At 49.4% G+C, this 1,047,229-nt stretch overlaps 332 protein-coding genes and 2 non-coding genes across 334 annotated transcripts; 168 read left to right on the forward strand and 166 right to left on the reverse strand.

The window, feature by feature from the left end:
- Nucleotides 1–5,225: 5,225 nt before the first annotated feature.
- GIQ15_05056 (translocase SEC61 complex gamma subunit) lies at nt 5,226–5,581 on the reverse strand (the record flags this gene model as incomplete). Its single annotated transcript, XM_033552473.1, has 3 exons — nt 5,226–5,266; nt 5,329–5,415; nt 5,497–5,581. 3 exons carry the CDS (start codon nt 5,579–5,581, stop codon nt 5,226–5,228), a joined length of 213 nt encoding a protein of 70 aa, XP_033406203.1.
- A 1,111-nt stretch (nt 5,582–6,692) lies between these two features.
- GIQ15_05057 (uncharacterized protein) lies at nt 6,693–8,100 on the forward strand (the record flags this gene model as incomplete). The annotated part of the gene is made up of 3 exons (XM_033552474.1): nt 6,693–7,186; nt 7,249–7,901; nt 7,985–8,100. The coding sequence occupies 3 exons, from the start codon at nt 6,693–6,695 to the stop codon at nt 8,098–8,100; spliced, it is 1,263 nt and encodes a 420-aa protein (XP_033406204.1).
- A 759-nt stretch (nt 8,101–8,859) lies between these two features.
- Nucleotides 8,860–10,845, reverse strand: GIQ15_05058 (WD repeat protein; the record flags this gene model as incomplete). Its single annotated transcript, XM_033552475.1, has 4 exons — nt 8,860–9,050; nt 9,158–9,905; nt 9,974–10,327; nt 10,417–10,845. The coding sequence occupies 4 exons, from the start codon at nt 10,843–10,845 to the stop codon at nt 8,860–8,862; spliced, it is 1,722 nt and encodes a 573-aa protein (XP_033406205.1).
- A 2,397-nt stretch (nt 10,846–13,242) lies between these two features.
- On the reverse strand, nt 13,243–15,333 carry GIQ15_05059 (MYB DNA-binding domain-containing protein; the record flags this gene model as incomplete). Its single annotated transcript, XM_033552476.1, has 1 exon — nt 13,243–15,333. The coding sequence occupies one exon, from the start codon at nt 15,331–15,333 to the stop codon at nt 13,243–13,245; it is 2,091 nt and encodes a 696-aa protein (XP_033406206.1).
- A 2,721-nt stretch (nt 15,334–18,054) lies between these two features.
- GIQ15_05060 (uncharacterized protein) lies at nt 18,055–19,737 on the reverse strand (the record flags this gene model as incomplete). The annotated part of the gene is made up of 3 exons (XM_033552477.1): nt 18,055–18,348; nt 18,432–18,920; nt 18,991–19,737. 3 exons carry the CDS (start codon nt 19,735–19,737, stop codon nt 18,055–18,057), a joined length of 1,530 nt encoding a protein of 509 aa, XP_033406207.1.
- Nucleotides 19,738–23,786: 4,049 nt separating this feature from the next.
- On the reverse strand, nt 23,787–24,728 carry GIQ15_05061 (uncharacterized protein; the record flags this gene model as incomplete). Its single annotated transcript, XM_033552478.1, has 7 exons — nt 23,787–23,888; nt 23,935–23,951; nt 24,007–24,104; nt 24,365–24,381; nt 24,438–24,469; nt 24,564–24,614; nt 24,695–24,728. The coding sequence occupies 7 exons, from the start codon at nt 24,726–24,728 to the stop codon at nt 23,787–23,789; spliced, it is 351 nt and encodes a 116-aa protein (XP_033406208.1).
- Nucleotides 24,729–25,055: 327 nt separating this feature from the next.
- On the reverse strand, nt 25,056–29,594 carry GIQ15_05062 (polymerase zeta subunit; the record flags this gene model as incomplete). Its single annotated transcript, XM_033552479.1, has 1 exon — nt 25,056–29,594. The coding sequence occupies one exon, from the start codon at nt 29,592–29,594 to the stop codon at nt 25,056–25,058; it is 4,539 nt and encodes a 1,512-aa protein (XP_033406209.1).
- Nucleotides 29,595–30,566: 972 nt separating this feature from the next.
- GIQ15_05063 (60S ribosomal protein L37) lies at nt 30,567–31,991 on the forward strand (the record flags this gene model as incomplete). Its single annotated transcript, XM_033552480.1, has 1 exon — nt 30,567–31,991. The coding sequence occupies one exon, from the start codon at nt 30,567–30,569 to the stop codon at nt 31,989–31,991; it is 1,425 nt and encodes a 474-aa protein (XP_033406210.1).
- Nucleotides 31,992–33,494: 1,503 nt separating this feature from the next.
- On the reverse strand, nt 33,495–39,929 carry GIQ15_05064 (uncharacterized protein; the record flags this gene model as incomplete). Its single annotated transcript, XM_033552481.1, has 7 exons — nt 33,495–33,812; nt 33,877–34,491; nt 34,552–34,695; nt 35,434–38,840; nt 38,903–39,362; nt 39,420–39,576; nt 39,640–39,929. The coding sequence occupies 7 exons, from the start codon at nt 39,927–39,929 to the stop codon at nt 33,495–33,497; spliced, it is 5,391 nt and encodes a 1,796-aa protein (XP_033406211.1).
- A 3,397-nt stretch (nt 39,930–43,326) lies between these two features.
- On the forward strand, nt 43,327–45,297 carry GIQ15_05065 (arginine permease; the record flags this gene model as incomplete). Its single annotated transcript, XM_033552482.1, has 5 exons — nt 43,327–43,647; nt 43,727–44,171; nt 44,228–44,778; nt 44,854–44,994; nt 45,046–45,297. The coding sequence occupies 5 exons, from the start codon at nt 43,327–43,329 to the stop codon at nt 45,295–45,297; spliced, it is 1,710 nt and encodes a 569-aa protein (XP_033406212.1).
- Nucleotides 45,298–47,534: 2,237 nt separating this feature from the next.
- On the forward strand, nt 47,535–50,230 carry GIQ15_05066 (sulfate permease II; the record flags this gene model as incomplete). The annotated part of the gene is made up of 5 exons (XM_033552483.1): nt 47,535–47,805; nt 47,857–48,002; nt 48,061–48,607; nt 48,668–49,524; nt 49,586–50,230. 5 exons carry the CDS (start codon nt 47,535–47,537, stop codon nt 50,228–50,230), a joined length of 2,466 nt encoding a protein of 821 aa, XP_033406213.1.
- Nucleotides 50,231–51,249: 1,019 nt separating this feature from the next.
- GIQ15_05067 (glycolate oxidase, subunit GlcD) lies at nt 51,250–52,607 on the forward strand (the record flags this gene model as incomplete). Its single annotated transcript, XM_033552484.1, has 3 exons — nt 51,250–52,117; nt 52,176–52,357; nt 52,434–52,607. The coding sequence occupies 3 exons, from the start codon at nt 51,250–51,252 to the stop codon at nt 52,605–52,607; spliced, it is 1,224 nt and encodes a 407-aa protein (XP_033406214.1).
- A 441-nt stretch (nt 52,608–53,048) lies between these two features.
- On the forward strand, nt 53,049–54,254 carry GIQ15_05068 (aspartate-semialdehyde dehydrogenase; the record flags this gene model as incomplete). Its single annotated transcript, XM_033552485.1, has 3 exons — nt 53,049–53,085; nt 53,144–53,401; nt 53,452–54,254. The coding sequence occupies 3 exons, from the start codon at nt 53,049–53,051 to the stop codon at nt 54,252–54,254; spliced, it is 1,098 nt and encodes a 365-aa protein (XP_033406215.1).
- Nucleotides 54,255–54,490: 236 nt separating this feature from the next.
- GIQ15_05069 (40S ribosomal protein S4) lies at nt 54,491–55,694 on the forward strand (the record flags this gene model as incomplete). The annotated part of the gene is made up of 5 exons (XM_033552486.1): nt 54,491–54,504; nt 54,558–54,695; nt 54,766–55,050; nt 55,300–55,594; nt 55,647–55,694. The coding sequence occupies 5 exons, from the start codon at nt 54,491–54,493 to the stop codon at nt 55,692–55,694; spliced, it is 780 nt and encodes a 259-aa protein (XP_033406216.1).
- A 1,187-nt stretch (nt 55,695–56,881) lies between these two features.
- GIQ15_05070 (alpha-box mating type protein) lies at nt 56,882–59,170 on the reverse strand (the record flags this gene model as incomplete). The annotated part of the gene is made up of 5 exons (XM_033552487.1): nt 56,882–57,048; nt 57,105–57,283; nt 57,338–57,671; nt 58,033–58,824; nt 58,876–59,170. The coding sequence occupies 5 exons, from the start codon at nt 59,168–59,170 to the stop codon at nt 56,882–56,884; spliced, it is 1,767 nt and encodes a 588-aa protein (XP_033406217.1).
- A 1,172-nt stretch (nt 59,171–60,342) lies between these two features.
- On the reverse strand, nt 60,343–61,563 carry GIQ15_05071 (uncharacterized protein; the record flags this gene model as incomplete). The annotated part of the gene is made up of 7 exons (XM_033552488.1): nt 60,343–60,449; nt 60,501–60,567; nt 60,624–60,653; nt 60,709–60,768; nt 60,821–60,874; nt 60,930–61,453; nt 61,503–61,563. The coding sequence occupies 7 exons, from the start codon at nt 61,561–61,563 to the stop codon at nt 60,343–60,345; spliced, it is 903 nt and encodes a 300-aa protein (XP_033406218.1).
- A 745-nt stretch (nt 61,564–62,308) lies between these two features.
- On the reverse strand, nt 62,309–64,222 carry GIQ15_05072 (ap endonuclease; the record flags this gene model as incomplete). Its single annotated transcript, XM_033552489.1, has 5 exons — nt 62,309–62,331; nt 62,384–63,191; nt 63,245–63,957; nt 64,010–64,150; nt 64,198–64,222. The coding sequence occupies 5 exons, from the start codon at nt 64,220–64,222 to the stop codon at nt 62,309–62,311; spliced, it is 1,710 nt and encodes a 569-aa protein (XP_033406219.1).
- A 2,075-nt stretch (nt 64,223–66,297) lies between these two features.
- Nucleotides 66,298–70,138, reverse strand: GIQ15_05073 (cytoskeleton assembly control protein Sla2; the record flags this gene model as incomplete). The annotated part of the gene is made up of 10 exons (XM_033552490.1): nt 66,298–67,551; nt 67,612–67,761; nt 67,814–68,862; nt 69,009–69,106; nt 69,156–69,213; nt 69,479–69,684; nt 69,747–69,822; nt 69,894–69,911; nt 69,991–70,037; nt 70,131–70,138. The coding sequence occupies 10 exons, from the start codon at nt 70,136–70,138 to the stop codon at nt 66,298–66,300; spliced, it is 2,964 nt and encodes a 987-aa protein (XP_033406220.1).
- Nucleotides 70,139–70,759: 621 nt separating this feature from the next.
- Nucleotides 70,760–73,419, reverse strand: GIQ15_05074 (putative PH domain-containing protein; the record flags this gene model as incomplete). Its single annotated transcript, XM_033552491.1, has 2 exons — nt 70,760–72,872; nt 72,950–73,419. The coding sequence occupies 2 exons, from the start codon at nt 73,417–73,419 to the stop codon at nt 70,760–70,762; spliced, it is 2,583 nt and encodes an 860-aa protein (XP_033406221.1).
- Nucleotides 73,420–73,840: 421 nt separating this feature from the next.
- On the reverse strand, nt 73,841–74,440 carry GIQ15_05075 (HHE domain protein; the record flags this gene model as incomplete). Its single annotated transcript, XM_033552492.1, has 2 exons — nt 73,841–74,152; nt 74,204–74,440. 2 exons carry the CDS (start codon nt 74,438–74,440, stop codon nt 73,841–73,843), a joined length of 549 nt encoding a protein of 182 aa, XP_033406222.1.
- Nucleotides 74,441–75,092: 652 nt separating this feature from the next.
- GIQ15_05076 (uncharacterized protein) lies at nt 75,093–76,299 on the reverse strand (the record flags this gene model as incomplete). The annotated part of the gene is made up of 2 exons (XM_033552493.1): nt 75,093–75,820; nt 75,900–76,299. 2 exons carry the CDS (start codon nt 76,297–76,299, stop codon nt 75,093–75,095), a joined length of 1,128 nt encoding a protein of 375 aa, XP_033406223.1.
- A 994-nt stretch (nt 76,300–77,293) lies between these two features.
- Nucleotides 77,294–82,498, forward strand: GIQ15_05077 (uncharacterized protein; the record flags this gene model as incomplete). Its single annotated transcript, XM_033552494.1, has 7 exons — nt 77,294–77,915; nt 77,965–78,562; nt 78,625–78,829; nt 78,895–80,736; nt 80,795–81,095; nt 81,159–81,409; nt 81,464–82,498. The coding sequence occupies 7 exons, from the start codon at nt 77,294–77,296 to the stop codon at nt 82,496–82,498; spliced, it is 4,854 nt and encodes a 1,617-aa protein (XP_033406224.1).
- Nucleotides 82,499–83,331: 833 nt separating this feature from the next.
- Nucleotides 83,332–84,616, forward strand: GIQ15_05078 (uncharacterized protein; the record flags this gene model as incomplete). The annotated part of the gene is made up of 3 exons (XM_033552495.1): nt 83,332–83,413; nt 83,514–83,747; nt 83,829–84,616. 3 exons carry the CDS (start codon nt 83,332–83,334, stop codon nt 84,614–84,616), a joined length of 1,104 nt encoding a protein of 367 aa, XP_033406225.1.
- Nucleotides 84,617–85,021: 405 nt separating this feature from the next.
- GIQ15_05079 (phosphoribosyl-aminoimidazole-succinocarboxamide synthase) lies at nt 85,022–86,051 on the reverse strand (the record flags this gene model as incomplete). Its single annotated transcript, XM_033552496.1, has 3 exons — nt 85,022–85,407; nt 85,484–85,859; nt 85,905–86,051. The coding sequence occupies 3 exons, from the start codon at nt 86,049–86,051 to the stop codon at nt 85,022–85,024; spliced, it is 909 nt and encodes a 302-aa protein (XP_033406226.1).
- A 487-nt stretch (nt 86,052–86,538) lies between these two features.
- On the forward strand, nt 86,539–90,370 carry GIQ15_05080 (anaphase-promoting complex subunit Apc5; the record flags this gene model as incomplete). The annotated part of the gene is made up of 11 exons (XM_033552497.1): nt 86,539–87,371; nt 87,434–87,845; nt 87,904–88,027; nt 88,083–88,189; nt 88,252–88,388; nt 88,447–89,154; nt 89,310–89,584; nt 89,806–89,880; nt 89,948–90,040; nt 90,158–90,291; nt 90,356–90,370. The coding sequence occupies 11 exons, from the start codon at nt 86,539–86,541 to the stop codon at nt 90,368–90,370; spliced, it is 2,913 nt and encodes a 970-aa protein (XP_033406227.1).
- An 18,752-nt stretch (nt 90,371–109,122) lies between these two features.
- On the forward strand, nt 109,123–110,216 carry GIQ15_05081 (uncharacterized protein; the record flags this gene model as incomplete). The annotated part of the gene is made up of 3 exons (XM_033552498.1): nt 109,123–109,469; nt 109,549–109,656; nt 109,718–110,216. The coding sequence occupies 3 exons, from the start codon at nt 109,123–109,125 to the stop codon at nt 110,214–110,216; spliced, it is 954 nt and encodes a 317-aa protein (XP_033406228.1).
- A 254-nt stretch (nt 110,217–110,470) lies between these two features.
- Nucleotides 110,471–112,137, reverse strand: GIQ15_05082 (uncharacterized protein; the record flags this gene model as incomplete). Its single annotated transcript, XM_033552499.1, has 5 exons — nt 110,471–110,488; nt 110,533–110,771; nt 110,849–111,816; nt 111,873–112,030; nt 112,078–112,137. 5 exons carry the CDS (start codon nt 112,135–112,137, stop codon nt 110,471–110,473), a joined length of 1,443 nt encoding a protein of 480 aa, XP_033406229.1.
- A 1,575-nt stretch (nt 112,138–113,712) lies between these two features.
- GIQ15_05083 (uncharacterized protein) lies at nt 113,713–116,124 on the reverse strand (the record flags this gene model as incomplete). Its single annotated transcript, XM_033552500.1, has 9 exons — nt 113,713–113,824; nt 113,880–113,950; nt 114,005–114,099; nt 114,165–114,308; nt 114,374–114,911; nt 114,961–115,154; nt 115,222–115,828; nt 115,875–115,928; nt 115,984–116,124. The coding sequence occupies 9 exons, from the start codon at nt 116,122–116,124 to the stop codon at nt 113,713–113,715; spliced, it is 1,956 nt and encodes a 651-aa protein (XP_033406230.1).
- A 609-nt stretch (nt 116,125–116,733) lies between these two features.
- On the forward strand, nt 116,734–117,195 carry GIQ15_05084 (uncharacterized protein; the record flags this gene model as incomplete). The annotated part of the gene is made up of 3 exons (XM_033552501.1): nt 116,734–116,796; nt 116,864–116,976; nt 117,054–117,195. The coding sequence occupies 3 exons, from the start codon at nt 116,734–116,736 to the stop codon at nt 117,193–117,195; spliced, it is 318 nt and encodes a 105-aa protein (XP_033406231.1).
- Nucleotides 117,196–118,737: 1,542 nt separating this feature from the next.
- GIQ15_05085 (cell division control protein 42) lies at nt 118,738–119,636 on the forward strand (the record flags this gene model as incomplete). The annotated part of the gene is made up of 6 exons (XM_033552502.1): nt 118,738–118,770; nt 118,823–118,855; nt 118,924–118,982; nt 119,054–119,234; nt 119,293–119,525; nt 119,579–119,636. The coding sequence occupies 6 exons, from the start codon at nt 118,738–118,740 to the stop codon at nt 119,634–119,636; spliced, it is 597 nt and encodes a 198-aa protein (XP_033406232.1).
- Nucleotides 119,637–120,720: 1,084 nt separating this feature from the next.
- Nucleotides 120,721–121,912, reverse strand: GIQ15_05086 (RNA binding protein; the record flags this gene model as incomplete). The annotated part of the gene is made up of 3 exons (XM_033552503.1): nt 120,721–120,922; nt 120,999–121,224; nt 121,279–121,912. 3 exons carry the CDS (start codon nt 121,910–121,912, stop codon nt 120,721–120,723), a joined length of 1,062 nt encoding a protein of 353 aa, XP_033406233.1.
- A 665-nt stretch (nt 121,913–122,577) lies between these two features.
- On the reverse strand, nt 122,578–123,667 carry GIQ15_05087 (uncharacterized protein; the record flags this gene model as incomplete). The annotated part of the gene is made up of 5 exons (XM_033552504.1): nt 122,578–122,762; nt 122,818–122,870; nt 122,928–123,026; nt 123,081–123,261; nt 123,346–123,667. 5 exons carry the CDS (start codon nt 123,665–123,667, stop codon nt 122,578–122,580), a joined length of 840 nt encoding a protein of 279 aa, XP_033406234.1.
- Nucleotides 123,668–123,957: 290 nt separating this feature from the next.
- On the forward strand, nt 123,958–125,596 carry GIQ15_05088 (uncharacterized protein; the record flags this gene model as incomplete). Its single annotated transcript, XM_033552505.1, has 5 exons — nt 123,958–124,022; nt 124,072–124,396; nt 124,444–124,865; nt 124,920–125,447; nt 125,500–125,596. The coding sequence occupies 5 exons, from the start codon at nt 123,958–123,960 to the stop codon at nt 125,594–125,596; spliced, it is 1,437 nt and encodes a 478-aa protein (XP_033406235.1).
- Nucleotides 125,597–125,690: 94 nt separating this feature from the next.
- On the reverse strand, nt 125,691–126,866 carry GIQ15_05089 (uncharacterized protein; the record flags this gene model as incomplete). Its single annotated transcript, XM_033552506.1, has 4 exons — nt 125,691–125,790; nt 125,868–125,973; nt 126,043–126,555; nt 126,641–126,866. The coding sequence occupies 4 exons, from the start codon at nt 126,864–126,866 to the stop codon at nt 125,691–125,693; spliced, it is 945 nt and encodes a 314-aa protein (XP_033406236.1).
- Nucleotides 126,867–127,192: 326 nt separating this feature from the next.
- Nucleotides 127,193–128,876, forward strand: GIQ15_05090 (uncharacterized protein; the record flags this gene model as incomplete). Its single annotated transcript, XM_033552507.1, has 4 exons — nt 127,193–127,378; nt 127,440–127,558; nt 127,621–128,779; nt 128,838–128,876. The coding sequence occupies 4 exons, from the start codon at nt 127,193–127,195 to the stop codon at nt 128,874–128,876; spliced, it is 1,503 nt and encodes a 500-aa protein (XP_033406237.1).
- A 355-nt stretch (nt 128,877–129,231) lies between these two features.
- Nucleotides 129,232–129,887, reverse strand: GIQ15_05091 (CHCH domain-containing protein; the record flags this gene model as incomplete). Its single annotated transcript, XM_033552508.1, has 3 exons — nt 129,232–129,264; nt 129,329–129,581; nt 129,688–129,887. 3 exons carry the CDS (start codon nt 129,885–129,887, stop codon nt 129,232–129,234), a joined length of 486 nt encoding a protein of 161 aa, XP_033406238.1.
- A 544-nt stretch (nt 129,888–130,431) lies between these two features.
- GIQ15_05092 (uncharacterized protein) lies at nt 130,432–131,338 on the reverse strand (the record flags this gene model as incomplete). The annotated part of the gene is made up of 3 exons (XM_033552509.1): nt 130,432–130,872; nt 130,931–131,097; nt 131,152–131,338. The coding sequence occupies 3 exons, from the start codon at nt 131,336–131,338 to the stop codon at nt 130,432–130,434; spliced, it is 795 nt and encodes a 264-aa protein (XP_033406239.1).
- Nucleotides 131,339–131,955: 617 nt separating this feature from the next.
- Nucleotides 131,956–133,140, forward strand: GIQ15_05093 (2-dehydropantoate 2-reductase; the record flags this gene model as incomplete). The annotated part of the gene is made up of 1 exon (XM_033552510.1): nt 131,956–133,140. The coding sequence occupies one exon, from the start codon at nt 131,956–131,958 to the stop codon at nt 133,138–133,140; it is 1,185 nt and encodes a 394-aa protein (XP_033406240.1).
- Nucleotides 133,141–133,305: 165 nt separating this feature from the next.
- GIQ15_05094 (ubiquinone biosynthesis protein COQ4) lies at nt 133,306–134,179 on the forward strand (the record flags this gene model as incomplete). Its single annotated transcript, XM_033552511.1, has 2 exons — nt 133,306–133,495; nt 133,545–134,179. The coding sequence occupies 2 exons, from the start codon at nt 133,306–133,308 to the stop codon at nt 134,177–134,179; spliced, it is 825 nt and encodes a 274-aa protein (XP_033406241.1).
- Nucleotides 134,180–134,274: 95 nt separating this feature from the next.
- On the reverse strand, nt 134,275–134,771 carry GIQ15_05095 (uncharacterized protein; the record flags this gene model as incomplete). The annotated part of the gene is made up of 3 exons (XM_033552512.1): nt 134,275–134,554; nt 134,621–134,694; nt 134,748–134,771. 3 exons carry the CDS (start codon nt 134,769–134,771, stop codon nt 134,275–134,277), a joined length of 378 nt encoding a protein of 125 aa, XP_033406242.1.
- Nucleotides 134,772–135,802: 1,031 nt separating this feature from the next.
- GIQ15_05096 (GDP/GTP exchange factor Sec2p) lies at nt 135,803–138,324 on the forward strand (the record flags this gene model as incomplete). Its single annotated transcript, XM_033552513.1, has 4 exons — nt 135,803–135,810; nt 135,888–136,335; nt 136,397–137,576; nt 137,954–138,324. The coding sequence occupies 4 exons, from the start codon at nt 135,803–135,805 to the stop codon at nt 138,322–138,324; spliced, it is 2,007 nt and encodes a 668-aa protein (XP_033406243.1).
- Nucleotides 138,325–139,220: 896 nt separating this feature from the next.
- Nucleotides 139,221–141,264, reverse strand: GIQ15_05097 (uncharacterized protein; the record flags this gene model as incomplete). The annotated part of the gene is made up of 3 exons (XM_033552514.1): nt 139,221–140,974; nt 141,042–141,095; nt 141,159–141,264. 3 exons carry the CDS (start codon nt 141,262–141,264, stop codon nt 139,221–139,223), a joined length of 1,914 nt encoding a protein of 637 aa, XP_033406244.1.
- Nucleotides 141,265–141,683: 419 nt separating this feature from the next.
- GIQ15_05098 (mannosyltransferase) lies at nt 141,684–144,729 on the forward strand (the record flags this gene model as incomplete). Its single annotated transcript, XM_033552515.1, has 5 exons — nt 141,684–141,961; nt 142,014–142,315; nt 142,370–142,653; nt 142,711–144,156; nt 144,223–144,729. 5 exons carry the CDS (start codon nt 141,684–141,686, stop codon nt 144,727–144,729), a joined length of 2,817 nt encoding a protein of 938 aa, XP_033406245.1.
- A 642-nt stretch (nt 144,730–145,371) lies between these two features.
- GIQ15_05099 (uncharacterized protein) lies at nt 145,372–145,996 on the reverse strand (the record flags this gene model as incomplete). Its single annotated transcript, XM_033552516.1, has 3 exons — nt 145,372–145,413; nt 145,486–145,743; nt 145,844–145,996. The coding sequence occupies 3 exons, from the start codon at nt 145,994–145,996 to the stop codon at nt 145,372–145,374; spliced, it is 453 nt and encodes a 150-aa protein (XP_033406246.1).
- Nucleotides 145,997–146,571: 575 nt separating this feature from the next.
- GIQ15_05100 (palmitoyltransferase erf2) lies at nt 146,572–148,544 on the forward strand (the record flags this gene model as incomplete). Its single annotated transcript, XM_033552517.1, has 3 exons — nt 146,572–147,524; nt 147,584–147,692; nt 147,750–148,544. The coding sequence occupies 3 exons, from the start codon at nt 146,572–146,574 to the stop codon at nt 148,542–148,544; spliced, it is 1,857 nt and encodes a 618-aa protein (XP_033406247.1).
- An 837-nt stretch (nt 148,545–149,381) lies between these two features.
- GIQ15_05101 (histone-lysine N-methyltransferase) lies at nt 149,382–151,699 on the forward strand (the record flags this gene model as incomplete). The annotated part of the gene is made up of 5 exons (XM_033552518.1): nt 149,382–150,423; nt 150,485–150,861; nt 150,920–151,119; nt 151,178–151,562; nt 151,625–151,699. 5 exons carry the CDS (start codon nt 149,382–149,384, stop codon nt 151,697–151,699), a joined length of 2,079 nt encoding a protein of 692 aa, XP_033406248.1.
- A 486-nt stretch (nt 151,700–152,185) lies between these two features.
- GIQ15_05102 (LYR family protein) lies at nt 152,186–154,135 on the reverse strand (the record flags this gene model as incomplete). Its single annotated transcript, XM_033552519.1, has 1 exon — nt 152,186–154,135. One exon carries the CDS (start codon nt 154,133–154,135, stop codon nt 152,186–152,188), a length of 1,950 nt encoding a protein of 649 aa, XP_033406249.1.
- Nucleotides 154,136–155,930: 1,795 nt separating this feature from the next.
- On the forward strand, nt 155,931–156,760 carry GIQ15_05103 (uncharacterized protein; the record flags this gene model as incomplete). Its single annotated transcript, XM_033552520.1, has 4 exons — nt 155,931–156,101; nt 156,157–156,254; nt 156,313–156,664; nt 156,722–156,760. 4 exons carry the CDS (start codon nt 155,931–155,933, stop codon nt 156,758–156,760), a joined length of 660 nt encoding a protein of 219 aa, XP_033406250.1.
- Nucleotides 156,761–157,164: 404 nt separating this feature from the next.
- Nucleotides 157,165–158,449, reverse strand: GIQ15_05104 (uncharacterized protein; the record flags this gene model as incomplete). The annotated part of the gene is made up of 3 exons (XM_033552521.1): nt 157,165–157,502; nt 157,581–158,216; nt 158,353–158,449. 3 exons carry the CDS (start codon nt 158,447–158,449, stop codon nt 157,165–157,167), a joined length of 1,071 nt encoding a protein of 356 aa, XP_033406251.1.
- A 2,029-nt stretch (nt 158,450–160,478) lies between these two features.
- Nucleotides 160,479–163,097, forward strand: GIQ15_05105 (uncharacterized protein; the record flags this gene model as incomplete). The annotated part of the gene is made up of 1 exon (XM_033552522.1): nt 160,479–163,097. One exon carries the CDS (start codon nt 160,479–160,481, stop codon nt 163,095–163,097), a length of 2,619 nt encoding a protein of 872 aa, XP_033406252.1.
- Nucleotides 163,098–164,126: 1,029 nt separating this feature from the next.
- GIQ15_05106 (uncharacterized protein) lies at nt 164,127–165,647 on the reverse strand (the record flags this gene model as incomplete). Its single annotated transcript, XM_033552523.1, has 1 exon — nt 164,127–165,647. One exon carries the CDS (start codon nt 165,645–165,647, stop codon nt 164,127–164,129), a length of 1,521 nt encoding a protein of 506 aa, XP_033406253.1.
- Nucleotides 165,648–168,024: 2,377 nt separating this feature from the next.
- Nucleotides 168,025–170,491, reverse strand: GIQ15_05107 (ATP sulfurylase; the record flags this gene model as incomplete). The annotated part of the gene is made up of 6 exons (XM_033552524.1): nt 168,025–169,220; nt 169,279–169,424; nt 169,482–169,664; nt 169,719–170,163; nt 170,234–170,344; nt 170,413–170,491. The coding sequence occupies 6 exons, from the start codon at nt 170,489–170,491 to the stop codon at nt 168,025–168,027; spliced, it is 2,160 nt and encodes a 719-aa protein (XP_033406254.1).
- Nucleotides 170,492–177,360: 6,869 nt separating this feature from the next.
- On the reverse strand, nt 177,361–178,594 carry GIQ15_05108 (phosphoadenosine phosphosulfate reductase; the record flags this gene model as incomplete). The annotated part of the gene is made up of 2 exons (XM_033552525.1): nt 177,361–178,094; nt 178,147–178,594. 2 exons carry the CDS (start codon nt 178,592–178,594, stop codon nt 177,361–177,363), a joined length of 1,182 nt encoding a protein of 393 aa, XP_033406255.1.
- A 1,240-nt stretch (nt 178,595–179,834) lies between these two features.
- GIQ15_05109 (phosphoserine phosphatase) lies at nt 179,835–181,285 on the forward strand (the record flags this gene model as incomplete). The annotated part of the gene is made up of 3 exons (XM_033552526.1): nt 179,835–180,545; nt 180,604–180,861; nt 180,917–181,285. The coding sequence occupies 3 exons, from the start codon at nt 179,835–179,837 to the stop codon at nt 181,283–181,285; spliced, it is 1,338 nt and encodes a 445-aa protein (XP_033406256.1).
- A 66-nt stretch (nt 181,286–181,351) lies between these two features.
- Nucleotides 181,352–182,584, reverse strand: GIQ15_05110 (lipoyl synthase; the record flags this gene model as incomplete). Its single annotated transcript, XM_033552527.1, has 1 exon — nt 181,352–182,584. The coding sequence occupies one exon, from the start codon at nt 182,582–182,584 to the stop codon at nt 181,352–181,354; it is 1,233 nt and encodes a 410-aa protein (XP_033406257.1).
- Nucleotides 182,585–183,060: 476 nt separating this feature from the next.
- Nucleotides 183,061–184,827, forward strand: GIQ15_05111 (WD repeat protein; the record flags this gene model as incomplete). Its single annotated transcript, XM_033552528.1, has 2 exons — nt 183,061–183,402; nt 183,457–184,827. The coding sequence occupies 2 exons, from the start codon at nt 183,061–183,063 to the stop codon at nt 184,825–184,827; spliced, it is 1,713 nt and encodes a 570-aa protein (XP_033406258.1).
- Nucleotides 184,828–187,322: 2,495 nt separating this feature from the next.
- On the reverse strand, nt 187,323–188,180 carry GIQ15_05112 (deoxyribose-phosphate aldolase; the record flags this gene model as incomplete). The annotated part of the gene is made up of 1 exon (XM_033552529.1): nt 187,323–188,180. One exon carries the CDS (start codon nt 188,178–188,180, stop codon nt 187,323–187,325), a length of 858 nt encoding a protein of 285 aa, XP_033406259.1.
- A 1,476-nt stretch (nt 188,181–189,656) lies between these two features.
- GIQ15_05113 (uroporphyrin methyltransferase) lies at nt 189,657–191,432 on the reverse strand (the record flags this gene model as incomplete). The annotated part of the gene is made up of 3 exons (XM_033552530.1): nt 189,657–190,643; nt 190,698–191,035; nt 191,099–191,432. 3 exons carry the CDS (start codon nt 191,430–191,432, stop codon nt 189,657–189,659), a joined length of 1,659 nt encoding a protein of 552 aa, XP_033406260.1.
- Nucleotides 191,433–192,209: 777 nt separating this feature from the next.
- On the forward strand, nt 192,210–193,950 carry GIQ15_05114 (26S proteasome non-ATPase regulatory subunit 12; the record flags this gene model as incomplete). Its single annotated transcript, XM_033552531.1, has 5 exons — nt 192,210–192,296; nt 192,354–192,410; nt 192,468–192,704; nt 192,790–193,278; nt 193,345–193,950. The coding sequence occupies 5 exons, from the start codon at nt 192,210–192,212 to the stop codon at nt 193,948–193,950; spliced, it is 1,476 nt and encodes a 491-aa protein (XP_033406261.1).
- Nucleotides 193,951–194,237: 287 nt separating this feature from the next.
- On the reverse strand, nt 194,238–195,185 carry GIQ15_05115 (dihydrofolate reductase; the record flags this gene model as incomplete). Its single annotated transcript, XM_033552532.1, has 1 exon — nt 194,238–195,185. The coding sequence occupies one exon, from the start codon at nt 195,183–195,185 to the stop codon at nt 194,238–194,240; it is 948 nt and encodes a 315-aa protein (XP_033406262.1).
- Nucleotides 195,186–199,834: 4,649 nt separating this feature from the next.
- Nucleotides 199,835–200,692, forward strand: GIQ15_05116 (uncharacterized protein; the record flags this gene model as incomplete). The annotated part of the gene is made up of 1 exon (XM_033552533.1): nt 199,835–200,692. One exon carries the CDS (start codon nt 199,835–199,837, stop codon nt 200,690–200,692), a length of 858 nt encoding a protein of 285 aa, XP_033406263.1.
- Nucleotides 200,693–203,574: 2,882 nt separating this feature from the next.
- GIQ15_05117 (uncharacterized protein) lies at nt 203,575–204,807 on the forward strand (the record flags this gene model as incomplete). Its single annotated transcript, XM_033552534.1, has 1 exon — nt 203,575–204,807. One exon carries the CDS (start codon nt 203,575–203,577, stop codon nt 204,805–204,807), a length of 1,233 nt encoding a protein of 410 aa, XP_033406264.1.
- Nucleotides 204,808–206,144: 1,337 nt separating this feature from the next.
- Nucleotides 206,145–206,637, reverse strand: GIQ15_05118 (40S ribosomal protein S27; the record flags this gene model as incomplete). Its single annotated transcript, XM_033552535.1, has 3 exons — nt 206,145–206,327; nt 206,433–206,495; nt 206,635–206,637. The coding sequence occupies 3 exons, from the start codon at nt 206,635–206,637 to the stop codon at nt 206,145–206,147; spliced, it is 249 nt and encodes an 82-aa protein (XP_033406265.1).
- A 3,897-nt stretch (nt 206,638–210,534) lies between these two features.
- Nucleotides 210,535–210,650, reverse strand: GIQ15_r0022. The gene has a single exon (XR_004500591.1). It is a non-coding gene; the product is annotated as a 5S ribosomal RNA (ribosomal RNA).
- Nucleotides 210,651–211,286: 636 nt separating this feature from the next.
- Nucleotides 211,287–212,540, forward strand: GIQ15_05119 (protein kinase domain-containing protein; the record flags this gene model as incomplete). The annotated part of the gene is made up of 2 exons (XM_033552536.1): nt 211,287–211,815; nt 211,870–212,540. 2 exons carry the CDS (start codon nt 211,287–211,289, stop codon nt 212,538–212,540), a joined length of 1,200 nt encoding a protein of 399 aa, XP_033406266.1.
- Nucleotides 212,541–217,092: 4,552 nt separating this feature from the next.
- GIQ15_05120 (uncharacterized protein) lies at nt 217,093–218,328 on the reverse strand (the record flags this gene model as incomplete). Its single annotated transcript, XM_033552537.1, has 2 exons — nt 217,093–217,577; nt 217,647–218,328. The coding sequence occupies 2 exons, from the start codon at nt 218,326–218,328 to the stop codon at nt 217,093–217,095; spliced, it is 1,167 nt and encodes a 388-aa protein (XP_033406267.1).
- A 722-nt stretch (nt 218,329–219,050) lies between these two features.
- Nucleotides 219,051–219,844, forward strand: GIQ15_05121 (uncharacterized protein; the record flags this gene model as incomplete). The annotated part of the gene is made up of 2 exons (XM_033552538.1): nt 219,051–219,167; nt 219,224–219,844. 2 exons carry the CDS (start codon nt 219,051–219,053, stop codon nt 219,842–219,844), a joined length of 738 nt encoding a protein of 245 aa, XP_033406268.1.
- Nucleotides 219,845–221,949: 2,105 nt separating this feature from the next.
- On the reverse strand, nt 221,950–223,792 carry GIQ15_05122 (uncharacterized protein; the record flags this gene model as incomplete). Its single annotated transcript, XM_033552539.1, has 7 exons — nt 221,950–222,076; nt 222,129–222,494; nt 222,580–222,854; nt 222,919–223,184; nt 223,244–223,307; nt 223,364–223,450; nt 223,508–223,792. 7 exons carry the CDS (start codon nt 223,790–223,792, stop codon nt 221,950–221,952), a joined length of 1,470 nt encoding a protein of 489 aa, XP_033406269.1.
- A 4,888-nt stretch (nt 223,793–228,680) lies between these two features.
- Nucleotides 228,681–230,390, reverse strand: GIQ15_05123 (COP9 signalosome complex subunit 2; the record flags this gene model as incomplete). The annotated part of the gene is made up of 3 exons (XM_033552540.1): nt 228,681–229,946; nt 230,159–230,285; nt 230,347–230,390. 3 exons carry the CDS (start codon nt 230,388–230,390, stop codon nt 228,681–228,683), a joined length of 1,437 nt encoding a protein of 478 aa, XP_033406270.1.
- Nucleotides 230,391–230,713: 323 nt separating this feature from the next.
- GIQ15_05124 (pre-mRNA-splicing factor CWC25) lies at nt 230,714–231,946 on the forward strand (the record flags this gene model as incomplete). Its single annotated transcript, XM_033552541.1, has 1 exon — nt 230,714–231,946. The coding sequence occupies one exon, from the start codon at nt 230,714–230,716 to the stop codon at nt 231,944–231,946; it is 1,233 nt and encodes a 410-aa protein (XP_033406271.1).
- Nucleotides 231,947–233,046: 1,100 nt separating this feature from the next.
- Nucleotides 233,047–233,976, forward strand: GIQ15_05125 (small Rho-type GTPase; the record flags this gene model as incomplete). Its single annotated transcript, XM_033552542.1, has 6 exons — nt 233,047–233,105; nt 233,162–233,212; nt 233,282–233,299; nt 233,362–233,378; nt 233,519–233,640; nt 233,701–233,976. 6 exons carry the CDS (start codon nt 233,047–233,049, stop codon nt 233,974–233,976), a joined length of 543 nt encoding a protein of 180 aa, XP_033406272.1.
- A 761-nt stretch (nt 233,977–234,737) lies between these two features.
- On the reverse strand, nt 234,738–235,643 carry GIQ15_05126 (octanoyltransferase; the record flags this gene model as incomplete). The annotated part of the gene is made up of 1 exon (XM_033552543.1): nt 234,738–235,643. The coding sequence occupies one exon, from the start codon at nt 235,641–235,643 to the stop codon at nt 234,738–234,740; it is 906 nt and encodes a 301-aa protein (XP_033406273.1).
- Nucleotides 235,644–235,987: 344 nt separating this feature from the next.
- Nucleotides 235,988–236,971, forward strand: GIQ15_05127 (uncharacterized protein; the record flags this gene model as incomplete). The annotated part of the gene is made up of 1 exon (XM_033552544.1): nt 235,988–236,971. One exon carries the CDS (start codon nt 235,988–235,990, stop codon nt 236,969–236,971), a length of 984 nt encoding a protein of 327 aa, XP_033406274.1.
- A 594-nt stretch (nt 236,972–237,565) lies between these two features.
- Nucleotides 237,566–239,111, reverse strand: GIQ15_05128 (decaprenyl-diphosphate synthase subunit 1; the record flags this gene model as incomplete). Its single annotated transcript, XM_033552545.1, has 2 exons — nt 237,566–237,727; nt 237,786–239,111. The coding sequence occupies 2 exons, from the start codon at nt 239,109–239,111 to the stop codon at nt 237,566–237,568; spliced, it is 1,488 nt and encodes a 495-aa protein (XP_033406275.1).
- A 767-nt stretch (nt 239,112–239,878) lies between these two features.
- On the reverse strand, nt 239,879–241,926 carry GIQ15_05129 (26S proteasome non-ATPase regulatory subunit 3; the record flags this gene model as incomplete). The annotated part of the gene is made up of 3 exons (XM_033552546.1): nt 239,879–240,022; nt 240,077–241,386; nt 241,458–241,926. The coding sequence occupies 3 exons, from the start codon at nt 241,924–241,926 to the stop codon at nt 239,879–239,881; spliced, it is 1,923 nt and encodes a 640-aa protein (XP_033406276.1).
- A 1,774-nt stretch (nt 241,927–243,700) lies between these two features.
- Nucleotides 243,701–244,577, forward strand: GIQ15_05130 (uncharacterized protein; the record flags this gene model as incomplete). The annotated part of the gene is made up of 3 exons (XM_033552547.1): nt 243,701–243,765; nt 243,829–244,191; nt 244,259–244,577. 3 exons carry the CDS (start codon nt 243,701–243,703, stop codon nt 244,575–244,577), a joined length of 747 nt encoding a protein of 248 aa, XP_033406277.1.
- An 893-nt stretch (nt 244,578–245,470) lies between these two features.
- Nucleotides 245,471–247,214, reverse strand: GIQ15_05131 (F-box domain-containing protein; the record flags this gene model as incomplete). The annotated part of the gene is made up of 2 exons (XM_033552548.1): nt 245,471–247,005; nt 247,079–247,214. 2 exons carry the CDS (start codon nt 247,212–247,214, stop codon nt 245,471–245,473), a joined length of 1,671 nt encoding a protein of 556 aa, XP_033406278.1.
- A 72-nt stretch (nt 247,215–247,286) lies between these two features.
- Nucleotides 247,287–249,514, forward strand: GIQ15_05132 (transcription initiation factor TFIID subunit 12; the record flags this gene model as incomplete). The annotated part of the gene is made up of 3 exons (XM_033552549.1): nt 247,287–247,688; nt 248,079–249,194; nt 249,260–249,514. The coding sequence occupies 3 exons, from the start codon at nt 247,287–247,289 to the stop codon at nt 249,512–249,514; spliced, it is 1,773 nt and encodes a 590-aa protein (XP_033406279.1).
- Nucleotides 249,515–250,376: 862 nt separating this feature from the next.
- On the forward strand, nt 250,377–253,358 carry GIQ15_05133 (uncharacterized protein; the record flags this gene model as incomplete). Its single annotated transcript, XM_033552550.1, has 7 exons — nt 250,377–250,479; nt 250,549–250,608; nt 250,734–250,838; nt 250,906–251,337; nt 251,423–252,025; nt 252,085–252,255; nt 252,313–253,358. 7 exons carry the CDS (start codon nt 250,377–250,379, stop codon nt 253,356–253,358), a joined length of 2,520 nt encoding a protein of 839 aa, XP_033406280.1.
- Nucleotides 253,359–253,574: 216 nt separating this feature from the next.
- Nucleotides 253,575–254,036, reverse strand: GIQ15_05134 (uncharacterized protein; the record flags this gene model as incomplete). The annotated part of the gene is made up of 1 exon (XM_033552551.1): nt 253,575–254,036. One exon carries the CDS (start codon nt 254,034–254,036, stop codon nt 253,575–253,577), a length of 462 nt encoding a protein of 153 aa, XP_033406281.1.
- An 839-nt stretch (nt 254,037–254,875) lies between these two features.
- Nucleotides 254,876–255,852, reverse strand: GIQ15_05135 (uncharacterized protein; the record flags this gene model as incomplete). The annotated part of the gene is made up of 2 exons (XM_033552552.1): nt 254,876–255,716; nt 255,782–255,852. The coding sequence occupies 2 exons, from the start codon at nt 255,850–255,852 to the stop codon at nt 254,876–254,878; spliced, it is 912 nt and encodes a 303-aa protein (XP_033406282.1).
- A 1,329-nt stretch (nt 255,853–257,181) lies between these two features.
- On the forward strand, nt 257,182–262,888 carry GIQ15_05136 (uncharacterized protein; the record flags this gene model as incomplete). Its single annotated transcript, XM_033552553.1, has 15 exons — nt 257,182–257,206; nt 257,261–257,330; nt 257,392–257,463; nt 257,517–257,952; nt 258,028–258,256; nt 258,310–259,682; nt 260,624–260,820; nt 260,877–260,903; nt 260,956–261,025; nt 261,081–261,180; nt 261,236–261,298; nt 261,353–261,376; nt 261,426–261,919; nt 261,978–262,529; nt 262,613–262,888. 15 exons carry the CDS (start codon nt 257,182–257,184, stop codon nt 262,886–262,888), a joined length of 4,008 nt encoding a protein of 1,335 aa, XP_033406283.1.
- Nucleotides 262,889–264,508: 1,620 nt separating this feature from the next.
- Nucleotides 264,509–266,979, forward strand: GIQ15_05137 (uncharacterized protein; the record flags this gene model as incomplete). The annotated part of the gene is made up of 4 exons (XM_033552554.1): nt 264,509–264,612; nt 264,672–265,758; nt 265,942–266,640; nt 266,776–266,979. 4 exons carry the CDS (start codon nt 264,509–264,511, stop codon nt 266,977–266,979), a joined length of 2,094 nt encoding a protein of 697 aa, XP_033406284.1.
- A 1,832-nt stretch (nt 266,980–268,811) lies between these two features.
- On the forward strand, nt 268,812–269,751 carry GIQ15_05138 (uncharacterized protein; the record flags this gene model as incomplete). Its single annotated transcript, XM_033552555.1, has 2 exons — nt 268,812–269,057; nt 269,110–269,751. 2 exons carry the CDS (start codon nt 268,812–268,814, stop codon nt 269,749–269,751), a joined length of 888 nt encoding a protein of 295 aa, XP_033406285.1.
- Nucleotides 269,752–270,150: 399 nt separating this feature from the next.
- On the forward strand, nt 270,151–271,289 carry GIQ15_05139 (Atg3p; the record flags this gene model as incomplete). The annotated part of the gene is made up of 2 exons (XM_033552556.1): nt 270,151–270,674; nt 270,731–271,289. 2 exons carry the CDS (start codon nt 270,151–270,153, stop codon nt 271,287–271,289), a joined length of 1,083 nt encoding a protein of 360 aa, XP_033406286.1.
- A 974-nt stretch (nt 271,290–272,263) lies between these two features.
- Nucleotides 272,264–273,340, reverse strand: GIQ15_05140 (uncharacterized protein; the record flags this gene model as incomplete). The annotated part of the gene is made up of 1 exon (XM_033552557.1): nt 272,264–273,340. The coding sequence occupies one exon, from the start codon at nt 273,338–273,340 to the stop codon at nt 272,264–272,266; it is 1,077 nt and encodes a 358-aa protein (XP_033406287.1).
- Nucleotides 273,341–274,459: 1,119 nt separating this feature from the next.
- GIQ15_05141 (putative cAMP receptor-like protein) lies at nt 274,460–276,010 on the forward strand (the record flags this gene model as incomplete). Its single annotated transcript, XM_033552558.1, has 4 exons — nt 274,460–274,716; nt 274,776–274,977; nt 275,314–275,670; nt 275,747–276,010. The coding sequence occupies 4 exons, from the start codon at nt 274,460–274,462 to the stop codon at nt 276,008–276,010; spliced, it is 1,080 nt and encodes a 359-aa protein (XP_033406288.1).
- A 360-nt stretch (nt 276,011–276,370) lies between these two features.
- GIQ15_05142 (dolichyl-phosphate beta-glucosyltransferase) lies at nt 276,371–277,769 on the reverse strand (the record flags this gene model as incomplete). The annotated part of the gene is made up of 3 exons (XM_033552559.1): nt 276,371–276,721; nt 276,783–277,589; nt 277,653–277,769. 3 exons carry the CDS (start codon nt 277,767–277,769, stop codon nt 276,371–276,373), a joined length of 1,275 nt encoding a protein of 424 aa, XP_033406289.1.
- A 324-nt stretch (nt 277,770–278,093) lies between these two features.
- Nucleotides 278,094–280,222, forward strand: GIQ15_05143 (uncharacterized protein; the record flags this gene model as incomplete). Its single annotated transcript, XM_033552560.1, has 4 exons — nt 278,094–278,118; nt 278,163–278,197; nt 278,292–278,431; nt 278,620–280,222. The coding sequence occupies 4 exons, from the start codon at nt 278,094–278,096 to the stop codon at nt 280,220–280,222; spliced, it is 1,803 nt and encodes a 600-aa protein (XP_033406290.1).
- A 1,238-nt stretch (nt 280,223–281,460) lies between these two features.
- On the forward strand, nt 281,461–283,193 carry GIQ15_05144 (uncharacterized protein; the record flags this gene model as incomplete). Its single annotated transcript, XM_033552561.1, has 5 exons — nt 281,461–281,574; nt 281,650–281,727; nt 281,799–282,641; nt 282,700–282,829; nt 282,895–283,193. The coding sequence occupies 5 exons, from the start codon at nt 281,461–281,463 to the stop codon at nt 283,191–283,193; spliced, it is 1,464 nt and encodes a 487-aa protein (XP_033406291.1).
- Nucleotides 283,194–283,772: 579 nt separating this feature from the next.
- On the reverse strand, nt 283,773–285,068 carry GIQ15_05145 (DNA damage tolerance protein rad31; the record flags this gene model as incomplete). The annotated part of the gene is made up of 4 exons (XM_033552562.1): nt 283,773–284,591; nt 284,662–284,833; nt 284,887–284,944; nt 284,999–285,068. The coding sequence occupies 4 exons, from the start codon at nt 285,066–285,068 to the stop codon at nt 283,773–283,775; spliced, it is 1,119 nt and encodes a 372-aa protein (XP_033406292.1).
- Nucleotides 285,069–285,576: 508 nt separating this feature from the next.
- GIQ15_05146 (uncharacterized protein) lies at nt 285,577–287,313 on the forward strand (the record flags this gene model as incomplete). Its single annotated transcript, XM_033552563.1, has 4 exons — nt 285,577–285,627; nt 285,676–286,394; nt 286,458–287,105; nt 287,190–287,313. 4 exons carry the CDS (start codon nt 285,577–285,579, stop codon nt 287,311–287,313), a joined length of 1,542 nt encoding a protein of 513 aa, XP_033406293.1.
- A 424-nt stretch (nt 287,314–287,737) lies between these two features.
- On the reverse strand, nt 287,738–289,707 carry GIQ15_05147 (putative MFS transporter; the record flags this gene model as incomplete). Its single annotated transcript, XM_033552564.1, has 10 exons — nt 287,738–287,973; nt 288,027–288,344; nt 288,398–288,445; nt 288,497–288,550; nt 288,601–288,957; nt 289,013–289,135; nt 289,187–289,232; nt 289,300–289,414; nt 289,486–289,639; nt 289,692–289,707. The coding sequence occupies 10 exons, from the start codon at nt 289,705–289,707 to the stop codon at nt 287,738–287,740; spliced, it is 1,467 nt and encodes a 488-aa protein (XP_033406294.1).
- Nucleotides 289,708–290,566: 859 nt separating this feature from the next.
- Nucleotides 290,567–293,405, reverse strand: GIQ15_05148 (K(+)/H(+) antiporter 1; the record flags this gene model as incomplete). The annotated part of the gene is made up of 4 exons (XM_033552565.1): nt 290,567–291,991; nt 292,047–292,709; nt 292,777–293,193; nt 293,256–293,405. 4 exons carry the CDS (start codon nt 293,403–293,405, stop codon nt 290,567–290,569), a joined length of 2,655 nt encoding a protein of 884 aa, XP_033406295.1.
- Nucleotides 293,406–294,536: 1,131 nt separating this feature from the next.
- On the reverse strand, nt 294,537–296,241 carry GIQ15_05149 (uncharacterized protein; the record flags this gene model as incomplete). The annotated part of the gene is made up of 3 exons (XM_033552566.1): nt 294,537–295,621; nt 295,684–296,030; nt 296,084–296,241. The coding sequence occupies 3 exons, from the start codon at nt 296,239–296,241 to the stop codon at nt 294,537–294,539; spliced, it is 1,590 nt and encodes a 529-aa protein (XP_033406296.1).
- Nucleotides 296,242–296,997: 756 nt separating this feature from the next.
- GIQ15_05150 (uncharacterized protein) lies at nt 296,998–297,718 on the forward strand (the record flags this gene model as incomplete). Its single annotated transcript, XM_033552567.1, has 3 exons — nt 296,998–297,073; nt 297,144–297,476; nt 297,534–297,718. 3 exons carry the CDS (start codon nt 296,998–297,000, stop codon nt 297,716–297,718), a joined length of 594 nt encoding a protein of 197 aa, XP_033406297.1.
- A 2,318-nt stretch (nt 297,719–300,036) lies between these two features.
- On the forward strand, nt 300,037–302,613 carry GIQ15_05151 (RfxA; the record flags this gene model as incomplete). Its single annotated transcript, XM_033552568.1, has 2 exons — nt 300,037–300,689; nt 300,747–302,613. 2 exons carry the CDS (start codon nt 300,037–300,039, stop codon nt 302,611–302,613), a joined length of 2,520 nt encoding a protein of 839 aa, XP_033406298.1.
- Nucleotides 302,614–303,517: 904 nt separating this feature from the next.
- GIQ15_05152 (pbn1) lies at nt 303,518–305,379 on the reverse strand (the record flags this gene model as incomplete). Its single annotated transcript, XM_033552569.1, has 5 exons — nt 303,518–304,350; nt 304,410–304,797; nt 304,887–304,950; nt 305,021–305,163; nt 305,230–305,379. The coding sequence occupies 5 exons, from the start codon at nt 305,377–305,379 to the stop codon at nt 303,518–303,520; spliced, it is 1,578 nt and encodes a 525-aa protein (XP_033406299.1).
- Nucleotides 305,380–309,499: 4,120 nt separating this feature from the next.
- GIQ15_05153 (pre-mRNA-splicing factor cwc2) lies at nt 309,500–310,699 on the forward strand (the record flags this gene model as incomplete). The annotated part of the gene is made up of 1 exon (XM_033552570.1): nt 309,500–310,699. The coding sequence occupies one exon, from the start codon at nt 309,500–309,502 to the stop codon at nt 310,697–310,699; it is 1,200 nt and encodes a 399-aa protein (XP_033406300.1).
- A 122-nt stretch (nt 310,700–310,821) lies between these two features.
- Nucleotides 310,822–316,005, reverse strand: GIQ15_05154 (serine/threonine-protein kinase GCN2; the record flags this gene model as incomplete). Its single annotated transcript, XM_033552571.1, has 7 exons — nt 310,822–311,126; nt 311,190–311,646; nt 311,706–312,133; nt 312,187–313,189; nt 313,245–313,574; nt 313,640–315,703; nt 315,817–316,005. The coding sequence occupies 7 exons, from the start codon at nt 316,003–316,005 to the stop codon at nt 310,822–310,824; spliced, it is 4,776 nt and encodes a 1,591-aa protein (XP_033406301.1).
- A 767-nt stretch (nt 316,006–316,772) lies between these two features.
- Nucleotides 316,773–319,287, forward strand: GIQ15_05155 (uncharacterized protein; the record flags this gene model as incomplete). The annotated part of the gene is made up of 2 exons (XM_033552572.1): nt 316,773–316,824; nt 316,886–319,287. The coding sequence occupies 2 exons, from the start codon at nt 316,773–316,775 to the stop codon at nt 319,285–319,287; spliced, it is 2,454 nt and encodes an 817-aa protein (XP_033406302.1).
- Nucleotides 319,288–319,526: 239 nt separating this feature from the next.
- On the reverse strand, nt 319,527–320,699 carry GIQ15_05156 (DUF89 domain protein; the record flags this gene model as incomplete). The annotated part of the gene is made up of 2 exons (XM_033552573.1): nt 319,527–319,766; nt 319,833–320,699. 2 exons carry the CDS (start codon nt 320,697–320,699, stop codon nt 319,527–319,529), a joined length of 1,107 nt encoding a protein of 368 aa, XP_033406303.1.
- Nucleotides 320,700–322,036: 1,337 nt separating this feature from the next.
- GIQ15_05157 (serine/threonine protein phosphatase PPT1) lies at nt 322,037–323,805 on the reverse strand (the record flags this gene model as incomplete). Its single annotated transcript, XM_033552574.1, has 6 exons — nt 322,037–322,072; nt 322,128–322,252; nt 322,314–322,919; nt 322,981–323,416; nt 323,474–323,554; nt 323,653–323,805. 6 exons carry the CDS (start codon nt 323,803–323,805, stop codon nt 322,037–322,039), a joined length of 1,437 nt encoding a protein of 478 aa, XP_033406304.1.
- A 385-nt stretch (nt 323,806–324,190) lies between these two features.
- Nucleotides 324,191–324,730, forward strand: GIQ15_05158 (transcription elongation factor spt4; the record flags this gene model as incomplete). Its single annotated transcript, XM_033552575.1, has 4 exons — nt 324,191–324,277; nt 324,325–324,522; nt 324,585–324,637; nt 324,697–324,730. 4 exons carry the CDS (start codon nt 324,191–324,193, stop codon nt 324,728–324,730), a joined length of 372 nt encoding a protein of 123 aa, XP_033406305.1.
- A 388-nt stretch (nt 324,731–325,118) lies between these two features.
- On the reverse strand, nt 325,119–326,735 carry GIQ15_05159 (4-aminobutyrate aminotransferase; the record flags this gene model as incomplete). Its single annotated transcript, XM_033552576.1, has 3 exons — nt 325,119–326,325; nt 326,385–326,420; nt 326,482–326,735. The coding sequence occupies 3 exons, from the start codon at nt 326,733–326,735 to the stop codon at nt 325,119–325,121; spliced, it is 1,497 nt and encodes a 498-aa protein (XP_033406306.1).
- A 1,758-nt stretch (nt 326,736–328,493) lies between these two features.
- GIQ15_05160 (uncharacterized protein) lies at nt 328,494–330,285 on the forward strand (the record flags this gene model as incomplete). The annotated part of the gene is made up of 7 exons (XM_033552577.1): nt 328,494–328,718; nt 328,780–328,930; nt 328,982–329,066; nt 329,123–329,248; nt 329,299–329,648; nt 329,709–329,882; nt 329,933–330,285. 7 exons carry the CDS (start codon nt 328,494–328,496, stop codon nt 330,283–330,285), a joined length of 1,464 nt encoding a protein of 487 aa, XP_033406307.1.
- A 2,387-nt stretch (nt 330,286–332,672) lies between these two features.
- On the forward strand, nt 332,673–334,833 carry GIQ15_05161 (uncharacterized protein; the record flags this gene model as incomplete). Its single annotated transcript, XM_033552578.1, has 2 exons — nt 332,673–332,865; nt 332,939–334,833. The coding sequence occupies 2 exons, from the start codon at nt 332,673–332,675 to the stop codon at nt 334,831–334,833; spliced, it is 2,088 nt and encodes a 695-aa protein (XP_033406308.1).
- A 1,303-nt stretch (nt 334,834–336,136) lies between these two features.
- Nucleotides 336,137–337,978, forward strand: GIQ15_05162 (uncharacterized protein; the record flags this gene model as incomplete). The annotated part of the gene is made up of 2 exons (XM_033552579.1): nt 336,137–336,188; nt 336,294–337,978. 2 exons carry the CDS (start codon nt 336,137–336,139, stop codon nt 337,976–337,978), a joined length of 1,737 nt encoding a protein of 578 aa, XP_033406309.1.
- Nucleotides 337,979–338,523: 545 nt separating this feature from the next.
- GIQ15_05163 (glutathione synthetase large chain) lies at nt 338,524–340,173 on the reverse strand (the record flags this gene model as incomplete). Its single annotated transcript, XM_033552580.1, has 2 exons — nt 338,524–339,781; nt 339,866–340,173. The coding sequence occupies 2 exons, from the start codon at nt 340,171–340,173 to the stop codon at nt 338,524–338,526; spliced, it is 1,566 nt and encodes a 521-aa protein (XP_033406310.1).
- Nucleotides 340,174–340,789: 616 nt separating this feature from the next.
- Nucleotides 340,790–346,188, forward strand: GIQ15_05164 (chromatin-remodeling complex ATPase chain isw-1; the record flags this gene model as incomplete). The annotated part of the gene is made up of 4 exons (XM_033552581.1): nt 340,790–343,605; nt 343,660–344,477; nt 344,676–345,735; nt 345,834–346,188. 4 exons carry the CDS (start codon nt 340,790–340,792, stop codon nt 346,186–346,188), a joined length of 5,049 nt encoding a protein of 1,682 aa, XP_033406311.1.
- A 1,128-nt stretch (nt 346,189–347,316) lies between these two features.
- Nucleotides 347,317–350,270, reverse strand: GIQ15_05165 (DNA repair protein RAD5; the record flags this gene model as incomplete). Its single annotated transcript, XM_033552582.1, has 4 exons — nt 347,317–348,292; nt 348,349–349,703; nt 349,762–349,949; nt 350,030–350,270. The coding sequence occupies 4 exons, from the start codon at nt 350,268–350,270 to the stop codon at nt 347,317–347,319; spliced, it is 2,760 nt and encodes a 919-aa protein (XP_033406312.1).
- A 770-nt stretch (nt 350,271–351,040) lies between these two features.
- On the forward strand, nt 351,041–352,433 carry GIQ15_05166 (uncharacterized protein; the record flags this gene model as incomplete). The annotated part of the gene is made up of 2 exons (XM_033552583.1): nt 351,041–352,357; nt 352,419–352,433. The coding sequence occupies 2 exons, from the start codon at nt 351,041–351,043 to the stop codon at nt 352,431–352,433; spliced, it is 1,332 nt and encodes a 443-aa protein (XP_033406313.1).
- A 439-nt stretch (nt 352,434–352,872) lies between these two features.
- Nucleotides 352,873–354,018, reverse strand: GIQ15_05167 (uncharacterized protein; the record flags this gene model as incomplete). Its single annotated transcript, XM_033552584.1, has 1 exon — nt 352,873–354,018. One exon carries the CDS (start codon nt 354,016–354,018, stop codon nt 352,873–352,875), a length of 1,146 nt encoding a protein of 381 aa, XP_033406314.1.
- A 712-nt stretch (nt 354,019–354,730) lies between these two features.
- GIQ15_05168 (uncharacterized protein) lies at nt 354,731–355,332 on the reverse strand (the record flags this gene model as incomplete). The annotated part of the gene is made up of 3 exons (XM_033552585.1): nt 354,731–354,855; nt 354,903–354,933; nt 354,997–355,332. The coding sequence occupies 3 exons, from the start codon at nt 355,330–355,332 to the stop codon at nt 354,731–354,733; spliced, it is 492 nt and encodes a 163-aa protein (XP_033406315.1).
- A 393-nt stretch (nt 355,333–355,725) lies between these two features.
- On the forward strand, nt 355,726–359,451 carry GIQ15_05169 (uncharacterized protein; the record flags this gene model as incomplete). The annotated part of the gene is made up of 5 exons (XM_033552586.1): nt 355,726–355,731; nt 355,797–355,923; nt 355,998–356,333; nt 356,394–357,007; nt 357,076–359,451. 5 exons carry the CDS (start codon nt 355,726–355,728, stop codon nt 359,449–359,451), a joined length of 3,459 nt encoding a protein of 1,152 aa, XP_033406316.1.
- Nucleotides 359,452–360,838: 1,387 nt separating this feature from the next.
- On the forward strand, nt 360,839–362,552 carry GIQ15_05170 (CDP-diacylglycerol-glycerol-3-phosphate 3-phosphatidyltransferase; the record flags this gene model as incomplete). Its single annotated transcript, XM_033552587.1, has 3 exons — nt 360,839–361,087; nt 361,139–361,491; nt 361,553–362,552. 3 exons carry the CDS (start codon nt 360,839–360,841, stop codon nt 362,550–362,552), a joined length of 1,602 nt encoding a protein of 533 aa, XP_033406317.1.
- Nucleotides 362,553–362,797: 245 nt separating this feature from the next.
- Nucleotides 362,798–364,320, reverse strand: GIQ15_05171 (low-temperature viability protein ltv1; the record flags this gene model as incomplete). Its single annotated transcript, XM_033552588.1, has 2 exons — nt 362,798–364,220; nt 364,298–364,320. 2 exons carry the CDS (start codon nt 364,318–364,320, stop codon nt 362,798–362,800), a joined length of 1,446 nt encoding a protein of 481 aa, XP_033406318.1.
- A 299-nt stretch (nt 364,321–364,619) lies between these two features.
- GIQ15_05172 (nucleolar GTP-binding protein 2) lies at nt 364,620–366,734 on the reverse strand (the record flags this gene model as incomplete). The annotated part of the gene is made up of 3 exons (XM_033552589.1): nt 364,620–365,377; nt 365,597–366,029; nt 366,249–366,734. 3 exons carry the CDS (start codon nt 366,732–366,734, stop codon nt 364,620–364,622), a joined length of 1,677 nt encoding a protein of 558 aa, XP_033406319.1.
- A 1,709-nt stretch (nt 366,735–368,443) lies between these two features.
- GIQ15_05173 (regulatory protein) lies at nt 368,444–371,268 on the reverse strand (the record flags this gene model as incomplete). Its single annotated transcript, XM_033552590.1, has 3 exons — nt 368,444–370,922; nt 370,986–371,040; nt 371,112–371,268. The coding sequence occupies 3 exons, from the start codon at nt 371,266–371,268 to the stop codon at nt 368,444–368,446; spliced, it is 2,691 nt and encodes an 896-aa protein (XP_033406320.1).
- A 917-nt stretch (nt 371,269–372,185) lies between these two features.
- Nucleotides 372,186–375,106, forward strand: GIQ15_05174 (MAP kinase kinase kinase Ste11/SteC; the record flags this gene model as incomplete). Its single annotated transcript, XM_033552591.1, has 4 exons — nt 372,186–372,376; nt 372,431–372,504; nt 372,551–372,702; nt 372,752–375,106. 4 exons carry the CDS (start codon nt 372,186–372,188, stop codon nt 375,104–375,106), a joined length of 2,772 nt encoding a protein of 923 aa, XP_033406321.1.
- An 813-nt stretch (nt 375,107–375,919) lies between these two features.
- GIQ15_05175 (uncharacterized protein) lies at nt 375,920–377,086 on the reverse strand (the record flags this gene model as incomplete). Its single annotated transcript, XM_033552592.1, has 3 exons — nt 375,920–376,043; nt 376,101–376,793; nt 376,851–377,086. 3 exons carry the CDS (start codon nt 377,084–377,086, stop codon nt 375,920–375,922), a joined length of 1,053 nt encoding a protein of 350 aa, XP_033406322.1.
- A 3,095-nt stretch (nt 377,087–380,181) lies between these two features.
- GIQ15_05176 (vacuolar protein sorting protein DigA) lies at nt 380,182–386,096 on the forward strand (the record flags this gene model as incomplete). Its single annotated transcript, XM_033552593.1, has 8 exons — nt 380,182–380,196; nt 380,274–380,381; nt 380,446–380,820; nt 380,928–381,567; nt 381,629–382,613; nt 383,077–383,273; nt 383,349–385,953; nt 386,012–386,096. 8 exons carry the CDS (start codon nt 380,182–380,184, stop codon nt 386,094–386,096), a joined length of 5,010 nt encoding a protein of 1,669 aa, XP_033406323.1.
- A 160-nt stretch (nt 386,097–386,256) lies between these two features.
- GIQ15_05177 (uncharacterized protein) lies at nt 386,257–387,630 on the reverse strand (the record flags this gene model as incomplete). Its single annotated transcript, XM_033552594.1, has 5 exons — nt 386,257–386,334; nt 386,428–386,618; nt 386,675–386,790; nt 386,861–387,090; nt 387,535–387,630. The coding sequence occupies 5 exons, from the start codon at nt 387,628–387,630 to the stop codon at nt 386,257–386,259; spliced, it is 711 nt and encodes a 236-aa protein (XP_033406324.1).
- Nucleotides 387,631–391,590: 3,960 nt separating this feature from the next.
- Nucleotides 391,591–393,546, forward strand: GIQ15_05178 (serine/threonine-protein kinase ksp1; the record flags this gene model as incomplete). The annotated part of the gene is made up of 1 exon (XM_033552595.1): nt 391,591–393,546. The coding sequence occupies one exon, from the start codon at nt 391,591–391,593 to the stop codon at nt 393,544–393,546; it is 1,956 nt and encodes a 651-aa protein (XP_033406325.1).
- A 2,580-nt stretch (nt 393,547–396,126) lies between these two features.
- GIQ15_05179 (Sad1/UNC domain-containing protein) lies at nt 396,127–398,871 on the forward strand (the record flags this gene model as incomplete). The annotated part of the gene is made up of 1 exon (XM_033552596.1): nt 396,127–398,871. The coding sequence occupies one exon, from the start codon at nt 396,127–396,129 to the stop codon at nt 398,869–398,871; it is 2,745 nt and encodes a 914-aa protein (XP_033406326.1).
- A 785-nt stretch (nt 398,872–399,656) lies between these two features.
- GIQ15_05180 (uncharacterized protein) lies at nt 399,657–400,199 on the forward strand (the record flags this gene model as incomplete). Its single annotated transcript, XM_033552597.1, has 3 exons — nt 399,657–399,838; nt 399,927–400,016; nt 400,097–400,199. 3 exons carry the CDS (start codon nt 399,657–399,659, stop codon nt 400,197–400,199), a joined length of 375 nt encoding a protein of 124 aa, XP_033406327.1.
- A 712-nt stretch (nt 400,200–400,911) lies between these two features.
- On the forward strand, nt 400,912–401,691 carry GIQ15_05181 (imidazoleglycerol phosphate dehydratase; the record flags this gene model as incomplete). Its single annotated transcript, XM_033552598.1, has 2 exons — nt 400,912–401,197; nt 401,285–401,691. The coding sequence occupies 2 exons, from the start codon at nt 400,912–400,914 to the stop codon at nt 401,689–401,691; spliced, it is 693 nt and encodes a 230-aa protein (XP_033406328.1).
- Nucleotides 401,692–402,681: 990 nt separating this feature from the next.
- GIQ15_05182 (Benomyl/methotrexate resistance protein) lies at nt 402,682–404,617 on the forward strand (the record flags this gene model as incomplete). Its single annotated transcript, XM_033552599.1, has 3 exons — nt 402,682–403,187; nt 403,244–403,368; nt 403,428–404,617. The coding sequence occupies 3 exons, from the start codon at nt 402,682–402,684 to the stop codon at nt 404,615–404,617; spliced, it is 1,821 nt and encodes a 606-aa protein (XP_033406329.1).
- Nucleotides 404,618–405,094: 477 nt separating this feature from the next.
- Nucleotides 405,095–406,637, forward strand: GIQ15_05183 (acyl-CoA dehydrogenase family protein; the record flags this gene model as incomplete). The annotated part of the gene is made up of 4 exons (XM_033552600.1): nt 405,095–405,169; nt 405,239–405,484; nt 405,551–405,763; nt 405,828–406,637. The coding sequence occupies 4 exons, from the start codon at nt 405,095–405,097 to the stop codon at nt 406,635–406,637; spliced, it is 1,344 nt and encodes a 447-aa protein (XP_033406330.1).
- A 482-nt stretch (nt 406,638–407,119) lies between these two features.
- GIQ15_05184 (uncharacterized protein) lies at nt 407,120–409,594 on the forward strand (the record flags this gene model as incomplete). The annotated part of the gene is made up of 1 exon (XM_033552601.1): nt 407,120–409,594. The coding sequence occupies one exon, from the start codon at nt 407,120–407,122 to the stop codon at nt 409,592–409,594; it is 2,475 nt and encodes an 824-aa protein (XP_033406331.1).
- A 1,011-nt stretch (nt 409,595–410,605) lies between these two features.
- GIQ15_05185 (adenosine kinase) lies at nt 410,606–411,964 on the reverse strand (the record flags this gene model as incomplete). The annotated part of the gene is made up of 6 exons (XM_033552602.1): nt 410,606–410,723; nt 410,796–411,133; nt 411,202–411,543; nt 411,611–411,764; nt 411,839–411,854; nt 411,913–411,964. The coding sequence occupies 6 exons, from the start codon at nt 411,962–411,964 to the stop codon at nt 410,606–410,608; spliced, it is 1,020 nt and encodes a 339-aa protein (XP_033406332.1).
- Nucleotides 411,965–412,239: 275 nt separating this feature from the next.
- GIQ15_05186 (uncharacterized protein) lies at nt 412,240–412,782 on the forward strand (the record flags this gene model as incomplete). Its single annotated transcript, XM_033552603.1, has 2 exons — nt 412,240–412,539; nt 412,750–412,782. The coding sequence occupies 2 exons, from the start codon at nt 412,240–412,242 to the stop codon at nt 412,780–412,782; spliced, it is 333 nt and encodes a 110-aa protein (XP_033406333.1).
- Nucleotides 412,783–413,369: 587 nt separating this feature from the next.
- GIQ15_05187 (uncharacterized protein) lies at nt 413,370–415,531 on the reverse strand (the record flags this gene model as incomplete). The annotated part of the gene is made up of 5 exons (XM_033552604.1): nt 413,370–414,272; nt 414,332–414,700; nt 414,763–414,892; nt 415,021–415,190; nt 415,331–415,531. The coding sequence occupies 5 exons, from the start codon at nt 415,529–415,531 to the stop codon at nt 413,370–413,372; spliced, it is 1,773 nt and encodes a 590-aa protein (XP_033406334.1).
- An 882-nt stretch (nt 415,532–416,413) lies between these two features.
- On the forward strand, nt 416,414–417,639 carry GIQ15_05188 (60S ribosomal protein L2; the record flags this gene model as incomplete). The annotated part of the gene is made up of 6 exons (XM_033552605.1): nt 416,414–416,416; nt 416,508–416,598; nt 416,671–416,724; nt 416,798–417,289; nt 417,360–417,445; nt 417,502–417,639. The coding sequence occupies 6 exons, from the start codon at nt 416,414–416,416 to the stop codon at nt 417,637–417,639; spliced, it is 864 nt and encodes a 287-aa protein (XP_033406335.1).
- Nucleotides 417,640–418,282: 643 nt separating this feature from the next.
- Nucleotides 418,283–419,506, forward strand: GIQ15_05189 (uncharacterized protein; the record flags this gene model as incomplete). The annotated part of the gene is made up of 1 exon (XM_033552606.1): nt 418,283–419,506. The coding sequence occupies one exon, from the start codon at nt 418,283–418,285 to the stop codon at nt 419,504–419,506; it is 1,224 nt and encodes a 407-aa protein (XP_033406336.1).
- Nucleotides 419,507–420,483: 977 nt separating this feature from the next.
- Nucleotides 420,484–422,805, forward strand: GIQ15_05190 (uncharacterized protein; the record flags this gene model as incomplete). Its single annotated transcript, XM_033552607.1, has 6 exons — nt 420,484–420,610; nt 420,658–420,825; nt 420,875–420,990; nt 421,044–421,324; nt 421,377–421,961; nt 422,433–422,805. 6 exons carry the CDS (start codon nt 420,484–420,486, stop codon nt 422,803–422,805), a joined length of 1,650 nt encoding a protein of 549 aa, XP_033406337.1.
- A 62-nt stretch (nt 422,806–422,867) lies between these two features.
- On the forward strand, nt 422,868–427,315 carry GIQ15_05191 (uncharacterized protein; the record flags this gene model as incomplete). Its single annotated transcript, XM_033552608.1, has 4 exons — nt 422,868–422,963; nt 423,021–423,237; nt 423,296–427,008; nt 427,076–427,315. 4 exons carry the CDS (start codon nt 422,868–422,870, stop codon nt 427,313–427,315), a joined length of 4,266 nt encoding a protein of 1,421 aa, XP_033406338.1.
- Nucleotides 427,316–428,408: 1,093 nt separating this feature from the next.
- Nucleotides 428,409–429,371, forward strand: GIQ15_05192 (NAD(P)-binding protein; the record flags this gene model as incomplete). The annotated part of the gene is made up of 1 exon (XM_033552609.1): nt 428,409–429,371. One exon carries the CDS (start codon nt 428,409–428,411, stop codon nt 429,369–429,371), a length of 963 nt encoding a protein of 320 aa, XP_033406339.1.
- A 1,168-nt stretch (nt 429,372–430,539) lies between these two features.
- Nucleotides 430,540–431,913, reverse strand: GIQ15_05193 (succinyl-CoA synthetase alpha subunit; the record flags this gene model as incomplete). The annotated part of the gene is made up of 7 exons (XM_033552610.1): nt 430,540–431,040; nt 431,100–431,182; nt 431,240–431,265; nt 431,324–431,386; nt 431,449–431,575; nt 431,642–431,670; nt 431,750–431,913. The coding sequence occupies 7 exons, from the start codon at nt 431,911–431,913 to the stop codon at nt 430,540–430,542; spliced, it is 993 nt and encodes a 330-aa protein (XP_033406340.1).
- A 326-nt stretch (nt 431,914–432,239) lies between these two features.
- GIQ15_05194 (uncharacterized protein) lies at nt 432,240–434,036 on the forward strand (the record flags this gene model as incomplete). The annotated part of the gene is made up of 2 exons (XM_033552611.1): nt 432,240–432,541; nt 433,730–434,036. 2 exons carry the CDS (start codon nt 432,240–432,242, stop codon nt 434,034–434,036), a joined length of 609 nt encoding a protein of 202 aa, XP_033406341.1.
- Nucleotides 434,037–435,706: 1,670 nt separating this feature from the next.
- GIQ15_05195 (uncharacterized protein) lies at nt 435,707–436,684 on the reverse strand (the record flags this gene model as incomplete). The annotated part of the gene is made up of 3 exons (XM_033552612.1): nt 435,707–435,996; nt 436,090–436,276; nt 436,385–436,684. 3 exons carry the CDS (start codon nt 436,682–436,684, stop codon nt 435,707–435,709), a joined length of 777 nt encoding a protein of 258 aa, XP_033406342.1.
- A 214-nt stretch (nt 436,685–436,898) lies between these two features.
- On the forward strand, nt 436,899–437,882 carry GIQ15_05196 (uncharacterized protein; the record flags this gene model as incomplete). The annotated part of the gene is made up of 2 exons (XM_033552613.1): nt 436,899–437,285; nt 437,337–437,882. 2 exons carry the CDS (start codon nt 436,899–436,901, stop codon nt 437,880–437,882), a joined length of 933 nt encoding a protein of 310 aa, XP_033406343.1.
- Nucleotides 437,883–440,968: 3,086 nt separating this feature from the next.
- On the forward strand, nt 440,969–444,440 carry GIQ15_05197 (uncharacterized protein; the record flags this gene model as incomplete). Its single annotated transcript, XM_033552614.1, has 7 exons — nt 440,969–441,337; nt 441,383–441,776; nt 442,033–442,158; nt 442,213–442,312; nt 442,363–443,907; nt 443,966–444,049; nt 444,107–444,440. The coding sequence occupies 7 exons, from the start codon at nt 440,969–440,971 to the stop codon at nt 444,438–444,440; spliced, it is 2,952 nt and encodes a 983-aa protein (XP_033406344.1).
- A 1,857-nt stretch (nt 444,441–446,297) lies between these two features.
- GIQ15_05198 (general alpha-glucoside permease) lies at nt 446,298–448,391 on the forward strand (the record flags this gene model as incomplete). The annotated part of the gene is made up of 4 exons (XM_033552615.1): nt 446,298–446,470; nt 446,526–446,565; nt 446,627–446,948; nt 447,007–448,391. 4 exons carry the CDS (start codon nt 446,298–446,300, stop codon nt 448,389–448,391), a joined length of 1,920 nt encoding a protein of 639 aa, XP_033406345.1.
- An 838-nt stretch (nt 448,392–449,229) lies between these two features.
- Nucleotides 449,230–451,797, forward strand: GIQ15_05199 (Sodium/hydrogen exchanger; the record flags this gene model as incomplete). The annotated part of the gene is made up of 6 exons (XM_033552616.1): nt 449,230–449,272; nt 449,354–449,383; nt 449,504–449,653; nt 449,713–449,846; nt 449,944–450,472; nt 450,530–451,797. The coding sequence occupies 6 exons, from the start codon at nt 449,230–449,232 to the stop codon at nt 451,795–451,797; spliced, it is 2,154 nt and encodes a 717-aa protein (XP_033406346.1).
- Nucleotides 451,798–452,409: 612 nt separating this feature from the next.
- GIQ15_05200 (uncharacterized protein) lies at nt 452,410–457,413 on the reverse strand (the record flags this gene model as incomplete). Its single annotated transcript, XM_033552617.1, has 4 exons — nt 452,410–452,597; nt 452,667–456,486; nt 456,534–457,019; nt 457,096–457,413. 4 exons carry the CDS (start codon nt 457,411–457,413, stop codon nt 452,410–452,412), a joined length of 4,812 nt encoding a protein of 1,603 aa, XP_033406347.1.
- A 1,555-nt stretch (nt 457,414–458,968) lies between these two features.
- On the forward strand, nt 458,969–460,992 carry GIQ15_05201 (5-aminolevulinate synthase; the record flags this gene model as incomplete). The annotated part of the gene is made up of 2 exons (XM_033552618.1): nt 458,969–459,347; nt 459,398–460,992. The coding sequence occupies 2 exons, from the start codon at nt 458,969–458,971 to the stop codon at nt 460,990–460,992; spliced, it is 1,974 nt and encodes a 657-aa protein (XP_033406348.1).
- Nucleotides 460,993–461,452: 460 nt separating this feature from the next.
- On the reverse strand, nt 461,453–463,032 carry GIQ15_05202 (uncharacterized protein; the record flags this gene model as incomplete). Its single annotated transcript, XM_033552619.1, has 3 exons — nt 461,453–462,430; nt 462,502–462,821; nt 462,888–463,032. The coding sequence occupies 3 exons, from the start codon at nt 463,030–463,032 to the stop codon at nt 461,453–461,455; spliced, it is 1,443 nt and encodes a 480-aa protein (XP_033406349.1).
- Nucleotides 463,033–464,431: 1,399 nt separating this feature from the next.
- GIQ15_05203 (carbamoyl-phosphate synthase arginine-specific small chain) lies at nt 464,432–465,900 on the reverse strand (the record flags this gene model as incomplete). The annotated part of the gene is made up of 2 exons (XM_033552620.1): nt 464,432–464,718; nt 464,775–465,900. 2 exons carry the CDS (start codon nt 465,898–465,900, stop codon nt 464,432–464,434), a joined length of 1,413 nt encoding a protein of 470 aa, XP_033406350.1.
- A 3,843-nt stretch (nt 465,901–469,743) lies between these two features.
- GIQ15_05204 (carboxypeptidase S1) lies at nt 469,744–471,941 on the reverse strand (the record flags this gene model as incomplete). The annotated part of the gene is made up of 2 exons (XM_033552621.1): nt 469,744–471,564; nt 471,912–471,941. 2 exons carry the CDS (start codon nt 471,939–471,941, stop codon nt 469,744–469,746), a joined length of 1,851 nt encoding a protein of 616 aa, XP_033406351.1.
- Nucleotides 471,942–472,944: 1,003 nt separating this feature from the next.
- GIQ15_05205 (uncharacterized protein) lies at nt 472,945–473,535 on the forward strand (the record flags this gene model as incomplete). The annotated part of the gene is made up of 1 exon (XM_033552622.1): nt 472,945–473,535. One exon carries the CDS (start codon nt 472,945–472,947, stop codon nt 473,533–473,535), a length of 591 nt encoding a protein of 196 aa, XP_033406352.1.
- Nucleotides 473,536–473,688: 153 nt separating this feature from the next.
- On the reverse strand, nt 473,689–476,263 carry GIQ15_05206 (WGR domain containing protein; the record flags this gene model as incomplete). Its single annotated transcript, XM_033552623.1, has 6 exons — nt 473,689–474,264; nt 474,324–474,406; nt 474,464–475,306; nt 475,364–475,876; nt 476,020–476,121; nt 476,200–476,263. The coding sequence occupies 6 exons, from the start codon at nt 476,261–476,263 to the stop codon at nt 473,689–473,691; spliced, it is 2,181 nt and encodes a 726-aa protein (XP_033406353.1).
- Nucleotides 476,264–476,934: 671 nt separating this feature from the next.
- On the reverse strand, nt 476,935–478,968 carry GIQ15_05207 (DUF500 domain-containing protein; the record flags this gene model as incomplete). The annotated part of the gene is made up of 1 exon (XM_033552624.1): nt 476,935–478,968. The coding sequence occupies one exon, from the start codon at nt 478,966–478,968 to the stop codon at nt 476,935–476,937; it is 2,034 nt and encodes a 677-aa protein (XP_033406354.1).
- An 806-nt stretch (nt 478,969–479,774) lies between these two features.
- Nucleotides 479,775–479,845, reverse strand: GIQ15_t0031. Its single transcript has one exon. It is a non-coding gene; the product is annotated as a tRNA-Gln (tRNA).
- Nucleotides 479,846–479,959: 114 nt separating this feature from the next.
- On the reverse strand, nt 479,960–483,332 carry GIQ15_05208 (uncharacterized protein; the record flags this gene model as incomplete). Its single annotated transcript, XM_033552625.1, has 7 exons — nt 479,960–480,042; nt 480,095–480,755; nt 480,936–481,206; nt 481,261–482,742; nt 482,798–482,896; nt 482,947–483,122; nt 483,174–483,332. The coding sequence occupies 7 exons, from the start codon at nt 483,330–483,332 to the stop codon at nt 479,960–479,962; spliced, it is 2,931 nt and encodes a 976-aa protein (XP_033406355.1).
- A 587-nt stretch (nt 483,333–483,919) lies between these two features.
- GIQ15_05209 (uncharacterized protein) lies at nt 483,920–485,264 on the forward strand (the record flags this gene model as incomplete). The annotated part of the gene is made up of 2 exons (XM_033552626.1): nt 483,920–484,254; nt 484,322–485,264. The coding sequence occupies 2 exons, from the start codon at nt 483,920–483,922 to the stop codon at nt 485,262–485,264; spliced, it is 1,278 nt and encodes a 425-aa protein (XP_033406356.1).
- A 173-nt stretch (nt 485,265–485,437) lies between these two features.
- GIQ15_05210 (uncharacterized protein) lies at nt 485,438–486,349 on the reverse strand (the record flags this gene model as incomplete). Its single annotated transcript, XM_033552627.1, has 3 exons — nt 485,438–485,853; nt 485,931–486,177; nt 486,248–486,349. The coding sequence occupies 3 exons, from the start codon at nt 486,347–486,349 to the stop codon at nt 485,438–485,440; spliced, it is 765 nt and encodes a 254-aa protein (XP_033406357.1).
- Nucleotides 486,350–486,673: 324 nt separating this feature from the next.
- On the reverse strand, nt 486,674–488,632 carry GIQ15_05211 (uncharacterized protein; the record flags this gene model as incomplete). The annotated part of the gene is made up of 1 exon (XM_033552628.1): nt 486,674–488,632. The coding sequence occupies one exon, from the start codon at nt 488,630–488,632 to the stop codon at nt 486,674–486,676; it is 1,959 nt and encodes a 652-aa protein (XP_033406358.1).
- An 18,490-nt stretch (nt 488,633–507,122) lies between these two features.
- GIQ15_05212 (signalosome subunit) lies at nt 507,123–508,415 on the forward strand (the record flags this gene model as incomplete). Its single annotated transcript, XM_033552629.1, has 3 exons — nt 507,123–507,393; nt 507,454–507,948; nt 508,006–508,415. The coding sequence occupies 3 exons, from the start codon at nt 507,123–507,125 to the stop codon at nt 508,413–508,415; spliced, it is 1,176 nt and encodes a 391-aa protein (XP_033406359.1).
- A 571-nt stretch (nt 508,416–508,986) lies between these two features.
- GIQ15_05213 (SAP domain-containing protein) lies at nt 508,987–510,945 on the reverse strand (the record flags this gene model as incomplete). Its single annotated transcript, XM_033552630.1, has 1 exon — nt 508,987–510,945. One exon carries the CDS (start codon nt 510,943–510,945, stop codon nt 508,987–508,989), a length of 1,959 nt encoding a protein of 652 aa, XP_033406360.1.
- Nucleotides 510,946–511,522: 577 nt separating this feature from the next.
- GIQ15_05214 (uncharacterized protein) lies at nt 511,523–512,321 on the reverse strand (the record flags this gene model as incomplete). Its single annotated transcript, XM_033552631.1, has 2 exons — nt 511,523–512,215; nt 512,280–512,321. The coding sequence occupies 2 exons, from the start codon at nt 512,319–512,321 to the stop codon at nt 511,523–511,525; spliced, it is 735 nt and encodes a 244-aa protein (XP_033406361.1).
- A 783-nt stretch (nt 512,322–513,104) lies between these two features.
- Nucleotides 513,105–514,377, forward strand: GIQ15_05215 (sporulation protein SPS19; the record flags this gene model as incomplete). Its single annotated transcript, XM_033552632.1, has 6 exons — nt 513,105–513,159; nt 513,235–513,493; nt 513,561–513,724; nt 513,783–513,976; nt 514,035–514,185; nt 514,256–514,377. 6 exons carry the CDS (start codon nt 513,105–513,107, stop codon nt 514,375–514,377), a joined length of 945 nt encoding a protein of 314 aa, XP_033406362.1.
- Nucleotides 514,378–515,968: 1,591 nt separating this feature from the next.
- GIQ15_05216 (uncharacterized protein) lies at nt 515,969–518,686 on the forward strand (the record flags this gene model as incomplete). Its single annotated transcript, XM_033552633.1, has 1 exon — nt 515,969–518,686. One exon carries the CDS (start codon nt 515,969–515,971, stop codon nt 518,684–518,686), a length of 2,718 nt encoding a protein of 905 aa, XP_033406363.1.
- Nucleotides 518,687–519,523: 837 nt separating this feature from the next.
- Nucleotides 519,524–520,623, forward strand: GIQ15_05217 (uncharacterized protein; the record flags this gene model as incomplete). Its single annotated transcript, XM_033552634.1, has 2 exons — nt 519,524–519,727; nt 519,787–520,623. The coding sequence occupies 2 exons, from the start codon at nt 519,524–519,526 to the stop codon at nt 520,621–520,623; spliced, it is 1,041 nt and encodes a 346-aa protein (XP_033406364.1).
- Nucleotides 520,624–521,261: 638 nt separating this feature from the next.
- On the forward strand, nt 521,262–524,792 carry GIQ15_05218 (uncharacterized protein; the record flags this gene model as incomplete). Its single annotated transcript, XM_033552635.1, has 3 exons — nt 521,262–522,008; nt 522,178–522,497; nt 522,548–524,792. The coding sequence occupies 3 exons, from the start codon at nt 521,262–521,264 to the stop codon at nt 524,790–524,792; spliced, it is 3,312 nt and encodes a 1,103-aa protein (XP_033406365.1).
- A 1,241-nt stretch (nt 524,793–526,033) lies between these two features.
- Nucleotides 526,034–531,635, reverse strand: GIQ15_05219 (Rho1 guanine nucleotide exchange factor 3; the record flags this gene model as incomplete). Its single annotated transcript, XM_033552636.1, has 3 exons — nt 526,034–526,789; nt 526,856–527,116; nt 527,196–531,635. The coding sequence occupies 3 exons, from the start codon at nt 531,633–531,635 to the stop codon at nt 526,034–526,036; spliced, it is 5,457 nt and encodes a 1,818-aa protein (XP_033406366.1).
- A 718-nt stretch (nt 531,636–532,353) lies between these two features.
- GIQ15_05220 (uncharacterized protein) lies at nt 532,354–532,758 on the reverse strand (the record flags this gene model as incomplete). Its single annotated transcript, XM_033552637.1, has 1 exon — nt 532,354–532,758. The coding sequence occupies one exon, from the start codon at nt 532,756–532,758 to the stop codon at nt 532,354–532,356; it is 405 nt and encodes a 134-aa protein (XP_033406367.1).
- Nucleotides 532,759–533,472: 714 nt separating this feature from the next.
- On the reverse strand, nt 533,473–534,807 carry GIQ15_05221 (arsenical-resistance protein; the record flags this gene model as incomplete). Its single annotated transcript, XM_033552638.1, has 4 exons — nt 533,473–534,129; nt 534,191–534,277; nt 534,340–534,482; nt 534,537–534,807. 4 exons carry the CDS (start codon nt 534,805–534,807, stop codon nt 533,473–533,475), a joined length of 1,158 nt encoding a protein of 385 aa, XP_033406368.1.
- A 466-nt stretch (nt 534,808–535,273) lies between these two features.
- On the reverse strand, nt 535,274–536,950 carry GIQ15_05222 (uncharacterized protein; the record flags this gene model as incomplete). The annotated part of the gene is made up of 6 exons (XM_033552639.1): nt 535,274–535,316; nt 535,383–535,772; nt 535,877–536,136; nt 536,198–536,226; nt 536,301–536,804; nt 536,872–536,950. The coding sequence occupies 6 exons, from the start codon at nt 536,948–536,950 to the stop codon at nt 535,274–535,276; spliced, it is 1,305 nt and encodes a 434-aa protein (XP_033406369.1).
- Nucleotides 536,951–539,639: 2,689 nt separating this feature from the next.
- GIQ15_05223 (uncharacterized protein) lies at nt 539,640–542,532 on the forward strand (the record flags this gene model as incomplete). Its single annotated transcript, XM_033552640.1, has 7 exons — nt 539,640–539,736; nt 540,137–540,440; nt 540,493–540,620; nt 540,679–541,536; nt 541,703–541,740; nt 541,801–542,334; nt 542,395–542,532. 7 exons carry the CDS (start codon nt 539,640–539,642, stop codon nt 542,530–542,532), a joined length of 2,097 nt encoding a protein of 698 aa, XP_033406370.1.
- Nucleotides 542,533–543,090: 558 nt separating this feature from the next.
- GIQ15_05224 (acyl-CoA ligase) lies at nt 543,091–545,006 on the forward strand (the record flags this gene model as incomplete). Its single annotated transcript, XM_033552641.1, has 4 exons — nt 543,091–543,366; nt 543,430–543,810; nt 543,867–544,299; nt 544,351–545,006. The coding sequence occupies 4 exons, from the start codon at nt 543,091–543,093 to the stop codon at nt 545,004–545,006; spliced, it is 1,746 nt and encodes a 581-aa protein (XP_033406371.1).
- Nucleotides 545,007–545,279: 273 nt separating this feature from the next.
- Nucleotides 545,280–546,812, forward strand: GIQ15_05225 (ribosome assembly protein SQT1; the record flags this gene model as incomplete). The annotated part of the gene is made up of 1 exon (XM_033552642.1): nt 545,280–546,812. The coding sequence occupies one exon, from the start codon at nt 545,280–545,282 to the stop codon at nt 546,810–546,812; it is 1,533 nt and encodes a 510-aa protein (XP_033406372.1).
- Nucleotides 546,813–547,196: 384 nt separating this feature from the next.
- GIQ15_05226 (uncharacterized protein) lies at nt 547,197–547,540 on the reverse strand (the record flags this gene model as incomplete). The annotated part of the gene is made up of 2 exons (XM_033552643.1): nt 547,197–547,359; nt 547,443–547,540. 2 exons carry the CDS (start codon nt 547,538–547,540, stop codon nt 547,197–547,199), a joined length of 261 nt encoding a protein of 86 aa, XP_033406373.1.
- Nucleotides 547,541–548,058: 518 nt separating this feature from the next.
- GIQ15_05227 (CCR4-NOT transcription complex subunit 7) lies at nt 548,059–549,660 on the forward strand (the record flags this gene model as incomplete). Its single annotated transcript, XM_033552644.1, has 2 exons — nt 548,059–548,604; nt 548,665–549,660. 2 exons carry the CDS (start codon nt 548,059–548,061, stop codon nt 549,658–549,660), a joined length of 1,542 nt encoding a protein of 513 aa, XP_033406374.1.
- Nucleotides 549,661–550,656: 996 nt separating this feature from the next.
- GIQ15_05228 (uncharacterized protein) lies at nt 550,657–552,421 on the forward strand (the record flags this gene model as incomplete). The annotated part of the gene is made up of 3 exons (XM_033552645.1): nt 550,657–551,113; nt 551,177–552,265; nt 552,342–552,421. The coding sequence occupies 3 exons, from the start codon at nt 550,657–550,659 to the stop codon at nt 552,419–552,421; spliced, it is 1,626 nt and encodes a 541-aa protein (XP_033406375.1).
- Nucleotides 552,422–553,089: 668 nt separating this feature from the next.
- On the reverse strand, nt 553,090–554,508 carry GIQ15_05229 (aspergillopepsin A; the record flags this gene model as incomplete). Its single annotated transcript, XM_033552646.1, has 4 exons — nt 553,090–553,424; nt 553,474–553,722; nt 553,785–554,062; nt 554,156–554,508. 4 exons carry the CDS (start codon nt 554,506–554,508, stop codon nt 553,090–553,092), a joined length of 1,215 nt encoding a protein of 404 aa, XP_033406376.1.
- Nucleotides 554,509–556,868: 2,360 nt separating this feature from the next.
- On the forward strand, nt 556,869–560,307 carry GIQ15_05230 (uncharacterized protein; the record flags this gene model as incomplete). The annotated part of the gene is made up of 7 exons (XM_033552647.1): nt 556,869–557,499; nt 557,550–557,675; nt 557,775–557,985; nt 558,032–558,442; nt 558,499–559,806; nt 559,893–560,140; nt 560,198–560,307. The coding sequence occupies 7 exons, from the start codon at nt 556,869–556,871 to the stop codon at nt 560,305–560,307; spliced, it is 3,045 nt and encodes a 1,014-aa protein (XP_033406377.1).
- Nucleotides 560,308–560,821: 514 nt separating this feature from the next.
- GIQ15_05231 (translocation protein sec72) lies at nt 560,822–561,439 on the forward strand (the record flags this gene model as incomplete). The annotated part of the gene is made up of 1 exon (XM_033552648.1): nt 560,822–561,439. The coding sequence occupies one exon, from the start codon at nt 560,822–560,824 to the stop codon at nt 561,437–561,439; it is 618 nt and encodes a 205-aa protein (XP_033406378.1).
- A 605-nt stretch (nt 561,440–562,044) lies between these two features.
- GIQ15_05232 (GRAM domain-containing protein YSP2) lies at nt 562,045–566,595 on the reverse strand (the record flags this gene model as incomplete). Its single annotated transcript, XM_033552649.1, has 4 exons — nt 562,045–562,754; nt 562,814–565,491; nt 565,559–566,144; nt 566,220–566,595. 4 exons carry the CDS (start codon nt 566,593–566,595, stop codon nt 562,045–562,047), a joined length of 4,350 nt encoding a protein of 1,449 aa, XP_033406379.1.
- An 82-nt stretch (nt 566,596–566,677) lies between these two features.
- On the forward strand, nt 566,678–568,517 carry GIQ15_05233 (uncharacterized protein; the record flags this gene model as incomplete). Its single annotated transcript, XM_033552650.1, has 3 exons — nt 566,678–566,701; nt 566,755–566,880; nt 566,946–568,517. The coding sequence occupies 3 exons, from the start codon at nt 566,678–566,680 to the stop codon at nt 568,515–568,517; spliced, it is 1,722 nt and encodes a 573-aa protein (XP_033406380.1).
- A 638-nt stretch (nt 568,518–569,155) lies between these two features.
- On the reverse strand, nt 569,156–571,502 carry GIQ15_05234 (non-imprinted in Prader-Willi/Angelman syndrome region protein 1; the record flags this gene model as incomplete). Its single annotated transcript, XM_033552651.1, has 3 exons — nt 569,156–569,391; nt 569,570–570,412; nt 570,470–571,502. 3 exons carry the CDS (start codon nt 571,500–571,502, stop codon nt 569,156–569,158), a joined length of 2,112 nt encoding a protein of 703 aa, XP_033406381.1.
- Nucleotides 571,503–572,367: 865 nt separating this feature from the next.
- On the reverse strand, nt 572,368–574,131 carry GIQ15_05235 (WD repeat protein; the record flags this gene model as incomplete). Its single annotated transcript, XM_033552652.1, has 1 exon — nt 572,368–574,131. One exon carries the CDS (start codon nt 574,129–574,131, stop codon nt 572,368–572,370), a length of 1,764 nt encoding a protein of 587 aa, XP_033406382.1.
- A 694-nt stretch (nt 574,132–574,825) lies between these two features.
- Nucleotides 574,826–576,383, reverse strand: GIQ15_05236 (26S protease regulatory subunit 4; the record flags this gene model as incomplete). The annotated part of the gene is made up of 4 exons (XM_033552653.1): nt 574,826–575,076; nt 575,139–576,210; nt 576,269–576,331; nt 576,381–576,383. 4 exons carry the CDS (start codon nt 576,381–576,383, stop codon nt 574,826–574,828), a joined length of 1,389 nt encoding a protein of 462 aa, XP_033406383.1.
- A 1,179-nt stretch (nt 576,384–577,562) lies between these two features.
- On the forward strand, nt 577,563–578,417 carry GIQ15_05237 (ubiquitin-conjugating enzyme E2 1; the record flags this gene model as incomplete). Its single annotated transcript, XM_033552654.1, has 3 exons — nt 577,563–577,820; nt 577,888–578,192; nt 578,243–578,417. The coding sequence occupies 3 exons, from the start codon at nt 577,563–577,565 to the stop codon at nt 578,415–578,417; spliced, it is 738 nt and encodes a 245-aa protein (XP_033406384.1).
- Nucleotides 578,418–579,108: 691 nt separating this feature from the next.
- GIQ15_05238 (cyclin CCL1) lies at nt 579,109–580,542 on the forward strand (the record flags this gene model as incomplete). The annotated part of the gene is made up of 2 exons (XM_033552655.1): nt 579,109–579,474; nt 579,538–580,542. 2 exons carry the CDS (start codon nt 579,109–579,111, stop codon nt 580,540–580,542), a joined length of 1,371 nt encoding a protein of 456 aa, XP_033406385.1.
- Nucleotides 580,543–581,124: 582 nt separating this feature from the next.
- GIQ15_05239 (ATP-binding cassette sub-family F member 2) lies at nt 581,125–583,152 on the reverse strand (the record flags this gene model as incomplete). The annotated part of the gene is made up of 3 exons (XM_033552656.1): nt 581,125–581,251; nt 581,321–582,462; nt 582,538–583,152. 3 exons carry the CDS (start codon nt 583,150–583,152, stop codon nt 581,125–581,127), a joined length of 1,884 nt encoding a protein of 627 aa, XP_033406386.1.
- Nucleotides 583,153–583,699: 547 nt separating this feature from the next.
- GIQ15_05240 (HPP family protein) lies at nt 583,700–584,675 on the reverse strand (the record flags this gene model as incomplete). The annotated part of the gene is made up of 2 exons (XM_033552657.1): nt 583,700–584,335; nt 584,409–584,675. The coding sequence occupies 2 exons, from the start codon at nt 584,673–584,675 to the stop codon at nt 583,700–583,702; spliced, it is 903 nt and encodes a 300-aa protein (XP_033406387.1).
- Nucleotides 584,676–589,219: 4,544 nt separating this feature from the next.
- On the reverse strand, nt 589,220–590,686 carry GIQ15_05241 (uncharacterized protein; the record flags this gene model as incomplete). Its single annotated transcript, XM_033552658.1, has 4 exons — nt 589,220–589,418; nt 589,521–589,914; nt 590,084–590,266; nt 590,338–590,686. The coding sequence occupies 4 exons, from the start codon at nt 590,684–590,686 to the stop codon at nt 589,220–589,222; spliced, it is 1,125 nt and encodes a 374-aa protein (XP_033406388.1).
- Nucleotides 590,687–591,197: 511 nt separating this feature from the next.
- GIQ15_05242 (oxidoreductase) lies at nt 591,198–592,738 on the reverse strand (the record flags this gene model as incomplete). The annotated part of the gene is made up of 5 exons (XM_033552659.1): nt 591,198–591,415; nt 591,536–591,623; nt 591,764–592,158; nt 592,277–592,372; nt 592,459–592,738. 5 exons carry the CDS (start codon nt 592,736–592,738, stop codon nt 591,198–591,200), a joined length of 1,077 nt encoding a protein of 358 aa, XP_033406389.1.
- A 782-nt stretch (nt 592,739–593,520) lies between these two features.
- On the forward strand, nt 593,521–594,042 carry GIQ15_05243 (uncharacterized protein; the record flags this gene model as incomplete). The annotated part of the gene is made up of 1 exon (XM_033552660.1): nt 593,521–594,042. The coding sequence occupies one exon, from the start codon at nt 593,521–593,523 to the stop codon at nt 594,040–594,042; it is 522 nt and encodes a 173-aa protein (XP_033406390.1).
- A 1,085-nt stretch (nt 594,043–595,127) lies between these two features.
- GIQ15_05244 (uncharacterized protein) lies at nt 595,128–596,090 on the forward strand (the record flags this gene model as incomplete). The annotated part of the gene is made up of 3 exons (XM_033552661.1): nt 595,128–595,193; nt 595,272–595,573; nt 595,637–596,090. 3 exons carry the CDS (start codon nt 595,128–595,130, stop codon nt 596,088–596,090), a joined length of 822 nt encoding a protein of 273 aa, XP_033406391.1.
- Nucleotides 596,091–596,752: 662 nt separating this feature from the next.
- Nucleotides 596,753–598,965, reverse strand: GIQ15_05245 (uncharacterized protein; the record flags this gene model as incomplete). The annotated part of the gene is made up of 2 exons (XM_033552662.1): nt 596,753–598,746; nt 598,797–598,965. 2 exons carry the CDS (start codon nt 598,963–598,965, stop codon nt 596,753–596,755), a joined length of 2,163 nt encoding a protein of 720 aa, XP_033406392.1.
- Nucleotides 598,966–599,809: 844 nt separating this feature from the next.
- GIQ15_05246 (uncharacterized protein) lies at nt 599,810–601,055 on the forward strand (the record flags this gene model as incomplete). Its single annotated transcript, XM_033552663.1, has 4 exons — nt 599,810–600,003; nt 600,116–600,410; nt 600,470–600,664; nt 600,720–601,055. 4 exons carry the CDS (start codon nt 599,810–599,812, stop codon nt 601,053–601,055), a joined length of 1,020 nt encoding a protein of 339 aa, XP_033406393.1.
- Nucleotides 601,056–602,205: 1,150 nt separating this feature from the next.
- On the forward strand, nt 602,206–603,312 carry GIQ15_05247 (uncharacterized protein; the record flags this gene model as incomplete). The annotated part of the gene is made up of 2 exons (XM_033552664.1): nt 602,206–602,865; nt 602,932–603,312. 2 exons carry the CDS (start codon nt 602,206–602,208, stop codon nt 603,310–603,312), a joined length of 1,041 nt encoding a protein of 346 aa, XP_033406394.1.
- A 185-nt stretch (nt 603,313–603,497) lies between these two features.
- On the reverse strand, nt 603,498–605,960 carry GIQ15_05248 (elongation factor G; the record flags this gene model as incomplete). The annotated part of the gene is made up of 1 exon (XM_033552665.1): nt 603,498–605,960. The coding sequence occupies one exon, from the start codon at nt 605,958–605,960 to the stop codon at nt 603,498–603,500; it is 2,463 nt and encodes an 820-aa protein (XP_033406395.1).
- Nucleotides 605,961–606,686: 726 nt separating this feature from the next.
- On the forward strand, nt 606,687–608,608 carry GIQ15_05249 (vacuolar protein sorting-associated protein vps17; the record flags this gene model as incomplete). Its single annotated transcript, XM_033552666.1, has 3 exons — nt 606,687–607,163; nt 607,230–607,683; nt 607,746–608,608. 3 exons carry the CDS (start codon nt 606,687–606,689, stop codon nt 608,606–608,608), a joined length of 1,794 nt encoding a protein of 597 aa, XP_033406396.1.
- A 1,531-nt stretch (nt 608,609–610,139) lies between these two features.
- GIQ15_05250 (THO complex protein subunit 2) lies at nt 610,140–617,885 on the forward strand (the record flags this gene model as incomplete). Its single annotated transcript, XM_033552667.1, has 2 exons — nt 610,140–614,980; nt 615,050–617,885. The coding sequence occupies 2 exons, from the start codon at nt 610,140–610,142 to the stop codon at nt 617,883–617,885; spliced, it is 7,677 nt and encodes a 2,558-aa protein (XP_033406397.1).
- Nucleotides 617,886–618,871: 986 nt separating this feature from the next.
- On the reverse strand, nt 618,872–623,324 carry GIQ15_05251 (uncharacterized protein; the record flags this gene model as incomplete). Its single annotated transcript, XM_033552668.1, has 12 exons — nt 618,872–620,047; nt 620,137–620,202; nt 620,494–620,891; nt 621,292–621,501; nt 621,565–621,678; nt 621,738–622,028; nt 622,092–622,368; nt 622,424–622,563; nt 622,621–622,687; nt 622,742–622,779; nt 622,853–622,930; nt 623,012–623,324. 12 exons carry the CDS (start codon nt 623,322–623,324, stop codon nt 618,872–618,874), a joined length of 3,168 nt encoding a protein of 1,055 aa, XP_033406398.1.
- A 1,890-nt stretch (nt 623,325–625,214) lies between these two features.
- GIQ15_05252 (mannosyl phosphorylinositol ceramide synthase SUR1) lies at nt 625,215–626,285 on the reverse strand (the record flags this gene model as incomplete). The annotated part of the gene is made up of 1 exon (XM_033552669.1): nt 625,215–626,285. The coding sequence occupies one exon, from the start codon at nt 626,283–626,285 to the stop codon at nt 625,215–625,217; it is 1,071 nt and encodes a 356-aa protein (XP_033406399.1).
- Nucleotides 626,286–628,046: 1,761 nt separating this feature from the next.
- On the reverse strand, nt 628,047–629,689 carry GIQ15_05253 (homoserine O-acetyltransferase; the record flags this gene model as incomplete). Its single annotated transcript, XM_033552670.1, has 3 exons — nt 628,047–629,118; nt 629,187–629,577; nt 629,644–629,689. The coding sequence occupies 3 exons, from the start codon at nt 629,687–629,689 to the stop codon at nt 628,047–628,049; spliced, it is 1,509 nt and encodes a 502-aa protein (XP_033406400.1).
- Nucleotides 629,690–635,277: 5,588 nt separating this feature from the next.
- Nucleotides 635,278–636,303, forward strand: GIQ15_05254 (myo-inositol oxygenase; the record flags this gene model as incomplete). Its single annotated transcript, XM_033552671.1, has 2 exons — nt 635,278–636,153; nt 636,247–636,303. 2 exons carry the CDS (start codon nt 635,278–635,280, stop codon nt 636,301–636,303), a joined length of 933 nt encoding a protein of 310 aa, XP_033406401.1.
- A 1,828-nt stretch (nt 636,304–638,131) lies between these two features.
- GIQ15_05255 (uncharacterized protein) lies at nt 638,132–639,451 on the forward strand (the record flags this gene model as incomplete). The annotated part of the gene is made up of 1 exon (XM_033552672.1): nt 638,132–639,451. One exon carries the CDS (start codon nt 638,132–638,134, stop codon nt 639,449–639,451), a length of 1,320 nt encoding a protein of 439 aa, XP_033406402.1.
- A 1,297-nt stretch (nt 639,452–640,748) lies between these two features.
- GIQ15_05256 (RNA-3'-phosphate cyclase) lies at nt 640,749–642,431 on the forward strand (the record flags this gene model as incomplete). Its single annotated transcript, XM_033552673.1, has 1 exon — nt 640,749–642,431. The coding sequence occupies one exon, from the start codon at nt 640,749–640,751 to the stop codon at nt 642,429–642,431; it is 1,683 nt and encodes a 560-aa protein (XP_033406403.1).
- Nucleotides 642,432–648,598: 6,167 nt separating this feature from the next.
- Nucleotides 648,599–650,151, forward strand: GIQ15_05257 (uncharacterized protein; the record flags this gene model as incomplete). Its single annotated transcript, XM_033552674.1, has 2 exons — nt 648,599–650,007; nt 650,058–650,151. 2 exons carry the CDS (start codon nt 648,599–648,601, stop codon nt 650,149–650,151), a joined length of 1,503 nt encoding a protein of 500 aa, XP_033406404.1.
- A 2,029-nt stretch (nt 650,152–652,180) lies between these two features.
- GIQ15_05258 (SH3 domain signaling protein) lies at nt 652,181–653,854 on the reverse strand (the record flags this gene model as incomplete). The annotated part of the gene is made up of 4 exons (XM_033552675.1): nt 652,181–653,095; nt 653,146–653,262; nt 653,442–653,660; nt 653,744–653,854. The coding sequence occupies 4 exons, from the start codon at nt 653,852–653,854 to the stop codon at nt 652,181–652,183; spliced, it is 1,362 nt and encodes a 453-aa protein (XP_033406405.1).
- A 1,420-nt stretch (nt 653,855–655,274) lies between these two features.
- GIQ15_05259 (uncharacterized protein) lies at nt 655,275–656,987 on the forward strand (the record flags this gene model as incomplete). Its single annotated transcript, XM_033552676.1, has 1 exon — nt 655,275–656,987. One exon carries the CDS (start codon nt 655,275–655,277, stop codon nt 656,985–656,987), a length of 1,713 nt encoding a protein of 570 aa, XP_033406406.1.
- A 227-nt stretch (nt 656,988–657,214) lies between these two features.
- On the reverse strand, nt 657,215–658,294 carry GIQ15_05260 (phospholipid methyltransferase; the record flags this gene model as incomplete). Its single annotated transcript, XM_033552677.1, has 3 exons — nt 657,215–657,903; nt 658,020–658,133; nt 658,219–658,294. 3 exons carry the CDS (start codon nt 658,292–658,294, stop codon nt 657,215–657,217), a joined length of 879 nt encoding a protein of 292 aa, XP_033406407.1.
- Nucleotides 658,295–659,758: 1,464 nt separating this feature from the next.
- On the reverse strand, nt 659,759–664,316 carry GIQ15_05261 (anucleate primary sterigmata protein A; the record flags this gene model as incomplete). Its single annotated transcript, XM_033552678.1, has 3 exons — nt 659,759–659,804; nt 659,843–663,870; nt 663,921–664,316. 3 exons carry the CDS (start codon nt 664,314–664,316, stop codon nt 659,759–659,761), a joined length of 4,470 nt encoding a protein of 1,489 aa, XP_033406408.1.
- Nucleotides 664,317–665,171: 855 nt separating this feature from the next.
- GIQ15_05262 (pre-mRNA-splicing factor cwc24) lies at nt 665,172–666,199 on the forward strand (the record flags this gene model as incomplete). Its single annotated transcript, XM_033552679.1, has 2 exons — nt 665,172–665,688; nt 665,742–666,199. 2 exons carry the CDS (start codon nt 665,172–665,174, stop codon nt 666,197–666,199), a joined length of 975 nt encoding a protein of 324 aa, XP_033406409.1.
- Nucleotides 666,200–666,887: 688 nt separating this feature from the next.
- On the forward strand, nt 666,888–667,889 carry GIQ15_05263 (uncharacterized protein; the record flags this gene model as incomplete). Its single annotated transcript, XM_033552680.1, has 3 exons — nt 666,888–667,138; nt 667,192–667,791; nt 667,841–667,889. The coding sequence occupies 3 exons, from the start codon at nt 666,888–666,890 to the stop codon at nt 667,887–667,889; spliced, it is 900 nt and encodes a 299-aa protein (XP_033406410.1).
- Nucleotides 667,890–671,331: 3,442 nt separating this feature from the next.
- Nucleotides 671,332–672,300, reverse strand: GIQ15_05264 (uncharacterized protein; the record flags this gene model as incomplete). The annotated part of the gene is made up of 1 exon (XM_033552681.1): nt 671,332–672,300. The coding sequence occupies one exon, from the start codon at nt 672,298–672,300 to the stop codon at nt 671,332–671,334; it is 969 nt and encodes a 322-aa protein (XP_033406411.1).
- A 2,083-nt stretch (nt 672,301–674,383) lies between these two features.
- GIQ15_05265 (mek1) lies at nt 674,384–677,092 on the reverse strand (the record flags this gene model as incomplete). The annotated part of the gene is made up of 6 exons (XM_033552682.1): nt 674,384–675,527; nt 675,585–675,878; nt 675,935–675,981; nt 676,039–676,606; nt 676,670–676,724; nt 676,819–677,092. 6 exons carry the CDS (start codon nt 677,090–677,092, stop codon nt 674,384–674,386), a joined length of 2,382 nt encoding a protein of 793 aa, XP_033406412.1.
- A 472-nt stretch (nt 677,093–677,564) lies between these two features.
- Nucleotides 677,565–679,292, forward strand: GIQ15_05266 (uncharacterized protein; the record flags this gene model as incomplete). Its single annotated transcript, XM_033552683.1, has 1 exon — nt 677,565–679,292. One exon carries the CDS (start codon nt 677,565–677,567, stop codon nt 679,290–679,292), a length of 1,728 nt encoding a protein of 575 aa, XP_033406413.1.
- Nucleotides 679,293–679,326: 34 nt separating this feature from the next.
- GIQ15_05267 (ankyrin domain-containing protein) lies at nt 679,327–681,353 on the reverse strand (the record flags this gene model as incomplete). Its single annotated transcript, XM_033552684.1, has 2 exons — nt 679,327–681,254; nt 681,305–681,353. The coding sequence occupies 2 exons, from the start codon at nt 681,351–681,353 to the stop codon at nt 679,327–679,329; spliced, it is 1,977 nt and encodes a 658-aa protein (XP_033406414.1).
- A 584-nt stretch (nt 681,354–681,937) lies between these two features.
- On the forward strand, nt 681,938–687,122 carry GIQ15_05268 (uncharacterized protein; the record flags this gene model as incomplete). The annotated part of the gene is made up of 9 exons (XM_033552685.1): nt 681,938–682,222; nt 682,282–685,113; nt 685,171–685,274; nt 685,337–685,382; nt 685,435–686,219; nt 686,309–686,463; nt 686,526–686,594; nt 686,691–686,782; nt 686,859–687,122. The coding sequence occupies 9 exons, from the start codon at nt 681,938–681,940 to the stop codon at nt 687,120–687,122; spliced, it is 4,632 nt and encodes a 1,543-aa protein (XP_033406415.1).
- A 9,117-nt stretch (nt 687,123–696,239) lies between these two features.
- GIQ15_05269 (uncharacterized protein) lies at nt 696,240–698,008 on the forward strand (the record flags this gene model as incomplete). The annotated part of the gene is made up of 4 exons (XM_033552686.1): nt 696,240–696,371; nt 696,440–696,647; nt 696,709–697,305; nt 697,368–698,008. 4 exons carry the CDS (start codon nt 696,240–696,242, stop codon nt 698,006–698,008), a joined length of 1,578 nt encoding a protein of 525 aa, XP_033406416.1.
- Nucleotides 698,009–701,480: 3,472 nt separating this feature from the next.
- GIQ15_05270 (uncharacterized protein) lies at nt 701,481–708,900 on the forward strand (the record flags this gene model as incomplete). The annotated part of the gene is made up of 15 exons (XM_033552687.1): nt 701,481–701,745; nt 701,816–701,986; nt 702,044–702,901; nt 702,983–703,082; nt 703,164–703,393; nt 703,687–703,847; nt 704,197–704,257; nt 704,436–704,672; nt 704,743–705,029; nt 705,352–706,312; nt 706,423–706,832; nt 706,972–707,407; nt 707,471–707,563; nt 707,616–707,843; nt 707,912–708,900. 15 exons carry the CDS (start codon nt 701,481–701,483, stop codon nt 708,898–708,900), a joined length of 5,487 nt encoding a protein of 1,828 aa, XP_033406417.1.
- Nucleotides 708,901–712,764: 3,864 nt separating this feature from the next.
- Nucleotides 712,765–713,274, reverse strand: GIQ15_05271 (uncharacterized protein; the record flags this gene model as incomplete). The annotated part of the gene is made up of 1 exon (XM_033552688.1): nt 712,765–713,274. The coding sequence occupies one exon, from the start codon at nt 713,272–713,274 to the stop codon at nt 712,765–712,767; it is 510 nt and encodes a 169-aa protein (XP_033406418.1).
- An 869-nt stretch (nt 713,275–714,143) lies between these two features.
- GIQ15_05272 (uncharacterized protein) lies at nt 714,144–717,512 on the forward strand (the record flags this gene model as incomplete). The annotated part of the gene is made up of 7 exons (XM_033552689.1): nt 714,144–714,268; nt 714,360–714,583; nt 714,650–715,227; nt 715,906–716,749; nt 716,804–716,829; nt 716,889–717,377; nt 717,429–717,512. 7 exons carry the CDS (start codon nt 714,144–714,146, stop codon nt 717,510–717,512), a joined length of 2,370 nt encoding a protein of 789 aa, XP_033406419.1.
- Nucleotides 717,513–718,443: 931 nt separating this feature from the next.
- On the reverse strand, nt 718,444–719,400 carry GIQ15_05273 (uncharacterized protein; the record flags this gene model as incomplete). The annotated part of the gene is made up of 1 exon (XM_033552690.1): nt 718,444–719,400. The coding sequence occupies one exon, from the start codon at nt 719,398–719,400 to the stop codon at nt 718,444–718,446; it is 957 nt and encodes a 318-aa protein (XP_033406420.1).
- A 440-nt stretch (nt 719,401–719,840) lies between these two features.
- GIQ15_05274 (N-terminal amidase) lies at nt 719,841–721,039 on the forward strand (the record flags this gene model as incomplete). Its single annotated transcript, XM_033552691.1, has 2 exons — nt 719,841–720,000; nt 720,066–721,039. The coding sequence occupies 2 exons, from the start codon at nt 719,841–719,843 to the stop codon at nt 721,037–721,039; spliced, it is 1,134 nt and encodes a 377-aa protein (XP_033406421.1).
- Nucleotides 721,040–723,582: 2,543 nt separating this feature from the next.
- Nucleotides 723,583–724,564, forward strand: GIQ15_05275 (PENR2 protein; the record flags this gene model as incomplete). The annotated part of the gene is made up of 2 exons (XM_033552692.1): nt 723,583–724,150; nt 724,209–724,564. The coding sequence occupies 2 exons, from the start codon at nt 723,583–723,585 to the stop codon at nt 724,562–724,564; spliced, it is 924 nt and encodes a 307-aa protein (XP_033406422.1).
- Nucleotides 724,565–725,804: 1,240 nt separating this feature from the next.
- On the forward strand, nt 725,805–727,070 carry GIQ15_05276 (geranylgeranyl pyrophosphate synthetase; the record flags this gene model as incomplete). The annotated part of the gene is made up of 3 exons (XM_033552693.1): nt 725,805–726,184; nt 726,237–726,563; nt 726,623–727,070. 3 exons carry the CDS (start codon nt 725,805–725,807, stop codon nt 727,068–727,070), a joined length of 1,155 nt encoding a protein of 384 aa, XP_033406423.1.
- A 460-nt stretch (nt 727,071–727,530) lies between these two features.
- On the reverse strand, nt 727,531–728,479 carry GIQ15_05277 (smr domain-containing protein; the record flags this gene model as incomplete). Its single annotated transcript, XM_033552694.1, has 4 exons — nt 727,531–727,888; nt 727,948–728,198; nt 728,272–728,372; nt 728,452–728,479. 4 exons carry the CDS (start codon nt 728,477–728,479, stop codon nt 727,531–727,533), a joined length of 738 nt encoding a protein of 245 aa, XP_033406424.1.
- Nucleotides 728,480–730,176: 1,697 nt separating this feature from the next.
- Nucleotides 730,177–731,049, forward strand: GIQ15_05278 (uncharacterized protein; the record flags this gene model as incomplete). Its single annotated transcript, XM_033552695.1, has 1 exon — nt 730,177–731,049. One exon carries the CDS (start codon nt 730,177–730,179, stop codon nt 731,047–731,049), a length of 873 nt encoding a protein of 290 aa, XP_033406425.1.
- Nucleotides 731,050–731,296: 247 nt separating this feature from the next.
- On the reverse strand, nt 731,297–732,852 carry GIQ15_05279 (uncharacterized protein; the record flags this gene model as incomplete). Its single annotated transcript, XM_033552696.1, has 2 exons — nt 731,297–732,641; nt 732,698–732,852. 2 exons carry the CDS (start codon nt 732,850–732,852, stop codon nt 731,297–731,299), a joined length of 1,500 nt encoding a protein of 499 aa, XP_033406426.1.
- Nucleotides 732,853–733,768: 916 nt separating this feature from the next.
- GIQ15_05280 (pre-rRNA-processing protein ipi1) lies at nt 733,769–734,928 on the reverse strand (the record flags this gene model as incomplete). Its single annotated transcript, XM_033552697.1, has 3 exons — nt 733,769–734,676; nt 734,750–734,822; nt 734,881–734,928. 3 exons carry the CDS (start codon nt 734,926–734,928, stop codon nt 733,769–733,771), a joined length of 1,029 nt encoding a protein of 342 aa, XP_033406427.1.
- Nucleotides 734,929–735,559: 631 nt separating this feature from the next.
- GIQ15_05281 (uncharacterized protein) lies at nt 735,560–736,009 on the forward strand (the record flags this gene model as incomplete). Its single annotated transcript, XM_033552698.1, has 1 exon — nt 735,560–736,009. One exon carries the CDS (start codon nt 735,560–735,562, stop codon nt 736,007–736,009), a length of 450 nt encoding a protein of 149 aa, XP_033406428.1.
- A 2,976-nt stretch (nt 736,010–738,985) lies between these two features.
- Nucleotides 738,986–739,615, forward strand: GIQ15_05282 (uncharacterized protein; the record flags this gene model as incomplete). Its single annotated transcript, XM_033552699.1, has 4 exons — nt 738,986–739,078; nt 739,158–739,243; nt 739,337–739,393; nt 739,456–739,615. 4 exons carry the CDS (start codon nt 738,986–738,988, stop codon nt 739,613–739,615), a joined length of 396 nt encoding a protein of 131 aa, XP_033406429.1.
- A 3,613-nt stretch (nt 739,616–743,228) lies between these two features.
- GIQ15_05283 (tubulin gamma chain) lies at nt 743,229–746,224 on the reverse strand (the record flags this gene model as incomplete). Its single annotated transcript, XM_033552700.1, has 8 exons — nt 743,229–743,909; nt 743,976–744,062; nt 744,118–744,321; nt 744,380–744,562; nt 744,630–744,683; nt 744,750–744,862; nt 745,035–745,075; nt 745,344–746,224. The coding sequence occupies 8 exons, from the start codon at nt 746,222–746,224 to the stop codon at nt 743,229–743,231; spliced, it is 2,244 nt and encodes a 747-aa protein (XP_033406430.1).
- Nucleotides 746,225–746,484: 260 nt separating this feature from the next.
- On the reverse strand, nt 746,485–747,605 carry GIQ15_05284 (aflatoxin B1 aldehyde reductase member 2; the record flags this gene model as incomplete). The annotated part of the gene is made up of 2 exons (XM_033552701.1): nt 746,485–746,996; nt 747,071–747,605. 2 exons carry the CDS (start codon nt 747,603–747,605, stop codon nt 746,485–746,487), a joined length of 1,047 nt encoding a protein of 348 aa, XP_033406431.1.
- Nucleotides 747,606–748,990: 1,385 nt separating this feature from the next.
- GIQ15_05285 (uncharacterized protein) lies at nt 748,991–750,708 on the forward strand (the record flags this gene model as incomplete). Its single annotated transcript, XM_033552702.1, has 3 exons — nt 748,991–749,559; nt 749,626–750,374; nt 750,449–750,708. The coding sequence occupies 3 exons, from the start codon at nt 748,991–748,993 to the stop codon at nt 750,706–750,708; spliced, it is 1,578 nt and encodes a 525-aa protein (XP_033406432.1).
- Nucleotides 750,709–751,223: 515 nt separating this feature from the next.
- Nucleotides 751,224–752,647, reverse strand: GIQ15_05286 (actin; the record flags this gene model as incomplete). The annotated part of the gene is made up of 5 exons (XM_033552703.1): nt 751,224–751,310; nt 751,381–751,458; nt 751,519–752,084; nt 752,152–752,377; nt 752,444–752,647. The coding sequence occupies 5 exons, from the start codon at nt 752,645–752,647 to the stop codon at nt 751,224–751,226; spliced, it is 1,161 nt and encodes a 386-aa protein (XP_033406433.1).
- Nucleotides 752,648–753,270: 623 nt separating this feature from the next.
- On the reverse strand, nt 753,271–754,938 carry GIQ15_05287 (uncharacterized protein; the record flags this gene model as incomplete). The annotated part of the gene is made up of 1 exon (XM_033552704.1): nt 753,271–754,938. The coding sequence occupies one exon, from the start codon at nt 754,936–754,938 to the stop codon at nt 753,271–753,273; it is 1,668 nt and encodes a 555-aa protein (XP_033406434.1).
- Nucleotides 754,939–756,357: 1,419 nt separating this feature from the next.
- Nucleotides 756,358–759,152, reverse strand: GIQ15_05288 (uncharacterized protein; the record flags this gene model as incomplete). The annotated part of the gene is made up of 6 exons (XM_033552705.1): nt 756,358–756,846; nt 756,931–757,219; nt 757,274–757,706; nt 757,868–758,597; nt 758,665–758,942; nt 759,140–759,152. The coding sequence occupies 6 exons, from the start codon at nt 759,150–759,152 to the stop codon at nt 756,358–756,360; spliced, it is 2,232 nt and encodes a 743-aa protein (XP_033406435.1).
- Nucleotides 759,153–759,364: 212 nt separating this feature from the next.
- Nucleotides 759,365–759,961, forward strand: GIQ15_05289 (uncharacterized protein; the record flags this gene model as incomplete). Its single annotated transcript, XM_033552706.1, has 1 exon — nt 759,365–759,961. The coding sequence occupies one exon, from the start codon at nt 759,365–759,367 to the stop codon at nt 759,959–759,961; it is 597 nt and encodes a 198-aa protein (XP_033406436.1).
- Nucleotides 759,962–760,981: 1,020 nt separating this feature from the next.
- On the forward strand, nt 760,982–761,886 carry GIQ15_05290 (uncharacterized protein; the record flags this gene model as incomplete). Its single annotated transcript, XM_033552707.1, has 3 exons — nt 760,982–761,085; nt 761,151–761,325; nt 761,377–761,886. 3 exons carry the CDS (start codon nt 760,982–760,984, stop codon nt 761,884–761,886), a joined length of 789 nt encoding a protein of 262 aa, XP_033406437.1.
- A 469-nt stretch (nt 761,887–762,355) lies between these two features.
- Nucleotides 762,356–763,639, reverse strand: GIQ15_05291 (GTP cyclohydrolase-2; the record flags this gene model as incomplete). Its single annotated transcript, XM_033552708.1, has 1 exon — nt 762,356–763,639. One exon carries the CDS (start codon nt 763,637–763,639, stop codon nt 762,356–762,358), a length of 1,284 nt encoding a protein of 427 aa, XP_033406438.1.
- A 1,139-nt stretch (nt 763,640–764,778) lies between these two features.
- Nucleotides 764,779–766,381, reverse strand: GIQ15_05292 (uncharacterized protein; the record flags this gene model as incomplete). The annotated part of the gene is made up of 3 exons (XM_033552709.1): nt 764,779–765,061; nt 765,122–765,597; nt 765,857–766,381. The coding sequence occupies 3 exons, from the start codon at nt 766,379–766,381 to the stop codon at nt 764,779–764,781; spliced, it is 1,284 nt and encodes a 427-aa protein (XP_033406439.1).
- A 117-nt stretch (nt 766,382–766,498) lies between these two features.
- On the forward strand, nt 766,499–768,082 carry GIQ15_05293 (mannose-6-phosphate isomerase; the record flags this gene model as incomplete). The annotated part of the gene is made up of 5 exons (XM_033552710.1): nt 766,499–766,529; nt 766,587–766,607; nt 766,661–766,752; nt 766,804–767,041; nt 767,091–768,082. The coding sequence occupies 5 exons, from the start codon at nt 766,499–766,501 to the stop codon at nt 768,080–768,082; spliced, it is 1,374 nt and encodes a 457-aa protein (XP_033406440.1).
- A 365-nt stretch (nt 768,083–768,447) lies between these two features.
- On the forward strand, nt 768,448–769,866 carry GIQ15_05294 (prolyl aminopeptidase (secreted protein); the record flags this gene model as incomplete). The annotated part of the gene is made up of 1 exon (XM_033552711.1): nt 768,448–769,866. One exon carries the CDS (start codon nt 768,448–768,450, stop codon nt 769,864–769,866), a length of 1,419 nt encoding a protein of 472 aa, XP_033406441.1.
- A 382-nt stretch (nt 769,867–770,248) lies between these two features.
- Nucleotides 770,249–771,514, forward strand: GIQ15_05295 (alpha/beta hydrolase fold protein; the record flags this gene model as incomplete). Its single annotated transcript, XM_033552712.1, has 4 exons — nt 770,249–770,469; nt 770,523–770,668; nt 770,728–771,284; nt 771,398–771,514. The coding sequence occupies 4 exons, from the start codon at nt 770,249–770,251 to the stop codon at nt 771,512–771,514; spliced, it is 1,041 nt and encodes a 346-aa protein (XP_033406442.1).
- Nucleotides 771,515–771,728: 214 nt separating this feature from the next.
- On the reverse strand, nt 771,729–772,887 carry GIQ15_05296 (uncharacterized protein; the record flags this gene model as incomplete). Its single annotated transcript, XM_033552713.1, has 5 exons — nt 771,729–771,831; nt 771,901–772,139; nt 772,208–772,343; nt 772,424–772,802; nt 772,863–772,887. 5 exons carry the CDS (start codon nt 772,885–772,887, stop codon nt 771,729–771,731), a joined length of 882 nt encoding a protein of 293 aa, XP_033406443.1.
- A 456-nt stretch (nt 772,888–773,343) lies between these two features.
- On the reverse strand, nt 773,344–775,684 carry GIQ15_05297 (C6 zinc finger domain-containing protein; the record flags this gene model as incomplete). The annotated part of the gene is made up of 5 exons (XM_033552714.1): nt 773,344–774,376; nt 774,437–774,879; nt 775,153–775,408; nt 775,537–775,597; nt 775,639–775,684. The coding sequence occupies 5 exons, from the start codon at nt 775,682–775,684 to the stop codon at nt 773,344–773,346; spliced, it is 1,839 nt and encodes a 612-aa protein (XP_033406444.1).
- Nucleotides 775,685–776,410: 726 nt separating this feature from the next.
- On the forward strand, nt 776,411–777,927 carry GIQ15_05298 (uncharacterized protein; the record flags this gene model as incomplete). The annotated part of the gene is made up of 5 exons (XM_033552715.1): nt 776,411–776,508; nt 776,572–776,788; nt 776,842–777,543; nt 777,604–777,701; nt 777,774–777,927. 5 exons carry the CDS (start codon nt 776,411–776,413, stop codon nt 777,925–777,927), a joined length of 1,269 nt encoding a protein of 422 aa, XP_033406445.1.
- A 2,175-nt stretch (nt 777,928–780,102) lies between these two features.
- GIQ15_05299 (amino acid transporter) lies at nt 780,103–781,979 on the forward strand (the record flags this gene model as incomplete). Its single annotated transcript, XM_033552716.1, has 5 exons — nt 780,103–780,254; nt 780,309–780,456; nt 780,504–780,611; nt 780,662–781,419; nt 781,472–781,979. 5 exons carry the CDS (start codon nt 780,103–780,105, stop codon nt 781,977–781,979), a joined length of 1,674 nt encoding a protein of 557 aa, XP_033406446.1.
- Nucleotides 781,980–783,018: 1,039 nt separating this feature from the next.
- Nucleotides 783,019–783,934, forward strand: GIQ15_05300 (uncharacterized protein; the record flags this gene model as incomplete). The annotated part of the gene is made up of 3 exons (XM_033552717.1): nt 783,019–783,446; nt 783,503–783,565; nt 783,625–783,934. 3 exons carry the CDS (start codon nt 783,019–783,021, stop codon nt 783,932–783,934), a joined length of 801 nt encoding a protein of 266 aa, XP_033406447.1.
- Nucleotides 783,935–784,635: 701 nt separating this feature from the next.
- On the forward strand, nt 784,636–786,048 carry GIQ15_05301 (uncharacterized protein; the record flags this gene model as incomplete). The annotated part of the gene is made up of 4 exons (XM_033552718.1): nt 784,636–784,678; nt 784,824–785,365; nt 785,462–785,522; nt 785,591–786,048. The coding sequence occupies 4 exons, from the start codon at nt 784,636–784,638 to the stop codon at nt 786,046–786,048; spliced, it is 1,104 nt and encodes a 367-aa protein (XP_033406448.1).
- Nucleotides 786,049–786,649: 601 nt separating this feature from the next.
- GIQ15_05302 (60S ribosomal protein L5) lies at nt 786,650–790,204 on the forward strand (the record flags this gene model as incomplete). Its single annotated transcript, XM_033552719.1, has 6 exons — nt 786,650–786,703; nt 786,756–787,440; nt 787,758–787,831; nt 787,976–788,013; nt 788,072–788,857; nt 789,268–790,204. The coding sequence occupies 6 exons, from the start codon at nt 786,650–786,652 to the stop codon at nt 790,202–790,204; spliced, it is 2,574 nt and encodes an 857-aa protein (XP_033406449.1).
- A 1,570-nt stretch (nt 790,205–791,774) lies between these two features.
- Nucleotides 791,775–795,589, forward strand: GIQ15_05303 (cell wall biogenesis protein Mhp1; the record flags this gene model as incomplete). The annotated part of the gene is made up of 3 exons (XM_033552720.1): nt 791,775–791,829; nt 791,899–794,862; nt 794,928–795,589. 3 exons carry the CDS (start codon nt 791,775–791,777, stop codon nt 795,587–795,589), a joined length of 3,681 nt encoding a protein of 1,226 aa, XP_033406450.1.
- An 821-nt stretch (nt 795,590–796,410) lies between these two features.
- GIQ15_05304 (uncharacterized protein) lies at nt 796,411–798,759 on the forward strand (the record flags this gene model as incomplete). The annotated part of the gene is made up of 5 exons (XM_033552721.1): nt 796,411–796,962; nt 797,030–797,666; nt 797,724–798,468; nt 798,520–798,621; nt 798,681–798,759. The coding sequence occupies 5 exons, from the start codon at nt 796,411–796,413 to the stop codon at nt 798,757–798,759; spliced, it is 2,115 nt and encodes a 704-aa protein (XP_033406451.1).
- A 464-nt stretch (nt 798,760–799,223) lies between these two features.
- Nucleotides 799,224–801,072, reverse strand: GIQ15_05305 (benzoate 4-monooxygenase cytochrome P450; the record flags this gene model as incomplete). Its single annotated transcript, XM_033552722.1, has 6 exons — nt 799,224–799,234; nt 799,295–799,401; nt 799,534–799,652; nt 799,731–799,841; nt 799,903–800,765; nt 800,856–801,072. The coding sequence occupies 6 exons, from the start codon at nt 801,070–801,072 to the stop codon at nt 799,224–799,226; spliced, it is 1,428 nt and encodes a 475-aa protein (XP_033406452.1).
- Nucleotides 801,073–806,812: 5,740 nt separating this feature from the next.
- On the reverse strand, nt 806,813–808,141 carry GIQ15_05306 (guanine nucleotide binding protein alpha subunit; the record flags this gene model as incomplete). Its single annotated transcript, XM_033552723.1, has 5 exons — nt 806,813–806,912; nt 806,993–807,361; nt 807,414–807,542; nt 807,592–807,937; nt 808,006–808,141. 5 exons carry the CDS (start codon nt 808,139–808,141, stop codon nt 806,813–806,815), a joined length of 1,080 nt encoding a protein of 359 aa, XP_033406453.1.
- Nucleotides 808,142–810,229: 2,088 nt separating this feature from the next.
- GIQ15_05307 (CMGC/MAPK/P38 protein kinase) lies at nt 810,230–811,797 on the forward strand (the record flags this gene model as incomplete). The annotated part of the gene is made up of 9 exons (XM_033552724.1): nt 810,230–810,285; nt 810,349–810,396; nt 810,461–810,590; nt 810,638–810,681; nt 810,734–810,833; nt 810,879–811,235; nt 811,298–811,376; nt 811,438–811,621; nt 811,689–811,797. 9 exons carry the CDS (start codon nt 810,230–810,232, stop codon nt 811,795–811,797), a joined length of 1,107 nt encoding a protein of 368 aa, XP_033406454.1.
- A 1,184-nt stretch (nt 811,798–812,981) lies between these two features.
- GIQ15_05308 (uncharacterized protein) lies at nt 812,982–815,583 on the forward strand (the record flags this gene model as incomplete). Its single annotated transcript, XM_033552725.1, has 6 exons — nt 812,982–813,043; nt 813,144–813,248; nt 813,323–813,565; nt 813,626–813,653; nt 814,103–814,324; nt 814,390–815,583. 6 exons carry the CDS (start codon nt 812,982–812,984, stop codon nt 815,581–815,583), a joined length of 1,854 nt encoding a protein of 617 aa, XP_033406455.1.
- A 677-nt stretch (nt 815,584–816,260) lies between these two features.
- GIQ15_05309 (Cullin) lies at nt 816,261–818,864 on the reverse strand (the record flags this gene model as incomplete). The annotated part of the gene is made up of 6 exons (XM_033552726.1): nt 816,261–816,449; nt 816,509–818,409; nt 818,473–818,546; nt 818,597–818,613; nt 818,676–818,745; nt 818,815–818,864. The coding sequence occupies 6 exons, from the start codon at nt 818,862–818,864 to the stop codon at nt 816,261–816,263; spliced, it is 2,301 nt and encodes a 766-aa protein (XP_033406456.1).
- A 665-nt stretch (nt 818,865–819,529) lies between these two features.
- GIQ15_05310 (cupin domain-containing protein) lies at nt 819,530–820,075 on the forward strand (the record flags this gene model as incomplete). The annotated part of the gene is made up of 1 exon (XM_033552727.1): nt 819,530–820,075. The coding sequence occupies one exon, from the start codon at nt 819,530–819,532 to the stop codon at nt 820,073–820,075; it is 546 nt and encodes a 181-aa protein (XP_033406457.1).
- A 328-nt stretch (nt 820,076–820,403) lies between these two features.
- On the reverse strand, nt 820,404–821,709 carry GIQ15_05311 (uncharacterized protein; the record flags this gene model as incomplete). Its single annotated transcript, XM_033552728.1, has 3 exons — nt 820,404–820,431; nt 820,480–821,374; nt 821,430–821,709. The coding sequence occupies 3 exons, from the start codon at nt 821,707–821,709 to the stop codon at nt 820,404–820,406; spliced, it is 1,203 nt and encodes a 400-aa protein (XP_033406458.1).
- Nucleotides 821,710–822,251: 542 nt separating this feature from the next.
- Nucleotides 822,252–823,210, forward strand: GIQ15_05312 (uncharacterized protein; the record flags this gene model as incomplete). Its single annotated transcript, XM_033552729.1, has 3 exons — nt 822,252–822,691; nt 822,748–822,803; nt 822,852–823,210. The coding sequence occupies 3 exons, from the start codon at nt 822,252–822,254 to the stop codon at nt 823,208–823,210; spliced, it is 855 nt and encodes a 284-aa protein (XP_033406459.1).
- A 421-nt stretch (nt 823,211–823,631) lies between these two features.
- GIQ15_05313 (END3) lies at nt 823,632–824,966 on the forward strand (the record flags this gene model as incomplete). The annotated part of the gene is made up of 3 exons (XM_033552730.1): nt 823,632–823,871; nt 823,928–824,162; nt 824,224–824,966. 3 exons carry the CDS (start codon nt 823,632–823,634, stop codon nt 824,964–824,966), a joined length of 1,218 nt encoding a protein of 405 aa, XP_033406460.1.
- Nucleotides 824,967–825,203: 237 nt separating this feature from the next.
- Nucleotides 825,204–831,318, reverse strand: GIQ15_05314 (SNF2 family helicase/ATPase; the record flags this gene model as incomplete). The annotated part of the gene is made up of 6 exons (XM_033552731.1): nt 825,204–826,075; nt 826,138–826,870; nt 826,937–827,773; nt 827,840–828,078; nt 828,808–830,927; nt 831,020–831,318. The coding sequence occupies 6 exons, from the start codon at nt 831,316–831,318 to the stop codon at nt 825,204–825,206; spliced, it is 5,100 nt and encodes a 1,699-aa protein (XP_033406461.1).
- Nucleotides 831,319–832,051: 733 nt separating this feature from the next.
- On the reverse strand, nt 832,052–832,999 carry GIQ15_05315 (FMI2 protein; the record flags this gene model as incomplete). The annotated part of the gene is made up of 1 exon (XM_033552732.1): nt 832,052–832,999. One exon carries the CDS (start codon nt 832,997–832,999, stop codon nt 832,052–832,054), a length of 948 nt encoding a protein of 315 aa, XP_033406462.1.
- Nucleotides 833,000–834,062: 1,063 nt separating this feature from the next.
- GIQ15_05316 (uncharacterized protein) lies at nt 834,063–835,367 on the reverse strand (the record flags this gene model as incomplete). Its single annotated transcript, XM_033552733.1, has 1 exon — nt 834,063–835,367. The coding sequence occupies one exon, from the start codon at nt 835,365–835,367 to the stop codon at nt 834,063–834,065; it is 1,305 nt and encodes a 434-aa protein (XP_033406463.1).
- A 3,649-nt stretch (nt 835,368–839,016) lies between these two features.
- Nucleotides 839,017–839,828, reverse strand: GIQ15_05317 (uncharacterized protein; the record flags this gene model as incomplete). The annotated part of the gene is made up of 2 exons (XM_033552734.1): nt 839,017–839,599; nt 839,662–839,828. 2 exons carry the CDS (start codon nt 839,826–839,828, stop codon nt 839,017–839,019), a joined length of 750 nt encoding a protein of 249 aa, XP_033406464.1.
- Nucleotides 839,829–842,487: 2,659 nt separating this feature from the next.
- Nucleotides 842,488–843,645, forward strand: GIQ15_05318 (nuclear distribution protein nudF; the record flags this gene model as incomplete). Its single annotated transcript, XM_033552735.1, has 1 exon — nt 842,488–843,645. One exon carries the CDS (start codon nt 842,488–842,490, stop codon nt 843,643–843,645), a length of 1,158 nt encoding a protein of 385 aa, XP_033406465.1.
- A 1,567-nt stretch (nt 843,646–845,212) lies between these two features.
- GIQ15_05319 (cytochrome P450) lies at nt 845,213–848,523 on the forward strand (the record flags this gene model as incomplete). The annotated part of the gene is made up of 7 exons (XM_033552736.1): nt 845,213–845,264; nt 845,303–846,243; nt 846,332–846,498; nt 846,554–846,686; nt 847,330–847,472; nt 847,667–848,282; nt 848,335–848,523. The coding sequence occupies 7 exons, from the start codon at nt 845,213–845,215 to the stop codon at nt 848,521–848,523; spliced, it is 2,241 nt and encodes a 746-aa protein (XP_033406466.1).
- A 93-nt stretch (nt 848,524–848,616) lies between these two features.
- Nucleotides 848,617–849,660, reverse strand: GIQ15_05320 (uncharacterized protein; the record flags this gene model as incomplete). The annotated part of the gene is made up of 1 exon (XM_033552737.1): nt 848,617–849,660. The coding sequence occupies one exon, from the start codon at nt 849,658–849,660 to the stop codon at nt 848,617–848,619; it is 1,044 nt and encodes a 347-aa protein (XP_033406467.1).
- A 501-nt stretch (nt 849,661–850,161) lies between these two features.
- GIQ15_05321 (uncharacterized protein) lies at nt 850,162–854,659 on the reverse strand (the record flags this gene model as incomplete). Its single annotated transcript, XM_033552738.1, has 4 exons — nt 850,162–852,200; nt 852,678–853,662; nt 853,723–854,565; nt 854,642–854,659. 4 exons carry the CDS (start codon nt 854,657–854,659, stop codon nt 850,162–850,164), a joined length of 3,885 nt encoding a protein of 1,294 aa, XP_033406468.1.
- Nucleotides 854,660–854,949: 290 nt separating this feature from the next.
- On the forward strand, nt 854,950–855,430 carry GIQ15_05322 (uncharacterized protein; the record flags this gene model as incomplete). Its single annotated transcript, XM_033552739.1, has 3 exons — nt 854,950–855,033; nt 855,126–855,276; nt 855,372–855,430. 3 exons carry the CDS (start codon nt 854,950–854,952, stop codon nt 855,428–855,430), a joined length of 294 nt encoding a protein of 97 aa, XP_033406469.1.
- A 470-nt stretch (nt 855,431–855,900) lies between these two features.
- Nucleotides 855,901–857,328, reverse strand: GIQ15_05323 (uncharacterized protein; the record flags this gene model as incomplete). The annotated part of the gene is made up of 1 exon (XM_033552740.1): nt 855,901–857,328. The coding sequence occupies one exon, from the start codon at nt 857,326–857,328 to the stop codon at nt 855,901–855,903; it is 1,428 nt and encodes a 475-aa protein (XP_033406470.1).
- A 951-nt stretch (nt 857,329–858,279) lies between these two features.
- On the forward strand, nt 858,280–859,276 carry GIQ15_05324 (uncharacterized protein; the record flags this gene model as incomplete). The annotated part of the gene is made up of 3 exons (XM_033552741.1): nt 858,280–858,525; nt 858,578–858,829; nt 858,878–859,276. 3 exons carry the CDS (start codon nt 858,280–858,282, stop codon nt 859,274–859,276), a joined length of 897 nt encoding a protein of 298 aa, XP_033406471.1.
- Nucleotides 859,277–859,387: 111 nt separating this feature from the next.
- On the reverse strand, nt 859,388–860,224 carry GIQ15_05325 (methyltransferase; the record flags this gene model as incomplete). The annotated part of the gene is made up of 2 exons (XM_033552742.1): nt 859,388–860,080; nt 860,135–860,224. The coding sequence occupies 2 exons, from the start codon at nt 860,222–860,224 to the stop codon at nt 859,388–859,390; spliced, it is 783 nt and encodes a 260-aa protein (XP_033406472.1).
- A 421-nt stretch (nt 860,225–860,645) lies between these two features.
- On the reverse strand, nt 860,646–861,585 carry GIQ15_05326 (cell division control protein 14; the record flags this gene model as incomplete). Its single annotated transcript, XM_033552743.1, has 2 exons — nt 860,646–861,271; nt 861,330–861,585. 2 exons carry the CDS (start codon nt 861,583–861,585, stop codon nt 860,646–860,648), a joined length of 882 nt encoding a protein of 293 aa, XP_033406473.1.
- Nucleotides 861,586–862,241: 656 nt separating this feature from the next.
- On the forward strand, nt 862,242–862,686 carry GIQ15_05327 (protein kinase domain-containing protein; the record flags this gene model as incomplete). The annotated part of the gene is made up of 2 exons (XM_033552744.1): nt 862,242–862,497; nt 862,544–862,686. 2 exons carry the CDS (start codon nt 862,242–862,244, stop codon nt 862,684–862,686), a joined length of 399 nt encoding a protein of 132 aa, XP_033406474.1.
- Nucleotides 862,687–864,494: 1,808 nt separating this feature from the next.
- Nucleotides 864,495–866,680, forward strand: GIQ15_05328 (hexose transporter HXT11; the record flags this gene model as incomplete). Its single annotated transcript, XM_033552745.1, has 6 exons — nt 864,495–864,520; nt 864,571–864,654; nt 864,713–864,993; nt 865,046–865,190; nt 865,246–865,895; nt 865,947–866,680. 6 exons carry the CDS (start codon nt 864,495–864,497, stop codon nt 866,678–866,680), a joined length of 1,920 nt encoding a protein of 639 aa, XP_033406475.1.
- Nucleotides 866,681–867,320: 640 nt separating this feature from the next.
- GIQ15_05329 (branched-chain-amino-acid aminotransferase 2) lies at nt 867,321–868,502 on the forward strand (the record flags this gene model as incomplete). Its single annotated transcript, XM_033552746.1, has 2 exons — nt 867,321–867,363; nt 867,418–868,502. The coding sequence occupies 2 exons, from the start codon at nt 867,321–867,323 to the stop codon at nt 868,500–868,502; spliced, it is 1,128 nt and encodes a 375-aa protein (XP_033406476.1).
- A 641-nt stretch (nt 868,503–869,143) lies between these two features.
- GIQ15_05330 (cyclin Pas1) lies at nt 869,144–871,279 on the reverse strand (the record flags this gene model as incomplete). Its single annotated transcript, XM_033552747.1, has 1 exon — nt 869,144–871,279. The coding sequence occupies one exon, from the start codon at nt 871,277–871,279 to the stop codon at nt 869,144–869,146; it is 2,136 nt and encodes a 711-aa protein (XP_033406477.1).
- A 2,084-nt stretch (nt 871,280–873,363) lies between these two features.
- Nucleotides 873,364–875,877, reverse strand: GIQ15_05331 (uncharacterized protein; the record flags this gene model as incomplete). The annotated part of the gene is made up of 6 exons (XM_033552748.1): nt 873,364–873,702; nt 873,753–873,862; nt 873,921–873,992; nt 874,046–874,360; nt 874,973–875,391; nt 875,663–875,877. 6 exons carry the CDS (start codon nt 875,875–875,877, stop codon nt 873,364–873,366), a joined length of 1,470 nt encoding a protein of 489 aa, XP_033406478.1.
- Nucleotides 875,878–878,833: 2,956 nt separating this feature from the next.
- Nucleotides 878,834–883,426, forward strand: GIQ15_05332 (uncharacterized protein; the record flags this gene model as incomplete). Its single annotated transcript, XM_033552749.1, has 8 exons — nt 878,834–879,300; nt 879,352–879,512; nt 879,572–879,714; nt 879,764–879,857; nt 880,266–880,460; nt 880,926–881,731; nt 882,074–882,182; nt 882,276–883,426. 8 exons carry the CDS (start codon nt 878,834–878,836, stop codon nt 883,424–883,426), a joined length of 3,126 nt encoding a protein of 1,041 aa, XP_033406479.1.
- A 1,400-nt stretch (nt 883,427–884,826) lies between these two features.
- On the reverse strand, nt 884,827–885,930 carry GIQ15_05333 (uncharacterized protein; the record flags this gene model as incomplete). Its single annotated transcript, XM_033552750.1, has 1 exon — nt 884,827–885,930. One exon carries the CDS (start codon nt 885,928–885,930, stop codon nt 884,827–884,829), a length of 1,104 nt encoding a protein of 367 aa, XP_033406480.1.
- A 2,211-nt stretch (nt 885,931–888,141) lies between these two features.
- Nucleotides 888,142–892,181, reverse strand: GIQ15_05334 (leptomycin B resistance protein pmd1; the record flags this gene model as incomplete). Its single annotated transcript, XM_033552751.1, has 6 exons — nt 888,142–888,499; nt 888,550–889,860; nt 889,912–890,752; nt 890,805–891,179; nt 891,228–891,906; nt 891,960–892,181. The coding sequence occupies 6 exons, from the start codon at nt 892,179–892,181 to the stop codon at nt 888,142–888,144; spliced, it is 3,786 nt and encodes a 1,261-aa protein (XP_033406481.1).
- Nucleotides 892,182–893,056: 875 nt separating this feature from the next.
- On the forward strand, nt 893,057–896,333 carry GIQ15_05335 (ATP-grasp domain-containing protein; the record flags this gene model as incomplete). The annotated part of the gene is made up of 5 exons (XM_033552752.1): nt 893,057–893,090; nt 893,145–894,951; nt 895,572–895,642; nt 895,791–895,956; nt 896,036–896,333. 5 exons carry the CDS (start codon nt 893,057–893,059, stop codon nt 896,331–896,333), a joined length of 2,376 nt encoding a protein of 791 aa, XP_033406482.1.
- A 555-nt stretch (nt 896,334–896,888) lies between these two features.
- On the reverse strand, nt 896,889–898,579 carry GIQ15_05336 (carboxypeptidase Y; the record flags this gene model as incomplete). The annotated part of the gene is made up of 2 exons (XM_033552753.1): nt 896,889–898,054; nt 898,117–898,579. The coding sequence occupies 2 exons, from the start codon at nt 898,577–898,579 to the stop codon at nt 896,889–896,891; spliced, it is 1,629 nt and encodes a 542-aa protein (XP_033406483.1).
- Nucleotides 898,580–899,151: 572 nt separating this feature from the next.
- GIQ15_05337 (SBDS family rRNA metabolism protein) lies at nt 899,152–900,292 on the forward strand (the record flags this gene model as incomplete). Its single annotated transcript, XM_033552754.1, has 2 exons — nt 899,152–899,221; nt 899,289–900,292. The coding sequence occupies 2 exons, from the start codon at nt 899,152–899,154 to the stop codon at nt 900,290–900,292; spliced, it is 1,074 nt and encodes a 357-aa protein (XP_033406484.1).
- Nucleotides 900,293–900,540: 248 nt separating this feature from the next.
- GIQ15_05338 (uncharacterized protein) lies at nt 900,541–901,308 on the reverse strand (the record flags this gene model as incomplete). Its single annotated transcript, XM_033552755.1, has 1 exon — nt 900,541–901,308. The coding sequence occupies one exon, from the start codon at nt 901,306–901,308 to the stop codon at nt 900,541–900,543; it is 768 nt and encodes a 255-aa protein (XP_033406485.1).
- A 1,576-nt stretch (nt 901,309–902,884) lies between these two features.
- Nucleotides 902,885–904,387, forward strand: GIQ15_05339 (uncharacterized protein; the record flags this gene model as incomplete). The annotated part of the gene is made up of 1 exon (XM_033552756.1): nt 902,885–904,387. The coding sequence occupies one exon, from the start codon at nt 902,885–902,887 to the stop codon at nt 904,385–904,387; it is 1,503 nt and encodes a 500-aa protein (XP_033406486.1).
- A 687-nt stretch (nt 904,388–905,074) lies between these two features.
- Nucleotides 905,075–906,927, forward strand: GIQ15_05340 (glutamate decarboxylase; the record flags this gene model as incomplete). Its single annotated transcript, XM_033552757.1, has 5 exons — nt 905,075–905,316; nt 905,371–905,398; nt 905,504–906,139; nt 906,218–906,756; nt 906,813–906,927. The coding sequence occupies 5 exons, from the start codon at nt 905,075–905,077 to the stop codon at nt 906,925–906,927; spliced, it is 1,560 nt and encodes a 519-aa protein (XP_033406487.1).
- Nucleotides 906,928–907,141: 214 nt separating this feature from the next.
- On the reverse strand, nt 907,142–908,674 carry GIQ15_05341 (C6 zinc finger domain-containing protein; the record flags this gene model as incomplete). Its single annotated transcript, XM_033552758.1, has 4 exons — nt 907,142–907,960; nt 908,028–908,104; nt 908,168–908,375; nt 908,438–908,674. 4 exons carry the CDS (start codon nt 908,672–908,674, stop codon nt 907,142–907,144), a joined length of 1,341 nt encoding a protein of 446 aa, XP_033406488.1.
- A 724-nt stretch (nt 908,675–909,398) lies between these two features.
- Nucleotides 909,399–911,322, forward strand: GIQ15_05342 (carboxylesterase family protein; the record flags this gene model as incomplete). The annotated part of the gene is made up of 6 exons (XM_033552759.1): nt 909,399–909,542; nt 909,605–909,797; nt 909,857–909,950; nt 910,009–910,117; nt 910,182–910,638; nt 910,694–911,322. 6 exons carry the CDS (start codon nt 909,399–909,401, stop codon nt 911,320–911,322), a joined length of 1,626 nt encoding a protein of 541 aa, XP_033406489.1.
- A 188-nt stretch (nt 911,323–911,510) lies between these two features.
- GIQ15_05343 (gamma-glutamyltranspeptidase) lies at nt 911,511–913,685 on the reverse strand (the record flags this gene model as incomplete). The annotated part of the gene is made up of 5 exons (XM_033552760.1): nt 911,511–912,374; nt 912,439–913,051; nt 913,121–913,271; nt 913,328–913,361; nt 913,473–913,685. 5 exons carry the CDS (start codon nt 913,683–913,685, stop codon nt 911,511–911,513), a joined length of 1,875 nt encoding a protein of 624 aa, XP_033406490.1.
- Nucleotides 913,686–919,518: 5,833 nt separating this feature from the next.
- On the reverse strand, nt 919,519–920,502 carry GIQ15_05344 (cytochrome c peroxidase; the record flags this gene model as incomplete). The annotated part of the gene is made up of 2 exons (XM_033552761.1): nt 919,519–920,341; nt 920,393–920,502. The coding sequence occupies 2 exons, from the start codon at nt 920,500–920,502 to the stop codon at nt 919,519–919,521; spliced, it is 933 nt and encodes a 310-aa protein (XP_033406491.1).
- A 406-nt stretch (nt 920,503–920,908) lies between these two features.
- On the reverse strand, nt 920,909–921,307 carry GIQ15_05345 (uncharacterized protein; the record flags this gene model as incomplete). The annotated part of the gene is made up of 1 exon (XM_033552762.1): nt 920,909–921,307. The coding sequence occupies one exon, from the start codon at nt 921,305–921,307 to the stop codon at nt 920,909–920,911; it is 399 nt and encodes a 132-aa protein (XP_033406492.1).
- Nucleotides 921,308–921,909: 602 nt separating this feature from the next.
- Nucleotides 921,910–923,303, forward strand: GIQ15_05346 (TPR repeat protein; the record flags this gene model as incomplete). The annotated part of the gene is made up of 3 exons (XM_033552763.1): nt 921,910–922,189; nt 922,262–922,493; nt 922,559–923,303. The coding sequence occupies 3 exons, from the start codon at nt 921,910–921,912 to the stop codon at nt 923,301–923,303; spliced, it is 1,257 nt and encodes a 418-aa protein (XP_033406493.1).
- A 502-nt stretch (nt 923,304–923,805) lies between these two features.
- GIQ15_05347 (uncharacterized protein) lies at nt 923,806–926,321 on the reverse strand (the record flags this gene model as incomplete). The annotated part of the gene is made up of 3 exons (XM_033552764.1): nt 923,806–925,090; nt 925,148–925,270; nt 925,324–926,321. The coding sequence occupies 3 exons, from the start codon at nt 926,319–926,321 to the stop codon at nt 923,806–923,808; spliced, it is 2,406 nt and encodes an 801-aa protein (XP_033406494.1).
- A 2,449-nt stretch (nt 926,322–928,770) lies between these two features.
- On the reverse strand, nt 928,771–930,552 carry GIQ15_05348 (cytochrome P450 monooxygenase; the record flags this gene model as incomplete). Its single annotated transcript, XM_033552765.1, has 6 exons — nt 928,771–929,192; nt 929,267–929,869; nt 929,926–929,994; nt 930,051–930,150; nt 930,199–930,315; nt 930,364–930,552. 6 exons carry the CDS (start codon nt 930,550–930,552, stop codon nt 928,771–928,773), a joined length of 1,500 nt encoding a protein of 499 aa, XP_033406495.1.
- A 3,181-nt stretch (nt 930,553–933,733) lies between these two features.
- GIQ15_05349 (uncharacterized protein) lies at nt 933,734–934,450 on the forward strand (the record flags this gene model as incomplete). Its single annotated transcript, XM_033552766.1, has 1 exon — nt 933,734–934,450. The coding sequence occupies one exon, from the start codon at nt 933,734–933,736 to the stop codon at nt 934,448–934,450; it is 717 nt and encodes a 238-aa protein (XP_033406496.1).
- A 633-nt stretch (nt 934,451–935,083) lies between these two features.
- Nucleotides 935,084–939,075, forward strand: GIQ15_05350 (uncharacterized protein; the record flags this gene model as incomplete). Its single annotated transcript, XM_033552767.1, has 6 exons — nt 935,084–935,198; nt 935,652–936,133; nt 936,197–937,178; nt 937,237–938,552; nt 938,638–938,835; nt 938,899–939,075. 6 exons carry the CDS (start codon nt 935,084–935,086, stop codon nt 939,073–939,075), a joined length of 3,270 nt encoding a protein of 1,089 aa, XP_033406497.1.
- An 810-nt stretch (nt 939,076–939,885) lies between these two features.
- Nucleotides 939,886–944,123, reverse strand: GIQ15_05351 (uncharacterized protein; the record flags this gene model as incomplete). The annotated part of the gene is made up of 5 exons (XM_033552768.1): nt 939,886–940,830; nt 940,887–941,138; nt 941,193–943,442; nt 943,508–943,604; nt 943,681–944,123. 5 exons carry the CDS (start codon nt 944,121–944,123, stop codon nt 939,886–939,888), a joined length of 3,987 nt encoding a protein of 1,328 aa, XP_033406498.1.
- Nucleotides 944,124–944,629: 506 nt separating this feature from the next.
- On the forward strand, nt 944,630–949,951 carry GIQ15_05352 (DNA topoisomerase II; the record flags this gene model as incomplete). Its single annotated transcript, XM_033552769.1, has 6 exons — nt 944,630–944,677; nt 944,746–945,087; nt 945,148–945,435; nt 945,495–948,173; nt 948,230–948,505; nt 948,665–949,951. 6 exons carry the CDS (start codon nt 944,630–944,632, stop codon nt 949,949–949,951), a joined length of 4,920 nt encoding a protein of 1,639 aa, XP_033406499.1.
- A 3,126-nt stretch (nt 949,952–953,077) lies between these two features.
- GIQ15_05353 (putative APSES transcription factor Xbp1) lies at nt 953,078–954,917 on the forward strand (the record flags this gene model as incomplete). The annotated part of the gene is made up of 4 exons (XM_033552770.1): nt 953,078–953,420; nt 953,507–953,622; nt 953,677–953,761; nt 953,824–954,917. 4 exons carry the CDS (start codon nt 953,078–953,080, stop codon nt 954,915–954,917), a joined length of 1,638 nt encoding a protein of 545 aa, XP_033406500.1.
- An 814-nt stretch (nt 954,918–955,731) lies between these two features.
- GIQ15_05354 (cwl1) lies at nt 955,732–957,453 on the reverse strand (the record flags this gene model as incomplete). The annotated part of the gene is made up of 8 exons (XM_033552771.1): nt 955,732–956,292; nt 956,366–956,562; nt 956,637–956,754; nt 956,817–956,848; nt 956,929–957,007; nt 957,105–957,219; nt 957,293–957,350; nt 957,408–957,453. 8 exons carry the CDS (start codon nt 957,451–957,453, stop codon nt 955,732–955,734), a joined length of 1,206 nt encoding a protein of 401 aa, XP_033406501.1.
- A 746-nt stretch (nt 957,454–958,199) lies between these two features.
- Nucleotides 958,200–959,915, reverse strand: GIQ15_05355 (acyl-CoA dehydrogenase; the record flags this gene model as incomplete). Its single annotated transcript, XM_033552772.1, has 9 exons — nt 958,200–958,256; nt 958,306–958,401; nt 958,458–958,781; nt 958,846–959,098; nt 959,182–959,247; nt 959,304–959,389; nt 959,465–959,522; nt 959,603–959,760; nt 959,838–959,915. 9 exons carry the CDS (start codon nt 959,913–959,915, stop codon nt 958,200–958,202), a joined length of 1,176 nt encoding a protein of 391 aa, XP_033406502.1.
- A 1,106-nt stretch (nt 959,916–961,021) lies between these two features.
- GIQ15_05356 (EVI5-like protein) lies at nt 961,022–964,071 on the forward strand (the record flags this gene model as incomplete). The annotated part of the gene is made up of 4 exons (XM_033552773.1): nt 961,022–961,534; nt 961,600–962,195; nt 962,273–962,629; nt 962,712–964,071. The coding sequence occupies 4 exons, from the start codon at nt 961,022–961,024 to the stop codon at nt 964,069–964,071; spliced, it is 2,826 nt and encodes a 941-aa protein (XP_033406503.1).
- Nucleotides 964,072–966,000: 1,929 nt separating this feature from the next.
- GIQ15_05357 (polyamine transporter 4) lies at nt 966,001–967,838 on the reverse strand (the record flags this gene model as incomplete). The annotated part of the gene is made up of 5 exons (XM_033552774.1): nt 966,001–966,230; nt 966,291–966,420; nt 966,481–966,593; nt 966,655–966,779; nt 966,835–967,838. The coding sequence occupies 5 exons, from the start codon at nt 967,836–967,838 to the stop codon at nt 966,001–966,003; spliced, it is 1,602 nt and encodes a 533-aa protein (XP_033406504.1).
- A 409-nt stretch (nt 967,839–968,247) lies between these two features.
- GIQ15_05358 (uncharacterized protein) lies at nt 968,248–969,255 on the reverse strand (the record flags this gene model as incomplete). The annotated part of the gene is made up of 1 exon (XM_033552775.1): nt 968,248–969,255. One exon carries the CDS (start codon nt 969,253–969,255, stop codon nt 968,248–968,250), a length of 1,008 nt encoding a protein of 335 aa, XP_033406505.1.
- A 745-nt stretch (nt 969,256–970,000) lies between these two features.
- GIQ15_05359 (neuronal calcium sensor 1) lies at nt 970,001–970,909 on the forward strand (the record flags this gene model as incomplete). The annotated part of the gene is made up of 4 exons (XM_033552776.1): nt 970,001–970,011; nt 970,220–970,305; nt 970,371–970,666; nt 970,730–970,909. The coding sequence occupies 4 exons, from the start codon at nt 970,001–970,003 to the stop codon at nt 970,907–970,909; spliced, it is 573 nt and encodes a 190-aa protein (XP_033406506.1).
- A 760-nt stretch (nt 970,910–971,669) lies between these two features.
- On the reverse strand, nt 971,670–973,803 carry GIQ15_05360 (endomembrane protein EMP70; the record flags this gene model as incomplete). The annotated part of the gene is made up of 4 exons (XM_033552777.1): nt 971,670–971,737; nt 971,803–972,238; nt 972,310–972,647; nt 972,711–973,803. The coding sequence occupies 4 exons, from the start codon at nt 973,801–973,803 to the stop codon at nt 971,670–971,672; spliced, it is 1,935 nt and encodes a 644-aa protein (XP_033406507.1).
- A 438-nt stretch (nt 973,804–974,241) lies between these two features.
- GIQ15_05361 (uncharacterized protein) lies at nt 974,242–975,209 on the reverse strand (the record flags this gene model as incomplete). The annotated part of the gene is made up of 3 exons (XM_033552778.1): nt 974,242–974,775; nt 974,834–974,898; nt 974,954–975,209. The coding sequence occupies 3 exons, from the start codon at nt 975,207–975,209 to the stop codon at nt 974,242–974,244; spliced, it is 855 nt and encodes a 284-aa protein (XP_033406508.1).
- Nucleotides 975,210–975,725: 516 nt separating this feature from the next.
- Nucleotides 975,726–977,746, reverse strand: GIQ15_05362 (COP9 signalosome complex subunit 12; the record flags this gene model as incomplete). Its single annotated transcript, XM_033552779.1, has 3 exons — nt 975,726–976,940; nt 976,993–977,326; nt 977,394–977,746. The coding sequence occupies 3 exons, from the start codon at nt 977,744–977,746 to the stop codon at nt 975,726–975,728; spliced, it is 1,902 nt and encodes a 633-aa protein (XP_033406509.1).
- Nucleotides 977,747–978,556: 810 nt separating this feature from the next.
- Nucleotides 978,557–980,169, forward strand: GIQ15_05363 (flavin-containing monooxygenase; the record flags this gene model as incomplete). Its single annotated transcript, XM_033552780.1, has 2 exons — nt 978,557–978,805; nt 978,883–980,169. 2 exons carry the CDS (start codon nt 978,557–978,559, stop codon nt 980,167–980,169), a joined length of 1,536 nt encoding a protein of 511 aa, XP_033406510.1.
- Nucleotides 980,170–980,290: 121 nt separating this feature from the next.
- Nucleotides 980,291–981,186, reverse strand: GIQ15_05364 (uncharacterized protein; the record flags this gene model as incomplete). Its single annotated transcript, XM_033552781.1, has 3 exons — nt 980,291–980,808; nt 980,892–981,104; nt 981,174–981,186. 3 exons carry the CDS (start codon nt 981,184–981,186, stop codon nt 980,291–980,293), a joined length of 744 nt encoding a protein of 247 aa, XP_033406511.1.
- A 359-nt stretch (nt 981,187–981,545) lies between these two features.
- GIQ15_05365 (U3 small nucleolar ribonucleoprotein Lcp5) lies at nt 981,546–982,721 on the reverse strand (the record flags this gene model as incomplete). The annotated part of the gene is made up of 1 exon (XM_033552782.1): nt 981,546–982,721. One exon carries the CDS (start codon nt 982,719–982,721, stop codon nt 981,546–981,548), a length of 1,176 nt encoding a protein of 391 aa, XP_033406512.1.
- A 538-nt stretch (nt 982,722–983,259) lies between these two features.
- On the forward strand, nt 983,260–983,789 carry GIQ15_05366 (uncharacterized protein; the record flags this gene model as incomplete). Its single annotated transcript, XM_033552783.1, has 2 exons — nt 983,260–983,546; nt 983,600–983,789. 2 exons carry the CDS (start codon nt 983,260–983,262, stop codon nt 983,787–983,789), a joined length of 477 nt encoding a protein of 158 aa, XP_033406513.1.
- Nucleotides 983,790–984,200: 411 nt separating this feature from the next.
- On the reverse strand, nt 984,201–985,912 carry GIQ15_05367 (DUF895 domain membrane protein; the record flags this gene model as incomplete). The annotated part of the gene is made up of 4 exons (XM_033552784.1): nt 984,201–984,492; nt 984,549–985,177; nt 985,250–985,567; nt 985,619–985,912. The coding sequence occupies 4 exons, from the start codon at nt 985,910–985,912 to the stop codon at nt 984,201–984,203; spliced, it is 1,533 nt and encodes a 510-aa protein (XP_033406514.1).
- A 3,385-nt stretch (nt 985,913–989,297) lies between these two features.
- On the reverse strand, nt 989,298–990,315 carry GIQ15_05368 (aspartate aminotransferase B; the record flags this gene model as incomplete). The annotated part of the gene is made up of 3 exons (XM_033552785.1): nt 989,298–989,457; nt 989,586–989,971; nt 990,202–990,315. 3 exons carry the CDS (start codon nt 990,313–990,315, stop codon nt 989,298–989,300), a joined length of 660 nt encoding a protein of 219 aa, XP_033406515.1.
- Nucleotides 990,316–992,048: 1,733 nt separating this feature from the next.
- Nucleotides 992,049–993,044, forward strand: GIQ15_05369 (chitinase 3; the record flags this gene model as incomplete). The annotated part of the gene is made up of 4 exons (XM_033552786.1): nt 992,049–992,132; nt 992,211–992,418; nt 992,480–992,604; nt 992,658–993,044. 4 exons carry the CDS (start codon nt 992,049–992,051, stop codon nt 993,042–993,044), a joined length of 804 nt encoding a protein of 267 aa, XP_033406516.1.
- Nucleotides 993,045–993,813: 769 nt separating this feature from the next.
- On the reverse strand, nt 993,814–994,465 carry GIQ15_05370 (uncharacterized protein; the record flags this gene model as incomplete). Its single annotated transcript, XM_033552787.1, has 3 exons — nt 993,814–994,070; nt 994,132–994,224; nt 994,306–994,465. 3 exons carry the CDS (start codon nt 994,463–994,465, stop codon nt 993,814–993,816), a joined length of 510 nt encoding a protein of 169 aa, XP_033406517.1.
- Nucleotides 994,466–1,002,282: 7,817 nt separating this feature from the next.
- Nucleotides 1,002,283–1,004,240, forward strand: GIQ15_05371 (uncharacterized protein; the record flags this gene model as incomplete). The annotated part of the gene is made up of 4 exons (XM_033552788.1): nt 1,002,283–1,002,574; nt 1,002,632–1,003,182; nt 1,003,237–1,004,071; nt 1,004,152–1,004,240. The coding sequence occupies 4 exons, from the start codon at nt 1,002,283–1,002,285 to the stop codon at nt 1,004,238–1,004,240; spliced, it is 1,767 nt and encodes a 588-aa protein (XP_033406518.1).
- Nucleotides 1,004,241–1,004,957: 717 nt separating this feature from the next.
- Nucleotides 1,004,958–1,006,192, forward strand: GIQ15_05372 (carnitine/acyl carnitine carrier; the record flags this gene model as incomplete). The annotated part of the gene is made up of 5 exons (XM_033552789.1): nt 1,004,958–1,005,197; nt 1,005,267–1,005,315; nt 1,005,384–1,005,400; nt 1,005,466–1,006,079; nt 1,006,144–1,006,192. The coding sequence occupies 5 exons, from the start codon at nt 1,004,958–1,004,960 to the stop codon at nt 1,006,190–1,006,192; spliced, it is 969 nt and encodes a 322-aa protein (XP_033406519.1).
- A 3,118-nt stretch (nt 1,006,193–1,009,310) lies between these two features.
- GIQ15_05373 (chitobiosyldiphosphodolichol beta-mannosyltransferase) lies at nt 1,009,311–1,010,870 on the reverse strand (the record flags this gene model as incomplete). The annotated part of the gene is made up of 3 exons (XM_033552790.1): nt 1,009,311–1,010,315; nt 1,010,386–1,010,582; nt 1,010,645–1,010,870. 3 exons carry the CDS (start codon nt 1,010,868–1,010,870, stop codon nt 1,009,311–1,009,313), a joined length of 1,428 nt encoding a protein of 475 aa, XP_033406520.1.
- Nucleotides 1,010,871–1,011,510: 640 nt separating this feature from the next.
- Nucleotides 1,011,511–1,014,318, forward strand: GIQ15_05374 (zinc transporter zitB; the record flags this gene model as incomplete). The annotated part of the gene is made up of 5 exons (XM_033552791.1): nt 1,011,511–1,011,869; nt 1,011,936–1,013,048; nt 1,013,107–1,013,325; nt 1,013,382–1,013,855; nt 1,014,033–1,014,318. The coding sequence occupies 5 exons, from the start codon at nt 1,011,511–1,011,513 to the stop codon at nt 1,014,316–1,014,318; spliced, it is 2,451 nt and encodes an 816-aa protein (XP_033406521.1).
- A 650-nt stretch (nt 1,014,319–1,014,968) lies between these two features.
- Nucleotides 1,014,969–1,015,615, reverse strand: GIQ15_05375 (ubiquitin-conjugating enzyme E2 2; the record flags this gene model as incomplete). The annotated part of the gene is made up of 4 exons (XM_033552792.1): nt 1,014,969–1,015,092; nt 1,015,155–1,015,379; nt 1,015,441–1,015,505; nt 1,015,574–1,015,615. The coding sequence occupies 4 exons, from the start codon at nt 1,015,613–1,015,615 to the stop codon at nt 1,014,969–1,014,971; spliced, it is 456 nt and encodes a 151-aa protein (XP_033406522.1).
- Nucleotides 1,015,616–1,016,234: 619 nt separating this feature from the next.
- Nucleotides 1,016,235–1,017,665, forward strand: GIQ15_05376 (acetyl-CoA acetyltransferase; the record flags this gene model as incomplete). The annotated part of the gene is made up of 3 exons (XM_033552793.1): nt 1,016,235–1,016,375; nt 1,016,438–1,017,382; nt 1,017,465–1,017,665. 3 exons carry the CDS (start codon nt 1,016,235–1,016,237, stop codon nt 1,017,663–1,017,665), a joined length of 1,287 nt encoding a protein of 428 aa, XP_033406523.1.
- A 911-nt stretch (nt 1,017,666–1,018,576) lies between these two features.
- Nucleotides 1,018,577–1,021,304, forward strand: GIQ15_05377 (kinesin heavy chain; the record flags this gene model as incomplete). Its single annotated transcript, XM_033552794.1, has 2 exons — nt 1,018,577–1,020,987; nt 1,021,064–1,021,304. 2 exons carry the CDS (start codon nt 1,018,577–1,018,579, stop codon nt 1,021,302–1,021,304), a joined length of 2,652 nt encoding a protein of 883 aa, XP_033406524.1.
- Nucleotides 1,021,305–1,021,733: 429 nt separating this feature from the next.
- On the forward strand, nt 1,021,734–1,023,524 carry GIQ15_05378 (bleomycin hydrolase; the record flags this gene model as incomplete). The annotated part of the gene is made up of 5 exons (XM_033552795.1): nt 1,021,734–1,021,860; nt 1,021,929–1,022,020; nt 1,022,088–1,022,489; nt 1,022,562–1,023,029; nt 1,023,090–1,023,524. 5 exons carry the CDS (start codon nt 1,021,734–1,021,736, stop codon nt 1,023,522–1,023,524), a joined length of 1,524 nt encoding a protein of 507 aa, XP_033406525.1.
- Nucleotides 1,023,525–1,023,754: 230 nt separating this feature from the next.
- Nucleotides 1,023,755–1,024,911, forward strand: GIQ15_05379 (MYG1; the record flags this gene model as incomplete). The annotated part of the gene is made up of 2 exons (XM_033552796.1): nt 1,023,755–1,023,840; nt 1,023,894–1,024,911. The coding sequence occupies 2 exons, from the start codon at nt 1,023,755–1,023,757 to the stop codon at nt 1,024,909–1,024,911; spliced, it is 1,104 nt and encodes a 367-aa protein (XP_033406526.1).
- Nucleotides 1,024,912–1,025,223: 312 nt separating this feature from the next.
- Nucleotides 1,025,224–1,027,418, reverse strand: GIQ15_05380 (5'-nucleotidase; the record flags this gene model as incomplete). Its single annotated transcript, XM_033552797.1, has 4 exons — nt 1,025,224–1,026,715; nt 1,026,773–1,026,966; nt 1,027,034–1,027,244; nt 1,027,309–1,027,418. The coding sequence occupies 4 exons, from the start codon at nt 1,027,416–1,027,418 to the stop codon at nt 1,025,224–1,025,226; spliced, it is 2,007 nt and encodes a 668-aa protein (XP_033406527.1).
- A 483-nt stretch (nt 1,027,419–1,027,901) lies between these two features.
- On the reverse strand, nt 1,027,902–1,029,936 carry GIQ15_05381 (phosphoglycerate mutase; the record flags this gene model as incomplete). The annotated part of the gene is made up of 2 exons (XM_033552798.1): nt 1,027,902–1,029,828; nt 1,029,902–1,029,936. The coding sequence occupies 2 exons, from the start codon at nt 1,029,934–1,029,936 to the stop codon at nt 1,027,902–1,027,904; spliced, it is 1,962 nt and encodes a 653-aa protein (XP_033406528.1).
- Nucleotides 1,029,937–1,030,454: 518 nt separating this feature from the next.
- GIQ15_05382 (serine/threonine protein kinase) lies at nt 1,030,455–1,031,649 on the reverse strand (the record flags this gene model as incomplete). The annotated part of the gene is made up of 4 exons (XM_033552799.1): nt 1,030,455–1,030,799; nt 1,030,857–1,031,077; nt 1,031,143–1,031,432; nt 1,031,489–1,031,649. The coding sequence occupies 4 exons, from the start codon at nt 1,031,647–1,031,649 to the stop codon at nt 1,030,455–1,030,457; spliced, it is 1,017 nt and encodes a 338-aa protein (XP_033406529.1).
- A 393-nt stretch (nt 1,031,650–1,032,042) lies between these two features.
- Nucleotides 1,032,043–1,033,879, forward strand: GIQ15_05383 (uncharacterized protein; the record flags this gene model as incomplete). The annotated part of the gene is made up of 4 exons (XM_033552800.1): nt 1,032,043–1,032,485; nt 1,032,551–1,032,772; nt 1,032,862–1,033,139; nt 1,033,206–1,033,879. 4 exons carry the CDS (start codon nt 1,032,043–1,032,045, stop codon nt 1,033,877–1,033,879), a joined length of 1,617 nt encoding a protein of 538 aa, XP_033406530.1.
- A 734-nt stretch (nt 1,033,880–1,034,613) lies between these two features.
- On the forward strand, nt 1,034,614–1,036,138 carry GIQ15_05384 (uncharacterized protein; the record flags this gene model as incomplete). Its single annotated transcript, XM_033552801.1, has 4 exons — nt 1,034,614–1,034,788; nt 1,034,846–1,034,956; nt 1,035,018–1,035,276; nt 1,035,340–1,036,138. 4 exons carry the CDS (start codon nt 1,034,614–1,034,616, stop codon nt 1,036,136–1,036,138), a joined length of 1,344 nt encoding a protein of 447 aa, XP_033406531.1.
- A 334-nt stretch (nt 1,036,139–1,036,472) lies between these two features.
- On the reverse strand, nt 1,036,473–1,037,846 carry GIQ15_05385 (serine protease; the record flags this gene model as incomplete). The annotated part of the gene is made up of 4 exons (XM_033552802.1): nt 1,036,473–1,036,714; nt 1,036,766–1,036,871; nt 1,036,931–1,037,464; nt 1,037,541–1,037,846. 4 exons carry the CDS (start codon nt 1,037,844–1,037,846, stop codon nt 1,036,473–1,036,475), a joined length of 1,188 nt encoding a protein of 395 aa, XP_033406532.1.
- A 2,237-nt stretch (nt 1,037,847–1,040,083) lies between these two features.
- GIQ15_05386 (Deuterolysin) lies at nt 1,040,084–1,041,305 on the reverse strand (the record flags this gene model as incomplete). The annotated part of the gene is made up of 3 exons (XM_033552803.1): nt 1,040,084–1,040,103; nt 1,040,166–1,041,014; nt 1,041,077–1,041,305. 3 exons carry the CDS (start codon nt 1,041,303–1,041,305, stop codon nt 1,040,084–1,040,086), a joined length of 1,098 nt encoding a protein of 365 aa, XP_033406533.1.
- Nucleotides 1,041,306–1,043,224: 1,919 nt separating this feature from the next.
- Nucleotides 1,043,225–1,046,609, reverse strand: GIQ15_05387 (killer toxin alpha/beta; the record flags this gene model as incomplete). The annotated part of the gene is made up of 5 exons (XM_033552804.1): nt 1,043,225–1,044,223; nt 1,044,284–1,044,639; nt 1,044,835–1,044,900; nt 1,044,990–1,045,253; nt 1,045,316–1,046,609. 5 exons carry the CDS (start codon nt 1,046,607–1,046,609, stop codon nt 1,043,225–1,043,227), a joined length of 2,979 nt encoding a protein of 992 aa, XP_033406534.1.
- Between the last annotated feature and the right edge of the window lie 620 nt (nt 1,046,610–1,047,229).

A 1,047,229-nucleotide genomic window follows, 5' to 3' on the forward strand; every position in this document is an offset into this window, starting at 1 on the left:
GTCATTGGAGCCTCGCATTGCTGGTGGGAAAAGGACGACTCTACTCTGTGTAATAATACTTTACTGGGTTAGGCATTTGGAAAACATCATAGCGGTTCTTTACATCATTTATAATGCACCTATCAATGTATCAATGTATCAATGACCCAGCCGTAGCCAGTAGCAGTAGCAGCAGAGACATGCTGGTATTGATCCAGTAGCTAGCAGCCGTAGATGCATATCCCTGCCAGGCTTTGGCACCCCGGTTGTATCGTAGGCACCTCTCCCTCGACGTCCGTCTCCCCGTTCCTGGGCTCGTCCTCCCGTCATCCCAGTGGAGTACAGGAACTAGTTAGTTGCTGCAGACTGCATGCGTATTCCCATCCCATCGTGTGACTGCGTAGGTTTTTTCCTTTTATGTATCAATCCTTATTATCAATGTGAGTGACGAAAAGCAAGAATAAGCTTCCCTGCTCAGCTGGCTGCTCGATCGACTTTTTACCTAGCCATCGCACCGCCGGCGTCTCACTGGCTTTTCCCTTTTTTTTTTACTCTCCCAGGCTACAGCCAGTCGCATAGCCCAATTCGCAGCCATCGACAATAGCCTCATAGCTCGCCCAGCTCTTGTTCTCTCACTTGTTCTGGAAATGACCAGGCACCCTAGTCACGGCCGGTCTGACGCCAGCTCACAAGGCCCGGAAATAGAAAAGACGACTGCGTTTCCCAACCGCCTGGGTCCGTCAAGCCTCGTCGGCCGTTATTGGTCGTTGCAGCGTGGGATCCTCTCTCCCTGACATCGTCCTGCTGGCACGTCGTCCTGATCTGGCGTCGTCCTGGCATCTTCCTGATCCTGGCGTCGTCCTGATCCTGGCCTGACTAGTTTGGTAATCGTTCTCGAAGCCCATTTTGTTCATGTACATAGTATCGGACAATAGTTCCTGTAACACAGCAAGCCGCTCCTAATGCACGGTTCCGCGTAATCTCTGTTGATCGATGGATAGCATACGTGTTCGTACGTGTATAGACATGGCCGCAGGTACCTCCAATGGCAGCGTCTCGGGGATATTTGATATTCGCCCATCATTACGGAGCAGAGATCGGCCTGAGACAGACAACCGCCTGTTTCTTTTTGCATGTTCCTGCTTGGGGGTCGGCCTTTACTTTTTCTCTCTTAGCCTCCATCAGAGCATCACCATCCCACTCTCCGCTGCCGGCGGCATACTCTGGATGGAGGAAAAAGAAAACGCGAAAGCGAAAGCGAAGTCAACGATCACACAAATTCAAAAGAAAATTAAAAGGAAGACCGTATGTCAAGGAAAAGAAAGAAAATGGAGCACGGAGAAAAAGCAATATAGCGAAGAGCTGCTGCTGGGTGGTTGGAGTGGGCGATGGCCCCCTTCGCTCCACCAAAGTCGAGGTACGACACAGCTTGACAGTCGATCGTCATCTGGGGTTGGCGTTCGACGCCGACATGGATCATTCTTCCCTGTCTCCCTTGTCTCTTCTTACTCTGACTCCCTCGCTAAATGAATGACGGAGAGCAGCGATGGCCGCGCATGCACGCAGCACGCTAGACCAACCAACTCCCAGACCTGATGCGTCCATCCAACCACCAGCCGGGGCGAAAGAAAGCTATGCCGAGAGGTTTGAGCAGGCCAAACAAAAAAAAAAAAAAAAAAAGGAAAAGGGAAGAAAGTATAAGATTAGATCAAGAAACGAACAGGGAAAAAGGAAAGAAAAGAGTCAAAAGGTGACGTTGAAGGCTGCATTATCTCACGATCTGTTTGATCTTTAGCCTATGAGATAGCCGGTGAATAAGCCGTCACGTCTGCTTGTTGAGCCGTCAACCTCTCTCCTACAAGCCGAGGTTCAAGCTGGTTCTCTGACCGTCAGCGAGAGACCGACGAACGATATGTCGACGGTTTGCTTCACTTTGACCCAGAAAGGGTGCGCGGATACATCTTCCGTCTTCCGCTGTTGACGATGGCTTCGGTAGCTCAGGCGTCGATATCAAGTTCAGCTGCCCTCGTCCATTCCACGATGGTCGCCACCGCAACGCATGTACATGTATACTCTGCACGGAGTCCGGAGGTACATGAGAAAAGGCGACAGGACCTCCTCACTAAAGACTACAAGCTAGCCTGTGATCCTACATCGATCCGAGTTCGTTCATCTTCCCAACAAGCTGGGCGGCGTCCTGCACACTCCTCCCGCCCAGTTGCTCCGTGCAGGTCGACCCTATATCTCCTCTGATATAGTAGCTTGCTAGCCGGGCGTTGCTACTGCGAGCACACGCCGTTTCACCATTTTGGCTTCAAATCTTAACTCCGGCGGACATATACTACGGTGACAGTCACAAGCATCCCGCCCCATCAAATCAATCGTAGGGCTACGTACGAGGAGCTAGCTGCGGGCGAAGGAAAAAAAAAGTATGGTCAAAGGGTGAAACTCTTTCTTTTTTTAGCTCTGCCCTCTGTTCTGCTACATCTTCATTTCTATGATTAGACCCTCTTACTAATATTATCTGTGGAGACCACCTTACACCCTCGGACCCCCCCCCCCCCCCTAGGTTGGTAGGACTGAGCAGGCTGGAGGGTTGGGATGCTTTTTTTCTTATTCCTTAGTCTCGACGTCTAATCTTGAGGCCGAGCATTCATCGGCTTTCGGGTTCGACTCGCCGGTATCATTCGGCGGCCAGTGGGAGGGAGGTGAAAGATTCAAACCTCGCCTTGGCCCTCATCCCATTCTCGACCAGGCGGAGAATTTCTGCGTCCCTTACTAGTGAGTATTTTAGTGATGGTTGCGCCGTACGCTCCGTATTTTTGTAAAGTACTCCGTACTTGCCGTGGGGGATGCTAGACGCTAATTGCTTCGACCCTTGAGGAGATCGATTCACAGGGCTGCATGTACGTATCCTAGCAGCAAGCCTATGCGAACATTCTTCTTACCTGGGCTGGCTTGCGAACCGAGTGGGGGTATGGGGGTTTCTCTATATTCTTCCTTCTTCCGTGTTTCAGTAGGCAGGCCCGGCGCCCATCGTCCATCCGTCTCAGTTCTCTTGGTATGGAGTGCTCGATCACTGGCCGTGCCACGCTCGGATACTGCTTTACCTGCTCAGAAGGAGAAAACTAAATAAGTTTTTCCCTGTTGATAGTCTTCTTCTCTCGTTGGCCCTGCGTTTACGGGCTTGTGCATCGCTCTAAGACGAACCATCAGTGCTGCGGTGATCGAGCCTGGACATGGATGCCTGGACATGGACATCCCGAGATTGAACCGGCGACTTCAACCTGTCACCATACCCCGACATGTCACTACTATCTACACCAGACCCTACTATCTATACGGTGATCCTGTCTATCGAAGTAAACAGATCCATTCTTTTAAACTTCACGGTGGACAACGGAAGATAAACCTTGTACAGTGGACACTTGAGTTGCCGATCCAGACATCCCCAGCGAGAGTTGATATTGAAGATATAGACAGGGACACCCCAGCCCAGCTCGTCGCCCGTCGCCACTGGAACCAGAATAGCGTCTGCGCTAAGTCCAATCTGTAGACTGGATGAAGATTATACAGTCACAAACGGTCCCTCTCGCTCTGTCCAGACTGTTAACTTGGACGGGACTAGTTCTTTTCTTCTAGTGCGCGAAATATATCGAAGACAGCCCCTGCAAGCGAGCTAGAATGCAAAGCATATTGCTGGCCAAGGGAGGCGGCGCCACTGACAATCTCCTCCTCTTGTTCTACGTCGTTCGATCATGGATCAATGGTCACTTGCGTAAGGACGGTCTAAGATGCGCGCGTTATCCCCGAGGCGTTGGGTCAGTGACATGCGCTAACTAACGAGGACGCAGGTACGGTGAACTCCGTGCTTGAGTAGCCTATTCTAAGGAACTGGTTGATGGGAATCTGTACATGCTCCCTGAAGAACGGCCCCAACGCCTTCTGCCACACGGTAGGCCGAAGGAGAGACTCTTGAACTATTAACAGCGGGTTTCCGGAATCAGTTCCCCTGAGACCGAACTTACGCCACGCATTGATGTCTAGATGGTCAAGTGATCAGCTCGACAATGCTGGCGACAGTGAGCAGCGGGTGATCATTCCAGATTTTTTTAGCGTTTGGGCCGTCGATGCGCTGGCGTTTATGGAAGGCTTGGGGAAAGATGCTATCCATTGCCAACGAGGTACAGGCTGAGACACACAATCTTAATTTCGCTCCAAAAGCAAGATCCAAAAAGCCGTCGGTCAGAACTACGGTAGCTGCCATCGTACTATTTGAATGTTATGCTTCATCCAAGAGTCCTAGACGGTATAAAAGACAGGGTGCAGGGAATTAGGTTGGTAGCGGCCCTCAACGATCTTCTACCAACATTTCACCAACCAAGTACTGCCCTTTTTCACACCATCCTGGGCGCAATGCTAGCTCGCTTGATATGAAGGCTAATATGGGATTCTCGAATCGCGGGATCGGCTACATCCGTACTGAGTAGTTGACTGTTATTGTCAGCGTGTATATCAACCAATAGTTTGTCCAATTTGCGTAGCTTGCAATGCCTGTTTGAGGTTAGATCTAGACAAGGATATATGAAGTTTGACCAGCTGAGCAGTATCTCTGTTTCTCAGGAGGCAAGACTAGCTTGGAAAATCCTCAGGTGGTCGAGCGAGCGCAAAACTTATTCCCTTTCCCGGAGCCGCGCTTCAAGCGTCCAAGACCTGCCCTGACGACTCTGTAATTGCTTTTACATCAGTCAGCCATGTTTCAGACTGCCTTTGGCTCCAATAGCTATCAGCTGGTGCAACGTTCGAACCAGCTGGAGAATGCAATGGCACATGAACGGTTCGATCGGGTAATGATCAGGTAATGATCAGGTAAAAAGGAGGTATATTCGTATAATTTACATGAAAAGCAAAGAATAAAAATAAAAAATGAAATTAGTTCCGACGAAAGAGGTGATATAGCGCCAAGCAGGTTTTGAAAAACATTCCGTTGGGGTTGATATCACGTCGGAATAGCTCCAGCGGTAGCCTCCATTTTACCATCCATCCGTAACACGCCAAGAGTTATTTCGCTTTAAACAATAGGACTCTGTCTATGTCGACGACAAAGAGTTTTTTTTGGTAGATTCGGGGAAGGTAGGTAGGGGTTTCTTCAATTCGAAGTCAAGTGAATGAACCGGGTTTGCTGCGATTTCTCGTTTCGATGATGTATATTGGGCTGATGGGCAGGTGATGCGGAATAGGGGTGATTATGCGCCTCCAACGAGGATGTTGTTAACGGGGATGTGTACTAGATGGGGAACGTGCTATTAGCAATTTGTTCACTGGTATTTGACGTGAGTCTTGACTAACTCAGCTTGATGAAGTATCCGATTGCTCCCATGATAAGGAAACCGAAGCCTACGGCCTGGCTGATCTTGAGGAACTCGCGCTTATCGGCTATGATCAGAAGAGTGTTAGTCGAGATAACCGTATAAGCTCTATGGCCGCAGCAGACTCAACAGGAGACATAGGACATACGCTTTGTGCATCGGTTTACGAAGAGCATTCCATCCCTGACGAAGTCCTTGGGGATGTCAGCGAGTTCCTGAAAGGCGTCCGACATGGCGACTGATGCGAATTGGTATGTGTATTAGCACGGCCGTCAATGGATATTGTCAGATCTGTCCGAGTCTAGATTGGTATTATATCCTCTTCGTCGTCGTCGTCGTCGTCGTCGCCTCTTCTGTTCTCTTCTTATGCTCATCTCTTGATGTTAGGTAGAGATCTGGTCTTTGGAAGATAGTTAATCCGGTCTCCCACGTGACGCCACCCGCTAGTCCTTATCTGGAGCGACCGGGCTCTACGCAACGTCCGTCTCGTTCTTCGTCTTTCGCGTCAAGATCTCGACACCAGGACACTCATCTCGCAGTTCGCGCTTCATCGCCAGATACCGACCGGACTCTCTGTTGTGCGCGCCAGCTGCTTGTCGAAGTGCTGGTTTATGCGCATCTTGCACGCAGACGCTGCTAGCTTAAGCTAGAGGAGAGGCTCTTACCTGCAGAGCTCACACTAACCACCTCAACCCTCTCCCCCTTGCCCTGGCCATCTAACAACTTGTTCTGCCCGTCTGTCCTTACTAGGAGGTCTCTCATTGCTCTCACATTCGCTTCCTCAGCTTCATCAGCTTCCTCAGTGGAGAACAAGCGCTATTCCTGTTGGAACCCTTACTGTGACAGACCGCTGTGGTTAATTTGAAACCTTTGTCCTGTACTTGCCATCGAAGGCAGTCGGGCTTTATATTTGGCTCAACGGAGCAGATCTCGCTTCTGCCAGTTATCTTGTCTTGTGTGTGTCATCCTTTGAAACTATAACCGACGGGATTTGTACGTATCTCTTTTGATTTCTTCTCACTTGCGTTGTACCCTCACCCTCTCTCATGGCCATTTTTTATATTCGCTCGGTGTGCGGCCTGGAAGACAATGGGGTACGAGCCTCGAATGGTTGAGGCCTCTTTTGACTACCACAACAGCTTCGCAGACTCCTCATCTTACACAATGTACCTTTCCTTACTAATTTGGCTCCCTGCTCGACAGACCTGTACTCTTGAAACCCATCGAATCAAGACAACTCCCCAGAAAGCTGTGCATAACGAACTATCAGGAACAGAAATCAAATCATTGCTCTCAGCTTAAAGAAAAAAAAAAAAGAACAAACTCCCCAGACAATAAATCGCAATGGCGACTGAAGATGATAACTTTGATATTGATATCTATGGAGATGGAAGTGGGTTAATTGATGAAGGCCAGGATACAACCTTTAAGACAGAGGAACCTGAACTCGTACTCGATGCCCCAGACAACCAACAAACCGGTGGGAACGAGGACGGATCCGATGAGAAGTATGGCAACAGTAATAACAACATGGACGAGAGCCATAAGATATTCAAGACGGGCAAGTCCGCTTCCGAAACACCACAGCTGGTGAACAATCTACCACAGCACCCCCCAGCACCTCAACAGCAGCAGCAGCAGCAACAACAACAACAAGCACAGCAAGGTGTCAAAAGAAAGGAAGTTGATCCGGATGCGACATCTGCCCTTTATATTTCGGACTTGCACTGGTGGACAACTGATGACGAAGTCCGTGGATGGGTAAACCAGGCCGGTGTCGAAGACGATCTCAAAGATGTCACATTCAGCGAGCACAAGGTGAATGGCAAGAGTAAAGGGTATGCTCCAATTTCAACCTTATTTACTCTAGTGGTTGAGAATGATACTAATTCGTTTATAGCCAAGCGTTTGTTGAATTTACATCGCCACAAGGTGCTACAGCGGCGAAACATAAAATCGAAGAGATGAATACCACTCAGCAAGGAGCAAGAAAGTATACTGTTGCCTACACTCAACCTAACGTGAATCCATTCAGAACCCTGCCCAAAGAGAACCCAATGCGCGGCGGAAAGGATGATCGAACCCCCAGAGCCACACCAACCGGTGGTTTCAATGCTGGCGGCCAAGGAAATTTTGGTATGGGTAACACAGGTGGATTCCGCGGTGGCCGTGGCGGATTCAACAATCGCGGCGGCATGAACCAGAACATGGGTTTCGGTGGTGCTAGAAATTTCTCTCCAATGGGCGGCGGCTTCCAGGGAGGCGCCGTTGGCGGAGGCTTCCAAGGCGGGCCCATGGGAGGTATGCAGAACTACGGAGGTTTCAATAACCGTGGAGGAATGATGAACAATATGAGAGGCGGCCCCAATATGCGTGGCCGTGGAGGAATGGGTGGTGGCATGACTAGCCCCATGATGCCTGTCGGCGGACCTATGGGAGGTGTTGGAGGTATGGGTGGAATGGGTGGTATGGGCGGAATGCCCATGGGCGGGATGCCAAACCAGATGGGCAATATGATGGGTGGGATGCAAGGAGGCAACATGGGAATGCAAGGTAAGTCTTCAAGTGGTGCGAAATTAATTTCCCTCTCACGCCATACTCCGTCTGGCCCATTTTGCTAATTGACACTTATTCAGGTCAAGGCGGTTTCCAAAACCAGAATCCTCATTTCAACCCGGCCTTCTTTGGCGGCGGTGGCAATGATAGCGGAGCCTGGAACCCGCATGGTGTGAAACGAACTCGACAGGAGTAAAAAGTCCACGGGCAACCCTGAGCATTGAGGCTCGAATACCGTGCGAACAAGACGTTTAGCGTCCGTTGGTATTTACCCAACGCCTCCCCGTTGTTCGGCAATCTCTTGGACTCCTCTTCCCCCCGGACCATCCATGCAGCGATTTCTCTTTCTGTATTAAATAACGCAATATTTCTTTTTACCCATGCAATTTTTGATCTTCGTCCAACGCGGCAACCGGCTGCCTCGACCCCCTTGCCGAACCTTATCATTCGCCACGAAGATACGACGGTTTTTCACCCTTCAAGCGGAGGCGGGACAGGGGGCTGGAGCTTCATCAATTTCTTTTCTTTTTCGAAGGCCTGGGTCTCTGTTTACTTTTTGTGTTTTCTCTGTTCTGCCTTGTTAATGAGCAAACGGTATCTCTATTTCTGCGTTTAAATGGCTCGAACTCAGTGAATTATGTTATCACATGGAGTTTATAGGTTTTTAGTCTAGGAATCTGAAATGGGGCTTTGTCATTATTTTCGTCTACAGTCGGTCTTGTTTTTTATGTTTTACGTATACAGTTGATAGAGGAGGGGAGTGGCTAAGCTTGTGCGCTATATCTACACCCCGGTGTCTTCGAGGGAGTCAATCCCTTATTAGTTGATTTTGAGTGCTACCTCAAGAAATAAAAATAATCCTTGAAAACCCCGAACGCGGCACATCGCCTATGAACGCCGTATCATATCCGTTACTCATTGACTTAGGTAGCTTTTACCCATCCTCTCGACATGGTTATTCTTCCGCCATTCTTATTTCTTCCGCAATTCTTAAATCTTCCTCTATCATGTCTTCATAGCCGCCATCTGAAGGTGTGTCCGGTCGTTGAAGTTCGGAGTCTAAATGTGTGCCGTTGCCCTCTGACAAGCCCCATGAGTGAACACTACACGTTCCTTCTTCCCTACCCCAACCATTCCACGACGTAGCTAGGAGCCGTAAGTTAGATTCATATTCAAGAAAATGCACACCGTAAATAAGGCGGTAATGCGTTATGCTAGAAACGGCCCGCGGGGAAGAAGGGGGGTAATCATACCTGCTATGATAGGAGCATCAGGGTGCCAGCTAGCATCCCTGACACAAGCCTTCACGGGTTGATCTGTTCCAATGCGCGTACCCTCTTTGCCGTCCCAGGTGTGACGCGTGGCTGCTCTAACGTCAATCACCTTAGCTAAGGTAGCGTCAAGGTTGTATATATAGACCTTTCCATCCTGACTCCCTGTATATACGTATCTTGAATTCGTGCTTCCAGCTGGTGAGAAGTGACAGCGAATCAACGTCCTAAGCACTCCATGCCCGTGGAAGGTAACGACAGAACAATCATCTGGATGGGGGGTATATTCATCTTTCCGGAATGGGCTGAACCGATAGTCGAATCCAGTTGAGTATATATTGCGACGGTTTTCTATGGAATTGCGGTCTGTTGCCATTTTCCGTAAGTCCCAAAGCTTCATCGTCTGGTCTTTGGAGTTAGATAACACATAGCGGCCATCTCCTTTGCTGTCCACAAACGTTACACCTTCTGTGTGACCGATGAAGACTCCGGCTGCTCGGCCATCCGCCATTGACCGACGGTCCCATACACGAATATTCGTATCATCAGACCCGGAATAGAGGATGTGGGGTGACATGCTATCACCGTAACAAACGGCATTGACATCATCGGTGTGCCTCTGTAGTTGAAGGATATTCTTGCGGGTCTCTATGTCATAAACAACGACCGCGCTACTGGAAGTTCCAGCTACCAGTTCTCGGCCGTCTCCTGAGAAACGAACGGACCATATCTAACGCACATGTCAGTTAAAGTCATTGGCTAGTGTATTCGCCAAAAAGCTAGCTATGTAAAACGTACCCCAAAACGAGAGGTGAGGGGCCCATGCCGTCGCCCGTTATCGAGATCCAGGAGTATTGGATTAGTGTCAGATGATGGGTCAGTTCCAGCCAAGCATACCACATGTCTTATGGAGCTGTATGCTAAGAATCTATTGTCTGGACTTAGGGTGGCATCTGTTATAGTCCATTGACCATGCGGATACGTGACAGTTTTGTAATGGCGCCAGATATATGGATTGGAGGTATCATACATCCGAACCTTGAAGTCTTGGCAGGATGTAAAGAAAAAGTTCCCATCGTCGGAGAACTGGCCGGAGTAACATGGCAGATCGTAATGTATAATGGTATCAACGGGGGTACCAGGAAGGAGGTCCTAGCAATCCGTGTTAGTTTGCTAGCTATGAGCTGGAAAGTAATAAAAGCGGGAAACAGAGGCTAGTAATATGAATTATAGTCTCTCACCTGCGATATTGCGCGGGAATATCGGCTTTCAGCACCCCGCGGCCCTGCCCCCAGTTCTCTATACATCAGTTTTGCCGACAGCTCCTTCTTTCGACTTCTCAACTTGTCGGCGTAGTATGTATTATTGCCATAATCCCCAGAGGCCATCAACTCCCTCCCTGCCTGACTTGGAGGCTTCGGGTATAAATTTGGTCTCTGATGTATTGGTAGTGGATGGCGGTTCGTTCCATGCAGGTAATTAACACCAAAACCGTCATCGTCATCGATTGATCGCGATCGCAACAACCCGTGACCTCGTAGTATACGATGAAGTTGATTGGCACCAAGTAGCCGGAATAGTTGCGCGGTGGTTACTAACACCAATCCGATCAGCAAGCCAAAGGGGAAGGTGATTTTCAGATTCCATGCGAGGGAGACATTGATGTCCATACTTCTTACACGGTCAGGGTCATTCTGGCGATCTGCGTTAGATCCCGCTGCCTCTTCACTTTGCCCTGGATGAAGTGAAAATTGGAGCTCTACGTCGTGCTGATCCTCATGGCTATCGTCATCCTCCTCGTCGTCATCGTCTTCATCAAAATCTTCATCTTCGTCGTCCGTATCATGTCTTCGTCCCGTTAATGGATTCCAGTCGTCATTATCCATGTCATCCTCATCTTCCCCATCTCCCACATGGCCCCATTCATGAGCTAAATGGAATATTGAGTCCGAGTTTGCGGGAGATGCTGCTTCCTGCGGGTTGCCCTGTTCTGGCCCATGACTAGACATAGTAAGACCGGCAAACTTGCAGAGTGGGTATAAGTTATGAATAGAAGTAGAATAATGATATGCTTGATGAAACGGCTTGGGAGTTGCTAATATATCCTGTCTAAATAAAAAAAAACAGTATCTGTGGTAAGGTAGAGAGGTAACTAGGGGAGGAACGGGTCCGCTACCCCAATAGCGTCATAGGCCTGGAGAAGGTGGCGTTAAAGCTGCTATCTCCTATGTCCGACAAGCATTAATAACGGACTCTCGAGCTGTACCATTCGAGGCTGTAGACTGCAGCAAAGGGTGTCTGATATTGCATCCTCCTATTCAATGGGTGTTGTTGCTTTGCCGGACTCTCCGCGATGTGGAAGCTCGCCGTCCTTTTAAGCGCTGGTCACGTGTGGAATATATGCCAAGGATCCATTAATAATCACATAAATAACGCTAGTCCAAGTTAAGACCGGAAGAGGAAGAATATGTGGCCGAGAGAGAGTCCCACTTACTTCCGCTTTGGGCACGCAGACAAGGCCGAGCTTCCTTGATCGCATTAACCGCCAGACAACGACGACGACGATATCAGCCAGCAGACAGACGTCTGTAACAGGAGAATAAACACCGAGTCAAGTTGAAGAGGTACAGAGTATACTGCTACCGGCCTCATATAACTTATCCTCGCTTCAGCTCGTCACCGGCGACCTGATATCCTCCATTTCTACCCCCCCACTTCAGTGCGGCTCCAGCTCGCCATTTAGTTGATATCAAACTACCCGACAAGTATCTACGACCGAGCAGTCCAGAATGCAGGCAATACCAGATGCTCGTCATCAGACGTTCGAGGAGATCTATGGGCCCCCGGAAAACTTCTTGGAAATCGAAGTATGACCGTGTTTTATGCTGTCAAAGACCATGCATTATACTGACTTCCTGGCTCTGCGCATTCATAGGTGAGAAGTCCTCAGACTCATGGCACATCTCGCAACATGTATACTTCGTACGAAATCGTCTGCCGGACCAATATACCCGCCTTTAAATTGAAACACTCCGTTGTTCGCCGTCGATACTCTGATTTCGAATACTTTAGAGATATCCTGGAAAGAGAAAGCGCCCGAGTCACGATACCACCACTTCCAGGAAAGGTATTCACGAACCGGTTTAGTGACGATGTGATCGAACACCGTAGAGAAGGGCTACAGCGGTTTTTGCAAATCGTAGTTGGTCATCCCCTGCTTCAGACCGGAAGTAAGGTGCTAGCCAGCTTCGTGCAAGGTAAGAGTTTACCTCTTATGGAATTCTAGTAGAGTAGATCCATGTACTGACGTCTCAATTTTTTTTTTTTTTTTAGATCCGAACTGGGATCGAAACGCATGGTGATAAGTCCATGTTTGTTTGACATATTGACCCTCGCGAGTGGCGTTCAGCTCTTCCTTTTTGTTTCGCCAACAAGAGGAATCACCGTCTACCATTACAGGCATACCGCCCATCATATTTGCGGCGGATGCTAGCCGCAACTCGCTGTTTGCTCCGTTGTTATGATTAGTACCCTCTTTCCCTGGGAGCTGTTAAACCTTGGGTGGTCTGATGCTGTCTAAGTCATTTATCCATGTTCTCACTCTATGTCACGCTCAGGAGCGCTGAATAACCCCAACAAGCAAAGAAGCCTAGCGCTTCTATCCTCTTACTACTTAATAATTTATGCTTATTCTTCAAAAGACCAGGCAGGGAGGTCAACAACTGATTTCTAGTCCTATATTCCCAAGCGTTCTTTTTAATTAATGCAATATTCAGCGAATGGTTTCTGTTTCCTCCATTTTCCGTCCACTGTCACTTTATATATAAAACCACTTTTGTAATTCACGGGGATAGTTTTTCAATATATAATCTGCCACCTATCACATGTATTTGTAAATTTACATCATATCATGGATCTAAATGTAAAAGAGAGCGATATGTAGGGTTATTTTTGCTAAATATAACTGCAAATGTAAATAATACATTTAATGTGTAGTATTTCATGACATTCGTAGCATCGTTAAGGCGTTATTGAAGGATAGAGTCAACCAGAAACCAGGGGCTCCCTTATCCTAACTCCTCCCACACCAACGGTGGCAACGTAATATCATGCCATCGCCCCAAGGCAGTCTCTCCGTTAACAGCGCCAGCGCTATCATCCATTGTTGTGAATGCAAACGCAGAGCTCAGTGGCGGTGCTGGAGGAAGCATAGCAGGGTCAATTGGTGCAGCACCGGCAGCTGTACTAAGTAATAAGGCATCGTTGGCTAGAAGAGATGATGGATTAGACTTTGAATTCTGGTCGCCAGCTGCAATCATATTGATACCGCTGTTACTTGGCCGCCTAAGGGTCCCCTTTCCGTATTGGGGGTCTTCGACTGTAGAAATTGGATTCAATGATTGGCGACGTTCCTTCCCCATAGTAACAATTGGCGTTGCTAGAGTCGGGAACGGTTTTTCTTCAGCGACAACATCAGCTCCAATAGCTGCTGTAGCCCCATTGTTAAGAGTGGCAGGTATATTTTTCGCTGTTGCTGACCCTCCTTCCCTATATGCGTTGGGGAATTTCGTTCTGAAACGATCCCTGAGATCTGTGGCCTTTCGATGCATTAAATTCAGGTGTTTGTCTTGCCGTATGAGCGTCCACTGGAAACCATGCACTGCATAGCCTTTCAACAGTGCTTCGTCTTCCGCCTGTGTGAATGGACGTCGAGAACGTCTATTCGCTTTGACCGTGGTGTCCGGATCAGGTAGACCAAGTGCAATTAACGTAGATTTTGTTTTATCAGAGAGAGTTTCAGCTCCCTTGGCCGAAGGGGATACTCTGCGGCGAGGCTTCTGTGTTATCAAGGATTTTTCTGGGGTAGAGGTGTTTTCAGTGCCTAGTATGAGTGTAGAAGCAGGTACAGGGGTGGATGAGACAGGCGGGATATTTGCGGCAATACTTTGCAACGTAGTAGTGGTGTTAGGAAGAGCGCTTGATTCGGCAGCACCTTTAGTTTTCCTGGGGTCTGGTAGGAATATTTTCCCGGACTGAGGATTATTCACACCACCCGCAATCGTGGTTGAAACGCCTTCTGGACGAGGTTTTCCATCAGGTTCATAGGCCCACGAGCAGCAGACACGAAACCTGTCCTTCAGATTCGCCGCCGACCTTTCGTTAAAGCTTAAATCGGGTTGTGCAAGTATAGAGGTCCAATTACCCACTCCGCATCTCACAACTCCCCGTAGTAAATCGTGAGTTTCTTCGTCCGTCCACTTTCGTGCTTTCTTCCTTGGCTGCGATTTGGGTGCAGCTCCATTGTTATACCTCTGAGTATCCTCCCCATCTATTCCCTCGACAGAGTACTGTGTGTCAGCTTGGGCAATTCCATCTATCGCGGAAACCTGGGTCTGCCCAGCGCTTGATATGCCAGTAACGTTTTCCGTATCTGCGCTAGTGGGCTCGGTTATTCCCACGTTCTTCTTGGCTGGTCTCTCTCCCTTTCTGCTAGACTGGTCTTTAGTTATACTCGGGGCCTCTTGGATGGAGCATGCCAAAATGTTTGGAGATCCATTAGGTTCGATGGGTGGGAACAAGGCAGCATTTGGAGGTGGTTCGTTTAGCCCATTCAGTATTGTCAGCGGCCCAAACGGAGGAGGTTGTTTAGGCAACTCTTTCTGATTTTTCGGTATTGGAAGCTGTAGATGGTCTCCGAATGTATCACCATACTGCTCCACTCGACGACGTTTTCGGGGCAACACCTCCTCATCAAACGAGGAGTACGGTAGCTTTTCCACTGCCCGTAAATTGATAAACGCAGGCAGTACCGTCTTAGGCAGATTATCTGGGTTTGATACCGGGTCTATAGGTGCTGCTGACGGCGCGAGACCCGTTGGCTTGTCTGTAGGTGCTGTGACGTTGAGGAACCCCGCTACCGTGGGGAGCTCTGTAGGTTGACTCGCGGTTGCAGGAGCCGGCTTGGAGGCATACTTGGGCTCCCTGATAGCTCCGGCATTGGGTTCGAGGGGGGACGGGGGTTTCCGTGACTGTGGTGGAATAGGATCGCGGAGGGGAGCAATCCTTAGATGTGGCAGCTGGTGTGCCTCTCGGTTCTGTGATGTGGTGTCATCAGGCGTGGTAGTGAAGGACGGGAGCGAGCCTATGAAGGCGTCCATGGCGAATTACGACTCGATATTGCTCTCACATAGCTCCAACTACCGCCATCGGGGGTCGAGATACCATCTGAAGTTCTTCACTCTCTTCATATCAACCATCAAACCAAAACCACGAAGCTTTCCGCTTTGGGCCAACTTTGGATGCCAAATACGGATATTTGTTTCTCCGTTTATCCGACAGCCCTCTTTCCGCTTTAGGACTAGTGGCCGCTGTTCCGGAACCTTGTTTTTACCTCGGCTTTTTTCCTAAAACGGTTGACCGCGACTTCACTTCGATATCAGAGCAACAAGACATTTACATTTTGACACTTCAAGGTGGCTCGCCTACGCCACCGAAAACGTGAAGAGGCTTTGTCTTACATTCTTTTTCTTGCTGCGGCATGCTCTAGCCCTGGCATAAGCGCCGGCCTACGTGGCTGAAGCCTGGTAAATCATCTATTGAGTTCCGTCAGATCCCTTCTACGTGTGGTAAGCGCACCAATGGCATGTCATTAGAGATTTCACCGCTACCTTGACCACACCGTGACCACACCGTGAATGGACAGCCAAGTTCTAGTAATGCCATACCGCCCTTATCGTGGTGCCTTATCCCAAGTTGACATCAAATCAGAGAACGGTAAGCCACAGGTGGAAAAAAAATTTTTGAGCAAGGTTCAATGCCATGTCCGCCTCTAGCGGTCAAATTTTGTGCCTCCTCGGCCGGATACTGTGTGCACAATACCCGGCGAGCAAAACTGCCATGATTCATGACACATTGGTACGACAAGCCCCCTCCCTGGTTGCCACGTCCTTTGAATACCAAGCGCTCTTTCGGATTCCTGCTCCTTTTGCTATCCCGCGAGTGCCGCAAGAAAAGATAAGAGAAATATTACTCGAAGCCGTCCTTGCCGACAGGATAGAGATAGATATCGCGAATAAGATATCTTTCGTGCGCCACATGCCTGCCGTGAGGCAAATCGGGGCTTCCGTCAAGCGTACGGTTCTTCCATTCAGCTGGAAGTAGCCGGCAAAAGGGTATATTATGGCTTAGGCCGGGTAATCAGGGCCAAGCGGAACACGCGGTTGCCTTTTTCCCTACTTAGCGTTGCTCGCAACACCCATAAGGGGGCAATGTTGATGTGAGTTGCATGCAAGCTAGTGGTTACACGAATTTGACAGGGTATAACGTCTCCGTTGAACCTAGCCACCCCGTTGTGGCTTCATTCGCTAGGTTCGCCTCGTCTGCCAAAGTACTCCGCATAGAGTACATGTCGTATGGCTCTTTGAATGTTCGCACAATCTCTGCGCCTGTCTGTTGGGTAAATCTGGCTATGCAGTGTAACATTCTCATTCCGGGTCGAATCCGTAAATAAGGATATTTTTGTTTGATATAGAATCAAATTTAAAATAACCAATACAAGGCAGAAGAGCCTGGTGTGGAACTCTTAGCCGATCAATGACCCCGGGTAGATTTGTACTTTCGAATTCTTGAGTGAAGTCGGAGAAACGGGCAGGTGTGGAAGGATCAGAGGAAGGATCTTCCACTACTTATTTAAACTATGTAACCCTATTAGTATGAGCCACAAACATAAACCTGGAAGTATAATCGTATATGCATATGCCCGTGAGAAGGAAATAGTAGACTGCATAAGACGCGTGGGGATATAGTTTGACTTACATGCACAACAATAGGATGTAGTCTGATAATGGAGCCAGGTACACAGGCCGTATCCACACCGCTCCAATCATGCAATGCACATATTTTTGCCTCCATAGTATCGTGCATTATTATTCATAGACCTGAGGCAGTGCTATACCACGCGGCTGAGGTGGAGAGTTAAAACATAGGGTAAAGATAGACCTGTATGTGGCGAAAAATGTTCGTCTAGCTCTAGAATCCATCCTACTGAATGCAGTGTCACTGTCTTATGCGTGGGTGGCTGGCCAATTGATGTGAAGCTGAAACGAATGCATGGCGTCGGGTATGTTTCTCGCCTATAGTGTCTCAACTCATATCATTTCAGCTGCCTCTCTTTGATACTTTGTATATTGTCGATCGAGGTCACGCCATTATCACGTCTCGATCCCAGCTTTAGATAGAGATTGGTTGGTGTCCGTGTTAAGGTTCCAATTCAGTCTGTGTGGAGCCGCGTTGGAGGCTCGAAACTCGCAAGAGGAGGATATATTAAAGCTATCCTAGTCACTAGCTTGTTAGGAGGGCCCTTTCGATCTGGTGGAGAATGGCCTGGAAGCTTCTCCCTGTCTGTGGCTGACAGATGCGCAATCGCCGGCTCTGAGAATGAAACCCCTCCTAGAGGATCTCATTCGTGCAATTATAGAGAACAAAGCGGTGCAACTTTCATATCATTTCATAGCGTGGGCCAGATTAACATAGTCCGCATGAGAGATAGGTAGCCAAGATACATTCAATTGGTGTTGGATCCTGGCACAGACGGGATGAACGAGGACCCCATTCCCTCTCTCCTCCATACAAGTGGACGACAAAAATAGCCGGCGTAAGACCACTTTCCTTTTCGTTTACCAAAGTGAGGTGGCGTTGATCGCTTAAGAGCATCAAGCCCGGGCGTCCGCTGAGCTTTGTGACGGTATATCCACTCCTATTTGGGGCCTTCGTAAGTACAATGGAAACAGCCACATGCAAAAGGAAACGGTCTTGGTTGGAAATGCTATAATGAGGGGTTAAGGCCCCCCGAACGGGACCGGCGATCGGCCCCTAATTTCTCAATGTATGGGGAGAGGGAACATGCCAGCAACTGCATCTTCTCCCTTTGATTGGTATTCCACAATATGCGGGAGCAAGAAAGGGATCCCGGGCCTCTTTTGCATAGCGTCCCTGTACAAGGAGTAGTTGCCAGCTGAATCCATTAACTCAAAGCAGTGGGTTGAGGATTGCTTGAGAGACTGTTCCAGTTCATTGCTTGGCTCCAAAAATAAGTCGAAAAGATTCATGATGGCTTTCTGAAGTCCGTAAAGTATGGCGGTAGCTGAGTAATAATTTTTCAGTCGATGTAAGATCTGCATTGGCACCCAGTTATGTTAACGCCCATCTCCATAGGGTGGTAAATGAAAGGGGTAGGAAGTAAAAACAGGATACTTACGGCAATGCAGCTTTTGAAGAAAATGGCCATTTCCGGAAGTGCCAGGCAACATTCTTCGGTAGAAGAACAAAGTAGATGCCATCTGCTAGACAAAGATCGCAATGTTGTAGTATCTTCGACAAAGTCTTGGGGCGAAAGAAAGGAGAATTCTCGTGTATCAATATGAGTGAGCTTCCTAGCCAAAGGCTCAACCTCCCTGAAGGCAAAGAAGTCATTAAGATATGCTGGGTTCGCTTCGAACGGAGAGCTCCAATCTATTTCGGCGGCCGCACGGTACTTGCGTTCGAAGCTGAGTGAGAGTACTGATAGCTTTTTCAGCATCGAGGGTAATCCGGTTAAATGGGCCTTGAATAGTTCTTGGATAGGGCGGATGATAGACCCTACAACCCATTGATTGGATTGATCGGGAACTTCACTGTTCAGCAAGCCTCTAACACTGAGGCACTGTAGAAGGACATATTGGGCAAACGGGGAGCCTTCTCGAAGGTACTAGATTTGGAGTGTTAGTGAAACAGGAAACAGGCCTAAGAAGTGACCATTCAGCTGGACGGGGGCTTACTCTCTCGACCTCGACGTAGGTATCGAACTCTCCAGGGAAAAGGTCTAGATGCGCTGACACTATATCATGTAGTTGTTTGTGCTGGGAAAAGAACCATTGAATAGACGCTGTGGGATATCCTAGGGCATAACGGATCCAGTCCTCGAATGGAACTGCTTTGAACTGCTGTGAACTCTCGGCGTCGATATAAGAGGCAATAGTCCTTGGTTCGGCGTTATATGAATAGTTTGGATGCCATCTCCATGCTTCCACAGGGGGATTCCTTAGCTGGCATAGTTCCAATATTTCCTCAACCTTGTGGTGATGGGGTAGATCCAAGGTAAACATCCCTTGTTCGGGCGGAAGTAAAGATGCAAGGAACCCAGAGACTACGTCAGCATTGCGGTTCTGTAACACATAACGAGGAAGCTCGTCGTTTTCGTACAACCGGAACCGGAGGAGCCTCTTGATATCCTGATGGTCAAAAGCCCAAAGAATCATAGAAGCCCCATCTTCCCACCATCTATATGGCACATAAAACTGAGGTAAGGCTAACTGGAAGCTGAAAGTCGGCTCTGGTCCGGTTGAGGGCAGGGGCTCCGAAGAGGATCGGTCTGCGCGTCCTTGGTGCAGACTTATGGCAGGATGAGACAATGTCCGTTGTGGTCCGGCCGGTTTTTCATGCCAGGAATGGGATTGACGCCCATGGAGGAGTGGTGAGCCCTGTCTGACGAAGACGGTGCCGTCAATATGTCGAGGGTACGCCATAGCATATAGCAGGTGGGGAAGGCAGCCGATAACTAAAGTCGCTCAACAACAGCATCCGTTGGGCTGTAGTAAGTTCCATTCGAAACTGGGAGAACTAATGCTAACTTGGGATAGAAGTATGCGTGCTCTAGCAATGAACAAGACGATGGATGAAGGGGTATTTTTTTCGGTTTCTGAAGGAGGTCTAGAAACGAAAACTGAATGTAAAAATGGGGCCTAGTCTAACAGAGAAACGGATGATTAATACTTGGAATAATTGGAGAAGCTTAATCCTGATGGCAGCAGAGGTTTGTCATTGCTTTAAAGGAGTTAGGGAAGGGTGCATTGGCCACGGGGTTTAAGGTTGGATAACCCAATAGACCAACCACACAGGGCGTGCACCGTATGATGGCTCGAGGCATTCCATCTAGACCCTTATGCTCAGAATTTGTGGGTGATGGGTTACTGAGCTGCAAAGGTGGCGTGCCTTGGCGGCGCTCTAGTGGATAACTAACATCGTGCATTGCGGGCGATGATCCAGTGTCTTGGATTCCGCCCCAGATACCCGCACAAGCACGGCGGACTAAGCGTCCAGGAAAAACGGGTACTATGCTCCAGAAGCTCAGGGCGCGGAGGTGGAGTACCGGTCAAGCACAACCGAGCAGATCGATCAAAAAGGCCCATGCTGTTATCTTCATGAAGGGAGCAACAGCTAAACTTCAGTGGCTGCAAGGGCTGGTTCCGCGAGCCATTTGTTTGGGATGTCAACGGCTAAATCCCGGCAGCTAGAACATGACCCCGTATGATCTTATGTCCTCCGTAATAATGGCACAGTAGCATGGAGCTGGGAGCCCCGTACTGCAATATTAACTAGCGGGCGTGGCCTGGGATTAGTAGCTCTATTTCCAAGTTGATTGGTTGCGGTTAGTCGGGTTATTTCGTAGAGAACGCAACGATGCTTTCGTCCAAAGAAGATCTCGCAGGAACCGGCGTCATACTGCTGGGGAGCTGACAAGCCCCGGGGAGCTCCGTGAACATTGGGCTGCTCGGCCTCCTCCCATTGGTGTGGTTGCACCCCATGTATTTTCCATGGAGAATAGGTAGTTAGTTAAGCGTATACCTAGCAACGTAGGGAGTCGTGTGCTCTATTGGCCGTCCTTTAGTTTTGAATTGTTTAAGGGGCCCATCTTTTTGGCTAGAGACTTCGTAGATGCATGGAGATGGATACCTGAGCAATCGCTCTCCCCTTAGCCGCCATTGTTAAAATTCCGCTTCATTTTCAGGTGGCCTCGATAGTTACTTGTGTCGTAGTTAGCGGCCCAGATCTCACGCACTATGACGACCCAATATCCCGGAGCACTTACGGAGTACCGTAAACGGAGTACCCAGGTATCGAGCGGAAGTGCGCCGTGATTAACAGAAAAGTAGTACGTTGTGCCTTGCTAATATCGGCTTATTGCCATCCTTCGCGCGGCGTGGCTGGCTAATAACAGCGCAGTTGTCTGACAGCCATATACATCCCTGTGATGGAGGAGACATTCTCCTGTGGAGATCAGAGCGCAGAGAATAAGACCAAAGCCACCTTAAAACGAGAACGAGGAAGGTAAACACGCTTGCGTTGTATCATGCGATCCTGAAGAGCGAAGTTCGTCTCCACCGTTGTTCGTTGACGAGGTGGATTTTGGATTTTGTTTTCCTTCTGCGGTCTAGCTCGGCGGTCTCATGTGCGCCTTGGCCACCTAAGTACCTACTCGAATATTAAACCCAAGCATAAGAACGACTCAGCACCATTTGTGGACGAAGATGTCTCCTGGTTATGGCCCTTGCGGCCTCGAAAGGCCTCTGCGTTATCGATAAAACTCCAGGCCACCACTTAAAACCGCAGCTTCGATCAGGGTCCATACTCTACATCTAGACGAACTTGTAGAGTCCGAAAGGTTACAGCATAATATTATGCAGCTGGCATATGGAGCGCAAGATATTATGCCGATACGTCGTAAGTGTACGAAGGAACAACCGGATGTCCTTTTCGGGCTGGTTATGAAAGGGCTTGTGAGTGAGATCTCCTTCGGCAAATGAGAGCAGCCAGCAAGGGTTCCTTGGCCCCTACCGATAACAATCCAACTATTATTTGCGGACTAATTATTCCGATCATGCGGGATGTTTTAAGGTTGCGGGGACGGGTTGAATCATGGGTGTGGCCTTAAAAAGGATAAGTACTCCGAATCCCGTACGCGAGAAAATGTAGAGCCATGTGGCGAAGAAAAGGAATGCTAAGGGTGCATCAGGGAGTTCATATAAGTTGTATCTCGTGCATTGATAAATGGGTTTTGTGTAGGCCCTGAATATGACAGTTCATGGGGCAGCTTGTAACCCCCCTTATTCGCTACCCTTAAGGAAGGGGGTTTCTTCCGAATGCATCGATAGCAGGAAAATGGGTCTAGGGGCAGCACCGGGGAGGAAAACCACTTTCCAGCCGCAACGGCATCCCCTTTCTCGAAGTCACATTGTCCACTGGCTTTATCGTATTGCTCCCTGTCTAGGGCGCTGGCCCGTCGTGATGACGATATAGATCCTCTCCAGATCGGCAAACGCGGAACTTGACGTCGTGAAACCAGCAAAACCGGATGGACAAAGACGAAGCTCTTTCATAATATCATAACTCCACAGTCCGGTGAGATGCTAATGGGCGAGACGTTAATCGTGCAAATGTGAGCGGTTGGCGTGGCGGAACGGAAATCTGGGCGGCGGTTCGCCGTTGTGACCCATCCAACGTGTTCGTTGGTGACTTATAGTTGGTGAAAGATCAGGGTTAAAACCGCAACCCCACACAAGCGTATCCTAGCCCTCGGGTGGCAGCCGTCTACCTAGCTCTGTTCTCCCATAGGCTCCTTTCTAACCGACTTGTTGTGAGGCACTTCTGCCCATGCCACCCCATGTCAAGAGAACGTTAACTCCGAGGGTGTGGGATACTCACTGCATGGTATATGTATCACAATGGCAATTGATTCCTCAAATTGGCCTCGGGGCGCGGACGTATATCCATTTACTCCTGAGAGTTGACGTTAAATCAAGTTCAAACTGTTCCAAGGTTGGCGATGACGGATCAAGTTGGCAGAAAAGTGAACGCCGGAACATCGTTTCTCCGCCATCCGATATGATATCCCTTCCAAGATTCCATCTTTCATCTTCGATCCATCTTCCATATATAGCATGATTCATGGTCTAAGAAGGCCCAAAGACATGTATATGGGCAAGCCCAAACCTAAGGCGTATCCAATGGCAAAGATTTGAGGAAGTTATCAAGGTAAGTCTAAGCGCACAGCTAGGAGAAGGCCCAAGTGTAAGCCTCAAGCGAAAAGTTGTGGCAAGCCTATGCGTGTTTCTCCCAGCCTCTTGGAAAAGCCCTACATAAGCAAGAGATGTACGGAGTATTCCATCAAATGGTAGGGCAACCATTCATCCATATGCTATCCTCTGGGGCTTGGCGTCATTTGGTAAACAAGCTAGATGTCTAGACCCCTAGGCATCTAAACATATCTAAAGGTTAGCCACCTCTGAGGTGACACTAGCATAAATATTGTACTCCATCATATGTGATTACTCAAAGCTCAGGATAACGAAATCTAAAATACTCTACTTGCTATACTCCGTAACTTCTGCGTATTAACCAGCCATATCACATTACCGGACGACGGATATTAAGTCACCGTAACCGCAGGAGTTATCACAAGGGGATTATATTGGCAAGGAAATTGGAAGAATTCCTAGGCGTAATTCATACCGGTGGGCGCCGGGAAATTGGCTTGGTGTGAAGTATGATGAGCTGGAGGTTCAGGTGGTGTAATGGTTTGGCAAATCTGACTCTAGATTCAACCGTTTTATATGTGCATGTCTGCCCGTCTTGAGTTGGCGATATAACGGAGAGGCAATGGCTGCCGAGTAGCTACTCTAAAGCTTGAATGCAAGTATCGAGAATATAAACAAGGATAGTTGTACAAGTTTACATTCATGTGCAAGTCATGTTGAAGAATAGTACATTAATTATAAAGTAGCAGCAACGAGATCTCCTAAGAAGCTGGTGCCGGGGGGGCCTTGTTACCGCTTGGAGGAGGCGGTAGGAACAGAGGCATGTACGTCTGGTGAGAGAAATGGGTCAGCAGGCGCCTCTTCTGGTATGATCGTTTATAACCCGAGTAATCTGGATGAGTGACATACCACTACGACGGCCATGGCTATATAACCAGTTAGCAAGAATGACAAATGCATAAATGACGAGAATCAACGTACCTGACATAAAGACCGACATGTATGCTGGGGCAGATGATGCCTTTTTCTGATCTGGACTTTCGGCTAACCACGTCTGGAGAGTGAACACTAGGGAGGACCTGGATGATCTTAGCAATTTGATCAACGAGGGGAAGAACCTCCGGCCTCGGAGGATGAAGGGTACTAGGGGAATAAGAAATTCTCGATCCTTCTACAAGATGTAGACGGGTAGAGATGCCAGAATTGGTTAGAACATACCATCCGATCATTCTGAAATACGGGAGAAGAAAAGAACCCTAGTCAGTTTGATTCCATTGGTAAAGCATCGTCTCTACAAATGCACGATGTCTGGCAGAAAGCCTGAAAGGTCTGAATATACCTGTTGCGAGTGAACATCTATTCATATCATTAGCACAGCTATGTAAATAGAACGGTGGCTCGAATAAACTTACAGCAGCCATTGGCATCGTGCTAGCAATGGTACCTGTGCCAGAACATCAGCCAACAATAAACCAAGAAAATCTTACAAAAAATAGCAACGAAGTGTGCTGTTATCCCCAATCAAAGAGAACACATACCAGAGATATCACCATCAGTCTTCTTAACTGGTGGAGCCTCGTACGGGACCGCTGCCACGAAAAGAGCATATTAGCGGTTGACTTTTGGTCTGAATGACTGAGTTGATTAGAGGATACAGTAGATAGCATACCCAGGTCCGCTCTTCGCATATCCTTCTGTGCCATTGTGTATTTATTTAATTCCCCGACTCCCAAGCGTTTTGTTGCTTCTTACATGAAGTTGTCGAAGGCGAGAAGTGAAGATGCCCTTTACGGACAGCGTCCTTGGCGTTGGGGCTAGCCTCTTTGGGCGATATCACAGCTGGAATCTACAAAGCTACACGTTATCAATTACTCTCCATTATGATTATGATCTCGTCTCTTATTATAATCATATACATGGGTGAGGCCTCTACCAAAGCATTGCACTCCGAGCCCGTTTGCTCTATTCGCGAACCTGCGCTGAACTCATTATGGAGGAGCCAGAATGATGACCTAAATGGAGGGAGCTATTTACCAATTCAAGGCAATATGACCATTATCTTCATTTGAAGCGCCATCGGCAAGGACACTAATCACCGGCTCGAGAAGGGCTCGAGTATGTCTGAGGTCCGAAGTTTGCCTCATTCGGGAGTAAAACACCGGACAATCCTTGCTATCACATTTGACATCCTCCCCCCATCCCACGCCCATACAAGAGCGGCATATCTCATTTAGATTGGCCACCTTTCTCTCGGAATCGTGTATACGATATTCAAGTTTCAACAATGAAAGATGGGGCTGTTGTCGGAGACAGACGTTGCAGATCGGTTGTTGATGCTGTTGTCGTTGCTCTTGCGTATTTAACTTGTTGCGGCATATGACACAGGACGATGATTTCATATAGCACTCTAATGTTTTCTTGAACCTCGCTGCGTTGCCTTCTTGGCCGGGCCCTCCAGATGGGGCGTGTAAAGCTCCCTCTGTGCGTCGCACGCGCTGGTACTTGGGCATTTCATCGTACCATTGCCGAACATTGGCTCCAACAAGGTTAAATATTCTCTCCAAGGGCGGAATGAGGTTCTTGGAGATGTAGTATTCCGCATCGAGCTCCAGTTGTGGATCTTGAAGTAATACTTCTGGTGGAAAACAGCGATCAATGAGGCGCGCGCCAGGAGCCCCTGACACAACTACATACGGCACCCGTTCTCCATACTGTGGCTCAAGCCTGGGGTCCTCTAACATTCGTTTCGCACTGATCAGTGCCCCAGGAGGAGGAGCTCCCTTCTCACTATAGGTTCCCAGCCTAACCTCCTTCGCAAAACAAAAGTCCTGAATTGAAACTTTGCCTCGCATGATCTTGGAGCATTGTTTCTGAAAGTACTCCTTGACGCGACTCAAATCGGAAGTTTCAAATAGTAGCTTTAGCACCTTCTCTTCGATCTTCTGCTCAGCAGGTGTCCCGTCTCTTCGAACAGTCTCGATGCCCTTGGCATCAAATTCGGGTTCTTGTTGATTTCGGGATTCGTATTTGTAGCCAACGTATCGTTTCTTTGCAAGAAGGATGCATGGGTGGTAGACCTTTTCAAATTTGAGTTTGACCGGCCGCGGACTCGCATCTGTGATGGTTTTTGCTATCTCTTCCCCGAGATCAAAGGCTTCTTCTCTTGTGCGACCTTTCAAGTAAATGAACAGGCTGTCCGTATCCCCATAAACAACCTCTGCGCCCCATCGTTTCACAGAATGGATGAGTGCAATTGCCTTCTCAAGAGTCTCCCTTGCTGTCTGGACAATACTGTCAGCAATTTCAGAGCATGGCATCCTGCCAGAGAATGAAGCAGAAGTATAGCCATAAGTTACATTAGCAATTAACTTAAGTGCCAATTGTCGATTATTCAATAGGCGCTGTAGAGGTCTGTCGTCTTTGTCCTCTTTCATTCCACCTTTAACCATTACACGGGTTTCAAGGATTTCAGTAAGCATTTTAGCCAGAAGTGATTTCCGTACTGCTTGCTTTGCGTAAATAATCCCATTTGGCGCAATGTTAATCTGATCTTTTAGCAAACCCAGTAGGCCAGGTTCTCTTTCATAGTCTATAACTCCCATCTTGTTTCGACCACGCCAGTTGACAATCCTACCCAAATTTGTGGAGTAGCAGTAATTATAGGCGATCATGATACTGGGATATAGCGACTGGAAGTCCAAGACAAGTAACGGACTGGTATAAAAGTCGCTTTGAGGTTCCATGACCAAAGGAAGGCACTCCAAAGCATTTTGCTGCCCGACCTGTTTCCTACTGGGGGAAATCAGGATGAAGTTCTCTGGTTTAGCAATGCGGAACATTAAGGATTCCACCTTAAATTGAGATCCTCTGGAAAACACAGAGTAGAAGTCTACACCGAGAATTCTGGCTTGCTCACTTGTCCTTGAAATGAGTTCGTTTGCCTCTAGGATCTGCAGGTTAAGGTCGACCCTCGATGCAAAATACTGTATCGTTTTAACGACATCTCTAGGTCTGTCACTCTTAAACCATTTCGTCAAATCTTCAAAGGGATAATGTGGGATCCTTTTGTGAAGTAAATGGAATGTCACATTTTCCATTGTATATTGAAGAAGGTTGAGTTCTCCCCTCATGGCTCTCCAGATGTTAATCATGTGTCTTCCAGTGACGCGAATAGTAGAGGTATGGTTGAAGCCCCATCGATCTGCCTCCCTTCCAATGCGCCCATGAGATTGTGATTTAACCCTGGAGAACTCGTCACATAGATCATAATCATAACATCGTCTTGCACGTTCGATTAGATAGCCCCATGAGCCGTTATGAACCTCGTAACCCGTCAAGATATCGGGGTCATAATACCTAACCACGCCAATGATTCGGTTCATGAGATCAAGTTCGGATGATTCCTCTTGAAATTCTACCTCGGGATCAGGCTTGATCCTAGAAGACAAGTCGCCAGCTTCCGAGAGAGCCACAATACCACGGTGTCGGTCTTCATCGTCGGATATAAATGACCAGAATATACAAGCAATTTGATCCTCTTCAGGATTTGGTGCCAATGTACCACGTGTATTGACGTGCACTTCCAAGCTCATCATGCTCATGTAATTAGCTTGGTGTTGTATCGCTGAGGACTTTACTCTCTGGGAATACTTGAAACCGTGCTTATTGTGCTGAGTGGGCCCATCAATTTGAGAAACGGCATGTTCCTGGGTAGGCTTGTCTGTATGCGTACTCTTAGTACGGGCTTTCCGAGACTTCTCCTCAGCCCATTTGATAACATCGGTTCGAGTTGGCGGCCTCGGTGCAAATTCCCAAGTTCGTAGAGTACAGGTCTTCCGAAGTTTTTTGTTTCGATCTTCAAATGTTAATCGATCTAGTACAACCGGTGGCTTCTCCCCAAACATTGCTGGGGAATAGCCCATAGGATCGAACGGAGGAAGAAAGGGGAACGTGTTGCTTTCAATTTTGAATTCTCTTCCAGCATACTCCCGTGAACGCTCAAGGACGTCATTGTCGTTACTATAATAAGCGTTTTGATAAATGACGCCAGGTCTTGAGTCATCTGAGATAGTTTCACGGACGGATGAAGGCGAGGGACACTTTGGGATAAAACAGTAGACCCTACTATTTTGCGGAGTTTGAGCTGACTTAGGAGGTGGTGATGCGGCTTTGGTAGTATCACTATGTTTTACATCAGACATTTCACTCTCCACTCCGCTATGTGCCGTCGTTAGATTAGGCTGAGAAGCGCTTTCTTTAGATGCGGTGTCCAGCTTCTCTATGCGCTGCTGCGACCTTTTTAGCGGCTGGCTCTGCTGGCTAAGTCTTAGCATTGTAGTTGGGTTATTTGGGTCTTTGACAACAGGAAAAGGAAGACGTTGGTTGTTTCCGCTGGATATCCTTGGTTTTTGTGACGAAGTAGGCGGACTGGCAGCGGTTTCAGTAGGGTCGTTGTCCTCTTCAGCAGCCTCTTGAGCGCTCGTTCCAAGCCCAGATGCAGATTTGCGGGATTCTGTTTTTGGTGGCAACAATAGCGTTCGAGGCAATTGGGATATTCTGGTTTTCTTATTTCTAGATTCTCCAGAATTGTGTTTATCGATATGATCCCGTTTCTTGGGCTTGCGAGGAATTACGCTCATGAATTCGTCATCAATTTCAAACATATCGTCCTCGCTGTTGATTGGATCTGACGCTTTCCGAATACCGATTGCCTCAAGTTGAGAGGATCGAAAGAGTGCTCCAGGGTCCAAGGGTTTCCCTTGATCCACCTCACTCAGACGTAAAGGGTTGTCAACACCATATGCTACTGACTCCTCATTTTCAGCATCATTTTCATCGTCACGCTGCCCTTGCGAAACCATTTCTTGGAAATTCTGAGAAAAATCATCCGCGGCATCTTGACCAAAAGCGGTATCCAATCCAAAAGACTGAATTCGGCTCTCGTCGACCTCAGCCTTACCGCTATTAGCATCTGTGCTTATTTGAGATTGGAAGCTGTCTGCCTGTGCATCCAACAAGTTTCGTGGATATAACTCCTGAATGCTTTGCAGAGCAGTTTTGACCAATTCTTGAAACTCAGACCGATGAACAAAATCATCCGATGTAGGTGGTTTTCCGCTTTCCCTTTGCTCTTCTGCCGCAATAGTTTCCACTTGCTCACGGAACTCTTCCTCATGTATCCAACCACCTGATGATACGTGCCGTGGATTAGACGACATTGAAGCCAGGTCTTGCTGGGAAAACGGACTACTCTCAGAGTCGGTTAAGCCCATCTTAATCTTTCTCCTTCGCCCTTCATCTCTCCAAAGCCCTCTTAAGCTGGGAACCAGCTTCTCGGAAAACGAGCCGTTATCATCAGTTTCCCCCACAAAATCATGGTGTATTTCTCGTTGCTTAACGTCATGACGGTTTAATATATCTTGAACATGGATATCCACTTCTATTGCACAGTGGCTTTGTCGCGGAAATGCCGTGGCGTCAGCGATACGCCGTGGAGGGATTGATTCGTCATGCCAAAGATGGCTCGAATTCTCCATGTCAGCATGGCATGGCACCGGTGAGCGGAACATAACTTTGGCACAAGTTATATAAGTGCATCCATGTAGATTGTAATCGCACATCCATTGAGGAATGAACTGCAAATGACTTTCATACGGTTGCAAGACTCGTTTCATGACGGCACCTTGCATAAGAAGATCCGCGAGCCGTGTCATATGCAGTGGGTTCAGTAAATATACTTTGAAATAATACCTATATCCGACATGGTAGCCATAAAACGGAATACCTTTAACTAAAGATATATAGGCGATGTATGCAGTTGATGAATCATAAGGATTTCGGCGATAGCTAAGAGCTAGCGCATGATCAATCGACGCATGTAGAGTTCGGATAGCAGCATTGACTAACTGAACTTTAGATACATATAATTTGAGACGGGAATGTATTGCTGACCTTCCTCTGGGGCCAAGTTCCCCCTATACTCGAGATAAAGATAGGGCAGCGCGCCGTGTATGTGTGCACATACTTTCTGTCCAGTCTCGGTAGCCCCAAAAACCCGAATTATGGGGACTTTTATAGACTTGGATTTCACATTGGGACCACCGTCATGGGATGGAAACTGGGGGTCAAGGCCTGTCGGGGTGGCCTGGTAATGGTCGACACAGTTGAGCAGGACGCGAAAGGCCGCCATCAACTGGATATGGACGAGATAGCATCGGGAACTTAGAAAGAGAACATATGGAGTAGTTTCCTTTGACTACTATGTAAAGGTTAAGCCACCTGTAGAAACAGATACAAGTGAAGAGATACAGTCCAGTCCTGTCAGTAACTATGACATGGATTGTCTTAATTGATCGACGCGAAGCAGAAACACGACTTTTGAGCCACTCACGTGACCATGTATTTCAACGACCAAGATCGCCGGCCTAGCTATGACAGACAAGTGAGCTTCAACGAGACAACTCATTTGAATAGTGAAAGACTCTCGGTCGGTGCGCATAACTTATATCTCAGCTCGATTTTAATTTGTTATTACAGCCAAAATGTCGAGGCGACCAACCGATGTTGCGAATAAAGAGCGCAACGAATATATCCCATCCTTCATCTCGAAGAAGCCGTTTTACGTCGACGACGATTCCTCTGCCAACGACTATCTTGAGCATCAACGTCTTCATAAAGAAAAGGAAGACCAAAAATGGTACGATAGAGGGAAGCGTTTGGGCCCGGCGGCTACCAAATACCGGAAGGGCGCTTGCGAAAATTGCGGATCGATGACACACAAGACCAAAGAGTGTTTAAGTAGGCCGAGGAAATATGGCGCAAGGTGGACCGGCAAGGATATACAAGCAGATGAGCATATTCAGAAGGTGGAGATGGGGTGGGATGCGAAAAGAGATCGGTGGAACGGCTACGACGCAAAGGAGTATCAGAATGTTGTTGAGGAATATGAGGAGCTGGAAGCTTTGAAGAAAAGGACGAAGGATAATGCGACCAAGGAACCAAAATCTACAACCGAGGATAATGACGGTGAAGACGAGGATGCTGATGGCATAGCAGAAGCTAGGTATGCTGAAGAATCGGAGATGGGGCGGCAGCAAGGCAAAGGAACAAGAAACCTGCGAATACGAGAAGATACAGCAAAATATCTATTGAACTTGGATCTTGACTCTGCAAAATACGACCCCAAGACCCGATCTATGGTAGATATGGGTGCACAGTCAGATCAAGCTGCCGCGCTGGTCGCGGAGGAGAACTTCATGCGAGCTTCAGGTGACGCTCAAGAGTTTGACAAGGCGCAAAAATATGCCTGGGAAACGCAAGAGCGCGGTGACGTTGACAGGCAACATCTACAAGCGAACCCTACCTCCGGAGAGTACTATAGGAAAAAGCACAAGGCCGACCAAGATGCAAAGAAGGCTGCTGAGAAGAAGGCCTTGTTGGAAAAATATGGTGGAGGGGAACATCTCCAACCTGGTCTACTGCGGGATATGGCAGTCATTGAGAATGAAAGATTTGTTGAATACGACGAAACAGGAGCGATCAAGGGAGAGCCCAAGCCTGCTGCTAAATCGAAGTATGCGGAGAATGTTCTGATTAACAACCATACCTCGGTCTGGGGTAGTTGGTGGTCTAACTTCGACTGGGGCTACGCCTGCTGCCATTCAACCGTTAAGAACAGCTATTGTACCGGAAAAGAAGGAATGGAAGCGTTTGAGCAAGCCCAGAACATGCTCCGAATCGACGCGGGAAATGACGACGAATCTCAAGTTCCACCTGAAGATACGGAAGAGGAGAAGAATGCAGAAGAGAATCGCGATAAGCAAGCCACAGAGACACAAAAGAAGCGTACCCGCCATGAAATGGATGTCGGTGTTACAGAAGAGGAGCTAGAGGCATACAAGAAGTCTCGAACTGCTGCTGCAGATCCGATGGCCGCTTTCCTCGGCAAGGACGAGCTAGTCTCATAATTGGTTATTATCTTTGTGCATACTGTACTTATACTGCTAGCGTTTGAGCGAATATCAATTCTGTCCACATCACCTTTGAATCTATTCTCTTTTCTTTGTAACCATGACTTCTATTCTCTTGTACTTCTCTCCTCTTCTTGTATGTTTCCTTTTATAACCGGATAATCATTTATCCTTTCCGACAAGGGTATTTTCGACCCTGACTAAGCTTTCCTCTTATTGGCTAGATTTGGTCTGGTTCCACCACAAGAAAATGCATCACGTGCCCAGGGCTTGAACCCTCACACAACAAATTCGCTTAGTCCATCTCAAGCGGAACTTCAATCCAACGACCAGCGACGACGACATATCAGAGCTTCCAGACGCACCATTGAAGGTATGTGAATTTCTGCTGCTGATCACGGCTTCATCTTACAACGTGCCAGCTCACTAACGAATTTACCGGCTTCGCAGTTCCTGATTCAAGATGAGTACGACTTCCTCCAGACATCGCGAAAACCCAGGACGACTGCACCGAATCCTATACTGACTTATTCGAACAGCGAAGGGAACCTCCAGTTTCGGAAAGCGCCACAACAAGTCGCACACTCTGTGCAGACGGTGCGGTTAGTGCTATCCCGATAAAACTCCTACACTGAACGCCACATCTGCCTCGACTAGATGGATGTTGGAGCAGCAATGATGAGGACCCGAGAATCTGACAATGGACGGAATATATAGGCCAGCGATCCCTCCATATCCAGAAGCACACATGCGCCTCGTGCGGTTACCCAGCTGCCAAGATGCGCAAATGTACGTGACACTACACCTATCCCTATTCCCGGGCTGGAATATATACTCGAACGAGAACTACGCTTGGCTCGGGTGGTATGAACATATACGGACGGACGTTTACTTACATGTCACTGGTATTTTGCAGACAACTGGAGTGAGAAGGCCCTTCGACGAAGAACCACCGGTACCGGCCGCATGCGTTACCTCAAGACCGTCGACCGCAAGTTCAAGAACGGATTCCAGACCGGTACTCCCAAGGGTGCCCGAGGATCAGAGAAGGCATAGACAAATTCAATCCTCTTTTTTACCCCCTCCTCCTTTTTCCTTCGGAGTTCGATGAAGATGTGGTGAAACCCGCTTTTATACAAAAGGGTAGCCTGCGAGCGGAATGGGACTATTGTTTTGAACGATGACACCCTTTGACATTTTATTATGTGTGTTGAATGGGAGTTAAACTACTTCTCTGTGTCATACCCAAACATAATATAACAAAAAATTAACGGATTTCATGGACTGGAACAAATTACGGGAGGGAATATGGCGGGGTGCTCGCATCAGGTTTCTTCTTCTTTTTAAATCATGGATCCTCTGTCGAATAACGAGACCGTGGCTTTACAAAGTAGCTTCATGAAATCTTGAAGCTTATAGCCGCGTTCCGTTGTAGATGTCAATCAAAACGAGTCTCAAAAATCATCTTCTCTATCCAGCATGGCACCATGGTATAGTAGTCTATTCACCACGCCCGAATACCTTCACTGATCCGTCCCCCTGGACGAAGTACAGAACTTCTCTCTCTTCCCAGCTTCCACCTTCCTCGTTCTTAAGGGTATCTGTATCTGCCAACGGCCCCCCTTTGCTCACACGCAACACTCCACTAACATCCCTCGCCACGCCGGTGTCTAGCCCTCTCAGCTGCAGAACCATCTGTGCTTGGTGGGCTAATGAAACTACTAATGCCGAGTGTTCTATCTCCAACGGCGTGGGCTGTTGGGAACTGTGCATAAGTGGTGAATCAGCCGCCACAGTAACTATCGTAGAATGGACGAGCTACGTGCATTCCATGTTAGTATTAATCCCACAAGTAAGTAGAGAGTAGGAGAATGAAACATACACGTCTCAATCCCATGATCAATTCGCCCATCTCAGTGGCACCAACACGCATACTAGAGCCTGTTGCGGCAAGTAGAAAATCCGGCTGGTCGAGAACAAGAAGGACCTCATCCTCTCCAGCTTGTTCAGACCTATCCCCATTCATCTGTCCTCTGCAGAGATCATCTATTGCAGAGGCAATGACCTTCTCGACTCCATCCAGGCCACCATCGTTTCCCGGAGTGGCTGCCCAACGGAGCGTTCTTGTATTCGGATTCCGGTGACTGTCACCTCCGGAAGTCGGTGTATTTGAAGCAAATGTTGTAGAAGGTGTGGCAGAAATAGGAGGCGTAGGAGGGGTTGGGCGAGCAAGCAACGGGTTGACTCGTCCAGATAGAGATATATGGCCTGGCCTAGGGGCGCGAGAAGCTTGTGATGGGCTTGGAGGTGTTCTATCTGGCAATGGAAAAGACGGCGATGAGACTGAGCTTTTTCGAGGTCGGGACAAGGGAGCCAACGCTCCTCCTGGCACTATAGGCTTCGGCGACTGTGGTGCAAGCACAGGAGAGAATAGATCTGTTACTCCGTCGACGAACGAGAATCTTCCCTCTCTAACTAGCTTATTCAAATCGAGGCCCTAAAGCAGAGAGATTAGCACTGTCTGGTAATAATAAAGCACAAGCAGGAATAACCATACCACCCTCCTTGCTTCTGCTCTCCAGAACTCCCATCCACGTAGGAAGCTAACAAGCACAACCTTGCGCTTTTTAGCAGCTCTGCCCTCATTATCTCCCCCTTCAAGCCCAACGTCGCCTTCTAGGCCATCAATATTTCCTCGACGCTGCGAAGACAACTGTAGCGTATCACAGAGACACCTCAGAACTAGCCAATTGCTCGTTGATCCAAGGACTGATGTTATAAGGTGTAGCGACTGATAAGGTGGCGGGGCTGTGTATGGCGCCAATAACGGTGCCGTTGGCGAAGACATCTTGTTTTTGCAGCTTCTAACTCACTTTTCAAAGACTGTACAGGAGTTCTTGGTTATATCGAGGCAGTGTATCTGTGAAAACAACGGGCAGAGGCTTCAGACCAAAGAGCTATGGCGATGGTGGACAAAGATTGCCTCCAAACCTAGAAAGGTCAACACCAACTGGGGTTCTTATCAGATCAAATAAGATCCCCGCAACCATGGATTTGACGCAAGGGCACGAAGATATTCACAGATCATAGCTATGACGTTACATGTTATGGACTAAAGTACTGCCTGTAGCTAGCTATCAAGACAGCCAAGTAATGTACAAGTCTTGAGCGTAGAAGGGCCCTGAGAACCTTTATAGATTATTGTTTATAGTTTAATGGCATTTAGGCTCGCTATATTGAACTAACTAATAGGTAATAAAGGATCTAGCCGGGTATATCGAAGAATGCATCATAATACCCCGAAATCGATAAACTATACCACCCTATCCCATAAGAACGTTACGCCATTGAAATTGCAGTCGGTGTCCAGGATGCTATAACCGCCAAAGGGGGCCCGGTCTCTAGTTTAGACCTGTAGGAGCGCCTCTAACTGACTGACTGCAGACGGATTAACATCACCATCGTCCTCCATCATCTCATCCATGATTTCCTCCACTTCTTCGTCTTCGAACAGCACTTCGCCCTCGATGGTGGCATCGAGGAACGAAGGTACTGTGTCCATCTTTGCCAATGAAGATTGACTCTTCTGGTCCTGCGGTTGCAAGGGCACTGCTTGGATATTTGACTGCGTAACTTCTTGCTCGGGAGATATGACTGGAGAGGTTTCATCGCAAATATCCAGTAGACTCGAACCCTCCTCGATTGGGACTGACCCTCGTCGGCTTGTTGATTCTAGTGTGGAGGGAGTCGTGGGGGTGAGTATGTCGTCATCCAAGTCGATTAAGCTATCGGAGTGCTCTGTGTCTAATTGTGGCACTGTCCTGTTTGTCTCTATGCTGATTGTCGGACCCTTTGTTTCTTTGCCCACTTCATTTGGTTCAAATGCATCCCCAAGACCGCCAAAGGGGTCGAAGTCCAAGTCCTCCTGGAAGAGTTCTAAAACTTCCCCAGCATGCTGTATTCCTCCAGCCGTTTCGACGTCATGTGAAGCGTCATCAACACCCTGAGTTCGTCGAATTCTCGATTGCTCGTAGGCCTTTGAGGACCACGTTGCCAATTTTCCTCCGGCGTCGTTGATTCCTGTATCATCGAAGTGGCGGTTGGCGATCTTTCCAAGCACATGGTGAAGTACCCAGGGAAAACTGATCAGAGGCAACTGGTCATCATTAGGACGCCTGTACTCCCTTTTGGTACCATGGATGTCACTAGGCCCCTCGAAGGGTTCTCCTTTGCCCAAAGCGTTCGCCACCTGCTCAGCTGTCACCCTATACATTGCAATTGCCAAAGGAGCAAGATGCTGGAAATCTTTTCCGCCTGCTTCATCGTGACACATCTTTAAAAAGCGGTCGCGTAGTGCAGACGAGATCTGTCCAAGCTCCTCGTGGAATTTATAGTCCTTGCTCATGTTCGCGTGCCCCAGCACGAAGGTCGACCAAACTTCGAACTCAGTTTTAATTTCGTGCTGTGCCATAATCCTACGCATATCAGCGTCGTAAAGAACCTTCATCTTCTTTGCAATCTTTAAAATATCTTCGCTGACAGCAATTTCGCAGTTGAGGATACGCTCATCAAAGGGGGCTTCTAGCTTGGGCCGGAAGTCAACGCGTTCGACGATGTCGTAAAGTTGACCGAGGATCTTCTTCGACTGATATTGCGCTTCTTTCGGTTTGTACTTCTTCTCCATGAAATGTGGCCACTTCCTTGGAACCAGGTCCCTAGACATGTTAGCTGGAATTCCGCTCTTGTTGTAATCGACAGCTGCAGAGTGTAGCTGCGCTAGCTGGATGCATCTTTCATCGTCTACTCCGTCCTCCAAATAATCCGCAAGGGCAAGGTGCGCATGGGCAATTTGTGGTAGGCGGTCATTCTTCATATAGGTGACGAAGAACGAAGTTATATCATTGACAGTGACACCACGGGTCAGGCTCTGGGCGTTAGATGCTGTATAATCCATCGGTTCGCGGAACCAATCTTTAGGCGTTGGTACAAGATCTTGATCCCATATGACGATGTAGTCATCACCATCTAAATCACCACCTGAACATGTGCTTGAAATGTCGCGGTCACCAGTCTGCGGAAAAACGATAACGTCCTTTAGGTGATGGAGTGCCGGGACATTGACGGCTCTAACAACACGTATATCTCCTGGGTGCAGCGAAGGATTTCTCGCCAGAATACACGGCCCTTCGATGATGGTATATTTCTTCTCTTCTTCAGCACGGAACACCTGCACGAAAATTTCCGGAAGATGATCTAATCTCTCCTCGTAGGTTGCATCGGCTGCAGGGCGCTTCTTCTCGTAATAGCCCTTCAATGTTGCAGTCTCATCAAGGCAGCCAAATAAGCAAGCTCCGTCCTCGATGACAATTTTTGCTTTCTCCTTGAGGTATTTGATTTGCCATGCACGCCACAACTCCAGTAGCGATGTAAGGAATGGATCGCGAGAAGCCTGGAAACCGTCGTGGACCATGTGTGCAATTAAAATGGTCATCTGGTTGGGATCAACATATTTTTGGAGTAAAGCCATCGCCTTCGTCTCACTTGTCATTGCAGCTTGTAGATTCTCAAGCATTAAGCGTAACTTTTTGATGAAAATATCGTCTGTCACCCCCAGTGCCGATAAAACCACAATGAGTTGACGGTTAAGACTAGAATTCGCAAATTGAGAATGCCTAATTATCTCGAGACCATTGTGAACTGCTGCAAATTTATACTGACTTTTCCGGATGTGAACTTCTCGGCGCTGAGCCTCGGGAGAGACAGTAAGAATTCCTTTGCAACCCCCAAGTCGAAACTGAAATACTGAGGGAGGCTCCTCGGACGGTGTTCGCAGCTTAAATTCAGTCATAATCATCTGTGCCAGGAATTTGGATATACGGCCTACTCCATCTGAGAATGTGAACCCATTACGCTCAATCTCATCAATTTCTCGGACAGTCACTGGACAGCCAGTGACTGCTCTCGTAGTTGAAAAGCATTGACCCAATCGAGCAGCGTGCTTTGCAACGATCTTGATATCACTGAAATGACCCATCCATGCGCGAATGTTGGCGGCAGTAAGGTTGGGCAAGGACGCGAAGAAGTATGCACCATGTTCTCGGAATTGAGAGTTTCCAAAGGCCAGGAATTCGTAGTGTCGATCTCCTACGGTGATTCCATTCGTCATTGTCCGCTTTACGCGTGTGAATACCTCATCCATGCAATTGTTGTAGGTTGAATTAATTCTCCCTTCATACTTCTCATCTGTGAAGCGAATGCGAAGGAACCGGTCTGCATACTCAATGTAGTGCCTTATGACACGATTGGATGTATCGACTGTAGGCGTGTGGAAATAGATCGTGGAGGGGGTCACAGTTGCTGATCGCATGTAACAACAATATTTCGGGATTCTTCGATTGGTGACACCAGAGAAGAACTCAATATTAAATATCTTCATTGGGTCATTATACACAACTTTTTCATGGGCGATATACTCTAGTAAATCTCTAGCATCGCGTTCTCCAAGGGATTTAAGTCGTTTGGCAAATTCCTGGTTTATGGTATATTCGCTTAGGTAGCCATGAGAAATGCATACTTCAAGTTGGTACCGCACGGCATATGAAATATGGGTATATTCGTTCTCTGCGAGATCCTCGAGTGATGAGGTACGTTTGGACGCATAAGTGGAAGGAGGATCAATCCACCGCCATGCAAGAGGCGCTGTGGGGGACTGTCTCTCAAACGTAAAATCGTTAACGTCGATGACCTCGACATTGAAGTCCTTCAGGATCTTGCTAAGCGTTTTTAGATTCTTAACATTATCCTCGTCGGGGAGGTGGAATGTGAGTCTAAAGGTTGTCCAACGCCCTGGAACTCTGTTTGTCAGTCTCAAGCTGCTTAAATATAAAAACTAGATGGCAATTACAGACCAATATTGATGACAGGCTGGGCCTTTCTAAGGCTAGTTTTGGCATGTATCAGATCTTCTGGGTTGTGGACGATATCAGTTTGGCGGTACCAAGTATCGTCAGACCGCCACATATTTTCAGTCTCGGAGAAAGTTGACGTAACATCTTGTAATTTCCGGTGATATAATGGCGGAGAATCTAATGAGATAATAAAAGATACTTCCTCGCCCTCGGATATACGCTGAATACGCGAGAGGTGGACAAATGGGATGCGGATACGGTAGTTTTGAATTATTGGTGGAGAGCCAATAGATGAACGAGCATCCAGTTTCGTCATCTGGAAGAAGATGTTGATTTCTCGACGTTGCAAATTTGCAACGAAGCGAATATGATCTTGGAAGCTGGCGGTGATTGTCCTCATTGTGAGCATGGATTGAGGGCCGGAAAGGCAGCCAATGTCCAAAGATCTACCCACAGCTTCCTGGAATGACTGTTAGCTCTAGGCTATTGGATATAGTAGGGAAGATGAGCTACTAACGAGATCTAGAGGATAGAGGGTATTCGGGTCCACTGGGCTGGGTACTTCCTTTCTCCGTCTGAAGGTATCAACACGGACAGGAATAACGATACGTTGGCCATCGTCTAGCTCCAGCATATGCCGCCCGTCGAGCCAGAAACGCTCCTTTGGTGGCGGTCTTTACAATGTTAGCAAAAAAACATCATGGAACAACCATTATTGCATATATATCGAGACTAACTTGAAACGAATTCTAGCTCTTCCTTCTCTATTGCCACGATTGTCCTCGAACAATTCAATGAAATCGACAGTTCCACAGGTACTGAAGGACTTCCAAAGAGTGAGTGTAGATACGTTGAGGGGTAAGTTCGAAGAAGTGAGCGCGAGAGACTCCCATGAAAGCCATATTGGGGCCAAATGCGATGGTTTGACGCGCTCCATCATGGCAGAGGCTGAAGACCGTGGGCTTTGGGCGTATATTCCGGGCGGAAAACCAGCCTGGGGACGGCCGTAGCCATTGGAGTAGTTCATTGGGCCGCCTCGACCACCATGTGAATGTCTGGTAAGTGAAGGTTGGTTAGGTGTTGCAGTGTATAGAAAGTGAAGAGATTGATCAAGATGAAGTGACCACTTTGAATATCAGGGAGTGGCTGCAGTGTCAACTTACTTTCCTCGACCACTGAACTGGTTCATCTTTGCTTGATGGAAAGCAGTATTAGCCCGTTGGTCTGTTTTAAAGGATCCAGCTTTGTGTTGAGCGAGCGAGGGTTTGTGTGTGTCTTTTGCCTTTCGCAGAGCCTTTGGTGTTGTTGGTGTTGTTGCTGCTATCGTAGATGGCTGTGGTTGAGATTTGGTAGAGGCTGACTGTTTCTTTTGTTTATTCGAAGTCTTCACCACTCCCACTTTGACTGATTTCGTAACCCTCGCCTGTCCTATCTCTCCCTTCAGCTGGGCCTTTGCCGATGTCTGGAGCTGGAGCTCCTTTTTACCCTTTTGTTTTGGCGGTTTTGAGGGTGGTTTCTTCACATGGGTATCAGTTGCTGCTGCTGCTGCGGTGGCTGCGGCTGCTGCCACGGAAAGCTACGAGGTTACAGCATTTGATATTAGCTGACGGGTTATATTTTAAGGGTAACGGGAAGGACGGGTCAACCGGCACTCAAGGGGACCAAGCAAGGGGATATCAGAGGGTGAGAAGTTCGGTTTGTTGTGCGTCACTTGAAGGAGGCCGATGAACCAAACAGCAGACGACAAACATATGGATAGATGTATAAAGATGAAAGACGCCTTACAGTATCGGTACCCATCTCCCTGGCACTTCTTCACTTTGATCCTAGAGTGAAGTTGTCTCTGTTCTGCACACTATCCATATAGATAAGGACAGGCCCCTGACACCAACCTGACGTGATGTATAAAGCTGACCAGGATAGAAGCAAGGATGATGATGCAACGGGAATATTTTATATTGTCTCTTTTCCAGGACAGAGAGCAACACAATCCCTTCCTACACGTTCACTAAGCAGAGTGCTTTGTTGAAGTTGACTCTAGCCCAGACAAAGATCCTTCGATTCAGCTCAGCATTACAATAATAGCTGCTTCGCCAGCCAGATCCAAGGAGAGAGATGACAATGAAATTCGTCCCAGTGTCAATGGTGTAGCTTATTGCGAGGGCCTTGACCTGGAAGGGGAAGATCCAGTTCTAAGCACCATTATTTCCCCCAGACAAACATATTAGAAGTTATTTGGCAGCCGGGGCAATCATCATCAATATAACACTACCAAGAACGCGTGACTGTTTCATGCCAACAGCAGTTACAGGCTGCTTTCTCGGAAATCAGCGTGGTATTTTCCTTTTCAACACACAAATCTGCGGAGCTGGTTCAATTAAAAATTGAAGTTCAGAGGAACAAACGACGCGTTGACTGTCTTTGTTTGCCTGACCATCAACAAATCGCGAGAAGGGGAAAAAAAATTGCCCTTTGTGGCAAACGGGATTAAGGGGCTGGAGTCGCCAAGGCGCCAGACGATCTTAGGGCAAGCGAAGGTTTCTTCACGCTGAAGCTGCAGAAGGACGGCGTCAAGAGGACGCGCCGGATAGCGATACGGCGGTTAGCTCCCTGTTGATGCATAGCACCAGCGTCATCTGCTGCTGGGGTAGAAGCTCAAAATACGGGTTGATATCCATCGGGTCAGGAGGAGGTATCAACGTCTGCAGTTACACCTGCGTAACGGCGTAACGAGCGTGCGTTAACGGCAAGGAAACGGCGAGAATGCACGGATAGATGCATGGGGACTTCCCAAGGGATCGGTGCTGGCCTGACCATGCAACGCGTTGGTGCGTTATACGATGTCATGCAAGTGTCCTCCGTACGGCGCATCTGCACGGCATAGAAGAGCACCACCGAGGCCATACCCTACTTAAGTACTCTATCGTCTAAGATTCGGAATGGACAGGGCTAGATGACTCACTGTCTAGCAAACATTACTACAGCGCAGGCAGTGGACTAGACCTGGGGTAGAAACAATCCAAGTATTGCTCTATTTTCGGCTAGCGAATAACATGACCTCGCCACTTAAGAATCCCGGATATAAGGAGCAATACATCTTCCTCTACGCCGATACAGCGGAGTTGCTCCATGAGAGCGGACGTGGGCCCGCAAAATGGGCCAGAGCACAAACAACAAGTGAAGAAGACCTGGAAGCCAAATAGCAAAGGGGTCCCTGGTTTCCAACTGCGGCCATCTACCCGTCACAATCAGACATGAGACCACGACCTGCCGCACAACCAATGGACATCTCATGAGCAGTTCCGCTGCTGAGAAATGCGTCGAGATGCAGCAATGTTGGGCTGGTGTTTGAGAGCTATCATGGCATCTCTCTTGGCGGAGTGGAGCAGTTTTCCGCCCTTCGAGATAGCCGGTAGTACCCTGGTATACTTGCACAGCGGAATTGCAGACGATCTCGTACAATCTCACTGCTACGGCCTCTGTTGGCCATAGAATAGCATAGACCACGAAAAGGAAGAAGTAGGGAGTCTGACCGCGGTTTATAAGTGGAGGGTGACAGCCGAGCCGCCTGTTCTCTGACACCGTACTCCATACTCCAAACTCCGTAGTTTGATATGAACTCCGACAGTTCGCCAAGGTCCACACCGAACAGCTCACGATTCCACTCCTCACTCGTGTCTGAATAGTTCTGATCATAGCCTCAATTAAGTGGTATCCTGTGCAGACATTTAGATACTATTAGCAGAGAATACCATAATATAGAGAATACTATACATAGATAATACTGTAACATAGAGAATAGGGAAGCGATTTCCCAAAGAGGCAAGGGCGTGGAAAGCAAGCTTAAAGTTTTCTAGAAGGAATTTTATCTTGGCTGGAAAAGATAGAGTTTTCGCTTTATCCTCGGGTCAAAATAAAATCAAGGCGCAAGATGAGGATGCGAGTCCCGGATGTTGATATGGCCTGGGAATGGCCCAGGGAGAGACGGTAGAGTAGAAGAATGGAAGAAGGTAGAGTAGGGACATGTACTGTGTAGTATATAGGTGGAAGGCCAGATGGCAGCTCTATATATAGGGAAGTGGCTTCCAGTGACGTAGTAAGTATAACTCCTATACTCCGTAGAAACAGAAACAGACGAGAAAGCGGCTGGAATCCGCACTCCACATACTATACAGCTGCCCAGACCAAGAGATAGGAGCTGGATCTCTGGGGTTCGGGTCCCATATATCGTATATCTTGCCTCGAGCGGGCAGAGGCGAATTTAAAAGGGCTCTGGTTCCCCCACACACAGAGTTCCAGAATCCAGTTCTCTCCGTTGCCTCTTTTCCCCAAATTCCCACGCTTTCCATACCATCGCCGACTTCAGGCAGAGATCGCGTGCTCTGCATTGGAACTATCGGTATAGCTGTATATAAACCGCGTTGATGGCGACCGAAAAGGCGGAAGGCGTTTCCTTTGAGGATGCCGCTCCGTTCACTGTGAACGAGAAGGGTTCTGACTCTGACATGGTGCCGGAGAAAGGCGAGGAGCTTGGTTTCTGGACACGGCTGGGATGTACGCCGGAATCGTTCAAGAGGCGGCGTCTGGTGGGCGGGAACCAGCTGAATCAGACCCTGAAGTCCCGACATCTACATATGATAGCAATTGGCGGGAGTATTGGTGCTGGTTTGTTCGTCGGCTCTGGGTCTGCGCTTGCAAAGGGCGGTCCGGCATCGCTGGTCATTGATTTTGCGATTATTGGTATAGTATGTTTCCCATCAACTTCATATTAGACTGATTCCCATCATCTTCGTGCTAGACTGATGCTAATACTGGTTGTTCAAGATGATGTTCAATGTCGTGTATGCGCTCGGTGAACTGGCGATCCTGTTCCCTGTCTCTGGCGGATTCTATACATACTCGGCTCGGTTCATCTCGCCGGCATGGGGTTTCGCCATGGGCTGGAATTATGTCTTTCAGTGGCTGGTCGTTCTCCCGCTTGAGCTGACGGTGACGTCGTTGACTATAACATACTGGGGCGTCAACATCAGTGTCGCCGTATGGATAACAGTCTTCCTGATCGCCATCGTCATCATAAACATCTTCGGAGTGCTTGGATACGGCGAAGAGGAATTCTGGGCCAGCGCAATCAAACTCACGGCCATCGTGATCTTCATGATCGTTGCCATCGTGCTCACCTGCGGCGGCGGTCCCAGTGACGGCCTGTACGGTAGCTACTGGGGAGCCAGGCTGTGGTATGATCCAGGGGCTTTCCGCAACGGCTTCAAAGGTATGCATCTTCTGGTCAGCAGGTTGGTTTCTGACTTCAGCTAACTGGGTGAATAGGATTCTGCTCTGTTTTCGTCACTGCTGCATTCGCCTTCTTTGGCACTGAGCTGGTTGGGCTCGCGGCAGCGGAAAGCAAGACGCCTCTCAAGTCCCTCCCATCCGCCATCAAACAGGTCTTTTGGCGAATCATCCTGTTCTATATCCTTGGCCTCTTCTTTATTGGCCTTCTGGTACGGAGCGACGATAAACGACTACTTGGCGCCAACACGTATTCCGATTCAAACGCATCTCCGTTTGTTATTGCAGCAAAGGACGCCGGTCTCAAGGGCTTCGACAGCTTCATCAACGTCATCATCCTCATCTCCGTCCTGTCTATCGGAAACTCTGCTGTCTATGCCGGATCTCGAACTCTGACAGCCATCTCCGAGAATGGGTATGCTCCTCGCATCTTCTCATACGTCGACAAGGCGGGCAGGCCGCTTCCATCGACCATTCTCGTCATAGTCTTTGGTGCCCTGGCGTATGTAAATGTCTCCGGAAAGGGGCCTGTCATCTTTGATTGGCTCCAGGCGCTCTCTGGCTTGACGGCTCTGTTTACCTGGGGCAGCGTGAGTTGCATCCTCTCTTCCCCGGATATCATATTGTTTTTTGGGTAAATTTAGGCTGACGTGGAGACGGTTTAGATATGTTATGCGCACATCCGCTTCCGCGCTGCCTGGGCACGCCAGGGGCGTTCGCTCGACGAGATCCCATTCAAGGCGTTCTTTGGCGTGTATGGATCATGGGTCGGCCTGTTCATCATCTTCATAGTTTTCATCGCCCAGGTATGTAGCCCTCATCAAGGTTTATCAAGGTCTCTTAACTGACATATACAGTTCTATATCGCTGTTTCTCCACTTAAAGGCGCCGCCTCGGCGGAGGGCTTCTTCAAGTCCTACCTCGCCCTCCCCGTCGTCCTCTTCTTCTGGCTCTGCGGCTGGCTGTGGAAGCGTGAGGGATGGACCAGGATCGAAGACATCGACGTCGACACCGGCCGCAGAGAGATCGACTGGGAAGAACACAACCGCCAGATCGAAGTGATCCGGAACTCGTCCTTCTGGAAGCGCATGTTCCATCGTTTCTTCTAGGTATATCGTGCCTGACGTGTAATATTTAATCCAATCAAGTTGTTCATACTCGTTCTCCCATACTTGTGGCATTCTTCAGCAAATATAGGCTTAACATCGAACAGATCCGGAAGCATATTTCTCTCGGCAGGCCTTGAAAAAAGCAAATAAGCATGATCTTGTTCGCTTCTGGCTCCAGCCAAGCAGGAGGGTCCATGAAGGCAAGTATCTTGGTCCTTTATGTACGGTCTACTCCGTATGCCTCTATAGTCCATGCTAGAGATGAGAAATGAGCATCTACATCGACTCAAAACGAGCGCGTTTGGTGATATATAGAGCAGCTCGTTCTTCGGCCGGGAGAACACCCCGTATATATCGCCCGAGACCCTGCAGAGTAAATCCCTGAAAAGAGATATATATACAGCGTCCGCTCCCATGAACTTGAACTACTCCGTACTCTATACACCTCACTGCTGAGATCAGCATCCCCCCAAGTATCCGTTCAGCCGGGCATCGCAGTGGCGCATCGTCGCTTCACCTCGTGTCCCAACAGGGGTAGCAACAACGAACTAACAAGGACACCAACAGCTCACAACCGACTGATCTCTACCCGTCCCGATGCCGAAGTGTGTCTCTCTACCGATGCCCGATGCCGTCTCCCACATCGCGCCCATGCCGAGTGCTGGGCAGCGCCTTGGACGGCCTGAACAGTCGTGAAATAGCGCCGTTAGTCAGCTCCCTGGGCCAATGTGATGCTATCCAGCTCCCCAGCCGAGAGAACTGGATAGCTAATTTCCCTAGCGTCTAACGGGCAGACGGGCGTCGCATGGGGACGCGAGCAGGAGGATTCTGATGGGCTCGGACACGCCCCGGGGCTCGGGAGGCCAGGGATGAAGCTTTCAGGCGCATCGTATACCAAAATACTCACCGTCAACTCCATCTGGAGCTCGCGATAAGTCATGGAGTCTTATGAAGCCGTCACGAGAAGTCGGTTTCTTTTGGGACGATCACGATAATAGGCCGTCTCTGTTCTTGGATTTTTATCAACGGCTGGTTAATCTAACTGTCTTTCTTGGCCGGCTCGTACTCGATGCTACCAGGAGGACGCAGGAAGCGTTCCACCGCTGTTTGAGTGAGCTTGGCCGAGACTTCATGCTTCTGCTTCTGCTTCATGCTCATGCCATGCCATGCCTCTGCCTCATGGCTTGAGCATGGCATCGTGGTATGCGTTAACCTACCGGGAAGTTATCCTAGTTTCCGGGACACCACGTTAACAGCTCCAGCTCCAGGCCAAGGCGGAAGACGACCAGTTATCGTGATCTGCCAGCGTCCCGTGTCTATAAAAAGCGAATATATACATCTCTAGATGCAGAGGAACTTCACCGAAGTTTTCCCGAATGGGCACAGGGATAGAGATGTGGCCAAAGATAAGGAACACTTGGCCAACTCTATGTTCCACCTGGCGCAGGACTTGAAATCACGACATCGCAGCCACAGAGAGACGAGAGACAAGGCGAGGGACAAGACGAGAGGCAGAGACAAGACTTCCAAGGGCTCGTTTAATATTTCCAAGGCTTCTTCTTCCCCGGTGGCGCATCTCTTACATCTCGTCGCATGGCGCTTTTAGACGGAGTATACTAGGTTACTGACACAACACCATACACCATACCATAGGGCCATAGGGCTACCATAGGACTACTCCTGTCTACACGGTCTCATCTCTCAGTCTGTCTCATCATCTCAGTCTCATCTCATCGTCTCAGTCTCAGTCCAGGCTAAGTCTACCTCGAGGCTCATCTCATCGTCTATCAGTCTACAGTCCAGTCTACAGGCAAGTCTACAGCCCAGTCTACAGCAGCGTACGAGGACGCCGGAAAGAAACTCCCCGGACGACGATCGTGGTCTGAACTCAAGGTTTCCATGCCCAAAACATTAAGTTTGCACCAGGAGCTTCTCGCTTGCCAAGCGCAGCTGACGACAGGCCCGCCATGTATGACGCTACAAGGGCCCTTTTCCTTCTATCAAAGATGCGTCTCCTGCTCCCCTTTCTCGCTTTCTGCTTCATTCCCGGACCCCCCGTCGTACCGTTAGCGTTGGCGGGCTTGCACGGCTCTAACCACATGGACAGCGCTGCCATCGCCAAGGTTTCACCGTCTCGCGAGACGTTTTCTCGTTGAGGTAACATAGTATAAATATCTCGAGAAGTACCGCCAGGAAGAGGGAATCTATCCAGCAGAGCAGTTTCTTTCATCTACATCATGTCTGCTAGCAAACTCGGACGTGCATTGGCCAAGGGGGTGGGCATCGATGTCGACTATCGACAGGAGCCCAAGGAGTCGATGCGTTCGGCTGCTGACTCTATCCGGTCGTTGGAGCACTTTGACGAAGATGAGCCGTCGACCAAGGAGTGGTTGATGAACCACAGGCCAACTGCTGCCGGTGTTTCCTACTACTTCAATTCTCTCTTCCCTTTCTGGTCCTGGATCTTCCACTACAACACCCAATGGCTGATTGGTGACATCATCGCTGGTAAGACTCTTCAAGTATCTCTCCTATATTATCTCCTGCTAACGTCTATAGGTGTCACTGTCGGGTTCGTCGTCGTGCCCCAGGGTATGGCTTATGCCCTGCTAGCCAGACTCCCCCCAGAGTATGGACTCTACACTTCTTTTGTCGGTTTCATCCTCTACTGGGCCTTTGCCACCTCAAAAGATATCACTATCGGAGTAAGCTACCTTCTCACCCTCTCTCTCTCTGCCTTGAACGGATATACTAACCTGACAGACTGTTGCGGTCATGTCTACCATTGTCGGAAACATCGTCACCAAGGTCCAGGCCAAGGAACCCGACATCTCAGCACCACAAATCGCCAGAGGCCTCTCCCTCGTCGCCGGCGGAGTCCTCCTCTTCATCGGCTTGACCAGACTCGGCTGGATCGTCGAGTTCATCCCCTTGGTCGCCATTACCTCCTTTATGACCGGTGCTGCCATCTCCATCGCCGTTGGCCAGGTTCCTGCCATGATGGGCCTAAAGGAAGTAAACAACAGAGAGTCAACCTACAAGGTCTTCATCAACATCTTCAAGAACCTCAAGCACACCAGGCTCGATGCAGCTATGGGACTGAGTGCCTTGGTTCTTCTTTATGGCATCAGAGCGTTTTGCAACTTCATGTCCAAGAAACAGCCCAACAGACGCAAGATGTGGTTCTTCATCTCCACCCTGAGAATGACCTTTGTCATCTTGCTGTATACCATGATCAGCTGGCTGGTCAACAGAGATATCAAAGACTACAAGAAGGCTAAGTTCAAGATCCTCGGAACCGTTCCCAAGGGTATGTCTCTTTCAATTGTCCGCCGAGTTCTGCCATTTACTAACCTCCCATGTTGTACAGGTTTCCAACACGCAGGTGTGCCCAGTATTGATGCAAGACTGGTCAAGTCCTTTGCCCCGGATTTACCAGCCACAATCATCGTCCTCATCATCGAACACATCGCCATCTCCAAATCCTTCGGAAGAATCAACAACTATGTCATCAACCCTTCCCAGGAATTAGTTGCCATTGGCTTCACCAACCTCTTCGGGCCTTTCCTTGGTGCCTATCCTGCCACTGGATCCTTTTCGCGAACTGCCATTAAGTCCAAAGCCGGTGTCCGTACGCCGCTCGCTGGTATCTTTACCGCTGCCATTGTTCTGTTAGCACTCTATGCCTTGACTTCTGTGTTTTATTATATCCCCCTTGCTACTTTGTCTGGCTTGATTATCCACGCTGTCGGTGACTTGATCACTCCTCCCAATGTTGTCTACCAATTCTGGGAAGTCTCGCCTCTCGAGGTATTCATCTTTTTTGGAGGTGTGCTCGCCACGATCTTCACTGAAATTGAGAATGGTATCTACCTTACCATCGCCGCCTCTGCAGGTCTGCTCCTGTACCGCATCGCCAAGGCAAAGGGAACTTTCCTGGGCCAGGTCAAGGTGTACCGTGTAACCAAGGACGACAGCATGAGGAAGGGTGACAGGTCATATCGTGAAGACACCAAGCTGACCTCGAGAGATGCATTCTTGCCAGTCGAGCATCAAGATGGCTCGAATCCGATGATCGAGGCACAGTCTCCTCACCCAGGTGTCTTCATCTATCGATTCAACGAAGGATTCACCTATCCTAACGAAGGCCGCTATCTCCACAGCTTGACGGAGTACATCTTCAAAGTGACAAGGCGCACTCAACTCGACACCTTTGCGAAGCTTGGGGTATGTCTAACTCGAAATTCTTTCTCTATCCTTTTATAACAAGATACTAACCAATGTCTAGGACCGCCCATGGAACGATCCTGGCCCCCGACGTGGTGAAGTCGTCAATGTCAACGACAACCGCCCAATCCTCCGCGCTATAATCATCGATTTCTCGTCCGTCAACCACGTTGATGTCTCCTCTATCCAAGGTCTCATCGACGTCCGTAACCAGCTTGACCGCTATGCCGCTCCCGAGATAGTTGAGTGGCACTTCGCCTGCATCTCCAACCGATGGACAAAACGTGCTCTCGCCTCCGCTGGCTTTGGCTACCCATCTCCCAAGACTCCCGAGCTGCTCGGCAACTGGAAACCCATCTTCAGTGTCGCTGCTGTTGGCGCCGAGGAAGTTGTAAATGAGAAGACTCACGCATCCCAGAGGGCACACACAACCAATCCTACCAGCACAGAAGATGACTTGGAGATTGGTCATGCACCATCCGAGGATGGCGATCTCGACGACGAGAAGAACCATGGCGTCTCTACCCACGTCACCGCCGTCCCACAGTCAAATACACTGCCCAAGAGGGTTGGGAATGTGCACAGCATCCACCGGCCATTCTTCCATATAGACATACAAGCTGCCGTGGAGAGCACTCTTCTCAACATCGAGACTAGGACGGCGAAAGACTCGTCGCCTCCAAGCGTGTCGAAGGGCTTTGAATGATTTCTTATATTAATATTTCTTATATCGTTGGTTGGGTTTATGATTAGTTACATGTCTGCAATATATCACTCTCGCAATGTCACTTACAATGTCACTCAATGTCGCTCGCAATATCTCTTGCAACACCACCCTCGCCATAAATGTCTATCGTATAAAGTATCTATATCACCCCGGTGAGCTATGTTTAAGCATATTATTTAGGTTGCGAAGCTTCAGCTGTTGTGGCTTGGCGAGTGGCTGCAGTTTTGTTCCGCAAGCAGGGGTCGGCTATGGATTGCGGCCGGCGAAATAACCGAGCCGATGTCGCGATAGAGAGGTCCGAGGGGCCTATATCAGGCTCGGTGGATAAATAAGACGCCCGGAGATATTTCTTCCCAACTTACCCTCCATGCATCGGGACGTTGCATCAGAGCGCTTCAGACCTGCATCTGCATATATCCAAGTAACTAATTATGAGCTTCGTGCCTCGGCTCGCGGCCAGGGTCCCTCGCGGCGTCCGGCTTTCGATCAGACAGCAGCAGCCATACCGTAACAGCGGGCTCAGAACAGCTCGTCGTTGGAGCAGCAGCTCAGCCAGAGGAGCATCGGGGTCGGGTTCAGGCTCTTCGTGGAGAACTAGCCATGTCTTTGCATCTGTCGCTGCAGCTATAAGCGCCGGATATGCTGTCGGCCTTTGCAGCTCAGGGTCTACTTTTCTCGGATTTTTGGACAGCGAGGTCCTTCCAGTGTATGGCTCCGTCAAGGAGTTTGAAAAGGTGGCCTGTCTTCTATTTTTCATGCTTCAATCATACTTCATTCTATCCGTAGGCTGACAATGTTGCGTGGTGCAGGCCATAGTAGAGCTGCGGGAGATATTGGGCGAAGACGCAATTAGTACGGACGATGAAGACCTCCGCCTACACGGATACTCAGAATGGTCGACAGTCAATTGCGACCAGCTTCCAGTCGCCGTGGCATATCCCAAGTCTACGGCGGACGTATCTCGAATCGCACAGGTCTGCTACAAGTTTAGAGTGCCCATGATCCCATTCTCCGGGGGATCAAGCTTAGAAGGCAACTTCTCTGCTCCGTTTGGCGGTATGAGCATCGACTTTGCACACATGGATAAGATCGTGAAACTACACAAGGACGACCTAGACGTCGTCGTCCAGCCGTCTATCCAGTGGATGGATCTCAATGAGCAGATCAAAGAGCATGGTCTCTTCTTCCCAATCGACCCTGGCCCGTCTGCTAAGATTGGAGGCATGATCGGAACTAATTGCAGTGGCACTAATGCCGTCCGCTACGGAACCATGAAGGACTGGGTTATCAACTTGACCGTCGTCCTTGCTGATGGACGAGTGATAAAAACAAGGAAGCGCCCTCGAAAGAGCTCCGCGGGATATAACTTGGCGGGGATCTTTGTTGGCTCAGAGGGCACTCTCGGACTTGTTACGGAGGCTACTCTTAAGTTGGCTGTCATACCGGAGGAGACAAGAGTCGGGATTGCGACGTTCCCATCTATACGAGATGCCGCTAACGTGGCGATGGGAGTTATTCGCTCTGGCGTGCAGGTCCAGTGTGTTGAGATTCTGGACGATGTTCACATGGATATTATCAACCGGGCTGGCGGGACAAACAGGACTTGGAAGGCCGCCACGACACTCTTCTTCAAATTCTCTGGCACCCGCAACGGTGTCGCAGACTCGATCAGCAGGACGAAGACGATTGCGAGTGAGAATAATAGCACATCCTTTGAATTCGCCAAGACGGACAAGGAGGGCCATGAGCTGTGGTCCGCCAGAAAGCAGACTCTCTGGAGTATGCTGGCCCTCCGGAAAGAAGGGTCGGACGACGTCTGGTCCACCGATGTCGCTGTTCCTCTTTCCAGGCTGCCCGATATCATCGGTGAGTTGAGTCCACGTATCCCCCTGAGGGATCGGTTTGCTAACTGTGTGTCTCGCAGAGCTGTCGAAGAAGGACCTGGACGAGCTAGAATTGTTCGCTGGTATCATCGGCCATATCGGCGACGGAAACTTCCACGAAGGAATAATATATAATAAGAAGAACCCGGAAGAGGTGGCGAAGATCGAAAAGTGCGTCCATGATATGGTCGATCGTGCTTTGGAGATGGATGGATCTTGCACGGTTAGTAAAAGTCGATCCAAACGCCTTTCCACCTGAGGACAACTCCAGCTAACATGGATATTTCCCGAATATATAGGGCGAACACGGCATCGGCCTGGGAAAGAAGAAATACCTGGCCAAGGAGCTGGGGATAGACACGCTCAACGTCATGCGGAGCATTAAGCGGTCTCTGGATCCGTTATGGCTATTAAACCCAGGCAAGATTTTCGATGCTACTCCCAGCGAAGAGGAGATAAAGGGGAAAAAATGAATCTTGACGTATTATTCCGGAATTTGACGACTTCTTTGACCTTCCCTGTTATACCCGGTAGCTCGAACGCTTGTATGATAGCAAGTTTCAAGGCACTTTATATATAAGGAAGCTGACTCTCTTTCATCGAACAGAATCTTCAACGCATATCTCATCCCATTGGCATCATTCTCGCGAGGTAGAAGGTCTTAAAAGACGAGGTTGAAGTCGTATGTGAAGTCGTAGGAATTAAATTTTTTTTATAGCATACATAAAATGTCGCGATGCCGAGGACCGGAGATATCGAGTCATGCCCCACCACGAAAGTTGCCCATGAAGACAGTTTCCATCCACGACACAGCAGAGTAAGGACATATATTATATCGAACGGTCGTTTATTTCTTACTATTGTTACCGGAGAAAGCGACTCTCGGCGTCGTTGCGGCAGGTCAAGCAGCGAGAATGGCTTCCCTCCCCGTCGACCAGAAGAAGAAGTGCGGTAAGCTATACCATTGTCCCGATAATTGAAGCGCTGTCATCTAAGATATATATTATAGGTGTGCTTGGAGCCACTGGCTCTGTCGGCCAGAGATTCATCCTCCTCCTCGCAGACCATCCTACCCTCAAACTGCACGCTGTCGGCGCCTCGTCTCGCTCCGCCGGCAAGCAATATAAAGATGCGGCACGATGGAAACAAGCAAGGCCGATGTCAGAGGAGCTAGGCGCATTGGTGGTGCGGGATTGTCGAGCGGAGGATTTCAAGGACTGCGATCTTGTGTTTTCAGGCCTGGATAGCGACGTTGCTGGTGAAGTTGGTCAGTACGGGACTACGTCAATATGCCGAATTGAGCTAACAAAGGAATAGAGATGGCATTTATCAAAGCTGAGATACCCGTCTTCTCCAACGCGAAGAACTATCGTCGGGATCCAATGGTCCCCCTCGTCGTCCCCACGGTCAACATCTCACATCTGGACCTCATCCCACACCAGAGGAAACAGTATAAACTGAACAAGGGCTTCCTGGTGTGCAACTCAAACTGCGCAGTCATTGGTGTCGTTATCCCCTTCGCCGCCCTACAGGCTAAATTTGGCCCCATCGAAGAAGCAGAAGTGTTCACTGAACAGGCCATCTCTGGCGCTGGATACCCCGGTGTCCCCAGCATGGATATCGTGGATAACATCGTCCCCTTCATCCCCGGCGAGGAAGACAAGCTGGAGACGGAGGCACAGAAGATCCTGGGAGCACTTAACGCCGACGCTACTGCGTTTGAGGACCAGACTCTTACCGTTGGAGCGACATGTACTCGCGTGGGAGTTACGGATGGACACATGGCATTTGTTTCACTACGGTTTAAGAACACTCCTGCTCCGAGTGCAGAGGAAGTTGTGCAGGCGCTGAGGGAGTATAAGTCTGAGGCTCAGAAGCTGGGATGTCCGTCTGCACCGCCAGAGGCGATCAAAGTGTTCGATGAGCCTGATCGGCCACAGCCCCGACTCGATCGCGATATCGCTGGCGGATACACCGTGAGTGTCGGCCGTGTTCGCGAGGCGGCGAAGGGCAGCCATTTCCACATCCGATTTGCTGCTCTCTCCCACAACACTATCATTGGAGCAGCCGGATCCTCTATACTCAACGCCGAAGCTGCCGTGATCAAGGGATTTATATAGACACTTTATACTCCGTACACATGTACTTAGTCGCAGCCAAAAAGAAGTAGCTGACTAAGAATATCATATTACATAACATTCCTCTTGGCATCCATATGCGGAAGAGTTAGGGCTTAGGTCAAACGAATCCACAACGCGGCCACTTTTGCAAAAGCATCAAGGGTTTTTCTTCACTCAGCGACCAGCGACACACGACTTCTCGACAACACCTCTCCAAAGTCGACAGATACATCAAAATGGGCCGTGGACCGTACGTATAGCCATCCACAGACTATAATTGATGGAATGCTAACGGCGTGGCAGAAAGAAGCACCAGAAGCGCTTGAGCGCGCCATCGCACTGGCTCTTGGACAAACTGTCCGGTGCCTATGCTCCTCGCCCATCCGCCGGTCCTCACAAGCTGAGAGACTGTCTCCCTCTCATTGTCTTCCTCCGTAACCGGTTCGTCTATTCTTGATCTCCTTTTGAACCCCTCACCGCGATGTCATCTAACATGGCTGTGTGTGAACAGTCTAAAGTACGCCCTCAATGGCCGCGAGACCAACGCCATCCTCATGCAGCGCCTCGTCAAAGTCGACGGCAAAGTCCGCACCGACTCTACCTACCCCGCCGGATTCATGGACGTGATCAGCATCGAGAAGACTGGCGAGAACTTCCGCCTCATCTACGACACCAAGGGCCGTTTCACCGTCCACCGTATCCAGACCGAGGAGGCCGAATACAAGCTTGGCAAAGTCAAGCGTGTCCAGTTGGGCAAGGGCGGAATCCCATTCTTGGTTACGCACGATGCTAGAACGTGAGTCTTTGCAGCTCTTGTTTTATGCGTCATTCAGTCGTTGGACCAAGGTGTGGTTGATTCCCGTCGTGCGTGGAGCGAACGGACATCAAAGTTGAAGTTTGCGAGACGGATGGCGGGTTTTATACCATATACCATGGTTATCAGGCTGTTGAATCGAAGAGTTTCTCTCCGTTCAACAGCACGACGACTCGTTCATATATTATGAACTTATCTACTTTTTCTTGCATATACTGACGATATATCCAGCATCCGTTACCCAAACCCAAACATCCGTGTCAACGACACTGTCAAGATTGACATCGCCACCGGCAAGATCACTGACTTCATCAAGTTCGACACTGGTGTGATCGCCATGGCCACTGGTGGTCGTAACATGGGTCGTGTTGGTGTCATCACCCACCGTGAGCGTCACGAAGGTGGATTCGGTATCGTCCACATCAAGGACGCCATCGACAACACCTTCGCTACCCGCGAGACCAACGTCTTCGTCATCGGCCAGGAGAAGCCATGGATCAGCTTGCCCAAGGGCAAGGGTGTCAAGGTATGTATTCTCCTCATATCGTACCATATGTTATATACTAACGTTGTTCCAGCTCACCATTGCCGAGGAGCGTGACCGTCGCCGTGCCATGGGCAACTAGAGGTTCATCTGGTCGCTGTAAAAAAAATAAAGTAATAAAATATATTCAAAAAAAGCCTTTTCTTTTTTTCATCCCTGGAGCAGGCGTTCATGTTTGAATCGGTAGTCTACTCCTTTGAACGGGTGTTGTTTATCCTAACGAAGCAATGTCAACTATTCCCTGTTAATGCCATGCTCCTGACCTATGATCTCTCCGCTCGTATTTGTACACTGCTAGTAAACGTTAACACTGTGCGATGCAACCGGAACAAGGTTGATGCACGGATGCGTGGACGAGTCCTGTTCTAGAACCTGTCACCATGGCTGTCCCGTCCACGACTGCTGTCGCTGTGGCCGTCGAGTTGGGCGGTTAACGAGTGGTCGCTATTGGCCGGGCGAACCCCCGTCATCACCTCGCATGATGTGATGCAGCACGCAGGACGCACGATGCCTGATCCTGGCCTTATCAGAACCAGACTGTCGGTAGCATCAACTCGCTCACGTATTTCACTATGAATATTCGCTACAGAGCATACGGAGTACAGAGAGTATAGAAGTAAGAGCTCGTTGTCTCTATGCGCCCTGTTTCTATATATATGCATGCTGGTCTGTGTGCCTGGTCTGTGTCCATACGCTTACTAATCCTGTCGATCTCCCGGTACCTCAACTTACACTTCTCTCTACGGAGTACTCTACACCCAACACTCGTCTCTCTACTCTTCTCTCACTTCTCTCACTTCTCCCAGCCTCCAACTCCAACCTCCAGCCTCAGCCTCCAGCCTCTCTTCTACCCCTCTTCTTACTATTGTTTCTCTACCAGCCTCCCTGCCAGAAACTTCTCCCCGCCTCCCCAGCCGCCCGCTGTCCGCATTGGGAAAGCAGACAAAGGCCTTGTGTCCGTGAAAGAAAGCTAAGGCGGCGCTAGTAAGGGCGCTAAGTGGGTGTAACGGCCGTACGCACCACACTAGAGGACGTAAGTTACGGCTCGTCTCGCCCTTGTATCGGCCTCGTAACGCCCTCCCCGCCCCCGCCCCGTTACGGCTGACTAATATGTCCTACTTAGTCATCACAACATGCTGCAGGTACAGGCGGGACATACATAGATATAGGATATAAGTAAGAGAGAGATGGTCGATGGGATAGATAGAGGTAAAAAAGAGATGGAGAGATGAAGAAAGGTTGGATAACGTGTTTCTGTATAGTACATTCTTATGCTACTCCATGTCCGTCAAAGTCAAGCTCTCCTTCCATGTCTATGTCCATCTCGTCAATATCTGTCTCTTCCTCGACCTCTGTCTGGACCTTCGTTGCCTCCAGTATGCCAGCCATCTCCTTCATCGTCAGATACGTCAGTCGTTTCTTCGTCATGCTCGTCCCTGCACACTCATTAGCCATCTCGTAGATAGATATAGATAGATCGAGGGAGACTCACAGAACGCCATGGTGTCCTCTGGAAAACAGCCAGTGGTCCGGATAAGCATGTTCCTCTCCGCTGTTCCCAGGAATGTAATCTCGTTGATAGCTTGATAGCACAGCTCGTGGGCCTGGTGTCGGATCAGTCGGCCTTTGGGGTCAGGACGCCAGTACGTCTCCATCATATTGGTCACTTCTCTACAGCAGTAGTCAGTATATACATTCTTTAACAGGAAAATGGGAATAACTCACCCAGTAAAGTACTCGCGGAAGGCGCTGCGGTAGACGGTCTCCGGTCCATGGGCGCTCATCTGTTTGAGGAGCTGGAAGTTCGCTTCGTCTTCCAGCAGGCTGATGTAGCTGTGGAAGATGCTGCGGTGGGCGTCTCTCGGCTGGTCGCTCTCGTCCTTGAATTCACCTTCCAGTTCGGGTATCTCGACCTTGCCGGAAAGCGTCAGCGGTTCGTGGCAGAAGTCAGACACCACCGGCTGGATGCTGTGCACTTTCAGCAGCTTGTTCAGGTTCGAGAAGTGGTCGCCATGGGAGAACAATGTGGTCAAAATTGCAATATTTTTGGATTTCAGTTCTAATTAGAATTGTCTAAAGTACATGCTTTCTCTCCATAACATACAGGGTAACGTCTATCCACCACGGACTCGAGTCTGGACTTGATGCCTCAGAACTTAACTCCCTCCCTTGTGCCTCTTCAAAGATGCCAATATGCGTATCAATCCTTCTTATCATTCATCTCATTATCGTAAGCAGTGTCGTATCCATCCTTAAATCCCATACTTGAGGTCATCAACGGACAAAAAACAGTTTTCCATCGCGTATATCGTAAAATCAAAGGGGTTGGGTATTTCGTCACATATCAACATAGTCCCCGATGTCGAAACCATCGAACTCTCCCTGGATACGATATGGGTTATAAACACTGACTGGCGCACGAAGGTTAGGGTTGAAAAGCTCATAGTAACCGTCATTGGCACTGTATGAGAATCCATTCATGGCACGACGCAACTCTCCCTCAAAGTCTGCGGCAGTGTAAGGGCCGGTGTTTCTTGTGTTGTCGAGGGAAGCCGCAGTAGCAATGGTAGTGTTGTTCATAGAATGAGGGGTACTAACATTGTCGTTGGTCGGGGCACTGGACATGGCGAGCTGGCGTTCTTGTGGAGTTCCATTTCCGTTCAAGTGGTTTGTGTTTGAGGCCGCATCACGAACTCCAGCTTCTTGTGATGTGGGCGATCCACCTAACGCAGCTTTAGGAGCAGTTGTGGTCTCAGTAGTCTCAATTTTGGGAGTTAACTGCGCTGAAACTGCCATAGAAACTGCTGCAACTTGGTTACCAGCCGTGTTTTCCAAGTGAACACCAGAAACGTAACCAGCCTGGTAGCAATAGTGGACAACATCATCGACAGAGAGGTTTGTAGTCAGGTCAATCGGGTTGATGTGTGCATTGGGATTGGTTTTGAGGAGGGAAAACTGCTTGTCCTCAGTCGAGACAACCTGTAAACCCATGGCGTTGAGATAGTTTGCAACAGAAACAATTCCAATGAAAGGCACAATCAATGTAAGAAAGGACTCGAGAGTGACCTGTCCTATATGCTTATCGCGAATGACGGAGTACGCCTTGGCCACGATTGCCCACTTTGCTTTAAAAGGATCAGAACCCCATAGAGTTCGAAGCAGTCCAGACTTGACTTTCTGAGAAAGATCGGGAAATGCTGCAGAGTAGAAACCTATGCAAATATTAGTCTCATACAGGACATGATAGACTGCACATCACATACTTCGGAATGCAATGAATGAGTTCAAAGGTCTTAATTTTGTATTCTCTCGAGTACGCTTGCGCGAAGCAGGGCGAGTCGTAGTTTCAATTGGCTCAGGAGTTGCCATGGCAGTGGTAGAGGTTTTTGAGGTAGAGACACTCGTGTTTTGAGTCGAGTTGACGCTTTCAGAGAGGCTCGGAGTGGTAGTTGCAGATGCGTTCATCTCTTCCATAAACTTCTGGACCTGTTCAGGTGTCAAAGTGGTCAACAGGTTGCTGAATGCGCGATGCACAGCAGAGACTTCGCTTCCAGACATTTTGAAATGCCGGAGGGATCTGCTTCGCTGTTTCTTGTTGATATTGGAGATGTAGAGTAAATGGTAGAAGTAAAAAGGAGTAAACTGGTTCTTCAGAGGACTTGATATGGCAGTAAACAGGAGAAAGGGCAAGAAAATCCTGTTTGTGAAGATGTCTGAAGTGAGGGGAGCAGTTGTGTTGTTGCTCGGAGGTGAACTCGCAGACAAAGAGAGTAATACCATAAGATTCACTGTTTTTGGAATTCTGGTTCGCCCTAGTAAAATTTAAGCGCCCGCTTTAAATACAGGCTGGTATTACCGATCGTACAACTCAGTACTTGACAGCTTTTGAGTTTAGGCAGTTTAATTACGTAAACATAAGTTGACACTGGGCTCTCAGATCATATTTGTATGGCTTCTTGTATGGATAACTGATAGGACAAGATGTGGCGGGATATACACGCGAGCGCAAAGGGTCTCCTGTGGTAGATAGATCAACTATACACTAGCAAGCGATGAAGCAATCAAAGCTGTTCCATAATATCTAAAAGCAGCTGTCTTAGCCTAAGTAATGGAGAAAGGCGATTTTAAACGAGATCAACGAGGGTATAGAAAAACCCACAGTGCTAATAAAAATGTAACAACCGATATAATGCAGGCAGCTGTAGAATACACTCTAGAATCAGATGGAAAAGAAGTTTCGACATGCTCATGTAGCCCTATCGATGTATATCATCGACCACAGCATCTATTCCTGGATATACTCGTCTTAATATGCGGTTTTTGTTATCCCAAGAAATTTAAAGTCTCTTGAAAAGGCTGGCTAAACTAGAATTTCCTTCTTACCTGACGAGCGGCGTCAAATTCCAGGTAGGTGTTAAGTCGAATGCAGCGGTGATGGTTTCCATGCTCTCGCACATGTAGATTAGTTATATGTCCGTTGTATAGTCATAGCATATATGGCCATAGTTTCCATCGTCGAGTAACCGGAATCAGCTCTTCTCTAGAAAATCTAAATTGACCAGGCGATGTTACAAACGTGAGTTATGCGAAGACTGTGAAGCTTTAGTCCTCATCGACCGTTAATAAAGAAGATTTATTTAATATTTATAAGCCATGACCATCCTTGGGTTGTAGAGTACATATGCGCAACAGTCAACGTTACAGTCAACCAAAGGCGTGCTTCTAACACTTCACTCGAACATATCTGTTACATCTTCAACCGTCGTGCGGTAGAACATGGCCCTCACTCCGTCGGATTCACCATTGTAGTCGGTGAGATCGTCGTCCTCAAGGCGCTCTGTAGCATAGTTAGCTTCACTTTTCATAAAGGTAGCGAAATGGCCCTCACCGATTACAGCATTGAAGCTCTCTAAACAATCTACAACTCTGTTATGTTTTGGGATAGGCATGCGGCGCTGGTTAGACGTTAGTATCGTCAAGGGGCCTGGATATAGGCGCGAGAGATACATACATCGTAATATGGGTTTGGAGTCAGGGCAACCTATTCGAAATGTAAGATATGGAACTAAATGGAAGGGTAGAGGCGCAACCCATACCCAGCTGTTTCGGTGTACAAGGTTGCTTGAGGGATGGAGTGCCTTCTTGAAAGCCGTATCCTACTATCTAGTTAGAATAGACGTCGGATAATTAGGGGAAAGACTTTCTTACACTTGAATTATCCCTCTTAAGCCGTTTCACGGAAGCAGTAGCAGGGATCCTCGACTAAAGGAAACTTGTCTTAGCATACTAAGATATCAAATCTAGGGGATCAACTTACCTCTCTGCACTTTTTCGCAACAATATGCCTCTGCCTCAGCCATCTCAAATGGAGAGCCACACCCCCAATTGGCATAACCTGCACATAGCCGTTGAGCGGGGCTGGAGGGAGTGCAACTCCACTGCCAGGGCTGCCTTTAAGGAGGAACTGCTCCCAAGGCTTCAGTTCGGGTTTGAACGAAGGGCGATTGATTTTTTGTAGGATTTGCTCTTCCTGCCTAGCAAGTATGTTGGCACGTAGCCGGAAGCCGTCCATAGCAATTTGGCGCTCCTTATCCTTCCGTTTCGAGATCATTTTTGTGACGCCAAACTCCAGAAATACAAGAAAGCGTTTCTGGACATCTGGGCTAGAAAAGAGGGTTGGATGGGACACGAGTCTGTGCAATTCGCGAACGACATCTTCAAGTTGGCGTTTCGAAACGTCTGGGGGAAGCTGTCTTTCGTCAACGCGGTAGGTGTCCAGACAAGCCATGTATAGAGACGCAAGGAAGTCCGAGCTGCATTTGCGTATCGCTAAGCCTCGTCCTAGAAGAAGAGTTAATATATATCAGATTATGGAATATCAGACCCGTACCATCGAGTAAGCCAGCATCATATTTTGCCCACGGCGGAGTGAAACTGCCTTCTTGAGCCATGATGTCTGATTTGCACTCCTGTCAGAATCCAATGAGTTGTGCTCGAGGTTTGGGGTTGTCTGAGATGTCAGAGATGCGTGGGCGTTGTTTGTTATTTATATGGATGCGTTGCTATGGGCAGTGTTATTATGTTGCTATGCCACCAAGGTTACTCCACGATTCCAGGGGCAAAACAAAATCGCTACCAGAGGCAGTAAATTTTGATATTTTGCATAGATTGATGGTTATTATAATCTAGAAGGGAATCTAGATAATGTGAATTACATCTTGATCTGGCAGCGGTTGACATCGTATGTCCAAGTTGTGAGGTATATGTGGGTGTAGAAGAATAGCTGAGAGATGGAACTATTATAAAGATATAGATAGTGAAGTGAGTAATCGCTAGCAGCGGCAATTCGCTTTATTATGACATAATGGTATTGTTATTCACAATGTATCAGCAGAGTGTAAAAATGACATATGTAACGAGTATCAATTATTGGTTAATTGAGTGTTGGATAGGCTGTTTGGGTATACGAAAAGGCAAATTTAGCCGATTATCAGCTAACCATATACTTTGCTAACTTGACAGGATATGTCGAAGATAGTTTCTATGGTCATGATGATATCAAGTGAATGATAAATGGAAGCGTAGATTTCGGAGGGTTAGCAGCTGGCCATGAGCCGGCAGAGTCCACGAAACGCAGGCGGTTACCGCTGGTTGACGAAGTATATAATATCGTTAGAATTACATTTTTCACTCTAGCTAGTTAGCTTGTTCGCCAGTCACTGCACCAAATGAAAGTTGGGCAGCGCCATGGAGTCCCTGACTCCTTATTACCACTCGGACCTAGCGGCCGTGGACATATCCAAAAAGACCTTCCACAGTTTATTCCCGGTTTCTTGGTGACAAGTGAAATGCAATCTTCGTCGTGGCCTTCACATTTAGGCACGGGCTTCTTTGTAAAGACCTTTGACCATGATTCAATAGGGCTGCATGAAAAAGCAGGGGAGTCGGGAGAGATCTTGGGGAATTCATCTGGCACCAGAGCCGTTGCTTCTGCAGTGACCGATTGTTCATCCCTCAAAGCTGGCTGCACTCCGCTCTGAGGTCCCTCTGAGGAGCTGATGGAAGCAGGCGCATACCCTTCATTGGTAGCGTTCATGGGTCTTTCTGCTTTAAAAAAGCCTGCGAGGGTTTGCTGGCCGTTGCCTCGATGGCCAGAAGGTCGGCCTTTTAGTTTCGGACGCTTAGAAGGTGATACCCGGCTGGTGTTGCTATAGCTTCGCTTGGAAGGCGGGTTCATTGTCGTTGGAGTATTTTTGCCTTCAGTGGTATTTTTGGACTGGGTACCTGAATCAGAAGCTTCGGATACAGCACGAGATTCGTCATCTGCTGGCACTTTTACTTCGCTATTGGTCCTGGAAAGGGAATGATTTCTGAACATATCTTTAATGTTCCTGCGGTGGTTGAACTCCGGGATTAGCTTCCCTGAAAGCGGTAGCGGCGTTAGTTTCGCAGAGCGAGGTTGTGGTATCCCATCTTTGAACGCGCCTTCGGGGTTCATGATATCTAAAGTATGGACTTCCTTTCCGTCTAAGAGAACTTTATCACTCATTGAAGCGTAAACGGGGCAATGGTCCGATCCCTACACAGTGTTAGTATAGAAAAACGGTTTAGAGAAGGTCGTTCACGGTTTACCATAAGTCCCTCTTGGATGTTGGATTCAACAAACCAGTCCCTGATATCCTCGCTACAGAGGACGTAGTCGATTCTTGCGCCAAAGTTACCCGGTCGACCGTTTACTTTTTGATTCCAAACGGTATACATGCCAGCCCGGTCAGGATGGAATTCCCTACAGAGGTCTCGAAGCACGGGCGGAGTTTCGTCGTCGTCTTTACAGCCGGTTGAGCTCCCACGCCTCACGAGTCGATTGAAGAGACACCGCGAAGGAGTAGATGTATATTCTTCCTCGGTTTCGGTATTTTTCCTGATTCTTTCCAGAGCCGGTGCTGAATCGATCGCCGCCCCAGATATGTTCAAGTCACCTGTTAAAATGACACGCTTTCCTATCTTGATGAGATTCCTCACGCGAGCGTCAAGTACGTTCAGGAATCCAAGCCGAAAATCATCTCGGGCTTCATCGCGGTCGGCAGGACAATAAACTCCTATTAAGACAAAAGCAGGAAATTCCAGGATTAAACATCGCCCTTCAGAGTCAAGCGTAGCAGGGTCGACAGCAGACAGTTCCTCTAGCTGCTCAGTGGTAGGGTATCCGCCGATTTGCTCCGATTCAGGCAAATGTCGAAACTGAGTTGAAGAGTTCGGCAAGCAGAGAGTACCAGTTAACCCTTCCTCTGCCCGGATTGCAGCACACTTGGAGCTGCGGGTATATATTACTACGCCGGAGTAACCTTGAGAGTGTCAGTGTAAGTCCCAAAGGCACTTTGGGCGATTGATATGTACCTTTCTTGTGTCTTGGAAGGCTGAAATAACAATCCCATCCTGGGACAAGCACCATATCATCCTGGAGGTCTTTTCGTTGGATCTTGGCTTCTTGAAAAATGACAATATCTGTTTCGAGTATATCGAACATTGCCTTAAATCCTGTTAGAGATATATCTAGCTAAAAACAACAATAAATCACGGCGTACCCCGAACGTCCGGTCTCCCCTCCATGGCTCGTATGCAAATGGGTTCCTGAGAATACATTAGCATCCAGTTGATTGTTCGAAACGACAGTTGTTGTCATGGCCACCTTATCCCATTTACTAGTCGTCGAACGATGATGATGTTAGTTACGTAGCTGACTCGTCGTGTTGTCACCAGACTGACCATTCCATGTTGTTAATCGTAGTACCATCTTCCCGCGTGTGGCAGCATCCTCACATCATCGTCTCTATCTTCCCCCTTGACTCCAGGCGGTTTTTGTTTTTGATGGACGTTTGAAGTTCAAACTCGCGATGACGATCAGGCCATGTGATTACATAAGCTATCCTGAGCCACTAATTTGACCACAAACCACTTCTCGACTCAACTTCATCCCATTACGATCAACTTTCAATTACCGAGACTCTGGCCAGAGTACCAATTGGAACGACCATGTTTTGCCGTCAACCCATTCTACGCGCTGCCCAGCGGGCCAGCCTTCGATCTCCTGTCGCCCGCAAATTCGTTCAGCGCCGCCTCAACAGCTCGGTTCCCGAGAACGAATTCCTCCGCGAGCGAGCTGCAGTGAAAGCTCACGCTGCCGCCACCAGCGGTAAGCCAATTTGATGAGATTATTCCGCTTGGGGGAGAGAAGCTAATTTTGTCTCTGCAGATTTATGGCGTAAGCTATCTATCTAGTACGTTTTCCGCATCGAACCCGTCTACCCGAGAGCCGGACCTGGGACGACTAACAATGTGGTAGCGCTGTGATCCCCGTCCTGATCCTCGGCTCAATTAATGCATACAATCTCTGGACTGAGCATTGGGAGCACTGGGAACATATGCCACCATTGGAGGAACGCGTCGAGTATCCTTACCAAAACATCCGAAACAAGAACTACTTCTGGGGCGATGGTGATAAGGTATGTGGACTTGAATATCGCCTTATACATTTGACATTACTAACGAAATTCACAGACTATCTTGTTAGTATAAACATGTTCCCTACTGCGACGATTATATAATCCCATCACCAGATGCGTACCAATACTGACCACGATATATAGCTGGAACAAGGACGTCAACTACCACAACAAGGACAAGGTCACCTAAATTCGATCTCAACCCAATGCTCGGCTAACGGATGCACTCTACCCAAAGCAATGTTATGCCTACGTTCTTGGAAGGACAACCTGCTACCTTTGTGCAGCATAGGTATAACGTCACCATATGTAGAATAGGTCAAATTGTTGAAACAGAATATATACCTTGAATTCATAACTCAACGTGTCTTCGTCGGCATCTGTTACTTGTGACGCTGTGGATATCTCCCTACTTGTATATAGTTAGGAGATACCTCTCCTGTTCATTCTTTATTCATTCTCCTTTGTTCTACCCATTTCTGGCCACCTATAATCTAGTAGGCCCTGCCTCCCTGCAGAAGATCCTGGCTCTTCACAGCAGGCGTGGAAGATGAGGAGTTCACATGGATAACTTCAAGTTTGTAAGCTGACTTTGCAGGAAAGAAACGTATAAATCCACCAGACGAAACAAGCAAAACGTGATAAACATATATGCGAGGGCAGGGCCGAATTTCATTTATAGATGACGAGGAAAATGCCATCATCCACCTTCTTTGGATAGGAAGGAAATAAAATATGTATAGAAAGCCCCGTCGCAGACGTGTTTTCAGACAGGCAGGTTTTTGATATAATATGGTGCTCAACTTTCGTCACCAATATCGACGACTGATGGTCTAACTATTTGATTCAACCACTATTTTCCGAACCAGGTCTGTTTACTTGGTGAACAATTTAATTTGATACGCAGCACGCACTACTGTGCTTCAACACTTGTTCAAGGAATGAAGAGCAATAGTATTATCTGTATTTCCTTTTCAGATACCCTTTCATAAATAGGCACGAAGTAAAGTAGAAGAGAAACGATGGATAGAGATGAGTTTATATATTTGATTTCAATACGTGAATGACGGGGACAGCCATAACACTCTATTCCAGGTATGATATCTTGCGCATTTCACCAAGTTGTTTTCTAGCTTGGCTAAGCGCGTTTTCAAGTTGGAGAATTTCAACCTATACATCTTGTTAGAAAGAGGGGATGGATTGTGGAACGGGGACCCATACCTGCTGCTCCATCTCTCGTACTTTGAACTCATGTCCGCTCAACTTGGTGTAGTCGATGGCTTCGGTCTCATTGCGATTCTTCTCTGCGATGATCTCTTGCACTTGTCTGACTAGACTTCTACAGGCGGATCCAACGGCTTTACTGGCCGTTTCCAATCGATCCTGTGTCTTGCTCATGAATGTAGCCTTGACTCGACTGGCTGCCACAAGCTGGGCTGTACTGGCCGCCACATCGTTACTGGCAACAATCAATTGCTCTGGCGAGTTTCGGCCAGAAATAACTCCGTCGGCAGTTTCGATCAATGTGTTCGTCGAAGTCGCCACGGCCTTAGCGGCGGAGATCAATCCTTCGGTCCATCGGTTGTTCTTCTTGTAAAACGCCGTTCTGGAAGAGCTACCTCGGCCTTCCTTGACAATTTCTTGCTGAGACGCGGTGGCAGCTTTGATCAGCTCGGCGATGGCCGTTGTTACCGCAATAGACGCTTCGAGGATAGAATCGTGGATGCGGAGTTCGTAAGTCGAGTAACCATCGCGAGGCTTCTTCTTGAGCTTGGCTAGTCGTGCTGCTGCAGCTTCAATTGCGTTAGCAGCGTTAGTCAATTCACGGTCGACAATGTCGCCTAGGTCGCCAGCGCCGGTAAGCTTGTTGCTCTTTGGAGCAAACGTATCGACGAGCTTGGAGAGCTTCTGAAGATTCATGAGGACTTCGTGGTTGTTGTTGATAACCACATCTGTCTTCTGGAGAGGCTCAAGACCTTGGAGTCTGAATGATTGCAGGCCACGGAAGAATGTCATAGTGGATTGTGCAGGGGATCGGGCGGCGTTGATGAGTTGGTCAGCTTTCTTGTCGTCCGTTGCGAATCGCGTCAAACCCTTGGTATTACTCAGGACGTCCGCGATAGATCCAGAGAACACGCTCACGGTACGGATGATTTCTGCATGTGCACTGTTTGGTCCATCGGCGATGAAGTTGTTGAAGGCGGTCGAGAATTCAGTAGCGCTAGCAGATGCTTTTTCAATCTGTGACAGCACATAAGAGGGAGAGGCATTTTGGTTTCCAGCCTGCATTGTAGAATCCAGTTCATAGAGCGCATCATCTACTCGCTGTACACCACTTTGAAGGACAGAGTCAATGATGTCGTTGACCTTGGAGATAGAGCCGCTAAGGACGTCATCAATTTGACTGTCGAGGGCCTTATCCGCGTCTCCTTGGCTCTATAATTGAGAGTCGAATGTTAGCTCCAGTGGTTTATATCCAAGTAGAATAGCACATACCAATCTCAATTCCTCCAGCTCTGTCAATGCCTGCTCCATACCGGACTTGTAGATTTCGATCTCCTCGTCCTTTTCTCGGAGCATGAGATCATGGTCCTCGTTCAGCTCGCCACTGCTCGAATGGAATTCCTCGAGGGCCCGTGTTTTGTTCTATAGATAGATGAATCAGCACTAGTAGCATAGTGAAATGACGTAAACATACCCTGAGGGCCTCTTCGAGGTCAGCCATTTCACGGTTATACTTAGAGAGCATTGCGGAAATTTCCGATCCTTTAGCACGTTCGGCATTTTCTGCTCGCTCAATAGCCATGCGTAGCCCCCTCTTCAATTTCTCTACTTCCTCACGGTTACCACCAGTAACGCGGTCCTTGTCATGTAAAGCCCTATCACGCTCTCTGATCATATCGGCAAGTTCTAGATTCTTAGTCTTCATCTCCCGTTCAAGGCGCTCTCGCTTATCAATTGCTTCTTGCGCAGATGCGGCCTTCAACTTCAGGGACTTGGTAGTTTGTAGGAGATCTAGATGTTCTTGTCGTAGCTGAGAGTACAGCTTTGCCAGAGCCTCGTACTTTGTGCGCCAGGTGTTGAGTTGCTCTTGAAGAGATCGAATAAGATCATCCTTGGAAGCATTCTGTGAATTGAAGTTTGTGTTGAGTTGGTTCAGCTGCTCTTCGAGATCTTTCATGCGTTTGTCATACTGCTGGAGCATCAGCTGGTCCCGCTCATATTGTGCACGCGCATTCAGATTCTCTTGTTCAAGTTCCGCCAGTCTTCCTTGGGTTTGTTGCTGGTATTGATTGGCCATCAACTGTTCCTGTGCTAGTCTCTGTTGCTCGGCCTGCAACCTCTGCTGCTCTTCAAAATCACGCTGCGCTTGTTGTTGTGCAAGTAACTGGCCACGCTGCTGTTCTTCCCACTGGCTTTGGAGTCGACGTTGCTCGGCTTCGTACTCCTCCTGCTGGCGTTTGGCCTCTGTCGACCAGAAGTCGTTGATTGGTTCCGCGTCAGGGATAGTTGCCTTTGGTGGAGGAGTTGGCTCCCGTTCGGGCTCGTTGGCTGGACGCCTTGGAAGATTGGGCCGCTCATCATCTTCACCGAGTAGACCTGGTGGCTGCGGTGGAAGTTTTGGAACAGTGATTAAACTTGTAAGGTATCTTAAATTCGAACATTCGTAATAAAATCGAACTAGCCGATAATGTTGGGCGTCATATCGGCCACGGAGAGGCTCCAATGCTTCGTCGTCCCCAGTTGCTATAACGAGATATTAGTACGGCAATGGAACGCAGGACAGATCCCTCGAGTGTTCTTACTTGAGTGCATGGCTCGCAACATGCTGGTAATAAACTTATAAATTCCATAACTCTCTTGAACAAGAGGTACAAGGGCAGAAATCCTACACTCGTTATTTGCACCACCTCGGAAATGCGAGAAGATAAGTTTTTGGAAGGTATCAATCTGGTCTTGGAGTGTCATGAGGTCGGTAATCGTTTCATAACTATGTCCTGTTAGAAATGGTCGAGTATAGCTAGGCGAGAGCAACATACCCCTCATTTGGATCATTGATGGACTTGAGGCTGATGTATTCCTCATATTCAAAGAGACCTGCAATCGTGATAGCGCCGCCTCTCATTAGCACTCATACATTTCAATCACACCCGATCAATGTAGACACTCTAGGTGTACCACTCACCATTAAATTCAGGATGTTGTCGATGGAACGCGAGCTTCGACTCCAGAAAGAAAACATATTCTCTAATCAATGGACCGTAACCTATACTCCGCTGTCAGAGACCCCTATTCTGCACAAAGTGCAAAAGTCTACATATAATGTAGTTTCCATCTCGCGGGAAAGCATGGGTTCTCCTACCTCGAAGCCCCTCGCCGGTCACCCCTCTCATCAAGCTGTCCAGCCATGTAACATTTTCCTGTGCTTCTCTCACGGTTACCGGATGGCCTTCCTGCAAGACTTTATGGATCGTAATAAGGGCTTTAAAGGTCTGGACTTCATCGGCGAGAATCGGTTGTCTAACATAAACGCGGTAAATAAGCAATGCGCACTCAACAGCTAAGGGGCTTGTGACAAGTAGGTGAAAGCGGATTTGGGCGAGTAGTAAATCTCAGCTGACGAAACTCACACTTTCATGCCAGACCAGAAGGACATCGAGGACTTGTGGTCCCACGTATATACAATACAGCTCCGCACATGTTTTCCTGTATATCGTCGTTAAATCCCATGTTCCTAGTATGGATGTGACACCGGCCTGGTAGGGTGCGGGACGTACGTTTGGGAGCCGTTTCCTCTGGTCAAATCGTCGCGTCAGTGACTATTCTGTATATATGTAGAAATCACCGGTAGTGAGGAGGGGAAAGGTCTCATACCGATGCTAGTAGCTTTGCGGATGTTGACCGTTAGGTCTGCTTCGGTTCTGTTGTAGCAACATATCAGCACTGCTATCTTGAGCCCACAGGTCTTAGAAGGCCGTCACTAAGGCCTGATTAGTCTGTTCGAAGCTTCTCACCTGCTCATTGCTATGTTTCTTGTAGATGTGCCGTAACCTAAATGACATCTATGGTAGCAAGAAGCCACAGGGGAGACCAGCAACGGTGTTTGGGCCGTTCAACTGAGGGAAAGGTGATGCCTAAGGGCGGCCGAACTGAATGAAAGGGGAGAACAAAATAGATTAGTCCAATGGACTTGGTTAAGGGCGTCTGTATGGAATCGCTGTCGCATCCAAATGTCCGGCGTGCTTGGAGGTTTATCCGGAGGTTTCGAGATGGCGCTGGAGTCGTCACCGTCTTGGCACGCGATCTCGCAGGCAACGCCGTTTTATATGGAGAGTGGCTGTTCAATATCGATTACGCGTTTATATCTTTATAGTGTGGTAATTTCTCAGTGAAGGAAGCTCTATTTCAAGTCAAAAGTCACGGAGCTGAATCAATATGGTAATGATTGAATTGACTATCTAGACCTTGTGCCATAGAAACCCCTTGGGCCAAACGCCAGTGATATATACATTGGAAACAATTTCTAACACACGATACCTAACGCCAAATGCAAGATAATATGCCTGCCCAATAAAAAAGAGCCATGGCTTGGATGCATATGGATAACCTATAAGACTACACCCTTGCCTCTCAGCTCTTTACCCTAGTCGAATTTTATTTCGTCAGGCCGGTCTGTTGGCTGAGGGAGCTCAGAAGGCGATGATATAGTTTCGGCGTTGGAGAACGAGGAGTCTTGGAAATCCATAAGGACCTCATTTGACCATGCATCTGGCACATCATCACTCTCGTCAGCCATGTCTCCATGGTCGGGACGGTCCTTCACGGGGCTGCTAGGCTCTGAGCCCACCGGCGCCTTTATAACGAGCAGTTCCTGGTCCCCGGTATCGTTATCTGCCACTGTGTCTTGTCTTTTTGAAAGTTGTTGCTTGGACACAGACGGTGAGGGTTCCGATGCTATCAAAGATGGAGCCACTGGTTTGCGCTTCGGCATCGCTATGGAGCCAAAATTAAACCGCCCGGGGGAAGGTAGGGGCGTACCCGGAGGTGGAAGAGGCCGACCACGACCTACTGGATGGTCAGGAACTTCGCCGGGCCTTGGACTCTGGTCGTGGCGGGTGAGAACGCTCATCCCCCACTTCTTAGCAGCCGCAGCCGCAGTTCCAATAGTCAGCATCGCTTGACGTGGCTCGAATGTACCAGGGGCCAGGTTAGGAGACGCAGAAGTGCTTTTCGAAGATTTGATGCCCTCAGCAGCCAGAGAGTTGCTTCTATTAATTCTGTTATCGTTTACAGATGCAGGGTTGGTGCCATGATCGGAATGGGATCTAGATAGAGGAGTTGCGGTATCACCAGACTCTGAAGTAGGTGTGGATGCCTCCGTGGGATCATTCCACTGGGTAGTAGATATTGTTGGCGAGAACAATGAAGAGCCTGAGGTTGCAGGTGAGAATGACAACGAACGGGTTGATCGATGTTTTGGGGCGCTATGCGCGGCCTTCCCTGGTATATCGGGAAGTGAAGAAGGGCGAAAGTCTGTTTCCTGGGCTTCCGACGTTTCTTGCTCATTTATGGAGTTTGTAAAGGCCTGGTACAGAGTCTCCTGGGACTGGGATGGAGTATCGGGAACCACATTTGAAGCATCGTGTTCTTCAGTAGTATGTTCCTTGGATGATTCGGGTGTTCCAGTACCAGGCGTAGCACCTGGCGTGGCATCAGGTGTTTCCTCTTTCTCTGGTTTTTTGTCTGTAACTTCGGGTTCTTGAGCCTTCTGGGCCTCTTCCCATATTCCTCCACGGAAATGCTGCTCTTCCGTATCCAGGAAGGGAATATCATCCCAGAATGGCTGCACTAGGGTTTCCGCAACGACCTCTCTGATCCTACTTTCAATTGCCCTCAATATGATACCGTATGTGATTTGCCTTGAACTAACAATGGGTTCTATTGTCATCTCCATAGTAGGCATCGTTTCAAAGGAGATCCATAATCTATTGCTTGGAGGCGGCTTGAAGCGCAGTAGGATATGGCCCTTGAGCTTTTTCAGCACCACTGCGAGAATAAGATCGACTTCTCGTGGTTTAAATCTAGTTCCAAGTTCGATGCGGGCAGTGGCTGCAATTTCCACACGGAAGTTCCCGCTATAGTTAACATCGGCCTCGATGCAACAGTCGCCGTTCACGGTCAGGTCCTTCAAACGTGGATTTGTGATGAGAGGAGCCCCTTCACCAGAGTGGATGGCCTGAAGCTCAAGTTTCGTGATGAAGTTTGGCTTATTAACTCTAGATATCTTCTTGGTTATTTTGCCTCGAATGAACTGTTCTAGCTCGGGAGTTTTGTATAGAGCTAAGAAAAGCCGGCCAAGTAACGCATTGAACCAGCGGGTCTGTAGATGCTCCTCCGATGAATGCAGACGCTGCACGAGGGTGACCATATCTTCCGTGGCAAACTGTCGAGGCGTGGGAGGGGAATCAATTGAGCCAGGAATCCTATCCAGGTTGTTCAAGATGGCAAAATAAAAGTCTTCCTTCTCCGACAGGTTCTCAGAAAAGAGGTAGAACGGTAGCGTAGGTGGCCGGGGACCCGGTATGTTTTCGCCCTCTGGTTTCCTCGACAGACATATCGCGTTCCTCTTGATCCAGAGTTCCCCCTCCGGTATCAAATCACCTCCTCCGTATATGCTAACATTATGATGTGCTAAGGATATAACGTATCGAACCTCGATCTGCTCGGCGTCGTCGTATAGCATAAGATGCCCATGGCTAGAGGCGGAGAAACGAGAGAACATCAGTATTGGGTCACCGGAAGCTATGCCATAGACGATAAGAAAGGACCATACCGTAAAATAACGTAAAAGACATTCCTAGCCTTTCGAACATTCCTTCCATTGCCTTTATTTGCGTCCAAGGTCGGAACCTGTTTCCGGTCGAATATACTTCGGTAGACGCTCTGGTAGACACTGGGACTCTCTGTAGCGATAACCTCTCCAGCGGGAGTCGTTCGCTCTGGCGGCTTCCCATTCACGCCTCCAGGCACATACTCTCTGCATACAGCAAAGTAACCAGCAGCTACGTCTGCCTCCCGTGGTCTCTGGAACTTCTCTGCCAGCTCCGCCGTACGGGAGTTGAGAGAGTGTTCGTCATCTCCTTTCCGTTCAAGACCGCCGACATCAACGGCTTCAGCTTTGTCCCTATCTAATGGGCCGGGGAGGGTGAGATATGCGTGGAGGACGAGCAGGCTGAGCACCAGCGGTATGAAGGTAAGCCCACCAAGAACGTAGACCAGGAGGAATGCGCTGAAAGGCCCCATGAGGTTCTTTTAGCGATCGTTGGTGCAAGTCCTCGCCATTAGAGAGAACACGGAGCCAGCGGACGAGGGAAGTCTTATCATCGGAATATACGCTGATGTTGTTGTTGCTTGTTGGTGTCTTTCTCTTGAACCTGATATGGAAGAGCAATATACGTGTTCGGTACAAACAAGGGAAGTACCAGTACTTCCAGCCCACCTTAATTACTTAGTCAATGAGGTATCGATACTTTAACGGAAAAGGTTAGCCTATTACGTCGTTCGGTGGGGAAACTACCATAAATAGTAACTTGCAGGTACATCTTTTTACACACTAAAAAGCAGTAAAAGAATGTATTTTTCCGTACTTCAACATAATAGAGATACAGATTTAAAAAGACATAAAGACATATAAAGACATAGATATATGCGTTATGGCGAGAAGCTAGGGGAAAGACCTGAAGAGATCAGCCACCTTGTCGATAGGGGCCGTCAGGAGTCCCACGGCCGTCTCGAACGGCGGTTTATTCGGAGCTCCTGGATGAGATCGAGTAGGCACAAACATCTTCGTCCTCTCGAAAGAAGCAGCCATCTCGTCACTCTCCGTGGGATCTAAGAGCTCCTCGATCTTGACCAGGTCGATGTTCTCTTCTTCCTTGATATGCTCTGCTAGATTATCCATCAACTCCTTGATCCGGTCCATGAACTTGGGATCAGATGCATCGGTGCTCTGGAACTCTTGCAGCTGTTCTTTCGCCTATGCTATATTAACATCTGGTGTAAAGAGGAGAATGTATGCTAGACTTACCACTTGATGTTCCTTTCTATCTTTGGCCGTCAGCCTCTCTCCCTCTGCACCCATCAGCTTCTCCATGGCGGGATACAGGACCAATTCCTCTCCGACGGAATGGCGTGCGAGCTCCCAGACGAACTGGTTCTGGTATTTCGTCCTCTCTCCGGGGTTGGTAGAGTTGACAATTATATGGTAATAGTGCTCCAGCTCGCGGTGGTCGGTCTTGACCGCGTCGGAGATCTTGTTCTTCATGGTGGATTTGGTAGATATATATAACAGTGGCTGACAATAGGGTATGCGAGGAATAGTCCTGGGTGCAATGCCTTTGAGAGATGGTATTCCTGCTCTTGCAAGTCGAGGGAGGCTCATTGGGGTGGGATATCTTCGATGCGAGAAGCAACGGGGTCAATGGATCATACTATATAGCTGTTGAATATTCCATTTGAAGCGAGTGATGCAGAGGCCAACATCCAAGATATCGTAGCATAGGAACGTCATAGTAGCTCCCGGCCTATTAGAGAGCATGTAAATGTAAAACCGGCCATGACCAGCCTTGACCAGACCTTGCCATGAACCATGAGCCGCCACACCAACCGGAAGAAATGGAAGTTGATGACCTTCGATGTAACCGTTCAAGCCATTTAGGTTGTGGAGGGATGGAGAACTAAGTTTGGCGGAAGACAGTTAATTAAGGCTGTTCTAGTATAAGAGTAAGTCTAGTATAAGAGTAGCAAGCCGTATATGACACTCCACCATGATAGGAAACAGGTCTCCAATCCGTTTCTACTCACCGGGGTATATAAACTATGTACAAACGAAGATTATCAAACGTGTACCATCCCATTTCCAGTCCAACGCAACGAAAAGCCAAATGACGTCAATTATATATCCTTGAAGAACCTGATCAACCGTATCGATGTTTCTCAGAAGGCGGGTCGGCGGGTAACTCGATGGCCGCCATCCGCTGCTCCCTCTGCTGCTCCCCCTGTTGCTCCATATGCCGTTCCATCTGTTGTTCCATCTGTTCCATATGCCGTTCGGCCTGCTCCTTCATATATGTCGGCGTCGACACCTCCGACGGGGGTAGCTCCGACGTTCCACCATCGCCCATGAGTTCGTGTGCATTCTCGTGTGCAATCCTCTGCGGCTGTTCCAGTTGCTTCTCCGAGTCCTGTTCTGGTAGCGGGACCTGGTCCTGCTCTTCATTTGAATCCCCCGGCACAGCACCCTTCGCGGTTCTCTTATTCCGTCTCTTCCTGCGAAGGAACAGCAGCGTCCCTGCAATAACGGCAAGCAGTACAGCAACTGCCACGCCCACGCCTATGCCGGCCTTGGCTGCCGTCGAGAGGCCGGCTTTTTCATCACCCGGCAACCGCACAGGCGACGAGCCTGCGGTGGCCGAAGATCCCATGCTTATCAGGCTGCTAGCTGGTATTCCGATAGGTCTGGGAGTTAATGTAGGGTCATCTTCTGTCTGGTTTGCACGACCGACGAGAATGCCGTCACTGCTCAGGAAGAAACCTGCTTTGTCGATGCAGCATGTTCTGTTGTCGTCACAGCAGTAGCTTCCATTGGCAGGGCCTGGGTTTTCGCAGACTACGGCCCGCGGCAGGATAAGAGACTCTTTGTTATCTACTTTTGCATTAGCTCGACCTACTCCGAGGAGGAAAGTAAAACGAGAAACCACAAACGAGAACCAATGGATACATACCGTACAGGCATACTTGGGCACAGCTGTTCGTCCACGGTTTGTATGCACAGGGGGCCCGTATCAGCGTCTTCGGGTCGTCCTTTGAGGTACAGAGACGGTCCGGACGGCACTGCTCGATGGACTCGCAGCAGGAGTCTGAGTCTGGACACTTGACGTTATCTGGGTACTCCCTGTTGCTGTCGTAGCTGTAGCATGTTATCCTCTTGTCCTTCTGCTTGTTGCCCACGCTGCCATCGTCTTTTACGCTTGAAAGAGGTAAATCCATGAGGAAGAGGAGAGATGTTTTAGACAAATCCCCCTTCCCAGCCTGATAGCTGAACAGGGAGATATTATTCTTCTCGCGTAAGTTACGATCTGCTCGTCCATTGCTTTCGGGCTTTGTCTGGCCAATTACGCCCATCAAGCCACCTGGGGATTATTGACTAATAGATCCTTCGCGCTGTGCTCATGCGGCGTCCATCATTATGGCAGATCAGAGATTCTCGATGTGATCTGATCGCACTATGCACTATGTACACAGAGTATGGATTAGGATGCGTAATAATGTACGATCCAGGCACAACGGTGGCCGTAAGCGAGGACGGACTGCATCGACGATAACTGGCCCTGGGCTCGTAATCCGTGGGCCATCCGCAGTCCGCCGCCACTTCACCCTAGAAGGCCCTAGCCCAGCAATATCATGGGTACGGCGAGTGTGACCTGCATCTGCATGTTCGCCCTTCCCGGTCGTCTTGGTCGAAGCAGGTCGAACAGCCAACCGGGAGCGCTCGAGATAGCCGGTCCAAAACTTGAGACTGCCTGCTGAGTAACATCACCTCATCGTCAGCCCATCCGCGCGCTGTATCCCGACGCCTCCCGCCCAGTATCGTGTATCCAGTCGCCGTTATATCTTGATCTTGTCCTTGTTTTGTCGATGTCTTGTATCTTCGCTCGCTTCTTGGGCCAAAAGTGACTTCCGCCCGACTTTCATCCGCGGGATCAGCCGATGCTGACTCAGCCTTGCCTCTGTCCAATCACGGGGTCTCCCTCTTCCTCCGAACTCCTGCACATTTAATAACATACCAACGACGACGAAGAAGAAGACGACAAGACGAAAAGGAGAAGATATAGAGACAGAAGTAGTGGACGACATACGACATACTTGAATACAGGAGACACCGTTGCTGTGGCGGACCTGACCATCCTATCTCGACCGGCCAGACCTGCGCCGTATATAACTCAATTGCCTATAGCCACTGCATGCTAGGCCTTTGTCCGAGGCCGATTGACGACTACGATACCACGGATATCACAGCCAGACTACTCCAGGCAGCAGAATGACCGCCTAGCCATCACTCACTGGCTGGCATGTAGGACCCAACAATGCCCCGAGGATGACCAACTCCCATCCCCAGATGAGCAGCTCATATCCTCAGCCGTTGACGGGCCTCTCCGACCCTCCAGCAGGCCGTACGGTCTTCCACCACGCTCGAATGGGGCCGGGGAACGGTCTGGCACGAGGATTGGGACCGGGAGGAGGGCCGGGCGCGAGATCGAGTCCGGTCATCGATCTCACGGGGAGCAACGACGAGGAGGATGAGGACCTGGAGTCCCGTCGGCCTGCGAAGAGGTTGCGCATCGACACACACGGCCACGATGAGCTGGCGAGGTTTATGAATCCCAGTTCCAGGCTGGAGGAAGAGACGTACGATGGTGCTGGTACCGGCGACGAAGACGATGGCGAGGGTGAAGACGACGACGAAGTAATGTTTGACGAGGAACCGCCGTTTGTCGAGAGTGCGAAGCCGGCTGCCACGTTTCAGGACCGGCTTGCTTATATGTCGATTGATGGAGGAGCCCAGCAGTCGCAGGCGTCGCAGTCGCCGCTCCCCTTACCTCCTCGGCCGCGCAGGAACAGGCTGATAAGGGATATGCATGAACCGGCTGCCTCGGACGATGAACATGAAGACATGACAGTCCAGACCACGCCGTATACGATGGAAGTCCCAGCAGCTGCTGCTAGGCTCGCTGATAAGAGTAAGCTGATATCATTTTTTTTTGGCCATATACTAATCTCCCTTCGTAGCAATTCTCGACTTCCATCCATGGACAGGAAACCACCCCGAAGACGCGCTGAACGAACAAACCGCCAAACAGGGCTTCTACGACCGTGTCCAGCTCTCCCAGAACGAAAGCAACACTGCCCGGCCGTCACTATACTCTCACTTCAAAAACCCCAACGGCCTCAAAGCACTCTCCCATATATTCGCCGCAGCCCTCAAGAAACGACAAGCCAACTCGAAGATCACTCCAACTTCGACATTCAAACCACCACCGCGCGTCACACTCACCGATAATAAACGCGAAGCCTGGTTGCGGGATCTAGCCAACCCGTCCGTCCCCCTTAGACGGCTCAGCAGGACCATACCGCACGGTATTCGTGGTAGGATATTGCTGGACCAATGTTTAGGGAAGAATATCCCCATTGGTCGCGCAATCTGGCTTGCGAAGTGTGTGGGTGCGAATGAGATACGGGCGTTTAAACGGAAGGGAACAGCGGCGGCGATTGCGAGTGGGTTGGAAGCTAAGTGGGTGAGGGACTGGACAGGGAGTGTACAGCAGTTCATGGAAGGGGTGGTGCAATCGTACGAAGAGACTGGGTGGATCGAGAACCAAGCTTATGCGTATGTTTCCTTTTTTTTATATTGTTCTCTCTATCTTAGGTCTTGTTACTGACTTATCATAGTATGAGATTATCCGGTCGTCTGTTCCTAGAACAATTGCTTGACCAAGATGCCTTCCTAGAATGGTTTCTTACCTCTCTACATGCTTCGACCCTGGATATGCTGCCCGTATGGCTATCGAGTATTGGCGTATACTGGAAGAATATCACCAGTTATCGAAAGCGAGGGAGACGACTTGCCCAGACGTTGCTGGATAAGCTATCACTGGTATGTTCTCCTGCCTTGACCCCTTTCGTCTATTATTGTTCCCTAGACTGATAATATATGCTCAGGCTCTGAATACCAACCGTTCTGACGTCCTCAACTCCCTAATCACTCGTCTCCAGAACCTGATCCGCTCATTTATCACTTCTCATCCGTCCTCTTTCATTCTCCCCTTGACTTGGACTCAACACCAGAAACCTCTAACTACCTGCTTCAATACTTCCAATCCCATGGAAACAGCGTTCCTCGCTCAGCTCACGGAGCGAAACATTAGGCTTGCCAAAACCAGCCCACAACCTAGTCTCGACTCCCAACAGCCGACTTCACGGCCTGCCTCACAGCAGCTAGTCTCTCTCCTTGACACACCATGTACATCCAATGCCTTCCCTATCCTTGCTGCCAAATGCTTGGCTCTTCCATTGGATCACAGAACACTAGTTTGGACTCTTGTCGAATGGTCCTCTACCCCGTTCCGATACGGGTCAGCGCGCATTTACATTTCTGCACGCCTACTACGGCGCTGGAGGAAGCTCTCTATCGATACAGATGCGCACATTCTCTCATTTCTAGCCGACCGCAGTAAACACTCCACTCGCCGATTTGGAAATATCTACCATCTTGTGTCGGAATTGGTGCGATCGCAATCCTTCTCGGTTGGGAAGTATCTGGAGTGGCTGATGGCTAGGGGCGCGGTCAGACGGCCAGACATGCCAGGCCAATGTCCGACTGCTGATGTGCAGCTGCTGCAACATATCCCGTCAAATAGGCTGCCAGAACATATCTGGAATTTGCGGAATATGCTACTTGCTAGGGCTGGGGTGTCGGTTGAGGACGAGAGAAGACAGATACTTCAGATTAAGGCTGGTTTTCAACAGCGGTATCCAGATATCTTTACTGAGAAGGCTGGCACTTCTCACGCTGAGATGATAGATGCCGATGCTGACTGGGCTAACCTTACATGGACTGTGAAATCGGATATCTCGCATTGGGTGCGGGAACAGGTTGCGTACAAAATCCAAACTCATGCCCAGGCAACTCCCAACAAGACACCAACCCAAACGCCTTCTATGATGCTAACGCTGGACCAATTTTACTTCCTCCGCCATATCCTCGAGTGCATGGACGACCTCTCAATCCTCGCTGACATCCTCAAACTTGTCTCCCAGTCCACCAACACTACCATCCTAGCCTCCGCCACGGATACTCTTAACTATCATTTCCCTTCCTTCACAGCTATTGGTGCCACAACAGACCTTTTCCACAGCTTCGCTATCAACTATTCAAAGCTCAGCAAGGCCGAAGCCCACGTTCAAGATCTGATAGTTGCCCTGCTGGACGTAGCTATCGTTATTCCCTCCGAAGGGTCTACAGTGGCTGTTCTACGCCGCGACCTAGTGCGCTACGAGAAGAAATCGGCCATGGCTGCCTCATCGCCTGTCTCGGAGCATATGGCTGACACACTCAACCCGGTCAATCCTACCTTTAGTGGAATGCTAGACCAGTTACTTGCATCCGGAAACTGTATGGATGACGCTACGCTTATACGTATATTTGAGCTGCTTATCCAAAAGCTCGAGACGGGCAAGGCAGATATCAGCCTCTCGTCAAGTGAAGCAGCTCGATACCTTGCACAGCTACGTCTGTTCAACACGAAGACTTTCGATGGGTTAATGATCAAGCGGGTAGTGGGGATTATACGGACTTCTCCAAGGCCAAATTTATCTGAGTTTCTACCACCGCTCATTGGAGTAGGCTGTATTACGTTTCCGGCATTTTTTGGGTTAGTGAAAAAATTGCTGGATGCTGACAAGGATGGTGAGAAAAGTATACCAGATGTTCTGCAATTAAGGTTAGATATGCTGGGCGTTCTAGGGCTAGAGAGAGTTGACAGGAGAGCCGTACCTGATCTCGTAAGTGAATACGCTCCGTCATACTTTGGTGTAAGCTGCTAATCGTTACAATCTGTAGGTGTTTTACCGCTTCAAAATCGCTCGCCAGGAATTCATCCTCAAGAACTGCCGCGGCATCGTCGGTACTATCCGCGATGCGATAATGGATGCATCGGCAAGCCAATCTACCATTGACAGTTCTATGCAGGAACAATGGAACAAGTCCATATTCCCGCTACTTTGCGAGATAATCGTCCGTCACGCCAACATCGCAAAGGATGAATGTGTTAAATGGGTGACGGAGAAGTTCCCGACGGGCGTACGCCTCCTTACACAGACTCTGAATAATCTGCTTAGTGTGGGATCTGGCAATAGCAACGGTAATTTTGACGTGCTGCAATTGCTTAACAGCGATATTGCCAGTGATACTAATTTGCACGCAGATCCTGATCGTGCGTTGCCTGCGCCCCAGCAGGTCGCCCAGCAACAAACGCTAGATATCATCCAGCGCATTGATGATTTCTCACTGCCCTTCTGTCTTATTAAGCTGCAGCTTCTAGTTGCGGGAGCGGATGCAGCTGGGAAGGAGAACGTCCTTGATCCCGTATTTGCTGCGGCCGAGGTGGATGTTAAGAATGGTTTGTCTCGGTGGGTAGACGTTATTACAGTGCTGGATGACGAGGGGAGGCGACAGGTAAGCTATCTCGCTTTCAACGTAGAGATGATATACCAGCTAACAACGTTCAAGATTCGGCAGAAGGCAGAGAATAGACTTCTCTCGCTGTTCATTACATCCGCCTCTTCGGCTTCGACTAGCTCAAGTGATGACTCCGACGAAGGACTGGCACCTTATGAGCTTGGATTGGTATACTTGCGCATCATCGAAGAGCTAATGTATAAAACATCTGCCGATAATGTTTCTTCCGCCATAGGCAGCGCTCTACTAGAAAGGATGAACCTATTACTGCAAAGAACGGCGTTCTTATCCAAGGTCAAAACCGCAGAGACAAAGTCAACCGACACTGCTCAACGCAATGAAGGTGGTACACTCGGAATATGGGTTTACATCATCCTACGGCTGGTGGCTTTGTACCGCTCAGTATTTAATGTAGAGCGTGCAACTAAGTCTGACCTTACCGACCAGACCCGCCTTCTACTCAGCATCTGCTACATGGCATTTACTCCAGCCTTAGGCCAAGTTCTCTCTCGAGCAGGTAACCTTTCAACAAACCCCTCCAGCAGATATAGCCACCTTTGGCAGCCTCTCCCAGTAAACTGGGATAGCTTGCGAACCTACGCCATCGATGTCGCGGCCATTCTAGTTGATACCCTCCCCGACGACGCCCGCCTACAGTGTGCTCGCTTCCTACGAGATCGATCTCCTCTTTTCCTCCACCAGCAGCAAGATACCCGTCTTCTCTACCTTTTCGGCCCCATGCCTGATCCCCAAGCCGCCCCTGGCCCCTTTAACCTCCCTACGGGTGCTACAACCTCTGTACCACCACCACTACCCGGCTCGTCGCCTCTCAATGTCTCAAGTCATGCTACACAGGGCGCACAAACTCAGCCCTCCCATCAAGCGAGTTCACCGATCCCTACAGTCGAAGAAACAAACTCGCCTATCCAAAATTTCCGTTTCCAGCAAGGTAGTCGGGTTCTAGGCCCCTGTCCACCTAGGACCTGGGAGATGCTCGAAGAATCAGCCCCCGTTGTGGGCGTGAATGACACGGCGCTAAATCTAGCTTACTTCGGTGCCCGTCAAGTTAGAGCTGGTCTAAACTGAAGGATTATAATATCTTCTCTCTCGAGATACGACTTAACTTCGCGTTTTAACAGCCTTGTTGCTTCAAGCGATATATATACCCGACGGCTTAAATTTTGTCAGCACTTCAACATCTTTGATACCATACCACGAGATATGCGAGCATTTACTAGGATACCTATTTTCTTTCTCCTTGCAGCGGTTGCACCCTTATTGTTACCTCTAGGCTATTTTAACATCAATTACCGTCCCCATTTTTCGCTTCTTTCATATATATTTAACGACTAATAACGAGCACTTATTGCCTTTGGTTTGGACTTGCAAAACGGTGAAGGAATTGAGGTCGGACCTGGTTTTCCCTTTCTGTTAGTACTATGGGCTGCATTTATTGCCGGAAACTGGAAATTGAAATACCTCTCTGCTTTTGTTTGCTATTACGATTCCCCTTCATATCAATTGCCACATGAGCGTCTTTAGCCAACCAATTCCCCTCGCCTTAACGGCTCTGATGTACTTCTTATATATATTTTTTCGGATAGTGCTATGTATATATTTATGAACCAACCCATCAGTCAAATATTAATGATACTCTTTCTATATTGCTTCTATCCATGAATGGTACCTACCTAGGTACCTAAGGTAGAGGTTGGTATCTAGGGCAGGATCTTATCTGATTGACGGTTGTATCACGTGATATAAACTCTGCGCAAGAGCTTCACGAGGAACAAACGGGAACAACTTGCTCCAACTGAAAAGCAGGAGATGGGCGAGAACGATTTGCTTGTTATAGCAATGAAAGCTACTAGCTGAAATACGTGACTAGAAGCTACAGCCACTGTTCAGATACCGGCGCAATGTTTGCCACTTCTGTTCGCATGTCGAAGCCTGGCTTCTTTCGAAACAGTGCAGATGAGCTGAGCCGGACGGCGCGAATAAGTACGTTACAGCTTCGAGGGCATATCGTGCTATACAAATTTACTTTATATAGCTAAAGAAGTTCTAAATCATCGTTGGCTGTGCTAACTGTGTTTTCTAGTTTGGAGGCTCGAAGGGCTTGACATAGCCAGGGACCAATACCACCTACTCGACTTCACAAAGGAAAGCGCCGTACAATCATGCAAGACTATGGCAGATCGTGCGGTGGGGGGATATAGTACGGCGAGTCTGGATTATGTTCCGGCAGACCCGGCGACGAATATGCCAGCGCACGCTCGATTCCACGGATCTATATCGACGAAGTTACCGAAGGATTGGAGGATACAAAGAACAGGTACGTTGTTGGATGGAAGCGAAAGCTACAGAAGAGTATACAGGAGGAGATTGTGCTTATTGTTTATTCTCTACCGAGTAGGATACGCGGCCTTCCGAAATCAAGACCGCGGTTTCTGGCTTTTTGGCAGGCTGTACTGGGACATTGATCCGTACGCATTCCTGGCTCTGCGGGTGAAGTCAGACGGAAGAAGATATACGGTCAACATACAGACAGACTCGATCATTGAATCTGACATTCACCAACACCGCCTCTTTACTCGACATCACCGCATATTCAACCGACCCACTGATCACCTTACCTCCTCCACAATCACGCCAGAGGAATCACTATCCGAACCTGAATCCGAATACGACTTCCCTTCTACCACTACTTCCTCACCTTCTCATATACCCGCCGCCCTGGCCGATTTCCCTCCCCCAGAAGAAGCTCCAACAACCACAACATCATCATATATAACAAACCCACAACCCGGCTCAACAGGATGGGAAACGATACTTATCCGATGGTCAGACTTCGTACGAACGAATATGGGCACGGTCATTGAGCCGCAAACCGGCCTGCTACGACAGCGAGTCAAGTCGATTGGCATTGGCTTGACGGACCGAGTAGAAGGGCCATATGATCTGCGTATTCATCAGATGTGGGCGACCAACGGGCTGGGCGGGGAGGAACTAGAGGAGGAAAAGAGGATTTGTGGAGAAGATTCAGTTTATACTTCTGCTCCAGGCTCTGCCTCCGCGGATGCATCTTCTTCACACGCCGAGGGGAGGAAGTCTAGGCCTGCAAACGAGTATCCGTCCCTGGTCGAGAGCGAGTCCAAGGGCCTCGATCGGTTTAAGAATTTGAAAGGATTCCAGAAAAAGTGAAGCATGGGAATCTAACTTTTTGTCTCAGGAGAGCATTTCATTTGTCAATTGTACTGTCTAGCCAATGAGGCTCACTAAACGATATGCACATCCTTATAACTTTTTTTGGACGTTCGCTCTGCTGTTAAAACCATTTTAATTCCGAAAAAAATCCTAAAATTGACAAGTATATATCTCAATTAAAGAAGGACCAGAAATTTTCGTTCCAAAACCAAGAAAACAATATGATTAGCCCGTAATCCTATCACCGAACATCATTTAACCTAAAAAAAAGGGGGGGGTTAAATGGGTTGCTCTTTGAACTCCTTTCCTTCTCCATGTATTAACTATAATGGGGGGTTTTTTTTATACAAAACCCGCCCGTATTCTCTGTTCCAGTCCGGGGGTGTAGTAATAGTCTGGGTGTTAGTCACGAAAAGTCTCGCCGGTCAATTTTTCGTATGCCTCTATGTATTTCTCCCGGGACTTGGTGACGACGTCCTCTGGCATGACGGTTCCCTCTTTACCCTTGAGGCCCTGCTTCGTCAACCAGTCACGGAGGAACTGTTTGTCGAAGCTGTCCTGTGGCTTGCCGGGCTGGTAGCTCTCCAGAGACCAGAACCTGGAGGAGTCCGGGGTAAGGACTTCATCGATCAAGACAATCTCGTTGGTCACCTCGTCGTGGCCGAACTCGAACTTGGTGTCTGCAATGATGATTCCACGCTGCAGGGCATGGAAGGAGGCCAATTCGTACAGGCGAATGGAGACCTCCTTGATGTCTTCGGCGTAGGCAGCACCCACAATATCAGCAGCTACATCATGTTAGCACAGCTCAGATAATAGATAGAGGGATAGCACAGCTCATAGACAATATGGGAAGATACGCACCCTTGTCGGGATGAATGTTCTCATCGTGCTTGCCCTGCTCTGCCTTGGTGCTCGGGGTGTACAAGGGCCCGTCTGGGATCTTGTCACTCTCCATGAGGCCGGCGGGCAAGGGGATGCCGTGGACGGTGCCGGACTCCTTGTACTCGAGCCATGCTGAGCCGGCGAGGTAGCCACGCACGATGGCCTCGACGGGGAAGACCTTGAGCTTCCGGACGACCAGGCTCCTGTTCCTGGCCATGTCACGGCTGTTCACTGGCACGCCGGCGGGCAGGTCGGTGGTGACGAGATGCGAACGAAGCGAGGGCAAGGCTCCGGTGAGGAACTTGAGCCAGTACACGGTCAGCGAGGTCAGGATCTCGCCCTTGTTCGGGATGCCCTACACCTGTTAGCAGTTATTCGACCATAGATTCGGCAGGCTCACATTTTCCATGAGGACATCGTAGGCAGAGACTCTGTCCGTCGAGATGAAGAGCAGCGTGCGTTCGTCGACCTGGTAGATGTCGCGCACCTTGCCGCGCGAGACCAGCGGCAGGGCGCCCTTCAAGTCGACCTCCAGAACAGGCTCCATAGCAGTAAGTATAGGTGAAGAGAAAGATGTTGGTGGTAGATCGTATCAAAGCCTATCTGGTCGTCTCTGGCCCCTCCGGATCGGATGGCGGGGCGGAGGCTTAAGAGCACTTCTGCTCCCCTACCAAAAACCGAGCGGCTTCAAGGGTTGGACTTCGCGGACGCCCGCGCCGCACTAATGCACGCTCTATCACGAATATATTATTGACACACGCAAGATCCCTGGAGAGTTGCTATTCGAGCTGCCTGCACGTCATCCAGCATGATGTTTGCTGCCCGTTTGTTTTTACGGTAACTCAGCTGCGCACTGCATGGGGCGCATAGAAAGCACTGCATGAGATACAGAGAGAGAGACGCAGAAAGACGGCCAGATAGAGAGAGATACAGAGAGAGAGACGCAGAGAGACGGCCAGATAGAGAGAGATACAGAGAGATACAGAGACAGACACGGCACGGCTGCATATACGATAGACACAGGAACACAGAGGATGGCTCGCTTCCTGACGCCGGCGAAGATCGCGCTGCTCGCCCTGATATCAATTTACACGGAGGGCGCAGTGCCAAACTCGGCCATTGTGCCCATTCTCTCCTTTCTGGTCTCGCATCTGCTGCCGCTGGAGGCTTTGAGCGCGGTGAAACACGCCCCAGGAGACAGGGGACGAGAGGACGCGGTTCCGGCCCAGGGAACGCCGTCTGTCGAACAGGTCAAGGAGGTGACTGCGCCGTTGGAGTCGTCCATCCCCGGCAGGACGATATGGGACCTCTTCCTCAAGCGACTCTGGCAGTTCGACTGCTCGGACACGCTGGACGAGTTCTTCTCCGGCCTGTCAGATATCTTGGTCAAGACACGCGAGGAGCGGCTGCTGGACCCGGACGAGGGTGACGAGGACCGGCAGGGACGGGTGATGCTCTCTCGACACTCGCCCCTGGGTGCGTTTGTCCGGAGAGTCCGACTGGAACACACGAAGCTGCAGTTCCACGATGCAACAATCCTCTGGAAGGCCTTTATCAGGTACCGGATGCCTACATACCAGGCCTGGGCGAAGAGGAACCCGATGGAGGCGCAGACGACCGTCGATGCAAATCTGTCTGAACTCGGCCTGGATCTGGATAGCCCGCTTGCTAGGGTGATGTACGGTGACCTCGATGACGCGGGAGACGAAGAGCCCGGCATGAGTGCGCGGGATATCGAGCGTTTGCTCGAGTTTCAAATTTCAAAGATGCAGAGCAAGGGAGCAAGAGTTGCGCCCGAGATGAAGGCTAAACTGGAAAAGATCATAATTGCCGGTGCAACAGTGCCCAGTCTATTTCACTACGTGAGGTGAGAATTCATGCAATGCATCTTCCTCTATCGGGACATCTGGGTCTAATGTAAGCCCCTAGGTTTCTTGACTCCTGGAGAGCCGGCGACCACCCGTCGTCCTTTGACCATCTCCACCGGTACTTTGATTACACGGTCCAGACACGAGACCGTACGTTCTACCAGTACGCACTCCTCAACCTCTCCCTCTTACAGGCAGACTTTGGCTGCCATGGAGAGGCCGTCTCGGCCGTCCAGGAGACCATAGCAATTGGGCGGGAGACCCATGATATGAACTGCCTGAACTTTTGCATGACTTGGCTCTATCATTTCGGAAAGATGTTCCCCGAAGAGCTCAAAGATATCCAAAATACAGGCATGCTGGGGAGCGACAAGGAGGCTCTCACGTTTCTCCAGTCCAAGGCCAGAGAGACAGAGATGTGGGGGCTGCTAAGCACTGCCCTGTTGAGCGAGGGGAAGCTTGAGCTTGCCAACGTATGTCTCTGCAGATTGCTTTGTGTTATCCAGATGCTAACGTGTATACGGAGTACAGGGAGGAAGCATTGCATCGACGTTCGAAAGTATCATCAAAGCTTCCCATATCAGCATCACCAAAAATAGACACGACTCCATGGGCCCTCAGATGATGCTCCATGCGTCTCTCTTCGGGAGACTGGGTAAGCTTCGACCTCCAGGCTTCCATGTTTTCATCTTTTACTAAACGGCTTCCAGGCTTAACGCATCTTACGTGGGCGATGTATGGGACTTTCCTGGAATGCTATTCAGACCTTTCCCCGATCGAGGATAATCTACGAGCTACATGCCGTAGCGCACAGCTAGTGAGCCGATGAACCTTGTTCCACCTGCCATAGGTTAAATTGTCTGACATCATAACTTCCAGCTTTCATGGAGCGGCCGCCATGACGATGCGGTGAAGCAGATGAACAGCTTCCCTGCCGGAATGCTTCAATCACTCAAGCACCAACAGACGTGGGCCTTTTTCATGGGCCTCCTGAAGCTGCGTCGGCAACTGCACCGGTATGTATTCCCGTCAACCTTCTCGCCTACACGACCAGGATGCCTAACGAATCAACAGTGACGACCAACGAGCCGCGCAACACATATTAACCCAGCTAGAGGGCGCCTCGCCTCCAGACCCCGAGGTGTCAACTACACTAAACCTAATGAAAGTCGAGCTTCTCATGCACGAGGGAGACTACGAAGCCGCGCTTTCCACCGTCGACCAGCTCGCTCAGTCCATCCACCAGGAAAACTTCGACATAGCCACCCAGATCAACCTCCTCGTCGCCAAGGCCCGCATCTTCGACAAGACCGGCCAACCTGAGCGGGGGTTCTCCCTCGCCATGCGCGCTGCCAAAATCGCGCACAGGTCCAGGGTGCTGCTTGGTCTGTGGGATGCTGTCGGCGCCCTGTGCGTGATCCTCATGAGTTTCCGCGAGTTCTCAGCCGCAATCTCGCTGCTGGAGAGCGTGATGCCGCAGGTTCTGGAGAGCGAAGACCGTGCGCTCGCGGGCCGGACATACTCCTACCTGGCCGATGCGAACATGGGGCTGGCGGGGGAGAGTCGCAAGGATGTGGTGCGGAGAAAGGAGTTCCTTGCCCGGGCAGTCGAGTTCATCGACTGTGCCTTTGTCGAGTACTCGTCTATCGAGGACGTCAGGGGCCAGTGTGAGATGATGGGGAAGAAGGCCACCGTCATGTATCAGTCGGGCGACCTGGCGCTGGCCAACGACTTTGCTGCCAAGTACCTCGATCTCAAGCGTCAGGCCGCCTCCGAGAGGCTGTAACTGCTCTCTAGACTAGACATCCCAGAGTAATATCTATATCATGTATAAGTATCGTGTATATCTATGTCGTCTACGTCTTTCCTCTTTGGGCATGGTATCACGTGTCTAGCTGAGTCATCCTGTTTTGCCACCTGTCGCCGCCCTCCCAAAGGAGAAAGGCCCCTCAGAAAAACCTCCTTTGCTTCTTCTTCTTCTTCTTCTTCCTCTCAACGTCAAACATCGTCAACCTCCAGTCTCGTTGCCCTGCTCGCCGCTCTACCAAGTCCTACAGATATCAAGCTCGCCCGTCAACTAAGCCCAGCCAGAGAAGACAGAAGTTCCTTTACGTTCTTCCTCTTCCACCGCCGTTCCCACCCTATAACCAGATCTTAGAAGAGTTTCGGTCAACAGCTGAGTTTATGTCCATCGAAAACCTCAAGACCTTTGGTATGTTGTCCCTCCCTGCATTCCGCCTGGCTGCATGGCCCCAACAGTTATCCGATGTCCGTTTGTTCGCACCGTTTCACAGCTTCTGTTCGCTCTTATCCCAGTCGGAAATGGCGGGGTAGGCGCGTTTTTGTGGCTTGAAAAATTTTGAACGCAACGTAGACTCCTTACTGGAGGAACAGCGATCGACTAACTGTTGCTTTTCTCGCTCCTCTCCATAGACCCCTTCGCCGAAGCTGACGAAGACACCGGCGACACTAAACAGTCGCAAAATTACATCCATATACGGATTCAGCGTACGTCATCGCATTCCTATAACAGCACATCTGTTATGCATGTTTCATGGCTGACTTTGTGTACCAGAACGCAATGGTCGTAAGACTTTGACGACTGTACAAGGTCTTCCCAAGAAGTTCGATCAGAAGAAGATCCTCAAGGTCATCAAGAAGAAATTCGGTATGTTCGCGGCACCCATATGCACAAGCCTTAATGGAGGATCCCCCTCTGCCCCCAAACCAAAAAAAAAAAAAAAAAAAGGAAACACAATAGCGGATGGCTGCTGACACTGGCTAGCTTGCAATGGCACCATCGTGAACGACACCGAGATGGGTGAGGTTATTCAGTTGCAGGGAGACCAACGCAAGGATGTCCAGGAATTCTTAGTCGACAAGAAGGAGGGACTTGAACTTGATGCCAAGACCATCAAGGTATGTGTCACACTCTCACAAGATCGAACAAAGACACAAGACCATTCCGACTAACGATTTATAGGTCCATGGTTTCTAAACGAAGCGTCACATCCCTGTCCCGTCATCAGCTTCCGCCTACACCACACCTCCGGGGGTGCGCCTGTACCTAGGATTCATCATGCTTTACCGTGTGTGCCAGTCGTCCTCCTATCCTGCGGGATGTACACTCCCGCAGGTCCGATACAGTTTTTAGCGATGGCACTCTACCTGAGATTTATCCTTACAACTCCACCGGCCGCCCTCCGTCAGGTTATGTAGACGCACCTGGACGCACCCTTTGAAGATACCCGGATACGTACTTGGCCTTCCTTTCCCTCTGTCGACCACATACCAAAAGGGGAAGTTGGTCATGATGTTCCTTCAAACCGAATATTTTTAATGACAGCAACGAAGATGACGACGGGACAGGGACGTTGGGCATTCGCAAAACAGTTAGAAACTCATGATCAGCTTTATAGGTATCTCACGAGTGGCTGCCCATTTTAGTCTTCTTTTTCTTTTCTCAAGTATCTTTATTTCTCTCGCTTGTGCTGGCTTGCTTGTTATGTCATTACTTATGTTTTGTGCATACGGCAGGCCATAGCACTCGCTCAACGCTCGTTATGTCCTTACCTTTATTGCGACCTAGTTCGTTCCTTCTTTCCAGAATGAATGAGATGGAGAGTAATGAAGTTATGCTAATAAGTTTTTGAAAAACACAATAATGCAAATTATCTTGTTTTTTTGATCTTCTATTCCTTCAAGTGTCAAACTCCGCGTAGCATATATTCGATTCCCATATTCTAACCTCCTATCAGATATCGATGGCAGAGAGAATCTCACTGTAGTCCGTAGGTAGGAAGAAGCTGAGGAAGTGATGTCTTTGAATGACCTATGTTCATATCGGAAGCAGACATTAGGTGAGGGCATATAGATCATTGGAAGGAAATGTATAAAATATGCATGGAAGATTTATCAGAGTAAAATGAGATACCCTCGACCGGAAAGAGGGATGGGAGACACTCGATTCAAGAAATGCTCGATGGTTAAACGGACGGTTCAAAAAGATCATAACGCCTTTGGCACAAAGGAAATAAGGGGAATATGTAAGGTGAAAAAAGGGCTGGGGGAAGGGAGGCATGAAATAATTGAATCCATGTACCAATACGAAAAGATATGTAGTAACAACTGCTAAATCTCAAACCCACTACCCACTCATGATCCAATTCTTCGCTCAATCATCCACTGCATACTAACATCCCAGGCCTGTTGTATCATAACGAACAGGGGTAGCTCTGGCTCGTTTTCCCGTGAGAGGTGTAATTGTAGTAATAGTGACGACATGCTTATGAAGCTCGCAATAGAGAAGACTGATAATGAAGCAGTGGTTTCTTTCTTGATGTTTATCTTGCCTTGCGTTAGGTGGTAGAGGAGTGTAAGGATCTATTTGCAGGAAGACGGGGGGTTAGACAGGTTAGCTGAATAGTTTAGATGTTGGGTAGAGACGGACTGAAGTTATTGATATCCACGCTGGGAGAAGAAGCCGAGGATCAGAAGAAGCGCCGGAAAGGTAAAGGATCCATGATGTAAGGTATGCGATTAGACAGTTGATGGTGAGGAGGCGGATTATGACTGCTGGAGGGGTGTAGTTGACAAGCCTGTAAAGCAGTTAGAACTGTACCGCATTTCCTCACGCACATTGCGTATAATGGACCAGTGGGTAGAAGCCTACCATCTTGACATCATGCAATCCGTAAAAAAATAAGATAGATAAGCCGATGCCGAGCACTAATGGGAAAAATGTTAGTTACACCTTATACCACAATGCAAGCAAGGTTGAAGGAAGTATATACGTACCCACATAATAGCCAACGCAACCTCCGTGACTCTGAAGCGCCTATCCACATTCCAATCCACCGCAGCCCCTCGTACAACAACAGCCGTCCACCCTTCCTGCCATATATGTGGACTGATACGTAGCAGCTCCGCTAGAAATGTGAACGCACATCGAAGTCCCCACCATGCAGCGGGAAGAATGCTCAGCGCCCGGCATACTAATAGCGGAATGTACCACCGACGATCAACGCCCAGAATGACAGCTACGCGGGGATGCAGCCTGTTTGATGTCACGTCTCCTGGGACAGAGATATCGTCTGATATATTGGAGGGAGGAATGATGGTAGATGCCGGAGAGGGGCCAGGGGAGGGTGTGTTTGAGGACGACAATGCGGCTGGCCGTAATGACGGGCTAGATATGGCTTGGGCGAGTAAGTCTGGATTTAAGGATGGTTCGAAAGGGTTGTTCCGGTTGCGGAGGCCGGAGACGAGAGCATTGCGGCTGCGGTTTCGAGGCGGTTGGAGAGGAGGAAAGGAAGGGATCTTGAGAGTGGACGCCAGTCTCAATTCACGGCATGGAAGCCGTTACCCTCCCTGCCTCGGCGTGAGGTATTATCCTTCAGCTGGCCGGAAGGGATTATAGAATTTGTGTTGTATAAACTTGTCTTTGTATCGCGGTGGCCTTTGTGTCGTTTCAGTAGACGGGTAGTTGCCCTCGTTTTTATTTCCCCACAAATGCACAGAAATGCACAGATAAGAGTCGATATAAGTATAATTGAGCCGGATGGAAGGGATAACGTGGTATCGAGGAGGTGAGAAGTCTGGTATAAGGACAACAATATTCCAAGTCTCTTGCTAGAACCGTGGTGTCCTGGTTCGGTCTATAGCGGTTAAAGTCCGCCTTGGTTGTGATATGTCCCTTTTGTGACGTGTAAGGCGTTTATCTGGGAGCTACGGATATCTGGACAACTTTTAGCACCCATCAACGCCAATTAAAGAGGGTACCGAGAGATACCAACCTATATAATTCTTTGAAACCCGAGAGATTTATTGATTTATTGTGAATATGCTGCAGGAGGAGAAAGACAACAATGTAAATATGCTCCAGATAAAGCGCAATCTTAAAAAGACGTCACCTTACTTGCTTAGGTAAGTGGTTGTATTAGGTCATCAGTCACGGGGCATCCCGTATCTTATATCTGTGTCCCGTGATATAAACATGCTGACTAAGTGGAATACTGCCTAACGTAATCCACATGCGAGCCGGCCACCCAAGCGAGCCGGCCACCAAATTCAAACGCGTATACTTTTCAACTAATTAACAACTTCTATATGCGATAATGCTACCAATTTATAACAAAAATAATAGAAACTCTATAGAGATAGAGGGAAAGATTAAACTTATAATTCTTACTTTAAAAAATAAAGAAATTATCTCTATTTATAAAGCTATATATTAATTTAATATACTAAGGTGTTACAGACCACCTGCGGCGCAGCCCCAGGATATACACTCATTGGACAACAAGATTCCGGGACGGAATAACTACACATCACGTGACCATAAGGACAGGTCCCAGATGCCAAGACCAGGGACAGGTCCCTATGGGACCAAACATGAAAGGTCCACGAAGGGACCGGGACATCAGGTCCACAATGGGACCTGAGGAGAATCAGGAGGAAGGGACCGGATATACCATATATATAAAGACACTCATTTCCTCAGGATCAAGAGTCTTATACTCGCGATCAAACCAGCCACAGTTTTACCATACTACTCAATACAAAGCACCATTCCAGTTATCTTATACTATATTCACCAAATACCCCTTTGCCCATTAACGCAGGTCAACTTTGTCTTCACTGCTCACAAGGACCTTCAGCCTTCATCCAACCCAGGCACTGACTGAAGCCACACTTGGAACTGAGGGATAGTCTCACTATAGTATTCTATCTCATCCCGGTACCGAGCCGTCTCCTACAACAACTCACTTCCAACCCAAGCTTTCCCTAAGACCTTCGTACCTTCTGTCTTACGGCAGGTATGAACCTCTGATCACCTTTAGGTAATCAAGGAGCGCCGTCAGCTTATGACATTGATCGCCCCGACTTCACGGTTACAAAGAGGCATAATCAATTTCAACTTGATAGAGCCCCGACTTCACGGTTACAAAGAGGCAAAAGTAATTCCGACTTACTAGAGCCACCATACTGTCATAGACACTCCGACCCGAGTGACTTACGATTATATATCAAGAAGGACAAAACTAGGTACGTATCACCCTACCCCTGAGAGCATACTAACTACAGGAATATACCAAAGCAAGACGAGCCAATATGTCATCAGCAAGTGGACCAACCACCAACACCAACGCCTTGTTAGGGCAAATGCGACAGAAAATCATCGAGTTGGAAAAAAGAGTCGAAGAGCAACCCAACGATGAGCAGCTGGATGAGACCAACAAACAAGTGGAAGAACAACGAAGATTACTTGACGAATACAAAGACATCGTCAAACAGACTTTAGAACAAGTTAAAAGTCACAAAGACGCCATCGACGTACTCAGAGTCAGAACCGGAGATAAGAGAACTACTATCAAGATCCACGAACCCGATACTTATAAAGGAGACCGCGCCAAACTGGAACACTTCCTAGGGGAATGCGACATCTATCTGGCAACTAAACCAGGAGTCACTAATACAGAAAAAGTTATCTTCGCAGGATCCTATATGCGAGAGGCAGCAGCAACATGGTTCAAACCATACCTCGAGGACTAGACTAACACCAGGGGACAACCCATACTATACGCGGATATACTCAACAGCTACGCATGATTCAAACAAGTACTCAGACAATTCTTCGGAGACACCGACAAAAAGAGAACCCTACAACGCAAACTACAGGGACTCAGACAAACCAGGGACGCAGCACAGTACGCAGCGCAACTACAGCAAATCTGTCAAGAACTAGGAATCCACGACGACGAGCAGAAAATGGCTATATTCGAACAAGGACTAAAACCAGAAACCCAATACGAAACCATCAAGATGGGACCATACAACAGTTTCGAACGAATGGTTGAGATGGCAGTACGCATTGACAATCAACTCTACAACCTACGAAACATACAACAAGGGAAGAACACTTTCTGGAAAGCAAACCAATACAAAGGGTCAAACAAACGCAACGATTACGGCACCACACCCATGGAATTAGACGCCACCGAAAAACGACCTTATAATACCAAGAAAAGCAAAAGATGCAGAGACAAGAAGCTATGTTTCTACTGCGAGAAACCCGGACATATCGCAAAAGACTACAGGAAGAAACAAAGGGATACCAAGAAACACCTCAACGCTACCACTACATCTAGGACTAGTAGCAACGAGAAGGAGCAAGGTAGAGGAGGCTACCAAGACTCAAAGAACATCAAACAATACCTTAGGGCAACCAGCAAGAGACCTACTCTGATACGACAAAACGCAGTCGTAGGGTATGGATCAAGTTCTAACGGACTCACGGAGGAAGAATACCGAAGACTCCTGAGATGCCGAACTGACGGAATCACAACAGAACAACACAACGATCTATTACAACAAGAATTACAAACACTAGAAAAACACAGACGAACCGTCACGGAAAGATCGGAACTACCAACAGACGTCGAACACGACTTAACGACAGGGCCCAACCAAGGAATTGTGACACCAGGACAAACAGACTCGGAAGGAGAAACCGAATCAGAATACGAGGATACGCAGGAAACGAATAACTGGGAAAACGAAGCACCACGGATAACGTTCAAAGATAGTTATGAACAACTACGGGAACAAAGAGAGAAATGCGATAACCAGATACCCGACGAACACTGGACAGTGTGCAAAGAGAAAGGACTATGCTTCAGACACAACGAGGAAAAACAGACAGAAGTCAGAGACCCCAGGCACCCATGCCACGACGAATATGGATGGGACTGCCACTACAAATACCACATCTTCAAAGAAACATGGAAATCAGGACGAAGATTTCACTACGAAAACTGCATGAAATGCCCATCGTACAGAGACAGCAAGGACATCCACTAGAGGTATTATACAGACAAGGAGTGTCTGGTACACATCAACAAATACTCAGGATGGATAGATGGAAAAAGTGTCAATATAATGGACCAAGAAAACATAACGCCACACGAACGACTGGAAATCTTATACTGGAAAACAGACAAACAAATCACTATGCAGTATGAAGGACACACCACACAGTTCAAAGGAAAAGCGGCAACCAGATATTGGTTGAAGACGACACGACACTTACGAAAACAACTACAGCTCCAAGAGAGTCAAAAGGACCAAGCAACACAGACAACGGAGTACCCGGACGAGGACTCGACAGACGAACTCAGTTGGGAAGAACTGAATAAGGAAATCCAGGCTTTAACTAGTGCTGAAGGACCGTACAACGGAACTCATGATCAACAAACCAAGACGATAGGAAACGGACGATTTCGACAGTCTACAGGACTTAAAACAGGCAGAAGTCTAGCTGCGACAAGAGGAAAGAATCACTTGGCGATAGTAGTCCAATTGGCAGGGCTAAACGCGCGAGCACTGATCGATTCAGAAGCTACTGGAAACTTCATAGATCTGGAATTTGTGAAGCAGTCAGGGATTCATATCCAAGCAAAGAAGGAACCATACGAACTGGGAGGTCTTAACAAAGACTGGAATCAAATCATCAACAAAGAAGCCAGAGGTATGAAGGTACACGTCAAAGGACGGTACAAGGGAACAGAATGTTTCGACGTGACAAGCCTAAGGAGTTACGACATTGTCTTGGGACACCCTTGGTTAGCAAAACACAACCCGACTATTAACTGGAGAGACGGCACATTGTGACTAGATGGTGGAAACCGCCGCTCTGACCAGAAGACTGATACCCTAGTGGCCACCCACACCAGAAGAAGGGATCGAGGTCAGATACTGGGCAAGACGCCCCAGGTCGAAACGGGAACAACAGGAACTGCAAACAATCGATCAACAAAGAAGCAGAAAACGGTTCACCAAACGGAGGAAGCTACTGAAATGGACAAACTACGACAACAGATACCGAAGGAGTATCACAACCTAATCAAGGTATTCAGAGAACAAGAACCATCAGAAAGCTTGCCGGAACATCAGGCATGGGATCATGAGATACCCCTAGTGGAAGGGAAGACGCCTACATACAAACCCACATACAGACTAACCGAGACGGAACTCGAAGCATTACGAAAATACATTGACGACAACTTAGCAAAAGGATACATACGACAATCGCAATCACCAGCAGGATACCCAATCATCTTTGTACCAAAGAAAGATGGAAGTCTACGATTATGCGTGGATTACCGACAACTTAACGATATAACGATCAAGAACCGATACCCATTACCACTCATTGATGAGATACAAGACAGATTTAGAGGAACAACATACTTCACGGCACTGGACATACGAGAAGCCTACTACCGGATACGAATAAAAGAAGGCGAAGAATGGAAAACAGCATTCAGGACACGATTCGGATTATACGAATTCTTGGTTATGCCTTTTGGATTAACCAACGCACCAGCAACATTCCAGGCGCTTATCAACAACGTGCTACGCGAATATTTGGACATATTTGTGGTAGTATACCTGGACGACGTCCTGATATTTACCAAAGGAACCCGAGAAGACCACACAGAAAAAGTCAGGCAAGTACTCAAGAAACTTGAAGAGTACGAGCTTTACCTCAAAGCATCGAAGTGTGAATTCTACAAACAATCAGTCAAGTTCCTAGGACATATCGTGTCAACAAAAGGAATCCAGATGGACCCGGACAAGATCAAAGCCATTATCGATTGGCCTACGCCGACAACAGTCAAAGAAGTACAACAGTTCCACGGACTAGCGAATTATTATCGACAATACATACACAAATTCTCAGCAACAGCGAAACCCCTGACGGACCTATTCAGGAAGGCAAAAGAGTTTATTTGGGGAGCCAACGAAGAACAAGCATTCAAAGAACTTAAAGAAAAGTTTAGTCAAGGAGACATGCGAATACACTTCGACCCAAACAAAGAGAGTTATCTCGATACAGACGCATCAGACTGTGCGATCGGAGCACGGTTACAACAAAAAGACGACACAGGAAAACTAAGATTGGTTACATGCTACGCAAGAACCATGACCCCTGCAGAACAGAATTATGATATCCATGACAAAGAGTTACTAGCAATTGTTGCAGCATTCAAGAGATGGAAGCAAGAACTCCAAGGAGCAAGGCATCTGACCACAGTTATCAGCGACCACCAGAATCTGACATACTTTACGACGACCAAAGAACTCACACGTCGACAGTCAAGATGGTACACTGAGGTACTAGCCTACTACAACTTCAAGATACAGCATTGCAAAGGAACAGAGAACGCCTTCGCGGACGCGTTGAGCAGGAGACCAGATTTAATAACGAAGAAAAGAGAATCCAGAGCAATATTGCATCTAGATCCAGATACCAAGGGTATGATCTTAGATCAGCAAGCATTGAGAGCTACTCGAACGGTCACGACCGAGGAAGACACTCTGACGAACGAAATACGAAAAGCAATAATAAAAGATCCCTTATTTGAACGAATCAAGGACAACGACGAAAAATACAAAAAGGAAAACGGAATACTTCTATATCAAGGATTGATATATATACCCAGAGAAGTACGACCACGAATACTGAGAGACAACCACGACGCAAAGGTTGCAGGACATTTCGGAATCGAGAAAACCATGGACCGGATTACGCAAAACTACTATTGGCCAGGAATGTGGAGAGAGATCAGACGATACATCCAGGAGTGTGAAGTTTGTCAACGGAACAAATCAGAACGACACGCGCCATATGGACTCCTACAGCCTATACCATACAAGGAAACAGCATGGAAATCAATAGCGATGGACTTTATAGTCAAGCTACCGAAGTCAACAGAGCCACGAACGGGCATTCAATACGATTCGATACTTACAGTCACGGACAGATTGACGAAGTATACTTATTTCATACCATTTATTGAAAAGACCACATCACCGGAGACAGCATACATCCTATTATGACATGTCTTCGCAGATAAAGGATTACCGGACGAAATTATATCAGACAGAGACACAAGATTCATGTGTAAATTCTGGACGACACTCACTGAAAGAATAGGGATTGAACAGAAAGCCTCGACGGCATATCACCCACAGACAGACGGACAAAGCGAAAGGATGAACCAAACAGTGGAACAGTACCTGAGATACTACATCAACTATGAACAGGATGACTAGGTTTCACTACTACCAATGGCACAGCTCGCCTACAACGGAGCGAAGAACGCCTCGACAGGCATGACACCTTTCTTTGCAAATTACGCAAGAGGAACAACGTTTGCTGCGGGAATCCATCACAACACAAGGCTGAAGAGACCAGAAACAGTTATCACAACAAGAACGCGATAAGGAACCGGAACGATCGATGGCTGCCGCCAGAATCATACGCTCGGTAGCCCGGTTGCGGGGAAGACGGGAAGATTTCTTCATGACGGAACGGGGAGCCATGATAAAGGAAGAAAAGAGACTTACCTGACGAAAAGGAGGGAAACACACTCGCTACTTATACACTCGTCGAGACGACTCGATGAGAAAGGAGGGGATGATGTTACAGACCACCTGCGGCGCAGCCCCAGGATATACACTCATTGGACAACAAGATTCCGGGACGGAATAACTACACATCACGTGACCATAAGGACAGGTCCCAGATGCCAAGACCAGGGACAGGTCCCTATGGGACCGAACATGAAAGGTCCACGAAGGGACCGGGACATCAGGTCCACGATGGGACCTGAGGAGAATCAGGAGGAAGGGACCGGATATACCATATATATAAAGACGCTCATTTCCTCAGGATCAAGAGTCTTATACTCGCGATCAAACCAGCCACAGTTTTACCATACTGCTCAATACAAAGCACCATTCCAGTTGTCTTATACTATATTCACCAAATACCCCTTTGCCCATTGACGCAGGTCAACTTTGTCTTCACTGCTCACAAGGACCTTCAGCCTTCATCCGACCCAGGCACTGACTGAAGCCACACTTGGAACTGAGGGATAGTCTCGCTATAGTATTCTATCTTGTCCCGGTACCGAGCCGTCTCCTACAACGACTCACTTCCAACCCAAGCTTTCCCTAAGACCTTCGTACCTTCTGTCTTACGGCAGGTGTGAACCTCTGATCACCTTTAGGTAATCAAGGAGCGCCGTCAGCTTGTGACATAAGGTTAACTCTTATAGATTAACTTAAAGGCTACCCTTTATATATAAATTTATATATAAACTTATATAAATTAATAAATATTAAAAAGGAATTACTTATTTAATAGATTCTAGACCTAAATAAATAAGGACTACTATCTTAGCCTACCTTTATTAAAAATATAGCTAATTATCTTCTTTCTATATAAGAGTCTATATTATTACCTCTATAAGTTAGTAAAAACTAGGTCTTAAATCTAATAAAGCGCTATATAGAGCTTTAAAGTTAATACTTAAGGCGTTATAACTATAAATAGACTAAATATAAAGATATTAAGGTTATTTAAAAGTAGTTTAATTAACTAAATACTACCTTTATTATATATAGAATTTAATAAAAAGATATCTATAACTTTAATAAGACTAGATTTATAATAGAACTCTATATAACTATAAAAGTTATTTCTAGCTCTAAGAAATATAGCCATATAAAGCTCCTATAGTCTAGAAATTAAGAATAGGTTATAATTATTAAATTAGTAAACGCGTCTAGTTAAGATCTACCTCTATATATTATTCTTAAAGGCTAAAATACTTAAGAAGAATAGTTTAATAGGCTTCTAGTGTCACAAGCTGACGGCGCTCCTTGATTACCTAAAGGTGATCAGAGGTTCACACCTGCCGTAAGACAGAAGGTATAAAGGTCTTAGGGAAAGCTTAGGTTAGAAGTGAGTCATTATAGGAGACGGCTTGGTACTAGGGTGAGATAGAATACTATAGTAAGACTATCCCTCAGTTCTAAGTGTGGCTTCAGTCAGTGCCTGAGTTGGATAAAGGCTAAAGGTCCTTATGAGTAGTAAAGACAAAGTTGACCTATGTTAATAGGCAAAGGGGTATTCAGTGAATATAGTATAAGATAACTAGAATAGTGCTTTATATTAAGTAGTATAGTAAAACTATAGTTGGTTTGATTATGAGTATAAGACTCTTGATCCTGAGGAAATGAGCGTCTTTATATATATAGTATATCTGGTCCCTTCCTCCTGATTCTCCTCAGGTCCGGTCGTGGACCTGATGTCCTAGTCCCTTTATGGACCTTTTATGTTTGGTCCTATAGGGACCTGTCCCTGGTCTTGGCATCTGGGACCTGTCCTTATGGTCACGTGATGTGTAGTTATTCCATCCCAGAATCTTGTTGTCCAATGAGTGTATATCCTGGGGCTGCGCCGCAGGTGGTCTGTAACATTATCCCCTCCTTTCTTATCGAGTCGTCTCAACGAGTATATAAGTAGTGAGTATATTTCCCTCCTTCTCGTCAGGTAAGTCTCCTTTCTTCCTTCATCATGGCTCCCTGTTCCGTCATAAAGAAATCTTCCTGTCTTCCCTATAACTGGGCTACTAAGCGTATGATTCTGGCGGCAGCTATCAATTGTTCTGGTTCCTTATCGCGTTCTTGTTATAATAACTGTTTTTGGTCTCTTTAGCCTTATATTGTGATAGATTCTCGTAGCAAACGTTGTTCCTCTTGCGTTTATAAGGATTGTCCTTGCATTGGCTGTCTTGTGGATGACTCTCCTTGGGCTAAAGAATTGGCCTAGCTTCCTTACTGTCTTAGCAATTCCAATATGGATGTTGCTAGCAATATTCAAATAGTCCGTCGGGCCCAGGAAAAGCTTACTAAGACTCAAGACAAGCTTTCAGTTGTGATAGCTTATAATCTTAAGCTCTATCAGCGTTAGGTTGAGTTGTCTAATAAAGCCACTTCTTTTAATACTACTGGTGAACTCCTTATTGGTCCTCTGTCCTCTAGTAGCGTTTCTATTGATCAACTTCTTGAAGCGTCTTCTCCTACTTTTGAACCTTCTAGTAAAAGTCTTTAACTAGTCCTGGTAAGTTCTTAAGATGTCATGCTAGCTTATAAATGTTTTCTGAAAAGTTATATCCCTTCTATTTAACTAAGTAGTGGGTTCATCCGCTAATCACTTTCTTATCTAGGATCTTTTCAACTTCATATTCTTTTTCTTGATTTTCTGGTTGTATTTCTGGTTTATATGGTTTAGTGTTCTGGGGTACTTTTTTAATTAATAAAACGTGAAATATTGGGTATATTTGCATATGTTCTGGGAGTTGAAGCTTGTAATTGAGTTGTCTAATCTTTTCTAAGATCTTGAATGGTCCTAGTTTCTTGTGGTCTAATTTGTCGCTTAGTCTCAGTGTTTTAATATTTTGTTAGAGTAAGAATACTTTTTCCCCCTTCTTAAAGTCTGGCGCTTCTACGTGCTATTAGTTATAGTAGTATTTCATTCTATAGTTTAAGAATTCAAGATCTAACTATAGGTGTTTATAGAGTTTGCGCATCTGTTCTGCCAAAACCTCTGCTTCTAAGGCGTGCGTCTTGCCTTCTTTTAGTGTTTTTATTATTTCTATTTCTCTTCTGTAGTTTGCAAAGAAAGGTATCATGCCTATTAAGGCGTTCTTTACTCCATTATAGGCGAGCTATACTATTAGTAGTAGTAAAACCTAGTTATCCTATTTATAGTTAATATAGCATCTCAGGTACTATTCTATTATTTAGTTCATCCTTTCGCTTTGTCTGTCTATCTATAGGTGATATACCATTAAGGCTTTCTATTTAATCCCTATTCTTTTAGTGAGTGTCATCCAGAATTTACACATGAATCTTATGTCTCTATCTAATATAATTTTGTCTAGTAATCCTTTGTCTGTAAAGACATGTCATAATAGGATATACGCTGTCTCCAGTGATGTGGTCTTTTCAATAAATGGTATGAAATAAGTATACTTTGTTAATCTGTCCATGACTATAAGTATTAAATCATATTAAATGCCTGTTTGTAGCTCTATTGACTTTGGTAGCTTGACTATAAAGTCTATCGCTATTGATTTCCATGCTGTTTCCTTGTATGGTATAGGCTGTAAGAGTCCATATAGCGTGTGTTATTCTGATTTGTTTTATTAGCAAACTTCACACTCCTGGATATATTGTCTGATCTCTCCCCACATTCCTGGCCAATAGTAGTTTTGCATAATTTGGTCTATGGTTTTTTTAATTCCGAAATGTCCTGCAACTTTTGCGTTATAGTTATCTCTTAGTATTTGTGGTTATACTTCTCTGGGTATATATATCAATTCTTGATATAGAAGTATTCTGTTTTCCTTTTTGTATTTTTTATTGTTATCCTTGATTTATTTGAATAAGGGATCTTTTATTATTGCTTTTTGTATTTTGTTCATCAGAGTGTCTTCCTCAGTCGTGACTGTTCGAGTAGCTCTCAATGTTTGCTGATTTAAGATTATACCCTTAGTATCTGGATCTAGATATAATATTGCTCTAGATTCTCTTTTCTTTATTATTAAATCTGGTCTTCTACTCAACGCGTCTGTGAAGGCATTCTCTATTCCTTTATAGTATTATATTTTAAAGTTATAGTAGGCTAGTACCTTAGTATACCATCTTGACTATTAATAAGTGAGTTCCTTGGTTATCGTAAAGTATATTAGATTCTAGTGGTCGCTAATAATTGTGGTTAGATGCCTTACTCCTTGGAGCTCTTGTTTCTATCTCTTAAATGCTGCAACAATTGCTAGTAATTCTTTGTTATAGATATTATAATTCTGTTCTGTAGGGGTTATGGTTCTTGTGTAGTATGTAACCAATCTTAGTTTTCCTGTGTTGTCTTTTTGTTATAACTGTGCTCTAATCGCATAGTCTGATACGTCTATATTGAGATAACTCTCTTTGTTTAGGTTGAAGTGTATTTATATGTCTCCTTAACTAAACTTTTCCTTAAGTTCTTTGAATACTTGTTTTTTGTTAGTTCCCCAAATAAACTCTTTTACTTTCCTAAATAGGTCCATCAGGGGTTTTACTGTTACTAAGAATTTGTATATGTATTATTAATAATAATTTACTAGTCCGTGGAACTGTTATACTTCTTTGACTATTGTCGGCGTGGGCCAATCGATAATGGCTTTGATCTTATCTAAGTCCATCTGGATTCCTTCTATTAATACAATATATCCTAGGAACTTGACTGATTATTTATAGAATTCACACTTTGATACTTTGAGGTAAAGCTCGTACTCTTCAAGTTTCTTAAGTACTTATCTGACTTTTTCCGTATGATCTTCTTAGGTTCCTTTGGTAAATATTAGGACGTCGTCCAGGTACACTACCACAAATATATCCAAATATTTATATAGCACGTTGTTGATAAGTGCCTAGAATGTTACTGGTGCGTTGGTTAATCCGAAAGGTATAACCAAGAATTTATATAATCCAAATTATGTCCTAAATACTGTTTTCTATTCTTTGTCTTCTTTTATTTATATCCGGTAGTAGGCTTTTTATATATCCAATGCCATAAAGTATGTTGTTCCTCTAAATCTGTCTTATATCTCATCAATGAGTGGCAATGGGTATTAGTTCTTAATCATTATATTGTTAAGTTATTGGTAATCCACACATAATTGTAGACTTCTATCTTTCTTTGATACAAAGATGATTAGGTATCCTGCTAGTGATTATGATTGTCGTATATATCCTTTTGCTAAGTTGTCGTTAATATATTTTCATAATGCTTCAAGTTCTATCTTAATCAACCTATATGTGGGTTTATATACAGACGTCTTCTCTTCCACTAGGGGTATCTTATGATCCCATGCCTGATATTCCGGCAAGCTTTCTGATGGTTCTTATTCTTTAAATACCTCGATTAGGTTATAATACTCCTTTAGTATCTGTTATTGTAGTTTGTCTATTTCAGTAGCTTCCTCCATTTGGTGAATCGTTTCCTGCTTCTTTGTTGATTAATCGTTTACAGTTCCTGTCATTCCCATTTCGACCTAGGGTATCTTGCCTAGTATCTAACCTCGATCCCTTCTTTTAGTACAGGTGGCCGCAAGGGTATCAGTCTTCTGGTTAGAGTGGTGGTTTCCACCATCTAGTCACAATATGCTGTCTCTCTAGTTAATAGTCGGGTTGTGTTTTGCTAATCAAGGGTGTCCCAAGACCATGTTGTAACTCCTTAGGCTTATCACGTCAAAACATTCTGTTCCCTTATACCGTCCTTTGACGTATACCTTCATACCTCTGGTTTCCTTGTTGATTCTTTGGTTCTAGTCTTTATTAAGTCCTCCTAGTTTGTATGGTTCCTTTTTTATTTAGGTATAAATCCCTGACTACTTCACAAATTCTAGATCTATGAAGTTCCTAGTAGCTTCTAAATTAATTAGTGCTCGCGCGTTTAGCCCTACTAATTGAACTACTATCACTAAGTGATTCTTTCCTCTTATTATAGCTAGACTTCTGCCTATTTTAAGTCCTATAGACTGTCGAAATCGTCCGTTTCCTATCATCTTGGTTTACTGATCATGAGTTCTATCATACGGTCCTTCAGCACTAGTTAAAGCCTGAATTTCCTTATTCAGTTCTTCCTAACTAAGTTTGTCTATTGAGTCCTCATCTGGGTACTCCATTATCTGTGTTGTTCAGTCCTTTTAACTCTCTTAGAGCTGTAGTTGTTTTTATAAGTGTCGTATCGTTTTCAGCCAATATCATGTTGCTGCTTTTCCTTTAAACTATATAGTGTGTCCTTTATACTACACAGTGATTTATTTACCTATTTTTTAATATAAGACTTCCAGTTGTTCGTGTGGCGTTATGTTTTCTTGGTCCATTATATTAACACTTTTTCCATCTATCCATCCTAAGTACTTGTTGGTGTGTACTAGATATTCCTTGTCGGTACAGTACCTCCAGTAGATATTCTTGCTGTCTCTGCACAATAGACATCTCATATAGTTTTTGTAATGAAATCTTCGTCCTGATTTCCATGTTTCTTTAAAGATGTGGTATTTGTAGTGGCAGTCCTACCTGTATTCATTATGGTATGGGTGCCTAGGGTCTCTGACTTCTATTTGTTTTTCCTTATTGTGTCTGAAATATAGTCCTTTTTCTTCGCACACTGTCCAGTGTTTATTAGGTATCTGGTTATTATATTTCTCTCTTTGTTCCTGTAGTAGTTTGTGACTGTCTTTGAACGTTATTTGTGGTGCTTTGTTTTCCTAATTGTTTGTTTCCTGTGTATCTTTGTATTCTGATTCAGTTTCTCCTTCTGAGTCTGTTTGTTCTGGTGTCATAATTCCTTAGTTCAGGCTTGTTGCTGGATTATATATTTATTGTCCTATCGTCGCATTCTATTGTATCAACACTGGTTATTTTCCTTGTTCAATCTGTTTGTCCTGTTTCTACTATCCTTATTATTGCTATATATTAGGTACTTATTTATATGTGTCGTTAAGTTTGTTTTCTGGTGGCTATAGATAGGTGACTTTCCTTATTGCCTTAAGGTATTGTCTGATATTCTATGAGTCTTGGTAGCCTCCTCTACCCTATTCCTTCTTATAGCTACTAGTCTTAGACGTAGTGGTAGCGTTGAGGTGTTTCTTGGTATCCCCTTATTTCTTTCTATAGTCTTTTGTGATATATCTGGGTTTCTCATAGTAGAAACATAGCTTCTTGTCCCTGCATCTTTTGCTTTTTTCAGTGTTATAAGGTCATCTTTTGGTGGCGTCCAATTCTATAGGTGTGGTGCCATAATTGTTGCGTTTATTGGATCCTTTACATTGGTTTACTTTCCAGAAAGTGTTTTTTCCTTGTCGTATGTTCTGTAGGTTATAAAGCTGATTATCAATACGTACTGCTATTTCAACCATTCATTCAAAACTGTTATATGGTCCTATCTTGATGGTTTTGTATTAGGTTTCTGGTTTTAGTCCTTGTTTGAATATAGCCATTTTCTGCTCGTCGTCGTGGATTCCTAGTTCTTAACAGATCTGCTATAGTTACGCTGCGTACTGCGCTGCGTCCCTAGTTTATCTGAGTCCCTATAGTTTGCATTATAGGGTCCTCTTTCTGTCAGTGTCTCCAAAGAATTGTCTAAGTACTTGTTTGAATCATGTGTAGCTGTTGAGTATATCCACATATAGTATGGGTCGTCTTTTGGTGTTAGTCCAGTCCTCAAGATATGGTTTGAACCATGTTACTACTGCCTTTTGCATATAGGATCCTGTGAAGATAACTTTTTCTATATCAGTAACTTCTGGTTTAGTTGCCAGATAGATATCACATTCCCCTAGGAAGTGTTTTAGTTTGGCGTAGTCTTCTTTATAAGTATTAGGTTCGTAGATCTTAATAGTAGTTCTCTTATCTCTGGTTCTGACTCTAAGTACATTGATAGTGTCTTTGTGACTTTTAACTTGTTCTAAAGTCTGTTCAATAATATCTTTGCATTTATTAAGTAATCTTTGTTATTCTTCCACTTATTTATTAGTCTTATCTAGCTGCTCATCATTGGGTTACTCTTTGACTCTTTTTTCCAGCTCGATGATTTTCTGTTGCATTTGCCCTAACAAGGCGTTGGTGTTGGTGGTTGGTCCACTTGCTGATGACATATTGGCTCGTCTTGCTTTGGTATATTCCTGTAGTTAGTATACTCTTAGGGGTAGGGTGATACATACTTAGTTTTGTCCTTCTTAATATATAATTGTAAGTCACTCAGGTTGGAGTGTCTATAACAGTATGGTGGCTCTAGTAAGTTGGAATTACTTTTGCCTCTTTGTAACCATGAAGTCAGGGCGATCAATGTCACAAGCTGACGGCGCTCCTTGATTACCTAAAGGTAATCAGAGGTTCACACCTGCCGTAAGACAGAAGGTATAAAGGTCTTAGGGAAAGCTTAGATTGGAAGTGAGTCGTTATAGGAGATAGCTTAGTATTAGGGTAAGATAGAATACTATAGTGAGACTATCCCTCAGTTCCAAGTATGGCTTTAGTCAGTGCCTGGGTTAGATAAAGGCTAAAGGTCCTTATAAGTAGTAAAGACAAAGTTAACCTACATTAATGGGCAAAGGGGTATTTAGTAAATATAGTATAAGATAACTAGAATGGTGCTTTGTATTAAGCAGTATAGTAAAACTGTAGCTGGTTTGATCGCGAGTATAAGACTCTTAATCCTAAGGAAATAAGCATCTTTATATATATGGTATATCTGGTCCCTTCCTCCTGATTCTCCTCAGGTCTGGTCGTGGACCTGATGTCCTGGTCCCTTTGTGGACCTTTCATGTTTAGTCCCATAGGGACCTGTCCCTGGTCTTGGCATCTGGGACCTGTCCTTATAGTCACGTGATGTGTAGTTATTCCGTCCCGGAATCTTGTTGTCCAATGAGTGTATATCCTGGGGCTGCGCCGCAGGTGGTCTGTAACAGCATGTGGATTACGTTAATTAGGAAATATACAGCTTATTAATATGCTTATTCATTATGATACACATTATTACCATATTTACAAAGGACAAACCAATAGTCATCTAGATATAAGTTACATCAAAACATACTAGTAAGGATATAATACCGGGATAAATATATTCCATATAAACCCAAAATAGACTAGCGCGCGTATCTTGAAGCTCGAAAGTTGGAGATAGGAAAAAAAAGGAAGAGAGCGAAAGAAGTGGAAGAGAGACAGGATTCACTCGTTATTCCAGGCTCGGAGACAGTCAATCGCTGGACTCAGGTTCCTTAACTCGAGCTCTTCACACTGTTCACGACGATTGTGCGGACACCAGCGAGCACTGCCAACATGAATCCCTCCATTCGACGGACTCTCCCGTCATCCACCCGCTCGGTTGTTTTCCAATGGGCTTCAAAATGCTCCTCTCGACAGTTCTCTCAGTCGAGTTGCAGAGCTGTAGTCAAGGCTCCTCTTGTCATGAAACCCAAAGTCCCTGCTCAGATGAGCTCGAAGACCCGTATGGACGAGACCATGCGCGGAATAGCCAGAAATATGGTGCCAGATGACCTTGGCTTGCTACCCGGTACATTCGTCCGACCAGTATGGAAGAACCTTCCGTCGATATTCCTGGAGCCGAAGATGAGGTGGCGCATGGAATGGATGTATTGGAAGTCAAAGGTCCAGAACTTCGTGAGGTTAGTTTTGGCAATTCTATATTGATGCATAGATGCATTGAATCAGAGAAACAATTTGCTAATTAACGGGTTAAATTAGTTTACTCGCATTTTGCAAATATATAAATAAGAAGTTGCCCATGCGGCTCCGGGAAAGGAAACGAAGAGCCATTGAACTTCACAAGGACATGTACAATCATTTCGCAAGGTACAGATCCACCCCTACTTATACGTATAATGTGATGGAAACTAATCCCAAAATTTTATAGTGGAAGCCTCGGTGCCCTTCAGGAGACGTGTTGTAACGGCCTTTATCAGACATTCGCCGCGCGCATTTCTCGACGACCTCCTACCTCTCCAGTCCTTGTCTGGAAATTACATAAATACCTTAGATTTCCACATTCGATGACCATAAGCGGTGCCCGCGTCGTGTCTGATCGTGCCGCTGCTCTGCCTGGTGCAGATGGTATGGGAATCAGACAAGTTATCGTACGGATACAAAGTCGACAATCCCTCATCACTCCATCCGCGCTGGTATCTCAGTTGGGAGAGCAGCAGATACAGGAGCTAGAAAACCAACAACAGGAAAAGCAGAAAGACTGCACGGAATATATCGTTCTGCAACGAATGATGTGGGGTGGGAAAGATGGCGATTGGAAGGTTTGGGGCTTGACTGAGGAAACCACTATTGAAGACCTTGACACGAATCCAATGTTCGCTCCGGGAATATCGTTGAAAGACCGACTTGAGATGATGACGTCGAAATAAGCTTGACCGATATAGAATGTGATCTTTGTGTTTATTAGAAGCGTTTCATTTTCAGTGTATTTTTATAACAAGCGCTTCAACTGGACAGTCTCCTTATATAACTGTGTAAATATATGAACCTATTGAAGAACTTATTCTTAATATATACATTATCCCGTCCGTTATTGTCATCAGGCCATATATATAGGCTCGTAGCCCCAGGGCAACGGCCAAATAGACCCCTTGTTTCCTATTTGCATATCTCCCCTTCCTGCTTACTTCCCTCCCTTCAGCTTTAACTTGATGTTATATAGCTAGGGCTCCCTCATCTACTCACTCGGAATTTAGCACCTTCCTCATCGTTGTTGCGAATGGTTGCATCAGTTCCGGTAGCGATGAAGTCAGGCTCGCCATTGTTCATAGGGCCTGGACTTACGAAGGAACGTGGAAGAGGACGGTCGAAAGCATCGAAATGCCGACCAGTGGTCTTTGCAAGGACAAACTTATACCCAAGACGTAGGCCTAGAGCAAGGAGCGCGAATATCATACCGCCAACAGGAGCAGCGACGAAGGCGCCTATATTGCGGTTATTGAGTTAGCACTGGATCCCGGAGTAATTCATACAATAGTGCGAGGTAAGGAGTCAAAAATACCGAAGGCACTCCAATCCTTAGAGTAAAGACCATTCTGCAAAAGGATCAATTTTCCTCCCTCGGTGGCATTGCCGTAGTAAATGGTACCGAATATGAAAATCGATAGAATCCCACCAAGCCCACCAACAATAACTTCAAATCCTGTCCACCAGTAGAATCTATCAAATAACCCAAGGACGAGTACAGGTATAGCGGAAGCGGAAACCAGATCAGAGACAAGGAATATTTGTAAAACGCTGGGCGATCGAAGTGCAACCACGACGACCGGGACGATGCACAGAATAACTCCAATACGGACATATATCAGAGGCAGCTTGTTATGGAAGATATCGTTACTAGCTGTGCTGACCATTGCAGATTGAAGACTGTCGAATGCGGCGGTGCTCAGGGCAATTGTCATCACTACCACGATGCCAACAACCCAGTTTGGTAGCTTCTCCAGAAGGAGGAAGAATGCAATTGATCCGGCCTGTGGAGGGTCCCCGGGCCATACTCCAGACCATGCAGCCAAAAGACCCGTCGACCCAACAAGGACAAGGATACAGAGGACAACAAAACTCGCAATTGAGATTCCAATGCGTAAATCACGATCGGTCTTTGAAGCGAAAGTACGGAGCCAGAAGTTCGATAGGAAGAAGTCGTTGGTCAGGATGGCAACAGGTAGGATGTAGATGAGCTGCCATCCTAGTAGCGTTGGCTTTAAAAGGCCTGAAGAATCGATGAGTGACCTATCAATCTCAGTTCTCACGCCAACGGTTATAACGGCGATGATAATAAGGCCAACAACCATTGCCCCTTGGATATTATCCGTCAAGAAGGAAACCTGGAAACCACCAAGGGAAGTATAGATAGTCGTCACGACAACCTGCACAATGACGGCAGGCAGACCATTGAGCCCAGTAAGCGAGGTGACAATTTGTTGCAATGCAGACAATTCAGCAACCATATACAAGAAAAGGGTGATCAGTCTGTATCAATGATTAGCAAATAACATAGTACTGCCATGATCAAGTGCAAAACTCACGTCAAAATGCTGAGATATATTCCAGCAATCAAGCCATAACGCTGTCGAGTCCATTCCGTAAGGACGAACACGTCAGGGAACTTCTTTCGAATAATTGGTCCGACATAGGCGAATGCCAGCAACGGCAGCGCTGATGAAAGCCCATATACGACCAGTCCCTGGACACCGGCGATAGTAGCTATTTCAGGATACGTGAAAAGAATACCCGATCCAAGAGCTGTATAATAGTGAGGCGTCCCCTAGCGTTAGCATATCTCATCTTCATGTTCAAGTTGGTAGGTGAAAGGAGAAGCGGCAGCACGTTTCCCACGCAAGCATTAACTTGATCGAGTATTCAACGGTACAATCTCAGCATCATGTTTGCACTGGAGTCGACGATCTCATCAGAGACGATAGAGGCTCTGAAGTTGGATCGTCGACAAAATTTCCAGTCCTACAATCAGCACCCGTAGTGTTGCCAAAGTGCGTACTGCCCTGGAATTTAACAGAGCTGGGGATAGGGATACCACTCCAGCTCTTCAAACAGCCAGGACAGCACCCACTGAACTTGAATTCTCTGATACGAACCTGGCCAATGCTGTGCTAGTCAATCTGATAACGTAGCTTGATTCCGCATACTGAGTCGACGTCCATCTCCACGCCATGTCTTTGACCAAGATAATGATCCTAATAGCGAAGATATGTCCCTTATGATATCGTGTGCTCTAGAGCTGCCGCATCTCATGAGGGAAAAGGAAATAAGCCTAAATGACTCTTCCGTTATACAACTCACCCGAAGCAATGAAGTTCAGAGCAAGCGGTAAAGCTGTAGTGTAGGAGCAACGTAGAGATGCCGTATATTAGCCAGTCTGTATATAAAACATAGTAATCCGCAGTGAAGGGAGATTCATGGAAGAATCCTCAGGGTATATCTATTTCTAACCCTTTTGCGTTCCGTTGCTGGACAAGAACTCGCCCTTGGTCTGATTTCGCAGACGCCATGCGATATAAAGACCAACGATCCTGGTAAACGTCAGTTGATCGAACAGGCCTATATAGTACTGATATCGACTTACAAAAATGCGCCGTAAGTGAGATAGATCAAAGCGTTTGACGCTTGAAACGAAGGTTGACCCATCGCGCCTCAAATCTGCACGAACCCAGTAGTTATCCGTGGATGATAAGATCCGAATCAGATTAAAAAATATGCAATATACAAAGCGAAAGCTGGGCCGAGTTCGAGAGCAACGAAACGGCCGTGGACTCGAGATGTCTTTCAGGCTGAATGAACGAGCAGAAAGAAAAGAGAGCAAAAACACCCGACTAAGCACGTTGCGCCTGGGTATTTATTCTTTTTCTCTATCTCATCTTTTTGACTCGGCCATTATATTTCTTTTTTTCGTTCTCCACGCAGGCTCCGAGCTGCAGCCACTGCTGTCACTGTAACTTTGCCTAAGTGGACGCGAGCTCGGCGAGATCCAATTGAATATCGGACCATGGGCTAATAGAGACACTAGCAAGGGAATACGATATAAATAAGTGCACACGGACCGAAGACTACGATGAGAAGTGGTTTAACAGTTTATAGAGAGTCTTCTACCGCCCAGAGAGATTTAGGAACATGTCGTCTTATGTACAGGAACAGTGAAACCGAGAAAAAGAAGACCCAGAATTATGCAAATATGCAAGAGTGTGCTGCCTGCTATCCATTCATATCCATTCATGCGTATCTCTCAATTAGCTCGTCATCATCCAACTTCTGAGGCATCGTTTTATCGTTTATATCACCATTCGTTGGAAAAAGGGGACAAAGGAAAGAAATGAACGAGGGGGGACTTTTGGCCGTCTAGCATACTCGGATTCAGTCGTCGTCAAAGATCTGGAAAGTATTTTGCAGAATTGTTTCAATCACTCGAGCTTGCCATCCTGAATCTGCAATGCTACGGCCCGCATTGGAGCCCATGAGGGTGAGGCTATCGAAGTTAGTAAAGATGCTAGAAGGGCTTGGAGGGGCTGTCATGGGCTTACCCAAAGCTGATTGCAATATTTCCGGCATTCATTCTATTTTCAGAGCTCCGTTCTTGAACATGGTTAAGATGCTGACTCGGATGTTAGTATCAATGTGATTCGGTATTCCTATGAGCAATTCTTACCAGAATCAGTGCCCGAAGGGTTGCGTAATTTGGGTCAGGAAGACTGTTAATCAGCGCATGCAGCGCATCACGGCGATGGGTATCGTCATCCTTGCCTAGATGAGAGGGATGTGTTAGTAGGACATCTAAGCAAAAGCTTCATAGTGCAAGGGTAGCTTACGGGCTGCCTCGATGAAAGCAGAGTATCGCTCATTCGTGAACAACGGATCAGGCAGATCTCTGAAGAACAGCTTCAAAAGGCCAGCAACGCTATTGACGTCGTGGTAGAAGTTTTCCGGGTTCGTAAAGTCCACTTGCGTTGAATCTGTACCGCAATGTTAGAATTAATCCCTATCTAATTAATCCATCTGAACACGGGTATGAACATACCATTATCGAACATGCTCTTCATATGTGTAATATGATTAGCATTTCCGGAAAGCCTATAGATACCCTCGACATTCAAACCGAACAGCTCCACGGCCTGAATACACTGATACACTACCATGGGAATGGCTGTGCCGTCTCTCTTAAACAGATCTTCCAGAGTCACGCCAAAGACGGGATTAAGCGGAGGTAAATCTGGATGCGCATTGGTCTGCATATCACTTATCGATGGTCGGGGCTGAGCATGTTGTGCAAGCTGATGCGGTTGTTGATATGAGTGTTGCTGCGGATATGTAGGCTGCATGGAAGTTGGATTGTTATACTGCGGCGTTGAGGTAGGGAATGGCGGCTGGGAAGCCCATGACTCGCGCCGTTGCTGCAATGATAGTGGCGAGCCCTGTCCTGGCGTTTGGTCCCGGGATACTGGAGACATAGTATTGAATACTTGAGCAGCGGGTTGAGGAGGGGGAGTCGGGTGGGCGTTTAGGCTGAGGGATTGTCTCTTTGGATGAGCGCTGGGATTCGAAGCCGGCATTAGAGTCTGTTATATGTTAGTATGTATACGGATACTATAGTAGCGGGAGTCATACAGCATGTCTTTCGTATTTCGGCGTTGGCTTTGTGTCAGGGACTTTCCCAGCCTGGCTGATAACAAAGTCTCTAAAGTCTCGCTCATTATCGATTCGCCTGGCAGCTTCACGTAGACTGTCTGGGGTGGCATTCCCGGTCTTCATGGGACTAACGGCTAAACCGCTCCCGAGCAGTAGCTTCTCGTTAAACGACGCTGTCGGCCAGAAGAACTGATGTCAGCGCAGTCCTAGAAATAGAACGAGGAAAAGAACAAAACGTACCGAGCTTCTGCAGTTGGAGCGTACAGCCAGAATCACACTCCATGATCAAATCCTGCAGCGACCGCACAGCCTGTGGCCTAAGAGTGGCAACGAGTTCCTGTCTCTGTGTCTGCGCAGACTGCACCTTTGTAGAATAATCCGAATCCGCCTGCTGAAGCTTGCGCAACAGATCCTCCTCCTGCTGTGCAGCTGATTTGGGTCCCTTGAGGCCGAACTTCCCCGTTGCCCGCTCCCCCGTTCGCGCACGATCATACTGTTCGGCAAGAGTATCGTACTTGGCCTTTGCCTTTTCCGCCAGCGATTCTGCATCCTGCACCCTCTTCTCGGCGGTCAATCCGTTCTGCTTCCACTGTTTACGACCCCGTTCCATGCCCGCGGCCAGATCGTTTAGTTCCTCCGCCATCTGCAGCAGGGATTGGGAGAAATGGACTCCATGGTCGGCGACCCGGTCGTGGATCGCGTTCATCTCGTTGTAGCTGCGGGCAAAGCTTCCCTGGCGATTATCCGGGCGCATCGACGACTCGTGCATTGCGCGCGCGAGCTTCTTGAGACCCTGGGCATGTTCATCTTCGAGAATAGAGCGTTTGCGGAGGAAGGTAGCGAAGTCCTAGGCGATGTTAGAGCTGTCTAGACCCCTATTATGGCGTACATACTCTGGCAGAAGAAATACTCTGCTTCAGGCGAGTCAGCAGAGTAGAGACCCCGATCTATAGACATGTCATTAGCAACTGGAACGAGACAGGGAGAATAGACAGGACGTACATCCGACTGCAGCACTCTGTCGACCTTTGCCAGGCTCTCAGCCAGCTCAGGACTCTCGATCTCCTTCTCCGGCAGCGAAGAGTGCGGCGTCTCCCTGTCAGACTGCGGAGATGTGGCGATGTCCAACCCCGGCTCTGCCATGATAAAAAGACGTGCAGAAGACAAACTTGGTTATCTGGATGCGACTATTGAAATCTCGCGTCTCGAAACTGCGCGCTGCAGAACAGAGTGAGCGATCTCCAGCGATGCGATGCGTTACAGCATTCGATGTTGCTCGAGTGGCCACTAAAGTATGAAACTAACGGCCCTGGTCCAGGAGATGAACACCAAGCACTGTGTATGTTCGTCCCTTGCATGCGTTTCGCGGGATAAGTAGTTATATATACTGTCCAGCTGTAATTTCGGATTGGTTCGGCCTTTCAGGGAGCATGTCTACGCATTACAAGGGAGGTCTGGTGAATAACAAGCCACACCAGCTACGTATGGATAGACAGTCCTATGGCCACTGAAGTCTCAGCGACGTGGCACAGCAACGGACGTATACCAGAGCTCGTCTTGCGATGCCATGTTCAGCACTGGACTATCTTCATTCCATCTTCAACATGTAACTGTTATCGGTTACTGTTCAATGACATCATGACGATGCCGAGGTCCGGTTCGTGGCGAGACAAACAGGAGGAGATCCGTATATATAACAGCTCACCCTGGCAATAGCTGGACAGGACAGATAGCACTCATCAATTAACAGCCATGTCGTCAAAGGAGATCCATATCGTGGCCATCGTGACCCCTAAACCAGGGAAGCAAGACGAGGTGAGATGTTCTGTCCATCAAATATCGAATCAATAGATCCATTCAAGACTGATGATCGAATCAATAGGTCGCCAAACTCCTGGCAGAGACAGCGGAGAAGGTCAAAGCCAATGAACCCGGTGCCCTCATCTACTACGGGTTAAAGTCGAAGAAGTCGAACGAGATCATCGTGATTGAAAAGTAAGCACCTCAACCAGGGTGGAATGGTGGAACGGTTCTGGAAGCATCAGGGGCTAACGTACCGTGAACTCGGGCAGATATGCCGACATGGAGGCAGTGAAAGCTCATGGCGGTTCAGGGCACTTTCAGGCCTGGTCCAAGGCAGTTGCACCGCTCCTCGAGGGGCCGTCGGTGGTGAAGTTTGCCAGCCAGATCGGGGGGTTCGAGTCGAAGCTGTGATGACTTGTATAACTCATGAAGATGTAACAGCTGTCCATGTATATAAATAGTCAGGGGCCAGAACATCGCGCGAGTCTGTGATACTCAAGCTTTCTTCCGATACGCGCTGGTCTGTAACCCTTCCACTGCATATGAATAGGGCTGCTACACGCTGTGCCAGAGCTGCCTCTGACGACATATATAGAGTGTATACTTCGTACGCTGGCCGGGTTCCAGGGTCGGCAGTAGTCAACGCCGTCAACTCGTGTGCTTCAGCACCTGCTGTAGAGAACAAGTGGGCCAGAGTAGTAACTCTCTGATATGGTAGCAAGCGAGGGAGCCAGTTTCGGTCCCAATTGTCGGGTTTGAAGATTCAATATATCATATCTGAGCCCGGCAATGTGGAGGACGAGCAGTAGTGACGACGCTCCAGCCGCCGCATGAACCTCCTTAGCCGCCGTCGTCCCCTCGTCCCCGTCTCCCGTCTCGTCTCGCATCCTCGTCGCTCGTCCTGTCCTCTCGTCCTGTCTTCCAGGGGTGCGATAGGATGGCCAGGAGGTGCACTAGAAAACTCTCTTCCAACCATGGTTAAGCACCCGAGGATAGCCAAACTGATTCCATTGGCCGTCAGTATGGAGATGAGACATGCTGCCAAGCGAGTTGTGTCTTCCAATCGATGTCTTTTACCCGCCAGAGATGAGGTTGAAGTGCGAGTGATAGCCATAGAGTAGAGGACGATAGCCGTGTTATTCATATCATATCATCATATCATCATCTCGTCGGCTTCTTCTTCTTCTCCTCGTCGTCTTCTCCTCATCATCTCATCATCATCATCCTCTTCTCATCACGTAGTTTTCGTGGGCTGTTCCACTTTGCGCTTTCTCCCGACGAGCAAGCTAAAAAAACGGCCGGCCTCCTATCCCTGCGCAAAGAGCTCCGTGCCACCATCGTATCTGCTCGAGAAGCGACCTCGCCGCAAATAATATCACCAATTGCTAGATATCAAGGAGTCGAGCCTGGCATCAGCTTAACCGTCGCCTGCTTCGTCGTCACTTTGTCCTCTTCCCTTCGACAGCACGCGTTCGTTCGGCTCTCGCAAAGCTCCTTCAAGCGCCCTCCTTTTTTTGCTGGACGAAGTTGCAGACGCTCCGAGGGCCCTGGACGACCGTATATGAACGTAACGAAGCTATTCACGACCTAGACTTCCTATATTTCTGTTCCTGTGGCTGGAGCGGACGTCTCCTGTGCTCAGCGGACTAGTCCTTGCTAACGCCTGTTTAAACGCGCCACCAGCTGGCTTGATAAGAGCTTGGAGTGAAAGATACTTGCTCCCTGGATATCTGCATAGCCTGTCAGCCTGTTTGTTCCTGTGGTGGATACAAGAACGGTTTTACTCTCTAGCTCATCGTTCTTTTGCTTGTCTTGAGATCCAGACTGACCGTTGCCCTGTTAACTTAGCATCCTCTTCGCCTGCTTGACCTGCACATAAATCAACCCTCCCTGTTGATATTGATCTCACCGCGTCTTCCACCTACCTACATAGAGCAGCCAGCTTGATACAAGATGGCTTCTGGACCAGCTACCCAGTCGCTGAAAGTTGGTTGTCCCAGGCCAGATGTGTGGGATGAATGCTGACCTCTCTTGATAGTGCGTCGTTACTGGTGATGGTGCTGTAGGCAAGGTATGTCCTGTTCTATCATCCTCTGGTCCGGACCAGGTGAAGATTCCTGCTAATGATCTCTGTTATAGACCTGTCTGCTCATTTCTTACACTACCAATGCCTTTCCTGGAGAATATATCCCCACAGTGTATGTTTACCTGCAAAAATGGGGTGTCCAGAGCCTCGAGACGGCCAGACGTGCTCACAGCTCTTCTACAGGTTCGACAACTACTCTGCCAGCGTGATGGTAGACGGAAAGCCCATCAGTCTTGGATTGTGGGATACTGCTGGACAGGAAGATTACGACAGACTCCGTCCTCTCTCCTATCCGCAGACGGACGTGTTCCTGATATGTTTCTCGATCGTCAGCCCGCCATCCTTCGACAACGTCAAGGCAAAGGTATTTCGACATATCTAGACGCGTGAATGAACCCCCTGCTAATGGATGGATGATATAGTGGTTTCCCGAGATCGAGCACCACGCGCCAAATGTACCAATCATCCTCGTTGGCACCAAACTCGACTTGAGGGAAGACAGGGCCACCGCGGACGCTCTCCGGGCTAAGAAGATGGAACCCGTTTCATACGAACAGGCACTCGCAGTCGCGAAAGAGATCAAAGCTCAGAAATACCTTGAATGCTCGGCTCTGACCCAGCGCAACCTTAAGAGTGTCTTTGACGAAGCTATCAGGTATAGTCCTGTTTGACACCGTTTTCAAAAGTCCCTATACTAACATCATCTAGGGCCGTGTTAAACCCTCGCCCAACCCAGAAACCGAAGAGAAAGTGCCGAATACTTTAAACGCGCCCAAGACGAAGTAAATAATACTCGCGCCTCAGCGATCACGCCTTCAGGAACGAAGATTAATAGATCTCATTCACACCCGTCCCGCCATAATCTCCTCCCTCCTCCCACTGGTTTGGCAAAGTCCACGAACCTGAAAACCCGAAAACCTGCAATACCTTCTTAGTCTCTCTCGTTTTTGTTCTGCTTACCGATTTTAATGACGAGCGTTCCTCATTTACCTCCTGCATTGGGACGGAGCAACTGCTCGTACTGCAAGGTTCTCTCTCCTCTCACACCTCTCCCTTCCCTCCATCCACCTTTTCCTATGGTTTTCATGAAGTAAATATCCCCGAGTGACAGCAGATACCATAATCAGGCACCAGTCACTCCATGATAACATTTCAACTACGTGTGGAGATATTTGTTACATCTTACTCCATAATTTCTGCGTCCCGCCTACCTCGACATCAATCAATACCGCTTATCCACCTTTGTTCAAAGTTCCCGGCTTGTGCTTTGTTAATTGTTTGTTTTCATTTGTCTCCTGGAATTTAATACCCTGATTTCTGTTTCTTCCCCTCCCTCTGGTTTCCGCCTGTCTCTAGTGCTCATACATAATCAATTTCTTACTGTTTCACTCTCTGCTTTTCTTTTATACCCTTATGGGGCTGGATGAAAAGTAGTTGGGCAAATGTTTTACCGGGCTCTTACGAGGTTATTCCATATTACGTCTATGTAGTTTGCCCTAGGGCTAAGCGTACATAGTGGTTGCACCACGGCGAAAGAGCCTGCTGGCGGATGTGTACCCGATCTTATCGTGTAGATCTAGACTTGCGCGGAATTTCTAGCAGATCTGGAGAGAACTGAATGTGTATATATTGCATAGAACGAGGCTTTGTCACTCTATACATATACAACGTGTGAATCGATATGTTTCTAGTAAGTCTAGAGTAGCTCCACGGATAATCTAACGTGAAGCTAGTAGTCTCAATATAATACACCAAAGGACGCCTATATCAACGCCAAAACTGCTCGAAAGGGTCTATTCGTTGACCCAGTATCCATAAACCAAAACACTTTTGTGATATAAAACATTAACCTATACGGGAACCCTAGTCCTTCGGCTTGGATGGATGTGCGATTCATCGTCTGCTACCGCCGCAGCACCGTTAGTTGCTGGCGCCGCCTTGGCTCGTTTTGCGCTCTCCTGTGCTTCACGGGCACGCTCCTCGTTTAGTTTCTGGTTCTTTTCGAGAATCTTCATCTTGCGGGCTTCGGACTTTGAACCACCGCCTCCAGCACTGCATTGGAAGGGCTATGTTAGAAGGATTTGCAAAGGTAGATGGCTCAAATGGCCAAAGAGGATGGATAACTTACGTCAATTCAACCTTGAGTTTGCGGGCAGGCTTCTTCCCATCCTCAAACATAGTGCCGTGGTATTGTTTTAGGCAAGTCTTCATGCGGTCGAATCCAGCGAATTCAACGAATGCGAAACCACGTCCCTTCTTTCCGCATCTTTCTAGTGGAACGCGGACCGAGGTAGGTTGGAGCTTTTCAAAGTGTTTGGTGACTGATTCTTGGTTGGCGGAGAACGGTAGATTGCCTGTTTGCTGGTGTTAGCTAACTGGGCTGTACAATGGTTAAGTTGGGGACATACTTATAAAGACGATGAATCTCTGGTTCTTCTGAGCTGCTTCCATCTCAGCTTCGCCAACAGCGGTTTCGGTGGCCTCCTCAGCACCGTTCTCTGTAGGCGCATCCGCTTCAGCTTTAGCAGCTGGTGTAGATTCTGCTACCTCCTCGGTGCCATTTGCTTCCTCTTTCTTCTCTTCTTTCTTGGCTTTCTTCTTTTTTTCCTTCGTTTCCTTCTTCTCTTTCTTTTCTTCTTTGTCAGCCTTCTCCTCGTCCTTGTTCTTCTTCTCTTTCTTTTCCTTCTTTTCTTTCTTCTTCTTGCTCTTTTCCGTCTTGCTGTCTCCATTTGGTTGTTCATCCACTTCCATCTCGTCGTTGCCAGCTGAGCCATTGGCCTTCATCGGTTCCTCCGGCGACTCCATCTCTTCATCTGGCTTGGTTTCCTCCTCCACATCGTCCTTCGCCTTCACCTTCTCCCGCTCTTTCTTTTCCTTCTTTTCTTTCTTCTCCTTCTTTTCCTTCTTGTCCTTTTTGTCCTTCTTCTCCTTCTTTGACTTCTCCTTGTCGAGCGATTTTAGCTTCTTTGATTTCGTGGTATCAACAACGGCTTCATCGTTTTCATACGCAGCGACCTGGTCGCGCTTTCGCTTATCGCCCATGCTTGTGCGTGTATATCGATGTATCTAAGAGAGGGGTATAATTGTTTCGGCCAAGAATTGGGTCGCAAACACCTTATTAAGTGACAGGAAACAGTCGCTGTCTTATCTCAATCCTATCAACGAGCATCGAATATTTTCTTGCTTGTTTTGCATAAAAAAATCCCTGTGGGTCCGATAATTCTGCCGGCCGAGGATTACAAGGCGGTGAGAAGATAAGGTTGGAACCTTCGCAGCTTAGTAATCACATATATCTTAGCCCGAAGATACGAATATCCAGCTTTCTTCCAATACTATTTAATCCAATACTGTTAAAAGATGATACGGTCTGTATATTAGGTCGAAGGGTAGCTTAGGTTTGAATGTAGGTAAATGGTTACGAAACCGATATGTATTGTATCAAGTGTCTCTGGTCTAAAACTGCTTCAAGATATATAACGTCCCGTTTGTATAAATCTCATTAGTCGGCCGTGGTATAGTCTGTTATACACCCCGCTATAGCTCAATTCCTCCTGGGATAAGCTGTCGAACGCACTCCTTATGCGCTGGCATAGAATGGTTGAAGTAGTAGATACAGGCGTTGTGTTGACCAGTATGTGCCTGTTTGGAGTAAATATCCTGCGTATTGATAAGGTAGCTGTTGATATTCGTTGCTGTCATTCGCTGAATCAAAAGACAAGTATCTGCACCTTGTCCCCTTTCTTCGACTGATATCGATCCCGTAGCTCGGCTCGGTTTAAGAGCTCAATGAGAGGGAAATGTAGCTCCTTCATGTCGAATATACCTCGTTTCTTCTGGTCAACATACGAGCCATCAACCACAATGCGCGCTAACGAGTCAAGTTTTAACGATCCTGAAACGATGGTTAGTCACAAATGTCCTAGGATGAGAGTATTTGTTGATTTCACCTGAATTTATAAGGTCATTTAGTCTGACCGGTGTTCCAATGCCTATTCCCATCCTGCTCAGCAAGTTAGCTTAAAACGAACTGCTCATCCGTCAAATAGAGCTATGTTACCTCGTCTTTTCCACAGTTTCCTGGGCCTCCTTTAGTTTGATATGTTTGGCGAAAAGCTTAGCAACGGCGCAGTCTTGGTTCTGGAATTGCCGCAACGTCCTAAGAAGATGTTAGCTTCCGTAAGTTCTGCATTGGCAATCTTACATTCCCTACCTTGATATTTCTGCTGCCCTAAGCCCTGCAAGGGTTACCACTAGTGTATGCGGAGATCCCTTTGCCTCCGAGGCCTTGGAAAGAGAAGCACCTTTATCTGGACTGAATGCTTTTAAAAAGGAAGGCATATTCTCAAGGTCTCGCGATGAGTCCCAGGATGAGGTATCGAGGAATGCATGTTCTATGACGTTATTGTTAGAACATTGCGTACACAAATGTATAACTGATAGCTCTATGAATAAGAAGAACAGATGCCGCAACTTACCTGGAACGTAAAAATCGTCCAGTTCCACCGCGGTCAAGTTCTTGTTATGCCGCTTAACTCGCTGGGCAAAGTAATCTCCAAGTAGCTTCCCATCCATTCTGCCAATCGATTCATCAATTCCTCCATCCTTGCCCATGACCTTATTTATATCGTATTCACTGCCATTTTTCGTCGCCTTTGAGCGCTTTTTCTTTTTCTTCTTGCTGGGTTGACTCTGGTCTCCTGCTGGTCTGTTTGTGTTTTCGGCAGCGTCCTCCTCGTCCACACGTTTTCTCTTGTTTGACTCTAGTGGCGCATCCTGTGAAGCTACAGATGAAGCCATAACGGAATGACTTGCTGTGTTATTCCTGTTAAATTCGTATATTCTCCTTTTTGCTTGCTTTCTTCAAGTCGAAATTTCCTTGCGATAACAAAAAAAGCAAATCCTTATCGTGCTTAGTCACGTTGTTATCGCAGCTTCCGCGTCGCGAACTCCTTGACCGAACATGACGAGCGAAGTTCACGTTGTTGACGCCGACTCGCCCTAGAGCACTCTGTTCACCGTCGGAGAAGCTCGATAGGTAACTGGAGTGACCGACTCGTGCATGATGTCGGCATCAAATCGTCGTGGCAATGGGCGGACGCCGCGAAACTCGGCTGGACCAAGCTCAAGTCCAGCCAAAACACCCTACAATGCGGTATGATAGGCCTTGACCGTTGAGAATTCCAGCTTTACTAACATTCTAGTTTAGCTATTCAAATTATCCAAGTTAGTGGCGGCGCCGTCAACTCCTGCACAGCAGAATGCTGCGTTTCTCAACACAGGCAGGCCGTCAGCATCTCGTACTGGTCGCCGAAAATCAGGGACGACTCCTTCACGGACAAGGGCAGGAGATATACCGGCGACACCACACGCAATTCGGGCATTCCAGAGACGGGCGGCGACCTATACTCCGGGACGGGACCGACGGAAAAGCCAGCGCTTCAAACGGGAGACTCCAATGGATATACTGAAGAACCTGGGGAAAGGTTTGATATTACCCCCCTTGTCGATATAATTGTTCTATACACGGTGCTGATTGGGATTGATATACTACAGCTCTTGCGCCGATATCAAAGACAGTTTCGTCGTCTCCGCAAACAGAGCCCGAGGAGGAACCGGAGCCTTCGATTGACGAAATCGATGAATTAGATAGGGAGCCGCCTATCCCTCCACCGAGACTGTCCCTACCGCTCAACGAGATGACTATAGTCCAGGACGATAATAGCCCCGATATCCCTGCTCCGAGGTTATCCCTTCTCCCCGACGATGAAGATGTCACGAGAGGGTCGATCGAAATGCCCCGCAGAGAGCGATCAGCTCGTGATTTAGCAAGGTTATCAAGAGTAAGCTTTGCTAGTAATCGCTTTAGCGATCATTTCGGGGACACGACGAACATTGTTGAAGACACCGAGGAAGGGTTGGATTTTGGAGTCGGACAGGAGGACTATATCGATGAAGATGTCGATAATACAACCGGACAGGCCATGTTGGATGCAGGGTAAGTTTAATTATCTTCTAATCGTACAATATCGCTATTCTAATGTTACAATAGGGGGGAGACCGAAGATTTGGGTCGTTTCAATCTCGATTTCGCCTTCCCAACGCCTGAAGCGCCCCATCATGTGCCAGCGGAAAATACAATTGATAATGAGCAGGACACTTTCGAGCTAGACGCAGTGCCACCGGAGTTTGGTGGCCCCGACAGTCCTTCATCGCAAAGTGATTTCGGAGCCGTGGGGTTCGAGCCAGCGGCGGACGAGCAATCATCCAAAAGAGGAACACCAATGACGGAAATTGAAGAAGAGGTACAGCCTGAGGAGCCGCAAAAGAAGAAGCAAAAGGTGTCTAAACACGGGATACCAGTCCCAAGTCTGCCCGTGGGCGTCGTAAAGAAGCTTGCAATGCGGTTTGCAAGGTCCGGAAACAAGAATAAAACCAGGATCACCAAGGACACGATGACAGCCATCCAGCAGGCAACAGACTGGTTTTTCGAACAAGCAAGTGGAGATTTGTCGACATACTCCGATCACTCCGGGCGAAAAACAATTGACGAGACGGACGTTATCGCGCTCATGAGAAGGTAAGTCGTCCATATAAAGTATGAAGCGAAGGCGCTAACACCGTCCTAACAGGCAACGACATGTTGGTAAAAGCGCCTCCGTATTTGCTCTCGCCCAAAAACACCTTCCCAAGGAACTCCTCCAGGATATTCGACTCCCAAAAAGTTGACGTCGCACCCAAATTTGAGCCCATTGATTGCCAAGTGCCGAGCAACGCCTGAGGGGTGCTCATCTCGGGTGCGAGCATGGGGGCCCGGGTAGAATTACCAGTTCTTATTCTGACGGATGCGTCGAACCGCTTCGTTTGGCCGTTTCTTAATCACCATCCCCAGCATAATGGTGGTGGCTAGCGAAAGACCGTACCTAATGTCACTCGTTAGTTCGGATTGCTGCATGGCCGGCATTACGCCGTGCTAGGTACATCCAGGGGGGGAACTTACCAGGTGAAGATGTACTGCGCATGATTGTTACGGAGGTGTACCTCCGCAGCACGGCCGATGGGTATACCCTTGTCTTCTCTGTTGTACATGCTCAAAAGGTCCTGTACTGCTGGCATGTTAGTTAGGGTCACACGGGGGTGCGCGAGTCCGCTGCAGGGTTACGAGACTGGCTCACCCATTGTTTCCTCGATCCAGACCGGCTGACTTCCCGTCAGTTCCGCCATCTGTTTGACGTCCGGGAAGTAAAACTTTCCTTCTTCTGGCTTGTTGTCGGGGGTGAACATGTTCTTCTTCCACGGTGACCGCAGCAGCCCTTCGATGACAACCTCCTCCTGCGGCAGGCCCTCCGTCCGGTCAGACTGTTTCTCGAGCGTCTTTGCAACCCAACCGCGGTTTACAAGGATTGTGCTTTCACCCTCCCCTCTCTCCAGTGGCGTGACGACCAAATATCCATCCTTTCCTTCATGCATGCGGGGTCCAATCAACATCTCTTTGTCGTGTCTAAGGCGGCCCTTTGCATACACCCTTCGATATTCGAAGTCACCCACAGAATCGGGGTCGACGACGGGCGGTAAGGGCAGCGGTGGTTTGATCAGACGGTCCTCGTACTTTGCGATCAAATCGGATTTCCAGTCGAGGCGCTGCACCTGCCATGTACCCAGAGCAAATGCTGTGATAGGGATGATCGCTTAACAGATGTTAGTTGACAATTAAATTCACACGCACGCCCACATATACACACTGTACATGAAGTAATGCAAGCGTACACATACCTAGTATAATCAACCCATATCCGTGCTTCCCTCCTGTCCGCACCAGCCTGGCAGGGTTATCCACGATCGACGTCCAATTGGGGTCCTCTGCCGGCGTGTGAGCCTGTCGAACCTGAAATCTCGAGCATCGTAGAGACTGTGTCTGTATCCGACTCGTAGACTGCGCCGTCCGCGTTCGTATAGAGGCCAGCGCAAACCGCCGTACGGAGAGAGCTGCTGCGTTCATCTGAGCTTGTCAGCGTGATGTCCGGCGAAGACAAAGATTCCAATTCCACCCAGCTCTGGTAGCCGTCGGCGCCGGTATATGTAATCGGCGAGTGCTCGCAGCCTATCGCCCTCTGTCTGCTGCGCTGGTCGACCGTCTCTCTCGTCTCGGAGGCTTCGGGGAGAGAAAACAAGCAAAAGAAAAAGAGAGAGAGAGAAGTAGGGTTGGTGGTCCGTGCACAAGGCCCTTCTCCACGAGTTTCTTTATATATATGCGACGCCCCCAGGGACGGAGGACGAAGGACGAAGAACTGACAGGTTTCACGCAGGCCAGAGCATACGCCGACCATGTTTTACAGGGGCGATTTGCAGAGCGGGATAGACCAGGCTGTCAGGGAGGTCAAGCAGGTTGTCTGCTTCATCACAGGTCCGTATTCCAACTACATAGATCCATCTCCACAGCTTCTGACGCCACGGTTAGACAACGGGAGCCTCAGCTTGATATGGGAGAGAGACTATCTCAGAGACGAACGGGTGCGTCGATACACTTGGTTTAACGGTGCTGAGTACAGGAAGAGGTCTGACTCGCGAATAGATCGTACGGCTGATAACCGCCAATGCGGTGGCGTTACGACTGGTAGAGGGCTCGCAGGAGGCCGAGTTCCTCTCTACCTTCTGCCCCGTGAACGAGTCGCCTACGCTGGTCGTGATTAAGTGAGTCTTTATGTCGTCGGGTTCCCTTTGAAGTCATTGACATGCTAACTCCGCTGTCGCAGAAATGGCATCGTCCGCGAGTACATAGCGGCAAGGACCGAGGAGCCCATGTTTAAACGCCGATTGATAGCTGCCCTGGAAGACAATAAGCCTCCAAGAAGGATGCGGGAGGCACAGGCGCAGAGAGCCGCTGGCCATGGAGGAAGCCCGGCCGTGTCTCCGACTACCGTCCCTGCTGCTCCTGCGGCTGCTGGAGCTCCTGTCCCTGCTGCCGCTGCTCGCTCCATCCCGACTCCTCCAGCTCCGGCTCCGGCCCCAGCTATACCAGCTACCCGCGTCACACCTGCTACGCCTCCGCCCGCTCCAGCTCCAGCTCCCTCGCCGTCATACAACATTATAGATCCACCACCAGAGGGTCGTAGCAATGACCCACAAAGACGAGAGGACATCCGGGAAGGTAAGCGACCTGCTGAACCAGAGGGCGAGAAGAAAGATCAGGCGGAGTGGAAGGGTAAACAGCGAAGAAGGCACCAGAAAGAGCGGGAGGAGAGAGAACGGGTGTTGGAGCGGATAAGACGTGACAATGAAGAGCGGAAGGCGAAAGCGGAGAGACAGAAGGCTGCTGCAGCAGTGCAGAACGAGTCCTCACGCAAGTCATCTACTCCTACACAAACTTATCGTCTTCAGGTTCGCCTGTTCGACGGGAGCTCTATAAGAAATACCTTCCGGCCCGACCAGACCATAGGATCGGCTGTTCGGTCGTGGCTCGATAGAGAGCGCTCCGACGGGGATGCGCCATATACCTTGAAGCATATATTGACGCCTCTTGAAAACAAGACAATCTCGCTTTCGGAAGAAGATCACACCCTACAAGAACTAGGCGTTGGTCCCACCGCTACTCTAGTCATGGTCCCTATAAAAACGTACACGGAGGCATATTCAGCCACAGACACGCCGCTACCATACCGTGTTATTTCAGGTGGCTATAATCTTGTTGCTGGCACTGTCAATGCTGTAGCTGGAATGGTAGGATCTGTGCTGGGGATTGGTCAGAACCCAGCTGCCGTTGGACGTGGTGCGTCTACGCCAGCCAACACAGCTACAGAGGAGCCAGCTCCGGCGAGTAGGCAAGGCACGAGAGGGTCAGCGCGCAACAAGATACGGACACTGCATGATGCCAACTCTGAGAGGGATGAACAGCAATTCTATAATGGAAACCAGGTACGTTACACATCGTTGACCTATCGTTCAGCGCATCTAATGCTAATTACTGCCATAGCTAAACTTTGAGCCTCGAAAAAAGGACGATGATAACTAATGACCAATGTTTCGTCACCTACCTGCAGTCTTTTTCGTCTTCATTTCCCTTAATTTAATTATATCCTTTGGAATGCCAATTTCATTATCTGCACTGGGAGATTGCCAGCCAGAATTCGTAAATGAAAAAAAAAAAAAAAATACTGGTTCGCGCTATGGATCTATGAACAAATAACGATGAGTGAGATTTGTCCATGGGCCCACACAGAAGCGTGGATGCTGAAAGTTGTATTCTATTATTACAATGACATGAGATCGTTCTGGTCTATAGTTCTCGGGGACGAGGGACGGGGAACACAATGCCATAAACTGGTGACTGGGACGTAAGTGGACATCAGTTACATCCTCGTATCAACTTAGTAAGGCTTAGCAGCAGCCTGGCAGGCTTTCTACATAGCAGAAGAAATAAGATTAGCATCATGCATTGTCTTCGACAGATGAGAGAGTACGTACCAGCTGGTCCATGTACCATCCACAGATAGACATGTTGCCCTGGTTGTCATCCATGCACTTCCTGAAAGAGCGGATGTCGGTCTCGCAGGGAGAGTTCTCGGCCCATCCGCTGGTGCTGGCGTTGCTCTGGTACATTCCGCTATCCATGGGTTGAGCAGCAGCCTGCTGGGTCTCGGCTGGAGCAGCGGTGGAAGAGCCACCGGTGAAGAAGCTGCCGACAGCGTGGCCAATGGAGGAACCGATGGCAACACCACTATGGAGAATACATGTTAGCCTGGAACAGCTGCGTCGAACGGAAGTCTGCCGCCTGCCGCCTATCTTGCAGACTGACTCGGAGCTTGAGAATGAATGCGACTTACCCAGCGGTAGCAGCCATTTGGCCGAACAAGCTGGATCCGCCACTGGACTGGGCAGCAGGAGCCTGTTGGGTCTGTGGGGGAGCAGCGGCGGTAGAGGATGGTCTCTGCTGCTGCATCTGGGGAGCTGGTCTAGCGGGAGCAGCGGTTGGTCGGGAGGGAGCGCTGCGCGCAGGGGCGGCGGAACGACGTTGACGGGCCATCTTGAGTGTGTAGGGGTTGTTTGGTTAAGTCGAGAACTGTGTCTTGATCGTGTATATAAATCGTTGATGGAGAGACGTTGGAGAAAATACAGAGTGTTTCTTCTGATGCGCAGAAAGGTGAAGAATATGGGGGGCGGACAAACGTCGGGCCGAGCAGTTGTTAAGCGTAACTCCGATTGGCCGAGAAACTGCAGATTTGTAACCTATCGATCTTGCATGTTTCTACGAGGATCTAGATATCGGATCAGATATATTGTATAGTTATTTGTATAGTTATTGTCTATTCAATTATGTATACTCCGTACAGGGTATCTATATTGTGGTGGCTCGTCGCTGTCCTCCTGTAGACTCTATGATCAAGCCATCGATCTTGCGTGAGTACAGTACTGGAGGCCCGGCGCAGCTTCCATGACCCCGGGGCATATTGCAGGCATAGTAAGAGCCGATATGCAGGGCATCAGACTCAATGTGCTGTGTATAGCAAAGAACAGCAAGTCTCTGTCGGCCTGGATGATTGTTCAAACGGCGTTCTAGCCAGGCCACCTCAACCGTTAGCATTCGCATTCGCAGGCTGTTCCGCTTGCTGCGCTGCTTCTCTCTTGCGCTGCCTTTTTATGCGATTCTTTTCCTTCTTTCTGGCCCGCTTTGCCTTCCTTTCTTTCTCATTTTGCTTCTTTGCATTCGTGGGCTGATCCAACTTAATAACCAGCTCTTCGCTCTTCGTATCCTCATTCTGGCCATCTTCATCCTCGTCATCCTCGTTGTAATCATCATCCTCCGCTTCCGCCGTTTTACTCTTCTTCGGCTCAGGCGTCGAAAGTTCGGTGCTATCTCTTTCAGACGAATCGGACTCTTCGATCGGGCGTTTCTGCGGTACCGCCGACTTTGCCTTCACTCTAGCTAGTTGTGCCGCCCGTAGTTGCGCCATGGCCTTCTCCTTTGCCTCCTGCTCGGCGCGCTCGAGATCTATCTTGTCATTTCCTGCCTACACCAGCAAGTCAGACGCGTTTATTCCAGAGGGTAATGGTAAAGGTTGCACTTACAAGTCCATGTTTTATAAATCTTCCGGCAGCCTGTTTGTCTAGCGTCATTGTTCGTTTCTCTGGCGGGGCCTCTAGGGTCTTAATCTTTTCATGATACTGCCTCACTCGAATCAGTTCCTTGAACACAGGGTGTTCTTTTGCATCTACATCGTTGAGACGTAGATACGCTAGAGAAGAAGTTAGCTTGGCGGGTCAATAACGCATTCACAGACGACACGTACAGAATATAAGAGACTCGATGGAGTATGTGAGAAGGATATGAAGCTTTGCCTTCTCCATCAACGGCAGCTTCTGTGCAGTCGCGGCCAACCCATGCTCTAGAAGCGGCTCTAGGGCCTCTTCTATCTCATCAATATTATCTTCCAGCTGTTCTAGCAGCGGAGTCAAATCTGCAGTCTCCATGGCCATCTCTGTAGCTGTCTCTGTAGCTATCTCTTATCTCTTGCTTGTCCAGTCTTCAACTTCTTCCTTTCTTTCTCTTCCGCAGCGAAATATTAAATGCTTATGTAAGAGCTGACTTATCAAACCTTATCGGCACAATGAAGCACGTGATATCGAAATTGAAATTCGCGACTTCTTCGCCTTTTGGACGGTCTCTTTTCGTATATGTTTATGTATAGTTGCCTCAGTTGATATTGTTAGTGCAGTTGAGCTGGATCTCGCTGGGCTGGATACTATACGTGCTCAATATACTGAAGATACCCACATTCACTCCATTTTCAGGGGCGTGACGCGAGAATCCAACTTTTTAATTGCATTGCCGAGGGAGCTCAGTTGAATGCCATAGCTAATAATCGGACTTTTGCCCGGCTATCCGAATGAATACCCCCAAGAGGCTGTGGGCTAGGTTCAATAGCTTTCAGCCCATCCAAGGACAATACACATGCACATATACCCTTAGATGGACGGCTGGATCGCGGCATCCCTTTTCCTCTGGGCAGCAACACTCATACAACTCTACTTGGTCTGCCAACAGGAACGATAATTTCGAATATAAGATGCCTTCAACAAAGAAAATTCACATAATGGGGGTAGGCAACATAGGATCTTTCGTGGCACACTCGCTGGCCGCATACCCTGCCCCCAGCCGGCCTCACATGACTCTCCTTTTCCACCATCCGGCCTTCTACAAAGACTGGAACCGCTTCGGACGCTCGGTTATCGTAAAGCGTCACGGCTTAGCTGAGAAACGTACGGGATTCGGAATAAACGTGCTCCAGGACGGAGTATGGTATTATCCATCTGAAATTGCAGATGCGCCGCGAGAGTTGGTGCGAGAAGAGCAAACCCTACGCGAATATGAGAGAACGGATGCCCAGGGTCGACATATACCAGCCGACGAAGAGTTGATCGAGCATCTGATTGTGACTGTCAAGACGACGCAGGTTGAAAATGCGCTAAAGTCAGTTCAGCACCGGCTGACACGAGACTCGTCTGTACTGTTCCTCACCAACGGCCTCGGCGTGCTAGAAGAGGTGAACGAGAAGATATGGCCGGAGGAAGAGAGTAGGCCGAATTATCTATTTGGAATCACCTCGCATGGCCTATACCGGTCGGGCCTCTTTGAGACCACGCACGCCGGAGTTGGCACTACGACTATCGGCGTGGTGCGTAACAACAATGCACAGCCGCCGCAGTCAATACCAGGAGAGGCAGCTTCGGATAAACCAACACTGGCCCCGTCGTCGGCCTACTTGCTGAAGACACTCACACAAGCTCCCGAGCTAGCATGCATATCCACCAACGCCACGGACCTACTCCAACTCCAGCTCGAGAAACTGGCTATAAACTGCGTCATCAACCCGCTCACCCTGCTCATGGACTGCCAGAACGGCGATACACTATACAACTACAACATATCACGCGTACAACGACTTCTCCTCATCGAGATCAGCGCCGTGATATGCGCACTCCCCGAACTTCAAGGTGTTCCTGGGATCCAGGCCCGGTTTGCGCCAGAAAGACTACGTACGCTTGCAGTAAGCGTGGCGAGGCGGACGGCGGAGAACACGAGCTCGATGCTACAGGATTCCAGGATTGGGAAGGAGACGGAGGTTGCGTATATGAATGGATATATTGTCAGGAGAGGTGAAGAAGTAGGCGTGAGGTGTGCGTTGAATTATATGCTGATGCAGCTGGTGCAGGCCAAGGGGAGGATGATGGGCAAGAAGAAGGCAGGGGAGGTTCCGTTCGATCTTTCGAAGCTTTAGCCAGCGTTGTATACTATTTATTTAATCTACGAACTTGTAATCTTTCCCCGTTACCTATAGATCTATAACTTGTACTGGGCCAGGATCTAGATTCTTACTAAGCGGGATACCTTGAAGCTAAGAAGAGTTGGAAGTAAAGAAGTACAAGAAGCAAAGCACACCAAGATGCCTCCACGGATAAAGATATCAAGTCAATTGCTACGGTCCCTTTGCCGGCAAGGGTGCGTACGCGAGTTCTCTGCTCTAAGCCGCCCGGCATCCAACTATCCCGGCCATGTCCCTCTTACGACGGTCGAGAGGTGCTCTCTGGCCATCGGATCAGCCATCGGATCACTATTAAACCCTCGACGACATGGTAAGACTCTTTTTAACTTATGATATAGACGACGTCTGACCTCCGATAGACCTGATTGCCACCCTGGGCGAGACAACAGCGACGCCATACTTCATCTACCGGCTGCGAGACGCCATGCTCGCCAGCCCTACTGGCCGGCGAATCCTCCGTGACCGACCACGCATCACATCCCAGACCCTCTCACTACCATACCTACGCTCTCTCCCTGCCTCGTCTCTGGGCGCAACATACGCTGCCTGGCTGGACCGTGAAGGCGTAACGCCCGACACCCGCAGCAGCGTGCGGTACATTGATGACGAAGAATGCGCGTACGTGATGCAGCGGTACCGCGAGTGTCATGACTTCTACCATGCCGTCACCGGCCTACCTATCGTGGTAGAAGGCGAGGTAGCGCTGAAAGTATTTGAATTTATGAATACGGGCCTACCGATGACGGGACTTAGTGCTGCGGCCGTGGTGAGGTTGAAGGGACCGGAAAGAGAGAGGTTCTGGAACATACATCTTCCCTGGGCTGTGAGGAGTGGAGCTAAGAGTAAGGAGCTGATAAGCGTTTACTGGGAGGAGGAACTGGAGAGGGATGTGGGTGAGTTGCGGGAGGAATTGGGTATTGAGGTGCCGCCTGATCTGAGGGAGATGAGGAGACAGCAGAGGAAGAGAGACAAGCAGCGAGCTGGCAATGCATAGATCAGTCGTCATTCTCATGTATAATAGAAACATCATCCTCATAGTTGTAAAACACCATCCTCGTCATTGTAAAAGAATTCCATATCGTAGTCCGCCTATAGATCCAACAGGTCGTCATCGTCATCCCATCCGCCTCGCCGGTTGATAACTATCTTCTTCTCCTCCTTATTCTCAGCCACGGCGTTGAGTAGCTCCTTCAGCTGGTCCTCCGTGACCTTCTGGCGCAACTGGCCGGACCGAGCAAGCATAATCAGCCTGTTCTCGATGTCTGTGGCACGCGACTCCTTGACAAGACGGATACGCCCGAGCCTGTCTGCGGCTTCGGGGAGTAGAATCTGAGACAGGATGGACTGACGGGCTTCATTTTCCTTGCTTCTACTCTTAATTAGCATCATATACTATGAACTGGGGTGTATATCGTGTGTAGAGGGGATGAGATACCGCTGGTCATCGTCACTTCCGCCGCCACTGGGACCGCCCTGCTGCTGCAGCTGTGCAAGACGGGCTTTTCTAATCTATACACTGTTAGATGTGAAGCAGGTAGAGTTGTCAAAGTAAGAATACAGACCTCCTCGAGCTCTGCGTCCGCCATGTCGAGCTGTGTTGTCCGCGATGGTGGGATGGCGGGGTGCCTATATGCGATATGAAACTCGTTACTCGCTATAGCAATGGAGCCGACTTGAGCTGTTATAGACCGTTGTCTGTATAGATGTTGTGGTGAGGTCGTGTTTCTTCTTTCAAATATATTTTCTTTCTCTTCTTACTTGGTCTTCTTATTGTGGCTAATATCGCGATCTTATTTGTGACTTCATAATTTCCTATTTAGCTACTATAACTACACCTACAATATCTACAATATACCACAGTATACTACAACGTCATATTTATAATTGATATATACACACTAATAACTATAACCATATAACTATACAGTATAATAACATCTTCCTCTCCTCGCTCAACCTGGTCTTGTAGCCTTCATCATACACTGCACCATCCGTCTCATCCATCTCTCCCATCACCATCATCTTACCATCTTCTCACTTATATCTTCTCTCTTCATCTATACTTATATCTTTATCATCTCTTCATCTCTTCATCTCTTCATCTATACTATATCTTTACCATCTTCATCATCCATCGCCACCACGTGACCTTCAACTTCAAACTTCAACTTCAATTTCAACTCTACCAAAACTTCTAACTTCAACTTTTCCAACAAACTCGCTCCCTTCTGGTTCCTCCCGCCAGGAACACGCAGAGCGAAATACGCCGGCCAATGGACAAGGCTGAATCTTCCTCTTCATCGCTTCGTCTTCGTCTCTTCGCCTCGCCTTCGCTTCATCCTCGGAATCTGCAGAGTGGATCTCCCCGGCCTGCGCTGCATTACGTCTCTTGAACTCCGCCGTGGCGACCGCTAGGTCACCTACACTTCACCTCACCGGCTCTGCGTTGTTGCAATCCTCACTCGGCCGTTCTTGAAAAGTCTTCATCTTCACTGGCATTCCGGCTGCTCAGCTTCACTCACCATGCTCCGTCGCTAGCAGGCCGACATCTCGATCGCAGCCACTAGCGTGCGAGCCCCTGCCGCGATACGAGCCGCCAGTCCGCATCTCAACCGCCATGGCAGAGTATGTTCACCACGTCTCCAACCTCATCTCTTCCGCCTGTCTTCTCCCCGGCATCTCTACTGACACAGCACGTCCAGATTACTAGCCTACGGGCTGCACCCGGACCGGACGCCCTCCAAACTCGTCTCGCGCGCAAAATCGTCAAATGCACTCGCAGACATGGCTGCCGTCGTCGCCCAGGGTCCTACCCGCCGCTCCCACGAGCGAGACCGAGATCGAGATCGGTCAGAGAACTCGCTCTCGACCCTCCGCGACCCGCGGGTGGCCAGCACCTCGGATCTCTCCCGCACAACCTCGACTTCTTCCACCTCACACCATCCGGACCTGAGTAACGAGGTTGCCAACCTCAGTGACAAGCTGATACAGGCCATCAACCACCAGACCCTGCTGGATGACAGTCTGGCAGTGGCTCGCCAGGAGCTGGAAGAGGAGAGGAGGAAGAGGAGCACGGTAGAGAAGGAGAAGAAGGGAATCGAGACGGAGCTGGAGACATTGACTGCTGCCTTGTTCGAGGAAGCTAATAAGGTACGTCACGTCACCTTACATTTCTCTGGATAAATACAGATATGATACTAACTATGGATAGATGGTTGCTGCAGCAAAGAAGGAGCGGGAAGCAGTTGAGCGTAAGAATGAACAGCTTAGAGCTCAGATAAAGGACACAGAAATGCTGCTTGCATCACACCAGGAACAGCTCGCCGAATTGAAATCCGTCATCGAGCAGATGAACGACCGACATGACGATCCCGACACAGCTACCACCTCGACATCAGCGAATTCTCCCTCCGACCTGTTCGCTGAACCATCACACATCAACCGTCTCTTCGAAGCCATGAACCTCTGCCCAGTCACCCCGGGATCAGACGACATCCCACCTGCTCCCTCTACAAGCTTCACACACCTCCTCAAACCGGTCTGTCGCACAGACATCCTTGCCTACGAAGACTTTCACACCCTCCTGCAGCTGTCCCGTTCAAAACCACCAAGTCGTGTGGGGAGTGGCTCCTACAGTGGTTTAAATGTCATGAACTTGGCCAACCTAGCCTCTGCCCGACCAAAATCGACAACACACACTCCAACCAACTCCCAAGACACCAATAACAACAATAACAGTCCGGCAGGCACGCATTCTTCCTCTTCTCCATCCCCACCACATGGCATATCTTCTTCGCCCCGGGAAAACATCACATCCTCCATGCAACTCAAGGAGACTCGCTTCTACAAACGCATACTCACAGAAGACATCGAGCCCACTCTACGGCTGGACATGGCCCCAGGAATATCATGGCTTACACGCCGTTCTGTGATGAGCAGCATAGTCGACGGCGAACTCATCATCGAACCTATCCCGACAAACAATGGCAACTCACACTCCGACCTCCCGTCCCCACCGTCAACTCCGTCAAGCATGTCCAGCACCTCCATCCCTTGCACTCTATGCGGCGACCGTCGTCTATCCGATAATCCGCGAACACACCGTTTCCGTACCTCGAGCTCAGACAATGCTCCACGCCATGCTCTGTGTGCACTCTGTCTAGAGAAGATGCGCTCTTGCTGCGATTTCGTGGGTTATCTTAGGCTCGTGGTTGATGGACATGTGAGGACCGGAGGAGGGGAAGGAGAAGGCCGAGAGAGAGAGAAAGAGGCATGGGAGGAGACTGTTAGGTTGAGAGAAAGGATCTTTTGGGCCCGTGTCGGTGGTGGTGTTGTTCCCGCTTTTGTCGTGGGGAAGAAGGACGAGAATATAGAGAAGGCTGAGCAGAATGGTGAGAACGACGCTGAGGCTGAATTCGTGGCTAAAGATGTTACCATGGTATCTCCGGTGGCTGTGAAGGATGTATCGCCCGCAACTGAGCTGCCCATTCTAACTAAGCCTGAGCTGGAGGAGCCTTCAAAGACCGCTATATCCAACCCTATACCAGAACAAGCTCCGGCATCAGTACCAGCACAGGCACTTGAACAAGCACCTGAACAAGTACCTCAACAAGCTCCAGAACATACACCTGAACAAGCACCTGAACATACACCTGAACAAGCACTTGAACATACACCCGAAAAGGCTCCAGAACCGGTGCCAGAATCAGCACCAGAACCAATACCTGCAACGCAGCCAGTCTCTCTACTTTCTCCAACAGCGCCAAAGGACGCTCCCACCGCTCCCGCTACACTATCAACAGCAGCAGCAGTAACCAAGCCCAAGTTACGGACCCTATCTTCCTCTCCTTCTCGTTATCGTTCTCGCTCCCCGTCACCAGCTTCCACCGCGAAAGCTACAATCTCCAAAACCGCCAGAAAAGCATCTCCTTCGCCCGCTTCCTCTCCATCCCCACGACTCCTCCGTCGCCTCGCTCCCGTCCCACAAACTACGTCCACGCTCACCAAAACCACATCCCCAGACAGCAACCGTGGCAAAACGCCTTTGCCCATAACGCTCCGTGCGACCCCAAATACGACTCCCAAGCCAGCCCCATCCACAGCAGGGCCCGGAGCGAGCGAGAGCAAGCTAAAAGTTAAAATTCCTGCCGCGTTCTTGCATGATAAATAAACAACTACGAGTCTATCATTCTGAGTCTTTCCCCTTGGATAGAGAAAGGAAACAAAAGAACGAACGAACCAAAAAAGCCTCGGAACAAGATGAAAAACACTATCTAAATCCTAGAGATGGATAGGTAGTCGGTGATTGATGATACCCCCGCATTATTCTATTCTATTCTATTCATTCTACTTTTACCCTACTTTATTCTATTCTTAATATCCATCCCCTTGAGAAATAGTACCCCTTCGAGCCTCGGGTTTGACGCTCGTTCAGAACATTTTTTTTCTTTTTTCGTTTCCTTTATATACCACTTTACCTATACACCAACCACGCAGCAAGCACGGCCAGCGGCCAAGTTGGCATTTTTATTCCTTTTCTTTTTTCCACCTTTGAGTAGTGGACCTTTGTGCTTAGCTGTTGTGCTTGTTTAGGGAGAGAGAGTACCGAACGAAGTATAGTTCGTTGGTACATTGTACGTTATGTTATACTATAGATAGGAGGTGGATTGGACAGGATGGATTGGATTGGATTGGTGATGCTCTTCATATGCTTGGTTAACTACTTGCTTGAATAGTTAGAATAAGTAGAATGAATAGCAGAGAGATATTTGAAGTACTTAGATTGTTTTCTTTTTTTTTCTTTAATAAAAAAATAAGCTTAAATATAGCATGTATGCAAACTGCTGAGCGCCATTCTTCCATTCCGGTTTCCGGTTTCCTTTTCCAATTTATCAAAACAAACATGAAGAATAAGGGTGAAAGCTAGGTTTAAGGAGGTAATACATGAAGTAAAGGTACAGTGAACAATAGATATGTAGCGAGGATATCAAATAGAGCTAGTAGAGACGAGCAAGATCTTATAAAAGTAGTAGCATTCACTGCTTCATCTTCTCGTGTATCTTTCGTATTTGCGCGTTGATATCGACCGGCGGGGTATCTGATTTCTGAGACTCACCTTCAGGCTGGGGGGATTGGGATTGTGATTGGGCTGATTGTGGCTTAGGAATGGGAGGTTGTGGTAGGCTATGCGTGACTGGTTTGGGAGTTGGTCTGACTCCAGGACCAGTTCCGGGGCTCATCCCCGGAGTCATCGACATGGTACCAGGCGCTCCGGGTGCGACTCCTGGCACTGTCCCCGGTGCGTGGGCATGAGCAGACACAGAGGGCATTGCCTGATGCATGGACATTGGTGGTTGGTGGTGCATTGGTACAGACATAGTCACAGGCACTCCATTGGGTCCAACAGCCACTCTCTTCCGGCTCATCTCCTCGTTCCCGTCTCGACCCTCGCCTTCGCCTGATCCTGCTGTCCCAGTTGCTCCTGACAGCACTGGATCAAACACATCACTTCTCTGACTAGCCAATCGCTTTAAGTTATTGGCTACATCGAGCGTTGACAAGTTTGTGCTTGCAAATCGCGCGTCAGCTTTGGCGCGCTGTTCTTTCCAGCGTGGATCCTGTAACTCAATGCGCATGTGGTGCTCCATTTCGGCGATGGGGATTTTCTGGCGACAATTAGGACATATGGAGGTTGGTTGATTAGTGTTTGAGAGGTTTTTGGCCTGGGCGCGGGGGATGTAGTCGGATCGGATGCGCATGGGAGGTTGGCCTGGGAGAGGGGATGGGGAGGGTACGGCGCGAATCCGGTCGCGGGACGGGTGATGCTCCTGGACAGGAGGAGCGGGAGACGAGGTTGCGGGAGGAGGAGCTGGGGAAAGGGAGGCGGATGTGGACGTTACTGCTGTCGAAGGGAAGGATGATGGCATAGGACCAGTCGATGTAGGGCGTTGAGGTTGTAGGACGGGGAGAGCGGGTTGATGTGGCATATCGGTCGTTGCGTTGTAGTATATTGTACTGTCATCTTCAGTGGGCATGGCTTCTTCTATTCGTCTGTTGTTTGGCTGTAGCGACATCATGGCCTTTTGCTCCAGAGATGCCGTCTGTAGATCGTTCAGTGAGGTTGGAGGAGGTAATTCTGTCTGATCGTCTGCTTCCGTAAACAGGACCGTCTCGACGACCACGAAGTCATGCCAGTCGATCTGGGCATAGGCTACTTTTTCTTCTTCCTCCTCCTCTTCCTTCTGCAGTTTTTGTAGCTCTTGGTACTTGACCCATTCAGCTCTCTGTTTTGCGCGGCCCAGAACGTTGTATTTATTCTTTACGTTCTCCTTGAGCTCTGCCAATCGCTGTGCCTCGGTGACAGTACTCTCGCGGCCCTCGACCTGTAATAGCTCTCTGTATTGGTCCACCAGCCTCGTGAAGAATTGATATAGACTGTGCTGCGGGCGGAGGAAGTCAAATTGGAAGTTTCTTGTCTCGCGCTGGGATAGAGATGTCATGAACGATCTCCCCCTCTTCGCAACGAATAGCGCCGTCAGTTTGACCACCTCTAGATCCAGAGCGTTGATATTCGGCATCCGAGCAGCGAACTGGAACTCTGGCGGAGCTTTGGGCGCAATTGGTTTTTCCTCTTCCACCGGGGCAGCTTCTCCAACGCGACCAGCCGACACGGCCGTCCCTCTCCCGGCTTTGATTTCACTGAGTCGCCATGCGTAAAACGCAGCGTAGGCATCGTTGGGATTCAGGAAGCAGAACTTGGTGTTGTTCTTCTCCTTCTCTCGAACTCGGTCTGTAAAGACAATGCGATCAATATCTCCAATATCTCCCCGTATATCACCAGATCCGAAGCTACTTACCTTCAAACACATGTCCATTACGCGCAACGAAACCCGCGGTCTTCTCGACAATAACTAATCGCAAGTCAGTATATCCGTTCAGCTGTTCTCACCACGGATACCTTGACCCGTACATACCTTTGATATCTTTTGGTGGCAAGATAACGCCCTCTGGCGGCTTGATCACCTCATCTAGCAGGTCTGAAGGCGCGCCAGCGGTCTCATTAACGGCATACGGAGCCATCTCGAACACGAACAACAGTCTCGTCGTGTGGTGGCTGGATATTGAACGTCTCTGGTATCTTTTTGACCTTCTTCGTGGTTTCGAGCTTCAAAATGATGTATGCTTACCTAATCACGCCTCCGACCCCTTTCTTGATCCTCAAACACGCAAACGAGAAAACAACAACTGCGACTGCGCGACTCTTAGCGAACTGCTTGTTGTCCTTTTCCTTCTCGTGCGGCCTTGTCGGGTTGTTGCTTTTGACAGCTTGTCCTTGGTCGTTTACCTTCTCTTCTTGACGCTCGCTCGCCCTCCTTCGTTTTCTTTGCTCGGAGTATTTCTTCTCTACTTCAGCCTCACTTGGCGTCGTCTACTTTTAATCAATGTGGCCCGTTTAGCTTCAACTTCTCTACCATACACCATTTTTTTAATCCGTGATAATGGCGTCCAAGGCCTCGAATGCCGGTCTGGAGGCGAAGACGCCGCGCAAAAGCCGCTCTAAGAGTCGTTCTAAGAGCCGTTCCCCAGGTCCTAAAGGTCGATCCAAGCAGGCCGAGTCGAAGGCCAACGATTACCGCTCCGATGGCGTTAAGGACTACGATGTCCTCAATCTGCCAGTATCAGACTATAAGATAATGCTTATTATTACTGCAATTGCAACGGTAGTTCGCCTGTTCAGGATCTATCAGCCTACCAGTGTCGTCTTCGATGAGGTCCAGTACGTGTCCCCCCCTCTACAGCTGAAATTACTGGGGATTCGTGGCTAACAGGGCACTCTACAGCTTCGGAGGCTTTGCTACAAAGTATATCAAAGGCAAATTCTTCATGGACGTTCACCCGCCATTGGCCAAGCTTCTTATCACCCTCGCTGGTTACCTCGCCGGATTTAAGGGAGATTTCGACTTCAAAGATATCGGAAAGGATTACCTGGAACCCGGTGTTCCTTATGTTGCTATGCGCATGCTTCCCGCTATTATGGGTATAATGACGGTTCCAACGATGTTCCTTACCCTAAAAGCGACTGGTTGTCGTACTTCTACTGCATCAATGGGTGCCTTACTGGTTACTTTTGGTAAGCTCCCTACATGACATTAGGCGGGCAGACATGATCTGACATCTGTTATAGAAAACGCACTCGTCACCCAATCTCGATTTATCCTTCTGGACTCTCCTCTTATCATTTTCACCGCCTTGACCGCCCTGTCCTTCATTTCGTTCTCAAACCAACATGAACAAGGCCCTCCCAAAGCTTTTGGATGCTCGTGGTGGTTCTGGCTTGTGGCATCAGGCCTGTTCCTAGGAGCTACTGCGAGCGTAAAATGGGTTGGTCTCTTTACCATTGCATGGGTTGGCTCTTTGACCCTTGTTCAACTTTGGGTTCTTCTCGGTGATCCGAAAACTGTTACCCCAGTAAGTTATCTTTCGAGAGACCGAAATATTTTATTCGTCCCAATTAATATCTATTAGCGCATCTGGTTTAAACATTTCTTCGCGCGTGCCTTTGCCTTGATTGTTATCCCTGTTGGCTTCTACATGGCTATGTTCGGTGTCCACTTCCTGTGTCTCCGAAACCCTGGTGAAGGCGATGGATTTATGTCCTCTGAATTCCAGGCAACCCTTAACTCAAAGGGCATGAATGATGCGCCAGCAGATGTCGTGTTTGGCTCAAGAGTATCGATCAGACACCACAACACCCAAGGAGGTTATCTACACTCGCACAGCCACATGTACCCAACCGGAAGTAAGCAGCAACAAATCACCCTTTACCCCCACAAGGACGACAACAATGTCTTCATTCTGGAAAACCAGACCCAACCACTGGGACCCTATGGTCAAGTTGCCGGCCCACATGCATGGGACAACATTACTACGGAGAACATTATGGATGGTAGCACCATCAAGCTCTACCACATCGCTACCGACAGACGCCTCCATTCCCACGATGTTCGCCCTCCTGTCACCGAAGCTGATTGGCAATTCGAGGTCTCCGCGTATGGTTACGAAGGTTTCGAGGGTGATGCCAATGATCTCTTCCGGGTAGAAATCGTTCCTTCCATGTCGGATGGGGTAGAGGCAAAGAAGAGACTGAGAACTATCGAAACGAAGTTTAGACTGATACATGTGATGACTGGTTGTGTTCTGTTCTCGCACAAGGTGAAACTCCCTGAATGGGGCTTCGAGCAACAAGAAGTTACTTGTGCCAAAGGCGGTTCACTTCCCAACAGCATCTGGTACATTGAGCAGAATAGCCAGCCAGCTCTCCCTGCCGATGCTGAGAAAGTGAACTACAAGATTCCTGGTTTCCTAGCCAAGTTCTGGGAACTTCACAAGGTTATGTGGAGGACGAACGCTGGTCTCGTTGACTCTCACGCCTGGGACTCTCGCCCGCCATCCTGGCCTATTTTGGCTCGCGGTATCAACTTCTGGGGAAGACAACACCGCCACATTTACCTCATTGGCAACCCAATCATCTGGTGGACTTCTACTGCCGCAATTGCAATCTGGGTAGTCTTCAAAGGTCTTGCCGTTCTTCGATGGCAGCGTGGCTTCAAGGACTATAACTGCGTTCACTTTAAACGCTTCGATTACGAGATTGGTCAAACCCTTCTCGGCTGGGCTCTCCACTACTTCCCATTCTATCTCATGGCCCGCCAGCTCTTCCTCCACCATTATCTCCCAGCTCTCTATTTCGCCATCCTCGCATTTTGTCAAATGTTCGATTTTGCCGCTAACAGGTTCACCAAGCCATCCGTTTTCGGCAAGCTATTCATTGTTGCCTTCTTGACCCTAAGTGTTGCCGCTTTCGCCCTCCTTTCGCCATTGGCATATGGCAATATCTGGACTAGGGATATGTGCCAAAAGACTAAGTTGTTGACAACCTGGGATTTTGATTGCAACCTATTCCATACTGACGTAAGTGTTCCAACGTGGACGGCTCCCCAACGTGGTCATGGCTGAATTGAGTACTGACTTGGTCAGCTGTCCCAATATTCCACCCCTGAGGTCATTGATAGCCCGGTAGCCGCAGAAACGCCCGTAGCATCTTCACCCGCGCAGCAACAGCAACAGCAACCTCCCCAGCAGGAGAACCAAGTCCCTATTCAGCTAGAATCTGTCGAGGTTCCACCTTCCCCGAAGGATGGAGAAATTCGTAAGATCCGACAAGTCGAGTACCGCGATCAAGACGGCAATATCCTAAACGAGGAACAGGTTAAGGCCCTGGAATCGCAAGGAGAGGTCTCGTTCGAGACCCGATATGAGACTCGAACTAGACTGATCGACAGCCAGGGTAGTGAAATTCCAAAAGAAGCTCTCATCGCCCCTGAACACCCTGATGTTCAAGGCTCTAACCCCGAGACCGTTGCCAAGAATGCACCTGAAGTGCCAGCCGACAAACCTGCTGCCGTTGAGGGCGAAGAACAGTCGGTACAGAGGGAAGAGGGAAAGCCTAAGCCAGCCAGCGAGGCTAATGCTGCTACAAACTAATTGAATCTCCACGATATCTAATGGTTTCATTTCTAATCTGTTTCCTGTAAAATATTAATTACTGTTTATGGCCTGAGCTTTTGCGGGACGTTTTGAGGTGTCCGATTTTACGTTTTAAGAAAAATAGAATGGCTTAAAATAACAACTTTCGGTGTTGGTGTGGTTGTGTTCATTCCTCATGAGTGCAGATTAACAGCTTTTTAGAGTAGGATACAAAATAGACAACCGACACTCAAATGGTGTTGACACAAGATCAATGTTACTAGGCAACAAGAAGTAATTGACTAAAGTGATATGCGTCCCCATTATAATAATATGCGCCCAGCCAAACATATTGCTTGCATCTGATATCATAGATGTAAAAAAGACTTAAACAACCGTATGTAGCATGTTTGCCTGAACAGGATTATTATGAAACTCGGTCTGAATTGACAACTTCAAGTATCAACGAAATAGATCAAAGGAAATGATTAAGCTTAAAGCTATTGGCTCAAAAAACGACACTGCGTATACAGCAGCGAGGAGAGCGAATAAAGATGACAAGATGTTACAATTGTAGGAATATGTACAGGAATCTCGATGCTGTGGTTTAAGTCTAGCATAATTTCAAATCCACCCTTGATGGTATAGCCTGGAGTTGATTTAGAGATCCTTTCCATACTTGTTGAATCGTTCGTGGAGGTCCTATTCTTAATATCAGTAAAACGTCCCAGGATATGTCAATTGATACGAATAGACGTATGGCGGATAACGTACCACTGGTAGGGTCACGTTTGGAATGATGACCTCGTTCAAGGCACTGGGGGCCTCCTTGAGGGGCTGGCTCTTGTCTCCGTGAGGGTGATATCTGTACTTGAAGTTGCCCTTGCTCTCGGAATCCTTCTCGTCGACTTCCCATGGCATAGAACCGCTCTCGCCAACACGGACGTTGCTCTCGGAGCTAACACTGGTAGGAGTGCTGCCTAGGTACCAGCCGACGATTCCAAAGGCACCGGCCATAACGGCAAGGAGGACCTGTAAAATTTCCCAACGTACCCCCATGGTTAGCCTTATTATCGCATCAGGGAAGGATGTGGCCATTGCAATTGCAGCCGTCACGGCCAGGTCGACGTACGTAGAGCTCAGGGTCCTTTTTGGCGCCCTTATCGAGGCCGGCTTCCGCGGCCTTGGAGGAAGCGTGTCGTCTGAAGGGCTGTGGTGTGGCGAGTCTGCGGACTGGCTGGCGCAGGAACGCCCGGCGGGCCATGGCGGCTGAGATGGAGGACATGGTGAAGGGCAGTCTGACCAACGCTGCTGTATCCGGAGTCAGAAATGGCCAATTGGTTGCAGGACGACGAAGCTGAAGCTGTGTATAGCGGTAAATTGTCGCTTTGTTGCTGTTTCCAGGGTGGGTTTGGGTCAGTGGTCTAGTCACGTGGGATGTTTTAAGTCACGTGGAAGTTACGTGATGTGTCAGCTTAATCACGTGGTGTTCGCGGCTCTGGTCACGTGGTAGATGACATCACATGACTATACACGCTTCTGGAGATTAAAGGGAGGAAGAACTTCAAGGACAAGGAGAAAAGCACAACACGAAACGACGACATCAACCCGACCAGCAGACGCTCTCTTTCACTTGATACACAGTGTTATATCTATATCCCCTTCGTTCTTTTTCTCCTTCTTCTCGTCGTCGTGTTTTTTTTTTTCAGCAAATTTGGTCCGGAACGTCTTCTACACAGCCTCAGCTAAAGCTTGGCCAAGGGTGTCAATAATGAGAGCTTGAACAACCATCTACACATATTGGCACGATAATGCATCGCGACTGTTAACTCTTGATACTATCACGGATCCTACGCTGCAATGGCGTCTTCTGAAAACAACCACGAAGCCCCAAGCTCGCGCCGTCTCCCGCCGCCTGCATCCCAGCATGCTCGACCCGGCTCCTACATGTCCTCCCACATGACAAGCGTTATATCAGAAGACGAGGAACCGTCACATCAGCATCCGGCATCATGGTCACAGCCGGCTCAGTCGCGTCGTGGACCGCCGCCATTGAGGAATGCAATGGCGAATGCACGACCTCCCAGCGCACAGAGCAAAATGAGCAAGACACACGTATCCTCGCTCACCTCACAAGCATTCTTCCGCCCCATGAGCTCGCAGAGACTGCAGGCACAGCGTAGCGGGAGGCCTACAACGACGGCAACCAATGCCACTTCAATTGATGACAACCAGAGTGATGTAGCAAGCCAGGCGCGGAGGAGCATAGTATCGAATACGACGGCACATCTAGAGCATGAACTGAGGCCGCCATCGAGAGGAACAGAGTTCACGGACCCGGTCTTGCCTGACAGGCTGACTACCAACACCAGTCCCTCCGGGAATGCAACCGTTCGCAGCCTGGGGGACAATGTTAGGCTTCTCAACGATAGATCCCACAGAACGTCAACACCCGCGCAAGTGAACCTGGGGGAGAACTATAACAACCCAGGCGCATCACACGAACCCCCTTCCAAGTCGCCTATTTCTTTCCCGTCCGGTCTTCTCGGTGGGAATGGATCTGAATCTACAATTCGCCGCGGCGACCAGAGGAATCACGCAAGGCTGGCATCGAACCCGACGTCTATTCCAGAGTCTGAAACTAAGAAAGTTGACGAGAAACCAGTCACAGAGAAGGGAAAGAATTATGAATACTTCACGGGGAATACCGCGTTCTTTGGCGGCGGCAGATTCCAGAATTCTCGTGATAGACCAGTCAACATTGTGACTGCATTATTGATAATCATACCAACCGCTCTCTTCTTCGCATTCTCGTAGGTCCCCACCCACGCCTCAACAGTGAAAGCTTGCTTTGCTAATGTATATTCTTCAGGGGTCCGTGGCTATGGAGCAATATGTCGCCTGCAATACCAATTGTATTTGCCTACATATTCTTCCTCTGCATATCATCCTTTCTCCACGCATCCGCAGTTGACCCTGGAGTGAGTTACCATGGAATTCTATCACTATAAATGGTTATTCCTAACGTCTTCTCTTAGATCCTTCCCCGAAATCTTCACATAATGCCTCCAACTGACCCCGAGGCGGATCCCCTGATTCTTGGCCCGCCCACAAGTGACTGGGTTATGATCAAACTGGCAACTTCTGACGTCGCTGCCATGGATGTGCCGGTTAAATACTGCAAAACCTGCAGCATCTGGCGGCCACCGCGTTGCTACCACTGCCGAGTGTGCAACAACTGCGTCGAAACCTTGGACCATCATTGTGTCTGGCTTAACAACTGCGTTGGACGTCGAAACTACCGTTATTTCTTCAGCTTTGTTGCATCAAGCACGGTACTCGCTGCTTTCCTCTTCGGCGCAAGTCTCGCCCATATCCTCAGCTATCAAAGCAAGGAAGGGATCAGCTTCGGAGCATCTATAGATAAGTGGCGCGTCCCCTTTGCCATGGTCATCTATGGTGGATTTGCCGCAACATACCCAGCCTCGCTAGCAGTCTATCATCTTTTCCTGATGGGCAGAGGCGAGACGACTCGAGAGTATCTGAACTCCCGCAAGTTCAAGAAAGAAGATAGACACCGACCCTTCACCCAAGGAGGCCTACTCAAGAACTTGACCGTGGCCCTCGGAAAACCCAGAACTCCGAGCTACCTTCAATTCAAGAATCCACATGTCGAGGGTGACCAGCGATTCGCTACTTACCAAGTCAACAAGCGGCGTACGGACGTTGAGGCGCAGAATGGAGACCTCGAAATGCAGCAGGTCAACAACGGACAGCCAGCTGGTGCAACAGGCGCCGTCCCCAGCTCACAGAACGGGCATACTCCCAATTAATCTTCCATTGTGGCTCTGATTTCATGAATCCATGTATAACCCTGTAATCTACCTGTCACCTACCCATTCTCCCTCCCTGACCACTCCTTCGTCTCCCTTTCCCTTACCCTTGACTTCTTGTGTATACCTTTTTGTCTTTGCTCCTTTTTTCGTCCTCCCCTGATTGATTTACGCTTCTAATACCCAGTCCACCCACCTAGACCATGGGCTTTTCCTTTTCCTTGTGGACTGCCACGCAGTCCTATACGTTTTCTATCTGTTTGTTTCCCTAGATAGACCTGTACACGTCCTGCCTCCAGGGGCCCCTTTGGCTACATGTTCCCTTCGCAGCGTCGTCTTTCTGGCACTAACTGCTATAATAATGATGCTTCTAGGGACTGGTCTGCCACAGATGATGAGTTTGGCCGTTTTTTTAGAGCCTTAGCTATAACTGTTAAATATTAATGTCTAAATCTTAGTATTTAACTTCACCCCTTACAGTAAATAAACTATCAGTGGCGCGTTTCTCTCCAGCTTCAAAACCTGAACAACTTCAAAATATCTGAATGCAACAACTGACTGTGTGCGGATACTCCATTTGCGCTCCCTGATACTCGCCGTCAGCGTTTGCCGGTCCATGTTGCATTGTTACCTTGCTTTGTTGACTCTCCCCGGTCCCTGAAGGCTGTCCTCCGCGTCGCGTCCTTCCTATCAAACACCGACACAGTTCACTTTTCACCTTCTGGCGCAGAATCTCGCATTCCTTTCAAGGGAATATATATTTATATACAGCGTCTCCTTCGGCTCAAGCTTGTGGCTCCTTCGCAGTATTCAACTGCGGTCACGTCATATACAACCATGTCGCGTCTCGCCAGAGAATCAACGTCTACATCTATAACTCCGGACAGCGATTCAACCCTTCTTGAGTCGACTGGAAACCCTCTCACGCCGGCAACGAGCATCTCTGAGACCTCTAGCAATGTCGATGTTCCAGTTACGAAGGCCACTTCTCATGTCAACTCGCGATCGACGCGTCGCGTAACTCGAGCATCCATTGGGGATGGAATCAGCACCGGTATCGAGGAGGAAGGGGATAAACAGGACAATGATTCAGAGGAGGTTATATCCGTGTCTGCTACTGGAGAGGAAGCACACGTCAAGCGCGAGTCGACTCAAAGGCGTGGCCTACGTTCGTTACGTGGTCGCCGTAGCTTGGTTGAGGAAACGCCTGAGGAGGAAAATACAGCAGATACGCCCCTGGAAAACGCTGCGCATGGTACTACGAATGATGATTTAAAAGAAGAAAGCGAATCGAGGCAGCAATCGCTTGAGAAAGTCGAGGCTACACAACGCCGAAGACGTTCTGGTCGGTTGACCCTTTTAGAGAGGACCAAGACGGTTTTAAACCAGGTGTCATCGATTCTTGGAAAAAGGCAGCGCGGTAGCAAGGGGAACGAGAAGATCGAACCCAAGGCGGATGGTCGAAGGTCTAGCCTTCGTTCAAGGAATGTTGTTCAAAAGGCACCACAGGAGGAATCGGCCACTAAGAAGAGGCGCGTATCTGGAAACGACGTTAATTCAGAGAAAGATTCGAAGAAAGATGAGCCATCTTCATCAACGGCTTGTGAAATTGCTGTGGCTGCACCCAAGAGGAAGAAATGGCTTTCTCATGGTCTTTACGCAGGTCCAAATGCCTTTGCCAAACTTGAAATACCCCCTTCACAAAGACGGAGAAAGGGATCCAGACAACCACCCCGTGAACGAGTCTTATTTCCTATGCCAAAATACTCTGGTGCCCTCCTGCTGGAAAGAGGCCGACAATTCAAATTACCTTATGACATATTCTCCCCCTTACCTCGCGGCCAGCCTAAGCCAGACGAGTGGCGCAAAATAAACAAAAGTAAGGGGAATATACGTCCTGGCTACTGAAGCTAATGATTCACTAAAGCTAACTGATATAGACATTTTTATTGGTGATGCTGCATGCATCTGGAAGGCTACCATGCCCACTGAGCAATCAACGTGTCTCTGTACCCCTGAGACTGGTTGTGAAGAAAACTGTCAGAACCGACACATGCTCTACGAGTGTGATGATAATAATTGCAAGCTTGGTGAAGATCTGTGTAGGAACCGCAATTTTGCCCAGTTGCGCAAACGTATCAAGACCGGAAGTAAGTATAACATTGGAGTCGAGGTTATAAAAACAGAAAGTCGTGGTTATGGCGTTCGAAGCAACCGGACCTTCTCCCCAAATCAAATCATTGTCGAGTATACTGGGGAGATTCTCACCCAGATCGAGGCCCAGCGCCGAATGAACACGATATATAAGAAAAATGAGGTTTGTTTCCGCTCTCATTTCCCCTGATCCTACCACTTGTCACTAATATCCTCAACAGTGCTTTTATTTGATGGACTTCGACCAAGATATGATCATCGATGCTACACGGGGCTCAATTGCACGGTTTGTTAACCACTCCTGCGAGCCTAACTGCAAGATGGAAAAATGGATTGTTGCAGGAAAACCCAGGATCGCCCTGTTTGCTGGCGATAATGGTATCATGACTGGAGAAGAGCTGACATACGACTACAATTTTGAGTATGGATCCCTCGAGCCCTACACCGTTATATTTATCCAAACTGACCAGCATAATTAGCCCATACTCTAATAAGAATGTCCAAGAATGCCGTTGTGGTACCCCATCCTGCCGTGGTGTATTAGGACCAAGGCCCAAAGGAAAGGACCCTAAGGCCAACGAAAATAGCTCCTCTAAGAAGATATCCACGACGAAATCTACACGCGCAGGAACCAAGCGCAAGTCAAAGGGGACCGCTAACGAGCCCGCCTCTAAGAAGCAAAAAACCAACAAGAAATCCTCCGTCAAAGCAGGTCTGAAGCGAGCGGTATCGAAGGCTTCTCAGAATATAAAGTCCAAAGCGAAGGCGATAAAGGTTTCCAGGAAGCGAGTGGGCGTTAAATTTAACAAGTCCGCAACTAGCAAGGCAGCTGCTACGGCAGCGGCTAACGTCTCCTTTACGTCTGTCTCACGATCTTCAAGAGCAGGAAAGAGAGCCACTGGCAACAAACTACGAATGCCTTCTAGGGCCAGTATCAGGACTGCCGCAACGGCCGTGCAAACGGCAGTGGCGGGCAGAGGTGGACGCAGAGCATCTACTAAGACTTGAACTTTTGATTGCAGCGTATTTTGGGCGTCGTCGGTTTTTGTTTAACAACTAGGCCTCTAGAATTGATATGAACTTATCTAGATACATCGTGCTTTTTGCATTATTCCTCTCGAGCCGTTTTAAGTTATAGGAGCCATTACTGATGGTGGGCGCATTTTTATATTCAACATATGTAGTAGCACTATTAAATTAAATTTGAGCACTCGTCCCAGTTTCCCCCCTATATTCGTTCATACGTCTCCTAATACATATGACAACTTCAAAAAAGACTTTGCAAAGGGGATATCGTCTACTTCATATACTAGATAATATCAGAAACGCTTTATAGAACAAGAACACGTACTAATAGGCCTAAGGGAATAAATAGCTTATTCTACATTACACGGGTTCGCCTATCTGAATGACCAGAGCTCAACCAAGGCTCCCATAGAAAAATTGGAACAGAAAAGCAGACCAAAACGCCAATCCCACCAATACATTTAACCAGTCATTTCAACGTCCTTCCCTACGTCATTATTTGCTTCCTCCTTAGTAGCAGGTATGTCAGAATGGGTATTTTCGCCATCATTTTTCTGTTCCGTGGCTGGAGCTTGTGCTTCTTCTGGCTGCTGCTGCTGCGCAGTAGCGCTTGATACCGAATCAGCTTTCTTATCTAGGCTCGCTTCAAGACTTCCCAGGAGGTCGACCTCGCCATCATCGAAATGAGCGAGATTTGTTGAATGAGGCTGGTTTTCTGTGGTTGTTGGTTGTTCTGTTGATGTTTCGGGGGGAGGGGGCTGCTGGGAGCTCGTCGATGGCTCAATAGACTCGTCAGAGGATGTAGGGCCGGTAACGGGCCCAGGAGCAGGGGAAGGATCGGGGTTATGTTCAGGTTTGAGATCAGACGTAGGGGCAGAGACAGGAGGAGTCTGGGGCTTAGCTTCTGCCTCCGTGCTCGGTGGGATATTCGTTGGTGAAACTTCCTCTTCCTTGGCCGGTGCTTGAGGGCTAACGGCTATATCGGGGACGGGCTCCTTTGCTTCATCAGCCGTGCACATCTCGACGTCTAGGCTTTCCGGGATCGGTGGTGTGGAGGTGCCCGTCTGAGTATCATCCGCTGGGGCATTTGGAGTGGAACTGGCTTTCGACAGGTCAGCGGGATCTGCCGGTTGTGGCTCAGCTGGAATCACAGCTTCCTCTGGCCCTTGAGTGGGGATTACAGCCGCCTTTGGCTCTTCAGTGGGCGACTTTGAAGGCAATTCGGGAGCAGATGTCGTGACGAGTGGCACCTCTAGGGAACTCGAGGAATCCGGAGGTACTGTAGATGTTGCCTCTATGGATGCTTGCCCAGCAATAGAGGTCTGTGGTGTTATACTCTGCTCGTTTAATGGGGTATCAACAACCGGAGTGGTATTTTCATCAACAGGGCCGTCCGCGGTGGTAGGGGTGGGCTTGGAGTCGGCAGTGGATTCGTCTTCCTCGTCGCTCTCATCACCCTCTTCATCGTCATCTTCATCTTCTTCGTCTTCTGGTGCATGGTCTGTTCCAGAAGGTGTCGCGCCATTTTCTGAAACGGCGGACTGGCCTGCTGTGTCCCCTGAAGCTTCAACTCCAGGAGCCACTGGCTGTCCCGTTCCACTCCCAGGCGCAAACATGACCTTCTTCCTGCTCTTCGATTTACTCCCACTTTTCAATTTCCGTTTTGACTTGTTCTGATTGGGTATAACTGCGCTGCTGTCGGTGGTAGCAACCACTACCCCGTTATTATTCACCACCCCAACATCCGCAACCACAGTTCCCGGGGCCGGTTCAACGTTGATAACTTTAGTATTTGGGTTCGCCGCTATAACCTGAGTTTCCTGGACGATCTCTCCTTCCACCTGGTATCCCTCTGGAACCCAGGCTTCGTATATTGATATATTGCCGTTCGTAGGGTCCGTCTTTTTAAATTTGGTCTTCCGCATTGGAGTAGATGAGCCCGCCGCTGCGACTGTATTTGCTTGAGCCCCAGCTCCATACAAAGATGGCAATCCTGTTCTTCTTGGGGCTAGGAATTCCACCTCCGGAAGCTCAACATTTCTTGGTGCTAACGTCCATTTAGTTGCTGTGAAAGTCCGCTCGTGCTCTGCTTGCTCTGCTGCCGTATCCTCCTCATCCTTTTGATCTGCTTCCTCTGGCTCTGGGTCCTTGCGGACAGGTTGTATGTATGTGCATCCAGCTCTCGCGGCGCGAAGCAGCGCTCGGCTCACCGGCGTCAGAAGGTTGCTATCTCTAGGCATCGGTAATTCCGGCAGACTGTTCGAGTCTACTATGCTTGTCTCCTCCTCGGTTGGCTTGGGCACTTGCGAGAATGTCGTCTGCTGGCGAGACCAGCGGCGAACAGGCAGTCCCTCGAAGACATCGTGATCGATTGGGCCCGGTCGATGGGGACGAGAGGATCGGTTCTGCATTATTCAACGTAGAATGAGTAAACTAGCTTGCCATGAGCTGGAATAAGGCATGCGCGCGCATAGAACCAGGTCATGATGCTCGCGATTGGAGGGTTTACAACCTGACGCGACGGGGGAACTGCCGCCGACCAGCAACCAGGCAGCATAACCTAGGATTGCTGGAGGGCAGAAGTGGGCAGACAAGAAGAGAGAGCACTTACGAGACCCATCCTGATACCGACTGTTAAACTGCGTTATTCCACTGCATGAACCAAAGCTCCGCGGCTGGAAATCGCTTTCGTTTCTTCGTTTCGCGCTCGAAGTTGAAGGACAGAAAGTGCTTAGTCATCTATCTTGACAAAGGCCTATCAATTTTTTTATACAGCATAAAAAACAGGAGAGTATCAAAAAGATATGCAACCGGGCAAGTTACAAGCATTAAGTCTATATTCTACATATTCCCCATTGTGAGGGGAGAGTGTTCGGTCCCTTTTGTAGTCCCTATATGCGGATAACCTTTCACCTAACCACAGAGTCCCGAGCAGTTTAATTTGACCTATATGAAAGAGTAAGTAAGTGTTACTTTGTAAATGTAAAGCCAAGGTAGTGTAGGCCTTACCCAGAGTCATGTTGTCGAACTATGCTGCCTTCATTCCCGGTTTCCTTCCCCTAGATATTCCGTAAGTTTCATGCATTGCCACCGATAAACACCTCCGTCAGATCAGAAGTAGTTTAGGAAACTTACAGTCTTCTGCCCTTCAACCACTAGTCTGTCCAGCTGGTAAAACTGGCTTATAACTGTTTGTCTCTGTTCAACGAGGAGATATCGAATCAGCTTTTGACGCAGGACGATAAGAGAACGATTTCAGAATAAGCCTACCTTCATCATTTGCAAGTTGCTCAGCCCCTTCTGCATGAATTCCTGTATCTTCCGCTCTTCGGTCTCATGTTGATGTTCTCTGAAAGCATCGACGGTCCGCCTTCGTGCGTATGCTCGGAAATTGTAGGCGGCGAATTGGTTCGATTGGCGGAGGAGAGACCGGAACTATACAATGCAATGTCATTAGCGAGAGCAATTCTAGGATGAACGAAAAAGGTGGAAGGTTGTGTGATGATATCCAGTGGGATGTCGCAGACGAAGGCTCTAGGTAGCTCTCGGTGGAATGAAGACACGTACAAGCGATCGTGCCTGGAAGGCGGAACTTCGGTTTACCGACTGTACGGACATTCTGAAGCGTTTGAAGCGTTGTAGGGGCAAGGCGACCAGGTTATGGTTGCTATTCGACTGCCTGTTGGGAGGATAGCGAGCAGGTCAAGGACTGCACCCAAAGCTCTGAGACGATCAAAAGGTGGGCAGAAACGCGAATGCCACGGTCTATAGCAGCGATATATCGAAATATGGTCCTATCGCGTCTCCTGGCTGCTATCGTATGCAATATCTGTTGAAGCAGCAGTAACTGCAAGACCGCATGTACGAAGTTCGACGAATTAATTAATAAACGGGCTCGGAGATAAGCGTGCTCCGCGGCAGGTCCGGCGAGGTCGAAGATGCGATTCAACACGGGCAAACGGGGGTATCAAGAGAGTAGATTTATAGGACGTCGTATCCGCTGCGCTCTCAGGCTCGACCGAAGCTGCTATATACAAGAACAAGCTGCTGGATGAAGTTGAAGTTGAAATCGAAATGCAGCAACTTGTTCTCCTTTGGTGATTATGTAATATTCCGTGTTTATATGGGCAGGGAGGACTATCTTTCAACAGAACATCTTGAGTAAACCATAGACAAGAGCTATAGAGAAGAGCTATAGAGCTGAGGATGGACGAGGTATTACCGACGCCTCCAGCATCGCCCTTGTCTGGCCCACACTCTGAATCACACTCTGAATCTGACCTCATTCGCGCGATCGACGACCTGCTCGAGCGATATCTCGGCCTACTCGATCAACAGCAGAAGCTCCAGGAAGCTATAGGCAAGCAGTTTGCGAATGTACAGTTGATAGTTTCAACATCTTTTCATGGCCGTTGCTAATATAAACGTATAGGGCTTCTTCTCTCTCGCGCGGGCCAACCACTCCTGCCCTCCTGGCCGGCGGTATGGAGAGGACTACTACGATGAGAGAATGAAAGCGACCAAACATGTGTGAGTACAGGGTGTATAGGCCGGTTTGAGGGACCGTATCTGACCTGGACGCATTCAGAGAAATTACGATGAACGAGGCTGTACGGTCGAAGTCTGCTGCCTCCCTGGTAGATCTATCGAGCCCCGCGTTCAAGATAGAAACTATTGAAATCAAGCATGACCCTACCACGGACGACAACAAAGGTGCCCCTGGCAACGAGGCAGAGCCGTCAGGGACAAAGGCGAAGACAAAGACCAAATCCTCCAACCCGCTGCACTGGTTCGGTATTCTGGTCCCTCCTCCGCTCAGGAACGCACAGGAGTCGTTTTCCGGCGCTGTGGCTGGCCCGATCCCAGCACTAGCGGGCGTTGTAAGCGAGATGCGGGAGGTTGAGCGGAAAGTAGAAGGTCTAAGAGAGCTACTCGGCGGCGTAAGTGATGCAACATAGCCCGAGCGTGTATTTATTTTTACATTTAAACGTAGATAGACTTGGGAGACGGTACGATCAGTTGATTTGGAAATGTAACTGTCTTCTAAACTATATCCGAGCTGAGAGTAGTAGTAAAGATTGATAAAGCTGTGGCCTGGGGAGCTCTGATCGCACTGGCGTGAGCTATTAGTATTAAAGAGTGTAGTAATATGGGTACAGAGCTGTCAAGCAATCTATGCTTGCAATGTGTGGTCCTGGATGCGGAGGTATAAAAGAAAAATTGATGCAAAGAATGTGTAAATCGAAGTGATGCAAAGAATGAAGGGTGTATATAGAATTGATGCAAAAAGAATGAAGGGTTCAAAGAGAATTTTTATAAAAAAGGAGATGCAGATAATGAATGAATGCAAAGGCGAATAAATGCAGTGGGTAGTAAGAGCAAAAGCAGGGAAATAAGAGCGAAAGGCAGTAGTTCCTAGAGCAAAGAAAAGAGTAGCAGGTTAGCTGAGGGCTTGTACTTGGTGTACTGGAGGCGCGAGAGACTGTGGTGAGTTGCAGCCACTCGGCCAGATATCTTCATCGTAGTAGCTGCGACGGCGCGTCCGCTTGGGGCCTTTGCCTTTGCGGAACGGCGTCACATTGGGACTGAGCAGCTCCCAGACGGCGGTGTCTTCGTCGATTCTAGGGACGGTCCGCGGCGTCATGAAGGCCATGCTGATGCTGACCGGGCTGGCAGTGCCCCAGCCGCTGTCGACGCGGGGGAGGTCTGTATCCAGGGCGAGTCGGCTCCTGGGAGTCTTGGTGGGTGTTTTGGGAGGTTTTACTTCATTCTCAGGAGCTAGAAATAGTTAGATGGTGTATAGTAGAGGTAGATGTAGATGTAGTGTTGATGTAGATGAGGTTGAGATTGACATACCGGGATGTCCCTTTTGGGAGTGGGATGTAGATGGAACTTCAACTTCAACGTCACGAACTTCACGAACTGCGCGAACTGTTACAGGCTGGACGTCTGCCTTTGCTGGCTCGATATCAACATCCTTGAACTTCACAGACTGCTTCTGCTCCCTGTAAACTGCTGCAGGCTGAATCTGCACGTCGCAGATCTCATCGTGGACTTCGGCTTCGACTCCTGCTTCGACTTCTTCGGCAGCAATCAGCTCGTCCACAACCCTGTCAAGCCAAGCGTGTATGCGCGCCGTATCCTGGGCATCCTCGTCCTCTGGCTCCGGCGCCGCTGCGGCCCTCGACTTTGCAGCGCTGCTCTGTGTATGGCTGTACGTACGGAAGTGCGGGATGGGTGCTCTACCACCGGTTCGAGGCCGCGGAGCAGACGCAGACTTTTGCTGACGGTGCTGCTGGTATGACTGGCTCTGGCGGTGATGCTGCTGCTTGTGGCTGCTGGCCGGAGTCTCGGGCGGTTCGCCAGCGTTCTGGAAGACCTGCCGGAGTGCAGAGGCACCACGCTGGCTTGGAGACGGAGTTTGCGGCGAAGACGGGAGGAGGATCTGCTTTCGAGGCCGCTTGGGATGCGACCAGGTTCCCCAGCGCTCTGCTAGTGGGTATCTACAGTCAGCTGCCGCCGCTTGACCATGGCTGAATCTCCTCGGGACGGTGGACTCCCATCTCGGCCGTGAAGAAGAGCCGTGTGGGAAGATATATGGTTATGGATGGGAATGGAGCAGATGTACCTTTTCCGTGGGGTACCTGGGTACCGTTCATGGTAGACTGGGTACGCTTCGGGGCCTGGAGCATGCTGGAGAGCAAGGGGGAAGCAGGCTCAGGCATGTATAATGTCTATAAGAGGTCAAGTTACCTATCCCAATGGTTCAGCAGCTATTCCAACTGGAAGAGAGGTCTTGAAGATGAATCTTTGTGTACATTCGATTTATTATGTATATCAACAAACCGGCCGAACAATGCAATTGCGCTGGCAACCTCAACTCGGTGCAACTCGCAACACGCAAACTGAAGAAACTTGGCAATTGAATAACTTGATCGCTTGAACGACTTGAACGGCTGGAACGACTTGACGCAGCGAGGCTATGGAAATCAAAATAAACGACTGCGGATTGTAATAGCTGGAACGAGGGAAGACAGAGTGGCGAATATGGCTGAGGGAGGCGTGCCTGCTACCGGAGCAGCCACGACGAGATCAATTGCAAGGAACAGCGACTTCAAAAAAAGGAGTGTAAGGATATTGCAGTGAGGAGCAGTGATCTAAGCAGAAAGCAAAAGGAGAGGAGAAAAGAAAGGGACAACAGGTTTGCTCTTTGTCGAAGATTTAAAGCGACCCTCGAGCAAAGGAAAAAGAACTGCGATGGCGGACTGTTAGTGTCTTAATCCACTATACAGCTCCCTAGGCAACGGGAGCTTAGTTGCGTATAATGCGAAAGATAGTGAGCCATGGATGTGTAACAGCTCTGCTACTGTTACTGTATAGAAATATCGGAGATGATGCCTTCCGGTACGATCAATCCTCCCGTTATTAATATATCGAACTGACCTGCGACTCTCGATTCACCATGTCGCCTATGGCAGCAGCCTACTGTCTCTGCTGGCAACGATGACAACGACCCCGGCTGATCAGACGCTGCCAGGCCCAGAACGAGGGTGCGGACGCAGGGTTCATGGATGCTGCAGGCTGATGGTCTCTCTCGTTCTTTTACGTACTGGTTCATCTCTCCATGATGATGTCTGGGAGATGATCGAGACATTTCCAGCTGCAGCCTCATCCTCAGATGTCGACCTGTCGACCTGTCCAGCACTATTTAACATAGCCTGCATTTAGCGTCTTACCGGCTGATACGGGAGTACCGTCTCTCGGACGCAAGAAATTCCCTGGAGAAAATGCGACCTGTTTCGGTGGAGTCGGCGTTCGTCCGTATTTGGCAAACTCTGAAGCATCGAAGCAGTGGAGATCTCTCTTTTTTTCTTATATTTTATTTTTTTCACTGGCATATCCACGGTGGAACAAACTTACAGACGGCTTCAACCATCCTCGCAACCCTCGCATCATCATCCACCCACACCACAGCCAAACCCACCACTACCAGCAGCGCCGCCGCCCACCGCCCACAGCCCAGTACCGCGGCTTAAACATGGATGGATCGATGGGCGCTGCCGGAGGGTGCGTTCGGCGTGCATGGCGAGCGAACCCTTTTCCCGTCTCCCTCCTCCGCCCTTGTCGACTGCTGTTTCAGAACTAAATTAGGCCTCACGATATATCGGATGGTCATGAGGAGACATGAGACGCCCTAAGACCGATGCCCAGGGAACCCAGGCAATGGCCGGCTAACATGGTTTTGGACAATCATTTTCCCCTTCAAACCGATCGTTCGCTTCAAACCGATCGTTCGCTTCAGAACGAGTTCTTCTCTTTTCTCTTCTTCCTCTTTCCCTTCTTCTTCTCTGCCTCTCGCTCCTCTACCTTCATCTGTCGTTGAGGTAGACGTGTGCTGTTTGCTCTTTCTTATTTCTCATTTTTAAACGGGCCAGAGGCTCGAGAGAGTTCGAGACTGTGTCTTGTTCCGTGCGATATCAACCTGTGGTTGACTAGTTGATTAACTAGCTGGCAAGCAGGTCGCAATCTCTACTTTCTCTCACACCCCCGCCTCCAATCAATTGCAATATTCTAGTTACTCCTTTGTCTTTACCTTCGTTCTTTTGTTTAACCGGTTCTGCGGACTCATTTCATACATACTATCTGGCCTGTGGCCAATATTCGGAACCCCCATCAACCAAACAACTACGATCTATATTCGGCATCCAGAGCTCGACATAATTATTGACGAATACCCATACGGTGCAATTGATCATGGCTGACGACAACCGCCGTGAGGATGTCGCCAGAAAGGGCTCTGTTCGCCGAGCAAGGGAGAAAGCCCGGCAGCAAATGGACCAGGAGGAACACGAAATGGTGGGCAGGAATCCCTCGGGGCAAGGCAGACGACCACCGCCTGTCGCAGGCACAAGCAAAGAGCATCCTCACGGAGCCAAACGCTCTGTAGTCCAGGACCCCGCGGCCATGTCCCGGCCACGACGTAACACCAACCCTTATGCTAAAGAAATGGCAGAGGCACAGGCGCAGGCGCAGGCACAGGCACAAGCAGCTTTGCAGCATGCTGCCCGTCCTCCCAGTGCCGTTGATGCCTTTCTCAACGACCCTAGAGGAAGACGGTATCCTCCCTCCAACCCATATCACAGTGCTGCGCCTACCTCACAGCCGTCGTATTCTCAAACATCCGAATACGGGACCACCGCTCTACCAGTCCCATCAAACGACTACTCCCACCATGGCCAGCTCCTAGCCCATCCAGCACCAGCTCGACGATCAAACTCTGGTTCCTCGCAGGGTGGCCGTCGTGACCCAGCGCAATGTTCCTATCCCATCGGATCAACCGTCTCTCCAATCCCGGAGGAATTTCCTCCTCATATTCAGAGGAATGCCAAGTCGTTTGCATCAAGCAAGGTGATCCCGTCAAGCTGGGGCTCAGCTCCCTTTGAAAGTGTCGATCTCAAGTACGAGGAGATGCCTGAAATCAACATGGGCACCGATGGTGGCTCATCAGCCTACAACGAAGACGAGATGGCCCAGGCACTCAAAGCGAAGTCGGCTCTCCGCATCAGAAACAAGGGCAGTGTCGACCTTCCATCTAGCTCTTCCTCCAGCCTCGCAAGGCAGGTCAGCATGGGCAGGAAAGGCAAAGGCGAGCTGCGTACTATTAATATCACCAAAAGCCAAGACTCTCAGTCGTTACACAATCGTACCATGAGCGAAAAGTCCTTTGGTGTCCCATCGGAGGCCGGTAGCGTTGCCTCAAGTGGTACAATCGGCATTGCCATCAACCCCTCTCTCCGTGCAAATATCCCGGGTCACCAAATACCGCCATCGTTCCACAACCCCAAGGGCCAACTCCGGCCAAGCCGACTACGTGCAAACTCTCACTCATCAGTTGAGTCCTTCGACGAGGACGAGGAACCAGAAGGCGATGAAGTGCCGATAATACATAAGCAGCCTACCAATGATTCGGACTTTAGAGATGTCGAGCTGGGTGGCTCGCGCTCAGTCGCAGGCAGGATGTCACAATTCAGTGACCTGCCAATGCCCCCGAGCCTAAACCATGGGAAAGAACCAGAGGTTAGAAGCAGTCTGACCAGCTTGCCAGATTTGATCCGCCGTGCGACTAAATTAGCATCGAACCTTGATCGTGGCAAGACGTCCAGCAAGACCCCGAACGGAATCTTTGAAATGCACAACGCAAATGGAGAAAATAAAAACAAAGAGCGCCGATACTCAGGTTCGATAACCGACATCCTAGCCTCTTTCCCTCCGCCTGGCATCCAGACTCCAGGCAACTCTACTCATCCAGGCGACGACTCTAAGGGGAAGAGTGACGCGGTCGACGTCCCTAGAACTAGACGTCGCTTCTGTGGATTGCCAGTTCCAGCTCTCATCGTCTTCTGCATTGGCCTAGTTCTCCTCCTTGCCATTATTATCACCATCCCACTCGCTGTTGCCGGCAAACCACGCAACCATTCTCCTAGTAGCACTACAGAATGCGAGATCGAATTCCCCTGCAAAAACGGAGGTATCAGCATCGGCACTCTGGGCGCTTGCAGCTGCGTCTGCCCTGAAGGCTACCGGGGGAACACCTGTGGTGTTCTCGCCGATGATGGTTGCGTCATAGCTGAGCTGAAGGATAATCGAAAACTTAGGCATGATGCAACTGTGGGTAGCGCGATTCCAAGACTTGTCATAAACTCACTAGTAAGCTTCGATATCCCGCTTGATGTCGGAAAGTTGTTGTCACTCTTTGACTCGGAGGATGTCTCTTGTAATATGGAAAATGCTCTGGTGACCTTCAACGGCCGAAATCAGAAGAGAGGTCTCCCGGCCCCAGAGCATCTGGACGGCAATATACTCAAGTATAATCTCCCAAGTCGCCGTCGTTCGGGAAAAGGCAACCTTGAGGCCAGAGCTCCGCAAGATCCTACCCAACGCACCGCCACACCCACGCCTACTCGCACATCGTCGTCTACGCGCACTCCAGCCCCTACGAGAACTTCATCTTCTACCGGGACTTCATCACCCACCCGTACTTCAAATTCAACTTCAGCTCCAACTTCAACCTCTACCCCCACTCCTACAGTTAGTCCATCCACAAATGTCCTCGACTTCTGCCGTATAGCCGTTCTTTACGTCTTTGAAAAGACAGAGCAGTTCAGCGCTGCCAATGCAGCTCACGAATCTATCCAGAATGCTCTCCGACGTCCATCTAAAATAGTGAACGATGTTCCTGTCTTTGATCCAGTGCAGCTTTCATATGGCGAGGATAAGTTCTTGCTAGGCTTCGACACACTTTCTATCAGCTACTTCCAGAAGGGGGCTGATAAAGTCCTCGTTGGTGGAAAAGGCGCGAACGATTTCACATAGTCGTTCATGGCCCTCAGATAACGACTATGTTTTTGTTGTGTTGTGGTAATATAGCCTGTCTTTCAAGGGGTTGCAGGCAGGATCTGTTTTTGACTTACTTTCTTCCTTATATATTTCTTTCTTATATCTTCGTCCTTTCGGTTGACTCTTATGAATCCCCTGGGAAACATTCTTGAACACAAAAAAAATCTCCTTCGATACGACCTTTGACACTATCCCGTGTCAATGCTTGTCGGTTGTGAATAATTCTTTTTGTTTGTTCATATTGCTTGCATCCAATTAGACATCGACTACCCCTCCTGTTCCTGCTTCCTCGTTTATAGCCTTCCTTTTTACTTTCTTTTTTTTACTTTTTTTACTTTTTTTTAAAGCATATGTTTAGTTGCATATCTCAATCTACAAGCCTCGTATGTATATATCTAGTGGATTGCGAATATATATATCTACCTATATCCTTAAAGTACATCCTTCGTATATCCTTTATTATTCTAGAAAGGTTAGCTCTCATCTTGGTTTCAGGTTATGGATCTCGATTTCGCTCTCTGGGGTGAAGCTTCGGGGGTTGGCATTGGCAAGGGGGTTATTCGTTTATGGTAACAATTTTCTTGTTGGCTCGATACATACACCTAACCTCAAATTCCAGGGGTTTCGTTCATGTTACTCTTCATTTTAATATACGAATTTTATCCTCCTTTTGGTAATCTTGGCTCATCTCCGCCTATGCCCGTACCCTGTCGCTCGTAACGAAATAGATACGGACATGATCAAGGGGTTTGAGATACTGATTATTTGGCGAGTCATGGCACAGGCAGCGAGCACGGATACCTTCCTCTCCTTCTTCCCTGTCCAGTAAACTAGAGACCGACCATATACATTTACCCGAAATATATACGGGGGTGGGAGGAAAGCGATGTATAGTATCTGGTAGATCTCAAACATTAGAATAAGCAGATTTATATATGCCCAAAACGCCGAATCGCCCCGGGTAAACCTATTATGTTACATATAATCCAACCGTTAGCAATCCCCTCAGCCAAATAACAAGGAACCCCCCGAGGTTAGAGAAGAAATCTCATCATCTCCTAAGAGGTTCTGAATCCGCTTCGCACGATCGCTCAAAATCATCTCCTCTGCCTCCCATCGACGGCGCAGGGTTTGTTTCTCTGCCACTTTCCTAGGCCCGCGACCAAACCAGTAATCAGCAACATGGTCCATAGTATCTAGCTCCTCGTTCTCAGCCTTAACAACTAGTGTACGAATCATCTGCTGCCAGTTCTTCAGGCCCGATCTAAGGCAGTGTTGGCATTGTTCCTCGGTAGATTGATATTCCACTCCGTAGCTTGGAGAAGCCGAAAGGCGCTTTTGTTCCTGCGATCCATCAAGTTGAAGAAGAGATATTTCAGCGTGGTCAACGGCGTCACGGGTCCATGATAGGCCAGTTTCCTGAGAAGACGAGGAGAAAATAATCTCGCCGATGTATACCATTAAACCTGCCTCTTCACAGGCGGTAGATTGGGAACGGGTGATGGGCTCGTTCCCTGTACGGACTGGAACTGGATATGGGGGTGGTGAGAAGATTGATGAGATTGTGGACATAGTGTCATTGGCTTTCGGGTCTGGGGTATTTGAGCGGCTCTTCCCGCTGGGGCTACCATTAATTTGAAGAGAGTCATCCGATTCAGGAGCGCTCCGTCGAGATTTTAGCACAGAGAGGAAAACTGCCAGAGCCATTGATAAATCACCAGTGCGTACGTGATGAACGCCCATTGCCTTGGATGTTCGAAGCAAATTTTCTGTAATGTGTTTATTTCCACCATTCTTTACCACGCCAGTCTTTAGATCAACAACCTTCTTAGGGTCGACATCCAGACCTTCGGCTGCGATATCCATAGCCCAACGGTAAACTTCTCCAGCCGTTTCTTTCAGGCCTTTGTAATCAAGCCAGTCGGCATATGCCAGAGCAGCATCAAGCTTTTGATTGGTTTGGAACCCCTTGGTTGTTAATATTTTCATATAAAAGACGGCTGGGCTCCGGTATGCAGGCACACAATTCTCCTCGAGCGGAACAACTGAACCCTTGGGCGCTTGCTTCGGTCTCGGATTCGACGGGCCAATAACGTATTCTGGAGGAGAGGCTCTATGCGTCACAGAGTCCTCTAGCCATCCATCAAGTTTCTCAGCCGTCTCGCCGGCACCCATCAACGTTTGAAAGTAGCCTTTCTTCCAAGGCTCGCTCATTCCTTCAATATCAAATCCTCCTCTGCCCATGCCATCAATTAAGATGGCTTCTCCCTCTCCTTCATTGACAATCTGCTCTCTCAATCCCTTGCCGTCAAGTTCAGGATTTTCCAGTCGCCGTAATAGCTCATTGTAGTAGCTGCCCACGGCTGCCCAGTCGGTAGTTATTCGATTAAATTTCTCTGGAGCTTGCAGGGCCAATGCAGTCCGCAAACACCATCTGCTCTTCCACGACCATTCCGGCGGCGTAGGGAACATACCCTCTATAGTCTCTTGGTCATAACCTATTTGCGCAACGGAGAAGAGAAGCATGATCGCGGAAATGGTAGCGCCGATCTTTATGCTATTCGTTATCTTTTTCCGGCGCTCCGTACTTATTAGGCGGTTTACATGGCGACCGAGTGTTACGATATTTAGAGCTCGACCGGAGAACAGAGAATGGCTGGAGGCTGAGGGAGGATGTAGGAAAGGGAGCTGCGGTCTGTTGGCGGGAGATGTTATGAGGAGCAGCTGGGAGTTGCTGGTAAAGAGGCGCGGATTGGAGGGGCGAGAGACATTATTTGGAGGCCGAAGCCTTATTAGACGCGGTATTCGCTGTATATGTAGCTGTGAAGAAAGCATTGTGCAAAATTTCCGGTTTGTTGATGCTGTTTGATATCAAATATTCAATATTCGATGTTGTTGAAGTCAGAGCAAAAAAGGTGGAAGGTAAGTTTGCATTGTTTGCACTCATCCCTTTTACCTCCCGCAGAACATTTCAACATTTGCTACGACGACGACGATATCTACGTGACGGAGAAGAGAGCTACCTCCAAGAGCCTGACGTTAACTTAGTGCTATCATGGAAGAGAGTACTCCGTATTCTCAGTTGTAATTGCAACTGAAGACGAAAAAAGGAGGCGAAGGCCTGTTGACGCGGAATATCAGGAATCAGTTACGCACCCTTGCTCTATCTGCGTTATCTGCATTATTCCGGGCGTATTTATGAGGGATTTCAAAGAGGCAAATACTGATTACACTTCAAGGCTACACATGGTCTGCCTGCATGAAAGCCCTCAAGGGGATCCCAGATGCGCTGTCCATCTCAAACCTCTATATATATACCCAATCTACTCCATACGGGATCTACGATATCAAACGCTCCATAGCGATGGGAAACCCGGCATCCATTCTCCGTGGACGCCCACTCAGGTGTCTTGTTTTTTTTTACAAAAAAAAAAGGTGGCAGTGCTGATTATAACCGGGTCATGCACTGTCAACCTTGCGCCGTTTTATCCTGCCTTGCTTTGCCCGGTGTGGTCTGGGATGGCCTGATACAAAATATCCCCCGGGGGACCTGGCGATCAAACGTCACCGTGATCACGATCATCTAGAACGGTATATGTGAAACAGGTTTACATCCAGGTGGCCTTCTCTCCGGAATGCCGAGATCGGCGCACGTCTCTAGACGGGGCCAACAGGGTATGGTATAGGAGGACGGGGGGCACGGAAGAACAGTAAGATGCCAGGGGCCTACAGATAAGCATGCAGACAGACGTCAGAGGACGCCATGGCCACGACGGGGTCCGAGTTCAGGTTCATGACAGGTCTGACCCTAGGGATCTCCATTGCATCTGGGCTAGGAAGGTTCACGTTCCCTCCCGGCCGAAGGAGCATGCTTCGGTTGTCGGTCGGTCGGTCGGGCAAAATCTGCACGTCTAAACTTGCCGACGGATAGTTGGCCGACTTGACTAGGACTGGGATTTATTGCATGTTTGAAGCAGACGTGTGCTGCGGAATGTTCCTTGAGGTAGGGATTGCGAACAAGCCTTTCACGCACGGAAATCTGCACATGTGGGAGGAAGCTAAGGAAAGGATCACCAGGGGAAAAGTGATGTACGTCTATGCCTAACGACTGGCAAGGTAGGAGGTCAGGGAGAAGTTACTAGGCCATACTTAAAGAGTCCTAGCTTTCTACGTATGGAATTGGATGATTTTGTATTCATGCAACTTTCTGACAGCAACTCTCTAGATATGTTATAGAAAGGCATAAATGGATACCTTGGTACCAGCTACGATTACTACGTAGCAGGAAAATGTGATAAGATACTAAATTTGCTCCAATTGAACTAGTCAAGCCAAATGACACCATGATGACTTTAAGGAATTTGGATTTCGATTTATCCTCGTGCTTATGGATAGACGTTGATATCTTAAGGAGAACGAACCTGAATTAGGACTTGCAAATAATCAGCCATCATGATGGATAGATGGATAGATGGTTGGATGGTATCATTGATCTACGGTCAAGGGAGAAGTGACGATATTGTAGTAATTTTTCTCATTCAACTAGTTTCCAAGGAAAGTCTATGTAACGAAGAGAAAAGACATCATGGAAACAAAGGAAAGGTAACACTAGGAAATCAAACACCACATCACATCGCCATCGCAATCGCCATCATGTATGTATATCAAATTCACATCAAAAGGTCACATGGTACGGCATCAAAGCCCCGGGCAATAGACAATAAAAGGGTTAAGAGTACAATCTTTGAGTTTCAGGAGGGTATGTAGAGGGAAAGGGGGAAACGGAGACTAGCTCCATTGGATAGGGAAGAGGGGAAGGAAGAATCTATATTTGGTCGGGGAGGGATATATTGGAACGAGCAGAAGAAGCAGATCTAAAAATGTCAAGACTAGTAAGAGACATTTAGAATCTCTCGAGGTAGCCCTGGCTCTCGAGCATGAGGATGATCTCGTGGACGATGGAGCGGACGGTCTGCTTCTCGGTGTCGACGGTGAGGTCGGCGTTGGTTGGAGCCTCATATGGGTCATCGACACCGGTGAAGCCCTGGATCTCGCCACGGCGGGCACGGGCGTAGACACCACGCTTGTCGGTCTTCTCGGCGTACTCGAGAGAGGTGGCGACGTGGACGAGGAAGAAGGTACCGGCACCAGAGATGGTAGCGCGGGCAGCGTCACGGGAGTGGGCGTATGGGGCAATAGGGGCGGCAATGACAGCGGCACCGGCCTTGGTGAGCTCACCGGCAACGAAGGCAATACGCTGGATGTTCTTGTCACGATCTTCACGGGAGAAGCCGAGCTCGGAGGAGAGTTCGTGACGGACAGTGTCACCGAGGAGGAGGGAGACTGGGCGGCCACCCTGCTGGTTAAGGGTGACTTGGAGAGCACGGGCAATAGCAGCCTTGCCAGAGTTTAGGTAACCAGTAAGCATAATGGTGAATCCCTGCTTAGCGCGAGGTGGGTTGGAGTCACGGAGGACCTTAACGACCTCTGGGTAGGAGAACCATTCTGGAATGTGAGCACCGGTGCGGAGACGCTTGCGAAGCTCAGTTCCGGAGATGTTGAGGGTCTTGGTGCCGGCTGGGACCTGGTCGTGTGGACGGTACTCGTCAGAGTCGGGGAGGTAGGTGAGGGCCTGGAATTCGACGACCTCGATACCGAGCTCAGAACGGTACTTCTCAACGAGGTGCTGGGCGTCGTATGGGCCGTACATTTCCTCGCCGGCGGAGTTCTTGCCTGGGCCAGCGTGGTCACGACCGACAATGAAGTGAGTGCATCCGTGGTTCTTACGGATGATAGCGTGCCAGAGGGCCTCACGGGGACCTCCCATTCTCATGGCGAGTGGCAGGAGACCAAGGGCGGCCATACCGTTGGGGTAACGGGGGAGAAGCGCCTCATAGACACGGACACGGGTGAAGTGGTCGATGTCACCGGGCTTGGTGAGACCAACGACGGGGTGGATGAGAACGTTGGCTTGACGGGCACGAGCAGCGCGGACAGTCAATTCACGGTGAGCTCTGTGCATGGGGTTACGGGTCTGGAAGGCAACAACCTTGGTCCAGCCAAGCTTGTCGAAGTGAGCGCGGAGCTCAGCAGGGGTGACTATGATACAGGGTTAGCTATCTGTAACGCTGGTTTCTAGATTTGAGAGTTTGCTTACATCGAAGACCGACATAGTCGTAGTGGTTGAGTCTGTTAACAGCCTCGAGCTTACCACCAACGTAGAACTCCTGGACGGTCTCGTTGAGATAGATGATGGCAGGGTGCTCTGGGTCTCCACCGAAGACGAGCTCACCTTCCTTCTTCCTATTTTGGCTGTTAGTATGCTTTCATGATAGACTCAATTGCAAGATATAAACGTACTTGTCTGGTCGGTAGACGTCCTCGACAGTGAGGATGGCAATGTTGTTCTCGTCACGGAAATCACGGAGGGTGACACGAGCACCAGGCTTGATACCCTTGGCCTCGATGGTCTCCTTGGACAAGTCGAGGTTGATTGGCATGGAGAAGAGGTTTCCGTCAGCGAGACGGGACTCAGCGCAGACACTATAGCAATTGGGTCAGTAATTGTCTCCGTATACAAGATAAGGATGAACATACCCATCGTAGTCCTTCTCGGTCAAGAAGCCCTCCAGGGGAGAGAAGCCACCGTTGAGGATGAGCTCGAGATCACAGATCTGACGCTCAGTGAGGGTGATGGCAGGGAGAGTCTCAGCTTCAGCAACGAGCTCATCGTGGCGGGGTTGGTCTCTGGCGAAGAGGTCCTTGAGGACACCACCATGGGGAGGGTTGGACATGATGAGAGAGTTGGAGTTGGTTAGATATTGGTTGGAAGAAGAGAGTCGGAGAAGGGAGCCAGAGAAGAGAGCCGAGAAGTAGAGAGGAGATGAGGATTGCTGAAGTTGATGCTGAGAGGAAGAAGAAGAGCAGAAGAAGCGGACGAGGAGGCCGTATTTATGAAGACAGAGAGAGAGCGTAGAGGCCAGCAAGATGAAAAATGGCCGGAGATGGAAAGGGAGGAAGGTAAAACGCTGGTAGCCGGGCCCTGGCGATCCACAGGTCACTGGTACCTGGCCCTGCGGCAGACCTCCCCGCAATGCAGAGGTATCCGGTACCTAGATCTTGCCCTGACGTCAAGTCGCACCCCTCGCCCCCCTCGAGACCCCCCGATAAAACGAACAGGCCCCCCCTTAGGTCAGCCACAGTCCACTCCCAGATGGCGTGCTCTGCGGGTGCAGGTTCTGCCGTTTCACGCACACCGGAAGCTCGTTCTATCGCGCTCACGGGGTCTCACCGGTCTTTTCGCCATATAAACCATCAGCGTTGGGGCGGAGAATTTCCTCCAGCTTGATAGTATTGATATTGGCTGTCATGTCGACTGCTACTGTTCGGCGGTCAAGAGCCCGGTGTAGAGCATCAAAGCTTTAGGGCGTTCTCGATGCGGCACCAGCTGCAGAGCCAGTATCAGAGTGGCAGCTACAGTATCACTGCTCCAGGGAACGGTTTCAAAATCCCTGGTTCTGGATCGTATTCGAGCCTCTTGATTATTCAGATATTCAGGCCCAGCATGCACATCTCCCCTAGCTATGCACCAGCCCTGTTCCTCTCTCGCTCAACGGCGGCTCGACTGCCCTCCCTCGCCTGCGTGCATCCATCGGCCCGACGTCCCTTTTCATGTTAGCAGCGTTCCTGATACACTTTGGGATGCTGTTTCGGTTCAAGGGTTGGGGTGCGATGCGCATCTCTCCAAGGTGGATGCTGGGTGGGTAGCGAGTAAGATTAATTTGCGTTTCATCTGCTCTGCGCTATAATATTATCGATTGCAAGGCCATCGGCACTTTCATCGACGAGCTCCGTAGTTTCCGTACGCCTGTCTGGCTTCAATTCTGGCTGTACTCGGCCCGGATCGTGGAACACGGCGAGATCCTCGTGTCTGCTTCACTTTGCTTTTTCCGTTAGGGCCGCTTCCCTGCTTCCTTTTTATTTTCGTCTTTGCTTTTTTGGCTTGCTCCTGATGCGCGCGAACCAGTGGCGGTCGGGCTAGCAAGGTCATGTAAATCATCATCGGATGAACTGGTTGACCTTCGGGATCCGCCTGTTACATGCAGAAACGCTAAGAGCTTCGAGGAGTTGCTCTCGCTTGTGTGATCCGTACTCCGTATCTCAGTTGCACATCTCATTGGCCTGGTAGAGCTGCTCGTCCCCCCCAAAACGTATCTCCAGGTAGTTATCGTGAAGCCTGGCTAGTACGAGCAGCTTTGACGGGTAGCCCCCTGTAAGAAGAGGCATTGTAGCTCGTGTTTCATACGGGCCTGCTGTGCCTTGCAAGCTGGTCCTTGGCTTATCTTCTCCGTACGGGCCATACCTCGTAAGCCGACACAGAGATCGATACGATGCCGTCTTATGGACAGGGGGTGCTTTTGATATCGTATCAAGCCCACTATATCTCCACACATCCAGACAACTTACATCATCAGACGAGATCGTTGAGACATCGAACCATTAAAATCGGTTATAATGCGCCATTGACGTGGGTGATAGGCGAGATGCTTCTGCTGGAGGTCGAGCAATGTCCAGCGCTTCGTCGATGATGTGCAGCTTTCACCGCGAAGGCTCGTCTGGCGCTCAGGATAGCTCCAAGCCATGCATAAACAGCCCACCAAACCCCGCAATTCAGCTTTGCGATGCTCGAATTATGATCAATTATGATCAATTGGATCCAGAACCATCCAACAGAAATGGACGAGAGAGAGAAAGGAATGCCGCCGGCGATTGACTGCGGCTGGCGGTGAGATGGGCGCCGGTGAGCTGCGCTGCTAGTACACGGCTACTAGTCGCCTTTCGCCTGGTTTTGCCTCCTGGTGGATGCAAATAGACGGCCTGAACACCGAAGAATGACGATTGGAACTGTTCATCATGACATCGTCGAGTTGTCGGCAGTTGCCGTGGTGGCTCGTAATCGTTAGTTATGCCTGCAAAATGCAACTTGCGGTGTAAGCGATGATTCCTGACCGCGGACGAAGCGACATCGACAGCCCACCACATCGCAAATGCGTGAAAACTCGAGAAGAGAGACCTGAAGGAATGCATATGCGCATAATCCTACGTTGCAGTCCAGCGCTCAGCCTTCCGCTTCGTCGTCACCGTTTACCCGATCTAGACAGCTTGACGGCCACGCATCTTATACTCTGACCATGGTCCTAACACGACATTCTGAACACGACGAGTTGAACACGACAGGCCAGCTATTTGCAACTTTGCTAACAGTCCCGTTCATTAGGAATCATCGTCAGCTTCCGAATTCGAGATTTGACTGGTACCAGGACATCAACTGCAGGCCGATTACGTATTCTCAGCCCAGCTCAGCCTCATCCTCAGCTCGAGACAGGCAACTCTGTTCTACGCAGCCGTATTCGACCACGACGATATAGCGAACTCGAAGAAATATCCTAAACCGGTGGACGAGGCGGTGACTAGAATAGGACTTTTTTTCATTTTCATTCTTTTTTTGGAGTCGGTCCTGCATGGAGGGTGACTGGAACGGACAACCGGTTGTCCTACGCTGAGATCTGGTCTTGCATGAGCCTGAGACTCTCGACGGTGTTTTGTTTTTTGTATAGATGCGAGATCGCGCAGTTTGCCGTTTCTGGCAGTCATGAGACCACTCTATAGGACCACTCTATACTGGCACTCTATATGTCGACGATGGAAGAGTCTAGACAACTAGAGGATGGCCAGTAGCTATACGAGTACTTCTCATCTATGCATCGTCTACTGAACATATCAAAGTATCATCTACTGTAACGTCATCTAGATATCAATATCAACACGTCATCCAGATATCAACATCTCGATCACCAGATCTCCCGATTACGGTCCGATAGACCTCCGCCTCAACCCCGCCACTAGAGTCAAGGGTTGCTCTCCCACGTTATAACGCCACAGTATGCTGTATGTTGTCATATCAGCAAGGAACAGCGCATGGCCTCGCATAGTAAAGTATACATGAGATCGTGCAAATACCCGTCACCTCCCCTGCACCCGACTTCAGAGACCAAGTAGGATCCATATTTCGAATGTTATCGAACGATCGTCGAAGGAATCAGATATGGCAAGCTCCGGTGATCGTCTGGGGTTCATCATGGACCGAAACAGGGATAATCCGTGATCAAACGGGGAGGGGGAATGGGGTGCGAGGGAGGGAGGGGGGAAGGGGGATGTGCATTTCGGGTTCAGGCATGAAGTTTGGAGCATATTTTGTCGGATATCACGAGAACTGGTGAACCGAGCCAAGCATGGCTGGGGTCGGGATCACTTGTCGGGATCAGGGTTTGGATATATAGCCATGTCAATGTTTGCCATGATGTGTTGAGAGTGCATACATTCATATGTACGAACGGAGCATAGAGCAGCGTGCCCACGGCGTGCCGGCCGTTAAAGGTAAAGGAAAGACAAAACCAAAGTAAAAGGTTTACCAGGGCAACAGCGTGAGAGCCTGACTTGTTGAACCTGGACCTGGACTAGAACCTGAACCAGACTATCGAACCAGACTGAACCAGACTGAACCTGACATGAACCTGGGGAAACCCTGAGGTTGAGATGCCAAGATCCGAACGGAGTTGTCGATATAGTCTTCATCAGTAAGCAAGCAGTCGAGAACCAACGATGGCGAATCGAGAACCACAAAGGCAATCAAGGCACGGCCCATAAAAGGGTACATATATACCCCATGGGCTGGTTTCTTCGATAGCTTTGTGGAGTCACGATAGAGTGCTATAGCTATAGTTATGGGTTTTTAATGGGGTGCCTAAAAATGCGCCTAAAATGGACCGAAGTTTTAGCATGATGGAAAAGGCGGGCCCCTTGGCTGGCGATCATCAGCCTCAGGTTTCATGCTAAGTAAGGCCATATGTTAGTGTAGTTAGGGGGAGGAGAGTGTGGATAGCCGTTGACAGAGGTGATAGGCAGGAGATTCTCCGAAGATATCCTGAAAGTCGTCTTGGCAGAGAAGCAGGAGACAAGGAGGTTGATACATATGATATATGTATGTAAATTGCTATATCATATGTCTCTGCTTGCCACGCAAGACCTTGCATTTTCCATGTCGGCCCTCGCTTCACCGTTCTCCTGATAACGGCGGGAACTCTGATAACAACACGATGATAAGGCAGTAACGTCGCAGTTGCATAAACCATATATGTAATTCGAATCAACCCCTAATCCCTGAGCCATGCAATGTATATAAAAGGGCGAAAAACCGTAAGTAAGCGGCAAGACTTCTAACTTCATAGAGAAGGTCAACGCTAATCATCCGTATCTCTTGAAGGTATAAAATTGACCTGTTACTCATAGGATGGATATTATTTGCATTTTGCCAGGTGGAGTGCTCCAAGAGAATATCTCGGAAGACCCACGGACTGGCTAAACTAAGCAACCCGGTCGAACCTGGAGTGAGTTCACGCAGGCCTGAAGCCTGAAAATGTGAAAAAACATGCGCTCCTGCGATGAACGTTTTCTGTGCGCCCAAGGGGGGTCGCCCGGGGTACCTCCATAACATGGGATCGGACTGCAACTTCGGTCGGCATGCCATATACGGGACACAAGTATGGGGTATACGGTACGAGCGGATGCCCGGGGTGGGAGATTATACCGTTATACATAGATTGAATCGCGGGAAGGAGAAACCGCCTCAAGATCGAGCACCACCATGGCCGAAACATATCATGTCCCGTAGTTATAGCGTAGTGTATAGCGTATAGAGGTGAATATGGTGAGAGTCGGAGGTTAAGTAAGTGTCAGATATGCAGATCAGCAGGAGATCACCAGGAAGAGCTAATCTCCGCACGCTCCAAGGGTCAGCGCATCAGCGATCCCCCAGCCCAGCATGGCATGGTCGGTGTGCTTGTGCAGTCCTTCTGGAAAAGTTCGAGGGACTGTTCGGGTTCGTGTTTCGCCTGTTTCGATGTTCGGTTTAAGCTTAGCAGCGCCGCCAGGGTCCTGGGATATCGGACATGGATGCTGGCATAAGAGACAGGGCGCTGCTAGCGTATTGAGGCCACGAGCATGTTGAAACTCGGGATTGGAGATCCATGCAGGTTCATCAAGGTTATGCAGACAGCTGGGCTGGACGATCATCCGAGACTAAGCATTGCCACAAGCCAGCCAGCACAGCCAGCATCCAGACGTGTTCGTACTCCGTATAGAGCAAGTTCGAGAAGTTCTCAGGGTTCGTGTCCACTGGGGGCGAAGAAGTCTGATATCCACCGAAATGCGCTGGTCCCTTGCCAGGAGGATTATAGCCATCTAGCTCGTCTCGTTCTAGAGGATTATAGACACTTAGCTCGTCTCGTTTTATCGCCCTGATAGGGTCCACTTAAAACAAACGGTCGAAAGGTTGGTCTTTTTTGAATCCTGCCTGTGGCGGAAGCCGAAGTTTCAATCCATCTCCAGCCTGCCCAGCTTGTCAAGCCTGTCAAGCCTCCTGGATGTCCACATCGCTCCATCTTGCCCTCGTCTTGCCCTGGTACGCGGGGTGCAGGATAACCAGGCAGTCCAGGTCCATACCCGATGAAATCATCGCCAGACCAGATAGCAATACCAAGCGAACACGCAGGCTAAGCATCTGCCCAGCATAGCAGCAAGTCCGTCTGTCGGTCCGTCCTCACTGTCAGCTGCACGTATGTTGGCGGAGGCCGAAGAACTCGCGGTCCGTAGCAAGGGATGCCGAGTGTTTGCAAATAAAAGTACCTATACAAGTACACATATCACTGCAGGCCAAGCTCTGGGCAGGTCAGGCACGATCACTCATCCTCGTCCGTCCATCCTGCGTGCTATACGAGGAGCGTGGAGTGTCTCTGTCTGTGTCTGTCTGTCTGCGACTGCGAGAGGTGAAGGTGTGTTTGGACGATGGAGTCGAAGCGAGGGTTACATTGCAACATCGCCGTCCGTGCTATTTTAATATATCGACTTGCATCTTTGCCTAGGATAGGAAGAACTGCAATACGAGTCGTTCGCCAGTCTCCATCCAGACCGAAGATCTGAAAATACAAGAAATAAGAAAATAAGAAATAAGAAGAAGAAGAAGAAGATGCTAAGCGACTGAGATGGGCCCTCGCTCCGCCTCGTCCGTATACAAGGCACGCATCGAAGTCTGCCCTCGCTCTCCTACCCGTAGCTGCGTCGATCTGTTAGCCTGTCAGAGCTTCTTCCTCAACTTCTATCCGCTTATGTTTTCTTTTTCCGATCCTCCGCGTCTCTCTTTTCGTCTGGCGGTGGAGTTGGGGCTTTTTTGCAAGCTCCCTATTCGCCCTCTCTCTCATCCAGCGGGCTGCCACCGATCAGCAAACAGGAATATAAAAAGATCCCATGTGTGAGACACAGCCAATGGCACTAGAAACGAGAACGTCTTCCTGAGAGTGGCAGGGCAGGGGGGCTACGATGTTACTCTTGCATGTTGCAGGAGAAATTGATATACGAAACACGGCTCCATACTGGTCGATATGATAATGAGATACGAATAGCTATATGTAGTGCTATTATTACTACGTAGGTCGATTACTGTTAAATTACTAATTTGGAATCTGGAACATCTCATATCACATTCATTAAACATCTTCACTTCTGCTGCCCGACCTGTATACGTAGGGGCACACGTTAAGATAGATATATGCAGGGTTCAAGGACATGGGATGGATAGAAGGGGTTGGAAATTCGACCGCCACCCGCCATCCTACAGTCCTCAGCGACAACTGCCAAAGCACTCCTACGGTCATGGATCGATGCTGATCTGTACAACGCAGAGAATGCTTGATTGATCATCGTGCAACCGGGGCCAGCGTCTTAACGGTAAACGTCGTAAACGTCGGCTACTCCAACAGCCTCACGCAAGGCAGAAACAAGCGATGGTCTAGGATAGGTCTATGCAAGTCTGTGCAAGTCCATGCAAGTGAATGTATTAGATCAATTTGTCATTTATGTATCGTAGGTAATATGTAGTATGTATGTATGCTTTTCCATTGGAGGATTAGGAACATTCTAAGGATGTGTAGTAGTGTAAGGTAGAAAAGATCGCCGATTCCAGACAGGCGAAACACCGAGAGAGAAAAGCAAAGAAAGGACAGAAATCTTAACGCCTAAAGCACAGTGTATCGTAGATAAGGAAAAAAATGAGACAAATAGGGGAATATAAACATGAACGGAACAAGATGAAATATGCAAGGGATGATGATAGGAAATAAGGAAATTAAACGGCAACGTGCAAGGCCTGGTTGATGGCCTCTTCCTGTCTCTTCAGCTCCTGGTCCATGAGGAACTGGGCATACTTGGATCGTGGGTTGTGAATACCGCACTCGGTCTTGGCCTGACCCTTCCATCGGCCCGCACGCTCGTCCTCGCCGTTGGTGACTGGCTGGGTGGAGTGGTAGTCACCGACAGACTTGTAGCCACGGTCGAGAAGGGCGTTGTATCGGAGGTTTCGTCGGTTGACGTAGTCCTTGACCTGGTCGAAGGTCCAGTTGGCAAGTGGGTTGATCTTGATGAGACCGGCCTCGTCGACCTCGATGATGTCCATGTTTCCACGCTTGGCACCCTGGCTTCGGCGGCGACCAGTGAGCATGGCGTGGACACCTAGCTCGCGGTAAGCGCGCTGAGCAGGCTCGACCTTGGCGAGCCAGTCGTAGAGCTCGTCGTTGGTCTCCCAGAGCTTCTCGCCGTGCTTGGCGGCGAATTCAGCAGCGCTGGAGACACCCTGTGGCCCGTAGACGTGGAGGGTGAGGTGGGGGTAGTCCTTTTGGATTCCATTACGGAGATCAATGGTCTCCTGGAAGTGGTGGAGAGTGTCGAAGAAGATGAGGTCAACCTGCTGGTGGCGTGGGATGTCGAGCTTGGAAAGCATGTCGAGGATGACAAGACCAGTGAGACCGAAAGAGGTGGACTGGAAGAGACCAGGCAGAGAAGTAACACACCATTTCAGGACGTCTATATAAATTAGTATATAATTTGATATCAAGAGTAAAAGTGTAAGACTAACCTTGTGGCTCGAGGAATTGGAGTCTCTGGTTGAGGAATTGCAGGTGTTGCTTGGTGAAGATCAGATCTGGGATGGCATCCTCATTGGCGGTGGCAGAGCCGGATCCGCTGGCGTATCCAGACTCGAGTTCCTTCTCCTTTGCGTCATCGACTGGAGCAGGGGCAGCTGGCTTCTCAAAGATCTCGTCACCAGTCACGACCTCAGCGGCAACTGGGGCTGAGACCGGCTCAGCGGCGACATCGTTGACTTCCTCGACGGTGACGGGTGCGGTCTCGACAACTGGGACGGTCTCGACGACGACGGCCTCCTGGACTGGGCCGTCAACGACAGCAGCCGGGGCGTCAACTGGAGCAGAGACTGGCTCTTGGGCGGGAACGGAGAAACCCTCGACGACCTTGGTGACGACGATCTCGTCGACGGCCTCGTTGGAGTGGACTGAAGCAGGCATGGTGATCAAGTAGTTGTGTATGTGGATGAATGTAAAGAAGATCAGCCAGGCTAGCTGTTGCTGAAGAGATATGATGGAGAGAGAGGAGAGTTGTCTTGTTTATCGTTAGTGATTGATGAGTGAGAGAGAAAAAGTAGGATTGAAGGAGGACGAAGCCGGTCCTATATAGACGGGCGAAGGTGTCATTGATACGAAGCAAAAGTGTGCTCCGTAAGTAACGAAACGAGCGAAACCGACGAACGAGGACGAAACCTAGTGCGAGACCCCCTGGTGCGCTGGTGCGGGACGAGATGAAGGACCACCGCGCCCATCGGCTCGCCGTGGACCTCGTCTTTCGTCCCTCTTTTTTTTTCATCCTCGTTTTTCTTGCAATTTTCAATTTCTCATCCTCGTCTTCAGATATGGTCCTTGTGTTTCCGTGGCCAGGGGTGGATGGGATCATGCCTGCTGCGAATCACGCAATCCACATAAAAGACTTTGGCTAACGAACATGCGCTAGGCCAGGGCATTTTTGCATCTGAGTCAGCCAACCGAAGCTCGGCTTCTATTGTTAGAATGGTTCATCGGGCAGGCTGAAGTTGGTTGACAGTTGAAGGGATGAGCCACGCAGGATTCACAGCCTGAGAAGACATGAAGACCTGTGAACCTGTAGCTGTAGACCTGAAGATCAAAGAGGAAGTGGCAGAGGCCAGTGGCGCTCGTGTTGGGCTACCGACGGCCTCATCCTCTCTGTAACTGCGCATCCATGCTTCATCCTCATCTTCTTCTTCCCATCCATGTCGTCCCTTTTCCATCCATGTTTCTGATATCCATGCCGTTTTCTGCCCCTTCTCACCGGCGTTGGCCGCGTGGGCCGAGGCTAAAACTTAAAGGGGCCACGTGAGGTCACTATATCGTAGCCTTATGTCATCGTGACATAGCTGACATAACTATGACATAAGGGGGGTGTGGGTTATACTTTTTATGCTTCATGTTTCCTTCTTGCGACAGACTTGAGACTGCATATACGGATATCCCAGGCGACACAGCTCTCTATCTGCTTTGCAAGCGGTATTCCGGCTAGTTGGGGACGGACGCTCAGCTTGACCTTGCTCGCCTTGACTTGGCCTTTGACCTGGCCACCTCGACTGTAGGACCTTGACCGACCTGCGACATCGATCGCTGTCTGCTGCCTCTTTGGTCTCACCCCCGAACACACTAGCACATCAAAATCCTGAGACGCAAGAGGGTATATACGAAGATGGCAGAGCGAGCGCCGCCTCGTGGCTCCCGCCCCAGTCTCCGCAACACATCTCTCTCCCTCTCCTTCATCCACGATCACCAGCAGTACAAACCCGCATCGCCGCCTACCCACCAGCCCGAGCTTGGCGCCTCCATCTCCGGCACCTTGGAGGACTCCAGGGTGAAGGAGAGCGGCATCGTACACTCGCTGTTCGGCGACGCCCTCACCTCGCTGCCGGCAGACACGCCAAAGCTCGTCGCGACCCTCTTCTATGCCGGCCCCTTTGCGACTCACTCGGCCCATCCGGAGGCCACCGAGGATGGACCGCTCGAGCCGGCTGGTCCTTCTCTGCCCCTCGATGCCCTGTACGGCTGCCACGTCTCCCAGCTGTGCCTTACAAGCTTCCTTCAGACCGTCGAGGGCCTCTCTCATCCGTACCGCCGCATGACCAGCTCGCATAGATGTCTGGACCGGCAAGAGAACCCTCGCGTGGTCGAGGTCACCATCTCACCCTCGCCCAGTGGGGAGTATCTCTCCTTCGACGAGCTGCGGAAGCACGAGAGTATCTGGCGGTTCGAGCGGGCATGGAACGTCGAGGTCGTGCTGCAGATGGAGAGCGTCTGGAGGAGGTATAAACGGTTGGCCGTTTTCGACATGGATAGCACTCTCATCCAGGAAGAGGTTATCGATGAGATCGCCAGAGTTATCGGGGTAGAGAAGGAGGTTTCCGTAGGTCTAGACAAGCCTTCACTTAGTGTAGTCCCTAGGCTAATATTTTCGCGCTTAGGAGATAACCGCCCGCGCGATGAACGGCGAACTCGACTTTGCGGCCTCGCTCAAGGCCCGTGTAGCTCTGCTCAAGGGGACGCCAGCAGACGTGTTCGAACGGCTAAAGTCTGTCATCACCATCTCGCCGGGTGCACTAGAGCTGTGCACGGCGCTCAAGAACCTGGGATACAAGACCGCCGTGCTAAGTGGTGGCTTTCAGCCACTGGCTGACCATCTGGCAGATCAACTGGGCCTGGACTATGCAGTTGCAAATCACGTACATATACCCTATATTCTGTACCTTGCATAGGTTAACTAACTGATGTGTGCAGCTCGTAATCGACGAAGCCACCCAGACACTCACCGGCGAGCTCTCACCAGACCACCCCATCGTAGACGCGAAGCAGAAACGCACGCTGCTTCGCGCCATCGCCGCAAAGAACGGCATAGACATGTCTCAGACAATTGCAGTAGGTGACGGTGCTAACGACTTACTTATGCTAAAGGAGGCGGGGTTGGGAGTCGCGTGGCGCGCAAAAAGCATGGTGCAGCTTGAAGCGCCGACGAAGTTGAACGGAGAGAGTCTCGAGGATATCTTGTATCTTCTTGGTTTGACTGAGGAGGAGGTTCACGCCTTGATGGTGAGTTCGCCCGCGGACGAGCCGATGAAAGGGTTGACGATAAGGGAGCGGACCTCGTAACATCTAGGCGTAGCATACACTCTAATATACACACTCTCTCCATTTTCTCATCTCATTCCATCTTCCTTACAACACGACATCCTTGACATCTCCAACGGCTGCGGCCGCGCCCTCTATCCTCTCCTTCGACCTCTTCTTCAGCACGTTCTCAATAAACGCCTCTCCGGCTTTATAGCTACTTCTCACCAACGGGCCGCTGGCACAGTATAGGAATCCCATCTCCATCGCCTTCTCCTTCCACATATCAAACACGTCGGGCCTCACGTACTCGTGCACAGCCATGTGTCGCTTCGTAGGCCTCATGTACTGACCAAACGTAACAATATCGACCTGTGCCGCACGTAGCTGCCTCAGCGCATCCATCGCCTGATCCTCTGTCTCGCCTAGTCCCAGCATTATACTCGTCTTCGTGATAAGGTCCGGCTTCGTCGCCTTTGCCCCGCGTAGAACGGAGAGCGACTGTTGAAATGTCGCTCGTCTATCACGTACAAAGGGCGTGAGAGCTTCGACCGTCTCGACGTTGTGAGCATATACATCCAGCCCGGACTCGGCCATGAGTGCCACCATCTTCAGATCCCCCGAGAAGTCGCCCGTAAGACACTCGACAAGGATATTCGGAGCCTTCGCCTTGATCCGTCGTACGGTCTCCGCAAAATGCCTCGCTCCTCCATCTACGAGATCGTCTCTGTCCACGGCCGTCATAACGACGTACCCCAATCCCCATCTCGACAGTGCCTCGGCCGTATTCTCCGGTTCATGCGGGTCAAGAGGAGGAGGGGTGCGGGAGGTTTTGACGCTGCAGAATCGGCATCCACGGGTACATGTGTCGCCCATCAACATGATGGTAGCCGTCGCCGCGGCCTTGGAGTCACCGCCCCAGCATTCGGAGATGTTAGGACATCGGGCCTCTTCACATACCGTGTGCAGGTTTAGGCCTCGGAGGTCGTTCTTTATCTTTTTGTATGATGAGGAGTCCGGGATGGATGTCTTGAGCCACGATGGGAGACGGGTGATCTCCTTCTTCTTTCCGGGAGGTCCCACGAGGGCGGTTTTGAGGGCGTACGCTTCGCTGGGTGGGAGAGGGGGTTCGTTGCCCCCGCCTACGAAGTCGGAGAACGAGGGTCCCTTGTTCAGCTTGTCCTTGAATGTGGTTGGGGCTCTTTTGGGGGTGGGTTTTGTGTCTCCGATGGTCGATTCAGGGTTGGTGGTTGCATATGTTCGGCTGCTGGCTATGGATCTGAGCACTTGAGAGCTGGCCACGCGCATGCGGGCGGCTGAACAGACTGTCTTTGATGCCATAATGATGGTATCAATGCTGTGTTGGAGTTTGTATGACTGACCGTCGGCGCTCCGGGAAAAGATCGAGGATTGTAGTTGAAATGGCGTGGCTCTGATTGGCGGATTATAGATTTTCCACTATGTTCCTGAGGTCCAGGCCAGGCACAGCGTGAGGCTCAGTCGATGGCCGCTGGTTTAAACATATATATATCGCCGGGGGTATATGTTATGCTCGAGTATCAGTTCGTCTTCTTCCCCAGGTTTTGTGCATGAAGAAAGAAGAAACCTTGAACTTTTTTGCAGAGACGGAAGAACTGATTGATAAGATCTAGATCGGATCTTATCAGCGGACCTAAGTTTCTCCGGATAGCCGGCGCAAACAAAAAATAAAAAAGGGAAGAAAGAAAGATGCAAAAAGCCGAAGGAGCTTTTTGAGAGTGGACATCGCGACTCATACACCGGCTACCAGGTCAATATAGTGCTGGCTCTCCCTCCTGATGCTGTCCGAATCCTTTGTCGCGTCGTTGCTGACCTCCAATTCCACGCACTCGACCTCCGCCACCCTCAAAGATGTCGGCATCTGTGTGCAGGAGTTCAGACCAAACCCGTCCCTCCAGCTAGGTTTCAAGAAGAGCACGACAGAACCCAATTGCTTGGCTGTGAATAAGGGGCATATCTTTGCTGTGCAGGCGGGGAAAGCTGTTGTGCATGTGTATAGTCGTGAGAGAAACAATCATGAAGCTACCGTGCCGTTTCCGGAGAGGATACGGAGTATTGCTCTTGTGGGGGAGGGGATACTTGTTCTAGGGACAGAAGGGGGGAAGTTGATGCTCTGGGAGGTAAGTAATTGGTCAATTCACGTTCCATTACTTCGTTGCTAATACGTGGAGTAGGTATGTACTGGGAGACAAGTAATGACGCCCGCAACCCATCTACAACCTGTTACATCTCTTGTCGTTGATCCAACAAACAACTTCATCCTGTCCGGCTCAGAGGACTCAAACATCCATGTCTGGTCCCTGCCGGACCTCATATCCTTCTCCAAACCGTCATCCGCCGACCAGAGCCTCTCAGCATCCTACTCTCACTCCCCAATCAGAACGATCTCCAACCACGCCACCGCCATAACGAGCATAGCGGTAGGACACAGCATAAACCGATCGAACATTGCTATATCGACCTCTCGGGATGGAACTGCGGTCGTCTGGGAATACCGAACGGGGAAGATCCTACATACCTACCTCCTCCCTTCGCAGCCCCTATGCCTGGCCGTCGACCCTGCGGACCGTGCATTCTATGTTGGTTACGAGGACGGCAGTGTCCAGCTGGTTGATTTCTTCAAAACCCAGTCCGTACAGCATGTCCTTCACGACGCAGACCATCAAGCAACACCCACCCAGCTACCAGTTGGCGACAAATGGCTCCCTCCATCTTCCGAGTTAGGTGCGACAATTTGCTTGTCACTATCGTATGACGGAACAAGCCTTTTATCCGGCCATAGGAGTGGTGCCGTGGCATCCTGGGATGTTGGCAGGGCGAGATATGGAGCATCTGTGGCAAGCCTTAACTCGCCCGTCACCAACCTACATATGCTTGAACCCACAGGCCTACCCCAGAAACCTGGCAGGGTCACTATCCATCAAATTGTCAAGCCACGTCTGGATCACGGCCTGACCGGCGGGCAGTCCGCCGTAGACGCAGTGCCGGCCACATACCATGTCAACGTGCATTTAAACGCATCATATACCAAACCAGAGCCTTCTTCATCAGTACTACATGACTTTTCAGCTACCTTGTCTCATCCGTCCTTCCCTTCTTCCCTCATATCCGAAAGCCTCCTTGATCTCTACTCTTCCTCCGAAAATACTTCCAAGAACAGAACAGCCCTCCCCATCCAGATGGAAACCTCCTCTCAACCTGAGAGCAGTGCTCGCATGGAATCATTAGAGGCAGAAATAAAATCCTTGAAGAAGCAACTTTCTACCCAAAAATCCACCCACCAGTCAGATGTGGCGCAAATAATAAAATTGCGCGACCACAATGCCGAGCTAAGCGACCTCAACAGCGAGCTACTCAGTCAGCAACAAGCAGCAGAGAAACAACGAGCCGAGAAGCGGGTAAAGCTTGAAGAACGGGCCCGCAAGAGGCGAGAAGCTTGGTTTGAAGCAGAGAAGAAGGGGCATAATGGCGATAAGCTGATGAAAGATATGGAGTCGGAGGAGGATTCGGAGCTAGAGTCTAGCGATAATGAGATGAGCGATTAGATTTTATCTCTGCCTTCTTTTACTATTTGTTTAAAAGCAATATCAGGATATATAAAGGAAGGATTTGGCGTTGGGGATAGGACTAACGTACAAAATTAATCGGCTTTTCCGTTACTTACTATTTCATTCCTAGACTACCAAGAAACTATCTCTTCATAACCATTGGCAGGCTTGTTTAGTCAAAGGCGGTACCCTTATTTTTGCAAGAAAGCTTAGGGTCGTAGTTAAATGCTTGATTAGAAGTAGGTTGTGACTATAAAAAGAAAGTAACTGCAAAAAGGAAGAAAAGAAAACCAATTTTTTTTTTTTTATATTTCCGAGGTGGACTTGACCTGGAGTTGAGGCAGAGGCGATTTTTGTCTTAACGTCAGGTTAACTATCAGCTCTCCGAAATAGCTCGGAATGGCATAATAAATATGCATTCCTTACATTTTCTGTAATCCAGGGGTTCCTCCAAGCAATATCATGGGCTAGTAAACAAAGTGCTAACCTCTACCACCACAAACAACAGGCAAGGAAGGTTGTACAATTAGCTTCCGTTAACGTCGATAATCAATGTGGATAATCTTGATATCATGTTTCATGAACATCATCACCGTCTGAAGCCAGAGTTTTGTTAGCAGTGAAAAGAGCCATGTGCACACGTGATGAAGGAGAGCCCTACTTTGTATACCAACAACCTCCGCCTCCTCAGGAACAACACAGGAATTCGATACCAAGGGAAGCTAAGGATTGCAGCCACTGTTGCAATATATGGAATCCCTGATGAAAGCCTGAAACAGAGCTCTAGTATGGGTGATGGTGGTGTCTCTGCTGGCACTATCACTTTTTTTGGACGTGGCTTTTTCTTTCGCTTTGGCAAGAGGTTTTTGAAGACATTTTGCCTAGGAAGAAGAAGATGTTATTCTCTTGTTCAGTTAACAAGCATGATATGTTATCACTTACAGCCATAGGATATCACCACTCCTGGATTTAAGGATTACTGGCATCTTTTGATCCCTGTTGGGTCTCACTGTCTGGCTGCTGCTTGTCTGTCATCTGCTCACTGGATTGGTATGGCCCAGTTGTTTTTTGAATGTGAAAAAGATCATACCAACGACTAAGCAAGATGGAAATTCACTCCATCCAGGCATTGGGAGTTATATATCTCCTAGGGTTCGAGAGCCCGGCTTCTGAACTCCTTTTCTCATACCACATCATCAAGTCATCAAGTCTACATCCATTTCTTACACAATTTCCGGTTCCATATTAGCATATCACTCTCATATACTAAGGATACAGGAGATCAAGCTCTATTATTACTCGCATCGACACTAGCTGAACTGCCCCAGGGCCCATATCAAGGTATTTCATTCGGTTTACCCCATGCATTCTTTGCGTATATCAAGCCAAGCTGATATAACTGTGAAAGAAAGGATATCACTACATCATTAAAAAGCCGGAATATACCTCATCATAGGTTTAAACCGTCCTACTCTCAAGGAAACAATGAGCACCCCGCGTAACGAAGCTACGATGCGACCCGGCTTTACCATGATCTATAACTTAGCCGCCACAAAGGCTGCTGATTTGCTCCATATAGGAAGAATTATACTCGCTTATATGATTTTGGAAATTGTTAGTTGGATGATGGATATTTCATCCGCAATAGTACCGGCTGAGAGAATACCTGGACACCCCGAGTTGCCCGAGGAGCCCCCTAGTTCGGCAAATATCCCCAATATTGGAACCCCTCCACCTTACCGTCAAGAGTGTGAGGGTGAATCAGGGTTAGATTCTACGCCTGAAAATGTGTCTTGGATAATAGACTACCCTTCAAACCCTCCATCACATTACTCTAGTTCCTCATCTTCATTACGCTTGGCCAACTCCAACGTTATTCCAACTCTTGAAGCGTTGTGGGCTGATTGGAACCCGCAACCGGAGGCAATGGCCTCCCCTGGCCGGCCAACCACTCCAGGTATACTGGAGACCGCTTTATCTAATGACACAAGCTCGCTCTGGTCGAGCTCAGAGTCCGATTCGGAACCGAGCCAGCCTGTGTCATCCCAGCCAGCCTTCCCCGAGAGCCTACCATACGTATTTACTCCAACTGGGGAGTTGGAAATGAGCGATGTTGAGTGATAAGATACTGGTAGGTCTAAGGGACAAAAGGCCTTCCTGTTAGCCCTTACCCAGGATAAGCTAAAGGGCTTACATATATCCTTAAAATATAGGGGAGCGCCTCATTTTTATCGTTTATTTCCCCCTTAAGGCTTCAGTGATATCCCCCTATATATCGATATTTTTTACCCTCTTTCCCTTTCCTTTTTATCATCTTTACTACGGGTAATACATACCTCTAGGTTGATCATCTGTTGAAGGAAACATAAGAATAGAAAGGATCTTAGAGATTAAGTGACCAAATTGATATTGAACTTCCATTTAGTCCTAGGTGCTCGGCCAGCCAAGCCCCTATATATATGCCCTAAAAGATCTGATCTGCTTATCCCCCCTTAGTAGCCATCAGCTTTCGTAGAATCGGCGCCCACATTTCCACCACCCAGAGCCTCCTTAACGATCTTTACCCCAGCGCTCGCTCCTATCCTTGTTGCGCCGGCTTGGATCATTTTAACGCAGTCAGCTGCAGTCCTGACTCCGCCGCTAGCCTTGACCTCCACAGCGCCGTTCGAGCAATGTTCAACTGCAGCACGCATCAAAGCAACGTTCTCCGCGGTCGCTCCAGCCCCATTGAAACCGGTACTAGTCTTGACGAAGTTTGCGCCAGCCGCGCACGACAGAACGCACCCCGCAATTATCTCATCCCTGTTAAGATGCGATGTCTCCAGGATGACTTTGAGTTTAACTTCCGGCTGTTTCTCCTTGCTGGCGGTCCTAACCATCATAACGGACTGGAACGCGTCACTGAATCGACCGTCCTTGAGGAATGGATAGTTTATCACCATGTCAAGCTCGGTAGCGCCCTTTTCTAGAGCGGTCCTGGTCTCAGCTATCATCTCTGGAATAGGGTGGGTGCCTTCATGGAATCCAATGACGCATGCGACTCCGATGTTTGTTCCTTGTAGGTTTTCCACTGCCCGCGACACCCATTCCAGTCTAACGCAGACGGTAGCGAAACCATATTCTTTGGCCTCGGCGCACAGTGCATCTATTTGGTCCTGGGTAGCTGAGGTAGCCAGCAGGGTATGGTCTATTGTTTTGGCGATGTCGGTAGGTGCAGGCTTAGAATACTGAGAAACGTCTATGGGAGCCGCGAGGGCAGACCTTGCGCTCTGTATCAACGCTCTCCATTCGCCGTTTGGCCGTGATATTAGCTCCATCAACTCAGTTGCTTCTTTTGACGGCTCCGCCATTTCGAATTAGATCAATTGGTATTGCACTTGACCGTGACAAGAGGGAGGATGGGAAGAGAGAAGAGAACTGTTGTCGGTGCGACGATGGCCTCTCTTTGTGAGGGGGAACATGAACTCCCCCACCTTGTTCTGTTACCCAAAGTGCTTGACCACGTGACACCTATACTTCGCGATGCTTCCCAAGGTTGATATCCATGGATGTCTACGAATTCTCAATTTAACGTGCAGGTTAGCTATATTGTACTCCACCAGCACCTCTTGGTTACATTGATAAAAGCAAACCCATCTTATGCCGTTTCAAGGGGTAGTTCGGGCCTGCGGAAAGGGGCAAACGGACACGTCGATCTTAGGCAGCTATTTTAATATAATAATTTTCCCATTCGTGGCTCGTCCTCGTTTAAAATTCCTCCTATAGCACCTGTATATACATATATGTCTCATCATTGACAGCTCTTACATTCTGGTCCGCGGACATCGTCCACTCTGCCAATTCGTTTCAAAGGGCCACCGGCACCTCCTCCGCCGCCGCCACCACCCCTTTTGTCACTCCCGCCTCCGCCTCCACTTGGACCCCTGCCAGACCTATATCTAGGGTCACGGTTTGCAGGATTCTTAACGTTGAACTGTGAGGCCTCAGCGGCAGCATATGGGGTAAACTAGTGAAGTGTTAGCAAAACGGTACCTTTTGAACTTCCATTTCGCCGTCCTGGAAATAACAATGCTCCAGGGACGGAAATTGATCCATTCTGTCCATTCAAGTCCAAAGCTGGCAGACCGGGGTATCACATACTGAGAATAGGCTGACAAAATAGAGGCCTAGAAACATATATACCGCATAAAGAAAGCGGCGTGCCTTGGCCGTGAAAGGTGGGCTAGACCGCAAGAAATGTTAGATGACGTTTATCCTTGTAGATATAACCGCTTAGAAGGTATATAGCAGATATCTACCTTTCCAGTATCTGGCCATCAGACACGTATGGCTTATTGAATGACGACATGCTGGCACGCTGCTTCTGTAGATCCCAAAGCCTAAGAAATATTTGGGCGCAAGGCTTCGGTATGAGTATAGGCTGCGACTATATCTCCTGCAGTGTTCCCGGGTGAAGCAAGCTGGATATTCTGTCGATCTTCAAGGAGAAAAGAAAGCTGCGAGGCTCTTGGATGCGCCTCGAAAGTCCTGTCAGTTTTAGGTTTAGGGCGCGTTCTAGCTTAGGCCTCCATATTAGTCATCATTTATATGAGTAACATCACGTGTTAACTGTTGACATCCTTACGACGTCAACTTCATCGTTAACAGAAACAGCATTAGATGTTATTATTTACAGAATCTAAAGAGATATATCATGTCAGCGTTAGAAGGCACCTCTATAGACCTAAGAATTTGTGTGGATCGAACCCCAACCATGGTATATTTTACATAGAATGCACAAGGACCACCTTTGTCGAGACATGCAAAAAGAAGCTATACATGTCCAATTATGCATCCTGAATTCCTCCCAATGCCGTGATGGTATCCAAATTCATGTCATTATTGAGGCCGTCCAGCGCCTTGAACCCATCCTCGACAACCCACTTCTGGTCCGTCTGATGGAGGACCTCGCAGCTCTTACCAACCACAAGGAGACCCGGTGGTCTCGAGCCTTCCTCTTGAACAGCGGAGCAAACATGTTCCAACGTTGACCTGATCACCCGTTGATCAGCACAAGATGCTCTTTCTACTACAGCGCAAGGTGTATCCTTGGGCCACAAAACTCTGGGAATAGTGGGTTCCCCCTTGTCGTCGACAGGATGGACCGTCATTGATTCAATTAATGACTGTAGTCGGTGTAATGCCATCAGGAAAACTACCGTTTGGGTTGAAATATAACCCGGTGGAGAGGGTGCTGCCCCATGGCGGCCTGTTCCAGTGCATATCAGAACTTGATCTGCAACTCCTCGATGGGTGGCCGGAATATCGGCGAATAAGGGTGCACTCAAGGCACTTGTTATTCCCGGAAGGACTATGGGCTCGTAACCCTTTCTTCGAAAGAAGGAGAATTCTTCGGCACCGCGTCCGTAGAGATATGGATCTCCTTGTTTGAGCCGGAGCACAGTTCTACCTGCTGATAAGCCTTCGGACGCCAATACCAGGAGCTCTTCTTGGGCCTTGTCTGCATTGCCGGGGAATTTGCGTGCAATGTGGACTTCTGTTCTTCGCGGGATGAGGTCTAGCACGGCCGCTGGCACAAGTTTGTCCGATAATATAAGATCGGCGCTCTTGATGGCGTGGTATGTTGCGCGTGTTAGCAGATCAGGGTGACCAGGCCCAGAACCAGCTAAGATGATTTTTCCCTTTTTCGACAATTGGCCTGCACCTTTACCGCTGGTGACGGGACACTTGTCAGCCCCATACGCAGCAAGCATCTTCTCCACATCTGAGAGGGTTACGCTTGCAAGCTGACGAAGGGGCCAATATTCACATATCTGTGAAAGCCAGCGTATCCTTCTCGTTTTCGATGTAGCCGCTTCGTCACCTACCACCAACGTGTTGAACGTATGTTTCTGTGCAGTCGAGTCGTCAGAATCATCCTCAAAGTGATCCTTGTCTGCCTCATTTTCGATAGCGTCCTCTTCCCAGATACGTTTTCTTAGGATACCCAAATTGCCAACAGCTTCTCCGAGGCCAGATGGAAGGAAAGAGGCAATCTCTCGCCTTATCCGAGAAGCTAATGACCCTCCTTTTCCTGATGTCGTAACTCCAATATGCAGAGGCCCATCAGAATACGTTGAAAGTAATGTGAAAGAACATAGTTCAGGCGCATCAGCCACATTTACGGGGATGCGCAACCTCCGACACAAATTTGATATATGACGGCCTACACTTTCAAATTAGAACTCGAAATAGGAGTTTGACGGTAAGTATATGGGGTTATTCATACTCAAGGGATTTGTTCTATCCAGTGTCACGAATACAGCATCAACCACATAGTCTACCTCATCTCTACCCAATGTAGAGAGGTCGATGTCTTGGAACTCCCGCTGAATCCACTGGACCCGCCCAGCCTCGACTCTCTCAGCAAGAGTGGATGGAAGCTTGGTTTCGGACGGGCAAATCAAGATGGGCCTTGCTCCTGCGTCGAGGGATTTGGTACAGCGTGTAGCTGCCAACGGATCAGATCCGACTATCAAATGGACTTGTGAAGTTGCATTTACTGCAGTCAGGAGTGGAATTCGCCTCTGGCAGTCGATGGACGAATCCCTCATCGCGGCCATTTAAAAGAATGCAATTTGGCGCCTCTCCGGAATACTGACTTCAAGTTGAATGGTAATGGGAAGCTAATCTCGGAAAATATATGTCGATAACTTAAAGAGCGTAAATGATGAGAGCATGAGGCAAGACAGTTGCAACCATGGGCGAGGTCCGATAAATAGATTAATGAATGGATTAAAGGCTGCTAACGAGTTCATAAAAGAGTCGTATCTGATAATATCTGTCCTTTGCACGATGGCCGATATATTGCCTCCTTTCGGCTTCAGATCTTAAAGTTGGATATCAAAATGGTGATCTATACACTGGCTGGCGCCATGCAGGGATGGGTATGGAGGCGTGTATGCCAGTCAAATATGAGTAGAGCGGTATATCAACAACAGTTATACGATAAGTTCGTGATGCTTCCTTTCCCTGTGCTTATATATATCTTCTCTTTGCCTTTTGTTCATCCTTTGGGTCGATTGCGTGATTATTTCCGGAAGTGGGCAATAATAAGCGCGCGCTTCCATGGTTGAATATTGGTAAGCATAACCCTTTGCCGCCGATGTTACATAAGCACTGCCAAGGCCTCCATCCGACGCTTGTTGATGCTCAAGAAGGGAAGCTGGAGCAACGCAGACGAGTTAACTTGAGAGCTCTCCAGACAGCTACACGCAGTTCCTTTGTATCCAGCTCTGAAGAGACGCTGTTTCATTCTCTGTTGCTTCATCTCGAACTGCCACATTCTCTATATCTCGCTCTAACCCTCAAAAAGACACCAGGTCAACCAGACATCCATCATGTCGGAGGGCACGCTGTTCAAACCCGACAAGGACTTTACGAAGGACGTTGACCAACAGATTCCGGAAGCTGAAGCGCTTGCTAAGGTATGATCTTCTCTTTTTAATCCAGCTGGTTTCACTGTTAACAAACAATGTCCGCAGACCAACGTACAAGGCGCACTTGACAAGCTCTTGTTGCTAGAGAAGCAAGCACGACAGGTATAGGATACATTCCACGATGCCATACCAGTACAAGATTTTAACTGAAGATTCAAGGCATCCGATCTCCCTTCCACCTCGAGACTCTTGGTCGGCATCGTCACCATTTGCAAAGATGCCGGTGACTGGGACCTGTTGAACGAACAAGTTATCGCTCTCTCAAAGAAGCATGGCCAACTCAAACAGGCAATAACGAAGATGGTCCAGGTGGTGATGGAATTCCTGGACAAGACTCCAAGCACGGAGGTCAAACTGTCCTTGATCGAGACGCTGAGGACAGTCACTGAAGGAAAGGTTAGACATGAGCTCCAACCACATCTTTTAACGAGGCTCACTCATGTATGAATGAATGCTAACGAGATAATTGTGGGTTTACTAGATTTTCGTCGAAGTTGAGAGGGCACGAGTAACCCGCGCGTTATCCGACATTAAGAAGAGCCAAGGCGATATCAATGCTGCTGCGGATATCTTGTGCGAGCTGCAGGTGGAAACCTTTGGATCGATGGCTCGAAGAGAAAAGACGGAATTCATTCTAGAGCAGGTTGCACTTTGCATAACAAAGAAGGACTGGACACAGGCCAACATCCTCAGCCGCAAGATCACCACGAAATTCTTCGCCCGGAAACCCAAGAGGACCCCAGAACAAATCGAAAAGGATAATAAAGAAGCTGAGGAGAAGGAAAAGAAACGCAAGCCTGATGATCCACCAGTCGAGAAGCCAGATGATGTCACAGATCTGAAGCTCCAGTATTACGAACAACAGATTATCCTTGCAAACCATGAGAGCAAGTATCTTGAGGTTTGCAAACATTACAGACAGGTACTCGACACCGCGTCTGTTGAAGAAAACCCAGAACAGCTACGTGCGGTAAGTCTCCCGTAAAACACTTCCCCAGATTACCATTGCATACAGAAGGCTAATTAGACCTTACAGGTACTCCAACGGGTCATCTACTACGTTATTCTCTCACCCTTTGATAACGAGCAGTCGGATCTCCTGTACCGTATTCAAGCCGACACACGAAACTCCCTTGTTCCTGTTGAGGCTCGACTTATCAAACTCTTCACAATTAACGAACTGATGCGCTGGCCCATGGTCGCTGAGCAATTCGGGCCCCATCTCTGCAGTACCGATGTGTTCGACGCCACCACCAACCACACTGCTGACGACAAGCCATTCCAGCGCTGGCAAGATCTCCGAAAGCGTGTTATTGAGCACAATGTCCGAGTTGTTGCCAAATACTACACACGCATCGAGATGGGCCGCCTGACCGAGCTCCTCGATCTGAACGAAGAGGAGACTGAGAAATATATCAGTGATCTCGTCACTTCGAAGACCATCTATGCTAAGATCGATCGCCCAGCCAGACTTGTCAACTTTGCGAAACCACGCGACGCCGATGACGTGCTGAACGAGTGGAGCAGTAACATGAAGAGCTTGCTCGGGTTGTTGGAGAGGATCGATCATTTGATCACCAAGGAAGAGATGATGGCTCGAATCCTTCCGTCCAAGGGCTCGGAAAGGACGAAGGCGCGTTGATAGACATTTTCGTTAGCGACCTACAGAATATCAAAGCGCATTGATGTGTATAACAAACAATATGCTCATAGACAGCCGCCTTTGCCTAATGATATTTTCTTCTACATGATATCATATCCCCATCCCAAGTCCGTTTCATGCTATACGTAAGTAGCGAGTAATATAGTCATCAATGCTCTATCCCATGGCCGCCTAGTCTAAGTGGTCCATCATATATACATCTAGGGGCAAATATGTTCTATCTATATCTTGCAATTGGCCATAGCTCTATGCTGCCGTAAACACCGTTAAAATGGAACATCCATATGTTCAACTCCCACGCCGTCGTCCCCTTTGCCGTTACCGTTACCGTCTAACCCTTCCAAGTGGAGTCTAATGAACTGCACTGCTCCATCTAAGTATGGTCTTTGGCTAGGCAAGAAATGACCACCAGGATGCCACAAAACCTTCCCATCTGACTCAGGGTTCCCAGCACAAGATTCAATTAACTTCCTGCTCCGCGTTTCCTCCACGATCATATCCAAAGTACCTAAAACATGTAACACTGGAGTTTGGATCTTGGGCTGCTCATAAAAGGCCCGATACCGGGTTCCAGGAGCGATGAATCCACCATAGCAAATTGCAAACTTCATTGGAGGATGAGCTATATCGGCGAATGAAGATGGAAACGGGATTCCAGTCACCATCTTCTTATCCCCTGTATCTTGTGGTGGCTTTTGAGGATTCTGTTGACTCCCACCCGGAAGCTGCGCGACTAGCTGTTGCTGATTATTTGCTGGGTCCGAGAAGTAGGCGAACGCTTTACTCCGATCATGCTCAAGCAAACTGGTTACCATGGCTGCTAAACATGCTCCCTGGGAAAATCCAATGACACCATCGAACGGTCCTTCGTCTACGAGTACACGGGCGACCGTTGCCAGACCTTTCTCTAGTCCAACATATTCAGGTGGATCGATGGAGTCCGAACGACGCCACCAGGCAAAAGCTTCGGGCTTATCTTCAGCTGGAGTACCGCCGTTAGAAGAAGACGGTGTAGAAGAGGGCGTGAAATTGGGTATATCAGACGGACTCAGCCCGATGGGCCCAGACGGGTATGATAGCGTAACAGAGTAGGTAGGTAGATTTTTCTGGATGTGTTTTTCCAGGGCCCGGGATTTAGCATGGAACAACGAGCCAGACTGGGTGTATCCATGGAGCATAAGAATTCTAAGCGGTGTTCCTGTTGATTTCGCCATGGCTCTTGATTTCCCGGCTCAGTCGGTAGATGATCCGGGAGATGTCCTCGGGCGATTAAGCCGATGTTATTTTTCAAGCAATAAGAGCAGCAGCTGCTCTAGTCCTAGGAACTGTAGCGGGACAAAAAGAGAGGTCCACGAATGTCCTAAGCGTTATTGTCGAGGTCACTGTTCGTCCAGGTGCATCTTATCTCAAACCGCGGAGTAACGGAATATCTATTATCCGTCGGCCATATTCAGCTATAAGGAAAAGAGGGCATAAAGGGTCATCGTACTCGAACCTGGAGCAAAAAACGAAGTTGCAACCAGGTTCCGGTGCTATTCACGATGATTAGGTTATTGTAGCCTCTTCGCTGGTGCGTAGATGGCTTGATATCCAGTCAGGCTCTGACATAATCCCAGCGAAGAGCGGAACATCTATTTTCCAGCTCAGGCATAGAAATAAGCAAAAAGGGAGTCATTGGGGTTCGAACCTGGGGCAAAAAAGAAAAAGCGAAGTCAGAACTTGGTTCCCATGACAGATATTGTTACTAGGTTATGTGGCCTTGTTCGCTGGGATAAAGAGGGCGCAGTGTTGTCTTTCTTCACCATCTTCCTTGTCGGAGACCAAAAGCGTCCATTGTAGATATCTTACGTAATGCGGCTCAACTTCACGTGATTAACCCAAATTTAGGTGTGTGATTATGTAATCAGGTCAGCTCGTTGGTGGGCGAGTTGTTTGTCGCATGTGAAAGGTCGAACTATCCAGGACGAAGAGGACAACTCGACAGAACTGAACGTCTATGTTGGCGCATACCGGTGAACCATAGAGAAGAGCGTTGCCGAAGGTGGTAGATAGGTGCTTTGGACGATCGAGCTGCTGGTCCCGGACGAATAGGAGAATGACAAGTGCGCTAACCTTCCAGCTTGTTCAACTGCAAAGGTTGGTTTATTGAGAGTGACTGGTGTGAAGGTATGTTTTCAATTGGGGAGCTATACTCAGGGATACGCTTTCTAACGGGCTCTCGTAGGCTATAACCATGGAGAAGTACTCCCAGTTTCGGGATCGAGGTGCGTGGTTGAAAAGCCCAAATTTGATCATTCTTATAGAGGTTGGTACTAAAGTGCCGGCATCATACAGCGTCGGGCATCGCACCGTTTCTACCTGTTGTTGGACATCCTCCGACTATATCTCTTTTGGTTCACACATTTCTATTCATCGTACGCTTTCCACTGTTAATATCGGCATGCATGGTCTATTTTTGTGTATTGCAGTGGCTTCCAATCGGGAGTTTGGGGAAGAAGGTATCCCTGTGGACAATATTAGGAATACCCGGCATATGGTGGGTGGACTTGCAAATTGAAGGCGTGAAGAGAGGGTAAGATAAACTGTATCACTCCTAGTTACCGTTATTTCCGATCACCTGTTTACATTAAATATTTAGATCACTGGCCAAGCATCAGCAAACTCGACTGCCAGGGCCAGGAACCATAATCGCCTCTTCTTTCACCAGCCCAGTCGACGTTCTCTACCTAGCAGCAATCTTCAACCCAATCTTCACAGCTTCATACCCATCTACGCAAAAAGTGAAGCAGGTTTCCCTACTCCAGGCAATTTTCCGCGCCTTTTCTTCACCGGAATCAGCACCACCCCAAGATTCCAGGGCAGATCTAACGGATATAGCAACTTTGATCAAACAATACCCTAACCGCTGCATTGTTGTCTTTCCCGAATGCACTACCACCAATGGCAAGGGTATTCTAGAGCTCAGCCCTTCGCTCTGCTCGGCGCCGCCATCAGCAAGGGTTTTCCCAATCAATCTTCGCTATGAGCCGGCTGATATTACAACGCCAATCCCAGGCTCATATGTAAGGTTTATCTGGAATTTACTGAGTAAACCAACACATTTCATCCGGGTGAGGATTGCAGAGAGTATTGTGCGGGGCAATACTGTGGATGTTTCATTACAGAGCCTGGGTATCGAATCTGATACTCCGTTAAATCTTGAGCAGCAGAAGTTGATTTTCCTTGTTGGAGATTCGCTTGCTCGGCTGGGGCGCGTGAAGAGAGTTGGCTTAGGGGTTAAACAAAAACAGGAGTTTGTGAGAATGTGGGATACAACTAGAAAATGATTCAGAGCAGGTGTCAATAATGAGGGGCACTACGGGAGTTGCAATGCGGTAATAATATCAATTCAGTCTGTTTTGCATTGATTTTCTTAGAAGCTTGGATAAGTAAAAATTCCTTGGAGTGTTCCGTGGATAGGCCCCAAGAACCCCTTTCATAGGGATAAAGGGGATTTCAACACGGCATTCGCTAGAACAAATGAAACCAATTATCTCATGACCTCCTCAGCTCACTAGATTAGGTCGTTGTGAGGCGATGCATTTATTTCTTTCCGCCGGGAGGAGCGTAGTTGGAGCCTCCCTGGCCATTGTTGTAGTAGGTGCTGCCATTGGGGTTGCTGTAGTAGTACGATCCATCGCTACCAAGGATATATATAAGGTCAGCATCTATCACGAATCTATAGTTTCAATAAACTGCTTCAAGGGAGATAGCTGAACATCCAATAATCATTTTCTTCAAGAAGAATTAGCAGAAGGACGATAAAGTACATACGTGTTGGAGTAGTGGTAAGAATTGGAGTTGGCGGCTGAGGAGCCATAGTCGCGAGCACAATAATGGTTACCCTATTCTCGGTCAATAGTACGCTCAGGATATGACGGACAATGCACGACTAATCAGTTTATGATACCCTCTAAGGGCCTTTTGGTCGGCATAGAGCTCCATGCCCGATCAAGATATCTGCACCGACAGAAGTCTAGATGCTAGCACAGAGACAACTTGCTCTACAAGTGGTCGGATTGAGAACATATCAAATGATATATCCTCCTTTTCTAGGGGGAATTCCATAGGATCCGGAGAATTGAGACTCAATGTCATGGACAGTACCAACCTGGTCGTTTGTTCCGGATGACTTGTACGTATACCCTCCGTTGCCGCTGGAGTTGCCACTAGAGTTGCTGCTGGAGTTTTTTTCAGGCATCTTGATAGATCGTAAAGTATCCTCGACAACACAGGTGAGAGTGTATAAACTGCTGTAGACTTGAGGAAAGATGAGAGCTAAAGAAAGAGGAGATAGAATCAAGAACAAGTGAAGCGAAGAGGGCACTTCTGGCCCTTTTATCCGTCAGGTTACGGTGAATGATGAACGGAGCGGGAAAAGGAGAAGTTACTCCGTTTGGTCCACGATTCACCTGGTCCGCTCTAAAACATCCAGAAGGGCGAGCCGTGATAGTTGACCAATGTTTGAGACTCTATGGCGTCAGAAGAGGGACATCAAGGCGTTATGCATTAAACTACTTGTTCGTTGCCAATGGGGGTTCTTAGGGATATGGAGCTGGGATGCTTCCAGGCAACTCTGGAGTACTCTAGCTCGAGTTCAGGCTGAGCGTCTCCGGGAGCGTCGGAGATACGCCGGGCTTGGACACCAGTACTCCCGTATATCTTCCTTGAACAGGCCTTTCTGACCAGGTGGCAGAGACATGGTTTCGGAGCTATAAACAAGGGGTTCACTAGCCAGTTGCTTACCAACCGTACGGATATAGTTATTGTACAAAGTATCACACAAAGGACACGACTAACCGTGGGAACGATCTCTCCACCAACCGAGATTTCAGTCAGAGTTTCCACGGATAGAATACGGAGTATAAGGGAGATGTTATCCTCAAGCTAGGTAAGTAACAAATTGAATACGGAGTACGCTTTAAGGCGTGGTTTTGTTCATCTCCGTTGCTCATTATGAAACTAGGTGGAGCTGTCTCAAAGTCCAAAACGACATTTATATCAACATCATGAGAAAAGAGAAAAATCCCTCTTGTTCCAAGTCTCGATATCTACTCATGCGCCGTGGATAGGAGGATCAGTCCAGGTCGCCAGGATTTACATATTTACGTGATGTATATCTACGTGCATAAACCCCCCGTCGCCAATATTTAATAAACAACCTGGTCTTCTTGGATTCCGATTCTTCCACAATGCCTGTAAATTAATAGCACTCTTGCTATTAATATTCCCATGTTGAGAATGAGCAAGGTCTATAGACTACTACGCTGCGCGCAATGCCAGTTGTTGGGATCAATTGTTGGATTGCAGGCTTGCGGGTATTTTTCGCATATTTATATCTCATCCTGGATACACGAAATAGGCCCCAATACGCCACTGATAGACAAATATTCCAGATAGGAACCCATCCTTCGGCGCGGGCTTGGGTAAAATGTCCAATACCCACACCATATAACACATATCTTCTCACAGTGCCATGGGCCCGAGCCGTGACTAGGATATGCTCCAACTTATCGCAACATGTTCTGCGAGCATACCCCCTAGCCGACGTTGTATCCGGCACGATGCATTAGATCAAGACGATGGCGAGGGGAAGTTCTACAGATATCATGAGGGGTTTACTACGGGTCGAGAGGCCGTGTCACCCAATATAAAGATGGCGATATATCCCTTTACCAGAGCAAACACATCCCTTCTCTATTCACTTGGTCCTGGTTTAAAAACGCCCATCCAACCCTCTTTATTCATCCAGTCCTTGATTCGAAAAGCACTATTCCAATCCCCTAGTACTTGACTCGAAAAGCACTATCCTCTGTTGAACATCATGAAGATCTTCACCACAGCGCTACTGGCTTTTGCAGTCTCCTTCCTAACTGTCGTCGAAGGTAAACTCTGGGCATCCTTCCACGGCATCGGTCGCTATGTTCTTCGCGACAAAATCGACGGCTACATCACGCTCGACTGGCGCCCCACCTATCTCTCGGGCTTCGCCATGAGTAATGGCACCGGTATATTCAATGCCGTCTTTGATAGCCCCCCTCGCTACCCAGGATGGCATGTGTACTGGGATAATTCAATCGACAATTACCGTAAGGCCCTCAAGGAAAGAAAAGAGGCCGGATACCGACTTCTCCAAGTCAATGTCTATAGCGCTTTCGGTGAGCGTTACTTTACCACTAGATGGGAGCAGAACTACGACAATATCCCATGGGCAGAACTTACAAATCAGTCCCGTGATGAGTTTATGAAATCGCTCAAAGAGTACGAGGGCAAGGGCTACAGGCTTAAAAGCCTGAGCGGGTACGGCTTTAATGGAGAGCAGCAATTCGCCAGCGTGTGGGAGCAAAAGTCTAGTCTTCCCTGGAGAGCGTATGCTGGCCTGACTGCTGCCGAGTACCAGGCCAAATTTAACGAGGCGAGAAAAGATGGATATTACCCGGTGCAAATCAGCCCATACAACGTCGGGACTCAGGTCTGGTTTGCTGGAATTTTCGAGAAGGTTGATAGCAAGGCTGCTAAGCCGGAATGTCAATGGGCATTGACCTCCGACCAATATGTGAAGGTGTTTAATGATTGGAGGAGCAAAGGGTACATGCCAACTGTGGTGGAAGGTTACCTTAACGGAGGGGAGAGATACGCTGCCATCTTCAACAAGATTACTGAAACTCAAGTCTCGAACTAGTTGCAGGAGAGAAGTCTACCTTATTATAATTATTTTCCTTTCCATGAATGCAGTGTAGCTTTCCGAGTTTTACTGAATCCCCTTTTCCCGCTGTCAATCTCCATCTATGTATGTAGTTATTTTAAATGACATATCTAAATTAATTATATTAATTATCCTGGCGTCTTGAGCTACGCCGACTGTCTTTTATGGCTTGATGGCTTTAGACTTCTTTGGCTGACAGTCGAAGGCCCCCCTTATATAGGCAAATATTTTTCAGAAGCCCTCTAGTACTGTAGGTAGATATGTGTCGACTGGAACTAGAATATCGGTCACCTTCGAAGTCACGCATTATTTTAAGGAAACGGAAATATCCGTACTGTGAATAGTCTACACCCTTTGTTGTTTGTTATTTGGGAGTTCATTGTCACGGAAGGGACTTTGTGCTAAATTACAAAGTGAATCGTTGTGAGAAGATATTATTAAGGGGTATAAGTACGCCCCTTCACCTCTCCAACACTATGTCTTTTAATAATAAGAGGTATCCATTTACGTTCAAAAGTGTGGCCGTTGTGAAAGGAGAGAAGGGGCCTTGAGAAGGATCAAGCAGAAGCAAAATAGGCGAAAAACAATACCTGGTAATCGGTTGGCATATTCAGTCGAAGATGATGGAATGGCTGAAGTCGTTGCTTAGGCGGACAAAGGGACCGAATCTACAAGATGTGACAGATAATATCCTAACCAAGGAACCACAGAACGTCGTTCAGGGGGGGATAGATAGTCTTCCTATCGAGATATTGCAGTTGGTGGCTGGACAGCTGGAATTTGCGGACTACCTGAGCTTTACTCAAATTAGTGATCGGTTTCGAGGGATGTTTCGACCGGATGTTGTTGAGTGGTTGAGTGTTCATTTTTCTGAAGGAGAAAAAGCAGAGAGAGATGCGAAGCTGGATTCATTGGACGTGGTATCTTTGTCACATGTGATGGTCAAGGTGTTGCTCGGAGTGTCCCACATGCCAGCGGCTATGTCGGAGTTTACGTCTCGGGGGGGCATCATTCTTGTTTGTGCCGGTGGCAGCGAGATTGCTCTTGGAGCAGAAGTTCTTGAAATACGGCGACAGTCTGCCGGTGGATTTTCTCCTTTCACAAGGTGCGCGGTTCGATTGCAACGGGATTCACAGTTTGTTGCAGCAGACGTTCAAGGAATTTGGCGGTGGTCTAAGGGCGAGGTTTCTGTTGTCACAGGGGGCAGATTTTAGGTGGGTGCCGATGGGTGCAGAGAACCTGCTTAAGTGGCGGTTGGAGAAGTATGGCAACAAATATAACTACCATCATAATACGGATGCTCGATTTTTCGTATCCCATGCAGGGATTTCGGAGCAAGAGTTGAGACAGCTGATCCGCAGGATGCGGGAGCCGGCCTTTGTGTTCAAGTGAGCCCCTGACTGAACCACGGCGGCAGGTCTATTTGACCTTCAGAACCCATTGTGGGTAAATTGGGGGTATATGCCTCAGACTAAAGGCCACAGGAGCCACGATAGCTACTTATGGCGCCCGTCATCTCTGTCTGATCTCACATCTCTGTTGTTGATATTGACATGTCGTTGCGGTTTCTATAAACCCGTCGGGAATATGTTTATCCGTGGCTATTCGGTCATGTGACCAGAACGCGCTTGGATAGACGCGAAAGAAGAAAACATCGACAACAACATCGGCATCAATATCAATAATGTTAACCCAATGATATCCCATTAGCACTTTTATTCTTCTCAGTTAAAATATCCCATCTAGTCAATGCTATACGAAGGTTACGATCATAGTTATCCATGCCACTATGCTCACATGGACCGACGATAGTGATCTATGTATACCCATCCACCTGTTCCTATTCACTGAGAGACGCGGTGAATACCGAGTAGCTGGATAGCGACCTAGGGCTTTTCAGTCAAGTGCCAAACGCTGTTTGTCAGCAAGACGATTCCTTGATGAGAGCCAACATCGACCTATACCAAGTCTCAAATTTGTCGTGTCCTGCCGCATGGAGTGTTGTGGACAAACGCCAGACGCGTGTTCTAGAGCCCTTGATACCTCAACCTGCTAGCATTTAGCTAGAGAGAAAACGAAAGAAAGCCTTGGCTTGTGGCCAGGTTGCCTGCTATGGTACATCATCCATGGATTCTTCAACTTCTTTGGTTGTCCTCTGTGTTGCTAACCAACACTGTGTTCGCTTAATTTCTGGAATTCACCAGACTTCATTACTAGTTAAATGAAGACAAGACGCCCCATTTAGCCATCTCTCGCTTGACTCTCTTCTCTTTCTTCTCCTCTCCCTTACCTGCTTCTCTATTACCTTCACTTTAGCTCTTGAGAAAAGAAGTGAGAGCTAGCACCTTATCTGTTACATCCATGCCCTGTTTCCCCAAGTGTGCTCTAACCATATATCGACATATGCTTTTTGTCTTCTATAGGCACTGAATCAAGGTAAGGAACGCCTATCTACCCAGCACCTCGCTGCTGACCAAGTTGGAAGTAGATAAATCCTTCAAACCACCGCCATGCCTTCCGAGCTCATTCCACCCGCGGTAGCCTTTTCAATTTCGCAGATTCATGCCAATAATCATCGACTAGAGTGCCTCCTACACCTACCAGATCTTTATCATTGCAGGGTCACTACGTTAAAGGGTGGGCCTTGTCGCTATAAGGGTAGGAATGGAATAGAGCCAAATGGAACAAACCCTGGCAGACTACCAGTGTGCGGCATGCACCGTCCCTTTGCTCCATCGGCTGGACGATGCAAGGCGGTTCTATCCTGCGGCTTCGAGTGTGGGGGGCTCATCAAATGGAGCCCAGGTGAATTTAGGTTTTGCCCTAACCATGAAGATATAGCAAAGCACTGCTATTTCATGAGCATTCCAACAGAGCTGAGGTTGAGAATATACGAACAGCTGTTCCTTGAACCCCGGCCTTACAAGCTGGCACATCCAGAAAATCGTATCCTTAAAGGCAAGCGTACCAGCATATTCCGTGTCAATCGCAGAATCCACGACGAAGCCACATCTGTGTTTTACGGATACCCCAAGTTTACAATTGAAGTGGGCCCAGAGGAGGTATTTATGATGGGCGATTTTTGGGATTGGAACTATTTTAAGAACTTGGTCAAGGAAAAACCTCAGCTCGAAAAGTCAGCAGTGTCTCCATATCGCCCTATCGCCCTCCTAGGAGCTCCAAAGCACCCTCTCCTTAAATGTACCACTATCGATGTGCCTATGGGAAAGATTAACTTTTCAAAAATGAGGTCCTTCCATGTCCTTATCAACCTCGAACGTCCTCGGAAAAAAATACATATCGGCTCGACGGATTTATCCCAGGACAAAGAGACTAAAGGCTCCTTCTACATGGTTGCAGACAATGTACAAAAACTTGAATCCCTGTTGAAGTTGGTTCAACCCAATATCCACAACTTATCCGTCTCCGTCCGGGTCCAACATGGCTTCTGTTCCGAATTGGGGGATGTGCTAGGGTTTTCGGTCAACGCCCTTCGCTGGCTTAGTGGTCTCCAGTTTGTTACTAACGCGTCTATCGAAACTGTAGAATGGGGAAGTGGGTGGGATACCCTTCGATCATCTGATTACATTACAGATATATCTTCCAGTCGACAAACTCTTGTCCCTTTAAAGGGTTCTCAAGTGTCAAACGACGACATGCCAATGTATGACTTGTTCTTGAAGGAACTAGATCTCTGGAAAACTTTGGTCACCTCTACAGGTGGCCGTGCAAGCACGAGCACAATCATGCTAGCGTTTTCGAAACTCGAGAACCTACTCTGGGTATTTCAAGCGGCCAAAGTTCGTCAATTTAGAGACGACGAAAACACACTCCCAGATTTTATCTATAGGGCTAGAAATGCGCTTCATGAGGGCGACCTTAAGGGCTTGAACGCCATCTGCAGAGAGGCCGTGAAGCTCTGGTCTGACCACATTGTGGAGGAGAACAACTTGAAGCTATGCGCTTGGGGGGAATTCATAGCGTTGGATGCCCTGTCTGCGACTCGGCCTTCCACTACTCTCGACGAATTATTGGACGCCATGAGTGAGATAGGTATCAGCGAGTCGATCATACCTGATTTGCAAGGCTGATATTCACTCGTGCAACGACATCATAGCATGGGCTAGGTGGAAAGTTGATTACATAGGGATTAATTGGGAGAGGGTATTGGACGGGACCCCATTCACTTGTTCCCCGTCAATACTATTTCTCTTTTTTAGTCCTTACACAACATTCACTTAAGCTAACCACCTCATTTCTCGTTCACTTTGGTCTTTTATACCAGCCGGTTCAACCTGAGAACTACATATTAGAATTAGTTATGGTGGCTGCAATACAAACACAATTATATTAGCTATTACAAGCATACAGTAGAAACGCCCCTTTGGTACATACCCGGGATTATGTGCGTGTTCTCTAGCCCAGCTAACCTGTCCTATTATCTATAGCAGAAGTTTCATAGATACATAGTAGACGCGCACGAGCCATGGCACTTTTGATAGCCAGGTTACACCGCCTTTGAGGCTTAAAATCTAATCTCAGCCGAGGGGTTGGACATTCCTACGCAGGGGAAAAAGAGCATCACTATGTATACAGTCTCTGATTTCTTTGCACGGCTACAATAAATGAAGAGCAGAGGTGACATGTGAGGGAATTACTTCAAGGATGTCGCATCATCATCCGCAGTCATAGCTTCTGATATTGGATCGTAAACCCGGACCTTATGTCCTGGAATCGGGGCAATTAGCGTCCAGAGAGATGTAGTCCATCCAGCCCCGCAGGCACGGAGATACCAGAAGCTCATGCGCACGTTTGTACCCGTATATCATTGAAGAATTCGACCTAGTCTCCTCCATCCCTCTATCCGCAGCAATGCCGGCAACAAATATACTGAAAATCACGAGTTCGAACTTTCCCACCAGGATGCAAGACGGTCAACAGCTAGGCATTGATGCGAATGTCGAAGAGTAACAAGAAGTCAAAGTAAAGGAGCAACAAAAACAAAAGCAAAGATTCTGATTTGATTGCCAGATATCCGGAACTCCCGCCATCCATCATATTTTTTGCCAACGTATAGACACAGTCGACATGAGAAACAAGAAGGCAACAGGTGATCATCTCCATCTTCTATCTGTCTGGTATCATCGAGCAGGTTTCGAGGGCGGAAGCATGGAATTCGGGATAGTGGGAAAAAAAGAATCGACAACGAAATGCTGCCATATTGAATTAAATAAGCTTTTTCACATTTTTTGGTATTGGAGATATTAAGTTGTTGGGTTGTGGTCTGGTGTGGAAGAGAGGGGGGGTCTGCGAGGCGGTTGTTTTGTTCGTCGTAAAGAAAGCTATTTTATGACAGATTCCACTGTGATCTTTTTTTTCATATCCCGTTTTGACACATGTTTTTTTTGATTGGCGTTAGGTCATTCCTCTACTTCCTCCTGAACGAGCATCCCTCGGTCAATCTGGCCTTACCACCGGTAGGCTGGCAAAGGACGGTGGAGCATCCGGCGCAGATGACGACGGTCTGGGCGTGCGAGAAGACGGTGGTGATTGTGAAGCAACCGGGGCACTTGACGTCCATGAAGAAGGATCGGGGAGCAGGCACGAGGGTCTATATGGGGTTAAAGGGTCGAGATGTTAGATTTTCGATGTAATTTTGATAGGTCGACGGGACGGTGATATGCGACGAGGCGAGGTTGATATCGGAAGCACATACCTTGAGCTTGTGCTTGCGAGCCTCCGACTGAGGCTGCGGGTTGAGGAGGTCGACCGCGAGAACCTATTCATCGATATCCGTTAGCTTCTAGTGTCCGTCTTGAAGGCCTTTGCATGGGACCGGCGGCGGCATCAAAGGTTGACTCAGAGAGCTCATCCAGCGACGAGCATCGGCGGTATCGCCAGAAGAACAGGAGACGTACCATGATGACTCAATATGTCTTGTCTGGAGCAGAGATGTGACGGGTTGCGCTTCGGAGAGGTGGTTTGCGAGAGAGTCGACGGTCAGCGAGAGAAAGGGAGAGAGGAGGAGGACGGAGATCGTGTGCGTTGCGAAGTTGGCGAGGTTTGACCACACACAAATTTCCCTCCCTTGGCCAGAGTTTGTGCTGGTTTCGCTTAGCTAGCTTCTTCGGGTATAGTCGATTATGTAATACACTAGTCCGCTTTAGGCAGCTCACGACTTCAACTACAACAGACAACAACAAGAACAAGAACAAGATACAACAGACAAGATACAACAGACAAGATATAATAAGAGACAGAAGAGAGAAGAGAAGAGAGAAGAGAGAAGAAAAGAGAGAAGAGAAGAGAGAAGAGAAGAGAGAAGAGAAGCATATGTTTGCTGTTTAGACGGTTGTTGTTTGATATGCTTGCAGTTTGCAAGAGCAAACCACGCCTGCAACACTATATAGAGAGCTCGACCTCTACTCTCTTCTTCAAAACATGCTGCTTCGAGAACACTACTCAAGAATGTGAATACTCTTGAATATTCAATATACACACTGTGATACCATTGTCTGTGACTTGACTCGTCACTTACCTTGTCGCTCAGTCACCGCTGATTAGTTACGGAACAAACCGTACAGTCGAGACTGTCGTCCGACTGGGATATTTTTTGACGGAGGGAGCCTTAGTTTAAGAGCTGCCCTGCTGGAATTCTCCATTTGAGTATAAGGACAAAGAGATCTCTCCTTAATATTTATTTCGGCATCCACGCTAACATCGAACTACCCGTCACTCACTTCTACCAAGAACTTCACTCTTGAAAATGAATCACCAGCGACACCACACTCCCTCCTCAGGAGTGAATGATATGTCCAGGGTAGGAATGCCATATAGTCAGATACCCTTCCAATCTCTTGTTCCAGGCTCATCGCCTGGACAAGGGAGCCACCAAGAAAACCACCAAGGGAACCTACAAGGGCAACAGCCGTTCACCCCAATCGGCTTCCACGGCTTACCGGCCGGTGAGTGTCCGTTTATACTATACTTCTCAACGGCTGAAGAAAACTGAGAATTCTCCCGTCAAATAGGCGCTGCTCAATCGTCCTCTCCACGCAGGCCCACACCATTTTCAGCTGGGGCTGTGCCATATATTGGAGGGACATATACGCTCTTTCCTGGTTATAGTATACAGCAAATTAACGGTCTTGTGTCCACCAATGATGGGCGGACCGGATATATGGTAACAGCGCCGTTTGAACCCCAACTTCCCCATAACTACGCTGCCCGTATATCACCCGTGGACACAATTGCCCATGATACTGAGCCACGACCCACCCAAACACAAGCAACAACCGTGACAGCAGTCACTCCGGCTGTAGCCTCCAATGTAGCCTCAGCACGAGAGGCACAAAACATTCAAACCGCCATCCTGAACTCACTAGTGGAGGAGAGCCATCAAGTCATGGACATTAACCACGAGTACGGAAACTCTCGTGCCGCACCTACTAATCTCAACCACACATCTTCCAGTTCCCCTCGCTCACAAGATGGAATGCATCAATTTTGGCAAACCTATGGTGAACGACGAAGAAGCGGTATTCAAAGGGGTATGGCTAGCAATCCCGTACCACCTCGACAAAATGCGCAGACGAGTACCGTTACGGCAGCGTGTACGCTCTGTAGTGGCAATCGAGCGGTGCATCGAGACCTAGATATTGCTGACGGCATGCCTATTTGTGAGAAATGCTGTGACGAAATGATACGGGCAGAGCAGACAAGAGCCGAGAATAGGCGGCGAGTTCATTTTGTTTCTTAACAATATGATGACCTGACGTATAGGCTATTAAATTTACCATTCTTACTATTCTCTCATGCTATATTGTCCCTAGGTGTGCTTATACTTCAATACTCGGGGCCCGGGTAACTCGAGAGGATTCGTCTTTGGCTTGGAGTACTGAACTCAATCAAAGTGCAATTAGTCCATGGTAACTTGGAGAATATGAGATGGAGCGGATTCTCAACTTACCTGACTGTGATTAGGAACTCTTGGAGCTGGGTTTAAAGTCATCGGTGACATTGTCGCCTGCCACAACGGGGTCAAAATTGGTGAAGAAGTCGATATCACACTTAGGCTGTTATTTGCCATGTTTTAAGTGACAGATTTGAAAAATTAACTAACACGTGAGAGTGTCTCACCCGGCGGACGCCCTATTGTCATTAACTATCTCAACGCCAACCAGTGCGTAAAAAATAACCCCCCCTATCTGCCGCTCTAACCTTTCTACTCCTGTCACTTACGAACTATACAAATAGCTAGTTCTATGATTACAGCATTTGATCATGCCTAGCCACGACCCTCTCGACATCAAAGATGATCTGGTATCGCCTAGCAACCCAGCACAGGATAATGGAGCACTGGATATCCAGCGTTGCGCAAGACTTCACAACTATCTAGTCACCCGTGGCTGGCTGGCGAAGAATAATAAAGACGAAATACACCAGCTCTTAGCCCGACCCTCCTATGCATCCTTTTATCGTGATCAGCTGGCTGATATTCGCGACAAACTCAACCCCTCGTTCGAGGCATTCCTTAACTCTGTTATCTTTACGGACACGGGGAATGGAGATGCATACCTCTTCTACTGGGCTGTCGGTATACCAGAGCCTGATCGCCTTATCGACCCCGACGGTTATATTGGCTTCGACGAAGAGGAAATCGATGAGGGTTACCCACGATACCTCCTGCTCTACCAAGGAGTCTTTGAGCTAGGTTGCCACGAACTAGGACTTATATATGATCAGCAGCGCCACCGGGTTGCGATGGCAATGGCCATTGAGGTGCAGGATTCGATATTCCCAATTGAGGAGCACGAGGACCGGTGGCATCCACTCGAGACTATGTTGAGTAACTGGATTGAGGTGATACAAGTGGGCAAAATTGTACCCGATTCTAATGATGGTAGCGGGAAATGGGATGCAATTAGTATCTGGCGTTGGTATCCATTTAGCCCGAAACAGGTGGATAGTACTGTACGGGCCTTTAATCGACTTATATCTGCAGTCGAGGCCCGTATGGCACCCTCTGCGCTCCTGGATATTGACGGGGAGGCCCCTTTCTTTACACATGCAGAGCTTGATACGGCCTTGGTGCCACAGACATGCTTTATACGCTCTATCTTAACCCGCATACGTACACCGCGGTTTACTACTATTGCGCCAGGGTTAGAGGTTCCGCATGATAAGGCCAAGTTTGCAGCACGCCAGACGCTTCTTATTGCACATACCGATAGGAATAACCGCGGTATAAATGATGGTAGTGGCGACAAGATCATCCCACCAGTCCTTCTCGTTGCAGCATCCGGCGAGCAGGCAGCCTGCCTTGACAAGGAGTCAGTCAAGCCGTTCTCTCCCAGTATCAACGCCAATGGTGACCCTATCGGCGCAGGACTCTACAGTGAGTGCCTAGCTATAGATTCTGGGCAAGTTGCTGGCGAGGGCTTTCGGCTACTCCTACCTTTTGGGCTACGAGAATGGGATATCATCGGTCCTTCACAGGGTGCGCGGGATAGTGCTGGGGACCTGATAGACCGAGAAAGTACATCAAAGCTATTCCAGCACGGGTTCTTCTCATTTGGGGGCGACTATCGTGCACAGCGGATGGAGAGGCTGTTGGATGCGTGGAGGGAGCTGATTGAGGCTGGTATTTGGCCGGTAGGGGAGCAAGGCGTAGAGGGGACGATTGAGAAGTTCAAAGACGCAAATTCAGATGATACTTGGAGGCATTATTGGATTCCTCCGAGCTGGTAGTGGTGACTATCGGATCTCATGTGTATTCGATTATATAGTAAAAAAGAAGACAAAGGGCAAAAAACAAAAACATACGACAGTCGGGATTCGCTGGTGGTCACCCACCCAACTACTAACCGACCGGCAAGTGGCTTAAGTACAGCTGAGCGGACGGGAAGCTCTGTTTTCCACTTCCTGTGGTCGTATGTACTGGACAGTAGGAGGAGAGGGTATATATAGCAGGAGATATCACGAAAGTATCATGAATAGGCCAGTAGAATGCAGTAAATGCCGTTAAAGATATCAGACCTCTAAAGTCTCTTAGATGGCAACACTCTTTCATGTCATGTTTATACAGGGTTGTTTGGCAGGGAGTTACTCTTTATCTCACGTGATATAAACATATATCGGTGGCCTAAAAGGGACAATCGGACAACTTACAACTTCAACCGTGAAGCCAACGTACGCATCGCCATAGCTGCTTTTTACAGGCCTATGGCCCTATCTACAAGCTTGACAGCATAGCATCATGCATGTTACGGCCCGCAGGAGGCACAGTGCATCGACAATGAGTGGCCCTTGACTCAGGTGTGATAAGTGGGCGCTTAAGCAGGCAACCATCTACATGCCTTGCTAGTTCACGGCGTCTGTCTGTATATAACACCCTTCAGACTCGCCCTTCCTTTATTCTCCTCTTTCACTCTATTCCTTGCTCTCAGTCAAGTCTTTTACACATAGTCACTCTAGTTCTCCCTGTATATTACACACACCTCATACGAGTGCATAGAAATCGCCAGCTTCAACACATATACCTTAAATTCTTCGAGCATTACTTTCAAATATGTCGGCGATGTCTCAGAAATCCGACGCTACTGACACATCCGACCATGGCGAGTTTGTGGACTCTGACGACGAAGTCACAGAGTATTCTGAATCCCCATATCGATATGATGAAAGCTCACGACCATACTATCCCATCCGAATCGGAGAACTGCTCAACGAAACGTATCTAATTGAGCATAAACTTGGACACGGCGGCTTTGCCACTGTCTGGATGGCCTACGATATCAAAAACAAGAAGAACGTGGCTCTCAAGATCATGACTGCGGGCGATTCAGGAGAACATGAACACCGTGCACTAGAGGAAATCAAGAAGGCTGTGAAAAATACGACTGGACTTGTTATATCCCAATCGGCCTTTTTTCTTCGTGGCAGAAACTCTAACCACAGAGTCTTTGTATTTCCCTTACTTGGTCCGTGTCTCGACGCCCTAGTTGGAAGGGAGATACCTATGGCTTCTCGCATGTCAGCCGCGAAGCAGTTACTAGAGGCTTTGGCAAACCTACATGAAGGTGGAATTGTGCACCGCGGTGAGTAAGTCCTAAAACGATGCTATTTTTGTCCATGTGCTAATGATTCTATAGATATTAATAACAAAAATATTATGTGGGGTATGGCTCCTCTCGAGAAATTCGATAAAGCTACCAAGTACAAGTTACTTGGCCGTCCTCTGAAGGTAGCCATACCGGACGAACCATGGAGAGAAGGAGAGGTCGTCAAGCCGATAGAGGTTCCGGACGATCTACGGACTGAGGATTTCTACCTCGGCGACTTTGGTCTTGCCATGAGAGCAGGCACACCCGTCACTCAACAAGGCCGCCCACCTATTGAGTATTGTTCTCCTGAACGGCTTCACAACCACGATCCAAGCTTTGCCTGTGATATGTGGAGCTACATGTGCATCTTTATGCAGCTATACCTTGGAATGTTGCCATTCCACACATGGGCGACGGGAGGGGTGGCGACTACTATGGTCCAGATCTTAGGCCCGATGCCCGCAGAGTGGAAGGGTCATTACTGTCCTCCTGAAAAAACCCTTGATTCATGGTATAATCAGGACGATATGCCCGACGTTGAATCTAAGCTTAAAGAGTTAATTCTTCGTAAAAGGCCTAACTCAAGTCCAATTGAGCAAAAACACGCATTATCCGTTTTATCTAAAGGGCTCCAACTTTCTCCTGAGAAACGTCCGACTGCAAAGGAACTTCTACGGGACCCTTCCTTCATGGCGCTCATTGATATCCATTGTCATTAGGCTCTTTCCCGGCTATTTTATCCAGCAGCCACCTAGTTCCCGCTTCCCGTTGTTATCTCGTCATGATAACCTTATATAATTCTCCGTTCATATTCCCTTGCTATTTACACAAATAGCAGCTGTTGCAGAGACATCCTGGAAGGTAGTTGGCTAAGATGGGAGCCGCTCACTCCCTGTGTCTCATCGCTACCAACCTACTTCTTGTCATACGGTTTTTTTACCGCATGAGGCTGCATAGACGTCGAACCGGGCCGGGGTCATTACTTACCCTTAAGCCTTTAGGCCTCTAGGCTGATCTCTAACCCTACTCTTAGGCATCTTAAATGCTAGTTTAACTAACAGATATTCTCTTAGAGGCTATTTTTAACTAAATAAGTCAGCTAATTTCAATTCATTCGGCAATTTCATATCAACTATGAACAAGAGCTTAACTGAACAAAGGGAAAAAAAATGTAAGGATATTTCAAGATTGGTAAATCATTGAAGCTCAACCCCCCTCCCCAGCCACCGAAGGATGCTAATATTGTATATAATACTTGCAGTCACGTCGACATCGTGCTAGTATCTTGATGATAGCAGAAGCTTATCTAGCATACGAGTGGGGGAAACTGATAAGTACCAGTGGAGAGAGCTGGGTCGGGGGCTGTTTTTCCCTTCTGAACAATACCTTCTCCTAGCACAGTCACATTGTCGAACACGGCATCCCCATCGCCCAAATTATCGAGGTAGATATTGGCCTTCATGCCACCGGGTTTAAGTGTCACAGATATACGGGGTTCGTCTGGAGATGTCTGGCCAGTCAAAAGGTTGGTGGTTGTAGAATGCATCCTGTCCCTAGAATACTCCCAAGGGACTGCGTAGGGTGGTGTACGGCTATCATATGTGATAACAGTCGAAGTCTTTCCAAGCCTCAGGGCACAGGAATAAGCGAAATGTTCCGCGACAGCCTTTAGGGCCTGATGGTTCCAGTTTCTAGCCTCGGCGTCGTCTATAAGTCTTATTTTCGCGTTCCTATGCCATTTTAGGTGAATGCCGTTGATATAGCCATCGTAGCAATCGGCAACAAGGCAATTGGGGTATGACATGGCTCAATGAACCCGTAGGCTCTGGGCGGAAGATTGTAGTTTTGTGATGGCAACGGAACTCAGAGGAAAAGCGACGGCAGTCCGAAGTGGTAGGTATATCTGTGGGATATATAGTAGGATAAAGCATAAGGGGGCCTAAAGCTGGTATGGAGGCACAGCCAAGGTAAGCATAATGCGCTGAGAATAGTTGAACCGAAGAGTTTTTTGTGCAGTCGAACGAGGAAGAGAACTAGATGGGAATGGCGGACTTTATAGGCCAAATCGAGGGTTGCCTTGAAGGCGAGGCCCCGAAACAGCCCTCTGCCTGAACCTGTAAGAGTAAAACAAGTCACCTGGCACCTGTTGGGGGCGAAAGACCGTAAGCGCCAGCATACCAAAGGGTCCTGGCGTTTGAATCTACCATCGTATCCTCAGATCCATTGGATAGTAGACTCTCAAGCGCATGTACCCCTTGGTATATCATGTGGAAGGGAACAATAGATAGGGAGTTCAAAAGTTGGGCATCCGTTCAATACCGGCATGGCATGGATATATCAACAGGACAGCAATGCGCTGACGTAGGACCCCTTGGTACAATAGAATGAGGCGGCATGAAATATGCACACCCCTAGCGGAGGCAGGCCACCAATGATACGGTCTTAATAGCCGCTGCATAGGGGAGATCAAAAGAGGCTTGGGGGGGTAACTTAAAGGGTAAATCTAGTACTCTTTAACTAAAAAGTACTCTCTTAGGGGCCACCTTTAACTATAGTGTAGCTGTTTGCTCTATGCAATTTGCTAGTCTAACTTAAGGATCGATACCGGTTTTGGGCCACCCTATTCCAATTTACACCAATTGTTAGGGTAGGGAAGTATTGATGCTTGTGGCACTCCTTTCTGCGTCTATACTCCCTAAACGGCGATGACCATGTATAGTTCAAAGTTGTATCTAGGGGTTTGTTAATAATCCACCCCAATTGTCTTGCCATCGGTATTAACATCATAACGCGCAACGTGAGCGTGTACAAAATTGCAAATGGGTTAACTATGGATTCTTCGCTTTCGGGTGGTCCAAACTGTCAACGCAGGGATACTTGATGGTCAGGCACCAGATATCTAAATAATCACATATACTGGTGATAACATCAAACTATGTATCGAGACAATGGTTAGCCGATGATTACAATGGTAGTACTTAATATTCATAACTGAAATTATACGGGGTACTCACGACAAAGCTTCCGTATACGCCAACCGCAAGGCCAAGACACGAAAACACAAAAGCAACCTGATTCGATCCAGATCCTAGGAAGCTGTTCTCCCATAGTCCAAGCTTTGGAAGCACGCTATCAACAACAGCTACCGCGAGTGGAACCACAAGGACATTCTGATATGGAAAGTCGAGCTTCACTAGATGAGCAACGATCATCTGTCCGACCGAGTAGGCATTTACAAGGCCGCCAAACAGGATAACCGGGATGAGGTGGTTATGTAGTATTTCCGGATGCATGTATAGATATGGCACGAGTAGTGTCCATGGTACGATGGCAGGCAAAAGGCCGTAGAGTGGTTTATATATGCTGTCGTCATCGCTATCTTTGCTGCCAGTAGGCTTTTTGGCCAGGTATGCCTGTGAATTCTGTCGTCGTTCGGATTTGCGTTTTTCAACAACCTCTAGAACGTTCATTATGCTGGATACCGTGCTGAAGAGGAGGACGATACCGCCGTAGATCATCCACCAAGTTGTGAAGGGAAGATTATAGGCAGATTCTGGCAGAAGTGGAAGATGCGGCAGGCCGAGTGTAGGTAGCATAGGTTTGTGCCAGAAACTTCCACCTCCCAGGACGGCTGTGGTGAGGAACACGAAGCAGAGTGATAGGATACCTTCGACTGGTCCCGAGACGATTCCAAGTGTGAGGATGTGGGTATGATATTCCTCCCATGTTTGGACATAGAATGTGAAAACGGCTGGAGTCGATTAGAATAATGGCTTAGATTATCTGGTGATTAAAACTTACCTCCAAAAAGGGTGAGAACAGTTGCCCAGCTTTGTCCTAGATTCACCGCACCGGCAAAGATAAGTACTCCAAGACCGGTATTGCAAGCATCGACACCTAGAAAGTTAACATCATAACACCTTGCTGAGAGACGGATTATCTTACCATGATCGAACAATTCTCCCAGAGGCCCACTTTGCTTTGTCCTTCGACTATACCAGCAGTTAGCAATTATACTCTACCATACACTCTATCAGAATGACAAGAAAAGTAGCAAGACATACGCCTGGGTACCGTCGACGGCGTCAAATGTTTGATATAAGAACAGTCCCACGGCCCAGCTAAGGTAGACCCAGCGAGGACAGTCTTTGTCCAGGGTAGGGTTGTACCACAGCAAAGTCAGAAAATTAACGACCACGAATGAAAATCCGGTCAGTGTGATCTAACATGCATCCGTCAGTATGAAATCTCGCTATTTCTCCTGACATCACTCGTAATAGGGAGCTGCCTTACAAGATTCGGCCTATCAAATATGTTAGCAGACTATCCAACGGCAAAGATGCAGTAGGGTACTAAAGGGATCGCCAACTCACGCCATCGACATTGGAAACAGATCAATAACATAATTCGTATAGAACGGCTTCAGGATATATTTCGATGTCAAGGACTTATCGACCGATGCATATTTGTACTGTTTCAGCCCATCAAGGGCCTGCGCGCGTATGTACGTCATGCTACGGCGGCTATGAAGTAAGGGATATTAATATGACGACCGAGCAGGCGATTAAAGACGGACGAAGAAACACGAGACGGTCGAGGGGAGTATTAAAAAGCATCCAAGAAATTTCGATATAGGTTGAATCTCGAGGTGGGGAGTACAGGTACTCTGTAGATGGTAAGTTGTATATTTATACGAGCCGTGTCGCGTGGTGCGGTCACTCCCCGTCCTATCTCTTTATGCGCAACCCTTTAGTGAAGCGACCAAGGAAAGATGAAAGACGCGCTTCTCACGATCGCTCACCCCTCTGCCGGTTACTGGGAAGAGAAAAAGAAATGCGAGGGCAAAAAGTGACGTTTTGTGTGTTGAGAAGAAGCCAAGGAAAGGGCGGCTTGGCAGGGACTGAGCAGACATGGGATGGCATCAGGGATTCGAGATGAAGGGTAGGGGAATACTGGGGGAGGGTTGCACTACAGCGGACGAAGGGAACACGGCCGGATGACCTGGTATATATTTGTTGAGTACGGCGAAGGTGCTATAAAATATACATGTAAAACGCCCAGAACTTGGTACCTAGAGCCCTGCCCTGCCTACTTGTCTTCTTATCTTCGGTATGAGATATCGTGCTCAGCATCGAGAAAGATGCTCCCTCGGGCCAGGGAAAGCATCACACTTCGCCCATCTTATTCTAGATTCATGTTCTCTTCTATATAAGAAGATCGTGTATCGGTTCGGTTTATCCTAGTCTTGTCGACCATGCACACATGCAGCGTTTAACCGACCGGGCTCCATGGCATGGGAATCAGGATCCTGCTCTTCATTGACTGAATCAAGGGAACGGTCTTGTGCACTGTATCGGCCCACCCTTCAAGCTCCCACGACTGCTCACGTCGCTTCTTTCGCTCCTCCAGATCTGCGAATTGCCACAGATGGTGAACGGTGTTGAGGTCGCCGATCTGCACGAACCATGCACCAACTCCCTCCATGATCTGGCGTCTGGCAGCAAGGCCGCGTCTCCAGTGGCTCTCCCACTCTAGGAGGTTCCCTGGGTGTAGGGTGTAAGATCGGAGCTCGAAGACGCCGCCCAGGCGACGTGGAGGTGTGGTTGGCCAGAAGGAGAATTCCTGCATCAACGAGGTGCTCTTGCTCTTGATTAGAGACTTAAGCTTGCGGTCAAACTCGACGAAGCCGGGTTGTTGCCCGATCTCGTGGAGGGAGGCGTGGTAGCCCGTGTATCGCTGGTACTCCCAGATGTGAACTGTAGAACCGTCAGTAAGCATTTAGAAAGGGTCAATTTTCACAGGGAAAGAGGGATGTGGATAAGTACTGAAGGTATCGTTGTCTCCAACTTGTGTCCGCCAGCTGCCAACGAGGTTGACCTTGTTGTCTTCCATGCCGGCCATCTTGGGGTACCAGTCTCCGACTAGACCGACATACTCGTCGACCTTATCGGGCTTAACCTCGTGGAAGACGATTGAATGGACGTACTTTCCTCGCGCCAAGACCTCGGAGAAGGACCGTTCGATATCCTTGTCTAGCTGCTGGCCTTCCTTGGTGCCGTAGATGAGACTGGATAGACGGCCACGTCCAGCGTTGGTGTTGCTCTCTGACTGTTGCCGGTCTCCTACAATGCGGTGAGTGGACAGTGAGCCTAGTGCCTGGCCATCCAGCGAAGATGCAGCATCAACGACAGAGGCAGATCCATTCGCATTGCTCGCATCTGGAGCAGTGGGAGATGATGACACAGCTTCAGAGGAAAGGGATGGGGCAGAACGAGAATGACGAGAAACAGGGACAGAAGCATCAAGCGACTGACTGTCTTGCTCTGCTTTTCTTTTCCGAGCAGCTTCTAAATTATCACGGAACTCCTTCTGACGGGTGTTGAACGCTGAAGCATCGTCTGGGGTAATGTCTCTGATAGAGGGGGCCCGTAGACGGGTACATGAGGTGGTGAATGGGCGAAAGAGAGAAGAAGCGGTGCCGGATCGGACAAGACGCGATGCCAACATGATGGCGGGTGGCACGCGAGCGTAAACGAACGACGCGTTGGAGGTAAAAAGGTAGCGTAACGGTGGAGGGTGAGCTCTATGGGATAGGCAAAGGCGGGACAAGAAAAAGCAAAAGGAGGGTTGACGCTGGAGCCGAAGAGCTCGGTCGAGCAGTGTCGTTGTAGTTTGTTTGTGGGAAGTTTGAAGAAGACGAACGAGGCTTTGAAACTGCAAGCAGCTGTATGGAAAGAGGGGAAGCTAGCTCAGGGCAAGGTCAGGGCAGGGATTACGGGGAAACACCGTAGCCGTTCGACCGACCAGAGAGCTTGTACAAGTACCAAGCGAAGGCAAAGATCCTGGTGAGACGAAAGAGAGACAACGGAGAGGACTAATTGGCCCTTGACGAGCAGCCAGAACGCAGGAAACGGCAAAGATGAAGCTGAGAAAAGCTCAGGAAAGCGGCCGAAGTGGAAGATGAAGTCGAAAGTTGAAGTTGAAGTTGAAAGTCGAAGTTGAAAGTTGAAAGGAAGTAGAGATTATGTAAGATACACGTGACTTACCCCGGACTGGCCGTTTTGGGTTAGTTTACATATGACGTCACAACGGATGTACGTTGTTCCGTTAGGCTTAGTAAGCAATGAGAAGTGGGCAAAGCAAGAGACAAAAAGACGAGATATCAACAGGAAGGGTTGATGTTGAATTAACACACCGTCCAACTATCATACTATCCAGTTGCTGCGAAGATGACAAGCCCTCAGCATCCGCCGCTGAGCTACGAGGCGTCTGCCACTACCACACATCCCTACTTTGCAACCTGTCTCCCACAGGAAGTCGTCTCCTGCCTCAAGAACTCTAGATTCGTAGGTTGTCCCTCGCCGTACACACACACGCCATGGTCTAACAACCTGAACGATAGCTCCACCTGGCAACCTGCGATGGCCTCAATCCCCACATCTCCCTGATGAGCTATACATATCTCCCCTCCACGCCGTTCAACCCCACTCCGACCATAATCATGACCACCAACCCATCCTCCAAGAAGACACTCAACCTCCGCTCTAACCCGCGTGTTTCCCTCCTCGTGCACGACTGGGTCTCCCACAGGCCTCCTACCCGGGCTCGTGACGCAGGACGAGAAGGCTCACCTCCCCCCGCAGCCACACAGTCCAGTCTCGCGGCGTTACTGCTGAATATCAACACCAGCGCCATGAGCAGCATCAGTACCACGATCATTGGCGAGGCGCGGGTGCTAGATTCAGGTAGCGAAGAGGAGAAGTGGTGCAGGGAAAGGCATCTGGAGAATAACACGTTCATAGCGGACGAGGTGGGTCTCGGTGCGTTCAGTGGTGGCGACCAGGCACGGCAGGAAGGAGAAGGCGAGGAGAGACGGCCTTCCATCATCGATGACGATGTGAATGTTGTGGTTGTTGCCGTCAAGGAAGGCAGGATTGCCGACTTGAAGGGTGGAGTGAGGGATTGGGCGGTCGTTTCGGAGGGGGAAGAGCGGCAGCAACCAAATGGCATATACCCGTCATGACCCAGTACTCATTGAGGACAAGAACGAAATGAGATGGGGAATTGATCGACCATTTTCGGCCGCGATACCAGAGGATTTGCTCCTTAGGCGCCGATCTGGAGACCAAAGATGCCTAATGCCGGACAGGGACTGCCTATACTACCTCCAAATAAATTAGGCGCCCGTTGACCACCGTTCTATGTATATACTATGTACGAGTTTCCGGACACTCTTTACACATACACACGCCTTATGGCCCCAAGCTCAAAGAATAGCCATAAAGAAGACTCCTGTAAAGTAGTGCCAAGTAATATTAGCAGATATTATCGCAAAGTGGGCATATCATATATAGAACGAACAACATATCAGATGCAATATAGCCGATGGTACCTGTTTCGCGAAGATATTAGCCCAGGCCTTTAATCACGCGACTGGTGGAGCGGCTGTTATGACTGGGAAGTTGACATATATGTACCTCCGGTGTCATTCCACAAGATACTTCTCTATAGAGATGTAGAAAGCCCCAGCGATTCAACCCACTACTGCCTCCGACGATACTGCATCCTAGCACTGTAGCAGTAGGAGCTCGGAAACAGTTGTTGCTTGTGCGAAGCACCGTTAGCCCCATCTAGTTCAAACAGGGATCTACCTGAAACCACCGGCATTCTTTCAATCAAGAGATAGCCTCGAAACGCGCTCCATCTCAAGTTAGGTGATCTATCAATTTGGTATATATAATAATCGGCTCTCGCCATACATTATTAATAAGTAGATAATAACATGGGCCTAGGTCGCCGTCAAATGCGCGCAATTTCGCAACACCTGCACGTCAGGAACGCCATGGGGAGATGAGATAAACGGGGATGAGCTGTCATTCACGTAGCCTCCGATGGCCGCATAACTTGGCACATCATCTCCGGTGCTTGGCTTCGCTTGGCTGCCTACCCAGTTATAGAGCCGTTAGTAACTATAGGGCGTCAAAGCGTCGAGTCCAGGGCATGATTTTCTTTTTCTTTTTTGCAGGATTCAAACTACTAGGATTTTCATTAGTTGCCGTAACATTCCGAGACATCCTGGAGATAATGCAGGGCTAGAACTAGTTATTCTTCACCAAGGAGTTGGATGGCGTGCATTGAGCGTGCATTGAGCGTTGGTGGAGAGGAGAGCTCGGGTTAGAAGCTAGCGATGGCGTAACAATGCTCAGGCACCAGAGGTATCCATGCGTTTAAAGGGCGGAGCCATATAGGGCGCGAGATAACCAAGTAAGAGTATGAAAGGAACCGTGGAGATTTGGGTTAAGGGGCTCATAGACCCGTTTCAACCTCGCAAGGCGAAAAAGTCGACCTGTCACAATTGGTGAGCGTCGCTTGGGAGCATGTCACTGCATATTATACGAGGGTGCTCCCATTCGGTACCAAACTTATGTCGTTGGGCAAGTAGTTGTCAAATATCCTATTCTGTACATTCCATCTTCAACCTGGGCCTGGAGATGCGTCTCTTGTGGCGTGCGAAGGATGTTGTCAATATAAAAGCTAGATTTAGGGTTTGCGGGAAGGCCCGTCCGTCCGTTATAGTGGAGACTTCCCTGAGCTTAGTCAACGACATTTTCGCCGTCGAAGTGTCTTTGTCTACGGAGTAGGAATGGAGATCTTTAATTTATACGATAACGATTTGGTGCCGATAAGTGGATATGATTTTAGTGATACTGTCTCTTGTAAAAAAAAGAAAGTGAAGCGAAAATGCGAGGATGCTCTAACTAGCTCTCCTGCCAAGGGCATAACTAAGTAAGGATAGGAAAACAAATGTGGGTTGCACCAGGTTGGTGAACCAAGGGATCGACGAAGAATATAGAAGGTATGACATGACAGAATGAGCGGGGTACATAAAATGTATTCGCCGTTCTAACAGGAAGGAAACAGAAGGGGGAGAAATACAAAACATGGAAATAGAAGCGTAAACCGATGTTTCACTCTAACTCATCGAGTGGGTGGGAAGAAGGTGAGTAAACCGAAATATCTCAGTGTGATCCGACAAACTTGGCCGAAAGGGGGGAATAATAAAAAAACAAGCAAAGAACTCCTTCCTAAACGCGTAATCATTAACACAAATAAACCGTGGCAAGGTCATCACTCGGAAGAAGATCCCGAGCGGCTGCTTGAGTTTGATTTCTTTTCTCTTTTGTAGATTTCACTTGGATCCCATTGCGATGGCTGAAACTCAGAGTTCAGGAAGTGTGCTTGGTTGAAATGGGAGCTACGGAGATGGTAAGCACGGGGGAAACTTTGTGCAGATGTTGTAGACTTACTTTCTAAATGGAATGCTCAAGGGCAAACAATTCATATCCGGATCTACCAGAGGATTCATTCGAATCATCAACTCTGAAGATTTATCCTCCAGGGGAGGCGAGCGGAATGGAAGGTTGACCGTCGCGGGTTCTGGTGTGGCAGGCTCGGGCACAGGGATGGGCTGTGGCATCATGTTAGGAGCCGGATGGATAGGGTAGGTGTACTGGTACGGAGATGCGGCCGGGGGGTTAGTGGCCGGATCTAGTGGGAGACTTGGGACCGCCATTAGGACTGGGTTCAGATCGAAGGTGAGAGAATTCGGATACCAGGAAGCGTAATCGCACGTCATAGAATACTGGTAGATGGGACCTGTCGAGGAGGGAGAGCTATAGAGAAGATCATAATGACCACTTAGAGGGTGACCGTTAGCTGGGAGCTATACCTGTGATTGAGCTGTGGAGGGAGGCATACGGTCGATAAAGCAGTTTGATGGTCCCAAGGGGAGCATTAACTTGAGATGTAAGTTGATGTTCGGTCACTTGGTCGCCCTGGCTGCGGTCAAGATAGAGAATCTGAACGGCAAAGCCAGAAGCTTCGATGACTCCATCGACCAGTGCCTGAAGACCGATTTCGTCTATCTCTGTCCTCACGGTATCAATTGTCCTGGAACAATATTGATCTAATGGGATGGACAGGAATGCTTCGTATCGTTCAGGGTTGAGACGCATCCAAGCACTTGTCATTAACTAGGAAGGAATCAGCAATTCAAGTTTTCTCAGTTGAAAAGGAGATAAAAGGCAGGCAACTGACTCGGAAGTGCGTAATTATAGCATTGGAGTTGTACTCGTCGTTGAATGCATTGAGGATGAAGATTCCGTCTTGGTTGTTGTTACCGATCTCCTCGGAGACGCTGTTCAAGAGCTCTTCGGTAGCATCGACGAAGATCTCGTATAGATGTTCCTGCTGGCCCACGGCATCGAACAGCTTGTTGAAGCTCTTGATCCGAGAGAGCTCCTGAGCCACCTTTGACTGATCGCGTAGGGCGAACAGGTTTTCAAAATAGCCAAAGGCCACAGCTAAATCGGGATAAGCAAGTCATGAACACGTCTGGCAGTTGAGGGGAGGAAACTCAAACCTCTCCATCCACAGTTGCCGTCTCCTTTCATGATACGATAGTGAGAGTGTGTCTGCGCCAATGACTATCCCTACTGTCAGTTTCCGTCCATTGCAGACGTGAGGGAGCTTCAGGACATACCGTCGTCTTTGCGACGTACACAGGATCAGCCTGTGCATACTCCTGGCTGAGAGCAACACTGGACTCTTTCAAGCCGACGAGAGGGCCCTTTGACACTGGTTAATACAGATAGACGGGCTGTTGAGTGTTCTGTTTGATGCTCACCTGTAGCTCCGGCTCATACTCGTTGGAGAGCTTCTGGAACTGCGCCATATCGTCTGGCGGCAGGATGTTGCTCATGATGGGCGGATGGACGAGATAGTCGCTATAGAGCGGCTGGTAGGCTTGAGCAGGGTTGAAGTTGAATCGCGGGTTGTGTACGAGGGTGGTGTAGTTCTCGTAGTGGAAGGGCATCGGTACATGCTCTTCTCGCGCTGTGGGGAAAAAAGAGTAAACGTCTGATCTCTCGGCCTCCATCGTCATGGCTATGGGAACCAGCAGACTCCTCATGCGCGCTACAACTCGAACAGCAAGAGAACTTCTGCTGCTCTGCAACGGCTCGCGAAGCTACAGACGCAACGACAGATGACAATCACAACGACAGCAATGAGAACGACGAGGAGTGACAATGACGGTGACGAGAGTGACAACAACGACGAGCAATGAGAACACGGCGAGCAACGACAACGACAACAACAAGAAGATGATAGCCAATATAAGACTTGAGTAGGAGAGGAACGCACATTGAATCGATCCAGAGCTGGCATCCAAGGGCGATTTATAGAAGCCAAACGCTACGAACGGGGGTTGGGTTTCTGGCCATGTAACTATGCAGCAATGGCGATGATCGGGAAATGAACCAAACAGCTGAGCCTGCTTACGACACGCTGCTGTAACCCGCTAGCGACGAGCGTATAACCCGCCCTGGAAATCGTGGTGAAAAGAAAAATAAGTCAGGGACACAAAAGTTATAGCCGATTTAGCGGTGGTCGAGCGCAGGCATCATGCTCCAAACTAGTCGGCGGAGCGCTGGCGGGTGGGGTTGGCAGGCTCCCGGAGACTAGGAGCCGGGCGTCGATTGACAAACAAACGGGCACATTGCACAGAGTGACAAGCCGACTTCCAGAATATGGCTCGGTCGTGGTGTTGCGACGAATATACGGCGCCACGGAATGCGCACTCTGCAGCCCGCAACGGGTACCGACCTTCACCCTCTGTGTGACACGGCTGGCAGGCGAGGATCCAAAGAAAGTTAGGGGGACCAGCAGATGGGAGAAAGGGAAAACATTATTTACGGGGAGAGGGATCCTCTTGTTTTATTGATCAATGGAGGTCTGCATAAATTCCTGCAAGGGAGCCAGCAAGCGGGCAACGGACTTGGGGCCCCCTGTCTTCCGGTAGCCAGCACCAAGGGCCCTCTCTATCTTTTCTTATTTTTTGTCTTTTTTTTTGTCTTCTTTTTGGTCTGCGTGTTTCCGTCCCACCGAGTGACTGCAGTGCAGCACCGCGCGCAGTCAGCAGAGGGCTATCTTAGAGCTTTTCTGTGCGCGGATGGGCCGTAGGGAGCGGGTGCAGGGCCCCGTACCGGCCAATCGTCTGGGAGGATATCATGATATTCCGACTAGGCTTCTCGCTGGTATGGATCGCTGCAACTCCGTCGACAAGGGTACAGCTGTCTCCTCCGGTACAGAGGAACCGGTCTCAGGGCGAGATAAGATTTGCTCCTGGTCACTTAATCCGCCCACGGCGACAGCACCTCTAGCCACGAAGGGCCCCCAGGAGCAGACTGATATCATTTGTCAAACGCTGCTTGGCACAGGACCTCTTTTTCCTGCCTCTTTTTCTTTTTTCTCTCTCTCTTGCAGACAATAGTAATAGTAATATTATTACTACAAGGCATGCTGCATGAAATACCAACGCAACTATGGCATCGCCAGCCCAGATTGCATCGGATACCTACATATTCATCACAGAAGAGCACGTCCGGTTCTAAATCCTGCGCCGGAACGCTTCTCACTGGTCACCTCGAAAGGCACACCCATTTTTTTTTTTCAATTTGGTTACTTTGAAAAAAAAGGTACGCCCAAATGCACACTCAAAATGCAGTTTGCGTTTGGTGTTATTTAAAGCCAGAAGCTTTTTTCTACGTTCACGGTAGAAACTCTTTTCTCCACAGCCGTTGACTCTTAGGGAAATCATAGTGATGCTTTTTTTTCGGCCAATAACTTGCTGTTCATCGGGAGGTGTAGCTTGTTATCGGCATAGCAAACGATCCTCAAGCTAGCTAGCTAGAATACGAGGCCACAAGCAGCTATATTCCGGGGTTGTACAGGAACTCGAGTACGGATGAGCAAGCGTGCTGGCGTTAGTCTTAATGCATATTCTATCATCTCCGCCTTATCGGAATGATGAGCCGACCGCTCTTCAAATTGCGGAGTAGCGTTCCTGGGGGAGCTATTGCCGAAAGCCAGCCAAGCCTTGACCGCCATGTCCATGTCGCATCGCAGAGCTATTACTTGGATAGCCGGTATCAGAGTACGGAAATTGTGGTCCATCAAGGAGAACTTGCAAGATACCTTCCAGCACCCGACAGACTAACGGATCGGGAACTAGGGATCCGTCGTTAGCGTTGTAACAGTGGCTGGGGAGCTGTCAAGCAGCACGATGCCGTTGAAACCATCAGCCAAACATGCAATGATCCGGCCGTGAGAGCTCCAAAAAGTGAAGAGCCTCAAAAGAAACACCGGGTCAGCCAGGCCAAGTTTCAGGACGGGATGTCAAAATGTGACCTAGGGAAATGACCGTTTACCAGTTACTCTTAGTGCCCTTAGTTTTGCGGGTGTGTTACAGGGCATGTCCTGGTCTCCATATGCCCAAAAAAAAGTCTCAAGGGAGTGACGTCTGGGGCTAAACCATGCCACGAAAACTCCATGTACGAAGGGGAGACTCCAAGATCACACAACAAAAATTCGTTAGCACTACTGGTGGAGATGTCTCTCCGATATGCATGCATGGACAAGCATTCGCTTCAGTGTCTGATGGCCCTCGGACAATATAATCGTCATCGGGGCTTATACGAATCGCCAACCCGACGACTTCATTGTCACTTGTGCGACTTCCCTTAGAAACGACATTATCCGGGCCAGATCACTTACCGTAGGTGCATCATTCTATATGGACAGCTGCAGACTGAGGGATCCTATGTACCACCTGAGGAATTCCCGGGTTCCTCGTGCTGGGGGCAGGTACCTATCCTGAAGTAGCACAGGATATTCTGTTCATGGCAAACCAACAACTAACAATTATCTAGCACGTTTCACTCCCCCCCCCCCTTTTTTTTTCTCTATCATATATCCTACGGAGTACTCCGTACATCTGACGTCGAAGATTAATTAACCCATCAAGGACAACAGACAAAGGAAACAGAAAAAGAAAATACACATCTACTCTGCGTATCAGAGTAACACAGCATATATAAAAGTGGTGGATACAATGCAGCAGCCAAGAGCGAGGAGACAAATGACCGCGAAGGGAAGTATCGGAAATATCTGGTTTGTCTTCTGCCTTACATCTCTCCTTGAGGTCGTTTAGATGTCACAAAGGAATTGATTGATTGTGTTCAATAGGCGGCTTCCTACTTCATGCATGATGCAAATCATGAATTGGCACTAATTCCTTTGACAGCCATGATAAATCATGCATGTACGAGGTCAGAGGCGAGGTTAGGCCGTTTGTCGGATGCCTACTGGACCAACAGGCTGCCTGCATGCATGCCACGACAGAGAGTGGACGGGTAGATACATAATGCGGCGCTGATGGTCACCCGGCTTGCACCCCCTTTTCCCCAATATGGCTATTGTATCTTAGGCTTCACTTGCTCGTCCACCGTATGAGCAATAGCCGTTCGGATATTCCTGCCCCGTCTTGCAGGTACTTCCGTTTGCTCTTTCGTGGTACAGAGTCATGTAGAGACGGCAGATTTTACGCGAGCAGAGCAACACAACATGACGGTTATCTAACTTGTCTCCGACCCGTGAGTACATATCTCAAAGTTTAAAGCATTCATTAGACATTGCATTTGGGTATTAACTATCAGCCTATCATGGAATGACGCTCAATCTATTCCATCAGGTCGTGTTGGAACGCCGGGCTGCCAGCTGTGTATATTCCACAGCGTTTCCCCTACCCAGTAAATCATTCGTCGATCATAATGGACGCCGTAATGAGGAGTAAAAAGGCTTACGCCTTCAATTCGATATCACCGTCACTCAACTCCGTGTCGCCCGCCCTCTTACCACGCCTCCAGTGATGAACCGCAGCACATGCAAAACAAGTGTAGACCAAGTATACCAGCGTGATCAAGTAGCCAGTTGCCTGCCGTGCCCAGAAAAGCCCGTACCATGCATCAGGGAATTTGTTTTCGACGCACGCATCAATCAATGGGGCCAGGACAGAAAAGGACAACCATAATCCCCCAAAACAGAACGATAGTACCAGGGCAGCGATGGGATGGAGCAGGTCTTTATGATATAGCCATAACTGAATCGGAACATGGAATGTCTCGATGGAAATGGGGATAAACAACCATATAATTTGGCCTCTGCAATGGGGAGCAGTGTCAGCTCGTATTCGCTATATATGCATGGGAAACATGCTAGAGGAAGGGGACAACAAACGGATCACAATCTTCCAGTGTGTCTATCCATCGAATGGGAGGATAGTCGTCATGCACGCCAGCATTCTTTTCGTACACGGCAGAGTAGATGCAGGCGACGATTACGAATATCCAGTAGAGAACACATAGCGCTGCTATCGGTAGTAGGAACCGTTTCCCTACATTGAAGACTTTGATGTATCTGCAGGATCGCTGCCCGGAGTTAGAGTGCTTCGTGACGGCCATCTTGGATGGATGTGCTTTGGTTGTGAGACAATAATCTCACTGCATCTTGAGAACCTGAGGATATTATATAAATATATCATCGAGTCAGGCTGTGGATGCTAGCTTCTTGGCCAGATGTCGTAGGATTCTGGATGGAAGGCCTGCGGGCTAGAAGACCAACCAGGATACAGGATATGTGGCGGCGATGAAATGCATCGTATCGACCAAGGATGTTCGTTCAACACGAGCATCCTCGAACAGCTTGGTGATAAAACTCCACTGAAAAAGACCACAGAGTGAACAAAAGCCGACGATGATTTGGCCGTTCACGAAGATCAACCGCCAAGCGCTGCTGCGCCATGGGCGAAACGACGTCATAGCGAATACTTAACGCGAAGATCATATATCTCTTAATGGAACCGTTAATTGCTTCCATTATTTACAGTTAGAGAGTGTTGAGGGTGGAAAGCTGCTCTATCATGATTCATGCTAACAATATACTCCATGTTTCGTGAACCATCAGTTTCCTGAGTACTTGCCCCAGGCAGGCCGTCCAGGGCGTCCCTTCATTACTTTCGTATGCATTTGGCCTCTTCCGCCCATGCCTCCCATATTAAGAGCTTCATAAGGGCCGTATCCCATGCCCATCCCGCTGAAGCCGCCCATCAAGGGATGCATGCGGGAATCGTCTACTTTGAACCCATCGGCGTGTGTAAAGGTTGCATTCCACATGGAGTCGAGCTCGTTTCTCCAGGTCGCCAGAGCTTTGACACGAGCAGCATTAACAGCCCCCATCCGGGTGATTTCCACGATGCCGACTTCTTCGTTAATCTTGGCGTCAAGTAGCTCTTTGTCTAGAATCAGATAGCTCAGGATATCCTGAACCTCGGGGATGGATATCTTTAGTTTCTTAGAGACGAAAGCCAGGCTGAAGCGGGTGTAGGGCTGGATGAGTTTCATGACAGCCTTGGTGCGCATCGTGCGGCTGACTTCGTCGATATTCTCGGCAATAAAGGGGTCGTTCATGAGATCCTGTTTATCCCGGAGGATTGCTTCGTAGGTGTGGATGTCGTCTCGCTGGAAGGCGTCCACCAGGTCTGTCATCCCCGAAACTCGAGGGTCATCCTTGTACGGCTTTGTCTCTTGGGAGTCGAACGGGTTAATGTCCGACTTCATCAGCATGGTTGCCAGAACCATGTATTTCAAGACCTGGATCCGCTGCATCGATCCTGCTTCGTCGTAGTTCCGGAATGATTCAAAGAAATCGCTGTGTGCCTCCTTCCAGTTCTCTTCACTCATGTGCATTTTCCCGCCACATTCACGGATGATGCCCATAATCTTGGGATGCGGGACGGCAGACCGTACTTTCAGCGCTCGCTGGTACAATGCCTTCAACCTCTTGTTGTTCTTCGTGTTGGCGTACATTTGAATTTCCAGAGCATATACCTCTAGTGAATATGTTCCCTTGGCAGGGTCGTCCGTTCCATCTGACTTCTGGCATGCCTTGTGGAGCTCCCTGAGCTTCTTGCTAAGTTGGGCGTATTGCTCCCGGTCCAGCCACAACTTTGCGAGTTTTATATTTGTCTTCAGCCAAAGACGCTCATTATTGGTATTTTGGAAGGAGTTGAGGGTTAACGAGTAGAATTTCTCCATGCAGTGGTACGCCTTTTCATCATCAGACGACTTCTCAATAAAGTCTAGCATGTTGTTGATGGATTTCTCGGAGTAGTTTCTCGTAACCGCTGACTTGACATATGTCAGTAGCTCCTGGTAATGTGTAACTGCCTGTTATTGTTAGCAACCGGCGCAGGAAGCAGTCCATGGGGGAGAGCTAACATTGTCATATCGAGCCAGTCGAAACTCTAGTTTTATCGCTTGCTTCAACCCTTTAAACCCCCTGTCGCATGAATAACGTGTCAGTTTATTTCTTAGAAACAAAAAGGGAAAGAGATCGCAAAGCTTCACCATTCGCCTTTATCTTGTTCTAATAGCGGTACCCCCAGGAACTCGTCAATAGCCTCTTCCGGGTTGTCTACTTTTATCTGCTTCGCATTGTAGTATTTATTTTCGATACCGATGTCACCGGAGTCGTCGTCGTCTGCGTCTTCGTATTCAAAGTCGTACCTAATGCGTGGCTTGGGTTAGGAGCTATCATCTAGACTGCGGAGGTTGAGGTGGGACCTACTCCTCCTGGTCGGAGTCCTGCATAAAATCGTCGTCGTCCGACATCGTGGATGCTTCGGCAAGCCGACTATTAATACCAGCAGCGATATATCAAAGTACACAGGAACAAGAAGGCTGAGAATCGCGAGAAGAAGACGAGATGGTTGAGTATCAAAAGCGAATGTTTTGTTATCTAGAAAGAAAGCACAAGTCGTTAACTAGTATTAGGTAAGCCTGACATCATCTATCACGTGTTACCCTTACTCAGCGCCAAGACTCAGCCTCTTATCTTTTTTGCCGTCGCGAGTTTCTTTTTAAACGTCAACAGTGAACAGCACGACGAACATCACGACGAGCAGAGGGTCTATAAGACTGTGATACGAGTCAAGATGGGAGGCGACCTCAATGTGAAGAAGAGCTGGCATCCAGTGCTGCTCAAGAACCAGGAGAGAGTATGGGTTGAACAGAAGAAGGCGCTCGAGGAGCGCAAGAGGATCGACCAGATGATGAAGGAGCGCCAGGAAGAGAGGCAGATACAAGAGCTACAGGACATGCAGGAGGCCGCTGGCGGCAAGAAACGAGTGAACCGAGTCGACTGGATGTACTCTGGCCCAGCTGCCGGTCAGGCTGGGACGACGGAGGAGATGGAAGGATACCTACTGGGTAAAAGGAGAATCGACGGGCTGATTAAAGGATCAGAGCATGCGAAGCTGGAGAAGGCCGCGACCGAGGACTCGTTTATGCTGGCTCAGAGCGCGAACACGGCGAGAGACACGGCGTCGAAGATCAGGGAGGACCCCATGCTTGCCATCAAGAAACAGGAACAGGCTGCATACGAGGCGATGATGAATGATCCCGTTCGGAGGAGGGCATTGTTAAAGGCTGCTGGTGTTGATGACGACCGGTCAACAGCCCATACGGAGAAGGAACGGAGACATCGACGACATCATAGACACAGAGACGAACGCGATCGAGATCGAGACCGAGACCGAGACCGAGACCGAGACCGTGACCGTGACCGTGACGAGGACAGGCACTCGAGCCGCCGATCAAGGAGACGCCATGATGAAGACGATCGGCGAAGCCGCCATCATCGAAAGGACCGATCACGCAGTGCCTCTCGCAGCCGATCTCCACCACGCAGATCCCGTCGTTCGCCCTCTCCAAGCCATAGAAGACGTTCGTTCTCCCCTCGCCAGCGGGACAGAGACCGGGACAGATCACGATCGCCGTACCGACGCCGCGAGGAAGAGTCAACACGCAGACACAATGGACATCGCTCTCAGCGCTCTGCACCCCCACGCCGGCCCAAACCAGAAATACATCAGGGCAACCCTCCACCACCGTCTGCCGACGCCGAGCGCGAACGTGCAGCGCGCCTAGCAGCCATGCAGCAGAACGCAGACGAATTGCACGAGGATCGCGCACGCCGTATCAACGCAGCAGAAGAACGAGAGAAGGCCGAAAGGGAGGCGGAAGAAAAAGCTCGAGCAGAGTCGAGTAAATACGGCGGCCGTGGCGCCTTTGTCAACAACATCCACCGACAGGCAGGAAACATTGATCTTGCAGATCGGCTGCAGCGGGGGAAGAAGAATCTCGAGAAGGAACAGGAGGCTTATTGATAGGACAACGACGATAATGTCTTATTGGGCTAATGGTTGGTTTGCATTTGGGCGTTCGTCTGATCTAGCGTTAAGGGTGGCATAATTGGTTGCACTTCGACTGTATATTCTACTTCTTCTGCTTCTACTTGTTCTACTTGTTCTACTACTACTTCTTCTTCTACTTATCCTGCTTCTCCTGCTTCTTTTTCTACTTCTACTTCTCCTGCTCTGCTTCAGTCCGTTCTTTCAACCCTGCGCACTACGCCCACTGATGCAGGCCAGATGAAGATCTCGTACCTGCGCAACAAGCGCCATGTCATGCCAGCTCACGCAGCTGGACGCAGCGAGGCTTTCGATCGACGAGCTGACAGGTCGAGGCTTGATCTCTATACGGCCACGTCGGCCAGAGATCAAACGGGCAACAAACGGAGGCCAGAATCAGTCCGCCAGTCAATCCATTACGAGACTCACTGCGCCGTTCTGCAGGTCAAGGTTTGTTTCCCTGTATAAATAGATAGATAGCTAGTCGAGGTCTATTACTACTCAAAACTCTCAGTCCTTTTTCCTATCCCAAGTCCGGTTCATGGTCACCGTTCTTCCTGTGCATCCGCGACAACGTCTTCCCCCCCGACAACGCTCTCGATATTCCGTATAAGAATCATCCTCTATATCTTCGCCCTGCTATCACGGGGTTGGCGTATACGAGAACTAGAATCCCTGATCCCGGCCACGGCCACGGCATATCGATTGTGGTTTCTTGGACAACATCATCGATCTGACTGCGCTCTCGCCCGGCTCCTGCTCCTCTGCCATCGCTTCTCACGGCGCCTCGGCGATCGAATGCCACTGGATATTTAAATATCTTCCAGCTCCCAGATCGCCCATATCTCGTCTGCCGCAGCCTTACCCGGACGATCGCATTTACCCCTGATCGAACGCCCGCTAGCCTCGCTCAACCGTTCGACTCCGCGATTGTCAATCCGCCCGCTTGTCCCTGTTGCTCGATCTCGCTCGCTCGTATCGCCGTTCGTCTGCTCCCCACATACTCGCTTCGATCCTAGGGCCACTGGTCGTGCGAGCTCGGGTTCTAGTAGCATCCGACCAGACAGCCATTCGAGATGCCGCTCTCGTCGCTCTGTGGGGGAGAGAAGACCGTGAAGCGCAAGCTGGTGCTCTTGTGAGTTGTGCGCTGGAGGTTCAGGGTTGTGTTCTGGACTGACATGGTGGTGATAGAGGAGACGGCGCATGCGGAAAGACTTCGTTGTTAAATGTGTTCACAAGAGGGTGAGTCGCGACTATATTTTGCTCCGGAAGGACGAGGACCTTGAGACTTGACGGCTAACATGATCTTAGATTCTTCCCGACTGTCTAGTATGAAATTCTCCCTGTCCGCGCACTTTATTGAGTTGCTAACATTGTTATCCATGATCCAGTGAGCCTACTGTGTTTGGTACGTTTACCCAATTGAAGCCCATTAAGAGATATGTTTACTGATACGAAGATTCCTCTAGAGAACTATGTTCATGGTATACCTCCCTTACTACCTGTTTGCAATGGTATGATCAGAAGTCCAATGGCTTACTGTTATAGATATCTACGTTGATAACATCCACATGGAGCTCTCCCTATGGGATACAGCTGGACAAGAAGAATTCGACCGCCTCCGTGCTCTGTCATACGACGACACCCAAGCTATAATGCTTTGCTTCAGTGTATGCTACGATTCCAGATACCATGCGCAAGTCATGCGTCTAACGTCGGTGGCTTCATAGGTTGACAGCAAAGACTCCCTCGAGAACGTAGAGTCAAAATGGATGGCTGAAATTGGCGAAAACTGCCCCGGAGCAAAGATCGTCGTTGTCGCGCTGAAATGCGATCTCCGAGAAGAAGCCAGTGACGAGAAAGATGATGGCACTGCCTCGCAACAGCAGCCCAAGTCCGTGATAACTTATAATCAGGGACTCGAGGTGGCAAAGCGAATAAATGCTCTACGATACCTAGGTGCGTCCAACCTTGAGAAGGGATATCGGGATATCGTTACTGACTAGAGGTTAGAATGCTCTGCCATGAGAAATCGTGGAGTCAACGAAGCCTTTACTGAAGCTGCTCGCGTTGCCCTTTCAGTAAAACCTGCAAAATCATCAGATAGCAGCGGGAAATGCGTGATCCAATAGGACCAACATTTCTGACGATTCCCTTTCGTCCTTTTTTTTCCTTTTATGTTCATCTACCCGCCTTAATTTCATGATTTCCCAGTACTTTCTGTCTTTTACCTTCGTCTGCTCGGCCAACTGCCTTGCCCTTCTTTAATCTTTGTCTTTATTCCCAATACTCTTCCTGGGTGCAGCATGGTGGAATCCCGTCATTTTCTGGAGCACACTCGCGTCCTACCCTGCCCACGAACTTTGTGGTGTCTTCGAAACGCCAATTGTATATAAGTATCTATACCCTCCATCGTTGAACGGGATGCCTTTCCCCCTTTCGTTTTTCCTATTCCTTACGACCTCTTCTGACTATCTGTCTGTTTCATTCTTTGCTCGGAGTCTATAGTGTGCCTTCTAGATATGGATTGCTTCGCCGCCCAGGGACAATGCTGTTGTCTTTGATCCTCCTGTTATGTTATCTAGAGACGATCTAGTGAACGTTTGACGGCTGACGCCTGTGTTATTAAGTACTTTGTGAAAATATTATCTGATTCCTGTTTTACATCTATCATGTAGACTCTATATCTATACCAACGCCCTAGTACATTCCACCAGTAGACGGCACTTTAATATACATATAAGCAGGGAGTATATCAAATCAAGATTCAGTCGAGAACGTCCCCCTCTTGTATTCTATATACCTCATCAATCCCCGGGCCGAGGCCGTCACTTGGCTCTCCCGAGTTCACCTTGTCCACAAACGCCTGGACGAATCGTGTTCCGACTTCTTCCATCGTAAGCTGTTTAACGTCCACGCCCACGCCTTCAAGGCTGGTGGCTTCTTTTCCTTCGAGCCCACACGCAACGATCTGTCGGAGATACCATAGCGGTTCTTGGGTAACGCAGAACCCAACACCATAGCTACTCACGAACCGCCGCAAATGGACACCAACGGCAGCAATTTTGCGAGGAATACCACTGCCCTGGCTGCCCATCTCGTCTAACTTTGGTGTCGCCGGCTGTACCCACACCCCTGGGTCCTCTGTAGTGATTCCGCCCTTGACACCAAATCCTTTTAGTACATCGAGAACACTGTCTTCAAGTAATCGTATATGCGCCCTGGGACCAATTCGCAAAGCCCGGAGGTCGAGGATGGTATATATGACTAGTTGGCCGGGGCCATGGTAGGTAGTCTGCCCGCCACGCAGGGTGGGATGGAATTCCGCGAGACGTTCAGACGCATTGGTTGGAGAGGAGTTCGGGGTCAAAATATGGCGAATTGGTTCGAGAGGGGTTGGAAGGACAAGATTCGACGCATTAGCTGCGGAAGAGCTCAATTGCTGGTCATTAGGAGAACATGATGCAGGCAGATCTCGTCGTCCGGTGGTATATACCGGTCGAGGGGTGAATGTTAGGATCGTGGGATCGGGGATAGACGATGTAGTAGATTCTGGGTTTGATGGTGACTGGTTCTTCTTATAGGCGAGCAGACGTGATACGAGGGTTTGCTGTAGACGCGAGGCGTGTGTAAACGGTATGATGTTCGGGATGTGAAGATGAGCAAGCCGCATTATTTCACCACCTCCTCTTCCCTTGGAGATGTGTTTCTCTCTTTTCTTCTTCTTTTAATGCTCTTTTTCGATGTCTCGTTGATTACATAACGTCATACTTCCACGTGACATCAACTTCTCCGCGACTTCGAGAAATCAACAAAAAGCAAGAAAAGCGAACAAAGCAAACAGAGTAAGAGATCGAGCTGGATAGAGCTTCTTTTGGGGCGCCGGACTTGGATTTTTAGAGAGCTGGCGGCTGGAGCACCATGTAGCAGACATGTAAGCCTACCCCCGAGCTCCCGCTCCATACCATCCGCCAGCATCCTAACTCTCGCAGGTACGATTTACCGGTTCAACTCCGCATGCGACGAGCTATCCTCGAAGGTGACGCATTGCTAGTTAGACGGATAGCAAAGAAATACCCTGCCTTCTTACACAATCCCGACTTTGACGATAAGAGCAACACCTCCCTGCACCTAGCCGCGATTCTAGGCAATCTCGAGGTTGTCAAGCTGCTGGTCAGCCTGGGCCACGACTCCTGCGTGCCAGATGTAGCATTCATGGACTTTGACTGTGCTCCCGGAATCAGCCTTAATACAGAGTCTTCTACACCACTTCATCTTGCAGCAGCAAACTCGCATGCAGACTGCGCGGATTACCTGGCCTCCTGCTTCAAGCAGACTATTGACTGGCAGGATAAAAATGGCGCTACCCCGTTGATGCTTGCAGCGCAGAGTGCCAACATTTCAAGTCAGACATCGAATACCTCATCATTGGTGCCACCAAGGCAGAGACCCAGGGCTTCGTCATCAGCATCGAACCCTAACTCATTCGAGGATACGAGTACCGTGTCCAAGCTCATAAAACGCGGGGCCTCACTGACGTTAGCCGATTCCGTGGGTAACACGGTACTACATTATGCAAGCGCATGGGGCAATCTGAAGACCTTCCGGTTACTAGTTTCCGCCGGTGCACCACCACTGGTTAGGAACAATGCCAAATGTGCGCCTGCAGACTATGCATTAAGCATACAGGCTGCGGCATATTGTCGCTCTTTGGTAGCTGAATACGAGCGCGCGAAGAAGGGGCAATATGAACAGCAGCACGGTAAACCAAGTCTGAAAGTCAGATCAAATGATATTCCACCACAACATTATGGGAGTGGTTCCCGCTTATCACCGATTTCTCCGGCGAGTGGCCTTCGGCCAAAGATGAGCTTGGATAGCCAGCGAACGGCCCAGACCCATGGCATTGGCGGTGTGAGGCTAGTTTCTCAGGACGAGAGCGACCAGGAGAATGATTTGAGGCCAAGTGTATCCTGGAGTAACCCAGGTACTCCAATATGATAACTTCCTGGAGATTGTCTACTGTTAAACATGTACATGGAAAGGATATGTCGATATGAACAAGGCTACATTCTCCCGCTATCAGTGGTTGATAGAAATACACTTGGAGGGTATAGCTGAAGAAAAATAATGTACATTCTATTAACATTTGTCCAAGTGAATAAAAACAAGTAAAAATGCCAGATTCACCCCTTCATAAGCCTAGAATAGGAAGACATAAGGCTAATTTAATACATGATTGTTTCCGGGATAAGAAAAGGCACTGCTCCTATATCTTACAGAACAAAAATGTACATACAGATATCCACCCTAGCCCTGTGTGATTGCTCACTCATCCATCTTCCCTTTATTTGCATCTGGAGGTATACAAAATAAAAGGTAAGAATAAACAAATGTATGAAAGGCACATAACAAAGTCCAAAATGGTTCTGTGCTTCAGCATCTATCCCTATTTTCCTTTCTCCCATGTTCCCTAGACTGGGCCACGAGGAAACGAACATAGGGATCTAGCCACGACACCACGCGAACATATTTTTTTTCCTAATCCCTTCATCTCTGGCCGTTAATCCTCTATGGTCGGCGATTTTAGGCGTTTTATTTTCTTCTATTTATTGTCTTGTTGCAGATTTCGATTAGTCCGTCCTTCGCTTCGCTGTCAGGGAATTTGCTGATGGCTGCCACCGCGTTATCGGCATACTGCTGGGCAAGGGCGCGAGTCTGTTCGAGGCCGTCGGATTGAGAGACGATATGACGAGCCTAGAACCACGGTTAGAAAAGAACGATTCAAGGAAGACGAAAGGGCTGGCTAGCTTACCAATTCAACATCTCCCTCGCGGCAGAACTTTCTACCAACCAGAGCTCCGAGCTCTGGCCGCTGTTTCCAGGCGAAAAGTAGAGGCGAAGTGGCTAGTCCGAGCTCTAGGTCGGCACCGGCTGGTTTACCCAGTTCCTCTCCGCTGATTGTATAATCGAGCATATCGTCGACCAGCTGGAAAGCGAGTCCTAGATTCCTTCCGAAGAGGTATGCTGCATCTGCAACCTCGGGGCCGCTCTGGTTCAGCAACGCTGCTGCACGGCAGGACTTGCTGATCAAACTGGCCGATTTTAAATATGTCTTTTGCAAATAATACGAGACGATCTCTTCCGACCATACCGGGTTGGTTTCATCCTGCATGGTGTTTTTCAATTGCATGAATTCACCCTCAACGAGGTTTGCCATTACCGTACCCAGCAGCTCGATGACTTCGGGATCGCGCAACCTAGCGATGAAGACGGATGCACGACCAAGGAGGAAATCTCCAGCCAACACGGCCATTTTGTTTCCAAACGCAAGGTTGGCTGATAGGTTAGATCGTCGGGTGACTGCGTTATCAATGACATCGTCATGGAGTAGGGATGCGGTATGGATTAATTCGGTGATTTCAGCGAGTCTTCGTTGTGAAGGGAGAACGTTGGTAAAGTTATCATTCGAGTTTTCCTTTGCAGGAGAGTATACTGTGTCGCGAGATGGGGAGCTGAGCGGCATGAGGTCTGGGTTTGTATCTGCGAGAATAGCGGGGGAGTTGATTGAATCGTTGATGTAGGCTCCTGACGGGCCAGAAGATGGAGAGGAGAGCAGGGAATTAAGCAGCCGGTCTCGTTCCTGACGTTGCGGGCAGCTGGGCGTCAACGCTGTGGCCTGGGACATCAAGAGAACCAGCATAGGCCGGACCTGCTTCCCTTCACCCTGGGCATAGTATTTGGCAACCTGGTCCAGAATCGGGTGCCCGGAACCCAGTAAAGTGCGCAGGTTCTTCTTTAGAAACGTCAACTCCTTTGCTACCATCCGGAGCGGGTCAACGGATACGTTCGACGGCAGAGAGCCTGGGTTCGAGGGAAGCGGAGGAGGAGGAGCTTTGGATATATCCTTGGAAAAGAGACTCTGAGCAGCGGATACAGCTGATGCGAGTGCGGACTGGTCTTTCCGGCGTGATGGATGGTAATTGCGGGCTATAATGTGACGTGGAGGTATCGACACGGAGATGTGGTTGTGAAGACATTGCGAGCATATCGACGTCGGCCGGTAAGCAATGGGAGAGTAGAGGGTGTGTGAAGCTCGTAGAGGGAGCCCGCAGGCCCGAAAGCCTGCTCGGGCTTTCATTGCTTGACGGTTATGCTTGTATATCGAGAGGAAGAGTCGAGGTTGAAACTGGGCATAGACGCAAGAGACGGATAGGGTAGTCCGGAGTTCAGCAATGCGTTGACGCGGATTTGAATATAATACAGAGCTTCAGCGGCCGCAGATATAAAGGATTGGATAGGATACAGCTTATATATCAAGCCATGCGAGGTGGTGGGTGGGAGAAGATGCACCGAGATGCCCGTTTTCGTGGTGCTTTTTTTTTCCGGGTCAGAAGTTGAAGTTCAAACTTGGTCGAAGCCCGGAAAGCTTGGTCTTGCATTTCTCCGTGCCGAGCTTGCACCCGAACATACACAAGACTTCACTATGTAGATAGCAGATGTAGATAGCAGAAGAAGCGAAGATATGATGACGGTGATTGCAAAATTGATTCGAGCTTGTGTCTAGGTAATGGCAGGCAAGGAGGTAGAAAAATTACATTGGGATTTGTTGTAGCAAAGACACAAGAGAAAAGATAAAAAGGAAATAATAAACCCCGGTTTGTCGGTTGAAGGACTGTACATACATCCAAGCTGGCCACTCCCTGCCAGAGACGCGTGTCTTGTCGTTGATCACAGGAATGATACATACACAGATGATGGGAGACAGCAGCCCTGGAGGGAGCGAGAGCAGTAACACTAGTGAAAGTAATGGGAACCATATGGGCAAGGGGGGAGACGGTATGTGGATAGCGAGGCGGCGGGAAGGGAGTATGTTTAGGGGGTATGTCTTTGCATACACACGGTTGACTAGATGCCCTCGAAGTCGCCGCCGGCATCGTCGTCATCCATGTCTCCTTCTACGATCTCCTTGGCCAGCTCTCTCTCTCGCTCGCGTGCCTCCTGAGCATTCTTCAGCTCGAGTCGGTGCTGGTTCATGGGAAACCTCATTGCCTAGAAACGCCATGTTAGTATAAGAAGTACATATGTTTATAGCAAAGTTCATACCTTGACACTCTCGTCGTGGAGACCTAAGCACGCTTGGATACGTTCGTGGAACACCTCGCCCGGTTCCTGGGTAGCATACACATCGCCAACCTCCTTGCTCTTCATGTAGCCCTGCTCATGGTCCAACGAAGCTTCGATCACACCATCTCTTATGGCCTTTGCAACAATGTACTCGGCGGATTCCTCGCTATCCAGGCCTAGACGGAGGCAGATATCGCGCAGGGAGATACGAGTGTAGGACAACGACATCATGCGGATACCAGTCTTTATGACATTCTGTCGTAGTCGGAGAATGAGCGTGTACGTGCTGTCTTTTCGGAATGCGGGCCCGTAGGTCTGGACGATCTTCTGGAATCCGTCTAGGTCGCCAACGCTGACGGCTCGTACAAGTAGGAAGTAAGGGTACATGGCGCGTTCCAAAGCTGCCTGACGGAAGATGGCACGGTCAGGGATATCTCCCATCAACAGCTCCACAACGACAAGTAGCTTCATCGACGCCTGGTAGAAGCCGCCTGCGCTGAGAGTCGATGGGGATTTCCGAGTAGCGCTCACCAAGTGCTGATGGGCGTCGGTGTATCGCAGCTGGATGGCTCGAATTCGGCCTAGGTAGTACAGATATCGAGCAATTTGGTTGTTGGACGCACCGGCGGGGAACTCGGAGTGTGAGATGAAGAGATCGGCTTGGGAGATGTGCGAGGTGGACAGGTAGTTGCGAAGCAAGAGGGTTGTAACGGTTGCCTGGATGTCCGTGTCTTTGCGCAGAACGGCGGTCCTCAGAGCTGCAAGGAGCGATTGCCGGATGGATATAACGGCGGCAGTTGGCGATGGAGGAAGTGGTTTTAGCTGCTCGAAAAAGAGAGAATAGTAAAAGTACACTCGGGCAGCCAAACAGTCCAAAGTCCTCCGGTTGTGCGTCCTCAGCCTCTCGACCAGCTTCTGTGAGAACTCAGCGCCCTTCTCGATAAGCTTCTCGTCATAGAGATGAATCTGGACGAGAATGGAAAGGTAGATGTCGATCTCAGGCAGGGTCTCCTTGGGCGATGGCTTGGACGAGGCCGTCTTCTGTTCGGTGACATCTTCCATGGCAACATCCTCGGCGACATTGTCGAAGGCAGAGTTTCTATCAAGAGCAGACAGAAGGAAGGAAGCGGTGGGATCCGATCGCTGGTACGCGGATGTAATGACGCTGGCGAGAAGGTCTGCAGACAGGTATTTACGCATAGAAGAGATCGTTCGTAGTACCCGAAGAGTGAAGCGTAGATCAAAGTGCACAACGGCTCTCTCGAGTAGTGTGAAATTTGTCCTGATATCTATCAAATTGTCAGTATCACGGTCATTATTAGGAAGTAGAAAAAAAAACACGGTTGAGAGAGAGACATACCTGACTGAGCTTTCTCGACCGGGTCAACCACTTCTTCGGCCTTCTGGGCCTCCTCGTCCTGATCTGTGTCCATCTTGGTCTCGCTACGGATCTTATCAGGCTCTCCCGATAGTCGGGAAGCTTTCGACGGAGGCACGACAACAGTCATCTCCTCGTCGCCGTCGTTGTCGTCGCGGTCGAGCTGCTTTGGTGATACAGACCCGTTCACATGCTCTTCACTCATCTGCACGTCCTCTGCACCATTTACGCCGTTCTCGACGAGATCTGAGCCCTTGGACTGCGAGGAGTCCTTCTTCGAGCCTGAGGCCGGTTTTCTAGCAGGCGCTGCCTTGCCTCGTGACGCCGCAGAACGGGTCGGAGCAGGTTTATCTTTGTTCGAGCTGGAGCTTTGCGAATTAGAACGGGGTTTATCGCCGTTGGCCGAGGCGTCTGATCGGTTAGAGCGAAGCGTTCGCTTCTCTGCTGGCATTTTGAAGCTATTGACCAGCTCCTACGAGATGGAGCTCTGGGGCCGGCGTTAAGGACAGCAGAACCGGGAGGCGAACGGAGCGTTGGGGCGTGAGGTTTGAGTCAGCGAGCAAAGCAGTAAAAGAAAGAAACAAATACAGCAGAGACAGGTAAAAGCAGGTCGGGAGACGCCGAAGACGAAGTTGCAGAGTGCACGAAGAGATGGTTGTTTGGGCTGTGCTGGTTGTTGCATGCGAGAGAAAGAGAGAGAAGTCGCACTTCCAGCTTCGCGTGACTAAGCAGCGTCTCAACCTGCGCGTTACTCAGCGACCTCATACACCATACAGCATACACCATACAACATAGCAGGCAGTATGGCCACGACGACGGCGTAGGGTGTTCAGCTGCGATTGGTGGCCTTCGAGTATGCCTATGACAGCACACGTCGTCCCTAGGAGCCTCACTACTCATCTTCCTGATGACGGAGCCTTGACGACAGCTATATCATATATCGATTTCTTCCGAGGTTAAAACATCAGCCACTCGATCAGCTCTTTCAGCTCTTTCAGCTCTTTCAGCTCTCATACGCAGTACCACAAGGGCAAGCTAAAGTACAAGCTCAGTCTCAGTCTCGGTATCTCATAATGGAGTCTGGACAGAATGACCTCTATCTTGACATTCAAGCGATACAGACTGAGATTTAGAGCCTGTGAAGCTACACTACCAACTTCTAGCTGCAGAATAGCTTAACGCTTATGCATCAGGATAACGATTGGTCGCTATATAGCTGTAGTAGCTCGCCTTTAGTGAGAGTATATTCAGCTGTCTAGTACAGTAGGTTGTGGTGGTTTACTGAAGGCACTATAAGGACGAAGGGCTGGTGATGATCGATTAGACGTGGAGAATGGCTATGGAAGCTCCGTTGGCTGTCTGCATGAATCCAACAATTATGATCCAGGCTTTAATATAGATCCATGTACTGGACGATGATCTTAGCAGACTCGAAGACACACTATTTTGCAGTCTATTCAACTTTCTAATCAACATGGTCAGTACCTCTGCTCATCCGTTTATCCCCCCAGCATCGACCCTGTTGGCTATGTCTCTAATACGATGACTGCTTTGGGCTCCTCGGTAGCTTCGGACTTGGGACTATGGTGATTATCGGTATAAGCGTGGCTACTCGCATGAACGATCTCTTCGGTCAGCTGTGGAAGGAATACGCCAAATCAGAGTCTCAACATCTGACCATAGAGCCATGCTTGCTCGGTATGGAATCAATAACAGCTGTAAGGCCTGATGGGTATTGTTTTTAGGGGTATTTTGTCTTCTTGAATTCTTTCTGGGTTCCTCTTCTAGTCTGTAAGAGAATGCATCTTATCCAACCCCTATCGCCGCTCTAACTGTTGCTGTAGTGAGCATCTATCATAGATTGTTGCCATGGTTGAAGCATCTCGACCACCGATTGATCACCTTGTTGGAAAGAGGCCATGAAACCGTCATAGCAAGGTCGTATATACAAAAGGGACAAGCTGAAAGTTGTAATAGTTATTGAGAGAACAAACTCGAGCTTCTTCAGTATATATATGCCAAGACCAGATGACTAATCCGATATATCTTTTGTTTACTCGGCGATAAGAAGAAAGTCGATGGATGAGAAACCACATAATAACATTAGAGATATTCCCCCGTTTTTCAGGGTGCCGATACTTGAATACTGGATTCTCGAGAGAACTATCTATACTCCTGTCAAAGTAGCTGTTTGAAGTGGTCATCTATACCCCGTTGATGGCAAAATGAGCCTACTACAGAACCACCTGGAGCAGATCTCTCTCTCCGCAGCTGCAATAGCTGACTTGTCGTAAGCTGTTTACCCATAGCCACGCTTATTCCGGAGGTTTACTCTAACATTGTCTTGTTCCAGCTTTCCCCCTCCAAAATCATTTGTGAATGCGCTTCTCCAACCCCACGATATCACCACCCTTATCCGAGACACAGAAGCCCACGAAAGAGCTCTTTTCTCAGTCGACAATGCCGCCACTAAATCTCAAAGAAGAGCGACTCGCCGAGGTACGATGTTCGTGGCAGAAACTGAGAAGGAGTCTATGATCAGTCGCATATATGCGGTGAGAGATCGTACGAACCAGTCTGCTGTTGCGCGGGTTTTGGGCGGGGATATGATGGATGCAATCAAGCGGTCGACGGCCGCGGCATCTGACAGGACTACAAGGGGCGGATTGGACATTGAAGTTTTACTACGAGGAGCTGATATGCTTTGCAACGTATAGTAAGTCTACTCCTAGACATGGCGCAACTGGATGGAGTTAGCTAATGCCAACACTTGTGCTGAATAGTCCAGTGGCTGGAGCCAAGGAGAAGATTGCTACCATACGGTCTCGCCATCGTGAGATTACAGATTCCCTTGTGCATCTTGAAAAACGTGTTGCCGATCAGGCTGCAGAGCTGGAACAGATGAATCACTCGCAATATAACGACGGTGACTACCCATATCGGACAGAGAATCCTGACGCAGCAGGGACTGAAGCTGTGGAAGTCACAGACGAAGATATTGAGCAGGAATTGGAAGCCATTCGTGAGCTAGAGATGAAAAAGCGACGCCTGGAAGTTCGAGTTACTGGGATGGAGAAGGATTTGGGAGGGCTACTACGATGAAGCTTTGGAGTTAGCGATCGTACCACAGAATCACTGCGTTCCCACTGCATTTTAAGTGCGGCAATGATTGAGAACGGTATCTGATGCAATGAGTACATCCAAAGCTACCGTCACCTGGCCTAGGTTCTAGATGACCTAACTACCGTTTTTCAAGGGGACGAAGGTGCAGCTCATGAAAGTCTGAGTATCATCCAGGCTATATGGCTGCGCGCAGGGGGTACACATACCCAAGCCCCCTATTTACGCTGACATGCCGCCCGGGGATACCAACATTTATACCAGAGGCCAGCTAACCGACTTAGACAGTATAGACCATGATTAACATGCCCAGATAATGGGATATTGGGGTGGGGAAGACGTCCTTCCGCCTCTAACGCCATTATATACGAATTATGTATTTTGACGTTGAATTATGAGAAATATAAACACAAAGATGTTCATATTCGTAATTTCATGACATTGCTTTATTCTAACTCAGCTAGGGGTTTTAATTGGGTTTCGAGCACCTCTAAAGTTCGTCGTTCTCTCACCTTTTGCTGCTTAAATTGTCTGAGGTCACTACACGAAGCAACCAGGGCAATTATCATTCCGTAAGAGGCCGATGGAATATTTATCCATGGTATTAGACTTTCTAGAGTTAAAAGGGGTTAGATACTTGGATTGCAAATAAAGTACTATGACAGCTGCCAATGTATTTGCAAGGTAAGATGAAACCCCTCGAAGCAGTACTGGCATTATTAACCAGACACAAGACCCGGACACAATCTGCAAGTTGAGACATCAGATAACTGTAGGCTGAAAAGATGGAAAGGACAGGCGGTGCATGTAAGAACCGAAAAAGTGACATAAGATGAGGCTTTCACTGCATTATCCTTTGCTGGAAGAGTTATCAGTTAGTCGAGTGAAATTCCGAGAAAGGCTTGCGTGATGACACTTTTCCTTGCTCCTGTTCCAATAACTGGGCACCACCTCGCGCAAGTCTTTCCGGATCCACCAGGATAACCTGGGTTAAAGCTTGACTGCGAGACTCTGCCGGTCTTCTTCATGCCTTGGAATTCGAATGTGCCTAAAGCGTCCAATTTTCGCTTATTGGATTTACCTGTCCATTGATAGGCCGAAGGGTCCAGCTTTGTAATTGAAAGCTTATCGTCTAACGAGAAACGTTCCTGGCATAGACTACGGAAGGTCTTGGAGACTTTCGCGCAGGCCAGTTGAGTTTGGGGACCGATATATGAAATAATTTCAGCGTATATCTCTGTTGGGAACACTCCTTGATTAAAATTCGCAGTCTCCATGCTGACCTTTTTATTGAATAAGCCTTGTAACATTGCAAATCCCCGGGATGCGCGATAGGGTGGTTCTGTCTCAGTGGCGTGAGGGTTTGGGCCTGACATGTCATTCTCGGGCATGCGACGAGGATGGAGGGTGACAAGTACAATTCCGGTGTGTCTGACTAGTTTCAAGTCATCCTTCACAGATACCTCCACAAAGAGAGCAGTGATGACTGAAAATATCACGATTTGAAAATGCGTCTTGCCGCCCTGTACCCCGAACTCCACTGCCTTTGCGATTGCAGCATCGGTGTCCTTTTCAAGTGTCTCTGGTGTGACAAGGCTGATGAGGATACCTTCGAAATAGTACATGCTACCGGGAGGGGCAGATCCAGCTTCCTGGGCTGGGGCATGACATCCTCGACCAAATATAGGGAGCATCTCCGTTTTGCCATCAGAGGTTTTATTAATAATAAAACCATTCGACTGTCCCTCGCGTTCGTAGCCACCGCACAACTCAGCCGGATTAGAAAAGTAGTACTGACCAGCTGCGAGTGATAGAACAGCAAACGCCACCTCCTGGAAAGCGAAGTCCTGAGGCCCCCATTGGGGGAGATACTCCCAGAGACGTGACCAGTACGGCTCCAGTAAGCATTCCAAGAACATCACCGCAACAATATTCTGGAGGGAGGCATTGGGTATATTTATTTCAAAGGAGGCAGTCTCTAGCGCGGGGCAACTGTATGTCCCGTACACCTCTTTATACCGGTCACGCTCAGCATCATCCACAAAGTACTTGGGCGTGATCGGATTGAATGAGGCTTCAGGGCAGATTATAGTGGAGTAGGACTCTTCCGTTTCGAAGGCACGCAGCCAGCGGTCCCGCGGGATGTCCCAGAGGTTGAAGAACAGAGTGTTATTCACAGTGAAGACTTCATTGTCAAGGTCTATGAGGTAAATCCACTCGATGAACAAGTCATTCCCCACCTCGCAAAGGGTAGAAGGGAGTATCTCAACATCATCTATTTCCTTCCAGACAGGGTTGGCCTCGGCTTTTTTTGCAGCGACATCCTGTATACGTTCTTCCGTAACGCAGAGCGCTTTCTCGAGCCGTACCGATAGCTTTTCATATTCTGCCCGCTTTTTCTCTAGCCATGCTATTCGCCACAAGAAATATCTCCATTATTCGTATGTCTCTTCATTCATGGGACGCGTATGTTAGGATCTCACCTTTATATCCTTCCGGGTCGACGGGTATGACTGCCAGGAGATTCTTGCCGAGATAACTAGGGTAGCTATCGTAGTGGTTGTAGTATACCCAGTATCTACCCCGATGGCGCACGATCTTGTACCCCCTGGTGCCCATCTTGGTCGTGTTAGTGGTTAGTGAACGCGTAGAAGGTGAAGTTGTAAGTTGTAGATATAAACAAAGTCGAAGATGAGGTCATGGCGTGCCAAGAGCTTTTGCGGCGTGAGGCTTGAACTTCTTGTCCTGCGATTCCTTTTCAACCTCCAACATCCAACAAGCTCGCACATCCAGCACCACCGTCGTGTCTACGCTTCATCTGATCGATTCCTTATTTATACGGCTGCACGGCGACGTATATACGGGTGCGCCATCACACCAGAGCAGAGCGACTTGCGAGCGAGTGACGAGCTTCGCTGGGAAGCAAATATGGAGAACTCATCGGCACCATCCAACACCGCGCATCCTGGCCAGCAGCCTATGCAGCAGCAGCAGCTATCGAATCTAATACGTACCGAGCAGGTCCAGAAGCTGCCTCATCTTCCTGATGCCCAGAAAGCGATGCACACGCAGGCCGTCAGGGGCTGCTGGGAGGTGCTCCAATCGCACCCGCCTACGTCGAATGAATATATGAATGCACAGCAGAGACTCACAACGCTATCGACACAGCTGATGAGGGGGATGAGATTGTACCAGCAACAAAACAGGGGACAGTTTGCTAATCATCCTCAGGCTCAGGCCCAGGCGCAAGCCCAGGCACAAGCTCAAGCTCAAGCAAAGGCGCAAGCCCAAGCCCAGGCACAAGCACAGGCTCAACAGGCTCAGGCTCAAGCACAACAGCAAGCACAGGCTCAAGCGCAAGCACAGGCTCAGGCTCAGGCTCAAGCTCAGGCACAGGCACAGGCTCAGCAGCAGCAGGCGAAGCAAGCTCAGGACCAGCAAGGACAGATAAATCGGGGTCCAGTTGGGGTAAACCCAGGCCAGCAAAAGCCACAGAACTTCCAGGCCCTTTTCCCTCAGATCCAGGCCAAGGTCAACAGCCTAAACTTCATTCTCCCGATATCGATAAATAAGGACCAGGCGGAAAGCTGGTTACAGGAAGCGAAGAATCGATATGGTGCAGCACTACAGAAGCAGGAATTGGGGAAAGTGAAGCTGGCTGAAGTGCGGCAGGCGTTTCAGCAACGTCAGGGCAACGGTAACCTGACGGCCGACGAGATAACTGAATTCAAGTCGAGGCAAATCTACGCCGACAAGCTATATAGAGAAGGAGTTGAGTTCCTTGCAAAGTTCAAGGAGCAGCAGGATAACTTCCGACTCCAGCACCAGCAAGCGGCTGCTGCTGCTGGCCAGCAAGCAAACCAAGGAACGCAAGCTCAGGCTTCTGGGGGAGCAGATCAACAGATTGTTAGCCAGGCCGCCGTCCAGCAGGCTGTTCCTGCTACTACAGGAACTCCTGCACCGCATACTATAAACTCAGCCGTTGTTGCAGCAAGACAAACCCCTTCTCAACCGCAACAGGGCCAGCTTCCTGGGGCAGGAGTAACACTCCCACAAGCTCAGCAACAAGGACAACAACAAACACAACAGCAAGGACAACAGCAACCAACACAGCAGCAACAGGGGCAAATTCCGGGTATAAAACAGCAACTTCCAGATAGCGCAGCTTCAGCTACCATCTCTCAAGTTCCACAGCACCAGGGCCCTCCACGCCCACTTTCACAACAAGCCGCAGTCGCTCAAGCACAGCAGAACTACTCTAACGCAACCATGCCTCAAACACCCACTCATGCGCACCCTCAGGCCTACATCGGCGATCGAAACATGGAGACACGCAAGATTCACATGGCCATCCCCAAAAATTTGAATATCTCTACTACCCCCGAGCCTGTCAGCATGGGAGCATCCCGCCCTACCCTTACCACCGGAGCCAGTCACGGATCCATGGGAATGATGGGACAGCCTGCGATCCAGAAGCACCCTGGCTACGTTTTGGAAGGAGAAGGCCAGCGCGTGCTTAGCAAGAAGAAACTTGATGACCTCATCAGACAAGTAACTGGAGGTGGGGAAGGAGAGAAACTCACGCCCGATGCTGAGGAGGTATGTATTCCTATATTCCAGGTATTCCAGCTACCATCATCGTCATCTAACACCCACTCTTACAGTTTGTTCTCCAAATGGCCGATGATTTTGTCGACGACGTGATCACCGCTGCCTGTCGTCTTGCCAAACTTCGTCCATCCTCCACTTTGGACATCCGCGACATCCAGCTCGTCCTGGAGCGCAACTACAACATGCGCATCCCAGGCTTCTCATCAGATGATCTACGTACAGTCAAGAAGCCGCACCCTACCCAAGGCTGGATCCAGAAGATGACCGCCGTTCAGGCTGCTAAGGTGACCCAAGGTCGCGCAGAGTAGAGGGTGACGGGTATGTCAGTCAAACAGTGTACTCCTTACGACGTGAAATGCCCATGCTACGTCCTATTATTGCATTTCTATTATGTACTGGAAGTTTGGGAGGGGGTAACGGTATTTCTCTTTTTGTCCTTGTGATTTCTTTCTCTCTGCTATGGGGGGTATTACTGGCTAGGAGCCGCGTATGGTGCTTTTGGCTGGGAGGGATCTTATCTGCGTTCATCGGTATTACTTCTGGCTCCTCTTTTTCAAGGCTAAAGCGCGGTTATAAGGAGTTATGTACTATAAGCTAGGCTATCAAAAAAGACATCCCTTCACTAGATTCGTCTCCGAGTAAACACACCATGAGAACACACATCTTGCTCCTTCAACACGCTAAACACATCACGACATCTGGTGATGATACATCGTCTTCCCGCCATATTCCGCTTTCTAAGCTAACCGCGAATCAAAAAGAAAAGAAAACCCTCGAGCGCGGTCTGATACAGGTCTTGTGATGCGGCTGACTTCGTGCCTGTGCCTATGTTTCGATCTCTACCTCAAGATGGAACATTTACGTGCACCGCAGAGTGAACCTCGCATCATATGAACGCCATCAGCTGCTGGAATAGTAGTGATGCGCCGCCTGCCATGGCCAGAATCCTCTTATATTCCTTGTCTTGCCTTCCTTTGAAGCTGCTCAGCCTTATCAGCCCTTCGTATACCCGCATGCATTGACAGACGATCGGCGTCCCTAGTCTCCTGGGCGATTTATTAATGATCTGATCGTTGACATTCAGCTTCCGTCCGCCTTTCTCTCGTACGGAGTTCACGTTTGCTCTTTTGTTTCCTTGTTTTCTTGTTTCCTTGCGTTGTTGCGTGGAAGATGGATGAGCCACTAGTTCGTCCTTCGATAAAGCATCGTTGGAGCAGATCTAGTATCCCACGCCTGCAAACTGAGAACCTCCTCTCTCCATCTTCGAGACAAGGTAAGTAAACTGTCTTCGTTGCAGGAGAATTCTACAGCGTGTTTAAGTAGCTAACTAAATGTCTATCAGGTCCCTATACCCCCTCGACGCGTCTTGCGGAGCAATTACCTCCTGATATAAAGCCGAGAAGTAAGCCTCGCCGGGTACCCTCTTTATGATTTTAGCCGGTTACAATTATCCGATTGGATAGTCTCCTGCTTGGAACGCGAACTGGCTGGTTAGAGGTGCCGTGTGTAACTGACTGCTGCTACTAGAACGACCGTCACGACGACATGACCTGGGTCCGAAATGGCACAAGGAGTACTCGGAGATAGACCAGAACTGTGGTCGTGTTTTGATTATCGATTTTGTGAAGCAGGGTATGTTGGGACAATTGAGATCTCTTGGACTTAGTTTATTAACGCTGACCGGATCCGTGAACTATAGAAGCAAGCAAAACGCGTATGCGCAAAGTCAGTGCAGAAGAGATATTCGATATCAACGCCCTTCGAAAAGTGTACAATAACCCCCATCGAACCAACGAGGCCGTGCTGCGAGTTTTCCACGTTCAAAACGCCGACTGGGCTACAGAGTATCTGTTGAGAAAGTTCAATATAGACAACAGAGATAACCTTGTCGGGAACGACTTTGGGAAATATGTTCGACATAAAAACCCCGAGAGGCGCGGCGGGAGACCTTTCTTGAATGGCAAAACGTGGAAAGTGCAGTATGATCCGTGGCGGGGAGTCAGTAAGACTTCGTTTGGATTGGACTATTTGAAGCAATATAATAAATCCGCGCATATCACATCTGGCCACCGTCGAAGTGCTGAGGATGATCAGTTGAAGATGATGGAATTAGATGCCTTTGGGGATGAAGGTAAATAAAAACCACCACTTCAGCCCCAATACAAGCAGCATCCTCTAGCCGCCAACTCTTTTCATGAGCTTATTTCTACATACAGATAACCCAGCACATGGCTACGATGTTTATGTCCAGCGCCTTAGCTGTTATATCCAGCACAAGCAAACCCCAGGGGCCATTTTACCGCCAACTGAAGACCCAGACATCAAGAACCCATATCATATTGATGAAAACCAGAACGGTGAATCACCAGAGAAACGCAAAGACGTATATATCCCGCGCCTGGACACGCTAGATAATGGTAATGCGATTCTCATCTTCGATAATTCTCACACCGGCTGTCTGGACGACACGCTCATTCCGCCCCGTCAAACATGGGAGGAACGGTGGAGACGTCTTCCCTTCTTCCTTGCCTTTGAGTCCAAAGATCTAGTTGAAAGTGATGAACAGCTTGCTTTCCAGAGTTCAAGAATTATCCTCGATGATATATTCAAAGTGTTGTCGGCAAGTTGGGATTCATTCCTAGACCAGGCTATGGACCACGTAAGTATTCTAGAAGATAAGATATACGAGAGGCCAGCAGATGAGACCCGCGCTCCGGAGTTATGGGCCAATTCGAGTGTGTGGCTCAAAGTTGAAAAGCTGCTGTTTATTCATATCGATATTGTGAAGGATATGGTGACAAGATTGCAAGATCTAACAGGTATGTTGATAGTTTGCCCCACGCATAATGATATATCATTACTAACCTACCATATGTAGATGATGTAGAGTCTGATGACACCTGGTTAGATGGCGTTCCGGGAGAGTTCGAACGGCTCAGTACCGTCATTACGGAAGATTTGATCAAACCGACAGAGAATTTGATTTCCTTATTATACCAGTCCGTCTCGATACGAGACAGTCGGCATAGTATTCAGTTGAATGTGAGCAGTAAGTGAGCATCTGTCGGCCCAGCCTGGGATTGAGATGATTTAACTCGTAGCCTAGTGTGGCGCCTGAGCTGGATCACCTTCATATTCCTCCCAATGACCTTCATTACTGGATTTTTCGGTATGAACGTCGACACCTTCAAGGGCGATCCAAGTATAAAATGGTACTTCATCGCTACTGTACCATTCATGTTCATGGTCCTTGTTCTCTGGTATATCATAAAACATTACCTTGCAGCTAGGCGCCAAACTCCACATCAACGAGGTATATATGAGAACTTCTTCAACGAAATGGCCAATAATAACCCATCACTCTGGTCCCGAAATGGACCGCGTGATTATGTCGTACCACAAGGTATGTTGGCGCGGTTGAAATGGCGTTTCATCAAGAACTGGAGTGCACCTGAAAGGACAATCTTGATGGATGCAGACGGCGGCGATGGAAGTGGAAGTGATATGGGGACCATCTTTAAGATAAAACAATATCTTATCCGTCGATGGACTTCGCAACTTCGCGATAATGAAGCTGTTGTGGCAGTGGCGCTAGAAGAAGGGACAATGGTACCCGATGATGAGAATATGAGCGATGCTCACAGCACGATTGCCGAAGGGTTGGCAGGAGCTACAGAACTGCTTGTAGTCCCTGCCACGCCGGCCATTGAGACACAGATAGTGCCGGAGTTTAAGACCTTTGATCCAAGCAAAACAGGTGAGGTGGATGAACGCCACGACTCTACGATTCCAAGCTCGGCGTTGTCGTTTATCAGTGGTGCGCATCGCCGAAGTAGTAGCGCTGGCAGAGCTAGCGGACTGCTGGTTGAAGAGGAAGATTACCAATGGCTGAGCGAACGAGGTAAACAAGGGAAACAATGGGCGTGGAGAACGTCGAGTTCAAGGGATAGAAGTGCGCAGAGGAGTTCTCACCAGAGCAGCCACAGCCACAGCCAGGAACGGGAGGATAAGGGGAAAGGCACTGAGATGACTGAATCGCCTCCCGTGGCTACTGCTACCGCTGCTACCGAGACAAGGCCGGAGACGAAGGATAAAGATAACGATGAACCTCCTTCTGCGGAGATTGTTCATCCTAAAGAGACGGAACATTGATTCGAGTGAATTGATCTATTCCTTTGGCTAAGCATTTATGCTTAATGTTTAGATGTCTCGGATTTTAAGGGGACGTGCTAAGATAGATATGATACCCCCTTTTAGACTGTTTATACTTGCTCTTTTGCATATAAATTCAAGCGTTGATATTTACAAGCGACTCTCTCTCACGCAACCTCGCACATTGCATTGCTATCTTCCCTTTCACTTCTTCTCCTACGGCACAACCTTGAAAGCGAAACATCCTGGCCCCGTGAAATAAACATGCACATACTCCGCCTCCAACTCCTTATCCCCAAACACCTCACTCTCTAGCGTTTCCATTAGCTTCGCTCCCTCAAGCACTTTATGCCAAACCATCATGTTTCCCGCATCATACGCTCGCACCGTGAGGGAACGAGCATGATATTTCTCCGGAATTCCCAGCTTGTTGTCCTCACTTCCGTCGTACAGCGTACAGTCATCCGCATGCACGAATATCGGGCCAGCGCCACTATAAGGAGTGTCGCGGTTATCGGGAAGAAAGGGGTTATAGGAGATGAGAAAGACGTCTTCGTTTAGGGAAGCATTCTTCAGACAGCGACGGCACGGAGCTCCGCCGAATGTAGGAGTTATGGTCGACCGAATGGTGGTTGGCTGGTCGATGTCCACGGCGGTAGGGAGAGGGACAATTTTCATGTTTTCGACTGCGTGGGTATTGTTTGGAACGAAGGAGATGTTTGAATGTTTTGATATTGGGTTGGTAGTTATCTTTATGAGGTCGATGGATAGAAAAGAGGATGCTCGATTGAGGGAATAGGAGAGCTCATATATAGATCTACAGTACGGAGCAAGCATGTACATCCCGTTGTTGCATCGTACACGCCCCCTTGGTTGTTGCTAATGTAGTCAATCATATCCGTCCATGTTATCTGCCGGCCATCTCAACGAGCCGTGTTGTTGCTCCCAATGTAGTCAATTAGATTTTCCCTTACTTATTCCATCATAAACTTGACGAGCTCCCCTGGTCTCTATGCCGGGGTGCGTCATCTAGGTTTAACTACAGTTTAGAGTGCTCGTATTCCTTTGCTGCCAATATGACCAAGCACAAGGGGTTAGATACTAACATGTCGAGGGATGATCTACTGCGTTCTTGAGGCCTAGTATAACAATTCGGCATATCATTTCTTATCATACGGAGCATCATATAAATAGCAAAGCTTACACGACACAGCTCCGTCCTTCCATTTAGCCGGTCGATAATGACCTCTGTGCCGTCCTGATGCCGGACCAGACCAACAATACTATAACCAGGCGCATACGAAGTGAGCATAAAACGGGAAAGGAAAGTATGGTGAAGGTCGGTGGGTAGGATAGAAGTGACATCAAGACATATCATGCTGGCCCGCCAGCCAGCCAGCTATAGCTATCCATACAAACAGCAGATGTACCCTCGACCCGTCAAAGGAGATATAGTGAGTAGAAGTGAGGTAAATAAAAACACAAGTGCGAACAGGAACTCATTCCACCACATCAGGTCATTGACCGTCGTCGTTCTTATTGACAGGTAACGGCGACCGAGCCGTAGTATCTACCACATCTTCATCATACGTCATGCCATCTAGCATCTGCGCATCGACACCAGAAGCGCGTGGCCCTGGTGTATTTGAGCCAGCAGGTGACTGCGGCTGCTGTTGAGATTGATGCTGGTATGTGATTGGATGCGAGAAGCGACTCGAGGTAGGAGAGCCTGCGACAGCTGTAGTACTGACACCCGTCATGGACGAGGACTGCCTACTTAAGCCTGCAGCAGCTACGCGTTGAACGGCGGTAGATATCGGCCCAGAGACGGTACTGTTTGCTCCCTCCCCAAAGCCAACGAGGCTGGCATTCCCTTCATCGCTAAAGGCGTCTGTGGAGCGCGCATCCGCATCGTCTGCATCAACGTCCTCGCCGACTATTGGCTCATCATGACCGTAAACGTCATCACTTCCACTAGCCCATGTCGTCCGAGTGCGTCCACCTAGGCTTCCCCGACTCACACTCTCAGTTGCACTGGCACTACCAACCGTACTTCGCTCCTTGAGCATATGAGGATGCGAGTCAAAGTACTCTTGGCCATGGTAGGGTCCGCTATAATAGAGTGAGTGGGGGTTACCACTGGTACCTGCCGGGCGGGCAGAGAGGCGTTCAAGTCCGGCGAGTCGCGAGATACGGTCTGCGCGTTCTGCATCAAGGGTTGTGGTGGAAGTTTCGGATGCGTTGGAGGAGGAACGATGTGGGCGGTGGGTGTGGGGTCGTCGAGCTCCCTGGTGGCCGTCCTTGATGGCCACGGTGGACAATGCAGAGAGAGAGGTTGTTCCAGAGTTGGGAGTGCTTCTGCATTTATAGTTAGAGGAGAGTATCTTATACGGGGCGAGTCAGGGGAGAAGAGCAAGACTTACGGCCCCATGTCGGAGGGAGTGAGGGGGTCCGACGGGGGAGGGGGAAGGTTAATAAGCGTTGGTGTTGTCATTTTGAGATGAGAGACGGAGATGATCTGTTTCTATGTATAAGAAGAGAAGAACTGGTATCCTCAGTCAGTGTTCTACCCAGCGGTTAGCATGCACTCGGTGTGGCGTTTGTATAAGCCATAGTAGCCTGGTAGAAGTATACTTACCCTGGAGAGACGTGCGTAGTCGCAAGCTGTAGTCGGTGTTGATATGGGCTATATGTTAGTTAGATGAAGCCGTGGATGGTCCTTCGAAGATGGTCGATGATAGATTGCTGTAGATGTACTTGGTGTGATTGCTGAGGAAGAGAGAAGGACGTCATCGCGAAGGATGCGGAACAACTTCGTGATATTATGTAAGCATCACTCTCACTTTCACTTACATCGACGTAGTTCCATATTAATAGACAGTATATGTATTGATAGTCCTAATTAGTACCAATTAGACATCCTAGAGCTCTATCAACCTATACAGCATACTGGTATCACTGTAGTATACTAGATATCACCGCCTACCTATACAGCATACTACCTCGATCATCCACCTTTCTCCTCCTTCTCTTCCCTTTTCTTCTCCTCTATCTTATATCCTCCTATCCTCTACATCTATCCTTTACATCCTGTCATCTATACATCTCTATCATCATCATCATATTATCATCACCATATCTATATTTATCCTTGTCAGCCCTACGCCACGTCGCTGTGGATGACTAAGCATGCACGTGCCAATTCGCTTCTTCCCACTTTGGGCGATTCTTCGACTTCCTTCAGCTTCACCTTTTTCCCTTTTCTTTTTTCTCTTCTTCTTCGCCTCTTCTCCCTCGCTCTTCTTTTCCTCCTCACGCCCTCGCCCTCGCCCTCTCGCTCGCCCGTCCGCTGTCACCAGCCCAGCGTCCGTGGAGGATCCCGTCAAGCCTGTCGCCTTCCGTCAGGCTGTCTCGACTTTTACACAGAAGACTAGCGGTGAACAGCGCATCGCTAGAGTTACATCTGCATTCGATCCTCGCACACTACATATCGGTGATTTCGACCTTCGTCTTCTCGCTGGCATTCACTTGCCCAGCAGACTTCGACCGGAGAGAAAAGAGACTAGGCAAGCAGTAAGCAAGCAGGAAAGAGCACGCACACAGCCTGGATATAGCAAACTGCAGCCCTGCAGAAAGCGCACGCAAAACCGAAAGATCTTTCCACAGAGAAATCAGAGAACCAGAGAATCCGTTGGACTGGCCAGGAGAACCCGCTACTCTCGTTCTTGGTTATTCTCTCGACTTTTTTCTTTTCTTGGAATATTGCTGCCTGAGATATTATCCTACATTTAGCGTCGACCTGTTTCTGTGGCTTTGAGTAGTCATGGCAGCTCCGACTCAGCTTGCTTGTAGGTCTATTTAGCCAAAACTAGCGGTTATAGTATATACTGACTGTATTGCAGACCGCACGGTGAAGGATATCGGCATCCTAGATGCTGCGCCGGTTTACGAACCCTTGCCCGGTTTTGTTAGGTACATATACCGCTATAAAGACTTTTACAAAGAACTCCCGTAGCTAATACATTTTTGCTAGACCAGAAGGGAACCTGCGTTGTACCGCATACTCTGCCTGCGGCCGATATTTCGCTTGGGCAGCCCCAGAAGGGTAAGTTCTACTCTGTTCATCTTTGGAAATTGCTCCATTTTAACGCCATGTAGTGTCACCGTCATCGACCCTTCTGTCGGCCATATAATCACCCAGCTTCCCGCAGAAAACGTCTATGAGATTGATTTCTCGCCGCTGGGCACCTACCTTATCACCTGGCAACGGCCATCCAAGGATGCCAACGGCGACGCAGTCCGGAATCTGAAGGTGTGGAAAGTCGTAGAATGCGCACGGGGAGCCAACAATGATGACACGCCAGACGAACACACGGTTATTGGTAGCTTCGTGCAAAAATCGCAGACAGGCTGGAATCTGCAGTATGCATCAGACGAACAGTATTGTGCTCGTGTCGTGACAAACGAGGTTCAGTTCTACGAGAGTGGGAACCTCTCTACAGTTTGGAAGAAGTTGAGGGTTGAGGGAGTCTCGGATTTTGCCCTTTCGCCAGGCAAGGGGCATGCCGTTGCCACCTTTATTCCGGAGAGAAAGGTACCTTCACCAACTACTCTCTTTTTAGTGGTCCTCGTATCGTTGTTTCGGATGCATAGACTAACACCGGTGTAGGGCCAACCTGCTTCCGTCAAAATATTTGATATGCCCAACTTCAGTGCCCCAGTATCCCAGAAATCTTTTTACAAGGGTGACAAGGTGCAGCTGAAGTGGAATAATACGGGTACCACCTTGATTGTCCTCGCCCAGACAGACGTAGATAAGAGCGGCAAGAGTTACTATGGAGAGACCACCTTGTATCTCCTCAGCGTCACTGGGGCGTTTGATTCTAGGATCGACTTGGGTACGTTCGAAAGATATCATCATATTTTGGATAACAGTGCTAACTCCCAGCAGACAAAGAAGGCCCAATCCATGATGTTACGTGGTCGCCAACTTCCAAAGAATTTGGTGTCGTGTACGGCTACATGCCTGCAAAGACCACCATCTTCAACACCCGTGGGATAGCTACGCACTCTTTCCAGCTTGGCCCACGAAATACGATCCTCTTCTCTCCACACGGCCGTTTTGTCCTTGTTGCCGGTTTCGGTAACCTGGCTGGCCAAATGGACATCTACGACGTGGAAAAGGATTACAAGAAGATTGTCACTGTTGAAGCCTCCAACGCCAGTGTCTGCGAATGGAGTCCAGATGGCAAGCACATCCTCACGGCAACGACTAGCCCCCGCCTGCGTGTTGATAACGGTGTCCGCATCTGGCATATTTCCGGTGCTCTGATGTATAACGAGGACATGAATGAGCTGTATTCCGTCTCGTGGAGACCCCAATCTCCTAACAGCCATCCGCTGGGATCGAATCCGCTCCACCCAATGCCTAACCCGCACCCTTCTGCGCTAGCATATCTGAGCACCAAAAAGGCGCCCACCAAGCCCGCAGGTGCATACCGGCCGCCTGGTGCTCGAGGACAAAGCACACCCTTAGCTTTCCGTCGCGAAGACGAAGGTGGTGCCGCATTCGTACGTGATGGTGCGTCGCCATTCGGCTCGAACAGCGGTCCAGCCGCAAGCCCCTTTGGAAAACCACGCCGTCGTGTTGTGCCTGGCGCTGAGCCAGCGGAAGAGTTCTTACCACCCGGAGCCGCTCCGGGAGGCGGTGTGGCTCTTCCCCCTGGAGCTGATGCCAGCGCAAACGCAAACGAAAAACTGTCCAAGTCGGCCGCGAAGAATAAGAAGAAGCGAGAGGCTAAGAAGGCCAAGGAGGCCAACCAGGGAGGAGAAGCTGGCGAAGCGTCCATCCCCACGGCTCCCAGTGCGGACAGGCGAGACCGCAGTCGCTCCCGAGGACATAGGCAGCAGCCCAGCGGTGGCGCGAACGGTAATAACGTCAACGGCCCCAACCTTGGGCCTAATTATCCTCGCGGCCCTCGCGACCGAAGCAGAAGCACCCACCGCCGCCAGCGCAGCGATGGGCGCAACAACCGTAATGGTAACGGTAACGGTAACGGCCAGCAGCCTCAAGACCGTCGTGCGCCAGCTGTCAATGTCAACACCGGTGCACACCAGCAGACTACACCACCAGATCTAACTGTTACCTCGCCTGATGGCGGTAATACAGCCAACGCCGCACCGGACGCTGCGGCTATTGCTCGGGAGAAAAAAATGCGCGGTCTGCTAAAGAAGGTCCGTGCCATTGACGAGCTGAAGATGCGTGTTGCTGGTGGAGAGAAGCTGGAGGAGACGCAGATGAAGAAAATATATACTGAAGACTCGGTGAGGGGAGAGTTGGAAGCTTTGGGATGGACTGGCTGAAGCGGAGGATGGAACGAAGAGAGGAAGTAAACGAGTAAACGAGAAAAATGATATGACCTCATTTATTTGGGTTATTCCTATTCAATTAGACGCCCGCTACTATCAAAACTATTTCGTAGACGAGCGTAGACCAGACAGGCGACTTGCCCAACGTGAACGTTGTTTCACGGCCTTGTATAAAAATCTGTCTGGTCGTTATATTTAAACTCCGACGACTTCAACTTCAACTTCACTCCTTCAACCTCAATATCAACGATGGCTACTAACATTGCCTGCTACGGTCTTGGTCCAACCCTGCCTCTAACAGCGATGACATCACTCTATTTCATCTATCTTAATGACCTGATATGTCGTTTTTCATGCTTCATTGCTGTACTCATGTTGCCGCTCTGCAGCGCAACAGATGCTCCAAGTCCTCCATCGCTTAGCATGAATCTGCTATGATGGCCATTCACCTTGCCTTATTCCCTAGCCTTCGCCTAGTTAATCCCTGCCTGTATCTGCATCTGACTTCCGTTGTTCTGCGCGTTCATTGGACAAGGCACGTCACGGCGCTGGTTTTAAGCGCCGGGGTTCAGTGATGCAGGAACAGGCACAGCAAAAGGGAAATGGGACCGGAGCAAGGCTCAAGAGAATATATAACCCATGAGATGCAGCGACCGATCAAATGCTGTGAAGATCATAACTTAGGTTCATCGATCATTTCGAATTTTATCTACGCCTCCTTTGCTCAAGACAGCCGAAAGCCATACCAGTGGCTAGATCTCGGAATAGGGAGTTACTGGATATTATGAGAGGAAAGTGGATTTTGAGAATCCTTCCAGCTTGAGATCTACTTAATTTTTGCCTCATTTATTCTCTCTACTGCTGCATCTCGACTGGACTCCCACGATCTGATCTAGTTTGGCGGGATGAACCGGCTTCCGAATGGCAGCGGCCGGAGTCGCCTTCGCGGTGGCATTGAGATGTCACATATGCCCTGGCAGGTACAGGAGCAGGAGAGGTCCAGAGTGCCTCCGCTAGCGAGGATGTTGATGTCCGGCGAGATGAGCGGAGACCCGCCGAGGAGTTTGAATATGAAGGAGAAGTTTGATAGATGGTATGCACTATAAAACCCGACGCCTTGCGTATACGAGCTAACCCTAACCGCTACAGGATGGTGAATGACGGATGGAGGAGGCTGTATGTTCTCCATTCCGTACTCTTACAATGTATATGGCTAATTCAAGGACAGATTCGTCGTCATCTTTGCCCTGGTACACGTTCTACTATTTGTACTTGGTATGCTGAATTATGGTCTAAAGGTATTTTTTGTCTCTACTCGGGCCAAAAGTTGTGTTTTATTGACATCAAATGCAGGATAATCTCAGCAAGGCTAGAGGATTGCTCGGGTCCAGCTACCCCATTGCCAGGGCGGCTGCATTAGTCCTTCACTTCGACGTTGCTGTCATTTTATTTCGTATATCTGCCCGATGAACCACTCAGGATATCCTTGGTAGCTAACAGGACTATAGCTGTCTCTCGTAACCTTATTTCCCTTTTGAGGAGAACCCCCTTGAACGGAATTATCCCGTTTGGTACGCTCACACTCATATCCATTTTAACCCAATATATACTGACAATCTATACAGATAAGAGCATATCATTCCACCAGAGTACGTCCATTGCCTCTATATTTAGTGCCCACAACTAACATATACATAGTAACGGCATGGTCCATCGTCTTCTTCTCTATACTCCACACCGTCGCTCATTGGGTCAATTTCGCCCGAATCGCAGCCGCCCAGGGCCTAGGAGCAACAGGCTTCTTTCAACTCAATTTCACCACCGGCCCTGGCTGGTCTGGGTATGTCATGCTGATATCCCTGATAGCAATTGCGGTGACATCCCTTGAAGGCCCGCGAAGAGCCAACCACGAGCGTTTCTGGAACACGCATCATCTGTTTATCATCTTTTTCATCTTCTGGTCATTCCACGGAGCGTTCTGCATGATCAAATCGGACCTACCGCCATTTTGCGATGGGATAGGGGTATTTTATCTCTACTGGGTATTTGGTGGGGCTGTATATTTACTAGAACGCCTCATGCGCGAGGTTCGCGGCAAGCACAGGACCACTATTACGAAGGTCGTACAGCATCCAAGCAATGTCTTTGAGATCCAGCTTCGAAAGGAGAAGACAAAGATGAAGCCAGGACAGGTACGGCGTCTCTTGCTTTATTTTTATCTTACGCATTACTATGCTCACCAAAGAATAGTACATACTGATATGCTGTCCTGTGGTGTCAATATGGCAATACCACCCATTTACTCTCACCAGCGCCCCTGAAGAGGACCACATCTCGGTCCACATACGCTGTGTTGGCAACTTCACCAAGGACCTCGCCAAAGCTGTCGGGTGTGACTTTGACCAGAAGGAGCCGCGAGTGAGCACGCCCTTCTACGAGCAACGCAACAAACGCGAGTCGACCGTGATCGGCGTCGATGCCAATACTACAGAGCCAGACATCGACCCGAGACTGCGCCGTATACTACCGCGCATATTCATCGACGGCCCCTTCGGCAGTGCATCCGAGGACGTGTTCAAATTCGAAGTAGCTGTGCTGGTCGGTGCCGGGATCGGCGTCACGCCCTTTGCTTCGATCCTGAAGAGTATCTGGTATCGAATGAACCAGCCTCAGAACAAGACACGGTTGAAGAAGGTGTATTTCTTCTGGGTCTGTCGGGACTTTGGCTCGTTTGAATGGTTTAGCTCGCTGTTACTCGCTATAGAAGCACAGGATAAGTATAGTAACATCGAGATCCACACGGTATGTCTTATTCTCTATTGAAAGAAGGATTCATGTCTTATCCCCCCCATTGAAGAAAGGGATCCTTACTGACGTGCTCTCAGTATCTGACGGCCAAGATCCAAGCTGACGATGCAACGAACATAATGATCAACGACGTCGACGCTGACCGGGACGCCATCACCGGCCTCCGTGCCCCGACGAACTTTGGCAGGCCAAACTGGGACATGGTGTTTCGGTCTATTCGAAAGATCCATACTCCGGCAGAGGCAGGCGTGTTCTTCTGTGGTCCCAAGGCCCTCGGAAGCGTGCTGCATGTCAAGTGCAACATGTACTCTGAGCCTGGCTTTAATTTTGTCTGGGGCGAGGAGAATTTCTAATCTGAGTCTGCACATAACACTGTAACCTACATCTCAGCAATATCAAGTCACTGTAACTTTCCATATGGTCAGCAATCTAATATTGTCCACGGTCTGCCTTGTCTGACCATCTGCCTTTCCTGCATAACAAACAAAATGACCGTCCTACCATCCTCCCCCGCGCGATATCTCGTCTCCCAATGTTTTCGTGTTTTCTCAATGCATCTATACACGTGGTGCTCTCCGGAGGTCTGGCGGAACGGCCGACAAGGGGGTAATATGAGAGAAGGAGAAGAGCCGCCCGGTTATCTCGCCTCTTCTCGCTTCATCTTTGCAGGACGACCGCACCGTCCGGTGACCACTAAGGATGACTTCTCCGGTTCGCCGCGCCTCCGCACTATATTACATATAGCGATCTGTGCATGTTCATTGCATAGCCGTCGCCGTACCTAGTCGAGAGGTGACTGGCTAGGAGCCCTGCCAGCCTTGCTCATTACCAATCCCAGCGTCTAGATCAGTTATATACAGTCTCTATCGAGCATGGGAAAACACTCTGTAACCGCCTCACGCCCTGGACGCCTGCGAGCCGTCCAACACCATACCTAGCGAGCACGTAAATCTATGCTAGGATCAGACAGCCATGAAGACCCCTCGTTTTCTCTATGTCTGGCAGGTTTTGACTAAGGGACAGTTCGGCCTCGGTGGCTGGAAGACGTATGGAAGAACCCAATCCAAGTACAACCCCGTACCCGTATACTGACCTGTGATCATTGGCAGGACGGGAGACAGCGTCAGGCCTGAAGGTGTCGACGTCTCGTGTTAAGTTTGCGGCCTTTTTCGTCTTGCAGGGCGACCAGGTGGTCGGTGGCTTAGCTATTACTACTACAAGGCTGCCCGATAAGTTGGAGTCCTGATGATGCTACGGCTGCCTGTAGGTTTAATGCCTTCGAGCATGGTGTACGATGGAGGCTCCGGATGATGTCTAGAGGCTGAATATCCGGAGCCAGAGCCTCAAGAGATATCTTAACCAGGAAACGGTCAGCTATTACACCTTATTGCTTTACTTTATCTACGGCCTAATTTTCGGTTGTGGTTTGCAAAAATCATTGCTAAATGCTACCACACAAGCCCCTGTATTAGTGTATACGACAGTGATACCCTATCACAGCAAGGGCTCCTTTACATGAATTACTAACACTCTTCTACCTCTATCTTACCCCCTCTCTTTACTTCTACCTCTATCTCTTTACCTCTACGGAGTACCTCTATCTCTATATATCAATTTATCTCTATCTCTCTCTCTCTATATATAACTATAACTATATAGTCTCTATCTACGGCCTTCTATATGGAGGGTAAGAGTACAGTACAATGTGTATGACCAAGATTAAAATAAAGCAACTTTTTGCAACTGTTTGCAACATGCCTTATTGGACAGCTTGTCTCTACTTTAAATACTTTATCCATGGCAAGGCATCCGCGAACCAGCTTGGCCTTAACCCTGCGAAACCTCAACTTCAAAGATTTATAGAGACGTATATATAAAGGGACTGGACATCCAGGACTTTATCAGGTAAATAACATTCGAATGCGCTCTGGCTCTGGCTCTGGTCGGCCGGATAGCTGGTTGTCGCCCGTATCATGCTCGTAGACAACGGCCAGCGCGATACAGCTGCTCTCCAGGCCGCTGCACAGGAAAAGGAGCTCCGTCTGCCGTCATGGGCCAGCTTCGATCCAATTGACCAGTATGCGCCCTCCGATGCTGCTGCTGATGCCAGTGTCAACCGGCTAATCCGACACATAGATCCCTTTCCTCGTCGCCGGGCTCGTCGCCGCACTCGCCGGTGCCCTCGCCGACAGCGTCAGTCTCCCCCTGTCCATCCAGCAGAGACGGCTCCCAGTATCAATATCAGTATCAGTATCAGTCTCATGTCCATGTTCAGTCCCTGGATACGGCCGCTCTGCAGAATCTGAACATCCGCGAGCGAGAACGCACGCCCAAGACCAGACGGTACCACCAGACGACTGCCACGACGACGACGACGACGCCAAAGAAACGCCCAGCGTCCCAGCGAGATGACGACCAGCTCGGGGCCGGTCTGCCGTCGAAACGGTGCTCGCACTCGCAAAAGATCGAGCGCGGAGGCGTCGTCTTTCAAGCCAGGCCCAAGGCTGACTCTCCGACGGCAGATGTTCACGTTCATAACGACAACAACGACGACGACGCGCCGCACAGCATGCCATGTACGCTCGATCTCGTCCTGCAGCCAGAGACCAGGCAGATCACCGAGGACCAACTAATAGTGGAAGTCCAAGGCATATACTCCGGACTAGTAATGGTGGAAAAGAAGTGTGTGGAAATCGACATGCAGCAGCTTAACAGTCGCTCTGAATTAAGTAACGACCAGTGGGAGGCCCTGATAGCTATTCACCGCACTCTACTTCACGAACACCATGACTTCTTCCTCGCATCGCAGCATCCCTCTGCTACTAAGCGGCTCAGGAAGCTGGCCGCTGAGTACGGGATGCCGGCCAGGATGTGGCGGCATGGAGTGCACTCGTTTCTGGAGCTGCTGCGGCATCGACTCCCCGGTTCGTTGGAACATATGGTCTCCTTCATCTACATCTCCTACTCTATGATGACGCTCTTGCTCGAGAGTGTGCCTGTCTTTGTCCATATCTGGATCGAATGTCTAGGTGACTTGGCCAGATATCGGATGGCAGTAGAGGAGACTGATCCGCAGGAGAGGGAGAACTGGGCGGAGGTGGCCAGATACTGGTACAGAATGGCTGCAGACAAGGGGCCTACTATCGGCCGCATACAGCATCATTCTGCAGTTCTAGCGAGACCGCACATTCTCTCTCAGTTGTTCTACTATACCAAGTCCCTGGTATGCGTGGAGCCCTTTGCCAATTCGCGGGAGAGTATCTTGCTGCTCTATAACCCTCTGTTAGAGGAGCAGCAGCAGCAGCAGCAGCAGCAGTCAAAGCCACGCCATCCAGTTGTCCTTGCGTCATTCGTTAAAGCGCATGGCATCATGTTCAAGAAAGAGTCCGTCCTGTCCTTCTTCCAGCAGTCTCTGGACTTCTTCTCCGCCCTGCCACAGCATATCGGCCGGGTAGGGGAGAAGTTCCGAGAACAGGGCGTCCATATATCATGCACCAACGTTGCGACTCTCTTTATTAATGATATCCCTGCACCGGGTATACTGACAGCCTCGTATGCCACCGCTCTGATCCAACCGGTTGAGTCCAGGATAGCTTCTGCCCGAACCTACTGGAGCCGCTGCACTCGTTCCCCCACTCCCAGTTCCATGCTCGATACCATCCCTCGCTCGTTTGATACCAAATTTAACAACACCCTCAGTCCTTTCCACCATACAGCCTGCCTGTCCATGCATACGTTATCTCTCTTACTACGTCAGATCGGTGATAAAAACGTCCTTCCAGCAGTCCACGTCTCTCTAGCGTTCTTATATACGTTATCTCTTACCCCAGAGGCCATGCATGTCTTTGAGCCACTCATTCCTTTCCGCGATCTAGTTATCTTTCTTAATACCCTGAATCGACAGCGTGTAAGTGAATCTAAACTGGCAAGTGACGACTTCCCGCTTCCGGAATGTCGGGATCTGGGCGTCACTTATCATCTGCCTGAAGACTTTGACCTAAGGGGACTAGACTGGACGAGACTCTACTTCCCAGATGGACATTTCGTGGACAAGGAGCTCGCGGAGGACGAGGAACGACTGCTGGAAGTGCCCAGTACCACCCTCGTGAGGGCTGAGAGGTGTTTGTGGCTTGGATGCAGGCTCGCTTCTGTATGCATCACCCCCTTTTTCAGCATTCTGCCTTTTCTCTTTTCTCGATTCTCGTTTCTTCTTTTCATGACGCGGCACTAATACGGATAGATGGATCGATGGTTCACGTACGACCCGGCCCTGCGCAGGTTCGAAGTCAAAGACCTCGTACTACAGCTTGAGCGTTGCTCAGAGCGAGTTACCTTCTTCAGGAATGCCGCGGAGGTCCTTGCTGGAATGGAGCCATCAGCGCATACGCCCGACTCGACTTCTAGTCTAGAAGTGAGAGATCCTCCAAAAGTACCAGACAGGTGAAACCGTACACCATACAGCCATACAGCCATACAATCATACAAATCATACTGATCAACGCAGTATGATGTAACAAATGTGCTTACCTGGTTTGCGGGGTTATCTCTTTTGTCTTGCATTATGTTATTGCTCTTTTGTTTTTACTATGTCATTGCTCTATTTGTTTAGCATTGCTGTATTTGTTGCAGGTTAGAACTATTTGCTAAACGGCGTTTATGGTATCGGTTTATTCAGTTTTTTGCAATTGATGTTTAATGATGATGATGATGTATGTTGTGCCGCCAGTCTATCTCAGACCTCCACGGCTTTTCTCTCTTTCTCTCTTTCTCTCTCCTTCTCTCTTTTCGTTTCTTCTTTCCTTCATTACGTTTTCATTATGCTACCTGGCATGTCCGGCGGTGTCCTTATCAAGAGTGTATATAGGATCCTGGCTAATAGATAGTATACCAGGTCCAATGACGAACGTACCGACCATCCACGAAGGAATTGACCTTGCATGAGAATACACCGACGTCGTACTCCGTACTCCGTACTCTGTATTATCTCCCCGATCAGCTGCAGCTCTGGTGCCTGCCTGCCTGACCGCCTCGCCCGTGCATGTTCCCAGCAACCCGTCTACCCATTCCTCCTTCGCCAGACGCTGCATCCAGGGCTTTTGGATGTGCAAAGCATAGGTTTCTTTTTTCTCTATCCATCTGACCTGTAGCGTCGCCACGGGCTACATATACATCGATACCCAGGGCGACTTCAGTACGGCTGAGATAGGTGGCGGACCTGTCGACATCCATGTTTCTGTGCCTACTGGTGTCGATGCAAGATGTCTGGATGTCCTGTTTTGCCACGACTGCCTCGAATCTTATAAACTGGGATTCTGAGACCAGCTTGCATGATCCATCGTTGCATGTACCGGGCATCGGAGCATACGGACCAAGGCTGCAGGATAGAGCTGGAAGGGCGCAGTTGTCCGACATCTACAACACGCGACAAGGTACTCCGTAATATCATGCTGACGTCGCGGAGGAGGCCGGTTCCCTGCGAATAACGGGCCGTATAATGCGTTGATCATCAATGCACCAGCCACCAACCAGCTGCACGACGGACGCTGACTTCGCTATTCGTTGGACCGTCGCTAACTGGAGTTGGCCGCCTGTTGGCGGCATCCATCGTGCTTCCGTCCGTATTCTTAGCGCGTAATTCCCAGGATGGCCACCTTCTCAAGATCGGCGGTATGAGATAGCCACTTTTCAACTACTAACCTGATGGAGGAGGTTCCCCCATCATTGAGGTATACACTCAGTTTTATATCGTAAATCCCAGGGTAATAATAAATACGGATATACGCCTATTGGATATTTATTATTGGCTTTGGATTTACAATACAAAACTGAGTGTATAACTCAAGAACGGGGGAACATCCTCCATCAGGTTAGCTATCTCATACCACCGGGCCGAAAAAAGTGCCATCCGAAGAATTACGCGGTATTCTTAGTCTACGGAGTACACTACACTTAGCTAAAAGAAGTATGAGCATCCGTAAGGAGATAAAAAGAAAAGAGGAACTCCATAAGAAGTAAGAGAAAAGAAGAAGAAGAGCTGGTAATAAGTAAAAAGAGCAAAAAGAACTCCCTGACGGGGAATCGAACCCCGGTCTCCCGCGCTTGTTATCCTCTTATTGAGAAATGACAAGCGGAAATCATGACCACTAGACCATCAAGGACTGTTTGATGTAGGGCCGAGGGCGGTTTGGCATGAAGAGACACCGACACACTCTCGGTATAAGTTATCTCGAGAAAGACTCTGTAGACACAAACATAGAGAAAGAGAGAGACAGAGAGATGCGCGAGTTGGGCCATCTTGCAAACTCCCTGGCCACGCCGGCACAGCTCGAGCACTCCTCGTCGTCGCTGGACGGCGTCCCGGCTGATCTCGAGAGGTCGGTTCGGTATGCGGGCGTGAAGCTGACACAGGCGGCCGGCGTGCTGCTTCAGCTTCCCCAGGACGTCGTCGCGCAGGCCATAGTCGTCTTTACCAGGTTCTGGGTCGGGCCTGAAGGTGGCAGTCTGGCAGCTTATTCAGTCAAAGTTGGTATATCCTTGTTGAAACTCGAGTGTGCAGATACTAACTGCGGTCTAGGATGTGTCTGCGGCAGCTCTCTACATGACGGCGAAGCTCTCGTTCTCTCCCGTCTCGCCGCGCTCGGTTCTAAACGTGTACACCTACCTGCTCTCCCCCAGTGCCTCGCCGTTGTCCTTTGTCAATCCGGATGGGACGCCCGAACGCCCGAGCCCGGAGTCCTTCTACCTGTCCGAGGGAGCATACCAGATCGAACGACAGAACCTGATGAAGGTCGAGTCGGCCGTCCTGCGTACCTCTTCCTTTCACACCAGGGTCGTCCTGCCGCATACCATCGCCCTGACGTATCTGCAGACACTCAAAGTCGCCTCTCCGTCCGTGGCATCGCGCACTTTCGCACATCTCAACGCCGCCTTGTTCTCGCCTCAGCTGCTGTATCTCACTCACCAGCCGAATGCGCTGGCTGTCTCTGCCATCTATCTTGCAGCCAGGGAGGAAGGGGTCAAGATAGTCGACAGTGAGTGGTGGGAGGTGTTTGACGTTGACCGGGAAGAGCTTGGGTTTCTCGTCGTTGCGATGAGGAGTATGGAAGGGTTTGCCAGACATGAACAGGATGGCTGGCAGGGGAAAGCTGTTCCTCTGAGTATCGGTGGCATCGAGAGGGAGATGTCTCTCCGTCAGCATGCAAATTCTCAAGAGTGATGTACGATCCCGACCAAACTACCTGATCGAGACTCAGATAGGTCAGTCTACATCATATCTACATGCTACGCGGAGATCTAGGCTGTGCCAGCAGTCTTCCAAGAGTCATGTACAATAGAACATATCTATAGTAATGACATCTACAGTAATGACATCTATAGTAATGACATCTACAGTAATGACATCTACAGTAATGACATCTACAGTAATGACATCTATAACGATCCGTAGACTGTTGATATGATGCCAAGCACGTGAACGTCATAGAGATCATCCCACCCCGTCAGCGGTTTCCAGGCACCACGACATCGATATCAACGAAGGACAAGGAACAGTCGCAACAGACTCAGACATCCTTACCCTTGACCGACTGCGCAGACACACACGCATACACTCAAGATGAACGTCCTTCGCTCCAGACTGAACGATATCCGCGACCGCCTTGCGCCCATCTCGTACGTCTCGACCTTCCGAAATACAGGACAGGTTACCCCCGAAGAATTCGTGCTTGCAGGCGACTACCTGGTCTACAAGTTCCCTACCTGGTCATGGTCCGGGGCGTCCTCGCCGTCAAAGCGTGTCTCGTATCTACCGGAGGGCAAACAGTTCTTGGTTACACGCGGGGTACCTTGTAATCGACGGCTGGATGAGAACTTCGCGGGCAGCGCGGGGAAGGGCGCAGATGTTATGGTGCAGGATGGACTGAAGGGGTCAGGTTCCGGCGGGGACGACGATGATGGGTGGTTGAACGCCGGCGGTGATGAGGGACAGGCTGACGTTAAGGATGTGAGGACCGTCGATGAGTCTGGGAATATGGGCGAGAAGGAAGACGAAGAAGACGAGGAGATTCCTGATATGGATGATGAAGAGGATGATGCGGAGGCCATCATTCGAGAACCAGCTCCAAAGGGGGGGAAGAATGCGTGAGTTAGCTGGCTTTCTATACATTTTTGTCCATCCACTGACATCGACGTGCTAGGCCGCTGCGTACCTATTCTCTCTACATAACATATACACCATACTACAAGACCCCTCGCCTATATCTTTCCGGCTACGTCGCCGTATCGGAACCGCTGCCTCCCCAGCTGATGATGGAAGATATAGTAGGCGACTACAAGGACAAGACCGTCACCCTGGAGGACTTCCCCTTTTTCGAAGGCGGCGTGAAGATGGCCAGCGTCCACCCGTGCAAACACGCCAGTGTGATGAAAGTTCTCCTCGACCGGGCCGACGCAGCGCTGAAGATTCGACGCGAGAAACAGTCAAAACGCTCCAAGAGCAGCGGAGACAAGGGGAAGGTTGAGGCAGGACTCGAGGGACTTATCGACGACACGGAGACGAGACTAAAGATCTCTGACGACAAGCCAAAGTCTGGCAGTAGTAGTGGCGGCGATGAGTGGGAGATGTTGCAGCATGAAGAAGACGACGAGGATGATCAGCAAGTTGCTATCCGGGTTGACCAGTATCTGGTTGTTTTCCTAAAGTTCATTGCAAGCGTTACCCCGGGCATCGAGCATGATTTTACCATGGGAGTTTAGATATGCTTCTTTCCTACTTTCTTTCTTTTTTAGGGGCAAGCAGACATCCGTTGGGCAGTTGACCTCTAATAGTCAAGCTTCTCCTGATATTAGCATTATCCAGTCTTCTATGTATTTCCTATTCTTCCGTGGGTTGGAGTTTGGGTTAAACCGCGGAACACGTACAATGTCAGATGATGATCTATCCCTCGTCTTATCTAGATTCCCTGATGATACTATGTTAGACGGCTCATTGGGAGTACTAGTTCTAGATTCCATTGGTTCTCTCGAACACTCGACTCTTCTCAAACCAGGACCTCATCCCGCGATACTCTCCACCATGCGCTTTGGCCCTTTAAAAAAAGAAGTAAAGACACCCGATCTTGCACATCATTTCTGTCCCGCGATGTGTCAATTCGCTGAACGGGAGAGCTTGATTAGATCCCTTTTTGTTTTTCGACCTGTTCGTTATACATGCCGCTTTAGGACGTTGCAGCAGGGGGGAGCTTAAATAGTGTATTTAAACGCGGACTCACCTAAGCATCCGTCGCAGGGATGGGATGCAAGGGATACGCTTATACTTAGCGAAGAGGCGGCGAGGAGCGATATACTTAACCGATTGAAGTCGTGGAATTATTGAGCTAACGGAAAGGTAAATGCGCCTCCAAGCAATATGATATGTACATTATTCGCCAATACCCAATTACCTTCCCATAGGTTTCCACCATGATAAATATCTGTCCTGTCCCGGTAAACTCCATATGCATAAAACCGCTGGAAGAATGGATATGAAAGACATAAACGAATACGTATGAACGCTCTCGCAGCGTGGAACATGATCAACATATCCAACCGAGGAAAAAAGAAAAGAAAAGAGAAAAAAATGGGGGGACAAGGGTATAGTGAAATAGTCGTGGGCTAAGTAGAGTGGAGGCCAAAAAGATGAAGCGGAAAGATATGTGCTAAGCAGAAGCTACTGAACGCTCGGATTGCAGTCATCCTATGTATTCGTGTGGTTGAGTTGAGCCGAAAGCGGTGCCAAAATTAGTGCTCTTTTTGAACCGGATCTCTGGCTCAGGCTCTGGTTGAGGGTTGGTTGTATCAGACAGGGCATCTGAATCTGATAGCGCGGGATTGGAGACCATTCTTTTGGCCTCCATCAAAAGCTTCTTGTCAAGTGCTTCGAGGAAGTCTAAATCCTGTTCCTCGTCGTTCTGTAGCATTAGTGGACCCGTTAGCTCGGGGTCTTCGTCCACGTCTGCAGTATAATTTGGATCGGGCGAGTCGACATCCGGGGTAAAGTTGGGCTGCTGGTCGCTGGGATTGTTCGTGGACTGTGTGTTTAGTTGGGGACGCTCCACTCCAGCGGGTGCGGTCTGGACGGTAGGTGCCCCTGCATCGCACCCATCATGTGTCTGGTGATGGGGCTGCGATTTGCTGGCTTCTGTTGTTGTGTCTGTAGCTTTGCTTCGGTGTGGCGGAGACGAGATATTTGATGAGAGTGGCGAGGTTAATTTGGCGGCGACATCTGGTGGTAGCCCTGTAGACTTGAGAGTGATCCCATCCAAAGTGCTGTCTACCAGTTCAACGGGGATGCCGATATGGTGTGTTCGGTCAACTGGCTGCGTTCTCGGAGAGAGGGCCTCGTCTAGGGATGGCGATCTGCCGGACATCTGAGGATCGTCGGACTGAAGAGATTGGTCATATACCCCGTCGACGAAGCTCCGTGTCGGCCTGCCTGTTGGTTTTGAGCCTTCCCATACTCGAAAATTACTCGGAGCCGGGTCTCCAACTTGCGTTATGGGCATCGCAGTGGACATGTTCACATGTGTGCGGGCGATATATTTCTCGAGACTGGCAATCCTCGACTTCAGTATCTCCCGCTCCTGACTCCACAGTTTGCGCTCGTCGCTAAACGAGGAGCGCTCGGATTCAAAACTGGCACGCTGGCTTTCGAGGGTAGCCCGTGATTGCTCGATATAGTCTTGCAGACTACTGTTATCCTCGGGCAGCGATGAGAGCGGGCGGGGGTAGGATACAGGAGACCGGGGATCCGGTGCAGCTAGGTTCATGGGTGGCCTAGCACCAGCGTCGTGGCGGAGTTGGCTATTAAAATAGCAAACAAGTGCTAGTTATCTCGAGACGGGCCGTCTGGGCTGGTAAAGGTTCAACGGTCCAAACGGTTTACCGGTCCAAGTCAAACGGGAGAACAAATGGATGGTGTCTGGTGTCGGACAAAATCTAGCGTTGAGACGCCCATATAAGCCAGATGAGATAGACTATCGGCTCCCGGCCTCCTAAGCGCGGTGGCTGATCGATGGCTTCAGGGCGTAGCGTGGAGGGTGAATCGCATGCCACCAAAGAATGTTTTTTAAAATGTCGAAGGATTAGCCGCGCCAACAACGGTATTGCAGCAGCCACAGACCAAAGGCACAGCGCAATTCCTCGTATCCAAGATCACCGGCAGCTCATAGTCTCGACTCGCCCGGTGTCCACGTATCCCAGCTCAAACGTCCATAGTATCGCGATTTGTCTAGGAAAAATAATCGTGAGGTTGAATTACACATCCGGACTTTTGTTTCTCCGTATACTCGTCACGTGCCTAAACACTCCGCAAGAAAAAGAGAAAAGGGGAATCTTTCAACCTCCAAGCTGTAACATATATATGTCACAGCATAAATATAAAGGATCTCACAGCATAAATGAGGTCCCACGACGGAAGATAATGCTTTGGCCAGCGATTCGACGCTATCAAGATACCCCCTGTCGGCTCGTTTTACGTTTACGTACTCGGAATATTGCGATCCAATGACTTGCATCGCGATCGTCGAGGACGCCACAGATATTGGCCACTCCACAAGCGGATCGCGCTATTAGGAGCCAGACATCGACCTGAGCCTTGTTTTTTTAGATTTTTTTTATGGCCCTTCGGTTACAGAGTAGCCTGCAGGGGGGAAACGAATGAATTTCGATATGGACGAGAGCAAGGCGCTGATGTCATGGAAGGCTGGCAACACGTGATGAGACAGCGCATTTCACACGGAGGGTGGCGCCCGTCTACATATCAAGGTGCAGACACCCGCACGGCTAGGCATCTTCAGGGCGTCTGTCACTCTTTGCGCTGGTTTTGGGCTAGCGGGTTGATGGCGGGAATCATGGCCTCCATGGCTTAACGACAATGACAGAGACTGATGACATTTACCGACAGCGAACTCCAGGCGCTTGCCATCACCGAGCGGGTGAGCTCGACGATATCTCTCATCGGCTGTATCTTCGTCATCGTTACCTTTCTATGCAGTGACCGCTTCAGGACGCCTGTCAACCGGTTGATATTCTATGCTACGTTGGGGAATATTCTAGGCATTGCCGCAACGCTGACCTCGCGTTCTGGGATCCTTGCTGGTACTGAGAGCAGTTTGTGTCAGTGGCAGGCTGTTTTCATTCAATGGTGCGTTGTATATCTTGGAGTGCTTCAAAGTACAGCCTTCTTACGTTATATGTGTACAGGTTCCACCCCGCGGACGCTCTCTGGGCATTTTGCATGGCATGCAATGTGTACCTAACGCTCTTCCACCGTTATAGCACAGCGGAGTTGAGGAAGCTGGAATGGAAATACTTTTGTGCTTGTTATACCCTTACGTTCATACCGGCGTTTGCTTTTCTTTTTATTGAGGATGAATCTAGGGGCAAGGTGTACGGAGGGGCAGTTGTGAGTATTTCTCGGAATAATAATGATAATGCGTCACGCTTTTACTGACCTTTAATTGCTCGATTCTAGCTTTGGTGCTGGGTTAGGCCGGAATGGTCGATTCTCCGCATTGCAGGCGTATATGGTCCCATTTGGTCGATAATCTTGCTTACTCTAGGCATCTATATATATAGTGCTAGATATATTCTCGCTAGCAGGAGAGAGATACAGCGTCTAGGCAGATTCGGTTTCTCCGTCACGCAGACTTCGGAGGCAGAATCACACCAATCGGCCAGTGCTTGGATGGCTGATATGTCTAGCCCGTTGGAACATGGCAACCATACAGGACTTCAACAGCAGGACGTCCAACAAGACACTCAGCAGGTGGGCCCGCAGCCATACCACTTGGATAACTTGCCAGAATACCACCCAGAAAACCAACGACAGCATCTTGGTGATGACCTCAGCCCAACCTATTTCCCACCATCTACCCCACGAGATACTACCCACGGTCCTGACTCCACAGGAATGACCGACGGAATCGATATTGAAGATGCGCCAGGGTACCCTGGCCTCCAAATAACGCCTAGCGGAAGACATACTTCACCTGGGGATACCTTCCGCAGGCGCAAGGCGTCATGGGAACGACAGAGCGCAGCATGGGCGTACTCGAAATTTGCGATTCTCTTCTTCATCTCTTTGCTCATCACATGGGTGAGTCGGCTCCATTTACCATACCAATTATCTTACTCTTTGAAAAAAAAAAAATTCTGACAAGTATATCATATAGCTACCAGCAACCATTAACCGTGTTTACGCATTCGCCCATCCGGAAGGTCCGAGCCGTGTCTTAACATATATCGCCGCCCTCGTCCTCCCCCTACAAGGGTTTTGGAACACTTTGGTCTATACCGCTGTGTCTACCTCAACTCTTGACTCATTGATAGCAGCATTCGAAGAAAACCCACGCCGCTTCTTGCAATTCCCTGGCTTCCGCCGTAGCCTGGGTCGGTTGTATAGTTTCATATCACGGCCCTTCCGACGTGAGACATGATCGGAAGAATACTGTATATACCCACTGGAGCAACGCAGTTTCTCATACTTCTGCTCCTTTTCTTTTATTTTATATCATGTCTTTCTCTGGAATATATAGAACCATTGGGCATTTTGGTGGGACTGGTTAGGAAACACATCGGGATCATAGCACATGGGGTTACGACTCAGTTAAAAACTAGGGCAACAGATAGCGACTTTCTATGGAATGCATGTTCTATTTGGTATACTTCACACTGCATCTCAAGCCATATCCCGTAACAGGATGAAGTGGGTTAAAAAAAAGTAAAATAGTAAATGATGTACAATATCCCACGGGTACTTACAGTCTAAAGGTATATACTCTTAATATGCCATCTTCTCAAGCTCCAGCCCGTGTATAAACGCCAAATCCCCATGCAGCTCTAAGTATAGCCAGGCCATAGGCCATCCCCAAACTATCCCAAACAACACTAAGCTTGCTACCAGAGACCTCTTTCCATCCGATGGGCACCTCTGCAACAGGAATGTTGGCAAACTCAGCCAACATGAGCATTTCAACATCAAAGATCCAGCCTTCTGAATGCATGTAGGGTATAATATATGGCAAACTTGCGCGAGAGAATAACTTGAAGCCACACTGCGTGTCGTGAATTCTAGCAGTTGCGGGAGGAGTAAGAAGTCGAAGCGCTAAGTGGAAAGAGTGCATTAAGAAATTTCGGAGTTTAGAGCGCTTCAACGATCAATGTTAGTTTATATTGTTATCAAATAATAGGGGTGACGCTGCTACATACCTTGACAACCACATCACTTCCTACAAGGTGCGCTCTTGACCCCACAGTCACGGCACGGCATTCTGAATCTTCTACCTTCTGACACGCCTCCACCAGTTTACCGAGATCGTTGAAATTGCTGGCCCCGTCTGCGTCTGCAAAGATGGCATATTGTCCTCGAACATGTCGCATGCCATGGGTCACTGCTCCTCCTTTACCCCTATTCTGTGTCAATTGAACAACGCGTATGCTGCCGGCTGGGATTTTCACGCCTTCCTTTGATTTCGGGGTCCACGGCCCTGCATGGCCCTTCGGATGGATTGAGAGCTGGTGGTCCTTGGCAAATCCTAAAGCTATGTCCACGGTTTTATCGGTAGAGCCATCTGAGACAATCAATATCTCCCAGCCAGACAATGTCGAGTTTGCAGATTTGGTAGGTAAGGATGCTCCTTTGCCATTCGCATTCTGTCGATGACGGGTATCCCCTCCCTGGTCGTCTGGCGATGACTGCAACCCCGTAGCTTTTAATTTCTCTGCTTGGTTGGAAGAACCCGACGTTCCGTATGTGCGTTCTAGAAAATCCACTGCCTCCTCCAACATGCCAGGAAGTCGATTCTCTTCATTATACGCCGGTATAACTACGGACATAAAAAGTGTTGGCTCCTCGAGATCCGAACGCTTGTACGCATTCAGCGTGACCTTATCTTGCCAACAGGGTAGCTGTTGTTCCTTTGTGATAGATCCATCTGCCGAAATAGCCTGGTATTTCTTTTCTTCAGGGAACGGGGCTCGCGGGGAGGGTGCTAGGATGAAGAGAAGGACGTATGCCTAGCGTAAACACCAGTCAGCCACACCATAGCTTCAATTCGACGCACGACAGACGAAACTTACCAAGCTGAGTAGTCCCAGAAAACAGGCGAAGAGGAGCCCCAGTAGCAGTGTCGGTGGAATTTTTCCGATGACGCCTATGCATTCTGTACAAAAGGTCCCTAGACCGAGCGTCGACATTGTGGTATAGGCGCTCTCCTAGCCAATTGACCAGAACTCGAGGAATGAAGTCAACAAAAATAGCAAATCAGGTCACCATCGAGTGATACAGCACAGAACTCAAAAACACCAACGAGTTATCCGGCAGCGTGGGTGGGTTTCGTTGGCGGACCTGCCACTGTGTCCTCTGGCTGTACGAACTGAGGACGCGACGTCAAGTTAGTTAAGCTCTTAATAAGCGCCCCTTCCCGCGTGTTAGCCGCGAAAGCTCCACTCTGCGCCGAAGACTTTATATTGTTGTTGTTTACATCCTGCATCGCCCTTCGCACTCGTCGTAGTTTGAAGATGGCCATTGGGGAGGCTAATTACGGTATGTCTCTTATCTCTCGGGCTCTTCCTGGCTAATACTATTAGGCTCGCGCGCCGCTGTGGCAACCGGCCTCGTGAAAGTATGCGTTAGCTTCGACGGTGCCACCAGTCAAAAGGTGACCAAGGCATATAGTTAAAGATGCCCTTGGCTTTGATGCACGCATTTGCCCGCAGTGGCGCACTGAACGGCGAGACTCGTCCATGAATATGATGCTGCAGAACGCGCTATCTATCACTATGGCAACGCCGTATTTTATCGATAAAAGGCTAGCAGGCTCCACAGGGGGATATCCCAGCAAGTCAAATTCGTCATCGTACGTCGCAGCGAGATTTGCTTTTTAGGAGCCGACAATTTTCCGACGTCTGTCTTTCTGGTTTCGTTTCTGTGGCAGCGCTTCACGCCTTCGCAATAACATAACCTCCAGGTCATATTCCTCAACTGGCATTATCTCAAAATAAACCAACTAGCGGAAATCTCAATATGAACTATTGGGCAGCTTAGTGAAGGCATGGATACGTGGAGCAAGCAGGCTGGCGAAACGACGCCCGAAATGTCGAGGAACCCATCGCCAGACCGACTGCAGCAACGCTTAAACAGAATCTTTGACGAATCAAGAACGAACAACAACCATATATCGAGAAGTCAGCAGGAATCAACACGATCTGCCCGCGCTGCCACATATTCGTCGCCATGCGAGGAGAAGGAGCGGTCCCTATCCAGCTCTCCCACGAAAACGATCAGGATGCGGCCTCACCAGGAGCGGTTTGACGGCTCGCCAAATAACATCCCCATACGGCACCGTCGATCCAGAACCGACCTCCCGGGGCTTGGGAATAGCCCGAACTTCTCCATCGATGGAAATAGAATGACCAGCCACTCGACTGACACGGACCCATCCAAGCTAGAGGACGTTGATCTGGGCGCCTCAACGGAGAAAGTCAGTGAGCCTAAATCCAACCGCACAAGTCGACTTTTCTCTGGGCTGTTTCAAGGCGAGTCATCCCCTATACGATTGGGCCTGATGTCTTCCCCACGCTCGGATAGGGGTACTGAAGACGGGATGCTGGAGGCCTCGCCTGCGATCGATCGATCTAGTCGCACATCATCGCCGTCACCTACAAAATTATCCAGAAACATGAATGTCCCCGCCTCACTGAGGCAGGTCGCTTCAGGGAACCCCTTCTCGTTTTTCACCTCAAAGCCCCAGCAGGGTCAAAAACAATCGCTTCCAGAGCCTGCAGATGACAAGTTTCTAAACCTTGATATTAAATCCGCACTATGTCCTCCGTCAGTTGCCGACCTACCGCCCGAAGAAGCCCTTCGTTCCTTTCAAGCTCACGCCGAAAATCTCGTGCGCGAATTCCAAGAAGCATACAAACTACGAACATTTGCGTTACACGGAGCAGTCGCGGAGAAAGATGCACAATCGGATGAGTTGGAAGATGCTCAGTCTCGAGTCGGGAATATCAAATCACAGCTCGATGGGATGGCAGCAAGGGTGTTTGAACAAGACAAAGCGTTAAAGGCTCTAACGGAGGAGCTTAAGGCCGAGAGGGAGAAATATTTGGAAGAAAGCAAGGCAAAGCAGCAGGCGGAGGATGTCGCAACCCCAACTCGGCAGTCTCAAGCGAGCCATTCAAAGCAGCAGTCCAGTGGGGGAACATTCACTAGCGATTCTGGCTTTGACTCTGGAGACGAGAGCGTTGCGGAGAGCGTGTTCTCGCGGGAAAACGACGACGGTTCGTCAGTCAACACTCGGCTCTCTACCGTATCTACTTCAACTCCATCTACGCCCTTGCCCCCGGCAACATCAGTGCCGTCTACAAGACCCAGCACCCCGAAGGCTGCCCAGGCTGCCCAGCCAGCCCAGCAACGAGAGACGGCATATGGAAGGGTTCTCAAGGGCATATCCTCGTCTGGAATCGGCTCCTCATTCAACGCTTTGACATCCTCGAGATTCAAATGCCCTGACTGCCGCGCAAATGGCTCGTCAGATGCTTCAACGGTGACTAGTATACTACGAGAGGAAAACAAGTATCTGAAGAAACGGATCGTCGAACTTGAGTATGCGGTTGAAGAATGTATTACGCTCGTTGGAGGTTAACTGTTAATGTTTGTTGACATAATTGATTGGCATAGCGGCCCCCCTTATACCTCGTTCCTATGTATTGAATCTCCGATATATGAATCTCATTTTGACGATTTAGGATGGAACGAAAGCTGGTCCTTGGATTTCACTTAATTAGATATAGATATAATTTGAATATCATTCCTGCCCCACGGCATCGTCGTGCTTTGTTATAATTGAAACTGCAACTAATCCGAAGTTGCCATACCGAACTCGTTCTGCACATCAATATGTCTCTCTCCGCGATTTTGAGCAATGAGTCCTATGAGTCCTTGCCCGATGTCCTTGATTTCATTATATTCGTGTAGAAGCCGAATATGTTCCTTGACAATGGCGTTTGCATCCAGCGGCACCTTCTGTATATCGGACAGGTCCCTGGAAGTTGGATAGCTAATGTCAGAGCCTATCTCGAAACAGGGCCATCGTGGATTGTACTTTAGCTTCTGCCTTGCTCTGGTGATAGCCAACTCCGTCTCAGCTATCTGTTGTCGAAGCTTGGGTATAGATGACTCCAGGGATAGCTTTGGGGTATGAGAGTTAATCAGGGTAACTCGTGCACTTTCAAGTAGACTTGAACTTGCCACGGACAATTTTCTTCGCCTGCTGGGGTGTGGGAGGCAGGTTTCCGCATGGGGTGTTGTATGAGACCGTCAAAGTCATTGTTGCTGGTCCTTCAACGGCTATCTCAAGCTTCGACTAGCGGTTCTTTGTTCAACTGTCATTGTTAGCTGGTTGTTTGCAGAGTGGCAAGGGTATTGGAGTGTTCACAGTAACAGTAGCAGTTCAAGCTATGTAAATGCTAAGCTCAAGGGTGTCTATAGCTGGACTGTGTTTGGTCAAGATGTCGTAGGTTCAGGAGATTTACAGCGATGACGGAGCTAACGTAAGCAGAAAGGAGAAACGCCAAAGGGCTGGCTTCTTCCCTCCATCCAGACTGAGTGATCGTCACCACAGTTTTATATATATTCCATTCCTGTTGCGAGATGCCCTGGGCTGTGTTTGCTCTCTTGTAGTCTTAGGGACTCATTTGCTAGCACAGATTATGGCCATTGTATATATATAGCTCGGCGACACATTATATATTCAGCCTCCCGGTCTCAGCACACGGTTCTGTCCTTCACGTCACAGCAGCCTAACCAGACCAGGTTCTGCTTTATCCGGTCTCCTACTGTCTCTACAACCGCCTGTGTTTGCAGATATTTCAGCCAGAAAAGATGAACAGTTTGGTGTCTGTGGCCTTGGGGTTGGCCCTCAGCCCTGTCATGGTGGTGGCCCATGGAGACCATCATAAGATAGAGGGTGGGAAAGTGATATCAGCAGATCCTCTGGTATGTCTTTTCCCCAAGTACTAAAGGCAGGAGGATGAATATCTGGGGGATGGTTTGCTAATTCTACGTTGATAGGATTCTACATTATGGATTCACATCCTGCTGATGACACTGGCCTTCGGACTCATCTTCCCAACCGGGATGGTTCTTGGTGTAAGTATCTGCGAATTCACCCCGGTTAAACGCGATGTTTTGACTGTTCTGACACTGCTTGACGTATCCAGATCATCCGGTCTCGATACCATGTCCCTGTCCAAGTCGTCGGTACCGCCGTGGCCATTGTCGCGTACTTCCTCGGTCATCTGCACAAGGGCCGCCAATTCGCTCCGAATATCCATGCCTCCTTCGCAACCTCGTTGATGCTCATGCTGGTACTCCAGGTCGTCTTGGGCGTGTACCTGAAACTCCACCTCGAAAAGGGATTCCACGGCCGAATTCGCAACTATGTGGTTGTAACCCACGGAGTCGTCGGGAAGATCATGCCGCTTGTGAGTTGGATTCAGATGATATTCGGAGGTATTACGGCTCTTGGGTTCTGCCGGGAGGACCACCTTGGTCAATGCCTTGCCCATTTTATTATGGGAAGCGCGTTCATCGCATATGGAATCCTTCTCACCATCTTACTTCTGGTCGGGCAATTCTGGCTGCGCCGAACCGGACGGAGTCAAGAATTCTTCGACTCGGCTGTCATCACTGCCTGGGGCTGCGTCAACACCTTTACCGAGCACCGTTGGGGATCAAATTGGAGTCATAGTGATATGCAGCACACAACCATGGGAGTCATTTGGTGGTGTGCCGGTCTGCTTGGAATGTGGCTGAGTAGGAAGCGAAATGGCCGACCAAAGAGAAATATCTTCCCAGGAGTAGTAATTCTCCTTACCGGATATGCCATGTCTTCTCACGCCCAGCATCTTATGCTCAGTACCATGATTCATTCAGTGTTTGGATACACTTTGATGGCTGCTGGTGCTGCAAGAATCATTGAGATATCCTTCATCCTCGAGGATCGTAGCACTCTCAGCCCAGATGGTTCCGATCCAAACAGCTTCCAGTATCTCACCCCATACGTAAGTTTACCCTCTCTACAACCAGGTTTTGATATCAGCTAAACTAATAACTCCTTAGCTTCTCCTTGCCTCTGGCTTCATTTTCATGGGCGCCACAGAAGAACAGATGCAACTATTATCCGATGCCGGAGTTGGCCATGTCGCGTATCTCCTCGTCCTTTACAGTCTGGCCTGCCTCCTATTCTTGTGTAAGTTTCTACAATTGCTTCAAGTACATTAAAGCTGCGACTGACCACCCCTCTTATATCAACAGTCGTGAACGTTCTTCTCCACATCTACGCAGTCCATGCCTGGCCAGAAAGTGCTGTCTATACTAGACATGCCCACAGTCATTTACCTGGTCGGTACCCCCACCATACCAGGGCACCAACTTCCTTCGGCTTGGATGGAGCACCTCCCTCCGCCGGCATGAATGGTAGCATTCCCACCCCTTCCCAAGCTCGAAATATTTGTGACGCCCAAGAATTTGAGCTCGAAGGATTAATCGGTGCCACTGACAAAGATCGTGACGAAGAGGATGCTCCTATTATCGGAGGAGCTGCCAAGTTTTAGGCCTTGCCACCAAACACTGGGGTTTTCTTTTACCACAACTGAAGTTGTGCTACCTTGGAACGTCATATTGTGGCCCCTAGTCAAAGCTAGGAGTTAATCTTCTTGATATGCATCCTGGTGAAAGCGAGCTCTAGGAAACAGTCCTCACTCCTACTTTCTGCAAGCCTGTTCCTTCAAGATTTCCTGGCTTCAAGCGGAGAGAGATGATGCTTGATTAAATGTCCATCTCTCTGGCTGGCGTTCACACTCTGATTCTTCTTGTATTTAACTGCTTTTGTTCTTCTTCCCCTCCTGTATTTTGCATGTCCATCTGTTTCATTAGGTCAATAACTAAAGGCAAGGGTTCAGGAGTTTAATTAGGCGATCAATTAATGGGAAAGCATTTAAAACTAGACAGACCCGTCATCCTCGCGATGCAAGCATTTGTTTCCAAGCATATCTACGAGAAAATTGTCTCGGGTCGTTCTTCTATCATAACTCGTGCGAGCGCTGTTCTATCCTACAGCCCGAGAACGTAATCCGTGTAAAACCTTTATAAACACCAACCCGACCCCAAAGGAAATAGAATCAAGAAAGAGATCACAGGCCATTAGTAGTATCTGGGAAGAATGGATGCAAAGAATAAACAGGCGCCACGCTCTTTTCCGAGTCAAAAATCAAAAAGTTCTGCAGGGGCTGCTCTCTTGCGCTCAACACGTTTATAGCATCCTGTGCCAGGCTGCCACCCAAGAAGGCAGCAACTGGGTTTATCTCGCTACCGACATTTTGAAGGAACGATCGTAGGAATGATGCCGTGAGTGTCGACGGGTCTAATTGGAGCTCCAGATGACGTTCATTCGCTAAGCGGGTGTAATTCTCTAGGTCCTGCCGCGAGAAGGATGGAGGGACGCCGTGTTGGCGTTCAAAGTCCCACAAGGCTCGGAGACAGGTCAGTAAGGGAGTGACTTGTTTTCGTTTCCGCGGTAGCCGCGTGAACTCTTCAGGGAGTGGTGAAGTGTTTGCCAATAATAAAGGCGTGTAGGATTCTCTCTTCGTAACCATCTCGATGACCTTGTCATTTTCAACCTTTGTGGTAACGCCCAATACCATCCGTGTTGGCGTCTCGTTTGTCTGCGGAGTTACGTTTGACTTTTCTCGCTCGATAACAAATGTGTGACTTATTAGGTCGGCAAAGATGAACCCATAAAAGCCGTGGACGCCGGCTACATAGGATGGACGATTTGCTACGCGGCATGCAGCATTTATCGTTGAGAAGGTTTCAAAATCTAGATCGGTTGCTATAACGAGATCGAACTGCTCGAAATACAGCGGGGGTTTCGACTTGATGCTTGATGTATCTGTATGGAGTTTGACTCTGGGATTCAATTGCTGTATCTGCGGCGCAGCTGCTTCAACCCTCTATATGTAGGCAAGAATGAAAGTTAGTGAGGGGTTCTGTCCGTTTGTCATGGTTTGACTAGATGCGTACGGGCTGGTTCAGGTTCTCTTCTGTAATGAGAAACTGGGCCCCGAGGTCTTCCTCTCGCACGATGCCATCGTCGACTACTGTGAGGCTTCCAATACCAGCGAGGACGAGGTTTTTGGCGATCTCGTTGCCCAGGGCCTTGAGCGTGACCAAGAGGATATTCGCATTGCGTATTCTTCAGACAAGATATTAGCGGCAGTCTTCAATGAACGGCTCAGTTCACCTTACCTCTCTTGGGCCTTGACACCCCAGAGCCGAATCTGTCTGTCGTAGAGTGCAATCTCATCTATCAATCATGTCATGTTAGACTGTACCAGAAGGACCACTTTATAAGACTAACCGGCACTGATCCCATTTTGCTGAGGAGCCATTGTAGCAGCGTTCTCCATCGGTAAAGCCATAGCAGCCATAGTAACCACAGCCTAGCAAGTAGTGAGATGTGAAGTCAAAGAGTGAGAGAGTAAGAAGTAAAGGCGAGAGTCAAGCTGGAGGTGAGAGAGAGCTCGGCTTATGTCATAAACTGATTATGTCATATATTATGTCATACCATCACGTGGCAAGCGGGTCCCTGAACCGTGCGTCTGCTTTAATTATGCGCTAGGCCTAAAGCATGCTAGCGTGACATCCGCGGGCCCGACTTTCTCCATCGCCGAAACGGGCGAGTTTCAACTTCAGATATACAACATCCACGACACAGCAGAAACAACCGCGGGCCGGCGTCACGATAGCATCACACACTGCAGCGTCTAGGGAGCGGGCTTGGCTTGCGTTCCCTCTTGGCTGTCGCTTGGAGGACCTGCGGCGAGGCACTTTTCGGCGGTTCCCGCGCGTTGGGAGACGAGAGATTTAGTGCGAGGGTAGCCCGCTTATCCCATTGTCCAGCGGCAACACACCCAGGGATACCATACATCCTGAACCATGGTGAACACCGTCCCCTCTCAGACTGTCCTTTCACTCCCGCTCTACGAAGTACACTCGATGTCCTATTCTACATTGTTAAACAGTTCCTTCATTTAGTCAAACAACGGCCAGTCGCCGCCATCCGTCGACCGAGACTCTGCACACGACGTGCCCAGTTTCCAGACCATCGCCGCTAGAATCCGGCAACTTCGAGACATAATCTCTGAGATGGACGAAGACCGAAGCTTTTTCCTTCACGCACTAGACCGCTCTCTCCAGGAATACAACACCGTTGACTCTACCGTCAACCCGCAGGCCATCACGAGCCCGCAAAGACAGTCTCCGCCGAGGCAGCCTCCACAGAGACAACCCCAGCAGAGACAGGAGTCTCTCGCCTCGCTGGCCTCGCTGCAGCGCGCAGAACAGCAGTTCCGGCAGGCGGTCGCCAGCATTGGAGGCGGAGAGACGCCGTCACGGCAACCGGAACGCCCCACGAGACCTCCCCCGTCTGACTCCATGTCAGACCACCGACAATCGAAACGGCGAAAGGTAGACGCCGACGATAGTCGAGAGGGCGCCAAGGGGTTCAGCTACAGCCATTATGGTCAGGTCTCATCAGTTCCGTTGGAGATGGAAGTCCATAGCTGCAAGGGAGCCAGTGCAGAGCCGGATCGCCGCGGTAACTCTCCAGAGCATATTTTGGTCAACGATGGCGCCGTTTACAGAGCACAGGGTGGTTGCTGCAATATCGTCCTGAAGCACCGTGGTGAAATTCCGTTCTCCTTAAAGAAGTTAATTATAAAGACTCCAAGGAGCGGGTGTCATGATGAAATGAAGTGAGTACCCCCTAACTAACGGTTTGGTCCGAGCATCCTATCTTAACATGATATAAAATATAGTGTTCGAGAAGGCACTGTGAGCATTTCCATGGTGTCAGACCCACGATTCCTTCGCACCGTTGCCAGCCATGCTTCGCAGTCCATTATCCCTTCCTCTCGTCGCTCTCATCGCCGGAACGAGCCCTCGCAAGCCTTTTCAGGCGCCATGGCACCACCCCTGAATGCTAGGAGAATAGAGTCTCCATCTTCAGCCCTTCGAGCACGCATTCAACGTGCACGCGCAACCCAACACCAAGATGCCCAGGTCGGCACCGAGCAAGAAGACAAATCAGACGATGAATCGACCCAACACGATGCCGCCCGTGATCAACTCTCCCTTTCTGACCCGGAGCCTTCAAACTCCCGCGACAGCTCTCCGAACAATGAAACCAGCGATAGCGAGAGCAGTGATGGTATTGCCGGTGTTGCTGAGGCCCTTGCACAGAATCTCGATAGCCGACAACGTCAACTTCTTGAGGCCTTGGGCGTTCGTGTCCCTTCACATATGCATTCTAGATCATCGCGGAATCGACCCTTATCTCCAACGACTGTATTTGCTCGTCCAGCTGCTGAAACACGGAACCAAGAGACAGATACTATGACGCCTATTGCGAGATTCTCTATCGAACACGAGAGAGCCGCCGTCCAAATAAGATTTAATCCCCCTGTGTATGTTCCATTCCCCTCGCTTACATTCCCTCCGCTACACGCTCCTTGTATAGTCTACACCTGCTAACAACGGATGATACATAGATCTGCACGATACATCCTTATTAAGATGTGGGCTCCGTTCAATCCAGGCCGCATGGATATCGAAAGTATCATTGCTCATGGCTTTGCTGGACCTCGATTCTTCCCCTCCCAAGAACCCCGATAGCGTACTCATTCCGTCACTCTCGGGAATGAACCAATGATTAGAGTTACTTCCAAGCGTTTAATTCATTTTATTGTCTGCGTCTTATTTAGAATGTTATTACTGCGTTGCATTTACGACACATCTTTCTGGCGCAAGGAGGTCATGGAGGGAGTTTCTTAAAGTGGAATATAGTTTTTGTCCCTTTCCCAGCCCCGGGCATCCTTTGTTGATGCGATTTTCTCAGTTTAACTATGCTAGATGACGCATATCTCTAGAGTACGTGATAATTATACCATTATAGAGCAGGCGAGTTATATCGAGAAAATCGTTATTTTTGTAGTACACCGCCCCCATTTAAGACTAGACATAATGTATTTAATACTGCTCATTCCTTTCCTTTACTCTTTCTCATTCCATATCTATTACTTCCATCTCGGTCGTCAAATTAAATCTGGTATCGGTAATTCGGGCTAAGATCTCCTAGGTCTCCGTCCTCCTGGTCAGGAGCCTGCGTCGAACCGCCTAGGGAATCCTTCTTCTTGTTGCGGCTCAGGATCAGCACCAGGTATAAGCAGGAAGACATGACCGCCACACAGAGGAAGGCAATAGAGATGCTATGACCGGGCTTGAACTGTGGAGCGTCCTTCTGGAGGAAGCTGTATGTTGCAATGATGCCACCGACTATGATAAAGTTAGCAGCGCCTACGTTATATATGTTATATATTTCAACGTACTGTTTCCGAATCCAATCTGCCAGCCTGTGCCAATAGCACGTCGTTTGTGACCACTTAAATTCATCGCATACCAACATATTATTATCGGCATGGCGCTGTATGTTCCGCAGGTAATAAGGAAGAGGGCGCCGTATTGGACGTTTCTGTTCGCGACGCCATGGACGGTGAGCAGGATGGAGAAACCAGCAATTGCTAGTGCGATGGGCAGAACAGCGAACGATACTCGGTGTCCTACTCGATCAGAGACGTAGGCAAGTGCCATAGCAAAGACGAATGCTACGGCCCATGGTGGAATGGAGTATAGTTGGGTTTGAATTGCTGAGAGTGCGTTAGCTTTCTTTTTGAGGGTGTAGGAAGGCGAGTAGACTTACGTCCATATCCGTAAGTCTTGATGATGGTAGGAGCAAAGTATGCGTAGCCTATACGACTGTCAGTTGATGGTTAACTAGGATAAAGATAAAGGAACATACTGTATGCTGGTACGATCATGCCCAAATACATGAATCCACCGACCAAGACCTTGGCTATGATAGGGTTAGTTGAGGCAGCCTAGACATGTAGGCGTTTGACTTACGATCAGAAACGATAGAAACAACGTCCTTGAAAGTGACCGACTTCTCGTGTCCGGCCTTTCCAACATCCTTCGCCAGCTTTGCCTTGATGAAGTCACGCTCCTCCTCGGTCAACCACTTTACATCCTCTGGGAAATCGGGCAGGATGAAGAACCAGATGATGGCAACGACGCAGGAGAACGCGCCTTCAATGATGAACAGCCATCTCCATCCGTGGTAGCCGCGTAGACCGTCCATTTTGCCAATGGCACTAGCAAGAAGGCCACCGAACGCGCCGGCGAGAGTCGTAGAGCTGAAGAAGAAGGAGAATCGCTTTTGGGCTTCGGATCGCTTATACCACATGCCCATCAGGTAGAAACCTATCATTTAACCCGTTAGTTTGCATTATCAACTCCAACTGCGCGAGATACGTACATCCTGGGAACATGCCGGTCTCTGCGAGACCGAGGAAGAAGCGAGCTGCCAGAATGCCTCCATAGTTTTTGGTGAATCCCTGTAGACAGGTAATGAGACCGAAGGCGAACATGCATAGAGCCACTGTCAATTGTATTAGCTGATGTCTCCGAGGCCGTGTCAGGGTCTACATACGCCATAGATGCGGCTTGAGCTTCTTGAGCAGCAAGTTTGACGGAATCTAGATGTTGTCTCGTTAGATCCAGCGCGCGGTTGAAGGTTGAAGCGGGAATCAGAATCCACCATACCTCGAACAAGACGTAAGGAATGAAGAAGATGGTCAAGGCAGTGTTATACTGAGTCCCCGAGACGATGCCCAGGTCTTCCTTGAGGTGAAAAATGACGGCGTTTCCGATATTGACTCTGCACGTAGCGAACGGTCAGTGCTCCAACTCTGCCGGCGCAAAAAGAAATATGCGATCGAGGAATCATACCTGTCCAAAAATGCGAGCAGGTAGAGGATGCTAAGCATTGGGAGGATGCGAAGATCGATCTTAGCCATCAGCCGGCGCTCTGTCGTGTTCTTGAGCTGGGGGAGGTCGCCGTCGCCATGCTGCTCGATCGAGCGGTCCGGAGACACATCTGCTTCTGCGCCGGTCAGTAATTGTCTCTATAATGTACGGAGTAGAAAGAGACGTACCTGATTTGATGCCCATGGTGACCTCTCTAGCTCCTGTGGTGTCTCGCCTGTGGTGTAGAGGATGCTGAGCAGGCTGGAGATGTGCGGACAACCAGTACTATATCCCCGAGGCGATGGAGCTGACGGTGGGTAACTTAGCAGGCGGGGACTTGATATCCCAGCCGCATGTCATATATAACAGAGTCGCAGGGCACCCCGGCTAAGGATGATATCGTCTTATATATGCGCAGGGAGGATGGGAAGATGGGCGTCGGTGGGACCTGGCGATGCGACGACGGAAACTCCCCGGCTTGTACAGTCGGCCTCTACTCCCGCAAAGAGGACTGACTATTGGCAAAGCCACCGGCTAATCTTATGTGTAGGGGGATGTCTCAATCCTCTCTTGTGCGATGCAATGCACCTCTCTCCGATCCCAGTCGCACGGCAAGAGATGTACATACAGCGCATCCTCATCCTGGTTGTCGGACGCCAGCATAAACGGGTGTCTCTCTCCACATGTTCTGGAAATGGAGAAGGGAAGCTGTTCGGCGTATATTCCATTGGCTCCTTGGTCTCCGCCATGCGACAGACTCTGATATCAGGTTCTACCGTCAAAAGTACCCGGAGGCATCTCGTATAGACGTCGCCATGCCTGTCGATACGGTAGGCCTGGTCTGCATACCTATAGGCATATAAGTCTACACGCCGGACGAACGGCCGGAAGTCCAAGCAGCTTAAAATACTATAAATGTCAGATTTAGGATATCGCCGACGATGCCGAAGGCAAACTAAGATCTAACTTTTACTCCGCGTGTTTGTCCCATGGATACGAACTTCCGAAGAGCTAAAAGTGGACTTCATCTTATATATCAGATATCATAATGTATCATAATGTATCAAACAGCAGCCTGGACGATGAGGACGCTCGCGTCTATGCCATAGGACTTGCCCGCCATGGCTTCTCCGAGCAGGCCGATCGCCTTCTTTGCCTCCTGGCCGAACTCTGGCGACGAAGAAGGCGGTGGTACAGAACCTGCTGCACCCAACGCCAGGCTGTTGCGTCCAACGACCACCAGGTTCCCGCTGCTGTTCTTGCATTGGCTGAGGTCGTGGATCGCTGTGTCGCGCGTAACAGCCAGGGCGGCGTTGGCCGGGCAGTCGACGGCCTGGAACACAACACGCGAGCTGAGTTCTGGCTGCACAGAGTCGCGGATCGACTTGTAGAACATCTCGTCCGCTGCCTTTTCCTGCTCGGAGAGAGTTAGTGTGTGTTGTTGCTGCTCAATTGGTGCAGCAGTGATGGCCATGTATACGATGGTAGCCGTGATGGACAGGTTGTTTGCAAGCTGGAGCACAAGGCGCAGAGCAAACTGGTCATCGGGACCACCAAAATAAGGTAGGAAGATGTGGTGTCCGGTTTCGGGCGAGGGCGTCATCGCCAGATCATTGGTGCGGTACGTGTTGTGTCCGCTGAACGTCCTGGATATCTGGCCTGGCTTTGGCTGGCTTAGGGCCGACCCTCCGAAGCCCTTGTTGATGAAGATGCCGACGTTGCTCTTGGAGTTCTTCAGGACGTTGAAGATGAACGAACTATGTGGGCCAGTGGAAAATTTCTCGCTGCTGTCGTCGATCAAGGGGATCTGCCTCTCGCTCATACCGCCTGTTTCACTCCAGGGGACCAAGACAAGGTCGGAAGAGCAGTCGCGGGCCTTGTTTACCAGGGTCTCTGCATAAGCGTGCTCGGGAGCGATGACAACACCGCCAGACACGGCTACTTTATACAGCTGGCCAAACGTTCTGAACGCGTTCAGGATCGGGTCGCTGTAGCTGTAATCGTGCACCTCTGACACTTTCATCACACTGGAATCACGATCCGTGAGCTCGACAAGGCGCAGAGCGTGGACCTCGATCGGTCTTCCTCTCCTGGTACTGCCTGGCCTCTCGGGCGACTCCTGGTCGTCGTGAGCATGGTGGGCGCGAGAGGCATCTGGATCCCGTCCGTCCCCAGCACCAAGCAACGATACGAAGGTGAAGATACTTGGCAGGCTGTCGAGCCTCAAGTATATCATCAGCTTGCGAACAGAGGTTCCTTGTGACTTTTGTCGGCCAATTTCTGACCCGCTGTTGGGGTCATGCTCGGAGTCGAGAACGTTTCCGTCCCAGTCGATTTCGCCCCGCCTCCAGCGCTCGACCTTGATCTGATACCATTGAGGGTACAGATAGCTCACGGCGGGTGTGGTGACAAACGTGGTGACAAGAGCCATGACGACGAAGATGGTGAATGTACGGGGACTCAGAATCTTCGCTTGCAATCCGATGTTCTACCCACGCTCTTCGTTAGCATCTGGCAACCATTATAAGAATAGGAATACGTACCAAGACGATGAGTTCGACCAAACCTTTGCAACTCATCAAAACACCGATCGTTAAGCTCTCCCTCCACAGCAGGCCATTTAGCCTCGACGCAACCATTCCACCCGTCACCTTCGCGATAAGAGCGATAAAGATGACCGCAAAGACATATCCCCACACAACCCCAGAATCCAGCAGTCCAATATTGGTATTGAGACCAGAAAGCGCAAAATACAACGGCAGGAAGAGAGCACCGATCACATCCTCAATCTTCTCGGTCAACTTGATCGCAAAGCCTCCGTCATGCGGGCAAATGATACCAATCATGAAACCGCCGAAAATGGCATGGACACCGATAATCTGGGTAAAGAATGCGGCTGAGAGGACAAGCAGTAAGGTGAGAGTGACGACCGACTGATCGGGCCCGTCATGGAGACTGCCGGTACGCCTCAGGTACCATAAGAAGACGGGTCGGATAACAAATATCAGAACCAGCGCAAAGCCGACGCAGGTGAGCAGCACCCACAGGGCCGTCAGACCAGTACTGGCATTGACCAGGGCAACGCAGAGTGCAAGGAGGACCCAGCCAACTACATCATTTCCAACTCCGGCAGAGAGAACGATGACTCCGACTCTGGTGCTGAGTAGTTCCAGCTCGGTCAGGATACGACATAGGACCGGGAATGCCTGTAACAAACTTATGGTTAATCTCATAGTAGTAGTACCAACAGTAGACAGACAGGAGCGTGCATACGGTAATAGCCATAGCAATGCCGATGAATAGCAAATAAGTCCCAAACCCGATGGGAGCCAGGCCAGGCTCTTCGCGGAACTGGTGATACAGGCCATATGCGATTGCACAACCCAGGCCGAACGGGAGGACCATGCCAGCTGCAGACACGCTGGCGGCAACTCTCCAGTTACTCATCAGCGATCTCAGGTCGGTCTCCACGCCTATCATGAATAGATATAGCACCAGGCCGAGATTGGCTACCAGGTTGAGATTGGGGAGGGACTCTGCTGGGAATATAGCTTCACGGAAGCCCGGAATGCGTCCCATCACAGACGGACCGAGCAGGATACCGCCGAGGACCTCTGAGATGACTCGTGGCTGTCGCATTCGCGATAGAGGGATGTGTATCAGCCGGCAGAAGATGATGATGAGGCCGGCCTACGTCATGGTTAGCTATACGCGCCGTCTTGAGCTCTCTAGGAGAAAAGTGTCAACTCTACCTGGATGATGAAGAGTACAAGTGGATTCTTGGGGTCATAGTGAACTGGATTCGCCTTGTCGAAGATTCCTCCCTGCGGCGATGCTCTGTGTGTAGATGTTGGAGATGGCACAGCTGCCGCCGCCACCAGAGCCGTCATCGTCGAAGCCATCACAGACGTCTTGATTCCCGTAATCTGTAGAGAGGAAGCAGATAGTAACCAGGTCTGGGAATATCTCCAGCTTTAAGCTGTTGGACAGCTCTTCGCTAACGTCTTGGGGCTATCTCAGCTGCCCGTGGTTCCCGCGTAAATATGCCTATCAAACGTCATGGACAGAGCAGCCTTGCCAGGGATGTACCGTGGCTCGTCTTGGACTCTGCTAGCAGTGCTTGTTATATCCTGCGGCGTCCGAAGAGACAAAGAGTTCCTCGCTGCCATCGCCGTTTAAACTGTCGCTTAACTCAGTGCAGCGCCATGTGGTTCACGTCACACCTGATACCCTCTACTGGCGTATCACAGCGGTCCAAGGACATGGTTCTTGGTTGAGGCTGTCCGTATATTCGCCGTCCTGGGCTTGCGGGGGCCTCATGGGTTCGTCTTTAGGTCGTCGGGGAACAGCCATGCACTTCCGATATCAGCGCGAGGATGTGAAACACACTTGAAAGAACGTTATCGTTGTATTAGCATCACTGCCTTCTTCGCCGCTCGGGTCTCGTAGCGCCTTGGTCTATCCGCAATACGAGCGGCCCTAGCACGAGTGCAGTAGCTGAAGCCGAAGACAGCTCAAGCTGCGGTGAAGATAGGCCATAGATATGGTTATGGATGGTCATGGGCAAGAGACTCGGCATGCCGATGGATGGTATCACGGCAGATCAGATGCTGTTTATAAGCTCTGTGTCTATCAACTGTGGCTTTGGTCGTGGAGCGTGATAGAGCTATCTCAGAAGGCATACGCGTACAGTTGATGATAGAAGTGCCGAGAGGGATGTTAGTATACTGGAGCGCTGTCTCAAAGATGAGTTGACCTGACTACTATAAACAAGATATAGGTTCAGTATGCTTCCCTGTTCCTGACCCTTCTATAGTACACTAAGCTCGATGCCTTAAAAAGCCATTGGAGTCATGTATATTACGGTCTAACATCTTTTGCTATGAAGAGTATAGCTAATATTTATTACTGGTAGAGATGGAGAATCTTACAGTTACTGGTTGAGATATGGTGTTGTGTATATATATGAAGGCTGGCGGGTATAATGGGTATTTGATTGTGTCGTTGACTATATAATGAGGAGACATAAGCTGCTATGAGCTGTCCGTCGCTTTACCCCATGCAGACTCAAAGTTGATTTCATCTTTGGCTTCAGTTACACCAACTTCGACGGGCGTTATAATATCCCTTGGTGTATCTACCCTTGGAGACGCCTTTTCAGCAGTAGTTGGAGAAACCACCACGAAAGAGCCTTCTACCGAGTCACCTAGTGATGGCGCCTCGAGTCCAAAGTTGCTGCTATAAACGACGGCAGCGAACGCTTCGAGCTCCCGTACCCCTTCTTCCATTGCGGAGAGGTACTCGTTTGGTGGATTGGTGCCCTGGCCGATGGTATGTGCCTGGCGAGAGACGACTGCTAGTATAGTCGCCAGCTTTACCTTGGGGTTGGGTGCCTGTGATTCGGAGGATGGGATGACGGTGGCAGAGGATGAGAACATGTTTGCGGCACTGGTGTCTGGTGCTTGGGTTGCGGGTACGGTTGGTGGTTTCTTGAAGGCGTCGATTGCGCATTTGTGGTCGATCAGGTATGAGAATGCCTCGTTGTTGAGGAGGGAGAGGATGTGGGTGAATTGCGGAGAGTCTACGAGGTCGGAGGTTTCGTCGAGCAGGTGTCGGAGGTTAGAGGCTGTTTGGGGAGAGGCTTCGTCTGAGGATAGGACTCCCGATTCGCGAAGGACGTAGTCTTCCTGTTCGGGCACTGGTAGTAGGTATGGAAGCCATTTCCTTACCCGTCTTTCCTCGGTTGTGGCGCCCTCGACTTTCTTGCGCACCTCGAGGGTCAATTCCGAAAGCCTCTCCTGCGTTATATCTTCGCGCGGGTTGAGTGGTCCAAAGACTTCGACGACGGCTTCCTCCACTTTCTCCATCAGATATTTCCATCCACGATGTAGAAGCCACCAGCTGAAGGTCAGGTATCGACGGTTCGTCTCGAAGTCGTTGCCAAACGCATTGTCGCCGTCATTCTCCTCCAGGCTTATTATGGCCGGGTTTGCCTGTGGAGAGGCGAGTGATATTACGCTGGAAAGGTAGTTTCGTCTTCCGAGGAGGTTGAGTTGGATGCGGGTGAGTAGTGTCAATAGGGAGAGGGTATATAGTAAGGTGAAAGACCTCGTTAGAGCTGTCAGAGATGGATATATGTTAGCATTCCGGCCTGTACACGTCCAACAGTGCTTGACTTACAGTTAACTTTCAGCTCGTTCCAAAGCTGCGTCCTGCTCTTCTTCCGGGGAGCATCGCCAGCAGCAGAGTCTCCCATCTGGCTGGTGTGCACGTATCCATGACTCCTGAGACTCGAGAGACTCCTCCCGTCATCGTCTATCGCGCTGGGAGGCTCCGAGCTTATCTCTGACCCGGCAACCTCTCCGGCGCTCAGCTGCTTGGCCAGTCTCTCTGCTCGCTTCTGCTGCAGCTCGTTCGTCAGCTCCTCGACCGGGAGAGCCGCAAGTATATTTTCCGTGGCCGTTGGGAGCAGCGCAAGCACGGTGAAGGTGCAGTCTGTCTGGTTCTGTTCGAATCGTCGCCGTAGACTTCATCGAGTATTAGCTATGCACTTTATGTCTTGTCAGGGATGGGTGCTCACTTCTCCCGCGCAACTCGCTCGCTGCTCATGCGCTCTCTGGCGTCTGATATCTTCCCTAGCACGTACTGGCCAGCCAGGTAGCCGACTCCGACGACTCCAGCCCCAATGGCGATGCCATTCCGGTGACGACGAAACCACTGCTTCGTTACGTTGATCATCTCGATGTCGTCCCAGAGCTAAAGGAGTAGCATTATCAGGTATATCACTGCACAATCAGCCAGACAACCACAGGTATATCTCTGCCCACGCGACCTGCTGCTTAAAAGAGAATAACAATATAGAAGAAGAGAGTATAGAAGAAGAAGATAATAAGAGAAGAGTAACTGTGATGCTTGTAGGATAATGCCATCGAGTTCAACCTCGGCTGCGGACCTGGCAGGTGACCTGGCGCATCTTTTATCGGGGTCACGGGCTCATCTCCGCATCAGGTCTAGTCGCCAAGCCATGTCGTGCAGGCCTATGTCGTCACTCCATCCCGTGACCCCGCTATCGCCCACTCGGCCGCCCCCGGCCTCTCCTTTCCCTCCTTTCCATACGTAAAAGAAAAGAAAAAAGTACACTAAGAAAGGAGCCAGATGGAAAACTCCGATCCCTTTAAATAGAGGGGCAAAAAAGGGAGCTGAAAGCTCGTTCTCTCCCCGCAGGCCATAACCATAACCATAACAACCCCCCGTACTCCGTAACCCGCCTGCGATCGTGATCCCCAACTGACGATGCTCCCTCCGCCGGCCGCGACATGGTGACTACGTCTCTGCCCATCGTCTAGACCGCAGAAGTAGAGCAGTGCGAGAGTTGAGAGTTGCCGGCACGCTCGCCTTCTATTGCGGTATCCCCAGCTGTGGTCCGGGTCCAGACGGCTGGCAGGTTTCAAGTAACATACAAAACACGATTTAACGCTGCGACCAAAACGAACCATGGATCTCCGCAAACCGCCAGAGCATATACTAGAGATCTTTGCGGATCGGGCGTCGGTCAAGGAGATCGTGAAGGGTACATATGCCCTTTTTCTTTACCTGCTGTGTTCGCTTTCCGGAGTGCGGCGGAACTGACTTGGCTGCAGGAATAATACATGCAATCTTCTTCCACCGCTACTTCCCCTGCGTCAGACCGGATTCCGTCGACGTTCTCGACCTGACGCTGCCGGTTATCGATGACCTGGAGGTTGAGACGCTGATTGATGCGCGGGTGAATGCGTTGATACAGCAGCATCTCTCGACAGCGTCGAACTCTGCGAATGGCGGGGTACGGGCTCGCATTGCCGTGCAGTTCTTCGAGAAGAAGCGGAAGAAGTCTGGTGCTTGGTTTACTGGGTTGACGGGTAATAATGAAGAGGAGGTGTGTTGGGAGATATGGACGCTGGATATTACCATTGCGACTCCGCGGACAGATTTAGGTGAGGATCTTTTGAAACGTTGCATTGTTTGGAATCATGTTTAACGGATGACTACAGACCGAGCCAAGGTGCGCAAGGCGATGGAGAAGATGCTGCACAAAGCCGCACTCAAGATCGTTGCGATTGCGAACAAGAACAAAGACCACATACCGCCGATTACGAGCGAGACGAACCCGTTCCCTTACCAGATTGTCCTGAACCCGAAGCTGGACAACTGGGGCAATCGGCTGGGCCTTTACTGAATTGAAGGTGAAGAGAGCCTTGCTTGACTGAGATTGCTATTCGTATTGCTGCTCCCATTTCGAGTTGCTTCTATTAAAAGAAAAATCAACCTTTAAAAAAAAGACAGTGGCAATCCGCGTCACTATACAACCAATTAAGCCAAGCCGCACTCCCACCTCCCCAAACTACCGGACCGAAGCGGGGGGAAAGGAACGTGGCGCGAGTCACGCAGAATTAGGATTATGCATTGCACGGCCACGCAACCTCCCCGCTAGGTAACGAAGAAAACAAATAACAATACTCTCAATACTCTCAAAGCGGGAGGGGAAGAATAAGGAACTGAAGCAATGCGCGGGAATAAAACAAAATTGTTTGGTTCGTTCGTTGTCGAGGACGCCGCAGCGAGACTCTTGTGACCATTAAAAAAATCCATCCGTGTCCATATTCATACCAAATGCGTCACCTCTTCGTCCTATTACGCGCATTCGGAGAGGTATTCGTGTCTCGTCAGATAAGAGAGGAAATCATGCACAGCTCAGAGCCAGCTGTAGATAGAGGAATTTTGATACATGATATCCGTCTCCATCTCTTCAATTAGGGGGGCGATCAGGACGAGTGCTCCTTGGCGGCCTGCTCAGCCTGGGCTCGGAGGTTGGCTGAGGTGGGTGCACTCTTGAAGTAGCGGGAGAACACGGGCTGGATGAAGGAGTGGAAGACGATTTGGGCACCACTGGCTCGCGGGTTAGCTGTTGGGCGCGCTTCCACGGGTCTTGCGGGGTGGCTGCTTACCTGGTCTGTGGGAGCGCCATCCAGAGGACGAGGAAGAACTTGAATAGATAGTAGAATGCTGCAGGGTCATGTTAGCTCTAGGCAACAGAAGAACATAGATCGCATGTACGTACGGAACCAGTAGGCGGCACTGATGGCGCTCTCAATAACGCTGAACAAAGCGAAGACAACCCAGTACTATATCATTATTTTCACGTGGTCAGCATCGATCACCTGGAAAGCTCGGTACACCATGGTGGGTCATCGGGCGAACTAACCGTCAACCACTATAAACAAAGAGTCAGCATGATCAATAGATAGTAGAACGGTAGAGCAGTACGGAGTAGACGGCGAGGGAGGGCATACCTGAGTGTCATCTGCCGTGGAGGATGTGAACAGAGCATTGAGGGAGTAGTACCCGGGGATGGCGAAACCAGCGAGGTTGACGAGGAAAGCTCCGGCGATGTTGAAGAAGATGAGGAAGACATAGATGCCCGCGAGGCCGAGGAAGGCGTATACTTTAGGCACGGAGGTCTGTCGCTCGAGGTTGTTGAGGACGGGGTACTTGGAGAGCTGCAGGCAGAAGTGGTCTGTTAGCATCGCATCCGTGGCGGGCTATTGATAAGACCAAGCTTGCGTACTTCCTTATCGATCTGAGCGATCTGGTGCTGCGCACGGTCTTGGAACGACATCTTGCGGATTCAGCGTATAGCACGTATCGGGGAGGCAGAGTATCAGTAGAAGACGACGGCGAGAGATGTAGAACGGGTGTAGATGAAGGCGAAGATGAAGTGATGGATATCAACATTTCAGGTTGTTTCGTCTTTCTGATTTCGGGCCTGTGTGCAGCTACTGTCACGTGATGCATTTGCACGTGCTTTGCCACTTCCCTGTTTAGGACGTTCTGCCGACTTCCACCGCCTATAACACGTGACCACTCTCTTACCACGTGACAACATATGCTCACGTGATAAAGACATACACGTGACGATGTCTTACACGTGACCATATTATCTCGTGACATGGTTACACGTGACCCTCGCTTAGTGGGCAGAAACAACAAAGGCGTTTCCCCATCAACAACATCTTGTTTACATCGAGAAGAAAGCGACATGCCAGGCAAAAGTCCCTTGCGCGACGACGCAGCACCAACAACCACTCAACGACAGCCCGCAACCAACGCCGTCTCGGATCTCGGGGCTCAGTGCGGCTGCATTCTGAGACCGGCCTCGATCCTCCCAAGGTCGTGCAGAAGGGAAGACTTGCCAGCTACCAGCCTTGACTAGGTCTCGCGAGTGGCGGCGATAATCTCGAGTCCTGAAGCAGGGACGGGCTGGAAAAGGGGGTCTATTTTTAAGCATTAAACGGGGCATTGCATTTGGATATCATGACTCCTGATATTGGTAAACGCCCTCTCGTCTCTCATAAACGGGGATACGTCCTTTTAACGTTGCTTCTGGCCTGTTCACTCTACGGCTGACTGACCGGGATGCTGTTGGCAGATACTTCATGCTTGCCGGCCCAGGCCTCTCAGAAGAGACCGAGGAGCCGCCAAAGCACCATTGAGCCGATGCGATCGCGGTCAAACACATCGTCCACGAAGAGTGCTCGACTCTCACGGTCACGGGGGTCGACGACTAGCATTCACTCGGCCACGACGCAGTTTCACCCCGACGTCCAACAACAGCCACAGGATGTCTATGGAGCTTATATGCGCCCTCAATATGCCCCTTCCCAGGTGCCATATCACCCAAACCCAGAGGAGATGATACTCCGGTATGGTGAACAGTTTGGCCATGCCGGTTCGGCCAGGTTGGACGATCCTGCTTTACAGGAGAACCACAATAACGCAGTTAGATCGCGTCCGGATATGCAGCTCCAGGAACACCTTATGAGAAACAGAACTCTGAGTGCACAGCCATCACAGCCGACACCGCCGCCGGGCCACATTCCCGCCGAGTTTACATCAAATCACTTCCCCCACATGTTCGACACGACTGAAAACCATACACCCGACCGCATGCTAGAAGATAATGAAGGGTCAGAGGTTGGTCCTCGGAAACGAAGAGGAACATCATCATCTATAGCCAATGATAACGAGCTACGGCGGTTACTTCGTCAGTATGATGGCTATAGCTTGCAGGATATGGCCGCAGAGGTCAGAAAGAATGAAGGTGCTGGCGGCAAGTCGGAGAAAGTAAAACAAGTGTTTGCTATGATCTGGTATGGTTCAACTACTACGACATGTACATTGGTAATCTTTCTAACTCTTTTGTGCAGGCTACGTGAAAACTGTCTACGGGGAAACGGGTCCGTTCGTCGAGACCGTGTTTACTGTTGCTACGCTGAAAAGTGCGGAAATGACCGTGTATCTGTGCTGAATCCCGCTTCCTTTGGGAAACTTGTTAGGATAATATTTCCAAACGTGCAGACTCGTCGACTCGGAGTGCGTGGAGAGTCAAAGTACCATTATGTTGACCTGTCCCTTATTGGTCAAGATATCAAACCCGAGTTTGATGATAAGACAGATAAAGCGCAGATACCCGGTTCCCAACTGGGAATGGATGGATCTGCTCCCCAGCTAAATTCCAGCTTTGCTCATAACCCTCACCAACCGCAAAAGTCACCCATTGAGACATCAGATACCACCTCGTCGGCCTCAAATATTTTACATCAACAACAATCGTCAGGCACGGGCCGTCATTGTTCTTGTGCACACTCCGACAGCGTCTCGGAAATGAATCTAGGAGTCGACTCGATGGCAGTCAAAACGCAGTTAAAGATCCAACATATACTTCATTTTGAGCCAACGGATGGCACTCCATCCACCGAAAGCGATACCCTCTCATTGCCAAATATACATCAGTACCTTCCCGATAACCCTGACCCTTCGGCTGCTGACGCTCTTGCAGCTCTATATCGCTCACATTGCACCTCAGTGATAGATAGCTTCCGATTCTGCAAGGAAAAGAATCTCTTCCGCCACTTTTCTGCATTCCAGGGCACCCTTACTGTTCCAGTGCACAAGCTCCTTGTTCATCCAAATGTTGCTCCATGGGTAGAGGAATGTGACTGGCTAATGTATCAGAAGATGCTGGCCTTCGTCTCCCCCCTAACCACACAGGTTGTCCCAGACCCTGTCCTCAAGGCGTTTCGCTCAATATCATGCAAACTTGTCACACACATTGCCGAAACTCTCAAGTCGCAACCTGATCACGTTTCTACGGCACGTATCATCCCTTGTCGTCTGTTTTGTCACCTGTTGAAACGTATGCTTGACGTTAACCAGTCTGCAAACGCTGCCGCTGCATGGCTATGCCACCTGCAAAATCGGAATAAGATGTGGGAAGAATTTAGCAACTTTGTCGACCCAGCTGAAACAGTCATCAAAGCCAACATACCTCCTTGCTCTGTGAAGACAGCAATTACCATCTTGAAAGAGCACATGAAGTCTCTATTATACCCCTTGGATAATTGTTCGCCTCCCCAGACAGACCCCCTAGACGGGGACTTGGCTGGGTTTTCCCTACCACCAACCAATACGGAAGAATACACAAACTTCCCTGATCGGTGGATTGCTTTTATATTACAGCTGCCTACCATGTTCCCTGACCATTCGGCAACTTGTATGATTGAAAAGGCTGATGCGCTGTGGACAACCGTCCTTCATCGTCTCACACTCGCTGGTGCCGAAAGCTTTAGCGCGTGGTGGATGACAAAGGTTTTCTTCCTCGAGATGATGCAATGGCAAGCTGAACGGGGTGGCTTCATGGCCTCATCCCCAAAGTCATTGCGGGAACATTCCACAAATCTCTCAAACACTTCGACTGCTGCCGTTGCCGCGCAGCTTGCAAGCTTCACTCCCGCCAATAACATGTCCAGTCAGCAAACGGAGAACGAGCAATCAACTCAAGAAGCCCCTTCCCCAAATATGAATAACGACATGTCGAATAATGCTTCCAAGACAAACAAGGCTGACGCTCCAAACCGACCAGCTGTTGATACAAGTCTAGAAGCCAGCCAACTGAATAATGATGATAGTGCTATCGCACTAGAAGACGATTCAGTTCTTCTTGGGACTAGCAAATATACCGACATGACCCTGTCTGACCCCGCAGATGCAGAAGGAGATGTCATCGTCGTATAGCTATGAAGAACTGGTTTTTCATGGAGGGTTATATCGATTACGCCGTCTCATTAATTTTTGGGATTTTTAGCATCTCGGCATACCGCGCTTGGTTTCTGCATTTTTGCCTTTCTTTTTTGGCAATTCAATTTCGGCTCGTTGGGATTGCAAACTGTTCGTTTATTCGTACATTGATGAGACTAATATTTCATTGGGCCGTTTGCATTCGGCGTTTTGTTGGCGGACAACTGGATTAAAGCATCCAACCATACCAGGCGGTCATATCGTTTCGTCCTACTTCACCCTATCATCATCCATTTCAGTCAATCCTCTCCTGAAGGATACTGCTGCTGACGGACTACTGTTCTAATCTTGGTTTTTTGCACTGACAAACTCGCGTTTTGGTATTGTCGTTTGCAGCAACTAGTCATCCCCAGTTTGCTATGCTGCTATGCTGCTCTGTTACGTCTTGCGTTCCAATTCCGGCCTATGACTGATGGACTATTGTTGGCGATTCATTTCTCCGTTCCATTTCTACCCATTTCCCGCTTATTTGATTAGCCGACTTCAGAAGGTCGACGAGGTGTGGAGCTTTTGCTATTTTCTCGATCGTCGAAAAAAGGGGAGGACTTGACTCCTATTCATGCACAAAGCTGTTTTCCTGTTACCGATCTAATGATCACGATGATGTTTATGATGGGCTTGAATAAAGCTCTTTTCCTTCGATATGTATATAGTCCCTTTTCTCGATACTGGACTTCATTATACATGAGGCATTTGATTTATGACTTTTATACTTTTTATCTTCTTACTCTAAATAATATATCTCAAGTAGTATGTATGTCTCGACTTGTCGGGGTATCAGGTTCATGCGTATTCATTATTGGTTCTTTTTCTAAGCGTGGCGTGGCTATTAATTAATGTATCATTGATCCTTCTTGCTCTCTTCAGGCTCATCCTGCGCTGAACCCGGAGCGTTTACTCTTAATCCCAACTTCCATAGCACCCACATGAAACCGCCAATGATAATCATGGCAGTTCCTACCTGGATCTCCATGCGTTGAGTATCGTGACCCATGTTCAGAACCGGAACAGTAATCGTCTCGACAAGCAGGTTATCAGTATCTTCCGGCACCGAAGAAGGCGGAGAAGGCTGAAGATGATGATAAGTCGTTTGAGCAGGAAAACTCGACTCCCAACCCAAGCTCACGCGATCAAATGGATTAATTTTCTGCTTTTCAACTGCGGCCTCGTCTTCATTCGCGCATGCCCAAAATACCACTGGCCAGGGGATATATATATCGCGGTATCCGGACGGTGAAGGGTGGAGATATCGAAGGTGGAGGGGGATAGTTATATTCCATTCGTCGTTGGTGAGAGCGGAATCTGATATGGCGTCCGATGCGGGCGTTGCTAGTTCTAGGAGGAGATTGGACCCCCACTGATGAGTTATCCAGTCTGGAGCTTCGAGGTCGGTTTCACCTTGGATGCTATGTAGGGAGACGAGGTTATGGGATTGGAGGAACAGCGGATCTTTGGTAGATAGTTGGTATTTGTCTGCGAATATTGTCGATGGGAGGCTGAGGTATGTGTATAAGGAGCAGGTTGTGTCCTGCGGTAGTTCAGATGGCGGGGAAAGGGAGGATTGCGGTATGGAGATTTGGAGAGTTGGATGAAGTCCAGTTGGCGATGGGAATTGAGTCCGATATGTCGATTGTATAGGATGGTGTCGCGAGTTAAAGCCGAAGAGGGTGGGAGCTGCGGTGTATATGTTAGTAAATAGTTCTCTTCTCAGCGTCTCAAGGGCAAGCTCATACTTAGTTCTCCTTTGCGGCCTACATCGGCTAATAATCCGCCTACCTTCACTTCCTCTGGTTTTATTCGATTCTGTTCAGCTAAAATACCAATCTCAACCCTGTCTTGATCGTCCTTGGGCTGCTTGATCACTTCCGTCCAGCCATCTTTCACCGGAGCTTCAGCCCAATATGCAGCTACCATGAGATGAGCCGTGGAGTCACTATAGTCTATATCCAGTGACGAAGCCGAGGAGATCGACGCAACGTGATTACGGCATTCGGCATCCTCTTGACAGATATATTGGTTGACGTAGCTGAGGAGACGGGGTAAGGACGGGAGCAGCGTGTGGAATTTTAATCGTGGGACCGAGTCAGTCGTTGATATGAAGGATGCGGGCGAAGATAATAGCTATAAGCGCAATTGAGGTCAACCAAAGTGTCACTTCCGATATTCAAAGCAGTGTTATGCCTTTGCTGGGATTGAAGCCGCGAACTAACCGGAGAAACGGTGCAGTCTATCTCATCGCTGAAGGTCTTCTGGAGCAGACGGCACAGGGGTTCACTATCAAACAACGCAACCAACGTAAGCAGGCCATCCCATAGTAAACGAGTATCCTTAGGCCATGACATACCCGGACGAGCCGCTGTTAGCTGGTGTGTAGACGACATGCAGTCCCGGCGAGACTCTGCTACTAAACGGCGCAACGGCAGCGTACGGTCGTTCGGAGGCCCAGCGAATGCGCAGGTCCCGGCATTTCTTCAGCACTTGTCGTATCTAAGACGGCCATATCGTCAGCAACCGTCCAGTTCTCAGTATTATCCAGCTTCCTCTCTCTCGTACCTCGTGGGGGAGCTCGGTGTAGTCGAATAAGATCCTTTCCTGCTTAGCAGCTTTCAGCGATCGGAGCGAGAGCGCGGTGTCGTTCAAGGCTGTCTGGGTCGGTTCGAATTCATTGTCTCCCTCGTATATGTACGTCAGCCGGGTCTTCATCGTGAGAGCGCGCTGCCGGTTCTGCTGTTGTCTGTATACCTGATGTTTACTCTGTCCACGAAGTTACGCATCTATTTCTATTTCTGGGGTGGAAACTAGCGTGCCAATAAGCTTTGAGACTAAAAAGCGGGCAGTTTATCGAAGTTCAAAAGTGAATATAAAACGTCATCTTTATATCGTTATATCTTTATTTGTTTATGTGGTAGCATGTAGTGTTAATATAGCAAGAAACATGGCCTCTCCCTCTCACGCAGGGCACTGTTGGGAAGTAAAAAGTAAAGATAAAAACGCCATTCCTTATGGTAGCAGTTGCATGAAATCAATCCCCTGTGTCCACTGGTAGATAACAAAACCAAAACTCCAACAATGCAGCTGCCCCCCTGTACTGAATTCATTCATTAGTTCATATCTAGTATCATCCTCTCTGTATGGATGTGGAGGACCATGCGTGGGGAAACACCACAGTTAACGTTCAAAGAATCTGTCCCAGTTTCTGTTTCTGGGCTGGAGTCAACGAGGTAGGGAACTTGACGTCGACCTTGACGATAAAGTCACCGCGGGAGCTTGGTTGCTTCGGCTTTGGCATCCCCTGCGAAGGGAACGTCTCTTCGAAGCCGGGCGGTGTTGGTCCGGAGCCGCTGACACGCAATTGTTTGCCGTCGATGGTGTTGACAGTGCGAGACCATCCGGTCAGTGCTTCCTTGAGACTGATCTCGGCGGTGGTGACCAAGTCGTCTCCAACACGCTTTAGATGAGGATGTGGTTTCTGTGGAAATCATGTTAGTGAACGTGGATCGTCGACATAGACGAATGGATGCTTACCTCGGCGACGATAAAGTGTAGATCCTGGGTTCCTCCCTCTTCCTGATCACCGACTCCCTTGAACTTGATCTTGCTCCCAGCCTTCAAGCCTCGCTTGATATCGAATTCCAAGATCTTGTCTTCCATGCTTCTCTTGCCCGTCCTTTCGTCGAACGTCTTTCGCTTGATCTTCATCTTCTTGTGGACACCGTGGAATATCTCTTCCAGCGAGAGAGGGAGCTGCCTTTCGACAGTCGTTACTTCGGGCGTGGGTGGTCTCCTTGCTTCTCGTCGGTATCGTGATCCGCCACCACTAGAGCCGAAGCCACGGCCACCCCCGCCTCCCAGGAAGGAGAAGAGGTCGTCGTCACCAGCACCGCCAGACCGAGCGAAGCTAGAGAAGATGTCTTCCGGCGAGCTAAACGAGAATCCTCCAGGCCCGCCTCCGGTCGAGAAGTGGAAGGTTCGGGCACCGCCTGGCATGCCTCCATAGCTCTGGAAGCCACCAGGCATGCCACCGGCACCAAACGGCATGCCCTCACCTCCTGCACCGGCACCGGCACCGGCACCAGGTGGAGGTTCCGGGTTCCCTCCACGGAGGAGGAATTCTAGTCCATATTGATCGTAGACTTTGCGTTTCTCGGGGTCTGAAAGTACTTCGTATGCCTGAGAGACCTCTACTCTACTATCAGCCAGCTACTCCTCCAGCCATGAAACATACGATTACAACAAGAAAACGACTTACCTTTGAACTTTTCAGGTGCAGCAGGGTTGTCTGGGTTCTTGTCTGGATGCCACTTCAATGCTGCTTTCCTATCGACCGGTCAGTCCACGTACACACAAACCGGGTACTTCAGAAACTGGGAAGAGCTGGCTTACTTGTATGCTTTCTTGATCTCATCCTGAGTAGCGGATGGAGTTATGCTTAGGGAATCGTAGAGCTTCGTCTCAGCAACCATGGTTGCTGGCTCTTGCGTAGGTCGAGCGGTGGTTGAATGTCGAATTGCTCGATTATGCGGTGTGCAGGTGGGCTGTAGGTCGTAAACAGAGGCCAAGCCGGGGCAATTCGCTGTCCGGCAGGCAGAGTCAGAGATGTTTATACAGAACCAGCTACAGAACAGCAGCTGTATGGCAATATATAGAGCGAGAGCAGAGCTGGCGCAGTCTATGTAGTTGATGTAGTAGTTGTAGTTGCGTGAGGCGCTGTGCCGGAGCCAAGTGGGCGCTGTGACGTGATGCTGGCCGATCTCCACGAAGCTTCGAGAAGGTTCCTACAATAGTACGAGATAGTACGTACGGAGTAGATAGATATAATATAGATAGTACATATACGTAGATATAGATGTAGATATAGATGTACGTAGATGACTATTTGGAGACGATGTGGACGACGTCCTCGTCTGCAACGAGATGGCCGAGACCGACTCGCTGCGGTACATGCATCACACTCGCACCCCAGACAAGGGCGTACTTGAATGATTCCTTGAGCGTGCGATGGATCTGGTCGCACACGTCCTCAATGGTTGAGTTGCTTCTTACAATGAGCGCCTCGCTGAAGTCCGGATCGATGCCCTTTCTGTACAATCGCATTGTTAGCAAGACGTTACTTTCCTGAGACGAGGTCTACTTGCCGCTTTGTATAGATACGGATAAGCTGGAGCTCCTCCCAGCACCGATCAACAACGTCTCTGATGCCCAGGTCAAGCTCGCAGCTCATCACGCAAGTATGTGGCTCTCGGGCAAGCTGGTCGAGGAAGTCGAGGCTGACACTGTCGATTTTGTTATACACGTAAAGACTGAGGATTGGCCGGTCAGATACTAAACGTTAGAAAGTCAATTGGCAGGAAGCTTACCACTTGATGTATTTCCTGTGATCCTTCATGATCACGTCTATAAAATCGTCGACCGTAGCTACGTCATCGTCAGTTCATGCAACACCACGTCAATTTCAAGTAGGTAGAGGTACCGTTTTCATCTCTGACCAAAACCTCGCAGTTGAGCACCTTGTAATCTCGTAATATATTGTACAGCATCTTTTCGTCAAGATATTTTGGGGGTGACTGGAACGTAATCTTCATCCCGCCGGCCTTCTTGATCTTGAGATAGATATTTCTGTCTGAGGTTAACGGTTGCGCTTCATCGCCCTAGGGGTTGCAGATACTCACGGTACTTCCCGGTTCAGCCGAATGCCGACAGACTCGAGTTCTGCCTCGAGCAACGCCCTCTGCTCGGCACGTTTGGTTGCATCCAGAACCATCAGGATCAGATCGCTCGTCTTTCCACGTTCATTAGCCATCTTAACTAGTAATAAGCTTGCCAACAGCGGGGACATATACCTTAGCTGCGGAGATAACCTGTCTTCCTCGCCCTTTGCCCTCGGATGCCCCCTCAATAATTCCGGGAAGATCGAGTATTTGAATCTCTGAGCCGCCATATTCTAGCACGCCGGGGATAGCTGTGAGGGTCGTGAAGGAGTATGCAGCTACCTCACTCTTGGTCTTGGTGATTTTTGATAAAAATGTCGACTTCCCGACTGATGGGAACCCGACTAGTGAAATTCGAGCATCTCCGCTCTTGCTCACATCGAAACCTGCACCGCCGCCAGATCCAGATCCGCCGACAGGCTCTAAAAGCTGTGCTCGTAGTCTTGCAAGTTTTCTGGAAGTTGGAAAGCATTGCTTAGTGGATGTTTATGTCGGCGGTTATATAGTCTATCTTCAAAGGGGAGAATATACACACCCTTTAAGTAGACCCAGATGGTATTCTAGAGGACGTTAGATATATCAATGCAATAGTTGAACGTATAAAGGGTTGAACATACCGGTGGCCTTGTTTTCTATACACATAATTTGTTAGTACTGATATTAACATAGACATATTCGTATAGCAAAGGTCCATACTCTGCGTCCTGCGCATCTCCTCCTCGATCCTACACGTCAAAAGATATACATGTTAGCCCGTCTTCCTGGGTCTAGGAATGTATTCCGAGAAGCTCACTCCTTAATCTTCTCCGTGATGTTCACCATGACGGGCAACTGCTGGGGGGTATCGTCTCCAAAGGCTCGATGTAAAGTAACGTGAGATATGAAATATTCAAGCCTGACAGCTTCCAGCCTGCTTTATCAACGGCAAATGGAAAAGATCGAGTTCTTGATTAATTTGATATCGACCTTCTCCCCGCCGACTGATTGGCGCAATGTGGGTTGGGCCAGATTACATAAGCATTTCCGTCATCTTGAATCTTTTTTTGGCAGTTTTGAGCTTTTGATGAAGCTACAAAGTACATACAAGCTAAACTACAGACAAACACGACAACATTATGGCCTCGACAGAATCCGTTGAAGCTCAGGAGAGCGCTCTTACGGTTGAGCAGCCATCCACCGAGCTTGAGACACAAGACACGCCTGCTACAGGGGCGGAAACCGCCCTAACTACGACCGATGGAGGAGACAAGGAGAAGAAGACCAAGATTATTCGACGGAAACGACGTCCAGCACGAGTACAAGTTGACCCGTCGACGATAAAATCAGAGCCGCCTCCTCAGACAGGAACCATCTTCAATATCTGGTATAATAAATGGTCAGGAGGCGATCGCGAAGACAAATATCTCTCCCAACAACCTGCAGAGTCGAGGTGCAACATCGCGAAGGACAGCGGCTATACGCGTGCCGATAAGATCACAGGCTCGTTCTTTTGCATATTCTTTGCGCGAGGGCTCTGTCCAAAGGGACACGAATGTGAATACCTTCACCGTCTCCCGGGAGTTCATGATTTGTTCAACCCGAACGTGGACTGTTTTGGCAGAGACAAGTTTAGCGACTACAGAGACGACATGGGTGGCGTGGGGACATTCATGAGACAGAACAGAACTCTCTACGTTGGAAGAATACATGTTACAGACGATATCGAGGAGGTGGCAGCTAGACATTTCGCGGAATGGGGTCAAATCGATCGAATCCGTGTTCTTAATCAGAGAGGAGTGGCGTTCGTGACATATACAAATGAAGCGAACTCTCAATTCGCAAAGGAAGCGATGTCGCATCAGAGTTTGGATAATAATGAGATATTGAACGTCCGGTGGGCGACGGTGGACCCAAACCCGGCGGCGCAAAAGAGAGAGGCCAGACGCATCGAGGAACAGGCTGCGGAGGCCGTGAGGAGAGCACTGCCCGCGGAATTTGTGGCGGAGCTGGAAGGGAGAGATCCAGAGGCAAAGAAGAGGAAGAGAATAGAAGCTGGATTCAATTTGGATGGATATGAGCCCCCAGATGAGGTGTGGTATGCTAGAAGTCGAGAGTTGGAACAAGCGCAAAGAATGAAAGAACTCGAGCCCCCAGTTCAGCAGCAGTCGATTGAAGCTCCTCCTGCTCAACCAACGGGAGGAAACGGTATATTATCTGGCTCTACGTTGGCCGCGTTGAAGAGCTATGGTGGCTCTGGTATAACCACCAAACCAACCACTACTCAAACCCCAAGCGGGCCTTTAGTTGCTTATGGTAGCGATGATGATAGCGAATGATACCATGGGAAGAGCGAAGCCTTCATTTTATTTGGTTTTTTTAATGTATTTTAGATTTCTCATTGGGCTAATTACCAACAGACACTTTGTAAAATATATACATGAAAGTCATGTTCTGTTTCTCAATTCCCTCGTTTCAAGTCATAATAAATGCAATTTCCTGTGCGGTAATTGTAGATGAAAGCATTGGTATACTTCACCGTTCCATCTTGTGTGATACTTTCGTTTGCCAGGTCGAGGAGCAGGTCATGTATATTCCCCAGGTATTTTCTCTCAACCAGCGGTGCACTTTGGATGGTGTTTCTCCAGCTATCTGGATCAGAAAGGCGCGTGTCTCGAATACTCTCAAGCACGTCGTCTCTGACATCAACTGCAGCAATTGGCCCCTCAAGTCCTTTGTCAAGCACTTCATGAGAGCGACGCAATGCTATAGGACGAGAAGACAAACGGTCAGTGAATACCTCTCATCGAAGGAAACAGGGATACTAACCGAACTCAACGATATTTCTTCTGTTCGTCTTCTTGCTCTTATGAAGTGGTGTCAAGATTCTAACATCTGGGTCTCTCTCCTTACCCGAAAGACTCGCATCACCAGTACTGGGGTGCTTGACAAGTTTTGGGGATTCAGGAGGGTGTCGGTCATGTTTGAACTTCCTGCGCGCACGCATCTCGTTTCGAAGCCAAGGGACCAAATCTGCACTTCTTACGTCGAAGTCTTCCTTTCGATGAACACTCTTGACTCTTAGGCCTCTCTCGATACTATCTTGTTTGACGATGACTACCCAGCTATAGTTATCATCAACGTATCTAGTGAGCAGTTCTTCCAATGAAGGCGTCGTTTCGGCTGCGAGCTCTGCGCTGATGTCGTTTGCCCACAGAGTCGAGACAATGCCAACTCCAACTGTTCGAAGGACAGAGGCGTCAAAGCTAGCAACCAATACATCGCACTAATTTACTGCTGTTAGCCATACGGGGCCTTGGTTTCCTGAGTATTTAATCCACATACCTTGCTTCTCCGCCAGGCATTTCCAATTTCTGCATCTGGCTTCAGGAAGGCTTTATTAGAACCTTTAAGATAGTTTGTCATTGACCCATTCAATTTGTCCAATCCAAGATTGAAGCCGACAGCATGAGACCGAGGACGGCTCGAGCGCAAGCTAGGCTGGAACTCTTGGATTAAACTGTCATATCTTCCGCCTGCGGCAAAGACGTCTCGTCTTTTTTTGTCAAAAACGCATTGGAAGAGTACACTGCCATTGTAGAACTTGTCGTTCAAGCTACTCAAGGGACTAATGTAGACCTTCCGTTTAACTTTGAACTTCTCCAAATATGACACCACCATGTTTAGTCGGTTAAAAATAGGCGACAATCTATCCGCGTATTCGGTGCCATCCATGATTGCATGAAGCCTGCTTAATGCTTTCTCGGGGGTATCTATAAAAGGGTCAGCTGGACGTTCTGTATATTGAAAAAAGGGCGATATATACCTCGGAAATCGAATCGTGACAAATCGTCAATAGACGTTGATGGGACTCCAATACTCGGGGAGCGGAGTTCACTCCTAATTTTCTGCATCGTGTACTGCCCGATGTTCAGTTTGCTGATGACCTCCTTCACAATCGGTCGCTGTTCGGGGGTAATCCGACAGAATCCGACAACAGCTTCCAAGAGATCAGAGTGGTTGATGTGAAAGCACATCTGAGTCGACTTCAATGGCGGAAATTCATCGATAATCTCGTCCAGTACTTTAATAACTTCCGCCTCCTTCAAAGGTAAATCTAACGTATTATAAGAAACAATATCAAAATCAACCTCTTTATGGCCCCTGGGTTCGCATCTGTGAACGGATTCCCTGTAAACCGTGCCGAATGAAAACGCTTTTTCAATAGAGAGATCTTGCTTAGGTAGAGCCCGAGCATTTGGGAGAGTGAGATCATAGGGTAGCTGGACTAGGTTTCCTGCTGGATCTAAAAGGCGTACTACACCTGGGCCGTAATGGGGTGAGCGTGGAAAAAGAGATTGTCTTGATGTTTCTACTGCTCCATGTTTTCGGAACAATGAAGTTAGTCTGTCCTTTATCATTCCATGTAACAATAGCTCGGTAGCTGTGGGACTTGCTCGCGAGTCCATATCCCATGCGAGGTCTTCGAACTTCTTCTGCGGTTGGGAAAAGATGGCAGAGAGAATCTTTTTGTAGTCAGGAGAATCGGGATCTGATAGGAGACCCATCACCGCTTTTCTGAACATCTCTTCTTCAACTTGAAGTGGTATCTTATCACTTTGCAGTAGCTCCGTGGTCGTTGGCCGCTCACTGGGGCGATGACTGATGAGAGACATAATTATTTCTCCCTGGACTACCTTCTCGGGAAGTTTAAATGTATCAGGGAGGGTATGTTGTCTCTGCCTAATGTCCTGAAGCGTTCGGTCACGTTCCATGCCGGTCTCAAGGGGGTGGCACATTTCAAAGAAGATGATGCCGAGAGAATACATCTACATGTTGTTAGCAAAGTAAAGCTTAAAGGATATATAGCCAAATGTTACCCACATCAACTTTCTCATTATACTGTCCCATGGAAGCCTTCTTCACCTCGGGAGCCACGTAGTACGTAGTGCCAACGCTTTGAGTAAAACCACCTCCAATATTCTCTGGTACGGGTAGTCGATCTCCGGAACCAAGCTGTCCACTTGTGGCTAAGCCAAAGTCTCCAATACGTGGGTTATTTGCCATGTCAATGAAAATATTGTCCGGCTTAAGGTCTCGATGGAGGATTCCGTGAGAATGAATATGGTTCAAACCGTCAATAATTTGCCGGAAAAGCCTCCATGAAGCATCGATATTCTCATGCAGTCCATATCTAATTAGATCACGCAGTGTCTAAAATGTAGGGTTAGTTAGATGCAACATATAGCATAGATGATTTTAACGAGGAAAACTCTTACATGCTTCTCACAGTATTCCATTTGAATGTATAAGGTGGTTGGGATGACGCGCGACTGCGAGCCTGACCGTGTGCGGCCAAGGGATTGGCCCTGCGTAGTACTGGGATCAGTTGCCTTTTTCTGAACTCCGGTGCCGTCAGAGATGGTGTCGCTTTCGGCCTCCTCATCGGTGTCATATCCGAATTCAACTTTGGGGTACCCTTCTGAGCTGATAAAATCCAGACCACTAGTACTGTATCCAAACTCAATATTGTCGCCAGCCTGTGAGTCTGTCCCGTCTGAAGATAGGAGGGCCTCTTCATCGTCCTCGTCGTCTATGCTAACGTAATTTTCTTCCAGCCATGCTGTGAAGTATCGCACCACATAAGGATGATTCAGTCTTGAGAGTAACATTATTTCGGATAGTGTGTCTTTTAAAGCAACGGGCGACTTTTGTGAAATCTTCTTGACGGCGTAAAAGCGGCCATCAAGCTTATTTCGAGCTTTGACAACTAGGCCGTAGCCACCTCGCCCTAGACGGCCAACTTCATCAAAGTCGTGGCTGTAGCGAGAAACAGCTGCCAAGTGGCCTTGAGAATCATGTCGAGTGCGATTTTGAAGAGATGACGAGCCTGGGGTGCTGATAGGTATGACTAACGGGGTGTCGACACGGAAGAATTCGAATGGCTGAATCTGGAAGGGTGTCGGGCGTTTTTTGGGATCGGCTCTGAATATTTCAAGGAGCATGTCTTCTAGCTGTGGAGATAGCTCTATGGAGTTGACGACTGCATCTGCAGACGTGTACCGCTGCAAGACATCCTTTCCAAAGCCCATCTGCAAAAAGAGAATCCCCAAGTCCCAAACATCGGTCTTTATGCTTGGTTTCATGCCCTCTCCTGCGAGTTCTGGAGGCATCCAAAATGGAGATTTGGGTGTTGTGAGACTCCTTCTTCTCGATGAAGATGAGAGCGGGAGTACCTCTTCCACGTTACCTAGTAGCTTCACGGTCGTGGTGCTCGATGGGCTTCTGAAAAGTAGAACACGGCCACAGTGGATATTTCCGTGTACGACCCCGTGGCGACTATAGTATTCCAGGGCTTCAACCAATTGAATCATCCAGGCTCTGGCGTTATCTGCTGGAACGGTGCCAACGATATCCAGTAGCTCGGATAGGGAGCCCTTATTTGCATGCTCAAAAAGTGCATATATGTGCCATGTACCTGTTTGGCCCTCATATGGGTCAAGGGGACGTTGGATCTTGAAGCCGATAAAATCCACTAGGTTTGGGTGCCGGAGTTTCTTCAAAAATTCCAGTTTGTCCTCACTCTGGCTGATTTGGAAGCGGAGGTCGATGGCTCTACTCTCGCTCTCCTGAATAAATATTTCCTTCAGGACCAAAAGTGGCACCAGCGGCGTGTTTCCCAGGACAATTGGTCTCACAAGGAAGGTCTCTTTGTAATGAGATTTGCCAATCATATTCTTCCCGCTAACAGACTTGAATAGGAGAGGACGATCATGTAGGTCGGTGATCGTCATAGGGGGGTCGAACGATATTGAGCCAGGACTGTCGACTATCGACTCCAGAAGACCGAATTCCTCGACATTAGACCTGCTCTTGCGGCGAGACATTTGTTCATTCTCTCGTTGGCGTTGTTTCAATTTATCCTCAACTAACAGCTGTAAGGACTTCTCTTCCTCAACGGTTGCTTCCTGCTGTCGTGCCAGCTCCTCTTGTTTCAGTTTCTCAGCCTGCTGAATAGCAGCAGTCTCTTGGACGATACGTTCCTCCTCGAGACTTGGTAAATCCTTGTCTTGAGCCTGGGCCTGAGCAGAATCCTCCAGCACATCTTCAATGGCGACGGCCAATTCATAAATCATTTCAGATCCCAAGAGATCTACTGGCTTTGACTCTAGGACACACTCAAGCCGCTGTCTGGCACTATGCCTGACATCTTGAACACTTTCTAGCTTCAAGATCGGGACTGTTTTGGGGTAAGTCGTGGGCAGTTCTACCAGAAGGCGAACTCGGACCTCAGGGTTCGAGGACGCCTTCAACCGCAACTTAAACGCTATTGTCGAGGATTGCTGGATGATCAAAATAAGTATAATGGGTCAAATAGAGGGCAAAAAAAAAAAAAACCGTTACAAACGGGTAAACTGTACTCAAATAGCAGTGCAGAGTTCCGCCACAAACTTACATTCCATGCAGAGGGTTTGGTCTCTACATCTTCGAATTCATCACCGTAGATTGAACGCAAGGCATCGGCCTCGTTCTTGTGTATTTCTTCATAATTAGTGGCCAAGACCGGGTTAGAGGCAGTCTGCTGTTTATCTTCCATAGGAGAACCGTTGGTCTTTGTGCTACCTTTCCTTTGTTTGCGCGGCATGTTCACCTACAAATCGAGAGGTTCTTCAACGAGTGGGAGTGTTGCTTCTTGGGAAGCAAGCAACAGAGATTGCAGCCGCAGCTGCAGCCCTCTACTGGAACATCATTAGACGGAAAGCAATTGGTGGCTAGGTGAATGAAATGCTGGCACTGGCATAGTGTCTTTGTGCCCAACAAGTGATGATTCATGTACTGAGGTACAGGGATTTGCTGGCGGTGTGGAAAATAGTCGCACCGGTCACGTGTTGATACTACAAACAACACAGCTTTTACATACATCTTCCTCTATTCTACGGAGTACTTTTATACGGAGTATGATATATAGATTCTGACTATAATGACCATTATTGTGCTAGATTCTATAATCAACAGGTTGAGTCTCGAGTGTCAGTGGGAAGATACCCAGCTTGCTAGTTCTATATATAGACTACTAAACAATATGTTCGATAACATGTTTAGATCACTCCCTGCCTCATGCATATGCATCCGCATCCCGCATCTATACATAGTCTCATATATCCATCACCGATATCATAATAGCAGCTCTTATATGAACCTCGATGTACCTCGGCTTGTCCAGATCCGGACTAGCGGCGGGAGTGGCCAAGGGAATAGCCACGTGACGTCAGGAGGTAAACAAAGCGCTTTCTCCATCAAAGTCGCGCAATACGATGGCAGCATAGAGAGTCAAGCAGCTTGTCTCCCTTGACCGCTGGATATTCCGTGGTATGGACAGTTGCTGATACCAATTTCATTAACTGAACATCGATGATGCTTAGCTGGTTGGCAGGCTCCAATCAGGACTTCGCAGGAGGTGCAGGTAAGGCGCCTCACTTATTCGAGATACCTTCGATATATTAACCGCCCAACTCGATTTCAAGCAGATGAGTCCAAGATTATCGATGCGCCAGAAACCCCTGCGCCAGTTTTCGCCTACAGGGCCTTTAAAAACGCGATGCTTGGAACTCCGGTCGCAGAAGTTGACGAGGACAAGGACTTGACTATTCCAATACGCCAGCTGAACCCGAACCTACACCGGCGAGATGATGGGTTGAAGAAGGCTGCTCAGAAGCATTCAATGGACGAGAACCGAAAGATAGAAATTCCCAGACTTGAGCCAAAACAGCAGGAACCAACACAGCCAGTCGTATCCCCTTCTAAGAGTATCCTACTCACTCCTGGAACTGCTGCAACGCGCCGGAAGACAGTGTCTTTTGGAGCTGGTGTGAAGGATAATGAGCGCAAGCCGGTTATATTCAACGACGGACCAGATCTCGAGCTAAGCGGGGGGAACATCAGCCGCCAATGGTCAATGAATGTGTCTGGTGGGTCGGGACGTAGGAGCAAATTGACACAGTCGCTACTTGAGGCCCGAGAAGAAAAATTCGGGCAGGAAGTGGATGGCCTAGATGATGTTAGTCGCCCAAAGAAAGAAGAACGACAGGATACCTGGGATATGGAGTTGGAGGATCATCACGATTCAGACCAATCGCAGGAGGACGAAGAGGATGTGACAACAAATCTCGAGGCGCCACACTCTCAGTCGGGGAAGTACTGGAAGTCTGAATTCGAGAACTATCGCACGAAAACGGAGAAGGAAATACGCAAACTCATCGAATACCGCTCCGTCGCCAAATCTTATGCGAAGAAGAAGGAAACGGAGGCGCTTCGCCTAACGGAAAAGCTGAAGCAAGAAGAATCCAAAGTGGCGGAAATGGAGCGACGCGTTTCTGAACTTGCTGCTGGCATGGTTGGCGGCGCGAATGGGGAGAACTCAAATAAGGATCAGATGTTTCGCGAGCTTTCAAGGCAGACTGCTGCAGCCTTACAGTATAAACAGAAAGCAGCAACTTTCAGGAAAACACTCGAAGATCACGGTGTGGTCGATAACAACAAACAACCGCAGCTGGAGGATCTGTCACCAGACGAAACTACGCAGAAACTCCGCGAGGTCGAGAGCGCTCTGAGGGAGGCTAACGCCCAATTGCGAGAGAGTAGCGGGAATTCGAAGTTGAACGAACTACAAGAACTAGTACGAAGCTCGGAGCGAAAAGCTGCTGAACTCAAGAGGGAGAACCTGCTGTTGCAACGAAATCTTGACAGAGTTAAGACTGAACTGCTACATGTTGGGGAACGACGAAAGGCGCAAGAAGAGAGGGCAAAACAGCGCGAAGAACGGCTGGAGTCTCGTGCGCAAGATTATAGTAAGCGCTTGACAGACTCTTTAAGAGATCACCAGGCAGCGGAGGAAGCACTTAAAAAGTCCTTTGACGTGGAAAGGAAGCAGATGCAGGAAACCATTGATTTGCTAAAAGGGGCGCTGTCTACAGGTGGATATCTACGGTCTGATAATACTCAAACCCAAGCGCACACTCGGTCGACAGGCCCTGAAGAATCCACAAGAGAGATCTTTCAGCGCTTGAAGGAGGAGACTAAGCGTGACCATCAGGCTAGAGTTGATTCATGCGGATCCGAAGATGGCGAACCAGAAATAACTCTCGACAGTTATAAGGAAGAGTTGAAGTCACCAACGGGGTCGCCAACGAAATCATCAACCAAGCCTCGTGAGCCTGCTCACCGTGCGGTCCCCGAAAGTCCCTTTGATGACGAGACCATTGGCGCTTTTTTGAAGAGCCTACGAGGAGATTCCAGCTCGCCGAAGAAACAATCTACCCAACACCGCACGGCCTCTCAGTATATCCTCGATGAGATAGAGGCCACCGACAGTGTCCTTTCTGCGAATATTCGTCGCAAACTGCAGCTTGAACCTGATTCTCGAATTCCTAGCAAACACTCAAAGAATTCTAACGAGCCCCTTAACCTCGCAGAGGAATTATTCATAAGACTCGGGGGTTCGGCCCGCAATCTTGAATCCCTTCGTCAAAAGGACGCCGATATGACAAACACTTCTCTAGTTTCAGCCCCTACTGTCACAGCAGATATGAAATCCACGCCTATCTCGAAACTAACCTCTAAACCGCGGACCTCATATCGCCCAGGGTACTCACCTCGTCCGTCCCTGATGTATCTCAACGCTGGTCGTGTAGACACGCACCCTAAAAGGCCAAAGGCTAGGACAGTCTCACAACCCGCTCGCCAGAAGGCCATTAACACTGCTTCAGATACAAATCGCCCACCGAGTACCAGGCCAGACGGCCCTGCTCATTCAAAACTCGATTCCATACCATCAGATCGACTCGCGGCGGCGAAAGCGAGGTTGAAGCAGAGGCAGCTGAATGCTAAGGTCGATGCAGAAGACAAGGAGAATATGCTTGCTGTTTAGGGTACTGTTATGGCACGAATTATGAATTAGTTGTTGGTTAACGTTTTGTATTAGCTGTCCAAGCATCAGCGAGCGAGCCTTTTTCCCACTACTGAAGTGGTTGAAATATTAATGTCTATTAAACGCACTCTAAACCACCATTCTCTCCAGTCCCCTTCTACTAAAAGCTGCCTGAGGGGGCGGTTCCAAATGAGCCTTCTCAAGCACTTCAAATCCGTGTTCCCCTAGCAGTGAACTGTTTATACCTTACTCTTCCCATCACATAGTGAAACGACAGCCCATTTCCCACTCCATGCCCACTTTCGTGATCCAGAGTCACCACCTCCATTCGGCATATTGCGCAGACGCTCATCCTCGCCTTTGTTTAAACCGACAACTACATCAGCTTTACAAGTGCGGAGAGCCAGTACTCTAACGCCTGAACCCAACCCAAGGGGCCCAATTGCGGTGTTAAATGGAGTTGTTGGGTCCCAGTGAGCCTAAACGGTCAAATTAGCGTCCCGTCACTCAGTCCCGATTATTATGAAGCAGGTGTCACAACTTACATCTGCTGTCAGCTTTCGATAATTTAGATCTCCCTTGAAGATGACTAGCTCGCTCTCCTTTAAGTCCTCGAAGAGCTTGGGAGCTTCATGCGGTAATCTCCAATAACTTGACCCGGCGGTCCAGAACCGATTCGGTCTGATAATCAATTGTCCTTCAGCATGGAAATCTCCCCACTGCTCGAATAAATATTTCAGCTCGTCTACTTCCTTCTCCGAAAGGGGTTCAGGTTTCTTCTCGGCACCACTCTCTCCCTCGTCTGAGCTGGTGAAGAAGCTCTGTGGGTTGGAAAGGAGAGCAATGAGATCTCCGAAATCCCGTGGCAAAACATCCGATACGAACCAGGGGATAGATTTGGGATGTAAAACGACACATGTGGCTAGGCCTGAGGAAAGGAGATAGCCAGCTAGGATGAGGTCGACATAGAGTTCAAACCCTGCGTTATCAAGAACGATGTCTACACGGCGCTCTTCATTCTTTCGTTCCATGCGGGCTTTGTTTAATATGTCAAATGCGGCTGGAAGGTCGTTCACAAGAACATTGGCTTCGGCCTTCTTTCGGGCTTCAGCACCTTGGAGCTTTTGGATATCTTCGTATGTGAGAGATGTCAGAAGGGAGAGATCGGTAGCGTTTCCCCATAGGCAAATCTCGCACATCTCCATAAATAGTATTTTGTCGGCTTCTTCTTGTTGTTCGGGCGACATGTCATTTCTCCTGGAGTGCAGTTGCTTTAGATCTTGAGATAACTCCTTGTATCGGGTCGCCAATTCAAGCACGGCTGGTCGTGAAGACCTAAAGGTTGACATCTTTTGGTTCGCAAAGACATCGTATTCCTTCCAGTGCTTTGAACGAGCAAAAGAGACATTCATTCTCCTGTCTTTTCAGTAGTATCTTCCTGTCAGCTTGGGGTGCCGGCTGTATGTATGCCTAGAAATGGAGCGTCCACTAACAAAGATAGCATTCTGCAAACAGCCATGGAGCATTATACCATGAGATATCACCACGCTCTGAAAGTTCCTTGTTATATACCGCAATATCTGACTCTCCATCTTCGGGTAGAGGTCTGTATATCGTATAAGGTGTATTAGCAACCATCCTGTCCGGCTCAATGGCATCGTCTATAAACGGATGAGATCTCACGTCAATTTTCTATCATGCTGCAGCTCATATTTCAATCCAGCCAATTCATGTAGAATATTCTTCCCTTCCTTTTGCGTCTCCTCATCTGTCGACTTGATGACTGAACGATGTAGGTCGTCGATAGCACCAGTCTAGGAATCGCCTTATTAGCTTGCTGTGAATTCGCCCAGGCCATATCGACCATGCAGAATATCGTGGAAATCTCACTAGAATAACGGGCCATCTTTCTACGGCTGAAATATATGCGAATGTCTTCTTGTCCGATGTGCAGACGGGGGCTATCATGACGGAGTCGTTAGCTTCGGCATGTATTGAATGACCCCGCCAACGCGATAAAGGCCGTTTATATAACAACCAGCGCCCACGAAACCGTAGAGCTATAGAACAAGTACATAGAGGAATGGGACTTACGGGTTTTGGTGTCGAATTCCATCTTGCAAGCTTGATACGCGATGTGATGAGAAGTATTGGATTGGGAGACACCAAAATATTATAATGCCGAGGGGTTGTCCCACTAAATTTAGTCAGGGCGGAATAATTCCAGGATCTAGATATTTATAATAGAACATTTTATAGATTATACGAATGCAGCCATATACTGATAGATAGCTCTCTTAAATTGCAATCTAATGCTAAAGAGCCAGGCTATATCCATATGAGCGAGAAATTGTCAACCCAGAACAACAGGTGTAGGGCTTGGAAGCAGAGTAACTAAACAAAAGTAAACCAAGGCGTTCTCTTCACTGTATTAGGTGATAGTCCCAATTTAATTCCATTTCTTAAACGCCTTCGCTCTACCATGCAGTTATATGATAACGGGTATCAGGTTCCTCGCTCGTAGATTCTAATAAATGAGATGGGGGTCGGGGTAGCTGCTTGCGATGTGGCGCAGGCATAAGCTGATGGTGGGAAAGGAGTCTATCCTGAGAACCTGCTTTCGGCTTTGAAGGAGAGATTAACATGGTCAATCGGTTATAACCCGTAGACCTGGGTGATGTGGGTTGCCATCGTGGTGTTATGAGACCTGAGCTCCTAGATGGATTTAGACGTCGTTTTGGCCCTTACTTTACATCAGAGACATTATCGAGTTGTTTGCGTAAGCCTGGATAGCAGAGTTAGTAAGAACTAGCTTCACATAGAATGGACGATAGACATACCATTGGCTTGATATCAGGATGCGGAACAGCATCGAACTTATGGAAGTCAAGCTTAAGCTCTGGGCCAATGTTGATGTATGCACCCTTATTTTCCGTGCTGTCACAGTATTTGGGAGCAGAGAATACTATCGTGATCATTAGTAGAGTTCGCCTTTATAAAGAAACCAAGGAGAGCCGGGGACATACCAGTAATACACCTTCCATCATGCTCGACCTCATAACCCTCCATGCGGACCTCGTGACTTCTAATAACCGCCTCGAGTCCGTTCTTCTCACAGAACCTCTTCGTGACATCAGGGCCAAACTGCATTCCGACGCCTCTCTTGCTGGGTCCTCTACCCGGTGCCGTCTGGGGATCAGTCCAGAGCATCTCCATCATCAATCCCTGCTGACCAGGCTGGCGCTGATTATGCCTGTTCAGCGCTCTGATATCAGCCAGTGAGATGTTATCATCAGAAAACAAGCCGCCGTGGAGAACTAGGAATTTCTGCCCTATCAGTGTAGCAAGGGCGAGTGCGCTGAAGGATTCAGAGAAGACCTTGAACAGACGTTCGGAGTATTTGGCCTTGCATTCACCTTCGAAGCCGTAGGCACGGTTCATGTCATCGGTTTCGTGGTTTCCACGGTTGATAAAGAAACCGTTGGGGCGCATCCATTTGTAGGCGTAGAGGAGAAGAGCGATTTCACAAGACCAGCTGCCGCGATCGACGAAATCTCCGTTGAAGAGGTAGGAGTGCGTGTCGGATGGGAAGCCGTTAAGACGGAATATTTCAAGAAGATCGAAGAATTGACCTGCCATTGGAGTTAGTGGGGGTAAGAAACGCTGCGTGTGCACGAGGGATATTAAACTTACCATGTGTGTCACCGCAAACGGTCATTTTTGAGCCCTCCTCAACGCCAACTTCCACCATGGTAGGCTCGTTATACGCAATATCCCGTACAGCCTTGACTATCTGGAAAGCGTATTTCTTGTGTATCTGCTTCCCGTCCTTGAACCGTTGAATCATATCGTCTATGAACTCCTGTGTCATCTTATCCTCCAACCGAGCGCCGTCGTAGCTATCATCCACGATAAACGAGTCGATATTCAGCCCCTCGAACGCTGACGGAGGATCCGCGACCTCGATGGCCTTCTCGAATTCGATACGCCGTACGAGCTTCTCGCACTCTGCTAGCTTGAGCTTCGCGTCACGGTCGTGTGGGGCCTTTTTCACCACGGTCTTGAAGTCTTTGAGTGCCGCGCGGGAGTTGAGGATTGCGGTGTTGGCGACTGCTCGGCGCCAGTATGCCTAGATACCGGTTAGTTATCGAACAAGTAGCCATTGCGTCGGTGCCGAAGTAAATACCTTGACGTATGAAGGGTCTAGCTCGATAGCTTTGGTGGCATCTGCGATCGCGAATCCAAACGCTTCCATCTTAACATTTACCTATCAGACGAAAGATAGAAGAGTTAACCTATGTGACTAATAACAACGTATACCCGTCGCCTAGCTACTTTATATTGATACGTGGGGTAAAGTTGTACCTGTGCTCTGTTACAGTAGAAGGACGGCTCCTGATCGTACAGCTCGATAGCACGAGTGTAGAAATCAAGTGCCGCGGGCCAGTCATGCTGCGCAAACGACTTGTTACCCTGCTGCTTGAGGGCAGTGGCAGCCTCGATATCGGATTGGGACATGGGGGGCGACGGATGTGCAGCGGGACGGGTGTGGGGTTGTAGATGGGATGCAGATGCGGGCTGGCGGTGCTGAGCAAGTTTATACAGAGAATGAAGGAGGAAATATCAATATGGTCTGCCCTATATACCGCAGCAACAGGAACAGCGCACGCAGAGAGAGGGAGAGAGACGTCGAGAAATGTCGAGATGTCAAAAGTGAAAGCGAAATACGAAAAAAGGCAGCGGAACCGGGAGGGCAGATAAGCTTTGGGCCTGTTAGTAAGCGGCTTAATAAGTCACTTACTAAGCGAAGAGCTTAACATCGACGAGAAGAGAAGAGAAGACGACGAAGAGCAGAAGAGAAGAAGACGAAGAGAAGAGAAGAAGAGAAGAAGAGAAGGTAACGATGGCATCCGGCTCCTTCTACGTCACGACGAGCCAGCAGCGCTCCCTGCGCGCATGCATGGTCTGCTCCATCGTCCAACTACACAATGTATGCAGTCAAGCCCTCTACCTGCTTCCTAACTAACGCCTGGCTAGAAATTCATGAACGAAGGCTGTCCCAACTGCGAATCCGTGCTGAACCTCCGCGGCAACACCGAAGCGATACAAGACTGTACCTCGCAGGTCTTTGAGGGGCTGGTTGCGCTGGCCGACGAGCGTACGTCGTGGGTCGCTCGCTGGCAGAGACTGGATGGATATGTGCCTGGAACTTATGCTGTGAAGGTCGTGGGATCTGTGAGTGCTGTCTGCTTACTTTTATGGTTCTTTTGGCGTTGGTTGGCTAATGTGGATGGTAGCTACCGCCAGAAGTGCTGGGTGATCTGGAAGAGTCGGGGATAACGTATATTCCGTAAGTGGCTGAGTGAGTATATATTTACAAATGGTTGGAGACTAACTGCTGGTATTCAGGAGGGATGGAAGCGCTGCCGATAACGATGGTTGATATGGGCATGCTGGTTTACTTGGGGTTGGGTTTTGGTTGTCCTGTTTTATATTCCGCTTAATAGGTTGATAGCGAGGCGAAGGCGTTTGTTCTGTTTTGGTATACACTACATTCTATCTGTCGGCGTTTGGACTTGCATGATCATGCGTGGCTACGGAAGTTCGTTGAAATAATGCATAGCATGGTCTGCTTAGAACAGGCTAGAACAGGCAAGGCAGAGAAATATAGCAAGACATGCTAAACGTTCATATTAGACTCGTGAGACGTATGTTTAAACTTGGGTGATCTTTGACAAACAGGTTGCAAATAGCTGCTTAACCGCAAAACGAGGTGAAAACAAAAAGTGGAAAAGAAAAAAATTCCGCGTGGAACAAATTAATGGCACTATCTATTGCTTGACGATTTTCTCCAACGACTCGAGCAGGATATCCGCGTGATGCTTCTGGAACACCAGCATGGGTCTCAGTCGCACGGCGGACTCGCCGCATCCACCGACGTTGATACCGACCTGCTTGCCGCGCTTCAACACCGCATCACGCTGAGGGCTATCCCAAGAGATGAACGTGCCCTGGCCCTTTCCTCGCAGGTTCTGGAACTGGTCGGGATACTTCTCAGCCAGTCGCTCGAGGCCGGCGAACAGATAATCTCCCGTCTGGGCGGTATGCTTGACGAGATCCAGTCGCTCGATCTCCTCGATGATGGCGCGGAAGATGAGTGCGCGTGCGGGATCACCCATCCAAGTGTTGAACTGTCTGTAAGGCTTGTTGGGCCTGAGGGCTGGGTTGCCAAAGTAGTAGCCTGCAGCCTGTGCCTTCTTGGAGAAGGTGACGATGTCTGGTGGGGTGGAGAGGTTCCAGTGCTCATGGGCCCAGAATTTACCGGTTGCACCAACACCAGTCTGTACTTCGTCGACGATCAAAAGGACATTGTTGCGCTTGGTGACCTCACGGAGGCCCTGGAAGAAGGCTGGGGAGGCGTGGTTGTCTCCTCCCTCAGATTGGACGGGTTCGATGACCACGGCAACGACGGGGTTGTGGAACTCTTGGATGGTTCTCTCGACTTCCTCGAGACAGCGTTGTTCCTCTGCTGCGTTTTCAGAGGCGAATTGGTCGAGAGGGTATTTGAGCTGTGGGAACGGAGCACGGGGCCAGTCAAAGGCCGGGATATCGAGCTTGTGGATGGCCTTGCTGCGAGTGGTGGAGAGAGAGCCGAAGAGGCGGCCGTGGAAGCCGGAGGTGAAGGACATGATGGAGTAGTTGGGGGAACCGGGAGCCTGGTTGACCATGGTGGAGGAGACGTCCTCGGCGGAGAACTCAGCCTCGGGCCCACCACGCTGGCGCTGGGCATAGTACATGAAGGCGGCCTTGTAGGCGGTCTCGTTGGCATCAGAGCCGGTGGTGGAGGTGAAGACCTGGTCGAGACCCTTGGGGGCAACACGCAGGAGACCGGTCTCCAGGATGCTTGCCCAGTTGTGGGAAGGGAAGTTACCGAGTGCGGGACGGTTGATGAGAGCACTGGCCATATCGGTGGTCTTTGTGGCAGCAAGCAATGCCGCGTTGTTGTAGCCTACAGGGATAGAGGCGATTTGGGCAAATCTACATACCACGGGGGTCAGCCTGGAGTTTCGATCAATTGTCTAGAGCAGCACACTCACACATCAAGCAGGACGTTTCCATCGAGGTCTGCAATGCTATATCAGGGATGGCTATCAGTATGCTGTCCCAATTGACGGTCTGAGGGCGCGGACATACTAGTTGCCCGTGGACTTTTGGTAGTCGACCAGCATGTTCAGACTCCTGGTATCGAACACCCGGTCAAGCTTGGTGATCTCCTCCTTGCTCTTGGGTCCCGGGATAGCAGTCTTCACCGTAGGCCCCTCTGGCTCGTTGGCGAAGAAGGGCTTCTCAGCAGCGGCGAGCCGGGGGGTGTTGCTGAAGCATCTGGCACCCTGGACCCGCGCAGCAGCAGCTCTCACGCCCACCCTGGAGCGTAGAATCGAAGCCATTGTCGTTGACCGAGTGCCGCCTAGCACGCAGAAAAGGTATGCAGAGATGTGGGAGCGTCGACAGAAGCTGCTGGAGAGATACAGAGTATATGTAGGATGTTGAGTCTTCGTTGTTGTTGATGTCGTAGCTCTCCCCGCAACCTGCCCGGCTTTTGTTCGGCCGAGCCGCCCAATCAGGGATGGCGCGCTAGTCCCGAACAGGAAGAAACATCCCGCCGCGATAAGATAAAACTGCTTATGTCATCCATCTTCGGGCCGGCTAAGAAGACGATAGAAGAAGATAATAGAATAGAATAAGAATAAGATAATAGGATAGAAGATAATAGAATAGGATAGGATGATGATGATAGGATATGATAGGGTGAGGATGATAGGCCAGGAGTAGAAACAGTCGCCAGACGAAGGCGTTGGTGATGGCTGATCTAGCAACTGGTTAGACGGCTAGTGTCTCGTCGGCTCTTCGGTGATGGAGTTGGCCTCTCTCTCCTCGAAGCACGCCCTTTGACACCGCGGGACGAAGGTCTAGAACGGGAATAGAAATCTCACGTGAGATGGTTGATGGTTGGCCGTTGGGCAGGACAGAAGAGAAGAGAAGGGTATCGACACCAACCCGAAGACCACTCGTGGGCGTTTGTTAGTGGTCTCTAGCTCTGGCACTGCCATAGTGACAAACGATGCAGATGATTCATCGAGTACTCATCGAGCGATTAAAGTGAAGTCTCCAACTGAGTAGGAAGGTTTTCAGCCGTCAAGTTAATATATCTTCTTTATCAAACGAGATAAGAGATCGAGTCAGGTAGCCGTAATCTATCCTTCAAGAAAGTCGCTAGAGTCGCCACCGTATCACTTCATCTCGGGTGACAGAAATCCGTATAGCAGACACGACTGGCTCACACTCTGTCACAGCTTCAGCCTTGTGCAGGGGCCGGGACCCTTGTCTGGACGGTGAATCAGTGCATTGCGTTCTGAACGGCGTATCCACAACGTGTGCAGCCACTCGGCCCCTGCAATCCTCCTCTCTGCACCTCTGGATCCTTCGCGCCAGCGTTGGCGCCTCCACCGGACGGGCAAGGCCGTCGCTTGATGACGCATCCTCGGCCGTCAGGAGAGCCCGATGTTGACGGTGAATAATTATATAGAGTAAGTACTTACAGCTGCTCTCTGATGTCTTCCTGATTACTCCGTATATTCAGTCTGAATGTGATGATGCTGAAACTCGGAAGATTTAACGTTGCAGTTAAGGTTGTCCAGCCGGCCCGGCGGAGTTAAATTATCCTTAATTTACTCTATATATACACTCGCATGCCATTTGGCCACGTTCAAGCGCCCTTGGATCGTCGTGATCAGCGAGTAGAAGGTGAACATGGTGAATTGGGCGACTGGGGGCCAACTTGTATGCGGTCTTGTATACTTACTTTGTCTTCTGGCAGGCCCGAGGCCTAGCTGCGACGTGTGTTTCACCTTCTCCCGCCCGCCCGCCCAGACAGGGATGAACTTAGCGCCCTCATGGTGGGCCAGCGTCTTCACGTCCAGGCCAGGGGAAGAAATATTTCTTGAACTCGGATCCTTCCATCGCTCCTTTTTTTTCTCTTTCTCTCCCTCGTGTTTGTTTGCTGCGTTATTTTCATTCCTTCGTTTATTACAAGCGTCCTGTCCTTCGTTGATCACTTTAGCTGTTCATTTACCGTCCTTTTACCCTGTTTACTCCGTACTTACTTGCATCGTCACTATCATTTATCTACCCCTTAGTCCCCCAACATGAGTGAAGAGGTCCACCACATACAGGAACAGGGACCGCGACCGATTCGAGCGGAGAGCAAGACATCCAGCATGGAGACCAAGTGTGAGAAGAACGGCCAAGTCACGCCGTCAAAGATCACTCCTCGGCCTACATATATCAGCAGCGCAGCAGCCGGCTCAGATCTCAAGCTGCCTCAGCAGATGCTCTCTAAGAGGAATACAATCGACATAAACGATTATTTCGTCAGTAGCCTTCTTTATTTCCTGCTTTAAAGTGCATCCGTCTAATATATTGGGTGAATAGAAAGGACCCAGGAACCTCGACAGACACTCGAAATGGCCGCTGTTCCTCCGAGTCCATGGCAGTGTTATGCCCCGAATGATCATCCCGTTGTTGGTAATGGCTTGCTGGTCAACCGTTATCACCTGTGTGACCCGTCTGGCTAAAATTCCTCGTACGTTCGTCATTACACCGTATAGATGCAGATCCCTCTAACATTCGGTAGTTGGCATTGACTCGACCCTTCTTACTGTGCTCGGTTTCGTCGTCGGTCTCGCGCTCTCTCTCCGAAGCTCGACTGCATATGAACGGTACGCCATGCCCCATGATTTTTAGGCTAGGATATATCTAACATGTTCACGTTTAGTTATGGTGAAGGCCGCAAGTACTGGGCAACTTTGATGCAGTCCTCTCGCAGTCTGGCTCGTATCATCTGGATCCACAAGACTGAACGCGAAGGAGAAGAGGGAAAGGAAGACATCATCTCCAAACTGTATGTTCCTATTAATTATCATAGTTGTGGTTATCGCTAACGCATGCCAGGACTGGAATAAACCTCATCGTGGCCTTTGCTGTGGCCTTGAAACATAAACTACGTTTCGAGCCTGGCAATGGTTATGAAGATATCTCGGGCCTCATCGAGCATTTGGATACCTTTGCCAAAGCAGCCAACGATCCTAATGCCGGTCCGGAGAGAAAGCCCGGCATGCTCAAAGCTGTCGGCCAGTATCTTAGCGTTCCCATGGCCATGTCCAACCCGCGAAAGCAAATCAAGCGCTCCGACAGGCCCCTGGGAAATCTGCCAGTAGAGATCCTCAACTACCTCTCCTCCTACATCCATGAGTCCCTGATGAGTGGCTCCATCCCCATGCCCGTCCACCAATCTCAAGCCGGTATGTCACTCCCTTTTTAACTATTATTGTATAGTCTAGCACACGCTAATATTTATATAGGTGCTTGTCTGGTTTCTCTGGAAGAAGTCATGACTGGTAACGAGCGTGTACTCAACACCCCTCTACCACTCGCATATACCATCCTGATCTCTCAAGTCACATGGATCTATGTTCTCGCCCTGCCATTCCAGCTCATCAACAAACTTGGCTGGGTCACCATTCCAGGAACTATCGGTAAGCTTTCTCGCTCTATCCCTAACATCCACCCTACTAATACCTCTTAGCTGCTACATACATCATCCACGGTATTGCCTCCATCTGTGCTGAGATTGAAAATCCCTTCGGTGACGACGTCAACGATCTTCCCCTTGACGTCTTCTGCCAACAACTCGCTGCCGACCTCGATATCATCACCTCTACTCCACCCGCTGAGCCAGCCTCGTTCATCAACCGCGAGGATAACTATGTCCTCTACCCACTAAGCAGGAGCAGCGTCAACATGTGGAAGGACCGCAGCGTTGAAGATATCCGAGCTGCGCTCAAGGCCAAGGCGACGCTTACGCCCGCCAGACTTAACGAGGCCGGCTCGAGGGACCTGGCATTGGCTATGAAGGGCCAGGACGAATCCATTGCGTGATCGTATATAAGAGGCTACGCGAATCGATGATTACAGGGCTTGATAGAGTCATCCCCTCACTCATTTATGCATATATACGCCTTCCGACAACACTACACAAACCGTTCGCCATATTCTTTCATTTGACTTACTATCATTGTTAATCACCGTTGCCCTTATCCGGCTCCAGCATATATGCTGTCACTTCTTTTCTTGGTTTATAGCGTGGGAGTTTTGTATATTGCTTTTTTTGATTTCAAACCAGTCCTTTATTGCGTTTTTTGGTTATATGTGCTTTACATATCGAAACAAAATGTCTGTCCAATAGAATAGAGGCCTAAAATGCGTCAATTGCACGAATTTCCTTGAAGTTATTCTTCGTAGTCTTCTACCTGAGGTGAATCACCCTTTCTCTCAGCGCCTAGACACTGGATGATCCGTATAAGTTGTCGAGATACTCTTCAATGCATCAAGTGATGACCTCAGAAGTCGCGTCTCGGAATAGGATGGCCCAAGGGAACGAGATGGTGGTCCCCTTGATGCCTCGCCTCGCGGCGCTGTGAGGTGAGAGAGGCGGTCTAGCAACCTGCCCTCAATGGATATCAATAACAGTAATTAAACATGCCCTTTCCCCCTTCAAGGCACAAATAGCTCCCTCCCAGTACCTCCAACCAGTGCACCGAGCCAGGAACCCCTCGCTATGACCCTCCACGCTACATCCATAGACCCAGTCCCAGAACCAGAGCCAATCCAGGAGCTCATCGCAGCAGCTACGGCAGCGGCATCATCATATGGAACTCGAATCCAAAGCGAGTTCGCGTCCTTTTGGTTCACCTTGTTCCCTATTTTGAGTATATCAATGGGTATAGCTGTGCCAGAAAGGCCAAGATATTGAGAAAGGGCAGCAGATAGATACGTTTTCGCCGTGAGAGGGTCGAGTTGTTGGGATGCGTCGGGCGTTTTGGTGATTGAATCGGAGGTAGTGGAGACTCTATTGTCATTGACAGTTGAATATTAGCTCATCTTGTATTTCACTTTTTTATATTGTCTACTTTGAATGGTCAATTGACATTCTATATTGAGGGTGATCATACAATTCAAGGTGGAGATAAGCCCATTGTGGCTTCCGGGACGTCAATTTAACTTGCGTCTCTACGGAGGTAGATTTGCGTTTCCTTTTATTCTCGCCCATGATTAACACACGCGTAGCTATAGACGGGGTATCTCGGGTGTGTCGCGGATCGTAACTAAGTTGGTTAACGGAAGTAAGGAGCTTGTATATTTATTTATCTGACTGTGGTCGATGTTTTTAAGCTGTCGCGGAACTTTTTGGAGCTTGGCTTTATTTTCTTGGCGGCGGAACTCTAAATTATCAACATGGAAAAAGATATCAACAAGTCAACCTCAGCATCAATATTCAATCATTTAACTGCAAACAAATGTCCATAGGTAATAGGGTCATTACGCACTTATTTTCAATAATAATATAGTTACAACTATATTTTAGATAAGAGTTCTGTATTAGATCTACGGAGCAGCGCTCTGGTCATAGATCTAACTCACTTCCTACTTCCATAACACACCAATTGCACTTACTATGGCGCCATCTGGCCTCAAAAATCTTCTATATCAAGCAGTAGAGTTTATATCCAGCAGATTCTTCACCCTGCCACCCTTTTTTCGTCCCCGCTTTTTCCCCTCTCACCGTTGGGGTGAGGGTGGCTGGTAGGTAGGGAACCGCCGTGAAGGACAATATATATCTGCATTGAACAGGCTAGTAATGCAGGATAGCGGAGAATTAAGGCGCTTATTCAGGCCTCAGCAAGGTGGTGGGCCCGCGCTAAAGATCTCGGGTACCGTGATATCAAGTTTGGCTCCTATTGTTCGCAGCCTGTGAGACGGAAAAGGAGGGCGTTCACAATCGGATGATATAGATATCAGCTATTCGTCTTCTCTGCAATGAAGAATTTTCATACATCCCCTCCCCTTAGCTTCGTTTTGCGGCCCAGCCCCTTTTCAATCTGGTATTATCAGGATGAGGCAGTATCTATATCTTCGTCTCCTCCCCTCGTTCTCTTTCTCCTTCTCCTTCTCACCCTTCTTACACCCTTCGTTCGCAGACCCTCCTCACGAAGCAGATTTCAGCCAGTTGCAAGATTCTCTTCATCCAATTGACAAGTTCCGAGTCCTAGACTTCGAGATTGAAGAGCCGGTGCTTCCTTTTCACCAGATATCTCAATTTTCCCCCTTTTATCAACTCGATTTAAACACTTGCAAGATAGCCAGTTCTTGAAGCTGGCTTCAAGTTCTGCACTACTCGCCTCTTCCGATTGAACCATCGTAGCCTGTGGCTACTCTTCAAAACATTCAACATTCAAACGACAACAAATACGAAAAAGACCAGCAGCATGGATTATGTTCTGGGATTGACCATGGAGGAAATAGAAATGGCAATGGGCCTGGCAGCGGCTGGACCGCCACCACCAAACCCACCAAACTCAAACTACAACAATATTCCTACATCCAGGCCTATCATCGGGTATGGTGTGGCCAATGATGAAGGTGAAGATGAATATGATGACGAAGACGAGGACGACGAGGGTATGTATTTCCTCAAAGCCACACGGCCCATAATCCTACTTAGAGAATGAACTTCTGGCTAATATCAATATAGAAGAAGAAAAGCCAGTAGCCACGACGTCTAAGAGAAAAAAATCGACCAAGAAAAAAGAACCAGCGGCCGATCCTGCTGAGAACTATACGGATATAGTCCCAGGCCAAGGTTCATGGTCATTCGAAAATCTTCCGGATATCCTATACGTTTTCAGGGGCCCAAATCAACCAAGGGGCAATGTCGAAGTTCCAACGAAACCCTCAGCTTGGGGCGATAGTCCATCGCTAAGATGCTTTCCCATCCTACCGGATAGGGTATCGGGCAGTGTCGAAGAATTTAGGGTAGAGGCATGGATGCGCATGGATAGACGAATCCAGCTCCATGACATCACCGACAGGATGCACCCGGCGTTTAGGATCGTCCCAAACACGCTGCAACAGCGCGGAGTCCGATTCCGACAGGCCTTCAACATCGCATCTTGGGGGGTATCATCTAAACAAACCGACAAGGCCGTCGAGGCTATTAAAAGCAAGCTGATCCAAAACAACATCAGCTTACAAGCAAATACCACGCGCGGCTTGACACCGGGTTTGATTAATCCAAGCCTTGGGGAAGCGGGTGGCAGAATCTCTGTCCCCCGGCAATACGCACGACGAAAGGATACCACGATTCGTGTAGGAATGGCTGCAGGAAATTCAATGCTAGGAAGCATTGGCCCAGCGCCGGCGCTGGTTCCAAGAATGTATGCACCTACATCAGCAATCAATCCTGGTGCGAACTCAACGCAAATGATTTCGAAAAGCCCACCCGCGGCAGTAGCGTCCTTCACAGGAGCTCCCTCTTCGGTGACAGCATCCACGTCGCTCAGAGGATTGAGGAGGCCAGCACCTACGCCAACCCGAGTTATGCCTGCTCAAATTCTTGCTAGAGCTGCAACAAACGCAATTGCGAATCCTTATGGTCACTGTTTCACGGCGCCGGTGCTTACAGCATCTGGTGAGGTCAGAAGTGTCAGGGCTCCCACCCTCGACGCTGCGAACGCAACTTTGGAAAGTGCAATCGCAAACATACTCCAAGAACAAACGAGGAACCCATTGTTCGAAGAATTGCTCAATGACCGTCAATCGCAACTGATGCGGGATTATGAAAGGCGTATGGCATCTCGCCCACCGCAAACAGTCCAAGCAAATCCTGATACCTGGCCATGCCACCAGCCTATGGTAAGCTGGGCGGCGGAAGCGGCACCAAATCCTACCCCAGCTCCACGGCCCACGGGTACTATCTCAAACCCCGAGCACAATCTTCTTCGGAGGGTTCAGGATACGCCGATCCAAGGCTCCGCACGACCCAAAATCAAAAAGGCGTCCACCCGCCGTCAACGTTTGTCACCAGCTCGAAACCATGGACACAGACAGAATGGTCGTAATCCTACTGCAAGCATCAATACCAGCAGGGAGTTGGATAGGCTCGAACCCTCGACGATACGAGCTATCATCAGCCTTCTTGAGGTGAACACTGAGGAGCAGTTCCGCCAGTTCTGTCATCAGTTCACCGCCTCAAGCAACGCCATTGTGAAGAAAAGCGAATCACCAGATCCGCAACCTCAAGCCTTAGCCGCCAGTTTCAATGAACCACAAGTCGGCACAACTAGGCCAGTTGTCATCGAATTTGACAACACCGAACAGGCTGAAGAGGACCTTGTAGAAGACAACCTCACCTTTGACGAGCTCATTGCGATATACGAACACGAACAAGAGAATGGTCCAGCACGACCAATACCATCCGCATCGGACGAATATCAAGAGGTTGCCAACACCCAAGAATATCTGATGGAAGAGGCACAGCGTGTAGCCGACATTCCTTCATACGAATACTTGGGCATTACTCAAGAGCAGTATGAGAAAATCATAGCTGGGGACGACGACCTAGCTGAGAGATTGACAGGGTATCACTAAGAACGAGAAGAACAAGAAAGGCAATTGATTTGCCACTTGGACGGGCTGGTCCCTCCAAGATAATCCTACGACGAGACGTGATACGATACGGAGATTGGGGACATGACGGATGGTTTTGTTTCATGTAGATACTAAACGGATTGGACGGATTTGTATGAAAGAAAGGAGCAAGAAAACAGGCGAATGAGGTAAATGGATGAGAGAGAAAAAAGGAAAAGCCCAAAAAAACGTGGTTCATGGTTGAATATGCGATGTTTTCTGTTTTTATGTTTGTCGATGTCAAGTTTAACTCAAGGTTGATGCCAAGCCATAGCTAGTTTAATTGTTTAGTCATCTTATTTCCGACTTCAACTTCATCATTTTCTTCCTCTTCATCGCGGCCATTTACGTCGATATTTCATCCTGCTACAAGAATCCAGGAGATACTTACAAGCGTGTGATTTACGGCTTGACATGAGTAATCCTGCTATCTACGACCAAGTCAATCCACTATGAGAGTCGCAACCCTATGGGCTGTCTTGTTTTCTCGTGTTGATTCTCTACACCAAATGGTTTATGATACCTTTAATTATATTATACCAAGGCTATCCCAATTATCCTCTGTCATCAAGTAGCCGCCGTATGGCGGTCACACAATACCTTTACTTCAAGGCAGATATTATTGGAATTTTGCCCGGAGCTATCAATATCCTATGATCTCATACTGGATGATCTGATTTCTTAACGTAACAATATGTTATGAACTTTCACACAAAATGCACCACTTTAAGGTCCATTTTCAATACGATTACATGCTATCTAAATTGGGCGTAATCATAACAAAGCTCTCTAGATTAGGAAAGCACAGAGCTTGTAGCAAAATCAATGGATATACCTAGGTATATTATCAGTATATATATGTGTGTTGCTTTATATACATGCCCTTGGGGTCAGGTATCTCACTTATCCATGATATATATATCCATCTCTATATAGGAGATGAAATATGGAATATACACAGGTATTCACTGCTGGAGACTTCACTGGTGAAGGTGGAAGAATGAGAAGTCCCCTATTGTTCTCCTTTCTAGGCCAGCCATGTTGCCAGCTCTCTTGTTTAATAGAAAACTGCGCTAATGAAGCAAAAGTTTACGCTAAAACCCTTCCATCACTGATATTGTGTTGCTCACTTTTCACATATCAGAGAGTGAGGAGGACTTGTTTTGCTCTCTAAGCAAAGGTGCCTCCCACTCAGCCAAATCATCCCTGCTGGTTGTTGACATCCTGCCATTTCTCACAGCCCTTGAATTGTTCTGCTCTAGCCATGGCCGAGATAAAGATGGAGGACGCGGGCGTGCCGCTTATTCTGCCCTCTGGTGAGTGTATACCCAACGCAGGAAGGCCTCCGGGTGGTGGCATATTGTCGTCATCGAGCTGGGTAACGGTTTGGGACCTCTAGCTAACCAGGTGTTGCTGAATAGCTCAGCACGAATGTAGCCGTAAGTGGCCTCCTGCCGAAGCCATTGATATATATACCAAGACTGACGCGTTGAATCCAGATGACGGGATTCCAGACATGCTGCATACCTGCTACCACCCCTATCACTCAGCCTACAGCCCGGCACATTTGCCTCCTCTTCTATTCCGACTAGATGCTCCAACAGAGCCGCCTATGCCCCGTATAATTCGGTATTTAACCAAAGACGGGGCAATCTCCTATGTCAAGGAGAGTAACGCAATCAAAGACTTCCAATTTCTGCTACGATATATCTCTGTTCGCGTATCCGGCTGGCTCCTGGAATACTGGATGAGGACTGACCCCCGCCTCACGTATCGAGATATTAAGGCGCGAATGACAGCTTCTCCGAGTGATATTCCATCTGACAACGCGCTAAACATGCGTCGTGAGCGCGAAGCCCGCCTGCCGCTAGGTCTCTCCTGCTGGACCACGCGTCGTGGCGAAATCACCAGAACTGAAGTTGAAAGGGTTGAACGCTGGTCTCAGCCGCAAATCTCCTTAAATACTACCATGGAAGTTGAACATGCCACGTCCGCCAGGACAAACGAAATGACCCCCGTTTGTCTTCTAATGAGGCGTCTCGATGGAGGAAAACCTCAGCGATATGTCCTAGATACGTTCATGGACGGAAGAGAAGGGCCGCATGTACCTGGGCTGCGTATAACGGCTGCCATTCAACTTCTGTATCAACTTCAGGACTTCGCTAATGTACTGGACACAAAGGACTGGAGATACTTACCCGGAGAGTACCTCCCGGAGTCATGGATTAGGAGAACTGGGCCTCGAACCAAGTCCCAGGCTGGCAGTTCAACTGACAGCGACATGAAGTTTGACTTGATCGCCCCCAGCGAAAGTGGGAAAAAGAAAATGAACGTTGGCAAGAGAGTGGGATATCAGGCAGCATACTCTGAGGGTGGTTCAGAAAAGGAAAACATGAATGAAGGAGGATGTCATTGTGGTGCAGTTAACCGTCTGAAGGAGGACGATGAAGATGCCCCATCTGACATGCCAGGTGACCAGCCAGCTCTCGGCAACATGTCATCTCCCATTCACTCAAAGCAGAATACTGTATGGAAGTTTGCTGGCTCTGCATCGCCTTCACAGCAGGTCTCCTACTCTTCTTCACAGCCTGAACAGAGTGATTATTATGGAGAACAGCCACATACAAACACCTTGTCTGATCCATCTTGCATAGACCAGCCTGTTATCCAATACAACCCCCAACTTACAGTGAACATCTACGGTGCTCCATACAATGAATCTTCCCTCCAGCAGCAGTCTCAAAAAGTATTGTCTATTCCATCTTCAGCCCAGCATACTTCACAGGAAACGTTGAACCAGCCTCCGCCGTATTTCAGCCAGTCGTACGATGGAGGAAACGAATTCATGTCGAATCAACATCAGACACCCAAGGATCAGGGATCGGATTTTCTTTCCATGAGCCCTCCAAGTCAGCAGTATGAAGTTCCCGAGCCGTTTAGATTCAATGGAGCTGGCCTATTTTCAATCCGGAACAACCCTGCCCATCGTCTAAATACCAATACCTCCGAGGTGATGGAGAGAAACAACCCGTTTCTTGACCTCGACTCCCCCAGCATAGCCAACCAGCGATCATTTGATGATTTCTTTACTGCAGATCTTGAATAACTCTTGCGAGGCTTATTCAGGTCATTTTTATCTTAATAAGTTGTTTTTCCTTGGATTTTATCGGGGGTAAAGGGTTAAACATACAAAGATCCCTGGATACCAAATATTGATACACGCATTAGTTACTCACTTGAAAAGGGGAGCAGGCATTTTTCTTTTTGCCTTGCATAGCTGATTTGTTTCATAAAATTTCCCCGGATTCTAGTTGAACTAGTACTACCCTTGCCGGAGTATTAGTTGTTTCTCCCCTCCTGTGTGATAGCTAGATATCTAATTACCTGAGCATGGACGTTGAGATATTGTTTTATACATCCTTCTCTTGACAACTAATCGCTTGTTTCAGTTCCAGTCCTACTTTCGAACAGTCTTTTCCGGTACTGCTAAACTTTCCAATCGATGATCTGTTAATTTCCCTTTGGATCTTCTCGGGCTTTCTATTAAACCGTACAATGATATAGAGTGTATGAGGGTGGAGAAGGGAAGTTGGAGTCATCCCTTGAGGCTAAAATCGACGTGTCTCTAGTTCTAGTTTAATCCAGACTCTGTTAAAAAAGCAATATACTGTCCAAGGAAGAGAATCCGGCGGCCACACCTCCTTCGTCACTGTCCTTGGCCTTCGTTCTCATCAGCCAGCCGCCTTGCTCATTATGCAGAAGCTCGCCATTTTCTTTCCATAAGGCTGCCCCGTACATGCCTAATTCCCCTACTACATCTCCGCTGAGGACCTGGCCATCGCTACGGAGAGCAACATTCTTAGCTGGCGGGGGTTGGATGAGTTCCATGAGGATCCAGCCTTTCCAATCCTTTTCAGGCAGTGATTGGAGGAAAGCGGGTATCGAGTCACGATATACGTTATTTCCGCCTCCTTCACGCTGAGGCTTTAGCACATGGTTTGCGGCTGTTTCCGGATTCAATGCAAGCTCTCTGCCACGGCCTCCAACAGAAAGGTCGTATTGAGGTGCAAAGGTAGCCCGAATTTGTTTTATCTTTGTAGGTTCAGTGTTGGGTAGGAAACGAGTGAGGTAGTCCATTTCGGGTCCTCCCACTTCGGTAGCAAGAATTTGTTGCACCTTCTTGCAGCCTGACAATTGGCTGAGGACAGTTGGGCACTTTATGGCTGCTGAGCGCTCTAGATGTGTCCGTGCTTTCCATGATGCTTCATCCGGGTAGTCCTGTGGTCCATACAATGCTCGAAGGTAGATAGTGGTGGCCTCAAACTGGGTAGAGGGAGAATAGGGTGGAGTATATATAATAGGGCGCGAAGGGTTAGATTCAGGGATGGATGTTAGTTCTAAAATTTCGGGACTCGTGATTCGGAAAACGGGGATGTTGTGAGACTGAGTGAGGCACGTTGCTAGTTCCATCTGGTCGAAGAGATTTCTTTCTCCAGCCTGGACTACAAACAGAATGCATAACGGCAATGCATTTGGCGTTGACTTGGAGGGGCCGTATGCCTTGTGGGCAGCAGCAAGGCCACCGGCCAAAGCAGGGACAGCCGTATTCACTGGTGGTAGGTTCCCCTTTAAGGCTGGATGCGATGGGTACACTATGGGCTCTCCCGTTGGCGAGGATAGAAGAGATGTATGTAGCGCTGATACCAGGCATGATAGCCCTCCAAAGGATGCAGCAATGGTGTTGAATTCAACTTGCTTCAATTGTGCTTCCTCCAAGGAACTCTGAGGCTTGTGTACCATGTAATCTGATCGGAACAAGCCAAGTGAGAGAGGCTGTACATATCCCTCACTTTTGACTGCGAGATGAACTTTCCAGAGGCCGGCCACGAAGTCATCTACGTCAACGAGACTATCGAGTAAAGATTAGCGATTGATGGCTAACTCGAACAACGTAGGCCCAAAACTGATATAAAAGGATATAGGGCAAGCTTACTCTTCAATTATCTCGCCCAGCCAGTCTATATTACCGCTTATCGAGGCGTACAGCTCGTTATACGTCTTCTGCACCGAGACGGCAGACTCGTAGCAAGACCTGGGGAATAAACTCGGAAAAAGGGTCACTGGAGCATTGGTCGCTAGCACGCCCTGCGGATCTGCTGCACCCTGTACAAACGCCGGAGGAGGCCTGACAGCAAGGCCGTGATGTATACACCAATCCTTTACAGTAGAAACTAAATGCTGTTTCTGTTCTGGAGAGAGCTCCGGCGGGTACGAAGCCGAGAGGTCCATTGGAGAGGACATTGATATATTATAAAATTGAGCTGTTAAGTTGGTGAATGCAGGCCCGTACAAACCGCCCTCGTAGACGGCGCAGCTATCGGCCTTTATATGAGTCCCTAGTGAGCTGGAACTGACGCGAATCGCGACCGGATTATCAATCAATCTGATCCCTCGGCGGGGCAGCTTGACCCCACGTTGCTACCCCGCTGATGTAAGCCTAACAGGCATGTCCTTTTCCTTTTGCTTTCGATAGCAGGCAGTGAGGTGACAGTGAATATATATCGCCAGTATCGCGCATATCAGTGACCACCCAGCAAGACTCGAAACTGCATCTTTTTTCTTTTTTTAGCCTGCGACTTGCCCTTTTTGGGTCGCTGACATCGAGAATTTCCCGATCGGGACCTGGCAGGCTTACATAAGAAAACGGGTTCCACGTGACGAGCGGAAAGCTTATATTTAGTGTCTTCACCGCCCTTGGCAGAAAAACGGCCGAGTTTAGGGCTAATCGCCGAAAGAGGAAGTCAACACGTCCAACGCGTCGTCCTCGAGCAGAAGAACAAGAAGAGAGCAGAAGAGGACGACGAAGACTCTCGTTTGCCAGCAGTCGAGGACGTCGTTGGGCCGATGACTGGACGCGATGGAGACGGATCCGTTCCTCTGGTCCATTGATGAAGTGGTTGCTTATCTCTGCCATGGCTCGTTCGAGGATTGGGCTCGATCATCTTTACCGCGGCCTAATCCAATCCCCTTAGAGAACAATCTGCGAGAGAACTATGTGACCGGCGAGGTCCTTTTAACAGAAGTCGATAGAGAGGCGTTGTCTCGCTATCTTGGTTTAAAACCGCTGGGACATCAAGCTACTATCTTCAAGGCTATCCAGTACTTGAGATCGCGGTCGTCTGAGTTTAGTAAAAGTGCTAATGCTCCAGTGAGCGCACAGCAGCCTGTAGCCGCTGCTTTTGATAGCTTACCAGGGCCTTCTCTTCCTCCCCCTCCTCCTCCTCACATCCAAAATACGCCTATACAGACCCCCACCCGGCCTCCTTCCACGCCACGAGTTCCGCTGACCAACGGTGATTCTTCTCGGTCCGCTAAACCGACGCCTAAACAACCCGTTCTGCCCCCTCCTGGCCAGAAGGAGAACGATGCTATTGCATCTGATGGCAGAAAACGACGACGACTCAACCCCGACTCCTTATCGACACGCGCATTCCGCGTTGTTCCCGAAAACCCTCGACGAAAACGATACCTCTGCTCGCAGAAGCAGCCAGTTAAGGATATATTCTATAATGGAATAGAAAGTGACGATGACAATGATACATTCGGGTTTATTCGCCCACCTAACTCCTCTAGAGGTCAATCTCTCTATGTGAACAAACGAATGCAACATTTTCTACAACAAGTGCCCCAACCTTTCAAGGATGGCAAAGAGGGGTCCCTCGCATTATTCCCATACGATAAAACAGTTGCGTCGGATGCACCACTCTATTTTACACTCTTTGAAAAGAATGACGGAGAATATAGTGCTAGGATGGAAGCGGTAGAAAAGTGGCCACACCTCAAAGAAAAGAGTGCGTTAGACTATCTCCTTGTCAAATATCCCCCCCAGGGCGACGAACTACCTTTGTATGGAGAATCTGGATCCGAAGACTACGACTCCGACACATGCAGAGACATGGACGAGGCCAGGGACGATGCCGAGGATGAGAGCAACAGTAATACGTCTGGTCTGATGTCGGTTGCCGAATTAAGCGCGATAATTGACAACTTTATTGCTGATACCATCGACAAATGGAAGGAGAGCAAGCTGCCAAGTCAGGAAGGAAAGGCACGAACACTATGGAGACAGTCAAGAAAACGAGGGACGGTTTCTAGCGATATACGGCGGGCTAATACCGAGATCACTCGACTGAATGAGCGCCTAGCCAATTGGTCAAAAGGAATAAAGAGCAACGAGTATGAAAAAGGTGATGAGGACAAGGTGCTGCGACAATGCGCGTCCTTGGAAATCACTATCAATCAACGGGAGTTACAGAGATGGAGACTCTCAGTCCTGGAACTAGAAACCTGCCCTCCCAAACTCAGCCGCCCCGTAAGTCGCTCAGAAAAAGTCCGACCACGTCTCCAACGTGACGATGAAGAATCTATTGGATCGGATACCGACGACGCCCTGGACGATGATTCGGATTTTGTGGTGTCAGATGATGCTCAGGAGGGCCATAACGCAATAAGACACCCCAGGGAGACTCGGACTATCACCCCTTCGACTTCATCCATACCGAGCGGTGAAGATACGAGCTCACCACCAGCTTGTCCGATCACGCCAAGTCCCATGAATGGTCCGTTTGAAGACATCGAATTTGTAGATCTAACCCAAGGCGACCAAGCAGACCAACGAGAGATGGTGGAGGATAGTATTGAACCACCCGAAAACCTAGAAATCAATACTCCGCCATTGAATCCAGTGGAAGGCCCCAAGGCCTCGCTTCCGTTTCCATCCTCTACCCTTATTGCTAGTCCAGCGAGCGGTGGTACTCCTCCAGCTGACACAAGTACTGCTGTGCGTCTACCTGATGTTACTGATGTTGCTGGAATTTGTAACATCCGCATGGAGCTTCTACAGGAGCTTCGTGATAGGAAACGCTTCCTTGCTAAGATTGTTTATCTCCTGGCTGATGCAGAACAAGTGAAGTTAGCTAGCTTGGTTGGCTTTGTTGAAAAGAACACCTTGCGCCTACGGATTCGGGAAGCTTTGAGGCTACTTTCGAAAAATAAAAAGGGCAGAATCTCAAATGTCAGTGACGACGATGTCCAGTATTACAAGAGAGTGGCTGCCCTGTATGTCTCATGGCATCAGATCATAATGATACCGGCCGAAGGTATCCCCAGGATAAGTGTTAACGAATCTCGCGCTACGGATAAAATAATTCCTTTCCATAGCGATCTAACCGAAATTCTGCGTGTTAAGCATCCAAGAGAGATAAATAGGGAACTATCTTGCGAAATCATCACACCGTCACAAAAGTCCCATAGCCAGGGCTCCCCGCAGGCTGGAGATCCGATTGTCATCGAGGACGACATCGATAATCTTTGTGAAAAGGATGGCGAAATGGGAGGGGGTGTTAGGGCCACTCCGCGCAAACGAAGGAAGAGAGCCGTCGCAGAAAGTCGAGAAGCCATGGAGTCCCAAAACCGGGCACAGCGGCGTGTTGAGGAACAGGCAACCCAGCAACGGCGCTTACTAGAAGAACGCGGCATTGAAAATCACGACCCACAACGGAAGATCGTCAGTTTTGACGACCCTGTTATCTATTTACATCGCGATATCGGGCGCCATGTAAAAGAACATCAGGTTTCTGGAATTCAGTTTATGTGGAGAGAATTGATCAAGGATGAGAAACATGAGGGTTGTCTTTTGGCTCACACAATGGGATTGGGGAAAACTATGCAAGTGTAAGTTACGTTTCCTACCTATGAACCAATATTTTTTATGCTAACTCCGCGAAGCGTTTCGCTCCTGGTCACCATTGCCAATGCATCAAATTCACCAGACCCCAAGATTAGGTCCCAAGTTCCAGAGCGTTTCCGGTTGTCCAAGACACTTGTTACATGCCCTTCATCCTTAATAGATAACTGGTGGGAAGAGTTCGGAAAATGGACTCCACGGGATGAAGTGACTCAACATAACCTTGGAGTCGTACGGAAGGCAGTGGGATCGGTACCTAAACGACTCTCCGAGATCAATGCTTGGTATACAGAGGGTGGTGTGCTGTTGATCAGTCATGAACTATTCCGACGAATGATACTTAACCCCTCTCGGAAAAATGGCTCTCGGGCCTTGTCGGACGGCGACTTCCAGCTGGTAAAGCGCCAATTGCTTGAAGGCCCAAATATAATTGTTGCAGATGAGGCACACAAGCTGAAAAACGGCGCGTCAGATATTTCAAAAACATGCTCCATGTTTAAGTCCAAGAGTCGCATCGCCCTGACTGGATCGCCCCTTTCCAATCAATTGATTGACTATTATCAAATGATTAATTGGATCTCGCCTGACTATCTTGGAAACCTGAAGCAGTTCAAAGCTAAATACGAGGAGCCCATTAGAGAAGGCTTATACTTTGATAGCACCAACTGGGAATATAGGCGATCTCGGAAAAGACTGGAGGTTTTAAAGAAAGTCCTCGAGCCAAAGGTGAATCGCGCCGATATATCAGTTATCCAATCCGACCTTCCTCCTAAGGTTGAGTTTGTCATCGTAATCCCGGTGACTCGGCTCCAAGAAGAGACATACAACCAGTTCATATCTATGACCATGGAAGGAAGGGGTGACTTCACATTTACGCGACTATGGGCCTTGCTTTCGTATTTGACCCTTTTGTGTCACCATCCTTCGTGCTTCCTGCGAAAGCTCCGCGAGAAGGAGAAGAACAGGAAGGACGAAAAGAAGGCGGAAGGTGGCCAATTAGTGGCTCCTACAGAATCGGAGGCTGACTGCGGTTCGGAGGATATATCAACACCAATAGAGCTTGAAGATGAGGTCATTGAAACGGAAGCACAAAGTACGATAACAGATGAGCTGGTGTCGCAATTTGAGCTCAAGTTCCAGGATATTCCAAACTTGGATTCCCCGGAACATTCCCGCCGTACCCAGATGGTTGGTCAAATTGTCGATGAGTCTATCAACGCTGGAGACAAGGTTCTTATATTTTCAGGCCATTTATACACGCTTACTTATATTGGCCTTATGCTGGAGGCGAAGGGTCAGAAGTTCTGCCGCCTTGATGGGCAAACATTAGTGGCAACTCGACAGGCAGCTACGAAAGCTTTCAGCAGAAGTGACTCGGACTCGCAGGTGTATCTCATTTCAACAAAAGCCGGAGCTTTGGGTCTCAATATCATCGGCGCTAATCGGGTCATTATCTTTGAATCTGATTACAACCCAACATGGGAAGAGCAGGCTATTGGACGGGCATACCGCCTTGGGCAAACGAAAGAAGTTTTCGTCTATCGGTTCGTTATGGGAGGGACCTTTGAAGAACTAATACACGAAAAGGGGGTCTTCAAGAAGAACATGGCACTTCGTGCCGTCGATAAGAAAAATCCCACCCGCTCGACAGGCAAGGATACGAGTGAATTCCGTCGCCCCGTCCGCAGCATTGAAAAGCACGATTTGTCCGAGTTCTACGGTAAAGACCCCAAGGTGCTAGATAAAATCCTTGCACGCCCAAACGACATCCATAAAATCACCCTTACGGAGACCCTTCATCGAGAGGATGCTGTGCAATTTACCCCGGAAGAGAAAAATGAAATTCAAGCAGAGCTAGATGATGAGCAGCTAGAGCGAAGCGACCCTGTTAAATGGGCGCAGATTCAAGAACAAAGGAGATTGACACAAGAAGAAGAAAGGCGTAGGGCACTGGCACTGGCACTGTCCCGACAGCAGCAACGGTCACCATCACCCCCCGGATTCGCGACTGGCCGCAGTTTGATGTCTGGATACCCTCCGTCTATGCGGCAGCGAGTGCCTCCTGGTTATAATGGGCCACCACCCCTTACCCCAGACTTTAGCGTGTTCAATCCACGGTCAGCCTCAGCCCCAATAGCCTCAAGGCCGTTTCAACCACCGCCTTCGACGACTGCCCAAAGCACACCTCCATCGCGACCTCTTCTAATGGCTCCAGTCTCACAACCAGCACGGCCTCTGATGATGGCTCCAGTCTCACGTCCAACACAACCTCCAGTCTCACGTCCACCACGACCTCTGATGATGGCTCCAGTCTCACGTCCAACACAATCTCTGATGATGACTCCAGTCTCACGTCCAACACAACCTCTAATAATACCTCCAGCCTCACTCCTGGCCCGACCTCGAACATCACTTCCAGCTCCAGCCCCGGGTCGACCTCAAACATTACATTCAGCTTCAGTTCCGGCCTCAGAGTCGACGCCATCCCCAATTTCGCACCCTGCCTCCGTTCCACCTATCCCCTCTTCAACCCACCCTCCGACAGTGCCTCCGTCACCAGCCCCTCATAGCCCCTTGGACCCAGCCACCGAACCCCGAAGCGCGCAGGCCCCATCCTCACCTCCTTCAGTGGCACAGACGCCAAATGATGCCAGGCTCAATGGTTCAGATCTAGCGGATAAGGGAACAGGAGGTAAGTAACTTAACGCTATAGTAGCAACACACAAAAATCATAATACTGAGCTGAATCCGTCGGCAAGATCCATCACCGAACCCCGAGAACCCGGTGAATGAAGCTTGCAAAACGCAATAAGCTGTGTTCTCTAGATGATCCCCTCGTTCCCCCTTACACGCTCACAAGCTATGACAAACCCGTCTTGACTCTAAAACGAACCGATCTTACCTGCGCATCCTCGTCTCGTACGTTACCTTTATTTAGTCCTCTCGACTACCATCCGTACTGCTCTTACTTTTCCTCTTGACATGTACCGTTTTCACCTACTCATATTTATTTTGACTTCTTTCTCATATCCCCCGTATTCCAGCCGGCGGTTTATGATATTGTCACTTCCATCAACCTTTGCTCTCCTCCATACGATTTTTCTTTGCATTTTAAAAATGGGGTTCTCTTTGGTTTAAGCTGGGGCGTTCGTGGCACGGAAAAGGGCCAGGCAGCTGTCATGGGATATGATGATACCAGCGGTTTAATCTACGTTTTCTACCTCGTTTCTGTTACACTCACTGGCCCTTAGCAAGCGACTGCACAAGCCATAAAGATAATAGCGTTTCTCCATGCATTATGATTTAATTTCGCTCGATTGATTTCTAGGCTACAGGCAATGTTACTAGATACGACTTACAAGTAGGAATTGGGAAAGCCTCTAGTCTAAACCACCTACTCTACGTAAACAACATGCAGTGGGTTATACGTGACACCTGGAGTTAATTCAGATACTACGTATCTTGATCTAAGCTGGTCAGGTAGGGCTCGAAATAAATAAACCCGACTAGCCCTCTGAATACTTAATGTATGGTCATCGTTTAAAGGTGATGGTACCGTTTAGATATATTGGTAAGCCGGTGATACGAAATTATATATAGAAACTAAATCGAGTGCAAAAGATATCCGAATTGAGAGATGAAGGTCAAATAAAATTATCAAGGGGGCCAGCAAAACGGAAGTGATGATCCTCACTGCATCACCTAAGTAGCTTCTCCAGGTCAGCCAGCCTGGATCGCTGGACCTGATCTTTGGGTCCTGCCTTCTCCTGAAACGCAGTAGTCATGAGAGTCCTCTTTTCCTTCTGGATATCAAGCACTCGGTCCTCAATGCTATCTTCCATCACAAGCCTCCAAACAGTTGTTGGCCGCGTCTGACCTAGACGGTATACACGATCAACAGCTTGGTCTTCGATGGCCGGCGCCCACCAGCTATCAGCCAGAATAACCTGGTTTGCAGCTACTAGGTTGAGGCCTACGCTGCACACGTTCAAACTGGCAAGCATGACAGTACACTCTGGATCAAGGGTTAACTTGCGCATAGCAGCGTCGCGCTTAGCAGAGTTCATTTTCCCATCAATTCTAGCGAAGTTGATATTATTTAGGGCGAGTTGGGGTTCGATCAAATCAAGAAAGGAAGTCCATTGGCTGAAAACCACAGTCTTCGTCCCGGGAGCTTGGCCCTTTGCCGTTAGGATTTTGATAAGAGCTTGGATCTTACTGCTTGATGAATCCGAGTCAACATCGACTTCGTTGGAGTCCTCTCCTAGCTCAACAGCAGGTGATACCAGCGCTGAACAATCTTTGATTTCCGCACGGCAGAGAGGACACCTATGTTGCCGCTCAATCGCCTGTTCAATGCAGGCGTAGTCAAAAGCATGTGCGCAGGGGGTGATGACCGGCTTATCTAGGCTTTCGAGACATATCGAACACTCCTCTTGGTTCTCAATCCTCAATTGCAACACAGTTTGCAGTGCCTTGATGTTTTCCGGAGTTAACTGCACCACTTTGTCTTTCTCAATGAGGTCCATGAGCCCCTTGACGCGGTCATGACAAAGTTTCCAGTGGTTACAAACTTGACGGAGTCGTAGAAGAACCTCGAGGACATGTGAATACGTCGATTTGCCCTTTTTGTTATTTGACCGGAAATCCATAAAGACACCTTTAGCCTCAGCCCTAGAGAAGTGACATTAGATATTTAGTTCGAACGAGATTAGAAATGGAGTACTTACTCGAACATTTCGTATTTCTCCTTCTCATGAGGAAGAAACTTGACGTGAAGAATATGGGACTCCATTGGCGGCAGACGTAGATTTACGAAACTCATGTCTTTCTTGCGTCGCAAGCAGATGGTTGCCATAAGCGCTTGAAGGAGAAGACTGGCATTCTCATCACCAGCGTTAAGGGGCCGTATGAGTGCACTGTGAAACACTGGTAGGTCCTCTAAACCGCCAGACAGCCTGATAAACTTTCCTTGAGAGTACAAATCCTTCAGGTTGTTGACGATGGGAGTACCAGTGAGAGACCAACGCGATCCCGCCTCAAGCAAGCACGCTGCACGCGCCGCTTTCGTTTTCGGTGTGCGAATGGTATGGCCCTCATCTAAAACCACCCTCCGCCAGTGTAAGGAGAACAATCCTTTCTTGGTCTTGGCCAGTTTCCCCGTTGGTCCCAGAAGTTGTCCATATTCCGATGCAAGCGCACCATACGTTGTAATGACTACATCGTATTGACCAAGGTTCGCTCCCTCCTTTTTACCAGCGCCGTGGTATGTCAGAACCCGCAGGGCATTTTTATCAAGGACGTGGGTAGCAATTTGGTCTCTCCAGTTACTCATAACTCCGAGAGGAGAAATAATGAGAGTTGCCCTGGAAGACTTTGGAGTTTTAGGGGCCGAGTTAGCTAGGATTAATGCGATAATTTGTATAGTTTTACCAAGACCCATGTCATCTGCTAGGATTCCACCACTTGCAAGTGGTGGCTCCTTTGAGGAGGTGTAGTTGGTCGCAATGTTCATGTATCTCTTGCCAACTCGCTTCCACAACTGCACAATTTCGTCAGAACCCTCTTCTGGGAGACTTGGTGATTCTCGGTTAAGCATCCATGCTAATCCTTGTCGCTGATATGGAAGTAGTTGCGTAGAAAGCTCAACAGGGCAATCAGCCATCGGCATCTGGGACAGTTCTGTTTCGTCCATGCCGAACTTTTCGACAATCTTTTCTGTCTCTCTGGGATTGAATGCGATGCTTTGAGAAAGCAGCTCATCCAGGCTCTCCGTCTGTACAGTCTGCTCTCCACCCGAAGCTAGATTTGCAAACATAGGCTTGCCCTTCTCCTGTTGAGCAAGTGCCCTGGCATTGGCGCGAGCCTTTGCTGCATCTTCCTTTGCCCGTTTCGCGTCATCTTGTTTTCGCTTCCTTATGGCCGCTTTCGCGACACCGACCGGCAGTTTATCACGCTGCATCTTCTCCAACAGTCGAGCCTGTGCTTCGGGTTCACTGGTTCCAAACAATCGTAGTGTAATGGGACAATCGTATGATCCAATTTCACCAGACAGCGTGCCCTCGACCATCAATTCATTTGAATCCTAAGAGCCAATTAAGCATCGACATCCTAGCAGCCGAGTGCAATACAGCTAGACTTACCATGTAAGGGGCAAGTCGGCTCACTAACACGCGAGGCAGATGGCCTATTTGATGGCCCATGACATTGTCAACTCTGACGGCGTTACTGTCATACTTGTTGGTCCGCTCTCTTTTGATAATGACACACTCGCCAACAGTGGCATGGCCGTTGTAGAATCTCACTCCAACGACTTTTGTTTCAAGGTGGCCTAAATGAATTTGTATTAGTTAAGTCATTGACTCAGGCTTTGCAATCTGATTTCACACTCATTTTGGAGGCAAAGCTTACCATAAAGTTCAGATGTTAAATATACCATATCATCAAGCTCTTGAGAGTCCTGGATGGACTGCATCGCATTTAGTTCTTCATCCCGCTCCATCTGGGTGCTCGGTTCGCCTTGAGTGAGGTCCACGAACCCCTGGCCGTCTCCAAGCTGCAGCCCATTCCTTGCTATCTTTCGACTGGCATCGGTGGGTGGTTCTCCATCTCCGGTGAGATCAACAAGAGAGATTGGCCGTTTGGATGCCATGTTGTATGGGATCCAGGCGCTTTATTTCGTCGTGACATGAATCTTCAATTCAAAAGGAGAAGAGACGTTTCAACGTCTAAACAAAACGCGTGTTTCCACCTTTAACATTTGCTTGGCATGACTTTTTTCGCAGCTCAACGCAAAATATAACATTTCGTGTCCATATCGCGTTGCCGGGCTCTCAATGGGGGACATTGGCGTTGCAGCACCGTGTATTATACGGGAATTTCTCGTCTTTTCGTGTTACCGTCCTCCATCTTCGCTGTATATCGGTTTGCACGGTGAGAAACCAAACCGCAACTTTTCATCTATAAAAATCCTTTGGGCGCGTTAGTGGCACGTGACTTTAAGCTTTGATGTCAGCGCGGATAATCAGTAGCACGTGATTATAAATTTGACGCGCGGTTAAAACAAGCGCCGGCCTTAAATCGAGGTTTCTTTATTCGCTGAGACTTATTGAAATATGGAAGTCAAGCAGAATGTCATTACTATGGCCTTTACTCCGTACTTGGGAGATTATTGTCGACTTGACGCTTTTATATTTTGTAAACATAATTGGCGTTGCTGTAAACTTTGATTACCAGAAATGGCCTAAGCATCAATAGTAGCCAATGGTGACCCGACTCTATACAAGAAGGCTGAAGCCCCTTTTTGCGCAACTTCAGCCCAATTGAACAATCCGACAATCGGGCACACGGCCTCATAGAAAACCTCAAACACATCTTCTCGCACCCGGGGCTGGGACATTCAGTCTAGACTCTGCTCCTAGTATGGATGCCACCTACATGGACAGCTTGAAGGCGTTTGTCGACCGTCAACAGGAGATCTTCAATAATGGCATCAATGCAGGGAAGTTTCAGCCTTGGGTATTTCCCCGGGACTTCGTCTCTATTCCCATCATTGTCATTGCTTTGCTCATCAAATGGCCGCGTGATGGCCCTATCAAATACCTGAAACATCTACTTTATTTCTACTCCCTCTATTCGAACATATATGCCATCTTCCACTGTCGGTCCCTTGCAATTTTGGGCGGCTACGGCATTGGATTGATCTTCTCATGGTTTAGCATATGGAGTGCTGCCTTGTTATTGTTTAATGATGTGCAAGAGAACTACAAGAGAATTGAAAGGTCATTTGAACCCCTTGAGGCCGAGAGGCAGGATTTGCCCAACGGAAAGAACGAGAACCATATGGGTTCAGTCAGGCTGAGATCCCCCCAGAACCAGCGCACTTCGACTCTGGAATTATCGAGTGACGGAAAAATTGGCTATAACCCCAAGGTGGTGCGGCGGTTCAGATGGCAGGGCTATCCAGAATCACTGGGCCATCGTTTTGCTTGGGTCTTTGACCTTCTCATCAGCCAGAGGGGACCCCATTGGAACTGGAGGGCAAAGGACTTTCCAGCTTTGCCTAAGAATATTCAACTTCAGCTTGATCATGGCGAGCGTGCAAAGCCTAGTGACGACTTGCTCTGGGAAGAAGATACCAGGGCCCATCTGAAGGCCTCCTTCTGTAGGATGCTGGTATATTACCTTTGCCTTGACTTCCTGAAAGTCATCGTGATAGGAGATCCGTACTTCCTAGGCTATCTCGACAGTCCGCCCCCTTCGTTCTTCGATTTTTGTGGAATCCTGGCTCCGATAGTAGCTCACATCTATCGTCTTATCCTAACTACTGCGGCCGTTTTCTTTTCCGTAGTATTCCCAGCATCATTAATTACGACGATCTTCCTCGCTATCTCCCTAACACCGCTTCGATTCTGGACTAGAATACCATTTGAGGCTTCATTTCTTTACCCACCCTACTTTGGGAACATCCTGACCTCCACCCTCGACGGTGGCCTAATAGGTCTATGGGGAACATGCTGGCACAAGCAATTCCGGGCTGGATTTTTGGCTCCCGGTAACTGGATCAAGCCTGTCTCTGTGTCTACGCCAACTGGTGGGGAACAGCGGTCATCGATGTTCTGGTGTCTTCATGTCATTATCTCCTTTACTCTGAGTGGAATTGTGCATGCCGCGGGGAGTTATACGCAAGTCACGCCAACGAACCCGTCCGGGCAATTCCTATTCTTTATCAGTCAAATGGTGGGTATATTTATACAGGTGCTTATAGAGAAACTGTCCCATCGGATGATACCCTTCAAAGTTCCGCAATGGTTGAAAATGTTATCCAAGTTTGCTTTCACTTTTACCTGGATGGTTTGCACTGGCCCTCTACTGTGCGATGACTTTGTACTTGGCAGGGTTTGGTTTCATGAGCCTGTGCCTTATAGCCCACTCCGTGCTTTGGGCTTTGGTCTTGAAGGCGGTCCTGCACTGCGTTGGGTAGTACCACCGGTGCGATGGTGGAAGGGAGATAGATGGTGGCAACGCGGTATAATTATATAGATTTGGCTTAGAGCTCGACGTTGTATATATGTGTTTGGGCTGAGAGCATTTGCTAGAGCGAATTACGGATGAAAATATTGGGAATACGGATCATCAAATTCATCAAATATTTTTTTTTTTTGTGCGCTGGACATTAGCCCCCTAACCATAATGGTCTATAATAAAAATGTGTCAAAATGTCGCTTTTGAGTGAGATCGCAGGGTATAACTCATCATTCTTCGTCATCCTCATCAGTATCAGATTCCATGTTTAATTGAGGGATTCCATCGTCACTATCAGTATCGGCTTCATCAAGTTTCTGATGGCTCTGTGCTGTCCGTGATGGGATATTAAACTCTGAAATATTTTTGGGAGTTGGATATCTAGCTTCCTGTGGTTCTGGGAAAAAGTTCATCTTTGCGGTATCCTCAATTCCACTGCTTGACTGATTGCTTGACTCGACCTGCAGTGTTGAAGACGTACCTTCGGTCGTTTGCCGGTCAGATAAGGTTATGGTGACCATGGGCGTATCGTCCTCTACTCGTACTCGTTTGTCGGGCTGAGAAAAGGTGGTTTGAAGGGTATTATCAACATCGTCCTGGTGTCTCCGCTTATTTCCTCGCTCAGCATCCTTTGGTAGTGCCGTCGTTTCTTCTGAAGCAGAGGCCTGACGACCACCAAGTTTTTCGGCCAGAGACTCTCGTACGTCACATTTTTGTATATTTCCCATACCCCCAACAGATGTTTCTACTGCTTCATCGTCCTCGTCGTCAGTTTCGAACTCTAGTTTTCCTTTTCTACCTGCTCCTGTAATTATCACGGGCATACGCGGTCGTAATAAGCCTTCAACCTCTAGATCTTTAGGCTGACTCCTTGCGAGGAAAGGAAGGATACTTGAATGGCCACGTTGAGACTCCATTGAGGATATGGGGTTAAGAACACTGGCCATCACGAGACCTTCATTTGCAGTAAGTATTGACGTGCGGTCAATCTTCGCACGAAGCGATAAAGGAATGAGCTCGGTTGGAACATATGTAAGAACATGGAGCAAAAAGAAGGTGGCGGCATCTGTAAGGGGCCCCGGTTCAGCGGTGCTCTGGCCCTCGGAGCTTGATTTTGACTTGTTGTCTAAAAATGCATCCGCATTGGTGGTTCCAGAGGAACTTGACTTTCCTTTGCTGCCGGTGGGTTTACTCTCGCTGATACCGGCGTCCTTTGGTGGCAACAGGTCGCAACATGATGTCTGAATAGCTGGGGCCAACGACGAAACGCCTGGCTTAGTCAATGTCGGCCCTAGTATAGTGAGACATGTTGAAATGGATTTATATGCGGCTTCTCGGACCAACCGGTTGGAATTTGAGGATGCAAATACCCACATAGTCTGGTCTAAACAACTTCGTGCAGTTGAAGAGCTCCCTGGCCCTAATAGCTCGAGAGCAGTTTGTTGGAGACTTAAAGATGCAGCATGTATGGAAGGTATGACACTCCACAGGGCTTCTCTTTCATCTCTGCCTATCTCGGAGTTGGAGTTATTTGTGTCCTCCCCCGAAGCTGAAGAGGGTACAATGATGGATGCCAGTCTAGATGTTAAATCAAGAATAGAACCAATTGGTATAGCAACAGTAGAGTGCGAGCGCAATTTGAGGAAATTTGACAAGAGTGCTATCAGGCTTATCAAATGTCCACTTCCTTGCTGTATGCCAGACCACCCAGGGAGCCCAAGTGGATCCGGCCCATCGTCACCAACAAGCTCGTCTGAAGGTCTGTGACCAGTGCCCTGCCGTAATGTAGAATCAACCGATTCCCAGTGTTCTACAATAGCCCTAAATAAGTGATCCCCAGTTCGATGGGCTGCTAGGATTGTTGTTCGAATGGCCTTGATCCATTCGTCACTTGCAGTATTTTTTGGAGCACACTGATGCAATGATATAAAGAGTTGTTGAGCCATCGATTTGGTAGACTCAGGAACTGCATTTGGCGAATTTGAGGTTGTTATTATCGGGAGAAGAAGGCCATGAATCTGGGCTGAGAATGGGCGGAAAATTGTTGGGTGGTTTGGAAGGAGTGTCAAAAATGAGCAGAACACGGTCTCAACCAAGGAATTGCCATATTTCAAGCTCCGTCGTGTGTCCATCGGTGGCTTGGTGGATATGATGTTTAAACAGGCGGTTATGAATTGCGGTAGAGTAGGCGTCGTTATTTCCCGAGTCAACGTCTGATAACGATGTGTTAATTGAAATATCCGCGTGAGAGTCAACACACTGAGCTTCTTCAACGATAGAGGATCTGGTTTCTAGCCATTGAACTGTTAGTATTGAATTTGCATTCCATAACTTCGAGGGTCGTTGCAGCCTACTCCTAATATAGCCAGAATCGAGCGAACCCAGGTCTCGCATCCACGCAGGATTTCCCATTGACCAGCTTCCACTGTCGATTTCACAAGAACCACGCCAGACCAGCGTCCTTCGACCGTTTTATCCTGTAGCAAGCTTGTGATGCGGGCCTTCAATTTCTGGACGAGCAGCGCTCTATCTGGCGCTCCGGCGTGCTGGTTCTGGTTTGCCGGCGCAGATAGGATCGCGCTACAGTCACTAATGATAGTAGCAATATATTCCGTCGTCAAGGGCAGTTCCTTTGCCGGAGTCGAGCATAGATTGTGCACTGCTGCACGCAAGGCCATAACCGCCGCCATTTTGCTGCGAATGGAACTTTTGGATGATTTATATAGACAGCAACCCCATAAGGACGAAGAAGAGTATCCCCGCTAGTAGTTCAAACGTCAATTGTTAAGATAGACGTGTTTATAGCTATGGGTGGGAATGCGCAAGCTCAAACAATATTTTTTTTTGATGGCCGTTGGACTTTCGTCACTTTTTTTTTTGGCGCTAGGAGGCTCGGATGTGGATGTGGACCTTCATACAGCTGCGAAGGAGTGACGTCTCTGCTACAAAAACACGCAGCGCACAGCAAACCATCTACAGGGACACTGAGCCTTGATATGATGGTCAGTTGTCTCGGCGAGTATACAATCGTTTTTAATCAGGCCATGCTGCTGGCTCCGAGTACTCTCCTTTTATCCTGAGAAATGACCGTAAGTATGCACATTGCCCGCTGCCTATTCCACGCTCCCCCAGATACTGACGGCGTCTCCTATAGCAAATCCAGATTACAGAGAAGGCTCAGCGCTATCTAAACTTGTTGGACACGGCGAGATGCAATCAGAATTGGCACGAAATACCAGGTCTGGTCCGAAAGGTCGTTAAGCATGCCCCTGGCAGGAAATGTGCGTTGCCCACCGATAGGATCAGTGCCCGTCTTCCACTCTTCCAGTTGCTGATATATTGTACCCTGTGATAGGTTTAATTCAAACGGCCCAGGCAGAAGCTCAGATCGTAGAGTACTGCAGGAAGCGAACCTCGCTAGGCAGCGCAGCGAACGAACAGAGTGCGAACAACCTCCGAGAATGCATACCGGGACTCCAGTCTGTGCTAGGAGATGAACAGAACACTCCTGAAGATTCTTTTCAGGCACAAGTCTGCTTAGCATGGCTGTTCTGGGAATTATCCGAGCCAGATGAAGTAGCAGCGAGTCTTCCCGAGGACTTTGAGGGCAGTGTACAGAATTTAGCTGGCAGCGAGGAACAATTGTCACCATGGACAGAAGTGTGTATAGTCCAAGGTGGCTATTTGAAGGGTGATTAAATACCATATATCTCGGCTTTTTTCGCTGTTGGCTACTAATCGGGATATATAGGAGCTGCTGAGGAGTTGTCTTCAGGAAAGGAGGATGCACTGCAAACCTTCAAATCAACATTTTCGTGGGCTGCTACTCCTGCATCTGCTAATACATCTAACCCTCAGCTTTTGTTCTGGTCGGAACAGTACTTGGCGAGGGTCTCGATGTTGGCCTACGAACTGTTCATATCTCGATCACCAGACTACGATGAAAGCAGCCTCGAATTTGCGCTACGGTCTCTTCGTCTTTGGGCCTCTCATCCTGACGTAAAGGGCAGCGATCCAGCGGTGGCCGCGGATATCACACCAACTAATTCGAGTTCCAAGACGTCATTATGGCGAGCCTACTACGATATTCTCTCAATAGTCTTACAACACGAACTCCCATACCCACCCATCTCAGACGGACCGAAGCGTGTACAACTCTCTGCCGAGTTTCGAAGGATAGAGGCGACCTGTGAAAATGTTCTTCTCAGACACTCCAAATTTCCAAAGGCCAACGTGGTAAACCAAGAAGTTGAGCTATGGGTGCAACAAGTCATTCGCAATTGGGAGGTTTTCTGTGGCGCCGAGTGGTGTGACGATGACTTCGGAGAAGGAGGGCAGGGTGCAATCTCCCGAAATGTTTTGGACGTAAGGATTCATCCCCTGCGAAATGCACCTTGACCAGCTATGTGCAATTGTTGCTAACATGATAATAGATATTATACCGCGCCGCAACTAAAACATTTCATTCTACATTAATCCTGAGAGAACTATTTCACGTACATACAGCTTTAGCAGAGTTTGAGCTCGCACTTCATGCCCTGGATACCTATGTCCATCTAGTAATGGACGCAAAGGAAAGATCTGACCATTCCCACAATCATCTGAGGGATATTGAAGATGACCGGCTTTTTATCTATACCCTGGCCGAGGGGTTGATCATGCTTTGCTGCTTTGGATCCCGGAAAGAGGCAGAGAAAGTAAAAGAGCTCACTGACATACTAGATGGTGTATTGAGTGCACAAGTGCAACCAAATGGACATGGCCTAGCTGAAGCTAGCCATCGATCAGGAGAAACTAGGATGCCCACACAATGGATCCCATTTGCCTATCGAGCCATCGGTATCGGGCTAGCTACATGGGCTAGATGGACTCCTATCAGCGAATCTAGGCCTGAACTTCAGGCAAACGCTATAGATGCCCTGGAGAAGGCTCTGGTAGCGGAAGCTGAACATGAACCCAGCCCTGCCACGGCTTTCGCTCTCGCTCTTCTACGTGCAGAAACAAGAGACTTGGATGGCGCCATTGCCCTTGTTCGGGCAACGCTAAGCTCGTACAATACTGAAGACGATGAGGATCAAACGGACACTCGCTCAGTCATTAACTATGGGGAGAGGGATATCGTGCCGCTATGGCATTTGCTGGCGCTCCTACTTAGCTCAAAAGAGGATTTCAAAACCGCAGCTAATGCCTGTGATGTTGTATTTGAGATGATGTCAACTGAAAAATTACTCCATAAGCAAAGTACCGTTCGACCCCTTCGAAACTCGAATGGAAAGGATGAAGCCACACAACCAATATCATTTACGGGCGAAGGACAGCACTCTAGATTCCCAGATATAGAAACCCGTGAGAGGGAGAGTATGGTTGAGCTACGTATGACGCAACTTGCGCTCATGGATGTTGTTCGCGGCCCAGAGGCTGCCCTCAACTATAGTGATGAACTGATAGGATTATTCGGTCGACTCTTTGCTGGCATTGGCCTAGCTGAAATTGAAACCAAAAGCAATGCGGACCAGCTAACTCCTCCCAAAACTGCCACTGGGACCGTTCGAACTGGACGAGGCAGTATCTTTGGCTGGAGGAAACCCCAAAGACAACAGCAGCAAGACCAGGAAAGCGGTCTGGGCGGTGAAATTGGCACTGCTACCTCAATAGCACCAACTATATCTGATAGAGACCCCGCTACACCAGCGCCAGCCATCCAAATTACAAATGACGATCAAGAATTTGTTGCAGTACAGCCGCGTAGCAGATCTCGCAAGGTCTCCGTTCTACGGAAAGATGGCAAGCTGTCCCAGAAGATACACCATCTTGAAGAAAGTGTTACCAAGCCAACGCTTGAAAAAGGCTCGGTCCCTCTAAGCGAGCAGAATATCCATGGAGCCGATTCCGCAAGGCAGACCTTACCGGCTATCCCTCATAACATGAAATATACAAAGGAGCCAGCTCCAGCTGGACACTTGAATCAGCCACCTATACAGGACGTTAGGATGCCTACAACTCGTCAGTCAGGTTCACTCAACAAAGCATTAACTAGGTTTCCAAGAATCCAGGAGCAAAAGCATTCTCTTAGCCTGCTTGTGAAAATTTGGCTATTCATTGCCGACCTTTACCAGAAAGCCCTATTGTTTGAAGACGCCGTGGAGGCTTGCAACGAAGCGTCATTGCACGCTACTCGTATAGAAAGTCTTGTTGCAACACAGGAGTCATCTACAAGGGCTTTCGCTGACGAAGGATGGGGTGGTACAAAGTCCTCTGATGAAATCTGGGCCGATATCTATGCGGAGCGCGGTTACATCACCCAAGCGCAGTCCAAACCGTACGAGGCCATGAAACATTTTGAAGACGCGCTTATGCATTACCCAGATCACCCACGAGCAACGGTTGGATTGGCTACACTGCTTCTTGATATACACGAACAAATGTTGCCTGCAGAAGAACCAGCCCCTCCGCCATTACCTGACATGTCAAATCTCTCCCTCCAATCACCTTCATACCCGGGGCAGCCATCAATTCTTCCAAAGGAAGTTGACGCTAACGATGCATCAACAACCACGTTACCCAACGATACACCTGAGTCGCTTAACCGCCTTGCGGCTAGGGACCGGGCCTATGGGCTTCTCTCTACCCTCACAAAGCTGGGAACAGCGTGGGATAACTCAGAAGCATGGTTTGCGTTGTCTAGGGCATACGAGCAGGGAGGGCAGATCGAAAAGGCAAAGGAGGTATTGTGGTGGTGTATTGACCTCGAGAATGGCCGGCCAGTCCGACATTGGTGGAACATAGGGTCCGGCGGCTATGTTCTTTGAAGTCATTTCATTTTCATCGCTCGTCGGCCGTATATCGTTGCGTCTTGGTTACGAAATATATAAATTTTAATTTACCTTTGTTCTCGGCCTTTTTCATACACTCTTCTCATCATGCCCGTTTGCAATTAGACTAGATTTATCATAGTGGAAGGATTTGAAATAAGATAAGGTTGCCCGAATAGCTCATCTTCTTATATACAAATTTGTCCAAACAGGACCTCAGAATTGAGTCTAAGTGGTATTCTTCGAAACAAATACCCGAAGTTTAGAATAAAGGAGCGCTATTTAACGCAGGCTCCCTTACCGAGGGGCGGCAACTGGCTCCCATGCGGAGTATTTTGGCTTGACACTACGAATATCGAAGGTGTTAGCGTTGGAGGGTCAATAAGAGGAACCATATGGTGACCCACGTTGAATATGGCTTGTACGCAGCTCGAGTCATGGTCATATTAGGCCTATGCTCTGGAGTTTCCCATTTTCGTACACCGGTTTGGATAATCGCATCTTGCGTTGGTGGCTTGTCAACCATGTACGAGATCCAAGCGTGCCTATATCAATGTCGAGTGAGAAATTGAATCTTTAACCCTGCAACGGACGTAATTTTTCGTCGCAATTGCAGCTCGTAAATCGGAATCAGGAAACTAACCAGCCAGGATCGATATGCGAAGCGTCGAGATCTTTATCCTTGTAATCGACCCAGCGCGTTCGAACTAAACCGTGTGTCAACACCCTCATCACTCCTTATCAAAGGTAATAAATAACGTACGAGGCAATTCTTCGTTGTTTTCGAAATATTTGTTTCCGTATCGATCGATCGCTATGAGGGTACCGGCTTTGGTATCACCTATGTTCGACTTCCGTTAGCAATACTCGCAGACAGCTGGACGCCGTAAACATACCGATATACTATAAAACAGAACAGACATGACTTTAGTGTCTGCGCTTCCTATACCACGAATCTCCATCCCCCGTGGCCGCCATTTCGCACCGACGGATGTCAACTTACGTGAAGTTGGTGACCATAGTCCTGCACCAAACCAATTAGCCCACGAACAGTTTTGGGTTTGATTTGAGATGATACGTACCTTGATTCCAACCTTCCACAAGTTCCGCAACGTCCTAGAAATGGTCGACATGGTGACGGCGGACGGTGTCGTTCCCTTGAGTTGCTCGCTATCGTTGAAGTCGAAGTTCCGGCTTGTTTCGCTGTGGTCGTTCTTGACGCCCCGAAAACGGTTTAGCGCCACCATCGTCTGGATGTAGATAAGATAAAATTGTTTACGGCTTCACTTTCTACGCTCTGCTTTTACTTGCCCTCCAACTGCGAGGATCGTTCATAGACAAGTGGTATAGGCCCTGGAATGCGATTCTTGGGGTGACAGAAACAATGATAAAACGCATTGGAGGGCGTACCCTCCAGAACTGTACCCGGAGATGTTCAACACATACCACCAGCTACATCTCCCCCGTCCGCAAGTTTTCCTCTACTTCAGCTCCGACCGCCAGCTATACAAGCTCATCGTCACCCATTGGCAGTCTCACAGTGGAGCTGGATCGAATTGCGCCTAAGTTTGAGGTGAAAGCGTCCAATATCCAGATCTTAAACTCCCCAGCTGCGTTCTATGAGACTTTGAAGGTAAGGGTTCCAATGCAAAAGATTGAGAAAGCGTAGTTAATAAATTAGTAGGACAAAATACGGAGTGCAAAACGAAGGGTCTACCTCTCAACCCTGTATATCGGCAAAACAGAACATGAGCTTCTTTCGGTCTTAAACGAGGCACTCCGCCAGAACCCGGACTTAAAGGTATCAATTCTGACAGACGCCTTACGCGGGACACGCGAGTCACCGAATCCCTCGTCCGCTTCTCTCTTAGCGTCCTTGGTCGAGGAACATGGACCAGAGCGGGTTGAAATAAGGATGTTCCATACTCCTAACCTGGTTGGAATGAGGAAAAAACACATACCGAAACGAATAAATGAAGGATGGGGCCTTCAGCACATGAAGCTTTACGGAGTGGATGATGAGATAATTCTTTCCGGGTATGTCTCTATCTTCTATACTCCTCAGTGCTCATCTTCCTGACATGTCTTCTTGAAACAGGGCCAACCTTTCAAATGACTATTTTACAAATCGACTCGATCGATATCATGTTTTCCAGTCGACAGAACTAGCAGAGTACTACTCACAGATCCATCATGCTATCTGTAAATTCAGTTTCCAGGTCCTGCCCGATACAAAGAGCAAGCAGGGGTACATTTTGAATTGGCCTGCTACAAATAGCGGGCCATCCCCTTTGGATGACCCTAAAGATTTTATATCGGCAGCATCAATCACACTGTCAAAATTAATACAGCCATCGAAATCCCACACTGTCTCTGCGTCGATACCCGAAAATCAAACATACGTATATCCTGTTGCCCAATTCACACCGCTATTGAAGCCGGACCAATCAACAGAATTTCCGGCTGTTACAAGCGTTCTCAGCGCCCTTGCTAGTAATCCAGCACTAAAAAATTCTCGTTGGCTGTTCACGGCAGGCTATTTCAATATGCACCCTGTTCTATCATCTCTCCTGATCTCCAGCACTACACCTTCTCCTGATTCCCCAAGTAATCAGGGGACAGTCCTCACAGCCTCCCCATGGGCAAATGGATTTTATGGGTCTCCAGGTGTCTCGGGGATGCTGCCGGCAGCATACACTCACCTTTCTGCCAGATTCCTAGACCGAGTTGCAGAAGCCCAGAGAACAAATTCAATTCAACTAAAGGAGTGGCGTAGAGGAACTGTGAACGAGCCTGATGGCTGGACATATCATGCTAAGGGGTTATGGGTAACGCTCCCGGATGAAAAATACCCCAGCCTCACTTTCGTGGGAAGCAGCAATTATACGAAGAGAAGTTATGGACTTGATTTAGAAGTTGGTGCTGTTGTAGTGACTACAGACAACAGCTTGAAAGAACGGCTGGGTCAAGAAACAGAGTGGTTGCAGAAGGACTCCAAACCCATTTCGAGAGAAGACCTCAGGAGAGTCGAACGAAGAGTTAGTTGGAATGTTCGCCTCGCCATGTGGATTGTAGAGCGAGTGGGCGGCGCCCTATGAACAATCTATCCCCAAACCTGTATAATATGTAATCTAATAGACATATGTATCGACGTACTTAAATCATATAGCGTGTATAGAGATCCTATATCGTTTCAATTATAGCCGGAAGACCTTCACTTTCATATCATGAGTATCATCCTCTATTTCCCGTTACAGTGTATATAAACGAACTCCAGATACTTTTGTTTCAAGAATCAACGCTCAACTCCAACAAACCCATCCGTAAATGAAACATTAACACATTAAACCTTCCCAAAGGCGTTGGTGGAGAGCCTAGGTGGTCCAAGGCCTTTCCTAACCTCATCCAACATCTTGATGCCAATAACCTCGTTTCCGTTCTTCCCTCGTCTACCCTGTGCGCCCTTGCGTTTGGCATGAACTCGTCGGTCATCCCATTTATCTAAAAATCCATCCATGACGTCGTTGAAGTCCGAACGAAGTGGCATGCCTCCGCCCTGTGAGACCAGGCTTGGAGCCTGTGAAAGTTTGGAATATCGTGAAAGCCCACTGACGACGGACATGTCATCAGCCATGCTTGATCCTTCATATTCCTCCCCTTCTTCATCCAGAGCGTACAGGGCTTCCATTCTTTCAAACCGATCGTCGAGAAGTCTGTGTCCATCTGTCCTCGCGAGTGAAGAGGAAGTCATCGAATATGCGGACGGGTTAGTTTGAGCGCCCTTGCGTTTCTTTTTCCTAATTGGGGTTCCTCCAAGCGTAAACAAAGTTGATGCTGTAGTGCGGTGTTCTGAAGCATTTTCACCACCATCAGCCGTAGGCTTGTTTCCTTTCACTTCTTTTTTATATTTGGCAAAATCTCGTAGCCAGTCTCCCTCATGTTCCTCCATGTCTGGAATTTGGTCGTCATTTGGTGGTTGAGAAGATTTGACTGAACCTGACGAGTTATCTGGTATACCGGACGATTGGCCAGTAGTGGAATTGTCGTGCTGAACAGGTGCCTTTTCTGTTGCGTCTGACTCCCACCCTTCGTCATCGTCTTCAATATATGTATCCCTCCACTCATCAGGGTCAACCTCTGCGTCATGACCACCGGAAACAAGGCTTTCAAAGATATCGTCTTCACATTCCTCATCAACGTATGCATCATCCTCTAGCGCCTCCAGGGCCTCTCTCAGTCGGGGGTCCATCCCCGGCTGGAAACCCGCAATCGCATCTGGTATATCTTGTTGGTCTTGGTAAGTGGCCCTACGCACATATGACGAAGCAGTTGACTGGAAATCATCGCCAGCACCACTGTAAATGGACCCCTCTGGCCCATCGCCATCAAGTGAAACTTCCCTCAACGCATCTTCAAGTTTCATGCCCTTCTTCCCTTTACCCTTCGATTTCGCCTCAACAAAGTGGGTGTCTCCAACGCCTTCTCCTAGCCCGCGCAAATGTTGCATGTAATCATACTTGGTATCGTCGTAGAAAATGCCATAATTCGCCGCCTCTCCTTCATTTTTTCGAGTGGCTGAGCTGAATTCCTTGTCTAGGTCACGAAGCGTTCCAGTTTCTCGTTTTGATGAGGACGATGTGGTACTAGCGGTCGGACCAGGCCCTCCGACTACATGGAGGATCCTGTCTTCTGCCTCGGGGTCGTGTATTAGCGGGTCATGTTGAGATCTGTGAAAGAGCTGGTATTTTGTTGCGGATTTTTTATCACTGGAAAATGTGTGCGACACGAGTTAGCGATTCAGCGTCCACAAGAATTGGGAACGAGTTATAAGGGAGATACATACATCCACTGCTTCGTTGGAGGCATCGTGACTTCGCGATCTAGAGTGTGAATTCCCTAGTTTAACTGGTTTCGGTGAGAAGTGAAGCCGGAGATGCTGCTTTTCGCGTTGTAAATGCGGGCCACATTCAGAATATTTTAGATAAGGTCACGTGGATAACCCGATAAGCGATAAGCTTCGAGCCTTACGCGATAACAAAAAAGGGGAAGTTTTTTACATGGGAAAAGTTGAGATAGATGGAAGAAATGAATTCGCAGGTGGCATAAACAACATGATACCTTTCCTAAATGCAGGGCCATATATGAACACATAAAGTCGTAACAGTTCACTCATCGTCTGCCAAAAAGCTGTTTCCCTTCTGCCTTGTCTTGACCTTTCTATTCCCCTTGAAATGCTTCTTTCCCGGCCCCCTTACTTCAGACACATCTATATTCTTCTCCAACGCAATGAGAGTCCTCTGCTTGCGACCGGTGATTTCCTTTACCTTGCCCGCCTCTTTACCCACTTCCGTATACTTATAGCTAAACGGCATCTTAAGGTGTCCTGCTGATCCGGAACCGCCAGGACCAAAGAAACCCTTGTCAAGCTTCTTTGAGCGAGCACCTTGGATTAATCCAGGTGCGGTAGCTGAAGATTGCGAAGTAGTGATGTCTGATTTTAAATCAAAATCATCATTTATTCCATCGACTGATTCGCCGTTACCGGCCAATGCCGCAGCGTGCTCTCTTAGCATCGCCTCCTTCCTTCGTGCGGGGAGATGAGCCATGTCATATAACCCTTCGTTGAACGCCAGTTCATAGTCTGTACGTTCTTGCGTATCTGTGAAAGGAGGGTCCCTTGGCGGAGGATGGCAGAAGAGAAGTTTTCCATTGACATAATCCTTCAATACGTATCTTGCGGCGCGAGATTCATCTGGCTGTCCCAATCCTGTCGTCGCAAATCCACGAGCACGGGCATATGCGCGAAGAATCTCTGATGCGGTCGGGGTTCCTGTCCCTCCCTCCTCAAGGGGTCGGATAGGGATCTTGATTCCGTACACTGCCTCGAGGAAGTGAAGCGGAACCCTCTGGGCCACGAGTCCGGCTGGGCCGGTGTACTCGCGTAGTTGATCAATAGGGAGGACACCGTTAACGACAAGGTCCGCTTTCGTGGTGGCAAAGTTAGGGAAAACCAGACCAGGGCAATCACAAAGCATGATCTTAGGCGTTAGGTATAGGGTTTGGAAATGCTTCGTTTTTCCAGGAGTTGCAGAAACAGACACTTTCTTCGAGCCGAGAAGCGCGTTTATAGTACTGGATTTACCAACGTTGGGGTATCCGACAAGACCAATGGTGGTAACGTCCTTGCTTCTCTCATCGTTAGGATCACGGGGAGGAGCAGCAGACATGAATAATGCCTCCAGCTCACCCACGGTGATGATTTCAGTTCTCTTTGGTCCTGGCTCTTGTGGAAGAGGTAAACCACCACCATCGTCATCGTCCGAGTCATCTTCATCCTCGACCTCTTCAGCACTTGAACCTTCTTCTGAGTCTTCTTCCGAATCTTCAATGCGCGCTTTTCTCGTTCGCTCGGCCAGCGCCACTTCATCTTCATCTTCATCCTCTTCCTCATCTTCTTCCTCCGATCCTTCGCTACCATTTTGCTCGTTCGCCTCATTAATCTCCTTCGCTAAAGCAGCGGAAAAGAACTTGTAAGATATGTTGTGTTCCTCAAAATAATCTGCCCATGCCTCCCTCTGTTTCAGTGTCATCATATCTGCCTTATTCACCAAAAGCAAATTCCTCTTCTTCGGGCTCACTTCCTTGACGTATTTTTCCAAGTCTTCAGATCGAAAGAGAAGTGGGTTCCTCGCGTCCACGATTTGCACGACAAGGTCGGATCGCTCAATGACTCTCCATAGCTGTCTCCAAACCTCCAAATTTCGCTCGAACGGCGTCATCAATATGTCCTGAACCTCCTGTAGCTCTGCAAGCCCCCTCCTCCATTCTAGGAAGTTTTCTCGTTCCATCGCATCGAGTTCGTGGCGTGTGGTTTTTTCATTCCACTTGGGACGTCGGGGGACTGTTAAGCGAGCACGATTCTTCTGGTGTTTTCTGATAGCGTTTCTCTCGTCCGCGGCTGAAAGGAGGTAAGGGTTCTTCTGATCCTGATGTATGATCTTGACATTATTCATCTTTTCGGCTGTGAAATCTGTGCCTGCAAGTTCGGCTGTACTCAGGAACTCGTCGAGAGCAGCCTGCTCTGTGATACTGCGCATCTTCACCCATGATGCCTCCTCGGAAGGGTTTGTGATGTAGGTCTCGCCGTCGGTGCCCTTTCTCTGAATAGCAGCAGCATTGTGAGATACTTTCTTGCGATCCGCGCCTTTTCCCTTGCCGAATCTATCGTTCATCAAACTGTTCCCCAACCCCACCGAATTTTTTGATTTGGCCAACACCATGGCTGCAGATATAAGGGAAACAATCTATATTCAATACTAAAATGTAGCATAAAACGCCCCTGAATGAGTTGAGTGGGATGAATAGATGGCGGGGCAAAGAGCGATGGAATAAAATTTCTATGATAACCGGAAAAAAATACAGCGATAAGCTCGCTTATTAATCTTGCTTATCAACTCCCCCTTATTGCCACTTTCGGACATCAACTTCACTTCTTCATAAAAAAAAAACGATAGAAAAACGATAGAAACACGATAGAAACTGGCCTTTATGTTGAATGGATACTAATCTATAGATCCGACCTGAGAGGACTTGCATAAAGATGTCTGCTTAACTCGATGAGAGCACGCGAGAGGCTTGAACCCCAGACTAAACACTGCATGCATAGCTGCAACGTCCAACATACCGACAAAGATCGTTGCTGGTACCAATTGGAATATCATCCCACCACAGTGCATATCTCGGCCGCTCACCGCTCCGGTTAACAAGCAACAGGTTCAAACATGGCGAAACGAACCTGGGAAGATTCCACTCCCGAAAGATCAGACTTGAATCATACCTCATCGGCCGCAACAATGGTATCTACAAGCCCGCCATCACGGAATAAATATCCTCACATGGATAACACTGCGTTGTCCGACGGTGCAGATCATGCAGTGATGCGCTGCTCGTTACCGCCGCACAGAGGAGAGCTGTCGTTTCCGACGTACGAAGAGTATGAATCGCACTACATGCAGACACACGTCAACCGGTGTTCGGAATGCAGGAAGAATTTCCCATCTGATCTGTTTCTGACTCGACATATCGAAGAGAATCATGATCCGGTTATGGAAGAGAGGAAAGAAAGAGGGGAGAAAACTGTACTTTTTCATCCTCATCTCGTCCGTTCATTTCTCCTACTGCTTATACTAATTTACTGGCCAGTTCGGCTGTTTCGTTGAAGGATGTGATCGTAGATGTTCCACTCCGCAGAAACGACGGTTACATTTAATAGATAAACATTGCTTTCCGAGGGTAGGGACCATTTTACCGCTTTTTATACATCTAACCTTAACGTTGACGTTCAATGATATACTAATCCCTCTCTCCAGGGATATAACTTCTACATTGTAAACGATGGCATCGACAAGTATAGCTCTATGCTCAGATCTAGCATGACCATGCATCGACGACGGTTCTCTCTCGAAACAGGTAGTATTAATCCTAAGAGTAATGCTGTTTCGTCACCACCTACAACTCCGCAGAAACGCCGGAATCATTCTATCGCGAATAAGGACCAGGACGCATCACCTACGCAGATATCTAGGGGAACAGCGGTGCATGCAGGTCGGATGGATAGGGGTAAATCTGGCGTTAGGGGTGGTACCGACGATGACGATCTAGCAGGCCTTACACAGTCCATGTCAGCACTGAAATTCGTGCCTCACAGCGTGACTATGCGAATACAGTCTCAGAAAGACAAGACTTGATGATTTCTAGCGATATATTTTTGAGTATACATTTTTCATAGCGTTGATTTTTTGAATAGCGTGTTTATTTGACGGGGTAGATAGAGGGTATAAATGACCAATGCATAACCAAGCCGAACCTATAACGATCCTATGTCGTTACTCTAAAAAACGAAAAATAATAGAAACAGATAGAATAGTATAATAAAGAGATATAGAAGTGAAACGCTTATCCAAAAATGCAGTGTCTATGACAATGTATATCATACGTCAAGCAAATCGGCATATATCTCTAAGCTGGCGCCTATAAGGTCGACGATAGGCCAGCTCGTGTTCCCCTTGAACGTCCTCGACCAGACACGCACAACGGCAACGCTAAGTTGCCTCATCATGGCCGGATCATTAATTAGATCAGCCTCTGTAGCCGCGCTGATCGATGCAGACATGTCAGTTTCATCCATCATGCTCTTTACCCATAGTAGGAGCTTGCGTTCATGTTCTGATAGCTGCTGATCATGTTGGGTGCCGGGTATAGACAGCAGCCAGCGAGAGAGCAAGAAAGCGCATTCCAAACTGCATATTGAGTGTTGAATGGACCAGAAGAAGGAGTGGGTGCGGGCTACGAAGTCGATGCCTAGACGGACGGGGATGGATAGGGCGTGCGCCGAGTGGAGGAGAGCCATTATCAGGCGTGAACTGCGTACGAGCGGTGGGGAGTCGTTGAGTGCCTGGGCTATCTGTACGGGATCCTGGGAGACGAGTCGTCGACATGGTCCGAGGTCTAAATGGAGGCGTATATATGCTAGTCCTAGCAGGGCGGTGGATGTGAATGCAATGGGCCCCGCGGGATTCTGGGGATCGATGCTGGACTCCGGTGTTTGGCGCCATCCGCGTTTCCAGGCACTGAGGGAGTTGCCCATCACGGCCAGGTCGTCGGGCCGGAGGCTGGTTCCTGGCATTGATGGGGCGGAGAGGCAGAGCTGTCGTGCAAAGAAGATCTGTTGGATGATGGCGTGGATGAGGACGTAGTTACCCAGTGGAGATACGGGGATGGATGGCGTGGTTGTGGCTGCAATGGACCCCTTTGTGAATAGTTTTGCTAGGACTTCCTGGAACGAAGAAGGGGTGTTGTCTGATGCCGTGCGGGGACGGTGTACACGGCGCCACTGGCCAGACGTCGTGGCCTTCCATTCATCGGCAGACGCGGGCATGTTGAGGTTCAGCTCAGAGTTGAGGATTAAAGGGGGTATATTATACATTATGGAATGGAGGTTGAAGAAGCAGTAGACGACAAGTTTGGTGCGCCTATCAGCCTCCTGCCTGGACCAGTCTGCCCATGAGAGTGTCTCTGGTGAGACGGAAGCCGGCTGCTCGTTGAGGCCATGGTCCCGCACAAGTCGGGCCAGCGTGCTCTGCAGGGCCAGCATGTCTCGCAGTATATCCGGATGGCTCTCCCAGGAGGCGAATATGGTGAGTAAGAGGAACGTGCGTATGATCTCCATTTGTGCTTCGGCGTCCTCGCCCGGTAACGAAGTGTTGTCCATGATCTGCATGAACTGCTGCGGGAACGGACTGCTTCCCGGGTTCGAGACTGAAGACGACGCTCGCGGGGTATTTTGCATGACCGAGTTGGGAGGCGGTGCTATCCCCCAGTGCGGTTGAGGGACACGCCTTGAATCCCGACGCCGGAGCCGTTCAAGCAAGATGGCCTTTGCAGCGTGGAAGAGCTCTATACCTCTGTTGTTTTCAAACCTGTAATGGGAGCCTGCGGCAGCCAGTGCGAGGGTCAGCTCTGGCGGACATCTGGCTATCGAGAGAGTAGGGACGTGAATAAATGGAAGATGCTCGTTGAGACCACTGATATAGCCAGCCATGTAGCGGGACAAGGCATGTCTGGAAGGCCGCGCAAACCCCTTTGATAATACATGAGCAAAGTCTTCCAGCCGAGCGGTGAACAACTGGTGTTCCTGGGTCGATATGTCCCATGCCGGCCTCGGCTGTGAGTTGTGCTCAGAGGCACCACCGGCATCCGAATCCTGAGCTTCCGGCTGTAGAGAGGGCAACCTGGATCCGAAGTTTGAAAAAGAAGGGGCTTCATCTGCCGTGGCAGCGTTGTTATTCCGCGAGTCTATATCCTGGCCAAACCTGGAACTGGCAAACGGCTGCTGTTTGGTATCTAGTGTCGGCAGTGGGTTTGATAACAGCTGCTGCTGCTGCTCCGTCTCCACCGAGTTGAACAGGCCCGAGTCCCAGTCGGAGGATAGCCCGACACTCTCGAGAAAGGTGGTAAAGTCCTGCACCGGATCTCCCAGATCAGCCAAATCGATGATTGACGGCTCGACGCCGTAGTTCTCTGAGATGGGCCGCTCGTACACTGGAGCTGGTTTCCTAGCCGGCTGACCTAGATCCTGGCCATGGCCGTGGCTGTGACTTTGCTGAGCCTGGGCCTGGGCCTGAGCTTGGCCCTGGCCCTCGAGAGCAACATGGCTGGCAGCGTGGGAGAGCAGGTTCAGGTCGTAACCCCAGGACGGGTTCAGCTGCGTGTGGTCTGCCCCTATATCAGCTCCCACGGCCGGAACCTGTAAGGGCGGCTGCGGCTGTGGCAGCAAGGGCACGGCAGCCACCACGGCAGCAGCAGCGTCCACGGCGGCGGTAGAGGGCGCGGCCGCTCGCTTCTCTCCCCTGCCGGCCGCACTCGCCTCTGCCGGATGCACCAGGCGCTCATGGCGGACAAGCAGGTCACTTCACACCATCAGCACGATACCAACAAGATAAAAAAAAGACTAAACAAAGGGGAGAAAAGACCTCCGCGCAAACGACTTGAAGCATATGTCACAGGTAAACGGCTTCTCCTTTGTGTCTATAAAGTTGACAGGTTAGAGTAAAGAGCAGAGAGTAAAAGGAGATGCAGGGGCAAGGGGTCAACTCAACGGGTGCGGAGATGCCGTTGGAGATGCTCGAGACGGGCAAAGGGCCGGTTGCAGTGCTCGCAGGTCAGCGACTTGCGGGTGGCCGTCGCCCTCTTCTTCCTGGGCCGCGCAGGCGACGCTGCAGCAGAGCCAGAGCCAGCATCGGTGCCGTCATCCATCGCTGCTCTGTTTCCTGACGTCCTGAAGATGCGACTTTTGCTCGTTTTCTACGACTTTGGCGAAGGATGAGGGGTGCGGGGTGCTTAGTCATTCATTGGAGACTCCATGGCCGATAGAAGCAGGTAATATATATGATAATATGTAGGTAGATGTAGATAGATGTAGACGCAGATGTAGATGATGTAGATGTAGGTGTAGGTGGTGTAGATGCAGATGTAGAGGGAGAGGTGTAGGTGTAGTAGATGTAGATACCTCGACGCCCTATATCAACACCACATCAACAACAACATCAACATCATCACATCAGCATCATCGTCAAGACAGATAATAGAGGAGATAGTACGTGGCAAGGCTCCCTGGTCCCGTCGCAAACACGAACTAGACGATCGCGGCGCCCCTGGAGGTTTCAGCTTCTCACCGCAGCACGGCACGCAGACCTCGGTGTCTCCTATCGCTATTATAAGAATCACCCTATCCCTGCTCTCCTTTTCTCTTCTCCTGTCTCTCCTCTTCTAGTCTCTTCTAGTCTTCTCCTTTATATGTTCTATATGTTCTATATCTTCTATATCTTATGTTCTTATGTAGAAGTAGAAGTTCCAGCTCGGAGACGCGCTAACCCCATCGGGCGCTGAATCAGGCCGCGGAACGCCTTGCTCGCTCTACTCTACATCTACTTTACATCTACTCTACTTTATATCTTATATATATTCCATCTTACATCTTGATTATCGGACAAGACAGGGCGAGGAGTACATAGACCCTGCTCTTAGTCGACAACCCTGCTCTAGGCCGGCCCAGGGTAGCACCGAGCGACGACCGGCCTTCTCGACCGTCCCGCCAAAATGCGATTTTAGACACCATCACCATCACCACCACCACATCATACAGTCTCATACATTCCACAAGCAGGAAGACGATGCTGACCTCCCAGCCTGCTCCCTACGCTCAGGCGTTCCCAATGGCCCCCCAGCAGTCCGCCATGTCCGCCTCCTACGCAAACCTGCCGCTCCAGAAGCCCGCCAACGGAGTCGCGTCCAGGGAGAACCTCTTCACCAGCCCGACCGAGTCTGAGTTCTCCGAGGGTGCAGACCAGCTCGATCCCATCAGGTGCGTCTCTACTGTAGATATGGTGTCTATACATCGCTAATAGCAGTGGCGTAGGTCGTGGGACGAGAAGAAGGTCGGCGAGTGGCTGCATAGCATACGGTGTGGACAGTATGAACCCGTCTTCAAAGGTAGGTCCTCTTTCTCCTTACTCTAGATCACGACTGACGGGTGCAGCAAACCACTTCACGGGGGACAATCTCCTCGACTGTGACCAGAAGATACTGCAGGAGATGGGCATCAAAAAGGTCGGAGACAGAGTACGCATCTACGTGGCAGTCAAACAGCTGCGCAACCGCACCCTGTCGTACCGCAAAAAGAGAAACAGGGTATGCTCTCTACTTAATATATATGTATGTATGTGTACTGACAAGACAGGACTCGCTGGCTGCCCTGGACTCGGCACGGTACACTCCGCCATCCTCAGAGTCGTCTCGCCCGTCAAATCCACGATACCACCCCTCCGGTCGACAGTGGTCACGCAATGAGCCTTCTTCTCACAGCTACGGTGCAAAGCCGTCGTCTCGGCCTACTTCTCCCCTGACCGAGGCAGACCGCCAGATCCGATCCTTCCGGTACAATGGGGCCAGCCCGATGGAGTCCATTCGCCGTGAGCAGGGCCCCAATTACTTCAGCTACTCTCACTCAAACTCCAGCACCTCACGGCACACAACTTCCTCCAACGACCCCTCACAGGCACCCAGGACGGTGGCCCATGTCAGGCAGAATCCCAGCAACGATGGGCTGACCATAAGCTCCCTACCGAGCCACTCGCCCGTCATCAGAGTGATACATACGGGTGGACAGACCAAGGCACTCAACATAAAACAGTGCAAGACTGCAGATGATATAATGGTCTGCGTTCTCAAGAAACTTCTCCTTCCCGAGAGCCATTATAAGAATTACTGTTTCTACGTTCTGGACGGGCTGGATCCCAATCCGGCAAACTGCAGGCGGATATCCGACATTGAGCTCTTGCAGATATGCGATGGCTCCAACAGGTCTGAACGCGGCCGGCTCATCTTGAGGAATATACATGCCGGCGAGCCAGACCTGGATGAACTCGAACTCGCCGCGCGACTGGCCACGGACGAGAGCCAGGTTGCTCACATGAACGCCATGAATACGACCAACTTGAGGAACCAGATCAAACTACAGAAACTGACGGGAGAGTCCTGGGACCATCTGCGGCAGCCCATGTCGCCCATTACGGCCACCGATCGTTCTCGAGATGACCATCGTAGACTGCCACATACGCCATCTGACACTACAGATCGCGACCAGGGCACAAAACTACGTTCATTCTTCGGTGCCCGTCCTCCAAGCGAGATGATCATCCATGAATTGACCTCTTACTTCCCAAGTCACCAGAAGGAGGACATTGAAAAGACCATGCGTCTGTCTGTGCGAAGGTCGCAGCGCATGAGTCGGGCCGCAAGTCGGCTGTCTGTCATGAGCGGCGTCAGTCTGGCATCAAGTATGAAGGATGCTCCGCCAATTCCCAGCATCGCAGACGCATGGCTGTCTGCGGGCGCGGCATCCAACCCTCCCTCGCGAGCTGGTGGTGGGCGACCCTTATCTGTATCCAGGTTCAACCTGCCCCAGGCTTCGTTCCGAGACTCGATTGCTTCCTCGGCTCTGGAGCCATTGCAAGAAGAGTCGCCAATCCAGGATAATCGCAAGTCCTACGTCTCGTTTGATGAAAGCTCCGATCACCCGATCATTGAAGAGCCAGAACGACAGACCTTCCTGGACGAGACGCTGAGCGTCACCGCGACCGATGGCGGCGGATCGATGAACGAGCGCCTGAGCATGATTGTAGCAGAGGACGGCGACGAGGTAGACGATGGACTAGCTGATTTCCTTGCTGGTAACAACTTCGGCAACAAGAACTGGATGAAGGGATCCTTGATCGGTGAAGGCTCCTTTGGCAGCGTCTTCCTTGCTCTGCACTCCGTCACTGGTGAACTCATGGCCGTCAAACAAGTCGAGCTTCCATCTGCTACAAAGGGCACCGAATTCGACCAAAAGAAGAACCTCATGGTCACCGCCCTCAAGCACGAAATTGGTCTCCTACAGGGCCTACAGCATGAAAATATCGTACAATACCTAGGCACCTCGACAGACGACCAGTACCTGAACATTTTCCTCGAGTACGTTCCTGGAGGCTCCATCGCAACAATGCTAAAACAATATAACACCTTCCAAGAACCGCTCATCAGGAATTTTGTCCGTCAAATCCTAGCGGGCCTCGAATACCTACATTCCCGCGACATTATACATCGCGACATCAAGGGCGCTAACGTCCTAGTCGATAACAAAGGAGGCATTAAAATTTCTGATTTCGGTATCTCTAAGCGCGTCGAGGCATCCACCATGCTCGGATCCGGCGCAAAGGGTCCATCAAACCATCTCCACCGTCCCTCCTTGCAAGGAAGCGTGTACTGGATGGCTCCCGAAGTCGTGCGTCAAACAGCCCATACCAAAAAGGCAGACATCTGGAGTCTAGGCTGTCTCGTCGTCGAGATGTTTATCGGCGTCCACCCGTTCCCAGACTGCAGTCAGCTACAAGCCATTTTTGCCATCGGCAATAACCAAGCAAGACCACCTCCGCCTGAAAATGCGAGCAAAGAAGCCATGGCCTTCTTAGACATGACGTTTGAAATCGATCACGAGAAACGTCCTAGCGCAGATGAGTTGTTGACCAACCCGTTCCTAGAAACGATTGCTTGATGTGACGTTTCCATCATTTCCCCATTTACCACCTACCACCTTATTTCCTGGTATCAATCTATCTGCATCACCATCTATCTAACCTTGTCGACATTTACATATGCTGGTCTTTCAAAAATCTCTATCGCATCTACTTATTTGCTTTGCTTTATTTTGCGTGGCACGGGTAATCAAAATCATGAAGGCTAGAAGAAGTACCCTGGAGGATTTCGATTGTTCATCTCTTCGTCATTTCCTTTTTGTTCTCGTTTGCATGCACTCTCGACCTTTAAACAGGGCGATGTACAAATAGAGAGTCGACCTCTTCTCACCCCCCACACCACCCTTTTCATCGTTTCATCTCATATACCATGCCAGCAACGAATTTCTCATCTTGTCATGTGTGATTTGTCTGCTCTTGTCATGAAGCGAATGGATTTATAAATATGTTTGTATTTACCTAATTGTTTCGATTGGCAAGAATAGACAAAATTGAATATCTCACCCATCATATCTCTTGACTAGACATAATGACCAACGGTAATAAATACTACATCACCTATCAATCCACGTTAATAAGGCATGCGTAACCAAAATGAAATCGCTGTTTTTCTATGGGTGTATGGGTGTTATTGTACAAGAAAATGATGCGAGGGCGAGGAAGTGCTTTACAAGCCAAGGAGATAAGGGTAGTAGGTAATAGGGGTACAAGAACATATCCCTATCGCCGTCATTGATAGAGCAAGAACCATGGCGGCAATAGGGTGACGATAATATACATCTCGCCAGGTAAGACAATAAATGGTGCTATAGTGCGATTAGATGGGTCGGCATTTAGTTCGGGAGTTTCCCATTGAATGGAACGCCCAAAGCGTTAAGCAGGAGTCTCGCATCCTTGTCAGTACGGGCGGTGGTGTGAATGGTAATGTGGCAACCAGGAATCATATGTGAAGGATACCTATAGAAAGAAGATTAGTTTAGCCCAGATCAATGGCATTAAGCTCGAGATACTCACATATCATAGTTGACCTCAATTTCAGGGAACATGGCAACCATCGATGGCTCGAGACCCAGGGTAATGTTTCCACTGCCATCACCACTGGTATTCTTAACTCCCTTCCAGTCTTTAAACTTGGGCATCACGACGTCCACCAACTTGCTGAAGAAGTGCTGCATATCCTCTCCCTTCAGCTCGGCAGTGGCCGCAACATGTCTGTGGCCGGCAATCAACCCCCATTGCGGTACACCCGTTCTCGTCTTGTGCGTTCTCACCCTGACGTTTGTGATGGCCTGCAGCGCCATACCGGCTACGTGCAGATAGCCAGATCCATTCTTCACGGCACCCTTGACGTAGCTGTGAACCGTTACTCCTGAGAGTTCGGGGACATTGTTGAATGTAATTGGTTTCCTGAGCAGGCGTAAGACATCACCACCTCTGGGGCCACGGAGCGGTCGGTTCTTATGGTATGGCGAGCTGTCGTCCCAAGATCGTAGACGTTCGCGAACTGGGGGTGCTTTAAAGCCATGTGGTTTATGTACGTAACAAAGCGCGAGGATGTCGGAGGCTACGGTTGAATCAAACGTTTGTTGGACTCGAGGTAAACTGAACGGGCCCGGAACGAAGAGACGCGAGGACGGGTGTGATGGTGGTGGAGGTCTGTGAGGGTTTAGAGGACCACGGTAGTATTTTGGAGATCGATATTGGTAGCTATATTGAGGTTAGTGAGATAGCTTCTGCTGAATCAGGGTTGGTATCCAAGCTTACCGACTTCGTGGAAGTTCTTGTTTACGAGCCTGACTTCTTCCTAGCGGATCGAACTCCTTTATAAGGTCTTCTGGCGGCGGTGGAGTGGTAAAGGACGACACAGGTTCAAGGTCGTTAAGCGGCGATGATTCTGAAGAGGCATTGCGGCGGTATGCTGGGAGCTGGGAGGAGAAGGCGGGCGTAAACCTCCTGGATAGGGCCTTTGGCAGCTGTGACATCGACTCGTGAAGCGCCATCTTGTGTTTCCTCCGTTGATGCCTGGCACGAGTCCTGTTCTGCTCTCCGTCTTCGTCCTATCTCGAATTTTGCTCCAGCGAACTTCATACTGGTCACGTGTACAAAAATCTGACTAAGCGGTTCATTGGTCAGTGTTTAGTCATTCGGAAGGGATAAATATAAAGACGAAACCTATTTACTAAGCAATACAAAGGTAATGCAAAGAGTGCAATCAAAGCAAAAGAAGCAAACTTATACTTGATGACGTAATATGATGTCAAAAGTTGAACGTTTTTCTAGATGTTTATTTTATATTCTACGGTGGCACCCAACTTTGCCTTCTATGCAAATGTTTGTTGAAGTTGGAGTGACGCCAGTCCAGGTATCAAAATTTCATCAGGGATAAAGCTTTCCTTCGGCGGTACATTGATGAAGTCGGCTCAAGAGAAGAGAGCGCAGAAGGCCACTTTCGAAATGCTGGTTTAACAGTCGAGAATATATGACTGCATTCTGAGAATGAGAACACCGGCTAGGCCGCAAGAGTTCCCTTGCATTATTAAGTATCTCATTAATCCCCTTCACTAGATTTTTGGGACAACAGGTTTTGATGAGTATCAGTGTAGCGGAATGGGCCTCAACTGTTCCTGCTGATGTGATCCCTCAGCTCGCAGAACGCTGACTTTGAATTTCCCATCCGAACGCAGGGAAGGCAAAGCCCAGTGTACTCCCTCAGGTAGTTTATTGACCACTGACGGCCCTTTCTATATTCCGGTACCCTATGTTTGTAATCATATGTGCAGGCAGTACTCCGTTCATCGGGGACCGGGTCTGGAATGCTCCCTGCTTGCTCTATTGCCTTGGAGATGGTGACTAGGCCCGTTGGCCAAAGATCATGGTGGCGGAGCAATTCCAAATATGCATATGCATATTTGCTTGTCCACCCACACTTGTGGGCACACATTCCACCGTTTGTAATGCCGTCCATGAGAATATCTCCTAGTTTAAGTCTCGCAGAGTTCCTTTGTTCTTCTAGAAGGCCTGATTCGACCGGTCAGCCATAGATACTATGAGCTAGAGAAATCGACCAGAGGTCCTTACAGAATACTTTCCAGCCTATTACCGACCCGATATTTTCAGTAAAAAGAGAAATGTATGAGCCTCCGTAATCAAGTATCAAAGCTTTGGTAAGATCCCTGAAGGCTTGTGCGTTCTGGAAAGCGTATGCTGCCGCAGTTAGGTTCATTTGCTCATTAGCTTCCATGCTCCGAGAATGCAACCAAGATGCGCTCGCAAATCTTAGGGCATCAACGAAATTGTATTTATCTGCCGTGATAGCAACTTCGAGGATATCATCTGAAGCTATCATATCAGGCACCATCTCGTTTCGATGGTGTATAATAGCACAGATATACTTCATTGCCATCGCATTGTCAGCAGGTAGGGGCACCTCCGTGGACCCATCTTCGAGTAGATCACGGCCTTCTTTCCAGCTCGGGCCTAGCATAGCAGAAAACGGGGTTGAGGTTGCTTTCATGATCAGCGAGCGTACACGTAGTCTGACGTTTTCTGGCCCAACAACTAGAATAATATCACCATCCCCAGCGATGTCCACGGTTGCCCCAAGTTCACTGTTTCCAGCCATCTCAGATGTGAGAGCAACACGTCTTATAGGCAAAGTGTCGCCGTGGAGATGCATGTAGGCTGTAATGAAGGTTGATCTGTAATCATTTAATTGAATATACGCTCATTCATTCATGATAAATGTTTGCCCAAGTGTTTCCTGTTAAAACCCCACATTTTCGATTTGACGGGCCATATTTATTCCGGACATCTGACATCACTCGGCAAGAGTAATGTTTGTGTCTTTTGCTCTATGTATCGAAATCAACGGAGGAATTTATAGAACAGGCTGGGTTGGATATCCTTCAGCGTCATTTTTTGAACTACACATAGTTATGGAGTACCCTGAATAGATTATCGTCATGCAGAAACCGGCATTCTAAAGTACACCAGCTTCGAAGATGCCATTATCACCGGCCAAAGGATCAGGATGTTACGGATGTTACGGAGTACGCAAAGTCCGTTTCATGATATTGCCTCGATATCCGGAGCACTAGATACTAAGATCAAACTTGCCTCCGGTTCGCCTTATCTATAGGATTGAGTTTTGTTTACCACCTTATGCTATCATCCTACAGTGGCCATTCTGCCAGTATGAAGGGCTTATGCTATGCCTTCAACTTCACCCCTACTGACAACCCCTCGAGCATCGACTAGTTGACTGTCAGCGAGTAGCCTCCTAGTTAGACGCCGCCAAAAGCCTCCATGTCGATCGTTCTACTAGCTGGCGGGACACTCTTCCGCCGTCAACACCGCCGTTAGCAAAGCTTGCACTGACGTAGTGTTTGATACTCCTCCTCGCCACTATGAACCTTCAACTCGCTGTAGAACGTGTGCTCGCTTGCAACAGTTACTCGCTTTCCGCTTGATAAAACGTCCAGAGTATGGCCAGAGTGGCGGGTCACCTGATCTGGGGTTGGTCGAGCCTGGACGTGGACGTTTGTTTACTTCCACACTTTCCGCTCGCCAACGGGAACGGAAGATCGAGATGAGACGGTGATCCTGGTGCTATAATACCGGGAACCCTGGCTATATCTAAGCGATAGATATCGTGGCGTCGCCTTACATCCTTTACCCCGAGTCATAAACATTGAGCACAGCCCGCTTATCTAGACGTCTGCGATCACGATATCGATAGCAGCGAGCAGGAGATCGACGTCATCGAGCAACGCTTCGAGTAGCAGTGGCATGGCATTTTTGGCTGCAGCCTACCAACTGTAAGTATCAGCCGTCAAGAGGTTCATCCTGCCTGTCATCAAACAGTGTTGCCTGGGAATTACGTGCGCATTCTATACAAAACGTCACCTGCTCACTCATCATGACTATTAGGTCACCCGTTGCGGCGCGTTACTCGTCCTATCTCCTTGAGACATCTACGATGACCGATAAATAGTACTTTTGCCCTAGCTGATTTCCGTTATACAAACTCTCGAGAGTACGACTATCAGTTCAAAAAGATAAGATGGCGCCGCATATTCATAGATTTCTAAACAAAATGGGTGCCCACAAGGTTGGTTCTATGCCCTTTCATCGTTAGGCTGGTTCATAGAACGCTCTGCTAACATTGCACGTTTTCTCTTACTCTAGAGGCTTTCACCCGCGGATTCAGAGTTACTAGCACGCTGGGACATATTCAAAAGGGATAAGGGAGGCGTTGCGGCTGAGCTTACGGTTTCTAGATCGCTGGAGCAACAGGTTAGTTTTCTAAAATTCAGGCCAATACAGCTGTACGATCAGTTCAATAACATGACCCAATTAGGTTGGAACCATCAAGTCACTCCTTGCCAATACTGAGCTATATTTCCTGAGCAATAAGCATATTCGATACGCTGTACGGTCCCGTTACGCCGGTGGCAAACAAGAAAGGGCTCTCGAATTTATATATTTAATAGACGACTCTGTGCAGGGTATTATTCGAAGTTATGTCCCCGAAACCAGGCTACTTGGGGCGGAGAACAGGGGAGGATTTTCTTGCTATCTAGACGCCGCTCTCTTCGCGATGTTCGCACGACTAGATTTCTACGAGGCTCTCCTCTATAATGACTTTTCCAACCCACCAGAGCGCAATCTAACGGTTCTTTTGCGCCTATGGGTTAACCTACTGAGGTCAGGAAATCTGATACCGACGGATGTGGTAAGTCGCCACCTTCTATTTTGCATAGCTGTCCCCGTCGTCACAGGAACAAGCTACTGGCTGAGCAAGTCGGAACAGTGAGATTAATGAATTTTTAAACGCGACAGACAAAACAATTACAAGACGCCATAGCTACCTGTGGCTGGAAAGAGGCTGGCCTTCCTTTACAGCAAGATGCATCCGAGGCATTCACATTCATAATGGAAACGCTAAAGTCGCCCCTCCTTACCCTTAAGATGGACCTCATTCACAACGGACAGAAAGACGCGGCGGGTGATCATCAGTTTGTCAACGAACGACTCTTAGAAGTAGCGATACCCCCATCATTAGAAGATGATAATAGGCCGGTTACGCTCGAGGAATGCTTAGAACAACACTTCAATAGCCGAGTTGAAGTTAAGCGATATCTAGAAAACCAAAGTAACGCAGATCTACTTGAACCAGGAACCAAAGGATTTTCTACTCAACATATTGAAGTGGCAGATGCTGAATCTCCAATTGCCGGATCTGGGCACGATTCTGCATATTTCAGTCCAGCCAACGGGCAGGTTGCCATACCTCAAGTTACAGTGTCTGATAGTACACCTGGTGGCCGAGATCGTGCTTCCAGCATCGTTCAAAATCGCTTTATTTCAGAGGATAATGATATTGCCGATGACGCCGCCTCCGATATTACGCAGGTAAACCCGAAGGGCAGTATCCGCAAAGAAGTCATGATGCCTGCGTGGCAGGTTTTTAGTCTACTCCGTAAGTCATCCCCTTCTTTTCTAACCAAATGGCCACTAACTAATATATCGTCTCATTGTAGCATGGTATGCAAATGATCGAGAAGGTGATAACCCCCAAACGGCCACCCACTTCTCTGCAAAGAGGCCGATTCTAGGGATTAGTTTGAAAAGATACTCAGTCTCATCAACCGGCAAAACAATGCGACTAAAGACGTATGTTGATATTCCCGTGGAGATTGGTTTCCCTCACTTCATAAACGATGATCAGATGAGGGAAGATGGGCCACTCTATGGAAAGTTTAAACTCTCGTTACAGTCTGTTATTTGCCATCAAGGGGATTCTGCGAACTCTGGGCACTATATTTCTTTGGTTAGAGGCACCAAGAAGGATTCATCATCTCCCGATCCGATGTTCCCAGAAAAAGGCTCGTCCATCTCATCTGCCGACAGCAACTACTGGATGCGGTTTGATGATATCGCCAAGGAACGCATTACGCTCATTGATATCGATGACTATCTGAGGACCGAGTTACCATATCTTCTATTTTACCAGATCCTCCCTATAGACGCTGATGCAGGAGACTTGGGTCCCCCATCCGGTCCCGGATTATCTGATGTACGAATTCCTCTAAGTGGGAAACTAGCTAGGCCCCCTTCGAATTCTAGCTCCGGTGACGAAGAAAGCCCCGTTGTCTCTCCGGCCGCGGAAGCGTCCTTAAATGTGCATCCTAGAGATTCTGCTATTAGTGTCGACCACACGCCTCTACCAATTCTCCAGCCACAACCACAGCCACAACCTCAACAACCTACTGTGCCAGTCTTGGATGCTTCGGACACCTCCAGGCACAGCAAGAGTCGGCCAGTGTCTATGGGCGAGAGCAGAATCGGATCACTCTTTTCTAGACGCAAGAGTGCTGATCCACTAAGTACCGGAGAAGCCTGGCGGCTTTCAGGCGAACATAGGAGAGCCAAGTCAGCTGAAAGGCAGAGATCAAAAGAAAGAGCCAAAGAAGTGAAACAGCGCGAGGCAGCGTTACGGAAAGCAAAAGGGGACCCGCAGAGAGAGTGCGTTGTGATGTAATGACGCCGGGGGGAAAGGAGATGGGCTTGCCCTCGATGGGCTTTTCTTGCAACATACGCCTTTATTTTACCTTGATACTGATTCGCTGCACCCAGAAACAAAAGTATATGGCAGGCCTAATACAGTAATACGGTTGATGACGATGACGATGATGCCGGGAGCATTGGGAGGCGTTTTATGTTTGGGATATCGTTTAGATCATGCCTGCCAGGAGGATCACTATGTCTTATTATGGCTCTACATACTTTTAATTAATGCATTGATATTTCTACTATCAAATATCCTCTGCGTCTTTCTAGTTGGTCGTAAAATAGCAGGGATAGAGCTCGAGCTTGGCGTTGGCGATAGTTATTCTAGCTTTCTCCGCAAGCTCCTGGCATCACAACATCCCACGATGACATAGAAGAACACATTTTCAGTGCGCATCATGGCGCTGGACGGATCCAGTGGCTATGTAGCTGCCAGCAGCCTGGCCAAGCTGTCCGAATCCTCATTACCGATATTCAACGTCAAACAAGTCGAGCTCAAGTTCTCGATCGCCGCCGACTTCGTTGCAGCCCAGGTTGCCAACGATGTACTCATCCTGGCTCTCGCAACAGGCAGGATTCTGAGGATCGATCTAAATAATGCCGTGGACATCGATGGTATGTTTCTTTCGCTGGGATCGTTGCCTACGGACTGTTCCGGGAAAATACTAACGTTGCTTCGTTGCTGTATAGACATCGACCTGCCCAAGAAATCCGCCGATACTGGCGTCATTCGCCGCATGTTCCTTGACCCTTCGGCTTCACACTTGATCATATCGACTACGCTAGGGGAGAATTATTATCTTCATACACAGTCTCGACAACCTAAACCGCTCGCGCGCCTGAAGGGGGTTATGATAGAATGTATCGCATGGAATCCCTCAGTACCTACGGCTTCAACGAGAGAGATACTTGTGGGCTCGACAGACGGGAATATCTACGAAGTATATATCGAGTCCGCGACCGAGTTTTACCGCAGAGACGAGAGATATGTCAACACGGTATACAAGGTTCCCAGTCTGTCGGTGACGGGTATTTGGGTGGACATTGTCGGTGGAAAGAAAGACTGTCGACATATCATGGTGTCATCGAATGGAAAGTTATTCTATTTCATGGGCAAGATAGGCAGACACGGGAAAGAGGGAGGAGGGTCTATATACATCGACCTATTCCGCAAGGAAACCCCCGTCGTTCATGAGCTTTCCAGCGCGACGCTATCGGCGCCGTCCCTGCTTGCTATCCAACCAGACCCGCTCGAGGAGGGACACAGTGATGGAAAATCTGATGAAAAGCACTTTGCTTGGTTGACTTCCTTGGGCGTTTTGCACGGCGTGGTGCCCAACTCTCCAAACCCAGAGATAGGAAGCCGCATATTCGACAAAGCAAAGATGATCCAACGCTCGATTTTACCAGCTACTGAGTCTGCTAGAGGAGGCAGGAAGCTAATTCAAGACCCGATAAAAGGAATGACCATGACACAATGGCATATCTTGACATTGGTGGAAGGCCGAATCGTTGCCGTGAATCGCTTGAACGGAGAGATTGTGTACGATCAAGTAGTCCTTGAACCAGGTGAAAGCTCACTCGGTTTGGTTGCAGACCAGAAGATGAACACATACTGGCTTTTCACTGGCAAAGAGATATATGAGATCTCCGCCCACGATGAGGATAGGGACGTATGGAGGATCCTTCTTAAAGAGCAGCAGTTTGACTCGGCGTTACGATTTGCCCACGGAGTTACCCAAAAGGACGCTGTTGCGACGGCTTCGGGTGATCATCTTGCTAGCAAAGGGCAGTATCTGGAAGCTGCATCTGTTTGGGGTAAAAGCAGCAAACGTTTCGAGGAAGTCTGCCTCACCTTTATTGATAAAGGGGAACATGACGCTTTGAGGAAATACCTCCTTACCCAGTTGACGACCTATAAGAAATCAGCAGTTATGCAAAGAATGATGATAGCAAGCTGGCTGGTGGAAATTTTCATGTCGAAACTGAATTCGTTGGACGATACGATTGCAACGAAAGCCGAACTCGTCGAGGGAGGAAATACGGACGATGCAAAGGATGACATTCAAAGCATACGCACCGAGTTTCAGCAATTCGTGAACAGGTACAAGGATGACCTAGACCCCAGGACTGTCTATGACATTGTGGGTAGCCATGGTCGCGAGCAGGAGCTGCTGTACTTCGCGACTACCATCAGCGATCACAACTTTGTGCTGTCATACTGGGTTCAACGCGAGAAGTGGCCAGAAGCACTCAATGTGCTGAAGAAACAAACCGATCCCGAGGTGTTTTACAAATATAGCAGCATTCTAATGACGTACTCTGCCAACGAGTTCGTCGATATATTGATGAGACAGACGGATCTAGATCCGCAGAAACTCATTCCAGCCCTATTAAGCTACAACAAGGACACCAAGGTCGCTCTGCCTCAAAACCAGGCGATCAGATACCTCAATTTCATCATCGCCAACCATCCGAATCCCTCCGCTGCTGTTCATAACACCCTAATCTCCATATACGCATCACACCCCTCAACGTCCGAAGGCGCCCTTCTCCAGTACCTTGAATCCCAACCATTATCCCCGCCTCGCTACGATGCCGATTTCGCCTTACGTCTTTGCATCCAGCATAAACGAGTCCAATCATGCGTCCACATCTACAGTATGATGGGCCAATACCAAGAAGGCGTCATGTTGGCCCTGAAGCACGACGATATCGAGCTTGCTGCCCTTGTCGCCGATCGGCCAGAAGGCAACGACAAGCTACGGAAGAAACTTTGGCTTCTCGTTGCCGAGAAAAAGATCCGACAACCGGGGATAGGAATCAAAGACGCCATTGAGTTTCTACGGCGCTGTGAACTTTTACGTATCGAAGACCTTATTCCATTCTTCCCTGATTTCGTCGTGATTGATGATTTTAAAGATGAGATCTGCACCGCTCTGGAAGACTACTCGCGGCATATTGATACCCTCCGCCAGGAGATGGATAATTCCGCCCATGTAGCCGAGCAGATCCGGCTAGAAACCGCAGCGCTCGGCTCGCGGTATGCGATTGTCGAGCCAGGAGAGAAGTGTTGGATATGCTCGTTACCGGTGCTGAGTAGACAGTTTTTCGTCTTCCCTTGCCAACACGCCTTTCATAGTGATTGTTTGGGTAAGAAGGTAATGGATGCTGCGGGTACGGGAAAGAAGAAGCATATCAAAGATTTGCAGGCTGAGATGAGTAAGGGGACGAACGTTGGGGCCAAGCGAGAGAAGATTATCAGGGAGTTGGACGGGCTGATTGCCGAAGCCTGGTGAGTTTACTCTCTATCATTTCACTTTTCGGCTATTCCTGCTAACCATTGACCACAGCATCTTATGCGGAGAGTATGCTATCAAACAGCTCGATGAGCCTTTCATCAGTGCTACAGACAACAAGAGTGAATGGGCAGTATGAGCTGAATGTATACATAATATAATATCTGTTTATGAACTGGCTACCATATGTTAGAATGAAGGCATGAAGTATATTCACATCTCTCTTATCTACTTTGTACTCCGTATCATCTCAGGTTTTCAGCTGAATCCACATGCAGACCATATAAGCGGCGGGTGTATCACACCTCATGCTCGACTTCAGCTACTCTCGGAACTCTATCAATCTTGACCTGCGCAAACTTTGCGACGAGTTCGATCTACAGCACCAGAACGCCGAATAAGCCGATTTGCCTCCTGAATCGTTCCACGGATGGCTTTTCAGATGCGGGGAAGGGGGCAAAAACACATACACACTGATGGACTAGTTCAACGTCTTCCTGCGCAATGCCAATCCGCCGCATACCGCGGAGGTGCCAGCGGGATTCACTGTTTAGATTCTGTATCATGATCCCCGACAGGACGACCAGCTCGGTCTCGACGTCGTCGAGTATCGTGTGGTCGGAGAGGTAGAGGCCGTATGTGATCTCGGTTGATATCCAGACTAAAGCCGTCAGCATAAGCACTAGTCTGCGCCTTGGGCGGGCGTTATAGCCATACAGAAGTCTTTGTGAGCGGCCAGAGAGTCCTGGATGCCGTCAATATTCTTCTGGTAGATTCGACTCAGCCATGACACCCCTCTCTCATGGTTTTGCTCGCCAGACTGCCAGTGTTCCCTTCGAGTCGTTAGTACGGAGTACTCTATACATATAAAGTCTTCTTTAAGGTTGGAGAGTATATACATACCTCGAAAACGAGTAGTCCTTATCTTCATCCTTCTCGATCTTCGCAATACCGAAAATGACCTCGAGCGGACGACAGACGCCGATAATTGGCACACACTTGACCAACGCCTCGCGTATGCGACGGACTAATCGCTGTCGTGCCTCAGGCGTAGCGTATCCCGGCCTCTCAACGAGATGAGAGTATAGCTGTATGGCGTACTCCGGCACGCCAGCACCAGACAGAGCGGCGATCTAGAGACACGACAGAGAATGACGACACGGTCAATTAGATTTCCAACAAGACATGAAGCAGTCAATCAACAGGCACGAAAGAGCAATGTATCACGCGGGCTTTCACTCATCGTGCAGTTTTGCTTTTTCCCTCCCCCCTCACTATTTCAATGAATCGACCAAGTCCGGGGCCCGTGACGCCGTAACTCTTAACTCTGTAATACGGACGGGGAGAAGGCTTCGACTTGATCGCCAAGTGAAGTAGATAGTAACATGGCAGCAAGTGTAGGCGCGCCGTGACGACATCGAGTGGATGTATACGATACAATAATCCGGGGTAAAACATAGAGTGTGTCATCACAGGGAGCGATAGTTCCGTTGATCCCTGGGGAAGAGGAAGAAGAAAAGCCGTTTTTCTTGACCTGAACCTTGCCCGGGGGAGAATCTAAGAAAATACGGGCTTACCGGGATGAAGTACCATCTCTCGTTGCCCAGGCTGGTGGAAGAGAAGGTCCTTTCGATCTCCTCGAATAGTTGCGTGGCTTCTTCCGATCGGCTCATTGTGGTCGATGGTCGACGACGGTCGATGTTGACGTAGGTGAATTGAATTAACGGCGACTGCTATGGTCTATATTGGGGCAGTCTATACGCATGGTTAGATAGAACAGGGCGCTAACTGGTAGCCGGTTGCCAGTAGGAACTAGAGGAGTTTACTGCACTATGTATATGTACTATGGGATGACGCCGCATTGGGGAAGAATGTACGCCCACGTCGGACGGCATCAATTAACGCATGGAACTACGATGAGGACTACGTGCATCCGATCAGCAGGCAGTCTGTCAAGTCGATAGGCGGATCAAGAGGATCAAGAGGTGGCTGGCCTGTTCATCGGTATTTGTCTCCTGCAACGCTGAATGCAATTTATCGGCAGCGCATGGACGGCGACCAAACGGAAGACAAAGGCACAGTGCTCGGCGAGGGAATAAGAAGTGCGCGATAATGGATAATTTAATCTAGACGACGCTCTATTGCGCCGAACTGAAACGGATCAAAACAACACCTTGCAGGACAAAGTGAAAGGGCAGAAGCCAAAAGATGAGATAAAAGGTTTAATATAAGTAGGTTATGAAGGTTGTTTTCTTCCTTCCAATCGGACGGGGGATAATATTCATTTAAATTTCGTCGGCGATCAGGGTGTCCATTCTAGAGAAAGGCATGGATGGGTATGATGCAGCGAGTCGGAGGACAGCAGAGCGGTTCCGATGGAACGATCAATGGAATGACTGCGGACGGTGCATGCGTCTGTCTGTTCGGGCATGGATGGGCGTTTGGTCCTTCTACTACATCGTGGGTAGTAGGGGGGAAGAAAGGTACAAGTGACGATTCAGATGCAAGGCTCGTGACGTGGCTTCATTTCTCAGGGTCCTCTCACGGCCCGGGAAGGACATTGGATATAGGATCAAAATGAATGCCGCAGTTGTAAGCGCTGGGCAGCAAGGAGTCATCATGATACTTGTTCTAGATGTTAGCAGTGGTGCAGCCTGCTTATGAGACATGCGAGTAACATTCATATGACAGACGGCAAGCGATGACGAGCGGCCGGACAGGTGATTCCAACTCCAGCAATTGTTTTAAACCTGTTCATCACAATGCCGGTCTGTACTCCGTGCGATGGAGGATAGGGAGAGAGAAAAATTTTCACCTTGACAACAAGGTGCCTGTGAAGAAGACAGCGAGTCCGGTCATTGGCTCTGTCGAGATGCTGTGTTGAGGCGGTGAGTTCTGCATTTTCCTTTTTTTCTCCTCTTGTCTCTACGATGTACGGATGATGTTTGTTTATTATTTGCTGGCTGGATGTTGCATACGGGACTCCGCTGATGTGCGTCAGGGCCTTCGTTATGCAGAGAGGCCAGACAACCACGACCACAAACAGTAATGTATGTACTCCGTCGCAGACCAGACCGAGCGTAAGGTGTGTGCCTTTTTCGTCGCACGTAGAAAAACCTTGCCGGCGGGCCCAAGTACCACAGACTCGAAGGCAGGACGAACCAGTCACGCCGGCGCTCACCTGCTAGGCCGAACCTTCCACCGAGACAGAGCTCTGGAGGTCACACGGCCGCTGCCGCCAGAAACCTGCTCGCCCAGAGAAGCTCTGCCATAAGGGCCTGATGGTGTGGTGGGTGTGTTTGAGATAAGCCGTGTCCATGTCTGGCGTCTGGGGGATCGCTTGACCTGAGCCACTCACGGCGCCGGAGGTCCCACCGCGACCAGCAACCCGTCGACTGGAGTGGTCCTATCCGTGGTTCGATGCTGGCGTCATGCTCGCCCCAGATCAGGAGCAACGCTGGGCAGCCCTGAGTGGCTCTTCCTGCAGTATCAAAAAAAAGGAAAAAAAGAACGAAAAAAGAAAAGAAAAAGGAAAAAAAGAAAAAAGAGATCCTAATCCCAACACGGCAACGCAGAACCTTGTCCGATGGCAGCCCTCGTCGTCTTGCTTTCGAATCGAGCCAGTTTGGTGCGAGATAAACATGGTTGACGGGCGGTTAGATAATCCAAGCCCGGCGACGAAAAGCCAAACCCCCAACTGACAGAGTTCTTCCAACGCATAACCTTCGCAGAGAAGAGGTTGTTGTACTCGAAACAGCACAAGAAATCGAGACTGTCGAGGCGAGACAGGTCGATATGCTCGGGTCATGGGAGGCAGTTCGGCAGACACGACATGTTTCGCATTAAAAAGTGGCCGTCGTCGTCGTCGTCAGTCGAGGTCGAGGTGCGGGGTGTGAAGATCGTACACAGTGTACTCCGTACATCAGAGCTCTGTACTCCCGCGCAGGCCGTCGACCGTCAGGAAGTTGTGATGGCCGGTGATGGTCAAATCTCCCATTCATGCAGGGGGCCTCATGCTAGTCAACTCTAGCGGATGCTAGTTCCTGCTGCGTCCATGCTGACCGTGGCAATATCTCTATCTCTCATCTGTCTCTCTCTCTATCCGTATCTCTCTCTCTGTATCCGTATATCTTTATCTCTGTATCTGTATCTGTCTCTGTTGTTGTATATCTGTCTGAACACGTAGTGTAGTCGTAGTTGAGTGGAGTGGTTCCTGACATAAAGTACCTTACGGCTTATGTAAGTGACTTTCCTTACTGACACATGGTTCTCTTGCGTCCACGCCAGGGGTACTTCCAGCTACTTTCGTCATCACTGTAAACACGCGCAGACGGAAGTACCTTAAGTACCAGGTCGTCATGCAGGCTGCGGACTAGCGGGTGTTCACCGCCTCCGCCCTCGCTCCACGCTCTTTTTTGCCCCCCGCTAGTCCCAGTTGGGCATGGCTTATGTCATCCCCCTTCCTGCTGGCGCTTTCTCCGATCTTCCACGCTTCTTCCTTTAACGACTCCTTCTCCCTCCATCTTCACCTTCATCTTCACCTCTCACCACCTCTCACCACCTCTCTATCTTACCTCTATCTCTTCCACCACTTCCACCCTCGCTCCTCTCTACCGCCGTCCCTCCGTCTACTCCGTACTCCGACTCTCCGACTACCTCCTCTCGTCTCGTCCTGACCAACTCGCTGACTCGACGACTCGACCGACTGACTCACCTATATATTGTCCGCTCGAACTACATAGACGCCGCCAGCTGCCACTGCCACCTCGCCGTAGCATGCTAGCTCTGCCCGAGTCTGAATCAATAGTCACGCATTGATTCGTCTCCCTGTTACATAACCGCCGCCAATCTCGCAGCATCTCGATCCCAGCGTCTGTTCGTCTGACAACGCTGCCTCAACCACATCGAGAGCCTGCTGCCCGTTCCATATCTCAGTCTCACAGCTGCCTTGACCGACAAGCTGGCCTTTTCTCATAGACTGCAGACAACCCCACTTTGACCACGTTGGGACCATATTATCGCTGAATTTCGTGACTCGTCATCAAGGTTGAGCCTGTGTTGAAACACCCCCCTCTCCTCGCCAGACTAGATGCAGGCAACGCCTTTTTGAACCTCCCAGTCACCCTATTCAAGCGATAATACGCTCCCGTCTCTCGTCTCTTTCTTGTTTATCCTCACGACCTTGCACGAAGCGTTATTTCTTTTACTCAACTCCAAACCAGGATCAAATTCAACAACCAACCGGTTATCTCTCTTTCTCGTCTCATCTCATCTTCTTGCTTCATTTTCCGGCAACGAGAGCTTCGTTCTTCGGCACATCGCTCAAATGCAGTCATAACGATCATTACTTCTTTCATTTTCCAGCATCACGGAGGTGCCCTGCAAATCCCTCCCACCAGGTCCTCGGACACGGCGAATCTATTTCCTTTTGTCTAACACTCATCAATCTTACGCCTCTCAAATCTTTTATTCTATGACAGCCTGATCAACGACACACTTCTACTTCCTTTTCTTCTTTTTTTGCTTTCTTGTTTGTTTCCTCGTCGGTTATCCGGGTTCGCTTCCCTTGCTCGCGTCAGCTCGTCCTTTAACGATCCGTTTCCCGTCTCCACAAGTCCAGCTTAACTATCGTCATGGATTGCTTGCGGGACAAGTTTATCCAGGGGAAACTCCTCGATGGACGTTTCCAGACAGTTGCTCCACTCAACCATGGCTCCTTTGGAATGGTCTTCCTGGCCAATGACACCTTAACTGGAGAGCAAGTCGCCATCAAGTGCCTGACCAAGCCTTCGTCTGCGGATTCCGCCTCGCCCCTGTCCGTGGATGAGCGTTCCGAGGAAATGCAGTGCCACATGAAGCTTGGTCAACACCCAAACCTGGTCAATCTTGTCAGCTCCTTCGAGACCCAATCTCACGTCTTCTTGGTTCTCGAATACTGCTCCATGGGTGATTTGTACGAAGCCATCCGGACTAACCGCGGGCCACTGGAAACCGAGCATGTACGCGACTTCATGCTGCAGCTCATCGACGGTGTTGACTTCATGCACTCCAAGGGTCTCTACCATCGAGACATCAAGCCAGAGAACATCTTTCTCTGCCAAGATGGTTCCATGAAGCTCGGAGACTTTGGCCTGGCAACCCGCAGCCCTTGGTCCTTCGAGGCTTGTGTAGGCAGTGACCGATACATGGCCCCGGAACAGTACGAGCCAACTGCGGCTGGATACTCTCCCGCCAAAGCCGACATCTGGTCCATTGGCATCTGTCTGTTGAACATCTTGTTTGCAAAGAATCCCTTCGTTACGCCAACCGAATCCGATATCCTCTTCGGCGACTACACCCGGGACCGACAGTCTCTCTTCGACATCTTCCCCAACATGTCCCAGGACACGTTCGAGGTGCTCAGACACTCTATAGCTTTGGACCCCGAGAAGAGATCGCTGGCTGGCTTGAGAGAGTCGATCATGCGTGCCGTCACCTTCACCACCGATGATGAGTCTCTTGATGAGTTCTGCACCGAGGACCGTGACGTCGTTGCCGCCAGTGCTTACCGTGAACCTCTACGCACTCCATCCATCCAGACTCCGCAGGTCAACCAGGGAGATTCGTTCCCGTGGGCAAAGGCCCTGCAGATCTCCCCGCATCAGGAGGCTCGTCGTCTCTCGGTTATCCCTGATACCGAGTGCTACAGTGAGGACCTCTTCCCCGCCTCGGAAATGGATGGTGCCTCCTGGTACTCCATGCATGCTGTGTCCCCATCCATTGGTTCTACCTTGGATTCCAACTTGGGAGCCTCCTTCAAGTCGATGAAGATCCGTCAATCTGCCTTCCGCAACGCTCCACGCCCTGCACCCATCAGCGAGTCTCTTCCTACTTCTGCAGCTCGACCTATTCCTGCCATGTCCTTGGTCTTTGGAAAGGGCAATTCCGATCAAGTATCGAAGAGCTGGAGTGATCTTTGGGATGAGGAGGAGTCTGAACTCGAGGAGGCTCGCCTTCGCAGCCGCCAAGCCCAGAACTCTCGTACCTGGAGCAAGGAGAGCAACTCTGCTGATATCACTGGCCTTGGTCTTTCTGAAATCGAGGATCCTTCGTCCATGCTTAACGTCCAGCCAATTCCCATCGTCAAGGACGAGAAGAAGGCGATTGCGCCGTCCACCCCAAGCAAGCCACGGAGCATCCTAGACGAGAACAGCAACACTCCTGTTGCTGCGGCTCGTCACTCTCCGTCGAAAAACCAAATTCTTGACAAGTGGGCTGCCCTGGGCAAGAAGCGTATGAACGTGTCGCCTGCAAAGGATCATCGTGTCGCCTCGACTCCCAAGAGCAAGACTCCCACCTGGCGCAAGGAAACACAGTACGATCACGGCACCTGGACTAAGAAGAAGTTCCAATCAAAGGATAGTCGAGGACACAACTACCAGCAGCAGCCTATTCAACCATACATGCTGAGCAAGGATTGGCGCCGCGACAACACTCAGACCATCAGGCCAAAGAGAGCACACATCTACCCCCAGATTCCAACCTATTCCCCAGCAGTGATTGATGACGAATTCGACTTTGTCGGCGGTTGGCAGGACCTACACCCGTAGTCCGCCCTATTTCGGAAGCCTAGCGCTTCCATTATCTCCCTTCCTTTTCCATCTCACGACCAGCTACTTTTTTTATACCTCACGCCCCTCTCAAGATGACGCAACGACTTCAATTCTTCACAGCCTGATAATATATTACAATTCTTTTCCTTTTATTTCATTTCCTCGGGATTCTGTCGGAGTTTAGCGAACTTTTTTACTTCCACCTTTTACGTTTTTTAACATCTATACTCAACGGTCCGGTCTGCATTTCTTATACCTGTCTACTATTCTATCGGCTCGCTGCGATGCATTTTTCACCAGTTTTATCCTCAAATCGAATACCCCCGACGAGCATCGCGAGACCGAAACATCACGACGACGACATCCATCAATCCACCTTTCCGCCTCCTTCTTGCACTAGACCGGAGTGGACTGGCCTGGCCTGGACCATCGTCGCCAAACATTACCCTGTACACTATATAACTTACCTTGTTATTGCTACCAACAAATATGGGTCGGCCTGGCGGAGCGTAGCTTCATTTTGAAGCAGTGTTGAACATTGAAAGATTCGAAGGGGTTACCACAATTGCGGCGTTTGTTGACAAACTTCTCTTCTCCGTTCCTGCAGATCATTCTAGTTCTCCTTTCCTTTTCCTTTGCTCATATATAATTCCCTCCTCTTGCTCCAATTGCCATCACATTTGCCTCACACGCACACAACACATCACCACTATTATTATTTCCTTGTCTTATTTTTATTATCATTATTATTACACATACTCAGGCATGCACGCTACGCTTTGTTCTCATCTTGAGAGGGACACACGATGGTTTTTCTTTTGGGTCTCCCCGCAGCAAGCATCTGCCAACCTGGGAGAGATGGAAAGACGAAGGTTCGTGTCAGCGCATCGATTTGCCCTGGCAGCCACTTCCCACACCACTCAACGTGGGAAGTGGAAGGGAACGTTACGGCTACGTTATAGGAATGAAGCCATGGAAGAATATCACCTTACCAAATTGTTCTTTTTCCTCGTTCTCTTTTTTTTCGAAAATCCCTCTTTACCTCCACCTATCTCGACCCTCTCCGTTATTAATAATTTCAACCCTCCCCCTTTTTTAAAAAAATTATCCCCCTCCCTTACTTCCCTCTTTTCTTCTCTTGTCGTGTTTCCTATTTTCATATCTAAACGCGAAAAAATGGTTTTTCTGGAAGGAAAGAAGGGACATGTACTATCTCTTTTGCTGCCCTATTAGACTGTTCGAAAGAAGGAAGTTGGGGAAGGGTGGTTTTTTTAATTGGCGAATTCTGAACGGGTTTTTGTTACATTGGACGGAGCCGAGGGGAAGAATGGATGGTTGGGACGATTGATAAAATTGATTAAATAAAACAGAACTTTTCCATGGCTGGATATTTGCTTCCTATTATATTCTGAATTGTAGACGTAGAGTAAACACGTAATATTGTCGCTATATTCTCGAACCGCAACGCAAGACTGGGCCAGTTTGATTCTATCGTTGCTCTCATGGCTGCTTCCGACTGGGACGTCGAGCTCTCTGACATTGCTACAGAGAGCTGTCATCCTCAGAAAACAGCAAACAGCTAGATGGCTTTTTATCCTACCACTACATATACTTCTAGATTCCTTGATCGGAAAATGGCTGGATGATACGGATTTAGATGATGGTTTACTTGGTTCTGTGGCCTGTTACGTAGGCTACCTTTATGGGCATGTTCCGATTCTAAAACGTAAAGAATTCGCCGAATACCTGAGGGCAAAGCATCGACAGTATCATTTAGACGTGGTTTGCAGGAGTCAGCTATCTTATAGTGCCTTTTAGAATCCATTCTCAGACGGTCCGAGATGCTATACTGAGAGGGGAGTATGAGTTGCGTGAATGCTCTGTTTCGAGGGACGACGAGCGATACTTCACGGCTGCGGTAGAGGCACGGCTGTTGGCCAGTGTTCCACCCGCAAAGCATGTATAATCTATAGCCATCTCAGTCATGGTTAATCCGCCATACGTTCAATGCTCGTAAATGTATGTAAATAAATGTAAAGGTCAGTGCTAAAGATAGGCGCGGCTCATGAAGCTTAAATGCGCCCAACCTCCAACCCAACCCAACGCCCTTTGAGCAACAGGCCTACGTGGTATTTCTTTTTCCACACCGACAGTTCCAGCAACGTGTCTGAACAAGGGGGTTGTCAAATAAGGATCATCGAGAAGAAAACCTGCCCGACATTCGGGATCTGGGAGGATCAGGACAGCTAGGCAAGGGGACGAGAGTTTTAACATGTCCAGACGTGGGATCAGATTCCCCTGCTACCTGAGGGCCGGACGACGAGTGAACGGCGAACACGAACGAGGCGGTTGATGGGCAATGAAGTGCGTATACTCTGCATGAGGGCTTTTACTCGCTGATGAGATGAAGAGATGGCTAACCGTGGCGTTTTGTTGCCCGTTTTTAGAAATTGTGAATAGATATCTCGAGGACACATAACGCACACACTGCCAAATTTACACGCGAGCCGGTTTATAATCACACCCCTATACAGGCTCGACGGAGAGGGAGAGGGGGAGACAGTCACCCTACACACGATGCATTGGCACCAGCCTTCGCCACTCTGGCGTAAACGGGTGCGTACCGATCGAATCACGTCGGCATTCCTGGCCTTTCTCGCAGTCTGTGCTGCAGAACCGGTCACGGACTCTCATAATTCGCATGTTGAGTCGAGATTGATGGCAGCGGATAAGTCGAATACCGTTTGCCAGGCGCCACCCGCTGGGGATTTGGGGACGGAGTATATACGATATCCAATCTGTCTGGAAACGAGATGGACTGCCGGTGGGCCGATGCGGCATACTACAAGTGTCGATATGGCATCTGCAGCTACCTCTACCAGTGTATATCTGGATGCCAGAGATATAACGGTATCGGTGCCAGGTCACACAGGCGCTTCTGCGCGGGAAGATGGTGGAGCGATGGGTGATTTCCATGCAGAGCAAAGGAGCAGACATGGTCAAGAGCAAGATGATGCCGATTTAGATTCGCCGCTAGATAATTCCAATTTCTTGTCCTTTGAAGAATGGAAGAATCAGAATCTGGCCAAGGTTGGACAGTCGGCAGAAACTATGCGAAGACATAGACAAGGTGCCAGCAGGGGTAGTGAGCATGGCGCGCAAGTGAGGAGAAGGCCTGTCTCGTCAGCGCAGATTAATGATCCCCTCGAGGGCCTGGGTGAGGATCCAGAGATTGGCCTGGAGTTTGGAGGGTTCTCAACAGACGAGTCGGGAATTGCGTCGTGGGATCGGAAAGAAAGTGGAATTCCTCCCGATATTGGTTCTGGTGCTGGGGGCCGCAATGGAGCTGGTGAGGGATCTCAACCAGCTTTTGAGCTCGTTGGTCAGGATGCCGAGAATATTCCGCGTAAGGGAATTGGCCGCCGGAAACATGCAGGAACTACCTGTAAGGAGCGGTTCAACTATGCATCCTTTGACTGCGCCGCAACAATCTTGAAAACAAACCCGCAGTGCACCGGTTCTTCCGCCGTGTTAAACGAAAATAAAGATAGCTACATGCTGAATGAATGCAGAGCAAAGGATAAGTTCCTTATTCTAGAATTATGCGACGACATACTTGTCGACACAGTGGTGCTAGCCAATTACGAATTTTTCAGCTCCATCTTTCGCTCCTTTCGGATCAGCGTGTCTGATCGATATCCTATTAAAGCAGATAAGTGGCGCGTTCTAGGAACGTATGAAGCTGCTAATTCCCGCCAGGTTCAGGCATTTGCCGTGGAAAATCCCCTTATTTGGGCGAGGTATCTGAAGATCGAGTTTCTGTCACATTACGCGAATGAATTTTATTGTCCTGTCAGCTTGGTTAGGGTGCATGGTACCACTATGATGGAGGAGTACAAAAATGATGGCGAGGCTGCAAGGGCGGATGAGGAGGAGGACGTGAACGCTCAGCTAGAAGAAGCACAGCAGCAGCAGCAACAACAACAGCAGCAGCAAAGGCTTGACGAACTTGCAGCAATACCGGAAAATATCTCTATCACTAAAGCGACTGTGGATATCTCTTTGGTTCCTCTCTCCAACCTATCCACGCATGAATTGACGGAGCTGAGATGTTTCGTGGAAAGGAATGAAACTGAAAGCATCTTGCTCGGGCTGGTATCCGGCAAAATGTGTGCTATTCGAGAGAAAGCTGCCCATATCGAAAGACACCCCCCCACTGCCAGTCGTGCGGGAGACGATCCTGCTGCACCTTCAAGTGGATCAATAAGCTCTCTCAGTGCTGCAGAACACATACGTTCTGGCTCTTCGACCGGCGCGTCCATGGCCTCTGATAGACAAGAACCTCGGCGCAGTTCTACAAGCTCGTCTATCACTGCGAATGGCTCACATACAGAGCCAACGAGGATGAACGCTGGAGCCAATACGCCACCCCCTGCCTCGCCGCCGCATAACCCATCTACCCAAGAATCGTTCTTCAAGTCGGTTAACAAGCGACTCCAGATGCTAGAGTCAAACTCTACACTATCCTTACTATATATTGAAGAGCAGTCCCGTATCCTCCGGGATGCCTTCAACAAGGTCGAAAAACGCCAACTCGCGAAAACATCCGCGTTCCTAGAAAACCTTAACTCTACTGTGTTACAGGAGTTGAAGGAATTTCGCCAACAATATGATCATCTCTGGCATTCTGTCTTTATCGAATTTGAGCAGCAACGCCAGCAATACCATCGAGAAGTATTTTCTGTAGCAGCCCAACTGGGTGTGCTTGCAGACGAACTCGTTTTCCAGAAGCGAGTTGCCGTGATACAAAGTATCTTTGTCCTCATCTGCTTTGGCCTAGTATTATTTTCTCGCAGCTCGGTGGCGCCGTATCTGGAGTTCCCAAGGGTTCAGAACATTGTTACCCGTACACGGAGCTTCCGCTCTCCGTCGCCTACTTACGATTCGCCGATTGCATCCGCAAGCCCTAGCCCGCCGCCGATTAGCAGGGTAGGCTCATCCATGCTAAGTAGAGATGATGCAGATGACCACCACCGCAGTCACCCGCATCATCAACGGAGCCCATCAGAACAGACAGACTACGAAGTCGGGAATCCCACCTTTGCATATTCTCCTCCCACTCCAACGTCTGGAACCTCGACCCCGGATAGAGGTGTGAAACGCTCAGGGTTCCCCATCGAGTCGCAACGCGCCCTCTCTGCTGTGATCTCTGCTCCCAGCAGTATTGCTTCGTTGACCGATTCAGATTCTGGTTTGAGGCAACGTGCTGTGAAGAATACGAACGAGGAGAAACATGAGTCTGAATCTGAAGGCGAGGCCTGAAAGACTAGCGACGACTGACGAAACTTGAACTCTTATATTTATGAACTTTTATCTACCATTGGAAGCAGCGATATCTTGTATCATACTGATTTATTTGCGAGCGACATGAATGTATCTATAGCATCGTTGATAGCATGTTGAATCTTATTAAACTACCGTTACTCCCATGGTTTTCCTCCTTAGAGATAGAACTGGGATGCGTCGTGGCTACTGCTGAGTCAGCAAATGTGGCTGTTGCCATGGAAACTATCGCCTATCAACCTTATCTGGTACAACGTCAACATAAAAAACTTCCTTTGACATATCGAACTCCCACGCGCGTTCAACTATTACAGGATCGCTGAGATAAGTTCGAGTCAGAGAGAAGATTATTACGTGCAGAATCTTCACCTCACAAAAAGCAAATAGAAGGTACGTTTATAACGTCAGACAGCATGATCTCTCTCCTTCCGCATCCACCCTACGCCCTTTGATAGGATGATCAAGGACCCATGTGAAGAGAAATTACGGAGTCATACCCTGTCGTCTTTTTGACATTTCTCCCTTGGGCGGAGAGAAAAGTTCTCCTACTTCCCGTGGATGTAAACAAAGAAGCCTGACCTAAGATCTTGCCTTGCTGACTGATACGATATATAAAGAGACGCAGTTTTCCAAGAATAAACAACCTCCCCAGCATACCAAAGAACCCCAATTCTACAAACACAAGAACCCCAATTCTACAAACACACTCTCCAAAGGCCATTTCAAGTCTATACCCCTTCATAAACAGATCAGACTATCACATTATGGCATCCAACTTCAGCAGCCCATCTAAGCAGCAGCCGCTCTCCGACCGTCCAACAAACACTCACCTCCCATTATCACACTCTGGAGTCGAGGACGGCGGAGCAGACTTGAAAGACGCAACAACAAAATCCATGGAATACCATAGACAAGTACTGAAAGAGAAGATAGATGGCGACTCACAGTATGTATTCATGCATCGCTCCTCACTTTGCCATGCTTTTATCCTTGTATTGAGTTATTTTGGCTTGTGCTAATATACCGTGAACTAGGCAATCGGGTCATTACATCTCCCCGTCAGATGGAATCATGAGTCCCTGCACCAAGAAGTTGAGCAATTTGAAAGGCAAGATGTTTAAGAAGTAAGTCAGATGCTACGAATAACCGACTACAATTTGATAATACCGACCATCAATACTAACTCTCATGTTCTCTCTACTAGTGCTGGAAAGCCACAAATGCTCTTCGCGAAGGCTCTTGGGAAGAAGTCCTATGACAAGATGAGCAATGAGAACACCGTTGACGATGGAGACGAGCCAGTCTAACTCGGGTGATGAGAATTTTCTTTCTCTACGGCCCCCACCAACCTCGTAACGATTCCATTGTATTGATAGCATCTTTTTCTTGTGTACCTTTATTCATGACTTCCTTTTCTGGTTATCCTTTGTTTTTGTGCTGGCGTTCAACATTATTGCGCATTGGTTTATGACAATATTGTTTGTGGCTTCAGCTAGGTTAGGTTATGCAGGAGGCTGGTAAATTGGAATAATTCAATGATTCTCTATTCCACGGGTAAAGTGTTTAATGCAACTTTTCTGAGCGGCTACTCTATAAATCCTTCGAGGTGATAGGCTCAACATCGGCGTCTGGAAGAGCCAGGCACCAGCGTTGGAGCAGACCTCAGTTTCAGTTTCTTACGAAGAAGCCCTCGTCACGAAGAGCTAGTAGGTGGCTACCCACGACCTAACAAATATGAAAATGCCATCTCTCGTCTTCCTTGATGTCGTCGCGATGTTTTGTTAAACTGTTTAGTCATCAAGAACTGGTTATCAACACGTGACTCCCCTCGGCTGTATCAAAAAAAAGCCCGCTCGAGGAGCAATCTAAGTAAACCTCGAGGAAGCGAAGCTGCAACGTCCCCTGCAACGCTAAACTAAAGCCGCTGGGCTAATAAATATCCCAGGCATCTCCGCAATTGATCGCCAGGTTCCTTGATTGCCTTGACATTTCATTCCATTCCCCTCAATATATCGAGTCATGGCGGACCTACGCAGCTCGTACGTGGAGAGGTTCACGAAGGAAACCAAAACCCAGATATCACTCTGTATAGATGGCGGGCCGCTCGATGTCTTACCCGATAGCCACAAGGTCTTCGACTCGTCGAGCATCCCTGGTCAAAAAGACGAACACCATGCATGCCAATTTTCCCCCTCACAGCATATCTGGGTATGGACCGGTGTTGGGTTCCTAGACCATATGCTACATGCGTTGGCCAAACATGGGGGCTGGAGTCTACGGGTTCGAACTGTTGGTGACCTGGCCAGTGAGTACCCTATTCCGGAAGACTTGATGCAATTGCTTCGCTGGTTACTTCTCTCTGCGGCTGCTGGCTGACTATGTTCCACCATAGTTGACGACCATCACACCACCGAGGATACATTCCTTGCGCTCGGAGAAGCTCTGTCAAAGGCTTTGGGAGACCGAAAGGGAATCAAACGATTCGGCAGTGCCTATGCCCCATTGGACGAAGCACTCGCGCGTGCAGTCATAGACATCTCATCACGCCCTTTCTTTGCTGGTGTATTCGACTTCAAGGATGCAAAGATTGGCAACCTTACCACTCAGATGATCCCCCATGGGCTCCAGAGCTTTGCCCATACGGCTGGTGTCACTTTACATGTCGATGTGCTGAAGGGTGAGAACGACCATCACCGTGCTGAGGCTGCCTTTAAGGCACTGGCGGTTGCTATCAAAGATGCCACAGCAAGAGTTGCTGGGAAGGAAGGCGAGGTGATCAGTACAAAGGGAGTTTTATAGATTATTTTTAAGGGCAAATGTATAATTTTTTACGCCGCCTTACATGATGATTGTTTTGGTACATCTACGTTGGATTTCGTTTACTCTCACACGGAGTCAAGAATTTATCGACAAAAACAGCTCTTTCAGATTTAAGGACTCTTTGGTATCTATAGAGTTTAGGATGATGCCTTGGTATGATAGGAGTCACTCAACGGAACTCCTAGGACCAAAATTCGGCCGACCCGGCGTACGCTGTTCAACACCGCGTGGGAAATCTAACAGCGTCACACAGCTAATTAACTCCACGGAAAAGATTTCGATTTTTTACCATAGGTAGCCTTACAGCTGTGGTTAACATTTGATGTCCGGCCATTCGTGCTTCGCGCCTCGTGTGGTTGTGATAATGTCCGTTTCCGCTTAACATTCATTGAAAAGGCACTAGCCACCCATACATAAACGACTGTTTATACACGAATATCTTTCTGTCGAGACACTAAAGGATTACGTAGGTTCTATTTATAGGGAATTCCTATAAAGTCCAAAAAGATGCGGTCGTCGGTATACCCGTTGCAGCTAATACTTGAATCGGATGGGCCAAATTGAGCTCTCAAGCCGGCTCAGGGTATGAACTCCGATATCTACCTTACCGCTGACGTACGTTCACGGTGTCATATCTTTGTGTCTTCTTACGTGCAACACTATGCTTGACTACCTTCGGCTTCTAGGAAGTCGACGGGAATGGAGGCGGCCCTTTCGCATAAACTGCCTACTATAAGAACCTGATATATTTCCAAATTCCTCGATGAACATGTTAAAAATGTTGCCCTCTACTCAAATCGGATTCCCCTTACTATTTATTCTTCCCCATATACACCTTCTTTAATGGAAGCTTCCGTATCTTAAGTGAAGTCATTTTCTCTCTCACCAAGGCATTGCTGCCTCCTTTCCTAACGCACAAGCTCTACTCACACGACCTATACTGAATCTCGAAGCCCTAACTAACTAAAGATGGCGGACCTCTTTCGAGATAGTGTTGCCGGCCAGCTCTTACGATATGCTTTCCCGGGCACTTTGCAATACCCGGAAGAGAAACTAGAATTCAAGCTTCCTCCCGGTTTCCAGCTTTCTGGCCTGTCATCTAACACTTCTGAACGCACGCTATCTGGGCTAGAGGAGCGTAAGCCAGACGCAGCTGGACCTCAATCGATAAATGGAACGTCTGAAGGACCGACGGTTTACCCTGATCCTGATTCTTCTTCACCGAACTCCAAAGCCGGTGTCGACAGCCGATCAGTCGAAAATGATGAGCAGCCTGAGCCCAACGTTCTTAAAACAAATTCTGATTTAGAGGGGACTCCTTCAAGGGCGATAAAGGATGAAGTCACCGATACCCCGATTATGCCTGAGGAGTCCCCGGATGGCATTGTCCTGGTAGATTGGTACTCCCCTGATGACCAGGAGAACCCACAGAACTGGAGTAATACTAAGAAAAATTTAGTCGCAGCCCAAATTTTGTGAGTTATCATACCTATATTTCCTCTTCGAGAGGGCTTCGTCCTAACTCTTGCAGTACATATACATTTGCCGTCTATATGGGATCCTCCATATACACTTCAAGTATTCCAGATATTCAAATTGTCTTTGGCGTTTCTACCACTGTTGCCTCCTTGGGTCTCTCCTTATATGTCCTTGGCTGTAAGTCTATATCTACACCATTATCTAGAGGAGTGATACCAGCTTCTAATCCAGAATAGATGGCGTTGGGCCAATGTTATTCTCTCCCCTTAGTGAGATGCCCATCGTTGGTCGAAACCCTCCTTATATCGTGACTTTCGGGCTGTTCGTCATTTTGAGTCTACCGACAGCTCTTGCCGATAATTTTGCAGGGCTCATAACACTCCGGTTCTTGCAAGGGTTTTTCGGAAGCCCGTGTTTGGCAACTGGAGGTGCCTCGCTCGGTGATATGTACCCTTTCGTTAAGCTCCCTTACGCCTTAGCGATATGGGTTGTCTTCGCGTCTGTAGGTCCAGCACTAGGCCCGCCGATTTCAGGTTTCAGTGTTCCAGCATTGAATTGGCGGTGGTCGCTCTGGGAAATACTCATATTTTCTGGCCCTGTCTTTCTGGTTCTTTTCTTCTTTCTACCGGAAACTTCTGGGGATACTATCCTCTTGAAGAGAGCCGCCAGGCTACGCAAGCTGACGGGAAATCCAAAACTAAGTTCTCAGTCAGAAATTAAACAGGCGAAAATGAGAGTCTCCAAGATCATTGTCGAAGCTGCGTGGAGACCATATCAGATCATGTTCCTTGATCCAGCCATCCTATTTGCAAACGTGTACACCAGCCTTGTCTATGGGATCTACTACTCGTTCTTCGAAGTCTTCCCAATCGTCTACACTGGGATCTACGAGTTTAACCTTGGAGAAACGGGACTTGTCTTTCTAACCATTTCTGTTTCAAACGCACTGGCAATCGTACTATACTTTACTTATTTATACCTAGTATTTGAGCCAGAAATCAAGGCGCACGGCTTAAAATACCCAGAACGCCGCCTAATCCCAGCCATATACTTTTCGGTATTGGCCTCGGTAGGTTTGTTCCTCTTTGGCTGGACATGCCGTTCAGACGTCCATTGGATAGCCTCCGCGATTGGGGTAGTTGTGTTCACAGTGGGCATCTTCATTGTCATCCAGTGTATATTTGTTTACATCCCCATCTCCTATCCGCAATACGCTGCCAGTTTGTTTGCCGGTAACGACCTCGTCCGCAGCGCAGTCGCAGCCGCAGCGATCTTATTTTCTGGGCCGCTCTTCGGCAATCTTGGGGTTGTGTATGGGGTTACCTTACTGGCGTGGCTGACGGTTGGGTGTGTTGGAGGGATGTTTGCACTCTATCACTATGGTGCTAGGCTGCGAGCCAGGAGTCGATTTGCTGTGAGTGAATAGGCGAAGAAACCAAGGACACATTGAAGTCATTCTTCATGGTAGTCTATAATTCTTCGTGATTAAAAGTAGTATGCAATGAATCTGGTGCCTTGAATAGAACTCTTACCGTATCCTCCAAGTCCCTGTTGTATATTTCTTAGACAAACACTTCAAGTATACCCTACTTCTCACTTTTATACTTATACCATTCTTATACTATTCTTATACTGTTCTTATACTCCGTCGTTGTATAGCTCCGTGTGGGGAGCGTTGAGCCTCGGCTCGGGAGCTGGGCCATCGGCAACTCCGCTCAACCTTCGTCCAAACCTCCAGAGCAACAGAACATCTAGCCGGGAACCGAGCTTGCTCTCTCGCTCCTTTTAGACACATCACTATCTCTTGCTAATATATAGCCTTCCCTCTCGAATCGTCATCAACTAAATCTCAGCAAGACGCACTCGCCTTTATCGCCAAGTTCACGCCTATCAACCTGCCACAATGGCCGCCTCTTCCAGAATCCCCCCTCTCATCCAGCCGTTCGTCAGTGAGCGCGCAAGGAAGACGTTAGATATTGTAAGTAATCCCTTGGTGTGTAATTCTGCCGTCTGGAATCCGTGTTGCTAACTCTTACGTTGGCTGTAGATTGAAGAGTTCGTTGAGAAAGAATGTATCCCAGCAGACACCCTCTTCCAGGCCCAATTAGGCGAAGGAGAAGCCAGATTCACCAAACATCCTCCAGTCATAGAAGAGCTCAAGACCAAGGCTAGGAAGCTTGGTCTATGGAATATGTTCCTACCAAAGAACCACTTCAAGGAGGGCGCAGGTTTCAGCAACGTGGAATATGGGCTGATGGCAGAGATACTAGGAAAGAGTAGAGTTGCTAGCGAGGTACGTTGCCTTTGTGACTCTCTTGATAGTCTAGGTTAGCTAACATGAGGACATGGCGGAATATAGGCTACCAACAATGCTGCTCCTGACACTGGCAACATGGAAGTTTTGGCCAAGTACGGAAACGAGGCTCAGAAGAGAGAATGGCTAGACCCCTTGCTTGAAGGAAAGATCCGTTCTGGGTTCTTAATGACTGAGCCAGATATTGCTTCGAGTGATGCCACAAACATTCGGCTTAACATCCGTCGTGAGGGAAATGAATATGTTCTTAATGGAGAGGTATAGCATTACCATGGATTACGATGGATTGGCCATATATGCTAACCTGTCTTATTATATATAGAAATGGTGGTCCTCTGGTGTTGGTGACCCACGGTGCAAACTGTACCTTGTCATGGGAAAGACTGACCCCAACAACTCGGACCCCTACAGGCAGCAATCGGTTATCCTAGTCCCTGCTGGAACTCCAGGCGTCACGATACACAGAATGCTGCATGTTTATGGCTTTGATGACGCCCCCCATGGTCACGGACAGGTCTCTTTCAAGAACGTCCGCGTACCAGTCTCTAACATGGTCCTCGGCGAAGGTCGTGGCTTCGAAATCATCCAGGGCCGCCTTGGACCAGGCCGTATCCATCACGCCATGCGCGCAATTGGTGCTGCCGAACGTGCCCTCGAATGGATGATTGCCCGTGCCAACGATGAGAAGAAGAAGCCCTTCGGCACTCCCCTCTCTGCTCATGGTGTTATTCTTGAATGGATCGCCAAGTCGCGCCTCGAAATCGATTCGGCTCGTCTGATTGTCCTCAATGCTGCTGCTCGTATTGACGGTGCAGATGCAAAGGCTGCTCTTAAGGAAATTGCCGAGGCCAAGGTTCTTGCACCCCAGGTAGCCCTCGCCGTCATCGACCGTGCCGTACAGGCCCACGGCGCCATGGGAGTCTGTCAGGATACTCCTCTGGCCAACATGTGGGCGAATATCCGCACCCTGAGAATTGCAGATGGTCCAGACGAGGTTCATCTCCAGCAGATGGGCAAGCGTGAAAACAAGCAGAGAAAGGATGCCGCAATGGCTAAGATCAAGGCCCAAAAGGCCGAAGCTGACAGGTTATTGAATGTCAATGGATTTGGTGCCCTCAAGGGTCGTTTGTAGGGCTGTACTTATACAATTTGGAGGCGGATTTATTTTTATATGAAGATATGAGGATAACTAATGTAGCAACCACATCTATCTAAAATGCCATTTTGGATCTTTATATAAATAACAATGAGATAATGATACTCTTCTCTATATTCCCTCTATGAAGGCGAAACGCGGTGCATCACGTGACATAAATTAAAGGAAAATGTCGCCAAAGTGATCGCATTCCGAGACCGAAGGATCTCTCACTGTTTGGTATCGCGGACTGGCGAGTCTGTGGTCCAAGGAGCCCAGGACATCTGCGATTTCAGATGGATATATAGCTGGAACACTCCATGGGCGCCAGTCACCGACGCTGCTCCACCAAACACGCCCTCCGTCACCCCCGGACGCATTGCGCAGCTTAACGTCACCGGAATCTCGAGCCCACGTCCAGGCAAGCCCGGCGCGCTCTGCGTATCGTTACTCATTTTCCATTTAACTAAAACCGGTAAATGATGGCCGCATCGGTGCCTCAGAATGCAGCCGGTCATTTGAACGCAGAGGAAACATTTGAAAGACGCAAGGCAGATCTGATTTGCGCGCTGAAGGAGAAAGAGCCGACCTTTGCAGAAGTTGAGCGGCTGTTGGCAGAAACCCGGGTCTCAGGCCAGCTTGCTATTTTCCAGATCCTCGGGGCAGGAATACGAGATATCAGATTGAGAAATGGAGGGCCCGTGGGGAGCCCAGAGGGATCTGATGTCCGTACTCCGATGAATGCGCTGAAGATCGAAGGCGGGCTCTGGGACGCGCATCTAGAGATTAACGGGCGGTTTCGCAAATGGCTATCGAACATCCAGGAAGACGAGAAACGCGGGAAAAAGCGGCCTGTCGAAAAGCGCAAGCTTCTGAACCGCTACTCAAAATTCATCAAGTCTAGCCAGGAGTTTTACGAAGAATACATTTACCACTTGCTGGAGGACTTCAAGGCCTATCATATCCCGGAATTCGAAGAGGTTGCTAGGCGAAAGGGGTATCTATTCGAAAAAGAGGAACCTTTAAACTCAGCCGCGGACAATACGCTAAGCGCAGAACTAAGACGGGCGGTCCTCTCCTCCTGTCATGCTACTCTTATTAGGCTTGGAGATCTCGGTCGTTACTACCAGACGGAACTGGTAGATCAAACGAAGAAGAACTGGGAGCGTGCTACGAAGAATTATTCGATGGCGTCGTTGGTTAACCCTGACTCCGGAAATCCATTTAACCAGTTCGCCGTCATAGCCCTCGCTGACGAGGAACATTTGAATGCGGTATACTACCTATACCGAGCCCTCTCGGCGAAAGAGCCTCACCCCAACGCGCACAAAAATTTGACAAAGGAATTTAAAAAGGTGCTGTCCAAGAAAAAGGGGACGTTGCCAACTTCGAAGGATCTTCAGTCTGCCCTGGTGAATTCATTCGTCTATCTCCATGCCCAGTGTTATCAGGGAGACTCTCCCGAACACGAGGAACGCGAGAATGAGATCATGCGCCAGGTGACTGTGGACTTGAAGGAAAACGTACTTGAGCCGTCTCTTTTGGAAAAATTTGCTCTTATAAACATCGCCTCTGAAAGTCACGCAAAGGATTTAAACGCCCAGGTATTTCTTCAACGGCTGAACGTTAAGTTCTTTTTCACGCTCCTTCAGGTTATTCTAGCCGAACTTGAGTGCTCTGCAGACAAAGTGACATCTGTTGCCCATTCCATTCTCCCGGCCTTGCGCCACTACAGCAGTTGGCTGCTCGTCAACAGTCAAGAGTTGGTATCTGTGCCTGAAGCAAAGGATAGCCCGTTATGTATTCAGATCAAGGAACTGTGGAAGAGCTACGCCAACACACTGACTCTTCTTACCTCAACCTTCGACGTTGTAAACCTGCCTGCAGTTGACTACCTCCTCGAAGAAGATGAGAATACCCTTGGGTTCAAACCCTTCGCACACGAGAGTAATATGCGCCGCTATCTTGGACCCAACGGAGCAACGAAACCCAGACAATTGCACACAGAAACATCAAACTCCAGTAACACAGATATGCTGTTTCGGATCCGTGAATTTGTAATTGACGGTCTAGATCTCGTGATACATGAAAGGATCCCAATTGTAATGGTGGACAAGGAGGATGCAAAGTTGTTCGTTTACAAGGAGGAAGGGCTACCGCAATTTTCAAGCCCTCGCAGCCAACCCCGTGGCCATGGTCATACACTTTCGTCGACAAGCATTGATCGAGATGAGATACAGAGGCCTACGCCTCCCGCTCCTGGTGTGTTGGAGGACGGGGCCTCTATCTCGGGTTCAGTGTCAATGCATCGAATGGTCGACAATCTAGTTGAATCGGAGCCAGCCGAGAGCTTAGCGGACAGTGATGATGGCCCAATGCCATCGTATGCCTCGCTCAATTCGAATCATCGCCGAAATATGGTCCGTCAAGGATTTGAAGGCACTCTCTCAAGTACCCAAGGCCCAACTCCTGTTCAGTGCTATTCGCCAGGACCACCACTTCCAAGTATCATGAACACTGCGTTTGCTCCTCAGCCCGGCGAGGCTATGTCTCCCGCAAGCCGACCATCGACCGCCATACCTGCGGCATCCCCCCAGGTATTACCATCTGGCGGAAACAACATTTCCCCGTTCCCAGGCTCACTCGGCTCATCAGCGTTCCCTTACTCAAGCTCCTTCATCTCCACACCAGTGGATGAATTCCCTAGTAGCTTGTCATACATGCAAACACCGCGTCTCGGTAATGCAGGCAGCTACATCAATGGGACAAGTTTCTTCGGTGTTCAACCATCAGAGTACATTACCCATTACGACCAGCCTCAATTGCCTCAACTGCTCACTTCATCCCCGTACCCTGGAAGCATGACTTACCCTTACCGGGGCAACCGCGAATCTGCCATGAGCTATGCCGGAGTCATAGGCGAGCAAACCCCACCGAATGGACAATGCGGATGACAGTTACAAGATTTGGCTTGCTTTCCTCGCAGCCCGTTTAGAACTGTTTCCACTAGGCTAGACCTGTAACGCGTTTTCGACACACCTAACCCGTGTTTATCAGAAGGGTCGTTAACTGATAAGGGATAGATACTGAACACCATTCGCCTGCGACTGTCAGGTCCTTGCAGTCCCTCCTCCGAGACGCCGACTCGTGGTCGTATTTGCATGATTTCTGGGTTACTTTGGAACCGGAAAAAGGCATCCCCTGGGAGGAATTATGAGGATATATCAGCTTCGTGCACATTTCAAGAAAACTTAGCCTTTCCTCCTTAATATTCACGATAGCGAGTCCATTGTGATCTTGGGCAGTCAACACGAACCTCGAAAGGGGTTTTTGTTTGGAGTGGGAAACAGCTTAAATTTCCCTGCCCATCAATTTTACTAGTGATACTCCTGTCTTAAATCACCCACTTAAAGTACTTTCGTTTCTGTCTCTATTTCGTCTCCAATTACTTTCCGCCATGTTTCGACCGAAAATTGCTTTTAGTTTCCATGACCAGCTCAAGGACACACTAACGAAGTCAACTGATCTCATGTATATTTTCATTTCGTTGTTGAAAACGTGTAACTGTCTTATTCTACTTTTTCTTATAAAAAAATTGGTCGTCAAAATATCCTAAGATTCATCAAAGGCCCTGATAAAAGGCCCGGTCCTCCTCCCATGGAGTCCGGTTAATCTTGTAGCTGTTGAGTCGAGCAGGTGGTCGGTTTTGGGTTGAAAGGTGGTAGGTATAGTCGAGTTGCTTGTGACGGGAGCAAATGGAGAGAGTTGATACAAGTCAGTCCCCTAGGAAAGTAAAAATCAAAATAAAAGCCCGATACCCGTTTATTTGGTACACAGGGTTGAGCCTAGGCAAATGTCAAAAGGGTTGTTGATTTATTGGGTATAGGTTTTTTGTGGGAATGGGTAACTGTGTTTTCTCAGGTCAGTCCAAGGGCTTTCAAATTAGTCCTATCCTTTCGAGGAACTTACGATGGGCCCAATTCCCGGATGCTCAAGTTGGCGAGCCAATGTCCCATATCGACACACTCTTCGATAGACTTTCCTTCAACTACACCAGCACATAGTCCACCAGCGAAGGCATCACTATTGTAGAAACATCAGTTATACAGGCCTCGATTGTCAACAGAGAAACAAAAAAAGGGGTTTACGGCTTACCCGGCGCCGTTGGTGTCGCAGATCTCGTCCTGGGAGATTTTGCGGATAGGGGTCTGAGTGACTTTCAGTTCGCCGGATTCGCTGGAGACGACGGCAATAGTTGGCTCGGTGCCTTGGGTGATGATGACAGTACGACCGCGCTTGGTGTTGGTCTTTGGGAGCTTAGCCATCTTTTGGGCAATTTCGGAGATATCTTTGGTTTCCCATTTCTGAGATTCGGCGAAAGAGAGGGCCTCGGCCTCGTTTCCGACAATGTAGTCGGTGTATGGGAGAACGGAAGCAAGTTGGTCCTTGAAGAAAGCTGGAATGAATGGGGCGGAGAGTGAGAGCATGAAGGTCTAGGTCATATATTAGCCCCCTGAGATTCTATAATTCTCTCCATCTAAATCAACCAGGGAATACGTACCTTGTTGTTCTTAGCAGCCTCTTCAGCGAGGGCAAGGATTGCTGGAACACAGACGGTCAAGTGGTAGCCACCGACGAAGTAGACCTTGGCCTTCTCGACGAGGTCCCAAATTTGGGGCTGCTTGAGATGGTCAAGCTTGTACTCGTTGGCAGCGGCCAAATGGGTCACCAGGCATCTGTGGTGACCGGTGATGATCACACCACAGCGGCCAGTGGGTTGGACCTCATCCACTCGGTATTCGACTCGGAGACCAGCCTTTGCGCAGGACTCACGGAGGATATCGGCGTATTTGTCCTTGCCAACACATCCAATGTAGAGGACAGAGTCCTTGGGGAGAATGTACTATAGAAGAGTAGTCAGTACGCGTGAATACATACTTTTTAGCTTCTAGAGGTTAGAGACTTCATACCTGAGCTCCACGGGCAGTGTTTTGAGCAGCTCCTCCGGGAATCAGCTTGGCCTTGTGGTTCTGCATCAAGTCCTCGTAGAGGCCCATGTGCTTTTCTTCGGCAAGGATTGCATCGTTTTCCTTGACCTCATACTTATCCAGAGTCGATTGATCTCTAGATATCAGACATATTAGTAAACGGGGCCGAATTGGTGGGAAAGGGGTTTTCTTTTTCGTGGAGGCACATACCCCTCTCCCTGGATATCTATGAAAAGATGTCAGTAACAGCTTCACCCAGGAGAACAATTGGAAGGTAGACGTACCCAGAAGAGGATTCTCTAGGCATAGAAGCGGGTATCCCTGAGCAGCGGCCATTTTGCAGGTAGGAATTGATGTTGTTTGTCTGTTCTGAGGATGTCGGAGGAGTGTTCGGCGAAATGTTCTATATAGAAGGATCTTGGTGGGGTGAAGGAAGGATGCTTAGTCATGTCAGCTCGAGGATGAAAGAGCAAACAGAGCAAACATGCCAGACCGAAACTCCGAATATCAACTTCATACACAATATAGACAACATAGACACAACATAGACAGCACAGCAAACAGCACAGCAGAAGGCAGCACGGCACTGGATAACTGCGACACATCACACAATGGATGATATATCCGCGCGCATAGCGGACAACATCCAGGCTGCGTCCGTATATGGCCCACGAGATCACGTTTTCCAGCCGACAGACCAACATCACCTCGACGGTCTCGACGGAGTCGACCCCGATGTTGCAAGTATCTCGACCGGCGTCGTGAATCCGGAGCGAGCAATTAAGCCAGAGCGGCCGAGACGCGCGCCTCTGCCTCCCATACCGGACCTGCGATTCCACCAGAGCTATCTTGCCAGTATCCGCGCGGCCAATAGCTGGCAGCATGTTGCGTGGATCACCCTAAGAGACCAGGTATATACCCTATTACTACCTCTGGGATTTATCCATAATCTGCTTCTTAGAGTGCACACGCTAATTTGGGTCCTGTGGTTTCATTAGATGATATTACCCCTGGTACAAGGAACACTATGGACACTTGCTCTCTCCGGATGGCGACACTGGACCCGTGGAGCTCAAGCCAGTGGCAGAGCAACAGGTCTGACTTTACGCCAACTGTGGCAGAAACTGATAAACTGGAAGGTGCCCGAGTTGTGAATGTGACGCGGGATGTTTACGAGCTGTTGGCGGTCATGGGACAACAGGTGTATTTTTTTTTTTTTTTTTTTCAGCGGTAAATTAGTGGAAGGCGTTCTTGGGCTATGGAGTCATTTATTAATCACATTGGTGTATTTGCTGGTGTTATTCCCCGTCGTGGAGTTTATGTCGATGTTGATGGATATTGTATAAACATTTAGAGCGCAGACAGCCATCTACGAAACCTCACAACACCCAAATAAATATCCTAATAGCAGTAGATCATGCATTAAAACGCCATCCACTATGGACAGATTGTACATTTCGAACCAAACAACATATTGGCCAGGACCGGCCACCTTGGTGCCTGTGACAGATGGCTAATAAATGACAAATATTCGAACACGCATATCATTGATCAGAGATAATCCGTGACAGAGTCAATGACCAAGTGATATAGTCTTATTTCTTTTGCCTCACAGATATGGTAACCCTGCCCGGAACGAGATATCGGGTAACCGAACAAACCTCCTGCGCCCCCAGACCCGTGCCGTAGATGTAAACTAGTGATTAAATCAAGCAAATAGCTAGCATAACGATTGTGTGTATTAGGCGACTCCGTTATGAGATGGTAGTTGAAATTCCTGCTTTTCGGCGGTAGAGGTATAAGCCTGCTTCAAGGCAGGGTCATTGCCTGAAAATCCCGACTTTGGAATCTCGACAGCGTAAGGTGCTTTTGGAAGCTCGCCAGCTGCTTTTAGGCTTTGGTTGTTCGCTGGAACTTCTGTCGACATGGCTGCAGGTGTATTGATATTGTTAGTTGCCTCTTGTATCATCGGCTTGACTTGGTCGGAGCCAGCCTGAGGTGATTTCGCTGCGACTCCGTTTCCGTTTCCGTAGCGTAGTTTCACGACCAAGGTTTTGTTCCTGTCCAGGTCTAAATCCGCTGTAAATGAGTCTGCATCACTTAGTGCGGCCTCGTCTTCATCCTCATCGTCTGCTGCGAGGTCCGCATCCTCGTCCCACTCGTTTTCACTTGATGCTGCTTCATGTTCGTCTTCCCCTTCTGAATCACCTGCGGAGTCAAAGGCGTCGCTAGGAGTAGATCCTTCCCACCCATTACTGCGATTATCCCGCCTGCTTCTGCGGGATCTGCCGTTCTCCATCCCTCCATCCTCCCCGCCAGCAGGGTTGCTTGATGGTTCGTCGTCGGTCGCGTCGAGGGGTCGCTTCCCAAGAACGGTCTGACCATACATTCCACCAACTCTGGACCTCACCTGGCGACCGGATGCAGTAAAAGTAGGTCCGGCATTATCTGGAGGGGATGAAGCGCGAGACTGGTTGCGTGTAGATTTCCTGGAGGGAAAGGCCTCTGACGAGAAATCGTCGTCGTCAGAGAAGGTGTACTTGATCCGCTTCCCGCGGGTTCGGCCTTCATAGAGAGAGAAGCCGGGTTCGGGGCGGGCAAATGCAGCTTTCCGAGCAAGCCGGTAGTCCCGTCGTTTTCGTTTCTAATGAGAGGGTTAGAGCTCGATGATATATTGACTAGCCGGTCGATGCAGTTTCTTACCTCCTCTGAGTTCTCAAAACGAGGGATACTATTTAATATCTTCTGGCTCAGCTCCTTAGACGCACGGGATTTCTCGGTAGCCAAAGATTCAGCGACAGTTCGTAGTTCTGGAATTGTGCCGGCGACGCTCCACCAGGTGTTCGTTTTCAGTGCAGGGTTGCTTTCTCTGTAGAGTCTGAAGTGTGTGTCGTCTTGGCCTTCGATGAGCCAGTATCGCCTCTTCAGAGTATCGGTGCCCCAAGGCTGAACGGACAACGGCTGATTGCGATCGCCGTCGTGTCTGGATTGCTTGTAGGAGTCTTTAAGCTTCGCCTGAACAGATTCGGAGGAGGAGAGGGCCCATAGGGTCAGGGTCGTAAGCAATTGGATCTAGTGAACAGTGTTAACCTATAGCTCTGAGTAAAACAAAGTCGGTCATTATTATTCCTTACCCTTTCCTCAGGAGTCATAGTCGCAAAGCCTCCTCCACCTGAAAGAGGGCTTTTCCCTTGCCATGCCTTCGGCCACTGCGACTGGTGTGTCTGTATAGCCTCCTCGAGGGCGCGTTGGTAATGGCCTCTCCTAAAGTAGAACGCCACGTATTAGCAAAACTGACATTGCTATCGCGCATTCAACATAATCAAGTCTCGCGCATCATTCTGGCGACTATTCGATGATCGTTTAAGCAGGAATGGCGTGGGGAACCATACTCGACATCCTTTTTCCTGTTGAGTACAAGGCCAAGTAGTGCACAAAGCAGCCGCTCGATGTGGTCACCCGGCGCGGGTTCAACAACGCCCTTTTCTATATCATGCGGGCCATAATGCGGAAGCGATTTGGGGAAGACATCGCTGAATCTCGACCGGAACATCACAAGGAACTGGACAATTGAAATGTTAGCTATGGATTTCGCGTCAAGGCACTATAGGAGCGCGTCACGTTCGCCCCCCTTCCAAAAAAAAAAATTGTACCGTGCAGACAGCGGGATAAGAGATATGGGGGAAGTTATAGAATACTTACTGCGATATTAGGATTATCAGCTAGGACATATTCGTGAGGAGGCGACGGAGGCCGTTTAGGAGACGGTGGTGGTGGTTCAGGCTTCTCTGCCTTTTTGAAATATTTAGTGATTCCAGCGCTGCGGTTGATGGATTCGGCGATGGACTCGTCAGCCGTCGAAACGACAGAGGACAAAGACGACGAGGAATCGGAATCCGTCATGGTGATTGCGCGCGGAATCGAAGTCTCGCGGGTTGTAGGCGGCTGTAAGATATGTTGGCGTTCGTTCGAGGAAGTATGATGGAGGTAGCACGCTTGGAGATAAGATATGCCAACCAGGCTTGCTGGTTCGTAGTAAGCAAAGCTACGGCGACGACAAGGCAACGTCGACCTGCGGATCGCTCGTTTAACGCAGAAGTCTGCGTAAGATGCTGGATAAATGCTGATTTGGTTCTTTAGGTGGAGGTTTAGAGGGCAGAGTAGAGAGCTGAAGGATTTGGATGTAATAAATAGGGGCCAGAAAGCCAACTAGCAGTAACACTCTGCATTCAACTGTGAAAAGCCGGCTTGAATCCAATCATTCACATATAACCTATTCACGTAATAACTATTCGCGTCTGTAGTTATATTCACTGTAACCAACATAACACAACTCAACACTTAACACTCAACACTGCGAGACCAGCCAGTAATAACAAGCAGAGAAGAGCCGCCAAAAGAATGCCAAAAACCGCCAAAACCGCCATAAATCGCCAAAGGAATCGCTGAGAAGTCATTATCGCAGGAGAGCTGACGTTGGAGAATGATAGTTGCATAACGCATGGTTAGTTCCTGCTATACGAACATCGTAGTTTGAGCCGAGTCTTCGTTTCAGAGACTGAGTAGACAGACACGAGTTGAACATCATCCATCAAGAACAGTATATTGAGTGGATGTTCAATATTGAACAGTCCACGCGAGTTAGTAACCATACATAGTCTGGCGACTTGGCTGAATATCCTGTCGAACAACATCGTAGACAAGTATGCTCATCGTCACCGTCGAGTATCTATCACCGTTTAGTTCGTGTAGTTCGTGTATTTCGTGTTAGTATCTTGTTAAATCATGGTATGTTGTTGTTGAAGTTGGTGATGTTGAAGTTGAGTTGAAGAAGTTGAAGTGTCGAGGCGAGCTTAGTCATGCGACCCAACGCGGCTAGCTTAGCGACTCCCACACTGAGCATCCACACAACTTCGACATTTTCATATTGAACTTCACTTTCCTCGACCAAGCCGACATCTTCGCGAAAGGTACGACACGCCCTTCTACCCTCGGAGAACCAAGGAAGACGACGAGAAACCAGCTACTGACAGTCTCTACAGTAATCATGGGTCGTGTGATCCGCAATCAGAGGAAGGGTCGTGGATCTATCTTCAGTACGTTACCCGAAGCAAAAGCTGGAAGTTGAACGGCGACGAAGAAGAAGATGAAGTGCTAACATCTGTGTAGCGGCTCGCACCCGTCTCAACAAGGCGCCAGCCCAATTCCGAACCCTCGACTATGCCGAACGCCATGGCTACACGCGCGGTGTCGTGAAGAAGATCATCCACGACTCCGGTCGAGGTGCTCCCTTGGCCCAGGTCTCCTTCCGCCATCCGTACAAGTACCAGGAAGTCACCGAGACGTTCATTGCCAACGAAGGCATGTACACTGGCCAGTTCATCTATGCCGGCAAGCACGCTTCCCTCAACATCGGAAACATCCTCCCACTCGGATCCGTGCCTGAGGGTACCGTTGTGACGAACGTGGAGGAGAAGGTCGGCGACAGAGGTGCGCTCGGCAGGACGTCTGGAAACTACGTTACTGTCATTGGACACAACCCCGAGGAAGGAAAGACACGTATCAAGATGCCCAGTGGAGCCAAGAAGGTCGTCAAGAGCAGAGTCAGAGGAATGGTTGGAATCGTTGCCGGTGGTGGCCGTACAGACAAGCCTCTCCTGAGTGCGTTTTTCTTCTTTATTTTCAACCCTTATTTTCAACCTTTTTTCCGTGATAAGCTAACAGCCTGCAGAGGCGTCTCGTGCTAAGCACAAGTTTGCTGCCAAGCGCAACTCGTGGCCCAAGACTCGTGGTGTTGCCATGAACCCCGTCGACCATGTAAGTGACCCCTGTATGCCATCGGCCAGCCCTATGCACGTACTGACATCTCGTAGCCCCACGGTGGTGGTAACCATCAACATATTGGTAAAGCCTCGACCATCTCCCGATACGCCGTACAGGGTCAAAAAGCCGGTCTTATTGCTGCCCGCCGAACCGGTTTGCTGCGCGGTACCCAGAAGACCAAGGACTAGATTTAATGGCGCGTGGGCTTTTCATAATGATTATGGGAGAATAAATAAAACTTCTACTTATGACTCGTATCTGTATTGTAGGCTACCAGATGTCTTCATAATACATCCTCCTATCCCCTATCCCTATCTCCATCCCTACCATCGTCATCTCATCGTCATCTCATCGCCATCGTCATCTCGTATCTCTTGTCTACTGTATCATCGTCATGTACGAGATCTTTCTGCCGGTTTCCCGATTGCGGTGTCTTGGCCTTGGCATCATGTGATACATAATCACGTGCCATGACTCATCACGTGGCAAGATCTCTACTCCCGAAGCGGCCTAGCGTCCCCGTCTTGCTCCCAAACTGGCCAATCACGGGACCGCGCCCTTGCCCTCTGCTTTCTTCCGTCACTCGCGCCCGAAAGAGCGAAGAGCTATATAACATCTTGCAGGCTCCGCACATAGAGACTTGGAGACGCTTGTCCGATGCCTGTTTACCATTCGTAGTTAGACACGAGATACGAAGACCAGACAGGAAGAAAAAGCAGAGTGATGGATATAGACACAAGCCTATTCTTATAACCCTTTCACTCGTCCTGCCCAGCCTACCACCTATCATCATCATCTCGCATATTTCGCCGTTGATATACCGAGCCAGCAATGGCAGACGCAGACAACAAGATGGCCTATGCCACGACCTCCGCCAGATGGCGCGCAATCGTCAACCGGGACGCCGCTGCCACCTGCTTCGTGTACGGCGTCCGCACCACCAAGATCTATTGCCGTCCCCGCTGCCCTGCCCGGCTCGCCCGCCGTGCAAACGTCGAGTTCTACGACACGCCTCCCCAGGCCGAGAAGGCCGGGTACCGCCCCTGCAAGCGATGTAAGCCCGAGGACCTGCGCGCGCCCACCGATCCGCATATCAGGCTGGCACAGCGGGCGTGCGAGACCATGACGCTCGCTGCTCTGGCCGGCGGGGACAAGCAGCGGCCGACGCTGTCTGATCTCTCCGGAGAGGCCGGCCTGACGCCCAGTCACTTCCACCGCGTGTTCAAGAAGGTCGTCGGCGTCACACCAGGCAAGTTTGCAAGGGAGCTGATGGAGCGGAAGTCGTTGGGCAAGGTCATGGTCCCCAGTGGTATCAATGCGAAGATTAGCTGGCCGCCACCGCATCTCGCGGCCCTGGTCGGCATGAATATACCTGTATCGGACAGTATATCACCAAAGCCGCAGGTCCAGACCTCTCTTGGCGACTGTGACATAGATCAGATAATAGGGCAAGGATATAGTGATCCGCAGACAGCGGGTCCGATCAACTGGAACGAGTTCGATCTCATGTTAGCCGCAGCTTCAGATCCAAGGCAGCAGCAGCATCAGCATCATCAGCAGCAGCAGCAGATAAATTATGCTGACCCCCCAACTACCACTCCTACCTCTGTCACTACCGCCACTGCCGTCACCTCCACGGCCGCCACATCCTCCGCCGCCGGACTATGTATGCCACAGACAACACAGTCACACTCATTCGACCCCAACCCACTCACCATGCTCCCTCTTGACCACAGCTCGTCGTCGACCATCAACTTTGCCCAGTACATGGCCGAGCCGATCGACTTCTCCTTCATGAACCCCCTTACCACCACCAATACCACCACCGGCCACAGCCCGTCAGACACCTTCAGCCGTCCGACCCCGAGTCCGACCTCTGTCCCGTCGTTATATTCACATCCGTCACTCTCGCCGACTGACTCACCCGTGCTCTTCGACTCGTATGCCGGTCTGGCCGGTTCCGGGTCGCCGTTGCTGCTGGACGATACAGACTGGCTGGATAGCCAGGTGCTGCTCCAGCAGGACTACAGCATCGACCACTGCGTTAGATCGTAACCGGTCGTGCTCTTGAATGGGGAAACGAAACAGAAATATGGAGTTCAACGGGTATGGGAATGAAATGGGTCGGGATGGGATATGGGATGTACTCTCGGCTTGGTTCGGTTGTCCTTTTTTTAGCTTCTTCCTTTGAATGTATTAATGAGCCATACATCAGTATAAAAATACCTAATAGAAAATAATGACGCATGAGTAATGCAAGCATCTTACCTCATCGCTTCGTATTGATCAGATCGTCCTTGCTGCCTACTCCGTTTGCTGCCTGTATCTGCTGTAGCCGTCTGCCCTAACGACCAGCTAGCCTCCATCTCGTAGACCATCCATAGCGTAGGACTATACCGTCTAGTCGCAGTATCAAGAGTAAGTGGCCAGGCGAGCCAGGACAAAGAGGTCGGCGGTTACACCCTGGAGTCTCCTGTTTCAGCGTAGCAGAGATGCATCGTCCGCCAACCACCGCCAACCCCTGACCGCACCCGCTACAGCATCCCGGACGCGCATACGGAGTATCTACCTCTAGATACTGCTGCGTTGTGGTCGGGCTGTTGCTGGCGGTCGGTGGTTGGTGGTTGCAGGACGTTTCATGGGATGAAGTCGGAAGTGCGTAAGTAGCTATTTATGTAAGTCGCAACTCCATCGACCGCGCTTAATGTGTATAAAGGGAGCTTCCCCGACGCTTCAGAAGACGGTAGAGAAGAAGAAGAAATAATAACTATGGTGAAGGGCCGGTCCACTCACGCTCTCCCGTCTTCTCCATCTTCTCCATTCTGCGTCGCCACTGGGAGAGGGAAAGCTGGGAGAAAGCTGGCATCGCCGCAACTTGCTTCCTGGCCGCCAGTTTCTTCTTCTTCCTGGTGAGACAGCGGGCAGATTTGACTTTAGTTCCACTTATTCTCTTTCATACGCTCTATCTCTTCTTTTCTCTTATTCTTTTCTCCTATCCTACATTATTACTATTATTCTATCTGCCACTCGTTATGAACGTCAACAAGAAGCTGGGCCGCCTGAAGCAATGGGCTGGCGAACGCATGGGAGGCGAGATCAAGACGAACGTCTCTGATGACTTCAAGATGCTGGAGATGGAGATGAATCTCAGACAAGAAGGTAACGCTGCCCGCACCGCTGAGACGACCTGATACTGACGGCTATAGGGATGGACCGTCTTCACAAGGCCATGGGCGCCTATGTCAGAGCAATCTCGAAGCGTAGCGAGGGCGAGGACAAGGAAAAGCTCTTCCCAATTGGAAACTTGGGAGGCGTCATGGTCGCCCATGGCGAGGATTTCGCCAGCAACTCCGAGTTCGGCCAGTGTCTTACCAGTAAGCTTGTCCTGGAGATGGATATAGATACGGAAAGCTGACTGTATAGCCTTCGGGAGGACAAACGAGCGCATCTCCAGGATACAGGAACAGTACGTCATGGCTGCAACCTCTAGCTGGCTAGAGTCGCTGGAACGGTCCCTCAACCAGCTCAAAGAGTACCAGGTAGGTGGATTGATCCATGTGATTATATAGTACATCCTTCTAACGGCGTCTAGGCTGCTCGCAAGAAACTGGAGAACCGCCGTCTAGCCTACGACACTTCGCAGGCGAAGATGCAAAAGGCAAGACGTGAGGACTTTAGAGTGGAGGAGGAGCTCCGGTCGCAGAAGCTCAAGTACGAAGAAGCGAACGACGAAGTCCTCCGACGCATGCAGGACATCAAGGAAGCCGAGCCAGAGAACACGGCTGACATGAGTGCCTTTTTGGACGCCCAATTGAGCTATCATGAAAAGTGCAGGGAAGTCCTGCTGCAGCTAAAAGACGACTGGCCTGCCGGGTACGTCTCATACTTTATTAGTTTGTATAAAGGTATTCGCTAACTGTAACAGCCCAACGCAGCAGTTCAACTCCTACGGCCGCCGGGCAACCCTTACCCGCTCCAACACCTCCTTCAACGAGCGTGTGGCCGAAGAAGACATCCACCGAACTACTTCTCACCCCACCTCTCACCACCGAGAGCCCTCCCGGTCCCGCGAGGTCTCTGCCTCTCGACCAGCCCTGGGTGGCCGAAAGCCAACGTTTGAGGGACCAACGCAGCTACGACGGGGGCCATCTCCTTCTCCCGGCCCTGGTTCGCTGCGTAACTCCATCCGCGCGGCAGGTGATAGCACCAATCCAGCCGTGAGCGGGAATGCAGCAGGTATCGCCAACGCCCGTTCCCAGCTCCGTGTCATCAGCCAGGGGTATAGCGGTGGGAATGATGGATACTACGACTCGACGGACGACGCTGCTTCGCCGGTCAGAGGCAGTCCGGACCAGTATCACAGCTCAACCAGCTCGTCTCCCTTGCGGACTGTGCCGGCATCACATTCCGTTCCTGGGTCAGGGACAGCAACGCCCATGAAGAAACCGCCGCCGCCGCCTCCACCGTCCCGGTCGAAGAAGCCGCCTCCTCCACCTCCGCCGGCGAAGCGGTCCGTCTCTGCTTATGCCCTGTAATCTGTTCTTTTCCTGCCTTTGCCTGCCTTTGCCTTGGTTGGTCTTGTCTTTGGTCTTTACATGTACCTGGCTGGTCCTATTACTACAATAAACTTCTTCTCCATCTCATCCTATCATCTATCTAGTATCTGCTCTAGTATCAGTATCTATCTCTATACTCCGTAGTCTATGTTGATGACATTAAATTAAGCTTATCCTGACGGCAGTAAACAACTCTCACCACCGCCTTCACCTCACCTTATACATCTACACATACATCTACATCTACATCTACATCCTCATCCTCATCCTCTATCATCCTTTTCTTTTCTTTCTCTTCTCTTCTCTCTTCTCTCTTCTCTCTGTCTTCCCTGTACATCACGTGTCTTACTCAGCATCACGTGCAGTGACTAAAACTCTTCCTCCTCCCGTTTTCCCTGCGCTTCTTCCTCCCATCAAGCCAAAAGCGACCGAACCACACGGGAGAAGGAGAAACAACCAGCGCGCCCTCGCCCTTCCGCCCTCCGCCATCGACCGTCCATCAGCCAAGGGCCGCAACGCTCCCTGCACCACGCGACGGCCGCCCTTCCACGTCGCATTTCCGCCCTCTGCCCTCCCATCCGCGGTTTCGCCTCCCTCCACCCATCGCCCATAGCCCGTCGCCCATCGCCCATAGCCCAGGCGGCCAACCCCATCTCCGTCCTGCACATCGCGCAAACGCAAAGCAGCTACGCGACGAACCATCTCACCACAACACCATCGCCCTCCGCGCCGGCACACCCGCTCTGCCCTGTCGCGTCCCTACCTGCTGGCATGATCTCTGCCATCGCCACTCGCTAGCACGTCGTTCCCCAGCACCTCGCTTTTCATGCAGTGCTTTGGTCTAATATAAGATATCAACCATGGCGTCTGTCCAGCATCAGGCGGCCAGTATGCCGCAGCAGAACCTGGGGCTGCCGCCAAACGTCACGCCCCAGCATATCCAGGAGGTCTATCAGGTATGTCAATTGCTTTTGCTCCCCCCGTATATGCGTGTCTTGCTGACACGGTTGAAGAAATTCCGGCAGATGCAGGAACAAGGCGTGCGCCATGATGACCCGGAATACCTCAAGGCTCACAACCTGCTCGCCGCCGTCCAGCGGCAGCAGGCATACAATAAACAGCGCCAGATGCAGATGCTCCACGCCCAGAGACAGCAGCCACAGCCACAGCAACCACAGCAAGTAGGACAGGCACCGCCAAATGGTATTGTTGATGCCAACGGAGCTGACGGTAATTGACATCTCTGTTCCTCTTTTGTTTATTTACCATGCTTACATTGTTGGTATAGGGCGAAATGGGTCAGGCGCGAACCTCGCTGCTGCCGTCAGCCAGGATGGCAACGCGATCGCAAACAGCAGTGTGCTTGCAGGGAACGCTCCTCCCTCTGGCGCTACTCCTCCGAATCAGAAGGGTGCGCCCCAGGGATCACAGAGCTTCACTTCGGAGCAGCTGGCCACCCTGAGAAACCAGATACTTGCCTTCAAGATGATCTCGAAGAACCTGGCAATCCCCCAGCGCGTTCAGCAACAGCTCTTTGCAAAGAAGACTGCTGGTGCAGATGGCGTCCCCGTATCCGATCAATCTCTCGACGGCGCCAGTCGCGATGTCGTGGCTGGTGAAGGTGATGTCACTGCCGACAAGCTAAGAACCATGTTCGAGACCTTCAAGTCTCCCTATGACATCCTCGGTGATACTATCAACTATACAGACCACGGTATGCGCCGGAATCGATTGAGACTACCTTGCATCACGCCAATGGGTGTCGATGTCGAGAAGATTCGCGAAGACAGAGAGCTCATCTTATACAACCGTATCACCGCACGGAAGGCAGAGTTGGCCAAGCTGCCTGCTAACCTCGGCGTGTGGGACAGCGGTGAAAGCGATACTCCGGTTGTTGACGACTCTCTCAAGCTCAAGGCCCTAATCGAGTACAAGATGTTGAACCTCCTGCCCAAGCAACGCGCGTTTCGTAAACAGATTCAAAATGAGATGCTCCATTTCGACTACCTGGCCATGTCTGCCAACAGGCCTGCCCATCGTCGAATGAAGAAGCAGTCTCTTCGTGAAGCCAGGGTCACCGAGAAGCTGGAGAAACAGCAGCGTGATGCCCGTGAGACCAAGGAGAAGCAGAAGCAGTATAACCAGCTACAAGCAATTCTCAACCATGGCGTTGACGTACGCAATGCCGGAAATGAGCAACGCGGGCGTGTACAAAAACTCGGCCGTTTGATGATGGCTCACCACACTCACCTTGAACGCGAAGAACAGAAACGAGTTGAACGAACTGCCAAGCAACGTCTCCAAGCTCTAAAGGCAAACGACGAGGAAACCTACATGAAACTGCTCGGCCAGGCCAAGGATTCGCGTATCTCTCACTTGCTCAAGCAGACTGACGGTTTCTTGCGACAGCTTGCCGCCTCAGTTCGCTCTCAGCAACGAAAGACCGCCGAGCGCTATGGAGACGAGGATCGCTTGGATATGGAGGAGGATATGATTGATTCCGACGACGAAGAAGAGAGCCGCAAGGTCGACTACTATGCCGTGGCCCATCGCATCAAAGAGGAGGTCACCATCCAACCGAGCATTCTTGTCGGTGGTACCTTGAAAGAATATCAGCTGCGTGGTCTAACGTGGATGATTTCTCTATACAACAACAACCTCAACGGTATCTTGGCCGACGAGATGGGTCTCGGTAAAACAATCCAGACCATCAGTTTAATCACCTACCTCATCGAAACCAAGAAGCAAAACGGCCCATACCTCGTCATCGTCCCCCTCAGTACCCTCACCAACTGGAATCTTGAGTTCGAGAAATGGGCTCCTTCTATCTCCCGAATTGTCTACAAGGGTCCACAGCCTACTCGAAAACAACACCAGCAGGCCATCCGATGGGGCAATTTTCAGGTTCTACTCACCACCTACGAATTCGTCATCAAAGATCGTCCTATCTTGAGTAAGGTCAAATGGCTACACATGATCGTCGACGAAGGTCATCGTATGAAAAACGCGGGCTCGAAATTGAGTTTCACCTTGACTAACTACTACCAATCGCGATACCGTTTGATCTTGACTGGAACGCCGCTGCAGAACAACTTGCCTGAACTTTGGGCCCTGCTCAATTTCGCCCTTCCAAATATCTTCAAGTCCGTCAAGTCTTTCGATGAATGGTTCAATACCCCATTTGCGAACACTGGCAGCCAAGATCGTATGGAACTCACTGAAGAAGAGCAGCTGCTTGTCATCCGTCGACTTCACAAAGTTCTTCGTCCCTTCTTGCTTCGCCGTTTGAAGAAGGATGTCGAAAAGGATCTTCCCGAGAAGCAAGAACGTGTCATCAGATGCCGATTCTCAGCTCTACAGGCCAAACTTTACAAACAACTTGTCACTCACAACAAACTGGCCGTTAGTGATGGAAAGGGTGGGAAAACACCCGTGCGTGGTCTCAGCAATATGCTCATGCAGCTGCGTAAATTATGCAACCATCCATTCGTGTTCGACTCTGTAGAAGACGAAATGAATCCTGGCAAGGCTACGAACGACCTGATCTGGCGTACTGCCGGTAAATTCGAGCTTCTCGACCGAGTCCTTCCTAAATTCTTTGCCTCTGGTCATCGTGTCCTCATGTTCTTCCAGATGACTCAAATTATGAACATCATGGAAGATTTCATGCGGTTCCGTGGGTTCAAGTACCTACGTCTAGACGGTGCCACAAAGTCTGATGACAGATCTGATCTTCTGAAGAAATTCAACGATCCCGGATCAGAGTACTTCTGTTTCCTCCTTTCTACCCGTGCTGGTGGTTTGGGTTTGAACTTGCAGACTGCCGATACAGTCATCATTTACGACTCCGATTGGAATCCTCACCAGGATCTTCAGGCTCAGGATCGTGCTCACAGAATTGGTCAAAAGAATGAAGTTCGTATCCTTCGGTTGATTAGTTCTAATTCCGTCGAGGAACGAATTCTCGAGCGTGCTCAGTTCAAACTGGACATGGATGGAAAGGTTATCCAGGCTGGTAAATTCGATAACAAATCCACCAACGAGGAACGAGATGCCCTTTTGCGTACCTTGCTCGAAACTGCTGAAGGTGCAGACCAGATTAATGACCAGGACGAGATGGACGACGATGATCTGAACGAGATCATGGCCCGTTCCGAAAGTGAAATCGCGCTTTTCCAGAAGATCGATGAGGAGCGACAGAAGAGCTGTGGATATGGCCCAGGGTGCAAGTACCCTCGTCTGCTAGGAGAGGAGGAGTTGCCTGACATCTATCTCACGGAAGAGAACCCTGTCGCACCCGCGATTGAGGAGGTGGCCGGTCGTGGTGCGCGAGAACGCAAGAACGTGAAATACGACGACGGCTTGACCGAAGAGCAATGGCTAACGGCTGTGGACGGTGATGAAGAAACTCTTGAAGAGACAATTGCTAAGAATGACGCCAGGATGGAGCGACTTCGCGCAAATCGCGAAAAGCGTAGTAAGAAAGCACAAGGCCTTGAGTCCTCGCCTGAACCTTCAAGAGAAACTTCCGTCACACCACAGCAAAAGAAACGTCGCAAGGGTCCCGTGCCAAAGCGTAAGGCAGAGGAAATCATTGATGACGCTCCGTCGAAACGCAGAAGGGGCCGAGTCAACAATAAGGCTGCAGACTCACTCACCAATTCTGAGCGTGCTACATTGCAGAAAATCCTCGGCAACGTTTACCAAACTCTCATGGATCTTGAGCAAGACGTTCCTGTCGACTCTGAAGATAGCGATGATGAACCTATGACTCGCTCCATCATCGAGCCGTTCATGAAGCCTCCGCCAAAATCGCAATATCCCGATTACTACATGATTATTCAGACCCCCATGGCTATGGATATCATCAAGAGGAAAATCAATCGCGAGGAATATCGCAGTCTCAAGGATTTCCGTGAAGACATTCGCTTGCTCTGCACCAACGCCCGGACGTACAACGAAGATGGAAGTATCCTGTTCCAAGATGCCAACAACATCGAAGTGAGTTTTGATAGATCCCCCAGATTACATCTTTTATCGTCACATATCTAACATATTCAACTCTTAGGCCACTTGTAACGCAGAGCTGAAAAAGGAAACTGACCAGCACCCTGACTTCGCCGACTTTGATGACGTCGGTTCGTCCATGGGTGATGAGCAGTCCGCTGCAGTTTCAAGTGTGGGCACGCCGCTCGCATCTACTTCAGCCTCTGGACATCCCAAGCTGAAACTAACGTTCAACGGCTCGAATAGAGACAATGCCGCATACAACGGAGCGGACAACGGCGCGTTAAGTGATGATGAATAAGGTTTATTTCTTTAGCCTATGATTATCTACCCTCTCCTTGGTGATGATCACTCTCTCAAATCCGCGTTAATTAGACGTCCAAATACCCCTTTTATCGCACCCCGCCCCAGCAGTTATTGCGTCCGATTTCACTTTACCATCCCCTTACTCCAAGCTTTATGTATTTGACATTATTTCTATCGCAAGTTTTGCCTGGCGTTTGACATTTGGTATTTATTTTGGGTCAGTTAATCGCACCTTTTTCTTAACCGTCGGCGAAAATAAAAAGAGACCCGATCGATATCGAATCGACGGGTGATGGCGGGCGGCGGGTCAACGTTTCATTTTCGCATTCCAGCGGCAGGGTTGTTTTTGATTTTTTCTCCCTATTAATCCCTTGTCCCTTCCTTTCAGCTTCATTTCTAACCCTCTTGTCTTTATTATACTCCTTTTTTTTCGTGTTTTGCAATTTCCTCCGTCGCCGCTCCGTTGTTTCGACCGTTGCACTACTCGCTTGTTTGCTGGAATCGCTGGGATGGATGGGTCATGGTCTTATGGAGATTGGTACTTGTTACCAAACCTGAGAAAGAAGAGAGTTATTCAAATTGCCTAAAATGATAAATGTATTATGTATGAGTTACTGCCTCGAGATCTGGCGGAGCGACCAGAGTAAAGCAGATAGTTATTAGATGATGAATGGAAAGTTTCAAGTATATTTTGTCGGGCCTCCCTCTAAGCTTGCTCTATGTCTGCTCTAGCATGACTTACTGGTTAGCCTAATGTAAAACCGACTATTTAACGCATGAATGCGAATCCTCATCCAGCTACAAAGAACAAGGTACAGTTGATTCATACACCAGTGATGCTAGTTCTATCCTATACATTGGGATCTTACGGAAGAGGCGGACAGTGCATTGCTGACTCAGTACGCCCTCAATATCAACCGACAACAGGCAATATATAGATGGATGTATATTCAAATAGACGTCAAATGTCACACAATTTCGGGCCCCGAGTCCAGGTAAAAGTTCACCCAGCGAGTTAAATAGGAGATACCTCATCATCGGGTGGGCGCTTTCCCGCTCCTCGTCTACCAAACCGTCTCTATTGCATCATGGGTTTCTACTACTCCCAGTTCTTTGTCCAGCCGGCGTATCCCACGCAATCTTTCGCCGGGCAGACAGTAATTGTTACTGGAGCCAATGTTGGTCTGGGCCTAGAGGCTTCCCGTCACTTAGTCCGACTCCAGGCAGAGAAAGTAATCCTGGCTGTCCGCAACGTTGCCGCTGGGGAAGAGGCAAAACGAGACGTCGAACTATCCACCGGCAGGATAGGAGTGTGTGAGGTATGGGAGCTGGACCTTGCATCCTATGCCTCTGTTCAAGCATTCGCCTACAAAGCCACTCAGCTGCCTCGATTAGATGTTGTGATCGCAAATGCCGCTATTGCTACAGCCACCTTCAGCATCGCCGAGGGACATGAGCGGACAATCACCGTTAACGTCATTAGCACCATCTTGCTCACCTTACTGCTGCTCCCCAAGTTACGGGAGACTGCTGAGAAACACCCACAGGCAAATCGTCCTCGCATTTCGGTCGTAGTCAGTGAGACACACGCCTGGACCCCGTTTCCTGAGTACAAGGCCGAGAACATATTCGAAAAGCTAGATGACCCGACAGCTGCTGACATGACCGACCGATACGCCAGCTCAAAGCTAATGGATATCCTTATTCTCAGGGAGATGGTGCACCGGGCGTCAGGTGCCTGGCCAGAGGTGGTAAACATGGTGAATCCGGGCCTGTGTCATTCGAGGCTCGCGCGTGAACTGGGCTGGGGCTTCTGGCTCTTCAAGCAGGTAGTCGCTCGGTCCACAGAGGTGGGCAGCCGAACGCTGGTTCTAGGAGCTGCTGCTGGCCCCGAGAGCCATGGAAAGTACATGGTCAATGGGAAAGTTGATGATAGTGCTCTGTCCGGCTTTGTACGTAGTCCGGAGGGAAGAAACGCTCAGCAGAAGCTGTGGGAGGAGCTTGTTCCCATCCTCGAAGGAATCAAGCCGGGTATTATGCAGAATCTGTAGCCTTAGGTGGATCCTTTGGAAAGGTCCTAATCCGCTAATCAAGGTGGCATGTTCTTCTGTTTGATAGTTAGGTAAACCTCGGCGCACTTGAGGAACTTGGGTGCCATTGGCAAGGGAATATGTCTAGCATTGGCACCAGACAGGATCAGGATTCCTCAAATGGCCTGGACAATTCTCACTCTGTATCAATAGTGGTGGTGATATCAACATCGAAAGTCGCGATATAAAAATGACAACTATCACGTGATATGCCCATCTGCTTCATCCTTCACAGAAGGTTGGAAATGACATTACATTCTTCATCACTTCTTCCGTGTCTGTCATTATAGCCTACCTTATTCCAGTCTCTACAAAGCCGTATATCATTGGCTCTTATCTGCTTTAGTTCCTCTCGCTCGCCTTCTCTTGGTGCTTACTCTTTAGTTTAAAGATACAGCCATGGCTGCAAGAATGATAGATGATATAAAGATATCAGTTGCGAGGACATAGTATGGGGCATTTAAACGTTACTCCTTACATCCGCGTACGCAGCTTAGAGCATATGGATATTATAAAAAGGGTATAGAAATATCACCCTAACAAGCTAACTACATCTTGACGTCAGCTACTTTTGAGATTAAGTCATAATTAACCAATTGGTGGGAGATCAAGGGAAGCGATGATATTGCCTCCATTTAGCAAGATGTACTCATGGGAGTCAGGAGGTAGAGAAATAGCTGCATATATGACGTAGTTATAACAGTATCAATAGCGAATACAGCGGAGTCTAGTGGTCGTTGTCTACGTATCGAGGCCTGGATATAAGATTATTTATTTAGATTTGATGAACAATATTTGAAGCAATACTTTGCTAGCATCTTGGCTTAATCATCGAGAAAGCTTACGTGTATTCTGAATTCATATTCGTACGTCTTAACATTGATCTATCTAAAAAAATAGCATAGCTATAGCTGTATTTGAAAGAATATTTTATACAAAGCAGTCTACCAGGCTAGACGTTTCTATTCCCTCCGGGATGCACTATTCAATTAACTATAACATGGCAGAAGAAAAAACATAGAAAAACAACAATGCAAAATACAACCCTGAGATCTTCAATAGCATATAATCCAGAACAATGGGAGGGTTGCATTATAGATACAGAGGAGCACACCAAGGAATCAAAGGTTTAGACAAGATCTCTCTTGACGAACTCGGCGAGGAGGGTCTTTCCAAGCGATGCCGGGCTTCGCTCAACAATGACACCGGCATCCTGGAGAGCAGCGATCTTAGAGTCGGCTCCGCCCTTGCCTCCGCTGACAATGGCACCAGCGTGGCCCATTCGTCGGCCAGGTGGAGCGCTGATACCGGCAATGAAGCTGACGGCAGGCTTGTTTGCGGTGTTCTCGCTCTTCAAGAAAGCGGCGGCGTCTTCCTCGGCGCTACCACCGATCTCACCGATCATGATGATTCCGTCGGTCTCCTCGTCCTCGAGGAAGACACGGAGACAGTCGATGAAGTTGGTGCCGGAGAATGGGTCACCGCCGATTCCGACGACGAGAGATTGACCGAGACCAGCTTGGGTGGTTTGGTTAACGGCCTCGTAGGTGAGGGTACCAGATCGGGAGACGATACCGATACGACCTCTCTTGTGGATGAAACCGGGCATGATACCGATTTTGCATTGTCCCTGGAGAGTATATGGTCAGTATGTGTTTCAATGGACATCTTATATACGAGTGTGCGTACGGGAGCGATTATTCCAGGGCAGTTTGGTCCGACAAGTCGGGTCTTGTTTTGCGTTTTTAGCATGTCGGTGATGCGGACCATGTCTGACAAGAGAAGTTTAGTAGGAGTATACCAGCATATTCACATCCATATGGCCATACCATGCTGAGGGATTCCTTCAGTGATGCTATACAACGTGTCAGTCGACTTCAGCCTAAACCTACAGTGGCGGGAATGAAACATACCAGACGACGAGAGGCATCTCCGCTGCGATAGATTCTTCGATACTCTGAGCAGCCACGGAAGGTCTGTGTTCGATGCGTTAGCACCAGTAAACCAAGCCAGCAGCTAGAATTCGTGTTATACATACGGGACGAATATAGCAGAGGCAGTTGCTCCGGTCTCCTTGACGGCATCGGCGACGCTGGCGAAGACGGGTTTACCGAGATGAGTCTCTCCAGCCTTCTTGGGGTTTGTACCGCCGACAACATTGGTTCCTATACAGGATTAATCTCATATCCCCCCGTCGTATCTGAGCTGCGTAAGGGCAGAAGAGTGTTTACCGTAGTCAATGGCTTGCTGGGCGTGGAAACTAAGAGCATCGAAAACGACAACGTCAGCTAGCTGTATACATCTCATAACACCGATAGATCAGCTCAATTGCAACTTACGTTCCCTGCTTTCCTGTGAATCCTTGGAAAATGACCTTGGTGTCTCCGTTGATGCGGAGGTTCTTTACTGTCGAGGCATAGCCCGTAAGGCCTGCGTACCCGCGTCGCTGGACACGGGCGGCATTCTGCAATGCAGAGACAGTGGAACGTCTGAAGGACTGCATATCTGAAAAATTGCGACAAGCAGCAGCCTGTGTGAGTAGAGAAAGGGGTGCTGGAGGAAAAGCAGAGCGAGATAGATGTGCTGGTTGGAGGTCGAACTGGAGAGAGTCGGAAGTTGACGATGTTTTTTTACAGTTTCAGTTTTCGCATCGTGGCTTCCGGACCATACAAATTAAAAACTGACCCCATGCTCCGACACATCTACAGTCCACCACGAACATACCTGAGACGAGTACGCAGTGCGCAGTACGCAATAGACGCGCATATACGGAGTAGGCTGGGCTGATATCTATTTCGAAGAACTCGTTTACCATACCAGCTATCCGCCATGGCGACGAAGACGATGACTATGCCGAAGCACAAGCTGCCCAAGAACCTCAAGCTGCCGCCAGAGAACGAGAGATATATGAGAGCCTGCTCTGATATAGCAAATGCGCTGATCCAGGACTATGAAGCGCAGCGGGACGACAAGAAGTCGAAGAAAGATATCAACTTGAACAAGCTGCGGGGCACGATCGCGAAGAAACACTACCTGAGCAATCTACCGCCGCTGACTGCTATCATCGCCGCTGTTCCAGAGCATTATAAGAAGTATATCCTTCCGAAGCTGATTGCAAAACCGATCAGTGAGTGGGAAACGCCGTCTTATACCCGTGTGGCGAGTTGTGCGCTGACCTTTTTTCTCTGTATAGGAACATCCTCTGGAATCGCTGTCGTTGCGGTGATGTGCAAGCCTCATCGTTGTCCGCACATTGCGTATACAGGCAATATCTGTGTTTACTGTCCAGGTGGGCCGGACTCGGATTTTGAATACTCTACACAGTCCTATACCGGGTACGAGCCAACGTCGATGCGAGCCATCCGAGCCCGATATGACCCGTTCGAACAAGCGCGAGGTCGCGTCGACCAGATTAAATCTCTGGGTCACAGCGTGGATAAGGTGGAATACATTATCATGGGTGGTACTTTCATGTCCTTGCCCGAGGAATACAGAGAAACATTTATATCACAGCTACATAACGCTCTGAGCGGCTACCAGACGGATAATGTCGACGAGGCCGTGCAAGCCGGAGAAATGAGCAATATTAAATGTGTGGGAATCACGATCGAGACCCGACCAGATTACTGTCTTGACACCCATCTCAGCAGCATGCTTAGATACGGCTGTACCAGATTAGAAATTGGAGTGCAGAGTCTTTACGAAGATGTGGCGCGAGATACCAACAGAGGACACACTGTAGCTGCTGTGGCAGAAACGTTCAAGCTGTCAAAGGACGCAGGGTTTAAAGTGGTCAGCCATATGATGCCCGATCTTCCAAACGTTGGAATGGAGAGAGACCTTTTCCAGTTCCAGGAATACTTCGAGAACCCAGACTTCCGAACCGATGGCTTAAAAATATACCCAACCCTTGTTATTCGTGGAACAGGTCTTTATGAACTCTGGAGAACTGGTCGTTACAAGAACTATACTCCAAACGCTTTAATTGATATCGTCGCTAGAATCCTCGCCCTCGTTCCTCCATGGACCAGAATTTACCGTGTGCAAAGAGATATTCCCATGCCTCTTGTCACATCTGGTGTGGAGAATGGAAATCTTCGCGAACTCGCACTCAGCCGAATGAAAGACTTTGGCACAACCTGCCGTGACGTGCGTACTCGAGAAGTCGGCATCAACGAAGTGAAGAATAAAATCCGACCGAACCAGGTTGAACTTGTCCGACGTGACTATGCGGCGAACGGGGGATGGGAGACCTTCCTTGCATACGAGGATCCCAAGCAAGATATCCTTATCGGCCTCCTTCGACTACGAAAGTGCAGCTCTACGCACACCTTCCGCCCTGAACTCACCGGCCAGCAAACTAGTTTGGTTCGAGAACTACATGTGTACGGCTCTGCGGTGCCAGTTCACGGCCGTGACCCTCGCAAATTCCAGCATCGTGGATTTGGAACATTGTTGATGGAGGAAGCTGAGCGGATAGCTCGCGAGGAGCACGGAAGTCGTAAGATCAGTGTCATCTCTGGAGTTGGCGTGCGGAGCTATTATGCTAAATTGGGATATTACCTTGACGGAGTCTATATGAGCAAAATGCTTGATCCCCTTGATGATACCGAGGACTCCGACTAGGCTACGTTCTATGCCATTGATATTCTTCGCTGTTTAGAGAAAAGTTGGTGGTGGTCATGCTATGTTAAGAATGAATGATGCTTAGGTGTTTTGGATGCATGGTAACTGATGCATGGTCTGGCGCACGGAGGCAGGCAGCTACTGGGAGGATATCTATTTTCTGAATTTAAAAGTGCCTTTCCACATTTCTAGACGGTTATACCAAGGGTCTTCTGTTAAAATATTTACTGTTGTCATTGAATTCGTATAATATGATTTCAGATTTTTATAGACATCTTTATACAGGAAGCAATACTACCAACTAGTATCAAAGATCCAACTTGAAGATGACATTATTTGACCTAAACTATAGACTATTCTAATCCCCTGTAAACATAAAATACCACATGGCCGAAGATATAAAGTAAAGCATCCTCCAAACATCGGGTAAATAACCAATAAAATGCATATTATACTCCGAAAGGAAATTAATTAGACGGATCTAGAACATATACAGCAAATATACATTTGACAAAGATGGCCGTGCTCTAACTGTAACACTCTGCACGACAAGATATGGTAGGTGTAAGTCATCTTCCCATCTTCTCCGTCCCCAGCTCGACACAACGTAGCACCATAGCTATCCAAAAGCTACCGAATCAATAACTCGTCTTTCATAGAAACAGAGGATATCAAATAATAAACAATCCCCTTAAGCTAGCCAGCCTTATGATATAACGAAACAATGTTGTAGATAAAAAGAAATAATGGATGGATGTTTGCGGAGATTAATTCAACGATATCGCTCCTCGCTGACTTGATCGCATGTGTAGGAAGGCCTGGAAGCCGCAGAAGACGGCGAAACACTAATATAAGAATGAATTAGTTCCAATTTCTGTTTATAACGCTCTCGGCCGCGTAGGGTAATATCCTCTGGATATCGAATAGCTCCATGGTACGAGGTAAGGTAGGTAAGGCAGGAACATACAGCATAGATGATGACAGCGGTGAATATCGAGGCTGCAACGGCTGCGGGATGCTCGGCATCTTTCTTAGAGCCAGTCATGGAGTGATGGTTGCTCTGAGACGAGTAATTCAACATGTTAGCCTATCTGAAGATGCGATTCAACCTGATCGCGCGCAGAGGAACCCGGGAGACACGCACTTTGAAGAGAGCTCCGATGACCGAGAGGATGACGACTGCGAATATGGATATAACGCAGCTAGAATCGACAAGTAGAGTCCATGGTTAACGATAGCGTCTTCGAAGGGACCAGGCAGCTCTTACCAGCTCCACGCATTCATGGCAGACACGACGGGCTTCATGGCGGCTAGAGGTCGTCGCGGGGACGAAGAACGACTATCGAGGAGGGATAACAAGAGATCGACGAGGATAGAATCTGTAGCTTTAACCAGAAAGCTGAGATGCGAGCTGTGGTGGGTTCGGTGGTGGAATTGTCTATCGTCAAGGACGTTCTTCGATGTTGCGTCAGTGAAGTTTCCCTCGCCACAGCCAAGCGCAGCCCTTTTTCTCTTCTTCTGCACAGCTCGAACAAAACACCAACGACATGGACGATAGACCTCGACTGTCCTCTACTCTACAGCATTTACTCTCGCATACTGATCAACTGATTGTTAACTGATGATCAACTGATCTATTGTTATATCAAGACTACTCAAAAACAGCTGTATCAGGCCTCGCTCGTCCTGTTCCACTCTATACACTGCTCGAAAGTGACACCAGAACCCCCAAAGATATCCAGGGCGCTCCCAATCGTGAGATCGACCTTCCCTCCGCTGCTTTCCTTGACCCGCTCAAGGTCTGATAGCCCTCGTCCACCGCCAGCATACGTAACCGGAATGCTGCACCACTCCGCGAGCCTCGACACCAGCTCCTCGTCAATACCCTGCTGCAGCCCCTCGACGTCGGCTGCGTGGATGAGGAACTCAGAACAGTACGGCTCGAGCATCTGGATGGATTCTACAACGGACAGACAGACAGGTCAGAATGGAATTCGTCATTTGGGGCAGAAGCGGATGCACCAGGGGCTTCTGGGGTGTCGATCACACATACCTTGGGTTATCTCCATGTCAGTAATTGTCTGCCACCTGTCCATGGCGACAAACCAGGTGTTCCCCCGTTTTCGGCAACTCAAGTCCAAAACCAGCCTTGACTTGTCGTCGCCAATCGCCGCAAGAATCGACCGTAGCCTGTCGATTGAGAACCGCGCTTCTGGAAATAGGTAAGACGTAACAACCACCTACTATTCTTTAGACCCGTTTTCTTGCAAGGCCGCTTGACACACGAATAGCCCGTGGCCATGACGGGAGTAAAGCCAAAAGGGTCTGGGATGCGTTTCACTGCTCACTTTTTCGGCTCCAGCATCCAACCAGTACTGCGCATTCTTATCTGTAATCCCGCCAGCGACATGTAGACCGTCAGGCCATGCCTTCAGTGCTTCAAGGGCAGCATCATCGTTCCCCGGACCCAGTTTCACGACGTGGCCACCCGTTAGCCCGCTATTTCTGTATAGCTTTGCGAAGTGGCCAGCGGAGTGCTGGGAGACAAAGTTGGTCTTTAGCTCTCCAGGCTCAGTGGTCAAGGTGCCGCCGACTATCTGCTTGACCTGGCCCGCGTGCAAGTCGATACAAGGACGAAACCGTGTCATATCGCGCGGCCGTCGAGGTGAAACCGCCTGTCTTAGTTGTTTGTTCTTCCCCAACCCCGCGATTTTCTCGCTCTCTCCATGGATCTATATTAAATAGGTCGATATAAAAAGCTATTGGTCACGTGGTTATGAGGGCCAAAAAAGGTTTCCCGAGGTTGGAAAAAAAGATGGAAAGACATCAACGACGCCGGTATCTGTGAGCAGCCAGGGAAACATGCTGGGAAAAAGGAAGAGGGAGGTTACTGTGGCCTCTAGAGGTAGGGTAGAGGTCGACGAGAGCGAGACTACGCGTGATACATCAGCACAGGATGCGCAAGAACGCCTTCGGAAATATTTTGAGTCCCGTTTCGAGCCACTAGATTTGCCCGGGCCGAACCCAGGGGCTGCCTCAGACGTGTCTGGCGGTACGGATGATACAGATGTCAGTGAGGAAGCTGACTGGGGTGGAATTGAGGACGATGAAGAGGAGGAGGACGAAGATGAAGATGAAGACGACGATGAAGATGGAGACAGCGAGCCAGCTCCAGAAGTTGTGGACTACAGCACGACACCAAAACATAAGATGGAGATAGTTGATAAGGCTGCCCTCAGGAAGTTCATGGTGAGCTACGCAGCTTCACATGGTCAATGCCACATAGCTAACGCTGAACAGAGTGCCAAACCTCCGTCCTTGTCAGACTCTACCAAGCCCTTGAGGAAGAAGACCAAAGGTGGAGCAGAAGCTGCCGACGCCGACCAGACGACAGACGCAGCGAACCTGAAGAACGACCTAGCTCTACAGCGTCTGCTAAAGGAATCCCATCTCCTCGACTCGGCATCTGACCTCAATCCCACGGGTGTCAATCGTCATAAGGCGATTGATCTTCGTGCGCAAACCGCTGGTGCAAAAACGTCAATCTACACCCAGAAGAGTATGCCGATGTCCCACCGGAAGGGGATTTCCGCGAAAGCTACACAGAAAGAAGAGACACGACGGCGTGAGGCGCAGGAAAATGGAATCATTCTAGAGCGCCCTTCGCTTGCAAAGTCTAAGCCAGCTGTCAAAAGGCGAGAGCGCGGAGTCGGTGGCCCATCGGTTGGCAAGTTCGTTGGCGGGACTTTGAAACTCAGTCGTCGGGATGTTATGGCGATTCAAGGCCCGAAGACGGGCAGACGGGGAGCTAAGGGAGCTGGAAGGGGAAGGGGGAAACGCCGCTAGATCGGGAGAGATAAGGGAGAATACTGGACAGGATCTGCCTCCCATTTGGCATCTTGCATTCTCCGTAATGCAAGGAGCACGGTGGCAGATGGACGGAATTTCCTGCCTAGCGGTCCTCCTGATCCCGTATTCTTCGGCAAAAGTACGGCGTGTGCACTCGGTAAATAAAGTATATTCTTCCTCCTCCAAGATATTTGCTGTCTATCAAAACCAAGCTTGTCAAAAAGGCAAGCGATTTACAAGACAGGGGCACTGTTTCACAGCGAGGCCCGTTGTGGAGGCCACGTTCCTAGGCGTCAGGTGAACTTTAACAACTTTCTTTCCACGCCTTCTCTCTGCCTTCTATCCCGCCCTATCCATATATCCTTTTTAGGGCTGGGTTTTTTTTGGAAGCTATGGCCCACACTAAATATCGCACTTGCGAGGGATGAAACCGTTCCTGAAGCAGGTCTTGACAGCAATCTAGGATGCCACGAAACATTGGCAACCCCATACACACTGCCCAATGCAGTGCATTGCAGTGCGGTGCAGTGCATTCCGGCGCACTGTGGAAAAGTGAGATCAGATCAAAAAGTGAAATCAGATCAGACAAGCAATTGAGGGCCCGCCAGAACCGGGTATAGAGATTATCCAATTCCTGATTAGGCGGACGACAGGAACGTCATCTCGACCGCTGTTTGTCTGGACATACGGAGTAAAGGTCAATTAGGCGGAGGCAAATAATGCATCAATCAAGATACTATTACCTTGACAGGATGGAGATGCTAGAGCTCATAGCTCTTCCAATTGCCCACTTCCCCTGCATCGGTCTATCTGTATCTGTCTGCCTACCTATCCAACTATTTCCAATCAATCGGTGGAGCCAACCAGGCTGTCAGCTCGTTAGTGGCCCAACATGTTCGCATGTCCGCGTGTCCGCATGTTCGCATGGCATCCGCATGGCATCCAACAAACCCCCTACCCGATTTAGCGAAAGAGAAGCTCACGCGCACCGAGAAGAAGGAAAAAGGAAGCAAAAGGTCAATGTCAGCCGCATCGACGTATGTATGTATCTTGTTAGCTAGAATGTCGTTATCACGCCTTACCCGTTTTCGAAATCTCCTCCGATGCAGGCGGCCACGTTCAGCTAGAGGACGAACGATCGCCAGTTCATCGAAGCCGATTGAACGGCCCGAGTCCGCCAAGATGGCACCGCGATCATATCGTGATGGATCAATGGGCGCATTAGGACCAGTTCGGATAACAGCAAAAAGTATATTGGCGACAGAGTCGGTGTGGGCAAGCCGGTCAATATGGATGGTGCATAACCGCTAGGTTAGCTTGGGGTGATCCTCGTGTTGGATGGGGAGATAGAGGGGGGAAGAGGTTCGTCCGCCATCTGCAGGTAGCTGGCAACGGGCGATCTGGGGAGGCAATCCGCCGAATCGGTCAGCTATATACGCCGGTTACTATCCAGAAACAGCAAAGAGCCAAAATCCAACAAGAGCTATGTTTGAGATGCTGCATCCTTCGCACCAACGAGTCGGTAGACGTCATGTTATACGGAGTACATGATTAGACTACCTGACTCGAAAGTAAATTTTACGATCCAGGTTCTCCGTACGGAAAAATGGGAGAATGGAAATCCATATTTGTTGGCTCCATCCAAGCTGATCATCAGCCTACACTCGCGTGCAATAGTTCAGCCAGAAATAAATTTCAGTCGCAATAGTCCATATCGAGATGTGGAGAAGTCATGGAATGCCCGAAGAAGGTGGCTAGCTGCCGGGGCACAAGAAGTACGATGACCGTTTGGGTCGATCCCGATAGCTGCATGTCAAGCTGGTCGAGCTGGTCAAGATGGTCAAGATGGCTGGAGTGGTTGGCTTCAGGGCAGGCTATTCGCCTCTGGGTTCCCTGCTCTAGCTTTCCCTGGCTAGCTTGCTCTAGCTCTAGTCGCTTTTTTCTGAAGCATCCTCGCCTGCTTCTGAGCATCTCCGAAGCGAATTTTCGGAGTTGGCTGCGTGTTTCAGAACCGCGTGTTCCAGACCTCTAGCTACCTGCTTACCATACGGACCAGCGACTGCGTGACATCACGGCGTAATGTATACGTGCAGGGAGCATGGTGATTAATCAGATGGACGAGATCTACTCCGGCTTTGCAGCGTACGGTCAACGGTCTATTACGGTCTAAACGGCCTAATGTGCGTGAATCCCGGTCGTGTGATGTGTAAATGTGATATCGAGTACATGTCCGGGTATGGTAATCTACGGTGTGCTACATTCAATGGACGATATAAAATCGAATCAAAACAGAATCAAAACCAAATCGAATCGACTCGGACCCCAGAAAAGGAGCAGATTTTTCGATCTTGTTCTTTCCTCCTATGGAACATTGGAACCAGCGCGATCTGCTCTCCACCTGTGGCGTTCCCGAGAACCAGAGCCAGAGTTCCTTTTTGGCGGCGTGATGCAAGGAAGACCCTGTCAGTCTGTGAGAGAGAGGGGACCCGTCAGTTAAACTAGTTACCCTCGCTACCATCACGCCATGGCTACATCGGAGGCTTCCGTCATGGCTAGCTTACCGTCGTTCTCGTCGATGAGAGCATAGCTTTATGTTCGAGGAAAGGATGTACGAGAATGGATGTACGAACGCCTCGTTCCCACCACCAGGTACGATATAAATAACCTTTCAACAAAAGGAAAAAGGGGGCCGTAGGGTGGTAACCGTTGCCCAATCGAGCTTTAAGCGCTGAACGAAGAGAATCGGAATAGGGATATGTCTCCACCGAGCTGACTGGCATTGAAGAATCGGAGCAAAAAAGAAAAGAAAAGAAAGAGAGTTACAGTAGAATGCCGGCGCCAACGCTGTCGTTCTTCACGGCGCCTGAAGATAAGAAGAAAAGAAAAAGAAGGCTGTTCTAAATATGGACCGACGTTTTCTTTGATGCATATTCTGCACATCGGCGGCGTTCAATGATGTCGTCCATCCGGCATCAGCAGCAGCAGCAGCAGCAGCAGTATCGGCGTCAGCAACGTCGGCATATCATATCTGATATCCTAAATATAGCGCTACCTTAAACCGTCCTCGAGCAGCGCTTCGCGACATGTATCTCGCTGCCCAGCCATCCCTGCCCTGCATTATATGTCATACGGCCTTGAAACGAGAGGAGAAGCGTGAGTGGAGGAGGATCGCATCCCGGTCGCCCCCTGCACATCAAGTCCGCAGGAGACCTGAAACACCCAGTCTTATTAGGTCCCACTGGCGTCAGTTTGATGCCCACCAGCGCACCGCCAGCCAGCAGGTCGCCATCGCATGCCATTGGCAGAGGACGGCGAAGGACATCCTGGATGCGCTTGTTCGAGGCCGCGAGCACCTTGCTTTTGACCTTGCCGTCGCTATCTGGCCGTATCTTCGTTACGACATTACAGCGACCCTCAGGGGGCAAGGCCGAGGACTCCGAGCCTGTGCAGCGGTAAAACACTGACAGTACGGGCGGTACGCACGGCTCGCAGGATAGGTACCTCGCTTTTTGCGGAGAACAGGGCGAGAACAGAAGTACCTCTCCCTCTCCTCCACCCTTCTTCGTCCGCTCTCTCCCTTCTTCTTCATCTACATCTTCTTCCCCCCTCCCGTTGCGATCGATCGCTTTCTTTCTTTCTTTCTGTCTCTCACTCTTTCATTCCGCTCACTCGTCGGATCACTCGCATCTCGCATCTCGCATCTCACATCTCTACCCTCTACATATACTCTCCCTCTCGCTCGTCCTCGACTCGACTGCTCTTGGGCTGGCCCATCTCGTCGTCTCATCTCTCGTCTCATCCTCGTAACGGTTCTCTCACAGAGCTCTTCCTATTGCAAGGCTGAAGGCTGGGCCTTCTCTGCATCTCTCTTACTGCTGAAACCGCCCCGGAGTACCCCCTTGAGAGTACGCTGCACCGCACCGTGTCAAAGCCTTTCTCTTCGCCCGTTGGCTCTCCATCTGTCTTCATCCGTTTCGCATCGTCGATCTGTCTATTGTACTGCTTAATTTCGCGACTTGATATTGCGTGCGACTGGTGTTTGATCAGGTTAGTCGATATCATCTGTTTAAGACGGTGACGACGCAAATAGCGGTCGCGGTGGTGGCCGTGGTGGTGGTTGGCGCTTAATGCTAATATTCGTCTACAGTCACCATGTATCCCCATGGCGCGCCCATGCCGCCTCCCCAGAAGCCAGAGACCTTCATGCTATCAAACGAGGCCCAGCAGAGTCTCCCACAAGACGTACAAGTTGCTCTACAGCAAGTCGATAACCGTATGTCTCGTCATTTTCTGTACGTTAACGGTCAGCGCTAACAGTTTTGAACAGTGAAATATTTCCTCATCTCTGCTCCGGTAGACTGGACGCCAGACCAGCTTATCAGACGATTCTTGCTTCCCACCGGCGACTATGTCTCGTGTGTTCTATGGTACGTAATGTTGCTCATTCCCGCCGGACCAGTGGTTAACAGTACCGTAGGAACAACCTCTTCCACATCTCCGGCACCGACATTGTTCGATGTCTCTCCTTTCGTTTCCAGGCATTCGGACGGCCGGTGAAGAACACGAAGAAATTCGAAGAAGGTATCTTCTCCGACCTGCGCAACCTCAAAGCTGGCACCGATGCCTCGCTCGAGGAGCCAAAGAGCCCATTCTTGGACTTCCTCTACAAGAACAACTGCATTCGCACACAGAAGAAACAAAAGGTCTTCTACTGGTACAGCGTGCCTCACGATCGCTTGTTTCTCGACGCTCTCGAGCGGGACTTGAAGCGAGAAAAGATGGGCCAGGAAGCCACCACCGTGGCCGTGAATGAGCCGGCTCTTTCGTTCGAGTTCGACTCGTCCCAGTCGCTCTACGAGCAGTTGACAAAGGCCCAGCAGGCAAACTCTTCATCCTTCTCCGCCGCTCATGTCTCATCCGCCTTCACATCATCTCACTCTGCCTCGCCCATGCCACGAGCTACCGATTCGATGCCACCACCGCAAATGGCGCCTCCCTCCATGCCAATCGTTCACGAAGAACAACAGACCAACCACTCGATGTACCAGCATTCTGTCAACGTCGGTAACGAGCACATGAACGGCCACATGGTCAAGGCTGAGGCAGACTATCAACACTTCCAATATGATCGCAACGGCGTCCCTGTTTCTAAAGTACACCAGCGCCACACCTCCATGCCAACCTACATGGAATACTCGCCAGCACCTTCGTTCGTCTCTTCTCACTACGACGACTACGCCAACCGCGGTATCTCGTTCGAGCCTCTAACTCCTCCACAACACACAATGCATCTCGGCTCGGAACCAGCATACATCGCCAACGAGGATACTGGCCTCTACACTGCCATCCCAGACATCGGATCCGCCTCCTCCTTCAACCCGATGATGCAACTACCTCCCTCCAACGTTGCCGCACCTCACTACTCTACTGCCTCGAGAAGCTTCCCTTCTTCCAGCGTGTATTCCGTCATCGAAGGCTCGCCAACCTACAAGCAGCGTAGACGCCGCTCATCCATCCCACCAAGCGTCACCAACGCCATCGCAACGGCCACCAACAACCTACACGCACACGCACATCCTCAGGAAATGCACCAGCCACAGATGCCTGTCCAACCACACGCAGTTCACAGACCGAGCGATCTCCGCCGCTCTATGTCTACCTCTGTTGCCCTGGAGGGCGATCTACCACACGAAGACTCTCCTCCTCGAGCCATGTACTCTCAGGGTAGCGTCCACCACTCCCGCACCAGCACTCCTCTACCTAGCCTAGAAGAAAACCCTGCACAAACCTCTGTTTCCATGTCAATGGGTGAGGCAACTGTCTCTTCGCTGTCAAATATGGAGGCTCTCGATGGCGTAGAGGCCATGCATATGATGAACGGCCACCAGGGCGAGAGGCCCGGGCCCATTCGTCGCGCCAGAAGTGCCACATTGATGGAGTTGGGACCATACCCACAGAAGTCGCATTCTTGCCCTATCCCATCTTGTGGACGTCTCTTCAAGCGTCTAGAGCATTTAAAGAGGTAAGCCTAGCCTTGGTACACTTTCATCCCATCTTCAACACGACTAACTTTTTCATAGACACGTAAGAACACATACACAGGAACGTCCATACACCTGCCCATATTGCAACAAGGCCTTTTCTCGATCCGACAACCTCGCACAGTATGCATTTGTCTCCACCCATCTTACGCTTTAATCATAAACTAACCTACTTTACAGACATCGCCGTGTACATGAAACCCAACAGTCTTCCGCTACCGGCTCCCAGCCTCCCAGCTTCAAGGAAGACGAGCACCTCGACAATGAGCGTGAACAATCCGTTGCCGCAAGCCATCACGAACAGCAGCAGGCCCAGCAACAGCAACAGCAGCAGCAGCAGCAGCAGCAAGTGCCCACCTCCAATGCAAACTACCTCCCTACCACGGTCGTCAATATGACCAATGTCACATCCATGCACTCCATGAGCACCCACGCCAACCTACCGTCCATGGTAGCACCCCAGATGATTCAACCCCAAATGATCCAGCCACAGATGCTACAACAGCAGATGTAAACCCTCTGTTTTCTCTTTATTCCATTTACATAAAGTTCATTAGATTACGAAAATACGCCCATCAGCCTCTGCTTTTCTTCATTGGGAGAACCACCTCTGCGTTTGTTTTGGTTTTGGCCCCGCGAAAATTTTCGTTGGGTACGCCGTGCTATACCATGGTTTATATATATATTGGGGTATGCAGGCTCTCTCTCCCCGGCGAGATTTTGAACCTCGCTATAGCGACAGACAGACAGGTGCTCTCTATGATATAACCCATCATGATTTTGTCCTATCTATCTTATGTTGCAACGTATATTTTTTTGGTTGGATTTGCCTTGTTTCCTGGTTTCCTGTTTCTTTTTTTTCTCCCGTTCTGTTTTAAATGTTACAGTCTTACATGCGCAGAACCCCTACTTGTTCCCGGACTGAACACCAGGGGCTCTTCCGCCTAGCCTTTTAATAATGTCTTTTTTTTTTCACTCATACTTTCATATCTCTCCGGTTCCTATTCATTTCCTACCCTGTCCTATGCATATGGTGTATAATCTCACCGGATTTCCACTCGAGTAAGGAGAACTTTGAATATTTGGCATTTCTGCAATTGCGTTTTAAAAAAGAAGAAACATACAAAAAAAACGGGGATGAGAGGACAAGGAAAGAAAAGAAAAACGTCTGTTTTTGGTTGTTTTCCCTATTGGAGGATGAGAGATGACTTGTTGGAGAATTATGGGACATGTTTGATTTTCAGCTTCTCGTCTTATCCTGCTTGTCCCTTCTTCTTTTTTAATATGTCTTTTTCTTTTTTTGTTTTTGTTCTTGTGCTTTTTAACTTAGACCTATCTATTTATCTTCTCATCTCTCTGGTTCATCACTCTCCTTTTCTTTTCCTATCTCTTCTTTGCTTCGTCTTTTCAGTGTTGATATTCACTATCCCAAGCCTTGGGCTCTGTTACCTTTCCTTTGTTCGTCTTGTCGGGTATATTGATTATATCGACTCCCTCGCCCTAGGCTGGTTTATCGCTTCATGACTGATGGTGGAAGATATAGATCTCTGTCTCTATAGGAATGAATTATTGAAACTACTATCTTGTATCTTCATCTCAGGCTGTATCGTAGCTCTCTCTAGCTTCAACGGGACAATTTACTCCCTGTCGAGCTATCCCTGTAGCTCCACTGACCAAATTAACGAGATACGCATCATCATTCTTCCTGTCGTCGGTTATACCGTCATCTCGCTAGCATTCCACGTAATTTCTGTGTCGTATTCGAAATCTAGACCAACTGCTACAATCTTGGACCTTCGACATGAACATGCCGTACCCTGCAGAGACATCCCATCGGCATACCCGATATCAAACCGCCAACCACCCCCGTTAACTGCTCTCACAACAGCAGCTATCGGGATGTTCAAGTTGTGCGTTGTACCTATTTTAGGCTTCGCAGATGACGCAGGGCGACTCCAAGCCTTCTAGCAGGCTGGGGAAGTTTAGATAACTAGGTTACGCCCATCTCACCATCCAAAGCGCACACGACACACGCCTCATGACCCTGACACGCAGCGTTCACGGCGAAGACTGGTAGATGAACGGATGGGGATGCACCAGACGGTCTATGGCTTGATATACGGCTGTTTTTTACGGGCGACCATCTATTCCTTGTCCTTACGCACCTCGCACGCCGGAGCTTGACCTGCCCTTGCTCTCGAACTGATCTTGAATATCTCGTTTGATCGCGCGTATTTCTACTTCCTCTCTCTTTCAAAGTACTGCTACATGTGTCCTTCCTTGAGGCTCAACCCAGCCAGCTAGTTTGATACCCCTTTTGCGGCGTTTGCCATCGATCAAGCTAGCCTCGTCTCATCTCACGTCGATTCCAATGTCGTACTCGCCTCACAGAGAAAATGATAGCACGTCTCCTCTCCTAGCTGAAGCCCCGAGGCAGTCTGGAGAGATATGGGACGATGCAGCCGCCGTGGCCAAGCAGGCGGAGAAGGAAGGGGGGTCGAAGAGTAGTTGGTATCTGTTTCTGTTGGCGCTCGGTATTGGAGGGTAAGCATTTCTTTATATCTCTACTATTCTGTAATAGAGGCTAATATTTATATAGGTTACAGATCGTGTGGTCGGTTGAATTGTCGAATGGATCCGTAAGTATCTATCGTCTAACGTTCTCCAATCTATGTTAGCTGTGCTAAACAAACATGGTAGCCATATTTACTCTCCCTTGGCATGAATAAGTCTCTGCTTGCGTTTGTATGGATTGCTGGGCCTTTGACTGGGACCCTGGTGCAGCCGTATGTAGGAATCCGAAGTGACAACTGTCGGCTTAGCTGGGGGAAGCGGAAGCCGTTTATGATCGGAGGCGGCATTGCTACAGTTATCTCCTTGCTGGCACTGGCCTGGGTACGGGAGATGGTTGGTGGAACACTATCGTTCTTTGGAGCAGACACTGCATCGTCTGGTGTGAAGGTAACAATAATCGTGGTGGCGACTATACTGATGTATTGTCTTGATTTTTCCATCAACACCGGTGCGTATCTACACTTCACCTTTAGGCTCTTGTCAATGCTAAAATGGAATACATATAGTACAAGCGGCAATTCGTGCCTTTATAGTCGATAATGCCCCTGCACACCAACAGGAAGCAGCAAACGCATGGGCAAGTCGACTCACTGGCATCGGAAACATAGTCGGCTATGTGTCCGGCTACATGGACCTGCCAAAAATTCTTCCATTTTTTGGAAATACCCAATTCAAAGTCCTATGCGTGATTGCATCCATTTGTCTGGGTGTCACACTCACGGCTAGTTGTCTGTATATTACAGAGCGAGACCCAAGACTAGAAGGCCCGGCCCCAGCCGAAAACCCAGGTGTCATGGCATTTTTCGTCCAGGTTTTCAAGTCTATCCGAAGGCTGCCTCCACGGGTCAGAAAGGTGTGCGAGGTCCAGCTTTGGGCATGGGTGGGCTGGTTCCCGTTCCTGTTCTATTCCACTACATACATCGGACAGCTCTACGTCAACCCCATTTTTGATAAGCATCCCAATCTCTCCAAAGAGGAGATAGACGCCGCCTGGGAGGCGGCAACTAGAATAGGCACATTCGCACTTTTGATATATGCCCTTATGTCGTTTGCAGGAAGCATTCTTCTGCCCTTAATAATCGTCCCGACTTATCGACCAACCGTTAGCCCGCAAGACATATCTCCTCCCTCGAATCGGCCGTACTTGAGCAGCCGCCCGTCGACATCTACGCTCTCATTCACTGCATCCGCGGGGGCTGCTATTGAATCAGCTGCCATCGAGCCAGCCGGCTATCCTGGTAGGCTGGCCGAGGAGGGAAGGCTGTCGCCCATACTTTCTAAACTCCGAATCCCTGGCCTCACCCTCCGCAGGTTATGGCTCATCTCCCATATCCTGTTCGCACTGTGCATGTTTAGTACGTTTTTCGTGTCTTCCCCCGCAGCTGGGACAGCGGTGATTGCCATAGTTGGTTTGTCCTGGGCGCTCACCCTCTGGGCCCCGTTCGCTCTCATCTCCGCAGAAGTTGCGCAGCGTGACGCAGAACACAGACGGCTAAGACACTCGCTTCAACCTCGGACGGCCTCAGATCCTACTCCCATTGGCCCTCATCCACCCCCTTCCCATTTCAACGCTGAAAACCATGAAGGCGAAGCCGATGATGAGGCCTCTAGTGCTAGCGCACTAGACCATGCGGGAGATAAAGATGAAACAGTTGACCAAGCCGGGGTCATCCTGGGAATCCATAATGTTGCGATTTCGTTCCCGCAGATCGTATCGAGTCTGATCAGCAGCGCTATCTTCAAAGCCCTGCAAAAACCGCGGGGAGAGCCCTGGGACGATAGCGTTGGGTGGGTTCTTCGGTTTGGTGGATGTGCTGCTCTTGGAGCTGCATGGTTCACTAGCACAATGGGCGACGGAGTCGCCGAGGATGCTGAGAACGACGCTGTCTAGAGTATTTTTGTATTTTAATGTGACAATATCAAAGGAGGCTTCGTATTTTATATCTTCCTGCACCTAGCAAGGTCGATTGTTTCAATTTTATGCCTATGTAAATAGACGAAGGGATGTTGGGCAAGGAGTACTCCGTAGACTACTACACAGGCATCTTACCCTATCTTAGGACACTGGCTCGAAGTTGCCTCCTGATTTAGACTAGGACTGGTCTACATAGTGGGTGAGAATGCTGTGATATAGCCACTATATTCTTCCGCTTGACGAGTATGATCATGTTCCTATGTAGCTGTAGTAAGTGAGAGGAAGTTGATACTTTGAAAGAGGCTGAAGACAAAGATGAACTGGCTAACAAGGACAAGAGCAAAGAATGTCTATCTTATCCTCTAGAGCACTCCATCTTGCTGCCCATGTCCATAGTGACCGGGTACTCCCTATACACAGCCAGCAAAGTACCCGTGGTCATAGTTTGTGCCTTGCCCACTCTCACAGCTAAACACTCTTGTAATAGGAACCGTGTCTTTATATCATTCTTGAAGATAAAGGTGAAGTTGTTGAAGTTGAAGTTGTTAATGAAGATGAAGTTGAGATAGAAGAGGAACACGTGACTTGGGGTCAACTTGTTCGTTATGGAGCTGCCTCGGGGACGATTGGAGAAACATGTAAACACTCGATATCAAGAGCTTCTCCGCGCCCAGTAGCATCGTCTGCTATCTCGACAGCTACCGGTAGAGCTAGGCCCGGGGACTATGAGCGCGACCTGCCTTTCTGATCGACTTACCCAGTCGCGTCCGTACCCTCCGATCTGAAGTCTGGCCTGTCGCCATCACCAACCACCATGGCAACCAATTTTATAGGCGGCGTTATTTCAAAGGTTTTAAGTGAGCAGACTACCATTTGTGCTTCTTGCTATCTGGAACTTTGGAGAGAACCTTTGGCTGACTGTGTATTTCACTCCATAGGGCGAAGAGAAGATCAAGAGGATCCCGATGGTATGCAACTGAGCTAAAGAGCCACACTCCAGTCCAACCTAATAAGAAGCACTCTTGAACTTTTGCACTCTATAAAGTTGCGCCGAATTGGTCGAGCTATTCTGACATGTGTTATCGCAGACCCCCCCGAAGCTGGGGAACGGGAGTTCTGGACCTCCTGGGCTCTGTTCATCCTTATAATACTATTGATTACGGCCCTGTTCACTAGCTACTTGCTTAAACAGAAGCGCATTCAGGCAGTGCATGAAACGGTTTTATCTATATTTGGAGGTACGTTGTGGACTACCAACTTTTCGAAAACATTGGCGCTAACATTCTTCGATTTATAGGAATGGTTGTTGGGCTTATTATTAGATTTACGCCAGGAACGCTGATTCAGAAATCCGTCAGCTTCGATTACCAGTTCTTCTTCAACCTTCTCCTTCCACCTATTATATTGGCATCAGGATATGAGTTGCATCAGGTAAGTTTTTAGGAAGCCGGATCTCGCCCCTTCGAGGGCGTACCGTACGGGCTATAGAGGTGAGGAGTTACTGATTGGCTACTGTCTGGAAATGCAGGGCAACTTCTTCCGGAATATCGGGAGTATTCTTACCTTTGCGTTTGCGGGAACGTTCATCTCCGCTTTAGTCTTAGGACTCATCTTATACCTCTGGACACGGATTCCCCTCGAGGGACTAGATATTTCCTTCGTTGAAGCATTTTCCGTTGGGGCGACGCTTTCCGCTACCGATCCTGTCACCATTCTTGCAATATTCAACGTTTACAAGGTCGAGCCTAAACTATACACGGTCATCTTTGGAGAATCTATCTTAAACGATGCTATTGCTATTGTTTTGTTTGAGACGGCTCAGAGATACAAACCAGGCAGCGCAGCAGGATCTCTGACAGTGCTCAGTCTCTTCGAGGCTATCGGCATCTTCTTAATTGTGTTCTTTGGCAGCCTCTTTATTGGCGTGGTTGTTGGAATAGGCACTGCACTGGGCCTCAAATATACACACGTTCGCCGCGACCCTAAAATCGAGAGTTGTCTTATTCTCTTGATAGCTTACGCTTGCTATTTCTTCTCAACTGGAATTCACATGTCGGGTTCGTATCCCCGTCTTATTCTAAACTAGGTCGAATATGCTGACAGTCCCAATTAAGGTATTGTGTCATTGTTGTTCTGTGGAATGACGTTGAAACATTATGCCTATTACAATATGTCTCGCAGAACACAACTCACGACCAAGTACATCTTCCAGATTATGGCGCAGCTCTCAGAGAATTTCATATTCATCTATCTGGGCCTAGACTTGTTTACCGACGAAAACTTACAATTCAAACCTCTCTTTATTATGGTGTCGGTTGTGGGAATCTGCGTGGCTAGGTATCTATCTGTATTCCCACTATCCAAGGCCATCAACTGGGTCATTCGATATCGAGCTGCAAACAGAGGTAGGGACGTGGCAGATGAACTACCATACCCTTACCAAGCCATGCTTTTCTGGGCAGGGTTGCGAGGAGCGGTCGGTGTTGCTCTAGCTGCCGGGCTCGAGGGAACCAATGCTCCCGCTTTACGTGCAACCGTTCTAGTCGTTGTTGTCTTGACGGTCATTATATTCGGAGGCACAACTGCCCGAATGTTAGAAATCTTGGACATTCGCACCGGGGTCGTTGAAGAAATAGATTCAGACGATGAATTTGATATTGAAGTAACGAATGGTGGCACGTACTACAAACGATCTGGAACTGGAATGGGTCACACCCCACGCAGAAGTGACTTCCAGCTAGGCTCTGTTGATAGGGAAAACGATATCAACAGGACTAGTCATGGCTTCTCGAGCGGTAGCAATGGCCGACTCACCCCCCAGGCAGCTGAAGGCCCTGGCACTCTTGCGAGAAAGAAATCCTCGTATTCCAATCGGGATCGTACTCGATCGCGAGACGGAGCTTCGACACGAGAATTGCTCGGTCGAAGTGGAAGTGGTAGTGGCAGCAGTGTTGACCTGGATATTAGCCATGACAGGAGCCGTGCAGGACGAAGCAAAAGAGGCACGGGCGATGCGGGCATGAATATTGAAGACTTTGACCTAGAAGTTGATGCTGCGTTCTCTGACGACGATCTCCCTCCTGCTGCGTCTCAGGCACAACGTGCGAGTCGGGCAAACTCCCAACCCAGATCGCATGCTACGACCTCCGGCGACGGGACATATGCCAACACTACGCAAGGGGAATCATCCTCTTCATCCAGACCCATCACAGGTGCCACTGATGCATTCCGTGATTTATTAACTGGTAATCGTGACCATGCTACATGGTTCAAACACTTGGATGATGAATACATAAAACCAAAACTATTGCTCGACCAGGGCCCAGGATCTGGATCTGGATCCGGATCCGGGTCAGGACACAAGGGATCTGATGCTGTATGATTGTATATGGCAATTTTGTTACGACTTTGTTTTTTTTTTATACCTTCTCTATCTTTCTATCGTCCTTTTAGGTCTTGTACTTTAATTTTCATCCTACTGACCCTCTTTATTCTGATATTGATAGAGTTACATTATGTCCCTGCTACAGGGTTGCAAGGGCTAAGGATTTAGGATTAGGATTGTCCCTATGAGTGGGTTAATGGGACGGTACATATATTTCGTTGTCTTCTTACCCTTTTGGTAGCAACCTTATAGACAGTTTATAAACACTTTCTTATCCATTACAAACTCCCATCAACATTCCAGGCTAGTTTATAGGGATATAGCCTCTCTCCAATCAAAGGAATATTTCCTAATGTATTAATATATCAACTCATCCTGGAAACTCCACTGCATGTATCAGACAGGCCACAGGATAAATAAACCCAACTAAAACTACCTAGCTTAACAGCTAAAATGGGGCATAAGTAAGACAAAACGAATATACCTTAAAAGCACATGGGGGGTTCAAAAAGATGTAATCGGGGAGGGGAAAAAATACATATGTGAAACGAAATAATAAGGCAATTGAATCTGTTGGGGAAACCACTTTTTCGCGGGGTTTCTTTTAATTTAATCATCACCATCAATGAAACGGAGCCTTTCTTTGGCTGTCTTGGCTTTTTTGGAGGTGCCCTTTCCCGGTCCACGGCGGCGACCTCCTTTACCTGGTGGGCCTGCAGCAGGTGTCTCGATGTCTGCGGATAATGGAGTTGCGGTGCCGGAAGGTCTGGCGCTAAGATCTTCGAAGTGTCCTTCACCTATATTGTGTGGGCGGTTAGTATATTATTCTGTATGGGATAGATATAAAATATAGTGGTAATGCTTACCTTCGTGATACATATCATCCAATGTAACATCTCTCTTCTTCTTGGGGGCAGCCTTCTTTCCCTTCTTAGGTGCAGCAGCCGCCTCCTCTCCCTTGTCCATGGCTTCTTTCTCCTTTTGTTCAAGGATCTTTGCCTCATCATCATCTGCAAGCCACATGGCGATATCCTTGGTGCGGTTCTCGCGACTACGAGTGTTGAAGTCGACGCCACCGCCTGCACCGCCGGATATGACCACACGCTGCACCTCTTCTTTCTGTAGGGCTCGCTTACGAATTCGTTCTTCGATGGTTCCACGAGTGATTAAGCGGTAGACTGTGACCTGTCTGGTTTGACCGAGACGATGGGCTCGGTCCATAGCCTGAGAATCGATGGTTGGATTCCAGTCGGAGTCGTAGAAGATGACGGTATCGGCGGCTGTAAGGTTGATACCCAATCCACCGGCACGGGTGGAGAGAAGGAAGATGAATATGTCGGGTCGTTGTTGGAAATCCAAGACCGTATCACGACGGTCCTCGAGCTTGGTGCTACCGTCTAATCGACAGTACTTGTAGTTGCGGTAAGTGAGGTATTCTTCCATAAGATCGATCATGCGCGTCATCTGGAAATAGAGCAGTACACGATGGCCGCCGTTCTTCAGCTCTCGAAGGAGCTCGTCGAGTTTCGCCAGTTTGCCAGAGTCGGTGACAAATCGTCTCATCGATGGTACGGTGATGTTCGTGTATCCTCGTTTCGTGGAGCCAGGTGTCGGCAGCATCGGCGAATACGAGTAGGGCAGAGGGCTGACCTTGTTGTTCAGAATCTCCTCATCAAGGCCTCGACTTATCGTTCCAATCAAGGCCTGACGAGCCCGGACGTTGAAAAACGTATTCTCGATCTCCATGTTGGCCGACGGGGAGGAACAAGATATCATGATCGGAGGAGCTGTGGCGCACGTTCTACCGCATGGTTCGAAGCCGGAAATCCCTTCATTATCGATCACAGTCTGAGTAACGTTGAGCAGTTTGCGTAGATATCCGGATGAGCTAACTTCTGCCAACTCAGATAAATCATTGCGATCAACGATATTGAATAAAGAATGTGGGAGAAGCGTGTTTGCGTTCGTGGTATCATCGTCGTAAACGACTGAAAGTCGTGCCAGACGATTCTCACAGCCATGACGGTCTAATGCCCTCTCAAACACCCCCTTATATGACAACCTAGACGCCTCGCCTATCGATATGTCGGTAAACCTAAGCCAGGAAAAGGCTTGGTCGTCAGCCAGGCTCTCACGTATATTGTCTGGTGCCCAGACATTCATCATATGAGAAAGGTATTTATCCTCAAACCCAGCCCTGCTGTTGTCGGACCCGGGGATGTCAAGACGTCCCGTAGAACTGCATAGCATACGAGGTAGATCGTACTCCACCGAGCTGCGAGTTGTGTAGCAGACAACCGACGGTGCTCTCACGAAGGATGCCGACTCAGCGAAAGAACACATGGAATAAGGCGAAGAGGTATCAGCGCGCTCAAACAAGTCTGGATGATTGCAAACTTTCCGAAATTGCATGACCAAGTTCATCAACGTGGTGCTGTCGGCATCGTCCCCGATAGCAGCCTTTTCGATAAGATCGATAATGCTAACGCGATTTCGAAGGTTGGCGTAGTACGCCCGCTGTCGATAGGTAAGGTCACAGAAGACGTCCTTCTCGACCTTGTCACCGAGTTCCTTCTGGACATGCTTCTTTATACGTCGCAACATGAACGGCTTGAGAATCATATGTAGTCGCTTAAGCTGGTCTTCGTTCAGCTTGGTATTACTCTGAGCGTGACTTTCAATATCCTTGGAGAACCACTCGCTAAACTCGTCGTGTGAATCGAAGAGCGTCGGCATGATGAAATGCAGCAGAGCCCAAAGTTCTTGCATGTTATTCTGGATGGGCGTACCCGTGAGCAGCAGCCTGTTCCTGCAGTGGAAGCCAAGCAAGTTCTTCCATCGGGAACTCTGCGAAGATTTGATTGCCTGGGCCTCATCGAGAACCATATACTGCCATTTGACCTTTTGGAAATACTGGGCATCCAAGACCACCAGCTGATACGATGTCACTAGGACGTGAAACTCGGACTGCTTGGTATAAGTGATATGTTTGCGATCCCAGAATTTACGCAGCACCTTTCGATCCTTGGCCGAACCCCAGTATGGAAGGACTTTGATATCCGGGACGAATTTTGTGATTTCCTGCTGCCAGTTGTGAAGGGTCGAGGCTGGGGCGATGACGAGGAAGGGACCCCAGATATTGTGCACTTCAGCGAGGTAGGCCATGACAGAGATAGACTGTACTGTCTTTCCGAGACCCATCTCGTCAGCAAGGATACCGTTGATACCTTGCTCGTAAAGGTTGACCAGCCAGTTGAGACCCTTCAATTGATACTCCTTGAGCTGGCAGTTGAGCATCTTGGGCTGTGCAACCTCGACGTCACCCAAGCTTGTAGGGTTCTGGAAGTTCATTTCGCCTTCATCGAACGCGGCCATCTTGTTCTCCTGCTCGTTGAATGCCTTGGCGCGATCCTGGGCCTGTTTAACTGCATTCTGAGCGTTGGCCATGGCAGCCTCTCTCAGCACAGTATCATCCTCAGCATCGAAGTCGAGATCCTCAAAGTTGGTAACCTTTGCGCTAAGATCTCCCACATCGTCAGGCACGCCCAGCGAGTTTGCAGGCTCCTTTGCGGCTCCAGCCTTATCGTCGACGGGAGCAGCGGTCGTGTCTCCAGACTGTTCAGCTTCACTTGTCTTGATCTTGCGGCCGATGAAATGGGAGTACAGCTCAGTCTGGGAGATGAGGAAGTTGAGTTTGCGTTTCTGACGGTTGGCTTCACGGTCAGCGTCTGCCTTCCTGGCGAGTTCCAGTTCTTGTTTCTCTGCCATTCGGCGTAGATCACGCTCTTCACGCTCGTTTCGCTTCCAGAACGACATCATTTCGCGCATGGTTCGTTTAGCTCGGGCCTGTGTATCCTTTGTGCTGCGATTAGTGCGTTCTTGCCATTTCCTAGCTTGCTTGCTGGCGAGCTGTGCCGTTTTGCGCAGGTTCTCCTGTCGAGTATTAAGGGAGGCGGTCTTGATACGGGCAACCTTTGGAATGTCCTTGCGGGCCATATCTCTCCAGATCTGTTCGTATAGCTGAGTGTAGCCCTTGGTATCGAAAGTTGCAACAGGAGTAGGCGTAGGTTCCTTTGAACGAGCTGCCTTTGTCTCCTTTTTCAGAGTGGCCTTTCTCGAGCCGTCCTTGGGAGCGATGGGAACGGGCTCCTCGCCTTCCATGGCAGCATAGGCGGCCTCCGCGGCATCCTTTTCAGCCTGCTTCTGCTCCTTGGTTTTCTTTGGTCGTGTCGTCGCGCCACCCTTGGTCGGCTTCTTCTTATTAGGAGAGACTTTATCTCGGGTGTGGAATGAACCGGTGGTGCCGCCTTCGAGGTTGGGGGAGAGAGGAGCAACCTCGCTGATCTCCTGAGGAGCGGTCCCGGTCTCGAGCACCTGTTTTGTGTGTTTGATCTTCTTGCGTGACCGGGCGATCTCTCGCTGCAGTTTCTCCTTTTCGGCGTCGTCTTCCATCTTGCTGACCTTCTTCTGGGCGGCCTGGATCTTCTCCATCTCGGCACGAACGGTATTTTCACGTCGTCGTTTCCGTTGCATGTCCTTTTTGCGTTCCTTTTCGTCTATTATTTCTTTCTGCTGGACTTCCTCTATCACCTCGGCTTCGTGCAGACGGGCAAACCGTTCCGTACCAATGGTGGCCTGTTTTTCAAACACTCGCGCAAGTTTACCCAAAAAGTTCGTTCGACGCCGCTGGCACAGGTTAGCTATGAACAGACAATAGATGATATAATACATACCTTGCGCTTCTGGGTATCGAGGGCCTCTGCGTCCCGCGCACGTTTCCTGCCCTTGACGATGTATCGTTGCCAGTCGTCTTCGAACCCGGGAGCCTCGACATCACTCTTGTCCAGATTCTCCAAGCGTTCCATGGCGTTGGTGAGATTTGGGCTACTGAAGAGCTGTGCCGGGCGTGGTATTTTCGCAGGAGCCAGCGAAACCAGGGCAGGGGATTTCGCGGGACCCGCGCCATTCGCAACTGGTTTGGGCGCAATATCACTATAGGCAGAGTCGTAGTTGTGATGGCGGCGTCTCTTATCCGACTCCAGCACTCGAATTTCCGGTTTTGGCGCGGAGACAGACGTAGACACAGGCGTAGACACAGGTAGAGGCGGCTGTTCGCTGGCCTTGACCACGGGAGGGACAGAGGCCTTTCGCGGGCGCTCCTCGGCGGGTCCTGACAGGATACTGGCAAAGGACATTGGATCTGTAGCTCTGGCGGGTTTCTAGACGTTGTTAGTATATACACATTATCGAATACAGAACGCAGACTACACAGATAAAAAACAGCACCAGACTGACCGTTTCCTTAGGCGTGGTGGCTCTTTCCCGGGCCATGGGAGGCTGCGAGGCATACATGGCGCTTCCGGAGCGTGAATCGAGCGAGATATCAGGTTCGCGCTTTGGAGAATGCGAAACCGCCTCTCCGATGCTACCTGGACGCGTGTGGGAGGGAGTATGGTTGAACATGCCAGGCGGCGGCGAGTGAGCGGAATTCGACATCAGCGAGCCACCGTACGGCCGTGGCAGCGAGTATCCAGGCTGATTGGGGGCAGAGTGGCCGCCATGGTATGCCGGCGAAGGCTCCGCGCCGTTCAAAAGAGGCAGCGTAGTGTTCATGGGCGAGGTCGGGTGCGTGTAGTGCGGGCTCCTGTTGACGGAAGCATGGGATGGGAAGCTGGGAGGCGTATGAGGCGGATGCTGCTGCTGTTGCTGCTGCTGTTGTTGCTGTTGCTGCTGCTGCTGCTGTTGTTGTTGCTGCTGCTGCTGCTGGTAGGAGTCTGCGTAGGGACGGTCCCGCGACGGCGAGTACGAAACATAGCGAGGCTGCTGGGTGGGCGAGCGCGAGGAGTACGGGGGAGCTCCCGTCATGGCTGCTGGAGCTGCTGGAGGGCCAATTCAGGCCTCCGGAGTGCTCTGAGCTGGCGAAGGGTTCAGAGGACACGCTCCATGGGCCGGTATACGGGCAGGTCGCGGCGAACTAGAGGAACGGGGAGGGCAGACGGTGCAGGAGACGCGGCGGGCAATGCGGCAGCGCGGCGAGGAGAGATGGCAGAGGCGTATACGGGCGGTCGATGGATATGGATGCTGGAGGGCGTTGAGCAGGGCGAGCAGGCGAGCAGGAGAAGTGAAGGTGAAAAGGCTGCTTCAGGACGCTATTTCTTGTATCTCATCTATGCACGTGACTCTATAGAGAGATGATACTGAGAAGAGATGATGAGAAAAGAAGATGAAGACAAGAAGGAAAGACAAGACGGAGAAGATAAGATGACACTAAGAGGAGAAGAGAAGATGAAGAAGAGAAGAGATGATACGAAAAGACAAGATGGAGAGATGAAGAGATGAAGAAGGACTCCTGCCTACGTGATTACTGACTAGACAAAGCAGAACAAACAGACAGACACCTACAGACATACACATTCCAGTCCATAGACTACAGACAGAGACTTCATAGACTTCATACAGACTATACAGACAGAGACAGAGACTTCATAGACTCCAGACTCCAGACTATGCAGACTCATGGGTGAAGACTTGATATCTCCAGCCAGCCACGATCTCCGACCAGACTGATCTCCTGCACCAACTCATCCAGCTGTATCGAACTTATACGATGATGATCCAGCCGATCCCTGATCCCAATCGCATACACCGCGACAGACAATCCAACTCGCTACTTATACTACTTACTACTTATAAGGAGTACTCTACTTGTACTCTACTTATACTCTAGTATGTCAACTCTAGTATCCTTCTCTCTCTCTCTCCTACTCACTATCACTCCTACTCTCTGACTATTTCTCTATAACCACCCACCCTCTCCCCTCTACTCACCTACTCTCCTCTCCTCTCCTCCTCTACTCTCTTACATCTATCTCCTATATCTTTTATATATTTTATATCATATATGTTATATTCATCTTTTTCTACGTCGCGATAGAGTGTTGGCTTACTCAGCAGTCACATGCCCTCAGCCAATCAGAGGCCGCTTATTCATAGAAAAGCCAAATCACGGGGATTTCTCGGTCAAAAAGCAGCCGCAAAAGGGAAAAAGGAAGAAAAGGATCAAAGACGAACACACGATCACTACACACACTACACACTACACTGCACTTGAGACAGAGACAGACATAGAGACAAAGACGAGACGAGACTCTACACTACGAGCATCGCCATGGAATCTCTGCTCCAGCAGTCGCGCTCGCTCTGCCCGTTCCTGAAGAAGACGGCCCCGGCAACCCTGCGTGCGCTGTCCACCACCACCCGCCCCAGCTCCAGCGTCGTCGGAGGCACCATCACCAACCTGCAGGTCGTCGCCAGGCGCTGTCCCGTCATGGGCAAGGCGCTCGCCGTCCAGAGCTCCCGCATTGCCCTCAGAGGCGAGGCCAGGGCGTTCGGCTCCTGTCCGCGATCCGCCGGGGCCGCCAGCGTCGTCAGGGAGAACCTGCGCCGCAGCGTCAAGCACCAGGCCTGTCCGGAGTCGAGGAGAGGGCTGCATACCACCAGTGCTCAGGCGGCCGTCGTCGACCAGCAGTCCCGCGGAAAGGACCGAGGTGTGTATAGTCATTGAATTGAGATGAGATGAATGTACTGACGGTGATAGTGTACCCCGTTCACCCACGATCTGGAAGTGAACAGCTGAACCGCGCACGAGAGACTCCCTTTGCAGGCCCCAAGCCCGCCATCCCAGCGACGACCGCCAAATTCGACTATGAAGGCTTCTACAGAGGCGAGTTGGACCGCAAGCTCAAGGACAAGTCCTACCGCTACTTCAACAACATCAATCGTCTGGCCAAGGAGTTCCCGCGTGCCCACATGGCGTCTCCCGAGGACAGAGTCACCGTCTGGTGCGCCAACGACTATCTCGGTATGGGCCGTAACCCTCATGTGCTCAAGAGCATGCACGATACCTTGGACAACTACGGTGCCGGTGCCGGTGGAACACGCAACATCTCCGGCCACAACCAGCACGCAGTCGCATTGGAGAAGACGGTGGCAGACCTGCATCGAAAGGAAGCTGCGCTGGTCTTCTCCTCTTGCTATGTTGCCAACGACGCTACCCTGGCCACCCTCGGTAGCAAGCTGCCAAACTGCGTCATCCTCTCGGACAGCCTGAACCACGCCTCCATGATCCAAGGGATCCGTCATTCAGGCGCAAAGAAGGCTGTCTTCAAGCATAACGATCTCGAGGACCTGGAGATGAAACTTGCCTCTTTGCCCCCTGATATCCCCAAGATCATTGCCTTTGAGTCTGTTTACAGCATGTGTGGCTCCGTTGCGCCCATCGAAGCCATCTGTGACCTGGCAGAGAAGTACGGCGCCATCACTTTCCTGGACGAAGTCCATGCCGTAGGCATGTACGGGCCTCACGGTGCCGGTGTTGCAGAACACCTCGACTTCGACACCTACGCAGACCCAACGGCCAGCGTCAAGGGAACAGTCATGGACCGTATCGACATCATCACCGGTACCCTGGGTAAAGCCTATGGCTGCGTGGGTGGCTACATCGCCGGATCTGCCTCCCTCGTCGATACCATCCGCTCCCTTGCTCCCGGATTCATCTTCACCACTTCCTTGCCTCCAGCCACCATGGCCGGCGCCACTACTTCCATCAACTACCAATCCAACTACTCCCGCGACCGCACCATGCAACAACTCCACACTCGCGCCGTCAAGGCGTCCCTCGACGCAAACGACATCCCCGTCATCCCGAACCCATCACACATCATTCCCATCCTCGTCGGAGACGCAGAGCTCGCTAAAAGGGCCTCAGACATGCTTCTGGAGGACTACGGCGTCTACGTCCAGGCCATCAACTACCCGACCGTCCCCCGTGGTGAGGAACGACTCCGCGTCACTCCCACGCCAGGACATACGAAGGAATACCGCGACCATCTCATCCAGGCTCTCAAGGGTGTATGGGAACGTCTCGGCATCCGCAAGACCAGCGACTGGAAAGAGGCAGGCGGCTTCTTGGGCGTGGGCGAAGCCCATGAAGAGAAGAACCTCCCGCTCTGGAAGGACGAGCAGCTCGGTCTGGCTGCCGGTGAGGAGCTGGAGACTACCATCGCCCGCGAACTAAAGGCCGAGGAATTGCATAGACAGCAGATGATGCGTCAGCTGGCTGGTGGTTGCGCTACCGAGGCGAAGGAAGGTCGAGTTGATCATCTCAACATGGCCATTCCGGCCTCTGCGTGATCTCTCCTATTCCGCTGATAAACTTCTGCTTCTTCTTCATTTTCTGCAATGTGAACGTTTTATGCAAAACTCCAACTATTGACGCTCCTTTGGCACGCACATACATAAACTCTTAAGCCGACCTTTATACCCTTCTTATTTGCAATAGTTTCGCATTATTGAATATAAGCAGGCCATGTCTTACCATCCTACTTCAATTAATATCGAGGCTATACTTGCAACCCCTTTTTTGACCCTTGTCTTTTTGACTTGCCTTTTGACCTGCCTTTTGACTTGCCTTTTGACTTGCCTTTTGGCTATATACTTTTATATAAACCGCCATCACGGCGAAGCAATTCTAACATTCTATCTCGGCAAAAGCTTTCCCATATACTTCGTAGCTCTCATTTATCTGAACAGTCTGTATTTTTATAACATAAACACCCGCGCAAAGTACATACATATTTTCCAAGGTATCTATCTACCTCTTCGACATCCTCCCCCTGCTAACCTTGGGAAACTCAACGGGAATCTTCAGTCTTGCGATTCTCTTTGATGCCGCCTCCGCCTTGCCGCCTTTAATATTCCACTTTGCAAACTCCGTCTCCCTAGGCTTGTCAACTTTACACCCGAGCTCTCTGAAATATTTTAGAATTGTGTCATTCTCTAGTCGTAGATCATCACGCAGGTCTGCGGGATCAGTGGCTAGCTCTGTCAAGCTGCTTCCACCTCCCTTGCCAGACGATGGCGGGATGTGGAGCGATAGAGCACATATCGTGGTGTGGAGGAGTGTTATATCATTTCGGGAGAGGAATGAGCCCTGTGGAACAAATTTACGGCGGAGAGAGTCCAGGAATGGGTCCGTTATTGTTGGAGTAGTAGTGGCTTCAGAGTCGACGGCCGTAGAGAGCACTCGCCGCAGGTCTTCGCGGGGAGGGAGTTTCTTGCTCTCAGGCCCACGACCACCACCGCTCGATCGTTTCAGAGACCGTGATAGCTCGATCAATATAAGTATGAATCGTAGGAGTTGTACAATTGACTTGTCGCCTGATTGAACAGCGGCTTCAACCCGATTAGCCACGAAGCGCGAGGTAGTAGTGATACCCTCTGAAGCAGCGACTGCCTCCTGCCAGTCTCGAACCGGTATTTTGCGCAACGTTGGAAGGCCGTTGGGTACCAGGCTCTCAACGCTGTAGACGTCTGCGGGCTGGGTGGCTGACAAGTTCGGTTGAGGGAGTGGTTTGGATGCCTGGATCTCTGCCTGTGCTGACTTCTCCGCCGCTGCAATTGACATTGCATCCTGTGGCATGGACGAGAGGAGAGCGGATTCGGCTGCATTGGTAGACGAGACAGATGCGTTGGAGGTGAGCGCATTCTCCGTGATGGCAGCAACAGCTTTACGAGCCATTTTCGTTCCGAATGCTTCTGCGAGTGCAGCTCTTTGAGAGAGGGCAGTAGGCTATAAGCACTTGTCAGCATAATGCGCTTTGAATACTCTTCCAGAGCTAGTAACTCTTCAAGAGAACATACCGCAGCTTCTTCGCCAGTTTCCTCCTCTACCTCTACGGCAGCTTCCCGCAGACATCCTCGCACCATCATCTTCCTTGCCTCCAAGATCTGCATGGTGTTCTCCTTCGGATCGTAAACCGCAACGTAGTGATTCCATAGATTGTCCAACTCATTCTCCCCCTCTCTACCGGTGAAATTGAGCTTAGGGTGCGCAGAGGTATGCAATAGCAATTCAGTCGAGGATAGGTTTGTGTTCTCAACGTGCTTTATGCGCTGCTGGCGCGGCTTTGCGTAGGTACTTAGCGGCAGCGTTTCTGGAACCGTGAGACCAGGCGCGGAAGCTGAAAACAGGTCGTTAGCTACACGTACACTTCTTAGGGAGCAGAATGAGTATATACGGTGCATACCTATGATAGGGACTTGTCCTGCTGGGTTTTGCTTGAACTGGACCTTCACCGGCGCAGTGCTGGAACCGATTGCAGGTTTTTTGCTTGGTCGCTCATGTCGGTCTGACGCCCGTTTTCTCTTCTTCTCAACGGAAGAACTGCCCATTATGGCTATATTTGGTCGAATCGATACGGATAGAGTGTTTCTTCCACTGTTGTAATGATCGTTAAGCTGTATAGATGCGCTGGTGTCGGGAGTCGTTAATGATGGATGTTCGGGCTAAAAAAATATTATGCCTCTGCGCCAGAACTCCACTCCACAACACCAAGCATCAACTAAATATCAATTAGTAAAGAATTGACAACTTCAGCACAAACACACAAAGCAGAGAATAACTACGGCCAGCTGCGTTGAAGAAGATAATTTGCTTGAAAACTTCCAGTTTCACATTCTGAGACTCGTCACTATCAACAGGCACAAGTGAAGGTATTAATTACATGAGTAAAGCAACACATCGAAATCCCCAGAATGAAAAACCGTCCAAGTAACTTTCACCATCTCTGTGGTTGAACAGGGTTATTTAAGCCCCTTCGTAATTGACCAGCCTGGCCATTCCCATGCACATTAAAAGATGTTTTCATCACCCCATTGACCATAAACAAGAAAAGAAACGAAAATACACCTCGGGGGGTGAAATTTTGACGGTTCCCAGCCCCAATTGACTCCTAGTCAGATGCCCCGTTGAAAGAATCGCAAGTCATTATGAGTTAATCGATATTCGCAGGCGGGGTTGTTGGGAGGTGGGAAGACGGAAGATGTAGATTCGTGGGTCCGACATCACAAACACATTCGTAAAGAAGACTTTCGTAATAGCGCACGCGGTGGCTGCTTTTTTATTCAGGCATTAAGGTAGCATAGGCGGTTTGGCTGAGACAGAGCGGTTGAATAGTTTACTTGCTGTAGAAGGGGTTAGCTATGTTCTCATCAATATCATAAACGACAGACTGTTTACGTACCTTCTGGCTCTAGTCTTACGGCGCTTACGTTTCAAACGACGAACTCGCTTCTTTCTCCACTTAGCTCTCATCTTCGCAGAATTGCTAAGGCTGTAGCAGATGAAGCAATTAGCAACGGAGACACGATCGAATCGCACTGGAGCAGGGCCGACATACCTTTCTTTGTCGATGAGGAGGATGGTTGAAGGAAGAAGAAGTCGCTTGGAAGCTCGAAGTAAAACAACTTTGTATGTGTGTGTGCTGACTAATGCGGGCTAGGCTGTATCTGGAAGCGAGGCTTGGCTATATTACGTCATCTACTTTATCCCACCATTACGTAATATAGACATCAACCACGGAAAGAAAAGGAGAAAAGGTCAGAAGTGAACAGAACGTAATGGAATTATATTTCAATCTGGATAGAGCACGAGTAGACATATTTCAGGCCACAGATAACTGATTTTCAAAGCAAACGATCCTCCACTAAAGCCAGTACCTCGGAAATACCACACATAGAAAGATAAGAAAAATAAGAATCAAACACTCAAATAAGAAAAATAATGATCAAATCATGCGGTAGCGGCAGCGAGGGTTGGTTCTGGTGTAGCGGCTACTGAGGCAGCGGCAGGCTGGGTGTTACGGACGATGTCGACACCGACTCGCTCGTTTCCAAGGAGATCCGCCAAAAGAGGGCTGGGGCGGTTGTCCCGCTCGGGCTGGTGGGTTGCCTGGCTGGCCTTGTACTTGTGGACACTGTCGAGGTAGATGTCGAACAGGTAGGAAGAGTCAAGAGGTCCTCCCTTGGCTTCAGGGTGGAACTGGGTGCTGAAGATTGGTCGGGTCTTGTGAATCATTCCTGAGGGTTAAGGTTAGTGACGAGAACACTGGAGCATAGATACAAGATTTACGTACCTTCGTTGCTGGAGTCGTTGAGGTTGACAAAGTACGGCTTCCAGTCACTTGGAAGGGTGCTGGCGTCAACGGCGTAGCCGTGGTTCTGACTGGTGATGTGGCAGCGGCCGGTAGTCAGGTCCAATGCCGGAATGTTATGGGCTCTGTTACCATACTTCAACTTGATGGTACGAGCTCCAACGGCCAGACCCAAGAGCTGATGGCCTAGACAGATGCCCATGATAGGGATTTGGGAGGTCTTCATCAGCTTGGCGAGGGTGTGAACGGTCTGCGCACAATGAGTTGGGTCACCGGGGCCATTGGAGATGAAAACTCCGTCAAAGTGGTGGGCGACCTTGTAGACTGGGTAGTCGTAAGGGAAGACTGTCACGCTGGCACCACGGCTGACAAGGCTTCGCAGGATGTTTTCTTTCACTCCACAGTCGATGACAGCTACGTGAGACGTGCTGTTTGCGGCACTGACGTGGAAGGGAGACTTGGTGCTAACTTTGCGGACAAGGTTGATCTGTTCAGGGTCGACGTAGGCTTCGTCCTGGTCGGCGTCGTACTCCTCGCCGACGGTGATTTTAGCAAGAGATGAACCTTGCTCACGGAGGTAAGTGACGACTTGGCGAGTGTCGACGCCGGAGATGGCGGGGACACCCTCTCGAATGCACCATTCGCTCAAGCTCTCGACGGCAGTCCAATGGCTGTATTTAAGGGCGGCGTCTGCAACGACAACGCCGACGGCCTGGAGGCTGGGGGACTCAAAGTACTTGAGGAGGCCGTGCTGGTCGCGTTCGGACGACGGGATGCCATAGTTGCCGATTAAAGGTTGGGTGAAGACGAGAATCTGCCCACGGTAGGAAGGGTCACTGAGGGACTCTGGGTAGCCGACGAGAGAGGTCGTGAAGACAGCTTCGCCAGAGATGTTGGATTTGGCACCAAACGACTTTCCATGGAACACTGGGCCATCGCGGATCGTGAGAGTGGCACGTTCATTGGAGAATGGAGCAGCAACAGGCTTGGCTGGCAAGGGTCCCCCGTTAACGACGGAGGCCATCCACCGCGTCTGGACTGCGAATTGACGGGGTAAACGGCCAGCCGCATGGGCCTTGGGCAGGGATTGAAGAGCTCGAGCGAACATGGCGAGTGGGTGACGTGAGGAGTGAGGATTTTTGATATATAGTAGTAGATTGAGTGAGGTTGGCCAGTCGGTCCAGAGATGACTCAGTTAACTGCGGCTTTCCACAGGTGGTCTGGGGGGAGTTAGCATTGTTCTTTCAGGCCGTAGCCGTCGACAGAGACGAATATTCACGGCCATACCTGAGATGTAGTCCTGCAGAGAAGCCACGTTAGCACTGGACAGCTTGTTAGGGACGGGGTAAAAGGGAGGAGTCATACTTGGGAGGTAAAAACTGAAGCGAGCACACGCATAAGCACTTCTCTGCCTTTCAGGACTTGGTTATTCTGTTGAGGAAGAAGAAGTGGAAGAGTCGAGGACGAAGAAGAGGAAGAAACGGTCAGGGCATCGGTGGTTGTTGGGCGAGGCTTGAAAATGAGGATGTTCGAAAGCTGACTGGCGGTGGTTGGCCAAGGTTACCTCTTTTGTATCACGGGTCAAGGCGGTGAAGGGTGCAGCCCGAAATTTCTTTTTTTATCTTTTTTCTTCCCCAGCAGAAAACTGGCCAACCAGAGGCCGTGTTTCCCCGGTATTTGCGTGTTTATAACGGTTATCCCGCTGCTAATTGTGCTGTATGGTATTGTCAATAAGTGGAGACGTCCAGACCGCGGCTTTTCTTTTCTCGCTTCCGATGCCGAGGTTTAACTGTTCGACATTATCATTGATCCAGAAGAGATGTTGATATCTATAGATATATATATATATAGATATATGTATGTACGTATGTATAGATATATGTATAGATATTGATACCCATAGGAAATATCTTCAGGGACCTGGACTAACGCCTACTATAAGGATAAGAGCTACTCTGATAGAGCCAGCTCGAGCTGAGATGTGAATACGTTATATGCTGGTATAAGGATGTTACCGTTGGGTCTCTGGTAGACGGTGCACCGTGTCTGAAATCCTCGTTGGTGTATACTCTAAGCTGGGCCAGATATATCATGCCGTTGCTATGGACGAACTCGCTCCAAGAAGTTGGAGTTTGATACCATCTTTCAATGAGATACTCTGCAAGGCTGCTCCAGTTCATGGTTTTGATGTTCTCTTGGTTTCTCTTGATGTTTGTTGCTTAGAGGCGGTCTCCGCTTGGGTGTCTTGATATCGTGTTGCCCCTGACTTCGGGCAACCCCCAACCACCACCACCACCATCACAACAATATCAATAACACATCTGAAGCCCTACCGGAATTTTCCACCAGCCTGAATCACATCATTCACTCTGTGAAATCTCTGCACGAAGCTTCCCGGCCACTCGTTACCTGCCTTTGAATCCTCGCTTAGTTTTAGCGCCGAATTCTCAGGTATAAAAATCCCCTTTCCCTGCTCTCACTTTGCTCTCCTCTCTCTTCTCTTTCTTTGACAATCAACCAGATACAGGCTGCTGTATCTGGTTATTTTGTCTGTCTAGCCACTTGGCTAGGTAAGTAACTCTCGTCCTTTCCTGGCCCCCTGATACTGGCTGACGGCATCTTGATACAGGCATCCCACAGGCTCACAGCAGGCACTTGGAAACAAGTATCTGAGAGTAAGTACCTTCATCATATCTCATTCACTTCACTCTGGCTGGTCATTCACTTACATGCTTCTTCTACACAGGCTTTTTCTTACCCTTTCTTGGGTCTCTCTATGAGATTCCCCTGTTATGATCTACCAGCTTGCCTGGTAGATCATGCAGTGATGACACCCCTCGGATACGATATTTTTTCGTCTAGCTTCTAAATTCAACTCTCAAGTTGAATTTAGTAATATTTCTTACACTTCTCATTTTTTTTTCATCATATCTTTCTGCTTGTCGGAGAGACTGAGGAAGGAAAAGGAGGCTGCAGATGAAGTGACCTCGTCACAACGCGTCAAGATCAGGAACTATGTATCTATAGCCAAATATTATATGCTACCCCTATCTTCTCAGGCTCTAGGGCAATAGTGAAGGGATGGAGAAGGCTTCCTCTCAGGGTCAACTTTCGAGTCCAGTTGTAAGACCCAACATCCAGAGTAAGAACCCCTGCGTATTGATTAAGATGAATTCCTCTACACGCAGCTGACATATACAGGACTTTGCCTTAAGGCAGTCAATTAATAGACTGAACGTCATGACCCGGTCTTGCTAGCAATTTCTAGCCAGAGACGTCCCCGAGAGCCCCTTGGCCTAATGAACAACCTACAAAGTGAATATGGAACCGACTATTACTTACTCATGTTAATCTTTTCATGGTATCGGATAGCATGTTTGTTATTATCAGTTTGATAGAGTGATGTTAGTTGATTTCACATTGTACAAAAGTGATGGATGGCCCTAACTATAGCATAAAATTGAATCAAATTCTATATCAGATCTACACCTCATCCCTGCCCGAGTCTATATTCTCGACCACACCATACATATCAAGACAAGGGCTAGATCGAAGTAAGTTTCTTGATGTTGCATTCACATAGCTGGGATACTGCAACTAACACCAAGCTTCGGGTATTTTATTAGACATTAATTTCCTTGTCGAACGTTATTTATATATGGTTCGAATATATGGTCTAGCTGCTCCTATACTTTACTCCGTTGTTCCAGTGTGGGTGTTAACTCGTAGCTAGCCAGTTAGCTTGGTGCACATTACCATATCTCGCGAGCTTCAGCACATCTCCCTGCACGAAAACAAGCATCAGCATATACTTCCTAATACAATTTAGCCCGCTAGGGATTGGCTGTTTGATGTCGTCGTTGGACCGTCCCAACTCCGCATGTGCGAGATCAGTCGTATCCTCAGCGAATGCTTGAGATACGGAGAAATTGACATAAATACATATTATTTTTGTCTGCTCTCTTCAATGAATGAACAGATCCGGGCAATGGCGCTGGCAGTCGGAGCTGCGGCTATAGCTATCGCCCAACGGAGACTCGATCGCATCGAACAGCAGCGTTCACGCCATCAGCGCTGCCTACGAAGACTGCATGGTCATCGTCGCCAACACAACCACAGAGCCGGATCTCCAGCGTCTTCTTCGGATGCTAGTCTTGACCGAGGTGTTACGAAGCTGGCTACCAAGCTGGACCTAGCTAGAACGCCTTCTTCGGACAGTGGATATGAGCTAGATACTTCTTCTTCCAATACTGAACCAGACGTAGGTACGTGGCTTGGTATAAATTTCCCGTTTTTTTTACCCTACCCTGTCTTTGTGATAAATGGCCGTTTTCTCATGCATGCGCGCTTCGTGGATTATGGCCCCTGAAGGGACTCAGTTCCCCGCGGAAGTTCTGGTGAAGGGAAAGAAAGGCATTAGAGCCTCGGTAGAAGCCTGGCTGGACGCGCAAGAATAGGTATGGATCTGGCTTAAACCCTATATCTTTGCATTCATGCATTTACTTATATTATTCTACCAGCTGCGCCTCTACTGCAGGATATGGTGGAGCACAGTGGATTAGGTGTATTCGCGGTAAGAAAGGTTGCCGGTGGAAGCTGCAGGGGATAGAAGTATAGAAGCCATATGTATGTCTTGTTCGGGGTTTATAGAACAATATATCTTATAGCTGAATATTTTTCTTAGCTGCAGACGGTTATTGCTAGGCTAAGCATTTATTGGCTTTGGGATCCTCAACTAGACCCTTGCATTAGAAACTTAACATCAAATGCCCGCCTGCATCTAGTACGCTACTTTCGGGTTAATAAACGTAGTACGTATGGTTAAGCAGGCTTTTCTGAATACGAATTATTCGCCAGACGAAAGGATGTTCAAAAACGAGATGTCATATACGGTTGAATTGCTTGACTGAATATTCTTAATTAAGATATATATACTCCTTCAACAAGCATATTACAACAGGAAGGTAGTGATAGCGAGGATGGCAGTCAGTCCCAACATTGAGACTGAAACTCCATTGACGGATCCAGCACCTGTGGGAGGGCGAGGAGAGGGCTGAGAGGTTGGTGGAGGGCCTTGCTTGGGAGCGGTAGGGCTCTTCACAATGTAGTTCTCAACCACTGCAGTTCCATTCTTGACAGCCTCGATTTGGTCCTTGGTGCAACTTCGGCCCATGGAGAGGACATAACAAGTTGGCTCGGGCTCTGGAGGAATCTGGTTCTTCACCTGGAAGGTAGTTGGGCTTCCGCTGGTGGAGTAGTCGCCCTTCTTAATAGTATCGATTTTACCAGTTGCAATGTCCTTGTTGAACATAATACGGTGGAAGATCTCCAAAGATGTTTCAGGCTGGTACGCAGGGACCTCGTGGCCAGCTTCAAAAACCCTGGTGAAGGAGAAGTTTCCGTATTGACGGACCTGACCACCAACGTAGGAACCGTTGACTTGGACGTCGGCATATCCTGCTTTGTGGAAGTTTTCCGTACCGGTGTAGTTGAGAGCAAGACTGACCTTCTCACCACCGAGCCAGTTACAGATGTAGTCTCTGTCACCATAGACGAGGGCAACCTTAACTCCGGTTTCGAGGAGGTAAGCAAGATCGTCGATGTAGCCACGGGCGTCACTACGGCCATAGTCACCGATGGTGTGGAACGCTTTCCAGACGGCGTCAGAGGCTTGAGAAAAGTTGACTGGCATTCCCATGTCAGAGAGAACGTGGGCTTGGCTCAGGTAACCCTTGTAGAACTGGGGTGGGAAAGGATCACGGACAGGGTGGGCAATGTCGTAATATCCTAGCTTGGTAATGTCATAGGTATCTTCAAGCTTTGAGCCGCAGAAGTCACCAGCGTCGTTACATATTTTGTTGACAGTTTCATTGTGGCTGTAAAAGTGAGGGTCATATTCTGCAGCAACTTCGCGACATTTGATCAACTGGTCGCGGCAGCCACCGGCTCGATAGAACTCGTTCAGCATCCCATCGTATTGGCTCTGGTTGTAAGCCTTAATTCCATACGTGTTGTTGTATGCAAATTCAGGATAGCTCGTTGCTTGCTCCATGAGATCAACACAGCCGTTGATGATGCCAACGGTATCAAGGTTGAGAATATGCATCTCACCTTCCTGTGTGATGGTGTGGTTCCTGATCCTTTCATTCTGCTCCTGGAAGAAAGAGGAGAAGGCAGGGCCATATCTTCCTCCGTAGGACTCGGTCCAGATGCTAATCTTGTCATTGTTGGGCTTGTATTCGGGGAATTCTTGGAACCAAACTTGGGCAAAGTGCCATAGAGAACGAGCAGCGTTCTGGGTATTGTTTGCTGTGGCAGATCGATCCTGGCTACCATAGGTTCCGACCAAGAGCGTATTGTTTTGCTGAGGGATGCCGTTCGAAAAATCGGCAACGGTCACATCACCAGTAACAGCATTGACGGTGACGTTGGTGGCCACATCGTAGCTGAAGCCGACTTGGTTTGGCTGATCGATGTAAAGCATGTTCACCTTGTTGTTCCACGAGTATGGGTTGTTGTATGTGGAGTTAGAATCATCGTTAACCATGCAAGGCCCATTCTCCTGGAAAAGACCAATCATGGAAGAAGATCCTGGACCACCGTTTAGCCAGATGGAGAGAGGAGCATTCTTGGGATCTTCTCGAGCCTCGAAGAACCAAAAGAAGGTGTTGATAGAATAGTTTTGGTAGACACCAAAGTCGTTGTTGTTCGGAGGTAAGTGAACATGGCCAGTGAACGATCTTACTCCCTCGGTGGCTTCACAGATGTCATTCTACGCAACAGGTTAACTAAGTGCCACAATAAATTCATGAACTGATAAAACGTACCTCCTTGTAGGTGATCTTGACGTTCTCGTCGTACTTCGACTTGACTACAGTCACGCCCTCAACAGGTGGAGGGAGGAACTGGGCACTGGCAGCGCCAATTAGTGGCACAGCCACGGCAAGGCTCGTAGTAAGACGCATCGTGGGCGTAACTATTTTGCCAGATAAAAAGAAGATATAGCAAGATAGCTGCCCAAGCTCCTGGTCAGAGTTCCTGGAGGAGAGAAATTAAACCATCACTCTCGGAATGGGCCCCCAATGCCTTTTTATAAGTAAAAAATAACATGACATTCACCCGCGAGGACCTGGGGAGCGGGGGAAGCATGTTGAGAGAACATGGTACAGGCCCCAGATTGCGCGAGAGCCGGCCTCCTGGTCAAGATATCCCTGATATGGGGCTGGTAGCCAATAACAGGGACGACGATCCCGGGGAATGCTGGACGTAATCCATGACTGATCGTTTTCTGTATGTCGACCCCAGGCAAAAAGAAGAGGGGATGAGATTGTTAGGTCAAAAAGATTGCATCTGGTACATCCATGTCTAGTGCGGAGCAGGACACGATGTAGCATACCCCTGTTGAGTTACTAACAGGAGTCAAGCCTCTCCAAGCAAAAGCTTCAACGAAGCATCTCCCCCACAAGCAGTCCGTATTTTCCGGCTGTTATCGGCACTGAACTGAGGGCGCAAATGTTGGTTGCATGTCTCTGGAATACGACATGAACTTGAGCCTTGTATTGGTGGTGGACGATGTCGAAGCTTCTCGGAGAAATTCTGGCGTCATCTGCGATCAGCAATGCCTCTGACAGAATGCCCCAGGACCGTTTGATGGTCGATCGACGTCCATGTTTAAATCCTTCAAAGCCTCCATCGAGAATTGATCAGTTATCGCTGAGTTGTGTGGAGTCTCGTATAGACGCAGGATACATATTTGAGAGCAAAGCGTGACCATCCGCCAATGACTGGCATCCAACCCCTGGACGGTTTTACTAACCGACCAGACGTAGAACACCGTTTCAGGCCCATATTGCTCTTTAGGTTGACCGTTATAACCCTTGATCTCAACGTCTTATTCTTGTCGACCAAAGCGCGCGAAGGTGTCAGGATGAACATGGAGATGGATGTCGGCTTTTGCTTCCCAATTAGGGAGTTATCAAGTGCCCTGGTCAAGCTCACGCCGTTTGATGTACGGTCCAATTTCATGTATAGCGGGCGACTATGGCTACGCCTGAGAGTGAATGCCTGTTACTGATGTGTGATGATGTAGCCGGCCCGTCACTCTAAGCGATATGTAGAGCAGACCATCGACCACCCAGAGATATATGCCCATATGCCGGCGGGGCCGTACGCGAACCTGGAAGAGTTCGAAGCGAAATATATCCGAGACACAATCTACAAGGATAAAACCAAATCGACCTTCGCGATCATAGATAGAACCAAGACAGAGCCGGGTCAGGACGACGGCACTCTTGCAGGAATAGTGTCCTACACCAATGCATCTGTGCCTAACCAGCTGCTTGAAATTGCATTTCTGGTCGTGCTGCCTCCGTTCCAGCGTACTCATGTAACCACGCATGCAGTGGGATTGCTGTTGCAGTATGCACTTGATGCTCCCGACTGTGATAACCCGCAGACGGGAGGGTTAGGCCTGCGTAGAGTAATATGGCAAACTGGCACGACAAACGCCGCTTCCCGAGCTACAGCTAGGAAGATGGGATTTGAACAAGAAGGGATTTTGCGATGGGATCGAGTGTACTATGACGCCGTGCCGATGAAAAAGGAAGGGAATGGGAGAGAGATCCCCCCGCATGGAGATGGGAGGCATCTGGGCAGGGATACGGTAATCTTTGGGCTATGCTGGGATGAGTGGCATGGCGGGAAGAGGCACATGGTACAGCAGCTTATGGACCGATTCCTGTGAGGAACAATGACGACAAACGCAAGACGATGTAAATAAGCAAGGCTAACGACAGACAAATACAAAAATATGTAAGAATGAGAATCTAAAAAGCAAAGGCACAAGAAATGAGCCCTAACAAACACAGGTAACCAACCGGCTCTCCAAAATGACCACTCATCGCATGTCAACTTCAAGCAAATACTTGATCCGTATCTGTGCCACGTCGTACACGATATATTCGTTGTACTGAAGCCACACATTGCTTGCAGTATTCTGGCCCAACGGGTTAGAACAGTCTGGTATCATCACCCCAGCCAGATCTTTATGAACGCATCCAGCATCTTTCCATCCGCTAGGGATGGCTCTTCCTAGACCCAAGGTGGCTAGTTTTCCAGCCTTCTTGACAGCTTCAGCAGCATTATAATCGGAATCCGCCAGCTCATGCATGGGATCACCCAACTCGACATCGCAAAGCATAAGTAAGCCAATGTTATTACTGAGAGTGTGGTAACAGTAGTTGGCGGATTTACTAGAGACATCAGCAAAGTAAACACCTTTTCCGAACATGTATCCGGTAACAGGTGCTTCTGGGGGAGCGATTCGGAGACCCTGGCTGAGGATACCACCGTAATTGGTAGTACGGGAGCCATGCCACAGCAGACGACGGTTGCTGTTTGGCAAATTGGCATACGGGGATTTCTTGTAGCGTTCTGCTTCTCCGGTACGCTCAACTCGGAAGATGTTGCGTAGCTATTTAAGATTGTCAGACATGGTTATCGTGATAGGAGGTTCAGAGCGTGGGCACTTACGTTGTATCTAACACTATGAGTTGCGCCGTGTGATCGAGTAAGGTAAGTTTCCAACTCCTTGTACTCAGTTGAGACACAATCAACTAATAAACAAACTTGGTTAGAATGTAAACAAAACAGTGGGATATCAGGCAACTCACGAGGCGTCATCTCATCAAGGCCGAGACCAAGGAACTGTCTATCCAGATGATGAATAGGATCGGTATCTTCCTCCTCCTCAGAAGCACTCATGATCTTGCTACTAATCTCCATGTCAGACAGAGCTTCAAGCAACTCGACCTCTCTCTTGATCAATTGTGGCGCTCTGAGCACGGGTGGTCGCTGCCTGCCGAAAGCGTGAGGAATAATGCTGAAATACTGGTTGCTCAGCTGTTCAACTTCTCTGTGGGCACCAGAAAGCTTGGTAGCGTCGTTGATGATGACATCTAACTGCTTTAGGACCTCGAAACCTCGCAGAAGCGTCCGCTTGCTTAGTTTCCCCAAAGGTAGCTTATTCGCATCATAGGCCATCTCGACCATGGTGGCATTGAAGAAACTCTGGTTGAAGATCAATGCGACGAGGCTCTGCACGGCCTCGTGCAAAGTACTGTCTGCCTTCTTGACCTCCTTCTTTGGTTCGTCACTCTTAGCCTTCTTCTCTTTCTTTGGCTTCTTATCGGGGTCATCTTCCTCGTAATTCCGTTCCACGTAGGTATATTTGTTAGATTTGGGAGAGTCATTCCTTTTTTCCCAGCTCAGGCCACTCTTATCCTTGAACTTTTTCTCGAAATTGCTCATCGCCTGTTTAAAGTCAAGGGGGCTTGAGGGACCCATTTGGCCGTTTTCTCCAACTCTACCCCATCGAGTCCAGGCGACGAACTTTCCAGGGGTTGGCCCTTCAAGTAACTGGATGATATAAAATTTGTTGTTGTTGGCACCGGAATCGGTCCGGTTCAGCGCCGCATCGAAGATGACGCCCTGATCCTGCCACACTTTATATTTATCTAGATTGGGAGTTTATGTTAGATTCCTGCATTGCTCTAGGGCGACATGGAGCGTACCTTTCTGTGGAACATAGTCATCAACTGGAACAACCAAAGCTGCAGAGTCATCCTTTTCATCCTCTTCCTCCTCGGCGTCCTCTTCGTCCTTAACTTTGTCATCTTTCTTGACAGCTTTGCTACCTTTGGCCTTAGCATTGGCCTTGGTCTTGGTATCAGCTACTGCGGCCTTCTTCTTCTTCGCCGGCGGTTCGTCAGCCGCATCGTCGGCATCGTCGGCATCATCGTCGTCTTTCTTGCCCTTGAGCGGCCGCTTACTCCTCGAATTGGCCTTTGCAGGCTGTGACTGAGGCTGCGACTGAGGTTGCGACTGAGCCTGGGACTGGGATTGGGACTGGGTTGCTCGGCCGGACCTCCGAGGAGCAGCAGCATTAGGCGCCGGAGCCTTGCCAGTGAGGGATGATGCAATGCTGTAAGAGCTCTCGTCTGCGCGCTTCTTGTTGCTATGCGAGTCTTGCAGCCAATCCAGCGTCACGATCTGGATATCGCCTCCTAGGGCAATAGCCTGCTTGTCTGGATATATGTGAGTCGTAATGTTCCGATGTATGGAAGACTGGGCAATTGAGAAATTGATCCCGTTAACACCGCCAGCAGGAGGCTTGCAGAGTTCAAAGTGCACAATTAAGAAAAAAAGGGGGATTATTTACTCTTTGTACCCGTCGGGTGTGCATCCGTAGTAGTAACGAGATGTGTGCACGCATCGCTCACTTTGGTGCTGAATGTTCCGCCGAGCTGCTCAACGAGGTCCTTTAAGTCTCCTGGAGGCCATAACCATCAATTGATCAAAACCATGCTTTCAACGTTGAGGACGCGAAAATGTAAACAAGAGAGCTTACCGTGTTTGTAGTTTGGAAAGGTACCGCTCACCGCGACGACCTGATCTGCGAGAACTTTGGACATTGTGGATGAAGGGGGAGAGAGGCTGTGTCGAGCTACCTGGAGGGAGGGAGGGAGAGATATAAATATGAGAAAGCAAGGGAGAAAAGGGGATGAAACGTGGATAAATATCCCTGGAGCTCGCGCCCAACAGCTAAGAAGGTGGAAGCTCGACGTCCAGGCTGCAGCCCCTTTTGGGCTAAGCGCCGATATCTCCGTGCGGCTCTTCGCTTAGGTAAACACGGCTAAAAATAGGCAGCTATCAGGCAGAAACAGGCCAGAGGAGGGAGTTAACGAGTGAAAAAGATTAAGATATACAGTCATATATGCATGTTTAAAAGTACATCCCTGCACCGTAGCTAAATAGACAGGCAAAGATAAAGAAGTACACCAGGAACAGGCCGGGTCAATCAACCGAAAACCAAGAAAGGACTCCAGTTGGATATCTCGAACAGTGAAACAAACGCCCCCATGCCCAATTGCATACAATAGTACAGTTATACCCAAAAGCAGCCCAATTCCATATCGTGTTGCGATGACCAAAAAAGAATACCAACCAAAGGATATAAGCCAGAAAGTAAGAAGAACAATAATCTAATCCAGAGGGAAGTCAAGGGGGAATTAAACAAAATATTTAATCGTTAAAATGGTCATGTGAGAATAGAATGGTAAGGATGAAATGGTTGAAAGGGAGATTAGGCTTCCGTCTCATCTAAGGGAAAGGCGCCGGTCGTGAGAGATGGTTCTTCGACTGGCTTCTCCTCCTTCTTAGTACCTGATTTAGGCTTAGAGGTAGGCGATGTAGGAGAGGCAGGAGAAGTAGGAGAAGCAGGAGACGTGGGAGAGGCAGGAGACGGAGGTTTGGAGGTGGCGAGATCGGCCTCAGACGAAGACTGGGATGCAAGGAACACGGACTTGGACAGAGGAGATGCAGACTTTGGCGAAGTAGAAGTGTGTTTGGATGTATGTGACGAGTGACTGGACGAACGGCGTTGCTCTCCATTAGATTCGTTCGAAACCTCCCTGGCCAAATGGTGATGGATATCAGCCTCCGAATCGAGACTCAGGGCCAAAAGACCCGAATCACGAGCCTCAGAAAGGGTAGCCACTGTTGAAAGGGTTCTTCCCGGGTTACGTGCCGGTAGAGCGGGAGGGTTGCGCTTCTGGATGGTTACAAGCTTGGCTCGCGCAAAGGGCGGGCTCTTGGAATGGATCTGTTGCGGGATAGCGTGCTCTGCTACTGCGACTGCTATTTCGGCCTCTGGGAAGGACTCCGGGATAGATTCGGGGATAGACTCGGGTAGAGATTCCGGGATGGCTTCGGGGACCTTGGGGGATATCGATTGAGGTCGTGATGTGGTGGTGGAGGCTGGGATGGGGATGCAGGCCGGGTCAGGTTCGCCGGTGGATGAGTGGTCTGTATCTGACGCTGTATGCTCATGTATAGAGAAAGAGACATCCTTAAGACTGTGAGATGATGCCCGGCTGACCGACGATGGACTCCGGGCCGGTTCGACCTCGTGGAGATTAGTCTGCGTCCCTCTGTCGGTGCTCATGGTGCTCTGCGTGCTGAACCGCCAACTGCTCCTACCACTCCACCGCGGGCTGATGGGGCTGGTGGGACTGGGCCGGAAGTCAAACACATCGAGAGCCGGAGTCCGTTTTGTGCCAGCTTCGCGGATCATGACACCTTCTCGCTCCAGGGCCTTGACGCCATATGGATCTGGATCGTCCTCCTCGGGCACTCCAAAGGTACCGGCCAACGAGATTTCAGCGTCACCGGGAGTTTCACCGGGTGGTAGGAGCATCCGTTCGTCTATATCCTGATCTCCCTGGGCGGCTTTGATGGTCTGCATTAGTGTGCGTATAGACGGAGGCGGATTCTTGGCCTTTCCAGAAAGAATATCCGAAACACCAATCTTCTCGCCGTAAAACCGCTCGTTTTCGTCTGTCCGTTCGATGATGATGGTCCCGTCCAGCTGGACGCCCGCGTAGAAGCCTCGACTCTTGAGATACGACCATACCGGGGCCTGGCGTTTATGCACTTCCGACTCCAGTACGCCTCCTATCCCAACGGGACCTGCCGCTGCACTCAGCGAGCCGCCCAAGGTGCATCTGACCGACTTGAAGGCGTCAAGCGCCTCGTACGTGTTGATCACGACAACGCAGTCGTAGATATCAACCCCCACGAGGAACCCCAGACCGGCCGTATGTAGCATAATGCCCGATGGCGGACTCCATTCCCCCGTCTCCGCCAGACGAGCAAGCAACACTCCGCTACCGCCTGCTCCACTAACCCACAACCCCGTGCGCATCGTCGTGAATATCGCCAGTCCCTTTGCCTGCCTGATGACGGACGCAGGTATCTTCTTGATCGTCCGTTGTTTACCCCTGGGACTGCCTTCGGGATATTGTTGCTGGCTGCTCCGCCGTGATAGCCAACCACTCTCGGGAGAGGTACGTCCCTGTCCCTCCGCGGCCGCCTTCGCCAGGTCCCCTTCCGAATCGACCTGCCCGTAGAAGCCATCTTTGCAGAAGCTCCGCAGTATGCGTGCCGCCTTGTCACTCTCTTTGTCCAGCGTCGTGGGCCAAAAGGCCTCTGCGCCAAGCTTGTTGGATAGCCGGTTGACTGGCCGGCCGATCTTGTCGAGCTGCTGCCATGCCTTGTCGAAGCTGCGCTTAGAGTAGCCCTTTGTGCGCTCCCAAGTTGAGGTCGACGTCTGTGACATGGTGTCCTGCAGCCTGCAGCCTGGCCTGATCGCTCCGTGCAGCGAGAGAGGAAGAAAGCGAGGAGATCGAGAAAGAAAAAGCAGACAGCTGCAGCTTTAGGCCCGTCCCGACCAGTCGCGAAACGCAAGTGATATGTGTGGCGTGTCCCTGAAATGTTCAGGATAGATGTATATAAATGAAGCGAGGGGCCAAAGCAGAACCCTGCCTGGCCGCTGACTGCGCTGCTTTGCTTGCTGCCGCTGCCGCTGCGAAATGCAAGGGTGTTTCAGGAAGACCCCCTTGCCTTGCCCGGTCTTGAAGCAGCCAGAAGGAGAATGCTGTTTATTAAGTACTCTAAGCAATAGTTGTTCTCAACCTGGGACCGGGCCGGCTTGCCTTGTGGAACGCAGCGCAAGCAGTATCAAAAAAGAAAAGAAGGGAGAGATGCACGTAGAACAGACGCATCGCCAGCTCCCGTCCGAACTGATATCTCTATCTCGCTGTCTCTTCTCTTCTTCTTTTTTTATGAACAAGCGAAGTCCGGGAGGCGCGGGGCTTAGATGGTTTTTCATGCCGAAGGATCCTGATGACTGGCCAAAGGTAACGTCATCATGTAAAAGGTACCTGCATAACGCTGGCCAACGGGCGAGGAGGCGAGTACCGGGTACATCTCGGCCTCTGCATCCTCGCATAAAACACGAGATGGTAACATAGGACTAGAATATGGATGGATGTGTTGGATATGTGTTGGAGTTGGATGTGACTTAGATATGAGTTGGATATGTTTAGGATATGTGAGAGGTGGAAAAAAAAAGAAGAAAAAAAAAGCTCCTAGCCAGGATCGAACTGGCGTCGTCGGAATCAAAATCCGATGTGCTACCACTACACCATAGAAGCAGTGACTAGTGTGGACTCGCGCTCAGTGGTATAACTTCCTCTGGCCAGAAGAGAAAGACGTCTATCTAACCATGTACATAAGTATATAAAAACCAGGGCAATGTTCTACTATATTTACAAGGCTCCAAGGTCCTTCAGCTTAGCGATGAGGCCGTCGACGTCCTCGACCTTGCTACCTCCCTGTCTCGTCGGTGGTTCTATCAAACAGTGAGCTTACGCCAGTGTGCAAGGTAATGAGGAATGACATACCAGTAACTTTGACGGTGTTCAGCCGCCTCGACTCGTCCAGGCCAAAGTCGGCCAGAGACGCCTTCTCGATCGGCTTCTTCTTCGCCTTCATCAGGTTGGGAAGCGTAGCGAACTTGGGCGTGTTCAGTCGCAGGTCGGTCGTGATGACCATCGGCAGCTTCGACTCCAGCGTCTCTACACCGCCGTCGACCTCCCTCGTCACTTCAACGGTGCCAGCCTCGTCCTTGACCGTCACCTTGCTCGCCTGTGTGGCCTGAGACCAGCCCAGCAGGCCGGCAAGCATCTGTCCCGTCTGTCCGTGGTCGCCATCGATCGCCTGCTTGCCGAGGAAGACGAGGTTGATCTTCTCCTTCTCGACGACACCCTTGAGCATCTTGGCCACCGTCAGTGGCTCGAGGCCGGAGTAGTATCCGTCCTTTGCGTCGGGGACCTCGACGTGCATGGCTCGATCCGCGCCCAGGGCGAGGGCGGTTCGGAGGACGTCGACGGTCTTGGGCCCGCCGGCAGAGACGGCCAGGACCTCGGAGACCTTCATGGGCGACTTCTGGTCTCGTCGTAGGCGGGCGGCTTCTTCCATTGAAAGCTCGTCGAACGGGTTCATCGCCTGTCGCATGCCAGTTATATCGACGCTTGTCTGGGTCTTGCCGATGCGGGGTTTAAGCTGGTAGCAGTGTCAACGTTAGTGACTTATATAAAGGCCGTAGAGGGCTCGCATGATGTTGCTAAAGACTAATTCTTCACAGAAGAAGAGCAGCAGTCATGGTGAAGCTGATATGCAGCCATATGCCGGCTGTTCATGTCTTCCATGGCCCTCGGCAGGATCTGAGCAGGGAGAACTCACGGTATAGTCAAGAACCCTCTTGACGGGCACTAATATCCGCAATGCATTGGCCATTGTGAGTGTCTGCACTTGCTCCGGGGTCGTCTTCGGGAAGTCCAGGTGTGTATCTCGTGTGTCTCGTGTGTCTCGTCGGTGGTATCGAGGCTGGCGATGCTCGTTCGGCCTTTTCTGGTGCAACAGCGCCAAGACGCAGCAACTTTCCGGTTCTTCCCTTGGCTTTCGGGCGGCGCGGCCGAAGTTCGGCTTAGCCCTCCTCACCTCGAAGTAGCTACTGTTAAAGATCATATATTCATCTATCTATATCTACCACGTCTCCTGCTTGTACCGTCCAACCCTCTCCATATCTATCAGGTACTTCTCCGCCGCCTGTCTACTCTCCGCAGAATCACCCAGCGGAGCCTGAAAGGTCTCGATCAACGCCTCGCGAATGGCCTGGGGCATCCTGCCAGACGACCCGCAGACAAACACGGACCCTCCCTTCGCGTGTAGCAGGTCGTAGAAGACCGCTGCATTCTCGCGTAGCGCATCCTGGACGTAGAACTTCTTCTTCTGGTCTCGGGAAAAGGCCGTGATGATGGTTAGGTCGAACTGGGCTTTCAGTTCCTCCCACTCGGCTTCGAAGAAGTAGTCTGCTGACCGATTACGGCCGCCATAGAGCAGTATCACCGGTCCCAGGGGTAATGGTTTATCGGAGCCATGTAGTCTCCTAAACTCTGCCGCTATGGCTGCCTTTTCCCAGAGCAGCGAGCGGATAGGCGCAACGCCCGTCCCTGGGCCAATGAGTACGGCAGGGTCAGAAAGCTGTCTTGCCGATGACTTGAGTCCTCCCTTCTGCACTTGAACCCGGAGTGTGCTGCCCGGTTGCAACGCAGCTAGGTACCGTGTGCACACGCCCTCGCGAATTCGTTTTATCACAGTCTGGTACTTGACTATAGCCACCAGCAGCTCGAATCTTGTGCCGCCATCCGGCGACGTCTTCAGTTTTCCGCCACTCGCTAGACTAAACTGTCTCCCCCGAAGGACTGGCAGAACGTTGCATGCCAACTGCCACGGAATCTTGATGGTGTCAAACTCATTCAAAACCTCAAGTATGCTTCGTCTCGGACGAGTGGCATAGTCATAGAACTCGTCGATGTATTCCGGGTTTGTGAACTCTAGGAGACGCTCTTTATGCATGTCGTCACTTGTGAAATGAGCAACTTGGCTGAAGAAGGACCGTCTAGGAATGGCCATGATATCTAGGTAATCTGTGAGTAGCACGCGGAGGGTGAAACCGGGGAGAGTAAGTAAGAATGGAATGGATGGTGCAGAGATGGAGGTTGACGGAGGAGAGCCATCCCCGGTGACAAACTGCAGAGGCACGTCAGCTTCGCTTTCCCAGCCCATAAGCGCTATGAGCCTATCGACATCCTGGGGGAAGTTTCTAGGGGTAATGTGAAGTATGTCACCGGGCACATATGGGATGGATTCGGTGGCCGTTAAAACGAGATGACGGACGTCTTGCCAATGTTTGGCCGGTGTCATCCGATCATTCGATATGAGAGTCGCCGAAATAGAGTCAGGGAGTGGCCGGGTATCGTGGTTCAGAGGGTGGAAGTCGTGGTCTCTCAATAGCTCTTTCGTGTTAGGTACCCCATTCTCTTGTGTCATCGTATCTATTTCGTCCTTTTCTCCATGGCATGCAAGAACCCATTTAGGCGGGAGACGGATGTCGTCTGGTATTGGGTGTTGCCCGTCTTTCAGGGGGAATCTATCAAGGAGGTGTTTCCGCAAGTCCAGCGACCAGGGCAGGAAAGTCCCCTCAAGCCTTTGACATACCGATCAGCCGGATACAATCTAACATAGATAGGCTGGCGACATACCCTTCTGGGTGCTGCTCGTCTGCTTCCCCGCGGGGGTATAATTCATTTGCACCAAGCTGTAGCAGTCTCCTATACAGCTTCCGAGACGCCCAGTTGAACCTACCAACGTTAGACCCTCACGCTCCTAGACACAAATATAGAAACCATACTTTGGATATGAACTGTCACCGAGCCCAAAGAGGGCGAAATCAATTCCCTGCAAGAATGTAGGCGGGAGTTTCTTCAGGAGCAAAGACCGCCAGAACTTGCGTCCGTTGGCGGGGAAATCACCCTGCCCTGTAGTTGGCACCACGAAGATGGTGAACTGATAATCGTATAGGTCTTTCTACGGGGGTTTGTTAGCTATATCATGGGCATTCGGTAGAGCGTCACTTACTGACTGGAGGGCATCAAGTTCAGCTACTCTTGTCTTGAAGTACAGACGCTCCATCACACGACCAATTTCCTCGGCTACATCCTGGGAGTTTCCAGTCTCTGAGCCATAGGCAACTAGAGCTGTTCGTCGACCTGTGTCGTCTCGCTCTACGGATGCCATTGGAAAGATATAACTCACTCCTCTACCTCGTCCGACTCATGATGCTGGGGTTTTTAGAGAACATGCGGTTATACGATAATGTTTCTGCGATAACTAAAGAAAAAAAGTCTGGATGACATCACCACGCCAAGCTCCGACCTGACGACAAATATAAAAGAGCTTCATCTTCCACAGTTCTATAAAACTGATTATGTTGCTATAAACTACGGCTTTATAAGGCCGATGGACCAGAAGTCCCTCATAGCTAAAGTCCGAGAAGGAGAAGTCTTCCTTTCGTGCTTAACCCCTGAGATGGGACTTCCTTCCTCTAATGTTGGCTATGGCTAACATAAACACAGAGCACTCCGCCATGATTGTACGATATAGAGGACGTCAACTTTATATCTATCAAGCATGGAGTATAAATCGTTCTATACTCTATGAAGTATCGTTTATTCAATCCGTTCATACCCCTTACCCACTGCGGCGTTTGATATATCACTTACCGACCTCAACGTCTCCCCGTTTGAATATTGAATATACCTGAGGAACCTGACCAGAAGGAAAAAAATTCTACCATATCAGTTGCCTAAGACAGAAAGGCAAAGATGAACAAGCCTCGGAAACCCTTGCTCATCGGATACGACGCTTGGATTGGTGCAGATGCCCTCAAACATGACACCGCTCTCTACTCTGAGGTGATCGAGTTCGTTGAAGGGATCAGCTGGGGTGCACTGGCTGAAATATGCAACAACCTCAAAGGCACTCCGTGCACAATTTCCGAGAAATATACCGTTGGCAGATCTAACCTAGTCCGCCAGATCAGATTTATAGACGACCAAATCTGGGTAGCACGACTCCGACTACCGCGCAAAGATGGCAAACCTGCGTCACAAGTGGAAGATAGCATTATATCCTGCGCCGAATCATTGACATTTCTACGGTGTGTATATTTTCTCCTGGCTGGTTACTGCAATGAGCGCATTCATGTTAGCTGACCAGAAGTATAGGAAGCGCACGCAGGTCCCTGCCCCAGAGGTTTATCACTACGATCCTTCCTCGAATAATCCAGTAGGCGCGCCGTACATCTTAATGAAATACGTTCATGGCACACTCGCGAAAAGGCTCCAGAAGGCCAGGGGCTGTCGAAAATATATGTTCGGAACGCCCAAAGAAGATGCCAACTTCAGAAAGCAGCTCGCTTCGATCCAGGTGGGACTGGCAACGCATAAATGGGAACGCATAGGTCGTCCACGCCTCCATGAGAATGGAGGCTTCAGCATTGGGTCTCTGGAGACGGATTTGAATTTTGCCACTGCTACTCAGTATTATGACCATCTCACTAAGAATGCTTTATGGGGCGGAGCAAGCGAAGCACCAGCAGACTCGCAGGATACTATGATCCTTATCCCCGCTCTTTTTAAGACCTTGATTGCTCGCTGGTCGACTCATTCTGGCCCTTATGGCTTGGTTCATACTGGCCTCGGCGCTCACAATGTTTTGGTCAACGAAAAGTTCGAGGTCCTCGCGCTGATAGATCCTAAGGGATTGATGACAGCGCCAATCGAAGTACAGGCTCAGTTGCCCCACCGCGTGGGAATGCGTATGAAGCCTCCTGGGTGTATTGCAGGTTCACCCAAGGAGGAAGAAACGATGCGAGTCACAATGCAAAGGGTAAAGGCACATAGGAAGATGCTAAAGGAGGCCGACGAGGAATATACTACGACTCGGAATTCGATGATTGGTATGCCACTATGGAGGGCGATGTTATCGCCAGCAGCAATTTTGGTTCAGGGAATGGTTGAGTATGGACATTTTGGAGAAGAGGTAGATAAAAGGTGGCTTGTTACGCTCTCAAACATGGTGAGACAGGCTCAATGGTTGGCACCCAGTATCACGCGCAGCTTCCCTATCCACTATGCCTTCGACGATAGCGAGGACGAGGAAGGATAGCGGCTTATAATCTGAATGTCTATTAGATTGGCAGAAGAGCTGGTACAAGGATGCGTACCTTGATTGAGTAATGAATGCAATATCTTTTCCCCTTTTGCTTTTGGCTTGCTAAATCATAAAAATGGGTATCATATCAGAATTACATATCAGAAGGAAGACACTAAAAAAAGAAATCAGTAAACATCATTATCTTCTCCTCCGCCTTCATCAAACCCGTCGCCAAGTTCATCGCCGCCGTCAAAGTATTGTTCGGCATTATAATCCCCACCCATTTCTTCCTCGTCTTCTTCGTAATCATCATCCACTATCTCCTCCTCGCCGTCGTCGTCGTCATCCTCTAATACCTCCTCGCCTTCACGGGCGTTCGTCCGTCGTTTACCACCCGAATCAGAGCCTTCATCGTCTTCTTCAGCTATAACCCGCTTCTTTCGGCGGCTTTCATCCTCCTCGTCGTCGTCTTCGTCTTCCTCAAAGCCTCGTTTTTGTGTAGCTTTGGAAAACGTTCCGGCACCATTAGAAAATGATCCAGGTAAGCCAACGTACTTTGGATCAAGTGTTGACCATAGCTCCTTTGGGAAGAAGTTCATTTCTATAACGAAGCCATAACGCATTAGATGAACCTTTCTTTAACCGGTCATAAGGCAGTGCGGGGTGGTCAGATATTACCGAATGGTACTGCGCTAAGTTTTGGCAATGTCCTCGATTTTTTCATATATCTTTGTCCATACGATGCCATTCCCTGGAATGGATCGAATTGCGCGCGAACCGGCACACCTTTCTTCCCGTATGACGGCTGCGCGCTAAGAACAGTGTAGAAGGGTCCATCATGAAATTTCTCCCGTAATTGACGATACCGCTGTGCTCCCGATATTTCAGACTCGGTAAATTTGCTAGGGACAGGTAGAACGTATTTCTATAAAATGATGGTTGAGGTTAGTATGCGCCCAAGAGTCAGACGATCATATAAGGAAATTGGTATTTACAGGAAATAGTGGCGTCGGCGAGGTGTCTACTTCTCCACCGCCCTCCGACTTCCAGGCAAACTCAGCTCCTGGCAGCTTTTTGTTGCGTGCAGCTCGAGACATCGTTGCGCCATGCAGTAATCCCCGAATGTTCAAGTTGGAGTAGCCGAGTTATAAATTTTGACAGCTCCGTCACAATGTCGAATCACGTGATCTACTCTGTTTATCTAGCCAGGGCTCCAGGGTTGTTAGAGACGGATGGCTCTTAAAACTGTTTGATATTATATTTTGTCTTTAATTATTGTCCAAGGCATAGTTATGGAGTGGTAAGGTGGCAGTGAAAAAATGATTAAGTCAAGCTTAAGGTGGTCTCAAGTTTGACGTCAAGTATGTACATGCGAGCCAACGCCTGATAGATAGGTAGTAGATATGAAGAAAACGGCATACTCATAGCTCCAGTGCCTCGATCCTGCTTCCGATTTCATTCGGCGCGCCCATGGGACCTTCAGCAACCCTTCGTTTTAGGGTTCTCTTTATATCATCGAGTCCGCCCGCGGCACTCTCCATTTTCTCCACAGCTGACTGAAGGGCTACAAGAGCATCATATTTGGTAGTTGCAATCCGCCAGACAGCACTCTCAGTGTCTCCGGCACCTCCAGCAACAAAATTTGCATAGGAAGGCGGCTGTTTAAAGAGATATGGCAGAACGACCGTTAAGGCCGGAGGTACAAGTAGCGCCCACGCGCCGCTGACAGGAAGATTCCCCTGTGTCGAAGGACCAAGCTCGCTAACACCAGCCTCCGTTGGCAAGGCAAACCGACTAGAAGTTAGAGTGCTTGTATCTTCATTGGGAGAAAGAACAACCCAGTTAGCTGTTATGACACTTTTAATGAAATTTATCGCCGGGATTGCTGTATCCTGCATCGCTATTATATCCGCGGCTTCGACAATGCTGGCCCAAAAATTGGGGTGGCCGTTCAAGTATTGAAAATAAAGGATTCTTGATGCTGCTGCTTCAGCTCGTGGACTGGTAGGGTTCGGGCACCTGGAAACATCTTGTTCGATATCCATTGATTCTTCAGAAGATGAAGGCCCGTTAAATATTTTCCCTAGACACATCAAGCTCTCTAAGTGCAGAGGCTTTGAAGGGATAGAGAGCAATGGATTAAGCCCCCTTTTCCCGGCCTCAACAAGCATCACTCGTGGAAGTGAAGCCAATATATCCAGGTCACCAATAGGTACGGGGCCATGTGCCCATTGGGCTGATGGGATATTGAATGCTTCGAGTATGCGCGAGGACAGCCGATCTAGCTGCGCCTGATGCTCTTGCAATATATGGTTCGGGTAGAGGGCTGCGTATGCGGCAACATATGCCATTACGGGAGTGGAAAGGAAGCTTGCGGTAGCAGAGTCAAGAGTAGAGGGATTAAGGTAGTAATTAACGACCTTTCGGTGTAGCCCAGTGTTAATAAGAAATTCTAATGATGGGGAAGAAAATGCAGGAACCGAGGTGGATGTCTTGTTTCTGCATTGACGTAGGCCTGGGGCATTGATCTCAAGCAGTTGGCGAAAAAACTGCAAGAGAGTCATATGTAGTAGGAGGTCATTGGTGTCAACCATTTTAAGAGCCACAAAGCTTAACAAGCTATCGCTCTGGAAGGATGATTCAATGTCGGCAAAGTGTGATGTCGATATAGCGTCCCAGTTCAGTGATCCAGCTTTGACGACGAATTCTATCAGCCTCCCCTGAGCAACCGTCTTTTGTCGGGCATTTATCTGTCCCGCCTGTCCAACGGTACGGAGCGAGCATATGGTAAAGAGGAGTCCGTATACAGACCTATCCTGGAACAATCTCTGCCACATAAGTCCACCATGTCGTGGCGTATTGCTTGATCCTCCATTGACGGTATTTGAAACTAAATGATCAGCCTCTAGAAGCGACCAGAGAACGTCATAGGCAGCTTGTGAAACCCCTGAGTCAACCGTTGACAGCCATAATTCCACGATCGACCTGACAAGATCTGAATCCCTCGCAATCTCCGCAACATGGCTCGGAGATTCGCTTGCTTTTGCAACGAGGAAAAGCGTAAGATTGCTGATCGGAGGGAAATCAGCTTTGATTCCGGCAACGAAGTCAATTGGGGGATCGATTGAACGAAGCTCTGCAAAGCTCAGGAACCTGGCCACCTTTGTTGCTAGGGCCGTAATAGGGCTTGGATCCTCCTGAATAACGGGCAGGACGCGGGATATCAAGGCAATCAGCGAAGTAGAGAGCTTGTGGTCAGTCTGAGCTACCACTTCGGCGCCCAGCTTGTCGATGAGGTGAACATCGAGGGGGGTAGATGGCTCCACGAGGATCTGGTCAAGGTTGCTCGCCACTCGGTCAAAGGATGGAGGCCTGTCCATGGCGTCCTCGTAGCTGTTATAAAATACCGGTCTGTATGTTGTTTGGAGTTGTTGAAACCTCGACTTTCTCGTGAGGAACAAAATACTAAATACCCCACAGGCAAACAACCCAAACGCCAAGAATCTTTAACGTATCTCACCACTCGGTGACCGCCACCACTCGATGACCACCCATCAAAATAAACACCGATATCACCACCCCCCCCCCTACATGTATTAATATATCCACAACAACGCGAATAACAAATAAAATTAGATATTAAATAACAATAGTAGAGCTCTAGTTTATATATTAATTAGTTAGGTTAGAAAAATAAACAAGTGTTGGGCTTAATAGTTCGGTGCTACAAGCGGGCTTGTTGTAAGCTTTATAATCTCTGGAGAAGAACTAACTCTAGAGATTGCTTATTAGTAAGGTAAGTCGTGGAGAAGACGGCTTAGTACTAGAGTAAGATAGAATAGAGTATATTAAACTATCTCTTAGTTTCAAGTGTGGCTTTAATCTAAAGATGTCACAAGCTGACGGCGCTCCTTGATTACCTAAAGGTGATCAAAGGTTCATACCTACCATAAGATAGAAGATACGAAGGTCTTAGGGAAAGCTTAGGTTAGAAGTAAATTATTATAGAAGATAGCTTAGTACTAGAGTGAGATAGAATACTATAGCAAGACTATCCCTTAGTTCTAAGTGTGGCTTTAGTTAGTGCCTGGGTCGGATAAAGGCTAAAGGTCCTTATAAGTAGTGAAGACAAAGTTAATCTATATTAATAGGCAAAGGGTTATTTAGTAAATATAGTATAAGATAACTAGAATGATACTTTATATTAAGTAGTATAGTAAAACTATAGCTAGTTTAATTATAAGTATAAGACTCTTAATCCTAAGGTAATAAGCGTCTTTATATATATGGTATATATCTAGTAATAGGTATAATAGTTCTCTGCCAAGGGGTTCCTATCACTTCTATCGGTTGTTGTGATAGTATTAATAGAAAGCTGCTAAGCCCGTTCTATCAATCCTATCGCTATTGGTCACGTGACTAGTGCCCTTAAGGTCTGGCCTGTGATCCTCCCATTCAATGAGTGTATATCCTGGGGCTGCGCCGCAGATGGTCTGTAACAAAAGACTAAAGGTCCTTATAAATAATAAAGATAATATTAACCTAAATAATAGATAAAGGGTATTCTTATAAAAGGGTAATGGAATAGTGCTTTATATTAAATAGTATAGTAAAACTATAACTAGTTTAATCATAAGTATAAGACTCTTAATCCTAAGGGTAATAAGTGTCTTTATATATATAGTATATATCTAATAATAGATATAGTAGTTCTTCGCCAAGAGCTTTCTATTATTCCTATCCCATCCCTTGATAGTATTGATAGGTGACTGCCAAGTCCTTCCTATTAGTCCTATTGTCCTGGTCACGTGACTAGTGTCTCCAAGGCCTGGTTCATGGCCTGTTTATCCAATAAGTGTGTAGTCTGAGGCTGCACTGCCGTAGGTCTGTAACATCATCCCCTCCTTTCTTATTGAGTCGTCCCAACGCGTGTATATATAAGCCTGGTTAGTCTCCCCCCTTCTGGCTCTCACTATCTTTTGCTGATATACTTTACCATAGCTCATTCTAAGGGTGTCTGTTACAGACCACCTGCGGCGCAGCCCCAGGATATACACTCATTGGACAGGAGGATCACGGGCCAGACCTTGAGGGCACTAGTCACGTGACTAATAGCGATAGGACTGATAGGACGGGCTTGGCAGCTTTCTATCAATATTATCACAATAACTAATAGGAGTGATAGGAACCCCTTGGTAGAGAACTATCATATCTATCACTAGATATATACTATATATATAAAGACACTTATTACCTTAGGATCAAGAGTTTTATATTCACGATCAAACTAGCTATAGTTTTACTATACTACTTAATATAAAGCACCATTCTATGTCACAAGCTGACGGCGCTCCTTGATTACCTAAAGGTGATCAGAGGTTCACACCTGCCGTAAGACAGAAGGTACGAAGGTCTTAGGGAAAGCTTGGGTTGGAAGTGAGTCGTTGTAGGAGACGGCTCGGTACCGGGGCGAGATAGAATACTATAGCGAGACTATCCCTCAGTTCCAAGTGTGGCTTCAGTCAGTGCCTGGGTCGGATGAAGGCTGAAGGTCCTTGTGAGCAGTGAAGACAAAGTTGACCTGCGTCAATGGGCAAAGGGGTATTCGGTGAATATAGTATAAGACAACTGGAATGGTGCTTTGTATTGAGCAGTATGGTAAAACTGTAGCTGGTTTGATCGCGAGTATAAGACTCTCGATCCTAAGGTAATGAGCGTCTTTATATACATGGTATATATCTAGTGATAGGTACGATAGTTCTCCGCCAAGGGGTCCCTATCACTCCTATCGGTTGTTGTGATAGTATCGATAGGAATCTGCCAAGCCCGTCCTATCGGTCCTATCGCTATTAGTCACGTGACTAGTGCCCTCAAGGTCTGGCCCGTGATCCTTCCGTCCAATGAGTGTATATCCTGGGGCTGCGCCGCAGGTGGTCTGTAACATTCTAGTTGTCTTATACTATATTTACTAAATAACCCTTTATCTATTAACGTAGATCAACTTTGTCTTTACTACTTATAAGGACCTTTAGCCTTTATCTGACCCAGGCACTAACTAAAGCCACACTTAGAACTGAGGGATAGTCTTACTATAGTATTCTATCTTACCCTAGTACCAAGCCGTCTCCTATAACGACTCACTTCTAACCTAAGCTTTCCCTAAGACCTTTATACCTTCTGTCTTATAGCAGGTATGAACCTCTAATTACCTTTAGGTAATTAAGGAGCGCTATTAGCTTGTGATATTAATCACCCCGACTTCACAGTTATAAAGAGGCATAATCAATTTTGACTTGATAGAGCCCCAACTTCACAATTATAAAGAGGTAAAAGTAATTTCGACTTACTAGAGCCACCATACTATCATAGACACTCCAACCTAAGTGACTTATGATTATATATCAAGAAGGACAAAACTAGGTACGTATCACCCTACCCCTGAGAGCATACTAACTACAGGAATATACCAAAGCAAGACGAGCCAATATGTCATCAGCAAGTGGACCAACCACCAACACCAACGCCTTGTTAGGGCAAATGCGACAGAAAATCATCGAGTTGGAAAAAAGAGTCGAGGAGCAACCCAATGATAAGCAGCTAGATAAGATCAACAAACAAGTAGAAGAACAACAAAGATTACTTGACAAATACAAAGATATCATCAAACAGACTTTAGAACAAGTTAAAAGTCACAAAGATGCCATCGACGTACTCAGAGTCAGAACCAGAGATAAGAGAACTACTATTAAGATCCACAAACCCAATACTTATAAAGGAGACCGCGCCAAACTGGAACACTTCTTAGGGGAATGCGACATCTATCTGGCAACTAAACCAGGAGTCACTAATATAGAAAAAGTTATCTTTACAGGATCCTATATGCGAGAGGCAGCGGCAACATGGTTCAAACTATATCTCAAGGACTAGACTAACACCAGAAGACGACCCATACTATACACAGATATACTCAACAGCTACACATGATTCAAACAAGTACTCAGACAATTCTTCAAAGACACCAACAGAAAGAGGACCCTATAACGCAAACTACAGGGACTCAGACAAACCAGGGACGCAGCGCAGTACGCAGCGCAACTATAGCAGATCTATCAAGAACTAGGAATCCATGACGATGAGCAGAAAATGGCTATATTCAAACAAGGACTAAAACCAGAAACCCAATACAAAACCATCAAGATGGGACCATACAACAGTTTCAAATGAATGGTTGAAATGGCAGTACGCATCAACAATCAACTCTACAATCTACAAAACATACAACAAGGGAAAAACACTTTTTGGAAAGGAAACAGTTACAAAGGATCAAACAAACGCAACGATTACGGCACCACACCCATGGAATTAAACGCCACCAAAAAACGACCTTATAATACCAAGAAAAGCAAAAGATACAGGGACAAGAAGCTATGTTTCTACTATGAGAAACCCAGACATATCACAAAGGACTACAGGAAGAAACAAGGGGATACCAAGAAACACCTCAACGCTACCACTACGTCTAAAACTAGTAGCAACAAGAAGGAGCAAGGTAGAGGAGGCTACTAAGACTCACAGAACATCAGATAATACCTTAGGGCAATAAGGGAAGTCACCTATCTATAGCCACCAAAAGACGAACTCAACGACACATACAAATAAGTACCTAATATATAGCAACAACAAGGATGGCAGAAACAGGATGAACGGATTGAACAAGGAAAATAACCAGTATTGATACAACAGAACGCGACGATAGGACAATGAACATACAATCCAGCAACAAGCCCAAACCAAGGAATTGTGACACCAGAACAAACAGACTTGGAAGGAGAAACTGAATCAGAATACAAAGATACGCAGGAAACGAACAATTGGGAAAACAAAGCACTATAAATAATGTTCAAAGACAGTCACAAACTACTATGAGAACAAAGAGAGAAATGTGATAACCAGATACCCAATGAACATTGGACAGTGTGTGAAGAAAAAGGACTATATTTCAGACACAATAAGGAAAAACAAATGGAAGTCAGAGACCCCAGGCACCCATGCTATGACGAATACGGGTGGGACTGCCACTACAAATACCACATCTCTAAAGAAACATGGAAATCAGGACAAAGATTTCATTACAGAAACTGTATAAAATGCCCATTGTGCAGAGACAGCAAGAACATCCACTAGAGGTATTATATAGACAAGGAGTGTCTGGTACACATCAACAAATACTCAGGATGGATAGATGGAAAAAGTGTCAATATAATGGACCAAGAAAACATAACGCCACACGAATGACTGGAAGTCTTATACTAGAAAACAGGCAAACAAATCACTGTGTAGTATGAAGGATATACCATATAGTTTGAAGGAAAAGCGGCAACCAGATATTGGTTAAAGATGACACAACACTTACAAAAACAACTATAGCTCCAAGAGAGTCAAAAGGACTGAGCAACACAGACAACGGAGTACCCAGACGAGGACTCAACAGACAAACTTAGTTGGGAAGAACTGAATAAGGAAATTCAGGCTTTAACTAGTGCTGAAGGACCATACAATGGAACTCATGATCAATAAACCAAGACGATAGGAAACAGACAATTTCGACAGTCTACAGGACTTAAAATAGGCAGAAGTCTAGCTGCGACACAAGGAAAGAATCACTTAGCGATAATAGTCCAATTAGTAGGGCTAAACGCGCGAGCACTAATCAATTTAGAAGCTACTAGAAACTTCATAGATCTAGAATTTGTAAAGCAGTCAGGGATTCATATCCAAGCAAAGAAGTGTCACAAGCTGACGGCGCTCCTTGATTACCTAAAGGTGATCAGAGGTTCACACCTGCCGTAAGACAGAAGGTACGAAGGTCTTAGGGAAAGCTTGGGTTGGAAGTGAGTCGTTGTAGGAGACGGCTCGGTACCGGGGCGAGATAGAATACTATAGCGAGACTATCCCTCAGTTCCAAGTGTGGCTTCAGTCAGTGCCTGGGTCGGATGAAGGCTGAAGGTCCTTGTGAGCAGTGAAGACAAAGTTGACCTGCGTCAATGGGCAAAGGGGTATTCGGTGAATATAGTATAAGACAACTGGAATGGTGCTTTGTATTGAGCAGTATGGTAAAACTGTAGCTGGTTTGATCGCGAGTATAAGACTCTTGATCCTGAGGAAATGAGCGTCTTTATATACATGGTATATCCGGTCCCTTCCTCCTGATTCTTCTCAGGTCCCGTCGTGGACCTGATGTCCCGGTCCCTTCGTGGACCTTTCATGTTCGGTCCCATAGGGACCTGTCCCTGGTCTTGGCATCTGGGACCTGTCCTTATGGTCACGTGATGTGTAGTTATTCCGTCCCGGAATCTTGTTGTCCAATGAGTGTATATCCTGAGGCTGCGCCGCAGGTGGTCTGTAACAAGAAGGAACCATACAAACTGGGAGGTCTTAACAAAGACTAGAATCAAATCATCAACAAAGAAGCTAGAGGTATAAAGGTACATGTCAAAGGATAGTACAAGGGAACAGAATGTTTCAACGTGACAAGCCTAGGGAGTTACAACATTATCTTGGGACACCCTTAGTTAGCAAAACACAACCCGACTATTAACTAGAGAGACAGCACATTGTAACTAGATGGTAGAAACCGCCACTCTGACCAGAAGACTGATACCCTAGTGGCCACCCATACCGGAAGAAGAGATCAAGGTCAGATACTGGGCAAGACGCCCCAGGTCAAAATGGGAACAACAGGAACTACAAACAATCAATCAACAAAGAAGCAGGAAATGGTTCACCAAACGGAGGAAGCTACTGAAATAGACAAACTACAACAACAGATACCAAAGGAGTATCACAACCTAATTAAGGTATTCAGAGAACGAGAACCATCAGAAAGCTTGCCGGAACATCAGGCATGGGATCATGAGATACCCCTAGTGGAAGGGAAGACGCCTACATATAAACCCATATACAAACTAACCAAGATAGAACTCAAAGCACTACAAAAATATATTAACAATAACTTAGCAAAAGGATACATATAATAATCGCAATCACCAGTAGAATACCTAATCATCTTTATACTAAAGAAAGATAGAAGTCTACAATTATGCGTGGATTACCGACAACTTAATGATATAATGATCAAAAACTGATACCCATTACCACTCATTAATGAGATACAAGATAGATTTAGAGGAACAACATACTTCACGGCATTGAACATACGAGAAGCCTACTACCAGATATAAATAAAAGAAGGCAAAGAATAGAAAACAGCATTCAGGACACAATTTAGATTATACAAATTCTTGATTATACCTTTTGGATTAACCAACGCACTAGCAACATTCCAGGCGCTTATCAACAACGTGCTACGCAAATATTTGGACATATTTATAGTAGTATACCTAGACGATGTCCTAATATTTACTAAAGGAACCCAAGGAGACCACACAGAAAAAGTCAGGCAAGTACTCAAGAAACTTAAAGAGTATGAGCTTTACCTCAAAGCATCAAAGTGTGAATTCTATAAACAATCAGTCAAGTTCCTAGGACATATCGTGTTAACGGAAGGAATCCAGATAGACCCTGACAAGATCAAAGCCATTATTGATTGGCCTACGCCAATAATAGTCAAAGAAGTATAACAGTTCCACAGACTAGCAAATTATTATCGACAATACATACACAAATTCTCAGCAACAGCAAAACCCCTGATGGATCTATTCAGGAAAGTAAAAGAGTTTATTTAGGGAACCAACAAAGAACAAGCATTCAAAGAACTTAAGGAAAAGTTTAGTTAAGGAGACATACAAATACACTTTGACCCAAACAAAGAGAGTTACCTCAATACAGACGCATCAGACTGTGTGATTGGAGCACAGTTACAACAAAAAGACAACACAAGAAAACTAAGATTAGTTACATGCTACGCAAGAACCATGACCCCTACAGAACAGAATTATAATATCCATGACAAAGAATTACTAGCAATTGTTACAGCATTTAAGAGATGGAAACAAGAGCTCCAAGGAGTAAGGCATCTGACCACAGTTATTAGCGACCACCAGAATCTAACATACTTTATAACGACCAAGGAACTCACTTATTAATAGTCAAGATGGTATACTAAGGTGCTAGCCTACTACAACTTTAAAATATAATACTGCAAAGGAATAGAGAATGCCTTCGCGGACGCATTAAGCAGAAGACTAGATTTAATAATAAAGAAAAGAGAATCTAGAGCAATATTGTATCTAGATCCAGATACCAAGGGTATGATCTTAGATCAGCAAGCATTGAGAGCTACTTGAATGGTCATAACCAAGGAAGACACTCTAACAAACAAAATACAAAAAGCAATGATAAAAGATCCCTTATTTGAACAAATCAAGGACAACGATGAAAAATACAAAAAGGAAAACGGAATACTTCTATATCAAGGACTGATATATATACCCAGAGAAGTACGACCATAAATACTAAGAGACAACCACAATGCAAAAGTTGCAGGACATTTCGGAATTGAAAAAACCATGGACCAAATTACACAAAACTACTATTAGCCAGGTATGTAAAGAGAGATCAGACAATATATCCAGGAGTGTGAAGTTTGCCAATAAAACAAATCAGAATAACACACGCTATATAGACTTCTATAGCCTATACCATACAAGGAAACAGCATGGAAATCAATAGTGATGGACTTTATAGTCAAGCTACTAAAGTCAACAGAGCCATGAACGGGCATTCAATATGATTCAATACTTATAGTCACAGACAGATTAACAAAATATACTTATTTCATACTATTTATCAAAAAGACCACATCACCAGAGACAGCATATATTCTATTACAACATGTCTTTGCAGACAAGGGATTACTAGATAAAATTATATCAGATAGAGACACAAGATTTATATATAAATTCTAGACGACACTCACTGAAAGAATAGAGATTGAACAGAAAGCCTCAATAGTATATCACCCACAGACAGATGGACAAAGCAAAAGGATGAACCAAACAGTGGAACAGTACCTAAGATACTACATCAACTATAAATAGGATGACTAGGTTTCACTACTACCAATAGCACAGCTCGCCTATAACAGAGCGAAGAACACCTTAACAAGCATGACACCTTTCTTTATAAATTACAGAAGAGAAATAGAAACAATAAAAACACTAAAAGAAGGCAAGACGCACGCCTTAGAAGCAGAGGTTTTAGTAGAACAAATATATAAACTCCACACACACCTATAGTTAGATCTTGAATTCTTAAACTATAGAATGAAATATTACTATAACTAATGGCACGTAGAAGCGCCAGACTTTAAGAAGGGGGAAAAAGTATTTCTACTCCAATAAAATATTAAAACACTGAGACCAAGCGATAAGTTAGACCACAAGAAACTGGGACCATTCAAGATCTTGGAAAAGATTGGACAACTCAATTACAAGCTCCAACCCCCAGAATATATACAAATATACCCAACATTTCACATCTCATTAATCGAAAAAACACCCCAGAGCGCCAAACCATACGAACCAGAAATACAACCAGAAAATCAAGAAAAAGAATATAAAGTTGAAAAGATCCTAGACAAGAAAGTGATCAGTAGATAAACCTACTACTTAGTTAAATAGAAGGGATATAACTTTTCAGAAAACACTTACAAGCCAGCACAACATCTTAAGAACTCACTAGGACTAGTCAAAGACTTTTACTAGAAGGTTCAGAAGTAGGAGAAGACACTTTAAAGAGTTGATCAATAGAAACGCCACTAGAGGACAGAGGACCGACGAGGAGTTCACCAGTAGCATTAAAAGAAGCGGCTTTATCAGACAACTCGACCTAACGCTAACGGAGCTTAAGATTACAAGCCATTATAACTAAAAGCTTGTCTTGAGCCTTAGTGAGCTTTTCCTAGGCCCAACAGACCATTTGGATATTGCCAGCGACATCTATATCGGAATTACTAAGACGGTAAGAAAGCCAGGCCAATTCTTCAGCCCAAGGAGAGTCATCCACAAGACGGCCAATGCAAGGACAATCCTTACAAACGCAAGAGAAACAACATTTGCTACAGGAATCCATCACAACACAAGGCTGAAGAGATCAAAAACAGTTATCACAACAAGAACGCGATAAGGAACCAGAACAATTAATGGCTGCCGCCAGAATCATACACTTAGTAGCCCAGTTGCAGGGAAAACGGGAAGATTTCTTCATAACAGAACAGAGAGCCATGATAAAGGAAGAAAGGAGACTTACCTAATGAAAAGGAGGGAAACACACTCGCTACTTATATACTCATTAAGACAACTCAATGAGAAAGAAGGGGATGATATTATAAACCACCTGCGGCGCAGCCCCAGGATATACACTCATTGGACAACAAGATTCTAGGACGGAATAACTACACATCACATGACCATAAGGACAGGTCCCAGATGCCAAGACCAGGGACAGGTCCCTATGGGACTGAACATGAAAGGTCCACAAAGGGACCAGGACATCAGGTCCACGACAGGACCTGAGGAGAATCAGGAGGAAGGGATCAGATATACCATATATATAAAGACACTCATTTCCTTAGGATCAAGAGTCTTATACTCGCGATCAAACCAGCTACAGTTTTACCATACTGCTCAATACAAAGCACCATTCCAGTTGTCTTATACTATATTCACCGAATACCCCTTTGCCCATTGACGCAGGTCAACTTTGTCTTCACTGCTCACAAGGACCTTCAGCCTTCATCCGACCCAGGCACTGACTGAAGCCACACTTGGAACTGAGGGATAGTCTTACTATAGTATTCTATCTCACCCTGGTACCAAGCCGTCTCCTATAACAACTTACCTCCAACCTAAGCTTTCCCTAAGACCTTCGTACCTTCTGTCTTATGGCAGGTGTGAACCTCTGATCACCTTTAGGTAATCAAGGAGTGCCGTCAGCTTGTGACATCTAGGGGAATACGACATCTATCTGGCAACTAAACCAGGAGTCACTAATATAGAAAAAGTTATCTTCGCAGGATCCTATATACAAAAGGCAGTAGCAATATAGTTCAAACTATATCTTAAGGACTAGACTAACACCAAAGGATAACCCATACTATACGCGGATATACTTAATAGCTATACATAATTCAAACAAGTACTCAGACAATTCTTTAGAGACACTAACAGAAAGAGGACCCTATAACACAAACTACAAGGACTCAGACAAACCAGGGACGCAGCGCAGTACGCAGCGCAACTATAGCAGATCTATCAAGAACTAGGAATCCATAACGACGAGCAGAAAATGGCTATATTTAAACAAGGACTAAAACCAGAAACCTAATATAAAACCATCAAGATAGAACCATATAACAGTTTTAAATAAATGGTTGAAATGGCAGTACGTATCAATAATCAACTCTACAACCTACAAAACATATAATAAGGAAAGAACACTTTCTAGAAAGCAAACTAATATAAAGGGTTAAACAAACGCAATAATTACAGCACCATACCCATAGAATTAGACGCTACTAAAAAACGACCTTATAATACTAAGAAAAGTAAAAGATATAAAGACAAGAAGCTATATTTCTATTACGAGAAACCCGGGCATATTACAAAAGACTATAAGAAGAAACAAGGGGATACCAAGAAGCACCTCAACGCTACCACTATGTCTAAGACTAGTAGCCATAAGAAGGAACAGGATAGAAGAGGCTACCAAGACTCACAGAACATCAGACAATACCTTAGGGCAATAAGGAAAGTCACCTATCTATAGCCACCAGAAAACGAACTCAACAACACATATAAACAAGTACCTGATATACAACAATGACAAGGATGGCAGAAACAGGATGAACGGATTGAACAAGAAAAATAACCAGCGTTGATACAACAGAACGCAACAATAGGATAACAAACATATAATCCAGCAATAAGCCCAAACCAAGGAATTGTGACACCAGAATAAACAAACTTGGAAGGAGAAACCAAATCAGAATACAAAGATACACAGGAAACAAACAATTGGGAAAACAAAGCACCACAAATAACGTTCAAAGATAGTCATGAACTACTATAGGAACAAAGAAAGAAATATAATAACCAGATACCTAACAAACACTAGACAGTGTGCAAAGAAAAAGGACTATGTTTTAGACACAATAAGGAAAAACAAACGGAAGTTAGAGACCCTAGGCACCCATACCACGACAAATATAGATGGGACTGCCACTACAAATACCACATCTTCAAAGAAACATAGAAATCAGGATAAAGATTTCATTACAAAAACTACATAAAATATCTATCATACAGAGACAGCAAGAACATCCACTAGAGGTACTGTACCAACAAGGAATGTCTAGTACACACCAACAAATACTCAGGATGGATAGATAGAAAAAGTATCAATATAACGGACCAAGAAAACATAACACCACACGAACAACTAGAAGTCTTATACTAGAAAACCAGCAAACAAATCACTATGTAGTATAAGGGACACACCACACAGTTTGAAGGAAAAGCAGCAGCACAATATTAGCTAAAAACTACACGACACCTACAAAGACAGCTACAGCTCCAAGAGGGTTGAAAGGACCAAGCAACACAGACAATGGGGTACCTAGACAAGGACTCGACAGACAAACTTAGTTGGGAAGAACTGAATAAGGAAATTTAAACTTTAACTAGCACTAAAGGACCATAGAACAAAGCTCATAATTAATAAATCAAGACAATAGGAAATGGACGATTTTGATAGTCTACAGGACTTAAAATAGGCAGAAGTCTAGCTATGATAAAAGGAAAGAATCACTTGGCAATAGTAGTTTAATTAGTAGGGCTAAACGCGCGAGCACTAATCAATTCAGAAGCTACTAGGAACTTTATAGATCTAGAATTTATAAAGTAGTCAGGGATTCATACCCAAACAAAAAAGGAACTATACAAACTGGGAGGACTTAACAAAGATTAGAACCAAAGAATCAACAAGGAAACCAGAGGTATGAAGGTACACGTCAAAGGATGGTACAAGGGAACAGAATGTTTCAACGTGATAAACCTAGGGAGTTACAACATGATCTTGGGACACCCTTGGTTAGCGAAACACAACCCAACTATTAACTAGAGAGATAGCACATTATAACTAGATGGTGGAAACCGCCGCTCTGACCAGAAGACTGATACCCTTGCGGCCACCTACACCAAAAGAAGGGATCGAGGTCAGATACTGGGCAAGACGCCCTAGGTCAAAATAGGAACAACAGGAACTACAAACGATTAATCAATAAAGAAGCAGGAAACGGTTCACCAAACAGAGGAAGCTACTGAAATAGATAAACTATAACAACAGATACCAAAGGAGTATCACAACCTAATCGAGGTATTCAGAGAATAAGAACCATCAGAAAGCTTGCCAGAACATCAGGCATAGGATCATGAGATACCCCTAGTGGAAGGGAAGACGCCTACATACAAACCCACATACAGGTTGACTAAGACAGAACTCGAAGCATTACAAAGATATATTAACAACAACTTAGCAAAAGGATACATACAACAATCACAATCACTAGCAGGATACCTAATCATCTTTATACTAAAGAAAGATAGAAGTCTACAATTATACGTGGATTACCAACAACTTAATAATATAATAATCAAGAACCAATACCCATTACTACTCATTAATAAGATACAAGACAGATTTAGAGGAACAATATACTTCACAGCATTAGATATACAAGAAGCCTACTACCAGATATAAATAAAAGAAGGCAAAGAATAGAAAACAGCATTCAGGACACGATTCAGATTATACAAATTCTTAGTTATACCTTTTAGATTAACCAACACACCAGCAATATTCCAGGCGCTTATCAACAATGTGCTACACAAATATTTGGACATATTTATAGTAGTATACCTAGACAACGTCCTAATATTTACTAAAGGAACCTAAGAAGACTACATAGAAAAAGTCAGGCAAGTACTCAAGAAACTTAAAGAGTATAAGCTTTACCTTAAAGTATCAAAGTGTGAATTCTACAAATAATCAGTCAAGTTCCTAGGACATATCATATTAATAAAAGGAATCCAGATAGACCCAGACAAGATCAGAGCCATTATCGATTGGCCTACGCCAACAATAGTCAAAGAAGTACAATAGTTCCACAGACTAGCGAATTATTATCAATAATATATATACAAATTCTTAGCAACAGCAAAACCCCTGACAGACCTATTCAGGAAGGCAAAAGAGTTTATTTAGGGAACCAACAAAGAACAAGCATTCAAAGAACTTAAGGAAAAGTTTAGTCAAGGAGACATGCGAATACACTTTAACCTAAATAAAGAGAGTTATCTCAATATAGACGCATCAGACTGTGCGATTGGAGCACAATTATAACAAAAAGACAACACAGGAAAACTAAGATTGATTACATGCTACGCAAGAACCATGACCCCTACAGAACAGAATTATAATATCCATGACAAAGAATTACTAGCAATTATTACAGCATTTAAGAGATGGAAACAAGAGCTCCAAGGAGCAAGGCATCTGACCACAGTTATTAGTGACCACCAGAATCTAACATACTTTATAATGATCAAGGAACTCACTCATCAACAGTCAAGATGGTACACTAAGGTACTAGCCTACTACAACTTTAAAATATAATACTACAAAGGAATAGAGAATGCCTTCGCAGACGCATTAAGCAGAAGACCAGATTTAATAATAAAGAAAAGAGAATCTAGAGCAATATTGCATCTAGATCCAGATACCAAGGGTATGATCTTAGATCAGCAAGCATTAAGAGCTACTCAAACAGTCACGACCGAGGAAGACACTCTAATAAATAAAATACAAAAAGCAATAATAAAAGATCCCTTATTTAAATAAATCAAAGACAACAACGAAAAATATAAAAAGGAAAATAGAATACTTCTATATCAAGGATTGATATATATACCCAGAGAAGTACAACCATAAATACTAAGAGATAACCACAACACAAAAGTTGTAGGACATTTCGGAATTAAAAAAACCATAGATCAAATTACGCAAAACTACTATTAGCCAGGAATATAGAGAGAGATCAAACGATATATCCAGGAGTGTGAAGTTTGCCAATAAAATAAATCAGAATAACACGCGCCATATAGACTCCTACAGCCTATACTATACAAGGAAACAGTATAGAAATCAATAGCGATAGACTTTATAGTCAAGCTACCAAAGTTAATAGAGCCACAAACGGGCATTTAATATGATTTAATATTTATAGTCACGGACAGACTAATGAAGTATACTTATTTTATACTATTTATCAAAAAGACTACATCACCAGAGACAGCATATATCCTATTATGACATGTCTTTACAGACAAAGGATTATCAGACAAAATTATATCAGATAGAGACACAAGATTCATATATAAATTTTAGATAACACTCACTGAAAGAATAGGGATTAAACAGAAAGCCTCAACGGCATATCACCTACAAACAGATGGATAAAGCAAAAGGATAAACCAAACAGTAGAACAATACCTGAGATACTATATCAACTATAAATAGGATAACTGGGTTTCACTACTACCAATAGCACAGCTCGCCTATAACAGAGTAAAGAACGCCTTAATAGGCATGACACCTTTCTTTACAAACTATGGAAGAGAAATGGAAATAATAAAAACACTAAAAGAAGGCAAGACGCACGCCTTAGAAGCAGAGGTTTCAATAGAATAGATATGCGAACTCTATAAACACCTATAGTTAGATCTCAAATTCTTGAACTATAGAATGAAATACTACTATAACTAACGGCACGTGGAAGCGCCAGACTTTAAGAAGGGGGAAAAAGTATTCCTACTTTGACAAAATATCAAGACATTGAGACTAAGTGATAAATTGGACCACAAGAAACTAGAACTATTCAAGATTTTAGAAAAAATTGGACAACTTAATTACAAACTCTAACTCCTAGAACACATATAAATATACCCAACATTTCACATCTCATTAATCGAAAAAGCACCCCAGAACACTAAACCATACAAACCAGAAATATAACCAGAAAATCAAGAAAAAGAATATAAAGTTGAAAAGATCCTAGACAAGAAAGTGATTAGCGGACAAACCTACTACTTAGTCAAATAGAAGGGATACAACTTTTTAGAAAACACTTATAAGCCAGCACAATATCTTAAGAACTCACTAGGACTAGTCAAAGACTTTTACTAGAAGGTTTAGAAGTAGGAGAAGACGCTTCAAGAAGTTGATTAATAGAAACGCTACTAGAGGATAGAGGACTAATAAGGAGTTCACCAGTAGTATTAAAAGAAGCAGCTTTATTAGACAACTTGACCTAACACCAATGGAGCTTAAGATTACAAGCTATTATAACTAAAAGCTTGTCTTAAGCCTTAGTAAGCTTTTCCGGGCCTAATAGACTATTTAGATATTGCTAGCGACATCTATATTAGAATTACTAAGATAGTAAGGAAGCCAGGCCAATTCTTTAGCCCAAGGAGAGTTATCCACAAGACGGCTGACGCAAGGACAATCCTTATAAACGCAAGAGGAACAACATTTACTGTGGGAATCTATCACAACACAAGGCTAAAGAGACCAAAAATAGTTATCATAACAAGAACGTGATAAGGAACTAGAACAATCAATGGCTGCCACCAGAATCATACGCTTGGTAGCCTGGTTACAGAGAAGATGGGAAGATTTCTTTATAATAAAACAAAGAGCCATGATAAAGGAAGAAAGGAGACTTACCTAACAAAAAGGAGGGAAATATACTTACTATTTATATACTCGTCGAGACAACTCAATAAGAAAGGAGGGGATAATATTACAGACCACCTGCGGCGCAGCCCCAGGATATACACTCATTAAACAATAAGATTCCGGGACAGAATAACTACACATCACGTGACCATAAGGACAGGTCCCAGATGCCAAGACCAGGGACAGGTCCCTATGGGACCGAACATGAAAGGTCCACAAAGGGACCAGGACATCAGATCTATAATGGGACCTAAGAAGAATCAGAAGGAAGGGACTAAATATACTATATATATAAAGACGCTCATTTCCTTAAGATCAAGAGTCTTATACTCGCGATCAAACCAGCTATAGTTTTACTATACTACTTAATATAAAGCACCATTCCAGTTGTCTTATACTATATTCACCAAATACCCCTTTGCCTATTAATATAGGTCAACTTTATCTTTACTGCTTATAAGGACCTTTAGCCTTCATCCGACCCAGGCACTGACTAAAGCCACACTTGGAACTAAGGGATAGTCTTATTATAGTATTCTATCTCACCCTAATACCAAGCCATCTCCTATAACAACTCACTTCCAACCTAAGCTTTCCCTAAGACCTTCGTACCTTCTGTCTTACGGCAGGTGTGAACCTCTGATCACCTTTAGATAATCAAGGAGCGCCGTCAGCTTGTGACATTAATATTCTCCTCTATAAGAGCTTTATACTATATAGTATAAAAGAGCTTTTAAAAGTCTCTCTTTCTAATTAAGAGATATTCGAGGCCTCTCTATATTAGGTTATTAACTTCTTAGGAATATATACTAGTTAGTAGCTTAAATATCCTAATATTTAATAGCTAGAGATAGTAAGTTAAATAGAGAGAAAGAATAGCAAGAAAGATATAGTTTTAATTAGTATAGTTAATAAATTATATATTAATATAAGAAGAGTACCTATTAAAGATAAGGAGCCTCTTTACTCTACTAGCCTTTATCTTTATATATTTATTAAAGACTTTCTTTAACTACTCTAGGCTATAATTATTAGAGCTCTAACTATTTAGTGATACTATAAAATATATAGTTTATTCCTTTAGGGAGTAGTTATCTAACTAGGTGTCTTATAGATCTCCTTCTCCCTTATAAATAAGTGTAGAAGGAATCCTTTCCCTATCTATAGAAATAGTAGTAAGTAGAGAGATAAATTCCCTATTTCTATTATAAATAGTAGTTATCTTTTTATTCTTTAGTAAATAGATAGAGACTATATATTTTACTATATATCTAAGCCTAATTAGGAAGTCTTTCTTATCAAAGTTATAGATATTACTAGGAGTAATATTATATTTATTAACTACCTTCTCTAGCTAAAGAAGAGGGTATTAGTAACGAGATATCTAATAAATAATAAATATTTAAGTATTTATAAGATTATAGAAATATTTAAAATAGATAGAGTTATCTATAATATACCTATATTAATTGATTATTTAAAGATATCTTGATGTTATCCAGACCTAATGCCTCTTGCAAAATTGAGATATCTAATTAATACTAACTAGCTATTTGGTGAGCTCTAGAACGAGATTTATAATAATTTGAGGTATAGGAGATAGGCCTCTATTTAATAAATGTTTAATATACTATAAAAGGATTTCCTCTTAAGTATCTATTAACTTTTTATAATAAGTTAAGGTGGCTTCCTTATTAGATACTGTTTTACCTAAATATTAACGCGTAAAAGTCCTCTAATTGATTTTCTACTTTCTGGCTATTTATATGTAATTAGGGACGTCTTATAATCTTAAATCTTTAATTGTATAAGCAATTGCTTCTTCATTAGGCATGTTGTGGGTGGTTAAAGATAGGTGGTTGTCGAGATGAAGATTTTTGTTGGGGTGGTCATCGAGTGGTGAGATACGTTATCTACAATCTATCCGGAAAACAAATATGAGGCAAGGCAAGCAAGCTCCAACTTCAGCTCATTAACATACTCCTAGCTGCTTCATCTCTGCTCCATCTCTCTCTTCTTTGCGATATACCGGGGGAAGAACCTTGATACGCCATGGCAGAAACACCTAATACTCTCATTTCCTCGAAATCCTCACATTCCAGCCTCCACGCCTTGCTACATCCCTTAGTCCTCCTCAATATCTCGGACCATATAACACGGCATACGGTTCGACAGCAGAAGGGCCTGATTGTTGGCGCGATACTTGGGCAGCAGCATGGCAGATCTATCACCCTAGAGCATGTCTTTGACTGTAACCTGGTTACCGGGCCCAATGGAGAGGTGCTATTACACCAGGCATTCTTTAACGAGCGGTTACAACAATGTAAGCTTCTATGAGCTTTTATTATAGCATACATGGGCTCTTTTGCTTACTATACTATAGTTAAGGATGTCCATAAGTCACCAGCATTAGATCTTGTTGGCTGGTTTACCGTCACACCTCCTTCTGGCCCGCTACCTTCCCAAGTGCCCATCCACGAGCAGATGCTTCGGGACTATAATGAGGCCGCTATACTGCTCGCATTCCATTCATCCGATGTTGGAAACACTTCTTCGACAGTTGGGAAGCTTCCGATTACCGTTTACGAGTCAGTCTATGAAGGAGACAGTGCTGATGATGGGGACCGTCCGATGCAAGGAGACGACCAACAAAGGGACTTGATGTTGAAGTTCCGGCCAGTGCCATATTCGATCGAGACCGGGGAAGCAGAGATGATCAGTGTTGATTCAATTGCTACCGGAGGCGGAAATGCAACTGCGATTCAGGATAAAGAACCAAGCAAGCCAAAGACTGAGGCACAGAGGCAGGATAAAGAAAAAAGACAGAAGATATCGGCGTCATCTGAGGTTCTTGTTCTTTCTCCTGAAGATGAAGACTGTGAGCGTGATTTCCCTATTACCGCACATATAATCTGAGATGCTAATTATTCCACAGTAATTGCGAATCTTACCACACGCCTAAGTGCTGTCAAAACTCTACAGTCCCGAATCCATCTCATAAAATGCTATCTCCAGTCGATTGCAGATCCCAGCACCGACACACCAATGACATTACCGAATGCTCTCAAGCCAACACTCTCTCATTCCCTCCTCCGCAGTATCTACTGTGTCATCTCCCACTTGGCTCTGCTGAACCCTCAGAACTCAGATGCCCTCTCTATAGAGTCTCTAGCACAGGCAAACGATGTTCTACTCGTCGCCTTATTGGGAGCTCTGGGTCAGAACGTCCAACAGATGCGAGAACTGGGGAAGAAATTTTCTATCGCCAGTTCAATACGTCGCAGCAATGGTCCCAAGGAAGGCCAACTGTCGTCGCGCATGGGCGGTGACCTGTTCCATAGCTAGGAATGCATGTACGTAGAGATCGAGAAAGTCAAGAATTGGCCGTCGTTTTTCTGTTATTCTTCAAGTACTTATAGAACCTGAGGGGCCACTTCTATGTTTATAACGTTAAATATGACACGAATGAAACGATAGCATTTAAGGTGTAACTTGATTGCATCAAGCTAATGGAATATCCCGTCCACTTCCTGTAATTTGACTAAAACAAAACATGAATAAATAAATATGGATGAACGAAACCAGGCCAGCTCTTTTCTGCCAAAAAAAAAGTTAAGATGGAAAGAAGGTAGAAAAAGGCCGATATATATAAACATTGTAGATTTAGTGTTATCCCCCTTTGCGAAAAGGTTGTATTTTATCCCCTGTAGCCATCGCCATGTAAACACCATTTAAGCCAGGGTTAGATCCAATAAAGACGAAAAAAGGCAGATAGAAAGAATGAGAAACAGCTAGGCCTTTAATAGCTGTATTCCCTCGACGAAACCAATGCCAGCATGTAAAGAGCATGAAAAAAAAAGAATTGTATGCAAAGAACAAAAAAGATCATGGAAAGACTTGAAGAACTAGGGATCCTTCACCTTCTACCTCTCCAGTTGCCTTCTCTCCAGCCGCCTCCCCAATCGCTCCGTCCACCACCGCCACGGCCTCCGCCTCCTCTTCCTCCTCTGCCACCACGTCGAGAACCGTATTCTGGCCCCTGCACGACGAACTCGTCAGTGTCTTCAAACGTATATCTAAACATCTCGTCACCGCCACGTTTGGACACAGGGCCGGCCTTGATCAGATCGTCGAATCGATCTAGACGTCTATCTGACACTTCACGGGATACAGGTAGGTAGTAGAGCTTAGGCTTCGCGGTAGTGGATAGGAATCGGTCATCAAGGGCCTTGAAGCCATGCTCCGGCATTTTACTAGGAGCATGGCCTTGTTGTTGGCTCCCCGGACGTCCTCCGGGGGCCATCCTGTCCGCTCGAGGGCCAGTTGGTGGTTCTCGACCAAAGCTCGCGTGTGCGTCTCCATGGCCGTTATCGTGGAGACGAGGTGGTCCACTGTTTATAGACGATGCTTCTTGGAGTCGTGCCTTGACTCCATCCTCGGTGTCGTCATACACAACTTCCCAGCGAGGGGCGCCACGCCCGCTATTTCCGGGCGCTTGTTCGATTTCTATCCATTCCTTCACCTTTTCTTCAGGGATGAAATCCGCCCAGAGAGGTTTGCGAGTGCGTTCCTCGGGCCAGATTGCGTCGTGCAACGCTGCTCGGACCCGAGAGGCGGCAGCAATGCTCGTGAAGCTGGCGTAGCAGTGGGTTTTGATTGAATCCAAAAAGAAATCTATCACGACATCTGGATCTGGAGATGAATTGGGTGGTACTGCTAGAGAGCACAGGTGTCGTTTTAATGTAGCTGGCTGCAAAGGCCGCATGAAGTCCCGAATATATAACGAGGTAGTTGCTGGGTGTAGGGCGGGAGTAATCATGCGGTCATCCCCTTCTGCTGGAGGTGGCGACTCAGGTCGCAAGGGAGCGCCGTTCGTAGCAGGGAACAAACCCTTGAACCGAGCATCAGCAACTGAGCGCCTTTGCGCATGTGGTTTTTCTGCTCTCTCCAAGGGCTCCTCCTGGGCCGCCGCTTCGTTTCCTGCTCGTGGTTTATCTTCAATCTCATCGGTATCCAGTTTCGGTTCTGACATCAGAGGAGTAGCCTCCTCCATCTCCACATCCACATCTTGAGCCGGCGGTGCAGCAGCCACTGGTGTAGCGCTTGAAGGTTCTTGTTCCTGTGTATTTTCCTTTTCTACTATAGCTTCTTCGGCTACAGGACGAGATTGCTCTTCCTGCTGCTGTTCCTCCTCGAGTCTAGCTTTCTTCAAAGCGAGGCTCCTTGGGGACGGTGGTGGGGACTCGCTGCGCCGTTTGCGCTTCCTAGAGTCATCCGTATCTTCCTTTGAGACCTCAACATCAGCGGACGAGGCTTTCGTGGCGCTTTCGTCCTGCGCGGGTTCGGGTTGCGTTGGTGTGATATCCTCCACCACCAACTCGGTAACTGGAGCAGGCTCAGGTTCAACCACAGCTGGCTTAGGTGTTGGTGCCGGTGCTTGGGCGACAGGAGGAGCTGCCACAGGCTCAATAAGTTGTGAAATGCTGGTAACTTTCTCGACGACAGCGGGCGCAGGAGCATCGGGAACGACAGTCGTGTGTACCTCAGCCGCTGTAACTCCCTGCACAGGAGCTGCGGGGGCCACGGGAGGCTGGTCGACTGGCATAGATGGTATCATCTGGGGTAACGGAGCTTCTGGAGCTTGAGCTGGCGGTTGTTGATATACTGGAGCTGTTGTCACCTGCGGTGTCGTGTCTGGTATTGGTGCCGTTGCGGGTTCGACTGGCGGGCCAGGCTGTGCGCCTGCGCGCGCATTATCATCTTGAATGAGTCGATCAATGAAATTCTGCTTTACCCTCAAGCCAGTCTGTGGGATTCCTCGTTTCTTCAGCTCTGCTTTCAGGTCAGTGACCTTCAAGCTTGCATAGTCCGCCATAGTTGCAGGTGGTCGCGGCTGGCGAGAGTAAAGGGGGTCAAGGAGCTCAGTAACCGCGCATGGCCTGGCCGTTGGAGTCCGCGGTGCAGGATGTCTCGTCTCAGCTCGAGTCCTGGCGTGAGATGTCGATGAAGGCGTGAGTGCTCGAAGTTGTTTTTTCGAGAAACTAACAAAAAGCTTTCTTAGCTGCTTCGAGCATCAAACTGGGAAGGTTTCTTATTACGATCGCCCAGAGTCACGTGAGCATCACTTCCCTCGCAAAGTAGAGAAAAGAAGTAAAGAAGTCAAGGAGGAAAGAAGTAGAAGTAGAAGGATGTATTTATCAAAGTAAGGTCGGCTATGGAGAGACGTATCATACATAAGGAGTGAAAAGAGTCGCTGGCTGGAAAAGAGGGTGGGAAATAGCATAATGTCATCAACCAGCATTAAACTTATCCGCCGATAAGGTAAAAAGAGATCGTTAAGGGAAAATGTTATATACAGTCAGCTGGAGGGCGGATAAAGAGAGGAAGTTGTTTTAGTATCATCTAGATACCCAGCCAGAGTTTTGTAATCCAAAATCAGGCAGGGAGGGTAGCTATTTAGTACGCTCGCCCCAGATGCCAATCACACCCATTGAGAACCCGATACCAAGAAGGTAAGTTCTTAGCATATGCAACTTGCGTTCCTGCTTCATTGATGCCTCTACGGTCTCGCCGTTGATCTCTGGCAAGGAGCTGGAGGCCGATGCCTTTCCGGTCGAGCGGATAGTGCCACCCGTGGACTCTGCCTCGGATGGAGTTTCGATGAGCTCAATCTCACTCGAGTTTCCAAACGACTCCTCATCCTCAGCGTTCTTTTCGGGGATGGTCGACTTTGACTCGGGTGCTGGTCCATAGAAGAGATTCCTCAAGAACGCTCCAGCACAGCAGCCAGATGAGCGAGAACCACGAGATTTAGAGCTACAGCATAGTGATGAAAGATATGAGTTGCAGGTGCTGGTGCTGACGCTCTCGGTTCCTTGGATGAACGAAGGGTGGTTTGTAAATAGCTCCAACCCGATACCGCCGAGAAGGGAGAATGCGCTGGTCCAGAGGAGGTAAGGGTGTCGCCGACGAGGAGACGAGAGGCTGAATGCTGCGATGAGAGTGATTACAGTGATGTGCGAGAGTGTCAGCGCAGTCCTGCGGGCCTTGTACTGGATATCCGTCAGGGCCTGGGCGGCAAGGGAAGCTGTGGGAAGCCCTTGGAGAGCTGGGAGAGCGATGGATGAGATTGCGTATGAGAGGCCCTGTGAGTAGACATTCGTAAGCCGGCAAGCTCCATTGGTGCTATATTAACGGGTATACACGTACAGTTGATATGCCAACTGAGACCATGCCAACAAACTTGGCCATTGTGATCGGGCAGGCCATGACGCAGTCCGAGCTATGGCTCTACGTAGGCCTAGTATGAGTTGAGCTTGGTATTAAGCTATGGTATGGTGGTGGTTCGCGGACGAGCTATCGATGCTCCTTTTGAGACACCGTTTATCAGTGTCCTGCTCACAGAGGTGAGGGTATCTGGTGAATTGGCGGGCGCTGGCTGATGGAACGTCGCATCCTTCTTGAAGCTCGCAGTTTTTTTGATGCTTCCAACTTCCAACGTCACGGGAAGTCACGGGAAGTCGAGATGACATAAGTGATTATGTAATGGCTTGGCGGATATTTCTATCTCAACCTCGAAGATAAAAAGAGACGACGAACAAGAGTAGAAATATACACCAAGATGAAGGTAGATGATGCCGTTTATCATGTTCGAATCGTAGGAAGATATGAAATCACTTGAAGTGGCCTATTACTTTATGTGAGTATCAGCATGAAGAGCATAATGTAGCTATATCATGTCTAAATCGCCGACTAGCACAGTCGATAATACGCCCCTTCATGCATCGTCGAAGGAGATACACAAACTCGCCCTCTTCGTGCATAAAATGTGCTTCTTCTTCCTTATTTTTTTCTGTCTCGGCTGAGAATACCCCATTGGGTGTAGAAATAAACCGAGGCTTGTACAGCTTGGCGCCGGGCTTCCTTTGTCCGGACATAAATAATGCGGCCAAGGGACCAGCTCTCGTTGCGTCCTCCAGCTTCCTGAGCCCTTCAAGTAAAAGGAACTCGAGATAGGAAGATATCAAGTACACGATGCCGCTGCCGAAGAATGCATATATAAGCGACGTCTGGAAGGACGGCGTATTCGGTACGTTGTGAGCCCATATCTACTTCCACACACCCTTGTGGTGAAGGTACCAGATCTAAACCTGCCCCTGTTTAGATAACAAGGTCGTCTTCTGCACTGGGGGTTCGGGCACAATATGTAGTGCCCAGGTTCGTGCCCTCGTTCACTTGGGAGCGAACGCATGTATCGTCGGCCGCAATGTCGAGAAGACCGAGAACATGGCCAAGGACATCGCCACGGCTCGTGCGGGTTCGAAGGTGCTAGGTATCGGCGCAGTTGATGTCCGCAACTTTGAGAGTGTCAAGAAGGCCGTAGACCGATGTGTGGAGGAGCTGGGCGCAGTCGATTTTGTGATGTACTTCTCTTCCTCTCCCCGGCTGGATGGATACCCTTATTGCATCCCTCTAATTATGTTTTGGCAGCGCTGGAGCTGCAGGGAACTTCCTTGCGTCGATCAATCAGCTCTCTGTCAATGCATTCAAAGCAGTCATGGATATCGACGTCCAAGGCTCTTACAACACACTAAAGGCAACCATCCCTCATCTGGTAAAATCGGCTGCAAAACATAAGTCTGACGGGACTACTCGTGAGTTTATTCCCTTCTTACCTGCGATCCATGAATACTTGAAGCTGATTTGATAAAGCTTCACCAACTGGAACTGGTGGAAGGATAGTCTTCATCAGCGCCACTATCCACTACACCGGCCTGCCTCTCCAGACGCATGTCTCCGTCGCAAAGGCGGGCGTGGATGCTTTGTCGAATAGCGTGGCCCTTGAGTTTGGCCCCTTGGGAGTAACATCTAATGTTATTAGCCCTGGACCAATTGGTGACACCGAGGTATGCAGTTCAACTTACCTTGATATCGATCATGTTAATAATTCAATGTTGATAATAGGGTATGCGACGACTGGCCAAGGGCGAGGCAAGGAAACGCAGCGAAGCTGCAGTTCCGCTAGGCCGATATGGCTCTGTCAAGGAGATTGCTGATGCTACTATATACATCTTCTCTGACTCGGGGAACTTTGTCAATGGCTCGACGGTCGTTGGTGCGTATATCCCGTAATCGTCTACTTTCTTGCTCGACTACATACTGACCAATCTTTGCGTGTCCGGTAGTTGATGGAGGAGCATGGCGTATGCAATCTGGGTCTTCTGGAAGCGGTTTTGTCTATCCCGACTTTCTTCTGTCAGGGGAGGAAGTTACAGGCGTTGCCGGGTTGAAGAAATCTAAGATCTGATCTTGCTAGTCATTACTGCTCCTAGTTATTTGTCTCATTATAAATTGTCCGATATAGCAAGTATTCTATTTGATCTGCCATTGCGGCATCTGATATATATCCCAAAGCTACAGGGCCAGCGTCCGGTTGACCCTTTTTCTTCGATAAACGAGTTACTCCAGCACTTCTACAGCTGTAAGTTATAGCAACACTGCCGCTGCATGATACCAGATCAAACGAGAATACCGTTTGATCTGGAGTCTTCTGGTAAGATTGGTCTGAAATCTCAGTCTCTATAGCAACACATCAGGGGCCCCACTCCTGTTTTGATATCTTACAGCTAAACCCTAGCGTCTAGATCAAACGAGGTGCTGTTTTTAATCAAACAGTATTAATGACTTCATTAGCCTGCCCTTAGATCAAACAACTTGGTTACAATGATGTGTGGACAGCTGGTACTTGTGCCTCACACAGTCTTGATATCAAGAGTGAAGCCACGTGACATCCCAAAACAGCTATTTTCAACATCAGATGCAATAAAGAAGGGAAAAGGAGTCGACTTTGCCCTCTTTGTATAGAACAATGGCCAGAGGACAGGCTATATAAGAGACGTTGATGCCCCAGAGGGAAGAAAGAAGTTGTAGATGCAGAACAGAGCCCAACATCTATAGAATATATCTTTTCATATTCTCCTATTGGGACTGATGTATGATATCAGGGGAACCTCCTGATATGTTTTGTGCTCTTGAGCTCAGGCTGCAAAACCCGACACTGGGTATAAGGGGAAATAGGGAAGATGGCCCGCACAAGTACCTATAGTCGAGACTCGCAGCAAACAGGACTCCAGAACGAGTACGTTACCATATATTTCAGAGGACACGCAGTGCAACACAGCGTCAAGTCTGCGTATCAGTCTGGTATCGCACTAGAACCTCGCTGGCGCCGTTTTATATCAACAGGACGCAGGTCGAGACCAAGTGAGGTGTTGATCTGGTTGTCCTGGCTCCCAGCGACTTGTTTATATATCGCCTCCTGTTCTTCCTCCCTCACGTCTTTCTTCCCCTTCTCATCATCATCGTTCGTTCATATCCTCTCTCATAACCGCAGCGTTCGCAGACAATTCTCACAAACCCACAAAGCTATCACTGCTTGAACCTGCCTGTTATCTTGTTCCTTCGTTAACTGCCAAACCTCATTCGTCGAATCATCAACACCACCTCTCCTGCTCTCGAGAGCAAAAATTCGACAACGACAACGAAGAAACACCTCTTTGTCTTCGTTTAGGATTGATCCTCGACAAATCTCTTCGTGAAGCAGCCAATACCACCACCATTCCGAAGAAATCAACCTAAACGTCGACCTCTTCTCCAGTCTCGCGGATTCGTCCTGCTTGAGACACCTACCTCGCCAAAACTTCACTCACAGCTTGAGCATATCCCTTCAACTCCAGGGATTAGCTCGCAGTCCTCTTCTTTGTCAGGAAGATCGTAGCAGTACTGCTCGATCAGCGTTCGACCTAGCATCTATTTCCAGAACAGTCACGTCAAAGGCTGGTTCTACCCTTACCGTCAACTCCTTAAGTCCAACTTCAATCAACACTTAAGAAAGGGAAATGGCTCCACAACAGAAGGACGCCAAAATGGATGCTGGACAGAAATCACAACTGTCCACAGGAAGACGCCCTGACATCATCGGGGACGTGAGTGTCGCCCTTCCGGATCTGACTCCGGAACAAATTGCCCAGCGTCAAGCCGGTTTGCTACAATCGAAATGGGCGTCGCCAGTAGACGAGTACCATGGACAATGGGAAAACATGCTGGCGACAAAACGGGGGCTGTCTTCAAGCCAAAACACCAAGACAGCAGTACCTGCAGCCACGTCGGGGCCACAGCGACAAGCAACGGCTCCGACCGACAAGCCCACTGCAGGGAAGCAGGAGTCGAAGGGCAAAGCAAGAGATACAACGCAAACTTCGACTCCCCCCAAAAGACTTGACGCGGCGGACGGCGGCAGCAAACCTTCTGCACAGAAGGCTTCGTCGGGCAAGCCTCTCAGCATTCCACCTAAGCCAGTCAACAAGGCCGCAGGTGAAGGCCCTTCGAACAGCCGTCGTTCGCCGCCTGTTATGAGCCAACAGGCAAAACAAACCTCCACCCCTCCTCCGGCCAGCGCAAACGACAACAGCAACGCCAACTCCGAGGCCTCCAAGAAGAGGCGCCGACGAGGAGGGAAGGGAAAGGGCAAAGCCGCCAACGAGGCTGTACCAGCCGTTGCCCCTACCCAGGGCCAAAGTACCTTCAACAAGCCAAGTCCAGCGAAGGGAAACGGCCCAAAACAACAAGAGTCTGCTGCTGGTGGTGCCGACAAGAACACTGGCAAACCAACCACAGCCAGTGCACCACCAAAGACGCCAGCATCTACTGGCGCAGCTAGAAATGCAGCAGACTCGAAACTTGCACAGCCAGCGTCGACTCAGTCCCCTGCTCAGCCAAAACAGCAGCAGCAGCAGGGTGCAGTCAGAGGGAACGGACAACAGGCGCCTCAACACCCAGGTGCCGCGAAGGGCAGCTCGACAAAGCCCGTCGCCAACGTTCCCAGAGTCGACGAGACCACTGGCAAGGACCGCAAGGTCGCAGGGACGCAAGCCAACCAACAGCGTCCCCCTGTGCAAGCCCGCTTCGGTTCTCCGGCTCCGGCTGGAGGTGCCTCGACCACAGGGGTTGAGGAAAGAAGCAAAGCTGTGCAGCAACCCGCCACTGGGCCCATCGGTGGTTTTGCGGTAACTGCACAGAACGCACCCGTCCGTCTCGGCTGGTCACCAAATGAGACGGGTGATGTACGTGCCCGGAGGTCCGGGGCTCCCATGCCCCGTCTCGCATCCGGTTGGGAAGGGTATCAGGACAGAATCAACGTCTCTGTAGCAATCCAGGATATCTACCTGTATGCTGGAGACAGGTTGGACGTTGAGAAGTTCAATGCCTACGTTGCAAGCCCCTGCCATTCGGTAGAGGCTAAGGTCAACTGTCTCAAAGAGATAGTCGTCACGATGGATCGAGTTGTGTCGGAGAAGCACAACTCGGCTATGTCCATCAAAGCGGAACGTGACGCCTTCCGCGACGACTTTGACCGAGCCAAGGCTCAAGCCGATGAGTGTGCTGAGAGACTCTCGGCTGAGCAGGCGCAACGAGAGTTGCTGGAGCAGCAGATCGAGGCCATGCGGCACTCCGCGGTCGATCTCCGCAAGGAGGTCGTCACCAAGGAGTCTCACATTGGCTCCGCTGAAGGCGAGATCACTCGCCTCAGCAACGATCTTGCTGTGAGCCATAGCGCTCTGGACAAGGCCGTCTCGAAGAACGCAGCTTACGCTGCAGAGACGGCCTCCCAACTGGAGCAGATAGTTTCCCTCCAAGGCGAGGTGGAGAAACTGTCTGGCGAGCTCAGTGGCCTCCGGGCCAAAGCCGCCCTCGCCAACACGGAGTGCAAGGCGTTGAAGGAGGAGATTGCCAAAAGCCCCTTGCAGAGCGAAAACGAGCAGCTACGGTCCCAGCTTCTCGAAGTTCGGGACCAGCTCGCCTCTGCAAACCAGACCGTCCAGGATCTGGAGGATGAGCGGCAGGCTCACATCTGCTGCCAGCCTTGGGATAGTGGCAATCCAACCTCCGTCACGCTGAGCGCGGAGTTGGGAGGGCAGGAGGTTGGACAGGACAACCACGACCTGTCGGACGAACAGGATGGTCCCAGCGAGTACAGCGGAAGACCATCCCCACCAGCTTCCAGTGCTTCTCTGTACGGTGGAGGCAACGCCGTCTCCATGTCTACCCAGACGGAAGAGGTGGAAGTCATTGAGACTTTCACACAGACCGAAGAAGTGGTCGCCTCTCAAGTCGAGGCATTTACGCAGACCGTCTCTGCGGAAGTCGTTTCGTCTTCCACCCAGACTGGTTTCGCGGGTGCCTCGATGCGCGAGGCCTCCACCCAAACGGCCTTGGTCGGTGATGTCCTATCACTTGCTGAGGTGGAAGCGAGAGTTGCTGGCGCCCGACAATCGGCGGAAACGAGGGACGCCCATGTGCAGACAGACATGGTGGCCGAAGTCCCTAGACGCGGACGCGGATGGCGAGGTGTATTCCTTGCCCTGCTGATGCTTGCCTGGGCGGCCATTCTCCTGTGGGGTGTCGAAGGTGAGAGGCATGCTTGGGATGCTGCCAATGACATGTCTCGTACCTCTGTCATCGGAATTCGCTCCCAGTATGTCTTTCCTTGGTCACTATTGACAGAGAAGCTCAGCTTCTCCGTCACCCAGCACTTTGACCGGGTTGTCCCTGGGTGAACAGATGAGCCGGTTTGGAGCAGCTGTGCTTGCACTCATGTTCCTCCGGCAATGATTCTCGAAACCCCCGTCCTGTCCTGCCTCCGGGAGTCGTTGGTGGTGGTGGAAGTGGCCTGCCGAAGAGCCCACCTTGAAGGTTGGGGTGTCGGTTCATGTAACTAGCGATTGCCTGGTGCATAGGCCAGATGAAGCCCCTGTAGGACGTTGCACCCTCCTTCGGGATGGGGTCAATGTCCAAAAACCGCATGTTTTCCTTTGTTCTGATATGGCGTCGATGAAGTGCGGTGCTCCTGTTTGGGTGTACAGGAGTCTCCGCAGCTTCTATCTCTTCTCTCTTCTCTGCTCTTCTGATATCTTCTGTTCTCTGCTCTGTTCTCTGATATCTTCTGATCTGCTTCTCTGCTCTGCTCTTCTGATACCTTGCTTCTCTCTGCTCTGATATCTTCTGTTCTCTGCTCTGCTCTGTTCTGTTCTCTTCTCCTTTGATATCTTCTGTTCTCTGCTTCTCTCTGCTCTTCTGCTCTTCTAATATCTTCTGTTCTCTGTTTCTCTAATATCTTCTTCTTCTCTGATGTCTTCTCTCTTCTCTGATGTCGTCTCTCTTCTCTGATGTCGTCTTCTTGTCGTCGTCTGCTTACTCAGCGACACGCGGCTGTGGGTTACGTCATCTCCTCTTGTGGCCACTTTCGGACTGTCTCGAACTTCATGTTTCAACTTCGTCAGCTTTGGCGATTTCTCTACGCTCGTTTGCCTTTCTCTTGATTCTCCTTTGTCGTGTTGCTATCCGGAGCGACAGGTTATCCATGGTCCTCTGAAAACAAACCCTCTCTGCCCATCATGCTGTCGAAACTCCTTGCGACTTCTCTCTTAGCGCTGCAGGGCGCGGCTGCGTTCCTCATCATCCCTGAGGTTGATAGCACCCATGCCGTCGATACAACAAACGCTCGCAGTCTCAGCATAGCGACCACTTGCTCCAAATGCCCGTTCCCAGAGACGCCAGACACTACCACCGCCTGGCTGTCCGGAGTGGACAGTTATATGGTCAGTATACCCCTCATGGCAGCCTATGTACTGAGTACAAGTGCTAACATTTTATGCAGCTCCTGAACCTCACAACTGATGGAGGCAAATTATTCGTCAATCAGAAGGAAATCTACCCAGCTCCAGACAAATCCACCGATCTACAGACCGTGCTCGTTCGCAAGTCCGATGAGCGCTTCAGCCAGCATATTGCCACCGGCTACGTCTTGGAGTTGTTGCAAACCCCTGAATCTTCAAACGAGCAAGGACCCGAGCTTCTCACTTTCTACTTTACTCCCCTCCAAGTTGGCGGCCTCCCAGCTGCAGCGGACACTCTCTACATTCCCGTTATCAAAACCGCCAGGGGCAACCTCGTGATCGTCAACTCCAAGGTCGAAGCCTCCTCAGCTCCACGGATCGCATGGCGACAGTGCGGACGCGATGCACAGTGCTGGAAACGCCTACTGGTGGCTAGAATTGCCGCCACCCTACGCGCTGCAAAGACTCGCGCTGCTCTCTTCGCCGCCAAAGTGTCATCAACATGGAAGGGCTGCCACGGAAAGCCGTACGGATCTGGTCGGATGCAAGGAGGTAGAATGCACCACGGGCCCGGCCACCACAGATACCAAAATCCAACCTTCTCTCGCGCCTTCGCCCGTGCTCTACGTTTCGTGATCATCCCTGCAATCATCGGATTGTGTATCAGCCTGGTTGTTTGCTACATCGGATCTCTTGTTGGCCACTGCTTCGTTGCTCTATGGAGATACAGCCGCGGCCGACGCGACACTCACCGCCGCAGTCTCGACTCTGCCCAAGAAAACGGAGAAGCCGGAGAGAAGGAGGGTTTGATGGACGACGTTGCACCCGAGCATGAGGATCAGCTACATGGTCAGATCAGGTTACCAGAGAAGGAGTAAACCGTTTTTTTCTTTTCTATTTTCATTTTAATTGGGGGTAGGATCGCATGGCTACAGAGATTGTATTTCATTTCATTTCATTTTGTCCGGGCCTTTTCTTTTAATGTCTAGTTATCTCGCAGTGTTTTGTTATTGTTGACCCCCTAGGACTTTGGGAAACAGGGCTCTCCCTTGAATCAATTGCATTTTCTTTGTCAACCTGTACGACTCTGGCCGCGTAGATATATACCGAAGCCGAGGGACTCTCCTGATCAGCCTGCTCTGTCCCTTGTATGACTTCATATCCCACCTCTCTCAGCCGCGTATGACGGGGGTGGAAGATTGTTCCGCCGGCTATCCTGGAGGCTCCAGCTGCGTGTATCAGGTACGAGATAGGGATGTATGTCTGCTCAAAGACTGTACTGTTTCCTTGCATAGATAAATGAATCTTTACTTGACGTTGTTGATGCGCCGTAGAGCTTGGTGATATATATCAGGCTCTTCACCCCCCTTTTTGCTGGGATCGGCGCGTTCTCCAGGACTTCAAGATCGACCGCCAGAATCTAGAGCAAGCAACCAGACAAGACACTCCAGCGTTCCAGCAGACAGCTTCATAAAACCGGGCGCCAGATGCCAGTTGACAGAGCGACGCTGCAGCTATGTTCCAGATCTCGTCTCTTGTCCAGAAGGCTCAGTCGCTGGTAGACCCGTCGAACTTCGGCTTCCCTACGCCCACCTCCTCCGACCGCAATCCCTCCAAGGCTTCACTCTTCCGCCAGCAGTTCCGGCTCCCAGACTCGCAGAATCCCCTACAGGAGATCACCGCAGAGCTCGTCCTGCCGCTGCCGTACTCGTCGTCGAGCTCTACCCATGGCGAGCGGGCCAAGGACGCTGGCCGTTCTGGCAACAGGTACATAGGGAACCTGCATCTCAGCGAGCGCTTCATGTGCTTCTCGACACAGCCTACGAGTTTCCTACAGTCGTCGAGCTTTAATGCTTCATCCGCCTTCACCGGACAGACACACGGGACGGGGCCGTCGGGGAACGGGTTCACGCTGCCCCTCTGTTCGATACGTCGGGTCGAGAGGCTGAACAGCCATGGACACATCTTCTCCCTCTCGATTACCACTTGGAATGGAGCGTTGAACAAAGCAGCTCCCGCGAAGGATGCACCGGCCATGGTGCAGAAGTTTACAATCCATCTCGATGGCTCTCGACAGGCGTGCGAGCGATTCTGTGACGGCTTGAAACGAGGGCTCAGGGATGGGATGAAGGACATTGAGGGCCTCCGGCAAGTAGTGGCTGAGTGTCACTCCGAATACATGCTCTCTGGTTCTCGAACGGTGAAGAAGGAGGGTGTGGAGGTGGAAACGACCAGGGAGCCCCCAGACACGGGTTTAGGCCTGGTATTTAGATACCCCGGAGATGCCAGGAAGCTGAGAGATCGAAGCAAGATGAGGTTATGGGGCGAATATATGAGAGGTATGTTTGTTGACACTACAGCTCACGAGCTCGGCAACGTGCTAATATTCAAGAGTATAAGAAAACGGACGCAACGCTACATTAATAAGACAGCCTACCTTTCATAAACTTATCCGGGTCGGCCTTCCAAACCGTCTACGTGGTGAGCTATGGGAGATCTGCTCTGGCTCATTCTATTCTCGCCTACGCTCCCCGAATCTCTACCAGGAGACCTTGGCCAAATTTTCTGGCCGCGAGTCCCTTGCAATCGACGAGATAGAAAAGGACCTCAACCGCAGTCTTCCAGAATATCCTGGATTCCAGAGCGAGGAAGGAATCGGCAGGCTAAGAAGGGTTTTAACGGCTTATAGCTGGATAAACGAAGAAATTGGATACTGTCAGGCAATGAATATCGTCGTTGCCGCTCTATTAATGTAAGCCTACCCTGTCTTCTTTTCTTATAGTGTATGCTAACCCGCTCCAGTTATACGTCTGAAGCGCAAGCGTTTTTCCTATTATCAGTGTTGTGTGACCGGTTATTACCCGGCTACTACTCCACAACTATGTACGGAACACTGCTTGATCAAAAGGTGTTTGAATCACTTGTTGAAAAGACAATGCCCATTCTATGGGAGCATCTGGTCAAGTCGGACGTCCAACTATCCGTCGTGTCTCTTCCCTGGTTCCTTTCGCTGTTCATCAACTCCATGCCTCTCGTGTTCGCCTTCCGCGTTCTCGACGTATTCTTCCTCGAAGGTCCCAAGGTGCTCTTCCAAGTCGGGCTAGCCATCCTTCGTATCAATGGGGAGGAACTTCTTGACGTTACCGACGATGGGACGTTCATCTCTATCCTCAAGTCATATTTCTCAAGGCTTGACGAGTCTGCTCACCCCCGTTCAGACAATCCAAAGTTACGTGCCATTACTCGATTCCAGGAGCTCATGGTTGTCGCCTTCAAGGAGTTTTCGGGGATAACACATAGCACAATTGTGGAAGAACGAGCCCAGCACAAAGACGCCGTATTGCATAATATTGAAAACTTCGCGAAGAGGACCTCCATCCGCAACCTTGGACCGGAGAGTAAGAAACTTAGTGTCGATGATCTGGGTGCAACATATGACCGCTTTTACGAAGTATTATATGACCGTCAACAAAAGATAAGGGCCCAAGAGGAGGAAGAGCGACGGCAAAGCAAAGCCGGAAACAAGAATCCTACACGATATTCAGCCCTAATCCCCACCGTGGAGGCACCGGTAACCCGTGTTGGCCTTGGCCCCAGTCCAACGCTCATGGATTATGATGGCTTTAGAGAATTCCTTGCAGCCACTGCTAAATGGGCTGGTAGCGATTCGCCATCACGCAAAGAATCGGCCTCTGACAGAAACGCCAGCCTAAGAGGGCGGAATAAGTCTTGGGATAGACTCAAATATCCTACGCCTGCAGAGCATGACTTTTTGAGGCGACTATTCCGTAAATGGGATGTTGACGGCAATGGCGGCCTGAGTTTACAAAACGTTGTCAACGGTCTGGCTCAAATAAAAGGGAGCAGAGATATTATGAACACCATCAATTACTTTTTTGATTTATATGATGATGATGGCACCGGACAGGTAGATCGAGAAGGTATACTACGCATGTCCGAGGCTCTCCTCTTCCTTTCCAGAAGAGGGTTTGAAGGCATTATCAAAGTCAGAGCCAATGGAGACAATGACCGATCCTCAGTTTCGACTCACGAAGGAGATTTGAGAGCCAGACCCAAGCTTAGCGCTGATGAGAAGTTCCTAAGCAGTGTCAGCGATTTTATTCAGCATTGTTTTGAATATGCCGATCCCAGCCACCCTCAAAATCAAGAGCAACACACGGAATTGGAATCCAAGCTTGGCGCTTTTAGTATTGGTGACGACGAGGATGATGATGATGATGAAGAGGATGAGTTCCACCCGACTCCCGACTCGGACTCTAAAGCAAAATCACTAGAGCCCACGAATGATGATATCCCTACCACCCCTCTCTCCCCCACGACCAAGCGGGCATCCGAAGCAGCCAATGCAGCCTTGGACCCTGCTCATCCATTACACATCACATTACCAACATTCCGAATGGTCATCCTTGCCGATGAATTACTTGAACAATTCTTTGAAAGCTACTTCCCAGAGTCATTCCACCTCTCTGACCGTCCTTCCCCTGATGCCAGTGCTGCCTCGCGCTCGACATCTCTGTCTTCTAATCTCACCACGTTCGCTAATCTTGGCTATAACCGTTCGCCTGATAGAGCTGCAGCCCCATCGGGCGCGACCCTGGCTGGTGCCTCGGGTGGCATTGTTCCTCCTGGCCATAAGGGCCTCAGAGGTGTCCTGGATAACATCGTCTCTGACGGGATGCGCATGGCTGCGGAAGTTCGCAAGAAGATGGAAGAAGCCCAAAGGGAAATGGAGCGTAATGCTCTTGGAAATAGGGCAGATGAAGATGACGACGAGGACGAGGATGATGCCGCTTATTATGAACGAAGAAATAACGATGCTTCAAAGCTTCGTGCACCATCAATTCGTGAAGGTGATCGTGACTTGCTAGAAGGTGCCGAGGTGGCCAGCCTTAGGGAGCGAGAGGCGCCTGAGCAGAGTGAAGGTAGCAACACAAACACTCCCAAAGCAACCCTTTCTCCTTCGCCAGGCGCTCTTGTACGAAGATCCTCGGATTGCACTGTTGATAAGGTCGAGTTTGAGTCATAGGAGGGAATAGTATCCCCCTTCATGCCTTTAAGTTAATGAAATATGCATAAATTAACGGACGATATGCTTTTTGACACGACATTTCCAGAATTTCTAAGTTATTGGTGCCCTGTATTATTTCCTTTGGGGACCGTGATGTATCAAGCTCTCGAACTACTTTCCCTATGTTCCTGTTGGAACGCTCTCCTATCAATTTTCTCCTGCACCGCTGTTTTCATACCTCTTCACCTAATCAATGCCTTTACATCGCTGGAGCTCGATTTTCAATCTTTGAACTTACCTGGTTTTGTTACGAAATCATTTGGTTCCTTCGGTGAATTTTGATTGGATAAGAATCAGCATTATCCCTTATAATTAATCAAAGACGTATCATCGCGCGTGCAGATTAATTATTCCCACCAGCCTAGAATGAGAATTGAATAATTGGAAATTTCTACGATATGCTATACCTAAGAGACTTCAATGCTCGATCCTCATCGTGGGAATCCTTAAATACAAAGAAAACTAGATGTTAAGATTGATCCGTAGGCTATCAAAATCGAGTCACGATCCTTGTATCAAAAAGACGAGCAGCGGCATCATCAAGTATAAGATAACTAGAATGCGGAAGTACTACGTTCAATATCCGTCTTGTTGGGAGAACTAATCAAAAACTCCCATTAAGCTTCTAAACCACCACAAATTTGACATTAAAGGCCGACCGGTGCCCGGTTAGGTCGTAATATCGAAGAAGAAAACGAATAGATCGGGATGAAGTTAAGAAAAAAGTAATACGTCAAATAGAGAAGTAGAGAGAAATAAGTCAAGGGGAGGCTGGATGTAAAAGAAAAACGAAGATATCCAGAGCCCAACAATACAGAATAAGAACAAATAGATTGGCCAAGAAAGCCAAAAGAGGCTAATAAGGCTGGTGAGAATTCTTTCCGTAATTATCAGTAAATAAGCCTTGCAGCCAACCAAGCCAACCCTCAGAGGTGAAAACAAGAGTCTAGCATCATGAGTCGTGATTTTGGAGTCATATAAGAGCATATATCCAGGGGCAATTGGTAACCAGGATTGCCAGAACATGAATTATGGAATAGCCAACGAAAAAAGCCCAAAATCGAATAAATCGACAAAGAAAGGACAAAAAAAATAAAACGGGGATATCAGAACGGGTTAAGGTAGAAAGTTGAGTCGCATGCAAATTATCGTGGCAGTAGATCTCGAAAGGGGAAATAATCGTAGGTTATGAAGGGGTATTAGTCTTTCTGTCCTTCGTTTTCCAATAGCTCCAGTACGATCTGGCTTCTCTCGCGTTCGGGATGCTGCATACAGATCTTGACAGTACGAGCAACTGTGCCAAAGCCGGTTGATATTCCAAGACCGTTACGGCCCGCTCCTGTCGTGGAAGAAGCTGCATCATTGAAATTTGAGCCGCCTAGTGCACTTGCGGGGTGTTCAGCGGCACCACCTCCGTTACCACCATCATCTAACAGTGTCACATTTCTTCCAGCTATGACCTGTCGAAGACGACCGTTCATTGCGTTTCGGACTTCAACAAAATCCTCGTTGAACAAAAGGAGGAACTTTCCGCATATACAAGCCGCGTGAGCAATGCCGACAAATTCCATGACCACACTTCGGCTGACGTCTCCGTGTTTGTTGACATATACGGCGCATTCCTGGAAAGCAACAAGGAACTCACTGTCGCTAAGGCGGAACATTCCGAGAGGCCTGAGGTCCTTTACCCTGTTTGCGATGCTGGTAAGGTGCGATTGGACGTCTGCCTGCTCAGACTTAAGGTTCGGTACAGACCATGGGTGCTTCTTATCTAGGGTAAGGACTTCAACGCCTCTGGACGTGGAGATGGCCAGAGATGTTTGGAAAAGGTTGATGCCATAACTCTCCGCGGGAATATAGAAATCGTCATAATCACGGAAAAATTCAGTTTGGCCTCGTCGAGACAGGAAACGAGAGCGAGTTGAGGACGACTTTTGAAGGACGGGTTCCAAGACCTAAAGAATGTTGTGATTAATACGAATTGCACGAGTAGTTAAGAGCTGGTATAAGCCTTAACGTACCTTGAATGTCGAGGATATGCCATCTCGCTTCTTGTAAAATACCAAAGCTCGGTCCTTCATACGCCCTGCGGCGAAAAAACCTACTTCTCGGTTACCTGACAGTTTTTGTGGTGCGCGTCGCTGTGAGTCAGCCTGAACAGTGCCATTGACAGGGCAGATCGAGTCCAGGTGATATCCAATCAGGGACTTGTCAGAAATCAAGAGGAAAAGGTTGAATTCTTCAAAGATGGCGATTTGTGTGACACGCAACATTGAAATTCCCTATATTTCCAGCATCAGGCAAGTTAGATTGTGATATAGTTATAAATATAATCTTCAATAAATGAATAAAATAACCAACCTTTGTCCACCCTCGAGGATCATCGTATGCAGATATATAGACGCCATAATCCGTACCAATTGCACACATCATATTGCCCGGAGGCTGTTGAAACACGGTTGCGCAGTTGACAGTAGCCCTGCAAACAGGTAGAGGCCGGGATAAGTTGCGTTCATACTTCTTCTCTACCTCCCTAATTGCTCTATCGAGAGGGGTCCCCTTGATGATCGCGCTCCTGGGGGGAACGGCCTGGTCCGAGTAAGCGAAAGCGGAGTCGGATAGCACTCGCATCCTGAATGGCTCGGCATTCTGAGCATAAAGAGCGGCGGCATGTTTGGTCTTTGCCTCGTAAATCTTTTCACACCACTCTTGTCGTGATTGTGCTGTTGGAGCGTACAGAAAGTAAACGTCCCGTTTTCCAAGATGCTTAATCCTAAAAGGATATAGAATTTTCTCGTCTCTGGAGTTTTCCAAAACCGTGGTGGTAACCGATCTCCCAGCTGCGCCTGGAGCTGGAGAATTCGCCTGAGGAGCAGTTGCAGCATGTACAAGGCCACCTGGCGCACCAGTCCGAGGATTAGCCGGAGCAATACCCTTGACTGCAGACCTAACGACTGGATCATCGTTGGTGCTAACTAAAGTTAGTAGATCCATAGGTATAGGGAGTTTAGAGACATCGAATGTCTCATGCTTTACACCCGCCGCATCCCTGTGAATCACAATCTTAGCCAGGACAAGATAATGATCGAAGAGGATGGCCCGGATATCGACCCAATTGAATCTCTTTGTCCTTGGCCTTTGCAGGTCACCTTGATGTATAATTTCACGACCAAGATGTTCAAGGTTGAGTTCGACGACTGACTTCATTTCAGGTCTTAATTGCAGTTTCGAGCCTAGTTCTTTAAGGTCCATTTTTTTCGTCATTTCTCCAACTTTGTTGTCGCAGTCCAAAGCCACAAGCTTGATTTCCTCGATAGCTTGTAGTAGATTCGCTTTCTCTTCTGAATCTTTTTCCATGTTCTTATAAACGGTGTTCAAGAGAAGGGTGTAACGCTGAATGCGAGTAATGGGTGCTTTCAAGTACGTGTCCCAACTCAGCCTGTTTGACAATCTGTTCTCACGTGCCTGATTCAAGAATGAGCGGAAGAGCATGTTTGTTTCAGCTTCGCGGCGGACAAGATAATTGGCATTTGGGAATGTTGCTGCATATTCTGTGTACGCAGCTTTGGCCTTTCGAATCCATTCTCGGAAAATGTCACTGAAACCGACAATGAACGGGCCTTGCTCCTTTTGTCTATACTTCAACTGAGCAAGCAGATACTCCTCATTCACCCGCTTTACTGCATCCACTTTTCCGAAAACGTCTCTCAAGAACCTATCGAGACGTTTAGGGTTAATAACTGCTGGTTGAGATGACGCGAGAGTATCCCGATAAAGGGTCCGCAGGACATCAAGCTGTGCAATATAGGAGTCTTCAGTGGTGACAATTTCGTGTAAATTGTTTTGACGGTCAATCTCCTTCTTAGAGTGAGTAGAGAAGACTTCCTTGCCAATCTTGTAAAACGTTGCCCAGTCTTCTGCCTTTTTCTGCGCTTCTACCATCTTGAGATTGATTTTCTTCAAGGTCCTCATGCAGTGGTATGAGTAGCATCGTCCGAAAATATCATACTCTTGATTATGGAGACGAGATGAATAGCACCCTTGTCCAGTAATCTGCCATAGGACACCAGAAAGCGAGCCCGGGCCAAATTTGACCCATTCTTCATCCTTGATCAGGGCTCCTGCGGCGAGCATGCTCCTGACGACCCGCTCACTGAGGGTTTCAGCGTCAGCAGTATTCATGGTTGGAACTTTGTGGGTAAGTAAGGCAACAATTGCATCGACGATCGAATGTTCTTTCAAGTCTGCCTCGTCTTCCGCTAAATCCCTTATCCACGAGACAATGGCGCTTATTGCCCACGGCTCGGAACACTTTCTGAACTGCTCGCTAGATAGCTTGGTGGGGTGAAACTTCTTCCGTTTTCCGGCAGGGAGTACTGGTAGATCAAGAGTAACTGACGGGGTAGACATGGAAGAGTCGTAGGCAGCTTGCTTGGATTTGGCTTTATCGGCGTCAGTTTTCGACCGGATGATGGCGTCCGCAGTTCTATGGGTGGTTGTATGATCTGATAGGGATGTCGAGCGGGGAACGGCTGAAGTGGATTGGGAATGAGAATATGTGTCAGGCGAAGTAGGATATGGGGGCATGTTATATGGGTCAAGTGGTATTTGACCAGTCTGTTCATTAGAGCGATATGTGCCTGCAGGCATGAGATGCGGGAGTAGATTATGGGTTCCTGCCGGGACTGGAGGTGGCGGTAGAGGCCTGGAACTCATTCCCGGGTGGAAAAACAGGTCCTGTGGCTCCCCTTCTCCCGGCATATCACTGAGGGAGCTTGTAATTGAAGATGGCCTTCTGAGAGCGGCTTCGTCGCCGCGTTCGAAGCTCATTCTACGGCCGCCCGATGGTTCGGAGAGCCCACCTGTGCCAACAGCATCGACCCTGGCCGTGGCTTCGATTGATGGGAACGGATGTATAGAGTCTTGATCAATGCTGGGGTAATCGTACTGATTAGCAGTACTGGCCCTGCCTTCTGGTGGTGGATGGTTGGCTAGAGCTCCCGTGGGACCACCTTGCACTAAAGTGTCCTCTCCGTAATGCATGTCTGCACTATATCCTCCACCATAGAGACCTATATCATGCATGGCAAAATCACTATCACTGCTGGAATCAGCGGGTGGCACCGTGGCTGAAGGAAGTGGAGGCGGTTCTTGGTGCTGGTATCCGAACGAGCTAGTGGTTGATGTGTGGGTATTCCGCCGAGTACGCATAGCAGCTTCTTCTTCATCTGCCATCCGCAACGCCTCCAGACCAGCCGCCACTTCTGCATCACTATCGTCACTATAGGCATTATAGTTGACGTACTGTCCTGTCCCAGTGGAGCTGATATTTCCTCCATTGGTATGCGTTTGGACTTCGTCAGGTAGTAATTGCACGCCTGGAGATACAGCAGAAGTTGGATAAGCGGCATCATCAGATTCTTGAATAGGAGGCTGCTGTGGAAGAGGCCGTCTTGCTCGTGAACTGTGTCGCCTGGTCGTGTCTGGCCTCCCTTCCATTACGGCGGCCTCTACCTCTTTAATAATGTCATCGTAACTTGGGTCTGTCTGATCCCTGCCGTTTCGTCCTGTCGTAGAACCAACCCCGCCTTCATACTCAGACGGTGGGCCAGGGAGTGGTCTTGAATGCGGATGACGGGTCAAGGTATCAGTACGTTGGGGTAATGGCTGCGAGCTGTGATGTACCGGAGGTGGAGGAGGAGCGGGGCTCCCAGAGGAAGATGACATTGAATAGGTCGGTTTACTGGCAGGCCGGTAGCCTGCATCCTGAAGAGCCATACCGTGGGGAGGCGGACTAGGCAAGTACTGATTCTCGGGAGTTTGCGCGGTGGGCTTTACGGAAGAATACCTTCTGGGCCGCTCACTCGTTGCCTCTGTGCCATAAGACACCGTCGACTGCGAATGAGTAGACTGAGTGGGGTAGGGAAAGGACGAATACGCCGAAGGATGAGCGGATACCGGGGTAGCGGCAGTGGTTTGAGAAGCAATTGGTGGATACGTTTGATGATGGTGACTTGGCTGGTAATAATTGTTGTAGCTGTCCGTAGGGCGGGCCGACATGGGAACCGGCGAAGTGGGCACAACATGGGAAGATGGGAAGTATGATGGCGAGATGGAAGGGTACGATGACTGAACTGGCGTGCCTGCAGACCAGTTTACACCGGGAGACGACTGAAAGGAGCCCACCGAGGGCGAAGATTGGTATGCGGCAGGGTTATAGGTCTGCAGCGGCTGCTGGCTGGAGTACTGCGAGCCACCGATGGACGAGAATGCCTGGGGGTTATAGCTCGCCTGTTGGGGCACGGGAGCAGGAGGGTGCGAGAACTGCTGCGGATTGTAGGCCGGCTGCTGACCTGGAGAGGCAGAATTCGGAGCTTGGTACTGGTGCTGGTAGCCGGACAAGGCAGAGGAGCCATGCGAGGAAGCCTGGCTCACCGCAGAGTGCTGAGAGCTCCCGACCGAGAACTGCGAGTGCCTCGAGCCGAAGTTATTCGCTTGCGATCCACGCACACTGCCCCCTCCGCGGCCGTCATGGTACGGGTATTGGGACGAGCTGACTCCGCCAGCTGAGCGTGCAGCGTCATCGAAATAGCTTGTATCGTCTCCGGCCTGGTAGCTGGGCGACCGCTGCATCTGGGCGTGCGGTTTCTGGCTCGCGAAGTGAGGGCCGGTGGGATACTGTGTGGCGTACTGCTGCGACGGAGCTTGGGTTCCTGGCTGAGGATGAGGCTGAGATTGGCCATGCGACACACCGGGAGACTGTGGATAGGCGCGAGGATGGCGGTTCTCCTGGTCCGACATCTCGAGCAGGCCGGGAGCAGGTCTTGAGCAGGTCCTCTTGAGGCGCTCAGTCTGCACGCACGCTGCTCAGGGCTATCGATCTCGACGCAAGATGAGGCCGGAGACTGGACATGGGGTGGTACGGGCCGTTTGGCGTGGGCGTTGGCGCTGGCAGCAACGAGCGGAGGTTAGTGCAGGGCACTCAGCAGGCGGAATTTATCGAGGTTTTGCGACAGCCGGAGACACCATCGCTTCAGCAGAAAGAGGGACGAGACGGGACAGGCGGGCACTGCGTTGGCCGTTTGTCTGCTGTGTGTTTCGTGTATAGACCGAGATATCTCGACTTTGAGGTTGCGACGTCGTCTTAGTCATGCTTAGTCATCCCACACATACAAACATGGACAGACATAAACAACATAAGAACAACATCATCAACATACGACAACATACACGTTGGACGTTATAGATGCTTATGGTGGCTATATACATCAATGGACTTGATGTTACTGGCTACGACTCTACTATAACAAGACTTATCCGTTCGTGGAAGATACCTTATGACGATATTGACATTGCCATTAAGTGGCTTCTGATGATATGGCTTAAGGCAAGATATGTCTAACACAGATATGTCTATCGCAGATATGGCAGTTCACATGAGATCCCTCGCTTGCTATCTTGAGACGACTTGCTTCTATCTTGGTGATGTTTTTGTCGACTCGAGATCCATACAGTGCATCTAGCTAGGCAAAAGCTCCGTGATAAGTTTCTCAACACGGCCGCGGATTTCATTGCGGATTGGGCAGACGGCATCAACGCCCTGTCCGGCCGGGTCGTCGAGTTTCCAGTCGAGATAGCGCTTTCCGGGGAAAACAGGGCATACGTCCCCACAGCCCATGGTGATGACGGCTTCGCTGGCTTGGACAGCGTCGGTCGTGATGATCTTGGGCTTCTGGTCGGTGATATCGATACCCTCTTCGCGCATGGCTTCGACAACGGCCGCGTTGACGGAGTCGGCCGGGGCTGATCCGGCAGAGCGGACTTCAATCCTGTCGCCGGCGAGGTGGGAGAGGTAGCCCGCTGCCATTTGGGAGCGGCCAGCGTTGTGGCCGCAAACAAACAGGACACTAGGTTTGTCTGCCATTTTCAAGACGAATTTTCGTTGTTGTGGAGTAGCTCGTTTATTATAAAAAGAGACGGCCAGTCCTACTAGTTGGGTAGGAGAACGAAATCTGCAGGAGTTGAAGCTGGCAGGAAATATGTCAGAATCATCTCGTCTGGCGGAAGGGGGTCACTTATTTATTCTCAAGTCCTCTACATCCATGGGACTTCCCCTCAGGTGTGCGGCGTCACTGCGGCTCTGTGATTGGACATGTCCCCGGCGGGATACATATCTGAATATCTTGGCCTCAACCACTTCAAAACATCTATCTGGCTGGGCGCTTCGTCATCTCGCTATAACGCTCCTACTTTGGCCAAAGAGTAAGCCTCACTCTCCGGCCCCCAAACTTTGAGCAGAATTACTATTTCAGTCTACGGATTGCATCATTAGCCTGATACCTTATTTCATCCGTTGCTTCCCCGTGCGACTCATCGGCATGGCCATCGGTATTCACACACCTTGCCTCTCCCGACTTAATAGGTTCGGTCCGACCCCGCCCATCGTTACGCTTCGAAGAGAACCTTCCTCCAAGCTAATATCGGGATCTATCCGGCTCATGATAGGTTCGGCTGTTGTAAGCCGAATACACGGGATATCCAGCTTCTATTCATATATATCCTGATATTAATATTATTCTAGGCAGCAAGATAACGAGCTATTAGCAAGGTGAATACCAAAATTGACGAGTCCGGCGTTTCAGTCCTTCCAGCTCACTCTTCTGGCTATCGCTTTAACAACGTAAACGAGACCGAGAAGAACCGGCACCTCGATAAGTGGCCCGACAGTAGAGGCCAGCGCCTGGCTGCTATTCGGCCCGAACGTGGCGACAGCAACAGCAATTGCGAGTTCAAAATTATTGCTAGCTGCTGTAAAGCTCTGTGTGGCAGAGAGTTTATAGCCGAATCCGAGCCGGTAGGTAACGTATAGAGTCAGGAAGAACACTATCACGAAGTAGACGGTCAAAGGGGCTGCCACCCTAACTACCGAAACTATCTGATGAACAACCTGCTTGCCTTGCGAAGCAAACAACACCAGAATAGTGAAGAGAAGGCCTATGAGAGACCAAGGACTGATCCACTTTAAAAAGGTCTTATCATACCAAGCTGGGCTGGCGAGGTTGCGTAAACTGAAGCGAGTTATGATTGCAGCTGCCAGTGGTATCCCAAGGAATACCCCCACGCTCTTTGCAGACGTCGAGTATGAGAATGCGACCTCCCTGCTCGAGTGTCCGATTATCTTGATGAATAGAACGGCTAGAGGTGCGAATAATATCATCTGAAGCAGAGAATTGATCGCCACGAGGATAGCGCAATATTCATTATCACCGCCGGCAAGGCCGGTCCAGATCAGGACCTAAAAGGTATGCCTATTAGTTTTACTCATTATCATAGGCACGGGAGACGATGGAATGTACCATGGCTATACACCTCGCCAATCCCACAAGAATAAGCCCTTCCCTAAGCTCTGGTTCGTCTGGCAAGAAAGCCCAAGCTAAGCCCAGCTAAAGTCTCCAGTGTTAGCGAGTCCTTGATATATTCGCGACCAAAGGCTGCAGCAAGTTACCATTAGAAATGGAGCAATTATCCAATTGACCAGAATGCTAAAAGCGATCTGAATCCAGATCTCATGGGTTTGAAAGACATGGTGCAGCGACTCATAGCGCACCTTACAGAGGATCGGGTACATCATGATCAGAAGGCCGATTGCTGTCCTTTCTTAGCAAAGGTCCAATGTGTCCGATGATAATGGATGGAACACACCTATAGGGATGGAAACACCGACAAACGTTCCTTTTTGCAATGCTGGGCCAGTTCTAGGGACAAAATTGCCCAGTATAATACCAATTACCATAGCAAGTAATATCCAAAGTGCTAGAAAACGATCTAGTAGACCAAGTCCTTTGAATGCCGAGGTCTTAACCATTTGAGGCTGCTCCCCAGAGTCATTCTTTTCGACATCTGGACCTTGATCCGTGGAATGGGTATTTTCGCCCGCTATGCTGGGCTTCTGTTCGTCTTCAGGAGTTGCCATGGTTGGTGTGAGAACAAGGGGATGTCTGGGTATAATTAATTTGTGATGGACAACACAGTAAGTAGTTTGGTAATTGGATTTGGACTATTAAGATGTAGCTGGAGCTCTCACTCCCTTTATATGCCATGGTCTTCTTAAGGTGGTGATAGGGAGGCCAACTGGTGTTTGGTTATAGTTTATGTCACTGGCTCAAGGGATTGGCTGTTGGTTAGCACCCGGCTTCATACACCTCTGCAGCCATCAACGGCGCAAAAACAATAGTAGAAATGTCACTGAAGCAAGAAGATTGGTTCCGGGCTGCTGACAGGCAGATATGACATGCTAACTTGGTGACATCTTACTCTCTCGTTACTCTTGGCCTGCGTTGGTAGGGCATTGGCGAAGGTACCCTGGTGGTGGAAGAAATGTAGCTAAGCAATTACTGCGGATGATGATTGCTTTCCCATCTAATTCATGAGTTATAATGTCACGATTCCCGAAATTGGGCTTCCATAGCGATCTGGTTGAATCTGATAATTGGGCAGCTGGTGCGAATGCATGCTCATACTGGAATCCTGAAGCGCTCGCCTCCATACCGAGACATAGTGATACAACTCAAGACATTCCCTGCCATCGTATGTATCGTTGCATCAACGAATCGCCATTCATCAGCGGACAAGGTATCCTCCCTCATCAGCCGCTCCAACTCCTCATCAATCTCACATTCGACCTGGAATAGTAATCCCCGAGTCATATCCATGGCAGCATCAAAGCTGGACAGGTTTAGCTGCTGCCTGACTACATCTACCGCATTAATGAGATATATGGCCGCTCCAGTATCGTAAGCTTTCTTTTCCTTTTCCCATGAGCCCAGGTCATTGGCGATACAGACGTGGTGGTAAACCAGTCGGAGGTATCTGGCCAGTTGGGGGCTGTTGATATCAACGGAAGAGTTAAGGGAGAATTTGACGGTGCCTAATACATAGCTGTTGGGTTTTAGCGAAGGCGAGACCTTTTAGGTATATGGTAAACCAGGCGGGAAGGAAGAGACTGAAATGGCTGAAATGGAAGAAAAAGAACTGGCACATACGATATTCCCGCATCCTGGTGTCGATAAAGCAAATAGTCGTCCATACTATTGTACTTTTCCGGCGGGCCAGGGCGGTTGAAGAACCGGATCATCTCCTCGATCATCACTCTGCCAGCATCGTTCCCATTCTTGCGGTCGAGCTCAAAGATTTCCGCGATGGTTTCATCTATTAGCGACTCGAGGGTGGTTTCAGGGTGGTGTATGTTGGAATTACTCTCGGGCTGCATACGCGAAATGAAAACTTTCTGGACGCCAGTGAACTTTCAGGTGGAACATGGGTTAGATACGAGCCATGAATCCAGCATTGGCATCTCCACTCACTGTGGAAATATCGTGCATCTCCCAGAAATCTGGAGTAAAGTAATATATCGATATACGTTAGTTCTAACATGCATTCACATCCTCCCTGTTAAGCTGCACTTACCATCGAACACGAAGACGAAAACATTAACCACTGCCAAAAGCCTCGCACGCTGTTCATCAGCTTCCGGATACAGGTAGATAGGGAACCTAGCCCATCCGTTCGCGGCATTGGACAGGATCTCCTCCTGTGCAATTCGAGTAATGCTGCCGCCTGGTCTTGATGCTATCTGCGCACAATCACCTCCCGACAGCTCCTGTAGGAAGAGATTGACCGTGTCTAAAGATAGCCGCCAGTGCTTGCTTTGACGACATGCAAGAATTCCGCTGGTCCATGGAAGCCCGGCAGCCACTGGATCAATGTATATACCATTGTCACTTCGCCCAGCGGCTTTTTTACCACTGGATTCCTTACGAGCGGCTAGGTCTAGGAAAGTCTGACGCCGAATATGTTCATAGAGCTGGAGTTGAGGGGCCTTCAAGTAATTGTGCTTGATTCCATGCCTGTAATCATAGGCGTAATGAATCGGGAACTGATGCTCTTGATCGCTCACGGAGGTAAGGCCGTCTATTATCCTCTTAGCGTCCACTCAGCCATCATTATATTGGATATCGTGGGTATATTGAGTAACTACCTCGGACAGAAATGATATCGATTTTGTCTTTCATATTGCTTTGCTTGATATTCTGCTCGTTTATCTCGGCCTGCTGCATTTTCAGGCTCTTTGAGGGGTATCAGGCAAACAAGAGTTGGGCCTCCATGATGCGGGCAAGCTGGACATCGCCCTTATATGCGATCGACTCTGGCTTTACATAATATCCGCAGCCCACGGCCACATCTGATATAACTTTTATGCGAGGAGTCAGAAGGATTGTTGATCCTTTAAGTGGCTTCATGCAGTCGAGCTGAGTCCTTCGTGGTGGTGCTCATTTGATCGAGTTGATACGTCGTGGTTGGAGGTTGTTCTCCCGTTTGACATCCCTGTAGGAACTTATGCTAACTATACCAGTTGACTATGCCCCCTTTAGTTAATAGTTAAATGGTTAACTAGTTACAGTTGAGCGATCGGCGAGGTCGACGTCGAATTAATTAACTAGTTGACCAATTATTTTCTGCGCCTATAAAAGTAACCCCGACCTCATCAGAGACGAAGATAGGGTCGCCGCACCATTCCATGGCACAACTGCGCAAGCCACGATGAAACTTCTCCAAGTATTCACCGTCGGCATACGATCGTCAACAGGAGAAATTGTCCATGACATTACACTGCGATGGCCCCGTCATCGAGCCTGTAGTGACTGAGGGATCGCGTTGTCCAACTCTTTCACTGCTATTTGTCACAGTCTAAAACAAAGAATAATCAGAGTCACTGGCTCTTTCATGGGGATATTCAATATTTCCCGTCTCATATTTTCACTGTTCTATGCCCATTCAATGTTCCGTCTCATGTTTCACTGATGGGGATGCAGTGGCTTTGGATGGCTGCATGATTGCTATCAGTTAATACATGAGACGGTATCATTCACCATCTACTTCCTTATGGGCCTCCGTTCATTGTATGGATAGCCAATCTTGAGTGAGTGGCCTTCTTGTAGGCTGAGAGGCCGTCTATAAGAACCTCCTTCTTCCCAGTTTCAATTCTCTTTTTCTTCTTCCTTTTCTTTTGTATCATGGTAATAAATGACCTTGTATCTTCCTTTACAAGGGTGCCTCTCTCTTTATATATATCCATTATCTACTTCGCCATTGTTTATATGCCCCGGAGTTCGATCCATTACCTATCGATTTCTCTCCTAGGACGAGTAAGGCAATACAAGTCTTGACCCTGACCTCTACACGCCGAAAAACAGAAGATTTTAGGCCAACGGTCTTCGTCGATAATGCGACCTCCCTGGAGGGCTGGGTCGCCGAATTCAGAAAATACTTCAGCGAGATGTTGACGATCTATATGTTTCAGGGCTCAACGAAGAAGTCGACTGCAGACACCTTCAAACGTTCCCGTATAGTTGACGACGGCAACCGTCCTACACAAACATCCCAAGGAGGACCCTAAATCCGCGTTCGTCGTGTACTTGCGCCGTACCTTGGTTCGGTCGTGGATGATCCAGCGGGCCATCAACCTAAAGTTGGTATTTACACAACTCACCCAGAGTTTGCAACCGACGCATTGATACCCATAAATCCTATGGTTTGCTCTATACTGGATTTCCTTTGGAGTTATAAGGACTCCCTCCGTTGCGCCATGGGGGAAGTTCTCCTACGGCGTAATACTACGCAGCGTAAGCCAAAATCACCCCCCAAATCGAGCATTTCTGAGTTGACTATGACAAGGTTATTTCTTTTCCCGGGCGATGGAGTTCCCATGGATGGCCTTCAAGCCGCGACGCTACTCGGAAGCCTTTGGTTGCGTTATTGTCTGGTTCATAAAGGCTTTGTAGCCGGTGTTCCATGTTTTGCAATAGAAACTATGACGGCATTGATCGAAGTCCGCGCAGTGGGAGATTTCCCCCCATTTACGCCATATTTAAGACCACAGGTACTTGCATCTCCAAGTCGTCCATTCGATTTCATTTCCATATACCCTATCCGTCATATACACACGGCAGGATTTATACTTACTGGTACATCGAGATCTTTATATGGCTACACTTGGCCTTGGAAGGATTAATATAAAGCGGTACAGGCGGGAGGAATAATATCGCAATACTTCGACTCTCCAGTGCTGTTGGAGATTTATATATACGGTAAGTCCTTACTCAAACCATCTCTATCGCACGATAGGCTTGCTGTCGTTGGCATTCACTCGGATATTATGTTTCAACGATTACACCGTGCAACCTTCTCAAACACTTCACTACATACCATCTCCATAGAGGAATGTCCCACAGGCACTTCATTTATCCCGGCTTCCCTTCCTTCATATACCTAGTATTTCGTCACTCGTGGCACGAGTTTTTTACGCCCACCCTCCTGGAGTCACGCTCTGTATTCGCTCATTCCGTGGCAATCTCTGGCCTTTGGCACGTCAAACTCCGGCCTTCACGCCCAACTACAGTGAAAATATACCCATTTCTCTATTATTTTCACTTTGACTCACCATATTGCTCACTGCGATGGAGATACGATCTGTGAATCCGTACCCAAGGGGTCTTCATATAATCCCCTCCCCCCGCTGGTTTCTCTGTCGCTCTTTTCCTTCCCCTTTTCCTTTCCTAAGATAACGATACACCGGTTTCTTGCTTTTAACTGACCATTTTGACTTAAGAGCTCCTAAATAGCGAGTCATCGTTTCATATCTCGGATCCTGCTCTGCTTCTCGCCCCCTTTGCCCAGAGGATATTAGTGCCATTCCGAACTCCAGCCAGCGTTTGTCAGGTATAGCGTAAGCTCTCCTCGGGCGTCATGGCGGGAGCTAAGAACAGTGTACTGAAGGTCACTGGCCGCGTTGGGGTTGCTCGTAGAAGCAGGGCACCCAAGAAATCACAGGCTTCAACTCAAGGTAAGTCACATATAAAACTGATTCCATAACATTCCTACCTTCTTAGATTCCATATTTTCCTATATTTCTATCCCTTGGCTGTCTTGTAAGCTGGGGAGCTGGTATATACCCACATCCTATGCCATGGTCTTGAGAATCATCAGGCCATCAGAAATACATCGAGCTAGGCACATAGCTACCACTAACATACTCTCACTGGAATCATTTCTCTTCTTTTATCTCCCCTACTTCGCCTAAAAGAAGCGATATCACGTGTGACACAATCTGGTGAAGCTATAAAGGAGAGTCCCCTTTTTGGAAAACAAAACCTCACTTTCTTTCATGATACAACCCTCTACTGCTTCATTCATCAAAATTTGGTTACAAACTACAACATGATACAATACTGACAGCTATATAGCTAATAAATTGTTGTCCTGGGCTAAATCAGGATCCAGTCCCTCCTCGGCAGAGACAGACCGTGACGAGGCACAGGAAAAGGGGAATGGGATCGTCGTTCCCATTCTCGAAAATGACCTGCAAGAACCTCACGGCGAACCTCCAGCATGGGCTGAGGATCGTATTGTGCTTGGAGATGCGCTTCCCTGGTTCCATTCAGTACAGGGAGGCTGCTACTACCTCGACAATATCTGTCGCGGTGTCCTGATTGACGGAGACTGTGGTGACCGATCATACATCGACGATGAGATTGTCATCACAAGAGTGTACGTTATCCTCGCATCTAAAATGGAAGTAACTTTTCTGACGTGTATATAGGGGCGGTTCATGCAAGAAGACGAAGGAAGGTAAGCTGGTCATGACGAAAGACCACGACCCCAATGGGCCCATCCTTCGGTCTCTCTTGAACTCCATGAGGTTCGAGATTCCTATCGGCCTCGTTCTAGGTAAAGCTGAAACCCCATATTCCATTTTTCATATATTTTATCTAACCCCAAAGTATAGGAGCTAAAAATGTGAACTGCAGCACAAAACTCCCATATAATTTCAATGTATTGGGTTATTTCAGAATTACTGATATCTGGTTTGAGCAAGTCGGAAAGTTTAAAGGTGCTCAGATGCGCTTTGAGAAGCTCGACCTCACGACGAAAAGCTGGTGGTCACCAAAGGACTCTGCTGATCCTCTCCCTCTAGAGAAACGCGAGTCTGTAACGCCAGCAGAGAACCCAGTCTGCACTTACTGTTCGAAAGGTAGCCCCAAAGTCTTTGAACAAGGCTGGATGTGTCTCTATCAGTTGTGCCCAGAATTTTGGAAAATGAATGATTCAATACCGCCATCGCAGCTCGATTTCGCCCAGGAGTTTCTCTCCAAAAGGTCGAACCCAGTCAACCGTGTTCAGCCTTATTGTAGCCTGGTTCCAAACCTCCTTTCGACTTTCTCCGATAGTCAGACTGACGTCACCGGCACACGCGTTGCATGGAAAGGAATCATCTGTCCGAAATGCAAGGCATGCATCGCCCGAATCCACTGGAGATTTTGGGAGTGTACAACGGCCGGCTGCGGTTTCCGATACGACCCACCGATGAACCGTGTTTCTTTACGATCTGTGTTGTCTGATATGGAGATGGGCGCATCTGGTCATAGACTGCCAACCATACCCAAGGACACAACCGTTATGCCAACCATTCAATACATGAAAAACTACCGTAAAGATACCTTTGTTCTTCCAGGGGTCGGCATCGTGACCCATTTTGCGGCAAATCGGACAATAAACAGTCGCCCTTGTGGACCTGATGATCTTTTCAACCAGTTGCAAGTGGAAGATCTCGGTCTAAGACGGTATCCTATCTCTCCTAGCGTGGGTATGTTTGATCTACTTTCCTTTCAACCCTTTTTCGTGCTTTGACCCGCTCTGCCTTTCTTATACAAACGGAGGACGGAAGCGGACATAACAAAGAGAAACCCACCGCAATTCAGCTTTGCATCCTTTTTATGTTGCAAGAGCTAACAATATATATTTGGATATAGTTGCTGGAACTCTGACCTCTCATTTCGCTGTCAACTATGTAAGCTAACTCCCAGCACTCTCTTATACTCATATCATATACCTAACATGCCATCTACAGGGAATGCCATATAAATATATTGTGAGCGTGGACTCTCGACCCTTCAAAACTGCTCCGCAGGTTATAATCAGTGCCCTCGAGCGTCTAAAATGGGCCACGAAGCAAACAGTGAACGCCGAAGAGTTTCAAACGCCAAACGAGCTCCTTGCGCTTGGCTACTTTGAGGATATGTCGATTGGGTACCATGACGACGGTGAATCATCACTTGGTCCCACGATCGCAACCCTCTCACTTGGAGCACCGGCAACCATGCTGATTCGTATGAAAGACGAGTATTACAACGGATTTAGGAAGAGAGATAAGGAAAAGGTCTACCTGCAAGACGACCCTGTCCTCCCAGGTTGCGCCAACGAAGAGGCAAGAGCAGAACTTGCACGGGAGTTCCACGCCGGTGAAATTACTGCAAAAGAGTATCTGGAAGCGCGACAGGCTCTACCTACGACGAGACGAGAGGCACCACCTATCTGTACGATGGCGCTCAGCCATGGTGATCTGGCCGTTATGCATGGGCCTGACCTGCAAAAGTATTACGAGGTACGTCTTTAAACAAGATTATGTGCTGCCGCTTCCATTATGCTTACTGTATGTTGATAGCACTCCGTCATCCCATCAGGTCGACTTCGATTCGCTCTGACTGCACGATACGTAATGCCCGACCAGGTGGAAGCTTCTGAGCACTGGAAAGGAGACTACGACCCAATCCCAGAATTTGAATACGACGGGGACGAGTAGCATTTCATACTATCTCCCGCCTCTCACTTCGACGGCATCTTAATTACCACTCAATCTCTAGCGATACTGACCAACTAAGCTATGTTATACCGATATTTGACCATCAACTTTTCTTTTTCTACTGTGGAGCATCATTAGGCGTGGGGTGCATACTGCATATGGGGGTTAAAGGTCCGGCGTTATACAATCTTTATCACGGCTCTATCATATACTCTTCAATACATATATCTACAACAACCGGTCATAGTCACAAGAGTAAATCCACATAAAGTTCTCTATTTCCTTTTAACTGTGTGAACAAGATTTAACCCCCGGATTGTTAAATGGTTACAGGGGCGCCGGTGCCTCGGTTAAGGCTCGGCTCGATCGCGGGCTGGGACAAAGCGCGATTGGCTGCGACTTTATAGCTTAGGCCCCTTATATGGCCGAGGAAGCTGTTGATATAACTATGCGCTCCCCTCACTTCTCCTTGTTACCTTCATCTACACGCTGAATCAAGATAGTACACTCCGTACTAGTCGTCGAGCTGTAAAGACAACCTCATACTGTCACGCGAGGATGGTGTTTTATCCGCCAGCCAGGGCCGGGGAGCTCCCGAAGGTACCAGACGATGTTCCGATCTGCGATTTCATGCTGGACGAGAAGAGCGGTCGCATGCCGTTTGCTTCGTCGAGAAACCCTTTCATCTGCGGCATTACAGGCAGGACATACTCGGTGGCCCAGGCCGCTGAACGGGTCGACGTCCTCGCTCGCGCGCTGGCAAGGGAGTTTGGCTGGCATCCAAACAGAGGCTCGGAGTGGGAGAAGGTCGTCGGCATCTACAGCTTCAACTCTGTAAGTATACATAGATACCAAGTGAAAGCAATGGCTGATTCTGTTACGCTTCGGACTCGCTAGATTGACTATCTGGTGCTATGCTGGGCTATCCATAAGCTGTCTGGCATTGTGAGCGCGGCCAACGCAGTCTACTCTGCACCAGAGCTGGCACATCAGCTGAAGGATTCGCGCTGTCGGGCCCTGTTCACCTGTCTTCCATCCTTGCCCGATGCATTGGAGGCTGCTGAGAAGGCCGGGATTCCAAAGAGTCGTGTATACATTATCGATCTCCCTGCCGAGTTCACTGGTTCGGCAAAGACTCCCACAGGGTTCAAGACGCTGGAGCAGTTTATAACTGAGGGCTACTCTCTTCCACCCCTCGAGAAGACCAAATGGGCTCCTGGCCAGGGTGCGAAACAGACTGCCTTCCTGTGCTATTCGAGCGGGACCTCTGGCTTACCGGTAAGATGGCTTTACTCCTTTTCTATCAAAACGACAGTGACTGATTCTGTGCATAGAAAGGTGTGATGATTGCCCATCGAAATGTCATCGCAAACACCATGCAGATAAAGCAACAGGAGCAATCCGAACGGGACGCTCGAGTCAAGGACGGAAAGCCGGCCACGGGAGTTAGCCTGGGTCTGCTGCCTCAAAGTCACATCTATGCACTGGTGGTCCTGTGCCATGTCGGCCCCTATCGTGGAGATTCGCTCGTCATTCTCCCCAAGTTCGACATGGCGCAGTATCTTGGAGCTATTCAGAAACACAGAATCAGCACCCTGTACCTGGTTCCCCCGATCATTATTGCCATGCTGCGAAATAAGGCAGTGTGTGACAAGGTAGATCTATCGTCAGTGTCTGCCATTTTCACAGGCGCCGCACCACTTGGTAAAGAGACGGCCGAAGAGCTTCTGGCCTGGAAGCCATCGTGGGCCATCAAACAAGGCTATGGTAAGTCATGAAAACAGTATCTTTGAATACATGCTGACACCACGATCACAGGCCTTACTGAGACATGCACGGTCGTATCGTCCACAACCGTCTTCGATACCTGGCTGGGTTCGTCGGGATGCCTTCTCCCAGGCTTTGAAGCCAAGGTCGTCTCTCCCGAGGGCACCGAACTGACCGGCTACGACCAGCCAGGTGAACTCGTCGTACGATCCCCTTCAGTCGTCCTGGGCTACCTCAACAACCCCAGGGCAACCGCAGAGACTTTCCAGGACGGCTGGATGCGTACCGGTGACGAAGTAGTATTCCGCATCTCGCCAGGGGGCACCGAGCATCTTTTCATCGTCGACCGTATAAAGGAACTGATCAAGGTCAAGGGCATGCAAGTTGCACCCGCCGAGCTAGAGGCTCACGTCCTCTCTCACCCTGACGTCGCCGACTGCGCCGTCATCCCCGTACCCGACGAGAGAGCCGGAGAACTGCCCAAGGCCTTCGTCGTCCGGGGAGCCTCTGCTGCCGGCAAGGATGACGCCGAGCTCACTAGGTCGATACAGCAGTACGTCGAAGAGCACAAGGCCCGACACAAGTGGTTGAAGGGCGGCGTCGAGTTCATAGATGTCATCCCCAAGAGTCCCAGTGGTAAGATCCTCCGTCGCCTGCTTAGAGACCGGGAGAAGGAAACTCGAAGGAAGAAAGAAGCGAAGTTGTAGATAGAAAAAAACTTCGTGTTTGCGGCGTTTGGTCAGCATTTATAATCAAGATATTGGAAACGCATCTTCCACCGGCTTCTTCTCGATATATTAGATGTGTGCTATTTATTATATATTCTAATCTTGATATCTTTTGTATTTGAATCGATCTCTACTCATCTACTGATATCGCGCTGGAGGCACTGCTATAATACCTGCGCAAACTGCCCCTCATCACCCCTCCAACTTTTTTTTTTATTTCAACGCAAATAACGAAGTAATAACATCAACACGATGTCCGGCCAGCACCCACAGCCGGATCCCATGGACGAGGACCGGGGCGAACATAGTGAAGATGAATTCATAGACGAAGCAGATGCAGAAGAAGTGGTCCAGGTCGACGATGACCACCCGATGGAGGAGGACGAAGAACTGCTGCTCGAGAACGACTCCTCCGCGCACTTCGACAAACATACCGACTCCATATTCTGCATCGCACAACATCCAATCCATCCTGAAATCATAATCACTGGCTCCGGAGACGATACCGCATATATATTCGACTCGAGTCAGGCGGCTTCTGAGAAACCGCTACTCCCCAAGAGCTACGAAACCACGCCGCAACAGAGTAAAGAGAGAGAATCGCTGCCTGTGATTGCGCATTTGGACGGCCATAAAGATTCAGTTAATGCAGTTTGTTTCACCTCTCCGCGGGGTGAATATGCTGTTACCGCTGGTCTGGATGGGAAGCTACGCGCCTGGAGAGATACGAGTGGCAATCTGGCTGGGAAGTCATGGCAATTTTTGGCTGAATCGCAGGAAGTCGAGGAGATAAACTGGATCGCGACTTGCCCGTCAAGCGGAAATGAGGAAAACGAGCAGACTCAGAATGTTGTTGCGGTTGGTGCTAATGATGGGAGCGTATGGGTCTATCGCATCGACGCGAGAGAGGATTCCCCCGAGCCACTTACGATTATTTCTACGTTCTTTCAACATACCGCATCTTGTACAGCTGGTGCCTGGACACCGGATGGACAGCTATTAGCTACTGTCTCCGAAGAAGGGAGCTTTTATGTCTATGATGTCTTTGGGTCTGCAGCTGCGGCTGGATTCACTTCCTCTGCCGGTACGCAATCGGTCGTTGCGCTGACTGTACAAGACCAGAGATTCGCTGTTGAAGGAGGACTGTATTCGGTTGCCATCTCACCTTCTGGTACGTTTGCTGTTGTCGGTGGTGCAGAAGGACATATCAAGGTTGTCGGTCTACCACGAGTGTCTGATACCTCGTCCACAAAATCCAAATCTAAGGGTAAAGGAGCCTCTGGTCCGTCCGGTGGAGCAGGAGCCGGAACACTTCTTGCCTCTCTCCAAGCTCAGTCGGACGGTATCGAGTCACTCTCCTTCTCCTCTCCACCCCTGAATCTCCTTGCAGCAGGGTCCGTCGATGGATCGATTGCTCTCTTCGACGTTGCACACAGATTCGCTGTTCGACGACACATCCGCGGCGCCCATGAAGAATCAGCTGTGGTAAAGGTCGAGTTCGTCCAATGTAAGACCAACGCCTCCTCGGCCGGGACGTCGCCGGGGAGACCCTGGCTTCTAACCTCTGTGGGTATGGATGGCGTTGTAAGGCGGTGGGATACCCGAGGCGGCACCGTAGCTGCTGGTCATGGCTTGTTAAAAGAATGGAGAGGCCATCTCGGCGTTTCTGAAAATGAAGAAGGAGAACAGGCGGGTGGTATATTGGGTTTTGTACAGGGTGATAAGGAAGGAGGACGAATTGTCACTGCTGGTGATGATGGAGTGGCACTGGTATTTGAAGAATGAGTGTCATAAAAATGGATGGCGGGCCCTGGATGATATTGATTTAGCGTAACAAGGACGGGCATAGATATTTGTATTGAATGAAAAATAATTGAAGCCGTCAGGATGATAAGGAGTTTTTCTGTTGATATACCTAAAGAATAAATCGAGTCAATAGTACAAAATAGTACAAATAGTATTCCCATTGCGCCTGTCAGTAGATATGTACAACGACTCTCAAGTCCTGATATCAACTTCCGTCCCAAGACCCATCGAAACTGGGAGAAGTCCCTCCCCGCGGAATATTTCTATAATCCTTCTGTAGCCTGCACTTCTAAATGTCCTCCCTCGCATCTGTATCATGCGTCTTCCTCTGCAACAGAATGGTCAAGGTGCATGGGTAATGTATCAGTGATGGCCTTCCTCCTTGTGACCGTGGTGATCGTCGTTCAAGAAAGCGTACTCGTAGCCACAGTAGATGGCAAAGGCAACGGTCGCAATTCCCAGGCCGGGGAATCCAGTCTTAAATCGGTTCCATCTGGAGAATGGCCCTGTGTATCGCCATGCTTCACTGCAGACACCATCGTATTAGCATCCAATTGAACCTCCTAGCAATGCAGATATGACCGCCGGAACGAGCAGGGAGCAACGTACTTTCGCTTCCAGGGGTCTCGCTGTGCCCATACTGATGTAGACGAGGCCGCGGCCTTGAAGGTCTTCATGTCGAAGCCGGTCGGGTTTGGAGGCGCCATTGCTGCAGAGGGGCAAGGATAGGCGGCTGGAGCGCGAGTCGGGGTGGCTGGTCGCGGTATGATGCCCTCTGGCCGCGGGGACGATGCGTACGAACGCAGTGACGGTCAATTGAGCTGGTGCTGGCGAAGTTCACCGGTGATGCTGGCGGTCTCAAGTTCGTGGCCGTCGGCTTTCTCGACTTTCTCGACTTCGATGTTGTTTCTTTCCTGCTCTGGTGTGTAAGCTTCTAACCGGATGCGGCTAGGTCTTGGCGGACATCGCAGAATCCAGATGGACTTCAGATACTGAAAGCAATACTTGAATACTTCAACACAACATATCACCACAGGAGAGACAGGAGAGAATAAAGACAGGAGAGACAGAGACGCAAGGGAAGACAATTGCTACGTGGATACACGGACACCGTTGACTGGCGGTCCATCTGGCGCCAACGCACTCGCCCTCGCTACATCCTCATGCTCCCTTTGGCTTCACTCCCCCCCTCACGCCGTGATACATCTCGCGCCTCATAGCATCGATGCCGCCTCCGGTCAACCGCTACGGGCCCTCGGGCATGACGGGCCCGTTCCCTCACCTCCAGCAAGCACATCTCCAGCAGCAGTCCCAACACCACGCCGGCCACCCGCAGTCCGCCAGCGCAGGCCTCCCTCCGCCATCCCTAGGCGGACACCCCGGTTTTGGCCCCAGCAACCCTCAGTCGAGCATCAATCCCTTCAGCATACCGGGAGCTAACGGTATTGGGGTCACCGGCTTCCCCACAGCCGGGTCAGGCGCGGGAGTTCTTGGTGACGGGAGTGGTACCGGGCTCGCGAGCCATGCCGCCCAGATGGGGTTCGTAAGGGGTGCTCAGATGCAGCAGCAGCAACAGCAACAACAGCAGGCACAGCAGCAGCTTCAACAGCATCAGGTACAGCAGGCTCACTTGGGCCACGATGGCCGCTTGGCCATGGGCGGCAAGGATAGTGCGGTCAAGTCGAGGATACGCGATGTCTGGAAGCATAACCTTGCTCAAGAGATGGCCATGTTGCGGTCCCTGGTAGAGAAATACCCATATATCAGCATGGTGAGGCTGCCTTTTGTTTTAAAAAGGTACGAATTAAGTGAATTAACAGGCTATTTCTAGGACACTGAGTTTCCAGGAATCGTTGCCCGACCGATGGGCACCTTTACAACAAAAGCAGACTATCACTACCAAACCCTGAGGTGTAATGTCGATTTACTGAAGATGATACAACTTGGAATCACCCTTTTCTCTGAAGACGGCGAAGTCCCGCCGGTAACTGCCACACACGCGAACTCGGAAGCTTATAATGGCACCCTGGTACCTGCGCCATGCACATGGCAGTTTAACTTCAAATTCTCGCTCGAAAACGACATGTATGCACAAGAATCCACCAGCATGCTGGCAAAGGCCGGCATTGATTTTAACCTGCACGACAAGAACGGTATCGACCCCTTGGATTTCGGAGCCCTGCTCATGACCTCTGGCCTGGTCCTCCTCGATGACGTCCACTGGATTTCTTTCCACTCTGGGTACGATTTTGGATACCTGATGAAGATTATGCTCTGCAAACCCTTACCAGATGACGAGAAGGACTTCCACAAGCTCCTCAACATATTCTTCCCTTCCCTCTACGATATCAAATATCTCATGAAACACGCCGGGCGGAATCAAACTGCCAACGGTTCCCCCCTAACACACGCAGCAGCACAGATAATCGCGAATCTCGGCCAGAAATCAGGCCTACAAGACATTGCGGATGAGCTAGGCGTCAAACGAGTCGGCATAGCACACCAAGCCGGTTCGGATTCCCTGGTAACGGGCGAGATATTCTGGAAAATCAGACAGCTCGTATTCAACGGAGCTATCGACGGGTCTAAATATTCTGGCCAGATCTGGGGTCTCAATGGACAGATAGCCGCCATGCCTTTTTACCCTGGAAACCAACCCCATCAGACACCCGGACCTAACGGAGCAGTCATGTACTCGGCTGCAGGAACGCCCAGCACCCCCAACACCGGCCATGCAGCGTTGAACAGCCACCAAACACCGGGCCGCCAGACCGGCAGCATAACCCCAGGCACAGGGACCTATGGTAACTTCCATCCGCGGTCTTGAAACCTAAAGCAGAATTCAACCATAATATGAGGGATAGTCGCACAAACAATTAACAACTTAAACAAAAATTCCTTTATCCATACATTAGAAGTTGGAGGATGACGCTTTGTGTGCTCTACGACACGATATTCTTTTTCTCGGTGTTTGTTGCATTTTCAGCTTGTGGTGTTTGAGCTTGAACCCTTTTGTTTGTACAAGAGTGTCCTGGCGTTTGCAAAAAATGGGGTATTTACAAGGGGTCTTTTCTCTCCCATATGTCTCTTTTTTTTTTCGTCTTTTATACTGTTGTCGAGTGGGTTTGGGTTGTGGATTGGCTCGTATGTTTGGTAAACCGGGTTATATTTCTGCTTTGAGTCGCCCTGGCTCATGTTTATTGTTATTTAACGGACGGGATGTTGTTCACCAGTATCCTGGCATAGATGCGGCATGCACGAATTGACTACTTACCTTTGTAAATAGGCCGTACTTGAGCGAATGCCAGATATCCATCTACTTCTCGTCTTTCCATTCTTTTCTTCTTTTCTATATTGATATCTTACATAAGCTGCGGAACAAGCTTCCCAAAAGGGACTTCGGACTTCCTCTCCCAGAAGAGAAAAAACATCCTCTGCACAGTTACTTCTATTCTTCGTTATCCCTGCTAATAGCCCTTACACAAGTACTTTATAAGTATTCGATGGAATAAGACAGCTATCAGTGATGACTTTGGCGCAAACTATGGTACGCCAGCCTTGATATATGCTCGGTGGTATAAAGCTACGCGTCGGGTGTTCTACTTGAGTATATATACTTGGATATATATCACAGTCGTTACACGGCTATGGCTGTATCTGAATTCCCCAATTTCTTGGCCTCCCCGCATTGGAGGGGAGAATCTATATACATGTTATATATACAGTCTCCTAACCCCGTTGTCTGGCTCGCCTTTATATCCTATATTCACCTTACGGATAGAAACCTCAACCTTCGAGTGCCACTTCTACTCAGCTTTCCATCATGGTTCTCGAGCGACTCAAGCAGTTGGCTTGTCAGGTCGGTGTTTCTCATACCATATCACACCCGTTTGATCCGCTCTCTTCAACGGAGATCGATGCTGCAGTCGCCGTCATCCGCGAAGCCCATGGAGGCCCTCTCAAGTTCAATGCTGTTACCCTATGGGAGCCACGGAAGGCTCAGATGATGGCTTGGTTGGCTGATCCAGATCATGCTCCTAGACTACATAGAGCAGCAGATGTCGTTGCTATAGCCCCCGGTGGGAAGGTCTACGACGGCATAGTTGACCTGACAGATAATAAAATGGTCGAGTGGAACTTGATGGAAGGTGTCCAGCCGCTGATAACCATGGAAGACCTGCAATCTGTTGAGCATATGGCAAGAGTGGATGAAAATGTCATTAAACAGTGCGAGATTATAGGGATTCCGAGGGAAGATATGCACAAAGTCTACTGTGATCGTAAGTCCTAAAGAAGACTCACGCTCGATGGGAAATTCAGGGGTTTGCTGACATTGGAACTAGCATGGACAATTGGATACGACGAAAGATTCGGCAACAACGTTCGCCTCCAGCAAGCGTTCATGTATTACAGGCCGAATATTGATGACTGCCAGTATGCGTATCCGCTTGATTTTTGTCCTATTTTCAACCCAAATACCAAGGAGTTTGTTTACATCGATGTGCCACCGGTCCGTCGACCACTCAGCAAAGCACTGCCGCAGAACTATAACTCAGAAGATGTCCAGAAAGAGGGAGGATATCGAACCAATTTGAAACCTATTCATATCACACAACCTGAAGGCGTTTCATTCAAAGTCAATGGCCGTCATCTTGACTGGCAAAATTGGAACATCCACGTTGGTTTCAATTACCGCGAGGGGATCGTGCTTCATAACATTACTTTCAATGACAAGCGTACTATCAGACCGGTGTTTTACCGCCTTTCTCTTGCAGAGATGGTTGTACCGTATGGAAATCCAGAGCATCCCCATCAACGAAAGCACGCCTTTGATTTAGGGGAGTACGGGGGCGGATATATGACCAATAGCTTGAGTCTTGGCTGTGACTGTAAAGGGGCTATCCACTATATGGACGCAGCCTTCGTCAATGCTGCAGGCGCAAGCACCGTGATCAAGAACGCGATATGCATTCACGAAGAGGACGCCGGTACTCTATTTAAACATACGGATTTTAGGGATGACTCTACAATTGTCACCAGAGGCCAGAAACTAATTGTTTCTCATGTTTTCACGGCCGCCAACTATGAATATTGTGTGTACTGGATTTTCCACCTAGATGGTACTATTCAACTGGAAATCAAACTTACCGGAATCCTAAACACATATGCCATGAATGAAGGGGAGGATACCAACGGCTGGGGCACCGAGGTGTATTCCGGCGTCAACGCTCATAACCACCAGCATCTATTTTGCCTTCGCATAGATCCAAACATCGACGGGCCAAATAACACCGTCTTCCAGGTTGATGCTGTCCGCGGGCCGGGTGAAGTGGGAAGCTCAGATAATAAATATGGGAATGCCTTTTACGCAAAGAAGACAAAATATTCCACTCCGGCAGAGTCTATGGCGGGATACGATGGTGCATCGAGCCGTACCTGGGAAATAGCCAATACTAACAAATTGAACCAATATAGCAAGAAGCCTGTAAGTTATAAACTGGTTAGTAGAGAAATACCTTCTCTTCTTCCAAGGGACGGGGGTCTGGTTTGGAAACGGGCCGGATTTGCTAGACATGCTATCCATGTGACTAAATGTAAGTTGCATTCATGGGAAAACCCCATTGCATATTTATGCGATATCCTGATCGATTATCTGTTTTAGACTCCGATGATCAGATTTATCCTGCAGGCCGGCATGTTCCTCAAACCTCGGGTGAACCCTCTCACGGCCTTCCAGCATGGGTGTCAGATACAGCGAATGAATCAATTGACAATACTGACATCGTGGTTTGGCATACATTTGGAATAACCCACTTCCCGTCTCCGGAGGACTTCCCAATCATGCCCGCTGAGCCAATTTCATTGTTGCTACGGCCTCGAAATTTCTTTGACCGTAACCCGGCTTTGGATGTAAAACCGAGCTTCGCGTTAACTCCGAGCCAGGTACATCAGGGGTCAGGCCGGCCTAGTGAAAGAGTGGCTGCGGACGGGTCTAGTAAGTCTGTCTAGGTTATAGGGCATTTTATTTTATTTTTTAGTTAGGGCTTTACCTCTTTTTGTGTATCTACAGCTTTAGCGGAGTACTTGCCCTACATAAGGTAGTATGCGATTGTTGCAATAAATGTATGAAATTGAAACAGATGTGGTAGCAAGATGATGAATACAATACACGAAGGTATAATCCTCCTGCCAAATCAGAATCTATGCCTTCTTAACCCGGCTAGCTAGCGTACAATCGTTGCATCGACAACTCATCCTACTTCTTTTGAGCCGCGAATCCCATTCTTGGGCCATCATGGTCAAATATGACGAACTGGCTCTTCAGGAATGCCCCTCCTAGGATAGCAGGCGGGCTAACTAGGGATTGGAGAGAGCCGAAACACGTGTTAGTTCCTGGTAATGGAGCATATTTGATGTGTTCTCCGGGAACGACAGCTTTATATTCGTTGATATGGATGGCAAAGTCTGGAAGCGTGGTGTTGCATGGAAATGTCCAGCCTCCACTCTTACGATCATATGCCGTAGCTGGAACCGTAGAATAGTATTGTTCGGTTATTTTTTTGGGAAGGAGCATGAATGTAGTCCCAGTGTCTGCATAATATTAGTACCTTGATCTAGAACGAAGATGAAGTTAACATACCAACAATTGCTTTAAAGCTATGAGTTGAATTATCGATATCCCCAGTTGCGAAGCCGTTAAAAGTGGTTTCCCACCAACCTTTTGAACTATCAACTGGTAGGTAGGTGGGCGTTCCAACATGCTTGTCTTGATCGATGAAGCCAAAATCGTAGAAACCAGGAGCTTGATGTTTCAGACAAGCGGTAAATATGGGCTTGGATAAGCTCTGCTTGATATTATCAAACCAAGTTCTTTGCTTTTTGGGTAAGACTGCAGGATTACGAATGTTAATGGCAACCTTATCTGATATAAGCGAGATATCAGCGACTTACCTTGGTTACGTTTGTCGAATCCGAATCCCAGAATTCCATCTGTCGTTTGCTGATCTGCGAACTCATAGCTCACCCAGGTTGCAGCCTGCACTGCCTGGGAGGAGACTTCCAAGCCGGGAAGACTAACCTTGTCCTGGAACACGTTGCCTGCTGCCCCAGTTCCGTCGCCGTACTTCAACTCCCAAGTGTGTTTTTGGAGTTTCGTGCCAGTTAAGTCTGGGTGGTAGATGCGATGATTTCGGCGCGACCGCTCTGGAAGTTGGGATGAAAAAACCCAACTAAAGAAAGCTCAACTTTATCAGCCACGGAGATACCACGCATCATCAAGTAGTGCTTAATGGGATGGAAGTTTTGCAGTCGGTAATCCTCACAAATCAGCAGAACCGGTATCGATATCAACGAGGACTGTGTCGTTTCCGACTGTGATTTCATTAACAAATTCGGCGTCATAGTCAGAGGGCGTGACCTTGACGGATCCGCCATCCTTCTTGTTCTCGTAAATAGCTATACGGGAGACTGCTGCCTTATATTCGGGTGGTAGTGGCCTGTGATGCTTCCTGAGCACCGTCCATAAATCCTTAGGCGGCCAACGGTTTTTGTTAGAGTATAAGGCCGTTTGTTGAATTGTAAAGTGGCCAGCAGTTGCACGTTTCTCAGTAGGGATGGCCTCAGTAAAGATAGCCAAAGTGGTGGCCAACGCAACGATATAAGAGAAGAACCCCATTGCTAATTACAACGAAAAGTAAAAGTAATGATATGCTCACACAACGAATGACATATAGTGGGTTAACTCAAGTTGGCGGGTGGAAGCGTAGATTTCCATCCTTTATATTTGTTCCTTGGTTATCATAAGAGAGAGGTATAAATAAGAATAAAAGCAGGGGTGGTATTCTAGTCGGCACACCGCTCCCGAAAAATCTCCTACCAAACATTTAATGCAAGTCTGAGAATCACCTTAATCGCGCTATATGAAACGTGACTATTGTTGACTTGGTTGGTAGTTTGGAGACGCCCAACACAGCACAGAGACAAACGCAGCCTTCTAGGGTTTGGTCTCGGAGGGTGGCGTGACATGCATGGCAATCAAATTCGGGGGCCGCATTGCGACAAGCGATCAGTCGGACGATCAGCCGTCATATAGGAGTGAAATGAGCGACAGTTGGACTTATCGCATCAAACATGTCATTGGTCGCCTATTGGGAATAAGGGTAGAACATGTCAGGGGGTGTATCTCTAGTTCAATCTTTTAGACGTCTAGGGCAGTGATAATTGACACCGTATCAAGTACTCCGTAACGAACTCACTAGATGATGACTATTCCCGCCATCGTGAGAGTCCGAAAATAAAAGTTTGTGCGACTAGGAGAACAAAGAAAGATGAGAACACATCTCGACATTAAAGACCTAATATCTCATTCAGCAGCCTTTTCATTTATAGAATAGGGGCTATAATGTTAGACCACCTACGATGAAGCCCTTGGATATACACTCATTGCTACTTGGACAGACGTTTCAGGACGGAATATCACAGTCACGTGAAAACTAAAAGAACACGATTGCTAAGTACATTACTAAGCTAACTAGCTCTTAGCCTATATAGCTAAATTTAACGACATCTAGCACTTACATACTTAGATGGCTTTGAATATGAACCTCAGCTTACTCCTCTGATACCATAGCTCTGCCTTACTTCTGCCCAGCCATTATCTTATTCTCTAGCTATGTAAAGCTGTGAGCTGTTCATTTATTCCACCAACTGCTGCAATGGTGCCAGTGTGCCCATTCTCACTGCACGAGAATAAAGCACTTTTATTACTCCGTTCCTCAAGGAATATAAATATGCTCGTGACTTCCCGCACTTCACCTGGCCTGGGTATGCAGGCGAAGGCACGATTAATGGCACTAGCAGGGGCCCCTGGTTCTACCAACACGTAAATGCTGACCCGGACCTGTCCTAAAGCGAAAGAAGATCTGGCGGCCAAAGAAGGAGATTGGAAGAGAAAAAGGAGAATCAAGGGGGTAAGGGCAGTGGACTTACGATTCAGTGAGGTACTTCCTGTTCAATTTCGTCAGGGGCTTCTGGTAGCATGGGAATTTATCCACCATGATATAGAATGATATATAATGAGTCATTATGACTGGCTAGAGAACAGCCTGGGGTTGGTTGATAAACTCAGCAACAGGGACAAAACAATGCTTAACTCTCCTTGTTCCCCATTGTTTTGTCTCAGCCTTCTGGAGCTCCAACGATCGTCCGCACCGTTGAAACCCTACATCCTCGAGATATAGATTTATATTTCTTGAGAGTCATATGGTCAAAATGTCAGATCAAGGCGCGGGCACCTCCTCTCCACCTATTCCTCCTCTCCACCTATTCTGCCTAGTCTGCAATTAGACGAGCATGAGAAAGAGATTCTCAAGCGCCAAATACATACCCCAGAGCCGCGGATGAGTCGCTTGGAACTTTTATATACTTGTGCAACAACCTCCGACCTACTTCTCCTAGTCATCAGTTCAATTGCGGCAATAATTGGAGGGGCCATTCAACCAATATCTTTCGTGAGCTACCTCCCTGACATACATTAAATCCCCCAAACTCATTTCCGTCATACAGCTCTTTCTAGGAGGCTTGGCCCAGGCATTCAAGGACTTCTTTTTAGAAACGGCTCCAGGCTCTCATCTCTTATCCCTAGTAGCAAAATTTGCTCTGTACTATGTATACATAGCCATTGGACAGTTCTTTTCGACGTATATCTCTACAGCTGGGTTCATGATAGCAGGGGAAAAGATAACCCAACGACTCCGTGAAAAATACCTCGCCGCTATCCTCCGTCAAAATATAGCATTCTTCGACGTCCTGGGAGCGGGAGAAATAACAACAAGAATTACCGCTGATACAAATCTTATCCAAGATGCTTTAACGGGCAAACTTTCCCTGACGTTATACTCCTGTGCCTGTTTTGGAACGGCTTTCATCATTTGTTTCGTGAAAAGCTGGCGCATGGCTCTCATTCTGATATCTGCAATTGTGGCAGAGGTTGGACCCATGAGTATATGTTCTGCTTTTATGGTCAAGTATACCAAGATGTCTTTATCAGCATATGCAGACGGATCGACAGTTGCCGAGGAGGCCATCAGTTCAATCAGGCACGTTACTGCATTTGGGATCCAAGACAAGCTGGCCGATAGATATCAGAAATTTCTTACCAAGGCAGAGAGCTCTGGTCTCAGGAGTCGCATTGCTCTTGCAGCCATGATGGCCATTATGAACTGTGTTATATTCTGGACCTACGGACTGACATTCTGGCAAGGCTCACGTTACCTTGTTATAGGGGATATCGACTTAGGAGCTATTATAACCATTCTCCTTGCTACACTGACTGGAGCGTTCACGTTTGGTAACATAGCACCCAATTTCCAAGCGTTTGCAACTGGCATGGCAGGAACAGAAAAAATTCTTGCCACAGTGTCCAGGAAGTCGCCGCTAGATCCATCTTTCTCTGCGGGAGACAAGCTACAAGCTGTGTCTGGAGCAATCGAATTCAAGAACATTCGCCATGTTTACCCTTCTAGACCAGACGTATTGACTTTAAATGGGATAAATCTTCTATTCCCAGGAGGAAAGACAACGGCAATCGTTGGTGCTTCTGGATGTGGGAAAAGTACGATAGCAGGTTTGATTGAAAGGTTTTACGAGCCAATAAGTGGTGAAATATGTAAGTATCCTTCCTGTGAAAGGTTGACTACGCTGATGATCGCAAAACAGTACTCGATGGTCACGATATCACGTCTCTAAATTTGCAATGGCTACGTCAACAAGTGGCGATAGTCACTCAGCAGCCCACACTCTTCTCCACAACTATATTTGAAAACATCAGATTTGGTCTGATGGGTACTGAGCACGAAAATTCCCCTCTTAGAGAGGTATAAGAACTTGTCTTTGACGCTGCCAAGAAAGCGAACTGTTTTGAATTCATTTCTGCACTACCAGACGGATTCCACACGACTGTTGGAGGAAGGGGCTCATTACTATCGGGTGGACAAAAGCAGCGAGTTGCCATTGCACGGGCTATCATTAGCAATCCGAAGGTCTTGCTGCTCGATGAGGCTACTTCAGCTCTAGATGCCCAGGCCGAGCGGCTGGTACAGGCTGCCCTTGATGTTGCAGCTGAAGGGCGGACAACGATTGCAATTAGTCACCGGTATGTGTTTACTTAGACTTAGAGACACAAGCTAATTCCGATTCAGACTCTCTACAATCACAGCGGCAGCGAACATTATTGTCATGTCTCACGGACGTGTTGTTGAGCAAGGAACTCACAACGAGCTACTTGAGAAACGATCGACATATTACCACTTGGTGGAGAAGCAACGCCTGTCGACCGAAAGAAGTATCGTTATCAGTGAAGCAAAGTCTGATCTCGATAGAGGTGCCGAGCTGCCTGATGTTAAAGATGATTGTAAAGAGTCCGATGTGTATCCGCACGAGATTAGGCCATACCGTGGAGATGGCGAGAGAGCTTCCGAGGGGGAAGCTGGTTACTTCAAATATTCCTTATGGGAGTTGATCAAGTTTGTCGCCAACTTCAACAGCGAAGAAACTCTTATCATGGTTTCAGGTCTATTTTGGTCAATCGTCACAGGCGCCGGAAATCCCACGTAGGACTTTATTCCCACGCTTTGTGCAGAATATTGATGCTGACCTTCCCCCCTAGGCAGGCCGTATTCTACGGCAAGACAATCTCGGCAATGTCGTTGCCCCATTCTATGTATGGAGACTTACGCCATGAGGTAAACTTTTGGAGTCTGATGTATCTGATGCTAGGAGGTACTGCATTCTTAGGCTGGGGAGCATCGGGACTCTGTTTCGCCTACTGCTCTGAGCGCCTGATCCATCGTGCCAGAGATCGTTCTTTCCGAGCAATGCTCCATCAGGATATCTCCATGTTTGACAAATCTGAGTTTTCAGCCGGAGCTCTTACAAGTTCACTATCAACCGATGCCACCAACCTTGCTGGGATGAGCGGTGTGACATTAGGCTCAATCCTTATTGTCTCAACCACTCTGGTTGCCGGTGTAGCCCTATCGATTGCGGTAGGATGGAAGCTGGGACTAGTTTGTGCAGCAACTATTCCAATTGTTCTTACTTGTGGTCTCGTCCGACTCAAAATCCTCGGGGAACTAGCTCGAAAGTCGGAGGCGGCATATAAAGCTTCGGCAACTTATGCGTGTGAAGCAAGTTCTGCCATTACAACAGTTGCGTCACTCGGTCTCGAAAGTTATGTCAAGGAACACTATCATAACATATTGGAAGCCCAACGACAAAAATCGGTTATTTCCATACTAAAGTCATCAACGCTGTATGCAGCCTCCCATTCGGCCAACTTTTTATGCATATCCTTGGCTTTCTGGTATGGAGGAACTCTCATCGTGTACGAGGGCTATTCTGTGTTGCAGTTCTTCATCTGTTATGCAGCTGTTATAGCAGGCGCATTCAGTGCAGGAGCCATATTCTCATTCGCACCAGATATGAGTAAATCTCGCCAGGCGGTTCAGGGTATCAAAACGCTGTTAGACCGACCTGTCAACATCGATGCACGTCAAGGAACTGGCGAAATTTTAACGAGAATATATGGTAGTTTGGAGATGCGCAATATCTATTTCCGATACCCTAATAGACCGGAGAAGACAGTTATTGCCGGCCTCAGCTTGAGTGTCCAACCGGGACAATATATAGGTCTTGTGGGAGTCAGTGGATGCGGGAAGAGCACCATCATAGCTTTGCTGGAGCGGTTCTTTGACCCTGAAGGTGGGCAGATACTGGTAGATGGCAAAGATATTTCTAAGTTGAATATCAAGAACTACAGGAGTCACCTGGCTCTGGTTAGTCAAGAGCCGACGCTATATCAGGGAACAATAAGGGAGAATATCACCATGGGAACCAACGACGAGGATGTTTCTGAGGAGAAAATTACCAAAACATGCAAGGATGCTAATATTTACGACTTCATCCAATCTCTACCGTAAGCCCTCCCCTTCCCCTTCTCTGGTCCGTTTTATATATTTTTCTAGTTGCATTTAAATGGTCACCTACTAACGCTCAACTCAGCGACGGCTTCTCCACGGTCATTGGAGTCAGGGGATGCATGCTCTCCGGCGGGCAGCAGCAACGAATAGCCATTGCGAGGGCGCTTCTTCGCAATCCCCGTATCCTCCTCCTAGACGAGGCAACTTCCGCGCTTGATTCTGAGTCTGAGAAGATCGTCCAGGATGCTCTGAATGCGGCGGCTCATGGCCGAACGACGGTTGCTGTTGCACACCGGATAAGCACAGTGCAGAACGCCGACTGTATTTATGGTAAGAAACAAATCTCGATCCCAAGTTGCAAATATAGAGATTAACTTGTGCGTGTAGTATTGCATGAAGGTAATGTTGTGGAACAGGGGACGCACCAAGAGTTGATGGAGCTGGGAGGGAGGTATTTTGAATTGGTGAAGCTGCAGAGCTTAGAGAGGACAGACTAGCGACCATACATTACAATAATTGAATGTTGCTATGTACTCTCGTGGGTATTAAAACAAAATTAGTTAATCATAAGATAAAGTAGCGTTATGATCAGGTATATCTTTTCTGCGGCTTCCTCGTGGAGTTAGAGTGTGGTCCGTGCCTTCCTTCTAGAAACCCAAAATAGACCATACCAAAACGGGACTAGCGCTAGGGGTAAGAAGAACAGGCTGGTCTGAAGTCTGAAGTCATCAAAATCGCGGCTTCAAGACCAGCAGCATCTACTACTCGATCTCCGGCTTGCTTCTGTCGACCATATCTGGCTCGGAAAACGACTAGGCAGCAGCACTCTGGTTTCTTATAAATGTCCGTCAGTATAGTTGCACCTCTTCTCTTTTGTTGCGCTAGATTCACTGACAATCGACGCTCACAGCAGTACTGAAAAAGGAGACTGTAGCATCGCATCCCGGTTTCTCATCTGTTGGACAGACTATAACCTGTCTCTGATCCCGGATAATTTGTTTATATTCCACCATGGCTTCAGACGCAGAGACCTTCGTCGAATACCCGCTACACATCGACCCAACCTCCAAAGCAATCTCAGCCCCTACAGCGTCCTCGACAGAACTTGATGCCGAACTTGAAGCGCTAAACCAAACCCACCGCGCTCTTCTCAATCTTGATCCCCCAAATGTGCCTCCTCCACCACGACCTGTGAATCCTAAACGAAGCGCACAAATAGGGAAACTTCGCGATACAGCAAACGCCGCATACCGAAAGGCAGCCTTCGGGGAGGCCACTAAACTATATACTCACGCAATTGATATGGCGCTTGCACGACCACCGTGGGAGCCCGTAGGACTAATGCGCGAGGAGCTATCTGCACTGTATGCCAACAGGGCTCAGGCTTATATGCAACAGCAACTCTGGGCCGAGGGGTGGGTTGATGCTCAGCTCAGTACCGAGTGTAACGAGCAAGGGAACGGTAAAGCTTGGTGGCGCGGTGGGAAGTGTTTGGTTGAGATGGGGAGGTGGGATGAAGCCCAGAAGTGGGTTGCTAAGGCCCTGGAAATGGAAGGCGATGGGGAGGTTGCGAAAGAGCTGAATGCATTGATGGTCGATATTCACACTGGACTAGGAAAACGACTCTAAATGACCCCTTCATTTTTACGATACCTGATTTTTTATCTATCTATCTTTTTATATTGAACCCTTCAACCTGTATATGCTTGCATTTATCTTGGCGTTGTTCCCGTATCTACGGTGTACTGTACAGCAATTGAATGGTGAATTGGCTAGAGGTTCCCAATTACTCTATTCATAGAGAATCTATAGCTGTCGCTACCGATCGTTCATATACATGCGATGTGTGGAGATGATACCTAAAATCAATTTCTCGGACTCCTGTACCTATATAATAAATAGATGACACGACCGCACCGCATCCCAACTCCAGCCCTTGGTCAAAGAAAACGAGACTGAAGCAAATGAGCACAAACCCGATAGCTTCCACCATCAGATACGCCAATCGATATATAATCGAGACATGCAAAATGTAAAAAAGACAGAAATGCAAGGAAAACCAGACAAAGGTGAGAGTTGATATACAAATGCATAGGACGCAATGAAAGTTGAGTGTCAAAGGGAATGATTGACATAGAAAGGAAAGGACAGGGAGGTAATAACTCGCTTAACAAATGAACTTATAGCAAAAAGGACTGTGATAAGAAGAAACATGATATCATGTTTTCATTCTATTAGGATGAAGGGGTTTCATCTTCTAGAGAAGCCTGGCGGTTTTGTTTCCGCTTCTCGACAACTCTCTGCAAGGTCTCAAGGCGTTCTTGTGTAACTCGAATGGCATTTTCGGCCTCGCGTTCCGACATTCTCTCCCGATGTAACCGGTTTTCAAATTCTTTTTCGGTACGACCACGGTTGGATTGCCGTTGTTTGCCAGTTCCGGAATGGACGTCGTCGACAACAGGAAAGGCGAGCCCGTCTAGCCCTACTCTCTCCTCTAGCCAGTCCCACAGTTCATTCTCCTCTCTCTGCCAGAGCTCCTCTAACGCAATCAGACGCTCTGGGGCAGAGCGCGACGAAAGCCCGACTCCAGGGGCTCGATGAGGTAGAACGGAAGTACGCAACCACATGGTAACTAGCAGGAACAAGAGAACACCGATTGTCATGTTGCTGCTCCAGAGTGGTTGTATCAGGTCAACTATCGGAGCAAACGGGCTATAAAGTGACGACAAAATCCCTTGGTTTGCAGCTTGGGACTTCGTGGCCTCGAGGGCAGCTTGTTCCTTCGCAGCCACTGCAAGTTCGGCTGCCATGCGGATGCGCCTGCCTTTACCTTTCGGGCCACCTTTTACTCCAGGGCCACGAGCTGCAACAGCGGCTCTGACTGCCTTAACCAGATCATTACCGAAACCCAGTTGGCCATCGTTGGCGCCCTTTTCAATTGGACCTAGTAACATGTTAATAAAAAGCTAACAAAGCTGGAAAATGGGACAGTCTGGTACACACCTTTAATCCAACTCTTGCCAGTCCACTCTACATTGCAAGACATAACTAGTCTAGTGGCATTAGAGGGAGCCCAGGTCAGGAGATATTTAGTTTTCACCGAGAAGACATTGCCGCTTGGTACATCAGGTGTTTGGGTCGTGAGAGTGACAAGAATAGCTTTGTCAAAGTCGAGGAGGTCAAGTTGTTCCGAACTAATGCATCTTGTTTGTTTGGGTCCAATCGCTCCATTTAACGGTTTGATATAGTTGTATGATCGGGTTTTGTTATCGTTAGTGAGGCCCTTTTTATCATCTTCAAATTGAAGATCGGTCACTTTCTGGAACTCAAGCAAAAATTTGGACATGAATGCCCCAGAAGGAGCACCGAAGACCAACGAGTACACCTGGCCTAGTGGGGCAGGGATGATTTCATCTTTGATCAATTTCTCGTAGCGTCCAGATGGGTCATTGTATTCCGTAGGTGCATGAGTTTTGGGTCCAGGGAACTCTGCGCTAGAGCTAGCTCCATTTTCACCTGATTTCACTTCATCAGTTGGACCAGTAGGCTGGGTCGCTCCCGCAGCCGATAATGGGGTAGTAGAAGACTTTCGTGGCAGACGTTGTGCTTGATCTGGCTGTTCACTGCCAGCGACACTATCATCAACGCTCCCATCAGGGTCGATTGCAGCACCATCTTCATCTTCATCGTACACTTCATCGTCATCTTCTGAGTTCGAGGCGCTCTCATCGTAAGCGTCATCCGCCTTCTCTGTTTTATCGCCAGTCCCCTGGTCGATGTGGGTTCCATTAATCGAGCTTTTGAGCGTTGGATGGTTAATTTTCCAAATATTGATTATCAAGTCGTAAGTTGCATCTCGGCTGAGTAAACTCCGGAAGGTATGGCGTGCATGCAAGGACTGAATGGCAATCGCATTTGGGAAGACCATGGCAGTTGATTCTTTTTCTATAGCAATGACCTCGTCGAAGCCGATTACCAAGGTTGTCACCCAGCCTAATATGTTACTGGAAAAACAGATATGGCCTTCCGAGATATATAGTCGACCAGCTAGAATAATTTCCCTCTGCAGCGCGCAACTGTAGTCCTCAATAAGGTAGTCATCTTCTGGAACGCTGCGGAATAATTGATGGAAATCACGGTTTCGTTTCTTACTGGCGACCGCAAAGCCTGTGAGGCGAGGTACGCTAGTATTCCTCGCTGCTAGATTTGCTCCAAGTGCACCTCCGTTTGTAGCACCTAGCGTATTGGTAGTTGCTGCAGAAGACCCGCGGGTCCTGCGAGCACGACGGCTTTTCAAACTACCATTCTGTTTAAGGCTTTCCGCATTTTCACTATGAACACTGCCGCCGGGCGGGGTATTCTCGCCAGCATTATCTCGTATCAAAGAGCCTAATGCATTCTGGGGTTGGGCCTGCGGCTGGGCCTCTGGGTGTATGCCATCAACTGTAACGATAGGGGTTGGCGGGGCATTTCCATAAGCCATTGAAACAGCTCGGGCAGCTCGTACGTCTTCCATACGTGCTGAAAGTTCATCACGCTGGGAGACAGTTTTCGCGCGAGGACGTGCCACCACATCAAGCCTCTTACCTTCATTATTATCCGCAGTGGTTCCCGCAGTGCTTTCAGGTGGCTCTAGCCCGAGATGGCTAAAATCCAAGTCTCCCTTACCAAGAGTATTTACTGCCGGCTCCTTTTTTCTGTCTTCTGGGACTGCATTTTCATCACCCTCGCGGGATGTCTCTTGTGCGTCATTGCCGACGTTCTCCCGCTTTTCCCCGTCGGTTTGATCTGGAGTATTCCTGCTCTTAACCTGGGGGTTCAGGCTGCTACTTAGCGTGGTGGCAGCATTTTGGGCAGCAGAGACCATAGACGAAAAGAACCCGGTTCCAAACTGCGAGGTTGATGTCCTCCCTTGGGATTTGTTCTCCTCTATTGCTGGAGTAAGCGGGGGAACCGTCGAGCTGGATAGTTTACTTGGCTGATGGGCCGCAGATGCTGACCGTACTCGACGGTGGGATATCATATTTCCGGAAGGACTAACAACGATATTGGATGTGGAAGGGTCATTCTCAGTGGACTCCGGAGAATTGACGATGTCTGTCAGGGGGAAGTGCTGGGAGTTGAATCGGTGGTTTGTCGGAGTAGGAGGGGTGAGTGTCGTCACGATATCGGGTTGGTTTCTCAAAGGGGGCGGCGTCTTGGGAGCCTCGTCCAATGGGGTATTTTTTCCAGCTCTTTGACGACCAGCATCAAGGGGAGGTTGAGCTTGAGCATTTGGGGGAGGCAGCTGGGGGGCAGTCTGTAAGGGCGGGGGTGCCCTCCTTGACGGAAGGCTTGCAATTCCATCAGTAGACGCATTTCCATCATTGTTCCCAGGCAGCTTCCCAGAACTTCTATCAGGACTGGTGTCATTGCTCTTGTTCGTTATGCGGTGGGTAAATGCTTCTTTCAGCTTTCGGCTAGTCGACGAGCTTATTGAACCCCTGCCTGAGTTGGAGCCTGCAGCAATCCCTAATGCAGTTGCATTCCTAGACGGGCCTTTAAAGCTGTCCAAGCTGATTTCCGAAGTAGTGTTAGAGCGTCCTCCGATATTGCTATCATGATCGTCTTTATATACGCCAAGGTCGGGTGTAGATGCAGTTGGATCACCGCGAGAATTACGACTTCCCACAGTCGAGTGGCTGTTAAATACATCCATTAGCATTAGAACGAGAGAAAAACAAGCCGATATTGTAACCGGAGACTTACATATCGGATTCTGAGCCATCTGAGACATGATTGCTCTCCGGGTTTGTCATGGATCTACGGCGTTGGCCGTTTATCTCTACCGAGGGCAAGGAGGCCTTTGATTCCCCCTCTTGCCAGTCGTATCCTTCCACCTGCTCCGTGTCTTTGTTCAGAGATGTTGCAGACTCGACCTTCTTTCGGTGGCGTCGTCTGGCCCCCGGTATCAGCTTCGAAATCCCGGAGGGAGCATCACTATGTCCGGAGGCAGCACTGCTCGTGGTCGGCCGTGAATCCTCCGATTTCGAGTCAATGGTCGAACTCCTGTTCCTCTGGTCGGTTTCGGGGGTGTCCGGCTTTGCCAGTGCTGTCCGGCTGCGATTCTGCATTGTGAATACCTTCCTCAGGCCGTTCGGGGAGGCCGTGGCGGGTGTGGGATCACCATGGTTCTCCATGAGCGACAGAGCGGCATTCGCTGCTATATTCTCGTCGAGGAAGAGTGCAGATTCACTCCAGCAGAGATATCTATCCCGATAACTGAATTGTAAGACGGATCCGTAGCCTGGTAAGACAAGGCTGGTGGGTGGGCGAATATGACCGGGGTTGGCGTCTGATATGGGATCAGGTTGCAGCGAAAGTCAAGGTGGTAGCAGTAGTAGTAACTGAAGCCAGCTTCATTTCACACCAGACGAGCCCTGCCAGAGCTGCCAGAGACCGGAGTAGGAGAAGCAGCTGGATTCCTCCTCGAGACCAAGCACATCTGCTTTGTTATCGACGGACGGCGAGTTGACGTTGCTGTGAAGGGCGAAACGACGCCGCGTTGTGAAAGTCGAAGGAGGAGGAGGCCCGCCAAGCTCCGCGGCCAGGCTGGAGGTACCACTACTTGTGCACCACGCATTAATAGGAGAGAGCCGAGGTAGCGGTACCTGGCCACCGCCTGGCCCTCCAAAACCTCCATGGTTGACATCATCGTCCGTTTTACCAGCATCGCATCTTGCAACGGCCGTCTGATATACGCCGAGTACTTGCGCAGTACCTGGACAGGACGTCTTCTGCTGCATACGACCGGGTCAGGGATACGGCCTGGTCTATTGGACGGTCTTTGATACAGCTCAGCATCCCCGTCGAGGTCCTAGTTATAATATGGAATCATCACCGCTTGTCCTGGTAACCACCGTCTTCACTATTCATATCTATATAGTTGGCTGACCATCGTCTAGGCGCATACTCACGCCCGAAATGCGTTGCATGAGACTCGCAAGGCCAACCCTGTCGCCGCGAGCGAGGAACATGACCTCGCAGCGGGCGAGTTTGCCAGCGCACGACAGTCGACCTCTGACCCCAGTGTAAGGGCTCGCAGCCTGTCTATATCTTTATGAGGGCTTCATATTCTGACATCGTTGGATTAAAGGCTGCCAGGACACTGCGACTGCTAGAAGACCACCATAAACAGCTGGCTGCAATTATCCGGTTTCAGCACGAAAATCCCCCGTCAACCTCGGACACAGAGCGGAAGCCGCCAGATGGGACACTAGAACTAACACCAAACCCAACGACGACAACAACAGATCCTGCGACACATAAAGTACCCGGCTTGGCGTCAACCGGGCAACAGCAGCATCCCCCGCGGCTGCTCTCACAGGGCAGCTCGGGTTCTCGCAATTCGTCGATTGCTGGGAATCTCGCCTCTGCGCGGGGGATACCCTCTCAAAGACAGCACTCCAACCCAGTTTCGCCCACGGTATCAGCCCAGAATGCGCGAGCACGGATGGCAGGCTCACCCGTCCGAGCGAGGCATCGAGACGGCAGCATACGGGTTGATCCTCTTTCGACTGACGCCCAGGTCTCACAACAACGTCCACAGGGAGGGAAACACTCCTGGGTGCCTCCGATCAGTCCGACCCAGGTAACGTCCCAGGAGTATGTCTCGCCGTATATCAAAGACACTGCCATGGCTGGACTAAGGTCTATCGCCGGAGATGAGCCATTTTGCCGCTTCTATTCTACGTTTGAAGGCGTCATATCAAAGCTCTCTGCGCCCCTTGCGTTTGCCAGTCTCCCTCTAGGCGTTGACTCCGCTCAGCCACGCCTTCTCTCAGGGCAAAAGGCCACTGCGGCGGATACCAAGACCAATACAGACTCCGCCGTAGCTGATTTTACAAGCTTCTCAGACAAGGGCCCAGACGTATCCAAGCTTGTGTCTAGTGCTGCCCTGAGAGCTATCAAGGACAAAGATGGCCACTTTGCATCACATAATCCCGCGGAATCATTCTATGTGGTGCCCACAGCTGGTGGAATGATATCATACGCCGGAATACTTTCTCGGGCAGAAAAGGAGGCAGTCAAGAACAGCATGGAATCCGTTGAAGATGATTTCGTTGATGCTAGTGAAAACCCCCCTTCTCCTGAAGAATTCTTACATAAAAGCTCGGCCAGGCTAGATCGCAGCACAACCTTACAGTCACGAAAGAATAAAACCGACCTATCGAGGACGTCTAAAACAGCCGAGGAGCTTCAGATAGAAAATGAAGCCCTGAGACATCTCTCTGATACACTGGCTAAACGCTTACATATGTGGGAGGTCAATGCACAGTCTTCCTCATTAGCTCTCCAACAGTCTATCCGTGCCATGCATAACCAACATGCCATCTCATCCCGTCAGACCTCTCCCGCGGCTTCGACTACTGGTGAAGTCATTGCGCCTGTACCTAATGCAGTAACAGATTTGCGAATTAGGGAGTTACAGGAATTGGTAAAAAACCACGAAAGAGAGTTAGATAAGGTTAGCTACGAGAATGAGAAGCTCAGGGCCGTGGTTGAAAGGTATAGAGAGCGATGGGAGAAACTAAAGGAAGGGGCCCGGGTCAGGCGCGAAAGTGGCAATGGGAGCGGAGTAAGTAGGGCTTCCAGCAGAATACCCAAGGAGATCAAAGAGACAGAAGAGGAAGAAGACTGTACGCAACGGGTACAACAGGCCCCATGAATTCAACGATTTAACCAATATTAAAGAATATATAACCATTCAAATTACCAGCCGCTTTTGCTGGCTCTCACGAAAACCTCCTACCATAAGTACATTTCGAAGCAGTTTGAATTGGCTGAATGATAATAGACGCTCAAATATAAACACGAAACGCTACGAGAAAAGAAAACTATATAAAACCGAGCAGGATTAACTCACAGGTCAGAAAAGCAGAGGGAACAGAAGCCACAACCAGAATACGGAACGCTAGATGAAAATTAAATACATCGCCTGCCAAGGCTCTATAGCTGAGTATTAAAGGTATTATGGAAACGAAAAAGAATGACGAGGGCCCGAGGGAAAAGAGAAATACATACGGAGGAAATGTGGAAAGGGAGCGGAAAGGGTTGGGGGTTTGCAGCGATGCAAAGAGCCTCGGTTTGATATATATAAACATGGCCTTGAGTAACCATATACGTCAGGGGGAAAGATGTGCAGGAAGGAAAAGCCGAGTCCTAGCATTCATTGGTATCATGATAGGCCAGGGCGGTTGAGGGGGTCATCGTGATCGTATTCGACAGGTAGCTTGCCCTTCGATCGACGGCCACTGAGTCTTAAGTTTCCACCGAAGCTCAGGAGACCTGCACCCCATGAATCACTCAGACTTCGAGTCCGCTGCTGTTCACTCCGTGGCCCGTCAGGTCCTGTTGTAGAGGTTGATCGTGATATTTGAGGTGTGCTCCCGGCTGTTTCATCGTCAACTTCGGCCACTGGGTGAGGATCCAGAGCAGGATCCAGGTAAAGTGGGATTCCAGGCCGTGGTTTGCACTTGGACTTGTGTCTGTTGCTTCCACGCATACTCTTTCGGTGTTGCTGAGGCGACCCTTCTCCTCGTCTAAGTGAATCAGCGACTACAGCGCTTAGCCCACCAGATAGTGGCGGCAGAAGGGGACCAGGTGAAAATCGAGAAAGAGAGTTTCGATGCGCTGAACCTGAGACACGTAATGATTGTCCAGATAGCCGACAGCTACTGTGCGGCTCTGCTCTGGTGGGCGATCGCCGACGAGGGCTACCCTGAGGTGTCTGCGGTCCTCCTCGAGGGGGCGAGTCCGTGGCACCAGGAGCTGAAGGAAACTGTAAGACCACATTTGTTGGAGGCGGGTATACATCTGTGTTATGCGCCGCGATAGCCTGTTCAGCCTTCAGCGGGTTGTAGTCCGGTTCCTCTCTCTCACGGGTGGGTGTAGCCCAGGGATTATCTGCGGCAGGGAGCGGAGAAGGGTCCAGAATAGAAGATGAGCTCGAAATAGGGTCCAATAGTGAGTTGGGAGATGTAGCTGTCCGGGCACGCGGAGTCTGCTGTCCGTCTTCATCCTCGGACTCGTACATCTCTTCAAGACTTTGGAGCGAGCGCGAAGGGGAAGGCTTTGTATGCGAAACTCGGCCACTGATATCGGTGCTTTGTCTGCTAGGAATTGGCGTGCCGTCTTGTTGCCAGTCAACGTAATCCCTATAGGGTTCGTCATTGTGCAAGCCAATTGCTTCTTCCTCGTCGCTCTCTGACTCTGAATCGTCTTGCTTCTGGGCCCTGCCGCTTGTGATAAGATAGACGGCAAAGAAAGTGAGCGCACAGCCGCCAACAAACTTCACAACTCGTGCTACAGTCGCAGATTCAAAGTCACGGTACAATATGGCGCTTCCCATGATGACTGATAAAGTGAAAAGCACAAACTGTGTGGGGATCACCTGTGTCGAATCAAAGTGTTGGAGTGCGCGGTTGATGTATCGAATTTGCATAATGGCACTAGACACCAGGACAGCCACAAGGACATACGTTATGGGGAACGTAATTGCGTGCCAGAGGGTATATGAGAGTAGAGAGGATACACCCTTGGTGGACAGAGCCGTATAGCCACCTGTATAACACCGCATTAGCCTTGATCAAATGAATTAAACGGGCAAATGGAACTCACCAAATAAACCAACCAGCCCGATATCGATCAGGATAGTCTTGCGCCCATACTTTCTACTTATCGACATCAAGCCAATAATCAACACGACAGTGACCCCGAGATACGTCTCGAATTCCCATCGCGTAATCATTCCCCAAATCTCACCCGGACCGATCTTATTTTCAGATGTTTTTGCGCTCAACACGACGATAACAGCTCCGGCAATCGCGATCACGACCCCTAAGAAATCCCTTTGGCGAAATCTCTCCTTGAGTAGAAACGGCGCAATCAGACAGTTCGACACAAGTGCGACGACTCCCAAGGGCGAGACAATAGAAGCTGGCGCAAAGCCGTAAGCCAGGAAATTCCCAGCCTCTCCGACCGTCATGAGTACGATCCCACACCACCAGTATGACGAGCGCAGATACGACTTCCTATCAATACCTGCCGTGCTTTTCTCGAATGAGGTGGCCGACCGATCCGACAGAAATGAACTTTGTAACGGATCGTCTCCATCCTCGTCGCCAGAGTCCACTATCGGTCTGCTTCCACTGGGTTCAGATCGGTTGTCGCGAGTTTGCGCATTGGTATGTCCGTATCCGTTGGCGTGCGCATTGCCATCTCTCCTTGCATCTTCCGGGTCATCGGTATATGCCTGAGTACTGATATTTGCCTGCCTTTCAGCATGCTCCCCGTCCACCGTCCCGTAATTGTGGCCACTCGCCCGGCCATCAGGCCTGGGTGAAGACCGCTTCCACTCCGCCCTCAGCCGCAGTATATTGCCTTCATATTCCCGTTCTATACGAACATGGGCGTAGCGCTGGATATTCAAAGCAAGCGATATAAGGACATTGCCTACAATCGCAGTGACTATGCCGATGGTAGAGGACCATTCGCTGATGGGGTCCTTTCCGTGTCCACCATCCTCTGGCGCTCCGCCGGCGAGTATGAAGCTGTCGTCAGCAGCGAGGGAGGGCTGGAGCAGCGAAGATGCGATCGCTGTGGAGGAGACCTGCTCGACGATAACGGAGAGGAGGACCGCGACAAGCATCATCACAGAAGAGAAGTCCGCCAGCTTCAGATTCGGCTGCTGTCTTGTAGATATCCCGGAGGATTATTGATGTCTGGTTCCGCACTTAATTATCGGGACTGGCTGTCGTAACTAGCCTGCGCCTCCTGTGGCTTCTTGTGGGCTGTAGACTCTACCACATGTATAGAGGGACGAGGTGAAACCGCTGTCAAGCTTTCGATGTACTCTCGGACTCTCCAAGGTGAGATCCCAGCTGTCGAACTATCGATCGCACGGAGGCGTAAATAGCTATAGTGACGGCGAGGAGGCCGCCGCGTCGAGAAACTGCCGCTTTTCAAGGGTGACTGAAACACCTGCTCATCGTCCCGGGAGTCTTTGATGCCGCGCCTTCGTTGCGACACTCGCTTGAACGCAGGAGGAGCATGGAGAGTTGCTGAAGACGAAGGACGCGGATGCTCGGATGGCTGGAATTTGAACTTGCGCGGCGACCAACCAGAACAGGCGCGAAGTCACTAATTCGGTGGAGTCGAGGATGCAAAGAAGGGATGCAAAGGAGCTTTGAAGACTTGGGAATCTAGTTCAAGCCACCGTTAATTCGCCATATCTTGTTTGGATGCACGGAGTACAGCTTGGATCTACTCTACTGTCACGGTTATCTGTCTCGTTGACAGGCCGTTATTACCTGCGGTAGGGTATATACTTTATAGGAGACTCGAGCTCTAAACACGGTAATATAAGCATGATATAAGTGCAAGGTATGTTCAATGATTAATTTTGATTCTCCCAGCCGATGCACCGGTTATGCGTCCCAAAATAATATAATATTACACCCGCTAGCCATGGCCGCCGCGCAAACTCCAATTCAAGCTGGCAAATGTTACAAATGACGTTAATAATCCCGTTTTATCCTCTTCTTCTCTGGGCCTGGCCGTTTGGTTTCCTCCTCATCGTCGCTTAGTTCGGCATAGATGGTTTTGGGCTGGGTGTGCTTCCACGCATGCGTAAATATAGGCTCCTTCTCTGCGGCCTCGGCGTACTTGAGCAGTGCCTCGCGAGGATCCTCGTCTCTCATCGAGCTAAGAGGGATACTATCCTTGATATGCTTCTCGTCGGGCTGGCTTTTGGCGAATGGCGTCTTAGCAGGTATGTGAGGACGGCGAGGGTCTCTTGACCGGCCTGACGCCGTGAGTCCAACTGTAGGATGTCTGCCTGCAAACGTAGTGGCTTGTGAGATCCCGCTGCCGCTGACGATGCCCTCGCCGGAGAAGCCGAGAGAGATGTCCGTGGTGAAATTTGGATCATCATCGACGTGTCGCCTTTTCGGTGCCTTGGACATTATCACCATTGCCCCGTTGTGTGAGAGTGATGGGTTATAGAGTAAGTGTGTCTCCGCGTTCGCAGACCCGGTAAAGATCTGGTTGAGCTTTTCATGCCAGTAAACGGAGATAAGAGGCGAGTCAGGCGTGACTAGAGTAACTAGTTCGGGCTTGAGAGTGGCTGGGTTCAGGATGTGTAGATGGCCAGATTCCGAGCCTGTGACGATGTTTGCTCCGCTGGGAGAGAATTGAATGTTCGAGGTAGGGTAGAATTTCGAGCCGGATATATGCGAGACAGTTGTTATCGGTTGCTTGAACTTCCTGGTATCCCATAGTTTGATCATGTCGTCCCCTCCTTTTGTAACTACCAGTCTCCCATCTGGACTGATATCCAGCCCGCTGGTCCAAGTACCCTTCGTATGCGCATCTTTAACCTCAGCGCTCGGTCGTGTATATGGTCCATCGCCTCCCCACATAACCAGACTCCCATCAAGGGCGCTGGCCACCAGTGCATTTGGTCCACCTTGGGCAGGCAACGCCCAAGCAACAGCAGTCATTCTACTCCTCCCAGCAGATCCTGCCGCTCTTGATCTGTGTACAATGACCTCCTTCTGGCTTCTGGGATCATTGACGTCCCAGATACGCAACGTGCTATCCGTCCCTGCTGTGACACACAGATTATAATTCGATGGACTCCAGGTCCCGCAGGTAATTTCGGAGATATGGCCCTTTGTATTTTTCATGTCGCGTAGGTACATGTCTCCTTTCACAAACTCGGCCAGCGTGTCGCCATCACGGCTGAGGATCTTCGCTTGGGGGGTGGCCGATATAACGAGCACTTGGCTGGGAGAGATAGGGTTGAACTTCGCGACATGGACGGGGTGTATTTCGGATGAAGAGGTTGCGTTCTTCCTGGCGGTTGGCTCCACAGATTTAAATGCACGCAGTGTAGATGGCGTCAAGGATGCAAAATCATGGAATTTGACAGTACAATCTGTCGAACCAGTTATCATGCGCGATCCGGCTGTGTCGAGTGTTATCGTAGTCACGGCTCGTTCATGCGTTTTAAAGACAAGATTATGCGAAACTGGAAATTCGTCGGCGTCTGACTCGTCCGAATCCGAATCCGAGTCTGAATCCGATCCAGCTGCATCTTCGTCTCCAGCCGCTTGCTGTGATGGGCTAGCTGGTTTCTCTATTGCCTTCGTGCCGGGTGTCTCGACCGCCGCCGTCCGCTTCGTTCGATCAATCTGAGTTTTAACGTCTGCATCCTTCGTCTGTTTCCCGAAGCCGCTTGGGAAGAATTTCTTAAACTCGTCCTCGTCGAATCCGTCCATGGTGAAGTTGATATTATGAAGATGAAAAGGACAGCTGAAGCTGGTTTCCTTCGTCGTAGCAAAGGGCAGGATGAAAGTTGCCTATTTTGTATAGTTTGCTTAGTTTGGCGTATACCCGATCACGTGGATGGAAGCTTGGAAATAATAAAGTTAGACGCAGCTTGGCGGGATAAGCGCTGGAAGACCCACCATAACCGCGGTACCTTTTACCAGGCACATAGAGATCAGTAGCTTCACTTTCAAATGGAATATATTACTTTTGGGCTTCTATGGGCATTTCGGGCATTTCTTAGCTTTGTTTTCGATGATAATGAAACGTATATAAACATAGGTATAAGCAAGTAGAATGTTTACCTTGGAAATGCCCTCTACACTATCACAGACACAGAAAAGGAAGAGTCCATTAGCTTGATTAGGAGCATGGTCAAGTAGAGGCCAAAGAGCGTATACAGCGCACAAACACTTTGGCAACCCTTGGCATCATACTAACTACGGACGGACTGGATTTAAACCAAAGCCACCCTACTATAAATGTATGTGGATAGCTGGTATAGATTAGAACACTTCAGCATTACATTATTTATAATTTTGTGAGGTAGCAAGAAGATAAACATCTATTATCAAACTTAGGCTTGCAAAAGTGGCTCGCTTGAATAGATATTATACACCTAGATATATGTAGCCAAGGGCAGAACTACAAGTACAATCCCTCTGGCTCGTTCTCCGTCTTGGTCTTCATGACGCGCTCCCTGGCTGCTCGGAAATCGGCCATTTGCACACGCATACGGCGCTCGCGAAGGGCCATGAGACCAGCCTCGGAGCAGATGGCTTTAATATCTGCACCGGAGAGCTCGTCCTTTTGGCTGATGAATTCGTCAAGCTCGACATCCTCGCTTAGAGACATCTTGGAGGTGTGCAGGGTGAAGATCTTTTTCTTGGTGTTTTCTATATAGATGTTAGTGGACATGTTGAGTTGGATTGTAGGTGGCAGTGAGAGTGTAACTTACGGTCAGGGTTCTCGAAGAGAATCTTCCTGTCAATACGACCAGGACGAATGAGAGCAGGGTCCAGGGATTCGATCTTATTCGTAGCCATGATGACTTTAACATCGCCTCTGTCGTCGAAACCGTCGAGCTGGTTGAGAAGTTCCAGCATAGTACGCTGAATCTCCCTCTCACCACCGGAAGTAGACTCGTAACGCTTTGTTCCGATGGCGTCAATCTCATCGATGAAGACGATAGATGGGGCATGCTCCGCAGCAACCTGGAAGATCTGGCGGACGAGACGGGGTCCGTCACCGAGATATTTCTGGATAAGCTCACTGCCCACAATGCGCAAGAAAGTAGCACTCGTTTGATTGGCAACAGCCTTGGCGAGAAGAGTCTTTCCTGTGCCCGGTCCACCGTAGAGAATGACACCCTTCGGCGGCTTGATACCCATCTCCTCGTACAGCTCCGGATGTAACAAAGGAAGTTCGACAGCCTCTCTCACTTCTTGAATCTGCGACTCCAGACCACCGATGTCTGCGTAGGACTCCGTCGGGGCCTTCTCCAGCTTCATGACCGATACCAGTGGATCAGCATCATCTGTCAGAACACCTACGACGGATACCGACTTGTGATGAAGCAGAATACTAGCTCCCGGCTCCAGCAGGTCTTTATCGACGAACGACATGATAGACACGTAGTACTCGGGCCCTGTGGCACTGGAGACGATCGCGTGGTCATCATCGATCATCTCCTCCAGGTTTCCGACTCCCATGGGGCTGCCTCTCATATCGTCTACTCTGCTCCTCTCGTCTGCATTTCTGTCCATGGCGTTGGTGTTATCATCCGTAGCCGCGGGCGCTGAGGTCGCCTGGGCTTTAGACTTGCGAATCCGTTCTTGATTCTCTACGTATTCTTCCTCTAGGAGCAGGTGGTCATGCACGCGCTGCATACGCAGGTATTTTAACTTGCATCTGGATGTCGGATAGATGGACGGTAGTTTGGCGGAGGCATTTGGCCCTTGTTGCTTGCGCTTCTTGCGGCCGATGCGGGTGGTTGGCTGTGGTGGTGGTTCGTATTTCGGTTTCTCTTTCTGCAAGCGGAGATGAGCAACGTGCCATAGAACAGTAAACGGGAATGATGTAAGATACCTTCTTGTCCTTGTCATCCTTGCCCTCGCCCCCTTGGCCACCCATGCTGGATGGTTGATTACCCTGTTGAGCAGCGTTAGCATTGTCCTTGAGACGAGGCCAGGCAACGTACCATCGTGGCAAGCTCAGTCCAGCAGGCTCAACGTATCGTATGGTGAGCAGCCGAGTAACTTGTAGACACACAAAGTAGTAACCGACGATGTCGTCTCTTCAGTTAGCGAGTGCGAGAGAGTGTGTATGTGATGGTGATGAAGCTCTTGTTGCTTCGTCGTTGCTTCTTTTGGCCCAGCTCGAGCTCCGCTTAGTCATTATACTTAGTCATGTCTTAGTCATATGCTATCTTCACGTGATCCTTACTAAGCAGATCTCGCCCAAAGAAGCAAAAGAAGAAGAAAGTCGACGACGACGACGACGACGACGAAGAAAGACAACGATGAAGAGATGAGAAGAAGATCAGGAAGATCTCGAAGATAGAGTGATATAGTCACATTCATCCAGGTACGCTTGTCGTGGCAGTCCCCGGCTCCCCTTCTCGACAGTTAACAAGGTGCACTCCTCCATCCCGCGACCTCAACGTCCACGGTAACTAACTAACCAACTTAACTAGTCCACCAAACTAACCAGCAAGGCCGAGTCCGCAGCCAAAGACAGCCTGCCACAGCTTCACTTTTCTACTCTCCCGCCGTTTCGTCCCAACAGAGCCTTGTCGACGGCCAATCATACCGGCGTTTCTCTCCGCTTCCACGGCTTCCACTGCTTCCACCGCTTCTGCTTCACTCTGCTTCGTTTTGCGCCTGGCCTGCTGCCTATCGCCCATCAGTCGCATCCCTGTCCCTCGTCCGACATCGTAGCCTGGCAGATCCAGCTTTTATCACTAGCCCTCGGCCCTGTCCTCTCGTTCTCGTCATTTGCACTTCAGTCGAGTCCCTGTAACATTGGCTGTGTCGAGGCTGTTCCCGACGCCTTATCCAGACCCCGGCCTTTGTATACTTAACGGAGTATATACATATATCGGTGGAACCCCCGTTTCTTGACTCACCATCACACACGAGCTGTCACCAAAGCAAGTCACCAAAGCAAGTCACCAAGCCGCCCCTGGCTCTCTCTCTAGCCGCGCATCCCAGGCCAAAGATATAAAGGTACCCAGGCCTCTCTCTCTCCGCCATTTCTATCTAGTTGCACCATGGTATAGTACTGACACATCTAGCCTTTCCCCTCACGCCGTGACCAACTGTCCTCGGCGACATCTATAGAACAGGCACCCAACTTAGAACTCAACATCTGGTATCCGATCATGGCTTCAAATCGTACCCGCCGGATCACCAAAGAGATCGCCGATATCCACGCCGACCGTCATTCGCAAATCTCGGTAGACCCGGTTTCGGATGATGATCTTACACGCCTAAAGGGTACTTTCCCAGGGCCACCAGGCACCGCCTACGAGGGAGGGACATTCAAAATCGACATCTCCATCCCCACCGAGTACCCCTTCCGCCCCCCGGTCATGAAGTTCGACACCAAGGTCTGGCACCCAAATATCAGCAGTCAGACAGTATGTAGCCTCCTCGCGAAGATGACCTCCATCCAGGCAGCCCTCCTCTAACGAAACTTGATACTAGGGTGCCATCTGTCTGGACACACTCTCATCGGCCTGGTCGCCTGTCCTAACCATAAAATCCGCTCTCCTCTCCCTCCAGTCTCTCCTCAGCACGCCGGAGCCTCGAGACCCTCAGGATGCAGAGGTTGCCCGTATGCTTCTCACAGATCCAAAGGAGTACGAACGGGTCGCGAGAGAGTGGTCGGTGATGCACGCTGGAGCCCCGCGCAAACACACCGGTGAGGGGAGCGGCGGTGCCACCGATGAGTCCATTAGGAGAAAGGCTCTCAAAGCCAAGGAGGAGGAGCAGCGTGAGAAGCTAGCAGCGTAAGTCGTATCCACGTCCTGCGCAAGTTATTCGCAGCTAATGTAGATAGGTACGAGGGATACAACAAGAATCTCATTGACCGTTTCTGCAGCATGGGCTTCGATGTTCCTCGCGTTGTCTCTGCCTTTAAGTACGTCGGCATCGACCCCATGGACGGCGATGACTACGAACTCGAGGAGGCATACATGGGTGACATCACAGCCCGTCTCCTCGGCGAACCATGACCTAATGTAAATCTCATTTTGGACAACATCTTTCAACTCTACTCATTTACCACATCATATCATTTAGCATCCCTACCTAAACTCCAGCATCATTTTCAATCCCTGTCTTATTTCATGTTATGTCATTGCGTTGCGTTCTTTTATTATCTGTCACAACAAATTTTTTTTTAAACCCCATTCCCCACGTTGATTTATCTGCCAATCGAGTATTTGGAACTACCCACAGGACGGCGAGGGGACAGGGAGAGGGAGGAGGAGAGAGCATATGGTGGTGTCTGGCGACGGATCAACAACACTGGCGTTATAGCGCGGAGCAAGGGCTTGGTGTGGAATCTAAATAGGCGCTTCAATACCATTCACATTCAACAATACTCCAATCTCCTACGATGCAGTCATCAGTCTGTTGATTCCATGTTGAAGATACGGAGTATATATGCTGAGTACTAGTTCGTGGACCATAGGAGAGCTTGAGCCACCAAAGTCATTTTGTTAGCTTCCACACCATTAAAAAGCTTCAAGCTCGCATACTTGTTCACCAGAATCTCTCTACAACTTATCCAAGCCATAGAACCATTTAAAGATTTAATGTCATTGCAGCTCTGTTTCTGTCTTTCCATGTGCTTCGTCTAATAATTTCCAGCCCAAACGTTATAATACAGCTTGGCCTTGCAGCTGAGCTTACCGGCCCATCATGCTAGAGGACGACATATACCGGACATCGACGCAATACCGCCTCTGGTCTTTCACGGAAGACTCCCTCCGGACAATCAGAGCGAATACAAATGCTCTTGCAAGCGAGCGTGTCCGCGCCGCCGTCCGTCGTCTCAGAGAAGCTCGACAACAGTCGACAGCAACTCCCACCCCGGAGCAAGGCACGCCAAATCCCAACCCCAGCGATGGCGAGAGAGCTGCTACTCCCGCTCAGACGGCGACTGGAGGCGAGCAGGAGGTAGAATGCCTCACTCCGGATGAGGAGTTTGAGCTGGTGCAATACTATTGCGAGAAAACCATGGAGCTAGGCGATGAATATAAACCGCCACTGCCCACGACAGTAAGGGTACGTATAACCTACGATATGGCCGTTTCTGACGCCATCCATTGTACTAAATGCATTAAATAGGCGACGGCGATTCAGTACCTTCGACGATTCTACCTTACAAATTCCCCAATGACCTACCACCCGAAATCCATTATGCCGTGCGCCTTGTTCCTTGCTACCAAAACGGATAACTTCTATATGTCACTTCGCTCTTTTACAGAACACATACCCAAGATGTCGATGGAAGATATTATTGCTCCCGAGTTTCTACTCACCCAGGGTCTGCGGTTTACTTTTGACGTGCGGCATCCGTTCCGTGGACTAGAGGGAGGGATGATGGAGTTGAATGCGATTGCGAAGGGAGAAGCTACACCAGGGCCTCATCATCCTGGACTCACTGTACCTGGGTTGCAGAAAGCAATACAATCACTTGCGCCGCCGCCTCCTTCGATAGCAGGGCCAGTGCCGGCCACACCACTCTCCACGCGATTAGCAAAGGTACATCATAATACGCGAGAGATTCTCAAACATTCTGCGCAAATGACAGACGTCTACTTCCTCTACACCCCCTCTCAAATATGGCTTTCTGCATTACTCATTGCCGACAAACCCCTTGCCGAATTCTATCTGGAGACCAAACTAGGACCGCCAGCTCCCTCATCAACCCCTGCTTCAACTTCACCTTCAGCCATGCTATCCGCCCTACACGCTAAATTAATTCCTATCCTTCAGTCCTGCTGCGCACTCCTAGCCCCCTATATTCAAAATAACGGATCCTCAGGCACCGCCCCTGGCCCAAGGCTACGGCAAATTGGCAGAAAGCTATATCACTGCCAGAACCCTGAGAGAAAAGACCTTACTGCTTTGAACAAGTTGCAGAAACAAGGCGGTTCAGCAATACAAACTGGCACGAATACTCCGTCAGAATCCGCTGCGGCTCCTGCCATTCCTAGCATCGGCGGTGGTGGCGGCGACGAGCAAGGTTTAGAGAATGATATAGACCGGGCGGCTAAGAAGCGCAAATTAGAGCGTGAGAAGTTCCAGGGAGAGAAGGATTCTCTATTTGGCGGGGAATTAAGGAAGTGATATATAAGTGATGACATGAATAATGATAGTCATAACAGTCAATTGAAACAAGCATAGCATTGGATAAGGGTTCATGGATTATTACTTGAATTTATTGATAAAAATGTGCACTGAGATGCAATATATGGAGCTCACATACAGCTTTATCATTAGCCGGAGAAGCTGGTATATTTGACAAGCATTCTAAAAGATAAAAACAACCAGTGGAGTATAAAAGTAATCTTTCATTTTCATTGCCCACCCTTCTCTATTACCTTGCCCTGTTATGAAGGCGAAATATAGTGGGACCCCCCTTTTTTAAACAAAATTCAAGTAAACCATAAAGAAATGTCAGTTTAATCTAAGCAAGTCCAGTCCCCATGTGCGCAGGTAAATTTGGTTGCTTGACATAGGGTAACGGCCCATGTACATAAGAATCAAAGAGGATCAGGGGGTTAAAAAGGAGGTGCGGCCATCCATACCCACGAGACCGCAAAGGAAAATGATAAAAGCAAAAATTTTCAGAAAGGCCATGATGAATGATTGCTTTTGGCAAAACATTAGAAAGTGAATTACACAAGGAAAGAGATTTCCAGTTCGTTATTAGACTTGGCCGGCGTTAATCATCTTCTTTCGGAGGTAGTTTTTGTATTCACCGATTGAACCGTCCCATCGGCGGACGGTCTTGTTCTCACACACCATGATATCTTTGGCAATTTTGTCGAGAAGTCTAGATGAGGCTTGGTAAGTATTTGGAGTTTAAAATTTTGCAGGAATAGGGGAGGAACCGGGTACGTACCTGAAGTCGTGAGAAACGACAACAACACCACCGCTGAACGCATTAATGGCTTCAGCCAAACTGTCAATAGTTGGAATATCCAAACCGTTGGTAGGTTCGTCGAGCAACAACATGTTGGGGCTCTCAATGGCCAAAATGGCAAAGACGATTCGACTCTTCTGACCCTCGGACAGGGTTCCCATGAGGGCGGTTTGGGATTCACCAGAAAGACCATATCGGCCGAGCTGCTGGCGCCAGTACTGGTAATCCTGACTCTTGTGTGGGTATTTATCACGCACGAAGTCGAGGGCGCATTTGGTCAGATCTAGCTGTTCGGCAGAGTGCTGACTGTACATTCCGAGTTTCAAATGGGTATGGCGAGTGACAATGCCAGATGTGGGGGAGAGCTTGCCGGTCATGATGCGAAGGAGGGTAGATTTTCCAACACCGTTGGGGCCGACGAGCGCAGTTCGGGAGTCCATGTCAACACCAAAGTCGAGGTTCTCATATAAATTGTCCTTTTTATCGCCAGAATAAGAGAATGTGACATCATCGAAAGAGAGAACTGGTGGAGGTAGCTTCTCAACGTCGGCAAATCTGAAGGTGAAGATCTTGTCTGGAACGACAGGTTGAATGAAACCGTCGGCCTCCATCTTGTCGAGAATCTTTTGTCGTGATTTAGCTTGTCGTACCAAGTTGGCATATGTACCAGCAGAGGCAATAAATTTCTTGATATGAACGATTTCTTCCTGTTGCTTGTGGTAAGCCTTCATCTGGTTGGTTTCCTGTTCGGCTCGCGTTTTCGAGTAAGAATCGTAGTTTCCACCATAGTACATGAGCTTCTTCATTCGCATGTCGATCATGGTCGTGCAGACACCGTTCAAGAAGTCCATACTGTGAGAGACCAGGATGAGGGTTCGATCCCACTTCTTCATGTACTCTTCCAGCCACACACACGCCTCAAGATCAAGATGCGCAGTGGGGTCGTCGAGAAGGAGCAACGATGGCTTGACGAACAAAGCTTTAGCCAACGCAACACGCATTCTCCAACCACCGGACATGTCCTTGGTTTTTTTCTTGATAGTCGTTTTGTTGAAGCCCAGACCAGTGAGAATGAGAGATGCTCGGGTGTGGAAAGTGGATGGATCCATGCCGTCCATTCGCTATTAAAGACGTCAGTTCCTGCACTCATCTAACTATAGTACTAGCAGGAGGGGGGAAACGGAAAAGCTACTTACCTCGTAGATGTCCTCTAGAACGGGGGTCTCTGGTCCTTCCTTTTCCAAGACGTCTTCAGCAAGCTTCTCTAGTCGGTCCAGTTCATTCTGTGCCTCTGTAACAACCCAGTCCAAGGCTCCAAGATCACTTGGGGGAGCACCCTCATTGAGTAGGTAGATATCAATGTGCTCTGGGATCGGGAATTCTCTCTTATCAATGGCCTTTAGGAGAGTAGATTTACCGCAACCGTTCTCACCGAGGAGACCATATCGTTTGCCGTAAGTGAGCTCGAGTGTAGAATCAGTGATGAGGACCCTTCCGTGGAACACAAGAGAAATGGACGACATCTTAACATCTCGACTAGATGGAATAGACGCCAAAACACCAGTAGTAACTCGATCGGAGAGACCGAACTTGTCCGTCTGTTCTGTTAACTTCTTGACGTCGGACATCTTGGCAGCGCTGGTGCCGCCTTGCTCCTCGATCTCATCCTCCTCATCGCCGTTGACAGACGAGGCCGTCGAGACATTTTTGGAGTTGGCCTTGGATGACAGTCTGGAGGTTACAGTCTTCTTCTTCTCTCCACCCTCAGCGGCACGTTTTGCCTGGCGGGCTGCCTTGGATGCAGACACCATCTTCTAAGTAATGTTTCTAACCGGATATTTTAATCCTGCGAATTCAATATTAGCAATGATTGGATATATGACGTTCGGGTGTTTATCCGTCCTCAACGTAGAGACAAGAGAGAGGAAGAAAAAAATTCAATATCAAGTCAAGGGGAAGAACATACCGAAGTGGGGGGTTAGCCTTATCGATAGGAAGCCCTAAGAGTGGGATGAAATGCTGTCTATCAAAACAACGAAAAGGCAAGGCGTCACGGAAGAGGTCTCGGGGGGTCCAGGCAGTCCTATCACACGCTATATATCTGAAGAAACGGGCCTCCTGACGGGTTATGCTGGAGAACCAGAGGGAGCGAGTCGTGGATGGGTTTGTTACTGGGTGGAAATCGCGGGCTGTGGTGAAAAATCAAAGAGTGGCTTAGGTAAGATATCGCAGTGTTCCCATTGGTGGAAAGTCATGTGATTATGACATCAGAGATAAACAAAAAAAGCAACGAAGAAAGAAGAGAAGAGAGAAGAGAGAAAGAAAAGAGAAGAAAGAGACATATTCTATTTAATCTAGTCAAGGTTTATGTGCAGTGTCTAATGCACTCTTCTCATCTAAGTTTATTATACGTTTACTCAGCCGTTCAAGGAAGTCTTGTTCTTCGGGCGTGAGCGTGATGCCGCCGGACACCTCGACCGCCCCCGGCCTGATGCTGATATGGCCCTCCAGCTGCTTTACGCCTCTGCCAGCAGCGGCGGGCTGGTGAACTTCTCCGAGATCCTCCGACGACGAAGACTCCAAGTCTGCTTCCTTCTTGGCCTGAGCGAGGTCCGCGGGCGTCCACCAATGTAGCGGGAACCGCCGTTCGATATTATTAAAGATCAGAGCCGTGACAAGGACCAGGACACAGGAGAGCAGGATGAGCGGAAGGAGAAGCCATCCCAGGTGTCTCGTTGTCGGATCCACAACTGCGAGTAACGCAGTGGCGCCTGCGGGAGGGTGGACGGTTTTCGTGAGGCTCATCACCAGAGTGGCAACAGCACAAGACAGCGGTCCAGCAATCCAGTAGAGTTCTTCAGGGTGAGGATGGAGGCCGAACAGTTTCGTGATGCTGACCCCGACCACGGCTGCGAGGAAGTGGCCAACGATGGCATTCCTGGGTTGTGCAAGGGGTGATTCTATAGCGCAATATGCAAGCACCGCTGCGGCTCCCTACATGTCAATCCTGTCAGTTAAAAGAACATAGACGAAGAAGAACACCATCTAGAGGGACGGGAATACTCACGTAACTGCCAACTACAAGAGGCGCCCCATGCTCCCGAAAAAAAGGAATATGAGTAGTGGCTGCGGTAAGAGTTAACAGGCCGCAGAACACGCCGATAAACGTCCAGAATATAACCACCAGGGTCCCTAATTTCTCAGTCGGCTCAAGCCTGTGGCCGAGGAAATGGGCCACAGGATACGGATAGCGGTGCCATCGTGGATGTGGGATGTACCGGTTGAGGAAGATATCGATATCGATCTCTACCCTCCTGAGGTCGTGGAGCTTCATTGGAGTGGGGGTTTTGCGCAGAACAACGGTCAACTCTTGCAATAGGAAAAGGTCATAAAGGAATCTATGCAATCTCGATCAAAAGAAGAGAAAGATGAGAGAAATATGAGAGTCTATAAGCCATCGGAGAAACAGCCAAGTTCTTCTTTAAGTTTTGATACTGGAGAACCTGCGGAAGAGAGCGGGTGAACGGGGCGCCCAATTCCTCGTCCCTCGACTCAGGAAATGCCACCGAAGCTGTAAGAGAAGGAGACAGAGAGATAGGAGCGCCGGCAGGGGGCAGAAACCTCGAGAACGAACGCTGGTTCATGATCTTCCAGGACGAAAAAAAAAGAACCATTTTGCATCAAACACTCTGCGCTTGCTGACTTTCTCCGCGGAGTTTCGGTAAATCCAGAAATGTCGTATTGCCGTTACTGCGGATGTACTGGTACCGCTGGCCCACCATTTTAGGTACTTCTGGTCTCCACAACTCTAAGTGCAAGCATGAAGTACCGCTGATGTCGAAAAGCTTGACTTGCGTAACTTTGCTGGGTACGGGGTGGTAACTTCAATACCGTGGCCGCATATGGAGCCTCCCGGCGTGGCATGGGGGCATGGGGAAGCGCATAACTTCTTACCACATATCAGGATCAGTCAGGATCAGGATAAAGGTCTATCAAACGGATACTCACACTCAGGGCCCTGATCCCTACCCGCCTGGCTGACGACAGCGAACGATGGGCGCATCCCTGTATGCACAACCCTACCGGTGGCCATATACTACCCAGCCGATCCTTCTCATGCCAGATAAACATATCTCTAAAGACTATCCCAGCATGGGTTCTAGAAGACTGCTCGACATTATATGTCTGAGCAAGTGGCAGTGGTTAGGGATGTGTACGGAGCACCGTGGTGACCGCTTTTTTGATCCTCCGTGAAACAGGACTGTGGCACGATCTATCCTGACCAATTCCTGAAGGATTAGCTGGATTCTGTTAATGCAGAGTATACCGAGCGGCATCTACTATCTCGGAGCCTACATGATCCCTACAGTATGGTATATATATGTGCGGCCAATGGTGTGGCTATAATGCTTGTTCACAATTAAGCTCAGGCGATCATGCAATTCAAAACGGGAGAATACTAAGAATATCATTAGTCTATACAAACCCCAAAAGTGGCCAGCCAGGCTTTCTTTGCACTCTCATTTTTCCGACGGGCTATCCATCCGAACGTACACGTCTGTCGTACACATGATCCCCGGCGGTCCACCTCGTTGCAACCCGCCACCGTTTCGGAGAGAGTTGCTGCTCTGAGTGTCCTTTAGGAATGGAGGTAGATGATAAGACACTGGCGATACCCTGGAGGCGCTAACTTCAACTTTATATTGACAGGCTGATGCCGATGGCAGTGCCGGCCTACTGCAGCCCATCCTTGCACCGCGTTGTGGCCCCCTGTTCTTACTTTCATGGCTATCAAAAGGAGTGAGCTGATCGTCGTCGAACGTCAGTCGGTTCGGTGCATATTTGGATATCGAGATCATCCGTATCCTCGAAGTGTCGCCAGGGCTGGTGGATGAAGTGTCGTAGTCGCAATTGGGATCGGCACGGCCGCCATACCGACTAATTAGGGTTGCGTCACTGTAGCTATCAAACATGGGGCGCAATGTGTGTATAGAACATGCTATAACGGCAATATGAAGCTCGAGCCTAGGGCCATTTGACAAGAAAAAAGGTTTAGCAGTGAGGTTATACGAACAGTGGCAAGCTAAGAATTCCGTTCGTGAGACGAGAGGGAGCTAAACGTACGTGCTTAGAAGGAAGAAGATATCGCCTCTAGATGGAATAAGTTAGAGATCGAGAGCTTAAATAAAGGTTTGTCTATCCTGTCAAAGTTCCAACATACCGATAACCGCTGTCCAGATACACGCTAAATATGGAATGAACCATTTTAACAATGGCCACACAGCATCCCCTGCATCGTCCTTGTCAGCTCTATTTCTACCTTCTCGCTTCACGGCGTGAGGTAGCATACAGATATCCCAGGCCCACGACACCCGCAAGGACTACCCCCGCACGTCGCGCAAGTCGCCTTGGAGGGAAGTAGTAAAGCGGCAGATTTGTCAGAGTCAAGTCGGTGAGGACATCCTGCCCTGTTTGTTGGGTTGATCCTTTCGTCAGCGAAATAGTTAAAGAATGCATGGGTTTGAAGCCGAGTACGAACCACACATGACTACACTGATAATGGACATGGCCTTGCTCCCGATACACGTTTCATCGGACATCGAATATGTCCAGTATGCTTTGATGGGCCAGCATCGAAACACGAACGGTCCTAGCCGTGATATCGTTGTAACTGCTATGAGTCCTTTTGCACAAGCCTTCTTTAGTGACTGGGTAAAAAACAATCGTTAGAGCGAAAGAGAGGAGGACCAGAATCAACTTACCCATTAGACCCTTGACTAAATATAAACTCCCCTTTGACTGAGCGATGCGAAGGAACTGGAATCCGATTGCTAGTTTCACCATCGATTTGGCTATTACCAGGAATATCCAATGGATATATGACACCAAGGCTAGTCTTTCAAGATCCGCAGTCGACATATCATCCGTATATTCACCTAGACCATGTTTCGACTCGTCTATTAAAAATGCTATGCACACGAATGAGAATACCTGAAAGAAAAAGGCACCATCAGCCATCCGCAACAGACCTAACGAAACCGAGGATGATAGAACAGCCACGCTATACAGCAATGGGAGTAGGATCTATAGAATAAAATGCGATGGCCGCAGTTCACCTACAGTCGCGGCAACTATAAGCCCATCATCCGGCCTACAGCGTCTTAATAGATAGAATCGTGCATAGCATCGTAGTAAGACGACGAGAAATGAAATTCCCGAAAAAACTCCAGCGGTCCCAAGGATCATAGCCGCCTTGCTGCCATGGCTGAAGGTCCTCTCGAACGCAAAGTCCCGCTGGTTACGAGGACTATGAAGACGAGGTAACAGACCCTGTGTAGAGACCGGTAATCCCATAATGTCCAGCCATGAACCAAAGGCTGAGTTCGGTTGAATGTATGTTTATTTCCACCCCATGGCAGGGAGGGGAAAGGAGAAGATAAGGGATATATAAATCGAGGCTGAGGGCGACAGTCCTATGAATGATGCATAAGAAACGTGTTCCGGGCGTGTCTGACAGCATAAAGGTGAACGAATAATGGTGACGGACGATGCAGAACATAGTTCTTCAAGCGAGAAAGGCTCCCCTCGACCATGGCCTTTCATCTCTATTTCAATTTGTTCTTCGCCAGGTCTTTTTCTCTGGTTCTTTTTCTTGGAGAGGGACAATATTTTCTTTTTCCTCGTCACAAGGGGCCCGTGACACCCACTACCTCCATACATTCCGAATACATGGAGTTGGAAGGAGGAAGACGCGGAAAGGAGAGAGAGATATAAGATGAAGGAGGGCCAGGAGATCAGGATTCTTTGTTCAAGACAAGATCTGCGTCTGAATGCTACCCCGTACAAATGATGGCGATATCCGTGTAGGGAGTGTAGTTGCATAGTTCAAACCGACGGCTGTGTGGTTCCGCAATGGTCAAAGAAGTGGTAGGGAGACACCCCCGTCTAGGAGGAAAAAAGCCACCACCAACGGAACTGTAGCACAAGGAAGCACAGGTGGCCGCCCGCCATGGAAACTGGCCAAAGACCATGCTCTTGATCGCCGGTGCAGCGATATTCGAGGGTGGGGAGAGAAGAGTGGGAGAGAAAAAAAGAAAGGAAAAATATTATATTCCCGGTGTGCCCGGCTGGGGACTTGATACACCAGAAAAATGATAGAGCGAGCACTGGGTATGTGGTTCCAGCTATGTACGTTCCAGCTCATGGAGTACATACGTAACGATGCAGGAGAAGTTTTAATCCGTACTGGGCGAAAGCGTAGAGTTCTCCTGGCTCCTCCCGGACGAAAAGTTCAGGACGGAATAAGGTATGGAATGGCTGCAACAAGCGAAACTGCGCGCTGCTTGACTGGTAGATGCGTGTTCTAGATGTCGGTAGTTGGCTGCACTTCAGCCTGGAGGTAGCTTTGTACTCATAGTGTTGGTACGGAGTACCCGGTACAAATGGGGGTATATGGAGGAGTCGCTGTTGGAATCCACAGATCACATTTCATGTTTGCTTTTTCTGGACCTTATTATCTTGCTTGAACGGCGTGATAAGCATCTAGACGGTTGAGTTGTTTCTTGTATTCCAGTTCTTCCATCGTCCGTGGAGATTCTGCTCCGTGGAACAGTGTCCCCGATGCACTTAGCAATTAGCACTTCGTCAACGGACCAGAGAATCGCCCTTCTATAACAGTTAGCAAGGGAAACGAAAGGATAAGCTTAAAGGTTAGGAATTAAACTCTTTAGCAAAACAAATAGGGCGCTAAAAAGAGCTTCCGGAAAGGCGTTCGACGGTGAGGTTTCAAGCCTGAACTAGGATCATGGTTCTTCCTCGAGGCACAGGGGTAGTTGGTTAGGGTTCAGGATAGAAATAACAATAACACAGGCCAAAGAATCAGATAATCATGTCAACACCATGCAAAAGACGAACGTTGTATCCAGTCTTCTCCTTGATGCTGTTGGCGATGACACGCAACGGCGTCATGTACGTTGGCTCCCGGTTTGCCCAACCGCCATCGATTCCGCCCCAGACTACACCAACGGCATCATCAATCCAGAATCCAAGAACCAATGTGCCCGAGTCGCCTCCTTGACTGAAATACCCGTTCGCCCCGCCAACAATGGCCCATTATTCTGTCCTCATTTCTTGAGGTGCATCTCTATAGCACACAAAGCTACGGAGCCCATTGATATACCCCCTGGCCGGCCATACCATCCGCCCAGCCAGATAGACACTGTCGGCGCTAGAGGGTGAAGACCAGTATTTAATACTTTCATCATTAGGGCCATAGTATGGTACAACTGCGTTCGTTCCAACTCGTCCTGGATATAAGTCGATCAGGGCCCAGTCGAGCCGGCACTGTCCAAGGCTAGATATTGTTATGCCAGAGGAAACAAGAATTGTGCCAACATCTCTGCCAGATCGCTCTACCTCTTTCACCATTTGTACTAATTCACCGTCACCTGGTGAGTGCTGGTAAGTATCCAGCGTATATCCCAATTTTGATAATTCCGATAATGCCATCTCGTGGTCATGCAAACTTGGATACTGGATCGTGATATGTTTCCCAGTCTCGTTGTCAATTGCCTCTGGTTAAATGTCAGTATTTAGCAACCCCTTTTTTATGAGAGCTTAGATGCTGCCAACCCAAATCGCTAGCGGATGGTACTTTACCTTCGCCTGGCCGGACAGAGTGGTGACAAGTTAAACCGCATATCTTGACTGGCCGGCCTTCCTGTGAAAGCTCAAGGTACGCACCGAATGCTTCAGTCGCGCATTCGTTACCACCAACACCGATACATCCATTCATACGTGGTTCCGGAGCATACGATTGGAGATGAGGATAGTTATCGGGGATAGGACTCGACGTGTACGGATCTCTGAAGGTCTCCCCCGTACCGCTCCAAATCTGCCCTTCGGCAAGCTCGACAAACAGGCCACCTAATACCACATATTAGCCATGCAAACTCATATGATAGAGGAGGACATGCCTGAATATTTATGTATTTTACGGAGCAGCTCCTTGATCCCATGAGTTATGTATGGGAACCCCTGCACGGTAATAACTACCGTTGTGTCATCCCTATCTTCACTCTTCTGACGCGTCTGTCGCCGCTGAAAGCACTCAACAGCAACCCATGGGATTTTTGCCGCATCAAGCTGCTTTATTATGTACTTTGAAACAACACTCCAGCGCGGTACAATAGGATGCTGGCGGGAAACGGGGAAAGTCAGTACACTCAACGGGAGTTTAACAGGATAAGCAGTACGTGACCGGGGTGTACTATTCCCAGTTGCAGTGTATGGGTTGTGAGGATACATGTATCGCCCAAGCTCTCGGTGTACTCGTTTGGCCATCATAGAATCTCGCGAGTTGAGTTAGAAGTTGATGAAGTTGAAGTTGGCGAAGGACGGACATCTAACGATGGCACCAGACTTCTGCCCATCGATATCTTGCCACTTCTCACTCTTTCCACAAGCTTGCGAAGGGGTTCAAAGCAGGCACATTTCACTTGAGTCGTTACTGAAGAAGGGGCTTTGTGGTGTGGCCCTAGTATGATGAAAGTCATAGCCTCCGCGTTATATACAATTCAAGGAGCACAGGGGCTAGTAACCAGCTATGGCTATCATCAACAGAAAAGGAGATACCAGTCGAATAATACCATTCAGACCGAAGCAGCTGAATATGTATATCGAGTCAACCCATGCTTAGTTCCCCTTTGTATCCCTTCCTCCTTTCCTGCGTGCCAACACGTGAAACTAGAAAATGCATTTGTTGAGCCATTCACATTTGCTCTTGAAGGAAAGTTGAAAGCATATTTGCCTGTTAAAGTGCAGCATCTGGAACCAGCGAGTCTAAAAACCACTGACTCTATTTCTTAACGACGGGAAGAGTCATCCCCTTTTTGGAACTCTCCATTGCAAGCTCTACCAAACCAATAACGGCACTGGCATCAGCTGAATTTACAGGCACTTGACCCTGTCCAGAGAGCGCCCTTGCAAACACACGGTAATACTCCACATAAGTTGGTGGCTCTGGCTGGACAGTATGCGACGAGAACTTTCCATCCACAGAAGCTGTAAGGACACCTATACGGCCCGCGTAAACGAAGTAGGGCGGTCAGCAACCATGGTTCTATTGTTCCACGACATGCAGTGATATGATTTCGTGCGATAGCGGAGGGTAGCTAAGCCGAAGAAATGACTTACCATGCTTCTCGCCAGGCTCTCGGCCAAATTGGCCGTCCCCTAGTTTCACTCCGGCCAGTAATTGGTCCTCTTGAGGGTCAAGGTGGTACTATAGATAGAGAACGGGTCAGCCACCTTCGTTAACCCGTACCAATATGGTATGCAACAAAAAAGTAAATAAAACCTCGAAATTGGGCAAGCTAAATTCAAAAGAAGGCGAAGAATGTTATTGACATGACCAAGACATACCTTCTTAAAGCTGCCCTTATCACCCCTGATCCAGAACCTCAACTGGTTCTCTTCAGGGCTAATGACGGCGCTCTTAGCAGTCACTAGCAGCCTGTCATAGTGAAGGAGCACGGTAAAGGAGTCTTCATAATCCTCCGCGTCAATTTCACGCTGAGCAGTGATGAACCCAGTGATTCGGTTTGGAAGACCAAACAATTGAACAGCCTGATCTATGAGATGGGTGCCCAGGTCATAGATGGAGCCACCGGATGAGGTAGGCTTCCCCTTCCACGCTTTCCTGATGGTCAGTTCAGGGCGATGGCGGTCAAAGTGAGTCTCGAATTCGACAACACGGCCCAGGGAGCCATCCTTGATGAGCTTTGTAGCGGTCACAAAGTCCGCATCCCATCTTCGGTCTGCCAGAATATCCGTTAGCATATACCATCTTTATACCTCTTAATCGGCAACTCGTGTACGGTATATACAAGTGAGACTTCTAGCTACTAGAGTAACCGACAGGGCCATTCTACTCACTTTGATAAACAGTGAGTAACTTATTTTGCTTCTTAGCTAGCTCTATCAAGTCGTCTCCATCCTTCTGAGTTAGAGTGAAAGGTTTCTCGACGATGACTGGTATAGTAAATGAAGCACGCGAGCCTCAAGTTAGTCCACCATAAAAAGCATAAGGGTTCCCCAGGGCAAGATTTGAACGGTACCATGCTTGTTCGCCTCTAGAGCAAGCTTTGTTAAAGAGTAATGGCTATCAGGAGTGGTTGTGACGACGACGACATCGACGGCGCTGTCGTTTACCAGATCCTCCACCGTTCGATAGATTTTGCTATCCGGATGGTCCTTTTGAGCATCATCGGAAGCTGACGGAGTCCTCTGGACGATGGCATAGAGCTTGAACTCAGGCACTGCGCTGATGAAGGGAATATGGAAGACCTTTGCACTGAGTCCATAGCCGATAACGCCGACGTTATATTTAGTAGTCATGGTGGTGGGATGAGGGGCGACGGTGCAGGGATAGCACTATGTCCTTTTAGAAGGTGTTTTATTCTTGTTCTAATAGGTGTAAAGTGAGGCTGTTGCGTCTTCCCCGTCTTATAAACAGTTGATTAAAGTAGTATTTCTAACATCCAGGCCGATGATGCCAGCTCTGTGGATTTAAACCGGATTTATAACCAAGAGCTTCATTTATTAGGCTTCAACCTAGTGTTAGGCATAACTCTATGTGTTCTCTATGGTCCTAGGGTAAACAATGCATGGCTTCTATAATAAACCATCCAAGGTCTACTCCGTCTACTTAACTAAAGAATGGGATAAGGAGCTGTCACCTAGTATGAAAATATAACGAGTTATTGCAGATGTGCTATCCTGCTCTCCATCGAAGCGACATCCCCTGTAGCTCAGGAGTGAAGAAGTGAAGAACCATGAACATGCAGAATCGAGTACTCACATACCCAGTCCTAAACAGTCTAAACCATGCCAGCAGTTACTAAAAATCAGTCCCGGGGTGCTTCTATTGAATAGCTAAGTACATGGACTATCGCTTTCTTATATAACAGACACTGATGATTCTATCTCTCTTTCTTCATATCATATTCAGACAAACCCGAAACTTCCATAGCTGATGTCGGTTCGAAAGCGCCGTGCATATCCTAGAGTTAAGCGACTTAGTTTGTATACTTGATTTTTTTTTATATCCTACTACTGGATTCGTTGGTACGTCAGCCACCAAGTGTCTAACGAGAGAAACCACATACCTGGCGTTTGCAATGGCACCCTCGCGATTCCAGGAAGTTCACAACCTCCCCACAACCTCCAACGTCATGCTGAACATGGTGGTTGGTATCGAGTTCGATGATCCTAGGCACAACTGCCTGGTCGCAGAGAATCTCAACGGCTGCACCGCCGTCGTCATCATCTCAGACCATGCGGCAGTCATGGCGAACATCCTCCCGCGGCCCACAATATACGACAGCGACCCATATATCGGGGACAAGAACATGAAGGAGAAGGTAGTCGAGCTGGTAGAATTCATCTCTCGCCATCGAGATAAGTTCCCGCTTTATGCGTGTTGGGCATGGGTGATCTATGCGGTACTAGACGGCGAGACAGGCCTCCCGGGCCAGAAGGGAATAATAAACGATGTTTTGACGACTATGGGAATCTCGCGGGCAGATCACCCTTATTCGGTTCTTGTCGGTCGTCCACGTCCAGCTGGCCAAGGGACGGTTGTTATAGATGCGCGGAGTGGGAGGCCGGAGGTGTATATCGATGACCTGCGTGTCAACTAAGGGGCTCATAGAGCGTGGGAAGGGTATCTCGCATAGGAATGATAACTTCTACAGAGGTCCCTACCACAAGTCCTCAAGGGCCTGAGATTTATGGAGAGACTAGATATAGGCACCCTCTAATTGACCTTATTCTATCACCTTCAAGTCTGTCCTGGATTTATCCTTAGATCTACCCTTTGGCTTATCCCTAGGCTTGCCCTTTGGAAGGGATAGAATAGGCCCTTAAGTCTTCGGTAAAGACCTTTGTACTGAATTGATCGTCTCGTTGGTCGACGGCCACCGCTGTAAACAGATCAGGACTCGAGCTGCGATATCCCAGGACAAAGCTGCCTCTTCACCCGTCAGCCGTCTATCAACCTCTGCGAGTGGAGATACGCAGCGCCAGGCCTATTTTTAGTTGAAGTTCAGCCACTGCTTCGTCAACATCGTCCTAGGCGCAGCCACTTCGGGCTGTTTGTATACGCATCCTACTGTGCAGTGAGTACGCAGGATCAGTTCGAGGATAAATCTAGGTTGGACTCACGGGTAGAAATCCAGGTATCGGCCAGGCGGCAACCCTGGAAGTGGCTGTCTGACTGCCTGAAGCCGTCTGTCCTGGTCCTGTTGGGAGTGAAGAGTGGCTGTTTGTCTCGGGTCGTCACTATGGAGACTGCGCCAAGCTGTGTATCTCCTAGCCCGTAAACTCCAGAGCTGGATGTTTTCCCTCAAGCCTGGCTCAGCCCCAGGATAGAACGCTGCCTTGCGATGGTTTTGCTATTTACCCTGCGTTGACGGTCATTCTACGCTCGCTCGCTGTCGGATATTCTTGCTGCTCTCATTCTTAACGAAGCGTTCCATCTAAAAGTCGTTTGTTTATTCTTGGTCGATACCGGGCTCTCCCAGGTAAACAGAACGAACTCATACAGATCTACCACCCTCTATTTCACCCCGATAAACACCAGAGAGAGCAGTCTCCATCGTTTGATCAGGGTTGCACACAGGCCGAGGGCTGGGGAGAAATGATGAGACTACCGAATTTCAGCAGTTCGAGGACGAAAACCATTATACATGCCGTCCAGGCGTTCATAATCTTCCTGTCATGGGCAATGACAATTGCGGTCTTTACACAGCCTGGGAAGACGGATGGCAGGACAGTATATTATTTTATCCTGGTATGTTGCTTGCGTGTCTGCACTATTGCGGGTGTTTCTGAAGTAGTAACAAGCTTGCTAACACTTTATTGTTGCTAGTGCTGGGTTAGCATCCCTGGAATCGTATATTTGACCGCTGTTCCCATGTGGCCGCGGATCAGGAAATTCGGGAACGTATACGCCTTTGCATTCGTCGATGGTCTCTTTACGCTGCTGTGGTTTGCAGCCTGGATAGCCACGGCGACGTACGTGGGCACAGGTATCAGCAAGGGCAGCAAGGGGGATACGGACAAAGACAAGGACAAAAACAAGAATAAATCTGGCTGTGATGTCTTTGCATTCGGAAGTCCAACAAAATGCAGACTGAGTACTGGAACTACCGTTTTAGGCGTATTTGTCTTGTGAGTTCCCACTTCAAGTATTCATTGAAGGAGTTGAAAGCTGACGGTGGGCTCTCGCTATAGCATCATCTTCATTGCAACGACCCTCCTCTCACTTAAGAACGTGATGGAGTACCGCCGAACAGGAACAATGCCCTACGATGGCTCAGATCCTACATTCGCTGCTCACGCGCAAGCTGCATTCTCGTCAAACCCAGCACATGACTTTGACGACGATGACGATAGAGACCCCGAGTCCCGAACTGGTCGTTTCCATGGCGGACCACCATCACGTCAAAACGACGAGGACGAGTACGCTTTACTTCATAACAGCGAGGTAGACGATCTAGGCCCACATGGCAGCCATCGCCCTCCACCGTCTTACGACCCTACAGCGTCGAACGTCAGCAGCCAGCCGCCTAGACTAAGCCCGCTACCACCAGCAGGAAGCTCGATGAGCGATTTCGATACAAGTTATGGAGGAGCATACGGCGGCCACCGGTCAGAAGTATCTGGCGACTATACCTATAACCGATAAATACCCCCTGTTTGATTTCTGAGCTATGTACAGGTTGTACCCATTTGTTCTTATTTGTCTTCTCTTTACTTGTGTTATAAAGATTTCGAAGGATATCCTTTGCTCTCTGTCGGCGTACCTATATTTTGGTCCGCTTTTACTTTTTGTTCTTTTATCGATCCATGACCTGGACTAATGAATTGGGAGGCGCTATGCTGAATGGGTTTATGTGAAATTTTTCTTTTCTTGGAGCCTCCATCCCTTTCAGAAGACTGAGATATGACTATAAATCTGATTTGATCTGCTCTCTCTTATCGTTTTATGATTGTTGGATTTACTGCTAGATGGGAACTGAGCAGGTCTCCGAAGGTTCGCGGCCGTTGTGTTTTATCTTTTATCACAAATCATAGCGGGATTAGAGATACCTTCTGGATAGTACGGAATTTGTATAATGAGTACTTAGCTTATATATTTTACCAAGGGATTGGACTTTCCTTTTGTATCTGCTGTGAATCTTTAAAAAAACCATCCAACACTTAACCCTTTACTTGGGCTTAATCTAACAGCCACAGGGCAATTGGTATTTAACCCTTGAATAAAGGATAACATATGACAGGTAGAAGCAACTATTCAATTCCATTCCATTAAGTACAGTCAAAAAACAAGACATGGTACAGTTGACACTATAATACAATTTTTTTGTGGTCGAGTTTAATCGTCATCATCTCAGTTTGTCCATAGTGCTCATCATCAAAGTAGAAGTCCTCAGGGGCCTCAGCCTCCTCATCTCCCTCATCAATAGCCTCTTCCGGACCTGGTGGGCGAGGCAGACCCATTCGATCCATATGTTTCCCCTGCAATTCAAAGACAAAATTGAACAGGTTCTTACGGACGGATTTTATCTTCTCATGGTCTCGACTAGTCAATTCGCGTTTCTTGCGAGGTTGCTGGTCAATCGGGAGGCCCTGAGAGAGTAGAAACTGGGTTACGCCTGGATCAACCTCTTCGTACTCAGAGACTTCCTCGTAATTGCCAAACGGGCCAACTGTAACTCTGTGGCGTTTGACGCGAGTTTCGTCAGTCAATGGGACGTATGGCTTTGGATTGGCAGGGACCTTCATCTTGTTGATCTTCTCGCTATTTTCCGGGTTCATGTGAAGTTTGGGTAGCGGGAGGAGGCCCCGTTTAGCACAGGTCCTGGGGGAAGGGGGCCAGTGGTCGAATCTGACCTTCTTGGTTGGACGGGGGGTGTCCTGGCGCAGCTTACGAGGTTTTTGGGCTAGGGGACTTTGGTCCTCAGGATCAGAAGTCTGATGAGCGCGTTTAGAGTTCTTCAGGATAGATTGAGGGGTCGGGGTCCGGACATTATCTGGAGAAACTGGAGACTTAGACGGAGGGGCTTCGATAGTCACGTCTGGAGCCTGGGAAACTAGAGGAGCCTGAGTGGCTTGAGGGACTTGAGGAGCCTGGGCAGCTTGAACAACCTGGGGAATAGGAGAAGTCTGGACATTTTGTTCTTCATAGCTATCATCGCCCCCAAAAGTACACTCGGCAATACCAGCAAGGAGATTATGTGCGAGTGCCATAGTTTCTTCATGGGTGAGTTCAGAGAGAGGGTTGGCCATATCCCCGTGCTGAAACTCGTTCTGAAGCTCAACATTGGCATGGTGCTGGAGCTCAACATTGACTTGGTGCTGGACTTCAAAGTTGTCTTGCTCCTGAGATATGGGTGTCTGCTGGGCGTCGAAATCAATGTTGTTCTGGGTATTGGGATCCTGAGTCGGGGCGGCCTCTTCCTGCACGTGAAGTTGCTGTTCATAAGATACATCAGAGTATGTAGCATCTTCACTACTATCATAGTATGTACTAGTTTGCTCCTCGACGGGGCCTGTTGTAGGTACATGTGTGGGCGTATATGTAGGTGTAAGTGGCTGCGGTGCCGCCTCAGGGATTGTTTGTTGATCGCCTTCAGGTTTGATAGCAAAAGTCTGTATAGGGGTAGACTCTGCGCTTGCCTGGGACTCAGTTTTGGGTATCCATCGATCGAAGATGGCGTCGGCTTTAGCTTGCATCTGCCCTTTATCGACTGACTGACACTTGATCAATGGGGCAATGACATTAGCAATAAGAGCATGGTTGACATCTTCGACGGTACAATTGTGCTTAGCAGCAAATTCTTCAAAGGGGAAGTTCGAGACAAGCGCGTTAGCAAGATCACTGAAGAAGACTGGTGGTAGCTTTGTCGGTTCATCGGGCACGTCACAGTTTTTTGGACCAACTAAGACGCCGAGGAGGTTCTTGTAGGCCAGTCCCATCCATTCAGGCCCGTTAGGCTCCGTGTTGTGAGCAGGAGGCCCGTTGGAAGAGGTGTGCTGAGACAAGACGGTCTGCGTCTCACTTGAGTCGGAGGCAGAGCCAGATTCAGAACCAGACAGGGACGAGCCGGATTCAGACCCATCTAGGGACGATCCTGATACAGATGCAGGCCCAGACTCTGCCGTGACGGAACGACGATCAGATGGAGGCTGAGGGTTGACCAAATCGGGGTTTGGCGAAGCGCTTTCACCGATGGTAATAACTGGTGCCATCGCGTCTATCTCTGGCCCCTGCTGGGAGGCATGAGCGTGGAACTGATCTGCAAAATAGCGAGGATCACAGTCCGCATTGAAGTAGACCGCTATAAGCAGTCAGTATGAGAAGCTATGAGTATATCAGGAGACGACGTACCCCTTGGTGTCATATCGACGGTCCCAGCGTCAAGATGATATTCGCCGAGTTTGAGTCCGCTGCTGGCCTGAGGATTCAAGTTGTTGACACCCACAATCTGGATATCATCGTCATCATCATCGACAACGTAGCAAGGTATAGCACTCGGTATTGAAGTAGCTCGAGACATGGTGAGTTGACTGGTGTCAAGATAGCTGCTCTGATATGAGGGCTGTTTGAAGCTAGAGAGGGAAGATGAAGTTCAGGCTGAGTCTCTAGGAGGATATCAGAGTGAGTCTGAGATGTAGGGAGGAGAGCAGAGGAGAAAAGAGGCGGCTGGTAACACTGAGTTCCCAGCAAAGCCCATTGTCTGTTGTTTACATTCTATTGTGAGGCTGGTGAGACTATCAACATAACACTATAGTCGCTATGCTATCAACAGATATCATTAGATATCATCATATGTCTTTTAGATGTCCCAGTAGATGTACCAGTAGTCTCTACCAGCAGACATCTACTAGTAGTCATCTATATCAGGCTGTCTGATATGTTGATCATAGACACAGTTCTAGTGTCTAGTAGACTATCTGACGCTGTAGTGAGCTCTACAGCCTGATAACTGACATAACAGGATAATAATACAAGTACTCTCGTCTGTTATCATAGATATCTGTCTCATCTCTGTTATCATGGATAGTAATAGCTATAGTCAAGTGTGATGAAGTGGTGATGAAGTGGTGATGTATACTCGTAGTTATGAAGTGTGATGCCCGATGTGGCTAGCGTGGGCAAGCTGTCCTCCTTTTCCTCCTCCTCGACCTTTTCTCTTTCTTTTCTTTTTTCTTCTTCTCTTCTCCCATCTCCGTCGACTCAAGATAGCACACTTCTCATCTTTCGGATCTCCGTTTTCCAGTATCTAGGGCACCAAGCGACCCTTCCATTCCCCCCTCTTCAAGTCCCCCAAGAGGCAGCTTTTGCTTTTCAACTTCGACATCCACCGCAATCTTCGCGTCAACTCCAACCAAAGCGACAACATGTCTTCTGCCGTCAATGAACTTGCCGATAACGTGGCCTCCGTCACCATCAGTGATGCCAACGGTGCTCCTGCTGCTACCACTGCCGACCCGTCTGCCATCTCTGCCGACGAGGGCCGCCGTCTGTACATTGGGAACCTCGCCTATGCGACCACCGAGGGGGAGCTCAAGGACTTCTTCCAGGGCTTCAGTGTGTGAGTCTACCATGAACGTCTTGTGAATGTCCATCTTTATGTGAACTATTCATCTCGACGCTTCTACTTGTACTTTGCTTGTCATTTGTTATGTTTGTACTGACGAGAATAGTGAGAGCACGTCCATCCCTGTGAACCCTCGCACTGACCGCCCTGTTGGTTACGCCTTTGTCGACCTTGCTACCGCCCAAGAAGCTCAGGATGCTATTGCAGCTCTGACCGGCAAGGAAATCCTCGAGCGTAAGGTCTCTGTCCAGCTCGCCCGCAAGCCCGAGGAGCAGAAGGAGGCCGGTGCCAGTGGCGCTGAAGGCACCAGCGGCACAGAGGGACGCAAGAGAAACTCCAACCGCGGACGTGGACGCGGTCGTGGCCGTGCCCGTGGCGGCCGTGTTGGCCGTGGTGGACGTGTACGTTCTGTTTGCTGCTTCTTTGTCTGTCTCACCGTATGCTAACCGTTGTTTCATAGAAGACTGAGGAGGGCCACACCGAGGGAGAGACCACCGAACAGGCCGGCCTCACCGAAACCACCAACGTCGAGGAGGGAGACGCCCAGGACAAGGGCCGTCGTCCTCGCGGCCGCCGTGGCCCCCCAGAGGACGGCATTCCTTCCAAGACCAAGGTCATGGTTGCCAACCTCCCATACGATCTCACTGAGGAAGGAGTAAGTGGTTTCCCCGTCATGTATCACGTAAACATTTATTCCTAACACCCAACAGTTGAAAGAGCTTTTCGCTGCTTACGAGCCAACCTCATCCAAGATCGCCCTCCGCCCCATCCCTCACTTCATGGTCAAGAAACTCCAGGCCCGTGGTGAAGCCCGTAAGGGTCGTGGTTTCGGTTTCGTCACCCTCGGATCCGAAGCTCTTCAAGAGAAGGCCGTCCAGGAGATGCACGGCAAGGACGTCAACGGCCGTGAAATTGCTGTCAAGGTCGCCATCGACAGCCCCGGAAAGGAGGACGAACTCCTCGACGGACAGGCTGAAGGCCAGACTGAGGCTCCAGCAGCCGAGGCTGAGCCAGAGGCCGCTGCCGCTGCCACGGCCACCGCCTAAATCACCACCACACTCTTCGAACAATGCAGGGAGGACCATCAGTCTCAACTGGCTGGATGAGTATTGGAAGTATTCGGCATTCTTTACCTGATCAATATTTCTACGTGAAAAAAAAAGAACTTGTTTGGCATTTCTTAGCTACTCCTGGGCCATCGTCTACGGTGCCTACGGGGACGTCAGTTGGAAGGTCAACACGTACCCTCTTGTCTCGAGTTGATCACCGACACCTACGACCCTATCCTCTCTTTCTCTCATGGCTCTTAGCCGCTTCTATGATGTATTTTAGAAATCAAAATTTCGATTAAAATGACGAATTTACATGATCTATCATATGTCACTGCCTCTTGGTCTTCTGTAGCGTAAATATTGCTGGTATTATTGATGTTATTGATGTCGTGTCCTTAACGCTTAACCTGCACCTTGGACGCTTGACATCCATCCACAACATCCCCCGATCTATAATCCAACACGATTCTCCACGTCCAACCCGCGCACTACGCAACTCAAGGCTTCAACGGCCCTTGTATCCGTTGGTTCGAGTGGAGTCCTGCGTCCCACTGTGGGATGTCGCCTACTGAACTCAAGCATCACGAACTTCACCAACTTCACGACTCACGAACTCACGACATCGCGGCATTACGAACGTCCAGGACCAGGGGAAGCGCATCCCGTCCTCGCCATATCTCTGCCAGACGCTCGGTCATACCTCGCTATATCCCTTTATCCTCCTCTCGTTTACAGAATTGGGGTTAATCTTTCGCAATGTCGAAGTTGTGGGAAGTCGACCCGGAGACAAGGAGTAAAGTACGTCTATCCTTACACCCGTCCCTATACGCCGACCCTATACGCAGTGGACAAGAGCTAGACTGACCACGGCGTTATTGCCAATATATAGCTCCAGGTTATCCAAAAGGCCAACGGGAATGACCGGTGCTGCGATTGTGGCGCCCCCTCCCCACAATGGGTACGAATATATATGATTTCCCTACGCTACCAGCTTCACGCCTGAAGATAATCGATATGGTTCTAACATGGCCCGGCAATTTGCATTTCCCAGGCATCACCGAAATTCGGCACCTTCATATGTCTCAATTGCGCCGGCACCCACCGCGGGCTAGGTGTCCACATCTCCTTCGTCCGCAGCATAACCATGGACGCGTTCAAATTGGCTGAAATACAACGCATGGATAACGGAGGCAATGAGCCGTGGAAACAGTTTTTCGACACCCATTCGATAACGGTTGCTGAGGGCCGGACGTTCGAGGACTCAACCGTTAAAGAACGATACAGCGGCGAAGTAGGCGAGGAGTGGAAGGAGAGGTTATCAGCGAAAGTGGAAGGGAGGGAATATGTTCCTGTGCCGAAGACGGATAAGAAGAGTATCACCAGCCGGCCAGCCGGTATATCACGGTCGAATACTACGACCCCTAAGGGGTTCGGGAGCGATTCCCTACATGGAGCGGCTGGTAGAGAGCCGCTTTCCAGGTCAAGATCGACTGCAGGCGGTGATCATTTGAGTAGGAAGGAACAGAACGAGTCTTACTTTGCGAAGATGGGTGGAGTGAATGCCGCGAGGTCGGATAGTTTACCTCCATCCGAGGGAGGCAAGTTTACCGGGTTTGGTGGAGGGATGCCGGTAGAACCCTCGCCGGCTGCATCAAGGCAAGGTGGTGCAGGCATACCTGGACTAGACGATTTTCAGGCTGACCCCGTTGCGGCACTGACAAAGGGGTTTGGATGGTTTACTACCACTGTCGGCAAGGGGGCTAAGACTGTGAACGACACTTATATCCAACCCGCTGCGAAAACAGTACGTATCTTCCCGCTTATACCATTATTATTCCTCTGTCTAGCCGCCTGACTAAACTCCAATTAGCTTGCCGAATCAGACCTCGCAGCTCAGGCGCGCGTCGCTGCTACAGAAGTGACTAGGAACCTTCAGACTGGCACCCGCACCGCGGCAGACTCATTTAACCGCTTTGTAGAAGGGAGTGACGGCCCAGGCGGCAGCCATCGACCCTCCGCTTCGGGCTCATCTAGAGGATTTGAACCGGAAAGGAAAGATTTCTGGGATACCTTTGCGGCTGTCGGGGAGGAGAGACAGAGACAGGCGAGTGCCGGTGCTGGGTCGGGCGCCATTGGTACTGGAACAATGAAGAAAAATGATACTATGTCGAATTCTGTTGTGGCTGCGAAGCCTACACCGTCAGCAGCGGCAGCGGCAAAGAAGGATGATGGGTGGGATGATAATTGGTAGACAGAGGATTGAGATTTATACATAACGAATTTTTATATCATTTGGTTTAGTTGTTCTCAGATTAGGCTGGGGAATTGTGCATTGAAGGTGTTTAAAGAACGCGGCTTCTATATATTCTTTATTATATCGTACATTCTTGCTGATATCCTACAACCCTTGGCTCTATATAAAAAACACCATTTCCTCTATATTCCCCGTAGTTCCGCCAATACAGCCTTTTCTCTCTGACTGCTCATCTTCTCAAATCGGTCCACACTCATAACGAACGTCCCTCTACCGCCAGTTATACTCCGTAGATGTTTTAGATAGCCTACCATCTCTTTCAACGGGACCTTGGCCGTTATCGTTCGAGACTGGTTAGCGGTCGCCAACAAGGAGGCACCTTCGCTTGATGATGCAGGCCCGAAGGGGTCTCTCGGAGCGTATATCTTAGACACATCAATGGCGTCTGACTCTTCTGATGTTGTTGATGGTGAAGAGGCATCATCATCGAGAGAAACAACATGGCCACCACGCGAGGACGAGATATCATGTACAACGGATCCCAGGCTTGATTCCTGCACGCTGATCGTGACATTCATAACTGGCTCCATGAGAGCAGACGAAGCTGAAACTTCCTTCAGTGCCGCTTGTGTGGCAAGTCTTGCAGCCGCTGAAATGGCAGATGTGGTTGTTTCATTTCCAAAAAGATGCTCTTCGAGGTTGAACGTAAGCGTCACATCGACGCTGTGTAAGGGGAACTGGTATTTAGGTCCACGAGCAAGAGCTGCTAGGCCGCCGGCAACGAGGGAGTTCCTGATTATGTCGAGTGAAAGGTGTGAAGGGAACTGGTCATCCGCATCTTTGCCTTTCTTGTCTTCGAAATTGGGCAGTTTGATGGTGACGCGGTTACCGTCTACGTTTTGAGTGAAGATGGCATCTTCCGCAGTACTCTGTGCTTCCTCGTCCTCGATGAGTGGTTGGACGGCAGCTTCACAGCCCGCCTTGCCCTTCCTCCCTGCAATTTCCTTATCAAATATCTTTGTAGCAGTTGCAGATGCGCTCGTGATGCATTCACGATAACCGATTTCAATATTACCCATTGAAGCCTTTGCCTTGAAATCGCCCACAAGTCTATCTCGAGCAATTTCTAGGTGGAGTTCACCCATACCGCTCAGCAGTGTTTGACCGGAATCCTCATCCAACGTAACACGCAAGCTCGGGTCTTCTCGTAACAGGAGAGCTAAACAAGCTTGGAGATTCTTCTCTTCGCTAAGACTGTGAGGCTCAACGCCCGAGAAGAATACGGGGGGAGGAACGTTGATAGGGCGAAGTTGCAAGGTGTTCAGAGGCTCCGGTGGGTTCTGTTTGTTTCCAGCATATGAAAGGAGGGTATCTCCAGTTCGGGCGTACTTCAATCCAACAAAAACAGCAATATGTCCAGCAGAAATAGATTCCTGTTCAACGGCATCCGAGGCATACATCTTTAGCAGACGAGGGACCCTCTCCGAGACTTGAAGGTTGGTATTAAATAACAGCGCATTCCGGTGCAGTGTCCCTGAATAAATCCGTGCATAAACTAGAACACCCCTTTTGGGGTCACTAACGACCTTGAAAGCGAGGGCGCATGCCTCTAATTTCTGAAGAGCTGTTGTGGGTTTTGATCGTGAAGCCACGGCCTTTTTTCCCTTTTTACTGCTTGAGACCTCAACACCAGCTTTCCCTTCGAGAAACTCGTTTAATCCGCACCTTACCCCTCCAATGCTGATTTCAGGATCCGGACGTTCTAGCGGGCTTGGGAGGAGGTTGACGACTGCATCCAGCAATGGCTGAACTCCGATATTTTTGAAGCTGGCTCCTGCAAAGGTGGGAATAAGCTTGTTCTCCGCATCCTGAAGTAGGCAGCGTCGGAGGCTCTCGAGAATTTCTATCGGTTTGACCGCCAGGTGATCCTCGTCATGTTCGAGGAAACTTTCCACCATTGCATCGTCGTGCTCGCTAAGGAGTTCAACCAGTGCAATCCTGGCCTTTTTCAGCTCCGCTGCAAATTGGCTATCAGACTGTTCTAGGGCGTCGAGGCGTGATAATGATACCTTTTTGCCATCTCCTCCAAGTTCCCACAACATCCCTTGGAGCGAGACAACATCTCCAACACCCTGTAGCCTGCCGTCACCTCCTTCGAACCAGGGTATCTGGCAAACTGCAGGCCAACCCCCAAGCCGGGCACCAATCTCCTTCACAGTCCTGCCAAATGCGGCGCCTTCTCTGTCTAGTTTATTGACAAAGGCGATCCTGGGGATACCGTAAGTCGAAGCTTGACGCCACACTTGTTCCGTCTGTGCCTCAACGCCCGCAACTCCATCTAAGATACAGACAGCTCCATCTAGAATACGGAGTGACCGTAGCACCTCAAAGGTAAAATCCGCATGACCAGGGGTATCGATCAAATTAATGGTATGAGAAATGGCAGATCTCGGCAGCCCTTTCGCCTCCAAATCCTCTGACGTCAAGCTGGCCGCAGATTCTTCTTGCTGGGGCGGCCAGTGAAATGTGATTGCAGCAGATTGGATGGTGATACCACGAGCTCTCTCTGCCGGCAGGAAATCCGTCACGGTAGAACCATCATCCACATCACCGATTCTCCGAGTAAATCCACTGTAATAGAGCATACGCTCCGTCGTAGTAGTTTTCCCAGCATCAATGTGGGCTATTATCCCAATGTTTCTTGTCCTATTCAGATCTTCTCCATTGGCGGCCAGTCCAGGAGTCGAGTATCTCCTCAACAGAGTCTGTCGAGATAGCCATTTCGAGGGCCCAAGTCGGCATTGGGACTGCAAAAACTGCCTTGGAAAGGCGCAACTCCTGGGTAAAACCGCTATAGTCATACCCAATGGCTCACAGTGTAGAAGCCAGCTCCGTGCCCATGTATTGAGTAGCTATCCAAAAACGATGGAGCTTAAAGTGAGACCGAGTTTTATGTACCGTTGGTGCAATTGAGCGGCAGAGAGATAATTATCTCATCATAATTAACTGCTAGAGCGCAGGCGAGGCCTCAATTCCTTCGATATAAAACCGTCTTCGAGCTTTCGCTTTCGGTGACGTTTTTTTTCCTGCGGTTAGGAACTAGGGCGGCGAAGCTGGACCAACCACGCAGATCGCTCTCCAGGCTTCAACTAAATAAGTCCGCTTCCCACCAAGCTTGCAGTCCGATCGAGAGGTCGAAGTACATGACAGTATATATTCTCCTCTCAGGGCTGTGAAGCCGAGTTGCCTTGAAGGAGAGACAATTACGCCTACCCGCACTCTACCTGACCGTTCAACTCCTGCCCGCCATATCCAAACGACGCCCACGACTCCACCCTACAATCAGCAACCAGCAATCAGCAGCGGCCAACATGGATTACTCCTCGATACCTAACGATCCAGATCATCCTGCAGGCCCGTCGCCATGGGGTTCGACCTCTCCGCGAACGGCCCGGCCGTTCTCCGCGAGCAGTGATGTCCCTCCGGCGTTCCCCTCGCAGCACCAGTCGCCCTATGCCGCAGATCGACCAGGGCATGAAGGCTCACACAACCGCAATGGCGAGGGAGATGATAGCATCCAATCTCCGGGCCAGTCGGATTGGGCTGAGGATTCCCATCACAGAGGCTCTCCGGAAGCACCGTCAGCGTACCGTCAAGGGAACCAGCAGCAGCAGCAGCAGCAGCAACAGGAGCATGGTCAACAACCACGATCGCAGCCCCCCTCGAGATATCAGACCGGAGCTCGACAACAGGCTAGACCAAGCGCTCCTAAATATAAACTACAAGCAAAAGTGACTGCGCTAGAAAGAACCGGGAAGAAGGACCCTGTTATTCGGTTCGATATTCATGTATGTTGTTACCCACACATGGCTATGATACATGAAGCTATGGCTACTGACCGTTCACTACACTAGACCAATATTCCAAAGTTCAGAACTACACAATTCCGAGATGTCCGGAGAACTCATTCCGAATTTGCTAAACTGGCGGATCACCTAATATCGTCCAACCCGGAGGCATTGGTACCAGCCGTTCCACCTCCGCTTACGCCTGCGGGTGCTGGGACCGAGGAGGATGAGGTACGGGTGAAAGGATCGATGCAACGATGGCTTAACTATGTGTGCAGCAATGATGTCTTAATGGTCGATGATGAAATGATTTTGTTCGTCGAAAGCGATTCGGGTTATAGCCCCGTTGTCAGGATGAAGCAGCCCGCCACGGGGGTTCGAAGAAAGGTTTTGAAGCAATTTGCCCCTCCTCCAGATGATACCCCAGAACTACATGATGCGCGACCGGTTGTGAAACACTTTTACCTTGCAACTATGGAGGCCGGTCAGAAAGTGGATCGAGTAGTTAAGGCCAGACGAGGTAAGAAATGGCGGCTAGACAAATACCTCCTCTTACACCTTGCTGATTGAAATTTGTTATAGCACTTGCTCTTGCGGAGTCTGATCTCGGGGTTAAGCTTGGGCAAATGCATGTACAAGAAACCCACGCTGGTCTCGCCAATGCCTATAAGAAGCTCGGCAAGATTATCCAAACTACCGGAGACTATCACGCTGCTCAGGGAACTGGTGAAGCAACCACTCTCGGCGACCCTTTAAACTACCATTCCTCGGATGCCTTCATTGTGAAGGAAACCCTAACCAACCGACACATCTTGCTTCGCGAGTTGATTCAGGCACAGCAGGCGGCAAGTAGCAAGCGGGCTGCGGCAGATCGCCTGAAGGCTAGCACCTCTGTCCGTCCGGATAAAGTTGATGAAGCCATAAGCGCGCTTGATGAAGCCCGGGGCCACGAAGACTACCTGCTAAAGAAAACTCAGCGAGTCACCAATAACCTCCTCCAGGAGAAACGCCGCTGGTTTAACCGAACTGCAAACGACCTGCTATTCAGCATTCGTGAATTTACTCTACGGGAAATTGAGGCCGAACGTAGAACTCTCAGCACCCTCGAGAGTGTTCGTGCAGATATCCGCTCTATTGATGCTTCCGGTGGACTGAGTCGTCTTGGTAGAGAGTCACATCCTGCTGCTCGACGAGCTAGCTTGGCCTCTAGCCAAGGGCCCAAGGGCGACGCATGGAGTGGTGTTGCTCGTCGGGGGGACAGCTTAAGCAGGAGTATCAGCGGGAGCTTCGTGTCACCAGTGCCAGAAGGCGATGAAGATGTGAACGGGGGAATGCCCGGAACAGGCAGAACCAGGTCTCGCAGCGGAACAGGGCTTGTGGAAGAGGACGATGATAGAGTCGATGCTAAGAATGCTGCAAGTCGCCTCGCCGCCAGCACGTTTTAGATGATGCTGGAAGCTAGGTACTTAGTAACCTTACCTTTTGGTTTTGATCCCTGTTAAACATAATTAACTGTATGGTACCAGTCTACTGGTTTGCTTAGTTACATATAAAGCCGCTGGCACATCTTGCTTTGTGTGATGCGTGATGATTTTCAGCCACTGTCAATATAATACACTCTACGGTTATCCATACTATACACCGAGGGCCATGAAGTATAACTCTCTATTCATTCAACTGCTCCTAGGAAGTTTTCGTCTCTCTCGGTGCCTCTGCTTCATCATCCCCCACAAACCTCTCCAGCCCATCATCCGGAATATCAAACCAAACAGCCTTCTCCCCAATAAAGATATGATCAGTTGGCTTTATAAGCTCTCCTTTAACATCCCAATCGTCAAATGAACCAGGACACAGGGAGATCCTCCCTGGCCTTTCATCCATCTCATACGTCAAAGTCGAACCGCAATCGCCACAGTAACCCCTTTTGGCAAATTTGGAAGACCGAAAATATTTTGGCGGCTCGTTCAACCATGTGATAGAGCTTCGAGGGAACCCGGCAAACGTTGCATATGGCCCTCCCGATATTTTGCGGCAAGTGACGCAGAAACAGTTGGACATGTATTCTGGGAGCGTGGTAGAAGTGTAGCGTATCTTTTTGCAGCAACAACCCCCCTGAAGCACCACCGTCGGCGAATCTGCGGAGGATGCCATCTCTGATTGCTTTGGAAGCTAGGTGATGATCTTTCTTTTTCTTTTGATTTCCGTCAAGTGGTGGAATTATGGGTGAAGCATTCAGTATTTACTTCGGGCGTGCTCAAGTTTTAAATACTTGCGGGATGCTGCTTGTTATTACTCAGTATAGCAGGGAATACGAGATGCCGAGGACGAAACTAGCGAATAGAGATGCATTCCACGTCTCCAAATCGCGGTTATACGACGCGATTATTAATATCTGTATCAACTGTTCAAGTCGAGATCTGTTTAAGCCACAGTTGGATACTCTGCAGTTAGCAGTTACACATATTTAGTTAAGAGAACAGGATACTCCGTATGTTATACTCCGTAGATATATGTCAATTGCCTATCAGGTTGCAGGATAAAGCCAAGGCAGCATTCTTCCAGTAGTGTCAACATCGATATACCAATGAAAGGGTACTCAGCCATTCACAGAGAACTCTCTACTGTTGCTGTTGATGTAGTGTATTGATATTGTAGCGTGCCGATGTTTTGTTAGCAAGTGTTCGTCACATGACTTCTTCTCTGAGCTTTATCAAACTGCGAACTAACAGAAAGCAAAGGAGGCTTGAAAGGTCTGCAGTGTCAAAGCCGCGACAGCCAGCTCCTGTTTCTTCCATGTCACAGTGAGAGCTCTCGTCTGTAGCTCCCGTCCTCCATGGATGAACCAAGCAAGGTAATTCCAGTTGCACCTTATCCTTGCCGTGCTTCGGGGCTAACGTGAATGCGCCTTCAAAGCGTTGATCCAAAGATTTCCCGACTTCCTCTGGCTCGACCAGCGCAGAGCACAGGAAGCCCATCATGGCTCCTGTTCCAGGTAATAAACGGAAGAGAGGCGACAGAACCTGGTCTGGCGACTCGTCAAATGATAGCCCTCGACCTTCTCCGCACCGTCCAAGCAATCTGAACCTAGCTCAGCAGCAGCAGCAACACCAGGGCAGAGATGGCCAGGAAGGCCGTGGGAGAGGTGGCCGGAGAGCCAGTCGAGGCGGCCGTAATACCAGAAGAGCTAGCGACGGACCATACATTCAGCAACAGCAGCAGCAACAACAGCAACGAGAGAGTCCTGCCCCCGCGAAGCCTGTCCCCGCATCGACCGGCAACGAAGCAGAGCAAACTAAGCCCAACGGCGTACCAGTCACACCGTCTCCCGTCATTCCGGTAGAAGTGCAGCAGCATGTTGTTGTGACGAAGACGTCGTCTTACTGCTATGATCACATTTCTACGGACTGCATTGCGAACTGGGCTGGAACCGGTCGGCAGGCAGTCATAGAGGTTGGGACAAAAGCTCGAACGGAGGGAGATTTTCTCACCCTATCTTCAATATTTCAAGAGACCGTTCAGCTGGCCCTTGAGGGTCGCGTATCGCCTCATGACCTGGGAACGACAGTGCGCGCCATCATAGGCGACACCGAGGCGATAGGTTCAACTCTAGATTCGCGCTCTATATTCCTCGATACCCTCTCCATTCTAACCGAAACAGATCCCTCTAATCCTAACCTTCGCCCCTTCATCTTCGCGACTAGAATTCCCTCTGATATCATGAGGGTTCAGCTTGAAACTCCGCTTCTTCAATCCCTTGGTTTGATCCGTGACACATTCGCCCGGATGGGCATCCGAAAGCAGACAAACCTCCTGTACCGGCAGTCAAATTATAATCTTTTGCGAGAGGAGTCCGAAGGATACTCGAAGCTTTTGACTGAACTATTCACCACGAGCAACAATGAACCACCATCCAGCGAGGTAGTTGAAGATACTTTTGAGCGCGTAAAGGCGATGATAGGTGCTTTTGACATGGACGTTGGAAGGGCCCTTGACGTTACCCTCGATGTTTTTGCTGCCGTTCTCGTCAAACAATATCGATTTTGTGTCAAATTTCTACGGGCCAGTTCTTGGTGGCCAAAGGAAGATGGCCTGGAAGGACATAATTCCATGTCCGGACTCCCTCGATGGGCCTTACCTGGTTCTTCCGGATGGTCGACAACGGATGAAGAGCGGGCGGAAATGCTTCGGTTGAACGAGAGCAGAGACAACGGGTTCTGGAATAGGGTGAGAGAAATCGGCATACGTGCCTTCTTTGAGCTCGGCCGTCGGCCAATTTCGGAGGAGGAACAGCATAAATTCATATCTGCAGCTGAAGGAGACACTATAAACGACAGCGATGAGACAAAAAGTTGGATTCAGCAAACAGGAACTCTGCCCCCGAAGGGTAACCGAGTGGCAGCACAACTTCTCGGTTTCAAACTACGATATTACTCCTCGGGCGCACGAAACCCATCCGATGTCCTTCCTGATAATCTAATATATCTTGCGGCGCTCCTCATCAAAGTTGGCTTCATATCTCTGCGGGACCTATACCCTCATCTTTGGAGGCCAGACGAGTCCATGGATGCTTTAAAGGAGGAGAAAATGAAGGAGAAAGCAGAGAGGGAGGCAGCCGCTCGCCATGGCGGAGCTGTCAATGCCTTGATGACAGCCGGTGCACTGGTAGATGATACTCTACCACCCCCTCCTCGAATTCGAGAGCCAGATGCGAGATCTGCGACCCCTGCGCGAGACCACGATCATGACCAGGATAAATCGGTACCTTCCAAGGGAGATGACAAGGAACAACTTCCAGAACCCGCAGATCAGAAGGTCCTACTATTAAAAAGTCTGCTTGCTATTGGCGCTCTTCCGGAATCCTTATACATCTTAGGAAAGTTTCCGTGGTTATTGGACGCTTACCCCGAGCTTCTCGAATTCATCCATCGCATTATTCACCACTGCTTAAGCAAGGTCTACAACAGCGTACGGCCACTGGTAGAGCGAGAGGAACTTAAGAGCCGAAAAAAGATCGTTAGCACAGATCAATCCATCACATTATCTGGCAAAATTCGACTTGGGGATCCGTCGCCTCGACGTATTCTCCGCTGGGCATTGCTAGACAAAGAAGATACTAACGATGGCACCGATTATCGCTTCTACTGGGATGATTGGGCGGATAATATCCCTATTTGTCAATCTATTGACGACGTGATCGCTCTCTGTGGCTCATTTTTGAACCTTTCCGGAGTGAAAATTGGCAATGACCCCAGTTTACTCACAAAACTCGCCCGCATTGGCAACCACAGCCTGAAAACCGATACGTCCGATGCTAATAACGTTCGTTGGAGAGACCTTTGCAAGCGTCTGCTCGTTCCCGCCCTCAGTTTGACCAAAGTCAACCCCGGAGTTGTCAACGAAATCTTCGAATTATTACAGCATTTCCCTCAGGATGTTCGATTTTCTATCTACGCGGAATGGAACGTTGGACAGATTTCCAGGCTACCAGATATCAAATCAGCATTCGACCTTGCTCGCGCCCAGACGAAGGACTCGTTAAAACGATTAAGCAAAACTAATCTCCGACCGATGGCGAGGACACTGGCCAAAATCGCGTATGCAAACCCTGGAATAGTTATCAACGTTGCCATCAGCCAGATCGAGTCCTACGAAAATTTGATTGAAGTTATCGTTGAATGTGCGCGGTATTTTACCTTCCTGGGCTACGACATCTTAACTTGGGCATTGGTGAATTCGTTAGGACAAAAAGGGCGGAGTAGGATGCAAGCTAGTGGTTTACTTGCAAGCCGATGGCTAAATTCTCTAGCCGCTTTTGCCGGCAGGGTCTTTAAACGATACTCGAGCATCATGAACCCGATCCCGGTCCTTCAATACGTTAGCGATCAATTACGTCAAAACAACTCTACGGATCTCCTTGTGCTGGAGCAGCTCATTAGCTCAATGGGAGGCATTGTCACTGATAACAGCTTTAACGATGCACAACTCCAAGCTATGGCTGGCGGAGAAGTGCTCCAATCTCAGACAATGCTACAATTATTGGATAAGCGACACGAGTCCAAAACAACCTCTAAGAGGCTCATGAAATCGTTGTTTGATTCAAACTTGGCTGGATTGCTCCTTATCGCGATGGCACAGGAACGGGTTACCTGCATTTTCAAGGAGTCTGAATCCGAAGCGGAATTGAAACTACTTGGTAATATATTTGATGAAACACATCGTGTGTTAACGCAGTACTTGGACCTCCTTCGATCCAACTGCACGGTGGAGGAATTCGACTCTTATGTTCCCGACGTTGTATCTCTGATTAGCGAGTTTGGGTTACAGCCTGAGGTGGCATTCTGGATATCACGCCCAAGCATCGCTCAACGCGTAGCCGATATGAATAAACAAATACAGGAAGCCGCAGCAAAGAAGGGAGAACCTGAAACCTCAACGCCAGATAAAGGTGCCAACGGTGATATCGAAATGGGCGAAGACAAAGACGTTACTGAGTCAACAACTACACAGGATGGAGCCATGTCTGTGGATGCGCAAGCACCAGCCGACGATGCAAAATGTGGCCAAGAATCGAACGCCCTGGCCTCCGTCGGTACTGAGAAAGCAACCAGTGCGGTTTCACCGTTCAATGCGGTTGTTGAAGAACTCATGGAAAAGATGAAAGCATCAGCACCTGAGTCCCTCTGGGAAGTTGTCGGCTTGCCATTCTATGTCACATTTTGGCAACTCTCGTTGTATGACATTTATGTGCCACAAAAATCTTACGAAGACGAAACGGAACGCCTTAAGAAACGAGTTATTGCCATCTCACATGATAGAATGGACATGAGCTCGGCTGGCGCCCAACGCAAGGAGAGAGAAAAGAGGCAGATCAATGAGCTTCACGATCAGATCCTGGATGAAAATAAAAGGCACATCAAAGCCTATGGCCAGACCCGCGCAAGATTACAAAAGGAGAAGAGCCAATGGTTTGTTGGCATGCGTGTGAAACATGAGCCTCTAAATATTGCGCTGATGCAGCAATGTTTTCTGCCTCGTGTCCTGCTTTCTCCTATTGACGCCTTCTACAGTTTCAAAATGCTCAAATACCTACATTCGTCTGGTACCCCTAACTTCCGAACGGTGGGACTCTTGGACCAACTCTTCCGGGATCAACGATTAACAAGTATAATATTCCAATGCACGGCCAAGGAGGCCGATAATTTTGGTCGTTTTCTCCATGAACTGCTCCGTGACCTCAGTAGGTGGCACGCAGACAAGGTTGTATATGAAAAGGAGGCATTCGGAGCCAAGCGTGATCTTCCCGGATTTGCCAGGACCATGGACCCCGAGGGAAAGCCCACCACATTCCTAGACTATGAGGACTTCCGTCGCATCTTATATAAGTGGCATCGGCAGTTAAGTGCGTCTCTGAAAACTTGCTTGTCGGGAGGCGAGTATATGCATATTCGAAATGCAATTAGTGTTTTGAAAGCTGTTATGCAGTACTTCCCAGCAGTCAACTGGATTGGTCGAGATATGCAGACGTGTGTGGTTGCATTAACAAACTCCGATCCGCGAGATGATATCAAGATCCCCTCAGCGACCTTAGTAGGGGATTTGAGTAGGAGAGAGAAGAAATGGCTCCTCCCACAGGCCTTCACCATTTTGAACCCTCAAGCCGCTAGTGGAGAGACTGGAACTAATACGCCCAAAAATGAATCTGGACAAGAAGACAAGGCCGCCAGTGGTAAGCCGCGGACACCACAATCCCAGTCAATAACGCCCAAACCCCTAAGTGCTACTGCGCCTGAGTTCCAGCCGACTGCTACAGCCATTAAGTGAGTCGATCCCACCACCACCACCACCATGTAAATATATCCCCGCGAGCAATTTCTGATGACCTATAGGACAAATGGAACAACACTTTCGCCTGCAGCTGGCCGGTTAGAGGTCGAGGATGGGGAGATTGAAGATGCGAAGAAGGAAGAGGTAAAAGTGGTAGAGGAGACCGGTCAGGCCCGCTTCAGCAACCGTGCTACACCAATGCCAAAACCAACCGGCCAGACGGGTACATCTGATGAAACGACGGAAGATCACAAGGGTCAAACCCCATCCGCGCAAACACAAGAATCAGCAGCACCTCAGGATCACCGCAGCACCACTCCCGTCCCGAACAAAGATGACCTCCGTGCTCGGGATACAGGTAACGACATGTCTCCTCAGTCTGCATCCGGCACCAGAAGCAGGACACCTTCGGAATCATCGCATCTATCCAGCTCCTCCAAACGCATAGAAGTTGATCGACATGGCAGCAGTGGCACAGGACTTCGTCCACCAGCCAATCTTCCCAATAAGCCAGATCTTCCTCGTCAGTATAGACATTCTGACCTGAGAACACCTGGAATGCGGCCAACGGATATTCCTAGCGATCGACGAGACGGGCGAGACTACAAGTATCCTGAGCAGGGCCGTCTTTCTAGATATGGACCTCATGACCATGACCGGTTATCTGACCACCCGAGCGCAGTTGATTCCCGTAGTTTTGGTCGACTTTCAGAAAAGGACATGGCCCGCCGGCCTTACGCAGAAGATCATATGGGCCGACCACCTCATATTCGAGACCCAGTAGGTTCCCGGGATCAAGAATGGAGAGAACGACATAGTCGAGGCAGACTAAATCCGCCAGACCACCCAAACCAGAGGCCAGATCAGCCTCGAGCTCCGCGAGATGAGGATAGCAATGTAGGCCGACAGGCCAATATGCAACATCCTCAACACGAATACCCGCACCGCCCACTCGTAAGGCCACAAAGAGAAGACAGAAGACCACCGCACGGCTCGCGCCCTCCAACCCCTTCGCAACAAGAGGACAATCGCCCTTCGTCTCGAATGGACAGACACGACGAGAGAGATGACAGAAATCCTCCAAGCCGTCCTGTACAACCTGGCCCTCCTCGCCACGATGAACTACCTAGCGGCCCCCGTTCAAATCGGCCTTCGCATGCGAATGCTCCAGATAACCGCTTGCCTCCCGATCACCAGCGGGATGGACGAATGGGCCATCCACCACCCCCTGACCCTACATATGGGCGTTTAAATCAGGATTCACGATTCCCTCCTAGTCGTACCCAGGACACCTTTGAGCGTAATCAAGATATTCCTTCCGGACCGAGGCGGAACCCATCTGGTCGTGGTAGTAGATCCGTTTCTACTACCGGCCCTCACACATCTACCTCATCAGCTGCCCCGGCCAACCCTGATCGCCAGCCTCCTACCGGACCAGCAGGCTGGACTGGTCCACGAACCCAACCCCATCAGGACCAGCCTGCTCAAGGCACTGGAGCCTCTGAAGACCCAAATGCGAACCTCAATAAAATGGATACTTCTGGAATTCATCCCGACCGACTCAGAGCCATACAAGGGCCAAATGACCATGGCTTTAGACCTGGCGGTCCGCAGTCCCAGCAACAGCCTCAGCAACAGGCAGCACCGCCTCCACCACCGCCACCACCACCGCCGCCATCGATAGCTCCTCCATCCGGACCTAGGGGAGGCGCTCATGGCCCGCCAAGTGCGTCACCAACCACCCGCGGTCGGCCATCCGGTATACCCTTCTCTGGGGAAGGCGGAAGGGGTGATAAACGATTCGCTGGCCTCAATAACATGTTGCAGCAATCTTCAGGGTCTGCAGGTGACAAACCCGGGCAAGGCTCGATGGGTCGAAGCAGAGGGCCACACAGACAAAGCGGCTCTATCAGCGGACCATCGCCTCAATCAGGGAGACCTCAACCTCCAAACGATGCCCATTCAGCTAGCAACAACACTGGAAGGTCGGAATTATTCCCATCGCGCTCCAATGGGTCTGCGCCGCAACAGCAGCAGGAAGAAGACAGCCGTAGGTCGGGCAGATCCAGCCGTCGAAGCGAAATCATGGATGAAGCATCAAGCTCCAAACGCTCTCCACAATCAAGCATTTCAGGCCCTCATACCCCTGATCGCCCTACTGACAGGCCTAGCGATCGCGACAGGGACCGTGAGCGCCGCACAGGCGAAGACAGCACAAGGAGCAAAGACAGCAAGAAGGACGACCGTCGAGATCGTCCACGAGAGCGTGACCGTGACCGTGATAGAGGTCGAGTTGATGAAGTTGTTGATCGAGAGGACACCAGGGGTTCACGTGATTCTTCTTCCCGCCGCAGCGGACACAGTTCAGGGGTAAATGCTACCGACGTGACGCCCACGAGCAGTCGAAGGAGAGATAAGCGGGATCGAGACGAGGGACGCGGCTCTGGAAACAGCGGCGGCAGTAGTAGCAAGGGAGTTCCGCTCCCACCTCCTCCACCGCCGCCTCCACCGCCCGAGAGACAGCATGAAAGATGGGGCGGTGCAGGCGTCGGCCGCAGTGATGACAGGACTCGGGAGCGTGGTGACCGCGAGAGTGATAGGGGAGGAGATCGTGATAGGGAGCGAGACCGCAGTGGAAGAGGCCGGGACCGTGATAGAGATCGCGGTCGGGACAGAAGGGACGGGCCAAACCCAGGGCCAGGGCCGGACGGAAGGGGACCACCTCTAACTCCAACAGGCGGCCCTGGGGGCGTTGCTGGGAACACTGGCAACAATACCTGGCCACGGAAGCGCGGTAGACCTCACGGTATCGGTGGAGATGAAGGGGGCCATGACAACTCGCCAACTATGGGCGGGCCGATGCGACCAGGCACCGAAAACAAACGGCAGAGACGTTGAAATCTACTACACAACCAACCTTACCATCATCATCATCATTATAATTCTCACAATTTTCCAGCATTACACTCTACGCTACGCTTACCCACTACATTATCTACTCTTCCTTGACATTTATTTTCTTCTTATTGTGTTGTTAGTTAGGAAACGGGACCAACGGGGGAAGCATGCATCTTAAAGAGTTTGTTAAAATTTCCCCTCCATTTTATATGTTATAATAGGCGTTCGTCAGACTCAGGTCTAAGTTACAGAGATCGAAAAATGAAATATTCAGCTTCTTGTTGGGAAAGCATGGGATCTAGCGATTTGTTCACCCTCCTTTGTCGATTTTCTTCTCGATTGTATTAGATTCACCTCTTGTTTACTTACTTGTCTAATAAAGGAGATACGATAGCATGAATTTGTTCTCAGCAAAAACAAGATTGACTACATGAAGTGCTTCTCAGCAAACGACAAGATGTTCGACTATATGAAGTGCTTCGCGCAGCAAGCCCGAGGCTGAATTTTTGAGTTTCGCCTTGCTCTACGAACTATTTCTATAGGATGGAGAGGAGAACTATATCAGATCGGTTATTAGAGACCCCGCACTTTCGATACAGGGATCTTAATGCATGCAGGTCGTATTCATTATGAGTAAGAAATGCAAGTTCGGTCGTAAAACGTGGAGATGCAACCGTGAATGTTGGACGAGAAGAAGGAAACCCTGGATAGATGCAAAGTGAAGACAAGATGACAGAAGGGAATTTAGAGAATGAGGGTAAGCATTTTGATGCCGGGTATATGAAAAGAGACGATCGATCCCAACTGCGCCTCCTGGGAGTCGTATTAAAACTTAGTAGAAGGCTCAGAAAGAAAGAAAAAAAAGTAGAAAAGAGAAAAGAACGCTAACCACGCCGAGTAGAGAAATGGGTGTGAGAGAATGAGACATCTCAAGACGAAAATGTATCCGGGCTTGTGTATGAAGAGCCAATAAGTGAAGGCGCCGCTCAGGCAGCCTCTACCACCACGCCCAGGCCCACGTTGGGCCTGTCAATGCTCGATGTTTTCTTTTTGTTGAACCCGAGTTTCGCAAACTTCATCACCAAGGTTTGCACTCGTGACAACTGTGCTTTGGAATGGGAATTTGGATTGGTGTTGGTGCTGGTGATGGTATTGGAATTAGGGGCGGTAGGAGGAGGTGTGATATCGGCTACGTCCGTAGTGGCGGTGGCAGTGGTCGTAGTGGTAGATGTGGTGGCAGCGGTACTTATGGTTGAATCAGTGGTACTGGATGAACTCCGCTGAAACGAGGGATCTGTGTCTGAGACTGAGGCTCGCGTTGCCACAGGTACGAGCCCCGAGCCCTGGGTTGGGACTCTCGGTGTACTTTCGGCATGTTGCACGATGTCTGCGTCCGTGGGCATCAGAGTCTCCGTATCGCTATCCTCAAAGTGCTGTCCACCAGTGGAAGGATGAGTGCCAACTGTCGCTGGCCCGGATCCGGCCCTGGCATCAGAAACAGGTGGCGATAAGGGGATCGGCCTAGACGGCGAAGTGGGCGACTCTGACGCCTGGTGGAGGCTGGGAACCTGGCAGTTCTGGGTGGTGTAGGGGAAAGATGTATCCTCGACGATGACGCCGGTCTCTGTGTGCGGAGGAGCAGATATTGTTCGGCGTATCTCCATGTCTGATGCCGGGGAATGCGCAGTGACAAGGCCGGCACTTTTGGGTGCTATCAGGGCGGAGTTGGGTGACAGGTTAGGCGGGGGAATGTCTGTGAGAACTGAGGGTCGATGGCGGGTATCAGGACGAGATATTGCTAGTGTGGTATGCTCGGTAGATGGCATCTGTCGGTGAAAAGAGCTGTCTCCGAGTGTTCTATCTCCCATAGGCCGTTGACCAGCCGGAACAGCTGCCAGTTTGCGTCGTTCATACTCGCGTTGAAAGTAGACGGGATCCGCCTGGGGGATTCGGGGACGCTGGACCGTCTGGCCCTGGGATTTGACCTTATGATATAGCAAGATACAGGCATGTCGGAGGTGAACTAGGGTCGTAGGGTCGATTTCCTGTTTATCCGTCAGGGGGGAGTCTGGACGGAAGGGAACCGGGGTATCATTGAAGTTGTAGTATCTCGATTCATCCTCTACAGGCGGCGGAGGATGCGGAGACTGAAAGGGACGTTTCTATACAGAAACGAGGTCAGTCATGTTCTTAACGGCGATATAAAGAAGATATAGCAGATATAGCAGATATAGCAATATACAAGACATACTGCACTAGTAAACTTGAAATTGAACCTCCGCCGCATGGCGACGTCCCATGTTTGCTGGGTTATCATCTTTGCCAGCAGACAGCCTGTTCTATCGGAGAGAAGGCGGCTCTATCACGGTCTGGCGGTGCTGTTGCTACGTCTGCGTCGTCGCGCCCTTGTTGCGCCCTTGGGACGCGGCTAGGGGGAGGTTTATGAGAAGAGCTCTCGAGTTGGAGGGTGGTCGGTCCCCAGCGATGCGCAGCCCAGATCTGACGGTGAGATACAACGCCTTCTATCCTATAAATAGGATGCGCGGGAGGCTCTAGAGGAGCAGGAGAAGTATTTATTGGCCGGCTCGGGTCTGCTGATGGGTGGTACTAGTCCGACAAGCCATCGTGCGGAGAAGGGGAAGAAGCAGACGAAGAAGCAGACGAAGAAGAAGCGGAAGAAGAAAAGGAAGATGGAGAGAAGAAAGATGAAGAAAGACGGCGCTCCGGGCCATGCAAACGCCATCGTGAGGCCATGATGTGCATACCGAAGAATGTGTCTCGATGCGCTGCGATGGTCGACGATGTCCGAGGATGGCTCGCTGTACCTCCACATGCAGGCGAGGTACTTGTCGCTTGGCGTGTCCTCGGCCGGCGGCAGAAGTACCCCTGCCCCTGCTCGCCTACTATTATTTAAGCCGCAGCCATAGCGCACCATAGTCAGCCATAGTCCGCCATAGTTGCCCCTATCAAAGCCGCTGGCCGGCCCCTTGAAATTGGTCAAGCCGTCTGCGAAGACACGAGGCAGTCTTTTCCATACGGATAGTTGGATACTAATATGGTCTGGGAGAGATCTACAGTCTGCCAGTCTGTCCGCAACACCTGGCCTTTAGTCCTACGGGCAAGGGGCTATCACACGCTGTGCCACTCCACAACGGCGCTATTGATACACAATTTTCTCGCCTACATGCGCGAATAGAAGACAAGTGCAGAGTATATATATGTACGGAGTATATCGAAGCTAATGCCCCACGCTATTTGACCATCGCTTCCTCGGGCCACTCGTTCGGTTCCTTGAGGGCCTGGCTCGTCTATATTTAAAAGCGAGTCCACAGCATGGCATCGGAGTACCGACAACACATCGAATTACGGAGTACATGCTCTCGAACATATATTTAAAGAGTATAACGGAACGAAGGCGCCTTATCGCCCAGCTCGGTCAGTTCCTCGTCAGTCAGTCCTTGGTTTCCTTCACGTTCTCGCTTAGCGTTGATGCGCTTGTAGGTAATGCGCATGAAGATGACCGATATCAGACCTGCAACCAGGAACCCCAGCTCGAGAGCGTGACCAAGAGTATATTTCGGCGCATCTTGGGCACGATAGAAGTTGGATGCCATTGCTAGAGGAATCGAGTCAGATCTCTTGCCATATGTAAAGACATGTTCAGAAGGGAAGGGCTTACCTCCAGACATGTTGCCTACTCCAATTTGGAATGCCATGCCTGCAGAACGCTTGTAGCTCCCAGCCAGGTTATTGGCCAACCATGTTACAGCGCCGGGGAAAGCAGGATAAATCCCTATGATCATGTCAGCTTTGGGTGTTCGCTTTGTTCCTTCTCAAATGTAGGATCCTTACCGCAGATGGCGATGAATACACCTGCGTAAACCACGCCAGGGAGGCCTCTTCCAGCTGCAGAGATACAGATGATAAACCCTATGCCGATAAACGACATGAATACGAGGACAAAGGGCGAGCGCTTGCCGGCTCGATCAGAGTACCAGGCGACTATAACTGCAAGGGTAGCGGCCGTAACATAGATTGGGACGGTCAGCAGCTGTGCCGTTGAGGTCTTGTATCCTAAATCCTTGATGATACTTGGCAGGAACAAAGAGGTGCCATAGAGTGGGCAGATGATTCCCACGCAAACTGTTGCCATAGGTTAGCCTTGAAAGAAAAGGAAAATCACAGAGTGGTGGGGCTGATGCGTACCGAACAACGATGCATAGACTTGCCAATCCGTAAATGCCTCCTTTATGTACTTCCATTTGAATTCCTCGGTCTGGGGGATTTTCTTCCCGGATGTACCAGATCCTTGGAACTTGAGACGATGAATCACGAATTCCCGCTCCCTCTGGGTCAAGAATGAAGCAGTTTCGGGAAAGTCTTCGAGAAAGAAAAAGGCACCAACGGCCACAACGACGGTAAGAAGGCCCTCCAGGATGAAGATCCATCGCCATCCTTCATATCCTCCCACTCCGTGCATTTTCTAAATTTGTCAGTGAGACGGGATTGAACATAGTGGCTGTACGGGCACAACATACCGCAATAGCAAAAGCTAATAGTCCGGAGAAAGCACCAGCTATACTGGCAGCACTGAAGAATAGAGCTTGTCTAAGTTGGACCTCATGTCGGCAATACCACATAGTGATGTAATATGCAACACCAGGGTATAGTCCAGCCTCTAATGATAATCAGCCTCCAGAAGTCAAAGTGTATAGTCAAGGTCCGGCCTTCTTACCAGCAACGCCTAAGAAGATTCGCGAGATCAAAAGCCCTTTGTAATCTTTCACAATTCCCATCAAGGTCTATAGTAGAGTTTAGCGTTTTTAGTCATGCACTCCGGTATAGGATCTGCCTACCATGACTGTTCCCCAAGCGAGCATGATAGATGGTAGATCTGATCAAAAGACAGGTTAATCATCGGTCGTTTTATAGATTGGAGTAAGGCATCTATGGTGTCTCAAACATACAGATCGACGGGCGGAGTCTTTTCAGCAAAATGTTAGACGGAACCTCAAAGGTTGAATAGGTAAAGAAGAACACCGTCACTAAAGGTATAGCATCAATGTTAGCATCTAATCAATTGAACCGGTGAATTGGATATGCAGAATAGGGGGACCTCAACTTACAACACCAGTTAAACTGGCCTGCTTTCAGGCCCAAATCAACATCCAACCCTTCAATCTTCGCATTTCCGATGTTCCCTCTATCGAGGAAGGATAGCAGGTAAAGAATCGCAAGCGCAGGAATCAGATGAGTGTCCATTTTCCTAAGGACTTTCTTTTCATCCATATCTGAGAAATCATGCTCCGCGCTCGAGGCGGACTCAGAATCACCCCCTTCCTTCTCCAGGGTGCCAGATTCGTTGTTTCGCTCAACATCCTCATGCACTTCCACCACTGGCTTCTTCTCCGTCCCTTCTGGAGTAGATGGTGACCCCATTTTCGCCGCTGTAAATGGTCAAGAGGGCGACGGCAGGAATGCAATGGTGAATGGAGGAGGGGGGCAAAAGCAGACTCCCGTAGCAAACCTGGGCAACCCTGGCATATATACCCTTGTGTATACTATTGTATGTATACACTTATACACCGTGCACATCACCCGCCCGCATTCCGCCCTTCTTCTTCTCACAGGGATGTATGCTTTCGATGCAGTTCTTGGCCCTGACGATGGAAACAGGACCGATCACCGTAAGGAGTTAGTCAAATACCCCAGACTCTCTCCTTTGCCTGTCGAATCCACGCCCAAGCTGCATACTATTGGCATCGCTCAGTTCAAGCCTCTAAGCCAGAACCAGGTGCGGCAAATTGAACCTGGATGAGGCCAATGGCTGGCTGCGACGGACAGCTAGTTGGAGGCGATCAATTGTTAGCCTAGGTTAACGGCATGCACGGTTGAAATTCAAAGATCGGAAAAGCCTTCGTTCTCCATGATTAAACAAGTTAAACATGGCCGATTGACCTATCCAAGAACCCGCCGCTGTCGTAACACATTTTATACCAAGCAATTGTCTTCGGCGAGTGGGTTCCTCTGACAACTTAGCATCATCCTCAAGGGTTACCCTAGCCCAATCCCTACCAATGTTGCTGGAGGCGGACTCAAGCGCGAATTAGGGTCACAGCAGACTGCCGTCGCCATTGTCAATAGTCCATTTTGCCTTCCGCCAGGTGCTGCGATCGGAATCAGCCATCACGCGACGGCTAGCGATTAAAGAATCGATCATTAATCCGGCTTGTGAAAAGGGACTATCAATCCCACTGTGTGACCGTTTTCTAGAAATGCAGGTAAACGATCGGCGCGCATGGGGGAGAGAATAGCAAGGACGGAGTAACCATATTTGATTAACATTTGGGATCGGAGGCGCGGTTGGCATCTTTCTCTGCACATGGAATGGGAGCTTAAATGCTAAACTGCGCACCCCCTGGCCGTCTAGTCTTTAAATCCAGGCTGGTTTTGCTGCTACAAGAAGACCCCTGTACTCCGTATAATTACTCTGTCCACTGTCTGAAAGAATACCCAAAGAAAAATAATTGTTCGTATATAAATCTATCGCTTAGTGTAATTAGTATTAGATATTTCAACCTTTCTGCAAGACGACAATTCCGCTCGGTCAAAGAGGCAAACCTTCCAAGACTTATTATTCCGCTGCGTCTCCATATCTCCACGATTTCAAGGACAACTCGTGGACCCTGGGTCCAAATGCTGCCGCCTTGGCGTTGATTTGGGCTAGAGTGCTGGCGCTGCGTGGAGGGCTGCATGTATGTAAGTACCAGGGTTAAATGGCGAACAGCTTGTGATTATCATACTTATGTATCCTGAGTACGGACCCAGAGTACAGACCCCATTTGATATCCCCAGTTCGCGCACGGCTGGTGCCGCGGTTAAGGAGGTACCCTCCACCGTTCGAAGTGCTCTCAAACTTGTTCTACTGCGTTCCCCTCGGCATTAGGCACACCAAGTTTATTTCACCAAGGCGTAAATTTCCTCTCCCAAATGATGCCATGGTTGTCGGGCTTAGATCCGCGTGTCGGGTTTGTCGGCTACGCTGAGAGTCTTTGTTGGGCTATCGAATCCAGAATGAAGGCATAGACCCAACGGAGCGGGTGGGCAGCCAGGGGCGTTGGCAAGGCTTTGCATGTCCTTCCCCCTTATCCAACAATTTTGCCAGGGTTTCTGGCACGCCCCTGACACCTAGGATCCTTTTCTCATTATCCCTCTCCTTCGTCCTTCACTTCCTCCCTCTCAGTAAAACCATTCCAGGCCCGCGAGGTTGCGATAATGCCATATCCCCATTGATTCGATATTCGCAAATCCCGATTTGTCGCATCTACTTCACACCAGTTCATGCTTCAGCACAAAGCGCGGTATCCGTCTCCTCGCACGCCTTGTATAACCGAGAACATTCGATGTGATCATGAGAGCGAAACCTGCTAGAATGAAGATCCATAAGTAGTGGTACAACCACGAGAGGATGGCGACATCATTTCCATGCCATGTGGAACCGGGAAAATGCGAAAAGAAAGCGTATTCGGTCGTGTCATAGAATATCGTCGGTATGATGGCGAGACCATGTGGTTCCTTGTAGGTTGCAGCCAGAGTATTCCCATCGGCTCTTGGTAGCCGATGCCACGATGCGATAATGCTGCACAAAAACATCGGCCCAGTGGTAAAGAAAACCGTTATATATTTACTGATATACCACACGTTATGCTCATGCAGGCTTAATGCGGCTTTTATCATCAACGGATGACCTGGCGAACTTGCCATTACGTCGTTGCTCACACCAAAGGGCCATGTTCGCGGAAGAAGTGCGGGATATTCTAGCAACGGGCGAATATCACGACGGCATCCGACATCCAAATCCAAGTATACTCCCCCATAATGCCAGAGGAGGAAATATCGAAGTGAATCCACCCGTTGAATGCCGTATCTATACCCATCGTATGTTGGCAAGAACCATGGAAATTTTGTCTCGATAAATTGGCGCGCCGTCTCGTCAGTCCAGAAGTAGTGCGTATACTCGGGAAGCAAGATCTGACAGGAGTTATAGGCGTTTTGCCAAATTTCCGGGAACTCCGGGGTCTTATAGGTTCGGTGGATGATATGCGGTATGGGTGTCGCTAAATCGTCTTTCGGGAGGGTGACGTTGTACGTTGGCTGGTGTTTGCTGATAGCTTCATCGAGTGTCTTCACGTAGCTCTGCGGGAGGTCATCTAGCGACAACGAATTTCGATTAAGGACCGAATTAACAAAATGTATAAAGTAGACGGACGACGCAAAAATATACAGGAACAATAAGAGAACAGTGACTAAGACAGGGGCATTCCAAGCAAAATTGAGCAGATGTAAGGATAGATTACGAGCCTGCCTCCTTTTGCTAAAGATATAGCCAAAAAGAGACATCGTAATCGAGGGGTGAAATTTGGCGGCGTCGCCTTGACAGCGCGCGAAAGGACGAAGATCCCCATGGTTCATATATAGCCTCCATGCTGCCGGAGACTAGCAAAGAGAATTGGGTAGTGCCGCTACAGGTCTCCACAAGCCGGACGAAAAATAGCAGCCTGGAGGAGACCTCCGGTCACCTTTCGTTCCCTCATTCGGCAGATTCCTTGGGCCGCGAATGTGTCCCGCCTAGGCTGTTTTAGTGGTTTGAGAAATTTAGGAGCAACTACCACTAACTCCTCCTGCATCACATGGAGAGGGGCCCTCAAGCAAATGGATACAGAAATCCCATCCATTCGGGGAGACAGATTGTAACTGGCCAACGACGTCGAGATGTCAAGCGAATAAGTGGACCGTGGCGTATGCCCTGAAGAACTCTGTTTCCGCGAATGGTCTAGTCACCGTTGGAAATTAGCTTGTTCCTTTGTGACTGAATCCTGGGAGGCGACGCTATATGTCAGTCATTGAGACAGGCCAATGACGACCAGCTTGACCAAATCATAATTAAACAGTGCGCAGATTATGCGGGTCCAACAGAAATCCTTCCCCTGAGAGATTGGTTGAGTGCTTGATGGATGGTTGGCGAAAAAGCTTACGAAGGAATATTAGAGTCTATTTGGACTTCGTTTCCTCCCGACACACCGCGTCGAAAGGAATTGGTTGGTATTAATAGACGAAACGGACGGATGGATGGCCTGCATGGGCTGGCGTAGGGATAAGGTCCCGGCTTAATCGCATCCGGTGCTAGCCCATTTGAGAGCGAGAAAAAGTCTCTCTAAAAAAGACCATTTTTATCAACATATCAAAGGTTACGGGGTATGCAGCGTTAGCAGGAGTTTAAAATAACTGGGGTTGACGAGAAAACGTACCGTGGGCGGCGCAGTTTTATATATGTAATGATGCGCCTTTCGTATCCGCGTTGACGTGGCCTGATGAGGCAATCTTACTCGATGGTTTTCAAGCGCCAAAACACGTGTTTTGTTCGGCGATTCGCTGGTGATGTGCCTCGAGCGGTCAAAGTTGCAGTCGAGGTGGAAGGCATTGGTCGAAAAGATAGCTGAACAGCGACCAAGACGCCTTATTTCGCTGTTTGGCTGGTCAGTGTTCATTTTTTCGCCGAACTTGCATACGAATTCGACTTGGTACGCGCGGAGCTGGCACGGGACTTACCTACCATTAGGCACGGAAGATATCAATCTCCCCATGCAGCCGAGCTCGAAGTGGTACATATACATGTGCCACTATTTTTAATGTCGCATGCGTAAGCGCACACAAAGAACTCGTCATCCAGGCCTATAGCATCCCCCATGCAAGCCTGGAAGGAAGGCGGCGCCAGGTTGTTAGATTGGCTGCGCAGTAAGCTGTTATCTTGATAAGGTTTGGCAAAGAAACACTGTCTGGCCATGCGATTTTTCAGCTGAACTGCGTTGTTGTTGAATACATAAACATGTCTAAGCTCCAATTGGTAGGAATGCGCGCTTCATATGGACAAAAAGGCAAAAGTTGACAAAAATATACATAGCGGGGAAGTGCAAAAACCCACTAAGGTATGTACGTAAGTAAGAGTCTGGTCAGAGCAGTTGGATGCCCAAAGTTCGAAAAGAGGAAGGAAAAAAAAAAAAGGGAAAAAAGAAAAACTGCCAAAAAAATGAGTAGACACCGCAAAACCAATATGACGGCGCTGCTGAAGTCGCCGGTCTGGCGGCATCTCCGGGACTGTAATCACCAGGCCGTAATATCGTCCACCTCTGCCTCGCCAAACGTACTGCTCTTCGTAAGCTCACCAACGTGATCGCCGTCGACGTTGGCGTCAGTCCCCGAAGTCGCCATAACTTCAGGCAGGACTTCCCTGAAAAACTCCAGAATATGTCGATTCACCTGCTCAAACTGCAGTAGGAAAGCGTCGTGGCCTTCTGGACTGTCGATGGTCTTCAGCCGTGCATCTGGAATTCCATCTGCGATCTCCTGCTGTTCAGCAAAGGTGAATAGTCCATCACTTTCAATTCCAAGAACAAGTGCCGGTTGCTCGATCTGAGATAGCGCGTCTTTGACAGGTGTTGGGGACGACTGGTCTGCACGATGTCTTGAGACGTCATGTGTATCTAGTTTACGGGTAATCGCGATATAGCAGTTACTATCGAAACGCTTAACGAACTTCTCTCCCTGGTATCGCAGATAGGATTGGGCTGAAAAGTAGGTTGTGGGGCGTTTGGATACATCTAGCGAGGCGACCGATGCTGGTGATGCAAGTATAGGTGCGTTTGCTGTGTATACAGTTGCACCGGTGAACTGGGGGTCGGTGAACTGAAGCTCAGTTTGCTGCACTGGCGTCAGAGTCCCACTTGGCGGCTGAGATGGCCGCGTGCTTCTATGACCATCGTTGTGAACAGCCCAGTGCTCGTTTGGCGGCGTCGGCAGGCGCTGAGTCCCATTGATATTCTGCCGCCTTGACGGATCAGGCACATTCCGACCGAACCGGGCTTCAAACGAGTTTCGGCTACGATAAGTCAGAAGGGCTGACATACGGGCAGCACCGAGACCTGTAGCAGGTGGGTCATCAAACGGATAATATCCATCTTCGTATTTCGGGTCACTGTAGACGCTCTGTCTCTGTGCCTCGCCCCAACTTATACCCCACGCCGAGTGCCTGCTTGATGTTGCGATCGGTACGATACATCGGACGTAGTCCTTTCCAAAATACGCATATTCCAGAGTCAGCATCCCACCCATGGAACCACCAACCACGGCGGCTATCTGGCGGACGCCCAGATCATCTAGGATGACCTTATGGAGGCTATGTTGGGTCAGCAAACGTTTTGTGTTATAACGTCCAAGTTCGCATAGGTCATCCCGTCTGCTTACTTGACATCGTCCCGTATAGTTGTGAGTGGGAATTCAGGCCCATATATCCCTCTTGTCGAGTCACCATCCTTATAGGTGACCGCGCTGGCCGTGCCATAGGGACTACCCAGACTGTTCAAACAAATGATGAAGAACCTTGTGACGTCAAATGCCTGTCCAGGACCACCAAGCAGCGGTCCCCACCAGTCACCAACATCGGCACTGCCGCTCAATGCGTGGCATACCACCAGCGCGTTATCTCGTGCTGGGGAAAGTTTGCCCTTGGTTGTATATGCTACAGGGACATTATATAGCGTAACACCAGATTCAAGGGTGAAGGAAGGCACAATGGCAATAGATTGATCAGGTATCAGTTTCGAAAACGGATTCTCAGGCTGACATGCGACTCTCTCTACGGGATTTAGTAGCTGTTCACCAACGGCTCAAAGATTTGGAGGGAGGGGGGTAGTCAACTGACGGAGCTTTGGTTGGTGGAGAGCGTCGTCTCCGCAGTCAGCAGCCATTGTGGCGGTAGAGATAAGCCCAACGGAGCAGCCTGCTGGATGAAACAAGACGACACCTATGGCTCTTCAGGACGGTATACGAGTGATAATGGCCAAACGGAAGTGAGGTTGGGGGGGTGAAGTTTTTATGTATGCTCCCGCAGTTATCGGGATGGATCACGGGCTGACGCCACCGCCCACCAATCAGGCCGGCAGAATATAAACCTCGGTCATCGGAGTTTAGTTCTTCCACTTCCGCATGGGCTATTGACGGAAACGGAAGTCGCCCGGCCTGGGCATTCTCGTACGTAATATGATCTTCTTCTCCTTCTTCTTCTTCTTCTGCTTCCTTCAGGAGCAAACATCCTCATCCTTCGTCCGTATACCCATGTATACCCATGCGAAGGTTTATATTAGACATACCGGGCACTTGTTACGGCTTCTAAACGGCGGGATGCTGCATACCTGAACCACCTTCGATGGGGTGCCATGTGTGCTTCTGTGCCACAGTGAATATAACAAAGAGATCCTGGCTGTTCTAGTTGATCTTTCTTTCTAGCCAGTGTCTCATATGATGGATGAAACCTGCACCGTAAACTCTGTGTCAGTATGCTGACACTGATTTGGACAAATAAAGAATATCCTATAAGGCTGACTCTTGGGGCCGTTACACACTCCTGCATGGCAAACTCCATACATTCTACAACACTATTTCGGGCACATGTCTTGTTTAGGGAGCCTTCCTTAGAGGACTCTACTGTACTCCCCCTTGTTCGTTTGCTAGAAAAGCTGTTCACTGCATGTACTTGGCCATGTTTAGTCTTATCTTATACTCTTTTCGAACAGTTACCTCTGACCGCCTCACTTCTCCCCAGATATTGTCCCGGTAGCAGTTTTTACCTCTCTGGTCTCACGTATCAATAAATATGGCTCGATATGGCCCTGTTGGGTACACACAGCCTTACTTTGAGAACCAACCAAACACAATATTTGACTATATCTATACCCAATTTTAATTTACTCTCACTGTCAACTGATGTTATATACAATGCATTCCCCCACTGCCACCACAAATACTTGTGCTGTTTCCTGCCGAGTCCGGAGATGTGCTCTCATCCCCAAAGGAATCAACCTGACCCTCGAGGAGGAGGCTACGGTCATCGAACGCATCGGATACTGTCCTATGCCACCTCCAGGGGCCATAACGTCAAATTGGTTTACAAGATATGCCGAAGTAAGCAAGGCCAAAGCTAAGCCGTGCGAATCGAGCAAACAAGAGGCTTTAAAGGCCAGCATAGGCGTCTGTCCCTGTAAAAAGGGGTCAAAAATCCTTTCTAATCAAAATATGGTATGTTGGAATTGACATTATCTAGCCGTCCTTTGTATAATACAAGCCAACAAAGTGTTAACATCCTGCTAAGACTTCTTGTTAGGCTACCCCTGAGATTCAAGAAAGCAATGTCCTGCCACAGGGCGAAACACTTACTTTTTCTCTCCCAACTCGCCTTCGGAAGGACTCTTGGAGGGTTGATATCCCACATATGAGCGAAATTAAACCGCTAAACGCCCCGAATTCGGCGGTTGCCTTGTCGTCGTCACCTCGCGAAGAGATACGTGAAGGGTCGCCGTTTGCTTCGACCCACGTCAAGCAAGCTTAGAAGCATTTCTGGGCTGGAGACCGCATCCGAACGTGGGGGCTGGCAATTTTCCAGCGAGGAACCCCTGCACGTTGAACATCCGAGTGTCGTGTAATAACAGTGATCATACATTGGAAAATGGGCGCCCTCGTCGAGATGGTAGGCACGGGGCCCATTCGCATGGTGGGATTCAACCAGTTGATTTCCCTATATGGTATTTCGTTCGTCTGTTTTATGTCTCAAGTTATGAGGGTGGTCCATGTGATTCTAATTTTTTTATTTAATTATTTATCTTTTTAATTCTTTACCTTTTCCAGTCTGTCATCCGCGACCTGTAGCCTTTGCAATTCTGTTCAATTACCATAAATACGAAAGTCTTTCTATTCTATTATCTTATTTAGGATGCTCAATGATTCCCGTCATGTTCACGGTTAGCCGGTTATACTACAAGCGGTTTCAACACCCCCGTGGGGGCCTCAGCGCGGCTCATTTGTATATCTAGTTCGAGGATAGCATAACCTCTTTCATTACGCCCTATGTCCAATCATAAGGAGGGTCCGCGGAATATTCATTGCCAAGGCTCCGCCCCGATACAGCGGGCCAACCTAACCTTAATTTAACCGCGAATGCCCCTATTGAGACAGTGCTTGGTATGTTCACGACTAGAAAAATCATATCGATCACATAGAACCAGCCACAGGGCACAGCTAGGGAGACCCCATCCGTGTTGACAGCCACCGCATATCCCTCCGCCCAGTGGAGTGATTGCTGGAGTAGGAAGTTGGAAATGACAGATAAGTTTGTGGAAGCCATGGCTTCGAGCCTCATATGTTCGGGCCTCTCAATAATAAGTCTCAGGAAACAGAGTTTACTAATCCCGCTTTAGAACATTTCACATCCTCTCTTCGTTGCCATATTATCGATTATTAAGTTCATTAGCCATCTGTTACTACCCATTCTCAAAAACCTTTGACTCTCAGCGAGCGAGCTCGACACATTCGACATTCAAATTGCATCGAGACCGAGAACACTCCGTATTTTCGGCAAATATTCTCGCCCACAGTGCAAATCCAGAGCGCCTACCCTCCTTTCTTATAAAAAACCGATGGCTCAATACGTCTCCGTCCTAAGGAGCTTACCTAGTCGAATACAAGAGCAGTAACTATACGGAGTATATCGTCAATATGGAGAACGACGCGTACAATTACCCCTTCTGGGGGAGCACGGAGTACTCCGTACAGCTTATTAGTTCGTTCTCTCAGCGTACGGAGTAAAGCTACAAAGTTAGGTTTCACGCGTATCCAGTTATCTCACGAAAGCGCTAAATAAAGGATTGAAATCGATATTCCTTCCCTGAGAGCCAGAATCTAGACGAATTATTGAAGTCAGAATACTACGAACTGCGAGAATATAATCCCAGCGTTATCAACAGGTTCGCGTGGGGAAAGCTTCTGAGGCTGAAGCAAAGAATCTTTTATCGCAGAGCACAGTGCCCATTGACCACCCTGACGGTGTGGATGTCCAAAATTCGGCGAACTCATCGATGACTCTCCACTAAATTAGTAGTCAGTGTCAGTGGAACAAACGCCGTGATGGAGTGCGATTGAGAACTACCACCGCCGTAAAAGCTTCTTTAAGCGTAATGTAAAGGTAACATCTGCATCAATCGTTCCCAGAAAAAAACAAGGCTGCATGGTTATCGTGGCCACGACAAAGCCATGGTCGAACGATGGCAGTGAGCGGCATTCTTATTTGTCAGCGGCACATCTTTGGGACGATTTTAGTCAGGTTTCATGTCCTCAACCTCCTTCCACTTTAGACCTTCTCCAATGCGCCGCCTCAGGCGCTTATGTGGATGATAGTCAAGGCAAACTGCGGGAACATCATCACAAGACAGCAAACAGAATCGTTTGTTGTGGAAACTGAATTCGATGTGTACTAAAGTCTATTTCGTCCATTCCAGACCCTCGGGTCAGCGTTTGTTCGAAACGCAGCCGACAAACAAGTTCTGCACAGATTATGGAAGAATGGGAGAAAAGATTTTTCAAGGGGCTGTCGAATCCAAAAACCCGGGTGTTGGTTTCTTTTTCCACCTCTTAAAATAGGGATGTCACCCATTTCGAGTCAAAGGCCGCTGCGTGCAAACAACTAAGAGCAAACGAGCTGGCGAATTGACTACGCCTCGTTTCGTCATCGGCTTTGGCTCATGGTCATAGTTTTTGAAGATCTCACATTCGGTATCGAGCGATATCCATTTTCCAGAAAGGTTGCTGGCGTTATCCGGGTGGAGCTATGAATTCGCTGATCACCATCACTGCACTCAAAGGCGAGGGATGGAATGGAAGTACAAGTCATGTACCTTGAGGGGCCAGACCTTTTGGCAATGGCTCATCACATTCAATAACACCGCTACTTCATCTGGGCTCAAGTTTGGACACACTTCCCCTGACCGTTACCCGTATGTCTGCTGACCCTTGCATATGCTTAGCCTTGCAGGCGTATTGAACGAGTGATCGGGGCATCACTGGGCCGAAGTCACTCACGATTCAGGGTCCTACTGTGCCTTTTAGAGCGCCCTGTTTGATGTCGAGCCAAAATATGTTACACCGATCGCCCGTTTATATATTTCTTCTTTCACTTTTTACCTTTCTTTTCCCTCATTTGTTAAAATTTTAAGAGCTAAACAATTCATGCAGGATGTCGTTATCTACATACGGCGTACATACAACCCGAAGCACCCATCCGACGTCCTGTAACTGATTCCTGCAGATATGTGGACCTATTTGAAGAGTGCCGTTGCTTTGTTCACCGACGATTTTTCACAGAACCTCCTAGATTGTGGGTCGTTCTGCTTCTATGTGCGCATTCTTATCCCGACAAACGCTAAGTAGGCTCAATGTTTCTAGTACCACTACTAGCTGACGAAAGATGCAGATTCGACAAGTTGTAATGACCCACCATGTTTCTGGGCTTACGGATGTGGCTTTGGGGGTCCTAGCTGGATTTTCTCCGAGTACCCCAAAACAGAATCCCCATTCTTTCCGTTCGTCTTGTGCTTGGGCCATTGCAATTGACATCATTCAGATATGCTAGACGGCCATGCTACTTTTATGCTAGGGGCAAGTGGCAAACGTTTCTATATCTGCTCTGGCTTATTTAGCCTGCTCACTCTGTTATCCTAAAATAGGCAATATCAGCTCGGCAGCAGACCCGTTTTAATTCGAAGTCTCCTGTCTCAATTGTGTGCCTTTCCGCTTTTGAACCTCATGCACGATAACCGTTGTATACAGGGGACCAAGGATAACAAGGGAGGCTTATGCAGGTTCCCGCTCTTAAAAAAAAAAAGATAAAAAAGAACTCAAAAAGAGGGTGAGGCGTGGTGGGAGTGCGATAACCCAGATATTCATATAATAGGTAGGCCGAACGAGGTGCGAATTTAAAGAGCTGTGCTTATCCTCCCTATGCAGACAGGATTATAATTCTTCAACAATCTTCCCAACGAGAACTCCTTATTACAATCACAATTCCCGCCAGCTCTTGATCTACTTGCCATACCATACCCTCGGCAGACCCGCCCCAATACCTTACTCCATTCTCACTCGTCTGTTGTCAGCGGGTTTTGAAATCTGTTTCACAGAAGGTCATAAGCTCGGCTGCAACGAACCGTGTAATACGGTTACTTTTATCTCTTGACAACTAAATTTTCTTTGGGTTCAGGAGTGCGTTGTCTTCCGTCAACGGGAGCATCGGGATCCAAGCCTTTGCCAGTCTATATCAAGCTGTTATTATCCCACCGATTAAGGCCCTTTTCAATTCGCACCCAAAGCCCTCGTTCACTTACTATCTTCTACTGTCATTCAGTGGAACTGCACAAATACCTCTCATCGCCCCCAAATCCTATCACTCATTCATTCCATTCATCTTTTTTAAACTTACGTTTTCACCCTAATCCCGAGTCCTACATTCTACCAAATGGCGCCAGCAAAAATCGACGAGGCAGGGCCTTGCTCAACGCCTGATAGTCACTTGTTGGAACAGATATCAGATGATGTCGATCTAGTCAATGTCATGAAGGCTAAGCTAGCTCAGTCTAGCTCCCAACAATCGCAGCCCGAGGGAGAGAAAGATAAATCCCAATTTCGACAATACGACAAGGCATGCGAAAAGGTTAAGGAGTTTTATCGAGAACAACACGAGAAACAAACAGTGGCGTACAACCTCGAAGCGAGACGCGCATTCCACTCAAAAGTTCGTGCTCGGATGACCGTCTGGGAAGCAATCGAGAAACTTGACACGCTCATCGACGAGTCGGACCCAGACATTTCTCTTTCGCAAATACATCATCTGCTCCAGTCGGCCGAGGCAATTAGACACGACGGAAAACCACGATGGATGCAGCTCGTCGGCCTGATTCATGACCTAGGAAAGCTCCTATTTTTCTTCGGTGCTGAGGGACAATGGGACGTTGTTGGTGATACGTTTCCCGTCGGCTGTGCATTCGATGACCGAATAATATATTCCGATACATTTTCCAACAATCCTGACTCCACCCATGAGGTTTACAGCACAAAGTTTGGCATATACTCCCCAAATTGTGGGATGTATAATGTTATGCTGTCGTGGGGCCACGATGAGTACCTTTACAATGTCGTGAAAACGCAGTCTACACTACCTGAGGAGGCATTGGCGATGATAAGATATCATTCGTGTTACCCATGGCATACGGAAGGCGCCTACAGGGAGCTCATGAATGAGCATGATCACCAAATGCTTAAAGCCGTCCAGGAGTTTAATCCCTACGACTTGTACAGCAAGAGCGATAAAATCCCAAATATTGAGGACCTCAAGGTATGTTTTACCCCCTTTTTTTTGGAGAAGGAATACACCATGATTTCCATGGGCCATTTACTACTGTTTCTAACTTATCCGTTTGGTTTCTAGCCCTACTACCTCGAACTAATCGACGAATTCTTTCCAAATCCGGTTATCGATTGGTGAAGGGGCAGATTCCTCCGCAGATTTCGCTTCCTTGTCCTCTTCAGCCTAGCCAAAAGTAATATTCCTTTCGATTTTTTTTTTACTGGGACTAATATTTCATTTTTTTCTATTCCTTATCTCCTTTTTGTTCTCCTTCTTTTCTCCATTACCACTCAGTTTAGACGTTCTGGAGTTTATTTGATTTTTGCTTTTGTTTACATTAGACAAGAAGCGTATTCTCCGTTTCTATGATTGAACTAGGGCATCATATAACTTATCTATAGGGGAGGAGGGCGGGTAGTTGTTTTGTACCGAGTAGGTGAGCCATAATGTTATTATCAGAACGAAGTCAGATTTCCCCTTGTCTTGATACGAAATATAGTTATGTTACAGCGCCTGACCAACGTGGGTAAGTGCCTTTAGCAACTACAATTTATACAATGGCCCTGCATTAGTGCAAAATAAATATAAATGCTAGAATTTTCTTTTCAAGCAAGGACGGAGTAGAGGTCAGGCGGTTTTACTCTCATGTAACTAATGTTCACCTAGCTCCATCATGGAGCTAGATCTGTCTTTCACCAGTAAATTCTTGGCCAAAAGATACCCAACAGTAAGTCGCGAATGATTCATTGTTCCCTATCCTGTTCCAGTAAGCTCTCGAGATGGATAAAGGCGACATAGGAGCCATACAGAGCCAGGCGGTATAGGTATAGAGAGATATTGTAAAAGAGCCACTCTCTCGGGTCTAACTATAGATACTAATAAGCAAATATTTAGAAAATTCGAAGATAGGGAAATGCATGCAAGGATGATGCAATAGTCCATGACTAAACGGGAGTACAGTACGTGCTCCGATACAGAGGAACATATGCGCGATGCGCGATCAGTGGGATTGTCAAATTTAACGGAAAAAGTGCTTTGCTGAGAGACCACAACGGCCAATGCTCTGGATTGCCGACATGGCAATGCATGCGCAAAAAAAGTTAAAATGCATTGAAGAGTGACAGATTTGTGTACCGTGTCCGTCTATGGAGACCCCGGAGCTCACTTCACGTCTCGCAGGGGAGTCCAGGCCTAGGAGCGAAGCAACTAGGGACTTAAATTAAGCCCCGAGCAGTAGTCCACATATATATCAGCATTTCCCTGAACGCGAAAAGCGACGGGGAGGCCTGCATCGAATTCGGATGAAGACTGGATTATCTCAAAACGGCCTGACGGCCGGAGACGCATGTGACGGCTAGGGGAGCGGAACGCCGCTTGACCTTGGCGATAATCATGAAGCCAGCTCCGATGATAGTTGTCGGGGGCATCGACACGCTCGTCTGATTGTTCAATTGCATTTCAAACGCAACCATTCGGCTCGGCCTTGTTACCGAGCGAGGACAACCAATATAGCTCAAGGCAAACGGGCTGCAAAGAGCTCATGACATGCTAGAACTAAAGCTCCAGCCTGATATTAGGTTGATGTGAACCATGAGATTCGAATATTCTGGCAAGCTGGCAAGGGAGCTGGAAGATATGTCCCTGTACGTGGTAGCTCTGCGAGCCATCCGCTCGACGGGTATGGTAAAAGATGGCGGCAACGGCGACTAGCAGGGAAAATCCCTGAATCCCAGAAGCAGCTGCGTGTCCTCTCCCGCGCTCTCACGCTCGCCTTAAAAGGCCGAGATCCAGGTTGTTTTGAAGCAGGCTGAAGGCTTCGTCCTATCCATGTCCGATATCCAGCCAAGTTATTCACCTCCACGTGACCACTTCGGGCAACCGCAGTCCACTGTAAACAAACGTCGGCGACCTGCAGAATTACAACTCACGAGAGCGCTCGTCTACCTGTACTTGTCCGGTCGTGACGATGTTGGCTTCGAAATCATGGCTCGATGCATATATACTGACCTTCAACTGTGCGAGAAACACCATTGATACCCACATATTTGCCTCGCACTTGTTCGACGGCCTCTCGAAGGATTCCGCCTCCGTTGAATACCCGGAGATCTTAGTCCTCTCGCTCCAGGAGATTGCGCCTATTGCCTATGCGTTCCTTGGGGGGCCCTTTTTGGAGTGGTATTTTGATGCGTTTAGGCTCGCCGTCGACCTGGCAACGCCCGAGGACCAGCGGTATCAAAATATCATAACGAAAAATGTCGGCATGACAGCTATCATGGTGTTTGTACGTGACGATGCCGTCGACAAAGTTGCATGGGTCGAAACAGCAGAGACCGGTGTTGGTGTACACCAGGCTGGCAACAAGGGTGCCGTAGGGGCGAGGATAGGCTACCGAGCGGACTATGATAGCGAGAACCAGCTTGCCTTGACATTTTTATCATTACATCTTGCTCCGGATGAAACTGGTACGGAAAGGAGAAACCAAGACTGGAAAGATATCTGCCAGAGGCTCGTCTTTACCGGCTCCGATCTTGCAGGTAATCCTGCGTGCCTCGAGAGGCAGCAGTACGACGAAGAAGGGACACCACTGCTTCCAAATTCTCCCGGTGCAGCAGGGAACTGCGGAATATATTCACCAGGCTCATACCTTTTTGTAGCTGGGGATTTCAACTATCGCACATCAAGCAGAGGACCGAAGCCTTGCGATATATCAGCGTTTCCCCAGCCTACGGACGATACGAGCAATAGCAGCCACTATATTCACCTACTTGCCCATGACCAATTGACCCGCGAACTACGAGGAAACAAAACAATGCATCACCTTTCTGAGCAGCCCGTTACATTTCCCCCATCGTACAAATATTCCCTAGAAGCCCGGGAAGGTAGCCTGCTGCATCCTTCCCAGGGCTTCAAGTGGGCAAAAAACCGGTGGCCCAGCTGGTGTGATCGCATCCTATATCTCGATAACCCATCGCCAGGAGACGACTCCTACAGAGTCATGCCCCATCATTATGGCATACTTCCGCTTTTCTCCACATCTGACCATCGCCCTGTTGTCTTATCCCTTTCGGTCCCCCTTCACACGAACCCAACTGGTCCAATCTCAGCGCTATCACCTCCTTTCGAACTTGACCCCGAATGGCAGAAGAAACGGTCACTTGCCAGGAAGAAGGAACTTACAGTTGGGGCCATGGCATATTTAGTTCTCACCTGGGAAGGCAATGGCTTGATCTTGGCATCAATCTTAGCAGTCGCCGCAGGATACTTTACCCTCTATGGCCTTGAATAGTGCCCTTCACCCCGTTGCTAGACATTCAGCAAACCCATAATGCTTTTTTTCAGTGCTATATTGGAAATTTTTTTGAGACACAGCCATTTACCCATCCGATATACTCAATTTTGAGCCATCTTGCTCACGCCCCAAATCTTAATGATTGTACCGAAATTCAGCAGATTCTTCGATCCAGATACGGAGTACAGAGCACATTATATCTTCCTTGCGCTGGATTATGTTGTCAACATTTAATCGGTTTTTATTTTCAGCAGACTCAACGATAATAGTCAACAGAAATATTAATTCTGCGGTATCTCCTAGCTCGCATCTTCCATCCCAACCAGATTTCCGCCATATCTCAGCTCTAGACCGCGAATACTACTCCACACGGTAATTTCCAACCCGCTTCGAATGTTTCATCCCCTATCCTCCATGCAAGGATGCGGTTCTCGGCTGTCGGCTCTTAAGTGGTAAATTATGAACACGCCAACCTTAATATCAGCCGCTATACAAAGTTATCTTCGGAGTAGCGCGATTCAGCCTTTCCTATTTTGAGCCTGAGCATCAAGGAGAGCAGAGGCGACGAGCTTTGTTTGACAATGCGGGGCTTCGTGTTTCTCGACGCTATACGGCAAGCTAAATATCTACACCTACACTCGATAGTGATCTAGGCCCGTTAATTTGAAACGACAAACCTATAGATGAGAAGGTCTAAGCGGCTCTTATCTTATGATATGGTATGGAGTAACTATTCAATTATCCTCTGTGATAAGCTACCTGGAATAAACGTCTCGGGACAAAACGAAGAAAAGATCTAGACCTCTGCAACGAATACAGGCATCTTGAACTGCTACCACATAATAACACAATTTGACAGACAGCCTACGAAGGGCTTACTATATATATCTTATTCTCTACTTGTGTCTACTTGTGTCTACATGGTCAGCGCGGGTGGAATTGTGTATGGAGTTGCCTTGGCGTATGTAGACGTGCCAAGGTTGCTAACTCAGTCAACACAGCATGAGTAGCTCTTGTACACTACAGCAAACTCCTCGACGTCGTCCGGGGATAGTGAAGTCGAGACGTCCTCACCCTACGCCTGTTGCATGGACGATAGCAGCCATGCAAAGAGGCCTTGCTGCCTGGCCCTTTCCGAGTCATTCCTGATGACTCACGTCTACGGCTTCTTGGGATCTCAAGTTGGATAAATACTGGGCCGCAGCTTGTATCCTTCGATGATAGCTCGCCTTTGAACTATAGATCGGACGTGGACGGCAATTTCACAGTACTTTTATCGCACAGAAGGGGTACGATGCGGCTTCTAGATGGAAGCACGCTCGAAGGTGGCGGCCAGTTAGTACGCATCGCTGTGGCTCTATCTGCCTTGACCGGAGAACCAGTGACAATCAATCGCATACGTGGGAACCGAAGAGACTCCAAGGGGTTAAAGGCCTCGCATTGTGCTGCAATCAAATTCCTGCTTGAAGTCTGTGGAGGGACGGCAAAGGGAAACCAGGTCGGACGACATGAAGTGATCTTTTATCCAAGGAGCGAGCAAGAAGATGCGGATCCGGAAGTGAGAGGCACGATCACATCGTTACAGCAGCTGTCTTTGAGTTCGATGCACGATTCACCGCGTGTGACTATTAAACCGGAATATGACATTCGGCTATCAAGCCCAGGTTCAGTTTTCTTGATTTTCCAGGCGCTTTATCCATATCTGCTGTTTGCCGGTGCCTGCACACCGACTGCTGAAGCCGGCAATGCTTTAGACACCGGGGCCTCACTGAAGGAGATACGATTAAATATCACAGGCGGTACCAATGTGTCCTTCTCTCCGTCGTACGATTATATATCTCAAGTCCTTAGCCCAAACTTTACCAAGCTTGGTCTCCCTCCCTTATCTGTTAAACTGAAGAAACGAGGATGGGCTTCGGGTCAGTGGGCAGAGTTGGGAGCGGTTTCATTTACTATTTCGCCACTATCGGCAAATGGAACAGCAGAGTTGGACACGATATCATCACCGTCGCACGACAGCGGCAGAGCTCAGGCCGAAACCCCCCTTATAATATTCCCGAGCATAGGTCTCGAGGCATTTGACAAAGGGGTTATCACACAAGTTGATGTTACAATTCTTGCACCAGATACCCTTGCACAGAATCTCCTGACGGAGCTGTCTCCAAAGGTGGCGAGGCGCCGCAACAAGGACAGGAAGTTGAGAGACAAAACTGCATCCTACCATCGTGCATACAAGCATCAAAGCCCGTATAGCGGTCAAGAGGAAGAAGACGAGGAGAAAAATGATTGTCACGAGACTGGGGACCAGGGTTATATGGATGATGCTTGTAAGATGAAGCAGGGACCACCTCAAACCGCTCGAGATTTCCTCAAACACCAAACAATTAAAACGCTATTGAAAGAGCTTACCCGCCGGGCCGGCGAGCAAAGCGTGCCAGTCACGCAAGGGATCGGCGCAAAGGAAAACGAGATGCAACCGCACATTGATGACGTGGTCGTTAATTTGCATACCTCAGAGGCGACATCTCACTACTCACAGACCTATATCCTGCTTGTCGCTCACACATCGACAGGGTTCCGGCTAGGAAGAGATGCACTTTATTCATCTTTCCACGGACAATCAACCGGGGACAAGCCTAAGCACGGGAAAAGCAGGAAGGTGCCAAAATCTAGCGAATGGACTAGTAACATTCTTGAAAGGATGAAGGGCATGGTTGATCAATGTGTGACAGATCTGATGGATGAATTTGAAGGCAATCCAGGGGACCAGGGGAAATGCGGGCGGATAATCCTGCCCAAGAGGGCCGTGGATGTTTATATGAGGGATCAGATCGTTGTATTTGAAGCACTTGGGAGATTGGCCCATCCCCGCCCTTGTTTGTCGACAAACAAGGGCGGGGAGCGGGATGAAGGAGAAGGACTCAGCCTTCATACTCAAACTGCAAGGTGGGTATGTGAACAGATGCTTGGATGTTGAGAAAGACAACATTTAGCGTAACGGGTTCAATAGCACGATCGCCCATTATTGGGACTTGAGAGCACTCTTCTCCTCGATTTGGGCACATTATATTAAAACTAAACTAAATAGTGCCAGCGACGGGGTCCATCTCAACACTCTAGGCCCTGTTTCACGTTGCCATAGTTGCGCTGCTAGGAGCAGCACCTTGAGCGCACCAACGGATAACTAGTTGGCGGAAGGCTTTATACTCGCATATCTTCATGCTAACGCCCAATGATCGATTTTCCAGGGCTGCTAGGGGGAAAAATCCTCGGATCTGCTCAGGCTGAGGCTAGAATTTCCAGCCAGGTCCTGGAGCGGGGAGAAAAAAGAAAAGAAACGGCGCCCAATGGATTAAGCAGCAGTCAGGACGGCGATATGATGTCATTTTGGCTGCTCTGCGAGTTGAAGATCTGGAGGCTAAAAAGCAAAGTCCTTGCAAGCCCTCGCGGAGGCTACCACTAGCAGTTACCAATGGGGAGGACGTTGGGTCCGCGGTGAAAAGCTTTCTAGCCCATGTTCAGTGCTAGAAGGCTAGCAAGGGCCACGGATTGCCGTTGAATAAGACAAGTATCTCGGCGTTTTGATGATCGCAGGTCTTAGCATCGCGTCGAGAGATTACATCGACACGGGAATAGGGGGAACTGGCGGGAAACACAGCTAATCTTATAAAATTGCAACGAGCCCCCCCAACACGTGGATTTATCGTCATCTTGTATAAGCCTGTCGCTTTTACGTCATGAATATAGAGCTGGAAAAGCCAAACGAGGGACTAGCGAAATGCAGAGCGAGGGAAGATCAATAAGTACTATATGAACTGCGGCCGCCAGGACCAGGTGCAGGACTTGAATCACAAAATACAAAAGTCTATGATAAGGCAATAAAGAAACAATAAACAATAAACCGGCTAGGCGGGCAGAAGGCGAAAAAAACGAAAGGTTGAAGGCAAACGGACATTTGGTGGTGGCACTTGTGGATGAGTTCTTTGTTTTAGCATACGAGACCTCCACTTAGATCGATCTCTTCGCATCCCAGGCCGCCATGTATCGATTGTATCAGGACCCTTTGCCACCCCCTGAAACCGCCAACCCAAAATATGGTCCCTATTTTCCTTTTGATGTTGGGCTGCGGGTGGAGACCGCTTGTGTTCCCACACAGGGAGAAAAACACACAGCAAGTCGCAGAGGAAGAGAAAGGCTTTGCGGTTGGAAAGTGGACTTGTCGTTTGAAGGCGGAAAGGCGTCCAGGGGGCTTTTTTTTTTTCTTTTTCACATTAAAAAAGTTAAGGTGTGGCACAGCAGATAGGATAGGCAAGCGAAAAAGGGGGTATGTTGCTATGGAGGTATGTAACAGAATTAACAGTAAAAAACAGCAGAAGCAGTACAGGCGATAACAAGTCCAGAATAACAGAAATCCAATCTGCTAAAAAATGCAAAACACGATAGCCTCCAGATGCAGTCAACTCGGCGTATAAAATAGTCATACTATGTAGATAAATAGCGGTCCGATCCAGGGGAAAAAGTAAGCGGAAGAGAAGAAAGAGGCAAGGCGGGCAAGCATTTGACCCCTAGTCCAGGGGGGCGCCTTGAGAAGCGGCATGTCGAGCAGTCTCTGCTTGGTATGCGTTGTCGAGGTAAAGGATCGAATGGGTTTTGGGTCGTCGGCAGGTTAACTTTTTTTGTCTTTAATTTGCGCCCAGGCAGATAGAAAGGGAGTGTGATGGTGTGAGGAATCCAGTCCAATTTCGAATAAGTAAATATATATGTGAAAAAGTTGTATGTTGAAATGCTTTTGGTGGCAAGGTCAAAACCGGTCCAACGGCCTACTCGTCGTCTTCGTTCTTCTCGTCCAGCCACGCCCGTCGATAGGCAGGCTGGGAGCGGAATGCAGACCCAAACGGAGACGGAGAAGCCGGACGGCGAAGATTGGAGGCCTGAATAGTTAGCATTGATAATTATACTGTTGCAAAGGGAAGACCTACCACGCAAGTAGCACACTTTGCGCCGTCAATGTTGACACGGCCACGGCATCCGCGAGGGTAGTTGACGCAGGAATACATGATTATAACTGTAGTAACCGGTTCAAACTTTTCAGACCCAGCTGGCGGGTAGATGTGTAGATGTAGAAGATGGATGCAGATATCGATATCAGATGCGGTATGAAGGAGTGGAATGGAACAGCGTCCGGATTAGATATAATAAACAACGACAGAAAGGAATGGCAGGCCAACGGATGAGGAGAGAGTGGGGAGAGGCAGGGGAGAAGGTCCGTATATAAAGATATCCAGCGTTCGAGGGGGAAAAGGGCCAAACAGTTCGGCTGTTTTAGACTTGCGCGCGCGCACTCCTGGGCTTCGTCAAGGCGGGAATTGCAGTGGATCACCGTCACGAGGATCGTAGGGCCAGGAAGAGGCGAAGAAGAAGCTGGAAGAGCGTCCGCCGTCCTTTTATCTCTTCCCTAGCTCAGCCACGCCTTAATACGCTCGAGATATATACGGCCTTGCGTTGCTGTCACATCCAGCGGGCCAATCTCTGCCTGCCCCCCCGTTCGTTCCGTGGAAAGCTGTCTACTCGCAGCCCAACCTGGAGGACGGAGTACGGAGTACGCCCGGCGCTGGAGGGGGGTGGTTAGGTTGTTGTATAACTACGAGTCTGCGTCTGCTGCTACTGGCTGTGATGACACCGCCCTTTGATCACACCGTCTTTCGCTATACGGAGTATCTAGTTACTGGTGCTGGTGCTGTTGTCTGCTGTCTGCTATGTCAGGCATCAACATGGTCTGAAACAGCCGGCGATTCCACCCAAACAGGTTTTGTTACCGGCCATGGAACGATCTTAATGCCCGCGCTGATATACCTCCCTCTCCCAGAGCAGTGGTAGATATCTCTGCGGCTTAGACAAAGGACTACGGAAACTAAGTCAGAGAGTAAGATTACCTGTTTTGATAAAACGATGGGAAAAGAAAATATAAAATGTAAAGGGAAGAAAAATAAAGAAAAAAAAAATAAAGAAAAAATAAAGAAAAATAAAAGGAAAAAACGGTCGATGGGTCTAACGGCGACCTGCCCTGGATCCTCGCAATTGGATGGCATCAAATTAGCGTCGGGCCCGTCGAGAAAGGCGTGAATAACGGCGGATCCATCGGCAACGGGGGCCAGACTCAGGTTTTTTCGACTTTTCTCCTGCTTTCGCCCGTCGAGCTGATAAAGCTGAGCCTGGCGGCGTCGCCATCGGAGCGACAAGACACTAGAAGGCTCGCTTGAACGATCTAGAAGCGTTCTTGTTTACGGAGCACTCGTACCGCAGGTGTGGATGGGCAGACAAGGACTAGGCTGTCAATCTGTCAAGTTTCGTTTCCAGCTGTTCGCCTCAGCCCTGTTTTATCTTCACTCCGAGCGGGTGAACCAGTTTGCCTGTGAGCCAGTTACGGCTGCCCTGCCAGAGAGGTCCCTAACATGGAACATGGGACTTGGACACGGCGTACAGTATATACGGATACTGCTACCTGCCTACCTGGTACACGCCCGGTATCCGATACTCGCCCCCCCTTATGCAAGTAATGTACGGAGTAGACAGTGCACCAAGCATCGCAGGCTACCGTGGTTCGGAGTAGATCCTCTGGATGCTAATCTCGTACGGGTCGAACGGTTTCACCCTTTCCCTTCATCCCCAGAGCGTCCTCTCTCTGCCAGCAAGTCTGGAGTCCGGACTTTGGACTGGACCCCCCCTCCTCCTCCATTCATCTCCGGCGGGACAAGAGACAGCCCTGTCCCGCCATGCCAGCGCCAATGCTTTGCCTGCCTTGCCATGTCATCGTAGGATGAGGCCGTACAGGGCGATCAGGTCGTCGTCAGCACAGGGCCAGAGGGATGATGGGTTTAATTAACCGGGGGAGCCAGGGCCAAAAAGAAAAACAGCGAAAAAAAGACAGAAAATGTCTTTTTAAGCTTATTTGGCTAAAGTGATGTACATACGCAAGGCAGGGTGCTTTGTTTTTTCTCTCTCCCAGATGGATTATTAATAGTGACTTGCATGCGGTTTATATCATCTCCCTGCATAGCGCTCCGTCACTCTGCATATCCAAGCGATGCAAGTACGTAAGGAGAATAACTAATTAACGATCCCAGCTGACACATGTACGCGGTGCTGTACGGAGTAACTCCTGCTTCCGTCTTTTCGGGTTCTTTCCCTCACCATGATCCTTGGTGCATTTCGTTATGCAAGTTGGGCATCATGTCAAGCCACGATCAACGGTTTTCTCAGGATCTATATGCAGCCGCCGACGCTTATCGTATGATGTCGATGGGCATGGTAGGTGCGCATTCCTGCGGCGCAGGCGTATGGAATAAAAATAGAAAGGGTTGGAAGAATGACAGGGAGTACTGGATCAAGTGTTGTCGACAGCGTAAGAGCAAAGACAGACACCCAGGTCAATTGAGTGATATATCTGCCCAACTCCGTAGGAAGAAGAAAAGAGAAAAGAGAGAGGGGGGAGAGAACTGGTGAGCCGCGGTAGAACGAGTGGCAGTGCTTCCGATGAACACTCCGTACGCATGCATCATCTCCATACTTCCGCTACTCCGGTCACGCTGAGGCTGGTAACTAACTCGCGCATGCACGATGCAGTCAGCCAAGCCAGGAGTGCAGCAAACAGTCATAGATTCCCCAAGTCTCAGCAATTCGGGGTTTCTCTTCCAGTTTTCGCTTTTTGCTTTTCACTTTTCGGCAATTCGCTGCTGGCGTTTGCACTATCCAACTCTGATTCCTATCGCGTAATGGAACGATGCCTTAGAGAGGGGGTTGGGCAGCAAGCAGGCACGGACGGGAAAGCCGCAATCTTGCTTCCTTAGTTTGCTTTTTTTCTCTCTCTCTCTTCTCTCCTTTTTCTTCCGTTCATATTCTTTGGCTTTCTCCTCTCTTCTCTGGCGAAGAAGCTTAAAAACGAGTCCAAAGCCTCCCTCCCTGGATTCTTTAGGCTTTGGCCGCCAGGTGCGCCTCCAAGTAGCCTGTTAGGCACATGTCTCGTCTTGACTGCATGGTTGGTAGTTAGCAGAGATAGTTGCTATTTAGATGGATAGATACACGGTCAACCTCTTACAGGGCTCCTGGCATGTTGCGGTTCGGTTTTTACTTTCGCGTCGTATAGCTCGATGCGGGCAAAGTGGGCTCTTGTATCTCACGCTGCAAGAGGAGCTGTCTCATCCCTTTCACGCTCGCATATTGGCGCGAACGGTATCCGTAGCGTTGTATCTTGGGTTTATCTTGGACGTTTCTTCACCTTGAAGTCCCGAGTCGTGATGCCGGCAGGTCACGAGACGCCCTCTTCCTCCCAGCTTTCCAGCATCAAACGTCCACGGCCTGCGCCAGCATCACGACTCGACTCTGCAGGGCTGGCAGACTTTACCCGGAGCTCACGACTCATCCAGGAACATGCGGGAGGCGAGGGACGGGAGACGGAGACGCGGGAGACGCGAGGACAGGGGCCGGCATGCACATCCTGCAAGATAGCAGGTCATCAGGTCATCGCGCATCGGTCATCGGTCATCGGTCATCAGGTCGAACGCTCTCTCGTTTCGTGCGAGATGTGATGGCAGCCGGTGTCGTGGTCGATACAGTCGAGCAGTCGGCAGTCAATGTTGACCGGCGATGTCTTCATACCGTCGATATACGATCCAGTTTCCAGACAAGATAGATCTATACAAAGATATGCCTCAACCATGCCGATATCATACCAGTCAATGATTCAGGTCAATGGTTATACCGGGTCAATGGTATATCAGGTTATTGATTATATCAGTCATGGCGTATCAGTCAATGGTATATTATATCAATGACAAGATGTAACCGGTCTACTCCTTCTACGCATCGTGAACGCGCCTGCTGGATCTTTACGCCTTTTTTTACATCTGATGTTTACGCAGACGAAAAGGAAGCCGAGATGGAATGGCCTGGTTGCCCCTTCTGGCCATGGACTTGCTCTGCTCTCCGGGCTATAACATAAACATTGGGCCAATTCTTCTCCAAGAACGCGATATCAGAGTGCATAATGCATACGCTTTTATCTTCTATATTGCATACTCGCTACGTTTCATCTGAAATACTACGTGTATTTTATGAGAATATTGTCAGCCATCAGCTTGAGACAAAATGCTTTCTAGAAACTCGAGCACCAATAAGAGAGTTAGGAGGTCGAAATCCTCAGTCTCCGTTCAGTCTCGTCGCCCGGCAGCCCCAGCCGAAGCCTTTAATGCGGAGCTGGCGCAGCTACAGGCATTAGCAGCAGCATCCCTCGCTATGCGGCGTCACGGTAATCGTCCTTCGTCGTCTTCATCGACTGCAAAGGGATCACGCGAGCAGTCATGCAGCGTTGATGGCGGTCGTCGACAACGTACACACCAATCGTCGATGCAAGAAAGCATCCTATCCGGGGACACAGGAAGCGATAGCTATAGCCAGCCAGCCCAAGTTGCTGAGACAGTCAAACAAGAAGAACACCCCTCCATGGCCGAGAAAGCTAAGGATGAGCAGCATCAGCCTAACACGAGCTCCGCCAATGATGAAGCAGTCTCGTCGCAACCATCGTCCTATCGGAGGCTTCGGAAATCAAAATCCATGTTTTCCACGCATCGGCTCTCGAGTTCCAATGAATCAAGACGCTCCCCTCAGAGGAACGGTAACCGAAGTACCAGCTCGGGCACTGGCCGTTTATCCCGTCGCACCCTTCGGAGGTCCCTGTCATTTTTCAGGGGCGGTAGCGAATCAACTCCAGTCCCAGAACGTCAGGCGAAACCTCCGGATATCCCGATTGAACTAGCTAGAGAGCAGTTTAGGAAGAGCTTAGAGCAAAAGCGAATCGCGAATGTGTCCGATTCAGCTGTCGGGCGCAAGCCACGACCAGACCCAAAGCCTTTCAAGAAATCTATGAGGTCGAATGGAGCGAATGCCAGGTCCACCCCCTCAGCCTACACGCCTAATGATACCCATCGTGGACCCAAAGGACGTTTGTTTTCGTTTTCTATCAAAAATAGCCTCCGCCGAATTTTCGGAAGGCGGTCATCGGGTACCAATGGGGGGTCATCAGAGCAGATTGACACCCAACACCACCTCGATTCTGGCGATATCGGCTCATCTGAAGACTCTATCTCCTTTGAGGGCTCCTCCGATTACGCTAGCTATCGCGACCAGCTATCTTCGCGAAGTGTAGCCAATGCAGCCCCTAGCGTCCGGTCAATGAAGAGCAGTTCTAGTATGGCCACGTCAAATTCTCGCGTGACAAGTTGGACAGACTCGACAGCTGCGAACACGATAACCATGAAACAGCCTCCTCCGATGGCTCGACAAGGGCTGGACATCATTCGTGAAGATAGTGATGCGTACACACCCACACCCTCACCCGGCCGTCACCGCCATGATGGATACTCCATTTTCCGGCAACCTCGGGATAATACTGTTGATATTGATAGCCAGCGAATGTTTTCTGCGCTTATGCGAAATATCGATGAGGTTAAGAATAAGGGAATGGATAAATCGACTTCACCCCTGAAACACAAGGCCAAGTCAGTCCGGGAGGCGTCAGCGAACTGTTCGCCCTTGACAATTCGGGCAGTCAAACAGTCACCGGGTGCATCGCCCATACGGTATTCAAAGCATCCCACAAGGGGTTCCCCGAGTGCCCGGAGCCAATTTTCTGTGAGGTCTAATCGCACTGTTCGATTAACGCCGCAGGAAATTGCACGGAACAACGAAATGATTTCCCGACGACAGTCAGAACAAACTCTTCGTGGACTCGTGGCCAATGATGAATTGGGTATGCCTGATTCTCGGATAGAGGTAACAAATGAGGTATTACAATATGAAGATGAACGACTAGGGATTCGAGATGACACAGGCAGTGTGATCATTACTAGAGCCACTGGCAATCCTAATCCACCAATGTCCCCAAGCGTCTACTCTAGGACGACAGGCGTGATGTCTCCGGACCAAAGCCAGACTAATTTTGATGTATCAGATTCTGATGATGAGGGAGGAACTGTTACAATATTTGACAGCCACCGTCTACCCTATCGCCCCAGAACACTTGAAGGCCCCAGGCGCCCCAGTCAAGCCATCCGAGGAAGTAGTACTGATTGGAAAACATGGATGAATTCCCAGATGGACTTAATTGATGCCGCAGCCCGCTCGACCAGTTTAGGCAAGCCTTCATATACCATTTCTGGCCACTATCGAGAAAATGCACAAATTGATGATCTTGATCATCAAGAACCCGAGCAATCTCCATTACCTCGAAGTAAACTTGCACTCACTGAATTATCCAGTTCCCAAACCGGAAGCCAGGCTAGGCCAGGGGAAGATAAACACAAGCTAGATCCGACAGAACCGTTATCTAATTCAAAGAATAATTTCTCACGGCCGCTGCGCTGCTCGCCAAGTGGTACTCTGTCAGCAGGTAGTACAGTTGTGCGGAAGCCGACTATGAATACGCCCACTGTCCACCAGGCCTGTACTCCAATTCTATGCGATAGCGAAATGAGCCCGTCGCCTTTATCTATTCGTGCCAGAAGCGTCTCAAGGACGCCAACGTCGGCATCTATATCCCCCCTTTTGTATAATAAAACAAGGCCTGCCGAAGCTACTGCCGCTTCAGAAGGCTCCCCAACTTCCAGAGTCAACCACTCCTTCCGAGGTCGATATGGGAAGTCAGCCTCACCATTATACCACAGTGATAGCAAGCAGCTACTTCAGGAAATCCAGTTCAACTCCGTGCGCCCCCGACGCGAACCAGCGAGTATCACCAAAGAGAACAAAAGGGGTTCTAGCTCATACCGTCAAGCTGACCGACCTAATTATGCATCGAAACTCAACGGCCTTCATAGTACGATTAGCACTAAACGAATGGTGGATATATTTTTGAGTGAGCGAAGTCAGGCGACGGGTAGAGGAGATTCAGTAGAAGGAACCCCTGAACCTGTGTTTCTTTGAGGTTATAAAACGGGCTGGTTCTGCCCACCTTTTCAATGTGTTCTCCTCAAGTGTTTGGCTTGTGGTTTGGAATATTTTAGTGTATGTTGGGGCTTCGAGGCATTGAGTTATCTTTGCTTGAGTACATGATACCTATACATAGAATAATCAATTATTGTTAAGCATCGGCTATCTTCATTTTCAACGCTTGTACCAGAGACATAATGTAGTGGATAATGCTATCTTAGTCTGCCTTTCAAACCATCTTCGCCAGTCTATCAGCCGTTGAAACGGGTACTCAGAATCTATACTGTGAATATGGTCTTTAGCTACGACGATGTTCAAAACCAAATAGCTAGGGGTTTTCACAGCTCAAATGTGCGATTCATACTCTAACAAGCCTGGCCTCTTCTCCAGGATGGCCGACTGCGGTCGCACTATTTTTTTCACGTTACATTTCACTCTTCGCAAATTCACACTACGTGTGACGAAGGAATGAGAGGCCGCCCCAACGGTATTTAAAAGTGAGACAAAGACAAGACCTTGCTGAGAAGGAATAATGTGCAGAAATCTAACGTCAGATGTATTAGACTAGCATGAATAACGAATGGTGGGATTTTATAATATTGTAAAGAGCAGGAAGGCGAATCGACATGAAGCACAAGTACACAAATTTATAGGGCGTAGCAAGTAGATACTTAAAATGAAGGGAAAACAAGGCGAACAACGATAATGTTCCTGCTATTCATTTTAGTATTATTTTGGTTTTGCTCATGAGCAATAATTGGCTGGGAAACTACCCCTGACGCCGCGCAATTCTCCCTGCCACCAGTCATCGGTACTGTCAGTCTTCTTGATGACGCGGATACGATCCCCTTCCTTGAATACAAGGTCACCCGCCCCCTGCCCACCAAAGTCATAGAGTGCAGTAACGAATTGGATCTGGCTGGCGGATGGTGTGCGTGGTGGTGGCGGAGGGGGAGGTTTTTTCTTTGCAGCAGCTGCGGCTGCAAGCGAGGCTACTCCAGCCATGGCCGAGGTGGCTGTGGCCTGGGCTGGTTTCGTCGCGGTGGGTATGGGAGGAATAAAGTGGGGAGAATTATGGGGAGCAGTGGGAGCTGAAGCAACATGGTGGAGAGTATTATTAAGGAACTCGTGTGTTGAGGCGGGAGAGTGATGCGTTGAAGCTGGAGAGTGGTGCTGATCTGGAGCTGGAGCATCAAGCTGTGATGAAGATGCATATCGATTGATTCGAGGTTTGGCATCTAATGACGGAGTAGACGGTAGGCGAGAAATGGATTTCGGAGAAGTAGATGGTTTGCGCGAGCTGCTGCCAGCACCGATAACTGCACGACCATTTGACAGTGTGTGGTTACCGTTCTTGTGGTCGCCAGATGTTCGAGGTTGGCGGGCAGTCTTGCCGCCGGCAACACAGTTGAATGTCTCTATTTCACGCTGTACATTGATAAAGTTCTCGTCAAATGTCCTAATAATATCCTCCATTGGCGGTGGAGGCGAGGGGAGCTGCTGCTCTTCACAGTAGGTGTGGAGTGTAGTGTAGTAAAGGGCAAGCAAGGTGTTCTGAATCTCGATCTGTGCGCCTAGGAGATGTGGGAGGATAGAGAACGTTGCCGTTATCAGCCCTGGGAGAATGGATCGAAGGTGATCGTCTGCTGCATTATAATCCTATATCAAGTTAGATGCCGAATATTATAAAGGGGAAGAATGGTGCTTACATCTGTAGCCTTGGTTAAATCCATCTCAGCTTTTGACAATGCAGCATTATCCCTATCAGAGCGTTTCGTCTTCTTTCTTCCAGAATCCACTCGGCTTTGGTATCTTTCGAAATCCAGCTACAGAATAACCGGTCAGCTTGCTCATGTTCTCTTCGGATATCACCACCAGCTGGTATCGTGGCCATGTCAAAGCAAACCTTTTTATCATCTCGTTTCTTTATAACTTTTTTCAACGGCTGGAGATAATCTCTCGCATCCATAGCTGGTCGAATTATTCGGTCATCGACAGCACTCACTTCCGCGACCAGGTCTGCCTTTAGCGAGTCATATTCTTCTCTCAATCGAACTACTCGATGTAGTGTGTGTTCAGGGACCTCCGCAGGAGTATGATCCGCCGATGGCTCCGATGCGCCAATGATGGGATTATATAGCTGCTCGAATTCTAGGACAAGCCGAGCCTGGTATGTGAAGATGGCTGACCATGCGTCGCGCCATGCCTTACTCGATTCAATGATCTAACGTGTCCAGAACGGTGGTGTCAGTGACCAGCTCGAGCAGAGATATCAGGATAAAGGGAGGCAAACTAGGCCGAAAATACCTTCTGCAGCAGTTTATCGGCGTCGTCGAAATCTTTAAGCAGAACCGAGACCTGGCTCTCGTCCGCCGAACGTTTCATAAACTTCCCAAACTGGCGATTTATGTTGAGCATGGTGGCGGTTTGCGATAGGCGGGCATCGGCTGGTGTCTGTAGCGGGCAGCAAGGGCAGAGCTTCGCCGTTACCTCCTGCCTGGATAGCTTCTGGCCGGGTCGATGGAATCGGTTGGATGGCTGCTGTCAGGTACTAATTGAGATCAGGCAGAGCTCTCAGAAGCGAGAAGAGCTTGCTTGCGGAGGAGAGGATAAATTAATTTGAAGGTCGATATTAACGAAGCATGGGCGCGGCGGGGTCCACCATGCCAAAGGCTCCAGTTGCAGAGCCACTCAGCGTTCCACCATGCGTATATACGTGAGCTATACGCTGGGCCGGCGAAAAGCAGGGAGGAGGATAGAGCGTAGGGTGTAAGTATGTAAGAGCATGGAAACCGGCTGCGTCACAGAGTCAAGAGTCGAGTGATCCTTGTTGTTTCATCAACTTCTGCGCCCTCTGTGCAACTTTTTTTTTTTTGGATTTCAAGCAGCAAGCAAGGTCAGTAATACATATGTATGAGTGGCACACCCAGCAATGTTCCCCCAGATGTATCGATCGTCACCATCGAGCGATTACGTCGTGTATACTTTCTCTACCCTGAGCCTAAGCAAATGCCAAGTGGTGGAGTTCCGTTCTGTAGCTCAATCGTGTTTCCCTGTTGCATTTTGCTATACTCAACTATGGCTTTTGCGAGGGTTGAAGAGGCGATGCTGTCTGTGTCTGATACTCCGTACCTTATTATCTAAATAACAGGGCGCCAGGAGCGGTTATTAGCATCTAATTCAAACGTAATTAAAGAGCAAGAGTACTCCATGTCGAGCCTAGGCCTCAGCACCCCCTGTGGTACTATGTATAGCGATATGCCTATCTCCAGGACCATACGCGGCCAACGCTAGACGCCGCAATTGCTGACGTTTCCAACCTGTTGGACTGTGGGTAAAGAAGACGATACCTTAATTGGCCACGGCAAAGAGGTATGTCCCTTTCCTCGGTCAGGTTTCTTCGCCTTTCTCGGGCCCTTTTGCTCTCCGGCGTATAGTTATCCTCTTCCAACGGGCTGAACTCTATCATACAGGGGTTCGTGTATGGCGAGCAAACGCCTGAGATGGGTGACAGCCGACGAAAGACCAATCAGGCTATCTTTCCCGGTCTGCAATCTGTCTCCTGGATGGAAAATACTCCAGATGCTTGCGATATTCACCCATTTACAACCTGTGAAGTAGCGATTTCCTTCTTGGGCGAGGGAAAGTAAAGCTGAGTCAGCATCTTTATCGATAATGACTAAGCAAGTCACGCGTCGACGCGTTGGCCCAAAGAGGAAAGTCTCGATGTCGAACTTTTGTATCTTCTTCTTATTCATGTCGAGCAGAGCACTGGAAGCCGGGGGGAACGTTGAGAAGAAGGAGACGAAGACATGGTATTAGGCGCCGATACTAAGCCATGGCTTCACAGAGAGCGTCCCTCTCGGTCCCGCCAACGCAGAATACCGCACCCGTGATCAAGTTTCAATGCCTCTTCACCCACGATATCAAGCGGAAGGCCAAGAGGTGGCAGGATGGATTTCTGCGATTCCATACCTTCAACAAGCGGGTGATGGTCTATGATTCCTCGGGGAATTTGGTCGGCGATCTACATTGGCGAGACCGCGATATGTTGCAGGATGGAGACGAGTTTGAATTGGAGAGGGGCGTCATGGTCCAGGCGGGCGAACAGCTTGAGAGTACAGTGACTGACCTGACGGGGCTGCTAGATAAACGGAAACCGTCACCCAAAAAGCCGAGCCAGACTCAGACCTACCAGAGCAGCAGCAATAACGAACGAACAAATGATTTTAGAACACCTTATCCGTCAAGCGGGAGGCTCAAATCGCTGAACGAAGTTTTGGGGATAAAGAAGAACACACCCGCAGCGAGGGTGGTGAGATCCCCGTACGAGGAGCGGGCAAGGATGAATCAGAGTATGCGAGCATCCGACGGGATAGAGAGACCGACCAAGAAGCGAAAACCCTCTCCTGTATGCGATCTAGAGGAGTCACGGCCGCCGTCGCCATCAGTGTCACCACCACCACCACCACCACCAGGACCAGCAAGACGATCACCACCGCCAGAACGAGGCATCTTTAAGGCTACCCGAACCCCCAGAGAAGGTCCTCCTAACGATACCCACCAGAGGACCACACACCCTCCAGTCCGGACATCAGGCGGTGTTAAAGATTTGTGTGACAAGACCTCAAATCCACGACAATCCAACTTTGCATCCGCCTCAAATGCCTCATTCCGTCCTGCGAGTACGGTCGAAGTCGAACCCACCCCCTCAAAGGATCGACGAAAAAAGTCTAGTAGTAAAACATCATCTAATCAACAATCTCTTACTACCATGTTTGGAAATCTGCCAACAACGACTCTTGAGGTCGCTCCTAGGCAGCCTCGCAAGAAACTTATATTTGTGGATAGGCTTGCTGAACAAGAAGCCAAATCAATAGAAAAACGAAAAGCGGCTGAAAATGCAACTCTGACAGCCGACTTATCCAGGAGACCAGATAAACCCAAGCCATCATCCGCCTTGACGCCTAGAGATAAAAATATAAACTCATACCAGTCTACCGCACAATTTCTTAAAGACGATGACAACGATAGCGAGGCCCCTCATGCCTCGCCACAAAAGTCAACGAACTTATTGGGGTTTTTTAAGCCAGCTACAGTCGCTGCTCGACAAAGTGATGGTCAGCACAACGAGGGCGATGCTACTATGAGGGAGTCAAAGTGCCCTACGCCTAAACGGAATTCTACGGTCATCCAGCGGAGTCTCTCAGCTACCGACCCAATCATTCAGGAAACCTCGGAGTCCGCTCCAGTCCCGGAGGAGACCACACTCCAGGCTGGGCCTAGTGAAGATCACCCACGAACATTACAGTCTGAGAGGAATGCACCCCCTGAGAGGTCAGTTTTGGATCCATCCGCCTTAAAACCACCTCAGCCTGTGGTTAAGAAACGGAGTGTCCAAACAAAATTTTTTCCAGACAGAATAATCCCACCGCCCGTGGATGAACCAGAAGAGGAAGTCGAACAAGGGCCATGGACCACAGAGGCACTTGATTTATTCGACTGGTGGCCTCCAGGTCGACCGAAGCCAGCGGCCGTCAGCGTACCCTGATGGATTATTATTGCCGGGGCGGGTTCCAATACTTATATCCCACTCTATCAAGTGGAGTTTAGTTGCATCTCTAGGGAGACCATATATTTTATGATTTACGACAACATAGTTACTATTTCTATTTAGAGCCTTGGACCGTATATATATATATTATCATATATCCGTGTACAATACCAGTTCACCCTTTATTTTCATAAGACGAGCATTTAAATCCCCAGTACATACTCTCACTCCCGCTTGACCAGAGTTCCGGAGACATAAGGCAGAGGGCCCGAGGCGAACAGCGTCTCTAGGTCAACACTCCCCCATCCACCATCGACATCTGCGACCGCTCGAAGTGTACGCTCGGTATCTCTGTCCAAATTGCAACCGGCCATGAAAAAATTCCAGCCACAAAGCCCATATATCGCCTGCACAAATCTCGCAATCGTGCTTCCTTTAGGTGTAGTCCAGGGATTCACCACATGTTCAACGACCAACATCTTCCCACCTGGCTTAAGCAAGTCGTAGAGCCCCTTCACCGTCTTCTCAGGCTCAGGCACCGAGCACAGGACTCGGACGCAAACAATAGAATCGAATATTCCTTTGCCTTCGTTATTCGCGTCATCGAGTGCGCCAGCCTTCTTGAGCGCTGGAAGTAGAGATTCCGGCTGAGCTCCGCAGTGCAGGATTTGATATTTTGATGCTAACCCACATGACTCGACCTTTTTGTGAAGATCTTTATGTAGCCCTAGACATGGCTCTGCGCCGTACATCACACGGAGATCCGGATTGGTGAAAAGTGGCGTTTGGGTTCCTGTTCCCGGACCAAGATCGAGAACCACTCCATCAGCCCGCGCGAGGAGTGGTGGTACCAGGGCATTTGACGCAACCGGCACTGGCGCAGGAGCTGATGGATCTGGTGTATCGCGAGCGCCTGGGACAGTTTAGTTAAGAGTCAAACAGACCAAAGATACATCATCTATATCTACGGACCAGCAGGGCCGTGATGTAGATAGTAAACAGTATTGAATAAGAGCACAATGAACCTACCAGAAAATTTGATCCAGAACCTAGAGAAGGCTTCTTCCTTGATCTCCTGAAGTTTGAATATAGGTGCAAGTGGTTGGCCACGGAACATGTACTCAAACATAACGGAAAAGAAACCTTTTAACAGAGTATTAGACCGAGTATAAAACATATCTCTCTCCTGTCTCTGAAGTTATCAATTATCTTTTTCATGGAAACTTACTGTAGGTAGCAGCTACTCCGATATACCCTGGCTCAGCGAGCTCTGATATGCGTTCCCCAAACGTAGGAAACGACATGGTGGCGGTAACAATATACTAGACCGGGACCTGGTTGAACGACTGGAGGATATGAGGAACTTATATGAGTGCAATGCCAGAGAGGAGAAATGAAGAAACACGCCCTTGCTACTTGTTCTCGTGTTCCCAGCTTGCTTTTATATGTGGGGGATCTATGCAAGGTTTCGGGTACTCGGTCACCCTTTTCCTTCGATCCCCGGTTTCTGGGCCGCATCCCGTTTAAGCTGCATGGTGAATGGTATCATAACCGAGGGAGAATGCTTTGAAGGCAACGCTATGTTGCTCATTTGCTATTTATACACTATGACATACGTTCATATATACTGGAGGTGGCGTATACTTGGAGTGCGATCAAGGGGCTGGAGCAATCTATAGACTATGGCAACTAGCACAAGGTTCCGCAAAGGAAAAAAAGAGCTTTCATTTACATGCGGATTGCCGCATTTTTAACTAATGCTTGGAAGAAACACACAAAAGGAAGCAGAACCAGAGAGATAGGTATGATGGGTGAGAGAAGAAGATGTTGGGGGGGAATGAGATATCGAAATAATGCAGAGGACAAGGAGAAAGATTAGTAGTTATAACAATCCATCTGAAAAAGCCAGACGGAAAGCATGCAAATGAAAGCAGGTGACCAGATAAATAGGCCAATTTGACATATGAAAAAAGTGCAAAAAACGATTAACATAGTAGTGGCAGTAAGAATCCGAAAAAAGAAAGAGAAGTATTCACAACTGCGCATCCGAATATTTGACGCAGGAAGAGGTGAGGTGCGAGTGCCAAACGACTGAACAAGAGGTAGGTGATAAAATGGTAGGATTCCCCCAAATTTGTGGTTCCAGAAGAGAAAATAGTACGGGTACCCAAGAAGAGCGGCGCTCACGACCAGGCACCCGGGCTCCATCCTCCAGGGGGGGAGATTTGAAAAGTGTCAACAAGGTAGGAGCCAAAGTAAAACATGAGAACGAATGAAAATGACTGAGAAAGCAGACATGATAGGAGTATTACAAATTTACTGTAGAGTGAAGATGTGGCAGAACAGCCAGGCACGTCATAAATGAAGACCAATCAAGGAAATTCGTAATGGGTGGACAATCACCTCAGTTTGGCACTTTTGCTTTTTTGTGCTCCGTGTTAATAGGAGACAACAGTGGGTATCAACCTGCAAAGTCGTTCTATGGGGCATAGGTTGCGGATAAATGCAGCCTAAGAGTGAGAGTGATTGCTTAGTCTAGAGTTGACGAAACGGCTAGTTCTTGAAAGCGAGCCAACATCATGTTTGCCTAAGATAAAAAAGTTAGTACACTAATCGCACAATATAAGATAGGTGGGGGAAAGAATAAAGGCTCACCATCACAGCAAGCGCGGACATTCTCTATCCTATCAGCTTCTCTTTCTTGTCTATCTAGGATCCGTCTTAGGTCTTCGGCGCTATCCTCATTTGTATCATCCACACTTCCCCTCTTACTGCCGTACCGGCTTCGGCGGCTGGAGAACGTCCCCATCATCCCTGAACTTTTGAATATACTGCTTAGTCTGGAAACAGACCCTTGTCGGCTCTGTTCAGCCTTTAGCGTTTGGTCTGGCGGTCGGCCTGAGAGCGAGGGGGATTCATGGCCTGGAGTAATGTCATACTGGCGAGGCATGCCCCGTGCAGTTCGACTATTGTGGGACGCAGCGGATCGTCGGGAGTGGTCAGTCATGCGAGATGTCCTGCCATTCAGGGAGGGATTGAAGTCATGCGTAACATCTTCTGGCGTCCCGTTAAGTGCCAATTCTCCATCTTCATCGTTGGCGCGCAGAAGGAGATATGAAAGTGCATTGAACCACGTTTCATGGCGCTGGCTAGTGGCAGCAGTAAACCTCATCGTTCTACCTGGTGTGACAACTTCCAAACTCTTACGGTGGAGACCAGGAGGGTATGGGTTATCATCAGTGACCACTCGGACGGCTTCGATGGCGACACTCTTGGCCATCAGTTGAGCTTTACTAGCGGTCTGTGGGCTCTGAGAACTCCAGTACAAGGTGCGGGTGAACGGATGGACCCAGAAGTACCGTCTGTGTCGCGTTTGGGAAAAGTCCGGTCGCCCTGCCTTGCGTGTATATTTCCATAGGAACTCGCCAATCATTGTCTGCGTGATGGCTTGGATCATGCGAGGATCTGTTCCGGGCTCGAAGCCACCATACTCCGATCTTGATAAATTGAATCGATCGTCAAGTTCAGATACAAAGGATGAGATTGACGATCGCCGGGACGCGATACTACCATGCCTGAGTCTAGTTTTCGATGAGGCACCGTTACTGCCCTGAACAGCAGCAGTTCCAGCTTGTTCGCTAGGTGTCCTGGGTCGGGAGTGGGCGCCAGGTCGATACGCGGAAGCAGGGGCGATTGGAGGTCCCATAATTCCGGTTGGGCTCTCAGTTGATACCCTTTGGGCAGCGGCAGCAATTGCTTGCTTATGATCAGGTGGCAGAGGAGGGTGGGCCATTGCGCTACGTCTCGCGCTTCCTGCGCTTCCAGGTCTTCTGGTGGCAGCGCTGGGAAGGAGGAAGTTCTCGTTAACTCCGGATGGTTGAGCTTTCGCCCTGGGAGTCGCCAAGATAGACTCTTCTGGTGAGCCAGGCAGGGGCGTAATTGCTATCTTCGATTCTGGCGTTTGCGGTGGTGCCGCGAAACGTCTTACGGAGAGGAGAGAATCGATCTGTTGGCTGGTCAAGATAGTTTGAGCGGCATTCTCTGCAACACTAACTGGCACAACCGGTGGCGGCGATGGTTCGGATCTCATCATGTCCGTATCCTCTGCATCGTACTTGGACGGCATCATTTCACGCGGAGATTCTAGAACTGAGAAAGCATCACCATCGCTATCATGGACAGCGGTTCTAGGTCTCCTTGGAGATGGGTCGGTTGAATGGACATCATCCGAGTTAGCAAATAGCGCAGTCACTGGTGGGATAACCGTGTGAACAACGGGCTCTGGCGCAATGGGCGTAGTGGATTCAGCATATATCGAGGACATCTCAAGTTGTATCGACGGCTTCACAACAACGGGCTGTGCGGGAGGAGAGATGGGCGGTGTATCGATAGTCTGAATAGACGATGCAATATATTTGGGGGGTGTGAAAGGGGGTAACGGAAGAGTAGTCACGATCGGTTGTGGGGTGACGGGGCGGGATTGCTCGAATGTCACACCGGAGAAGGCGAGGTGCATTGAACTTCGTCGCGGTTGTTCGACAATGGGTGCCGGAACTGGGATGGTTTCTTCGAACAGCATCGGTGAGAGCTCCAGCTTTACGGGTTCTGGGGTTGGTTCTGGTTCTGGGTCTGAGGTCGAAGAAAGGGGAATCGGAATGGGGACGGGTGCGATTATATCGCGGGACTTGTCCTCTTCGACGGGTGCAGCCACTGGGGGGGAGTCGAACATGACCATCATGTCACTTTGAACCATCTGCTGAGGCTTTGCAGGAACATATTGAGTAGCCATGTCTACCAGCGTAGACTTAGCCGGCTCAGTTGGTGGCGTATCAAACATGACTATCGCGTCACTTTGGGCCATAGACTGAGATTTCACCGGAGTGCATTGGGTGGCCATGTCTACTGACTTGACTGGCTCTGCTGGCAGCGAATCGAACACGATTATGGCATCGGTTTGAGCCAGTGAGGGACGCTCCGTGGGCGTATATTGGGTTGAGGTGTCTACAAGGACTGCAGAAGTCGTGGAGGTTGCCATATCCGCCGTTTCAGAAGCAAGAGTTTGTGTTGCTACAGTCTCGCATGCAGGCGCGGGAGCAGGCCATTGCTCGGTCATCATCGAGGAATCAACCATAATGATCCGTGGCGGTTGTTCAACCTGTTTATGTTGGATGAAGCTGAGATTGCGGATAGGCGTAGAATCCACTGAGGTGGTATTAGATTGCAGTGGGCTTCCGAATTCACCGTCACTTCCCAGGCCAGCTTCACCGAGCTCTGCGAAGAGACTTCGGCCGCCCTCAACTCTAGGCTTGGGACTATGCAGGCTTCCGGGGGAGGACGCCTCATAACCCATGCTGCCACCCGCCTGGATGGTCTCCTCGGACGACCTTGCGCGTCGTCCTCGCTGCATCTTGAGACGATAACGAGGCGGCTGCGATTGGACGGGAGTGTGTACTTCATCGTAACCGTAGTCGTCTTCGTCTGCTGAAGTGGACGCAGTACTCATAAACGAGGTGCGGTCACCGGCCTTTGCAGTTCGAATCGTGTATGGCTTTGCGCGTTGCACTGCTCCCTGTCGATCGGCGCGGCCTTCCGTCTCTGTAAGCTCATCACTGCTATCTGCCGCCATGTTTTCAGCGCCCGTTTGGAAATTTTCGCTCTCGGTAGCTGTCTCGGCTTCGTGCGCGGTTTCAAAGCCACCGTCTTCCGTCTCGTTTGCGGTCTGGTATGTGTCGCTCGCGCTGACCGAGCCAGAGCGAGGACGAGGACGAGGACGAGGGCGGGAGAACAGAGCCGAGCTCTGTCTTGCTTGCACGGCCTTGGTAGGACTGACTTCCATGACTTCTTCGTCTTCCCAATCTGGTTCATCGATTTCTATCTCCGTGACACCTCTCCTGCCGGCGCCAAGCATATCTGGGCGTGGTGGCTTTTTGAAGACCTCTGGCTTCGTCCTCTGGCGCTTCTGAGCGCTTCCCTGGGCGACGGCCTCGTTTCTGCGGGTTTCGAGGTCATCTCGAGCCTCTTGGAGCATGCGCTTGAGCTCAATCTTTTCGGTCTTTTCACGATGAATGTTGTTCTTGAGGTTCTGGATCATTCGGTGTGCGTGATGGAGAGAGCTCTTCAGCGTCTCCGATTCTAGATGGCCGTGGCGAGGCGTTGCCTTGTTGGGTGACGGCGGAGGAGAGTTATCCGGGGTGTCTTCGTTCTCGGCATTGTCGCCAGCATCCCGGTCGATGTCTCTGGCAGGCTCAGACTCATGTTGTCGGAGTTTGGCAGCTACGGCCTTTGCGAGCTCTTGGTTCTGGCCTACCAATTCGTCGACCTTCTTGCGGAGACTGTTACGTTCGGTGTCCCCAGCGGTCAGATTTCTTCGGAGGATGTGAAGTTCAGAGTCATGCGCCTTTTGGGCCGCAGAGTGTTCCTCTACCAGTTTCCCATTGGCCTGTTTGAGTTCGTCGAGCTCCCGCTGAACGCTGTTCTTCTTGGAGGTGAGCGCATTCAAATTGGAGGTCAACCGATTTTCGCGTGTAGCGGCCTCCTTGGCAGCCGCTAAAAGTTCATGGGACTGTGTTTCAAGTCTCCAATTCTCGTCCTTGTAGCGCTGTTCGCTCTCATCCAGGGAGCGGATACGCTGGGAGAACCCTTCGGCCTCGAGCTCTAGCCTAGACTTTTCGAGGTTCGTCTCGCGAAGGGCCTCGTCCCGCTCGGCGAGCAGGGCCTGGAGCTGGCGAACCTGGGTGAGCAGCGAGGTGCTGATCTCGGTAGCAAACTCAATGTCGTGTACACGGCTGGCAGGCTGGTTACGCTGTCTCCTCGAGGGAACGCTGACCTTTGAGGGCGAGTTGGTGGCCTGGCTGGAGAGGAAAGACGGGCTCGACGGGGTCTACTCGCGTTAGTAACGTATACATAGTAAGAGTTGTAGATTAGACCTACCCGACTGTCCAGGGGAGTGTCCTCTGGCGCGAGAAGCCTTGGCTTCGGGGCAAAGGTCGTCCTGGCGGACTCGCGCCCAATGTCGTTGTAGTCTTTCTCCAAGGCAAGCAGCCTCTGGCGCAGCTCGGGACCGATCTCGCCGTCTTCCTGCTGCTGCTCGACCTCTCTCAGCTTGTCGGCGAGGTCCTGCTGCTGCTGTACGAGAGCAGTGCCAAGCTTTGACGTCTCCTGTAGCCTGCGGTCGGTTTCAGCGAGATGAATCTCCAACGCCCGCTTGAGCTGCGATGGCGAGGACGAGTTCAGGGTGAGTAGCTGGTTGTCGAAGGATGAGTAGCGGTGCGGTTCCCGTTGGGCCTGGCTCGCTGCCAGCGGCGTGGCAACGAACGGGTCGTCCATGGCTGACGGTAGTTGTCGAGAGATGTCAGACGGGTAAAAGATGCTGTGTATGCGTGTGCCTTGTTAGGATTTCTCGGTATCTTCCACAGAGAAATCAGGCGTGCGACCTCATTCTCGCCAGCCTATCCGCGCGATGTCAAGTCGACGTCCAGTCCCAGTCGACAGTCCGGTCGACAGTCCGAGAACCAGATCTACCAGACAGAGAACGCAGAGACGAAGATGCAGAGACGAGAGATGCAGCAGATCGTTATCGAAGGAGAGCAGCCATGGGCCGGAGGCTGGTCTTCGGGGTCGCACTGAGGCCAAGGTGTGACGTGGGTTTGTTATTGATTTTCCCCGTACCGTATTTTTTTTCCTTCGCAGACACGCGTATCCGGACGCAGACAGGACACAATGGCGAGAGACGGCGCAGGGAGACGAAGAGTAGATATAACAAAAGAAAAATAGACAAAAGAGTGACTGATCTCGCGCTGCTTTGAGGCCGTGAAGAACGCAGCTCGCGGCGGTTTTTGGGCGGGGAGAAAGACGGAGAGAAAGGAGTTCGCGATGTTGTGATGCTGACTAAACATGAAACGTCCACCTTTTCACTCTCTTTCTCTTTGTATGTATCTATGTATGTATGTATGTATCTGCTTGCTTGCTATTACCGTTATTACTTATTTCTTTTCTTTTATTATATATTTATGTGATTGTTTCTTTTCCTTCCCGTTTGTTGACATGTCACGTGATATCAGATATGATTACTCAGCATGATATCAGATCGAGAAGAGAAGAAGAGAAGACAACTTCAAGACGGACAGACAGACAGATATAAGTGACAGAAGTGACAGAAGTGAGTGACAGACGGCGACAGAGATGGATGAGATAGTGCCGGCGTTCAAGAAACGGACGGCCAAGGCCAAGTCGAGCCTGCGCAAGAAGACAGCACCGCCAGCGTCCGACTCGGAAGACTTCACGTCCAGCGACGACGAGCAGGGCCACAGGATCAAGCGCAGACGGAAGAACGCCGGCGTGGGCGCCTCGTCCAAGACCGCTGCGCCGAAGCGAGAAGAGGACGAGAAGCCAGGAGCCACGGCCGAACGACGGGCGCTGCCCACCACCAACGACGCAACCAAGCAGTCGAACTGGTACGATGAAGACCTGAGCGAGAAGAACCTGCTGGGAAACACACGCACGCGCACGAAGCCTGAGGACGCTGAGCGGGCAGATGGCACGTACCGCGGCGCCTCGAGCTACCAGTCCTTCATCCAGAAGAACCCGGACGCACCCTCCAGGCAGGTTGGGCCCATGAAGCCCGCCGCAACCAACATCCGCACCATCACCGTCACCGACTTTGCCCCGGACGTGTGCAAGGACTACAAGCAGACAGGCTGTAAGTATTCTCTTCTCTATACTCAGTCTTAGTATATGATGCTAACGGCTCAGTTTGCGGATTCGGGGATAACTGCAAGTACCTCCACGCGCGAGAGGACTATAAAGCCGGTTGGGAGCTGGACCGGGACTGGGAGATACAGACAAAAGGCAAGAAGCTCGCCGGGCAGACGGTGGCTTCACGGCATGGCGGTGACGGGGAGGGAGAGGACGAGGACGAAGACGACGAGTTTCTGGAGAGCATACCCTTTGCGTGTATAATATGCAAGCAGCCGTACACGAGCCCGATCATCACCAAGTGCGGACATTACTTCTGCGAGGCGTGCGCGCTGAAGAGGTACCGGAAGAACCCGAACTGCGCGGCATGCGGCTCGTCGACGGGGGGAGTGTTTAATGTTGCAAAGAAGCTGGGGAAGCTGCTGGACAGGAAGCGGGAGCGGGCTAGGAAGAGGAGGGAGCAGGCCATCGAGGCCGGCGAGGAGGTCAGCGAGGATGACGATAATGACGAATAGATACCATGTACGATACTGAAGACCATCTCTAGACTGCATCTAGGTCTATCGTCTGGTCTATACGGAGTATATAATGACAGTCTGTAGTATTAGTATGTCATCATACATCTACCACTTCACCACTTCACTGCTCTACACTTCACTACTCTACAAGACCTGCTCTCAAGATGAAGGATGAGATCTGCATATCAAGAGCCTGAGCTCGTATAGAGATTAAGGTTAGGCTCCTTCGGCTAGCCAGGATGAAGGCATTGCTTGTTTCTACAGTACATATAGATACATATCATACGGAGTAGATAGATATACAGAGTAGAGAGACATATAGTAGATAGATATAGAGTAGACGGATATAGAGGAGACAGATATAGAGAGATATATATATAGATATAGATAAAGATAGGCATAGAGACATAAGACATAAGACATCGAGACAGGGGCATCAGGGGCAGATGCTTGATGCACTAGCAACCGCCTATGAGACGAAATACTCCGGCCTTAGTCAACTTACGAGGCGCGTCCGTCGCCGCAGTGGAGGCTTCAATCCAACATCTCCTCTTATTCTCCTCTTATTCCCTTCGATGGCAGTGTCTTGTCCTCTGCGATGTCTCCTTGTCTGACGCTGGCCAGCCTGCGGTGATCCTGGCCGGCTATACTCTCTACAGCCCCTGACCTCCAGCTCTCCTTCACGATGACCAAATGTCGGCTTCGTCATCTGCTCATCCTCACGGCCTCAGTCCTCGGCTGCGTCTGGTTCTTCCTCGGGGGCGAGCTCCGCGCCATCGCTGACCAGTACAACGTCCGCGACTATCTCAGAGACTCCTTCGACCCGGACAAGCGACCTGTCAAGCCTTCCCATGCCGTGGCGGTCGGCGACAAGGCCATCGTCATGGCCGCCCTGGAGGAGGAAAACACGCGCTGGGTCAAGGAGTACCTCCCAGAGTATGCCTGTCCCTGTCCCTATCCCATTTATAGACCTCTACTAACTGGAGCAGCTGGCAGCGGGCGATCTACACAGTCAACCCGTCGCAAAAGACGCTCCGGGACCCAAACCGCCTCTCGACCCCCGCCAACAAAGGCCATGAAGCCATGGCCTACCTCACATATGTGATAGAGCACTACGACGCTCTCCCTTCTGTCGTCGCCTTCCTGCACTCGCACCGCGCCGGCTTCCTCAAGGCCTGGCACGTCGACGCCCCGCTGCACGATAACGCGATCGCGATGCAGTCCCTGCAGACCGAATACGTCAGGCAGAACGGCTACGTGAACCTGCGATGTATGCGGAACCTGGGCTGCGCGTCGCCAGGCCGCCACCCGCTCATCACGCCCGAGGTATGGGGCCAGCTCTTCAACGGGACCGCGCAGCTCATCGAGGGCGCAGGCAAGGGTAAGGACATGCCCATGCCTATACCGAAGCTCGTGATGGCGGCCTGCTGTGCCCAGTTTGCCGTGTCGAGGGAGCAGATACGGTTGCGGCCGCTGGAAGACTATGTGCATTTCAGACAGTGGCTGTTCGATACGCGGCTGAACGATGCGTCCAGTGGTCGCGTATTCGAGTATCTGTGGCATATCATCTTCGGCAAGGAGGCTATCTAGTATGTTTACCTTCTCGTTCTTCTATATGCGTGGCTAATGTGTATACAGCTGTCCCGAGGAGGATGTCTGCTACTGCAAGGTCTACGGACGCTGCTAGCTTTCAATCATCATTTTGATTCTTATTATGACTGCCATTTAATTTACTGGTTAATCGTCTTGCGTTCTGCGTCTGCGTCTGTGTCTGCTTTCACCTTATTACTGGGATAGAATGAGGATAAAAGCTTATAGAGCCTGGTGAAAGAGTTATTATACCCCTCCGTGTATTACAGAGATCGTTATGTATATTGTTTAATAGAATAGTCGTGTTCAGGAATACTCGAGCCAATTCTTAACAACTTGCTGGCCGTTTTCCATGATTATAACTGATGATGACATGTCTTGAGATATACCAATTATTGCTATTCCCATGATGCGAGGGTGGAAGATGAGTGAGAGATACCATGGAGGTCACTCCCTTGTTGATAAATGGAGTAGCAGTCAACAGCCACAGTCCGGTCTTGACAGTCAAGGCTTGAATACACCTGTACAGCAACGGATGGAGTAGATCAACGAGCTACGTGCAATTAAGTACAGAATTGACAAACACAGGGCGAGGTCATCGAACGAGAGATATCATAGCCATGATGCATGGCAGCGTGTCTGCAGCCAGCAGTGTGTTACTAACTCGGCGAATGGCCATAAAAGCGAAATTAACCCAAATCTGTATTTCCTTTTCTTCCGAGCTTTTGACCTCTGAACAGATGAGATAATAAATGCCAGATGAGGGAGCGCTGACTGTACTTTGCATCGGGGACACATTCCTCGGTATTCGATTGCGACAGTCGAGCTCCATGGCATCAGCGAATAAACGACAATACGAGGCGATTATTGTAGTTTGACTGCGGTGATTCCCATTCTTAGGGCATCTTTATAGGCTGGCCAATGTCCTCGTTATTTCGTGCCGATCTGGTAGGCAGATGTTTGGTGCTCTTGGATGTCATAGCTGGTCGAGTGCGGTGATTTACCCTTGGTATATCCGGGCTCTGTAGCTGATATTTGTGGCCAACCTCTTCGGATGTATTCTGTTCATCCATTATGTTCTACGTATCGGTCCCAGCTATGCTTGCGGCTTCGCTCTGGCTGGGCGAACTGCCAATCTGTACCTAGTATAGGGTATATAGGTCGTTTTCTGTGCGCATCGTCTGAATATCCCCTTCTAGGCCCCTGCGTGTAGTCGACATAATGAAGTATAAGATCGAGATGAACATGTAGGTGGCCACGTCTCCGGTGAGTCGTTCCTGCGAAGAGTTATGTCTCGACGGATTTTTCGCTATAAAGGCTGATACATCATCTGTCCACTTGAGCGATTCGGTTTCTTTTGGCCTGTAAGGACCGTCCACTTAAATTCAAAGGTGTTAAGAGGTTTGAAGTTATCACCATCAAGCAGGCCCGTAAAATTCCAGCCATAATTTCTGTTACTACCGCAATTCATAAGCTGGGCCAGTTCAGCATTGTCGGCAGTCTCTAATACAGATATCACTAGGTACGTAGCTCACGTATGCGATGATGGTTGCTTTCAAGTCACTATGGACCGTGACCTCCGTGTTCTCTCCAAGGTGTTACCTCGATGTTCCAAGACCATATGGCTGTAGGAGGAAGTACCAAGCCCTAGGAGACAGGATGGTCAATCCATCGCCGTTCGAAGGTACGGGCAGCGGTTCTCGTAGTCCAGTTGGAGAAAGGAACAAGCTGCCATATACTCATCCACGACATGTTTCTCTGGTCGAGATGCACGCGTCGCCAGGTCTAGAGTGTCCACGTCTTCATCATCGCCGCAGATCGAAATATAGTTGGTCAACATAGCCTTGACATCGACTGGTGGCACCCTCAACTCTTCATTCTCTGCCGTAAGGGCTCCTCTGTAGACCCGTGAAAGACATATATTGTCAACGTCGCCGGAGTTTTTTTTCGAGGAGACATTCGCCTATATCGGCCTAAAACTTAGCGAAGCCTCAGGTACTTCCGTGGTGTCTGTCCAATTTTCAACACAAATTTCTCCTCTGACATATTAATTAAGCCATTGGTTTTGTAGACAGCGTTCTTGCGTCGGATTCTCACTGCTGACTGGATGCGACTTCAGCACAGGAGTGTGAAGATAGCCTGCATAAACCGTTGAAAGCTTTGCGGTCGAGCAGTGAGTTCATCTAGCCTTTAACACAGGCATCGTTTGAGTGATTTGGGAGCAGCACGTCACAATGTTTGTTGTAGTCGTTAAACCACGCTGCCGCAACGTCCCGTTTTCCCGTCTTCACTCCGGCATGGATGACCGAGAAGAAACTCAGTACTAATCTTTCTAGACTGTCTGGGTTGCGTTGAGTTTATGATGCCGTCACCACGCTGTGACTAGCGCCAGTTGTCGATGAAGTTACTGGCATCATGCGCCTCAGGAGATGGGGTTGAGGTGACTTCTATAGCTCTATGATAGAGTACTGAACTTGACCAGATATAATTATCCTTGTCTAGGTCGAGGCTATAAATTTTTCTCCGTCGTTGCGTGCGCATCGCAATAACTCAGCAAGGTAAGGAGACACCGGGCAAGGTAATATATAAAATAGATAGCAAGGATAAATGGCAGTATATCAGGTATCAAGACTAGGCAGAGGGTATAGTAGTCATAGCCCCAACGCCGCAGAGGGCGAAGGGGGGAATGGCCTGTCCAGCGGGAAGGAGAAAAATAGGGAAGAAGGAGGATGGATCAAATCCGCGGACGAGGGACGGGTATTTATGCCTGATTCTCAAGCTGACGAGTGATCCTTTTTTCTACGGAGTGACTGACTCCAGTTAATGATCCTAGTTATCTCAGTTAATCTGCTAGAATCACCAATGGAAAAGCGAAACTGTTAGTGAAGCGGGTGGAATATGTGAAGGATAGAGGCTAGACAAAGAAATGGAGGGTAGAAATAGTGACCGAGTATGTAGGCCGCCGTGAGGATGCGGCTATGAATGAACTGCTTCACAGATACCCGTTTGTCTTGATGTTGAATATGATGTTTGCAGTGATGGTGATGAAGGGTGAAGAGCTGGAGTCGCGGTCTTTGTGGATGTCGAGCCGGCGCATTCAAACGATGTTCCGTCGTTGATAGAGAACAAACGAAGGAGAAAGACAAACGAACAGAAGAGGAACCACGATGGTTCAGCAAGCTCGTATTACGTCTCAAGTCTACCGTAAGATGCACATCAAGAAGTAGACACGTTCATTTCATAAATAATAATCGAGTTATGTATGTAGGACAGTAGGAGAGTCGTCATTTCATCATCAGCGAAGAATAAGATAAATACAACAAAACAAAAGCAACCAATATCCAGATCCGGGTCTCCCGCCATTCAGGGCGTACTGTCCGTTCCTTTGCCCATCCCATTAAGGCATCCTTCGTTTGTGAAAGAGCGCGGTCAATCAAACACGATAGTAAAAAAAGCAAGTCTAGACTGCCAACATCGGGTAAAGGAATAACAGTAGAGAATATTAAGGTAAGAAATAGACAAAGGAGAAGATATCGTCATCATGGCCGCCAGCTCTCATCAATCCGGCCTCTAACCATCCGTCGACCTCGTCTGAGGCCGACGTTCCCTTCTCCAACAAGGGCTTTCCAGCGTTTCCCAACGGAATCGTGGTTCTTCCCCATCCGCCTTGCACAGTCGTTCCAGTCACGTTTAGAGAGCTTTAGCTTTTCCAGCACGAGTTCGACTAGCCTTCCGTCATCTTCGCTAGTCCACTCGGCAGTTGGATGGGGTGGAGAAGAGAATATCGAAGAGTCAATGGCGTTGTTTAATGAGTTGTGGGTGGTAGTTGTGATGGCGCATGAAGTAGTAGAGGCGGGAGATGTAACAATAGTTGTAGGTATTGAATTTATATCATCGCTTCGTAGATTCCACGGCCGTCGGGTGCATGGAGACTGGGTAGGTGATAGTTGCGATCCGCGACCTCTAGATGGGGAATCAAGTGATCGGAAGTCCCCGGTCTCGAGGCCCAGTGGTAGCTCTGGCGGTGCGCGCCTCTGCCTTTTAGGTGTTGAGAATTTATCCTCGTGCTCTCTGTTTTTGCTACCCGGCTGGAAATCCATGGGATCCTCGTAGGCCTCTCTCCGTCTCTTGTTGGCTCCTCGAGGGTACTTTACGGCCGGCTTGACGACCTTCTTGACAGTGCGTACTGCTGTCGAGGATGCTGCAGGAGACACTGATGACGTGGAGGCGGTGCAAGGTTGCAGGTATGCTGGTGGTTTCACCTGTAGCGGACTTTGAAGCCGCTCTGGCTTCGGAGCCCTGGTGCGCCCACGGCTGGGTGACGGCGCGGGGGATGCATTTAGTAAAGATTGGAGCGCACGACATGTCCCCAGCAGGCCGTTGCCAGCAATTATGCCATCATCGGAAGGAGGAGGAGTTGATGGGAAGAGGTGAGAGGTAGCGAAGCGCTGGCGAGTGGAATATTGTTGCTGCCGTGACTCGCACGACAGGGCGGAAGGAAGAAGCATCTTATCGAGAGATACTCCGGACACTGCGTATGCAGAGCGCAAGACTATGCGATAACGTCGGAGGGTGCGCGATGAGAAGAAGACGAGATTAAAAAAAGAATGTGGTTGCGATGTGTTTAATCGTAGCCTGGTTTTGCGCTGCGAGAAAATGCGCCGGGCGAGTTATTCCGAGAACGAGAAGCGGTATGCGGATACGGTAAACTGGGAACGATGGTATACAGCGGTGCGCTTCGTGCGCTGCGACGTTGCGGTCTTTGCGACAGCGAGAGGTGGTGGGAGCACGGTGCGGCGGCGGGGTGGACTGGTTGACTGCAGGAATGGGAACCTGGGGAGGGCGAGGAGGTTGGGAGGGAAAATCAAAATAATCGCACGATCGGGAGGACAGAAGGCAAAAAAGGGCTCTGACAGGCTAGCGGAACAAGCGGCTTGGCGCGCCAGGGCTAGTAAACTCCAGGGGGGCGACACCGTGAGCAGGATAAGCAAATATTGGTCGTGGCAGGATGGAGCACCGGTTAATTAAAGGATGGCGGCTTCGACAGAATGCTCCGTCACAGAGGGGGAGTTGCTAATTTATCGTCTGTGGTCTGCGACGAGGAGGCCGGAATGAGGCCCGGGACAGCGCAGCTTGGGACAGATTGCGGAGGAAAAGTAGAACAGGGAGAAGGGAACTAGAGAGAAGAGGGGGGAGAGCAGAGTTCGTCGGCTTGCTACTACAACTCTGTTGCTGCCTGGCTTTGTTTGTTTGTTGCTAACAATCGGGAATCTGTTCGTTCTTTCATGGCAGCAGCATGGCATCGGATAAAGGACCTTGGAGTTTGCTACCATGTCAACTTCTCCAGCTGCTGAAGAATCAACTGCTCCATAATTATGTATCCGGGTGACTGTGATGGCGCTCGCTGACTTCTCCAGGCCAGGTTGCAATTTGTCAACGCCAACTAGTCTCTACGGAGGTCCGGGAGACCTTCCACTGCGAGTCATCTAAGCGTCTGCACCTGCAGCGATTTCTTCCCTGACCAGCAAGCCTGCAGACCTGCAAACTTTGGGTTTCTGATCTCCCCCATGGACTGGAGCCCTCGAAGCCGCCCTCTGTGCCACCAGGAACGCAGAATGGCATCGCTGTATCACCATTGTCCACAGCAGACTGTGCACACCTGTCCGTTCGATTGGCCAGCCGATCACCAATCCCTGCGTGTTAGTTGAGACGATCTTATGAAAACGCCCACCGTCCACGACTCGGCTTCGATGGGTGAAGAATAAAGTTGGGGAGGAAGGGGACCAAGGGTGTAGAAGGTTTCGAGGGCGGCGGTCCGTCCCATCGTATTATTCCACTGCCTGACCTGACCATACCATCAGCCATCACCATGACGACGGAACGCTTGGTCCGTACAGCCCACTTCCACCAGCCATTGCTCCCTTCCTCGACAAAATCGCAAAGCCTAGGATGGTCAGCTGAGGCGTGAAAGTCACGATAAGAAGATATCGTTTCGCTTGCTCAGAAAATGGCGCCCCTGTCTCCTCCATGTCTCAGGTGAACGGGTCTGCCTGTATCGGTCCTTCGGAAGACAAGACAGCTCTTCTCTCAATTGTTATATTAGTCGAAGCCAGGCTGCTGCTCAACTCGACTTTTATCCTGTCTTCCCGCTCTGAACATCCGATGTTCGCCCCAACCTTCTCTCTTGCCCCTTTCTCTCCATCACGAAAACCACTTTAAGCTGACGCGCCACGCGCGCTAACGCGTCTGTCGCGCTTTTTCGCGTTTCGTGTACCTGCAGTAACAAACCTTATTATGACCAATCACAGGATTTGATGTGACCCACATGGTTTGTCATCCCTCCACGCGGAAAGAGCTTCATGAACAACGAAAAAGAGAAAGGAAGGACGAAAGATGGAAGACAAAGAGGGAATGACAGATGAGATGTTGGGCAGCAGTTACACGGCGGCCGTTGCTGTGTCCCCATCTGCCCAGATTTTCGTTTTTCGAAGAGGCGAAACAAAAGACGAGGAATGATATTTCTCTGCTATGATAGGCAGCCGACGCGTTGTCCCCCCCTCCCCGCCAGCAGAAAGATACCTCTACTGCTCGCTACCGTTCGCCATACCTGACTTGACGGTGTTTCCCGGTCACAGGATCAAGTACCTCTTCATACACCTCATCGTCTTGGAAAAGAAATATATCCTCCGCTGCACCGCGCGAATCCGTTATATCAGATTTAGTTGGAATCTGGAGAGCGCTTACTTTCACCGGCTTGAGGGCATCTAACCGCCATTGATGCTTGATCATAGATGATGGTAGTGGAACATCTTCTGCCGAGTCGGGGTTCCATTCGCGCTTCGTCCCTACTTCAAGCTGCCCAGGCTCCATCCCGCCCATGCTCCTTTCAGATTGTGCTCCCTTTGGCCGTTGAACTGGTTCGGCACAGCTCTTGTTCCATGCCTCGGGACTAAACGGGTCTCTGATACGTGACTTGGCCTGGTGGTCAGCTGCGTCATCGTGACTGGTAACCTCAAAGTAGACTTGAGCCGTTTTTTGGACCGCTATATCCCGCTTTTGGGCCGTTGACCCTGGTGGAGAATGAGGGGAAGGGTCCGTTCTATCACGTAGTATTGCAGGGGGGGCTTTGTTTCCCGGGTCCGAGAGCGTAATTGATACATTCCTCTGAGGCTTCACTAGGTTCTGGCATGATGTTGAGAAGTACAACGATTCCTCTACTTCTTCCTGAGACTCTACTTCTTCCTGAGAGGCCACCAACTGTCGTTCTGGGCTTTCTGAAGAAACCCTCGTTGCTGCCTTGCCTTGCCAGAAACTGTACTCACCCATTGACCCTTGCTCATATCGTAAGTCATATAACACTTTCTCCTTTTCGTCTCGTGGCTCCCATCCTCGTATCGCGCGCATGTAGAGCTCTTCGAATGCTTGGCTGTGTGCATGGTTGGTAAACCAGTCATGTTTCAGCGCGTCCTCAGCAGTCATCCGCTGCTTATCGTTAAGAACTAAAAGGCGGCGGACGAACTCTTTGGCCCTCTCACCCACGTTTTGCCAGTCCTCGTCTCGTTCGAGCACCCCGAGATTGCATTGCTTGGCTAGCTTTCCACAGTATTTTCCGGTCGCTGGGTCGCTGAATGGTGAACCACCTGTGAGCAGGACGACGGTAAGACAGCCCATTGACCACAAGTCAACAGATTTAGTATACCCTTTGGCCAGCTTAAGGTCCCCTTGGCCCATTTCCCTGTTACAACATGTCAGCGCACATGCTATTGTTTCCATGGTTATCATCAGTTCTTACGGAGCTGTGTATTCCAAAGTTCCCATCATAGACGCCATGCGCGACTTCTTTGGGTTCAGATATCTTGCGCACCCGAAGTCGGTCAAGATCACCCGAGATCCGTTATATAGGGATGTCATCAGGACATTATCTGGCTTTAGATCGCGATGAACAACATTTTGACTGTGTAGGTATACCAGTGCAATCACAACCTGCCGGACTATGACAGCTGCTTCCACGTCCAGTAGTTTGCCTCTTTTAAACTCGAGGAAGGAGAACAAGTCGCCTGCCGTGACCAAGTCCTGGAATATATACCTACTCCGTGCTCAGTACTTTTGCCATTGGAGGTCGCTCAAAGAAGTGAGACTCACATTGTATCATGCGTCTTGAACACTTTTTCTATACCAATAATATTCGGCTAGCAGCCCTGTTAGCTAATACTTCACTCGGCAAAAGAAATGTGAATTCCACTTACATGCCGCAGCTTTTGCAGGATCTCCACCTCCCGGTCGTACATCCTCAGTTTCGTTTGTACCCTGTGAGTAAGACGTCGCCGTTTGGCCAATGTATGCGGCACTATACCATCCTTCGGTGGAAGCTTTGCAATTTCGACTTGCCGAAGCCTACCTTTCAAATCAGCTAGGTTGACTACTTTGCACGCCAATTGCGTTTTTCTCTGCTTGTCGATTGACATGTACACCCGTCCGTACGCGCCACAACCCAAGATGCGGTTAGTGATGACATATTGATTTCCGAGAAGCTTCATTTCCTGAATCTGAGCTTCATCGAATGGAGTCCCAGATACTCTCTCACCCCTATATTCCAGAGCCACATCACTGGAAATTTTCACGATATCACCATCGCTTAACAAGAAGCCACCGCTTCCCTTTCCTATCCTGAGTCCGTTCCAGAACGCTCCATTGAGGGATAGGTCTTGGACATACACCAGAGGTGCAACCTGGGTGGGGTTTTCTTGGTCGAATATTATTGTATAGATGCGAAGGTGCGTGTTGGAAACCATAGGATCATCGATAACCAATTGGCTGCTAGAGTTAGCTGTTCTGACCAAGTGTTGCTTTACCTACTCTTGCAAGGGAAATACTCACCACGAATTTGGGTTGCGGCCCACGGTCAGCTCGTCGTTGGCAAATAGTTTCCACTCTATAATGCATTTCGATTAATACCAGCTTAGGCATATTACCATATTCTCGTCGTAGCTATGCCTCAGGACGTATATTTGGATACCTCTACTTACCTCTACTAGCCTTGGTACTCCCATTATAGACGTACATTGTACCAACATGGTCTGACGAGCATGGTTGAAACACGCCATTGTCATTCTGGAATTGTGCACTCGGCATGATGGGCGAGTAGTTGGCGTATAAGAAACTGAAGGAACAGTAAACACCTCTATCCAGCCTTCGTACAGAGGGGAAGACGCTGAAGAAGAATAGAAGAGACGTTGAAGAGATGAAGTCTAGATATCCCGATTGGGACCACTCCATCACCGCCCCTTCTATAGTGATCATGTGATGGTCAAATTTCTGGCAATTCTTTTTGGCAATTGTCACTACGTCGTCTTAGATGGCTATATATTTGGAGGAGATATGCCTTGACACTGGACGGTGCAGGTTAAATGACGTTTATATCTCCAGGCGCTTATTCGTTCGCGTTCAGCATTGAATCCTCAGGCAGTAACTAGCTCTCTTCTGTTGAAGCACAGAACACTCAATGAGATGATCGATATTATTAACGACGTACGTCCATACTATGAATCCTATGATCGCGAGGAAGAATTTGCGGTAAAAATAACCGACCAATAAGGCAGACCAGAAGGAGGCTGAGACCCCTGCCAAGGACTCATGCGAGCCCATGCCAATCCCCACGAGGCATCTCCACAACATCGGGAGATAGTCAATCTCTATTTAATCTGCAGAAGAACCCCAGGGTAAACATGCGCGCGCTATCACGAAAAATTTCCTCCAACATTACACCGTGGCCATGTCGAACGCCTCCCCAGCTGATATAATCACCTATATCGGCGTACCTCTTGCCGTAATTGGTGTGCTCCCAATAATTTACACCTGTGTTCGCGCCCTGCTTGTGCTACGTTCAATCCGCATAGTCTTAGCACGAAATGGCCACTCCAACTCCGCAGTCACCAGGGGTAGCATGATGTCGGGCATCGTCGAAGTCGAACTACCACGCTATACCATAACGCCCCTTGATCGAGAAGATGATGAAGAGTACTGGAAGCTTAACGCGGGCCGCTCTACACTCTCTGGAGGCTCATGGTCCTACTTTCACTGGAATTGTTTGGTAACGGGCAAGAAGCTATACCGAATCCAATATAAAGACGAATTGCTAGTACCTCAGGCGGAAATCGAATTTGATGAACTAGTTGGATTCCTCCTCGATCGCGGAGCAGTGCCTGATGAAAATGGCTGGAATATGTTGAGAACAAGTGGATTGTGGACGCCGGCTGGGACTGTTTTGCTACGATCGCCACTGAGCGGGTTTGGCGCTGTACTGAGAACGAGCGTGCCTGATGATTCAGACGGCGTTCTGAGTTTGAAGGTGCACTGGCAGTCTGATTGGGACCAACGAGACAAACATTGCCTGCCGCCATTTTGGATGAGGGTTCATCAGCCCAAGCTATTTCACGATAGAACATCTACTTCCGGTTCCGGCTCTACATCAAAAGCAGGAGAGGAGACCATAGATGACAAAGAAGGCCAGAAACTATTGTCCGTAGAAGGGCCCACTGGGGATCCAATAGAGGACATGCAGCCTGATATAACTGCTGTCCCATCACTTCTGGCTCATATTGAGGAAAAGCGCGCCTCTCTCGATAGCACTGATGCACTCAGCGACAGTATACGCTTCCGCATTGAAAGCGATACTGTCGAGAAAATCTACTTTGAACAAGACCACTCGCTTACTGGAAGGACGAGGGAAATGGGCCATACGGGCGACGCAATTAACCAGTGGTTTGTCTACACTGCATCATCCCTAGGGCACAACGAAAAGGCAGGAACATGGAGTTTTGCATTGCCACAAAATATCTTGCAGGCTGTGAAGAGAGAAGCAGTTCCGTGTGGTGTTATGGAATTACTGGACATCATGCAAGAAAGCGAGCTACCTCACTGGGCGTCTCCACGTCCACAGTTTAACGATCCCATGAAATTTCATAATCGGTTTCTCGAAAACATACGCGCAGCACAACTCGAGAAAACAATGCCTCCTGCGCAAGCCGAAGCCGCCCGTCGTGCCAGAGAACAGGCTAGCATGAGGGCAATGCATAATGACCACACGGAAGGGGTCAAGGTCATGCGCGAGTACGAAGAGAAACACAGGATTGAAGCGTTGACTTCTCCGAAACTAAGCAACAAGGCCGTCGCCAACGCTTGCTTAGCATGGCTGACAAAGAATAATTATGTTCCTAAAACGTACCAGATCAGAGATCTGGCCAAGGCAGCATTATACCTGATGGTACTCGATAGCAATGAAGCCAAGGCTATTACACAGGTATGTGATCGTTGGACGATCTGGCATCAATCGCCAGGCATGAACCGTTCGGAGATAGAATTCCTACGAGATAACAAGGCCTCCTTTTGTTATGCCTCGTCCATAATTTACACGATCCAAATAGCGGCACATTCAGAAGCCCAGGTATCCACGGACATGCAGGAGTGCCTAAAAGTGTGGAAGAAAGTGCGACTTGGTTGATATCTAGATCGGAATAATACGTTGTAACGAAAATCTATGTCGCGGAGCCACCTTGCATTTTTCGATATCTTTCCTCGGCAGCTCTTGCACGCCGCTCTCGTTCCAGTTTCATTCTCATCTCCGGCGTCATCCCCCTTGTCTCTTCCTCCCGTTTCTCTGCACCAGTCTTCTGCTGTATTGCAGCAAGCGTTTGACGGGAGGCGCGATTCTTCCCTCCAATCGAAGGAGTCTCTTCCTTTCTAAGACGTTCAACTTCCTCTGCTCGTCTCTTATCTTCGGCTTCCTGGGCCGCCTTTTTCTCTGTTTCTTCTCGACTTTCGCTTTCTTCCTTTGATATTGCAGAAGGCACATGGGCGGCTTCCCAGTCCCAGGTATCCTCCCCAAGCTCATGGCGAGCAACTCGGAAAGCGTCTCGCGTTATGCGATTCCCGGCAAGATCGAAAGCTGGCTTCCCATCGTCATTTAACTGGGCAGGGTCCACTCGAGCTTTCGTTAACAATGCGCTAACAATTGCTGGTGAATTGGAACCTGCAGCTAGATGGAGGGGAGTCGAGGAGTGGTAGTTCTGTGCCGAGTCCGGAGGATAGAAACGGAAATTTTGAGGTATCGAGTTACTGGAGATGTATGAGAGTAGCGCAGGGACCTTTGAACGTCGTATGAGGGCTTGGATCTGGGATGTATGAAGCATTGCGGCCTCTTCCTCTTTGGAAACCTTTGGCTTTTGTGGTTGAGTTTGGGCTGTTGGCTTGGGAGATTTCGATGCTGCATCTCGACGCTTTGCTTCCTCGGCCACAAGAGCAGCCTCATCAATATGGCTAACTTTGACCCGGGTAAGCTCTGTGAATGATCGCATCAACTCTGCCTGGGTTGCTCGGCGTGTGCTGAACGGAAACACCCGTATCCTTGGATCAGAATGCTTCATAACTTGTCCCTCATACGGCCCGAATAATATTTTGCGATTTGTCGATCCTGCAGCCCGGATGAAGAGCAGCTGTGAATCGTCAATCATGTCCTTCCAACTCTTCAACAGTTGCCTGATTTCGTTTTCCAAAGCTGCCTCATTATATCGTCGCAAGGAAGCACCGGCCGAGTGCGCAAGCCCCCCCGCAGCATCATTAGCTGCCTGACCACCTCCCTGTTTTCGCCTTGTTGTATACCGATGGAACGTTTTATGAGCAATCACTCTAGCCTGCCGCTCTTCGATGCCAGACCGTTTCTGAACCTCGGGCGCAAGGGCTACGACCATGGCCGCGAAATGACCTCCACCGATCATACATAGGGAGATGTGCTCCGAGTGTGAATCTTTTGTAATCTTGGAAGTATTCGAAGCCGTCTCTGAGCTATCTTGATTTCGCTGGATGATATGAGGTTTCTTCTGTTTAGACTTTAGCGAATCAATCAACTGGCTCTGTTCCCCCAATTCTTCCTTCGTGAACAATGCCCGATACACCCCTAGAGACGTATTTGGAGGGAGTATGGGACTTGTAAACCATAATAGTGGCTCCTTCCCACCGCGAACTTTCTTACTCGTACTTTCAGCTTCGTCAAAGGGTACCGGTAAATTTATCTTTGCTTGTCTTTTCAGTAGGGCCGTGAGGGTGCTATCAGGCGTCTGCTCTCCACTCTCTTCCTCGTCGTCAGATTCTGATTCCGAGCCAGATATAGATTCATCTAGATCTCCGATTGCTTTATGAAAGTCTACTTCGTTCAGCGTGGCCGTGCCCCGTAGTCTAGCCTTGAGGTTGTATCGGTGGTGGTCCGACTTGACATGTTCACGCTGTTCCCTGACGTCCTGAAATAGTATCTGGCATAGAGTGCAGGACTTGGAGCCCGGAGAACTGGTAGCGTCATCACTCTCTCGTACTTCGTATCCCGGTACGTTTGCGCTGGGTGTCAAGACCGTCTGGCCGTTTGTCGATTTTGCGGTTAACGATCCCAGGAGCTCGGCGGGGAGAGAGTACACTGACAGCCAGGTTAGTTCCTGACCCTGAAAAGCTATCCTCTAAACTCACCGTATAACGGGCGCTTTAGCAGCGCCTCGCCTTGCGGAGTGCCAGCCATGGCGTGTCTGATGTCTCAGGTTGATGCTGATATCAGTTGGCGGGACTTCAGCTTCCACGACAATAAGTAGTATAAAAGTACTTATCCGTCTGTCCTCAGTATCCTCTCAGCTCTTCTATACTCCGTACACGACGTCTGATCTGACTCACTTGAAGCCTTGGTCCTGGATGTAGCCTGAAGCCAAACCTGCATGGCAGGGTTGTTTATTACGTGGGGGCTTATATAGTAAGCCCGCTAAATCCGAAGCTCTCTCTGTGCGAGACACGGAAAAAGCTCGTATCCAGCAGCTCGATTACTCACTGCTCGTCCGTCCGCGCCGCTCCAGTGGCCCTAGGGATCAAGGCCGAGCAGCAGCTTCTGTGGATCAATTGCAGCCAGGACCGGGACTATCTATCCTGTGTAGCTCTTCTTTCTCCGGCGAAGGTGGAAGAAAGCTGCATTTGTAAGCTCCTGCTTATATAATCACTGCTTTTAGCCCTGCTCAAATAACCGATAGCTTCCCTGAGTTCGATCTCCAAGTTCTCCCCAACCACGACGCGGCAGCCTGTTGTTGTTGTGTATTTTCTTCCCTCTGCGACCGGACCATGGCTGGAATCGATGGGGAACAGGTGGTCTTCGCCCTGCCCCCGGCGGACATCGCTGACATCGTCGTAGGGCCGCTGGCTAAGGCCCGGCATTTCTGCGGCGATGCGGAGGGCTGGGGACCGATCAGCTCCATCAGATATGGCCTCACACCTTGCTTTCTGGACGTCTGGATCTGCTTCGTAGCTGTTTTCGGCCTGGTAGGAGCTGCCGGAGCTCTCTGGCTGCTCCTCCGGCACAGAACGGCGGAGAACATCCCCCGGAACTGGCACTTTTATGCTAAGCTGGTACGTAACGTCTATGAAAAGTACCATATAAGTATCAGCTTGCTAACACGGGCATTTAGTCATTGATATGGGCTCTCGTCATTGTCGTCGGCCTACAGGCATCGCTGCAGATCGAAAACCTCCCTCACGTGTGGGCCAGCGACTTTAGATTCTGGACCACCGTCCTACTTCTGCTCTCCCTCATCGGCATATATGCAGTCCAGTACCACGAGCACTGGCGAAGCCGCCAGCCAAACGGGGTGGTCTTGTTCTACTGGCTATTCTTCCTCATCGCGCACGGCGTCAAGCTTCAGTCGTTGGTGTCACGCAAGGTCTATCAGGATCATTTGCCCTACTTTATCACATTCAATGTCGGGCTCGGCATTGCCATCGTGGAGTTTATCCTCGAGTATTTCGTCCAGAAGAAGCAGAGCGTTTATCACGCATTGGGTGATGAGGATGAGTGTCCGTACGAATACGCGGATATCTTCTCAGTCCTCACGTTCTCATGGATGACACCGCTCATGAAACAGGGCTACAAGACCTTCCTCACCCAAGATGACATGTGGAATCTACGAGACCGAGACACCACTCGCGTTACGGGCCAGATGCTACAGTCTGCCTGGGAAGATGAGCTCAAGAAGAAGAAACCGTCACTGTGGATGGCATTGTTCAGAGCGTTCAGTGCTCCTTATTTCCGCGGTGCCCTCATCAAATGCTTGAGCGACATTCTAGCATTTGTTCAGCCACAGCTCCTCCGTCTACTGATCAGCTTCGTTGATTCCTATCGAACCGAGACCCCACAGCCGGCTATTCGTGGAGTCGCCATTGCACTTGCTATGTTCCTCGTCTCTGTTGTCCAGACTACCTGTCTACATCAGTACTTCCAGCGCGCATTTGAAACCGGTATGCGCGTCAAGTCGTCGTTGACGGCGATGATCTACACCAAGTCCTTGAAACTATCGAACGAGGGCCGTGCAACCAAGTCTACCGGTGATATCGTAAACTATATGGCTGTTGACCAGCAGCGCCTCTCTGACCTAGCTCAGTTTGGAACACAGCTCTGGTCGGCTCCCTTTCAGATAGTTCTATGCATGCTATCTCTCTATGATCTTATCGGATGGAGCATGTGGGCTGGAATTGCAGCTATGGTACTGATGATTCCACTTAACGGCATCATCGCCAACATTATGAAAACCCTGCAGGTCAAGCAGATGAAGAACAAGGATAGGCGAACGAGATTGATGACCGAGATCTTGAATAATATGAAGAGCATCAAGCTCTACGCCTGGAACACTGCGTTCATGAGCAAGCTAAACCATGTACGAAATGACCTCGAACTCAACACTCTCCGCAAAATTGGTGCTACCCAGGCCATTGCCAACTTTACCTGGTCCTCAACGCCCTTCTTGGTGTCGTGTTCAACTTTTGCCGTCTATGTCTGGGTTACTGATAAACCTCTCTCCACCGACATCGTTTTCCCGGCCTTGACTCTTTTCAACTTGCTCACCTTCCCGCTTGCTATCCTGCCCATGGTTATTACCTCTATTATTGAGTCCTCTGTTGCGGTTTCACGATTAACCGCGTATTTGACTGCCGAGGAATTGCAAGAAAATGCTGTTCTATACCAGGAGGCAGCCGCGCATCCCGGAGATGAGGCCGTCCTCATCCGCGATGCCACCTTCACCTGGAATAAATACGAGAGCGGAAATGAACTGGAAAATCTCAATTTCAGTGCCCGAAAGGGTGAATTGAGCTGCATTGTGGGCCGTGTCGGAGCTGGTAAATCATCACTCCTCCAGACACTGCTTGGTGACCTGTATAAAATCAGCGGAGAAGTTGTAGTCAAGGGCCGCATTGCCTATGTTGCTCAACAATCGTGGGTTATGAATGCCAGTGTCAGGGATAACATCGTCTTCGGGCATAGATGGGACCCTCACTTCTATGAGCTAACCGTCGCCGCCTGTGCGTTGGTAGATGACTTCAAAACGCTGCCTGATGGCGATCAGACTGAGGTTGGAGAGCGCGGAATTTCGTTGTCTGGAGGCCAAAAGGCGCGTCTTAGCTTGGCCCGAGCTGTATACGCTCGTGCTGATGTTTACCTCCTTGATGACTGTCTTTCGGCCGTTGATCAACATGTTGGAAGACATATCATCAACCGAGTCTTGGGCAAGAACGGTATTCTAGCTAGCAAGACCAGGATTTTGGCTACCAATGCTATTACCGTCCTGAAGGAAGCTGACTTCATTGGTTTACTTCGCAACCGTACAATTATTGAAAAGGGAACCTATGAACAGCTTCTCGCAATGAAGGGAGAAATCGCCAACCTAATCCGCACAGCTGTCACTGAGGATGACTCTGGATCTACTGGAAGCAGCAAAGACGACGGTTTGGAAAGCTCCGAGTCGTCATCAACCGTGATCGAGATCGGTGAGGATAGTCCTGGAATTTCAGACGCAGAGGAAGCCCAAGAACGCTTTGCACCTCTTGCTCCCATCAGAAGTAGCGGAGGTGGCAAACCTCGCCGTGAAAGTATGGCCACACTACGCCGCGCAAGTACCGTCAGCCGACCGAACTTTAGAGGAAAGGTTACGGATGAGGAAGAGGTCCTAAAGTCCAGACAGACCAAAGAGTCCATGGAACAAGGCAAGGTTAAATGGAGTGTTTATGGTGAATACGCTGCAACGAGCAATCTCTACGCTGTCGCGTCTTATTTGATTATCTTGGTTATGGCACATGCTACGCAAGTCGCTGGAAACTTTTGGCTGAAGCAATGGTCAGAAGTAAACGAAAAGGAGGGAAAGAATGCAGAGATTGGAAAGTACCTTGGAATTTACTTCGCACTTGGAATCGGCTCGTCAGCTCTTGTGATTCTACAGACTTTGATCCTCTGGATACTGTGCTCTATTGAGGTATGAGAAATATTTGGTCCGAGAACTTATTCGAGCTGGTACTAACAGTTCTCCTAGGCTTCGCGAAAACTGCATGAGAGGATGGCCTTTGCTATCTTCAGATCTCCTATGAGCTTCTTTGAGACTACTCCTGCTGGCCGTATCCTTAACCGCTTTTCCAGGTTGGTTTTTACTATATTGACATCTATACATCTTGGTTACAATGCTAACATGTTCCATACAGCGATATGTACCGTGTCGATGAGATGCTTGCCCGAACATTCAATATGGTTTGTCAACCCAGACCGGATTGCGATTCGAAAAGCTAACCATACCCTGTAGTTATTCTCCAATGCTGCCCGTGCCATATTCACAGTTGTTGTTATCAGCATCTCTACACCGCTGTTCCTTCTGCTAGTCTTGCCACTTGGCTTTGTCTATCTGAGCTACCAGAAGTATTATCTCAGGACGTCGCGTGAGCTTAAACGTCTAGATAGTGTTAGCAAGAGTCCCATCTTCGCACACTTCCAGGAGAGTCTTGGTGGCATCTCCACTATCAGAGCATTCAGACAGCAGAAGCGGTTCGCACTGGAAAATGAATGGCGAATGGATGCAAACCTCAGGGCATACTTCCCTTCAATCAGCGCCAACAGATGGCTTGCTGTACGACTAGAGTTCCTCGGATCCATCATCATCCTTTCAGCAGCTATATTCGCTATCATATCAATCACTATGCACACCGGCATAACGGCCGGTATGGTTGGTCTTGCGATGTCATATGCACTCATGATCACCCAATCTCTCAACTGGATCGTTCGACAGACTGTCGAGGTGGAGACGAACATCGTCTCCGTCGAGCGTGTCCTTGAATATGCAAATTTGCCAAGCGAGGCACCGGACGTTATCTTCAAAAACCGACCTACTCTGGGCTGGCCATCCCAGGGTGCACTTACTTTCAACAATTACAGCACTAGATACCGCCCCGGGTTGGATCTCGTGTTGAAAGGCATCAACCTCAGCATCAAGCCCCACGAGAAGATTGGCGTTGTTGGGCGAACGGGGGCCGGAAAGAGCTCGTTGACTCTGGCTTTGTTCCGTATTATCGAAGCAGCTGAGGGTCAAATCAGGTAAGTCGATATAAAATCTGTTGGATGCGGACGGGTGAACCAAACTGTCGGGAGATTTGGAAGCTGACCCGGCTTCACTTAATCCTTAGCATCGACGGGTTGGATATCAGCAAAATTGGCTTGCAGGACCTACGTGGTCGTCTTGCCATTATTCCCCAGGATGCAGCTTTGTTTGAAGGTACTATTCGGGACAACCTCGACCCGCGTCACGTACATGACGACACGGAACTATGGAGCGTTCTTGGTATGCAATCTTTTTAACTATATATCCTTATGCATCATGCACTGCTGACATCTATCCACCAGAACATGCACGTCTTAAAGACCATGTCACTAGTCTACCCGGCCAGCTGGATGCGCAGATACAGGAAGCAGGTACGTTTCTTTGGGAGGGGGGAGGTTGTTTATTAGATTCCGGAGCCGTGATCCGACTAGCATGCATTATACTAATGCATCTGGATGGTGCCTTAGGATCCAACCTCAGTCAGGGACAACGACAGCTCATCTCGATGGCCAGAGCGCTATTGACTCCGAGCAACATCCTGGTTCTCGATGAAGCAACTGTAAGTGCCGGATTAGTACAATGCAAAAGACACTTTGCCCGATTCGTACAGACCTATGCTAACCGTAAGTCTCAAGGCCGCTGTTGATGTTGAAACGGATGCCCTGCTGCAGCAGATGTTGCGCAGTAGCATCTTCGAAAACCGGACTATCATCACGATCGCGCACCGTATCAACACCATCCTAGATAGCGATCGGATTATCGTCCTTGACCGTGGCACTGTAGCAGAATTCGACACGCCTGCCGAATTAATCCGCCGCGGAGGACAGTTCTACACTCTCGTCAAGGAAGCAGGGTTGCTTGAAACCGGCACCTCTTCCCCGGCAGCCCTGGACAAATAGATCCCAAAGATAGACCACCAACATGGATCGGAAAATGGCATGGGGGCGGACGAAGGGACCAGAGCGTCGAAAGAGATGCCTTCCTCTGTTTCATTGAGCGAGTTTAGTTTTTTTTCTCCTTTCTTTCATCCAAAAGCCGTAGTCGAACGAACCCGATGGGCCGGCGGAAAGACGGGCGGGTACAGCACTGTCCATCCAACCCGCTGCTTGCCTGTTCGTTTATTGTTCCGCTTACGAGCCTTGAGCCTAGTTTACTACCGAGCCCACGGTTCAAGCGATGCAGCCAACATCCAACCTCTCTTTCAGCACCCGGGGAATGGACGGCTTCCGAACCGTCGGGCCCGTTATCCCAGCCAGCATCGCATATAACCTCTACCATCGAAATCCAGGGAAAGGGGAAGGGTGGTGTGGAGAATGAATCGAGGCTGGGAGATTCCGACCTGGCGTGACATACGAGGTAGTCAGACATTGTCCTACAACCCGCTGTATATATGTGACATTTTATTATAATGTACTCCGTATCGGCATACCAATAATAATTCCTTGACGTTGTAGCCTCGCGCCTCGAATCCGCCTCGGCAACCCATGTATGTTCCCACTATCATCGACACAGGAGAATACGAAAATAGTAGACTCTCGCAAGTATCGCACAAAACATGTACTTTTCTTTCGTAGCTTTCTTCATGACGATATCCTCCAGCATCTCCGCTTCTCCGTGCATCGCGTGGACGCCTCGGTGGCCTCCATTGGCCTCTGTCGACTTTTGGCGTCATGTTTGCTGCGTCAGGGTCCAGGGGTGCCCCTATATAGCCCAGTTAAGGCTGCTGTTTCGTCTCTCTCCCACGCCCGTCGGCCTGTAGACTTGCATTGGTGTTCACCCGGCCGTGGCTTATCGATATGGAGCCGCCTCTCCACCGTGGACTCCGTCGATAGTAGGCATCCGTCGATAGTAGGAGATCATGGAGTCATCTCTGACAGCACGTTCATACTCCGTCATGCTAATCATGGTCATACTCTAGCTCTGATATGGTCATGCTGAATAGTCACGCTCTATATCTGATATGGGGCTCTACTTCGTATGTCCTGGGATAGGCGAGATGGCGCCTCCTTTCCCCAGATCTGAACATAGATTCGCCTCGTACTGTGAGTTGTACTTGTACCTGCGTAGACTTGAACACCGTTACTCCGTAGTATGCACTAGACTACGTAGTATAGGCAGAATTGCGACAACGGGCCGCTCCTCCCGTTCTCCGCCAGTTACTATGTATATATAAGTTCCATTTTCCCGAGACAATTGGAGATGATCACCACGGTGGAGTGCGGAGAGAAGCCTCTGCCTGCTTTTCTCCCTCCTGCTCTTGATTCCCCCTCCTGAGATCATCCCATAGCGTCAGGAAATGGAGTAAAACTATCTGGCGCGGGCGGCGGTGGATTATGGTTGAAGTCTATCAGCGTGTCTTTCTCCCCTGAGCAAGCTCGCCTCCCAGCGATGTGGAATGTGGAACCGATGTTCAGGCTTCGGGTACGAGATTTACCCACCGCTGGGGGGCGCCGGGCCTGGCGTCGCCGCCGCCGTCGCCGTCGATGGCATTCACCGAGTCACCGAGTCGAGTTTGAAACAGGTCCGGTGGACGGCACCGTTGCAGAGGCGCGCTCAATACTTTTTTCAATAACTCCGGCTCAAGCGTCGACGGCGGGTCTCGCTTGATGATATAGCTAGTCGCAGCCTGGGGAAGAAGAGTTGAATGACTCGCCTCTGAGCAGCAGGGAAGGGATACGAGCCACTATCGAAACGCTAAGCCTGCGCGGATCGCCAGACAATTGGGACCCGCGGCCGTTTGATCTAGAGCAACCCCTCGCCGGTGTCTTGGGACGGCTCTGGTGGTACTCCGGAGTGGTGGTAGTGGTGGTGTTGTGATGTAGTGTAGCAGTGTGGTGGTGTGGTCCTCGAACGCTATCCAAGAGCAGTTCGGACATGGAAGTCCTCCGTCTCTCCTGGTTTTTTTTTTTTTTTTTTTTTCTTTTCTGGTAGCTCTGTAGCTCGCCTCCGTTTACGATTTATTGGAGATGGATAAGGTCGTGCGTCTGTTTCTGATTCCGCTTGGGTTCACCAATCATGCACCAGAAGTGGTGTTTTCATCGAATAGTGGCTGAAGATCGGCTGCTACAGGCCCAGCCCATGACATCGAAAGACCATCTCAGAGCACCACAGCGATGACAGGCTGCGAGATCTAGTTCTACGCGAACACTAGAACCGTCTTGTTGTTTTTCCCCTCTCCCTCTTTTGCCCTCTTGTGCCGTCTGATCCTAATACCGTAGATGTGGGTTTTGATATACATGATAGGCCCGCACGGCAGGGCAAAAGACGGATCCTACCGTACCGTCCAGACGGCATGCCCGCCTCGATGGACAAGAAACAGCCAGAACCAGAACCAGAGATAGAGCCAGAGCTAGAGCTAGAAGAAGGACTGGCGCTGTGCAACTCTGCGGCTTCATCTCCAATGTGTGTCCAGATAAGAATAATGGCTTGACGGAAGCAAGGGGAAGAGAAACCGAGCAATACTCAGCCCATCCATCGACCCTCTCCGCGCCACCGTGTTACCTGGTGTCGATGGGCGCCACTGCGAGTCTTGCCTGCTTTCGCCCTGGCTGCTCCTGTTTTGATTACTCCATACTCCTGCTGCTGACGTCTTTTGCCGTAGACCACGCTGTCTTGTAGTTCTGCAGTGGGATATACTCCGTCCCTCGTTCGGAGTAGTATTACCCGATTGCTCTCGACAGAAAGTGACCTATACAATAATAGTACGGCAGGTTTATATGCCGCTGGGGGGAAGTCAACGGAGTGGATACATATAAGCATCAACTGCCGATGGTCCCCTCCTCCGCCAAATCCAACCCGTCTTCCGGCTTTGCAAAGAGATCCCTGGTCTGTTTGTGGCGGGATAACAGGTTCGCAGGCAAAGCTGACTGCATATAGATGAAGAAGAGAAACGAACAGGTGTTGTATGCTGGGCGAGCGAGCATGGGATATGAAACCGGACCGAGCATGAACATGAGCGCTTATTTGCAGAGCCATATTCAAATAAATCGAATTCGTTAAACCTTCCAGGGTTTGGAAACTCAGCCAAAATTGATGCTGTGTGCGGAAGCAAATGGGAGCACCACCACTTTATTCCTTCGTGCATTAGAGAGGGAAACGTAGATGCCTGCAACTGCAGCACTCAATTCCTCATTCCGCCTGGCTTTCCTTTTTCTTTCCTTTTTTTTTTTATTCCTCCCTTTCCATTTGCTTTTCGCTTTTTTCGCAAAAAAATAACCCGGATGACCCATACTCTGTGGAGAAGGAGACAGTCGAAGCATAAGCGAAACTTTGCATAGGGTTGACGGAGAGATGCATAAGTCGACAAGTCGAGGAAGAGAACGAGAGGCTGTGAAGGAAAGCTTTCGTCGAGCCATGGTCGTTTGTCGGTCGGCCCCAAGGGCAGGCCTTCCGGCAAGGTTAAGAATATCTCCCGAGTCCCAGGGCCCAGGATGCTGGTTTGATGCCATTACATGTGTAGCAGGCGGAGAGGGCGATCGGGTCCAGGGGGCCCCCAGCATTAGAGGCCGGCATCCCAACCTGCGAGCATCGTCATGTATAGCATCATCGCCTAGAGATTATGATCATGATCGGCTTGGCCGTTCCGGCATGCAGTGCAGTACCCGACACGCAGAGCTAGCACTGAAGGCCAGGGACCCGATGCATGTACATAAATAATACGGAGTCGATATCCCTGCTTCACCAAGCATATATTAGCTATCATATACGTATAATAATATCCCCCATTCGATGCCTGAGGGGGGCCAACCTCTTCTTAATACATGCATTATAAAACAGGGAAAGGAAGGGGTTCCGATATTATTAGATCCCACTGCAAATTATGCATCATGCAGGAAAGATGGACTTTTATTCCTAGCCTGGGCTGTTGCAGGTACGATCGCAGTGGCATCCTTGCACCTGGGGCTTAAGCCTTGCTCCGGGGAACAGGGGAGGGTACAATCCGTGGCTTGGGGGCTTGGATCTTTGAAGCTAGCCGTCTCTCTCTCGCGTCTGCAACTCTAACGAGGAACGAGAGGAACAGCTTGCGTGCCGGTTGCTCGAATAATGAAGCGTCCGGCGGCTCGAGTCATTGAAGTATAACGGCTCGAGGACGGCGTACAGAGTCGATCAACGATCAAGCTGTGTGACTGGCTAAGAAGGAAGGTCAGTTAAAAATTAAAAAAATAAATATATAAATATAAACACTGAACACAAAAAGGAATGCACCTACGCCGTTTTTCCTATTTTCTCAGTGGCCTGTTGGAGGATAATTCGATATACTCGCGGACGTCATTTGTCCTTCACACGATATTCCTCCTATCCTCACTGGACCGCCACCAAAATTAATATATTTTAGTTTTTGCGCTCTTGCTTTGGACTTGTTCTCATGACAGCTGGGGATAGCGAATAGGACGGCCGGCTGTCTCGTCTTTAGTCCATTTACAGCCCACGAGCCTCCTGGTGAAGAATGGTTGAAGGCTTGAGCGCCTCTAGATCTAATATGATCACCAACGGAGACAGGAGAAACCGGGACAAAACAGCTGTATAGAAGGCGAACGAGGATGAAAACCCCCACGCAGCCTCACCTTTTTCACTCCGGGTTAAGCATTAGGCCCTGTGCGCATATACTTGTTGTGTAGATATGCAAAGTGGCGATGCATATCCCACAGGGCCTTTGCCCCGTCTCGATCTTCCCCTGAATTCATACTCGACGTTAAGAAAAAAATAAACATGTATAAACTTCATTCCAGATCTTGGACGAATATTGTCTCAAACCAGGTTCCAGCGTCGCACATCCAGAGGCACTGGCCCGCTAGCTCTCCAGGCGAGCATTTTTGATGACGCCGGGAGCCAAGTTCTATACGCTCCAGTGCTGATTTCAGACGGCTGGTGACGGCGAGAAAAAGGGGAACGCAGAAGGTTTGTTTCTAAAAAGAAGATCTGCTATCTTGAATCATTGCAGAAGACCTCTGTACCCCGTACTCCGTAATCCTACGGCGTCATCAAGTTGCCAACTCGGTCGATATAACGGAATATAACCCCACAGCGCCCTGTTTGTCCTTCCATGGGAGACAAGAAAGCGGCAGCGGCAGCGGCAGCGGTGCGTACCGCCTATAATTCATGGAAACGAAAAAAAAGGAAACCCAATGTTTATTTGAACATACTTTAGACATGATTATCGGAGGTGGGAGGAATGGCAGGGGGAAATGTCTACGTCAGCCAGGGGGATACTCGCTCGTCCTAATTTTAAGCACTCTGCTATACGGAGTACAGACGTCGAGATATGACTCGTGCAGTGAGAGCAAGCCCTTGTCCTTCTGCCTTTTGAGATAGGCGAGATGGACATGCGAGCGTGTACGCGGTTGAGGCGCGCGTGAGAGTCACCATGTGTGCATGAGGTTGTTGTAATAATAGCATCTATAATACCGTGAACTATTGCTGGAGCGCCCTCTGCTTGGCTTCGTTTGAGCCATGTTCGTGCGACCGCCCCCCCCCCCCCCCCCCCCCCCCCCCCCCTGAGCGAATGGACATGTACGATGTACGATGGCTATGGGGAAATGAGCCTATAGGCGATCGGACCATTTCAATATCAGCTCATCTTTCTCGAATATGTACGGAGTACGCTTGTCCCATGGACCTTTCGGATGGAGCAGTCCTTGCAGAGAATCTGCATATACATAGACAGGGAGCATACACCGCCAGTGGCATCCTGGCTACAGAGTGCAGCACTCAAGCAACATGTTCCTTCAATCTCGGAACTCTCTTCCACCAGGGGGAGGGGGGCAATGCCGGCACATTAACCTATACACGTATACGTGTATAGGCGGTGGATGAGCAGATAGGCGTGATAACCGGACAATATCCTGGCTGACTGGACTATTAAGTGTAGTTTCAAGGGGTTCTGTAGATGGGGAACATCGGGAAGGTTCTTTGCACCTGCATTTGGACTGCAGCAGATGCTGCACGATTCGATTCAATTCGATATTCCGAGTGGCCGCGGGACTCGTTACAGTTTTTCACGGTGCATCTTCCCAGTGGGGCGGAGGAGAGGGAGAAGCTGAACGAGAAGAATTCGCCCAGTTCCAGTTTTTTCTCTTTCTCTCTTTAAAATTAAGTTGCAAGTAGGGCTGGCAGCCTCTGAACGGGCATCAGGAGGGCGCAGGAATGGCGGCGGCAAGTATCTCGATCAGGCCCTTTGGAGGGCTGCCACTGTCTTGCCTCTCCCGAGGGCTTCATAGGTTCAAGATCCCGTCCCGGGAGCAGGTGAAGTCCGGATAGTCGTCAGCAAAATTGAACGGGTGTGCGCAACGTCGTTTGTTAAACGTTTAGCTAGCGAATCAGCTATAGAGCTATAGCCGGCTTTAGGGTTTGGGCTTTACATAGAGCAACTTGGCGAGATAGGGTCCCCTCTATGTTCCGTATGCTCGCTCTCTCGCCGGTCTAGTGCTGCAACGAAACCATTCTGGCAGTGGGATGAGACAGCGACAAGCCTAGACATCGCTACCCTCCCGACGGCCTCGTTGCCATGTTTTGATAGAGAGGGAGGGACATGCCGCCGGCCTGAAGGCAAAAGGAGGAAGGCCGGCTTGCCACCCCCTTGTCCGACAGTATCAACTTGCTTTAAACAACGGAGAGACTTGCATGCCTATATGCTTCGATCAGGGTGCCTGCGTGTGCTGCTCAGGGGAAAAGGGACTCCACCGTTACTCTTATCCTAGCCGCATCAATCGTCTGTCCCCTCGCGATGGGTCAGATCCTCCTGTTATCCCAAAGCCCTGGGAGGTTGTCAGCTCTCGTTCCACCAGGAGAGTCAGCGTCGTTTTGGCTCCTGAGCACTCTCACTCGCACCTCGCACCTCGCACCGTTCTCCACCGCCCGCCTGATGGCTTCAAATGGTGGCTCTTCCCGCCCGCAAACTGGTTCTGGAACGACGCTTTCAACGGCGGAACTAGCCGTGTATGTTCACACTATCGTAGGTCACCGTAATGCACTCTTGTACCAGCCTCATTCCTTCGGCCGTCCCCTTCACACAAGAGAGTTCCTTGGTCCAAGGTAAAATGTGGTAGTAGCTCAGCCATACTTTGCCCGCGCCACACGATAGAATCATCGTACATGGAGTACGGAGTGTACTTGCTTGTTCGTATTGCGTGTATATACTTCAAAGTAAGTATATAAATTCTTGTTTGCAAAAAGACGAACACATTTTCCCTGTCTTGCATCGAAGTGCCCAAAGAGTGCGGATTTACTCATCACATCGACTGGCCGGGTCACTGATTGGGCCTGCGCTCGGCATAGGTAGGGGCAAGACACCAGTTCGGTTAGAGGGCGCCACTACCTAGGAGAATGCACCACTGAGAGGCCGGCGGCTCAGGGACCCCAGATTCCGCGATCTCAACCTTGCATCATGTCCCGTCCAGTTGGTTCTCATCGAGATTCCGCGAATCCCTGCCAACTGGAATGGCCAGATTGGGCCAAGGTGGGAAAGACTATCGCCGCATAGACGTATTAGCCAGAATCCCCATACCGGCTGGCTGCGCCCAGATACAAAAATGGTTGCTTTTTTTGCTTTCGTTTCCTTTTTGATACTCCGTACTCTCTGCGCTTTGAGGAATCTTTCTTTGCCTGCCCACCCTCCCCCTGCCTGCTCAGGGTTAGGGCAAAAGCCAATCTTCTGCCCGGACGTGCGGCTTGAGAATCCGTCCCTTTATTGATCCAGACTGACGGGTTATAGCTGTTCCCTTGCCACAGCTGAAAATGCTTGGGAGAGGAGAGAGTCTGCAGGGCCATAGTTTCATTGCCGCCCTCCCGATGACCGACGGCCGCTGGCCTTGTTTGTCTGCAGTCGAAGCTGCTGCCCTAGCCGTTGAACGCTCAGTGCTCCCATAGATATGTATCGACGGTAACCCGAGATTTGCTTGTCTTCGCTTTGTGACCGTCCAAAACCAGTGAAGGGAACGTGAGCTGCCGCAGCCTATCAGTCTCGACCTGGTGGGCTCTCTCTTCCTCTCTCTCTCGCTATTTTTCTTTTTTTTTTCTTTTCTTTTGCGTCTTCCCCGTTCGTTTTTCCTCCCATACTTCCTTTTTTCCTCGTTTCTTTTTTTTCTATTTTTTCGATTCTCTCTTTAGCAAAAAACTCTCCCAAAGGCGATATACGCACAGACATAGGGTGGACCATCCTCTGGCCTGTCGGCTTGAAGGCTCGTGGAGTCGGTCGAGTTGTGTAGACCTGTGGCCCCTAAGTTTGGGGCAAACATATGTGGAACGCGCATCAAAAACACCCACCACCCGCTTCATCTTGATCGACATATTGGTTCCATGTGATTGAATTATTCGGAAACCCTGTTTAACTCATTAACATGCTGGCCGGAGAGCCACAGGAGCCCTTGAATGTGATTGTGGGGTATTGGTTTTTATGCACAGTCTGCAAAGTTGTATCTCGAGGGCCCTGCGGTGCGTTGGTGGTCTGTAACACTATTTATGTATGTCTGTGGATCAGTAACAAAAAAGAAAAGGTACGAAGCACTTACATCCATCCGCACGTTCGACCAATATATTTATGATAATACTTCAGACCTTATCTTCTGATCTGATCGCATCTTGATTTCCTTTGCATCCAGCCAGAGAACCCCTCCTAAGCCTTGGGACCTTCTTATATACTTCGTCCATCTTCCTGGACGCCGCTTCTATCAGCCTATCATCCTCTCATCCTCAATCCTATGAGAAGCTATCTCTATACAATTCTCTCGGGTCTATTCATCCTCCAGTGATATCTATTCATCGTCCATCTGATATATCCTGTTGCTCTCGTTGATCATACATCGTCAACACCACTATCCTTTATACACCCACACGACGGCGTCTCTTGATATCATTCATTCAATTATCAGCATCTCCATCTCATCTCTCTTGTGCAGAACTATATCATATTTCAACCCTTTCAAATCTTTCACTGGGCTAGGGAGCGGCGAAAGATTTCAAATCTCCTTCTCTCTACATCGCCAGACAACGAAACGAGGGTTCAGCGTTAACCGTGCAAGATGGTAGTCAATTCGGAAAAGATGGCCGGTCGGTCTCGCGTCAACGTCAAGGGGATGGATCAGTACTCCCCCATGCACTGTCATGCCCAAACTCAGGGAGTTGAGGAGTATCCTTCATGGAACACAATGCCGGTATGTGAACAGCCTGATATGGAATTCCAGGTGTGACGGGTTTTCATTTGACTGACGCTTGTGTATAGCCTATGATGGCTGGTACCCCTACCAACACCACCCTAAGGGTTCCATACCCGCATTTTGCATTGGTGGGTATCGATGGGTCTGGACAGCTCAAGTTCCATACCTCCTTTCTCGAACGGTTCAGCGGGCCCGTCTTCACCCCAGAATTCAAGCACTGGTTTGAAAGAGCAACGGGTGTCAAGGGCCTTGACCGGTCACCCATCTTCTCCGGTTGGTAGCAGCTTATTGAGACTCCTGCTTGTTGAAGTTCTGTTGCTTATCAAGTCATTAGGAGACGTCGACTCATATCAAGGAAGACAGTGGCCAATGGGCCAGGAGGTGGACGTCTTTCCCAACCCAGCTTACCCAAAGAAGCGTCGCCGTGAGATTATTCACCATGCTCCCATAGAGCCAGAGGGATCGGTCAACGACATGGACGCCGTGGAAATGGTACCACTTGAAATAGGAAACGAGGAGAAAGTTGAGGCATACTACGAATCCGCCTTCAGAGCTTTCCAACAGATCAACTGTCGACAGGTAGCAAAGGCCTATATCAAGATCATCGAGCCACGGAAGCAAGTCAAGCACCCCTACAACGGTGGACGAGGAGCACCCGGCGAGAAGGGAGACCCAGAGAAGACCAAGCCGGACTGGTGGCCAACCGGCGTCATCCACCGTGAACCAGATCATTTGAAGAAGCCAGAACGTATACGCCTTCTTGTCCACATCTTCCGCAAGCTTGGTAAGACACATGGAATAACTGCCGACAAGCTAGAGGAGGCCGGACGTGATGCCCAAAGACAAATAAAACCACGCGAGAGACTTGATATCCTGGATGAGATTTACAAGGTTCGAAGGGCAGAAGAGTGTTACGAGAGAGGCGAAGCAGGTATGCTTACACATGGATATGGTGTACAGGTGGGACATATCTAACAGCTAATTTGATTATAGATGCAAACGCCGTTGTCTATGTCATCAACAGAGATGCAAACACCAAAGCCGAACGGGACTCGGAAGCAATGAGCGACGCTGGACAGAGCTCAATCCTAGCCGACGAATCGAGAAAGGCAATGGAAGCCCAAACCGCAAAATATCCTACCCTATCACCATCACACCTTCATATGGCGAAGAGACAGTCATTGGTACGGGACCACAAGCCACCACATCTATTCCGCACACCAAACCTCAACGACTTCGGAGGCATGGAAAGCAAGCCACCGGCTGATCAAACCATCGAATACTTCTCCCAACCCGAGTTTGTCACATCCCCCGTCGACGAACACATCAACAGCATGAGAGACAACCATCACTGGTCTTCCTTCCAACAACCACTATATAGTCCCGTTGAATACAACCCCAACCATCTCGTCCCACAACAACTCCTCGCTCCTCACCCCATGGCCACCAGTGAAGCACCAAACTCTAGCCTACAGCAGACTCATGGCCTCCCTCTTCCAGAACCACATGGCTCAAGACATCAATCCTTCGACTACATTCCAATGGACAACAATCCGTTCAACGCTGGGCAGATGACACATCCCCTACTACCACAAAACAGCCAGGAATCAGACCCGGTTGCACGATATAAATGATCAATGACATTTACAATTTCTCGGCTCTCTCGCACCATAAGGCATGTTGCTCTCCTTGCGACGGGACTCCAGTTTCTAACCCGACGAGCTTCTTATTTCTTGCTCGCCCAGTTTTTGTACTCCCACTTTTTTTTACTTTCACCCAAGGTGAGATGAATGTATGTATGGCTTGAGCCCCTTCGGCTCGCTTTGATGGCTTCTTGGATATCTATTTTCTACGATCTACCTAATTCAGCTTCCTTTCTTCCGGTCTTTTTTTCCCAACGTTGATTTGGTTCTTCTTGGTGCGAACTCTTTCTTACTGTGCTCTTTATCCATTGCACTTGACAAAAAAAATTGGACCAAAAAAGGGTGGGCGGATATCTATCTTGTTCTTTCTCTGTTGAATTGAAAAAAAGGTGGTGAAAATGAGAAATACTGCGGCAGAGGCATACCCCTTTTTGCTATTTATTGACTTGTTTGGATTTCATATGGTGCGTTCTGGTGTGGGATGTGTGGTTCATGGGTGTATCTACGGGCGGCCTGGATTTGGTATTTGACATCTTTCTACTATTTATTTATCAATTGGTTTTTTACCTTCTATATCTTCCCATTCATAACTGTAACTTGATGTCCGGTGTAACTTTCTGCTATTATAGGTACCCTTTTTAGAGTATTCCGCCCTTACATGAGTACTTGTTTCCCTAAGTCAAAGGCGAATCCATCTGCTTCCCCCTGGTGTGCCGCATGCGCACAGAAACGGTTTCGGGGGCGAGTATGCCTTGGTTGGACTCTGCACACGTAACCGATTCAATATCCTCGAGGTTCTTGAAACAGGTCGAGGTATTGCGTGTTTTTCGAGGCAAATTCTATCTGCCAACACATCGAGGCAAAAATCAACGAAACAGGAAGCTCCGGGTTACATGGGATGTACGGAGTACTCCGTAGACATGGTCTTGATGTATATTATGGCAAATCCTGCCTATAATACGATACGAGTTCCCATAATCGTCCTCATATTGTTGGGGGGTGGGGGCAAAAAAGTTGCTGCGGACATCTGCCCAGCCGCTCCTCGCCTATGCAATAGATTTCCAGCTGTGCTGTGGGCCAACTGGCGGCGCTGCTGGGGGGGTGAATAAACCACCCCCACCGGCGGTTTGGGGTCCCGGTACCTCTGCTATCGGTGAGCGTTTCCCGCGAGAAGGCAAAAACAAAAAAGAACGCATGCCTGAGGGAGGGAGCTCATGTGCTCCAGCAAAAGCAGCGTTCGCCGTTTGAAGACCGTGCAATCTACCGAGATCACCCGCCGGAGGTCTGCTGTTTTTTTCATGGTTGATAGCTTGGACGGAAGAAATGTACCGCGATAGATCAAGTTTGCTGCGGCATGCGTGTATATGTGCGTTTCAAGGATGTAGTTTAGACTTTTATGCGCTTGCACTGGCTAACGATCATGTCCATGGATGTACCGTCCACCTATCATTGAGTGGAACATTACTTGCATGGTACATGCAGGTTGAATAAAGAAGCGAACGGGGGGGCAGTTTTAACGACGAGGAGTTTCTGCGAGATAGCCCACGGCTAGGCCAATGATATATTCAATATACGCTGGCTTGAGCTGCATCGGCCTCGATCTCTCGGCAGCAACCCGTGTATTCCTTGGTATCTCGGTTGTACGGAGTACGGTGTAACAAGCAACGCATGTATCCTTGTGGCTCACCCCATGGTCCAGAAGAACAAATACAGCGGGGAGCGGAGGGAGGACAGGAAGGGAGAGAAAAGAAAGGAATAAAGAAAAACGGCTTCTGTGGCTGGGCGTTCTTGTCTCCCGCCAATTAACGCGCCAGTCGACAACTCGGGCGTGTTGGTGACTGCGTTAATGCATTGACCGAATCGAGCAAGTCGAACGTAGGGAACGAGAGAGACGAGCCCGAGAGTCTGGCTGCGATCTGGATAGCGACCGATTATTGCAGAGCGACCCTGCCGAGAAATCGCTGTGCCTGGATGGCGACTATGCAGATATTGATTAGGGCATGCATGCTCCGTATATACTCTGCACTGCAGACTTGAATCATGTGCAGCAAAGCAGATGGTCTTTTTTCAAAATATCTGTATACAGACTGGCCAGCCGAGTCTACTGTTAAGGTTGAAAATCAGCGATGTTGTCGTACGGCATGGTCCAGGTGCATATATGCAGCGATTGGGCCACACGGCGATCGAGGGGTTTGGAGTGGCAGCGCCCCCATATTCCGTTATAAATCATGGCCCTGCAGTCTCGTCAGCATGCCAACTCTGCAGTTATCCGTTGTAGTTGCACTGGAGATGCATTTCCTTGGATTTCAAGTCGAGCCATGGAGGGCTCGAGGTCATTTGGTGGTACCAGGACGGGATGAAATAGCGGTTTTGACGCATCGACGGGTTCCCTAGGACAGTGACGGCCGGGATAAGTAGTGAATAGTTTGTGAAGCTGGGCCATATTGCGCTGAGGAGTTATATAGCCGAGAAGCAGTCGTCGTCGTCGCCGAGTCGTCGTAGTCCTGGTCTGTATAGGGGTTGTGCCGTACAGTATAGCCGTATAAAACACCTCTGCACCCTTGCACTGCCTGGCGGTCTCATCTCGCTACTTCATACGTTTGAGCAGTAGGGATGGCAACCTTGAAAGTGATAGTGATCATACTCCAAGTTGATAGACGGTGATAGAGAGCACAACGTGACCTGCATCCCAGCGCGTATAAAGCGCCGGCGCTTCCCACTCACTTCTATACAGCCAGCACAACAGCAACCAGCAACCAGCGCCGACGTCAAGCTCGATGTCATTCGATGTCGAGCTCGACGTATCTTCATGGAGATACTCCGTACTCAGCTGGTCCTTGTCTGCTTGATGTCAATGTTCAAGTACCGTCCTAGAGACGGCCAAGTACCGACACCCGAACGACGTCGTCAGGCCGTCTTACATGGCTTGCCTGTCTGATGATCCGAAAACCCTACGGCCTGTCTCTCGACCCCTGAACCAAGTGGCCGCCATGGGTTGTATCCAACCTGCCTGTCGCGTGTTGACCCTGATGACGACGAACGACCGCTCCTCACGCAGCAAGGGCAGATGAAGGGACGATGAGGACGAACAAAAGGACCATCGCCAAGGCATGCTATAGCTGATACTCTCGCACCTCCCTGCTCGCCCGTCGTCGACGTGTGATGATGAGACTTTTGACGGCAAAAGCCTTGAAACCCTCTGGCATGGCCAATCACCACGGGCGGAATCGGGACCGTATCCTCGCCAAGAACATATCCCGGAAACGCCTTTGCGGGTGAAGAATCCGACAGAAAACGATAAAAGCGCCAGGGCTGGGTGTCAGCATTATCGTATCGTTTTCTTGACCTCCCCGCGTCTGCATTCTGTCGTTGTTCCCCAGGATTCCCGATTTACCCCCCAGATCGTTGTCTATATTTATATGTCGACCGGCTCCCCCATCAGGTTTACTCGCTGCAAGCCAAGATGAACTGCCCTTCGCGTACAGACGAGGACCTCGTCCATCCCGACTGGAACCAGAACCCGCCATTTTTACCCCCGGATCTGACCAAGAGAGAAGATCTGAATGGCCGTGTGAATGACAGGCAAGGTCGAAACGGACGGGATCTGTCGTCCTCGTCTCTCGAGTGTCCTGGCGGAGCGTTCGAGTCGCATGTCATGACTATTGAAACCACTCCGTCACCGGCAACCGCCCCCTTTGCAGATGCAAAACTCGCTCGTTATCGAGAAGGTGAGCCGGTGTCTATATGAGTCGATACCGCTGGTCATATAATTTCTGACTTGCAATCCGTCTTCTCTAGAATTTTGCTCTGCTACCAAAGAGACCCCATCTATGGCCCATGGTTTAACCGCCTGGATCCACCATTTTAACCGGTGGCTTCTGCCCTACCAAAGCTACATTTGGTGGATGACAGCTACCATCTTCACTACGCTTGTAGTATACTGCGTGGGGGATATGTTTCGAACATTCTGTAAGTCCATACCTCAACCACTCCCGTCATGTGTGTGTCTCTTCTAACTGGGCCCAGTTCCAACCTCTCAAAAGATTCCCATGCAGAAAACAAAGCGAGCTTCGACATGCGGAACTGGCGGCGTAAATGCTGCTGAATACAACTTACCTCTGCATGTCATCGCCCTTTTCATCATTATGTTTGTATCCTCATTCGCCTGTGGCTTTCCGATGTTGGTGCTCAAGTATCCACGTCTGCACATCCCACAGTCCTTTTTCTTTGCCGTCAGACACTTTGGAACCGGCGTTTTGATCGCCACAGCATTCGTCCATCTGCTGCCGACGGCGTTCACTTCCCTCGGCAACCCTTGCTTGTCGGGGTTCTGGACTAGCGATTACCCGGCAATGCCAGGCGCCATCGCTCTTGCCGCCGTCTTTTTAGTTACCATTATAGAAATGGTGTTCAGCCCTGCCCAACATGTATGCGGTGGGACTAGCGATGTAGAAAAAATCGTCTGCACCAAGAAGCCGTCGAATGAACGGCAGCCCTCAGGTCTTGCCGGAGTCAGGGAGGACGGACGTGACTCGAGGCTTCAAAACGCCCAGACTGACTTGACCCGAAGTCTCAGCCGTCGAGAGCGCGACTCACTGAGCGGCAGAGCCTCCAGTATAGGGCGCGAGCTGAACCGTATGAAGCCATCTGGTCAACCAGGTACCACGCAGGTAGAAGTAGAAGATGACGACCGTATCGAGGACGGATCCGGCGACGAACTCCCACAGATAGTCTTAAGCCCGGAGCAAAAACGACAAAAGGCATTTATGCAATGCATTCTCCTCGAAGTCGGAATCTTGTTCCACAGCGTCTTTATTGGGATGGCGCTGAGCGTCTCGGTGGGGAGTAAATTCGTCATACTCCTCATTGCCATTACTTTTCATCGTATGTCCCAGATCCCCTATTCCGTCTTCATAACACAGCTCAATATGTTTTTAATCCAATGCTAACTTGTATGTGGTTTAGAAAGCTTTGAAGGACTCGCTCTCGGCTCACGCATCGCCTCCCTGGACTGGGAGCCTAATGCCATACAGCCCTGGCTTATGGCGTTAGCATATGGTTGCACGTAAGTTACAATCTGATTGTTTACATACCCATTTAATACCTATGAACTTTAGCTGTAGCTCACACATGCATCCGCAAATAGAACTCCTGCAGGTCAAGCTATCGGCTTAGCTACTCATACCTTGTACTCTCCGGACTCTGAAATCGGTCTTATTATGGTTGGCACTATGAATGCCATATCTTCTGGCCTGCTTGTCTATGCTTCCCTCGTCGAGCTCTTGTCCGAGGACTTCCTCAGTGACGAGAGCTGGCGCGTCTTGAGAGGAAAGCGCCGGGTGTTTGCCTGCATTCTCGTGTTCCTCGGCGCGTTTGGTATGAGCTTGATCGGGGCATGGGCTTGATCTTTACCCCCCCGTATTATCTATCTGGATCGACCTGCACTTATATAGTTAAATGGCATGAGTTTGAATAGCTATTCGATGCAACGTCTGGATGTGTAGTTCTATACTTGTATGTAAATAGGCGGCTGTAGACAAGCGCCGTCGCCACGTGACCTTACCGCGAGCGCTTGAGCTTCCGCGATCGCAACCAAGCAAGACGAAGAAGACTTCCTTCATCGCATTCAGCATTCGCGCTCTGGGACATCTCTAGCCACTTGCTCACAGAGGTGACGTTTGTCACTTCGCTAGCACAACACACCGATACCTGGCTTAATCATTTACCGCATCTCCACGAGCACGCGAGCGTCGTCAATCACCAACCGCCCTCCGACCGCCAGCAAGCTCCAAATCGCCTTTTCAAGTCGCGCCGGATCTTCGAAGTTCGAGTATGTAATTATCATATTCTTCAAGCTTAAACAAGCTCCTATGCACTACGCGTTCGTGCGTACCACAAGATGCTTTCGTCGTCCTATGCTACTCTTCGTGGTGGCGCCTCCATAGCTCCCCACGCGATTTGGGAGGTGTCGACAACCCAGAATATGAATATTTGGGGGATACGGGAGCTAGGATATGCAAATAGGGCTTTGCATAATTTACCCGTTTTTTCTCTTCAAAAGAAATATAATAACTAGCTGAGTATGCGATATGCTAACGAGTTTGACGTTAACAGGTATAAAAATCTCTGCTCCCCGGGTTTATTCATACCTCGAGATATAGCGACCTACTATTGTTCAGATCGATAGCTTCCCAACACCCTCTCGGTTAGACGAGCAGTGTCTTCCTTATAGCTGGCTCGGTTCGTGAAGAACCGCGTACGTTAGACTCGAGTTACCACTTAGTCACTATACATCTTCGACCTGGCATGTCCATATAGACCTTTTTCTCCCTTTGTACGTAAAGGGGAGGGGTCCACTCCTCAAGCGGGGAGTTGAAGATGTCAAGCCTCTATAAATCCGTTCTCACGAACTCTACAGGCTCAAAGCGGGGGTCGGGAACACCCTTCCGTGGCCGTTCGACGAGAGGAGGACATCGGACCCAGGGGGCATCAGATCCAGTTGTTCTTGTTGGGAATGGGAGTAACGCGCAGAGCCAGGGTCACCCTATGAGCGCCAGGGGCGGGCGTGGTAGGGGAACTATCTCGTCGCCGTTTGGGGCCCAATCTCGAGGAAACTTCAAAGCAGGAGACGGTAGCAATAGGAGCGGTTTTACGGGTAAGGCTACGCTGTGTACTGTACTGTAGCTGATTATACACATGTAAACATGTGCTAACTCCAATTATAGGATTTCGAAAAAGCTCCTCCCCGCCAGTCTCTCAAACGGACGGTCTACCGGCATCTAATCCATTCGGACCCAAATCAAACGCACAGGCCAGCTCGCCATTTGGCTCGGCAGCTCGGGGTCGAGGAAATCAACATGCTACTTTTGGGCAGGCTCGTGGCGGCCGTGGCAGTACGCGAGGGTTTGGAGCTGTTGACCGAGCTAGGGATCCGAGGCGTCGACCTGCTACGACCCCGGCTGGCATCAAACCTGCAGATAGTATAGCAGACTACACCACTCGATATGAACGGGTAACCCTCCCCTATATTTGACGCAGCCGTTTTGTTGACTGCTACATACAATAAAAAAAAAAAAAGCTGACCCTCTCTCTTTAGTTAAAACAAGATCGTGCTGGTCAGCGAGTCAAGGCTATCAAGGCTGGAATGATGATTGACCCAGACCAACCAACCTCTCTAAATAAGGCCATTACTCCAACCGGGAATTGTATAGAAATGTGTCCCGAGTTCGAGCGAGTAGAGAGAATTGTTCAGAAAATGGTGGATAAATGCGAAAAGGTTTACTCCTTTACCCCCTTAACCTCTAGTGAGATAGCTAATCTTATTCGTTATTCAGCATGTTGACCCGGACTCTGGCGAATCCAGCAATATGGAAGGGAAAATGATCAAACGATTTAGAAGGTCGGCTGCTGGCAAAGACGAGCAGCTGCCGTCCGATATCAGAAGTCCTAAAACCCTTCTTCAGACAATTAACTACATGCTGCGACACGTTACCACAAGCGACGAGACTCTTGGCTCAATACATAAGTTTGTGTGGGATAGAACACGCTCGGTGCGAAATGACTTGTCCATCCAACAAGTCAGCCAGCGGCAAGATATTGACCTCGCGGTCAAATGTTTCGAGAGAATAGCACGTTTTCATATTCTCTCGCTTCATCTTCTATCGAACCCTACAAACCAGGAGCAGTTTGACCATCATCAGGAGCGAGAACAACTAAACAATACTCTTCTCTCGCTCCTTTATTATTACGATGATAACCATGGTCGACTTGAGTTTCCGAATGAAGCCGAATTTAGAGCATATTATATTTTGTTTTCTATCCACGACCAACGTCCCGACCTTGAGGCACGAGTTCAGAAATGGCCTCGTGAATTAAGGGAGTCTCTACGAGTTCAGGTAGCAATGGAAATGTTCGCAGCAGCAGGAAACACTTGGGAGTACCAAGGGACGCTGGACGCTAAGCGGCAAAATCCCCTTGCCCAAGGGTTCTACTCGCGATTCTTCCAGCTCGTCAGGTCAAAGAGCGTGTCCTACCTTATGGCTTGCGTCGCAGAGGTATACTTTAACCAAGTACGCCAAACAGCAATCCGATCAATTTGGAAAGCATATTGCCGGCAACCTGCCTCTCAACAACATAAAAACCAGGAATGGACCATCGATGAGCTCACCATCGCTTTGGCTTTCGACAACGACGATCAAACCATAGCCTTCTGCGAGGAGCAGGACCTTCAGCTTGCGACCAATGCTGAGGGCCAACTCTATCTGAACTGGGCCAACCGTCCAATTGACTCTATTGGTGCGTATTTTTCAAAGGCCAAATCTATTTTTATTACAAAATATATTCGTGTCTTCGATTTTCTACAAAACGCTCATCTTATGTCGCGTATCTAACTATTTGCCAATCAGCATTTCAACCGTCATCTCGTCAGACTTTCTCGTATCAACTTGTGGAGCAAAAGCGCTGCGGAAGATCACTGGCCGCCGTCATACTTGGGATGAGCGTTTCACAGGCTATCAGACACAAAATGATTGATACATCTCTCCTTCAAAACGAACTATACAATCAATCAGTGCAAGCAGATGAAGAGGGCCTGTTTGTCAGTGATGATGAGAATCAACAGCAACAACCCGCTCATGCGGTGCAGCCGTCACCTTTCGAAACAACTGATGAACCACTTATACCGTCGACCTTCAATACGCCCTCATTCGGAGGCCCTGTATCCCAATTTGGCCAGAGTTCTCCATTTGGCTCTCCCTTCAATTCCCAGCTATCGCCAGCCGCTTCGCCCTTTTCGCCTCAAAACTCAAGCATAAAGGTTCGTGGGGTGCTCTTACAATTCAATATCATTCCTATCAACTCTATTTCGAAGTATTCAAAACCTGGGAAAGTGGTGAATCGTTTTTTTATATACATTTTATACGTACCCATACGCTAATTCAAATCTTACCATCCAGCCAATTTCCCAGTTTGGGCAACCAAGCCCTGCACACGCATCTACACCGTCGTCATCATCGCCGACGCCGCCTATGGTAGCAAATACAGGCGAAATCTCCGCCGCAGTTCCGTCAAATTCCACTACCTTCTCGTCATCGTTTCCTTCGGCTGTCCAAACAGGCTTCGGCTCGCCGTCTTTTACAGCGGCCCCCAGCAACAATCAACCATTTAAAGGAAGCCAAAATAACCCAGCCACTTCAATCTTTGGTACGCCTTCCGCTGTTCCCATTGGTACATCCGGCTCGACTGCATCAAACCCAAGCCCCCCCGAAAACCAACGACCTCTTTTCGGGGCGCCGTCACCATTCGGCCCTTCACCTGTGATTAAAACCCCAGAAGAAAAGGGGTCTCCTTTCTCAATAGGGAATACTCAACAAACATTCCTACCATCAAAGGGTGAGTATTACCCCTGACATGGTCCGCAAATCCATTGGCGTATGCATACCTAACAAAGCGCAGATGAAAGTTTGAAGGAAGAGTCCAAATCGCCCTTTACTGTGTTTCCCGGGAATACTCTTAGACAGCAGTCGACTTCCACTTTATTTGGACAACGTAGGTTTGCATCCTTGGTTTGAAATGACACGATCATGCTAATACAGTTTAGAAACATTCTCCAATCCCCCAAAACTGCCGGAACCAGCAGCGCCGTCAATGAATGAAGAGGCTATATCCCAAACATATAAGCCGGCATCTCTGTTCTCCCCATTTCCCGGCTCTCTTAAACCCCAATCAACTCCGTCTATCGACTCAACAGGGGGTAAACTCCAGGCGGAATCCGGACCATTTGCTCCAACAGCGTCCCATGCTGCATCTTCCCTTTTCAAACTCAATGGTATTAATACTCTACATCTCATCCAACCCCGCGGTATATTGACAACTAACCCCGTTCTCGCCATTTAGATTCTGAGCCAGTCTTGCCCCAGGCTCTAGACAGCCCGCCAAGTCAAACGGAGCCAAATGGTTATTTCCAAACAGGGCCTTCCATACAACAACGACAAGAAGCAGAGGAGGAGGCAAGGAAGAAGAGGGAGCAGGAAGAAGAAGAGAGGAGAAAAATTCTAGAACTAGAACGGGAAAGAGAGCGACAGAAGCGTGAGATGGAGGAAGCAGAGGCTAAGAAACGAGAGACAGAACGACAGGAAGCTGCGGCTCGTGAGGCAACTCGGGAAGCATTACGCAAACAAAGAGAAGCTCGGGAGGAGGCTAAGCGCCAAGCAGAAGCAAAAGAACGAGCCCAACGCGAACTCGAGCAAGAGCTTCAGGCCGGTCAACGCGAAATCGCAAGAAGGCAAGCGGCTGAAAAGCGAGCTGCGAAACAGGAAGCTGCCAGACGAGCATCGATAGAAGCAGATATTACGAAACGAAAGGCTGACGATTTCACTGAGGAACCGGATCTTTCGTACAAGAGAGCCTCAAAAGCAGCCAGACTAACTCCGGAGGATGAGCTGTCGGTCGAAGAACTTATGAAAGTGGATAGGCCTAGGCATAAGAGATCACAAACCTCTAACCCTCAACCTTCAAAACCTGCTATCGACGAGGATGAACTTCTACTCTCTGCCGCCAGGCTAGCGGCGCACACGTTATCTCAGGGAGCCCGGCTATGGGATGAAACCCCATCTTTCAGCCAATCAGTTTCCTCAGCGTCAAGTTCGTTCTTCGGAAGGTCTAGTACAGGATCTCGACCTAGCTTCGATGGGTCTCATGCGGTCGTTAACGGTTATGATGTTGCTCTTGCCCCTTCCTCGCCACTTGGGCTGGGCAGGACTCTCTCCAGGACGGAACAGAGGATAAGGGCAACGGGTGCTAACGGCCTGGCGTTTAAACCTATTACCCGCGTTCACAAGCCATCTAAGAAGATTAAAGAGAAAGGAAAGGAGCCACAGCGCTAAGCGATTTCTATTGGATTCAAGCACAAGGCTTTGATTTTTTGGATTATTCTGCCTACGGTCTACAGCATACATTTTAGGGCCAGGAGCATCTGGGCGTTTAGCATGAGGTTTATTGGCGTCTACCCACACGGTGCAAGGAGTTGGCTGAGGTGTTTATCTCGATTCTTACCCTTATATTGTGCGATTTCAGGCTATTTATATCTAGCAGTCAAATAAAGGGACCAATCCTTAATTAAGCATATTGCCCATCAAATGTTTAAAGCCCATATCGACGGGTATGTATGATGCAAGGAATAAGAGTTCAAGCTTTAGGCTTTAAAGAGGAAAAATTGATAGGGTTAACTACCCAATTACAAAAAATTGGGCCGCCCTTAGGTTAACCAATAAACCAATAATAAAAGAGAATAACCCCGAAAGTTGCAGAAAGTGTATATAATTGATCATGGCTGAGATTATATGAAATTGTATATTCAATATGGTAGAATCAATTTGCACAGGCATTGTAAGAGACAAAAAGCTTCATGGTGGCAAATTCCGGGCATAAGATGGACTTGCTTGAGGGCTTTGTCCATCAATGCCTTTACCCTCGGTTGGTCGAGCCTGCTGGGCCATTTGGTCCGGTTGAAGAGTACGACATAAATGGTGTATCGGCGGTTTCCTCCTCTTCACGCGGCTGTGTTGACAAAGGTTCGGCATTCGCTTTCTGATAAAGTCGCTCCGTGATGGGAACGTCATTGGAATGCGTTTCGTTGAGATAGCGAGCCAGTGTCGACATTGAAGCTGAAGGTGGTTTAAATGTGTTCGATGCACTATAGTCATACAAAACTGTTAATAATGACCAGTAAATCAACGATATAACAGGGCACCGTGTGACAATGCATACCTAGAAAGGGCTGTATCTGCCATATTCAAAGTCCTCGTTGGAGCAAGTGGATTTTTGCTACCGGCGGTAGACCGGTTTGACGGGTTGGAAGCCATAATAGCTAGCTATTATGCACTGAAATGGCAGAAGAGAAGGCTTTGCTGTAGCTTGTGTTTGGCTTTCAATAAGAGTGCATTGCTACTCTATTGAATCAAGCTCCCATCAAGGGCGAACAAGACTTATATAGAGTCCATGGACCTCTAGATGCATAACTGCTCGCTGTCACTGGTACTTTTGTAAGTGGAACTTTTGTTTAGTCTACTTATACCATGCTGTTTTGCAAAATGGCACAACGACCATGTCAAAAGTTCCAGATCTGGCGGCCTTGACTTAACGTGGTTCACCACCGAATGACCGCCACCACCTAATGACCGGCGCTTTGGCCACCCCATCCAAATCGCTGCATATATTAAATATCAACCTATTTCAACACAACGTAAATAACAAATTAAATTAGCTATTAAATAACGATAGTAGGGTTCCAAATTACATATAAATTAGTAAGGTTAAGAAAATAAACGAGTGTTGGGCTTGATAACTCGCCCGGAACGGCTTGCCCGGGGTTGGGATAGGAAGGGTGGTATTGAAGGAATAGGATCGATTGGAGCCACCTTCGTAGGTGAAGTCTTCTTCTTTCCTAATCGGGAAAATGAGATAGGGCTTAAGGCGTTCTTTTCAGCCTTCCTGGCCTTCTTGGCCATCCGTTCCGCTGCTTGTTCACCCGCTTTACGCTTCCGTTCAATCGCAGCCTCTGCGCGCTGCGCTGCAGCCTCTTTACGAGCCTCCTCATGGGCTTCCTTTCGCTGCTGTTGCTCTATCAACCTTTGAGCTCTCTTTTCTGCTGCTTCCTGGGCTTTAACATCCTTCTGAATTGTACGCTGAAGCTTTGATTGTTCAGCCTGCGCTATCTTATCTTGTTTTTCATGCTCTATATTAAGAGCCCGTTGCCTGGCTGCTTCAACTTTAGACGGAGAGAAGAACTGCGCCTGGCCAGCCCGTTCCTTATCAAACAAGCCCATTGCTTTACCTCTCTTCCTTTGCTTCTTCTCCATTTGTATTACTGCATGAAGAGACCTGTTCTCATGGGCTAATATCTCATTCTGGAAGACCAGTCTTTCACTAGCATGAATGACCTTTTGAATATTGATTGAGAGGCGCGATTGCCTGCGGTAAACCTTCTTAATTTGACGGCGGAGGCCTCGAACAGTAGTAGGGGTAGGAGGAGCAACCAGGTCTGGAGGGGTAATTGGTCTTCGTTTGAAATATTTTAATATCTGTTCAGGCATGAAGGGGTAGATACCCGTTGTTTGAAATGCAGCCTTAACGTTCTCAGGTGTTACTGCTTTACACCATGCTGTATAAAAGAGCCTCCAGAAATCTCTCTTCCTCATTGATGAATACCCATAGCTGCAACGGAGAAGGGTATCGATCTCTTGGGAGTATGCCTTAGCCAGTGGCCCAAAAACTCCAACATCTAATGGTTGTAATCGATGAGTTGAATGCGGAGGAAGGATTGCAAGAAGGATACGGTTTTTATCTGCGTAGTCGATAAAGCGCATATTGATATGAGAGGAGTGGCCATCAACAATAAGAAGCCTTCTTCCTCTATCAGCCTTTGCCTTCGTATGCTTATTAAATATCTCCAGCCAGCTAAGCCCGTAGTCATCACTGCTCCAGCCGTTGGGTGAGGCTGCAAAATAGGCTGTTTGCTCATGAGGGTTGAAATCATCAAGCCATGTATCTTGTAGATCTCCTTCTCCCTTATAAATCAGTGTAGGAGGAATCCTTTCACCATCTGCAGAGATGGCAGCAAGAAGAGAAATAAACTCGCGATTTCCATCATGAATAGCACCTATCTGCTTTCGTTTAAGCTGCTCAATAGGGACGATACGTTTGACTGCCTGACCTAGGCCAATAAGGAACCCTTTTTCATCGAAATTATAGGTGTTTTCTGGAGTAATATTATATTTTGAAATCATCAATTCAAGCTAGGAAGAGGTCAGTATTTAAAGATATTGATATCGATTTGATCACTAACATGCTCAAAGTAATGCGCAAAATAAGAGGAGTTATCAGCAACCTTGCGTTTTTGATCGATAGTCTTTAAATAAAGGCTCTTTATCTGGTTATGATATCTCTCGCAGAACCGCGCCACCCAGTTCAACCCAACAGGCTCTTTTGTTATCTCATATACCAAATTCCGGAGTATTTGAGGTGTAGGAGATAGGCCACGTAGAGATAGGCGATTTATATGCTTTAAAAGCTCTTTTTCTTGAGCAGTTGTAAGCTTCTTGTGATGTTGGGATATTGCTTCACTTCTTGAGGTAGTGACTCCTTGAAACCGCCGTGTGAGCGTTTTTCGATCGATTCCGTATCTTTTTGCAGTCTGGGTATAATTAGGGGCTTCTTGGGCCTTTAAATCTGCAATTGCTAAAGCAATTGCAGCTTCATTAACCATATTACGGCTGTTGCGAGTGGTTGTTGTTGATACGCATGAATCTTTGTTGGGGCGGTCATTGGGTGGTAGCGGTCATTCGGTGGTGGCTTACGTTATTAATAGAGCCGAGCATTGCTTATATAAAATGATTGGCCATGAGCAAAAGTCCCAACGCCCCCTGGAACTTTTGTTGGAACTTTTGTTGGAACTTTTGTTGGAACTTTTGTTAGAGAACTTTTGTTCAAGGATTTTCCACGTCAGCCTCACCCAAACCAAAACCAAGGGACATGCGGTTTTTGGTCTGAATACAAAAGTTCCTAATCCCGTATGACATATGGCGCCGTTATGTCTGATTCCTCGTATACTCCGTACTTCTCGACCTCCCTCTCCTCTCCTACCCGTCCATCAGCTTAGTTTCCAATTCGACGCCAACGCACCCACGACGATGCCGGGAAACAGTGACGAAGACGCAAAAGCACACAAGATGTTCCCCATCCATACCGATTCAAATAAACCCCTGAGCCTTCCAGACAAGTTCGGCCACTTTTATTAGTTCGTGCCTCTCAACAACGATATCGGTCTCTCCGTGGCCATGTTTCTCGCGACGGAATACCTTTTCGAAGGGGATGATGAGCTTCCCTGTGGCTCTGGTGATGCCGTTTTCATGAACCACATCAACCGTTTCCATGGTTGATCTGCTTGGCTGGAAAAGACGGGTCGCAGGTCGGGATGGAGAATAGTAGTGTTCCCAGCGCCGTATAGTGAGATGCGGAGTGCTTCGGTTGATGTTTATGGTAATGACAACTTGGGTCCTAGACCCATGCACCTCCAGCCAGTCTTGGGTGTCGATTGCTAGTTTCTGATCCCTCTCCGACAGGCCCGTCTCTATTACGAGTACGGGGCAATTTATATCATCTATCAGGGCATACCCATGGTCGGGGACCTTCTTCCAGGTGCCATTGGAGCTCGTTACTTCGGACTGATTGATAGGAAGCAGTTGGTATTCAAGGCCCATCTAGGTAATTCTGGCTTGGATATGTATCTATAGACAACCCGTCGCCAGTTCATGCGCTACCCTCGCCATGACTTCGAGGATGGTAATCGGATCTTCTTGAAGATTGCACGTTAGATGGGGACCTTTACCGTCGGGATGGGCCTTTTCGAAGCCGCCTAAGAAGGCAGTGGGTACGCAGGTCACTATTAAAAGGGGGCTCTTGGAACTATCTGCACCACAGTCCAAACATAGAGCCTCTACTATCTTCTTTAGCTGGCTCATACTGGTATATTTGACCTGTGGAGTTCCTTCAGGGAGCCCAATCAGTAGCTTTGAAGAGGCAACACATTGCTATGTTGTCCCGCTTGTTCCGCCTGGATGATACATGACGCGCTAGAGAGGATAAAAACACAAATTATGAGTTGTTTAAACGGTGCACTTTAGATGGTGCTGTTAGATGGTATAGCTATAGCTATAGACGCTGTTTGTTGTGGCGTCAACGTTGGCAATTTGCCGTGTCGGTCATGTGATCTAGATTATAAGCGCGCGGCTACTGCGTCTAAACGGGACTCTTCGTCTTAACTCCAGAGCAGCGATAAAACGACCTTTTATCCCAAAACCTCTACAAAAGGGCCACTATGCCACTACACTATCTGTGTCGGCACATTTGGTGTCTCCCTGATTTACATTTTACTTTGGACGACGTGTCCCCCCATCCCACATGTGTAGCTTGAGCATAACCCAAATTTAGCCGGGCAAGGCTGGGTGGTGCGGGACGGACTTGTGTATATAAAGGTGCACCTCCACCTGATGTTCTCGTATAGGCGTAGACACTCTTGCACTCGGTTATTTGAAGCTTATACAAATCCACCTCAGGGAAATCCGTCAGCATGGATATCTTTCCAGAAACATGGGATGCATTCAAGGAGACGATTCGGCAGCTTTATGTCGAGGAGAATCTATCCATTGCTGCTTTGATGCAGGTCATGGAGTCCCAGCACTCTTTCCAAGCAACGTACGAGATTATGTCCTGCCAACCCGTTCCTAGTTTGAAGTCATCCTTATCTGCATGGCCCCATGATTTGCTATGATGCCGTTACTAACAGGGGCATTCAAAGTCGGAAGCAATACCTGAGCAGGATTGTCAGGTGGGGGTTCAACCGGAATATTAAGGCTGAAGTTATGATCCAAATCGCTATCATCAGAGAGAAGAGAAGAAAACTAGAGGGCAAGCCTACCGTGTTTACATACAACGGCCGTGAAGTAGACGAGCGAAAGATTGAACGATTCATCCGAGACAAACTTGGAAATGGTCAACTTGACCGCATAAGTTTCGACCATGGTTAAGAATCCGCCCCTTGTCCTTCAAAAGGCCTTGTATTAACCACTGATACAGTATCCACTCCAGCTGGCGTTACTTATGGACCTCCTGGCGGTATGGTTGACGTTGATGTTGACGGGGACGCGGCCATGTTGATTCCAGAACCAATCGACCACGAACCTCCAGGTATGGCAGAGATGCCTCGCGCAGTCTTATGGGTACTTGGTGCGGCAAGGCCTCTTCGGGACGAAGAATTAGCCATCGCGTGTGCGATCATGGAAGATAAGGACTTGCATGATTATTTGCCTGCTATTCCCCCGTCTTGGACTCTGGGTATATTCCAAACGGACGAGAATAATTTTATTGTACCATCATCAAATGCCGGTGAAGCATTAGCACAGCTTATCCCCACCGCCGACCACGATAACCTGATTCTGGAAACTATCCTTAAAGGCGTGACGCAGGATAAATATCTCGGAGGTATCTTGAAAGGACCAATAATCCGTCATCGATTCAAATCCGAAGCCCCAGCGACCATGCAACGCCAGGCATGGTGGAACTTCCTGCAATATGCAACGCTTTACTGGCCGTCACATCTTTGTCGCATTAGCAATCCATTGGCACCGGATACCGAGGCCGCTTTAAATCAGTTGGTGGGCAGGCCCATATGCTCAACGTGGGTTGAAGCCCTCGCCATATTTACGAGGAAAGACTTTGAGGTCTCACTAAGCCGTATATTGCACATGATTTTGAGTTATTGCAATAGTGATAGACATCATATCCTCAGACCTGATACCATTCTCTCGCTGCGAAACTGGGCGAGGTGTTGCCAGCACGTCCTTCAGGACTGGAAGCGTGTAATATCGAGATGGCCAGGCGAAATCCACTATATCGAGCCTATATTTTTGCCCGCCGACAGCCTGTTCTTGCAAAACCACAGCATCAGTTCCCAATGGGCTCTACCAGCTTGCGGGTCGCTTGAATCAGAAACATCAAATATGTATATTTTTGAAAAAATTCATAGCTATGGCTACCTGTGCGAAATTGACGGCTCGGCCCGTCGTATATATGTTACCTCCCGAAGATCGCCTGGTGGGTTATCGAAATACATAATTTGGAAAATTCTATGTGTCTCACTGGATACGGGCCTACCAATTGCAGAATATACTGGAGAGTCTATCTTTGGGGTTAAGCACCGCACATTGGATACTACAGCTGATGCTCAATTAGCCTTAAGTCCTGATGGGTGCTATTTGGCATATGAAGTACTCATAGCTTGTTCTGGGCGGGAGGGGGATGTACAAGTTTATACATACTACTGGAAGCTACAGTCTACCGTGACTGTAGACGGTGATATCTTCGGCCCGAGAACATTAATTAATGAACTGGAAAAGACTACAAAAGCAATGCGCCATATGGAAACACTTAAATTTGGCCCTGACAACGTCACGCTTCTTCACACCCGTGGGATTTATAACGTGGAGACCCAAGCTCATGTCAAGCCTCAGCATCCAGTGGATCGTTCCCTTGAAATAGAGTCGGCAATTGTTTCACCCGACTGCACTATGACAGTATTAGCTGTGATTTCTGGCGGCAAGCTCCCCCGGAGTCCCAGGACGAGCCGCTCCATTGATCTCTGGACGTACTCAAATTTGCAAACCCCAGGTGGGATAAACAAGGTCCTTAGTGGAACTGAAAATCTATTTGCCGTGAGCAAGTCCAGTCGTTTCTTGGCCTTTACGCAAAAATTACCAGCGGAGAGCAAATTAGCCAAGGATGGTGGATCTAGCAAGCGCCTAACATATGGCTTCTTCGTTCTAGATACTAAATCCGGGTACAAGCACCAACTATTTTCCTACGACAAGGCAGCGTTGTCTCTGACCCCTCCCCGCGCAGAGATGGCGTTCTTTGGAAATTGCGAGACTGAGCCTACTCTATTCGTCCTTATGCGTACTAGCATCGAGGGTGGAAAGGAAGGCCGAACCTGGCGGCGAACGCTGGCGGGCTGGGTGAATATAGGCCTTATCCGCACCAATTGGAAACATTTACCTAAGAAGTTCAATGATGATGATACGGCAGTCATAGGAATTCATCGAGAAGGAATGTTCTCTGCCAAAGTTCAGGGGCAGCACGACTTCTGTCATTGCATAGAGAAGAGTGATTTTTCGGATGAAAGTGAGTTTGCACTATCCTATTGGGAAGGCTCGTCCTACTATTATGTAAATTCAGAGCGCCATGATGGGAAACACTACCAGGTATGTCTACCAAGCCTGTCCCTAGTTTGCACTGTTTCGAACTAACCTTGACGTGGAAGATTGGGGGCAGACTGTGGAAGTTCGGTGATGAGGCTTGCTTGAGTGTGGAATTCAATTTCTCTTCACCTGCAGGGCTAAATTCAATAAAAGATATTTGGATACCTTCGCCTGGAGACTTTATATACTTCACGCCCCTTGGTGGGCTGGGCCGATTCTCGTCGCAGGTCAATACTAATGACAGCGTGGTGGACGCTACTCGCCACATTCAGGAGTACCATCCCACCAACCGAAACATTATTTGTATTTCTAGCGACGGCCGGTATAAGCTGGCAGCATTATTTCAGCCTCAGACAATGATAATCGGCGAAACAAACGCGACTATGTCACTCCGCCTCGAAGTTTTCGGAAATTGGGGGTTAACTAACTGCCTTCGGACATTTCTATTTTGTTGCGAGTGGCTTATTACCGAGGACGAAGATGAAGAAGAATTATTTAGCGATGCATCACGGGCGATCGATGCCGCTTTCCATCCTTACCTGCCGATTCTGGTATGGAAATGTTCATATTTTAATTTCGGATTTTGGCTGTCAGACCTCCAGGCTGGTAGTAGGCCCATATTCATCGACGGCATGTACCCCCGTTCTCATCAGTTCACGCTGCAAGATGAAAATAAAAGACACTAACCTGTATATCAGACGTGCATTCTGAACTCTACAGTTTCTCGTTCTCTAAGTGTTCTCGCTACCTCTTAGTACTATATGATGGTGAAGTCGGCTCAACTACTGATTCAACCACTAAGAATGACATAAAAACGGACGTTCTAGTACTTGATCTCAGAAAAGGATTGAAATACAAATTTTCTTGGCTGGTGTCATCAATACAACATTGGAGGCCTTATGTCTTCTGCCATGATGATCAGGTCTTTGTCATTGAGGTTAATGATAACGGGCAGCTTGTTGCCCTGAAGTTACCCCTATGCGTTGATGGTAAACCCCAACAGCGATACCTCATGGTTTACCCTTTCGGCCCTTACAAGGTTCAATGGAGTGAAATAACCAAAGACAATCGGTTGAGATCACTAATAATAAATCGGTGGGGAAAGGCAAAAGCAGATGGGCGTCAGTTTGTTACCACGAGCTTTGACATCACCACCGGCTGGGAGGAAAATTCTTTCACAATAGATAATACATGTCAGTCCAACGGGCCGATTATTGAAATAGATAAGTCAGCATACCACCTTCGAGTACCGCCACTTAGCAATCCACGATCCGATAAATATATCGAGGTCACGAACCCAAGGCTATACTGGGAATGTAGGGAATGGAATTTGAGGGATGGGGATGAATCTATTCTCTTGGAAAGGCAGTATACTTGGCTCTGATAGGCATCAATGGGGGTTTTCATTTCTTCAAGAAGGGGGTAGAGCTTCCTACATACGAGTTATTTTGGTCAGCCAGAAGGTTTAGATGGCGACAGGAAGGAAGGTTGTGTCTAGAGGGAAGCGAAGGATTTACTCTTAATTTCAATATACTACATATTCTCCTTGTTTCAAGTGTTTATATGTAACATTAACCATGCACCTCTCCCTGGAGTATAATGGCGACTATCATGATACTATCTAGACCTAACTAGCCTTCTTCCCCAGCTATATATGACAATACACCTCCCTATAATACGGCCAAAGGTCAACGGTAGTCCAAATCTAAACCACGTAGCGGGCTGCCACAGCGTGGCTTTCGGTGCTACTATCGCCTTGCCACGATCGTGCACTTTGTTTTCCCCCGCCTTTCCTGTAAAGGCCTGGACAGCCTCTAGTATAATGCTCACCGTCGCCTCCGGTTGGCTTAGAAATGGCGAATGGCTTGTCGGTAGCTCCCTATGCTCCACGCTTCCACCCATCTCCCTCGCCATACCCACCTGCATTCGTTGCACCAGCACTGGAAAACCACGGTCTTCGAGGGTGCCAAGGTACCAGACAGGTACATCCTTCCAACCGGTATAGGTGTATTCACCGCTCTCAAACAATGCTTTAAGGCTTTGGGTAGTGAGCTGAGAAACCCAAAATTCCGCCTCTTCGTCTGGTAAGTCGTGATAAAAGAACTCGCGAGGAGAAGCCACAAGCTCGGCGAAGCCTGTTTCACTATTAATACGCCAAGAAGGAGGAGGATGGCCGAATAATGGATCCATAAATGCGAGGCCTGTCAGGGTAGAGCCAGAGGCTATGAGAATAAGGCCAATAACATGCCCATCTGTTGAGGGCTGGGTTTGGCTTGCTGTGACGGCTCGAGGCGGCTGGGCGAATCCCTTGATGGCACTGTTGCCAACTATTCCGCCATAGGAGTGTGCAAGGACTATAACATCGCGCCCAAGGGTTGTCTCGCTAGATATAGCTCCACGGGCAGCATCGAGATCATCTTTGAAGGTCGCGGCTGGGTTTCCCTCCGTCGAAGGGAGTGTTACCAAGACACATTTCAACTTATGCTGGTCTTGGAGGAGTTTGGTGACTTTGTTATAGCATGTAGGTTGATGCCAGGAGCCAGGTATGAAAACTAGCGTTGGTAGATTGGACATCTCAGAGCATACCACAGATACTGTTGAAAATGGGTATCTGGTGGTTACACTTCTTGAATAAGTGCAGAATAGGGTCAGGGTATTTGCAGTGATATCCAATGACAGGAGAAGGCGGGACTAATGGCTACTGGGTCCCATATATAACTTCAGGGAGATCCAGGACGTAGGAGAAGGGGCTGAGATGAAGGTGAAGATAAAGGTGAAGATGAAGGTGAAGATGGAGATAGAAAAGAGCAAGGTCCGAGCCGGATGACTAATCAGCTATATGCATGCACAATTGGAACTACATGCTGCCCTGGACATAGGATATCCTAGGATGTATAGATTTACGTCAGACGGCTGCCTGCCCGCGTAAACGGGGTTTCTTTATTTGAATACTCTCCTTTCCTTCGATCACTAAACCATCTGTCCATATACGCAGTGGGAATCTACATTTGGCTATGAGGATTGCAACGTTTCAATTGCGCCCTCGACTTGGCGATGTCGAGGGTAATATCCGGAGAGCTGATGTATTAATTGGGAAGTTGGAGCGGATGCTTCAAGGCAATGATAAAAGCAAAGGCCTCGATTTACTAGTCTTGCCTGAGATGGCGTTTAGTGGTGAGCTCTCGGAGTTTATCGTGAATCTAGGGACATGTCGAATGACTATTAATGCTCCTTCATAGGCTATAATTTCCCGTCCTTGAAGGCTGTACGACCATATCTTGAGCCCTCAGAGGCTGGTCCCTCGGCTCGGTGGGCGCGTTCGGTTGCGCAGAAACTAGGCTCCGTTGTAGCGGTGGGCTATCCTGAGATCTGCCCTTCTATACAGGGGAAATCACCCTTGCAAGGAAACACGGAAGGGAATGGGGCCCAGTCAGAAGATGAGCATCGATTCAACTCGTTGATTGTTGTCAAAGAGTCTGGAGAAACGTTGGTGAACTATAGGAAGCACCATCTTTATTACACTGATGACCCGTGGGCCCATGAAGGCGAATCCCACGAGAGCGGATTCTTCTCAATGCCCCTAGCTACTGCTGCCTTGCCGCAAAAGATATCCAGGGACAGCAATGGCAGTGTCCCTGATATGCCCTCCTTCCCAAGGAACGAAATACCTACCACGGTGGGGATATGCATGGACATCAACCCGTACAAGTTTATTGCCCCCTATAGCGCCTGTGAATTTGCAACACACGCGCGTTCCAGCGGGGCAAAGCTAGTTATTGTGTCTATGGCGTGGCTGACGCTGTTGGACTCCGAGGACCTAGCTACGATGAAGGACAAACCGGATATGGACACCTTTCAGTACTGGATTACCCGATTTGCACCACTTTTCCTACCCGATGAGGAAGCTGTGGAGGTGGACGATGAAGATGGCCATGGAGAAAAGGCCAAGCCGCAGGTTATCATCGTGTTTGCCAACCGAGCTGGGGAAGAAGAGGGCCTAGAAGGGAAGGATACTGCAAGGTATGCTGGCTCGAGCAGCGTGGTCGGCATACGACGTCGCCCGCGAAAAGTGGGGGAGGAAGCGGAAGCAGGTGATGAGGGCGTGGATAAAGTTGAAATACTTATATGGGATATACTGGGGGCTGCAGAAGAGGGCATCTGTTTCGTCGATACCGACTCGACACCAAGGATGGTTGGAGCGGTACAGATATGAGGCATAGACGTGATGGTGTCGGTGTATAACTATGCTTGCCAAACACCGTACCATCGCCATCACACTGTAGATACAGCCCACTAGAGACATGTTAATGTGCCGGGCGAGGAGGCTGATGAGACGGTGACCTCGACTCCAGCTTCGACCTTCGTCTATTTTATATCACCTGAGCCCATGTGAGCCCATGTGACTGAAGCGTGATCTTCCCGATTAGGGCACACCTCCCACGTAAAAACAAGTTCCTTTTCTTCTCTTTGACCTCATCAAACCCCCATCTTCCTGTCCATGCATGTTAATGCATATATTTGGTGAGACGTGGAGGGGAAAAAGAAAAGGCGATGGCCAGTCAGACGAGATAGACGCAACAGCTGGCGGGTCCTGGCATGGAATCGGGCTGTGGGGTGTATGTGTGAGGTGAGATGGTGGTAAGTGGCCTCTGTTTATACTTGTCACCGTGTTGCATCTATATTAACGACAGGTCAAAAAAGCAACTTAGCTAGCCGGCGCCAGCTCTTACTACATGTATTGAGAGACCGGTGGAAGGCCCTGGCAAGGCTGGAGTCGAGACTAGGTCTGTGGAACGGTGAAGGGGAGAACACGCCTATTTGACTGGCCAAAGGAACCGTTCGCCAAATTGTTTGGTTTGACTTCTGTGTGCTCGCGGCATGGGCGTTCTATCGCGATGCTCACCCTGCTGTGAGCGACGGATGAAAAAAAGCAAACATCGGACGGGTAAGGATGACTGTGAACTCGCGCTACCAACCATAGCAGTGGGTACCCTGTCGTGAGCAGGTGATCTGGGTGCAGGGAGTCGAGAACTCGTCTCACCCTCAGTGCTTTGATGAAGGGGGAGGGGATTTCCATACGCGGCCATATAGCCCCCTTGGAGACCTGAGTTTCTGCTTCGACCGGATCGGAGTCACCTGGATCTCCAGACGGCAAGATAGGATATATTCCGTATACTCCGTACCCATGCAGAAAAAGGCAATGATCCATGGGAAGATCCCGGGGGATCGATAGCCTTTCGATGCTAGGAAGGAGAGAGAGCAGCACATGAAGGGACGTTCCAAGCCTATTATCAGCTTGGATCATCCAGCCAGCAGCAAACAACGGCAACATCAAGGCCAACATAACACTAACAGCCGAGATATGACTGTATACTGTCGAAAGCAACATAGAACATCCTCTGGTGGCACTATCTCGAGACGAATCAAGGTTTCTGCGGCGGAGGACCATGCGCCCGGTGGCTCCTCCGCCCTTCGACGCACCAGGGCGTCCGTCTCCGCCGGCAGAGGCCCATGGTCCCTTCACTGAAGCCTGCGTCCTCCGTCCGGGAGCATCCAGCGCCATCTCCCGTGCACACCACCAGGAAGGCGATGCCCAGCGAGTGCATCCAATGGGAAGCAAGAACAGCCCCGTGGAGCCTGATTCGTCAGCAGCAGCAAGACACGGGACCTGGGCACATGACCGGGATAGATCGATGAGTTGACTATCTCTATCACTATCACTTCGAGTATAGAGCATAGAGCATACAGACATACTGACCAGACAGACACAGACGATATACAGACAGATACTGACAGACAGGCGATATGCAGACAGACGGACACAGACGTCGAAAACAGACAACTACATTACAGAGATATATCCAGGATAAGAGAAGGAACATCGTTATAGTGAATAAGTATATGGTGTATGGTGTATGGGATGGACTGCGCAAGTGGCGGTGCGGCGTGCCGTAGAGCCTTGCCACGTGAGTTTCTCCCTCGCTCTTCCTCCTCCTCCCTATATCTGCCAGCTTTATTCTGCATCACCCTCCTGGCCAGAAACCCGCTGGCATCTCGTGTGGGCAATCGCTGCGTCTGCTCAGATCTCTCGCTGCAACTACCCGAGCATTCCTCTCTCCGTTCTTCTCTGGCCTTCCCTGCTGCAATCGCCCAAGGCGCGATCTATATCGCAGACTCTCGAACAGGTGACTTCTCGTCACCTGATAGATCATCAAGGTATGCAAGGCCATTTCATCATCTCCGTCGAGCTCCCATCTCGCGCTGCATCGCGAACCCATCTTCCAGCAGATATCTCTGCTCCTCGTCCCTCTCTGTCCTCTCATCGGTGGCCGTCGTCGCCTGTCGCGTCGCCCTCGGCCAAAAACATCGTCTCAACCCCGCCCCTCTAGCATCTTGTACTGTCTTGTTATTCCATCCATTCCTGGCGCGTCTCATCGCGATAACACCTCCTGGCGAGCTCTCTCCTGACTCTACCGTCGTGTTATTGATGAAAATTCTCTTTCCCCTTGCTTTTCACTCCAATTTGTGGCCGTCAAGTTTGTTTTTTCAATCGCGGGTTTGCTGTTGAGATAAAAAAAACATGCGACGCGACTTGTTTTCCTTGAGACGAGCAAGCCAGGCCTCTCGCAGAGCAATATTACGTCCACTCTTCTCCGCTCTTGCTGATGCGGACTGCACTCGTGGCTGGAGTATGCGCTAACATGGATCTAACGCGATCAGAATCTTCATCACACCCAAAATCGTCTGTGACAAAGAATGTCAGAGCCCTCTATGAACGCTATGGATCACGGCTCAAACGACCCCAACGCACCTAATCACAAACGCAAACGCGAAGCTATGGATTCCGGCGACGTTCAACGTCTTCGCTCTGCCCACGGGCCTAACAATGGTTCGGCGACCGGCTCGCCCTTCGACGTCAACCTTCAGGCTACTGAAAACTACGGCTATGATGCCCACGGTATGCCCAACAACGCCACCGACCTGAGCCACATCGACCAGCAGCTCTTGCAGGCCGTGGGTAATCAGAACGGTGTCTCAGATGAGAATGCCATGACTGCAAAGGCCGCTCTCGCTGCCCATCAGCCCGAGTCCAAGTACCCCCCTCCTGAGCCATCCTTCGATGGCAACGGGCTTGGAAACAACCTCAACTTCGGTCAAGATGTCGGCCAGGTTTCCATGGGAGGCGTTCAGGGCCATACCTCTACTGCTGCCGCCGTGTACGCCGCACGCGAGGCCCAGGCACAGGCTGCTCAGCAGATCAGCCCGAAGCCGACTGTCGGGTCTGTTGAATGGCACCAGGTGCGAAAGAACAACCACAAAGAAGGTAGGCTCTCGAGACATGGATTCTATTCCCTATAGCACAAAGTCTAACATACATCTAGTCGAACGTCGTCGTCGTGAGACCATCAATGAAGGCATCAACGAAATCGCCAAGATGGTGCCAGGCTGCGAGAAAGCCAAGGGCTCTATTCTCCAGCGCGCCATCCAATACATTGCCAAGCTGCAAGAAGACTCCAAAGAGATGGCTGCCCGCTTCGACACTACCAACATGACCACTAACCAGGCCATCACCGAGATCAGCACACAGAACGCCAAGCTCAAAAATGAGATCAACGTCCGTAGCGACATTGCTGCCAAATGGATCCAGCGCTGCCGTGACGCGGGGCTCAATTTTGACGACTATGATGATGAAAAGAGCCTGGGCAAGGTTCCAGTCGACGAGTCCCATAATATTTAACCGCTGCTACGACGTTATGATATCATCACATACTGTTTTTCATCCCCAGTTCGCGCGAACCATGTTCCTTCACCAACAGTCCTGTCTTATTCCTGGTCTCCACGATGGTTTCTTCTTCTTCTTTTTTTCATCTTAGGGAGCCGAAGCAACAAGTATCAGACACCCGGACTCCTAACGGCCTTATTCTCGTATTTCAACGTCCAATCGGTGCGTGGGTGACTTGTGAGACCAGGCTGACATGAAGCATGGCACACGGGCTCGCCTTTTGGCTCCTTTTTTTGCTTTTGTCCCGCTCTCCTTCATGGCGTACATGGCTCGTTGCTTTATTTTCTTTCCTCTGATTTTCTGTCTCTGCGCCCACACCAGGGCCAGCTCACATTCCAAAATGGGCGGATGCCTCACTTGTCTGCCAGCCTGCATGCTTTATTAACGTGCTCACTCTTTCTATCCCAGGGTTCAAGGGAAACGTTCTGCAACCATGGAGCATAACGGAGCACACCGGAGCAGGTGATGGTTGCCAGGGATTTGTCCATATTTTTCTCGTCTTTTCTCTCCTTTATCATTTTGTGCCCACTGATGGTTTTCTATGGAGGCGTCACCGGTCTGGACCGATTGGGGGGAAGACACTCAGTCATAATAATTGTTTTGCCTTAGGGGAGTGGCTTTGAGAACTAAAATCGAATATATTACTGTCGCCTTGAGTATAATCCTAGTGCTGTCTATCAAGTATGAGCCTGCTTAGTGCATGATCTACGGCTGTGCTTTCCCCCGGGAACATCATCGATATACAGGGACGCTTCATCTTGATTTGTTACCGCTGTATGCGAGTATATCTGCTTATTTATTCTCCGTAAAATCACTGCGAGTTTCTCTTGAACTACGCCTGCTTACCTAAGGGCCATGCATGCTTCTGTTGGACAAAACTACTCGCATCCAGATGTCAACGGCGAACAAACAGCTGTTATTCGTGGAGACGAGATGCGGACCAGATGTATCGGAAATAGAATAATATAACCCCAATATATTTATTGGCGATACATCAGCCTGGTTGCTGCTGCCTTCTATTCAGCCCCCATCACCCTCAGCCCCGCGCGCGCCGGTCCACCGAGCATCAGGCACATCGACTGATATTTGGGTAAATAGTTAACGCCGTCGATCAACTGCCGCTGGAAAAGCATATAAAGCCACCCTCTGCTCGCACAGGCAGACTCCTGTTGCGCTGTCATTTCTATACATTAACATGTCGGACAGAGTAGCTCCGAATCTTATACCTCCTCGTACAAGCTCAACAGGTGTCACAGCTGGAACGTCCATTCCCACCGTTAAGCCAGTGCCGGAAGAGCAGTGGCTAGCCTCATCTTCCAAGAAGCCTTGTGCGGGACCATCTGGATATCGAACTGAGAAACTGCCTTCTGTGCCGTGGGAGAAGTCTACCGAAGCCATGTGGACGGACGAGAAAGAGAACCTGGTGCTGGGACCGTACAATTACATGGTCAACCAGCCTGGTAAGGATATTCGAGGACAGTTGATCGCCGCGTATAATCGATGGCTTCAGGTCCCGGAAGAAAGCCTTGCTATCGTTACGAAGGTCGTGGTGATGCTTCATACTGCGTCGTTGCTGTAAGTCGTCTTGCCCTCAGCTGAAGAGTAACGTGTACTAACCTCATGCTAGGGTCGATGATGTTGAGGACTCGTCGCATCTTCGCAGAGGAGTTCCGGTGGCGCATAGTATCTTTGGCGTCCCGCAGACGATCAACTCTGCGAATTATGCATATTTCCTGGCTCTGGAAGAGATTCAGAAACTAAACAACCCCGACGCTATTAATATCTTCATCAAAGAACTCATGAACTTGCACCGAGGCCAGGGTATGGACTTGTACTGGAGAGATACCCTGGCCTGTCCTACTGAAGAAGACTACCTGGAAATGGTCGGTAACAAGACTGGCGGTCTATTTAGGCTGGCGATCAAGCTTATGCAGGCTGAAAGCAGTGTCCCCATGTATGTTGCCACCTCATTCGCTTCCAGTGTCGCTAAATCATAAGCTAACGATACAACAGCGACTGTGTCCCGCTTGTCGACATAATGGGCTTGATGTTCCAAGTCTGCGATGACTATCTCAACCTCTCCAACCCAACTTATAGCAAAAACAAGGGCCTATGCGAAGACTTGACGGAAGGGAAATTCTCCTTCCCGGTTATCCACAGCATTCGAGCTCAGCCTGATAACCGCCAGCTTATCAACATACTGAAACAAAAGACTAACGACAACGAGGTCAAGCAATATGCCGTAAAGTACATGGAGAGCACCGGCAGTTTTGCATACACCAGGAAAGTAGCTGTCGAACTACGGGACAAAGCCTTTACCCAGATCGACGAGCTCGAACGCACCTTTGCCCAAATCCCTAGAGAGGGGGGTGCAGAAGGAGAGATGGGAAGCGGCAGTTTGGTGCGCACGATTCTAAATCGTATCATCGACCCTGTTTTGACGGACTATGGAGACAGCTGAAGGGATTTGAAGTCTCGCCCCGTCGGCCAGTCTTAACCTGACCTGGCAGTTATCTACCCCTTTTTTGCTTTAATTTTCGGTATCTCTATCTCAAGCGACTAATTCGGGTATCTGTCTGCTTTGCTTTGATTTCAGCGGGAGTTGCCGTGTGATTGAGTATTAATAACGAAAATGAATGAAATACATGTGCCCATGATTTTAAATATCGAGGGGGTTATATCCGATGGCGGCTAGATCTGAAATCAAACAGTCTTGCAAGCTATATATATAGTAGTAGATCTAACGACATAATCAACGCAACCCGTAATGTTCAAGTCGATGATAGACAAACAGGGACCATACCAATCCAATCATCAATCGCGGGTATCGTTAAAAAGCATCTCCAACAAAAGCACCAAAAATAATCATATATCTAGTTTATATATCCAACTATCATAACCAAAATCTGACCAACAACCCTTTACATGACGATACAGCAAGCTTTCTCCAGTTTCTTGAAAACGATGGGTAAGAGCTTCTGAGCGATCTTCTCAGCAGGAGACTCCTGTTGGTGGCCTTGTTGGTGTCCTTGTTGATGGTGCGGTTGACCATGCTGTGGCTGGCCATGATGGGGCTGGTTGTGGTGTGGTTGGCCATGGCCCTGAGGAGGGTGTTCCTGATGGGGCGGCATGTTGGCAGGGCCCCCGGTGAGATTGACATATATCCTTCCAGCATTATCCTCGGTGGTATATTGAAGGCCAAGGTCACGACAGACTTGTTCGACACGGGGTTTTATTTTCTGGACGTGGTTGACCGAATGGTTTCCTTTTCCGACGATCCTAAAGTCGTTCTGTGTCAGTCTATTTGCGAGTAAATTGATGCGTGGATTGTAACATACACATGAAGGTGATCCTGTCCATGTTGTCTCGCATACTTGATGCGTTCTTCCAAGATATCTTCGGCCTCCTCGACGAATTGGCCGTGTAAATCGATGGTATCCGCAGCAACACGGCCCTCGGCGTTGTTCTCTCTGAATATAAACTCCGAGGCCTGCTTGTTGAATTGGTCCATCTTCCGGCCATGTTCTTTGCCTTCCTCGGACAGTTCCTTGGCCCGCTGGCCATCGCCGTTCTCGTAGGCTTGACGGGACTATTATAAGCAAGACGGGCTGTCAGACAATCTTCCTTTAACATCAATAGGGTGAGATTCGGGCTTAACATACTCTGTCGAAGCATGAGCCACGCAGCCCAGCTTCATGCCGGGCTAATCCTCGTAGTCGATCATACTCCGTCTCCGCATCTGAGTGCTGTTCATGGTTGAACGCTTCATCGCTCAGCCGTTAGCCGTTGCTTCTGGACGGCGCTTCACCGGCGCGCCTATTCAGATGACGGGTAAAACTCACCACGGGCGCCAAGAAAGGAGGCAGACATAGCTGTGAGAGGGTTTATATAAAGAGAGACGGTGTATATGGACTTGCGATCCTGATCGACGAAGGCTGCGTAGGCTTGAAAGCGCAGTCTTCTCTTGTCGCGGTTGGAGGTCGAGTCGGCGCTTGTCGCAGTTCTCCTCAACCCGATCGATCGCGCGCAAACTTAAAAATAAATCTACTTGGATGAACCATGGATATCAAAGATTTAGACAAAAAGGCAACCGAACTTCGGTTATTTGGGAAACGTTTGATCATATTTTGATATATGAATATTTCAAATAAAGAAAAATACTGAATGACTGTCTATTTAAGGAATGTCAAGGCCTGATCGTATATTCTAACCCTAGAGGCTGGCTGTGATGGAACTATGCATTCATTAGCACATTTCTCATATCTCCTAGATAGAGTAAGTGACAGTAATGTGATAATAGGGATAAATTCGGGGATTCAGGAACGTCACTACACGGCCGTGATAGAATCCACGTCGATTCCATTTATTGGCAGAAGCACCCATCGACTGGCTGGGAATCCTGGGACTTCACAATCTCTGGCGAGATGATATAAAGATAGACGTATTCGAAAGCTGGCTCCTGTTCAACCTGAGTCCTTTGATATCAGAAAACAAAAATTCCCTATCCGTGCCTACTCTCTCGATCATCTGGACAGCCCCTAGTTCGTTAAAGCGTCCACATATTTCTATTCAACACCTAACAATCGTCATCGCAAAGCCGTCAAAGAGTCCTGCACCACCTGCCATACTTGTCCGGCATAGTAGCAAAAAACCACGACGCAACGGTACTAGTATATCAAGGCCTTTGAAATGGCATTTGGAGCCCAGTTTGTTAACCCATTTGGCCGAGCCGGCTCTCGCGGAGCTCGTGCGGCGGTGACAAACCGGACACAGCAGAGCGAGGAGGGACGGAGCTGGGACGGTGGGATGATGGATATGACTTGTCTTGGAACCTTCGAATGTGCTTCCGTATGTGCTGTTGCTGTCCTCGTCGTTGTGTCCGGCGTTGTCGTGGGGGCGCTGGCGTTGAGCGGGAAGCTAGGTTGATGGACGTATCTGCTTGCTAAGTTGGCTAGAATATACAAACCTGATATCTGCTTGTCCGTATATAGGAGTCTGATATCTTGCTTGTAGATGGAATGTAATTTGGGATATTGTTTGCTCTGGTGGTTGCCCCTCTGAGAGGAAGGTCATCTGTATCAACCGTTAGCAAACAATAAGAAACAGGTTTCCTTGGGAAACACCAAGCCACGCGCTGCTAAGCCCTCCGAGACTCCATCCTGCTAACTTGCGTCATGTTTCTTTTGCTTGTTGCTCCTTGTTTCTTTTCTTTTCTTTTGTTTCCTTTAAAAATAAAGAAGCGAGTAAGAGCTTGGCGTAGTCTTGGCATGAAGGATCATGTGGCCTGATCTTATCTGATCTTGCCCGATCTTATCTTGATCTGATAATCAGCGGCACTTCCAACCTCCTCCTCCTCATTCCACTTTCCTCCTCTTTTCCTTCTTCCTCTTCTTCTCTTTCTTCTGCTTCTTCTCTTTCTTCCAAACAAACAAACAAGCAGAAAGGCCACTATAACCACAGCTACGCCCAGAATAGTCCTCCGACACCGAGTCCGATCCTCTTCGAAGCTCCGGCATCTTGTCGAGCTGACCACACCTCACTGCTGCTCAGCGTATCTGGCCGACAAGATGAAAGCCTTTGTTGCCCTCTCGCTTCTCTTAAGCCCGTTTGGCTCTTCCTCTCCTGTCGGCTTAAAACATGAGATCAACGCCCCGGAGCAGATACGAGTCGGTTACTTCGAAGGGGATACCTTTTACTCCCCGCCCTTTGCCCCTCCCCGTCCAGATAGTCACGAGGAGGAATATGAAGCAGGAGAAGGTCTAATATCCGATATGGCCATGCCAGACTGGCCTACAACTCATCTTCTAGCACGCCGTCTCCTAGCACTGTCTTCTACAGGCATACTCTCTACCGTCTTCCCGAAAGGTTTTAGAGACCCCGCCCTCGCCGGAGTACCTGTCGGTCTGCCTGACTACATCGCAGACTGCTCTGCTTACGATAATAACACCTCTTTAACAAACATCCTCGGACGGGGGAACCCACTCATCCTCGCGTTAAATGTTGGCACATCGTTTAGGAACACAAGGGCCGGATCAAGAATCTCTTTGTCGATAGACTGGTGGCAGCACTTGACTCCTCCTAAACAGGGGGATGACCCTCTAGATCACGTACCAGCTGCTTTACCTCGTCTTGCTCTTATCGGCCACCTCGAAGAGATCTCGCTCGCCTCGCTGTCTGTCGGTGATCGAACGGCCATCGAAAAGTGCTTCTTAGCGGGACATCCAGATTCGAAAAACTGGCTTCCAGGTTCCCCCAGTTCACCCCACAGCGGATATTGGGCACGACTGGTAGTGGAGAAGGCGTTATGGGTGGGTGGTTTTGGTGATAGGGCGAGGATCGGCTGGCTCGATATGGATGTTTGGAAGGTTATGAAGGAGAAGGGCAAGGACGGTGAGAAGGGCTGGGCTGATGTCAAATTACCAGGCGAACAAGGAGCATAGATACTTCAATGTATCCAAGATAGCTCTGCGAATTTCTCCTTTATTTCTTTTAGGGTCGTACTAGTTCAGCATATCCAGATCATGTTTCATATTACAGCATCGAACAAATGGCATCTTAGCTTCCGATTTTAATTTATAAAGAGAAACGTTCCATGATATTAATATCCAAGCTGCGAAAATGGCCAGATGCCACAGCCATCTTTAAATTCATAGTGGGGAGAGAGATAAGGGTATAAGTGAACGGTATTCACTTAATAGTCCGTCGAAACAAAATAGTCTTCCAGTGACGGCCACACTCACGCGACCACAGGCTTCCGACCTCATCTCTTACCTCAGAAGTAACATCTTTCCAGCACTTCTCAACCGACTCCCCTCGCTCATGTCGTAATCGGTTCTCCTGCGTTTGCGCTATCATTTCTCGACGGTGGTCACTCAGCGGTATAATTTCGAGTCGATGCCCAGCCCACACGCCCCGATGGATTGGCATACCCTTGGCGATCTTGAGCCCTAGAGGAGGCTTGGTTGACCAACAGGCACGTATCAAAATTGCATCTCCAAACCCTACATAGTCGTTTTGTGGGCCGTGTCTATCCTGCTTCCTCAAAGATATAGCTTCCGTGAGGACATACTCATTAGTTGTGAGGTTTCGGAGCACCCAGTCAACATTTTCGGGGTAAAAGTCACTCATCGCCGGACAGAGTCGATCAATCATCTCGCCTATAAGGGTAACTGGTAGATTGTAAAATTCCTCGTCAAACCCTTTGGAACTGAGAAACCCACAGTCTGCCAAGGTGGGAATAAACGGCGCAGGGGCAGAGTCGCAGCCACGAACATACTCGAGCAGGGTTGGGTGATCCATATCGGCTGATTTGTCTAATTCTGGGCCGAAGGTCACTTGAAGTGTAGGCTCTTGATATACCGTGGGAGGGAAGTCGTTGTCGGCGGTCTCATCCCCAAGGCATATAATACTCTGCCCTGCCCACTGGCCCAAGGTGGTGGTGGTCATCGACTGGAGATGCTTTGCAAGCAGCCTCAAAAAGTAGCGAGATGTGAGGCCAAGGTGGATTACATCCAGTAACGCAAGTTTGTCGATAATTTTTTGGTGCACACTGTGAGGGAGGTACATGAATTCAGGTCTATTGCTTCTGGCATCGCTTGATGGCGACATCCACGCAGTCGGAATACTGGAGTCTTCGTCATCCTCGTCGCCGTCGCCGTCACCGTCATCGCGGTCGCTCTTGGAATGTTTCTTCGGTCTCTCGTCGGTTGAGGTATCGTCGAAGCTGTCACTTTCTTCCTGTTTGCGTTTTGCAGTTTGGTTCTGGTAGACTGAAAATGTTTCCATCGTAGACTGTTGTATCGTGTTTCGTGGGAGCAATTCGCCATCGCGTAACTGGCTAAGCATATTAGATACGGCTCTTGGACTCGATCCAGGCTGCGTGTCTGAAGTTGACGGCACTGTCTGGTCTATCGGAGGGCTTTCTGATTTTTGCGACTCAGTCTTTCCCCATGATACAGGAGATAGATCCGAGAATTTCGAGGACGTTGACGAACATGGCTTTCGTTCTGTGGCCGCAATGAAGGCCTCTGACCTGGCGCGCAGAACATCAGCAGGGCACTAGCTAGACCTGGACTTCAAGAGACATACAACAGACGTATATCCGGGGCGGCGACATGCCACATCAGGTCATCTGCGACCTTAATAAGAAACAGTCGTCGAAGCCTAGAGGCGCTGTAGATTCTCTGAGAAGTGGTCAGACAAGCAATATGGAATGCTTGATCTTTCTTTGGGCCAACCGGCATTGGCCTTTTGAACACTGGCTCTTCTTCCATAAGGAGCAGAGGGGGAAGATATCTATAGGGCTTTGATAATCTGTATAGAGCGCCATATGGATAAAAACTAGAATGGTATAGAGCTGCCCTTGCACTGGCTGAGCACTGAAGTCAGAGTCAAAAGGAAGACGCTTATAAAGTGCATGGGGAGAGGGAAAGAGTAATATAAAGCCTTGATCGTGGCTCCCCAGTGATAGATGGCACTGATGGCAGAGTGAAGTAGGAGCTATAGAGACCAATAACTCAGCATGCACAAAGCTGAATAGAAGGGAGAGTTTGTATGCATAGAGATTTACAGAAATAAGGGGTTTATGCCATTCACTCACTCACATATCAAGAGCCAGTCTTAGTTAATATCTTGATATCAAGGGGCTGAGAGTAATAAAGAGCAACCCTCCAGTCCGAGGATGGCCAGTGGAAAGTAAGAAATATTGAAAAAAGAGTATGTATTTATGTGGACAAGAGTTTGACAGATTACTGTCGAAAGGAGTAAGACTTCATCTGTATCGATATCATTCATGCTGGCATGAACTATGCAAGCTATGTGCCCTTCACACAGCATAATATGGTCATAAAGTCTGGACCTATATAATCTCCATATCCATCATCTAGTGTAAGGAGCTGACGGATGTCACTTTCTGTACGCAGTCAAACTAGCTATCTGCAATCAGATGCAAGACTGGCGTAGAGTGATGAGCCAACGGTATCCTTTTCGAGACCTGGTATCGGTTGGTTTATATTCCCAAAGGAAAAAAAATGGTCTGGATGATTAGTGGCTATGAACCCTTTGTATACATCCAGGCGGGTTGACACCTAGATGTAGGATCGTAAAGTCGCATATCGCGACGGGGTTTGAATATACGCCGCAGCGCCCTTCTAGCACTTCTCATGGCTTAGAAGCCATGTTGCACTCTCGGAGTATTTTCCTAACGCCAGCGGAGGCACGACCAGTTTCACCACCATCTTGTCGCGCAGAATCAATGCCTCGTTCAACTGGGACCTGGAAGAGTTGCGCGAAGACTCTCAATCGATCCTCGCGAGATTCATACATATCACCTTCTTCCTTTTTTACGCTGCTGAATAGGTCAAGGTAGGCGAATGGTGACGCCTTGGTCGGGAGGAGATGATATTGGACATGGCGAAGTGGGAATAAAGCCCCGCCATCGTTCACTCCTAGTCCCTCCCCGGATAAATTTGGGTCATCTGTAAGGCCGATCCCTGCACGAAGGAACTCAGCAAAGACTTGTAGAACCCTCGCTGCCAACTTCCCCTCGCTGCCAGATTTTCCGAATGAAGCTTTATTCGATGACCACTTCGTCGAGGCTTCGGTGTGCCACCCCAATAGCGAAAGGAAACAGTTCAAAGTTTTAATCCAGCCTCCCGCGGCAGATACCACTTCCTGCCCAGCAACAGACAATAGCCAGGATAGTATTTCTACCGAGGAGAGCCTGATATCTGCCGCCAGGTGTGTCATGCCAGCTCGAACGTACGGTAAGAACGCCGACCCATGCCCTTCCAAGTCTTTTTGAGGTAGAGCCTTCAACAGCCTGAGTAGCTGCGCTCGAACTCCGTTATTTCCATCTAGAATAAGAGGGAATAGGATCGGTAATATAACTCCAACTGGCCGTGGAAGGGGGGAGTCAACCGGTCGTGATGTAACAGCGGTTGCGAGGTGGGATAATGACTCTTTCCTTTGGCTATCCGTCTTGGAGCTTAACAAGGATAACGAATGGGTGAATTGAGATGATTCCGACGGGGCGGCGGCCAAAAGTGACTGTTGGTTTAAAACGATTGCTAGACAACCATATCTGGTCAGCTTATCGGTCCTTGTGGTGTAGCGCAAACAAAAATTCCTCAGGGAGCTTACATTTCGATTTGAAGCTAGTATTTGTAAAGTTCGAGGGTGCGGCCTTTGTCTTTCCGACCTTGAGTTTGGTTTTCTACAGTTCATTAACGATGTGGACGTCGTAGGGGTTTTTCATTTATATATGTACATACCTGGAAATCTTTCTTCTTTTCATTTTTCTTCTTTTGGCTGGAGCCCATTGTAGCCGGACTGATCTGAATGAGGATCTAAAATCGGTTCAAGTGCTAGAATCTACCAATATTAAAGAACGAAGGGTAATAATTATATCTTGTAGCGAGAAAGGGAGTAGGTAAGTATCTGGAGGAGAAACGATGCGCTTATCGAAGTCTTTTTTTCCTATCAACCTTGAAGCTACCCTCGCTTAGTAAGCATATATCTGCTACTTCGAGATAAACATCAGCAGAAGACAAGCAAGGGACATGGCATGCCCAACACAAGACCGATATCTTTTCCAACTTTCAAAGCTTGAGACACGCCCGGACGATTAGTCTTCCAGATACCTGCTAAGAAGGAGGATAGCCTAGATTAGACACCAGAAATGGCCGAACGGAACACAGTTCGTTTAGACTTCTATCCCTCCTTTTCTACCCACCAAGTACAATCAAACCATTCTAACGACCTCTATTAAAGCTGACAGAAATTCCCCGGCACGTTGCTGCGCAATTGTCACATCTCACATCGCGACCTGGAGTACAATCGACGCTGATACTCTCGCGGAAAGATGGCTCGATAATACAAACAACCGGCCTACTTGCGGCGTCGAGTACAACAAACGGCACATCTCCAAGTTCTACACCCGCAGCTGAAACAATGACGCCTTCCTCATCATTAGACCAGGACGGTGATCCCTCAGACACGACTGATAACTCAGTGGCTACGAAACCGAATGGACCCATGACTCCTTACAAGCCCAGTCCGGCAGAGACTCTCGCCGTCCATATACATGCGTTCGTGTCTTCGGCATCCTCCCTAAGCACGGCCCTATCTTCGCCGTTGGGTGATGACGATAAACATGGCTTAGACGATGAGAACGGGAACAGCCCCAACAAGGACGGAAATTCAGCTGGCAGTAATCCCTTCGAGGACGCCGGACTGCCTGAACGCGAGGAAGACGATGAATTAAAGCTCTTACGGCTTAGAACAAAAATCCATGAGATAATCATAATACCGGATCGCAAATTTCTGCTTTGTGTCGTCCATGATGTCTCGGCTGCGGCGAGTGGAGCTGGAGGAAGAGCTTCGGCACATTCAAGGCAGTGAACAGGGATATAAAGACGGTCGTGCTCGACAAACTTGCACCTTAGGGAGTGAAATAAGTTTAACATGCTATGGACGACCGTAGGTCATGCCTCGGAATAGACGAATATCTCTCCTCGACATGAACAGAAGCCTCCACCAGCTACTACTACTATATGTGGCTTGTTCGTGATTGCCTTGATACCCTATTAAATGAATGTTCAATTGAATTTATGGACTTTATTATCCCTATGTTTTCTCCATATCCAGCAAACAAACCCGCGTTCATTGATACGGGGAATATCCACCGAATCAATAGAGGCTTCTGACTCGCCTAGTTGCACAGGATTGTCCTAAACCTGGAGGTAGTTTAGAGCGTCATTTACTTGGCTATGGAAACCAGCGGATTAGCGGCCATTCAAGAAAGGGGAACACACTTTGACAAGGGGATTAAAAAAAACCAGAGCCAGATTCAGTGGTGGGACGAACCGCCTGGTACACTACCTGTGACGTTGGAGGCAGCATCCTTCACGGACTGTGCGGCCTCCTGGCCCTTCTGCTTAAGCTCATCGGTCTTGCTCTGGCCCTGATCAGCGAACTTTTTGGCGGTGTTCTTGGCGTCGCCTATACCGAGATGTATCGTTAGCACGGATGCTTCAACTCAGACGGTAATGCAAGAGTCGCATATCCCCTTCGGCTTTGCTAAGTCTGGGGCACCCTAGAAGGGTTATGGGGTATATTTCTCACCGGGCTGCTGCTGGGCACCCTTCATCTGATCCGAAATCCTGTCCATAATGCTGGTTTATAGTGGTGTTCTGGTCTATAGACATGGCGTCAGTTTCTCCTCTTTCTCCTTTTTGGCAGTGTTAGAACCCCCAACTCAACGCACCTTGGTGTAGTCTAAGCTTTGTTTCTCCTGTGATGAACGTACGTAGAGGATATGTTCGAAGTACTTCTTCCTCGAATGCGGGGACATCCCTGGCTTCTTTTTAACCACCGTCCATCAACCATCCACGTGACCTCTCTTGAGTTTCCGCCGACGTCATGGCCGCGCCCCACACACTTTATTTACAGCTTCACTTTCTCCGTCTTTATATCTACATCATTTCATCTTCTGCCTCGAACGATGCTGGTATATAGGGGTCTGCCACACCGGATAGCTGCTAGACTATCAGAAAAAGTCACCTTATTTGTCTTTTCCGCTGTCGAATTGAACGATATCAACAGTCTTCGTGAATTTAATACCGATTCAATCACAATCTCTATGCTCTCATATATCATTGCCACAGTCTAAAGGCGACTTATTTCCTGAGCTTAACAGAGCCTGGACAATTCTACTATACCAGTCTTTGCATATCTCGCCTCTCGGCTTTCCCAACGGTCATCACAGTTGGTCTAACAGTTCTCCATCTCCAGGCAATCAGTGTCCGCTTGATCTGATATTGTCGTCATCACTCCACATGGCGCTAGAGCATGATTACTTCGTATGAGAGAAAGCGTTCAGATTCATCTAAATGCGGATTTGGAGGGTTATTAAGACCCAAGATAGTGACCATATCACTCGGTTGCGGTCTTATTTTCGAGTACGACACTGCTAGTATTTAGGCGCTATTCTCAATCGCGCCTAACAGTATGTTCATGATGAAAGCACATACAGACGCCGGTTACCCTGTGTCTCAACTTGCGAATGCGTTTTGAAGCCGTAGCCCGATAATTAAGGGACATCGGCCAGTCTGAGAGACAGCCGGAGAAATGGAGTGTTTAAGCTGCTGAACTGATATAATAGGATACCCGGCGTGCAACCCGAAGACGAAATCAACCACCTAGTCATGCTCGACTTACGATATGACCATTCACCCAATATAATATGCCGAGCAACTTACAGAAAGGCACCGGGGGCACCATTTTCTAATCAGGCTGGGCGATATTCCAACACGAGTGGCGATATTTAAAACTCGGCCTATCTGTCGGCATTGAACCAAACGGTACTTATCGACTGCTAGTCTCCGTGTTAGACAGAAATGACCAGAGTCACGTTACTCAACGTCTCGACTCTGCATGTCAACAGCACACCCCTTTTTATCGATGTACAACCTATGTTGATATTTTATGCCTGCTGAATACGACATGCAACTCCGGGTATCGTTCCTAGTACACACATAGCCAGCAAATTGCCGAATCTAAATACTACCTAATAGTTTTAGCATCTACTTCTACATGTGCTAACCAAAGATGCGTCAAACTGAAAAGATGGCAAACTATTCTTCAAGGAGGCACTTAAAAATAGGAGTCGTCTATTTCTCTAGCACCGCGGGAATGAATTCCAGTCCACTGTCTAACGGCTCTCAGAAAGTTGATCGGGAGGCATTTTGTCTCCGTCTGACAGGCCTTGATATTTACCACTGATATCCCATGGAATAGTTGGGTTCGCAACTTGGTATTTTGTAGAAAGGGGTTGCATTTCAAAAACACCGTTTGGAAAGAAAGCAGCGAAGTGGGTTTGTGGAAGGAGAACCGTTGGGGGCCTCCACTGGGGAGAACTATGGCTGCGATATCTGCTAGGTAGAGATCTACCTGCGAGACACATACCGTACCCCTGAGGAACTGGCTACATTTTGCCTATAAGGAGCTGCTGTGAAACGTTTCGCTACTCTCGCAACGGTGCCCAGGAGATAAACCTCCCAGGGCTACTGAATGCGGGCTACAAAGTCGACAAAATGGTGAAAAGGAGCGTGGATACTGGTAGTGTTTACTCTATCACTGTTTCACGGCAATCCAGGCTAGAAGATCAACTAAATACCCTTTTTCTACCTATGATAAACTAAAGGAGGTTTATTCAGATATAAATATCAAGACCTCCGCCTGTTCGTTTGATGTTCCCAGGATCACTCCTAACTCAAGCACAGAAACCATCCTCAATATCAAAAAAACACGCTATAGCTTCATTGACTTGATTGACTACTCCTTGACGCGTGAATTTCACCCTCATTTTATACCAAAATGTTCTTCTTCCGCTTCCTTGCTCTCGCCGTGGCGACGAATGTTGCCCTTGTCAGTGCTGAGGGCAAACCCAGCGACACTTGCAACGTCAATGTAAGTCAACCCCCTGGGGAACAATTTATCTAGAGCTTGTCCCAATATTAGGAGATAGATGCTAATACTTCTGGGTTAGGCATCCATCTGGAGTCTAACTGGCTTCAAGGGCCGCCGCAAGGAAATACCAGTTGATTCCGAATGCAATCCTCTAGCTGATCCATTGTAAGGGCCCCTTTTCTTTTACTAATAAGCGTGCTCTCTTTTTACCACTCCTCAAACCAAAAGCATATCGCTGATAAATATTGCTATTTCTAGTGTTGCTTCTGTTGGTTCTGCCAAGTTACCACGAGGAACTCTATGCCAGCTTTACACGTAAGTCAATTGTCTTCTGATTGTCTACACCTATGCTCTCCGACTTCTAACAATTGGCCCAGGGATCCAAATTGCGAAACTAGGAGTTCCATCGTATCATCCCGCAGCACTGCAGACACCTTCAAAAACAAGGGCCGTCAAATCAAGAGTATCAAATGCCTTTACATCCCTGACGACCAAAGCGAGAACTCTGAGAAGGCAGAGGGCGAGAATGACAACTAGGCGACTCATCCTTTGTGTTTGGACAATGAAGTCCATTTCTGGCAGAATAGGCCACGGAGGGCTGGAAATCATATAATATTGTTGTTTTTTCTGCGTTCCATTATTGTTCTAATACGGAAACTTGAACTTGTTCATGTATCTTTACCTCTTTACTTCCAGGTGGGTTGCATAAATGTATGCAACCGCCCAGTCACTCGCTTACTTATTCTCTATATAATTAGCTAATATTCAGTTGGGTCACAAGCTCTTTCATTTGGACATCACGTCCCTTTCAGTGAACACGAGTATTTAGTAGAAAGTCATTATTGCACTCGCGGAAGGTAGATTCATACTAGTCGTACATATACGTGCGTTGTCACTCGAGAGTACGCTGCTGGATAGAGAATTTTCATCATTCAAAGTTCGACCGCTCATAATCCCGATGGTATAGATGTGTAACTAAAAATGAAAAAAAAAACATTGCACGCTCCGGACGCGCTAGAAAACATAGTGGGATGTTAGTTGATAGGTGCATCCATGTACCTAAAAGGACGATCTAAAATCTATGTGGATCTCGAGAAAATAATTCATCAGGTCGAAGAGAACACAGCTCACCCAGCTCGCCGTAACTCTTTTTTAGTATTCGACATTGCTGGCACATGAGAAGCTGGCGCCGGCGGGGCTGTCATGGAGTGCCTTGCCAGAGACGTAGAGGCCAAGACCACACTAATACGTCGTTAGCAATGGATTCGATACATTTAATAGACGATGAGAGTGGTATATGATTGGCCAAGGGTGAGTAAGGTGATATAGAACACTTACAATTGTGGCTCCTGCGAGGAACACTAGACAGTTGACAATTGTGAGCAATATTTTGCGGGGCGAGGAGAAGTATTGTCCTTTGTTCATGTAAAGCCAGAACAAGCCGCTGAGACCATCTGTTTTACTTGTTAGCCGACTATTATGACATTATGAAACAGTGGGAAGGTGTTGTAGACTTACAAGTGAACCAACTTGCGAAGAGAGCAGTCTGCATAATCTAGTTAGCGCCATGATCATCGATTTAGATGGATTAATATTTTTGGCAACTTACGATCAAACTGAGAAGGTTGTTGAAGACAGGAATGGCTTCGGCGATGACCCAAGCGATGACCCAGAGGACGACGGTAATACCGACCCAGGTTCCGATCGAGGTGAAGTTTCGTAGAGACATCTTGTTGGTTCCACGGAAGATTCGGACGTAAAGATATTTGCTAGCAACATGGCCATTGATCACACCAGCAATAACAATCTATAAAGCCTCTATGTTAGCGTTTATAAAGCTACAAAAGCTCCATTTGGGGCGTACCGTTGGGATGGCGACTCCGTAGGCGACCTTTCGTAGGATCGGCCCGGTAGAACCAAGTGCTGGTGAAGCGACATCCTTTCCACCGTATCGGTATATGACAAGTGCGGTGACGGCATAGAGTGTCGTGTTCGTGCCCTGGAGGAGATAAAGAGCTTTGGGGTAACCAGCAGGCTCCTTCAACTCAGAGATGAAACCGAAGAATGCCACATGGCCAGCTGTTTGATATTAGTTTGGGCCCGTACAAATAGTTCTCGAGATGGGTAGGACCTACCATAGGCAAACACAATGTTGCTAACGGCCAAAAAGCCGTGGTAGAGATCGGTTTTCACAGTGGCATGCACTTCCTTTCCGGGATGCTGAATAGCAATGCCGATCATGGTGATGAACACCGCTCCGAGAATACTAATGAAAGCTGATGGGAATTAATAAACGAATACCTTGGGAGAAAGAGGGGTTTAAAGGCTTACATGAGATGGACATCCAAGAAACGTTCTTCAGTGTTCGTGGGAGTGCCAGGACCAGGGAGACAACCATCCCAATAACACCGAAGACGATACTGCATGTTCCGTGCTCGGTGAGAGTGTTCATCATGACGATGAAAGTGAGAACGTGGCTGCCCATGATGAACACCAGGAACAATAGTTGGGCACCTCCGAGAAGCTCGCGTCCAATAGGGCCCATGAGTACATCTCCAGCGTCCGCCATGTTGTGGACGTGGGGATATCGCATTTTAAACTGACCGATAACGAATCCAGTATATGTGGCGACGAGGCCGAGGCCTATTATAATAATCATGGCTCTATAGGGAATACATGTTAGAACCAGGGTAGATCAATCAGAAGGTTACGGTGGTTGCTTACGGAACGATTCCCAGCGCTCCAACTGCGGAGGGTAGGGAGAGAATCCCAAGAGATATCGTCTCGGCAATCATAACTACAGGATGTCAGCTCTGTACATGGGAAGATGTAACATTCGCAAGAGCTCGTACTCATTCCACATTGCCTATGAAGAAGTGTTAATATGGTTACGTTGATGACGATCGAAACGGACGACTGCTTACCACCAGGTCATGACCTTATATTTGACATCTGAAAACTCTTCATTTCCAAAGGGATCATCTTGGTAGGCTGGGAGATCCTTTGTGATTTCTTGTTCTTCGTCTCTGCTGCTGTTGTTAATGTCCTCCCGCTCGGCCTTTGGCCCGTCCGTCTTTTGATCCGCCGACATGGTGGTCAATAACCCAAGGTCAAGATATAACGAGACTGGTTAATGCGACGGTGAATAGTGATACTCAAAAGCCAGAGGTATAGAGGTCCAGATAGATCATCCAGACGTGATGGAGAGCTCCAGAGATGCAAATAGGCGGCGATGGATGGATCTTTAAACAGACTGGAAATTTCAGTTCCCCGGCTCCGTTCGCCACGCACAAGTACCTTAAGGCCAACCGTGGTAGAGTACATTTCTGCATCATCATGACCGGTTGTTAGGCGAACCCACCGTCCTGAGTTTGCTGCCAGGATCAGGTCGGACCAAGGACAGGCCTGTCGCCCCAGACCCCGGGAAAAGAAGACGCGAAGAAGCTGATCGGCCGTCTACACGAATGGCCGCCGGGCAACTCGTTGACCACCACGCAAGGATCGGCCGGCGTCGCCTTCGAGCGCGGAATTATATGCGTGCAAGATGACGATCGGCTTGGACGCTGACGTCCTGATGCAACCAGGAGCCGTCAACCTGAACGCCGACTGCTCCGCGACTCCACCGTCTCCGTGGGGCGCTGCAACATCTTGCGTCCTTCGTCCTTCGAGAATGTGTCAAGAGATGACGGTGGAGCTCGCCCGCATATCACCCCGTATATACCTATATTGTATATACCGGTACCGCGATGCTGGCTGCTGTAGAAATAAAGATGGCGGCAGGCTCGGATGCGCATGCCGAGGACGGGAACAGGGTTAAGCTTCCTTGGCTACCGTTGCATGCGAAGATGACATGCTGAAGAGTGAGGTTGACATGAAGTTGACGTTGACTGACAGCGGATAGTTGTATGATGAGAAGCCGGGATAGAGCTGGGTTCTACGCCTGGCCAACCACCACGGAGCAGCCGGGAAGAGAGTGGAGGGCGCGCTGACTGATGGTGGGCTCGATGCCGTTTGTTTTACTCCAAAATACCCAAAATACCCATCTACTCCGGACTCCATATCCTGGGGCTTAGCAGCAGGCCCGTTTGAAATTGCCCAAGGGAAAGGCAGTGAAAGAGCATTCCATTAGTAAAGATTTTCGATTTATATTTTATCCGTCGTCTCCATGATCTCCCTCTGCCCCTCCTCCTCCTAGATAGTCCGGTTTCTCCGCAGCTTCGTATTCAGCTACCAGGTCCATCACCACCTCGCGCGCTTCGTCGAACTCGCCCAGCCCGTCTGCAAACGGCGCTTCCTTCTTGTACTGCTCCAGGAAGGCGTTGCGCTTCCGCAGACGGTCGTACTGGCTGACAATGCGCTTGAACAGCGTTGCCACGGACGTGTGGTTGGCCAGCATGAGACCGCTGACCCGGTGCGTGTTCTGGAGGTACGGCGATTTCTTGGGGATCGCTACCTGGATGCTCGCTGGACCCCAGGGAATGAAGGATGCCAGATGGCGCTCGCGGATGCGCAGGACAGACTTGTGCACGTCCGTCTGGTCCGCCTCACCTTGGATGATGTTCAGAATGCTGATATAGCAGCTCGATTTTCCCGGGGTAATCGACATCATGCGGTTCTTGGGCTGGAGCAGTCTCCGCATCACGTCCAGTACCGTGGTCTTCCGCACCGTCTTGGCCTGCTCGACCTGATCGCCAGTGAACGGCGTGTATGATGTAATCAGGAAGTGTGCCCGCGGAATTGGTATGAGGGATGCAATCACGCTAACGAGATCGTTGTGCATATACCCTGGATACCGAAGGGTGGTGGTAGACGCGGACATTACAGTTGAAACCTAACGCATGCATGGATGAGCAGCCGGAGATAAATGATAGTTATTAAAAGAAATGCCGCAACGTACCAGCTGGTTTGTCTGCTGGAAGGATGGTTCTTGGACATGAAGCCTATCGGCTGCGATCCTCGATAGCGCTCCATTGTCAAGCACGACCTTTAATACGTGGTAAGCGGATATCTATATCTCTGGTTGGTTAGGCAGGACTTACTACTGAATCTGCATTTTGCGTCAGTCTTCTCATGGTCAGGAGACTGTTGTAAGGGTTGACAACGACGTCTGCCGCCTGCGTGTCAGGAAACACCGAATACGTCTGGATTAACTTCTTTGGAAATCGGTCATTCATCCGTTCAAGAATGTAACTCCCCAGACCAGATCCGGTTCCGCCGGCAATAGAATGAAGAAGCATGAAGCCCTGAGCTCTAATTAGCCATGTCATCTGAGATTATCGTACGATTATAGCTCCCCCGTACCTCCAGGGAATCACTGCCGTCCGCCTCTCGATCGATGATGTCGAAAATCTCCTCTTGGACAGATTCACCTGTGGCATAACCAGCTGCCCAGTTGTTTCCAGCACCGCTTCCATCTTTGCCTATAAAGAAGTTCTCTGGGTTGTAGATGTTGCTGTACGGGCCATTCTGGATCGCACTGAGGACCTACATATCGATTAGCCTAGTTAAAGTAATGCCGGAGAGGTCCCAGGCGTGTGATCGAGAAGCGTACCCTGGGTTCGAGGTCGATTAGTATGGCTCGGGGGATATATCGCGTATCGTCACTCTATAACCGTGGCCCTGGTTAGCAAGATCACACTGAGTGGTACACCACTTGATCGAGAGTATATACCTGGTAGAAAAACACATCTTTGCGGTCTCCTCCCTCTGTTGCAAACTCTTCTAGGTTGCCATCCTGGTTGATGCCATGCTCGAGGCAGAGCTGCTGCCAGAACTGCGTCCCAACTGCGAACCCACGTTAGTAACCGGTCCCAAAAGCAGCCGTCATCTTTCACGATAGCATATTATAGAGATATAGCAGCTCAGAAGCAGCAGTGCGACTGTCTCGCGTGCTGGATGCCGGCGTCGAGGGGTCTCGCGGGGTCCAGGGGAGCATCGATAGGAGGGCTCAACGTACTGTTGTTGCCACACTGGCCGGCCTGGATGGTAATTATTTCTCTGCAAGGGTCGGGGGTCAGTATATCGATACAGCATGAGGATATCCAGTCTGGAGTTCGAGTGCTTACCTGGGCATCGTAGTCGGTTACATTGCACTGGAGTTGTTCGCTGGGAAACGCGTCGCGTTGGAGGATTTATTTAATGGGCAACAAGCATCAACAACTGTACAACAAACATCGAGTACGTACTGATTATTTACCGAAGATTATATTATTACTACTTCTACTTCTACTACTCAGACAGGATAGAATATAGCTATCTAGTGAACCTGCGCAGCCCAAGGAGAACTACAACGCCAGCAGCAGTGCCGTCTACTACAGTAACCTGCTCCTTCGCATCAAATGCTTCGAGAACAGCTTCTTCCATCCCTGCCATCGCCGCGCATCCCATACTGATCACTCGCAGTGATGGACCGGCAGTTTGCTTCAGTCGTTCAGTTGCGCTGATGATACGGGACCTGACTACGTCCGCTGGAGCGCTGTGCAATTCACCGGCCGTGAGCCCCGTCGTCTCTACGCCTGCGAATATCGTGTCTGGGTTGCTTCCGTTGGATAGTAGCATGTTTCTCGCTGCCGTGTCGAGCTCGTCTTTCCACTCGTCGGCCGTGGTGATGATTCCAAACTTCCCTGGGACGACAGGCTGGTGCAGAGAAACGCCGTTTGCGAGAGATGCGCTCATCTGAATGCTTGCGTCCATGATGCCTGTCACATATCGTTTTTTGCACAGTGGTTTCTCGCCGGATGCTGCGAGCTTTGAGTTGTGCTCTTCGATTGCGCCCCTTAGCATACCGACCAGCGGATGGGGAGAGTAGCATGCTACCAGAAAGCCGTCGTACTCTCCTACCAGCGGCTTGAGATGCGGGAAACAGTGCTCAGCAGATTGTGTCGACTGCTTGACGTTGTTTATACTCGGTATGCCTTCGACGATGTTTCCTTCGGATACAGTTGGCTCCTGGGGAGCTGTGAAGTAGTCGAATTGAACCTCTGGCAGCTCGTCTGATAGCTCGTCGCGAGTTCCGTTGTATATTTCTGCGGCCGGGTTACCTCCGAGCTTTACCCCGTTGACGATTGGCTTGAGGGCTTCGGTCATACGGGTCGAAGTGTTTGGGTTGATTATGAGGAGCCTGTAAGGGGCTCTGTTTGAGGCCATCTTGTGGGTGGCAGAAAATTACTCTGGGCCTCAACTTTCGGTGAAATGCTACGATGTTGGGCAAGGCTCGAGATATCTATTTGTTCCTTTGGGCCGCAGCCTATCTCTGATGATGGCTGATCTTCATGCTCCATAGCTAACTACCCGATGTGCTCTGCCGGCTTCAGTTCGATATAGATCGGCCCACTTGGGATCGTGAATGAAACGCACGCGAGCAACAGGAGAAGCATTGCCATTTATTAACTATGTATAGGCTAACCTCACTTCTGCTTAGGCTTGAACAGCGCGGCCTTCGTATCATATGTATATTTCAGATCCAGATGCCAATAATTCGCCGTAGTAGCCTTCGCGACCATCCACGCCTCGTCAAGCGCAGCAAGAACCTCATCTGGGAGCGGCCCCTTTTCCAGCTCGTCCAGGTTTTTCTCAAGCTGCTCATAGCTGCTCACGCCAATAATGATCCCGTCGGTTCCGTCTTTGATGTTCAGAGCAGAATGATGCATCACCCAACGGAATGCTATCTCAACCAGACTCAGCTTGTGCTTTTCAGCGACAGGCTCGATAATTCTTAATGCATCGAACACGGAGTCTTTGAAGTATCGGCCCCGGTAAAGTTGTCCTCCCGAGTGGACGTCACTATATCGACCTTCTGCGGGGACATCGGCGGATTTATACTTGCCAGATAGGATTCCTCCAGCTAGCGGGTTATATACGACAATGTCCATTCCATACCGCTTGCAGCAAGGTATCAATTCAGCTTCAATTGATCGAGCTGCATTAAAAAAACATACATCAGCTTCAGCTAGTCTTCAACAAGAGAGGATCCGCAGCTGGGAGGTCACTCACTGATAGCATTATACATGGCCTGGTAGATTGTCGGCCGAACCCATCCTCTCTCATTGCACATGGTGACAATCTCCGCAACCTCAAATGCGGTGTAATTGCTCAATCCCAACTGGACAAACTTCCCTTCGTTGTGCAAATCATTAACCGCCTCCAGCGTTTCTGAGAACGGCACAGACCGATCCGCGGCATGCAGATAGAAGATATCGACGCAGTTGGTCTGCAGCTCCCTCAGGGACTCTTCGAGCTTTGCCCGGACTTCGGCTCCCTTGTGCGCCCCGGGAGTTCGGGGATACCATTTCGTCGCCAGCTTGAAGCCGCGCTCTTTCCAGCCAGCTTGAGCCGTGAATGCCTCTTGCTTTCCGGCAGCGTAGACTCGCGCAGTGTCGAGTTCATAGTATCCCCTCTTCATGAAACAATCGAGACATCGCTTAAATTCGTCAACAGTTGTTATGCGGCCCATATCTTTCTCGTCTGGACCGAAAGTCATAAGCCCCAGGACCACCCGGGGCTTCCCTGTTGGTACCACAAGAGGCATAGTTGAGAGCAATTGACGCTGGTCAGTTATGAAGGAGGGAATGAAGGGTTGGCCTGGGTTTATCGACGAGGGGGCGGGGTTTTTATACGCATGCTCCTGCCCGGTTATATGCCATGCGAAGCTTCTCTTCAGCAGGGTATGATTGAGTCAGAATTAGAGTCTAACTCGTATTCCCTGGCCTGCTTCATCGGTGTACAGTACTGACTGGCTATATAATTACTAATTGTTTACCTGTAGGTTCTTAGCCATATCGTATCACCACGGAGTTTTTCGTATGAGCTTCGTACTGTGAGCTACGAGATCGATCACTGAATGGCGATTTCTCGGATATGCTAGCTCTGTAGTAGATATCCAGCATGCCGAAGTCTTGTCGAATGGTGATGTTTGTATACTCCGAGCCCTGTGAGGATACAAGATGTGACGTCATTCGTCTATATCAATGGCATCGACATGGAAACGCTTCAAATGAGAAGATGAAGGAGATGAAGATGAAGATGAAGCTGTCAAGGATGGCGTCTGTAGTACGCCGACCTCTGCTCCCTGGCCTCCAACCAGCTTTATCTCCTGTTACGAGGACTTGGTTGGTGTAACTGGTCACCAGTGGCTTGCAGACGCTTCATCCTGGAATCGCATCTGGACGACGCCACGGCTGTCTCTGTACGAGGGACCATCGATAAATCTCCAGACTGCTATTCATAGCCGCCATGATGACCATGACAAGGTAGACAGACAGCCCCTGACGCCGACCTGGTGATCGATCAGAGAGTCTCCTGGACTGCTATAAGCATGTATGTAAGCCACCACGAGGCCGTACGACAACACAACGGCCTCGATATCACCAGCTCAGGGGTGAAGAAATGCCGGATACTCGCACTATCGTATCTAGTGGAAATGTCTTTTGAGGCTTGCATCCTCTTTGCTCTCAAACACTTGTCCTTTTATCAAAAGGCGTGGTCTTACATAAGCGTTAGGGGCAACTTCTTCGGCAGTTCCAGATTCGTCGTCATCGGCTTCATTTTTGTCTTGAGCAACAACATCGAACATCGAACACTTTCAGCGTCAAGAGACAGGAGAGAACCTCATGTGTCTCTGACTGAATACCGCATCACGCGTGCTACGTTCCGGTCTCTACCCACACCGACTCCTGTCCCGGTGCCACAGATACAGCTGGCAAGTTACGAGGCGCATCGGAGGCTGCATTTGTTTTTTGGTTGTTCGCGCAACCGTCCAATGTCACAGGCGCTTCACGACTGGACGTGAGCCGCAAGGCCATCAGCCTATCATAGCGAGAGAGAGGGAAAGAGAGTGAGAGAGACACAGGAAGGAAAGAAAGAGGCGGAGCGAGACGACAGGATTCCTACTCCCTTTTGTAGGGTTCCGCATGGATGTCACCACAAAGTTCCAACCAGCCAGTTCATATTTCTAATATTCATCGGGACGAAGACGGGTTTAGCAGGTCGGATTCCGAACGACGAAGCTCGCTTTCTCGCCGCAGAGCAGCAGGATCCAGCACGGTTTCTTCCAGCACCGATATCCGGCTACGGGAGTTGAAACCAGCGCACAATTCGACGACTCTCTTTTCTGCAGACGACGGTCACATCAGGGGGTATAACTCGGCAGAGGAAGACTCGGATGGAGACATGGCGATCGAACGCCCCAGTATGCAACGACCGGGTGAGAGTCGGTCCAAGGTACCGCTGTTGAAGGGTGAAAGCCGAGGGCGGTCATCGAGTGTTGGGCCAGCCAGCATGGAAGAAGGACGGCCTTCTATCGCCCGAGCAAGACCGAGTCTTAGAAGCAGGAGTCCAGACTTCGATGCAAAGAATGCTACAAGGAAAAAGTACATGATTGCTGCCTTTGCCCTGGTTATCAGTCTTATCAGCTTTACGGTTCAGACCCAGACTGCCGTCTATATTCAGCAGGAGTTAGGATGGAACAAGCCGTATTGCATGCTGTGAGTTATCCCGAGGCTACTCTTTCTCGTTTAATACGTTGCTAACGGTTCATCCTAACTATTTAGCTACCTTACACACGGCTCGTGGATCTTTCTATGGCCGATACAGCTTCTCATTCTTCGAATACAAAAGCGACATCTCAAGTGGCCTGCCTTTTGGCGTAGACATGTTTTTATTTTGCGAACCACGGCACAGATGGTTGAAACCCAGGACTTGCACCTCACCACCCGCGAATCGAACAAGTCTCCGGTCCCTTACATGGTCAAAACGACCGTCTTCGTCGCTTTGGCTCTCACCATAGCCGGTGGCTCATGGTACGTCGCCGTCGACCTGACCACCAGTAGCGACTTGACGGCCATCTATAATTGTTCTGCCTTCTTTGCCTACGCATTCTCGATCCCACTACTTAAAGACAAACTACGATTCGACAAGGTCTTTTCTGTTTGTGTTGCCATTGTTGGAGTTATCATTATTGCATATGGGCCCGGTGGGCCTCCGGAAGGTGCACCTGCGGAAGGCGCTGATACACTCAAGGCATCAAATCGGGCGCTGGGGAATATCATAATTGGCGTTGGAAGTGTCCTTTATGGGTTATACGAGGTTTTGTTTAAACGGTTTGCTTGCCCGCCGGAAGGGACAAGCTCGGGACGAGGAGTCATTTTTGCAAATGCATTTGGAAGCATGATCGGTCTATTCACGCTTCTTGTTCTTTGGATTCCACTGCCACTCCTACATATTCTCGGTTGGGAAACATTCGAACTGCCACGGGGCGAAGCTGCGTGGCTCCTGGTCATTTCTACTCTCTCAAATGCTAGTACGTATAACTTTGCCAACGGAATTCTCTGCCTCTTTATACGCCATATATACTAACTACTTTCCTTTTTTTAGCTTTCTCCGGTTCATTTCTTGTTCTTATATCTCTTACCTCGCCAGTCCTGTCATCCGTCGCCGCACTTCTCACAATATTCTTGGTCGCTCTTGTTGACTGGAAATTCAGCCATAAGGAATTGGGCTTCACTTCCATCGTCGGTGGAATACTGATCGTCGTCGCCTTCCTCCTTCTAAGCTGGAGCACATATCGTGAGCTAGACGAAGAACGGAGGAAGCGATTGGAAGACGACGGGCCTGATTCTGAATCCGACGAGTGAATTTTCTGATTAACGACCAGCACAACTTTGAGCCATGGGAAGATGTGCAATATAGTTCGTGGATATATTTCTATATCTTACCAAGGTCTATTCTTCTCCTATATGTTGATAGATTTTTTGGCCCCCAACCTTCCTTTCTTCTTTGTATAACTTGGAATATGTTTATTTGACTCGTAAGGAAGCGAGTCATGAGCGGCACTCTGATATCTCAAGTCGTCTTTGTATTTCTATTATGGTCTACTTTCTTTCTACTAGACGGCTACACCTCCAGGTCTTTAACGGTTAATATGTTCTCTCTCTTTCATTTCTTCAATCGGGCATACAACAAAGAGGCAAGTTAGTATATGTTTTAAGCTGATAGCCTCTATCTCCTTACCGAGTTAGAACTTGGACCATGTTCCAATTCCTACCTAATAATGACATGCTGATCTGATAAACGGATAAACAGGCTATTTCTTAGTTGGTCATGAAGTACGTGATCCGTCAAACGAAGATTAATCTTGGTATATACTGATTTATCTCGGTCCCAGCTTCTCCAGCGCCCTTGTGCCCTGTTCCTCCCATTCTTGTTTTGAGATCCACATATTGTCCTTATCGGCGAGCTACACAGTTAAGAGCCAATGGTTAGTTTAAGAATCTGAGATGATGGATTGAATTGATGCCTAAACCTACCAAGTTTGCGAGGACAGCACCGCCCAGGAAGACCATATGTCGTCTTCGTGGAGGATCTTCGATACGAGGTTTAAATTTCTATTATGTTGGTCAGTAACGCTTACGAACCCCCAGACGCGGAAGATGGGCCCGTCTTACCTCTAGTCGCTCTGGGTCGCCATGTAGATTCCTGGTCAACCACAGCTGCTTCAACTCCTTTTCTAATCGTGACGGTAGGCCGGGATACATGCTGCTACCACCACTAAGAACAATAGCTTTGTACAAGCTGCTTCTGACATCGACGTCAGCCGCCTGGATGGTGTTAAATAATAATTCGGCAATACCCGGCTGGTCGACATCGACAAGGTGCGGCTGGAAGAGACACTCGGGGGCCTCGAAGCGCTCGCTTCCAACCCTTATCACTCGTCCGTCTGGGAGGGTGTATGATTCTACCAGTACGGTAGTGTCTTCGGAAAGACGCTTGTCAAGTTCCAGATCGTATGAGACGTAACAGAGCTTTTCTTTGATTTGGCGGACGGTCTCGAAGTCTGCGGTTCGATTGAGGGCGTAACCCCGACGGAGGAGCAGGGCGATGAGGTTACGGGTTACATCTCGACCCGCAACATCAAGTCGACGTGTTAAGTGGTTTAGGACTGTAGATTCATAAACAGGAATAACGTGTGTTACGCCATCACCAGAGTCAACCACGACACCACTGCTCAACCCTATCACCACCACATTAGCATTGGGCCGTAAGCACCAAAGAATCGAACAAGATAGGTGCAATCACACCTTGAGCGTAAAGTGCTAGGACAGCTTGAATGGCAACATATACGCCGCCAAAATTGTATCCTTCAAACATAGTCTCACACATCTTCTCGCGGTTTCGTAGCGGGTTCATTGGAGGTTCGGTCAGGAGGATCTTTCGGCCAGTCGGGTCGATCTTCATCTTATCGTAAAAAGTGTAGTTCCACAGGTGTTGCATGTCTTCCCAATTCTTCACAATTCCGTTTTCCATCTACAAGCCGGCGTTAGGAGTATGGTCAGGCAGCAGGGTATCAACACACGCGGGTTCGGGCCATACAGGATAAGAAATCTGAAGCATGGACCTGGCAGCAGCAGCCTCATCTCCGCACATGATATCCTTGACTACTATATCGCCAGCCTGCTCTTCCGTTCGAAGGATTGGACGTCCCACTATCGAGGGAAACTGGTGCTCTGGGAAGTTCTGGAGTGCGGGGAGGTATACAGTTAGCAACCACCGTCCTCCCATATCAATGGACGCCATATCGAAGAGCACTCTACCTGCGCGGCATATCCGACTTTCAAAAATCCCGTTCCGCCATCGAGAACTGCGATATACCAGCGTTAACAACGGAGGACTTATGCGATGTCATGCTAGGAGGGGCCTATTACCGATGGGAGGCTCCGCCATTTTCTAGAGCGTGCGGAGATATCTGTGCTTCCGGGGCCGGTTGTTCTAGCTGTAGAGCAGTGATACGACGGGTAGCAATGCCAGGCAGCCCTCGCTGGGTTGTTTCTAAGCCGTTGATCGTGTGGACTGCGCGATGTTCGACCTGAAGTCTACAAGTTGCGTAGTAAACGGACTCTTGGCTCGGTGTACGTTATAGGCCCGATCTGGTTTAGCGTCACATAAGGAACTATTTCACTGATTTCGACATTGTTTATGATAGAAGAACAGAGTAGATATCCGTTAATGACACTAGACTGTGTATTTGGCTAGGTATCTGTATAGCTAACACTGATGTATATTGCATGCTGAACTCCAGAATTTGATCGACGTATACCCCCAACTCCCCCGCTCAAAGCGTCAAAGACGACATAAAAAACCAAGCACACCACTCGAAGACATGTAAGAGTACAAACAAAAAAAAAGGGAATAGAAGAATGTCAAGCGCTGTTGCTTCGACCGCTGCTTTTATGGTTCACTTCAGGCACGATTCGGGTTGTGTCAACCAGATGGGGGTATGTGGTCGCAAATAGCGTCCCAAGGGACCAGTTATTCAAGTCGCGAAGATGCCTTTCGAACACCGGGTTTATTATTAGCTCGTCGGAGTCGGTGGTGGCCAGTAAGGTGTCGGTTGGCTCGTAGGGCCAGTTGAGGCTGAGCCCTGTCGTGTACGGAATGAACCAGTTGGAGAAATCGTAGTCGGCATAAGAAGCGACCATACGATCACGCATACGCGGCCATGGCAAGTAATCCAGCCACGCTGCATGGGGGGTGACGATTTGCGATGTCCTCGGTGTGATCCATTCGGGGAGACGATCGTAGTTCTCGCGCGTCGGGTATATTTGCCATCTCATGAGAAGGAACATGACGTATAAAACAGCGACTTGTTCCGGTAGGTTGGAGATGTTGGGGAATTTACTGAGAATGTCTGTAAACACTTTTGAGAGTGGGTGTGAATAGATGCCCTTTGCAGGGTTGAGAAGGGAGGAGACGCTCGGGTAAGGAGGGCCGACTAGCTGTTGATTCGGAACCCCTTCAGCTGCCTCACGCTGACGGGATCGAAGGAAGTCGAGTAGGATACCATCGAGCGGACAGGTAGGTTCGACATTTCGGATTGGTGCCGCGTACGGGCACATGGCAGAGTCGTTAAACGAGGGATTGTTCAGACGGCTGTTGTATGTTAGGGAGACATTGATTGATGGAGAACTAGAGTTTACTCGAAACTCGTTGATCCTTGGGACATTCTGGGACGACTCCAGAAGAAAATTAAAGCCTAGTCTCTCTCCATTACCCGAAAGCTCGAGGTTATGCGTAAGGTTCCGTTTCTGATAGTCGAATAGTTGATTATGCGATGGCCAGCCATGGTCCGCACTGCGAGGGATGGGAGAATTCTGTTGCCAGTTCTGTAGATGGCCCTGTGCTTGGCCAGATGCCGACGGAGGAGACGGGCTCACACTCGCCGCAGGAGAACCGCTATAGGTTGTACCGCTGCCATTCATAGACTCGAGGCTCGCAGGATTCCGTAAACGTCGTTCGGCAGGCCCGTTGGGTAGGCCATGCTGAGAATTCTGGTCTGACTGGGCCGGTGGAGATAGTGGGATATTCGTTTGGGGACTGGGACCGTTCATGTTGGTGGTAGGGATATCACTATGCGGGCTTGGTGGTACAGTCGCTGCTGGAAGACCTGAGTGGTCGAGTATCGGCTGGATGGTGGCCATGATAGTAGCCAGTCTCCGTTTGATCTCTGTATTCTCTGCCTGTAGTATATGTTTTTGCCGCAGTGCATCTTGTAGGTCCTGATACGGCTGCAGCGACGTCAATTCCCGCACTCTCTGTTCCAGCACCTCTATCTGCGTGCGCGTCCTCTTTCTGATCGCCCGTTGTGCCTCCCTATCGTTTGCTCGTTTCTTCGCCAGTTGCTCCGCCGTGAGATTAGCAACTCCTCGAGAGGACGTGTTCGTTCGTTTCTTCCCAGGCAACGCAGGCCCGGTTGCGCCGGGGCCGGGGGAATTAACGCATTCCTGCTTCACCGAGGGCGAGTTGCAACTCGAAAGAGTCTCGGAGGCGGGCGAATTGTTCTGAAGCGAGGGTGACGCCTGTCCGGCCATGGTGCTTCACCCTTCGCCGTAAAGAAAGGCAGGCGACCAAAACTGCGGTAGTTTGAATCGTTCGGTTTTTCTCCCCGCGCGTCAACAGTAGGTAATGCACGACGCCTAGGAGAAAAGGAGGAGGCAATTGCGACTTGGCTGGCGGAGTTTGGAGATACCAGCTAGACGGCACGAAGAAGAGAATAACCGGGGAGGAATCAGGCTAGAAGGTTCCCCCTGATCTTGTCCGGTACGGTCTGCCAACGATTCCGTTCTTTTTTTTTTTATTCTATCGTTCTTTTTTTTAGCCAACGGTACGTGGCCGTGGCTCAGGGAAGATGGACTGCGGCCCTCCGTCAACCTTTTGGGAGCGAAAGGCGCTTTATGGTCGAGTCCAGGGATGGACGGGTTGTCTCCATGATTGGCCTTGCTAGAGCGCCACCGTTGAGCTGGGGTACTTAAATATGAGCGCTAGGGGGCTGTGGCCGGAGGACGCTAGCTGAGTCTGCAGAACTGAAGCAGCACGAATCGCAGGAGACGTCAAGCCCGGATTTACTTCGCCTAATATACGCCGTATGTCGTAGAGATGTCCGATACAGGTTGCTACATAATAAGAGGCTGCAGTGGTTGAAGGATTTTGTTTGATAAAGTACCTCGTACTCCGTATGGACGGGTACATCCCTGGCGTCCGCGTATGTTGCGATAAACGGTTGACGTCGCCGGCTGATTCTATCAAAAGCCATGCCAGGGATTCCTCCCGCCGAACATGGGGTGTGGGGTGTAGGTGTGGGTGATGATGGCGAGGCCCTAGCGGTAACCCAAAGCTGTGATTCCTGGCAGAGCAGCCCGGTTTTGATCACAATCTGTTCCGACCAGGATCAGCGTGGGAGTTGCCTGTCGGCTTCCTGTTGATTGGAGTATTCTCGTCTTATCGGGGGAGGAGGGTTGGTTCGAAATTGAATAATAGGCTCCGTATAGAAAAGGAATTAGTGCGATGCTACAGAGTACCCCTAAGCAATAAATGCCCCAAGCCATTCGCAGAAACGACGAATAGGGACCATCTAGCGGCCTGCTGATCGTGCTTAGCTGCTGTCGACCCACCGTCCTGCCGGCTTTGCGCTACATCTCGAATTGGTCAAATTTCGAGCGTTCCGACCTGCGGTGCGAGGACGCACTTTAGGGCGCTGCCCATACCTTTTACCCGATTTGTCGTAGGCGGGCCGGACTAACCACCCATCCCCCAGCGGCCCAGACTGCACGATTCAATTTGTTATGCCGTCAGCCTCAATTGTCTGGGCTGCATGCGATAGCTTAGGCTATTATTAGCAACGGTTGGTGTGCCAATCGCCTGTTCCCAGGGCCGTGAAACCGGGTTGTAGTCTGGTCTAGTCAGGCGCTGAATGTGCTACTCGAAGCGCTGCCACGAGGTAACAAACATGTTCATAACAGGAACTCTGGAATAGACGTGTCCATGCCAAGCTCATCTAACCAGCTGAGAAAGCTTTCGCCTGTCCCAATCGATATTCCATTGGTGAGATCGTTACCGAAAGGTTCAGGGTGTAACGTTTGTGCCCCAACATCGTAGGGCTTAGTGTTTCCCACAATAGCATCAGCGTCTACTCTCGGTCCTTCAGAGGAGACAGCGTGTGCGGCGACTGTCTCATTACCTCCGATTCGGCGTCGAGAAGTGCCAGGCTGGTAGTTCAGAGTGTCGTCCAATAACTTGTTAATAGCTTTACTAACTTCCACGCATGCATTGTGGGTGACGTTCAGGGAGAGGTCTGTGCATTCAAACCACGAAACAATGGTGCTAAGGTTACGTATTACCTCAGATCGAGGCGCGGTAGACGATAGGGGGGTCTCCGTTATCGTGCATCGATGTAGCTCGGTCGCTAGGACGCCTGCCGTTGGCAAAGCGTACAGTAGGAACTACGAAATTTATTAATGCACAGGCACTCAAAAACAAAACCATACAATATTTACAACGGGAGAGAGGGGATTGCATGAACTTACAACCCAGGCAAAATGTTTCCAAATTTTGTTACCCTTTTTCTCCCCTTGTTTTGTAAAGTCAATCACAGCTGAAACGGCCTGCATCGACGTATCCAGGAGATCCCTTACAGGGCCCTCGTTTTCACGGCAGCGAATTCGTTCAATCTGGAAAATTGTGTGAATGCACTCAAGATAGATGACAAGGCTCACAATGCATATGACTGGATCAAGTATTTCCCAGCAGTTTGGACGATAATGGAACCATCCAGGGACCCCGTCCCACATCTGTTTGCATTCTTGGTATGTTTCCCTATTACATATGTTAAATATTGATTGTTTAAAGTGATATAAATAAGAGACTTACTGGAGGTCGTTTGAGAAATTAGCTCCTTTTCGTCCAAGCGATAGTCTCAGAACTTTCTCTCTCAAGATTGAGGAGATATAACGCAGCCTGATTGCAGTTGCAGCACGCATTTTGCCGTCAGAAACACTCCCGGAATTCCATCCATCATGGGTTAGTTTCTGGAGAACTGTTTCAAGCGCATCTCCGTCAAGAAAAAGGTCTTCGTCCTCGATATCTAGCGGAAGAGATACATCACAATAGTGGTAAGGAAGGCGTGGGGGTCGACCCAAAAGGGTGGCCATGGTTTTATCTGCGCGGTAAGTGGCTGCGACTAATCTTTTGCGAACCTCTGAAAGGAAAAAAGGCACGTCCGTATCTGGTGGTTTGTATCGGTGCAGCCCCATCCCGTAGATATCAGTAACCAAGTCGCCCACCACTGCATACACATGGTGACCTAATAGTTCATTAATCACTGCTCACTTCAACACGGGACTTCATAGGCGGTATAATTACTCGTTTCTCCCAATACTTCGGATGCAAGCACCGCATAAATGTAATGTAGCCATATCATTATGTCATTGCAATTATCATAGCGTTTGCACAGCTGCAAGCAACTATTAGCTGAAGCAGCCATCTCTTTTGCAAATGCTTCTTCATCCAGGGGCTCTCTTTTATAAGTGCAAAGCCCGGTAGAGTGGAAAGGCTCTGAAAGGACACTCAATCCGACCAATGAATAGATCACCCCGACAAATTCCCACCTAAGGTTTTCGCCCGAAAATAGAGAGGTAAAATCTTCTAAGGAGGTTCCGGAAACATGAAGCGAAACTGCTGTGTTTTGTGTAATTTTGGCATAAAGTTCACGTCGCCGCGACTCCTGAAGCCAGCCGTTGGAATCCAGATAAGCTCTGGTGGCTCGTAGCGGGTCGAGGACTAGCCGTATAGGGAGGAAGGGGAGCAGACATGATTTATAATATGTTACGATCAACTCCTCATACAGATCGAACGCGGAAAGAAGTCGTGTCAAGTTGAGCTCTGTATGGGCTACGTCATAACCCCATCGGCCCAAGTCCACTTGAGGTGATATAAGCGAGCAGCTGGAGAATCCAGAAGGCGTTTCCTGGAAGACGGATAAGAAGCTCGTTGATCCAAGATAGGCATTCTGGATAGTCGTGCCACCATCCGCGTCCTTCTCCTCAGAGGTCCCTGGGTATGTACGGACATTTTCGGGATAAGAAACGCGTCGCCTTACAATGTCTGCCCTAGGAATAGTAGATATCTGCGGCTTAGTGACTCTATCGCGGTTCTTTGGGCCAGCCCGAGTCAATGGCGCCTCATGATAGTAGCACTAGAATATCCAGTTAACATTATATACTTTCAAAAATCCACAAGTCTACCACGATAATCCTTCCTACCTTGGCCGCAATGCCTCGTTTCTCGCATCTTCGACAGATGGGTGTTATATGGTCACACCTGACTTTGGAGATGCGACATGGCTCGCAGGACGTAGGCTTTCCGTTCTTTCGGAACATGCTAACTTGGGCCACCGGGGCCACCACGCTAGAAGGGGTAGGAGTTAAGCTCTGCATCTTTTGTCCCAGCGTGTTTCTCCATACAAATCGTCTACGCGCCAGCTTCGAGATAGAAGAGCGAAGGATGGAGGCTGGGGCAGCGACGAAAGGAACCTCGGGACCTGTCATGTGACTACTTATGCCAAGCATTGGCATCTAATCTTATCAATCTTTGCTTTTTCTCCAACAACCTCCTACTTCTACTTCTACTTCTACTCTACCTCTTCTTCATCGTCATCTTCATCTTAGACTATTGATATATCCATACATGGTATTCACAGTGCGGAGTGCTGGTGGATATCTAGCCCTATGTGCTTACCCGTATTCCACATGTGTGGTGTGTCTGGAGTTGGTGATAGCTCTCCAACTTTTCTTGCAATATTTAGTTGGCAAAGTTCTCTCCTTGTTATCTCTCCTTGCTACCTCTCCTTGGTATCTCTACACTCATCCGCCGCCTTGTTCGACACTCCCATGCTACACTAAAGAAATCATCGCCTGCCACGCCGTCCGTAGAATGTCGTATAGAATCCTCCAAACCCTCACGATGCGCGCGCCGTCCTGGGGCTGGGTCATCTACCGCTGTTCCTACAAGGACGAGAAGCTATGGACCAACTTCCTCTCCGAATGGGATAAAGCCATCCACGAATCCATTTTCCATTTCGATGAAGAAAAATATCTCCCATCAATGGATCTGAAAATAGTTGAAGATCCTTCTCTCGAGGGCGCTAGCAAAGAGTCCATCTGCGAACGTCACTACGCCTGGGCAAAATCCGTCGGATGCGCCGTCGACTGGACCAAAGAACATAGCGAGGAAAATAATTACTTCCCTTCGCCTCGCCATCAGTTCGCTGTCCAAGTCGACGAAGGCGCGTTACAGAGCGCGTGGGACCACCGTGGAAAGCCTCCGGGGGAAAGTGTAGGGAAATCCTACGCCAATCTGCTGTTTGCAACGAAGTATATGGGCAAAGAAGCTGCTGGGGAGAGATCTGGGGATCGTCCCTGGGTGAACAACCGGTGGTGGATGAGGTTGGAGCTGTATGGGTTGCCTGTATATGCGTACCACGAACTGACCAGGTCTACCAGGTGGTATTGGGTGTATCAGGAGCCACCGCAGATAGCAGGGCCCCATGGTGATGATTAGATGTGTATTTTACTCTTTTACTATTCGATAACCTATGGTTGATAGGACCATCATAACCGCTTCGAAAGGATACATCCTGGGGTGGATGAACGCTCGCTTTATTTGAGGGGGGGGTGCCAATCGCCATGGGCTCGCGAAGAGCAGGTTGCAATATCGTGTAAACTTGACGGTTTCTGGGTATCATGCTGCGGTCGCCTGTCGGCGGGTGACCAGTGGGTATTGTGGATGGGTGGTTGGGGGTGAGGAGGGTGAGGCAAAGGGGGAGGATGAGGGTGAGGACGGGGTGAGGTTATAACGGCAAGCCTCTCACACTAATCCAGAGAGGGAAAATCCCTATCTCCCAGTAACTACCTAGGTAATGCAGAGCCCGGAGACATCTCGGAGCGTTTTATGCAGCGCCCCAGCAGGCTCCAGGTTGGCTGATTTTAGCCCTACGATATCGACTCGTGCCTTTAGTGGCGTACGAAGGATCAGTCATACAGTAGGTGTAACGTCGATCGCAACTTTCGGCTGTTGGTAAGAAATTATCAACATCATGCCTATCTTCTATCAGCCATACATCAAAAGAGTTAGAACTACGCATTAAATAGATAGGTCTCCTGATCTCGACATGTATATAATAGAAAATTAGCAAGTTTGGTCGATAAATGTATTTATCGAGATGACTTATGTGGGGGTTGGCTACTTGTTGGATAAATAAGCCAGGGTGACGCCGCAGTCATGCAGTCTGGATGGTTTGTTTGAAAGCTTCAAAGGTACCTAAACCATCCATCTAGACGTAGCTAGTCCTTACGTATACAGAACAATAACAATGGGATATTAATAATGTTCCTCGGAGACAATTGGAATGTCTCCGGGGTTTGGAGATAGGATGTTGGGATGTATAAAAAGCTCACATACGCCCGCCTAATCTTGAGTACTTCATACATAGCAATCAGCTTCAACGTCCCATCTCATCTCGAAAATCAATATATCATACACCCCCATTTTGAGTATTACTTTGATATTGGATACCCAGCCATGTCTGAACATCAGCATCATCACCACCACCACCACGGCCATGACCACGGCCACAGCCACGACCATAGCCATAACCATACCCAGATCAACGGGGAGTACTGGAGGTATGCATAACCCATCATACGCCTCCAGCTCTATCATAAGTCGACGGGTTACTAAGAGTATACAGTTCCGCCGCAGCCACTACATTCGATCAAGACTGGGTGGTTGCTTGTCAAAGGCAGACCCTCGAGCACCTAAGGGAGAACTTGTCCTGGTTTGGTGTGAGAGAGGGCTCCTCAAAGGATGACCAACCTGAGCGGAAAATGATGGACTATGCTTGTGGTGAAGGATATATCTCACGAGTAAGTGGAGGCCATACTTCTTGACTTAGACCTAGCTAATCAGATACTCAGTTCTTCACGACTTATTTCTCCAAATGTATTGGAGTCGACGTCGCTCCCGGCATGGTTGAGAGATTCAACCAAACAGCTCGCAAGGAGGGATTCCCAGAAACTCAGCTGTACGCTGTTGAAGGCAACCTGACAGAATCAGAGGTATCTCCATCCCTTGCAAAGGAGGAGTTCTTCAACTTCGACCTCATCATCATTGCCATGGCGTTGCATCACGTTGCAGACCCGCAGGCGCTGGTCAACCGGCTCGTCGAGCGCCTCAGCCCAGGTGGCGCTGTTGTCGTCGTTGACTGGGAGAAGGAAGATGATAACAGCACCTTTAACCCAGGGAAGCTTGACCATCCTGCCGCCCGTACGGTGGCGCACGTTGGGTTCAACAAGCAGGAGATGAACGATATGTTCAGCAAGGCCGGATGCAAGGACAGTGATTATACGCTGATGAAGGAGCAGCTAGTCGTTCCATCGGCCTGGGGTGATAAGAAGACTCTCTTCTTTGCAAGGGGAAGGAAATGATAAGAGATGTGCCTTTTAGTTGGAGTATATCAGATATTCATTCTCATATCTATGGCGACCAGATGATTAGATTTATTACAATTTTGGAAGGCGTCCTGAATTAGGAAAACTAAGAGATCTAACATTGAGTATATGGATATCCTGGTGTATATAATCGGATCATGGTATACATGCACAACGAAACCCTTGAATGGAAAAATGGGCATCAATTGGAAGAAAACATTTATAGGTTCATCGACACGTAAAAAAAAAGCCAAAAAAAACACAAGCATCGGGAAAGAAAGAAGAAAAAAACGCTGGAGTTCAATGGAAAGGCGCTTGAGAACTGGTTTTGGGAATAGTTTGGCGTATATAAAGTAGATGTGTCATGTAGTGCAGACTATTGAAAGTTGGCGTGGGAAATACGATATTTGATTTATTCAATCATATGGCCCATCTTTCCAATCTATAATGATAAAACGTCCACTGGTTAGCAGCTGTCAGTCAAGTATTCCACCACGAGGCCTAGACTCACCTTGGTCCTAAGATATCCTTCAATCTCTGCACTCTTTATCCCCCTGGTACCGCCCGTTTTCCACGCGAGTGGTACCATCGGAACCCTCTCTTTGACAACAACCTCTCGGTTCAGACCCTCCACCGCCGCAATTTTGTCAGGATTGTTAGTCAACAGTCGGATCCCACCGTTCGACGAGTCCTCCCCTAGTCCCAAGTCAACGAGAATGGCAGTTGCAAGACCGTAGCTGCGTGCGTCCGCGGGATGTCGGAGGAGCAGGTTGGCCTCTACGGTATCTGAGCCCAGGTCCTGCAGGTTGTATGCCTTGAGTTTCTCGCCCAGACCGATCCCACGCCCTTCCTGACGCAGGTACACTATCACACCGCCCGGCCCCGAGGCGTTGGCATCAGCGTTGGGTGTGGCGGCTTCGGAGGACGCGGACGTGGGTTCGGACATCAGTCGTGCGGCTTCGTCTAGCTGTTCGCCGCAATCGCATCGTGCTGACCATGCGGTTTCACCGGTGTAGCATTCCGAATGAATCCTAACCAGCGGCGCCTGTGATGGTGACCGAACTGGAGTCTCTGGTGTCAGAGGCATCGATGACTCCGGTACTGTGCTCTTGACACCATTGTCCGCGTTCGTAGCCTCGTCATAGCGACTGCTTATCCGTCCCGGCCGTAGTCTGCCAACGTACGCACCCCTGATCATACGGTCCATCTCGGTCTCTCCGTCCCGCACCCGGTCGAGACTACGGCTGCGGATCGTATTGCCAAACACAATGGCTAGATGTTCCTTGTTATCGGCGTCGTTCTGGTAGAGATGCAGGAACATCTCTGCGCCGGTTGTGGTTGGTATGCGTGCGCGAACAATGCATTCTACCTTCGGGAGATGCGGCAGTAGCCTCGGCGGCTTGGAGGGTATGTGTCGCACCGCAGTGCCAGGCTGTGGAGAGAGAATGGAGGGATAGTTGCTGTTGCTGCTGCTGCCGGCTCCGGGGGTGGATGGAGGAGTGAAGGCGGGGGATATTATAGAGGACGGCAAGGCGGGAGTCGAGGAGGGATTGGGGGTGGTATAGTCATCGTGATCAGTGCGTGTGCTGGTCCTGTCTTCTACATCCGAGCCGGCAGGGCCATCTCTGCTCTCTGGGGGTATACTCCGGGGCGTCGACTCGTGTGTCAGGGAATATTCGCTGACTCGCTGGTGGGCGTGGATGGGGCGCGGGGCGATGAACGGTGAGGCTTGGGCTGACGGCGAGGGCATTGTGAGGTCGCCGCATGAAAGTAGGATGCTGTCGAGGAGTAAACCGTCTTCCAGGGAGCGCTGGCTGTTATTATGTTGTTATTATCTTCTTCTCCGTCGGCGATGTCTCTTCGGGCTGCGCGAAAGAAGGACGAGAAGCCTCGGCCGCCGTGGTCGCTGAGTAATCACCGACACCGGATGATATAATCATGACATATCACGTGTATATATGCTTATTAATGCGGCCTACGGCTTACATAACATGATACGGATACAGCCTATCAACACTTTATACACAGTCCTAAGGGCTGGACGAGAGGTAGGATTCATTAACATACGGACCTAATCTATCTCTTTGTTCTTTTATGTGCTCATCTGGCAGTGTGCGGGTAATGGATGGAAACGTTTCGGTCGTTTGGATGAGAAGCCTGTTGATAGTCTGTTAACAAAGTGGTATACAGGGAGCTACAGAGAGATCGCGAACGTAAAACGAGGCCATCTAGGTGCCAACAGTTTTGAAGAGGTATTGTTGGAGTTTCCGCCCGAATTTGAAAACACCAAATCACTCTGCAGAGAGCTGCGACGGATTTTATTCTCTATGTATAGGGGTGACTTCTTTTTGGGGACGCCGGTACAGGAGGAACTTCTCTATGGCCCAATCCTCGAAGCATTCGACAAGGCAATTGAGGACCAGATAAACTAGCCTAAGCATCGTTATTCTGTACCTTGTCCAAGCTTACTTTATACCCTCGGCCTTTGTTAAACCGGACGATTCTCGCCTGAGACTTCATAAGTATAGAGTCAGTCGTTTTAGACATCCTTATAGAGGCCTAAACTGGCCTACGCATGATTATTGTCTACCTTGTTTACGCTTTATACCTCTTTCCTGTAACTAGTTTATATTTTATAGTATTCTACTTGGCTGAGCAAGGAGGCGAAGAGCGTCATCTCGATAAACTAATACGTTTACCTCTAGTATACATGGAATAGTCTGAAGAGCGTCTTCAGGTAAGAAATATGATCATATCGTGTAGTCCAGCACACATATCCAGTGCATGCAAAAAAGATACCTCCAGGACACCTAACTTGGACTCCAACCTGAAAAGATGAAAGAAATAAGGATGGAAGATGAATAAATGAGGTAAAAGGAAGACATAGAATCACTTGTTCGGGATGTCGAGGACGTAGCGACGGTCGACTTCCATCTCCTTGTCGTCTTCCTCGCCCTCGAACTTGAGCCGGTAGACGTCCTTCTTCAGGCCCATCACTTCGGCCCGGTAGAAGGTAGTCGTGTCCGGATACCTGGCCAGAACTTGCTTGCCTAGCTGGAACTGAGGGAGAGGAGTGCCGGCCTTGGGGATGGGGATCAGCGATGCCGCCGCGGTCTTGTAGATGGCACCCTCTTCTCCGTTTTCGATGGGCTCGGGATCTTGGACGTCGTATCTGCAGGGGAGAGTGAGCAAGCCACACCTTGGTAGTATGTATGTAAGTGATGCTGCTTACCGTCTTTTGCTTCCTTCTCCGGTGATATTCTTGATAATGCACTGTATACCTTCTCCTTCGATACCTTGCTGTTTCTTGTTATGCTTGAACACAACTTCGGCACCGGGAACTAGCTGGTCTCCCTTCTCTGTTGCCGACGGCCTGGCTCCTTCGGCACCGTTATCCAGCGAAGCCGTATTCTCGCGCTGGCTGCTCGAGACGCTTGTGCTCCGCTGGGTCGTGCTCTTGATCCGGTTGAGCTTATCAGATACGCCAGAGGAAGATGGCCCGGGAGATTCGGTCGATGTCAGATCCACGTCTCCTTTCCTCTTGCGGGACTTGTTCTGCGAGATGGACCGGCTCTGGGGGTCTGCTTCAGACGCTGAGCGTAGGGCGATCAGGATGCCCAGGTTCTTGGTGACATCTGCGGGCTCGTCTTGCAGGATGGTCCTCTCCTCCTCGCTCAGCTTGAGCTGCTGCCGGTGAAGGCTGTCCAGCTGGTCGATTTCCGCCAGCGACGGTTCTGTCCAGTTAGCTTATATACAGATATATACACACCCATATATATACAGCCATATATGTATATATTATGTAGACAGGCATCAATATATAGCAAGTAGACAAAGAAAACTCACTGCTTCCGTTCTTTGCGATCTTCTCATTCAACGCGGCAATCTGCAGCCCGATGGTCTTCTGCTTCTCGTTCTTCTCAGCGGCCTTTCTGATATCCTGACAGATCTTGTTCCACATCTCAACTTCCTCGTCGGCCGCCAGCCCGTTCTCCCTCGTCGCCGGGCCCCTGGGACGGTTGCGCGACATGTCGACGACAACGCCCTGCCTGCTCTTCTGTATATCCAAAGCTTCCCAGTCGTGCGAGATGTAGAGCGGCGACGGCTTGCTCCGCGTGCTCCTGACGCCCGCCGGAGAGAAGCTGTTCTTTAGCGGCGTGCGGACGTGGGATTGTGTTCTCGACGCTGCCGATAGAGATGTAGATGCTGCTGATAGTGTAGATGCTACTGCTGACGATGCCTCCGAGGGTGAATATACGGTCGATGGCGTAGAAGAAGAAGAAGAAGCCGGCGAGGAACCATGGATGCCATTCGCTTCGCCCGTCCCCCCTGTGCGCTCGTTATGCGCCGCCAAATTGAAGACCGTCGGCGCTGCTGGTCGCCCGGTCGCTATCTCGTGCAGTCGAACCCGTAACACTGCCCGTCGAGCTGGTCCTGGTGGAAGCTGTGGCGTTTCGTCATCTTCGCGCTGTGGCTGAACCTTGCCTTCCATGCCCCACGGTGATACCAAAGATACCACAGTATACACCAGATATATCAGAGACAGATACACAATAGAAGATATCTACTTTGTATAGCATATCTGTATAGACTGCTGTCTGCGAGAGCTATGCAGGTGCCTCTCTTCCGCCTCCAGTGCGGTAAGCAAGCTCGTCCTGTATAGGGGCAACTGCGTATACTAACTGGATGCTCTACAGGAGTCAACAGCTACGGTTGGGGTACGGCTTCTTCTCTCCTCGCGGCGACTATAGCAATTGCTGATATCTCCCAGGCAAGGTCGGCTCCGAGTCCGCGGCGGCCAGGTATGCGGCTGCAACGCCCGTAGAGGGCTTCTCCGTCGAGTCTGACAAGCGATACGCAGAGGTGGGCAAGGCCGGACACATCTACGGTATACGCAATTGCTAACTGGTATAGCTGTGGATGGGCACACATCCCTCGCTGCCGTCGAAAGATGTCGAGACCCAGAGGTCGCTGCTGGACCTGGTGCAGACGAACAAGGCCCTCATGTCGACCGAGATCGTCTCGAGATACGGTGGAAAGCTCCCGTTTCTCTTCAAGATCCTCTCCATCGGCAAGGCTCTCAGCATCCAGGCCCATCCGAACAAGAAGCTGGCAGAGACCCTTCACGCAAGGGACTCGAAGAACTATCCAGGTAGGCTGTTATCTACGAAGAGCAGAGAGACAGGGCTAATGATATCTAGATGACAACCATAAGCCAGAGATGACCATTGCAGTGACTCCGTTCGAAGGTCTCTGTGGTTTCCGTCCGCTCGCTGAAATCGTCCACTTCCTCCGCGCCGTCGAGCCTCTCCGGGACCTGGTCGGTGGTGCTGCTGCAGAGGCTTTTGAGAAAGCCGTCAGCGGCCAGGAAGCATCTCAGGACGAGGCCGTCACGCAGAAGAACAAGGCCGCACTCCGAGAAGTGTTTACCAAGCTTATGCAGTCGTCACAAGAAGCAATCACCAGCGCTACCCAGAAGCTGACCAGCGCAGCCGAGAGCTCCCCAGAGACCTTTGCGACCTCCTCCGCCTCCCCAGACACCAACCCAGCCAACCCGGACGAGCTCGCCGAGCTGGTCATCCGCTTGAACGGACAGTTCCCCAACGACATCGGCCTCTTCGTCCTCTTCTTCCTGAACTTCATCAAGCTTGAGCCGGGTGAAGCCATGTTCCTCAAAGCAGACGACATCCACGCCTACATCAGCGGAGACATCGTCGAGTGCATGGCGTCCTCTGACAACGTAGTCCGCGCCGGATTCACACCCAAGTTCAAGGACGTCTCTACCCTCACCAGCATGCTCACCTACTCCTACGCACCCATCGAGGAACAGAAGATGACTCCCACCGAATATCCTTACATGAAGATGAACACGACGGCTTACTCCAGCGGCTCCTCGGCCTCACTGTATGACCCGCCAATCGAGGAGTTCAGCGTCATCAAGACCGACCTCAAGTCTGCCGGTGCAAAGGCCACCTTTGAGCCCATCGGCGGCCCGAGTATCATCATCTGCACCGCCGGTGAAGGTAAGATCAGCGTCGGCCCTGCTAAGAGTTTCGATATGAAGGAAGGGTACGTGTTCTTTGTCGGAGCCACGGCCGAGTGTGTTATCGAGAGCACCGTCGATGGCAAGGACCTGACGACGTTCAAGGCGTTTTGCGAGCTTGCTGATGCTCCCGTCAATGGGAATCTCTAATATTCACCCCCTTTTTTAATAGTCGCTTTAATCGCACTTCCCACGCTCATTCAGTTTTAGTGCCAGCTTATAAAAATGAGAAAATGAACATAATGACCACTCAACTGTTTACAACACATCAACCCTAACTGATCAAGTAACAAGCTTCATACCCTGGTCTTTATATCTACTCGCAAGGATCCTACCGAGGTCAAAAGATGCTTTCCCGGCTATTTCACCACAGCATTGGTTGGACTTTGTCTATCATTTCTCAGTCAAGCAGGTCGTCTGACGTTAGCCCGGCTGCGATGATAGTTGTATATATAGTGATATATATACATAGATACATTTGATAGTTTGACGATATCCATACTATCAACAACATTATGCGTCTATCACACTCTCTGCTTGTCTACCTCGTCCCCCTTGCGACGGCCCTCCAAGCAGCCAATTTCAATGTCTCCAAGGCCCTCGCAGAGTCTCACTCTTGCGGCTCCGAGTGCCAGCGTCGCCTGAACAACACTATCCCAGCAGACGTAGCCATCCTCAGCCGTGACTTTGACTTCTCCTTCTACCAAACCGCAGCAAACTTCTTCTCGTCTCTAGCTCCAGGTGAAGTTCTCAAATTCCAGCGTATCAACCCAAAGAATCTCACCATCGACGGCGGCGCAACTGCTTTCCGGTTCCAATATACGTCCCTGGACTTTAATGGCTCTCTCGTCCCCGTCACCGGCTTCATCGCTTTCCCATACACACCACACTATTCCTTTCAGGACCTGGCTTCAAACTCTTCTTCAAGATACAGGCTGGCAGCGTTCGCACACGGCACGATTGGTATATTCCCCGGGTGTGCACCATCCAACGGACCCGCCTTGAATGACTATACTAGCTGGCAGCCCGTTCTTGAAAGGGGCTATGCGATAGTAGCTACGGACTATGCAGGCCTGGGAAACAACTATACCAGCCACAAGTACCTGAGTTTCCCAGCACACGCGAGCGACGTATACTACTCTGTAGTAGCAGCTCGCAAGCTGTTCCCGCGCTCGTTCACCAAGGAATGGATGACCTTTGGGCACTCCCAGGGCGGAGGAGCAGCCTGGAAGCTCGCAGAGAGCAGATATGTGCGAAAAGACCCGAACTATCTCGGCACCGTAGCCCTGGCCCCGGCAACATATTTCATACAGCAGCTCATCGACAGTTTTACTAAAGCAGTTTCTTCCCCCTCGGGCGTAGAAAAGGGCACCGGTGTAGGATTCCTGCCATTCTTACCCACTGCCGCTCAGCGTGTTATCCCTTCATACAGGGAATCGATACTGGCGCCCACTTTATGCAACAGAGTGCAGCTGGCAACCAAAGCACAACTATGTCTCAATGCTGTCCTCGGGATGAGCATCGACTTGGACGCCAGCCAGCTCGTTTCAGTAGCCGGTGCCAAAAGGGACATTCCAACGCTGTTGAAGTGGGAAAAGATGGTTGCGCCAGCACAGGGGGGTGCAAACCCGGCACCGATCTTTGTTGTCCAGGGCCTGAACGATACGGCTGTGTCGTGGAATATCACGGTTCGGGCATGGAAGAATTCATGCCATGCTGGCAACGAGCTACATCTGAGGCTCTTCCCTACGCAGGGTCATCGACCGGTCTTGACAGCCGGCGCTGCCGAATGGCTTGCCTGGATGGATTATCGGTTTGAGACGAGAGGGACGCGGTCTGGTAAGAAGCAGTGCACCAAGGAGACGAGACATCCGTTTAACCTGGAGTACGTCAAGGCTCCTACTGACGAAGACTTGAAGCCGTTTCTCAAATAGCACACTTTCGGCAACTCACCACATTCAAAGGTTAGCATAAATAGTATATCTGTATACCGTCAAAGGTTAGCATAATAGTACGTTGTCAGTTGTATGATATCGCTAGATGCTCGGATTAAGCGCATGCAAGATCTTAACCTCGGGATGGCCAAACCCCTGAACAATCCATGGATCTAGTTAAATAACTAGCGTATCCTCTCGCATTTTGCACTTCGATCTGATCAGATCCGAAACGGAGTAACCATGTAATTTGCATGTGGATGCAATCATGCCGAGTCGATCTTTATATCGCTCTCCCCCGTCTTTAGAATGCCTGTCGTAGTTGAACCAGTGCAATTGGGTCGTCCTTACAAGTTCAATCTTGTACTTAATATATATTGCAATGGCTGAAAAGGCACTCGTCCCCGTCAACGCTCCGACAAAGCTGACCCTGCGGGAGAAGCTGGACTTCATACCAGCTGGTCTCGGTTTCGTCGCGACAGCCATAGCTGCAGCCATTACCGGCCTTGTGCGCGGACAGGATGGAATCAAGTCTTACAGGACTCATGTCCGCTATGCCGTTGTTCGGAGATTCCTATGGCGCATGTCGATAAGACAGCTCCAGTACGTTGAAATATATGGATTATGCATGTAGTAGACACTGACTCCCTTGATAGCTTCATTTATCCTTCTACGGCTGAGGCTTACCAGATCCTTGCAAAGAAGAAGAGGTTTACTCCTGAGACTGTTCAGCTTGAGCACGGCGCCCAGGGCCACTGGATAGGGAAGAAGGACGCAAAGAACGTATTGATATACTACCACGGTAAGCTCGCTTCTCTGCATACGAACTTCAGACAGCAGTATATTTATTACATGTCGTAGGAGGCGGGTTTGCCCTATCTGCATACGTTGGACACTTCCAGTTCTACTATGACATGATGACCGAGCTCAACGCTGCCGGCAAGGATATTTCTATCTTCTTTATCTCATATACCCTCAGCCCGGAAGGCGTCTATCCAACCCAGCTAAGACAGGCCGTCGGAGCCCTTCGCTACATCGTGGAAGAGACCGGCCGCGATCCCCAGACCATCTTCATGGGTGGTGACTCTGCCGGAGGACACCTCACGTTTGGAGTCCTGTCGCACCTCTCTCATCCTCACGAGGCCATCAAGCCATTGGATATATCTGGTCCTCTGGGCGGTGCCTTTACGATGGCACCGTGGGTCTCGTTGGCCGCCGAGCTGCCCTCGTACACCAGAAACGCCCACAAGGACTATCTCTCCATGAAATGCGGATCAGCTTGGGCGGCAGTGTGCTTTGCCGGCTCGGAGCCGGACAACTATAACCAGGCGTCCCAAGCACCGCCAGAGTGGTGGAAGGACATTAAGACCAAGGCCCTCCTTATTGTCATCGGAAAGAATGATGTTATCGTCGACGGGGTCACTCAATTCGTAGACAAGATCAAGGTAAGCCCACGCCCCCCAGCTGCCTTTCCGCTGAACATGTTTTGTGCTAATATTTCGTAATTAAGCCCGTCGTTCCCTTCACACAGTACGTTGTTTCCGATGGAGAGGCTCATATCGGTCCTATTATGGACCGCATTATGGGCGATAAGACGGATACGGGAATGAGCAAGGCAATGAGAGCCTGGTTTATGGAGCAGTTATAAAGAACACACTGTAATGAAAGACCATCAGCTATGATACCATCTAACTTACTCACCTTTATGTTGACTCCCTTGCCAATATATAATGCTAGTGTATACCCGAAAGTCATATCGCAAGGACTAGTGAAGCTCGTTGCGAAAGAGTGATAAACGTAAAATTCATTATTATTGACCGACGATAGCCTAGTTCTATATCATAACGAAATCATATTTAAGCCTAGGCTTTGACGGAATACTTCGCTGCGGCCGCGTCGAAGAGTGCAGACTTCTCCTCCAAGTCGGTGAGAAATGCATGGTCAGGTTGAACCTTGCTCAGTTTTCTATCAAATGATCCAACATTAGTACGTTATTGAAGAGAAGTCATAGGTTTCTGCTGAAAGGGTTCATACGCTATCAGTTCGTCTTTATCCTTTCCATTAATCGCATTCAGTACAATCGAGTTTGCGAGCACCTGTGGATCTTCTGGGTATTTTTGAATGGCAGACTGGAGTGCGGCCTCTGCTTCAGGTAGACGGCCCAGATGTAGCTCAGACACCGCCTGGCCGACTATCGATAGTGCCGAGGACGTACTGGGAACGGATGCGAGTTCTTCATAGACGTAGAAAGCAGCTTGGTACTTTTCACCACCCTGATATCCCGGTCGTGTGTCAGTCTGGTTCTTGAATATTGTGCCATTTTCAGGGTGTATAGACGCACCACTCTCATTCCTACCCAGGACTCTGCCAGGTTGACAAGTAACGAATCCTGTGCCCATCTTCTTGCTGCCTGGACCTCCTTTAATGCGAGATCGGACCTATTCTGTTGGAGGTGTATCTGGACTATCAAGGCGACACTATTTGACCAGGTGGAAATCCAGCATTAGCAGTGTCCCGATAACCCCCCAAGCGCGGCGCATCCCCCGCATGGACTCACGCTTCAAGATTTCCAGAATGCTTCGACAGCAAGGCCAGAGCCTCCGCGGCCTTGTCTTGCGCATGTAGCACCAAGCCAGCGAGTACCTGCACTGTTGGGTTGTCTTCATAGTTGGCTGCCAGGTCTTCGGCCAGCTTCAGGGCCTCCGCTTCGTTTCCAGAGGCATGTTGCGCCAACGCTGTTACTGCAGCCAGCTCGGGTGTGTCCTGCTCGGCTTTTATGCTTTGTAGGACATCTTTGCTCTGGCCGAGAGCTATCTGTGCGCGCAACTGTAGAACACGGGCCGTGAGAGTATTTTCGGAGGAGAAGGAGGAGGTATCGAAGTCGACTACTTCTTGATACTGGCCTTGGTAGAAGGCATTGTGGATGTTGAGGAGCTCTGTTTTCGAATTGAGAGGTCAGCCACGTTGCAGGCACTACCATTGCAGCTGATACATACCTCCTTCTGCTGAAAAGGGATCCATTATGCTCGTGTGGTATATGTGAAATATGAAGGTGATGCTTCTAATCGTTGTTCGATGCGTATGTGGCTACTCGGAGGGATACTCGTGGCACGTGACGTGGATGCTGTTTATCGGGAGAATACTATCTACAGTCAACACCTTTCGGCGCGGAAGTTGCCTCGTCTAGGAGGAGGATGCGTGGATCGCGAAGAAGTGCCCTCGCAATGGCTTCTCGTTGACACGACCGCGGTATCGTTTGATCGATATGGCACTGAATATGTGCTAGGATACTACCATGACTACATTTAGCGATAGTATCCTGCATGTCCTCGCCTGTACATGAAAACAATGATGCCAATTGAACTGAAGAGCTTCAATTATATACCCATAGATGATGGATTGCTTTGGTATTGCTACATAGCCTAGCTACAGTCGCGCTATCACTAGCTATCCTGAATTTTACATATCTGGACAGCGTCAAAACATGCCATGGGTGCCGTCTAGGTCCTGGAATACACCATCCCATTGAGAATAATCCCAAACCGCATTGAAATTCCATGAATCAGCCCATGAGCCTCCTGCATTTCCTCCTTCCATGCCGTGGAGCGTGTTTGCGTCCTGCAGATAACCGCGAGACTTTGCCGGCGTTGACTCGGTCGGTGCCAGTACTGGCTCTTTTCCAGCACCGTTGTTGGAAATGGAATCAGTGCCTGCCAGGGGACCCCATTTTGCCATTACCTCCTTGAGTTTCTTCAAGCCTCGCGCGGCGATGATGCTACCCCTGGACGCTGCTTCTTCTAACGTACGGCAGCATTCTAGGATTTCTTGCGTCCTCTCTTCTGCACGCGGCTCATGTCTGTTGAGGTGGAAATCCATAGCCAAGATGATTGTAGCAAGGAACACCTGGTACGCGATGGCCCAGACTTTGGATGGATCTGGACTTGCAGGGCTGATGGTTTCTCTCATCCCCCGTTCGACCTCGAGTACCACGCGGGCTGACCGGAGGCAGACCATGCGAGAGTATGCATAGCGCGGGTCACGGGCACCGAGGACAAGATATGGACGATGGAGGCGGGATATTCTCGTGCAAGCTCCAAACTGTGCCATCACTCTCTGCAATTTAAGATAGGGCCGCTCCCTGTCCAGCTCTCTACGGCTCTTCTCCCACTCTGCATAACGATCATTGCCCTCATTCTCTTCTCGGAGGAAATACGGTAATGTCTTGAGAAAGTCGCCGATCTTTTTATCGAATGCGAGCACTTGGTCATAGTCGATTTCATCTAGTTCCACCCCGTTCCTATTGACGGTTTCCAGAAACTCAAGGAACAGCACGGCCAGTTTACACCGGAAAATGAAATAGGTCACTTCGGACGGTTCGGTCAAGGGTCTATCCGGACAGGAGGACGGGGTTATCTCGTTATCGTCTGCATTGCTAGGCAGATTTACGTGCATCTGGTGAGGATGAACCATGTAAGTCCCGGTTTGATATCCAGAGATAAACGCAAAGATCCTAAACATATAATCGTCAGTCACTACATTGCTACATTTCTATAAGAGAGCGATGCCATACCAGTCTGTGGAAGCGATATGCCACCAGATCCGCCTTTTTATCTCCAATTCCAACTTGTTATATGGCCCCTTCTGGCGAAGCCTTTTGTTTTTCGGGGAGTCGACTTGGTGCAAGGATAGAGCTTGGGCGGACATATACATGGCTGCTGCTAGCACTCGAGCCGAACGAATTGCACCAGTATTCCCCAACAGACAGGTCCCCGCTAACAGCACCGCCTGTATTGATTCGATGGTGGGATTCTCCAAATGGCCCGTCTCAGCCAATGCGCGACTGGCCATTTCAACATACTCCTGGTGGGATTTGTCTCGAGAGGTGTCCGAACCCTGGAAAGCCGAAGTTGAGGAAGCGAAATACTTGGATAATGCAAATACTACACAAACAAGAGCAAGAACCGACAGGTTAGGCATCAATCCCGCCCCTACTTGCTGGTATGTTTCAAAGACCTGGCGTCTTAGAGTTGGCATGTGCAGCAAGCGATAAGACCAAGCGATATGGTGCTGGTAATAATCAACTAGCTCGACCGCTCTTGAGTAAGGAGGAAGGAAATCTGAAAGATGAGAACTTTTTATGGTCGACACGAGAGTATGTGGCCAAATCTCGAGAAGATAAGACTGGTCTCTTCCTGGCTGTAAGATGCTGCTTACAATGCGAGACTAACCAGGCAATGTCATTATTGCTATCCTGGGTAGAGAGAGAGATCCATCGGAAACACTTACGGCCATATCACTATCTTCTTCTTCAACTGTTTCCTGTTCGAGTTTACTCTCCGTGGGCCCAAGGATGGCGGATTCAAACTGCATTCCCTCAACTTCAGGCCTGGTGGTGGAACTCTCTTCTTCATTCAGAGATTGGCGGAATGGAGCAGCAGATGCACCGGCACCTGTTATATCTCCATTTTTCGATATCTCATCGAAGGGAATCCCGAGTTTTCCCTCGATTCGTTTCACCCTTTCTTCAAGGCTCTTGAGTGATCTACAGAAGTCAGATATTGAACACCCGCATGTTGACCTGATAGCACGTCGATGCTGGTACTCTACTTGCAAAATATTTGTAGTATATATAACTCTGGGTCGGCGGAATGAAAGTGGGTTCCTACTTACAATATCTGTGCAGTCTCTCCACTGCTCGAGACTGGGTCCGGTCCGGCCTCATTTCTCTTAGCTAGAAGTATTGTTAGTATATCATCTAGACACCATATCAACCGTGGAGGATGAACAAAAGGTCAAGCTTGGTTTTATCAATTCCCATGGTTCAAGAACCCCGGAGCCCGGATCCTCCTCCATGGAGCTCGGAAAGTCAATGTACCTTCTATAGCCTAAACGTCATGTACTCACCTAGTGTAGAGATGCAGTCTATGTTGCGCGATCGACAGTTTGAACAAGGCCATTCTCTGCTGCATTTGAGCTTCTTGCTCCTACAGAAAACGCATGATACAGGGTCCTGGCGTCTCCGGGCCTTCTGACCGCCCGCTGGCTCTAAACTGCGCTTCATCAGGAACTGCCCAGTCGCAGTATCTCAGCCTTAAATTGATATCGGCATATAATTAGGCATAACTCAGAATATAATTAGGTATAACAAGACTGCCAGATCTATGCAAGTAGTCTCTGTTTTCAGGAGGTCGAGGCCTGGCCGGAAGCTCCACGGAGCCTCGGACTTTCCGGCTCCGCGGCCATAACTATCATTTAGTTAACTGGAACATCTCCTTCTCGATATACACCAACCACAACACGGATTAGAGACGGGACTGGATGGCAGGATTGATCTAGGCATGGATATATTGCAGCAGAAAGCTCAGCTGTGGGCCATGCGGTCTCATATTCCCCCGTCGATGACTCGGCCATCACGAGAAAGGAATGATGGATAGATAGATATAAAAGTCAGCGGACTTCTATAGTATCTTTTCCAGTATTCTTCAATCAGGATATCCTATATATCAACCTTCAGCTTTATAAGTGCTCCTTTTAAACAAGGACGATGTCAGAGATACCGTCTTCTAGCGATCTAGAAAAACACCAGGATGATGCCTCCAGTGAAGAAAGGGTATCCGGACCACCCCATGAATCAGAATGGAAGTGAGTTGAGACCGTCTATCATGCATTATATCATTATACCAGTATACCATGCTAAGTCTTCAGTCGTCGGGCGGTCCTCACACTCATCGGCACAACATGCATACTCTTCTGCACCGTTGGATTCGTCAATGCCTTCGGCGTCTTTCAGGAATTCTACACCAAGACGTTTTTCCGTGACAAGTCATTATCGGCAGTATCGTGGTTTGGATCGTTTAATGTATTCTGCATGTTTGCTGGAGCCGTTGTAACGGGGATATTAACTGATCTTTGCGGTCCAAAGGTGAGTTTATGTCTCTATATCGCTAGGAGCAACGGCTGATCCATGTGCTGTAGTGGCTACTTCGAGGGGGGACCGTTCTGGCATTACTGGGAATATTCATGACTTCTCTTTGCAGAGAATACTACCAGTTCTTCCTTGCTCAGGGATTACTATTCGGTCTAGGAGTGGCGGGCCTCTTCTTACCCAGCTACATCGCGACATCTCTTTACTTTGTAAAGCACCGGGCACTCGCGCTTGGAATCACCGTTGGCGGATCATCGATAGGCGGCGTTATCTGGTCAATTGCTCTTCGACGACTACTGGTAGACTTTGGCTTCCCTTGGACGATGCGCATTGCAGGATTCATAATGATGCCTCTTCTGGTGCTTGGCTGCCTTACCGTCCGTCTCCCCAAGAGGAAAAAAGCAGATAAGCCCAAACCGAACGTTGCGGCCATGAAGACACCGGCCTTCGGCATGTTGGCAGCTGCATTTTTCCTGTGTTCGCTTGGCCTCTTCGTTCCATTCTATTTCATCACCTCATATTCTATATCTGTGGGGAAGGATGCTGAGATATCCTTCTACTTGATCTCCATCATCAACGCGACCAGCCTATTTGGTCGACTGCTTCCTGGGTTCTGGGCTGATAGATACGGCAAGTTCAATGTCATGATCGTGGCGGCGCTGTTCTCTGGTATCATCTGCTGCTGTATGACCGTGGCGACGTCTCTGGGCGGTCTAATAGCCATCTCCATCGCATACGGCTTTGCATCGGGGGTATGTCCCTCTCACTGCGCTATTATCCCTTAACATTGTTCAATGCTAACGACTTGACAGGCCATTATCAGCCTCCAGGGAGCCTGTGCCACGCAGCTCGTTGACCCAGCGACCTATGGCGCCGCGGTGGGCTCTATCATGGGAATATGCTCCATCGCGTAAGTTCTAGCCCCTGCCCTGTCTACTTACCTAGGGTACAAGGCTAACCATGTCACTGACGATAATAACAGGAGCCTTATCGGGGCGCCCATAGCGGGCGAACTTGCATCCAAGTATGGCTATCTCTCAGCGTCCGAGTTTGGGGGTGCATCGCTGTTGGCAGGAACCGCTTGTCTGGTTATATCCCGAGCACTGCAGAGTACTCATCTCTTTAAAGTCGTGTAGCCCTTTTCATTCTCCCATGTATTTAATCTATCTGGTCATATCCCTGCTCGTAGTGATAGACTTTGGAGGCGCATTTAACATTACCATCTTCCCTCTTAACCGCGTTTTGTTTTATTATGAAACGATGTATCTCGACTACTCAGACAGGGTAATTACAGCGTCTATTCGGTACATGTTACACCCTCTTACCTTACCTCTTACCTCTTTCAACAGGTTCATACAGATCATCTCGGCTGGTAACCTTACTCTTACTCTTAGCTTGTCGGCTATTTCTATCTCGGATATTGCAATTATCCTTAAACCCTTAAAGCATGACTGAAGGAGTTCATCCACTGAACTCGCCAACGGTGGCTATCAAGCCTTCTCCCGCTTAACTCTCACTCTACTTTTAGAGGATGGTACCACAGAATAAGAAAGTTCCTGTCTATTTCTGTTGGTCCGCCACATATACGACATACCTCCGACGTCCAAGGTCCAGGCGGAGGCAAGATGAGAAGCTAGCTGGGCCTCTCTGGGATCAGACGACGCCCTTTGCCAGACGAACAGACGAACAGGCGAACTGCGGGATATATCTCTACCTCTCACGTGACACTGACCATGCACTGCTCGTGCCTCTGCGGAATCAAGCGCACTGATCTATGTAAGTAAGTATGTAAGTAAGTAGACTATCGAGAGCTAAGTAAGTAACTAGTGGCGACAGGCCCGTTGCACTAGAAAAGCAGGCCTAAAAGATATATATAGAAGCATTAAGCTTCTGTACGCCTTTTGCTTGACAGCGATGTCGAGTTGGGAAGCGAGGTAGCACGATCGTTGGGATGGAGATGAGATGGAGAAAGAGTATGGAGTAAGAGTCTGGAGATGAGATGGAGTCGTATGGAGATGATGAAGATGGAGATGATGGATGCTGATCTGGGGAAGGATGTTGCGGGACCACGACTTTATCTCTCCTACTCTCTCCTACTCTCCTACTTTACTCTACTACTTTACTCTCTACTCTACTTTACCTTGATGCGACCCAAGGGATCCCCCGCGCCCCGCCGGATACGAGGATATTATGTAAGACCATGCATGTGACTCCGATACCCCTGCCCTTACTTCTACTCTTACTTCCTTACTTACACTTTGACAAGGCCGGAGTAATATGGAGCAGGAGGAGCAGACGGGGATGGAGATGGGATGGAGATATATGGGGAGAGATGTATGGGTATGGGGAAGCCGTTACGTAAGGTCAACCTTCCAGAACGCAGCCAAGGTACAGAGTAGATACGGGGACCATGTTACATGGACTAGCGACGTAACCCCAGACTTACCCTGGCAGTCTTTAAGTCTTTAGAGAGTCTGTAGAGAGAGAGTCTCTGTAGAGAGACGGGTATCTCCGTTAGTAGAGTACGGTAGAGAGTCTGGTTATGGTAGAGTAGTGTCAGTAGAGTGGTAGAGGGTCGGGGCGACCGAAGAAGGCAAAGGTAAGAAAGGAAGAAGTATGTTCAGGCCTAGCGACTAGCGTGTCTTCCAGAATGTTCCCTGTTCGGGCAGTCTGCGCCGACCAGAGAGATAGGGGAGATGATAGGGCGAAGGGGACAAGACAAGAGACTTGGGAGACTAGAGAGTGACAGGGAGACCGACGGAGGCCGGGGTATATCCTTCGAGAAGACGAGCCCGCTGATACCCAGAAGGAAGGAGACATCCGCCTGCTCGGTCATGAACCTTGAGGGCGGGAGATTATGTGCATCCCTGGACATACCACATACCAACACCTGGACGTGTCTCTTGTCTGTACTTTGTCTCTTGCTGTCCTTGTCTGTCCTTTGTCCATGTCTGTACATCCAACAGTACCTCACAGTAGTCCTATGTCCATGGTGTCTGGTGGCGTCGGTGATTTTCTTCGTACCAGCCCGCACCCCACACGTTGTTTTAAAATTGGCTGTAGGGATGTGTCTAGCGTAGGCGTAGTGTCCGTCCAACCAGGCGCCAGAGACGAGTCCGGGGGCATAGAGTTAGCACCATGCAGCTTGTTTCTATATAGAAAAAAGGAAGGGAAAAAGAAGGTGGCTAGCGCTGGTCTTTACCTTATATATCTCCTCGCTCTTCTCTCTCTTCTTTTTCTTCTTTTTCGTCCTCTCTTCTCTTCTACCAGCTGTACGGAGTACTCTCTTCTACCTACTATCATATCTAGCCATGGAGAAGGGCGTTGGCGAGAAGGCGGACTCGGTCCCTGCCTACGACCACCCCCAGAAGGCCGTCGATGTCAAGGATGCCGCGTACGGAGAGGCCGCTGACATCTACGGCGATGCTGAGGCCGCCGAGCGATACGGCTATGTTTCTAGAGGGTATGTCGTCTTTATATGTGTAGATGTGCTTTGTGTAGAGTACTGACTGGGCAGGCTGAAATCACGACACATCCAGTTCATCGCCCTCGGAGGGACGATTGGAACAGGTCTCTTCCTGGGTATCGGGCGCGCGCTCACCCAGGGTGGTCCCCTCTCTCTGCTCATCGGCTACACCTTTGTCGGTCTCGCCATCTTCGGCATGGTAAGTCCCTCTATCACTCTAGTAATAGATCTGGGCTAACAGGATAGATGATGTCGCTGGGTGAGATGGCGACGTGGCTCCCGTTGCCCGGTGCGATCCCGCAGTTCTGCGCCAGATACGTCGACGACGCCGCTGGTTTCGCCGTCGGATGGAATGTAAGTAGGATGTCCATGGTAGAAGTCAAAGAGATAGGCTAACAGGATAGTTATGGTATCAATGCGCGATCACGCTCTGTGTCGAGATCTCTGCGGCCGCCGTCATCATCCAGTACTGGCCTGGCGCAAAAGACATCAACGTCGCGGCGTGGATCGGTCTGGTCATCGCCATCATCGTCTTCCTCAACGTCTGGGCCGTCTCCGTCTACGGTGAGGCCGAGTTCATCTTCGCCAGTATCAAGATCGTCACCATCCTCGGTCTGCTTCTCCTCTCCCTCATCATCGATCTCGGTGGTGGGCCAACCCACGACCGTATCGGCTTCAGATACTGGAAGAACCCCGGAGCCATGAACGAGTACTTCGGCACCGGCGACAAGGGACGTTTCCTCGGTCTCTTCTCTACCCTCGTCAACGCTGCCTTTTCCTTCGGTGGTGTCGAGTCCGTCGCCTGTGCTGCGGGAGAGGCAGAGAACCCGCGCAAGAACATCCCCAAGGCCGTCAAGCGTGTCTTCTGGCGTATCCTGTTCTTCTATGTCCTCGGTGCTCTCTTCCTGGGTATGCTTGTGCCGTATAACGACAAGAACCTGCTCTCGGCCCAGAAGAACAACGAGCCCGGTGCGGCTGCCTCGCCTTGGGTCATCGCCATCCAGCGTGCTTCCATCCCCGTCCTCCCTTCCATCATCAACGCCGTCATCCTCACCTCCGCCACCTCGTCTGGAAACGCCTTCTTGTACACCGGAAGCAGATACCTCTACAGTCTCGCCCAGAACAAGCAGGCTCCCCGCTTCCTCCTCCAGTGCACCAAGCAGTATGTCTCTTTCTCTTTCTTCCTCGTTTGATGGTCAAGCTAACATTCTTAGGGGCGTCCCGATCTACGCGGTGCTGGTGACCGCCTCCGTCTCCCTCCTCACCTTCATGGCCTCCACCACCGGCTCGGCCACCGTCTTCATCTGGTTCCAGAACCTGACCACCATCGCCTCCCTCTTCAACTGGGTCAACATCCTCGTCGCATACATCCGCTTCCACGCCGCCCTCAAAGCCCAAGGCGTAGACCGCGACACCCTCATCCTCAAGTCCCCCTTCCAGCCCTACATCGCCTGGGTCGCCCTCATCTTCTTCTCCATCATCATCATCTTCAACGGCTTCGACACCTTCAGCCCCTTCAAGTTCAATACCTTCTTCACCGCTTACGTGGGTATCGTTGTCTACTTCGCCCTCTTCATCTTCTGGAAGGTCTTTAAGCGGACCAGATGGATCCCCTCGGCTGAGGCAGACATCTTCACTGGCAAGGCTGCCATGGACGCCGTCGAGTGGCCGCAGCAGATCCCCAGAAACGTCATCGAGAAGATATGGTTCTGGATCGCGTAGTCTGCGTCTTGTTCTTCTTCTCTCGTCTTTCCTCTGGGTTCCGTAAGATTGTGTCGTTCATGTCTTTGTATTTGATACCTTTTCTCCTCATACCCTCACTTCACCTCACGACCATGATCTGCGATCTGTCCTAATCAACGTCTAGAGTCAGCATGCTTCTATACACCGCTGCCACTACCACTTCCTTCCACTTACCTCATGTACGCAAACAATCAAGGATATCCGAATATAATGACTCGCACTTCCATTCGTAGAGCATAACAGAAATACCAACTCGTAGTCAAACAGGGAGTACCACTTTATACCCAACTTCTGTAGCAGAAAAAACGGTCTTATATATCCGAGTGGACTTACGCCCTATACATCCCCATAAGGGCGTCAATGCTCCACAGCCCTCCACAGCAGCCAATAACATGCACCACCCACGAACTTCATCGTGGATATATTATAAATACAACGTCTGTCATCGTTAACGGGTCCGGTCTCTAACACGTTGGTTATCTCTGGATAGGGCGTGAGGTGTCGTGTCTCGGACCGGCGGAAGCTAGAGCTGGTTACCTCTACCAACAGAGGCTGGTTCCGTGATATCCATGGAACGGGAATGTCAGGCAAACACTGCATGAGCTGTGGGTTTGGAAGTCTCGCATTCTATATATATACTAGGTATATGCATATAATCAGCGTATACGCCGGGTTGGATGGTTTATACCCTCACTACCTCGAATGCCGCCCTAGGAAGACCATAATGGAGCAACGCCTAGGCTATACGGCTATGAAGTCTACAATCTATCATTAGACATGCTACCTTCTAAGACTCAGACTATACACCACTGTAACTCTAGAAGCATTCCATAAGATATAGGAGTTATAATCCAATGAGCAGCCGATATTGTATATATCCATGGATGAAATCTGTAACCGACTGGCGACACGTGACCTGTCTTCCACTCAACCTTGTCGCGATATCAACAGCTTTATAACTTATAACGACGAGCAGCTCATCAGGATACACGTAGATATTGTGCAAGACGCCAACCCCATGGACCCCCCGAGGACCATCTCAGAGATCAAACTTGGTTTTCTCCGCGACCAGGTTCGCGTGCTGTCTACGCCCCTTGACCCATCCCCTGACTGGCGCGAGTATGGCCCAATTGTCGAAGACGATATCAGCGACAAAGTCGTTAACGAGGTGCTGCAAAAATGTAATCTCCGTTTACCCCTTTTGTACACTATGCTCGCCCCTAATGTAATTCTTTGTCTATCTTGCATGTCATGGACAGGGTTGACGGGATCAAACGCAGTGAACACGCTATTGAAGCAGCATAGTCGCACCGTCTTCTCGACACAGGCAATCCATCATGTTTCTCAGCAGATTGAGCGTCTTTACTGGAACTCTATAAGTCCCGAGTTGGGGGAAGAGAGTACCCAGCTCGTCATTGACAAGGGTGTTGATTTGACGAATACCAGGTATGCAAATGATCTGGGGATGTATGTATGTATATGCACTGCTAATGACAACAAAGGAATATTGCCCGGTTGCCCGATGAGTGGCATGAAGACGGGATGAGTGAAGAGGATAAAGCTCGGTAGGCCCCTCACACCACCTACGTATGCATACGGCGCTTATGACTGTCTCAACAAAAAGGTACGACCTGCTTCGTGGACGCCTTATCAAGCTTGATGCAGAGCGGAAGAAACGAGAAGATAGACTCTTACAGTATAAGCGGCTAAAGAGATTATTGGAACCGTTCGAAGACCCCATGAACACGATCCAACCCAACCTTGCCACGAGAGATGGCCAGCTTGGAGCTGAATTGGACCGTATGAGGATGCTGCTCGCCAAAGTGGCTAGCAAAGTCGGGAGGGCTCAGAACCTCAACTCCACTTCGGAACAGGAGACGGAGCCAGTCATGGACGCTGAAGAAAAGCTGGCTCGACTGCTGGATATGACCTGAGTGTTCCCATGTCCTTTTGCAAAACATAAACATTTCCCAGTCAATTAGGCGGGCTGCATGGTTGAAAGGGACGGCAGTACGTGTACGTAATAAAGAGGCGTACAATCCAGGCGTACACTCCCGTGGGATGCAGCCACAGGCCCTCTGAAAGCAGCCGGGTAGCACCGATGGGATGCATGGATATTCCCTAACAAGGTAGAGAGAGAAGGAGTGAGATACCAATAGGGCACCCTCTGAGTTACATTCTAGGTCTCTAGTTGCACATTGAGGTAATAGAGCCTGTGTTTCAGATGTTGTTATCCTGAATGAATGCATGAGTCTAGGGCTCTCTTTAAGGCTGGAACTGGATAGGGTGTATCTAGAATAGGAGAGAAGCAGCTCATGGAGTAACTATTTCTAGGTATTATAAAACTTCCATCAGCATCTGATCCTATGCCTTCTCTGTGAGGGTAAGGGCCGCTTAGTCGTTGCCCTTCACTATATAAGGCAAGACGTAAACAAGAACCACGTCCTGTCAACAACTTCACCTTCCTGCCAGCTTCACCCATCTTCACCACCTGTCAGCTACAGTGACCACATCTGCTTGTTCCATCAAAATAACCCTGATATTCTCCTCTTGACCCTTTACTCAGAGCAAAACATCTAGATATCCACGTGATCTCTCTGTCTGCTTAGCGTGACTTTTCGGAACGGAAGAAGTCATGTCCGCTAACCTCCGATCACCTTTTGCTGAAGAAGATGAAGGTGAGCAACACAACAAACACCAACTACAACTCCCATCCCCCCATCTTCGCGCGAGGATAGCTGATAGTCTGACTCGTCCTTCTTTCCCAATTGCCATCAGACACCGGCGAATCATCTAATACGCGTGCCCTGCCACGGCGTCCAGCGAGTGTCCATCGTCGAAATAGGACTTCAGTCACCAACGAGGACCTGATCAGCTTCCGTGAAAAGATACTCGGCATCCCACGCGAAGAGCAGCCGCCCATTCCACGATCTGAACCCAAGGAAGACGACGAAGACTTCTCTGCAATCAACGCTGCCGTTGCAGCTTTCAGCATGTCTGTCAACCAGAACAGCCAAAACACCGCTAATACTCCCTCCTCTGCTGCTCCGTCGAGCGCGTCTACCAGTGGACCGTCGAGTTCTGCGGGTCTGTTTACAAACTTCTTCGACTCTAGCAACGCCAGCAACGCTGCAGGCAATCCTCCAGCCATGTCAGCTCCTCGTCATACCAACTCTGCTCCAGCCAGCCCCGCCATGCATAACGGTGCTCCAGCCATGCCAGCCATGAATGCGTCCTTTCCAATGAACGCTGGACACCAGATGGACCTTAACCATCTCTACGCCATGGTCAATGAGCTGAGTGACGTCTTGAAGAATAACCGTGACCTGACCAGTGGCATCATCAAGAGTGCCGAAGATATCGCTGTAAGCTTCTCACCTTCACCTCACTTTACAACCCCTATTCCATACCTATTTCATGCCTATTTCTATTCAAATAAAGTGCTAACTGACATTGTATAGCGTCGTGCCGCAGCTGAAGGTACTACTCCGAGTCTACAGGAAGTTAACGGAGAGATCACTGGTATGCAACTCCATGCTAAACCGCTATACCACCAAAATTAAATGACATGTAACTAACGCCTTCACCAGCTACGCGTATCGCGGAGCTCGAACGCGCACTTGCCAGGGAGAAACGCCGGGTTGAGACCCTCCGTCACGAGCAAGTTGAAAACATGAAGCTCATCGCCGAGTACGAGAATGCAGTCGGCACCATGGTCGAGCAGATCCGCAACTACTGCTGCAATAACGAAGGCCATTTCCTCTCGCAGAAGCGCCGCTACAATGACCTCCTGCAAGCCGAACGCGACGCCCACCTGGCATCTCGCCTGGATCGTGACTACTGGCACGCACAGACCATGAAGTGCGCCGAGATGATCCGAACAGCGTACCGCCTACGGTGCGAGGAGGAAGTCCTTCCTCTTCGCATCGTGGCGGGGCTGCAAAACGAGGTGCGGGCATACCGCAACGCGCTGGGGATGGACCCAGAGAAGCCAGAGGAGGAGTGGGGATGGGAGATCCTCAAGGATGCTCCCCCAGGCGTTGAGTAGCCTGGGAGCTGAATTGCTCTCCCCCTCCGTGGCGTCTGTTCTGAGGATGGGCCAGCGTTGGCTTTGTTTGTTTGTTTTTCCCGGTGCTCCAGAAGGGGCCCGGAGGCGTTAGGGGCTACGAAGATACCCAGGGACGATAGAGAAAATTTTCCCCGGCACGGCGTTTATCTCGGTGGGATCTCAGCTGACGAATTTCCTTTTTTCTTTTCCTCTTCTTTTAATGATCACTATGATCTGTTTTTAATGCTTTCTTATGCCCATCCCAGATGAAGATGGTTGTTCGGCGGGCTTTCGCCCTTAGTGAAATGAGATCTGATGACCTATGATGACCGTGAAGCTTCTCCTTCGACCTTTCTAACCGTAAGACCGTATATCTGCCCTTAGACACCGTTCGTAGGTAGCTTAACGTGAGGCGTAAGTTGGTCGGGCGAATCTCCACCATCGCAGTAAGGTCTGACCTCGGCACAATCCAGCTTCTTCTTCCACCGGATAAGAAGACCGGCCCCGGCTATACTTCCTGGCAAGGAGGAGAAGTGATATATATATCACGCTGAAGAAGTCGAAGTAAACCGCTGGCCGGCCATCTTCAAGGACAAGCAAGATGGCGCTGGCGAAACGACCGAGGGCGCTCCTCTTCGACGTCGGAGGCGTCTGCGTATGATCCTCCCCTGCCTTTGTCCATATAGCATATTCTAACAGGATTACAGGTAATATCACCATTCCAGGCTATCCTGGACTATGAAAAGGCCAACAACCTACCTATCGGATGGATTAACTACAGCATACAGCATACTTCTCCAGACGGCGCATGGCATCGACTAGAGCGAGGAGAGGTCCAGCTTGACGCAGACTGGTTCAAGTCGTTTAACAGCGACTTCCGACATACGCATCTATGGAAGCAATTCAACGCCCAGTCACCTACTAGTACGAAGGAGAAACATCCTGACCTCCCACAGGTCGATGCCGAGTACGTCTTTTGGGAGATGATGCGAGTTGCGCAAAGTCCAGATCCCTACATGTTCCCTGCTCTACAGCGACTAAAGGACTCCGGCCACTTCATCATGGGCGCTCTATCGAATACCACCATCATACCGGACGAGAGCAATCTAGGCAAGAACTCGGCAGCTGAGGACGTGAAGCAGTTCTTCGACTTTTTCATCTCCAGCGCACATACGGGGCTACGGAAACCGGACCCCAGGATCTACGCACTCGCTATGAAGGAGATCAATCAGGCTGCGAGGGAGAAAGGGGTGCAGGGGGAGATACGGCCGGAGGAGGTGGTGTTTTTGGATGATATCGGGGTGAACTTGAAGTGGGCGAGGAAGTCGGGCATGGAGACGATCAAGGTCGACCTGGGACGTACGCAGGAGGCCGTGAGAGAGCTGGAGAAGCGTACGGGACTGAGTCTGGAGAATAAATCGAGGCTATAACATGTCTGTTTTATATAGTAGCCATGCGAGTAGATATCATTTCAGCAGTAGACTATAAATAAGGAATAACCAAGGAGAATAAGAAGAATAATAAAAAGAAGAAGAAGAAGAAGAAGCAGAAGAATAAGAATAAATATAATGGCGAGAAGAATAATAGTTATAAGAAGAATGATAATAAGATGATAGGGTCGTCGCCAACCTCGCTGTCTGACTTTGGCTGCGACTTTTACCGAAGCGCGCACAAATAAATTTGCCCTCTTTTCGCACAACGACCAAAAGATTTCCTCCCACCACGCCAACCGCCAACACAACAACGAACGCACCAAGTCGTCCGTCGAGCAGCCAGCAAGATGGTAAGTGTCTACTTCGCCAGTCGTCCTGGCTTTTGATTCCCGTCCGCCCTTCGATGTGCTGTCCCGCTGGAGTCCCGCAAGATGCTTCGGAATTGAATCTTCTGAAGCGCAAATTGCTGACTCGCGATGTCTTTATGTCCATAGCCTTTCACCAAGCTTGTCAAGAACCGCCCATACTTCAGGTAAGTCTGCTCTGCAAATAAATGGAATTTTAGATAAAGTACTAACGGCTGTATACAGTCGTTTCCAGACGAAGTTCAAGCGTCGTCGTCAGGGTAAAACCGACTACTATGCCCGTAAGCGCTTGATCACCCAGGCCAAGAACAAGTACAACTCGCCCAAGTACCGCCTGGTCGTCCGCTTCACCAACCGTGACATCATCACCCAGATCGTCACTGCTGAGATCTCCGGCGACAAGGTCTTCGCCTGTGCCTACGCCCACGAACTCAAGCGTTATGGCATCAAGAACGGTCTCACCAACTGGTCTGCCGCTTACGCCACCGGTCTCCTCCTCGCCCGCCGCACCTTGAAGAAGCTCGGCCTCGACGAGGACTTTGCCGGTGTCGAGGAGCCAGAGGGTGAATACACCCTCACCGAGGCCGCCGAGACCGACGATGGCACTCGCCGTCCCTTCAAGGCCGTCCTCGACGTTGGTCTTCACCGTACTTCCACCGGTGCCCGTGTCTTCGCTGCCATGAAGGGTGCCTCTGACGGTGGTATCTTCGTCCCCCACTCTGAGAACCGTTTCCCCGGATACGACATTGAGGGCAAGGAGCTCGACGCCGAGACTCTCCGCAAGTACATCTTCGGTGGCCACGTTGCCGAGTACATGGAGGGTCTTGCCGATGACGACGAGGAGCGCTACCAGGGTCAGTTCTGCAAGTACATCGAGAACGACCTCGATGCCGGTGAGCTCGAGGAGATGTACACCAACGCCCACGCTGCCATCCGCGAGGACCCCTTCAAGAAGGACGAGGAGGCTGGCCCCAAGAAGAGCAAGGCCGAATGGAAGGCCGAGAGCTTGAAGTACAGAAACAAGAAGCTCACCAAGGAGGAGAAGGATGCCCGTGTCGAGGCCAAGATCCGCGAGTTGGCCGCTTAAACTGCTTGCCGCTCGCTGTTCTCACCTTTTCTTCTTTCTTTTTCGACTCTCTACACCTTGACCACCAATGTAGGCAAGTGTCGTTGTTAGCACGAAGCAAAATACAAATGGGAAAATGCATCTGGTGTTGAGTGTATTTTAATCCTTCTCGTTCTTCTTTTTTTACGGGTGTTTTGCGCTACTTCTTATGACCTGGGGGACGGAACGGAATAATGACATGATTTCTTTATTTATGACCGGACCATGGAGAGAATAAGAGCCTGCGTATTCCCGAATCTCGTTCTCATGTCATCCGTAGGATTCCCAAGATATCTTTGCTTCTACTGTTGACAAGTATATCATCTGGCGTAAGAGAGTTAAATGGTCACATGAGTGTTTGGTCAAAGGAGACGCCCAAACATATCAACATCAGGCATCAGCAAGCCCAAAGGCCATCAGCCATGAGAGACAACGATGGCCCCAAGTTGATCGGCCTTGGTCGGACTGGACGTGTGATGCGTACTGGAAACATTGCTGTGAAGACTGCCAATATTTGGCCTGTGTCTGAGGACGCGTCCGAGATAGCAAGAATCTCCTCCCTACAGATGAATGAGGCGAACAGAGAGTCCCTCAAGCATGAAGGGCTGGTGTATCGCCATCTGGGGCACGTACAGGGCGTTATAACACCCTGCCGGATCTCTGACACCGAGATTCAGATGCCATATCTACGTCAGGGGCCCCTTAGCAGCTATCTGCGCGCTCATAATGATAGCCTGGACGACGCTCAACGACTACGATGGCTTCGTGAAGCTGCAGATATCGTCCGTCGAGTGCACGAGCGGCGGGTGCTGGTTACTGATATCGCGGCGCGAAATTTCCTGCTTGATGAGAATCTTTCCCTCCAGATGTGCGATTTCACCGAGTCTGTGATAGTGTCGAACGATGAGGACATGGCCAGCTATACGTCCGAGGACTTTATTTCAGTCAAGTTCGACATCGCGCGTTTCGGTTCGATGATGTATGAGGTCATCTCCGGACGTCGATATGAATTCTACGTTATACCCGATATCGAGACTGATATTGATGACGACCCCGAGTCCAAGACCTTCAAGGTGTGGCCAACAGCTGAGAAGTTTCCGAACACGGATGATGTATTCTTGGGTGAAATCATCAGGAATTGTTGGCTCGGGGATGGCTTTCTCACCATGCAGGAAGTTTGTCGCGCCTTGGACAATGAATCGCGGCCAAAGGCTTCTAAGGACGATTCGACTGGCAGTATCTACTATGCTTAGCCAGTTGATGGTCAAATCATTATTGTATGTTCCACGACTTTGGCTTCCGGCTGACGGTATCAGCCGTTCTACCATAGATCAGACGTTGATCCTCGTTGTTTCCTATCCAGAGTCGCACAGCAAAACCTGGAACAAATGGTGATATCATATATCATAAGTCAGTAAGATGCAAATAGTAACAGATAAAGAGATAGTACTCCGTAGTCCTCCGTATATTGGGCTAGAGTTGAATATTGAAAGTAGTGAGGACAGCTATCTATATCGGCGTCGCTAGCAGGCTTGGACAGTCGGCGAGCTATGGAAAGGGGCATATTGGTCACCGAAGCCAGGTTTAGGCCGGCTTTAGGCAGCATTTAGGCCAGCAGCTAGGGTAGCTAAGCACCGCAAGCACCGCAAGTATACAGCATGTGGCTGCACTTGATCTGATGAGTTGCCCCTAGCATCTCGACCGAAAGAAGGTTATTTATCCGCGCAGTTTCAGCAGTTCCGCGTGAGGCTTAACGGGAGCATCTCACCGTGGTCATGGTTGTGGTCGTGGTCGTGTTGGTGATGCCTCTGAGCCGTTGAAGAAGCAATATCCGTACGGCCATGGCCTGGAGCTGGCATGTCGTCCTCAGTGCGAGTGCAGTCCCCGTGCCCTACGGCCATATCACCGCCGTCTCGCGCTGTTCCCTGGCTGTCTGTATGTGAGAAGTGACGGCGATGTCGAAGGTGAAGTTGAAGGAGGAAAAGATCACGCGATCTCCGCGCGCGGTGGATACATCGTAACTACATCCTCGCTACATCTTCCTCACGGCCACCAACGAACATCCCCGAGATAGCGCAATACAGCGTCGACTAAGGGCAGGGTAGGCTTATAACCCTCCTCTCCGCTCCTCGTCCTCGTCATCAGTCTCTGCTCCGTTTCCATACTCTCGACGCCGCATCGTCTTGGTCCTGGGGAAGAAAAAAGAAACTCTCCATTGATTCACTGGGCAAGCGAATAGGCATTTACCTTAGGCTAACTGTCGTCAATAGTTACAGGGAGCAGAAGTACCAGGAAGAAACTTTGGCATCAGCCGCTTTGTAATCCTGGGCCGACGCCTGGGTCGTGGGGATATATCTCGACGCCGAACACACAGCGCAGCACAGTCACATCTATCATAGCACCAATCCCTGCTGCGTCTTCACGCTGAGATCACTCTGGAATCCGGATACTGCACCGTCAATCGGCATTCAGCTTCATGATGTCCCGTCTCTGTCTCACTCGACCATCCATGGAACATTCCCGCCGGAAACCGCTGTGAAAATCCGCCGTCACCACCACGATCACTCCACGAGCACTCTGCCATTGCCTTGATACTGTCCCTGATAACTGGCCTTACACTGCACAAGCTCTGTTTGCCCTTCCCGGAGAGCGAGAACTGTTCCCTGTCTTCGTGTGCAGCGCCGCCGTTGCATACTACAATATCTCAGCAGTCCGCCCTCGTGTAATAACGCCCGACGTTGACCAGAGCCTTGGTTTTAGCCGTCTGGGCCTCGTGTTTCTCTCCTTTCGCTGCTCGGCCGGTTATACCTTCGTTTTGTCGACATGGACGGCGGCGACGAGGCCGTCGATGTGAGCTGGCTCCATCATTCACAGCGGGGTATGTTTTCTTAATTCGAGATACAAGTTACATATACGTAGCGTGGGCTCGTCTGACGGTGGTGTATAGCTGATAATGCCGGTCGAGGCAAAAATGCGCCTGCCAGGCCTACTCAAAAGCAAGACGAACAAGCTGCAGGCGACGGTGCCACCCCCCACGAAGATGGAACCAGCACCGCTACTACTACTACTACAAATGGACATGCTCAGACCCAAAACTCCAGATCAACACCAACATCGTCGCTATCGAAACCCTTGCCAATACCATCCGAGAGCGATGAAGACGAACCTGCCAAACAAGCGCTCTCTCCACCAACCCAGAGCCAGAGCCCGGCCCAGGCCCAAGCCCAGGCACAAGTTGCGAGCGCGGCTGCAAGTACAGCCATACTCTCAGGCGTAAATCAAACTACAGTGACGAGTACGCCCGCCAAACCGACACCACCGAAGCCTATACCCCGACGCAATTCGTGGATTTCCACTCTAAGCTCCAAATTCACCTCCGGCTCTACCCCTCCCTCTCAAAGTTATATGAGAGAATCGCCGTCGAATAGCAAACAACAACCTGACGCAGTGAACCCTTTCGGCGCTGCGTATTCGCCAAAGGACGCTGACAAGTCAAACGAGGGCTCTGGCTCCTTCACGAGCGGCTCATTGAAGAGCGGACATCCGTCATTCTTCCATACTGCGTTTCGCAAGCTGTCGTCCTCAGGAGGTTCTGGGTTGGGCAAATTGGGTTCAGGCCACGCACCGAATGGTGGCGTATGGCCGAGACGTGTTATGAATATTGACGCGGAACGGGATAGGTGTAAGATCCCGGAGCTGAACCAGGCGAAGCTACGGCGTGTTGCGTTTTGTGTGGATGTAGAGATTGCGGGAACTGCGCGACGGTCTGAGGGCGACGACGATAAGACCGCGAAGAAGAAACCTGACGCCAAAGCAGTGGAAGCGGAAGAAGGGACCGTTTTGAAAACCGCCCTGGGTCACGGACCTTCATCTGATGAACCTTCACCAGCCCCTAATGTGCAAACAGCTAACGGCACAGCACAACCTGCGGATCGGTTACCGAATGACGAGGAGAAGTCAAAACCACCACCGACCAAGAAACAAGAGAAGAAGAAACGTTCGGAGGAGGAACGAAAGGAACGTAAAGAGAAACGGAGACGACAGGCTGAGGAAAATGGCTCCGTTCCGCTACAGGTCAACATGGACGGTGGGAGTAATAGTACCTCCAAGTCAAACTCCATACATAGGTCGTCCCGCGGCCAGGACCAGCCAACTACGGACCCCCTACGGATATATCGACGGTGCTGCCAGCTTCGGGAAACAGGCGTGTTGAAGAAGCTCGTCGAGCAGATCTCTTCGCCGTCCTCCATCTTGGCAGAATCCCCCGGTACCGTCGCGGTCCTGGACTTGACTGGGTTTTCCATGACTCTTACCGATATCATTACCTTTAGTGATTGGCTTTCTATCGTTCCCGTTCGAAAGCTGATATTACAAGATTGTGGCCTTTCTGACGAAGCTGTCAGAGTTATCCTAGGCGGGCTACTGGCTACCAAGACGATAGAAGCCGCGAAACAAGCGAGACAGTTAAAACAGCGACATACTGGAGAAACATTGGCGAAGGAAATGCGGTACGGTGCCATTGAGAAACTGTCACTAAAAGGGAACTCAAAACTCGGCCACGAGGGATGGCGACATATCTGCCTCTTCATCCACATGTCTCGTTCTCTCAAGGGAATCGATCTGTCCGGCATCCCATTCCCTCGTCCAGCGCTACCTACCAATGGCCCGGTATCGCCTGTAAGCCGAACATCCAAACCTATATCTGATATAGGTACCATATTCGCAAATGCGCTATCCCAGCGCTTTGGAGGCGAACGACTAGAAGAGCTTGTTCTCAGCGAGTGTTCGCCGTCTACTGAGGATGTGCAGAAAATATGCGAAGCAACAAGATCAGTCGGACTGCGACGGCTTGGTCTGGCTAATAACGGACTTACCAAGGAAGGACTCGAGTATGTTATCGGTTACTTCCAGGGCGGAAAATGCGAAGGCCTTGACTTGGGTGGTAACAAGCTAGAAGCGCACATTGGTCTCTTCGCTTCAGCCATTGAGAAATCATTCCCTCTTAGTGCACTGAGTTTAGCGGATTGCTCGTTGACGCCGAAAACACTTTGCTCGTTAATGCAAGGGTTGACGTTGTTACCCAATTTCCGATTCATCGACCTATCGCATAACCGGGACCTATTCATCACGCAACCAGATTCCCTAGGAATTCTACGAAGGTACCTCCCCCAGATGCAAGACTTGAGGCGGATACATCTTGCAGACGTCTGTTTGGGATCAGAACATGCTATTGCCCTGGCGGAGATTCTGCCCGATTGTCCCAAACTGTGCCATATAAATATTCTGGAAAACCCGGCTATCGAGGAATTAGCATCTGCGAATACTGCCGAAGCCCAGGAGGAGGCTTGCGCGCTGTACGCGTCGTTCATGTCAGCGGCCCGTATATCACGGAACATAATTGCTATTGATATCGACATACCGACGCCAGAGAATAACGAGGTCGTGAAAGCCCTCGCTTCACAAATAGTGGCATATTGTCTCCGTAACCTCCAGTATGGCGAATTGAAAGAGGAACTATCATCGTCCATCGACTCTCAGTCTGCCGTCAAGGACGTTCCTGTTCCTGACATTCTAGCACATCTGGTTGGCCACACCGATGATGCAAATGAGGACATCGACGATTCGAAAGTCACTACTGATGATGACTACGTCATCGGTGGTACGGGTGTTGTCAAGGCCCTGGGGATCTGTCTGGGTAACTCTGATTATACCGCCGTGGACGAAGTTTTAGGGGAGCAATCTCCTACTGCGAGCGGAACATCCACGCCATATTGCCGCCTCAGCCAGGTTCGTGTGACCAAGAAACCACGCGATATGTCAAGGGATCTACTCAACTCTGCGAGGAAGATCCGGCTACGGTTGCAACCTGCTTTAGTCCGTGAGGATCGGGCAGGTAACGACCTTAACTACCGTACGTATTTGTACCTCCTATATATTCTCTCTAACTAAAGAGAACTTTTAACTAACCCATCACAGGCCGACTCTACTTCCTCGACATGACCCTGCAACGAATGATCCAACGTTTTGAAGACGAATTTCCAGATACCCGCATACCTGACGAAACATCAACAACTCGCTCAAGTGATGAATCCCCTAATCGCTCTAATATTAACGACTCTGCTATCCTCGAACCACAGGATTCGTCCGCCAACCCCAACACAGGTGACGACGATGAAGTAGATCGATACGCTGTCCGCCTCTCGCGAGCAAGCTCAAACACCTCTCTACATTCCCGCGCCCTGACATCTGAAGAAGGCACAGTCCATCGACTCAGCCATCATCTCAACCATACACTACTCCATCGTCACGATAAAGACAAGGATAAGGACAAGAACCAGGATCAGGACCAGCAGTCTCCTGAGAAACCAATCTCCCAATCTCCGCCAGACGCAGTCCAGGTTCAAGCTCTACGTGAAAAACTTGAGCGACTGCGTGGCCTCGAGGGACAAGAAACACATGCACATACCGATACTGAAGGGCGGCCTTCTTCGTCCCATTCTATACTGCAAGAAGGTACATCCAACCTTGAAGAGCTGTTGGCACTGCAGAAGCAGGATCCCGAGGCCTTTGCGGAGCTGAAGGAGAGCCATATTGTGGCTCTTATTAATGCAGGCCTGAGGAGCTCGGATGATGCGTGAATTCCATCCCAACCAATCTGACTGCATTGTTTTTCTTTTTTGTTTACTCAAATATATATCTCCATTCTAGCCCAACCAAAGAGCATTTGCAAGGGATCACCATCTCCCTACTCAACTTATAGCCTACATATTTTTTTTGGTCAATCTCCCATCCTTCAAATATTCGCCATCGATCTATCTCAGTTATAATCTCCTTTCTTGCGGGTCCCTTTACGTTTTGAAGCTCTGTATTTACAACATCATATGCACATATTTGGTTTAGCGAGGACGTGGATGACTTTCCCACAGGCGTACATGCAACTGGATTATGGATCTGCTTTCTTGCATCTTGTTTCCTCACTCTGATCCGATAGGTTTATGCAGTTCGAACTCAAACAGTTTGTTTTTTTCACTCTCCTCTTTCTTTTTCTTCTTTCTTCGGCAAATATGCTGTTTACTCGTCATGGGTTGGAACTTGAGCATGGGATGGAGGGCTTTATATCAAAGCGAGGACAGATATTTCTATTTAATAATAAATAATATCCAAAGTCAACATATCTTTTGAGTCGTGGTTTTTTTCTATATCTACTTTTCCTCGGCGATTTCACATGCCAGGTCGAATTACCCCGGTCATGTGACGTCGGCTTGAACATCGCGATGACATCGATGGAAATCAACGTCGTGAAGTTGAACAACCCGTTGAATCTGAAGTTGAGCGTCCTGGAGCTGGAGTTGAGGCTTGAAAGATGACAGACGACGCCTGTCTATCCTAATTCCTAGAGGTTCCCTTTCTCGGAAAAGGCAGTCGCTGCGGCGGGCTGCTGCTGATATACCCCAGAAATATGGCAGTCCTCTCCCAGCCAGCCGGGCTGGAACGATCAATCAAGGATATCATATCCCTCCTGACGAAGAAATACGTTAAACATCGCACCGGCATATCCCGCGCCGTCTACCTGACGCTTTTCCTGGCTCTCGCGAAACGAATTCATAACGCTATCGCTGAGCAAAAGTCCGCCTCCGAGATACATGCTGGGAACAGGGCGGGCACTCGAAAGCTAGCCGGAGACGATGCCACAGGTGCTACTGGTGATGACGGTAACAATAACGGCAAGGAGGGCGGATCTTCCCGGAAAAAGGTTGGGCTGAATAGGGAGTTTCTGCGGAATCTACTACGCTTGCTGAAGATTGTAATACCGGGCTGGAAGAGCAAGGAGCTTCGGCTCCTGATCAGCCATTCGGTATTCCTGGTTCTGAGGACACTGTTAAGTTTATATGTTGCGGAACTGGATGGGAAACTTGTTAGCAGCTTGGTTAGGGGCAAAGGAAGGGAGTTTCTTCTGGCTTTGGCATGGTGGATGACGGTTGCAGTGCCGGCCACCTTCACGAATTCAATGGTGAGTAACCTCTATGCCTCTCACGCTTAACCTATTATTTTCTATACTGACAACTCCTGTTTCATAGCTTTTATATCATCAATGTCAGCTTGCTCTCCAGTACCGAAAACGTCTGACGGATCATATCCATAACCAGTACCTGTCGAACATGAACTTCTACGCATTATCGGCACTAGATGATCGAATCAAAAACCCTGATCAGCTTATAACCGTGGATATATCGCGATTCTCTAATAGTTTAGCGGAACTATACTCCAATCTTGCCAAACCCATTCTCGACATGGCCATTTACAATTACTCTCTTTCCAAAAATGTGGGTGGGGAGGGACTTTTTATCATGGCACTACTAGTCCAGCTATCTGCCAATGCGATGAGAGTGCTCACACCTCCTTTTGGCAAATATGTGGCCGAAGAGGCAAAATTGGAAGGAGAGTTCCGCTTCCAGCATACAAGGTTAATCGATTATAGTGAAGAAGTTGCTCTGTACCATGGCCACGAGTCAGAGAGAGATACCCTGGACAAGGGGTATTTTACTCTGATAAAGCACGTTAATCGAATCCTACGAAGGAGACTCTACCATGGGTTCATGGAAGACTTCGTTATCAAATACTTCTGGGGTGCTTTGGGCTTGATACTATGCAGTGTGCCCGTGTTTTTCAAGATTCCTGCCCAGATAACTTCATCAATGGGAGACAGGACCGAAAGTATGTTCAAATTCTTCCCCATTATTCCTACTTTACGTCGCTAACATGCCGAAACAGGTTTCGTAACCAACCGAAGAATACTTCTCTCGTCCTCTGATGCTTTTGGTAGAGTAATGTTCTCATACAAAGAAATTTCCCAACTTGCAGGGCACACTTCTCGAGTGGCATCTCTTCTTGAGGTAATGGACGACATAACCGCCGGCCGTTTCCAAAAGAAATTGGTTTCGTCTGCATCAACGGATTCAAACGCCGCTGTACTTAGCAAGCGTGGTACCATCATCGAAAGTGATTCAATCGAGTTCACGGATGTACCCATCATTTCACCTAACGGGGATGTTTTGGTTGAAAAGTTAACATTCACTGTCCACCCAGGAGAACATCTTCTTATCGTTGGACCAAACGGTTGTGGGAAATCATCTTTATTCCGTATCCTCGGCGGACTCTGGCCTGTTTATGGCGGTACTGTGAAAAAGCCATCCTTTGAAGATATCTTCTACATCCCTCAACGGCCATACCTGTCACGCGGCACGCTTCGACAACAGGTTACTTATCCTGATGACCTCAAGGAGATGCATGACAAGGGAGTAACAGATTCAGACCTTTACGACATTTTATCCATTGTTGAAATTTCATCCGTCGTTGACAGGCCTGGTGGCTGGGATGCGGAGGAGGAGTGGCGAGATGTGCTGTCCGGTGGTCTTCAACAACGAATTGCCATGGCTAGGCTATTCTATCATAAGCCCAAATACGCCATCTTGGACGAATGCACATCATCCGTGACGCTGGAGATTGAGAAAGTCATGTACGAAACTGCTAAGAAGCTTGGTGTGACTTTGATGACTGTTTCACATAGGAGGAGTTTGTGGAAATACCATAAAAAGATTCTCCAGTTCGACGGTCAAGGTCACTGTATCTTTACCAGTTTAGACTGGGAACGTCGATTAAAACTTGAAGAGTAAGTACATTAATATCCAGCCGAGGGTGATTTCATGGCTAACTCATCATCCTCCACAGTGAAAAAGAGGATATTGATCTTCAGCTTCGGGCCGTTCCTGAGCTAGAACGACGCGTCAAGGAGCTTACCACCGCATAGATGATTTGAATATATCTCATCCCCTTCAGATGTGAGATCCCTAGTCTCATAGGGAGCCGTCCTATCACGTACACCTCATCCGCCAAATACCAAAGTCGGTCTAAATTAAGGTGTGCAAGGACATAAATATTCATTGATCATGGGAGAGTGAAACATCAAGCCTATGTATATCTATATACCCATTCTGAGAGTATCTCATACCCGTACCAGTTTTTGTTCTACGATCATTCATTCGAAGCATTGCATCGGCACACCGGCCTGGAGTATGGAATTTCGGAATGTACATATTAACTGAATAGCAGTTTAAATACATGAATTCGTTCTGCATTGAGGGCTTATACGCTACTTCTTAGCCCAATTAACAGAAGTTCCTTTTGAGGAACAATATCTTCTGGCATTATTTCAACATCCGCCGGAATACCCAAACCAAGTAGAGAGCGATTCCCTCTGAACTCAATAGTTGTCTATTTGTCCACTATATTAGTTACCTTAGTAAAAACTTGAAGGACGTTACTATGTTTCGGCATGCCAATACCATACTCCCTCGCCACTCGAATGTCCTCCATCGTGGTCCCGTGTAAATCCATGTCGAACTTACGGGCCATGGCAGCAAACATGAGATATAGCTCCGAGTATGCTAGGCTATCAGGGAGAACATAATTAGCATCGATAATCAGGCAGCTTTTGGTATCTTAGAAGGAGAGGGTACCACGGGGGAAAGCTCACTTTAATCCTAGACAAATTCTGTTTCCCTTGGTGAACGAAGTAATATACCTGGTCAACCGTTCCCCCCTCTCGGTAGCTCGGATCCAGCGTTCGGGGTCAAATGTATCCGGGTCAGGGAATATCGTTGGATCCATATGAACAAAGTATGAGGACTGGCTAACCGGGGTCTGTTTAAGGCATTGAACAAGAAATAGTTAGATGGGTCACTGCGTATTTCTCATGTTTCTGTGAGAGCTGCAACTCACCCCTGGCGGGATCACGAAATCCTTATATGCCAAACTCTCGTTCCGTGCTGCACGCGGGAGCCGGAGAACTAGAGCGTGGGATAGACGAAGTGATTCGTTGATAAATGCAGTCTATATGGCTTTCAGTTAGAGTTACTCCCTAATAACATGCCTGACAGAGTATAGAGCATACCAGATATGGTAATTGTTCCAACTTTGTCCAGGTAATGTGGCTGTCTGGTTGTGGCATCACCCCTTTCAATTCCTCACGTAGTTTATAGAGTATCGATTTGTCGCGGTATAGATAGAATGAGCCAACCGTAAGTACTCTTGCCGTCGTCTCTGTAGCAGCACCGAGGACAACGAACCCCTCCTCTTCCAATCGCTTGATCTCTTTCTCCTTGGCCGGCACCGAAGGGTCACAAAGTGCGTGAAAGATGGTCTTTTCGGGCCCTTCGGGTGCTTTATAGTCAGGATGACTAGTTAGCTTGAGAGTAGCCACAGCCTGGTCGTGGACAAGCCTCCTCATAGCAAAGATACCCACGGTTTGTGGCTGCAGTATTTCCAATATCCACTCGGGTATAGATTTAAAGAGAGAAATCAGTGTAGGGAAGAAGGTAGTGACATGAGCCAAACGAAGGCTGGCATTTGCAAAATCCCGAAAGTCGTTTTGCAGGTCTTTGCTCTCCAGGCAGTCCAGGCTTCGTCCATATGCATACTTTGAGATGACATCTGCGGCCAACGCAGCAAACAGTTTATCAAGTAGCATAACGGCGTTTTCTGCAAAGGCCTCTTCAAGGCGTTCGACCACGCGGTGGACCTTTGCTAGAACAAGGGACTCAAGGCTGACCACTGCTCGTTTCGAGAAGAAGTTGCTTAAAAGCCCTCGACGAAGACGATGGTGCTCATGCTCAATGGTGGAAATCATAGACAAGAATACACCAAATGCCGAGACCGTGTGGTAGTCTTTATCCTGCTTTCGAGAGCTGTATATCTCGTCATAGTAATGAGAGTCTTTGATATGAAGCTCGCGGTGGTTAATTCGAATAATCGGGCCTTTCAACTTCATCAGCCATGAACCGCAAGGGGATATGTATTATTTCTCCCGCCGTGAGCTTCGAATTCCAACAGCCACAAAATTCTCACCATATTCTTCATGCATGCGCTGTACCTCCCAGATGTACATGCCCCCCTTGATCACGCTGAAGTAGAACTCATAATACCGGCCGATTGCCGCCAATTTAGGGCCAGGGAATTTGCTCAGAGGATGGAAATAAAGACGGTAGATCGTCTGGATGACAAAGTAGCTAAAAAGAGCCAATATCAGTGCCGTTAAAAGGTTTAGGGGCTCCATGGCAAGCATCTTGACACGGCGCAGAGGGTGGGAAGAACAGATCCATTGAGTTCTCCCTAACTTCAGGGAATTTGACCAGCAAATAAACCCCGCCGGCCATAGTTATAGTAGAAACGTAAAATCATAAGAAGAGAAAACAAAAGCAAGAAAAGGGTCTTGTCGTGCATACTCGATCCTGCAGAGTCGGAGCGCATGGCCTAATGGGCGTCAAGATACGACGATTAGCTCCCCAGTGGGCGTCATGAACATGTCATTCGGGAGGGTCTAAACATCCCAGTATTATGTGGCATCGCGTATACGAAGCAGGCCGTGAGCCTTCTTTTCCTTCTTTGGTGGCGTCCATGCATATCCTCCTGCAGTTCTTCAGGTCGAATCCCTGCACTGAGGCTGACAAGTCGCCGAATCTGCAGGGAAATCCAACCTCGCAGCAACCTCGTTCTTCTGCAGCTAATCAGCTCTAACTCAAACATTCACGGAGTTAGCCCTCTTGAATCAGTTGGCTCTCCACCTGATCCGTGGTGGGAGGACCCCAGCTGGCGATGGTGGTGAATCCTGCAGCCATATAAAAGTCAGCCTGAATGCATATACTCCGTAACGAATTAAATAGCAAGAAAATACCAAGTCGACAACTCTCAGGCCTCGTTACATCCTCTTCCTCCGTGCAAGGTTTGCAGGGTTAATTCCAGCTACCCGGGAGTCGGATGCCTGATGCATAGGGATAGAACGCTCAACGGGCACGCCAGAGACATGTCTTCCTGCGATGGTAAAGAAACAGGCGTTAATAAATGCCAAAGCGATGGACTCATATAGAGAACTCACTGTCTCACGGCCCTGGCACGTCTAAGTAGCTATCAAAAGCTGGATGCCGTTGACATCTTCGCTCGAATGACATCGTCTTGCCTTATCACGAACATACGCATGACGTCGGTATACTTCCAGTCTGGATTTCAATTTTCGAGGATCGGTGTCTTATCGTGGACTCTCGGTGAAATTTAGGTAGACTCCTTTGCAGATGGATTATCTGTCTGAGTTGGAGATGTTGATGAGCAGTGGAAGATGTGAGGTTGGCCTCTTACCCTTCTTGTTCTCTACTTCGTCCAACTCTGCTCTGTGTACATAAGGTCCAGCGTGACGGTTAAATAATGATTTTATTACTCCGTACTGAATTAACAATGAAGAAAGGGAACTCGATTAACCTGATAGATTGGCGACCATGTCTTTCATCACGGCCACGGAACATATGCATAGTAAATAAATAACAATCAACGAGAGTATTTTAAACGCCGTCTCACACTGGGACGATAACGGACGAGCAGCCTAGTTAGTGACATCCAGCGGCTCTATATTCCATATTCCCTCCGCATATTCCGCAATGGCCCTATCGGATGAGAAGAATCCCATCCTCGCCACGCTCTGGATACTCTTTTCCACCCATCCTTCCTGGTCCTTGAACGCTACATCGATCATATCATGGGTCTTGACGTAGGAGTTGAAATCGTCGGAGACAAGGTAGTAATCGCCATGTTCGGTGATGGAGTCGATGATTGCTGAGAAGGAGCTGGCATCGCCAAAGGTGTTGGAGCGGATGGCGTCGAAGACAGCGGAGAGAGAGGCGTCAAGGGTGATGCTCTCTGGGTTGTAGACGTGGGCGTGGCGGAGCTCCTCGACGTCTTCGGACAGGTTGCCGAAGAGGAAGATGTTTTGCTCGCCGATTTCGCGGGTAATCTCGATCTAGATATAGGGTTAACTACATTGCTTCACATATAGAATCGATGGATAGGACATACGTTTGCACCATCGCATGTTCCGATGATGAGACCTCCGTTGAGGACGAATTTCATGTTACTTGTTCCACTCGCCTCTGTACCGGCGGTGGAGATATGCTCGCTGATATCAGATGCCGGACAGATGATCTCGGCCTTGCTGACGTTATAGTCCTCGATGAAGATGACCTTGAGCAAGTCTCCGACGTCCTTGTCATTGTTCACTACCGCACCTACACTGTTGATCAGGTGAATGATCGTCTTTGCCATCCAGTAGCCGGGAGCTGCTTTGCCTCCGAATATGGACACGCGGGGAGCAAGCTTGGAGCGTTCTTCGGGACTCATGGCCTTGATGCGGAGGTAACGGTGGATGACACCGAGAATGTTAAGCTGTTGACGCTTGTACTCGTGGAAACGCTTGACCTGGATATCGAAGAGGGCCTTGGGGTTGACACGCACCCCCGTGGTGTCGAGGATGTGTTTGGCCAACCGCTCCTTGTTGGCGGTCTTGATAGCAGCCCACTCGGCCTTGAACTCCTTGTCGTTGATGAAGCCCTCCAGTTTGTCTAGGAGGGTGAGGTTCTTGAGGAACTCATGTCCGCCGAGTTTGGAAGCGATGAGGTCCGAGAGTCTGCGGTTGGCTTGGTGTAGCCAGCGGCGCGGGGTGATGCCGTTGGTGACGTTGCCGAACTTGTCAGGCCCGTAGATGGCGACGAAGTCCTTGAAGATAGTGGACTGGATAAGGTCGGAGTGAAGCTCTGCGACACCGTTGACCTTGTGAGAGCCGATGATGGCAAGGTGAGCCATGCGGACCATCTTGGGCTGTGATTCCTCAATGACGGAAACCCGGCTTAGGAGATCGTGGTCCTTGGGGAACTTGCGTTCAACCTGGTGAAGGAAGCCCATGTTGATCTCATAGATGATCTGCAGATGGCGTGGGAGCAGGTTCTGCATCAACGGGACAGACCATTTCTCCAGTGCTTCGGGGAGGACGGTATGGTTCGTGTAGCCGAAGGTGTTGGAGACGAGGCGCCAGGCCTCATCCCAGTCGAGACCTTCTTCGTCGACAAAGATACGCTGAAGCTCGACGATGGCCAGGGTTGGATGGGTATCATTGAGCTGGATGGCTACCTGGTCTACGAATTCGCTCCATGGTCGCTTGGACTTCTTGTATCTGCGTACGATATCGAAGAGAGAGGCAGCACACCAGAAGTACTGCTGCTTCAGACGGAGCTCCTTGCCTCGATCCAGGTTATCGTTTGGATAGAGGACGGCGGAGATGGTCTCGGCACGCTGTTCGTCGGCGACAGCGCTCTCGTAGTCTCCGGCATTGAAACGCTGGAAGTCGAACTCTCCGCTGGCAGCCTTTGACGACCACAGGCGGAGGTTGTTGGTGGTGGGAGTCTGGTATCCGGGGATGGGCATGTCATATGCCACAGCCTGCACGATCTCTCCGTCCTGCCAGGAGTGGACGGTCTTGCCGCTCTCGTCCTGGTACTTGCGCACCCATCCGTAGAACTGGATGTCGACCGTGACGTCGTGGCGTGGGAACTCCCAGGGGTTGAAGTCGAGCCAGTAGTCTGGGACCTCGATCTGGTAGCCATTGACGATCTCTTGCTTGAAGATACCGTATCTGTACCGCAGCCCGTAGCCCCAAGCCGGGTAGTTCATGGAGGCCAAACTGTCGAGGAAGCATGCTGCCAGTCTCCCGAGGCCACCGTTGCCCAGTGCGGCGTCATTCTCCTGTTTGATGATGTCTTCGACTCGGAAGCCGAGATCGTCGAGTCCACCTATACAAATGACGTCAGCCGTGCATCTCAGTTGATAACAGGACCAACCCTTACCCTTTGCCAGATCCTTCAATCCCACGTTCAGCATGGCATTGTCGAGTGCCCGGCCCATGAGGAACTCTAGAGAGAGATCTAGATATCGTCAGCACCAACTTTTTTAGGTCATCATCTCAGACGTACAGTAGACACGCTTCTGGTCCTTGAAGGTCTGACGCTGCTGTGTCTTGTTCCAGTCGATGATCAGACGGTCTCTGAAGGCCAGCGCAGTGGCAGAGTATGCAGCTCTAGGAATCGTTAGCTATATTCGACAGGAAAGGTGGTGGCCGTACACTTCATCGCAGTTGAATATAGAGCGGGCCAAGCTGGTCTCGACATGACGAACCACTTCCGACTGTAGACGTTAGCTAATAATAGATGATAGATGGTATATAGAAGACGTACCTCGAACTCCTCCTTGGTGCTGAACTCCTTGGGAGACTACAGACGTCAGCTGGGTACGCAACCTCGAGCACTTCACATACGTATTTCTTCCATCTACAACGATCAGCATCAACCACGAGCATCAACCACGATTAACAGTTATAGGAGCACTCACGCCGCTCTCTGAGGCTCAGGGATGCTGGCCTCGACGGACTTGAATTCCTTTGGCCCGAAGCCGGTGAAGGTTCGCTTGTGTTTTGGGCGACTGAAGCCCGGTCCGACGGGGCCCTGGAGGTCTGAATGGGGAACTCCCACGGACGGCCGGCGTTCGCGGAGCGCCGGAGCAGTTTCAACGCCTGGAGCCATCGTACGTGATAGGGATAGATGGATAGATGTAGAGTGAGGAGAGGATGAGAGAGGAAGAGTTGAGAGAAGAGAAGAAGAGAAAAGGGAGAGGAGGGGTAGATAAGAAGTCGCACAGCCTGCTAGCTACCTAACCGCCTGCATGCCAGCATATCCAAGCAAGTGCAAGCAAGCATCCTCATGGTGGCGAGCAAAGCAAGCTCCGGGAACTGAGTGAGACCTGGAGCCTTTGAGTTCGCCGGGCTGCAGCTTCGACGGGCCAGACGCGCGAGCAGGTAAGTATCCTTGTTCCCTACGTTAGACCGACAGCTATATATATATACTTATATCTATATATACAGACATGTCTATCTCGACTTACTCTATATCGACTTATCCTCTATATCAACTTATATCAACTGTATACGCGTCGGCATATCGGACCTGGTTCTTCCGTGCCGAGATAAGATAAGGCATACACAAGATGGAGATGGAGATGAAGATAGTTACATGGATGGATGGAAGAAGTCAGTGGAGTTGGTGGAGCGCCACTCCAACTTCCAACAAAGCAGATGCAGGGACAGGGAAATCGCTCAGCCAACCATCGGCCGCTGCAGAAAGGGACGAAAAGGGACGAAAAGGGACGAGAGTGCGTCTTTTCCGTATTGTAGTGAAGCTGCTTGATAAAACTTAATCTAGATAGACCATGCTGGCATATTTACCCCTAGGAGAAGAGAAGTAGAGGAAGGGAAGAGGAAGTAGAAGTAGAGGAAGTAGAGAAAAAGAAGTAATGTAGTAGTAGTGGCACACATCACGTACTAGTGTAAACAAAATCACTCAGAAATAAAGTAGAATCAATCAGATCAACCCAGCCCGAAGCCTCATCACAGGCCAAGCCGAGAGAGACGGTTTCTCGTACATCATCAGAATAAAGACAAGACAAGACAAAGTGGGAGGTAGGTCGTTTTTGGTGCAGAAGTGAAGAGAGAAAAGGGAAAAGAGAAAAGAAATAAGCCGGTGGTAAGACATGTGAGGTGGTAATTAAAGGAAGAGTAGTAGTATCAGGTGGGTAGGTTCGTCGCGAGGGTAGATGCATTAACCGAATGATAAGAAAGAAAATAAGTACGGTAAAAAGCGGGCGTGGAGAACGTCATAAGGTGAAAGGAGGACGAAATGAGGAGACTTTGAGATTGGAGAGAAAAAAGACACAGATATGAAACTCGCTGATGGAAGGTAGGAAAACCGAGGAAAGACAGGACGCCGCGCCGCGCCGCGCCGGTACAGTGTCGTCCCGTAACAGAGAAAGGAAACGTAAACAGGAACGCCGGTAGAAGCCAGAGGTCGTGGTGGTTGGAAATGGTATCAAGGTGTCGTGTTGTAGTGTAGTGTAGTAGGAGTAGGAGGAGTAGGAGGAGTAGGAGGAGGTGGATGCGGTTATAATATGCCCGAGTCCTTGAGTGCGTTCTGCAATATGGTTTCCTTGACGGCTGCAAACACGAGTCGGATGTTCGACGTATCGGTTGCTTGCGTCAGACTGCGCCAGTTAGCATTCACAATGGATATAAATATTAAGGTAATAGACAATTCAATTATGTAGAGGGGATGGACACGCACTGGGGATAGAGATTGAGGTGCGCGCGGTTGACCTGGTTGAACCGCCAGAGCAGGTACTTGGCCGCGCGATTGACGTCGTTGCCTCCCGAGTAGTCCGGGAAGTACTTATTTAGCGGTGACCGGCCGAGCTTCTGGCGGAAGAGATCGACCTTGTTGAGGAAGAGGACGATGGAGGTGCGCATGAACCAGCGCGAGTTGACGACGGAGTCGAACAGGACGAGACTCTCCATCATGCGATTCTGGTTGCTTTCCTCGAGCAGGACCTGGTCGTACTCGCTGAGGGCGACGCAGAAGATTATAGAGGTGACGTTCTCGAAGCAATGGATCCACTTTTTGCGCTCACTTCGTTGTCCGCCTACGTCGAACATGCTGCACTAACTGTTAGGAAGATATATATCTCGCAGGGAGGGATGATGCGTACTGGATGCTTAGCTGGCCCATTGTGAACCTGGTCTCGTAGATACCGGTGGTCTTTGTTCGGGCGCGCAGGACGTCTGCTTCGTTGGGTATGTAGTCCGGCGTCGTTATCCGCTTTGCCTCCTCGAAGAAGCTATTCCATGTTAGCTGTAGATAGAGAGTAAATAGAATAGAGAACGCACTATGGGGCAGAGTCCATGAGATAGAACTCGTTCTGGCGCTCGAGGACGGCCGGTATGCTGGGGTCGTTCCAGAGATATGTGATTGCATCCCCCACCTTGAGCTCGAGGGAGACATTGGGGTCCGGGTCGACGTTGTAGTCGAGCAGGTAGTCCATAAAGTCTCTCACTTTGGCGCTAGACGGCTGTATCTCGAACTGATGCATGGCCCAGACGAGCGACTTGGCGCAGTCGAGCAGGTTCTTGTATACTGTCAGACGGTACATGGAGAGCTCTTCGACCGTGTAGCCGTTCTGGTGGATAATCTTCATCTGTTTTACGATGGTCGACTTGCCGCTCTCTCCGGAACCTGCTGCCGTTAATATTTTCACCACAAAGTGACAAAACATGGAAAAAAGGAAGGGAAAAGAAACACACCGAGGAGCAGTATCTTGCACTCCTTCTTGAGCCGCTTCATGTCTTCTTCCAGGACTCTGTCTATGGCCTGGCTCTTCTTTTTCTGCTCCGCGATCTCGTCCGACCCGACGCCGGTCGAACTCAGACATCCTCCCATCCTTCCCGGCGGAGACACGGTGGCTGATCGGATAGTGTAGTGATGGCAGTCCCAGCGTTGATGCGGTGATCGGGGTACGGCGTGTATGGGAGATGGGTGAAGGTCGTAGGTGGTTGGTGTCAGGTTGGGGAGGTGAGGCGTGCGAACGCAGAACAAAGGCCAGGACCGCTTTGTTGAACAATCCAGCTGTCCCAGCTCTGTCTTCAGTCGCCGTCAGCCTGTCGTCCGTCAGCCGTCGTCCTTCGTCTTTCCTCCTGCTCGTCCTGCTCGTCCTGTTCAGTCCTCGAGATGGCGATGGACCTGTGGATCCTGGGCCGGAGACCCAGGCGGAGAGTATCAAGGCCAGCAGCGCATGTATTCGTTGTCGTAGTCGTCGTCGTCTTCGCAGTGTGTCTGTCGTGTGTAGTGTGTAGTGTCTGTCGCAGTGTCTTGTCTGGAGTGTATGTCTGGTGTAGTGTCTTGTCTGGTGTAGTGATGTCTGCTGTAGTGTAGTGGTAGAGATCTCGCGGGGAGCCCTGCCGTGACTGGGAAGCCCGGGGCCCCGTCCCAGAGCGGCCTGGCGGGCTTGCGGGCGTGCGGCTGGGGTTAGGTAAGCGTATTACCCACCATTACCCGCTTGCCTGGGCGTCCCTTGGGCGTGTTTCCCGCCCTGCGACTCCTGCCATTACGGCCTGTTACATACATAGATTACGCATATACTATAAGAGACAAGAGAGACACAGGGAGAGGAGGACAGAGGTCGATAGGAGAGGAGAACACGGGTGATCTGTATGACTCGCATTAGGCCTTAAGAGCACTGTTAAGGCTCTCTCGCCGTCTTGTCCCTAGCTTAGCACCGCTCGCTTCCAGGCCAGCCATGTGGGAGCGGCAGGGTTGCCTCTCCTGAAGTATAGACGAGGGACATCCTGATATTCTCCGGCATCGCTGGACTGCTGGTTGAATTGGTCCCCTTTTGCCTCCTGGATACTCCGTACTATCTGCTGTCTCTGCGTAGTCAAACCCTTCCGACACCAGAGGTAGCAGCTCAGCACTCCCGCGTGGCTCTGAAACCGCAACCCGTCCATCGCCGATGCCTGGCGTCGCCCTAGCAGGTACAGCCGGCCAACCAGGCGCTCGACCTCGCCATGGCTGGCAGGAGTAACTCGTTTCAGCCTTGGCTCCAGGCTGGCAAGGGGGAGACACCACGCTGTTTTCCTTCGCTTTGTCTGTCTTGTTTCATGAGATATCTTTGCTAGGCCGTTTCTTTGTTTAGGGTACTCCTGGTGTACTCCGTCTAATCATGTCGATGATCCCGGCCAGTCCACGTTGATGGCGGCGCGTTCCTCCCATCCGCAAACCCTATTAGAACATGAGAACAATGGCAATCACTAGCTGTTCTTGGGTATGTGCTGGCGATGAACATGGCGTTTCGGGCCCTGGTAATCATGATGCCGCGCCCTGTCTGTTGGCCCGGATGCTGTGTCGGCATGGCCTGCACCGTATTAGGTTAACGGTTCCAAGCTCAAGCTCTGCTTCGATCGACTCGTAGTCTGCATGGAGGCGACAGTGCGGTGGCGACGGGGAGGCGAACTGCCCTGTCCATCCTGTCAGCAGGGGCATTATCAACGGTATCCAGTAGAGGTAGTTATGGTGTAGTGTAGTGTAGATGGTGTAGTATGTAGTGTAGTATAATGGTGTAGATGGTGTAGATGGTGTAGTATGTAGTATACGGAGTGATGGTGTAGGTTAGCTATCCATGAAGAACATATCTCATCATCTCCATACCATAGAACCCATCTCCGTATCTCCATCGCTGCCGGGGATAGAAAGCCGCTGTATACCCAGCTCTTAGCTGTGCGGATATTGTTTAGGGTTGCTTACCTTTTCCACTTCCCACGTTTCGCCCGCTCGTCCATGGCCCCTCCTCCACGTCCACCGCCACCACCGCCAACTTCTTCGTCCTCCTCCGTCCATCTTCATCCCACCCATCTCACGATCTGCGACACAGTCTGACAGCCAGAAGCCAGACGCCAGACGCCAGACAGCTCCTCGGGTCGACAGAACACCCTCGCATCCTATAGTTGCTGCTGGCTCGGCCTGTCAAGCACAATGGCAGAGTTCGTTCGCGCCCAGATCTTCGGCACCACCTTCGAAATCACCACCAGGTACGTTCTTTGACGAGAAGAGAAGAAGACGAGAAGATGGACAGGCTTATCTGACTGTTATAGGTACACCGACCTGCAGCCGGTGGGGATGGGTGCTTTCGGTCTTGTCTGGTACGTCCCCCGCCTCTGGCTTGATATATCCTGAATCGACCAGCATCAACTAACAGGCTCATAGCTCAGCGAGAGACCAATTGACCGAACAGGCCGTGGCTGTCAAGAAGATCATGAAGCCGTTCAGTACCCCGGTGCTGGCCAAGAGGACCTACCGAGAGCTCAAGCTGCTCAAACACCTACGACATGAGAACGTACGATACCCTCTCCCTTGTCTATACCTATGGCTTACACCCCGCAGGTCATCAGCTTAAGTGACATCTTCATCTCGCCACTCGAGGATATGTATGTATGCCGCTGTCGAGATACCGACGGCCATCGCTGACGGTCGTCTCAGATACTTTGTGACCGAGCTACTGGGCACAGATCTCCATCGACTACTCACCTCTCGTCCGCTCGAGAAGCAGTTCATCCAGTACTTTCTATACCAGATTCTCGTACGTACCCCATATTATATGTATATACAGAGCTAACGTTAGCAGAGAGGCCTCAAATACGTCCACTCCGCCGGCGTTGTCCACCGCGACCTAAAACCAAGCAATATCCTAATCAACGAGAACTGTGACCTCAAGATCTGTGACTTTGGCCTGGCCCGTGTACAGGACCCGCAGATGACAGGTTACGTCTCCACGAGATACTACCGTGCTCCCGAGATCATGTTGACATGGCAGAAATACGACGTCGAGGTTGACGTATGGAGTGCGGGCTGCATATTTGCCGAGATGTTGACGGGTAGACCGTTGTTCCCTGGCAAGGACCATGTCAACCAGTTCTCCATCATCACCGAGCTGCTCGGTACGCCGCCGGACGAAGTCATCCAGACAATCGGCAGTGCCAACGTATGTTCCCCGCCCCCATCTCATACTACCCTTTTTTGCATGCATCGGCTAACCACCTCCAGACCCTCCAATTCGTCCAGTCTCTTCCCAAGCGAGAACGCCAACCGCTAAGTCAGAAGTTCAAGGACGCAGACCCCCTAGGTATGTCATACAAGGTACATCATAATTGTGGACACGCGATTAACCAACTTCCCCTCCCCAGCTGTCGATCTACTTGAGAAGATGCTGGTCTTCGACCCCAGAGCGCGTACTCGTGCCGGCCAGGCTCTGACCCATGAATACCTTGCACCCTACCATGATCCAACCGACGAGCCCGAAGCAGGCGAACGGTTCGACTGGTCGTTCAACGACGCAGACCTACCCGTCGATAGTTGGAAGATCATGATGTAAGCCACCCTTCAGCCACAAGCCACCAAATTACCGTTAACCACCAATACTGACGGTTCTTTACAGGTACTCTGAGATACTCGACTACCACAACGTCGACCAGGTTACGCAGGAGTACACCCAGCCCCAGCCGCCGCCAATAGATATGGTCGCCGCAGCAGCGTCTATGGAATGATGGCCCCCCCCCCCCTCAATAAATGAAACACTTGAGACAACGCCGAATGACACAGAAACTATTGAAAGGAGAACGTGACTAGGCGATCATTCGTCACGACGAACGGAAGACGGAAGACGGAAGACGGCCAGCCCGGCCAGCTTTAATTGCTAATATTTTTCTCTTACGCAAAAAGACACATGATATACGCGTGGCCATTGATCATCGTCCATTCCAGCTTCTACTCTTCTCTAAGGGTTATTAGCTAACCGACGTCACCGCTTCTTCTCTTTCTTCTTCTTCTTTTTTTAAGGGATGGATACGAGTCAACCTTGGGGAGTTGATTCTGGGAATTGGAATTATTTACGAGACCGCGATGTTATTTTTCATCTTTCCTCATACCTACATCTAGTCGCACTATCTTATATCCGGCATTATCTCATTCTTTTTATTCCTCCCTATTTTTTGTGCTTTTCTTTTCTTTTCTTTTCTCGTGCCTGTTTTTGTTTCTTTTCTTTTTTCTCTGCATGTTCCTGGTTGTTTGCTGTGGCTTTTTTGTCGTCTCCCCCTTCCCGGCCGGCCCAACCTTCTATTGGCCTGGCTGTGAAAAAGAGGCAACACTCGACCTGTGCAAGAAAACCACCATACATTGTACAGTAAAAAAACAAAGCAAAGAAAACCCAGTGAAAAAAAGTTGAAAAAACAGAGACACACGAGTACACGTCGGGAAGGCTGATGGGAGAAAAGGAGAAGACCGAGAACCCCGACCCGGTTTGCCTTACGCGTGTCGATGGACTGTCGATGGACTGTCAATGAACTGTCGAGCTGGTCTTGTTCTTGATCTCGGCTTGCATGGCTGGTCGAACTCGTGTTCATGCCATGTTATATATATGTGGTGACTCGGGGCATGACCTAGTTCTGGATATTAGAGCTCAAAGATACTACATATATCAAGCATCATACTCCATCCTTTTAACGATACTCTTCTGTAGATATTCCGTATATGTAGAGTAATATATGTAGAGTAAGATGAGAAACCCGCCGGGATGGAAAATCTATCTCACCGTCCGAGGTTCCCTGCATGCATGCATAACATACATAGCAACCGACCATGAACATCTAGATGAACAAGACAGCAGGCAAAAGAGACGGAAAAGCGCCGTCTGGTCGTGTCGATACACTGCATCTTTCAATGAAGCTGTGACATGGGCGGCGGTAAAGTCCACCAGGAGCCTATCGTGCTCGTGGTCGATTTCCATCATGCAAGGTGATTTTGCTTGTCCCACCAAAACCAGACCAGACTGCCCATGCATATACATACGCGTACTGTCTAGAGATCTATAAGCTAACTGCCGTCACCAATATAGGGGGCCCGAAGTCGAGTTCTGGTTCTGCGACGATGGAGTCGACCCGGTGCAGAAGAATGATTGGGCATTGCTGCCGTTCATGGCACTGTCGGACGGAGCGCATGCGTATGGAACATTTCCTGTCTGGTGTATAGCTTGGGGTAGAACAGCTCACTTACCCTTTTACTCGGTTGTGATAGATCTACGGAAGACTTCTCCTACTTCACGCTGCAATGCAAGGCGACCGAAGATACACCGGCTACCTCCCTGTTCGGAATATCGTGCACCACGCAGCTCGACTCGGATAAGTTGATAAACCGTCCAGCAGACGTGACGAGGTCGACGGTGCAGAAGGCAGTGGTGGCAATTATAAACGAGCCGCGCCATCTGGGCCAGCTGCGGGAGAAGCTATCGATCGTTACGTCGGCCTGGTTTGCTCAGCGGTATGAATTGCTGGTTTAGACCTCTATATAGGGTTGATGGATGAGTACTGACCTTCGCAGTGACTTTACGGATACGGATATCCTCCAGGTAAGTCGGTCTGTGCTATAAACATTGAGAAGTAGCTAATTTATGCCGGTAGAAATTCTGGGAGAGCTTGAAGATAAGCTTGAAAAATGAAGACATACACAAGGACGAGCATTTGGGCCTTTCGCTACGAGAAATGATACACGAATTCAAGCACCAGACTCTAGTTTTGTTTAAATGTTTATTGTTACAACCCAAAGTATGCTCTCAACCCTTCAGTATATGGCAATGCCGACCACCATTTGCTAATTCGCTCTTTAGATGTTATTTTTTGGTTCCAGATGCGAGCGTTTATGCATGATACAATTCTCATTAATTTCCTTGATACCCGGCCTTATCCATAATCTTCAAGACTGCGCGGACCCGGCATACGATACATATGCCCAGTCGGTCAAAAAACCAAGCTCGCTTAAAACGAGTGAGAGGAGCTCATGTATGGAACCCGTTTCTAGCAATGGGGGAAGGCCGTTCGTCTGGTTAACATTTGCCATTTAGTGCTTGCTTACATGGGGCTGCCCCTTCAGATATTTGGCAAGGGAAGCATGTTTGGGCCATATACGCCTCTTCAACAGCTGGACCTCCTCGCCGACTACGGAACGAAATCATATCTTGTCGGCTCTACCAACTCGTTACTCCTGCAGCAAAAGGATCGATATAGTGATATTCTAATAAATGTAACTTTCCCATCTCTTTCTCTTCCCCCCAAATTGCTCCAGAGATCGCTGACAACAATATGTAGCTTGATGAGGATACAGTCAATATCTCGTCTCCGTCTCTACGAGCAGCTCTCTCCCTTTCCGCCGCAGATCGTCGATGGATTGATTTCCTTACCCAGACAATAAACGAAACCTGGGACGATGCGCATCCTGCAAGACCGAAAACACACGGCTACCTAGGATCGGAAGAGTTTATTCGTCTTCAGTTCGAAGAATATCTTCTAGCCCTTATCTCTTGTGTCAAATACCACGATGAAATCACTGTGGGAGGCGTAACGAAACAACCAGCAAATGACATAGATGGCGACCCTGCGTTGGATTTCAACCTTGATTTCCTAGAACACTGGCGCCAAACTCCCAACTTTGCTCTTTTCGACAGACTTACTTCTGACGCCTTGCTATTTTCAGTCGTCGAACCTCGTCACCCGTGTGCCGGAGGGCTAGGGATTGAAGATATCCAACGACGACTAGCACAACAGGTGGCAGACCTGCACCTTGATGAACGGGTACGCGAAGGCCGCGAAACGCTAAATAAGCATCTAGCCACGGGTCATCAAAAAGTCACTACGGCGTTTAACAGCCTCTGGGCTGAGCTTGAAGCAAGGCGTGAAGCTCAGAGGAAGAAGATTGAAGAACGGGCAAGACAATCGGCACTAGCCGATGCCGACCCAAATGATAAATCGGAACCTGGCCCTTCTTCCCCCACACCATCCTCTCCTCGACACTCCACATCTTCGAACCCATCCGGATCAACGTCATGGTCATCGCTCGCCGCACGCAAGCCGCCAGCTGTGGATCTATCACAGGCCCAATCCACTGTTTCCGCGGCCAGTCAGAGAGCATCAGCATATTTTAGCTCCTGGGGTTCTTGGGCCAGTGATCGGCGGAAAGAATGGCAGACAAAGAACACCGGTAGCCCGGTCTCATCACCAACAACCACCACTCCAAGAGTTTCAATGTCTGCTAATGACAGAAGCTTGAATGAACACGCTAGCAACCCCCCAGTCACAAAATCGGCCAACACAGCCACAGAGAAACCAAAGGAAGATGTTGATCTGCCGCCTCAACCGGAGAATGGCGAGGTAGAGAAGACCACTCACAGCCTCCAGCATGAACCCGACCAACCGATGGAGAAAGATACCACGGCTACTCTAGCTGAGAACGATCCGCCTCCTTCCAACGAGGCTTCTACCGTCCCTCTACACGCACATAAATGAAGCTAATAATTTTCCCTTCTTTGGATCGCGAACAAAGTGAGCTGCATATTTTGATGATTAGCATGAGAGATGAAGTGTTATCCTTTTATTAGGAACTGTTGGCTTAGTTCGGGCCATATGTAATTTGCATATACTTTGATATAGGATGAAGCAGTTAAGTCATAATAGTAGATTTGGCGTCATAGAACTGTTAGCATTCTTATAGCAAAAGTCGTATTACTGTAAATGGAAGATTAGAATGGAGATCATAGAGTGAGAGAGGACACTGATTTATGTTCGTTTGAAAGTACTCTAGAGTACTCCGTACGTATGATTTGGAAATAATCTCGTGGGAAAAGTGAAAGTGGCTAGCTGCTCGCTCAGGATGAATGATGGTAGTTTGTAAAAGGAAAATAAAGAGGAAAGGGGGGATATGAAGGTGTATGTGGGTTTTCCAGCAACGGTAGCGTTTTAAGACTCTCCTCAACCGATCGCTTTCGTTGTTTGTGTTTAGTTACGCGTAATGACTTTTGCAAACGAGCAACAGAAATCCACCTCTATGATACAAATAGGGAGGGAGGGAAGGAGGAGGAGAAAGAATAAGAAGGAAGAGGAAGAGGAGGAAGTGTGTACCGAAGAATGCAGATGGATGGATGAGTATTTATTTCGTGATCACGTAGCATTGAGTGGCTGTTTAATTAAGCAATATATGCTATTTCATCACCATCCAGACGCTCAATGTATTCCTTCTCCATCAACCCTTCAATGTTTTTCTTGATGTCAGAGATCTTAGGTGGGAAGCGGGCGCTGACTTGCTGGATGACTTCCTGGACGAGCTGGACATGCTTCATGCGCTTGCGGGACTTCATGATACGCACGATGGCAGACTATAGCTAGGGTTAACAACGGAAATAAGGATAAAATATGTAAGTAGGTGGCTGCTTACCTGGAGAACCAACTTCCTGTCCTCTTCAACAGTCTTGTGTGTATCCTCGGCCTCGTGCTTCTGCTCGGACTTGACCTGAATGTTTAAGTTGACCTTGATCTTCTTCGCTTTGAAGTTATAGTTCAGTACGTATGAGGTTCCTGGACCTGGCTTCGCATTCTCAGGTGAAGGGATGAGAACTTTAGCCTTGACGAAGATACCAAGGTTGGGATCAAGAATATCAGAAGAGAGAGCAGTTGCCTTCTCAATCTCTGAGTACTCTAGGCTATCGTTGTCGTTATATAGAAGTAGAATACCCATTTGGTAGGTAGATACCTGGAATGTGTAGGGGACCTTCGTGTTCTTGACGTAGTTTGCCTTGATTTCACCCTTGCATAATTGCCAGAGCCAGGTTAGCTTACGGCCGCTGTGCTTGTCGAAATAAAACGACTTGAAGCGTTCGACGGTCTTGTTGATAACCTGAGGTGGAATAAATTGCGTTGATGGAGGGTTGAGAGGCCAGAAGCCAGTGCCGAGCACCTGGAAGTGCGGATCGACCATTTTCTTACGGTCTTCCTCGTCGAAAATCTTCTCCTGCCATTCACGGTAGTTGGTGTTGAGATCCTTTGAGATCTGGATATCTTGGAACATTCGTTGGAGTTTGTTGGTATATTCGAAGCCACAAGCCTCCTTCAGTTTGCTGATCATACTAGTCTCAGCGTCATCGGATACGGAGCTGACATGAACTAGACGTTTGGCCAGCATTCGAGAGTAGAACTTTTGGAAGACGTCCTTGTCTTCGATATATTTGAAGACGGTCATGATCTGGACGAGGAGCTCCTCGAGCTCTGATTCTTCAGGCGACTTGGCGCCCTTCTTGAGCAGAGAGTCGGTGTATCTAGCCAACAGCTCGGGGGATTTGGTTGAGCTGGTGGTGCAAAGAGCGTTACGGTTGACAAATTCACGACAGGCATTATCTAAGGATCGAACAAATTCGGTTTCACCAGCGAAGGCATCGTCCACCATCGATCTGTACTTTCCATGCACTTGCAGTAAAGAGTCAACATACACTTTTGGGTCAACAGCTTCGCCGCCTGGAGTGGCCACTTTTGCAATAGCAGACAGGCCAGCTTTCCTAACATGAGTTTCAAACCTATTTCTTAACGGATCCAAGCCATCCTTTATCTTTGACAGAAGTCGGTACATCCTGGCAAGATCGTCTTGTCGTTCGGCGTCAAGGAGGGGCTGGAATTCGTCCCGTAGTAAGCCACAGTGTGAAGTAACCAAGACATCCAGACAGGTGTCTGTCAAATTCTTAGTAACGTCCGGGTGAAGGTACAGGTCGATGCGAGCGCGCTCTTCCTCTAGTCGAAGTTCCGCCTTCTTCATGTATTCCACGACGCTGTTTTCAGCCACGAACCGTTTGGACTCTCTATCATAGTAGACTCGCGTGGCCTCGATGAATGGCTTTTCAAAGTAGTACTGGTAGACAACCAGAGTCGACTTGGAATTATCGTTTTCATCCAGACCGAGAGAGACGAAAGAATCGACGATGTGCTTTATCTGGGACTGTTCGATGGTTTCGCCATTCCGCTGCTTCTCGATGAGACCTAGTACGGCACTCATGACGTTCTCGTGGACAAGCCTGAAGAAGTCCTCCTTCCATCTGACAAGGTGAAGGGTGTACACATCGTAGATATCCTTCTTGCCTTCGTCGACTTCTCGCTTTACCCAATGGCGGTTTAGGTATCTGAAAAGATGGTTGATGTATTTCGCGGCGGTGGTATAACGGGACCATTCTCTAATGTAGAACGAAAGGAGTGGCTCGTCAGAATGGCTGAGAGAGGCTTTGTAGACCCCTTCGAGGTGCCGGGAAAGATAGTGCCCAAGAAGGTTGTAGAGCTCCTCTCCGAGCAGATGGGCTGGATTTATACGGTTAGTGCTACGCTCTTTTGTTTGAGGAAGTTCAAGTTGCAATTTCTTACCGCCTCGCGTGCCATGCGAAGAAGAGGAATGGCTCGAGAAAGCTTTTTGGGAGGTACAAAAATTGTGAACAGCACTGTAACGAGTCAACTTCTATCCGGCTAAATGAGGTGGGGGGAAGCTAACGTGTAAACACCCATATACTAGAAAAATGGACATATTAGCATTTCTAGATCGAATAGTGGAGCAATCTCGTCGAGCTTACAGATGACATATCAATGCCGCTGTTCAGGTCAGTCATCACCCTCTCGATACCCTGCTCGAGAAAGGTCCATCTAAACAGGTAGAAGAACATGGTCAGTCAATATCCGACTCCGGCTACTGGTTGAATCAGCTCCACTCACGTCTCGTCAAGGTCATCTCGGTGAGGCGCCGCAAACCTCGAGGGAGGCATATCTGCCGTTCCTGTATGCGTTCTGCGAGCAAGACGGTGCTTTTAGTATATCGTCGGCTGTGACGTGGGGGAGCCCGCGACCAACCTCGAAGCGAGAACAGGTGCCTGGATGGCGGAGAAGAGCGCTGGCTAGCGGAGTAAGAAGGGATCAACTGAGCTCGTAGGCGTGTGCTGTGCTAGGAGCAGCCGGCCAGCGAGAGTCCTAAAGATATATGGCGAGTAGAAGAGCCAGTAGAGACCAGCAGATTGAGCGTGTTGGTGGGATGACGGGGAGAGAAGTATGTTTCAGGGGAGGCCAGGACAACGATAGATGTCCGTAGATCTGGCACGCTGGCACGGTATCTGCCAGGCAGCGAGATGGAAGGGAAGCTGTCGACTGCTGTCTATCTTCGAGGAGCTTGAGAGGCCAAGCAGGCAGAAGAGGAGACTTGATAGAGGTCGAGATAGCGAGGGAGAGGAAGAGAGAAGAGAAGAAGAGAAGAGAGAGAGAGAGTCAAAGTGAGGGAGAAGGCGCAGGCTGCACAGCGCTTAGGTAAGACACGCACTTTTCCCCTTATCGATAACACTCGGGAAGATGACGTTGTTTTGCAACAGAGACAGAGAAGACGAAGTCTGATGGACAGGACTATTGCTGTTCTATATCACTGTTCAGTCTTCAATATAGGATGGAGAAGATGGAGAAGATGGTCAGACCCTTGCCGGAGTTGCAGGTCACGAAATGCTTGATCCCAGCCTGGAGGGACATCCCCAACACCTCTCTCCAGTCCAAGCCTCTGCTCATCTATCATTCAGTGTTTGACTTTGCCTCTTCCGATGAGGTCCGAAAGCACCTGGACACTGTTGGTGCGGTCACTCCCCAGTGGACGTACTCGATGTATACCACAGATCACTTCCACTCAACCACACACGAAGTACTCGGCGTCGTGGCGGGAAGGGCCAAGTTGTGCTTCGGCCACGAGCAGAATCCAGACAGGTACGAGCCGACTGTGTCAAGGGGGGATGTGATCATTGTCCCTGCAGGAGTAAGTCACCGGCTGCTCGAGGACGTGGATGGAGGCTTTGCCATGGTCGGCGCATATCCGCCTGGAAAGCAGTGGGACATGTGCTATGGAGGAGAAGAGGACGCTGGGAAGGTAGACTCGGTCAAGTCTGTCCGCTGGTTCGATAGAGACCCTGTATACGGCCACTCGGGGCCGGTGTTTGACGTTTGAAGGAGTGGTTGATATCCCAAAGTGATTCAATAGCTAATATGTAAATGTATTTATATGTACTCAAAAAAAGGACTCAAAATGCAAAGTGGTAGTGCAGAAGATGGAATTATTGACACCGCATCCAGTAAACCCTCTCCCAACCGTGAGAAAATGAAATCAAGAATTCCAGCGATTGATGCAAAATGTGACAATATAAAAGGCCAAAGAGAGAGTATCTAGGACGTAGAAGGAAAGATGTGGCAACATGCAGTGATAGGATAGTAGGTGTTACAATGTAGACGAAAGATAGGTTTGGTGATGTGTAGATGTAGACTGTAGATATAGGGCGTTACTTGGCCGCCACACGCTCGATGACCCTATATAATATTAGCGAGAACTATCTTAAATAAAAGAGGATAACATACCGTAGAGCACTGATCATAAAAGTCATCAACCAGGCAACCAGCACAACAAACAAGACAGCAGCCAGTACCTTCTGCCTGTCACAGATGAGGTCGTTTCTGGGATCTACCGCCTGGTTCGTATCGCTGGTAGAGCATGACTCGTTAACGTCAGACAACGAAGCAAAGGCCAGACTTAGATTCGCCGATGCAAAGACGATGAAGACCAGGTCGAGGAATATCAGCCGAATCTTTGCCGTGGCTGACCGTAGGCCCAGCGGTTTCCCCGTGTACTCATCGTAGGTGATGTAGACTAGGTATACGAGTGCAATTGCATCGAAGATGATGGCCATGAGAGATGACGGCCCTTGCGGTCGACCGTGTTCCGTCGAGAGCTGCCGGATCGTGCCCCCGAGCGAGAGGGCGATGGCCGAGAATATGAAGACCGTGAGCCGTATGATGAGCGGCACCATGGGACTGTGGAGGATCCTATACTGGAATCCCTTCACCCATCTCTTCCGCCGTTGTATGAATGTGCCCGAGTTCCGTCCGCTCTCGGCATCCTTTTCATCAACGTATCCCTTCCACGGGCCGGACAGGTCACCAAAATTCTCGTTGAGCCAGTCCGAATCGACGATCTTGCCTTGCTGTGTCGTGTCTCGAGGGTATGCCACCGATCGAGCGAACGTCCTCCATCTGGATTCCTGCGTGTAGTGCGTGTAGGCCCGATATCTCGCTGTGTCTTCATCCCCGTCTCCGCCGTCCAACACGGTTTCCTTGCCCTTGGTCGTCGAGTAGTGGTGGTCAGCAATCCGGGCATCTCCCGGCGGCAGCAGTAGTGGCTGTGATTGTGATTGTGATTGCGGCTGTATCTCTGAAGCATTGGCTTCTCCGTCGTCTCCAGCGTGTTTTACCCAAGCTGTTCAACCCGTCAGTAAAAGACTTCTATTCACCAGACGACAACATGTACATACCCGGAACTGATCGAGCAGACACCGGCCCCGACCCTTGAGTTCGCGGTATCGATCCCTGGCTTCTGGGGGAGTAGCTCTTGGTGGATTGGCCCTGTCTCGAGCCTATACGCTGATATATCGACCGTTGCTCGTCCGACTGACTCGCTCCCGAGACCGACTGCGCCGACCTCCGTCTCGACAGCGGCGGCTCCAGCAGCCTAAGATCTGGTTTCAGCCTGGGAGAGCCTCCCCGGGACGCCGAACGATGAGACCGCACCGTCGACTCCCCCTGCGTGGCCATCTGTCTGTCCTAAGGGGGTACTCTTGACGCTCTGCTACACACGATATCGCCAACGACCGCTGCGGCGCATGGTTCCGCGACGTCCGGGCAGCGAGGAGGTGGAAGAACGAAGGACGAGCTGCAGGGACGCTGGGAGGGGGAAAAGCACCGCCGTCTATCTGTTCGTCCGCGGGCGGGATTGTTGGTGATGTCAGATCTTCTCTGCGCTCCCTTATGGCATCAGGGACTCGATGAACGTGGGATTCGCGCCAAGGGGCTAGAGAGACGGGGATGCCAACCTGCGATCAAAAGCTTCAAGAAGACCAGGGAAGAAGAAACGAACGTCGCCGCAGCAGAACCTGTTCGTTCGCCTTCGCGTCGCCTTCTCTGGCGCATCCTCGTCTGTCGCATCTTCGACCCGCCGGGCGCAGCAATTCGACGGTGGCGGACCTGAAGATGAGCGCGAAGCTTGAAATCTCGGACAGACAAAAAGAAAATATATACATAATTTAAAAAGGCAACTTCCCAGTATCTGCCTGTTTGACCTTTACAGACGAACCAAGATGCGTCTCTTCCTGATCCCGATATCGACGGGCCGCACGCTCATCTACTGCAAGAGACTCGACGCCGCGGTGCCGGCGAAGCAGCTGAGCTATCTCGACCGCATCACGAACAAGGCGACGGCGACCTGGGCCAAGTGGGAGACGGCAGAGAAGGGATGGCAGAAGACGCTGGTCACGTACGGCCATCGGGCGCTGCAGAGGATACCGTACGAGGAATGGGGGCTGAAGAGCGTGCCGCCGCTGAGCTCGCGGCGGGAGACGGAAGAGCTGCGGACGAAGAAGCCAGTTGAGCTGCTCTATCCCAAGAATGCGATCCAGACGAGTAAAGTGCTCGGCCTGCTGCAGAAGCTCGCGACGGAGAGACAGCAGCTTCACAGGAAGCGGATGTGGTGGAGCATCGTGGTTGCGCCTTTGACGGCTCCCTTTGCGCTGGTCCCGGTGTATGTCTATCCGCGTTCTAGTAGGTTGATGGAGACTACGTGCTGACTGCGTATAGGATACCTAATATACCCTTCTTCTTCTTCTGCTACCGCGGCTGGTCCCACTGGAGAGGTCAGTCTTGTCCGTTATAGCTGGGAGTATAGATACTGACTGTCACAGCATGGGGTGGCTCGAAGCACCTGGAGTTTCTGCTCAAGGAGAATCTCATCCAGCCTAGATCGCTTGCGGACCTGGAGAACGTCTATCTACGGCACTACCCTCACAGTGAGGGTGCGAAGACGACTGATGAGAAGGCCACGGCAGAGTGTGCAGACGGCCACTGCGAAGAAGTGATGCTGTTGAAGGATACGGATGGCAGGGCGCTCGCAAAGATGCTGGATGCCCCTGAGCTCGTCGCCGAAGTCGAGCGAGCCGTCCACCAGGTCGAACAGCAGCTGAAGAGACCTGATCAAACGAAGAAACCCGACCAAAAAGAAGCTGACGAGAAGAACGACGAGAAGAACGACGAGAAACGGTGACGACTCTCCTTTGCATATAAAACCTTGCCATGTATATTATTGTTTACGGCATAGACCTAGTCAGGCATCATGAGCCATGCAGATATATTAATGACCGACCTTCTGATACTCTATATCTACATCTCCATCTACATCTACATCTATATCTACATCTACATCTACATCTATATCTACATCTACATCTACATCTATATCTACATCTACATCTACATCTATATCTACATCTATATCTATCTACGTCGTACGTATATATTGTGCCGGAAATAAGATATTCCGCTTACTCATCCACCCCAGAGCTCCATCACGATAAGCAAAGTGAAGAAGAAGAAGAAGAAGAGAAGAAGAGAATAAGAGAGAGAAGAAGAAGAGAGGCCAGTCAATTCATACGTATACCTCTCTTATCCCTGTCTGACCCTCAATTATGCCCGAGAAGAAAATAGAGCAGTGGGAAGTCGAGCGGTACTGGGAGATCTTCTCGTCGCTATCTAATGGCCAGCCACGACTCAACAACGCGCAAGCGGCCACCGTCCTACGAAACAGCCGGCTGCGAGATGACCAGCTGGAGCGGGTGTGGGATCTGGCGGACGTCGACGGAGATGGAGAGCTGGACTTTGAAGAGTTCTGCGTGGCGATGAGGCTTATCTTTGACCTGGTCAACGGGGTATACATGCCTGCCTAGCTACTATACAACAAGAGTGATACTCATTATGGCTATAGGAATACAACGATGTACCGGCCTCTCTACCGGACTGGCTGGTCCCGGAGTCAAAGGCGCATCTTGTCCAGGCCAGTCGAGCGCTGACGGGCACACAGCCTCAATTCGAGAGAGTAGAGGCAGACGACGACACGCCTGGCCTCATGGACGGGTTCGACTGGTACATGGGACCGCAGGATAAAGCCAAATATGAAGAGATATACTCTGCAAACAAGAACCACAGAGGAGAAATCGCATGTACGTATATACCCTGTGTCCCTTCTGGCTGGCCTATCAACTGACCCCTTTCCCTTCCCAGTTTCCTCTCTAGAGGACCTATACGACTCCCTCTCCGTGCCGGACACAGATGTCCGCTCAGCATGGAATCTCGTCAACCCGTCCGCCTCCTCCACCATCTCCAAAGACGCAGCCCTTGCCTTCCTCCACATCCTCAACAACAGACATGAAGGCTACCGCATTCCCCGCAACATCCCCGCCTCTCTACGCGCCTCCTTTGAGTCCAACAAGATCGACTACCAGCTCGACAACGTCCGTACAGCCAAGAAATGGGGGGTCTCCGGTGATGCTGACACAAGTACAGGCCGGAAGGCTAAGTTTGGTGATGCCTATCTAAGCCGGTTAGGCGTTGGAGGGAAATCCAGCTACCAACCACAAGGCACAGATTTTAGTGCTACCATACAGGACGAGGAGTGGGAGAAGGTCCGTCTACGGCGAGAGCTAGCGGATCTAGATAAGAAGCTCGAATCCGCCAACGCTGCCGTGGAGGCGAGGAAGAACGGGACGCGGGGGAGAACAGACGGGCCCAATTGGACCATTATCAAGAAGGAAGCATTGCAGATGCTAGAATATAAGGAGCGTGAGCTGAGAGAGCTGAGAGAAGGGACTGGTCGGGTCAGCGAAGGCGAGAGCCTCAGCAGGGTTCGGGCTGATGTCAAGGCCGTCGAAGAGCAAGTCGAGGGCCTCAAAGCGCACCTAGCAAAGCGCAACGAGGTTTTGTCAGACCTGCGCCAGCAAGTTCAGGAAGCGAAACGTGCTCGATAGTGAGTGCTGAATTATATTAAACCCTTTTTTCTTACCATAGTATTCCTCTGGTTTATTCAGACGGTGTATCATTTACGTTAATGCCCTATTTTTCTACGGAGTATATTTAATGGTATTCTTTTCAAGGAGGCTCTAGATAGCCTTCTGCTGCAAATTAACCTATTACGCTAGCATGCTCTATATCATTACACGTTTCACGCCAAAGATAGCGGCTCACTTCGACCGACAACACCTTTTTCATTTGGTCGTAATGTCAGCCATGATCTCATCTGCGTCAGTCTTCGCCTTGACAGCAGTAAAGGCACGACCGCTCTCATTCATCCCCTGGTCAGAATACGCCTCTTCACTGCGGTCCGTCAGGATATCTAAATCCCGCTGAGAAAGTAACGATTCCGAGGTCGTTCCCGCGCCGATATTGAATACTTCAATATCCTCATCACCGAATATCTTCTTCAATTCGTCTGCTTGACGCTGCGGGTTAGATGAGCCCGACGGGTCCAGTAGACTCTTGAATTTGCCCTTTTGAATAACTAGTTTCTCTAGCCGGCGCTTGGAACCAGCCCGCTCAAGGAGGGTCTGTTCAATCGTACCCCTGGTGGCCAGCCGGTAGACAATAACAGGCTTCGTTTGGCCAATGCGGTGGGCGCGATCCTGTGCTTGGAGATCTTGCTGTGGATTCCAGTCGGAGTCGAAGAGAATAACAGTATCGGCAGATGTAAGGTTGATTCCCTGGCCCCCCGCTCGGGTACTTAGCAGGAATATCCTGTAGTCAGGATCTGTGTTGAAGGCATTGATCTGCTCCTGACGATCGGCCTGCGCAATTGCGCCGTCAATTCTACAGCAGTTCCAAGACCGAAGCTGCGTAGCCCAATCTTCCAAGATGTCAAGCTGGCCTTTAAACTGTGAGAAGATTAGGATTTTGTGCCCCTTTGATATGAGACAGGGCACAAGACGATCTAGCAGGAGCATTTTGCCGGATGACGTTACAAGAGTCGAGTCGACTCCAGGTGAGTTTTCATCCCATGGCCAGTAAAAGTTGAGCGGCGAGTTGCAGACCAGCCTAGCTTGCATTACAGGATTTTGCAGCTTCTTGGATGAAATTTCCTTTTCTGTGAAGATAAATATTAGAGGCTGTACAGTTTTCGGCTTCTGAATAGGGGGTAACACGTACTTGCTAGCTTCATTGTCTTCGCTCGTTCAATTTGCTCCATCTCACCTTCGCTAGGCTCACTCGTCTCCGGGGTATCATCTTCAATTCCACACTCAAGTTTTGCCAACTTGCTATTGAACTCCCTATCAGATATCTCTTTGTAGGTTTGTCGCCCTCGACGGCGAGTCCGGGTTGGCGTAGAGTCACGACTGGATTTTGCGCTCTTGTTTGGAGTACTTAGCTCGCTACCAGTTGCACCTCTCTTCAAACTTTGTGCTCTCGACTGCTTAGCCCATCCGTTTCTGGCTTCTATTCGCTCTGCGGCTTTCTCTTCGAGGTACTGGCGGCTTGTGCCATTCGCTATCTGGACATACAATTCCTTTTGTTCCGGTGTTAAAGGGGCGTACAAGATGTATTCTCGTTTCTTCGGGAGTGACGATTCAACGTCTGTCTTTAATCGCCGTAATAAGAACGGCTTGAGAATAGCATGCATCGTAGACACGAGATTATGCTTTCGTCTTTCGGTAACGTCTTTCTGGCCTGACTCGTCGAGAACGGATGAGAAATCAAACCAGTTTTGAAAGTTATCAAGGTCATTGAATATCTCTGGGAGTAGGAAGTGAAGCAGGGACCACAGCTCGGCTATATTGTTTTGTAGAGGAGTTCCAGTTATGAGTAAACGATTGGCAGAGGGATAGGTCAATAGCTCCTTTATCAGTTTACAGTTCATATTCTTAAGCCGGTGTCCTTCGTCCTATGAGTTTGGCCATTGGTTAGCCTCCAAATCACGCTGTTAATAGCTCAAAACGATTTCACTCACCACGATGATATATTTCCACTGGTAGCTTGCGAGGAACTTTCGATCATTCATGCAGATCTCATATGATGTGCAAACCACCGGAAAATCCGGTGATTTCTGATCCTGGGTTTTCATCTGTGTTCGCCGAATCTCGCTCCGCTGTTCCTTGGTTCCATGATATAGAACAGTTTTAATGGATGGAGTCCATCGCGCGAACTCGTTCACCCAATTGCTCACCGTACTCAGGGGTGCAGCTATTAGGAATGGACCCGAGATGTTATGTTCCTTGAAAAATGCAATCAGCGATATTGCCTGGATTGTCTTGCCGAGGCCCATCTCATCGGCGAGAATACCGCAGAGCCCGTTCATCCAAAGGGACTTCATCCATTCCAAGCCCTCGAGTTGATACTGTCTCATTTTCCCACCCGTAATCAAGGACGGCTGTTGGGTTGCAACCAGATCTTCTTGCTCGCCTAAGGCTGAAGGTTTCGCCTCGAACTCGTCCGCAGCCTGTGCCAAAGCTTCTTGAACAGTAGGTTTGTCTTCTGCAACTTCGACATTCGCTTGCTTAAAGTAGCTGGTAATACTGCTTTTGGACCCCTTTGTATTTTTCCCAGCCCCTGCTCGACTAGGCAGCTTGGCTGCGCTGGTCTTCTTCCCCTGGGTATCTTCGGTATCCTTGGGCATATCGGACGGAGCATTCCTCCCACTAGCTCTTGTTGTTCGCTTGCTCGCGGGTTCAGTAGTAACCTGCTGCTTCTCAGCGAGTGTTTTTGGTTTCGTAGCTTGTCTTTTTGCCTGTTCTTGTTGTTTCTTCTGCTGCTCCTTCATTTTATCAGCCATAATAGCTACAAACACCTGCAAAATCTCATGTTAGCTTCTTATCCTTCAAGTCGAGGTTTTCGAAATAGCCTATTGACATACCGAGCTAGTTTGTAGTAGCTTCGTCAATGCTCGGGCTTTTATACCCATACCCTCCATATCATCTTCCTCTTCCTCTTCCTCGTGTTTATTGATAGCTTTTGATTCCATGATGTTCTCTTTATTTTCACCCCCCTGTACTAACAAGCTTGGACAGGTGGTGGCGGAACTCGCGGCAAAATCGAAAACGATAGAGATGGTAGAAATTGTGGTGTACACCCTGATATCCCTCTTCAATATGTCTATAGGCTTGGTTAGCTATCCATCACTATAACATCTTTCATGTGTAGGATACTAACCTTGAATCTGATGAAGACGAATTTCGTCAATGAGAAAAGAACGGACGGAAAGCCTGGCAGGCAGGTTAAATGCAGACAAATATAAGAATAGTTCCAGGCATATATCACGGCCAACCACTGTCTGTTCGATTATCTACAGGGACCTGTATCCATCCCTCTGACGTTGCTGCCTCCTACCACTTTACGCGTAAAACTACTTAAAAAAAGCGCGTCGTGGTAGATATTATATAAGCGCCAAGGCTGTTACCTTTTTAAGCCTCACGATGTGTCACGTGATACAGCTGCATTTCAACCTCAAAGAACCAAGAGTCGAAGAATCAAAAGAACCAAAAGGACCAATTGTATAATCAAACAATGTTTTTTTTGTTATTATTATGGGAAACCAATATCTTGGAGAATACAACATAGCTACAGTGCAACACCAATGAGCCATCTACCAGATAGAGTGGAGATATGAACCTCGCAATCCTGACGCGCCGCAAGACTCCTAAACTAACAAACTAACGACAAACCAACGAGATGACCGCAACGAAATAACAGATACCCAAACAGATGGATTAAGAGGGAGGGCTCTGATGGTCCCTTTGTTTCTTTTTTGAATTCATGGCTTTGGCGTTGATGGCGCCGCTCGGGGTCTCAGTGTCCTCACAGCTGAACCATTCAATCTTGTACTGCGCCGTCTGTCCTCTGCGGGAACAGCTGCCTTTTTCTTGGCCAGTTTCTTCTTCGTTTGAGTCTCGCCGATTTCTTTCTTTTCTTTAATCGTCGGGGCGTTTTGAGAATCGGCTGGCGTGAGATAGAGGGTATGAGGAGCGCATTCATCCTGCTCGCTCTTCGGTTTACACGGCGGAACGTCACAACACACATGGACGACAGTAGTAAACGATTTAACATCGCAAGTATCGTCGTCTTTGGAAATATCTTCAGGCTTAAGCTTTGGGGGTTCCGTAATTGGAATAGGGGTCTCCTTCTCCTTAGTTGTCTCATCGATTGAATCGGAAGGCCCGGTGGAACTTTGTTGAGAGTGCTGAGTCTTCTGTGATGGCGAAACGGGCATTATCTGTTCAACTGTGGATAATCCTCCCTCTGCTACGATAGCGCTCGCTGCTTCTCTTTGGTTTTCTCTCTCGTCAGTGGAATTTGGGATATCAATGCCCATGAGATCAGTATCCTGACCTTGTTCATTTACACTCCCAGTCATCCCTGTTAATGGGAATGTTCCCATTTGTGGTGATATAGGCGAATAGGCTGGGCCACGCTCCCTATCCCCTGGAGAGCTAGATGTCAGATTGGTATCAACCTCTTTATTGGTAGTCTTTATAGTCAACTGTGGGATATTTTTCTTCGTTGGCGTACTAAAGGGGCTCGCTGTTGAATCTGAAAACCCAGGCGGAGGAGTCTGGAGGATCGTGTCGTCGCTGCATGCGCTAGGTGAAGCATGGGTGCTGTACATCAGAGGTAGTTTCCGTATCGGTAAGCTGAGCTGTACCCTCTGAAGCGGTTTACCTACCGCGAGTGAGGTAGATTGTCGCTTAATCTCAGTTTCAGCTCTCACCGCATGCAGCCTTTCGTTTAACTTCTGAGACGATGTGACTTCATTCTGGGAGCCAGCCTGTCCTGAATTATACCACCAGGGCCCGCTTAATACCCTCTGCACGGGGAGTGTGTCACGCCGCCTCAGAGGACTTGATGGGGCTGCAGATTCCGAAAGCCGGCGTTTTCTAGACTCTGTCCGTTTGGATATTGCAGAAGAACTAGGTGGTTGGTCATGACTAGAGGGCAGTGGCACGGGAGGGCTCGAAGGTATGCCTTGAGGTGACGGCGGTGATAACGACAGCGTGAATGGGATGCTTTGTATCTGCGCTGCGCCCTCAGGGCCAACACTCAGTCGAACGATTGGACTTTCAGGTCCATGGCCATGGTTTACAGCGCGACTTGGTGTACTTCTATCATGTCTCTGGAGGGATTTTCTGCGACCGAAAATTTGTTGAGCAGCATTCAGGGGAGTCGAGGGCAACGGTGGGTTGCTTTCTTCGTACAGTGGTACATCATAAGCGTTCCCGCCGGAGTCTCCAAAATGGTTGATGAAACGAACATTTGAGCCGACGGTGCTATCATCCTGCGAAGAAGTTGGAGGTGAGGAATCTTCAACCTGGGTCGCTGACTGGTTGCGTGCACTCTGCTCGGGGTCATCCGAGTCGAGAATCCACTTGAATTCATCCTCACCGTCGAAGTCTGACGTCTGGTTAATGGTCGCAAGATCATTCTTCCACTCCCCAGCATATTTTGTGTCGATACCAAGCCTTCGCAGGAACCTCCGAGCAGCTAAAAGCTCGCTTGCCTTGATCATGAGATGATCAAGTGTGGTGCGGTTCCTTGTAGCTCTGAGATACTGTTTTGATATGCTTCGAAAGACCAGTTGGCCTGGGACTCGAGACTTTCGCAGGATGCTATTATCGATGCGGAGAAGCGCTCTCAGCTGCTTTACCTGCATTTCGTTCAACTTCTCAGCTTCTTCCTCAGCCTGCTTCCTGCGACGTGCTGGGGTTTCGAAGGCGTCTTCCTGTTCCGAGGATGTCAGTTGCAACATGCCCACAACACGCGGCCATGTATAAACTTGGGTGAGGTTCTGAACTATCTCCATTTGTATGATGGGGCTGAGATCTTTCCATTCGACATGTGTTGGCGCGTGAAGGTACTTATAATCCTCGACATCAACAGAGTGGTCGTCATCGCCCCCACTGCCATCTTCGTCGCTTGATTCCATGTCGCTCCATGTCTCGCTCTGAAATCTAAAATTTTAAATACCCAGCATCAGAATACAGCATCAGAATACAGCATCATAATACAGAGCTGCCGTGTCAGAAAAGGGGCCATGACTCACTGATTAGCAGCACTATTCAGAGAGGTTATTCCATTGTTTGAGGACGGTACATTTCCCGGCCGAGGGCTATCGTATGTGGGAAATGCAGCCGGGGGTGAATTCGGATTATAATCGATGTACGGCGGTGGCCCGGCCGTTGGCCTCGCGATAGGCGGAATACGTGGCGGAGATGGCAGCTCATCTTCCATGTCGTCGTCTAGTTTTGACGCGCCTCGACGACCAGAAGCATTTGTTCCTACCCAGTCTCCAGCCCCATACCTATCTGGAGGCCGGAGGAGCTCTCGCTCTCTCAAACGCATGTTGCAGAAGGCTGTACGGCGCGTGGACTCAGCTGTGTTCCTGTCAGAAGTGATGTCAACAGTGACTTTGATCTTATAACAAATGCCTAAATATCAAATCGAAGCTCTGAGTCCTATCCTCTGGTCTCCAGCAAGCAAGGGAGGGAGTTAATATGGCCAAATATGCAAAGCACGGCCAGTCTTGTAGAGGTAGCAAGCAGCTGGTGGGTTGTTTGCAGGTAGAGAGAAGTGAAAGGATGCTCCAGAAGAAAAACAGGCAATGATGAAGGCCTGGTATCGGCGCTGTGAATGTCCATTACGACGCTGTGATATTGGCAGGTCACCTATACCCTATTTGATATCGGAGGCGCCGAGGGCAAGCTATGGGTAGAGAGCATTGCAGCAGGCATTTGGAACATTAGTTTCTACTGCTGAGAATGCAGAACTTCACTGCATGAATAGTATTGTCCCTTAAGCTAAGAGAAATGACACTGTTGAAGGGGTAGTATAATGAATACAATGAGCAGTGAAAGGGAGCGTGGCAATCATCATCAAAGCATTCAAAGGGGGAAAACAAAAGGAAAAGAAGCCAAGCCAGTGCATCTTTATAGACTCGAGTGTAGCTTTCATGAAACGGAAGGTAAGTCTCTAAAGTTGATTCCCTCTTCGCACTTTCTCAGGAATGCGTCAAAATAGAAAATGAAACGTAATTATTAGAATAAAAAAGGCATGTCCCTTCACAGTCGTTACTATCTTATCCTCGGCTTAAATCACGGAATGGAGGCAGTGAAGGCCGGCTTGGATAGTCCTCCCTCTCCTGTCCTCCCAAGTCCATGTCCATGCCCATGTTTCCACCATCCGTAGATGATTCATAGGCGACATAAAAAGACCTTTTCCGAGAAGGTTGACAGTCAGGCTCTAGTCCACCGGCTTGCTTTTGCTGAGCCGCCGTGTTTCTAACGACAGCCTTTTGTGCATCGAGTATAGTCTCGAAAGACATCAATATGTTGCCAAAGGCCAAGCCCAGGTTTGTACATAACCTCCGTACTTGAACATGGCTTCCTGCTGCGACGGCTCTGGCGTGGTACATAACCATAAGGTATGCGGCGACTACGCATGCTGATTTCTCATTCCCCGTGTCGCAGAACACGAGTACTTTCCTCTCCTCCTGGCTCCCACCCGGAGGCCGATGAGACGGACATGGACATATATGGTTGTTGATCCGCCGGATGGCATTCGGAAACTGACTGATAAGCTCCTGCGTGCTGGATACCTCAAAGAAGTCCGATTCAATACCCAGTGCGGCCGCCGCTTTATCCCCATTGACCGTCAAGGCTTGGACTCGATTTCGATCCCTGATGGCCAGGAGTAGTGTAATACCCTCCCGTCGAAGAAAGTCCTGATCTCGAGTGACAGTGGCAGGTCCTAGATATAAGAACGGAAGGATACTCTGTGCAGCCCGGCGCTGTTCATAAGACCAATCCGAGCAATGCATGGGACCCGGAAGCTGAGCGCTGGGCAGGGAATTGATGAGTTCTAGGCAAGCAAACTGTCCTAATGGGAAGTCGTGTGAGGCCGGCACAGTCAAGGGCTCTGTTTCAGCAATCTCTATGGCTGAATGGACGCCATCTCCCTGTTCAACAGCCCACCAACCGCTTGTATATTGCTGGTTAGCAATATACTGCGGGGTTGAGGGCTCCATGACGGCGTTGTAAGGCGCCCTTTATCCTCAATTATCGGTAGTCCGTAGATATCTGGCTGTAAAACGTTGCACAGGAGAAAAGACACGCAGTCGGAAGATTGATTTAAGTGATGAGAATCACTCGTTGTAAGAGTGAGTTGGCTGAGGCCAAGCGAAATAAAGGTTGTTGTTAAGAAGTGAAGGTTGTCTTGAGGATATTCACTATGCAGTGCGATATTTATATAATGATGTGACGGTCAGCCGGCGGCCAAATATGGTTGGCTTTTGCTGCTAGATTCTTTCTTATTGTTGTCAATACAATTCTCAGCTTTCTTGTATCTATTTATTGGTCCTTTGCAATTGAATTAGCTGATTGGCCGAATCCTGGTGCGCTGGTTGGACGAACGGAACTTCTCGGGCCTATTCACTTCCCTTTCTACGAGACCTGGTATAGGTCTTTTCTGTTTGATATGAGAGTACCGTTAATATACAGACATAAGACTAACGGAAAGCCTACAAAAAATATTAACCGAAGCCCCTATGAAGCAGCTCGCTATGTACTTAGAAGATGATGAGATACAACGCGAGCAGTATCTCGTTTCCTCTTCTCCACGGGATCCTTTAGCGCTCGATCAAAATCTATAATCATCGGCCCGTTATTCTCTGCGTTCCAAAATATGTTACCCTCATGGGCGTCGCAATGTCGAATCCCAAGCTTCTGAATATCAGATAGAGCTTCGCGAATGGGGCGCTTAAAACTTTGATCTGGACTCCCGTGGAGCTTGATGGGTATCCCTGCATAGCTGAGCAACAGCAGATAGCCGATTCTCGCAATGCCGTCGTAATACAACGGTCGGCTGGATATATCCACGCTTCCCAGACAAACAGGTACACGTATACCCTGAAGGGAACGTAAACGTTGATACACATCTTCCTCATGCGGATCATATCCAAACTCAACAGGAGTTCCTTTCGCCACAAAACTATAGCCGTGCGAGAAGAGGTTGAATCTGAAAAGGGCGGCAGAAACACCATGTTTATGCATGGATTCACAGCCGAAAGGGCCATAGTCCGGCCTCAGAATCTACGCGCGAGCTAACTCTAGCAGTTTATAGCTGTCGATAACATGCCACCCATCATTCCCGTGGCTAGCCACATTCGGACAGTTCTCGTCAAGCCGGCCACCGTTTACCAAACCTAGGAGGCACTTCTGCGTGCAGTATTCCATCCGCCCACCGGCTTGTCTATTGCTGGCCCCTTGAGCTGACTTCGGCAGGTGTACGGCGACCTTGGCATTGGAGAGGTGACTAGGAAGTTGCGTGCTTGGGCTGTCGGGCCAATCTCTGTCATTCCCACTGCTGTCATCATCGCTGGTATCCCAGTTTGTCAGTGCCTCTATGGGGCGACATGAAGAGCCAGCAACAAGACCATTTGACCGTGTCTTGACCGGCGACATGCGTATATACTCATTCCTGCTCGGTCGATTATGCTTGTATTCGGGCTGTATATCGTCACTGCTTTTGTCCGAATCCGACCCGAAGATATTGCTCCGTGTAATCTCCCATTTCTTGAGCACCTTTTCTGCACGACTACGCCAATCCTGGTCGTGCGGAGGCGTTCCCAACGCTCGAAGAGTGAAAGCCAGAACCTGTCCTATCGTGGTCAGATGTAGCTTATTATCGCAATCAGAACCGCCGATCCAGCTGGTAGTGTCTCCAACATCATCGTTTGGAACAGAGAGATAATAGTAGACGGTAGTAGGGTCGTCAGGATTCACGTGAAGAAAAATAAGTGTTTCTCCAGTGCATACACAGCCATATTCAAGACCAGCTTGAATCATATATGAAAATATCTGCGATATGCATGCGGCGACTCTCCAGCGGGCCACCTTCGCCGGATCGCCCTCATCGAAGTTTTCAATTACTTCATCAACATCCATATCCACAAGCCCTTTATTAATAATGTCCTTGGTAAGCTTATGCGGTGCCTTATATTCAATGATATAAGCTGGTATTGCTTCGTCGAAACCCGTATTGTATACACAGAACTGATCGGCACGAGGGCGAGACGACCTTGACCGCACGGTTGGAGTTTCAGGGACAGCATCCCCGTCCTTATTGACACTCTTTTGCCGCTTGCAAACCGGTGACTGTTGCGAGGAGCTGACATCTGGCTTCGTGTGCCTGTCTTCGGGACTTAGAATATTTCTATGATTTGCAAATTGTATTTCCCCCTTGAGATTGAATAAATTCCGGAGGGCTTGATCGGAATATAGCTGCCGAATAATAAAAGATATGCGATCTTCAACGGCATATCGCTTATAAAGGTTAAGATCTAGCTCATACCCTAGTAATCCCATGCGCATCTCCTCGCCCAATTCTCTCAGCATATTCAAGGAGGTGAAATGCCTTTCTAAAGTAAAGTCAGTGGAAATTTTTTTTTTCCAAACACGCGACAGCTCCTTGGGAAAGGTGACCCATTCCCGGATTTTATCAGGACGCGGCTTGGATTCAGCATTCTCGGGATTTCTCCTGGTTCTGGTCTTACGGTTTATACGCAAGGAGACGCCCACGGAGAAATGAACGTGACAGGCATCTAAAAACTCGGGAAGGGAGGTTGGCTGTATCTGGGTTTCCACCCATTGCTTGCTCTCTTCTGCCTGTCGCCTGTATTCTTCCGCCTGTCGCAGCTCTTCTTCCGCCAGTTGTCGATCTTGCTTTGCTTTCTCCAGGAGCCGACGAAGCTCTTGCTCTTGGGGCGTCCCAGAATCTGGATGAGCCATAGTCAAAAGCGCATTTTCGACAGCTTCTCTCAAATTCAGCATCGCCGATGAAGGCCCCAGGGACCGACCTTCCAAGGGACTCGATGAGCCCTTGGAGTCGGGAGGTGATATACAAATGTTCAGTATCAAGAAAGGAGAGCAGGCAGCAGACGGAATAACTGTTTACCGAAACTCCGAAAACATACAAAATGGACCTTGGAACGATTCTCTGCCTATACTCTTGCTGTACTTGCAACGGGCCGTCTATAATTATTATAGTACTTAATGGTTGTCTAAGTCAAGGTGTCTGAATGTGTTAGATTGTTGGCAGTCTAGTTTTAACATCCATCTGCGCTCCACTTAGTATGGGTTCATCGAAGCCAGGCTTATGGATCCAAATTTGCTGCATTTGATTGGAATCAACTGGTTTAGGGCAATCTCTCGTAGCCATATCTGTTACGAGGCATTGCCGGTTGCCTTTTTCTATCCTTCATGTCAATACACTGAGATACATGGAGCAAATGACCTCTCCTCCGCCTAATAAATGACGTGTACATTCCACCAGCAACGCACACCGCAGCACAGCTTAGCGCAACTGGATATTGGAACTGCTTCGGGCGAGAGAAGATAATGGTTGAAATGTAAGAGAGGAGCTCGAAGCCGTTCTGGAAAGATGCCTCGAGCGAAGAGAAAGAGCCTCTGTGGTCTAATTCGACCTCCTAAAGATTGGATATGATCGTCAGCATCGGATAGAAAGTGAAGTCGAAGACCTGGATCACAAGATATCAATTACCTCCTGGATGATGGCCTGGGCGCACAGGTCAAAACCCCATAGCCCAATGCGACTTATGATGACGCCTCCAACCAGGCCAGAAGCAGCAACCAGCCTTTGCTCTGCGCCCCAGAAGAGCCCGCTCGCAGCAACCAAACTGAGAACCTGCCAATTTATGAACCATAATCCTGCCCTTAGCGGGCCGATCTTGCGCATCAGCTTGGAAGCTATCCAGGTCGCTGATATCTCAAGCATCACCGAAATAGTTCTTGCAATACCAATATGCGTGGAACTATAACCCACAGATAGGAGATAGGTGACCATCTGACCGGAAAAGGAGAGCACGGTGAAATAGAGCAGACACAGTGAGATTGACGGCAAAAACGCACGGTGTTGGAAGTAGAATGATAGGGCTGTAGAGATCGATCGACCACAAGAGACCAGGCATCTTGGAAGGTTACTCAAAAGGTTTACCACCGGGAACGTTGACTGGATGCCATCACCATTCAAGGATTCCGACCTCTGAAGCCCTGGTACTGTTTTGTAGACCTGGTGATCCATACAGTTTAGCTAACATCATAGAATGATCGGACAGGGAGATATTCAGGGGTACCTCTGCAATTGCAAAGTATTCTATTCCAACCGATGCAAAATTTAGTACCAAAGTGAACAATATGGCACCTGGTGTCGAAACGCCATCAATAAGAGCGATTGCTAAAGGTCCAACGAGCTTGCAAACCAAATCAATACGGCGCATCCGGGAATTGAGTGCTGCGAGAGAAGGTAAGCATAAATCGGAAGTATGGAATCTTTAAAACCACCGTAAAAATGAGGGAGACTGCAAATATAAGGGAGAAGTGACTGGCCTTGGAGTGTAGGAGCGTCACCCCCTGATATGACAACCACCTATGATATCGATTAACACTTGTTTAACTATATACCAGCTAGACGCTTCATCCTACCCAGTCACGCTCGACCGATACCAAATTCATGATTGAACACAGCTTCTCAGCACAGGCAAAAACCACCAAGGCTCCTAACAATACCGATCTAACGATTGGCGGAGCCGGCCAACCTGTTACCAAGAGCCAAAATGCCATGCATGACAAGGCCACCGCGAGACGCTGTACAACTTCATGCGTCATCAATGTTACTAGAGGTCGACGAAAGGCAAAAAGTGATTAACTTACCAATTGAGAACCTTACAACTTTCAAACGGTTTCCATGATCGATATAATGCCCCATGGTAGGGGATAGAATAATCGCCGACCCAGCACGCACCAAAGCGTAAACAGAGACCGGGAGCAGGGTCCCAGGAAATATCCTGGTTAGAAACAGTACTGCGCCAAACTCGAACATCCGGGAGTTCCAGGTGGAGAGAAAGTGCGAGATGTATAGCCGTCTGGTAACGCCTGACTGTATCCCAGGTGTAGGAACATCCTCCGCTTCAGGAGTCTGATATTGGCCATCCCGGTCCATGCTGGCTGGGCTTATCAGATCCGTCAAAATCTGGCCTTGCCCTCCCGAGCGATATATCACCCTCTAGAGACCCGATCTTGTTCCCTGCGAATAAATACTACAAAGTATGGGCCATAACTATCTTGAGCTTTCTCAGTGCGGAGTTGAGGTTTGACTATCTTAGTTACGTAAGCCTCCCCTTTTCGGCTCTTTTTCAGCTTCAACACAGAACAGAAGCATCGAGACACTATCACTATGAACAGGCAGTAAAAGAGCTGATAAATCAACAATATGTATAATTACCCCCTGAACCTGATGCATCCCACAGGATCGTGACAGTCCAGCACTGAAGGAGTGCGGTGGCTGGTGGCTGAGGAAATATAAGGCAGAATGGTGCAAGAATAAGCATATCTGTACAGGAATCTCGTCCAGCTGCGTCGATCTACGGAGCGCGGAGTCCGCAACCGTCTTGGTAGCATTCGCTTATCAAATATCTGCCCCGGCGTGATGATTCGCTGCGCAGAAGTCCTGACCGCAGCGAAGCTGAGCTCGAGGATACGAGGCTGGTGCCTGCATGGAGCTAAGCCGCCAGGTTAGTTGAGGCTCTGCAGCTCGTATCATGCGGCTGTCCAGGGTTCCTTACGATCTCGCTCCCAGCCCAGCCGATGGCGCGTTCAGAGTCCGAGAAGGAAATAAAAAATGTGCAGGAAGATTATACATGCGGGCAGGGATTGGATTTGTTGGGAGTCAGTATATTTGTTATTTACAATCATAAACTGGATAAAACGCTATATAATGGAGTCGTATATAATTATAGAAACATGGGGAGGGTCGGCCGTTAGTTTATTTCATGCCATGCAACCAAAGAATTCAGCTCACGTTAGAAGACAACCCTTGCCAATGACCAGGGGGGTATAAAACAGTGTACGCCTTGCAGCCGAAATGCTGCGGGTGATAAGATCGGGAAGGAGGTGAGTTCACATGGGGGGCCGGAAGAGAAGAGACGCCCAAAAAAAAGTAGTATCATATGTCTATATTCTCTATTGATCACGTATCCTGAATTAACCGTCGTAGTTCACTCATTTCTCTTTTCAGCTCGTCGATTTGGGAGCCTTTGTATTCTAGTTCGCGGCGTAGATGAGACACCTCGTCCCGTAACACACGCACCTCCGGGGCAGCCTCGTCTTCAGATACGTAGACCGAAGAGGAGATGGAGGATCTTTTCCGTTTTGAAGGAGGGTTGTGTACTGGTAGTGAGATGGGAGGCAGGACACGAGGGTCACTGACGGCGGACGGAGTGGCGACCGGAGCTGTTATCCCCGCAATAATTATGGTGCTGGTGGAAGTTCGAGAGAGAGGTGGTAGATTGGTGTTGTTTATTTCGACTGGGAGGTCTTCAGACCTGTGAAGACGACGGATATGTTCCTTTAGGTTTTCTTGTCTGGTGAAACCCTTCCCGGAGCTCCGGTTGCAGTCAGAGTACGGACACATTAACTTCTTTCCCTGGGTATGCATCCTGTGCACTTCCCGCTGATGCCGGAGCAGTCCGCCAGAGTACGTAAATCCGGGCAGCTTTGCGCAGTCTGGATCATTGCATTTATAAGGCCGGTCATGCTTATCCATATGCTTACTACAGATAGTTAGTACTCGCTGAGATGTGATAAGAAAGAAAGGATTAGAGAAAATACCTACTTCCACTCGCAGGGACGACGGAAGATGGGAGGATCACCGGCGCATTCGGGATGGTCACAGTATATGTTTCCATCATGGTTCCTCGGGGGGTCGCGGGTACGCTTGACCGCCAATCTCGGCCGTGGTGAAGTAGCACCGACTGATATTGGCGAAATCCTCTGCGACATCTTTATTTGTTCGAGGGGAGGAGTGGCCGAAGGGGTTCTGATTTTCCATTCACTTCGTGGAAGCAAATAGTACTCGACTCGCTCAACCATACCGTAGTTATTCTGGACCAGACCGGCGGCCGTTCAACGCATAATTATGGGCTGTGCAGTGGAGAAAGAGAGGTATTGGAGCAGCAGGTTTGCAGGTACAAGGTTACGAGCGAGCGAGTAGTATATCTTATATATACTGCAGATTTTCGAGCCTTGCCCTTGTTCGTATTGCGGCTCAAAATATACGGTCACGCTAAAAAGGGCCGGATGGAGAGGATCCCAAGGGGAGTTTCAGCTGTCGGCAAAAGGTCAATCAGCGCCTGTTATTAGCAGCCACAATGCTTTCTCTAAGCTGGAGACAGTCATCGCCGTCTCTAAAGATAGCCGGAGGTCCTTTATAAAAAAGGCAGCCTAGCCGCCAGCGCGGCTCGTGACCTCGAAGCCAGGCAGATATCTTAACATCTTCCACCGTGAGTCACGGCATCGACCACCTCCTATGATCCTGTAGCCATCCTATAGCCATCCTGGAGATATCTTGGTGCCATCCAGGCTCTGAGGCTTCTGAGGCTTCGGGGCAGTGAAAGTACTAACCTTTGCGCTTTCTCGGCTGTGCTTAGGAAGCCATGTCACGTGCACAAACGTCGGTTATGAAGACAACACGAAGATATCTACCTCCTCGCTATGGGATGAAGGGATAAACGAGAAGACGGCTGGGTGCTGGCTGTGAATATGTCAAGGCAAACGGGCGAGCCATGCTAATATCTACACGTCTGCCTCGCACTGGCGTGTCGTGTCGGCCGACCAGGCGACGGTGACTCTTGTTTACCATGGACTGCCATACGGATGGCTCTTCTCTCTCGTCCTCCGGTCTACACGTCTAGCTTCCGGATCCCAGTCAAGGCTTCGGGCGTGCTGAGTTGTCTCTCTTCGAATGGGCGAGTACACAGAGAAGCTCCGTGCGAAAGCTGGGTGAGCCAGCAGCAGGACGGGTGTTTGGTCAGGCTACAACGCGCTGCTGCCTACCGCTCTATACAGGATATATGAGCGGGTGTGTGAAAGTAGCTTCTCTGCTATCTTCGTCAGGACGGGGGGAACACGTTGGACGGCGGTGGCCAATTATCCCTCCAAGGGCTCTTCACCTCGATCGAATGCGCCATAGCCACGTCGCCTGACATTTGTCTGTTGGCGGCCATCGAACTCACCTGGCCTCATACTTATGCCTATCATATTTATGCCTATCCGCTTTCTATACAACGACACTGGAGACATGGAGCCACATAGAAACCTTCACGCCTCACTAGGCAGCCTCGTAGCCCTGTCTACTCCAGCTATGATGATATCAACCCAAGAGGAAGTCTCATCCAACGTCCGTCTTGCATATTATTTGCATTATATGTCCTCATCTATATCCTATGTCCTGATACTATATCCTATATGTCCATCCTGTGTCTTGATCTATGTTCTGCGTCTGATATCAACCTGCATACTCATACTCAACCGAGTGTCAACTATCAATATCAGGTCTGAGCGGATAGTATGTATAAATGTACTCTAGACAGCATCAGTGACAGCTTGATTCAAACATTGTTCTATTTACTCGTATAGATCTGTAATATTCTTAGTAGGCTTATGCTGGAGAGCATATGGTATGCTCTGAGTAGATATTCCATGCCATGTTCCGTGATGTAGATATGCAACTATATAGAACATCCAGATATCTTCTCTCTTTCCTTTATTACTGCTCTCTTCTCTTCCATATATCTTCGCTTCTCTTCTCTCTCCTCTCTCTTCTCTTCTCTCTTCTCTTCTCTCTTCTCTTCTATCTCTATGTCTTACATAACACGGAACATCTTTCCGCCGTGGTATTTACCTCGATAAGGAGATGAACTCTCCAAGTCGCCAGCAAACACGCAGGCTCGCATCAACAGCTCCCGATATCCTCGCAGTCAGACCTCGCCGGCGCGCCTCTGCTCAGCGACATCCCCCGTCCTGCTCCTCCGTCCGCCCAGCACCCTCGTCGCATGCCCCCCTGACCGCCAGCTGTGTCCCTTGCGCCCGCCCAGACCACTCACGATACTCGCTCCCCCACACCCGGCCGGGCTTCCCTGACATCCTGTGGACTGCTGCAGACAGCGGAAAAACAGCTGAAGCAACCCTTTATAGAGGGGCCTTGGGCCTTCGAAACAGCACGAAACCGTTACTCCCAGCCCGTTCCCTGACCGAGGGGCCTCTAGAATGAGTCGGATACTGACCAATCGGCAGGCCGAAGAGCTGTAGGTGCAGAACTAACCATGGGTCAACGAGCGGTCGAATACCAGGTATATTGGAAGCTAACAGTGCGCTGCAATCAAGTCACAAGTCAATTATAGCATATCTGACTGCCAACAACCTGTCGAACACGGCCAACGCGTTGAGGACGGAGCTGAATCTTAACGAAGATGCCTTTGACCCGGCGACTGCGAAGAAGTACGAGACCTTGCTGGAGAAGAAATGGACGAGTGTAGTCCGGTTACAGAAAAAGGCAGGTCCGCTTTAGTTTTTTCACCTCCCTTGTGTTTGTCTCATTCTATGTGTGTTTGTTCTGGCGTCGTTCTAACCGTGGATCCAGATCATGGATCTTGAATCTCGAATGTCGGCGCTGCAGTCTGAGCTCGACAATGCGACACCTACCTCTCTCTCGAAGCGCAACAAGGATCCTGCTTCTTGGCTTCCAACTGCGCCTGCTCGACACGCTCTAGAGTCCCACCGAGACACCATCAACAGCGTCGCGTTTCATCCGATATTCTCCTCCATCGCATCTGGGTCTGACGATTGCACTATTAAAATATGGGATTGGGAGCTAGGTGAACTGGAGCGGACGATCAAGGGCCACACGCGAGCAGTGGTGGATGTGGACTTTGGAGGACCAAGAGGCGGTATACTCCTGGCCTCGTGCAGCTCTGATTTAAGCATCAAACTATGGGACCCGGCGAACGAGTACAAGAACATACGGACCTTGCTGGGCCACGATCACAGCGTCAGCGCTGTTCGTTTCATACCACTGGGGGCTTCGGGGGCGCCGTCATCGGGGAATCTGCTTGTCAGTGCGAGTAGAGACAAGTCTCTGAAGATATGGGATGTCAACACCGGATACTGTGTGAGGACTTTACAAGGCCATACCGCCTGGGTGCGAGACGTCTATCCTTCTCCCGACGGGCGGTTCCTCCTCTCGACCGGAGACGACAGCACAGCTCGATTATGGGATATATCTGCGTCAAACCCGGAAGCTAAAGTGACCATGTTTGGTCACGATCACTTCATTGAGTGCTGTGCACTTGCGCCATCTTCGTCTTACCAGTATCTCGCACCCCTAACGGGACTGAAGAAGCCCCCACCTGCAAGCAGCACGGCGGAGTTTATGGCCACGGGTTCGCGAGATAAGACCATCAAACTGTGGGATGCTCGGGGCACCTGTCTGATGACACTGGTTGGGCATGACAACTGGATACGGGCGGTGGTTTTCCATCCTGGTGGCAAATATCTATTGTCGGTATCGGACGACAGGACTCTACGATGTTGGGATCTGAGCCAGGAAGGAAAGTGTATCAAGGTGATGAGGGACGCCCACGAACGATTTATTACCTGTCTAAGGTGGGCTCCGGGGATATTTAAAGACGTCCCCGCGACCCAGGGAGCGGGTGATGGAAGGAATGGTGACAGCAAGAAGACAGAAGCGCCAGATGTCCAAATCCGATGTGTTATTGCGACTGGAGGCGTGGATATGAAACTAAGGATTTTCGCCAACTGAGGCCGAAAAAAAGAGAATGTCTGGAAGAGATGACAAAAAATCTATACTACCCACGATTACGTGGAGCTGCGGGGAGGCTGCTGCTGAAAGCCAAGCGACCTGCAGACTTCAAAAGATCGCATGGCTTCGCGCAGCCTGTCGGGCATTGCGCGCGGTTCGATGACGATATTACTTACTTTGATCGCGGCCTCGTTCAATATCTTGCCTGGGGGGGAGGGGGAACTGGGTGGTCAGTCCATGTGGCATCAATCCGGTGCCTTTATCTTCGTGGCACGCAACTGTTGTCCTTTTACATAGTAACACCTCGTCTCGTACCTCTGCTGAGAGGCCCGTATGTATGTATACCCAGGCAGAAATGCCAATGGACCTTGAATCTCTCCTCGATACATATATACTACATTTTATATTATTACCAGCCCGATATATGGTTACCCTTTCAGTTCTGAGCAACCAATCTCAACCTCAACCTTTCAAACAATTAACAATTAAGACAAATACCAATCCCGTTGCTTTCAGTCTTGTCCTTTTCCGAGCTCCCTTTCTTCAATAGGTTGTCTTCCCCGGTGGTTTTCCCGCTGCGGGCAGGGCACACATCCTTGTCCAGCAGGTTTTACAACCCCCTTCTCTACTCCGGACTGACTTATCAGCTATCCCTGCGAGTGTCTATAACTTCCGGCAACGATATGCTCCGAACACCCGGTTAATCGTAAATATGCAGGCGTTTATACTTGACCTCCGGCTAGCAGTGAGCCGGAGTGCATATGCCCTTTGATCGTCGTGCAAAGCCACAGTTACTCGTTACTACCTGGCATACAACTGACCTTTATGTACGACCATTAGTTCAACGTCAACCAATATCCCTACCAATACCTAAATACGATACCGTCTTTGCTTCCATCAAAAGTTATGGACGCTCCAGCCACTAATCCATTATCCGGGGTAGTTAACTATTGATAGGAAAAAGCAAAAAACATACCCTTGTCAGACCGGTTAAATCGAGTAACGAATCCGGATCTACCCAACTCAATTATATGCATTCATAAGATTCGCGCACCGTTTCATCGATCATGAGGTTATCCACCATGGCTACTCCGGTTTCTATATTGCAGCATTCTTATACCCCTCTCAGACAAAGGAAACCGTATTCAGGCGGCAGATCTCCCTGCACTTGCAGCTCTTGGTGGAATACACTTTCGTTCACAACTACGATGCTTGTGTTAAACGGCCAGATTCCGGACGGCTATGTAGCCACTTCTCCGGAGGCTGCCATGGGCTTGATTATACTTAAATGTTCGATCCTCCAGCCGGGTCGGCCAACTCCATTCTAGCTACTGGGTCGCTCTTATATCTAGGACAATTCTACTATTATGTTTCCACCGCCCCTTGCAGACCTCACGGTCACTGGTGGATGCGCTACAGTCGTGTTACTGGTGGTACGTATGCCAAAACAACCTGTTGAGTTCATCCTCGATACTAAATAGCCAATTCTAGATATTTTATTTCGTCGGATCCGCTATTTATAACCTATTCTTTCATCATTTGGCATCGATACCTGGCCCAAAGCTAAATGCCATTTCGCAAATCCCTTTTCTATGGGAATCGTATCATGGAAGATGGCCGTTCGTTTTAAAGGCTCTTCATGACAAATACGGACCAGTCGTCCGGACATCGCCCACGGATGTCTCGTTTAACGATCCAGCAGTGTGGAAGGATATATATGGCTATAAGAGTCGTGGAGAAAACCAGTTCGTTAGAGACAGGTCGCTTCGTGGGAAAAGACCTGGGTCGGGAATAGGCGATGAAAACGAAGCAGTGCACGCTCGGCACCGCCGTATCCTCTCCCATGCATTCTCAGAAAAAGCATTACGAGGTCAAGAAGGCATAATGCAGCGTCTTGTAGACCTATTGATCTCCGGACTGAAGTTGCATCTTAAGGAGCACGGCTCCGAGCCAGTGGACATGACCAAACGATTCAACTGGACTACTTTCGATATCATTGGGGATCTGGCTTTTGGTCAGTCGTTTGGATGTCTGGAAGCTAACCGGCCTCACTACGTGATCTCCATGGTAAATGATATCTTTTACATCCTGACTCGCTCGCAACCTGGCAATCGACTTCCGATTTTGAAACCGTTTGAACGCTATTTGGTGACTTCAGATGGGCTAGATGCATTACCACGCTTCGACCATTTTGCGCTCTCAACGATAAAGAAAAGGATTGAGGATGGAAACTCTGACAGGAGAGACTTTATGTCGTACATACTGGCTCATAACGACAGGAAGGATTTTACAGATGATGAGCTGACTACGAATGCCTCGGCCCTGCTCATTGCTGGAAGCGAAACCACTGCAACAACGCTGAGCGGCGCGGCGTATTATCTTCTCAAGAACCCATCAGCATACCAACGCTTAGTACAGGAAATCCGATCGAGCTTCAACGAAGAGAAAGAAATTACCATTAGCGAAGTCGATAATTTGCCGTATCTCGCGGCCGTCATCGCTGAAACAATGCGGATATACCCTCCCGTGCCTGCCATTATGGCCCGAACCGTTCCTGAGGGAGGCAAAACTATCTGCGGTCACTGGATGCCGGAAAACGTATGTTCTCCACTTGATATGTGAATGTTTTCACAAATGCCCACCTCACCGCTGTTGAGCTACGTTAACTTGCTGGTATTCTGTATAGACCATCGTTTCTGTCTCCCAGTATGCTGCGTATCGTTCGGACCGTAACTTCGCTCGCTCCGATGAATTTATACCCGAACGTTGGCTTGATGACCCACGGTTTAAGAATGATGTGAAGGAGGTTTTCCAGCCATTCTCAGTCGGGCCGCGAAATTGCATTGGCCAAGTGTATGTTCCCACCCACATGTGTGCGCTACTAGTACTAATTCGCACTTCCTTGCAGCATGGCAAAGGCTGAAATGCGACTGGTCCTTTCCCGGTTCCTTTGGAATTTTGATTTGCAACTTTCACCGGAGTCCACGGACTGGCCCGATGAGCAGAGTGTTTATGGTTTGTGGAAGAAAGCGCCCCTTATGGTGAGCCTCAAACGCGTGGTGAGAAATTAGCATAACTAGCGTTCTCTGTCCAATACCTACAAATCCAAATGTTCAACTTCTCTACCAGAACATTTACGGCATCGTCTCTCTGTTGAGTTTTATTCTTTGCTAAATAGTTAATAGCAATGATGGCTAATATTGGTTTGGACCTCTTCTCCTTAAGTGACAATTTAACAATACTATCTAAGCAAGTACATAAGGATATCTCGAAGATGGCTATCTTCTTGGTCGTTCTACAACCACACGATTCATGATCTATATCAGCTGTTTCTATATATAGAGTTTAGGTATCAACCTTAACTAAGCCAAGCCGCCTTGGCAGCGGGATGTCACGTTGAATCACGTGAGGAACTGCCAGAAAAGTAACGTGGATGCAATCATCAACTCCCAACCACCTGCTTTATTCATTGAATATAGATTGGAGACGAGAACGGAGGCGAAATAGAGTAAAGACGGCCCCTCGGTGATAAGTAATGGGGATATCTACTGCGGCCAATCTTTCTTTCACCAAGGCCCTTCCAAAAATAGAGGTAGAGTACCATTCATGCAATATCCCTTTAGCCTCACACGCAATGGTGACAAAAACCCTCATCTTTGCCTTCTTAAACTAAATATGGGCTAGCTTCACGCACATCTGAGTGGAAGCATAACGCGGGAATGTCTTCGAGAAATATGGCTGCGGAAGAGGGAGCATGATCCGAACTTACAAATCCCGGACCCAATGATAGCCATGCCGCCAGGGAAAGTTGATTATTCACTGAAGACGTGCGTGATTTGTTCCTAGCATCTAAGGCCGTGTCGCACAATTAATACCCCCTCGTCATCAGATGAAAGCTTCCCATCTCTAGCTGTCACACGTCGAGGCTTGAGGGGTTGGGTTGTTTGTTCAAAATAAATGCTAACAAAGAAAACGTTAGATTCTTTCAAGTGCTTTCCAACCTAATCTACTTGCTCTGCAGCGACCTGGAGAGCGTTCGGTACTCCACCAAGCGCGTCCTCCAAGACTTCCAGGATGATGGAGTACGATATCTTGAATTAAGAACAACGCCTCGAGAAAGCCAAGAACACAACTTCTCAAAGGCACAATATGTCTCTACTATCCTTGACGTAATAGATGAATGCAAGAATGAGACAATGTCAACCTATCTCATTCTATCCGTTGACAGGACAAAGTCAGCCGCAGACGCGGATCTTCTCGTTGATCTGGCCATTCAGTTCAAACATCGAGGTGTCGTCGGCGTTGAGTTGGGTGGGAACCCTTCAAGAGGAGATGTGTCCATATTCAAAGATGCATTTTCCAAAGCAAAGCAAAACGGCCTCGGCATTACACTGCACTTTGCAGAGGTTGAGTTCTCGTCTTCGCCGCAGGAGCTAACTACGTTACTCTCTTTCCAACCCGATAGGCTTGGTCATGTAATCAATGTCCCTGATGAGATCAGAGAAGAGATTGTCCAACACAAGATAGCACTTGAATTGTGCCTATCGTGTAACGTACATGCGAAATTAATCACAGGGGGGTATCCAGATCATCATTTTGGTTACTGGAGACACAGGGACTGCCCAATTATACTTTGTGTAAGTCTTTAAACTTCCGCATAAACGACGCTGCTAACATTACAAATGGCAGACTGATGATGTCGGGTTCTTTTGCAGTCCGGTGTCCAGTGAGTATTTGCTTGCTGCGGAACATTTCAACCTCGACTGCTCAATGTTGCTTGACATTTGTAGAAAAGGAATTGATAGTATATTCGGAGGGCCCCAAGAAAAGACCCGATTGCACAATCTGGTCAATGAGTTTGAAGAACAGCAGCAATGATTTATAACCTTTGATTGTATAGAGCTACAAGAGCCATATTGGGCGTACGCCTTGCATGTTTCATCCTTCATACATAGGTAAATAATTATCGAATCAAAACTTCATCTCGGTCCCAGGGATAACCAGACTCCCTTTCATAACTTCCACTCCCTGCCCGGTTACACTTGTGCTGACGGCCTCTCTGTCATCGATACCCTGAACACTTTTCCCTTCCAATAACCCAACGGCGATAGTCAAATAACATGCCCTTCCAGCCCTCAGTCCCTGAAGAACTACAACCTTTTGTTCTTCCTGGCTAGCCATAGCTCCAAGTTCAAAAATGCCATATTTATATAAATATGCAGCCATAGGGCCCGCAGCGCTCCCAGTCGCGGGATCCTCCCCGGACATTCCAGGGCTGAAAAATCGTGCATGGAAGATAGGCAAACCATCTGCGGCGCTCGCATTCTGTGACGAAGGGGTGAATAGGTATAATCCATACGCCATATTATCCGCATATTGAATTTCCTTGGCTAATTTGTCACGGTCGACCAAGTTGATATTATGAAGTACCGTCTCATCAGAAATGGGAACAAGAAGGTGTCTCGTCGTGGAAGTGGAAACGACCTGTGGTGTGGCTATCGTCTTTCCCTCCCATTTGAACCCAATTGATGCTTCGCTGATACCCAAGACTCCAGCTAATTCTGCGAGATTTGGGTGTATACCGTGGAACTTGGGAGGTGCTTGACGGAGGGTGACGGATAGCCCTTGGTTGTCATCTCCAGGATCCTGATATACGACGACGGGTAGCGCATCCGGACCCAGCTGCTGGTTAAAATGAATACGGTTATCTGCACCGCTTGGCTTAATAGATCCTAGGCTCCCCTTCTTCGCTAACCACCATATCGCTCCAAGGCTATTGTGTCCAGCCCCAAACACTTCTTTGCCGTCTGGAAGAAAAGAGCGTAGTCTGTATACGGCGTTCTTAACAGTAGGTAGGCTAACAAAGGTGGTCTCAGACAGGTTAAATTGCCGTGCAATATGTTTCATTTGGGTATCCGTTAGGGACGAGGAGAGGTCATCAACCACGGCGAGTGGGTTGCCCTTATAGGGAGTTGTAGAGAAGACATCCACGACGGAAAATTGGACGGTAGACATTGTTGGATTCTTAATATAAATATGTGAAGGAGTGATGGTGACTTGCACTGGACAATGGAAATAAGATACTGGATAGCTGATAGCGTATAGAGGGGAGAATCTCCAACTCTTATAGAATCGGAAATTCAGACCAACCCATAAAAGGCATTACAAATCCTCGTTTTATTACTATTACTTTTACAAGGCCAAGTGATGCCGTCTCTTGGTTACTCGTGTCGTAGAAACAATATAACTTTCTTTTCCTCGTGTTAGTGGTGTTTTATCCATCATGAGCCCTGAATACGAAGCCACCACCGCTTAATTATAAATCATCAACATTTCTAGGAGAAAGACTAAAACCATTTGCTATGACGTCGTTTCTTGCCATTAATAGTATTGCAGTTTATAATGTCTATATACTTGGTAAGCCAGCCTATGTACTTGGTAAATCGTAGAACTAAACAGAACGAAACAGCCCTCTCCAATGCTAGAACGCTGCACCTTTCTAAAACACAAAACTTTTTAGTTATGATCCCACTTTCCGAAGCGAACATAATCGTCGTAGAGTGTCTTGAACACCGCACGACTCGAAGAATCCATCCCTGCGTTCATGGCACGCATTGTGCTCTGTGACATTACGTCTAGAACCACATACATCCCCGGCATTAGCGCTGCTTTCATTTCTGGGGATATATACCCCCTTAACTGGCACGAAGAGTACTCCATGACAAGATACTGCAGATACTGGCCTGCCAAACTTTTCACTTTCTTTGTATTATCGCTCAACCCTTGACTCGAATGGTCGCCTCCTCGCTGTCTTTGAACTGAAGAAACAGTTGGATCACAGAGTGCGCTGAGAAGACGAGAAAACTGTGTCCCATGCGCTGCTTCAAGACAGGAAGAGTCTCCAACCCATGGTGGAAGAGTTAACCCCGCCGTAGGTGAGTTCGCCGTTTTCTGATTGCGGGTAAATAAGCACCGTAAGAGCGCTTGCATGATCGGTAGAACCAGGTGGAACCTCCCACTAAGCTTTTGTCGATATAGTTCAAACAGAGTGCCTAGGAGTTTGCAGAGCCGCGTGTGGATCGGACCCGCGAACTTCGCATCAATTGGCGGGCCGCCTGGAGATGCGATTAGGGATATATTGGCTAGTAGGTTGTCTATGTTCCACTGGGTGATAGATCTAGACTGTGACCGCAAAAGAGTATCCAAAACTTCAGCTGCGAGACTGAAGGCTTCGATAGAAGTGTTACGGGAGAATGCCGCTGACACCTTGGTGAAAGCCGTCGATAGTTCACTTGATGCTAAGCTTTCTCGATCCTGCACTGGATCCAGTTTCAGTACTGCCATGCCTAACAATAGAAGCTGGTAGCCGCTTTGCTCCCCTGATAAGTCTGCTTCGCGTAAGTTGTGAATTAGTTTTACCACTGTTTCCTCCTTCATCTGCGATAGCTGAAGGTTCACCTTGTGAACTAGGGATCTCTGGTCCTTCCCGTGTAGCTGTTCGAGCGGAAATAATATAGTGCAGTCAAGTAAACGAGATTCGACATCGGCGCTCGGGGCCTTTGAAGTGACCTTTTGTAACTTGGCTTGTTTTTGGAATTGCACTGGTAAGTTGTATCTAGACATATATTCTTCGAGTTTGCTGATTTCCTTCCGTGAATCTTTGCTCTCTTGCTGAAGATCCTGGAAAGCATCCAACATGCACAAAATTCCCGCCAGCTTGACAGTATCGAGGTCATCCGATCCCTTCTTTATCGCTCTAGCTAAGGAGTGTATATCCGAAACTAAGGCGTCAAAAGTTTTCTGTCGTAGGCTACAGATAGCCTCAAACTTTTTGCTGCTGTCAAGCTGTTGCTTGCGTTTGTGTAAGAACGAAAGGGTGAGGATGAACAAGGGGTATTCCATAGTTTGGTAATTTGGTGAAGCTGCTTCATTGGTTACCTTTAGATATGTGCTCTTCATGAATTTAGTCACGGAATCTTCAGGCGCAGCTTCAAACCGATCCATAACAACTTCGTGGAATTTCCGGAAGGCATCAAAAAGTAGTTGACTATTGTCTTCGCTGCTCACATGAATTGAACGAGAAATTGCCCAGGTTGTGTTCTGGTCACTGGTGATTTGAGCTGGCGACCTCGTGGCCTCCATTAGGCTTGTCATGAGCAATAATATATCTAATTTCATATCCGCGTCGACCTTACCCTCCAAGAAGAAAGATTGAAGAAGATCCAAAACTGAACCTCGCTGTGGCCGGGCTACTAAGCGGGTGGGAATAGATAGGAGAGTGCCAACCAGCAATTTGGACGGAACCGCGTCCTGTTCAAGTTTATCATAAACCACCTTGACGATGTCGTCCACGACACAAGACGAATCTAAGACTGACTGTGGTGATAAAAAGGAGCTCCAAATATCAGCAAGCTGTGATTTTATCGTAGAAGTCGCTTCGTCCCCAAGAGTTGAGAGGAGATTGGTAAATAGAAGTTGGCGGGTTTCGGAGGTTAGCTGGGCCATAGCTTGGTTATTGGCAAGTAGGGTGGTGAGGCAGCCCATAATAACGGCCCCTGGAGTTACAAGCGTTTCCATTCGGCCATCCCAAGGGGGTAGCCTGCTTTTTGAAATAAGCTTGAAATGTGGTAATATGGCGTGGACCGCCCTTTTTAAGTGCTCACTAACAGTATCACCTGTGGACTTGTTTCCAAGACAGATGATAAAATTGAGGCACCAAAACGTCTCTAAACAATCCTGAGCTAGGATAGATTTTGGATGGTTGGAAAACTCTTCTAGCTTATGAAGAGCAATGGGAATCAAAAACCCCTCCATATCGAGCTGCATTGATTCCGAACAAGCTTGGTATCTGTAAACAGAATTTTGCAATAGCCGCCAAATTCTCCACCTCCAGGTCGCCTGAAGGCTAGAAGAGAGAAGTGCGGATAGATTTTGTAAAATCTCCTCATAGCGGCCATTTGAAATAGCATCGAGTCCCCCTTTCAAGGGAGACATCAGGATGGCGTCAAGTACAACTATATGAGGATATGTACTCGATATGTCAAGTGAGGATCGTTCGGTCGATTGGACCTTTACCAGAATATCTTCGACCTGGGCATCAAGCTGTGCGTCTGCCGCCAGAAGTTCTCCACAAGCATTGACTACATCATCATCTTCCCAGACAGAAAATAATATGCCATTCTCGCTGGTACGTCGCGCCGTTTCAAGTCGGGATAGCTGTTCGGTCCATATTCGGACAAAAGCAGAGCCATCTCTGGCGTTGAAAAATCCGCGCGCCAGAGGGATGACGATATCAAATTTTATCGTGTTGTATAGACCACTTGAGGTAGATTCTGGCTGGAGAGATAAAGACGTGATGCCACCTAGCAGAGAGTCTAGTAGGGTGGCAGATTGTTCTAAGCCGGAATTTAACAAGAACACATCAACATCGAGCTTCAATATCTGGGTGATTAGATGCCATTCAATTTCACTCTGAGACTTTGACAGGAGCTGGGAATATCCGCTCGTAATTTGGACCAGTGTCTCCAAGGAGAGTTTCAACTTTCGCTGGATAGCTACACCAAGAAATTCCTGTAGCAAGGAGACACTTCGCGTAGAAGAATTTGCTGCCCGTTCCCCACTTAGTGAATAGCTGCCTCGTGCCAGAAGGGAGATTGCGAGTGATTCGAGCCAAGGGTTTTCATGCAGCTGCCGCCTGAAATTATTCCTAGGCATAGCACGGATAGAAACATCGAAAAGCGTTGGGAGAATATAGCTATTTGAGTCAGAGAGTACTGCCCCTAGCCTTGATTGAACCTCGTCACTGAGGAGTTGTACTTTCTTGGGGCTGATCTGGTTGTTGGTAGCTGTGGATTCCGAGGAGAAAAAATTCTCGCGGAGATGGAGGACGACATGAAGGACCACTAATCGCTCGAGGCCATTTACTAATTCCTGATTCCTGGAGGCACCACCTTGGGACTGATGTATGTTTCTAATCAAGCCCAACACACCTACAAGGGCATGGGAAACAAACAAATCCTATAAACAAGTTAGTATTAGGAGGACGTGCAAGAATAGCCAAAAAGGGTGTTAACGTACATTACTAGACTTGCTCGAGTCACCTTCGGAAGAGTCTGATCGGAGTGCCCATATCTCCACTACCGAGACGAGAGAGGAATATAGTTGCAGCCTATACGAGGCTTCTTTCGCAACATCTACTTCATCAATGGCAGTCAAAGCATGACTACAGGATTGACCAAGGATTATAGCACTTGCTTTAAGCTGTCCACGAAAGACGAGCTTCAGCTGAGCCCTCAGCGAAATTTGGGCTTGCGGGATTTGGTTGGCGAGCTGTACAAGAGCATGAATTGATTCGATAATGGCAAGGAGAGTGCCTGAGGAGGCATCGCATGAGCTGTCCGCTTCTGGAGTATCCGTGCTAAGCCCGCCATCTGTCCGCTTGCGTTTCCGGCTTCGGGTAGAAGAGTCTGATTCGGGGACTCGCTTCAGCTGCGCGCCTACTTTAGAGTCGTATCCCGCATCCAAAGCACGCTTTTCTTCATTTCCCGTCGATTCCAAGGCCACCAACGAGTCTTGAAGTATTGCCAGGAAATTATTTTCGTTCAACGTAAACGCCAGGCTCCTAATTGGGATTCGGCCAAAGAGAATCCGCAATAATATCCACGATCTCTCGTTCTTCCTATATTCATTCCGTTCCTCGGCTAGACCCTTGAGCTTCTTCAGCAGCCATCGCAGAACCCATTCCTCGGTGGGTGCAGAGAGAGCCGACGTAATTGAGGGGAGTCCACCGTCGCCTGCCAAATATTGGTGTACATAGCTCTCAAGATCAACTCCTGTGATCCTAGCAGCCTCTGCAAGCTGCTCAACTGGCGAACCTGATGTGCCCTTCTCAAGCTCAAGCAATGCTTGATACGCGGGGGGCTGATATGGTGAAAATTGACAAACGGTTAGCAAATTTCAAACCCACAGAAGCAATTGACAAGAGAACATCGCCTACCTCGGCCGCTGAAACCATCCTAACTACCTTTCCTGTCCCCTATCAAGGCGACGTCAAGCTGTCGGTTTTTCCAAAATTTCGCGATATCTCCAAAGCAAAGCATGTATGTATGGGCCGGGATTTTTATAGTCGGAGCTAAGATCTTCCGGCGCCGGCACCCGCCATTTCCATAATTCAAATGCCCGAACATCGAACAAGATAACAAACACGCTCGCGACTCTCTTCCAGACGTCACCACTCTAGGTAGGCTGCTGAATCCCCTCGATCGGATGTAATTGCTAATGGAAAACTCTCCAGGTTCTGTCGAAATGGCCGATTCCGTCGAATCCACACAATCCGCGGCTGTGCCTCGCGCCAGCAAGCCCGTCAGCGAGACTCTACTGAACGAAAAGGTACGCTCCTCGGGCTATGCATGAGTGGACGTTTCCGACCTGAGATGAGAATGGAGAAGAACTATGTTCGTTGACGAATTGAACTCTATTAGTGGGACCGCGCAATTTCGTCCCTCCTCATCAGATCCTCCGTCGGTCTCGGCTTTGGTGTTATATTCTCAATCCTACTGTTCAAGCGACGAGCATGGCCTGCCTGGATGGGATTGGGCTTCGGTGCTGGACGAGCATGGGAAGAAGCTGATGGTATGGATTTATGGAACACTATCTGTTCCTTCTATTACAATATTCACGGGCTGTTGGTATTTGGTATGAGATTCCTAACGTACGTTCTTTGACAGCTTCCTTCCGACGAGGCGACCAGCCATGGACCCAGAACCTCCGCTTCCCAAGATCGTAAATCATACGTGAGGAGGGTGTGCATGATGAGACCGAAAAAGTGCAGGGAGAGTAAAAATACAAGCAAAATATGAACCAACACATATGTCCATCCACACCACTGGCATTCGACCCTTTTTATTTATTCCTCTTTTATCATAGCGCATACTATCCGTATATCTATCTCCCTCGGCCTCATGTCGCAGCAACTTGCAGGGGCCTGTACAATATCACTTTTTTCTTATATCAGTGCTAAAAAATCAATAGAGCGTATTGAATAAACCATCCAGGCGTTAAATAAAATGCATGCATACAGTTGGAGATATGTCTGTGGTCAATATGTGAATGAGTACCAAACACGGTACTAGAGTAGTAAGTGGAGAGGAGAAAAGATGTAGCAATAGCTCTATCTAGGGGTATATGGTACCATTTTTCGAAAAACAAATTCAAAGATCAAAAGAACGACTACTCCATGATATGCATGCCAAAACCCTAGGCAGGAGGAGACTCCACCGTGGCATGGCTAGAATAATATGCATTATACCCATGAGAAACTGGAACCTGTGCTTGCAAATGCGCCTGCGCCTCTGCTTGAATGTGCATATCTGTAAGGGATGGTGTTTGTGTCTGCATCGGGAAGAAGGTGTTGATCTGTGGTGTGTTCTCTACCGGACTAGTTATCTGCGGTAGGTCGGGAGGTGGTGAGGGTTCAGCAGATATGCCGCTGTGGCCGTGATGAGTTACGCAACCGACGCAGCTACAGTTCATGCTGCATCGACAGGTCCCCGTGAGGTTGGTACAGGGCCCAAGCATACTGATGGGATATTCCACCGTGTAGTAGGCAGTAGGGCTCATCATCAGTTCACCGTTACTCGTAACCGCGTTCTGAGACATTGTTGCGGATATAGAAGGGTTATCTGCGTAGTTGAAGGAGTGTTGTGGAAATGGCGAGCTGTGAACAAAGCCCTGGGAAAAGTGGCTTTGCCCGAAGCCGCCAAAGTCTGATTCAGGGTACTGCGGTTTCGAGGGGACATGTGCATCGTAGGGGGGTGATTGGACTTCGTCGCCTGTTTCGACTCCTTGGTCACCATATCCGGATGCCATCATGTAGCCCATTTCTTGAATGTAATGCCGGGTTGTATCGTTGTAAGGGTGGCTTGCACACCCCAGACACTGACAGCCGTCACCACAGCCACAGTTATGACCTTTGCATCCGGCCTGGAGGGTCGTTTGGCTGTAGCTTGCAGGAAGGCCTAGTGTAAAATCATCGGGGGGTCCAAATTGGTCATATGTGCTGTACTGCTGTTGCTGATGTAGTTGTTTGACAGTTGGAGACGTAAAAGTTGTGGTAGGAACAGAGTGGGAGTTGGAAGGATATTGCCCATATCCGTTGCCCATTGGGTTGACGAGGAGAGGACTGGGAGAGGGTCCAAGTTCGGATAACGAGGAAGGAATTGAGAGTGATTTATGCAGTGCGTTCAGTTGGGTCGATTGAGACCGTAGAGGAGTATATGTAGAGGAGGTGGATATCTCGTAGCTGGGAGATTTGTGCTTGATATCCCCGCTGGCAGCAGGAACATGGCCGTTTGATTGCTGTTTCGACCCACAGCACCCTCCTCCTCCTCCTCCTTCTTGTACCGCAGATGTTCCCGCCGCAGCAGGACTATCTGTTGTTGGATATGTGGGCGTCTCACTCTCCATTGCTGTAGAGTCATCCGTCTTGAGTCCATTCAGGGTAGACGACTCCTTTTTGACATGGACCGGGCCTGACGGCAGCATCCCTAGACTCCTAGCCACGCTATCTGCCGATGCCTGTATACTATTCTGCCGCTTAGAGCGCTTCTGAATACGGTTTGCATTTGGCCCTGTTGAAGACACCGGAGACAACGGAGCCCCCGTTGCTATCGACGAGCCTGGCATCGATGAACCCGCTATTGACGAACCTGCCACTGGTGAACTCGCTATCGACAGCCCCGTTGCCATCGATGAACTGGTAGGTAAGGCCTGCCGCTGCTGCCGTTGATGTTGCTGCTGTTCCGCCTCACCGGCCGTCATGGGCACTTTGTACAGCGGCCGACACAGACAAGTCGAACCTGCACCCCCGTTAGCCCTGCCCCTTGCAAAGAGATGGTATAATAATATGCTCACCCTTTGGTATTCTAACCATGAATGCATAGAGTTTCTGACAGCTGCAGGTACCCTTTGGATGAGGGCATTTCTGGAGCGGACGGCCTGCCTTGGGCACCTTCATCATAAGCCTATCGAAATGCTGGCATTTGGACGAGCGGTGTCCACGAATGCAGGGCTCGCTGCAGCTGTTAGCGGTATACTGTGATATGGATATATAGGGAGGACAAGCTGTACCATGACCATTTGGCCCCCTCCTCGTCTAGAGGCATGATTCCGGCGTCTCGGCTCGTCACAGCAGGATACGGGTGCTGGCAGGTCTCGATGACAGATTCCACAGATCGTCAGACGGCGAGCAGCGCAGGATTCCAGTTGGCGGACGGAGGGCTGGTTATAAGGAGGTCTGCTTTCCGCTCCCCTTCCCAGCACTTTGCGCGGGGACCGGCGCGCGAGCAAGTGTGTGACGGGCAGGGATGGCCGCAGTAGCAACGAATTACAGCGCAACTGCAGACGAGAGACGAAAGACAAGCAGGCCTAGCAGACTGTGGCTAATCGTGAATCGTGAATCGTGAATCGTGAATCGTTACAGGTATCTCGTTCCCCTCCAGATATTTCAAAAGCGCCCGCGATATCAGTGGAAGTCGGATGCGCTAGCCCGAACGGGAAGGCCGCGACTTGATACTTCTATCACCAACAGGCACAACACAGCAACGAGATCTGAAGGCCAGAGACCAGAATCAGAAGATGGCGGAGGATACGGCCGCCAGCACAGAGTCCCGGTCGTGGTTTCCAGCGATCCCGCAGCCCGTCAAGCGCGTCTTCGACCAGTTCCCGCTGGTGACATATCCGCCCAACGCAGCGCCGGCGAGGTCGACGGGCACGACGGGCACGACGGACAAGCCAGACGAGCACCGGCTGTACATATTCGCCAGTCCGCAGGCTGCCAGAAAGGGGAGACCGTCGGTGAACCCGCAGTGTCTCAAGTGGCAGGTCAGGGCTCTCCGTTCTGAGCTGCATTGCATTTGCTGACAGGGAGAAACAGGCCTATCTCAAGTTTTCGGGCATACGATTCCGCACGATTCCTTCCAATAACCATGCGTCTCCCAACGGGGCCCTGCCGTTTCTCCTCCCCGCATCCGCAGGCAATCCGGGGACAGACGACGCCCTCCCGGTGCCGTCGAATAGGCTGCAGAGATGGGCGGACGAGCAGGCGCATGTCGACCAGGGAGAGGCCGCCAGCATGCGGGAGGAGGTGTACACGTCGCTGCTGGACCACAGGATACGTGATGCCTGGGTAGGGATGTCTCTTCGCTTGGGAGGGTAACGGGCTAACGTTGAATAGCTGTATACCGTCTACCTGGATAGCTCCAACTTCGGCTCCATCGCGAGAAGAGCGTACGTAGAACCCTCGACGAACAACTCGATAGTGCGGACGGTGCTGGCATGCCAACTTCAGGAGGCCGCCAGGAGCCAGCTGCTACGGACGTCCACCTACATCGACGTCGACGACATACTCGCCGAGGCAAAGAACGCCTTCGAGGCCCTCTCTGTCCTGCTGGGTAGCGACAGCTACTTCTTCGGCAGGGCCAAACCGGGCCTGTTCGACGCCAGCGTCTTTGCCTATGTCCATCTCATACTCGACCAGAAGCTGGGATGGAACCACAACCCGCTGGCAACCTACCTGGACGGACACGATAACCTCTTACAACACCATGAACGTCTCTTCAATACGTATTTCTAAAAAGGCACGCTTGGGAAGGCGTTGGATGGGACATATCTTTCAGTTTATATAGAGCATCTAGCGCGAGTCGATTTATGTACAATATCGATCTATGTACAATATACCATCCCCCTACACTTTCTCTTCTCTCGTTAGACCGTCACTCCTTCGGAAACAGCCTCCATACCACACTCTGATGCCAATCCACTTCGAAGCCCGCGGCCCCAGCAACGGAGCAAGCTTCTCATCCACCGTCACCTCCTTCATCTCTCCCGCCAGCTCCAGACCAAACCGAGCAGCCTCTGCGACGACCTCCTCTGCCGTATGTGCATAGCTTGTACCACTGATCTTCATCCCGGTCTTGGGGTCAGTGAACCCAGCCTGGCTGATGCCGCCCATTTCAGAATGCATGTTCGTTATCAGCAGGACGCCCCCGGGCTTCAACATGGATGCCACCGCTGTAAAGAAGTCCTTCATCGGCACATGCTCCAGCACCAGCGTCGAGATGATCCCGTCGGCCTCGAGTGTACATTCCGGCGGACCACTAGATGCAAGCATGTCGTAGGTCTCGAACTTCACGCGGTCGATGGCTGCCGTACGCTTACGCGCGAGCTCAAGCATCCCCTTTGACGGATCCAGGCCGATGATGGCTGCCTTTGTTGCATGCTGGGCGAGAGGCAGTGTGTTTCTCCCTGTCCCGCAGCCTAGGTCGACGTATCTTGCATTCTCGGCTTGTGCATTGCTCAGAGAGAGGAATGTTGGCAGCAGCGTTTTCATCTCTAGGGTATCTAGGGCCTGTAGGAAGTTCCCGTCCGTGTCGTAGATCTGTACTCTGTTAGTGGCTATCTAATATATATTAGAGAGTAGGTATATACGCACCTCTGCCCATTGGTTGTATGCATCGACGGTGCTGATGTACTTGACTTCTCTCTTGGGTTCGGCCATGGTAGAATTGGGTGTTGTTGCCATGTTGAATATAACGGTTACTCTATCCTCGAGATGTCAAGATACCTCCTGGCTATCATCTTATATCCATCGTCAGTATAAAATTTCATGTTAATACGAGCACTTGAGTCATCCAATAGCCTCTTTGGGACTCCGAAGTTTTATCCTAGGCCCAACCTTGGTATTTCTCGGCATGGCAACGTCGGACTTGAACAAAAAGATACTGACATTGAGAAATTAGTGTACATAGAGTGCACCATCGAGAAGAGAAATATACAAGATGGACAAAGTCAACTCCCAAACACCGTGCGGAGAAGAACAGACAAAAAGGAAAAGCCTCGAACAACAGGAACCAAGTTGTGAGAATCCGAAATATTTGCAGCAGACCGAAAAAGAAAGACAATAATATATACGACGAAAAGGTGGTGGAAACTGGCAAAAACAGCTAGAAGACGGAACTGCCGAACGGTGCAGTCTCCTTTAGATCCTCGACCAGATCTTCGACATTGCTCAGATACCTCCCCAGGAGACCCTGTTTCTCCTCGGTCGACTTTGTATCCACAGTCGACGCAGACCGTCTGCGCGCAGAGACGTCAACGCTCCGCGACGAGGGGGCTCCCAGTTTGCTTGGAGTTCGCTGCAGGCCGGTGGCGGTGGCGGGTGCACTGGCGTTCACTGCTGGCAGCTGCGGAGTTTCCGGCATAAGATAAAAGTACAGGAACTCGACGAGCTTGAGCTTCACTTCACGAGAGGTCGAGCGCAGCTTGAACAGGGAAGTTATCGTCAACAGGCCGTCGAGTTCTTCAAAGGTGCGTGTGTTGGCCGGCGTGTCGAGGAGGGCCGTGACGAGGGTCAGCAGCGTGGCCGACTGGATTGCTGGACAGTTTGCCGGCTCCAGAAGGTCAAGGAGGATGTTCATGTATATCTCGCGCGCAAACAGGGAGCGAGACGGCGGGTGTAAGAGCAGGATGCCCTGGATGAGGTCCAACGCGGAGACGATGAGCAGGTCGTTGGTGCCATTGCTCCCGCGGCCGAGGAGGTGCTCAAGGCATGATATCAGCCGTAGTGCGACTGGTGTGAATGTTAGCGCACGGCAGAGGACAGACGCGGGATCGGCGTCAAGGCTCACCATTCCACTGAAAGCCATCCTGAAGCTTGTAGAACTCCCTGAAGGCGGGATCGTCCGTCAATTCGCTGGTGGACTTGGGCGGCGACGGCGTCGAGCCCAGAGGTATCATTGACCGCCTCTTCTCGGCGGCCGTCAGCTTCGACCGCGACAGACATATCTGTGCCAGCAGACCCTCGACCTGTCGAAGGCCCTTTCGGATCTTGCCCTGGTCGTGGGACGAGAGGTAGTCGAAGGAGTGTGCTAGGAGGGCCTCCATGAGAGCGATAGCCGGGTTCTCTGCTGTCCTCGCGTCGTCGTCGACTTCACTGTCTTCACCGTCGTCGTCGTCGTTGTTAGGCTGTAGGCGGAGGCTGGATGCGCTGTCTCGCGGGGAGGTCGCAAGCTCGATCTTATCTTAAGCCTGAAGAACAAACTCGGAGGAAGCGAGAGAGCAACTTGCCTAAAGCGGCTAGGCGTCAACAAGCCGCGGTTGCCGAGGTAACGGCACGTGATATAAGCGCCGAAGGAAGAAGTAGAAGTCTGTATAGAACAATAGTAGAGATGAAGAACGACAGTAGATGAATATATGATGGTGGTCAAATGGTCTGTATAGGCCATGCAATCGCCAACCGTAACGAGGCACATTTACTGACCTAGCTAAGGGATCAATCGAGAAGACATCCTGGCTACCGTCATGTTGCCCATATACTTGATCAATTCCAGGTAGACGGCCGAATGGTACTCATAGTGTCTTGGTGATGGAACCTGTGGTTTCGCTTCTCTGGATGCAATTGAATGCCAGCGATGTTCTTAATTCCCACGTCAAGAGCTTCGTTCGTCAAGCGATGGCCGGGCTGTCGTATTTGCACAGCTTAGGCGTCATGCATGGAGGTAGTCTTATATCCCGACTACCAGGGGTACTTGCTTACCAAAATGATATCCGCAGGCCTTCATCTTGGAAACCTCGCTTTGGCGCTTCCTGACCGTCATGAATACAGTGAAGCTGAGCTGTTGAATTTCTTCAGTGGCATGGAAGCGACTGTCCTTCTAGCCTTAGACCCGGCAGACCAGACGGATTCCCTGCCCTCTTACGTGCTTCTTCCTATAGATCTGGCAGAACTTGTATTAAAGGAGATCCGCGTGTCAACGAGCGACGAGTTATGCGTGAAGATCACCGATTTTGGAAATGGTAAGAATCTAACCTTCTGATAATACCTTTTATGCTAAGCCAACAGCTTTTCGGCAGGGGGATCTAGGCGGACATCTGGTCGATGGGCTGCACGGTCTGTACGGCGCCAACCATCTCCATATCATTTCTAACATGTCTCAACTCCAGACATACGACATGATCTGGGGCGAGGCGTTCTTTACCATATGAAGTGACAAAGACGTCCTGCTATCTAATGTAGCCAAATACGGAGGACCGTTACCCTCCTCACGGCTGCCTTATATAGATAGTAAATATGTTAACGGTTCGTACATCACACGTTTACCCTAAAGGACGCTGAGCGGCGATACGTACAGCGGCCTCCAGTCCAGCGTGGGAAGAAGATTGGGATAGAATCCGCGACTCTGCGCTGAAGTACCGACCAGCAACCATACCATGGGAGGAGAATACGCATCTGATGATTGACATGATTCGAAAGATGCTAAAAGCCGAGCCATCAAGCCGCACGCCGATGGAAGACCTAGTGGACCATCCTTGGTTTGGAGTTAAGGGGATGACGGTGGAGAGCCAAGCTGATATATAGAGACCGCATGACCTGTATACGTCTCAGGGACAATATGCAGGAACAAGACAATGACTGGCCGTCACGCCATCGTGCGCGAATATACCGATGGCAGCATCGACAAACGGCTCATCCGGGGCCTCCACGCGAGACTGCTCTCCGCATCGAACCTGCTAGGCCTTCCCCGGCCGGGTCATCCCCCGCTTACTGGAGAGAGAGGAGTGAATATAAGACATATACAAGCGTCTCGCCAGTTATGCCTGATTGCAGCGAGGCAGTTGACGGGTATAGGTACCATCTGCGGCGTGAAACAAGCTGGTTGGCAGGAACAAAGAAGCATGAGGCGCTGCGGGCGTTAGAAGAGGCGTAGAAGAAGGCTAAATCTTGGACTTTCATTGTCCACGGCCACGCCTGAGGTATTTAGCAACGCGCGTGTCGTGTTTCCTAACTGAGTGAATCTGGTAATGAATCCGGGGAGGGATATAACTGGAGACATCTGGGGCTGCGTGATTTCTTGTACCGGTACAAGTCCAACATGGATGTGGAGGTTCATCTTCACTCGTACTTGTTAGATGAAAGAGAAGAAAGAAGAGAAAGAAGAGGTCAAGAGAAGGTTGGATGAGTCAGCAGCCGTAGCTTACACTGTCATGGTATTACCGTATAGATGACAGTAATAACCTTACAGCCAGTGCGGTGTAACAAAGAAGTTCTTGTACTTACAGTGGGATAGCTGTGGTACCGTGATGTAAGTGTAAGTAACAGTATCCTCCCTTACGCTCTCTTCCATCTCTTCATCTTCATCATCTTCATCTTCAACTTCATCTTCATGACAACGTTGCAGTTCGCTCGCTTCGTCTTTCCACAAGAACCATGTCGCAGCTCATCCTTGACCCTGTATCCTGGCCTGCAAGGGAGCTCGAGCGGGGAGCATGACCAAGAAGCCCTCGACGGGAGGCTTAGACCAAGACACGACAAGCCGACGAGACCAGCAGCCAGTGGCCATCCATGCATTAGCCCGTCCTTAGTGGTCTCTTGATGCTCTCTGAGTGGCCTTAGCGGCCCTTTGATGCACTCTGAGTGGACTTTAGTGGTCGTTTGATGCGCATTTAGTCGTATCCTGGTCGTGTCTTGGTCGTATTAGCTGTCTGCTAGCCGTCTCTTAGCCTTCTCAGGCCATGTACCAGTACCGCGCATCCCTGCGAACCCGACGTCATCGCCAAGTACCGGTACTTCAGGCCCGTCCGCTTTGGGCGACGCCTTTAAGCCCTCACCGAGGGAGGATCAAGGTCGGGCAAAACCATGGCTACACGAACATATTTATATACGGCCGGGGGGCTGCACTTCAGCTCGGCATTCCTGTGCAACCTGCTTCACTTATAGCAGTGGCAGCTCCTCCATCCATTCTACACGCCCATAGCCTATACAGCGGATTCGCAGTCTACTACCAGTAGCCAGCATGGCTGATGCGGATGGGATCAAAGGGTGAGTGTCTCTGGCATCTACTGTTTCGGCACTGCTAACAGGCATCCCAGGACCGAGAGGCGTCCCTCTCTCTACGGCGCCGTCAAGGACCGCAAGAAGAGCATCGCCGAGTTCACTGAGAACGTCACCGGAGAGTGAGTCGAACTCGGCTTGTCCCTTGCCTCGTAGCTCTGGCTGACAAGTAATGCATAGAATCAAAAACCCGCTCGCTGAGATCCCCAAGGACCAGCTGCTCGAGGACGTACGCAACTTCGCCCAGGAGTTTGGCCTGCAGGGGATCACCGCGCTGCTTGAGAAGGGTGCGCTCGTCGCCCAGAACCCTGCAGGCTTTGAGACCCTGGAAGAGCTAGACGAGGATGACCGTAAATGCCTGCGTGAGGAGGTCACCCATCGGTGGAAGCTCCCCTGGGGCCTGTACTATACCATCTTCCTCAACTCCATTGCTGCAGCCATCCAGGGATGGGATCAGACCGGTATGTTCTATCCCGTAGCCGTTGTCGGTCAGTCAGTATTAACATTGTATAGGATCGAACGGAGCGAACCTTTCGTTTCCTCTTGAGTTTGGGATCCCCGATAGCCGTCCGCACTGTACCACTGATGCCATCTGCGAGAAGAATGCCTGGATCGTCGGTTTCGTCAACTCTGTCCCCTACATCGCCATTGCTCTCTTGTAAGTCTAGCCGACATCTAACGATCGTAATGGCTGTCTAACGGGTTGATTGCAGCGCTGGATGGCTCTCCGATCCAATTAACGACTTGATCGGTCGTCGAGGAACGATCTTCATAGCCGCCATATTCTCCTTGCTCGCACCCATCGGCTCTGCATTCACTCAGAACTGGGGTCAGCTCGTCGCCTGTCGCATCATGCTTGGAATAGGCATGGGTCTGAAGGAAGTCACCGTTCCCGTCTTCTCGGCTGAAAACACCCCTGCCAACGTCCGTGGAGGCCTCGTCATGTCCTGGCAGGTCTGGACGGCGTGTGGCATCTTCCTCGGTACTGTTGCTAATCTGGCCGTCGTCAACACCGGCCGAATCGCATGGAGATTGCAGCTCGGCTCGGCATTCATCCCAGCCATTCCATTGGTGATTGGTATCTTCTTCTGCGCCGAGTCGCCGCGATGGCTGCTGAAGAAGCGCAAGGTCGCCAAGGCATATCGCTCGCTGTTGAGACTGAGAAACACCCCTCTGCAGGCGGCGAGGGATGTGTATTTCATCCATGCTCAGTTGGAACATGAGCGCGCCGTCCTCGTGGAGACCGGCCTGATCAAGACGGACAACTTCTTCACTCGTTTCATCGAGCTTTTCACCATCCCCCGAGTGCGCCGTGCCACCCAGGCGTCCGGTGTCGTCATGATCGCCCAGCAGATGTGTGGAAGTAAGTATCTTCCTTCGTGGTATCTTTTGCATATACTAACAGGCTTTATAGTCAACATCATCGCTTTTTACTCATCCACCATCTTCGAGCGTGCAGGTGCAAGCAACATTACTGCTCTCTTGGCCTCCTTTGGCTTTGGTGTTGTCAACTTCGTATTCGCCTGGCCCGCCGTCTGGACCATCGACACCTTCGGCCGTCGCGGTCTTCTACTCTTCACATTCCCCAACATGTTCTGGACCCTTCTTGCCGCGGGTATGTCCTTCTACATCCCCAGCAGTAGTCCTGCGCATCTCGGCCTCATCGCAACGTTCATCTACCTCTTCGGCGCCTTTTACTCGCCCGGTGAGGGACCGGTGCCCTTCACTTACTCGGCCGAGGTCTTCCCCCTCTCCCACAGAGAGGTCGGCATGGCCTGGGCTGTGGCCACGAATAACTTCTGGGCTGCCGTGCTGGCTCTCACTTTCCGTCGACTAGACCTAGCATTGACCACACCAGGAGCATTTGGATTCTACGCCGGACTCAACGTCGTTGCCTTTGTAATGATCTTCCTGTTCCTGTACGAGACCAAGCAGCGTACCCTCGAGGAGCTCGACTATGTCTTTGGCGTGCCCACTCGCACTCACGCGAAGTACCAGCTCACCAAGGTCCTGCCGTGGTGGATCAAGAGGTATATCTTCCAGCGAAAGCATGCCATTTGCCCCGAGCTGTACCATCTTGATAGCATACGGGAGAGTGTCCCGGAGAAGCAGCCCGTCCATGAACACGATGGCGTCAAGCAGGTGTAGAGCAGGGCTAGTGATGGCAGGGATCGTAGTAGTTGATGAGATTGATATGACATGACATGACATGATTGATTGATTCGTTGATTTGCTGGCATGGTGTTGGTGTATAAATGATCTCATAACTGAATGAACAAACAATATCAAATTACGGAATATCTAGCCGCAGCATGCACCACCGTACACTATCCCCAATCCACTTGATATACATCCCTGACCGAGCTATCCCCGTCGTACGTAGATCCTCGGCCGGCCTACTCTCGGGCTTACAAAGCAGCTCTAGGGTTCTCCGGTTGAAGCTCCGATGAACAGGGACAAGGGAGGCCTGCTCAAAGATATATCCAGCTCCCCTTCGTACATTATACCGAAAGCGATGTGCAAACTGGCATAGAGGAATGCCCAGAGTGAGGCGATGGGATTGTCTTTAGCCAGCAAAAAAGCAAGTACACGATATCTAGTTAGTTAGTGGTTAGCTGAAATAGCCCTTACTTAATTACCGAGGGTAGTGGTGGTGTCCTTGTTTTCACAACTTCCCATCAACCAAACAAGTTGATATAAAGATTGATATAAAAGATAGACACGATCCCACCTGGAGAATAGCATTGATCCCATCTATCCATTACACTGACGGCTTCACATCCTCGCAATGGCTACCAAAGACTTCCCACCTCCGCCAACTCCCACCATCGGTATGACTCTTATCATGATACCAGCTGTAGATAGATGCTGAATATATTCTCTAGACTGGAACAACATCGGCTTCAAGGTCAGAGAGGTAAACGGCCATGTGGAATCGCACTTCTCTCATTCCGGGGGAGCCCAATGGTCTGCCCCTCGCTTCGTTGCGTCTCCTTACCTCCAGCTCCATGGCATGGCTCCGGCCCTCAACTACGGCCAGCAAGCCTACGAAGGCATGAAAGCCTTCCGCCACCCTCCATCCCCGTCTCATCCAAACGGCCGCATTGCCATCTTCCGACCAGACCGCAATGCCGCCCGGTTGCAGCGGTCGGCCGAGTTCGTCTCCATCCCACCCATCCCTGAAGAGCATTTCGTCGAATGCGTACGTCGTGCAGTCAGCGCTAATGCCGACTTTGTCCCTCCCTACGAGACGCGTGCGGCGATGTATATCCGTCCACTCTTGCTGGGTAGCTCTGCCCAGCTAGGCCTCGTGCCGCCGGATGAATATACGTTTGTCGTCTTCGTTATGCCAACGGGCGTCTACCATGGTGTTCACGCCGTTGATGCGCTGGTGCTCGAGGACTTTGATCGGTCTGCTCCCGAGGGGACCGGATCAGCCAAGTTGGGCGGTAACTATGCTCCTGTGCTACGGCATAGTGACAGGGCGAGGACGGAAGGGTACGGCATCACGCTGCATCTGGATAGCAAGACGAGGACGGAGATTGATGAGTTTTCTACCTCGGCGTTTATCGGGGTACGCAAGGACAAGATGACGGGTGAGGTCACGCTTGTGTTCCCAGATAGCAAGAATGTGATTGCCAGTGTCACTGCGGCGTCGGTGCAGGAGATTGGAGAACGCCTGTGTAATTTCAAGATCGAGAGGCGAGCGGTTCTCTACGATGAGCTGTCCGGGTTCGACGAAGTCATGGCTGCAGGTACGGCGGCCGCCTTGGTGCCGATTAAGAGTATTACGATGAAGTCCAAGGATGTCAAGTATGAGTATGATGCCGGCACCAACGACGAGGGAGGTGAGGTGTTTAAGAAGTTGATCAAGACGTTGCAGGGAATCCAGATGGGTGAAGTCGAGGATACGTTTGGATGGCTTGTGGACGCTGAACCCGTCGAGCAAGGATGGGTGGAAGGGAAATAATCATCATTCCTCTGATCTATCTACGGCTTATTCTTAATGCTTTCTATGTTTATGGCTAGATAAAACAAATAGGTAGTAAATGAACAATTGTGAACATGCAAGGAGATCATCAGTTAGGTTAGGTCATGTTAGATTTCACTAGTGTATGCTAAGGTAAGTCGGGACTACTCTTTCGAGTAGCTAGAGAGGTAAAAGAGAGGTACTTACGGGATACAGGGTAAGGTAGATAGGAGGCAGAGGTATGTATATACAGAGTGCCCGTTGCAGGTGAGCGCAAGGGCAGATGGCAGGGGGGGGAATATATGCAATGCATGTATGCGAAGAATCCTCATCACTCCAAACCGATAAGCCAACCAGCCAGCCCGCCAACCAAGAGTAACAAGAGTAGCAAATAAACGAAAGTTCAAGCAAGACAGGTCGGTCTATCACGTATAGCTTGAGTGAGGCAGAGAGGATATAAGTGAGAAGAAACGCCGCACACACGTAATGCATCGCATTAAAAAAAAAGACAAAAACAAGAGCGAAACAAAGGAGTTTTCCGTTTTCCTTTCACTTTGTTGTTTGTGTTTATTTCTTCTTGTTTTGTTGAAGCTCCAGACACCAAAAAATAAAAAAAAGATATCAGTGGAAGATTTTGCAGCTCAAATGCCCCATAGCGCCCGAACGTTCTCCTTACCGCAGCACGCACGCTTTACGCTGACGGAACCAGTAGCGCTCATACCTGCAACCTTATTGACCAAGAACGAGTCAGCAACTTGGTTGTCACGTAGGACGGCCAGAGAGTTGCTATCATCCTCGAGATCCCGCGCATCAAGCGCCATGAGATGGCGCACTTTTTGCTGCAGGCTGGCTTCTTCGGATGTGGATGGGGCACGAGAGCGTTTTCGGCAACGTCGAGTGCTGTTAATAGGGGATGGAGTAGTGCAATCCAGCGACAGTGGGAAGCCGGTGGCAAGCTCGTACAGGCCCTGGATAGCAGCGGCGTCCGAGTCGGACGGGGTGTTGAGAGTAAAATTCGACAGGTCGGGAACTGCACTGATAGCGCTGGTAGTACGGGAGGGTGGGGAGGGAGGGTATGTATTATAGCTTGGTTCGTGCTCATCGATTGGGGTAGCAATAACGAGGGGTTTTCTGCTTTCTTTAAGACAGTTGTTTGGCTGGGAGGTGGGGGTAGTGCGACGAGATGTGCGGGGTGCGCAGTTCATGGATGTGACAGATGAGATGGAGGAGGATCGAGAAGATCGAGAAGATCGGGAAGAGAACGACAGTGACGGAACATCAGACGCCATCGACTCAGGGGATGAGGTGAAGGAAGACGAGCGAGCCAGGGAAGAGCGGCGGCCCTGGAATGAACCGGAAGGACAGTCAAAAGAAGGTTGTTTGCTAATATACAAGGGTTGCGTAGGACGCTGGTCCAAGGTAGTCCGTTGAACGAAGGCCGTCTGGGCCTGCGAAAGTGCGGAGCAGATGGATGGACGACACGCACTGGCACTCACTGCAGGAGTATGCGTGGTGGCGTTGACTTGCGGGGTGAGCTGGGGGGTAGGAAGCAGTCCAAGCCTTGGAAGCGACGGAAGGGTGACGTTGGTCAAGTCGACCGTTGACGGTCTCCTCGGTATCTCAGTGAACGAGAGACCCGAAGGAGGGCTGCTACAGGTAGAAGGACTGCTTGGTGTGGTGCTATCGACTGGAGAGCCCACATTCGACACTGCCCAGGGGCCATCGCCCTGAGACTCCAGCGTATCAAGCTGGGGAGTCAGGATAGGGATGACCGTTCGCCAGCACATGCCGTCGACACTGGGGATGCCGCTGGCATTCGGTGTATACTTTAGAACGATATCGTTCCAGCGCTGAAAGACGGCGTCTGAGATGTGCAGGCGCCAGTCGACAGCCTGCAAGAACATGAGTTCGTTCTGGTTGATCTCTGCTGTGTTGAGGCCTGAGATCTTGCTCCACGCACGGGCGGAGTAGTTCCTGTCTTGCAAATACTTTGAGGCAAGGATGAGAGCAGAGAGGAACATGCGCCGGCCACATTGCATGGCGCGGGAGTAGGACTGCTGCAGTTTGGGCTGTTCCATGGTAAAGTCGATGCTTGGGACATGCGGCTTGATCAGGATCAGATAATAAAGGGCAACCTGCAGAGTAGAGTAGCTGGTTCGCGATCTGCGAAGAGTCTCCTGAATGAACGTTCTTAGGGGCAAAACCCCCTTGCAGCCAAGGGTAGACTCAACGCCTCTCGGGGACGCAGCGACTGAGAGGGGCCAGATAATCTCTACGATTTGCGATGCAGAGTCTTCAAGGGGAGGGCAGATATGCGTTAGACTGGTCGGAATGTACGGCGATGGAGGGAAGGGCGTAGACTTACCAACAAGACTATCGACGAAGTTGGTTTTCCTTTCGCACTGGCGCACCAAGGTTGGGGGAGGACGCGTAGCAGCCGTACGCCTAGGGTGTTGCCTCAGGCTCGTCGAGACATCTGTCTCTCCAGCCTTACTGTAGCAACCCTTTGCGGAGGTGCGGACTGCATCGTTCGTTGCGGCAGCCTTCTTCTCTTGAGAGTTGGCGGGTATCTCGTTTTCCCAGATCACATCTGCAGATGTGCATGTGGACGAGGCAACCGAGGTTTGAGACGAGACAGCGTCAAGAGAGAAGACCGACGATGCCGACGAGGACGCCGACGAGGCGAGCGAGGATGCGTAGGGGCAAGTCTGATGAACAGACTTTGAAATGCTCGGGTTTACAGGATTGAAACCCAAGACGTCTATAAATGTCGACATGTTTCTAGATCTGGACGTGAAGGTCCCGACTTTGAACTGTGTGTCGGTAGTGATAGACGGTTTGTCCGGGGGGTAAAGTTTGGGGGGGAATAGACCGATAGGTAGTAACCGTTTCGAGGGGGGCAGCGTAGGATGGCCCGTCTTTATGATGACGAAATCTGTAGGCGACGGGGATGCCTTTTCTAAATTAAATCCACAGCCAGACTGAAGGTGTTGATATGTGAGCTTGGAGCTGGTATGTGAATCTGTTTTTATGTTATAATGTTGTGACTGGTGAGTCACTTGGATGATGATATAGATGTAAAGCGGTGACTGGTGTGTGTTCGGGGGAGGCGGGTAAGGTGTAAAGAAAAGGCGAGGTCCCGATCACTTGCACTGGAAAATTCCAACGTCGCGGGCGCAAGGGGTGGTGTGATGAACGTATGATATGATGAAAGCAGGATAGGTCCAGGTCCGTTGAGTAATGTATTATGTCGGGTAGTCTTATGCAGGTACAGACGCAATATAAGAGGCGCGGTCAGGTATGTCGTTAAGGTGGCGTGCCTAACGACCGTGACTCTTCGGGGGCAAACGGAGGCCCGGCACTCAGACGGAGACGGAGATAGCAGTCATTATCACAGTGGCTTTGGCGTTGAAATCTTCTGGGCAGGCGATCGGGCTGGTGGTGGTGGGCGTTGGGGCCAGGAACATTGTTACCTGACCTGGCTGGCGTGGTGATTAGGCAGCACCAGCACCAGCACTGGCTAGGACTCGGCCGGCGCTTGTCGAAGAGACGAGAAGGGAGAGATGACCGGAGAGAGATGACAGGTGACGGGAGGTGACGGGGGATGACGGAGAGAGGGAGAGAGAGAGCTGCGGCGAGTCAAGAGTGAGTAAAAGGGCAAAAATAGCTAGGATATAAAAGTCGATGATGTGGTATGACTCCCGGGTGAGAAACTGGAGTGGCGAAGAAGTGGCGAGAGTTTCCGGGAACTCGCGGTGGAGCATCCCCCCCAAGCAGATAACCATAGCATAACCACAGTAGCATAACGGACGTACCTTTGCAGTGAGTCAAGCAGGCTTCCACGTAAAACAAAAATGAACGGAAGGCGATTAATACGATTAGACGATTAACGACGATTAAGAGGGCCGGGTTGGGCGTAAAATAGATAAGGAGAGGAAAAAAGTAAAGAGTGAGAGCAAAGACAAGCGGAATACGACAGCAAGAGAAGAAAAGGAAGAAGATGAGAGGAGAGCGAAGTAGATATAAGGTCTGCGTCTGATGTCTGCTTTTTCAACGTGGGACCGTCAGTTAGCCTGGGATAGAAAGAAGAGGGAGGGATATGACTCGACGCCCGGCTTAGCGCCCACCCAACCACCGTCAGTCAGCGAGGCGCAAGAGGACGACGAGCAGGCACCAGCAGCGGCGGACAGGGAGACGTTCAGCATCAAGTGATCCTCCTCGTAAGAGACAGACGACGGGCGAAGGCAGACGCGCGCGAGCAGGCAGCGATGCAACAGATACGGAGTCTTACCTGGACACAGACCTCAGCCGGCGATGGTTGGCGAGGACATCGATGATCAGGCAGACGCGCTGAGAGGAGAGTACGGAGAGTAACAGAAGAACGGAGTACGGCGTAAACGGAGAGTAGACAGAAGTAGACGGAGGGGAGAGTGTAGAGATGAGAGGAGAGTGTAGTTGAAAAGTGAAGAGTGAAGATGAGGTCGAGGAGGTGAGGTCGAGGAGGTGAAGTTGGCTTCCGAACTGGGAAAAGCAGAGGCGAGAGGACAGGGCAGAACGGACAGAAAGGGCGGGTACCCAGAGATACTTTGTTTCTGCGGGGAAGAGTTGGTGTCTAGGAAGTACTACTAGGTATCCGTGTTTTTCTTCTTCTTCTGCGCCAGTTAGAGTCACGTGGCATCCCTTTTAGGCACCCCACGCTAGACCCAAAGTAGATACGCCAAGGCTGACACTTCATGGTCTCCATTTTTACTTTGGCCAATCAGGTCCCTCTTAGTAAGCTGTCAGCCCTTACACCCGACTGGCCAGATATATACAGAGTATGGAGTATACGGAGTATTATATTAAAGAGATAAGTAGGATGTTATTTATAAAAGGATATCCGCAGGATGTCTGTGGCTGTGGGACGCGCCTTGGGATCTGGAATCATGACCGTCTCTAAAAGATGGATGTCTTCTTCGGGAAACTGCAGATGCTCCAGTATCGCGCGAAGAGTCACCTCCTCTCGCTCCGGGTCCAGCTCGGGCCAGCGATCCTTGCACTGCTCAAAGAACGGTATATCGTATAGCCTGAAATCGTGGAACAGGTCAACGCGGACTCTCTCCTCGTATCTCTGCGTGGCATCTGCGGCAGACTCGTCGGGTAGCCGGTCATAGAGACCCCAGATGTCGGGACGAAGGTACGCTTGGATCATATGGAGGTACTGTGCAAGGTTAGCCCCTTCCAATAGTTTATGTAAAGGACGATGCGTACCACCATGGCCCAGCCCCATATGTCGACTTCTTTAGACCACTGGAGTCCAAATAAGATCTCTGGGCTTCGATAAGGCATAGGCTGGGCGACCCCGGTAGACGGGGGGGATGCTGTAAGATTCGACACAGGATCAGCCTGACCTACCAACGACGTAAATGGAGTGCATACCAGCCCATGTAGAGCCCAAGTCAAACAATTTGGCAGATGTCCCATTCAGCAGGATATTTTGAGCTTTGATGTCTAAGAACAGCTTGTTAGAATTTTGCTTCGCCTGATAATGATGTATCACGAACCTAGGTGGATGATGTCTTTTGCATGTAGCTCCTCGATACCTTCAAGGGTATCTCTCATTATCTTCCGGATGCCGGCCAGACCGAACTCGGCGAGACGTCCGCTTTCACGCGCGTCCCAGAGTGTTCCCGGCAACCATTCCAGCACCATTCCGTGATCAAAGTCTTCACCAGGAGTTTCGTCCTTGATGACGTCCAGTAGTTGCCGGATATGTGTCGCCCCTTTGAATCGTTGGCATTGCGATACTTCCTTTTGAAACTCTGCTGGCTGGGCCGCGTCCTTGCGAAGCTTCACGACGACATTGTTGCCAGGACTAGCTAATTCGTTCACCAAAGTCAACCCACAAAATGAACAAGTGGAGCACTAGGCTTGTTGGTCGGTCTGGCATTGCTTATGCCCTTACTGAACCAGTCTACCCTCGTTTCTGCAACGGTATAAAACCTCATGTGTGGAAGGCAACGAGTTCGACTCCCATCTTGGTTCATCTCTGGCTCTCACTGCCAAGGTGTATCGAAATCTATGTGTCATAGTTGGTTCTGGCCACTAAAGCCTTTGAAGTAACCCTCCCTCCATTGTACTGACTACTTCGTACAAGATACATCTTCATAGGAGTCTTATGGCTCAGCTAGTGGTCAACACTTTATATTGCAAGGGTGCTATAACGGCGAGTACCTGAGTAAAGAAACATCCTAGCCTCCGAGCATCAAGCTCTGACGCGGCCCCATCCGTCAGACAACATGTTAAAGAAAAGTAAAGTAGGTAAAAGTAGAAGTAAAGTAGAAGAAGAAGAAGAAGAAGAAAAGAAGGAGAACCTTGGGAGCAGGAGGCGGAAGGGGTGGTCACGTGTGCAGACATATAAGAAGCTCCCCCTTTGCCCTCAAGGTCGTTCAAAAGGATATATACAGAAGTAGATACTAGACACTATTTACATTCATGGCCATGCCCATGATCATGCCCATGCCCATGCTCATGTTCATGCTCATGCTTCGTCTCACCTTCGCCCTTTGGGGACTCCACCATTACTTCCTTGATGCTGGTGTTAGTTGCAGCAGCAATTAGCCCTTTGCCGGACTGGAGCACCACTGGACCTGTGCTGGCCATGATCAGGATGGCGATGAATACCGTACATGCCGGGTCTGCATAGTACTTTGGATGCGGAGCGCCAAAGTGGTTGTGTTCCATATCGTGGTGTGGTCTTGACTCTAGCGAGTTGTGAGACGGGACCTTCCAGATGATGACCGCCGATATAATCACGGCCAGGTTGTTGAGAGCGTCTGCTGCGACGTGGAGGAGCACGGCTTTCATGGAGAGGGCGGTTCCCTCCGAGTGCTTCTCCGCGTCGCTTCCACTATGTCCATGGCTATGGCCGTGATCATGACCGTGGCCGTGTCCGTGGCTGTGGCCGTGATGATGGTGGCCGTCTGCCCCCAGAATACCAGCACAGGCGACGTTTGTTAGTATACCAACACAGCCGATGATCATGACCAGCATGGGGTTGTCGATTTCTACAGTTTGTCAATACGCCATCCCTGCAATCTTCGCTTGGCAGCCACGCCTTCCAGGATCAGGGGAAAGCAGACAGGAGAGGGGGAGTTCGTTTACCTTCAAGATGCACAAACTTCTCCAGCCCTTGCAGGAAAATAGCAAGGCCCAACGCGAGCAGGAAAACGCTGTTGAAGAACGCAGCCAGGAGAGGCAGGATATGGCGTCCGTCCTTCTGGTCGATGCGGATAATTGCGGTGCGGTTCACGGCGGCCTCGAGAGTGCTGGCCGAGTCTTCAGGGATCACGTCCCGTTCTAATGCAGACGAATGCTGGAGAGGGTTGGGATACATGTTAGCCTCGCAGGTCACAAGCGATCATGCCACCACTATACGGCCGCCACCACTGTGCAGCCCTTGAAGACTGGATGGTGTCGTGGCTCGAATGCTGGGGAATGTACCTTCTGAGCGAGATATGCAACTACAAACGACAGCAGGTCACCGGTGTAGTGGAATGCATCTGCGATAAGGGCGAGAGAATGGGTCTTGAAACCAACGGACAGCTCTGTGATGAGAAAGCAGGTCGATACCGCGATTACCACCAGCAGTCGGTTCTGGGGGGAGATCGACGGAATTCCACAACTGAAGGCCATGTTCGCGCGAGCTCCTTGTTGTATGAACAGTGTTCGCAACTTGGCACGAGAAGCACCTCCTATTCAACGCCGGGGTTCTGCAAGAAATGTAGAAGAAAACCTTTGCCGCGGGCCGTTAGCAACGGGCAGTAGGGATCATGAGAGGTGCAGATTCAGTTCTAGCTGCCACAACTCTCCTTCCCCAGCGAAGATAATCCAGCAAAGACAAAGATAATCCAGCGAAGATAGAAAGCGGTCGAATACTGACTGGATTAATTCAAGTCTCTATCAAACAAGCCTGAGTGTATCTGGATATTCGTGCAGGACTTGACTAGAGTTGGGGACTATGAACATGTAGACCAATGCATGTACCAGGGCTTCCTTTCGAGCGAACAGATGCCAACGCGAACGACGTGTTGAGCGTAAGAGGAAGATACAAGGAAAAAGAGGAGGTATCAAACGGGCATCCAGGCCCTTTTTTAATATATTCGCAGCTCACCATGAATACGCATCTATCCGGGGTGGGAGGGGAGGACTTCCTACGTGTAAGTACATTTAATATGGGTGATTACAGGATTGCTCGAAAGGGGAAGGCGGGTGCTACGGCGGCTTCGATTGCATGATATCGCACTTCTCGAACTCTGCAAACACGCAGACAAGGGTCAGGGATCCAATGCCCCGACATCTATACACCTACGGAGCACTTGATCTGTTACGTACTGCGTACTCCGTACTTCGTTGCCGCACACACCCTTGGATACACGTCGGCGTATCATCTCTCATCCCGGTTTGAGGCTGCTCCTTTCCGCCGAGGACGAGGATTCTCTCGCCAACTCCAGAAATTGAGCCGGCAAGCTAGCGATTAGGACCTTGAACCTCCAGCAGAGACTCCACCCTCGTAACGGCATTTTGACCACTTCACTTGCCCATATCCAATCGAACACCGCAGAACGAGCCCCGGTTGATATCAGAGTTGATATGATTTTCGTGTCCCGCCACTGGTCGGCCCCTCAAGACGATCAAGGGTTTGCCCAGACATGCAAGGAACATGGATTTGTTTTCTCCATACGCTTGTCGACATCATCGTCTCAGCCGTTGTTTCATCCAAAAGAGGAGGGTTGCGCTCGCTTATCAAAGAGCTTCGTGCTACCGCTCTATTCGACAGCTGGCTGAGGTTTCTCTCTAGCTCGACATCATAGTTACGATTCTACCGACAACGACGAACAGCTGACGAGACAAGACTTTTTACCCCGGGAACGGCCCATGGTCGAATCCCCCGCCTTAAACGCAGTTGAGTTTACTATCTTGCTGCGGAAAAAAATATACATTTCTTGGTGTCATTGTTGGAAATTGCTTATATCTTGCACTATATATACGGAGCACACACACTCTGAATAGGCTGTTTGCTTGATGCCGACGGCCGGGCCTATCCTGCGTAGGAATCGTCTCCTTATTACTTACTATATACTCCGTACCAAATGTGCTTCTCCACGGTACGGGTCCGACACTCGTGTTATTGCAAGATAAGCAAGTCTGGAGTCGCAGACCCATGCAAGCCAACTGCTGCACCCCACAGGCGGCAGTGATGCCCATCTAACCTCGGTCTCTGGATAGAGATGACGGCTGGGCCTGAGTTAATGCGTGCATAAATCTGTACACTGCCATGGCCGGCCCCATGGTGAGAATTGTCTACAGCAGTGATATCGATCGCAGCCCCCAACGACCTGTATCTGCGCATTCAACGGGGAAAGGCCTGTGGCGAGCATTGAACTAGTTACTTGGTTAACTAATTCTTTGTCAACTTAACCGCTCACTAACATTACAACATTTACCAAGGCAAACCCACCGACATTCAATTGAATCTCACAGAGTACGGACTATACTCTATTTTCGTTCACGGCTGGACGTGCTCAGAAGTATACAGATTTTGAAGGTCGCGATACCCACAGGCTGAGAAATAGAGTGGATGGTGTTTTATCTTCTGTGTCACTGGGCAGCACGGCAACGATGCAGGTACTGCATATTTCTTTGACCGCATGTATCGACCGTCGACTATATCGCTCTTCCTCTTTTAACATGCATCGCACTTGATACCGTTGACCGGGTGTGGCGAAGATGGACGTCGCGCATTGACTGCGAGCATTCACCAACAGCATTTCCCGGGCGCAACTTCGGGGTGAATTGCGATGTGAAGGAGATAGATGGAGAGGATGAGGATTGAGGGTAGGAGAGTCGGAATATTTAAGGACTGGCGAGAGCAGCTCGACAGGATTATTTTTTTGATCATCCTCATCATCAGCATCCTCAGCACTACATCAGCTACCTACTCCTTTGACTATCTCCAGCCGACAATACTCGTCTAAACCATGGTTAACTACGCCATTCTGCCACTGCTGGCATCTTCCCTTGCCCAGGCTGGCAAGATCGATTGGAACCATGCTCGAACCCCTAATTTTGGGGTTGGGCAGGCCGTCAGCACCAGCTGCACCTCATGGATAAATGTGGTCAACAACGCCGGCAATAGCTGCGAGGCCTTCTTGGACTCTATCAACGTCTCCAAGGAACAGTTCATCTCTTGGGTAAGTGGGAGGACTTTCAGCTACCCCCGACGTGACTATACTAAACCCGGCCCTTTGATGGTATAGAACCCCCAGCTCAACAAGGAATGTTCCAACATCATGAGCAAGCAATCCTACTGCGCATTCGTGCCTGCAAAGCCTCGAGTCTGGCATACCGCTAAAGGCGAGCACGGGAAGAAGTACATGAGAATGAACACCGACGAAGTGCGCAAGGAAAAGCCGACTCACAAGGCCGCTCACGCTGGCACCATGGCTCCCGTTATGGCGTCTCCTACGATGAAGCCTCACATGGGGACCGGAATGCCTGACTCGCCATTGATGCCGCCACATATCCCTAACCTCCCCGACGGATTTGAGAAAAAGATGCCACCACGTCCTACGACGCTGATCAAGCGCATGAAGCCAACTGGCTGCTCTAAGCGTAGCGTGCCAGCGCCCACCAGCACCGGCACCGTCGCGATGCCAGGATGCAAGCAGTACCACACCGTGAAGGCTGGCGACACCTGTGCCGAAATCACCAAGAAGTATGCTGGCCTGAACCTCGCCCAGTTCTTCAAGATGAACCCGTACGTTGACTCCTTGGATAATATCTTTTCCTATGGCTAACATGTTTACAGATCTCTCGACGTCAACTGTCTCAAGCTCCAGGTGGACGACCAGGTCTGTGTAGGCGGCAACCCGACTACCAGATACCCAGTCCAATCTCACACGCAGGCTGTTGCTGCTCGCGGCGCACAGGGCTGGCCGTCTCCCACCAAGCCAGGAACCAACAGCGGATGTAAGTGCCCCTGTAGCTGGAGAGTTTGGATATCAAGCGGCTAACACACCCTCTACCAGGCAAGAAGTTCGAGATGGTCAAGAAGGGCGACTCCTGCGAGGGAGTCTCTGGCAAGCATCACATCTCGGTTAAGCAGCTCAAGGAGTGGAATCCCGCCGTTGGACCTACCTGCGAGAAGCTCGAGATCGGATACTATGCTTGCGTTGGTGTCTAGTCGCGTGGTATAAAGACACTGACCTGCCGGCAGACAGCTCTTCTTCTTCTTCTTCTTCTTCTTCTTCTTCTTCTTCTTCTTCTTCTTCTCCTTCTCCTTCTTGCTGTTGCTAGTCAACCTCAAGATCTCATGTTTCTTCTTATCCCTTTTCTCCCTTTCCCTTATTTCCTTCATCTATCTAGGTCTAGATTATCTCTCAACTAGGCTCAATGAATATCTTTAACTGACGCCACGACGTAACCGTAGACGGAGAGCAGAGTCGCCAGAGATACGAAGCTGCTCGCATCTTCAAACTTGATAGATCTTGTATATGCTGTCAACTTGTCGATACGAGGGCAGAAGTACCTCCCCACCAGAATTGTTAGTAAAGGTACTTCTACCGTCTGTTCTCGTGATTTCGTCCCAACTTCAACTTCAACTTCAACTTCATCTCTTCAACTTCATCTTCTATACACTCTCTTCCACCTCGTCCTCGCCTAGGACTCCAGTCGACGCGCTGTCCGCTCCCGTATGCTGCTCCCCAGCGCCGTGATGTCCAGCCACAGCTAACACGGACGCCGCCTCGTACAGCATCGCCGTCGTCCTGCTCCAGAGTCCAGCAGCGAGCTCAACGCCGGACGAATCGCTCGCGACCTCGCCGTCTGCTTGTCGAGTCCCCTCGCTCTTTTATGCAGCTGCAACCGCCTCGCTGCCGCTTGTCGAGATCGCCGTCCGCGTTCTGACTGCGCCCCTGAGTTATATTTAGACCCTTGAGGGCGCTCGCTGGCCAAAACTACACCCCACCACTGGCGGTTTTCCGACGGCGCCATCCCTGCTGGGATCACTGTTCACCAGCCCGGGCAGCCAGCAGCCAGCAACCAGCAACCAGAGGACGCAAGACAAATCTGCAAAAAGGGCTGTCCGTCTCCCCGCTGCGCAGTCTGCTACTCTTCCTCTCGAAACGTCCCGAGGACCATAGCCTACACTCATGCAATTCTTCCATAAAAACAAATCGCAGCCGACACTCTTGAACTCCGTGGAGTCGGCTCCGCACAACGATAGCGACCACAGCATCAACAGCCAGAGCCATCACTCTCACAGCAGGGAGAGCAGCCAGCAGCAGCAGCAGCAGCAGCAGCAACATCAGCATCATCAGCACCACCAGCAGCAATCGCTCGGCCCCCACCTGCAGCATACTTTCCAACCTGCGAACAACTCAGCTGGATCCCACGAGCTGTCCGGCAGGCCTTATCAACTCGGCCAGCATCTCAACACCAGCTATACCCATCCTGCCCATGCGGGGAGCCGCTCTGAGAACTTCTCTCTTCCACTGCAGGCCTCGCCGAACGCTGCATCGCCCCCTTTTTCTTCAGCAGGCAGGCCGACCTTGAACCTCGTCCCCTCCGGCCCCTCAGCCAGCCTGCAGCCTGATCACAGCATCGATACGCTTTCCGCCGCCCCATCGCTCCCGTCAGCGCCTCACAGCACGGAAGCTTCCCCACTGACTGAGACACAGCCGCGCAAGTCCCGACGGAGCTTCTTCGGCCTGCACTCAAAGGATAAGGATAAGGGCTCGTCACAGAACCCTGCCAAGCCGGGTCGCAGCGTGTCTGTCAGGAAGAAAATCAGCGCTCCCATCCCGCTCCCAAAGCCGTACCAGATCGGCCCGCTCCCGCCTGCTGACCCTCCTGCCCTGGAGCAAGAGGAGGGAGACTACATAGAGAAGAGGCTGCCCCAGCTCCCGAACAACTCCTCTCAGCCCAGCCTGCCTCAGTCCATCTATCCCGCCAGGGGAGCTAGCCGGTCCTCGTCCCACCTCGACAGCCAGCCCTTCGAGCCTCCGCAGATACAACGTGTCAGTACGGAGCCCCTGGGACAGCACGAGGACTACTACAAAGGCCGGCCGCCGCAGTATAACCAGTATCAGCTTGGACCTCCCCATCAGCAGCTGCCGCAGAACCCTCAATTCCAGATCGACCAGCCTCAGGCACAGCCAGCGCACAGGCAAAACCAGGCTTCTGACCAGGTATCAATCCCCCCAAGATATTCGCCGAAACTAGACCCATATCATCCCCCCAGGCCAGCATCCCAACAGTCCCTCGGGCCTCCATCCCCTCTCCACCCCCATTACCAGTCTCCGGATTCTAACTATCAAAAACCTCACTTTCGACAGTCCCTCCAGCCCGTCCCTGGCCCCATACCAACCCAGAGTGGAATGGCCCCGGAACGACCAACTGGCCTCAGGCAGCCTATTGACACGGCTCAGCAGCAGCAGCAACAACCGCAGCAGCAACAGCAACCTCCAGGACAGCAGCAGCAATTTCCACCGAGTATGCCACAGGGCCAGAGCTTTAAAGGAACCTCACAGTCAGCTGGGGCCGGTGATCGTGAACAGGAGACCCCACCTCCAGGAAAGGCAAAGGACGACACATCTGAGCTTGATGTAAACGGATGGATCCAGAAATATGAAGAACTACGTATGTCTTTTTTGCCTTTAACTGTTATTTCTCTATTAGGGATTTTTTTGCCGTTTCTTGTAGTAATGACGGCTATGTACTGACCGTCTACAGAGCTTAAATATAACAGGGTAAAGAGATATTATTTTGACAAGGAAGCCCAGGTACAACAACTGCAAAATACGGTTGCCCATCAACGCATGTCCGCGTCTAGAACTGTGCTGGATGACAACGAATATGCTACTCGGATGGGCCGCCTGGACGGCGCCATTAACAATCTTTCATTCAACATTCGCAAAGATTGGAAGAATATACCCCCGTGGCTTCAAGGCGTCGTCAACGAGGATGCTCATTCAGTTGGTACAAAGGAGATGACTGCCGTTGGGCGAGCTTGCCTTACCCGTTGGATCGTAGACGAGCTGTTTGATCGTTATTTCCACCCGGGACTAGAGCCCAATCTCAGCCGTCAGCTAAAGCAGATCGAGCGCAATGTCCGGCGAATGGGCAAGTTCGTCACCGAAGAGGAACAGGAAAACCATCTGTCCAAAGTCTCATCCTGGCGTCGCACCACTCTGGACGGACTTGGCGATATTTTCCAAAGCAAGCTCGCCGATGACCATCGAGCTCTCTTGACTCGGAACCTAGTCGAGAAGCTCACAGCCAGCCTGGAGATGAACCTGAAAACTCCGCCTCCGCCTGGTCTTGAAAATGGCGTGGCGATGATTGTTGAACTTGCTGTTGGCATCAGTGCAAATATTCCCCTTGAATCAAGAGATATCTCTATCGAATATTTCCTCCCTGGCGCTCTGATCACTGAGTCACATATGAAGATAGAGACCACTCTACCTCCTCTCTCCAACCCAGGGATAGAGCCGCGACTCGCATCCGAGCCGTCCTCCGCGGCAACGGATAGGGTAGACCAATCTTCGATCAAGGGAATTGAGGCGGCCATTTCCTTGGACGCTCCCGGCGGAGACGACAAGGATGGAAACTTCCCCATCCAACCTCTACCAGCTAGCCAGGGTCGAAAGAAATCTGTCTTCGGCTCGCTCATGGGCAAGAAACCACATCCGGGACCCGGAAACCCCATAGATGCTGCGAGGCCACCATCTGGCCATTTCCGAGAACGCGAGGAGGCTATTGAAGCCGTTCGCGATAAGGAGAATGAAAACCGCATTCGTTTTGCTGCCTTTGTCTCCGTAGAGATACGGGGCAAGGGAGCCGGCAACGTTATCGTCAAGGCGCCCGTCTATCCATTCTCATGATTCTATCTACACCCCTTTCTTTGATCAATTTCAGCTCTATCTTATCATGTTACTCTTTGACGTTTTTGCAATTGAAAAAAGATATGAATTGTTCTTTTCGTTTGTTTTTCTTGGATATGGTTTTCTGACGCAGGCAGTATATATATATGCTCTTCCCCTTCTTGATGTTGGAAGCGAATACCTTTTCCCATTTTTTATTTATTCGTTTTCTTCCGCTTTCTACTTTGTTGCTATATCCGAGTGGACTGCGTTTACTTCTTCTCTTCGCTCGATCAGACGTTATCTGGCTGTACCTAGAGTTGCTCGTTCCTTTCCTCTTTCTTCTCTTATGCCTGTTATCTGGATTTTGGAAGCGCATGAGTAGCGTACACTTACGTGGTGCGATTTAAATTATGACCCGGCTCGACTCCCTTGTTCCTTGTGCTCACGCTCTTCTTGTCGTATTTCTTGAGTTGGAGAACACTGCCGCATGATTAGTCTTATATAGACGATGTAACTGTCCTCTACATGAATGAGAAGACAACTGACGACGAGAAATCCTATCATTCTCATATTCACCAGCACCGATTAGTGCGAGAGGCTCGCCGTTACCCTACCCATACATTCGAGCAATCCGGTGCCAAAACTGGGTTCAACTTATCAAACATGTCCTCATCAAGCTTGTAGCTCTGCTGAAGTAACTAACAGGTATTGCCTGGTTTTACTAGATGGTAGTTCTTGCATTCCTTGCTGGTACCAGGGGTCAACAGTCTCATCTAGAGAGTCACAGTTTATCCATCTTCCGATAAACGAGAGATCTCTGTAGGGCGCAAAAGACCAATAACCAACATTTGATAACCAGTACTCATTGGCTGGCCTCCATCGTCCAACAACTGAATAATTCTGCTATATCCATTGGCTAGAGGAGCGTACTAGCTCAGCTTTCGAGTGATCCCTAGGCGAAGAACAGGGGCAAGGATATAATGAATATCACAAGGGTATAAGTGGGGTGTGATATGTGATCCATCCTCTTTCCACATACAACTTCGAGCCCTACAGAGGTCAGCAGTAACACTGTTCGAGGAGGGTCAGGATGTAACCACGGCAAATCTGTGGAGGTTAAACATGGAATATGGCATTGACGAAGCCACATATATACCCCATACGTACGGAGTACTCCGTAGTAGTATTGACTGTCTTTGGCGAAATGGATGTATGGAGTACTCCATACCCTGTTTATCCAAGACATGGGCGTTGAGGCTCTGTACGGAATACAGAGTATTCATGCGGTATCACGCCCTACCTGGTAAGCTAGGATTATATATTGCTGGGATATTGATATGCTTCTCTAGTTATGTATGGTAATAGCCACAGAGCCGCATAATTATTTTTTGTTGCCTGGAAGTCCAGTTAATCCCGGTTCATTTACGTTGCCCTTCAGTATCGAGGAGAGCGAGTAATTTCTGCGCGCCGTAACACTCTGCAACGTGCGTTAGGAACTCGCTCTTTACCATAACCCGCAAGCTCTTCTCCTGAAGTGCATGAGACACTTGGTACTCACTCCCGAGTTCCAAGTCATACAGCACACTGTCAGGGAGATCCTTGGACTCGTAGTGCGAATATACCCACTCACAACCCTTGCACAAATGCCCATGCTCAAGCACGTTGTCAGGCCGCAAATATGGAAATTGTATTGATGACATACCGCCGAACTCATTATTCTGTGGGCTCAAATCACTGTCATCCGAATCAGGCCATGGCATCATGCAACAGGCCAACATTAGATTTTCCGAGTCGAGACCATCATTGGTAGCCCCAGCAGGAGCACCAAAAGTTGTTATATTGGTGCCTGGGATAGGAGCCGAGGATTTATTCCTTGCGCGTTCCTCCGCGACCTTGGCCTTTGCAAGTTTCGACGCGGCGTCGTAAGTAACCAGCCTCAGCCGCCGCCATTTTTTGACCACCTGTGTTTTATAAACGCCAGGGATAGTGTTCAGAACATTGAGTCTGTTAAGCTCGCGCCGCTCGAGGTTATGGATTGTCTGAGCCCTCGGGATAGAAATCATCCTAAAACGTTTGTGATAAAGTTGACAGTAATAGCAGCATCGTTCAGCGGTTGGAAGGAATACAAAGGGACCAAATTTTCCACATATAACGCAATCTTTAGTTCGTAAAACGGCACGCAGTTGATTAGCTGTATAGAAGCGAAGAAGACGGGTTTGACCAAGTGCCTTGAGGGTATCCGGTACGCATTTCATGAGAGTGCGGTATATTGGTAGCGACTCAACCGTGGCTCTACCCCGGTGGGATACGCGCGAAAGACGAGAGAGAGACTTGATGTCTAATAGATATAAGATCTCATGTAATATTTCGAGCGATAGAGGGTCGAGGCGGCCTAGGGATGAAGGGCCAGGATGGCGCGCGAGGGTGCATAGATTTGCTGGTTCGTCGACGGTAATCATGGGGCCGAGTAGGTAGTCAGGGCGACTGGATAGATGCGAGAATACATCTTCGTCGGATGCCATGGTTGATATGGCAGCATTTGATATAAACAGAGCTGGTGTTCGTTCTGAAAAGAAGCAAAAATGAAAATATTTAACTAAGCTTGCGCAGTAGGTTTGGAAAAACACCCTGGCGTATTTAATAGTTGACCATAATATAGCTACACTTTGTCGTTATCACCCATGCCCCTGTATAGGTGGCGTAGGAACGGTGGCCAGTTGTATCGGCGCGCTTTAATGGTTCAACAGTCCAACGAGGCACATCCTTCGTCTATTTTCCGGCTTTTGCTGTTGGAAGTCCGCATACCCTGTCTTCCTATAAGCGTCCCGGCTGATAAACCGCCTACCCAAACCTGCGGGATTCCCCTACCCATCCATACCCAGGATAATTGCCAACTTAATGTTATTATACGGACTGTAGTTGGTGATAGGCTTCATGCACAGCCAGGGTTGCTTAATACACGTGCTTGTGTGCTACTGGTATACTGGTGAACCGTCCGCCTGGATAGATGGCCGGAGGGTATATAAATATCCTACGGCTACTACTAAGATTGGTGGATACAAGCTGAACAACGAACTTTTGACTAGCTGGTTAGACCCCTTGTCAATGTTCGAAATGAGGGGACAAGCGCCAGGTTCTACCAGGCGTGGTGACTTTTACGGGGTACCCTATAAATATATTTCCATATGACTCTGTTATGTATGCCATTTATGCTAAACAAGAGACTTGAACCACTGAACAAATTGAACAAATTATAGAGATGCAATTATCAAGACCCTCCAAACGCAGAACTTCTGAGCTACGGGAGTCTACAAGTGCGATTCTACTATCCAAGGAGGGCCAACGACGGGCGAGAAACAGACAAGCGCAGCGTAATCATCGTGAGTTATTTCTCTCCACCCCTAGATATCCTGTTAAATTCTAGAGACCATGATATTCATACTGGTTGACATAGGAAAATTGGTCAAACGGCAATTAGAAGAATTGGATCGTCTCAAACATGGGCTCGACGGCTCAGGGAGAGGCCCAGATAACGGCCAGGACAATGGCCGTATATCACGTCCCATGAGTTCCAACGATTCTTCCCTGGTTTGGTCTCGTCTACCAACTTCTACCGATGAGCCTCTCCAGGTGGCTGATATTCATCCGATGTCCCCTTCAACGCCACGAAACGATGACTTATATTCTTTGCTTCTGGGTGGATCCCAGAGCCCCGACGAGGGCCCTCCAATCTTGGATGATGGAGAATTTTTATCACCGAGTCCTCCAGCTGGACATCTCCCTCTTGTGGTAAGGATCTTATAGTTACCCTGCAGATCGAGCCTAGAGATTAAATGCTAAAAGAAAAATCATTACTCCAGCGATACCAGAGCCTTGAACCTATCCTATACGACGCATTTATCCTAGGGGTCACGCCCGCCGCTGATGCAAGTCAGAATCAGCCGCAGAGTCAATCACTTTTGCACCATGGAGTCAGCCTTGATGACGAAAATATAATACTTACTCTACTCGAGTATGGAGCTGACGTTAAGGCTCAGGACAGTAATGGGCGTACACCTCTTCACCTTGCAGCGCTTCTAGGGCGCGAAAAGGCAGTACGTTTACTTCTACAACATGGAGCGGCCACAACACTTTCGTTAACCGATAGAGCTGGCTTAATGCCTATCTGCCTTGCTGTCCAGAACCGGCATGCACCAGTAGTAGCACTTCTAGCTGAGTTTGGAGCAGATGTAAATTTACAGTATTAGACAGTCGTGATTTGTACCTTACTTTATACCCTTTAGTTAACCGTTTAGGGCCTAACGTAAATCAGTAACCCAGTCCTAATACTATTGCTTTTATTAAAAAGGTGCTGCTATTATCTTCCTTCTCTCCTTTATCTATAGTCGAGATTTATTCCATACCATACCCCTATCACAAATAGCTGCCTAATCTCTAAATGACTTCTTCCAATAGATAGATTATCGCCTCCTCAATAAGGGCAGCGCTGATCAAACCGATAGAACAGCGTCTGATAGAACGGCGTGGCTCCTACATAGATCATATTTAACCTTCCCCGGCCGGCTGGGTCAGGCCCGAAAAATTAAGGCTCGGCTTAGGCCTATGTTAGTTATACGGGCAAAAAAAGCTTAAATAGTTAAAATATAAGCCAGCTTGCTGTCAGAGCATTAGATGCTCTATGCTTAGTACGACCTCACATCTATTTACATAGGTCCAGTTGGAGTATAACCCCTTTAACTATCTATGGCCGCGTTTTGTGCTTGGACGAGGTCGAAGTAAGCTTGTCGCAGTTCCATTAGCTCTGCATGTGTGCCAGACTCAATCACCCGTCCATGAGCTACAACGCATATTCTATCCGCCTTTTGAATCGTACTCAACCTATGTGCAATTGCAATTGTAGTGCGCTGCTTTGCAGCAACATCTAATGCTTCTAGAACACTCTTTTCAGATTCCGAGTCAAGGGCCGATGTCGCTTCGTCTAAAAGCAAAATTCTTGGGTTCCGTAGCAATGCACGAGCATTGGCGATGCGCTGCTTCTGGCCTCCGCTGAGAAGATTACCATGGGGTCCAAGGAGCGTTGAGAATCCATCCCTAGTCAAATGTTAACATACTTTAGGGCCATTAGAGCATGTCATACTCACGGAAGGGATTGTATGAAATCCAAAATATTAGCTTCTCTGCAAGCTTTTCTTAAGTCCTCGTCTGACACGCTATCAGTGTTTGAGCCGAGAACAATATTTTCTCGTATTGTGCCTTGGTATATTGTTGTCTCTTGGCTAACTAGAGATATCATGCGGCGATAGTCGTTGACATTGAACTTTGAGATATCTTTGTTTGCAAAGCTGATACGTCCGGAGGTTGGATTGAAGAATCGTTCAATTAGGGATACCAGTGTGCTTTTGCCAGAACCGCTGGAACCAACAATCGCGATATACTGACCAGGTTGGATTGAAAGGTTGAAATGGTCAAGGACCAGCTGTTGTGGTCTTGACGGATAACTAAAGCAAACGTCCTTAAATTCGAGCTGACCGTTCGTAGTTTCATCAATTGGCTGGCCGCCATTATCCCAAGAATCGATAATTGGTCGGCTATCCAAAAGTGCTTTCAAGTCACTGCCCGCGTGTAAGGCCTTGCTTATATCCGGAGCAAAGGAGAAGATGGTACCAGCCGATTGGGAGCCGGAGATCAAAGCGGAGAAACATATAAAGAATTGCACCATGGTATATTCCCGGCTAGCTATCAGGGACCCTCCATACCAGAATCCAAGCGCTGCACATAGAAATACAACAGATTGAGAAGCCGCGTAGAGTGCTGAGGCGTATATAATAGAGCGGAGAGACTTCGAGGCTTGACGAACTAGAATGCCGCTATAATGATCGAGAACCTTTGGTTCAAGTCCAAATGAAGCAACGGTACGAATAGCACCCACAGCTTCATTTGCATAGCTAGCTGATTCTTCTTGGGTCTTCTTGATCTTCTCATCGAAAAGGGTCAAAACCTTGAGGCGTACCCAACCGCATCCTGCCACGAATGGGATTGTTGCTGAACATACGAGAGCTAGCTTCCATCCAACTATAAGTGAGAGAATGATTCCACCACCAATAGTTGCGATAAAAGAAAAGATTGAGCCTAGGATGGCGCCGCCCAGACTGTTGAGGTTATTTGTTCCTGTAGAGAGGAAAGCTGTGAGCGCGCCTATGGAGTGCTCTTTCTGGTCGAAGAAGCCAATATCTTGTCGCATTATAGACTGCATAGTCTTGTATCGCGCTCGGCGTGTTAACTTCTCCGACACAAAGGAGAAGCATAAGCCCTGAACCAGCCGGGCGGCCAATCCAATAACGCCCAGGGCAAGGTACATGAGGCCCCAAAAATTACTTCGTTGCAGAAGATCTCCGTATGAAGTTGAAGGCAGTGATAGCACATTGATGAAGTTTGCAAAGAGCACAGATTGGCTAATCAGGGTTAGCTATCACATCAAAGTCATGGAATTCATTGGTACATACGCTGGGGTGATGAGTCCAACTATGATGGAGAAGAACAATCCCGTGATAATAATCCAGCGCTCGTGGCTGACCAAGGTGATAACAAGCTTGACTAACTGTCTCAAAGACAGTTTAGGGGTATTTTTGGCACCGTCCAAGGAATTTAGTGGAACTTCAGTAGCTGGTGGTCGATCACCCTCATATTTTTCATCTTCAATACTATGCTTTCCTTGCATAGTATCCTCATACTCTGTACCCCTAAAAACATCCGTCGTATAGTCTTGACCTTTTTCTTTGTCGAATCTATCCTGCATATCTACCATCCCAGCGTAGACCCCATTTTGCAGCATCAGATCCTCATGCCTGCCGTGCTCTACCACCATGCCGTCAGACACAACGATAATGCTATCAGCTCGTCGAATGGTCTTTAATCGATGTGCTATCACAATTGTGGTGCGGCCCTTCATAGCAGTATCTAGAGCATCCTGTACCATACTCTCAGATAACGAGCCGAGGCTCGAAGTTGCCTCATCTAGTAATAGAATTTTTGGAGAACCGACAACGGCACGCGCAATAGCGATGCGCTGACGCTGACCTCCCGATAATTGCAAGCCCCTTTCCCCTACATCCGTTTCATAGCCACAAGGTAGGGCAGTTATGAAGTCATGTGCGTTTGCAGTTTTGGCTGCTGTTATAACAAGAGTTCGCAGCTCTTCCTTGCTCCTACTTACGTCATCTCGGAGGCCATAGCAAATGTTCTCAAAAATTGTAGTGTTAAATAGCGTTGGTTCTTGGTTGATATATGCTACTTGCTGCCGTAGCCAGCGCAAATTTAGCGAACGAATATTGCGATCATCTAACTCTACAGGGAGTATTAGCAAATATCATAATATTCATCGATATATGTAGCTTACCAATTTGCCCAGCAACTGGTTCGTAGAACCGTTCTAATAATCCAAGTACACTGCTTTTCCCGCAACCAGAAGGGCCCACAATTGCGGTTGTTTTCCCAGCTGGAAATTCCAGGCTCAGATCCTTGAGGACAGTAACATCTTGCCGTGACGGGTATACCAGTTTCACGTTCTTGAGAACAACTTTGCCAATAATATCCGAGGGCACCACACCGTCATCGGAGAGAGGATCTTCGGATAATTTCCTTGAGATCATTTCGAGTATTCCTTTTGCACTAGCTAGGCTATCGATAAAAGCCTGTGCGCTCGGTGTTACCTTTCCAATCGCAAAAGCTCCTATCACGATAGCTAAGGTGGTAGTCACAACATTCCGGGCACCTACTTCACCATTAACAACATAGCGAGATCCTTGCCAAAAAGACAAACCATAGCTGAGGTAAGGTATGCCGTACATAACTCCAATCATTAACGCCATAATAGCACCAGCTTTTATACTATGCTTCTCTGTGGCTAGAACAAAACGTAGATATCTCTGTGCGAGTTCTTTCTGAATGCCATAGGCCGCTACGTGTCGGATGGAACTTATAGCCTCGTTTGCAACAGTAGTACCATGGCCATTTGATTCTAATGACAGCTTTGTGTATTTGAGAGCGAATCTCGAGCTCAAAGCCCCAACAGCAGCCATGGCAACAATTGTAGACGTAAGGATGAAGGCTAATTTCCAATATTCGATGAATGCAATCACGAAGGCTGTGGTGAATGTTGCTGCCGCAGTAATGGCAAGTGAAAGCTTGCTCGTAATCCCTTCATGAATGAGGTTGATATCCGATGTAATCCGGCCTGTCACTTCTCCTGGCCCAAGCATGTCGAAAAAAGCCATATTTTGGCGAATGACTGCGGTGAGGTATTCACGCCTTAGGCGCCGGACTATTCGTTCTCCAGTGTGGTAAAAGCCAACGGTGGCAATGTAGATGAACACAAATTCGACTATAGCAAGATAGATGAAGTAGATTGTGTACTTTGTAATTGTAGACAAGAGCTCTGATCCAGAGATTTCATGATTAGAAAACTCGGCAAATGCCCCAACTAATCCACCGTAAATGATCTAGGCTCCGGTTAGCATGTTGCTCTGCTTCACACATGTACATTAAGACGTACAGTCAAGATTGGATTGAGAGTCCCGGCAATGATTGCGGCTAAACCGCTGACAGCCATTATTGCAATATCAACCCGAGTAGCATATGAAAACACAGAGTCGGCCCCATCGTTCTCTTTGGTTAGGCCATGGATCTGACGATTCAAAATCGCTTCCTCCTGTTTGCTTCCTGACAAGAGTTGGAGCTCAGTAGTGTCTCTGGTGTGTGGGTTTTCTGTAGACATTTTGCCTCCTTTTACGTTTCAAGGAATTCTGGTCGCCAGGGGTTTGAACAGTGAGACGGTTAGACATTCTGGCAGGATTTTGACAGCGTAAGCTGATGCATAAGTAACTTGATATCAGAGACGCCTCGCCGGAAGCACGGCATGTTTGGTGGACAATAATACAGATCAGTTGTATATCCAGAGTTGGCCTACACCAGGGATGGTGACTGTGCATATACGACACAGCAAAGAAAGCATATACATAGTTGCAATGTAGATCAGAGTAGTTGGTAACTACTCATGTATGGATGCAGGCAGACGCGATGGCAACTAACCCTGGTCCCTTGAAAAAACTCACAGGGAAGATAGAAGATGATAACTTGGTTAGCCACAGGAAGGAATTCTCCCAGGAGTTATCACGTGATTGTTAACTACCAAAACCGGGCCCAGAACTATACAACTACCAAGTGCATGGAAGATATGATAAAATTCATTGATCTAATTTTTTACAGCTGCTCCATCGGTGTAGAAATATAATTTGGAATAGATGTTTGACTGCTCTGAAGTCCTTTTGCAGTGTAGTTGTATGCATCGTCACCATATACGCTACCAACATGCACAGTCACGGATGCATGTTGATACTACGACATAACCACGGCTAAGGCCTAATCCTAATTATATTAGTTACCGCATAAGAATAACAGCTGAGTTTATGCCTATTTGAAGAGCTGCCGGTAACCTGACGCCCACGTATAGTGTCTGCGAGTATCTCTCAGCTACCTTCTTCTGTTCTCTCTTTGGGAATTTGGAGTGTTGATTCTAAGATCACATCAAATTCCACCTTACCTTGAAATCCCCTAAGAGTCCCATCAATTGGTTATCCAAATCATCCAACAATGGATCGGACGATGATCCTAAAGCAAGGCTCCGGTATGAATATAATGTGTGTTCAATCTGTGTGATTATTGTTCTAAACAACTCTAGAAAGCTTCGAATGTAGTTGGTTTGCCAGTCATATATCTATGGGAAACGGCCAGTACCCATATTGGAAGTCTGTGGATATTATCATCCGAAAGATTTCCTCGTTGGCAAATGGTGGTCCGCTCTGCGAGGTTGAACCAGTTACCCAATCGCCTCTTGGACCATCGGCCGCCGGGACAGACTTCCTTCAGACACTCCTATCAGCCGCCGCTACCGCCCCAGCCGGCAGAGGGAGGGCCGCCAAATTGGTTATACCACAAGTTCGGGGGTATATTGTTCGATCCGATATCGTTCCACTACGCATGGTCGATTACCCACAGATGACAAGCGTGGTCTCCTTTGCGAAGCCTCAACAGTGGTTCTCCGGGGAGGAGCTGACCGACGAGAGTATATGCAATCTTCAGGAAATTTTTATGATAGCGGCTGGTGGTATAATCCTTGATACTGGTGAAGCAAAGTCCGAGATGACTTCAAGTCTAGATGACCTAGAGGTTGAAATACGGAATCGCTTGTCGTTCAAATGGTTATTGGAGGAACCACGGCCTAAGCAAACGTTGGCGTTTGTTGGTAACTATCTGCAGTACCCAGGGCACGAAGGCACTGGGGCAAATCACTATTCCGCCGCAAAAGCCCTGGATATCACTGTGATAGTACTTGATGCTCCTGGATGTTGGTTGGAGAGGGAGGAGTATGCGAACTTGCGTGGAGCATTCCTCCCCATTGATATGAATCGTGATCCTGAGCTTCCCAACAGGATCGTTAATGCCATATCTGGGTATGGGGGAAAGATCGACGGGATTATCACCTTCCACGAGTCTCTATCAGCATTAGTTGCCAGGGCTGCGCAACTCCTTCTGCTTCCGACGGCATCCCCAGAAGCTCTTGAAATTGCAACTGACAAGTACAAGACCGGTGTTGCAGAAGGGCGTGTGGCTTATCACGCGTCTAGCGTTCAGGATGCCCAAAAAATTTCCGATCAAGCTGATTTAAAGTACCCCTTGGTTGTAAAGCCATGTCGAGGCGGGTCTTCTGAGGGGGTTACTAAAGTTGATAATGCTTCTGAACTCATAAATGCAGTCAGACTCATCGACTCACTCGCTGATCGTCATGGATCACAACTTGTGATTGAAGAATATTGTGATGGGCCAGAAGTGGACGTCAATTTGGTACTCTGTGATGGGGAGGTGTTGTTCGCTGAAATTTGTGACGACTTCCCCAAATGTGGTGATGAAGCAACTGTGGAAAATGGGTCGGGATTTAGTGAAGTTGCAATGGTTTATCCCTCTAAGCTTCCTTCGCCTGAGCTGAACACGATTCGCAGGTCTGCACATCAGAGCCTGTTTCGACTTGGGTTTGAATCCGGTATATTCCACCTAGAAGCTCGTGTCAAAGACTCGGATATGGTCTATGTCCTTGAAGACGGAGTCATGGATCTTGACTACCGTGAAACTGTATCCAAAGGCGCTACTCCGAGCTCTTGGTTGATTGAGATCAATCCACGGCCACCCGGAAAAATGGGGACAGATGCGGTTGAGGCCACGTATGGTATCGATTACGTAGGACTTGGCCTACTATTCCCACTGAATGATAAAGAGCGAATAAGAGCTTTAACACAGCCCTTTATCCAAGGTTCACAATACTGGTGCCAGGTTATCTTTATCCCAGCAAATAAAGGGGGTATTTTCGACGCTGACAATGTGTGCGACGAGCTGAAGCAGCGCAGACCAGATCTTACACAGCATATTTCAACCAGCGTATGCTACTTCAGAAAGGGCGATGTTGTGCCATCTCCTAGCTCCGGAATTCCTGCGTGGGTTGCCTCTCTCAATGTCTTTTCACGCGTCGGACGTGCACATATCTTAAGGATCTCGGAAACCATCCGACAAGAAATCACATATTCAATTGTATAGATAGGTGAGGAGCACTCCGTATATTCAAGCAAATCAATAACATAGGGGACTTCAGTATTCCACATGAAAGACTGCCTACTTATTAGATAGAGTGGGAAGGGGAAGGGGAGTTATGCCAAGCCACCACATATGTACCTTACGTAATATAATAATTTTCATCGGATACTTCACGTGACCTCAAACGGCCAGGGGTTAGCCCTTTCCCACGCAACATATATAAACATGGCCTGTAGACTTCGGTATCATCATCTCATATTACGCCCACTTTGAACTCCTGATCGTGTCGTCCCAGGTTATACAGCATTTTGTTGCGCTGTGTTAGAGACGCCATCCTATTGGTTGGTTGGCCGCCCTGAGAGTTTATATTTGCTTACATAAGAATCCACATCACGTGGCTTACATAATCCACCAAGCGAGCCCTTCCCACAACCTTTACCCAAAGCGGCCTAGCGCCTCGTGATTTTCGAATCCCACACAAAACATCGCGAGCCTTCAACCTCTTGCGACTTTCCGACCGCAGCGACAGCATCTCTGTTCATCTCATCAAGCGCCAGACGGCTGATTCGATATTTCATATATCGCCCAGCATGTGTACGTCCTGCCTCTCTCCCCCTTTCCTTGCTGCTTGCATGGGCTCGCGAGCAGCCTGGCCCGGTTTGGAGTTGCCAGCGTCGTCAATTTCAAGCACCACCGATACAGAAAGCTACAATGAATACTGATGGATGATTGTGATATACAGCGCTCGTAACCGGCGAAAAGTCGAACTTCCAGTTCATCCTCCGTCTTCTCAACACCAATGTCGACGGTAAACAAAAGATCATGTACGCCTTGACCAAGATCAAGGGTGTCGGTCGCCGATACTCCAACTTGGTCTGCAAGAAGGCCGATGTCGACCTCCACAAGCGGTAGGGCACATCCTCGCGTACTCCCGGTACTGATATTCTTGCGACGTTGTACTTATCGAATCTTTTTTACATATTATAGTGCTGGTGAAATTTCCTCCGAAGAGCTCGAGCGAATCGTCACCATCATCCAAAACCCAACCCAGTACAAGATCCCCACCTGGTTCCTCAACAGACAGCGTGACATCGCCGACGGCAAGGACAGCCAGGTCCTTGCTAACCAGATGGAGAGCAAACTCCGTGAAGATCTGGAGCGACTGAAGAAGATCCGCGCCCACAGAGGTCTCCGTCACTACTGGGGTCTCCGTGTCAGAGGTCAGCACACCAAGACCACCGGCCGACGAGGACGAACCGTCGGTGTCAGCAAGAAGAAGGGTTAAACGTGTTGTCTTTGCTCCTTTTATGTTGGCGGGCGTACATGGTGGGGGGAGAGCGGGAAGGGGAAGCCATCTTTTTGTCTTTTTCTTCTCCTTTTGAATACGTGACGCCGGTTTGCGAGAGTGGGTTATGTGATGAGACGAGAATGTAAAGATTATTCTCCCTCATTGAGGGCGGAACTAGTTCTGCTCGGGAAACGGACGCTTCTTCGACTACCTCCTACCATGGGCTTCCCCACTGCCTACGGCGGCGTTAGTCTGATGTATGAAACAAAAAAAGCGATAATATATGGGAATATCCCGTTTCTAAACTACGATCTATTTCTTTTGTCCGAGTCAGGCGCTTTGCATATACTCTTACAGCGTGAGAAAGTAAAACTATTTGTCAAATGACACAATGTATTCTGTAGAGCTCTAATCTCAGCTATACAAGGCTGGGTGGTCCCAGCGAGGTAAACAATCCAAACGCATCATAGCAGAACATACAATAACAAGTAGACATTCAAAGTATGGCAATTTAATCAACTCCCGCGCCGTCCCGATTCAAATCAGGACGCTCTACTGCCATTCTTTCCTGAGCCAGCGGTTGAAGAATTCCAAACTAGCTTCGGGCTGATTAAGTGGCACCATGTGGCCGGCTCCGAAAATACGCATGAAGGTGAAGTTGCCGCTCGACTTGACCTGACCAATCTTCTTGCCCTTGTGCTCGTTGTCCACGATCTTGAGGTCCTCCATCTTGGCGGCAGCGAACTTCTCGCGGCCAGGCCATTCGAGAGCATTGGTCCAGGCCTGGTTACCGAGCCAGTTGCAGATAAAGTCAGCGTCACCAGCATAGATGAGGACAGGGATCTTCTCGAGCACGCTTGGGACAAGACGGTGGTATGGCTTCATCCAGTCACCATGGAAGAGGAAGTCGCGGTTAATACCGGAATTGCAGCTCTCGTAGCTGTCAACTTCGGCACCGAGAGCCTTCATGACTGAATTCTTGTTTAGCCACTTGGTGATGTCGTTCAGTTGAGGGTAGCAGAGCGAGCCCATGTCCTCGCACTTGCTACGGACATCGTAGGGGTTCATGCCGGTCTGTTGGTAAGGGGCAAGGATGGCGCTGTTGCAGTACATGGCGGCTGGAACGCAAACCCAAGCAGACTCAGAGCTGTAGCAGGTCTCGATCAGGGATAGACAGCGCTCAAGGGAGTTGTCCATAGACTTGCAGGTACCCTGGTCCAAGACGGCTGGGTAGCCACCGTCACCACAGGCCATTGGTCGGTATTCAGGGTACTGGGTCAGAGGGTCGGTCAAACCGTTGCCGATGAGAACGGACTTGAGGTTGATGTTGGTGTTCTTGTGGGAAAGGATCTCGGAAGCAAAGACCGGGATATAGTGGCCGGCATAGGATTCACCGGAGATATGGAAATCCTGAGTGGCATATTCGGGGAATTGCTTGAAGAAGAGGGTCAACAAGGCGTAGATATCCTTTCCGGCAGCAACAGTGTCAGAAACGGATGAGCCACTGTAGGAGAAGCCAACATTGACTGGCTGGTCCAGGAAGATGACGGATGCGTTGGCATTCCAAGAGTAAGGGTTGTTGACGATCTTGAGGTTCTTGTCGATGGTGGCAGGGCCGAGCTCGAGGAACAAGCCGGTCAAGGAAGAGCAGCCTGGGCCACCGTTCAACCAGAGAACGACGGGGTCATTCTTGGGGTCGTTTCGAGATTCGAAGAACCCTACCGGATCGTTAGCTTTTGGCTGATGCCTAAATGGGTGGAATACGGGAAATGCTACTAACAGTAGAAGAGATGCTTGTCGGCCTCGTTATCGTCGAGATAACCGCTGTACTGCTTGACGCCGGGGTCGATACCGAGGTCAGCCGGGTTGACGGATTTTACTCGAAGATCGTAGTTTTCAAGCTTCCCGTCAACCTCTCTGCGTTTCTCGCCATCGACACCTTTCACCCACAGGCCCTCAACGTCGGACCCACGGATGATGTGGTCCCATTCTGAGTCAGCACGACGAGTGTGCTTCTTGGGGAGTGAAATGAGCGGGAGATAGTCCTTGAAGTTGGTCTTCATCTCGGACCAGAAATGGGTGATGCCATCCTCAACGCCTGATTGGAAGTGCTTGAGGGTCTCGTCGAAGATTGACGTGGTAGGCTCCTGCTGTGGTCCAGGGCCCTCGGCGTTGAGAACCTGTTGTTCCTGGGCGGCCGCAACCGCAGCACTGGCCAGAAGGCCAGTCAAAAGAAGCTTCATGATGGGTGGTTGTAGTGCTGTTGGTGTGGTGATGGAGGTGGAAGAGGAGGGAACAGGATGAGGATGAAGAGTTGGTCGTTGGAGAAGAAGGCTGGGGAAGGGGAACTGCCTAGCGCCGGATGACGTCGACGATCGGTGCCGAGGTGGAGCTGGCCGCTAGTTATGCACGATCAAGACGGCGACGGAAGACGAAGCACTCGGCCTTTGTATGGTACACTGCTGCTACAAGAGTATATCCAAGCAGACAAGTAGATATGGATGATGATGAACGATGAAGTTGAAGTTGAAGTCGAAGTCGAAGTCGAAAGCAAAAATATCGCCCAAAAAGGGAACCAGGTCGCGTGACTTGATGACAAAGCGTGATATATTATGTAATGGATATGTCATCCATAAGGTAACGTGACTCGTCTTATCGCAAGTCCCGTGACTCACCAACTTTGCTTATCGACAACTTTTTGATAACAAAACAGAAACAGAGAGAAAGACGAGATAATAATACCAATATCCTTATAGATTTGGTAGAGAAGCGATTAGATTAATAGACCGCGGCTTGAACAAGTGATTCTGCCAAGATGCCGATGATCAATCAGCCGTCAGGCCAGATAAAATTTACAAATGTCTCTATCGTCAAGCTGAAGAAGGGTAAGAGAGGAGAGGGGGGGGGTTAGGCTACGGTTCTTCCATCAGATCTGGCTAACTGAATGACTAGGAAAAAAGCGCTACGAACTAGCCTGTTACAAGAATAAACTGCTGGAGTATCGCTCTGGGGCTGAAACGGACCTTGACAATGTCCTCCAGATCCCCACCGTCTTCCTGTCCGTGTCTCGCGGGCAGACAGCCCCGACAGCGGAACTGGTCAAGTCGTTTGGCAAGGACTACAAGACCGAAGACGTCATCCAGGAGATCTTGCGCAAGGGTGAAGTACAGGTGGGTGAGAAGGAGAGACGAGATATTCTCGAGCGGGTTGAGAAGGAGGTGCTGGAGATCGTTTCCGCGAGACTCGTCGACCCAGTGTCGAAACGCGTCTACACCGCAGGGATGATCGGCAAAGCGTTGGACCAGCTGAGTGCAGCCAGCGGCAAGGAGCAGCAGCATGGAAATAGTGGGACGGGGGCGCCACGGCCCGCTAAGGATGCGGAAGACGGTGACGATGGTGATGGTGACGGTGACGATGACGAGATGGCCAAAAGGGCAGCAGACTTGACGCTTACTCCCCGGAAGCCACTGTGGACCGGCGTCACTACGGCGAAGTCTGCCAAAATCCAAGCCCTGGATGCTATGAAGGCCCTGATCGCCTGGCAACCTATACCCGTCATGCGTGCCAGGATGCGTCTCCGTATCACCTGTCCTACATCTATACTGAAACAAGCCGCTAGATCTGCGACATCATCGACCGCCCCGGCCGCCGATGCAGGGAACACGCCGTCAAAGAAAGACAAAGGCAAGAACAAGAAAGGTAAGAAGGCAGCGGACGACGAGGAAGAGGACGAGGGTAAGCCTGCTACCGGTGCGGCTACTGGGACGGTCAAGGATCGGATTCTGAGCTTCCTTGAGCAGGTCGAGTCGCAGGAAGTGATCAGCGGAGACGAGTGGGAAGTCCTCGGGTTCGCAGAGCCTGGCGCCTTCAAGGGACTGAGTGAGTTCATCGGCGGAGAGACAAAGGGGAAGGGCAGAGTCGAGGTCATGGACATGGCCGTCACTCACGAAGAGTGATCAGATGTTTACTCCGTATTTCTCTTTGATTGGTATGAAAGGCACGGTACATACGATTAACGAATAATAATAAAAAAAAAAGAATATCCTTAGGGATCATGATCTTGTCTATCGTTCATTACTCCATGCTAAATTAAACAAAATACCCCGATGCCCAACGCCACGTTCTATATTCCGCGGTAACCCTTAATATACGGAATGAGATGGGAAATAAAGAGATAGAAAAAGGTCATCCGTATGTCGTAAATTCATGTTTCAATGGCGTCCAATGCGTCGTGTAGGTCCGTCGCCGTGAACGCCGTCGTCCGCTTCAGTCTCGTCTCTGGCCACCGCGGATGCTGCTCTTCCTCCGTCGAGTGAGAGTGAGAGGTGAGGAGGGTAGACGAGCTGATATTAACTCCTCCATCCGAGCTGAGTATCGAAGTCGCGTTTGAATCCTCGTCTTGCGAAGACTCGTCAGCGTCGCCGGGACGCCTGGTTATGGTCGTTGCGGCCAGAGAGTGAGCGTCGCCGGCGCTCTCTGCTCTCGACGGCGTCTGCGTATCGAGGGGACAGATGTGCGAGTCGATTGACCGTCGTCGATGCAGCTTCGTCGCCGTCACGATGGTGTATGCCGCGAGACTGGCCATATGTTTCCGGTCGACCGGCCCACGGTATTTCGGCCGCGGGACTTCGTGGGCCTTGTATAGTTCTATCTTCGGCCACTGCTCTTCTGTCTTCCGCTTCGACGGCCGTCTGAACGTGAGCGATTTGATGATGCTCGAGCGGACCGACTTCGTGAACGAGCGAGCCGGAGCTGTCTGCGAGCTCGTCGGGGTAGGCGTCACTTCGCGTTGTCGAGCTGCTGGAGACGCCTGCTTCTGTCCCTTTGGAAGGCCTGTCGTGTGTTCTCTGGCTTCCTCGAGCCGTACAGCCAGCCTGGAGGAGGGTTTAGCTGTTTTCGATGATTTCGCCATGGTGAAGGGGTGAAGATGGGAGCTGAAGAGAGCTCTCTTCATCTTCTCTCGAAATCCCATGCTGAACGAGCCCTGCAAGATGAACCGGAGAGAAGACGACAAAGAACGAACAACGAAGAACAATAAACAAAGTTGGCAATGCAGGACGGAGGGAAAATAGCTCAGGACAGGCCGGCTTCCATGCCTCCAAGAGAGACAACCTGAAGCAACAAAGCCCGCGTTCAACTGCGAAACAGCAAAGACTGCCGGCCAGGAGGTAGCGGGATCCTGACAAACGAAACACAGGGGGCTATATTCGAACGGCCCTCAATTAATTAATAGCGAAATGAAAAAAAGGAAAAAGGGAAAACGGGCTGGGGAGAAGCTGGACTACAACTTATTCCCCCAGATTAATTCGGGGTCGGAAATTAATCTCAACTATCAACTATCCAGTCAATTTTTTTCCTTCTAGGCCTTCTATCTGGTGGTTGAGATGGGCCCGGCGACCAAACAGCGAGCAGCCCATGGACCTCTTAATCGCCACATGCCTGCAGCCAAGGAGAATGCAGATTGGGCGATGGCGATGGCGAGGGCGATGGCGGGTGCCGGCGTCGTCTAGCTGTCTCGTCTAACTCGTTCGTTGGCTGCGGCAGTTGGGCCGGTGGCGCAGTTCGCGACGAGAAGATGGAGTAGCAGTTTAGGGCTATCTCCGGCACATCCTGGGCATACGGAGTGTATATATAAAAGGATAGGAGAGTCCGGCTTCACGACAGCTGAAAGCACCGTTGACAGCTCTAACCCCTGGCGCCGTTCTATTGGTAGATGCAGAGCTGACAGGCCCTGGTCTGGTCTACTGGCCAATTTTTGTGACTCCAGTACGACATGGAACGACCATTTTTGAGCCCTGCAGAGGATCATGGTGGTTGGATGGTATGCCCTTTTTTTGGAGACCTACGGCTGTCATTCATACAGCTGAAAATACGGAGTAGAATGGAATATATGGCAAGTTTGGATCACATTGGATTTATATGACCTCATATTCCAGACGTTTCCGCCACATTTCCATGCTGTAAAGACCATTTTCAATTCCCTTTGTGTTGTTTTTGCTTGTTCGCTTTGCCTACCGCGTTTATATATAATATGAGAAGGTCTATAGGCCTAGGGGCTGGAAGCAACTATACATACCATATACCACCCAATCTATTGCAAATATCAGTTGGCTGTGTGACTTCGCCAGGTCAAGTTCTGTTGTCGGCTGTAAGTGATAGTTGGTGAGCCACAAACGTATTGTCACTCGAGCTGAACGGAAGCGTCCTGGCCAGGTCCGGGTGTCAGCGGTGAACATGTTATCCGGACAGGGCTCGCATTTTACGCAAGGTAATCTTGCGGCTGCGAAGAAGAAGACGAAGAAGGGGAAAGGCCGTCATCGCCTTGCACCTCCTGTTTCAAAGCCTTCTAATGTCGACAGGAGTCAGGCCGCTCCCCAGGCCCAGACAAACGCTGGAGGAATAGCAGCGGCGGGTGCTCGTACATATAGTGAGGAGAAAGTCCCCGCTGAGAAACCTCGTCCACTGTCATTCGCTAGAGGTTGGCAGCTTCCCTGATGAACCCCCTTTTTACATAAGGTTGATATCGATACTTACCACGAATAGACCATATGGGAACTTCACCGTACGGCAGCGGGCATGGAAGAGGGCTGTCCGACACAGTAAACACTTCACGGGGAAGCACGAGGTTCGCACAAGGTGCCTATAGCCCTCCATCGCCAGCTTGGTCCGCGGAAGATTCCAAGATTGGGGTACACAATGGCCACAATGCTGCCTCTAAAGCCGCAGCAAGCGCTGCTTTCTTTGGCAAGAAACACGTTTCCCAAGATCACGCCCAACCTCCTCTATCCAGCATGCGAGCCGAGACGCCGCGGAGGGACTCCACGACGCTCGGTACCGCATATCGGCTAGACGGACCTACCATTGGCGCCTTTCCCGCTGAGACTCCCGATGTCTTTGAAAGTGGCGCTGGAATGGGCAATGAAGAGGGCAACGTTGGTTCCAGAGCAGAAGAAGAACATGATGAAAACGAGTGGGAGGACGAGGATATTCACGATACGGCCGGGGCTGTAGCATCACAGCCTGGACCAAAGGACAAAGATGAATGGGTCAAGGAAGAAACCAAAGAGACGCCGGAACAGACGTCACATATCACACAGAGGCACTCTGAGGTGACTGAATATATTCCAGAGAATTCCGCGGATGGGGTATCAGGGCAGCACATAGAGCGGAAGATAGAAAAGGATACCGTGCGGAAGGAGATCATTGAGAAACGGGTTGACAATCAAGCGTCAGAAAATACTGGAAAGCCAGCCCAGAAGCCCAGCTATGCAGCAATGGTTGCAAAGGAGCGAGAACCGTCTCCTGTTCCCGCCGTTCCCCTCGCCCCTATTGCTCCCGCTGCTCCCGCTGCTCCCGTTGCTCCCGTTGTTCGCGCTGCCCCTGAAATGCCGCCTGCGCCTATTCCGCCGTTAAAAGTGCCCACTCCGTCCACGCAAGCTCCAGCTCCAGCTCCAGCCCCAGTCCAGGCGCCAGCTCCTGTTCCTATCCCGGCTCCTATCCCAGTGCCTCTAATGAAACAGGAACAGCCCCCGGCAGAGAGGACCGAGCAACCCCAAGCTGCGACAGCACAGGAACAGGTTCCAGCTCCCACGGCGAACCAGGAGGCAATCCCAGCAACGAAGCAAGAAGTGCCACCTACAGACACCTCAGGACTGGCGGCACCAGTAGTTCCAGTAAAGGCCCCGGAAAGGATGGTTGCCACTGACCCTGTACTTCCGGGTAGCGTTCCCGCCTTAGCATCCGCAGACGCCCAGGTGCAAGCAGCAGTAGCCACAGCTGGTACCTCGAAGGTTTCGGAGAATAAAGAAGCTATTCGGAAGCAAGCAGACGAGCAGAAGTCTCAACTCACTCGCCAGCAGAGGAAAGAAGTAGAAAAAGAAGAGAAGGTTAGGAGGAAGCAGAAGGCGAAGGAGCAAAAGGCCCGTGATAAGGAGTTCAAGGAGAGCCAAAAACAGCTCCGAAAGGGCCATCTGCGCCCGGCAGACGCAGGAGCGAAAAAACTGGGCTTGAGGCAGAGGATTGCTAACCGATTATCGAAGTACCTGGTTTAACAGGGAGGGTAAAAGGGTCAATGGCGTCGTCTTCTTGTCTGCTAGCTGATATCACTGATCCTCCCTCCATGCGGAGTAATCTATGTAAGTAGTCGATTGTAGAATATATTCCTGCCATAAATTAATACGCATTTCACTGAACATGGCATACCCGCGCATCCAATCGCAGCGAAACAAGTGTATCGTGAGAGGATGCATGGTGGAAATGCCATCCCTGGTCGTAACTAAGCTTTGCAGCCACAGTACAAGCTTTTGCCAATCAAAAGGATCCATCGACCTAGGCCGGCGCTGTGGATATGCAACGATGCCAGGGAGCAAAGACCGGACGAACCATGCGAATAGTGCGAGAAAAAGGGGCTCCATACGATGTCGTTGTCGTGCATATTCTCGCTATTTTCACCGCAGAAACATGTGTGAACCCCTGTATCCCAGCACCGCCACAATCCATTCCATATTGCTTTAGCTCTGCTTTACCCCTCCTTGACATGCGTATGCTCCAGAGGCCAGGGAATTGCGATGGTCGTGGGGCAGCTCAGTGAAGGGGGAGAGCTGATGGCTATATATACGTGGAGAGAGTTCGCTTCCCGACCTGCTCTTCCTTCGTACATTTCCCCATTGTCTATCGCCTGCTGTCCAGGAGTAAATATATAGCAACTTGAGCAGTTAACCCCCCCTTTAACCACTGCAATGGTCCACTTATCCAAAGTCCGCAAGGACTCTGTGGCTTTCCCGCCCAAGTTCCTCAAGCGTGTTGACACTATAGACCTTGATGAGCCACAAGACCATGACTACTACTCCAGCGTTTATGGCTCTCGATTTGCGGCAGAAGATCTCCCTACCGATGAGATGCCAGAGAAGGAGATGCCCAAGGAAGTTGCCTATCGAATGATCAAGGATGATCTCAGCTTGGACGGTAACCCCATGTTGAAGTATGCCTCTACTCCTCTCTAATTGTCGTATTCCCCATCCTATCGGCCTGCTAGTTATGTCGTGTTCTCCTCGCTAACCGTGGTGTGTAATTGAATAGTTTGGCGAGTTTCGTTACCACGTACATGGTGAGAGCGATGAACCTATATCGACACGTTTGCTGTACACTAACACTCCTGGGCCTTCAAGGAAGACGAAGCCGAGAAGCTCATGACCGAAGCGTTTAGCAAGAATTTCATAGATTATGAGGAATACCCCCAATCGGCCGATATCCAGAACCGCTGCGTTAACATGATTGCACGTCTCTTCAATGCCCCCGTCGGCGAAAGCGAGCATGAACACGACCACGCATTGGGCACTTCCTGCATTGGGTCCTCCGAGGCCATCATGCTGGGAACCCTTGCCATGAAGAAGCGCTGGCAGAACCGTCGCAAGGCCGAAGGAAAGGATTTCTCTCGACCAAACATTATCATGAGCAGTGCTGTCCAAGTCTGCTGGGAGAAGGCTGCTAGATATTTCGACATCGAGGAAAAGTTCGTGTACTGCACCAATGAGCGATATGTCCTCGATCCCAAGGAAGCTGTAGAGCTTATCGATGAAAACACCATTGGCATATGTGTGATTCTGGGAACCACCTATACCGGCCAGTACGAGGACATCAAGGCAGTCAACGATCTCCTGGTCGAGAAGAAGATTGACTGTCCCATCCATGTCGATGCTGCCAGCGGTGGCTTTGTCGCACCTTTTGTCAACCCAAGCCTTGAATGGGATTTCCGCCTTGAAAAAGTCGTGTCTATTAACGTTTCTGGGCACAAGTACGGTTTGGTGAGTACTCTCCTTGATCCTGCTTCTCGTCGTCCACGGTTGTTATATAAGTGAAATACTGACCCCAGCTGGCATTAGGTCTACCCTGGTGTGGGATGGATCGTCTGGCGATCAACCGAGTACCTCCCTCAGGAATTGGTATTCAATATCAACTACCTCGGGGCCAACCAGGCTAGTTTCACCCTCAACTTCTCCAAGGGAGCATCCCAAGTTATCGGGCAGTACTACCAAATGATCCGTCTCGGAAAGCGTGGATACCGCGCCATCATGCTTAACCTCACGCGCACTGCAGACTACCTCGCTGCTTCTTTGAAGGAGCTCGGATTCATCATCATGAGCGATGGGAAGGGTCGCGGTTTGCCACTTGTCGCCTTCCGTCTGCCCCCAGAGGTCGCGGACAAATACGACGAGTTTGCTATCGCCCATCAGCTCCGTGAGCGTGGTTGGGTCGTGCCGGCATATACCATGGCTCCTCATAGCGAGAAGCTGAAGCTTATGCGCATTGTCGTTCGAGAAGATTTCAGCCGTAGCCGTTGTGACAGCCTGGTTTGTGATTTCAAACTAGCGCTATCTCAGCTAGAGGCGATGGACAAGAAGACTCTAGAGAAATACCAGGAGTAAGTTTCTTCTCTGCTCGCCGTTTTGTTGAATCATATTAACTGGTCTTGATTAGATATACCCGCCGTAGGGTTGCAAATACCGGGCTGGCCCAGCATGCCACTACAGCCTATGAGAACGAAGACCACTCTCTCCAGGGGAAGACTGGAAAGACCCATGCCGTCTGCTAGACAGAAGCACCTCATAGTCTATATACTTATAATTCAGTGTGTCTTTGTTAATAGCCTTGTGGTAGCTACGTTTGTGCCGTAAGTTGCAGCTCAGTCTCGCCACGGCGTAGGGGGTTTCGTAAACCGCTGGGGGATGTTGCGTCAATATGCCAGGGCCTAATTTCCAACACAGTCGCCCGCACGAGGCCCGGAAGCAGTTTTCAATAGTACAAGCCTATCCCTGTGTAGCAGTATCTCCGGCATCTGTAAACCCAGAAGCGATCGAGGGAAACTTGAGCAGCTCTAGGAGCTCGGTATCTGCACTGGGAGTGAAGTAAATGCATATGGCGATACACTCCGCTCTGAGTCTCCCTTCTACCCAAGGCTCCCAGTGCGATATCAAGCACATAATGCCCATCCAATGGGCCAGTATAATTAGTGCCCGCGCATCTTTGGCCCTTAACAGGGCAATATATCTTTGGTCTAAATGACCAAGAAAGGATGAAAAGTACCCAGAAGTTGTAGCACTCTTCTCTAGCTCTAGCATTGAGCTTGCAACTTGAAGCGGTTTGAAATACGGACTCGTCTCCGCGGTGGTTGAGTCATGTATCTCACAGAAGTCTGCCAACCTTGGATGCATGCCTTCTCTTCCCCGTTCGCAATTGTTCAGCAGTATCTCGTGTGCCTGATCGGCAGCTTTAAAGGCCGGACCCCAGATACTCAGATGAAGGATGGGGCCTGAGAGCTCTAGAAGGTATGGCAGGCCATTCTGCAAACAAATCCAGTTCATGGCCGACGGATTGGATGATAGGACCCATGAATCGCATGGTCGGAAGTTCTGAGGGCACATGCAGTTAACGAGCATGAGCATGCATGTGGTCAGGAGAGCGTCAACGTTTGCAGGGCTGACTTTATAGCAGAGAGCTGTTCGGTATGATTGAATAGCCTTTTGCCAGTGGTGAGCTTCTGCAAACTCCCGGGCCTTGCATGGGGGAAGTATGCGGTTAAGGTGGAGAAGTGATACGCCAATTATGGTATGCATAAGATGCGGATTCTGCGTGTATCAGTCAGAAAAGAAGGAATACGAAATCTTGCCATATGGGGGGAAAAGACGAACTTACCGAGAAAGCAACACGTATGGCCTCTGTCCGCATAACTTTGCGGATTGCAGGGGTGGAGATTGACTCTACAGTGTTGTCTACGAAATGTCGAAGTGCGAGCACCCCCATGGGCCGATCAGATCCTGGCACATTTGGCATACAGTAGTCCGAGTCTGAGTGCATCCTTAACGTCTCCTCAATCTTAGCGGCCAAGTTATCGAGGGACATGGAAAACATGGCCCTACTTGGGCCACTCGTCGTAACTGTTGTAATATCCTTGCTGGCACTGGGAGGAGTGAGAGCTGCAGGATAGTTACATGCCACGCCGTAATTGGCACAGTTATGGCACCCGGGCCTTGCTTCATCGCACTGGGACACGGCGTTTAGTCGTTTTATATGCAGTGATATATGGTCTTGGGACATCCCCGTACCTTGACTTTGCGCCTCTTGCAGACGAGACAGCCAGCCTTCGACTTTCGGTGAGATCGACGAGGACGGAATCCTGAAGATTTCCTCTTCTCTGGCGCCAGATTGCGAGTCTGAGCTGGTGCTGGCTGTGGGTTCAGTCTCACTCGAAAGACCGTCTGCCACTTTCGGGCGTTTTCCTTGCTTGTTTGTCCATCATCTGGAGGGTTGGAACAGACATTCGACGAATTATCTGACGCCATGCCGTTTTTTGAGCAAGGTTATACAACCAGTTGCATAAGTAACCGCCGGTAGATCATCGTCTCCGTCCATGGGGGATGTTGGTGTTGGGTCAGTTAAATAGGAGATGGAGGATCGAGGTTGTTCGTGTTCAAACCAACCACAGCCACAACAAATCAGCTTGCGGCGAAAGTCAACACTAAACATCCAACCATGTCAGCGATAATGCTTGATTTATCTTTATTTGTTGACCTCAGCTGTTCGTCTTCTCCGTATTTGCCGGCTGAGCCCCAGGGAACACGGAGCGGGCGCAAGAAGTACGCGTTCTCTGCACCCTAGACCGAGATATAAAACCTCTCCAGGATCTTCACACTTGTCTCGAAATGACAACTTTGCCAAGGGATTCGTATTTCTTGAAGCTGGCGGAGCAAGCTGAGGTGCCTCATGGCCGAAGCCGTCTGGTGAATTGTCGGACCCGGCGAGGCTGCAGCCATCCAGAGCAAAGGTTTACTATTGGGCATTGGGATAGCTGCAGAAAGCTGTACTATGTACCGGCTCATCCCAGAATCTATGTACCACGGTGGGGGAGACGAGCAGCCCAAATGAGAAAGTATCTCGAGTTCGGTTGGGCCTTGCGATGGCTGCTGGGTTCGAAATCGTGGATATAAAGACTCACTCTGATGTCTCTGTGATATCCAAATTATCGTGACAGCCTCAGTTGCTCGTTGAAAGATCCTTTGGCAAAACATGTTTACGAGACTGTTTTACTTCGGCCTGGTGGCTGTGTCTACTCTCCACGCTGCTCTCGCCAACGAGCCGCCTGGCGAGCTTCCGATTCTGAGTCTTCCCTATGGACGGTGGAGGGCGGCGAAATATGATAGGGCCGCAGACGTACGAGCTCTAGCGATGATGAAACATAGCCTGGAACAGACTGCTAAGATACTCGCTTCTAGGTCTATACGTTCCGCAACATTCGATATGCGGTCCCTCCTACCGGCCCCTTGCGCTGGACTAAGCCAGTGAGGCCCAAAATCCCAGAGATTGATATCCAGGATGGCTCCTACGACCCACCCTGCATCCCCGGCCCTCAACCAGAAGGGTTCGAGGACCCAAGCTATGAAAAACAACGAAAATCTGCCAGCGAAGGTTGGTCCTGCCTTGGAGTTCATCGTGTCATAGACGGGTTCTGACCTGGAATCAACTAGACTGCCTCTTCCTCGACATCTATGTTCCAGGAAAAGCATTGAGGGAAAATGGTAGCGATAAGTTACCTGTTATTGCGTGGATTTACGGTGGAGGGTACATCTCGCCTATTCTCGTGATTTCTCAAGCTTAGCTTACACCGATGAGTCTATAGATACACGATTGGGTCAAAAGACCAAGCGATTGAACAGGGTATATATGATGGTACCAGACTTGTACAACATGCAGCTGGAAATGCCATCGTCGTCACCTTCAATTACCGGGTACGTGTTGTCCTCTAGTTGTTCTATATCCCAATCAGCATACAATGGGCTAAGACCTTAATAGCTAAGCGTATTCGGTTGGCTAGCTGGGACCACAATGGAAAATGAAGGGCTGCCTAATGCCGGGCTTCATGACCAACGCGCTGCCCTGGAATGGATCAAAGACTATATCCATCTCGTAGGTGGAGACAGGAGGAAGGTCAGCGCCTGGGGAGAATCTGCAGGCGGCGGATCAATTCTCAGCCACCTCATTATGCATGAGGGCAAAACTGACCCCCTCTTCCGACGTGCTGTGGCCTTGAGTCCTGGCCTGAGTTTCCCCGTCGACCGCAAGGGTATGGTCGAAGACCAATTCCGGGACTATTTGTCAAAGGCTGGATGCACCGGAAAAGGCGTTGCGTGTTTGCGAGCAGCCAGCATTTCTAAGTTGATTCAAGCCAGCCATAATGGGGTGGGACAAGTAGGGCCAACGCCTGATGGACGCCTACTTAAGCATGTATTCTCCGTGGAGATGGCTAGGGGTGAGTGATGTTGGTTGGAAGCATGGGAGGCCATTACTAACAACTTCTGCTCTAGGAAAATATTGGAAGCACCTTGATTCCCTCGTCGTATCTCATGTTTTCGACGAAGGAGGCCCCTTTATCCGCTCTAACGACACTCTAACCTCCCTACATTCTTTGGTCCAATCATTATTCCCTGCATATGCAGCTGAAGCTGTCTCAACTCTCGCGGACCACTATAATCTGAATAAGCCCTCCTACGAATCTGTGAAAACAATAGGCTCGAAGCTCGTACGAGACGCTATATTTGCTTGCAACATACGCGCTATCGTGCAGGGTTATCCACAGCGATCATACCTGATGCAATACTCTCCCCGCGCAGCCACACATGGCGCTGATGTTGCGGCAGTATGGTATTCTCCTGCGCTGTACAACGTTACCATACCTCTATTTGCCGGATATCAGTCATACCTGCTCAGCCACGCTATCACCAATGATCCAAACTCTCTTCGAGACCAAGCACTTACGCCTCCAACTATTGCGTGGCCACGAGTTGCAGGCACTGACAAGGAGAAGCTTCGAAATGTATTGAACGTAGGAGACACTGGATACCAACTTATCGCCGACGAGCAAGTTTTGAAGAGTTCCTGCGACATCTGGCAACAGGTCCTTCTGGACGCTACGAGGCAAGGAGGCTACCTGTAGCGGATATCTAGGAAAAAATAATCTTAGTATGGCTACGCAATCCTACATGTAATAACGGTTTCATGTACTCTTGCGTTAGCAATCAGTAAAGGAACAATACATTAATTGTTCGACCCGAGAGTGTGTTCTATACACCAATGCATATAAATACTCATATTCGTTGAAACTGTTATTATGAGTTAAATGGCCTATGGGTTAGCATCGGGTCTTGGGTTTTTGAAGGGACAATCATCCTTTCCATCCCACCAAACACACCCCCCTGAATCACTCTGCCATTCTTCTCCGGATGCATCTGGTGCTTGACCCTGATCCCACTTGATTGCCTGCGCCGAAGATCCACCAGTTTCAACCCACGTAAAACGGTGGTTCCTATCTCTCATCTCTTTCACAATAGGTTTGTTGTACATGCGCGTATCATTAGTCAGTGATAGATCAAACTCCGTAATATTAGGGCTCAGCTGGTCGTGCAAGCGCGGTGCACTAAGAGCGCCTTTTGCTGACATCTTTCGGTCGATGACGTTGATGATGATCTGAAGTGTAGCTGAAGGAATTCGCATTCCACCAGCAGACCCCGTAACAAAACGCACATGTCCTTTATTATCAGTAATTATGGTGGGCGACATTCCAGAAAGTGGCCTTTTACCTCCATTTTCGATGTGATTATTGGCAAATTCCAGAGGGTCATCATGAGTTTTACGCTGGAAATCGGCCATGACGTCGTCAAAGATGATTCCAGTCTGGGGGTCCATAACTCTGCTGCCAAAATATTCGCCAACACTGGTGGTAAGGGATATAGCTAAGCCAGAGCTGTCCAGCGCCACAACATGGGAAGTTCCCCCTTCCTTTATGACGGCTTTTCCAGACGGAGGCGCCAAAGATGCTTCGGCTGTCGAAGGGTACGGCAGGATATACTTCAGAGGGTCACGTAGTGCTTTATCTGTGATGTTGACTTTGGACGCAAATCCGTTCTTCCCGTCTATCAGCCATTTTTGATACGCATCCATATCGATATCGGGTTTGAATTTCATGTCCGGGTCCCCCAGTCTGGACCTCTGTAAAATTTATATTAGAGACGAAAAAAACGTGTGAGAGACATGATAAAAAGGGCATACACACCTGAGCGTATCCGAACCGCAATGCTTCAATTAGCCAATGGGTGCTTATTTCATCAGCGCCGGGATTGAAATTGCCCATGAACTTTTCCAAAACTTTCAATATGCTGAGAACCACCGTCCCACTCGCAGGAATTGGAGTACTTGTGACTGTATAGCCATGATAATCAATGTTGACGGGAGCGCGGATCTCGACCTTATAGTTCTTAAGGTCCTCCTTCGTCATTAAGCTTGGACTTGTAGCATGACTCAAAGTGCGGTAAGTTGAGTCCGCAATATCCCCTTCGTAAAAGCTTTTCTCTCCTTTACTCGCAATATTCTCCAGAGTCTTAACGTAGGTCTCCCGAATCACTGGGTCACCCTTTTTCAGGAGTTTACCACCTCGACAGAAGGTTTCGTTCCAGGGATATTGCCCCAGCCAACCACATTCGGGAAACACAATTGGTAGAGGGTCGATTGGCGGGTCTGCAATGACCTGTTGGATGAAGTACATCATATCATCAGTCGCATGGAAGTCGCCCTTTGCTGCCTTCATCGCCGGCGTAAAGAGATCATTCCAAGGAACTCCCCCGTACCTATGGAGTTCCCAAAGCCCTTTGAGCTCACCAGGTACGCCACTTAGTCGTTGCATTAGCGCCAGTAGATAATAACCTTGCATCAAACATAGAGGTTATAGGAATTTTTACCTTGCTGCACCACCTCGGTGTACATCATGCTTATCGTAGTAGCTATCGTTTGCGCTGTTTGGAGCAACGGGGCGGAAATCGATGGCTTCGAACTTGTTCTCTTTTTTCACAAGTGCGAACCCTCCTCCTCCAATACCACTGTGGTACATCGCTATATGCGTATTAACTTATTATGCCGCTCGGGGGGATGTTATATGTAGCACGTACCAACAGTTCCAATGCAAAGAACAGTAGCTATAATCTAATGGCCAAGTACGTAGCATAGTTAGCTTTGGTCTCCCGTATATTGACTGCACGTTCCACCACTGATAGGTATCAGAATAAAAGTATCACGATGTTTAAGGTAACTCACCGCGTCGGCTGCAGTAGCATTTTTATTCTGCTTGAAAAAATCAACTCCCTTTTGGTTACAATACTGGCTTTCGCTAGCAATAGAAATCCCACGGGCCGCATAGCCAGTTGAGCGGCCATCATCACTCCCACCACCAGGCACGGGTGGGATTGCTGACGCTGTAACCAGCGCAGTTGAGTGAAGAAGTGCTGAGACAAGAGCTGGAAAAAGCATGATTTCCACAAGTCAACCAACAATCGGGATGTAAGATGTGATAGAGAACATGATGATATTCATCTATCGAGATAGAATATATAGTATATATAACTATTTTAGAGGTACTTGACATGGCCCAATATTTGGGCGATCACCAAATTCTGAACCATCTCATTCCCCGTGTGATCATATGCAGTTGCAATGGAAACCTCCAACTGGACCCAGGGGATATTCGTCGAATGCAGGTTGTAATTCAAAAATTGGCTCATATTTGGCCAAATATACTGGTTTCCATGCTTTGTTTAGGCAAAGATCTAGGAGTCTCAACTGCTGTAACACAGTAAACACAGATCGGAGAGGGGTATCAAATTAGAACTGCTGCTGCCTGAGAGCGCACGAAAGCGGGGGATAGCGTTATGCACCCTTTTTTGAGACTTAGAAGCCATGGAAAGCCTGAGACATATCAGCCAGCCCAGGTATAAAAGTCGAATCAAGCCTATACTGGTTCCTTTCGTAGGCCGTGGATCGACGATCTGGCGCAAACCGTTAAAGGATAGGGCGCAGCTGATGATGAACCTCGAAACGGTATAGAGACCGGACCTCTCGGCGTCCATGGGAGCATCGACGAAGGTTCTGCAGGTCAAGACGCCCTCACCGCACTGAGTTGTCTTCCATGTTTGTAAAAGAGCTGAGTCTTTTCTTTGGTGAAGCGGGAGCATGCAAGTCTAGCCTGCTCCTCAATCCGTGGGTTGTCATCCTCTTAGATTTGATATTTTCCTCCGCCGATCGTCCGGTTCCCCAACGGGAGTAGCCGTCAATGTACTCCGTCGGCTAGTGAATTCCGACAGGGTAATCGACTGGCAGGTCCACCAGCTCTGACCAGGAATATGTGCTCCATACCAAAAGGAATTGGGATGGCGGTGGCCCTTGGGCCTGCGCCAGTGTTCCCAGAGGCGCCACCGCCAACTCCAAATCGCCGAACGACATGTTTGCTGGACGATCTTCCATCAAGCCCCAAATCCAGAGACTGGTTATGGCTAGGTCCCTTTTGTTTTGAGCTAAGTGTCTGGTCCGGACTCAAATGCTCGAGAACCAAGAGTAGCATGTAAAGGTGCTCCTATTCGAGCATGATCTTGTAATCCAGACGGAGTATTCCGTGGATACCGAGGATACCGCTCTTTGCCAAATACGTGCCTGTCGCACACGTACTGTGAAGCACCGCGAGATTGGCGTTTCTTGACGGATGATGGATGGTGGAAGACAGCTATCAAGTTGGTCAAGCGCGAATACTTTTACCTGTCACATGACTTGTCGACAGCTGGCAACAATTTCCACAACTCGAGTATTCTTTTGATCTATTGACTATACTGATAAATTATGTACGTTTAATATATATCCCCTCGTCGTTATATCGCTGTCAACTATTGGCAACGTTAGCAGAGTTGCTATGGTTACCACAATTTTATCACCAGCCAAACAACGCCGGTTGATCCAACCACGACCACACTTCAAAATGGTGCAAGCCTGAACCAAAGAATCAGATAACCGCAAAATATGGAGTACTCCGCACTGCTTCCAGGATCCGGAAAAGGATACAGCACTCTTCATTTTCCCACTGGGGTGCCATGGTCGCTAACTGCGGACATATAGGCTTGCTCCACCTTGGAATGGATTCATTCCATGGCAAGCCGCGTTTCCCCAGGGAATAACTACAACCTACCTAGATTTCATGGGACTAGGAAGTTATCTAAGAAGTAGCATCTGTGCCGGTTAAGTGATGAAAAACTACAATTGCCTGAGCTACATGACTCCGGAGAACAGCCAGCATGTCGCCAGATAAGACACCATAGACGGCTGTGCGAGACAATCTTACGGTTTGGAGGCTAGTTGCCAGTTTCAACATCGCCATGGACTTATCCATGTGGCCAAAGAGCCCTTCAGCCGTCTATGCAGGCTGGGTGATGCCATAGGGAAAACCCCCATGCTTGAGTACCCCAGGAACCACGAGTATGGCGGCTCTCCCCTCGCCATGGGCTATTGTTCTTGAAGGGGGTCAATGTCCCCCTTATCACTGCTTGTTGAAGTGCTTGACGGCCTAGACTTTCGTCTCCTTAGTCTGCTGTTCTATCCTTATACTCCTTGAGTCCCTGCATTGTTTTCTTTCGCCCCTTTAATGGGACAAAGAGCACGGCTGTTTTCTTCACATCGGATTAAAGGCAACCCGTTCACTATCTGGATTAATCTGAAGGGTAATGGATCCAGTTTCGATGGTTATCGTTTTCTTTTCATTTCTCTCTGCCGCGCCAGTTCACGTACCTTTCGTCCTTCTCGTTATCCGTTGTCCACTCATTGTTGTGCTCGGCTAGACAATGACTATGTGTTCCCTTGAGAAACATAGGGGAACCTGCCTCCTATACGCGTTGCATCTGCTCCATCTGTCTTGTCTTTTGACTATTTAACCCTGGGCTTTCCATAGCTTGTCGCTCCAACTACCATTCCTTGATCCTTTCGTTGCGGCATAAACGATATTAATTTCGTCTTTACATACACATTCCCCCGTCAACTCTTTTAGAACCAAGCAAAATGTCCAGGGCATCGTCTCCTAACGCCAACTATCCGGAAATCAATGAGAATTTCGAGAACTTTAACTATGAAGACCTAGATCATCCTCCGCCTGACTGGGAGCTATATGATACCCCCGACAAAACACATTTGCGCAACCGCGCTCTCGACCTAAAAACATTTAAGAAGCTTGTAAAACATCACGCCTGGGGCTTTGGTGTTGTCATTTCAGAACGGAAAACGAAGGATAACCTGCTCCAGGTATTAAAGCGGATTATATATAACCAAGAGGCCAACCTACGTCCGACTTGGCATCAGTTTGTTAGTCGAGACTGTGATTCGGGCCCTCGACTTTTACGTCGGTCGTATAACGCACCTCAGTTTAGCCGAAGATTACCTAGAGGTGTCCCGGGGTGGGATCCCACGGCGCATTCGAAAACATCCCAGGAACAGACAGCTGCCCAAGCAATCCAAAATATCACCGAGGGGGGATCGCTTCCCGGTAGCATCGCTTCTCCAATCCAACTCACATTGTTACCTACACCCCCCCGGGATACTCGTACTCCCGTTAAAGCTCTGCCTGCTAGAAATACTGCTCCCGGTCAGCGCCACATGAGTAGCCAGCTTGCAACAAGATCAAGCGCTAATCAGCTCTCAAGATATGATGAAACCAACCCGTCATCAAACCCTACTACACAAACTGGAACGGAAGGGCATGCCACATATTCCCTCAACCCCCAACTGGCCAAAGTGAAATACAAGACCGACGTGACGCCCTCTATGCCAAACCAACCCGAATTGAACCGTCATATTCGAAAGAATGTTTCACGTTATGCTTACAGACCTTTAGACAAAGTCTTATCTAAAAGGACACCCCCAGCACTTATCAAATATACTAGGGCGTCTGGGGCCAGTTTAATTATAGGGGCGGCAACCTTTTCCTATCTTCGATTAAGTGTCTCAGGGGATCTAACAAGCTTCGTCTTTGATACCCGTGGAACCCTCTATCCGTTCAGAGGCCGTGGCCCTCTATCTTATGACGGACACTCAGATATCGTCGACTGCGTGATCGTTGCAGGGCTGTTGACTAACGCTGGATCATGTGCAGTAGACGAGCAAGGCTGTCTTGAACAGCCTAATAACCTCAATGTGACTGAACATGCTTTTATAAAGGCTATGCAGGACTGCTCTGATGACATATCCTCAGATGAGGCGGTCTCAACGTTAAAAGGAAGATTATGGGATATCTACTATGAGCAATATCACTTGGCTTCTACGTATATGAATAGGCTCACAGTGGACCCGGCCGTCATATGGTCACATTTCACCAGGCCATTTGCTCAATTCAAACTTGAATATACGGATAAGTATGATGCCTGCCTACACTGTGGCTCGCAAACCCAAAGCTCTACCCGCCGGAGAACTGCTGCTGTTCTAGATTATAGTCCACAAAATAATAGTGGGATGGCAGTGTCCGATATACTACAGCGCTTCTTTGACAACGTTTCGGGTACTAATTGCTCTGGATGCAGAGAAAGAACCATGATAAAACGCAAACGGACTTTTAAAGCCACCCCTCTTCGTCTGGTTGTCCTGCCTTACCGGCAATCCAAGATTCGAAACATATATACGGGCCCTATAACGTTAAAATTTACCAATACCCAAGGCGAGATGGTAGAAGAAGAATATGCTTATATTGGTGGTATCTATAGCGCCCCTGGAGCCCGCTCCGCCCATTACAGACTCTGCTGGGACGATGAGCGTGGCCGTGATATCAAGCGTGGTCAGTCACTACGATTTTATGATGCTGGCAAGATATCTGGCATGATTGCTGGAGGTATCAAAGGATTCGAAGAATTCGAACTCGCGCCAAGTTCATGGTTATCTGAGGGCAAACCAGAAATACTCTTTTTTGACAAGATTATACAGCCACCCAGGGAGCTTTCACGTATGAAAGAGGCGCATTATAGTATCAACGAGTCACCGACCCCAGCATGTCCAGCGAGGAATGATACCCGGCTCCAGCATAACAAACGCCTGCCGTCGAATTCCAGGCAGCCAGAGGTGTTACCACACTCAACGCCGCAGATTGCCAAACCACTGACTCCTACTCGGTCACCACTACAGAAGTTTCCCACCAACAGTCGCCAAGTTAATTCTTGTCAAGAGATCAATAAGCTTCCAATAACCAGAGTGAATACGCCTACAAACCTTCGATATTCCGAGAATTGTGATCCAACCAATAATCACCAGGCTACTCCCTATCGAGGGGTCCATAGCCCATCAATATCTAGATCCGATACTCCTACGAAGCCTCGTTATTCTATCAGCAGTGAGCCAAATACAATACTAACCAGCTACGCTCACTCTAACACCTATCAAGAGGCTCATCGTCCGCCGATACCTTCTCTCGATGCGCCCATTAACCCTCAGTACTCTATGAGCTATGGGCCAAGTTCGATACCAGCAAACAACCAACCAGCTAACGCCAGTCAAGAGACCCATATTCCCGAGATATCCACCTTGGATACGTCTACTAACCCTCCTTATCCTCTCACCTGTAGGCCAACCCTAACGTCAAGCAGCAATAATCAGGAGATGGACCAGCAAGTCTATGAGGCAGTAAACAGGGAATTGGATGAGTTCTTTCTCATTAATGATTTCAGCGAGATGCCAGCTCTTCAGCAACCGGCAGATGCTACTGTCGATTCATCCTTACCTCCCTCTAATGACAACGTGCCTGACCGAGCAGCCCAGGTTCAGGTTCAGGAGGTGCCTGGGGTATATGAGAACCCGGCATTTACAGATCCCCTCGGAGCCCAAATTCAAGGAGCACCCGGATCAGTATTTGAAAACGTAGGATTTGCAAGTCCTGTAGTTACCGATGCGGTACCCTTTACAACGGACGAGGAGTGGTTTGCCCAGTGGAATGGAGGTAACTCGGGTGGAGGGCCTCCGCGAGCTCTGTTGGCTGACGGTCCCTCTACCAGCAACAACTTAAAGAGAAGGAATTCAGGTGGAAACGACCCTGATTCATACGGAGCACTAGAGTTGAAGCGAAGAGGGTGAGCCTCCAGACATGCAAAGACTACCTCACATACCAGAGATACAAGATTAACCTCTCCAAGTCCAGCCAACTAGACGCAGTGTAACTAAGCTATAAGAGCGTAAATCCATTATTACTATCTTCATTTCTTCATCTACCTTCTATCACTCTAATCGTTTTCTACCAAGCCTTTTCTATAAACTCCAAGTGACTATAAGCGAAACACTGAAATCGACGATATACCTAGAGATGAGCTCTGGGTGCCTGGCCTGGAGCAGTTGGCTTGTCACTCTTCTTTGGCGCAGAGACATAGCCGCCCAGCTTGTTGTCGGTGTTGACGACCTCGCCCTGCGCGTTTCTCCTGATCCCCAGCTCCATCAGCTTGGAAAAGGCCTTGGAGAAGTGGTCGAAGAACAGCTCCTTGTCGTCCGCGTACCTGTTCACCCACATCGCGAAGTCTGGATCGGAGAGGAGAGCCATGTCGGTTGGCAGCATCATGAGCGGCTCATCGCGTTCCTTCTCGGGGACATCCTCGTCGACATAGTTGAACTGCTTGGTCCCGTTGGACAGGGTGCGAGGCTTCCACTCCAGGCTCTTGAGGAGGCGGAAATACTGGTTTGAGAAGCGAGTTGGATTGTTCACCCAGGGCCCTTCGAAGCCGCTTCGATCCATATGCGTGCGGCCGAGGTTGTGGGCGCCGGACAGAGCCACGATCTCCTGGTCGTTGAAGCCCATGCGGTAGAAGATGTGTCTGATGTGATCGCTGCCCTTGGTGGCATCGGGCAGACGGCCGCGCGGAGGCACCTTCGAGTCGTCGACGAAGTCTGTTCGGCCAGGCTGCCAGCTTATCTCGGGGCCTCCCATCTCCTTGATGGCGACTATGCCGGCGAGCGTCCAGAGATCCGAGTATGTGATCCAGGGGTGTTTGGCCTTGACGGGTTCGAGGAACGAGCGGCCGTACTGCAGACCGGCGTTGGCTGGGTCGCCTCCTTCAGCTTCATATCGCATGCCAGCGCCGTTGGAGCCGCCGGTGTCGCTCTTGACGTCGTATGTGCCTGAGGAATGCCTGGGATATGTCAGTCGACGTTTGCCGTGAGAACGGGCAGAGCTGTCTTACCATGCGAGCCGGACGAAGACTGGTCCTGCGCTTCCATCGTCGTACCCAGGCTGCTTCATCTGGGCAATTATATCACGCCTTACGGCGGCGAAGTCTCCCTGTCTGCTCATCTTGTCAATATTCAGACTGAAATGATGGACGTTGCGATATCAACGTATTCGACAACAACGGAAGCGTGAGAAGGGATTATGAGGATGACCACGATGAACCTTCGATTATTATATACAAGGACAAGATTCACATGGCATCTCTACGGGCGATTTTTACGGGGAAACGATATCGACGGTTCCACTGTCTGCTCTCGCGGCCAAATTTCTATCTTAGCTTCATGAAACTTTTCCCAGATGCCGAGGCTCATCCTAACTCCGTACTAAACAACAAACTAACGAATTCCACCTCTAATCCTCTTCCTCTTCCTCTCTCTCGACGGCGAGAAGTGATCTCATTCGGTCTCATGTGATTGGCCTGGTTGTTAAGGTCCTGGTTGTTCAAGACAGGAAGAAATACGGCCAGAGTTCATTCCTTCGCCTTCTCCAGCTGGTCTGCCCTCGCCTTCATCTGCGATATCGCCTCGAGAGCACACCTCGTCAGCTCCTCGATGTCCTTCTGGTGCTGCTTCTCCATGAACGCAATCCGCGAATCCTGCTTCTCCAGCTCCGCCATCAAGCCCCTCGTCTGGCTCCTCTCGAGGCCCAGTATGCTGTCGATGAAGTTATAGATCGGGACGGTCTGGCTGTTTGTCAGGTTGCCTGCTTCGGCCTGTTTGGCGATGTATATTATCGACGCCGCCATGTCGTTTGCCACGGCGAGGATGCGCGCCGTCTTTTCCGCGGAGGACATGTTCTCTAGGCCTGTGAGGCTCAAGGCACCGCCGCTGGTGCCGTAGGAGCGAGGGGGTTTGTATTTCTCGAACATCGTGGATAGCAGGGTCTGTATATGCTTAGTATGCAGCTTGCATGAGATAAAGACGCAACTCGGTCACTGTACGGAGTAGCTGTAGATTATGCCAGCTTCACTATCTCTGTAGATACATGTAGATACACGTAGATGGCAGAAGCAGCTGTTTATATCTTGCAGATGGCAAAGCTCGACCTTTGTCTGATGAATCTCTTGTACATGAGACAAGACGCCAGCCGCCCGGTGTTTTCATAGAATATGCAGCCTACTATGTCTTCTACAGCAAATAACTTCTCCTTCTCTACTTCTCCCTGTTCGTTTCTACTTCTTTCATGCTTCTTTTCTTCTTCTTCTTTACTTCTTCTTTTCTTCTTTTTTGCTTCTTTTCTGCTTCTTATCAGATCAAAGATGGCTGACATAATCCATCAGATAAGCTTGTTTGTCTTGTTTGCTTCTTTTTTTACCCAAAAGGGAAAAAAGCAAGATGCGGCTCAAGAGAAAAAAGAAAGAAAGAAAGCGAAGAAGAATGAATGAAGAGACGGAGGATACGTCGTCCTGTCTACTGTGAACATATTTGGATAAAGAACCTCTTTGAAGGACGATACGATAAAGACACAACCATGGGCCGCATAGAAGAGCTTCCAGATGATTTTGATGAATCCCTAGACCTCAACAAGGAGCCCATATTCACCCCGCCAGCAGCGAAAGAACCGTCCTTCCTACCGTCTGGCGAAACTCCCTTTGGGATAAAGCAAGATGCCCTGCCTAGGGAGAAGTCCACTACTCCGGCTATGCCGCCGGCCATGGAGTCGGTCAAGTCTCACACCGCAGACGAGATCATAGCGCTTATGAACCAGACCCCGCTATTCATGACGGATGTTGATAAAGCACTGCAAGCTGGTCTGTACCCTCTCGGCGAACACACTTGAAGAGCGCCAGATGTTTATTGATGACCTCTCTCGGTATCGACAGAAGGCGAAAACGTACAGCTAGACGCAATCCGCGCCCTCCAGAACGAAGGCACACGAGCAGACAATGCACAGCGGTTCCGCGAAAATGGTAACGAATTTGCAAAGACGAAGCAGTGGAAGGACGCAAAGGAGTGCTATACCAAGGGAATATCGACCTTGACCATGGACAATAACTGGGAGGAACCCGAGGATCCCAAGGTTGAGGCACAACGGTTACGGGAGGTCGAAGAAGCGTGCTATATCAACAGAGCTCTGTGCAACCTGGAACTAAGTATGACACTGCTTTTAACTATTAAAGTGAGCAGATTGAGGCTGATATTGGGGTAGAAAATTACAGATCTACCACCCTCGACTGTGCAGCGACGTTAAAGCTCAACCCAAAGAATGTCAAGGCATTCTACCGCTCGGCTGCTGCCCTACTCGCGCTTGATAAGGTTGTCGAGGCGGACGATGCGTGCATGAGAGGTCTTCATCTTGACAAGTCGAACCAGCCTCTACAAACGCTGTCAAAGAAGATAGCGACGCGGAGGGCGGAGCTCGATAAGATCGCTGCCCGTAAGCGAGCGGAGGAAGAACATGCACAGAAAGTACGGCTCACTCTCAGCACCGCTCTGAGGGCTCGTGAGATTACCGTGCGAGAAACGGCGCAACCACCCGATATGGAAGACGCGGTTATGAAACTCTCTCCTGACCCGCTGTCGGCTGAAAGCACGATCGTATTTCCCTGCGTTTTACTTTACCCGATGCACGCACAGTCCGATTTTATCAAGGAGTTTGCTGAAACAGACACCATCGCCCATCACCTCAAGTATATCCTCCCATTACCCTGGGACACAAAGGGAGAATATACTATTGGGTCTGTCGATTGCTACATAGAGACAGCTAATGGTGGGATGATCAAACCTGGGAAGAAGGTTTCGTTGCTCGCGATCCTGAGCGGCGGGAAAGTCGAGATTGTTGACGGTCTGGTGAGGATCAACGTCGTACCAACAAAGATGGCAGGCAAGTGGATTGCGGAAATGAAGGCAAGGAAAAATGCATGAGCTATGAGCATCCCTGTTGTCGGAAGCTCGCTCCATCCAGCCCCTTGTGCAATGTAACGTTTTGTCATTAAGTTTGGGAATTCGAGCATCCCTACGCTGCCCAGGACGACAATAATTTGCTCTATTGCGCAAGTGACAAGCCTGCCTGAGCTATCAAATACCTCCTCGCCGGCCACAAACTCCATATCAGGTATATTCTGAAAAGAGGCCAAAGCCCAATCAACAGGTCGTGATATTCATAACAGCTAAGGGCGGACCTATCTAAAAAGTGATAGCGCAGGCTAGTTTCATAGGAAAGCCTTTACCGTCCCCCTTTATGTACCTATGTATGTTTATACAAAACAATAGACTGAAGAAAGCAGGCCAAACAATACCCAGATTACCCGTACAAAAAAAAATATGCACACATTTGCGCCTCCCTCCCATGATATCCTAGATATGAAAGATGGATATCAAAATGTATAGTAAGAACAGCCGTGTAGAAGGAATTTTATAGCAGGCTTTATGTCTGATATGCTAAGTCGGTGAGCAAGAAATCCCATGGCCCGTCGAAACTCATTTCTAGGGGGATAGAGTCGTTATAGAAACAGTTGAGCAGCTCGAGTTCATCGCCTTGACTATTGGGGTTGATGCTGGTAGTAGGTAGAGCTTGATTGATATTGGCGTTCGCGAGGGGTTGGGTGATGCCGATATTAGGAAGACCGTGGTTAGTAGGGGCAACGGAATGAGGGATATAGGCTTTTGGTTGCACTCGTGGCGGGTCGAAGTCTGAGAATGATGGGTTTGGGGCAATATAGGGAGGCGCCTGCGGCATTTCGCTCACGTCTGTCGCCGAGCTATTGACATGATTATAGGTATAAGAGGCCGGGGTGTTCGTGCTGTATGTGGGCACGCCGGGGGTCGTCACGCTGGTCCTAGGGTTCATGGGACTGGCATGTCCATCTTCATTAAGAACGTAGCCGATTTCACACCGCTTCAGATACTTTCGCGTGGTCTGTTCGCCACCAAACACAACCGATATCTCGGGTACAAGGGACTCGGGCTCAACTGGTTCCCTTTGCTGGCGGCGATCGTACATATCCAGCATCTTAATCAGTGTATTCCTCCCGCCTACGGCAATTGAGATATCGGCCGTGCATAGACTCAGGTCTGATATCACCATCTCAATCAGCGGGCGGATGTTGTCCGCCGGAAAGGAGCGCTCGACGAGTAAGAACCCCGCCAGTGCCACCGCAGCGGAGAAGATCTGGTACGCCTGCACAAATAGTTTATGTGATTTGCGAAACTCTTCGACGTCCGGGTTACGCATGCTTTGGTAGACAGCTAGAACTTCGTTCGCAGCTTTGGCGCAGACTGCCCATGAATCGCCGGTGCGCGCGTGGATAAAGGGTCGGTTCATGCGGATGCGCTGCATGCAAATGCAGCTGTGGAGCAGGTGAAATTGCCATAGGATGAAATTCTGGTGTTCAGGAAGATTCGCGCATTCACCGCGTTCGTCGAGCTGGAAGTACCAAGGGAAATTGCGACACAAATTCGCAAGCTCCAGGTCAACAGACCGCACGTATTCGTAAGAAGAGAGGTACTCAAAGCCGCTGTCAAAGAGTTTTCGCATGATTAAAAAGACTTCGGAGCGGAGGATGTTGGCGCTCGTCTCTGTGGGCTCCTCAATTGGTCTTCCCTCGGTGAACGAATCGGTGATGTCGACGTCATTGCAGTTGGCGGGGAGTGGAATTTTGGGGGCAGGACAGTGTATGAGCGGCGTTCGGCTCATGCATATCGATTGGAAACTGTGTCCGTTAGCTCGAGGTCAAAATAGAACACTTTAAAGGGGGAGGTTCGCGTACGTGTCGCAACAGAACAGCTCCCACCAGATACGTCGCCTCTTTTCCGTTTCTAGAGGGCTAAGGCCTGGAACATCCCTATCCAGATTCAATGCCTGCCCATTCCGGATTGCCTGGCCCAGTGCTCTGTATAGTATTAGTATATATAAGAGATAAACATGAGAACAATCAAAACCCACGAGTTAAGTGCTTCAATATTCTTTGTAGATAGCCAATATAGCTGTGTCACGAGAAATGTTTCTAACTGCGTCAAACAAGGCCGTGACTCGTAGTGGCCGGCACTCAGCGCCTGTCTGGACGCCCAATGCCATAGGTGGGCCTTTTTGCGAATCGTGTCTGGGTTGAGCCCGACAGCCTCCACGTCAGGAAACGGGATAAATACAGCGCCCGCAGAGAGTATACTGTATAGGAAGGAGAGCCAAATTATATCGACATCTTTAACGTCGGTATTCCAAAAGGCAGCGTAGTCCTCTCGAAACGACGGGGCGTGCACTGAGTGGTATACAAAATTCAGCTCGTCGATGAAGTATGTAACGATCAGGTCGCATTGATGAGACAAGGGGAGCATAGAGACGAGCTGCGCGCGCCAAAAGGTGGCGATATCATCGTCATCCAAGGGTTGTTGCGCCTGATCAGAGAGTAAGAGCGGAATGAATGGTGGGAGGGTGGAGACTCCAAGGACGTTCGGGGGAAGGTTGGCCAGGCTCTGGGCCAGTGGAGTTTCGAGGAGTGCATTTCGAGCGCTTTTTGAGAGTACAGTTTCTGCCTGGTCTGGTTCGGTGGAATGAAGGTTATAAGGAGCTGGCGGCTTGCTCTGCAACGGCGCGGTTGACGCCAATTGAGTCGGAAGCGTATGGTAAGGCAGAGCTGCTGGCACTGGCGCTGGCGCAGGAGCATGGTCTGGCGGATGGTGGAGGGAAACCGCTCCTCCTCCTCTCATGACAGAGGACGGGGGCGGGTTGAGACGACATTGGTCTTCCCTCCGATAGCGCACGCACGAATGGCAGGGCACATGGCGGTTGCATTTCAGCTTGTGCCTACGACAGGGCAGGCAGCTAAGCGCTCGACGCTTTGCGGGTGTCTTCTTCAACTTCTTGATGCCAGCATGGACAGAGTCGAGGGCGTCGTCCGATGGCTCAGCGTCGGTTGCAGGGAACGCTGGGAGCAAGCTACTCATGCGTCGAGGTGTCAGTATGGAAGGATAATACGGCGAGGCTTGGGAGAAACTGACTGCTGCGATGGCTTTCCCATCATCTACGGCGTGGTTCCATGCGCGAGATAGTCTGAACAACGCTGTCCATGACCAACAGAGAGCCGCGAGCAGGCCTTGAGCCTTTCCTGGGAGGGATCTTTTTGATGCTTGGGATAAATGGTTTGAACTGACCCTGCTGACTGATCACGACAATGATCCCAGTCGGCGGCCTCGTATTCGTCTCTGCTGCGGTGATGCAGCTCAAGGTTGCTTCTTGGGTCGATGGCCACTTAGCCCCGAACTCCCTTCTCCGCCGCTTCTCCAGCCGGAAAGCAAGGCCTATTTTGCCCAAACTAGTGTTCTCTCCCTCCCGTCTTGCCACTACAGGCGCGCCTCGGAGGAGGCAAAAGATATCACGTGAGGGTGTTGTGGCTGTCGTGGGCAGCGATGCGGCCGGCAGCGAGAAACAGACCTGGCGTCTTCTCAGCTAGTGGCCTGTCGACAGTCCATGGTCTCTGCTTATCCCGACGTCGTTGTCTGGATGTCTGGATGGTTTTTTTTTCCGTCGTCGTCGAGATGGGTTGAAGTAAGAACTGCCTCTTTGGGACGGCTTAGTCAGGGCTTAGTTATTATATTAGTCATAGCTTAGTCATGGTTTCGTCCTTTGCTCCGCGTTTGCATTTTAGCTATGGAGAAGTTTCATGGAGGCAGTTTGATATTCAAAGACTTGACTGGACTCTTCATGCTTCATCCATGGCATCTGCGATCATGGGAGACAGACAAACGGAGAGAGGGAGAGAGCATAGGTGAGGCTCGACTCCTGTTACAGCCCCTGCCCAGGCGTTGCTGCGTGTATCTCACCCGGCGTTGACTATTGATTCTTGACTTTTACGCCTCCTCGACCATCTTCAAACGGGGATCATCTCTAGAGCTATGGCATGCAGGCGACGGTACATCGAGTAGTGGGCGGCTCGCCGTGATATTATACTCTGCATTGATATTACACACTGCATACTCCGTATACCAGGGTCGTCACACCGGACGGCATGGGCAGGGATACACCCTCAGAACTACGGAGTATGTGAACTGGTGGTAACAGGAGTGTTATCAGGATGATTCCATGAATCCCCGTCGCGCTCTTTGCAGCTTGATTCTCTCTTCCCCGCAATTGCGTCGCTCACGACTGGGGATAGCTCGCTGTTGGCCGATCAGATAAGAAATATGGTGGCGGGGCAGGGGGATAGGCCAACTCTCGCAGGCCTCTGGACGCCGAAGAAGCCACGCATCAAACCAATCACTCGGTTTCACTAGCTGGTCACAACCAGGCTGCCCATGCTAGTCGGCGAGTCCACCTAAGATATGTATCTGATAAGATGGCCAAGACCAGCAGGGCATTGAGCTTATCCAGAACCCTTGCCCAAGGCATACAACTTGTCAACTCACGACGCCGTTTATACCAGCAGGAATCCAGGGCTATTCAAAAGGCCGAATTTTTAAGCCCTGATATGGGAGACACGCATGCACAGGCGCAGTTTTACCGTTATTACGGAATACTGTCTTGAGTATCCACCGAATAACCTATCTCCTGCCGCATGTCTGGATGCCAAATGATGTATTTGATACCCTAGCTCATGAATCCCGGCCTTCAAGCAATAAAGCTGTATCAGCGCGGACCGAGGCAATGAATCTGACGTCATTCATGCTCTTCTATTCTTCTACCTTCCTTCTATATTTTCTTCTTTCTCTCGGCATCACCTTCTTATTTGATATACGTCATTTCCTAAAAGGAAACAATGACCAACTAAAGGAAGGAAAACAATGACCAATATATTCGGCAGAAGAAGCTCTGGTTGACCTAGTCAACATTCTATACTCTATGCAATACCGTTTCAATTGCTATACTTATATCCATCTCAGGCCGGCCCTTGGTCCCATAATCGTTGGCTCCAGTATCGTTAACGCTGAATATTTAAGTGTTATCTTTGATACTTGGGACATACGGCTTTCCCCAGAGATATATGGACACCTCGCTTCATCAAGAGCCATTTCACTAGTCTCTAGGCCGGTTATTTTGTGGTTTTGTGGTGGAAAAGGCGAAGGGAACAGCCGATGCAGTAAAGAGACACCTACAGATCAAATTACCCTTTTACCTCTAGTAAGTCTGGTTGAACTACGCTTACTTGTTAGAAGCTTTAACCTTTCTTTTTATAGGACAGCCGCTGCAAGATATACTTTGTGGATAAAAATACAGTCTGAAACCTAAGCTACTCCGTCCCTCAATTTGGATATATAACTGATGTGCATAAATTATTGAACGCATAAAGTTCCCTTCCGGAGGTTACTGCGAAGATAAAAGAAAGTCACAACGAAGACTTAGCCGCTAAGCACGACCATCAAATTATACAAGTTTCAACGCAACATTTTTTTTTTCTCATTACAGAGTAATTTCCTCCTTTCGCCGCCTGATGGCAACCCGCGCGCTGGTCGACATGAATGCCCCACCAGGCATCGTGAATGGGGTGGTGTCAGTACCTTCTGGGACCTTGATATCATACTTGAGAAGAATATGGGTGAGTAAGATCTTGAGCTCGTCCGCGGCAAAGAATCGGCCGGGGCAGGCGTGTATGCCGTGGCCGAAGCCCAGATGATCTGGACTGGTGGCAACGAGGTTGGCCATCCTGTCCTTTTCATGGTCTCCCTTCATCTTGAGGAAGCGGTATCCGTCGAATTTGTTGGGTTCAGGATACACGGACTCTTCCCAGTGACCGTGGGTAGATACAGAAAGGCTCGCTCCACGAGGAACAACAAGCCCGTCTGAGAGCGTTATGTCTTGGGTTGCATATCTCTTCATGGCGACTACAAACAAGTCAGTGTTGGGCGCAAAACGGGTTTAGCAAGTGGGAAAGGGGAAAGGGTTCGAGGTGTCTCACGTAGGCCTGCAGGTTTGAGTCTCTGACTCTCCTTGATGACACTATCCAGGAGCTTCATCTGGTATAGAGAAGTTGTATCCCAGCCACGGTTTCCTAGCACGCTGATGGCCTCTTCTCTGAGCGGCTGGACGAGCTCAGGGTTGGCGCAGATGTCGTAGATGGCCTGGGTGCACAGATCTGTCGTGGTGTGGATTGACACGAAGGAGAGACTTAGTTGGGCGATTGCTGCGTCGAAGTCTCGACCGCCAGCCTTTGCGTCCAGCCACGAAATTGCATCGTCGTACTCCTTGACCGGCTTGCCCTGGCGAAGTCGTTCGTTGTTTTCCGCATGTCGTTGATCAATGACCGGTTGGATGAGTCGGCGTGCATCGGCTACCTGGTTACGTATCAGTTGACACGTCGGGAGAAACCACTGGACGATGGGACGCAGCGATGCCGGCCAGGTCTGGAGCTCGTTGATGGCAACAAATAGATTCACCGTGTAATCGGCGGTGATCCTTAACCATTCCTCGTTACGGCAGAGCTCCTCTCCGAGGAAAACCCTTGAAGACACGCGAGCCACAATCTTGACAATGGTCTCCTTGATGGAAAGCTCATGCCACTCTATACCAGGGTCAGCATCTATCAACGAAGGACAAAGTCCGAGGGATGGCTTCTACCTTCGTTATCAGTGAACTTTTCACGAATAACTGCCGTTGCCTCTTCGGATAGGGCCAGCTTGAGATGTACTATATTGTCCATCCTTAGTAAGAGCATCAATCCTGGGCCTTGCGGTACATCTTACTGGGCAATCGTGACAGTTTGCTTTTGATTGTCTCTTTCAGAACCTCGTTTTTGCCTGCCTCCTCGATATGGTGAAAGGTTGACAGGTGGGTGAGGAGTGTCTAAGAGGGTTAGCCAGTGTTTATCTACACATCTGGGATAATGCTTACTGAGAAAATTGCCTTTGCGAAATCCAGGTGAGGGTCGCTCTTGATGTCGTTGACATAGCCCGCAGAGAGGATGATATCCTTTCCAAGGGCGGTGTTCATGTGGAATGCATTTTTATACTATACCGAATCAGCACTGTTCATAACCACATCCAAAGAGACACCCACCTTGCTGAAGCCCTCTGCAAGCAGCAGCTTGGTATTGGATATGGACTTGTTGCTGTGCAGCGGGAACTTGGAGTACTTTTGACGCTGGCTTATGGTTCGAGCGAGATATGAGACGACGAGGAGGACGACGAAGGATATGGCCAGGTCGACCCGATAGGCACTCCCGGTCCGAATTAGAACGTCCAACATCTCGACTGACCTGAACAAGACTATCTGGAGAAAAGCGAGAGGCGATAGGCCAAGTTGAAGCTGAAGCTGCCAACTCAATGGGAGGGCGTAATGGCTTTATATAAAAATGCCGCTTGTACGAGCTGGGTTAACGCTCGATCTGCATATACCAAGCCGGACCTAGTTTACGCAAGACAAAGGGATAAAAGAGAGTTGAGCTGTTTTGACGACCCGGATAGCACATCCCCCGCGCATGCCACGGAAGCAAGTCAGTAACAAGCATCTCTGCCGTCTTTGTGAACTGTCCATTGCTATGCCGAACAGCTCATTCGTCCGGTGGGCAGAGGCAGCACAGCGAGCAGCCAGGGGGCCTCCCATAACTCGCTGCGGTCATGTGGCCGGCGCCCGGATGGAGATGTTGCCTGCTTCCGAAAGTCCACATCCACCCTCCACGCAACTTTGCTGCAAGCGAGCTCCATCTTCCTGCTCGCGGTTCATGGCTGGGAGATCGGATGCTTAGCAGTACGAGTTATAGGGTCAAGGGTCGTCGCTTGTTCAGACTAGCCCGGACGGCGGGACTTAGGCTTCCCGTCGCTCGCATGGAGAGATCGCATAGGGCATCGCCGCCACCACTGACTGACTCGGAATAAACATCTTCAGCCATCTTCGTATATGATCGTGAAGACATGGATCGTGGATATAGGCCAGGTCTTGAACAAGTTACGACGTCCGAGCCGGCTTGGTCGAGTCCGTACAGCCGTTCTCGCAGGCATCCGTGACACTCTTCACCTGGATATCGACGAGACCTGGACTTGGTGTTGGATGCCTTTGTCGCTTGTGTTTGACTTCGCGCATCTGAATCGCCAGTACATAACCAACTCCCTTTGAACTGACTTTCCTGGCCGTGTGGCTTGTAGCGCATGTAAGAGAGTCTGCGATGGACCATCAGGAACTCTCGGTCAACGGTACAAGTCAGGGTATCGATTCCAGTACCGCGACCTTTCACCAACAGCCCAGCACCTCTTGGACGGTGCATCGACATGCGCCAGGATGGCCTGTGGAACATGCGTGCAGCTTCGTTCAGAGTCGAAGCCTCTGCCGGTTACACTTGCGACAGGAGTTCCATCAGGTAAGAAGCTACCAGTGACAGATATATCAACAAGCTGTAGTCCATTTTAGCTACGATCAGGCTGCAGGAGCGTGAAGGGCCGATATATATACGCCGGGTCAGACGTATTTACCTAGTATGGACAGAGACAGCCTCCTTCGACCCCTGCCGGCTGTGATCCAATTGCTGCAACCGCTACAAATGTTGGACTTCCGCCCTAGGAGGTCGCATCGTAGACTCGCGCAGCTTTCAGACGTACCCACGCAGCTTTAAGATAGTATATCTGTTATGCAGAGTCGGTCCTTTGTCGCCTGTCTCTCTTGACTCTCAACATTCCATCTACGCTCGTTCAAAGGTCAATTTCGGTACTTCTTGTATACTATGGACCTAACATTCGCTGCAGGATGAATCTCAAGCCGAAGGATCAGTCCGAAGGAGCCGACGTACAACAGTCTCGGAGCTGCTTGCAAGCTGTATGTTGTGCAGGAGGACGTTCTGCTGGCCTGGCCTGAAGCACTGTAAACACATCGTACCAGCGAGAACATCGACGGTGCTACTAGACTACCCATAATGGTGTCACCGAGATGTATTAGTTAACTATGTATTATGTAGATGCCTAATATGTCCATGTTGATATCCTAGGACGTCTACTCCGTACTTTGTCACATCTCTATCCCCCCTTCATCGTATCTATATCATCCCTCTCTTATCATATCTATCCTCTGCTATCTCTATCATATCGTCCTATCTTCTATCTATATCTATCTATATATCTATATATCTATCATCTTTATCCTCCTTTCTATATATTGTCTCTGATCACGTGTCTATATAAAGCATGTCAGGTGACCTGAAGTTCCGACTCCCTGAAGAAACGAACGAAAGCGACGAAAGAAACGAAGAGACGAACGAAGAACGAACGAACGCAGCGGCAAACGAGCGCAGAGGACGCCAGCAGACGAACACGCGAACGAGCAAACGTTCACCCTCCAGCCAGCACCTCGGATCGATCGCCTGTCGCTAGGTCGGAGCGATGATTGGGAGCTGCTGATACGCTCGCTGCCCGGCCCATCCACTCGTCCTCCAGCGGGCCACAGGGGGAACCTCGAAGCAAGCCGCCCTGCGTTTCGTCTCTGCAGCATTGCACCCTGAGTCTAAGTATTTAACTTAGTTTTGATCGTCGTCGGCGGACGGAGCCTGATCTTGACCTCGAGTCACCATGAATCCACCACCCATGGCATACCACCATCCTCTCCAGCAGCAGCAGCAGCAGCAGCAGCTTCAACAGCATCAACAGCATCAGCAGCAGCAACAACAGCACCAGGTCCAGCAGCACCAGCTTCAGGCCCAGCACCAGGCCCAGCATCTCCCGCAGCAGCAGCTTCCCGTATCCTCGTCCGTCGTCACCCCCCACGCCGGTGCTGCGTACTTCCAGAATGCCTCCCAGCCCGGCCACCACATGCCGTATTATCAGAACCCCCCAAACGCCTATCCCCAGGCCTCGTCGTTCCAGCAGCAGCAGCAACACCAGCAGCAACAGCTTCAGCACCAGCATCAGCCTCAGGTCGGAGGCGTTCCACAGCATGCCGCTCCCGGCAGCGTAGCTCCCATGATGGCCTCCCCTGCACCCATCTCTCACGGTATGTAGGCCATCGGCTCAGTCGGTTTTCCTTCTTTCTTTTTCTTCTTCTTCTGCTTCTTCTGTTTCTTCTTCCTTTTTGTTTTTTTAATATTGCTATTCTGCCTTGAGCTGCCCACTATTGGTGGCCCTGGCCCACTCCAACCCTGCTGTCCCAGTCGATCCTCTCCGTGGTTGTTTATCTTGTCCGACCAGTGGATGGAGTGGATGTGGTGGGTGTGGTGGGCAAGGAACACTTACAATCACACCCTCCTTGAATTTCTGTTTACTTTATTCACCGGTGTTCCCTGTCGTCTTCTGTTATTATTCTGTTTATTATATTTCTTTCATTCTTGTTATTACTGCTCTCGGCATAGACTAACCTTTACCCTTCTGCAGCTCCTTTCACCACCCAGCCATTCACAAACTCGGCTCTCCCCACCACCCTGCCGCAAGCAGCACATCCACAGCCTGTCATGGACGATATGTCGAACCGCTCGCCGTCGACTGACCCCCAAGTTCACAACATGGCAGCCATGCCTTCGTCAAAGGCCATGTACTCGACACCAAATCGCCCCACCACTCAGGCACAGGCGCAGGCCCAGGTATCGCCCGTCTATCAAACACCAAACACGCTCTCCCCGCAAGCTGCCGCCCGAGAACGCGCTCGTGTCACGATCCTCCTGGAAATAAACTCGGCATTATTGCAAGAGGTGGTAAATCTGCAGGCAAGCGGCAAGGCCGGGCCAGCTTCGAACCAGACCAGTGCCACCGGCTCGCCGTCGTCGCCTCAGGATCCCCAAAAATCCAGCAACGGGTCAGATAGCGCCAAGGCGGCTGCACCAGCTGGCAAGCCCGGGCAGGAATATGTAGACTGCATGCGTCGGCTCCAGGCCAACCTCGCGTACCTCGCAACTGTAGCAGACCGTGCAAAGAAGACCAGTGCCACGGCTCCACAGATTCCCGCGATCATGACACCACCGCCGCATCTCCCGTCGGTTAACCAGCTATACTCCTCACTCAACGAACTATTTACCAGCATCCCTTCCACGCCACAGGCCGGCATTGGAAGTCCTCTGACTCCCCAGCAGCAGCAGCAACAGCAACAGCAGCAGCTATATCGACAGCGTCAAAGCCAAATGCAGTTACTGCAGCAGCCTGATTTTTCGTACCCTGGGTCGGCTGCTGGATGAAGACTGCAGGGACCTGATGTACAAAAAGAAAACCCGTTTACCGCATGTTTCAAAGTGGTTTGTGTTGCCCGGGAGCCGATCACAAGGGACATATCAGCTGTCCCCATCATCTCTCTCGCACATGATATATAGCATTGTCAGCAAGAAAAATAATCTGGGGAAAGCTCTGTAGATCGATGCAGAGGCCCCCCTGTTACCGCCGGCCTTTTTCTTGAAGGCCTTTACATAGGGTCAGTAAGACACGACGGCGGGACATCCAGACCATGCTGAACTCCGAATCGCCTAACGCACGACGTCCCCCTCAAAATATATTCAACAATCATGTATACTTGTACCACCAGACTTGATAAGTCATCATCGACCAAGGATCGCTGGCTGCAGCATCACGTCGATCTCCCGCTGGCCCTTGTCGCCACTAGGACTGGATGTCTGTGAATAGATAGCGCATGGAGGCGACGCATGCCCCCGTCTTGGATACCCTTTACGTCCGCCTAGATGTTTTACTATCAATAAAATACTTTCTTGTCTCCGTCCTCGATTTTACCGTCAAAAGTAGAAGTCACGTGCTTATATATATCCCTGTAATAATTGTAATACTTGTATCACCGCGTATCATAAATTACCACGCCTAAAATGGAATTTATCAAGACGAACAAAACGAACGAGACGAAGACGAAGAACAAGGCGAAGACGACGGCGACGAAGGCGAAGGAGAACACGGCGAAGAGAGAAGAAGGACACGTCTCCCGTACTGTCGCCGGCCAGTCTTGTGGCCAACTATCTCAGCCGCAGCCTGCTCGTCTTTAGCTCCATCTGGTGTTCACGAGAGCAACTCCGGAGAGACCTTGCATAAATATCTATAGCTGCGTCAAGGTTGGCTCCCTCCACGACCGAACACTCTTTGCAACCTTGTTCCTTGTCTCAAACCTCCCTGTGACCGTTTCTATTTACTGATCTGTTTAAAAGAATAGACGTTTGCGTGTACAAACTCAGATCCGACCCTCGTTGCTGCGCACCAAACTCACCGCGAGAAAAAGTTATACCAGCGAGCCTGACAGAAAAGCTTCACGTCTATCATTTAGAGGGGCTATTCTCTTGAATATACGTCTTCATCTCCTGAATATACGTCTTCAGATACCGTCTATCTCTACGTTCACTCCGGCGCCGGTGACCTATCTCCTACGTACTGCCGCTGTTTAAGTACAGGACCAAGGCAACTTCACTACGTCCTACACATACTCCCCCATCGTCTTCACCATGGAGATGAACGGCGCCGCCAAACGCAAGCACTCAGGCAGTGCCATGTCCCTACCCTCCGCCAAACACTTTCGACCAGACCCAGCAACACCTGCCATCACTCCCTCCGGCGACCAGACCCCCGCAGACGTAGCGATGTATACGTTCGACGACGGTGACTCTGAAGCTGCTGTCAGGTCCCTGCTACCGGCCGTCAGCCAGGTACAAACAGACTCAGCGGAGTGGCAGGAAACCATTGAGAAGGTCGTGCGTTGTGTCGTGTCTATTCATTTTTGCCAAACGGCTTCCTTCGATACCGATTTGTCCATGGCGAGTCAAGCTACTGGGTTCGTCGTGGATGCGAAGAATGGCTATATCTTGACGAATAGGCATGTTGTCTGTGCAGGTCCATTTTGGGGGTACTGTATCTTTGATAACCACGAAGAGGTACGTTTGTTTACGCAACGAAGAAACTCTGCCCGGATAACCTGCTAATGTCTTCCTGGATAGTGTGATGTTAAACCCATATATCGAGACCCCGTTCACGACTTCGGTATTCTCAAGTTCGATCCGGCTGCGATCAAGTACATGCCTTTGACAGAATTGCGGTTACAACCCGAGTCAGCCAAGGTAGGCGTGGAAATTCGAGTGGTGGGTAACGATGCAGGAGAAAAATTAAGTATCCTGTCCGGTGTTATCAGTCGACTGGATCGGAATGCCCCTGAATACGGAGAAGGATACAGTGATTTCAACACAAATTACATCCAAGCGGCCGCGGCCGCAAGTGGTGGTAGTTCTGGCAGTCCGGTTGTCAACATCGACGGCTACGCCATTGCGCTACAGGCTGGTGGACGTGCAGACGGTGCTGCTACGGACTATTTCCTTCCACTAGACCGCCCTCTCCGAGCGTTGCAGTGTATTCAAAATGGGCAACCTGTCACACGCGGCACGATTCAGACTCAGTGGATCATCAAGCCTTTTGATGAATGTCGAAGACTTGGTCTATCGCCGGAGTGGGAGGCAGCTGTGCGACTGGCCGCACCCAAAGAAACGGGCATGCTTGTCGCGGAGATCGTGCTTCCTGAGGGCCCTGGAGACGGGAAGCTCCAGGAAGGTGATGTCCTGATCAATGTGAACGGAAACCTCCTCACTCAGTTTGTCAAACTAGACGATATCCTTGACTCGAGTATCGGACAGGAAGTCCGTTTGCTGATACAAAGAGGCGGCGAAGACATCGAAGTCAACTGCAAGATACAGGATCTGCATGGGATTACTCCTGCACGATACGTCAGTGTTGCCGGCGCTATATTCCACGATTTGTCCTACCAGCAGGCGAGATTGTATTCTATCCCATGTCGGGGAGTCTACGTCTGTGAAGCCGCAGGCTCTTTCAAGTTAGAGAGCGCATTTTCCGGTTGGATCGTAGATTCCGTTGATAAGAGACCGACCAAGAATTTGGATGAATTCATTGAAGTTATGAAGACCATACCAGGTACGTCACACCCTGCCGCCAACCATTCTGTGTCATCCCTTACCTAACTCTATTCTAGATCGCGCTCGAGTCGTTTTGTCGTACAGGCACATCCGCGACCTACACACTAGGGGAACTAGTGTCGTGCATATAGATCGTCATTGGCACCCGCAGATGAGGCTCGCCGAGAGAAATGATACAACAGGCTTATGGGATTTCACAGACCTGGCCGACCCTCTCCCAGCGAAGCCACCTGTTCCCAGGAAGGCGGATTTTATCCATCTCGACGGCGTCAAGCATGCTGCCGCCAATGACATCGTCCGCAGTTTTGTCCGTGTGTCTTGCACCATGCCAGTTAGACTTGATGGGTTTCCACAAGCCCGGACTCACGGGTTCGGTCTGGTAATCGACGCAGAAAAGGGGCTTGTTATCATTTCTAGAGCCATCATTCCCTTTGACCTCTGCGACATCAACATCACAGTTGCCGACTCAATCATTGTTCAAGGGAAAGTCGTCTTCATGCATCCTCTCCAGAATTATACCGTGATTCAATATGACCCCAGTTTGGTGCAAGCGCCAGTCAAGTCAGCCAAGTTAAGCAAGGAATATATGCAACAGGGTGCTGGAACCCTATTCGTCGGCTTCAATCAGAATTTCCGCATTGCTGTTACGGCAACGACTGTCACAGACATCACTACTGTCGCGATTCCCCCAAATGCTTCTGCGCCTCGATACCGCGCCATAAACCTTGATGCTATTACGGTTGATACCGGACTCAGCACACAATGTACCAGCGGTGTTCTGTTGGGAGAAGACGGTGCTGTAGAGGCACTTTGGCTTAACTACCTAGGTGAGCGAACAGAGGGCTCTCATAAGGACGTTGAATACCACCTTGGTCTTGCAACTCCGTCACTTCTCCCGGTGGTCTCCCAGATCCAAAGTGGCGCGATCCCCAAGCTCCGCATTCTGGATATGGAAACATATGTTATTCAGATGAGCCAGGCACGAGTTATGGGCGTATCCGAAGAATGGATTAGCAAAGTGGCCATTGCCAACCCGGCACGCCATGAGTTGTTCATGGTTCGAAAGGTGGACTGCGCCTCTCCGTTGTCTACAGACTCGAGACCTCTAGAGGAAGGGGATGTCATACTTACGCTGAATAACAAGCTTGTCACCCGCGTCGCAGACTTTGATGCCATGTACGACCAAGAGTTGCTGGACGCTCTGATCGTGCGAAATGGCGAGGAGATGAAGATACAAATAAAAACAGTCCCCACCGAGGACCTCGAGACCGACCGAGCCCTGATCTTCTGTGGCGCTGTTTTGCAGAAACCTCACCATGCGGTGAGACAACAGATATCTAAATTACACTCTGATGTATATGTCAGCGCAAGGGTATGTTCTCTCATCCGCATAATATCATAATATTATGACCAGTACTTCTCGTTTACACAAGCTAACCTATCATTGATCTTCACAGAGCCGTGGATCGCCTGCCTACCAGTACGGCTTGTCTCCCACCAACTTTATCACTGCAGTCAATGGAGTAAAAACACCAGACCTCGACTCGTTCATTGAACAGGTTAACGCGATTCCTAATAACACATACTTCCGGTTGCGTGCTGTTACATTCGACAACGTCCCTTGGGTAGTGACCATGAAAAAGAATGACCACTATGTAAGTTTAACCTTAACCCTGAAATTAAAGAAGCAAAAGTAGCGCTAACTCTTACGTTTGCAGTTCCCCATGTCTGAATACCTTAAAGATCCCACTTCCCCTTCTGGGTGGAAGACAATCAGCCATACACCTGACAGAAAACGTCGAGATACATATGATACGAACAATCCCAATGCCGACGCCATGATGGAGGATAGAGATGGCGATGTAGATGATATGGAGCCTGAGGTGGATGAGTGAATCCTGTAACATTATTTTGATTCCTCCGCTGTTTTAAAACTTGTATCTTTCTCTCATTCTCTTTCATTTCTTCAAATTTGTGTTATTGGTGTCATACCCTAGGATATTTATCTTTTATGGCTTTCCATTGATATTTGGGTGCCGGATCGGGACTCGGTTGGCTAACGGTATACAACGCGCAAGCAATTGGATGTGGCTATAAAAATTGCATTGAATTTTAACTGCCTTCTAGATAGTAATCAATAAAGCCGATGCATGTATCATCACAATTCCTTATCTCACTACTTCATGGAAGCGTATACGTGAGAACACCTATTTTGCTTGAGAAATCATAAGAAGAAACCCGGTAGAAACCAATAAATATTTATAAAGCTATACAACTTCTCAAATTTCTAATTGTAGCTCTAAGAGGTTCACGGACAAAAACGGATGGGCATATTCGTAAGTGCCATGATATAAAACAACGAAACTCCATCAGCAGGCTAATATGTAACAGGCAATGTATGTATGCACTCGAAATCTTAAACTCCATACATTCAACAAAAAAGGGACAAAAACACGTATAGATGTAGGGCTGGAGTGTAGCTAAAAGTGCCTATTCCATGCTTTGGAAATGAGTTGGAAATAAAACAAGAAACAAAATTATAAGGCGTAAGTACCCAATGCCCAAAAGAAACCCTATCAACGCTGGACAAGATATAACATGGTTATCATCCCATCGTGTGTCGACATTATTACCCCGAAAGGAAAGTATTAAGTGTTCTTGTGTCGATGAGATTCATGAGAGGTGCCTGGAATAAGTGAGAAGGATTAATGTGGACTAAACACCCAACCTCCGTTGTTTTTGAGCTTCTCCCTTTCTGCCATGTCCCATTTAATTTCATCCTGTGTCAGCCCATCAGGGCCGTTCCAATTGGCGCTACTGGTGCGATCACGGAACTTGCGTAGTCTCTCCTTGTTGCCTTTGAATATCTCTTCCATATGCAACGGAGCGGATGGGCCGAAGACCATCTCTCCATCCTGACCTTCTTGCTGCACAAGAATGTTATGGAGGTTTTCTTCCTTGGCCCAATCGGGAACATGACATGGTTCTGCATCGGAATCTTCGTCTTCACTATCCGTAGGAATGTCGGGAAGTTTGATGTTTTCGCCATTCGGATAGGCGGGAGAAGACTTAGGTATGGCGTGCTTGCTGCTGTGACCGGCTGTTTTGAGGTAGTTGGGGTTCGGCTGAGATGAGCTGCTCGGTTCGGCAAAGGGAATCTTTCCATTGGCATATTTTGCCATCTCCAGGGGATGAGTTGGTCGACTACCTTGGGCAGCCTGCGGATGGGCTTGGAACTGTCGCTGTGCCCCCATTGAGTTTTTAAAGATCGGTGGGCAACCTTGCATTTGGTTCCCCTGGGGAGGTGCAGCGGCTGAGTACTTGGGAACGCTGGGGAAGTTGTTAAGTTTAGATGCGATAGACTGACGTATCGGGGGGGCCATAGCTGGTCGAACGGCAGGTTCAGCAGTGACAATTTCATCTTCTGTCTTCCTTCGCTTCCCGTCCGGCTGGTGAACGCTTCCTGATTTTGTGGCAGCGGGCCGGATTGTGTTATGTTCGTCGTGTACGCGCTTGGGTGGTTTGGCTGGGTTTGGTGGTGGGTAATTATGTGGCCGGCTAGGGGGTTGGACACTACCTAGCCTCGAGCCTGGTCTTGCTGGACCCTGAGACTCACTGAGTATGGAACGGTCATGTTGAATTATGGAGCTCTATTGTAGTGTCAGTAGGCGTAATAATTGAGGAGTAAGGGATGTGAATAACATACGGTGTCATTTGATGGAGTCTGCTGACGACTACGCTGCTGTTCCAATCTCTTTGCGTTCTCAAGCCGTCTCTTCTCAATTGCCTGTTTCTTTGCAACGGTCTTTGGATCATCTGTAACGGACTGTTCCCGTTCTTGACGCTCAATTCGGGTTCGCTCGAGCTGTTCCTGCCGACGGGTTTCATCCTGTTGTACAAGTCTCTTACGGTCAGCTTCACGCCGTTGCTCCAATTTCCGCTGGGCGTCTCGCTGTTCCTATTATGACCATAAGTATGTAATCAAGCCAGTAGGTTATAACAAAATATTTACCTGTTCCTTCTTTCTTTCGGCCGCTAGCATGGCTCTTGATTTCGACGAGGCAGAAGAGACAGAGCTCTTTAGACTGCCCGTAGACGCTGTGGTAAGAAGCGAAGCATTGCTAGCCTTTTTGGTGACGGAGGTTTGTCTCGTTGTCGGTTCAGGGATGGAAGGAGGTATAGGGGTTGCAGATTCTGCCCGTATCCGCTGTGAGGAGAGAGTTCCAACACGGATATTGACCGGTTGAGGTTTTGGCTTTCGCACTTCTCTTATGGCCTTAGCAGGCCTGCGGCTTTCATTTTGCTTTGGCTGAGGCTGTGGGAGAGTTGGAACGGCAAACTTTTGCTCTTCCTCTTCGCTGTGTTCAGGTTCACGACGTACAGGTACCCTGGGTGCTGGCTCTACCTTTCGTGGTGACGACTTTGCAGGAGGGTATTCTGGCAACTCCACCTTATCTAGTACTTCAGCCTTGGGGACATTTTGAGTAGGCTTTGGCGGCACAACTCGCTGTCTCTCTTGCTCTCTAGCCCTTTCCAGTTGCTCCTCCATTCGCTGACGGTCCTTGATTTCTTGTTCTTTACGCCTATGTTCCTTCTCTATAGAACCGCGTGTTCGTGGTGCTCTGATTGGACTCTCCGGGCGCTGGGATTGCACCTGAGGCTGGCCGTGTTCAAATACGCCGGATGTGTTAGGGTGTTGGCTCGCTTGACTGCGCGTGGATGTAGGCGAGAGAGTTTCTAGTTTAGCAGTAGCGGAGACACTTGCGCTACTACCAAATAGACCCCTGGCACTTTTCATCAAAGATTGAAGCTTGGATTTAGATGCGCTGAGGGGACCATCGAAACGTTTTGGGGAACCAGCTGGGGTGGTTGACTCGCCGTTAGTATCCGCAACAGATGGAGGCTTCTGTATAGAGCTTGCTGTACCGGGCCGTGGAGAGATGGGGAATGATGGGACAGAGGATGATTTGCTGTGAAAGAAACCGGCTGGTCTGAATGGTTTAGGGCCCGGCGAACGCCTTTCAGGAGAAGCAGGCTGAGCCGACGGTGCTCTTAAGGCTGGACTAGGAGTGTCTTTGTAAATATGGGTTTCCGCGTAAGACCTATTAGCTGGGAAGGAAAACTGATCCGCAACTAGCTGTGTTCGTTGAGGGGAGAATTTAGCTGCCTCCACCATGGATGCCGGCTCAGTAACCGAGCTGTTTTGTATATTATCATTCGAGGGAGCTGCGGTTGGTGGAGGAAGCTCTGGGTATGCGACCTGTTGTGAACCTAGGGAGGGCAGGGGAGCGGTAGATTTGGTAGTTCGAGCCGCTTGCGACTTTCCTAACATATTTATCTTCTCATGCAAGAGTTGCGTAGATGATTTGTTAAGACGCTTTGGCGCCTTATTCTCTGCATCGGAATCGTTCTCATCCTCGGCCCATTCATCGTTGCGATCCTTGTCGTTCGTTTCGCTGGGTTTATTTTTTTCGCTGTCCAAGAGTATTTGGGTCAGCCTGGCTCCGCCTGTCTGTCGTCCGAAGTAGCCCGGTTGGCCGACTATGCTCATATTCATCTTCGGGGGGTCGATGTGGCTAGTTCTGGACATCCGCCCTCCCATACTTCGCTTCGTTGTAAGTGGCTCTCGTGCTGGGAGGGAAGCAAATGTAAGACTACTCTTTCGAATCGGGGCTCGGACCGGGGTTGGCCCATCAGATGGCGAGCCTATATCGTCGAGGTTATGGTCGTCCAAGTCCTCCTTGAGCTCCGATGGTGGTGGGGCTGGGAGTACTGGAGCGTGAGCCTGGTTTTCACCCTGCTTCACCACAAGAGCAGAAGTAGTAAACGGCTGCTGCTTCGGAAGGGCCGTATTCTTTGGGATATAACGGGAGTATTCGAATTCCATGGGCTCAACAGTGTTTTCCTTGCTTGGGGCAACTTCTCTCGCGGAGTGAAATGAGTCCTCTGTGATACGACGGGCTGCAGATGGACTTCTGTCGTTGCCATCTACTGGTAAGATGGTCGAATCGTCAATGACCTGGGTGGCAGTTTCGGTCTCCATATGGGTCTCTGGCTCGTCGGCGTCCGTGTGGGGCTGCTCGGGCATTCCATGATATCCAGAATCAGTGTTGTAGTTGGGGTTTGAGTTCTGGGTGTTTGAAGGAGGCGACCATGGCTTTTCATTGTTAGTGACAAGCTTCGCGATCTCCTGGTTAAATCGATTTGTCGGCGCTGGGCTATTTCTGGCGTTGTGTCCAGAAGAGAATATATCACTCAAGGGCTATAGTCAAGTTAGAAAGCGACTCTTCACATACGAGATAGCAGGGCTGTCCTATCTTGACTTACTACTCGAGCTTCCCGCGGCGTCTTGAGAATCTTTCGTGCAGTCCGGGGAGTCTTTCCGCGCATCTTCCCGGGAGTTTTGAAAAGCTCGGTAACGCTACTACGTGACGGTTAGAAGGAAGGTAAACTAAAGTGGCAAAGGCAACGAGAGCTGAATGTAGCATGGGCGGCCATACAACTGATCGCGAGTAAAGATCTCCGCCATATGTTCGTTGAGCCATTCCATCTCATGGCGGACAGGAAACTCGACCTCGTCCAGCTCCTGCTGCACTAACTGCATACAATTTTCCTTCTCTGCGGCGACCCATTCTTTCGAGCCTACAGGCTTTCGCGCCCTGGCTGCCGCGCTGGCCATGGCGACGTCGTGATGAGTGGTGAGCGATGACCGAGGAACGTAAACAGGCGTCGTCGGTGTGGGAGCGTGTCGGGGAGACGGAGCAGTCGACTTATAAGCGTGCGCAATGCTCCATGAAGGCAAAGTGCGCAGAGGAAGCTCTTGTGTAGGCGGTTGGTGCAGCTCGCGGTCGCCAAAGTGCGTATTTATCGATCGCAACTTGAGCGAAACGTCTGACTTGCCCGAAGCAGGTTGGATCAAAACAACGCGACTCGGCTTAGTCATCCACGTGACTTACAGGCTCAGCACCACCAACAATAACACACTGTAAAGACGCCTTACTGTGTTTCACTCTACAGATACTCAACAATAAGACCATCCTCCTCGAGTACAAGATATCGTCCTGTTGGTTTATGATGTCGTTTGCTTATAGAGTAACGGATTACATAAGGTATTACATAAGCGTGTTGATATAAAAGCTTGGCGTGTTGTGATTTTCCCTATTTGGGCTAAAGTGGTCTCGGCCCGGCGTTGATCCGCTAGAAAGCTTAAAAATAGCAAGCGCGCGGGAAAGAAAAAGACGAAATGGGAAATGTCAAAGTCAACAAAACATCAACAGACAGCAAAGTCTTCATTCTGTAGACGCCTACACTCCGTCACTCGTTTATCCATCGGACTGCCATGCAGAGCCAGGTTATCTGAGCTGCACGCCCTGGCTTGCTTGGTTCTCATCTGCGTCTTATATCTACCCCTGAGACCGTTATAAACACCGCGGAGAGCGGTTCGACACGATGTCAAGCGATTTTGATAGCGACGGTGCTAGCTCGGACTTTGCACCGGTGAGGCTTCAATTAACCCCCCATTCTCTCTACGTATCCAGCGTCCAGGTTCTAACGATATGGAGCAGAAACCAAAGGCAAAAGCTGCCCCGAAGAAAGCGGCGGCCGTCCCTAAAGCGAAGGCGGCGCCTAAGAAACTGACCCAGACGACCCTCAAGCCGAAAGCGACGTCGAAAGCTGCGGTGTCGAAGAAGGCTGCCCGTCCCGACCCTGAAGATGAGTTGGACTCTCTAATGGAGGATGCGGGGGTGGATAACCTAGACGCTCTCGAGAGTACCCCCCCAAACGCCTCCAAAAAGACCAAGACTGCGCCGAAGAAGGCTGTTACAAAGCCACTTTCCAGCGTAGAGAATGAGTCCTTTACGACTGAGACTGCGGGGGCAGGGGAGTCGTCCGATAAGTACCAAAAGGTAAGTGTCGCCAATAGCCCTATCTGCCAATTCTTTGACTTGCACTAACCAGCTCCTCAGCTCACCCAATTGGAACATATCATCAAACGTCCGGACACCTACATCGGCTCTATCGAACGAACCGAGAAACAAATGTGGGTTTACAATTCTACCACAGAGTTGATGGAGTACCGAGAAGTCTCCTACGTTCCCGGCGTATACAAGATCTTCGACGAAATTCTAGTCAATGCAGCGGACAATAAGCAAAACGATAAGAACATGAACGAGATCAGAGTCACCCTGGACAAGGAAGCAGGCGAGATCAGTGTTTGGAACAACGGCCGCGGTATACCCGTGGAGATCCATGCGGTATGTATTTTCCATCTTCTGCCCTACATTATATCTTTCCTATGCTAATGACTCTGCAGAAAGAGAAAATTTACATCCCCGAATTGATTTTCGGTCACCTATTAACCTCATCCAACTATAACGATAACCAAGCAAAGATCACCGGTGGACGCAACGGTTATGGAGCCAAGCTCTGTAACGTTTTCAGTACCGAGTTCACCATCGAAACAGTCGATTCGAGAACGAAAAAGAAGTTCAAGCTCACCTGGACCGATAACATGTCAAAGATGGGCAAGGCGAAGATTACAGACTGCAAGACCGACGATTATACCAAGGTCACTTTCAAGCCGGACTTTCAAAAATTCGGAATGGATGGTATGGATAACGACTTCGAGGCATTGGTTTATCGACGAGTCTATGATATGGCCGGTACTTGTGGGACCGCTGTGAAACTCAACGGCTCTAAAGTACCAGTCCGATCGTTCAAAAAATACATGGAGATGTACACCAAAGCGATCAAGGCTGAACGAGGAGAAGATCCCACCGCCGACAAGAATGATATAATCGTAGAAAGCCCTGACCCACGCTGGGAAATCGGATTTTCCGTCTCAGACGGTTCGTTCCAACAGGTCTCGTTCGTCAACTCCATCGCCACAACCTCAGGTGGAACGCACGTCAACTATATCAGTGACCAAATCTGCAACAAACTTGCCGATGCATTGAAGAAGAAGAACAAGACTGGAGCCACATTGAAGGCGGCCCAGATCAAAAACCACATTTTCCTCTTTGTGAATTGTCAAATTGTCAATCCCGCATTTACCTCTCAAACCAAGGAGCAGCTGACCACCAAGGCGAGTCAGTTTGGCAGCAAATGCGTTGTGTCCGATGAATTCATGAAGAAGGTCATGAAGACCCGGGTTATGGAAGATATCCTCCATTTTGCTGAAAGGAAGGCCGACCAGATTTTGAAGAAGACGGACGGCAATCGTCGCTCCCGCATGAATAATCCAAAACTCACAGACGCAAACAAGGCTGGGACCAAGGACGGCCACCACTGCACACTGATCCTAACCGAGGGTGACTCTGCAAAGGGTTTGGCAATGGCAGGGCGAGCTGTTGTCGGACCTGATCTCTTCGGGGTGTTCCCGCTTCGAGGAAAGCTACTCAACGTTCGAGATGCTTCTGTTGACCAGATCTCCAAGAATGTGGAGATTCAAAACATCAAAAATTTCATTGGTCTGCAACATAAAAAGGAGTACACTGAGACCAGAGGTCTCCGCTACGGCCATTTGATGATCATGACTGATCAGGATCATGACGGCAGTCATATCAAAGGCTTGCTCATCAATTATCTCCAAGTTGCGTTCCCAACCCTGCTGAAAATTCCCGGCTTCCTCATTGAATTCATCACTCCTATCGTCAAAGTCTGGAAAGGTGACCCTAAAAATCCAACTCATACCAAATCCTTCTTTACTCTGCCTGAATATGAAGAATGGAAAGAAGTCCATGGTCACGATAAGAAATGGGAAAAGAAGTACTACAAGGGTTTGGGTACCAGTTCGACTGAAGACGCTCAGATCTACTTTCAGGACCTGGATAAGCATCTCAAGCAGTTCCACACCCTTCAGGATAAGGAGGCTGAGCTGATTGAACTCGCTTTCTCAAAGAAGAAAGCTGACGAACGAAAGGAGTGGCTTCGTCAATTCAAACCTGGGACATATCTTGATCATTCAACAGAACAAATCACATATACTGATTTCATTAACAAAGAGTTAATTCTTTTCAGCATGGCTGATAACATACGATCTATTCCCTCGGTCGTCGATGGCTTGAAGCCTGGTCAACGAAAGGTCTTGTACACCATGTTTAAGCGAAATGTGAAAAAGGATGTCAAAGTCGTTGAACTTGCTGGTTACGTTTCCGGTATGACCGCCTACCAGCACGGTGATAATTCCCTCCATACAACGATCATCGGGCTTGCCCAAACTTTTGTCGGCTCAAACAACATCAACTGCTTGGAGCCTAGCGGTAACTTTGGAAGTCGTCTTCAGGGTGGCGCTGACAGTGCCAGCGCTCGTTACATTTACACACGTCTTTCGCCCTTCGCGAGGCGTTTGTTCCACCCATCTGACGAGCCGTTATTGGTAAACAACGTTGATGATGGTAAAGTCATTGAGCCAGAAACCTATGTCCCAGTTGTTCCACTTATTCTTATAAATGGTGCTGATGGTATTGGTACGGGCTGGAGTACAAATATCCCAAATTACAACCCAGAAGAGGTGGTTGCCAACTTGAAGCGTCTGATGGCTGGTGAAGAACTCGAACCAATGAAGCCATGGTTCCGTGGGTTTAAGGGGGAGGTCACCGGATCTGGCGACCGTTATAAGTTTAGCGGAACTATCAAACAGACGGGGGACAGTGAGGTGGAAATTACAGAACTGCCCATTCGAACTTGGACGCAGGATTTTAAGGACAAGCTCGAGGATATTATTAAAGCTGACAAGGTTCCTTCATTCATCAAGGATTATAGGGACTACAACACCCACACCAATGTGCACTTTGTCATCCAGATGGACGAGAAACATATGAAGAAGTCCATTGATGAAGGCTTGGAGGAAAAATTCAAGCTTACTAAAACCATCACGACAACAAACATGGTTGCCTTTGACGCCGAGGGTCGCATTACTCGTTATGAGACCCCCGAGGAGATTCTACGAGCTTTTTATGCTGTTCGTATCAAATTATATGAGCAACGGAAGGTATGTCTATTCTATTCAGTATGTGGGTAAACAAATATGGTCTAACACTCGTGTAGCAACATATGCTTTCGCAACTTCAACTCCAACTTGATAAGCTGACCAACCAGGCCCGCTTCGTCCAAATGATTATCGATGGCAAACTAGTGATCTCAAAGAAGAAGAAAGCCGTTCTTATTCAGGAGCTGAAAGAGAAGGGGTTCAAGCCTTTCCCGAAAATAGCAGAGGCCGTAAAGGCGGGTGAGATCGCCGAGCTTGTTGAAGAGGAGGAGGAGGAAGAGGAGGAAGGGGCCGATGCAACCCTGTCCCAAGATGCCTACGACTACCTGTTAAGTGTAAGTGCTATTTTTATTTGATACTCGATTACAATTCGAAACTAATACTTACCTCATTAGATGCCTCTGTGGTCTCTTACTCAAGAACGAGTGGAGAAACTGCGGCGCCAGATTGGAGAAAAAGAAACGGAAGTCGATTCGCTGATCAAATTGTCCAAGGAGGACCTGTGGAAAAAGGACCTTGACGATTTCATTACTGAATGGAGATTTCAGCTTGAAGACGAAGAAAGTCGTCGCAAGAAAATTGCTGGGCGAGGCAGACGGTTGTCAGCAAAGGTCAAAACCGGTATTCGGGGAACAATCAGTAAAAAGCGCAAAGCCGATGCGGGTGATGACAGTGACTTCGATGCCCCCAAGGGGAAGAAGGCAACTGTCAAGCGTGTGCAGCCCAAGGGAGGCCTCCTTGACTACCTTAGTAAACCGAAGCCAAAGCCCAAAGAAAAGGTCTCTGTCGATGGGGCGGATGATTCAGACGAATTTGATGTTGAGGTTATGCCAAAGCCAAAGCCCCGAGGTGCAGCTCAAGCTGTTAAACCCGCTCCTGTTGCCGATGTGCTAAGCGATGCGGACTTCATGGACATTGATTCAATGCCGGAAGAAAAGCCCAAACCAAAGATGGCGCCTCCTAAAGAAGAACCTGCAGTTGTCGAAGATGATTCGGATATTGAGATGATTCCCAAGCCCGCTACCCAGCGGAGAGCTCGAGCCAAACAAGAACCTAAGAAGTATCATGGTTTTAGCACGTCTGAGAGTGAGGGGAATGACGATTTTGATGTGAGCACCATGGTTAAGGGTATTGGTAAAACAAAAGCAGACCCGGCTTCCGAGGCCAGGACACTGTTCTCTGAGCCCTCTCGTCCGGCCGCAGTTGGAGGCGCAAAACCCGCGGCCAAATCGACCAAGGATGCCTTGGAGTTTGACCCAGACGAAACCGACTATTCGAAGCTTATCCCTCAGAATTCACCGAGGCGATCTCTACTCGTGAAGCCGAAGGAAACCAAAGTCTTCTCAGACTTGGAGGATGACATGGATGAAGATCCCAAGCCTGCCGCTAAACCGATAAGTAAAGCTAAAGCAGCCACTTCCAAGCCCGCTGCAAAGACTGCTACGGCCGCCGCGAGAGGGCGTCCAAAGAAGACGACCACTGCAGCACCTGCCGCGGTCAAAAAGACAGTGCAGTTTTCACCTGCAGCTAAAGCGTACGCTTCCAAAAAAGCCAAGACTAAGAAGCTTGCTGACGATTTGTCTGACGATGACATCGACGCTATGGCAAACGATATACTCGACTCTGAGCCGGAGGAAGACGTGAAACCCGCATCCAGTAGGGCGCGGCCTGCGCGTCGTGCTGCTACAACAGTCAAAAAGCCAGTATACGCCATTGAAGATGACGATAGTAGCGAAGCAGACGGGGATGGAGCAGTTTCGAGCGATGACTTTTCGGACTAAGCGGTCTGTATTTTACTGGGCATAGTTTGACCGGAGTATGGTATTCAACTCTTGTGAGGGAACAGGTTGCCGGATGGTGTTTGGGGGGAGGCCATGGTTTAGGTATTTTCTGCAACTTGCTATTGATTTATAGCTGTATGGATGCATTCGAGGGTTTATGTACTGTTATCATCCTCTATAATTTTCGTATGGATATATCGAAGCAAGTTTCCCCCGTATATCTAGACTCTGTATTCCCCAGCTGCAGTGTACCCCCCACACGCCCGTCGCTTCTTGTGAAAGGCCACGCGCGACCACGCATCAGATATTCATGTTTCCCGTTCACGTACGACTCTGGGAGGCCTTGGGCGGTCGTTGTGCCAGCAACCTGGGAGCAAGCGGTTAGTTATACACTCCTCATTTCATCGCTAAGGAACCCAACGGTTCTAGAATGGCGACTATTTTTGAAACTTCCTCGCCGTCGGGAGATACTTAAATTAAAGGACTATAGTTTATGGACGAAGAATCCGTCAATCCGGGGAAAGCTGTTGGACTGTACTCCGTGCGGCCTGAAAGATGTACTTTTCTTAGTTAACCGTGATGAGGTTGCTTCTTGTTGGCCAACTTCAACTTCCACTTCCCAACCTCACCATAACGTATCCTCAACCCCGACTCCAGCTCCAGAAGCAACGGCTCTATGTTTTCGAGGAATTTGCGGCTAGGGATAAGGAATACCTTGCTAGACTTCTTCGCAGGCGCCTTGACTTACATTTTGAGCCTGAATAGTGGTTAAAATTGGCAAAAACGCGTATAGCGAGGAGAGCCTGGTGGTGTGGGCATCAGTCCATCCGTCCCCCTTGACCCTTGGGAACGAGGAGTCTTTAGGGGCGGAAAGACGGGTATAAATCCTTTCGTTTTTACTATCTCTACCCATGAGGTGTTTCACATTCAGGCTTCCCGTCTAGAAGCTGTGTGGGAAGCAAAGGTATTTTGCACCCTGAATATCAGAACTGGAGACCAGTTACTAATTTTAAAGCCCAAGTCTACGGAGTACTTGCGTATAGCCTCCTGTAAGGCTTCAGATATACAGATGATAATGCAGGCCTACATGATATGGCAGTGGCATGATGTATATCCCCCGACTTGAGGGACATGAGCTGCGAATGCTATCACGGATAGGATGGGTTTTCTATCGAGTGTCGTTTAAGTCGCACAACTACCAAGGGGCATATTGGAAATATGGCTCTTGTTAATTCCAAGAATCTACACTCCATGCTTCAAAGCTTTCCGATGTAGAGCCTCAGGGGACACATTCGCAGAGGCCCAACCTGACGCGCTAGGCAGCCTGCTTTTCCCAAAGGACTCTGGCCAGGTAGGCCATGTTTGCCATCTTATCCATTCTCAGTATCCATACTGATCTTGTTGAGTCGAAACTGTGGGGTCAGATATGTACCTACCCGTGACACGAGCTTTCAAGATATGCATTCTCCCACCACGCGCCCGCGGATCAGGCAACCGCTGTTTTTCCCTTTCTGTCTTGGCCGGGCGAACTTTGGCAAGAATCCACGCTTGCCATACGGGCTCTCTATCGGCATGTCCATCAGATCCTGACCCACCCTAACTGCTGGTCAGATGGCGCTAGCTCCGATGAAAGCACCTTTTATGCATGGCCAATTGAATAACCAAGGTGAGATGGGATAACAATTAACAATAGAACAAGGGAGATGCCTTCATGGCTCATTGCCACAGCATAGAGTTTTGCTGAAGCGGATAGAGCCCAAAGAACTTGCCATGACTCCGCCATGTCACACAAATTGAACGCGGGAGTGCAAAAGTGATGAAAATTGAAAGAGAGCAGCCTGGGAATTTAAAGGTTAATCCCCATGTGGGAATCGTGGGATAAATGAGTCCAACGTCAAAAATGATAATAGAAAAAAAGGGCTATACTACAAGGTTGTTAAGGGACGTTGAATGAGGCGCTGCCTAAGAAACGCCCTATTTCCAAGTGCCTGAGGAACCTGTGTTGCCCACCTATCAATCTTCGGGTAGCCGCATATGTTGACTGAAACGCCATCCTCCTCGATGGAGCACACCCATCGGCTGCCTAGAGAGAATGGGATGCTTGCCATACTAGCAGAATATACCCTTGAATTCTCACATTCCCCCCATAACGCTAGTCTGGAGGCTGCTCCATGCACGTCACTACGCATATACGTCTTCCTTTCCGATAAAGCAAGGGAGGAAGAAAAAATTCCATCGGAATAATGTCGCAGGTTCCCCTGATTTCGGGATTGTAAGGGGGACCTGCAAAAAGCTTCCCAGCTAGCAGCTTTCAGAGTTAGCTATGTGGCAGAATGTATCCAATATTGCAAATGACCGTTGATGCTTCCTGGCCTTCAACTGAGCCAAACAATATTTTGCGTCTTCTTTAGTGAGACCTGCGCCAGTCAAACCCCACAGCCTTCTAATTCCCATTCATTCTTCACCGCTTGCCCAACTGTGGTAGGTTGCCTCGATGCTAGATATGGAGTATGAGTGGTTCCTTGCACGATACAAACAAACAGTTACATTAGGCCCATAAGTCCCCATAGTACCTAATGGGTGTGGCCGGTCTTTCTATCCCAGTTTTACCCTAGAGGTATCGGACCGTCCTTACAAAGCGACCGGCATAGAGGCCTCCGGAGAAGCAAAAGAAGATACCGAAAAGAAATCTTGCCGCTGGTGTGATTTCACTTCCTTCATACTAAGCCCTCATCCTCTAACGTCAATAACCGCAATGCCGTTTTTATGCTAGATGCAATGTCCTGCACCAGGCCTAAGCCTTCCTTTCCCACACCTTTACAGCTCTATATCCCCTTTCAGCTTCACCACTCTTTCTTTATCATCTAATCCTGTCTCAAATCTTCTTCATTATCAACTGCCGTTGACTGCTGATGTTAGATGTGAGGAGAGGATATCCCGCTGCCATTTCCTTTCCTTGTTCGTCAACTATATTTTTATCGAAACTGCGCCATCCGTTGTGACACTTCCTCAATTTCTCCGTCTTGTACAATTCTACAGTTGAACCGGTTTTGATCTCAGACTACAATCCATCTCACGGGTAACTATAGTCTGAGGGATCTACGTTCCAGGCAAACCCTAGCCGCGATGACATCTATTGCGTCGCTCCTCAACCCGGAGCCGGATGCTTCCCAGCAGAACCATAAGGCCCTAATGCCATGCTCTGAGCAGAATGAAAGAGGGTGCCAGTCTCCTCCACTTAGGCAAAAGAAGCAAAAGATCTCCAAAGATGCGGCGGTTTTTACAAGGGGACGGGTCAGGGGCCAGCTCAAGTACCCTCCTTGCGAATATCAGGATGAAAAATTGGCCGAGGCGCACAGGACCTTCGAGATTCACCCGATGGGACATATTACAGAGTTCCCTCGACACATTCCTTACAACAGCGAGAAAAAGTCCTTTTTAGAAAAGACGGGGAGGGAAAGCTTCGAAGGTGAGATCTCAAAGTTAGCCCAACGTTAACCCAAGGTTAACGTCAGTTGTATATTCATGGGAGATTCTAACTGAACCATGCGATAGTATTCCAATACGAATTCAAAATTCCGGGCGACGACAAAGTGTATACAGTGATGTGGGACTACAATATTGGCCTGGTTCGGACAACCTCGCTATTCCGATGTAATAACTATTCAAAGGTATGCCGTCCCCCATTATTCCTCCTGAGCTGATACTGAACGTATTTTTCTCAGACTGCACCGGCAAAAATGTTGAATGCCAACCCTGGGCTCAGAGAAATCTGTCACAGCATAACTGGAGGGGCGTTGGCGGCACAAGGTATGCTCTTCTGTAATACTACAAGGCGCTACCTTAACCTGCTAACGATCGGTGATTTGTAGGGTATTGGATGCCATTTGAGGCAGCGAAGGCCGTTGCTGCCACCTTCTGCTGGAAGATTCGGTATGCGTTAACTCCCTTATTTGGGGTAGGTTTCCTTTCCGAGTGTATTCCACCAAGCGATGAGATGTTTGGCCGAATGATTATCGATCCCGCCATCGTGCGATCTGCGACAATCACAGCACTCCAATACCGCAATATGGAACTTGAGAAATCTTCCTCAAGTCGAATTCCAGGCTCAAATGTCTCTTATTTACCTTTAAAACCGCGGGCTGAACAACAAACCAATATGAAAAGACTGCGACCCAAAGGCCATAGCGGCAGGCCTGACGACGAGGATGTCATGGAGGTTGATAGTAGGGGCCAACATCAACACCAGATTCCATCATATTACCGACACCAACCCTACTCGCCCTCCATGTTACCAAACAGTGGATGGACGCCGGCTAACACGCCACGATCTACTCAAGCTTTCAGACGCTCGACAACAAATTCAAAGGGTACTATTCTACCTTCCCCGAAGGAGATCATTGCCTCATTTTCGAGGCTTACCAACAATCAAACCATGCACTATGGTTCATTGAGGCAGTCTTTCGATGATGTGGAAGAGAGCGATGATGGTGACGACGACGGTGAAGGCACTGATGAATCAGCCTCTGAAGATGACGTAGAAAACGATCGACGTGCTCAATGGTCCAAATCAAATCATACCTGTGAATCTGCAGTCGAGGCTGGAATAGAGAATGAAGATGATGTACCGACGAGGCCCGACCACAACTCACTCCCATGCCCGCCACACCAACTGCTAGAGGGTGCCGGAAGGGAGACAGAGAGCGGCATCGGACATTCAAATATCAAAGAGTCAGCCTCGTTGCCTGAAGAATTAGGAAGCGAATCAGGGAAGAGGGCCCCTGAAGAGAAAATTGAGGCAGAAGCGAAGCTAGAGTCTGAAGGGAGACAATCCCCCGTTCCTCTGACAAACGATGCTCGGGCTGCGTACATGTTGATGAAGTTGCATATGCAGGAAGCTGGAGGAAACAACGCGGCAACCGTAGATGAGGATCCAGCAAGGAAGAGAAGACGTGCATCAGCATAAAAAGGGAGTTACTATATCTTGGAGTTCTGTTGGAAGGTGAGCTTCTATTTGGCCATTTGTGTTTTTTTTGGCGTTTTTTGGTTCTTTTACGGACCTAGCTACCTCTAGCAGTGATATTGGATGCATCGACGGCGGTTTGACTAGGAATGAAGTGGACCAGAGGATCTATGCTTTTCTTTACTTTCACTTAACTTTTGGTTACCCTTAAATTTGGAATTTCATCTCCTATTCATCAAGTTAATATCTATCACTTTTCATTTATGTATGACAGAGTTATTAAATAAGACCAGGCTTCCCACGGACCACTCACAGGGCCTTATACTTACAATAATACGGAGTACACGGACGAAATTTTCAATTTCCTATTCATTAATCCACATACTTTTGGCTAGCTATACTCATTAATAATTGGATAAAAGGGCTGAAAAATAGGTTGGTACAAGAAAGTAGAACAACAGAACACAAAGAAATGATAGAAGTGCAGTTTTGATAGCCTCAGATGTACGAGTAGAACCAAGGACAAGTGAAATAAAAAGAAAAGAAAGGGAGAGAGTGGATGGAAACCAAGGACCTAAACATCCAGGATGACACAACGATGATAGTTTTTATGACAATAAGAGAATTAAAAATTGGGTAGTGGATGGAGTTGGTCGCTCAAGTTGAATATGAAAATTTGTCCCGGCGGGGGTGTAATCCGTCGTGCAAGTGCAGGCGGCGATAATAGAAAAAGGGGACTTCTCGAGCACACGGCTCATGCGTACTTTGGGGAGAAGCGTCCATGCTGGTAGTGAACATGGGGCGGAGGGTCTTTTGTTTATGCAATTTGGATCAGTTCTGGACCTTTGTCTGCGTCGTTGACTTCGCCAACGGGTTCGTCTTTAGGAGCTTCAGGAAAATCTGCATGGGCCACTTCCCGCAAATCAGGGGTTTCCTGCAGATCGGGGAGTTTGTCAAGTGTCTCGGTCTTTGGGACCTCTGGCTCGGAGGCATCGATGGCGGCGGTTTCAGGAACAGATTCGTGAACGGTCTCAGGGACTGCTTTGGGAGTCGCCTCAATTGCAGTCTCAGGCGCGGTGATAGCAGGTACGGGAGCGCTAGACGATCCGATGTATCCATTGGCCTTAGCTCGATAGTCGCCTACATATTGCTTGACAATGCCAGTGGCCTGTGCAGTTTGAGTTTCAGCCATCTCCTTCACATGCGACGCTTGAGTGGCGACAATTTCTTGAGCGTTTCCAAGCTGGCTATCGATGAACTCCTTGTTGGTGATGTAGACCAGGGGGGCCAAGTAGGCAATGCAGGTAGCAATGAGAGCCAAACCCCATAGGGGCAGGAACATTACAAGCCAGTACGAAATGAGAGCAGTAACAAATGCCTAAAAAAAAAAAAAAACACACAGGTTAAAATGGGGTGCTAGCAGCTGGCTGGAGCGTGGTGGGGATACATACGGAAACTGTGTATGTCAGGTTCTCGACGAAGAGGATGCGTTGGAACTCGATGAGGAAGAAATCGACTAGGTTCTCGAGGTCCTCCAAAAAGCTCTCAACAGTGTCCTTTGGAATAGTATAGTACTTGCGTGGACGTGAGGCGCTGGTCAATCCACGGGAGAAGAGAAGGCGGCCTCCAACTTCAGCGGAGGCGGTCACTGAATGAAATTGCCTGATGAGTATGCAATCGATGCAGAAATGCCAGAGCTTCCCCGGGTGAGAATAAACCTACCTCCCAAAGCGAGGTAAAGGAACTTCAACGTCCACCGGATGAGGGGCAGATATCGGCTGGCAACTATGAAGAGGACAACGGTTGCAAAGGAGCTAGCTGTTGCACTCGGCCGTTCCCACTATATCGAATATAAGTATCCCAAGACAAGCCGTATCGGTCGAAGGGAGGGGCAGTGCTCACACTCAACAAGCTGTATAGTTTCGAATGGTAGTCTGCGGGAGAGATTGTTTAGTCTGTATAGCTCTGGATGGACCAGCAAGGAGCGTGCGGGTGTAGGAGGCGAGCCACATACGGGTCAACGGCTGAGAAGCCTGCGGGGTAGTAGAGGAGGTGCCATTAATGGCGGGCTTGGTCGTTCCTATATCCGACATCTAGCAGTATCCATGTCTCGTCAGCCAGCAAGTCCAACGCTGCGTATTATCCGACAGTCCACATCTGTCTCAGGGGGTTCGTTCCCATTGCCCATACCATTGTCAGTGACAGCTCCGTATCGATCAAAACAATCCACTCCGTGCTCCTAGTGTCCACGTATGAGAATCCAAAGGTCGTTCCAGGCTTCTTCCGGAGGATATTGACGAGTAAACTAAAGATCCAAAGCTCCGATATCAGCTAACGGACGAGGGAAGCCGGACTGCTATAACTCGACGAGCACTCACCTTACTGCTTTTCCAGAGCTCGACAGACATGTCCGAGAGGGCCTTTTCCCTGTCTCTGCTGGAACGAATAGGGGATATCAACCGTTTGGGAGAAATGGACTGAAATAGGGGTTACCTGATGACTGTGGGCGGTCGCCCAGCTGGGCCGCGTTGGTGGCCATTCTATAGATCTAGGGCCCCGGTGCGACGTGCAAGCAGTCCGGTCTCTCCGGTCAGGGTCTAGCAAGCAGCCTGTAGTCGGTAACAGTTCTCGATGAGCAGCGATATCTCGTCTGGACGGTGGTGGGAGACGTCCTGGGTGTTTTGTGTGGGAAGTGGAAGTTATAAGCAAGAAAAAACAAGTCGATGAAACATGTGATGCAATACTCTCTCTACATCTCTCTCTCTACCTACATCACTACACCACTACATCACTACATCACTACTCTACCTCATGTCTACATTATTCTCTACTCTACGTACTCTGCATCCTCTACATCTACTCTCTACGGCTAGAGATGTCCTTGTTGCTGCCTGACGCGCTCTGGCACATTTGGTCGCTCGCGTGCATAAATGCAACATCCAGACCAAGATCCCAGCAGGTCGACCAGGCAGGGATGCTCTGCCATAACGTCACTTGGCGAGTATTTGGGCATCAGGCGAACACGAGAGAAGAGAATAACGGTGCCTGGCCGACGTCCGTCGAGATCTGGTCGATGTCCGACGATGATGGAATACGGTGCAACAGCTTCTAGCCCTGGCCTGGATGTGAGACAGTGACCGGTTTAGACAGCTTGCCAGGGGAGCTCGTTGGAGGAACGCAGAAGGGTGCAACTATGAGGGGTCTTTTATTTACTGCGGAACTACAGGGCATATACGTGGTCTATATACGTGGACATTCTCTGGCTTGAAGTACCCCGGACCTGGCCTAATAGCTTCGAGGCAGGTCAAGGGCCTTTTCGCTGATGAAATTCATGACCATCTCCTATTACCTCCGTTAGCTTGGCCGTCTACCAGGGGAAGGGTTAACATACGCGGCTGATGGGCGCAATTCGAGGGACAAAACACTCCCGCAGATATCGTTCAACATGATACTCCTGGGCGTATCCCATCCCCCCAAGCGTGAGGACCTATTATGGCCCTGTCAGTCTGCTTTCTCTCTCAACAGCAGAGGGGCACGACTTACTGCTCTCTCACAGGCGGCAAAGGCAGCTTCGGCGGCGAGATACTTGGCTGAATTGCACGCTATGCCTACGGACTGCTGTCCGATGGACGGGTCGGTTCTACTCCCGTCGTAGAGCTTGGTGGCGTGGTATGTTGCCAACTTTGCGGCTTCAAGGTTCATGAACGCTGCCGCGAGTGGGTGGGCGATTCCCTGGTTCTGGCCGATCGGACGCCCAAACACGATTCGCTCTCTGGCATACTTTGCCGCCTTCTCTAGGGCGACGTATCCCAGGCCTAATGCTTCGCCTGCGAGAAGACATCGCTCCGCATTCATCCCATGCAAAACCTACACGGCCTCAAAAGTCAGCACCGCCGAGCCTCATGACGAAAGGATCGGCTGGATCACCTACAATCTTGAACCCTTCGCCCTCCTTTCCAATCAGGCTATCGGCAGGTATTCTATAATTGTCAAAGAAGACTTCATTGGCGTCCACGCTGCGGCCTCCCATCTTCCTAATCTTCCGTAAATCCAAGCCCGGCGCGGTTTTGTCAAAGTCTATAAAAAAGAGCGACAGCCCTTCTGAAGGCTTCTTTACTTCGTCGAGGGGCGTTGTTCGAGCCAAGAGAATCATCTTCTGTGCCACTTGAGCTGATGATATCCAACTATACCGGATAGTTAGCCCCCATACTGCCACGATAGATGTTTTGCTCCCTCAACTTGCATCTTCTGCCCAGACACTCTGTACGAGTCGCCATCCTTTGCCGCTACGGTCCGAAGTTTCAGCGTCTCCAGGCCGGTGTTTGGTTCCGTGCTACGATCGGTCAGCTTCTGATGTATCGAGGCAACCCGATTGAGGGAGCGGCGTACACTCCGAAACAGGTCCTCCATTCTCCAGCAATCAGGCGAGGTAGCATCCTCTTCCGCTGATCTTCGGACGCGAACTTCGCAACCGGCTATAATTTTTTTTTAACATCCCCGCACTTAGTATATGCGGCGTTTCTGTGTGAATCCGATACTTCATATCTTACCTGCGTAGCATAAACATTTGCGTGGATCGACTGGGCGCCGGCCAGGCCAGCTCCGCTCCTGTCGCACACTCAAACGTTAGTATCATGCCCGTCCTACCGCCAAAAAGTAAAGAAGAATAGCTAGCAGTCGGACCGTACTGGGCGATAGTCTGCATCATCATGGTAGCCTCTGAGATGCCTAACCCGGCGCCCCCCAGGTCTTCAGGCAAGGCAATGCCTATCCAACCGTCCTTGGACAGTGCAGCATGTAGCTCGTGGGGGTATTCCTCTGTTCGGTCATGCTCGGCCCAGTATTCCTATTCAAAAGTCATTAAATATACTGGACAGTCGGAGAGCCTCATCTTGCACACATCTCCGCCTGCCATGGACGTACGTCTGGAAAGGCAGAGCAGATCTTGCTGATCGACTCGCGAACCATCAACTGTTCCGGCGTAAAGCAGCTCAGGTCCATGATCCGGCTGGGCTGTGAAACGGAGAACTGTCTCCTCTGGGTGGACCAAGTCCAACGGTTTACAGCGTTGCCATGTGAGATCCCTGCCGTCACATAGCTCAACCCCGACGATGAACGGTTAAAGAGTTGAAAAACGCTCCTCGGCGAGCAGGGGAATCGTGAACCCATCGCCGTGTCTGGGTATGTTCTGCTGCCTAAAGCGAGATATGGATGCGATGTTTATATAGGCCACGGCACTCGGCAATTAGGGATCCTGGCTTCGGGACAATCCGCCCGCGGCGAAAACGGCAGCAGACACGCGGGAAGAAAGATGCGAGGTCTTAGCGTGCCGTAGGGCGTCTCTCAACCCCGGCAAGAGAATAAAGGCAAGCTCCGTGAGTCTAGTGACGGCGTTCAGGAGAGACACGGCCAACAGGGGGATATTCGTCTCTTCTTGGCTGCGCGTTAATGCCGAGGCTTCGGGAAAACGTTGACGCGAGTTTCTATATAACAATTACAATAACATCGCCAGTACTCAATACATTATACGGCCTAGTCGATAGCTTAGATGACAGCTTAGACGACAGCTTAGACGGGCGGCCTTAGCTGGCGTATGAAGCAGGGGTCCCTGGGTGCAAGAAGGCTCAACGGGCGCTATCCGTCAGCCATTGTCTATCACCCGTATTCATCGCAACAGCCCCTCCGGACGGCAGGATAGCGACACCGCACACTCTATGCACTATATACACTCCTACCTCATATAATAACGTCTTGATATGTCTTCTCGCGTTTCTCGCTGTATTCTCGCTGTATTTCCGTGGCCTCCTGTCTCCACGTGACTAGTGGCCAATAGCGTATTAGTCAGCATGGCGAACCCCTTATCTTTTCGATGTATCAAGAAGCTCGAAAGCCGTTCAAGGACGAATGTTTTGGACTTCGTTCACACCTCCCACGCTCATTTTCACTCTCTCGTCGAGCTGCAGCTGCCGCTGGATACGGCTGGCATCCCCTCATTTCGTCTGCTGCCGGGCGCCCCATGGCAACATAGCTACCCGGATCGTCAACGCACGATTTCTATACAACGGCCAGCTTGCACCTAACCGACTGATTCGTTCGTTTCTCACACAATGGCGGAAGACCAGTCAGAAAAACTTCGGGGTTCGGTGGACATGGAGACTCCTGTGCTGTCTACGCCTTCGGATCCCCGCCCATCCTCGCAGAACCACGAAGTACGCGGGCCTCTACCGACAGACTCGATGGTGACCGTGCCACTCTCGGATAGGCATACGGGGCCCAGGATATCGGGGGAGGGACCCTCGTTATCTGATGCTGTATACTGCCCTGACAGCGTCAGCACCGTAGGCTTCGAGCTGGGAAGCACGGATGAAACACAGGATGAGCAAGGGCTCGTTGAAGACGACATCAGACCAGCCATGGAAGAGCCAGAGGAGCTCGAGGAGCTCGAAAAGCCACTGCCAGAGTCAGAGCCACACTCAAGGACTCCGTCGGCAGCCTCTTCCAGCAAAGCACGAAGCATCAACGGGACCGATAAGCCAGACACGGAGGATAGCCGCAGCGTTGACTGGGCCGGCTTGGAGGAAACGGAAGTCAACGAGTCCAAGGCATCAGGGGATGATGTCGTAAGTTGTTCAATGTCTCAGGAATTGGGCCATTAAACTGTATAGCTGACCGGGGGAATGAACAGTCGACAACGTTGCTCCTCGCACGACTAGAGCAGGAAAACAATGCTCTAGCCACCGACCCAAAGTCGGCATCCGCAAAAAAGGCATCACTCCGCAGCTCCAGACCGCCCTCCATCCAGCAGCTAAAGGACCTAGTCAATGACCCTCGATCTTCACTGCGGTATTCCCAGCTGCCGGCTCCCCAGATGACCGAGCTGGAGTTTTGGGCTGCGCTGGTTGCCGATTACCCTCGCACCGCCCAACGGCTACCCACCCTCACCTCGCATAAGATTCGAGGGGGTGTCCCGCCGCCGCTTAGGGGTGTCGTCTGGCCGAGCATAGCTGGAGCTCGAGATTCACATCTCCATGACGAATTCGAAAAGCTATGCGGTGAAACTAGCCCGTACGAGGGTCTCATTGGCAAGGATATCGGACGAAGTTTCCCCAACGTGGAGATGTTTCGAGATCCGCTTGGGGAAGGCCAACAGATGCTAGGCAGAGTACTCAAGTGCTTCAGCCTTTACGACAGCAAGATCGGCTACTGCCAGGGCCTTGGCTTCGTCGTTGGCCCGTTGCTGATGCATATGAGTGAAGCAGAGGCTTTCTGTGTCCTTGTCAGGTTTGTATTCAATCAATAGAAACCCCTTCTGTTGTCGTCAGTCCATGCTAATTCCTTTATGTTCATCTATATCACAGACTGATGGACCATTATGACTTGCGATCCTGTTTCCTGCCAACTTTATCCGGCCTCCATCTCCGTATCTATCAGTTCCAGTCGCTCCTTTCGCATCACGCGCCGGAACTTTACGCCCATCTTGATGCTCTCAAAATAGAACCAGTCTATGTATCACAATGGTTCTTGTCGTTCTTTGCCGTTACTTGCCCACTGCCTATGCTTCTTCGAATATACGATGTTCTCCTTCTCGAAGGAGCCTGTGAGACCTTGATGCGTGTCGCCCTATCCCTTATGCAACGTAACCAGAATCGGATTCTGGCGTGCACGGAATTTGAAGACGCCATGCAACTGCTGCTATCTCGGAGCTTATGGGATCCGTAAGTACCTCCACACAGCTGATATTACCCAACAATCCATAGATGGGAGTGTCCTGGTTTTACTCACCTCTTCTGAATGTAGGTACGCATGCAATGCCGATGATCTAGTTGCGGACTTTGTGTCACTCACCTCATTAGTGACGCACGAAAGCCTGCACGCTCTTGAGGTGAAGTATCAGGAGGCCCAGGGTAATGCACAAAGCGTGTCGCTCCCTCAGCTTCAAGCTATCGCTTCGCGATTCCTCGGCCGATTCTGGGCCGGGTCCAGCTCGCACAGTTCTGTGAAATCGGTTGCCCAGAGTCCTGATATTCCAACGCCTGGATCAAGCCCACTTATGGGTGTTACCCGTACCCCGTCAAAGCAGAGCATGGCTTCAACTCTCAATTCCTTAGAGTCGTCGACCTCAGATGCCAGCACCGCTCCAACTGAGGCTTCAACCCCTCCGAGCTCCAGTATCGAGCATGCAACGCCAAAGCCAAAACCACAGCGTCCGCATAACAGTGACAAGGATTTACACTCCCAGATAGAGGACCTCCTCATTGCCCTTACGGACATGCAGCGAGAGCAGGCAGCGCTCGCTAAGCAATTACAACAAGAACGAGAGGAGCGCAAGGAAGACCAGCTGGTTTCTGCTCAAATGCTCTCCCTCATCAAAAAGTTACCAACTGATCAGCAAGACGCCGAGCTCATTGTCAAGGCTGATGAAAGGTTCTCATCAACAGAGCCACGACGCATGTCGATGGTGCAGACCAAACAACAGCTTCTCGACGACGTTGAAATGTGGAAAGGCAAATACGAACTTGAATCGACCAGGTGTCAGGGCATGGGTAGGACTATTGATGAGCACGAGCAACAGAATAATCAGCTTAAAGACCAGCTGAAAGAGGCTCGGGCCCGAGTACAAGATTCTCACAGGGAAAAGCAGCGGCTTGAACGAACAATACAAGAGCTACGGACAAGAAAGCCGCCTCTTTCCAAGATCCAGACCGAGCGGCCTGATTCGGTTGCATCAGAGGACGATAAGTCTGCTAATGGCCTACGAGAATTTAAACTTGGAAAAGCCAGCTCACCCAAGTCCACCACATTTTCGAAGCGTACCAGTAGCTTGGGAGCTCCAAAGTCGCTTGCCGGCGACGAAGAAGGCCTCCTTCTGGAGCTTGTGAACTCGAAGACGTCCGAAGCGATCGCGCGACAGGAGCTCGAGGAGATGAAGGTTAAACTGGAAACTCTTAAGCGGCTGGTGAGTCGTTCTGCGGCCGCAACTTCGCCTTCTACTCCAGGCGACACCAGCCCTAGCATCTTGGTCACAGGATCGAAGACAGCACCAGATATAACAGCACCGCCGAAGTCGCCAAATCCATCCCCGTCCGTCGGCTTCTTTACAGGATGGACCAGACGCACAACGTCGACCACCAGCGCAGTCATTCCCGACTCCAAGTGAGGCCTACCTCCTCGCTGTTTTATTGCCTTCAAATCATTTGCGTTTAACAAAAGTTCATACTTTGACATACTAATACAAATATTGCCAACCTTTCATTTTGCACCACATTTTCTAGGGTGTTTTTACTCTGGCATTTGCAAAGTCCTCAGCTATTTTAGGACTATTTGGGTTTATTTACTTTCTTTTTTGAACCTGCCCTCCCAGGGATCACCGCATCATTGCCAGCATAGCGATTACACAGATATATCCCTTTACTATTGGTGTCAGTCTGTACAAATACCCTTATCACGGATTCTTCATTCATTTTCTTGGCATTGCTTTCTTCTTGATCTTGGCCAATCTCTTAATTATGCATTATTTCACTCGCAATTGGTTCAGCCATGTATTTATATATATCCCTTTCATTTATCAGGCTAAAAATAGTTCGCTGTGAACTGGCAAGTAGGAATTTATTGGTTATTGGGAACTTTGTGTGCTTTTGCAAGGGTCATAGAAGCTGGCGCTTAGATGCACGGAAATAGCCCCTGAAACAAAAAGCTACTCCTGGCAACCTAAACACATACTTGAAAATAAACCAAACAAAGATGTAAGGATAAAGAATCATGCATTAAATGGATATCCTGCCTTAACTATCCACCCTTAAGGTCTGCTCCTTTAGCGCTTTGTCCTGGGTCTGAAACCTGTGCTCCAGGGACCTCCGATGCGCGAATGGGCCTTGGTTGGACGCGAATCGGAAAAACTACTAGTTCAACAATAGAATACACGCCGGGCTTCACTAGTCAGCCTGTCTAGGAATATAATTCTGGCAAGTATGTGATGCTAAAAGGGAAGCCTGTGGTATAAATATCCCATTGTTTCCCCATGCAGAACCTTTGCTCCAAGCTCGATAATTACAACTCGCAAATCGGTGACCCTGAAGCATCAAAACAAAACATTTACTCTATCCCCGTACTTCAACCTCAAGATCAGTCAACATGAAGGCTTGGTTGATTCTCGCCGTGATGTCTGTGAGCATGTCTCTGGCATTGCCCGCGAACCAGACACCCAGCACTGTAGTTGCTCAGGTAAGTCAAGTACTCTTTGCTTCATTTGCCGATGAGTTTGCACAACTAATCTCAGTTTCTTCTGGATGGTGTTTAGCAAGGGAAATGTCCAATTGATACACCATGTACGCGCCAGGAACATTGCACTCGATTTGGTGGAAAGTGTTTTTGCCGGGTGAGTAGGAGAATAGCCCAGTTTGATATATCTGGACTTAACTAACCTGTTTCTCTTGTTAGAACGGAGGTGCTGAGGATAGAGCCGGCCTCTGTGCAGACTGGGGAGTACTAGGAGGAGGGCACTAGACACATGGAATTAATGTGCAATGCTCTCAGCAGCGCAAATAATTTACACTCCGGGTCTATTTTGTTTTAACGGAGATGTTTTGTATTGGTTGTACGACTGGAGAGGACGTTGGTGTATTTGATAGAGACAAGAGATGATTTCTTTCGCATAGCGCATGGAGTACGTTTTTTTTATTTTTGACTTATCTCTCTCGTACTCCGTCTAGCACTGCCCAGTCTAGGCTTGTAAATCTATTTTCTGAGACTGATGTATCCGGCGGGTGGGAAGGCCTTTGCCTATGTCTATTCAAATCTCGGTACGCTTAACTTAATGATAGAGGTTCCCCGTCCAAGGGGACAGCTTTATACCCTATAACCTAGGCGAAAGAAGTAGAGCAGGAAACGAAAAACAAACGCCAGATATTATACACGATAATAAAACAGGGGCGAAAAACGAAGCATATGATGATGATAACCACTGCTCGACTATGCTCATGCATATCGTCACTGAATCCGAGTAAACTGCCAACTGCGCTTGACATTAGGCGATCAGGTAAGCAGTAAAACTCGGGTTGCTTCAAACATACCAAATCTTGGACGGCTGCTAGGCATCAGTCGACTTTCCAGCGTCAAGAGAACTCCTCTGGTGGATAGCGCGGCGATGCCTAAGTTCCTTTCTATTACGATCAACACCCTGCGCAAACTTTGACCTTGCGCGTATTGCAGGGCCCTTCCAGTAGAAGATGTATATGGGTATAGTGACGAGGAAGGAGATACAACCTAGGATAGTGGAAGGTATTTCGAGACGGTATTTGTGCTTGATACTTCGATACACTTGTCACCATAACCGCGGTCAGCTCTATAGATATGTTAAGGGTAACAGGATTTACTTACTGGGCGTAGAGTAAAGGGCGGCTATGCCTGCTAAAAAGTCCCTTGCCAGAGCGTTGCCACCCGTAGCTGACGCAGAGTATGGACCATAGCTGGCGACCATATAGTCAATTGTGGCCATATAGATGCAATACTATGAATCAATTAACCCAGCTGCAATGGATGGGGCATAGAAAAAAACGATCGTACTCACATTTGCAATTGCAATCAGCATCGAGAAAAACATTGGAGCAAACCAATGCACTGCGGGCGGGCCCATGCTTGTCCATGCAAATCCAAAGAGGCCAATCGTTTCTAGTGGAGCAGCTAAGAGACCCAGGTGTTAGCCTTACATAGCCCAAAGACTGCAGGTACAGGTATTACTTACTAAAAAGAAGCCACCAGAGGCGTGATTCAGGCTCAAGAGCGTCGGGGTTCCTCGACATGGCCCTTTTGTCTTTCATGATGATAGGGAAAAACGAGAAGTATGCAAGGAAATAGCCGATCATGATGCTGTATAGTAAATATCAGTAACATAATAGTCAAATTTGTAGGACGCAAAACGTACGGTATAAAGGCAAGGCCAATCTGGATGGTCTCAAATCCCCACTGGCTATAGACTGGTCTGAACGACTCAAGAAAGGTGAAAATGAGGGCGTCACTAAATCCACTTAGAAGGGAAAGGAATAACACAATCGGCTCGCGGATGAACATGCTAAAGGGGCGGATCCAGATTGTAATGACCTCCTTTAGGGCGAGGTTAGAGCGACGAAGCTCTCGTGGACCGTAAACTTTGGCTATTCCCGATTTCCGTTGTTTTTTCGCCAGGTTATTCAAGACGATGGTCGAGCGAGTTTCTGGTACAAGGAGAAAATGGGCGAGTTGGACGGCAGCTCCAAGGATGAGCTGGATCCAGAAGTTCCATCGCCAGTGTAGGCGGACTTCCATAAACCCTCCGGCAATGGGACCGACAACAGAGCCGGCAACCGAAGATAGAACGATGAAAGCGACCGCGTATTGCTGCCTATCCGGCTCCCACATGTCTGCTATCATCCCCATCGTGACCGAGCCGCCGGCAGAAGACAGTCCCCCCAGGGTACGGCCGGCAAGGATGTAGGAGAATTTGGGCGCGAGTGCGCAGAGAACCTGCCATATATTGACCAGGAGCAGGCTGAGCTGCATCACAGGCCAGCGCCCGAGTTCCTCGCTCCACGGCGCCCAGAGCTCACTACCAAATGCATAGGCGATGAGGAAAGCCATCTGGCCGAGTCTGGCGGTGGCTTCGGTGATTGAAAAGTGTTCGGCCATGGGGGCGATAGCGTTGGCGTAGACGCTCGTGTTGAAGTTCATCGAGACCTGGACGAGGAAGATGATGACCAGGATCGTCCATTTCTTCCACCAGGGAAAGGAAAAGGGCAGCTTGTCGTAGTTTTCTGATTCCTGTACCTCGATCTTAGCTGTTCTCAGGGCCAGAGTCCGTTCATCATCTAGCTTGAAATTGTTACCCATTTGGGGGTAGCCGGTGCTGCTGCTAGAAGAGACGGTCTCCACTGTCTCTACGTTCTCCGGCATCGACTTTTCGGAAGGGTGGGATAGTGTATCTGTATCCTCGCCGATCTGGCTATTCGAATGTCGATTATTGCTCGTATCGATTCGTATCCTGGGAGCTTTTTCACCCGACATGCTGATAACCAATGCACTGATAATCTATAGAATAAGACTAATATCAGAGTATCCCCAGTAGCATAAACAGAAGCTGATATGCTTATGTGGGAGAGAGAGAGAGGCCAAAGCCAAGTCCTTCTTTGCTATTCTCTCCTGGCGTATGGAAGGAACAGTGCAATATAGGGCAAGATGGCGAAAGAAGAAGAAGAAGGGTCTATTGGGGTATATAAGCAGCGCCTGCCATACAATATAAGGAAGTAAACAACGGTAAAAGCAAGCTGCCAGATGGAAGGAGCATGGCCTATAAAAAAAGAGGTCACATATCGTCTTCATCCGGGTCATACAGGTCAAGATCCAGCTTTGGCTTCACATTCACAGGTTCTGCAACATGGCCACCGCTGTTCCTCGCTTGATGGTTGATGGGAGCAACGACTGGCTGCTGCTGTGCGGGCTCCCTGATCCCACCAGCTCCAGTATCAACGTCTGCAACAGCCTGCTGCTGTGACGTCTCCGTCTCATCCTCTGGCGAGTTCCTCTGTCCTGCAGCCGCGAGGACGCGGTCGACCTCCTTGTCGACGTCTTTGCCCTCCGCGGCCGCAACGGCATTCAGCTGGCCCATCAGTCCCATGCGGATGCGGTCCTCGCTCGGATAAGGCAGAGCAGACATGACCCGAGTCCAATTGGCGGTTTCGTCCAACCAGGAGACGGTGTCTTGCGGGAGTGACGCGATGCCCACGCCCGTCTGCCCCTGATCCTGAGCTGATCTGTCCTCTTCTCCTTTCCCGTTGGCCTCTGGCTGCCCTTCTCTGTCCTCGTTTGGCTCCCTTGGAGGCATCCGTGTGCTCGAGGCATCAGCAGCAGCTTCGTTATTGTATTTGCTGATCCGCCTGGCGAACCCGAGGAGCAACTTGTAATCTACCTCATTCTTCCGTAGCTTATCGCTCTCCTTCTCGTCCGACGTACGGGCATCTCCCATATCAAGGTCACTCCCGGCTTCGCCTGCAGTATCGCTGTCCTCGTCCGAGTCCTCATCGTCCCCAGCAGCCGCAGATATCTCGTCTCCCAGCTCGCCCACCTGCCGCACGGTCTCTCGAACCCGCTCCTCGAGGCTGACAGCTTCAGCACGTAGTCGAAGGATCTTGGAGTAGTTTGCCTGGTGTACCCTGAGTGTTTTCAGAGCACCGGTCAGCGCATCGTCGGCTTCGAGCAGGGAGACCGTCGCGGCCGGAGCTCCAGAGGCGGTGGGAGTAGAGGTGATGGCGGCGAGGAGGGTGTTGAGCCGGGCCTCCAGAGAGGTGAGAGGTGCTAGTATCTCAGCATCCATGGCATCTCATCAATTGCTGTTGTGATAGCTCTCTCTTCTCTTCCCTTCGTCTCTTCGTCTCTAGATGTTTGAGTATTGCTTATGTAATATACCACCAGTTAAGGCTTAACTAATCACTCTTAACTAGCTTAACCAACCTTTAACTAGCATAACTAAGTCTTTAACTAAGTCTTTAACCACGCTTTAACTAGCCTTAACTAGGTCTTTAACCAACCTTTAACTAGTCTTAACCTAGTCTTTAACTAGATAAATAGATAACCAGGTTAATGCCACTCTTAGAGCGAACCAGCCTAGATGATGAATAATGGAACAGAATGAGATGCAACTGACCATATCTCAGTCCTGTAACAGTCCTGCCTGGAGTGTATGGCTGTCGTACCTAAGTAACGTTACGTGCCAGCCGTAACCTTCTTCCTCCCTCCTTCTTTCGCCCTCCCGCGATCTTGAGACAGCGATATCCCAGTCCCGATCTCCAAGTCTCCCTAATCTCCTGCAGACACAGCTGCCAGCTTGATTCTCTTGCATCCCCATCGCCACCGTCGCTTCACCCCTTCGCCCTCCTCGCCCTGCGCTCTCGACGCCCGAACTCATCTATATCTACCCCGCGAGCCGCCTAGTTGCCGCCGATCGAGAGCCTCAGCCATACTCTCGGCGACACCACGCATCTTCCCAGGCGCCAGGCGCACGCTTCCTGCACGAAATCGAAGGCTATACCTGCTATTCCCTGTGCAAGGGATCGAGAAGGATGGGGAAATCGTGAGTCTACCGCCGTGGGCGTCCCCCGCGCTCCTGGTCTCCTGGTCTCCTGGTCTCCTGGCCTCCGCGGGGCTGGTTCCTATATCCCAGATGTCTCTGTTTGATATACCGGCCAGTATGGCTCTATGTTGTCTGGCATCTAAATAGAGGCATTACCGTCTTCTTCGCTGGCTATCTTGAAGGCGTACTGACTTGGTTACCCCTGCAGACAGTCCAAATTATCACCGAGCCAGCTCGAGGAGCTCCAGAGATCAACACATTTCGACAAGAAGGAACTCCAGCAATGGTATAAAGGTCAGTTGGGCAGATATATTCCTTGGTGGTTGCACTCCCGCTGAACGAGTCCCCCCGCATACCAGGCTTCTTGAAAGACTGCCCGTCCGGCACCCTCACCAAGGAAGAGTTCCAAAAGATATACCGACAGTTCTTCCCCTTTGGTGACCCGTCGTCGTTTGCAAACTATGTCTTCCGCGTGTTTGACGCCGACGGGAGCGGCATGATCGATTTTAAGGAGTTCATCTGTGCCCTGTCCGTGACCTCTAGGGGCAAGATGGAGGATAAGCTCGACTGGGCATTCCAGCTTTACGATATCGACGGAGATGGTAAGATTAGCTATGAAGAGATGCTTGCTATTGTCGAGGCTATTTACAAGATGGTACTTCCACCCCTCAATCACAGGCGGCCGTTTATGCGGAATGATACTAATGTCTGGCCGTAGGTTGGCTCCATGGTCAAACTCCCTGAGGACGAAGACACTCCGGAAAAGCGTGTACAGAAGATATTCCGGATGATGGACAAGGATGAAAACGGTAGTCTAGACATCAACGAGTTCAAGGAGGGCAGCAAACGAGACGAGACTATAGTGAGCGCCCTATCCTTGTACGATGGATTGGTATAGGTTGATCGTAGGGCTGGCGTGGCAATGCTTATCTCGCTCGTTCTCCTTTCCCCGTCTCAATTGATCATCCTACATCGTGACGTCTTTTCTCTCGTATTGGTGGTTTACTAAAAAGTCCACATCTCGCTGATGCTGTTCGATGGTTATGTTTGCAATTATTTTCACACGCATCTCAGTTATCCCCCTGAAACACTATCACCTCCTCCGATCGCACGCCCAACTACATTGTTTGGTCAATGCAGGTGCTATTGGTTAACCTCTAGTTGCTCTATATGCGTTTTGCCCGTTGGCCACACACTCTTTGTTTGTGGGAATAAATATCCTCGCCATGACACCAGTATTATATTTCTACGTGGTATAGAGGATTGTTCAAAATAGCAGCTCTAAACCACCTATTACTCTAGCTCACACATTATTAACAGAATTAAACGAGGGTGTGTAGTGTTTGTATTTTCATCAAAATAGTTATCATAGATCTAGAATCAACCTGCCAGCTTCAGTCATTAAAGTGCAAAGGGGATACTAATACAGAGACTCAAACCCCAGTCTAGGTTTGGAAGGGAGGATGATGGAGACGTGAAAAGGAGCCCCGTCATTGAATAGACATGGCAGGCACAAGAAAAAAGGGGGAGAATAACATCGGAGGCCAATGTATCAGGAAAAGTACGCGCGCTTAAGAATGGAGACGAGTAAAGGCTGGACAAAGCCTTGATTAAACAGTAAAAAAAGTATATGGCGCAATTGACATGTTCACAGAGTCTTAATCAACCTTGATCGAGCCATAGATTCTATGGACGAAAGCCCAACTGGCAAACAGGCCAATGGTTCCTAAATTCCCAAGGAAAATATATTAGTATCAAGAAGGACCATTTGGGTTATAATTGAAAACATACCGGTTAATACAAAGACGAGGAAAGCCAATAGCGCAGAATAGCCCAGGTATAGAACAGCGCCCGTCACGCCGCCGAAGCTAACACGGGTAGCCCAAAAGATGAGCGCGTTTATGAAAACGTATCCGCCGGTCATACCGGCTCCAATAAATGCGCGCCAGTGCCATCGGTAGTCTTCTGCACAAAGCAAGAAGTATACAAGGAGAATGGTCGTAGTTGCAGACGTCATGATCATAAGGCCGTAGCAGAGGAAGAGGAATCCAAACATATAGTAGATTTTGTTCGTCCAGAGAGAAGTCATGATGAAGTATAGTTCCACAAAGATGGTGGCAAATGGAAGCATGCCGGTTATAAAAGTTGATGGCAGAGGGCGGAGAGACCACACCGTTGGGGGGATCTGACGGGGGATTTGGTTCGTCCTGGTAGGTCCTTCAAAGCCCTAAAGACAGAGTCCAGTTAGCAAATGGATAGAGAGAATGTCAACCAAATTGAAAGGATTTATAAACGTACCGGGAGTCTGAGTCCAACCCAGCTTCCGGCAACACTAAGCGGCACGCTAATGACAAACCAGATGATAACGGTGAGAAGCATGGTGGTAAACGGAACAGCGCCGCTGGAGCCCTTTGCCCAGACGAACAGGTTGAGGAGGAAGAAAGTCGAGAAGGCAATGGCCGGGACCAGTACTGGGGTGAGGATGATGAGTCGTTTCCAGGATTCGCCGCCAAACGACTTGTATGTTCTTGCGGCGACATAGCCACCAATAAATCCGAGCAGAGTGTATAGTATCAGGATGACGGTTCCCAGGAAGCCTCTGTTGGAGGGCGAGAGGAGCCCAAAGAGCGCGAAGACTGGATATATGATTAGTCAAAGATAATAAATAAATAAAAAGGCGAGTGGTTGCAAAAACTTACCAACAGTGATACCGGTCATGACGAAAAGCTGGGCACCGTTTCCGACCAACAAGCTGAGCAAAAGGGGGTGGTTAGGGGTACGGAAGACGTCTCCATGAACCAGCTTCCATCCAGAATCCTCTTGGATACCATCCTCAACGGAGTCACCCGTGTCGTTGAAATCATCCATGTTGATCATGCTCAGACGGTTGTACCTTGCAATATCCTTTCGCAGAGCCCTAAGGAGGATGCTGCTCACCAAAGTGACGAGCAAGACGACGAAGACGGCCGAGTAGATGAGCCAGTACCAGTGTACGCTCGGATCGTAAACATGAAGATATTTATCCCACCGAGTCGCCCATGCCGTGGGAGATTCACGCCACGTAACGCTATAAGTCCAGGGCACGGTTGTTTCGGCATTGTCGTCCAGCATGACTATAGGATCATTCGCCGTACACTCAGCCTTATCTCCGGATATCTTTGCCTTGCGGGAGGACGGGTTGACGAGGACACCGACAACGCGGAACTGGTTTTTGCTTCCGAGCCCGGTCACACGGTGATAGTCAATGTTGATATCGAAATGGTTGTGAAGGAACGATTGCCCGTCCTTGTTGACATCGCCCAACAGGAACCCGGGGCTGTAGTACTCCTCGTTGGTCTGCGGATCGGTGTTTATCTGGGCCGCAGGGAGGCCGTCTATGAGCCAGTTGATATTGTAGCCCTGCCATATCCGGTGGTTGACGAATTGGCTGCTGAGGCCGTCGAACTTGACCTCCGGACACAGCAGCTTGCAGGTCTCGTTTTTGGCCATGTGTAGCTCAAAGGGGGACGTGAGGATACGGTCGCCGAATATGATGCTGCCGAGGGACTCCCGGACGTCCTTGGGCCCGTCCTTGGGCTGGCAGAAGTGGAATGCCGGATGGTAGTAGTCGAAGGAGAAGACGGAGTGGACTTGGGCGTCCTGGGCCTCCGTGGGCGTGAGGTGGTTCACATGGAGCGGGACTTTCTGGCCGACATCGTAGGACGTGGGAGCTACACCGGGTAGATAGAAGGCCGAAGACAGAGCGGGCGCGAGGAGCGATATCAAGAGCTGCGACTGGCTTCGAGGCCACATTGTGGAAGGTCGTGTCTAGCTGTACAAGTCAGTGAGCTGGCCTCGATCAGGGAGGATAGCTTCGTACCGGTGTCCCGCCTCAAGCTGAGTAAGTCCCGGCCAGCCAGTGAATAGAAACAGAATATAAACCGGAGCAAATGCGTCCACGGTCGGTCTCTCAGGGCGTACGGCGTATATCGTTTCGTTGAAGCCTGCGAGTTGATCTTGAAGATGGAAGAAGAAGAAGAAGCTGATGCGTCGGCTTAGTAAGCACATACATCTATAGATGCTATCTAGGTATTAAGATATTATTCTTGACGTAATTCATTATTACATTAACCGTGTCCTTTCTCCTCGTCATCCTCTTCATCTTGGTCTCATCCTCATCTTGGTCACATCTTGGTCACATCCTCATCCTGGTCTCATCTGGTCTCATCTCCCTAACTGGCTTCGTCACGACTACGAAAACATGCCGCAAGCTACGAGCACGACGACTCCCGCCAGCGAGGAGATGAAGGTATAGTCCAGCTGCGGATGGCTCGCAGCGTTCGGCGGCGCAGTCGGGTTCGTCCCCGGCCTGGTCGCGGTGACGGTCGCTGGCCCTGCGGTCGTACCTGGCACGACAGTCTCCTGCACGGTGGTACCAGGGACGACGACGACTCCGCTGTTCGTGCTGGCAGCGATCGTAGTAGCTGGGATCGTGCTGGCATCGCGCGTCGTGCCCTCGATGACGGTGACGGTCGCCGGAGCTCCCAGCTCGCTGCCCGGGATCGCAGTGCCAACGCCCTTGCTCGTGAACTGCGTCGGGATCGGGAGTGTGCTGAGATTTGGACTGGGCTTCCCGTCAGCGTATAGGTTGCCAGTCTCGCCGTTGGAGCGTGTGTAGTTGCCCTTGATCAGGTTGACCGAGTCGCCGTTGGCCAGGTGGTATTCGCCCGTCGTCACGCTCCCGTACGAGCCGTCTGCGAAGTAGTAGTTGGTCGTAAATCGGTCCTGGATCGCGGTTAGTTAGACGTTGGCCGTATATGCAGCAGGTCGGGCATCTTCTTACCCAGCAGAACGATATCTTGACGCCCTTGAGAAGCAGGCATTTTATCCCCGTGGACGGCTCCATGCCTGGTCTCGTCAGCCAAACCGCCCAGTACATATAGATAATAGACGGAGAACTCACAGCAAAGCTTCGACTGGTCGTCATCTCGCGCAACGAGGCCGTGTCTCTCGTTCAGCGACCGCTTCCCTGACCCGGGGCCGTTTGCTGAGTTCACGACATCCGCATAGAAGTCGAGCATCTCTGGGCCGATGCCCGGAGGGCTGCCTGAGCCTGCGCCTTTGGCAGCGCATGGCTCGTATCCTCGGTTGCATGAAGCTGTGGCCGCGGCGGTTGTTTGTGCCAGCCAGACGAGCAGCGGTAGGGTGAAGGACCGCATGGTAGAGGATTTCGGCGTGGTTGTGTGGTCAAATGCTGCTCTGCGGGTTTATATCGAGGAATCGCTGGCCGATGGCTTCACGGACTAAGAAACGAGTGACGGTTTGAACAATAAAAAGAAACCTGTGCTATTTATGTATCTAATCTAAGACAACGAGCACATCCTTGCGAGACATGCGATCTCGATGCGTTTGCAACCCTAAGATGAGACGCCACAGCATCCATTGGCCCGTCGACATCGTCTTACTCCTGGCCTCTGATCGTTTATTTACTATGCTGGAATCAATGGTAATCGACCGAAAGAGTTGAGAATGTACTCCGTATACCAGTTCGTAAAGGTTACGTCCCTTGCATTTCATGGTTCATGCATTCATGTAGCCAATGCGATGAGTTTACGCCGTGGCACCGCATAAGTACATACACCTTGACTACCAGTGCATCTAAAACTTTGGACATACAAGCTTGGAGCCCGTTGTGTTTAGTGAAGTCGACATTGGATGAGTTGAAGGTATATATATCAGCTCCCCGTCATCTCGCTGATAGATCTGGCGCCGCTCAAGTTGACGACCCGTCCGCCGGCCGCAGAAATTCCAGCTGGCGGTCTACGTCCCCCGCGCAAGGATCCAGGAGGCCTGACCCATCCGGGGATCTGGTCGTCTTCGCGTTCACGGGCATAGATCGTCTGCCACACGTTCGGAAATCCGGTGGGGAGGGCGCCCTTCAGCCGGGCGCCCGGTATTGCGTATCGCGGGTTCTTGTGTGTGAGATAGCCTCGCATGAGGTCTTGCGTGAGCAGGGAAGCAAGAACAGCTTCTAGCTCTTGCATCAGAGGCGAGGCAGTCTCTTGGCTTTGGTCTCCGTTCGTGGTGTCTTCGTCTGGTAGCAGCGTCGAGTATGGGTCTGCGGGCTCCTCCTCGTCAATCAACTCATCATTGGGCAAATCTTCGGGGGCCCGGACATCGACACGGTGGCCATTATGGTCAAAGTACCAGTCGGGGTTGCTGTAATCGTCAAATTTTGAATCGTCTGCCAGCTCAGAGTTCGATTCGTGTTCGGGGATAAAGTCAGGGTCTAACGGAAATGAAGTAAGTTGAAGCCCAGCTTGCTTCGGTATGTTTAACATCGGCTGTTGCTGCGATTGAGGTGATACGCGGCTATCGAGCCATCGAACGGCTGCTTCGAGCTTTTGTAGATATAGGAAAGGCGGTGGTCCTCGCTGGGTCTGCAACTTCTGATCACCGTGAAACCCGGCTAGAATGAACACCTTCCGCGTGAGCGACCGCCAGACGAGGATCTCGCATCGGTTACGGAGCTGAAGTAGCAGCCCCTTCCTGGCGAACCATTCTGCATAGGGCGAGTTGACAGAGAGATAGTCTCTGAAGGAATGTACCTCTCCTCTGGCAATATATCGACACAGAGGCATAAACTTCTCCCCTAGTCCCTCTGCTTCCGGCCGCTGCAGCAGTGTTTGTGATGGGAACCGGCCCAGGATAATATTACACGGTATGAGATAGGTGAGGATCAATCCTCGCTGTTTCAGCGCCTGTCGGTGGCACTGATTGTATGCTGCTTCTAACACGATCATGGCGGGGTAAAACAGGTTATTTGAAAAGAAATACCGCCCTAGGTAATATAAGTAGGTCACCCTCTGGGAAGCAGGGAAGTATTCGAGCGGCGGCGATTGTGAATTGATGCTTGCAAACATTTGCTCGGCGTTTCGCAGTTTCCCACACTGCAAGATGTATGTTAGCATATATATATGCCCGTATAGAAGGGTTAAGTACCTTGAATAGAAGCTTCAGGCACAGATTCGCCATCAGATAGATTCCTGCTCTTCTTCCTTCTGGTTTGGCATGGATCCCAGAAGTGCCACTCCTATCGGTGAGACATTTGATAAATGCTTCTCGAACGATGTTTGTTGACTTCTCGACGAGCGTGACCTTCTCCCCTGTCTCGCCCTGACCTGGCTCGGCCCCTTCGTCCCTCAGTAGGTGTGCGATCAATTCTGGCTGGCGGTCGAGCCCGATCGCGAGCTTCGAAAGTACTTTGCTTAGGTAGAGAGCAGTGGGTAAGATAACAACGCCCATTTGGCTGTCTCCTAGGGCAATTACGCTCTGGCTAAACCGGTCCAAGTCAGTATACTGATTTAAAGAATAAGTGCGGTATGAGCAACGGACAAACATACTTCAGCAGGCCTTTGAGGAGATTATATGTTTCCAGAAGATTGTCGACGTTGACATCCCGCAGGAACGTCAAGTACAGGCGCATAAATGGAGGAAACGCGGGCCATGAGCTGCCCAATTCGCCTCCGGCCAGCTGGCCTTCGCATTTGGAAAGCAATGCGGCATCTTTGCTGCTGTTGCCAGGAGGGTACCTCTGCTGTAACTCGGCAATCATCTGGTTGTAAACGGCGGAGAGAGGAGGTTCAAGCTGTAGAAAGTCCTGTAGCTTCGCGCCATCCCGGCTCTGGACCAGCCCTCCGATGCTATCAAGGAAGTTGTTGAGGACAGGAGTGTCCACCGCCGCGGTATTCCACATCTTTGCTTCAACGTTCTGAAGACACTGGGAGTCTGGTGCCGGCTATCGTGTCGCGAGATGCAGGGCTGCCCGAGAGATACAGGCCTTGCAGTGGTTGTCAGAGTGAGGTGGCTGATATATCATCTTGGAGGTACCATCGCCCGTCTGGCAACCGTCCTGCCGTTCAGCTAGCAGCGTCGAATGGCGTCGATGGTTAAACGGTTGGCGTTTAGCTGTTTGGTTCTTATAAAAAACCGTTCGCGATGAAGTTGAACAAAGTCACGTTTCTAGCCTTCCACCAACTTCAACATCAACATCAACAACGACATCAACAGCATCAACAACAGCAGCATCAACGACAACATCAAGTATCAACAACAGCAACGTCAACACCACCAATATTGTCACGGTTCGGTGTAGGATGAATCCTCTGAGAAGCTGTCTACGGCCTCTCGTTCTCCAGGATGGCCCAGTCTCATGCCAGCTAAATATCTGGCTGGGAGAATACGACTTCCATGCCTAGAGATAGGCCATCTCTCCACCATCTTCCATATTCCATCTTATCACCGGAGTTAATACACCGGCAGACCCTGGTACCTGCGAGGAACTGGGTTGAGACACCCACTCGCTGCCGAACCAGGCTTCTCTCGATATGTCGTCATAGATGCCAGGCCCTTGGATGGCCGACGTATATCATGGAGGGGCACTGCAATTGACGCTTGAACGGCATTGCGATCCATTGCCATTGAAACTGCATCCGGGACGACTGTATCTTCGGTCAGACAGCTACCAGCAGTCAGCATGTCTCTCCTACACAGCGTCTGCCACTCAATGGCACACCTCTATACCCAATGTTTCGTCATCCTATACGGTCTGGTCCAGGATATTCTTGTCTACGTCTTTGCTACCAATGCTCCTCCGCCGTCGAGCCGCAATAAACGCCTACGCCGTCCACGGATTGCTATAGTTGGCTCCGGACTGACTGGCGTTTCAGCCGCAGCTCATTGTGTTGGCCATGGGTTCGATGTGAAGATATTCGAAGCCCGGTCCAAGGATAAAGGATTGGGCGGCATCTGGAGTGTATGTCCCCGCTATACGCAGTTCACAGAGGTCCCTACCAAGGGTCCTTAAGAGTTATATCTAACAGGTGTGGACAGAGAGTCAACTCCACTTCTTCGCTACAAATCCACAGCATCATGTTCAGATTCCACCCATCCATCAAGTGGAAGGACGGCTACCCAAAACAACAACAAATTAAGGACCAAATCGTCAACCTCTGGGAAAGTTACCATTTAGACGACAAGACTGTTTTCGACTCACCAGTTAAATCCGCCCAAAAGAATGATCAAGGGAAATGGGTTATCAACGGAGATGAAGACAGCCATGGTACCTTTGACGGCATCGTCGCGGCAGTGGGGAGCTGTGGTGACCCCAAACTGCCCACGCTTCCGCACCAGGAGAGCTTCAATGGACAGGTATTCCATTCTTCCGAGCTTGACGGAATAGATGCCAAGGACAAACGTGTTATTGTTGTTGGAGGAGGAGCTAGTGCCGTTGAAGCACTGGAGTTTGCTGTTAAAGCAGGTGCTGCGAATATAGACGTCCTCTCGCGATCGGACAAGTGGATCATACCACGAAATGCCTTTGTGGATATCCTCTTAGCTTGCAACATCCTGGGACAGGAAACCATCCTTTCCTTCATCCCGGAGACTCTTTTGCGCAAATTCTTCTACCGTGACCTGGAGGATATCGCTCCTTCAGACAAGGGACTATTCACTGATACGCCGATGGTTAACTCGGATCTTTTCGACCTAATTCGTGCCGGCAAGGCCCGCTGGCTACGGGGGGATATTCTCTCCGTGGCTCAAGAGGGCATTAATTTCAACCATCGAGCGAAAGGGGTTCCCAAATCTGGACCGGGCCATGAAATATTTGTCAAGGGAGATATTATCATCATGGCGACAGGCTTTGTCCGACCGTCGCTCTCTTTCCTCCCCCAAGAGGCTTTCGAACCCCCCTATGACCCGCCAAATTGGTATCTCCAGGTCTTCCCACCGGCATACCCGAGTATTTGCACGAACAACAGCACCTTTGTAAACGCCATTGCCACAGCAGGGAATTACCATATCGGAATCTACACCCGCCTTCTACTCATGTTTTTGATTGATCCATTGAGCCGCCCACGAGAGTACTGGATGAAAAGATGGATCGACATGACGAGAGTTATGAAGAGGTTCGCCCCAACTGGGGCCTTTGATTTCTTTACTTACGCTGAATTATTGTACTGGTTTGTGTTTGTTGTGGCGTTTAATCCCTTCCGTTGGAAATGGGCTGCCTTTGTGTTTTTCGGGCTTGGACCAGAGTTCCCTATGGCTGTCGTGGATAAGGAGGATGATGCCAGAGAACTTCTGGGGGTCGATTCGCAACCTACTGACGCACACTGACTGAAGTAACTTGGTCCTGTTTATGCATTCCCGTCCGTGACACACAGTACATAAGGGATATGAAGTTCTTTTTAGCCAGTAGCGCCAATATACTTGCTAGATACAAGGAGATCACTCAAGTTCAAGTTTTATCTACTCTATTAAGAACACTATCAAATCGAGTAACGTGGAGCATGCCTTTCTCCTCCGCCCACGCAATAGGGTAGAAGACAAATGAGGCGATCACGCAGAAAACAGTGGCAAAGGCATGCCAGAACAGTACCAGGCTAGATCCAATCCCAAACGGGACAACAAATTTTATAAACTCGTTTGGCTGGTAAAGATCGTTCTGCGATGCAATGTAATATAGGGTTTTTGTCGACTTGGTTGGCTGAATGGTTAGTTCCTCGTCCTGCGTAGATGATGATGACGAAATTGATGCAGGCGGAGACGCGAGGAGATCCGTGTTCGAGTTCGTGAGTTCAACAACTGGAGCTTTCAGCCCTTGCTGGAATATACTCCCTCGTTCTACTTTCTCGGTCGACTTGGCGAGCTGGAGGACGGTGGTGAGAGTGACGGGTGCAGTGTAAAATGGGACTATGAATATACGGAAGATCTGGGACACCGTGACGTATAGGAGCAGGTTTTCACGGTCGAGTGCTATATACAGTAGCCCAGGTGGTTAGCTGTCAGCCGGGAAGAGCCCAGGAATTGTATATTCAATGATGTCGGTGGTTACGAACCAACGGACTTGACCTGTAGATCAACGTGTGGCGACATGATCTTGTAAAAAAGGAATATGCGAACTATAAGCCATCGGCTCCCTTGGAACGATCCAGAGCGTAAAAAGGGATGTGTAATTGACGCTGAAGGCGTGAAGTATTTCTCAATCGTCTGTTGTTGCACTGAAGGCACAGACTGGGTGAGGAGATGGATAACTCCCGGAATTTCAGCAACTAGAAGAGTTTACAAGATGTTACGGTCAATTGATACCCAAGGAGGAAATGAATGCAAGGCAGACTCACCTGGGTCTTCCATCTTGTCTGAGTGATCAATTGCTTATTTGCACGTCTACATTTCCATCATCTCGGGTTTTATCCAGGTTATAACCCTCGTAGATTATGACGTAGGTTGGGCCAAGTCGTGATAACCGACCTTGATTTATTAGGTCATCACAGTACGGAGTATACAGGTATAGCCAGGCCCATAGGCGAAATGTTGATTACCAGGCTATTCATAGATATTGAGCTTATGTTGATACTGGCCTGGATGCAACTGGGAAGGATGTAGCCGATGTCTAAGACGCGGAGAGCGAAGGAAACAGTGAATGCTCGATCAAGGGTTTTTTTTCGTCAATGGCTCCATCCCGAAGGCATGTGCAGTATGGTACAAACGTCCTATCGCTTCCAACTTGCGATTGTCTTTTGCCGTTTCTCAAACCTTTCGCCGATATTCAAGCCATCACCTCGTGGGCCATCCTCGGTTGCCCTCTTCCGGCTTCGCTGCAGCGCACTGCCACTATCCTTTTTCCTCTGTGTGAGCCGATGGATTCGATCAACCCCTTCACCAAGTCCCTGCCATTCCTCTCCGCCATACCCTCCACGTCGGTTGCCTCCCCTTTTCGCTCGATCTTTTTTGCTCTCTTTCGGCAATCGAAGGAGATTGGTCTCCTCGTACGTCCTGCGCTCTTCCTCCTTCGCCCTATCCTGCCGGGTGCTGACATGTCTGCCGCCCGCGCGGATGGTGCTACCTATACTCGGCTCGGCCATGGGGGCAGCGGACATTTCTGCACTAACAAATTCGTCAATGGCTTTAGACTTCTTAGAACGCTGGGCTTCGCGCTCAGCTCGCCGGCTAGGCTTGTGTTCTAGTAGCGCTGTAGGTTTTATTCTCGGTGGTCGGTAAATTCCATCTCCAGGCGTGTCTTTCTTCTGAGCTGCTGCTTTCTGTTCCTGGGCTTCTGCAGCACGGGAGAACGCGGCCACATTTGGTCGATATGTCAACTCATCGACCTCTTCTTCGTCCTCTCCGCTATCACCCGGGTCACTTCCGTTATCCGTCGCTGTATCAGGCTCAGAATCAGCGCCATCCGTATCTAGGTTGGGTTGTTTCTTTGTGGCCTTTTGTTTATTGCGTTCCTGGCTGGGTTGCGGTTTTGTCCTTTCAGCATCTCCCGCGGCCTTCAGAACCTTGTCGATCTGATACTTCAGTCGTCCTTCTAATGGCCTGACACCACGCTCAAGGTATACTCGAAGTTCGGTCAACTTCTTGATCACGTCCTTCTGGTGGGCGTCAGCTTTGCGCTCCGCCCCGTTTACGGCTGACGGCGGGTTAACTTGAGACGACGATAGCTGCCGTACTTGGAGCAAGATTAGGCATGCCAGGTTTTGTAAGTAGGATAGAAGAATTTCGCTTTTCGTGTCCAGTAACGAGATGCCGTCGACCGGTGGTAGAATCGATGCGCCTGTGGTCCCGTCTTCGGTGGAAATCGACGTCGGGAGGGCCGAGGCTGCACTCGATAGAGACTGCTGGAGGGATTCAAGCATACTGGCTGTAGGCGACTGGGAACCCATTTTTCCCTACCGCTGCTGCTGTCCTGCTCGCGATTGTCAATATTCGAAGTTGATCAAATATTCAAAGTTGATCAAATCTTTTGCCCAAAAAATTTAACGCTGATTATGTCATCATACGCTTAGTCATCTATATATGCATTTTGGTGCATTTCGGTCTGTGTCCGTAGAGAACTGAAGACTTATTCCCTAGATATATATCATAACTAGCGACTCTAGAGGTTTATATCTCATCGTCGGGCTCTGTTGTATGCTCGGTACCTGGGGCTGCCTGAGGAATTCGAAAAATGCATGAGTGGAAACAAGAGAGGCTAAGGAGAGTTTATGGCACAGCGCTATCACCATCAGAATGGGTCGATTTATGGTCAAGCCGGCTGGTTGGCAGGAGACTTAGCACCGCTCTAGCACAGGAGGAAGACCGATCCAACCTTCGTCGAGGCCCTCAATTTACTACTGTAATCCGCCGCGCTGTCCTCTAGATCTGAGTACTTCACCTCTTGCTGGCGAGGCTGGGGTTTCCACACCGGCGAAATCTTCACTTATGGCTCTACCTACAGAGCTACTCCTGCAGATCATCGAGGAGGCTTTAAACCCAAGCGAACCCTATGCTGACTACCATGCTAAGGAGGCGCCAGTACCGTGGGTCAGATATTCCGGCATCCCTCTGATATTTTCCTGCAAGCGGCTCTATGTCCTAGGACGGCCGATAGCCGTCCGCTATTATACATTCGATATCTCCCAGCTTCCAAGCCGTGGAATCTATCTACGATACCCCCCAAAACCTTGGCACCAGCCTCGTTATGACATATTTCAGAGGCTTTACGTGCGGTAAGATGATATACGAATACTGAACCCGTATGAGACTAATGCTATTTATATAGAACTGATATTCTGTTTGACCCGAGCTGGTTCATTGAACGCGTCACAGTGACCGGACAGTATTATAAGTGGAAAGAAGAGGTCTTTGAAGTAGTTGACGGCGCTTGCCCTGGCTTTAAAGTCCCTAGAGTCTTGACCCATGATGAGATGAAGCTGAAAGAGGAGTACGAAAGTCAGGAGAAACTTCTATAAGATATAAGCAGTGTAATGGCAACGGATTAACATCGTATAGATATCTAATACTCTGATTGATGCTTTGGACATCGACTTAAGCTTTCCACTGGTGGAGTCGCCTATTATAGCTAATTAAGACCACAGCTACTCGAGATGTAGAAAAAATCATGAATTATCGACAATGAATTATATTATTTATAAAAAAAAAGAGTCGTAAGAATTGACCTATCCAGTGCCATTTGGTATAATCCCTTGCCCTTGCCCCTACGCCATACGTCACAAAAGCAAAAGCAGGAACGAGAGCTGTTGGAAAGTCAATTGAAACCGGGCTTGAGCCTGGATTACCACGTCAATTTCTCCTGCATAAATAAAATTAGATAAACTAGAAGAAAGAGGAATTAAAGTAAGTAGAAAAGGAGCTTGTTCCGTTCAAGCCGTTTGTTTTTCCGGATGGCCGGTGGGGAGGACGTCCGCGATGGTCTCGTCGGAGTACTTCAGGTCCTCTTCGATGTCGACGTGATCTTTGATCCTCAGTACAAGCGGGGCGGCAATGACTAGCGAACCAGCTAGGAGAGCCCAGTTACTCGCGAAGATGGACATGAAGGACACCTTCCTCAGATCGATGGCCCAGGACACGGCGGCACCGGCGGATTGGATGCCCTTGTAGAATCCGACGTAGTTGGCGGTTTTACGGCCAGAGTTTGAGAGGGCTCCCATGTACCTGAATAAAGTATGTTAGCAGGCTGTAAAGTATCTGCACAGTGAGGCAGGACTTACCAGTATGCGGAGGCCTGGAAGGCGGCGTCGTAGAAGCCGTAGAACATGAACAAGAACATAGGCCCTATGTAGCCACTGTCGCTCCAGTCCTTGCCCTTGTAGCCGCTGAGCTTGGGATCAACGGACAGGCGCGTGTATCCCTTGGCGAATGCGTAGCCACCGCCCCAGATGGCCATGGTAAGCGTGAACATGACGGCAAGGTTGATCTTGGCCCTAAGAGAGCGGCGGATGAGGCCGCTGTCGAGAGCGGTGCCGAAGATACCGGCTCCGATGATCTGGGAGGTCCAGTAGAGCACGCTGTTGAGGGACTTGGTGCGGGTGGAGAAGTACACGCCGTTGATGGCATTGAATTGGTAGGCGGTAAACCAGTTGGAGGACCAGAAGAGCGGGAAGAGGAGCACGATATAGGGCTCGCTGCGAATGGTCTCCCAGAGGCCGATGAATTCGGTCTTCCAGGTGGGATTTTTCATGATCACGACACGGCTGCCATCCGGACGATAGACGTCACCAGCATTGCAGAGGAGGAGAGCAAGGATGGCGCCGGTGGCCATGAGCACGATGAAGGCGATGTAGGTGCCGTCGGTGACGGTGACATTGGTCTTGACATTGAAGTTCTGGCCCAGTGGGATCTAGAAAGAAATGTTAGCTTGTTCACATAGAAGAGAATCAGCCGTTCATGGATAGAACAAGAATCAGCATACCAAAGAGCCAATGACGCCTCCAAGGTTGAAGATGGACCAGAAGACGGCGAATGCGCGTCCCTTGGCCGACTCTCCCGGGTACGAGAGCATGATGGTGCCCTGCGCAGTCCACAGGAGGCCGGCGCATAGACCGAGCAAGGCTCCGGCAAAGATGTTGAAGCCCGCGACATGAGTCGAGTGCACTGAGACGAGCAGCGAGATGGCGTAGACGCAGTATCCGATTCCACCGAAGGCGAGGGTCAAGCGAACACCGAGACGGTTGACAAACGAGCCACCGAAGAAACCGAAGACGGCGAAGCAGCTGTATAGCGCGATGTTCTAGGTCTCGTTAGATATGTTTTATAGCAATCAAGACGACAGAGAGAATACCATCTTATTGGCGGTGTCCTGGTTGGTGTTGCCTCCGCCTCCCAGACTGCTGAGGGCGTTGAACATGCCCGGACACATGAAGCAGACGAAGGAGACCAGGACGAGCTGGAAGCTAGGCGACGCATACCACGAGAGGCTAAAGCCGCCGACCTTGAGCTCGGTGTACTTCCATCCTCGAGGTCGTACGGCGACCTGCTCCTGTTCCTGCGTGGAATATGTAGGCGGAGGTGATACGGCCTCCCTGGCCGCGGCGGGCTCAACGGCGGGCTCAACAGCGGGCTTCTCGTCAGCCATGGTGTCTAAGTAGAGTATCGTGGTGAGAGGGAGAGAGGAAAGGAAAAAGCCCGAACTGGCTGGGATGAAGCCTTTAATTATAATGCAGAACCTGCGCGGGTGCTGACAAAGAGCAAAGCGTCTGGGGTCATGCGAAGACTATATCAATTAAATATATAACACTATACACTATACACTCCTAGAAGCCAGGATGCTACTATGTAAGCTGTTCCTCGTGGGAGAGTGCAGATGGTTACATCTCTCGCCGATGCTACGCTGCTGGATACAACACTCTGAGTTTATAGCAACCACACAGAGCCAGAGACATCGAGATGGAGCGAGCCTACTCGGTCAAGAGAACTAAAAATACACGAGACACTGAAGCTCTGGTGGCGTCGAGATGGCGCGGAGGATCCGATCGAGGGAGCGTTGCGTCCGTCTCTCTTCTCTCTGTCCAGGGAGTATTGACCCTTGGACAGCTACATGGTTCCATCTGTTTGTCTCTGTTCAGGGAGTATATGACCCTTGGACACTACATGGATAGAGACTGCAGCTAACTACGGAGTACAAGGGCTGGAGATGAGCATCGTGTTATAGTCGACAGCTAACAGCAAACGACCAACTGCCAACGTCCATCGGCCGGACTGATACTGGAAACGGCCATATCGAGCGACAACTGTTGCAAAACACGGACAAAGAGGGCGTACGCAAACAAAGGCGGTTCTATCAGTTATCCTTGCCCATATCAGACCCTAGTGCTGTCCTAGATCCTGGTGCTACTCAGTGTTGCTTCGTGTCTATCCAGGATAGAGAGACAGGCCTATGTACGGCTGCTGGAGTTCGATATTCAGTCGACGGAGACGGAGTGCTGCTACGATCGAGACGAGGTAGCATCGAATAAGGTGCTGATGGCCATGCATCTCCCTCGTGTTGCATCAGGCCGTTATCTTATTATTTCTCCGCATCCAAGCTCGCTAGCTTGTCATGTTCATACTAGACGCGGCCTGAGAGCTGTGAAACTCCCTTGAGACCAGCCAATCATGGATGCAAAGGATGAAGATTTATCCCCAGGATGTTCGACCCGCGGGGAGACCGTGAGTGGCTCGCTTAACCAGCAAACTCACGCGACCCGGAGTTACATATAGAGATGCTTATATTGATGGCTTAGTCCGCCTGCCAGCGAAACACGGCGTTTACTACCATAGCATCGCAGAGAGCCGCAGGAGTCTAAAACGGATGGCATCGAACATGTGCCATTCACTTCATTATATTCGGATATCCACACGCTGGCAAAGGCCGTAATCCTTTTTAACTACCCAGTCTGCTCCCGGCTGCCAGCCAGGCTATTTCGGCTAAGCCATCTCTGCCGAAAAAGAAATCTACGCAACATACATCCTCCATTGTTGATAGCAACAATGGATCTGAGGTCGTGGCCCTACTCGTCTGCACTCCACACGTTAAAGGTCACCTGGACGCAACTTGCGGGTTGGTCAAAAATTTCCACGCATCCCAACAGCCCAAAACCGATTTTATATTTCCCAAGTCATAATCAAGGTAGCAGACCTCGAAAGATATCGATATCTGGGGCGTCGGACCGATGCCGAGTGTTCGCCGACCGAGTTGGACAGCTAGTAGCAACTCCCATGGTAAATGCACCAGTAGGGCTGTCATCGGTATGGGTGATCGAATTTCAGGGTAGGCCTGCGGAGGGCTGACTGTTTGTACAGGGGAGATGCGTTGGGGGCGGCGACTGAAAGTGCAACGAGAGCGGTTGATAGGAGATTCATCATCGGCTTGGGCTTGGGAAATTCGCTAACTTTCTCAGTTGGAGTCTAGGCGTTGCTTGATCGAGTGTTGCGCTGGCATTCAGTGCTCGCCCTCGATATGCCAACCTGATACTCGACTTCCGAGCTCGCTGCGACATCCTCTCGGACCATGTCGACTGAATTTCGGAATTGGAGCTGGCCCTCGCCTGCCCTCTGTCTCGTGTCTCGACACCTTTTGCTAGAAACCCCAATAGTTGCGTCTCTATCTGCCATTAGGGAATCGCCAGAGTCCTCGACATTTCATTCGCATCCACAGTCACCCACTCGTTTCAGGACAAGTCCGTCGACTTATTTTGAAACTCAAGCTAAACGTCAATTTACCATTCAACAACTACATAGTGGTAGGTCGGCCACTGTTTGTTGATGCGACCGCTTTGACGACCGAATAGTACAAACAAGTCCCTAGCTATGCATTCGGGGGCCATCTGCATATACTAGCTCGATGTTGAGTGACGTGACGGTAAAACAGATCACCTCGGAACTTACACATCGATCTTCCGTAGGAATGGTATGTGATATTCGGTATCACTACACCGTCCATATGCCTGGGATATCAGTAGTACAAACGCAATTGTACTACAACAGCATAGCCATAGTGCCCGCCGTAAGCACGGTATATACTCTGGATATAGCCGGTGTCCACATGTGCCTGCATTCACGCTTTGTAAAGTGTTTGCTGCAAACTGGCCCCCGCGCCCTTGTACGCCATCCATGTCGATGACAAGTTTCCAACAGGACTAACGCAGGGTGCGAAAACAAAGATTGTGGCATCTGATGCAGGATGAGTAATGTGTGCGCCGGTCGAGCGACATGCATACATCCGTTTCGGCCTGGCTTGGGTTGAGGTATTTGGGGCCATGATCTCGTTCTCAGCTGGTGAGTCGGCATCATTCTTTTATGTCCTAACATTCTCGCAATCCCTTAAAGCAAGATATGAAGGGTCAGGGACATGGGAGAGTTGTGGAATAGACATTATATCGATATCGAGAACGCCGTTCTATCATGTCCGATTAGGGTGGGGGTTGTATCCCTGCCCAAATCATGCATTGATCAATCGTGAGAACTCTGGTTGGGCATGGAACAGTTATCCCTATTCCGGTGGTCCGTTTTGCTGTGGGAGATGTTGAGACGGGTCGATAATTATTACCTAAATAAGTATTATCCACGTCGAATGCACGACGTGATGCATCCACGATTGTTGCAACGGTTGTTGAGAAGATGTCGCCTTACCTTCCTGCTCTCAGCGATATACAGATGACAATCCAACGGTGCCGTCAGCCTGCAACGTCAACTCCCAACGCGGCCGTCACACCCTGTTTCAGCCCTATCAACCGTTCACACGATTCGTTCGAGAAGACAAATCGACGGAAATTCGTAATCTGGGCTGAGACTATGTTATGGATTTTTCTGACCGAGACAGAAAGCATTCGCGCCGGAACGGTTGGAACCCCGAAGATATCGAGTTCCTCCCCACCAAGAATATACTCGCTACATGCTCAACTCCCCAGCAGCCCATCGCAGTCGCCCACACGCCTTGCCCCAGGAGTGGCCTGGATGCAGTCTCGCCGTCGATGCCGTAGTCAGACACGCGCAGGAGCATCAACCAGCCTCCTGCTGGCAAGCCAGACGGGGAGTGCCTCCAGCTCGCGCATGAGCAGGTCGCGTCGGGACTGGAGCTCGTCGATGTACGGGCGTAGGCTCAAAGCCTGCTGGGAGTGCTGAAGTGCCGAGAGACCGCCTCTTGTGCAATGCCAACGGGAACATTCACACTCTCAATGCAAACTGCAGTGATGCCTGGGACGAACGAGGCCAGAACCACGATTCAGCCAACTCGCCGTCCGATCATACGGAGCTCCTTGGACGCAGACCCGACGGTCCTGGTGCGTTCGACCATCGAAGAGCAGCCGTTCCATGGCGGTGTCGAGGATGAGGACAGGTCGTGTTCGACGCAGAGCTCTGCGATCAGAGACCAATCGTCTGCGTCAACGGTACCATGGAGGGAGACATCAGCAGCATGGCGCGAGCATTGGGACTTGTGCTGACGACGGCGCGGAGGGCATCGTAATCGAGCTTCCAAGTCGAACTCGGGCGAAACTGGAACGGCACGAATCCGGACACGCCACCAGCGAGACGAATGCGGTTGATGAGGCCAAACATAGGTCGAGTCGGTGACGATAGCCTCGTCACCAAGGACGACGGTGGCGAGCAGGACGTTCAGGATGTCCGACAGACCGCTGGCAAAGAGGATGCAGTTCTCCGCGCCCAGAGTAGCTCACCCCAGAGACAAGAGACGGCCGAAACGTGGGCGAAGCAGCAACTCCGCGCAACCGGCGCTGACCGATAAATGGCAGCTAGCTGTTGTCAGGGTCAGACCGTGCCGCTTGACAGGTGCAGGCAAATGGCGTCTGGGTTTGGTGCGATATATTGACATCAAGGTTTTCCAAGCGGAGATAGTCCCTGCCGTTGGGCTGGACGGCGGAGGACGAGAGCAGCAGAAGAAGCAACAGCGGTGGAGGAGCGAGCGTCTGCAAGCTCTCCCATGCGATCGACGCCGATGGGCGCGATGTGAGCAAGACGGGCAGGTCGATGGTGGCGCATGGCTGGGGAGCTTTGAGGTCCCTTTGTCCTTGTTGGCTCAACCTGGCTGCGATGATGGCTTGTTCCCTGGGCAATATGCGGGACGGGAGACAGCAAGATACTTTTTACGGAGTATCTCTTATTATTATCGTTATTGTTATCAGCATTATATTATTTTATGATAGGGCCCATCCTTGCAACTGCTAATGCAGTTAGCCGGATCTGGGCCGTACAGTCCCGAGTCCATCTGCCCTATCAAAAGCTCTGGCAAGCTAGCAGCTTCGGCGTTTCAAATAAATGGAACAGTGATCGCGACTCGTCTAGCAAACACGGCCGTCTCGATGCAGACGGGACGGGCCATGCATGATCACGATGACTTCATCCGATCGGACGCCCGTATCGTCGTATCGACAGCCACGTCCGCGCCCATGTCGATTCCATGTCGACGCCCATGTCCGTGTTGGTTACTTGGGCGACCGCTTAGCGTGGGCGTCTCTCTCGCATAATCCCAAAATAAGAGAGATATCGTCACCAACGCCACCAGCTCCACAGCAGCAACAGAGTGTGATCGAGTGGAGACTGAATGCCGGCACATATCCTTACATCTTCTCACCACTACTGAGTATCTCTACCACTGCTCTTTACGGTTTCTGTTCACCGATGTCTACCGTCAATCAATCTATCAATATCACATCTACCAATATCATATCTATATCTACCAATATCTATCTATAGGTATCTATGCGGATGGTAATTAATAAGCGGAAGAATGATCTGCCGAGCCGGGAAATTAAAAGGCTGATCGACTTCCCAAAGCGGCTAGCGTCATCCGAGATCTTGATTTGGCGCCGATCCGCTGGCCAAGGTGGGAAAACATCGCTTGAAGTACCCCGCTGCAAGAAGATACTTTGACCGTGTCACATTTTGGGCGCGACTCCAAGTACCGGTACGCCTGGCGATGCATCCTCAGATTAAGGGGCTCGACTTCCTCCTATACGGCAAATATAAGGAAAAAGGAGTATGAGAAAGGAGATAGTACGGAGCGAGGGCGCAGAGGACGAAAAGTAAGGAAATGAGATGTGCCAGTAGAGATAGCATGGACGGTGGGACAATTGGCATCCTGACCGGCACCGACATCGTGCAAGCCAATAGTCCTCCTGCTCTTCCGACTGCTGCTCGTCTCCCTAACTGCTGGTGCTACTGCCGGTGCTCCTGCTGGTGCAACTGCTGGTGCAACTGCTGCTCCTCCGCCCAAATATGTTGGTTGAAATGGTCATGCCGGCATAACCATTCTGGTTGGCTGGTCGAAAGCCCGCGAGATGAGCTGGCTGCTCCACCGCAAGCTTATACGGGGGCAACGCAGGGTTTAATCTTTGGAGCTTGCAAGCTTGATGCTGCTTTCTTTTCGATTTCTTGCTTTCTTGCTTTTTCCGCTTTTTCCTTCTTTCTCCCTCGCACGCTAGCATCTGCTAGCTAGCTGGTTAGCTCGAGGGGGGGGCTTGAGCCGATGACTTCACTTCCTGTGCCCCGTTTTCACGGCCTTCATTTTTGCCTCCCACCCCCTGGCCCCGGCCCTTGCCTGCCTGCCTGCCCTATTTTTCCTGCCCTTTATCAGGCCGAGCTGCCCCCGTCTACCTGCCTTGTCCTCCTCTCTCGTCTTCTTCCCTCGCCCAACCAGCTCCAGCCAAACGAGTCAATTGATACTTCTTCTCCCATCACACTTGCTTCCAAGTTACCCCAAGTCAACCATCAAGATGAAGGCTACCTACGTTGTGTCCCTCGCGCTCTACGCCTCCATGGGCCTTGCCCAGAGCGTCAACGACCTCCCAGAGTGCTCCGTAAGGACTTCCCTCCAATTGACCCCCAATTGACTCTTTTTTTTTTGATGATATTGTTCATTGCTGACTGTTGGATAGCGCGCCTGTGTCCGAAGCATGTTGGGCAAGGCTGTTGAGCTCGGCTGCCCACCAACCAACAACGCCGACTGTCTCTGCACCAAGCCTGACTTCGTCAACGGTCTCCGTGACTGCACCACCGAGGCTTGCCCCGGTGAGGACGTCAACAAGGTCGTCTCCGAGGGACAGCAGGTCTGCAAGGCCCAGGGTGGTGGTAACGGCGGCAGCTGTATGTGTATCCCTTGACCATGCTGTATCAACGAGATGAAATGCTGACTGAATTGAACTAGCTTCTGGATCTGCCACCGCTACCGGCACTGGCTCCCACTCTGGCTCTGGCTCTGCCACTGCCACTGCCACTGGTACCGCCCCATCTGGTTCTTCCACCGGTGGCTCTGCTACCACCACTGGCGGCGTATGTTTTTGATTCTCGTTCCTATGCATTGCATCAGCTAACAGTCTCTGTAGAGCGGCGGTGCTCACTCCTCTGCCTACACCACCATCCCAGCTGGTGAGACCGTGATTACCTCTGGATCACAGGTCATCACCACCAGCCGTCCTGCCACCACCCTCTACACCCAGGTCACCGGCTCCGGCTCTCAGTCCGGCTCTCACTCTGGATCCCAGTCTGGCTCCCAGTCCGGCTCTGCCACCGGGACTGGTGCTCCCACCACCACCGGCGGCAGCGGCGGTTCCACCGAGACCAACGCTCCCTCCAACACTGAGGGTGGTAGCGGTGGCCAGACCTCCGGCGGTGCTCCATCCCAGACCTCCTCCCACGCTCTTGCTCCAGCCAAGGCCACCGGTCTTGGTGTTGCCGGTGCTCTCGGCCTTGTTGCCCTCCTCGCTTTGTAAAGGGTGACTTGAACAGATGGGACGGCGCGCTGTGTTTTTAGTTACGTGTTACTGAATTGATGGGGATATGGATAGCGATTAATGCTGTATCGTATGTATTTAATAAGCTGCGAAGCTCACGATAATAATAATAATGCCACAGTTCAGTGTGTGCCTCGTATAAGTGTCTGTCGAGTGATGTCTTGATGTCTGTACAACTGATGCCTTGGATGTCTGTACAACTGATCCTGGATGTCTGTAGAAGTGATGTCCTGGATGTCCTCGATGTCTGTAAAAGTAATGTTTGTTGTCTGGTTATCCGCGTCTTGAGCCATGGTTGTCGCGCCGCTTGTATGGTAAACACTCGTTAGTTATCCACGGTTCAAAGCAGGAGGAAGAGAGTTTCGGACATACTATCTCCTTGCGTGTAGGTACCTCTACCAGAAAGTATCCCCGATGTACAGAGTAGAGAAAGCAGTGTTTGTTGTTGAGGAATCAAAGTGTTTGGTGGTGGTTCCTTTGGCTGATGTTGGGATTGCCTCTTTCGGATAGTCGCTTTTATATCTACTTTAGACTCAATATCGAGTATCAAGATCCAGCATCAAGATCCAGCATCACCGCCGTCTCGACGCATGTTCGTGTTCAGACATAGCCAGGATAATAGAGCGGAAGTAATTCATTGTAGATAATGCCAATAATCTTCCTAGCCTGCAGTGAATCAAAATAATCACCGAGTAACGCATTCACAACAAATCCTGGTTTGTTATACTTCTTTGCCTCACACATCATCCTAATCCTCCCCCAAGCTCTCCCGGACACACTTCCGGACACACTTCTTGAACTCCTTTGGATCCTCGCGCCATAGCCTAGCTGCCTCCACGTTTGCGGGCGACTCGTCGTTCGGGCTCGACAGCATGCTGATCACGCTCAGCAATATCGTTTCCGGCGTCTGTACAGGGGACCAGCGCTCCGCGGCCGACTCGTAGCCGTATTTATCTTCTTCTGGTGGGTGGAGGATCGATATGCATACTTCACCGTTGGGGTATACTGCCATCTATCAGTCTGGTATACGGCTTTTTGAGTGGGGGAACTGGGGAGTAGGGCTTACCGTTGGGATGGAACATGGGAGTCTCGAATTTCATCTTAGGCGGCCGATGCGGGTATTCAGGCGGGAACGTGAGCTTTGCGCGGAAGAATCCTCCTGTATCGATACAATCGTCCGATCGTCAGCACTTCGCCGGTAAAATGTATATAGATATAAGGATAGAAGTAGCATTCGCACCGCCGTAGAACTTGCAGTCGTCGGATATCATGAGCATGACTTCCCACTCAAACACATTATTATCATCCACCAAGCCACAGCTGATCCCAGGTATGTCTTTATCAGTCTGCATCTGCTTCAACTGGCGGCTCAGCAAACCGCCAGCCGCTGAAGCCGCCATGCTCTATCGGGGCCGGAACGAATCGTGGGGAGTCGACTTGAGCGTGCTGCCGGGCTCGATGCTCGGTGTCTCCTACTACTAGATAGAGCTCTAGTATATACTGTCGACACAGTCTCTTGCTTCTATCGAGCAAGGCAAAGGGAGTGTTCGAAAGTACGGCGGTCAGCTGTGTGGCGCTGTGGCGGGGAGCGGTTATGCTGGAGGACGGAGGAAGCTTGAGAGGAGGCCCAACCCAACGCGCTTATATAGCGAACGGCGGTGCCGGTTCAGGCTGTTTGGCTATGTGCAGAATATCCAAGATGAAGGTGAAAGAAAAGGGAAGATATAGCTGAGGTGGGGGGCGAGATATGACAGGTCGCTGTGGGGGAGCGGGTATTTAAAGCCAAAGAAGCTACATGCTTAGTTGGCGATTTTTATACTAGTGAGAATGTACCTGGCTTGAGAGTATACAGGCCATAGATATACGTATTGGTCTACAGGGAACTGAGTGTAGCTTATATTCATAATATTGAAACCATGTACCAGAAGATTAGAGGGGATATTCACAGTCAAGTAGCAGGTGCAGTGAGAGAAAATAAGAAATTCCCTAGGTTGAGAAGAACATTTGCAATTGACCCGACGGTTGTCTGATTTTAGACTACGACAAAGACTGAGCCCGATCAGTGGGCTCTGGCATGAGTTGCCCACTGTCTCAAGACACCCCCTGCAAGGAAGTAAAGCTCTACCACAACGAGCATGACAAAGAACAGGCTGGTGGCTAGCAGCATCGCGAACATCTTGACCAGGTTCATCATCAGACGGCGGTAAGCGGCCCAGCTGAAGGTCTTCCACGCATCGTACATTCCAACCTTGCCTGAGCCCTCGACATCTGTGGGGGTCACCTTTCCGTTAAAGGTGCGGTCAAATGGGACGATGGGCTCGTCCTCGGCGGGAAGCATAGAGGCAGCAACGCGGACCATGACGACGGTGGCGGGAGCATCGACAAGGATGAAAAGAGCCAGGGACAAGGCGAAGGCGAAGGCTCCGCCGAAGATAAGCCGAGTGCTATCTGACGAGGTCAAGGTCAGGCCGTTCTCATCCAGGCGGAAGATAGCAAGACAATAACGCCCGACCAAGACTGGGATGAAAAAGCCCAGTTGGGTGGCCAGGGTACAGATCGCAACAACAGGAGCAATCTTCATCCAGTTTTTACGGATGGAAGGGATGCGTTGGTACCACGGTTTCGGGCTGGGAGCTGAAATGACTACATGCACCCATCCCAGAAGCATGGTAGAGACGGCTACCTCTGCTACAAGGGGAGCGAAAAGCCCGAGGAAGGAAAATATGTTTGCCACAACACCACGGATGAGAGAAGAGGCCAGGAAGATGTGAAATCCACGGAATCGTGACCAAGGGCCGGCACGAGCCCGAAGATGGAGGATGGTCGACCGCAGTCTGCTGGTGATGGGTATGTGAGACGCGGGGAGTCCTTCGGTTTCGGACAGATCGGCGGGCTGCTTCTTATCGATGACGTCGTTGTGGCTGTCCTCGACGGCATCTGTATAGCTGGGGAGAGGGGCAGACGTCTCTGGATTGGGGTCTTCGATGATGGTCAGGGTTGTTACCACCATGCCATAGGTATATTCAATCTAGACAGATAGTTAGACGGGAGACTAGAAGGTAGCAGGTGGGAGGCTTACGGCGAAGAGGGTTGCAACTAAGAACGCAAAAGTGATGAGCACCACGATGATGGTCGGAACATCCCACACTGGATCTATCCTGTCGCGCTTTTGCAGTTGCCGGGGGACAACATCTAGTCCTCGACGGACGATGGCCTCGATGAGGCGCGAAGAAGCAGACATATCAACCTCGATACGTCCTGGTGGAACGAGAGACAAAACAAAACTGGCGTGTAAGGTGTAGCACTAACAGGATACAACAGAAATAAAGTAGAAGAGAAAACGAGGGACTCAGTGTGATATATATACAAACAGAAGAAGGCGAAGTTGATATTTGTAGACGACGTTGAAACCGGCGTCAACTTCAGGCAACAGCCCGATGGTCACGTGCCCTACTCAGCCGCCCGGCTTTTGCCCCTGCCGACATCCAGGAGGAATCTATTTACGGCTTTAACAACCGTTATGAGTATACAGGGGATATCTCCGTAATGCATGCATGCATTGATATGCACTGTCATGCGTGGATGTGAGGACTCGCTTATAAAGTACAGGAATGATTTATCATTGCTTTGCTATTCAGAAGAAGAATCCCAAACTCCATGACCCCCATGATGGCCCCCAAATCCTTACGCGCACGCTCATTATTTCACCCAAGCCCAAACCCATTCAAAGAAGGTCCTCCAGTTCCGGCGAGTTGGGCCGTGGTCGGGGAATATCAACCTGCCCTTTCTGTGCGTCCCGCTCGTCGTTTGTACGCAGTTACGCAGGTCGTTCGAGCACTCTGCACCCCAGGACGAGAGGCGAAGCCCATGTCTTCGTATCTTGTAACCAACAAATAACAGGCCGAAGATTGGGAACTATTGATCACCCCCCGGTCGCATTAGCGTGCTCCTTCCACTAGCAGGCTGTGATCCAATAATATAACCAAACAGGGAAGACAATAATACTCCGTACAGAGAGGTACTTACACTGATGTATGAAACCATGAATACTCGGATGTCAAACGGATCCGTGAGAAATGCAGATACCCCGCTGAAAAGGAGTAATATGATGCAGGACACCATCCCGTAGCACGCTTTCAGCCACTGGCCGTGCGACTTGTAAGGATACCGTGGATTCTGGCGGTCATACACGCCGTTCTGTGATTCGGCGGTGTTGCCAAAGCTGTTTGCCTCCTGGAGTCTGCATCGTTTGCTCTGTTAGCTCCGCAAGCGAACAGGGTAAGGCACCTCGCATATACGCACGTCTGGTAAAATCGGAGATATGTCGCGCAGATAATTGCGTAGACAATAAGGAAGGAAGCGGTGCAGTTGGATGCAAGGTCGCGCAGCCGCTGTCATCATCGTCGTTAGTCAGATCACCGCCTTAAGTTATCAGGAATGGTACTTGTTTTTCTCCTACCTCTCCTTCGCCTTTGCTAGGTTCTAAATACCCCAGCGCAAGGATGAACGACGTAGCCAAGACAGCCCTCGTCGGAACTCCGGCGTGGCACTGTCGTAGCCTCTTCGTTATGAACTCAGGCCCCGTTTGGTCTCTTAGGGCCAGGGTGTGTAGCACCCGGGACGCGACATATACTGAGTTGACCGCGCAGGTAAACGAGGAGAAAAGATACATCCCGTTAAAGAACTCTCCCGCGGCTGGAAGTCCTGCTTCAACAACCGCAACCAAGAACGGCGATTCCGTCCCTAGCGAGCCATCTCCCTTTCCATTGATAAATGGATGATCGTAGGGGACGAGGAATGAGCAGGTAAACATTGCTAGCGAATATAATAGGACGGCCCGCATGGTTATCTTCCTAGCCGCCATCTTCATGCACTCTGAATCCGCAAGTGATTTACTCTCGGCCGCTGTCGCTGCGAAGATATCCACTGCAACGTAGGAGTAAATGACGTTGACGCTTGCATTCCTGGGGAGAGACGAAGATGAGCCCGGTCAACAAGCCAAAAACTCGAATCAAACGGGGGTTCTGAACATACCAAACCCCAAGCAGTTTCCCGATCCCGCCTTCGATCAGCCGGACGGTGCCGTCTTTATTCTTAACTTCATATGTCGGATTGATAAACGAGTATGGGGAGTCCCAATCTAGAGAGCACAGCCATTAGCCCTGGTGCGTGGTATGAAGACAAACCCGGATGGGCTACCGAACTACACTTACATCTGGTGCCAATAGGCTGGTCATAGTATGCAGATTTCCGTGCTGCCGGCTTTGACGTTAGTTGCGGGACGTGAAAGATGGCCCGGTTTGACGGTGTAGGGTCTAGGTTCTTACGATGCATAGCACTGAGAATGACCATCATGACTATAATAAGTACAATGAAGGTCATTTTAACGCTCCCAACCACGTATTCGAGCATTCCAAAGTACTGGATGAAGCAGGATGTCAGCTGGCTGGGCCTGGGTCCGCTCGCGCTGCCTCTGCGATCGCCTGCTCACCTTGACTGGAAATAAGTTTATCAACGCAACCAGAACGATGAAAACAGTTATCCACACCGCGGTGTCGACTCTTTCCCCTACTTCCCACATGGTTTTTGTCTTCTGGTCCATGTAACGGTACTGGGCAAACTTCGCGGCAGCTGCTAAATTGTGTGTGGCCACGATCGCATATGCGAACCTAGACACGCCGTCAGAAAGATGATATATCCGCCAGTGTATGGGATTCGAACAGACCAGTATGTCCAGCCAACTGCAAAGCCCACCCCACGATCTAGAAACCTTCGCGGAAATTCCATTACAGGGGCATTGACTGGCATCAGTGCAGTCATTTCCCCCAGACATGATATCACTGCACCGACCACTGTGCCCATGAGAAGATATGCAAGAACAGCGCCACCTGGGCCAGCAAGAGCGAGGATTGCACCACTACTGAGGAACAGTCCTAATATATACACAGTTAGGTACAGGTTGTAGAACTGTCACGGCCTAGCACGCCTCTGAACCTACCATTTCCAATGGTACTAGTTACGTGAACGTCAGCGTATGTAGCACTTAGCATGTAACGGATCAAGAGGTGGCGTACCCAGAGAAAGCGATCATCTGCTAATGGTTAGCCAGGCTGTTGGGTCTCAAAATCGGACGATGCTCACATAGTCAAGCTCACATTAATTTGAACTTCCGGTAAGACTCTCCTACGATAGAGTAAGCGCGAAAGCCCGGGATATATCCAAGTATTCACCATTCACCACTCACCACAAACTGTGCCCTCGCGTGTGAAATACCTCCTCCTCGTACACGGGCTCGGCCAGAAGCAAGCCACATTCTGGCTGCGAGTCCCGCGGAGTGGTCGGCACTTGGAATATAGTCGCATTGGATTCTTTAACGCTTGTCGTAGAATTTTCCATGATGGATGTATCGCCCACGCATGGTGTTCAAGATGGCGCAGGCGTGCGAAGAGAAGGGGGGTATAGACCGAATATGGGACGGATCAAGGATAGCTTTAAATCCTCAGCAGTCGGCCGCGGCTGGTGAAATTTGGTTACGCCCAGCCAATATAAACCAAGCGATTGTATACCCTGCGATACTGCCGACGGGGGTATGTTCGGTGGTAAACACCCCCTTTTTCGGAGGCCAGGATGGGTTGATGGAGGGTAAAAACGACAAAAAAAACGACAAGAAAACGACAAGAGAACGACAAGAGAACGTCTGGCTGCTGATGAGGCTGAAGGCCGGTACATATATATATCCCGTATGGGGACAAGAATGCGAGGGGATCTTCCGGCTGCATTGACCTAGCCCCCTGGACGGGTTACACGGCCCAGAAACAACGATCAAGGTCGTTTTGAGGAATCAAAATGCGCGATCGCGTAATTCACAGATATGGTTGGCCATCCTGGCCTGTCGTGGGAGCTCAAGGCAGTCAGTATCGATACACAGCCTAGGCGAAGCAATCGACCGGGAAGCTATGCACTCTTCCAACAGAAACAGAACAAAATGCAGGCGGAATTGATTACACGCAATGTAACTGTCATGCTGGGCAATCTTTATCCCTGCCGCCATTACACAATAAAATTGCTGCGGGCATGCAACTATCCCTACCAGCCCCCCGCCTCTTCCCCCCCCTTTTATACTTAAAAGGAAGCCTGCAAACTGGATCTGCCGTCGCCGTGGAGGAGCTATCCCCTACATTCCGGCGCCCAAAACTCCCATGTACGGAGTATGGGACAGGCGGCCCTAGAGCCAGGTTAACGGATATATATTTACGGAGCATACCCTGATGCTTGGGGGAGGGGGGATCCATACCCGCTAAACCGCCTGCAGTACCAGGTCTGTACACGCCTGTAGGGATGTCCCCTTCACCTCTCAACTGCCTTGGACTGTGACCAGAAAGCCCAACCTTGTGTTTAGATTAAAAAACCTGGGGGCAGACAGCAAGGCTCTGCTTGATTGGATAGGGGTCGAGTTTCCCTTGATCCGGAGGAGGTTTGGCTCAGATGATCCGTTAATATTACTGACCAAAGACCTGCGGCTGAGACACCTGGCTGCGCCTAAATACTCTATTCACAGCGGGAGAGGGGAACAGCCAGCGTCCAAGCCCCGGCGGCCTCCCACCCGCAGTCTTGTTCGTCGCTGTACCAGGCTGTGTCGCCGAGATCTTCCATGATGCCGCGTTCGTTCGTTCGTTCGTTCGTATACGTCGATCAGAGAAAAAGCAAGAAGCAGCACAGAAAGGGCCTGAGCTGCTTAGGTAAGGCTGTTTACAGATTATGTAAGGTATACTCTTGGCATTATCACGTGTCATACGGTGCTAAGTTATTCCATCCGAGTCACATGATACGACCTTACATAAGAGTGACTGACTAATCATCTACTATCCCGTGACTTATCCCGTGACTTATGCCAAGACCAAAAAAGGACAAGATGGAAAGTCACACGAGATATCAGGGGAAGCATCACCAAAGACATGGAGTATGTAACACTGCAAACTTGTTATGTTGTTCTCTACTACGGAGTACAGAGTAACACTCGCTTGAGTGTTCAATTCACGGACATCCAGGCCATTAACTAAGCAGAATGGCCGTCATCGTCTTTGTAATGGCTGTACACTCAGCTCCTAACATATATGCTGGCATGAACGAGTGCTGGGCATGATCAATTAAGGACAGGCAAGGGATGACCAGTACGGAGTAGAGCAGGGCTATCTTCAGTCACCAGTCTAGACAGGCCGTGGGTTGACAGAGCATTGTCTTCCTCATCGTCTGCATCTTCGTCGTCGTCGTCGTCGTCGACCATTATATAAGCATCTTCAACACGTGATCACATCGCACACTTTTCTCCATCGCGAGAGAACTCGAACCAGGAAGGATATACGGTCCTCCTCGCATGCGATTTCGATAGTTAGCAGCTTCCTTCGCGCCGAGCCACGGTCCTCCATACCGCGCCCCCTAGCCGAGCACATGCATCTGTCGTCGATACGGAGCTTGCTGGTTGAGGGATGAGTTGCCGCAGAGTCGAGATCTCAGCTGGCGCGGTGGATGTGCTGCGGACGCGGCCTGGGGGACAGAAGCCTAATACGCATCGTCTATACCAGATCAAGACAATGCTTGATTACCTAAGGAAGCAGATCCTTCGCAGGGTTTCAGCTCGATATCAAAAAAAAAAAAAACCGGGACTATCAAATCTCCAACGATGTCGAGTCTGGCCGTGGACTATTGGCCAACTTATGCGGAGACATGCACTATCTCCTATTTATAGTCGAATAGCTGCGCATGTCAGGCCTTGACTGTACACACGGCGTTTCCTAGCCAGCAGGCGACTGGTGCTTCTCAGCCAAACCAGCATGGCGATGACAAATGTCCTTCCATGAAGGGTCCCGCAGGATAGCGTTTGCGTTCCCTTGTTCCTATTGCTTGTCGTTGCTTGTCTTCGGGTTTCAGCCTGTATGATTGGCCTTCACTCCCGGCCTTGTTGGCTGGTGAAAAAGCTTAGGATGGCCCTAAATCCTTCAGTATCAGCATCAGCCTCACCAGCCAGCAAGGACCTCGCATAGCAACCAATCTACGGCCCCTTTTTTCTTATTTCGTTTCCAGCCTCGTTTTTTCTTTTTTGTTGGGCTCTTGGAGTATTTATATTTGCTGCGCTGCTGCCTCTGGGGTTAAGGTCAAGCTTCTTTGCCAACCCTACCAAGCCTCGAGGGCACTTCCTATTTCCTTGGTATCCTTCACCATGCAGCTCAAGAACCTCTTCCGCCGCAACTATACGGACTCCAACTTCCGGAGGCCACTTCCCTTCGTCGCCAGCCCGGTTCTCACTGAGCAGGAGCTGCGAGATGAGAAGAAACACCATGGAGACCACAACCACCACGGGTCTTCCGCCCCGGAGGAGCAGTCGTTTCCCACCGACTGCCCCATCCTCAAGAAGAACCATGAAGCTACCACAATGGAGCTGTTCTATGATCTGTTCTTCGTAGCCACCCTCGCCATCTTCCATGCTACGCACGAGATCAACACTTCTGATAGTATGTGCTCCCTCAACCATTGGGTTTGAACATTCCACGTCCTCACACCGTCGTTAGGCGTCAAGTCATATATCGCCTTCATAACCATCCTATGGTTCTGCTGGTTGCAAGCTGCCCTCTTTGATATCAGATTCTACACAGACTCGATAGTGGCACGAACCGCCAAGGGCCTCCATCTTGGTATCATGACTGGACTTGCTGTCTTGTCTGTCAACTTCAGTGTTACAGATATCGTCGACCACCCTGGCCGATTTGCTAGTATGTGCTATGTCCTCATGGCATCGCGATTGATCCTAGTAGGGCAGTATTCGATCGTGGCTTGGTTTCTCAGGCACCACAAGGATACCTTCACCGCCAAGGTCCTTACTATTGGTACCCTGTTTGTCGCCGCGATGGTGTTCCTTGGTCTCGGTGTGAGCGCTCGTACCCTTCACTCGCCGAGGGCACACATTGCATGGTATATCGTGATCGCGGTTGAGGCCGTGTTCATGGTTACTATTTCCAGTTTCTGGAAGGTCCTGTCGTTTAAAGGAACCCCGATTGTTGAGAGGTTTGGATGTCTTACCTTGATCGTCCTCGGGGAGGGAATCGTCGGAATGACCAAGGCTGTACGTCTCTCAAACCGTCCTAACTACATTGGTAGAAGCTAACCCCTATGGCAGATCAAAAGCATTGCCCTAGGCACATCAAACGTATCAGGAACGTCCGTTGGCCTGATAATCTGCCATGTGTTGATCATTTACCTGGTCTATATGCTCTACTTCGACCAAGTCGACGCGAAACGTTTCGGATCCATCCGCCAACAGATATGGGCTGTCCTCCATTACCCACTGCACATTGCCATCCTTATTACCAGCGAAGGAAGCCGTTCCTTTGTCCTATACGACGTTGCTAGAAGTCTTTATCAAGACTCTCTTGTTGGGCCCCTAAACAAGATAGACCAGGTTCAAACAACGGCTGATCTGATTGAAGGTCTCAAAGAGATTGTTGCCGGGATCTCAAGCCGACTTAAGTCAAGCGATGGAATGCCAGATCTTACTCCCATCTACGATAAGATATCGGCGATTACAAATATCAGTGAGTCTGCAGAGGAAATAGCCGAGCTTGGACGAGAGTTTTTGGCAGAAGTATTCGTCTGGATTATGAAAACTTTCGGCATCGAGGTTTCGGCCAAAGGGGCAGCAAAAGGTAGTGGCGCCGCCCTACACGAGCTCAGAGAGATTTCTTCAGCCGCAACTGTTGTTTTTCGATTCTTCTTTATTGCGGCCGGGATAACCCTCGTTATTCTCGCAATGATGCACTGGTTCTCCAAGGCCCATAAGAGCCGTGCAGAGATGCTGAGCATTGCCAGTACCACTGTAATCGGCGTACTCCTCTCCCTGGTGGCCATCATGTCAAACTATGACGACAATTCGGACGCCGCCCAGGAGTCCGCTCTGGGTAAATATATCGATAGTGCTTGGGTAACGCCTACCGTTGTACTCACATATCTTTTTGGTAAGCTTTCCATACCTTTCACTTATCCTATCTCCATCACGACCCCCCTGTTCTAAAGCAACGTGGCTAACGAGCTCTAGTCATTGCAATCGACAATGCGATTATCTGGGTCTCCTATTTCCGCAGACGCGGAAGCGAAGCACACGTGGAATACGCGCCAGTGGCTTGAAAGACCTACTCGGTAGTAAATGCAGACGATTGATAACCTTAATGAGCTTGTGATGCCTTGGAGCCTGCTATTGTGATTAGTCTCTTATGGAAAAATAACTATTAATGGAGCCGAGAATCAGACACGGGCTTGTCTACTCGCATAATATGATGTGTATAGCGTATTAAATTTACCGTTGCAATACATCTTTCTTTTCAATATCGACTGTTTTTAATTTTTGAGCACACCGGCATGTCACTTGAGGGTGAGCCAGGGATATAAGGGGGTCAAAAGTAGTTTCCATAGTAGTATAACGGGAATCCATATGGTTAAGAGATCTCGATACCCCAACCCCCTTATTGGTGAACATGGATGATACCTGCCCAGTTTACTGTCCCAGTTTACTACCATCTAGTGCTACCATACGGAATTATTGTTAAAAAAGTGTTCCATAAACCCGAGTCACGTGGTGTCATCGGCGAATACTTTACCCGTTTACGAGCCGAGGTCCGGGAGCACGCGCGCGATCACGATAAGAAGAAACTCCGCCGGCAAAAGAGAGAGAAAGAGAGCTCTCTCGGCTTCCATTTTATATTTGATCTCCGTTGCTGCTCTGCTTTCTTTGTTTTATATATATATATATACCGGTTTGTTGTGCGTTTACTACTCGGGTCACCTTCGCGCTACATATTCTAGATATTCTATACCCTTATCCCCCCAACCTTGCGTTCTCACACCATGACGTCCAAAATCCCCGCCGCCTCTGTTCCGGCACCACCACAGGAGGAAAAGGCCATATCATCCACTCTGGCGCAAGTCCGCTCCTTTGTGGCGGGCGGAGTCGGTGGTCTATGTGCCGTCGTAGTCGGTCATCCCTTTGATTTGGTGAAAGTACGCCTCCAGACCGCCGAGCGAGGTGTGTACACGGGCGCCATAGATGTGGTTAAAAAGACCATTGCCCGAGAGGGTGTAGCAAGAGTGAGTGACGCCCCCCTTACGTTTGTATTCGAGATATCGCTTAGATTGCTAATAATTTCTATGATCTAGGGCTTATACGCCGGTGTTTCTGCGCCGCTTGTTGGAGTTACGCCGATGTGTACGTTGCTGACAACTTCCTTCTATCAATTATGACTTTCTTTAACTAACATTTTAATGGATTTATAGTTGCCGTTAGCTTTTGGGTAGGTTTTATCTACTCCCTATCGTCTACCTCTTCGACTTGAATTCTAACAGGAGATCTATAAAGGGTTACGATTTGGGAAAGACACTTGTTCGCAGCGTGTCCGATGTCCCTGTACACAATAATACTCCGCAGTTCTCTATTGCTCAGATATCTGCTGCCGGATTCTTCTCCGCTATCCCCATGACCTTAATTACGGCCCCATTTGAGAGAGTGAAGGTATTGCTTCAGATTCAAGGACAACATCCACCACCGGCTGGTCAAAAACCAAAATACAGCGGCGGAGTTGACGTTGTCCGACAATTATACAAAGAAGGTGGAATCCGAAGTGTCTTCCGTGGGAGCGCCATGACTCTCGCTCGTGATGGCCCCGGATCTGCTGCTTACTTTGCTATGTATGAGTATGTGAAGCGGAGCTTGACGCCCAAGGACGCGGACGGGAACATCACGGGCGAATTGTCTCTTCCTGCCATCCTGACTGCTGGAGGAGCTGCTGGAGTAGCCATGTGGATCCCTGTTTTCCCTGTTGATACCGTCAAGTCACGCCTACAGAGTGCACCCGGCAAACCAACCATCGGAGGCACCATCAGGGGTATCTATGCAAGCGGCGGTTATAAGGCTTTCTTCCCCGGCTTCGGTCCTGCTCTAGCAAGAGCAGTCCCTGCCAACGCAGCCACCTTGTAAGGCCACCACCCCTTGGTCCATCTCCCATTCCATCATCCTATGCTAATCAAATTTCTTTAGCCTCGGTGTCGAGTTAGCCCATAAGGCCATGACGAAGATGTTTGATTAAGCGGATTTTCATTTTTCCCGATGACTTCCACGGTATACAAACCAACAGAGACTTGACCCCTAGATCCACCTCGTACGGCATTGATACTGATGAGATGTTCCAAGTTGGTGGCTAATCCACATGGCCCTTTCAGCGCTTATATTAGCATTCTTTATGCTGCTCTCTACCTCTCGTGAGAATTAATCTTCTGGAGTACGAAATATGGTTATAACTTTAGCGGGTACATATCTGCTTACTCGTTTCTGCCTCTATCTCTACATAGAACCTGGCATTTCCCTGGATATAAAATATTGGCGCATTATGTTTGCATATTATTCCATAGACGTTTATATTTCGGTTGTTTCATTAATTCATAGTCTACCTTCCCTAGTCTTATCTCATAAAAGCCTCATTTTAATTATACCTATGCCTTGAATTTGCCTTCACAGTAAGGACATTCGTCAAATCTGTCAAGGACCATTCCGAGTAATCCATTGGCCCCTTCTTTGCTAAGAGCTGCACTGGTATTTTCGAGGCACTCCTTTTCGCATCTAGAACATCGCTTAGAGATAGACGGATCTTGAATTGATAAGAACGTCAATGCACACCGGGCTATATTTCAAAATTATCTCAGTAATAGATCCTACGAGGGAACGGTCAGGTTGCATACATACCAAAGAGGTGTCCTTCTGCGCACTGGGATTCTAGAGAAGAAAACCATTCAATCCCACTGCCGCAAATATCACACCTTTCAAACAGGTGGGCTCCCGCGCATTCAAGTTGGTCTTTTGGTTTTGGTGGTATTATTCTGGTGCTTGGTCTATAAGGGTCGGGTACAGGTAGGGGTAGTTCCTGGTCGGGTTCGGCTAGGTAACTTATTTCTTGACTCAGGTCTACACCATATTCTTGGGCTAATGACTGCATCACTTCTCGCGCGCGCGCGATTAGCTCCATATCTGAATCATGATGGACTATCACACAGCAAGCAGCCGCATAAAGAAGTTTTTGCGACCGTGGATCGTTTATAATCCCGGTTCCATGATACTTTAGCATAAACTGTATAATTTTGCGCCTAGAATCGTGTATGCCCTCGGGTGTGATAGTTGGTAGGTGCCACGGCATACCAGGCTCGGTATGGTCAAATCTGCCCTGGCAAGGAGGTGCAAAAAACGTTGTCATTCGCTCTTGAGAGGAAGTTGTATGTTGTACCATATCAGTAGGATGAAACGTTGCACAAATGGCAATCCACCCGCGATGGCTGCATACCCCCCAAGTTTTTGCCGTTGACATGCCTCCCAGGTCGTAATCTAGATCGAAGCGGTCTCTGAATCCTTCGAGATCTTTCCCCAAGTAAGAAATTTGTGTGAAGCCATCGTCATCCGGCAATTCCTGTACTTCCGTATTCATACTAGGGAACTTCAAAGAATGCAAAGATGATAAAGTTATGGTATAAAGGGTACTGCCTTCACCTGAATCGTCTCCCATAGAAGTAAAACCTAGACCAAACGTTAGAATTGTAAATGAAAAAGGGTATACAATAAGTAATACCTGAAACTGGGTGCCAGTTGGCGGAAGACGCTGCAAACTTTTCTTTATGAATCGTTCCTTCGATATGGGACTGGACACGTGATATTTTGGGAATCTTTTGAACAATAAACCCATTCATTATCCCGGCAACTAGTCCAAAACTATCATCATGCTCCTAGCTCATGAGAATTAGTCACACCCAACACTCGAAGTGCAGATAAGGTGACGTACTGAGGTAGTAAGCCAGTGCAAAGGGCCTTTTATGTCGGAAATACTCGAGGACGATTGAAAAGATAGCCCCTCATCATAAAGATCAAGCTTGCTGATTATAGCCTCGTTGGGTACCGGAGTAACCCCCGTCTCTAAATGTAAGATCTTCAAGTCCGACCCATATATAAGGGCGACTAAAGACGACCAAACCTCAAGTCCCGATTCTTGAGTATCTTCTAACTTCTTCAGCCAGGGGCTGCATGAGATGGCAGTGACGCTAACCCTGCTTGCGGCCAACTCTGCGAATAGTGAGCTTTGCTCAATCGATGGAGAAATTTGGACACCTAGCGGGGAAAACGAGTAATGAGAGATAACTGTAGCACGCACAGCTCGCCCGTGTATGGGTTCGAGTATTCTGAGGACAACTATATCATTGGTGTCGTTGCTGACGATGAGGAAATTCATTCTGTAGCTAGAAGATACATCCTGATTATTAGGTTCATTTTGGGCCTGGGTAGCTGTTAACAAAGGGTGACTCCAGGAAAAGGCCCTAATTCTTTGCTTTCGCCGGAGAAGAGCATTATCATCCCCCACGATGTTCTTGAAATAGCCCCGGAGTGAATGGTTAATAACCAACACCCTATTCCACTTCGAAGAGCCGTCTGTTGCCTGCCAGAGCGACAATGCCAAGTTACTGGTCAAAACAGCCAACATGCATTTCCTGTATGCCGCAAGACGGGGAGGAGACCAGGCTATTGACACTGCATGGCTGGTGGATTGCTCCTCGCCAATGGAAAATGTAGCACCAGGCTCTGGGAGTAAGAGAGGCAATTCATCTAGCGTGAATGCATTGGTTTTGAGCTTGGATATATCCCACTGGAGCCCTGCTGGTCGCTGAGCAGCGTGATCATGTTGTTTTTCCTCGCTACTCGGCTTTGGAGACTGTTTTGGTACGAGTCAGTGATACATGGCGATAACTTAAGGCAAGGCGCAACCGACCAGTACGTAGACTATTTCCCCTGCGGCAATGGCAAGTTCGCCATCTTCTGACCACGATAGACAATTATAGCATGAAGGATATGAGCGGAGCTCAAGGGGTTCTAACATGATGTCGAGAGCTGCATGAGCAATATCTCAAAACATGGTTCGTGAAGCGAGGTGAAGATATCCCAATATTCTTCCACGGTCGACTTGGAATAAGCGGGGTTCAGTAAATATGAAAGTAATCCCTATTCAATGATTACCCCGTCTTGATGAGTAAATGCGGCCAAGGACAAAGATTTGGATAGGTTTATTGGTAAATTTATTATCGATGGTAGTTAACTACAGGAATGATTCTTGGCGTTCAACCACAGTTAACAGGGGGAGCAATAGATGGTAAATGTTGTTACAACGTCCACAGCTAAGTAACTACTAGATCGAAGAGTTTCCCAGCTATAGGATCCCATGTCCCATCCCAGCGATTCCTACTCTCTCGAATAGCTCCGTCTCGTAGCACTTTCAGATCGCTTCCACTCCCTCCAAAGAGGCTCGTGAGAAGCTCCAGCAACTTATCTGCACTATCAAACCCCTTTCCGTTGACGCCCTCAGTGACAAGTTCGGGCCAGGCTTCATATCTATCCCACCCTATGACGGGAAGACCGGCTCCAAACATATCAACGACCTTCATTGGCAAATCGACACCGCTGCTGCTGGTATGTAAGCAGACTCCCAACGACGCACAGGCAAGTAGCCGAGCGTAGCTTTCGAAAGCCAGCCATACTAATTTTATAGATACATTAGAGAGTTCTCCCCGCGCCGTTAAGCTGGCAACCTGGGAAAGGTACATTTCCTTCTGAGGTCCTTTTCCCGTTATGATAACAAGAAGAGATGGAAGGTTCGGATGAGAGGACTTGGTCAAGTTAGAATAGCGACAGAGAGCGTCGACAAGAAGAGAAAAGTCTTCATCCGGTGTCCAAGAGGTTGAACTGATTAGAAGTCGGCATCGGCCTTGGATGATATCTTTGGCATACGGGCTGGTTTCGGGCAGGGAAGACAGGAAGTCAAGACGCTCCCGCTCGTCAAGAATAGGATTGAATATTGTCGGAGGCCGATCATGGAGCACGAGGAGAGGGCCCTTGACTTTTACCTGCTCACGCAACACTCGTGCCATCGCGTTGCTGACGCAGAAGTGGGCGGTAGCAAAATGGGAGAACGAATATTCATGCCATGCCATTAGCTTAACCATGGGGTGTGCAGCTCCAAGCTTCAATGCAAGGATAGAATACCCAAAATTATGCCAGTCTATGATGAGATGGGTATTCCGGAGACGACAGGCAAGCTGCGCAATTGCGAGTGTTGGCGCTGCAGGGGGGTTCTGCGGGTATATGCAGTCGGTTCTTAGTAGGCTGATTCCACGGTAGAGCTCCTGTCCGACCAGAGACGATACAGGCGAGTAGCAGCATATACGCAATAGATGGCGAATAGGGGATGCTTACCTGTATTAACATCCACTTCGCCGGGGTCGTACGGTAAGCCAGCGCAGCCCACAGGTGCCATGTTTGGTGCAGAACCTTTAATACGGCAACGACGGGAAAGAGAAGCTTGCTGGATGACTGCAGAAACCGTGGAGGAGAGGGCAGGGCCACGATAGAGACAAGAGGATGTTCCACCAACTCCAGGTTCGGGGTAGAATCTGCAACAATTTAGTCTCGGCGATATGGATTGGTTTTCATAGAACAGCCGGCACAAGCATACTGTGGTATCCTATAAGTGAAACCCGGCCGCCATGCCGTGCAATGCTGAGCGCATGGCACTGCATACGTGGGCTATGCCCTATATCCCCGAGGACAACGATCTGAACTGACACTGCATCAGGCTCAGGGGCGCCTGGTTGTGCCTTTCCATATCTCGTGGGCCGCAGCTGCAACACGGCAAGCAGAAAGATGCTGGAGACCGCGATGAGCGCCAACATCAACAGCATTGCCTTATACAGGCTACTATACATCTATCACATATATCATATCAACATATCAATCAACATATCAACATGTCATCAATATCAATATCAAATGGCCAAAATGGTCAAAGGTGGCCTTTGGGCGCTTATATAAGCACGTAGTCAGCATACCGGCTTAATAATCTTCCGTATGCGGGGAAACGCGCTCCTTTAGGAAATAAGTGGGGTTGAGATCGGCTAGATAAGCAGGGTTAGCTGACATAAGCAGCCGATAAAGCGGCGTCTTGGCTGGCTTCTTTCGTTTCTTGTTCGTTGTTCGTTTCTTTTTGCGACGCCCCCTTGACCTTCTTGACCTTCTTGACCTTCTTGACCTCCCTGACCTGTCGCGGTGGCCACTTCGGACACTGACAGACGGCTCCATTGCACGCTGAGATATGACCTTGGCCTCAAACTAGCCGACAAAGTTGCCAGACGCCAGACGTCAGACGCCAGAACCTGCTACAGCCTGCCGGCGGATCGCTATCTCCAGCCGAGCTCGCAGCGAACAGTACCATACCCAGCCTGATCAGCTTCTCTGTCGTTTGTCAATTGAACCTCTCCATCGTGTTACGTGTGGCGATGGACTAGTCATTTTCGACCGGGCAAGCTTATGGGATAATGGAGGATGTCAGTCGCATCGATTTCACCGGCCATCAATGGCGTCCGCGGGGGGAGGTCTCATCGCGGACGGGGCCATAAAAGAAACCATGGCCACTCCATCAACGATACACAGCAGCAGTTTTCTTCATATCCGGGCATCCTAACGCCGCCACAACATACGCAACCATCCCCTTATCTTCCGAGTTCCGCCGAACAGCCGCTCCCCCAGCGGTACCTGGACAAGCAGGAGCCCGGGCACGTCAGCCTGTCAAACGGAGGATTAGCCAACTCGAACAATTATCACAACCATGCCAGTTCTGTATCGCAAGATAGCTTTGTGTTTGGGCATGTGGCTGGTGGGCACCAGGAACATTCGGCTACAAGGTCAGTTGTTCAATCCTGCATTCCCTAATATTAATATGCCAGCAAGGGCTGACCGTAAGATACTAGCACCGCTGGTCTCACATCGCAAGCGGTCTCCGGGATACTCACGGCCCTGCCATTTGTGGCATCTTACCTTCTTACGACTGTCAGTGCCAGTCTTTCAGAGAGTGCCAACTCTGAATCAAAATCTACCAAGACCCCACGTCCTCATGGGCTAGCGGATAGCCCACTTCTCAGTTCCTGCGCCTATGTAGCTGCCGCCCTGCTAGTTTTGGGCGGATATGGGAAGATTCGGCCAAGACTGTGGAAGGAGAGTGCAGGCGTCATTATGCCTGCTCACACGATCAATTCAAACCTCTATGAAGGCATGCGGATGGCATTTTGGATAGGACTGCCACTCTATGCCTCATTTATGATTGGGTTTGACCTTGTTGTTTCCGTTTTGCTTCTTCGCCTTTCGGCGGGCGTGGAGGCGGGACCTAAATCTAACATGTGGACGAGGGTAACGCAAGTCGTTAAGCAGAGAAAGATCTCGTCCCTATTTATTCTCGCCATGGTGGCATTGGATGCTGGTTACATGTCACCATCTGACCCTTTTACCTTATTTAAAGGATACCTCGCTCTTATATTGACCCTGGCATTTTCACCGTCCGGCTCCCTACCTCCGCCCGCCAATGGTGCGGTAGATGAAAAATATGCTGCTGGGAAGGATAGTGTCGACCACGCGGCTACCGTGAATATCGCCGTTGGAACGATACTCGGAGTCTTGGTCGTGTTTGTTGCCATGTTTATGGGCAACTTCCCTGCCACGTCTCTATCGTTATTTTCAATCTTGCTCGTTGGCCTATGTACAGCAATATCTCAACTGGGCGTAGGAGCTCGACCTGTCGGGGGATCCAGTCAACCTTCGCTTGCCTCGGGCGCTAGCTTGGTGGTTTTGGCTACACTGGCGGTATCCCAAACGCATCTTATAACTCTACAGGCGATTCGTTTTGGCTTGGCTGGCCTAGCATCCTTTATTGATGGCAGACTGGCACAGGGACACAGCCATTCGCATGAAAAGGTGGAAAAGAAGCCCTCCAGGGTGACGCTATGGCTGTTAAAATCTTGTGAACACTGGCCTTTCATACATGCTATCTTGAAGGAGAGGGATTCCCGCCGGATTTTCTACTTTATGAAGTGAGTTCTTCATGCTAATCGTATGCAGTTGGGAATTTTTGCTAACCTAAGCTTATAGCCTCAATCTTGTATTTATGGTGGTCCAGCTTACATATGGCATCGTCACAGGCTCCCTGGGCCTTCTTAGTGACAGTATACATATGCTGTTCGACTGCTTTGCACTAGCTGTTGGCCTGGCTGCCGCTGTCATGAGTAAGTGGCCTCCAAGCTCTCGTTTCCCCTATGGTTACGGGAAAATCGACACGCTTGCGGGGTTCGGCAATGGAGTGTTTTTGATGTAAGTCACATTCTGTAAGAAGCTTGTAGTATGCCATTTGTCTAACTGTTTTATAGGATTATCAGCGTTGAAATCATATACGAGGCCATCGAGAGACTCATGTCTGGCAGCGAAGTCCACAGAATTGGCGACCTCTTTATCGTTAGCTCCCTTGGTCTTGTCGTCAACATGGTTGGGATATTTGCCTTTGACCATGCTCATCATGGCCATGGCCACGGTGGCCACGATCATGATCACGGACACGGGAACGAAAACATGCACGGTATATTTCTGCATATACTTGCTGATGCCCTCGGATCAGTAGCTGTGGTTTCGTCGACTATACTTGTGCACTTTTTCGGCTGGTCCGGATTTGATCCGATTGCTTCGTGCCTCATCGCCATCTTGATCTTCGTATCCGCGATCCCACTCGTTATTAGCACATCTAAAACACTACTCCTTGCGCTGCCCGCAGATGTCGAGTATAGCCTCCGTGACACATTAGCCGCCGTGAGCGTCATGCGAGGCGTGGTGGGATACACTGTTCCAAAGTTTTGGCTGGACGATACCGTACACGACCACAACCATAAACATCACCATCATGGCCATGATCATGGTCACGACCACAGTCACGACCACGGCCATGCTCACCACGATCATCATGGCCACAACCACAGCCATGACCACGAACATCATCGCGCAGGGAGCCATTGCTCCTCAAACCACAGCCACGGCTCCAAGGGCGGCCATTCCATCCATGAGAGCCATTCCCATAGCCATAGCCATGGCCACGGCCACGGCCACGCCCATAGTCACTCAGGGCACGAACACAACGGTAACAGACGTGTACTCGGCGTCATACACATCATCGCATCCAAAAATGCGGACCTGCCAGATGTCCAGGCTCGCGTGTCCAAGTATTTGAGTGAGAGAGGCATGAATGTACTGGTGCAGGTCGAAAGAGAAGGAGACGGCAAGTGCTGGTGTGGTGGGGGTAACCGGGCTATCTCATGATAGTCAATTGATTAGAGGCATATGGGGCTCCGTTTTCAGCAGTTAGCCTTGACTGATATACATGTACGCTCAACGGCTGGGGGTTACGTATGTTATGTGACACTTCTGTTTTTCTTTTCCTACCACTAGATCTGAGAAAGTTGGCTTCCTCCATAGACATGTACAAGAAAACATGTACCAGAGCTCAATTGAGATATCATTCCTTGCATTTGTAGTGTAGGCACTGGAATCAAGCTGCCATGTCACGAAACAACACCGCCACGCATAAGAGAAACCCCGGGTAAAGTAACCTGTCTAGATCGAGCGAGAAGTAGGTATAAGGGTATGTATTGACCGTTGAAAAAGACGAGGGTTATATAACATAAAAAGCACTCAACGCCGTAACCCCAACGCTGTGCATGGCAAAAAAAAAAAGAGACGAGGCGGTTGAAAGATGGAATCTGAAATCATATCGAATGCGTGGCTGGCTTCGGCAAGGGAATAATAATAAAGGAGAAAGCGGGAAACTGCCGATACCCTCGGTAAACGAGGCGTCTTCAGCTCGACGGCGGTGGGTTTGCAGGTCGTATCTGTCGTGTGGCAACGCTTTTGAGGAGTCGGCAGCAGGCGGGGGAATTCGTTCTAAATGATGCTCGCTGGAGATATCTAGACTAGTCTTCCCAGCTCTTCTCGACGGTCTCACGGACCCGTTTTGTATACTCTCGACGGTTGTCCTTGTAGAGGTTTGAGGCCTCGACATTGGCGGGAGACGATGTGTTGGGGTCGTTCAGCAGACTGTAACACGCAGGTTAGGAATATGACGCCGCGTAGGGGGAGAAACCGGGAGGTCATCATACCTCTGAATGCTGGTTAAAATGGCTGCCACGTCGTAGGTCGGACTCCAACGGTTCTGCAGGATGTCCAGACACAGTTCGCCGGTGCTGTATACGTTTGGATGGAACATCTGGCTAACGAACTTGACACCCGGGGGCTTGTTGGGGTACTGTTCCTCGAAATGCATCACCAGGCGGAACGTTCCATCTTCGAAGGGAGTATCCGCGGGTCCAATGATGACGGCGTTCCTGATCGTCAGATCGTCAGCATGCTTGCAACAGACAGCAGCTATCAAGGGGGAGAGCGTACCAGGTCATGACATTATCGGCGATGGGAGAAGCAGATACGCCAGCAGGCGGGTCGGTCTGCATCCGCTGTAGGAGAGGGACGTTAGCTAACAGCCAGGAGTAGAGGAAGCCCGTCTGACACCGATATACCGTACCTTGAAGTCTCTCATCAAGCGACGACGGGCGGAGGTAGACATGGTGGTGGTGGGGAGGAGACACCGGCGTTTATGACAGGAGAGCTGACGGGGATAGTGCTGCTTCGACGGATAACCGGTGAGATATCAACAGGCGTGGTAGTTTAGTATAGAGACGACAGGGCGTACGGCGTAATGTGAAGATGGAACGGTGGTGGTGTTGGTGGTGGTGACGGGGATAACTTCAACCACGCGAGCTTCGTCTTCTTCCTTGCTCTCTTGTCTCCGTTTTCCTTTCTTACTTCGCTTTTTCTCTCTCTTTCTCGCTTTCGTTCTTTCGTTTTTCCTTTCGCGGTAGAAGCTGACTCAGCATGTGCCAAGATACACAAAGGAACAACGTATATCCGAAGACAAGTCTCGTGACATCATGTGATACCATGTGACGCTGAGTCAGCATCGGTGGTCGGAGCCGAAATACCGAAATATTAGCACGTGATGAGCGGGTAGTTTCGGCTTGAGAAGAAATTCCCGAGATTCTTCCGGCGGGCAGAAAGAACGACGAGAAGAACGACGACGAGAAGAACGACGACGAGAAGAAGAGAAGAAGAAGAAGAGAACAGGAGACGAAGAGAACATCTCATTGAAGTTATAATATCTGATCACTGCTCAGCTCTACCTCACAATGCAGCGTACGTCCAGACTGGCTGCCGGCTCGATACAGAGACTCGGACAGGTCCAGAGACACTTCAGCACATCCAGCGCCCTCAGACGAGAGATCCAGGATGCATATATCCTCGGTGCCGCCAGAACACCAACTGCTAAGGTGAGTTGGCTCTTATATACGGCTCGGTGGCTTTACAGCTCTGCTGACCCTTCTCTGTCTAGTTCAATGGCTCCTTCACCACCGTCCCGGCGACCAAGCTCGGCGCGGAGGCCATAAAGGCCGCCGTCAACAAGTCCAAGGTCCCCGTCGAGAAGATCACCGATGTCTACATGGGCAACGTCCTCCAAGGCTCCGTCGGCCAGGCTCCCGCGAGACAGGCCTCCATCTTCGCCGGACTGCCCAACACCGTCGAGGCCGTCACCATCAACAAGGTGTGCGCCTCGGGCATGAAGGCTGTCGTGATAGCCGCGCAGAACATCCAGCTTGGCCTCGCGGAGGCCCAGGTCGCCGGAGGGATGGAGAACATGTCCCGCGTCCCTTACTACCTTCCCCGCGCAAGCCAGCAGGCCCCCTTCGGCGACACCAAGCTCGAGGACGGCCTGATCAAGGACGGTCTCTGGGACGTCTACAACCAGTTCCACATGGGCGTCTGCGCCGAGAACACGGCCAAGAAGCACAGCATCACCAGGGAAGAGCAGGATGCGTACGCCATCCAGTCCTACGAGCGTGCCCAGGCCGCGTGGAAGGAGAACAAGTTCGACGACGAGATCACTCCCGTTACCGTCAAGTCGAGAAAGGGCGAGGTCGTCGTCTCCCGGGACGAGGGATTCGAGGATCTACGCGCAGACAAGATCCGAAACCTGAAGCCTGCCTTTGTCCGCGACGGAACGGGAACCATCACCGCCGGAAACGCCTCCACGTTCAACGACGGCGCATCCGCCCTCGTCATCACGAACGAAGCCCTTGCCCGTGAGTACGGCCCTGGAAACCGGGTCCTGGCCCGCATCGTCTCGCACGCCGACGCCGCCATCGACCCCGTCGACTTCCCCGTCGCCCCGGCAAAGGCAGTGCCCATCGCCCTCGAGCGAGCCGGGCTCACCAAGGACCAGATCTCCGTCTGGGAGTTTAACGAGGCCTTTGCCGCCGTCATCAAGGCCAACGAGAAGGTATGCATGGATCTACCCTGTTAACCATGTCTAATCTGCCATTGTCTCCCGCCCATTTTTGTGCTAACCGATCATTGTATAGCTCCTCGGCCTTGAGAACGCCTGCGTCAACCCGCTGGGAGGCGCCATCTCCCTCGGTCACGCCCTTGGAAGCTCCGGCTCCCGCATCATCACCACCCTCCTCCACCAGCTCAAGCCCGGCCAGTACGGTCTGGCAGCCATCTGCAACGGAGGCGGTGCCGCCACGGCTATTGTAGTCCAGAGGCTCGAGAAGGTCGAGTAGTAATACGTTTCCATCTACCTTTTGGCCCTGTGATACCGTCATGTTAGAAGCGAGTGTATAAAATATTCCAATGTATCAGAACGATATAATCGATCAGTTAGCGTCTTGCCATATACATTCCTTCACCCATGGTTCGGCCTAGCTCCAGGGGCAAGTAAACAAAGGCGAGTAAACGACACACCGTCATACTTGCCGGGAAGTCGACGTTCATCGCAGTGAAGAGCAGAACTGGTGTCTATCGATGTTGCTATGTTGCTGGCGATGTTGCTGGCGTGTTGGCGTAAATAGTTAAACTCACGTGGGTCTGACACCCCTGGCCAAATATATTCCACCCATTTTCAACAGAACAGAGCGATGCATTTCACGGCGCCCTGCACATAGACATACAGCACCCTGATATCCCGCCGGCGGACCCAGTGTACAGTTGGCTCGTCGCCCTGCGAGCTATCGACCTTTTCCCCTCCCAAGAGCCGAGGACGTTTCCTCAAAGAAGCGACATCATGGCGTGAGTAGCGTCTGGCATGCATCTGCCTTCGCGAATTATTTATCTGAGCAAGACTGACTGGATGTCTCTTCACCACAAACAGTTCCGGGGCCCCCGGAGGCTTCAATACGATCAAAGGTGTGTGATGGCCGGCGTGTCGTGGCATCTCCTGCCCCCTATATAGCTTCTGTTGCTGACTGTTGCGCCTGTAGTCGTTGCACGCTTTAGGCCGCAGAATAAGGTAGAGCTTGCGAACGGTGGTGAGCCGATCGTGGACTTTGAATCAGAGGAAACATGCAGGATAAATGTACTCCCTCCCTCCTGCGCGGACGCCGGTGACCCTTGAATGTGGAATGTCGAAGCTAACCCGGGGCACACGGTCATGATATAGTCAAAAGAGGCCTTTACCTTCGATAGGATATTCGATATGAGCTCCCAGCAATCAAATGTGTTCGATTTCTCTATCCGGTCGACCGTCGACGATATCATGAACGGCTACAACGGAACGGTGTTTGCATACGGCCAGACCGGTGCGGGCAAGTCTTACACGATGATGGGATCTGATATTTTCGACGCCGAGGGCAAGGGAATAATTCCTCGCATCGTGGAGCAGATATTCACCAGTATACTGACCAGCCCTGGTAATATCGAGTACACCGTGCGGGTGAGCTACATGGAAATATACATGGAGCGAATAAGAGATCTGTTGGTGCCGCAGAACGACAACCTCCCGGTGCACGAAGAAAAATCGAGGGGAGTCTACGTGAAGGGTCTACTGGAGATATACGTGTCGAGCGTGCAGGAAGTATTCGAGGTGATGAGACGCGGTGACACGTCGAGGGCGGTTGCAGCGACCAACATGAACCAGGAATCGTCTCGCTCACACTCCATATTCGTCATCACCATCACACAGAAGAATGTTGAGACCGGATCTGCCAAAAGCGGCCAGCTCTTCCTCGTCGATCTGGCTGGTAGTGAAAAGGTTGGAAAAACCGGTGCCAGTGGACAGACCCTCGAGGAAGCCAAGAAGATCAACAAGAGTTTGAGTGCGCTGGGAATGGTCATCAACGCCCTCACCGACGGAAAATCCACACATATACCTTACCGAGACTCGAAGCTTACCAGAATCTTGCAAGAGAGTTTGGGAGGAAATTCTCGAACGACCCTGATCATCAACTGCTCTCCAAGCAGCTACAATGACGCAGAAACCCTCAGCACCCTTCGATTTGGCGCGCGAGCAAAGGCCATCAAGAACAAGGCAAAGATCAACCAGGAATTGAGTCCGGCGGAATTAAAACACTTACTCAAGAAGGCCCAGAGCCAGGTCACGACATTCGAGACTTACATTTCAGCTTTGGAAACCGAGGTCCAGGTCTGGAGAAACGGAGAAAACGTCTCAAAGGAGAAATGGACAGCCCTGAGGTCTGCCGATACGGTTGGTGGCCTCAAAGCGGACGCCCGTGGGCCCCGTCCCGGGACACCGTCCAGGCTACAGTCTGATATATCGAGGTCAGAGACGCCGAGTAGGCCCGACTCAAGGATCGGGGAGAGGTCAAGCACACCAAGCATCGTCCTCGAAAAGGACGAGAGAGAGGAATTCCTGAAGAGGGAGAATGAATTCCAGGATCAACTCGCCGAGAAGGAGACATACATCGCCAACGCAGAGAAGGAAGTCCAAGAAAAGAAGGAAGAACTTAAGATCCTTAAGGAGAACGCTGTTAGGACAGGCAAGGATAACGAGAAGCTAAACGCCGACGTCAACGAGCTCCGTATGCAGCTCGAGAAGGTATCTTACGAAAGCAAGGAGCAGGCCATCACCATGGATACCCTGAAAGAGGCAAACTCCGAGCTTACAGCGGAACTGGATGACCTTAAGCAGCAGCTTCTCGACGTCCGCATGCGTGCTAAGGAAACGAGCGCAGCACTCGACGAGAAGGACAAGAAGAAGGCAGAGCGTATGGCTAAGATGATGGCCGGATTCGACATGAAGGTAGATGTATTCTCAGAGAATGAGCGCAAAATACGACACCTGGTTGAGCGCGTTGACGCTCTCCATGCTACAAGCTCGGCCGGAGAAGCGGTTACTCCAGACGAGTTTGTCGAGCTTCGAGGAAGCCTGGTTGAAGCGCAGGGCGTTGTGAGGCAAGCTGAGCTTGCCATGACTAGCCGCGACGAAGGCTTCCATGGCTCCTTTGACGGAAAGCTGTTGGATAAAATCGCTAGCCTTCAGCATGAGGTTGACGAGCTTCTCGAGCAGCACCTCGGCGAAGCTGATATCTCCGAAATCAAAGAGAAGCTCAGCAAGGCATGTGCCGATGGCAACGAGCTGGAGAACATGGCGCTGGAGCATCTCCGGAATGAACTGTCTCTCAGGGACGAGGAGCTAGGCCGCCTGAGACAGTCAGTCGCTGACTCTACGCCGCGTTCCCAGCCTAATGGCTCCCCAGCCAACACCAACGGCGCAGCGGCCATCAACAGCAAGACCCTGCAGCAGCAGATAGCCGATTTCGATATCATGAAGAAGTCTCTCATGCGTGACCTGCAAAACAGGTGTGAGCGGGTTGTTGAACTTGAAATATCGCTGGATGAGACTCGTGAGCAGTACAAGCAGGTCCTACAGTCATCAAATAACCGCGCGCAGCAGAAGAAGATGGCTTTCTTGGAACGCAACCTCGAGCAGCTCACACATGTGCAGCGCCAACTGGTAGAGCAGAACGGTAGCCTCAAGCGTGAGGTCGCCATCGCCGAGCGAAAATTGATAGCCAGGAACGAGCGAATCGAGAGCCTGGAGTCCCTGCTCCAGGAGAGCCAAGAGAAATTAACGGCCGCGAACCATAGGTATGTACCTCTCCTCAGCTGGTGTTCAGGAGCATGTTATAAACTAACCGTGCCTTTTTCTTTTCCTTAAAAACAGATTCGAAGCACAGCTCACGGCGGTAAAAGAACGTCTGGAAGCCGCGAAAGCTGGCTCTACTCGCGGCCTTTCCTCAGACTCGACAGGATTCGGGTTTGGAGGCTCGCGGATAGCGAAACCACTCCGCGGTGGTGGCGGAGCCGATGGTCCATCGAATGCTGCGCTGTCCAGTGTCCAGGCACAGGAGCCGTCGACGAGTGCTGGCCCAAAACGCACCAGCTGGTTCTTTGACAGACGATAAGCTGGTGATATTTCCTAGTTTTCATGCCTGTTATGCTCTAGTATTTTGGTAATACATTTTTCTTGCCTTTTTGTCTTTTTTTTTTCTTTTTTTTGGAAGAGGCTACAGGATCGGGGTTCAAACGTTCTCCCTTCGAGTTTTAGGATAATAGTACCCGGATAAGGTAGGATAGCTAGTTCTGAGCATCGAGAAGATATCTTTTCCACTGATCCTTCGCCCTTTTCTCCGGACTTACAGAGATTAGTCACTAGCGGCTCTCAAGGTTGCTCCCCGCTGGCTTTCTCCGCATTTTCCCCGGATAACGATGTTTCCTCTCCCACGCCCTGTATACATGATTTCTTGGATAGACTACACGCATCCCTTCTGCACAGCTATTCGAGGCCACGGACACATCAGGTTTTAGAGCTAGGGCTTTGGTCGGTAGTGAGTATGGGCTCCAACCAGTCGAAGCTGCAGGAGGCACCGGGTTCGAGCGAAAAGAACACCGCTGCTGTGAGTATGTCCGGCATACTGCAGCTGAGTGACGATGAATATGTCCACGTCGAAACCGGAGCCCGTAAGTCTTTGGCTACTCGTCTCTTACCCTGCCTGACCTTGGGCCGTTTCCTTATCATCAGACCTTAGCGCCGCCGTACTCCTCCACTCGGGAGAGATCAGTCGGTCTCTCGGCCCAGCAAGCAAGGACATGGGAGAAAGAGCTTCTTGCCGACCCCAAGGTGACCACAAATATGAATGAAAAAGTCCAGCCGATCTTGTTACAGTCTGTCTGACACTGCTGTCTAGAATCGACTTGCGATGTCGGCTCTGTCCGCTAACCCGGTCTCGTCCATCCTGAGCAGCCGTTCGGCGGCAATCACCGATACCCAAACTTTCAATATCAGGATTCCGTTCGAGGGAACCCCGATCACGAACCAGGCGTCTTCGGGCAGATGTTGGATTTTCGCTGCCACCAACGTTTTTCGAGTTGCGCTCATGAAGAAGTATAATCTGGAACAGTTTGAACTGAGCCAATCGTACCTATTCTACTGGGATAAACTAGAAAAGGCCAACTGGTTCATGGAGCAAGTGATCGATACCGCTTCCCAGTCCCTGGACAGTAGGCTGGTACAGCGGCTACTCGAGAGACCCGTGGAAGACGGTGGTCAGTGGGACATGGCCGCAAACCTCGTTCGGAAATATGGACTGGTGGGACTAACCATTCATCAATCCATTTCAACTGCTGGGTCTTTGAGCTGACACTACCCCTGCACGATCAAGGTACCACAAGCGCTCTACCCAGACTCCTTTAGCGCTACACACAGCAGCGAGCTAGGGAGTATTTTAACGACGAAATTACGCGAGCATGCCCTGATCATCCGTCGGATGGCTCGTAGCAAAGATCCGGCTGTTTTTGCATCTATTGCAGACACTAAGGATGGGTTCTTGAAGGAGATTCACTCGATCCTCACTATTATGCTTGGGCCTCCACCGTCCGCCGCAGAGAGATTCGTTTGGGAATATCATGACGCAAAGGGGAAATTTAACAAAACTTCCATGACCCCAGTTCAATTTGCAGCCGGCCTTTCAAGCCGGGACGCTGTTCGTGCCAACCAGGGAACGGATGTGAACGAGCTCTTCAGTCTGGTAAACGACCCCAGGAATTCATATGAACGCCTTTTGACGGTGGACCGATTGGGGAACGTCATTGGGGGGCGACCTATAACATATGTAAACGTATGCATGGATGTAAGTATCAAGCTCCGAGCCACAACCCCTTGGTCCGAATACTGGCTGACTGAACAGTAGGACCTTAAACGGGCCGCGGTCGCCATGCTTCACGCTGGCCACCCTGTATTCTTTAGCTGTGATGTGGGCAAGTTCTCTGACCGCAAGCGTGGCATCATGGACACAGCCCTTTACGACTACTCTCTCAGCTTCAACATCCAATTCGGGATGTCCAAGGCAGGTCGTCTAAAAACTGGCGAGACCGCGATGACGCATGCCATGGTTCTGACAGGAGTGCATGTCGAAAATGGGAAACCTGTGCGCTGGCGAGTCCAGAACTCGTGGGGCCCCGATGTTGGAGACCATGGATGGTTCGTCATGACGGACCAGTGGATGGACGAGTTCCTTTTCCAGGTGGTGGTCGACCAGCGATACGTAGCCCAGAATATAAGGGATGTCCTGACGCAGAAGCCCATCGTGCTGCCGCGTTGGGATCCGATGGGGACCCTTGCGTGAAACTTGGCTTGAATCTTGCCTCGTAGTCAACAGCACCTCTCTCTGGCGTCTGTATTTGCTGGTGATGCTTCACTTATCAATTGTTCTCTCTCAGTCAATTCTTTCCTTACCTTCCACAATTTATGCAAGTAACCGTCACGTGATCGGTCAAAAAATCCCACCAAGTAAAGAGAAAGTTGGTTAAATAGCAGTGACTTCATACCAGCTTCAGCTTCATAAACCGCCCTTTTATGAACGCGATACGCCGATTCATCAAGATGGCAGAGGAAACCGGTGCAAAAAGGCTCAAGTCGCCGCCACTGATTGGCACCCACAAGTAAGTTGCTTGCTATACGCATAGGTGATATATGGCAACTAACGTTACTCCAGTGGCCACTTTCACGCCGACGAAGCGCTCGCAGTTTACCTCCTTCGTCTGCTCCCGGCGTACTCTGGATCTCCGCTTATCCGAACGCGAGACCCGGCGCAATTGGCAACCTGCCATACTGTTGTCGATGTCGGAGGGGTATACGATCCTTCTCTAAACCGCTACGACCATCATCAACGAACTTTTAATACGACCTTTCCCCAGCATGACACGAAGCTTTCTTCTGCTGGGTTGGTATATATGCATTTTGGAAAAGCGATAATAGCCCAGCATATGAACCTCCCCGTTGATCACCAAGACGTGGACACAATTTACAATAAGCTTTACGGAGATTATATTGAAGCACTCGACGCGCACGACAATGGCATTTCTGTCTATTGCCCGAAAGCTATCTCTAATGCTGGCCTAGAGAAGCGATTCCGGGACGGTGGAATTAACCTAGGCTCCTTAATTGGCGATATGAATCGTCCGGGCCCAGGTGAGGATTTGGACGAAGATGCTCTCTTTGCTCGGGCTAGTACCTTTATCGGCGAGACCTTTTGGAGGAAGCTTCACGCCGCAAGTGGCGCATGGTTACCTGCTCGCGCCTCTGTCGCCCAGGCTTACCAGTCTCGCTTCGATGTTCACCCATCGGGGAAGATATTATTGTTTCCAAAATCGGGAATACCGTGGAAAGAGCATCTATATCGTTTGGAGGGAGAATCCGGGAGCGGCACCGCTACAGATTCCGAGCGCAAGGTTATATATGTACTATACCCTGATTCAAGTGCTGCTGACGCCAACTGGCGAGTCCAGTGTGTCCCTGTGACTGAAAGTAGCTTTGAATCAAGAAAGGCTCTTCCAGAGACATGGCGTGGCGCGCGGGACTCGGAGCTGGATGCCATCATAGCAACGGAGATGGACGCAAAAAAGAGAGAAAAAATACCTGAAGGTGCTGTTTTCGTTCATGCAAGTGGGTTTATCGGTGGGCATAAAACAAAAGAAGGGGCACTCGCGATGGCGGTAGAAAGCTTGAACTAATTAATATCAATTAGCTGATTGGCTTTGAATAAGATAATCGTAGTAATGGGAAGCTCATATACTACCACTTCAAAAGGGCTACATCAAAGCGAGCCAGATTTACTACTCGTTTACACCAGGAGCAGCCTCACTCCCGATAAATTCCAGTTCCCCCTTGGCTGCCCCTAACTCACTATGCTATCTACTAACAGTTTGAGCCAGGAAGAACCTCGGGAGAGCGAATCCCAGCTTACGTGGAGTCCGAAAACGAAGAGTGCGTTCTTACGGCGACCTGTATACCGAGAAATTATCTATACTCTCTATCTATAGGATTTATTCGATGCATATGATCCTACCGTCTATCACCGGGGCAATAGCACGAGTCCATCGAGGCAGACGCTCGATAGCACCTTGTTCAACGGTCTTGACTCTTCTTGCATCAACCCCAATCTTTTTTCTCCATCTCCGAAGAACGTTTCGAGCCAGCGATTCTTTATGATCGGCATCATCTTGGGATACGGCACCGGTCGTAACGTAATTTCGGGGCCGACAGAGGAATTCTGAATGAGAGTCAGATTCTGAGTCTAGAGGCGTGTCAACGTCACTCCGACGAGGCGATGCAGTGCCGGATTGTTGGTTCATAAAAGCGGCCGCAGCTACAGGGTTAGTGGCTAATCCAATCCGCTGTTGAGAGACATAGCGAAAGCCCGAGTCAGGCGGGAGGTCCACGACCGAGTTATTGTTACTAGGTGGAGGGCTGAGCTCCTCAGATTTGAGCTTCTCGTGAACGTTCACCCAGTGTCTATTCAGGCTACGGCTAAGCCGGTTCCATTTCCCAAGGATCTTAGTACTCAGGAAGTACTGTCGGAGTATCGTACTGATGAGGAGGCCATCCTCTTCGGATACGATTTCTTCTGCCTCGCCGCCCTCACTCTTGACAAGCAGGGAGGTGAATCCATCTTTTCCTCTCGCCATGTAGCCTCTTGTAGATACGGTGTAAAGCTTGCCATCTTCGATATCTGCATCATTAACTTTTGCCCACTGGACACGGGAACCGGGAGCCTTGGCTGTTGAGAACGCAAATTTGATGTTGGATACTTGCGGAAACCGTCCTTCCAGAGCTGGAAGCTCACTGACACCATTTTCCAATGCTAATCGAAGAGCCTTACCCGTAATCCGGAGAACCACAACCGGATCCTCGAAAGGGAAACAGTTAAGTATGTCTTTCAACCGTAGTATCCCGGGCGGGTAGATTTGATCCCCCCGAATCGTCCCAGAAGCCATGATTGCACAATCAGCATCGTGATAGCACCGCATCAAATCACATACGAAATTTCCGAGGTTGGATTCCTGGGTACGGACGGTGGTGAACCTTCCATCCAACGGAGTCACTGTATATCCGATCGGCTTTTGCAGTTTCCCTTTAAGCGCCGACGTGAGCTTGTCTACAAGCTTGACGGTCTCGGGATGTTTAGGAAGTTCACGTGTGATGTCGCGTCGAGTGATGGTAAAATCCCAGCCTGAGCCGGATGCCTTCCTCCAGGCTTCAATGTAGCTTAGCTGTTTAAAATCAGTCCCCGAACGTAAGACGTGGGTTGAATTGATAAGGCTGTGGCTATAATAATGATCATGACCGCCTAAGATGATATCAATTAGACCCGGAGGTATTTTCTCTGCAAGTTTATTATCATTCGGTTCCCGCTGATGGGTGATGGCGATAATTATCTCTGCTCCCTGTTCGCGTAGGCCCGGGACCAGCTCCTTTGCGGTTTCCGATGCAGACTTATATATAAGATTTGGGGGCAGGTAGTTGATTGTCGCAAGCCTACGCTTTCACGTTAGCTTTGTCTTCCCAGAACCGCGGATTTTCAGTTATACCTACCACTCCCTTTCCCCCAAGCCGATGACACCGACCTTTATTCCGCTAGACGAGACCAGCATGCATGTCTTCTGGCAGTTGGCCATTGGCACGCCTTCACCCAGAGCAGGGTCAAGCACATTAGCGAGTAGCCACGGGAACTTGCATTGGCCCCTCAGATGCCTGAACTGTGCAATTCCGAAGTCCAGGTCGTGGTTCTATATCCATAGATTATTTAGCCATCACCCTGTCTGAAATAGAGAGGGAGGTAGTGTGTGAACTTACGCCGACACAAGCTGCATCCGTTCCCACATTGTTAAGGAACGGAACCATATGCTGACCCTTTGTAATGGTGCTCTCGAGGCTCGGGTTAAAGGCATCTCCCGAGAAAAATGTCAGCAGTGAGGGCTGCTCGGCGAACTTGGGATCTGATCGATAGTAGTTGACCAGGGTCTGGAATCGCGGGGCGCCGCCGCAGGGCTCTGACGATGAAGACCTGAATACGGGTATTTCCTGTTAGTAGAGCACGTAGTTATACACGCTGGTGGCCTTCGACTCACTCTACATGGTAGACATCGTTGTAGTGTAGGAGGCGGAGGTCCGGAGCGCCCTGTCTGTTGCTGTTGAACGTCGTCGAGACACCGGCGCTCTCGATTGCCTCCAGTGACATATTGGCGTCTGTCGAGGATTACACGACTTTAGGAAGCTCGAATAGATGTTCTGTGGGCACAGTGAATTGATAACTTGTTGGGTGTTGCTGGCAGTCAATTGCGCGGGGGGCTGAACTACGGAGTAACTTACGGCCATATTAACTCTAACCCAGTGACAACATCGCCATGTACTGCTATTTCTATACCACGAAGACAGCTAGACTGATTATATATATATATGTGTGTGTATTGGTTTCTGAATACAAAAGTATTAACGGCAGATGCTTATTATACGCTGATTTGGTGCAAAGCGATTTGTTGTATTAATATAATCCAAGTCGCACATAATTGCTACAGGAAACCCAGGAATAAAAAAGACCGCTTGAACGAATAAAGCAGTAGTAGAGAGTCGTAAGTCGTATTCATAAAAGGATTAACAAACCGGAATATTAACGTGGTCGCGACTCGTATCATTTTTTTTGTTGAGGCCATGCAGCATGTATTTATATGCCGCGTTCTGTGACGGTCCATCGTCTCTTCGAGGCTGGTTCACGGTTACGTGAACTCCATAGTCCATGCTGGGACCTGGTGCGCTGAGGATGTGCTCCGTCCGGCGCCTTGTTGCTGGCATTTGCAAGACCGGACGAATCCTCTGTGGCCTTTGGGGTGTCAATAGAATCTTCAAACTTGGGAATTATGTCCTCAGCAGATCCGGCAGCAGGAGTCGACCCCCATAGGCCAGGCACAGCGTGTCTGTCACCGGAAAACGACCTTGCCGGATTGTGTAGCCCTCTACTAGTCCCGTTAAAACTGGAGCTGCGAGCCGCGGGCCCGATCGAGAAACTGCTTTCGGGGGAGTCGGACACAACGGACAGAGACGTAAATCGATGGCGGTATGACGACATTGAGCTGGGGATGACTCTAGGAGACGGCGATTGCGCGGAACTGCTACTTCCAACGCGGAGATGTTCTGTTGAGTTGACTAGCTTCACATGATACTCCTCTGACATTTCATTAGAGTTAGGCTTCCTCGAGGTGGGTGTGAGGGAAGCAGCAGGGTCGTCATCCGCTGCCACTGCTGAATCTTTGCGAACGGCAAGCGTTAATGAAGCCATGCCGACATCGAGAAGAGCTGGCCGGTTAGTTAGCGCTCCGATGATCGCATTGCACCCAGCTCCATGGGTAACGATGATGAGCACGGTATCCGTATCATCGTCTTCATCTGTACCCGGTGCCCCATCGGAGATGATCTGCGATTCCTCTCTGTGAGACAGCCTCCTCTTTGTCTTTCGGTAGTCGCCAGTTTTGTACCAATTAACCATCTTCTCAAGCCCGGTCCGAAATCTGCGATGCATAGAGCTCCACTCCTCGCCATACTCTCCACCACTCCCCCAATCCAAGGGAGCCCTCATACTGTCCCACTGAAAGTCCACGTCGACACAAGCATCCCGAGCGTGTGTTACGTACCCCGCCGGAATAGGGTCAGAAGGCGATATGGCATACGTAGGGGTTGGGGGTATGTATTCGATGTCGTTATGAGACTGGGAGGAGGTCGACAGTTTAGGTAACCCCTGTAGGTTGGCTGCCTTATCAGCTACAGCACCGTGCAGATCTGTCTTGTCTTCTGCGCCAGCGGTTCTGGCTGGCGGGGCGTTCTCATCGCTCGGCATGATTGATGTGCCACCGCCGGAAGAGAATCCATTCCAGCCTCCGGGGAAATGTCCACGGGCCGACCGGGCGGCTGAACCTGAATGTACGGAATCCTCTTGTCGAAGCAAGTTCGCCTTTGCTCCGGCCAGCATCATGACCGACCCGGGCGGTGGAGTGATCTGCTCAAAGTAGTCCGGCGTCAACCACTCCCCAAGACAAGGGTCTAGGCGCAGCAGACATTGCTTATCATCAGCCACGGGCGCCTCTCCTGCTTTCCCACGCCTATCTTCATCGACATCCTCTTGGGGTTCCCGTATGGGGGTTAACTGGGGTGAACCCTGATGCTGTGACCGAGGGGAGGTGGAACGCCAACGGCGGTGGTTGGTGGGCGGCGGAGTACCGGACTGGTGTCGTTGGTGAGGTGATGTGTTTGTTGAAACGCGCTTCGACTGGCTGATCCCCGCACTCAGCGATATGGCTGTTTGGACACAGCGTAGAAATGGGGAGGAATGAATGATGATGCGATGTTTTCGGGTTTCCCGCTCCTGCACACGCTCTAATGGTTGGTTCTGGCGGCTAGAATGACCGGCGTCCGGCGGTCCGTCAGAGGATAATGATGGTGGGAGGCATCCGTGCAGTTCGCGGTGGTGCAGAAGGGACCCGATGCGCATCCCAAGGGCGCGGGACTGATTCCAGCCGCCATACGTCAGCGGCGGGTCGTAGGGTGTGGGCGAAGTAAGGTGCCACTGTTTATCGGCCGCGTCGAGTCGAGCGCCGTGTCTGAGAGATGGACATGAGTATCAGTATATTTCTAGCTCTGGATGTAGTTTCGGGGGTTGTTGCGTGTAGATACCTGACGACGACGATGATGCTTGGCGGCTTTCCCATGATGCGAGCTCTATCCGCCGATGCTTTGGGGTATAAGAGCGAGGAAGGATCAAGAAGAGGAGGCTCAAGCTGGGCTGTGACTGTCGACTATATATCTAGGAAGCGTGGCTTGCATGATTGACGCTGGTCTGCGCAAGGCTCCCGCATTCAAGAGTAACCCAAGTAGCTAGTTCGACGAAGTAGATGAAACACCGCACAGGAGGTCGAACTGGACATAGTATGCAACGGAGGCTGCCATCACGACGCAGACATGGCTCCAAGAAGATGCAGAGATGCGAAGATGCGTAGATGCGCCCTTCGAGATGCGTTTTTCCCTCTCTCTTCTTCGCTTTCTCTCGTTGTTTTTTTCTCTTCGTCGTCGTTTTTTTATGGCGGGACGTCTTGACATGTGATCTGACACGTGACCATCTATGGCTTAGTCACCTTAGTCATATATTAATAAGCATGTCATAGTCATGTCTTAGTCATCGCTTTCCTCCCCTGATGCTTCTAACCGTCATATAATATTCGCTGCTCTTTCAGTCAGTACTTGCAAGCCACGGATGGTCGAGCAGCTTCTTCGCGGTCGGCCTGTCTCTCCAGTCCATCATCATGATGCTCCCGATAAAGTCTTTATCCGACTTGCACACTTCTCGCTCGGTGATAAGGCGAAAAGGGGTTGTTTTCGACTGTGGGATCTCATGCATAAGGTACAAGATGGCTGTTACGGTCATCGGGCCTGCTACTTCTTCGTACTTGACTGGGAACGGGCCAAAGAAGCGGAACTGCTGTTTCAAGACCTCCAGGCCGTATTCCTCATGGCCGTATGACACGGTTTTGGGCCGGAAGAGGTTGAAGTCTCCGCCATAGATCAGGCTTATTAGCTATAGGTGTGTTAGCATCCAGCCAGCGGCACTATCGCGTACGGCGAATAGACATACTACGGCTCCAAACGACCAAATGTCTGTTGCCGTATTCCAGGGCGTCTCCATGATGACTTCGGGGCTGCTCCACATGGGCGCGCCGACCGGAGTGCCCTCTGTCGCCAGCGTCGAGTCTCCAGGGCAACTTCCGCCTAGGTCGCCGAGTTGGACGTCTGAAAATCGATTCTCATGGTTATCGCCTGCTTTGTAGTTCACAAATATATTGTCAAGTTTGACATCTATTGCAGAGGCCTTTAGCTTGACAGTGAGGGTCATACGTTTCAACTGTGCAGCCGCCTCTTACCTGTGTGCACGTATCCGTCTTCATGGATCACGCTCAATGCTTCCAGCACACATCTGGACACATACTTGAGCTCCCTTCGATTGAGCGTCTTCCTGATTGAGGTGTTTAGGAGCTGGTCGTCGAGATACTTCAAGGCAATGATCGGTGTACCTGATTGGTCGTCCATCTCATCGACTAGAGGCCGTAGGAAAGGGGTTCGGCCTTGAAAGCGATGCAGAACATCTCGTTCGTTACCCACCCGGGGGTGGCCGTGGACTCCCTTCACAATCACAGGTTGCTCGTTTTGATTCCTATCGGACAGCGGTCAACTTTTCCCTCTTTAGTCGGATGGGTGGTTAGATCATACTTTGCAAGCCATACGGTCTGTTGGATTTCCTTCGTAATAACATATCTTCCGACCCTTCCGTGCAGAACCTGCCCTAATCGAAGAAGCGATAAAGACATGACCACAATGGAACGGCAGACACTCTCATCGTCGAGGAATCGCAAACAATATTTATTGGACATGATGCGGAATGCGGCTGAACAGTGGCTATCGGTCACGTGGTGATATAAACAGGCAAACGAACAGCGGAAGTTTTGGCACTGCGAAACCTGCTCCATACATCATTCCTGGCAGTGTGAACTGTTGTATCTGTCGATGATGCCGCCATCTAAAACATGCCAAAACTGCGCTAATTCCAAGGTACGCTGTGTGCGGGACGCCGACAGCAATACGTGTAAGAGGTGAGTCTGAAGCAGAGCGGAAGATACACATGCAGTCGTCGCTCATCCAGCCTCACAAGATGCTCCCGCCTGGGTAAAGAATGCGCAAGCCGTGAGACACGTCGACGCTTTAACGGCTTCCAGAAAGATCTGTTAGTGGAAGCACTTCCTACCCCTCCGATGATAGCAAAGCTAATGTACTCGACAAGGAGGATCAATGCCCTGGAGTCAAAGGTGAACGAGCTCATGGACGCTCGTCATGCTACGCCAGTGCCTCCCACAAATGCTGCTAGCGGTGTCAGGAATGGCGATGGTGGTGATGACGATGATGTTGCCAAAGATGTGGTTGATTGCGGATTTTTAACCATGGAAGATGCTGAAAGTTTTCTCTCTACGTTTAAAGTGAGAATGACCGAGCATTTCCCATTTGTTGTGGTTCCACCCCAGACAATGGCAGAGCAACTTCGCCGGGAGAGACCTGTACTCTTTCTCTCCATCATCTCGGCGGCCTCTCACTCAAACATGCCTCTGCAGCGGAAATTGGGAAAGGAGGTCAGGGCAGCTATTGCCTCCCGGATGCTCGTCAATGGAGAGGTTTCCTTTGATCTGCTGCAAGGATTGCTGGTTTACCTAGCCTGGTAACTACTGCCACTCGAAGATGTACAATTTTTAAGGTGAAACAAGAACCGACAGTTGCTGCTAGGTGCCACTATCACACACGGCCGTATCGTTACACCCAGTTTCTCCAATTAGCTATTGGCCTCATAGTCGAGCTACGGTTAGATCGACCACCACGGACAAAAGTATGGAAATCGGGGATCCGATTCACATCAGACTATGACCCAGACGACAATACTTTTACTAGACCGTCATTGGGCCGTGATGAGCAGAGGGCTGTCGCAGGTTGCTACTATCTATCTTCGACGTAAGTTCGGCATCCTTCACCGGAAATCCAGAGTGGAATGAAAACGGATCAAAGCGATAAAAATAGGAATTGAGCTCACGTAGTAATAGAATCTCGGGGCTTTTGCAAAAACAGCCTACCTTTCCACACGTCACGTACCTCGAAGAATGCTGCAAATCTCTTTACGATGCGGCTGAGTACCCGTATGACAAATCTATCCACTACATCGTTCAGCTCCAGCATATTGTGGAGAAGATTGACCGTATATCCTTTCAGCACGGGATGGAGTTGGAGAACCCTGGGTCAGCGATTGAGCTTTATGTCCTGAGCTTGAAATCCGAGTTGGAGGCATTCCGTGTCCGGTCGGGGTTTATTTTGGACGAGTCACGTAAGTAGTCACTACCATGAACGGACACGACATCTCCCGAGCTAATCTTCCCTATCTTCTACATAGCCCTTATTGCTATCCAGTTTCACACTGCCGAGCTTTCCCTATACCAGTTGAGCCTACTGGACAAACGCAGGCAGCAATCTGGATTTACGCAGACTACGCTATTGGATGAAATGTTATGTGCAGGCCGAATGGCTGCACAATCGATTCTTAGACTCTATCTTTCGCTGCCGCTTCACTCAGAAACCGCCTTCAACAACACTGAATGGGTCCAGATCGGATTTGCTTTGATTGTTGCATGTAAACAAGCCGGAACGGCTTCTGCAACTGAACCGGCTGTCTTCCCCCGACAGAAGGAATTACTCTCGAGCACTTTAACACGGTTAAAAATGCGTGTAGCTGAACTATCCACTGATAAGGTCGACCTGAATGGAGATAGAGACGTTTTCTCAAATTATGTCGATCGCGTTGCTCGGCTTCAAGTTTGGCTTGATGTAAGATTCGAGAAAACAGGCGACCCTGGCATCAATAATGCTGCACCAGAAGAACTACGGACTATAGAGGCTTCTCCCAGCTTAGAAAATCAACAGTTAGCTGATGCCTCGAGAGGTTTGTATGACCTCCCGCCTTCCGATTTCTCGCCTTCCGACTTATTTGCCAATATGGCGAACGACTACCACTCAATGGAGGATGATTTCACTTGCACTATAGATCAAATGCTGAATGACTGGATGTGACGATTTTTATTCTTACTCAGCCCTCGAGGCCAGTTCATTCTATAGAGCACATTGTCCAGGGGCGAACTTTAGAGTAGAGCAGCACAACCCCATCTCTATAGAGATAGATAGAGGTAAGCTATCCCGGCTGTACATTTTGGGCTCACTTTATTCTTTTTTTCTCGTATTTTAAAGCTGGAGTGCATTAGTAACTCCGAGCCGAAGCCCAACGTGCTAGGGTCATGATCTACATCACTTTTGGTGAGTTTCGTATAACTCCGACCCGACATTTTGTATATATATAGAGCTAACAGATAAGGAAGTAAACAGCACAAATAAATGACAATTACCAATTACCAGGCTAAATACCCATGATGATTCGCCTTTCTGCCCTGCTTTTCTGCATTTTACTTTTTAGTTCCTCGAGCTTCTCCTTCACACCATGTCCGCTTCTAGGGCCGGCATATCCTGGGTTCACCTTGGATACGAGCTCTGAGGTCTTAACCTCTACCCTCAAGGGACTTACGGAGACGTTAGATCAGCTAGTTGTTAAAGGGAATGGTTCTCATGGGGAGATCTTTCCTAATACTACTTCCTTTAGTTTATCATTGTTCTCCGTTAATGAAGGCAGCGCAAGGGACCATCCATATTTCTTTGATTATCACTACACAGCGCCACCGTTGAAATCTCATCCGGTGGGCAAAGATAGCATATACCGCATCGGCAGTTTGACGGAGATTTTCACCATTTGGACCATGTTAATCGAAGCAGGAGATTGGATCTGGAATACTCCTGTTACAGAGTACATTCCTGAACTGGCTGACGTTGTGAACCGTCGAGATGGAAAAAAAGATCCGGTTAGCTATGTTGACTGGGAAGCTATTACAGTTGGCCAACTCGCAAGTCATATGGCGGGAATTTCTAGGGGTTGTACGTTTTCATCTCACGAAGAAACCATCTGAATTTTACCCGACTAATATTTCGCAGCTTCGATGCCCGATTTGAGTGAACGAGATGTCTCTTCGCTAACCGGTTTACCAGGCCTTTCTGGCTCTGATGTCCCTCTATGTATTTCGCAACTCTCGTGCAACCGAACCGGTGGGTTAACCGTTCTACGTCTTGAGCTAGTCGATCTTATTTAATATATTCATTTAAACAGAATTCTTCGCGTATGTTGTCCAACAACCTCCTGTGGTGCTTCCGGGAACTACACCAATCTATTCCAACGATGCATTTCGAATCTTGGGGTACATCGTGGAGTCCATTTCTGGAAAATCGTTCGCGGCCGTGCTTAACCAACGCATTATTGAACCTCTCGAACTAAGGAAGACAAGTCTTCTCTCAGAAAATATGTCACTGGGAGGACTTCCACCTGATACGAATAGTTCTGGGTGGATGCAACGGGGAGCAGAAGCAGCGTAAGTTTCTCCCCTGTGTAAAGAATTGCTAGCTATCAATACCTAACGAATATTTATCTGCAGTGCAATTTCAATGGTCTCCACTGTTACCGATCTAGCCATTGCTGGGAAAGCTATCCTGACGGGAGCTCTCTTGTCGGGCGCCCAAACCAACCGCTGGTTGAAACCCGTTACCCACACTTCAAACCCTGCGAACTCAGTAGGGTATCCATGGGTTATATACAGCGGAGGAGGCTATCCCGATACATCGATGATAGATGTGTATACAGCTCTTGGCAACGTCGGCTTGTATAGCTCATATATCGGCCTTGTTCCTGACTTTAATGTGGGATTTACTATCCTAGCTAAGGATAGTAGTACGAGCCCAGACCTCAACGCTCATACTGGCGTTATCGGCGACGCCTTGCTACCCGCCCTAACTAAGATCGCGGCCATCCAAGCAAGCACAAATTTTGGAGGAGTCTACTCTTCAACTACATTAAACACATCCATCGCCGTCTCTGCGGATAGCTCGCCAGGTCTAGCTATTGATACATGGATCAGCAACGCCACCGATTTCCGAGCGACATTGGCGGCTTTGAATGGGATTGGCAAGGTTGATGCATTGAGCATACGGCTTTATCCAACACATCTTACCTCCAAGCGAAAATCTATATCAAGACAAGCATTTAGAGCGGTCTTTCAGGACAAAGACGAGTTCGCTGACTATGGAACGGCTACCTGTGTATCATGGCTGGGCGTCGATAAATTCAAGTACGGAGGAGCGTCACTTGATCTGTTTATTTTTGAGGTGGACTCTAATGGCAAAGCGTTGGCTGTTGAGATACCAGCATTGAAGGTCAGGCTTGAAAAACAGGCATAGACTCACGCATATACGTCATCGTTTAGAGTGCCATGAAAATATATACTATACCTACATATTACAACCATCCGTTATTGAATCTCACGTAGTATGGTTTACGTATCTAAATTCATGGAAAACGAAATGGGTCTTTAATATTGGCCACTAAATAAATGTTTATAATAGCTGGATTGTTTCGCAGTAATAGTTACGACAGCTGTAAAGAACAAAACGGTACCTCAGAATATGAACCCCCCTGCAGTCCCATATACTGTCAACTCATACCAATGGAAAATTAAGTGAAAGTATCGGTAAGTGGAATGAGCTAACGTGCATATAGTTTCTTTTATTAAGCTTAACGGCCGCTGCCATTGTAAAGAAGGCGGCTGGTGGTGTCTGGGCCGGGGTTGCGGACTGTAGGCCGGCTGAGCTGCTTGAGACGATAGCAGGCACGGTTACCTGGAATACCTTCCTTAGCGATGAGATATGCAGCAACACCGCACGCATGGGGAGACGCCATCGAAGTTCCAGACATCATCTGGCTTCCACCACCTGGGCGGGCAGAAAGGATATTGTGGCCGGGCGCATAGAGATCAACTTGTACGAATTGTTAGTGGACAACTCATATATTGGGTAGGGCATACGTACCAGCTGGACCCCAGTTAGAAAACGATGCTTTGCCATCATCCTCGGTGCTAGCAGCAATAGTACAGACAGTTTTCTCAGAAGCAGGGGAGTTGTTGCTTGAATTGATCTGTTATCGTAGGTTAGATTAGATAGCGCAGATGCATCGTCAACGAAGGAGGCACTTACATTGTCATTTCCAGCAGAAACGGAAACAAACATGCCAGCCTTGACAGCCTGGGCAGTGGCATGGTTGAGACCTGCACTATAGGTACCACCGAGGGACATATTCAAGACGGATTTGCCAAGCATACCATGTTGACGAGCGTGTTTGATACTCCAGTTAATGCCTGCGATGATACCACTTGTTGGTCCCTTGCCTTCGGAATTCAGGACCTTGACGGCAATTATTTTGGCCCTCTTCGCAATGCCATATGTCTTGCCTCCAATAGTTCCAGCAACATGGGTACCGTGACCAGTTCCATCAGAGTTCTTGTTGTCAACTTGATTTGAGCCCCAGACAGCGCGGCCCTGGAATTCGGAATGGCGTATGTCAACGCCGGAATCAACAACGTAGGCCCAGACGCCGGAGCCCGCCGAACTGTCAAAGACATAGTTGCGACCTCCTCTGCGGTTAGAAAGGCGAGAAAGGCCCCAGGGAGCCTTGCGTTGCTGGACCACAATATGCTGGCTAATGACCGCATCCGGTTCAACGAAGGCAACCTATATTCAACGGTTAGAAATAGCTAGCTAGAGAAGGGCCTCACAATTTCTAAGAGAGAGGTAAAACAGAGTGTACCTTGGGATCGTTAGAAATGTCCCGAATAGTATCCTTGTCGAAGATTCCACTGTATCCACGCAAATTGTCGAAATCATAAGTTTGCTTCACACCTTCGCCGTCCAGGCCGCGGCGGGTCAAGTTGTGGTGAATGCTGGACACCCAGACACGGTGAGTCGAGAAGTCTTGCGTCGAGGTATCGTCCTTCATGACTACAATGTAGCCATTGGGTACAACGTCAGCTCCCTTGGGGACACTCAGGATCTGGGCCGCGTTGGTAGCAGACAAGGCCGCCAGGGAAAGAGAAAGAAATGCAAGAAATCCCATATTGAAAGAATGTATAGGGTGAGTAGAATGGTTAAGGAAAGATAGAAAGCTGAATGAAGGAATGAATGAGGAGTAATCTTCTCCTGGCATGAGGGAACAGACAGTTCAATATATATAGGGTCTCTAGAACCGGAGCAGCCGATGAACTATGAAGTATTAGTGCACTATATCACCGATGATATTAACGCCCAGGTATCAAGGCCCAGTACTGCAAGCCAAGGAGGGAAATGGTAAATACAATGCCGGCGTGGCATGTGTATGAATATACGGTCAGCTTGTCGATATATACACCGACGCTCCCATCGGATCAATCCTGAAATCCCAGCTTCGCCCGCCGGGGGCGGGTCAAGCGTGTATCCATCGAGAAAAGCAGCATCTGAATTATTATGCCAACGGCTTCAACATTTCCGTCAGGGTAGCCGGAGTGCTTATTCCAGCTATCATTGCCTGTTTGCGGAAGTTTGGCTGGAAGATTTGCGTAAACGTTGCAGGCAATCCTAGGGCGAATAGAGGAATAGACGCCGTAGAGAAAGAGAGAGAGAGAGAGAGAAAAAAAAAAAATTGATTCTTTTGCCTTCTTTGCCTTCTCGGCGCCCAGGACCTAAATAAACCTATGCGTCGTAGGCCTGTTGGCGCCAGGGAACAGCAGCAAGCACACCGCTGTGGAAGCATGAAGGAATGCTCTGTCTGGTAGCCAAGGCCGCCGTGCATCTAGGACTGGGGCTGTTTGGGCACGCAAAAAGCAGCAACCAGTAGCTAGAAGCAAATCATGTAGCTGTTGTAGCTCGTTGGATGAATTCTCTAGCTTCTCCGTCGAGGTATAAAGTCCTTGGTCCGGGCTTAGTTCAAGGCTTAGCAATTCACCTGTATTGCTCTACAGAGTAGGGAGGTGTCTGCGTTGCCGTTCCGTTTAAAAAGGGACACGGATAGGTCTATGTCCTCCCTGGATGTTTTCTTTGGTTGGCCAACAAAGCGACGTGAAGTTGTTGTGTCTTAAAAAAGGGGTGAAGTTTCGATTTCCGCATTTGTGGGTCAAACTAACTGCTCGGCCTCCTAGAAGAAAGCCCCTTTCATGAGAGACAAGGATCCTGGGGATCGGAGATAGAACTGTCGGAGTTCCAGCCACACTCCACGGAGATTTACACCCGTAGTTCATGCTTGTTTCTTAATTGCTCACATATCCCGTCGTCATCTCGGTTGATCGCTGCCGATATCTCCTCGTTTCTGGTCCGTGGTTGCTTCAGCCTCAGGCCAGGCAGTAGAGATGGAATCAGCGTTGAACTTGTATCCTGGAGAGGCAGCCTGGCATGTTGCCGATACCAAGGTCTTTTCTCGGGGCTGTCATAACATGAGACCTGCTATTGCCTGAGCAGAGCCTGTCCGTGTAGCTTTCTCCAGCCTCTGTTACGCTCGTAGCCACAGCGCGCCCTGTAGAGCCAGTACCCCCTGGCCAACTATGGTGACTAGAAAAATAGTGGCATCATCTGCGGCGCTGTTTGGGATGGCTGGATCTACTTCCCTGTCCTTTCCCCCTTGCTATTTCAAATTAATTTATGAGACGCCTATCCAGATAAATAGTGATGCGGACTCACCAATTGAATGGGGCGGTAATAGTTGAGATCTTGATGGTGGTGAATAGTATCAGAAAAGTGAAGAAGGAAGAAGATACGCATTGAGTAATATGGAGGTATCGTGAAGAGCGACGGAAGGATACTGGGCAAGATCAGGTGGTTGACTGGGACAACCCTAGCTTATTATGGCCGGAAAAAGCAATTTTCCATAACTTCGTGCGAATACCCATCCTGGATCTTAGATAGCCTGGCATATGCATCGTATTGCCTCTGCGTGTTATGCGTAGAAGACCAAATAAGGTGAGACGTGGGATCGTTAAGGACGAAGGCTACTAGGATAGCCTCAAACCTGTCCATGGCGCTCTGTAGGGTTATGGAGAACGACATACTTGATTAACTACAGATCTGTTCTACAGCCCGATATAATGAGGGCCCCCGCTACAGAATATTCTTCTATACAGCTTCTACGGGCAGCACGTTTGTTGACAATAAATATATGCATTGTTATCAAGAAAGAGATGCCCTACTAGATTTATCAAGATCCGAAAGCCTTGTTAAACTAGTGTAGGCAAGAAATAACACGGAGTAATCATAAATATGTACAATAGAAAGTTCCCCTGCTGTTGGATGACTTGTTGCGTTGCAGCAGAGACGTTACGAGATCGTTTAGCAACCGACGTAGATAGCTATAGACACGGATTAGTTAAGAGACCCGATGTAATGGTTATTATATGGATGTGAAACATACCGTTGGCAAAGAGGGCGTAGTTGTCGGCGTTTTGAACAGCCTTATCAGCGGAAAGGCCAGTACACTGCTGATAACCATATGCGTAATCCTGACAATGAGGGCTAGCAACGGCCGGGTTGTGGGTGAACTCATGGAGAGTCGTCGTAGCCTGGTCCTGAGCATGGCACTGCTTCGTGAGTGGTGGTAGGTTGTAGTAGATTGGGCAGTTAACAACCAAGTTACGGGAGGGGAGGGTATAAGCAAGAGTCCGTGGCTTGCATCCGTTCATGGTGTCGGAGCAGTAGTATGTGGTACCACCAGCGTTGGTAGAGCTAGACTCGCGGGCCACTGAGTTGAGGCGGGCAATGACCTTCTGCTTAGCGGCGCCATCGTTGGTGCGGAAGTACTCCTGGAATTTCTTGGCGTTTCCCTGAGCGGCTTTGGAGGCTGCCTGTGCGAGGCGGGCGGAGTTCTGAAGAGCGACCTGGGTGCTACGGAGTTGGTTACCCTTGCATGAGCCTGCGACAATCTTGGTGCGTTTCTCTAGGGCTCTAGAGTGAATAGACTGCATCTCGGGGGTGAAGTTCATGGCCTGCTCGACGGCGGCGGCCTGCTTGCCATCAATGTTCATGTAGAGCTCGTTGGACTCGTACAGAGCCATAGAGGTAAGGGTAGTGCTATGTTCTTCAGCAACGGGGATAGCGCCGCTAGCCGTAATGAGGTACTTTCCACCGGCACTGAGGTCGTGGGTGGCAGCAAGATCGAAGGAGTGCTCAACGCTAGCCTTGGGGGCAAGGGTGGTAAAAAACTCCTCAGTAAGGCCGGACATGAGGTAATGTGGCATCATTCCGGTGAATTGAACCTCAGCACCTATCCGTAGATTTACATTAGCTGGATACCTCAACACTCAATTAGATGATACATGCGCCTACCGTTCTTGTGGACCATGACCTTGCGGGTTGGGTTCTGGTCCATGATGGTGTTCAAGTTCAGGAGGTTCAACGCGCTATCACCGACGTTTGTGATGGTGGCTTTGACCATGGAGTTTCCAGTGGCGGTAAGCTGGACGTCGAGGAGAGTCTCATTCATGGGAGCTCTTGGGTAGGCAACAGCCGGGGCCACCAGGGCGCCCAAGGCCGCGAGAGCAGCGATGAGTTGCATTGTGATGAGAGATGATGAATATAAGATGAGGAGGTTGGAGAAGGAGGAGAAGAAGAAGAAGAAGAAGAAGAAGAAGAAGAAGAAGAATGAGGAGGAAGAAGGAATGGATGATCAAGAGAAGGGAGTCTCTTGCTGCTGCTTCTCCCTCAAACTGACCTTATCCTTCTTGCTTTATATCCTCGCGAGCAGAAACCCCTGCTGGGGATAATCTCGGCATAAAACGCCCCTCGCACCCACCCCATGCAGCATATATCGATTCGACCTGGGGTATAACTGGAAACAGTTCAGGGTCGCATCGGACCGGCTACACTGGGCGACCGGAGGTGTACCCACGGCAGCCATACAGCACGATATCTGTATGGGCGTGGGGGAAAGGCGATACCAGCCTAGGGGTCGCAAGGGTGAGTGCTCTGACCGCCAAGGCCGCCTTGCCGGCTACGGGAGAAACGGGGAGACGTTGAAACAAGCATATGACAGGCATGTTTGGCGTCTGGGCTGCAGCGAGAAAGAAGAGTGTTTATATTTCATCACGGCGTGGCTAGCGATCTCTGATCTACCGGCCAAGCGTTAGCTTAGCCGAGATCGAGCGTAAATCTCGTGCTCTATCTTTAGAGCACTCCTGATACATATACACGGCCGCAAAACACCATCTATCAACGCGGCGAAGACGTCGAGTGAGCAGCTATAGGACTCCCCGCTCCCCCCAGGGCCCGAGACTAGGCGACGGATGAGGGACCGGAGATGAAGTCCAGGACCTAGTCTTCGGGGTGCGGATATGCAGATGCCATGGAAGAGAGTTCGTGGGGAAGACAGCCCCGGGCCCTCTTGGTCGAACACATATCCGAGCTGGTCGCCGCAGTGGTCACTATCGTGCGATAGATGCTGTGGCCGCCAGGTCAAGCGTGCAATATGCCCCGCCCGGTCCTTGGATAGACGTGGATGGCTATGCAGCCGGAGGTCGGCCCAATCGGTAGTCACAGAGTACGAGTGATATTTAGCTGGAACAGAGCCAGGAGCAAGGTCGGGGGCTCACGGCGGTTCAGCCGGTATGGAGTAATTGCAGGGAGCAAGCAAGGCGCAAGCAAGGTGGAAAGCAAGGAGGAGGCAACGAGCGAGTAAGGAGCAGGCAAGGAACAAGCAAGGAACAAGCAAGGAGCGACGTTTGACGTTTGACGTTTGATGTTTGGAGTTTGAAGTTTGAAGTTTGAAGTTCGAGGTTTCCCGCTTACTCAGCTTTTGCTTCCGCCAGCATATCACGTGAGAGTAGATAACTACACGTGACCTCATGACATGCAGTTTCTTTTTTTCTTTTCTTTTTCTTTTGGTGAAATGATTGAAGGAACTTGCTACAGGCTGACGGCCCTCCTTGAATCAAAGGTGGAAATTATCACAAGCCGCCGGTACTCCACGATTATCCAGCAGACGGGCAAGACGTTGAAATCTAATCTGTGGCCAACCTGAGGGCGGCTGGAAGTCACTTTCCTTCCCGTGGCACATACTATCGTGGCTGGTCTACGTATATTGTGGCAGCAGAATAATCGGAACCCTAGCTTTGGTTATGGATTGGGCCATTCAAGTATAATCTTAGAAAGCACACCTTAGCGCAAAAATAGCACTGACTCCGCTAATAAACTTTTACTAAATTCGATTAAACGTTACTTGATCCAAGTATCTAAATACACGAGTTGATGTTGTGCATACATCTTGCTGCCATCCTTGTAGCAAGAGACGAGTAGTTAGATGTTCAGTAGGAAAGGCTAGCTAAAGAGATTATTTCTGTGAGGGGGAAAGGAAAGTTGGGAGGAAAAAAGGAAAATCGGCAGTACAGAGGAGGGAACGAGGGTGAAATAAAAATGTAGAGGGGAGGGAATAACGAGTGGCACACCCGGCTCTGGATTTACCTGGAAAACCCACACTAGTTACCGGAAGCAGCTCTTGATAATCCCTTGTATAATGGCATCTTTGCGTACAAACTCATCTGAGAAAGATTTCAGAGAGTTGCCACTAAGCGCACGGCGGATGGCCGCGGCATCCTTGAAGGCTTTGCGCGCGCCTTTGAGCTCAATTCCTTCAGCACCAATCAAAATACCAAGGATAGCAAAAGGCGCCGATGCTGGATTATCGATGATCTCAACAATGGATATAGCGGCGCTACCGAGTTCACCAACGACAAGTGCAATTGCAGCAAACCTTGTGGCGACACCAGCCACCTGTCCAACAAATCCAGCGAAAGGTATAACCGCAAAAACAATAGATAGAACCGTAAGAACAAGTTCTTTAGTCTTCTTGGTCTTCTCTTCCTTGCCAATTTTTTTGATTTCCTCAATAGCCTTAGATGCATCCTGTAGCATAAAAAGAGGCATGCTAAAGGATATTATCACATCAGCGGCATCAGCATCCAAAACTCCCATTTGCATCTGAAAAAAGGTGGCGAGTGCAGTGATTGATAATTTATCCAAATAAGGAATTGCTTTATCAATGGTATCTTTTGGATTATCCACAGCAATCTTATCTTTATCATGAAGGCGACGTGGAAAATTCTTATGAAGAATATAATCATCTCCACAATAGTCGGGGTGGCAGCCATCTGCTTTTGGGGGGCATGTACGGCAAAAGGGATCATATATCCTGTAGTCCTCCCATTGGACCCACTCTTTGTCGATACCTGCTGTTTTCTGGAGGGCATCATAAAACCCTGCTTCGTCACGCATCGTGTACTCAACGATTCGGGTTCCTTTATGGTTGAATTTGTTGTCTGCGGTAGTGAGATCCATTTCAGTACATGGGCCCTGACCTTTTACCTTGTTTGTAGACCACTTGCAATCCATGTATTTTAGACCTTCACCGGTTTTGAAAGACATGAAGCGCTCCAGACGTGCGTCAATGGAATCCTTCACCCAATCAACGTACCAACCGAACTACACAGCGTTAGTAACTAGTCAAATCATAGTAAAGAAGCTGGGGTATACAAGTCATACCCTATCACTATAATCAGATGAAGATGAGACCTCTCTGTACTTGGCAATGGCGATTTGTAGGTCTCTAGCCAAAATGTTGAGTACAGCCCGAGCGCGGCAGTTCACCTGCACCATACCGATATTTTTCTCTAGGTCGTCCAGAGTGGTAGGCCATGTAGCCGAGTCACATTGTAGATTGTCTGTCTCGACTGTCCAGCCACCGGGTGTATCTGGTCCACGATTCCAACTAGCCAAATCTATAGCCCAATCGGTAGTTCCCCCAAGATTCAAACCGCGCACCCATTCAATGCGGTGCGCCTTGGTAGCGTCATCCATGTATGCTACCCAGTCGGTCATCCCTTGTCCCTGTGTACCAACTGAGAAAAAAAAACATCCGAGTTAGTATATCGAATTGTCGGTAACAACTATAAAATATACAGGGAAATCAAGTTTGAAAGCAGGAATTTCCACGTACTAGAAAAAAAATTAGTAGGGGTCGATAGCTAATGTAGAGCTTAGAGGAACTAACCATGCAATTATATCTGAATCTGACCGCGGGTCATACCACTTACGGGCCGCGACGCCCTCCACGCCTAGTTTAGAATTATTCAAGACTTGCTCCAGCTCAGCATTAGCAACTGTCGTTTTCATCTAGTTAGTTTATCTATCTCTAAACGATGATAGATTATGTATAAATTAGAATGGACGCTTTTTTGCTAGAACTTACTGTAGCCAGGGGTGCCAGTACATTGACCGGGTTCCGCTTCCGAAGTTCCATAAGAACCAGTAAATGTGCACATAGGATTAGTGCACCCTGGGTCTGACATACGAAAGCTTCGTCCGTAACTCGAGATACCAACCATTATAGCCCAGGGTAAAACACCAGCTTTAGTAATCATAGCAAGAGAATTATATGTTTCTGTGCGATTGACGTGTGAGCGAAGGCAATTTCCATTTGGACACCCAGGGTTAGCGAATTTATTTCCGTAGTCTAGGCTAAAAGTTAGTAGGGATATTTTAATCTCGATAGTTTCCTTTAAAAAATCAGCTTACCCCATTGACCGTGAAGGTCATAGGTCATGTAAATAAAGTAGTCGACAAAGACATTCATCGCGCGGACGGGGAAGGCTTTAAGGTACCAATAAGATGCTGGTAGAGCGATAGACATTGATTTCTCACCGCGAGGGAGCGCCTGCCTTAGGAAGGCAAGGAATCTGAGATAGTTGTCTGCGTCGATAGGATCTGATGCCGGAATCCCCTGATCAGATGCACCAGGGTATTCCCAATCAATATCAATACCATCAAGTTTATTCTCGTTAATAAAATTAACGATATTTTGAACAAATTTTGCTGTATTCGCCCCGAGCATAGCGTCCCGATATCGCTTATAGGTATCCGGCTCCGTCGATTGAGCCCATCCGCCAATTGATACTATTTTCTTGAAAGGTGCCTTCATATCTTTGAATTTGTTGAATTGATCGCGGATACTATCATCAATATGCACGTCAAAGTCGTCCGTAAGGCCAGCAAATGCGAAATGCACATGGGTAAGGTCCTTAAATGCCCCTTCAATCTCAGTAACATCCATGCGGAGGCAATCACGAGCAATATTATAGGCTTGGAAATAGCCTATACGATTAAACGATGTTCCAGGAGAGTCATTTCCAACAATCTCGGTGCCACAGTTTGAGATACAGCCATTAGTGCCAGGCTGTGTAGACCCCGGTGCGCCTGTATCAGCTGGGGAATCTGTGCAGAATTCAGCTGTAACGCCGCAGAAACCCCACGCAGAACAACAAGCATTTAGGGGACAAGGGTTTAACTCAGCTAGATCGAACCCATCAAATACCTGAGAGGGCTTATTGGTACCTGGTTTCTGCGGACCACAGCTAACACCCTCAATTTGTGCAGGCATAGGGGAGTTTCCGTCACTGAGACAGATGACTTGACCAGGCTGCAGATGATTGCAGCCAGCCCAACCCCAGGTTTTTTTGTTGAATTTCTCGATATCATCCTGGGTGATTCCGAAATTATCTGCCATGGCCCAACAGCCGTCGCCTGTAGCAATGGTATGTGTAGCACATGTGCCATCAGTTTGGGATTTTGGTCGCATATCCGGAATAGTGCCTTCGGAGCAACAAATCCACTGCTTGGGAATAATCGTTACGCAGAGATCTGGTCTCGGATTGAACTTAAGGAAGTCCTCGCCACTGATACCACATCGAGCCGCCAGTCCTGCGCAATTGTCTGTGTCAACGACCTGGATGGCGTTACAGTCTCCCCGAGCTACCAAAGACCTTGTTTGAGCTGCCACAGACTGAAGGCTGGTCATTGCGCGAGCTGACATTTGCGCAGTCGCATGGGAATCGGTAGAGTTGTCACCTTGCGGGGCAGTAAGAATACCCAACTTCAAAATGCTATGTATGCCCTGCCCGGCTGATGATGGAATGTCAAGACATCCACCTCGAGACCAACTATTTAACGCTCTCTGAACCTCATCAAGATTTGCTATATTATCTATAGCAAAAAGGCCAAAAGTTCTAGCTTCTCTGGCCCAGGCATCGCAGCTTTGTACCACTTGGGTGCCCTCTTTAAGGTTGTTCTCTGTAAAACAAGACTTAGTAAATCGATTCATTCAATAAGGAGGCTTGGACTAAAAGGGATCCATTGCTGCTTGAGAAATGAAAGCTAGAAGTCATGCATCGGAGGATACGCACTAAGAGGCCATTGTTAGCTCGGGGGACATTTTAAAAAATATAAAAAAAAAGTTGAAAGCAGAGTTATCACACACCCAAATTTATTGATAAGTTCTCCGGCACTGTGTGCCTGGATCTCAGAATTAGGGTTGGGTTTGGGGTTGGGGTTGGGGTTGGGGTTGGGGTTGGGGTTGGGGTTGGGGTTGGGGTTGGGGTTGGGGTTGGGGTTGGGGTTGGGGTTGGGTTTGGGGTTGGGGTTGGGGTTGGGGTT

Source organism: Arthroderma uncinatum (genome assembly GCF_011692745.1).
Source record: "Arthroderma uncinatum strain CBS 119779 chromosome Unknown scaffold3, whole genome shotgun sequence".
In the NCBI taxonomy this organism is placed as follows: Eukaryota; Fungi; Ascomycota; class Eurotiomycetes; order Onygenales; family Arthrodermataceae; genus Arthroderma; species Arthroderma uncinatum.